Source organism: Schistocerca cancellata, chromosome 1 (assembly GCF_023864275.1).
Source record: "Schistocerca cancellata isolate TAMUIC-IGC-003103 chromosome 1, iqSchCanc2.1, whole genome shotgun sequence".
Taxonomy (NCBI): domain Eukaryota; kingdom Metazoa; phylum Arthropoda; class Insecta; order Orthoptera; family Acrididae; genus Schistocerca; species Schistocerca cancellata.
The window spans coordinates 76,408,332-77,561,764 of record NC_064626.1 but is presented as its reverse complement, the minus strand read 5'-3'; the positions used below and the strand labels follow the sequence as shown (position 1 = coordinate 77,561,764).

Genomic DNA, 1,153,433 nt, shown 5'->3' with positions numbered 1-1,153,433 from the left:
CCAGCTACCATCCCACGTTCAAAGTCTGTTAATTGACGTCGTTCGGCCTTAATCATGTCAGATATCTTTTCACATGAATCACCTGAGTAAAAACGATAGCTCCGTTGAAAGGGGCGAGGGAGGCATGAGGGTCCAAAGTGGTGGGTGGAGCTGGAGGAGGAAGTCTGTGTGTGTAGGTTAGCATTCGCGCATTTTATAAGAACACAGTCTTTTTAGGATATTGTCTGGGCAATGGGGATGTGTGGATGGTACTTCCTGATTTCAAGAGTAAGGGATTTGTGATCAGTATGGGATAGAATAAACGTATGAACAGTTGGGGAAGAAGATGCAGGGAGGGTATGGTGGCCATGTATTCAGTGAGATTGGGATTTGTTTGGGGTTTTTTGGTTATGGTGGTGGTAGTAGGGTCTACGTTATCGCGCTTTTGCAGTTTTTTAGAGGTAGTAGGATGGAGCAGAAATTCGGAAATTGGAGAAGGTGGGACATGTTGTGGTGCAAATCCATCCATTTGGCTTGAGTTTTCTGATCTGCTTGTTCACTTGGTAGCCTGTTTTGTAGCTACTGTCAATGTCAGAGTAGCACAGCGATATTCGATTTAAGTGGTGTTGAAGCAGGGGGTGTGTCCAATGGGGGATAAGCTGGAAATAGGGACAGGCAAAGGAAGTGGCAAGAAGTTCGAAATAGGTCATGATAAAGGTTAGGTATTCTAAAGGAGATATTGCAGATAGGGACAAAACAAATGTAAGCAGAAGATGAACATAGGGTGATGGACTGGAGGAAGTACTCCATGTAGTGACAGATGGAGCAGGGGAAGGTCTGGAATAAAGAGTGAGATAGCAGGAGAGCCCATAGTGGAATAAGAGAACAGCTAACAGTTAGCACTTGATGATTACTTGCGATGAAGTGTTCCTGAGATGGCGTGGGACGACAGTAGCGGCGTTCAGAGTGATGTGGTAATGAAGAGAGAAGATGTAAGTGGCGGCAGTGGCGAAAGACGAAGACAGTGAGTCGACTGTGGCAGCAGCGGTGAGAGAGCTGCAGCGACCATGACGATGATCCACAGTGCAGATGGGGGGGAGGAGGATGATGATGATAATGATGATGCGATGACTACAAACAGAAGAAGACTAGAAAATACGAAATAGACACTCACAACAGGTATGGATGTGAAGCATAGGGGAATACCCCTACCAGGCTACAAAGGATAAGAAGGTAGGTGAGTGCAAACTACAGATATAACAGTAGGAAGTGCCCTAGAAATCTACTCTAACAGCTACTGGGGATGAGGGATTGAAATTTTACTGTGGTTATGGCTATTATATACTCCTATGTCATTATAAAGAGCACGAGTGTGTCAGGGCGTCATAAGGGATATATACATTCACATGGGACAGACTGCCGTACCACGTAACACCCCAGCTATATGAGTGGTCAATGGATACCTGGCTGAGTTCAACTGTTGTCTTCAGAATTTGTTTATATGCAGACATTGCTGTGGACTGCAGGTAGGTTCTGGACCGCTCTGTTCAACATTCAGTATTGGGTCACAGTCTGTCGCTGGTGATAGCACAGTTCGAGTTGAAATGCTATGCATAAGAACGGTACAAACCAAAACTCCTTCTTCATTCTTAGCATCTGCGTTCGCCACGTCTTTTGATGGTTGCTATTCGACGTAAATAAGTATTAACATGTTTCATCCTTAAATCATCCCTTAAATATTTCTGATACATCATATGTGAATATAATTTCTTTTTTTTTTTCCACTGCACACATTTTCCCTACCAGGAGGACAAGTGTTTTCGTTGTAATTTTTGTTTTCCTTTAGGATGTACGTGAAGGTTATTGTTCAAATTGAATTTCCCACCATTTTTTCAATGTGGATGATAGTTGAAGAGCGCTTCCTCCTAATTCCGTGTTTCTTGCAATTTTAACCCATGTTGTGTGGACTGTGACAGCGGTTGTGGGAGTGGATGCAGCGACATCACAATAGCATACTATGAGTGGGAGTCTGAACTCCTATCCTCCACTTTCCTTTAGGCTATTTAATGGGTAGAATGAGTGTAGCGTCTCTATATCAAGAGCTGTGATCGGTGGATGGTGACCTGACTCTCTGCTGCCTGATTGATGTTCTGCCAGACTCGCATATCTCCTGCACTCTTTCGCAGAGAAGCAGATGAGACTTGCCACAGCATGTTGTCCTGTCCCCGAGTAGCTGGTTGTAGACTTGGCGATGAGAGGCCATCAAAAAGGTCCTCCTCAGCATGCTGTTTCTTCAAAATAAAGGCTTAAATATCATTCGCTTTTCCCAGGATAGCACATGTGGACAGATCCAGACTTAGGGTGATGTCAAAGGGGACTTGGACTTTAACTTACAACAAATAGTATGTGTGACATCAGGGGCAGAAATCCAGTGCCCAACTTGAAATCTACACTTATAAGTCAGAAAAAATGACCTGACTGCAGGTCTCTACGTGTCTGAGTGAATAATAACTGCTGGAAAACATCTTAAAAGATTTCTCATGTCAGCAGCCATATAGCCTGTGCCACTATCACAGTCAGCCATCTTGGATTCTGATATCATAGAGCTAGTAGCAGTGTCCTAGGTCTGCCATCTGGGATTATTGACTTACTTCAATCAACAGAGCAATGCACCATCTTGGATTTCCTGCCAATGTGTACTTATGGCAACTGCTCTGCTTCTACAGTGACATCAGAGGAGTGGGGTCAAACCTGTAGTACATTTGGGCTATTTTGAATTTCCCAACATTTTACACAAAGGGCAATTGGCCTATGACACAGGGAAGGGTGGAGGGGCAGAATCTTGCAACAATATCTGATGTCATTTATATATCATATGGGAAGGGGGAAATCTGGTAACAATGCCTTTGGTGCCAGAACTTGCATAGTCTACCTATTTGCAAACTGTTTTGAAATTTAGACCACAATTTGATTTGTTAACTGTCTCTTATTCACTAATTCGGAATCCTATCATAGTTACACTGGCTGAATATACAGGGTGATACAAAAAGGTACGGCCAACCCCGGTACCAAATGTAGAGACTCTTCGTGCTCGTATTGTGGATGGCTGTGATACAATACGCCATTCTCCAGGGCTGCATCAGCGCATCAGGGATTCCGTTCGACGGAGGGTGGATGCATGTATCCTCGCTAACGGAGAACATTTTGAACATTTCCTGTAACAAAGTGTTTGAAGTCACGCTGGTACGTTCTGCTGCTGTGTGTTTCCATTCCATGATTAATGTGATATGAAGAGAAGTAATAAAATGAGCTCTAACATGGTAATTAAGCGTTTCCGGACACATGTCCACATAACATCTTTTCTTTATTTGTGTGTAAGGAATGTTTCCTGAAAGTTTGGCCGTACCTTTTTGTAACACTCTGTATATTAAGTATTACATAGTTCAATTTTGCAAATACACAGCCCAGTGACATTAATACGACCACCAGGCAAAGCGGGCGTGCAGGAGGAGAATCAGTAATGTTCTGGAAGGAGCCGACGGGGATATGCAGCCACGCTGACTGCGCTAGGTTTCTCACTTGAGGGTTCATGCCGCGAACTGCCCGACCCAGGAGGCCTCACAGATCCTCGGTTGGGTTTGAATCCAGATTTGGAGGCCAAGGAAGTACCGTAAAGTAATCATGTGTTCTTCGAAGGATGCACGAATACTGTGAGCTGTGCGACACGTTGCATTGTCCAGCTGGTAGATGCCATCGTGCCGAGGAAAAACATATTGCTTGTAGGAGCGGATATGGTCCACAAAGATAGATGTGTACTTGTGTTAATCCACTGTGCTTTCCAGAATGACGAGATGAGCCAGGGAACGACAGGATGACAGTCAGTCAGGGAACGACACGAGAACAGTCCCCAGACCATAATGCTCCCTTCTTTGGCCTGGACTCTTCCGACGATTGTTGCAGAGCCGTATATGTCAACGGCCATCTGCTTTGAAAATGTAGATGACGACCAAAATGCTATTTCCAGAAGTTTTACTCAAAAATCAATTAATTTTTATCGATGTATCATTGAAAGTAGATGACAAAAGGTTGCTGATAACAAGGGCCATTACATCATCGATTAAAAATAGAAACTTGCTAACAATTTATCAGTTTGAATTTAATATAAAAAAACGACATTACTTTCCGGTCCACCTAAAACTATTGCAAGCGTATACTTTGCATTAAGATGTCGATAAGCTGTAGGAGATCTTAAGCTTGCTCTGGTACTGTAGTCCACAATTCACGCACACGTCATTGTAACTGGCTCATGATCGGCAGTGAAGACGTTGCTTCTAACGAATCAGTTGCTTCACAGCTATGCAGCTTTGTAAACCTTTTAGCGAGCTTCAGTACATCTTCTTCCTTAGTCTATCTGTCTTAAGAGAGATTTCAACTGCAGGCTCCATTCTTTTTCTGAGCATCGTCCTTAGTCTGTATTTTCGGCCATTTCCAATGCCATCAATCGTTACAGTTATCTTCGTACCTCTTGCTCTTATTCCTATGACGCTTTCCTGTCTTCTGTCTGTTGCTGACAATTCCTACGCAGCCAAGATTTTTTCCTCTTTCTGATAACTTGCAATAATCTTCGCCATATGTCGCCCGTCATATGGCCCGACAGCCACTGGGGTGCCATCTCTTTTCATAGCAGCCGTTTAGTGCGAACCACCCAACATTTGCGTGAAGTAATCTAGGAAGAACACGGAAACCTAAAGTAGGATGGTCGGACGACGGTAGCAGCTTCCAGTCTCCTGAGTACAAAGTCAGCGTGCTTAAAGCTGCGCAGCCGCATTAGTTTGATTGTTTTGTGGGGGTTGAAGGGACCAGACTACAAAGGCCATCGGTCCCGAGCATTAGGTTTATCTCTAGTGCACAACACTGCGTCGGTTATGTATTACGTAATAATGTAAGAAAAGGTAAATCTACAGTGTTGATTCTTTTCTTAACACCGATAAAATCATATGCGACACACCCTATACACATCTTGTTTCGTAATGTAGCACTACACACACTGTCAAGTAACGTCAGTACCAGTACTCGCTTGGTGTAGTCACTCGTAACGTCCTCAATAGTTTGAACAGTGGATGATTCTGTTGTATATAGAGAAGTTGCAACGCCAGAAGTCTTTAGCGAGTTGCAGGAAGAGATCAGAGGATCACCACATGATTAACAGTTACCCCGCAGTACCTCAGTATAAAAAAATACACTCCTGGAAATTGAAATAAGAACACCGTGAATTCATTGTCCCAGGAAGGGGAAACTTTATTGACACATTCCTGGGGTCAGATACATCACATGATCACACTGACAGAACCACAGGCACATAGACACAGGCAACAGAGCATGCACAATGTCGGCACTAGTACAGTGTATATCCACCTTTCGCAGCAATGCAGGCTGCTATGCTCCCATGGAGACGATCGTAGAGATGCTGGATGTAGTCCTGTGGAACGGCTTGCCATACCATTTCCACCTGGCGCCTCAGTTGGACCAGCGTTCGTGCTGGACGTGCAGACCGCGTGAGACGACGCTTCATCCACTCCCAAACATGCTCAATGGGGGACAGATCCGGAGATCTTGCTGGCCAGGGTAGTTGACTTACACCTTCTAGAGCACGTTGGGTGGCACGGGATACATGCGGACGTGCATTGTCCTGTTGGAACAGCAAGTTCCCTTGCCGGTCTAGGAATGGTAGAACGATGGGTTCGATGACGGTTTGGATGTACCGTGCACTATTCAGTGTCCCCTCGACGATCACCAGTGGTGTACGGCCAGTGTAGGAGATCGCTCCCCACACCATGATGCCGGGTGTTGGCCCTGTGTGCCTCGGTCGTATGCAGTCCTGATTGTGGCGCTCACCTGCACGGCGCCAAACACGCATACGACCATCATTGGCACCAAGGCAGAAGCGACTCTCACCGCTGAAGACGACACGTCTCCATTCGTCCCTCCATTCACGCCTGTCGCGACACCACTGGAGGCGGGCTGCACGATGTTGGGGCGTGAGCGGAAGACGGCCTAACGGTGTGCGGGACCGTAGCCCAGCTTCATGGAGACGATTGCGAATGGTCCTCGCCGATACCCCAGGAGCAACAGTGTCCCTAATTTGCTGGGAAGTGGCGGTGCGGTCCCCTACGGCACTGCATAGGATCCTACGGTCTTGGCGTGCATCCGTGCGTCGCTGCGGTACGGTCCCAGGTCGACGGGCACGTGCACCTTCCGCCGACCACTGGCGACAACATCGATGTACTGTGGAGACCTCACGCCCCACGTGTTGAGCAATTCGGCGGTACGTCCACCCGGCCTCCCGCATGCCCACTATACGCCCTCGCTCAAAGTCCGTCAACTGCACATACGGTTCACGTCCACGCTGTCGCGGCATGCTACCAGTGTTAAAGACTGCGATGGAGCTCCGTATGCCACGGCAAACTGGCTGACACTGACGGCGGCGGTGCACAAATGCTGCGCAGCTAGCGCCATTCGACGGCCAACACCGCGGTTCCTGGCGTGTCCGCTGTGCCGTGCGTGTGATCATTGCTTGTACAGCCCTCTCGCAGTGTCCGGAGCAAGTATGGTGGGTCTGACACACCGGTGTCAATGTGTTCTTTTTTCCATTTCCAGGAGTGTATAATAATGAGTGATCAAAATAAATCATACATATTGCTTATTTATTTATTTATTTAATCGTATGGCTAGCGCCCCTCGTCGGGCAGACCGTTCGCCAGGTGCTGGTAATTCAATTTGACGCCACTTCGGCGACCTGCAGTCGATGAGGATGAATGGGTGATGATGAGGGCAGCACAACACCCAGTCCCAGGGCGGAGAGAATTCCCCGGCCCAGCCGGGAATCGAACCCAGAGGACTGACAATCTGTCACGCTAACCATTTGCATATTGCTGAAACTTTAATATTGAACGTCGTGATCCAAAAATACGTTACGATATTAACAGACTGGTTTCTTTGTAATGTAGTTGTAACGGAAACAGTCCATGTTTCTACTATGAGTGGGTAGCATGTTTAGTCTATAATCTTGCCCCCTGTAAACATTGTTGTACTCGTGCTGTGTGTGATTACGAGAGTTGTGTTGCTTCAGGATAGTTCGGACAAACAATAACGTACGACCTGAGGCTCCATATAGTCTCTCCATCGTAGCAGGATTGAGACGTAGACGTGGCAGCGAATAACTCTATAATCTGTAACAAGTTTCCAGCGATAGGATCAGTTGAGGATCGTCACACATATGGCCGCAGATTCAAAACAACAAGTGTGCAGGACCGATATTTGCATATCATAGCAAGCAGAAACCTTCAAACGTCTACGGCGGCAGTTCCAAACAGCACGAGAGTGCAAGTGTCAACACAAAAGATACGAAGTAGGCTCAATGGGCAGGAATTACGTGCCACACGACCTTTTAAGGCTCATCCCCTAAATCAGGTTCAGATACGATCTAGCGTCACATAGGCATCAAACGGCGATTTGTCTATTACACAATAATGGGTCACTATTCTCTTCTGATCAGACCCAAATCAGTCTCCACCCTGATAAATCTGACATTCATATCTGGAGAAAACGAGGACATTGTTACACTCTAACTGTATATAAGAACGCCATCCTTATCAACACCAGTCATATTTTGAGGCGGAATCATGTGTGGCCGCAACTCTCCATGTGCCGAGAGATGACTGGTGTGAGGTTCTGGGATGACACCCTTGCACACACTGGGGCTCCTTTTGGTGAACGTGTTGGAGCGGGATGCACGCCGATGGACGACAATACACGTCACTGTTGTCAAAATCTTGTGGGCACCTTCCTAGTGGAGCACGGAACCATTCGGATGGAATGACCTCAAGTGCACTGAGAGTGCATGGGACACGCTAAAACGAACGGTTTACAATCTCACTGCTCCACCAGAGACATTACGAGGAGCGTTTGAAAGTCCGAGCAAAAATAAAAACTACTTATGTGTTTCGAGTAAACTTTTTTTTTTAAATTTTCGACATAGTCTCCTTTTTGAATTATGCACTTCGTCCAATGCTGTTCTAATTTTTTGATCCCTTACGAATAATAGGAATTGTCCAAGTCTGCAAAATAGCTATTAGTTGCTGCAATCACCTCCTCGTTTGAATAAAATCATTGTACGTCCTGCCAGCCATTTCTTCGAACTGGGGAACAAATAGTAGTCCGAGGGAGCCCAGTCAGGAGAGTAGAGGGATGTGAAACGAGTTGGAATCTTATTTCCATTAATTTTGCGACCACAATTGCCGATGTGTGTGCTGGTGCATTGTCGTGATGGAAAATGACTTTTTCCGGTCCAATCGCCGGCGTTTTTCTTGCAGCTCGGTTTCAAAATGGTCCAATAACTATGAATAATATGCACCTGTAATAGTTTTACCATTTTCCAGATAGTCGATGATGATTACCCCTTGCGAATCCCAAAAGACAGTCGCCACAGCGTTTCCGACCGAAGGAATGGTCTCCACCTTTTTTAGTACAGACTCGACCTTGGTAACCTACTGTTTATATTGTTGTTTGGTCTCAGGAGTGTAGTAATGTATCCATGTTTTATCCACAGTGACGAAACGACGCTTAAAGTCCTGCGGATTCTTCCCGAACAGCTGCAAACCGTCCTTGCAACAGTTCACACGATTCCGTTTTTGGTCAAGCGTGAGCAATCGCGGAACCCATCTTGCGGATAGCTTTCTCAAGTCCAAATACTCATGCAAAATATTGTGTACCCGTTCATTCTAGATGCCCACAGCACTAGAAATCTCATTCACCTTAACTCTTCTGTCATCCATCACCATATCATGGATTCTATCAATGGTATCTTGAGTCGTAACCTCCACAGGGCGTCCAGAACGTTCAGCATCACTTGTGCCCATGTGGCCACTCCGAAAATTTTGAAACATAAACTGTTCTAATCGAAGGTGCAGAGTCACCAGAATGTTTATCAAGCTTCTCTTTAGTCTCCTGAGGCGTTTTGTCTTTCATAGAGTAATGTCTAATCACCACAGGAAATTATTTTTCGTCCATTTTTTGACAATCACTCCCTTGATTCACACGAATGCCAAACACAAAGAAATAGACCAATATGGCTGAACCTTGGTGTGCGTTCTTTCCAAAGATGCTGCTAACTAAACATGACCTCTGGTGCTATCTCTCGGACTTTGCACGGACTTTTCAAACGCCCCTCGTATAGAGCTTCATATAGCCCGCTGTGGAGAAATGGCACGGTATCCCGTAGACTTACCAAGACAGTTAGGTAGGGAGTATGCCTAACCACATTCAAAAGTGTCTTTAGTTATGAGGGGGGGGGGGGCAACAGGTTCGTAAACAATGTCTTACGCAAGATGAAAGTGAGAAGCAGCTGCAGTGCTGGCATGGGAATCTTTTGTAAGACACTGTTTTTGTCTCTTCTGCTTGTGTTTATCAAGTGGAAATGTTTGCCTTCCTTATTTTTATTTTCTTATTGCTGTTCCTGACAGAACAAAGACAGTTTTCTGATTCTTGAGTTTCTCCCGGCGTATTTGATAATCAAAATATCCACGGGTGTGCTGCCGGTCTATAGTGTCTAACGGGCACAATATTTCGGCGATCATACATGTCGCCATCATCAGGTAAACTGACGGACTGAGCTTCTGTGAACGTGCCGGCACGGAGATCCGTACGCTATGGCTGCTCAGAGGGAACTGGGTTCGGTCGCGGCGGCGGCCGATTTAAATACCCTCCGCCCGCGGCGCGCTCCCTCCGCCGTCCGCACCCCGCGCCACGGTCGCGCGGTGGAACAGATTGCGACGGCGTCTGAGATGACGTCGGTGTGATGGCTCTGTCCGCCGTGGTCGTCACAACTATACGTTTGCTCGATTTACTCTCGATTAACCCAATCGCTGGTTCCCAAGCCTTGCTAAGATTATAGCCACAGTCACGGTTTATGAGGTCGGCATTGGTGCGAATTTCGATGGCCTCTCTAACAACGCTGTCCCAGTATCTCAACGTCTGTACCAGAATCCTCGTGCGGTCATACTCCATGGCGTGATTTTCCGACAAACAATGTTCAGCGACCGCCGACTTGCTCGGATACATCAGTCGAGTGTGCCTCTGGTGTTCACGGCATCGATCCTCGACGGTACGCATCGTCTGACCAATATACGACTTGGCACATTGACACGGAATCTGGTACACGCCGGCCTTCCTCAAACCGAGGTCATCTTTGGCGCTCCCCACCAGTACACGAGTTTTATTCGGAGGATAAAACACAGTTCCGACCTGGTGTTTCTTCAGAATGCAGGCGATTTTCCCCGCACCAGGTCGAATTCCCGGAAGTTATTTGAATCTTGAAAACGAGCCAAAATGTTTCAGTCTTTGCTAGATTTTTACGTTTGTTACAGGAAATAATAGGAATAAAATACCGAAAAGCGGTTATTTCAGAAACTGGTCATTTAGAGAGGTTTTAACAGTCAGGTTAAGTAGCTGTAGAAGGAAGAAGCTATAACCGAAAACTGGTTGTTTCAGGGATGACCGCCATCCCTACTTCCCTGTCGCTGGAGCGGATGTCACTCGGGAAGAACGTTCGATGGTAAGCCGTGGAATATCTCTAATTTTACCTTCATGCTCTTATTGGAAGTTATGCGTGGGAGGGAGCTATGGCGGCCGATGTGGCCGAGCGGTTCTAGGCGCTTCAATGTGGAACCCCGCGACCGCTACGGTCGCAGGTTCGAATCCTGCCTCGGGCATGGATGTGTGCGATGTCCTTAGGTTAGTTAGGTTTAAGTAGTTCTACGTTCTCGCGAACTGATGACCTCAGAAGTTAAGTCCCATAGTGCTCAGAGCCATTTGAACCATTTTTTGAGGGAGCAATATTTTGGCAGGCTCTCACAGGAACTTACAGCCGGGGAATTTTAACTGTAAACCGCATCGTGGTGTACAACGATTTTTTTTTGTATTACTGCCACTGTAGTTCGATAAGAATCTCCTTGACGCTTTCACACTGCTAAACGACCCTGAGCTGAAACGCTGTGCTCTTCTTTGGACCCTCTCTATACCCTTTAATGTTTGGTAAAGGACCCAGATTGACGAGCAATATTAAAGTGTCTGTCTGATTAGCGAACAAGTTATCACAGTAAACAAAAGATTTAGTTGTATTTCGCCAAGTGTACTCATTACAAAGAATGCAGCAAGAAACAGAATCCAGCTAACACAATAACGACAAGGATCAGCCTCTCTGATCTAAAGCACGAACGATAGTGTCAGAGCCACAACTAGGCGACATCTATCCAGGCTCCAAGTGCGGGTGGGCCCTGCGGCTGCCGCCGGCGGTCTTATACTACAGTGGCAGGGAGCGCCCGTGGTACGGAGCCGCTGGAGGCGTCGATCAGTAGGCATGCTCCATTGGGTCCGCCAAATACTGCATGACAACTGCTGGCGTTGCCCACTTTATGGCGCCCGTGGTGTTTCATCGATACATGACACCGCAAAAATAAAAACTATTTATTGCTTCATTGTCAATATTGAACATAATGGGAAACAAAACTGTCTTTAATCAAAATATCCACGGGTGTGCTGCCGGTCTATAGTGTCCAACGGGCACAATATTTCGGCGATCATACATGTCGCCATCATCAGGTGAACTGACGGACTGAGCTCCTGTGAACGTGCCGGCACGGAGATCCGTACGCTATGGCTGCTCAGAGGGAACTGGATGCGGTCGCGGCGGCGCAGATTTAAATACCCTCCGCCCGCGGCGCGCTCCCTCCACCGTCCGCGCCCCGCGCCACGGTCGCGCGGTGGAACAGATTGCGACGGCGTCTGAGATGACGTCGGTGTGATGGCTCTGTCCGCCGTGGTCGTCACAACTATACGTTTGCTAGATTTATCTTCATTAACCCAATCGCTGGTTCCCAAGCCTTGCTAAGATTATAGCCACAGTCACGGTTTATGCTACCTCACCTGCGAGTTCGTAGTCTCACTATCGATAGCTCTGACTTTGGTCATCTTTGATGGCACTAGTTGTTCAGTCTGTGTGTGTCATCAGTCCGAGAACCGAGGTTTTAAATTTGCATGTACGTCGCCTGTCCGTTGCAGTTTGCCTTGAAAATGGCGGGGTGTTCTCCCGCCGAAGTATCGGCGGTCGCTGAAAGTGTTACCTGGCTGAATCCCCGGAAGTTATTTGAAAGTTGTATACGTCAGGAGAAACTCAGGTCTCACATCTTTTTCAAGGTGTACAGAACCAAAATATTGCATTAAATAGGCAAATAAAAGAAAACTTGCTTCGTCTATCGTTCGCTGTTTTTCACAAAAAGTGATAAATGGTTGAATACTACCAAAAATCATCATTATTCTCCTATTGATTCAAATTTTTTGAAACTCTGTTCAAAAATCATGTTGTAAGCGCAGGTCGTACCCTGTTTTTCGTGTTAATTTCTCCATTTTCAAGGGCTACCCGCAGATGACAGCATATTATGTAGACAAAGGCAGCACCTCAGCTGCTTTCTACTTTTATTGTATAGAATGAATGAGTCGAGGCAACGGCCTCGCCGCAGTGCATACACCGGTTCGCGTGAGACCGTCGAAGTTAAGCGCTGTCGAGCGTGGCCGGCACCTGGATGGGTGACCATACAGCCGCCATGCGCTGTTGCCATTTTTCGGGGTGCACTCAGCCTCGTGATGCCAACTGAGGAGCTACTCGACCGAATAGTAGCGGCTCCGGTCACAGAAAACCATCATAACTTCCGGCAGAGCGGTGTGCTGATCACACGCCACTCCTACTCGCATCCTCAACTGAGGATGACACGGCGGTCGGATGGTACCGATGTGCCACTTGTGGCCTGAAGAAAAAGTGCAAAATTAAATGAATGAATTGCATTTAAGTTTCATAATTCATTACTGTTACCATAATTCTCTTCCTTTTCATTTATTTCATAGGAATGACAGGGAAATCTGTTATCTTTTAAAGTAAATGAAACGTTGTACTTCATTGCCACATCATTTCGTAAAAACATTTCCAGACGAGAGTTGGTGCCATTCTGCAGTACAACGCACCTCTGGTGACGACAGACGGAAACTAGCGTATAGGCCAGGTGGGGGCAAATATTGCACACAGCTCATACACGCTTACCTTAAGCCACAATACACGGCAGCAGGGACATTATTGTCTCAGCAATGATGTATCTGTTCTTATGCCATCTGTTTTTTTGCTCGTTGCTATCGACATTGTTATTAAAATAGCACTGATCACTTGTACCACTTTCTATAATAAAGCATAATTTAAAAACAAATTCAAATTTTACGAATTAAAATTACTCCTTTTTTAAAAAGGTATATTTAAAAACGAAAAATTTTAGCACTGCTGTTATGCCTACTTCATACACTACTGTCCATTACAACTGCTACACCACGAAGATGACGTGCTACAGACGCGAAATTTTACCGACAGGAAGAAGATGCTGGGATATGCAAATGATTACCTTTTCAGAGCATTCACACATGGTTGGCGCCGGTGGTGACACCTATAACATGCTGATATGAGGAAAGTTTCCAACCGATTTCTCATACACAAACAGCAGTTGCCCGGCGTTGCCTCGTGAAACGTTGTTGTGATGCCTCGTGTAAGGAGGAGAAATGCGTACCATCACGTTTCCGACTTTGATAAAGGTCGGATTGTAGCCTATCGCGATTACGGTTTATCGTATCGCCACATTGCTGCTCGCGTTGGTCGAAATCCAATGGCTGTTAGCGGAATATGGAATCGGTGGGTTCAGGAGGGTAATACGGAACGCAGTGCTGGATCCCAACGGCCTCGTATCACTAGCAGTCGAGATGAAAGGCATCTTATCCGCATGGCTGTAACGGATCGTGCAGCCACGTCTCGATCCCTGAGTCAACAGATGGGAACGTTTGCAAGACAACAACCATCTGCACGAACAGTTCGAAACAAATGTGTGTGAAATCTTATGGGACTTAACTGATAAGGTTATCAGTCCCTAAGCTTACACACTACTTACCCTAAATTATCCTAAGGACAAACACACACACACACACACACACACACACACACACACACACAAACACAAACACACATGCCTGATGGAGGGCTGTAACCTACTCCGGGACCAGCGGTACAATCCATGAGTGCAGTGCCCTAGACCGCTCGGCTAGTCCCGCGCGGCGCACGAACAGTTCGACGACGTTTGCACTAGCATGGACTACCAGCTCGGAGACCATGGCTGCGGCTACCCTTGACGCTGCATCACAGACAGGAGCGCCAGCGATGGTGTACTCAACGACGAACCTGGATGCACGAATGGCAAAACGTCATTTTTTCGGATGAATCCAGGTTCTGTTTACAGCATCATTATGGTCGCATCCGTGTTTGGCGACATCGCGGTTAACGCACATTGGTAGCGTGTATTTGTCATCGCCATGCTGGCGTATCACCTGGCGTGATGGTATGGAGTGCCATTGGTTACACGTCTCGGTCACCTCTTGTTCGCATTGACGGCGCTTTGAACAGTGGCCGTTACATTTCAGATGTGTTACGACCTGTGGCTCTACCCTTCACTCGATCCCTGCGAAACCCTAGATTTCAGCAGGATAATGCACGACCGCATGTTGCAGGTCCTGTACGGGCCTTTCTGGATACAGAAAATGTTGGACTGCTGCCCTGGCTAGAACATTCTCCAGATCTCTCACCAATTTAAAACGTCTGGTCAATGGTGGCCGAGCAACTGGCTCGTCATAATACGCCAGTCACTACTCTTGATGAACTGTGGTACCGTGTTGAAGCTGCATAGGCAGCTGTACCTGTACACGCCATCCAAGCTCTGTTTGACTCAATGCCCAGGCGGATCAAGGCCGTTATTACGGCCAGAGGTGATTGTTATGGATACTGATTTCTCAGGATCTATGCACCCAAATTGAGTGAAAATGTAATCACATGTCAGTTCTAGAATAATACATTTGTCCAATGAATACCCATTTATCATCTGCATTTCTTCTTGGTGCAGCAGTTTTAATGGCCAGTAGTGTATTTCGTTATTTTTACTCAGTTTAAGTAAAATATAAAAAAAACAGTTATTATAACAGAGACCAGATAAATACCGAAAAACACCGATTGTTCGGAACTAAACATCCGGTATCGGTTTCAGCCGGTAGGTTTTTCGCATCCCTACAGGAAAGGAGATAAGTGACAGTTGTACACAAGGTACAGTTCGCCACACACGGTAAGGGGGCTCGGGCAGTATGGGTGCAGATCTTGAGAGCGAGCGGAGTGAGGAGCGGCGATATTGACAGCGGTCTCGTCGGCGCCGGCCTACGTGCTGCGCCGGCAATTTTTCGTGGCGTCGCTCATCAATAAGGCGAGACGGCGTCCCGCTTCCGGGAGCAATAACAGTTTAGGGCCTGCCGAAACGGCCGCGGGTAACGCACGGCGTTGCGTGTGCGCGTCACGCACTGGCGTGGGCCGGCACGGAGCCGCCGCGGCCCCCTCTTACCCCCGCCGGTAATCCAAGTTTACCGCAGCGGCAGCCGCTAATTGCTGGAGTGAACACCAGTCGGTCTGCGTCGACGTCATTACCATAACTTGTAATAAGGCGCCAGTGTGGAAGTGGCGTCATTTCTGCCTCAATCGCGGCGTTAATTCGAGAAGGGCAGAGCCGAACTTGGGCTGGTTCACTGCGCCGGAGTGGCCGAGCGGTTCTAGGCGCTTCAGACTGGAACCGCGCGACCGCTACGGTCGCAGGTTCGAATCCTGCCTCGGGCATGGATGTGTGTGATGTCCTTAGGTTAGTTAGGTTTAAGTAGTTCTAAGTTCTAGGGCACTGATGACCTCAGAAGTCGCATAGTGCTCAGAGCCATTTGAACCATTTTTTGGTTGACTGCAGCGCCACACTGAATCCTCGTCGCAGGACCAAATGTTTCAAAAAGTTGTACAAACAATTTTCTAGGCGACTCGTTGTCTCAGTTCATATTTATGAAATGTCTAGCGAACCGTCCCGGCTTCGCATGGGTGACACACAAAATACACTCCAAGAAGGGGGGAAAAAAACGCACCACGTACAATTATCCTACCGGGAGGAATGACGAACATGCGCAGAGAAACAAATCATTACAAAACTTCCTGGCAGATTAAAACTGTGTGCCGGACCGAGACTCGAACTCGGGACCTTTGCCTTTCGCGGGCAAGTGCTCTACCATCTGAGCTACCCAAGCACGACTCACGCCCTGTCCTGCGCCAGTACCTCCTCCTACAGTGGCAAGGGAAAGAGCTGTTAAACGCAAATGGGAGTGAGTGAGCTGTTGACAGGCAGTTCTAATACTCCACAACACTGCACAAGTTCGGGCACAGACAGAATGCTGCTCCGTGGACTTGGCGAGTGGTAGGAAACTCACATTTTTGTAGTCACAGAGACGCATGTGTTCGTTATCGGTCTGGAGCTCGTAGCAGAGAGCAGGCTGGGACCACCACTACAGGGTTATTACAAATGATTGAAGCGATTTCACAGCTCTACAACAACTTTACTATTTGAGATATTTTCACAATGCTTTGCACACACATACAAAAACTCAAAAACTTTTTTTAGGCATTCACAAATGTTCGATATGTCCCCCTTTAGTGATTCAGCAGACATCAAGCCGATAATCAAGTTCCTCCCACACTCGGCGTAGCATCTCCCCATGAATGAGTTCGAAAGCATCGTTGTTGCGAGCTCGCAGTTCTGGCACGTTTCTTGGTAGAGGAGGTTTAAACACTGAATCTTTCACATAACCCCACAGAAAGAAATCGCATGGGGTTAAGTCAGGAGAGCGTGTAGGCCATGACATGAATTGCTGATCATGATCTCCACCACGACCGATCCATCGGTTTTCCAATCTCCTGTTTAAGAAATGCTGAACATCATGATGGAAGTGCGGTGGAGCACCATCCTGTTGAAAGATGATGTCGGCGCTGTCGGTCTCCAGTTGTGGCATGAGCCAATTTTCCAGCATGTCCAGATACACGTGTCCTGTAACGTTTTTTTCGCAGAAGAAAAAGGGGCCGTAAACTTTAAACCGTGAGATTGCACAAATCACGTTAACTTTTGGTCAATTGCGAATTTGCTGCACGAATGCGTGAGGATTCTCTACCGCCCAGATTCGCACATTGTGTCTGTTCACTTCACCATTAAGAAAAAATGTTGCTTCATCACTGAAAACAAGTTTCGCATTGAACACATCCTCTTCCATGAGCTGTTGCAACCGCGCCGAAAATTCAAAGCGTTTGACTTTGTCATCGGGTGTCAGGGCTTGTAGCAATTGTAAACGGTAAGGCTTCTGCTTTAGCCTTTTCCATAAGATTTTCCAAACCGTCGGCTGTGGTACGTTTAGCTCCCTGCTTACTTTATTCGTCGACTTCCGCGGGCTACGCGTGAAACTTGCCCGCACGCGTTCAACCGTTTCTTCGCTCACTGCAGGCCGACCCGTTGATTTCCCCTTACATACGCATCCAGAAGCTTTAAACTGCGCATACCATCGCCGAATGGAGTTAGCAGTTGGTGGATCTTTGTTGAACTTCGTCCTGAAGTGTCGTTGCACTGTTATGACTGACTGATGTGAGTGCATTTCAAGCACGACATACGCTTTCTCGGCTCCTGTCGCCATTTTGTCTCACTGCGCTCTCGAGCGCTCTGACGGCAGAAACCTGAAGTGCGGCTTCAGCCGAACAAAACTTTATGAGTTTTTCTATGTATCTGTAGTGTGTCGTGACCATATGTCAATGAATGGAGCTACAGTGAATTTATGAAGTCGCTTCAATCATTTGTAATAGCCCTGTACATAAGCCATGTGGGGCTGGCTACAATAGAGTGGATTCCTTGGGTGCAGTAGTACTCGAGTTTTCAGTTGGGAAAACTAAATTCAAGGATCGCACGGAGGTATTGCCATGTGTAGGCGAACGTTATTCAGTGATTTTCTGGCTAGACTTTCTCAACAAACATCCTGCTATGATTGATTCTTGGCAATGCACAGTAAAACTCAGTGGGACTTGGTTTTAATTTTGGGAAACGGTAGCAACAGCGGCAATGCCACGAGGTTCACCTATTATGGGAATGAGACAAACTGAACTGAGGACGTTTTCATCAAATATCCATGACTAGGATAAAATATCAGCAAGTATGGGTAAGATAGTGTGGGTTTCAGTGGAAACCGATTTGCTGAGAGAAACGTTACATGTGGTTGAACCGTCGTTAAGCAATGAAGAATTGCATAGTTTGCATTATTTTATTCACAGGAGTTTGGCTCATATGAGTGACATTAATGGGGACTGGATGATTCCTGTTAGTGTTGATGATTCCTACCTTCCAAACTTTACAGAAGCTCTTCTGGAAACATCCCCCAGGCTGTGGCTAAGCCATGTTTCCGCAATATCCTTTCTTTCAGAAGTGCTAGTTCTGCAAGGTTCGCAGTAGAGCTTCTGTAAAGTTTGGAACGTAGGAGACGGGATAATGGCAGAATTGAAGCGTGAGTCGTGCGTGGGTAGCTCAGATGGTAGAGCACTTGCCTGCGAAAGGCAAAGGTCCCGAGTTCGAGTCTCGGTCCGGCACACAGTTTTAATTCGCCACGAAGTTTAACATAAGCGCACACTCCGCTGAAGAGTGAAAATCTCATTCTGAAATCATTACAATTTTACAAAAACTGGACGATTTATTCAAGAGAAAGAGCTTCACAAATCCAGCAAATCAATGAAGCGTTACTCCACCTCTGGCCGTTATACAAGGAATTTTTGTTTGGCTCGGCTTTGATTGACAGAGTTGTTGGATGTCCTCCTGCGTGATATCGTGGCAGATTCCGTCCAGTCGGAGCATTAGATCGTCAAAATCCCGAGCTGGTTGGACAGGCCTGTCCATAATGCTCCAAACGTCCCCAATTGTGGAGACATCCGGCGACCTAGCTGGCCAAGATACGGTTTGGGAAGCACGAAGACAAACAGTAGAAACTCTCGCTATGGACGGGTGGGCATTACCTTGCTGAAATATAAGTTCAGGATGGGTTGCTAGGACGGGCAACAAAACGGGGCGTAGAAAATCGTCGACGTACTACTGTGCTGGAAGTCTGCCGCGGATGACATCCAAAGCCGTTCTTCTATGAATAGAAATGGTACCCCAGACCATCACTCCTGGTTGGCAGCCCTTATGGCGGATGATTGTCGGGTTGGTATCCCACTGCTGTCTGGGGCGTCTCCAGACATGTCTTCAGCCTGGACTCTCATTCACTGCAGTTGGCGTCGGTGATGAGTCCCGCTTCGAATTGAGACCCTATGAATAGCGAAAATGTGCCTCAAGCTGGCCCGTACAGTGGTAGCATGGGTAGCACCTCAGACCATCAGTCTTGGTTGTCGGGCCGTACGGCGGCTGACTGGCATCACCAAACACATGTCGGTCCCGGCGGAGGTTCGAGTCCTCCCTCGAGCATGGGTGTGTGTGTTTGTCCTTTGGATGATTTGGGTTAAGTAGTATGTAAGCTTAGGGACTGATGACCTTAGCAGTTAAGTCCCATAAGATTTCATACACATTTTACACGTGTCATTTCTTCACGCTCAGTTCGAAGCGGGACTCGTCACTGAAGACGATTTTACTCCAGTCAGTGACATTCCACGTCCCGATGACCAGCGAAGAACGACCTGGAGACACCCAAGAAAGCGGTGGGGTACCAACGTGATTCTCGCCCGCCATATGGCCTAACAGCCAGGAGTGGTGATCTGAGGTATCATCTCATTTCATAGCACCACCCTGACACCACAGCAGGCCCCGTTTAGTTCCCCTTCAAGGCAGGCCATCCTGGGCTTGTACACTCCTGGAAATGGAAAAAAGAACACATTGACACCGGTGTGTCAGACCCACCATACTTGCTCCGGACACTGCGAGAGGGCTGTACAAGCAATGATCACACGCACGGCACAGCGGACACACCAGGAACCGCGGTGTTGGCCGTCGAATGGCGCTAGCTGCGCAGCATTTGTGCACCGCCGCCGTCAGTGTCAGCCAGTTTGCCGTGGCATACGGAGCTCCATCGCAGTCTTTAACACTGGTAGCATGCCGCGACAGCGTGGACGTGAACCGTATGTGCAGTTGACGGACTTTGAGCGAGGGCGTATAGTGGGCATGCGGGAGGCCGGGTGGACGTACCGCCGAATTGCTCAACACGTGGGGCGTGAGGTCTCCACAGTACATCGATGTTGTCGCCAGTGGTCGGCGGAAGGTACACGCGCCCGTCGACCTGGGACCGGACCGCAGCGACGCACGGATGCACGCCAAGACCGTAGGATCCTACGCAGTGCCGTAGGGGACCGCACCGCCACTTCCCAGCAAATTAGGGACACTGTTGCTCCTGGGGTATCGGCGAGGACCATTCGCAACCGTCTCCATGAAGCTGGGCTACGGTCCCGCACACCGTTAGGCCGTCTTCCGCTCACGCCCCAACATCGTGCAGCCCGCCTCCAGTGGTGTCGCGACAGGCGTGAATGGAGGGACGAATGGAGACGTGTCGTCTTCAGCGATGAGAGTCGCTTCTGCCTTGGTGCCAATGATGGTCGTATGCGTGTTTGGCGCCGTACAGGTGAGCGCCACAATCAGGACTGCATACGACCGAGGCACACAGGGCCAACACCCGGCATCATGGTGTGGGGAGCGATCTCCTACACTGGCCGTACACTACTGGTGATCGTCGAGGGGACACTGAATAGTGCACGGTACATCCAAACCGTCATCGAACCCATCGTTCTACCATTCCTAGACCGGCAAGGGAACTTGCTGTTCCAACACGACAATGCACGTCCGCATGTATCCCGTGCCACCCAACGTGCTCTAGAAGGTGTAAGTCAACTACCCTGGCCAGCAAGATCTCCGGATCTGTCCCCCATTGAGCATGTTTGGGAGTGGATGAAGCGTCGTCTCACGCGGTCTGCACGTCCAGCACGAACGCTGGTCCAACTGAGGCGCCAGGTGGAAATGGTATGGCAAGCCGTTCCACAGGACTACATCCAGCATCTCTACGATCGTCTCCATGGGAGCATAGCAGCCTGCATTGCTGCGAAAGGTGGATATACACTGTACTAGTGCCGACATTGTGCATGCTTTGTTGCCTGTGTCTATGTGCCTGTGGTTCTGTCAGTGTGATCATGTGATGTATCTGACCCCAGGAATGTGTCAATAAAGTTTCCCCTTCCTGGGACAATGAATTCACGGTGTTCTTATTTCAATTTCCAGGAGTGTATTTCAGCAAGATACTGCCCGCCCGCACATGTTGCATCTGTTGTCTTCGTGCTTGCCAAATCCTACCTTGGGCAGCACCGTCGCCGGATCTCTCCCCAATTGAGAACGTTTGGAGCGTTAAGGGCAGGTCCCTGTAACCACCTCGGAACTTGGACGATCTAAAGCGCCGATTCGACAAATCTGGGAGGCAATCACTCGGGAGGACATCCAAGAGCTCTCTCAATCAAGCCATGTCAAGTGACTGCTTGAATAAGGGCCAGAGATGGACCAACGCGTTACTGTTCAGTTCGTAAAGCTCTCTCTCTTGGATAAATCATCGAATTCTTCTGAAGTTGTAATCATTTGTTTCTACCGATAACCTACCGATTTCCGCCCCATTCGGATAATTCCTTTGTATTGCTTTTTTTTTTTTTTTTTTTTTTTTTTTTTTTTTTTTTTTCCCTGAAATGCCCCTGGACACTTCTGTCTTCTCATTTAACACGCTGACGCATTCATTTCTGAGAGCGCAAAAAACCTCCACTTCCTCTAAATCTGACAACAGCTACTGAAACGCCCGCTAAACCCGCCGGGCAGAACAGGTGATTACGATTGTGGAAAGGGCCAAAAAAGGAGGCGGCCAGTAACACATTTAAGCCGAAACGGCACATAGCCGAACCCTTACAACTATGAGTTTCAAAATCCAATTCTTTCATGGCTGAAGGCCTCCAAACAAGAAATCTTAAAGGTCAACAATATAAATTTCAAGTAACTGAAGACATGCAGTTAAAAATGCATATATATATATATATATATATATATATATATATATATAGGACTATTACAAATGATTGAAGCGATTTCATAAATTCACTGTAGCTCCATTCATTGACATATGCTCACGACATACTACAGATACGTAGAAAAACTCATCAAGTTTTGTTCAGCTGAAGCCGCACTTCAGGTTTCTGCCGCCAGAGCGCTCGAGAGCGCAGTGAGACAAAATGGCGACAGGAGCCGAGAAAGCGTACGTCGTGCTCGAAATGCACTCACATCAGTCAGTCATAACAGTGCAACGACACTTCAGGACGAAGTTCAACAAAGATCCACCAACTGCTAACTCCATTCGGCGATGGTATGCGCAGTTTAAAGCTTCTGGATGCCTCTGGAAGGGGAAATCAACGGGTCGGCCTGCAGTGAGCGAAGAAACGGTTGAACGCGTGCGGGCAAGTTTCACGCGTAGCCCGCGGAAAATTGGCTCATGCCACAACTGGAGACCGACAGCGCCGACTTCATCTTTCAACAGGATGGTGCTCCACCGCACTTCCATCATGATGTTCGGCATTTCTTAAACAGGAGATTGGAAAACCGATGGATCGGTCGTGGTGGAGATCATGATCAGTCATGGCCTCCACGTTTTCCCGACTTAACCCCATGCGATTTCTTTCTGTGGGGTTATGTGAAAGATTCAGTGTTTAAACCTCCTCTACCAAGAAACGAGCCAGAACTGCGAGCTCGCATCAACGATGCTTTCGAACTCATTGATGGGGACATGCTGCGCCAAGTGTGGGAGGAACTTGATTATCGGCTTGATGTCTGCCGAATCACTAAAGGGGCACATATCGAACATTTGTGAATGCCTAAAAAAACTTTTTGAGTTTTTGTATGTGTGTGCAAAGCATTGTGAAAATATCTCAAATAATAAAGTTATTGTAGAGCTGTGAAATCGCTTCAATCATTTGTAATAACCCTGTATATATATATCACAGCTAGGTTAAAAGCCTCAAGGCAAAAGTGGATAGAACAAACATATAGAAGGTGCGATACAAACGGCTGAAGGCCAAAATTAAATTTCAAAATTTTAAAATATATTGCCATAATCTTTAAAGGCAGAAGGCGGCAATGTTTTCGCTTAAGGGGAAATTGAGAATAAGGCTTTAAGCGGCTGAAGGCCCACAGTTGATTTTCCAAAAATTCAAAAATACCTTAACCTTTAAATTTTAAGTGGCCGAAAGCACACCAAATGAAAAGCCACACAACGACAGTAACTAAATTTAAGAATATGGTTTTAAACGGCTGAAGGCCCATTTCCAAAAATTCAAAATACCTTAAACATTTAAGTTTCAAGTGAATATTCACTTGCCCACGTGCTGAAGGACCTTGATTTACATAAAACACAATAAAAATTTTGGCCATAATAGATTACCAACAGACCGTTAAACACCCATGAAAAGGACAGTGGCACTCAGACGCCTCCAGGGGTGGGGGAGGGGGGAGGGGGTCTGCCCTCGAAACATAAACGTCCACTTAGATCAGACAGGTGGTGGGCCCAACTACACTTGGTCCGTCGGTAACCCAACCAAGAGACAGTCACGGACCGACCGACCAAACGACTTGATAGCCACCAATCGGTACATGATCTCAAGGACCAAACTAACGTGATTATCCACAATGAAACATGTATTAAGCAGTCAAAACTACAAACCGTGTTGGACAGCGACAACAGGTGAGCAAAGGACGCTGCCTGAAACTACGTTAGTGGCCAGGGCAGGAAACCAGAACACTAACGGCCACAAGGCAGAAAATTCCGCTGGCGCACTTGAATTGTAGTGAACCAATATAGTTAATTCCACCGCACAGCAGCTCGATTTCACCACTACAAACACATGGTGTTGCTCACAGGAAAAGCTCCCCAACAGCGAACCACCGAAACGGACGACACAACATGAACGGACGTGGCTTGGGTACTTAAGACATCACTCAACTTTGACGTCCTGGGTCGGTGAGCCACGAAGCTCGTAGCTATCAGACAGCTCCACACACGCTCCGACACTGCGCAGGGACCGCCAACAGACCCAGCCGACCGCGCCGCACGAAGATATCCTACATGGTCCGCACCGACCGACCGACTACTCTCAGAATGCTGCCTGTGATGTCACCGCCAGACACCACACTTGCTAGGTTGTAGCCTTTAAATCGGCCGCGGTCCGTTAGTATACGCGGAACCGCGCGTCGCCATTATCAGTGATTGCAGACCGAGCGCCGCCACACGGCAGGTCTAGAGAGACTTCCTAGCACTCGCCCCAGTTGTACAGCCGACCTTCTTAGCGATGGTTCATTGACAAAATACGCTCTCATTTGCCGAGACGATAGTTAGCATAGCCTTCAGCTACTTTTGCTACGACCTAGCAAGGCTCCATTACCAGTTACTATTGATGCTGTAAAACATGTACCGTCAAGAGCGATGTTCACCAATTATGGATTAAAGTTAAGTATTCCAACAGATACGTACTATTTTTGCTAGTCTCAATTACTTGTCCGGTTCCAGACCTCACGCCAGCCTGCGTGAGCCTAAACGCGTGCCTTTCGGCTTCCTGTCATAGTGGGTTGGCTGTCTTGCCAATCTACAACACTGCCAACATCTAAAATAGTCGTCAGTGGAAATAACGCCAACCACACACACAACCTGACAAACACTTGCACGAAGACCTGAACGATACCCAACAGTAACTAAGCACGCACGGAGACAAATCGGGAGTCGATGTACACACACACAGCCGACTCATGAACGATCGGCGAGCCAAAAGCGTCCCACCGAGGATCCACCAAGACCGTTGCCCGGCTGAAGTGATGCGTGGCGGCAACGGTCGGATGAGCCATGTCGACACAGACCTCACTGCTCCAACCCGACTGCACTAGTGCCGCATTACAACTCCCCGACTGGCAGGTTCGGACTGCATTCCAGACGCGTTCCAACTGACTGGCAGCCTGAGCTCGCGACCCGAACTCCTTACGACGGACAACGAGCGGGAAGTAACAGCACTCGAGCAAAGATACTACGAGAGGGGATATATTGATACGCGCTGCCAGCGCCGCTCACGGTCAGGCAAAGCAGCAGCTCAGTGACACCAGTAATTTAAATTAACTTAGTGAAGTGGAAGTACCTTAAAAACAGGGTGTAAAATACATGATGGCGGGAACATGAGCCACGCACGGCTCAGCTACCCTTTATCCTCATAGGGCAATACCCTCGTGCTATGTGTTACCCAACGAATGCCATTCATTCTTGAGGTGCTTCGGCACTACCGATGAGCCATTTCCTCTATTACTGTGGTCTTTAAATATTGCAGCGGAGTCCCATTAATCTGAACTAATTGGGACCGGACCTTGTTCGGGTTGCCGATCTGTTCGGATTAACCGCAATTACTGTGACGAGTTTCTAGAATGAAGTATACCAAGCACATAAGTAGCTACACTATCGTAACAAATGGGAACAAGTGTGGGAACAATGGCTCACTCTCACTCCCTGCCCTTGTTGTTGTGCATTGTTGAGACCTTTGTAGTGTCTGAGGTCAGTGCACTGCCAGTTGTCTCGCAAAGTTATGTTAGTTATCGAACGCTGGCACGCGTAATTGTTCTATTGTATTCATTCAGGTGTAGTGGTGTACGTATTTTCGTCATGAGTAAACGGAAACATACAACGTTAACTCTCACAGAAAAACTGAATGCGGATAGACAATGGTGAGAATGTATCTAAACTGGCAACGGAACTGGGTGTTGGTAAAGCAACCATTTGTCATCAGAAGAAGAACCGAGTGAAGCTTGAACAGTCCTGTGCAACGTCTTCGGGAAAAACACTCGGCAGACTTTGAAACAGTCCCAGTACGATAAAGTGGATGAAGCTCTTTTCCTTTGGTTTACGTAGGAAAGAGAAACGGGAACTCTTTTGAGTGGAGCACTGGTTCAGGAGACCGCTGTTTACCTGATCACGTTAATGAAAGGTGATGAGTCTTTTAGTGCGAGTACGGGTTGGTTGGACAGATTCAAAAAACGTCATAGAATCCGTCAGCTAACAATTACTGGAGAGAAGGTTTCTTCTGCAGCGAAGGAATACTTGTGTGAGTTTGAAAAAATGATAAGAGAGGGAAAGTATTCTCCCCAACAAATTTATAACGCTGATGAGACTGGCCTTCACTTTACGGAATTGCCAACAAAAAGCCTGGAATCAAAAACAGAAGACCATGCTCCTGGTTTTAAAATGTGCAAAGATCGTGTGACTTGATTAGCGTGCAGCAACGCAACTGGTAATCACAAGCTGCCTTTAATGCTGATTGGCAAATCTGCTAGGCCCAGACCTTTTAAAAACTTCAACATGAAGTCCCTGCTTGTATATTATCGCAACCATAAAAAAGCGTGGATGGATGGTTAGCTGTTCAGAGAATGGTTTCACGGCCAGTTTGCTCCCTCTGTTCGACGGTTAGGTAAGGAAAATCATTTGTCTCCCAGTGCAATCCTTTTGATTGATGACGCGCCATCTCACCCCAGCACTGAGGAATCATGTGATGGAGAAATTGTGGCGAAGTTTTTGCCGCCGAATGATACACCACTTCTACAGCCGGTGGACTAGGGTGTACTGCAAACATTAAAACTGATTTACAGAAAACAATTTTTAAGATTGCTGATTCAAGATGATAGCATTCGTTTAGTGGGCAAAATAAAAAAGACCAATGAGAAGGATGTTGTTTATTGGGTCGCTGAGACATGGCAGAATATTTCAGAAAATACTCTGAGAAAATCGTGGACAAAACTGTGGACATCTCTTGAAATATAATGTTACTTAAAATCCGTCTTGATTGCAAAAAATTTTTTTATTATTCATATGACCGGTTTCGGTTTATTCAGAACCATCTTCAGATCTGTAAAAATAATTATACTAATTTACTATTTCACGGAAGCAAATGTTTTTCATCCTATAATCAACATCAAATGTACCAGAACGTACCCGATATTTCAGTTACAGGAGTAACCCGTCCAAATCCAGCAACTTTCACATGCTACGTCATATAAAATTGGTTGGCAGAGTGCACGTCATTTATATTAATTATAACCCCAAAAGCTGTTTTGTTTTGAGAGTAGGTGTGCGCATATGGCTGCGACAAAGCACTCAGTCACGAATATTGAAAACAATTTAGAAATTCTGCATAGAGCTCATAAGGGGCGGTTTCTTAACATTTTGGAAGAGATCGAAATATACACCCACAAAAATAAAGATCCGGATTTAATCCTCAACGAACAAAACGAATTCAATCATAACGCCTGTCTTAGCATTTATGACGACCTACTAAGATGACAACTGTTGCGTGTGGAGATCCAGGCCGAGGGATGAGAGATGGTGCGCGGTGGAGAAGCCGGAAGACGCGTGCAGCGCCTGGCGTCGTTGACGGGGCCCTCCTGTGCGGCCCTCTTGCCCGCGGCGATGGACATCAGACGACTGAGCGCACCGCGGCACAACACCAAAATGGCGGGAACCACAGAAGCAGACCGTAGAGGAAAACAAGTTCACACCAGCACCATAGATATATAAATCACCCTATGCTTTTAGATCGTATAAAAATGATAATTTTACTGTTTTTTAATCCTGACAAGTACAGATTTAAACTTTGGCATCTAAATATTGTAACCAAATATTTTGAATATAAAAAAGATCTACTGAATACAGTATGTACAAATGGGATGTAACAAATGTACCAGACGCCACCTGTCGGTAATAGTGTTATAATTAATATAAATGACGTGCACTCTGCCAACCAATTTTATGTGACGTAGAATGTGAAAGTTGCAGGATTTGGACGGGTTACTCCTGTAACTGAAATATCAGGTACGTTCTGGTAAATTTGATGGTGATTAGATAGGATGAAAAACATTTGCTTCCGTGAAATAGTAAATTAGTATAATTATTTTTACGGATCTGAAGATGGTTCTGAATAAACCGAAACCGGTCATATGAATAATAAAAAAATTTTTTGCAATCAAGACGGATTGTAAGTAACATTATAAAATCACTGATTGCTGTTATCCCATAAGACATTATGTCTGTTTTTGCAAACATCTCTTGAATTCATGACAACCTAGTTGAAAAAGACGAGCAGAATCTACTACAAATTATACAGACAATCCCTGGATGTGAAGAAGCTAGTGAAGGAGACGTAGATGAGTGGATGGCAGCGGATGGGGCATGTGTAGAGAACCCCACTGACGCTGATTTAGTTGCTGCTGTAACCCAGGACCAGGAAGAAGTGGACTGCTGTGACGGAAGTGACAATGAGCCTGCAAGCGACAAAGGAGAGCTGGTGCCACACAGTGGCGCAGCAGAAGCCCTTGACCTCGCGCTACGTTATTTCGAGCAACAGCCCACTGCTACACCTGATGATCTGATGTTTACTAGGCGATGGCCCAACTATGCGTCATACAACAGACTGTCTTCATTACGCTAAAGATAATGGCTGAGTTTCTGTCATCTAAAAAGTAGGGATAAAATGTCCGCTGTATTTTAGTAAGTTTGACAGCTTTCTTTCATTGTTATGCATTGTTTAAATCTAATATTTTATTGCCAATTTTTCTAATACGTGTTTACTGTGCTGTGTAAATTAAAATAGTGTGTATGTACCGGTTTCCTGATAATCACGGAACACTCGTGAAATGGTCGTACGGGAAAATCCCCACATCATCTCTGCCTCGGAGATGCTGGGTCCCATCGCTCGAGCCCCGACTATAACACGACGTTCAAACTACTTTAAATTTTGATACCTGCCATTACAGCAGCAATAACCGATCTAACAACTGAGCCAGGCACTTGTTGCCTTATATAGGCGTTGCCGACCGCAGCGCCGTATTCTGCCTGTTCATCTTTGCATTTGAATACACATGCCTATACCAGTTTCTTTGTCACTTCAGTGTATAATAGCATTTATATGTTTGTCATAATGTTGCTTTATAGTGCTGTTTGTAATTCTGCTCCAATGTCATTGTCATCACTACCTTCAGCTGTCTCGTGTTTGTCTAATAAATTAATTGATCTATTTCCTTCACAATCACATCTGTGTAACCTACGCTGCGTTTGGGAGAGTTTGACGGTTTGGTCACTAAATTTTTCGGGTAAGATAGCAACATGGACTAGGAAGCTGTTAAGACAAGATGTGTTTCCTATTTTATATTAGCGTCATGTCCTCCCAAGCACCGAGGAAAATTCAGTTAATGTTAAAAACTAAAGACTGTTCCAAATACGTCGAGATGCATGAAAAACCAGCTTTTGCTTAAAACGAAGCTCAAATTTGCCAGACTATGCTCATCTAGTGTTCGATAATGGGAGCAGTTAGCAACTTTAAACATAATTTCAAGCGTTTGCTATTCTCTCGCTTGCATGATTAACGTTAAATATTGAACACATTAACTCATTTGGAGGGGTGGGAATGAAAAGGGTTGACACCGAAGTATAACCTAGTAACATCTAGAGCAATGTCAGCCAAATATGCTACGTGCTGGACTTGTTATTTGTATAAAAATACTTCGGGAGTAAGATACATCACTACTACTAGCGGTGGGGGTGTATGTGTCGCAGCGGCCCCTTACTGTTAGAGGGCCCGCACAACCGATACGCAAGATGGGTTGCCGATCCCCTTTCAGGAGTGCGCGGAGAAACATGCTCAGCGGACAGAAAGAATAACAGGAGTTCCAAATAAACACGGAATTACTTCGTCAGACAAAATCTGTCAGTGTTCCACCAATCGGAACTCATATGCATCATGTAGCACTCCGCCGACCTGGCTTTATAAGTACGCCTACACCGTCAGACCGGCAGTGTTAGCCGGACTGTGTGGCCGAGCGGTTCTAGGCGCTACAGTCTGGAACCGCGCGACCGCTATGGTCGCAGGTTCGAATCCTGCCTCGGGCATTGATGTGTGTGATGTCCTTAGGTTAGTTACGTTTAAGTAGTTCTAAGTTCTAGGGGACTGATGACCTCAGAAGTTAAGTTCCATAGTTCTCAGAGCCATTTGAACTGGCAGCGTTTACCAACCGCTAGTAACAGCTCCGCAAGTACTTACGCCGGCCGTAGCATTGTATTCACATGCCGTAGCATTGTAGTAGCACGTTGAATTTTGAATTTTGTAGAGTGGATTTTGATCAGTATTTTCTTTCATTGTCTTGTTTACTTATCTGGTTTGCCACCACAAGAGTTGTGGGTTTGCTTGTTGTCCTTGCGTTTAAAACTTAGTGTGTGCCAAGAAGGCGTTTTTTTCTTTAATTATAATAAAGTGTGTTCAGATTGTTAGTTCTTTTTCCTGTCTACCGCAGGACACTGCAGTGTGGATGAGAAAAGTGGACGCGAAAATGTTCGAAAACAACAAGTTGGTACCTATTCCCTGTATTAAAAGCGTGAAATGCAATTTGCCTCTTGTTTGTGCCGTTCAGTGTGTCAACAGGTCGCGGCAATGAGCACTGCAGCGACCCAGTAATTTTGCCAACGTGTGTCGGAACCTGAGATAAAGCCACACTGCTAAATACCACAGATAAATTTGTATTTCCTCTGTGGATTATGACGTAAAACAGCAGAGATTCATACATTCATGTTTGCAATATAGACTCTACGACAAAAAAAGAAGACCGGCCACGAAGGAATTATCCGAATACGACGGAAATCGGTAGGTGTGATGTGCATGTATAGACAAACAAATGATTTCAATTTCAGAAACATGACACAATTTATTGAAGAGAATGGGCTTCACAAAGTCAGCAAGTCAATAAAGCGTTCGTCCGCCTCCGGCCCTTATTCAAGCGGTTGTTCGACTTTGCATTGATTGATAGAGGTATTGAATGTCCTCCTGAGGAATATCGTGCCAAATTCTGTCCGATTGGCGAGTTTGATCGTCAAAAATTCCAAGCTGGTCGTCAGGCCGTGACCATCATCCTACAGACGTTAATGTCCTCCTGAGGGATATCGTGCCAAAACCTGTCCGACTGGAGAGTTGGATCGTCAAAAATCCCAAGCTGGTCGTCAGGCCGTGACCATCATCCTACAGACGTTAATGTCCTCCTGACGGATATCGTGCCAAAACCTGTCCGACTGGAGAGTTGGATCGTCAAAAATCCCAAGCTGGTCGTCGGGCCGTGACCATCATCCTACAGACGTTAATGTCCTCCTGAGGGATATCGTGCCAAAACCTGTCCGACTGGAGAGCTGGATCGTCAAAAATCCCAAGCTGGTCGTCAGGCCGTGACCATCATCCTACAGACGTTAATGTCCTCCTGAGGGATATCGTGCCAAAACCTGTCCGACTGGAGAGTTGGATCGTCAAAAATCCCAAGCTGGTCGTCAGGCCGTGACCATCATCCTAGAGACGTTAATGTCCTCCTGACGGATATCGTGCCAAAACCTGTCCGACTGGAGAGTTGGATCGTCAAAAATCCCAAGCTGGTCGTCGGGCCGTGACCATCATCCTACAGACGTTAATGTCCTCCTGAGGGATATCGTGCCAAAACCTGTCTGACTGGAGAGTTGTATCGTCAAAAATCCCAAGCTGGTCGGCGGGCCGTGATCATCATCCTACAGACGTTAATGTCCTCCTGAGGGATATCGTGCCAAAACCTGTCCGACTGGAGAGCTGGATCGTCAAAAATCCCAAGCTGGTCGTCAGGCCGTGACCATCATCCTACAGACGTTAATGTCCTCCTGACGGATATCGTGCCAAAACCTGTCCGACTGGAGAGCTGGATCGTCAAAAATCCGAAGCTGGTCGTCAGGCCGTGACCATCATCCTACAGACGTTAATGTCCTCCTGACGGATATCGTGCCAAAACCTGTCCGACTGGAGAGTTGGATCGTCAAAAATCCCAAGCTGGTCGTCAGGCCGTGACCATCATCCTACAGACGTTAATGTCCTCCTGACGGATATCGTGCCAAAACCTGTCCGACTGGAGAGTTTGATCGTCAAAAATCCCAAGCTGGTCGTCGGGCCGTGACCATCATCCTACAGACGTTTATGTCATCCTGAGGGATATCGTGCCAAAACCTGTCTGACTGGAGAGTTGGATCGTCAAAAATCCCAAGCTGGTCGGCGGGCCGTGACCATCATCCTACAGACGTTAATGTCCTCCTGAGGGATATCGTGCCAAAACCTGTCCGACTGGAGAGCTGGATCGTCAAAAATCCCAAGCTGGTCGTCAGGCCGTGACCATCATCCTACAGACGTTAATGTCCTCCTGAGGGATATCGTGCCAAAACCTGTCCGACTGGAGAGTTGGATCGTCAAAAATCCCAAGCTGGTCGTCAGGCCGTGACCATCATCCTACAGACGTTAATGTCCTCCTGACGGATATCGTGCCAAAACCTGTCCGACTGGAGAGTTTGATCGTCAAAAATCCCAAGCTGGTCGTCGGGCCGTGACCATCATCCTACAGACGTTAATGTCCTCCTGAGGGATATCGTGCCAAAACCTGTCTGACTGGAGAGTTGTATCATCAAAAATCCCAAGCTGGTCGGCGGGCCATGATCATCATCCTACAGACGTTAATGTCCTCCTGAGGGATATCGTGCCAAAACCTGTCCGACTGGAGAGCTGGATCGTCAAAAATCCCAAGCTGGTCGTCAGGCCGTGACCATCATCCTACAGACGTTAATGTCCTCCTGACGGATATCGTGCCAAAACCTGTCCGACTGGAGAGCTGGATGGTCAAAAATCCCAAGCTGGTCGTCAGGCCGTGACCATCATCCTACAGACGTTAATGTCCTCCTGAGGGATATCGTGCCAAAACCTGTCCGACTGGAGAGTTGGATCGTCAAAAATCCCAAGCTGGTCGTCGGGCCGTGACCATCATCCTACAGACGTTAATGTCCTCCTGAGGGATATCGTGCCAAAACCTGTCCGACTGGAGAGTTGGATCGTCAAAAATCCCAAGCTGGTCGTCAGGCTGTGACCATCATCCTACAGACGTTAATGTCCTCCTGACGGATATCGTGCCAAAACGAGTCCGACTGGAGAGTTGGATCGTCAAAAATCCCAAGTTGGTCGTCGGGCCGTGATCATCATCCTACAGACGTTAATGTCCTCCTGAGGGATATCGTGCCAAAACCTGTCCGACTGGAGAGTTGGATCGTCAAAAATCCCAAGCTGGTCGTCGGGCTGTGACCATCATCCTACAGACGTTAATGTCCTCCTGAGGGATATCGTGCCAAAACCTGTCCGACCGGAGAGTTGGATCGCCAAAAATCCCAAGCTGGTCGTCAGGCCGTGACCATCATCCTACAGACGTTAATGTCCTTCTGACGGATATCATGCCAAAACCTGTCCGACTGGAGAGTTGGATCGTCAAAAATCCCAAGCTGGTCGTCAGGCCATGACCATCATCCTACAGACGTTAATGTCCTCCTGACGGATATCGTGCCAAAACCTGTCCGACTGGAGAGTTTGATCATCAAAAATCCCAAGCTGGTCGTCAGGCCGTGACCATCATCCTACAGACGTTAATGTCCTCCTGACGGATATTGTGCCAAAACCTGTCCGACTGGAGAGTTGGATCGTCAAAAATCCCAAGCTGGTCGTCAGGCCGTGACCATCATCCTACAGACGTTAATGTCCTCCTGACGGATATCGTGCCAAAACCTGCCCGACTGGAGAGTTGGATCGTCAAAAATCCCAAGCTGGTCGTCAGGCCGTGACCATCATCCTACAGACGTTAATGTCCTCCTGACGGATATCGTGCCAAAACCTGTCCGACTGGAGAGTTGGATCGTCAAAAATCCCAAGTTGGTCGTCGGGCCGTGATCATCATCCTACAGACGTTGTCCGCTGGGGAGAAAACCGACGACCTCGCTGGACCGGCGAGTGGGGAATGGCAAGCAGTAGAAACTTTGTCCATGTGCGGACGGGCATTATCTTGCTGAAATGTATGCCTAGATGGCTAGTCATGGGGCGTAGAATGTCGTCGACGAACCACTGCTCTATAAAGGTGTCGCGGATGACAACCAAGGGGTCGAACTATGAAATGAAATGGATTTCGGACCACCACTGCTGGTTGTCGGGCCGTATGCCGGGCGTTAGTCAGGTTGGGATCCCACTGCTGGCCAGGCTGTTTCCAGACGCGTCTCCACTTGTCATCGAAGCGCAGTGCGAAGTGGGTCTCGTCATTAAAGAAGAGCCTACTCCATTCAATGAGAGTCAATGAGAGAACGTTTGGAGCATTATGGGCAGGGCCCGACAACCAGCTTTAGGGGTTTTGACGACCTACGCGGCAACTGGACTGAATTTGGCACAGTACCCACAGGAGGATAGACAACAACTCTGTCAATGATAGATTTCACGACAAGATGACATTGCTGCTGGAATAGCTTTCAGGATACGTGGTCATGATCCACGAAACAGTTTTGTTCCTAACGTTTCCTCAGGAACTGCACTAGACGTTTCCTCCGTCGAGTCTTACCGATGTTAGAAGAGTTTCGTGGACCACCACCTTATACCCCAAACGGCTTACAGCAGCAACGTAATCAATGCAAAGCCGAATAACTGCTTGCAGAAGGGCCAAATGTGGACAACGTGTTAAAAGGAGAGGAGAGAGAGATAAGATGGACTAATAAGTAAGAAAAAGTAAATATCTAGGTAAGACCGGTATTTTTTTAAGCCAGTTGTTTATAAATAAATGTTATCTTTTACAATACCAGCCAGGTTAGCCGAGAGCGGTAATGCGCTGCTTCCTGGACTCGGGTAGGCGCGCCGGCCCCGGATCGAATCCACCAGGCGGTTTAACGACGAGGGCCGGTGTGCTGGCCAGCCTGGAAGTGGTTTTTAGGCGGTTTTCCACATCCCACTAGGTGCATACCGGGCTGGTCCCCACGTCCTGCCTCAGTTACACGACTCGCAGAAACACATTCGCACTCTTTCATGATTTACACTAGACGCAGACAGCTGGGGTACACTGCTTCTGTCCCGAGGGGGATGCGGGGTGGCGGCAGGAAGGGCACCCGGCCACCCCTTCAAATTAACCCTGCCAAATGCTGTTGTAATCATGCCGACCCCGCGAAACCTGCGGAACTAAGGCTCAAGCAAAAGAAAAAAAAATTATCTTTTACATTGCAAGTGGTTCAAATGGCTCTGACCACTATGGGACTTAGCATCTGAGGTCATCAGTCCCCTAGAACTTGGAACGACTTGAACCTAACTAACGTAAGGACATCACACACATCCATGCCCGAGGCAGGATTCGAACCTGCGACCGTAGCGGTCGCGGGGTTCCAGACTGAAGCGCATAGAACCGCTTGGCCACTGCGGCCGGCTTTTTACATTGCACGTTGCATTATTTTCACACAAATTATCGATTAATGAAATTATCGCAAATATATCACTGAGTAGTAATAAAGAATTATATCTCCGCGCTGGAGATAGTTGAAATAGTTGCAAACTAACAAGTGCGAATTGTTGTAACTTTAATAAAACATTAATTCAAATACTGAAATGCCTAAAAGTAAGTTATTTAATAAATGGGAAGCGAACAGAAAGAAAAATAAAGGTGATTGTTAATGTATTGAATTCACTGTGTGTTTTAAAATAGTGTGATTATTTAGAACCGGGTGGGTGCTTTGTGATTAATGTTGGTCACACTGTAGTGCTTTCGATAGGTTCAGTTTTCTCTATGTGTTTACTGTAGATGGGACAACACACTGTACTTAGTGCCTGCTACGTTACGTCTGCATACGAATATGGGTGGGAACTGAAGTATCTAACTGTCCATCACTCTACATGATGCATCCTTGCCTGTTTTATCAACATACAGCTGATTATACTGTAAATATCAAATCTGTGGACAATAGACACTACTTCCTCAATATTCCTGAAGTTCTGTTGTGGTCAGCTCTCCACTTGACAAGTGGGAGTCAGTAGAATAAGGGCACAACATCCAACACGTGTACAGTGCGAACAGTCTGCATTGATTAAACGTTGTCATCGACCGTGCGACACCGCGTCGCTGCAAGCAGGGGCTTTCGCGGTACGGATCAAAACAAAGCCGGTGCACGGCCATGCGCAGGAGTTGCCGCATCCGTGTAGCAAGGGACCAGGGAAATCGCCGGCCGCAGCCGCGTGTGACTATTTCCGGCGGCGATGGTTTATTGATTCGCTTGTAAAACTGTGCCAATCCAATATTAGGCTGTGCACTGGCTGAGTCCCGGGAGATGGAGGAGTCGGACACGTGGCCATGTTCTCGCGCGGCGAACGACCGCCGACGACCGACCGCCGTCGCGCCCCGAGGCGGTGTAGGCTTCGCGGTCCGCCAACAACGCGCGGCAACAGCCACCGGCATTCACCTCGTCTGCCTAAGGTACCGTACTGGCGCTGGCGGGACAACAGCCACACCCCGGGTTCGCCGGGCATGGGCCGCAGTTGTGAGACACTGGAATCGCAGTCGGGAGCGCGTTGCTTCAAATTGGGTCAGTTGTTAAAATACCGATGTATCGATATTCTCCGAAAAATAACGAAAATTATAGCCAGTATTTCTACCACCGATATATCGATATTTTATTTATTTAGCTTATGGCATGTAGCACATCATATAAAAAAAAGACATAAAAATCATAAGACACAGAAATAAAGAGTAGTCACAGTGTATAACATATAATTGTAGATATAAAAGTATTTAAAATAGTGTATATAACAAACAAAAGTTCACAAACAAACATCCTGATTTGTGACATAGTCTACTGCACTTTCAGTCGCGGTCAGAAACTCATTGGGGGTCTCCTGCAAAACGTCTCAGAGGGCAATCTTCCACGATGTGACGAATCGTCTGCCGGTCCGCACCGCAGTCACATCTCGGGGTGGTGATTTTACCCCACCTGTGGAGGCTGTCTGCACATCTGCCGTTATTTGACCGAATTCGATTCAAGGTCGTCCAAGGTTTCCTTGGCAAATTGAATCCTGGTGGTTGGTCATTGATACATGGCATATTCTGCAGGTTTTGGGGCACAGATTCTCTCCACCGCGTTTTCCAGAGGTTGCCATAATCCGGGTTGAGAGGATGCGTATTTTTTGCCTGTTTTAAAGAGGTGTGTCTGGAGCGCAATCTGTTCATCTCCAGGGCGGGAACATTCTTATGGATTGGCAGTTTCTCGTTGTTCAGCACTTTTCCATACTCGCGTAAGAGAGCGTTCTCTCTGCGCAGGTCCGGTGGGGGAATGTTGCTCAGTATAGGTAGCCAGTGTAAAGGCGTTGGCTTTATTGTTCCTGATATCATCTTCATTGTGTAGTTTAGTTGAGCATCGATCAAGCCTGTGTGTTTACTGTTTAGCCATACCGGTGTGGCATATTCTGCTGTTGTGTAGACAAGTCCCAGAGCCGAAATCTCAGTACAGCCGCGGAAGAGCCCCACGTAGTCCCACATAGCTTCTGTATGATATTATTTCGAGTTTTAAGTTTTGCGGCTGTATTACGTAGGTGTTCCTTGAATGTTAGGGTTCTATCAAAGGTGACGCCTAGATATCTGGGGTAATTATTATGGTTTAGCACCCTGTTTTCGAAATGAACGTTGAGCTTTCTTTTTGCTTGGGCATTGTCGAGGTGAAAGCATGCCACCTCCGTTTTTGTCGCGTTTGGCCGTAATCTCCACCTTCGGAAGTAATCTCCCAGCTTTGTTAGATCCGCAGTTAATGTGTTTTCCGTTGCCTCCGTTGATCTGCCTCTTGCAGCTATTGCCCAGTCGTCGGCATATCCGAATTTTTGAGAAGTGGTTTCAGGTAAGTCAGATATGTAGACGTTAAACATCAATGGCGCCAGAACGGAGCCTTGTGGTAAACCATTGTTGAGCTTCATTTGGTCATTTTTTAAGTCGCCCATTATGACTCTGAAACTTCTATCTGTGAGCATGTTATCAATGAGGTTGGCTAGCTTGTTACATGGTATGACCCGCAGCAACTTAAATATCAGGCCTTGTCGCCAAACGGTATCATAGGCGGCTGATAGGTCAATAAAGGCTACTGATGTTTTGAGTTTTTTCTGAAAGCTCGCCTCTATGTGAGTTGCTAGGGAGAGGATCTGGTCGGTGCAACTGCGGTTGGGTCGAAAACCTGCCTGTTCAATCGGTACCACTTCAAGAATTTTTCCGCTTATTCTGTTGTAGATGATACGTTCCAGCAGCTTATAGACACAGTTCAGAGCGATAGGGCGGTAGTTTTGGGGTTTGCCAGGCTTTAGTATCGCTATAATCTTTGCTTGTTTAAGCTGGTGTGGGATATTACCCGATTCTAAAATATCTGTTAAGAAGTTTGATATGAAAGTGCATTGTCGGGTGCCGATATTTTTATTTTATGTCATATTTTCTTCACAACTTTAATAGTGGCAACTATTTACTTACGGCTCGTACAAAGTAGATACGTGTTTCAAAGTTTTTCTGACCTTGAGAGTAGTCACCAGCATTGTGTATACCCCGTTACCAGCGGTGTGGAAGTCGTAGGATACTCTTAGCAGTGCCAGTTGTGTTGACAGTTCGAGCGGCGCGGTCCATTGCCCGACGAATTTCTAGCAGTTCTGAAACGAAAGCCGTGAAGTGTTTCTTTCAGTTTATAAATCGAGTTGAGCTTACGAGGGCTTAAGTCAGGTTAGTGCAGCAGGTGGTATATCACTTAGCGGTCCCATCAACCAAACAAATCAGTAACATCTTGCGCTGTACGTGCTTGAGCATTGTCCTGCAAAATGATGGTCAGGTCCTGCAGAAAGTCTCATCACTTCTGTCTCTAAGCTGGTCGTAGGTTGTGCTCCAAAAATAAACAGCAAAGAGACAGAACTGATGAGACTTTCTGCGGGACCTGACCGTAATTTTGCAGGACAATGTTCAAGCACTTACAGTGCAAGCTGTTACTGATTTGTTTGAGTGATGGTGCTGCTAAGAGCTATACCACCTACTGTACTCCCCTGACTTAAGCCCTCGTAAGCTCAACTCGATTTCTAAACTGAAGGAAACACTTCACTGCATTCGCTTCAGAACTGCTACAAATTCGTCGGGCAATAGACCGCGCCGCTCGAACTGTCAACACAACTGGCACTGCTAACAGCATCTTACGACTCCCACGTTGCTGGCAACGGGTTATACACAATTCTTGATATGACCGCTGTAACATGTCCCCGATATTATTCAATCTGTACGTTGAGCAAGTAGTAATGAAACAAAAAAAATTGGAACAGGAATTAAATCCCAGGGAGAAGAAATAAAAACTTTGAGGTTTGCCGATCACATTGTAATTCTGTCAGAGACAGCAAAGGACTTGGAAGAGCAGTTGACCGGAATGGATAGTGTTTTGAAAGAAGGATATGAGATGAACTTCAACAAAAGTAAAACAAAGACATTGGAATGTTGTCGAATTAAATCAGGTTTGCTCAGAGAATTAGATTAGGAAACGAGACACTTACAGTAGTAGGTGAGTTTTGCTATTTCGGCAGCAAAATAACTGATGATGGTGGAAGAGAGAGAATACAAAATGCAGACTGACAATGGCAAGAGAAGCGTTTCTGGATAAAAGAAATTTTTTAATATCGAATGTAGGTTTAAGTGTTAGAAAGTCTCTTCTGGAGTGTAGCCATGTATGGAAATGAAACACAGACAATAAAGAGTTTAAACAAAAAAAGAATAGAAGATTTTGAAATGTGGAGCTACAGAAGAATTCTGAAGATGTGATGGGTAGATCTAGTAACTAATGAGGAGGTCTTGAATAGAAATAAGGAGAAAAGAAATTTGTGGCGTAGCTTACCAAAAGAGGGGATCGGTTGACAGGACACATTTTGAAACGTTACGGGATCACCAGTTTAATCCTGAATGGAAGCGTGAGGGGTAAAATCGAATGCAGTGTAGTGTTTCCTTCAGTTTAGAAATCGATATGAACTTACGAGGGCTTAAGTCAGGGGAGTGCATTAGGTGGTATAGCACTTAGCAGCCCCATCAGTCAAATCAGTAACAGCTTGCACTGTACGTGCTTGAGCATTGTCCTGCGAAATGATGGTCAGCTGTCAAACGTCACGATGATTCCTTCCTGTAAATGATTGATGTCTCTGATCTTTTCACTGTTCACAACATTTTTTATGTGACCCCAAAAGAAAATATCCAGTGCTTCGTGATAGCCAAGGTATTGGGCCAGACTTGCCCACATTCCTGGAAAGCAAGTGTCAAGAGCAGCACGCACTTGGTTACTGTAATGAGGTGGGACGCCATCTTGTTGGAAAAACACAAGCCCCTTTTCCGCCTCGGTATCGTCCATTTGGAGAAAGACGTACTCTGTCAACATGTCACAGTAAATGTCCCGGTTTATTGTTTTTTCTACGAAAATGAAAGGGCGAATCACACGATCTTCCATTAAACCGCACCAGACATCAACTTTGGGAGAGTCTCGTTGATGCTGAATAACTTAATGTAGATGCTCTGCCCCCTACATTCTGCAGTTATGACGATTAACTGTTCCGCTGACATTAAATGTAGCCTCATCAGAAAAGGTAATCTTTTTTCAAAAACTGACATCACCATCCGTTCTATGTAGAAAGTCAACAGCAAACTCATACCTTTCGATTTTATCAGTAGGTTTTATTTCATGTAGCAGTTGCAATTTGTAGGCGAGGAACTTAAGTCCTTTACGCACATCATATACAGTACCCTTAGGCACTCCTAATTGTAGACTACGTCTGGCCAATGACTTCTTTGGGCTCCGAACACACGAAGCACGGATCTGTTCAACAGCATCTTCAGAAGTGATATTGCTACGTCTAAAATTACGTTGCGCTGTTATAACTGACTCAGTTTTCACAAGCCAAATAACACAGTGCACTTTCTGTTGCGGAGTACACATTGTTGCTGAGTTGCTCTGCACTGCACTGCATGCACGCCCGGACTGAACTGAACTGAGGGAACAGAAGAAAAGAACACCACTGGTACCGTCTCAAGGTCAAGCTGACCTGCCAACGGAAGGAGAGTCAAACTTGGAGACTTGATGAATCAAACACCACAAAATAGAATAGTGCATGTCGCTTTGTACAGATTATAGGACACATTAAAACTAGGGAGTTCTTTTTCAGACACATTATATATATACTAGACTCTTGTTAATCTAGCCATTCCTTGCACATATGAGTGCCAGATATGCGGAAGTGCCGGATTATTGAGAGTGCCTAAAATTTAATGTAAACACACAGGTATCATATTTTATTAAATCCAAAGATACATTCATTTTCATAGAAAACGTTGTCTCATAGTGTGTAGGTATGCAGTAGTATCACTCACTATGAAACATATCCAATACTTTTAGTTCTCGCTATGGGGATACATGACGACGGTATGCTTTATTACGCAACGGCTTTACAAGCATTACATCGATAGTACACGTTTCTGATTGTTGAGTACTGACTCCAGGAAGACGTATGCCACCCTACCACCACGGCAGTGAGGGCTATCTTCATGTATTTCTCCTATGTCCTCTTATTCATCACTTTGATCATAATTTTCCTATGTCCATTTGATTTTCTCTTCGGCTGTTTAAGTTAGGTCATAAATAGTTACTCGTTCTACACCGTACACCCACGAACAACCTCAGTTCATCTCTAATTTCGAATTTCTGCTTGAGGTCTAGCATAGCGTGTTTCCTTTTAGAAGCCATGAACAAAGTTACTATTTCAACCTCATATAGCTTTGTTTAATATTGTAATTAACTATTTACTGTAAGCACCATTTATGACTGAGCGACTAGAGCGACTGGATGTGGGCCGGATTACTGAAGCCAGCCGCAGTGGCCGTGCGGTTCTAGGCGCTGCAGTCCGGAACCGCGGGACTGCTATGGTCACAGGTTCGAATACTGCCTCGGGCATGGATGTGTGTGATGTCCTTAGGTTAGTTAGGTTTAAGTAGTTCTAGGGGACTGATGACCTAAGATGTTAAGTCCCATAGTGCTCAGAGCCATTTGATTACTGGAAGGTCAGACTACTGAGGGCCGTATTACAGAGAGTTTAGTGTACCTATAATTTTGTTGACATGCTATAAATTTGGGATAATAACTGAACCCTTATTGCTGTTGTTGCTTCAGGGTGAAAAATTGGTGACATCCAAATTTGACGATGCACGGAACATCAACTTGTGCACTCTCGCTCTCGTTGTCACCCCGCCCGTCTCCTTAACCTTTGCAATCTTTGCCGGAGTCAGACTGAATTCTGTCGCAGTTTCAACGAGATTTCGTATTCGCTTCACCTTAATTAGAATTTTGCATTCTTTTTTCGAAGTCTATGGTTATTACTGGTAGTAATAGCAATAGCAATAAAATAAAGCGAAAATCGGTTATTTCAGAAACCGGTTATTATGAGCCATTTCAACAGTCGGGCTAAACTGGAGATGAAAAGAACCGGTGTAATCAAAAGGCAGTTGTTTCAGTAATAACTGCCATCCCTAGAGCAGGACGACTTCGGTACGAATTGGTATGCAAGGAAGAGCAGCGTGTAAAAATATTGTAGAAGGACATCAAGGCTTTATTACAGTCAGCAGCTTCAAATGCACGCGAATTCCAGTACAGGATAGAGGGAAGACATGGGGTTTGAGGTCAGTCCGCAATTTTCGAGCAAATGCAGAAAGACAAATTCCCAGTGAAGAATGACTGATGACTTGCATCAGCGCCGAACACTGTCACAGGGCACGTACGAGATGCGCGGATTCTTGGACTCGACAGGGCTCTTGTAGCAGGAGAGTCAAGGAATTCAGGGGCCTGATTTACGCTATGTTTATTTGCGATCACACTAACTCCTACACTGAAGGGTAATTCTAAGCACTAGAAAAAGCAAAGAGGGCAAATGGTTGCACAACAGAAGTCAGTGTCTGAAGCCTCGGCGGCGGGTGCTAAGAGAAGTAACGAACACTAGTAGTACTTTGAGTAAAAACGTGAGAGCAGCAGTCCAAGCGAGGAAAACAGGCGTCGTAGCTTACCGACACGGAATCGGCGACCCAGAGATCTGTCTGAGAACTCCCTCTAAATACAAAAACATGTGTTCTCAAACAATAGTGTCGGCGCACTATTTTTTCCTTCCTCCACTCCTGCTCCATAGGTATGGATGCTTCTGGACTTAACATTAACAAACTCCAAGTTTGGTATTAAGGGGCTCCGGAACGCCCTATATTTGCAATGTTAAAATAACGCTTATAAATTACATCTTTCCTCACAAAGTATTTGAGGTAGGAAGTTGAACTTTTTACAGATTATTTATTGGAATATGGGCTACAACTTAACACAGGGATTTTACAAAATTTTAGTTCAGTTATTAAAGATGATTTTTTTTCAATTGTAATGAAAATTCACAACATTTTTTTGCAATTTTTTATTTATATATTCAAAAATATACAGTTTTTTGGAAAAAGGCTGTGTTAAATTATGCAGAAGGTACTGTGTAACATTTACTGAAAGTTTGAAACAAATATGTTTGGAAGATCCGTAGAAAACATGTAATTAGTATGAGAAAATAAAAGTTTTGGGAATCGAGCGACAAAGATTGGATTAACGTTTTAGTGCATTCCAGGTCCATAGGATGGATTATCTTCATCCTCTGCAAACTCCTCCTCCAGCTTCCTCTTGTTCCTCCTCCTGTTTACTCTTGCTTGTATTTCTAGACTCTTTACAGCCATGTCAGCAGCTCGAAGGCGTTCCTTGTCTAAAGAAAGCATCGCTCGTACCATGTTAGAACCCATCTTCATTGCTATATTTCTAAATACCTTGCACCTTACAATGTTGCCATCATTGAAAGTCGCAACAACAACTTTACTTTTACTCATTATTATACTTCAACAAAACAGAGACTCAAGAAACAGAATTAATTGCGAATATTTTCGAGATAACGACAGAGTAAATAAACATGAAACAATCGACAATCACACCAGCGATATATATAACGAAGCATCACAGGTTAGCCACAACACATACTTTATCTCACATCACTAAAATGTACCTAATGAACACGGACGTTAATAATAACACCATTTGACAGCAGTTTAACAGCGCCACGCCCATGTACAATACATTTCAAAAAAAATTTAAAAATAGTTGTAGTCTTCGGAATTGAATAAATTATATATCTATTAAAAGGTAATAGTCTGCAGATTCAAAAAACGCAAAAAAGTAAAAATTGAACTTTTCATGATTTTGAGCCTTTCCGGAGCCCCTTAACAGCCTTCAGCTGAAAGCTAAACATCACTGCCACTCCTATTATGGACAGCAAAAACAGTGTTTCAAGTTACGTGCCCTTGCCCCCCGTCCTTTTGTGAGAGAGGGCTGCTGTAGTAGCCCACTGACGTTGCAGTATCAAGCCTGCTGCTTCTGCCAAGACGTGCCTTTTCGTGGCCTTCTTCTGTGACGCCTTACAACAGCGTCTAGGAGGTGGACGGAGTTAATCAGTTCATTCTGTGAGGTGAAACTTCTCCCCTGGGACAGCTGCCGACAGCATCCGCAGTTTGCAGGGCTCTAGTGTTACTATTTACCTCCCGTAACCTAAACGCTACCGCTTTTGCCTGCTCTCTGCATCGTGTCTCCGATTTCCTGTCTTGGATTGCCCTTGATGTCTTGTAACACCATAGCTTAGACACTACATACCTTTTGTTGATTCATTTAGCTTTCTGTTTTGTTCAGCATCCCGTCTTTGACCTTCTGTAATTAGTGTATGATTAATTCAATACTGTAATGAGGTGTAATCTCTGTAATATGCACAATATGAGCAAATGGTATGTTTTGTCTTTCTCACATAATCTCTTTGGTTGTCTTCAAAACTGAATAATTTTATTTAAATAATTTTTTGTAGAAATACCAGTATGTGCAAATGTTCTGTTTTAATTAATATGTTTGGTTGCTGTTATGTAAACTGCTGACCTTCATATTAACAGAATCTTCCGTCGGTTCTCGGTAGAACAACATTATAATAATAAATGAAAAGCACCAGTTTGCTTTTGTTCTACAATATTATTTTTATTGCTAACCGGTTTTCAGCTTACAAGGCCATCTTCAGGCATTTACTGAGTATTAGCACCAAAGAAGTTAAATGTTAGCAGACAACATTGGAAGAGAAGTAACACATCTAGAGTGAAGTAGAAACATACAGTGAGTAACATCTTTGCAATGAAATAGTAAAAACTGAACAGTACATAAATAACAATGGAGTTGACAGGAAAACCTTCAGCACAAAATAAGAATAGCATGCCTACATAACAGTTTCCATTGATAAACAAAACTATTGAAATAAGATAAAATTAGTACTAGGCAAGGCTGCATCAAGAGGTATGAAACATGGAGAGTGATACACAACCAATTAAAAAAAGAAGAGACAGTTGTCAATGTAAATACAGAATACACGAGGAACTTAAGCCATATCAATACGATAAACAGAAATTAATAAATGCAGGAAAATTGAGGTGTTTGAGGCAAATGTTCTGTTTTAATTAATATGTTTGGTTGCTGTTATGTAAACTGCTGACCTTCACTTAGGGTTCTTAGTTATTTCATACGTAAAAGGTGTTGTAGTTCCTCTCGGGAACGGAACTGAGTAGCGTTTGGTTGGCATAGGAAGAAAAGGTTGAACCAAGAGTCAGTCGGGGACGAGCTACCAAACTATCAACTGATCATGTAAAAGTTGTGTATTGTGCTGGTTCCTAGAGAGGCCTTTCCTGACGCTTTCCAATGCCTCGGATGGATGGATAAAGAGCTGGAACTATTCTGAAATTGGTATCTATCATCACCACCAAGAAATGACAGAGTCAAGCAGTTCCACCTGCAAATCCACATACCAACATGCACACGCCACCACATTGCGCAGTCACTGTAATAGAACAGAAGAACGATAGTAATGTACAGTGAAGGATCAGCTCATTGGATGTGTTAGTGTGCTGAAATATAAGTACCTGCCTTGATTTTTTTCCTTATCACAACACCTATCAGGTTCCGCTCCGTTTGAACTATGATTGCCGAGCGTCCTTTATTGAAAGCATATTAAAATTTATATGGCAATAGAGTGCGCTAAGATTAATTATGTTTGTTGAAAGGATCTAATAAATATCTCAATTTTGTGTTTCACTGCAGTCAAAGTTCAGAACTGCAACTGTTGAGAGTTATATGTTCATGCTTGCTAAGTGTTTCACTGATGTAATGAAAGTGTATTTAGTTTGCTCTGCTACAGTGGTCAAGATTAAGGGCCCCCCTCCATTGAAAGTAGTTCAAAGGCACGAATTTACTTAATTATAGAACGTTTCAATTACTCTTGCTATTCAAGTCAAATTCTGTGCAATATTGAGTTCCTCTTGTGTATTAAAAGTGCATATTAATGTTGTAATAGGATCCATAGTTTGTCTATTGTGCTCATGCTACATAACGATTAATAGAAAGACAACTATCTATGAAAACAGTAACTTCTTTATTCAAAAGACAGTGAGAAGTAATCTGTTAGTGAATTCCATTTAATTTTCATTCTAAATAAAAAGATATTTAGCTGAGAGAGACTTAACCTACGATCAGTTTACAATTTTGCAGTGAACTACATTTACAGTTTTTTTGTCAGATAGGAAAATGTTTGAAAAGTAATATTGAAACTATGCCTATTTTATGATTCTACAGTGAATATTGGTAGTAATATTATTGAGACCATTCAGTTGACCAAGCCTTGAAGGCAAAAGTATAGGTCATTTTCTGTTACCATTATGCAAATAGCCATGTTCTCTCTAGCACATTCTTTAACAAGAACATATGTATGTGCCAGAGTTCATTGCATTCTCGTGTGATGAAGTATAGGCTGTGATTGCCCATTGAAGTTACTTATTCTCAGTTCTTTGAATAATAATGTTACTCATTCTTATGCCTTATTAGGCTATCGACCGTTGTTATTATTATTTGGACACTGTGCATAGGCAAATTATTGTTTGTTACTGTTTAAATGTTAACGTAATTCTGACTTTCACTTCCGATAAGCTACCTCCGTTAGGTATTTCACGGTCAACACAAACAAAATTCCTCTCAGAGGGTAACACTGCTCAGTTGCTTTATACCGTAATTACTTTGACAAAATAGTTCCATTTTACGATCTGCTTCCCACTTCAAGGTTATGGTATAGCAGTAGCAAACGGGAGTGTTATACGTGGCTTTTCCGTGACTGGACTACTTTGTTCTGTTGGGGAATAGTACGTAATAAACCAAACTTTGTATTTGGTTGTACAAGGTACGTATTGAAGTGTTATAGGCTCTCGACAACCTTAAGCGTAGCAACGTATGAGTCATTAGACAGCATGACAGACTACGGTGAAGAGGTGTGTCAGACCGGTCTTGGGCCAGAAGAACACAACTACTGCTACAACAATGGAGTCGAAATCATTTCGTTGTTGTTTTGTTGCGAATCGCCGCTCGGCGATGGCGCACGCAAATCGGCGTTCGGCGGAGAGCAGACGGCGGGCGTATTTCGGCAGGCCGAAGCGAGGGGTGCGTATGATGTAGTGCAGGGAGACGCGTGGGGGAGGTATCCGGCGCAAGTGGGCTGACTGCCGATAAATCACGACTCATCAGATACGCACTCATCTGTCGCCGCGGCAGCAGGGCGCCGCGCAGCGGGTGGTCGTGGGGGGGGGGGGGGTGGGGGTGGCGGCGCGCCGCCCCTCCGCAGAAACAGATGAGTCCGGCGGGGGCCCGCCAGACACCGGCTCGGCACGTTCCGCTCGCGCGCAACATTGAGCACGGATCCGAAGTGCGCACACCGGCGAGAGTGGAGTGCCGCCCACGCTTCGACACTGCTTCCCCGCAAGGATACATCGGCAACGATTCTGCTATCTCGTGCTGTAGTAGCACTGCAACCCGTGTAAACCCACTGGCGTTCAGTTCTCAGAAGCAAATATCGAGCTTGCTGCCTCTGCTAAGACGCTCCTTTTCGTGGCCTTCTCCTACTGCGAAGCCTTGCAACAGCGCCTAGGCGGTTGATGGAAGTGAAACTTCTCCACTGTGACAACTGCGCAGAGCGTAGTAGTGTACAAGTTTATCGCGCCTATCAACGATGCTGTTTACGTCATATTCCAGCAGAGTAGTAATGTTTCAACTTACAATGAGCCGACAAAAGTCATGGGATAGTGATATGTACAGGGTTATTACAAATGATTGAAGCGATTTCACACCTATATAATAACTTTATTATTTGAGATATTTTCACAATGCTTTGCACACACATACAAAAACTCAAAAGTTTTTTTTAGGCATTCACAAATGTTCGATATGTGCCCCTTTAGTGATTCGGCAGACATCAAGCCGACAATCAAGTTCCTCCCACACTCGGCGCAGCATGTCCCCATCAATGAGTTCGAAAGCATCGTTGATGCGAGCTCGCAGTTCTGGCACGTTTCTTGGTAGAGGAGGTTTAAACACAGAAAGAAATCGCATGGGGTTAAGTCGGGAGAGTATGGAGGCTATGACATGAACTGCTGATCATGATCTCCACCACGACCGATCCATCGGTTTTCCAATCTCCTGTTTAAGAAATGCCGAACATCATGATGAAAGTGCGGTGGAGCACCATCCTGTTGAAAGATGAAGTCGGCGCTGTCGGTCTCCAGTTGTGGCATGAGCCAATTTTCCGCGGGCTACGCGTGAAACTTGCCCGCACGCGTTCAACCGTTTCTTCGCTCACTGCAGGCCGACCCGTTGATTTCCCCTTCCAGAGGCATCCAGAAGCTTTAAACTGCGCATACCATCGCCGAATGGAGTTAGCAGTTGGTGGATCTTTGTTGAACTTCGTCCTGAAGTGTCGTTGCACTGTTATGACTGACTGATGTGAGCGCATTTCAAGCACGACATACGCTTTCTCGGCTCCTGTCGCCATTTTGCCTCACTGCGCTCTCGAGCGCTCTGGCGGCAGGAACCTGAAGTGCGGCTTCAGCCGAACAAAACTTTATGAGTTTTTCTACGTATCTGTAGTGTGTCGTGACCATATGTCAATGAATGGAGCTACAGTGAATTTATGAAATCGCTTCAATCATTTGTAATAGCCCTGTACGTGTACAGATCGCGGTACTATTGCGTGCACCAGGTACAAAAGGGCAGCGCATTGGTAGAGCTATCATTTGTGCTCAGGTGCTTCATGTGCAAATATGCCTGACGTGATTCTGGCCGCACCACGGATTTAACAGACTCCGAACGAGTTATGGTAGTTTGAGCTAGATGCGTGGGACACTCTAATTGTTAGTGCACTAATATTCCGAAATCCACACTGTGAAGAGTGTGCCGAGAATAAGAACTACCAGCTACTACCTCACGCGACGGACATCTACATCTGCATATATACTCCGCTAGCCACCTAGCGGTGTGTGGCGGAGGGCACAATGCGCGCCAAAGTCATATTTCCCCCCTTCTGTTCGAGTCGCGGAAAAACGACCGTCTGAACGCCTCAGTACGAGCTTTAATTTCCCTTTTATTTCAATGGTGATCATTGCGCGATTTGAAAGTTGGTGGTAATAATATATGCTCTACATCCTCGGCGAAGATCGGATTTCGGAATTTAGTGAGCAGCCCCTTCCGTTCAGCGCGTCGTCTATCTGCAACGTGTATCCTACTTCAAACTTTCAGTGAGATGTGTAACGCTCTCGCGATGGCTACATGTACCAGTCACGAATCTTGCCGCTCTTCTTTGGACCTTCTCAATCTCTTGAAGCCGGCCGGATTGGCCGTGCGGTTCTAGGCGCTACAGTCTGGAACCGCGCGACCGCTACGGTCGCAGGTTCGAATCATGCCTCGGACATGGATGTGTGTGATGTCCTTAGGTTAGTTAGGTTTAATTAGTTCTAAGTTCTAGGCGACTGATGACCTCAGAAGTTAAGTCGCATAGTGCTCAGAGCCATTTGAACCTTTTTTTTGAATCTCTTGCATCAGACCCAACTGGTAAGAATCCCCATACAGACGAACAATACTCTAAGACTGGATGAACTAACGTATTGTAAGCAATTTCCTTTGTCGAAGCAATGAGTCGCTTCAGGATTCTAAAATAAACCGCAGTATAGAGTTCGCCTTGCCTGTTACTTGTGTAATCTGATCATTCCATCTGAGGTCATTTCGAATAGTCACACCCAGATACTTGACGGATGTTACCGCTTCCAAAGACTGAGCATTTATTTTGTACTCGTACATTAGTGGGGATTTTCGCCTTCTTATATGCAGTAGGTTACGCTTACTAATATTGAGAGACAACTGCCAGTCATTACACCATGGTCCGCCCCCGGCAGCTGAGTGGTCAGCGCGACACAATGTCAATCCTAAGGGCCCGGATTCGATTCCCGGCTGGGTCGGAGATTTTCTCCGCTCAGAGACTGGGTGTTGTGTTGTCCTAACCATCATCATTTCATCCCCATCGAAGCGGCGTCAAATCGATAGACTTGCACACGGCGAAAGTCCACCCGACGGGAGGCCCTAGTCACACGACATTTAGATTTTTTTTACACCACGCATTTATTTTCTGCAGATCCTCATTGATTTGCTCACAACTTTCGTGTGATACTACTTTCCTGTAGACTACAGCATCATCGGCAAACAATCTAATGCCGATGTCAATACGATCAACTAGATCGTTTATGTAAATCGTAAAAAGCAGCGGACCTATTACGCTGCCCTGGGGCACACCTGAAGTAACGCTTGTTTCACCCATTCAGTACGACTTATTGTTCTCTGTCTGTTAGAAAACTTTCTATACAACCACATATGTCATCGGATACACCGTAAGCGCGCACTTTCTGGAGCAAGCGGCAGTGCGGAACTGAGTCGAACGCCTTTCTAAAGTTGAGAAATATGGCATCAACCTGGGAGCCGGTATCTAGAGACTGTTGTATAACATACACACAGAGGGCCAGCTGTATCTCGCATGACCGCTGTTTCCTAAAACCGTGCTGGTTTCTGCAAATGAGCCTCTCAGAGTCTAGAAAGGTCATTGTGTCTGAACACAAAACATGTTCCATGATTCTACAACAAATCGATGTCAGTGAAATTGGCCGGTAATTATGTAAATCCGATTTTCTACCCTTTTTAAAGATTGATATGACCTGGGCCTTCTTCCAGTTCCGTGGAACTTTGCGTGTTCCAATGATCTCTGACAGATGTTGGATAAGAATCATGTTACACGTGTAGCATTTTTTTTTTTTTTTTTTTTTTTTTTTTTGTCATCAGTCTGCTGACTGGTTTGATGCGGCCCGCCACGAATTCCTTTCCTGTGCTAACCTCTTCATCTCAGAGTAGCACTTGCAACCTACGTCCTCAATTATTTGCTTGACGTATTCCAATCTCTGTCTTCCTCTACAGTTTTTGCCCTCTACCGCTACCTCCAGTACCATGGAAGTCATTCCCTCATGTCTTAGCAGATGTCCTATCATCCTGTCCCGTCTCCTTATCAGTGTTTTCCACATATTCCTTTCCTCTCCGATTCTGCGTAGAACCTCCTCATTCCTTACCTTATCAGTCCACCTAATTTTCAACATTCGTCTGTAGCACCACATCTCAAATGCTTCGATTCTCTTCTGTTCCGGTTTTCCCACAGTCCATGTTTCACTACCATACAATGCTGCATTCCAGACGTACATCCTCAGAAATTTCTTCCTCAAATTGAGGCCGGTATTTGATATTACTAGACTTCTCTTGGCCAGAAATGCCTTTTTTTGCCATAGCGAGTCTGCTTTTGATGTCCTCCTTGCTCCGTCCGTCATTGGTTATTTTACTGCCTAGGTAGCAGAATTCCTTAACTTCATTGACTTCGTGACCATCAATCCTGATGTTAAGTTTCTCGCTGTTCTCATTTCTACTACTTCTCATTACCTTCGTCTTTCTCCGATTTACTCTCAAACCATACTGTGTACTCATTAGACTGTTCATTCCGTTCAGCAGATCATTTTCACTCACGATAGCAATGTCATCAGCGAATCGTATCATTGATATCCTTTCACCTTGTATTTTAATTCCACTCCTGAACCTTTCTTTTATTTCCATCATTGCTTCCTCGATGTACAGATTGAAGAGTAGGTGCGAAAGGCTACAGCCTTGTCTTACACCCTTCTCAATACGAGCACTTCGTTCTTGATCGTCCACTCTTATTATTCCCTCTTGGTTGTTGTACACATTGTATATGACCCGTCTCTCCCTATAGCTTACCCCTACTTTTTTTCAGAATCTCTAACAGCTTGCACCATTTTATATTGTCGAACGCTTTTTCCAGGTCGACAAATCCTATGAAAGTGTCTTGATTTTTCTTTAGCCTTGCTTCCATTATTAGCCGTAACGTCAGAATTGCCTCTCTCGTCCCTTTACTTTTTCTAAAGCCAAACTGATCGTCACCTAGCGCATTCTCAATTTTCTTTTCCATTCTTCTGTATATTATTCTTGTAACCAGCTTCGATGCATGAGCTGTTAAGGTGATTGTGATCGCACTTGTCAGCTCTTGCCGTCTTCGGAATTGTGTGGATGATGCTTTTCCGAAAGTCAGATGGTATATCGCCAGACTCATATATTCTACACACCAACGTGAATAGTCGTTTTGTTGCCACTTCCCCCAATGATTTTAGAAATTCTGATGGAATATTATCCATCCCTTCTGCCTTATTTGACCGTAAGTCCTCCAAAGCTCTTTTAAATTCCGATTCTAATACTGAATCCCCTATCTCTTCTAACTCGACTCCTGTTTCGTCTTCTATCACACCAGACAAATCTTCACCCTCATAGAGGCTTTAAATGTATTCTTTCCACCTATCTGCTCCCTCCTCTGCATTTAACAGTGGAATTCCCGTTGCACTCTTAATGTTACCACCGTTGCTTTTAATGTCACCAAAGGTTGTTTTGACTTTCCTGTATGCTGAGTCTGTCCTTCCGACAATCATATCTTTGTCGATGTCTTCACATTTTTCCTGCAGCCATTTCGTCTTAGCTTCTGTGATGGCCCTTTTTAGAGATGTCCATTCCTCTTCATCTGTACTGCCTACTGCGCTATTCCTTATTGCTGTATCTATAGCGTTAGATAACTTCAAACGTATCTCGTCATTCCTTAGTACTTCCGTATCCCACTTCTTTGCGTATTGATTGTTCCTGACTAATATCTTGAACTTCAGCCTACTCTTCATCACTACTGTATTGTGATCTGAGTCTATATCTCCTCCTGGGTACGCCTTCCAATCCAGTATCTGATTTCGGAATCTCTGTCTGACCATGATGTAATCTAATTGAAATCTTCCCGTATCTCCCGGCCTTTTCCAAGTATACCTCCTCCTCTTGTGATTCTTGAACAGGATATTCGCTATTACTAGCTGAAACTTGTTACAGAACTCAATTAGTCTTTCTCGTCTTTCATTCCTTGTCCCAAGCCCATATTCTCTGTAACCTTTTCTTCCACTCCTTCCCCTACAACTGCATTCCAGTCGCCCATGACTATTAGATTTTCGTCCCCCTTTACATACTGCATTACACTTTCAATATCCTCATACACTTTCTCTATCTGTTCATCTTCAGCTTGCGACGTCGGCATGTATACCTGAACTATCGTTGTCGGTGTTGGTCTGCTATCGATTCTGATTAGAACAACCCGATCACTGAACTGTTCACAGTAACACACCCTCTGCCCTACCTTCCTATTCATAACGAATCCTACACCTGTTATACCATTTTCTGCTGCTGTTGATATTACCCGATACTCATCTGACCAGAAATCCTTGTCTTCCTTCCACTTCACTTCACTGACCCCTACTATAATCTAGATTGAGCCTTTGCATTTCCCTTTTCAGATTTTCTGGTTTCCCTACCACGTTCAAGCTTCTGACATTCCACGCCACGACTCGTAGAACGTTATCCTTCCGTTGATTATTCAATCTTTTTCTCATGGTAGCCTCCCCCTTGGCAGTCCCCTCCCGGAGATCCGAATGGGGGACTATTCCGGAATCTTTTGCCAATGGAGAGATCATCATGACACTTCTTCAAATACAGACCACATGTCCTGTGGATACACGTTACGTGTCTTTAATGCAGTGGTTTCCATTGCCTTCTGCATCCTCATGTCATTGCTGATTCTTCCGCCATTAGGGGCAATTTCCCACCCCAGGACAAGAGAGTGCCCTGAACCGCTATCCGCTCCTCTTTGACAAGGCCGTTGGCAGAATGAGGCTGACTTCTTATGCCGGAAGTCTTCCCCCGCCAATGCTGATTATTTATCAAAATTTAGGCAGTGGCGGGGATCGAACCTGGGACCGAAGACGTTTTTTGATTATGAATCAAAGACGCTACCCCTAGACTACGGGTACAATTCACGTGTAGTATGTTGTTGTTGTTGTGGTCTTCAGGCCTGAGACTGGTTTGATGCAGCTCTCCATGCTACTCTATCCTGTGCAAGCTTCTTCATCTCCCAGTACCTACTGCATCCTACATCCTTCTGAATCTGCTTAGTGTATTCATCTCTTGGTCTCCCCCTACGATTTTTACCCTCCACGCTGCCCTCCAATACTAAATTGGTGATCCCTTGATGCCTCAGAACATGTCCTACCAACCGATCCCTTCTTCTGGTCGAGTTGGGCCACAAACTTCTCTTCTCCCCAATCCTATTCAATACTTCCTCATTAGTTACGTGATCTACCCATCTAATCTTCAGCATTCTTCTGTAGCACCACATTTCGAAAGCTTCTATTCTCTTCTTGTCCAAACTATTTATCGTCCATGTTTCGCTTCCATACATGGCTACACTCCATACAAATACTTTCAGAAATGACTTCCTGACACTTAAATCTATACTCGATGTTAACAAATTTCTCTTCTTCAGAAACGCTTTCCTTGCCATTGCCAGTCTACATTTTATATCCTCTCTACTTCGACCATCATCAGTTATTTCGCTCCCCAAATTGCAAAACTCCTTTACTACTTTAAGTGTCTCATTTCCTAACCTAATACCCTCAACATCACCCGACTTAATTCGACTACATTCCATTATCCTCGTTTTGCTTTTGTTGATGTTCATCTTATATCCTCCTTTCAAGACACTGTCCATTCCGTTCAACTGCTCTTCCAAGTCCTTTGCTGTCTCTGACAGAATTACAATGTCATCGGCGAACCTCAAAGTTTTTATTTCTTCTCCATGGATTTTAATACCTACTCCGAATTTTTCTTTTGTTTCCTTTACTGCTTGCTCAATATACAGATAGAATAACATCGCGGAGAGGCTACAACCCTGTCTTACTCCCTTCCCAACCACTGCTTCCCTTTCATGTCCCTCGACTCTTATAACTGCCATCTGGTTTCTGTACAAATTGTAAATAGCCTTTCGCTCCCTGTATTTTACCCCTGCCACCTTTAGAATTTGAAAGAGAGTATTCCAGTCAACATTGTCAAAAGCTTTCTCTAAGTCTACAAATGCTAGAAACGTAGGTTTGCCTTTCCTTAATCTTTCTTCTAAGATAAGTCGTAAGGTCAGTATTGCCTCACGTGTTCCAGTATTTCTACGGAATCCAAACTGATCTTCCCCGATGTCGGCTTCTACTAGTTTTTCCATTCGTCTGTAAAGAATTCGTGTTAGTATTTTGCAGCTGTGGCTTATTAAACTGATTGTTCGGTAATTTTCACATCTGTCAACACCGGCTTTCTTTGGGATTGGATTTATTATATTCTTCTTGAAGTCTGAGGGTATTTCGCCTGTTTCATACATCTTGCTCACCAGATGGTAGAGTTTTGTCAGGACTGGCTCTCCCAAGGCCGTCAGTAGTTCCAATGGAATGTTGTCTACTCCAGGGCCTTGTTTCGACTCAGGTCTTTCAGTGCTCTGTCAAACTCTTCACGCAGTATCGTATCTCCCATTTCATCTTCGTCTACATCATCTTCCATTTCCATAATATTGTCCTCAAGTACATCGCCCTTGTATAGACCCTCTATATACTCCTTCCACCTTTCTGCCTTCCCTTCTTTGCTTAGAACTGGGTTTCCATCTGAGCTCTTGATGTTCATACAAGTGGTTCTCTTATCTCCAAAGGTCTCTTTAATTTTCCTGTAGGCAGTATCTATCGTACCCGTATTGAGATAAGCCTCTACATCCTTGCATTTGTCCTCTAGCCATCCCTGCTTAGCCATTTTGCACTTCCTGTCGATCTCATTTTTGAGACGTTTGTAATCCTTTTTGCCTGCTTCATTTACTGCATTTTTATATTTTCTCCTTTCATCAATTAAATTCAATATTTTTTCTGTTACCCAAGGATTTCTACTAGCCCTCGTCTTTTTACCTACTTGATCCTCTGGCGCCTTCACTACTTCATCCCTCAAAGCTACCCATTCTTCTTCTACTGTATTTCTTTCCCCCATTCATGTCAATTGTTCTCTTATGCTCTTCCTGAAACTCTGTACAACCTCTGGTTCTTTCAGTTTATCCAGGTCCCATCTCCTTAAATTCCCACCTTTTTGCAGTTTCTTCAGTTTTAATCTACAGGTCACAACCAATAGATTGTGGTCAGAGTCCACATCTGCCCCTGGAAATGTCTTACAATTTAAAACCTGGTTCCTAAATCTCTGTCTTACCATTATATAATCTATCTGATACCTTTTAGTATCTCCAGGGTTCTTCCTTGTATACAACCTTCTATCATGATTCTTAAACCAAGTGTTAGCTATGATTAAGTTGTGCTCTGTGCAAAATTCTACCAGGCGGCTTCCTCTTTCATTTCTTAGCCCCAATCCATATTCACCTACTACGTTTCCTTCTCTCCCTTTTCCTACAGTCGAATTCCAGTCACCCATGACTATTAAATTTTCGTCTCCCTTCACTATCTGAATAATTCCTTTTATTTCATCATACATTTCTTCAATTTCTTCGTCATCTGCAGAGCTAGTTGGCATATAAACTTGTACTACTGTAGTAGGTGTGGGCTGCGTATCTATCTTGGCCACAATAATGCGTTCACTATGCTGTTTGTAGTAGCTTACCCGCATTCCTATTTTCCTATTCATTATTAAACCTACTCCTGCGTTACCCCTATTTGACTTTGTGTTTATAACCCTGTAGTCACCTGACCAGAAGTCTTGTTCCTCCTGCCACCGAACTTCACTAATTCCCACTATATCTAACTTTAAGCTATCCATTTCCCTTTTTAAATTTTCTAACCTGCCTGCCCGATTAAGTGTTCTGACATTCCACGCTCCGATCCGTAGAACGCCAGTTCTCTTTCTCCTGATAACGACGTCCTCTGGAGTAGTCCCCGCCCGGAGATCCGAATGGGGGACTACTTTACCTCCGGAATATTTTACCCAAGAGGACGCCATCATTATTTAATCATACAGTAAAGCTGCATGCCCTCGGGAAAAATTACGGCTGTAGTTTCCCCTTGCTTTCAGCCGTTCGCAGTACCAGCACAGCAAGGACGTTTTGGTTAGTGTTGCAAGGCCAGATCAGTCAATCATCCAGACTGTTGGCCTTGCAACTACTGAAAAGGCTGCTGCCCCTCTTCAGGAACCACACGTTTGTCTGGCCTCTCAACAGATACCCCTCCATTGTGGATGCACCTACAGTACGGCTATCTGTATCGCTGAGGCACGCAAGCCTCCCCACCAACGGCAAGGCCCATGGTTCATGGGGGGGACGTGTAACATAGCCAACACATAATCTTATGAGGATACCGTCTGGGCCAGATGCCTTTCTGGCGTCTAAGGATCTTAACTGTTTTACAATCCTAGATACACAACGCTGTGGGTGACGGCCTTTACTTAACGACCGAGAGCAGCGGCGCTTAAGTAGATTGTCAGTGCTAACAGACAAGCAACATCGCGGAAAATAACTGCGAAAATGAATGTGGGACCTACGACGCACGACGAACGTTTCCGTTAGGTGAGTGAGGCGAAACGTTTCGTTAACGGACTATGGCAGCAAAAGACCGACGGGAGTGCCTTACTTAACAGCACGACATCGCCTGGGCTCGTGACCGTATCTGTTATGCCCCAGACGACTGGATTTCAGTTGGTAAGTGCTGATGGTATGGCTCGTGTGTGGCGCACACCCCACGAAGCCATGAAACCAAGGACTGTGCAGTCTGGCAGTGGCTGCGTAATGCTGTGGGCCGTGTCTACATTGAATGGAATGGATTCTCCGGTCCTATTGAACCGATCATTGACTGGAAACAGTTGTGTTCGGCTGCTTGGAGACCATTCACAGCCATTCGTGAACTTCATGTTCCCAAACAACGATGGAATTTTTATGGATGACAATACGCCATATCGCTGGGCCTCAGTTTGAAGAACATTCCGGACAGTACGAGCGGGTGATCTGACCACCCAGATCGCCCGACATGAATCACATCGATTTGTGGAACCTAATCGGAAGGTCAGTTGGTGCACAGAGTCCTACATCGGCACCACCTTCGCAATTGTGGACGGCTATAGGGGCAGCGTGGCTCAGTATTTCTGCAGGGGACTTCCAGTCACTTGTTGAGTTCGTTCCACAAACACCTGATGGGCTAACACGGTGCAAATGACGTCCGACACGATATCAGGAGATATGCGATGACCTTTGTGACCGCAGTGTACACTGCCTGATCAGAAGTATCCAGACATCCCTACGTAATTCGAAACAGATCGCTAGATGCCACGACAGGCGGATCAGTCATTATAAAAGAAGGCAGAGATAATTGTCTGTAGAGAAGCAGTGACAGTAGAATGGATCGTTAATGAGAGCTGCGTGATTTCGAATGTGGACTACTCACCTAAGGGACATTTCAACCATTCTCTAGTTGGCCAAGTCGACTGTTGGCGACGTGATTATGAAAAGGAGACACCAACAACAACAGCTAAGCTGAGACCAGGTAGACCTCATGTACAGACTCACAGAGACCGAAAAACATTGTAAAAACCGTGCGAAATAAGCGGAGAGAATCACTCATGGGTTTCCCATCAGTAAAGCCAACACAATGACTGTGTGTGGGAAATTGGCAAGAAAGAGGTACAATGGTGGACCAGCGCCCCATAAGCGACACATTTCTGTACTTCATGCTAAGTGACACTGGAGATGGTGTAAAGATCGACGCCACTGGGCAGTGGATGACTGTCAATGGCGACTGATTTGCTTTCAACTGTTCCAGTTGTTTCTCTATGCCACGTCTTTCATGTCCTCCGTATGGAGGTCTCTTCAGTGGACATACGATGGTTTGTTTTTACAACAGATGATACCATGTTTTTTGTGCACTCCAGCGTGGCACATTCTATTTGCCACAGACATGGCACAGAAGCCTCTACGTTGGTGGAGATACTTTTAAGAGAGAGGAGCTCTTGTCATAATTTATCATAAAAAGGCCGTTTCCCTGCCCATGACGCTGGCTATTTCACATGTGTGGTCCCACACCCACCCGCTATAACCTCACTAACGAATTCCACCGACCTCCCTTTCCCAGATCTCTTGAGGTGCTGACCACGCCTAATGTAGTCCCGTTTCCCAATACTCATCAGAGGCAACAGCGCAGTGTGCCTCCAGCCAGCAGTCATCATTTTCATCTTCATTCTGAATCATCTTAAAGAACTGCCAACTTGAGGCCGATCGCCACGCGGGATTAGCCGAGCGGTCTAGGGCGCTGCAGTCATCGGCTGTGCGGCTGGTCCCGGCGGAGGTTCGAGTCCTCCCTCGGGCGTGGGTGGGTGTATTTGTCCTTAGAATAATTTAGGTTAAATTGTGTGTAAGCTTAGGGACTGATGACCTTAGCAGTTAAGTCTCATAAGATTTCACTCACACTTGAACATTTGAGGCCGATCATGCCATTGGTATAGCTGTACCATGCTCACGTTGGTGCCACGCAATTAGGGAATCGAATACCCAGTGCCCTGTTCCTGCCCTGCCCCGCCCACTGTCACTGCATCATCGTCGTTTGCGAAATCCTTAAACAGAAGCCCTAAATGCTCAATCACCTGATTCAGCCCAGCACTCAGTTAAAAATGCTAGTGCCCCAATCTCTTCCCCTAGCTTCTGCTGTAATTGAGGACCTATACCTATGCCATCACTGCTTCCTAGCAGTAGTATTGTTATGTGCCAGCATCACTCCCAGATGTCAATGTTACGACCCAGGCCTGGTGTTGCATTATAATCAGGAAGTAGAGTGAAATGTGAGGGGGAGTGGTCTAGTGCACGCCCAAAGACGTTAGTGATACAGCGTTACGAGTAAATGTATCTACTGGTCAAGGAAATATTACAAAGATGAAGTTTCTTCAAAGCTGCAGGCTGCGACCGGGGTGAGTTGCACATGTCACGGAGGGAAGGACGCATCTTCAGCACATCATGGCATCATTGCCACAGGTCAGTGCCTCAACTCCGCGCAGAGCTCGAGATGGATGCAGGCGAGGCAGGTGGGGCCTGCCGGATGTACCATGGTGACCCAGACCAGCTCCCACCTCAGCGTTCTCAATGGTCATCCCATCGTGCGTTCAGGCGGAGTCTGCCAACTATAGCCCAGGATGCCAGCTGTCGTGCAGGGAGGCCCTGGATCGACCTCGACAGCAACAAATGTTCATGAATCAGACAGGAGGTGTGCAGACGTGCTTTGACTGGTCCGTGAGTGGGTGGCAGCTTGTAGACCATCCACAATGACCAAATGAGGGAGGAGGGTTGAGTGTTCAAGAGTCTTCTCATCTGCGATGACCCAGTAGGGAGCAGCGGCAGACCACAGTTGCGATATGCATGAAGTTTGGCTTACATCCTATTGTGTTCATAAAGGCTTTCAACGGTGTCAAACCGCTGTTCTGGACTGAAAAACGTAAGATCTGTTTCACCACAGGATACACACAAGATGATGGAACCCTTTGAACAATGGACATGGTAGAATTCTGTCAAACTCACAGTTTTAAAGAGCATTTCTATCTAAGTGCTAGTCAAGAAACCAGAGGGAAACCCTTAGGAAAAGGGTTATTCAGTACGGAGCCTTTCCATACTGAACAGGGTAGTCACCGCAGATATTATGATAAATATTCAAACAGAACACTAACTTAGATGAGTCTATTCTCATAAAGATACGTTGTACGTATTGAAGGCAAAGTTGTCTTTAAATGAAGCTTCCTGGCAGATTAAAACTGTGTGCCCGACCGAGACTCGAATTCGGGACCTTTGCCTTTCGCGGGCAAGTGCTCTACCAACTCAGCTACCGAAGCACGACTCACGGCCGGTACTCACAGCTTTACTTCTGCCAGTATCTCGTCTCCTACCTTCCAAACTTTACAGAAGCTCTCCTGCGAACCTTGCAGAACTAGCACTCCTGAACGAAAGGATATAGCGGAGACATGGCTTAGCCACAGGCTGGGGGATGTTTCCAGAATGAGATTTTCACTCTGCAGCGGAGTGTGCGCTGATATGAAACTTCCTGGCAGATTAAAACTGTGTGCCCGACCGAGACTCGAACTCAGGACCTTTGCCTTGTCTTTAAATACTTGTGAGAAATTGGTACGTGTACCAGATCAGGACTAAGAACATTTTACGTCAATACCATGTTCAATAGACCTAGCATGAGGGGAGAAAAGGGGAAATCTTGGTAGCAGCAACGGCCACAATAACACAGCACCGCCAAATCAGCTGCTTCAGTTCGCATCAGCTCAGTGGCAGTCACGCTGCCTACATGACGCACGCCGAATCTGAATCATAAAGACAGGAGAAAATACAATAATCAGTATCACCTTGGTTACAGTTTTGTTGGGAATAACGGCAACGCTTACTGGAATTCGCGTAATGCGAATCAGAGTCTCTTCAAACTATTTCCGACCTCATTAAGCTCTCTGATGATGGTCGTTTCAAGGATTGGGGGCACTCAAGGCAGCCTGTTAAGGTACAATGAAAGAACTGGTACGACAGACGAATGAACTATGGATGTTCTAATACCTCACAGGCACATTCTAATCTTCAGTCAAGGTCATAATTGAGAAAAAATCCTACTTCAATTGTTCTATACATGGCTGCCTCTATTCACAGAATTTATTTAACAATATTAAGGAAATAAAGAGTACCTACTCACCTTGCACAAAACTGTTGTCTAACTAGAGCTTTGCATATATAAAATCACAATCTGTCAAGTGGTAGACACAAGCAGATGCCGTGGTAGGAAATCGAGCTATGGTATGCCCACTGTTTATTTTGAAGAATCTTGTAGTTGAATGCTCAGTTAACATGGAGATTTTCCGAGAAAGGGACATAAAATTAGACTTTTCTTTGGGTAATTGTTATTTCTGCAGCGAAGGCAAAGATATAGTAGTTGATTTAATGCAAACCCCAGTAGCACATGACGACTATTACAAGGGTGTTAAGGTAAAAAATTCTGAAGACAAAGAGTGCTTCTGTCTGTAATTCTTCGAGTCTCTGTAGAAAAAACTGCAACCCGAGTTCACTCAGGTAGGAGCAGCCCTTAGCGGCTCGCCATCTTATTTACAACTTTTCATAACGTCGCCTTTCCGGCTTAGATTTTTTAGAATGTGACTAATAAGTACTGGATCTCTTTCCAGTCAGTACGCACTTTAGTTTATTAATGTCTACATCTACATCTACATCTACATTTATACTCCGCAAGTCACCCAACGGTGTGTGGCGGAGGGCACTTTACGTGCCACTGTCATTACCTCCCTTTTCTGTTCCAATCGCGTATGGTTCGCGGGAAGAACGACTGTCTGAAAGACTCCGTGCGCGCTCTAATCTCTCTAATTTTACATTCGTGATCTCCTCGGGAGGTATAAGTAGGGGGAAGCAATATATTGGATACCTCATCCAGAAACGCACCCCCTCGAAACCTGGCGAGCAAGCTACACCGCGATGCAGAGCGCCTCTCTTGCAGAGTCTGCCACTTGAGTTTGCTAAACGTCTTCGTAACACTATCACGGTTACCAAATAACCCTGTGACGAAACGCACCGCTCTTCTTTGGATCTTCTCTATCTCCTCCGTCAACCCGATCTGGTACGGAACCTACACTGATGATCAGTGCTCAAGTATAGGTCGAACGAGTGTTTTGTAAGTCACCTCCTTTGTTGATGGACTACATTTTCTAAGGACTCTCCCAATGAATCTCAATCTGGTGCCCGCCTTACCAACAATTAATTTTATATGATCATTCCACTTCAAATCGTTCCGCACGCATACTCCCAGATATTTTACGGAAGTAACTGCTACCAGTGTTTGTTCCGCTATCATATAATCATACAGTAAAGGAACCTTCTTTCTATGTAATCGCAATACATTACATTTGTCTATATTAAGGGTCAGTTGCCACTCCCTGCACCAAGTGTGTATCCGCTGCAGATCTTCCTGCATTTCGCTACAATTTTCTAATGCTGCAACTTCTCTGTATACTACAGCATCATCCGCGAAAAGCCGCATGGAACTTCCGACACTATCTACTAGGTCATTTATATATATTGTGAAAAGCAATGGTCCCATAACACTCCTCTGTGGCACGCCAGAGGTTACGTTAACGTCTGTAGACGTCTCTCCATTGATAACAACATCCTGTGATCTGTTTGCTAAAAACTCTTCAATCCAGCCACACAGCTGGTCTGATATTCCGTAGGCTCTTACTTTGTTTATCAGGCGACAGTGCGGAACTGTATCGAACGCGTTCCGGAAGTCAAGGAAAATAGCATCTACCTGCGGGCCTGTATCTAATATTTTCTGGGTCTCATGAACAAATATAGCGAGTTGGGTCTCACACGATCGCTGTTTCCGGAATCCATGTTGATTCCTAGAGAGTAGATTCTGGGTTTCCAAAAACGACATGATACGCGAGCAAAAAACATGTTCTAAAATTCTGCAACAGATCGACGTCAGAGATATAGGTCTATAATGTTGCGCATCTGCTCGATGACCCTTCTTGAAGACTGGGACTACCCGTGCTCTTTTCCAATCATTTGGAACCTTCCGTTCCTCTAGAGACTTGCGGTACACGGCTGTTAGAAGGGGGGCAAGTTCTTTCGCGTACTCTGTGTAGAATCGAATTGGTATCCCGTCAGGTCCAGTGGACTTTCCTCTGTTGAGTGATTCCAGTTGCTTTTCTATTCCTTGGACACTTATTTCGATGTCAGCCATTTTTTTTGGTCGTGCGAGGATTTAGAGAAGGAACTGCAGTGCGGTCTTCCTCTGTGAAACAGCTTTGGAAAAAGGTGTTTAGTATTTCAGCTTTACGCATGTCATCCTCTGTTTCAATGCCATCATCATCCCGGAGTGTCTGGATATGCAGGATATGCATATATACCTATTATGTTTAAGAACAGTTAGTTTAATTCTGAAGACGACGCTCATAGTAGCGTCGAAACCTGGTCAGTTTTGACTTAATATTTGTGACCGAGGGCTTATTTGTTCTAATATAATTCTGACGCGGTCACTGAACCTTAGCAGCCATGTTAAAAGGATCTGCCTCAGTTCACAACGACAAAGAAAGTTAAGAAATATACTTATTAAGTATTCACATTATTTGACGGTACATCAAGTGTAATAAATCCGCCTAATGTAGTCCCGTTTCCCAATACTCATCAGAGGCAACAGCGCAGTGTGCCTCCAGCCAGCAGTCATCATTTTCATCTTCATTCTGAATCATCTTAAAGAACTGCCAACTTGAGGCCGATCGCCACGCGGGATTAGCCGAGCGGTCAGAGGCGCTGCAGTCATGGGCTGTGCGGCTGGTCCCGGCGGAGGTTCGAGTCCTCCCTCGGGCGTGGGTGGGTGTATTTGTCCTTAGAATAATTTAGGTTGTGTGTAAGCTTAGGGACTGATGACCTTAGCAGTTGAGTCTCATAAGATTTCACACACACTTGAACATTTGAGTCCGATCATGCCACTGGTATAGCTGTACCATGCTCACGTTGGTGCCAGCAATTAGGGAATCGAATACCCAGGTCAGCACCTATGCTGTATGCCCTGTTCCTGCCCTGCCCCGCCCACTATCACTGCATTATCGTCGTTTGTGAAATCCTTAAACAGAAGCGCTAAATAAATCCGTATGTATACCATGTGGACGTGATGTCACATGAAACACTTTGCCAAAAATCTTTCTGCACCCTATGGGTAAAGCGAGAGGCTGTTGCTGGAAAAATAAAATTAATGCTTCATAAAATGTCGTTGAACCATTTCATTCCCCATACCGTAATCCACTGTTAGTAAGAGATAAACCTGATGGTCAGATTCATTTACTCCTGGATGCTATTATGAAAATTAACGTCTGATGTTCCCAGCTACAGTACGTGGCAAAGCTACAACATTTCGTTTTACTTTTGACTTGTGCATAGCTGCTCAAATATTTGAACATTCATTTTTAGCAATGTAATTTTACGTTTTAGCAACAGTTCATTCTGATGAAGACACCCCTAATAGATGTCGAAACCAAGGTCAATGTACCTAACGTTTACGTGCAACCAGTTAGCTGTTTAATCTTATACTGAAACTAATATACGGTTGCTGAATAACAGCCACGTTCAAAACGGTAAAATTAATTAAATAATTATGCCAGTTCACACATCGCCTGAAAGTTTAGAACAATTGTTACAGAAATTCTGTGGTGTGCAATTTTTAACTAGCATCGATCACAGGTCTTCATAGTAGCAGGTCTTATTGTCTAAAGAATCTAGAAAATATACGGCTTATGTTCACGCTGGTAGAAGCTACAATTCCATGTAGTGCCCTTTGGACTCAGTGCATGTTGCAAGCCGTGACAGAGCTGGAGCAAGAAGACTCCGTTATCTACGCAGGACATGTCAGATATTAAGCTGATAATAACAAGCAAATACTACACTTTGATCGTAACCGAAAGATATCTGAAGGTCTGACCGATTTCGTCGACTAAGCAGCACAAATTACTGATTACTGAACTGTCTTAATGAAAAAAAAAATGAAAGATTCCCTACCACAAGTAACATTAAACAGATTCTGAAACGAAGATTTCATCTGCGAAGTAACACGACTCGACCTATCTTCAGAGAATTTAATCATTTTGTACGAACATATGCAAGTACACAATGGAATTCATTGAACCATTTGAGCAAACAACATACCAGTCTACACAACCACGTCTGTACCCTCAGATCTCTTAAAGACTACTAAACCTGTTAATGTTTGGGTAAACCTACTGCCATGTCTGCTGAACGAACAATTAACGCCGTTAGAAAAGGTAAAAAATAAACTTACTGCACACTCTAAGCAGGATAGAATTCGACAGAGGGCCTATGACAAAAAGTTACGGCATGTACAAGAACATTCAACTGGGGAAACGTGTTTTTGAAATCGCTTTCAAAATCTTCACCTATATACAATAGTAAATGGCAACTCCTGTACAGTGGACCACATAAGCATTCGGATCCCGCATCCAGGGAGCTACCCTTAGGCTATTTCGAAAACAAGCAAATTTTAAGGACTGTACAGTCAGCAAGATTTGAAAACGTATCTGCACGAATAGTAGTGATGATTACATTCCTTGGATTGAGATTTACTATGATGTACCAATTTATGTACATCGAATGCTATACAGAATTCTGATTTCTGCCTAAAATTTGCAAAAAAAAAAATGTTTTTCTATGTAGCCGGATAAAGAGAATGAAGGAAACTATAAAAGATAAAGAAGCACAGTAATGCAAAACTAGAATAAGTCTGAAAAGAGACTTACTTTCGTTGCTATAAATTAAAGAAATAGATTTTGAAAGTGGTCACTACTTTTCTGATATATATATAGCACGATCAATAAAAGAAGCCGCATTTTTTCGGAATTCGGTTTTCTTTTATTTGTTTATGCATTTAAAGAAGTACAGCTCTTCTACGCTAGTAATATATAAAAGTCGTTAAGATGTTTTGTGAGTAATCAATAGTTGTTTGACCAGGACAGTAGAGCAAATGAAGATAATATGAGCTCTTAAGCAGAGTACAAAATGTCAAAATGTGAATATTTATAACATAATTAATGGTTTGGTACTATTCTAGCTAATAGTTTGCATTTGTAAAATGAAAATCCATGAGCCTGAATGAGGCTAACTCTAGTTCATAAACTGTAAACAGATAAGAAGATGTATTTGAGTGTTGACTGTTTTAGTGCAGAAGTTTAGCATCATAAAGATATGATGATCCCATGACTGAGCATAACTTGGGAATTTTAATTGGATTTGCTTGTATTTTTCACATGCCAATGGTAACTAATCTGCTTTGCTGGTTTGAGCTGATGAGCCACGTTCGAGAATAACTCACGATCTGTTGATCAAACTTTAAGTCGTGATGAGTCCGCATAGTGGTAAATCTTCGAAAACGAATCAGCTCAATCAAATCAGTAGCTCATCGAAGTAAAAGGGTGCTTTTTACAGTGTAAACTCTGTTGTAAAAAACAACAAGAGAATGTGACGACAGATGCGGAACTAATTCCTTCATGTAAGTAGAATCATAAGATTTTTAATGACAATAAAAGTAATTCGATCTGCGGTGACTTGTTTGTGTAACATAAATGGTAAGACGCTAAAGTGTCAACCAGTGTTGGAACTGTTGTGAAATCTGTTCGTATAGCTGAAAAGAAAGCAAACGCTGTGACTGGAAATAAGAGTTAACGTACTGGGTGAGTTGCGGTTGAAATCCAGTACTTGCGTGCGCTGTATAATGCAGTCGGACAGTTTCGTTGACGCCAGTGCTGTAAAGGGGTGAAAAACTCAGTTGCCTGAGTTCGAAGACGTGAGTTGCTCGTTGTCTGCAGTTGGGTGTGCAGAAGAAATATGTCCTTGCGTTGTCTGACGAGGAACAACGCACAAGAACGCACACGAATACGGTAGCCGCCGTGCTGTATCACCGACTCACTGTGAGCCGTAGCCGTTAGCTGCTCATGTGGCCGGTGAAAATTCCGACCTCGCAAGAAGCATTTGATTGTTGGCGCTGTGACAAACAGGCAACACCGCTAAGACGTGTTCAGACGACACGACGAGAGTTAATTTGAAAATCATACGAGAACGCATATTGTGCCTATTATAAACCTTAGTGGATTGTGAAACTGACTGAACGCACATTGAAGCGCATAATAAATAAGGAACCAATTTATTCCGCTACGAGATAATACGAAACAGTAATAAAAAAAAATACATGCTGACCTGTTAATCCCATCCCTATATACCGTATTTCACGGACCATAAAACGCACTTCTTGCTTCGAAAAATTGCCTCCAATATTCAGACGCGTCTAACACTCGAAATTAATATAAAATTCCAGTGCTTGATTTAAAATTCCTGCCAGTCTTAAAAATGGCCAGACATTCGATGCTGTGGGAAACCGATCTCTATTGGCAACATTGCGTGCAACTGCCAGCCGCAGTGCACCGATGCGACGAACATGACTCGCGTTGATTCACAAGCTTGCTAACAATGTCTCCCTCCTGCCCCACTGTCTTGCATATGGTGCGTCATTACAGTCTAGGGTACCAGTGATTTGTGTTATCGGTAACGATACAATATTTTTGTTAGAAGCTAGTTTCGTAATAAAAAAGAAAGGTAGTCTTATCATGCGGGCTATAAACTGCAAGTAACAGCATATCATGCGGACTATAAATTGAAAGTAACAGCATATGAAGAACAACATGGAAACAGGGCAGCTGAGCGCCATTTCGGCCCTCCACCAACAGAAAAAAACCATTCGCAATAGGTGACTAGTAAAGAAGATCTGAAAATAATGAGGAAGACTAAATGCGCAAATAGAGGACTGAATGCAAAACGGCCAAAACTAGAAGATAACGTATTGAAATGGATTCAAGGACACTCTGAAAATTACATTGGAATTAATACAAAAATGATTCAAATACATGCTCGTAAGCTAGCGCCACAGGGGAACATAACAGACTTTAAGGGTAGAGTTGATTGGTGCTACACGTTTATGAAGCGTTTTGGACTTAGCACGCGAACCAATATCAAAATATCTCAGAAAATGCCTGAAGAGTGTGAAGAGAAAATATTATCTCTCCATCGCTTTATTATTCAACAGCCATCCGTTGTGCCCGAGCGGTTCTAGGCGCTTCAGTGCGGAACCGCGCTGCTGCTACGGTCGCAGGTTCGAATCCTGCCTCGGGCATTGATGTGTGTGATAGGTTAGTCAGGCTTAAGTACTTCTACGTCTAGGGGACTGATGACCTCCGATGTTAAGTCCCATAGTGCTTAGAGCCATTTGAACCATTTATTATTCAACATCGAAAGAAAGCCAATGTGAAACTAACCCAAATAGAGAATATGGACGGGAGTCTTCTGACATTTGATGTGCCGAGTGATAGAACTATGGCCATGACAGGTGCTAGAACTGCACAAAAAGACGTGGACTTGAAAAAATGCACTACACTGTTGTCAATTCATGTTGTGCTGACGGCACTAAACTTAGTCCAATGATCATTTTCAAGCGCAAAACAATGCCAAAAACTTTTGAAATACCACCAGGTGTTGTTCGCGTGCACGACTAGAATTGGATCGACGAGGCTGATATGAAACAATGAATTAACAAATTGTGGGAGAAAAGGAAAGGTGCTTTGTTGAAGACGAGTTCTCTTCTTTTACTAGATCAGTTAGCAATCATTCGAAAAAAATCTGTGAAAGAGAAACTGAGATAGAGAAATACAGAGCTTTCTTTTATTCCGGGAGGACTTGTTTCATAATTGCAACCTCTTGATGTCTCAATAAATATTTAAAGTGTATACGGGAGAGGAATGTAACAAATGAATGATGTCAGAAACCCGACAAGAATCCACGTCGAAAGGGGCTTTAAAACGACCTACAATCAAACAAATGTGTCAGTGGATAAATCAATCGTGGTCTAGAGTGAGAGAAGACGTTATTATTAAAGTTTGCAAGAAGTGATGCTGAAACTTCCCCTTAGAAAAATTCTTAAAGACTGCTGGTAGACTTCTACGTTATTTGATTTTCAAGCAGCTGAGCAAAACTCAACGTACTCAAACAGTTTTCTCTTTACTTATTCTGACCATCACTAAACTGACACACAATTTTTTGTGCCAGCCTGAGTGCCCGTGCGGTTCTAGGCGCTTCAGTCTGGAACCGAGCGACCGCTACGGTGGCAGGTTTGAATCCTGCCTCGGGCATGGATGTGTGTGATGTCGTTAGGTTAGTTAGGTTTAATTATTTCTAAGTTCTAGGAGACTGATGACCTCAGAAGTTAAGTCGCATAGTGCTCAGGGCCAATACTTTTGTGCAACGCAATCTGACTTTCAATAATCCCTACAAAAGAATGACACTGACTAACAATAACATATACCTTTCATGAATCACTTACCTCACAAAAATCTTCGTTACTCGAACTACTGCAATACATTGGGCGTCAATATTGCCAGCTAAATAAAAGATTCTAACAACTGAAGGCACTAACTACTGATAGGCATAGTTAGCAAATGAAAGATTTTGATAGAGAACAAACAACGTATTTACCTTAATAGCGTTCAAAAGTCATTATATATATATATATATATATATATATATATATATATATATATATATATATATATATATGATTTCGTGACATCCAGTTAAACAAATTTCCCTTTTCTGACGGACACACGTCCAGATCGTCCGCTCAAAACTCTGGCATCTCTCTTCCCACATCCACCACTGCTGGCGGCTCACATCCAACTGCGCAACGCTATGCGCTGTTCACATCCAACTGCCCAACACTACAATAGAGAATATTCCAACAATGCCAACCAGCCATAGACTGCACACAGCACAGTCAGTAATTTTCATACAGAGCGCTACGTGGCGTTACCAACATAAAAACCTAAACAACCTACTTTCACGGCGTAAGTAACGCTCGCGACCGCAGTATGTATAAAGAGGACAACGATGACGACGAAGACGAAGAAAAAGATGAAAGTTCAGATGACGATATTCAGGAATTTTAAAGGTCAGTTCGGTTTTATAAACTAAGAATTCTTTTTCAGTCTGGCTTTGCAATCAAACAATAAATATGGTAAAAATGTTATTTTTTTAAAAACTGCTTAAAAATTAACTCGCGTTATAGTCCATAAAATACTATATGACTTGGAAGGAAAACATTGTGTAGTGTAATGATATTTTCTACAGTATTTCTGCACAACCGTTACGAGGTGTGCAAACACGTTTCTGATTCCACTATATGATTGTTAGTTGGAACCTGGCCCGCCGACCGCGGTGGCCGTGTGGTTCTAGGCGCTACAGTCCGGAACCGCGGGACTGCTACGGTGGCAGGTTCGAATCCTGCCTCGGGCATGGATGTGTGTGATGTCCTTAGGTTAGTTAGGTTTAAGTACGAGTAGTTCTAAGTTCTAGGGGACTGATGCCCTAAGATGTTAAATCCCATAGTGCTCAGAGCCATGTGAACCATTGAACCTGGCCCGTGCTGGACAGCCGATGCCTGAACGAGCAACAAGAACTCGGTTGGTTCGTGACGCCACATTCCAGTCAGACCTTGCAACTCGTCGCCTGCGTCGACTTCTTCCGACTGGCGACATGCGACAGCCATTGACGCCATCTGTCCCCTGTCCCGTCTTCATTTCGACGAGTCTTGAAATCATATCATCTGATCTGTTTTAAATTCTTTGTAACTGCTTAGCGACAACACTTCTTAGACTTCTCCAAAATGACAATCGAACAGTTGTTTATGTGTATCTGCTATAGAAACACTACGTTCGAAGTAAAAAAAAAAGTAAAAGAGAGACACGAAATTTTTTGAACCACGAAAAGAAAAAAGATCTTTTAAGGAAGTCAGTACGCGTGTATATATGAAATGTAATGTGTCTTGAACGACACTATTTATGACTACAGATCAACTGTGATGGTAATAGACCATGTAAAGTAATGAACTTCTCTAGGTAAGTACCGTACCACTGTGATCAGTTGTATGGCGCCGTCAAGTCAACTACAACAAACTGTGCTAACACCATTCGAGGGGTCTATCTGATAGGACATTAAACACTAAGAAAAATAAATCGGCAGCCTTCCAGAGTGTCAGATAATATGAACATTATGACATTATATTCCATGTAATGTTTTCGTTATGTTTTTTGTCTGAAAACTTTTGATACTCCCGAAGTACTTCCTCGTGTATCGGTTGTCTCTTGTCACCTTATCTGTTTGCACGGGTGGCAGAAGGTGCTGCTGTTGCTTAACTTATACTAATTACATTTTATGTAAAAACCATTTAACGAGATGTAATGTTACTAATATTTTTGTCCTAAGCTGATTTTTGAATTTATTTTTCAGAGCAAAACGACGTTGGTGTTATTAATACAGTGCTGCTATAGATCGACAGCCACTGCTGTGTCGTCGTAACTGCCGTCTGCTTCACGTCTGCTGTGCAGCGAGCTACCTTAATTTAAGTATTAACTGTATTTTTCTTACTTGTCACTTCTTCTTCCGTGTGTATTTGCTTTTAGGAAGCTTTAATTGTCGGGTGCTATTAATAGTGTTCCATAGATTTCGTGTTTGTTTTGAATACAGTCAGAGAGAGTCCCTTTAGTCAGCCATAGTGCCAGTAGTGCTAGTGTTTATTTCCAATACAGTCAGAGACAGGTAGTGCTATTTTCATTGTTTTCTACAAGAAGTGGCTAGTAACCACAGTTTAGTGAATAAACAGCCGCCTTTAGTGAATTAGCAGTCTAGTTAAAGGTTGATTAACTCTCTTCAGTAAATTGATTCCTTAGGATGGATAGGATGTGTGACTGCTGTGTACGGACGCAGGAGGAGCTGGCCACTGTTCGCGAACAGCTGAGCGTGTTGATGGCCGCGGTCAGCCGTCTTCAGGCTGCTGCCTCGGAGTGTAGCGGCAGTGGGGAGTCTGGTGCGTCGCAAGGTACACCCCAGGTGTTACATGCTTCACCCACTGTCCCTGCTGTCGAGACATCTTCGCGGGTACCGGGCGCGGTTGGGCCACCCTCTCCCCAAGGGGAGTGGCGGGTTCAGCGGCGTTCGCGGCGCACGAGGCGGAGGGTCAATGTGGAGGCCGACCGTGTGACATCGCCCGCTCTGCCTGTGAGTGGACATGTGGCTGCTCCTTCAGCAAGATCCGAGCAGGCACACGGGGGGAGGGGTTTATTAGTTATTGGGAGCTCCAACGTTAGGCGGGTGATGGAGCCCCTTAGGGAAATAGCGGGAAGGTCGGGGAAGAAGGCCAGTGTTCACTCTGTCTGCTTGCCGGGGGTCTCATCCGAGATGTGGAGGAGGCCCTGCCGGCGGCGATAGAGAGCACTGGGTGCACCCGACTGCGAATTGTTGCTCATGTCGGCACCAATGACTCCTGCCGTCTGGGTTCAGAGGTCATCCTCAGTTCGTACAGGCGGTTGGCGGAATTGCTGAAGGCGGAAAGCCTCGCTCGCGGGGTGAAATCAGAGCTAACTATTTGTAGTATCGTTCCCAGAACCGATCGCGGTCCTCTGGTTTGGAGCCGAGTGGAAGGCTTAAACCAGAGGCTCAGACGATTCTGCGGAGATCTGGGGTGCAAATTTCTCGACCTCCGCTATCGGGTGGAGAAATGTAGGGTCCCCCTGAATAGGTCAGGCGTGCACTACACGCCGGAAGCGGCTACAAGGGTAGCGGAGTACGTGTGGAGTGCACATGGGGGTTTTTTAGGTTAGAGAATACCCTCCCTAGGCCCGACAAGACGCCTCCTGAGACGCGGCAAGGTAGGAGTAGGCAAAATGCAACAGGGAATAACAATATTAATGTGCTAATAGTAAACTGCAGGAGCGTCTACAGAAAGGTCCCAGAACTGCTCTCATTAATAAACGGTCACAACGCCCATATAGTACTAGGGACAGAAAGTTGGCTGAAACCAGACGTAAACAGTAATGAAATCCTAAACTCAGATTGGAATGTATACCGCAGAGACAGGCTGGACAGTTAAGGGGGAGGCGTGTTTATAGCGATAAGAAGTGCAATAGTATCGAAGGAAATTGACGGAGATCCGAAATGTGAAATGAGTTGGGTGAAGGTCACGGTTAAAGCAGGCTCAGACATGGTAATTGGATGTCTCTATAGGCCCCCTGGCTCAGCAGCTGTTGTGGCTGAGCACCTGAAGGATAATTTGGAAAATATTTCGATTTCCCCACCATGTTATAGTTCTGGATGGAGATTTTAAGTTGCCGGATATAGACTGGGAGACTCAGACGTTCATAACGGGTGGCAGGGACAAACAATCCAGTGAATTTTTTTAAGTGCTTTATCTGAAAACTACCTTGAGCAGTTAAACAGAGAACCGACTCGTGGGGATAACATATTAGACCTTCTGGTGACAAACAGACCCGAACTATTTGAAAAAGTTAACGCAGAACAGGGAATCAGCGATCATAAAGCGGTTACGGCATCGATGATTTCAGCCGTAAATAGGAATATTAAAAAGGGTAGGAAGATTTTTCTGTTTAGAAAAAGTGACAAAAAGCAGATTTCAGAGTACCTGTTGGCTCAACACAAAAGTTTTGTCTCAAGTACAGATAGTGTTGAGGATCAGTGGACAAAGTTCAAAACCGTCGTACATAATGCGTTAGATGAGTACGTGCCAAGCAAGATCGTAAGAGATGGAAAAGAGCCACCGTGGTACAACAACCGAGTTAGAAAACTGCTGCGGAAGCAAAGGGAACTTCACAGCAAACATAAACATAGCCAAAGCCTTGCAGACAAACAAAAATTACGCGAAGCGAAATGTAGTGTGAGGAGGGCTATGCGAGAGGCGGTCAATGAATTCGAAAGTAAAGTTCTATGTACTGACTTGGCAGAAAATCCTAAGAAATTTTGGTCTTATGTCAAAGCGGTAGGTGGATCAAAACAAAATGTCCAGACACTCTGTGACCAAAATGGTACTGAAACAGAGGATGACAGACTAAAGGCCGAAATACTAAATGTCTTTTTCCAAAGTTGTTTCACAGAGGAAGAGTGCACTGTAGTTCCTTCTCTAGATTGTCGCACAGATGACAAAATGGTAGATACTGAAATAGACGACAGAGGGATAGAGAAACAATTAAAATCGCTCAAAAGAGGAAAGGCCTCTGGACCTGATGGGATACCAGTTCAATTTTACACAGAGTACGCGAAGGAACTTGCCCCCCTTCTTGCAGCGGTGTACCGTAGGTCTCTGGAAGAGCGTAGCGTTCCAAAGGATTGGAAAAGGGCACAGGTCATCCCCGTTTTCAAGAAGGGACGTCGAACAGATGTGCAGAACTATAGACCTATATCTCTAACGTCGATCAGTTGTAGAATTTTGGAACACGTATTGTGTTCGAGTATAATGACTTTTCTGGAGACTAGAAATCTACTCTGTAGGAATCAGCATGGGTTTCGAAAAAGACGGTCATGTGAAACCCAGCTCACGCTATTCGTCCACGAGACTCAGAGGGCCATAGACACGGGTTCACAGGTAGATGCCGTGTTTCTTGACTTCCGCAAGGCGTTCGATACAGTTCCCCACAGTCGTTTAATGAACAAAGTAAGAGCATATGGACTATCAGACCAATTGTGTGATTTGATTGAGGAGTTCCTAGATAACAGGACGCAGCATGTCATTCTCAATGGAGAGAAGTCTTCCGAGGTAAGAGTGATTTCAGGTGTACCGCAGGGGAGTGTCATAGGACCGTTGCTATTCACAATATACATAAATGACCTGGTGGATGACATCGGAAGTTCACTGAGGCTTTTTGCAGATGATGCTGTGGTGTATCGAGAGGTTGTAACAATGGAAAATTGTACTGAAATGCAGGAGGATCTGCAGCGAATTCACGCATGGTGCAGGGAATGGCAATTGAATCTCAATGTAGACAAGTGTAATGTTCTGCGAATACACAGAAAGATAGATCCTTTATCATTTAGCTACAAAATAGCAGGTCAGCAACTGGAAGCAGTTAATACCATAAATTATCTGGGAGTACGCATTAGGAGTGATTTAAAATGGAATGATCATATAATGTTGATCGTCGGTAAAGCAGATGCCAGACTGAGATTCATTGGCAGAATCCTAAGGAAATGCAATCCGAAAACAAAGGAAGTAGGTTACAGTAAGCTTGTTCGCCCACTGCTTGAATACTGCTCAGCAGTGTGGGATCCGTACCAGATAGGGTTGATAGAAGATATAGAGAAGATCCAACGGAGAGCAGCGCGCTTCGTTACAGGATCATTTAGTAATTGCGAAAGCGTTACGGAGATGATAGATAAACTCCAGTGGAAGACTCTGCAGGAGAGACGCTCAGTAGCTCGGTACGGGCTTTTGTTGAAGTTTCGAGAACATACCTTCACCGAGGAGTCAAGCAGTATATTGCTCCCTCCTACGTATATCTCGCGAAGAGACCATGAGGATAAAATGAGAGAGATTAGAGCCCACACAGAGGCATACCGACAATCCTTCTTTCCACGAACAATACGAGACTGGAATAGAAGGGAGAACCGATAGAGGTACTCATAGTACCCTCCGCCACACACCGTCAGGTGGCTTGCGGAGTATGGATGTAGATGTAGATGTAGATGAAATGCATACTGCGTGATCAATAAAAGGACTGCGTTTCTGCAGAATTTGGTTTTTCGAAGTCCGATCCATTTACAGAAGTATCGCTCTTCTATGATAATATTAGTGCTGAAATAGTTACATTACTTTCCACCGCCATGCATTACTTTATTAGTAGCAGACCAGAATTGGAGATTCTGCTGATACAAATAATATACATACTCGTCATTAATTCTAGCTTCTGTTCTTTTTTCGCTAATCGTATGTGACAAATAAAATTTATTCATTTACCCAAGAGGGAGGGAGACTTAGAGTGCCTTACTAGACTACCTTTCCAGTATCTCAGAAAAATGGTCCAGATAACACTCAAAAAAGAACCAATCTGCATTTGCATTGCCCCGCGATATCACTCCATTTTTGCCCCCAAATATAGACAATGGTGTTTTGTTCTGCGTGAGTACCTTCTTCTGAGGAGTGTCTGAGCTCACAACAAAGAGTACACGCGCTCTTGATAGGACGATTTTGGGAAGCTCCCTTTGCAAAATGGGTTGACATGAGTTAAGGAAAGTGTTTAGGTCTAAAGTAGCCTGCATTAGAGGTATCTTTGCGGACATGCAACATCCGGTTCCCAACAGCACCTGTAATCACAGAGTAGCTCAAAGCTGGCGTGCGTCCAACCTGGTGCTCTTAAACAGAAGGGACTGGGGGGCTGCTGCTAGTTCCAGGACGAAGTGATGGCTGATGTTGAGGTGGTGACCAATGTCCAGATGTTCCAGGGCGCGGCGAATGCATCGTCGGTGAACTAGGCTGGAGCGACGGCAATGAACAGTGTTGACGGGCCCACTCGCGGTCTTGAGAGGACGACAAACATATCCTTCGATGGTTCCGGTCGTAGTTGGTGCAAACCTGACTCTGGGTGGTTCCAATACTCGTGCAAATAAAGAAAACGAAACGACATTGATAAGAAAGGCGTGTAACTATTCCGAATAAAAACGCAATTGGCATGTGGAGAAATGTATAATAATCTCTAGAACGTACGTAGAAAATCATTGGCGTCTGTACCTTTGAAACACAGGGACCTCATCTAGTTATCAATTGGTATACTGCCTCATAGCAGTGCTTCCAGGTTGTAATAGTTCTTCTTCTCCCTAATAACAGTCGAGTGCACATAGACACAAAAAACAAATCTCAAAGCGACGCATGTAAGTGTGTAAAATGTTATTTTTTACAGCATTTCTGTTGGAGAACAGGGGTTTCTTTATTGCTTAAAAATTAACATGAGCAGCCATAGCCGTAAGGAACTTCTTTTTCTATGATGTTACCGGTTTCGGTCTGTTTTAGACCATCTTCAGACCTACCGCAATGATGGCAGACGGTGGCGGTGAAAGTAGCAGCCGCTACGACTCCACGAAACAGTCAGCACTTAACGTTCGCGGAGACTTAGCGACTGCTACTCATACCGCCAACGTCTACCACCATGGCGTGAGGTCTGAAGATGGTCTAAAACAGACCGAAACCGGGATCATCATAGAAAAAAAAGCTTCTTGCGGTTATGACTGTTCGTGTTCACTTTTAAGAGTGTAAAAGTCGTCATTGTGGTAGAGGAAAAACGAGGTACTGCTATTCAAATATCTGCCCCTCGACATCTCGCGGCATCCCGTCGAACACACGCTGGAGAAAGACATAACAGCTGTTTATGGGATGAATAATGGGACATTCTGCTGGATCTTAGCAGTGTCTGTGTCAGTCCACGCCCTCATAGCCGTATTGCCATCGATGGCATCTAGAATCGAGGACATGTTCAGCAGACTCTGCCTGTTGTTAGGAATGTTATAAATGACGCTAATGTTAGGAAGAAGAGAGCAGAATAATTTTATTGTGCAGGTGTAAAATTTTTATTAAAGTTTCATCAGGCGAGCTCAGAATGGAGTAGGTTGGAGCTGATGTGACAATCGCTGTGTCAGCAAGGCGTACCGCCAATGCAACAGACATCGAGATCTACATCTACATCTACATCTACATTTATACTCCGCAAGCCACCCAACGGTGTGTGGCGGAGGGCACTTTACGTGCCACTGTCATTACCTCCCTTTCCTGTTCCAGTCGCGTATGTTTCGCGGGAAGAACGACTGTCTGAAAGCCTCCGTGCGCGCTCGAATCTCTCTAATTTTACATTCGTGATCTCCTCGGGAGGTATAAGTAGGGGGAAGCAATATATTCGATGCCACATCCAGAAACGCACCCTCTCGAAACCTGGCGAGCAACTTACACCGCGATGCAGAGCGCCTCTCTTGCAGAGTCTGCACTTGAGTTTGTTAAACATCTCCGTAACGCTATCACGGTTACCAAATAACCCTGTGACGAAACGCGCCGCTCTTCTTTTGCTCTTCTCTATCTCCTCCGTCGTCCGCCCCAGTAGCTGAGTGGTCAGCGTGACGGATTGCCGTCCTCCGGGCCCGGGTTCGATTCCCGGCTGGGTCGGAGATTTTCTCCGCTCAGGGACTGGGTGTTGTGTTGTGTTCATCATCATTTCATCCCCATCCGGCGTGCAGGTCGCCCAATGTGGCGCCGAATGTAATAAGACCTGCGCCAAGGCGGCCGGACCTGCCCCGCGAGGGGCCTCCCGGCCAATGACGCCAAACGCTCATCATCATCATCATCTCCTCCGTCAACCCGATCTGGTATGGAACCTACACTGATGAGCAATACTCAAGTATAGGTCGAACGAGTGTTTTGTAAGCCACCTCCTTTGTTGATGGACTACATTTTCTAAGAACTCTCCCAATGAATCTCAATCTGGTACCCGCCTTACCAACAATTAATTTTATATGATCATTCCACTTCAAATCGTTCCGCACGCATACTCCCAGATATTTTACAGCAGTAACTGCTACCAGTGTTTGTTCCGCTATCATATAATCATACAATACAGGATCCTTCTTTCTATGTATTCGCAATACATTACATTTGTCTATGTTGAGGGTCAGTTGCCACTCCCTGTACCAAGTGCCTATCCGCTGCACATCTTCCTGCATTCGCTACAATTTTCTAATGCTGCAACTTCCCTGTATACTACAGCATCATCCGCGACAAGCCGCATGGAGCTTCCGACACTATCTACTAGGTCATTTATACACTCCTGGAAATTGAAATAAGAACACCGTGAATTCATTGTCCCAGGAAGGGGAAACTTTATTGACACATTCCTGGGGTCAGATACATCACATGATCACACTGACAGAACCACAGGCACATAGACACAGGCAACAGAGCATGCACAATGACGATCACCAGTGGTGTACGGCCAGTGTAGGAGATCACTCCCCACACCATGATGCCGGGTGTTGGCCCTGTGTGCCTCGGTCGTATGCAGTCCTGATTGTGGCGCTCACCTGCACGGCGCCAAACACGCATACGACCATCATTGGCACCAAGGCAGAAGCGACTCTCATCGCTGAAGACGACACGTCTCCATTCGTCCCTCCATTCACGCCTGTCGCGACACCACTGGAGGCGGGCTGCACGATGTTGGGGCGTGAGCGGAAGACGGCCTAACGGTGTGCGGGACCGTAGCCCAGCTTCATGGACACGGTTGCGAATGGTCCTCGCCGATACCCCAGGAGCAACAGTGTCCCTAATTTGCTGGGAAGTGGCGGTGCGGTCCCCTACGGCACTGCGTAGGATCCTACGGTCTTGGCGTGCATCCGTGCGTCGCTGCGGTCCGGTCCCAGGTCGACGGGCACGTGCACCTTCCGCCGACCACTGGCGACAACATCGATGTACTGTGGAGACCTCACGCCCCACGTGTTGAGCAATTCGGCGGTACATCCACCCGGCCTCCCGCATGCCCACTATACGCCCTCGCTCAAAGTCCGTCAACTGCACATACGGTTCACGTCCACGCTGTCGCGGCATGCTACCAGTGTTAAAGACTGCGATGGAGCTCCGTATGCCACGGCAAACTGGCTGACACTGACGGCGGCGGTGCACAAATGCTGCGCAGCTAGCGCCATTCGATGGCCAACACCGCGGTTCCTGGTGTGTCCGCTGTGCCGTGCAGCCCTCTCGCAGTGTCCGGAGCAAGTATGGTGGGTCTGACACACCGGTGTCAATGTGTTCTTTTTTCCATTTCCAGGAGTGTATATATTGTGAAAAGTAATGGTCCCATAACACTCCCCTGTGGCACGCCAGAGGTTACTTTAACGTCTGTAGACGTCTCTCCATTGATAACAACATCCTGTGATCTGTTTGCTAAAAGCTGTTCAATCCAGCTACACAGCTGGTCTGATATTCCGTAGGCTCTTACTTTGTTTATCAGGCGACAGTGCGGAACTGTATCGCACGCCTTCCGGAAGTCAAGAAAAATAGCATCTACCTGGGAGCCTGTATCTAATATTTTCTGGGTCTCATGATCAGGACAGCCAGAGATGCAAACACCACTGGACTAGTTAGCAAGGCAGTGTGACGTAACTCTGCGTCCAGGCATCGCTGCAAAGTCAAACGCCGACAAAAAGTCCGAGCTCGAAGTCCAAGAGTCATTATAGAAATTATCACAGTGAGGCAAGGTAAGGCAGGTCTGAAAATTGGCCACAAATACGCCCATGTACTCGGGACCACCGTGTCACAGGTGGGAGCTCTGCTTCTATAAATAACACAAGACACCTGGTCATTCAGTCCGTGCAGAAGATCCAGAGAGAGTGACAGTCTAATAAGTTTCAATGGAACCACGACAAGCTGTTCCATGATGACCAGCCTGCTGCTTGCTTGCTGACTTCAATTGGGGTTGGGTTTGGTTGTTTGGGGGAAGAGACCAGCGAGGTCATCGGTCTCATTGGATTAGGGAAGGACGGTGAAGGAAGTCGGCCGTGCCCTTTCAAAGGAACCATCCCGGCATTTGCCTGGAGCGATTTAGGGAAATCACGGAAAACCTAAATCAGGATGGCCGGACGCGGGATTGAACCGTCGTCCCCCCGAATGCGAGTCCAGTGTGCTAACCACTGCTCCACCTCGCTCGGTTGCTGACTTCAACAGCAAGGTAGTCAAATCTGATGCATACCACGGCTGTGCGAAAGCTAGGATTGTACCCAATCTGGATCAGTGTAGTATGTCGGGCAGGCTGTGTCCGCTGTATCCAGCTCTCCTCTCAGTCGAGGCAGTGACACTTGCGGCAGTGACGTCATGATGTGCTGACAAGGCATCAGCATTCCCCCGTATCACGCGCACCCCGTGCCCGATCCCTGCTGCCTGCGGCTTTGAAGAAGCTAAACCTTCGTAACCCGTGCTCAACCAATAAATGTATTTACAGATATAACTGTATCACTGACGCTTCCGGGAGTGTACTGGACCGCTCACCCTCACATTTCACTCGACTTACTGACTGTAATACGACCCAAGGCCGGGGTCGTGACATTGGCGTCAGGAAGTGGTTCTGACAAGTAACATTGGTGTCAGAGTGTCTGTCACCCCGAGACGTCGGTGGCAGTGAAACTACGTCTACAGCATCTTCTAGCTGTACCACCACAAAATATTCTGTTGAGGGAACTCTGTAAGTGGGCTGTTTAGGTTTTTATGTTGGTAACGCCACGAAGCGCTCTGTATGAAAATCACTGACTGTGCTGTGTGCAGTCTGTGGCTGGTTGGACTCATTGTTGGAATATTCGCTACTGGAGTTTGGCAGTTGCATGTGAACAGCGTGTACCGTTGGGCAGTTGGAGGTGAGCCGCCAGCAGTGGTGGGTGTGGAGAGAGAGATGCCAGAGTTTTGAGAGGTTACTTTAAGCGGACGATCTGGACGTGTGTCCGCCAGAAAAAGGAAATTTGTAAAGACGGATATCATGAATTGATAGATATGATGACTTTTGAACACTATTAAGGTAAATACATTGTTTGTTCTCTTTCAAAATCTTTCATTTGCTAACTATGCCTATCCGTAGTTAGTGCCTTCAGTAGTTAGAATCTTTTATTTAGCTGGCGGTTTTGGCGCTCGCTGTATTGCAGTAGTTCGAGTAACGAAGATTTCTGTGAGGTAAGTGATTCATGAAAGGTATAGGTTATTGTTAGTCAGGGCCATTATTTTGTAGGGATTTTTGAAAGTCAGACTGCATTGTGCTAAAAAATATTGTGTGTCAGTCTAGTGATGATCAGAATAAGTAAAGAGAGAACTGTCTGAGTTCGTTCAGTTTTACTCAACTGTTTTTGAATCAAATAACGTAGAAGTTTACTAGCACAGTCATTCATAGTTTTTCTAAGGAGACGTTACAATTCTTTATTGAAGGCCTCCTTTGGAGTGTGTTTGTGTTACTGTGGGCCATGCCAATTCGAAGGGAGATCCACTGTAGTCCTGGTAGAGAGTATGGTATTGATGGGCCACCAGAGGTGCAGACCCACTGCAGTCCTTGTAGAAATAATGGTATTGGTGGGCCATCAGACCCACTGTAGTCCATGTAGAAATAATGGTATTGGTGGGTCATCAAAGATGCAGACCCACTGTAGTCCTTGTAGAGACAGCCAGCAGCCATCTGTTGCGACTGTGAAGGTGCACATTCACCATCGAAGAGTCTTGCGGAGAATATAGCAAGTCCATAAACCACCACTTGTACACTCACAAAGTTTTTGGAATTGTCCTTAGAACCAGCAATGCTGTTATCCAGTCCCTTGCTGAATTATCAACACACGGGCAAACACTTAACAGTCCCTACTTCTCACATATTGTCCATATACTATGACCAACAGAAACGTGTGCAGTGAAATGTAACTTACAAGTTACTAATATGATGAACCGGTGTCAATTACGATTTTATAACATGAGAATACAATTACAAAGGTACAAAATACATCATTAAAAAACATAACAATACAGATAAGATTCGTAGTACAAGCTTTACAAAAGAATCTAAATAACATATACATCAGTGTTACAGGAATTATGACATGATTACATACATAAAAGATCAGATTAACTTTTGAAACATCAACTTTACACATGAGCATTAAAACAAAACAGAATGAATAATGTCTAAACATCTTTACAAAGTAAAAAACATATTATCAGAAAAATTCTACAACATAGCTCTCATCAGCTAAACACATAAAGACAGGAAAAAGACAAATAAACAAGGGTACATAAACACATAGTGGGATAACACAAGGAAAGGACAGGTTTTGTTTCATTGCAGTATTTTGCAAACAAAACTTTCTTTGCTTCTTGGAGATCTCCCTTCATTCATCATTATTCCCAAAAGTCCTATCTATTCCTCCTTCCTATATTCTATTCCTATTTCTTTCAAAATAATTATTTCTGATTGTACAATACTCATTTCGGCCCAAATCTTTTTCATATAACTTCGCAATGCATTCTCTACCTATTCTCCATAGTCAGTTTCTTATATAGTCTACCCCTCGTAAGCAAAGGGACGAGGCAATGCAGCAGCACAACACAATTAACGCAAACAGCAATGAAAAAAAATGCAGATTTGCAAAGCAAGCAGCATTATAGAAATTAGCAAAGCAATTGCAATATTACAACTAATATAAGGCAATGTGCAGCAAACAAGAAAAATAAATCAGTAGTAAACTGGCTTAGCAGAGTAACACAAATTAAAATTCAGTAGCACTATGCCTGGCAAACACCAGCAGCAAATGAAATAACTTATATCTAAACATGACATAGCTCAAGCAGAAAAAATATTACACTAAAGACAACAGTGCAGACAAGGGAAATGTATATTCACATCTTAATGTCTATGTAATTAAAGTGGTGCACCACAAAAACTAATTCTACAAAAAATTTCCATGTACTTGAAAAGAAAATTATATATGCAGTTATTGTTATCAGTCCCTTCTTATTGTTCTTTCCATTCCAAGAGCTCCTTTTTCGAAGAATGTGGATCATAAAATAATTATTTAATAGATCTGTTGACAGAAAGTGTTCACATTAGCAAATGCATTTAAGTTTATTTTATAAAACTAATGCTGCAACACAGCTGGAAACCAGATATTAAACAAAATGAGCAATCTCTCAACTACAAAGACAATAGATGTAAAATGTTTCTCATCATTTCATTAGGCATTTTAGTAAATCATAAATTAAGAGCTCCACAGTGAAATCATATGTTTTCAAGTTTGAGCATGTCGTATTTGGGATGCTTTCTACAAAGGAATGTCAATAGTGAGGATAAGGGCCTCCCTTTTTTTTCTACCTGTGCCTCTGAAAACGCACACACTAATGGCTTTTTCTCCATGCGTCTGACGCAGCTGGGTGCCCACGACACATTACGTGCAGGTGGTCACTTAACTTTCTTACGGAAATATTTACGACAGCAGTTTCCGCTACAGTAACAGTCTCATATACAAAATTTCACGGGTCGAGAATTTGCGTTGCAAATGTATAGAAACAAAATCCTATGAATATAACATTGTCCAAAAAATTTTCGTCGGTATTGTAATACACTCACGCATTTACATACATTTCATAACTCTTAAAGTATGATTCTTGGTTTCCAACATCCTTTTCGTAAGTCAGAGTCCCTAACCACTACTCCTTATTCCTTACCTTACTACACATATGCATATTCGTCGACACTTCTTCAATATTTCATCTTAATAAATATGTAGCATAATCAAATTCCTGATATAGCATCAGCTTATTGATCATAAACATACCGCAACAGCATAATACACATAGTCATCGTAATAATAACATCATAACACCTCAGTCAACTCTCAAAATCGTCGTAGCTTCCTCCAATAATTTCAAAACCTAAAAAAATTCTCTGCTCATGTCAAAAGTGTCATCTGCCTCAAACGTACTTTAAAAATCGTGATCCCATACCAAATATATCATTCAAAGCTCTCATAATATCACAATGGGTCCGAAAAAATATGAACAGTTCACAAAGTACAGACTAAATACAATTTCGTAAGTGTGAAGTTATCCAACGGTGTAATTATGTAAACATCTGTCACTGCCGTAGTAAAAAAGTTTGTCTCTCTCAGTTAAATGATCAGATAGCTATGTAATTTATGTGTTAGAGGAATATGGTACCGATGTGTAAAGTTGTGTAAGCAAATACCATATTAGCTAGGGCTCCTTGTGCTTGCCAAACACATGGTATACAAAGTAAGCGTGTACCCCCCTGAGGATTAATGTAATTATACCCTCAGGTGTTACAGATTACAGCAATGGAATGAAATGTATCACAGAAAACTTTCTTTGTAATTCAAAAATCTTGAAAAATAAATGGTTTAAGTACAAAATTAAGCACTCAAATGCGTGTCCTGTAGCGCTAAATGTGCGTTTTGCTGTAAGATAATTCTGTGGAAGTGTCGTAGTTATCGTCCTCTGTAAGCAAAGTTCTACTGAAGTCAGTGTACTTACCTCATCATAAACGAAAGTGAAATGCTTTGTGTATAGATATCGTAGTTATTACGTACCTTACCGTGATCAAGAAAGTACTATAATGTAATGTATTGTTGTGCTACGAAAGAGGCTGTCTCATTGTAGCTATACCACAAAAGTTATTACTAAAACATGTTTTACTTTCCAGAATAATTCAGAAAAACTGTGCAGATATAAAACAGAAACACCGCAAAAGGAACATTGTAAATTGTCACACATTAGTAGTGTCGTGATAAAATCGTGTAGCTGTCAAAGAAACCAAATGCTAAGTCATCGTTAATATCACCGAATGTACTTCAAATAAAGCGTATCTTTCAAGTAAACCAAAATGTTGCAATAAAATCTCATTAGCAGTATATGTTCTAAGTATGTGAGCCTAATAGTCGTTACGTAATCGTGCAACTAACAAGCAAGAATGTACAAATAACAACACTGTGTTGTCTGTTCACTATAACAATGCAGTCTTAATTTCTGTTGAAATAAGTTCTCTTGGTTCTTGACTGGATATTTAACTTCAAACATTGTTGCATGATAACAGTTTCTAAGTGTGACAATGCATACTAGAAATGTGAATTGAAAAGTTATAGGGCAAAGACAAAGTTAAAAAGCAGATTATCTTTCAATAAACGGTTTTACATGTGAAATATGGTGTAAACCCTTACTCTTCCTAGTGCACAGAGTTTCAACTTCAAAGTAATTATCATGTTGCAGACGTCGGTAAGGAATACTGGAATTTTTCTCAAGTTGAGCTTATGTTATTTCCCTCAAGCCGAGCCGGCGCACGTGGCTGCCTGCGGTGCGAGTCATTGTCTGTTTTCTACAAATTCGCCTTGCCGAGAGGGCCCTGCCCTGTTTGAAGCTCGCCAGTTCTGATGGAATTCAGGTCTGTCGTTTTGTCGGTAGTTTATATAGTTTCTTGTTTGTCGGTCATGTGGTGGAGAATTTCTCCCGGAATCGTAACTGCGTGGTGGACCGTTGCGTCTAAAGTTATTCTGTCTCCCTTGATAATAATTATTTTGGTTCCCATATTGTCTGTTTCTCTGATTGTCTCTGTGATAGTCACTACTGCAGAGAGGTGATCTTTCCCTGTAATTATTACTACTCTGCCAGCGGTTGTCATAAGGGTGGTGTCTGTTTTGGTCACGATTGGTGTTGTGAGAATAGCCTTGTCACGTCCAGTTATTATTTCTGTCATCGCGGAATTGTGACGGATGTGACCTGTAATTGTTGTGCTCCTGTTTTCGCGTTCCACGATTGTCAGTGTCAATTTCCAGTTCTTGTAAGAGCCCCTGAAAAGCTTCAGTGTTGTCTTTGCAACGTCCTGCCAAAATAATACGTCGTAAATGTTCAGGTAATTTGATTAAGCAAATGCGGATGAGCTCTGAGGGGCTGTATGGGTTTGACAGGTACTGATTCTTGTGCAACATGTCTTCAAAATATTTCACAAGACTGGAAAATTCAGATTGTTCGAAATGTTTCATCATTATGATGCTATGTTTTACTCGGTCTTGTGCAGCTTGAGACCAATATGCTGAGAATAAGGCATGATAAAAATCTCCTTCACTGTGACAATCGTGAATGACCGATCGCATTCTTACAGCTGGTTCATTCTCCAAGTAGCCACACATAAATTCTAATCTGTGCTCTAATGACCAGTTGGGAGGAAAACAATGAGAGAATTGATGGAGCCACGCTTGTGGATGAATGTCGTTGGCAGAATTCTTAAATGTTTTGAATTTACGTGTAGTAATGAACAGCTTATAGTCAAAATCATCTTGTCGGCGAGTAGCATATCGGTCATTGTTACGTCGTGTCGGCGGTTCCATCTCAAAATTCGGTGCACCCTGCCAATTTATTTCATAATTTCCGAAATGCCCTGTGTTATTATTTTGTGGCTTTTCCGTATTTCTAAGTTCCTCTTCCCGTGTTGGAGCGCGAGTGTCGTCTGAAATATGAAATTTTTGTATTACTTGTGCCAACTGATCTTGTACTTCCCGGATTTCTCTTTTGTATTGCGTATTAATTTGATTCTGATTTTATTTGAATTTCTTAATTTGTTCTTACTCTTCTGTGTCATTAAAGACTACCGGTTTTGTGTCATTAAGATTATCATCTACCTTCGTAGATAAATTATTTAGCTGATCCGAAAGTTCAACTACTTTCTCTGATAATGCACTAATTTCCCTCATGTGTCTTTCTACTGTGTCCTTTAAGTTTTCCTGAGTTTTTGCAAGTTGCGTAACCGAATCGGTAGATGCAACTGAGTCAATTTTAGCTTGCAAAGTCTCATAATTTTCATGAACAATAATTTGCAGTTCTTTTATGGCTACTTCGTGATTCTGTAATGCATTTTCATGCCGCGAAAAAATAGGTTGAAAATGCTCACAAATTTGTGTTTTTACGTCGTTACATACTTTTTGACATTTCGATTCGATTTTATGTAACTCAGTAGTCAAATCTTCACGTGTTTGTTCAAGCGTGGTGTGAAGATTTTGTTCCATTGCGTCTAACTGTTGCTGTGTTTGTCTCTGGTGTTGTTCCATTGTGTCTAACTTTTGAAGCCTTTGTCCCATTTGTCTCTGATTTTGTTCCATTTGTTGCATTAATTGCAATAATAATGTATTAGTGTCTGGAATCTGTATCTCTATGCTTTTTGGCAGTGCATTTTTGTCGGCAACATTCACATTTTGACAAGCAGAAAATGTGTCTTGACTCATTTGAGAAAACGGTGAGGAACCAAAACCTAAGTCTACAGTAGTTGCAATATTGTGTTCTGTCATTTCGGATTCCTGAGGCGAGCTGTTGCCGACCAATCGATCGATAATGCTTCCCTGTTCACTAATTGTTTCACTGTGTACACCATTATTTGCAACCCGCTCCATTTCCCTATGCGCAATTACCAAATTACTACTTTGAACATTAGTTAATTCATTACTCTGCGGCGCTAACACACTGCTTTCGTCTTCACTGTCATTTCTCAGTTTACTTTGGAGCCTAGTATTACGTTTTTCACACGCCATAATTGTCACAATATTTCACACGATAACACAGAAAAGCACAATTTGAAGAGCAAAATAAAATAACATAGCAATGGAATATGAAACGTCCCCTTTTGAAGAATTATATACGAGACTGTGCTTAACCTGACACACAATGTTTTTAGCGCAACGCAATCTGACTTTCAAAAATCCCTACAAAAGAATAGCCCTGACTAACATTAACCTATACCTTTCACAAATCACTTACCTCAAAAAAATCTTCGTTACTCAAGTTACTGCAATACAGCGAGCGCCACCACTGCCAGCTTAATAGTGTTGAAAAACCATAATATACATGTTCATGACATCCAGTCTTACAAATTTCCAAACTCCGCCATCTCTCTCCCCACATCCACCACTGCTGGCGGTTCACCTCCAACTGCGCAATGCTACGCGCTGTTCACATCCAGCTGCCGCTGCCCAACACTACAATGGCAGACAACAATGCAAACTAGCCACAGACTGCACACAGCACAGCCAGTGATTTTCATACAGAGCACTACGTAACGTTGCCAATAAGAAAATATAAACAGCCTACTTACATATCCTACTTACAAGCGTAACAACATGGAGAGAGAAGGGAAGAGACGGAGATGGACGGACATTGAGGGGAAAGGAGGAATTGGACACAAACAGAGGGAGGAGAAGATGGTCAGAGAGAGAAGGTGAGTGAAGGAGATGGATAGAGAAAGGAAAGAGGAGATGCACAGAGACAGGGGAGATAGAGAGTGGGGGAACGACGTGATGGACAGAGAAACGTAAGTGAAGGAGATGAACGGAGAGAGGGGGGAGGAGGAGATGGACAGGAGGAGGAGATGGACAGAGAGAAGGGGAAGGGGCGGATGGACAGAGGAGAAGATAGACAGAGGGGGGGGGGGTGGAGTAGATGGACAGAGGTGGAGGAGGAGATTGACAGGCAGAGATGTAGGAGGAGATTGACAGAAAGAGTAGGAGATTGATAGAGAGAGGTGCATAAGGTCATTGATAGAGGAAGGGGCATGGGGAGACTGAGAGAGGAACATGAGGAGATAGAGAGTTAGGGGGTGATAAGAAGTTGAACAGAGAGGTGGTAAAAGAGGTGATGATAGAGGGGATGAAGGAGGAAATAGAGTGAAGAAAGGAACAAGCAGAGAGGGATAGAAGGAAAGACAGACAGAGAGGGAGGAATGATCAACAGACAGAGAGGGTTGAAAGGAACTATGGACATAGGGGGAAGAAGCAGATGGAAAGAGGGGAAGGAGCACATGCACAGAGGGGAAGGAGAAGATGGACAAAGGGGGAAGAGAAAGGAGCAGATGGACTGAGTGAGAAGGAGCTGATGGACAGAGGGGGAGGCGCAGATTGACAGATAGAAGCTGCAGGAGTTTGACAAAGAGGAAATTGACAGAGAGAGAGAGAGAGAGAGAGGCAGGAGGAAATTGATAGAGAGAGAGCAGGAGGAGATGGGAAGAATGGGAGCGTGAGTAGAAGAAGATGGACAGAGAGAGGAGCACAGAGAAGATGGACAGAGAGCGGGGAACAGAGGACTTGGACAGGGAGACGGACACGGAGAAGATAGACATGGAGGATAAGGACAGAGAGAGGGACATATAGGAGATGGACAGAGAGGGGCGCATGGAGGAGATATGCAGAGGAAAGTGTATGGATGAGATGGAAAGGGTGAGACGCAAGAAGAAGTCGTAGTAAAAGAAGATTGGGATAAATACTTATACATACATGGGCTAAGCTGTGTGCACAGCTTATAGAATACAAAAACGAGAGCTCAACAAAGGTTGTAATTCACACACCTGTAAACTAGTGCTAATGCAACCTCAAAGAAAAGAGGATATTTCATTTGTACACGTTATAAACTCATAGAGAACAAAAATCGGTTTTGTACCTTTGATGAGCTTCGTGACATAATGAAGCAGGAGCACTTGTTGGAAGGGACACCTTCCATTTGACAGGGTTTTGCAATAAGCGATTTTGCAGTGCTTCGAAGAGACTGCAGGAAAACAACAAGTTATGGACATTTCATCCTTCTTTCTTCCTACAGTCGCAAAAAGGATTATTTTTTATTTCTGTTCAACATAAATAGGAAGGAACGGAATAGTATTTGTTACCCATTCACACAGAGGCAGTTAATTACGAGCTTCCTAGTCGCCTGATATAACTACACTACTCTAGTAAAAAATTTTCGACAAGGTCAAGAAGATCTTTACGCTTCATCTATCTGAAAATCAGTTCATCCGTCGAAATGTAGATGAAATGTGGAGAAGGAATAGGGGGTGTGCCGAGTGGAATCGGTAATTTTACGGAATGGGTGACAATTGCAATGGACGCGAAGTACTGTCAAATACGAAACTGTCAGATGAGAGTCCGTATTACCAACAGCGTTCCAAATCTGAATACTTACTGTGTCCCACATCTAATTAGTAGATCCACCAAACGCTGCAACTACAATATGATCAGCTCCGACATTTTGAGTAAATGATTGGTAGGCCACAGCTTCAAAGAAAATTGGCTAGGAAGTACAAACGCCGGCTGAGGTGGCCGAGCGGTTCTAGGCGCTACAGTCTGGAACTCCGCTACCGCAACGGTCGCAGGTTCGAATCCTGCCTCAGGCATGTGTGTGTGTGATGTCCTTAGGTTAGTTAGGTTTAAGTAGTTCTAAGTTCTAGGGGATTGATGACCCAAGAAGTTAAGTCCCATAGTGCTCAGAGGCATTTGAACCATTTGAAGTACAAACAAAAACAGAAACTTATTTATACGATTAAACACAGTCTCACCATGAGTCAACAAGGTGTTGATGAAGAATGTCTGAAACAGATTCCCCAATCGGCCAATTCTGGACTGCAGTTAAAAAGACTGGAACTCTTGCTATATACTGTATTTCCGTGCGAAATTACTATCACCTGGACATGTGCTTGTTGCAGGAGGCATCCATATAGCAATGAAGCTATTGCCAGAATTGCTGGAACGTATTTCTCATTGATTCAGAATCCGTTTTGCTGAAAGTTTAACTTAATTGCAGCACAGATCTGTCGAAGACTGACAATTACTGCAAGGACTGAGAGTTGATTATGAATTATTAATTATTGATTATGAATTATTAATTATAGCGTATTTCCCGTAAACAGGCGATGAGATCCACTGTTGGCAGCAATACTCTGGAAAGATTAACAACTGAGATATACAGGGTTATTACAAATGATTGAAGCGTTTTCACAGCTCTACAATAACTTTATTATTTGAGATATTTTCACAATACTTTGCACACACATATAAAAACTCAAAAAGTTTTTTTAGGCATTCACAAATGTTCGATATGTGCCCCTTCAGTGATCCGGCAGACATCAAGCCGATAATCAAGTTCCTCCCACACCTGGCGCAGCATGTCCCCATCAATGAGTTCGAAAGCATCGTTGATGCGAGCTCGCAGTTCTGGCACGTTTCTTGGTAGAGGAGGTTTAAACACTGAATCTTTCACATAACCCTACAGAAAGAAATCGCATGGGGTTAAGTCGGGAGAGCGTGGAGGCCATGACATGAATTGCTGATCATGATCTCCACCACGACCGATCCATCGGTTTCCCAATCTCCTGTTTAAGAAATGCCGAACATCATGATGGAAGTGCGGTGGAGCACCGTCCTGTTGAAAGATGAAGTCGGCGCTGTCGGTCTCCAGTTGTGGCATGAGCCAATTTTCCGCGGGCTACGCGTGAAACTTGCCCGCACGCGTTCAACCGTTTCTTCGCTCACTGCAGGCCGACCTGTTGATTTCCCCTTACAGAGGCATCCAGAAGCTTTAAACTGCGCATACCATCGCCGAATGGAGTTAGCAGTTGGTGGATCTTTGTTGAACTTCGTCCTGAAGTGTCGTTGCACTGTTATGACTGACTGATGTGAGTGCACTTCAAGCACGACACACGCTTTCTCGGCTCCTGTCGCCATTTTGTCTCACTGCGCTCTCGAGCGCTCTGGCGGCAGAAACCTGAAGTGCGGCTTCAGCCGAACAAAACTTTATGAGTTTTTCTACGTATCTGTAGTGTGTCGTGACCATATGTCAATGAATGGAGCTACAGTGAATTTATGAAATCGCTTCAATCATTTGTAATAGCCCTGTACTTACGAGTAACCATCCGGTGACAGCTAAAGTAGAATGATGAAACTGAAAAGACAGTAGGTAAAGAAGACGCCGAGCAGAGATTCATTGGGAGAATCTGAAAGAAATCTACCTCATCTGCGAAAGAAGTGGCCTACAAAATACTGGTTCGAGCGTTTCTTGTGTACTGGGACCCTCAACGAGTAGGATAAATAGAAGAGACAGAGGAGAGCCAACGAGTAGCGGCGCGTTTCGTCATGGCATCGTTTAGTCGGGGCGAGAGCGTTACAGGGACGCTCCACAAACACCAGTGGCAGACACTACAAGAGAGGCGTTGTCCGTCAAGGAATCACACAGAGGCTCACTACTGAAGTACAGAGTGCTTCCGTTTCTGCGAGAATTGGGCAGATTGTAATTTCCTCCCACATCCGTATCTCGAAAAGCTACGACCCGAGTCAGAGACCACACGTAGCTTTACTGACAGTCGTTCTGTCCACGAGCCATTCACGAGCGGAACAGAACTTTGAGCTAGGGCGGGAAGGGAGCCGAAGGAAGTGCTCGTGTCAGAAATATCCTCCACGACCCAGTGTAATGTAAAAGTAATTTATTCGCAATTGAGAATGCGATTAGACTTCAGCCTGGCGACAAATGAAAATTTGTGCCGGAGCGGTCGCCTTAAGGGGCTCCGGAACGCCCTATACTTGCAATGTTAAAATAACGCTTATAAATTACATCTTTCCTCACAAAGTATTTGAGGTAGGAAGTTGAACTTTTTACAGATTATTTATTGGAATATGAGCTACAACTTAACACAGGGATTTTACAAAATTTTAGTTCAGTTATTAAAGATGATTTTTTTTCAATTGTAATAAAAATTCACAACATTTTTTTGCAATTTTTATTTATATATTCAAAAATATACAGTTTTTTGGAAAAAGGCTGTTTTAAATTATGCAGAAGGTACTGTGTAACATTTACTGAAAGTTTGAAACAAATATGTTTGGAAGATCCTTAGAAAACATGTAATTAGTATGAGAAAATAAAAGTTTTGGGAATCGAGCGACAAAGATTGGATTAACTTTTTAGTGCATTCCAGGTCCATAGGATGGATTATCTTCATCCTCTGCAAACTCCTCCTCCTGCTTCCTCTTGTTCCTCCTCCTGTTTACTCTTGCTTGTATTTCTAGACTCTTTACAGCCCTGTCTGCAGACCGAAGGCGATCCTTGTCTAAAGCAAGCATCGCTCGTACCATGTTAGAACCTATCTTCATTCCCATATTTCTCAATACCTTGCACCTTACAATGTTGCCATCATTGAAAGTCGCAACAGCAACTTTACTTTTACTCATTATTATACTTCAACAAAACAGAGACTCAAGAAACAGAATTAATTACGAAAATTTTCGAGATAACGACAGAGTAAATAAACATGAAACAATCGACAATCACACCAGCGATATATATTGAACCATCACAGGTTAGCCACAACACATACTTTATCTCACATCACTAAAATGTACCTAATGAACACGGACGTTAATAATAACACCACTTGACAGCAGTTTAACAGCGCCACAGTGGGTCACGCCCATGTACAACACATTTCAAAAAAAAAATTAAAAATAGTTGTAGTCTTCGGAATTGAATAAATTATATATCTATTAAAAGGTAATAGTCTGCAGATTCAGAAAACGCAAAAAAGTAAAAATTGAACTTTTCATGATTTTGAGCCTTTCCGGAGCCCCTTAACAATTCGGCTATCCGAGCACGACTACCGGACCGACGCAAATCCCAAAATGCCACTGTGTGTCCACGTCCAGCGCTCGCATAACTACTGTGAATCCCGCACGGGGAGCGAGCTATTGTTGTTGCGGCCTGGCTAGGGGCGGAATACTATTTTGCAGTATCTCTGTTTTAAGGTGTACTATACAATGTCCATCAGAAATGCATGCATGTCTTGACATTGCATAGTACTCTGTAAAACACAGACAACGCTAAATACACTACTGGTCATTAATATTGCTACAACCACGAAGATGACGTGCTACAGACGCGAAATTTAACCGACCGGAAGAAGATGCTGTCATATGCAAATGATTAGCTTTTCAGACCATTCACACAAGGTTGGCGCCGGTGGCGACACCTACAACGTGCTTACATGAGGAAAGTTTCCAACCGATTTCTCATACACAAACAGCAGTTGACCGGCGTTGCCTGGTGAAACGTTGCTGTGATGCCTTACGTCAGGAGGAGAAATGCGTACCATTGCGTTTCCGACTTCGATAAAGGACGGATTGTAGCCTATCGCGATTGCGGTTTATCGTATCGCGACATTGCTGCTCGCGTTGGTCGAGATCGAATGGCTGTTAGCAGAATGTGGAATCGGTGGGTTCAGGAGGGTAATACGGAACGCCGTGCTGGATCCCAACGGCCTCGTATCCCTAGCAGTCGAGATGACAGGCATCTTATCCGCATGGCTGTAACGGATCGTGCAGCCACGTATCGATCCTTAAGTCAAGAGATGGGGACGTCTGCAAGACAACAACCATCTGCACGAACAGTTCGACGATGTTTGCAGCAGTATGGACTATCATCTCGGAGACCATGGCTGCGGTTACCCTTGACGCTGCATCACAGACAGACAGAGAATCTGGGTGCACGAATGACAAAACGTCATTTTTTCGGATGAATCCAGTTTCTTATTACAGCATCATGATGGTCGCATCCGTGTTTGGCGACATCGCGGTGAACGCACATTGGCGTATCACCCGGCGTGATGGTATGGGGTGCTATTGGTTACACGTCTCGGTCACCTCTTGTTCGCATTGGCGCCACTTTGAACAGTTGACGTTATTACATTTCAGATGTGTTACGAGGCGTGGCTCTACCCTTCATTCGATCCCTGCGAAACCCTACATTTCAGCAGGATAATGCACGACCGCATGTTGCAGGTCCTGTACGGGCCTTTCTGGATACATAAAATATTTGACTGCTGCCCTGGCCAGCACATTCTCCAAATCCCTCACCTAATGAAAACGTCTGGTCAATGGTGGCCGAGCAACTGGCTCGTCACAATACGCCAGTCACTACTCTTGATGAACTGTGGTATCGTGTTGAAGCTGCATGGGCAGCTGTACCTGTACACACCACGCAAGCTCTGTTTGACTGAATGCCCAGGCGTATCAAGGCCGTTATTACGGCCAGAGGTGGTCGTTCTGGGTACTGTTTTCTCAGAATCTATGTACCCAAATTGCGTGAAAATGTAATCACATGTCAGTTCTAGTATAATATATTTGTCCAATGAATACCCGTTTATCATCTGCATTTCTTCTTGGTGTAGCAATTTTAATGACCAGTAGTGTATTACTCCGAATGAGCCGATAGAGCTTTAAACAAACACATCACTAAATATACAGTCGCGGCGGAAATAATGTCGCCTATTCAAATTCCAAACGACTGTGGAGCCAAACAAGAAACAGAAATTTGGCTGTTGCCTAGCCAGACATTTGGTAAAGTTGTACAATGTGAACATCTCATTGCAATATACTGAGAACATCATAGTGCATTTCGTTTAACAGAATCTCTTTGAACTTCAAATGCATTAACGTGAATATCCAATCTTAAATTTCATTTGACGAGCTTGTAAAGAAATATTTTGAACTTACGGAGATCAAATGTGAAATCCGTGGTAACTTTAAACACAAAAAGTCCTTCAATGACAGGTTCTACCTTGTTCATAATCAGTTACTGCCTGCAAGTAAAATTAGTGTTACGATTTGTTCTTATCTATGCTCATGAAGTTAAGAAGTTGGAATCAGACATAATAAGAAGTAGACAGGCTTTTATGTCACGGCACCAAAGACAACAGAAGTGGAAACACTAAGTAAATTTAAAATTCTGTATGAAGAATGATGAACCGCAATGACATTTGACCAAGCCAAAAGACAATAAGTACCTACAAAGGCTATACTGCGAAAATTTAAGAATAGTGGTTTACACAAGATGTGACATAGTCACGAATAGAACAATGATACAAAAAATATCGATTAAATTTCTTCTATTTCTGTCTACGACCACAAAATTGTTTGGTCCTTAGACTACCAGTTTCGGTCAACGATGACTATCTTCAGATTTGCAGAAAAACATTGGAATACAAAACAAATAGGTGATAGTGTACGTCTTAAAACAGTAAAATAAGCCGTAATGAAAAGTATTACTTCCATATATGTGGAATAATGCGCTTCAAATATGACGAGGCGCATCTGCCTTCTTTTTTCATGCCCCTCGCCTCATGTGGGCGGGGGGTGGGCTCTCAGCCGGAAAACATTCCGCTCTTCAGCCAAATGAATTTTATTTTTTTTGTAGAATGAGAAAAAAAACTTGGGGCTCATTTTCTATTTTACATTAAAAATCATTGACAGCTAAAAACTAAAATAGATACATTTTAAAACACATCCAAAGAAGGTGAAATTATTATCATAAAAAACACTGAAGCACTGCACTTCCACTTAAAATCTGGAATACCTGCACTAGGTGAGAAGGATCATTGAGGTAGAGAATATGGATTAGGCGAGTTTGTAAAGCACAGGGGCTGTTTGGTAGGGAAACTATGAAGTTGATAGGTAGGAGGTGAGGCTGAAAGTGGGAGTACAGACAGTGGGATAGACAGAGGGTGAGGAGTAGAGTATGTGGAGAGGATAGCGTTTACTGGAGGAAAGGGATAGGGATGGATGGAGAGGGAAAAGAAAAGAGGAGCCCTAAGGTGAAGTGAAGAGGGATAGTTGGGGAAGAGTTAAAGTTAGTAAGAGGTATAAACATGGGGGCGGATCTCACTGTCTGGAAGAGGGAGTTGGTTGAAGTGGCGTTGAGATAGGACATTGAATGTCTGTAGGTGTAAGGATGGAGGGATGTAAGGACACAGCAGCATACCAGGGTTGGTGATCAGAGGGAGACAATGGGGTTATTGGAATCTAGTTTGCAAATAGTATGGGAGCTGCGGAGGTGTTAGGTGTGGGTGGGGAGAGGTGATAGCACACCTGTTTAAAAAATGTCTTAATGTAATGAATTCATAGTGGCATCGTCAAAAAATACACAAAAGATGAACTTAGCATCGTTGCACATATTTATAATATGAGGTAAACTAGGCCACAGTGCCGGCGGAATCACGCTATTAATAGCGCTACTTTTCCTAACAAACAGCAGGGCAGTCGCCACAACATATGTTTGTGCTGTAAGCTCGTTTGGTGTTGCTGTTGTAAGACTATACACATCCGTCAATTATAAAATTGTGCAGAATGCAACAAGATGAAGAATACGGTGGGTAAAGTCTATGGTGGATTTACCAAGTGAATAAGTTATTAAACTGATGAAATGTAGTAAATTAAAAACACGAATAAAGTTAAATGTGAAATAATTAAAAAGGAAATGGTTAAGTGAAAGTATGTTATTCTGATACGATATTGTCATTTTAAGAAAAAATAATAATATACACAAGAAGGAGCTTACAGACTAGCAATATGGTGTAAAATTCATAAAACAACTAGGGAAAGAAGTAAGTAATCAGCGTCCTCCCTTGACATAGCCGCCAGAGTGCAGCATAAGGGAGAAGTCGGCGGAAGTTAACCGACAGATGGCCTTTCGACCATTGAGATGTGCCGTTCCGAGAAAAGAATAATAGAACGTTGTACCAGACACTTAATAAGATTATCTTGTTTGTGGAATATATTACATAAACAAAGAAGGGACAATTAAACACCAAAGCAATTCAATGAACGTAAGAAAAGAAGCAAATATGTGACGCGGTTAAGTACTAGATAACGACAAGGCAAGTCATACGTAAGAGAGGCATTCTGACATTAATGTAGAACATTGTCAACTAAAAGAAAACTGGTATTAGATACTCTCTCTGGCTTTTGTTTTTTGGCTTTATAAATCTGAAGCTTTCCCATGGCCTTTTTGAGCCCTGTGGTGAATAAACATATTACTGTCAGTGTCTTGTAGTGTCACTGGTTTCTGATAAATGCAACACCAAGGCAGTTTTATTACGTGGCTGTGAATACTCCTTGAACCTTGCCAGGAGTCTACTGTGGCACATTTGTATATGGCACCCGAATATGGTTTTATAAACGATATATGTCTTTGATAGGCTTCATATCGCTGACTGTGTAAGACTGCAAACCCAGAGATACTGCTAGTGTTGGAGCTTGGCGTACAATTGTAGGTGGTTGTCGGTGAGCGAAAGACGATGGGGTAGGCAGTTTTTATGGTGTGCTGTGTGAAGCCACCAAGTGTTAGATTAATTTAGGTATGTCAATATTGTTGAAATTGGAAGCAGAAGTCTTCATGCAGCAAGGTAAAGATGTTAAATAATTAAGATGTCTGTTTTTGCCAGCGCGTTAGTATAGATGAGTTGGCTGATAATTTGTAATTGTTGAGTAACCCCAGAATGTACGTAAACCGTTTTGATAAAAATGCTAGTTAGGTATGTCACTTTGTTATGTTTCTAAGATTTGTTAACAGAGCTATATTTAATTTGATGATTTGCATTTATGTTGGATTAATGAAATTAGGTAATACTTGCTATTTAAATCTCATTGTTTGTGATACAATTATGAGTAATGTAACTTTAATTGTCAGATATTTTTGAAGAGACAAACTTAACTTGCAATATAATTTTGCTAAAAAAATCAGTGTTAGTAATTCACCACAATCAGTACCACCTCCCTGTGCAAGTCATACGTTTTTTAAAGACATTGGATTTTCTTAAATGTTCTCGTTTATCGGCTAAAAGAATTTCATGTGCATTTCAAAGTATTATGGCCAGCATTGCGCACTGCTGAGCCTGTAGCTAGTATATTTATATTTTTGTGAGAGACCAGAATATATCGCGTTCCACCGTTGCTGCTCTATAGGTAAGACAATTTATTCGTTATGTGCACATGGACCAAAGTTATCAATTTTGATCAGGGCCAGATAATTCAGTGCCTAAGGGGCTGAATGTATTTTGCAGTGACTGTATTTCTTTATTGGTACTGGCAGTTGCGTTACACAATCAATTCGTGTAACGTTTTGCTAACAATAACACAGAGTAAGCACACCAGTTGCACTTACAACATGCAACACGGCAATTAGAGTTCAGTACTCATTCCACAGATCATTCATTCAACGTAACCATAGAACTAATTTTTAAAGAACGTTACAACCCTGCGGTACAAGAGCGGCCGGTTTGGCATATACAATATTTACCAAAGTTATTACAATCAATCCAATGTACTCCAGAGACACGAAATGTGTCATACGCACTTTTTCAGCTTACGTTTTGCAGTTTTAAATTTTGTCAACTTCAAAATTACATCTGAAATTACTTTTCATGAAATATTTTTCTATTTCCTTTGACATATTGCCATAAAATTTCACTGGAATGAATTTCGTTCTCTCTTTATTTGTTCTACTGTCCGGGTGAGGGTGCGTTTGCTACGATTTATGTTTTGTTTTTTCAGCCTATCGTAAGGGCAGATAACATCACTTACAGAAAAACCATTGACTATTGCTGTTTGCTTTAAAATAACGAGTTCTTTAAGTATTTCATGTCGACCAATGTCAGACGAAAGAGCCGGTGAATCATTGAGGCAAAGAAGTTTCTTTTATTTTCATATCGTGGTGGATAGCATGAAACGGTATTGATGATAATATCTGTACATGTAGGTTTTCTGGAAATCGAAAATTTATATTTACTATCAACTTTCTTAATAGTAAGGTAAAGATAGTTAATGGCTTTCTGTTCTTCTGCTTCCATACTAAAAGTTATTTTTCGGTTAATGCCGCTTATTGCTTGTGCAAATGCATTAACTTCTTTGGCGTCAGCCTTTAACAGTGGTTAAAATAGACAATAATCTAAGCAAATATAGTGTCGCGGCGGGCACAATTCCTGCTTTCAAGAAATACATAATTCTTTTACTCTCAGATCATTGTTTGTTAGGAATGATGCTGTCTTATTCCTCTACACCACGTGCCTCAAAATACATTCCGTCCTGTGCACCACATACTACACTTTCAGTCTCCTGCTATATGTGGGCGGTATTCCGAAAGGAATGCAGGCTTATTGCCATCTGCAGAAACTATGCACTACTGCAGCAGGAAGCGCTTTTGCGTATGAGTCACACTGGGAGGAACACTTAGCCCCGTCATTCGCTTCCAGGAAGACCGAGGAATAATTCCTGTACTACGCGCATCTTGCCTCTTCATTTCATCCAGCATTACGGTGCAGCAATATTGCGCGGAACTTTGCTCTGCGTGGGAGATGCAGCGGAATTTCTGTGAGGATATGGTAAGAACTCACAATAAGAATAATAACGAATTTTCTTTTTGGACGTACCTACCTTGTATTTCTGGAAAAAAGTCAATGAAAGAAATAGAAATAAGCCAAATAATGGTCAAGAACAGGTCAAACGAGCCTTTTGTGAGCTTAGTTTGCGTAGTGGACTTCCGTAGGATTGTCCCGACACATCCTATAGTTCGCCACTTGCATTGCCCCTAAGTACAATTGTGTCTTTGATTAACCTCATATCGCTCCGGATAAATGCAGTGCGCCTGACAAATATTTTTCGCCTTTCTTATTGCATTTGTGTTAGGAGGTAGTGCTTGGCTTTTTAGAGAAACTAAGATAATTTCATATCTCCATACAGTCATATCACAATTGACGCCTACTTTTCTAAATCATATTAATCTGCTGTTTTAAATAATTTTTACAGATGTGTTACTAACTATGCAACCGAAAATAAATATGGAAAGGCTGTTTGGTTTATGTATGTGAGGTAGCGACAGATGGTGCCCTACCATGAAAACGCATGTAACTTTCGTTAGTCAAGGCTAGTGCTTCTATTGCATCTGACAAAAACTAGTTCGAACTCTTACTTGGGAGTACTAGAGGTCTTTCCCTCCGCCCGCCTTTCGCGAATGAATCAGGAAACTGATAGGTGGTACTACAGATATACTCCACCACTTGGCATGAGAATAATGCACAATGTAACTTCCCTAAAAAAAACTGTGTGTTTCCGCTGAAATGCAACGTCGTAAAACTTTAATTAGCGCCTCGAAAATATTGGTAATCAAATTCTTCGACTGATTTTATCCATAACAGAGACGAAGTCGTGGTACTTAAAATCGATGTTAAATTGTAGGACCAGCAACTTTTCACAACGAGAAAAGAGTAACCCATCGTCGCCAAAATCATTCTACAATAGTGTTACAAAGGCGATAAACACAAAAATGTAAATACAACTATTAAATATTATTGGTCACTTCCCTTGTAACCGTCTATGCCTAAAACGTGCTTCAACATCATTAATGCAGCCGATAAAATAAACTGAAATGAAACAGTGCATGCAAGACGTGATTATTGACGGTGACACAGCAACAGCTGTTAGCGTGCACGGTCCGTATACTTCCAGGAAAGACACACCCGGCGTAGCAGACATGTAAGTAGCACGCCTGAACACTTCGTGTGTGTCAACAAGAGATCAAAGACATACCAGTTACCTTCAGGCTGAGGCACTAGGAGCGCAGGAACGCTTTTCGGCTTAACAATTTCGAAAAGTCGGCCGTATCCATGCACATCTATGAAATTAGCCACCTTGTAACGTGGTCATGTCGTTTGGTTTGATATATTCTCCAGGCCGCATCTCGTGGTCGTGCGGTAGCGTTCTTGCTTCCCACGCCCTGGTTCCCGGGTTCGATTCCCGGCGGGGTCAGGGATTTTCTCTGCCTCGTGATGGCTGGGTGTTGTGTGCTGTCCTTAGGTTAGTTAGGTTTAAGTAGTTCTAAGTTCTAGGGGACTGATGACCATAGATGTTAAGTCCCATAGTGCTCAGAGCCATTTGAACCATTTTTTGATATATTATCCATATGCACGTCAGAGAGAGCGAACAAGTTACGTTACTGTTAAACAATCTTTGTTCTAGTCATGCCAGTCTTTGCCCCTGCACAGTGAGGTACATTCTTAGTTGATGTGTGAGACATGATGGACGTATTTAGTAGTACTGTGTGGGTTTGTGTTAGTGTCTGTTAGATGGAGAAAGGACAGCAAGGATGAGTATGATGGGTACGTTGAAAGGTGAAAGAAATATACAGGGTGGTCCAAATATCTCATGAAATAAGCATCAAACGAAAAACTACAAACAACGAAACTCGTCTAGCTTGAAAGAGAAACCTGATGGCGCTATGGTTGGCCCGCTAGATGGCGCTACCATAGGTCAAACGGATATCAACTGCGTCTTTTTAAATAGGAATCCCCATTTTTTATTACATATTCGTGTAGTACGTAAAGAAATATGAATGTTTGAGTTGGACCACTTTTTTCGTTTTGTGATAGATAGCGCTGTAATAGTCACAAACGTGTAAGTACATGGTATCACGTAACATTCCCCCAGTGCGGACGGTATTTGCTTCGTGATACATTACCCGAGTTAAATTGGACCGTTTTCCAAATTGCGGATAAGGTCGATATCGTGTTGATGTATGGCTGAAGTGATCAAAATGCCCAACGGGCGTGTGCTATGTATGCTGTTCGGTATCCTGGGCGACTTCATCCAAGTGTCCGGACCGTTCGCCGGATAGTTACGTTATTTAACGAAACAGGAAGTGTTCAGCCACATGTGAAACATCAACAACAACCTGCAACAAATGATGATGCCCAAGTAGGTGTTTTAGCTGCTGCCGCGCCTAATCCGCTCATCACTAGCAGACAAATTGCGCGAAAATCGTAAATCTCAAAAACGTCGGTGTTGAGAATGCTACATCAACATCGATTGCACCCGGACCCTATTTATATGCACCAGGCATTGCATGGCGACGACTTTGAACGTCGTGTACAGTTCTGCCACTGGGCACAAGAGAAATTACGGGACGATGACAGATTTTTTGCACGCGTTCTATTTAGCGACGAAGGATTATTCACCAACAGCTGTAATTTAAACCACCATAATATGCACTATTGGGCAACGGAAAATCCACGATGACTGCTACAAGTGGAACGTCAGCGACCTTGGCGGGTTAATGTATGGTGCGGCATTATAGTTGGAAGGATAATTGGCCCCCATTTTATCGATGGCAATCTAAATGGTGCAATGTATGCTGATTTCCTACGTAACGTTCTACCGATGTTACTACAAGATGATTCACTGCATGACAGAATGGCGATGTACTTCCAACATGATGGATGTCCGTCACATAGCTCGCGCGTGCGGTTAAAGCGGTATTGAATAGCATATTTCATAAACGTTGGATTGGTCGTCGAAGCACCAGACCATGGCCCGCACGTTCACCGGATCTAACGTCCCCGGATTTATTTCTGTGAGGAAAATTGAAGGATATTTGCTATCGAGATCCACTGTCAACGCCTGACAACATGCGTCAGCGCATTGTCAATGCATGTGCGAACATTACGGAAGGCGAACTACTCGCTGTTGAGAGGAATGTCGGTTACACGTATTGCCAATTGCATTGAGGTTGACGGACATCATTTTGATCATTTATTGCATTAATGTGATATTTACAGGTAATCACGCTGTAACAGTACGCGTTCTCAGAAATGATAAGTTCACAAAGGTACATGTATCACATTGGAACAACCGAAATAAAATGTTCAAACGTACCTACCTGTTACCAAGTGTTCGTCTAAAATTGTGAGCCATATGTTTGTGACTATTGCAGCGCCATCCATCACAAAACGAAAAAAGTGGTGCAACTAAAACATTCATATTTCTTTACGTACTACACGAATATGAAATAAAAAATGGGGGTTCCTATTTAAAAAAAACGCAGTTGTTATACTTTTGACCTATGGCAGCGTCATCTAGCGGGTCAACCATAACGCCATCTGGTTTCCCCCTTCAGGCTAGACAAGTTTCTTTCTTTGTAGTTTTTTCGTTTGACGCTTATTTCGTGAGATATTTGGCCCGGTCACGATCAATGGACCACCCTGTATATTTTGAATAATATGATTAATTTTGAAGAGAAGAAGTTTGAGATAACACTGCAGCACTGCGCAGCTAGGAATGATTATTGTCAGCTGGTTAACTTGCTCAGAACTGAGAGAAAGACCACCCCACTTTCCTGAGTCATGGATTTGCATATTAATTGATTAAGCTGTTTGATTTTTACAGATCTCTGTTCACTTTGTGCCCTTTTTAAATCGGTGTTCACTTTATCAAGTATAGGATTGTTCAGACCAATGTCACGTGCAAAGACCACGCGAATGTTTGCTCTGTCTGTTTGAATACACACTTCATTCTAAAATCTTTGTCCTAGCGTATTATTTCATACTAATAGTCACTCTCCACACCCCACTGTTTTAGCCGCTGCCAGTTTGTTGTTGTGTTTTCGAGAAATCTGCAACAATATTATCAAGATGCGAAGTAAGTGGAAATTTTAATTAGGGACAGAGAACTGCTTTACTTTCATCGCGCATTTAATACAAAGTCAAGTTGCAATCAGGTCAGTTACAATTCATGTTAGGTTATGTAAAGTTGGAAATTTCAGACACAAACAAAATACAGAGAGAAACTTACAACCTTTGTTGAGAATTGAAGGGGAACTTAAACGGTTCAAATGGCTCTGAGCACTATGCGACTTAACTTCTGAGGCCATCAGTCACCTAGAACTTAGAACTAATTAAACCTAACTGACCTAAGGACATCACACACATCCATGCTGGAGGCAGGATTCGAACCTGCGACCGTAGCGGCCGCTCGGCTCCAGACTGTAGCGCCTAGAACCGCATGGCCACTCCGGCCAGCGAAGGGGAACTTAGTACCTGCACACAGAATAGAGGTGGAAAACTGGATCTAGTGGAACAGTATGAGATTATGAAACACAGCGTGGAAAATGAAAACACTTTAAATAAGAAGATTAAAGGAGACAAACATTTTTTTAAAGAAAAAAGATGGAGAACTGTTCCAATACTATAGTTACGTACTTTAATAATAGGAGTACTGTTGTCATTCTGTGTGTGGCGAGATTCGAACACCCGAGCATTTCTGTAGGGGTGTGCATCATCTTTGATCAGCATTGGTGTCTCTTTGATTTCTTCCTGTCGCACAGGAAGTGCTCAGTCGCGCTACTTACGTGTTTGTATTCGGGGTGTGTCCCACCTGGATGTTCACGGATTTCGCACGCGAATAGCCGTGGCTGTGACACTTCCTGTACTTACGGACTGCATACGCCAATTTATTTCGGTTTATTTTCTTGGCTGCACGAACGATGTGATGCACTTATTAAGGAAGACACCACTACAAGGGAATTGTCGAAGAATTTCAGTAGTTTTAAAAAATTGAATAGCTAGTCTTAATGTTAGACAATAATATTTATTTCAGAATTCGTTATGAACCGGCTTTCTGCTCCTTATGCGAGCATCAGATAACTTAATACTACACGAATAGCCCACACAAATTAATGGAAAATTCGTATCTGTACAAAAATTGTTGTACAAAGATATGCGACATTTTATGATTATATCGATACAAAACACAAGTACAGGGTGTTTCAAAAATGACCGGTATATTTGAAACGGCAATAAAAACTAAACGAGCAGCGATAGAAATACACCGTTTGTTGCAATATGCTCGGGACAACAGTACATTTTCAGGCAGACAAACTTTCGAAATTACAGTAGTTACAATTTTCAAAAACAGATGGCGCTGCGGTCTGGGAAACTCTATAGTACGATATTTTCCACATATCCACCATGCGTAGCAATAATATGGCGTAGTCTCTGAATGAAATTACCCGAAACCTTTGACAACGTGTCTGGCGGAATGGCTTCACATGCAGATGAGATATACTGCTTCAGCTGTTCAATTGTTTCTGGATTCTGGCGGTACACCTGGTCTTTCAAGTGTCCCCACAGAAAGAAGTCACAGGGGTTCATGTCTGGCGAATAGGGAGGCCAATCCACGCTGCCTCCTGTATGTTTCGGATAGCCCAAAGCAATCACACGATCATCGAAACATTCATTCAGCAAATTAAAGACGTCGGCCGTGCGATGTGGCCGGGCACCATCTTGCATAAACCACGAGGTGTTCGCAGTGTCGTCTAAGGCAGTTTGTACCACCACAAATTCACGAAGAATGTCCAGATAGCGTGATGCAGTAATCGTTTCGGATCTGAAAAATGGGTCAATGATTCCTTTGGAAGAAATGGCGGCCCAGACCAGTACTTTTTGAGGATGCAGGGACGATGGGACTGCAACATGGGGCTTTTCGGTTCCCCATATGCGCCAGTTCTGTTTATTGACGAAGCCGTCCAGGTAAAAATAAGCTTCGTCAGTAAACCAAATGCTGCCCACATGCATATCGCCGTCATCAATCCTGTGCACTATGTCGTTAGCGAATGTCTCTCGTGCAGCAATGGTAGCGGCGCTGAGGGGTTGCCGCGTTTGAATTTTGTATGGATAGAGGTGTAAACTCTGGCGCATGAGACGATACGTGGACGTTGGCGTCATTTGGACCGCAGCTGCAACACGGCGAACGGAAACCCGAGGCCGCTGTCGGATCACCTGCTGCATTAGCTGCGCGTTGCCCTCTGTGGTTGCCGTATGTGGTCGCCCTACCTTTCCAGCACGTTCATCCGTCACGTTCGCAGTCCGTTGAAATTTTTCAAACAGATCCTTTATGGTATCGCTTTTCGGTCCTTTGGTTACATTAAACCTCCGTTGAAAACTTCGTCTCGTTGCAACAACACTGTGTTCTAGGCGGTGGAATTCCAACACCAGAAAAATCCTCTGTTCTAAGGAATAAACCATGTTGTCTACAGCACACTTGCACGTTGTGAACAGCACACGCTTACAGCAGAAAGACGACGTACAGAATGGCGCACCCACAGACTGCGTTGTCTTCTATATCTTTCACATCACTTGCAGCGCCATCTGTTGTTGAAAATTGTAACTACTGTAATTTCGAAAGTTTGTCCGCCTGAAAATGTACTGTTGTCCCAAGCATATTGCAACAAACGGTGTATTTCTATCGCTGCTCGTTTAGTTTTTATTGCCGTTTCAAATATACCGCTCATTTTTGAAACACCCTGTACAACGTAATATCCAAAGAGACTCTGAACAAACAAATGTTATGTTACAGTCTATTCAAAAATTAAAACTACACGAAAGTATAAGTCCAATAAGTTGCACACGTGAATAATGGCACTGGCTACTATGTCATAGGGACAAACTGGTGAATGTGATGAACAGGCCGAAAAGAAGGAGCGAAGAGGGGAGTGGAGAAAGAAGTTCATGGAATATCGATGTGGAAGAGTTATAGTAAGCTTATTATCTAATGGTGAGATTATAATAACTGCCTGCTCCTACTTTAGTAAGGGTGAGTAATGGAGGTGTGTTTGGTCATTAAGCACCCGGTCAGGCTTCTTTGCTTTGTGTTTATTAACGACCAGAATTTCGAGTAATGTTAGTTTTCTGCCTTTACTTCCTCTATTGACAATATCACGTTTCACTTGTAAATAATAGATTTCAGCTATCAGTCGTCCTTTGTAAATTTTATTGGCAGATCTAGATTTCAGCTAGAAACTAGCCTTTCTCAATGCACTATCATGCATGTAATGCCTGTTGGTCGGGCTTCATCCACAGTTCATGATGATCACATTTCATATCAAATGAATGGCAGTCATTTAGAGCAAAGGTGGAATCTTTCCATTTATGTCTCCAACTCCCTTGTCCCACACAGAATGTAGGAAATTCTATAAATTTCAGTCTGTTCTAAAGGTGGAGTCTTATATTTACTGTTGAACAGAAGTTGGACTACAGTATTCCAAGTGTAAAAAGATGGAGTATGTGGTGTCACCGCCAGACACCACACTTGCTAGGCGGTAGCTTTTAAATCGTCCGCGGTCCGCTAGTATACGACGGACCCGCGTGTCGCCACTGTCAGTGATGGCAGACCGAGCGCCGCCACACGGCAGGTCTAGAGACAGATCCTAGCACTCGTCCCAGTTGTACAGCCGACTTTGCAAGGAACGGTTCACTGACAACTACGCTCTCATTTGCCGAGACGATAGTTAGCATAGCCTTCAGCTACATTTGCTACGACCTAGCAAGGCGCCGTATTCAATTGATATTGAGATTCTGTTAATGTATCATCAAGAGCGATGTTCTACAAATGTGGATTAAAGTTAAGTATTCCAGAAGCTACGTACTTTTCTTTATAGCATTCATTACGTATCCTGTTTCAGACCTCACGCCAGCCTGCGTGAGTTTAAGCGCGTGCCTTTCGGCTTCCTCTCATTGTGTCTAGGCTGTCTTGTCTAGACACAACAGAGTACGTTTACTGGATTTTAGTTTCCTGGCAAGAACCTGTGAAGTCCTATCGGTATACAGCACGGGGGCCCATTTGTCATCAGTGTACTGTCTGAGGTGGATAAAGCACTGCCGTTATCGTCTGTCTCTTCTTTCTGCCAAGTATGTTGTCGATTACGATAGGGCTACAACAATTGCTGTTACCTAAAACCAGAACAAATGCAGTGGAGACAGAAGATGCAAGAATGGCAACTGAAACACGCTTCAGGCAAATTTCCTAATTTCAACAGATTTCAGTCAGATGGATTTGCAAATAGGCTCCCACTGAGATCCGTATTGGCTGAAATGTTGATGGATAATTCTGAGCAAACATTTTTAGATTCAGTCAGAGGATGCTCAGCAAAGCTGAAATCTTTCTTTTTCAGTCTCCAGCTCCTTTCCATGCTCTGTGATTCTAGTAGTTATAGTCCTACGTGACTGACCTACATATAATTTGCCACACGGTGTTCTAAAACACAATATTGGACTAGGTAGTGCATTATCTACTGTGCTTATAGACAGGTACCACCAATTTCTTCAACACTTGAATTCACATCACAGTTAAGTCAATCTTACAATGGAGTTGGGAGGAAACTATCAACTTTTAACATCTCACCATCGACAACAGTAAATAACAGCATTTATTTATGATAAACGGGAAAGTAACTTCAACAGACTCAGTAATACGAGCCATCTCCCGGCATCCCATAAAACACAAACATGCAGCCTTCCACTGCATGGTGCACTGTCTACTATCCATACCACAAACCAAACCAATTTTTTAAAATTAATTTGAAAATAATTGAAGAAATGACGTCCGTAAGTTGTTATAGTATTACCCCAATCGACAAGATACTCAGCAAAAAAACAAGACAGAGAATACCAGCAGTCCATTGTCCACTTCAGACTGCACAATGCTACACTGATACCTGCGCCCCTATGCTACATGTGTGTAGGACGTCACAGGTTCTTGCCAGGAAACTAAAATCCGGGAAATGTACTCCAGCTTTTTACACTAGAAATACTATAGCTCACCTTCTGTTCAACAGTACAAATAAGATTCCAACTTCAGAACAGAGAGGAATTTTTAGAACTTCCTGCAATCTGTGTGGCAAATTACACTCCTGGAAATTGAAATAAGAACACCGTGAATTCATTGTCCCAGGAAGGGGAAACTTTATTGACACATTCCTGGGGTCAGATACATCACATGATCACACTGACAGAACCACAGGCACATAGACACGGGCAACAGAGCATGCACAATGTCGGCACTAGTACAGTGTATATCCACCTTTCGCAGCAATGCAGGCTGCTATTCTCCCATGGAGACGATCGTAGAGATGCTGGATGTAGTCCTGTGGAACGGCTTGCCATGCCATTTCCACCTGGCGCCTCAGTTGGACCAGCGTTCGTGCTAGACGTGCAGACTGCGTGAGACGACACTTCATCCAGTCCCAAACATGCTCAATGGGGGACAGATCCGGAGATCTTGCTGGCCAGGGTAGTTGACTTACACCTTCTAGAGCACGTTGGGTGGCACGGGATACATGCGGACGTGCATTGTCCTGTTGGAACAGCAAGTTCCCTTGCCGGTCTAGGAATGGTAGGACGATGGGTTCGATGACGGTTTGGATGTACCGTGCACTATTCAGTGTCCGCTCGACGATCACCAGTGGTGTACGGCCAGTGTAGGAGATCGCTCCCCACACCATGATGCCGAGTGTTGGCCATGTGTGCCTCGGTCGTATGCAGTCCTGATTGTGGCGCTCACCTGCACGGCGCCAAACACGCATACGACCATCATTGGCACCAAGGCAGAAGCGACTCTCATCGCTGAAGACGACACGTCTCCATTCGTCCCTCCATTCACGCCTGTCGCGACACCACTGGAGGCGGGCTGCACGATGTTGGAGCGTGAGCGGAAGACGGCCTAACGGTGTGCGGGACCGTAGCCCAGCTTCATGGAGACGGTTGCGAATGGTCCTCGCCGATACCCCAGGAGCAACAGTGTCCCTAATTTGCTGGGAAGTGGCGGTGCGGTCCCCTACGGCACTGCGTAGGATCCTACGGTCTTGGCGTGCATCCGTGCGTCGCTGCGGTCCGGTCCCAGGTCGACGGGCACGTGCACCTTCCGCCGACCAGTGGCGACAACATCGATGTACTGTGGAGACCTCACGCCCCACGTGTTGAGCAATTCGGCGGTACGTCCCCCCGGCCTCCCGCATGCCCACTATACGCCCTCGCTCAAAGTCCGTCAACTGCACATACGGTTCACGTCCACGCTGTCGCGGCATGCTACCAGTGTCAAAGACTGCGATGGAGCTCCGTATGCCAAACTGGCTGACACTGACGGCGGCGGTGCACAAATGCTGCGCAGCTAGCGCCATTCGACGGCCAACACCGCGGTTCCTGGTGTGTCCGCTGTGCCGTGCGTGTGATCATTGCTTGTACAGCCCTCTCGCAGTGTCCGGAGCAAGTATGGTGGGTCTGACACACCGGTGTCAATGTGTTCTTTTTTCCATTTCCAGGAGTGTACATGTAAATCGGTCAGGTAGAGCTGTGACTGCTACACTGACTGGTTATTAAAGGAGTTGGAGACTGAGAAAGAAAGATTCTACATTTGCTGAACACATTCTGAATTAATATCTTTCATATGATATGAAATGTGGTGTCCATAGAGGAACTAAAGGCACAAGACTAACATTACCCGAAAGTCTAGCCATTAATGAAGACCAATCAAATAATCCTGATCTGGTGCTTAGTGACCAGCCACAGTTCCATTACTCACCCTTACTAAAGCAGTAGCAGCCAGTTGTTATTTTTCTCACCATTACATAATGAGCTTGTTGTAACCGTCCTACACGTCTATGGAATGTTCGCACATACCATAGACCTCTTTCTCCCTCCCCTCCCCTCACCCACGCCCCCTTTTTTCGACCTGTTTCTTTCATTCACTAGTTTGTCCACATGACATAGTAACCTGTGCCATTACTCACTTGTACAACATATTCGGCTCAAACATTCGCATAGTTTTAATTTTTTAACGTACTGTAATACAAGATTTATTTGTTCAGCGTCTCTTTGGGTATTACATTATGATTGTGTGTCGTATCGATATAGTCATAAAATGTCACGTATCTTTGTACAACAATCCTTTACAACAATAAATTTTCGTTTAAGCTGTGTGAACTGTATGTCATTATTAAGTTACCTGTCGATGGCCTAAAAAGCTGAAAACTGGTTCGTGCTGCCTCAGCCTGCATAGAAAAGTTCCGGGCTGCCTACGACTCAATGTGCAAATAAATGTTGTTGTGGAACATTATTACTGTACTGTGTAAACAAGTTTTTAATGTCCGTGTTCCTGCAAGAACCGACGGAATATTCCATAAATATTTAATGGTTTTATTCATATTTTTATCAATATCAGTTTTGTAATAGTCTTGTAGAATAATTTTAAACACCTGAACATTAGCGCTTTCGCATTATGAAGGGTGGCTGAGCCTATAAATTAACACTTTACTTCGTCAATGGGCCACGCCATTTTGTTGTGGTACCTCTAGCAGCGTACTATGGTGCTTAGGTACGGGGATTTCAGTGTGTGCCAGGAAGAGAGACGCGTGCCTGCAAACAAAGAAAAAAATTTCTGCTTAACGCTGTGTCGTCCAGAAGATATGGGCCTCAGCCTGCATAGAAAAGTTCCGGGCTGCCTACGACTCAATGTGCAACACATTGAGGGTCAGACTCCAGGGGGGAAGGGGGAGGGGCTCACCCTTACGTCACACAAATTGTTTCCAAGTTGGCATCAATGTGCGAAAGGTGTCACTAGCCTCCATTCAGCAATTAGAAGCATCTCAATGCATCTACATCTACATCCACATCTACATCTACATCCATACTCCGCAAGCCACCTGACGGTGTGTGGCGGAGGGTACCTTCAGTACCTCTATCGGTTCTCCCTTCTATTCCAGTCTCGTATTGTTCGTGGAACGAAGGATTGTCGGTATGCCTCTGTGTGGGCTCTAATCTCTCGGATTTTATCCTCATGGTCTCTTCGCGAGATATACGTAGGAGGGAGCAATATACTGCTTGACTCTTCGGTGAAGGCATGTTCTCGAAACTTTGAAAAAAGCCCGTACCGAGCTACTGAGCGTCTCTCCTGCAGAGTCTTCCACTGGAGTTTATCTATCATCTCCGTAACGCTTTCGCGATTACTAAATGATCCTGTAACAAAGCGCGCTGCTCTCCGTTGGATCATCTCTATATCTTCTATCAACCCTATCTGGTACGGATCCCACACTGCTGAGCAGTATTCAAGCAGTGGGCGAACAAGCGTACTGTAACCTACTTCCTTTGTTTTCCGATTGCATTTCCTTAGGATTCTTCCAATGAATCTCAGTGTGGCATCTGCTTTACCGACGATCAACATTATATGATCATTCCATTTTAAATCACTCCTAATGCGTACTCCCAGATAATTTATGGTATTAACTGCTTCCAGTTGCTGACCTGCTATTTTGTAGCTAAATGATAAAGGATCTATCTTTCTGTGTATTCGCAGCACATTACACTTTTCTACATTGAGATTCAATTGCCATTCCCTGCACCATGCGTCAATTCGCTGCAGATCCTCCTGCATTTCAGTACAATTTTCCATTGTTACAACCTCTCGATACACCACAGCATCATCTGCAAAAAGCCTCAGTGAACTTCCGATGTCATCCACCAGGTCATTTATGTATATTGTGAATAGCAACGGTCCTATGACACTCCCCTGCGGCGCACCTGAAATCACTCTTACTTCAGAAGACTTCTCTCCATTGAGAATGACATGCTGCGTCCTGTTATCTAGGAAATCCTCAATCCAATCACACAATTGCTCTGATAGTCCATATGCTCTTACTTTGTTCATTAAACGACTGTGGGGAACTGTATCGAACGCCTTGCGGAAGTCAAGAAACAAGGCATCTACCTGTGAACCCGTGTCTATGGCCCTGTGAGTCTCATGGGCGAATAGCGCGAGCTGGGTTTCACATGACCGTCTTTTTCGAACCATGTTTCTGCAACTTTCTTAGCACTCATCTAAAATGGCCCCCAATAAGTGCCAAATGAGACATTATATGAGCATTCAAGGGTCTCCCTAGCCTTTCAGATATGCTTACCCTCCACCATGTGAATCTTCTACCAACTTATAACATTCTGTGCCCTGTGCTTTGACCCCCACCTTCCTCAGACTACAGCCACAGTCTCCATTGATAAGATTAGCGTTGGTGCACACCTGACGATTGTGGCATGTCTGATCGCCAAAAATATTGTGTCACTTGGACACTATGCACAGGCAGTACACCTGTGGATTGTAGGATGTGTAACGTTGAGGTTCTTCCATGGCCAGCGAGATCCCCAGATGTGTCTCAGTAAAGTGCGTGCAGAATGCCGTGGCTGCTTGATGCACAGATGGCAGGGCATGCATGGGGAGAGCAATAGTGGTGGGGGTTACGGGCAGGTGCTGTTGGGGAAATGCTGAGGGCTGGAGGGGAAGTGCCGCTCTGAACTGAAGCCTATGCTCGTGTTTTACGTGAATATTAAGTGGGAGCCCTCTATGTGAGACTTGCACGGTGGCCATTCGAAAAGATCTACTGTCACCTCTGCTTCGGATTGTGTCTAAAAAGAATTCCGCTGAAAATTTAATTTCTCTTGGGTTGTTGACCATTTTTAATTTTCGGGGAAGCGTCATGAGTGGAGAATTTTGAGTGAAACCTATGCATTTCTCTGGCTGCCATGTTAAAATTTGCTTCTTTTGCCGAAAGGCAACAGAGTTTACAAAGTCTCGGCTCACTAAGAAGTTGTGCAGATGCAGTTGCAAAAGAATTCTGAAAACGCGGTTTATGAAGTTTATTAAGTGAGGAACTGAAGAAAAATAAGGACAGTAGCTTATGAAAAAGCACATTCTCGGTACAAAAGAACCGTGGAATGTCTTTACTTATGTTGTTCCAAAACCTGTAGCATTTCTTGTTTCACCAGCTATGGATGACCCTTAAAAATTACTTTCTTTCATCGAAAAAGTCTGTAGTTAGTGGAATAACACTGCAGATAATGAAGTTTTGCATAATTACCATATCGAAAAATATTATTCTCTTTGCATGCTATTATTTACCGAAATCTCATGTCAATATCTAAAACCGTTTATGAAATGTGAGGAATGTTGTGGATAATTCACTCTGGCTTTATCGCTGGCGTGGCGTAATCGCAAAAGAGTGTGTTACATCAGATCTGTTTTGTGATGTCACCGCCAGACACCACACTTGCTAGGTGGTAGCCTTTAAATCGGCCGCGGTCCGTTAGTATACGTCGGACCCGCGTGTCGCCACTGTCAGTGATTGCAGACCGAGCGCCGCCACACGGCAGGTCTAGAGACACGTCCTAGCACTCGCACCAGTTGTACAGCCTACTTTGCTAGAGATGCTTCTGTAGTAGACTGCACCCGACAGCCAATCCACTATGACTTGTAGCAGAATAGCACGCGTTTAAGCTCACGCAGACTGGCGTGAGGTCTGGAACAGATTAAAGGAGTTGAGTCTAATAAATAAAGTACGGAGTTGATGTAATACTTAACTTTAATCCATAATTGGAGAACATCGCTCTTGCTGATACATTATATAATCTCAATATAAACTGGTCATGGCGCCTGGCTAGGTCGTAGCAAATGACGTAGCTGAAGGCTATGCTAACTATCGTCTCGGCAAATGAGAGCGTATTTGTCAGTGTATCTTCGCTAGCAAAGTCGGCTGTACAACTGGGGCGAGTGCTAGGACGTCTCACTAGACCTGCCGTGTGGCGGCGCTCGGTCTGCAATCACTGACAGTGGCGACACGCGGGTCCGACGTATACTAGCGGACCGCGGCCGATTTAAAGGCTACCGCCTAGCAAGTGTGGTGTCTGGCGGTGACCACCACAGCTTCACTGACAAATTACGCTCTCATTTACCGAAACGATAGTTAGCATAACCTTCAGCTACGTCATTTGCTACGACCTAGCAAGGCGCCATTATCATTTGCTATTTATCTTGTGATGCATGTACCGTCAGACCGATGTTCACCAATTATGAATTAAAGTTAAGTATCCCAGAAGCTACGAACTATTTTTGCTACTATAAAGACCTTGTCCTGTTCCAGACCTCACGCCATCCTGCGTGAGCTTAAACGCGTGGCCTTCGGCCTCCCGTCCTAGTGGATTGGCTGTCTTGCCAGTCCACAACATGTTTTCTCGAGATTGGTGAAGATAGCAACCTCAAGCCAAGAATAAAGAAAAATTGAATATGTTAGCTAAATTTCATATGTAGCAACTTATTATGTAAAATCCACTAGAGGCAAGATCATAGCGAAACCTATTTCCCATTGCAAACTTTTTCGAATTTCGCGCAGTGTCTTACTTCCACGTAAATATCACAATAACTATGACCATTAAAGAATTTATGTGTACATCGTAATGAATCTGATATATAAAGCTACAAGTAACGCAAAAATGATTTTTTTTACCGAATACCTCCTGTAAAATCGTTTGAGAACGATTGCAAGGCGTGCTCCTCGATTCTGTAACCGTAGACCGGCCAAAAATTGGCGGACATTGTCGGTCTTCCCTTCTGAACAAACGAATGAACTCGCCCAGCGCTTTGGAGGAAAACTGGTCACTGGACATCCGCCACCGTTTTCTGCGTGGGCTATACTACATACACCTCTGACCACTAAAATTGCTACACCATGAAGAAATGCAGATGATAAACGGGTATTCATTGGACAAATATATTATACTATAACTGACATGTGATTGCATTTGGATGCATGGATCCTGACAAATCAGTACCCAGAACAACCACCACTGGCTGTAATAACGACCTTGATACGCCTGGGCATTGAGTCAAACAGAGCTTGGATGGCGTGTACAGGTACAGCTGCCCATGCAGCTTCAACACGATACCACAGTTCATCAATAGTAGTGATTGGCGTATTGTGACAAGCCAGTTGCTCGGCAACCATTGACCAGACGTTTTGAATTGGTGAGAGATCTGGAGAATTTGCTGGCCAAGGCAGCAGTCGAACATTTTCTGTATCCAGAAAGGCCCGTACAGGACCTGCAACATGCGGTCGTGCATTATGCTGTTGAAATGTAGGGTTTCGCAGGGATAGAATGAAGGGTAGAGCCACGGGTCGTAACACATCTGAAATGTAACGTCCACTGTTCAAAGTGCCGTCAGTGCGAACAAGAGGTGACCGAGACGTGTAACCAATGGCACCCTCTACCATCACGCCGGGTGATACGCCAGTATGGCTATGACGAATACACGCTTGGAATGTGCGTTCACTGCGACGTCGCCAAACACGGATGCGACCATCATGTTGCTGTAAACAGAACCTGGATTCATCCGATAAAATGACGTTTTGCCATTCGTGCACCCAGGTTCGTCGTTGAGTACACCATCGCAGGCGCTCCTGTCTGTGATGCAGCGTCAAGGGTAACCGCAGCGACGGATCTCCGAGCTGATAGTCCATGCTGCTGCAAACGTCGTCGAACTATTCGTGCAGATGGTTGTTGTCTTGCAAACGATCCATCTGTTGACTCAGGGATCGAGACGTGGCTGCACGATCCGTTACAGCCATGCGGATAAGACGCCTATCATCTCGACTGACAGTGATACTAGACCGTTCGGATCCAGCACGGCGTTCCGTATTACCCTCCTGAACCGACCGATTCCATCAGTCATTGGATCTCGACCAACGCGAGCAGCAATGTCGCGATACGATAAACCGCAATCGCGATAGGCTACAATGCGACCTTTGTCAAAGTCGAAACGTGATGGTACGCATTTCTCCTCCTTACACGAGGCATCACAACAACGTTTCACCGGGCAACGGCCGTCAACTGCTGTTTGTGTATGGGAAATCTGATGGAAACTTTCCTCATTTCATGACGTTGTAGGTGTCGCCACCGGCGCCAACCTTGTGTGAATGCTGTGAAAAGCTAATCATTTGCATATCACAGCATCTTCTTCCTGTCGGTTAAATGTCGCGTCTGTAGCACGTCACCTTCGTGGCGTAGCAATTCTAATGGCCAGTAGTGTATGTGGGAGCAGCTTTGATGCTTACTCCGTCCCAGTGCCACTGTAGAGGGTATCAAGGGTGAGTTGCAGTAGCTGTAGATGAACTGGCCTCAGAGAGTATACAAGCACTTAGTGACAGCATTACCATCTGAATCAGAACGTGCGTCCATACCGGAGCAGGTGCAACGCCTTAGTGGTAAGTGGGCTCATCCTGCTAAGTTCTTTGTAATTTTGGCTCGACTGCGTAATGACTGAAATAGCACCACATATTCCCTCGAGCCGTGGTTCCATTTCGTTGCCTCCTTCCGTTGTGGGTGCTCCGTATTTTCTTGTCAAGTAGCGCATGTCGGATTCCAAGTGCACGTGACGAAAACAACATCAAACTTTAATTTGATAAACGCCTCGTGTCGGCTATAGAATAACCCTGGAACTGGAGGAAACATTACGGGTCGCATATTTTTCAACTGACACGACACGGAGCGGCAGCTGGGTTTCATAGCCGGAGCTGATTCGGCGCCGCCGGCGCGTGGACGCAACGGTCAATCCGGCAGGACGGCGGGCGGCCCTGGTACACGACGGGTGCACGTGCAGTGGCGCCGCTGCACGGGAATGCAGCGGCACGACGCGGCGCCGCCGCGGCAGCGCCTTTACGGCGCGCCACCCGCCAGCCACCCAGCTTCCGGCAGGCTTAATATGCGCTGCGCCCCGCGCCCCGCGCCCTGCTCCATTATTAAATAAGTGCCTAATGAGCGCCACGTGGACGCCGGCTTTCCAATCGTAAAACGCCGCCGCGGTCGCCCCTGCCACACCGGCCGCCGAGCCAACGGCAGACCCACCACGGGCGCCCGTAACCAAGAACACGCAAGTCGCGTTTAGGCCACGAGACGGCGAGCAAAGCGGAAACTGCTGTTCATAACGACACACAAAGAAAACGATGGTTTGTAGCTAAATTACGAAAATATTTATATTGTGATTCTTGAGTTTCTCCCGGCGTATTTGATAATCAAAATATCCACGGGTATGCTGCCGGTCTATAGTGTCCAACCCGTTGGACACTATAGACCGGCAGCATACCCGTGGATATTTTGATAATATTTATATTATTATTATTATTATCGTATGCATCAAATACAGTAATACACATTTAGCGAAACAAAGAAATATACATGGTGTTACAAAAAGGTACGGCCAAACTTTCAGGAAACATTCCTCACACACAAATAAAGAAAAGATGTTATGTGGACATGTGTCCGGAAACGCTTAATTTCCATGTTAGAGCTCATTTTAGTTTCGTCAGTATACAAGGTGAGTCACCTAACATTACCGCTGGATATATTTCGTAAACCACATCAAATACTGACGAATATATTCCACAGACCGAACGTGAGGGGAGGGGCTAGTGTAATTGGTTAATACAAACCATAAAAAAATGCACAGAAGTATGTTTTTTAACACAAACCTACGTTTTTTTAAATGGAACCCCGTTAGTTTTGTTAGCACATCTGAACATATAGACAAATACGTAATCAGTGCCGTTTGTTACATTGTAAAATGTTAATTACATCCGGAGATATTGTAACCTAAAGTTGACGCTTGAGTACCACTCCTCCGCTGTTCGATCGTGTGTATCGGAGAGCACCGAATTACGTAGGGATCCAAAGGGAACAGTGATGGACCTTAGGTACAGAAGAGTCTGGAACAGCACATTACGTCCACATGCGAACACCTTTTTATTGGTCTTTTTCACTGACGCACATGTTCATTACCATGAGGGGTGAGGTACACTTTCGACGGGCGTTTCATAGGACGTGGAGGACGCATAAATTGGCCAGCCCGTTCTCCTTATCTTACACCTCTGGACTTCTTTCTGTGGGGTACGTTAAAGTAGAATGTGTACCGTGATATGCCTATAACCCCAGAGGATATGAAACAACGTATTGTGGCAGCCTGCGGCGACATTACACTAGATGTACTGCGGCGTGTACGACATTCATTATACCAGAGATTGCAATTGTATGCAGCAAATGATGGCCACCACATTGAACATCTATTGGCCTGACATGTCGGGACACACTCTATTCCACTCCGTAATTGAAAACGGAAACCACGAGTGTACGTGTACCTCACCCCTCATGGTAACGTTAGGTGACTCACCCTGTATACTGCACCTCCTCGATTCACCGCCAGTTGGCCCAATTGAAGGAAGGTAATGTTGACTTCGGTGCTTGTGTTGACATGCGACTCATTGCTCTACAGTACTAGCATCAAGCACATCAGTACGTAGCATCAACAAGTTAGTGTTCATCACGAACGTGGTTTTGCAGTCAGTGCAATGTTCACAAATGCGGAGTTGGCAGATGCCCGTTTGATGTATGGATTAGCACGGGGCAATAGCCGTGGCGCGGTACGTTTGTATCGAGACAGACTTCCAGAACGAAGGTGTCCCGACAGGAAGACGTTGGAAGCAACTGATCGGCGTCTTAGGGAGCACGGTACATTCCAGCCTATGACTCGCGACTGGGGAAGACCTAGAACGACGAGGACACCTGCAATGGACGAGGCAATTCTTCGTGCAGTTGACGATAACCCTAATGTCAGCGTCAGAGAAGTTGTTGCTGTACAAGTTAACGTTGACCACGGGAGAAGCAGTTGTTTCCGTACCATGTACAGCGTGTGCAGGCACTATCAGCAGCTGATTGGCCTCCACGGGTACACTTCTGCGAATGGTTCATCCAACAACGTGTCAATCCTCACTTCAGTGCAAATGTTCTCTTTGCGGATGAGGCTTCATTCCGACGTGATCAAATTGTAAATTTTCACAATCAACATGTGTGGGCTGACGAGAATCCGCAGGCAATTGTGCAATCACGTCATCAGCACAGATTTTCTGTGAACGTTTGGGCAGGCGTTGTTGGTGATGTCTTGATTGGGCCCCATGTTCTTCCACCTACTCTCAATGGAGCATGTTATCATGATTTCATACGGGATACTGTACCTGTGCTGCTACAACATGTGCCTTTACAAGTACGAAACAACGTGTGGTTCATGCACGATGGAGCTCCTGCACATTTCAGTCGAAGTGTTCTTACGCTTCTCAACAACAGATTCGGTGACCGATGGATTGGTAGAGGCGGACCAATTCCATGGCCTCCACGCTCTCCTGACCTCAACCCTCTTGACTTTCATTTATGGGGGCATTTGAAAGCTCTTGTTTACGCAACCCCGGTATCAAATGTAGAGACTCTTCGTGCTCGTATTGTGGACGGCTGTGATACAATACGCCATTCTCCAGGGCTGCATCAGCGCATCAGGGATTCCCTGCGACGGAGGGTGGATGCGTGAATCCTCGCTAACGGAGGACATTTTGAACATTTCCTGTAACAAAGGGTTTGAAGTCACGCTGGTACGTTCTGTTGCTGTGTGTTTCTATTCCATGATTAATGTGATTTGAAGAGAAGTAATAAAATGATCTCTAACATGGAAAGTAAGCGTTTCCGGACACATGTCCAGATAACATATTTCTTTCTTTGTGTGTGAGGAATGTTTCCTGAAAGTTTGGCCGTACCTGTTTGTAACACCCTGTATACAGAAATGAACATGTGAGATTATATATAGTACACATGTTTTAAAACGGCTCTGACTACACTTGGATGTTGATGGACTCGATCCAGCGGAGTGTCTCGTTGGATGCTTGATGGAACTTCTCAGTGCCACCAGGGAAGCGTCTGATTGGACAGTCGTTCACAATGTGGCTCATTGTTTGTGTGTCACCACAGTCACACGCACTGTCACTTGAAAAGTCCCACTTGTGCATGTTGTATTTGCACCTACCCTCTTCGGTCCGATATCTGTTTAACTGCACCCACACCTCCCTTGGTTGGTGGTAGCCTGGAACTGGAACAGTCGGATTGTCTACAAGTTCGTGTTTTCGGGTTCTTGTAGCTTGCCACTCACGTTTCCACTCTGCGTCCTGGTCGAATCCTGTGGATAGCATTTGGACTCCCATTTCATATGTTGGTCTTCTAGATCTAAGGCGTTTCCTCAGCAAAGATAGCAAATCGTCATGAAGAGGGATAGAGCTGTTTTCAGAAACTTGATGACAGGGATTGTAAAGAGCAGCCTTTCGACGGAGGTCTGGTGGACAGATATTTGAAAGCACTGGTAGCCAACAAGTAGGTGTAGACCGGACTGTACCACTAATTACTCCCATAACTGAGTTCAATTGGACGTCTACTTTCGCTACGTGGGCGCTTCGGAGTCAAACTGGTGCACAGTATTCTGCTGCAGAGTATACCAGTGCAAGGGATGCTCCTCGGAGGACTGATGTGGTTGCTCCCCATGTACTGCCTGCCAGCTTTCTCACAAGGTTCACTCGTGTTTGTATCTTCTTGGCCAAGTTGGAAAGGTGTTTTTTGTATGTTAAATTTCTGTCCAGAGTGACTCCCAGGTATTTTGGGCTTTCCTTGTATCTGACTGTGCCAAGAGGGCCGAACTGTGGACTGATCTTTGTTGATGAAAGGCGATTAGAGAGGTGGAACAGGCTTACCTCGGTTTTAGAAACATTTCGTCTCAGTCGCCATGTCTCAAGATACTCATAAAGTTTAGTAAGGCTGTTCGTTAGGTGTTCTTCACATTCAGAAAGCTCTTCACTCTGATATAAAATTGCCAGGTCATATTTATATCAACAATGACGAAACAAATCGCAAGACCAAAATATAATTAATGTAGAATATCGAAATTTCGGGATTACATTTGTCTGGGTAACATACGTAAGTGATTAACACTGCACGATTACACGTTAATGTAAGTGCAAGATAATCCATTCAAAATGTGAAATTTTGATACATTAATAACCAGGGTAACCGCCAGATTGTTGAATGTTAGCGCGTAGACGTACATGCATTGTGTTGTACAAGTTGTAAGACGTGTATATTTCTATTGTCTATTGTCAAACCACAATTTATGAAAGATGTTTATATTTTATTAAAGGGATTAAGTAGGAATAATTAATATTTGTCATGTTGGAAATAATTGTGGTAGCAGGGAATGTCTGCACCAAAGAATTGTTGGCAGGAGTTACAGCACATTGATATAATATTAAAAAGGGCGGGAGAGACCGCATATGGATACATTTTAAGAAAAGAGCGGGAAAGACCGCGCATTGATACATTTTGTAATAGTAGCAGGGATTGTCTGCACCAGGAAGCATTATTGGCGGGAGAGACCGCACTTTCGCGTTCGTAGGAAGTCAGTAGTAAGCGAGATGTGAAGCGAGTCGGTAGCAGGTCTGAAGCGAGAGGTTGAGAGGAGCGGTGTGCCTGCCAGCCACCAGCTATGACTTACAAGAGATTATAAATGGATGTACAGAGAAATCAGCTAACTATTATCATAAGAGGAACTAATATTACTGAATTATTTTTTTTTTTAAACTCAAGACCACTGAAATATGCTTGCGCAATGCTAGTTGTAAAATTATTGTAAAAAGTAAGTCCCATTTGAACGTTTGTAAAATCATTTCATTCAGAATATAATTAATTTTTGCCAGCAATATTGCATTACTGATTATAATCCATCCCAAAAACCATCAACGTAAAACTTTGTAAAATTTTATTGCTGTCAAGAAAAAGTTTAACTATGAATTACGTAACGTTAGTCAAATTAATTAAAGAATTACGTCAGCTTTGCTATTAAAGAATGACTTCAGCTTTGGTAATAAATACAGCCACTTATTATGACAGCCCACCAGCATCTAATAAAGTATAGTAAAACACAGCAAGTATATTCATGTCGCAGTTCGATGTAGCAGTCAGATGTCGATACAGTAACAGTAAAAAAGGTAAGGAACAGTTTCGGGTTATTGCATATAACGACTGAGGGCCACGACGGCGACACATTCCATGTTCCGCCGAAATAATCAGAAAATCACTTTCAATAAGCACCATTTACATTTGTATGCAAAGATTGAGAAAGAGAATTAATTTCAAAGGGAAGATTTCATTTGTTATTATTAAGCAAGAGATAGAAATCCTAAGGGAAGGTTTCATAGGTTATTGTAGAAGAGAAGGTTGCGTAAAAAAAGAGATATAGAGGAGACGGGAAGGTTTCAAAGTGTAGGATGTCGTTTGTGGGATAGAATTCCATGCCTATTGGCCGATCAATACATTGACGGTTCATGCCGATTGTGCATGACGCTGGAGTTGTCGTCCGATGTTGTCCCATTGTGAGTTAACCAGTATTTCGCTCTCATTTAAGTATATGTCCGAAAGGGTCAGTCTATAGGAAGTGAAACGAACCCTGTCGTCCAGGACCGCGTGCTACAAAGGCCGCAGATTCACCACGAGATGGGGAAACTCTCAGGCCTATTGACGCTTACGTGCTGTAGTGTGCGAGTGAGACAGACGAGAACCCATTCAAAGGAAAACCCAGTAGAAGGCTTTTGTGGCCAAGGAGATGTAGCAGGGTTAAATGTGCCTGACCTAAGATCGGCCATAAAGGGAAACATGTATGAAAACTATTTAATTCTGTAGTAAAGCAGGCAATCCAGCCACAGTAATTTTAATTTGCCATCCTCCCCTCCATAAATTTTCATGGTGATCCCATTAAAACTTGAATTTTGATCATATCTATAATAGTTTAGGATTTACTGTTAAAGTGAAATTAACAAGTTTTGTAACGAAGACCTGAATGCTAAAATCTGAACGCTTTGGTCGATCTTAGCGATCGACATATCTTACATAAACGTATCATTAAAATGACAAATGTTGTAAATATCAACTCTCTAACTTTATTTGTTTAAAAGGTATAGAAAATTTAAATTATCAGTGTTTTCAGTTAAGCATCAAATCATCATTTCCTCCACACAAAACACATTGAACAATGACAGTATGACACCTTATTGAATCATTAGGTAATAGAATATTTGTTGTAAAGTTTGGTGCATAATAGTTACTTTTGTTCTTTATTTATTTATCAGAGAGCACATCGGTGCCAGGCTGCTGGTAGTGACATTCAAAGTTAAAAAGGAAATCGTGTTGGTTTTATGTAAAATAATTTAACGTTCACGAGGGTAATCCCAAAAGTAAGATCTCCTATTATTTTATAGATACATAGACCTGTTTATTTCTACAATGGTTTACACCAGTTTACAGCTCGAACATTTAGCTATTTTTCGACATAATCACCATTTCTGTCGATGCATTTTTGTAAACGTTGTGGCAGTTTTTGTATGCCCATGTCATACCAGCTCGCCGCTATGCTGTTCAGAAAGTTATGAACCTCTTCTCTCACCTCTTCGTCGGAGCTGAATCGCTGGGACCACAATTAACGCTGGCAGGTACTGTGAGACTCTGAAAAAACTCAAACGGGCAATCCAGAACTGGACAAGAGGAATGTTGAGCAAGGGCGTACACATTCTCCATGACAACGCTCGCCCACACATCGCTCGGCAAACCGTTGCTCTCCTGCAACAGTTTCAGTGGAACATAATCATCCACCCACCCTATAGTCCTGACTTGGCGCCCAGTGACTATCACCTGTTCCCTAGGTTAAAAGAACATTTCGCAGGAAAGCTATTCAGCTCCGAGGACGAGGTGAGAAAAGAGATTCATAACTTTCTGAACAGCATGGCGACGAGCTGGTATGACATGGGAATACAAAAACTGCCACAGCGTCTACAAAATGCATCGGCAGAAATGGTGATTATGTCGAAAAATAGCTAAATGTTCAAGCTGTAAAGTGATGTGAACCACTGTAGAAATAAACAGGTCCAAGCACGTATACAAAAATAGGAGACCTTACTTTTGGGATTACCCTCGTATTATGTAATGGATATTATTGTTACTTTATTTAGAACGTGAAAGTGGTCAAGCTTTATTTAAATACGTTAACCCTTTAGTGACCAGTGGGAACTATAGTTCCCACTTATTTGTTTTCGCTGTAAGTTCAGTGGTAATCCGTGTTCCCACTTCTAACTTGTGCTACCATCTCTGTTAGAGCGTGCTAAATATGTGTAGATTGTCAACGATTAGGCGAAAGCTGTTGTATTTCTACCTTGTGAGTCAATCAATGCAGAAGCGCAGTTTCCGTGTGAAAACTAGCCACTGTTTCGATCGCTACAGCGTTTTTTGGATAGTGTGCTTTCCTTTTGCGTGTGAAGTGACTGGTGTTGTATTTATCTACTTTTATATTTATGAGGGAGATAGTATTCGTGTATATTTGCTGGATTTGACTGAAAATTACATAAATATTACAAGGTAAGTTAGTGAAAGCAGAAGTGAAGTATTCTGCACATTGGCTGTGGCATAGTATAATAATGGGAGGAGTGGATAGATTTGATCAGCTGCGTGAACGGTATGCTGTAGGCCGTCGTTCATGGAAATGGTGGCACAAACTGTTTTTCTTTCTTGTGGATTTGGCAGTTGTCAATTCCTATGTTATGTGGAAGCTACAGAAGACAGAAGCAGACCAGCTAACATTTAGATTGCACTTGGCAAGGGAGCTTATCTCTGGCTTCTCAAGTCGTAAAAGAAGAGGAAGGCCTGTTCATTTTCAAACACCAAAAAGAGGTGTGTCTGGAGTACCAGATGAAGTTTGTCTGGAGAAAGTTGGAACTCATTTCCCTACAAAAGGTACAACAAACAGAAGATGCCGCCAATGTAGCACCAAGAACAAAGAAAAGAGAACAAAAATAATGTGTAGCAAGTGTAGTGTACCTTTGTGTGTAGCACCATGCTTCTCTAAGTTCCATAGTACATCACCTTAGTGAACTCAAAGGACAGTATGAACTAATACAAATATAAATGTAATGTTTAACATGTTTTTGTACTAATAAATAAAGGAAATACATTTTTTTAAATTAGCAAGTGAAGTTACTCCAGAGTTTGGTGGGAACAATAGTTCCCACTAATTTTTTTATACTCGTAGGTTAAACTCTCACTTTCAAGATTTAAACTATTATTTTATGAACGGTTTCTTAGACCAATAAAGTGTTCATAAAAATTCTAGAACTTCCGGAAATAATTTGGTCACTAAAGGGATAAAATGTAAAATAATGTAGAATAATCTGTAGCCAATCAGACGGACGGCTTCAGGAAAGGAAACTGCCCTAGTCATCTACATCTACATCTACATCTACATCCATACTCCGCAAACCACCTGACGGTGTGTGGCGGAGGGTACCTTCAGTACCTCTATCGGTTCTCCCTTCTATTCCAGTCTCGTATTGTTCGTGGAAAGAAGGATTGTCGATATGCCTCTGTGTGGGCTCTAATCTCTCTGATTTTATACTCATGGTCTCTTCGCGAGATATACGTAGGAGGGAGCAATATACTGCTTGACTCTTCGGTGAAGGTATGTTCTCGAAATTTTGACAACAGCCCGTACCGAGCTACTGAGCGTCTCTCCTGCAGAGTCTTCCACTGGAGTTTATCTATCATCTCCGTAACGCTTTCGCGATTACTAAATGATCCTGTAACGAAGTGCGCTGCTCTCCGTTGGATCTTCTCTATGTCTTGTATCAACCCTATCTGGTACGGATCCCAAACTGCTGAGCAGTATTCAAGCAGTGGGCGAACAAGCGTACTGTAACCTACTTCCTTTGTTTTCGGATTGCATTTCCTTAGGATTCTTCCAATGAATCTCAGTCTGGCATCTGCTTTACCGACAATCAACTTTATATGATCATTCCATTTTAAATCACTCCTAATGCATACTCCCAGATAATTTATGGTATTAACTGCTTCCAGTTGCTGACCTGCTATTTTGTAGCTAAATGATAAAGGATCTATCTTTCTGTGTATTCGCAGCACATTACACTTGTCTACATTGAGATTCAATTGCCATTCCCTGCACCATGCGTCAATTCGCTGCAGATCCTCCTGCATTTCAGTACAATTTTCCATTGTTACAACCTCTCGATACACCACAGCATCATCTGCAAAAAGCCTCAGTGAACTTCCGATGTCATCCACCAGGTCATTTATGTATATTGTGAATAGCAACGGTCCTAAAGTCAATTGAGCGAGGAGGTTCGGCGCGCGGGAAAAACGGCCGGGGACGGGCAGAGAGTACAGTTCTGGTCTAGACATCAAAGTACAGTTCGGCTGGAGACACCCAAGTGGACAGTTCGGACTGAGACGTCAAAGCGGACAGTCGGTCTTTAGGCAGCTAGGAAGTGAAACGACTTGGAAAAGTTCTCGTTGTGTGGTGTCGCGGGACTTAGTCTCTGAGCTGTGAGCAGCTGCGCGCCTGGTGTGAACTCTGACCTTTCCTGTAAATGACGAGGTGAAGTATCGGCCTTGTGTTTCGCGATCATATTGTGAGTGACCGAACTGTGTCAAGTGGATATCCGCTCTAGTGTAACAGTAACTCTAAATACGACCACTTTCGCTATTAGTTTGCTTTTTGAATAAACATTATTCTAACCAAATGGCAAGTGTGTGGCCTACATCATTTATGGGTCGTTAATTTAGTTCCACATATTATTATTACTGTTATTATACGTTGTATTAACTTCGTATTTCGCAAACTTGCCATCAGCCAGACAATTTAATCGAAGGGTCACAAGTGTCTAATTTAGAGCGTGTAATGCGACACGTGCGGTTCAACCCCTAGACGAGTTTGAGCCAAGACGTTTCGACGAAGAGGAACCGCATGTGACACCGAACATCTTTGGGATGGTAGCTCGCACCATACATGCTCGACTGGAGACAGGTCTGGCGATGGAGCGTGTTGCGTCACAACAGCGGTATGTGGTCGAGCGTTATTCTGTTGGAAAACACCCGCTGAAATGCTATTCGTGAATGGCAGCACAACAGGTCTAATCACGGCCTGACGTACAACTTTACGGTCACGATGCTTGGGACACCCACGAGAGTGCGCCTGCTGTCATACGAAATAGCACCTCACACCATAACTCCAGGTGCAGGTTCAGAGTGTCCAGCATGCAGCCCAGTTAGCTGCAGGTCCTCAACTGCCCTCCTTGTAACCAACACGCGGTGATCACTGGCACTGAGGTGGAACCAGCTTTCATAAGAAAACATAAGAGACCTCCACCCTGCCCTCCAATGAGCTCTCGCATGACACACTGTAGTCGCAAATGGCGGTGGTTTGGGGTCAGTGGAGAGCACACTGCAGGGCATCTGACTCGGAGCTGTCCTTGAAGTAACCGATTTGTAACAGCACCCGTGGTCTAAGGATGCCGGCGCGGCAGCTCTGCGTGTTCGGTCAGAGGGTTAGCTACCCTCTGTACTAAAAAGCTGAGTGAATGGATCAATGATCAACCTGAACAGCTGCCATGAGACGTCTGACCTGAACAAATACGAGGGCAGTTCAATAAGTAATGCAACACATTTTTTTTTTCTCGGCCAATTTTGGTTGAAAAAAACGGAAATTTCTTGTGGAATATTTTCAAACATTCCCGCTTCGTCTCGTATAGTTTCATTGACTTCCGACAGGTGGCAGCGCTGTACGGAGCTGTTAAAATGGCGTCTGTAACGGATGTGCGTTGCAAACAACGGGCAGTGATCGAGTTTCTTTTGGCGCTTGCAGAATGTCTACGGTGATCTGGCAGTGGACAAAAGCACGGTGAGTCGTTGGGCAAAGCGTGTGTCATCATCGCCGCAAGGTCAAGCAAGACTGTCTGATCTCCCGCGTGCGGGCCGGCCGTGCACAGCTGTGACTCCTGCAATGGCGGAGCGTGCGAACACACTCGTTCGAGATGATCGACGGATCACCATCAAACAACTCAGTGCTCAACTTGACATGCTGTCACAATTGTTCACCAGTTAGGATATTCAAAGGTTTGTTCCCGCTGGGTCCCTCGTTGTCTAACCGAACACCATAAAGAGCAAAGGAGAACCATCTGTGCGGAATTGCTTGCTCGTCATGTGGCTGAGGGTGACAATTTCTTGTCAAAGATTGTTACAGGCGATGAAACATGGGTTCATCACTTCGAATCTGAAACAAAACGGCAATCAATGGAGTGGCGCCACACCCACTCCTCTACCAAGAAAAAGCTTAAAGCCATACCCTCAGCCGGTAAAGTCATGGTTACAGTCTTCTGGGACGCTGAAGGGGTTATTCTGTTCGATGTCCTTCCCCATGGGCAAACGATCAACTCTGAAGTGTATTGTGCTACTCTTCAGAAATTGAAGGAACGACTTCAGCGTGTTCGTAGGCACAAAAATCTGAACGAACTTCTCCTTCTTCATGACAACGCAAGACCTCACACAAGTCTTCGCACCCGAGAGGAGCTCACAAAACTTCAGTGGACTGTTCTTCCTCATGCACCCCACAGCCCCGATCTCGCACCGTCGGATTTCCATATGTTTGGCCCAATGAAGGACGCAATCTGTGGGAGGCACTACGCGGATGATGAAGAAGTTATTGATGCAGTACGACGTTGGCTCCGACATCGACCAGTGGAATGGTACCGTGCAGGCATACAGGCCCTCATTTCAAGGTGGCGGAAGGCCGTAGCATTGAATGGAGATTACGTTGAAAAATGGTGTTGTGTAGCTAAAAGATTGGGGAATAACCTGGTGCATTTCAATGCTGAATAAAAGAACCCCTGTTTCAGAAAAAAAATGTGTTGCATTACTTATTGAACTGCCCTCGTACAACGACCAATAACGAACAAAACTAGATAAAAAAAAGGCGGTAACATCTTTGATTAGTAATCAAAACGTTGACGGTTTCGGGTTCGAACCCGCCACCACTTAAAGTTTGAATAAAAATCATCAGCATTGGCGACCGAAGTCTTCCAGCGTAAGAAGTCACCCTTATTCTCCCAACGGCCCTGCAAAGAGGGCGGAGCATCACACAGAGGTTCAAGACTCTCTTGCCCTTGGGGTAGGGAACTGACCCTAAAGGCCGAAGAATTACCAACAATCAACGGCATGAAGATACAGACAGCAACAGAATCTACTGCATTCCTTTCTTTCTTGTGTCACGCGGGGTCGGCCATGTTACTATTGAGCTGGCAGTGTCAAGTGCAAAGGGTGGCCGGATGACCTTCCTGCCGCCACCCCGAACCCCTCAAAATGGAATTAGTGTACCCCAGCTGTCTGCGCCTAGTGGAAGCCATGGGATACTGCGAACGGTTTCAAATGTCTGTGAATCGTGTAACTGAGGCAGAACATGGAGACCACCCCAGTATTCACCTAGCGAGATGTGGAAAACCACCTAAACACCACAACCGGGCTGTCGTCGTTAATCCTCTGAGCGGATTCAATCTGGGGCTGGCTCGCCTACCTGAGTCCAGAAAGCAGTGCAGTAGCGCTCTCGACTACCCTGACGGGTAAGAGAGTGCACTGCAGTAAAGACACTGTGAAAGACATGTGTCCTGTAATTGAAAAAGTGTCACGATGATTTCTCCATTGGCAAAAGATTCCGCATTCAGATCTCCAGGAAGGGGCTACCAAGAGGGAGGTGACCATGAGAACATAATGAATAACCAACGAAAGCATAACGTCAGGGCGTCGAATGTCAGAACTTCGAACTTGGCAGGGAAGCTACAGAATCTGAAAATGTAAGTGCAAAGTGTCAATATAAATATAGTGGGGCACAGTGAAGTGAATTGGAACAAAGGCAAGGATTTCTGGAGTATAGGGTATTATCAACAGCAGCAGAGAATGGTATAAGGAAGTAGGATTCGTTATGAATAGGAAGGTAGGGCAGAGAGTGTGTTTCTGTGAGCAGTTCAGTGACAGGGTTGTTCTGGTCAGAATCGACACTATATCAGTACCAACAACAATACTTCAGGTATACATGCCGACGTCGCAAGCTGAAGATAAAGATATAAAGTATATGAGGATACTGAAAGGGTTATTCAGTAGGTAAAGCGAAATGAAAATCTAATAGTAATGGGAGCCTGCAATGCGGTTGTAGGGTAAGGACTGGAAGAAAAGGTTACGGGAGTATATGGGCTTGGTTGTAGGAATGAGAGAGGAGACAGACTGATTGAGAGCTGCAATAAATTTTAGCTACTAAAAGCGAATAGTCTGTTCAAGAAGCACAAGAGTTGGAGTTGTACTTGGAAAAGACCGGGAGATACTGGATGATTTCAGTTAGATTACATTAGAGATTCCGAAATCAGATACTGGACTGTAAGGCGTACCCAGGAGCAGATACAGCTTTAGTAATGATGAAGAGTAGGTTAAAGTTCAAGAGTCTAGCCAGGAAGAACCGATGTGCAAAGAAGTGGGATACGGAAGTACTAAGGAGTGAAGAGATATGTCTTATGTTCTTTGGTGCTTTAGATACTGCGATACAGAATAGCTCAATAGGCAATTCGATTAAGCAGGGATGTACATCTTTAAAAAGGGCAATGAAAGAATTCGAAAGAAGGACATAGGTACAAAGAAGGTAATTTCGAAGAAACCATAGGTAACAGAAGAAATACTTCAATTGAGCGATGAAAGAAGGAAGTACGAAAATGTTCAGGGAAATTCATGGAGTCGCTGAGGAATGAAGTAAATAGGAAATGCAGGCAAGTTAAGACGAAATGGCTGTATGAGAAATGTGATGAAATCGAAAACGAATCGATTGTCGGAAAGCTTGACTCAGTACTCAGAAAAGTCGAAGAAACATTTGGTGACATTGATAGCGAGTGCAATGAGAATTCCACTTTTAAATGCAGAGGAGAGAGCGGATAGATGGAAAGTGTACATTGAAAGCCTCTATGGAGGTGAAGATTTCTCTGATGTATTAGAAGAAGAAACGGAAGTCGATACTGAAGAGATGGGGGATCCAGTTTTAGAATCAGAATTTAAAAGAGCTTTGGATGACTTACAATAAAATAAGTCAGACGGGATAGATGACATTCCATCAGAACTTCTAAAATCAAAACAACTATTCAAAACGACTATTCACTTTGTACGTAGAATGTGTGAGTCTGGCGATGTACCATCAACTTTCGGAAAATATCATCCAAACTATTCAGAAGACTGCAACAGCTCCCAAGTGCGAGAATTATCGCACAATCAGCTTAGTAGCCCGTGCATCCAAGTTGCTGACAAGATTAATATACAGAAGAATGGAAAAGAAAATGGAGGACGTGTTAGATGACGATCAGTTTTGTAAGTAGGCTGTTTATATTTTCTTATTGGCAACGTTACGTAGCGCTCTGTATGAAAATCACTGGCTGTGCTGTGTGCAGTCTGTGGCTAGTTAGCATTGTTGTCTGCCATTGTAGTGTTGGGCAGCTGGATGTTAACAGCGCGTAGCGTTGCGCAGTGGGAGGTGAGCCGCCAGCAGTGGTGGATGTGGGGAGAGAGATGGCGGAGTTTTGAAATTTGTAAAAATGGATGTCATGAACTGCTATATATATTATGACTATTAAGGTAAATACAGTGTTTGTTCTCTATTAAAATCTTTCATTTGCTAACTATGCCTATCAGTAGTTAGTGCCTTCAGTAGTTTGAATCTTTTATTTAGCTGGCAGTAGTGGCGCTCGCTGTACTGCAGTAGTTCGAGTAACGAAGATTTTTGGTGAGGTAAGTGATTTGTGAAAAGTATAGGTTAATGTTAGTCAGGGCCATTCTTTTGTAGGGATTTTTGAAAATCAGATTGCGTTGCGCTAAAAATATTGTGTGTCAGTTTAAGCACAGTCTTGTATAAATTTTTCTAAGGGGATGTTTCAGTTTGGCTTTAGGGAAGGTAAAGGCACCAGAGAGTCAGTTCGACGTTGCGTTTGATAATGGAAGCAGGACTAAAGAAAACTCAGAACACGTTCACAGGATTTGTTAACCTATAAAAAGCATTCGACAACGTAAAATGATGCAATATGTTCAAAATCCTGAGAAAAATAGGGGAAAGCTATAGGGAGAGATGGGTAATATACATGTACCAGGGAATAATAAGAGTGGAAGACCAAGAACGAAGTGCTCGGAGTCTTTCGCCCCTATTGTTCAATCTGTACATCGAAGAAGCAATAACGGAAATGAAGGAAAGGTTCAAAAGTGGAATTAAAATCCAACGTCAAAGCATTTCAGTTATAAGATTCGCTGATGATATTGCTATCCACAGTGAAAGTGAAGCAGAATTACAGGATCGGCTGAAAGGAATGAGTACTGAATGTAAATTGAGAGTAAATCGAAGAAAGACGACAGTAATGAAAATTAGCGGAAGTGAGAAGATTGAGAAATTTAGTATCAGGATTGATGATTGCGAAGTAGATGAAGAGTAGCATATGTTAAAAAAAGAAATACTAATAACGTCTACTGTTTCGACTCGACGTGCAACCCCCCGAAGAATTACAACGGTGCTTCACAGGCCGAAGACATGTGTTCTACAATTTTCGGCGCTACCAAGACTTTGAAACATTCCTGTGTGGTCATCTATGTATCATGTTCCTTCTGACTTTTACGAATGATATACACTCCTGGAAATGGAAAAAAGAACACATTGACACCGGTGTGTCAGACCCACCATACTTGCTCCGGACACTGCGAGAGGGCTGTACAAGCAATGATCACACGCACGGCACAGCGGACACACCAGGAACCGCGGTGTTGGCCGTCGAATGGCGCTAGCTGCGCAGCATTTGTGCACCGCCGCCGTCAGTGTCAGCCAGTTTGCCGTGGCATACGGAGCTCCATCGCAGTCTTTAACACTGGTAGCATGCCGCGACAGCGTGGACGTGAACCGTATGTGCAGTTGACGGACTTTGAGCGAGGGCGTATAGTGGGCATGCGGGAGGCCAGGTGGACGTACCGCCGAATTGCTCAACACGTGGGGCGTGAGGTCTCCACAGTACATCGATGTTGTCGCCAGTGGTCGGCGGAAGGTGCACGTGCCCGTCGACCTGGGACCGGACCGCAGCGACGCACGGATGCACGCCAAAACCGTAGGATCCTACGCAGTGCCGTAGGGGACCGCACCGCCACTTCCCAGCAAATTAGGGACACTGTTGCTCCTGGGGTATAGGCGAGGACCATTCGCAACCGTCTCCATGAAGCTGGGCTACGGTCCCGCACACCGTTAGGCCGTCTTCCGCTCACGCCCCAACATCGTGCAGCCCACCTCCAGTGGTGTCGCGACAGGCGTGAATGGAGGGACGAATGGAGACGTGTCGTCTTCAGCGATGAGAGTCGCTTCTGCCTTGGTGCCAATGATGGTCGTATGCGTGTTTGGCGACGTGCAGGTGAGCGCCACAATCAGGACTGCATACGACCGAGGCACACAGGGCCAACACCCGGCATCATGGTGTGGAGAGCGATCTCCTACACTGGCCGTGCACCACTGGTGATCGTCGAGGGGACACTGAATAGTGCACGGTACATCCAAACCGTCATCGAACCCATCGTTCTACCATTCCTAGACCGGCAAAGGAACTTGCTGTTCCAACAGGACAATGCACGTCCGCATGTATCCCGTGCCACCCAACGTGCTCTAGAAGGTGTAAGTCAACTACCCTGGCCAGCAAGATCTCCGGATCTGTCCCCCCATTGAGCATGTTTGAGACTGGATGAAGCGTCGTCTCACGCGGTCTGCACGTCCAGCACGAACGCTGGTCCAACTGAGGCGCCAGGTGGAAATGGCATGGCAAGCCGTTCCACAGGACTACATCCAGCATCTCTACGATCGTCTCCATGGGAGAATAGCAGCCTGCATTGCTGCGAAAGGTGGATATACACTGTACTAGTGCCGACATTGTGCATGCTCTGTTGCCTGTGTCTATGTACCTGTGGTTCTGTCAGTGTGATCATGTGATGTATCTGATCCCAGGAATGTGTCAATTAAGTTTCCCCTTCCTGGGACAATGAATTCACGGTGTTCTTATTTCAATTTCCAGGAGTGTATAAGGTCGGGTATTAAGCATCTATTCACCAGTCGACGTTTACATGCAATGCCGAACACTCTGATATTGAAAGAACTGACGATTTAAACGAAGTCTTAAAACAGTCTGGAAAAGTGATTGAGCTCGGTGCAACATCAGTACACTTAAATCTGAAATAAGGACGATGAATGATTCGATTGAATTTCAGCCGAAAGGTTAAATAGGTCCACCACTGGGTTTCACAAAGGGACAGGTTTTGAAGACGGATCCCAGTAAATTTTACAAATCTGATCTGACAATGAATATTCTGCGTCAGTAAAATCCGTGCTGAGTGTAACATTGCAACGAACTCATATCTCAACGATAGATTAGTTCATTCAGTTTACGGATTCTTCCCATCATTTGGAACAGGGTGTAGGATTGTTGAGACTGCTACCACCGCTACACACCTTCCAGTGACAGTTCAGACATTGGACTATCTGGAGCTGCGTATTGTGGATCAGAATAACCAACTTGTTGACTTTCATGGTGAGGAAATCATTGCACGACTACATCTACGATAAGATGGGCATAAGGTATAAAGCCAGTGCACGCAGTGCATAGCATAGCACTTCGCAGGAGGACCGCAAGATGGTAACACTTGTGAACTACAAGTATCTTACATCAGTAGGCTTGAAACGTAGCAATGATGTCGTCGCTCAATATATTTCACCCAGTGGAATATGATGAGCGAATCATACGCCAGGAATACTTTGCCCATAAACAAAAAAATGTTCAAATGTGGGCGAAATCTTACGGGACTTAACTGCTAAGGTCATCAGTCGCTAAGCGTACACACTACTTAACGTAAATTATCCTAAGGACAGCCGGCCGGAGTGGCCGAGCGGTTCTAGGCGCTACAGTCTGGAACCGCGAGACTGCTACAGTCGCAGGTTCGAATCCTGCCTCGAGCATGGATGTGTGTGATGTCCTTAGGTTAGTTAGGTTTAAGTGGTTCTAAGTTCTAGGGAACTGATGACCTCAGAAGTTAAGTCCCATAGTGCTCAGAGCCATTTGAACCATTTATCCTAAGGACAAACACACACACCCATACCCGAGGGAGGACTCGAACCTCCGCCGGGATCAGCCGCTCCTCATAAACCTTATGCTTCAACAACATTTAACAAGAACGATGAAATCAGGATTGTCATCCAGCATCAAGGCGCTTTAACTCTTCCATGCAAGAGTTTCATATATTTGAATGGATCCTCTAAGAAAAAGGATGGTCATCATACAACGGGATCAAGGCTTACACCTAATACTTTGGCATTCCTATTCCAGCAAATACGTTATGAACTTAATAGGGTAGAGATTGATTGTACACTTAATTCGGCATAGCATCAACCCTTAAAACTTATGTCTCATCATCACCCTCAGATTTGAATGCCTTAGAAAATGCAGGATGGTTCATAGACGAGCCTGTTGGCAGAACAGCAGAAGAGTACCGCCGATTTACTGCATGTATACCACTAAAAATGCTTATGGGGTACTTAGAGGACATGCAGCGAATTTTTATGAATACTAAATAGCAGATTATTCTGGTACGGAGCGCGACAGATAGCAACTCATACATTCAAGGAGCTCAATAGGAGAATCAGATCATCATCAGGGAAATTAAATGGAAAATGCCACACATCACTGTGGCAGACGAGGAGCGTTTGAAGCTTTTAAAAGTCCTTAATACCGGTACATATCTGCCATTAACTTTCCACTCATGGGAGATTTTTGAGTACCCGATGCTACCGACAGCGAGCACACAAACATGGGCTATTAAAACCTCAATGCAGTTCGAAACACTAAGATTCATGATACTTGCATTCCAGACCAATAGAAAGGGGAATCTGGCAAATGATTCCACCGTATTTTACAACTGTAATTTAACTAATGCCAGAGTCTACTTGAATTCAGAATTCTATTCGTATGACAATTTACTGCTACAGCGAGATCGGAATGTATACAGTGTAGGATTTGACATGTATGCAAGATTCCGTGCTTCTTACTATAAGGGTACTGAAGAGGAAGGATGCCTACTCAATCCACAGAAATTCAGGGAGCTGGTCTACATCTACATCTACATCTACATCCATACTCCGCAAGCCACCTAACGGTGTGTGGCGGAGGGACCTTCAGTACCTCTATCGGTTCTCCCTTCTATTCCAGTCTCGTATTGTTCGTGGAAAGAAGGATTGACGGTATCTAATCTCTGTGTGGGCTCTAATCTCTCTGATTTTATCCTCATGGTCTCTTCGCGAGATATACGTAGGAGGGAGCAATATACTGCTTGACTCTTCGGTGAAGGTATGTTCTCGAAACTTTGACAAAAGCCGTACCGAGCTACTGAGCGTCTCTCCTGCAGGGTCTTCCACTGGAGTTTATCTATCATCTCCGTAACGCTTTCGCGATTACTAAATGATCCTGTAACGAAGCGCGCTGCTCTCCGTTGGATCTTCTCTATGTCTTGTATCAACCCAGTATTCAAGCAGTGGGCGAACAAGCGTACTGTACCCTACTTCCTTTGTTTTCGGATTGCATTTCCTTAGGACTCTTCCAATGAATCTCAGTCTGGCGTCTGCTTTACCGACGATCAACATTATATGATCATTCCATTTTAAATCACTCCTAATGCGTACTCCCAGATAATTTATGGTATTAACTGCTTCCAGTTGCTGACCTGCTATTTTGTAGCTAAATGATAAAGGATCTATCTTTCTGTGTATTCGCAGCACATTACACTTGTCTACATTGAGATTCAATTGCCATTCCCTGCACCATGCGTCAATTCGCTGCAGATCCTCCTGCATTTCAGTACAATTTTCCATTGTTACAACCTCTCGATACACCACAGCATCATCTACAAAAAGCCTCAGTGAACTTCCGATGTCATCCACCAGGTCATTTATGTATATTGTGAATAGCAACGGTCCTATGACACTCCCCTGCGGCACACCTGAAATCACTCTTACTTCGGAAGACTTCTCTCCATTGAGAATAACATGCTGCGTCCTGTTATCTAGGAACTCCTCACTCCAATCACACAATTGGTCTGATAGTCCATATGCTCTTACTTTGTTCATTAAACGACTGTGGGGAACTGTATCGACCGCCTTGCGGAAGTCAAGAAACACGGCATCTACCTGTGAACCCGTGTCTATGGCCCTCTGAATCTCGTGGACGAATAGCGCGAGCTGGGTTTCACATGACCGTCTATTTCGAAACCCATGCTGATTCCTACAGAGTAGATTTCTAGTCTCCAGAAAAGTCATTATACTCGAACATAATACGTGTTCCAAAATTCTACAACTGATCGACGTTAGAGATATAGGTCTATAGTTCTGCACATTTGTTCGACGTCCCTTCTTGAAAACGGGGATGACCTGTGCCCTTTTCCAATCCTTTGGAACGCTACGCTCTTCTAGAGACCTACGGTACACCGCTGCAAGAAGGGGGGCAAGTTCCTTCGCGTACTCTGTGTAAAATTGAACTGGTATCCCATCAGGTCCAGAGGCCTTTCCTCTTTTGAGCGATTTTAATTGTTTCTCTATCCCTCTGTCGTCTATTTCGATATCTACCATTTTGTCATCTGTGCGACAGTCTAGAGAAGGAACTACAGTGCAATCTTCCTCTGTGAAACAACTTTGGAAAAAGACATTTAGTATTTCGGCCTTTAGTCTGTCATCCTCTGTTTCAGTACCATTTTGGTCACAGAGTGTCTGGACATTTTGTTTTGATCCACCTACCGCTTTGACATAAGACCAAAATTTCTTAGGATTTTCTGCCAAGTCAGTACATAGAACTTTACTTTCGAATTCATTGAACGGCTCTCGCATAGCCCTCCTCACAGTACATTTCGCTTCGCGTAATTTTTGTTTGTCTGCAAGGCTTTGGCTATGTTTATGTTTGCTGTGAAGTTCCCTTTGCTTCCGCAGCAGTTTTCTAACCAGGTTGTTGTACCACGGTGGCTCTTTTCCATCTCTTACGAACTTGCTTGGCACATACTCATCTAACGCATAATGTACGATGGTTTTGAACTTTGTCCACTGATCCTCAACACTATCTGTACTTGAGACAAAACTTTTGTGTTGAGCCAACAGGTACTCTGAAATCTGCTTTTTGTCACTTTTTCTAAACAGAAAAATCTTCCTACCCTTTTTAATATTCCTATTTACGGCTGAAATCATCGATGCCGTAACCGCTTTATGATCGCTGATTCCCTGTTCTGCGTTAACTTTTTCAAATAGTTCGGGTCTGTTTGTCACCAGAAGGTCTAATATGTTATCGCCACGAGTCGGTTCTCTGTTTAACTGCTCAAGGTAGTTTTCAGATAAAGCACTTAAAAAAATTTCACTGGATCCTTTGTTCCTGCCACCCGTTATGAACGTCTGAGTCTCCCAGTCTATATCCGGCAAATTAAAATCTCCACCCAGAACTATAACATGGTGGGGAAATCTACTCGAAATATTTTCCAAATTATCCTTCAGGTGCTCAGCCACAACAGCTGCTGAGCCAGGGGGCCTATAGAGACATCCAATTACCATGTCTGAGCCTGCTTTAACCGTGACCTTCACCCAAATCATTTCATGCTGTGACATGCCCAAAGCATTTCACAATGACAACTTGCAGTGTGAACGTCGTTGTCGACATTCAAGGTTTCTATGATAATGAGCGTAGACAATTCGTATTTAAAGATGTTGCACTCATAGCATACACGGGAGATGCTGGTATAACAGAGACATTATCAGCAAAAATTGCATCACCGAGGCTTTTCAAGGATGTGAACTGTGCTTAACACGGAGGAGTGCAAAGTGGCTAACATGTTTCTTTCATGGACTCCAATTGGACGATCCTGGTATACCTTGTAAAGAAATGATGACCACTTCAAATATTCAATCATCCTGAGACCATCATCTTCGTCAAAGGCGAGGAGAAGATCGCATGGATGTAGCAAATCTTCAAGTTTGCATTTATTCAAGACCTGGAATTCTACAGGTACCCTGCTATCCATAAGCTCAAGAAGAAGAAGATGTGTGAAAATAGTGTTGCTTCTGCTTATGAAAATGTAAAATTACTTTTAAGTTGTATTAATGAAAATAACTGAGTTTTTTACCTTTCTACCTATCTCCTACTTAGAAAGCACGCAGCTTTGCCCAGATCCTATGTCTGTGGCTTTGTTCAAGCACAGGATATATAATTTCAGTTATGTTTGCCTATGTCTTTGGAAGCGAACACGATCACGCGCCACCTGTTCCCAAAAACCTATACATGCAGCACGATAGGCGAAATCCCAAGCAATCATTACATATATTTTGTTTTTCTCCATCTTAAACGTCACCTCCCTCATGCTTTAAACTAATATCTTGTTCATTCTGCACAGGCTTTATATTCATTTGTAAGGGTAGGGATTTGTGAAGTAACAACAAAGACATATGGTAACGAATAACAATTTTTATTCAGACATAAATACTCACAATAGTAATACAGCTTTACATCCACAAATCTTGTTGTTTTTACACGAAGTAATACTGCTTTTAAATTCACAGTTCTTGTAACTGTTTGAAATTTTTTATTTAAAGTTCATAATTTTTAACAATAATAGTACTGATTGAAAATTTTTTTGTACCTTACATTGCCGTACTGGTTACAGCTATTGCAGAGGTATAGTTTCACTTACACTAATACTATTACTAGTGAAATTCCACACAAACAGAAGACTTAATTTATACTTTGAACTGGGTGGCTCTAAACATTTTCCATCTCAAGCAGCTGAAATAATTGAATAATATACAATGAAACGGATGGCCCTAAACTGTTCATCCCAAACAGCTGCACTAAAATGAACTGAGTGGAACTCACAGATAAAAGTAGTATGACTTGGATAGCTAGCGGTAGGTGAAACTTAAAAACTGATCTATATACAAATGCACTCATCCACTCACACACGCACATTAAGTTCAAAAGTGAGAAATAATACGGTAAACTATTTTCCTTCCTTCATTTATATTTTTTAACTTTTTTGATGATTTTGGTTCAATTTCTTAAATCTTTTATATACATTGCACATTTTTAAATTTTTTATATTTTTTCCCAGCACATACTGTTTGTATACTCTGCCTTGATATTATGGTATTTATTTAGTATATATATATATATATATATATATATATATATATATATATATAGAGAGAGAGAGAGAGAGAGAGAGAGAGAGAGAGAGAGAGAGAGAGAGAGAGAGAGAGAGACATTCACACACAGGCATATATATTTACACAGACATCCACACTCACAAGCATACAAACAGATGCACATAAGCACTCACACATTCAGGCACACCATTCAACACATATACAATATTTAAACTATGATAAAAGAGCCATATTATTAGGTACAAGCTCTCACTCAGCCAGTGTCGCATCGTCAAAGTCCCCCACCCCCTTTTGCGTTTCAAGTAAATAGTGTGGGTACGGGAGGGTTTCGATCCCATTATCACAAATGGCTCTTTTATCGTCATGAGGTGACAATCCGACTTTAGATTGCATCATAGTGTACATCTCGCGACTTCACGATCGAATACTAGTTTTCTGTACCAAATGCGGAGGTTGTGGTGGAGTACTGCGAACTCCACCATACGGGCAATGCAAGCAGTCTTCGACTATGAGGACAAGGAGTGCCGCACGTCACACACCCTTAGGCCCACCTCTGGGTGGCCCCATCTATTGTACAATACGCATACATTTTGGATCTTAGACATACAAACTCCACAATCGGCAATCCATCAGTCTCATATTTCATTGAGCTGATAACCTTCTTTTTCTGCGTATCCCGGTGCGTCGAATTCATTACCATGACACCTAATTACTTCATATGGATCGCAGTTCTTCACCCAGTAGACGGAGCTACCTGTATCCAAATAAAGTAACTTTGGCTGCACGAAATGAGTTTTAGCAAACTCGTAGTGGAATCTGTACATGTGGAGTTTGGAGATGTCCAGCATACACATACCCAAATAGATTGGATCCGCAAACCTACTGAAACCTCAGACATCTCCACAGCAACAAAGTTCTCATTCAAAATTGTGACCCGCTTAAACTTTGATCTGGCGATGCAGTTTCTTACGCCCCAGCGCCCGTCTCAATCAGTCCAGTCCGCAGCTCCTGATCTTGCGGTAGCGTTCTCGCTTCCCGCGCCCGGGTTCCCGGGTTCGATTCCCGGCGGGGTCAGGGATTTTCTCTGCCTCGTGATGACTGGGTGTTGTGTGATGTCCTCAGGTTAGTTAGGTTTAAGTAGTTCTAAGTTGTAGGGGACTGATGACCATAGATGTTAAGTCCCATAGTGCTCAGAGCCATTTAAACCATTTGAATCAGTCCTAATCAAAATATCGCGTTCGTTTCTCAAATTCTGTAGTCCCTGCTCCCTCACACTATCGATGCAACACAGAAGTTGCTTCGCGATTGCATACTACAGGCTCCCTGCCGACGTAGCTCCAAGAGACTAATACCATCCTCAGGTCTCTAGTAGCTTGTAACTGATGCACCGCTGCCACTTTACTGCAGTCCCTGGACCCTCACACTGCATGGTTTTACCAAAAATGGAATTATTCATTAATTTGTAAAAGTCTTTTTCGACATCACTTGTCGTGACCACCCTCTTTTCGATATTTAATTCAATATACTCCTTCAAGCAGGGAGACTGACTGATGGAAATAGCCTTAGTGATTCTACCTAGCTCCATCCTCAAGCTGAGACGCTGTCTGATATTACAATGATGAATTACATACCTCTGCTTGTGTGCAACAGTGGTCAACAGTTTAGGGATAGTGCTTCCACGTGGAACTTGCTCTGGACACAACGGCAAGTCGCTTGTCATTTAATGCTGTCTAACAGGGTATATGAGGTCTGCCTCCACCACGTACCCTACATCAGAATCAGCCGCCAGACCCAATATTTTTCCACCTAATCCCTCTAATTCTTTTCGGGCACCCACTGATAACCACCAACCATCAGTGGCTGCATCATGGGGTGCCTGCATACGTTATTCACATCCAAATATCGAATATAACTTGAATCGAGAAATGCTTTAAACCCTGCACCCATAGGTAGATTATTTGCCTTGGCGTGTCTATGGACACACTGGCAAAGTCCTTCAAGGATCCCGCACTGAAAGAAAATAAGGATTTCGGCATCAGTCAAAAGTTCGACACCTGCGCCTTGTTTTCTTGAGCATTGCGTCCCAGGACAACCCAGGTGCCGTGTAATAAAAGGCAGGGTCCAGAGAGTACGTGGCCATACATACACTCTGGAACATTTTCAAAAACATCCGTAAGCAAGCGGACATCGGCGTCCTTGTATAGTCTTGTATATTCACCCAAATTTGGAATGTTGAATTCCCGCCAGACATTCACGGCATGCTCATAATCTGCACTAGTTATGGCTTCGCCTGTGAGAGTAAATGCAGAAATGTTGGGTAGCCTGGTTTCGTTGACTTTCGCCTTACTATCCAGATACTCATAACGGAAAACTCCTTTCCTAGTCAGCCGGCTGGAGTGGCCGAGCGGTTCTAGGCGCTACAGTCTGTAACCGCACGACCGCTACGGTCGCAGGTTCGAATCCTGCGTCGGAAATGGATGTGTGTGATGTCCTTAGGTTAGTTCGGATTAAGTAGTTCTAAGTTCTAGGGAACTGATGACCTCAGAAGTTAAGTCCCATAGTGCTCAGAGCCATTTGAACCATCCTTTCCTACTCACAAGCTGAAACTTTTCCTCGTCGGGGTAAGCAGGTCAGATGATACGCATATTCTCTCGGGGTAGAGTTTCAACGAGTTTCTGGAGTGGCACCTGCATAAAACATAGTGTGTCAAGGAAGCGGAGTGTAATTTTTGGCGTCATTCGTTTGGAGAATGAAATATACTTCTCAACACTCTCGGACAGGACATTGACCTGATTTTTCTCCAAACGAAATTAACCAATTGCTCAACTAGAAAGTGAGCGTCATGCCTACTTGTTATGGAAGAAAATGGGTATGTCTCATGGTAATTGATACTTCAAATTTCATGCGTTGTGAGCTGCACCGTGAAACTTCCCCGTAAGATGACAATGATCTCTACGTGGAGTTTCAGCTTTCCTATCCAACGGCAGCCCACAAATATGACAGTTTCGAGTCTCGGTCGGGCACACAGTTTTAATCTGCCAGGAAGTTTCATATCAGCGCACACTCCGCTGCAGAGTGAAAATCTCATTCTGGAAACATCCCCCAGGCTGTGGCTAAGCCATGTCTCCGCAATATCCTTTCTTTCAGGAGTGCTAGTTCTGCAAGGTTCGCAGGAGAGCTTCTGTAAAGTTTGGAAGGTAGGAGACGAGGTACTGGCAGAAGTAAAGCTGTGAGTACCGGGCATGAGTCGTGCTTCGGTAGCACAGTTGGTAGAGCACTTGCCCGCGAAAGGCAAAGGTCCCGAGTTCGAGTCTCGGTCGGGCACACAGTTTTAATCTGCCAAGAAGTTTCATATCAGCGCACACTCCGCTGCAGAGTGAAAATCTCATTCTGGGAACTATATCATTGTATATTTTTTTATTCTCCTCCGATTAGGTCATGGGGATGTTGGTGCTGTAAAACTTATTAGTAACCCATGAGAGTTTTTCAAGCTCAGCGAGCAACCAAACCGCAGGATTACCCCCGACATAAGATTCAGTGCTGTTAAGATTTGAATCATACGAACATGCAATTTGGTACGCTGCCGCAAATGGTACGTGTTTTGCGTGAAGGTGGTATGTGAGGCTACGGGGTTCCCTTCACAGTGGGTAATAGGGGCAAAGAGACATTCGAAGTCTGCGTATACAACAAAAGGACATCGTTCCTGGTGGTGGGCATTCTAGAATTTAATGAACTTGTTTTCTTCTGTAGGAATAACAACACGTACCAGTTCTATGGATTCACAGTCCTCCAGATTGCTTTTTAAATACTTTTCTTCTGAAAAATTATTTAGACACCTGAAGCCAATGTGTTTCTTATCTTTATGGTTCGACAATTGGCTGTGAAGGCGGCGGGACATGTCTTTGACCCACACGTAACGCGTATTATCACCTTTGGAGAAGAGCAGCATGTTTACATGAAGATCACACTCACTTGGAAATTTCGAAAAATGGAGTGGTCGAACCATAGTATGCTTGTCCTGCTCATCTGGCTTGCTTTTCTGCTTGTTCTCCAGCCCATAAACTTGAACCGATATTCTGGGATTTTGCGCTTCAAATTTCGGAATGTCCTGAATCTTCACGGGGAACTCGATGGCGTCGAAGTTATAACATCCACGAATTTTAAGACCTATTCCGTATCGAGACGCGCCGCTGGATGCTGTTTAAGCTGGGCGAGGCAGTCACGAGGAGCCACACAAAAAGCACGGTCGAGTAACTGGGGCGGCTCTAAAAGAACGGTCGCGAGTGCATATTTCAGATGTTAAATAAGATACAAAGTGACGTTATTAGTTACAAGAACGCCACATGTCGTCGGCAGTGTCTATCATTATGTAAAGTCAGAAAACTGTGTTAATGTGTGAAAAGGGTCGAATATAACGGCGTAGTCCAGAACCGCCATATTGTAAATACTGATTCTGTGACGTGTTTGACAAAGCAATTTCTGTATTAAAACAAGAACAGTACAAACGTTGTTGACAATTAACAACTGGCATCCCTGTCGAGGTGTGGTATTTGGCTGAGTGCTTTCGCTCACCCTATTACTTCCACATCGGAAAATCGGGCCAGTATACTACCCAAAGTGGATTCACGGTACCACTCGGCGATTGATGTACTCCGAGATATAACGCCACTGTCACCCCAGCTGTAATGTAAGGTTTACTCCTCAGCATCACCCTGCTGTTTGGGCGGGTGGGTCAACTCCCAGCAGAGCACTGCATTACATTTAATGGCAATATGTCTCGGATCGTCTAGGGCAGGGGCGGGCAAACGTTGCACGCGGCTCATGAGCACACGGCGCTGCACGTGTGCTGCTCGCGTGCAATAGTTGAACGGGACAGTGCCGACAGCCTGCAGGTTGCGGCAGTGTAGTACCAGGCTAAGCTGCGGACGTTGAAGCGAAGCGACCACTACGTAATGAACGTTGTATTTCAATAACCGGAAAATGCAGAGTGAATCAAGGAAACGGAGAATTGGAGATTTGCTATCTTTTAAAAAGGAATGGGAGAATCATTTGTTCTCTGTGGAAAAAACGTGAAAATTGGAAATGTATAATATGTGACAGTATTCTCGCTGGTGAGCGGAAGTTTAATATTGAACGCCATTATAATAAATTTCAGTATGTTGCCGTTCTTAGTGCAATAAAAGAGGAATTTCTCAAGCGATTTGGGGATATATCTTACTTATCCCAAGGTTTTGAATAGTTCTCGAGAGAATCTGGTTTCTGTAGATGATATTCATCTCAGTTTGCAAATGGAATTAATAGATCTACAGTGTAATTCTCGTCTGAGAGACAAGTTCCTTTTGGCAAGACGTGTAATAGATCTTTATCACGAAACATCAGTAATGAAAATTTACGTAACTGTTTGCGTTTGTCTGTATGTAGAAATTTTGTTCCAGACATTAAACGTATTGTAAACTCCACCTGTGATAATTAAACAAAACGTATCGTAGGTAATAGGTACTCTTTCAAACCATGATTACTTTCAAACACTCCTCTTAACCTTATTCCTTCATTTAATAAAGCAGGCCAGGAAACAAAACGCATTACAGGGGAAGAAGCGGAGAGACGGCATGGTGGCAGTTGAGTCCCATAGTGCTCAGAGCCAGACGGCATGGTGCGGAGTGGTGAGAAGCGGGTGGCCAGCTTGCCCCTGTGTGCACGCAGAACACCTGTTAACTGCACACGTGCATGTGCACCGCACACGTGCAGAATTCCTGCCCGCCCCTGGTCTAGGGCGTTCAGGACCTCTGCCTCTAACACCACAAGGCACGCTTCTAGAAACCCGGCTGGGTCACGATGTCCCCCAGCCAGATTCTCTATTCTGTTAAATGAGATATGCCCCTCAAATGCCCTAGCAACCGCCGATTATTCTAGAGCTGTCATGACGCCGCTAATATGATGTCCTTCATTACCATTACGAGATAGAGCACTACCGCCTGCCACAGGTTCACTATCAGTAATACCACAGCTAAGTGACGCTCGAGATGAGGCGACTTCAGGGAAGATGGGTATGTGCCTAGGTACACATAACTCGCATTGCCGGCGAGGGCGAGAAGTCTGAGCGTGAGAAGTAGGAAGTGGTGGCTGCGACCTCCTGAGGGAACACCCAAAATGCCGCGAGGGCGCTCCTTGATGCTCCTGCAGAGTGGAGCATTCACCATCCCCAGACTGCGGGGTTGGGAGATCTTTGCTCTGACTGAACCACCCAAGGACGCCAATTTTCCCGTCAATTCGAGGGTGAGGGGGTGGATGGGATGTCAGCACAGCCCTGGGACAAAGAAATTCTCACGAAATTCGAAATTTGCACAAAGGGTAGGTTGGGGAGGGTAGTGGGGGAGGGGGGGAGGAGGGGGCTGGGGCACACGTGCAGCTGAGAAAACACGTGGCGTCGTCTGTGGGCGGGGGTGGGCGTGGTCGAAGGTGGGGCCAGGGGTGATTAACTGATCAATTTAATTAATTTTCATATTAATTTGATATCAAAAGTGGAGTCATAGCCCCCACAACCCTACTACTGGCGAGCACCGGGCGGCAGCTGACGGACGGACCGACGGCGACAGTAGCAGACGGCTAGGGGGCTCTTCCAAAAACGCCGATTGCAGCCGGCCGTTGTGACGAGCGGTTCGAGGCGCTTCCGCCCGGAACCACGCTGCTGTTACAGTCGCAGGTTCGAATCCTGCCTCGGGTACGAATGTGTGTGATGTCCTTAGGTTAGTTAGGTTTAAGTAGTTATAAGTCTAGGGGACTGATGACGTGAGATGTAAGTCCCATAGTGCTCACAGCTACACTCCTGGAAATTGAAATAAGAACACCGTGAATTCATTGTCCCAGGAAGGAGAAACTTTATTGACACATTCCTGGGGTCAGATACATCACATGATCACACTGACAGAACCACAGGCACATAGACACAGGCAACAGAGCATGCACAATGTCGGCACTAGTACAGTGTATATCCACCTTTCGCAGCAATGCAGGCTGCTATTCTCCCATGGAGACGATCGTAGAGATGCTGGATGTAGTCCTGTGGAACGGATTGCCATGCCATTTCCACCTGGCGCCTCAGTTGGACCAGCGTTCGTGCTGGACGTGCAGACCGCGTGAGACGACGCTTCATCCAGTCCCAAACATGCTCAATGGGGGACAGATCCGGAGATCTTGCTGGCCAGGGTAGTTGACTTACACCTTCTAGAGCACGTTGGGTGGCACGGGATACATGCGGACGTGCATTGTCCTGTTGGAACAGCAAGTTCCCTTGCCGGTCTAGGAATGGTAGAACGATGGGTTCGATGACGGTTTGGATGTACCGTGCACTATTCAGTGTCCCCTCGACGATCACCAGTGGTGTACGGCCAGTGTAGGAGATCGCTCCCCACACCATGATGCCGGGTGTTGGCCCTGTGTGCCTCGGTCGTATGCAGTCCTGATTGTGGCGCTCACCTGCACGGCGCCAAACACGCATACGACCATCATTGGCACCAAGGCAGAAGCGACTCTCATCGCTGAAGACGACACGTCTCCATTCGTCCCTCCATTCACGCCTGTCGCGACACCACTGAAGGCGGGCTGCACGATGTTGGGGCGTGAGCGGAAGACGGCCTAACGGTGTGCGGGACCGTAGCCCAGCTTCATGTAGACGGTTGCGAATGGTCCTCGCCGATACCCCAGGAGCAACAGTGTCCCTAATTTGCTGGGAAGTGGCGGTGCGGTCCCCTACGGCACTGCGTAGGATCCTACGGTCTTGGCGTGCATCCGTGCGTCGCTGCGGTCCGGTCCCAGGTCGACGGGCACGTGCACCTTCCGCCGACCACTGACGACAACATCGATGTACTGTGGAGACCTCACGGCCCACGTGTTGAGCAATTCGGCGGTACGTCCACTCGGCCTCCCGCATGCCCACTATACGCCCTCGCTCAAAGTCCGTCAACTGCACATACGGTTCACGTCCACGCTGTCGCGGCATGCTACCAGTGTTAAAGACTGCGATGGAGCTCCGTATGCCACGGCAAACTGGCTGACACTGACGGCGGCGGTGCACAAATGCTGCGCAGCTAGCGCCATTCGACGGCCAACACCGCGGTTCCTGGTGTGTCCGCTGTGCCGTGCGTGTGATCATTGCTTGTCTCTCGCAGTGTCCGGAGCAAGTATGGTGGGTCTGACACACCGGTGTCAATGTGTTCTTTTTTCCATTTCCAGGAGTGTATTTGAACGATTTGTCGATTGCACCCTGAGAGTAGCCCAGGCGGCGTAATCCTCCGATTTGGAAGTTGAGGGGATCCAACCCTCGGGATGACTGTCCAAACTATTGGCGTGGTGGCCTTATATAGCCCATGGACGGCTTCTGATTGGTCAGTAATTACATACTGCTGTCGCAGATAGTGCCAGAGTCTGCGCTGGTGGCGCCATCGTTCCCGTCTTAGCGCAAACATTACGACGAATATCTCTACCTTTTTTTTGGATGATGTTTTTCTCACACATTCTTATTTCTACAGCCTCTTTTATTACAGAATCCTAGTACGTAGAAGCATGGGACAAAAGTTTTGTTTCGTTACACAGTATCTTGTATTTGTTTGCAAGGCTGTGTCATCATGTCATTCTCAATGGAGAGAAGTCTTCCGAAGTAAGAGTGATTTCAGGTGTGCCGATGGGAGTGTCGTAGGACCGTTGCTATTCACAATATACATAAATGACCTTGTGGATGACATCGGAAGTTCACTGAGGCTTTTGCGGATGATGCTGTGGTATATCGAGAGGTTGTAACAATGGAAAAGTGTACTGGAATGCAGGAGGATCTGCAACGAATTGACGCATGGTGCAGGGAATGGCAATGTAATCTCGATGTAGACAAGTGTAATGTGCTGCGAATACATAGAAGGAAAGATCCCTTATCATTTAGCTACAATATAGAAGGTCAGAAACTGGAAGCAGTTAATTCCATAAATTATCTGGGTGTACGCATTAGGAGTGATTTAAAATGGAATGATCATATCAAGTTGATCGTCGGTAAAGCAGATGCCAGACTGAGATTCATTGGAAAAGTCCTAATGAAATGCAATCTGAAAACGAAGGAAGTAGGTTACAGCACGGCACAGCGGACACACCAGGAACCGCGGTGTTGGCCGTCGAATGGCGCTAGCTGCGCAGCATTTGTGCACCGCCGCCGTCAGTGTCAGCCAGTTTGCCGTGGCATACGGAGCTCCATCGCAGTCTTTAACACTGGTAGCATGCCGCGACAGCGTGGACGTGAACCGTATGTGCATGTGCAGTTGACGGACTTTGAGCGAGGGCGTATAGTGGGCATGCGGGAGGCCGGGTGGACGTACCGCCGAATTGCTCAACACGTGGGGCGTGAGGTCTCCACAGTACATCGATGTTGTCGCCAGTGGTCGGCGGAAGGTGCACGTGCCCGTCGGCCTGGGACCGGACCGCAGCGACGCACGGATGCACGCCAAGACCGTAGGATCCTACGCAGTGCCGTAGGGGACCGCATCGCCACTTCCCAGCAAATTAGGGACACTGTTGCTCCTGGGGTATCGGCGAGGACCATTCGCAACCGTCTCCATGAAGCTGGGCTACGGTCCCGCACACCGTTAGGCCGTCTTCCGCTCACGCCCCAACATCGTGCAGCCCGCCTCCAGTGGTGTCGCGACAGGCGTGAATGGAGGGACGAATGGAGACGTGTCGTCTTCAGCGATGAGAGTCGCTTCTGCCTTGGTGCCAATGATGGTCGTATGCGTGTTTGGCGCCGTGCAGGTGAGCGCCACAATCAGGACTGCATACGACCGAGGCACACAGGGCCAACACCCGGCATCATGGTGTGGGGAGCGATCTCCTACACTGGCCGTACACCACTGGTGATCGTCGAGGGGACACTGAATAGTGCGCGGTACATCCAAACCGTCATCGAACCCATCGTTCTACCATTCCTAGACCGGCAAGGGAACTTGCTGTTCCAACAGGATAATGCACGTCTGCATGTATCCCGTGCCACCCAACGTGCTCTAGAAGGTGTAAGTCAACTACCCTGGCCAGCAAGATCTCCGGATCTGTCCCCCATTGAGCATGTTTGGGACTGGATGAAGCGTCGTCTCACACGGTCTGCACGTCCAGCACGAACGCTGGTCCAACTGAGGCGCCAGGTGGAAATGGCATGGCAAGCCGTTCCACAGGACTACATCCAGCATCTGTACGATCGTCTCCATGGGAGAATAGCAGCCTGCATTGCTGCGAAAGGTGGATAGACACTGTACTAGTGCCGACATTGTGCATGCTCTGTTGCCTGTGTCTATGTGCCTGTGGTTCTGTCAGTGTGATCATGTGATGTATCTGACCCCAGGAATGTGTCAATAAAGTTTCCCCTTCCTGGGACAATGAATTCACGGTGTTCTTATTTCAATTTCCAGGAGTGTACTTCATATGCTTATTTTCGGAATACATCAGGTCCTCGTCAGGAACAGATTTTGCTCCGTGTACCCGTGTATTTAAAACTGCTCCCTTCCGAACTGGATGATGAAAACCTTGGGCGCTGACATATAAATCAATGTGTATCGAGTTTGCGTTACATGTTCCGTTGGGGGCAGTCTCGGCCTCAGGAACCCTCTGATTTACAATATCGATTGTGATTGTGGAAGCAATTACACCCGTCAATCCATTTTCACTGTTTCCGACCGCTGTGCAGAATATCAACGACGTATTAAAAGTCGATGGCTGGAGAAATTTGCTGTTGCTTAGCGCAGTCCTTACAAACAAACTATTAATTTTATGTGGTCGTTCCACTTCAGATAGCTCCGTACGCATATTCCTAGATATTTTATGGAAACACATGCTTCCATTGAGTGCTCTGCAACCGCGTAATCATTCAATACCGGGTCTTTCTGTCAATGTACTCTCAATTCTTTACATTTGTTTATGTTGAGGGTCAATTGCCTCTACTTACACCAAGCGTCGATACCCTGCAAGTATTCCTGCATTTCTGGGATCCTTTGAGCTTCCCACGCTCCAGAGCGCAAACAGAGGTCTATCTCTGTTGCACGAGACGTCGCCGGAATCCTGACGCATGGTCATCTGCTGCGTCGAGAGGACCCCCCCCGCCTCATTGTCACTGTGGTGAAACCATGACGGTGGCCCATATATTGTTGGAATGTCCTCTTTTAACCACCCTCAGGCGAACTTTTAACCTCCTGGGTGATTTATCGTGTCTTTTAGCTGACGATGTCTCTATGGCAGATCGTGTTTTAGGTTTTCTTCGAGCAAGTGGCTTTTATAGGTCCCTCTAATTTTATTGCGTCACCCTCTTTTGTGCTGTATCTTTTACTTTGTTTTGTGTTGTAATTCGACTCCACCCTAATCTTTTAGGTTGGAGGTTTTAACGTGTTGCAGAGTGGCTGGCTCATCCTATTATTTTCGTGATCAGCCAGCCACAGTCCTCTGCAGTGCAGTTTTAATTCTTTCTGCCTTTCTTCTCTATGTTGTTTTTGTTGCTGTGCTCCGTTTTCCATGTTTCTTTATTATTGACCTTGGGGATTTTCTTACCCTGGAATTTTTATCTTCTGCTTCGAATGACTAATGGATGGTTTCCCTGTGCTCTGTGTGTTTATGAAACAAGGGACCGATGACCTCTGCAGTTTGGTCCCTTTAATCCTCAAAACAACCAACCAACCTGACGCAGCATCAGCGTGCACTGTATGCGCTTCTGCTGGCAGGGACGGCGTTTCGAGGACGAAGTGCCGACACTCGCTGTGGCACTGTATTTGCCGCACTGACCAACATCCCAGATATCGTCGCCCGTGGCCAAGAAGACTGACTGACTATAAATAATAAACAATAAGAGCAATTATTTTCACGGGCTGTCTTCTTTTGCTACTCCCACACCATGCCCACTGGAGAATCATTCGCCCACTCTAGGCCATCCCGACACCTGGTCACAGTAGGCATGTTTCTGCCTTGTGCCCCTTTTCGTTACAGTGTAAACATTTAGTGTCTTTGTAATATGATATTTTCCTATCATGGGCAGTGAAACACTCGACACGTGATTTTAGTTTATTTTGACTACTACCTTTCTCCCTGCGACTTTGCTCACATACATCTGCTGCACCTGACTTTCTACGTCCACCTCTCCCCCCCCTCCCCCCCCCCCCCCACACGCTGTCTCTCCGACCATATCACCCTGCCACACCTATATGTCCATTATGTCCCTCCTCCCCTCTATCTGTTCATCTCATTAGACCATAACTTCCTCGCACTCCATCTTTCCACCTTACCATCACCCCCTCTTCCTTTCCCACCAGCCCACTACCCTTCTTACGTTCCACTTGGCTCCTGCATCTCTCCCTCCTCCCCCTGTCTCTACCCATCTCCTTCTCTCCCCCCCCCCCCCTCTGTCTGTTCGCAACTCCTCTCTCTTTGTCCATTCACTCTTCCTTCCTCTCTCTCTCTCTGCCCCTCTCCACCTTCCTCATGTATATCCGTCCATCTCCGGTTCCCCTCCTCTATCCATCTCCACCTGCCCCCACCATTCTTCCCATTACATTCTGCCCCCTTCTCCCTATCCGTCCTCACCTCCCCCCTCTCTCTGTTTCCATCTCGCAGGAAGTTTTAAGTGACACATGGGGTTTTCACATTCAAATTTACAATCTCTTGTGAGACCTGGGAGCATAGCGACTCATTCTGTAAAAGTTCGACAAGCCTTTTTGTATGTTCTATGAATTTGCCATCTACGGCACTAGAATGGCAGTTATAAAACTCAGCTCCAGCATTAGTTAGTTGGAAAAAAACAACTCTTTGCGTTACTTCATCTGTTGTTCTGTGAGCCATAACATGCTGCTCCATCCGTGCGATGTAATTCGCCTAGTTTTACTTCTACTTGTCAAACGTATGGAACGTCGGCAGGCCTCTCCTAATTTCCTCTTGCTCGCGTTACTTTTCCACTTGTTACAGACGGACTGCAGAACTTGTAGTATTTGCATCATCGTGTCGATTTTGTGTGCAATTTGAAAATAATACGCAACGCAGATTGCTGTTCTTTAAGTTCTTTTTCCTGGAAAGAAACTGGTTGGGCATAAAATTTAAAAGTATCCGTTAAGCTAAATATTCTTGAAACTACGGAGTCCTTAATCACTGAATCCTTGGTACTATCACAGACTGGTGTAACTGCACTAAGTCCATTTTTTAGTCCATATATCCGCATTGCCAAAAATTATATTTTGGGAGTTTTCTTGAACGTGTCACTGATACGACTGTGTGAACATGGTGCTACTCCCAACCGACTGTTTCCTGCACTGATACTGAAATGATTACAAGTTTTAATTCCAAAACATTCATTTGTTCAATAACTCAAATACTCCACTTCAGGAGATAGTTGTACAATAGTACTGGCGTATACCTGTCCTGTTCTAACACTAAGTCTAGACAGGAAACACTACGTTCCACTTTAAACTTTCCTGATTTGAAGAAAGGGGCCACTGTTGTTAATTTTAAAGACATAATGGGGTTTCTGGGCCTCAAAAAAATGGCTGTGAGCACTATGCGACTTAACTTCTGAGGTCATCAGTCGCCTAGAACTTAGAACTAATTAAACCTAACTAACCTAAGGACGTCACACACATCGATGCCCGAGGCAGGATTCGAACCTGCGACCGTAGCGGTCGCTCGGTTCCAGAGTGGAGCGCCTAGAACCACTCGGCCACTCCGGCCGTCTTCTGGGCCTCATATTTCACTGTAAACTTACATGGTTGCACATCTTAAGGACCTGAAGAAACGGTTACTTAAGGCTCTCAGTGCTTTAAAACGTCTTAGCCACAGTTCACGAGCAGCAGACAGGACTCGTGTGCTCAGGTTTTACAGAGCATTTGTGCGATCTCGGCTAGATTATGTGTGCAGAGTGTATGGCTCTGCGACACCTTCTCATTTAAAGATGTTGGACGTGGTGCACCGTGACGGGATTCGTCTGGCCACTGGGGTATTCAGGACAAAGCCAGCAGCAAGTGTCTGTGCAGAGGCTGGTGAACCACCACGTCACATCAGGCGACGGCTACTTACGGTGCGCCAGGCTTTAAGGGGCTCCGGAACGCCCTATACTTGCAATGTTAAAATAACGCTTATAAATTACATCTTTCCTCACAAAGTATTTGAGGTAGGAAGTTGAACATTTTACAGATTATTTTTTGGAATATGGGCTACAACTTAACACAGGGATTTTACAAAATTTTAGTTCAGTTATTAAAGATGATTTTTTTTCAATTGTAATGAAAATTCACAACATTTTTTTGCAATTTTTTATTTATACATTCAAAACTATAGAGTTTTTTGGAAAAAGGCTGTGTTAAATTATGCAGAAGGTACTGTGTAACATTTACTGAAAGTTTGAAACAAATATGTTTGGAAGATCCTCAGAAAACATGTAATTACACTCCTGGAAATTGAAATAAGAACACCGTGAATTCATTGTCCCAGGAAGGGGAAACTTTATTGACACATTCCTGGGGTCAGATACATCACATGATCACACTGACAGAACCACAGGCACATAGACACAGGCAACAGAGCATGCACAATGTCGGCACTAGTACAGTGTATATCCACCTTTCGCAGCAATGCAGGCTGCTACTCTCCCATGGAGACGATCGTAGAGATGCTGGATGTAGTCCTGTGGAACAGCTTGCCATGCCATTTCCACCTGGCACCTCTGTTGGACCAGCGTTCGTGCTGGACGTGCAGACCGCGTGAGACGACGCTTCATCCAGTCCCAAACATGCTCAATGGGGGACAGATCCGGAGATCTTGCTGGCCAGGGTAGTTGACTTACACCTTCTAGAGCACGTTGGGTGGCACGGGATACATGCGGACGTGCATTGTCTTGTTGGAATAGCAAGTTCCCTTGCCGGTCTAGGAATGGTAGAACGATGGATTCGATGACGGTTTGGATGTACCGTGCACTATTCAGTGTCCCCTCGACGATCACCAGTGGTGTACGGCCAGTGTAGGAGATCGCTCCCCACACCATGATGTCGGGTGTTGGCCCTGTGTGCCTCGGTCGTATGCAGTCCTGATTGTGGCGCTCACCTGCACGGCGCCAAACACGCATACGACCATCATTGGCACCAAGGCAGAAGCGACTCTCATCGCTGAAGACGACACGTCTCCATTCGTCCCTCCATTCACCCCTGTCGCGACACCACTGGAGGCGGGCTGCACGATGTTGGGGCGTGAGCGGAAGACGGACTAACGGTGTGCGGGACCGTAGCCCAGCTTCATGGAGACGGTTGCGAATGGTCCTCGCCGATACCCCAGGAGCAACAGTGTCCCTAATTTGCTGGGAAGTGGCGGTGCGGTCCCCTACGGCACTGCGTAGGATCCTACGGTCTTGGCGTGCATCCGTGCGTCGCTGCGGTCCGGTCCCAGGTCGACGGGCACGTGCACCTTCCGCCGACCACTGGCGACAACATCGATGTGCTGTGGAGACCTCACGCTCCACGTGTTGAGCAATTCGGCGGTACGTCCACCCGGCCTCCCGCATGCCCACTATACGCCCTCGCTCAAAGTCCGTCAACTGCACATACGGTTCACGTCCACGCTGTCGCGGCATGCTACCTGTGTTAAAGACTGCGATGGAGCTCCGTATGCCACGGCAAACTGGCTGACACTGACGGCGGCGGTGCACAAATGCTGCGTAGCTAGTGCCATTCGACGGCCAACACCGCGGTTCCTGGTGTGTCCGCTATGCCGTGCGTGTGATCATTGCTTGTACAGCCCTCTCGCAGTGTCCGGAGCAAATATGGTGGGTCTGACACACCGGTGTCAATGTGTTCTTTTTTCCATTTCCAGGAGTGTAGTATGAGAAAATAAAAGTTTTGGTAATCGAGCGACAAAGATTGGATTAACTTTTTAGTGCATTCCAGGTCCATAGGATGGATTATCTTCATCCTCTGCAAACTCCTCCTCCAGCTTCATCTTGTTCCTCCTCCTGTTTACTCTTGCTTGTATTTCTAGACTCTTTACAGCCCTGTCTGCAGCCCGAAGGCGTTCCTTGTCTAAAGCAAGCATCGCTCGTACCATGTTAGAACCTATCTTCATTCCCATATTTCTAAATACCTTGTACCTTACAATGTTGCCATCATTGAAAGTCGCAACAGCATCATACACACCAAAGTGAAGTGTTTCTATTCCAACAAATACAGTCTTGGGGATTCTCGACCATATAACACTATTTACACTTTCATTGGGGTTTTGAGTTTTTCCGTGAATACACTTTTTCAACAGTTCAGGTGCTGCTAAGTCTCTGAAAATAGGTTTTATCACCTCCATTATTGCATGAGGCAGACTACGCTTATGAGTGTACACTTCACCAGTTAGCAATCCTTTGTTATATTTACACCAACTGTCTTCTTCTTTGGGACACAAGCTATGTTGGGGATTTTCATCAGTTGAAGAAGTATGAAAAAAAAGAGCCCAAACAGCCTTCTTCATTTCGTCGACACTTCAGAGGATTTCTAATAACTTTACTTTTACTCATTATTATACTTCAACAAAACAGACTCAAGAAACAGAATTAATTACGAATATTTTCGACATAACGACAGAGTAAATAAACATGAAACAATCGACAATCACACCAGCGATATATATTGAACCATCACAGGTTAGCCACAACACATACTTTATCTCACATCACTAAAATGTACCTGAAGAACACGGACGTTAATAATAACACCATTTGACAGCAGTTTAACAGCGCCACAGTGGGTCACGCCCATGTAGAACACATTTCAAAAAAAATTTAAAAATAGTTGTAGTCTTCGGAATTGAATAAATTATATATCTATTAAAAGGTAATAGTCTGCAGATTCAGAAACGCAAAAAAGTAAAAATAGAACTTTTCATGATTTTGAGCCTTTCCGGAGCCCCTTAACACTGTCCACACTATACACACCCGCACACCATACTACTGCTCGGCTTCCACTGGCGCAGCATTTTCATAGCCGGCAACGAGCAACGAGGCCCTATGGGATTCACACACAGGATTGCCTTTTAGAGATGAATGTCGCTAGTCTTAATGTTTTGCGTCGAGGTTGGAGCAAATATCCACCTTGGCTGCTCCAGCGACCCAGACTTATTTTAGACTTGACTAATCTTCAGATTTTACATTCCAGTCTCTGTTTTTTAACATTTTAGATATTCATCACGGTTTCACAGTACTTTACACTGATGGCTCCAAACAAGGGAATTCCCTTGGCTGCTCTCTTCTGTTCCCCAATCACGCCACCAGGATTCGGTGGCGATTATACCACTTTCGCACTGGAGCTCCACGCAATCCTGAAGGCACTGGAGCAGATGCGTCGTATTCGGGACGAACGGTTTCTGATCTGCTCTGATTCTCTTAGTGCCTTACAATCGTTGCAGAACTTGTACCCAGCTGAGGAGTTGGTCCGGCTCATATTTGACCAACTGTACTTGCTCCAACGGGGAGGGGGGGTGGGGGGTAAGCAGGTGTCATTCTGCTGGGTGCCAGGTCATATGGGGCAATGAACAGGCCGATCGGGCTGCCAAGGAGGCCTGCAAAGAGCAGGATGTGGTCCAGTGTCCTATTCCCTTGCAGGCTGTCGTTTCTGTACTACACAGGAAATGCATGCAGTTATGTGAGGAGGAATGGCTGGCGGTGACGGCCAATAAGCTGCGGTTGGCGAAGTCAACAACCCGGCCGTGACGTTCCTCCGGTCGGTCATTGAGGCGTCCTAGAATTGGGCACTGACCTCTCACAGATAGTTTTTTACTCTGGCGAGGGGATCCACGGTTTTGTGATGCTTGTGGCGTGCACATCTCTAACCGCCATGATGCAAGGGCAGAAGCAAATATCGGTGGGAATCTGCCCTCTATTTACGCTGATAGTGAGGTTAGTGTGACTAACAAGGGAACCTCCCCTTCGCACCTCCATCAGATGTAGTTATAAGTTGGCGCAGTGGATAGGCCTTGAAAAACTGAACACAGATCAATCGAGAAAACAGGAAGAAGCTGTGTGGAACTATGAAAAAATAAGCAAAATATACAAACTGAGTAGTCCATGCGCAACATAGGCAATATCAAGGACAGCGTCAGCTAGGGAGCGCCGTGGCCCCAAAATGCTGTCAACTGTTTGAAGGGACACGCGGTATTTTACCTGCTGTCCAGTAAAGAAAGGAGCGAAGGAGATTTTTGGACGTACATTTCCGACCAGCATCACAAGCTACTACGCATGAATAATTATTATGATACATACGCCAACTTCCTCAGAAGAACAGTCATGTGAACTCCATTTTCGATGACGCGATTCAGAACATGAAGAAACGAGAGACAATTTGATCTTTGAAAAACAAATACGATCAAGTGACGAACTTCACTATCTGGTTTAGACTTGGATTTTTTTTTCTAAAATGCCAAGGAACTTGTAATTAATTTTAATTTATTTTATTACTTCAGTTGAAAATTATGTACTACTGTGGAATGTTATGACTAAAAAAAAAAAAAACGTGGGTAGCGTGAGCGGCTGCGGAACGGGAGGTCCTTGGTTCAAGTCTTCCCTCGAGTGAAAATTTTAAATTTTTATTTTCAGACAATTATCATCTGTCCGTCCATTCTGTTTTCACCATTTTTTTGGAAGTGATTATCACATCCACAAGAAAACCTAAATCGGGCAAGGTAGAAGAATCTTTTTACCCATTCGCCAAGTGTACAATTTAGGTGGATCAACAACACATTCCTGTCATGTGACACACATGCCGTCACCAGTGTCGTATAGAATATAGACTTGTGTTCCTGTGGAGGAATCGGTTGACCTATGACCTAGCGATCAAATGTTTTCAGTTCCCATTGGAGAGGCACGTCCTTTCGTCTACTAATCGCACCGTTTAGCGGTGCGGTCGCAAAACACAGACACTAAACTTATTACAGTGAACAGAGACGTCAATGAACGAACGGACAGATCATAACTCTGCGAAGATAAAAAAAGTAAACTTTTCGCTTAAAGGAAGATTTGAACCGAGGACCTCCCATTCCGCAGCTGCTGACGCTAACCCCGGGTCCACTGCACTCCTCAACTCACCTTAGCCTTGATGTTGCATATCTTGCGCATGGACTACTCAGTTTGTATATTTTGCTTATTTTTTTCATAGTTCCACACAACTTCTTCCTGTTTTCTCGATTGATCTGTGTTCAGTTTTTAAAGGCCTGTCCACTATGCCAACTTATAACTAAATCTGAGGGGAGGTTCCATTATAAGATGTGTCTGCACTCTGGCCTAAACTTTTAGGCTGGAGGCTTTAATATCTTGCACAGTGGCTGGCTCCTTCTCTTTCCTTCATGCGGTCAGCCAGCCACATACATCTTGAAAGTTCTCTAAATAAATAAAAATAGTGAAAGTTGTCATTAAATAACAAAAAAATATGACTGAACTTCTGATTCTGATTGTGAGCTCTGAGCTGTAATAATAAGTGGACTGTCGTAATAAAAATTGTACCGTCGTAATGTGATTGCAAAGCTGCACAGTAATAATAATTGTCGTAATGAAAAGGGAAGTATTTCATACAGTAAAAGTTATCAATCGGAGTGCAAGAATTTGAAATGTTATAAACTGCCTGAATAATGAACTTTGACTTAAAACCTATAATAATTAGTTTTGCTAAACTGATCACAAAAACTGCCTCTGAATGACATAAGTTGGTCCTGATTAAATAAATTTAAAAAATCAAAATATTTACCCATTACCGATATTCTGCGCAAATATGGATAACGCGTTGCAGTACTGTTCTGTCTCCGCTACACGAAGGCCATATTATTTTGGCTAAAACCTATGTAAAGATTGGTTTCTATTTGCAACTGAGGTTGACGTGTTATATGTTTAATTATCACAGTTGCTGACGAGGCTGCACGATGTTAAAAATTCCAAATTACTTTATGTACAAAGAGACACTCAAGAGGTGCAATGAGTACTCTGTTAGCTGCAAATCTAAGTATTTTCCGAACACACTTGGTTCCATGATCAATTAAAAATTGTAAGTCCAATGGCGCAGCAACAGCGGAAAAAAGTAACGTCATTATAATATTTACCTCTGACATTCCATTAGACTTCGTCCTTGACAAATCAGTTTCCGTTACAAATTTGATATAATCATGTCCGAACACACTTGATACATTGAGATTTTACATTTGTAAACATAACATAGCCATTGCTTACTCACTCTAACACGGCTTAACATTGTCTGCTCCTGCGCCTCCGCACACGTCAGAGATACTAACTTAACATCTGCGATACAGCTTTGCAATATCACTGCTCGCTCACAATCGATTCAGATACCAAAATTATACGTAACGCCTATCCATCTGCTCTATTGTTTCAGCTCCTTACACTACTTTCATCCTGCGTAGTTAATGTTTTAATATTGACCCAATACGTCGTTCCGTGCTTTTGTCTGGTTATGCACATCATCATCATCATCATCATTTAAGACTTGATTATGCCTTTCAGCGTTCAGTCTGGAGCATAGCCCCCCTTATACAGTTCCTCCATGATCCCCTATTCAGTGCTAACATTGGTGCCTCTTCTGATGTTAAACCTATTACTTCAAAATCATTCTTAACCGAATCCAGGTACCTTCTCCTCGGTCTGCCCCGACTCCTCCTACCCTCTACTGCTGAATCCACGAGTCTCTTGGGTAACCTTGCTTCTCCCATGCGTGTAACATTACCCCACCATCTAAGCCTGCTCGCGCTGACTGCTACATCTATAGAGTTCATTCCCAGTTTTTCTTTGATTTCCTCATTGTGGACACCCTCCTGCCATTGTTCCCATCTACTAGTACCTGCAATCATCCTAGCTACTTTCATATCCGTAACCTCAACCTTGTTGATAAGATAACCTGAATCCACCCAGCTTTCGCTCCCATACAACAAGGTTGGTCGAAAGATTGAACGGTGCACAGATAACTTAGTCTTGGTACTGACTTCCTTCTTGCAGAAGAGAGTAGATCGTAGCTGAGCGCTCACTGCATTAGCTTTGCTACACCTCGCTTCCAGTTCTTTCACTATGTTGCCATCCTGTGAGAATATGCATCCTAAGTACTTGAAACCGTCCACCTGTTCTAACTTTGTTCCTCCTATTTGGCACTCAATCCGTTTATATTTCTTTCCCACTGACATTACTTTCGTTTTATAGTTTGCAATTTTTATACCCTTTGTTTTTTCTTTGCTGTTTTATCTTCCTGTTTCGTGTATTTTAACGACAGGATTGCTTTCGCGCGGGCGCTGAATACCTCGCTGTCGTGCGTCCATACGAACATCTCCCCACATCCATCCTCAGGAAACAATGTCGCAGCGAAGACACTGCTTAGCCGTGTCGTGCGTTTTAGATGAGTGGTGGTTCCTTCTACGGACAGCTGAGCTGCGATAACTGCTGCTGCAACTGGAACTGGAACGGGAACTCTGAGTGGATCTCTCTGGAACTCTACAGGTTAAGTCGCGGAGCGCGGCTTACATCCTAGTGGGCATTGATACTAACAAGGGCCCTACACGGCAGTTGGAGTTTCGCAATTGTTTACATTTCCGGTACGTGAAGTTCAGAACTCAGATATTAATCTCCCAAAATAGTTCGATGAATCTCTAGAGAAAATACTGTTTGGCTGTGTGGTAGAATGCTATGTAGGAGTTTTATGTACGATTCCCGGTTGATGCAATTTTTAAACATAGGTCCAGGTACTACTATAGTTCAATTCTTTTATCTTGGCGGTTCGCACATGCCCGCCCAGACGCGGGAGATTGCTGCGTTGCCAGTTGTACGCGCCAAGAGAAGCAGCGCCATAGTATAGTTCGCAGACTTACGTTTAGGGGTGAGCGCGCAGTTTACGAAGTAAAGCCACCACGGCTGCATTAACCCTTTCGCTGCTACAGAGACGTGCTCTCCGCATTCCGCGATTTTGTCATAATTGCACTGCTCGCCTGTGCAGACACATGCTGTTTCGACTGTTTTGACACACTTTGTCATTCGATTTCACAAAAACTATTTGGCCCAAAAATTCGATTTTTACACATCTTCTTGACTGATACCTTCCCCCCCCATGAATGACTTAATTTTGTTTCGAAGTTCAACGCAGTTATTGTGCAGCATTTGATGTAGTGAACCACTGCACGAAATTTTGAAGAGTTTGCAGATGTAAAAGTCCATACTTTCCGTATGGTCGATTTTAGTTGCCACTAGAAATTTCATGAAAATTACATTCAAACAAAAAAAATTCATGAAGTAAGACACTTCAATATTGTTTTTAAATAAAGAAGATATTAAGCACCCAACAAGGTTTGAACTCAGAACCTTTCACTTGGCAGCCATAAACGATAACCATTACACTAACACAGCTTGTCATTTAACAAGCTTCCCGGAAGACTTTAAAATATCATGCAAAATACCGACAAACACTGTTGGTGTGACTATGAATTACTCACGTTTCGTCGAAGTACAATAGTAAATAAACAATTACCGCTGTTCTTTATTGCGAAAAAGCGGTTAGTGAGAATTATACAAACACCTTTCCTTGCTATCGCCTGAATTAGGAGGCTTATTGCTTGTTTGGTTTAATTAATTAATAGAATATGAAGCAGTTGGTATAAAGAACGCTTTTTCCAAACTTTCTATAAAAGAAAGTCTGCTATCAAGACACTGCTTTTATTCAATTACTTTATTTATGACTGAACGTTTCTAAAACTGAAGACACTCGTCCGTGCTCTGCACTGCAGTCGAGCTACGGCAACGTCCTTCTCTGTTCATTGGCTGACTGTTTTTTGACGTCAGATGCGCAGAACGAACCTAAACTCGGCCTCTTTCATAAATGACGCGCCCTTTAGCAAATCTGTGAAGTCTGAAATACATAAATATGGGGAAAAATGTCACTGTCGCTCGAGACTGGTAATCGATGGTTCGGGTCTCGTTATGGCTATGATTTATTCGTCTTTTTCCGTTCAGTTCAAATACATACGTCATTTAAATATAAAATTCGTTGAATGTATCCTAACTAACAGATATGTCTTCATTTCTTCAGTTGTAGTATTTTGTTGACAGGGAATAAGCAACTTTATTAAATTCCTTAAGGCGTTTATTGACGAGACTGTCAACAGTTGCAGTATATTAGGCGACTAGTTGCAAACCGTACAGGTTCGTTTTCAAGCCTTCCCTACTGAGGCTGTACAGACAGTGCCTAATCTTAATAAGAAACATGAAAGTGGCGTGTGTGTGAATGTGTGAATTCCTAAGAGACAAAACGGCTGACGTCATCGGTCCCTAGACTTACACGCTACTTAAACTAACTTATGCTAACAACAACAACAACAACAACAACAACAACACACACACACACAGACACACACCCATGCCCGAGGGAGGACTCGAACCTCCGGCGGTAGAGGCCGCGCAGTCCGTGACATGGCGCCTGTGACCGCGGGGCCACTCAGCGCGGCCATCAAAGTGGAAACACATACTTCGTAAATATTTGCAGAATGACTTCCACAGCCCAAACATATCTCTTAACAAGTCATAATACTGCAACTGTTGACAGAATCGTTATTAAGCGCTTTAAATAACAGATATCTAATTCCTATTTTTATGAAAAATGTACTTCTTATTTGTAATTACACACTGTATACAAGAATTCACGTTCATTACGAATATACATTCTTAATCACTGATTTTTTCCTGAAGATTTGTAACCTCCCCGTGAAAATTAGTCAATAAAAAATGGAAATGGAGCCAAATATCGTTAAATTGAAATGGAACCATGCGTGAACTTCCCACAAAATTGATAAATGAAAGCCGGCCGCGGTGGTCTAGAGGTTCTGGCGCTGCAGTCCGGAACCGCGGGACTGCTACGGTCGCAGGTTCGAATCCTGCCTCGGGCATGGATGTGTGTGAGGTCCTTAGGTTAGTTAGGTTTAAGTAGTTCTAAGTTCTAGGGGACTTATGACCTAAGATGTTGAGTCCCATAGTGCTCAGAGCCATTTGAACCATTTTTGATAAATGAAAATTAACCATGAACCACAGTAATATCAATTAAATAATAAACCATGAACTGTATGTAACATCTCAACAGAAATAATTAAACCTGACAAATTTTTATAGGCACAGCAGCGCTGACCTACGGCCCTGTGAAATAATTAAACCAGATAAATTCTTACCTCAGTAAAACTGCATCTATACCTGCTCTTATTTTTCGGCACAGCTCCGTGCAATGCTGCCCTATATTTAATTTTGATTCTTAGAGGAAATGCATAGGAAATATTATTTAACTTGAAATGAATCTTTTTCTTTAAAAAAGTTACTTTATAGAAAAATTATTATTGGGGCATTTCTTGAACAAATTAATTACAATTTCCATACATTATTGGCTGAGCGCAATGCTGCTTCATTACCTTTTACAATATTACACATCGTCCTGAATCGTGACCAGAGTCGCGGGAAGATCGCGCCGCCGACGCATGCCGACGTCTGCTCGGTACAACTGTCCACTCGCTACATGCAACTGCTCCACACTGCTACTACTCTCCAACTGAACACTCGCGCGGTCAAGCGCAGACTAGCAACGATAAATAACTCTCTGGTCAGAGATTCTGTCATGCCTCGCCATCGCTGGTAATGAATACATATGAAACGTACGCGTTTCAGATTCTTTAAATTAAAAAAAAATTACAAGTCAGAATCTTTTTCATCCTTATGTACAGGATGTATCAAAAAGAATCAACCGATTAAAAAAAATCATAACTATTACGTTATACGAGATATGTGCGTGAACAACGTACTGTTGGAAAGAGCAAACTCTCGAGTTTTACATGGTTCCTGCTAGGTAGCAGCAGTGTGCGCCCACTTCAGTTCTAGTTCTTCTAGTTGCCACAGTTGATGATAGATTATAGACTGATTCGAACGACTTCATTCACCAACTGGACGGGGCATCGCCACGCTGGCTTCTGAAAAATACGGACATTTTTAAATAGAAGAATTACTGAACGGTGGATCGGTCGCCCTGGACCAATCGATTCAGCCTCCAAGGTCACCGGACCTGACTGTATGCGATTATTTCTGGTTAGGTTTTTAAAGGACTCGTTTATGTGCCTCCGTTACGAACAACAGTAAATGAACTGAGACATCGCATAACAGCAGCTATAGGTGCTGTAATTAAAGACATGCTCGCTGCAGTGTAGGAATAATCTGAATACTGCACTGACAAATGCTGTGCATCTCAAGGGGGGCATAATGAACACCTATGCAAAGGTGTGAAAAAAACTTTTTGAGTTTCCCGTTCATCAAAAAACAAAATTCATTGTATTTTATTATTAGTTTTAGAAATATAGACGTGCCAAATAGGTTGGTTCTCTTTGATACACCCTGTATTTTAAGCTTCATGGAAATGTTCATGGAACATGCACCTTCCTTCAAAATTGTTGCAGGACTGGAAACAGAACCTGTGCCACACACTTGTTGGGCCAGCAGTCTACCACATCTGTCGTAAAAAAATTGATCTTGCATTAGCATGTTGAAGACGACTGGAAAGCTTCAGGGTCTATTTTCTCAAGAACTTTTTAGAGTTGCATAGAACTACTTTTATTCATTGATAATTTGGTTCTGAAATTCACGTAGCATGAATATAAAAAAATACAAAAGTTCCTTTGCCATGTTGCCCCTTGTAAGCTCCGCACTATTTATGCCACTTGATACTTGACGGGAAACTCTGCTAGCGATTACAATAGGGGCCGCTAGCGATCTCGCTCCGCCTGTGGTGCAGGCTGACCCGCTCAACACCTACTGATGGAGGGAAATCTAGCACGCAGGTGTTGCGACTCGAGGTCACAACACCAAGAGTGCGTAATTTGATGGTCAAATGGGAACGGACCGAGCCGCCTGCTTCAGGCATGGCAACACTTCTCCCAGTGACAGTGTTGCTGTCAGAGACGAGCCTACGCTATCCATCCTCGCGGTGCCAGCATTACTTTGCCTCTTCTAGCTGATAAGGTTGGGTTGACAAGCTAATCCTGTCCCAGTATATTAATTTTGATTTATTAGATATTACCACAAAAGCACGCAATCTAGACTTATCTCTTTTCAATGTGCAGAAAACGAAAACATATAACTAGCCTTCAATTTGTAAAATAACAAAAACACAAGTTGTTCCAGGACGTATCGTCAATAGTCGGGGATATGACAGGAACTATCATTCTAAGGAAAAATGTCTCTAAAATGCATACCTTAAGATCTGTGAGCACTTTCTCATCTTAGATACTGTGAAACACATCCCTTCTATTGAACAATTACTCATAGCTCAAGGCATGCATAGTATATCCCATGTTTACTGGACATTTATCCTGTTTCGGTCCGTACTACCTCGTCCCAAAATATGGAAAGCAAAGAGCTTGCAGTAGAAGAGATTTGTTTGACAGTATTGAAGACGATAAGGTGCTCACAGCTCTTAATATATGCGTTTTAGAGCCCATGTCTGTTGAGACCTTTTTTTGTTTCTAGTACCGTGTATTTTTAAATATATGCATTTAGACTATTAATTATGATAGACCCTGTGTACGGAAAATCTACTTTCTGGACTTGAGTGTTCAGAATATCCTTGACAATGTCACTAATTTCAGTTCAACTTAGAGTACAGCCCAGTCAAGTGTGTGAATGACAAGCCTGTCGTGTGGTAAAACGCACATGTAGGTCGTTTATATGAACAATAAAATTAGTGTCTTGGGCGATCAAAAAGTTTCCATTTGAGGGTGTTGAGGATGTATATGGAAGCGACCGCGAAGCCGATGTGGGTATTTAAGCACCGACATGTAGGCTAGAGGTTAGTGTGGCCTCTCACAGCTCTTAATATATGCGTTTTAGAGCCCATGTCTGTTGAGACCTTTTTTTGTTTCTAGTACCGTGTATTTTTAAATATATGCATTTAGACTATTAATTATGATAGACCCTGTGTACGGAAAATCTACTTTCTGGACTTGAGTGTTCAGAATATCCTTGACAATGTCACTAATTTCAGTTCAACTTAGAGTACAGCCCAGTCAAGTGTGTGAATGACAAGCCTGTCGTGTGGTAAAACGCACATGTAGGTCGTTTATATGAACAATAAAATTAGTGTCTTGGGCGATCAAAAAGTTTCCATTTGAGGGTGTTGAGGATGTATATGGAAGCGACCGCGAAGCCGATGTGGGTATTTAAGCACCGACATGTAGGCTAGAGGTTAGTGTGGCCTTCGAACGGTAACTTCTTGATTGCCTCTTATAATACATTACCCTTGAGTACAAAGTGGTAATTATCCGAGTGATGGTAGGTGCACACGGGTTTAGGCGCGCGATGACGTGTTGCAAGGTTGTCTTGAGTGCCATAGTTCCGAGTAACCTACACTTCCCTCTCCGTTTCCTTGCGTCTGGCGTAAGATGCAGAGTCTGATAACATGAAACGAACTTTGGCAAAGAGTGAAGAGGCTCGTAAGTTATTGGTAGGCGCGATGTTATGAATGAGCAATAGTTTCGATCTTGTTATTTCGTGTAGCCTTTGTGCGCACGTTCAGTTTATTTCTTTATGTATATAACCACCCTTTCGACTGAACAGATTCCGAAAATTCATATTTCTGAAGATGATTTACTAGATGGTAAACTCACCCATCTTCCTTTTACGATCGTATTTGCCTAGACATCAGCGTCATTGATGTTAAACAGTTATTCTTCTTGTATGCTTCCCATTCTTATATTCAATCAGATCTTAAGACTCAATTCATGTGGATGTTGTGTAACTGCAGTTTGTCATAAATTAATTTCATTTGGAGAGCTGTTTCAGTTGGTAAGTACTATACTCCTTGGCACTAATTAAATATATTACTAGGTGGTCAGTCCATGTCTCATGTTTCATTAGGGCCATCATGTTCAAAACAAGTTTATTCGTAATATGTAAATAGAAAGGGTATCACTGCTGTCAGCTGCAGCGGGACATTAGGCGGAACAGCGAACAGAAGATAACTGTAAAGCTATTGTGCACTAGGTAAAGAACCCTGAAGATGAACATTCCATTACAAGCAGATATGGGCCCATCCTTTGGCTGACATTGCCGTGGTATCGTTATGATGCCAGTTTGCATTCCTCCGTGATAAGTCGTTTGATTTTTCAGCTTACTGCAGTGGCTACTCTCAGATGATATTATCTTAATAGGCTGAGATTTGGGAGGGCGTTTTGCAGTGTATTTTGAGTCCAACAGTGTTTTACATTTCTTGATTAATACAAACCACAATCAACAAAAACGGCTTTCATCTGGATGCTTCGATCATTTCCTTGAAATCTTCAAGTTTTTCCATCAGTGCCTCTGCGATCCATAATCCAACATTTTTATCGCACTTTAATTACGAAAGGCTACGCACAAGGAATGTAACTTTTATTTTCTTCAAGCCACTAATTGGAGATGAGAGTTACATAATGAATGAAGGAGACAATGAAGTTTTTATTTTGACCACCAGCTAAATCACAAAATATTTTTTATGTTCCGGGAAACATGGGCTCTAAAATACATACCTTAAGAGCTACGAGCATGAGATGCCCAGCTTAACCCGCAGGACAGGACAGACAGAATAAATTGTGGAAAGGGGCCAATATAAGGGGCTGTCAGTTACACTCGAACACACAACTTTATTATTTGATCAAACATTACAAGAGCCCAACATTTTTTTTAAACACATAGCTTTAATGTTTGCTACGTAATTACCGGCTGAAACCCACTTTAATTTAAAAACAGCTGAAGCCCAATAACTTAAAACGCAAGTATAATCAGAAATTTAAAAGGCAAGCCTTATCTTAAAACACTTCTTTAGTTAGGCTGAACTAAACAAGTTAAATTCAAATCGGCTGAAGGCCGAACAGTTAAAACTCCAAAACATCATATTTTTTTAAATACCAAAGTCCTTACGTGAAACAGTTCTTTAATTTAGGCTGAAGGCCTTAAGAACGAGCAATTGAAACTCAAACAGGCTGAAGGCTGAAGACTTAAAAATTCAATAGGTTTAAGTAAACAAGTTAAATTCAAATCTAATGAAGGCCGAAGACTTAAAAACTCAATTTTTTTTAATGCCCAGGCTTAGGTGAAACAGTACTTTAAACTAGGCTGAAGGCCTTAAGAGTAAAACAACTCTAATTTGAAACAAAAAACCGGCTAGAAGCCATACAAGTACCAACAACAAGCACAAATTTAAAAAAGAAAGTGAGGCAGTACACACAGGGGCGCGCAGATGTTCGAGGGTCGGCCTGTAATTCAAACACTAACGCTCGCTTAGGTGAGACAGGCAGTCGAGCCAACCATTCACGACCCGACAACCCAACCGACCGACAGTCAGCGGACCCACCGACAAGATAACTTCCACTTCACCCGACCAGGGCACAACAGGGACTTCAACCGAACAACGTAGAAGATATTGGCGCCCACAACCAATCATACACGGAATTGGCAAACTACACATCGTGCTGGAAGACAACAACACGATGAGGAAACTACACTGCCTGAAATTTACGTCAGCGCCCAGGGCAGGTAACCGGAACGTTAACGGCCACAAAGCAGAAGATTCCGCTGGTGCACTTCAATTCAAATAACCAAATAAGAGTGAAACTCCACCGGAGGGTGGCTAGAATTTTCCAACTTGAAAACCACGTGTCGCTCGCGGAAATACCCCAACAGCCGACAGCGAACTCCAAACGACACAATGTGAACAGTCGTGACTTGCTGGTAGGTTAAATCAAAACTCAACTTTCGCGTCCAGGGTCGGTGAGCCACGTACCTCGTAGCAATGGGAACAGCGCCACACTCTCCGACGCCGCGTAGAGACCGCCTCTGCCAATCTACGCCCCGCCGAGAATTCCTCACTGCTCTAGGCAGCCGAACGACTCCTCAGAGCCAGCACCCCGACAACATTTAAAATAACTTGCCAGTCAAATCACACAAACTACACACAGTTTCACGAACACTTGCACAAAGAACCAAACAATGCTAGCGACAGTGACTGTAGAATAACAGGGACGAATCACGAGTCGTCACACACAACCAACCCATAAGCGATCACCGGCCAAATACACGTCGTCCGGCAAGACGACCGACCGACGGCCAACCGAAGTCGTCGCCACTCCGATCGTGTGTGTCGACAACCGTCGGGCGAGTCATGCCGGCCAACAGTTATATCTTGGATGTGATATCTGAATATATTCGCAGCACACGCACGGGCCGGACGATCCATTTGTTGTGCGTACCTTCCCACTCTGGTATCGTCTATAATGATGAAGTCGATGCATTAGCCAAACAAGCGGCAACGTCAGGCACCGTACTGGATCTGCAGCTTCCTTATACAGACTATTTACGTGCAGTCAAGGATCACGCAAGACGACAGTGGCAGGAAATGTGGAACGTTTCTCAACAGACAAAAGGCGGTTATTACGCAGTGCTACAACCTCGGATCCCTTCACAGCCGTGGTTCATGAGGACACATCTGGACCGATCCACGATTTCTACCATCATAAGACTCCGCTTCAATCATGCCTCTTTCCCACAGCATCTACATCGGATCAACGTTTACAGTTCACCAGCATGTGAGTGTGATCCTGAGTCGGAAGCTGATGTCAACCACATCTTATTTATGTGCCCCAAATTTGACCGTGAACGGTTGGTCTTTCTGAAGATATTGCTGAGTATGGGCTACCATCTTCCTCAATCAGCTTCTTCTCTTTTGTGTACTAAAGACGTTCGTCTATATAAAGTGATCGTTAACTTCATCAAGAGTACTGGTCACAATCTGTAGGTTTTAATGGTGTACGTCAATTATAAGTATGTCTTGCTCATGAAGGTATTTCAGAACTGGTGTGAATTGTACGCCAAGACACTTTTAATTATTTTTCAACTCAATTCAATTTTTAAAACATTAAGTACAAAACTGTAACAGTTAAGCTCTTTATTCTTGTAAATATGCATTTCTGTATTTGTTCATTCAATTATGTGTACATTGTCATTGTGTTGCCGATGGCTAAATTGAGTACACACTCAAAGGTCAAATAAAATAAAAAAATAAAAAAGTCATGCCGGTCCAGACCTCACTGTTGCTGCCGCGCCCCGACTGAACTTGTGCTGCGTGCCAACTCAAACACTGCCAGGTCCCAGCTACCTGCTGGCACGTTCCTAACAGACTGATCGACACACGACGACCGGGAAGCAGTAGCAGTCCAGCGAAGATAATGATGGTTGGTTGGTTTTGGGGAAGGAGACCAGACATCGTGGTCATCGGTCTCATCGGATTAGGGAAGGATTGGGAAGGAAGTCGGCCGTGCCCTTTCAGAGGAACCATCCCGGCATTTGCCTGGAATGATTTAGGGAAATCACGGAAAACCTAAATCAGGATGGCCGGACGCCGGATTGAACCGTCGTCCTCCCGAATGCGAGTCCAGTGTCTAACCACTGCGCCACCCCGCTCGGTGAAGATAATGAGGCAGGGCTTATATCGATAAGCGCTGCTGCTGCCCGCTCACTGGCAGGCAGGGCAGCAACTCAGTGACACCAGTAATTGAAAATCAACATAACGAGGTGGTAGTACAGTAAAAACGTGATCTAAAATAAGAACTGGCACGAACGCAAGCCTCGCACGGCTGAGAGCACTTGTTCACCTCCGCTATGGGAAACACACCTCTCCTTCTGAACAAGTGCTCTTAGAGCCCATGTCTACTAGACGTTTTTGCTTTGAATGTTTCAAAAATGACCGGTATATTTGAAACGGCAATAAAAACTAAACGAGCAGCGATAGAAATACACCGTTTGTTGCAATATGCTTGGGACAACAGTACATTTTCAGGCAGACAAACTTTCGAAATTGCAGTAGTTACAATTTTCAACAACAGATGGCGCTGCGGTCTGGGAAACTCTATAGTACGATATTTTCCACATATCCACCATGCGTAGCAATAATATGGCGTAGTCTCTGGATGAAATTACCCGAAACCTTTGACAACGTGTCTGGCGGAATGGCTTCACATGCAGATGAGATGTACTGCTTCAGCTGTTCAATTGTTTCTGGATTCTGGCGGTACACCTGGTCTTTCAAGTGTCTCCACAGTAAGAAGTCACAGGGGTTCATGTCTGGCGAATAGGGAGGCCAATACACGCCGCCTCCTGCATGTTTCGGATAGCCCAAAGCAATCACACGATCATCGAAATATTCATTCAGGAAATTAAAGACGTCGGCCGTGCGATGTGGCCGGGCACCATCTTGCATAAACCACGAGGTGTTCGCAGTGTCGTCTAAGGCAGTTTGTACCGCCACAAATTCACGAAGAATGTCCAGATAGCGTGATGCAGTAATCGTTTCGGATCTGAAAAATTGGCCAATGATTCCTTTGGAAGAAATGGCGGCCCAGACCAGTACTTTTTGAGGATGCAGGGGCGATGGGACTGCAACATGGGGCTTTTCGGTTCCCCATATGCGCCAGTTCTGTTTACTGACGAAGCCGTCCAGGTAAAAATAAGCTTCGTCAGTAAACCAAATGCTGCCCACATGCATATCGTCGTCATCAATCCTGTGCACTATATCGTTAGCGAATGTCTCTCATGCAGCAATGGTAGCAGCGCTGAGGGGTTGCCGCGTTTGAATTTTGTACGGATAGAGGTGTAAACTCTGGCGCATGAGACGATACGTGGACGTTGGCGTCATTTGGACCGCAGCTGCAACACGGCGAACGGAAACCCGAGGCCGCTGTCGGATCACCTGCTGCACTAGCTGCGCGTTGCCCTCTGTAGTTGCCGTACACGGTCGCACTACCTTTCCAGCACGTTCATCCGTCACGTTCCCAGTCCGTTGAAATTTTTCAAACAGATCCTTTATTGTATCGCTTTTCGGTCCTTTGGTTACATTAAACCTCCGTTGAAAACTTCGTCTTGTTGCAACAACACTGTGTCCTAGGCGGTGGAATTCCAACACCAAAAAAATCCTCTGTTCTAAGGAATAAACCATGTTGTCTACAGCACACTTGCACGTTGTGAACAGCACACGCTTACAGCAGAAAGACGACGTACAGAATGGCGCACCCACAGACTGCGTTGTCTTCTATATCTTTCACATCACTTGCAGCGCCATCTGTTGTTGAAAATTGTAACTACTGTAATTTCGAAAGTTTGTCCGCCTGGAAATGTACTGTTGTCCCAAGCATATTGCAACAAACGGTGTATTTCTATCGTTGCTCGTTTCGTTTTTATTGCCGTTTCAAATATACCGGTCATTTTTGAAACACCCTGTATATGCAGATACTCACCTTCTTTTTGGTTTTGCGTGCGTCGATTTACCAGAGTGAGGCATTGCATCAACATTCTGTCTGCTCCGCCCTCTCGTGGCCAGATGAATCACCATCGAATTGTTTGCTTTTTTCTCCAGAAAAATTAACTTCCCTGGTTCTTACCCCTTACAGAAAAACTTAGAATGCTAATGTTTCCTGACTCACTTGTTTTTCTTTTTCAGTTTCAGTCTTTCAGCGCATGCCTATGATCAGTGTGAATCGAGCTGTAGTAGTTACTCAATTTCGGAAAAAATGTGACTTACTTGTTTTCTTCTCCTGCGGCTGGTCCCGACGGAGGTTCGAGTCCTCCTTCGGGCATGTGTGTGTGTTTGTCCTTAGGATAATTTAGGTTAAGTAGTGTGTAAGCTTAGGGACTGATGACCTTAGCAGTTAAGTCCCATAAGATTTCACACACATTTGAACTTTTTTTTTTCTCCCTAACCTTTCACACATCTGTTGCAGTTAGACGACAGCTTTCCATATGACATAAACAAAATATTTCATCAAACCAAAGCTAAATAGTAGCAAAGATGTCATTTACATATACTGGACGCGAGCACTGTTACCCACATATAAAATATGTCCCAAACAGAATCGTTGGAAGCTAATATTTTCCAATTGTTTTGCGAAATACTAAAGGTTTTACATAAGTGAAATCATGAGGGCATAGCAGCGTACAAGACTGTAATTCTAAAATTTACTATATAACAATAGAATATAATGATTTATATAAAAAACTGATTTTTCGACCATTCAAAAGTACCATACGTTCTTAAGTGTAACATGTCTTCACTCTACGAGCGAGTAGAGGTCTGGAATATAATCCAGGATATTGAGGCGAAGTGTGGTGATGAGGAACTGTACGGTACCACCTCTCCACCCTTTGCAGGCCAAATACTAGAGATGAGTATTTCCTACACCCCCTGGAGTCGAACCGAGTACCTACTGCTCTAACCCTATCACACAGGCGTGGATTAGCAACCTCGGTTTTGACGGTACACCATGAGAGAAATACAGTGATAGAAATAACAGAGGTACGAGTAATAGTGGATAGGTACATTAATGCTAGAAGATGATATTCTTGTCGCGTCTGTTGCCGCATCGTACGATTACCTAGAAACATTGTTTCAGCGGTCCACATGGACGTCAGCTTCAGCTGAGTACGTCGTTTGCTAATCTCTTGAGAATGATTCATTCTCTTGACGCCAGCACTCACGCACCGCGGAAAAGCGACAGCTCGTACACCAGAATCCTGCGCTGCGGTCCCCTAGCGCAAGTGAGGGTACAGACCCCTAGGGGTGAAAGCTATTAGACACGCTGACGAGCGCCTCTGTCAACGCCTTTGACAGTCGATTCAAATATACTTGTTTTTTTCATATCATATAATTCCGTAACCTTGTCTGCCAGTCTGCCTTCGATTGATTCCTTTAACCCTTCGAGTCCTAATAATGAAAGAAAAAAAAATAAATAAATAATAGCCGGCCGCAGTGGCCGTGCGGTTAAAGGCGCTGCAGTCTGGAACCGCAGGGCCGCTACGGTCGCAGGTTCGAATCCTGCCTCGGGCATGGTTGTTTGTGATGTCCTTAGGTTAGTTAGGTTTAACTAGTTCTAAGTTCTAGGGGACTAATGACCTCAGCAGTTGAGTCCCATAGCGCTCAGAGCCATTTTTTTGAAAAATAATTTTAAAAATGTTCATAAAATTGAGCTTTATCGTCATAGTAAGCAAAGGATACAAGAGGAAAAAAGCAAACAATTATTTTAAGGAAGTGGTTTCATCTTGCAATATAATTTTTAAATTTTTCACAAAATTAGCCTTTATCATCACAGTAAGCAACGAGTACAAGAAGTTGGCAAAAAAATATACAATCATATTTTTTGTGGAGATGATTTCCCTTTAGAATCACTAAGGCATAAAGTTTTCAACCATCCATCATTTCATGACATATATTCGAAAGCAATTTCGCATTTTTTCTGGTTACTATCCGTCATCTTGAAACTTCCATGAATTCAGAATGCCTAAAACAAAACTAAAAGGTGTCTAACATTTCAATAAATTAGTATCAAAAGTATATAATGTTACAGTGGTTTCATTTCGGAAACCCTCATGAAAGAAGTAGTAGTTACAATAACTTTAGATACACTTACTTTCACTGTCAGTGATCTCCTCAATATGATCAGTATTTAAAAAAATCCTAGAATCACGTAGCACAATCTCCGCACTGACTGTTGTTTTGAATGCTCTTCAGTGATTGCTACAATACACTACATTAGTAGACCCAACAAGAATATCAGCAGTCAATACGCCGGAAAAGTCTAGGTAGCCACAGTAGCACTAGAAGCTGGGTAACTGATTAAGGGGTCAACAGTAGATGTATACTGGTACAAAATTGTTATTTTCTTTGATGGCTATGAAATATACAATGGAGAAAGAAAGGGAAGAGATGGGTGGCGATTTTGTGGCTTCCAGTTGCACAGGAGATTGTGGTAATGCAATGCTGAAAGTTGAAAAATTGTGCCAGACCGCGACACGAACCCGGATTTACTGCTTCCTAGGAGGGGTTGGTTCAACCGCTCGAACCATCTGGCATTGGTACCTGACTGTCTCGTCCAGCGCGTCATAAGTTGGAAACTTGAGTCGGTCGGGTACCATGTCCGGATGGCTGGAGCGGTTAAGACAACCCCTTTTAGGAAGCAGTAAATTCGGGCTCGAGTCGCATTCTGGCACAATTTGTCCACCTTCGTCACTGCATTGTTCTGTCGGAGATTTCTTTCATTGTTTCTCTGTTCTTTTTTTTCTATCAGTAGTAGTAATAACTAACGTATTGTCCTCAAATGTGCGAGTTCTACAGCCTGTTATGTTTACAGAACAGGCTTTAATTGTGAAGCACAAACAAATACTTCCAGTTGTGAAACTTTTACAATTGCCATGGGTAGGGGTTCTCTCTCCGACGATGCGGATGCTCCTAAGTCAATTACCTATGAGTGTACCTCAAGCAGTAATTATTTCTACATTTACGATACAACCCAGCTATCACGTTAACATATTATTATTTTCGATTATTCCCATTCAAGAGAGCGTTTGAACTTGAATTCCTTTATGATGATTGTTTATGTTTTTTCTGAGCCCAAATTTTCTTCATGTGTTCACTGTGTTGTTTCTTTCGCTCCGCTGTCCATTTGCATCCTGGTCTCTTCTGTGTTGTGGTGTCAAATTTATGTTTTTTGATGATGTTCCTGAATTCAGTTCTATTTTCTGCATCGTTTACTGTTATGTGTGCTTGTCTGAGGTCCTCTTCAACTTCTTTTATCCATTTTGTTTTTCCCCTGCCTGAGTTGATGACTTTAAGAATTCGCTTTGAAATTCTGTTTTCATTCATCCTGTGGATATGTCCGTAGAACTGCATTCTTCTTTTCCTTATTGTATCCGTAATCTTGACTGGGTATTTATATAATTCTGATGTTGGTCTCTTCTTCCAGAATCCTTGCTCTTGTATCGGGCCAAAAATTTTCCTGAGAATTTTCCTTTCTTGTTTCCCTATTTCTTTGATTTTAGTTTGCCCACCTATTTTTGTTGTTTCAGATGCATACAGTGCCTCCGGAAGTACGACAGTGTTGCAGTGCCTCAATTGTGCGTTAATGGATATGGACTTTTTGTTATAATAGTTCCACGTGAGTTTATATGCTTTCTGTAGTTTTTTTATTCTTTCCTCATTGGCCTTTAGGTTGATCCCTGATGGCTGGATGATTTCTCCCAGGTACTTAAAATGTGGTATTTGTACGATTTTCGCATGGGTTCTCACAATAGGCAATTTGTCTTGTGGCACTCTTTCTATTACTGGGTTTTCTCATATGAGATTTGCAGGCCAGTTCTTTGTGCAATTTCGTGTAACTTCTCTATGGCGTTAGTGGCTTCTTTTCTATTATTTATGAGGATTGCAAGGTCATCAGCAAAAGCTAAACACTTCACATTGGATCTATTATCTTTTCTAATGCCAATTTGGATTCCTTTGACTTCTTTTTCCCATGTCCTGATAATTTTTTCAAGAATGATATTAAAGAGTAATAGTGAAAGTCCGTCACCCTGTCGCACTCCAGTTTGGATTTCAAATGGTTCCGAGATATCCCCCATAAATTTAACCTTTGAGACTGTGTCAGTTAATGTTTCCCGAATGATTGCTCTTGTCTTTCTGTCAATGCTGAATTCTTCCAGCGTCTTGCAGAGCGCTACTTTGTCTATTGAGTCGTAGGCCTTTTTACAATCTGCAAAAGTAACCACTGCGTTTCAGGTGTTTCTCATCTGGAGAATCATTTTCAGATTCCAGATCTGCTCTATGCATGATCGTCCCTTGCGGAAACCAGCCTGGTATTCTCCTATTTGTGGGTCAGCTTGTTCTTCTAATCTATTCATGAGAACTTTTGATAGGATTTTATATGTGACCGGTACGAGTGAGATGCCCCTGTAATTATTTGGTTCAGTTTTGTCCCCTTTTTTATTAACTTTTTATTCACTGGTTTATGCCCTTATCAATTTGGTAAGCGTAACCACTTAGATCGGCAATGAAGCGATGAGAGTTGTGGCCATGTGGTACGCACTTGATCCTGGGGGGAAGCCGGACTGATGGGAGAGGTGGTTTGCCGGTCGAGCGATCTGGAGGCCTCCCGCGGGGTGACAGCCACGGGGGGCCGTACAACAGGTGGAGAAAGGGGCGGGGGGGGGGGGGGGGTAGTGCTCAACGCGCGCAGCCCTTGGGAATCCCCAGCCCTCTGCCTCTCGATCAGCTGTCGGAATGGAGAGCAAGACCTGTGGGGCCATATCAAGCGTATTGCTCTCTGATCGACAGCCACGAAAATAAAACCACAAGGAATTTATTTTCATTGAGAAACACAGAAACAGGCTACTTTTTGTCTATCGATACTTTTCTGAAATCCTATTTGCGTTCCGGGCTTTTGGCCCATCTTCAGCGTGGTAATACAAATTTAAATCATTAGCACACCATTAACACGTCGACTGCATTTTGGATGCTGCAGCTGCCTTGTTCGAAATAACAGTTCGTTTAACTACTACACTTCACGAGTTGTATATTTACAATACACGAACCGTTGCATGCACTTACTTTATATTCTGCTTGTTGTTCCTCCTATTTCCCGCATTTAAATGTGGTGCGGCCACTTTTCTATGTCTTGATGCACAAAAGCAGCGCACATTTGCTGTGATGCCTTCTGACGTATTTGTTTATATCGAAAAAACAAATGAAATCTTATAGGAATTAACTGCTCTGGTTATCAGTCCTTAAGCTTACACACTACTTAACCTAAATTATCCAAGGACAAACACACACACCCATACCCGAGGGAGGACTCGAACCTCCGCCGGTTTACATCGAAAAATACGTAGAAAGTCAAAGGTTTTTTTTCGTTTGAGCTTCTATTTGACCAAAAAATCAAATTACCTTATAGTGCAAAAAAATCAAAAATGTGTGTGAAATCTTATGGGACTTAACTGCTAAGGTCATCAGTCCCTAAGCTTACACTCTACTTAACCTAAAGTATCCTAAGGACAATCATACACGCCCATACCTGAGGGAGGACTCGAACTCCGCCAGGACCAACCGCAGTCCAGGACTGCAGCGCCCTAGACTGCTCGTCTAATCCCGCACGGCCCTTAAAGTCTTAAAGTGCAGGGTAATGAAACAAAGTAGGTTATTTTACTTTAGCAACAGATATGCATTGTTCTCTTAGAAGTCCATTAGTGACCAGTTGACTAAATCATACTGAATACTACAAAAGTAATATAGCACTTTTATGTAAAAAAATTAGTATTACGTATTTAACCAGCAGTTTGTAAACAGAAATACTGCGCTGACATTTAGAATAAATAAGGGCAGCGTAAATGATTTGCATTACACAGAGTTTGCTTTGAAAAGCTTACACTGTATAGGAGAACAGAAACGTATGTTTTTTTTAATTATCTGTATTATGTCCTTTCAGGATTGTACGAGTATGTGGCATATTGGTTGTATAAGTAACTTTTGGAAGTTTATTAGAAATATTTTGTTGGGTAACTCTGTTGGGTCAGTTAGAATGCCATTTGGCAATACAAAATAAATTTCACCTTCTACATGTAGGTTCTTCCTTTTCCCTCTAATAGATTTGTAGGTGGCGTGCTATGTCTATCACTTAATGTTCATCTTTAGGTATATGCTTTAGGTTTCTTAAACGAATGGCATCCATTTGTTCACGAAATCGTATGTTGAAAGTTCTTCCTGTTTGCCATCTTCGAACATGAACTGCAGTTAAGTTTGTGTATTCTGGACCGATTCTACAGCTTGTTGTTATTTTTAATGTTATGGTTCATTTTGGTCTTAATTTTTTTATTTGTGTAAAATCTGATTGTGATTCTACTTTAAAGGGTAGTTTTCCTGAAAATGACATACTCTCATATTTTGGTGCTAGCTGTTGTATGGTGTTATTTAGTGTTGGTTTCTCTCTGTGATTGGTCAGGTGGAAATTTATTTATTCTGGACTGTAGCCGTCTTTATAAACAATTATTTTAATGGTGTTTAGTTCTTCAGTTTCGTCAGCTGTTACTATTGGGAACCTGCGCAATCTGATGAGTTTTGCTCTGCGTCAAGCCTTTTTATTTGTGTCAGTGTGATATGAGGTGTTTTGATCGTGACATCTGCTTTTGTAGGGTACTCGTATAACCTAATATTTTGTGTAACTACAGGAAATTTAAACCTTCGAGCGAAGATGATATTCTGATGCATTTTATTTATTTCTTTTGCAAGGTCCTAATTTCTTCTCTTGTGCCGTCAAATAAGAGCAGCACATCAACGACATACCTCATATAATGTATTAATTATACTCTTTTGACCACCTGACGGTTTCATCTATAAATTTTAGATTCTTAGTTGCTAATGAAAACATCAATAAGCAAACTGGCGAGGCAGCTGCCCCCCAGGTAAGCCAACTCTCTGCCGGTACATTTAGTTATTAAAAGAAAAGTAGTTATCGGATAATAGTAGTCTCGACAAATCAGAGAAATTGTATATTTTCGGTGAAGTCAACTTCTTGTACATAAACAAATTATTTTCAGTTATTTCTATCTTTTCCTTAACAGGTAAATTTGTGCAGGGGTTAGTGATTTTAAATTATGTGAACTTCGCTCTCTTAAGAACCTAAATGTTCTTTATACAATTAATTGGTTCATACATACTTTGTACTGAGTAAGCATGGGACTTCATTTCCATTCCATGCGTCTAGAAATTAGTATATGCTGCTGAGTATCTCATTCAGTTTCTTGGTTATTTTGGAAGTTGGGCTATTTTGATAAATTACAGTGGGTCGAAGCAGGTGAATCATTTCATGGATTTTAGATCCAGCTCTTACCTGTGATGTGGATGAATTCACAATGCAAGGAATGCTCCCTCAATAGAGGACAGGGCACACGACCTGGTGGGGTACCCATTACACTTTACATTAAACATACAGAGGAGCTATTCAGTACCTGTTTGCCATAGGTCACTGGAACATGGACCGGAATAAAAAAACGTCGTTACAACCTGTAAGTAAGGTCTCAAGATGGAGACGCAAAACTGCCGACCTTTGTCACTAACATTGGTTTGTTGTATAATTGTGGAACGTAAACACGGCTAAACATGTAAGACAGGCCACCCCAAAGACGTCCACTACTAGTGGATACATCAAGGAGTGGTTTTCGCTGCATAACAACGGATAATATTAATCTTCAGGGTAATGCTCACTTTTGTTCACGTTTGATTTCATATAGATATGTTTTGAAAAGAGGTTTCTGCCTTGAGCCAAAACGATTTTCTTGTTTTTCGCCCACATATTTTTCAGTGTAGTTTCATCATCGTCACTTGGTTCATTTTATTTTTTGTCGAATCTTAGGTAAACATTTGTATGTTAATGTATACAGTTTTGCGACTACGGTCATGCCTCTGATGTAGCGACCACTATCCCATATCTGTGTACATTATAATACAAATTTTTGTCTGTTACTTGATAGAAAATAAAATTAATAGAATGAGTTTGGTGAATCTTCACCGAAACATGTATGGGTGAAAAGAAGAAAATTCTATTTGCTCAAGGAAGAAGCCTCTTCCAAAACGTATTTAACAGTGGACGAAGTGGCGATTTTCTGGCAAACGTAAGTAATTTTTAACGTTTATAGCTGCTGAATAATGACAGCGGCTTTCCTTTTGAATGTAAGTGTGTATTTCTTTCCGCATCATTGTTTTATTACATTTGGTGGAGGGGGCGGACGTTTGTTGCAGCTCTCCTCCGACAGTGGGACAGCGATTTTCCGTGTTGGTACCTTGTTACTGTTTGATAAAGTTCCACACGAGTTATGTTGTTGAAATGCCATGAGAAAGCCCCTACCAATATCACACAAAGAATGTACACTGGAGCATTCAGTTAAGCTGCTCACTTCAGATATTTCAGGTACCGTTTTCACCCAGATGAATTGTGAAAAAGTTCTAACCAAACGTAGTTATATTACGAAGAAATCTGGATCAACTTTGCTTTTTCAGAATGAAGTAGAATGATTTCTGCCTCTAGGATTACAGTTCAGAAGAGGTATATTCAGTGGTGATGGGCCAGTGAACAGAGCTTTAGGAGTCTGTTCCTCGACGAGCCGAGAACGCTGTGATCGCCTACAGTGTCGAGTTGACATTTTCGGTTCTTGCATGGCTTCATTCTCTAGGCAAAAATTTAACACAGTCGCTACCACACAAAGCTTCTAAATTAATATAAATACCGATTTTTCTACTTATGACTGACGGCAGTGTACTGATAACATTACATCAGTATTTACTTTATTTGTAGACTAATAATTATAGCTATTAGGACTAGCATGTTTTCAGGTTGGTTAGTACTTCCAAGTACATGTGACAAGAGCAAGAAATTACTACTTATTTTCCCCTGGGTAGCAGATCGGGTGTTGTAGTGTGGCTGCATGGACGCAAAACGGTTAATCAATACTGCCAGACCTACTTAGTGATGCCGTTATGACTGTTCAGGAAACATCAAGTAGTAAATTATGTGACGTGTTTGCGGGAAGACTGTCAGACGCAGAGAAAAAAACAACTGACACACTGAGGTTGGTACATATTAAGGTGCCAATGGCCACAATATCTGCACTTATATCCATAATACTCTGTATAAAGGAGCGTGTTTCATGGTACTGGAAACCACGGTCATAGTGCGCTGTGAACGGACAGAGCGAACTTTAAAGTACTGACAGGCTTGCAAACAAAGATAAAATGTGTTCTCTGCAATGTTAAAGAGGATCTAGGTCTCCGAAAGCCGATTGTGTACCTCATTCCGTGTGAATGTACTATATCTTAAGCAGGGTAGACTATCAGCACAGTTCAGGAGAGAGGGAAGGAACATCAGTTACACACCCGATTACAATAACAAAGTAGATCAGCTGTCGCCAGTTACTGGCTCGATTATAATCACGAAACGAAATAATGCAAGATCAGTATCGTGGTGCAAACACCATGTCTCGGAAAGCATGATTATGGAGTCCATCGAAATGTGGCTGTGGCATCATACGCAACCATTAACGTGGCTCGGGGGAGACAGAGCCACCTTACTTATTCTCCACTTGAGAAATTCATGTTTGGAGCGTCCAAATTGCGGTGGTGGTCATCCTTCAAGCAAGAAGGCTGGTACGAAAGGATGGCTAAATTCAGACAGGGACCTAGCTTCACGGGGTACAACGTGGAACCCAAACCCAGGGTTATGGGCGAAGATCACACTGGCACTTTGGCAGAAAAAGATACCTTCGGAACGGCAGAGCCGGTGGAAGCGGCAACTCATCCTGCCTGGTGTTAATTAGGACACCACTGCCTTCGGCAGGGGAGGAGACCTTCGGAATGGCAGAGACGGCGAGTGTGGGAATCCATCCTTCCTGGGTTAATCAGAAAAGTACATCACTGTTGGTCCGAGCACGGGGCTCACAACCCGAACCACACGCCACTGTTAAGCACTAATGAAGGACTGGGTCCCTTACGTCGATTGCACATAATTCATTAAGGTCAATCCAACACATTTATTTCAAATAACATAAATGAAGTTGCATTTGAACCTGACATTAAAGAGGAATTAAAAAAAAAAACAATTTCAATATCGGCGGATTTAGTGCGTTGAAGCGCGAGTTAAGCCAAGAATCAGATAAACTGGACAATTCGCCGTAATTCAAAAGAAAGAGAAAAACAAAATTGAATCAATACACCCCAATGACAAATATCCAAAAAAACTTTACAATACTACTCAAAAGAATATACTGAAGTGGGGAGCAGTCATTCACCCGACAGATCACTTCAAAATGAGTTCAACAACACAGCTGCGTGCCCCAGAAAACTGCAAGACATTAAATACACTTCATTTGACGAATAACGTATATTCATTAACATTACGCCACTCCTGTTTGAACTGCAGTGTCCCAAATAAACAGGCGCTTATTCTGAAAGAACAATTTTTTTGTATGTTTAAATTACAGCATTAAGGAATTCCGAAAGATATCCAATCAACCCCCCCCCCCCCCTTTCAGTTGAGGCACAAATCTTTCCCCTTTCTAGGCGGAGGCTGAGCCAGAAAAACAGAATGCCACAAAAACACAGTTTTGCTGTGAAATCTTACAGGACACTCGGAAGCAGTAACAGAAAAGGGGTCGGCACCCACAAATAACACAGGCAAAGAGTCAGGCTGGGAGCACATCCTACGAGATGTTCACACTACGCTCACCACAAACTGTAGACATTTCGGCCGAACATCCGCTTGCGGTGGCTGCCAGAAGGACGAAGCAACCAACAGGCCCACGCCGTGCTTCTCACACAGGCACCTCAATTTGTACAAACATCTAGGTCAACACCAACTCCGGACTCCCCTCTCACTGCGAGGCTTGGCACAGTTTATACGAAATGCCTTCCATGCAACCAGTAACCGCCGCAGGAGTTTCACTATTAGCAAACACCTTCGGCGTCACAGACACCACACATGTGCTTACGCCCGAGTCACAACTCCGCCGGTCTCACCGGCCGCCCCAAACGGACCCGCGCGCCCCAGCCGAAAACGCAAAGATCCTCATGCCCGGGGACGCGCCAAAGATAACAAGCCTATAGCTGATGATCGACCAGCGATCAGGCTCAACTGCCTTGAAGAGAAAGTGGGTCGTCAAAGGCTAAGTGAGTAAATCCCAACTAATAATCGGAAGGGACGGATATCCCGAGCTGGTTGGAAGACCCATCCCATAGTGCTCCAAATGTTTTCAACTGGCGAGAGATCCGACAGCCCTGCTCGCAAAGATAGGGTTTAGCAAACATGAAGATAAGCAGTAGAAACCACCACTCCTAGTAGGCGTGCGACAGTCAGGCTGGTACCCCACTGTCTTTCGGGGCATATCCAGACAGGTCTTCACTGGTTATCGCGGCCGACTTCGAAGCGGGACTCAACACTGAAGACAATTCTGCTCCAGTCAATGAGATTCCAGGCCAAATACGTGTCTGGGAACGCTCCGGACTGCGGTGGGATCCCAGCCTACCTGTCGGCCTCCATACGGCTGAACAACTCGGAGTGTCGGTCTGGGGCGGTACCCGTACAGCGCAACGGTACATCGACGGTATTCTGTAATCAAACGCAAGACGAATAACTGCTTGCATAAGGCCGAGAGGTAGACCCATCCGTCATTGTGTAACGCCGGAAATGTATATCCTCCTATTTCCATCCATTGTACTATAATTTTTTCTCCTTGCTTTGTTACCTCAAGATATGACATTTCTGTCTCTTTATATATGGTAATTGTTTTACTGTTTGTATATATATATATATATATATATATATATATATTTATATATTTATATATATGCATTTATATTGGTTTGTTTCGTAGATATTATTTGTATTTTTACGCTGGGTCTTGCCTAGGGAAAACTGCTATCGAACGATTACATCGATAGGTCGTGTGGAGAACCAAAGTGTTGAGGATCTTTGGTAGTGTTAACTCTGTCGCGTGGAACGCGGGCAGAGGGAGTCTGGCTGGAGTAGCGAGTGGAGCAGGTGTGTTGTGTGAAGCTCCCGCGAGTTGCCGCGCTTTCGGGGTTTGGCAGCATGTAATTGCGCTCGACTTGCGATGATAGTTTCTGACATGGTGTCGCGGACGGGAAGCATTAGCTGGCGCACATCAAGAGCCCGTTTCGTCTGGTGACCGTGTCGAGAAGAAGGCGCGCCAACATCCAGCTTCTGCAACAGCGACGGCCGACAATGAGTGACTGTCGCCACCTCCTCGATCGACGGCTTCAAACCTTCAATCAACCAACAAGGAAGACTGGAAGCACGTAAAGTTTTAGAACTGTATGGCAGACCTCAGCTTTTCAAACTTTCGAAATTGTTGCATCACAAAATTACAGCAACTCAGCATGAACGTTTGTTGCTCATTGTCCCAATTGCATTACCAAGCAGGGTCCCTTCCTTTTCCGGAATGAATTTCAAAGTTCAGTTAAAGTATTCATAGCTGGCTACAATACTTAGATTACACAAGCACAAATTAAGAGTGCGAGTTTTGTTACCATATTTTAGCTTACCTGTGACTGCAGCTCAGCTTGGTACGTACTAAATTTTACTATTGTTAATTGTTCAGAATCATTTAATTCAAGTTCAAAGTTAAATCTCTTATTTCTAAATTGTGTAGATTCAAGTAGCTTTTGAAATGATTGTTGAGGTAGTCCAAGACTAACCGTATTTTACTGAATTTCGATGTGCTTCAGAAACAAAGCTCACTATTAACTTCAGTCGCTAAATTAACTTTCGATTTTCCGGTTTTATTAATTCTTTTGCTACATTAAGTCAGAGTGTAGCGAAATTTATTACTTCTGACAAACTTTCAGTTTTCACACTACACTTGTCAACCTTCAGTTGCCACGCTTCTAGTGCTAATTATATGTGTAATAATCTTTCTTTTTCAGTTACTATAGTAATTGTCCTTAGGACTGGCGACCGTAATTTCCCCCAAATCTCAAATATCTAATTATCACTAGTTGATTGTTAACGTAACGGCCGCACATTTACTTTCTTTATTAACTTTACCCCTTTTTCAAAATTAATTTCCACCAGTTTCATTAGCACATTTCCTTTCATTTAGATGTAACCCTTTCCTCCCTCTTTACCGACAAATTAACCTCGGTGACGATTGCTTTCCCAAATTTCCATTACGTACACGCGGTTTAATTTTTCACTGTCATTAAGGTCGATAAGTGAGGGGGAGGTTACAATTGAATTGCTCAATTTGTGAAGCTCTTTCTCTTGAATAAATCATCCTATTCTTCTGAAATTGTGATTGAGACGTGGTGTGCCTTTTCTGGCACGACTATCGATTACCCGGCTGTACTACGATCTTTGCCCTGTTGTGATCTGGCGGCGGGAATTTGCGCTCGTGGAGTTGGTCGTCGAACCGGCTGCGGGACGCTAGGACGTGTTTGAGGGGACGACGGAGTAAAACACGCGGGCTCGGCCAGCAGCGGCGCGGCCAGGCTACCTTGCAGGACGGTCGCGACTTTGTGGTGCAGCTGCCTGGTGTCAACACCGGGCGCTGCTCGTCGCCTTGCCTTGGTACCTGTTTCCTCGGACTGATCCATTCCTAGAGTCCAACAACGCTCTCCATCGAAGGTGTAAGTGGTTTTGGTGCCTTTGCATTGTAGCGACTGTGACTTGTTGGTTGGTTGCCCTAATGTATGTGTTGTTGAAGTAGGAGCAACCAGCAAGGTGTATGATAGCATGGAGACCAGCTGTCACTACTACCTTTAAGGAAATCAGCGTCCTCAAAAGATCTAGTAACTGTAATGTATTGACGATATTAGGTCATAGTCTAGTTGTAATTTTATGCATACCAAGCTTACACAATTGGCAGTTACATTACAGCCCTATGCAAGGAAATTAAAATGCACCAAACCTAGTTTGTGGTGATGTTGTGCATTTCAATAACGAAATATTATCTTGAAATTATTCCCATTTCATCTTTGTACACATTGTCGGCCTTAAAGTCTGATACTATTTTATAACATTGCATTTGTGTACAACTCTTAGTTTAAATGTTCACGCCATTGATATCGCTGCAAAATTGAAGTCGTTTTATTGAAAGTACTTATTGTTTTTTTTAAATTATATTATTATTTATTGGTTCTTAACTCATATTAATTGATCTTTGCTTGGTGTTTGCCGTGTTGTCTACGGTTGTTTGTGTTCCAGTTTTCTGCGAGTTGGGGTGTATGGGTGCGGCACCACGTTCTGCTCCGGTGCGCAGAACCTGTGACGTGTCGTCTAGTGGGAAGTGACTCCCGGTTGGGTCATGGCATTTAGGTGTTGTTTCGGACGGCTGGTCTGCTGCTTCCGGCATTTTAGGTTAGGTCACCTTTTGCTCAGGGCAGCCTGGCGTCACTGCCCGTTTCGTAGTTACTGAACCTGCTTTACATATACAGGGTGATTCAAAAAGAATACCACAACTTTAAAAATGTGTATTTAATGAAAGAAACATAATATAACCTTCTGTTATGCATCATTGCAAAGAGTATTTAAAAAGGTTTTTTTTCACTCAAAAACAACTTCAGAGATGTTCAATATGGCCCACTCCAGACACTCGAGCAATATCAACCCGATACTCCAACTCGTTCCACACTCTCTGTAGCATATCAGGCGTAACAGTTTGGATAGCTGCTGTTATTTCTCATTTCAAATCATCAACGGTGGCTGGGAGAGGTGGCCGAAACACCGTATCCTTAACATACCCCCATAAGAAAAAATCGCAGGGGGTAAGATCAGGGCTTCTTGGAGGCCAGTGATGAAGTGGGCTGCCTGGCGGCCGATCCATCGCCTCGGGTAGTTGACGTTCAGGTAGTTACGGACAGATAAGTGCCAATGTGGTGGCGCTCCATCCTGCTGAAATATGAATTTTTGTGCTTCTTGTTCGAGCTGAGGGAACAGCCAATTGTCTAACATCTCCAGATACTGTAGTCCAGTTACAGTAGCACCTTCGAAGAAAAAGGGACCAAAAACTTTATTGGCTGAAATGGCACAGAAAACGTTCACCTTAGGCGAGTCACGTTCATACTGAGTTGTTTCCCGCGGATTCTCACTGCCCCATGTGACGGTTGACTTTCCCGTTAGTGTGGAAAGTTGCTTCATCACTAAACACAATCTTTGAAACGAAAGATTCATCTGTTTCCATTTGAGCAAGGATAAAATCACAGAAATCGATTCTTTTAATCTTATCAGCTGCAGACAGTGCTTGAACCAATTTAAGACGATAAGGTTTCATAACTAACCTTTTTCGTAGGACTCTCCATACAGTTGATTGTGGAATTTGCAGCTCTCTGCTAGCTCTGCGAGTCGATTTTCCTGGGCTGCGAACAAATGCTTGCTGGATGCGTGCTACATTTTCATCACTCGTTCTCGGCCGTCCAGAACTTTTCCCTTTGCACAAACACCCATTCTCTGTAAACTGTTTATACCAACGTTTAATACACCACCTATCAGGAGGTTTAACACCATACTTCGTTCGAAATGCACGCTGAACAACTGTCGTCGATTCACTTCTGCCGTACTCAATAACACAAAAAGCTTTCTGTTGAGCGGTCGCCATCTTAGCATCAACTGACGCTGACGCCGAGTCAACAGCTCCTCAAGCGAACAAATGTACAACTAAATGAAACTTTATAGCTCCCTTAATTCGCCGACAGATAGTGCTTAGCTCTGCCTTTTGTCGTTGCAGAGTTTTAAATTCCTAAAGTTGTGGTATTCTTTTTGAATCACCCTGTATATGTAAAAAAAATGTTTTCAATTGCTTGGGAATCAATTGCATTAATTAACTTGTTGTGCTCCTTGTGTTATTTGGGTTCGTAACGAAATGGTGTGGCTTGTAAATCACTTTCATATTACTGATTATTGCCTTAACAAAAAGGGGGATCATTATATGTGACACCTTTTAAAATCACTTTCAGATTGTAATTTCAATCTTAAGTATTGAAATCTCCAGTAAGTTGTTGTAATTGTACATTTTCATATTGTCTTAAGAACGGCCACGTGTTGTTTGCCTCTGATTTGTTTTATAAAAGCTTCTTTCGAACAAATTATTAATTATTGATCTGCTAGTTGTTGTGTTAAGAAGTGACATAGTAGGGGCTTTGACCTTCCATGCTGAGTGTAACCCTCATCCCGACTTCCTAAGTTACAGTAATCATATATTTATCTGTACATGTACATCGCAACTAGCGATTTGCACCTCATTCGGATGGGAGGCAAGCTATATGTTGTACTAGCACGGATGGCTAAACACCGCAAAAGGGGGAGAACTTCCGCCGCGTCATAGGGATACTGACGCTATTGCAGACGTCACCTACATCACTGACAGAATCGTTAAAGCCAGAATAAATACTGGCAATACTAATTTCAGAATTGTACAGATGTGTGCCCCACAACAATAATTTAGCGGCGGAGATAAAGAAGTCTTCCTCCAGGAACTGGAAGGTCAAATACGGAAAAATAGACGATTTTCATGCCCTGATTAGAGTAGACAGATATGGATATGAAGAGGTGCTGTGTGTTCTTTGGTACGGAGGAAGAAATACTGGACGAGAACATCTATTAGACTGTGTAAGAAATAAGCTGTACATACATAACACTTACTTCGGGAACAGAGCCATCATTAAAACCACAATATATGGCTGGGATGGAAGAAACAAATCATTTAATGTTTATGTGATAACCTACAAACACACTGGAGGAAGAGCAAGAGGTGTAATGGTTCAAATGGCTCTGAGCACTATGGGACTTAATTTCTGAGGTCATCAGTCCCCTAGAACTTAGAACTACTTAAACGTAACTAACCTAAGGACATCACAAACATACATGGCCGAGGCAGGATTCGAACCTGCGAGCGTAGCGGTCGCGCGGTTCCAGACTGAAGCGCCTAGAACCGCTCGGCCACTCCGGCCGGCCAAGAGGTGTAAAAATCGTACCAACAGAATCATTGGACAGTGATCGTACACTACATATAGATGTTATGAAAGAGAAAAATACTATCACAGCCTGTTCATGAAAGACGCCTAAGATCAAAGAATGGAGAATAAGGCAATCAGAAAATGAAAACGTGTATCAAAGTCTGATAACTGCAAAGTTATCAACTACTGAGACAAGTAATGCAAACGAAGAGTTGGAGACATGTAAGACCATATTAGTAAACTAAGCTGTACAAGTCTGTGGTAAAATGAACGGTAAAGTACTACACAAGTAAACCAACCGGGTAAAGGAAACTAAATTAAAGAACAGTACAAAAAAATGGCTGTAAGTGCTATGGGACTTGACATCCGAGGTCATCAGTCCCCTAGACTTATAACTACTTAAACCTAACCTAAGGACATCACACACATCCATGCCCATGCACACCTCTAGGCCACAGCGGCCGGCTTAAAGAACGGAACATAGCAAAGAAAAACAAAGATGTAGAGAAACAAAAACAAACCCATGGGATCAAACCAGGAGTTGATCAAAAATTATCCGCAGTGGTAAAGTCATATACGGACAAGAAACTTAGAATTAAAAAGGTTGTGGAAGAAGAAAAGGAAAGAAGTTGACAAATATTCACCCAAAGATTAGAGGAGGTCAGCATTGGAAACAAGAAAATGCTATACGGATTGGTAAAAATCAAAAGATCAGATTAGCGAGGACATAAAAGCGATAGAGAGAAAAAAAGGGAATGCACCCCGGAATTCGGAAGGGATTAGAGAAGAAGTACTTGAACATATTACTGAATGGCAATGAGATAAAACAGAAGGGACAGGAAATAAAAGAGTTTATCAGAACCTGAAATGGAACAACCACCTATTACCTAGGCAGAGACTCGGGATGTCTTAAAGCAGATGAAAAAAGCAGGCAGGTCGGCCGGGCCGGATCAGTTGAGAGCAAACATGGTCAAGGTAGCAGGCATCCAAGGCTCACAATGGCTACAATAAACACTGGGACTCACTTGGAAAACAAGTAAAGTACCAGATGACTTGAAGAAGCTGATTATAATACACTGTTCAAGAAAGGACTCAGCAGAAAGTGTTCTAATTACAGAGCAAACGCCGTGTTATGACACTGCCTTAAGATATTGGAAAAGGTTACTAAGAAAATATGAAGATCGTTGTCAGAAAACGAGTTTGAAGAGGAACAACATGGATTCAGAAGCAGCAGAGAAAAAACAGACCTCATATTTGCACTAAGACAGTGAATGAAAAAGTATTGGGAAAAGGATAAAGTTCTCATAAATGTATTCCTGGATTTGGAGAAAGCTTATGGTAGTGTACCAATGTGTAAAATCTGAGAGTGTTTAGAAATACTAATGGTTTCAAAGTCTCTAATGAGAAAAGTGCAAATGCTATATGAATGCTGTAAAAGTTGTGTACAAATGAATAATGGCGGATCGGACGTTCAGGACGGATAGAGGACTACAGTAGGTTAGTGCACTTTCCCCAATACTTGTTATTACACTCATGGTTATTATTGTTACTAGTAGTAGTAGTATTATTATAAGGGAAATCAAGGAGAATATGAAATGATGATCTCAATGTTTTAGTCTTTGCTGACGATGTAGCTCTTTGGGGAGAAACTGAACTACAGGAACAGCCAAGATTAGATGAATGGAAGTTTAGAGTACCAGCTGACAGTAAGCAAGAGCAGAGTTGTAGCAATGATTATGAGCGGGAAACTTCCCCAGGGCAACCTTACGCTGGATAGAGAGAAACCTGAATGTGTGGAAGCTTTCACTTCCCAGTAAAAACAATATCAAGGAATGGAACTGCCAAAGAAGAAGTGCTCAACAGTGAAACAAAGGGATTTAATTTTTTTTTCATCAAGTGCAGAACGTTGTCTGGGACAAGGAAGTTCCTATGAGAACCAAACAGACCGTGTTTAAAATATGTCTCCTGCCGATTATGATACACAGCTTGGATTGCTGTGTAATTAACAAGACACTACTTCAGCAAGTTACAAGCACGCAAAATGAACCTATTGCGACCAGCCTTAAAAAGACTAGAAGAGATAAAATTGGGAATGAAGGTATCAGAGAAAAGATGCAAATGGATCCGTCAATGACTGAGAGACTGACAAAAACATCACACCGCAATTGAGTCTTTGTAATTTTTGATATGTATGCGAACTGAAATATCAGTTCCACAAATCAAATAGCTGCAACTCTCGAGAAAACTGCGAGCGTAAAGTAAGGTCAGTTTTCCGGCAGGCAGTGTAGTTTTACGGTAGAAATCTTGCCTGCCACGTGGGCGCCATGGGTACGATTGGTGGCTAATGAAAATTATTAAACAAAGATGCATGCTCTGCTATCATTTCCGTGAAGAATAAGATACATAAATATGAAAAATATTTGATTTCTCATTTTTTAAATGAAAACCATTTCCTTTAACAATATTTTACAAAAAGATCGTTAAATTGAGAATTTATATTTGCAATGAAAACTGTATTTTTGTGTGTAATATGTAATTAGAAACGATAAGACGTGCACGTTTCATTAAAAATTCAGTTACATTTGTGTTAATTAGCACATGTTTGATGAATTTCATTTCTAAATGTTGTTCTACGAACCGAAGGGGAAAAACACAAAATAATATACACGAAAACAGGACTCGAACCAGCGGTTACCAGTCTTTTACCAGTTTATTACCTGTTTTTTTCGACCTCTATGTATTTTACGCTTCGCGGAAATACTCGCAGAACATCTTTGTTTAAAATTTTACATTGGCTAGGAATCGAACCCAAACTGTTCACTTGGCAAGCAAGCATTGTACTGCGGGGTCACAACGCCTGCTGAGTAAAAGGCACACGGCATTAAAGGCACTCGGAAAATTCCAAAGTCGATTTACTCAATCATTTTTTAGTGTTGCATGTAACAATTCTGTGCAATTGATTCACTCCTGGAAATTGAAATAAGAACACCGTGAATTCATTGTCCCAGGAAGGGGAAACTTTATTGACACATTCCTGGGGTCAGATACATCACATGATCACACTGACAGAACCACAGGCACATAGACACAGGCAACAGAGCATGCACAAAGTCGGCACTAGTACAGTGTATATCCACCTTTCGCAGCAATGCAGGCTGCTATTCTCCCATGGAGACGATCGTAGAGATGCTGGATGTAGTCCTGTGGAACGGCTTGCCATGCCATTTCCACCTGGCGCCTCAGTTGGACCGGCGTTCGTGCTGGACGTGCAGACCGCGTGAGACGACGCTTCATCCAGTCCCAAACATGCTCAATGGGGGACAGATCCGGAGATCTTGCTGGCCAGGGTAGTTGACTTACACCTTCTAGAGCACGTTGGGTGGCACGGGATACATGCGGACGTGCATCGTCCTATTGGAACAGCAAGTTCCCTTGCCGGTCTAGGAATGGTAGAACGATGGGTTCGATGACGGTTTGGATGTACCGTGCACTATTCAGTGTCCCCTCGACGATCACCAGTGGTGTACGGCCAGTGTAGGAGATCGCTCCCCACACCATGATGCCGGGTGTTGGCCCTGTGTGCCTCGGTCGTATGCAGTCCTGATTGTGGCGCTCACCTGCACGGCGCCAAACACGCATACGACCATCATTGGCACCAAGGCAGAAGCGACTCTCATCGCTCAAGACGACACGTCTCCATTCGTCCCTCCATTCACGCCTGTCGCGACACCACTGGAGGCGGGCTGCACGATGTTGGGGCGTGAGCGGAAGACGGCCTAACGGTGTGCGGGACCGTAGCCCAGCTTCATGGAGACGGTTGCGAATGGTCCTCGCCGATACCCCAGGAGCAACAGTGTCCCTAATTTGCTGGGAAGTGGCGGTGCGGTCCCCTACGGCACTGCGTAGGATCCTACGGTCTTGGCGTGCATCCGTGCGTCGCTGCGGTCCGGTCCCAGGTCGACGGGCACGTGCACCTTCCGCCGACCACTGGCGACAACATCGATGTACTGTGGAGACCTCACGCCCCACGTGTTGAGCAATTCGGCGGTACGTCCACCCGGCCTCCCGCATGCCCACTATACGCCCTCGCTCAAAGTCCGTCAACTGTACATACGGTTCACGTCCACGCTGTCGCGGCATGCTACCAGTGTTAAAGACTGCGATGGAGCTCCGTATGCCACGGCAAACTGGCTGACACTGACGGCGGCGGTGCACAAATGCTGCGCAGCTAGCGCCATTCGACGGCCATTACCGCGGTTCCTGGTGTGTCCGCTGTGCCGTGCGTGTGATCATTGCTTGTACAGCCCTCTCGCAGTGTCCGGAGCAAGTATGGTGGGTCTGACACACCGGTGTCAATGTGTTCTTTTTTCCATTTCCATGAGTGTATTTGGGCTCTCAACTTCACGTACCATAAATATAAAAAATTACAAAAATCCAACTACAGTGTGGTCTTCTTGTGAATACTATACGCTTCAAGTAGTCTCAATATGTGAAGAGCATGAGGGATAAAAAAAAGTTCAAATGTGTGTGTAATCTTATGTGACTTAACTGCTGAGGTCATCAGTCCCTAAGCTTACACTCTACTTAACCTAAATTATCCTAAGGACAAACACACACACACACACCCATGCCCGAGGTAGGACTCGAACCTCCGCCGGGACCAGCCGCACAGTCCATGACTGCAGCGCCTAAGACCGCTCGGCTTGTCCCGCGCAGCATGAAGGATAACTGCCTGCCAAAATTCCAGTTGGATAGAAATGTGCAGGTGAGGTGACCCAGCAAAAGATGGCTGTATCAGATTAAAGAGGATCTGAAGACTAGAAAAAACTGGAAAAAAATATCAAGGCATAAAATATATGAAAATATAGCAAAATAGAGGCAAATTGTCCATAAACGCCTTACTAGGCTCGCTGGAAATATACGAAGATGATGATCGATACAAAGATGCCAGAAAATCTAATAAAAGGGGAAGGAGGATTCAGTTTGAACAAGGTTTAGAGTGAGGCACTCAATTTGTTAAGATCTCGCAGGATCATCGCATCCACCAGAGCTGGGAAACGATGAGAGAATTTGCGTTTCACTGAACGTCGGTGCGAGACCTGAGGAACAAAGTAGTATCAAAGAGCGTAGTGGGTGTAAGGAATCGAACTCAGCTAACAAACAGCGGCGGGAGACAAACAATACCTCACAGTCTGGTTGGAGTCCGCGCAGCGAGTGCAGGTAACAGCAAAGCTCGCAGCACCGGAAGAAGGCGGCTCGGTCGTGTAATAAATAAATCTGTTGTGATCAGTCAAAGATCCAGTTATACAGGGCTATTACAAATGATTGAAGCGATTTCATAAATTCACTGTAGCTCCATTCATTGACATATGGCCACGACACACTAGAGATACGTAGAAAAACTCATAAAGTTTTGTTCGGCTGAAGCCGCACTTCAGGTTTCTGCCGCCAGAGCGCTCGAGAGCGCAGTGAGACAAAATGGCGACAGGAGCCGAGAAAGCGTATGTCGTGCTTGAAATGCACTTACATCAGTCAGTCATAACAGTGCAACGACACTTCAGGACAAGTTCAACAAAGATCCACCAACTGCTAACTCCATTCGGCGATGGTATGCGCAGTTTAAAGCTTCTGGATGCCTCTGTAAGGGGAAATCAACGGGTCGGCCTGCAGTGAGCGAAGAAACGGTTGAACGCGTGCGGGCAAGTTTCACGCGTAGCCCGCGGAAGTCGACGAATAAAGCAAGCAGGGAGCTAAACGTACCACAGCCGACGGTTTGGAAAATCTTACGAAAAAGGCTAAAGCAGAAGCCTTACCGTTTACAATTGCTACAAGCCCTGACACCCGATGACAAAATCAAACGCTTTGAATTTTCGGCGCGGTTGCAACAGCTTATGGAAGAGGATGCGTTCAGTGCGAAACTTGTTTTCAGTGATGAAGCAACATTTTTTCTTAATGGTGAAGTGAACAGACACAATGTGCGAATCTGGGCGTTAGAGAATCCTCACGCATTCGTGCAGCAAATTCGCAATTCACCAAAAGTTAACGTGTTTTGTGCAATCTCACGGTTTAAAGTTTACGGCCCCTTTTTCATCTGCGAAAAAAACGTTACAGGACACGTGTATCTGGACATGCTGGAAAATTGCCTCATGCCACAACTGGAGACCGACAGCGCCGACTTCATCTTTCAACAGGATGGTGCTCCACCGCACTTCCATCATGATGTTTGGCATTTCTTAAACAGGAGATTGGAAAACCGATGGATCGGTCGTGGCGGAGATCATGATCAGCAATTCATGTAATGGCCTCCACGCTCTTCCGACTTAACCCCATGCGATTTCTTTCTGTGGGGTTATGTGAAAGATTCAGTGTTTAAACCTCCTCTACCAAGAAACGTGCCAGAACTGCGAGCTCGCATCAACGATGCTTTCGAACTCATTGATGGGGACATGCTGCGCCGAGTGTGGGAGGAACTTGATTATCGGCTTGATGTCTGCCGAATCACTAAAGGGGCACATATCGAACATTTGTGAATGCCTAAAAAAACTTTTTGAGTTTTTGTATGTGTGTGCAAAGCATTGTGAAAATATCTCAAATAATAAAGTTATTGTAGAGCTGTGAAATCGCTTCAATCGTTTGTAATAACCCTGTACGTTGTATCCCTGTCATTGCGTCTGTGATTTCGTTGTTCAACTCAAAAACACTTGAGGTACGCACAGCCTTCTCTCGGTCACTTTTGTTCTTCCGTCCGTCTTCACACAATGACGCATTTCATTGTTAATTATAATTTTACGAATAATTATGATAATATTTAAAATCATTTCTACTTTTATTTCGTAGTGCTCTGGTAAAAATACTTTTACTAATGATATGTTCACAGACTGTGTATGTTTCAGTTTTTTATCATGTTCGGAAACGATTGATTTGGTGACGTGTCGAGTTCGCACCGTTAAGATTTGCGTGTTTCATTAGTCGAACCTTGCAATCTAAATTTCTTGTCATGTAGTCGGGTTACTGTAAAGTGTCTACTTGTCCCAATGCCCTTGAACTTGTGTTCTTTGGTAATACAGGGTGAGTCACTAACTGTTACCACCAAGAATAACTCCGAAAGCATGAAAGGAACTGACAAGTTTGTGAGACAAAAGCTGCATGGGACAACGGGGTCCATAAGAAGACGTCGGATTTTTGTTGCTATGTGGGGCCGCGTCAGAGATATGAAGGTCAACTTTTTTTTTTTATTGGGATGCTTTTCTGATAGCGGCTGTCGAGACGTATCCGACGTGTAACAGTAAGGTCTTTGAAGGTCAACGAAGGTCACGAAGGTGGCATGAACGTCTGTTTACAGAAGGTATTCGAAGTGATGATCATTGATATCAATGCAGTGCTGCAATCTTCTTATCAAGGATTGAGTGGTATTCCTCAGCACATCGGCACTTATCGAAGCACAGGCTCTGACAATTCTCTCTCGTATATCGTGCAAGTAGTAAATATTCGCCGAATACGGCGTATACATCTAATGTGCCATTGACATGTAAACACCATTCGACGGTTTCGCAATACATCACTAATAGGAACGGTAAGACTAGTATCGTCGAATCAAGCGAATATGAATGATGTATTCCTTCGAAGAACAAGTCGATATGATTCTTATTTACGGAGAATGGTTCAAATGGCTCTGAGCACTATGGGACTTAACATCTATGGTCATCAGTCCCCTATAACTTAGAACTACTTAAACCTAACTAACCTAAGGACATCACACAACACCCAGCCATCACGAGGCAGAGAAAATCCCTGACCCCGCCGGGAATCGAACCCGGGAACCCGGGCGTGGGAAACGAGAACGCTACCGCACGACCACGAGTACGGAGAATGCCAACGAAATTCAGTGAGAGCTAGAGACTTATACGCTGAAAGATATCCACAACGTACTCACCCTACACGTCGTAGATTTAAATATGTGTATGATAAATTGAGAACAACTGGATCTTTAACGCACTGGAAACATATCCGACAAAGGAATGTCACTAACGAGGAAACGGATATTGGTATTCTTGAGACTGTGGTTCGAGATCCTTGTGTTAGTTTGCGTCAAATCGCAAGAGAATCTGGCTTGAGCCAGTGTAGTGTTATTCTTGTTCTGCATCGCCATAAATATCATCCTTACCATATCAGTCTCAACCAAGAATTAACTGGTATGGACTGTATGCGTCGCACTGAATTCTGCCGATGGGCTCAACTTCAGATTCAGAGAGATGACACATTTATTAATTTGATTTTACTTACTGACAAGGCTACATTCACAAACCATGGAAATGTTAATTTGCACACCATTCATTACTGGTCAACTGAAAATCCATGTTGGTTGCGGCAAGTTGCACACCAAAAACCGTGGTCGATGAAATATGGAGTGTGATTCTGGAGAACATACTTACAGGCCTCTATTTCATCAAAGGAAATGTTAATGGTAAGAAGTACACCACATTCCAGCAAGAAACATTAGGTCTGTTATTTGAAGAAATACCTTTAGGAACAGGGAACAGAATGTGGTATCGCCGGCCGCGGTGGCCGAGCGGTTCTAGGAACCGCGCGACTGTTAAGGTCGCAGGTTCGAATCCTGCCTCGGCATGGATGTGTGTAATGTCCTTAGGTTAGTTAGGTTTAAGTAGTTCTAAGTTCTAGGGGACTGATGACCTCAGATGTTAAGTCCCATAGTGCTCAGAGCCAGCCAGAATGTGGTATCAACACGATAGCACTCCGGCACATTTTTCGCTGAAGGCTAGAAATGAATGGCAGAGACAATCCCCAAATTGTTGGATTGGATGCAGAGGAGATGTGTCATAGCTGGCTCGATCGCTAGACTTGAAGCCTCTGGATATTTTCTTGTGGAGATTCGTAAAAGACATTGTTTATAGAGACCTTCCAACTACATCTGAAGATGTGCGAGAGAGAATTGCCAGAGTATGTGCTTCGATAAGTGCCGATGTGGTAAGGAATACCACTCGTCCGCGATACGAAGATTGCAGCACTGCATTGATACCAATGGTCACCATTTCGGACACCTTCTGTAAATGGACGTTCATGCGATCCTTGTGATCCTTGTTGACCTTCAAAGACCTTACTGTTACACATCATTGGATTCGTCTCGATAGCCGCTATCAGAACATACAAACGATAGCATCCCATTTAAAAAAACAAAGTTGACCTTCATATCTCGGACGCGACCCCACCTAGCAACAAAAAACCAACGTCCTATTATGGCCTCCGTTGTCCTATTTAACTTTTGTCCCGCAAACTTTTGAATTCCTTTCATGCTTTCGGAGTTATTCTTTGTGGCAGTAGTTAGTGACACACCATGTACATATAAAAACTCCTCCTCTTCTCATATTAGTTCTGCATGAGTAAGCCGCTAAAGTGTAACAATCTGGTTGGACCCAGGCAGCGAGAATACATAATAGCGGAACTCGCAGCACCTGAAGAAGATGATTGTGCAGTAAATTTAAACAACAGCTCTGCAGAACACCCAGAAGCTCACCATTAACTATTTCTTGTTATTCACACGCGTTTGTTACTTTAACCACTTGAACCAGTCTTCAGCAAAATACTACTTTTTTAACAACTCCCCATCGCAAATCGCTTCACCAACAACGCTAAATAAAATTCTCCGTTTCATTTCCTCTTCTTTACTCACGGTCCACGTGAATCTCACATCCGAACGTCTTTCCTCAGAATCACGACTTCCTTCTCTCTGCTCAAAGGACTGACTGCGCAGTACACGCTTCATCTCGAATTAAAACTTCGCATTCTCAGCCCTACAACGTCCAGTCACTGTCTGCCACGTTACCAACGAACTTGACCTCGGCAGACATAGTGTGCAGAATAAATGAGTAGTGCGCGAGTGAAGCAAGTTGCGCTTCACACGAGTGGTTTTTCTTGTTTTCGCAGTTGTTTCAGTTATGTGAAATCTAGACGTCGACCACGGAAAATGTTTATTTCTTGAGGAAGTTTGATAATCCTTTAAAATGTAATTTATGTACACATGCAGTTATGCCAACAAATGCTATCACATGTGATACCTACCTAATTTTTTTATAACACGTTTATGTTTTATTCGTAACACCTTGTAAGTACCTGATATTTTGTTTTAATAAAAAAATTTAGCGCACGGTATGAAAGATGATAAAGGTTCCAATCCACAAACCAGGCATCATATGATACGGTACGCGCTGGTCACAACCATATACCCTTCTGTGTGGTTGGTTGATTGTTTTGGAGGAGGTGACCAATCGGCGAGGTCAACGGTCCCATGGGATTAGGGAAGGAAGTCGGCCGTGCCCTTTCAAAGGAACCATCGCGGCGTTTGCCGGAAGCGATTTAGGGAAATCACGGAAAATGTAAATCAGAATCGCCATACGCGGATTTGAACCGTCGTCCTCCCGAAAGCGAGTTCAGTGTGCTAACCACGGCGCCACCTCGCCCGGTGCTGTTCACATCCAGCTGCCGCTGCCCAACACTACAATGGCAGACAAGAATGCAAACTAGCCACAGACTGCACACAGCACAGCCAGTGATTTTCATACAGAGCGCTACGTGGCGTTACCAATAATAAAACATAAACAGCCTACTTACATAGCCCCCATGCTCCTTACAAAAAATTTTACAAATTGTTTTGGGCAGTGGCCAATAATGATTTGATAAAATTTTTCATAATTACAATAACAAAGATATCAAATGCACACACTCATTTATACAATGTTGGTCAAAAGCTAAAATTTTCTCACAAACCATAAAGACAGTCCAGATTGTTCATCACAGTAAAATTTCAGTGTTTTTTTTTTCTTTTCAAAGTCTGAGCAGTAAAAGACAATGCATGCGCAGTTGGAGGTAAGCCGCCAGCAGTGGTGGATGTGGGGAGAGAAATGGCGGAGTTTTGAAATTTGTAAGACTGGATGTCAATTATGAATATTAAGGTAAATACATTGTTTGTTCTCTATTAAAATCTTTCATTTGCTAACTATGCCTATCAGTAGTTAGTGCCTTCCGTAGTTTGAATCTTTTATTTAGCTGGCAGTAGTGGCGCTCGCTGTATTGCAGTAGTTCAAGTAAGGAAGATTTTTGTGAGGTAAGTGATTTGTGAAAGGTATACGTTAATGTTAGTCAGGGCCATTGTTTTGTAGGGATTATTAACAGTCAGATCGCGTTGCGCTAAAAATATTGTGTGTCAGTTTAAGCAGAGTCCTGTATTATTTTTCAAAGGGGACGTTTCAGCATTTCCTCGCGGAAGGACTGGTAAGGACCGGGCAGTGCGTGCACGCACGACCCGCTGTAGCCGCGCAGTGAGTCACACGCCCTATATTTGCACACTGCCGTCGGACGCACTAAAACTAGGAGCGAGGGGCTAGAAAAATTCGCGTTCAGAATAAGTCGGCAGCGGGTGAGATGAGAGGACACAGTGGCGCTTTTAACCCAGCAGACGGCGACCCGACCGCTTTGTGGCCAGCTGTGAGCGCTTGGTGGGAGGGGGGGGGGGGGCACGTGGCTCACGTCTCGCCTACAGGGCCAGGCCCGTTCCGACGTGGTGGCGGGGTGGGCTCCCACCAGAGACGCAGGCACGCAGGGGGCGCAGAAACTGACAAAAACCTCGTTCTGGAGACATCCCCGAGGCTGTGGTTTAAGGGGCTCCGGAAAGGCTCAAAATCATGAAAAGTTCAATTTTTACTTTTTTGCGTTTTCTCAATCTGCAGACTATTACCTTGTAATAGATACATAATTTATTCAATTCCGAAGACTACAAATATTTTTAAATTTTTTTTGATATGTGTTCTACATGGGCGTCACCCACTGTGGCGCTGTTAAACTGCTGTCAAATGGTGTTATTATTAACGTCCGTGTTCATCAGGCACATTTTGGTGATGTGAGATAAAGTATGTGTTGTGGCTAACCTATTTTCAGAGACTTAGCAGCACCTGAACTGTTGAAAAAGTGTATTCACGGAAAAACTCAAAACCCCAATGAAAGTGTAAATAGTGTTATATGGTCGAGAATCCTCAAGACTGTATTTGTTGGAATAGAAACACTTGACTTTGGTGTGTATGATGCTGTTGCGACTTTCAGTGATGGCAACATTGTAAGATGCAAGGTATTTGCCCGCATCTCGTGGTCGTGCGGTAGCGTTCTCGCTTCCCACGCCCGGGTTCCCGGGTTCGATTCCCGGCGGGGTCAGCGATTTTCTCTTCCTCGTGATGGCTGAGTGTTGTGTGCTGTCCTTAGGTTAGTTAGGTTTAAGTAGTTCTAAGTGCTAGGGGACTGATGACCATAGATGTTAAGTCCCATAGTGCTCAGAGCCATTTGAACCATTTTGCAAGGTATTTAGAAATATGGGAATGAAGATAGGTTCTAACATGGTACGAGCGATGCTTGCTTTAGACAAGGAACGCCTTCGGGCTGCAGACAGGGCTGTAAAGAGTCTAGAAATACAAGCAAGAGTAAACAGGAGGAGGAACAAGAGGAAGCTGGAGGAGGAGTTTGCAGAGGATGAAGATAATCCATCCTATGGACCTGGAATGCACTAAAAAGTTAATCCAATCTTTGTCGCTCGATTACCAAAACTTTTATTTTCTCATACTAATTACATGTTTTCTAAGGATCTTCCAAACATATTTGTTTCAAACTTTCAGTAAATGTTACACAGTACCTTCTGCATAATTTAACACAGCCTTTTTCCAAAAAACTGTATATTTCTGAATATATAAATAAAAAATTGCAAAAAAATGTTGTGAATTTTCATTACAATTGAAAAAAAATCATCTTTAATAACTGAACTAAAATTTTGTAAAATCCCTGTGTTAAGTTGTAGCCCATATTCCAATAAATAATCTGTAAAAAGTTCAACTTCCTACCTCAAATACTTTGTGAGGAAAGATGTAATTTATAAGCGTTATTTTAACATTGCAAGTATAGGGCGTTCCGGAGCCCCTTAACCGTGCCTCAGCAAAATTACTTCTTCCAGGAGTGTTAGTCCTGGAAGTTTCGCAGGATAGCTTCTGTGACACTTAGATGTGAGGTACTGGCGGAAGTAAGGCTGTGAGGATCGGAAACTGCACACAGCGTCGTCTGACATAGCAACAGCGACTTCATCAACCACCCCGAAGCGAAGGCCACTTCTCCAGTTTATTCGTGCTTCTTCGTCGTACACTGCACAGCCGGTGGAGAAAGAGGACCCTTCCGTAATCCTTTCAGCTGGTTATATTCTCGAAGTGAAGGTGCAGCATTACTCTTGTTTTGGTAACAGAGCTTCACCAATAATGGAGCGGTTCTAGGCCCTTCAGTCCGGAACCGCGCGACTGCTACGGTCGCAGGTTCGAATCCTGCCTCGGGCATGTCTAATGAATTCTCTTACTGTAATTGATGAAAGTATGTGTGTGTGTTAATGCAGCTAGCCGCTAACTTGGTGTAATGTTTTGTCTGTACAGAAGTGTATCTGTCGCCTTTATCGGTCTCTCACCCTCACACACAATTCTGTACAATAAAGTCAAGGGCTTAAGTTTTCTTATCAGGCTTATCCGTGCAAAGACAGACAAAAAATTATACTAATGGGAGGATTCCGAGTAACTTCTAGAATTCCATTTGATCTCTCTCTCTCTCTCTCTCTCTCTGTCCTTTATCTGTGTACAGTTCAAATATAAGTTACATGAAATCAGCCTAGTAGAATCTCTGGTGGAGCCCTTCATCTTAATATTCAGCGGCTGGCTTGCTAGAAAAGATCTTTACATACGTTATTATTATTAAGTGCTGCATTCAGTTGGGAAAATCGATCGTCTGAACACTTCGTTCAGTTTACGACAGATCTAAAATTTCAGATGTGGACGAAGCCTTTTTGGACGATTTCAAAAAAACTCATAGATTGCAGGCTATCTTCGTCACATCTGAAACTTCCCAATTAATTACAGGGCCCAGACAATCATCAATGATTCAGACAGAGAACGCATTCGTCATTCACTCTAGAATAAAATGGTCACAAACCTTATTTCTGAGGAAAATTGTATATTGAATCCATTTCCGTACATGTTCCGTTTCCGTGGATTTTAAGTCTCATGCAATTTACTTTTACAAGTCCTTCTTTCTCTTTATCTATCACGCTAGCGGCACAAACTTTCCTGTCTCGCTTTAGCGCGAAGAAGAGTAAATAAATCTCCTTTAGCAATCCGAAAATCTTCCAACCGATACTTTCCGAAGCTGTTCCTTTCTCTCTCCTCTCTCTTCCTATAATGACCATGGAGCATACATCTCTGTACCTCTGTTGTTCCAAAGAATAAACGTACTAGAAAAATACCTTGGCGTCGACGAGCTGTCGGCGCATATATTACTAGAAAATCTGCTCAGATACTTTTCAAACGTAAATAAATGTGGATGATTTGATTGACCATTATTAATTATTGCATGGTAGAGGGTAATTATCCGTGGGGAGATTACACATGGATGGCTCAAATGGTTCAAATGGCTGTGAGCACTATGCGACTTAACTTCTGAGATCATAAGTCGCCTAGAACTTACAACTAATTAAACCTAACTAACCTAAGGACATCACACACATCCATGCCCGAGGCAGGATTCGAACCTGCGACCGTAGCGGTCGCTCGGTTCCAGACTGTAGTGCCAACAACCGCACGGCCACTACGGCCGGCGGCGCATGGGTGTGTGTGATGTCCTTAGGTTAGTTAGGTTTAAGTAGTTCTAAGTTCTAGGGGACTGATGACGTCAGATGTTGAGTCCCAGAGTGCTCAGAGCCATTTTTCACCAATAATGCTCTACTCCTTTTGTCCAAGCTTGTGTTGTCACGTCAAGTGTACTGCGACTGGTGAGGTGTGTGAGGCCATGAACCACGGCGACTCATGCCGGCACGTGCTGGCCATAGTTGGAACTGGACGCTGCCGCTGCGACGCGTGGGAATTATGTACCCCATACTCTGGACATTAATGCCACCAAGGTCGCTACTCGCATGGTAATTACTTTCCGTGAGATAACGTGTTAAATAGAGAAAGTTTAATTATAGCCACCCAGTGTATAAGGATACTGAACGGGTAATTCAGTATGTAAAGGGAGATGCAAATATGATAATAATAGGGACTGGAACGTAGCTGTAGGGGAAGGAATAGAAGAAATGGTTACGTGAGTACATCGGCTTAGCAGTAGGAATGAGAGACTAATTGAGTTCTGCAACACATTTCAGATGCTAATAGCGAATACTCTGTTCAGAAATCACAAGTGGATGAGGGCCACTTGGAAAAAGTGTGGTGTCACCGCCAGACACCACACTTGCTAGGTGGTAGCTTTTAAATCGGCCGCGGTCCGCTAGTATACGACGGACCCGCGTGTCGCCACTGTCAGTAATTGCAGACCGAGCGCCGCCACACGGCAGGTCTAGTGAGACGTACTAGTACTCGCCCCAGTTGTATAGCCGACTTAGCGAGCAATTGTTCACTGACAACTACCCTCTCATTTGCCCAGACGATAGTTAGCATAGCCTTCAGCTACATTTGCTACGACCTAGCAAGGCGCCATTACCAGTATAGATATTGAGATTCTATTACTGTATCATCAAGAGCGATGTTCTACAAATGTGGATTAAAGTTAAGTATTCCAGAAGCTACGTACTTTTCTTTATAGCATTCATTACGTATCCTGTTTCAGACCTCACGCCAGCCTGCGTGAGTTTAAGCGCGTGCCTTTCGGCTTCCTCTCATTGTGTCTAGGCTGTCTTGTCCAGACACAACAAAAAGACAGTGAGACACGGAAAGATTCCATGGCAAGACGGAAGGTTCCAGATGAATTACATCATGGCTACACAGAGATTCCGACATCAGATCTTCGTTTGCAAGGCGTACCCAGGTGCAGATATAGACTCGGATGACAATTTAGCAATGATGAAAAGTAGCGAGAAGTTTAACAGAAGAGTCCGAAAGTATCAGTCTGGAAGGCAATGGGGTAGTAAGTTACTGAGGAATGACGAGAAGCGATTGAAGTTCGATTAGGATGTTGACTACTGCCGTAAGGAACACCAGAGTAAGTGGTTCAGTTGAAGAGCAGTGGACATCTCTAAAAAGGACAATTGGAGATGCTGGAGAGGCAAACATAGGTATAAGGAAAGTAACTTCGAAAAACCATTGGGTAACAGATGAAATACTTCAGTTGATGGAGGATTGATGGAAGTACAACAACTGCAGGAAAAAAACAGCAATGCCACCATATAAATCACTTAGGTATGAAATAAATAGGCAGTGCCGGGCAACCAAGGCGAAATGGCTCCAGGAAAGATGTGAAGATATCCAAAACTAAATGGTCATTGGTAAGACAGCGTATAAAAAAGTCAAAACGACCTGCGCGCAAAAGCGCTGCTCTAAGACGAAGCGTTAGGATAGGATAGGAATTCGTGACGGACCGCATCAAACCAGTCAGATGAATGATAACTCAAGATGATGGTATGTAAGAGGTCGTCAGGTGGCACTTTATCATACTGGACTGAACCAGTGTACACAGCTTTCATGAGCAACTATGTTATTCATTTTCCTTTCTGATTACTCTTTGCCTCATTATATTCCGGGAGCGGAACTTTTGTTACCGTAGTGAGTGGCCAGAATACACAGTCACATCGCAAATTTATGGCACCAGTAGGACTTCATGTACCGTATCCGTTGCTATAATCAGGCATTTTTATGTTAGGCTCCTTCTTATGCACGGTTAACCCTATCAAGATTAGTAGAACTGATACTACGCATCAGGTTACTGCTGGGAACTGAAGGCTAGAACTATTGAAATGAAACGCAATCTTTCAGGCATAAATAACCGGAGCTACCACAAGTTTTTGCTTGTGTCAGTGCATCTCTGGTGGACTTGACACTCAGTAAGAGGTTAGCGAGTTTGTGGATCTATTGTTTTCGAAATGCTCACGCAGTTCTTCATAGCGCCATCAAGCAGCGGACCGGACGGCGAAAACAAAAGTCGGTAAGTGCGTAATAACAAATGAAAGAGGCGCGCCTCCCACGCAGGACCGACCACTGCCCCCCCTCCCCCCCCCCCCCCCAAGGCCGCCCACCGCTGCCGTTCACCCTGTCGTAGAGGCGCGCCACGGCGCGATATTTTCTGTGGGCGTGAGACCGCAGGCTACGTCCCGACGCCTCATTCCTGCGTGGTGCGGAATCGAAAGGTCTCACATACCGCTCCACACACACACGCACACACACACATATACACACACGCACATACCGTCGTAAAATGGGACGCCGGATAGCGGCGCGGACGCAACGGCTTGCCTGAAGGCGTGGGCGTCTCGAGAAGACGCCGCCCCCACGGCGCCCCCACCGCCCCCGCGGCGCGCCGGACTCACTTTCCGTTTCGTCGCGCCATCGACGAAGCCGACTTGATTGATTCCCCTCTCAAAAGCCGCCATTAGTCTATTTTCTGGCTACGCGCCGCGTGCAAGTGGACCCTGGGATGGCTGCTGCTTCGCTAGGCCGGCGCTGCACTTCGAAGTTGTCGCGCCTCGGCGATCCTTCACACTAGGGCACCAACCTAGTCGAGAGGCGAGGTATTTACTAGCTGCACCTACGCTGGTCAGCCAGAACGTTATGGCCACCCACCTATTGTCGATATAAACCCCGTCCAGGAAACAGTAGCATCAGCTGGCGAGGAATGACTGAACGGTGCATGGAGTATCAGTGATGTGCTGTGGGAGTTTGACCGAGGGCAGATTGTAATGCATTTTGTCACCAACACCTTTTCTACTCATTCTAGACTCTGTTATGAGAAGAGTCACAGCAGGCAGGAGACGAGGAATCCAGTGGGGGATCCACGAACGTCTGGAGGATTTGGATTTTGCAGACGACATAGTTTTATTAGCTCCAAGGCTGACTGATATGCAAGCTAAATTAAGCTTGCTGAAAGAAGAAGCAGAGACTGCTGGTCTCAAGATAAATACAGGCAAAACAAAGGAAATGAGAGTAAATTCAGGTAACATGGCGATGCCCCTGTTAATAGGTGAGAAGCGAGTGGAGACTGTCAACTCATTCCTGTATCTGGGTAGTATAGTGGCGGAAGATGGTGGAGCTGGAGATGACGTGAAAAACCGCATTAAAAAGGCAAATGCTGCCTTCATACAATTGTATCCAATGTGGAAAAATAGAAATATCACATACAAAACAAAAATCCGTATTTTTAATACAAATGTGAAGGCTGTCCTTCTGTACGCCAGCGAAAGCTGGAAAATGGATAAAAAGATAACAACCCAGTTACAAAGCTTCATAAATAGATGTCTTCGACGCATCATGAATATCTGGTGGCCAGAAAAAATATGTAATGAGGAGCTCTGGCGAATAACAAACTAGATACCTATAGAAGACCAGATACGAGAGAGAAAGTGGGGCTGGTTGGGGCACACCTTGAGAAAACCAGATGGAGCCATCGAGAAAAAAGCATTGGAATGGAATCCCCAGGGAACAAGGAAGAGAGGAAGACCAAGGGGCACATAGAAAAGGGCAGTGGAAGGGGAAGCAAAAAGAGTTGCCAAGACCTGGGCAGAATTGAAGCAAATGGCCAAAGACAGAGACGGATGGCGAGTTCTCCTGGATGCCCTATGCCCCCATAGGGGCCAAAGGAATTAAGTCAAAGTAAGTCAAGATTGTGATGGGCCAGAGGCTCGGCACCAGCATTTCAGAAACTGCTCGACTTGTGGGGTGTTCGGGGAGTGCTGCGGTGAGTGCCTTCAACACGTAGCGAAAACAAGGTGAAACCACGTCCAGAGGTCGTGGGGTACCCCTCGTTACACATATCGAACTTCTTAGGCTGGGCGGACTGGTAAAACAGGACAAGCGGCGAACTGTGTAGCAAATGGCATCAGATTTTAATTCTAGGCGGAATACAAGCGTGTCTGAATACACAGTGCACCGAACACTCTTAAGGGGCTCCGGAAAGGCTCAAAATCATGAAAAGTTCAATTTTTACTTTTTTGCGTTTTTTGAATCTGCAGACTATTACCTTTTAATAGACATATAATTTATTCAATTCCGAAGACTACAACTATTTTTAATTTTTTTTTTAAATGTGTTCTACATGGGCGTGACCCACTGTGGCGCTGTTAAACTGCTGTCAAATGGTGTTATTATTAACGTCCGTGTTCATCAGGTACATTTTAGTGATGTGAGATAAAGTATGTGTTGCGGCTAACCTATTTTCAGAGACTTAGCAGCACCTGAACTGTTGAAAAAGTGTATTCACGGAAAAACTCAAAACCACAATGGAGGGTAAATAGTGTTATATGGTCGAGAATCCCCAAGACTGTATTTGTTGGAATAGAAACACATCAGTTGGGTGTGTATGATGCTGTTGCGACTTTCAATAATGGCAACATTGTAAGGTGCAAGGTATTTAGAAATATGGGAATGAAGATAGGTTCTAACATGGTACGAGCGATGCTTGCTTTAGACAAGGAACGCCTTCGGGCTGCAGACAGGGCTGTGAAGAGTCTAGAAATACAAGCAAGAGTAAACAGGAGGAGGAACAAGAGGAAGCTGGAGGAGGAGTTTGCAGAGGATGAAGATAATCCTTCCTATGGACCTGGAATGCACTAAAAAGTTAATCCAATCTTTGTCGCTCGATTCCCAAAACTTTTATTTTCTCATACTAATTACATGTTTTCTAAGGATCTTCCAAACATATTTGTTTCAAACTTTCAGTAAATGTTACACAGTACCTTCTGCATAATTTAACACAGCCTTTTTCCGAAAAACTGTATATTTTTGAATATATAAATAAAAAATTGCAAAAAAAATGTTGTGAATTTTCATTACAATTGAAAAGAAATCATCTTTAATAACTGAACTAAAATTTTGTAAAATCCCTGTGTTAAGTTGTAGCCCATGTTCCAATAAATAATCTGTAAAAAGTTCAACTTCCTACCTCAAATACTTTGTGAGGAAAGATGTAATTTATAAGCGTTATTTTAACATTGCAAGTATAGGGCGTTCCGGAGCCCCTTAACGATGGCCCTGCGCAGCCGATGACTCGCGCATTTTCCAATGTTAACTGATACTTACTTCATCATGCCGATGGGAGGACGTGAATCCGTCGTCTTCCAGGGGAACGGCTTCTTGACACCTGTGCTCTGGGACAGCGACAAGCTGGCGGAGCCTCCATTATGCTCTGGAGAACATTCACGTGGGCGTCCAAGAGTCCAGTGGAGCTCGTGCAATGCACCATGACGGCCAAGGAGTATAATACAGAAATTCTTCCAATCCATATGTGGCATACAGCAAACCAGTGCTTAACAGTATTGGGGAAAAAAAAGGCTTGGTTGCAATTTTAGTTTTTTGTTTTTCAACGACGCGTTTCGCCTTATTTAGGCATCTTCAGTTTATCTTTTCTAGATATCTTTTCTCGTTGCGGACCACGTACACCCTTTCTTGGTTCTAGGCGCTACAGTCTGGAACCGCGCGACCACTACGGTGGCGTCAGGGTTCATCGCCTCCCTCCCCAGAATTTACGGGAATCAGGTGACCTTTGTGTGCAGATGTCTTGCAACTCCCTCCAGCGACATACTAATGCCTCATTGCTTCCATGCCACAACGAGTCGCCGCTGTTTTCCGTGCCAAAGGTGGACATACCGGCTGTTAGGTTCGTAGTAATAGATGGAAAAGTGGCAATTGACCCTGAATAAAGAAAAGTGTGAAGTTATTCACACGAGTACTAAAATAAATCAGCTAAATTTAGATACGTGATAAGTCACACAAATCTGAAGGCTGTAAATTCAGCTAAATACTTAGAGATTACAATTACAAATAACCTAAATTGGAACGATCACATAGATAATATTGTGGGTAGAGCAAACACAGACTGCGATTCATTGGCAGAACGCTTACTAAAGGGACTGCTTACACCACGCTTGTCCGACCTATTCTGGAGTATTGCTGTGCAGTGTGGGATCCGGATGACATCGAAATAGTACAAAGAAGGGCAGCTCGTTTTTATTATCGCGAAATAGGGGAGATAGTGTCACAGACATTGTACGTGAATCGGAGTGGCAATCATTAAAACAAGGGCGTTTTCCGTTGCGACGGGATTTTCTCACGAAATTTTAATCATCAGTTTTCTCCTCCGACTGCGAAAACATTCTGTTGGCACCCACCTGCATAGGGAGAAATGATCATCACGATAACATAAATCAGGGCTCTCACAGAAAAATTTAAGTTCTCGTTTTTCCCGCTTGTCGTTCGAGAGTGGAACAGAAGAGAGACAGCTTGAAGGTGGTTCATTGAACCCTCTGCCAGGCACTTCATTGTGAATAGCAGAGTAATCACGTAGATGGAGATGCAGATGTAGATATGAGGTAGGTGGCATAATGTTCTAGCTAATCTAATCTACAGTATTCGGCTACCCTGCGGAATTGACCACTAGACGTCAGAAGAAGCGGAAACGACAATATGAAAGGAGGCGAGAAGTATTGAGTTGCCAGTAGAGAAGCAGAGGTCCGCCCCTATAGCTGACTGGTCAGCGCATCTGACTCCGACGTATTGCTCCCAAGTTTTACCGCTGGCCAGGTTGCCATACGAAATTTTCTGCAGAGTAGCAGTGATGGCAAGTGGTTCAAATGGCTCTGAGCACTATGCGACCCAACTTGTGAGGTCATCAGTCCCCTAGACTTAGAACTACTTAAACCTAACTAAGCTAAGGACATCACACACATCCACGCCCGAGGCAGGATTCGAACCTGCGACCGTAGCGTCGCGCGGTTCGAGACTGTAGCGCCTAGAACCACTCGGCCACCCCGGCCGGCACTGATGGCAGAATTGGCCAGGACAGCTCAACACTGGATGTCATCTCAGTAACAGTAAGTCGACTCTTGGTCATGTGACAAGTGGGAACGTGTAGGAACAGCCACAGTTAAACCAACCAGATCTCATGAGTAGACAGGAACCGTCGAGCACTGTGGAGAGTGTTTGTAAAAAAGTCGCATTAAGTCAGCGGAAGAAGTCACTCGTGGATGATAAGTGCTGCCAGCAGTCCAAGTAGCTCAATGACTGTGCGGTGGGAGTTGAAAAGGAAGGGGTGCAATGGTCAAGCAGCTTCTCACAAGCTACACGTTTCTGGATACTAGTCGACGCTCGATGTGGTGTGAAGAGTGACGCCATTGGGTGGTGGGTGGCTGGAAACGAGTCATCTGGAGTGATGAATCACGCTGTGCCGCGTGGCCGTCTCTCGCAGAAGTCTGAGTTTGCCGAATGACGTCGTATGTGGTGCCAATAGTGAGATACAGAGGAGGAAAGGGGTGTTCCTCGTGATTATGATGTGGTCCCCTTATTGTGCTTAAGAAACCCTAAATGAGGAAAGATATGGACACAATTTACGGCATTGTGTGCTGAGTACAGTGGAAAAAGAGTCTGGAGACAGTGAGTGTCCGCTGTGGCCGAGCGGTTCTAGGCACTTCAGTTCGGAACCACGCGGCTGCTACGGTTGCAGGTCCGAATCCCGCCTCGGGCATGGACTTACGTAGCAGTAAGTCTAGGGGACTGATGACCTCAGATGTTAAGTCCCGTAGTCCTTAGAGCCATTTAAACTACAGGGTTATTACAAATGATTGAAGCGATTTCACAGCTCTACAATAACTTCATTATTTGAGATATTTTCAAAATGGTTTGCACACACGTACAAAAACTCAAAAAGTTTTTTTAGGCATTCACAAATGTTCGATATGTGCCCCTTTAGTGATTCGGCAGACATCAAGCCGATAATCAAGTTCCTCCCACACTCGGCGCAGCATGTCCCCATCAATGAGTTCGAAAGCATCGTTGATGTGAGCTCGCAGTTCTGGCACGTTTCTCGGTAGAGGAGGTTTAAACACTGAATCTTTCACATAACCCCACAGAAAGAAATCGCATGGGGTTAAGTCGGGAGAGCGTGGAGGCCATGACATGCATTGCTGATCATGATCTCCACCACGACCGATCCATCGGTTTTCCAATCTCCTGTTTAAGAAATGCCGAACATCATGATGGAAGTGCGGTGGGGCACCATCCTGTTGAAAGATGAAGTCGGCGCTGTCGGTCTCCAGTTGTGGCATTATCCAATTTTCCGCGGGCTACGTGTGAAACTTGCCTGCACGCGTTCAACTGTTTCTTCGCTCACTGCAAGCCGACCCGTTGATTTCCCCTTACAGAGGCATCCAGAAACTTTAAACTGCGCATACCATCGCCGGATGGAGTTAGCAGTTGGTGGATCTTTGTTGAACTTCGTCCTGAAGTGTCGTTGCACTGTTATGACTGACTGATGTGAGTGCATTTCAAGCACGACATACGCTTTCTCGGCTCCTGTCGCCATTTTGTCTCACTGCGCTCTCGAGCGCTCTGGCGGCAGAAACCTGAAGTGCGGCTTCAGCCGAACAAAACTTTATGAGTTTTTCTACGTATCTGTAGTGTGTCGTGACCATATGTCAATGAATGGAGCTACAGTGAATTCATGAAATCGCTTCAATCATTTGTAATAGCCCTGTATTTGTACAATGAGTGTTTCAACACATGAAACATGGGATGTGGGAAAACTGGAAGAGAAGAGAATCGAAGCATTTGAGATGTGGTGTTACAGACGACTGTTGAAAATTAGATGGCCTGAAAAGATAAGGAATGATGAGGTTCTGCGCAGAGAGGGAAGGATGATAGGACATCTGCTAAGAAAGCAGGGAATGACTTCCATGGTACTCGAAGTAGCTGTAGAGGGCAAAAACTGTAGAGGAATACAGAAATTGGAATATATCCAGCAAATAATCGAGGAAGTAGGTTGCAAGTGTTACTCTGAGACGAAGAAGTTGGTACAGGAGAGGAATTCGTGGCGGGCCGCATTAAACCAGTCAGCAGACTGGCGACCCCCCAAAAAGATGGAGCTGTAGAGGGTAAAAACTTTGGAGTATCACGTAGATTGGAATAAATCCTGAAAATAACTGAGGACTTAGAAGGCAAGTGTTACTCTGAGGAAGGTTGGCACAGTAGAGGAATTCGTAGAGGGCCTTGTCAAGAGGAATTCATAGAGGGCCTTGTCAAGCCAGTCAGAAGACGACTCACACACAAAAAAAAAGTATGTGCAGCACCCAGTAATAGTGCCTCTAAACATGTTTAATACATTTGAGTTTGCTTTTCTTTTCAGGGGTTGGTGGGAATTGGGTAGGAAAATTAGACTTTAACGTCCTGTCAACAGCGCGGTCATTAGAGACGGAGTGCAAGCTCGGATTACGAAAGGACTGGGAAGGAAACCTGCCGTGCCCTGTTCAAAGGAACCATCCCCGCATTTGGCTGGAGCGATTTAGGAAGATCACTGGAGCTGCAGAGACTAATTGCCAATGGTATTAAACATACCAGTCCACTTTCCACAGCAGAACTTTTTCACAAAGTGCCGTTCGCAGCACTGTTTGAAATTGCTTGGTAAGTGAACCGTGTGCGGCGGGGTCGAAGCGAGCGGTCACTTGCAGGCGATACCGCCAGTGATCACCCGCTAATGTGCGCTTCAGACGATTTATTTGTGTTGTACCCAATCCACCCACATGAATGTGACCGCCGCCCACGTTCGACGTCAAAGTTAAATAACCACGCACACGTGGCCGGCAGCAGCAGTGACAGAATACGGTATACAAAGCGTGTCGGGGGTGCGCGGAAAAACAGTGCAGTACGAAATTTTCACTCTGCAGCGGAGTGTGCGCTGGTACGAAGCTTCCTGACATTGAAAGTGTGTGGCGGACCGAGACTCGAGCTCGGGACATTTGCCTTTCGCTGGCAAGTGCTCCACCAACTGAGCTACCCAAGCAATACTCACGACCCGTCCTCGCAGCTTTACTTCCTCCAGTACCTCGTCTCCTACCTGCCAAACTTCACGCGAGCTCTCCTACGAAACTTGCAGAACTATCACTCCTGAAAGAAAGGATGTTGCGGGGCTATGGATTGCCACTTCTAGGAGTGGTAGTGTCGCAGGAGAGCTTATGAGAAGCTTCGGATGGCGGAGACTAGGTTCAAAAAATGATTCAAATCGCTCTGACTTAACATCTGAGGTCATCAGTTCCCTAGAACTTAGAACTACTTAAACCTAACTAACCTAAGGACATCACGCACATCCATGCCCGAGGCAGGAATCGAATCTGTGACCGTAGCGGTCCCGTGGTTCCAAAGTGTAGCGCCTAGAACCGCTCGGCCGCCCCGGCCGGTTCGGAGACGAGGTACTGGCGGAAGTAATGCTGTGAGGACGGGTCGTGAGTCTTGCTTGGATAGCTCAGTTGGCACAGCAATGCCCGCGAAAAGCAAAAGGTGCCGGGTTCGACTCTCGATCCGGCATACGGTTTTAATCTGTCAGGAAGTTTCACACAGTGCAGAAGTTTCTCGTAATGCAGAAACGGGGCTATTTACCTCTTGCCCAAAACGGCATGAACATTGGCTATTGGGCCAAGAGTGGAACTATTTCCGAAACGGCTAACAAATTTGTAAACTGTTTGCGTGCCGCCCATGGTTACAGAATATCGTGCATGACAAAATGGCCTTATCCAGAACCGGAACCGAGGCCACAGCTGAACGGCGGCTGTCGAGACTGAGTTCAGGTGAATAAACGTGAAACTGACCGCGCAGATGAACGAAGGGCCTACCAACAGTGTCTCTTCAACGACCACACAGATCAAGTTGCCGCGTATGGGCCTCAGCGGCAGGCGCCTGGTCCATCTACATCTACATCTACATTTATACTCCGCAAGCCACCCAACGGTGTGTGGCGGAGGGCACTTTACGTGCCACTGTCATTACCTCCCTTTCCTGTTCCAGTCGCGTATGGTTCGCGGGAAGAACGACTGTCTGAAAGCCTCTGTGCGCGCTCTAATCTCTCTAATTTTACATTCGTGATCTCCTCGGGAGGTATAAGTAGGGGGAAGCAATATATTCGATACCTCATCCAGAAACGCACCCTCTCGAAACCTGGCGAGCAAGCTACACCGCGATGCAGAGCGCCTCTCTTGCAGAGTCCGCCACTTGAGTTTGTTAAACATCTCCGTAACGCTATCACGGTTACCAAATAACCCTGTGACGAAACGCGCCGCTCTTCTTTGAATCTTCTCTATCTCCTCCGTCAACCCGATCTGGTACGGATCCCACACTGATGAGCAATACTCAAGTATAGGTCGAACGAGTGTTTTGTAAGCCACCTCCTTTGTTGATGGACTACATTTTCTAAAGACTCTCCCAATGAATCTCAACCTGGTACCCGTCTTACCAACAATTAATTTTATATGATCATTCCACTTCAAATCGTTCCGCACGCATACTCCCAGATATTTTACAGAAGTAACTGCTACCAGTGTTTGTTCCGCTATCATATAATCATACAATAAAGGATGCTTCTTTCTATGTATTCGCAATACATTACATTTGTCTATGTTAAGGGCCTGTTGCCACTCCCTGCACCAAGTGCCTATCCGCTGCAGATCTTCCTGCATTTCGCTAGAATTTTCTATTGCTGCAACTTCTCTGTATACTACAGCATCATCCGCGAAAAGCCGCATGGAACTTCCGACACTATCTACTAGGTCATTTATATATATTGTGTAAAGCAATGGTCCCATAACACTCCCCTGTGGCACACCAGAGGTTACTCTAACGTCTGCAGACGTCTCTCCGTTGATAACAACATGCTGTGTTCCGTTTGCTAAAAACTCTTCAATCCAGCCACACAGCTGGTCTGATATTCCGTAGGCTCTTACTTTGTTTATCAGGCGACAGTGCGGAACTGTATCGAACGCCTTCCGGAAGTCAAGAAAAATAGCATCTACCTGGGAGCCTGTATCTAATATTTTCTGGGTCTCATGAACAAATAAAGCGAGTTGGCTCTCACACGATCGCTGTTTCCGGAATCCATGTTGATTCCTACAGAGTAGATTCTGAGTTTCCAAAAACGACATGATATTCGAGCAAAAAACATGTTCTAAAATTCTACAACAGATCGACGTCAGAGATATAGGTCTATAGTTTTGCGCATCTGCTCGACGACCCTTCTTGAAGACTGGGACTACCTGTGCTCTTTTCCAATCATTTGGAACCTTCCGTTCCTCTAGAGACTTGCGGTACACGGCTGTTAGAAGGGGGGCAAGTTCTTTCGCGTACTCTGTGTAGAATGCTGACTGCTGTTCATCGGCGACGAAGGCTGGAGTTTGTACACCAGTAGCGCAACTGGACGTCTACTGAGTGGCGACACGTTGTCTTTTCAGATGACTCACCATTTATGCTCCTGGGAACAGACGGCCGTTGGCGTGCACGGCACTGTAACAGTCGTCGGCAGGGTCCACACCGGAGGAGAGTGCATTATGGTCTGGGGAAAGTTTCCGTGACATTTCCTGGGTGACCTCGTCATTCTGTAAGGCACAGTAGGTCAACAGAAATATGCATCTATCCTTGGGGAAGATGAGTGAATAAACTGAACTGGGAAGACGTCTAAGACAAGGTTGTTGTTTATCACCAACACTGATCAATATACTGGGTGATCAAAAAGTCAGTATAATTTTGAAAACTTAATAAACCACGTAATAATGTAGATAGAGAGGTACAAATTGACACACATGCTTGGAATGAGAACAAAAAAAAAAGTTTACGAAATGTCCGACAGATTGCGCTGGACGGCAAAACTGCTACCTTCACGGGTGAGAGGTACGCCGATATGTTACAGAGTCGCATCATCCCCAGCCTGGCTGATAAACACCTGCTAGAACGTACGATGTTTATGCAGGATGGCGCTCCACCCCATATTGCTAGACGCGTGAATGATCTCTTGCGCGCGTCGTGTGCTCAGCCGCCACTTTCGTCATGCTTGGCCTCCCAGGTCCCCAGACCTCAGTCCGTCCGATTATTGGCTTTGGGGTTACCTGAAGTCGCAAGTGTATCGTGATCGACCGACATCTCTAAGGATGCTGAAAGACAACATCCGACGCCAATGCCTCACCGTAACTCCGGACATGCTTTACAGTGCTGTTCACAACATTATTCCTCGACTACAGCTTTGTCTTACTTTGTTATGCTAATTATTGCAATTCGGATCAGATGAAGCACCATCTGTCGGACATTTTGTGAACTTTTGTATTTTTTTGGTTCTAATAAAACCCCATGTCATTCCAAGCATGTGTGTCAATTTGTACCTCTCTATCTACATTATTCCGTGATTTATTCAGTTTTCAAATTTATACTGACTTTTTGATCACCCTGTAGATCTGGAGGAAATTATTAGTGAAAGTTTTGATGGAAGGAGAGGAGTTTGTATAGGGGGTCGGAGAGTGGAGAGTATAAGATTTGCAAACGACATGGTTGTGATGGCATAGAGTGCAAGAGAGATGGAACAAATGTTAGATTATCTAAGCACAAAATTAGAAGAATATGGAATGAAAATTAACAAGAAGGAAACGAAGAGCATGGTAACTGGAGGAGAGGGGAGAATATGCCGTATGAAAATAGGGGAACAGGAAATAGAGCAAGTGAATAACTTCAATTACTTGGGAAGTGTAATAATGCATGATACGTATTACTCAACAGAAATTAGGAAAAGAATTGCAATGGCAAAAGAAGGATTCAAGAGGAAACAGAAATTACTTTGTGGACCATTAAACAAAGATCTGAGGAAAAGACTTGCCAAATGATACATCTGGAGCGTTGCACTCTATGGTGCGAAGACCTGGACATTGAGGAAGGAAGATGAAAGAAGGTTGGAGGCAGTAGAGATATGGATATGGAGAAGAATGGAAAAAGTGAAATGGGAAGACCGAGGAAGGAATGAAGAAATATTAAGAAGAGTTGGAGAAGAAAGAAACGTGCTGAAAGTCATCAGAAAGAGGAAACGGGACTGGATTGGACATTGCTTGAGGAGGGACTGTTTATTGAAGGAAGGAATAGAAGGAATGGTGGCGGGAAAAATTCAGATAGTTCAAATGGCTCTGAGCACTATGGGACTTAACGTCTGAGGTCATCAGTCCCCTAGACTTAGAACTACTTAAACCTAACTAACCTAAGGACATCACACACATGTGTGCCCGAGGTAGGATTCGAACCTGCGACCGTAGCAGCCACGTGGTTCCGGACTGAAGCGCCTAGAACCGCGGCCGGCTGGCGGGAAAAAGGGGAAGAGAAAAAAGAAGATATCAAATGCTGGATAATATCAAAGGAGGCAAATATTCAGAAGTGAAAAGACAGACAAAAGAGGGAGAGGCCGTAAGGCAGAATACCATACTACTACTCCTCCTCCTTGGGGACCATTCTTGGGGACCATCTACAAGCAGTTTGTTTTTCCTCGACACAATGCCATCTATGTTGTTTTTGTTGTGGTCTTCAGTCCTGAGACTGGTTTGATGCAGCTCTCCATGCTACTCTATCCTGTGCAAGCTTCTTCATCTCCCAGTACCTACTGCAACCTACATCCTTCTGAATCTGCTTAATGTATTCATCTCTTGGTCTCCCCCTACGATTTTTACCCTCCACTCTGCCCTCCAATACTAAATTGGTGATCCCTTGATGCCTCAGAACATGTCCTACCAACCGATCCCTTCTTCTGGTCAAGTTGTGCCACAAACTTCTCTTCTCCCCAATCCTACAGCATTCTTCTGTAGCACCACATTTCGAAAGCTTCTATTCTCTTCTTGTCCAAACTATTTACCGTCCATGTTTCACTTCCATACATGGCTACACTCCATACAAATACTTTCAGAAATGACTTCCTGACACTTAAATCCATACTCGATGTTAACAAATTTCTCTTCTTCAGAAACGCTTTCCTTGCCATTGCCAGTCTGCATTTTATATCCTCTCTACTTCGACCACCATCAGTTATTTTGCTCCCCAAATAGCAAAACTCCTTTACTACTTTAAGTGTCTCATTTCCTAATCTAATTCCCTCAGCATCACCCGACTTAATTCGACTACATTCCATTATCCTTGTTTTGCTTTTGTTGATGTTCATCTTATATCCTCCTTTCAATACACTGTCCATTCCATTCAACTGTTCTTCCAAGTCCTTTGCTGTCTCTGACGGAATTACAATGTCATCGGCGAACCTCAAAGTTTTTATTTCTTCTCCATGGATTTTAATACCTACTCCGAATTTTTCTTTTGTTTACTTTACTGCTTGCTCAATATACAGATTGAATAACATCGGGGACAGACTACAACCCTGTCTTACTCCCTTCCCAACCACTGCTTCCCTTTCATGTCCCTCGACTCTTATAACTGCCATCTGGTTTCTGTACAAATTGTAAATAGCCTTTCGCTCCCTGTATTTTACCCCTGCCACCTTTAGAATTTGAAAGAGAGTATTCCAGTCAACATTGTCAAAAGCTTTCTCTAAGTCTACGAATGCTAGAAACGTAGGTTTGTCTTTCCTTAATCTTTCTTCTAAGATAAGTCGTAAGGTCAGTATTGCCTCACGTGTTCCAGTATTTCTACGGAGGCAAATATTCAGAAGTGAAAAGACAGACAAAAGAGGAAGAGGCCGTAAGGCAGAATACCATACTACTACTCCTCCTCCTTGGGGACCATCCTTGGGGACCATCTACAAGCAGTTTGTTTTTCCTCGACACAATGCCATCTACCAGGAGGATAATGCAACGTGTCACGCAGTTCACGGTGTGCGTGCGTGGTTGGAAGAGTACCAGAATGAGTGTACCGTACTCTGCTCGCCACCGTAGCCCCGGATTTAATCACAGTCGAGAATCTGTGCGACCACCCCGCTAGGACTATTCGCACCATTGATCCTCTACCGAGAGAGAAACCTGCGGCTCTAGAGTTGTCCTGGCTCCGCATCCTTGTCTGTACATTCCACCGTCTCAGTGACACTTTTCCAGCACGTGTCGCGCTGCAAAAGTGGCTATTCAGGCTTTTGACAGGTGGCCACGCTCATGTGGCTGGATCGTATATTATTCTCTTATATTTTTGTTATTAAATCACCCACTTATGGCATTTTATTCCCTCTAGTGACAAATTTCGTAATTATAATTCTGCCTGGTACCCGTCAGGCTGCAGTAGGTACTGGGAGATGAAGAAGTTTGCACAGGATAGAGTAGCGTGGAGAGCTGCGTCAAACCAAGCTCAGGACTGACGACCACAACAACACAACAACAACAACCCGTCAGGCGCCTTTCCCGCTTTATACAAAGACAGCAGCACAGAATGCCATTTTAATCGTAAACGTATGCGAGCAGCCGTGTGAACACTGCCGTTGTCACCTACCAAGACGGAAATGTGCCCAGCATGCACTTCAAGAAGATATACGAGAGCGTGCTCGAAAGTAACGCCTCCGATTTTTTTTATATTTTACTCAGTAAAGGGTGAGTTATTAACATGTGATGTACACTACTGGCCATTAAAATTGCTACACCACGAAAATGACGTGCTACAGACGTGAAATTTAACCGACAGGAAGAAGATGCTGTCATATGCAAATGATTAGCTTTTCAGACCATTCACACAAGGCTGGCGCCGGTGGCGACACCTACAACGTGCTGACAAGACGAAAGTTTCCAACCGATTTCTCATACACATACAGCAGTTGACCGGCGTTGCCTGGTGAAACGTTGTTGTGATGCCTCGTGTAAGGAGGAGAAATGCGTAACATCACGTTTCCGACTTTGATAAAGGTCGGATTGTAGCCTATCGCGATTGCGCTTTATCGTATCGCGAGATTGCTGCTCGCGTTGGTCGAGATCCAATGACTGTTAGCAGAATATGGAATCGGTGGGTTCAGGAGGGTAATACGGAACGCCGTGCTGGATCCCAACGGCCTCGTATCACTAGCAGTCGAGATGACAGCCATCTTATCTCAATGGCTGTAACGGATCGTGCAGCCACGTCTCGATCCCTGAGTCAACAGATGGGGACGTTTGCAAGACAACAATTATCTGCACGAACAGTTCGACGACGTTTGCAGCAGCATGGCCTATCAGCTCGGAGACCATGGGTACGGTTACCCTTGACGCCGCATCGGAGACAGGAGCGCCTGCGATGGTGTACTCAACGACGAACCTGGGTGCACGAATGGCAAAACGTCATTTTTTCGGATGAATCCCGATTCTGTTTACAGCATCATGATGGTTGCATCCGTGTTTGGCGACATCGCGGTGAACGCATTGGAAGCGTGTATTCGTCATCGCCATACTGGCGTATCACGAGGCGTCATGGTATGGGGTGCCATTTGTTACAAGTCTCGGTCACCCCTTGTTTGCATTGACTGCACTTTGAACAGTGGACGTTACATTTCAGATGTGTTATGACCTGTGGCTCTACCCTTCATTCGATCCCTGCAAAACCCTACATTTCAGCAGGATAATGCACGATCGCATGTTGCAGGTCCTGTACGGGACTTTCTGGATACAGAAAATGTTCGACTGCTGCCCTGACCAGCACATTCTCCAGATCTCTCACCTATTGAAAACGTCTGGTCAATGGTGGCCGAGCAACTGGCTCGTCACAATACGCCAGTCACTACTCTTGATGAACTGTGGTATCGTATTGAAGCTGCATGGGCAGCTGTTCCTGTACACGCCATCAACGCTCTGTCTGACTCAATGCCCAGGCGTATCAAGGCCGTTATTACGGCCAGAGGTGGTTGTTCTAGGTACTGATTTCTCAGGATCTATTCACCCAAGTTGCGTGAAAACGTAACCACATGTCACTTCTAGTATAATATATTTGTCCAATGAATACTCGTTTATCATCTGCATTTTTTCTTGGTGTAGCAATTTTAACCGCCAGTAGTGTTTATTGTTCGGTTGACTTTCCCGCTTCGTTGACGCAAGTTGGAAGCCCTCTGCTGCTAGAGGACTCCGGATTGTAGCGCGTAACACGCATAGGTGTACAAAGTCTCCTTCCAGCCTTCCTGCCCCTATCTTCGCCGAAACCATTGAAATAGCTCAGCATGTCGCAGCGGAGCCACAATATTACATGTGGACTGAAACACAGTAAATGAATTTTATCCATAGTGAATTCTGTTGAACTCCGTGACTGTTCCTATATAGGGTGTAGAAAATTTTCCACTACCAGTCACAATAAAAGGTTATTTATTTGTCACACGACCGGTTTCTGGCTTGCGCCCATCCTCAGGTGTTTATACATTTATGTACATGTTTATACTGCTGGAGATCACTGTATAAATACAAAAATCTTATTTGCTGGTGACTAAACAGCTACAAGTGGGGCAATTGTAAGTGACAAGGCAGCGTTTGTCGAAAATATATCTGTACCTACATAAAAATGAAGCATCATTATTATACACTCCTGGAAATGGAAAAAAGAACACATTGACACCGGTGTGTCAGACCCACCATACTTGCTCCGGACACTGCGAGAGGGCTGTACAAGCAATGATCACACGCACGGCACAGCGGACACACCAGGAACCGCGGTGTTGGCCGTCGAATGGCGCTAGCTGCGCAGCATTTGTGCACCGCCGCCGTCAGTGTCAGCCACTTTGCCGTGGCATACGGAGCTCCATCGCAATCTTTAACACTGGTAGCATGCCGCGACAGCGTGGACGTGAACCGTATGTGCAGTTGACGGACTTTGAGCGAGGGCGTATAGTGGGCATGCGGGAGGCCGGGTGGACGTACCGCTGAATTGCTCAACACGTGGGGCGTGAGGTCTCCACAGTACATCGATGTTGTCGCCAGTGGTCGGCGGAAGGTGCACGTGCCCGTCGACCTGGGACCGGACCGCAGCGACGCACGGATGCACGCCAAGACCGTAGGATCCTACGCAGTGCCGTAGGGGACCGCACCGCCACTTCCCAGCAAATTAGGGACACTGTTGCTCCTGGGGTATCGGCGAGGACCATTCGCAACCGTCTCCATGAAGCTGGGCTACGGTCCCGCACACCGTTAGGCCGTCTTCCGCTCACGCCCCAACATCGTGCAGCCCGCCTCCAGTGGTGTCGCGACAGGCGTGAATGGAGGGACGAATGGAGACGTGTCGTCTTCAGCGATGAGAGTCGCTTCTGCCTTGGTGCCAATTATGGTCGTATGCGTGTTTGGCGCCGTGCAGGTGAGCGCCACAATCAGGACTGCATACGACCGAGGCACACAGGGCCAACACCCGGCATCATGGTGTGGGGAGCGATCTCCTACACTGGCCGTACACCACTGGTGATCGTCGAGGGGACACTGAATAGTGCACGGTACATCCAAACCGTCATCGAACCCATCGTTCTACCATTCCTAGACCGGCAAGGGAACTTGCTGTTCCAACAGGACAATGCACGTCCGCTTGTATCCCGTGCCACCCAACGTGCTCTAGAAGGTGTAAGTCAACTACCCTGGCCAGCAAGATCTCCGGATCTGTCCCCCATTGAGCATGTTTGGGACTGGATGAAGCGTCGTCTCACGCGGTCTGCACGTCCAGCACGAACGCTGGTCCAACTGAGGCGCCAGGTGGAAATGGCATGGCAAGCCGTTCCACAGGACTACATCCAGCATCTCTACGATCGTCTCCATGGGAGAATAGCAGCCTGCATTGCTGCGAAAGGTGGATATACACTGTACTAGTGCCGACATTGTGCATGCTCTGTTGCCTGTGTCTATGTGCCTGTGGTTCCGTCAGTGTGATCATGTGATGTATCTGACCCCAGGAATGTGTCAATAAAGTTTCCCCTTCCTGGGACAATGAATTCACGGTGTTCTTATTTCAATTTCCAGGAGTGTATAATATATTTATCCAATGAATACCCGTTTATCATCTGCATTTCTTCTTGGTGTAGCAATTTTAATGGCCAGTAGTGTATATTGTTCGGTTGACTTTCCCGCTTCGTTGACGCAAGTTGGAAGCCCTCTGCCGCTAGAGGACTCCGGATTGTAGCGCGTAACATGCATAGGTGTACAAAGTCTCCTTCCAGCCTTCCTGCCCCTATCTTCGCCGAAACCATTGAAACAGCTCAACCCGTCGCAGCGGAGCCACAAGATTACATGTGGACTGAAACACAGTAAATGAATTTTATCCATAGTGAATGCTGTTGAACTCAGTGACTGTTCCTATATAGGGTGTAGAAAAATTTCCACTACCAGTCACAATAAAAGGTTATTTATTTGTCACACGACCTGTTTTGGGCTTGCGCCCATCCTCAGGTGTTTATACATTCATGTACATGTTTATACTGCTGGAGATCACTGTATAAATACAAAAATCTTATTTGCTGGTGACTAAACAGATACAAGTGGGGCAATTGTAAGTGGCAAGGCAGCATTTGTCGAAAATATATCTGTACCTACATAAAAATGAAGCATCATTATTATAGTTACGCTGTGGTGACAGTTTTTCTATTAGTTATACACTTATTATCATTTTCACGTCCATATTTCAGTTTTAAAAAGTTTAGCTGCATATTTCACTATTACGACGTGCACTCGTAGCTAAACATTATAAAACTGAAATATGGACATGAAAATGAAGTGTGTAACTAAATGGAAAAATGTCACCACAGCGTAACTATATTAGTGATGCTTCATCTTTACGTAAGTACAGATATATTTTCGACAAATGCTGCCTTACCACTTACAATTGTCCCACTTCTACTTGTTTAGTGACCAGAAAATAATTTATTTTTGTATTTATAGAGTGATCTCCAGTAATATAAACATGTACATGAATGTATAAACACCTGAGGATGGGCGCAAGCCCGAAACCGGTCGTGTGACAAATAAATAACCTTTTATTGAAACACAGTGCTGAAAGGAGGCCACCTTGGGTTTCCACCTGACAAGATGCATGAGGCCAATTCAGCCTGCTGCGTTGCCAACAGGTTGTGCTATCAATCCAACGTCACTACAGAACAGCCGAATATACGTTCACGTAGGTAGTTTCACTGCAGCTCATTTATCATAACGCTGGGAACGGCAAAATCAACAAACCAAACTTAAAGGAGGTTGAGGAGAAACTGAGAATTGGTGAATGTATACCTGTCACAAAAACGAGCTCAAGTTCAGGAGAGGAAAATTTTTCGAGTCTTTCTGAGGCAGCTTCAAAAAAAATTTGGAGCTGTCTCGCAATGCAAATTGTGTGAAAACCTACTAAAGGCTCATTCGGAAACCTCGAGTACGTTACGACATGTTTGTAAATTTGACCAGCAGTTGTCCTCACTTCATAAAAATTTTTAAAGAGGACAAGGACTTAGTGCGTTAAGAGGATGTGGCAATTGGTGCCAAGAACGTGAGGCCATTTAACAGTATACATGCCTTCTAAATTTAGGACGAACATCGACTGAAATAGAAAAAAATATATGGCTCAGTGGACATTAAAGACCACGTTCTGGCCGTTTGTAGCGTACTGCGAAGGTAGCTTAATATAAAAGAACAGCTTCTGCTCCAGATATGCACTTTTTCGATTAACACAATTTGAGAAACGAACTTCGTGTTTGCTAAAATGTTTGCTAAAATGCACTTGGTGAATTTCGAATCAACTACTTTGACCACTTAGAATGAATTCAGCAGGCCCGTAATACACTTCTTATTAATGATTACTACTGTGACAGCGCTGGAAGTGGTCGGTTGCGTACGGTAATCGACGAGACTCATTGGAATCGGGTTGATGATCTCGCCAGAGAAAATCATCGGATACCACAGACACAGCTCTCTCAGGTAAATGTGGGTTATCTAGAGGGCGTGAACAGGCCGTCATTGCTAAACTACGATACAGAAAACTTTGTGCACATTGGGTGCCTCTAATGCCAACTCATCACATGAGAGAGAGGAGACTGGACATCTGTAAAAAATTTATTTTGTCTTTTGAGCGTGACGGTGATGAGTTCCTAAACAACATTGCGAAATGTGATGAAAGTTGGCTTCATAGTTTTGACCTCGACAGCAAGAGAACGCCACCGATGCCAAAAATGTTTAAGACCATACCATCAGCAGGCAAAGCCACGCTCAACGTGTACTGGTGTTCTCTGGCCTACTCACACATACTCCATACCTAAAGGCATCACCATAAACTCTGCACGCTACTGGAAGACGCTCAGTCAATTGAAAGCATGACGTCTAAGAGCGCAAGCAGAGGCGAGGTTGTGGCTCAGTCAACGAAGTCAAATTTGTGACGATATAATCGTAATTTTGGATAATGTATTCGCATTACTTCATCAGAACAAACTGACATGCAAACGCCGGCCGGCGTGACCGAGCGGTTCTAGGCGCTACAGTCTGGAATCACGCGACCGCTGCGGTCGCAGGTTCCAATCCTGCCTCGGGCATGGATGTGTGTGATGTCCTTAGGTAGGTTTAAGTAGTTCTAAGTTCTAGGGGACTGATGACCTCAGCAGTTATGTCCCATAGTGCTCAGAGCCATTTGAACCATTTGACATACAAACGCTTTGTTGAATGAGTCGGGAAACTGCAGTGCACAATACCGATTCACTAATTTTTGTTTACAATGAGTAGAAACAAAAGTTTGATACTCATTCTGCTTTCTCGTAATATCTGCAGCTTCGACCGTCGTGTTCATAACGCCTAGCATATGCTGTGCGCCCGGCGGTGATACATCGCGGCGTGTACTCTTCCACCGCGGCGCTCGGGGTCAGAGCACAAAGCTACAACACCTGATGACGGGCATGTAAGAGTCCGAAACCGGTCGTGTTTTAACTACTGAAAAATAAAAAGGAACTCTGCTGTAATTCTCAGTTGCTTACGTTCCTCCAACAGGATTGTTTATGATGGTGTAATGTTATTAGAAACTTTTACACCCAAATATTGCACATTGCATTGTTACAAATACATTACTGGCCATTAAAATTGATGCACCATGAAGATGACGTGCTACAGACGCGAAATTTAACCACCAGGAAGAAGATGCTGTCATATGCAAATGATTAGCTTTTCAGAGCATTCACACAAGGTTGGCGCCGGTGACGACACCTACAACGTGCTGACATGAGGAAAGTTTCCAACAGATTTCTCATACACAAACAGCAGTTGACCGGCGTTGCCTGGTGAAACGTTGTTGTGATGCCTCGTATTGTAGCCTATCGCGACTGCGGTTTATCGTATCGCGGCATTGCTGCTCGCGTTGGTCGATATCCAATGACTTTTAGCAGAATATGGGATCGGTGGGTTCAGGAGGGTAATACCGAACGCCGTGCTGGATCCCAACGGCCTCGTATCACTAGCAGTCGAGATGACAGGCATCTTATCCGCATGGCTGCAAAAGATCGTGCAGCCACGTCTCGATCCCTGAGTCAACAGATGGGGATGTTTGCAAGACAACAACCATCTGCACGAACAGTTCGACGACGTTTGCAGCAGCATGGACTATCAGCTCAGAGACCATAGCTGCGGTTACCCTTGACGCTGCATCACAGACAGGAGAGTCTGCGATAGTGTACTCAACGACGAACCTGGGTGCACGAATGACAAAACGTCATTTTTTCGGATGAATCCAGGTTCTGTTTACAGCATCATGATGGTCGCATACGTGTTTGGCGACATCGCGGTGAACGCATTGGAAGCGTGTATTCGTCATCGCCATACTGGCGTATCACCCTGCGTGATGGTACGGGGTGCCATTGGTTACACGTCTCGGTCACCTCTTGTTCGCATTGACGGCACTTTGAACAGTGGACGTTACATTTCAGATGTGTTACGACCTGTGGCTCTACTCTTCATTCGATCCCTGCGAAACCCTACATTTCAACAGGATAATGCACGATCGCATGTTGCAGGTCCTGTACGGGCCTTTCTGGATACAGAAAATGTTCGACTGCTGCCCTGGCCAGCACATTCTGCAGATCTCTCACCAATTGAAAACGTTTGGTCAATGGTGGCCGAGCAACTGGCTCGTCACAATACGCCAGTCACTACTCTTGATGAACTGTTGTATCGTGTTGAAGCTGCATGGGCAGCTGTACCTGTACACGCCATCCAAGCTCTGTTTGACTCAATGCCCAGGCGTATCAAGACCGTTATTACAACAAGAGGTGGTTGTTCTGGGTACTGATTTCTCAGGATCTATGCACCCAAATTGCATGAAAATGTAATCACATGTCAGTTTTAATATAACATATTTTTCCAATGAATACCCGTTTATCATCTGCATTTGTTCTTAGTGTAGCAGTTTTAATGGCCAGTAGTGTACTTCTGAGCCGTGCTGTGGCTCGCGTTTGTGCCGTTTGTAGGTTTCTGCCCACTGTTGGAGGCCAGACGGTATCGTTTAGTTTACATGTTTGCGATTGTTCGTCTTCTTCTCGTGTTGACTGGCGCCACTCGGTTTCGCAAGTGCTGCCAGTCCGCTAGTAGCAGCAGCGTCGGTTATCGATATGTAGAACTGTTGCCCTATCTTTGGGGCGACGTCGTTGTTTTTCCCGGGTTGTGTGAGTGTGGAGTTCGGTTGGGGACTCAGGAGGAGCCAGGTCCGCACAGCGCCAGAACACGCCGGGACCGCTGATGGCACACATGGACTACCGGATGGAAGGGCTGTGGTCACGAGGGTGCACGACCTCGTCGTAAACCGGATCCAGCAAGATGTTTAGATGAGTGCATTTCAATCCAAGGCCGAGCGGTTCTAGCCGCTTCAGTTTGGAACCGCGCGACCGCTACGGTCGCAGGATCGAATTCTGCCTCGGGCATGGATGTGTGTGATGTCCTTAGGTTAGTTAGGTTTAAGTAGTTCTAAGTTCTAGGGGCCCTATGACAGATGTTAAGTCCCATAGTGCACAGTGCCGTTTGAACCATTTTTTCAATCCAAGTAGAGAAACCTGCACCATTGTGATATCTCGCGATTGTCCTGTGACTTGGGTTCGTGTTGCTGCTCGTAGTGTCGCCGAGGCGAAGAGCAGCGAGTGGAGTGCTTGGGGAAGGCGGATCTGATTAGCTTTCCTCGACTTCTTATTACTATTTACTGCGTTCAATTTGTTACAATTTGTTAAGTTCAAAAAGCGGTAATTTTTCTTACTCTGTGGTCGTAGTACAGACCGCCGGTTCCGGCTTTGGCGTATCGTTCCGTTCTTGCATTTGGTTTATCGGACGTCAGGTAGCTTCAGCAAGATTATCATTAGTCATTCGTTAGACTGCCACCAGTCTGAGGTACCATCTTGTGAAGTGAATGCAACTCTTGGCTGTCTATCTCATCGCTCACGAAAGTGCTTGTTGCCATACCTTCTCAGAGGTCGATTCCTGGAGCACCGTCTGGATTGGTTGCTTGTTTTTTTAATTAACTTTTGCTATTGTATTTGCTGTTTTACAGCAGGTTTCAAAAAAAAAATTATATCGTTGCCGTTCCTGGCGTGTAAGGCCTTCAGCCGTGATTGTGGTCATTTGCCTTAAAATTCAAATTTGGTATTTGTGTTTTAGCAGTAAACCTTAAAACCTTATTTACTGCCATTCCTGGCGTCTGATGCCGTCTGCTGTGTTTGTGGCGACTTGCCTTTAACATTTCCATACCTGTAATTTGTAAGTTGCAGCGAGTTTTATACAATTCTTAATTTACTGCCATTGCTGGCGCGGAAGGCCTTCTGTCGAGATCACAGTGGCTTGCCTTTAAAACATTACCTGCTGTACTTGTATTTAATGGTGATTTGCTAAATTGTAACTCACTGAAAGTACTATTATTTACACTGTTGTTTATTATGTAAGACGTCGTAGTGTCCTGACCTTCATTGCTTACATATTCCGCCCTCACAATCATATTCCGCACATGAAGGCGCTTCATTCAAACCCAAACTCGATAAGATAAAGTCAATGTCGTATGAATTCATGTAAACGATATGCAAATAACTAGTGAATAGCAAATGAGCTCCGAGATTGAAATACTCGAGGCTGGCGTACACACACACATTCAAGACATGATGGTCGCATTGGCTTTTAGTTCGGGAGACGCAAACCGTACGCCAGGGGGGCCCGTCCCTTCAGAGGACGACTCAGCCTATCTATGTCGGCTGGTGACCGCCCATAGAGCAGACAGAGTACTCCTGAGGGAAAGGAAGAACGATCCTGTGTTCGGCTTAAAAGCAAATTCCGCTACATTGTGTGGGAGCGCCAAGCCTACGCATTCTTTACAAACATAGCACGCAGTTTCAGAGGTTTTCACAGGGAGACAGTAAACGCCAAACGCCGATGCTACAGATTTCTGGATTGGTCGCCTTAAACGATACGTCATTCTCCCATTTTAGAAGAGCAATGCCGATTGGCAGACGATACTCCTGATGCCTTGAGCTGAAGAAGTAATGGAAGAGACCGAAAGATGTACCCCTTCACGTCTGGCATGGAGAGGGACCGTTCCGTTGTCGCTCTTGGAGCGAGAACACATAGCGAGAGCGTGCGCGTTCGTGCGTCTACTCAAAGAGTGAGGAACAAGTCTCTCCTCAGTGCTTCACTGGGAGAGCACCTCTGTCAAGAGCGAATTGGAGTGCAGCTACAGCCTTGCAATTAAGCGTTGTTCACTGTGTTGGCCGCCACACTTATTGTGAGGTGTGAACAGACAGAGTTATAGTTAAACGCCTGCAAGCGAATTTTTGAGTGGCATCGCAGTGAACTGGTTATCTGACCGGTGTACCACACCAGTAGTTAGACTAGGGGCGAATAGGAGTCCTTGACTTCATCAAGGTGTAGGGAGAGTTTGGTTGGCGAAGGTTAATCCAGATAGAACGAGAGTTATCTTATTTGTCAGCAGCGAGCGGCGCAGACAGCAGTCATAGCAGCTTACGGTATTGTGCGCTACAGCTCTTGCGAGCCCCATATTTCCTCCACAACAGTACACTTCACTGCATTTCACACACGACAGCCTCGACCATACCTAGCAACATTCTAACGGATAATTATTCAAGTTGAGTAGGTGCGGCTCTCAGCCATTCTGCCAAGTTAATAGCTATCTTAAACTTTGTATAGAAATTTCATTAGCGAATCCTATCCTTAAGAGGTAACTTCACGTTTCGAAAAGAACCCGGAAATAACTTGTTCAGTTCATAACTAAAAGTGCTATTGTGATTTCTCAGAATTTTTGCAAAATAAATAATAATTTTCGTTAGTTTCATGTTTTTCTTACACTAACTAGCACTACTCAAGTACCCAAGTATCCTACTAGTTAGTCCGCAGCTCGTGGTCGTGCGGTAGCGTTCTCGCTTCCCGCGCCCGGGTTCACGGGTTCGATTCCCGGCGGGGTCAGGGATTTTCTCTGCCTCGTCATGACTGGGTGTTGTGTGATGTCATTAGGTTAGTTAGGTTTAAGTAGTTCTAAGTTCTAGGGGACTGATGACCATAGACGTTAAGTCCCATAGTGCTCAGAGCCATTTGAACCTACTAGTTACGTAAGAAATTTTGTGAATTTTGGTGTCATTTCCTTACAGCAGGCGACTCCAGAGGATATTTATTGCTGAAAGTTTTTCAGGCATTTCTCTTTAGAACGTTAGGAGCGTCTGTCTGACTTCTGTAGTAGTGTGGGGGCGGAAATTGCATCTTGCAGGAGCCACAGGGTAAAGGGTACATCGCCGGCCGCGGTGGTCTCGCGGTTCTAGGCGCTCAGTCCGGAACCGCGCGACTGCTACGGTCGCAGGTTCGAATCCTGCCTCGGGCATGGATGTGTGTGATGTCCTTAGGTTAGTTAGGTTTAAGTAGTTCTAAGTTCTAGGGGACTGATGACCACAGCTGTTAAGTCCCATAGAGCTCAGAGCCATTTTTGAAAGGGTACATCTCAGATTAATCCGTTGCGCAGAGTGACAGAATAGCACCCACACGCTTCCAATTCTTTCATTAATAATGTGTGGTATTTTTATTTATTTTTGAGTTTGGAATTACTGGTTTAAAATAAATTGTGTGTAATTGTAAAAGGCAACCAGCAGTAACTGATTACGGCCCCGTTCACAATCGTAACCGAATCCTGCCTTCCCTTGACTACCACCAGGTACAAATTTCTTTCTTTTACTTCTTTTACGCAATCGCGCCCAAAGGACCGCGTGCTGCTACAAGTTTCCTTCTCCATCGTCTTCTACCCATCGCTATCCGTCCACACCTGCACTGTTGCAGGTGTTCACGGAGGCCATCCCTCGACCCCTTCACGAGTCTTTTCGCAAGTCTCCTATTTGTGGGGATGAAATCCAGGAGTTTCCGCGCCCACCTGTCGTCTTCTACCCGAGTCGCATGTCCCGCCCACTGTAATCGCATTCTCTTGATGGTTCCTGTTATTTTGGCATCCCAGTACAGATCATGGTTGTGTCTGATACCCCATTCACCAATGTTTGCGTACGAAACCGAACCAAAGATCATCGCAGCAGCCTCCTCTCACATACGAAAAGATTATAAAAGTCCCGCTTTCAGATACTCCACGTGTCACAGCGACATAGTACCACCGGTTCGTTTACGGTTTTGTGTAGACGAATGCTGAACTGCCTCGAGAGTCACCTGGACCGAAGCAGTTGTGTTGCGCTGCAGAGGGATCGGTTTTCCTGCCTGTATCTTGGCGTCGATCTCTGCTTCGTATGACGAGTTCTCCGTGAAAAGCGCTCCCGGGTATTTAAATTCGCAGACACTCTTGTAGGACAGGTCTCTCAAAGAGCATTGATTGCAGTTGCTCGCTGTCCTCACTTTGTCGACGAGTCATGACGAGATAATCGGTCTTGGCTTCGTTTATGAGTAGCCCAAATTTGCTGGCAGCCCTCACTTCATGTTTTTCGAATCCTCATCAGAGCTGTTGATTAAGCAGATATTGTCTACATAGCCTAGATACGCCAGGTTCTTCCTTTCGACTTGAACCCGTTCAAAGTTCTTTTTAAAACTCTCACGTACGACCTTCCCAAGCATAAAACTGAACAGGGTAGGAGATGAACCATCTCCTTGTCTGAGATCCATCGTGTGCAGTTTATAGGTCAATTAACTTCTTTAAATTCTGAGATAAAAATGGCGTTCCAAAATACAGGGTGATTCAAAAAGAATACCACAACTTTAAAAATGTGTATTTAATGAAAGAAACATAATATAACCTTCTGTTATACATCATTACAAAGAGTATTTAAAAAGGTTTCTTTCAATCAAAAACTAGTTCAGAGATGTTCAATATGGCCCCCTCCAGACACTCGAGCAATATCAACCCGATACTCCAACTCGTTCCACACTCTCTGTAGCATATCAGGCGTAACAGTTTGGATAGCTGCTGTTATTTCTCGTTTCAAATCATCAATGGTGGCTGGGAGAGGTGGCCGAAACACCATATCCTTAACATAGCCCCATAAGAAAAAATCGCAGGGGGTAAGATCAGGGCTTCTTGGAGGCCAGTGATGAAGTGCTCTGTCACGGGCTGCCTGGCGGCCGATCCATCCCCTCGGGTAGTTGACGTTCAGGTTTCATAACTAACCTTTTTCGTAGGACTCTTCATATAGTTGATTGTGGAATTTGCAGCTCTCTGCTGGCTCTGCGAGTCGATTTTCCTGGGCTGCGAACAAATGCTTGCTGGATGCGTGCTACATTTTCATCACTCGTTCTCGGCCGTCCAGAACTTTTCCCTTTGCACAAACACCCATTCTCTGTAAACTGTTTGTACCAACGTTTAATACACCACCTATCAGGAGGTTTAACACCATACTTCGTTCGAAATGCACGCTGAACAACTGTCGTCGATTCACTTCTGCCGTACTCAATAACACAAAAAGCTTTCTGTTGAGCGGTCGCCATCTTAGCATCAACTGACGCTGACGCCTAGTCAACAGCGTCTCAAGCGAACAAATGTACAACTAAATGAAACTTTATAGCTCCCTTAATTCGCCGACAGATAGTGCTTAGCTCTGCCTTTTGTCGTTGCAGAGCTTTACATTCCTAAAGTTGTGGTATTCTTTTTGAATCACCCTGTATTACAAAAAACTTGAAAAGCAAGAAATTTAAATAAATATTCCCATACCACACATCTATCCAAAAGGCTCTATTTAGAACACCAGATTTGCAATTTTTGTTAAAACATAGCTGGAAAAAAAATGGAATCGCAAATATCGCCAATCAGAACAAGTATCGTGATCTACTACTGCACAAAAGTTCCCTGTAAAACACATTCATTAAAACTGTCATTTCTTACTTCATCGATGGAAGCTACATGTCCGCCTCGTACCAGTGCAACACCAGTTACAGCGCTCCAAAGCGATCGGTGTGCTGTTGTAAAGGCGCGTACATAGTAGGGCATAGAAGCCCAACGAACGCCAATGCTTCGTTGAGCGAAATTTACCTAGTGTGCACGGGCGGCAAATCGGAGCCAACGAAACGGTTGGCCTTGGTTGCGGCCCGCATCTCGTGGTCGTGCGGTAGCGTTCTCGTTTCCCACGCCCGGGTTTCCGGGTTCGATTCCCGGCGGGGTCAGAGATTTTCTCTGCCTCGTGATGGCTGGGTGTTGTGTGCTGTCCTTAGGTTAGTTAGGTTTAAGTCGTTCTAAGTTCTAGGGGACTGATGACCATAGATGTTAAGTCCCATAGTGCTCAGAGCCATTTGAACCTTGGTTGCGGTTCTGCCTGCTGGCGGTAACATCAAAGCGTTGGCGATGGGACCCCGCTCCTACTGCAACACCTGGTCGAATGTTCTTTGGTTCAGTAGCGATTAGTTGTGTCTCTAGAACGGGTGTGTATTTAAGTTTTTCATAGTCACACTTAGAAAGTTTTATTGACGGGTTTCGCTCTTTAATTTAACAAGAGCTACATCAGAAACTCTGAAATTTACAGTTTAAAGTACAGTAATTGGTTGTCAAATTAGAGAGCTGTACTGATAAACTTAATTTCAACAGTTGCTGTTTCCTCTACAGGCAATGCCAACTCTCGCTAATTGTGTGCATTTACTGTGTTTAAAAATACTGAAATTTGTTGAGAGCTTTAAAGAAGAAAGACTTCTGTCGTGAACGGGGATGTTTATCGGCCCCTTCGAAACGGAATTATAAAAACAAACTGGTAAGACTAGACGCTTCAAGGGAAATAACTCAACTGTTAGAAAGTGATATCCACCATGCGAAATAGAAAATGGTGCCTCTATTCATATCTTTTCGCGGTGAACGACAAAGAGAGGTAAACCAAACTGGAAGTGACTTTTAACTTTCTGCTGTCTCTACTAAAAGAGGTGTTATCTTCGGAAATTTTAGGGCCTACAGTCTCCTGTATTATTTCGAAATATGTAACTATTATCAGGAAAAAAATTATAAAATAACCCATATTCAATTTCAGCTTTAAGTTAGATATTAATTTTGCCACACCATACTGCCCCCAGTTTTTTACAGGAATGTAGTTCCTTCTCTAGATTGTCGCACAGATGACAAAATGGTAGATATCGGAATAGATGACAGATGGATAGAGAAACAATTAAAATAGCTCAAAAGAGGAAAGGCCGCGGGACCTGATCGGATACCAGTTAGATTTTACACAGAGTACGCGAAGGAACTTGCCCCCCTTCTTGCAGCGGTGTACCGTAGGTCTCTAGAAGAGCGTAGCGTTCCAAAAGATTGGAAAAGGGCACAGGTCATCTCTGTTTTCAAGAAGGGACGTCAAACAAATGTGCAGAACTATAGACCTATATCTCTAACGTCGATCAGTTGTAGAATTTTGGAACACGTATTATGTTCGAGTATAATGACTTTCTGGAGACTAGAAATATACTCTGTAGGAATCAGCATGGGTTTCGAAAAAGACGATCGTGTGAAACCCAGCTCGCGCTATTCGTCCACGAGACTCAGAGGGCCATAGACAGGGGTTCCCAGGTAGATGCCGTGTATCTTGACTTCCGCAAGGCATTTGATACAGTGCCCATAGTCGTTTAATGAACAAAGTAAGAGCATATGGACTATCAGACCAGGACATGGGTGTGTGTATTTGTCCTTAGGATAATTTAGGTTAAATAGTGTGTAAGCTTAGGGACTAATGACCTTAGCAGTTAAGTCCCATAAGATTTCACACACATTTGAATTTTTTTTTTTTTTTTTTTTTTTTACTATTAGACCAATTGTGTGATTGGATTGAGGAGTTCCTAGATAACAGAACGCAGCATGTCATTGTCAATGGAGAGAAGTCTTCCGAAGTAAGAGTGACTTCAGGTGTGCCGCAGAGAAGTGTCGTAGGAGCGTTGCTATTCACTATATATATAAATGACCTTGTGGATAACATCGGAAGTTCACGGAGGCTTTTTGCGGATGATGCTGTAATATATCCAGAGTTTGTAACAATGGAAAATTGTACTGAAATGCAGGAGGATCGGCAACGAATTGACGCATGGTGCAGGGAATGGCAATTGAATCTCAATGTAGAAAAGTGTTATGTGCTGCGAATACATAGAAAGAAAGATCCTTTATCATTTAGCTACAATGTAGAAGGTCAGCAACTGGAAGCAGCTAATTCCATAAATTATCTGGGAGTAGGCATTAGGAGTGATTTAAAATGGAATGACCATATAAAATTAATCGTCGGTAAAGCAGACGCCAGACTGAGATTCATTGGAAGAATCCTAAGGAAATGCAGTCCGTAAGCAAAGGTAGTAGGTTACAGAACACTTGTTCGCCCACTGCTTGAACACCGCTCACCGGTGTGGGATCCGTACCAGATAGGGTTGATAGAAGAGACAGAGAAGATCCAACGGAGAGCAGCGCGCTTCGTTACAGGATCATTTAGTAATCGCGAAAGCGTTACGGAGATGATAAACTTCAGTGGAAGACTCTGCAAGAGAGACGCTCGGTGGCTCGGTATGGGCTTTTGTTAAAGTTTCGAGAACATACCTTCACCGAGGAGTCAAGCAGTATATTGCTCCCTCCTACGTATATCTCGCGAAGAGACCATGAGGAGAAAGTCAGAGAGATTAGAGCCCACACAGAGGCATACCGATAATCTTTCTTTCCACGAACAATTCGAGACTGGAATAGAAGGGAGAATCGATAGAGGTACTCAAGGTACCCTCCGCCACACACCGTCGGGTGGCTTGCGGAGTATGGATGTTGATGTAGATGCAGAGGTCGACCAGCCAGCGTCGTTTCTTCTTCTTCTTCATTTTCTGATGATCAGCCCCTTGGAGCGGAATAAATGCTGCTCATATGACAAGTGCTAAATCCTCTTCTTCTGTCATAATATTGGACGGTGGAATTATAATTAAAACGCTGCTTTGTATACCGATGACAAAACGAGAGCAACGTCGGCAAGTTATCAGAGGCAACTCAGATTCCACACGGTCGTACCCTTGGCCCCGAGCCGTTCGTTTGGTGTGGATGAGAAGCCGAATGGCCTCCATTGATCTAGTGTGTATGCGCCTTAGCAAGATAACTAATATTTCGCCCGATGAGTTTAGTATATACTGAAGGCCAGTAAATAAAAAATACGAGGGCAGTTCAATAAGTAATGCAACACATTTTTTCTGAAACAGGGGTTGTTTTATTCAGCACTGAAATACACCAGGTTATTCCCCAATCTTTTAGCTACACAACACTGTTTTTCAACGTAATCTCCATTCAATGCTACGGCCTTACGCCACCTTGAAATGAGGGCCGTATGCCTGCATGGTACCATTCCACTGGTCGATGTCGGAGCCAACGTCGTACTGCATCAATAACTTCTCCATCATCCGCGTAGTGCCTCCCACGGATTGCGTCCTTCATTGGGCCAAACATATGGAAATACGACGGTGCGAGATCGGGGCTGTAGGGTGCATGAGGAAGAACAGTCCACTGAAGTTTTGTGAGCTCCTCTCGGGTGCGAAGACTTGTGTGAGGTCTTGCGTTGTCATGAAGAAGGAGAAGTTCGGGAACAAACCTTTGGATATCCCAACTGGTGAACAATTGTGACAGCACCACCAACAGAGATGTCAAGTTGAGCACTGAGTTGTTTGATGGTGATCCGTCGGTCATCTCGAACGAGTGTGTTCGCACGCTCCACCATTGCAGGAGTCACTGCTGTGCACGGCCGGCCCGCACGCGGGAGATCAGACAGTCTTGCTTGACCTTGCGGCGATGATGACACACGCTTTGCCCAACGACTCACCGTGCTTTTGTCCACTGCCAGATCACCGTAGACATTCTGCAAGCGCCTATGAATATCTGAGATGCCCTGGTTTTCCGCCAAAAGAAACTCGATCACTGCCCGTTGTTTGCAACGCACATCCGTTACAGACGCCATTTTAACAGCTCCGTACAGCGCTGCCCCCTGTCGGAAGTCAATGAAACTATACGAGACGAAGCGGGAATGTTTGAAAATATTCCACAAGAAATTTCCGGTTTTTTCAACCAAAATTGGCCGAGAAAAAAAATGTGTTGCATTACTTATTGAACTGCCCTCGTAAACCTGTGCTTAAAACTGGTGATAAACACTCTTTCGGTCTTTCTCTGGCAAACTGCTACAGCGCCAATTGGCGATGACGCCGCTAGCAGCAAAAAGCGGGCTCCCATTTGCAGAACAGGATAATAGCGGCAACAGACCCGCAGGGCGCGTGGGCTACGGACACACGCTCTGGACCCCCAAACTGTGCCTCGACTACGTTCTTGCTAGCGCTCGTCCTCGGTTTCTGCGAAGAGCTGACAGACCGCCTACTCTCCACGCTGTTGCCCAGTAGACACAAGAGAGCACCCTCGAATTGTACGGGATGTTGGATTCGCTTTTAGTAGGAATGAATATCCTCCAAGACAACCACGTACGGACTTGTGCCAGCGCTAATGCATAATTTCACACTCATGAGCCAAAACATTACGACCTCCTCCTTAATAGCATATTTGTTCATTTTTGGAACGAAATACAGGGTGATTCAAAAAGAATACCACAACTTTAGGAATTTAAAACTCTGCAACGACAAAAGGCAGAGCTAAGCACTATCTGTCGGCGAATTAAGGGAGCTATAAAGTTTCATTTAGTTGTACATTTGTTCGCTTGAGGCGCTGTTAACTAGTCGTCAGCGTCAGTTGATGCTAAGATGGCGACCGCTCAACAGAAAGCTTTTTGTGTTATTGAGTACGGCAGAAGTGAATCGTCGACACTTGTTCAGCGTGCATTTCGAACGAAGTATGGTGTTAAACCTCCTGATAGGTGGTGTATTAAACGTTGGTATAAACAGTTTACAGAGAATGGGTGTTTGTGCAAAGGGAAAAGTTCTGGACGGCCGAGAACGAGTGACGAAAATGTAGCACGCATCCAGCAAGCATTTGTTCGCAGCCCAGGAAAATCGACTCGCAGAGCTAGCAGAGAGCTGCAAATTCCACAATCAACTGTATGGAGAGTCCTACGAAAAAGGTTAGTTTTGAAACCTTATCGTCTGAAATTGGTTCAAGCACTTTCTGCAGCTCATAAGATTAAAAGAATCGATTTCTGTGATTTTATCCTTGCTCAAATGGAAACAGATGAATCTTTCGTTTCAAAGATTGTGTTTAGTGATGAAGCAACTTTCCACACTAAACGGGAAAGTCAACCGTCACATGGGGCACTGAGAATCCGCGGGAAACAACTCAGTATGAACGTGACTCGCCTAAGGTGAACGTTTTCTGCGCCATTTCAGCCAATAAAGTTTTTGGTCCCTTTTTCTTCGAAGGTGCTACTGTAACTGGACTACAGTATCTGCAGATGTTAGAGAATTGGCTGTTCCCTCAGCTCGAACAAGAAGCACAACAATTCATATTTCAGCAGGATGGAGCGCCACCACATTGGCACTTATCTGTCCGTAACTACCTGAACGTCAACTACCCGAGGCGATGGATCGGCCGCCAGGCAGCCCGTGACAGAGCACTTCATCACTGGCCTCCAAGAAGCCCTGATCTTACCCCCTGCGATTTTTTCTTATGGGGGTATGTTAAGGATATGGTGTTTCGGCCACCTCTCCCAGCCACCATTGATGATTTGAAACGAGAAATAACAGCAGCTATCCAAACTGTTACGCCTGATATGCTACAGAGAGTGTGGAACGAGTTGGAGTATCGGGTTGATATTGCTCGAGTGTCTGGAGCGGGCCATATTGAACATCTCTGAACTTGTTTTTGAGCGAAAAAAAAAACTTTTTAAATACTCTTTGTAATGATGTATAACAGAAGATTATATTATGTTTCTTTCATTAAATACACATTTTTAAAGTTGTGGTATTCTTTTTGAATCACCCTGTAAGTTACTGATCCGGCGTACCAGAGATGTAACAGTTTTTTGGTAGGTTTATGGAGGTATGTGGCATGAGATGTCTACACAAAGATCATGTAATTCGTGTAAATAACTGCCCGTTGATTTGCGTATGCGGTGATGGCGCCCGATAGCGACCCAGATGGGTTGCATAGGGTTTACATAAGGCGAATTTGGTGGCCGGGATGTCAACGTGAGTTCGCTATAATGCTCCTCAAACCACTGTAGCACAATTCTGCCTCCGAGAGACGGACAATTGTACTGCTGAAAGATGACATCGCTGTCGGGGAAGACATCAAGCATGAAGGAATTCGGGTGGTTCGTAGCTATCAGCGCGTCTCCGATCACTACCACAGTCCTATGCAAGGCAGGGGAATGTCTCCCATAGATTAATACTGCTGCCACCTATGATATTATTGGATTTCAGACATTTTGCATATGAGAAGACAGCCATCGAGCTGTAGTTTGTAATGATACTAAGCATGACAACGCGAGAGTTAAGAAACGAAATCTGTTTATAACGTGCGCCTATACCAAGACGCGCGGCCAGCGTTTAAAAGGTACTTTTAAACACTATGACTCGCTGGGCGCAGATATTTAAAATCATTGCCGCAGCGCTTGATAGCAAGAAGCTGCGAAACAGAAGAAAGAACAATTTATCATTTGTTAGGAAAATTCTAGAGTCTTTATAGTTAGTTGTACTTCTGGTCGCCGATATGTTAACATGTACTTCATTACCTTTGATGTTTGGTCGCCGACTTGTTAAGGCGTGTTGTGTAGCACCGCTACAAGTTATATTTCATTTAGTGTGAAAAACCACGTTATCACCAAGAAAAAAAACGCTTTTGTAAACCTTGTGACGATAAAAAAAATACTTACGCGCACGCCAGGACATTTAATTTTTACAAAATATCACACATACAAAAGCAGCGATGGTTGAACTGCTCCATGCATGAGAAAAACATAAAAATGTAAGTTTTGTATTCATTGTAAATTTGTTAATGTTTATAGTTTAACGCCTTTGTTCTTTGAGAATATATTGATGCTTCACTGTGCAGAAAATCTATGCTTATTCTTTTCTTTAAATTGACCACAAATAATGTTTATGTTTAAATGAACTTTGTTACAGGTTCGCTCTTTATCGCGGTGTCTCGATTGTATTTGGCAGACCATTAATGTGTTCAATTTCCGATCTGACAACTTTTTTTTTTACAAAATTTCACTGTTTTGCATTTTTTTATTATTCAAATAGGTCCCTTAGGTAATTTCAGTGAAGAGTCTGATTGCGTGAAAGCAATCCGGGTTAAAAGGTCATTTGAGAAACTTTTTTCGCGCAATCAATCTGTACGTCTGAACGCAATCGAGAACCGACGCATCGGCGATCATTCATTAATTTTTCTCTCTTTCCAAGTCGTACCAAAAACAACGGCCAAGGAGAACTGCCGTGAGTACGCAATCTAGTGTTAAAAGGTTGCATTCTTCATCTTGTCGGCAAACATTGCCACAAATTATCATCATCAATGTTATATTTGATTAAATGAGAAAACCCAAAAAAAAAAAAGAAACCTTTTAACGCTAGACACCAGCGTCCGTGGAGCGCTGCACGTTTCGAGCCGTCGTCAACTTCGATGGCGGCGTTTGTCACGACGATCGTCGACCATGTGTAGCGACATCGTGATCGCCCGAAAGAGTCGACACGCCTCCGTTGGTCGACGGTCGAACCCCGACGGTCCCGTGCCCACTGTCGTCGGGTCAACATGTGAACACACTTGGGGGGGTAGTCTGCTGCGGAGCTGCGTGTTCGACAACGTACGACGAACGGTGTGCTCCGAAAACTTGTGCGTGCGTCAGCATTGTGCTCTTTCGGCAGCGATGCCGCAACAGATCATCTATCCTGCTGTACAGAGCAGACAAGCCTCTGAAGCTGACGTTCTGCGAAGAGTCGGGGACGTCCAACCATTTAGCGCGTAGTGATAGGTTCACTGTCCTTCGACCTCTTTCCTTAAGGGGCTCCGGAACGCCCTATACTTGCAATGTTAAAATAACGCTTATAAATTACATCTTTCCTCACAAAGTATTTGAGGTAGGAAGTTGAACTTTTTACAGATTATTTATTGGAATATGGGCTACAACTTAACACAGGGATTTTACAAAATTTTAGTTCACTTATTAAAGATGATTTTTTTTTCAATTGTAATGAAAATTCACAACATTTTTTGCAATTTTTTATTTATATATTCAAAAATATACAGTTTTTTTTGGAAAAAGGCTGTGTTAAATTATGCAGAAGGTACTGTGTAACATTTACTGAAAGTTTGAAACAAATATGTTTGGAAGATCATTAGAAAATATGTAATTAGTATGAGAAAATAAAAGTTTTGGTAATCGAGCGACAAAGATTGGATTAACTTTTTAGTTCATTCCAGGTCCGTAGGATGGATTATCTTCATCCTCTGCAAACTCCTCCTCCAGCTTCATCTTGTTCCTCCTCCTGTTTACTCTTGCTTGTATTTCTAGACTCTTTACAGCCTTGTCTGCAGCCCGAAGGCGTTCCTTGTCTAAAGCAAGCATCGCTCGTACCATGTTAGAACCTATCTTCATTCCCATATTTCTAAATACCTTGCAAAATGGTTCAAATGGCTCTGAGCACTATGGGACTTAACATCTATGGTCATCAGTCCCCTAGCACTTAGAACTACTTAAACCTAACTAACGTAAGGACAGCACACAACACCCAGCCATCACGACGAAGAGAAAATCCCTGACCCCGCCGGGAATCGAACCCGGGAACCCGGGCGTGGGAAGCGAGAACGCTACCGCACGACCACGAGATGCTGGCAAATACCTTGCATCTTACAGTGTTGTCATCATTGAAAGTCGCAACAGCATCATACACACCAAAGTCAAGTGTTTCTATTCCAACAAATACAGTCTTGGGGATTCTCGACCATATAACACTATTTACACTTTCATTGGGGTTTTGAGTTTTTCCGTGAATACACTTTTTCAACAGTTCAGGTGCTGCTAAGTCTCTGAAAATAGGTTAGCCACAACACATACTTTATCTCACATCACTAAAATGTACCTGATTAACACGGACGTTAATAATAACACCATTTGACAGCAGTTTAACAGCGCCACAGTGGGTCACGCCCATGTAGAACACATTTCAAAAAAAAATTTAAAAATATTTGTAGTCTTCGGAATTGAATAAATTATGTATCTATTAAAAGGTAATAGTCTGCAGATTCAGAAAACGCAAAAAAGCAAAAATTGAACTTTTCATGACTTTGAGCCTTTCCGGAGCCCCTTAAATGCTCACGACAATAGCGTGTGAACATTCGACCAGCTTCGCCATATTCGAGGTGCCCTTTCACAGCCGCGCGTGGTAGCCGCTTGGTCTGGGGGTCTTGTCGCTGTCCGCGCGGTTACCCCCCGTCGGAGGTTCGAGTCCTCCCTCGGGCATGGGTGGGTGTGTCGTCCTTAGTGTAAGTTAGTTTATTTCTTTAAAGTAAGTACCGCTATTAGATTGTTTTTTATTTGCAGTGTTACATTTACACGATATGATTTCGGCTTCAAAGTGCCATTATCAAGTGTTTTCTGAAAGCATATTAGACAATAACAGTGAAATACATAACGAGTGATATAACCACAATAATACATATTTATAATGCTTACTTACAAGTGTTATACAGTGCTTAAGGTGGCATACTGTCGTGTTTAAAATGCACTATTAGACACATTGTCTAAGGGTCGATATTTCTGGTAAAGCCTACTGCTTTGTTCTGAGTATAACATTGGATAAGTGTCAAATTGTCTTGGTCAAAGAAATACCTATTAGAAGCAGGTGACTTTTTATTTTAATCTTTGGACTCAGTGTTCGGTAGGATAGGAAATGTTAGGAGCAATTTATTTTCTTTGGTACTTCTTACATCTTTGCAGTACCTGTTTATCTTAGTGTATAATAAAGTTGTCTGCTCATAAATTTACGGATGCAGCGGATATTATCGAGAGGTTTGTTACTGTTTATGTTTATGAGCAGACAACTTGCAGTTCGCATTGACGGCACTTTGAACAACGGACGTTACATTTCAGATGTGTTATGACCCATGGCTCTACCCTTCATTCGATCCCTGCGAAACCCTACATTTCAGCAGGATAATGCAGGACAACATGTTGCACGTCCTGTACGGGCCTTTCTGGATACAGAATATGTTCGACTGCTGCCCTGCCCAGCACATTCTCCAGATCTCTCACCATCTGAAAACGGCTAGTCAGTGGTGGCCGAGCAACTGGCTCGTCACAATACGCCAGTCACTACTCTTGATAAACTGTGGTATCGTGTCGAAGCTGCATGGGCAGCTGTACCTGTACACGCCATCCAAGCTCTGTTTGACTCAATGCCCAGGCGTATCAAGGCCGTTATTACGGCCAGAGGTGGTTGTTCTGGGTACTGATTTCTCAGGATCTATGCACCCAAATTGAGTGAAAATGTAATCACATGTCAGTTCTAGTATAATATATTTGTCCAATGAATACCCGTTTCATCATCTGCATTTCTTCTTGGTGTAGCAATTTTAATTGCCAGTAGTGTAATTTCTACGCGGTGGTCTTAACACTCTTTTCACCTCAGTGAACGAATAACCATCCTCGAGCAATGCACTGGTGAGATGTTTTAATTCTGCGTCAAGCAGCTCTGTCTCGCGGAATTTCCTTGCTCTATCCGCCAATGTTTTTATGATGCCTCACTTTTTTTGTGGGTGGTGGTTCGAATCCCGGTGTAGGTAACGGTTTGTATGCGTGGAAAATGGTTCAAATGGCTCTGAGCACTATGGGACTCAACATCTTAGGTCATAAGTCCCCTAGAACTTAGAACTACTTAAACCTAACTAACCTAAGGACATCACACACACCCATGCCCGAGGCAGGATTCGAACCTGCGACCGTAGCAGTCCCGCGGTTCCGGACTGCAGCGCCAGAAACCCTAGACCACCGCGGCTGGCTGTGTGCGTGGATTTTCGGTAAACCGTGTAACCCAGCTACCATCTTCTTTCTTGAAAACTAGCACATCAAGAAAATTTAACCTTCCACCTGCCTTCTCCTCATTGGTAAACTGAATCTTCGGATTGATCTCGTTCAGATGTTTGTGAAAACGATCCAGTTCCTCCCTCCCATGCCACCACGGGACAAACGCATCGTCTACGTAACGGAACCAGGTATTCGGTTTCTTATCCGCAGTTTCCAATGGCTGCTCCTCGAAATTTTCCATATAAAAGTTCGCTATAACGGGGCTTAAGGGGCTCCGGAAAAGCTCAAAATCATGAAAAGTTCAATTTTTACTTTTTTGCGTTTTCTGAATCTGCAGACTATTACCTTTTAATAGATATATAATTTATTTAAATCCGAAGACTACAACTATTTTTAAATTTTTTTTGAAATGTGTTCTACAAGGGCGTGACCCACTGTGGCGCTGTTACACTGCTGTCAAATGGTGTTATCATTAACGTCCGTGTTCATCAGGTACATTTTAGTGATGTGAGATAAAGTATGTGTTGTGGCTAACCTGTGATGGTTCAATATATATCGCTGGTGTGATTGTCGATTGTTTCATGTTTATTTACTCTGTCGTTATCTCGAAAATATTCGTAATTAATTCTGTTTCTTGAGTCTCTGTTTTGTTGAAGTATAATAATGAGTAAAAGTAAAGTTGCTTTTGCGACTTTCAATGATGGCAACATTGTAAGGTGCAAGGTATTTAGAAATATGGGAATGAAGATAGGTTCTAACATGGTACGAGCGATGTTTGCTTTAGACAAGGAACGCCTTCGGGCTGCAGACAGGGCTGTAAAGAGTCTAGAAATACAAGCAAGAGTAAACAGGAGGAGGAACAAGAGGAAGCTGGAGGAGGAGTTTGCAGAGGATGAAGATAATCCATCCTATGGACCTGGAATGCACTAAAAAGTTAATCCAATCTTTGTCGCTCTATTCCCAATACTTTTATTTTCTCATACTAATTACATGTTTTCTAAGGATCTTCCAAACATATTTGTTTCAAACTTTCAGTAAATGTTACACAGTACCTTCTGCAGAATTTAACACAGCCTTTTTCCAAAAAAACTGTATATTTTTGAATATATAAATAAAAAATTGCAAAAAAAATGTTGTGAATTTTCATTACAATTGAAAAAAAATCATCTTTAATAACTGAACTAAAATTTTGTAAAATCCCTGTGTTAAGTTGTAGCCCATATTCCAATAAATAATCTGTAAAAAGTTCAACTTCCTACCTCAAATACTTTGTGAGGAAAGATGTAATTTATAAGCGTTATTTTAACATTTCAAGTATAGGGCGTTTCGGAGCCCCTTAAGGGGCTCCCCATAGCGACACGATGCGTCTCGTCATAGAACTCTTTGTTCCATTTGAAATACGAGGTTGTGAGGCACTATTTAAACAGTTCCGCAACATCGGGAGGAAAAGTCCAATTCAGCTGTAAGGATTGTAGGTCACATTGCTCACAGCGCCCTGGATACGCATCAACTGTGATTTGCGATTGTACTCAATAGCAACCCACACCTTGCGTTGACTCTGTACGTCTCGTGAAAATGCAGTCATTGTGGTGCCTCTCCCCTTGTCTGCGGCGAATCAAAATGCTACCATCTTTTTCAAACAAACGGAACCTGCATTCGTCCGAAAACAATATTTGATCCCATTTCTGTCCACAGTGACATCGTTCTATACACCATTGCATCTAGCACGTTCCTAGACATTCGTCAAAGGTCGGCGGAGAAGTGGACGACGCACATGTAACCCGTGCCATAATAGAAGGCTACGGACTGTCAACCATGATAGTATACGATGAGTTACACAATTCCATTTTTGCGCCAGAGCCGAGGAGGACACAGATCTGTCCTGCAATGGCATTTTTTTAAATTTTAATAAGAAATTATATTTATTCTGTGTTCCACCTCAACAAGTATTTTCATGTAGCTCCAATACTTCCTGATTTATGCTCAACCTTGTCAAAACTAAGAGGAAAAAAATGCATTGCTGTATTTGGAGATGGGGGCCACTCAAGCACTGTGCTCTGGGCCCATTCTTGGCTCTCAACTGCCCTGCATCTGTCCACTGTCCTAAAACATTATTCAAACGAGGTGCACCAAGTACGACATCGGGTGGTTTGCCAGGAACACGAGTGTTTACTCGCTACTTACAGTCGCCTAAGTTAGCAGCCACAAACGACTGAGTCCAACCTTCTTTCCTCCGACTGTATAATGCTGCACCACTTGGGGGTACCACATCTGGAAATGTCAAGCTGGAGAAAGCATTGTCTTTTGGAAACGATAAATTCGATTGTCTGTGGGTGGGTGAACCCACGACTTCCCATTATCAGTACGAAGTCCTAATGTATTCGTTTTTTGTTCTCTTCATCTGTGTGGATGCTGCACGACATTTTTGGAAGTCCATCCATGAAAACTTCAGTAACCTCGTGAGCTAACTGGCCATACATCTTTGTAGCGTCAGCTGTCACATATCCAAGCACCGTCTCTTCTTCCATGATTACGGCTCGGCCACTCATTTCAATGCCTATGTGTTTATCTTGACACGGGCGTGAAAGAGTGAAAACCTCGACACTCTGAACTGCTGGACAAGTATGTTTCTGTGCCGGAAATCGAACCTGGGCCTCCCAAATATCCTAGCCACTTCATTTATCCGCTCGCCAACATTCTTCATTGTTGGTGGGATGGCATTCGGATGGCGTGTCGACCTTCTCGGGGGGGAAGGGGATCTGGGTGATGCGAGCTGACCCATCTCACCGCGCTTTACGGCCTTCCTGCACACAAGCGCTGCACTGCCGAAACACTCGGTCCAACACGAGGTGCAATTTCTGGGATGGATGCATCACATTCTCTCATAACAATAATGCGCCAAAATCACTGCTTTGGGAGTACAGTGCGTGCATACGTCTGCGAGGCATTTGGCACATCTGCTCAAGTCACACTGATCCATTAGGTTAGATATACAGCGATGACGAGAGCCTCACGCACATTTTACCAGTAAGGTAAATCCTTACAGCTGACCTTGTACCAGGGCCGACATTTCTGCACAACATACTAAGGTACATGTCCCGTGAATATGCACGTTGAGCCGTGACTGGCTCATGTTATGCGTTGGATTAAACCTTGATTGCTATTCTGTGTTTAGTCTCCCGCGGTTATCGCGATTATGATGTTATCCTCTACCTCCGCGAGTGGCAGCAGCGGTGTGTATCGATATTCAGACCTTGTACTATCGTTGGCCTGGCGCTTATAGTTTCCGGCTGTGCTGTGTGCGAATAGTTGGCCGGTTGGCGTGGAGCAGCGAGGAAATCTCCACGGGCCGTAGTTTGGCAGAAGCCGCTGGCGGCGTCCACGCGCGGTCGGAGTGTGTGGTTCAAATGGTTCAGATGGCGCTGAGCACTATGGGACTTAACATCTGAGGTCATCAGTCCCGTAGAACTTAGGACTACTTAAACCTAACTAACCTAAGGACATCACATACATCCATGCCCGAGGCAGGATCCGAACCAGCGACCGTAGCGGTCGCGCGGTTCCGGACTGAAGCGCCTAGAACCTTTCGGCCACCGCGGCCGGCTCGGAGTGTGTGGTGCTGTTCCCATTGCTACGAGGTCGTGGCTCACCGATCCTGGACACGAAAGTTCAGTTTTGACTTAATCTACCAGCAAGTCACGACTGTTCACATTGTGTGGTTTGAATTTCGTAGTCAGCTGTTGAGACATTCCCGCGAGCAACAACGTGAGTTTTCAAGTTGGCAAATTTTAGCCACCCTCCGGTGGAGGTTAACTGTACTTGGTTATTTTGAATTAAAGAGCACCAGCGGCACCTTCTGTCTTGTGGGCGTTAATGTTCCGGTTACCTGGCCGTTGACGTAAATTCAGGCAGTCTATTTTCCTCATCGTGTTGTCGCTGTCCAGCACGGTGTGTAGTTTGATAGCTCAATGTACACTCCTGAAAATTGAAATAAGAACACCGTGAATTCATTGTCCCAGGAAAGGTGAAACTTTATTGACACATTCCTGGGGTCAGATACATCACATGATCACACTGACAGAACTACAGGCACATAGACACAGGCAACAGAGCATGCACAATGTCGGCACTAGTACAGTGTATATCCACCTTTCGCAGCAATGCAGGCTGCTATTCTCCCATGGAGACGATCGTAGAGATGCTGGATGTAGTCCTGTGGAACGGCTTGCCATGCCATTTCCACCTGGCGCCTCAGTTGGACCAGCGTTCGTGCTGGACGTGCAGACCGCGTGAGACGACGCTTCATCCAGTCTCAAACATGCTCAATGGGGGACAGATCCGGAGATCTTGCTGGCCAGGGTAGTTGACTTACACCTTCTAGAGCACGTTGGGTGGCACGGGATACATGCGGACGTGCATTGTCCTGTTGGAACAGCAAGTTCCCTTGCCGGTCTAGGAATGGTAGAACGATGGGTTCGATGACGGTTTGGATGTACCGTGCACTATTCAGTGTCCCCTCGACGATCACCAGTGGTGTACAGCCAGTGTAGGAGATCGCTCCCCACACCATGATGCCGGGTGTTGGCCCTGTGTGCCTCGGTCGTATGCAGTCCTGATTGTGGCGCTCACCTGCACGGCGCCAAACACGCATACGACCATCATTGGCACCAAGGCAGAAGCGACTCTCATCGCTGAAGACGACACGTCTCCATTCGTCCCTCCATTCACGCCTGTCGCGACACCACTGGAGGCGGGCTGCACGATGTTGGGGCGTGAGCGGAAGACGGCCTAACGGTGTGCGGGACCGTAGCCCAGCTTCATGGAGACGGTTGCGAATGGTCCTCGCCGATACCCCAGGAGCAACAGTGTCCCTAAATTGCTGGGAAGTGGCGGTGCGGTCCCCTACGGCACTGCGTAGGATCCTACGGTCTTGGCGTGCATCCGTGCGTCGCTGCGGTCCGGTCCCAGGTCGACGGGCACGTGCACCTTCCGCCGACCACTGGCGACAACATCGATGTACTGTGGAGACCTCACGCCCCACGTGTTGAGCAATTCGGTGGTACGTCCACCCGGCCTCCCGCATGCCCACTATACGCCCTCGCTCAAAGTCCGTCAACTGCACATATGGTTCACGTCCACGCTGTCGCGGCATGCTACCAGTGTTAAAGACTGCGATGGAGCTCCGTATGCCACGGCAAACTGGCTGACACTGACGGCGGCGGTGCACAAATGCTGCGCAGCTAGCGCCATTCGACGGCCAACACCGCGGTTCCTGGTGTGTCCGCTGTGCCGTGCGTGTGATCATTGCTTGTACAGCCTTCTCGCAGTGTCCGGAGCAAGTATGGTGGGTCTGACACACCGGTGTCAATGTGTTCTTTTTTCCATTTCCAGGAGTGTATAATTGGTTGTGGGCGCCAATACCTTCTACGTTGTTCCATTGAACTCCCTGTTGTGTGCTGGTCGGTTGGAGCGGAAGTTATCTTGTCCGTGGGTGCGTTGACTGTCTGTCGGTTGGGTTGTCGTCGGATCGACAATGGTTGGGCCGACTGCCTGTCTCACCTAAGTGAGCGTTAGCGTTTGCGTTCCTGACCGACCCTCGGAAACTTGCGAGCGCCGTTGAACGTACTGCCTTTTCTTAATTGATCTTGTTGTTTGAATTGTATGGCGTCTAGCCGATTTTTAAATTAAGGTTGTTTTGCCCTTAAGACGTAAGATTGTTTGGGCCTTCAGTCTAATTGGAAGAACTGATTTAAGGTAAGGCTTTCTTGCCTTTTAAACTTCTGATTTTGGTTTGAGTTTTAAGTTATTGGCTTTCAGTCGATTTTAAATTAAAGTGGTCTTGCCCTTAAGGCATGAGATTTTATGGCGCATTCAGCCAGTAATTAAGTTCCCAAAATTAATAGTGTGTTTTTTTGAAAATTTTCTTGGCTCTTGTAATGTTTGGTCAAATAAATAAAGTTGTATTTTCGAGTGTAACTGACAGCCGCTTGTTTTGGCCCCTTTCCACAATTTAAACTACCTCTCCTGTCCTGCGCGTTTAGCAGGGCGTCTCGGACGTCCTATCTCTAATCGTTCATGGTGTTCTGTTTTTTTTTCTGAACGTGTCTATAAACTTGCTCGATTTTTTATTGGGATTCGATAACTGCATATGTAAAAGACGGACGCTGGGCCGTTTAGGGCAGGTGAGGGCAAAGCAGCAGTAACAGTGATTGCCTTTAGACCAGAGGCGGGCAGGAATCCTGCACATGTGCGGTGCACTTGCACGCGTGCAGTTAACAGGTGTTCCGCGTGCACACAGGGGCAAGCTGGCCACCCGCTTATCTCCCATCCCCACCATACCTTCTGTCCGCTCCTTCCTCTGTAATGCGTTTTGTTTCCTAGCTTGCTTTATTGAGTGAATGAATAAGGTTAGTAGGAGTGCTTGCAAGATATCATGGTTTTAAAGAGTACCTATTACCTACGATAAGTTTTATTTAATTATCACAGGTGGAGTTTACAATACGTTTAATATCTGGAGCAAAATTTCTACATACAGACAAACACAAGCAGTTACGTAAATTTTCATCACTGATGTTTGCTCTTAACCGAGACTTATTAATTCAGCAAATGGTTTTCCAGCTCTCGCTATATTAAGCGCAGTCTTATAACTTGCACATACCGCTGGGCTATTATTGTTGTCGTCCTGAAAACTTGAAAACAGTGCTCCATAAAATGTTAAATCAGTTAGATGAGAGACATGATGAGAGAAAGTCGCAGATCTCTCGTGACAACAGCAACTACGACAAATTCAAATGGCTCTGAGCACTACGGGACTTAACTGCTGTGGTCATCAGTCCCCTAGAACTTACAACCACTTAAACCTAACTAACCTAAGGACATCACACACATCCATGCCCGAGGCAGGATTCGAACCTGCGACCGTAGCGGCACGCGTTTCCAGACTGTAGTGCCTAGAACCGCTCGGTCAACTACGACACATTCATCTGGTATCGTCAGATCGCTCTTCTTAAGCTCAGTCAATTCCCCATCCGCTCAGAATCCGACAATAAATTGTACTCGTCCTTGTGAAATTTATTATAATGGCCTTGAATACTAAACTTCCGTTGACCAGCGAGAATACTGCCACATATTAAACATTTCGAATTTTCACGTTTTTGCACAAAGAAAAAATGATTCTCCCATTACTTTTTAAAAGATAGCAAATCTCCACGTCTCCGTTTCTTGAAATATAACGTTCACTACATAGTGGTCGCTTCGCATCAACGTCCGCAGCTTAGCCTGGCACTACACTGCCGCAACCTGCCGGCTGCCGCCACAGCCCCGGTCGACGCCTGTACGCGAGCAGCACACGTGCAGCGCTGTGCGCTCATGAGCCGCGTGCAACGTTTGCCCGCCCCTGCTTTAGACGCACACAGGCATTGTCCTCTCAGAGCCGGGCCGTGAACTCACAGCAGGGAGAAAGCGGCAGGATGGACTTTAGTGCGGGCGGATGGCCAGGCGCTGGACACCGGCCGCGGAGTGCATAGGAGGACGCGGTCGCACGGAGCTTTGGAGGTAAAAATACGATCCCCCTCTGTTTCTGCCAGTCCAGCCTGCAGAAAGCGTGGACCATCCACAGGTGTACGAGAGCAACACGCAGGCGTCGTGAGGGAATTCGGAGAAAAGTTGCTCCCGGCGTGCAGGGGTGCGGGCTCGGAACGTGGATAACGTCTCTAGAAAGCTGACGAAAACGCATCACATCCGTGTCGTTATAATGGTGCGGGTGACTCTCCCAGCCGATGATGAAAGAGCAGAAGCTGTTATGTTCTATTTGTTTTCTCACGGTGGTGAGAATGCGCTGACGGGAAGGAGACACGTTGCCGTTTGTGGCCGACCTGTTCCGCTTCTTGAAGGGGATTGGGCGAAGACTGTTTACGGAGTTCGATGAGGGAGTAATAGGAACTTTATAAATTCATACGACTGTCCAATGTTGGCACAAAAGCGAGATACTGGATAGACTATTTGCATAAGGGCGAATAGCTGTAGACGAACATGGAGGATTCTGTGTGGTGTCACCGCCAGACACCACACTTGCTAGGTGGTAGCCTTTAAATAGGCCGCGGTCCGCTAGTATACGTCGGACCCGCTTGTCGCCACTGTCAGTGATTGCAGACCGAGCGCCACCACACGGCAGGTCTAGAGAGACTTCCTAGCACTCGCCCCAGTTGTACAGCCGACTTTGCTAGAGGTGGAACTGACAAATTACGCTCTCATTTGCCGAGACGATAGTTAGCATAGCCTTCAGCTACGTCATTTGCTACGACCTAGCAAGGCGCCATTTATCCTTTGCGATGTATCTTATGAAGCATGTACCATCAGACCGATGTACACCAGTTATGGATAAAGGTTAAGTATTCCAGCAGCAACGTACCTTATTGGCTATATTAATTACATTGTCCTGTTCCAGACCTCACGCCAGTCTGCGTGAGCTTAAACGCGTGCATTTCGGCCTCCTCTAGCAACACGGTGTTGGCTCTTCTGCCAACACATCATTCTGCGTTTTAGCGGGATGCAGTTGCGGATGGGGGATTCAGAGTAAAACGGAGGACAGTAAGATGTGGAGCGGGGAGGCAAAGACGAGCGAGGTACTGAGATTCGGACAGGCTATGGTACACGGAGGAGGGGTGGCTTCTGGGTGAGAACATCAGATGGGGCACACACGACTGACAGTGACAGAAGGCAAACTAGAGTACTACTGAAAACTATCTTAATAACTATTATGTGATCGTTGTCATTTATTAAAAGTTTTCTTTGGTAAGAACATAAGCAATAAAGTTGCAACATAGGACTTCGTTAACTCTGAAAATAAGGATTCGACTGCGAGAATGTGGTGGAAAATCTGACTGTGAGAAACTAATTGGAAAGAAACCGTCTGGGTCCCTGTCACTTTAAACATCCGTTGTTGTTGTTGTGGTCTTCAGTCCTGAGACTGGTTTGATGCAGCTCACCATGATACTCTATCCTGTGCAAGCTTCTCCATCTCCCAGTACTTACTGCAGCGTACATCCTTCTAAACCTGCTTAGTGTATTCATCTCTTGGTCTCCCTCTACGATTTTTACCCTCCACGCTGCCCTCCAATGCTAAATTTGTGATCCCTTGATGCCTCAGAACATGTCCTCCCAACCGGTCCCTCCTTCTCGTCAAGTTGTACCACAAACTCCTCTTCTCCCCAATTCTATTCAATACCCCCTCATTATTTATGTGATCCACCTGTGCAAACTATTTATCGTCCATGTTTCACTTCCATACATGGCTACACTCCATACGAATACTTTCAGAAACGACTTCCTGACACTTAAATCTATACTCCATGTTAACAAATTTCTCTTCTTCAGAAACGCTTTCCTTGCCATTGCCAGTCTACATTTTATATACTCTCTACGTCGACCATCATCAGTTATTTTGCTCCCCAAATAGCAAAACTCCTTTACTACTGTAAGTATCTCATTTCCTAATCTAATTCCCTCAGCATCATCCGACTTAATTCGACTACATCCCATTATCCTAGTTTTGCTTTTGTTGTATCCTCCTTTCCGTTCAACTGCTCTTCCAAGTCGTTTGCTGTCTCTGACAGAATTACAATGTCATCGGCGAACCTCACAGTTTTTATTTCTTCTCCATGGGTTGTAATACCTACTCCGAATTTTTCTTTTGTTTCCTTTACTGCTTCCTCAATATACAGATTGAATAACATTGGGGAGAGGCTACAACCCTGTCTCACTCCATTCCCAACCACTGCTTCCCTTTCATGCCCCTCGACTCGGGACCTTTGCCTTTCGCGGGCAAGTGCTCTACCAACTGAGCTACCCAAGCACGACTCACGCCCCGTCCTCACAGCTTTACTTCTGCCAGTAGAGCACTTGCCCGCGAAAGGCAAAGGTCCCGAGTTCGAGTCTCGGTCCGGCACACAGTTTTAATCTGCCAGGAAGTTTCAGTCCATCCAAACTCCAACGTTGTTCGTGAAATAATTCCAGATATTGTGCTTTACGAGTTTACTTTCATAGGTAGTAAGTCTCATGTTATAGTAAGGAGGGAGGCTTCAAAAAGACATCACTCGGAATGCAGTATTGAGGTCCCTTACACGAAATTGCATAATCCAAATTCCTTGTATAACTTTACTAATTAGCACTGCACCCAGAGCAGAGATCCGTTAATGGAATCAGACCCATCAGATCTGACAGAAGCAGCACACGAAGATAGATTTTTACGTACACAATGGAGATCTTGCAAACTGTTAGAAAAAAAACAAACTTCGGTCAAATTCGACGGAACTTTCTCAGCAGCTTAATTTTCTGCTGAAGGTGGAAATATGCCATAACACTTGCACTAATGCTTCAGGCGTAAAATAAATTCAAAACGTAATGTCTGCCATTGTTCTTTTCACTCCCGTCTATCACTAAGATATTAAGGGACCCACAAAAAAATTGTATTATCAGGTTTAAACATTCTTCTAGACCTAGTTTTCATTATCATCACTTCAATTTCGTGAAATCACACTACTAGGTTTTAAAATTGCAATAATGTTAAGGATGTTCAATAATAAAATTATTGTGCATATACAGTACAATAAGAAGACTGCATGATTAAATTTGTAGGTGATTCGGTGGTACACACGGTGAAAAAATTATTGCACAGAGCCGCCACCTCCGGCTAAGCATTAGGTCCAACTGGTCTTGAGTGTCAGATACAAGTACGTCATTCCACGCCACATCAAGTCTGTGCCAGAGATCAACAACTGGAGCAGATGGCGGATTCTGGTTGCCTCTGCAGAGGGGTACCAGAGCCCAAGTCTGAGTACGCTTATGCGATGATAAATACTTCAAAATTACGTGTGATTGCAGTAACTTATATGGGATGATTCAACTGCCCCTACCAATGAGTTTTATGCAACCAGCAATGCCTTCAAAAATCACAAGCAAGTTTTTCGCATTCTCTTTCTTGCTATGTGCAAACTATTAGACGCACAGAAAAAATGAGCACGACCCTATTGTAGCAAATTTAATGTAGTTAAATTTTGTAATGGGATAAATTTTCACTGGGGGCCTCGGTTTTCGAGTTACTCAAGAAAAACGCGTTTGAAGGTAATTTTTATATACGTTTTCCTTCAATAATTCGCAAACTATGTCCTCTAGCGAAAACGTATCCCACTACAAAATTTAACTTTATTAAATTTCCTACAAAAAGGTGCTGTTCATTCCTTCCGTATTACTAATACTTTGCATGTAGTGAGAGAGAGAATATGAAAAAATTGTGCATGCTAGTTATATACGTTGCGTGCTGGATGAAAAGGATCGGTAGAGCCAGCTAAATCATCGTTTATACCGTTTCACTGTAACACACATGGCTCAGCAAAATTCTGTTACCATAATACGCTGCCAGATCCGTAATTACTGAGTGTAGACAACCCTCTGGTATCCAGTTCTCATTACAGACATCACACATCTAATAAAACAATTCCTTTACTCTACCACCCCCACCCCCCTCCCCGGGCACCCTCTCTCTCTCTCTCTCTCTCTCTTTCTCTGTCTCTGTCTCTCTCTCTCCCTCTTTCTTTCTGTGTGTGTGTATGTATGTATGTGTGTGTGTGTGTGTGTGTGTGTGTGTGTGTGTGTTTTTGAGTGAGTGAGTGTGTCTTCGTGGCTCAGTGCCAGGTAGACTGCAACCATCATTACCGTTAAGCCATGCAGAAGAGCTACCGTGCGCTGGGGCGCCCTTCGGCAGTCAACTCGTCTAGCACAGGGATAGTTTTACTGATTTCCAGGATTCTCAAAGGCATGACGTCAGTAAATGGATAGTTTAGAAAATTTTGAAATAAGTTGTAAAAAAATAGTCGAATATTAATTTTCTTTATTAATGACTAGTTTCGAGTCCTAAGCTCATTATCAAATTATCCACTAAGCTATGTAGTACAAGACATTAGGACAGCGACAAGACTGTTTATTTCAGTTAAACACATCATTGTAAAGTAGTGCAGGACTGGACTTCATTCATCTCCTGTACTATTCTAGTGCAGAAGTGAGCTTCATTCAAGGTCAGAACCGCACTACACCTTATGACGTGTATAACTAAAATACACAATCATGTGCCTGTTGTAATGGATGGTATTGCATAGTTTAGTGGATCATTTGAGAATGAGTTTACGGTCGAAACTAGTCATCAATGAAGAAAATTAATGTTGCAATATCGACGGTTTTTTGCAAATTAATTGCATAATTTGATAAGGGAAAGGGACTTTTAAAATCATTACTGATATACCGCACAGTAGCAGTCAGTATTGTAGGTGATTTGGAGGTATACAGGACGAAAAAGTGTATTGCACAGAGTCGCCAGAGCGTTAGGTCCAACTGGCCTTGGATGTCAGATACAAGTGTGATGTCACACTGCCACGAATTTTCACCAGAACTCCACCCAATACCATCAAGGACGTCTCTAGTGATAGCAATGCCGTCACACGCCTTCTTACCCACATTTCAGCCCTTCTCTCGAAGGCTTTGTGATGGAACGCAGAACCGCTAAGCCCAGCGTTCAAATCACGCGATTTTCTTATGTGTGGCCGAGGAAAACAATTCAGACACTCTGCTGCTCGGTATTGACACGAAAGGCCTCATGGAATGACACAAAGGGCGCCTATTGAAACCATCCCGTTGATTCCCAAACATTTCGGGGACGAAAACGACAGTTCGGAGCAGCAGGATGACGTCCTTGACAACCTTTGACACTGCTGACAGGCTGACAGACCCCCTCTCCACCCTCCCCCTCCCCCCCCCCCCCCGCCAATCTGCACGATTCACCCTTTCTTTAAGAGGATACTATGGACCTGCTGGATCTCCATCAAACGTGATCGCACCCATTTGGGTGTATCGCGACCACAGTATTTCCTATGGTGTATGGGCTGGAACCACTGGATACTGTTTAAAGCCATTCGACGAAAATTGAAGTGCTGTATAATATAATTAAGCTAATTTGAAAGTACTGTTATTTCTTCAGGTACGTATTTTCACAGCGAGGAAAGTGGTATATATTGTTAAAACTATTTATACAGTTATGCCGTACTTCGTCGTTCGTGAACCATCTTGTACACTGAAGCAGAAGAAGGTCTTTTATCATGGAACATGTGGTACTTGCAGGCAAAATTTTTTAATAATGTTACCTGTCTTGGAAACGGAAATTTGTGTTACTTTCCAGTAGCTTCTGTTTCAAAATATTTTTAATTTGTAACTAGTTTTTGATAAAGCTTCTGCTTTACTTGATTTCGCTTACCGGTTATATGTGTTTGAAGTAGAGTAATAATGTAACAGATAAGTTTACAGTATTAACAAAATTTTCTCGATTGTCGAATACTTGTTAATAGGAACATGAGCATGTTGTACCTTGGAACATACTGTCACATTTGGGAAAAAAATACCCTTAATTTTAGGCAGTAATTTTTTTTAATTTCAGAAAAACTGCAGCACATAAAAAATGAATGGTAACATTTCAAAACTGAATTAGAAAATATATTAAACACCTAGAACCGTAACTCTGAAAAGTGTAACAAGATGTAACGCACTCCCCTACTTTAAATCAACGTAGCACAGTGTTTGAGCAAAATATTACCATTGGGGTCGAATTTTTTACAGCACATACTAATACGAAATTGTAAACGTCAAGTCCCATCGTAAAATATAAGTTTGTGTGCAAAAATAACTACATCATAGGAATCAGAAAAATATAGCTTACTGTCTGAAGCGTAACGACTGATTTCAGCCATATCCGAATACTGATGTTTAGATACTGATATAAAGGCACGTAACGGTAGATGCAAATAATACCAAAAGACAATAATGATACAAAACACCCAAACATGAATAGGAATCACCTCATGAAATATTGTGGAAATCATAACTATGTAATAATGTTCTACGTATTGAAATGTATTGCTGTCAGTCGTGGAAATGAATAAGATTATCTGGTTCTTTTCTAATTCGCAATAACGTAATCACACAAACAATGAGTGATGCGATGTAATTTATCAGACATTACTACCGTCATATTCCCGTGAAATATTACTCCAAATGTATTTTTGTTAAATGTTGTTAAACTTTTCGTGTGTTCAGAGCTACAAAAACAAGTTAATATGTGAAAACTACAATTCATGTTGAGGGTATTATTAGGAAATGTAAGCAAATCTAACTTTCTGATAACCAAGCCAGACACATTAGCTTTGCCTATATCACGAAATTCTATTATTACTTTCACTTCTCAATATACGCTAGGAACTCTTTTCATTAATTAGTTTAGCTGTAAATAAAGAAAGAAGTAATTGAATTGTTGTTAAATTGAACATCTCTTATTTCGCTACGTAAACATAAAAATTACCGTTACCTTTGTAATTAAAAACTTGTACCTGTAAATTAGAAGTATTTTCCATCCGAACTGTCAACTTAATGCGAAACTTTTAATTGCAATTCACTTAAAGTCTGTTTATAAAAATTAACCTATTGCAATATTTACTTTAAGTAGTGGCGGTTTTTTGTACCCATCAGGTCAGTCTTTCGTCGGATTTTGAGGAGAAATCTATGTTTGTCGTCGGTCCTAACAACGTGGTAATAAACAGGATTATTTAAAATGGTGCGTCTGTAATCATGATTATTATACACATCACACGTAAAGTCTGCAAACTGGAAGAATTTCAGATTATCTAAAAGAATCAGCTGTTGCTGCAAAGGAGAAAACAAGGAGAAGAGTATTTGTACTAAGCTGAATTTACACCCCTGTCTGATGAACTGTTTGCAATATTACCTGTTGTCACGAACAGCGACAAATTCTTTTCTACTTCAGCAGATTTTGAAACGGCATATCGTTTCATATCTGAATAATAATAATTTTTTTAAAAGAAACCTATGCTATAATTTTATATTCACCAGGTAACGTGCCCTGAAAGTAAATTTCAAAAGGAGTAAAATGTCATTCATACACTCCATTAATGATACTAGAGCAATCAAATATGTCCAACATTGTTATGTCTCACGATGTGACACTAAAGTTTAAACATCTTACTTCAATATTTTCTAGTAAATTCACATTTTTGTCAATGAGATGTTAGGTATTATATTAGTTGTGGATCCTGTACAATGATGTCAAATCAACGCCGGAGATATGAGCTTAGGTACAGCGAATTTTGGTAAATCATTTACGGGATTGCGTCAGAGAAAGGTAACAGATACATGTGCCATCTATGAATCGTGACAGACATGACATCTCTGACATTTATGACGGTCATACTGATTAGTAATTATCTCCAAACACAACAACACTGCATTTGCGCAGCCAGAGGAGAAAGACGACAAATTGCATCTCTCATTAAATATGGGTTTTTCCGTTACTTCTGACTTCAACATCAGCACTCAAACAGTTTCTCGTTACATTGATTTGATCAAAGGACTCTTTATATATGATCATCTCTATTTTCTATTAATCTGCTTCTCTCGCTGTCGCTTTCTGTCTCTTTTCCTCTTTATCTTTCTTTACACCCTCTCACTTCCTCCTGTCATCACCCCTCAGTACTTTGCGCACTTTCTACCTCTCTCCAGTACCTTTGCCAACCCACGGATAGAAGCCATTAGGTTTGTATTAAGTAAGTAACAAAAAGCATCCTTTTGCACTTCATATCGAATAGTAATTCGGTGTTCCCATGGGCGGACAATTATGCATATGGGTACATGTTGCCAGACAGTGACATATTGATCGAACCCCTCCGTCACCGAGGTAGAGCGTCCTGACTCGTTTAGACGACGCACGGCGCAATGACTGTGGTCATGTGGTTACAAACACGGAGGAAGTGGGTTGGCGTCCTGCTTTATGCTAATCTTTCTTCTTCACTTTTGCGTTTGCAACAGATTCTGGGACATTATTTTTAACCCTAGCAACATCAATACATATCCCATAACGCTTATTGTCGAGGGAGTAGGGGGGGGGGTGCACTGTACGTCCACACTAAAAGAAGTTTAAAAAAGGCAAATTCGTTAATTGTTGCTGACGTATGCAACAAACTTACTTTTTAAGAGATACTGATGTGTAAGTAGTGTGCAGAACCTGAAAATATCTCTTAGCAATATCAACCCTCTTTCAACATGGGTCCACTTTATGCCCAACATAGAAAAGGATGTAAAAAATGAAAATTTCGTTAATTGTTGTTGACTTTTACTTACAACATACCTTCTAAAGAAACATCAATATGTAAGTAAGGCCCTGAACCTCAAAATATTGACTATGACATTCTTTGAGGAAAGTAGCATGTACTACAAAGCGTTACGTTTAACCACAAAAATTAAATTATTTATGAAATGTGATAGAAGAATTCATTAAAAACAAGATATATTTTTTTCGGTATATGTAACACAGCCAGCCGGTTCCAAGAGAATTTAACTTGACCTTGTTTTGACACCCACCCTGGGTACCTTCATTAGATAAACCAAAAAATTTACTTATAAAGATTTCAAAACCATTAATGTAGAGGAAAACCAAGAATAAATGATTATTATACCGTACAAATTTATGATGTGACTATGTCCACATGTAGTGACAGATGAAAACAGATTTACAAACAAAATTCTTAGCTGGTATTCTTCCAGACATTTCCATGAATTCCTTAGAAGAAGAATGTTTCAAAAGTTTGTAGTTGGCACTGTAGGTTTTCTTTCATACACCAGACATGTGGATGATATTTTGATTACTTGCAGAGGGCCTAATATCGCATTAATCATCCCTGCAAAATCTGTAATGAGTTTCACGAAAAATTACTTTCATATATGAGCTCAAAAACACATGCCATCAGTTACATTATTAAGATTTAACATTGATAAAAGTTTATATTCTTTCAATATTTTTCAGAAAGAAAGTTGTGCTGATCAAATAGCAGTCTACTATCCTGTTTGACCCACCTTCATGCTCACAAAAAAGTCTTTTTTAGTCCTTCCATCCATAGAAGTGCTTCCAGTTCTTTATCTGATGAAAACCTAGATGCTGTGATTAATTTGATTGAAACGATATTGGTCAATAATGGATACAAACCGACTATAGTCGACAATATTTTCAAAAATAAAACCAATAATAATATCACCACTCTTAGCTCTTCTCCTAATAATGAACGTAATGAAAAGAAAAAAAGATTCTATACCATCTTTAGGGTCTGTATCTTATAGAATTCTGCATTTCCTTCACAACAGTGCAAAGTAGCATTTTCTACTAACAATAATTTGAAAAAGAATCTTATTGTTAATTGGAAACCAGCGTATTCTCCCTTACAAAACTCAGGTGTCTATAAAGTTAGCTCCGGCACATATCCAGCCTATTACATAGGACAGGCAGGATGAGCAAATGATGTTAGATTTAAAGAGCATCTATAAGGAAAAAAAGGTACAAGTATATATAACTCATCCTTTGCTGATCGTTTATTAATTACAGGTCGTAAGTTTGTGATGTCAGTATCTTACCTACAGAAAAAAGAGGTTTCAGACTTTACATTCTTAAAAAATTAATAATTTTCAACTGCCTTTCTGTTAGTTGTGGTTTCACTGTGAATGAACAGTTGCAACTACATAATAAAAATTTCTTCGATGGTTTAAAGCCCCTGTTTAGAAATGCCTAAAATTGACTCTTCATTTTCCTCAGAGTAATTCTAAAATATCGCTTCCTCATTTATGACATTGTAATTCGTTTTCACACAACTATGTAATTAAAGTTTCTTCAATGGTTTAAAGCCCATAGTTAGAAACGTCTAAAATTGAGTCCTCATTTTCCTCAGTTCTGAAATATCGTCTTTGTACCGGTGAAAGCTGTCGCCGGTACACCGGTCGGCAAAGATGTAGAGTGAAGATCGATAGTAGGCGCTGAATCAAGCACACCTATCACGAGAGAGGCCAGAGACACACCGACAAGCAACGGGCCACCAACGCCCTCTTGTGTGGCGACTGTCAATATATTCACAGGTTACGGCAGTACGTCGCGACCAGGTTAGTGCCTGTAGTGAGACTAAAGTTTGTAATAGCAAGATTTCCGATATTGTCTGCAAGAGGACTATAAATGATGAGCGTGTACCACAACACATGGACTCTATCCCAGTTAAGTACATGTTTCCTGTACAAGTAAGTAATGAAGCGTATTAATTCACTTGTGCATTTGTGTTGTTGAAAGAGGATACCGGCCACCCATAACAACACCCTCTCCCTTGCGTCCTTACAGTACAGGAGTATACAGCGGCTACGAGGATACTACAGTCATCCTCTCTCCTTTTCATCTGTTACATTGTACTCGTAGTTCGTTTTCATACAAAATATATTTTTGCTATTGCATTGTCCTGTAGACACTTTTATTTTGCATGATACAGGCTGTTGACCTGCGAGATTAGCTCTCATCTGCCATTTAAACCATTTCTATTAATGTAAGCAGTTGGTTTCTTCGATTGTCAGTATATGGCAAGACTCGTTTCCTGTCCACACTATGGTAACTTTCGCCTGTGAGCCTCTTAGTCTGATGCCACCACCAGTGAGTGTTTCCTCTTACTGCCCTTAGCAGGGTACACTGTCGCTATAATTTTTTACTGACAGTCCCAACGCTGTGCTTTTTGTAAGGTTTTAAATATGATTTTTATAAGTTATTTTATATTATAAGAGCATTTTGTTCGTAAATCTGTTTTCATCTGTCGCTACACGTGGGTACAAAATGGTTTAAATGGCCCTGAGCACTATGGGACTTAACATCAGTGGTCTTCAGTCCCCTAGAACTTAGAACTACTTAAACCTAACTAACCTAAGAGCATCACACAAATCCATGCCCGAGGCAGGATTCGAACCTGCGACCGTAGCGGTCACGCGGTTCCAGAGTGAAGCACCTAGAACCGCACAGCTACACCAGCCGTCACACATGAGTACAGACAACTCTTAAATTGAAACTTCCTGGCAGATTAAAACTGTGTGCCCGACCGAGACTCGAACTCGGGACCTTTGCCTTTCGCGGGCAAGTGCTCTACCATCTGAGCTACCGAAGCACGACTCACGCCCGGTACTCACAGCTTTACTTCTGCCAGTACCTCGTCTCCTACCTTCCAAACTTTACAGAAGCTCTCCTGCGAACCTTGCAGAACTAGCACTCCTGAAAGAAAGGATATTGCGGAGACATGGCTTAGCCACAGCCTGGGGGATGTTTCCAGAATGAGATTTTCACTCTGCAGCGGAGTGTGCGCTGATATGAAACTTCCTGGCAGATTAAAACTGTGTGCCCGACCGAGACTCGAACTCGGGACCTTTGCCTTTCGCGGGCAAGTGCTCTACTATCTGAGCTACCGAAGCACGACTCACGCCCGGTACTCACAGTTTTACTTCTGCCAGTACCTCGTCTCCTACCTTCCAAACTTTACAGAAGCTCTCCTGCGAACCTTGCAGAACTAGCACTCCTGAAAGAAAGGATATTGCGGAGACATGGCTTAGCCACAGCCTGGGGGATGTTTCCAGAATGAGATTTTCACTCTGCAGCGGAGTGTGCGCTGATATGAAACTTCCTGGCAGATTAAAACTGTGTGCCCGACCGAGACTCGAACTCGGGACCTTTGCCTTTCGCGGGCAAGTGCTCTACCATCTGAGCTACCGAAGCACGACTCACGCCCGGTACTCAAAGCTTTACTTCTGCCAGTACCTCGTCTCCTACCTTCCAAACTTCACAGAAGCTCTCCTGCGAACCTTGCAGAACTAGCACTCCTGAAAGAAAGAATATTGCGGAGACATGGCTTAGCCACAGCCTGGGGGATGTTTCCAGAATGAGATTTTCACTCTGCAGCGGAGTGTGCGCTGATATGAAACTTCCTGGCAGATTAAAACTGTGTGCCCGACCGAGACTCGAACTCGGGACCTTTGCCTTTCGCGGGCAAGTGCTCTACCATCTGAGCTACCGAAGCACGACTCACGCCCGGTACTCACAGCTTTACTTCTGCCAGTACCTCGTCTCCTACCTTCCAAACTTTACAGAAGCTCTCCTGCGAACCTTGCAGAACTAGCACTAACTAGCTGTTAGTAGTAGTTTATCCTGTAGTGAAGTAGAAGTGGATAGTTCCTGTGAATTATTATGGGTGGAGGTTACACTCAACAACCGAGCTAGGTTAATAATTGGCTCCTTTTACCGACCCCCCGACTCAGCAGCATTAGTGGCAGAACAACTGAGAGAAAATTTGGAATACATTTCACATAAATTTTCTCAGCATGTTATGGTCTTAGGTGGAGATTTCAATTTACCAGATATAGACTGGGACACTCAGATGTTTAGGACGGGTGGTAGGGACAGAGCATCGAGTGACATTATACTGAGTGCACTATCCGAAAATTACCTCGAGCAATTAAACAGAGAACCGACTCGTGGAGATAACATCTTGGACCTACTGATAACAAACAGACCCGAACTTTTCGACTCTGTAAGTGCAGAACAGGGAATCAGTGATCATAAGGCCGTTGCAGCATCCCTGAATGTGGAAGTTAATAGGAAAAAAAAAGGGAGGAAGGTTTATCTGTTTAGCAAGAGTAATAGAAGGCAGATTTCAGACTACCTAACAGATCAAAACGAAAATTTCTGTTCCTACACTGACAATGTTGAGTGTTTATGGAAAAAGCTCAAGGCAATCGTAAAATGCGTTTTAGACAGGTACGTGCCGAGTAAAACTGTGAGGGACGGGAAAAACCCACCGTGGTACAACAACAAAGTTAGGAAACTACTGCGATAGCAAAGAGAGCTTCACTGCAAGTTTAAACGCAGCCAAAACCTCTCAGACAAACAGAAGCAAAACGATGTCAAAGTTCGAGTCTCGGTCGGGCACACAGTTTTAATCTGCCAGGAAGTTTCATATCAGCGCACACTCCGCTGCAGAGTGAAAATCTCATTCTGGAAACATCCCCCAGGCTGTGGCTAAGCCATGTCTCCGCAATATCCTTTCTTTCAGGAGTGCTAGTTCTGCAAGTTTCGCAGGAGAGCTTCTGTAAAGTTTGGAAGGTAGGAGACGAGGTACTGGCAGAAGTAAAGCTGTGAGTACCGGGCGTGAGTCGTGCTTCGGTAGCTCAGATAGTAGAGCAGTTGCCCGCGAAAGGCAAAGGTCCCGAGTTCGAGTCTCGGTCGGGCACACAGTTTTAATCTGCCAGGAAGTTTCATATCAGCGCACACTCCGCTGCAGAGTGAAAATCTCATTCTGGAAACATCCCCCAGGCTGTGGCTAAGCCATGTCTCCGCAATATCCTTTCTTTCAGGAGTGCTAGTTCTGCAAGGTTCGCAGGAGAGCTTCTGTGAAGTTTGGAAGGTAGGAGACGAGGTACTGGCAGAAGTAAAGCTTTGAGTACCGGGCGTGAGTCGTGCTTCGGTAGCTCAGATGGTAGAGCACTTGCCCGCGAAAGGCAAAGGTCCCGAGTTCGAGTCTCGGTCGGGCACACAGTTTTAATCTGCCAGGAAGTTTCATATCAGCGCACACTCCGCTGCAGAGTGAAAATCTCATTCTGGAAACATCCCCCAGGCTGTGGCTAAGCCATGTCTCCGCAATATCCTTTCTTTCAGGAGTGCTAGTTCTGCAAGGTTCGCAGGAGAGCTTCTGTGAAGTTTGGAAGGTAGGAGACGAGGTACTGGCAGAAGTAAAGCTGTGAGTACCGGGCGTGAGTCGTGCTTCGGTAGCTCAGATGGTAGAGCACTTGCCCGCGAAAGGCAAAGGTCCCGAGTTCGAGTCTCGGTCGGGCACACAGTTTTAATCTGCCAGGAAGTTTCATATTAGCGCACACTCTGCTGCAGAGTGAAAATCTCATTCTGGGAACTCTTAAGTTGATTCGGTATAATAACCATCTATTCTTGGTTTTCCTCTATGTTAATGGTTTTGTAATCTTTTACAGGTAATTGTTTTTGGTTTTTTTGTTGAAGGCACCCATACAAGTTGAATCTTGTTGCAACTAGTTGGCTGCATTCTTGTACGGTTGCTGGCTCACAGGCATGTTTAAAACTGTAAGATTTTTTCAGTATTTTAAAATACAAAGTAACTGACTAGATAACCTTACTGTCAAAAGGTGATCATAAAGTACCGATCCACCCTTGCAGTTGTGAAGATTAATACAAGTATGTTCAGCAATATTCGATGTTATTTGTGCAGTGTATTCCAAAGATACACGACAGTATTTCAGGGCGATATTCAGCTCACGTAGGAAATAAAAAGCGTCATATGGACATAGATCCAGAAATGGAACGCGTATATAGAAAAAATACTTTTCTGTGAGGAGTGAGTGTTGGCAGCTGGACATTGTGACAGCGAAAAGGAACACGGCTGCGGTCTGGACGAGAGACGCCGCACCATCTGTGGTTTAGTCATCCTGCGGTAGGAGTTCCACTACGCTTATCGTCATACGGAGCCTGCGCTACCTCCGATGCTCAGTGCCTGTGCTTCCATCCAGCTGTCGGCTTCAACAGCTCATAATGCATCCACCGACCGTAGCTGCGTCGCTCCTCCCTTTTCTGGCAGCGAATGACACTTGGGTGCTCGACTGCGTCTGCAACCACATCTACAACCACAAGGCCCATCTAAGCGGAAATCAGTTTCGGTGAAGCAGTGCTATGGAACAATGGCTGTCGATATCTCAGAAACTATCCTTTGGTATAGCACTGATTCACACTATGTTATCCAACATACAATCATGAACTACGGAGAGGTGGCTTGGCTTGCACACATTGTTGTGCAGCAAAATGAAACCTTCTCAGCCCGACAGAGCAGCACAGTAATCAGTAGAAAGAAACTGCATTTCATTTGTAATCTTTTAGATTAATAGGCTTTCCAGTGGAATGATATAATGGAGTATGATTTGGGAAGTCCGTAAATTACCCACTCATAGATATGACAACGGTTTCATTGCTTCCAAAATGTTCAAGAAGTGCCGAACAGAGTGGCCGAGCGGTTCCAGGTGCTACAGTCTGGAACCGCGCGACCGCTACGGTCACAGGCTCGAATCCTGCCTCGGGCATGGATGTGTGTGATGTCCTTAGGTTAGTTAGGTTTAAGTGGTTCTAAGTTGTAGGGGACTGATGACCTCAGACGTTAAGTCCCATAGTGCTCAGAGCCATTTGAATTATTTGTTCAAGAAGTGTGTGATGGCTCTGAGCACTATGGGACTTAACGTCTGAGGTCATCAGTCCCCTACAACTTAGAACTACTTAAACCTAACTAACCTAAGGACATCACACAACACCCAGTCATCACGAGGCAGAGAAAATCCCTGACCCCGCCGGGAATCGAACCCGGGAACCCAGGCGCGGGAAGCGAGAACGGTACCGCACGACCACGAGCTGCGGACAAGAAGTGTGTGAGAATAGGGGGAAGTTACTGGAAATTCGGAAATTTGTGGTAAGTTCCTATGGGGCCAAACTACTGAGGTCATCGCTCCCTAGGCTTACACACTACTTAATCTAACTTAACCTAACTTACACTAAGGACAACACACACACCCATGCCCGAGGGAGGACTCAACCTCCGACGGGAGGAGCCGCGCGAACCATGGCAAGGCGCCCCAGACCTCACGGGTGCCCCGCATGGCGGGGAAGTTATTGATAACTTCTACAGGGCGTCCCAAAAAGAATGACCCAATTTTAGATGGAATTGTTTATAAGGAAGAAGGGCTTCACACCAACATATTTCATACTAAATTATTCAGAAAAGACAGCATAAAAATCTATCATAAATGTTCAATATGTCCTCTATTGGTTGCACAGACATCTAGCCGATAGCCGAATTCATCGCAAACTGAGCATTAGGTGTCTTCTATCACTGAAGCTACAGCAGCTGATATTCTGGTTTTTAGTTCATCACTGTCACTAGGCAAGGGAGAAATGTAAACACATTGTTTAACATATCCCCACAGGAAGAAATCACTTGGTGTTAAGTCAGGGGACCCAGGAAGCCAAGAGTGTAAAGCCTGGTGTCGCGGCCCTAACCAACACTGAGGCACGTTGGCATTGAGGAAACCGCACACGTTGTCGTGCCATTGCTCCATCGTGTGTAGTGGGACGAAATTGAAGCGTCACCCATCCACCAGTGTCAGCCCAGTTTGCAGGTGATTATAAGTTTAATTTAATTTTTGTTTATGTATTTTTGTAATATTTTGTAATGGTTGTGAATTGCCTAAAGTTTTGTATTTTTTTTATGTTTCATGTACGGAGAGGGCGGCACAACGAACGGAGACAGCATCCTCGCTGCCGCGACCAGAGAGAAAATTGCTGGCCACTATACGTCGCGGGTCGACAGCCAAAGAGCAACAGAAGATCCTGGAACCGAGTTTTTGCGTCGTGCTTCTAAAAATTGATAAATGAAAATATGTAATTTTTTTGTACAACAATGATATCATAGAAAGTTTAATCTTATTGAAAATGTTAGTTTTGTCTCGTCAAGGCTCAGGTTCACGTCTGTATGTGAGAAGATAATAAACTGGTGGATGCTATTAAAGTTGAAATACGTGTTCCGAGGATTTATTTATGAAGAATTATGTGAATGAATTAATAATATATTTGACGAGATTATTGAATTTTGACAGTGTTCATCGCGACTTTGAATCTCAAAGTTTATTTAATGTGGTTCTAATATCGATTAAATCAGGATAAAGTGTATCAATATAATTTCTGAGGAGAAACAAACGACGTAAAAAATTGAAAAAGTTCACGCAAACCAATTGGCCCGAGTGACGTAATTCTGTGCATACGACTCAAATGATGTTTTACAGTTTCGTTCAAGAACCATTCTGAGACAATTTAAAAAGAATATAAATAATTTTGGAGTGGGTTGTAACTGACGTAGGTGACGAAGTCTGCACATGGTCATATGTCGAAAGAAAATCATTTATAAGAAACTTACGTCGTTACACTACACGTGCTGATAGATCAAATTGTCAGAGTCAAGCTGTGGGAATAAGCAGTTCTATAGCATTGCAAGATATGATTGTCCTGTTACGGTTTCTTTCTCAAAAATGTAGGGTACATAAACCTTGCTTTGCGAAACAGCAAAAAACATTCACTTTTGGTGAATCACGTTCGTTTTCAATTGTTTCATGAGAATTTTCGAGCCTCCATACACGCACATTATGACGGCGAACCTTACCGCTAATATGAAAAGTTGCCTCATCGCTGAATATCAACTGCGACATAAAAGTATCACCCTCCATGCCATCTAGAATAGCATTTGCTAAAGTCCACTCGCTTCACTTTGTCAGTATCTCGAAGAGCTTGTAATCGGTACGGTTTGACGGCTAAACGACGCCGTAATACACGCCACACTGTCATGCTCAGTAACGCTAGTTCTCGGCTAGCACGATGCGTAGACTTGGGGGGGGGGGGGGGGGCTCCGCTCAAATGCTCGTTGAATTTGTTCGACTGTTTGTTCATGAAGGCGTGGAAGGCCAGGACTTTTGCCTTTACCAGAGGCCCCCTTTTTCTTTAAAATGTTTATACCACCGTCGAATGTTTTGGTGATGGTGGTTTAGCACGAAATCGAATATGAAACGCCCGCTGAACGGCGATCACTGATTGAGTACGACTAAATTCAATAACACAATAAGCCTTCTGTTGCGCGGACGCCATATTGCGCGAGACTGGGTGCACGTTCCGAAGGATGCTAAGTTCACCGGACTTGGATACGATGTGACGTCATTATGACGTATCACGCTACATCGAAAACGATAGAAACCGTATATCGACTATTCGACTTTTGTGAACTTTCGAGAGGTTGTGACAGGGTAGCGCTGTGCTCTGCGCCATTCGTTTAAATGTGTTTTGCGTTCCTTGCGTTTAAATCGTGTATTGTACTCTGTGTGTGCCCTGTGCGTTGTTTTTCGTTGCTCGTCTCTAATTATGTGTTCAGCATTCGAGAGACTAATGAGAGAAAAGCTGAAAAGAGTTCAGCATCGATGACGACGGGCAATTGCGTGGTTATTGTGAATCTCAAGCAGAAATTGATGTACTTCTGACCCAGCTGAAGTGCGTCGGTTATTCGTACTCGGTGAGAAGAAGCACTCAGCAGCCAAAATCTTTAGATGCGTCAAGACACTAACCTTTCGTTAAGATTACATTGAGAAATGCACTTCCCCTCGTATTTCATCTCCGGTCGACGATTTTTCTTCAACAATGCCTCATATTTTTCTTTTTAAGTTCGAAATTCAATCATTCTACACACCAGTCATTACTGGACACTAAGGTACCTGTCTCTGCGGTCCGAGTGTAAAATTACTTGGAATTATGGTTGATAAAAAACTGTCTTGGGATGGACATATAAATTACTTAGCTAACAAACTTGCACGAGTTCTCTTTCAGCTATATAAATTAAGAAAAAAAGTCAGCAAGAGTATGCCGCTACAATCTAATATGTACTGACAAGACCAATTCGATGAAACCATACTAAAATATTGATAATAAATAAATATTAGTTTCGGCGTAAGCATTCAATACAACAATCACACAATCTAATCTGGTCTGGACATAAGAATACTTCACTTTTTTACTAAACGTGTTGTCCGTGGTGTTTTCAAGGCCACGGTCAGGAATATTTCTATTAATATCCAGCTCTTTTATTTTGGCGAAATACATATACGCTGCCACACTGAGCTGTTATTAGAATCGAACGTGTCAAAACAAACCACTTGCTGACGACAGTTTAGAATCTCGAACGTTCGTAAAAGTCGATAGGTGTGTTAATCGACTAAAGCGTATATACGTCATAATGACGTCACATCATATCCAGGTTGGGTGAACTTAGCATCCTCCGCACGCTCCAGGTCAGTGCTCGTAGCCACATCTAGCGGATTTTTTCTGAAACTCTAGACCATGTCGATTACATTTAGCGCTGTTTCAGTTACCTAGTGACATTTGTCTGAATATTATTATAAGTTAAGATCGGGTCATTCTTTTTGGGACACCCTGTATAATGCCAAAGCAAGTTCGTGGAGAGGCTGTGGCGTACCTTTATTTTTTTTTTTTTTCAAATTCTTATTAACACAAGACAATCAAACAATATGAAGATACAAAATAACACACCACCTCAATGATTAGTGGGTCTGCGTATTATACTACAATTTACAGCATTGTTACATTTCATTTTTCTATGACTGGCATAACTACACTCCTGGAAATTGAAATAAGAACACCGTGAATTCATTGTCCCAGGAAGGGGAAACTTTATTGACACATTCCTGGGGTCAGATACATCACATGATCACACTGACAGAACCACAGGCACATAGACACAGGCAACAGAGCATGCACAATGTCGGCACTAGTACAGTGTATATCCACCTTTCGCAGCAATGCAGGCTGCTATTCTCCCATGGAGACGATCGTAGAGATGCTGGATGTAGTCCTGTGGAACGGCTTGCCATGCCATTTCCACCTGGCGCCTCAGTTGGACCAGCGTTCGTGCTGGACGTGCAGACCGCGTGAGACGACGCTTCATCCAGTCCCAAACATGCTCAATGGGGGACAGATCCGGAGATCTTGCTGGCCAGGGTAGTTGACTTACACCTTCTAGAGCACGTTGGGTGGCACGGGATACATGCGGACGTGCATTGTCCTGTTGGAACAGCAAGTTCCCTTGCCGGTCTAGGAATGGTAGAACGATGGGTTCGATGACGGTTTGGATGTACCGTGCACTATTCAGTGTCCCCTCGACGATCACCAGTCGTGTACGGCCAGTGTAGGAGATCGCTCCCCACACCATGATGCCGGGTGTTGGCCCTGTGTGCCTCGGTCGTATGCAGTCCTGATTGTGGCGCTCACCTGCACGGCGCCAAACACGCATACGACCATCATTGGCACCAAGGCAGAAGCGACTCTCATCGCTGAAGACGACACGTCTCCATTCGTCCCTCCATTCACGCCTGTCGCGACACCTCTGGAGGCGGGCTGCACGATGTTGGGGCGTGAGCGGAAGACGGCCTAATGGTGTGCGGGACCGTAGCACACCTTCATGGAGACGGTTGCGAATGGTCCTCGCCGATACCCCAGGAGCAACAGTGTCCCTAATTTGCTGGGAAGTGGCGGTGCGGTCCCCTACAGCACTGCGTAGGATCCTACGGTCTTGGCGTGCATCCGTGCGTCGCTGCGGTCCGGTCCCAGGTCGACGGGCACGTGCACCTTCCGCCGACCACTGGCGACAACATCGATGTACTGTGGAGACCTCACGCCCCACGTGTTGAGCAATTCGGCGGTACGTCCACCCGGCCTCCCGCATGCCCACTATACGCCCTCGCTCAAAGTCCGTCAACTGCACATACGGTTCACGTCCACGCTGTCGCGGCATGCTACAAGTGTTAAAGACTGCGATGGAGCTCCGTATGCCACGGCAAACTGGCTGACACTGACGGCGGCGGTGCACAAATGCTGCGCAGCTAGCGCCATTCGACGGCCAACACCGCGGTTCCTGGTGTGTCCGCTGTGCCGTGCGTGTGACCATTGCTTGTACAGCCCTCTCGCAGTGTCCGGAGCAAGTATGGTGGGTCTGACACACCGGTGTCAATGTGTTCTTTTTTCCATTTCCAGGAGTGTATGGGCAAGGTCGACGGGCACGTGCACCTTCCGCCGACCACTGGCGACAACATCGATGTACTGTGGAGACCTCACACCCCACGTGTTGAGCTATCCTACTTCTACTAGTTTATTCTGCAGCGATTGCAAGTGTGCCAGTTGATGTATAAACCTACTATTAAAGGTCTGCTCACTGAGCTAAACCCATGTGAGCGTGCTCCTTGCACTGGGCTGGCCAAGTCTGTATTGTCGCTGCAGTCCCTACTTGTTAGTGTTTGTTAGTGTTCTAATCTACTACTACTACTACTACTACTACTACTACTACTACTAACTATTAAGTTCTATATCTAAAGTAGAGTGCAATTGTCATTGCCTGGGAGGTGATGCACCCGCTGGCCTGGTCCAGTAGAGATGGGCAAAACTGTTCTTTTCAGAGATTGGATCAGAACTGTTCACTCCCTGAAATGAATTAGCTCTTTTTCATGACTCACCACTCATTTACAATATAAAATAAATGGAAGGCACATTGCCCTTTAAACTTGGTTTATTCCAGTACTATACCTGTATTTTGATCTAATTTGATCCTATTTTGAAGTAACACAGATAATGAGTAAGAATTTTGTATTGTTTATTGAAATTTCCACGATATGACAGTTTTTGATTATTGATTTATTTTGCACTATCGTGGTTTTTTGGGTGATCGGAAAATGTTGTAACTTGAGATTTACATTAACAATATATTTGGCTATAACGTATTAAAATTTCATTAACCTCATACAAATACATCGCAAGCCATATATTTTTAAAGTGAACGTTTCCTTTCGAAGACGCCTAAAATCGCAAAATCCGTACCAGAAAAAAAAAAAAAATTAAATTTGACTGTAAAACGAAAGTGCTGCATATAGCCTTACGCAGAATAAAACAAGGAAAATATTGGTGTATCACATTTTGCGATACGTTTATCGGTTCGCTCGTAATTAAAGCGTAAATTCGAGTGTCTATAATAAAAATCCTATAGTAAGAGGAGTCATCAGGAACCTAATCTAATCAGTTTAAACAAATAAAAATAAAATAAAAACAATTGATGTATACATAACATAATAATGTAATATACATAGCGGCATTACTACGAAGAATAATATCCAGTGGGGACGAACTCCGATGCAGAGGCGCTGAGTCGAGCAGGTCGAGCCGCGAGCTGTTTTACTGCGTGAGCTGAGACCGCAGAGACCACAGTGACACCTGAATCGCTTTGCTCGACGCTCTGGCTAGAGTCGAGACGGTGGGGCGAGCGTTGAGCGGGCGAGTTCCGAGGGAGGGGGTAGCGGTGAACTCACCCGCTCCGAGACAAATAGTTCGTTCCCTTGCGAGCGGGTTTTTGCAAGTAGTTCCTATGTTATCCGCTAGGTGGCTCTCTGTCCTGTTGCTCGCATCAACTGCCCAGAGGGCAGGACGTGCGACTGAAACGATCGCCGACAGAGTGCGATGCGAAGTTACGCTGCGCCAGAACACAAAATCCAATGGGGCACTGCACAATGCAGGCAGCCAAGGTAGAAGCAGGGCAGAGGCCGGCGCTGGCTGTGTTGTGTGGCGTGCACTGTGCTGTGACCAGCAGAGGCGCTGCTGATATGCTCCGTCTCTCTCTCTCTCTCTCTCTCTCTCTCTCTCTCTCTCTCTCTCTCTCTGCCGTGGGAAACGTTTGGAGCTACCGTTCTTTTTTTCTGAATCACTGATTGTTCACTCCTTTGAAAGATTGAACTCTATGAATTAGTTCAAGAGCGGATCCCCCATCTCTATGGTCCAGTAGTGGGGCGGATTCCAGTCATGAAATGACGGGCCTGTTTCAAACTCGGCGGTATGGCGAGTACATCTCAGTCTAATCTGGGTTCGATATTATCCATCTTGGTTTCTTGGGAAGTCTCTCAAGATCTTTTGTGATACCTTGTTTGCCAGAATGTTAAGGATGCTGAAGCTATCAGCACGTCGTATTAGGGAATAGGTGTCGTTGTCGGGTGGTTGTGCTCCTAGATTATCCGCCACATCATCATATAACAAACAGTCATGAGATGATGTGCTCAGGTGTACCGTCTTGAGCGCCACAGTCACACGCTGGTGTTGATGATGATGTTTGGTTTATGGGGCGCTCAACTACGTGGTTATCAGCGCCCGTATAATTACCCAATCTTTGCTCAGTCCAATTCCGCCACTTTCCTGGATGATGATGAAATGATGAGGACAACACAAACACCCAGTCATCTCGAGGCAGGTGAAAATCCCTGACCCCGCCGGGAATCGAACCCGGGACCCCGTGCTCGGGAAGCGAGAACGCTACCGCGAGACCACGAGCGGCGGACGAATATATCAAATTGTTCAAATGGCTCTGACCACTATGGGACTTAACTTCTAAGGTCATCAGTCCCCTAGAACTTAGAACTATTTAAACCTAACTAACCTAAGGACATCACACACATCCATGCCCGAGGCAGGATTCGAACCTGCGACCTTAGCGGCCACGCGGTTCCAGACTGTAGCGCCTTTAATCGCTTGGCCACACCGGCCGGCACCACCACCATCACACGCTGGTGTAGCTCTTTTCCCAAACCGACATAGGTATGTCGGGTATGGTCCATGTCCCGTGAGAAAGTGCAATAATCCCCTACTCGGCTCGAAATAGGTCATCCCAAGTCGCTCTTTGATGTTAGGAAGCAGTTGAATGACCCTTCTGCCAGTTTCTTCGTTTTCCGATGATGTTTGTCATAACTCCTCCCCCCTTCTTTTGATAGCAGGTTTGCCCGCATCTCGTGGTCGTGCGGTAGCGTTCTCGCTTCCCACGCCCGGGTTCCCGGGTTCGATTCCCGGCGGGGTCAGGGATTTTCTCTGCCTCGTGAAGGCTGGGTGTTGTGTGCTGTCCTTAGGTTAGTTAGGTTTAAGTAGTTCTAAGTTCTAGGGGACTTATGACCACAGCAGTTGAGTCCCATAGTGCTCAGAGCCTTTTGAACCATTTGATAGCAGGTTTATCTCCTACCTGAACCTCCAAGATATCCCTGGTCTTATCTAACTTTCCTTTAGAGACCCAGTGCCATGGTGCCTGTTCTTTTATTTTAATGTCCAATGGACATAATCCCATCAGCACCAGTAGAGCCCCCCCCCCCCTCCAGGAGTCTTGTTCTGTGGCCCCTACAGACCGCATTATCATGTTTCTCTGCACCCTTCTCACAGGCATGGCTGGCATCACCCTCGTGAGCCTGTGCGCCCAGACGCCACACGCATAACCTACTACTGATGACAGGATGCTGTTGTGATGTAGTTTAATCAGAGCGGGTGGCAGATGAAATCTTTTATGAACTATGTTGATGAGCTTGTTCAGAGTTTCTATGGCACGTAATGTTACGGTTTTGATGTGTAGCTCCATTTTTCATTAATGATTACTCCTAGATATCGTGCTTCGCGACGCCGGAGAACTGGTGTTCCATCTATTCTAACCGTGGGGTTTCTGACCAGACTGCCTTTTAGAAGAAGTTACATTGACTTGTTCGGTGCGACCTCCAGTTTTGCTTGTTGGCACCACTCAGTTAGTATTGTTATTGCCCTTTCTACCATTGGCTCTAGGTCTTCTCGGCTACGGCCGCCGACCAACAGCAGGAGGTCGTCAGCATAGGCTATCACGTCTAGCACATCCTCGCTGAGTTGTAGTTTTTCTAATGGCGGCTCTACATTTACGTCCCAAAAGAGTGGCCCCAGTACGGAGCCCTGAGGACACCCCTTCATGATGGTTTTGCTTATTTTGTCGCTAGGCGATGACAACCAAACCTCCCTGTCCATGCATAGCTCCTGAGACAGCCATAGAGGGGCCCGGGACACTCCTTCTCGTGCAGGCGGGAGAAGAGGGAGGGCCACCACAGGTTGTCAAAGGCGCCACTGATGTCCACCATGATGCCGATCACGTATTTGTATGGGGCTCAGCTGCAGACCTCAGCTGCTATGGCGATTGCGTCAGACGCCGATCGCCCCGGCTGGAAGCCAAACTGTCTGTCGCTCATCCCGCACAAAATCCTGTGTGCAGTCAGTCTGTCAGCCAATGGCTTCTCTAACAATTTCCCCATGATGTCTAGGAGACATATTGGTCTGTAAGACTTTGGCTCCATGGGATCTTTGTTCTTGCCCTTTTTGATGATGACCATGTTTGCTCTTCTCCAGATCTTCGTGAATTTACCAGTACTAAGACATTCGTTGAATAACCCTGTAAGAGGTGCTATTAGATGTGGGGCGAGGAACTGTACCACCCCCGCTACCATACCATCTGGCCCTGGTGTTTTGGGCTTTTTAGTGACTTGATCTGTGCAGCAATTTCTTCTTCAGAGAACGGGTACACCCTGGTGTCATTGGTGTACTCCTGCTGGTCTGCACTGCAGATTTGCTGTTGGGTCTCTGTTTCTCCATTTTCCTCATCGTCTGGCAGCAGAGTGTGAGCAGGGTTTGTTCCAGTCTGACGCTATTCACCCATTGGCCAGGACAGACTGTGCGTATATTCCCTCCATTTCGAATCTTTCCCCTCTCCTTTCAAACACTTTCTTAAGCAAGTCACGCAGGGCTCCGAATTCGGTGGGGAGGTTCATTGACCTTAACTGTACCCTGTCTAAAGCCTCCATTGAAGGTGACCCTTCTCTCCCAGGACTCTCTTGTTCTACCATCCTCTCTGACAGTGGAGAGGACCGCTGGAGATCTTATCTTTTCCCTGACCAGCTTGTAGGGAACTCCCCACGGGTCAGTTTCAAGTTGTCTCAGTACGTAGCCCTCCCAGCTCTTGATCCTTACCTCTTTTAGTTGTTTTTGGAATGCGTCCTTCGCGTCTCTGTATTGCTGCAGCCAGTGTTTTCTTTCCAGCCAGACGGCACTTCGCTGGTAGTACTTCCTCGCCCGTCGGACAGACTGACACAAACGTTCGACGTCAGCGGTCCATGGTGATGGGGAGACCGCTACGGCCCTTCTCTTAGTTGGAACAGCAGCTTTTGCTGCCCTAATTACCGACCCCACCAATTCTTCAGCGTACCTATCCACGTCCAGGTCACCCTCGGGCAATCGAGGAACATCACATTCTCGAGCCAGGCGTTCCCAAATTGTTTTGTTGAAGTTGTATTGGATTTCCCATCCCAGGTCCCAGCAGCACTCTTTGTGACTGAGGTGAAAGACAATCAGGTTGTGATCCCTTGTAGTAACTTGATCTTTTACTACCCAGCTTTTGATGTTGCCGCTTATGTTAGGTGTGGCCAAGGTGACGTCGATGTTAGTCCCTAACCCACCTCCACTTGTATAGGTGGGGGGATTTCCTGGTTTGTTGACCACAACAAGCTGTTGGTCCATGATCAGCTCTTCAGCCTTTTCGCCGTTTGCGTCTCTGGTGCCGCTGTACCATAGGGGGGAGTTCGCGTTCATATCTGCTGTAATGATGACCCTTTTTCCCTGCAACGCCGTGGTGGTTGTTGCAAGATGGTCTAACTGTTCTTCAAACTTCCCACCGTACTGGAAGTATATACAGGGTGTTTCAAAAATGACCGGTATATTTGAAACGGCAATAAAAACTAAACGAGCTGCGATAGAAATACACCGTTTGTTGCAATATGCTTGGGACAACAGTACATTTTCAGGCAGACAAACTTTCGAAATTACAGTAGTTACAATTTTCAACAACAGATGGCGCTGCGGTCTGGGAAACTCTATAGTACGATATTTTCCACATATCCACCATGCGTAGCAATAATATGGCGTAGTCTCTGAATGAAATTACCCGAAACCTTTGACAACGTGTCTGGCGGAATGGCTTCACATGCAGATGAGAAGTACTGCTTCAGCTGTTCAATTGTTTCTGGATTCTGGCGGTACACCTGGTCTTTCAAGTGTCCCCACAGAAAGAAGTCACAGGGGTTCATGTCTGGCGAATAGGGAGGCCAATCCACGCCGCCTCCTGTATGTTTCGGATAGCCCAAAGCAATCACATGATCATCGAAATATTCATTCAGGAAATTAAAGACGTCGGCCGTGCAATGTGGCCGGGCACCATCTTGCATAAACCACGAGGTGTTCGCAGTGTCGTCTAAGGCAGTTTGTACCGCCACAAATTCACGGAGAATGTCCAGATAGCGTGATGCAGTAATCGTTTCGGATCTGAAAAATGGGCCAATGATTCATTTGGAAGAAATGGCGGCCCACACCAGTACTTTTTGAGGATGCAGGGACGATGGGACTGCAACATGGGGCTTTTCGGTTCCCCATATGCGCCAGTTCTGTTTATTGACGAAGCCGTCCAGGTGAAAATAAGCTTCGTCAGTAAACCAAATGCTGCCCACATGCATATCGCCGTCATCAATCCTGTGCACTATATCGTTAGCGAATGTCTCTCGTGCAGCAATGGTAGCGGCGCTGAGGGGTTGCCGCATTTGAATTTTGTACGGATAGAGGTGTAAACTCTGGCGCACGAGACGATACGTGGACGTTGGCGTCATTTGGACCGCAGCTGCAACACGGCGAACGGAAACCCGAGGCCGCTGTCGGATCACCTGCAGCACTAGCTGCGCGTTGCCCTCTGTGGTTGCCGTACGTGGTCGCCCTACCTTTCCGGCACGTTCGTCCGTCACGTTCCCAGTCCGTTGAAATTTTTCAAACAGATCCTTTATTGTATCGCTTTTCGGTCCTTTGGTTACATTAAACCTCCGTTGAAAACTTCGTCTTGTTGCAACAACACTGTGTTCTAGGCGGTGGAATTCCAACACCAGAAAAATCCTCTGTTCTAAGGAATAAACCATGTTGTCTACAGCACACTTGCACGTTGTGAACAGCACACGCTTACAGCAGAAAGACGACGTACAGAATGGCGCACCCACAGACTGCGTTGTCTTCTATATCTTTCACATCACTTGCAGCGCCGTCTGTTGTTGAAAATTGTAACTACTGTAATTTCGAAAGTTTGTCCGCCTGAAAATGTACTGTTGTCCCAAGCATATTGCAACAAACGGTGTATTTCTATCGCTGCTCGTTTAGTTTTTATTGCCGTTTCAAATATACCGGTCATTTTTGAAACACCCTGTATTTACAATATATACCAAGCCAAGAGGCGTCTGTAGCTCCACGACGTTACGGTGGCTGTTTGACAACTGTGCTATTGTTGTTGCCCTTAGCCCCTTATTTGTTATGATCGTAACTGCCTGAGATTCTTCCCCGGTGGAGATTACTTGGCAGGAGGCTGACATGAAAGGGATTTGTCCAGTTTGAGAATATGGCTCCTGCAGACAGATTACGTCCAGTCTCAGCTCCTCCACTATCTTTCGCAGCTCCTACATGACAAGTTGGCTGTTGTGAGTGTTGATTTGTGATTCTAGGTGTCATTATGGGAAGTATGTATGGAAGTTACATTCAGGCCAGGGTTTGTTCCAGTCTGACGCTATTCGCCCATTGGCCAGGACAGACTGTGCGTATATTTCCTCCATTTCGAATCTTTCCCCTCTCCTTTCAAACACTTTCTTAGGCAAGTCACGCAGGGCTCCGAATTCGGTGGGGAGGTTCATTGACCTTAACTGTACCCTGTCTACAGCCTCCATTGTGGAGAAAGTGACCCTTCTTCCGTATTTATGCCCTAGACGTACGACGTGCCTGAGTGCTGTAGTAAGGACAGTCGGTTGCTCCAGGCGGGAGAGCTGCATTGCAAATTTTAGTTTGGGATACATTCACCTAGGATTCACTCCTGTGGGTCTTGATGTTGCCTCCAGTTGCGTTGTGATTGTGACAGAGCTATCCTGTAGGATTAATTTCGATGTGCCTTCTTGGGTGGGGATTGCGTTGTTTGTGGTTGGGGTTTCGAGTCGTTATCTGGCCTGTGGCCGTTTGGTGTTGTGGTAGGTTGGCTTGTTGTTGCTGATCGCGCGACAAAATTTGCCGCTTCAGGATTGAGTGTGGAGGAGACAACTGGAGAAGCATGAGCCACAGGTTCAGTCTGCATAGATATATCTACTTTGGATGTTTTTTGTTGGTCTGACTCTTCTACTGGTTCTGCTTGTATACTTATGTCTGTCATAATTGTTTCTTGTTGTTTGGTGTTCTGTATTGCATTTATGAATTCTTTGAATTTGTGCGCTCTTTCAGCGTCTCTCCTTTGTTTGCTGGGGGATTTCCTTTTCTTGACTGTTTTGATTTGGTTTGCAGCGTCAGCCATAATCAGTTCTGGCTATCAAGCGTTGTTCCAGCATCTTGTAAGTTGAGCAGTTCCTGCCAGATGCCCTGCAGGAATTTTAACCTCTGCGTGTACATGGCATGCGAACGATTGTTTTGCTGCTGTTTTTCCTGAGGTGGTCTTCAGAACCGCACTTGGAGCAAGCCAGCTTCCTAGTACAGTATTTATGTATATGATCAATGTCCGCACAATTGTGGCAACGAGGTACCACCAAAAAGTCGCATGAAAGCCTATGTAGACCTTGCCCATTGTCGTTAACCTCTTCCAAAGGACACGTGAGACCTCTGCCACATGGTGGACTACATCTCGGTCCCTTGGTCCTGTCCTGAATCTTCGTTTGAAATCTTTCATAAAGCTTTCTATGTCCATGTCGTCTAGGTTTTGTTGGTACAGAGTGTCGCAGAGGTCTTCGTTTGTTAGTGATACTAGTACATCGTATAGTCTTCTTCTGTGGCAACATCAACAATGACAACGTTCTTGGTTGCCTTGACCCTGTTAATTTTAGTCTTGTCTCTGGCTGGGTTTACTGAGGTTGCAAAAACCTCTTGAACTTTTTTAATTTCCTGTCCTGGGAGTGGTCTCAAAAAGACCGCTGTATCAGGTCGTTTCGACACTTTCGCAATTGTTTCTTTTGTCGATTGAGCCTTTGTTGCTGCTCGTGCAGCCACGCTGGCCCATGTCTTCGTTGGTTGTTTCCTAAGCCTGTCATTTTCTTTCTCTAACTCTTCAATTCTGCCCTCTAGCTTGGCGTTGGTGATTGACCATGCCACCAGCTCATTTTTGAATGTTTGAACAGCAGCCTGACTAATCTTCCCGTTCTTAACATTCTGGTCAATGAATTGGCTTAGCCTCATAAATCGTTCCATCGTACTTTCCTCCGACGCTTGACCCAAGCCATCTTGTGGCGGGAGATTAGCTAGCATAGAAGCCCTAGTGGGCGCACTCGAATCGCTTGTCTCATCTGTAGCCATGATTTCATATTTGACAAGCGAAAAAGTTGGGAGGCACTTCTCTTACCCCAGATCGGCTCCTCTGGCATGGGGGGGGGGGACTAATGTGCAAGTCGTCCACCGGTCTCGCCCCTAGACAAAGGACCCCTCAGAGCTGCTGGGTTCAGCGCGCCGTTTCCAGCGCACTGGTGCCCTTCGGTACCTAGTCACCTCCGATTTCACCCATCTCGCACTGGCAAGTATACCCCGCACTCCAGGGAGGCAGATGCACCTCCCGCCCTTCGCCACCTACTGGCCCGAGCTTCCACCTGACAGCCAAGGACCCACTCCTACTCAGGTGGTGGGCCGGTCACCCAGTCGTCCGGGGGTCTGGACCCATCTAACCTCACCCAGGCTGTGTTACCACTAGAGGTGTACAAATTCCCCTTGCAGCCTGCTTGCCCCTAGCTCCTCTGCAACCATTCATGCAGGTCAGCCTGCCGTGACGTAAACACAAGAGTGCGCGTGTTCTGAGGCATAGTGGGTAATGCAGCCGACTTGGGCTCCCGCAAGCCCGGGCTACCTGGCTTCCCGCAGACCTGCCAAGTTTCACGGGACCCGCTCAGCTTGCTGCGCCTGACAACAGGTTGCGCTGTCAAGCTACCGTGACTAGAGTAGCCAGGTATTTAGCGCGCAGTTCATTTATCGCAACGGTGGGGGCAGCACAATGAATAGGTCGAATTTTAGTGAGATTAAAAAGAATTGACAACTGGCGAATACATGCTGGTAACGAAACAGAGCACAAGTGCCGCATGGGAAACGTTTTAGTGTGTTTATGAGGCCGCTTCAAATAAAACGGTAGGTGTGCCTCAATGCAAACTATGTAAAAAGCTCTTAAGTACTTATTCGGGAACCTCGAGTATGTTACGACATGTGTGCAAATTTGACAAGCAGTTCCCTCACTCCGTAAATATCTTGAAAGATTACAAAGATTTAGTGGCCGAAAAGTGCATCGAAATGTGTGCCAAGGACCTGAGACCATTTAGCAGTATAGAGGGAGAAGGATTTCATGGTAACCCGCAAACGATGTCCAAATCTTTTGTAAGGTACTCTATTCCATGCACTGTCCGAAATATTATGTAGACAGTGATGTTCCTCTTGATGGTCAAGTGTGCAAAATTTCTTCAAGATCGGAATAAAACTGTAGGTTGGTGTAGAAGTGTGTAAGTAAAGTATCCTCCGCCATGCACCATTCAGAATTTTAAGCAGACAGCGCCCTTCATCCTGCTTTGAATATCAAGTGTGCCAAATTTCATCAAGATCGGAATAAAAACGTACAATTTGTCGAATTCCGTTAGGTAAAGTAACCTCTGCCATGCACCCTACGAAATTTTATGTAGACTGTGACCTTCCTCTTGGTTTCAAGGTATAGTGTGCAAAATTTCATCAAGATTGTATGCAATACAAACACACGGACACAATGAAAACGCACTTTCAGTTTTTCCTAAATTTTCCAATTTTTCGGTCGATTTTCCAAAAAATTTATTTCGTAAAAACCTTGTCCTGAGAATTACGAACACAGCAAAAAAAAAAAATTGGCGAATTGGTCCAGCCGTTCTCGAGTTTTACACTTATCAACGCATTTGGCAATTCATTTTTATTTATATAGATAATAAGCCCAAAATATACGCGTAAAGTAAGAATGTACAAATAAAACCCAATATTTTTTGACCTTATATATATAAAATGTTGGGGTTTGTCTTTTGGTGCTCAGGTAAAATAAAAACTTTTAATTAATGTTCATAATACGACAATGACGCGCGCAGACTAAACGGCTGCGTAGCGCAGCTCAGCTGTAATATGGGGCAGGCAAGCAAGTTTCCCGCAGCCCGCCCGGGTTGGGTTCTGCTTGGCTTGGCTGGGAGTGAAGCAGCCTGCCCGTTCTGTTGACAAGGCGCGGCGGCCTGCCCGCCTCGCCACCGGGCAAGCATGGGCGGGTTAAAAGCGGAACATGTACACCACTGGTTACCACCTCCTGGGCTTGGCGGAACACGCCTCAGAAGACCAAGAGCCGCGGCGAAGAACACTTGCCGACTTGGGGCAGGATCCCACAACGGCAAACCAGCCACTGGCACAGGGACACAGTTGGTGGCGTGCCCCTGAGTTCTGGGGAGTAGCAGCGCCAGGGGAGCGCAACATGTCGCAGCCGAAGCTAGCGTCACGTCGCACCCGCCCTGCACCGCCTCTCAACCCAGAACCTGGAGGGGACAGGTGTAGTGTCCCCAGTTGCGCAGCTCCCCCTGCGCCATGCACCCTTTGCTTTCGCCTCGGGTTGGGGTCGTTTTACGTCTTACCTTGACGGAAGTTTAATGTCCTTCCTTCACACAACGACAATCCTCACCTTTCCACAGCCCGGAGATGGTACGAAGTTGTGATGATGTTGAACGAATGATGGCATCGCCCGAGTCTTGTATTGTGGAGTTTGACATCATCGAGACGGTGCGGCACTCAAACCCGAGTTACGTTCCCGGAGGGCCTCCACACGTACTGGGGGATCATGGCCGACCATGTCTCACCCACCGCTTTTGATAATTCACGCGGATCAGTGAGGATTGCACACAGTTAAGGGATAGCTTTTTAACGTCATGCATGGACGGCTCATCCCGTGTTAGCTTCACCCCATCTAAGGGGGCTACTGAGCGCCGGGGCCACGTCAAGGCTACGGGATAGGACATTACGGTCCCCGCCCCACTCAGGTTCCTCTGAGCCACAAGAGCACTTCAGAAAAAATCTGAAGATTTCAGGGAATCAGAGGGTCTCCTGGCGGTTTTAACCCAGTTTCGGAGGGCAACACACCTCCCCCAGGTGGCGCCACACAGACCTGTTTCCCGTGCGGGCGTACCGTGTGACGTACCTTTTCTTTTAATTCTTTATTAACAAACCATTATAATTATACAAAGTTAACCCACTTCCTTATTTCATTAGTGGGTCATAATACTTATACATTTATACTTAGTTCACAGCTAGTTTCAGTTTTTAAGTGAGCTACAGTTGATTTTAACAAACAATGGGCATCTAATTTCTAGTATCCACAGTTTATATCTAATTCCTATAAGTAATTCCTATATTCTGCAGCGTCACATGTGTGCCAGTAAAAGATATAAACCTACTTTTAAATTGCCTTGCTCTTCGAGCTAATCCCAAAGAGCGTGCCCCTGGCACTGGACAGGCCTTGATGTTAAATTCGCTGCAGTTCCTAACGTAGTTTCCTAAAAACTAAGTCCTACAAACTAACTTATCCTACGTCATTTCGGGTGTGTGTCACAATCGGTGGTGTTAATCCCTATTCCCCCTAATCCCGCGCGTGGTGGATTCCAACTAAGATGAAAAGTCGGCCAGTCCACGCACAGGCGGCATGGGAGTAGGGCTCTTGGACGGTTCAAATGGTTCAAATGGCTCTGAGCACTATGCGACTTAACTTCTGAGGTCATCAGTCACGTAGAACTTAGAACTAATTAAACCTAACTTACCTAAGGACATCACACACATCCATGCCCGAGGCAAGATTCGAACCTGCGACCGTAGCGGTCACGCGGTTCCAGACTGAAGCGCCTAGAACCGCACGGGCACACCGGCTGGCGCTCTTGGACGCAATCAGTGGTTGTTGTCCTGGTTATTTAGTCTATCTCTCTTAAGTATTCAGTTAAAACTCTTCGCGATGCCTCGTTAGCCAATGTGTTTAAGGTCTGAAAAGTTTCCTCTTGTCTAAGTAGTTGATATGTGTCATAGTTTGGTAGTCTGTCTCGTAGTGTGTTCGCAACATCATTGAAGAGGGGGCATTCTTAAACTACATGTTCAGGTGTACCCTCTGGATCGCCACAGACACACGCTGGTGTAGCCCTCTTCCCAAATCGACATAAGTATGGGGTAGGGTCCATGGCCAGTGAGAAAATGGATCAGTTCTCGTGTGGGCTCAAACTATTTCAATTGCAAGCGTTCCCTTATATCAGGTATGAACTGGAAAGTTCTGCGTCCAGCCTCTTCTACCTCCCAAGACTCCTGCCAGAGTTCCTCCCCTGTTTTCCTTATTTCCCTTTTTTCCCCCACCCTAATACCCATGATGTCTTCAATCTTCTCATATCTTCCTTTTTGGCCCAGTACCAAGCCGCTTGTTCTCTTATTTTTATGTCCAGACGGCAAAGCCCCATTATGACTAATAAGGCCCTCCCTGGAGATGTTCTGTAGGCCCCCACAGATCTTAATATCATGCTTCTCTGGACCCTTCTCACTGCTATGGCGGGCACAACCCTTGTGAGCCTGTCCACCCAGACTCCCGAGCCGTAACCCACAACTGAGGTTAGGATGTTATTGTCGTAGAGTTTAATTAGGTGTGGTGGGAGATGGAATCTTTTATGACCTACTGAGATGAGGTTAATCTGGAGAGCTCTCTGGGTTACGGTATCAATGTGTTTCCCGAAGCTCCACCTCTCATCAATGATAACTCCTAGATAACGTGTCTCACGTCGCCGGACAACTGGTGAGCCGTCAATTCTGACAGTCGGATTTCTGATGAGATGTCCTTTCGGCAACAGGTATGTGGATTTGCTGGGCGATATCGTCATTTTAGTCGTATGGCACCACTGTTGGAGTCTGCCTATGGCTGCCTCTATTTTTGGTTCAATGTCTTCCCGGCTACGGCCGCCGACCAACAGGAGGAGGTCATCCGCGTAGGCTATCACCTCTAGCACTTCATCACTTTGTTGTAACCTGTCTAACAGTGGCTCCATGTGGATGTCTCAGAAGAGGGGTCCTAAAACGGATCCTTGGGGTCATCCTTTGGTAATTGTTTTCCCAACTCTTTCGCTAGGGGATGATAGCCAGACCTCCCAATCCTTGCAATAGCTCCTCAGGCAACGGTATAGCGGTCCTGGACACTCTTTCTCAGGAGAAGAGCGAAGGCCACCACAGGTTGTCGAAGGCGCCACTGATATCTACCATGATGCCAACCATGTATTTGTGCGGGGTCGAGCCGCAGACCTCAGCCGCCAGCGCGATTGCATCAGATGCCGACCGCCTTGGCCTGAAGCCGAACTGCCTGTTGCTCATCTCGCACAACACTCGGTGTGCCGCCAAATTGTCGGCTAGCAGTTTCTTCAGTATTTTTCCGAATAGATCCAGCAGGCAAATCGGCCTGTACGACTTCACTTCCGTGGGGTCCTTGTCTGGTCCTTTCTTTATTATAACTACGTTTGCCGTTTTCCGTTTCTTCGGGAACTTTCTTTGCCTAAGGCATTCATTGTAAAGATGAGTAAGTGGCGCAGTCAGCTGGGGCGCCAGGAACTGCACCGCCTCCGCCACAATGCCGTCTGGCCCAGGTGCTTCTCCTCTTTGCAACGATCTTATATGGGCTGCTACCTCCTCCTCTGAGAAGGGGTAGACAGCCGTCTCATTATTGTATGCTTCTTGATCTTCATTTCTCAGTTGCTTCTGCCCTTCAGTCTCCCCATCCACATTGTCGTCAGGCAGCAGGGACCGGAGGAGGACCTCCGCAGTCTCCTGCCAAGATTCCGCCATCCCGTCCCCGTGCCTGACTGTTGATAGCTCCAGAGGAGAGCGGATTTTTTATCTTACCAGCTTATAGGGAAGGCCCCATGGGTCCATGACTAGCTGGTTTAGCACGAAGTTTTCCCAGCTTCGCGTCCTAACTTCGCGCAGTTCCTTTTGGAACTTCCGCTTTTCCTCCCTATATAGCAACTGCCACCTTTGTCTTTCCTGCCAGATGACACTGCGCTGGTAGTGCCTCCTCGGCCTTCTGACAGATTGACGCAGTTCTCCTAGTTCGGCAGACCATGGTGACGGAGAGGCCGCCATGGCCCTCCTCCTAGTTGGTACAGCTGTCCTCACCGCTCTGGTCGCTGCACTCACCAGTTCCTCCGCTCTCTGGTCTACGTCCATGTCCCGATGCATGTCACCTTCCGGTAATGGAGGAATGTCGCACTCCCGTGCTAGGCGTTCCCAGTCAGCTGTTTTGTAATTTAGTTGCACCTCCCACCCCCATGGCCCAGCGGCACTCTCTTTCTCCTAAGATGAAAGTTATCAAGTTGTGGTCGCTTGTGGTGGCGTTTTCTATAACTTTCCAGTGTTGAATAATATTAGTTGTGTTCGGTGTTACAAGAGTGACATCTATATTTGTGCCCTGCCCTCCTCCTGCAGCGTAGGTAGGAAGATTGCCAGGCCTGTTGGCCACCACAAGTTGTGATGCCATAATGAGTTCTTCTACTTTTTCGCCGTTCGCATCTCTTGTGCCACTGTACCACAGGGGGGATTTAGCGTTGATGTCAGCTGTTATCACGACTTTTCTTCCCCGTAACGCCGTGGTAACTCTCGCTAAATGATCTATGTGCTCTTCTATGTTGTCACCATACTGAAAATACATGTTTATGAGAGTAATGATTCCCACAGGGGATTGCAGCTCCACGACGTTACAGTGGCTAGTTGTAAACTGTGAAAGTGCGGTGACCCTCAAAAGTTTGTTTGTAATTATAATTGCCGCCTTCGTGTCATCCCCTCTGCTGACTATTTGCCAGCTAGCGGCACCAAATGCAATTTTCCCAGCTTGGCAGTACGGCTCCTGTGGACAGAGTACATCTAGTCTCCTCTCCTCCACCTCCCTTCGGAGCTCCTGCATTACGAGTCTGCTGTTATGAGTGTTAAGTTGTCCAACATTTATTTTTATCATTAAGGGAAGTACGTATGTATTCTGTCATTCGGCCAGGTCTTACTCCAGTCGAACGCAATTCGTCCATGTGCTAGTACTGATCGTTGGTAAATGTCGTCGAGATCGAATTTCTCACCTCATCTTTCGAACCCTTTCTTGAGCGGGTCTCGCAAGGCTCCGAAGTCAGTGGGGAGATTCACTGATTGTAGTTGGATTCTGTCAACAGCCTCCATAACCGAAAAGGTTATCTTCCTACCGTCTTCATGTCCTACACGGACCACATGGCGTAAGGCAGTGGTCAGGGTAGCTGGCTGCTACAGTCTTGATAGTTGCATGGTGTACTCCAAGTTGGGGTACACCCTTACCGGATCGACTGGTGGTAGTCTTGGTGTGCCTTGTGTGGTAGAGCTCGTGCTTGAGCTTGACACTGTGTTTTCCTGAATTGGTTGTTTATTTGTGTGTTCGTCTTTAGAAACTGCCACAGCCACAGGATGCCCCTGCCGTTGTTGGTGTAATATCGTCTTTGTTCCCCGGCTTTCAGAGGAGGGAGTTGAGGCCATGAGGGGGAGGTCAGTTTGTATGCCTATGTCCATCGTTGGGAATTCAGTCTGTATGGCTTTATCTACTGTTTCGATTTTAGCGGCACCCGAGAGCGACCTCAAAAAATGCTTGAATCTGTTTGCCCTCAAAGCGTCCCTCCTCCTTTTGCTCGGGGACTTTCGCTTTGGCATCCTGTTCGGTATGCCGGGCTCAACCATAATCAGTTCTAGAGATTAATCTCTGTTCGAGCATTCGATATGTCGGGAAGTTCCTTCCTGTGGCTCCACAAGACTTTTTCCCTCGATTTTTACGTGGTATGCAAATTGCCGCCGCCTTACCATCTTTGCGGTTATGGCCATTTTCACCACACTTGGTGCACGCCGACTCCCTGGTACACAGCCTTAGGATGTGGTCCTAGTCACCACAGTTGTGGCAACCAGGTACCACGACATAATCTCGTGTATTGATGGCATGAAAGCCAACATATAATCTGCCAATTATTGTTATATTTTTTCACATTGGCGCGGTTACTTCGGCGACGTGATGAACAACATCACGACCCCGTGCCCCAGTCTTAAATTTTAACTTAAAACAATTCTTAAATTCTTCCTCGTTCATTTCATCAAAGTTTTGTTGTCTGATGGTTTCTGAGAGTTCATCATTGGTCATAATCGTGGGTACGTCATATAATATAACAAGAGGGTTTCTTTTCCTCGGTGGTTCGCGTTTGACCACCGAGTTCAGCTTCTGATTGTTCAGCAGTTTGTCTTTGTCCTGCTCAGAGGCTACTTCGACAATGACAGAGTTCCTACTTGGTTTTATCTTTTTGATTTTAATTTTGTCTTTCACAGGATCTATGTTTTTTGTGAAAAGTTCCTGAATTTTCCTTATGCTCGTGTCCTGACCAAGCAGTGTCCTGAGGAAGACAGCTGTGTCTAGTCTCTTTGTCACTTTATCGATTGTGTCTCTCGTTGTGTTCGGTTTTGTGGGCGCTTGCGCGGCCACGGCCGCCCACGTCTTTGCCGGTCGCCTCCTCAGTCTATCATTTTCTTTTTCCAGATCTTCTACTCTGCCTTCAAGTTTAGCGTGGGCAATGGCCCATGCTGCCCATTCGTTTTTAATGATGGCAAGTCCAGTTTGACTTATTTTTCCGTTCTTTGCGTGTTGCTCCATGAGCAACGTTATTCTTCAGTGTCTTTGCAGCACAGACTCATTCTCTGCCTGCCCCAGCTCGTCCTGGGGAGAGGGATCAGCCGCAGCGGAAGCCCGTTGAGGGGCGCACGAATCACTCGTTTCGTTTGTAGCTGTGATTGTAACGAGTGATGAAAAAGGTGGGAGCCTGTCTCTTGCCCCGGACCGGCTCCTCTGGCATGGGGGGGGGGGGGGGACTTCTGCAGCTCGCCCACCGACATCGCCCCTAGGTCAAGGGCACTTCCGAGCTGCCGGGTTCAACGCACCGTCGCCAGTGCACTGGTCCCCCTCGGTGACCCCGTCATCGACGATTTCACGCGACGCTCCTCGGCAAGTGCACCCCGCACTCCGGAGAGGCGGATGCACCCCTCGCCCTTCGCCGCCTACTTGCCCGAGCTTCCACCTCTCGGCCAAGGACCCACTCCTACTCAGGTGGTGGGTCGGTCACCCAGTCGTTCGGCGGTCTGGGCCCATCTAACCTGGCCCAGGCGGTGTCACCACCTCCTGGGTTTGGCAGAACACGCCCCGGTTACCCAGGGGCGCAGCGAAGCGCCCTTGCCGACTCGCGCCGCGATCCCACGCCGACAAACGAGATCGCCGGCATGCAGAGCACCTGCTGGTCTGTGCCCTGCGAACACAAAGGGACTGGTGCCGAGCTTAACATCTGGCATCACGGGAAGGCGGAAAGAGCCACTTGGGAAGGAGAGGCTATAAGAGACGCACCACTTCCCCTGTGAGGACTACCGCGGCAAGCCCGACTAGAAGCGATACGCACCAGTGCGAGCCTCCGTGCTTTTCGGCGCGTCGGCAATGGGCGGGCCCGTGCCGTCAAGCGACCGACCTCACGCCAGACGTGTGGCGTACCTTTTTTTTAAAAAAAATTAAAAAATTCTTTATTTTCATAACAATAATAATTATACAAAATGACCCACCCCTTAATGATTAGTGGGTCTTATATTTCTAGTATTATAATAGCAGCTTCTACATTCTACTTGACTACAGACAGTACTACAGGGTGATTCAAAATGAATACCACAACATTTAAAAATGTGTATTTAATGAAAGAAACATAATATAACCTTCTGTTAGACATCATTACAAAGAGTATTTAAAAAGGTTTTTTTTCACTCAAAAACAAGTTCAGAGATATTCAATATGGCCCCCTCCAGACACTCGAGCAATATCAACCCGATACACCAACTCGTTCCACACTCTCTGTAGCATATCAGGCGTAACAGCTGCTGTTACTTCTCGTTTCAAATCATCAATGGTGGCTGGGAGAGGTGGCCGAAACACCATACCCTTAACATACCCCCATAAGAAAAAATCGCAGGGGGTAAGATCAGGGCTTCTTGGAGGCCAGTGATGAAGCGCTCTGTCACGGGCTGCCTGGCGGCAAACGATAAGGTTTCATAACTAACCTTTTTCGTAGGACTCTCCATACAGTTGATTGTGGAATTTGCAGCTCTCTGCTAGCTCTGCGAGTCGATTTTCCTGGGCTGCGAACAAATGCTTGCTGGATGCGTTCTACATTGTCATCACTCGTTCTCGGCCGTCCAGAACTTTTCCCTTTGCACAAATACCCATTCTCTGTAAACTGTTTATACCAACGTTTAATACACCACCTATCAGGAGGTTTAACACCATACTTCGTTCGAAATGCACGATGAGCAACTGTCGTCGATTCACTTCTGCCGTACTCAATAACACAAAAAGCTTTCTGTTGAGCGGTCGCCATCTTAGCATCAACTGACGCTGACGCCTAGTCAACAGAGCCTCAAGCGAACAAATGTACAACTAAATGAAACTTTATAGCTCCCTTAATTCGCCGACAGATAGTGCTTAGCTCTGCCTTTTGTCGTTGCAGAGTTTTAAATTCCTAAAGTTGTGGTATACTTTTTGAATCACCCTGTAGAATGTCCCATGCTTGTCGTTCCAACCATCATTCTGCGTTCAAAGTCTGTTCATTTCTATCGTGTGACCATAAAGCTTTTCAGATGAATCACATGAGTACAAATGACAACTCCGCCGCGCACTGCCCTTTTGTGCCTGGCACTACCATCTCTATAAGTGTATTTCGCTATCCCACGAGTTTTTGTCACCTCCCTGTATATCTCTATAGATTAGCAGAGCCGGCCGTTGTGGCCGAGCGGTTCTAGGCGTTTCAGTCCGGAACCGCGCTGCTGCTGCGGTCGCAGGTTCGAATCCTGCCTTTGGCATGGATCTGTGTGCTGCCCTTCGGTTAGTTAGGTTTAAGTAGTTCTAAGTTCTAGGAGACTGATGACCTCAGATGTTAAGTCCCATAGTCTCAGAGCCATTTGAACCATTTTAGATCAGCACAGAACTGGTACCAGGCACTAATCTGATCTGACAGTCCACCACTCCTGTAAGTGATAGCAGTGAAGCAGTGTATGTATGTCGGTTGTATGGAATCAGTGCAGTAATATGGGTCGTCGGGATACGTGACAGAATGGCAGAAACGAGCTATTGTGTTCCATTGTACCCACGTTCAGACGGTGAGTGAGGTTGGTGGATTTGTTGGTATATCAGTGCAGAATGTGACAAATGCCTACAAGGAACGGTGTACTATTCGCTGCAGTGTAGTATGGGGTAAGTACAATGGTCGTGACCAACAAGAACGGGAGCCAAATGTTACAATTGTCAGTGACGATTGGTTTCAAACCCGACCGGAATTGCTGCAGTCCGTAAATTCAGTTCTATCTCAACCAGTTTCTGAACGTATGTTGCGTAGGCAGCTGCATGCAATGGACATTTGGAGCTGGATATCTCAAAACGTCCGTTGCTCAGCTCAGGTCCCTGTCGGAGAGGGAATGCGGGAGATTGTCATTCCCCCCCACCCCCCCTATTTTGGACCGCGGGTCGCAATACGCCCTTACTGCTTGATACGGAGAACATTTTCTTACTAGAGTAATCCATTTTCATCGCCTCTCTTAATTAAATTATTTCCGATCCTGAGTTAAAAGTTCATAGAACACACGAGCTGTGACGTTATCTGAGTATTGGTAACTGGCCCAGACAAAGAACAAAATGAAAAAAGAACAATGACCACGAGACGTGTGCTGTCGGGAATACGACGGGCCGGAGTGCCTAGTCACTTCAGAACCGTGGTAGACAACGTGGTCGCCACCGCCCACAAAAGGGCACTCCAGCTTTCATGGTGGGCAGTAGGTAGGCGGCACGGATCTTAAAAACTTTTTCGTCAAGTCTTCATAAAATTTTGACATAAAGCAATGTATAATTAGTTATTGTTACATGCTGTAACTCGCGTTATAAATTTTATGAAACAATGTTGTTCGTTATTGTTGTTGTTGTTGTGGTCTTCAGTCCAGAGATTCGTTTGATGCAGCTCTCCAAGCTACTCTATCCCGAGCAAGCCTCTTCATCTCCGAGTACATCTACATCTACATCTACGCGATTGCTCTGCTATTCACAATAAAGTGCCTGGCAGAGGGTTCAATGAACCACCTTCATGCTGTCTCTCTACCGTTCCACTCTCGAACGGCGCGCGGGAAAAGCGAGCACTTAAATTTTTCTGTGCGAGCCCTGATTTCTCTTGTTTTATCGTGATGATCGCTTCTCCCTATGTAGCTGGGTGCCAACAGAATGTTTTCGCAATCGGAGGAGAAAACTGATGATTAAAATTTCATGAGATGATGATGATGATGATGATGTTTGGTTTGTGGGGCGCTCAACTGCGTGGTTATCAGCGCCCGTACAATTACCCAATCATTGCTCAGTCCAATTTCGCCACTTTCCTGGATGATGATGAAATGATGAGGACAACACAAACACCCAGTCATCTCGAGGCAGGTGAAAATCCCTGACCCCGAATTTCATGAGAAGATCCCGTCGCAACGAAAAACGCCTTTGTTTTAATGATTGCCACTCCAATTCACGTATCATGTCTGTGACGCTATCTCCCCTGTTTCGCCATAATACAGAAAGAGCTGCCCTTCTTTGTACTTTTTCAATGTCATCCGTCAGTCTCACCTGATGCGGATCCCACACCGCACAACAATACTCCAGATTAGGGCGGACAAGCGTGATGTAAGCAGTCTCTTTAGTAGACCTGTTGCACCTTCTAAGTGTTCTGCCAGTGAATCGCAGTTTTTGGTTTGCTCTACCCATAATATTATCTATGTAATCGTTCCAATTTAGGTTAGTTGTAATTGTAATCCCCAAGTATTAGTTGAATTTACAGCCTTCTACTGCAACCTACATTTTTCTCTGTCTGCTTACTGTATTCTTCTCTTGCTCTCCCTCTATGATTTTCACCCCCCCCCCCCTCCCCCCGCGCTTCCCTCCAATACTAAACTGGTGATCCCTTGATGACTTAGAACGTGTCCTACCAATCGATCCCTTCATCCAGTCAAGTTGTGCCACAAATTCCTCTTCTCCCCAATTCTATTCAGTGGTTACCTGATCTACCCATCTAATCTTCAGCATTTTTCTGGAGCACCATATCTCAAAAGCTTGTATTCTCTTCTAGTCTAAACTATTTATCGTCCATGTTTCACTTCCATACATGGCTAAAACTCCTCACAAATACATTCAGAAACAACTTCGCGACATTTAAATCTATGTTCGATGTTAACAAATTTCTCTTCTTCAGAAACGCTTTCCTTGCCATTGCCAGTCTACATTTTATATCCTCTGTACTTCGACCATCATCACTTATTTTTCACCCCAAATAGTAAAACTCATCTACTACCTTAAGGGTCTCATTTCATAATCTAATTCCCTCAGCATCACCTAATTTAATTTGACTACATTCCATTATCCTCGTTTTGCTTTTTTTGATTCACCTTCTATCCTCCTTTCACGACACTGTCCATTCTGTTCAGCTTCTCTTCCAGGTCCTTTGCTGTCTCTGACAGAACTACAATGTCGTCAGCAAACCACAATTTTTTTATTTCTTCTCCATGGATTTTAATACCTACTCCAAATTTTTCTTTTGTTTCATTTACTGCTTGCTCAATATACAGATTGAATGATATCGGGGTAAGCTACAACCCTGTTTCACTCCTTTCTCCACCACTGCTTCCCTTTCATGCCCCTCGACTCTTATAAGTGCCATCTGGTTTCCGTACAAATTGTAAATAGCCTTTCGCTCACTGTTTTTTTATTCTTGCCACCTTCAGGATTTGGAAGAGAGTACTCCAGTGAACATCGTCAAAAAGCTTTCTCTAAATCTACAAATGCTAGAAACTTAGGTTTGCCTTTCCTTAATCTGTGTTCTAAGATAAGTCGTAGGGTGAGTATTGCCTCGCGTGTTCCAACATTTCCACGGAATCCAAACTGATCTTCCCCGAGGTCAGCTTCTACCAGTTTTTCCATTCGTTTGTAAATAACTCGTGTCAGCACGCTGCAATCATGACTTATTAAACAGAGAGTTCGGTAATTTTCACACCTGCCAACACCTGCTTATTTGGGATTGGAATTATTATATTCTTCTTGACATGTGAAGACATTTCTCCTGTTTCATACATCTTGTTCATCAGATGGAAGAATTTTGTCATGGCTGGCTCTCCCAAAGCTATCACTTCTTCTAATGGAGTGTTGTGTACTCCCGAGGCCCTGTTCCTACTTACGTTTTTCAGCACTCCGTCAGATTCTTCACACAGTAACATATCTCGCATTTCATCTTCATCCACATCCTTTTCCATTTCCATAATACTGCCCCTTGATGTAAACCCTCTGTACACTCCTTCCACGTATCTGCTTTCCCTTCTTTGCTTAGGACTGGTTTTCCATTTGAGCTCTTGATATTCATAAAAGTGGTTATTTTTTCTCCAAAGATGTCTTTAATTTTCCTGTAGGCAGTATCTATCTTATCCCTAGTGATATATGCCTCTACATCCTCACATTTGTCCTCTAGCCATCCCTGCTTAGCCATTTTGCACTTCCAGTCGGTCTCATTTTTGGGACGTTTGCATTCCTTTTTGCATGCTTCATTTACTGCATTTTTATATTTTCTCCTTTCGTGAACTAAATTCAATATCTCTTCCGTTACCCAAGGTTTTCTACTAGCCCCGGATTTTTATCTATTTGATTCTCTGCCGCCTTCACTGTTTCATCTGTCAAAGCTACCCATTCTTCTTCTACCATATTTCTTTCTCCTTTTCTTGTCAATCATTTCCTAATGCTCTCTCTGAAACTCTCTCCAACCTCTGGTTCTTTCAGTTTAGCCAGGTCCCATCTCCTTAAATTTGTACCTTTTTGCAGTTTCTTCAGTTTCAATCTACAGTCCATAATCAATAAATTGTGGTCAGAGTCCACATCTGCCCATGGAAATGTCTTAAAATTTGATACCTAGTTCCTAAATCTCTGTCTTACCGTTGAATCTGAAACCTTCCAGTGTCTCCCGGCCTCTTCCACTTGTACAACTTTCTTTCATGATTCTTGAACCAAGTATTAGCTATGATAAAGTTATGCTCTGTGGAAAATTCTCTTTCATTCGCTCCCCCTAGTCCATATTCACCTACTACTTTCCCTTCTCTTCCTTTTCCTGCTATCGAACTCCAGTACCACATGAGTATTAAAATTTCGTCTCCCTTAACTATCTGAATAATTTCTTTTATCACGTCATGCATTTATTCTGTCTCTTCATCATCTGCGGAGCTTGTTGGCATATAAACTTGTACTGCTGTGTTAGGCGTGGGTTTCGTGTCTGTCTTGGCTACAATCATGAGTTCACTATGCTGTTCATAGTAGCTTATCCGCGCTCCTATTATTATTCATTATTAAATCTACTCCTGCATTATTACACTTACTTGATTTTGTATTTATAAGCCTGTATTCTACAGACCAGAAGTGTTGTTCCTTCTGCCACTGAACTTCACTAATTCCCACTATATCTAACTTTAAACTATCCATTTCCCTTTTTAAATTTTCTAACCTACCTGCTCGATTAAGCGATCTGACATTCCACGCTCCAATCCGTAGAACGTCAGTTTTCTTTCTCCTGATAACAACGTCCTCCTGAGTAGTCCCCGCCCGGAGGTACGAATGGGGGACTATTTTACCTCCGGAATATTTTACCCAAGAGGACGCTGCATGCCCTCGGGAAAAATTACGGTCATTAGTTTCCCCTTGCTTTCAACAGTTCGCAGTACCAGCACAGCAAGGCCGTTTTGGTTAATTTTACAAGGCCAGATCAGTCAGTCATTCAGACTGTTGCCTCTGCAACTACTGAAAAGGCTGCTGCCCCTCTTCAGGAGCCACGCGTTTGTCTGGCCTCTCAACAGATACCCCTCCGTTGTGGTTGCACCTACGGTACGGCTATCTGTATCGCTGAGGCACGGAAGCCTCCCCACTAACGACAAGGTCCATGTTACTTCCCTATTTTATACATCTCCATTACTGTGGAACTGGTGGGCAGTTAGAAAATTTTACTACTAACAGAGATACAAAAGCGGGCCGTAGGTGAAAAAAGTTTAACTATCGCTCCTTTAGAATATTCATATCATGTAACTTGTTCCACGGAAACAAACTCCTATCATAGCCCTTCTCGATCGCATCTTTTAATGATGCTACCAAGTTTGACTCCTATCTGAAACCTGAACTGTAGGATAAGACATTAATAAAGGACTAGGGTTGTTCCGCAAGTATTACCTCCTATTTTTATTCATGAAAGCTACTGGAAATACATAAATCACAACAGCACAGCTAAATAGAGCAATATTTCAGCTACAGACTGTCATTTTTCCACATAGTCACCACTGTCCGTTACACACTTTTGCCAACGATGAATCAGAGGCTGCATGCCGCGCTTGTAAAAATCGGAACCATCTGAGTCTAACCACTTCCTTACAGCTTTGACAACGGCATCCGAGTCTTGAAAATGTTCTCCATGTAAACCATCTTTCAGAGACCCAAAGAGATGAAAGTCTGGAGGCGCTAAATCATTGTCGTCTGACCTTGATGGGCTTGTGATTGCCATGGAAGGTATGGATTCCAGTTAATATTGGCCCACTGCATTCGATTCTGTTCTCCGCATACGAAAACGGTTGTGAATGGCAGGTTACGTTCGGGACCCGAAGATGACACCATTTGGTTTCGAAACTGTTAGCATGTTTTAAAAAGAATAATCGACGTTAGATTGAAATACAGTCGCTGGTTTTGTCGAGTACTACGAGTCCGGCTGCAGTCCCACTTGACGCAGTACCAGAGACTGTCCTGTGCGTCCAACCTTTTTTACGCCATCTGAGTGCCATCAGATATCAGCTCGTAACGCCCCTCCCGCCCACCCACACACACACACCCCGTCACCAACATTAGTGCTAACTAAATTTTAGAATGAAAAATGATTTTCTCTGAATAACTTTTATTTTTAAAAGGACGAAATATAATTGGTACCGCTTATTTCTAACAGCCTTTTTTTATCGAATGATGAAGCAGTTTTCACTGCAACCTACAGCTCCTCCTCATAAAAGAAGAAACTTATTAGAAAACATGCTTCCTCTGCAGCACTTCTCTCCCTAATGACATTTGCTTCACCCTTAACATACACCCCATCCAAAATCAACCAAGCTAATATGTCTGCACTATTCTTATCATCTGTAATTCACTTGACTGTTGTACTCCTTAGTTCTGAAATGGCAAAAGTTGCAAGACTGCTCACTGCCAATGCTTTGTATCTGATTGCTGACACTAATAATAATACAGCAGTGTAATAGCCATTTCAAAGTTTCTGTTGTATTGTACTGTCAGTTAGTTCGTTTATTGCTACGAAGTGATTAATAAACCAGTTTTTCGTCTATTGCGAGAACTGCCTACAACTCGCACAAGGCATTTTCATGAGATGCGAGGGTTGGAACTTAAACAGTGGCAACTACTTATTCACAACCGATACAAAAGAGTTACATGTTTGCACCTGTTACTGTCCTTCAAAGTTGTCACCAGCGTTGTGCAGAAAACGTTGCCAGCGATGTGGAAGGCGTAGTACACCGCTAGCAGAGCCTGTTCTGTTGATGGTTCGAATGGAGCGGTCTACTTCCTGTCGAATCACGGGAATAGTTCTGAAGCGAATGCCACGAAGTGGTTCTTTCATCTTCGGAATCAAATCAAAGTCACAAAGACTTAAATCCAGGGAGTATGGTGGATGGTACAGTACGTCCCAGTCCTATCGACCGAACAGAGCAACCACAGCATGCGCTGTATGCGCCCGCGCATTGTCGTTTAGTATGATGGGTGCGTTGCGCAGGAAGTATCGCCGCTTCTTTCGCAAAGCTGGTTGCAGGTGATGCTCCAAAAACGACCAGCCATGGGCATATAAATAATGATTGACTATGACACAGGGATCACTTCTCTGCCAACGGCCTTGTCAAAGAGGGCGGAGGAGCGGATAGAGGTTCAGGGCACTCTCTTGTCCTAGGGGTGGGAAATTGCCCCTAAAGGCGGAAGAATCAGCAATGATCAACGACATGAGGATGCAGAAGGCAATGGAAACCACTGCATTAAAGACACGTAACGTGTATCCACAGGACATGTGTCCCGTAATTGAAGAAGTGTCATGATGATCTCTCCATTGGCAAAAGATTCCGGAATAGTCCCCCATTCGGATCTCCGGGAGGGGACTGCCAAGGGGGAGGTTACCATTAGAAAAAGATTGAATAATCAACGAAAGTATAACGTTCTACGAGTCGGGGCGTGGAATGTCAGAAGCTTGAACGTGGTAGGGAAACTAGAAAATCTGAAAAGGGAAATGCAAAGGCTCAATCTAGATACAGTAGAGGTCAGTGAAGTGAAGTGGAAGGAAGACAAGGATTTCTGGTCAGATGAGTATCGGGTAATATCAACAGCAGCAGAAAATGGTATAACAGGTGTAGGATTCGTTATGAATAGGAAGGTAGGGCAGAGGGTGTGTTACTGTGAACAGTTCAGTGACCGGATTGTTCTATTCAGAATCGACAGCAGACCAACACCGACAACGATAGTTCAGGTATACATGCCGACGTCGCAAGCTAAAGATGAACAGACAGAGAAAGTGTATGAGGATATTGAAAGGTTAATGCAGTATGTAAAGGGGGACGAAAATCTAATAGTCATGGGGGACTGGAATGCAGTTGTAGGAGAAGGAGTAGAAGAAAAGGTTACAGGAGAATATGGGCTTGGGACAATGAATGAAAGAGGAGAAAGACTAATTGAGTTCTGTAACAAGTTTCAGCTAGTAATAACGAATACCCTGTTCAAGAATCAGAAGAGGAGGAGGTATACTTGCAAAAGGCCGGGAGATACGGGAAGATTTCAATTAGATTACATCATGGTCAGACAGAGATTCCGAAATCAGATACTGGATTGTAAGGCGTACCCAGGAGCAGATATAGACTCAGATCACAATATAGAAGTGATGAAGAATAGGCTGAAGTTCAAGACATTGGTCAGGAAGAATCAATACGCAAAGAAGTGGGATACGGAAGTACTAAGGAATGACGAGATACGTTTGAAGTTCTCTAACGCTATAGATACAGCAATAAGGAATAGCGCAGTAGGCAGTACAGTTGAAGAGGAATGGACATCTCTAAAAAGGGCCATCACAGAAGTTGGGAAGGAAAACATAGGTAAAAAGAAGGTAGCTGCGAAGAAACCATGGGTAACAGAAGAAATACTTCAGTTGATTGATGAAAGGAGGAAGTACAAACATGTTCCGGGAAAATCAGGAATACAGAAATACAAGTCGCTGAGGAATGAAATAAATAGGAAGTGCGGGGAAGCTAAGACGAAATGGCTGCAGGAAAAATGTGAAGACATCGAAAAAGATATGATTGTCGGAAGGACAGACTCAGCATACAGGAAAGTCAAAACAACCTTTAGTGACATTAAAAGCAACGGTGGTAACATTAAGAGTGCAACGGGAATTCCACTGTTAAATGCAGAGGAGAGAGCAGATAGGTCGAAAGAATACATTGAAAGCCTGTATGAGGGTGAAGATTTGTCTGGTGTGATAGAAGAAGAAACAGGAGTCGATTTAGAAGAGATAGGGGATCCAGTATTAGAATCGGAATTTAAAAGAGCTTTGGAGGACTTACGGTCAAATAAGGCATAAGGGATAGATAACATTCCATCAGAATTTCTAAAATCATTGGGGGAAGTGGCAACAAAACGACTATTCACGTTGGTGTGTAGAATATATGAGTCTCGCGATATACCATCTGACTTTCGGAATAGCTTCATCCACACATTTGCGAAGGCGGCAAGAGCTCACAAGTGCGAGAATTATCGCACAATCAGCTTAACAGCTCATGCATCGAAGCTGCTTACAAGAATAATATACAGAAGAGTGGAAAAGAAAATTGAGAATGCGCTAGGTGACGATCAGTTTGGCTTTAGGAAAAGTAAAGGGACGAGAGAGAGGCAATTCTGACGTTACGGCTAATAATGGAAGCAAGGCTAAAGAAAAATCAAGACACTTTCATAGGATTTGTCGACCTGGAAAAAGCGTTCGACAATATAAAATGGTGCAAGCTGTTCGAGATTCTGAAAAAAGTAGGGGTAAGCTATAGGGAGAGACGGGTCATATACAATATGTACAACAACCAAGAGGGAATAAAAAGAGTGGACGATCAAGAACGAAGTGCTCGTATTAAGAAGAGTGTAAGACAAGGCTGTAGCCTTTCGCCCCTACTCTTCAATCTGTACATCGAGGAAGCAATGATGGAAATAAAAGAAAGGTTCAGGAGTGGAATTAAAATACAAGGTGAAAGGATATCAATGATACGATTCACTGGTGACATTGCTATCCTGAGTGAAAGTGAAGAAGAATTAAATGATCTGCTGAACGGAATGAACAGTCTAATGAGTACACGGTATGGTTTGAGAGTAAATCGGAGAAAGACGAAGGTAATGAGAAGTAGAAGAAAAGAGAACAGCGAGAAACTTAACATCAGGATTGATGGTCACGAAGTCAATGAAGTTAAGGGATTCTGCTACCTAGGCAGTAAAATAACCAATGACGGACGGAGCAAGGAGGACATCAAAAGCAGACTCGCTATGGCAAAAAAGGCATTTCTGGCCAAGAGAAGTCTACTAATATCAAATACCGGCCTTAATATGAGCAAGAAATTTCCGAGGATGTACGTCTGGAGTACAGCATTGTATGGTAGTGAAACATGGACTGTGGGAAAACCGGAACAGAAAAGAATCGAAGCATTTGAGATGTGGTGCTATAGACGAATGTTGAAAATTAGGTGGACTGATAAGGTAAGGAATAAGGAGGTTCTACGCAGAATCGGAGAGGAAAGGAATATGTGGAAAACACTGATAAGGAGAAGGGATAGGATGATAGGACATCTGCTAAGACATGAGGGAATGACTTCCATGGTACTAGAGGGAGCTGTAGAGGGCAAAAACTGTAGAGGAAGACAGAGATTGGAATACGTCAAGCAAATAATTGAGGACGTAGGTTGCAAGTGCTACTGTGAGATGAAGAGGTTAGCACAGGAAAGGAGGTCGATGGTTCGATCCCTGGTTGGGGCGCATGATTTTTTTTTTTTTTCTAATATCATTCTGACATTTCCTGCCTTACTATAGACCGTTTCTTAGGTCACATGTATCCTGAATTTACAACATTTTGTAACACTGAACATAACAAATACGTTGTTAGGCAAATAAGAAATAGACAATTGAAACAAATGACTTGTGATAGGACAGAATAACTATAAATTCAATATCAGTTTCGAGATGCTATAGATGATAGCACAATACAGTAACACAGCATTTACTTGTCATTTATACTACACGTAATATGAGCGCTCAGATGTCGTACATTAGCAACCAGTGGCAGAGAAATAGACAATTGAAACAAATGACTTGTGATAGGACAGAATAACTATAAATTCAATATCAGTTTCGAGATGCTATAGATGATAGCACAATACAGTAACACAGCATTTACTTGTCATTTATACTACACGTAATATGAGCGCTCAGATGTCGTACATTAGCAACCAGTGGCAATAATAATGTTCATATTAATGTCTGCATGACCTTCACAACAGAACACGTTGTCCTCAGAACAACAGATGCTCAAAGCGACCTCCCTGCATGTCCAAATATTGCGCAACCCTCCGCATCATACAGTTCTGGACCCTTTGCAGCAAAGCTGCGTCCACAGTAACAAGAGCAGCATGAACACGCCCTATCACTTCTTCCACATTCATAGGCGGAGTAGAGTACACATGCCCGTACAGGTGTTCCCACAGGAAGAAATCTAGGGGATTTAGGTTAGGTGAACGTGATGGTCATACAATTGGACCTCCACGTCTGAGCCATTTCGCTAGAAATGTTTTGTCCAAATACTGTCCCACATTAATTCCAGAGGGTGGAGCTTGCCCCATCATGTTGGAACCATATCCTCTGTAACGTCTTCCAGTGCATCAGACAGGTAGTTTGAGAGGAAAGATGATACCTTCGTGCAGCCGGCCGCGGTGGCCGTGCGGTTCTGGCGCTGCAGTCTGAAACCGCGAGGCTGCTACGGTCGCAGGTTCGAATCCTGCCTCGAGCATGGGTGTGTGTGATGTCCTTAGGTTAGTTAGGTTTAAGTAGTTCTAAGTTCTAGGGGACTTATGACCTAAGATGTTGAGTCCCATAGTGCTCAGAGCCATTTGAACCATTTTTTGAACCTTCGTGCAGTCAACCAGTCAGGCAACATGTAGGGGCCCAAACACCTGTCACCCTATATTCCGGCCCAGACGTTCATACCAAATCGAACTTGACATGCACGGTGGCGGGTGACATGCAGGTTAACCTCATACCAATGATGGGCATTATGCATACTGAAGACACTCTCGTGAGTGAATGCTGCTTCATCCGACCCGTATTACGGTGTTCACGAAGTCATCATTGGCTTCCTGTTGTTGTTGGATCCATTCACAGAATTGCATCCACTGATGGCGATCTGCAGGATGCATGTGTTGCATGAAAGCATCATGATAGGGGCGCATCCCATGCTCGTGTAGCACGTTGAGGACCGTGCATTGGTATGTTACGTGTACTTCGCTGCGGTTCTTGGTGTATGACCTCCAGAATAGCTTCGTCAGTAGCTGGAGTATGGAAAGTCCGTGGATAACCTCTGTCATATGATGGTGGACGGGGAGAATCTGACTCCCAAAGGTACAGCTTCAGATGACGAAACACATTTTTATCTGGATGGTGTCGACGAGGATATCTAGCAGCATATTCAAGAGTGGCATCAACAGCCTGGTTATCAGATGCACCAAGGGCCAGAACCGTATCCACATACAGTATTCATCGTTTGTGTGTGCCATACGCCTTTAGAGATTTACAATGAGAAAATTCGATACGTGAACTCCTGTACGTTGAAGCCTGTCACGGGCGCTTTACTCCGCTCGCAACTAGTCCCTGTCTGGTGGACAGCGCATACAGTACAAACACGCCGTCAGTCCTGCGCGCTGTTCCACCTAACGCACATTACCCCTCTGACAGATATTGTTCTGCATGATTCATTGCGACACCGCTAATTGTGAAATGTTCAGTTTCGAATTACACTATTTCCCTGATGGTAATAGATGTGATGTTCCCACAGTTCCATCTATAGAATAACAACAATAATAATAATAACAATAATACACTCCTGGAAATGCAAAAAAGAACACATTGACACAGACCCACCATACTTGCTCCGGACACTGCGAGAGGGCTGTACAAGCAATGATCACACGCACGGCACAGCGGACACACCAGGAACTGCGGTGTTGGCCGTCGAATGGCGCTAGCTGCGCAGCATTTGTGCACCGCCGCCGTCAGTGTCAGCCAGTTTGCCGTGGCATACGGAGCTCCATCGCAGTCTTTAACACTGGTAGCATGGCGCGACAGCGTGGACGTGAACCGTATGTGCAGTTGACGGACTTTGAGCGAGGGCGTATAGTGGGCATGCGGGAGGCCGGGTGGACGTACCGCCGAATTGCTCAACATGTGGGGCGTGAGGTCTCCACAGTACATCGATGTTGTCGCCAGTGGTCGGCGGAAGGTGCACGTGCCCGTCGACCTGGGACCGTACCGCAACGACGCACGGATGCACGCCAAGACCGTAGGATCCTACGCAGTGCCGTAGGGGACCGCACCGCCACTTCCCAGCAAATTAGGGACACTGTTGCTCCTGGGGTATCGGCGAGGACCATTCGCAACCGTCTCCATGAAGCTGGGCTACGGTCCCGCACACCGTTAGGCCGTCTTCCGCTCACGCCCCAACATCGTGCAGCCCGGCTCCAGTGGTGTCGCGACAGGCGTGAATGGAGGGACGAATGGAGACTTGTCGTCTTCAGCGATGAGAGTCGCTTCTGCCTTGGTGCCAATGATGGTCGTATGCGTGTTTGGCGCCGTGCAGGTGAGCGCCACAATCAGGACTGCATACGACCGAGGCACACAAGGCCAACACCCGGCATCATAGTGTGGGGAGCGATCTCTTACACTGGCCATACACCACTGGTGATCGTCGAGGGGACACTGAATAGTGCACGGCACATCCAAACCGTCATCGAACCCATCGTTCTACCATTCCTAGACCGGCAAGGGAACTTGCTGTTCCAACAGGACAATGCACGTCCGCATGTATCCCGTGCCACCCAACGTGCTCTAGAAGGTGTAAGTCAACTAACCTGGCCAGCAAGATCTCCGGATCTGTCCCTCATTGAGCATGTTTGGGACTGGATGAAGCGTCGTCTCACGCGGTCTGCACGTCCAGCACGAACGCTGGTCCAACTGAGGCGCTAGCTGGAAATGGCATGGCAAGCCGTTCCACAGGACTACATCCAGCATCTCTACGATCGTCTCCATGGGAGAATAGCAGCCTGCATTGCTGCGAAAGGTGGATATACACTGTACTAGTGCCGACATTGTGCATGCTCTGTTGCCTGTGTCTATGTGCCTGTGGTTCTGTCAGTGTGAGCATGTGATGTATCTGACCCCAGGAATGTGTCAATAAAGTTTCCCCTTCCTGGGACAATGAATTCACTGTGTTCTTATTTCAATTTCCAGGAGTGTATATGTTTTGGCAGTAGCAGCATTTACGCTCTCAGCATCTCTATCAGCTTCTCCAACAACCCCACCATAATCATTATAGTAAAATATGTATCTCATCCAAAAACTAATTGCTAGAGAATGCGTGGAAATCAAATTGTGCTGTAGGTAAAGTTAGAGTTTGATGGACATTATCAGTTGTGGGTCAGCTTGAAACATCTGTTTCATGTCATTGTTCATTGGAGGGAAAACTATGTGAAACCTGGTATCCAGAAAGTATGTAGAAAAGGAACCTTCACATTAAATGACGACACGGGGAACAATATCGAATATTGCTACCTTATAATTTATGTACAGCAAGCGAAAGAGTGTAGCAGGGAGATCGAACGAGCGATTAAAACAACTAGCTGAAATTGGTGTTTGTGAAGCTTAGATTATGTGGAAGTATGCTTCTCTAAGTAGCCATTGGAACACTTCGCCAGTTAGTTAATGATTCCTGTGTGGATTACAACCATCGAAAGCTCTTCTGATACATCTGCGTTTTTCAGTCTGTACCAATCTACCGCGCGAGGATACAACTTACCTGTCGAGCTGTGATATAGTCGTCGCTTTAATACCTCCAACTTTCTCCCTAGGCTCCAGCCGTTGCATTAGAGACATTGTGTGTATGGAGTGGTTTACTGTAGAGAAAAAACCCAGAAGGCTATGTTGCGCTGATATGTTACTTCCTCGCACACGTCTCCTGAAATGGTCAAAGCGAGGAACTATAGATGTTTACCCACAGCTATTCTTCTCACATGAACGGTGCAGAATGGATTTTGAAAGTACTCTTCGCCACGCACCATAAGGTGGTATTAGGATGTTAAGAATCTTATTTCTCCATACATACCCGATATACAGATACTACATTCGTCAACAGAGTAATACTGCAGTAATTTACAGATGTATACTGCATACTGTTTTGGGTGAAACGTTTTCACTGGCGGTGGCAATGGCGGCTGTAGCGACGGCATTTACACTGTAATGTGTGGCAGCTAGACTTAGTACCTCTCTGGTGCAGTGTGATAAGTGTTTAACGTGTATTTTTCAAGCGGGTATTTGGAAAAATCGTTAACATTGTAATAGAAGTTGTTTCTCTTTCTCCCTTCAGTGGGCTGTGGCTACACATCTTCAAGAAATTTAGCGGGAAATGTTATTATTCATTTACACATATCCATTGTCAAAAATTTACATTCATTCTGTTCTGCAACATTTTCCAAATAATAATAAGATGAATTGGTTTCTACATGCCTCAAATTCGGTCTGGATAGCATTCAACCCTACAGAAGCAATTATCTCGTTCATAGCTTCAGCAACTTTTGAATTAACATTGGCGTTCTTTGGCACTGGATGAATACAGGAATTTATACACTCTTGTAAACGAGTCGTATTTACACCATGTTTGCTTAAATAGCCTGTAGCGTCATAGTATGCAGCTCTAACATATGGACACCAGCCGCTCAATCTGTGTGTCATGTTCACTAAAGCACAGTATGGGTCACGTAAATTAACGACACTTGGATGTCTAATGTAAACGCAGAAAAAAATTCCAGCATTGCTTTGACATACATACTAATTATTGACACCTTCCTGCTGAACACGTGGACACTAATAGGAGTATGTGATGGGGTCACAGTCATTCACCATCTCCCTCTCAGTGTAGCCCATCATAATGCACAGGTAGTTCTATTTGTGCCACGTATACGGTACTCTAGTACCAAGATGTTGCACATTCCCTACTTCAGTTATTCCACCAAAGTCGTTATCAGGTGCCAGGACTACATTCACAAGTTTAGAGCCACTGCCAAACCACTTACCTGTGGCTCGTCTGGTTGAGGAAGCATTGACAGCCATCACTGATAAATCTGGAAGACTGACTGTGTACTGTTCATGCTGAGGTGGTACATACAATTGGAAGTTGAATGAACACCTGCGTGTGCTCGTCCAGCATTTCTGTTGGTGTTACATCAGGGGTCCATTGTGATGCTGGAAAACAATAACAAACGGAAGTATAAACACGTAGGTCGCGTCATTAATAGCAGTAGTAGTAATAATAATAATAATAATAATAATAATAATAATGGATGGGAAAATACTTATTTTCAAGTGTGACCGTCTTCTTCTGGGTAGTGGCAGTGGCTGTTCTCTGCTAGCACTTCGTGGTGATCCTTTCACTACTGCATACAGAACAAGAATGATGAGGATCTTGCAGTTGGTTTTATAATAAAAGAGGGAGAGAAGCGGAACTTGATTCTCGTTGGGCTAAAGAGGAAAAGGGAGGCAGGGTGTCACATCTTTTTGACACATGCAACTGGTGTAGTTCCTTACCTGGCCTAGAACTCTCGAAGTGAATAGGTGACTCATTTTGACCGCCAAATTTCCCGCCTCTCAATTGCTGCAGACGTACATGTGTGAACCTGACGTGTTCTGGGGATTCCTGGCGGGTTACCGCCTTGAGATAAAATCTTCATCAGTTCTAGTACTGGGTCCAGTACTCTACTGACACAGAGTAAAGAGTTGGAGCCTTACTTCTCCCTCAAGTAGCTCCTCAGTTGGGATCACGATATTGAGTACACCCAGTTCCAGTCATCCCACCAAGAGAACTCTACCGACATGCTAAATGATAATTGGGTGAGTGGAATTAAAGTGGAAAAGCAAGCGTTCCAGGATAATAAGCGCTTACCGTGCAGAAAACAGGGACTGAGGTTAAAAAAAAGTTTGGTTAAGTTCTTCACGTGGAGTTTCTCTGTACAGCTGTGAAAGCCAGAGAAAAAAAAACTGAAGCATTCGAGATAAGGGGCTGGAAGAGAACCGAGCAAATCAAATGAGTGGATGAAGTGAAGGACAATGAATTACTGGAAAGGGAAAAGGAATCTTGTTAAAAATTAAAGCAAACTGGGTGAGCTATACTGCGAAGAAAAGAGATTCTGACAAGCGCTATCGAAGATGCGGTGGAAGACCGGAACAGAAAAGGAAAAATTAGAATGTAAGTGATGGATGAAGTGAATAGAGGAAGATAGTGGACTATGAAGCAGCTGGCCCGGAATTGAATCAGGCAGACACAATAGTGGTGTCAGGAACCCGCGAACAGGCACAACACCTTAATAATGATGATGATTATGGTTTCTCCAAGCATACAAAGAAGGACTCGTTACAAATAACGTAGCATGAGTCCAGATCATACAGCAGTAACTAGGATGAAGCTCAATGTACCAAACATGTACAACGGTGTTGCAGCAAAGAGACTCCAACTGCAAGTGGGGCTGGGTCGTGCCAACGGCCATCCTGTGTTGCGGTGGCAATGACGCTCGTAGTGCAGAGCCATTGCAGGCGTGGCTCAGTGGGCATGCACCATTGGGTCCGCCAGATCCCGCGCAACTGGTAATGCTGTCAGACGGAACCCAGCAATTTCATTGTGAACTTCGCGACGCCTGTGGTGTAGTATCGAAATGTGATACCACAGAACTTGGGATGGAAATGGACGTGAGCTTTTGGCGTCATTGGCTGCGAGGCCTCTTACGGGTGTAACGGAACATATTAAAGGCTTTACTGTACCGAAGTATGCGATACCGTCCAAATTCAACCAGTTTAACGAGTATTTATGATTATAGCAAAGGTATTGTGTATGTTAACAATGATTGCATAACATGTCTCCATAAACAGTCAACCCATTAAATTATACTGAGTAACTGACCCACACAAAAGTTAATATCACTTGATCACTGATACATCAAATGTCATCATGTAACAACACTGAGTTCATCTTAAATAATTAATATGAAGTACGAAAAATAGTGGACAACTTAGGTATTTTGGATCTCCTTAAATAAAAATCACCCAGTGAAACCTATTTGTTCACTAGGAGCGTTTTCACTCAGTATTCACGAAATCAATCCTATTTTAGACCAAAACCAATGTAATTCTTAATAATTCATGTTATTTACTTATTTATGCAAATTAGAGAAGTCAATTGACAAACTTCTAAAAAAACGGCCTTTTTGTAACAAAGAATTATTCTGTCAAGTCAACAAATCTGTCTGTCATTTTAATAACATGTTAAATTATGTCACTCAATGCAAATTAATAACTTTTCTGCACAAATTATGATAACAGATGTACATGTGACTTGTAAACTATATCTCTTTTTAGTAGTTCTTTGACAATGTTATAAATACAAGCAGCAAGAACGGTCGGGAGGCAGTCGGAATGTCACTTTGGTAAAGTGTGTTTGTGTGTTACTGTTTGAGGTGGATAAACAATGCAAAGAACATGTAACGGAAGTACTACTTTGTGTTGAGTCATGGTCTTTGGTGGACAGTGGAATTAAGATGGCCACCAGAGTAATAAATATTTGAAGTTTACATATTTGTTGGTTTCGCTCGTTCTTTATCATCAAAAGCACATAAAAAACACGGGACCTCATGTTTTTAACCCTTGACAACCAGATTTAGAGCCAGCATCAGCATCGAGACACAGCAGCAATCCAGCAAGTAGCAGCGATTACCACAACACAATGCATTTTAATGGCGCCAACTTAACATCAAGTGCTAACAAGCTCCGTAAATGGGAGTGAAATAGTGCGATTATAGCAATTAGCTATATCTACGACCAGGCGACCATTACACGGGGCAGGTCCGGCCGCCTTGGTGCAGGTCTTATTACATTCGACGTCACATTGGGTGACCTGCGCACCGGCTGGGGATGAAATAATGATGAAGACAACACAACACCCAGTCCCTGAGTGGAGAAAATCTCCGACACAGCCGGGAATCGAACCCAGGCCCCTTAGGACGGCAGTCCATCACGCTGACCGTTCAGCTATCGTGGCGGACAGAATTTGGGATGATACTCATCTTAAGACACATGTATCATGTAGTATCGGACGTTACGCATTAACTCAGGTTTCCAAGTCCAAAAGTGTTACAATGGCTGCTCAATATCATAACGACAATATTTCCACACGGGTAACCGCGCTGCTGCTACGATCGCAAGTTCGAATCCTGCCTTGGTCACGGATGTGTGTGATGTCCTTAAGTTAGATAGGTTTAAGTAGTTCTAAGTCTAGGGCACTGATGACCTCAGATGTTAAGTCTCATAGTGCTTAGAGCCATTTTGAACCACATGGGTAAATTGTTGCACAGGAGTACCACAAGTGACACAAACGGATAAAGGTAGGGGGTGTTCGACGGCATACTATCAGTAAGATCGCCGCTGATTTGATGTGGGGCGTCAACAACCAGTTTTTGACTGTACAGAAGGAAATGCACGGCACGGGCTTCCACTGCCGACGACCAACTCGTCTCCTCGCACCTTCGTATGATATTAAGACACTCAGAATGATGATAATAGTGTCCTCATCTAAAACAAGCAACAGTGCTCCGTGTTTTCGCTCTGATAGGCCAGTCGGAACCGACCGACCGCCGTGTCGTCCCCTATGAATGGCGTAACTGGATGTAGAAGGGTGCTGGGTCTGCATCAGGCCCCCACAACCGCACAAGTGGTCGACTGTGAAGAGCGGACAAATTGAATAGCTGGGCGGCGGCCATTAGAGTGGTAAACTGACGCGCGGAGTACGAATGTTTATACATCACTTTTGGTTATAAAATGCCTTCCCTTGAGTTAGGTCACAAGCATAATGCCTCATTTAAATACGTTACTACAATATACTTTTTAATTTATGAACAAACAGCAACTAGTCACTGTTTAAGAATTTATCTTACGTACTACATGGAATCTGCCGTTGCTAAAAGTTATGTACTGGACCCCTAGCATTTTTCGTAGTTCATTTACCATAGATGTACGCAAAATACATCAAAATACTCGAAGATTTGCCCACTATATTAACAGATATTTTCTGACTCTACCTTGCTTTAGATTTTATGACGAGAAGTGCGTTATATATGGCATAGTGCTTTGGCAACTCACGACCAAATTATCAAGTTTCAACCTAATCTAGACCATGAAAACACTACCGATCAGCCAACTTTCCTCAAAATGATCAGAACATATAAAATGGTATTCTGTCGGTCGGAAATCTTGCCTTCTGACAGCGTGTAACCATTTTTGTAACAGCTGTGGTTTTGAGAAAGGAAACCTGCAAATAGATGCACAGACATTATGCTAATACCGTGTTACAAAATCATTTATTAAGTAAGTGCACTGACATACAAAACAACTTAAAATATTCACATACCTGTGAAATGTAATATTCGTTCCTTTCTCGAATTTATTTGTACAATTAATCGCTGCACAACTCTTCACCGTTGTACTTCTTTTGATTGGAACGTACAGACAGTAGAATTACGAGTAACGAATACTGTATGTACGCCCCAACAAATACACAACGTTGAATCAGGGTCTTCATGAACAGTCGCCGGCCGGAGTGGCCGAGCGGTTCTAGGCGCTACAGTTTGGAACCGCGCGACCACTACGGTCGCAGGTTCGAATCCTGCCTCGGGCATGGATGTGCGTGATGTCCTTAGGCTAGTTAGGTTTAAGTAGTTCTAAGTTCTAGGGGACTGATGACCACACCAGTTGAGTCCCATAGTGCTCAGAGCCATTTGAACCATCTTCATGAACAACAATACTACACAACACATCAGACTACAGCCACTATAATGGCGTCCAGCCGAAGGTTCAAATTATCCCGCGACTGCAGCGCCATCAGTGAGTCTAGTTATTTTTTACAAGGTCTTTGGTCTGCATACCGCTCTTCTGGCCGCTGTCGGCTTCTTTGACGCTGGAGCCGCTACTTCTCCCGTAAGTAGCCCGTCAGTTGGGATCACGACAATGGAGTGCGCCCATTTCCAGTACTCCCATCTAGAGAAAAATCCTTCGCGATACTGGGAAGGGAACATGGGTTCTTCGCATAGCAGCCAACCGTGCTGACCACTGAGTTACGAAGACGGAGGTCCTCATGTAAGCCGTCAGCGTATTTGAATCAGATCTGCTGCAAGCGCAATGGCTTCCAGAGGAAGTCAGATTCGGCCACTGTAGCGTGTCCTCCTACATCCATATCATTTTCCGTAAGCCACCTAACGGTGTGAGGTGGAGGCTAGTTTTCATACCTTATATACGTATCTGTGGCCTTTGATAGCATATGGTATCCTTCATTCTTTAGAACCTTAAGGGAAACGGCTGTCGAAGATTGCTATACTACTGTTTAGTGAATTACTGCACAGACTGAAACGTGACACTGTCAAGTCCCACATCAGTAGTAACCAAACTTATTATGGAAGAATGCGTTTTAGGCCCCAGATTCTTGAATGCTTACTTAGGACCACTTCTGGGTATAGTAGAAAACAGTCTGGAATCATTAGGAGTTGCAGCATGTGCTGCTGACCTATTACATTTAGTGCACACCAACAACCGAGATCAGCCGGAAAATAAGTGTGGAAAAATCGTTCGCATCTTTCATGAGTAATGCTCGCAGGTGCGACTCAAGATCGAACTATAAAATCGCCATACATGTTGCTTAAAGGAAGACTTACTAGCGACTCGCTATTTAAAAAAAAAAATAAAAAAATCTGGCGTTAAATCGAAGGTGCAGCATCAACAGTCATTTAGGTGTATACCTGGACGAGCAGTGGACATTAAATGTTCACATAGAATTTGTAGCAAGGAATGACAACTCCATTTAATGAGCAAAATTATTAATTAGAACAAAACAGATTTTATTTGCCCCTGAATTAAACTGTACCACGCATCTATATTAAATCCAGTTGCAGGCTATGTTACTGGTGTTTGGGTGCACAGGTTTCAGGTAATCAGACTTGCCACTGCAGTAAGAAAAATACAGTGAGAAATTCTGCTACCATGCTGTGGAAGCTTTAGCACAACATCTACAGACGTCCTAATTATATTAACAGGCGTATGTCGCCTGACCTACAGAAAAAAGGGCTGTAATCTTTCAACTGAAGAAAAAAATGAAACAATATGGGGAAATTCTTGGGGAACCACCAACAACTGCATTGGTAAAAAAAATATTTGCAAAATGGTATGAATGATGGACTTCCTAACACACAGAAAGAAGAACGATTGTATTATTCCTGATAGAAATGGAAGTTTTAATATCACACGTTCTGAGCCAAGCAGGAAACTGATCCTCTACCTTCTAACTTAATCTCACCTTCCCTGTCCATTCGCAAATGGCACGTGGGAAGAATGACGTCGGTAACCCTCCGTATTAGCTCTAATTTCTCGAATTTTTCGTGGGACACAGTAATATGATGTCCGACTCTTCCCGCAAAGTGTTCTCTCGAAGCTTCGATAGTAAACTCTGCGTGATGCGTACCGCCTCTCTTGTAATGCCTGCCACTGGAGTTTGTTGAGTATCTCAGCATCTCCGTAACGCTCTCGCGCCAAATAAACGATCCCGTGACGGAACGTGCCGCTCTTCGTTGGATCTTCTCTGTCTCTTCTATCAGTCGGGTCTGGTAAGGATCCCAGGATGGAGAACACTATTCAAGAATCGGTCGAACAAGCGCCTTATATGCCGCTTCCTTCGTCGATGAATTATGTTTCCTTAAGGGGCTCCGGAACGCCCTATACTTGCAATGTTAAAATAACGCTTATAAATTACATCTTTCCTCACAAAGTATTTGAGGTAGGAAGTTGAACTTTTTACAGATTATTTATTGGAATATGGGCTACAACTTGACACAGGGATTTTACAAAATTTTAGTTCAGTTATTAAAGATGATTTTTTTTTCAATTGTAATGAAAATTCACAACATTTTTTTGCAATTTTTTATTTATATATTCAAAAATATACAGTTTTTTGGAAAAAGGCTGTGTTAAATTATGCAGAAGGTACTGCGTAACAATTACTGAAAGTTTGAAACAAATATGTTTGAAAGATCCTTAGAAAACATGTAATTAGTATGAGAAAATAAAAGTTTTGGGAATCGAGCGACAAAGATTGGATTAACTTTTTAGTGCATTTCAGGTCCATGGGATGGATTATCTTCATCCTCTGCAAACTCCTCCTCCAGCTTCCTCTTGTTCCTCCTCCTGTTTACTCTTGCTTGTATTTCTAGACTCTTTACAGCCCTGTCTGCAGCCCGAAGGCGTTCCTTGTCTAAAGCAAGCATCGCTCGTACCATGTTAGAACCTATCTTCATTCCCATATTTCTAAATACCTTGCACCTTACAATGTTGCCATCATTGAAAGTCGCAACAGCATCATACACACCAAAGTGAAGTGTTTCTATTCCAACAAATACAGTCTTGGGGATTCTCGACCATATAACACTATTTACACTTTCATTGGGGTTTTGAGTTTTTCCGTGAATACACTTTTTCAACAGTTCAGGTGCTGCTAAGTCTCTGAAAATAGGTTTTATCACCTCCATTATTGCATGAGGCAGACTATGCTTATGAGTGTACACTTCACCAGTTAGAAATCCTTTGTTATATTTACACCAACTGTCTTCTTCTTTGGGATTTTCATCGGTTGAAGAAGTATGAAAAAAAAAGAGCCCAAACAGCCTTCTTCATTTCGTCGACACTTCGTGTATTTTGCCTAATAGCCATTCCATAATAGTTCTGTATTTTGCCAATTACACTGTCAGTTAACCTTCCCTTCCCATCCAACCCTTTACCATCACTGAGTTTTTGTTTTTTGTACGAAGCTTTCAGTCGCCGAAGTCTTGTTCTCATTCGCTTCTGTACGTGTCCAATACACTCAAATTTCTGCACTACAACATCATCACCATAGGGCTTCAGTCCTTGAACATGTTTGAAACTTTTAGAATCACCGTCACCAAGGTAATTAACATATCGCACAGCGTCACAGTGGGTCACGCCCATGTAGAACACACTTCAAAAAAAATTTAAAAATAGTTGTAGTCGTCGGAATTGAATAAATTATATATCTATTAAAAGGTAATAGTCTGCAGATTCAGAAAACGCAAAAAAGTAGAAATTGAACTTTTCATGATTTTGAGCCTTTCCGGGGCCCCTTAAGTTTCTTCCTATGAATCTCAGTCTATTATCCGCTTTTCCTACTTCACTTACGGTCACTCTGGATAGTGACTCCTATATACATTCTTGCTCAAAAATTAAGGATAATTGCAGAGTGTGGTGCCACACAACGTGGTACTACACAAAACTGGCGCTAATAGCATAGGCACGTAGGGAACACACATGACACAGATCTGTAAGTTCACGGTATTGGTGATAAGTTGAGAAAACCGTCCCGAAATACATGTGCTGCAAAACGCCACTGTTTCCTGCGCATGTACCCCGACATGAAATGGGATATGATTACTATGCACACGTACACAGGCCGCCGGGTTGGCATACTCTGGATCAGGTGGTCGAGCAGCTGCTGGGGTATAACCTCCCATTCTTGCACCTGTGCCTGTCGGAGCTCCTGAAGTGTCCTAGGAGTTGAAGACGTGCTGCGATACGTCGATCGAGAGCATCCCAGAGGTGCTCGATTGGGTTTAGGTCTGGAGAACAGGCAGGCCACTCCATTTGCCTGATATCTTCTGTTTCAAGGTACTTCTCCATGATGACACCTCGGCGTTATCATCCATCAGGAGGAAGGTGGGACCCACTGCACCCCTGAAAAGGTGCAAAATGACGTCCTGATACACCTGACCTGTTACAGTTCCTCTGTCAAAAACATGCATGGGTGTACGTGCACCAATCATAATCCCACCCCACACCATCAAACCACGACCTCCGTACAAGACCCTTTCAAGGACATTACCGCGTCCGGCCATCCTGATTTAGGTTTTCCGTGATTTCACTAAATCGTTTCAGGCAAATGCCGGGATGATTCCTTTGAAAGCGCCCGGCCGACTTCCTTCCTCATCCTTCCCGAATCCGATGTGACCAATGACCTCGCTGTTTGGTCTCCTCCCCCCAAATCAACCAACCAACCAAGTACATTAAGGGGTTGGTATCTGGTTCCTGATTCACGCCAGATGAAACCTCGGCGAGAATCGCTGTTCACGCTATACCTGGACTCGTCCGTGAACATAACCTGGGACCACTGCTCCAATGACCATGTACTGTGTTCTTGACACCAGGCTTCATGGGCTCTCCTGTGACCAGGGGTCAGTGGAATGCGCCTTTCAGGTCTCAGGGGCGAATAACCCATGTCTGTCCAGTCGTCTGTAGAATGTGTGTCTGGAGACAAGTGTTCCAGTGGCTGCGGTGAGATCCCGAGCAAGGCTACCTGCAGTTCTCTGTGGCCGTCGGCGGGCACTAATGGTGAGATATCGGTCTCCTTGTGGTGCTTTACACTGTGGACGTCCCGTACTGTAGCGCCTGGACACGTTTCCTGTCTGCTGGAATCGTTGCCATAATCTTGAGATCACACTTTGTGGCACACGGAGGGCCCGTGCTACGACCTGCTGTGTTTGACCAGCATCCAGTCGCCCTAGTATTCTACCCCTCATAAAATCGTCAATATGTGTTCTTTGAGCCATTTTCAACGCACAGTCTCTGAGATGCCCCAACACACCTCTGCGTGGACTGCTGCCAGCGCCACCGTGTGACGACAGCAGGTCAAATGCATCGCATGGTCGTACCTCGAGGTGATTTAAACCCGAAAACAGCCCCCCAGAGCGTTGTTTCACACATATCAGCATTATCGTTAATTTATGAGAATGAGTGTATTTTACGGCAGATGCTATTCCCAGCAGTTTGTCATCAATAGTGTAGTCGTGGAGTAGTGGATTTTTTTCGTCTAAGTACACGCAATATGTTACATTTGTTTACGTTCATGGTCAACCGCCACAGACTGCACCGTTCATCAACCCTCTGTAGCTCATTCTGCAAATCGATACTGTCTTCATGCGTTACTATTTTCTTACAGACAACTGCATCGGCTCGAACATTCTTCAAAAGCTTTCGACGCTTTCTACTACATCATTTACATACCGCGTAAACAGTAACGGTCCTAAACGGTCCTAACACACAATTTCTTGAGGTACTCCGTAAATTATCTTTACATCTGTCGGTTTTGATCCGTTAAGAGCTATGTGCTGAGTTCTGTCTGCAAGAAAATCTTGATTCTAATTGTAATTCTGGTCAGATACTCGATAATCTCGCAATTTTTCACTACGAGCTTCATTTCGTGGCGATGCGTTATCCCAAGTACGTGACCCACGAGACGGCGTTGGTTTCGATCCACTGTTAAGATCCTTTTTCCTTGTTCACTGTTCTTTCATCCCCCTCGCCCCTTATGGACGGGGAGATGGGCTGCCAGCGATAAAACATCCGGCTCTTCAGCCAAAGTTTTGTAATGGACTTAAAGGCGAAGCAGCATAGTTAAAAAACGAGACATTTACAAAAGTTTCTAAAATCCATTTTAAAAATATGGCTTTCATGGTTGATATTTATATAAAATCAAATTTTTCCTTCACTTCGCTCTCAGAGAAAAGTTAAAAAAGAAGCAAATGTAAAATATAAATACTAAAAAGATAGTGAGATCATCAGAGTCGTTTTCGAAAGGGAAGATATTGTGCAGAATAGTTTTTTTTAACTTCAAAATGTTAATGCGTCATAGAATGTTAACCAGCAAACTTGTAGTAGTATCATTTATTGATTTAAAGCCAACTTTTTATTCTTTAACAAAGAAACAATGCATAAAATTATTAGAGAATTCCATGATAAAATAAAGTTAGCAAATATCGATTGTGGAATTACAACAAATACAATGTCTAAAGTTAAACTTATGCAAGAAGTATCCCAGCCATTTTGAATGAAAACTGGTCTTCGACGAGAGAACGAATTATCATTTTTACTGTTTAACTGCGTTTTATGAAAAACTGTAAGGATCTGCATTTTGGAGCTGAGAAAATCACGTAACTGAACCAACAATTTTGGGAAGGAAAACAAATGGAACTAAAGCAAACTGTCTGGATTTTGCAGAAGATTGTGCAATATTTTCAAAATGTTTGAGAGGCGCAGTTACTCAGACATATCTTAGCGAGTTGAACTGGTCTTAAAATTTCAGTTAAAAGCCAAAATTCATGGAAAATAGTTAAAAAAGAAAGAAACGCCAAAATACACAGAAACACAAATAGGGAAAACAGATTGAGTTAGCAGGTTCAAATGTCGCGAAGAAAGTATACAGTCGAATGAATTAGAAAGATTTACAATAGATGTAAGAGTTAATAAAATAGAAAAAGCATGCGGTTTGAAAAAACGGCTACAACAAGAAACACATATCTAGAAAAACAAAACTAAGTCCCTATATGACAGTGGTAAGACCAGAATGTGGGTATGCATGTGAGTGTTTAACGATGATTTATAAACTGGGCAGAAGAGAGATACTGGAAACACAGATCATTAGGAAAATACTGGGTGGAATATTAACTGCAGATGTTTCATAATCAGAAGTAACAAAGAGATCTACAAAAATATAGAGAAAATCATATAATCGGAAATAAGAGAAAGAAACATTTTTAAGAGTAAGATACAAAATTTAAAAGGCCTTAACGACAGATGAAATACATTTGTGGGTAAGAAATAGGTATCCTGTAGTATTATAGAGTAACAGTAACCAGGATATCGGTCTGTTCGGTTGTATCTATGAGATGAGTGTAGGGGGATGGGTGGATAGTGGGAAACGGAGTAGGAGATCAGAATGTGGGCAGGAGATATGAAAAGGAAAGATGGAGAGGTAAAGGGGAATGAGCTCCCTGATATGGAGTGTCGTAAGTGTGGAAATTTGATAGGCTGGGTTGGATTACAGTGTCTAGGAGAGAGATCAATTGAAACTTCGACTGAGTGTTGAGGTAGGGTTAGTGGACGGTGTCGGTAAAAATATGGTAGTGTACGAAGATCAGAAATTGGGGTGGAAATTATAGGAAAGTTGAACCTGACTTTGAGGATAGTGTAGGAGGTACAGAAGGGTTCAATGGAAGTGAGAAGAGTGGTACTTTGGTGAGACGATAATAGATCTATGCAAGGGAAAGTAAACCAATTAAAAAGTCGATATATTCATTCATATTTACTGAGGAGAACAAGAGAATACACTGTAGAGAAACCTTCAAATAAGTTTACAATTGGTCAATATACATTAAAGTAGTACTGAATGTAAAGCACACGGATGACATGAATTTCAGGTTAAAGAGGGAAAACAATGCTGTTAAATTAAATGTAGGTGACACCTCTAAAGACTATATGAAAAACATAAAATTTCTAGGAATGAATATTTGTTGTTAGTCGAAGTGGTGTGGACGGATAAAAATACTTGCAAACAGCATGCATCAGCACGTTATGCCCTTAAAGTCCTGTCATCAGTCTGTAACAATCAGTGTTTTTTATTTATATACTACTCATATGTACACTCATTTCTTTACTATGAAATTACTGTATGGGAAATAGATGCACAAAACTACAGACGAGAGCCGTAAGAATAATAACCAAAAATATTGGTATACATGTACCAATTAGCTGTGCACGTCAAAGATAAAACACTGATGATTATTCCACAAGCAGTTCAGTCCACGAGTAACATCTAGACTGAACTCACATTCCCAAGAAAGAATAAACATAAAACTCAAAACTCCATTTTCTACCGAGGAATAAAACTCTACAATAAATTTAAGAAGGAGATTATAGTGATTGGTAAAACACACGTACTTTAAAAACCAGTTAAAGTACACAGTAACTGTTCAACTATACAATCCTTAGATTGAAGAATTACTTGGATAACAGAGAGTAGTGGTTTACTGGAAGTAATACGAATAAATAACAACAACGATAATAAAACGCATATCATTTTACAAAACTTTCACACCATGATTTTTTCCTTTTTTTTCCTTTTCTGGAGAAACATACTTCAAAAGGTGTGGAGTGTGTAATACTAACATTTTATCCTCTTTCTGAGTTCAGCATCTCACTCATTATAAATTAATTGTGACTCAGTTTTTCAGCCTAGCAAATTGGAAGTTGAGGTAGACAAAACTTAAAATCAGTCATCGTCACTATGGCCCTGATATCAGCTTATATGTTTGTAGTGTTACGTTGCAAAAGAAATGTGAGTATAGTGTGTGGTGCGTGCACTGGAGTGAGCAATTAATGAAGTGTCCGGCACTAGCCTTTTACATTATCAAAAGAACTCCTTTGTGAAACAGTATTATAAACCAGGGATAAGGCGAATGAGTTATTGCTGTTTTGAATAGACTGACGTTCTTTTCGGGAGCGTGCAGGCTCTAGTCTTCTTCCCGTCATCCTGATTTAGGTTTTTCGTGGTGTCTTGTTGTTGTGGTCTTTAGTCCGATGGCTGGTTTGATGCAGCTCTCCGTGCTACTCTATGCTGTGCATGCCTTTTCATCTCGGAAAAGCTAATTCAACCTACATCCTTCCGAATCCGCTTACTATATTCACCTCCCTCTACGATTTCACACACCAATCTTCCCTCCAACAGTAAACTGGTGATCCTTGGATGTTGTAGTATGTGCCGTGCCAAACAATCCTTTTATTCAAGTTGTGCTACAAATTTCTTTTTTCTCCATTTCTGTTCAGTACCTCTCATTAGTTACTCGATTTAAAAACCTTCTATTGCCTTCTTGTCTAAACTGTTTGTCCTCTAAGCTCCACGTCCATACATGCCTGCGCTCCATACAAATACCTTCAGAAAAGACTTCCTAACACTTAAATCTGTGTTCGATGTTATCAAATTTCTTTTCATCAGAACAGCTTTTCTTGCTAATGCCAGTTTACTTTCTATGTCCTCTCTACTTCGACCCTCATCAGTTATTTTGCTGCCCAAATAGCAGAATTCATCTGCTACTTTAAGTGTCTCGTGTTCTGATCGAACTTTGCCAGCATCTTAATTTAATTCTAAGACACTCCATTATCCTTGTTTTGCTTCTGTTGATATTCATCTTTTATCCTCCTCTCGAGACACCGTCCATTCCATTCAACTGCACTTCCAAGTCAGAGGTTTCCTTTACAGCTGTAAGCCTGTTCCACTCCCTTCTCAAGTACTGCTTCCTTCCCATGCCCCTTGACTCTTATAACAGCCATCTGGTACCTGTACAAGTTTAAATAACCTTCTATTCTCTATATTTTACCTATAATACTTTGAGAATTTCAAAGAGAGTATTCCAATCAATATTGTCAAATGCTTGCCCTAATTCGACAAATGTTATAAACGTAGGTTTGCCTTTCCTTAACCTATCTTCGAAGAGGATTCGTAGTGGCAGTATTGCCTCGCATGTTCCTACATTTCTCTGAAATCCAAACTAGTCTTCCCGCAGGTTGTCTTCTAGCAATTTTTCCATTCTTCTGTAAGGGATTCGTGTCAGTAATTTGCAGCCATGGCTTATTAAACTGATAGTTCAGTAACATTCACACTTCTAAGTCCCTGCTTTCGTTGGAATTATTGCGTTCTCCTTGATGTCTAAGGGTGTTTGGAGTGTCTAATACATCTTGCACACCAGATGGAAGAGTTTTGTCACAACCGGCTCTCTCAAGGCTATGAAGGCCTGACGGACTGTCGCCTACTCCAGCATCCTTGCTTCGACTTCGGTCTCTCAATGTTCTGTCAAATTCTTCTCGCAGTATCGTATTTCCCATCTCACCTTCATTTATGTCCTCTTCCCTTTGTACAATATCGCCTTCAAGTTCATCTTCCTTCTATAGATCCTCTGCATATTCCTTCCACCTTTCAGGTTTCCCTTCTTTGCTTGGTACTGGTTTTCCATCTGAGCTGTTGATATTCATACAACTGCTTCTCTTTTCTCCAAAAGTGTCTTTAATTTTCCTGCAGACGTTACCTATCTTGCCCCTAATGGTATATTCTTCCAAATCCTTACATTTTCCATACAGCCATTCCTCCTTAGTCGTATTGGACTTCCTGTCGATCTCATTTTTTTTAAACTTTTGTATTCTTTTTCGGCCCCCCCCCCCCCCCCCCCCCATGAACCATGGACCTTGCCGTTGGTGGGGAGGCTTGCGTGCCTCAGCGATACAGATAGACGTACCGTAGGTACAACCACAACGGAGGGGTATCTGTTGAGAGGCCAGACAAACGTGTGGTTCCTGAAGAGGGGCAGCAGCCTTTTCAGTAGTTGCAAGGGCAACAGTCTGGATGATTGACTGATCTGGCCTTGTAACAATAACCAAAACGGCCTTGCTGTGCTGGTACTGCGAACGGCTGAAAGCAAGGGGAAACTACGGCCGTAATTTTTCCCGAGGGCATGCAGCTTTACTGTATGATTAAATGAAGTTTGTGGCTCTTCGGTTGGTAGGACATGTTCTGAGGCATCAAGGGATCACCAGTTTAGTATTGGAGGGCAGCGTGGAGGGTAAAAATCATAGGGGGAGACCAAGAGATCAATACACTAAGCAGATTCAGAAGGATGTAGGTTGCAGTAGGTACTGGGAGATGAAGAAGCTTGCACAGGATAGAGTAGCATGGAGAGCTGCATCAAACCAGTCTCAGGACTGAAGACCACAACACAACAACAACAACATTCTTTTTCGACTGCTTCTTTTTTTGGCTTTTCTATATTTTCTCCTTTCATCAAGTAAGTTCAGTATGTCCTGTGATATCCAAGGATTTCTAGTAGGTCTTATCTTTTTACCTATTTGATCTTCTGCTGCCTGCACTACGCCTTTTCTCAAAGCTACCCATTCTCTTCTACAATATTCCTCTCTCTCTGTTCTAGTCAATACTTGAGCAATGCTCCCTCTAAAACTCTGAGCAACCTCTGGTTCTTTCGACTTATCCATGTCCCACCTCCTTGATTGCCTACCTTTTTGATATTTCTTCAGTTTTAATTTACAGTTCGTAACCAATAACCCTTTCTGTCCCTGGAAATGTTTTACAATTTAAAATCTGGTTCCAAGATGTCTGCCTTACCACTTGTCTGCTTGTCTGCTTCCTTTCCATGCCCCTTGACTCTTATAACAGCCGTCTGGTATCTGTACAAGTTGTAAAAAACCTTTCACTCCCTATATTTTATCTCCAATACTTTGAGAATTTCAAAGAGAGTATTCCAGTCAATATTTTCAAATGCTTTCCCTAAGTCGACAAGTGTTATAACCTTGCAGGGGCTCCATGTCTCTTCCATGTACACAACCCTCTTTAATGATTCTTAAACGAAGCGACAACTATGATTAAATTACGGTCTGTGCAAAATTCTACCAGGCAGTTTCCTCTAACTTTCCTTACCCTCAATCCATATTCACCTACTTTTTGCCTTCTCTTCCTTTTCCTGCTATCGAATTCCAGTCACCCATTACAATCAAATTTTCGTCCCCCTTAACTATGTGAATAATTTCATTTATCTCCTCATACATTAATTCAGTTTTTTCACCACCTGCTGGGGTAGTTGGCATATAAACTTCTACTGCTGTGGTGGATGTGGGCTTCGTGTGTATTGTGGCCACTTGTACTGCTGTGGTGCATGTGAGCTTCGTGTGTATTCTGGTTACAATAAAGCATTCAGTGTAGCTTACCCACATTCCTATTTTCTTACTCATTATTAAACCTATTCCTGCATTACCTCTACTTGATTTTGTATTTATAGCCCTGTGTTCACCTGACCAGAAGTCCTGTTCCTGCTGCCGTGGAACTTCAGCAACTCACGCTGTATCAGCCTATCAATTTCCCTGGTTTAAATTTTCTAAGCTACCTGCCCGAGTGAGGGATGTAACATTCCACCCTCCGATCCCTATAACGAAAGTTTTGTATCCTCTGCTGACACTCTGTGACCAAAATGGTACTTAAACAGAGGATGACAGACTAAAGGCCGAAATACTAAATGTCTTTTTCCACAGAGGAAGACTGCACTGTAGTTCCTTCTCTAGATTGTCGCACAGATGACAAAATGGTAGATATCGAAATAGATGACAGAGGGATAGAAAAACAATTAAAATCGCTCAAAAGAGGAAAGGCCGCTGGACCTGATGGGATACCAGTTCGATTTTACCCAGATTACACGAAGGAACGTGCCCCCCTTCTTGTAGCGGTGTACCGTAGGTCTCTAGAAGAGCGTAGCGTTCCAAGGGATTGGAAAAGTGCACAGGTGACCCCCATTTTCAAGAAGGGACGTCGAACATATGTGCAGAACTATAGACCTATATCTCTAACTTCGATCAGTTGAAGAATTTTGGAACACATATTATGTTCGAGTATAATGACTTTTCTGGAGACTAGAAATCTACTCTGTAGGAATCAGCATGGGTTTCGAAAAAGACGATCGTGTGAAACCCAGCTCGCGCTATTCGTCCACGAGAATCAGAGGGCCATACACACGGGTTCTCAGGTAGATGCCGTGTTTCTTGACTTCCGCAAGGCGTTTGGTATAGTTCCCCACAGTCGTTTACTGAACAAAGTAAGAACATATGGACTATGAGACCAATTGTGTGATTGGATTGAAGAGTTCCTAGATAACAGAACGCAGCATGCCATTCTCAATGGAAAGAAGTCTTCCGAAGAAGGAGCAATTTCAGATGTGCCGCAGGGGAGTGTCGTAGGACCGTTGCTATTCACAATACAGGGGAGTCACCTAACGTTACCGCTGGATATATTTCGTGAACCACATCAAATAATGACGAACCGATTCCACAGACCGAACGTGAGGAGAGGGGCTAGTGTAATTGTTTAATACAAACCATACAAAAATGCACGGAAGTATGTTTTTTAACACAAACCTACGTTTTTTAAATGGAACCACGTTATTTTTGTTAGCACATCTGAACATATAAACAAATACGTAATCAGTGCCGTTTGTTGCATTGTAAAATGTTAATTACATCCGAAGATATAGTAACCTAAAGTTGACGCTTGAAACCTCCGACGTTCAGTTGCGTGTTGTAACAAACACGGGCCACGGTCGGCGAGCAGCGTCTGCAGGGACTTGTTTATGATGACGACCGCGTTTACGAGTGTGGCTGTAGTGCACTGTTGTGGTTTGGTCTAGCTGTCGCAGTGTCCGCATGTAGCGCTTGCTGTTATTGTTATTCTGCATTCGTCTCCGCACGCAGACCAACTGTAGTACACCGTGTTACCAGACGTCTGTGATAGTGTAATGTTGTAGGAACTGTGACCATGGTGTATTCGAACTCTGAAAAGGCGGAGATGATACTCATCTATGGCGAGTGTCGACGAAATGCAGCTGAAGCCTGCAGGATGTATGCAGAACGGTACCTGGACAGAGAGCATCCAACGTACCGCACATTGCAAAACATCTACGCCAACTGTATGCAACAGGTATGGTCGTAGAACGCAAACGGGTCCGTAACAGGCCCGACACAGGAGAAGCGGGTGCAGTTGGTGTGTTAGCTGCTGTTGCCATGAACCCACACATCAGTGTACGGGACATTGCGAGAGCCGGTGGACTGAGTCAAAGTAGTGTCATGCGCATACTGCATCGTCACCGCTTTCACCCGTTTCATGTGTCGCTACATCAGCAATTACATGGTGATGACTTTAATCATCGAGTGCAATTCTGTCAATGGGCATTAACAGAGAATGCGTTGCAGTTCTACCTGTTTACCGATGAAGCGGGTTTCACAAACCACGGGGCAGTGAATCTACGGAACGTGCATTACTGGTCCGTGGACAATCCTCGCTGGCTCAGACAGGTAGAGCGACAGCGACCGTGGGCTGTAAATGTATGGTGCGGAATCATTGGCGACCACCCCACTGGTCCTCGCTTCATTGCAGGGGCCCAAACAGCTGCAACATTCTACAGAATGATCTGTCAACGTTGCTCAAAAATGTCCCACTGGAAACGCGTCGACGTATGTGGTATCAGCATGATGGTGCACCTGCACATTCCGCAATTAACACTAGGCTGACCCTTGACAGGATGTTCGATGGGCGTTTCATAGGACGTGGAGGACGCATAAATTGGCCAGCCCGTTCTCCTGATCTTACACCTCTGGACTTCTTTCTGTGGGGTACGTTAAAGTAGAATGTGTACCGTGATGTGCCTACAACCCCAGAGGATATGAAACAACGTATTGTGGCAGCCTGCGGCGACATTACACCAGATGTACTGTGGCGTGTACGACATTCATTACGCCAGAGATTGCAGTTGTGTGCAGCAAATGATGGCCACCACATTGAACATCTATTGGCCTGCCATGTCGGGACACACTCTATTCCACTCCGTAATTGAAAACGGAAACCACGTGTGTACGTGTACCTCACCCCTCATGGTAATGTGCATGTGCGTCAGTGAAAAAGACCAATAAAAAGGACGTAATGTGCTGTTCCATTCTCTTCTGTACCTAAGGTCCATCACCGTTCCCTTTGGATCCCTACGTAATTCGGTGCTCCCCGATACACACGATCGAACAGCGGAGGAGTGGTACTCAAGCGTCAACTTTAGGTTACAATATCTCCGGATGTAATTAACATTTTACAATGCAACTAACGGCACTGATTACGTATTTGTTTATATGTTCAGATGTGCCAACAAAACTAACGGGTTTCCATTTAAAAAAACGTAGGTTTGTGTTAAAAACCATAATTCCGTGCATTTTTTTATGGTTTGTATTATCCAATTACACTTGCCCCTCTCCTCACGTTCGGTCTGTGGAATCGATTCGTCAGTATTTGATGTGGTTTACGAAATATATCCAGCGGTAATGTTAGGTGACTCACCCTCTATATATAAATGACATTCTGGATAACATCGGAAGTTCACTGAGGCTTTTTGCGGATGATGCTGTAGTATATCGAGAGCTTGTAACAATGGAAAATTGTACTGAAATGCAGGAGGATCTGCAACGAATTCACACATGGTGCAGGGAATGGCAATTGAATCTCAATGTATACAAGTGTAACGTGCTGCGAATACATAGAAAGAAAGATCCTTTATCATTTAGCTACTATATAGCAGGTCAGCAACTGGAATCAGTTAAAATCTTGGAGTAGGCATTAGGAGGGATTTAAAATGGAATGACCATACAAAATTAATCGTCGGTATAGCAGATGCCAGACTGAGATTTATTGGAAGAATCCTAAGGAAATGCTGTCCGAAAACAAAGGAAGTAGGTTACAGTACACTTATTCGCCCACTGCTTGAATACTGCTCACCGGTGTGGGATCCGTACCAGATAGGGTTGATAGAAGAGATAGAGAAGATCCAGTGGAGAGCAGCGCGCTTCGTTACAGGATCATTTAGTAATCGCGAAAGCGTTACGGAGATGATTGATAAACTCCAGTAGACTCTGCAAGAGAGAAGCTCAGTAGCTCGGTAAGGGGCTTTCGTTGAAGTTTCTGGGAACATACCTTCACCGAGGAGTCAAGTAGTATATTGCTCCCTCGTACATATATCTCGCAAAGAGAACATGAGGATAAAATCAGAGAGATTAAAGCCTACACAGAGGCATACCGACAATCTTTCTTTACACGAACAATACGAGACTGGAATAGAAGGGAGAAACGACAGAGGTAACAAAGGTACCCTCCGCCACACACCGTCAGGGGCTTGTGGAGTATGGATGTAGATGTAGATGGCCTCCGGAGTAGTGACCGTCGGAGATCCAAACGGGGACTATTTCACCTCCAGAATATTTTACCCAAGAGAATGCCATCATCATTTAACCATACAGTCGGGCTGCATTCCCTAAATTACTTCAAGAAAATTATTGCCATAAGGCCACGGCCTACTATGTAGCCCATTCTTGTCGAATTAGAACAGTAAGAATGTAAGAGTGAATGAATGCAGGTAAGAATTAAGTTATTTTAGTAGCCCCTAAACTGTAGTATGGAGACATGTCAATAAACTTGTAAATGTGGGCAACAGAACTACCACTCCTAGTGCTACTACTACTACACCATTAGGTTCGATTCGTAGTATATCTGACGAAATAAATCTGTTGCTGTATTATTGTAATTGTGAAAGAATGATCTTGGGAAACCGCTGCAGTTGGGTGACACAGTAATAATGGAGCATATACAGGGTGTTTCAAAAATGACCAGTATATTTGAAACGGCAATAAAAACTAAACGAGCAGCGATAGAAATACACCGTTTGTTGCAATATGCTTGGGACAACAGTACATTTTCAGGCGGACAAACTTTCGAAATTACAGTAGTTACAATTTTCAACAACAGATGGCGCTGCAAGTGATGTGAAAGATATAGAAGACAACGCAGTCTGTGGGTGCGCCATTCTGTACGTCGTCTTTCTGCTGTAAGCGTGTGCTGTTCACAACGTGCAAGTGTGCTGTAGACAACATGGTTTATTCCTTAGAACAGAGGATTTTTCTGGTGTTGGAATTCCACCGCCTAGAACACAGTGTTGTTGCAACAAGACGAAGTTTTCAACGGAGGTTTAATGTAACCAAAGGACCGAAAAGCGATACAATAAAGGATCTGTTTGAAAAATTTCAACGGACTGGGATCGTGACGGATGAACGTGCTGGAAAGGTAGGGCGACCGCGTACGGCAACCACAGAGGGCAACGCGCAGCTAGTGCAGCAGGTGATCCGACAGCGGCCTCGGGTTTCCGTTCGCCGTGTTGCAGCTGCGGTTCAAATGACGCCAACGTCCACGTATCGTCTCATGCGCCAGAGTTTACAGCTCTATCCGTACAAAATTCAAACGCGGCAACCCCTCACCGCCGCTACCGTTGCTGCACGAGAGACATTCGCTAACGATATAGTGCACAGGATTGATGACGGCGATATGCATGTGGGCAGCATTTGGTTTACTGACGAAGCTTATTTTTACCTGGACGGCTTCGTCAATAAACAGAACTGGCGCATATGGGGAACCGAAAAGCCCCATGTTGCAGTCCCATCGTCCCTGCATCCTCAAAAAGTACTGGTCTGGGCCGCCATTTCTTCCAAAGGAATCATTGGCCCATGTTTCAGATCCGAAACGATTACTGCATCACGCTATCTGGACATTCTTCGTGAATTTGTGGCGGTACAAACTGCCTTAGACGACACTGCGAACACCTCGTGGTTTATGCAAGATGGTGCCCGGCCACATCGCACGGCCGACGTCTTTAATTTCCTGAATGAATATTTCGATGATCGTGTGATTGCTTTGGGCTATCCGAAACATAGAGGAGGCGGCGTGGATTGGCCTCCCTATTCGCCAGACATGAACCCCTGTGACTTCTTTCTGTGGGGACACTTGAAAGACCAGGTGTACCGCCAGAATCCAGAAACAATTGAACAGCTAAAGCAGTACATCTCATCTGCATGTGAAGCCATTCCGCCAGGCACGTTGTCAAAGGTTTCGGGTAATTTCATTCAGAGAGTACGCCATATTATTGCTACGCGTGGTGGATATGTGGAAAATATCGTACTATAGAGTTTCCCAGACTGCAGCGCCATCTGTTGTTGAAAATTGTAACTACTGTAATTTCGAAAGTTTGTCTGCCTGAAAATGTACTGTTGTCCCAAGCATATTGCAACAAACGGTGTATTTCTATCGCTGCTCGTTTAGTTTTTTTGCCGCTTCAAATATACCGGTCATTTTTGAAACACCCTGTAGGATATATGCTACTCTGGGAATCGTCTTGATTTCTGGTAAAAACGGTTATTTGACGAAGTCGGCGCATCGGGATAGAGCCTTCTGTGGTGGGGAGCCGCCTGGGCAGTGCCGCCGACCGACTCGCCGGTGATTAGACGCGCGACTGGCGGCGACTGACGGGCGCGTGACACAGATTCGACGGCCACCCCCGCGCTCCGCTGGAGCGGCGGCGTCGCCGGACGGGGAGGGGGTGGCGGAGGGGCAGAGGAAGCGGGGCGGGGGTGCGGCGCGCGCATGCGCCCCCGGCCAGCAACAGGTCGCCGGCCGCGTATATAGCGGGCGCCGCGGCGCCGCCGCCACTCAGACCGCGGCGCGACACCACACCGCACCGACGCCTCCGGGCAGCTCGCGCCGAGTGCCGCACCGACGCCGACAGCGACGCCGCCGCCGAGACGCCTCGCCGCCCCGCCGCCCCGCCGCCGCAGCCGCGCAGCAGTGACGTCAGCGACAGGTAGTTACGTCACCGGCGGCCGCGCGCGCCGACGTCACCGCCCGCGGCGACGTCGCTCGAGCGCGTCGCGTCGGCGCTGAGCGGGGGCGCGCCGTTCAGACCCGGCGCTGCGCGTTCGCTTGTCTGCGCGTTTCGGAAACAAAGCACTGGCGATTCTCCCTGACTCGTAGACTCTCCTGCTCAACTCACTCACCATTCATTTTATCGTCTGCAGTAGATTCCTTGAATCTCTTGCAAGTGACAGTACGCTCCAGAACTATAGACAAAAATGATTATCTGTCTCGACCGCTGAGTATTTTATTAATATATCGTTTTCAGTACCTTACGCACTATCATCTATGCATATTATAAATTAAAAGCCCCCTCCGCGTTTTTACGGCTGCATGTGAAGGCTAATCTTACGAACGACTGCAGGGATTTTGATACAGTTTTCCGTAACGGATAGATTGATTCACGAGGAAAATTTGCGTGTATAATTTATTAGCGCTACGCCAGATAAAAGCAGAGACGGGCGCCATTTCGGTATAAAATGCTTGGCTACGAGTAGCATATCGTTGTAAACAGCGCTATGCGGCTAATGATACTCAGCTACTCATATTTACGTCACCTTCGTAGCCAAGAATTTTGTGTTGCTCATGGTGGATATGGGATTGAAGCCAATCGTCTGCTAATGAAAATACTTTCCGATCCTGCAGATTTTTTTGTTTGACTAACAATACTGTGTGCACTTCAGCACAATGACAATGTCACCATATTTATAAACAGTGGTATCGAAGCAATACTTCCGATACGTGATAATATCCCAATGGGCAAGTACTGCGGTACCTAATGAAAATCCTGCAAGGGTCAGGGAGGAACGCCTGCCACCTCTCCCCCACACTCAACCTCCTCTCCCCCCCCCCCCCCCCAACACACACACACACAAGAATCGGCGCCTATCTAACTGCAATTTGCATCCGTCAAACAGAGAGACGCAGCAATTCAGTATCACCAAAGAATGCGAAAACAGGTAAGAGATATTTACCAGACGTAGAAAAATTGTTTAGTCATTCACAGCGCGAAACTAACACGATCCCCGTCCAAGCTCAGATTTCGTCATCCTCAGTATAGAACAGTCCTCTAGACGAAGCGCCTATGAAATGTTGATAGCCTGTTTTGACACAGCCATCTCGGACAAGAAATGGGCTATTGACAACAGCTAGTCTGTAGAAATCGCTATAGCTAGTAAACGATGTGAATATTGACTGAAATGAACTTTGTTCGTGTATATAGTAGCTAGGATTGTGACATCACGCTTCTTCTGGTTTGCTGCGAAACGTAGCATGAAATAGGCGGGAGACGTGTTAAATTTGAAAGGTAAAACTGCCGGCGCAACCTGGCACTCATTGGCTTTCGCGTGCAAACGTCGCTTAACAGAGCCAAGTCTACGCAGGGGTGGCAGATATGTGCTAAATTTTAGCACACCTCCCGCCTGTTCTTGCAAACACTTTTACTACAGACCGTCACCTGTGGCAAATTACAATATTCTTTCCTCCAAGAGCTTTCCGTTATTATAGCCGCAGACTTTCCCTTGTTTATAAATTGTAATTGCTGTAATACATCCTTAGATGAAATAGGTACGGCGGCTGTTGGTAAGCGTACAGTTGCCCCTCGTCGCGGCGCGGGCCACCTTAGCGCCGTGTACTTCCATTCAGAACAGAGAGCGTCTGTGGAAGAGCATTGCCTTAGCTTGTGTACCGTTCAGTTCGAAGGTCTCAACACTCACGTCATCGTTCGTTGCTCGCCGGTAGAATACGGCTCCAATCCAGAGTAACGCACAGGCAAGTCCAGGGTAATGCACAGGCTACCAACCAACATAAAACAAATACTAGCTTCTAGAATATACGTACTGTTTTAAAATAATAATACCGCTCATCAGTGTGTGTTTTCGTATTTTAATCTGAACTGTTGTTGTTTTGTTAGACTATCATAAAGACGAAACATAATTACTATATTTATTGCAATTATAGCGTTTGAAACGTTCAAATTAAGTAATTGCAGTAAGGGCGAATTTACTACGTAGACTAAAGAGATGTAAAATAGACGAAAGAGATTACTATACCAGTTAAGCCAGCGAAGCTATTAAACCAGCGTAGTACTTCAATTATTCAAAATATCAATACACGATTAACGGAAAACGACAGTATACGAAGGTTGAGGATTTCAAAAAGCTCTTCTGCTTATTAATCCAGTTTTCCCCACTACTGCATTTGGATCAAAATTTCGTTTACGTTACCTGACGCTATCACACACCCAGTGGAATTTCTTTGAAGCGTGCTCAAACAGCAGAAGTCTGCATACATACCTAAGGGTAACAGTAGATACTGTAAGCCGCTGTAAATTGTTTATATGTAGATAACTGAAAAAATTCTGGTTTCTTTTAACGGCCGGCCGGAGTGGTCGTGCGGTTCTAGGCGCTACAGTCTGGAACCGAGCGACCGCTACGGTCGCAGGTTCGAATCCTGCCTCGGGCATGGACGTGTGTGATGTCCTTAGGTTAGTTAGGTTTAATTAGTTCTAAGTTCTAGGCGACTGATGATCTCCGAAGTTAAGTCGCATAGTGCTCAGAGCCATTTGAACCATTTGAACCATTCTTTAAACGGAAGTATGCCGTAACGGCATTCGGGAAATGTGACTCCTGTTTTTTTGCACTTTAAGAGTTCACAAAACTAGACTCGAAATGCGCTATAGGTGAAAAATCAGGACCACTGGCGCAGCTCAGTTTTACCTCCTATGCCACGTAAACATTGGGTATTCTACACATTATTTTCCGAGGAAGATCATTCGAATTTTGTTACAAAACCCTTTAAAACCGATACAGTGGCTTGAAAAGTTGGGACGATGGAAACGACATGAGCACTGGCCATACAACCCCAACCATTTCTCCAAACTTTTGTATCGATTGCTTAAAAGCGCTTTTTTCAGAGCTAAGATTAATAGCGCCCATGGCTCAACTTGTGTGGTAAGCTCTTTCGCACATTTCTTTACTCGCATACTGGACTAGGATTTACTGGGGGGGGGGGGGGGAGGGGGGTGTAAACTGGATTAATTTACACCATGTCGATTTCATAAAAGCAGATGAGCTATATTGAAACACTGTCTCTTTGTGTATTGTCGCCAGCCGGTAGTCATGTATGGGTATTCAATAACGTAAGAAATGGGTTAAAATTACAATAACCATGAAATATCTTGTTTCATTTGATTCCTACCTAGCACAATGGGTAGCTTCGACTATGCTCAAAAAATAAATGAGAAACATTTCCTTAAGAGACGTATGTATATACAAATATCTTATTTTGTAAGTGGAGCAATCAATATCCTAGCAGTGTCGAGACCGTCCACCCATGTACCAAACTTTTAATTCTTACATCGTTTGTCATTTTTGCCAGTAATCTTATTTCCCGGTTCATTCTTTCTAATACTGCTGCACTACATGCAGTGCTGTGCGTTGAACGCACAGTCCGAGAGAGTTATCTAACTGTAGGTGAAGTTAATAATTTTGAGTAACATTCTACTGATACTGAGAAACGTAAACATGGGCCCTAGTAGGCTGTCGTGTGATTTTTATTCAATCATGCGATTAGCTACTTTCGACTGTTTGTCATTGTCAAGTCGAAATTAGTTAATCGCACGATTAAATAAAAGTCACACGACAGCCTGCTACGGACCATCTTTACGTTTATTAAGTATCTGAAGGCTGTGGGTCCCTACATATAAAAAATTTTACTGATATTAGTTTGTGATGGTCCACTGCGACGAAAGACAATACAGGACAGACTGGAAACAGAGAACTGTGGTATTGTGGTTGACCTCTGTCCATTGGCTACTCGTTCTTGTTTGCATAAAAACGTAGCACTCGATCATGCATAAATATGAACACGTCGGAAATAGGTAACTTTCCTCTTTATTAGAAAAACAAAATTTTCATGCCGTTTTTACAACGGACGAAATCACCCACAGAGCATTGCAGTGCACGGTATATTTAAAACGAATATCAACTTGCAATTCATTAATGGCTCATCGACGGATATGGTGATCGACAAGCATCATAATTAAATGTCAATAACAATCCATGGTTGTGTATTTCGCACTTACCACTTCCTAGATAGTCTACAGTTATCCACCATGCCATTACTTTGTGTCTAAAGTTATTGATTACTGCGTGACTAAGTTTCTCACGCTATAGAGGAGGACGGTGTAACCTGGGTAATATTTTGTCGTTGTGATCTTCACTCCGATAATTGATTAGAACCACCCCTCCACGCTAGTCTGTCCTCTGCAGGCCTCTTCATCCCTGCGTAACTAGCGCAGCCTACATCTATTTCAACCAGCTTACGATATTCAAACCTTGCTCTCCTTCTACAATTTTTACCCCCAACACTGACCCCATTCCCAAACCGATAATTTCTTGATGATGCTTTAGGATGAGTCGTGACAACTATTCCCTTATTTTAGTGAAGTCGTGGTGTGATTTTCTCTTCTCCTCAACTGGATTCAGTGCTTGCTCAAGAGTTACCCCCAATGTACCCATCTCATCTTCAACATTTTGTTGCAGCGCCAAATTTTAGAAGTTTCTATTCTCTTCCTGCATGAACTGTTTATTGTTCACATAGAACTACGTACAAGGCTGCACTGGAGACAAATACGATTAAAAAGACTTCACAACATCTAAATTTATATTCAGAGGCAACAAATTTTTCTTTTTCAGAAACTCTTTCTCTTGCTACTAAACTAAAACTAAACTGCGTCCGAACATCCCTCGGAAGGCCCAACGGTACGGACCGACCGCCGTGTCGTCCTCATCCCACAGGCGTCACAGGATGCAGATATGGAGGGGTATGGGGTCAGTACACCTCTCTTCCGGCCGTTTTCAGTTTTCGTGACCGCAGCCACCACTTCTCAATAAAGTAGCTTCTACTCTGGCCTCACACTTTTCTTGCTACTGCCAGTCTGACAGTGCCATAAATGTGATTACCTTTCTGCACTTAGAGCCCCGCTAAAAACCAGAGACAGCTGTTCAGAAAAAGTCCACCTCTGTCTCAATAGAATGTCCTGCACGTAGGTAAGGCTTAACAAGATGTCGTTAGCCTCTCGTCGTCTTTGATTATGGGGCTTAAACTAAATGCAAAAAAGACGCAAGTAATCTTAATAGCCCATCAGAAATTAATAAGTTCAGATTTCCGCGAACGGCTACCTCCTATTCTGCTCGACGGTACTCCAATACCATATCAGAAAACAGTGAAGAACTTGGGTGTAACTTTGGATGAGCATCTCAACTGGGCGGAGAATACAGTCGCAGTGTGCCGAAAGACGTCTGCTTGTCTCTATGCTCTCAAAAAGTTTCGGAACATATTTCCACAGGACTTGAAACGCCAGCTCGTGCAAGCACTCGTTCTACCGAACCTCCACTATTGTGACGTGATTCAGCAAGGCACGAGTAGTGAAAACAAAAGACGGCTAGAGCTAACCATGAATGCCTGTGTGCGTTACGCCTGCAACATTCGCCGATATGATCATGTTGGTGCTTCATACTCCGAGTTAGGGTGGCTGCGGCCGGACAAATTGCGTGACTACCACACTCTATGTCTACTTCACAGACTCCTCGTCGCGCAAGCACCCCAGTACCTTGCTTCAGAGATTAAAAACCTGTCATGCCATCATAATCGAAACACGAGGTCACTCTTATTTGGTATCCTAACTGTGCCCACTCACAAAACAAAAACTTTTGCAAACTCCTTCTCAGTTGCCGCTGTCCGCCTCTGGAACAAACTGCCCCTTACCTTGCGCAAAATTCAATCTCCTGCTGCTTTTAAGAAGAAGTTGAAGCATTTCCTACTATCATCTTCATAAAGTTCTCCACAAAATTAATGTACCAGGCCAATCCTCTCATCCGTCAAGTAGCAAAGATAGCGTCTCCTATCTTGCTCCTGTGATGCCTTCCTCTTCATCTATCTCTATTAGCCACGCAATCTTCTTTTCCTTTATATTTCCTTAATTATGTTTCATCATGTCTCTCTATTCTTCTCCTCCCTTCACCATGAGTCTCCCTCACACTCCCTGCTGCCAGCACTTCTATCTAAAATTTGTCTCTTCAATAATGTCTAATTATAACAGTACCTATGATCTACGAATATAAACTCTATATGTATGTATTTCTAATTGTTTATTTCACTTTTTGTACTAGATGTAGTTTAACATGCCTACTAAAACGTATGAATGTAAAATAAGTAGAATGCCTGGTTAGATGTAAGAGAGGGCCTGATGGCCCTAATCTTGCCAGGTTAAATAAATCAATAAATAAATAAATAAATAAATAAATAAAATAAATAAATTTATAGCCATTTACTGAACATCACTGAATTAAATTAGCAGAAAAATGTTCTCAGTGCGGATGAAACCTCGATGATAAATGACGGGAGTTGGTATCAAAGATACCATTTAGGCCAGTCGGGTACAAATGCCTACATTACGTATGTACATTGTGGACAGTTGGGAATGTGGGTCTCACGGGAAGCGTGCAAGGGATAAGTCCCTGCAGTCGCGCGATTCATCTGTGTCCTCGGTGGCTCGGATGGATAGAGCGTCTGCCATGTAAGCATGAGATCCCGGGTTCGAGTCCCTGTTGGGGCACACATTTTCCGCTCTTCTCATCGAGGTATATCAACAACACCTGTCGGCAGCTGAGGGTTTCAATTAATTATCATTTATTCTAGAGAAGCTGCACGGTCATCAATGGTAGCTGTTCTTTCGAGAACAGTTACTATCTAGAGAAAATCAATTGCCACTACATCACTAGTCACGGAAGTGTCTATTTCCCTGGCGCACACGCACTGAGCTTTGTCTTACTGACAAGCACGCATCATTAATCAAAGCATTTCTGGGATTTTCCGTCTATCATTTAACAATTCTCACTCAGTGAATGAGGCGTTCTGAATTTAAAGTGAGGAATGAAGTAAATCCACAGTCTTTCATTGCCATGTAGAGTTCATATGTCCACAGCACATTTGATGTATCTTTCATTACTAATGAAATAAACAGAAAAATCACTTTGGAGATGACACCGGCAAAATAACGACTAATACTCCTGAGACTGAGCACTTGCCCGCGGAAGGCAAAGGTCCCAAGTTCGAGTCTCGGTCAGGTACACAGTTTTAACCCGTCAGGAAGTTTCATTCGTGAGGCTGATTACGGAGTAAAACGTCAAAGCAGCCACTCTACATTAGCGCATTTCATTTGCTATACTGGTTCTATGAGTCTTCACATATATCGCAGCCAAATTGTTTACTAACCTCATTGCCCCATTTATGTTTCAATTGCACGTGAAACAGCATTTGGTAAAGACACATAACATGCGAACCGTAGCAGATATACAAAGCCGTACATAATTTTTCAGTTCCAGCGGGGGAACTGCTTCATCGACAACAGTTCCAAACTTTTATTACTAGAAAAGTAGTGGCAAAAAATTCGTACAAAACAACGAATACAGGAAATAGTTGGTGAGTATATATGAGCACTATGGGACTCAACTTCTGAGGTCATCAGTCCCCTAGAACTTAGAACTACTTAAACCTAACTAACCTAAGGACATCACACACATCCATGCCCGAGGCAGGATTCGAGCCTGCGACCGTAGCGGATGTGCGGTTCCAGACTGTAGCGCCTAGAACCGCTCGGCCACCACGGCCGGCCCTATACACGATTCTCCTACCACAGCCTCAACTACTCTGACTTAACGCTTTGTACTTGTGTTCAATTTCAGCCATCCATGTGTTTGTTTAATTCATTGCAGTGACTGCCGTAATTTGAGACTGTCCATACGTAATCATGCATTCGCGTGTATGTCAGGTGAGGCACTGTCGGGAAAGTACATAGGTTTAAATTCTTCTTTCGATATTCAGTATCACTTACATACTACGAAGGATATGAAAAACAATAAAATACTCATACATGGTCGACATTTACACTCCGCAAGCCACATGTCGGTGTGTGGCGGAGGGTACTGTTCCATTCGCGAATGGCGCGTAGTAATATGAATAATAAACGACTGTGTGCTGCACAATACATCTGAATTTGCGCCTGCCACTGGAGCATCCCCGTAATTCTCTCGCGCAGACTAAACGACCCCGTGACGAAATTTCCTGCCTTTCATTGGATTTTGTCCATCTTTTCTATTAATTCAACCTGGTAATGGTTCCAAGCACTCAAGAATCGGTCGAACAAGTGTCTTGCAAACTACTTGTTTCGTAATTTCAAAAATGACGCTGCAAATCAATGACAGGAAAATTTAGTAGCATTCTCCAAACACGAAGTGCTTTAACAGCGTTGCTTTATTAGTAGCCACAGATGTGTTTGTAAGATAGTCATACGGAACAAGTTTTTAAGTATGTGGCTGGCTCGAAAGAAGTTTGAGCAATATAGCACTGTACGTCGCCGTGGATGGCAAGCCCTCATCAGAGACATAGGTTTCGCCAGGGGTGCCGCAAGGAAGTACGATGAAGAACGCTCCGGAATTCCATGTACAGTATACAAACGTTTTGTCGGGTAGGCCGAGCGGCAATCAGAGAATGTTTGCTGATGATCGTCGTTGAGCGGTTGTAAGAAGATTCAGAATGACGCGGATACGATTTCTGTTTTCACATATGAAATAACAACTGAATTACTTAAAACTGGAGAAGATATAATTGCGAAACAAATACACAAACTCGTGACCGACATTCGGCAAGAAGAAATAATACCAGATTGAGTGGACAGAAGCGATGATACTACCAGTTCATAATAAGGGTAATAAGCAAGACTGCCGAAATTACAGAGGCATCTCCTTAATTGGGACAGCCTACAAAGTGCTTTGCCGAGATTCTCCAGAAAATGTTTGGGCCGTATTTGAGAGAGGTAATAGAAGAGAAACAAGCTGGATTTATGAAGAATCGAACCACCACTGATCAGATATTTGTACTAAAAGAAGCCGTGTCAGAATTCTAGGAATACAACAAAACAGTGGCAACATTGTTCGTTGATTTTAAGAAAGCCGACGATAGTATAAACAGAGAAAAATTGTGGGAGAAAATGCAGAAGTTTGGAAAACGAAAGACGGTGGCAAATATTGTAAAACCCACAGTTTAAGGCTCGGAACGGAGAATATTCCATGGCTTTCGACATAAAATAATATCACTGTTACTCAACATAATAACACAGTAAGCACTAGATGCAGAAAGCAATCCAGAAGAAGGAATTAGTGTAGGAATAAAATGAATATGCTGGCATTAATCGCTGAAAATCTAGAGACCTGTAAATACTGCCAAGAAGGCTATTCAAAAAAAATCAAAGGAAGTTTGTTTAGAGATAAATGACGAGAAAAAAAAATGCATGAGGGTAGAAAGAAATTAAAGAGAAAAGGCAGTGAACGCCAGCAGGTTGGTAGCCACGTGTTTGAAGTAGAGATGGGCAAAACTGTTCTTTTCAGAGATTGGATCAGAACTGTTCACTCCCTGAAATGAATTAGCTCTTTTTCATGACTCACCACTCATTTACAATAGAAAATAAATGGAAGGCACATTGCCCTTTAAACTTGGTTTATTCCAGTACTATACCTGTATTTTGATCTTATTTGATCCTATTTTGAAGTAACACAGATAATGAGTAAGAATTTTGTATTGTTTATTGAAATTTCCACGATATGACAAAGTTTTTGATTATTGATTTATTTTGCACTATCGTGGTTTTTTGGGTGATCGGAAAATGTTGTAACTTGAGATTTACATTAACAATATATTTGGCTATAATGTATTAAAATTTCATTAACCTCATACAAATACATCGCAAGCCATATATTTTTAAAGTGAACGTTTCCTTTCGAAGACGCCTAAAATCGCAAAATCCGTACCAGAATAAGAAAAAAAAATATAAATTTGACTGTAAAACGAAAGTGCTGCATATAGCCTTACGCAGAATAAAACAAGGAAAATATTGGTGTATCACATTTTGCGATACGTTTATCGGTTCGCTCGTAATTAAAGCGTAAATTCGAGTGTCCATAATAAAAATCCTATAGTAAGAGGAGTCGTCAGGAACCTAATCTAATCAGTTTAAACAAATAAAAATAAAATAAAAACAATTGATGTATACATAACATAATAATGTAATATACATAGCGGTATTACTACGAAGAACAATATCCAGGTGGGACGAACTCCGATGCAGAGGCGCTGAGTCGAGCAGGTCGAGCTGCGAGCTGTATTACTGCGTGAGCTGAGACCGCAGAGACCAGAGTGACACCTGAGTCGCTTTGCTCGACGCTCTGGCTAGAGTCGAGAACGGTGGGGTGAGCGTCGAGCGGGCGAGTTCCAAGGGTGGGGGGAGCGGTGAACTCACCCGCTCCGAGACAAATCGTCCGTTCCTTTGCGAGCAGGTTTTTGCAAGTAGTTCCTATGTTATCCGCTAGGTGGCTCTCTGTCCTGTTGCTCGCATCAACTGCCCAGAGGGCAGGACGTGCGACTGAAACGATCGCCGACAGAGTACAATGCGAAGTTAAGCTGCGCCAGACACTGCACAGTGCACACGGCAGACGACGCACAGAGACGGCACGGCATATGTGAAACACAAAATCCAATGGGGCACTGCACAATGCAGGCAGCCAAGGTAGAAGCAGGGCAGAGGCCGGCGCTGGCTGTGTTGTGTGGCATGCACTGTGCTCTGACCAGCAGAGGCGCTGCTGATATGCTCCGTCTCTCTCTCTCTCTCTCTCTCTCTCTCTCTCTCTCTCTCGCTCTCTGCCGTGGGAAACGTTTGGAGCTACCGTTCTTTTTTTCTGAATCACTGATTGTTCACTCCTTTGAAAGATTGAACTCTATGAATTAGTTCAAGAGCGGATCCCCCATCTCTAGTTTGAAGCAGCAGACCAGTTTAAATATCTAGGGGTGATTAGTAAGCAACAGAAAAGACGAGGAACTAGAAACAGCAGCAAGGAACAAAGCGGAATCTAGAGCACCATATTCACTTAACAAATTACGATCACCAAAAAATTTTTAAAGAGAAATCAAAATACTGATACATAAAACTACTGTAAAGAATCAATTTAATGTCGCGTTGTCACCAGCAAACCCATAACCGGACCCGTATTACTGTGTGGAACACAGAGGAACTACAAACGTTGTCTGTGAGTGGACATTGATTTAAAGCAATGGGGAAAGTTGAAAATTTGTGTCGCACCGGGATTCGAGTCCAGGTCTCCTGTCTACTAGGCAGATGCTCTGACTGCTGAGCCATCTGGACACAGCGGTCATCGCAACTGCACTAACTTCCCTAGCACGCCTCTAGTCAGACCCAAATTCTCAACATATCCACACACTACTAATGTAGAGCCCCTTGCCCATTGTCCTCGTTACTCGCGGCATTTCGTCGATTCCCGTAGGAGTTCTGGCCTGGTGTGCATCCAACTGAAGAGGTCATTCACAGTCCTAATTGTACAGGGTATTTATAAATGAATATCGGGGTTTCAACGCTTTATAATATTTATTATATTAAAGTTACAGTTATAAATGATATGTCAAATGAAAGAGCTACTCAAACAGTTTTACCAAGAACCTTATAAATGTTCAATGTGATCACCATTTGTCACACGGCACACATTAAGATCTGAAGAGCTTCACAAACTGAGCAAGTCAGTAATGCGTTGGTCGCCTCTGGCTCTTATACAAGCAGTTATTCGGCTTGGCATTAATTGACAGAGTTGCTAGAGATCCTCCTGAGGGACATCGCACCAAATTCTGTCCAAATGCGCGTTAGACCGCCAAAATGCCGAGTTGGTTCGAGGTCCCTGTCGCTAATGCTCCCAACGTTCTCAACTGGGGAGAGACCCGGCGACCTTGCTGACCAAGCTAGGGTTCGGCACACACGAAGACAAGAAACAGAAACTCTCGCCGTATGCAGGCGGGGTTATCTCGCTGAAATGTAAGTCTGAGATGGCTTGCCACGAAGGGAAACAAAATGCGGTGTAGAATATCGTCGACGTACTGCTGTGCTGCAAGGATGCCGTGGTTGACAACCGAAGAAGATCTGCTATGGAATGAAATGGCATCCCATCACTGCTGGTTATCAGGCCGTATGGTGGGTGATGGCCAGACTGGTACCCCTCCGGTGTCTGGTGCATCTCCAGAAATGTCTTCAGGTTGGAATCTCTTCGACTGGAGTACAAATGTCTTCAGTGATGAGTCCCACTTCAAACTGAGGTCCTATAGCCAGCGAAGATATGTCTGAAGTAGAGATGGGCAAAACTATTCTTTTCAGAGATCGGATAAGAACTGTTCACTCCCTGAAATGAATTAGCTCTTTTTCATGACTCGCCACTCATTTACAATAGAAAATAAATGGAAGGCACATTGCCCTTTAAACTTGGTTTATTCCAGTACTATACCTGTATTTTGATTTTATTTGATCCTATTTTGAAGTAACACAGATAATGAGTAAGAATTTTGTATTGTTTATTGAAATTTCCACGATATGACAAAGTTTTTGATTATTGATTTATTTTGCACTATCGTGGTTTTTTGGGTGATCGGAAAATATTGTAACTTGAGATTTACATTAACAATATATTTGACTATAATGTATTAAAATTTCATTAACCTCATACAAATACATCGCAAGCCATATATTTTTAAAGTGAACGTTTCCTTCCGAAGACGCCTAAAATCGCAAAATCCGTACCAGAATAAGAAAAAAAAATATAAATTTGACTGTAAAACGAAAGTGCTGCATATAGCCTTACGCAGAATAAAACAAGGAAAATATTGGTGTATCACATTTTGCGATACGTTTATCGGTTCGCTCGTAATTAAAGCGTAAATTCGAGTGTCCATAATAAAAATCCTATAGTAAGAGGAGTCGTCAGGAACCTAATCTGATCAGTTTAAACAAATAAAAATAAAATAAAAACAAATGATGTATGCATAACATAATAATGTAATATACATAGCGGTATTACTACGAAGATCAATATCCAGTAGAGACGAACTCTGATGCAGAAGCACTGAGTCGAGCAGGTCGAGCCGCGAGCTGTATTACTGCGTGAGCTAAGACCGCAGAGGCCAGAGTGACACCTGAGTTGCTTTGCTCAACGCTCTGGCTAGAGTCGAGAACGGTGGGGTGAGCTTGAGCGGGCGAGTTCCGAGGGTGGGGGGAGCGGTGAACTCACCTGCTCCGAGACAAATCGTCCATTCCCTTGCGAGCAGGTCGTTGCAAGTAGTCCTATGTTATCCGCTAGGTGGCTCTCTGTCCTGTTGCTCGCGTCAACCGCCCAGAGGGCAGGACGTGCGACTGAAACGATCGCTGACAGAGTGCAATGTGAAGTTAAGCTGCGCCAGACACTGCACGCAGCAGACGACGCACAGAGACGGCACGGCATATGTGAAACACAAAATCCAATGGGGCACTGCACAATGCAGGCAGCCAAGGTAGAAGCAGGGCAGAGGCCGGCGCTGGCTGTGTTGTGTGGCGTGCATTGTGCTGTGACCAGCAGAGGCGCTGCTGATATGCTCCGTCTCTCTCTCTCTCTCTCTCTCTCTCTCTCTCTCTGCCGTGGGAAACGTTTGGAGCTACCGTTCTTTTTTTCTGAATCACTGATTGTTCACTCCTTTGAAAGATTCAACTCTATGTATCAGTTCAAGAGCGGATCCCCCATCTCTAGTCTGGAGGCGCCCCATACAGTGGTGGAAAACCAACTTGACTATAGCCCGCCACACGGCCCGACAACCAAGAGTGATCATCTCGGGCGCCATTTCTTTTCGTAGCAGGACCCCTTTGGTTTTGATCTGCGGCACGCTTACAGCACAGCGACTATATTCTACGCCCCGTTCTCTAGCCCTTCGTGGAAACCCATCCTGGGCTCATATTCCAGCAGGATAATGCCCACCCGCACACGACAAGAGTTTCTACTGCTTGTCTTCATGCTTGCCAAACCCCACCTTGGCCAGAAGCGTCACTGGACCCCTACCCAGTTGAGAACGTTTGGAACATTATGGGCAGAGCCCTCCAGCCTTCTCGGGATTTTGGCCATCTAACGGGCCAGTTGGGCAGAATTTGGCACGATATCCCTCAGGAGGACATCAAACAACTCTGTCAATCAATGCCAAGCCAAATAACTGCTTGCACAAGGGTAGGAGATAGACCAACATGTTATTGACTTGCTCAGTTTTTGGAGCTCCATCGCTTGAAAAAGTCATCCAGCTTTTCTGGAACTGTAATAATTTGCTTGTCTGTCAAAATGGTTCAAGGCTCTGAGCACTATGGGACTTAACTTCTGAGGTCATCAGTCCCACAGAACTTAAAACTACTTAAACCTAACTAACCTAAGGACATCACACACATCCATGCCCGAGGCAGGATTCGAACCTGCGACCGTAGCAATCGCACGGTTCCATATTGAAGCACCCAGTACCGCTCGGCCACCGCGGCCGACTGCTTGACTGTCGATATGTACATCACACATCCATCCACCGATCTCCGTCCCATTCGGATAATTCGCTCGTAACGTGTCCTTAGTTTTTTTTCCCTTTATAGTGCACCTATTATTCTGAGGAGGCGGTGATTTGCAGCTTCTAGAACTTTTTTATTTTGAAAAGTAATGGTTTGACACACACTAGTATTCTCACTCTATTACACAATCAGTTCCAGTCATAAATAGACTATCTACAGGGTGTTTCAAAAATGGCCGGTATATTTGAAACGGCAATAAAAACTAAACGAGCAGCGCTAGAAATACACCGTTTGTTGCAATATGCTTGGGACAACAGTACATTTGCAGGCGGACAAACTTTCGAAATTACAGTAGTTACAATTTTCAACAACAGATGGCGCTGCAAGTGATGTGAAAGATATAGAAGACAACGCAGTCTGTGGGTGCGCCATTCTGTACGTCGTCTTTCTGCTGTAAGCGTGTGCTGTTCACAACGTGCAAGTGTGCTGTAGACAACGTGGTTTATTCCTTAGAACAGAGGATTTTTCTGGTGTTGGAATTCCACCGCCTAGAACACAGTGTTGTTGCAACAAGACGAAGTTTTCAACGGAGGTTTAATGTAACCAAAGGACCGAAAAGCGATACAATAAAGGATCTGTTTGAAAAATTTCAACGGACTGGGAACGTGACGGACGAACGTGCTGGAAAGGTAGGGCGACCGCGTACGGCAACCACAGAGGGCAACGCGCAGCTAGTGCAGCAGGTGATCCCACAGCGGCCTCGGGTTTCCGTTCGCCGTGTTGCAGCTGCGGTCCAAATGACGCCAACGTCCACGTATCGTCTCGTGCGCCAGAGTTTACACCTCTATCCGTACAAAATTCAAACGCGGCAACCCCTCAGCGCCGCTACCATTGCTGCACGAGAGACATTCGCTAACGATATAGTGCACAGGATTGATGACGGCGATACGCATGTGGGCAGCATTTGGTTTACTGACGAAGCTTATTTTTACCTGGACGGCTTCGTCAATAAACAGAACTGACGCATATGGGGAACCGAAAAGCCCCACGTTGCAGTCCCATCGTCCCTGCATCCTCAAAAAGTACTGGTCTGGGCCGCCACTTCTTCCAAAGGAATCATTGGCCCATTTTTCAGATCCGAAATGATTACTGCATCACGCTATCTGGACATTCTTCGTGAATTTGTGGCGGTGCAAACTGCCTTAGACGACACTGCGAACACCTCGTGGTTTATGCAGGATGGTGCCCGGCCACGTCGCACGGCCGACGTCTTTAATTTCCTGAATGAATATTTCGATGATCGTGTGATTGCTTTGAGCTATCCGAAACATACAGGAGGCGGCGTGGATTGGCCTCCCTATTCGCCAGACGTCAACCCCTGTGACTTCTTTCTGTGGGGATACTTGAAAGACCAGGTGTACCGCCAGAATCCAGAATCCAGAATCCAGAAACAATTGAACAGCTGAAGCAGTACATCTCATCTGCATGTGAAGCCATTCCGCCAGACACGTTGTCAAAGGTTTCGGGTAATTTCATTCAGAGACTACGCCATATTATTGCTACGCATGGTGGATACGTGGAAAATATCGTACTATAGAGTTTCCCAGACCGCAGCGCCATTTGTTGTTGAAAACTGTAACTACTGTAATTTCGAAAGTTTGTCCGCCTGAAAATGTACTGTTGTCCCAAGCATATTGCAACAAACGGTGTATTTATATCGCTGCTCGTTTAGTTTTTATTGCCGTTTCAAATATACCGGTCATTTTTGAAACACCCTGTACATGCATATTGTGACACCATAATCAAATGTATGATAACCTGCAACTAAAATCAAGCATCATGCCTTAAAACAAGATGTTACCTCAGCTATAAAGCGGGAGCACATATAGCATGCAGAAGATCTGTGGGAAGAGTCTTGGAACCGGCACAGCAAATCTGTGTGCACTGGGTGTTAATTTCCTGACGACACAGCACCCCGGTACTCAACTGCAAGTAGCCTGTTAGAGCTACAGACGTTGTGTGACAGTTCTTTTACACGTGTCTTCAACAGCTCTGATCTTTTACCACGACTTTGAACATTGCCCGACTCTGGTCCCTACGGAAACGATGGAAGCCGACTAAGTACATCTAATCTCAGTGCGTAGAGGATAAGTTATGCCTCCTAAAATTTTATTTTTATTTTAAAAGAAAAGTAAATGGCTTAAATGCAGTCTAACTCTAACTCCGTCCGAACAGGTAACGAAGGCCCAACGGTACCGACCGGCCGCCGTGTCTTCCTCAGCCCACAGGCGTCACTGGATGCGGATACGGAGGGGCATGTGGTCAGCACACCGCTCTCCCGATCGTATGTCAGTTTACGAGACCGGAGCCGCTACTTCTCAAGCAAGTAGCTCCTCAGTTTGCCTCACAAGGGCTGAGTGCACCCCGCTTGCCAACAGCGCTCGGCAGACTGGATGGTCACCCATCCAAGTGCTAACCCAGCCCGGCAGCGCTTAACTTCGGTAATCTGACGGCAACCGGTGTTACCACTGCAGCAAGTCCGTTGGCGTAAATGCAGGATAACAGCTTAAATTGTCACTTTTCAATATATTCACCATCTTTGTCCACAGATTTTTTTTCCACCTTGGAACAAGTGCGTCTAAACCCATGCAGTAAAAATCATGGTCCTGATTCCACAGCCACTCCGGCGGAGAATGTTTTAAGGTCTTCGCATCTTCAAAGTGATGCTGCCGATGATCTTCCTTGTGTGGGCCGAACGAATGGAAGCATAATTTTGCAAGGTCAGGGCAGTATGGTGGATAGGACAAGACTTTCCACTCAATGAAATGACGTGTGTGGTCTTCCATTTTCGTGGAAAAGAAGAATATCCGCTGCGATTTTTTATAGACGAACTCGCTGAAAACACGCCTTCAACTGCTTGAAGAATTTATTGTGGATCCTGTTTCCAACAACCGACCTTTTGCGTCCCCAAAAGACTGATAGCGTAACCTTACCAGCAAAACGTAGTGTATCAAATTCTTTCCTTGTCGGCGATATTGTGCGATGCTATTCCATCGACTGCCTCTTGCACACAGGTTCAAAAATTTAACCCAAGGCTTGCCTCCAGTCACAGTTCTGGCCAAAAACGTCATCCCCCACCACAACGAAGCGATGCAGCAGATTGGGTGCATTTTCGGTACCAACGCGCACAAATGATGGAATAGTCCAGTTTTTCAATAATGGCCATCACACTGCCTTTACCGATGTACAACTGCCGACACAGTTATGAGTTGTTACCCGGCGGTCGTCACGGATGATTTGGTCGACAGCCGGCCGTTGTGACCGAGCGATTCTAGCCGCTTCAGTCCGGGACCGCGCTGCTGCTATGGTCGCAGGTACGAATTCTGCCTCAGGCGTGGATGTGTGTGATGTCCTTAGGTTAGTTAGGTTTAAGTAGTTCTTAGTCTAGGGGACCGATGACCTCAGATGTTACGTCCCATTGTGTTTAGAGTCATGTGAACCATTTGACTTGGTCGACATACTAGATGTTGTGTTAAGTCGCTGCAGTCTCTTGCTGGCAACTCCGCGTTCCTTCAGCCCACTGTTTTCGCCCTTTGTTTATCTATAGCGACGAACCTATCGTCTAAAGGCGCTGAGTCCACCGTACCATCTCTATATACCATATTCAGCCACCATAAAAGCGACAGGGCGTTTCACGTTCTGCAGTAAGGAATTCATTCACAATACGCTGCCTTATACGTATGTCATTGTCCGCCATTTTCTAAACTTATACAGTGCTGCCATCTGTTAAGAGAGAAAGCTGTTACTGAAGAGGGATGTAGAAGGTGGTTTGCGGAAGAGCGCCAAATTCACGATTACTACGTTACCAGCTCAATGCAGCAGAAAAAACAGGAGAAACTACATTCTGATTGCCCATCGTACAATTGTCCCTTGTCTCTCTCTCTCTCTCTCTCTCTCTCTCTCTCTCTCTCTCTCTCTCGACCTTGCAGCGTCGACCTGTTGTGACACTACCTCACCACAGGCTCCCAGCCGCTGTTCCTCCCCAACTGGCAGTAGCCACTCGTAGTCGCCAGTACATCATCATGATATGGTCTCGCCAGTTACTCTCTCTCCATCTTCAGTGGCAGCTCGCGTAAAATTTTGCCAGTGTGCTCCAACATTACAAAATTAAACAGATTGTGTTTCGCTATGTCGTCATGACAAGGGCAGCTTAACATTGTTGCAATATTAGTTTTATCTAACGCACTAAGGTCAAATATTTTGAGTATTTTATCCACCCTCAGCAACTGTAGTCGAACGAGGGGTGTTTGAAAAGTCTGTGCAAAAATAAAAACTACTTACGTGTTTGGGGTAAACCTTTTATATTTTTCGGCACAGTCTCCTTTTAGATTAATACACTTCGTCCAACGCTGGTCTAATTTGTTGATCCCTCCCGAGTAATAGGAATTGTGCAAGTCTGCAAAATAGCTATTAGTTGCTGCAATCACCTCCTCGTTTGAATAAAATCTTTGTCCTGCCAGCCATTTCTTCAAATTTGGGAACAGATAGTAGTCCAAGGGAGCCAAGTCTGGAGAACAGGGTGGATGTGAAAGGAGTTGGAATCCTATTTCCATTAATTTTGCGACCCCAATTGTTGCGGTGTGTGCTGGTGCATTGTTGTGATGGAAAGGGTATTTTTTACGGTCCAATCGCCGGCGTTTTTCTTGCAGCTCGGTTTTCAAACAGTCCAATGATGAATAATATGCACCTGTAATAGTTACCCTTTTTCAGATAGTCGATGAGGATTATCCCTTGCGAATCCTCCCCCCCCCCCTCCCCGCCCATCCCCACCCCGCAAAAAAATCGCCATAACCTTTCTGGCCAAAGGACTGGTCTTCGCCGTTTTCGGTACAGATTCTCCCTTGGTAATCCATTGTTTAGATTGTTGTTAGGTCTCAAGAGTACAGTAATGTATCCATGTTTCATCCACAGTGACGAAACGACGCTTTAAGTCCTCCGGATTCTTCCTGAACAGCTGCAAACCATCCTTGCAACACTTCACACGATTCTGTTTTCGATCAGGTGTGAGGAACCCATTTTGCGGATAGCTCTCTCATGTCCAAATGTTTATGCAAATGATTCTGTACCCGTTCATTCGAGATGCCGACAGCACTAGCAATCTCACACACCTTAACTCTTCTGTCATCCATCACCATATCATGGATTTTATCAATGTTTTCTGGAGTCGTAGCCTCCACAGGGCGTCCAGAACGTTCAGCATCACTTGTGCCCATATGGCCACTCCGAAAATTTTGCAACCATTATAAATTGTTCTAATCGAATTTGCAGAGTCACTGTAATGTTTATCAAGCCTCTCTTTAGTCTCCTGGGGCGTATTGCCTTTCATAAAGTAATGTTTAATCACCACACGAAATACTTCTTCGTCCATTTTTTGACAATCACTCGACTTCCTTGATTCACACGAATGCCAGACACAAAGAAATAGACCAATATGGCTGAAACTTGGTGTGCGTTCTTTCCAAAAATGCTACTAACTAAACATGACCTCGATACGCGCCGGTGGTTCCATCTCTCGGACTTTGCACGGACTTTCCAAACTCCCCTCGTATGCAACGAAATAATAAGCAACCAGTTGCATAAAAGAAATTTAATTTCTTTACCGGTTTTGGGCGCTTAGTGCCCTTCTTCAGAAGGTTATACCTATCGCTTTATTTGCGAGCCCCAGAAATACGATGCATACAGTAAAATGCCATGGTTCAAAATGGTTCAAATGGCTCTGAGCACTGTGGGACTTAACAGCTATGGTCATCAGTCCCCTAGAACTTAGAACTACTTAAACCTAACTAACCCAAGGACATCACACAACACCCAGCCATCACGAGGCAGAGAAAATCCCTGACCCCCCCCCCCCCCCCCCCGGGAATCGAACCCGTGCGCGGGAAGCGAGAATGCTACCGCACGACCACGAGCTGCGGACAAAATGCCATGGTCATATGGTTCATAGTGCCTGCACAAAATGAACCACATGACCATGGCATTTTGCTGCATGCGTTTTAATGTTGTGCACCCCTACATTCGGTTTGTCTTTTACTCGGCACGATGACACCTACCAGCAGTGAAGATACCTACTGACGTGACAGAACGTGATAGGAAATGCTGCAGACGCACAGTCTGTTTTCAAACTGAACACCGAGCAGCACTCTAGGTGGGGCGGGGGGGGGGGGGGGGGGGGGTTGCCTTTCTCGGTAGAACGCTGACTAAGAATCCATCTCGTCGGTAGTAGTGTAGAACAGTTTGTGGAGGTTTACGCAGAAATGTTCCATATGCTTTTCTTGTGTTTGTCTTTTTCGCAGCTCGTATCTGTATTCAGTGTAGTGTTAACACACTGTGGAAAACGAACACTCTCTCGCCACCCTACAGCAGTGTCTGCACACTGTGTTGCCAGTGATTCACGAGGCAAGCTGCGGAATGGTCGGTGTAATTCTATGAAATACCCTGTAGCTGCTTTTTGTAACGTAGTGTAGTGCGGTAGAGACAGTGGAGTGGGAATCTGCCTGCTAGATCTTCGTTTTGGAGACCTATGAAATGGGAAGTGCATGAACACAACCCAGCGACCTACCATCTCTCAAGCGTTTCACCTCCACCATCCATTTTCCACCCTGTCACATTCCCAGCATTCAGTGTACCCCTAGTATGGTTCTACTGCACTTAGATGTGGTATAAAAACTGTGGTGTCACCGCCAGACACCACACTTGCTAGGTGGTAGCCTTTAAATCGGCCGCAGTCCGTTAGTATACGTCGGACCGGCGTGTCGCCACTATCAGTGATTGCAGACCGAGCGCCGCCACGCGGCAGGTCTACAGAGACTTCCTAGCACTCGCCCCAGTTGTACAGCCGACTGTGCTAGCGATGGTTCACTGACAAATTACGCTCTCATTTACCGAGACGATAGTTAGCATAGCCTTCAGCTACGTCATTTGCTACGACCTAGCAAGGCGCCATTACCAGTTACTATTGATGCTGTAAAACATGTACCGTCAAGAACTATGTTCACCAATTTTGGATTAAAGTTAAGTATTCCAGCAGCTACGTACTTTTTTTTCTGAAGTCTAAAATCCGTGTACTGTTCCAGACTTCACGCCAGCCTGCGTGAGCTTAAACGCGTGCCTTTCGGCTTCCTCATAGTGGATTGGCTGTCTTGCCAGTCCACAACAAAAATTCCATTGTTTTACAATATACATCAATTTTATTCCAGTAACACACTATTTACAAAAATTTGCGAAATTTTCATCCGCTGCAACGCAGAAACTATGAACCATAAATACTGTGGAACCTTTCTCTATAGAAAATTTAATGTTGTCTGATTTTGTACCAGGAAACATTTTCGCCAGAAACAGCTTTTTTCGGGAGAGTCCAGAAAATCCTTAAACTATGCCTTAAAACACCCCCTCCCCTTCCCCAAACTCGTTTCCCGCCGGTCAGTATTTCTAGTATGTCATTCATTATACTCCCCCCTATAACTGTACAAAATTTGCGACTACACGGACTTTTACCCCCGCTGTTCCTTCGTTAAAAAATTTCTGTAGCCTAAATCTCATAAATTCTTTATTTTCGACAGCCGGTTTCGACAGTCTTTGCTCTCATCTTCTGGTCTTCAAAATATTTCGCCACAAAACATGTATCTTTAAAGTCAGTACCGCCATTAGACTGTTGTTTATTTACAGTGTTACATTTACAGTTACATAATCATGATTTCGGCTTGAAAGTGCCATTATCAAGTGTTTCAAGTGTTATACGAGGGTCACTCCGAAAGAAATGCACACTATTTTTTAAAAAAATCCATCTTTTATTCTACATGTTTGAAACTTTTAAAGTGTGTAGGTACATCCTTTAGGAACAACATTTTCATTTCCCCACATAATTTCCGTCCCTCTCAACTGCCTTACGCCATCTTGGAACCAGCGCCTGTATACCCGTACGGTAAAATTCTGGACCAACCTGTTGGAGCCACTGTTTGGCAATGTGCACAAGGGAGTCATCATCTTCAAACCTTGTTCCACGAAGAGAGTCCTTCAGTTTCCCAAACAGTTGATAGACACATGGAGCCAGGTCACGACTGTAAGGCGGGTGTTTCAGTGTTGTCCATCCGAGTTTTGTGATCGCTTCCATGGTTTTTTGACTGACATGTGGCCGTGCTTTGTCGTGCAACAGCAAAACATCCTGCTTTTGCCGATGTGGTCGAATACGACTCAGTCGAGCTTGAAGATTTTTCAGTGTCGTCATATATGCATCAGAATTTGTGGTTTCACTTGGCATGATGTCCACAAGCAAGAGTCCTTCGGAATCGAAAAACACCGTAGCCATAACTTTTCCAGCAGAACGTGTGGTTTTGAAATTCTTTTTCCTTGGGTCAATTTGCATGATGCCACTCCATTGATTGCCTCTTCGTCTCTGGTGAAAAATATTGGAGCCATGTTTCGTCACCTGTCACAATTCTTCCAAGAAATTCATCTCCACCATTCTCGTACTGTTCCAAAAGTTCGCTGCACTCCGTTTCTTTGTAAGCCACTGTCAACATCCTGGGAACCTACCTGGCACAAACCTTTTTTTAACGCCAACACTTTCAATATTCTGCAAACACTTCCTTACCCTATCCCAACGTAGCGTGACAATACGTTCACTGTGATGCGTCTGTCAGCAGTCACCAATTCGTTAACTCTCTGCACAATGTCTGGAGTGTGTGCAGTACGAGGCCTGCCGCTGTGAGGGCAATCCTCAATATTGCCGCGCACGCTTTCATCACGTAACCTGCTTGCCCACCGACTAACTGCACTGAGATCGACAGCAGCATCTCCATACACCTTTTTCAACCTCTTGTGGATGTTTCCCACTGTCTCGTTTTCACAGCACAGGAATTCTATGACAGTACTTTGCTTCTGACGAACGTCAAGTGTAGCAGCCATCTTGAAGACATGCTGTGACGGCGCCACTCACGGGAACAGGTTGAACTAAGTTTGAAAATAAGCGGTAAGGATGTATCTACTCACAAGGGAACATCCCCATCGCACCCCCCTCAGATTTAGTTATAAGTTGGCACAGGGGATAGGCCTTGAAAAACTGAACACAGATCGATCGAGAAAACAGGAAGAAGTTGTGTGGAACTATGAAAAAATAAGTAAAATATACAAACTGGGTCGTCCATGCGTAAGATAGGCAATATTAAGGGCAATGTGAGGCGAGGAGCTCCGTGGTCCCGTGGTTAGCGTGAACAGCTGCGGAACGAAAGGTCCTTGGTTCAAATCTTCTGACAACCGAAAATTTAAACTTCTTATTTTCAGTTTATGTGAAAAACTCTTATGTTTTCATCACTTTTTTTGGAGTGATTATTACATCCACAAGAAAACCTAAATCGGGCAAGGTAGAAGAAACTTTTCACCCATTCGCCAAGTGTACTAGTTAGGTGGGTCGACAACATATTCCTGTCATGTGATGCACATGCTGTCACCAGTGTCGTATACAAAATATCAGACGTATTTTCCTGTGGAGGAATCGGTTGACCTATGACCTTGCGATCAAATGTTTTCGGTTCCCATTGGACAGGCACATCCTTTCGTCAACTAATCACACGGTTTTGCGGTGCGGTCGCAAAACACAGACACTAAACTTATTACAGTGAAAAGAGACGTCAATGAACGAACGGACAGATCATAACTTTGCGAAAATAAAGAAAGCAAAATTTTAAGTGGAGGGCAGATTTGGACCAAGGACCTCTCGTTCCACAGCTGTTCACACTAACCACGGGACCACGGCGCTCCTCGCCTCACATTGCCCTTAATATTGCCTATCTTTCGCATGGACGACCCAGTTTGCATATTTTGCTTATTTTTTCATAGTTCCACACAACTTCTTCCTGTTTTCTCGATTGATCTGTGTTCAGTTTTTCAAGGCCTATCCATTGTGCCAACTTATAACTAAATCTGAGGGGGGTGCCATGGGGATGTTCCCTTGTCAGTGTAAAACTTCCACACATGCAGAATGAAAACTGTATTTTTACAAAAATAGTGTGCATTTCTTTTGGAGTGACCCTCGTAAATTGCCTAAGATGGCATACTGTCGTATTAAAATACACTATTACACACATTGTCTAAGAGTCGATATTTCTGGCAGAGTCTTCTGCTTTGTTTCATTACTGAGTGCGCAATCTTGACTGAATGACAGTTGGCTAAGTGTCATTCAGTCAAGACGGTGTACTCAGTAATTAAACAAAACAGTAGGCTCTGCCAGAAATATCTACTCTTAGACAATGTGTCTAATAATGTATTTTAATACGACAGTATGCCATCTTAGGCAATTTATAACACTTGAAACACTTGATAATGGAACTTTGAAGCCGAAACCATGATTGTGTAAGTGTAAATGTAACACTGTAAATAAACAACAGTCTAATGGCGGTACAAAAATGGTTCAAATGGCTCTGAGCACTATGGGACTCAACATCTGAGGTCATCAGTCCCCTAGAACTTATAACTGCTTAAACCTAACTAACCTAAGGACATCACACACATCCAGCCCGAGGCAGGATTCGAACCTGCGACCGTAGCAGTCACGCGGTTCCGGACTGACGTGCCTAGAACCGCACGGCCACTGCGGCCGGCAACAAGTTTTGTAACAAACATTTTTGAAGACCAGAAGATGTCTATAGAAACCGGTTGCCGAAAATAAAGAATTTATGCAGTTTTGGCTAAAGGAAGCTTTTTCACCGAATAAAACAGATCGCTCGTTCTAATTTCTCAATATGAGAAAACGGAATCTAATTTTTCCTTTGTTGGCTGGACTGTTAATGTAGCAGTTGCAAGAAATGGCGCTCTTGCTGCTACTCTTGTAAAGTTCTTATTTGGAATACATTTGCTCGCCCCACATTCCCATTCTAGAGAAGCCTTTTGATAATGTTGGTGGCTGTGAAACGATCTTTTTATCGTTTACCTGGAAATTGTTCTGAATACGGTTCTGCTGATTGTGGCACAGTTTAGCGAGCGAAGTGGCACAAAGGTTAGTACACCCGACTCCCATTCGGTAGGACCACGGTTTAAATCCGCGTCCGACCAGCCATATTTTGGTTTTCCGTGATTAATCTTAAATCGCTCCACTCAAATGACGGGATGGTTCCTACGAAGGGGCACGGTCGTCTTCTCGCCCACCATGACAGAGTACGAGCTTCTGCTTCGTCTCTAATGACCTCGATATCGGCGGGACGTTAAACGCATTTCTAGAACATTTTGATGATAAATAAACAAGCCAGCCAAATATTCATTAGCGAATTTTTTTCTTTAGTGTTTAGTGACAAGGTAGCATTCCATTTGCAATGCAATGAAAACCCTTAGCTGCTTACAGGCGTTGACATACGTCAACGGGGACTGATGAAAATGTGTGCCGCGACTAGGACTCGAACCCGGGATCTCCTGCTTACATGGCAAACGCTCTATCCATCTGAGCCACCGAGGACACAGAGGATAGTGTGCCTGCAGGCATTTATCTCTGGTACGCCGCCCGCAAGACCCACATTCTCAACGTATTGTCCCGCACTACATTCGTAGTGCCCCCCTCCCATTATACTCATTACTCGCGGCACGTTGCCGATTCCAGTAAGAGTTCGGGCACCGTTTGTGCATCCACACAGAAGAAGAAGATGGTCAAATGGTCGGTGAGCCTTAACTATATGCAGGGTGGTCCATTGATAATGACTGGGTCAAATATCTTAGGAAATAAGCATCAAACGAAAAAACTACAAAGAACGAAACTCGTCTAGCTTGAAGGGGGAAACCAGATGGTGCTATGGTTGGCCCGCTAGATGGCGCTGCCATAGGTCAAACGGATACCAACTGCGTTTTTAAAAATAGGAACCCCCATTTTTATTACATATTCGTGTAGTACGTAAAGAAATATGAATGTTTTCCTTGGACCACTTTTTCCGCTTTGTGATATATGGCGCTGTATTAGTCACAAACGTATAAGTACGTGGTATCACGTAACATTCCGCCAATGTGGACGGTATTTGCTTCGTGATACATAACTCGTATTCAAATGGACCGTTTACCAATTGGGAAAAGGTCGATATCGTGTTGATGTATGGCTATTGGGATCAAAATGCCCAACGGGCGTGTGCTATGTATGCTGCTCGGTATCCTGGACGACATCCTCCAAGTGTCCGGACCGTTCGCCGGATAGTTACGTTGTTTAAGGAAACAGGAAGTGTTCAGCCACATGTGAAACGTCAACCACGACCTGCAACAATTAATGATGCCCAAGTAGGTGTTTTAGATGCTGTCACGGCTAATGGGCACATCAGTAGCAGACAAATTGCGCGAGAATCGGGAATCTCAAAAACGTCGGTGTTATGAATGCCACATCAACATCGATTGCGGCCGTACCATATTTCTATGCACCAGGAATTGCGTGGCGACGGCTTTGAACGTCGTGTACAGTTATGCCACTGGGCACAAGAGAAATTACTGGACGATGACAGATTTTTTGTACACGTTCTATTTAGCGACGAAACGTCATTCACCAACAGCGGTAGCGTAAACCGGCATAATATGCACTATTGGGCAACGGAAAATCCACGATGACTACGACAAGTGGAACATCAGCGACCTTGGCGGTTTAATGTATGGTGCGGCATTATAGGAGGAAGGATAATTGGCCCCCATTTTATCGATGGCAATCTAGATGGTGCAATGTATGCTGATTTCATACGTAATATTCTACCGATGTTACTACAAGATGTTGCACTGCATGATAGAATGGCGATGTACATCCAATATGATGGATGTCCGACACATAGCTCGCGTGCGGTTGAAGCAGTATTGAATAGCATATTTCATGACAGGTGGATTGGTCGTCGATGTTGTGGACTGACAAGACAGCCAGTCCACAGTGACGGGTAACCGAAAGGCACGAGTTTAATTCACGCAGGCTTGCGTTAAGTCTGAAACAGGATACGTAATGAATGCTATAAAGAAAAGTACGTAGCTGCTGGAATACTTAACTTTAATCCATAATTTGTATACAGCATTCTGGATGATACAAGTGAGACTCTCTCTAGATATGGTTAATGGCGCCTTGCTAGGTCGTAGCCATGGACTTAGCTGAAGGCTATTCTAACTGTCTCTCGGCAAATGAGAGAAAGGCTTCGTCAGTGTAGTCGCTAGCAAAGCCGTCCGTGCAAATGGGGCGAGTGCTAGTACGTCTCTCTAGACCTGCCGTGTGGTGGCGCTCGGTCTGCAATTACTGACAGTGGCGACACGCGGGTCCGACATGTACTAATGGACCGCGGCCGATTTAAAGCTACCACCTAGCAAGTGTGGTGTCTGGCGGTGACACCACAGTCGAAGCACCGCACTTTCACCGGATCTGACGTCCCCGGATTTCTTTCTGTGGGGAAAGTTGAAGGATATTTGCTATCGTGATCCACCGACAACTCCTGACAACATGCGTCAGCGCATTGCCAATGCATGTGCGAACTTTACAAAAGGCGAACTGCTCGCTGTTGAGAGGAATGTCGTTACACGTATTGCCAAGTGCATTGAGGTTGACGGACATCATTTTGAGCATTTATTGCATTAATGTGGTATTTACAGATAATCCCGCTGTAACAGCATGCGTTCTTAGAAATGATAAGCTCACAAAGGTACATGTATCACATTGGAACAACCGAAATAAAATGTTCAAACGTACCTACGTTCTGTATTTTAATTTACAAAACCTACCTGTTATCAACGGTTCGTCTAAAATTGTGAGCCATATGTTTGTGACTATTATAGCGCCACCTGTCACGAAGCGAAGAAAGTGGTCTGACTAAAAGACTCATATTTCTTTACGTACTACACGAATATGTAATGAAAAATGGGGGCTCCTATTTTTTAAAAAAACGCAGTTGATATCCGTTTGACCTATGGCAGCGCCATCTAGCGTGCCAACCATAGCGCCATCTGGTTCCCCCTTCACGTTACACAAGTTTCGTTCTTTGTAGTTTTTTCGTTTGACGCTTATTTCGTGAGATATTTGTCCCGGTCACGATCAATGGATCACCCTGTATATACGAATATGGTATCTGTTCTTTCGGACGTGTCCGAAAGAACAGATACCATCTTCGTAGATACATTCCATTTAAATGGAAAGGTGAACAGTTATAATGTGAGAATATGGGGTACGGAAGAACCACATTAAGCTGTACAACATTGGTGGAACTCTCCAAAATTTAATGTGTTTTGTGTAGTTTCACGGGAAAAGGTGTATGGTCCATTTTTCTTTGCCGAGAACACTGTTACGGGAAGCACATATCTCGATACGCTTGAAAACTTTCTTTTCCCACAGATGGAGATTGAATCGAATGACTTCATTCACCAACAGAATGGGGCACCGTCACACTGGCATCTGGAATTACAGGAATTTTTAAACCAGAGGATTACTGAACGATGGATCGGTTGCACTGGACCAAATGATTCAGCCTTCCATTACTGCCCTCCAAGGTCACCGGACCTGACTGTATGTGACTTTTTGTTGTGGGGGTTTATAAAAAAAACTCCGTTACCAACAACAATGAATGAACTGAAACATCGCATAACAGCAGCTATGGAAGCTGTAACTCAAGATGTGCTCGCTGCAGTGCGGTACAATTTGAATACTGCATTGACATATGCCGTGCATATCAAGGAGGGCATATTTAACACCTGTGAAAAGATACGAAAAAGCTTTGTTTCCCGTTCATCAAAAAACAAAATTCATTGTATATGTTTATTGGAAATACAGACGTGCCAAACTGGATGATTCTTTTTGATACAGCCTGTATAAGGCGACGGATAACAGTGTAACACACATAAATAACGAAGGTTGCGGTTCATTGTTCCGTCGACGACTAGATCATTAGAAGCGGAGTTCAATGTTAGGCTTGACGAAGACACGCAAGAACTCGACTGCTCCCTTTCCAAGGGAGTCACGCCAGTATCCGCTTTAGGAGAAATAGGGGAACAACCGAGACCGTGAATCTGGATGGTCCGACGCAGATTTGAGTCCAGTTCCTCCAGAACGCGAGGTACTTCTACGGAGAGCAGCTTAAACTAGATGGGAATACGTGCTTTATATACGAGGGCAGTTCAATAAGTAATGCAACACATTTTTTTTCTCGGCCAATTTTGGTTGAAAAAACCGGAAATTTCTTGTGGAATATTTTCAAACATTCCCGCTTCGTCTCGTATAGTTTCATTGACTTCCGACAGGTGGCAGCGCTGTACGGAGCTGTTAAAATGGCGTCTGTAACGGATGTGCGTTACAAACAACGGGCAGTGGTCGAGTTTCTTTTGGCGGAAAACCAGGGAATCTCAGATATTCATAGGCGCTTGCAGAACGTCTACGGTGATCTGGCAGTGGACAAAAGCACGGTGAGTCGTTGGGCAAAGCGTGTGTCATCATCGCCGCAAGGTCAAGCGAGACTGTCTGATCTCCCGGCCCAATGAAGGACGCAATCCGTGGGAGGCACTACGCGGATAATGAAGAAGTTATTGATGCAGTACGACGTTGGTTCCGACATCGACCAGTGGAATGGTACCGTGCAGGCATACAGGCCCTCATTTCAAGGTGGCGGAAGGCCGTAGCATTGAATGGAGATTACGTTGAAAAATGGTGTTGTGTAGCTACAAGATTGGGGAATAACCTGGTGTATTTCAATGCTGAATAAAAGAACCCCTGTTTCAGAAAAAAAATGTGTTGCATTACTTATTGAACTGCCCTCGTATCATCTGGGATTGTGCTCCAACTGTAAGACTGACATTAAAAACATTACCCAACATTTATGAAATGTGTACCACTGGTGTTGCAGTATATCCATTGGGTTACGATCGTTAGTCCAAAGAGTGGTGAATAGAACGTGATGATAATCCTGAGCGGTCCATTTGACGTGTTGGGCCCATCTGAACCGCGCTGCGTGGTGTTCTGGTTGCAAAGACGGATCTCGCCCTGGACATCGTGAGTGAAGTTGCGCATCATGCAGCCTTTGGCGCACAGTATGAGTCGTAGCACGACGTCCTGTGGCTGCACGAAAAGTATTATTCAACATGGTGGCGTTGTTGTCAGGGTTCCTCCGAGCCATAATCCTAGTAGCGGTCATCCACTGCAGTAGTGTAGCCCTTGGACGGCCTGAGAGAGGCATGTCATCGATAGTTCCTGTCTCTCTTTATCTCCTCCATATCCGAACAACGTCGCTTTGGTTCACTCCGAGACGCCTGGACACTTCGCTTGTTGAGAACCCTTCCTGGAATGCAGTAACAATGCTGACGCGATCGAACCGCGGTATTGACCGTCTACGCATGGTTGAACTACAGACAACACGAGCCGTGTACCTCCTTCGTGGTGGAATGACTGGAACTGATCGGCTGTCAGATCCCTTCTGTGTAATAAGCGCTGCTCATGCATGGTTGTTTACATCTCTGAGCGCGTTTAGTGACGTCTCTGAACAGTCAAAGGGACTGCGTCTGTGATACAATATCCACACTGAACGTCTATCTTCAGGAATTCTGGGAACCAGGGTGATTGCAAAGCTTTTTTTGATGTGTATATATCCTCCAATGCTAGAGCTGCCAGGCGTAGTCTGTGCGTGGTTACTGCACGTTGACGTGGAACAAAAAAAATGGCTCTGACAAGGGAACATCCCCATCGCACCCCCCTCAGATTTAGTTATAGGTTGGCACAGTGGATAGGCATTGAAAAACTGAACACAGATCAATCGAGAAAACAGGAAGAAGTTGTGTGGAACTATGAAAAAAATAAGCAAAATATACAAACTGAGTAGTCCATGCGCGACATTGGCAACATCAAGGAGACTATAAGTTCAGAAGCACCGTGGTCCCGTGGTCAGCGTGAGCAGCTGCGGAGAGATAGGTCCTTTGTTCAAGTCCTCTCTCGAGTGAAAAGTTTACTTTTTTTTCGCAAAGTTATGATCTGTCCGTTCGTTCATTGACGTCTCTGTTCACTGTAATAAGTTTAGTGTCTGTGTTTTGCGACCGCACCGCAAAACCGTGCGATTAGTAGACGAAAGAATGTGCCTCTCCAATGGGAAACGAAAACATTTCATCGCAAGGTCATAGGTGAACTGATTCCTCCACAGGAAAACACGTCTGATATATTCTATACGACACTGGTGACGGCATGTGCGTCACATGACAGGAATATGTTGTCGACCCACCTAACTTGTACACTTGGCGAATGGGTAAAAAGATTCTTCTACCTTGCCCGATTTAGGTTTTCTTGCGGATGTGATAATCACTCCCAAAAAAGTGATGAAAACAAAAGAGTTTGTCACATAAACTGAAAATAAAAAATTAAACTTTTCCCTCGAGGGAAGACTTGAACCAAGGACCTTTCGTTCTGCGGCTGCTCACGCTAACCACGGGACCACGGCGCTCCTGAGGCGACGTCAACCTCGATGTTGCATATCTTGCACATGGACTACTCAGTTTGTCTATTTTGCTTATTATTTTCATAGTTCCACAAAACTTCTTCCTGTCTTCTCGATTGATCTGTGTTCAGCTTTTTAGGCCTATCCACTGTGCCAACTTATATCTAAATCTGAGGGGGGTGCGATGGGGAGGTTCCCTTGTGAGCACTATGGGACTCAACATCTTAGGTCAGAAGTCCCCTAGAACTTAGAACTACTTAAACCTAACTAACCTAAGGACATCACACACACCCATGCCCGAGGCAGGATTCGAACCTGCGACCGTAGCAGTCCCGCGGTTCCGGACTGCAGCGCCAGAACCGTTAGACCACCGCGGCCGGCGACGCGGAACATGGGCGGTGCTCGCATTAATGTGACTGGACCGTGTAGTTTTCATGCTAACTTTTGAAATAGTCCGCGCACGCAGGTTTGCACGCTATTTGGGTTCCGGTTTTTCTTGAACTTCATACAGCAAATATTCGCTATATTGACAGAATGGGGCGGTGTTTACTGCTTTCGTTCTAACGTTCTAATGTGTGTGAAATCTTATGGGACTTAACTGCTAAGGTCATCAGTCCCTAAGCCTACACACTACTTAACATAAATTATCCTAAGGACAAACACACACACACACACACACACACACACCCATGACCGAGGGAGGACTCGAACCTCCGCCGGGACCAGCCGCACAGTCCAGGACTGCAGCGCCTAAGACCGCTCGGCTAATCCCACGCGGCACTGCTTTCGTGACGAATACTTTCGTCTAGATACGGTCTGCGTGACATGGTTTTAAATGGTATATCATAATTGCAGACGAGGTATGAATCAGTAGTGGTGCTATTTCTTACAGCTAAAAAAATTGTGTAGAGATCTCGACCAGTCGTCGTTGGTGAGCTGCTCCATTCGAAGTTCTTTGTGGATAATGACCGCATTTCTGACACAGGACAGTGGAAAAAAAAACAACCTCTCCGCCATTTCTTGCTTTTTCTGTATCATAATCGGAGCTGAGTCTATCGAATCAGCCACAATATCCTCCGAATCACTACCGCTCTACAAGTGCAGGTTAGAATTTGCTCTATTGTTGGCGAAAGTCGAGTCACTGACGTCACAGCGAATACCGTTTTTATCACCAGGGATTTCAGGAAGTAATATTCCGTAAGATTCTTCTTACGTTATTCTTTTTTGACTCGCCAGATTGTACACAAGCGACGGGCTGTGGTGAGCAGTGCCAACCACATACCAAAGCATCTGGGAGTATAAAAAATTCTGTTTGAACAGAAAATATTGCTACTAGTAAATAATTACTTATTAAAAAAAAGTGGTAAATGAAGAACTTGAGAAAGAAAGGCGTGACACAGAACGACGATACCTGATTGTAAAATATCAACTCACTTTGTAATATACTACAACAGTGCTGTAAGGCGATTCTCCTACCATCTAGTGAAATTTGTCAAAAATTATGTACAGTTGGTTTAGGCTTTATAGAGTCCTACCGCCCGTGGCTGGTAAGCCGAGACAAACACGCGTTCAGCCTCAGTGAGATCCACCATTTCAAAGGGACTCCCTATCTGGCACATTTTTGGCGTACGTTGCCGGCCGGAACGAAGCCGGTGAGGCAATCAGATACAATCGACCGGGCGTGAGTCGTGCTTCGGTAGCTCAGTTGGTACAGCACTTGCCCGCGAAAGGCAAAGGTCCCGAGTTCGAGTCTCGGTCGGGCACACAGTTTTAATCTGCCAGGAAGTTTCATATCAGCGCACACTCCGCTGCAGAGTGAAAATCTCATTTTGATACAATCGAGTCCGGTCCGCCATCTAGGAAGCATAACGGCCGGAGATTAGTATTTCCTTCCGAAAATACAGTTAGCAGGCCCTCCCCCCGACCCGGCGCCACCGCATACACATTACCCTCCAGCAGATACACAGCCACTTCTGAGAGCGTGTTTATGTTTCTCTCTGCTGTCGGCCCGCTGTGTGGAGTTTAGAAATACCGAGCCGCTCTGTAACTGTTTTGCATTGCGCGTTCCCATTCCCGCATATTTACGTCCGATATTACGGCCTCCGACGCTGGCAGCATCAACTGTGTGTGTGTGTGTGTGTGTGTGTGTGTGTGTGTGCGAATATGTGACCCCACTTCACTGGTCACACAATGCGTAGACTGCACGCACGCCCGCGCGCTCGTGTGTATGTGTATGTGTGTGTGTGTGTGTGTGTGTGGATCTGTGTGTGTGTGTGTGTGTGTGTGTGTGTGAGAGAGAGAGAGAGAGAGAGAGAGAGAGAGAGGAGAGAGCCCTCTGTTTGTTTACGTGCGAGAGGGCAGTGCACGGAAAGGTCCTCGCGGGCAGAGATTTTTTTTATACCCACACCCATTGCGCTCACCCCTTCTGTTATGTTTATGTAAATTTGCTGCTGAAACACTTTCACCTAATATTATTATTATTATTATCATCGTTGAGCAATGTTTGCGTTACTGTTGTCTGCGAATTAATTACTGCGCGCAGCCAACGCGTTCGTACCGGCAACCGTGACGGCACGAAAATAAAACGATCAAAAAAAAAAAAAAAAAGAGGGATGAAGGGAGGGGAAATAAAACTTGCGCGTGGCGCGTGACAGAGGAAACTGACACGGGAAGAGTTTTTGGCGTGTAGGGTTGGCAGAGGTCGGCGGGCGTGCAGTCATGTTGGCAACACTGGCTGGAGGCGCTGCCCCAGCGCTGATTGGCTGGCGGACCAGCGCACGTGCAGCCACCGCCCCCGCTCGGGGACCGCCTAAATTTTGAATGAATTACGGAAGAGCTCTCAATAAATCCACAGCGCACGAGGTAAATTGGGAACGATGCCCTATTTTGCGTACATTAATTACTCACGGAGCACCTCCCTCGCTACTGTCGCACTTCCAGTTACACACACACTTTTTTTTTTCATTCGTTTCTAGAATGTGTGTATGGGGGAGGTACCAGCTGTTTTATGATGAACCGCAAATAATGCATCAATAATTCCGCGATTTAACGCATAGTAATTAACTTCATACCATTACGCCAGTCATTAACAGAAGTGTTCCGGGCAGCATCAAATTTTGTAATGCGTGTGCAGACGTCGTAAATCATGGCAAACGAAACGAGGGCTGGAACACAATCTAGTCGTAGTAAAAACGTGTGTGTGTTTTGCGTAACAATTTGCCAATTCATGCGCTTGCAGCGGTTTACAGCAGCGATAAGTGTCGGTGAATACGAATTGGACTATTCCCTGGCATCTCTTTTGTTACAAGTGAATATAAGGCTCGCAACTGTAATTATTTTTATTTATGTGCGCATCTCAAAGGTAAATGGAAAACTTCACTCATATTACAGTATCGATCTTGCCAAACGAATCTGTGGCGACACGATTTGCTGCTCTTGCAGTCATCTCTCTTTCTTCTACCAGTGCTACCTGTTACACTGTTACAGGTCCCTAACTAACGAACAATAGCTAGTATCGGTCGAACGAGAGTTTCCTAAGTTACCTGCATCGTAGGTGGGAGCCTTCCAATAAGTCTGGCATTTGCCTTTCCTGCTGTTAAATAGTTTTATACGGTCATTCCAGTTTAAGTAGCTCAGTGCCAACGTTCCTACATATTTATTGGATGCAACTGGTGTCAGTGGTTTTCAGCAGTCGCGGCAATCACAGAATAACGGCTATGCGCAGTACGTTGTATTTGTTTATAGTGAGGATCAACTGCCTGTTCTTGTTCCAAACTTCGATTCTGTTCAGGCCTTCCCACATTTCGCTGACCGTTACTCATTCTGCTTCTCTTTGCTTTTTAAAAAATTTTCGTATTCAGCTGCACGGTTCTCTAATCTCATAATTTTTTGTTTCTTTGCGCTTTCTTCTACACAATCGTTATATTTTTTACTGAAATAGTAGAAGCACGAAACTATTCAAACCTAACACTTATTAATGTTTAACGAACTAAAAATTATAGTCGATTATATGACACTTACAAGGGAACCTCCCCATCGCACCCCCCTCAGATTTAGTTATAAGTTGACACAGTGGATAGGCCTTGAAAAACTGAACACAGATCAATCGAGAAAACGGGAAGAAGTTGGGTGGAACTGAAGAAAATCAGCAAAATATGCAAACTGAGTAGTCTATGCAAATGATAAGCAACATCAAGGACAACGTAAGTTGAGGAGCACCGTGGTCCCGTGGTTAGCGTGAGCAGCTACGTAATGAGAGTTCCTTGGTTCAAGTCTTCCTTCGTGTGAAAAGTTTAATTTTTTATTTTCAGACAATTATTACCTGTCCGTCCGATGCGAAGTAACTGCGCCGTAGTATGGGGCGCTACAGCTAAACAAACATCGAAACACACGACGTCAGTCGACTACAGCGCACGGAAGAGAGAGTATTCCTGCTAACGAGGCTCCCTGGCTGGCAGTTGACTGTTCGCTACTTTGGACGAGAGTGCATTAAATACGTGAGGTGTATTCCGTGGGCAATATGAATCCAGCAAATACAGCTCGCGACTTCAATAATAATCGCACGGTTTTGTGGTGCGGTCGCAGAACACAGACATTAAACTTATTACAGTGAACAGAGACGTCAATGAACCAACGAACAGATCATAACTTTGTGAAAATAAAGAAAGTAAACTTTTCGCTCGAGGGAAGACTTGAACCAAGGACCTCTCGTTCCGCAGCTGTTCACGCTAACCACGGGACCACGGCGCTCCTGAGCTCACACGAACCTTGATGTTGCCTATCTTGTGCATGGACTACTCAGTTTGTATATTTTGCTTATTTTTTTCATAGTTCCACACAACTTCTTCCTGTTTTCTCGATTGATCTGTGTTCAGTTTTTCAAGGCCTATCCACTGTGCCAACTTATAACTAAATATGAGGGGGCTGCGATGAGGAGGTTCCCTTGTTAGCAACCAACCTCTGTTTTCTGACGCCTCGTGTTACATTACAGAAAAAGGAATAACAAACAAACACACACAAAACGGAAGCTAAGGTAACTGGCCACCCAGAGGCGAATCGTTGAGCCTTTACAAATGGCGCAGCGGACGAGTGACGCGCTCAATCGCACGCACGCTACCTCTACGTGAGCTTAAGGCTGGTATTACACTATGAAATTTCTTTGTCAAAGATATGATCAAATATTCGTCAAATTTATTTGACAAAGATCTTTGACATGGTGCTAAAAAGGGGTATTACACTGTCATCATATTTTTCGTCAATGTTCAACATGGCTGACAACAACAACCTGAATGAGATTTTCACTTTGCAGCGGAATGTGCGCTGACATGAAACTTCCTGGCAGATTAAAACTGTGTGCCGGACCGAGACTCGAACTCGGGACCTTGCCTTTCGCGGGCAAGTCTCGATCCGGCACACAGTTTTAATCTGCCAGGAAGTTTAACAACAACTTTTTATTAACTGCAGCAGTTGCATGTACCACAATTGCACTGTGTGCTCATGTGGAAGAGAAGCGGGGGGAGAAAAGGAGACTTACCTGGCTGAAACCGTGGGTTTTACGACGACACGATAAAAGTATTCAACAAAACTTGTTACGCGAGCTTGTAGGGGAGGACGTCAAGTCGTACATATATTACTTAAGAATAGATGAGCATACATTTCAGTACGTGCTCAGTGAAGTGTATCCTCATATCAAAAAGCACAATACTCACTTAAGAACTGCTATATCTGCAGAAGACAGGCTAACTGTAACACTCCGATTCCTTGCTACAGGAGAGAGTTAGATGGCTCTAAGCACTATGGGATTTAACATCTGAGGTCATCAGTCCCCTAGACTTACAGGAGAGACTTACTCTAGCTTACAGTACAGCACTAAAATACCACAGTGCACATTAACGAAAATAATGCCTGAAACGTGTGCAACAATTTATAAACCACTAAAGGACCAATGTCTGAAGGTAGATAAATGTTCAATACACTTTATGTGCATTAAGAACTATTTTTATTTTATAAACAAATCAATCAAATTTTGTGTCCGGAAACCGTATCTCACGGCCAGTGACACCCGCAATATTTTTATAGCTCCCCAATCTTCTTAATTTGTTTCTGTATTCAGGGTGCCTCACGTTGTAAAGCGCTTCATCAGCTCCATACATCTCTATTAATTTTGTAGTTGACGGTACAAACCAATTGTACTTACCGGCCATGTTTATAAACACACTACAGATGACAGAACGCTGCAGCGATGCTAGCGCTCCACGTGGTAACATGTCACACTGCAGTGAACTGAAGACAAGCGACTTTTATGATCACATCGACGCGAGGCCCTAGATTTGATCAAATACATTCCTGGAAATTGAAATAAGAACACCGTGAATTCATTGTCCCAGGAAGGGGAAACTTTATTGACACATTCCTGGGGTCAGTTACATCACATGATCACACTGACAGAACCACAGGCACATAGACACAGGCAACAGAGCATGCACAATGTCGGCACTAGTACAGTGTATATCCACCTTTCGCAGCAATGCAGGCTGCTATTCTCCCATGGAGACGATCGTAGAGATGCTGGATGTAGTCCTGTGGAACGGCTTGCCATGCCATTTCCACCTGGCGCCTCAGTTGGACCAGCGTTCGTGCTGGACGTGCAGACCGCGTGAGACGACGCTTCATCCAGTCCCAAACATGCTCAATCGGGGACAGATCCGGAGATCTTGCTGGCCAGGGTAGTTGACTTACACCTTCTAGAGCACGTTGGGTGGCACGGGATACATGCGGACGTGCATTGTCCTGTTGGAACAGCAAGTTCCCTTGCCGGTCTAGGAATGGTAGAACGATGGGTTCGATGACGGTTTGGATGTACCGTGCACTATTCAGTGTCCCCTCGACGATCACCAGTGGTGTACGGCCAGTGTAGGAGATCGCTCCCCACACCATGATGCCGGGTGTTGGCCCTGTGTGCCTCGGTCGTATGCAGTCCTGATTGTGGCGCTCACCTGCACGGCGCCAAACACGCATACGACCATCATTGGCACCAAGGCAGAAGCGACTCTCATCGCTGAAGACGACACGTCTCCATTCGCCCCTCCATTCACGCCTGTCGCGACACCACTGGAGGATGGCTGCACGATGTTGGGGCGTGAGCGGAAGACGGCCTAACGGTGTGCGGGACCGTAGCCCAGCTTCATGGAGACGGTTGCGAATGGTCCTCGCCGATACCCCAGGAGCAACAGTGTCCCTAATTTGCTGGGAAGTGGCGGTGCGGTCCCCTACGGCACTGCGTAGGATCCTACGGTCTTGGCGTGCATCCGTGCGTCGCTGCGGTCCGGTCCCAGGTCGACGGGCACGTGCACCTTCCGCCGACCACTGGCGACAACATCGATGTACTGTGGAGACCTCACGCCCCACGTGTTGAGCAATTCGGCGGTACGTCCACCCGGCCTCCCGCATGCCCACTATACACCCTCGCTCAAAGTCCGTCAACTGCACATACGGTTCACGTCCACGCTGTCGCGGCATGCTACCAGTGTTAAAGACTGCGATGGAGCTCCGTATGCCACGGCAAACTGGCTGACACTGACGGCGGCGGTGCACAAATGCTGCGCAGCTAGCGCCATTCGACGGTCAACACCGCGGTTCCTGGTGTGTCCGCTGTGCCGTGCGTGTGATCATTGCTTGTACAGCCCTCTCGCAGTGTCCGGAGCAAGTATGGTGGGTCTGACACACCGGTGTCAATGTGTTCTTTTTTCCATTTCCAGGAGTGTATATTTTACGAGAGATTTGACAAAGTACCCTATTACACCATCAAACTTCTTTAACGTATCAACTTTGACAGAGAAATTTGATAGTGTAATAACGGCCTAAGGCAATAGCGACCAGTGAGACATTTACATGCATGCTACAAGCGGACATTGTACGTAAACATGGGTAAATGTAAGGACGTGGCAAAAAGGGGTTGTCGTGTTTGGCCGTTTCCATGGCCATATGGTGTGAGAAGTTGCTGGATTTGTTGGTGTCTCCCAGCGGACTGTTGATCGTGTCTACAATCAGTGCTGTAACACACTGACCATAAAACAGGACGTCAGAATTATGATCGGGCAAAGATTCTGACTGAGAAAGTCCGGAGACGCGTTTCACGGCTTGTCAGTCAAAATCACTTCCAGAATCGACAGGAATTGCTGCAGGCTGTGAATAAAGGTTCATCCCTACGAGTTAGCGAGAGAACAGTGTGATGAGAGCTGCTTGCAATGAACATTTGGAGTCGGTCACCTCACTAGGCACCATTGCTCACACAAGCACAGTAAGACGACAACAATAAAGTTCATCCGACTGGGAGAATATGTGAGGTGATTGACCTGCAAAATCACCTGACTTGAACCCCACACAAAATATGAGGGACACGTTAGAACAGCAGGAGAATCGCCGACATCAGCGTCCCCGTAGTTTAGTGGAATTGGGCGATGAAATCCTCAGCGAGTGGCTTAACCTGGATGGGACGTACCAACACAAACTAGTCCGTCCGACAAGCGTTCTAACGCGCTGCTTCCCGAGGGGGGAAGGCGTGACGGTCCCCGGCACGAATCCGCCCGGCGGATTGGTGTCGAGGTCCGGTGTGCCGGCCAGCCTGTGGATGGCTTTTATGTCGGTTTCCCATATGCCTCAGCGAATGCAGGCTACATCTACATCTACATCTACATTTATACTCCGCAAGCTACCCAACGGTGTGTGGCGGAGGGCACTTTACGTGCCACTGTCATTACCTCCCTTTCCCGTTCCAGTCGCGTATGGTTCGCGGGAAGAACGACTGTCTGAAAGCCTCCGTGCGTGCTCTAATCTCTCTAATTTTACATTCGTGATCTCCTCGGGAGGTATAAGTAGGGGGAAGCAATATATTCGATACCTCATCCAGAAACGCACCCTCTCGAAACCTGGCGAGCAAGCTACACCGCGATGCAGAGCGCCTCTCTTGCAGAGTCTGCCACTTGAGTTTGTTAAACATCTCCGTAACGCTATCATGGTTACCAAATAACCCTGTGACGAAACGCGCCGCTCTTCTTTGGATCTTCTCTATCTCCTCCGTCAACCCGATCTGGTACGGATCCCACACTGATGAGCAATACTCAAGTATAGGTCGAACGAGTGTTTTGTAAGCCACCTCCTTTGTTGATGGACTACATTTTCTAAGGACTCTCCCAATGAATCTCAACCTGGTACCCGCCTTACCAACAATTAATTTTATATGATCATTCCACTTCAAATCGTTCCGCACGCATACTCCCAGATATTTTACAGAAGTAACTGCTACCAGTGTTTGTTCCGCTATCATATAATCATACAATAAAGGATCCTTCTTTCTATGTATTCGCAATACATTACATTTGTCTATGTTAAGGGTCAGTTGCCACTCCCTGCACCAAGTGCCTATCCGCTGCAGATCTTCCTGCATTTCGCTACTATTTTCTAATGCTGCAACTTCTCTGTGTACTACAGCATCATCCGCGAAAAGCCGCATGGAACTTCCGACACTATCTACTAGGTCATTTATATATATTGTGAAAAGCAATGGTCCCGTAACACTCCCCTGTGGCACGCCAGAGGTTACTTTAACGTCTGTAGACGTCTCTCCATTGATAACAACATGCTGTTTCTGTTTGCTAAAAACTCTTCAATCCAGCCACACAGCTGGTCTGATATTCCGTAGGCTCTTACTTTGTTTATCAGGCGACAGTGCGGAACTGTATCGAATGCCTTCCGGAAGTCAAGAAAAATAGCATCTACCTGGGAGCCTGTATCTAATATTTTCTGGGTCTCATGAACAAATAAAGCGAGTTGGGTCTCACACGATCGCTGTTTCCGGAATCCATGTTGATTCCTACATAGTAGATTCTGGGTTTCCAAAAACGACATGATACTCGAGCAGAAAACATGTTCTAAAATTCTACAACAGATCGACGTCAGAGATATAGGTCTATAGTTTTGCGCATCTGCTCGACGACCCTTCTTGAAGACTGGGACTACCTGTGCTCTTTTCCAATCATATGGAACCTTCCGTTCCTCTAGAGACTTGCGGTACACGGCTGTTAGAAGGGGGGCAAGTTCTTTCGCGTACTCTGTGTAGAATCGAATTGGTATCCCGTCAGGTCCAGTGGACTTTCCTCTGTTGAGTGATGCCAGTTGCTTTTCTATTCCTTGGACACTTATTTCGATGTCAGCCATTTTTTCGTTTGTGCGAGGATTTAGAGAAGGAACCGCAGTGCGGTCCTCCTCTGTGAAACAGCTTTGGAAAAAGGTGTTTAGTATTTCAGCTTTACGCGTGTCATCCTCTGTTTCAATGCCTTCATCATCCCGGAGTGTCTGGATATGCTGTTTCGAGCCACTTACTGATTTAACGTAAGACCAGAACTTCTGTCAAGTCAGTACATAGAATTTTACTTTCGAATTCACTGAACGCTTCACGCATAGCCCTCCTTACGCTAACTTTGACATCGTTTAGCTTCTGTTTGTCTGAGAGGTTTTGGCTGCGTTTAAACTTGGAGTGAAGCTCTCTTTGCTTTCGCAGTAGTTTCCTAACTTTGTTGTTGTACCACGGTGGGTTTTTCCCGTTCCTCACAGTCTTACTCGGCACGTACCTGTCTAAAACGCATTTTACGATTGCCGGCCGCGGTGGTCTAGTGGTTCTAGGCGCGCAGTCCGGAACCGCGGGACTGCTACGGTCGCAGGTTCGAATCCTGCCTCGGGCATGGATGTGTGTGATGTCCTTAGGTTAGTTAGGTTTAAGTAGTTCTAAGTTCTAGGGGACTGATGACCACAGAAGTTAAGTCCCATAGTGCTCAGAGCCATTTGAACCATTTTACGATTGCCTTGAACTTTTTCCGTAAACACTCAACATTGTCAGTGTCGGAACAGAAATTTTCGGTTTGATCTGTTAGGTAGTCTGAAATCTGCCTTCTATTACCCTTCAGGCTGGTTCCCCTTATTCCGGCTCAGCTACACTATGTCGGCGATTGCTGCGCCAACACTGTCTCCACGTACGCGTACACCATACTTACTCTACCACGCAAAGACTTGGGGATACACTCGTTGTTGTTCTTGTTGTTGTTGTTGTTTGGGGGGGGAGACCAGACATCGAGATCATCGGTCTCATCGGATTAGGGAAGGACGGGGAAGGAAGTCGGCCGTGCCCTTTCAAAGGAACCATCCCGCTATTTGCCTGGAGCGATTTAGGGAAATCACGGAAAGCCTAAATCGGGATGGCCGGACGCGGGATTGAACCGTCGTCTCCCGAATGCGAGTCCAGTGTGCTAGGGGTTACACTCGTCTGGTATGAGACGTTCCCGGTGAGGTCCACTGGGGGCCGAACCGCACGTGGGGCGGATGGACTGCTTTGACCTGTTATTGGGTTGTGAAACACTGAGGGCTACGGCGGGACGAAGACTCCCCGCCGTTTCTAGGTCCCCAGCACAATACACAGTACACATCTATACAAACTTGTGGTCTCACTTTCTAACCGAATCCAGGCGGTTATCACGTCCAGGGGCGGTATTAAATGACGCTTATAACGGCTTCTCTAGGGGTGACTAATTACTTTTTTCCGGTGAGCGTAATTGAGCGCTGAATACTGAACATGAAATCTTAGGGAAATATTCTCATTGTTTGATTGGCCTTAGTAAAGTAGGACTCTAACCGCTGATGTTTCGACGAAAACGTCGCTACAGATATTTTTAGTGCACAATATCCTAGAGCAGAGCTTTACTCCAGTCTGCTCCATAACGCCGTGCATCATTATGTAACTCTTTGAAGGTTTTCATGCAGCCACCTACGGACGAAACCCCTAACCTATGGAGGCACGCTGCAAAACAGGCACTGTACAACATGACGCGAGTTTATCTTCCCAGAAAAGTTAACAAACATGCAGAATGTCCGAGGACGAACGGTCAATGTTCGGGCATGTGACAGGAACGATCATTCGAAACAAAAAGTCTAGTAAACATGGGCTCTAAAATGTGTATCTTCAGAGCTACAAACACTACTTCATCTTCGATACTGTGGAACAAATCTCTTCTACTGCAAGCTCTTTGCTTTCCATACTTTGGAGCTGGGTAGTACGCACCAAAAGAAGACATAATTGTCTAGTAACCATAGGCTCCAAAATCTACACTCATGCTCATAAATTAAGCATAATTGCAGAATGTGGTGCCACACAACGTGGTACTACACAAATCTGGCACTAATAGCATAAGCACATAGGGAACACACACGACACAGATCTGTAAGTCCACGGTATTGGTCATAAGTTGAGAAAACATTCCCCAAACACATGTGCTACAAAACGTTACTGTTTCCTGCGCATGTACCCCGACATGAAATGGAATATGATTACTATGCACACGTACACAGGCCGCCGGGTTGGCATACTCTGGATCAGGTGGTCGAACAGCTGCTGGGGTATAGCCTCCCATTCTTACATCAGTGCCTGTCGGAGCTCCTGAAGTGTCCTAGGAGTTGAAGACGTGCTGCGATACGTCGACCGAGAGCATCCCAGACGTGCTCGATGGGGTTTAGGTCTGGAGAATTGGCAGGCCACTCCATTCGCTTGATATCTTCTGTTTCAAGGTTCTCCTCCACGATGGAAGCTCGGTGGGGCCGTGCGTTATCATCCATCAGGGGGAAGGTAGGACCCACTGCACCCCTGAAAAGGTGGACATAATGATGCGAAATGCGGTCCCAATACTCATGACCTGTTACAGTTCCTCTGTCAAAGACATGCAGGGGTGTACATGCACCAATCATAATCCCACTGCACACCATCAAACCACGACCTCCATACACGTCCATTTGTAGGACATTAAGAGGTTGGTATCTGGTTCCTGGTTCACGCCAGATGAAAAACCGGCGAGAATCACTGTTCAGACTATACCTGGAGTCGCCCGTGAACATAACCTGGGACCACCGTTCCAATGACCATGTACTGAGTTCTTGAGACCTGGCTTTACGGGCTCTCCTGTGACCAGGGGCCAGTGGAATGTACCTTGGAGACCTCTGGGGGGCCGGCCGAAGTGGCCGTGCGGTTACAGGCGCTGCAGTCTGGAACCGCAAGACCGCTACGGTCGCAGGTTCGAATCCTGCCTCGGGCATGGATGTTTGTGATGTCCTTAGGTTAGTTAGGTTTAACTAGTTCTAAGTTCTAGGGGACTAATGACCTCAGCAGTTGAGTCCCATAGTGCTCAGAGCCATTTGAACCATTTTTGAAGACCTCTGGAGGAATAAACCATGTCTGTTCAGTCGTCTGTAGACTGTATGTCTGGAGACAACTGTTCCGGTGGCTGCGGTAAGGTCCCGAGGAAGGCTACCTGCAGTACTCCGTGGACGTCTGCGGGTACTGATGGTATCGATCTCCTTGTGGTGTTGCACACTGTCGACGTCCCGTACTGTAGCGCCTGGACACATTTCCTGTCTGCTGGAATCGTTGCCATAATCTTGAGATCACACTTTGTGGCACTGGGAGGGCCCGTGCTACGACCTGTTGTGTTTCACCAGCCTCCAGTCGCCTTAGTATTGTACCCCTCATAACGTCAGCAATATGTGTTCTTGGAACCATTTTCAACACACAGACACCATTAGCACTTCTGAAAACGTCTGTAAAGTTATACGCTACACCGTACTCTTACATGCACCAACACACCTCTGCATATGCGGACAGCTGCCAGCGCCATCGTGCGACGACTGCAGGTCAAATGCAACGCACGGTCATACCCCGAGGTAATTTAAACCCGCAAACCCCCCACCACAGTGTTGTTCCACCATGTGTCAGAATTATCCTTAATTTGTGAGCATGAGTGTATATCAATGAGAAACGTTGAAAATTTCTGCCAGGCTGGGATTCAAACCCTGATCTCCTCCTTACTAGGCAGATGCGCTGACCACTGCGCCATCCGGGCACTGTGGTCACTACAGCATCAGGCACTACCCTAGCACTCCTCCCGTCAGATCCAGATCCTCAGATTATACCACACACTATTACACCACACACTACTGATGTTGCACCCCTGTTCATTAACCTCGTTGCTCACAGCATCTCACGGATTCCCATAAGAGTGCTTGGCGCACATATGCGCTGAGGGGATCATTGGCACTTATTGCTTTAATTTTATATCTCAACAAAAATTTGGAATAGTATCGTAAAATACAGTCTACGAGACTAGAGGTCTCATTGGACCTGCCAGGGTAGCCGAGAGCGATCACGCGCTGCTTCCTGGACTCCAGTAGGCGCCCCGTCCCGGGATCGAATCCGCCCGGCGGATTAACGACGAGGGTCGCTGTGCCGGGCAGCCTCGATGTGGTTTTTAGGCGGTTTTCCACATCCCGCTAGGTTAATACCGGGCTGGTCCCCACGTTCCACCTCAGTTACACGACTCGCAGACATATGAACACTTTCGCACCATTCCATGGATTACATTCGACGTAGACAGTTGGGGTACACTAATTCCGTCCCGGGGGGTACGGGGTGGCGGCAGGAAGGGCATCTGGCCACCCCTTAAACATTAACCTGCCTAATCCAGTTAATGATGGCTGACCCTGCGTAACTGCCGAACAAGGCTCAAGCAATAGAATAGAATAAAATAGACTAGAGGTCTCATTGACCTAGGCACTTCATGTATGGGCCAGTTAGAGGCCATATACAGGACGGTGTTTACTACTGGCATGCATTGTGGTAGTTTCCCGGCCATGTAAACATACCGCTGCCGCAGCGGCACACCGCGAGCAGTCCGGTATCAACAACAGCTTCATTCAGCCTGTGTCCAGCAGTGCAGTAACGTGCCACGAAGAGGAATACAACACTTTGATAGAGTTAGGATAGTGGTTTGACTTTCAGCAGGTTATAGACAGCAAGATGTTGCCAATCGGGTTACATGTCACTCTAACAAGGGAACGTCCCCATCGCACCCCCATCAGATTTAGTTATAAGTTGGCACAGTGGATAGGCCTTGAAAAACTGAACACAGATCGATCGAGAAAACAGGAATAAGTTGTGTGGAACTATGAAAAAATAAGCAAAATATACAAACTGGGTCGTCCATGCGTAAGATAGGCAATATTAAGGGCACTCTGAGGCGAGGAGCTCCGTGGTCCCGTGGTTAGCGTGTACAACTGCGGAACGAGAGGTCCTTGGTTCAAATCTTCCCTCGACCGAAAATTTTAACTTTTTATTTTCAGTTTATGTGAAAAACTCTTATGTTTTCATCACTTTTTTTGGAGTGATTATTACATCCACAAGAAAACCTAAATCGGGCAAGGTACAAGAATCTTTTTACCCATCCGCCAAGTGTACAAGTTAGGTGGGTCGACAACATATTCCTGTCATGTGACGCACATGCTGTCACCAGTGTCGTATACAAAATATCAGACGTGTTTTCCTGTGGAGGAATCGGTTGACCTATGACCTTGCGATCAAATGTTTTCGGTTCCCATTGGAGAGGCACGTCCTTTCGTCAACTAATCACACAGTTTTGCGGTGCGGTCGCAAAACACAGACACTAAACTTATTACAGTGAACAGAGACGTCAATGAACGAACGGACACATCATAACTTTGCGAAAATAAAGAAAGCAAAATTTTCACTGGAAGGCAGATTTGAACGAAGGACCTCCCGCTCCGCAGCTGTTCACGCTAACCACGGGACCACGGCACTCCTCCCCTGACGTTGCTCTTAATATTGCCTATGTTACGCAAGGACGACCCAGTTTGTATATTTTCCTTATTTTTTCATTGTTCCACACAACTTCTTCCTGTTTCCTCGATTGATCTGTGTTCAGTTTTTCAAGGCCTATCCATTGTGCCAACTTATAACTAAATCTGAGGGGGGTGCGATGGGGATGTTCCCTTGTAAGTGGTATGTCTACGATACGGAGAAAGTACATGAGCCGTGCAAGGCTCGTGTTCATGCCATCTCTTATTTTACATCCTGTTTTTGCCGTACTGCCACCTCGTTATGTTAGTTTCAATTACTTGTGTCACTGAGTTGCTGCTTTGTCTGCCCATGAGCGGCAGCAGCAGCGCTTATGGATATAAGCCCCGCCGTATTATCTTTGCTTGACTGCTATTACTCCCCGGTCGTCGTGTGTCGACCAGTCTGTTGGAACGCGCCAGCAGTTACTTCGGGCCTGGCAGTGTTTCAGCTACCACGCGGCACAAGTTCAGTCGAGGCGCGGCAGCAGAGATGTCCAGACCGCCATGACTCGCCCGACGGTTGCCGACACACACGATTGGAGTGGGGACGACTTTGGTTGGTCGTCGGTCGGTCGTCTTGCCGGACGACGTGTATCTGGCCGGCGATCGCTTATGGGCAGGCTGTGTGTGCCGGCTCGTGATTCATCCCTGTTACTGTACAGTCACTGCCGTTAGCATTGTCTAGTTAGTCGTGCAGGTGTTCGTGAAACTGTGTGTAGTTTGTGTGATTTTGACTGACAAGTTACACTCCTGGAAATGGAAAAAAGAACACATTGACACTGGTGTGTCAAACCCACCATACTTGCTCCGGACACTGCGAGAGGGCTGTACAAGCAATGATCACACGCACGGCACAGCGGACACACCAGGAACCGCGGTGTTGGCCGTCGAATGGCGCTAGCTGCGCAGCATTTGTGCACCGCCGCCGTCAGTGTCAGCCAGTTTGCCGTGGCATACGGAGCTCCATCGCAGTCTTTAACACTGGTAGCATGCCGCGACAGCGTGGACGTGAACCGTATGTGCAGTTGACGGACTTTGAGCGAGGCCGTATAGTGGGCATGCGGGAGGCCGGATGGACGTACCGCCGAATTGCTCAACACGTGGGGCGTGAGGTCTCCACAGTACATCGATGTTGTCGCCAGTGGTCGGCGGAAGGTGCACGTGCCCGTCGACCTGGGACCGGACCGCAGCGACGCACGGATGCACGCCAAGACCGTAGGATCCTACGCAGTGCCGTAGGGGACCGCACCGCCACTTCCCAGCAAATTAGGGACACTGTTGCTCCTGGGGTATCGGCGAGGACCATTCGCAACCGTCTCCATGAAGCTGGGCTACGGTCCCGCACACCGTTAGGCCGTCTTCCGCTCACGCCCCAACATCGTGCAGCGCGCCTCCAGTGGTGTCGCGACAGGCGTGAATGGAGGGACGAATGCAGACGTGTCGTCTTCAGCGATGAGAGTCGCTTCTGCCTTGGTGCCAATGATGGTCGTATGCGTGTTTGGCGCCGTGCAGGTGAGCGCCACAATCAGGACTGCATACGACCGAGGCACACAGGGCCAACACCCGGCATCATGGTGTGAGGAGCGATCTCCTACACTGGCCGTACACCACTGGTGATCGTCGAGGGGACACTGAATAGTGCACGGTACATCCAAACCGTCATCGAACCCATCGTTCTACCATTCCTAGACCGGCAAGGGAACTTGCTGTTCCAACAGGACAATGCACGTCCGCATGTATCCCGTGGCACCCAACGTGCTCTAGAAGGTGTAAGTCAACTACCCTGGCCAGCAAGATCTCCGGATCTGTCCCCCATTGAGCATGTTTGGGACTGGATGAAGCGTCGTCTCACGCGGTCTGCACGTCCAGCACGAACGCTGGTCCAACTGAGGCGCCAGGTGGAAATGGCGTGGCAAGCCGTTCCACAGGACTACATCCAGCATCTCTACGATCGTCTCCATGGGAGAATAGCAGCCTGCATCGCTGCGAAAGGTGGATATACACTGTACTAGTGCCGACATTGTGCATGCTCTGTTGCCTGTGTCTATGTGCCTGTGGTTCTGTCAGTGTGATCATGTGATGTATCTGACCCCAGGAATGTGTCAATAAAGTTTCCCCTTCCTGGGACAATGAATTCACGGTGTTCTTATCTCAATTTCCAGGAGTGTATTTTTAATGTTGTCGGCGTGCTGCCTCTCAGTCGGTCGGTTGGTGTAGAGCAGCGAGGAATTCTCGGCGGGGTGCAGTTTGGCCGGGGCCCGCTAGCGGTCTCTACGCGGTGTCTGAGTGTGTGGCGCTGTTGCCATTGCTACGAGGTCCTTGCCTCACCGACACTGGACACGAAACTTGAGTTCTGATTTAGCCTACCAGCAAGTCAAGACTGTTTACATTGTGTCCTTTGGAGTTCGCTGTCGGCTGTTGGGATATTCCCGCAAGCGACGACGTGGTTTTCAAGTTGGAAAATTCTAGCCACCCTCCGGTGGAGTTTCATTGTATTTGGTTATTTGAATTGAAGCGCACCAACGGAATCTTCTACCTTGTGGCCGTTAACGTCCTGGTTACCTGCCGTGGGCGTTGACGTAAATTTCTGGCAGTGTAGTTTCCTCATCGTGTTGTTGCTGTCCAGCACGGTGTGTAGTTTGGCAGCTCCGGTGTATGACTGGTTGTGGGCGCCAATATCTTCTACGTTGTTCGGTTGAACTCCCCGTTGTGCCCTGGTCGGGTGAAGTGGAAGTTATCTTGTCGGTGGGTCCGCTGACTGTCGGTCGGTTGGGTTGTCGTCGGATCGTGAATGGCTGGCCCGACTGCCTGTCTCACCCAAGCGAGCTTTAGTGTTTGAATTACAGGCCGACCCTCTAACATCTGGGCGCCCTTATGTGTACTGCCTTTTTATTTTAATTTGTTCTTGTTGTTGGTTCTCGTATGGCTACTAGTCGGTTTTGTGTTTTAAATTAGAGTTGTTTTACTCTTAAGGCCTTCAGCCTAGTTTAAACTACCGTTTAAAGTACGTAAGCCCTTTGGCATTTAAAAAAAAAATTTGAATTTTTAAGTCTTCGGCCTTCAGCAGGTTTGAGTTTCAGTTGTTTGTTCTCAAGGGCTTCAGCCTAAATTAAAGAATTGTTTCAAGTAAGAACTCTGCTTTTTTTTTAAGTTTAATGTTTTGGAGTTTTAAGTGTTCGGCCTTCATCCGATTTGATTTTAACTTGTTTACTCCAGCCTAACTAAAGAACTGTTTTAAGATTAGGCTTGCCTTTTAGATTTCTGATTATGCTTGCGTTTTAAGTTATTGGCCTTCAGCCGTTTTTAAATTAAAGTGGCTTTCAGCCTGTAATTAAATCCCAAAGATTAAAGCTCTGTGTTAAAAAAAAAAAAATTGGGCTCTTGTAATGTTTGATCCAATAATAAAGCTGTAAGTTAGAGTGTAACTGACAACCCCTTACTTTAGACACTGCCCTCAATTTATTCTATCTGTCCTGTCCTGCGCGTCAAGCAGGCCATTTCAGTACAGGCCGATGGGAAATGTGAACGATAGACCTCGCAGAAGTCGCCCCTTAAGACAACACCAATGCTGGATCGTTTCCTCCCACTCGCAGGCGCCCAACATCAGCTGCCAGAAATATTGGAATTGATTTCTCCCAGGTAAAAGGGATTCATATCTCAGACTAGACAATGCTTAGAAAATCGCACCAGGGTGGTCTTCGTGCCAGAAGACCAATGAGAAGTTTTGCACGGAACCAACGGAACCGACGCAACCGAAGGACCTGGACTCTTGCGCATCAGCATTGGACACTGCAGAATGGAGTAAAGTCACGTTTGCTGACGAGACCAGGATTGCTTTGTGACTTGACACTAGAAGTGTCAGGGTTTGTAGAAGCGCTAGACAATACCAAGAAAGCCGATATGTTCAGGAAGTCCATCCGTTTTATTTATTCTATCTGTCCTGTCCTGCGCGTTAAGCAGGCCATTTCAGTACAGACAGACAGATGGGAAATGTGAACGATAGACCTCGCAGAAGTCGGTCCGCCGCTCGTGGTCTCGCGGTAGCGTTCTCGCTTCCCGAGCACGGGGTCCCGGGTTCGATTCCCGGCGGGGTCAGGGATTTTCACCTGCCTCGAGATGACTGGGTGTTTGTGTTGTCCTCATCATTTCATCATCATCCAGGAAAGTGGCGAAATTGGACTGAGCAAAGATTGGGTAATTGTACGGGCGCTGATAACCACGCAGTTGAGCGCCCCACAAACCAAACATCATCATCATCATCATCGCAGAAGTCGCCCCTTAAGACAACACCAATGCTGGATCGTTTCGTGCCACTCGCAGGCGCCCAACATCAGCTGCCAGAAATATTGGAATTGATTTCTCCCAGGTAAAAGGGATTCATATCTCAGACTAAACAATGCTTAGAAAATCGCACCATGGTGGTCTTCGTTCCAGAAGACCAATGAGAAGTTTTGCACGGAACCAACGGAACCGACGCAATCGAAGGACCTGGACTCTTGCGCATCAGCATTGGACACTGCAGAATGGAGTAAAGTCATGTTTGCTGACGAGACCAGGATTGCTTTGTGACTTGACACTAGAAGTGTCAGGGTTTGTAGAAGCGCTAGACAATACCAGGAAAGCCGATATGTTCAGGAAGTCCATCCGTTTGCAAGTGGAAGTGTAATGTTCTGGGCATCAATAACGATGGGACGCCAGATCCCTCTAATTCTCATCTATAGCGATTTGATTGGTCCTCGATACCTCCAAGAGGTCCTATAAACGATTGTAACCTACAGACATGAAGTCGGTGACAACTTCATCCTAGTCGATGACAATGCAAGACCGCACCTTACTCTAGCAGTGTCTCGGTATCTTCAAAGATGCAACATCAACCAAATGCGCTGGTCAGTCCGCAGACACGAATGCAAGTGAGCGTGCGCGGGACCTGTTGAAGGCGGCCATCGCACAGCGTCCGAATCCAGCTGACAATATTCAGGACCTCACTGAAGCTGTTGGAATCTCATACCCCCAAGATAAACTTGACAGTCTCATCCAGAGCACGCCTAACAGAGTGTAAGAACTCACCCGTGTGCCGGAGGACTAAAGGTTGATAATCATCATCGGGAGATAAAGATTTTCACTGCTTTTATTTTCAAAATGTACAGTTAGGAGAGAGCCTGCTTTGTTTCGTGATGATTTTTTGCAACCATCAAAATTCTTGTCTTTTTCAGAAGGAATTATGTTTATTTTGTTAATAAGGTACTGTGAGACCTTAATGGGTGTACTGTAAGAAGTCTTGTGCAAATTGTTTCAAGCAAATGTTCTTTAGCCGTCAGGGGGATATCGATCAGCATGACTGCCTTCGTTGTAGCTTTGTTTTTTACAAAGATATGAACAGCGGTATGACTTTTTTAAATGGTACCCTGTATTTTTTATTCGGTAATTCATTTCCTCTCCTAACGACCTATTCAAAAACGTATCACAGTGTAACATTCACTGAAACACAACGTTATTAATTACATAACACAACATTGACGCTCCCAGCGTTTAGTGCAGATACGCGGGATAATGGAGCACATCCACGTGCTGACGTTGACAAATGTAAACATAAGTAGAATGCACTCCCGTCATTCCGTCAACCATCGTCATTTGAACATTTTTGTGAGTTGAATGTACACCAACGAAGAGAAGGTACAAATGCTACTCATGTATGGGGAATGTAAGTTAGCAGAACAGTAATTGCAATACTGTTTTCTTATGTACGGGTACATTTAGTACAGTAGTTTAGTCCTTTTACAGGGTGTTTCAAAAATGACCGGTATATTTGAAACGGCAATAAAAACTAAACGAGCAGCGATAGAAATACACCGTTTGTTGCAATATGCTTGGGACAACAGTACATTTTCAGGCGGACAAACTTTCGAAATTACAGTAGTTACAATTTTCAACAACAGATGGCGCTGCAAGTGATGTGAAAGATATAGAAGACAACGCAGTCTGTGGGTGCGCCATTCTGTACGTCGTCTTTCTGCTGTAAGCGTGTGCTGTTCACAACGTGCAAGTGTGCTGTAGACAACATGGTTTATTCCTTAGAACAGAGGATTTTTCTGGTGTTGGAATTCCACCGCCTAGAACACAGTGTTGTTGCAACAAGACGAAGTTTTCAACGGAGGTTTAATGTAACCAAAGGACCGAAAAGCGATACAATAAAGGATCTGTTTGAAAAATTTCAACGGACTGGGAACGTGACGGATGAACGTGCTGGAAAGGTAGGGCGACCGCATACGGCAACCACAGAGGCCAACGCGCAGCTAGTGCAGCAGGTGATCCGACAGCGGCCTCGGGTTTCCGTTCGCCGTGTTGCAGCTGCGGTCCAAATGACGCCAACGTCCACGTATCGTCTCATGCGCCAGAGTTTACACCTCTATCCATACAAAATTCAAACGCGGCAACCCCTCAGCGCCGCTACCATTGCTGCACGAGAGACATTCGCTAACGATATAGTGCACAGGATTGATGACGGCGATATGCATGTGGGCAGCATTTGGTTTACTGACGAAGCTTATTTTTACCTGGACGGCTTCGTCAATAAACAGAACTGGCGCATATGGGGAACCGAAAAGCCCCATGTTGCAGTACCATCGTCCCTGCATCCTTAAAAAGTACTGGTCTGGGCCGCCGTTTCTTCCAAAGGAATCATTGGCTCATTTTTCAGATCCGAAACGATTACTGCATCACGCTATCTGGACATTCTTCGTGAATTTGTGGCGGTACAAACTGCCTTAGACGACACTGCGAACACCTCGTGGTTTATGCGAGATGGTGCCCGGCCACATCGCACGGCCGACGTCTTTAATTTCCTGAATGAATATTTCGATGATCGTGTGATTGCTTTGGGCTATCCGAAACATACAGGAGGCGACCTCCCTATTCGCCAGACATGAACCCCTGTGACTTCTTTCTGTGGGGTCACTTGAAAGACCAGGTGTACTGCCAGAATCCAGAAACAATTGAACAGCTGAAGCAGTACATCTCATTTGCATGTGAAGCCATTCCGCCAGACACGTTGTCAAAGGTTTCGGGTAATTTCATTCAGAGACTACGCCATATTATTGCTACGCATGGTGGATATGTGGAAAACATCGTATTATAGAGTTTCCCAGACCGCAGCGCCATATGTTGTTGAAAATTGTAACTACTGTAATTTCGAAAGTTTGTCTGCCTGAAAATGTACTGTTGTCCCAAGCATATTGCAACAAACGGTGTATTTCTATCGCTGCTCGTTTAGTTTTTATTGCCGTTTCAAATATACCGGTCATTTTTGAAACACCCTGTAGATACTGTTGTGTAGAGTAGGCATACAGTAAAGGCTGTCCTTCCTACAAACTGCATCGACGTAACGTTTCTTTTATTGTTGTTGTTGAAGGTAGGCGAAATGCTACACAGGCAGCGGAACTGTACAGAGAGCGATCCTGGCAAGAACGCACCTTCCCGACGGATGTTTTGTCGTCTTGTTGCGACGCTTCAGGAAACGGGAAGTTTCAACCCACGACAATGCAATCACGTAGCACACGCACAGACGACATGTGAGCGCACGACAGCTTGAACACGGGATTGGCATTCCTAAAACCAATGTACATCGTATTCTTACTCGTCACCGGTTCCATCCCTACCATGTTCACCTACATCAAGAATTGCATGGGAATGATTTCCAGAATCGTGTACAGTTCTGTCAGCGGGCACAGCAGCAAATCCTCGCCAACCCGAACTTCTTCTCCAATGTTCTATCTACGGATGAATGTTCCTTCTCAAACTACGGTCAGGTAAATACAAGGAACATGCATTATGTCTTAGACAGATGGAACATCAGCGTCAATGGAGAATTAACGTCTGGTGTGGGTTGGTTGGTACTAAATTATTGGCCCTTATTTCATCAGTGGTAGTCTCAACAGCACAGTGTATGCCAACTTCCACAGACGAATTCTTCCTCCTCTTCTGGATGAAGTGCCGCTGAGAACCAGAATGTTTATGTGGTATCAACACGATGGATGTCCAGCACATAATGCCTTGCGCGCACGTCATGTTCTGAACCGAAGGTATCCTGCCAGATGGACTGGTCGAGGAGGAACAGTTACTCGGACTGCTAGGTCTCCTGATTTAAATCCTCTGGACTTTCTTCTTTGGGGATGCATTAAAGACGTTGTCTATCGCGATATTCCAACAACTCCAGAGGACATGAAGGAATGTATCGTGCTTGCTTGTAATTCTCTTCAGGAGGCAACACTGGAAGCAGTAAATAATTCTTTCATTCGACGAGTGCGCCAGTGTATCGGTGTCAAGGTCAGGGGCGGATCCAGTGGGGGGCGGGGGGGGAGGGGGGGAAGGCAGCAATTGCCCCCCGCCCCTGGTGCGTGACCGACCTTTTTTTCCGACTGCTTTAGTGATTACGGTCGGCCTATCTAGTATGTTTTACTTGAAGTCGAAGATATAAACAACGGCACGCAGTTTGATGTAACAATTCAAAAAGAGACCTTGAAGCCTCTTCCATTTAGCGAATAAACTACAGAAGAAACAACTATACTTACGAATAAAATGATAATATTCGCTGAGGCATGAGCGATCTGTGTCCTTTTTTTTAGCACTTTCCCTGCAGTGCGTATGTAAGATTTTGTTTCTAGCGGCAGTTTGCAAAGAGATGGTGTTCATAATTAAGCGATGAACAACGAAGGAATACTTGAAAATATTCTCATTAGTTGCAAATAGTGAGAACCTTACGACAGTCCCTTTTATGCTGCAATTGCACGTTTTCGATCTGGATGATGCGGAATGTGAACAAACATTAATTAGCCAAACGTAATAATGTACACGAAAATTACGTCTGTGGATTAATTCACAATCCATTCTCTCATACAGTAAGAATATAAATGAAAGCAATTTCGAAGATTTAATAATTTTTATAGATTATTTTACATTAGCAGACAAACATAGAGTTTTTCAAGTGCACATGTCGTATTTGAAGAATATTTTTTAGGTAATGTAGTAAGTTATTTCATTAAACACACTTAACACATAGCCATACACAATTAAACTATGTGTGTGTGTGTGTGTGCGCGCGCGCGCGTATAGAGTATTAATGGTTTTATTTGGAATTAATTTTTTGGAAGGCAGGTACCAAAAAATTTGCCTCACGCCCCCCTGACCTAAATCCTGGATCCGCCCCTAGTCCACGGTCACCACTTTGAGCACCTTTGAATGTTGTACACTTGGGCAATGGTACAGGAGAGTCAAAGTCAATTACATATTGTGTTTCTACTTGGTTTTCATTTGTTTTCTGACAACTAAAGGAAGTGGACGAGTTCGTGATCCTGGGCCCAAAGTCGATGTTGTGTCATGTAATTAATAACGTTGTCTTTCAGTGAATGTTACACAGTGATACAGTTTTGAATAGGTCTTTAGGAGAGGAAATGAATTACTGAGTAAAAAAGCCATACCGCTGTTCATATCTTAGTAAAAAAGAGAGCTACAACGAAGGCAATCATGCTGATTGATGTCCCCCTGACGGCTAAAGAACATTTGCTTGAAACATTTTGTAATCTGCATTTGGACAAACAGTTATTTAGGGTGATCAAGATAAATGGGAAACCCTGTATATATCGCTGTGTGTTGTACTTATTGTTGTGGCGTATCAAGACAGCCACGCCACTCGGAAGTAGCCGAAATGCACGCGTTAAATTCAAGCAGGCTTGCTGAGGTCTGAAACAGGATACGTAATGAATGCTATAAAGAAAAGTACGTAGCTTCTTTAATACTTAACTTTAATCCATCATTTGTATACAGCATTCTTGATGATACAAGTGAGACTCTCTCTAGATATGGTTAATGGCGCCTTGCTAGGTCGTAGCCATGGACTTAGCTGAAGGCTATTCTAACTATCTCTCGGCAAATGAGAGAAAGGCTTCGTCAGTGTAGTCGCTAGCAAAGTCGTCGTACAACTGGGGCGAGTCCTAGTACGTCTCTCAAGACCTGCCGTGTGGTGGCGCTCGGTCTGCGATCACTGACAGTGGCGACACGCGGCTTCGACATGTACTAATGGACCGCGGCCGATTTAAAGCTACCACCTAGCAAGTGTGGTGTCTGGCGGTGACACCACACTTATTTACGGGAGACTCATGACAGGACGTAATAGGAGACCCTTCCTTTGGAGGGCGAATTTAATCGACTCGCGGCAAACGCTTCGTCTCTTTCAGTCGGGTTCGTCTTCCGAAAAACACGACTGTAGGCCGGCGCTAAAACGTATCTGACGAGATAAACGACTGCTTTGGAGACTCACAACGTTCCGGCCGGAGCGCGTGAGCTCGAGCGCCCACTTGTCAGAGGCGAGGAATGCGGCGGGCCAGTTCCGGGAAACGCCGATACCGCCCCCAATGCGCCCTGACTCACACAAACAGCTCGCCCCCGGCCGCGCTTCGTGTCGCCTCACCACCACCCTCACCACTCGCAGTGTGACTGTGAACCTTACCCACACACGGGGAAGCAAGATCCGCATCTACGTACGATATACAGTAATGAGCTAAATGTAACGACCGCTCCCCACCGCGAAACGGAATGGCGCCTGGCAGCTTTGCGGGCACGTGACGCCAGAACCGTACAATTGCTGCAATCACCCATCCGTTGCCAGCTCTATTCTGATCATTGTTCTGTAGAGTAAAATTAAAAACTGCTCCTCAAAAGCCCGCATCTCGTGGTCGTGCGGTAGCGTTTTCGCTTCCCACGTCCGGGTTCCCGGGTTCGATTCCCGGCGGGGTCAGGGATATTTCTCTGCCTCGTGATGGCTGGGTGTTGTGTGCTGTCCTTAGGATAGTTAGGTTTAAGTAGTTCTGAGTTCTAGGGGACTGATGACCATAGATGTTAAGTCCCATAGTGCTCAGAGCCATTTGAACCATTTTTGAACCTCCTCAAAAAACAGAAGGGCCATGCAAAAACACCTCTCCGTTGACGCTATTAACTTTCATATCAATGTTGTCAATTGCCTTATAAACTGTCTGGCGTGAGCGCCTCCTCCTCACGTAGTAGAATTTTGGAACACGTATTATGTTCTTTGGAACACGTATTATGTTCGAGTATGATGACTTTTCTGGAGACTAGAAATCTACTCTGTAGGAATCAGCGTGAGTTTCGAAAAAGACGATCGTGTGAAACCCAGCTCGCGCTATTCGTCCACGAGACTCAGAGGGCCACAGACACGGGTTCGCCGGTAGATGCCGTGTTTCTTGACTTCCGCAAGTTCCTCAAAGTCATTTAATGAACAAAGTAAGAGCATATGGTCTATCAGACCAGTTGTGTGATTGGATTGAAGAGTTCCTAGATAACAGAACGCAGCATGTCATTCTCAATGGAGAGAAGTCATCCGAAGTAAGAGTGATTTCAGGTGTGCCACAGGGGAGTGTCGTAGGACCGTTGCTATTTACAATATACATAAATGACCTTGTGGATGACATCGGAAGTTCACTGAGGCTTTTTGCAGATGATGCTGTGGTGTATCGAGAGGTTGTAACAATGGAAAATTGTACTGAAATGCAGGAGGATCTGCAGCGAATTGACGCATGGTGCAGGGAATGGCAATTGAAACTCAATGTAGACAAGTGTAATGTGCTGCGAATACATAGAAAGATAGATCCCTTATCATTTAGCTACAAAATAGCAGGTCAGCAACTGGAAGCAGTTAATTCCATAAATTGTCAGGGAGTACATATTAGGAGTGATTTAAAATGGAATGATCATATAAAGTTGATCCTCGGTAAAGCAGATGCCAGACTGAGATTCATTGGAAGAATCCTAAGGAAATGCAATCCGAAAACAAAGGACGTAGGTTACAGTACGCTTGTTCGCCCGCTGCTTGAATAGTGCTCGGCAGTGTGGGATCCGTACCAGATAGGCTTGACAGAAGAGATAGAGAAGATCCAACGGAGAGCAGCGCGCTTCGTTACAGGATCATTTAGTAATCGCGAAAGCGTTACGGAGATGATAGATAAACTTCAGTGGAAGACTCTGCAAGAGAGACGCTTAGGAGCTCGGTACGGGCTTTTGTTAAACTTTCGAGAACATACCTTCACCGAAGAGTCAAGCAGTATATTGCTCCCTCCTACGTATATCTCGCGAAGAGACCATGAGGATAAAATGAGAGAGATTAGAACCCACACAGAGGCATACCGACAATCTTTCTTTCCACGAACAATACAAGAATGGAATAGAAGGGAGAACCGATAGAGGTACTCAAGGTACCGTCCGCCACACATCGTCAGGTGGCTTGCGGAGTATGGATGTAGATGTAGATGTAGATGTAGATGTAGTAGCGTGGCATCTCTGTGTATAAGTGCTGCTGCTCGTGCGGCTGCTCGACGACTGACGCCGTCTTGTGACAAATGTTGCTCGTGGACTTTTTAGTTTTACTCTACAGAATAATGATCAGAATAGAGCTGGCAACGGATGGGTGACCGTAGCAATTGTATGGTACCCAGGAGACAAAAGTGTCTAAAGTTGAAGGACTTGAGGCTTTTTATGATAGAGACATTATTGCCTATCGCACGTATCATATAGCTGAAGTAAGTTGTAAGGTGAGTGGGGAGTGCTCCTAGTGGCGATACGGGCCACAAATTGGAAAATCCACTGACGTCCAGCGGTTGGACAAAAATATGGAAAGACTACGAGAAATATGTGTTTGAACAAAAATGCAAATGTTAGTGACGCCTGCAGGTTGCGCTGTTGTATCTGACCACGAACAGCACCTGAGCAGTGTCCTCAGTACGTTGCAAGTGTCGGGGGTGGTCAGAACAGCGTCCCATGTAGTCGTGAGTACATTATGTCGCGGCTAAGTGAATGCAAACCACTGTGCCGTCGAAACAACACTCGTCGGCACAGTGGTGGTTTGCAGAGGCCGACTGGATACTATAATACACACAAAATATTAGATCACTTTATTATAACTTAAGCGAGATGAAATATTTAGCTTTGAAACAATCCATGCCCACAGGAATGTCATATACAGGTTGTTTCACTAAAGGTGTTTGCCTCTGTAAGTTACGAAGTAATAGGCGACGGCAATATTTATTGCTGTAGGTCACCATAAGAAACGTTACACTGTCTGCGAAGCTATGAACATAATTTATTATGTTATTATCGAAAGAGTTATAGCCAAAAGATACAATTTTTAAATGGAACAACAGTTGTTTCTATCGTGCACTGGAATCAGTAACACCAGCTGTGAATTTAAATTACATTCCTATCGCTTTTAGTTTCGGAGCTACAGGGTGTTTCAAAAATGACCGGTATATTTGAAACGGCACTAAAAACTAAATGAGCAGCGATAGAAATACACCGTTTGTTGCAATATGCTTCGGACAACAGTACATTTTCAGGCAGACAAACTTTCTAAATTACAGTAGTTACAATTTTCAACAACAGATGGCGCTGCGGTCTGGGAAACTCTATAGTACGATATTCTACACATATCCACCATGCGTAGCAATAATTTGGCGTAGTCTCTGAATGAAATTACCCGAAACCTTTGACAACGTGTCTGGCGGAATGGCTTCACATGCAGATGAGATGTACTGCTTCAGCTGTTCAATTGTTTCTGGATTCTGGCGGTACACCTGGTCTTTCAAGTGTCCCCACAGAAAGAAGTCACAGGGGTTCGTGTCTGGCGAATAGGGAGGCCAATCCACGCCGCCTCCTGTATATTTCGGATAGCCCAAAGCAATCACACGATCATCGAAATATTCATTCAGGAAATTAAAGACGTCGGCCGTGCGATGTGGCCGGGCACCATCTTGCATAAACCACGAGGTGTTCGCAGTGTCGTCTAAGGCAGTTTGTACCGCCACAAATTCACGAAGAATGTCCAGATAGCGAGATGCAGTAATCGTTTCGGATCTGAAAAATGGGCCAGTGATTCCTTTGGAAGAAATGGCGGCCCAGACCAGTACTTTTTGAGGATGCAGGGACGATGGGACTGCAACATGGGGCTTTTCGGTTCCCCATATGCGCCAGTTCTGTTTATTGACGAAGCCGTCCAGGTAAAAATAAGCTTCGTCAGTAAACCAAATGCTGCCCACATGCATATCGCCGTCATCAATTCTGTGCACTATATCGTTAGCGAATGTCTCTCGTGCAGCAATGGTAGCAGCGCTGACGGGTTGCCGCGTTTGAATTTTGTATGGACAGAGGTGTAAACTGTGGCGCATGAGACGATACGTGGACGTTGGCGTCATTTGGACCGCAGCTGCAACACGGCGAACGGAAACCCGAGGCCGCTGTTGGATCACCTGCTGCACTAGCTGCGCGTTGCTCTCTGTGGTTGCCCTACGCGGTCGCCCTACCTTTCCAGCACGTTCATCTGTCACGTTCCCAGTCCGTTGAAATTTTTCAAACAGATCCTTTATTGTATCGCTTTTCGGTCCTTTGGTTACATTAAACCTCCGTTGAAAACTTCGTCTTGTTGCAACAACACTGTGTTCTAGGCGGTGGAATTCCAACACCAGAAAAATCCTCTGTTCTAAGGAATAAACCATGTTGTCCACAGCACACGTGCACGTTGTGAACAGCACACGCTTACAGCAGAAAGACAACGTACAGAATGGCGCACCCACAGACTGCGTTGTCTTCTATATCTTTCACATCACTTGCAGCGCCATCTGTTGTTGGAAATTGTAACTACTGTAATTTCAAAAGTTTGTCCGCCTGAAAATGTACTGTTGTCCCAAGCATATTGCAACAAACGGTGTATTTCTATCGCTGCTCGTTTAGTTTTTATTGCCGTTTCAAATATACCGGTAATTTTGGAACACCCTGTATGTTCATAGCTCCGCAGAGAGTGTAAGGTTTCTTATGGTGACCTACCGCAATAAATATTTCCGTCGCCCATTACTTCGTAACTTAGAGAGGCAAACACATTTAGCGAAAAACCCTGTATACATCCATTACTGTCCCCGAGACAATGGTGTTGTTTTCGGCGACCACTGTAGACTGGCCGAGAGGCACTCCGCTGTGCCGTATCCAAGCTTGCTACAGCGGGTGGCGTATAGAATTCGTGAGGAAGTATGTATTATGACTGTCGATATTTTTAAAAATATCGGGAATCTGATATATCAATATTTTTAAAAAATATCATTATCGTCCCTCGATATATCGAAAGAATAACGAAAATATACCAGCCTATAAAAACATTGGCTGCACACTGTAAATATGCTTTTGGTTTTAGAGCTGTATTTTTAAGTATTGATTTAGAGGATCTATACAAGGGGGATGTACTTAAGGAAAATATTATGGAAATGGAAGAGGATGAAGATGAAGATGAAATGGGAGATATAATACTGCGTGAAGAGTTTGACAGAGCACTGAAAGACCTAAGTCGAAACAAGGCCATGGAGGAGACAACATTCCATTAGAACTACTGACAGCCTTGGGAGAGCCAGTCCTGACAAAACTCTACCATCTGGTGAGCGAGATGTATGAAAAAGGCGAAATACCCTCAGACTTCAAGAAGAATATAATAATTCCAATCCCAAAGAAAGCAGGTGTTGACAGATGTGAAAATTACCGAACTATCAGTTTAATAAGTCACGGATGCAAAATCCTAACGCGAATTCTTTACAGACGAATGGAAAAACTGGTAGAAGCCGACCTCGGGGAAGATCGGGTTGTATTGCGTAGAAATATTGGAACACGTGAGGCAATACTGACCCTACGACTTGTAAGACAGATTAAGGAAAGGCAAACCTACGTTTCTAGCATTTGTAGACTTAGAGAAAGCTTTTGACAATATTGACTGGAATACTCTCTTTCAAATTCTGAAGGTGGCAGGGGTAAAATACAGGGACGAAAGACTATTTACAATTTGTACAGAAACCAGATGGAAGGGAAAGGGAAGCAGTGGTTGGGAAGGGAGTCAGACAGGGTGGTAGCCTATCCCCGATGTTATTCAATCTGTATATTGAGCAAGCAGTAAAGGAAACAAAAGAAAAATTCGTAATAGGTATTAAAATCCATGGAGAAGAAATAAAAACTTTGAGGTTTGCCGATGACATTGTAATTCTGCCAGAGACAGCAAAGGACTTGGAAGAGCAGTTGAACGGAATGGACAGTGTCTTAAAAGGAGAGTATAAGATGGAGATCAACAAAAGCAAAACAAGGATAATGGAATGCAGTCGAATTAAGTCGGGTGATGCTGAGGGTTAAAATTTACATCCTGTATACCGTTCTTTCTTGAAAACATTGCTATGTATCTATAGTTTGTCAACAGCCCTAGTGTGTATGGCAACGTATCTCATTCGACATTGCTTCTGGCAGCGACTGTGCTTACTTGTGGTTCCGTCGCGAGGTACCAACCTGGCCTTGCGACCTCGCACTTCGGACGCGCCGCACGAACGTAGGTTAATTGTTGGTGCGGGTATTGTGGGTGTCCCCGTTACCAAGATAGCTGAAAAGTTTGGCGTTCTAGAGTCACCGTACGGAAGATATATAGCGCGATCAGGAAAAGTGCGAAAACATCATCCGCTTAGTCACAACGGGGATGGAAGAGTATGTTCGTTCATGATAGATGGTCGCTAAGGAGGATCCTGACGAAAAATAAGAGGAGGACATCTGCAGGCCTGAATGTTGCACAAGCGAACACTGTTAGTACCAAAACAACACAAAGTAGGCTCCTTAAGTTGGGAATTGCAGGGTGAGCTGTCATCAAAGACCCAAATTCCCGTAACAGGAGAACGCGGGCTGAGGAGCAATTAAAGAATGTCATATGGTTGGACGAGTCTTGTTTCACACCGCTTCCTAATTCTGGCCGAGTTTACATCGCAATACTGAAACATGGCGGGGATTCTGTTATGATTTGGGCAGTCATATCGTAGAATTCCATGTTCCCCATGGTTACTCTGCAATGAAACTTTGCTCTCAACGATTATGTGACCATTTTGACTGATCATTCAGTGATGTAATGTTTATTCCCCAATGGTGACAGTGTGTTCCAAGTTTGGAGGACGTCCATTCCTGGACCGAGCGAGGTGGTGCAGTGGCTAGCACACTGGACTCGCATTCGGGAGGACGATGGTCCAATCCCGCGTCCGGCCATCCTGATTTCGGTTTTCCGTGATTCCTCTAAATCGATCCAGGCAAATGCCGGGATGGTTCCTTAGAAAGGGCACGGCGGACTTCCTTCCCCGTCCTTCCCTAATCCGATGAGACCGATGACCTCGCCGTCTGGCCTCCTCCCCCAACCAACGCAACCCAACCCAACCCCCGTTCCCGCAGCTCACATTGTCCAGGACGGGGTTTGCGACCACCAGGATGAATTGCCGCATCGCTCCTGGTCACCATATCTCAATATTATTCAGCGTTTGTGTCTACTTTGCAGGGAAGGGTGCGTGGTCGGCATCCACCTACGTGGTCCTTAACTGAAATTGTCACCGTTTTATAGGAAGAATGGTAAAATATTTCCTCGAAAACCATACAGAGCTTCTATATATCCTTTCTGGGACGAGTGGGAGCTGTTTACATTGCAAACACTTTTCGTACATCAGGTTAGGCATCATAATGGGTTGTGTTTGTGGTCTTTCAATACTTTTTCCACTCTCTGTTGGTGGTACTGACAGTTGTTACGGCCTGGTACGTGGAAACGAGCATCTCGGAAACTTCGAATCTCGACGGTCTATTCGCGTACTGCTGTCCTGAGGGTCTATGGAAAGTCGTTAAAACAGGGTCAACTCACGAGTAGGACGTCCATGCCCTATCTCAGAATGTGGAGGACTGCCTGCTCTGTAGAATACGACAGACGCAAGCTGTCGCTAATCTAGCGATAGAGCACAGTGCATGTACAAATGTTTCGAGGCACACCGTCCAGCACGCATTGTTGAATAAGGGGTTTCCGCTGCAGACGAACCCTATGTGTTCGCAACGATAACGACAATTAAGATTAAAGGTGGCATGGGATCATTGGGATTGGCCCATGGTTCAGTGAAACCGTGTCGCCCGGTGGAATGAATGACGTTTCTTCTTAGAGCAGGTCGACGGCTGCTTCCGGAGACGCCGACGTCCAGGCGAACGCCTGCTCGAAACGTGCATCACGTCACGGACGCTGTCCCATGGCGGAGTGTTGTGCTACGTGTCACATTCGACATTCACTTGGGATTTCGTGGCACTTGTGGCTTACATGACAATTACTGAAAACCACCTGTACCTCTTAGTGTTTAACTTCTTCCCCGATCGTGATGCCATCTGCAAGCAGAAAAAAAAAAGAAAAAATGAAATGAGCGTATGGCATTGTCGGGCAGGAGGCTCAATCCGGGGAAGTTCGGCCGCCGAATGTAAGTCTTAATTCAGTCGGCGCCACAGTGGGCGACTCGCGTGTCGGTGATGAGGATAAAACAACACCCAGTACAAGAGAGGAGAAAATCTCCAACCCGGCGGGGAATCGAATCCCGGTCCGCTGCATGGGACGCAAGCACGTGACTTTTTTTTTTCCTCGTCGTCAATCAATGTGTTTGGTCATTGCGGACGTCACATGACATCCGTTTATGTTGGTTTTGTTGATCCTTCCTCTCAGTATGAGAGGTGGCATGAGCCCCCTCTCATATTTCTATCTTACGATTTTCCTCTCTAATTGCATGCAGTGAAAAGTCGCTATTCCTTCACACGCGGACTTCCCACCCGGCGTCTCTCGTCACCCGGGTGGTCCGGTGACAGGCGAGCTCTGCTGATCTGGAGAGGGTTAAGCCGACGGGTGTGAGGAAGTCGAGTGAATGCTTTGCAGACGCCGACATTGTCAAAAGACACGCCCGGAGGGGTCTGAAGTAGCGGTTGGGCTAGAGGTTCCGTTACTTCGCAGAACCTTAGCGAAAACACTCTCTGGCGAGCTGCCAGCGAGGCGTGGGAATGACTTGTGTACCCAGGCAGTTGTGGCGGGAAAATTCCCGCGCTTTCTGCAAAATAGTAACTGTGATTGGCTTGCTCAGGGCATAGCTCCGTGACGTAGCAAAATCAGCGCAGAATTGGCGCCAAGAATCTCCATTGGTGGAATGGTAGTGCTCCGGCAATAGAGTGGAATTTTCCGCCGGTTTTCGAGTTTCTGATTGGAACGTTTAACCACGGCCACTGTCGTGGGGGCGGGAATGTTGGGTGTTCGGCCTGTACGGGTGCTCTAGGTAGTCGGCTCTCGTGTTTCGGTCGAGGACGTCGAAGCAACCAGCCATCGCCTCCGGTAAACCAGATCGTGTTCTGGCAGTTAAGAAGACAGAACCGGCAGATAGGGATTTTCCTAGGTGATAATCAGAGCTCAGCAGAGCGCGCCTGTTCGTCTTTTTCTAACTTTGTTCTGTCTTGAGTAGCAGCAATTAATGTTGGGTTAGCTGTGTGTCTCTCTTAAGATTTGAGTGGCAAGGAATTGGCTCCACATACCACTTCGTCTTAAACCTCACAATCTAGTTTAGGGACAACTTCACCTTCATAGCGTTTGTTTGAGTATCCAATTTGAGCCAATTTGATGTATTATAAATGTTTCATGTGTTTTTGTTTATTATTTTGTGTTTAATATTAATAAATCATATTGTTATTTTGGACAGAACTTTCGTTCTGTTAATCGGTAGAGCAACCCATCATTTCTCACTACGTTAATGAAACCTTCCTTTATTTAACTTATTTATCAAATTAAATTATTGCAGGTGCCAAACTCTTTTCTACTCCACTTGCAGGGTTGATTACAGTCAGTTTGCGTATATTTTTTAATCCATGTGCAACAGCAAAAGTCGGAGTTGGAATAGGGGGGCTTAGAGCATCGTTTACATTTGGAGATTCACCTCGCAAGTATTTTATTACAGAGGCCAAGCAGCTCTCTGACCGAACACGCTGAGCTACCGTGCAAGCTACCATCCAGCTAAGCTTACGAGTGTTGCGTGACCTGTGCGTAGAAATTCTCACTTACCTCCAAAACCTACTAAGAACTTGTCGAATCGATTTCGCGAAGAATTGCCGCTGTATTGCACTGAAAAGGTGAATCGACAAGCTATCAAAGCAGCTGGTCACAGTGTTTTGGCTCGGCTGTGCATATACTTCTTTAGCCAGTGTACAGTGCATTTCGAACTGATTTTCTGCCCTATCCCACGTGCGTACGGTACAAGGAAGACACATTTGTCTACATGGCTTCTTACTCGCCCTAGTATCTCTTTTCTATTTGTCATATCCCATGCACGAAATAAACGACATAGGGGGAAAAACTGGCGCAGAGACACCCTTGTCTACTGGTGTTCTAAACTAACCCAATAGGGATTCGGGAGGAGAGAGACGTCCTTCTTCTAAAGTTGTTTGGACAACATGGTTGTGGAGTAACAGCGATTGATATAAACTAAATCAGTATTAAGAAAACAGTCTTCATCACGCTTTTTTTTTCATTTATTTAATGCCGACCGGTTTCAGCCCATCGCAGGGGCCATCATCAGAGCGAACATACTGTGAAATTACAATATACACTACTGGCCATTCAAATTGCCACACCAAGAAGAACTGCAGATGATAAACGAGTATTCATTGGACAAACATATTATACTAGAACTGACATGTGATTACATTTTCACGCAATTTGGCTGCATAGATCCTGAGAAATCAGTACCCGGAACAACCACATCTGGCCGTAATAACGGCCTTCATACGCCTGCGCATTGAGTCAAACAGAGCTTGGATGGCATGTACAGGTACAGCTGCCCATGCAGCTTCAACACGATACCACAGTTCATCAAGAGTAGTGACTGGCGTATTGTGACGAGCCAGTTGCTCGGCCACCACTGACCAGACGTTTTCAATTGGTGAGAGATCTGGAGAATGTGCTGGCCAGGACAGCAGTCGCACGTTTTCTGTATCCAAAAAGGCCCGTACAGGACCTGCAACATGCGGTCGTGCATTATACTGCTGAAATGTAAGGTTTCGCAAGGATCGAATGAAGGGTAGAGCCACGGGTCGTAACACATCTGAAATGTAACGTCCACTGTTCAAAGTGCCGTCAATGCGAACAAGAGGTGACCGAGACGTGTAACCAATGGCACGCCATACCATCACGCTGGGTGATCCACCAGTATGGCGATGACGAACGCAGGCTTCCAATGTGCGTCCACCGCGATATCGCCAAACACTGATTCGACCATCACGATGCTGTAAACAGAACCTGGATTCATCCGAAAAAATGACGTTTTGCCATTTGTGCACGCAGATTCGTCGTTGAGGACACCATCGCAGGCGCTCCTGTCTGTGATGCAGCGTCAACGGTAACCGCGGCCATGATTGTCTCCGAGCTCATAGTCCCTGTTGCTGCAAACGTCGTCGAACTGTTCGTGCAGATGGTTGTTGTCTTGCAAACGTCCCCATCTGTTGACTCAGTGTTCGAGACGTGGCTGCAGGATCCGTTACAGCCATGCGGGTAAGATGCCTGTCATCTCGACTGATAGTGATACGAGGCCATTGGGATCCAGCAAGGCGTTCCGTATTACCCCCCTGAACCACTTCGATTCCGTATTCTGCTAACAGTCATTGGATCTCGACCAACGCGAGCAGCAATGTCGCGATACGATAAACCGAAATCGCGATAGGCTACAATCCGACCTTTATCAAAGGCGGAAAAGTGATGGTACGCATTTTTCCTCCTTACACGAGGCATCACAACAATGTTTCACCAGGCAACGCCGGTCAACTGCTGTTTGTGTATGAGAAATCGGTTGGAAACTTTCCTCATGTCAGCACGTTGTAGGTATCGCCACCGGCGCCAACCTTGTGTGAATGCTCTGAAAAGCTAATCACTTGCATATCACAGCATCCTCTTCCTCTCGCTTAAATTTCGCGTCTGTAGCACGTCATCTTCGTGGTGTAGCAATTTCAATGGCCAGTAGTGAGTATCACGTAGCCCTGAGCTCCAGGCAGGTTTGAGGAGCTATTTCGATATCGGAGAGCCTCTGCAATAGTGATGCATGTTTAGAAGGTGGCTGTGGCGTGAATTGGAACTTGTATCGGCGACCGAGATACACTGTTTCGTGACCCCCGCCCCCTTCTTCGATCCCAGTTCGCTGAAGGCAGTCCCATTGATTAGCACTTTGGAATCTGGGACGTAGACGGCGCGGACACGTACGTGGGGGAGCGCTGCAGACGCGTGAGCGGTGACTGGCTGCAGCGTCATCCGCTTTAAGGCGGCGCGGGCCCCCGGGCTGCGTCCCAATTGCGGAGGAGCGGAGGGCGCGCGCCACGCACAAGTGCCGGCCCCGTCCCGCCGCCGTACTACCGCGGAGTATGTGAGCTGCGGCGGGGCGCGCCGAGGCGCCCCCGCCGCAGGGCCGGCGGCGGCCACTAGCGGCCCGTTTCACGCCTCCCGCAGCACTCCACCAGCTCGCCAAGTGCCGCAGACACGCAACCACACGCTGCCGGGACGCCAGGCGCACGTGCAAGCTACGCGAGCAGCGCTAAGCGCCCCTACAAAGCTCACTCGCTTCGCACTCACAAGAAAACATCACCAACTCGACCTCATATTTGAAGGAGGAAAAAAAAAAAAAAAACCTCGCAAAATATCAGCCCCAAAAATGGATCCCGTGCAAAAACTTTCAATGGCTCTGAGCACTATGGGTGCTGTGACTTGGCAAGACAGCCATGCCCCTACGATTGGTAGCCGAAAGGCACGCGTTAAGGGGCTCCGGAACGCCCTATACTTGCAATGTTAAAATAACGCTTATAAATTACATCTTTCCTCACAAAGTATTTGAGGTAGGAAGTTGAACTTTTTACAGATTATTTATTGGATTATGGGCTACAACGTAACACAGGGATTTTACAAAATTTTAGTTCAGTTATTAAAGATGATTTTTTTTTCAATTGTAATGAAATTTCACAACATTTTTTTGCAATTTTTATTTATATATTCAAAAATATACAGTTTTTTGGAAAAAGGCTGTCTTAAATTATGCAGAAGGTACTGTGTAACATTTACTGAAAGTTTGGAACAAATACGTTTGGAAGATCCTTAGAAAACATGTAATTAGTATGAGAAAATTAAAGTTTTGGGAATCGAGCGACAAAGATTGGATTAACTTTTTAGTGCATTCCAGGTCCATAGGATGGATTATCTTCATCCTCTGCAAACTCCTCCTCCAGCTTCCTCTTGTTCCTCCTGCTGTTTACTCTTGCTTGTATTTCTAGACTCTTTACAGCCCTGTCTGCAGCCCGAAGGCGTTCCTTGTCTAAAGCAAGCATCGCTCGTACCATGTTAGAACCTATCTTCATTCCCATATTTCTAAATACCTTGCACCTTACAATGTTGCCATCATTGAAAGTCGCAACAGCAACTTTACTTTTACTCATTATTATACTTCAACAAAACAGAGACTCAAGAAACAGAATTAATTACGAATATTTTCGAGATAACGACAGAGTAAATAAACATGAAACAATCGACAATCACACCAGCGATATATATTGAACCATCACAGGTTAGCCACAACACATACTTTATCTCACATCACTAAAATGTACCTGATGAACACGGACGTTAATAATAACACCATTTGACAGCAGTTTAACAGCGCCACAGTGGGTCACGCCCATGTAGAACACATTTCAAAAAAAAATTAAAAATAGTTGTAGTCTTCGGAATTGAATAAATTATATATCTATTAAAAGGTAATAGTCTGCAGATTCAGAAAACGCAAAAAATTAAAAATTGAACTTTTCATGATTTTGAGCCTTTCCGGAGCCCTTTAAGCTCACGCAGGCTGGCGTGAGCTCTGGAACAGTTAAGGGAATTTATAGTAGTAAAGAACGTAAGTAACTACTGGAATACTTAACTTTAATTCATAATTGGTGAACATCGGTCTGACGGTACATGCATCACAAGATAAATAGCAAATGATAATGGCGCCTTGCTAGGTCGTAGCAAATGACATAGGTGAAGGCTATGTTAACTATCGTCTCGGCAAATGAGAGCGTAATTTGTCAGTGAACCATCTCTAGCAAAGTCGGCTGTACAACTGGGGCGAGTGCTAGGAAGTGTCTCTAGACCTGCCGTGTGGTGGAGCTCGGTCTGCAATCACTGATACGACGTATACTAACGGACCGCGGCCGATTTAAAGGCTACCACCTAGCAAGTGTGGTGTCTGGCGGTGACACCACAATGGGACTTAACATCTGAGGTCATCAGTCCCCTAGAACTTAGAACTAATTAAACCTAACTAACCTAAGCACACACATCCATGCCTGAGGCAGGATTCGAACCTGCGGCCGTAGCGGGCGCGCGGTTCCAGGCTGAAGCGCCTAGAACCGCATGGCCACTGCGGTCGGCGCAAAAACTTTGGACATAATTATGACCAGCGGGAAAATGCTCCTCTCGGAGCACAAGAAATTAGAACATGTTCCCGTTTCCACAACGAATATTTCACTTTGCAGCGGAGTGTGAACTTCCTGGCAGATTAAAACTGTGTACCAGACTGAGACTCGAGCAAGCAGCTGCTCTACCAATTTTTTTTCATCTTTTTTTTCCAAAGGAACCTTCCTGACGCACAAAGAGAGCTGTGAGGTCAAAGTAGGCAGGCGTCGCAACCCGAGGTCTGGCCACCGTGTCCCGCTCCAGGAACCAAGGAAAGCCGGTCGGGGTGGCCGAGCGGTTCTAGGCGCTTCAGTCTGGAACCGCGCGACCGCTACGGTCGCAGGTTCGATTCCTGCCTCGGGCATAGAGGTGTGTGATGTCCTTAAGCCGTCGGCACACGGACCGCGCATCCGTGCCGAGTTTCTGACGTCATAGCGTGGAATAGCACGTTGGGGAGTCTTTCCGAACGTGTACAGCAATATCTGGCATGTCAGATATTCTGAGCGTGCGTCTGAGCGTTGACCAATGAGATGGGACAACGCCCCCTACGTCACACGCACGCCGTCTCCCTTCAGTACAGAGTTGTGAGGCGCCATATTGGCATTCATTTCAAGCCTGTATGTTTCTGAGACCAGCAAATTGAAAATCACTGGAAAACCCGTTGTTAACTGTGTCATTCGTTCCAATAAAACATGAGAAACATAATGTTCATGACAAAATAATTATCGTAACTTGCGTATTATGAGAGTAGGCTGCTCGAAGGCAGCGACACACTGAAGATCCACCCAAATCTCATTGTTCTTGGTGCAATTTCCTATAGTTAAATTTCAATTAGTAACATATGTACGATTAAGGTTTTCAGCAACGAGTAACATACTATGATAGGCGCAACTACCAAGTTCTTGCTGTAGAGTAATCACTATCTGCAGTTGAGTTGTGTGTTCCGGCACTGATTCGCGTATTGCGAGTTCCAATTTTTTTCCCTAACATTCGCGTTTTTATTATGTTCTAATACTTTCTGATTAGTTTCATGTAAGTATATACTATAGTATTTGATGTTATGTAAATATACGTTCGCCTTTTTTTAGGGGTGACTGTTCGATTGGCTTAATCTACAGGACAGCTTGCGCTACTTGTATAAAGATATTTTCCTCCTTTTTCTTTTACGCTTCGTAATTCATATCTTGCAAAGATTCTGCTACTGCGTAGGAACAGTGATCAAGTAATACTGACCTTGCTGTTTTACTAAAATGTGGTAATGATGAAATAATGTTTATCTTACGCGGAGAAGTATTCCAAATTTGTACCGCACTGTTTCTAATCGAACTTTTATAAGCCTGTGTCCTTATTCATTGGACATGGTACTTTCCTCTTCGTGACGATGGAGGAAATGTGCGTTTTAATAGAGCTAACGTGGGAATTGTACGCGCACCCGGTGAGTAAACAATGTGATTTATGAACTAGAAACATACCTCAGCTGCCGCTGGAGTGCGTTGCGATCGCGTATACCACGTTGGGGCCCACGTACCGTGTGCACAAGTCGCATCGTTCCTGAGCGTTCAGCAGCACGTTGAACCCAGCGCGCTCAACGTTAACGTTCGACAGCACGGTCCGTGTGCCGACAGCTTTAGGTTAGTTAGGTTTAAGTAGTTCTAAGTTCTAGGGCACTGATGACCTCAGATGTTAAGTGCCATAGTGCTCAATTTGAACGATTTCAACCAAGGAAAGCATAGGGAACGTGGAATAGACGTATAACAGAAATCAATGGTTTATTTTTTGTTTTCCTTTTTTTGAATTTTCATTTATGTTTGTTATTTTTTAATTAACTTTAATACCACCGAGAAGTGCAGGAAACAGACGTTGCGAAGAGACGCCAGCCTCAGTGAGACTATCGACGCATAGATTTTGGAGAAGAACATTCCGATGACTAGAGAATACACCGGTTCCAAGAGGGAAGAGGCGAGGATCAACTGCTCAGGGCAGGAACAGCCCAGCTCTGGGGTGCGCTAAGGAAGACACTACAGAGGAAATTGGATAAAAAATGCCTGCATTTGGGATTACGGACAACCGCACGATGGCGTTCATGAAAGAAGTGCCAAAAATCAGGGACATTTTTCTCACCGTCAGCAAAAGAGTAGTGAATTGAGTGTCCACAATTCCACTTCAAAGAGTTCGTTACCTACTGAGCTACCGAAGCACGAGTCACAAACCCTTCTTACATCTCTACTTCTGCCATTATCTCCTCGTTTGGTATCAGCGCGGCCTCCGCTGGAGAGTGGAAATATCACTCTGGAAACATCCCAAAGGCCATGTCTCCGCAATATCCTTTCTTGCAGGAGTGCTAGCCGTGGAACTTTCGCAGGAGAGCTTCTGTGGACAGCGGCCACACAACCAGGAAGAATTCTCGGCACCTGGAACATCCGGTCGTGAAAGCCTTCATTGTATAATTTAACATCTCAGTTCGCTCAGAGCGGATTTTACGTGCAAAAATAATTTTGTAATATGCTTCAGTACTACGACATGGGGTTCCCAGATGATAACGCAGACTCTGGGCAGCATATTTCTCCGTACTACGTCACTTTATACACTACGTTTTCGCTTCAGACCGGATTTTACGTGCGTAACGGCCTTACCACAGTGGTAACACCGTTTCCCGTCAGGTCACCGAAGTTTAGTGCTGTCGGACTTGGTCTACTAGTACTAGGATGGTGACCGTCCGGACTTCCGAGCACTGTTGGGAAGCGGGATGCACTCAGCCCTTGTGAGGCAAATTGAGGAGCTACTTGACCGAGGACTAGGAGCTCCGGTGGCGAAAATTAACAACGGCCTGGAGAGCGGTGTGCTGACCACATGCCCCTCTACATGCGCATCCTGGAGGCGGGGGATGACACAGCCGTCGGTCAGTACCGTTGGGCCTTCAAGGCGTATTCGGACGTACTTTAGTTTTTTTATTTTATTTTATGTGTACAAATATGGTAAGTTTGAACATCTGTATTTCGGAAACGATTAAAGAAATCTAAGAAATTTTCAAGGTTGCTCGAGATCGGGATCTTACGAGTAACTCGTAAAAAATTTCAGCCATTCGCTGTGGGTGGCCATCATGGAATCCTTGGCTGGATTTTGGTTTAGCTGGTGACAGCGAAAATACACTCCTGGAAATTGAAATAAGAACACCGTGAATTCATTGTCCCAGGAAGGGGAAACTTTATTGACACATTCCTGGGGTCAGATACATCACATGATCACACTGACAGAACTACAGGCACATAGACACACGCAACAGAGCATGCACAATGTCGGCACTAGTACAGTGTATATCCACCTTTCGCAGCAATGCAGGCTGCTATTCTCCCATGGAGACGATCGTAGAGATGCTGGATGTGGTCCTGTGGAACGGCTTGCCATGCCATTTCCACCTGGCGCCTCAGTTGGACCAGCGTTCGTGCTGGACGTGCAGACCGCGTGAGACGACGCTTCATCCAGTCCCAAATATGCTCAATGGGGGACAGATCCGGAGATCTTGCTGGCCAGGGTAGTTGACTTACACCTTCTAGAGCACGTTGGGTGGCACGGGATACATGCGGACGTGCATTGTCCTGTTGGACCAGCAAGTTCCCTTGCCGGTCTAGGAATGGTAGAACGATGGGTTCGATGACGGTTTGGATGTACCGTGCACTATTCAGTGTCCCCTCGACGATCACCAGTGGTGTACGGCCAGTGTAGCAGATCGCTCCCCACACCATGATGCCAGGTGTTGGCCCTGTGTGCCTCGGTCGTATGCAGTCCTGATTGTGGCGCTCACCTGCACGGCGCCAAACACGCATACGACCATCATTGGCACCGAGGCAGAAGCAACTCTCATCGCTGAAGACGACACGTCTCCATTCGTCCCTCCATTCACGCCTGTCGCGACACCACTGGAGGCGGGCTGCACGATGTTGGGGCGTGAGCGGAAGACAGCCTAACGGTGTGCGGGACCGTAGCCCAGCTTCATGGAGACGGTTGCGAATGGTCCTCGCCGATACCCCAGGAGCAACAGTGTCCCTAATTTGCTGGGAAGTGGCGGTGCGGTCCCCTACGGCACTGCGTAGGATCCTACGGTCTTGGCGTGCATCCGTGCGTCGCTGCGGTCCGGTCCCAGGTCGACGGGCACGTGCACCTTCCGCCGACCACTGGCGACAACATCGATGTACTGTGGAGACCTCACGCCCCACGTGTTGAGCAATTCGGCGGTACGTCCACCCGGCCTCCCGCATGCCCACTACACGCCCTCGCTCAATGTCCGTCAACTGCACATACGGTTCACGTCCACGCTGTCGCGGCATGCTACCAGTGTTAAAGACTGCGATGGAGCTCCGTATGCCACGGCAAACTGGCTGACACTGACGGTGGCGGTGCACAAATGCTGCGCAGCTAGCGCCATTCGACGGCCAACACCGCGGATCCTGGTGTGTCCGCTGTGCCGTGCGTGTGATCATTGCTTGTACAGCCCTCTCGCAGTGTCCGGAGCAAGTATGGTGGGTCTGACACACCGGTGTCAATGTGTTCTTTTTTCCATTTCCAGGAGTGTATAGTAAAAACCCTTTTTGCGGGGTTTTCGGCGGAAAACCAAGAGGAAGTGTGTAATATTCATACACTGACACTGTACTGGAGGTTAGTGACATTAAGACGATCCTCTTGACGGTTGTACAAATTATCCCTAGCCCAAGGGCTATCGAAAAGACTTGAAGTGGGTTGGATTGGCTCTGAGCACTATAGGCCTTAACGTCTGAGGTCATCAGTCCCCTAGACTTAGAACTACTGAAACCTAACTAACCTAAGGACATTACACACATCCATGCCCGAGGGAGTATTCCAACCTGCTACCGTAGCGGTCGCGCGGTTCCAGACTGAAGCGCCTAGAACCGCGCGGCCACTCCGGCCGGCGAAAAGACTTGTCCTTACCTTTTTATCACCAATAGAACCGGAAGTATGAGCAGCGGAAAATCCCGTTTTTACGAGCTGCGTTTTCGTAGGTATTACGAAGGGCGTTTGAAAAGACCGTGCAAAGTCCGACAGATAGCACCACCAGCGCGTATCGATGTCATGTTTACGTAGTAGCATCTTTGGAAAGAACGTACACCAAGCTTCAGCCATATTGGTCTATTTCTTTGGGTTTCGCATTCGTGTGAATCAAGGAAGTCGAGTGACTGTCAAAAAATGGACGAAAAAGAATTTCGTGTGGTGCTTAAACATTACTTTATGAAAGGCAAAACGACTCAGCTGACTAAAGAGAAGCTTGATAAACGTTACGGTGACTGAACATTCGATTAGAACAGTTTATAAGTGGTTTCAAAATTTTAGAGGTGGCCATATGGACACAAGTGATGCTGAACGTTCTGGACGCCCTCTGGAGGTTACGACTCCAGAAAACATTGATAAAATCCATGATATGGTGTATGACAGAAGAGTTAAGGTACGTGAGATTGCTAGTGCTGTGGGCATCTCGAATGAATAGGTACATAATATTTTGCATAAACATTTGGATAAGAGAAAGCTATCCGAAAGATGGGTTCCGCGATTGGTCACGATTGACCAAAAACGGAATCATGTGTAGTGTTGCAAGGATGGTTTGCAGTTAATCAGGAAGAATCCGCAGGACTCTGAGCGTCGTTTCGTCGCTGTGGATGAAACATGGATACATTACTACAATCCTGAGACCAAACAACAATCTAAACAATGGGTCACCAAGGGAGAATCTGCACCAAAAACGGCGAAGACCAGTCCTTCGGCCTGAAAGGTTATGGTGACTGTCTTTTAGGATTCGCAAGGGATAATCCTCATCGACTCTCTGGGAAAGGGTAAAACTATTACAGCTGCATATTATTCATCGTTATTGGACCGTTTGAAAAACGAGCTGGAAGAAAAACGCCGGTGACTGGACCGCAAAAAAAAGTCCATCACGACAATGCACCAGGACACACCTCAGCAGTTGTGGTTGCAAAATTAATGGAAATAGGATTCCAACTCGTTTCACATACCCCCTATTCTCCAGACTTGGCTCCCTCTGACTACTATTTGTTCCCCAATTTGAAGAAATGGCTGGTGGGACAAAGATTTTATTCAAATGAGCAGGTGATTGCAGCAACTAATAGCTATTTTGCAGAGTTCGACAATTCCTATTATTCGGAAGGGATCAGCAAATTAAAACAGCATTGGACGAAGTGTATAAGTCTAAAAGGAGACTACGTCGAAAATAAAAAATGTTTACCCCAAACACATATGTAGTTTTTATTTTTGCACTCACTTTTCAAACGCCCCTCGTAGATACTCAAGCTGCCACACGCATTCCGATAGTACGCACTCATGATTTTAAAGTACAACTTTTAAACTTGGTGCACACTGGTGTTTACCACTCGATCCGTTTACCGCAGCCGCCTGGTGCTCGAGCACGAAGTACTGTGCAGAGGAACGACAGCCAGAAACCTCCTACGCGCAGGTTCTTGAAGGCGAGGGAAGAGGAGGGGGGAGGTGGACACATCTGATCAATGTGTCCTGAAATCTTGTCCGAGAATACGTATTATTCTATGCGAAGAATAGTAGCTAATACATGTACGCAACATGTCAGCCTCAAGCACATATACGTTCAATATTATTTTAGCTAAGTTCTCGTACTGATATTCTGTAATTGTGTACACACCTCAAAATTAAAATTAATCAAAATGAGTAACTGATCAATTATCATGAAACGAAGTTATTTATTTTCGATTTACAATTTAATGATGCCAATCGCGTCGGTAGAGCCTCTTCACAAGCGATTCGCTCGCGCACATCCGCCAAACGGTCCTTCCGGAGGCACTAAAAATGAGTCCTGTGTACACCTGTTGGGCTGAGTCACGGTCCAGCGGCTATCTTAAGGCCTGGCAACTGTGTCAAGGCACCTGTAGCAGCCAAAGCCCTGTTTAGCAGAGTAATCGATGGATGTTGGACAGTGTCCCACACGTGTAGATATGTCTCCCACGTGGTGAAATAATATTCCCTTTGTCAGGTTTAGTGCTAGGCAATTTTTTCTGGGGCATGGTATAAATGTCAGTGTAGCAGTTCAAATAAGTCTGTGAAGGGGATTCTTTTTTCAAACGGTTCAAATAGCTCTAAGCACTATGGGACTTAACATCTGCAGTCATCAGTCCCCTAGACTTAGAACTACTTAAACCTAACTAACCTAAGGACATCACACACATCCATGCCCGAGGCTGGAATCGAACTGCGACCGTAACAGCAGCGCGGTTCCGGACTGAAGAGCTTAGAACCGCTCGGTCACAGCGGCCGGCATTCTTTTTTCTAAACGTATCACGATTGGTAACAGGACGACCACCACCGGCTCTACTCCCCTCTCACTGGTCAATGCCATACCTGAGTATTAACGTCTCTGTGAAACCTACACTGAAATACAGCGATACTATCTCTCACGGTCAAATAAAAGCTTCGACTCATAGAGGAAATTTGTTTTCCCCATAATCAAAGAATTCAGGATAGATGATGTCCTTTCTAATCATACCTCAAGGCATCAAACGACGGGCCGCATGATGTGTCGTACAATATTTATAACAAAAAAAAAGAATATTTTTTAATATATACAGATGAAAGCCACACTTAAATACTACTTTTCTACATAGTTGCCATTTAAATTAAGGCACTTATCGTAGCGATGGACGAGCTTGGAAACTCCTTCGTCGTAAAATTCGGCCGCCTCCGCCTTCAACCACGTGGCGACTGTCTTTTGGGACAGAAAGGGTGTGATTTTTGTGGATTTCCTGGAAAGAGGCACTACAATAAACTCTCAAAGGTATTGCCAAACTCTGCACAACCTCAGAAGAGCAATACAAAAGAAGAGCAGGGGAAAGTTGGGCTCAAAGATCTTGCTGATTCACGACAACGCCCGGGCCCACACGGCAAATGCCACTCGTGAAGTTCTCGAATCTTTTAAGTGGGAGTTGTTTCCTCATCCGCCGTACAGTCCCGACCTGGCACCGACAGACTTCCACTTATTCTCAGCAATGAAGAAGTGGTTGGCTGTGCAGCGTTTTGATGACGACGCACAGCTTCAAGAAGAGGTAACCACGTGGTTGAAGGCGCAGGCGGCCGAATTTTACGACGACCTACACTGAAAGTGCCTGTTCTTAATAACAAACATCAAAATGGCAATATATGTTTTATAAAATATTCGCAGGTGGCTGTCACAATCAACATGTGCCTGTTTGGCAAGTCAGAATCAAACTGGAGGTCAACAACACATCCAAAAGCACCAGGAAACCTTCGATGGCGCTAGTGTTACGGCTCAAGTACAAGCACGCGTCCGCAGCCAATGGGCGTATCCCGTTTTAAATATGGGCGCTTCGGATCACCTTTATTAATTGTGACACCAGGTAGTGAATGACAATAACAAATACTAGTGTCGTGCGTACACTTTACATATTTGAACATAAGACAAGTGTTTCATGTTCAGGTGAGTGTCCGCAGCAAATGGGCACATCGAAATAACTAAGAGCGCCTTTATCAACCAGTCACAATCAATATCAAATACAATAAACATGAATAAATAAGTGAAATCACATTTGTTGCCCCATTGCAAATTTTGCGGCCTACCAATAGATGTTTGTCATCCGAAAATTTACATATATAAATGGTCTACATGCGTAAAACATTTACAAACAATGCATATTGTTCGTTTAGCCAATAAGTTTCGTAAAAAACAGTTACATACTCCTACTATAACTGCGTCTCAAGGTACAGAATCGCTACGACACCTCGTCATACGCGACCGCATTGCGATCACGTAGGCTACATCTACATCCATACTCCGCAAGCCACCTGACGGTGTGTGGCGGAGGGTACCTTGAGTACCTCTATCGGTTCTCCCTTCTATTCCAGTCTCGTATTGTTCGTGGAAAGAAAGATTGTCGGTGTGCCTCTGTGTGGGCTCTAATCAGATTTTATCCTCATGGTCTCTTCGCGAGATATACGTAGGAGGGAGCAATATACTGCTTGACTCCTCGGTGAAGGTATGTTCTCGAAACTTCAGCAAAAGCCTGAACCGAGCTACTGAGGGTCTCTCTTGCAGTGTCTTCCACTGGAAATTATCTATCATCTCCGTAACGCTACCGAGATTACTAAATGAACCTGTAACGAAGGGCGCTGTTCTCTGTTGGATCTTCTCTCTCTCTCTTCTATCAACCCTATCTCGTACGGATCCCAAACCGGTGAGCAGTATTCAAGCAGTGGACCAACAAGTGTACTGTAACCTATTTCCTTTGTTTTCGGATTGCATTTCCTTAGGATTCTTCCAATGAATCTCAGTCTGGCATCTGCTGCCGGCCGCGGTGGCCGTGCGGTTCTGGCGTTGCAGTCCGGAACCGCGGGACTGCTACGGTCGCAGGTTCCAATCCTGCCTCGGGCGTGGGTGTGTGTGACGTCCTTAGGTTAGTTAGGTTTAAGTAGTTCTAAGTTCTAGGGGACTTATGACCTAAGATGTTGCGTCCCATAGTGCTCAGAGCCATTTGAACCGTTTGAACCATCTGCTTTACCGACAATTAATTTTACATGGTCATTCCATTTTAAATCACTCCTAATGCCTACTCCCAGATTTATGGAATTAACTGCTTCCAGTTGCTGACCTGCTATATTGTAGCTAAATGATAAAGGATCTTTCTTTCCATGTATTCGCAGCACATTACACTTGTCTACATTGAGATTCATTTGCCATTCCCTGCACCATGCGTCAATTCGTTGCAGATCCTCCTGCATTTCAGTACAATTTTCCATTATTACAACCTCTCGATATACTACAACATCATCCAGAAAAAGCCTCAGTGAACTTACGATGTTATCCACGTGGTCATATATATATATATATATATATATATATATATATATATATATATATATATATATATATTGTGAACAGCAAAGGTCCTAATACACTTCCCTGCGGCACACCTGAAATCACTCTTACTTCGGAACACTTCTCTCCATTGAGAATGACAAGCTGCGTTCTGTTATCTAGGAACTCTTCAATCCAATCACACAATTGGTCTGACAGTCCATATGCTCTTACTTTGTTCATTAAACGACCGTGGGGAACTGTATCGAACGCCTTGCGAAAGTCAAGAAACACGGCGTCTACCTGGGAACCCGTGTCTATGACCCTCTGAGTCTCGTGGACGAATAGCGCGAGCTGGGTTTCACACGATTTTTCGAAACCCATGCTGATTCCTACAGAGTTCTCCAGAAAAGTCATTATACTCGAACACAATACGTGTTTCAAAATTCGGTCCATAGTCCTGTGATCATAGTGCGTATCTTATCGTTGAATACTTACCGCGGTAAATGACAGAGGAGCAATACTGAAATACGGATCCGCATGTATTTTACATGATCTGAAACAATTTTACTGGTCATACATGCCGTATGGACAAGTTTTATCATATAGTGCCTCCATGAATTGCGGGACCTGTCAGATTCAAACTCATGATCTGACAAATTTACTAGCTACACATGCTAATCTAATTATGTTGTGGGTTGGTAGGAGAGCCAACACCGTATTATTAGAGGAAGCCGAAAGGCACGCGTTTTAGCTCACGCAGGCTGGCGTGAGGTCTGGAACAGGACAAGGAAATTAGAGAAAAACGGACGTAGCTGGTGGAATACTTAACTTTAATCCATTAATGATGAGCGTCGCTCTTGACTGTACATGATTCAGTATTAATAGTAACTGGTAATGGCGCCTTGCTAGGTCGTAGCAAATGACGTAGCTGAAGATTATGCTATCGTCTCGGCAAATGAGAGCGTATTTTGTCAGTGAACCATCGGTAGCAAAGTCGGTTGTGCAACTGGGGCGAGTGCTAGGAAGACTCTGTAGACCTGCCGTGTGGCGGCGCTCGGTCTGCAATCACTGATAGTGGCGACACGCGGGTCCGACGTATACTAACGGACCCCGGCCGATTTAAAGGCTACCACCTAGCAAGTGTGGTGTCTGGCGGTGACACCACAAATTATACTACTAAGCAATGTGAAAGCCACTACAAAGTGTTCTCCCACGCATTGCCTGCATTTCTAATTACGGATTACATTCAAGTGATATGGTATCTGCAACAAAGCGCTCTCGTACGAAACATTGTGTAACACGTCATATTGTGCGCAGCATTTCGCTGTGAGATGATCAGACACTATTTTGCGATGCTAATACAGTGATTAAAAATTCCCAGTTACGTGTAACCAATATGTGGAACCTACACGTACTCAGCGTCAAAATAAAAAAATAAAATTAGAAAAACTAAAAATTTAAATTTAAAAAGTCCGGCCATTGTGTTGGGTCTATTGGCAAAGATTTTTCTCCACGTCATCTTCACAGCTCATCTGGCCGGTCAGTTGCTCAACAGTTGCACCTCTATTCCCCCATATACGTATCTGCTGCCGTCATTCACCCCTGTCTTTTATGGGCCGTGGTCAATCACAGCTGCCTCGTCGCTGGTTTTGGCTAGCACCATTTTGCGATTCGCAGCATACTTTAACCACGACGGCACGCGAACAGTTTACTAACTTAGCTGTTCCGCAAGTGCTTCCACCCTTGGTCCGAAGGTCAAAGACCACGCCCATTCTGATGTCAGATAAACCGCTCCGTTTGCGTATTACGACAACGACTGCACTATTTCCGCGTCCCCCCGGCACACTTTATATACCCCACACTGCTAGTGCTGCAACCTCCTTCTATCAGTTGAGAGGTGGCATGAGCCCCCTCTCATATTTCTATCTTACGATTCTCCTCTCTAATTGCATGCGATGGAAAGTTGCTATTCCTTCACACGCGGACTTCCCACGCAGCGTCTCTCATCACCTGGGTGGTCCGGTGACAGGCGGGCTCTGCTGACTTTGAAAGGGTAAGCCGACGGGTGTGAGAGAGTCGAGTGAATGCCTTCCAGACGCCGACATTGTCAAGAGGCACGCCCACAAGGGCCTGAAGTAGCGGCTGGGCTAGAGGTTCCGTTACTTCGCAGAAACTTAGCGAAAACACTTTCTGGCGGGCTACCAGCGAGGCGTGGGAATGACTTGTGTACCCAGGCAGTTGTGGCGGGCAAATTCCCGCGCTTTCTGCAAAATCGTAACTGTGATTGGCTTACTCAGGGCATAGCTCCGTGACGTAGCAAAATCGGCGCAGAAATTGGCGCCAAGAATCTCCATTGGTGGAATGGTAGTGATCCGGCAATGGAGTGGAATTTTCCGGCAGTTTTCGAGTTGCTGATTGGAACGGTTAACCACGGCCACTGTCGTGGGGGCGGGAATGTTCTGTGTTCGGTTTTGTACGGGTGCTCTTGTGAGTAGTCGGCTCTCGCCTTTCGGTCGAGGACGTCGAAGCAACCAGCCATCGCCTCCGGTGCGCCAGATCGTGTTCTGGCAGTTAAGAAGACAGTTTCGTAAGGTATGTCTGCAGCACCGGCAGACAGGGATTTACCTAGGTGATAATCAGAGCTCAGCAGAGCGCGCCTGTTCGTCTTTTTCTAACTTTGTTCTGTCTTGGGTAGCAGCAATTAATGTTGGGTTGGCTATGTGTTTTCTCTAAGATTTGTGTTGCAAGGAATTGGCTGCACATACCACTTCGTCATAATCCTCACAATCTAGTTTAGGGACAACTTCACATTCACAGCGTTTGTTTGAGTATCCAATTTGAGCCAATTTGATGTATTGTAAATGTTTCATGTGTTTTTGTTTATTATTTTGTGTTTAGTCTTAATAAATCATATTGTTATTTTGGACAGAACTTTCATTCTGTTAATCGGTAGAGCAACCCTATCATTCCTCACTATGTTAATGAAACCTTCGTTTATTTAACTTATTTATCAAATTAAATTATTGCAGGTGCCAAACTCTCTTCTACTCCACTGGCAGGGTTGATTAGAGTCAGTTCGCGTTTTTTTTTTTTTTATCCTTGTGCAACAGCAAAAGTCGGAGTTAGAATAGGGGGGGGGCTTAGAGCATCATTTACGTATGTAGATTCTAGAAGAATTTAGTGTTAAATACACTGCTAGCCCCAGCACCTCGCACAGTCTCTATTGCACGTTGACGTCGAACACAGGCAGTTGTTACACTAACACGAATTGGGTTGTTTGAGGAAAGAGACCAAACAGCGAGGTCATCGGTCTCATCATATTAGAGAACGACGGGGAAGGAAGTCGGTCGTGCCCTTTCAAAGGAACCATCCCAGCCTTTTCCTGGAGCGGTTTTGTCAAATCACGGAAACCCTAAATCAGGATGGTCGGACGCGGGACTGAACCATCGTCCTCCCCAATGCGAGTGCAGTGTGCTAACCACTGCGTCATCTCGCTCGGTCACTAACATGACTACTCTGCTGTATGTACATGTACAAATAATAAAACTGTCTGTATGTTTGAACAGGCTTGTATGCAAAACTGCAAGACGAATTTATAGCCAACTTGAGCATAACTTAGGGCAATGTATGGGCTTTATTTCTTAAAAATAGCATCCGGGGCAAAAAGATACAATAATTTAAAAATTTATCCATACTAATATTGCACTGAAGAGCCGAAGAAACTGGCACGCCTGCCTAATATCGTGTAGGGCCCCAGCGGGCACGCAGAAGCGCTGCAACACGTCGTGACGTGGAGTCGACTAATGTCTGAAGTAGTGCTGGGGGTAATTGACACCAGGAATCCTGCAGGACTGTCCATAAATCCGTAAAGGTACGAGGGAATGGAGATCTCTTCTGAACAGCATGTTTCAAGACATCCCAGATATGCTCAATAACGTTCGGTAACCAGCGGAAATGTTTAAACTCAGAAGAGTCTTCCTGGAGCCACTCTGTAGCAATTCTGGCCGCGTGGGGTGTCGCATTTTCCTGCTGGAATTTCCCAAGTCCATTGGAGTGCACAGTCGACACGAATGGATCTACATCTATCTACATCTACATCCATCTACATCTACATCCATACTCCGCAAGCCACCTGACGGTGTGTGGCGGAGGGTACCTTCAGTACCTCTATCGGTTCTCCCTTCTATTCCAGTCTCGTATTGTTCGTGGAAAGAAGGATTGTCGGTATGCCTCTGTGTGGGCTCTAATCTCTCTGATTTTATCCTCATGGTCTCTTCGCGAGATATACGTAGGAGGGAGCAATATATGCTTGACTCTTCGGTGAAGGTATGTTCTCGAAACTTTGACAAAAGCCCGTACCGAGCTACTGAGCGTCTCTCCTGCAGAGTCTTCCACTGGAGTTTATCTATCACTCCGTAACGCTTTCGCGATTACTAAATGATCCTGTAACGAAGCGCGCTGCTCTCCGTTGGATCTTCTCTATGTCTTGTATCAACCCTATCTGGTACGGATCCCACACTGCTGAGCAGTATTCAAGCAGTGGGCGAACAAGCGTACTGTAACCTACTTCCTTTGTTTTCGGATTGCATTTCCTTAGGATTCTTCCAATGAATCTCAGTCTGGCATCTGCTTTACCGACAATCAACATTATATGATCATTCCATTTTAAATCACTCCTAATGCGTACTCCCAGATAATTTATGGTATTAACTGCTTCCAGTTGCTGACCTGCTATTTTGTAGCTAAATGATAAAGGATCTATCTTTCTGTGTATCCGCAGCACATTACACTTGTCTACATTGAGATTCAGTTGCCATTCCCTGCACCATGCGTCAATTCGCTGCAGATCCTCCTGCATTTCAGTACAATTTTCCATTGTTACAACCTCTCGATACACCACAGCATCATCTGCAAAAAGCCTCAGTGAACTTCCGATGTCATCCACCAGGTCATTTATGTATATTGTGAACAGCAACGGTCCTATGACACTCCCCTGCGGCACACCTGAAATTACTCTTACTTCGGAAGACTTCTCTCCATTGAGAATAACATGCTGCATCCTGTTATCTAGGAACTCCTCAATCCAATCACACAATTGGTCTGATAGTCCATATGCTCTTACTTTGTTCAATAAACGACTGTGGGGAACTGTATCGAACGCCTTGCGGAAGTCAAGAAACACGGCATCTACCTGTGAACCCGTGTCTATGGCCCTCTGAGTCTCGTGGACGAATAGCGCGAGCTGGATGCAGGTGATCAGGCAGGATGCTTTCGTACGTGTCACCTGTCAGAGTCGTATCGAGACGTATCAGGGGTCCCGTATCATTCCAACTGCACGCGACACACTGTTACAGAGCCTCCACCAGCTTGAACAGTCCCCTGCCGACATGCAGGATCCACGAGGTCGTCTCCCTACCTGTACATCTCCATACGCTCGATACTATTTGAAATGAGACTCGTCCGATCAGGCAACATGTTCGGCTCCAGAAGCCCATATTGATGATGTTTCGTTGAATGGTTCGCACGGTGACACTTGTTGATAGCCCAGCACTGAAATCTGCAGCAGTTTGCGGAAGGGGTGCACTTCTGTCAAAATGAAAGATTCTATTCAGTTGTCTTTGGTCCTGTTCTCGCAGGATCTTTTTACAACCGCAGTGATGTAGGAGATTTGATGTTTTACCGTATTTCTTATATTCACGGTAAAAGGTCGTACGGAAAAATCCCCACTTCATCGCTACCTCGGACATGCTGTGTCCCATTAGTCGTGTGCAGAGTGTAACACCACCTTCAAACTCACTTAAGGGGCTCCGGAACGCCCTATACTTGCAATGTTAAAATAACGCTTATAAATTACATCTTTCCTCACAAAGTATTTGAAGTAGGAAGTTGAACTTTTTACAGATTATTTATTGGAATATGGGCTACAACTTAACACAGGGATTTTACAAAATTTTAGTTCAGTTATTAAAGATGATTTTTTTTTCAATTGTAATGAAAATTCACAACATTTTTTTGCAATTTTTTATTTATATATTCAAAAATATACAGTTCTTTGGAAAAAGGCTTTGTTAAATTATGCAGAAGGTACTGTGTAACATTTACTGAAAGTTTGAAACAAATATGTTTGGAAGATCCTTAGAAAACATGTAATTAGTATGAGAAAATTAAAGTTTTGGGAATCGAGCGACAAAGATTGGATTAACTTTTTAGTGCATTCCAGGTCCATAGGATGGATTATCTTCATCCTCTGCAAACTCCTCCTCCAGCTTCCTCTTGTTCCTCCTGCTGTTTACTCTTGCTTGTATTTCTAGACTCTTTACAGCCCTGTCTGCAGCCCGAAGGCGTTCCTTGTCTAAAGCAAGCATCGCTCGTACCATGTTAGAACCTATCTTCATTCCCGTATTTCTAAATACCTTGCACCTTACAATGTTGCCATCATTGAAAGTCGCAACAGCATCATACACACCAAAGTGAAGTGTTTCTATTCCAACAAATACAGTCTTGGGGATTCTCGACCATATAACACTATTTACACTTTCATTGGGGTTTTGAGTTTTTCCATGAATACACTTTTTCAACAGTTCAGGTGCTGCTAAGTCTCTGAAAATAGGTTTTATCACCTCCATTATTGCATGAGGCAGACTATGCTTATGAGTGTACACTTCACCAGTTAGCAATCCTTTGTTATATTTACACCAACTGTCTTCTTCTTTGGGACACAAGCTATGTTGGGGATTTTCATCGGTTGAAGAAGTATGAAAAAAAAGAGCCCAAACAGCCTTCTTCATTTCGTCGACACTTTGTGTATTTTGCCTAATAGCCTTTACTTTTACTCATTATTATACATCAACAAAACAGAGACTCAAGAAACAGAATTAATTACGAATATTTTCGAGATAGCGACAGAGTAAATAAACATGAAACAATCGACAATCACACCAGCGATATATATTGAACCATCACAGGTTAGCCACAACACATACTTTATCTCACATCACTAAAATGTACCTGATGAACACGGACGTTAATAATAACACCATTTGACAGCAGTTTAACAGCGCCACAGTGGGTCACGCCCATGTAGAACACATTTCAAAAAAAATTTAAAAATAGTTGTAGTCTTCGGAATTGAATAAATTATATATCTATTAAAAGGTAATGGTCTGCAGATTCAGAAAACGCAAAAAAGTAAAAATTGAACTTTTCATGATGAGCCTTTCCGGAGCCCCTTAAATCTTGATAACCTGTCATTGTAGCAGCAGTAACCGATCTAACAACTGCGCCAGATCCTTATATGGGCGTTGCCGACCGCAGCGCCGTACTCTGCCTGTTTACGTTTTGAATACAAGTGCCTATACCAGTTTCATTGGCGCTTCAGTACATGAATGAGAAAATATCTAACTGTTTCTGTCATGTTTTCACTGCTAAACGGCTGATCCGGTTTCGATGAAAATTTGTATGGAGATGGCTTGAACCAAGAGGAAGAAAACTGGCCACTTCATAAAGTAACAATTACAACAATAGATGAGCACCCTTGGCCGTCTGTGCGCACTGCTCGACGGCGACTCAATGCGTGCCGCACCGCGTCGTGGGTTGGATCAGTTGGATGGGGGGAGGGGGGGGGCGCAGTCACAAGCTATGCTTACATGAGCAGGCGGACACATTTAGGCACATGCAACAGCTGACATATTCACTCATCATAACAAAACAAATGCTATGTGAGCATAGCCATGGGTAACAGCTGTTGTCGAAATAAACATCTTGGTTCATGTTCAAAATAACCTGTAAGTCTGAGCTCAAACCCTCGTAAAAAAAATTTGGAAAAATCATAGTACCACCTGTAGTGGACTGACCCGACAGCCAATCCACTAGGACGGGTAGCCGAAAGGCACGCGTTTAAGCTCACGCAGGCTGGCGTGAGGTCTGGAACAGTTATAGCAGTTGAGTCTAGTAAAAAAAGGAGGTAACTGGTAGAATACTTAGCTTTAATTCATAGTTGGTGAACATCGGTCTGACGGTACAGGCATCCATAGGTAAATAACAAATGTGTTAATGGCGCATTGCTAGGTCGTAGCAAATGACTCTCGTCTCGGCAAATGAGAGCGTATTTGTCAGTGTAGCTTCGCTAGCAAAGTCGGGTGTACAACTGGGCGAGTGCTAGGACGTCTCTGTAGACCTGCCGTGTGGCGGCGCTCGGTCTGCAATCACTGATAGTGGCGACACGCGGGTCCGACGTATACTAACGTACCGCGGCCGATTTAAAGGCTACCACCTAGCAAGTGTGGTGTCTGGCGGTGACACCACACCACCTCCAGCCCCAATTACACCCTCCACACTCAGTAGGCTAAACGTCTCTTTGGCAACTTGGTGCAAGCTTGAATAGAGGCAAAATTGGTAATTGTTGGATCACTACATGCTTCCAATAGTTACTTTCCACTTTCTGTATTATTTGGACTAATGAAGGCATGCCGAAACTGTGAGCAATTGTTGCAAACATGGGAAACTCCTGGTCTACAAATTTGAAACCATTTTTTTAATTATTGCATATCGATTTCGATCACGGGGTGATCTTCTTCAGTGCAAGACTACGTCCTATGGCCTAATATAATTGCACACAAAATGTAACTTCACATATAGGTGTTTATCATGAAGAACATGCCAACTAGCAGATGAGATTAAAACTAATGTGAGAAATATTGCCTTCTGCGTGATCCCAGATTCCAAATACCACCACATGCAGCTTCCCTCGCAATGTTCGGCTGACACAGGCGTGACACTCGTCATGAGTCCCGGTCAGTAGCATCTCTTCACTACTGCTGTTCTTACCAGGTGTTATATGACCACCTGTGGTAAACGTTGGACAGTCAATTGGTTCAAATGGCTCTGAGCACTATGGGACTTAACAGCTGAGGTCATCAATCCCCTAGACTTAGAACTACTTAAACCTAACTAACCTAAGGTCATCACACACAACCATGCCCGAGGCAGGATTCGAACCTGCGACCATAGCGGCCGGAATGAAGCACCTAGAACCGCTCGGTCACAGCGGCCGGCTTGGACAGTCAAGGTTGATACACCAGCAAATCGGGAATCATTCTCTGTGTGGTTTTGGGCATGTGCAAACACAACAGCCCATTTCTGACTTTCTGTCTTGCCTACAGATTGACTGATATTACTGCTCTACATAACGGACTGGTACCAGTTCTGCAACATTGAAAGCGCTTCACAGTGACCAGTGTGCATTTTTAGGGGAGCTACTAATATTTTGTCTGGTTAAGTTATCGCGTTGAAACTATTTTTATCTTTTAGTCAAGACAGTCAATTAATTTAATACACTTTGACATTCTCAGCTTGGGAACGATCTGTAGTATTATGAACAATGAATAAATGTTCAACTGCCAAGATCGCTAAAATCATTTATCCATATAGATGACCTGTTTCATCAAATCTTTGTTGCGGTCTTGGCAGTTGACAGTGTTCGTCATACAACAGAACCGAAGATGGCAACAGAGAATTGCCGAAACTGGTCATCTATATGAACAAACCATTTTAGCGATCTCGGCAGCTCAAAATTTTGACAGTTTTCATAATTTTTTTAATGTTCATTATTGTTATGATAACTTTTTTCAAGTGTCTTATCGGATAAACGGTAAGTATGTTCAATGTATGTTGTTTATTTTCTCATTTATTTATTTTTTATTTTCATTCTCTAAGTACAGCGTGCTGTTCCCGTCCATGGGACATTTATGGTCTTTTCAACCAAATATCAGACGAACTGATACTGGGACCGTGGGAATCACACCTGGAAATGTTTAGGGATGGATTTACATTAAGCCCGCCGCGGTGGCCGAGCGGCTCTAGACGCTTCAGTCCGGAACTGCGCGACTGCTACGGTCGCAGGTTCGAATCCTGCCTCGGGCATGAATGTGTGTGATGTCCTTTGGTTAGTTAGGTTTAAGTAGTTCTAAGTTCTAGGGGAATGATGACCTCAGATGTTAAGTCCCATAGTGCTCAGAGCCATTTGAACCATTTTTGTATTTACATTTCCAGAATTTGCCTTACAAGCAAGTGATATGTCTCGAAACCTTGATCAGAATCGGGAGATGCGGTCTACTCGTAATTTAATTCCGGGACAATATATCACACACAAAAAGTTTATATAAAAGCGTATTTCTTTATGTCTGTGTACAATACAGTCTTAGACGTATTCGATGCATACAGCGTATCAGGTCGTTCTTATCGATGTGCGACAACTCCCGACTTGACGGACATGGACATACAACGGTGTTAAAAAAAAGTCACATACCACTACAGGAGGCAGTACTGAAACTAGAAAAAAATTCCTGGAATGCCGCGCCCAGAAACCATAACCTGTTGAGATAAGGGCAACTCATTATAATGTCTGTTACGCAGAAATAGACGCTATACGCACTGTTCCGTGTGGTTACCACGCATCCTGACACATCCTTCGGACTTTCTCCGCAGTGAATCAAGCACTCTTTCAGATCACCTTGCTACATTTGAATTGGGTTTCATGCATTGGTCACTCTCTACTGTAACGTCTGTACATTGTGGAGGGGTGGGCGTACAGCACTGACTTCATATGCCCAGTAGCCAGACTTCCAACGGATTGAGGTCCGCTGACGCACTTCTCCGACCTACCCACAGCCCGTGAAAGATCTGCGATAAGGTATTGTCGCACAATTTCTAGAAAACGAGATGGTGCCTTGTCATAATCTACAGTCGTTCCCTGCATTAATTATGTTCCCACTTGCGCTCCCAATTGAACGCACAGAAATTGGTAATACACACCACCTGTTAATCTCTTTGGTAAAGTGTATGGTCTTGTCAGTATGTCACCAAGAATTTCTGCCCACACATTGATCCTGATACCTTACCTCTACGATTGCTCGATGATTTACAGTGCCCACATGCGCGAATTGCGGTAATTTATTGTGTCATCTCTTCCGAATTTCGCTCCGTCTGTAAATGCAATTGCTTGTGGCTAGAACCTCCTCTTGCGTAGACCAGTCATTTGGTGTAAGTCTTTGTAATTACAATGAAATGAATACCTCTAGCTGCATACAGGCGTTGATATAAGTCAACGGGGACAGTTGAAAATGTGTGCCCCTCCCGGGACTCGAACCCGGGATCTCCTGCTTACATGTCAGAAGCTCTATTCATCTGAGCCACCGAGGACACAGGGGATAGTGTGACTACAGGGATTTGCCTCTGGTGCGCCTCCCGTGACACCCACATTCACAACTTACTGTCCCGCACTATATTCAAAGTGTTCGGGCACCGTTTGTGCATCCGCACAGAAGAAGATGGTCAAATGGCCGGTGAGCCTTAACTATATATATATATATATACATGAAGATGGTATCTGTTCTTTTGGACACATGTTGTGGTTGTGGTCTTCAGTCCTGAGACTGGTTTGATGCAGCTCTTCATGCTACTCTATCCTGTGCAAGCTTCTTCATCTCCCAGTACCTACTGCACCCTACATCCTTCTGAATCTGCTTAGTGTATTCATCTCTTGGTCTCCCCCTACGATTTTTACCCTCCACGCTGCCCTCCAATACTAAATTGGTGATCCCTTGATGCCTCAGAACATGTCCTACCAAACGATCCCTTCTTCTGATCAAGTTGTGCCACAAACTCCTCTTCTCCCCAATCCAATTCAGTACCTCCTCATTAGTTATGCGATCTACCCATCTAATCTTCAGCATTCTTCTGTAGCACCACATTTCAAAAACTTCTATCCTCTTCTTGTCCAAACTATTTATCGTCCATGTTTCACTTCCATACATGGCTACACTCCATACAAATACTTTCAGAAATGACTTCCTGACACTTAAATCTATACTCGATGTTAACAAACTTCTCTTCTTCAGAAACGCTTTCCTTGCCATTGCCAGTCTACATTTTATATCCTCTCTACTTCGACCATCATCAGTTATTTTGCTCCCCAAATAGCAAAACTCCTTTACTACTTTAAGTGTCTCATTTCCTAATCTAATACCCTCAACATCACCCGACTTAATTCGACTACATTCCATTATCTTCGTTTTGCTTTTGTTGATGTTCATCTTATATCCTCCCTTCAAGACACCATCCATTCCGTTCAACTGCTCTTCCAAGTCCTTCGCTGTCTCTGACAGAATTACAATGTCATCGGCGAACCTCAAAGTTTTTATTTCTTCTCCATGGATTTTAATACCTACTCCGAACTTTTCTTTTGTTTCCTTTACTGCTTGCTCAATATACAGATCGAATAACATCGGGGAGAGGCTACAACCCTGTCTTACTCCCTTCCCAACCACTGCTTCCCTTTCATGTCCCTGGACTCTTATAACTGCCATCTGCTTTCTGTACAAATTGTAAATAGCCTTTCGCTCCCTGTATTTTACCCCTGCCACCTTTAGAATTTGAAAGAGAGTATTCCAGTCAACATTGTCAAAAGCTTTCTCTAAGTCTACAAATGCTAGAAACGTAGGTTTGCCTTTCCTTAATCTTTCTTCTAAGACAAGTCGTAAGGTCAGTATTGCCTTACGTGTTCCATCATTTCTACGGAATCCAAACTGATCTTCCCCGAGGTCGGCTTCTACGAGTTTTTCCATTCGTCTGTAAAGAATTCGCGTTAGTATTTTGCAGCTGTGACTTATTAAACTGATAGTAATTTTCACATCTGTCAACACCTGCTTTCTTTGGGATTGGAATTATTATATTCTTCTTGAAGTCTGAGGGTATTTCGCCTGTCTCATACATCGTGCTCACTAGATGGTAGAGTTTTGTCAGGACTGGCTCTCCCGAGGCCATCAGTAGTTCAAATGGAATGTTGTCTACTCCCGGGGCCTTGTTTCGACTCAGGTCTTTCAGTGCTTTGTCAAACTCTTCACGCAGTATCTTATCTCCCATTTCGTCTTCATCTACATCCTCTTCCATTTCCATAATATTGTCCTCAAGAACATCGCCCTTATATAGACCCTCTATATACTCCTTCCACCTTTCTGCTTTCCCTTCTTTGCTTAGAACTTGGTTTCCATCTGAGCTCTTGACGTTTTACAAGTGGTTCTCTTATCTCCAAAGTTCTCTTTAATTTTCCTGTAGGCAGTATCTACCTTACCCCTAGTGAGATAAGCCTCTACATCCTTACATTTGTCCTCTATCCATCCCTGCTTAGCCATTTTGCACTTCCTGTCGTTCTCATTTTTGAGACGTTTGTATTCCTTTTTGCCTGCTTCATTTACTGCATTTTTATATTTTCTCCTTTCATCAATTAAATTCAATATTTCTTCTGTTACCCAAGGATTTCTACTAGCCCTCGTCTTTTTACCTACTTGATCCTCTGCTGCCTTAGGACACATATCATCTTCATATATAAACAAGGCTTTGTAGTTGACGCCAGTTAGGGACCCGCGTGTCGATGAGGATGAAATGACCATGGAGACAACACAACACTCAGTTCCCAAGCGGATAACATGTCCGACCTACCCGGGAATCGGACCCGGCCCCATTCCACGCCATTGTGCCGTGGTGACCACTCAGGTCGTGAAGCGATCCGTCTGTAACTAAAATGCAGGCTACAAACTGCGGACCGTATCTCCACAGGTATTGGTTCGCAGACATATAATTGTAGGAATTATCTTCTAGTTTTGATCTACCTCTGTAGGCAAATGTAACAATTTTTCAACTATGTGTACACTTTTTTCTAGTCATCAATACGTATGAGAATAAAATTAAATATATAAACGTCATGTCAATTACATCACACGAATCACATCTGAAAGACGATAGTGTCTCGCGCACTTCTACATAAGATTGAGCACATTAACACAATTAGTTACGCTTTTCTTTCCCCTGTCTCCGTCAGTACAGCGAGACGCGTGCCGTGTCGAAGCACTGCAACGTCGTTAGATAAACAGCACACGGGGCGCGACAGCCAGCTATCCAAAACACACACGGTGCAAGGTGCAGTGCTATGTGGGCTAATGCCAGACGAACGTCGAAGCCCTGCCGGCAGCCTCGTGCCACAGCACAGACGTGTTTACGCGGCGAAACCCCGGGCGACCCTTGTATTCTAGTAACTGCTGTCTCCAGAGCACGCACGTTATGGCATTCGAGCCGCAAACGGCCAAACGGAATCACGATAGTGGAAGAAAAATTATCGCTAGACGTACACTACTGGCCATTAAAATTGCTACACCAATAAGAAATGCAGATGATAAACGGGTATTCATTGGACCAAAATACAGGGTGTTACAAAACGGTACGGCCAAACTTTCAGGAAACACTCCTCACACACAAAGAGCTCATTTTATTACTTCTCTTCAAATCACATTAATCAAGGAATGGAAACACACAGCAACAGAACGTACCAGCCTGACTTCAAACACTTTGTTACAGGAAGTGTTCAAAATGTCCTTCGTTAGCGAGGATACACGCATCCACCCTCCGTCGCATGGAATCCCTGATGAGCTGATGCAGGCCTGGAGAATTGCGTATTGTATCACAGCAGTCCACAATACGAGCACGAAGAGTCTCTACATTGGTACCGGGGTTGCGTAGACAAGAGCTTTCAAATGCCCCCATAAATGAAAGTCAAGAGGGTTGAGGTCAGGACAGCGTGGAGGCCATGGAATTGTTCCGCCTCTACCAATTCATCGGTCACAGAATCTGTTGTTGACTAGCGTACGAACACTTCGACTGAAATGTGCAGGAGCTCCATCGTGCATGAACCACATGTTGTGTCGTACTTGTAAAGGCACATATTCTAGTAGCACAGGTAGAGTATCCCGTATGAAATCATGATAACGAGCTCCATTGAGCGTAGGTGCACGAAACTAAAATAAGCTCTAACATGGAAATTAAGCGTTTCCGGACACATGTCCACATAACATCTTTTCTTTATTTGTGTGTGAGGAATGTTTCCTGAAATTTGGCCGTACCTTTTTGTAACACCCTGTATTATACTAGAACTGACATGTGATTACATTTTCACGCAATAGATCCTGAGAAATCAGTACCCAGAACAACTACCTCTAGCAGTAATAACGGCCTTGATACGCCTGGGCATTGAGTCAAACAGAGCTTGGATGGCGTGTACAGGTACAGCTGCCCATGAAGCTTCAACACGATACCACAGTTCATCACGAGTAGTGACTGGCGAATTGTGAAGAGCCAGTTGCTCGGCCACCATTGACCAGACTTTTTCAATTGGTTGAGAGATCGGGAGAATGTGCTGGCCAGGGAAGCAGTCGAACATTTTCTGAATCCAGAAAGGCCCGTACAGGACCTGCAACATACGGTCGTGCAGTATCCTACTGAAACGTAGGGTTTCGCAGGGATCGAATGAAGGGTAGAGCCACGGGTCGTAACACATCTGAAATGTAACGTCCACTGTTCAAAGTGCCGTCATTGCGAACAAGAGGTGACCGGGACGTGTAACCAATGGCACGCCATACCATCACACCGGGTGATACGCCAGTATGGCGATGACGAATACACGCTTCCAATGTGCGTTCACCGCGATGTCGCCAAACACGGATGCGACCATCCTGATGCTGTAAAAGGAACCTGGATTCATCCGAAAAAATGACGTTTTTCCATTCGTGCACCCAGGTTCGTCGTCGAGTACACCATCGCAGGCGCTCCTGTCTGTGATGCAGCGTCAAGGGTAACCGCAGCCATGGTCGCCGAGCTGACAGTCCATGCTGCTGCAAACGTCGAACTGTTCGTGCAGATGGTTGTTGTCTTGCAAACGCCCCCATCTGTTGACTCAGGGATCGAGACGTGGTTGCACGATCCGTTACAGCCATGCGGATAAGATGTCTGTCATCTCGACTGCTAGTGATACGAGGCCGTTGGGATCCAGCACGGTGTTCCGTATTATCCTTCTGAACCCACCGATTCCATATTCTGCTAACAGTCATTGGATCTCGACCAACGCGAGCAGAAATGTCGCGATACGATAAACCGCAATCGCGATAGGCTACAATCCGAGCTTTGTCAAAGTCGGAAACGTGATGGTACGCATTCCTCCTCCTTACACGAGGCATCACAACAACGTTTCACCAGGCAACGCCGGTCAACTGCTGTTTGTGTATGAGAAATCTGTTGGAAACTTCCCTCATGTCAGCACGTTGTAGGTATCGCCACCGGCGCCAAGCTTGTGTGAATGCTCTGAAAAGCTAATCATTTGCATATCACAGCATCTTCTTCCTGTCGGTTAAATTTCGCGTCGGTAGCACGTCATCTTCGTGGTGTAGCAATTGTAATGGCCAGTGGTGTATTTGGCCGCCAAAAGGTACACAGATGAAGTACACTTTCTGTCCGCTGTGTCCTGGACTAACAAATTCGGAACCTCTCTGCGATTTCTCGTGGTGGCAGGTCACGTAACAGTTTCGACGGTAACTGACTTCTTGGATGGAGGTGTAGCGCTAGGCGTTCAGTTGGTGCTAATCGGGAGTACGCACACACACACACACACGCACACACACACACGCACACACACACACACACACACACACACATTGAAGAGCCAAAGAAACTGGTACACCTGCCTAATATCAGGTAGGGCCCCACGAGTATGCAGAAGTACCGCAACACTACGTGGCATGGACTCGAATAATGTCCAAATAGTGCTGGAGGGAATTGTCAGCATGAATCCCGCGCGGCTGTCCATAAGTCCGTAAGAGTACGAGGAGTGGAGATCTCTTCTGAACAGCACGTTGCAAGACATTCCACATATGCTCAATACGTTCATGCCTGGGGAGTCTGGTGGCCAGCGGAAGTGTTTTGTTGTGTCTAGACAAGACAGCCTAGACACAATGAGAGGAAGCCGAAAGGCACGCGCTTAAACTCACGCAGGCTGGCGTGAAGTCTGAAACAGGATACGTAATGAATGCTATAAAGAAAAGTACGTAGCTTCTGGAATACTTAACTTTAATCCACATTTGTAGAACATCGCTCTTGATGATACAGTAATAGAATCTCAATATCAATGGAATATGGCGCCTTGCTAGGTCGTAGCAAATGTAGCTGAAGGCTATGCTAACTATCGTCTCGGCAAATGAGAGCGTAATTGTCAGTTAAATATGGCTAGCAAAGTCGGCTGTACAACTGGGGCGAGTGCTAGTACGTCTCTCTAGACCTGCCGTGTGGTGGCGCTCGGTCTGCAATTACTGACAGTGGCGACACGCGGGTCCGTCGTATACTAGCAGACCGCGGTCGATTTAAAAGCTACCACCTAGCAAGTATGGTGTCTGGCGGTGACACCACATGTTTAAACTCAGAAGAGTGTTTATGGAGCTACTCTGTAGCAATTCTGGGTGTGTGTGGGGAGTCGCATTGTCCTGCTATAATTGCAAAAGTCAGTCGGAATGCACAACGGACACGAATGCATGCAGGTGATCGGACGCGTTGCATACGTACGTGTCACCTGTCAGAGTCGTGTCTAGACGTATCACTCAAACTGCACACGACCCACACCATTACAGAGCCTGAACAGTCCCCTGCTGACATGCAGGGTGCATGGGTTCATCAGGTTGTGTCCATACCCGTCCGTACGCGTACATCCGCTCGATACAATGTGAAAGGAGATTCGCCCGACCGGGCAACATGTTCCCAGTCATCAACAGTCGAATGTCGTTGTTGACGGTACCAAGCAAGGCGTAAAGGTTTGTCTCGTGCAGTCATCACGGGTACACAAGTAGGCTTTCGGCTCCGAAAGCCCATAACGATCATGCTTCGTTGAATGGTTCGCACGCTGACAGTTACTGATGGCCCAGCATTGAAATCTGCAGCAATTTGCTGAAGGATTGCCCTTCTGTCACGTTGAACGATTCCCTTCAGTCGTCGTTGGTGCCGTTCTTGCACAGCAATGTCGTAGATTTGATGTTTTACCGTATTCGTGATATTCACGGTACACTCGTGATATGGTCGTATGAGAAAATCCCCACTTCATCGCTACCTCGGACATGCTGAGTCCTGTCGCTCGAAGGCCGACTATAACACCACGTTCAAACTCATTAAAATCTCGATAACTTTCCAATGTAAGAGAAGTAACGTATCTAACAACTGGACCAAAAATATGTGTTATATAGATGTTGCTAACCGCAGCACCGTATTCTGCCCGTTTACGTATCTCTGTATTTGAATACGCTTGCTTATACCAGTTTCTTTGGCTGTTCAAAAATGGCTCTGATCACTATGGGACTCAACTGCTGAGGTCATTAGTCCCCTAGAACTTAGAACTACTTAAACCTAACTAACCTAAGGACATCACAAACATCCATGCCCGAGGCAGGATTCGAACCTGCGACCGTAGCGGTCTTGCGGCTCCAGACTGCAGCGCCTTCAACCGCACGGCCACTTCGGCCGGCTCTTTGGCTGTTCTGTGAATATACACTCCTGGAAATGGAAAAAAGAACACATTGACACCGGTGTGTCAGACTCACCATACTTGCTCCGGACACTGCGAGAGGGCTGTACAAGCAATGATCACACGCACGGCACAGCGGACACACCAGGAACCGCGGTGTTGGCCGTCGAATGGCGCTAGCTGCGCAGCATTTGTGCACCGCCGCCGTCAGTGTCAGCCAGTTTGCCGTGGCATACGGAGCTCCATCGCAGTCTTTAACACTGGTAGCATGCCGCGACAGCGTGGACGTGAACCGTATGTGCAGTTGACGGACTTTGAGCGAGGGCGTATAGTGGGCATGCGGGAGGCCGGGTGGACGTACCGCCGAATTGCTCAACACGTGGGGCGTGAGGTCTCCACAGTACATCGATGTTGTCGCCAGTGGTCGGCGGAAGGTGCACGTGCCCGTCGACCTGGGACCGGACCGCAGCGACGCACGGATGCACGCCAAGACCGTAGGATCCTACGCAGTGCCGTAGGGGACCGCACCGCCACTTCCCAGCAAATTAGGGACACTGTTGCTCCTGGGGTATCGGCGAGGACCATTCGCAACCGTCTCCATGAAGCTGGGCTACGGTCCCGCACACCGTTAGGCCGTCTTCCGCTCACGCCCCAACATCGTGCAGCCCGCCTCCAGTGGTGTCGCGACAGGCGTGAATGGAGGGACGAATGGAGACGTGTCGTCTTCAGCGATGAGAGTCGCTTCTGCCTTGGTGCCAATGATGGTCGTATGCGTGTTTGGCGCCGTGCAGGTGAGCGCCACAATCAGGACTGCATACGACCGAGGCACACAGGGCCAACACCCGGCATCATGGTGTGGGGAGCGATCTCCTACACTGGCCGTACACCACTGGTGATCGTCGAGGGGACACTGAATAGTGCACGGTACATCCAAACCGTCATCGAACCCATCGTTCTACCATTCCTAGACCGGCAAGGGAACTTGCTGTTCCAACAGGACAATGCACGTCCGCATGTATCCCGTGCCACCCAACGTGCTCTAGAAGGTGTAAGTCAACTACCCTGGCCAGCAAGATCTCCGGATCTGTCCCCCATTGAGCATGTTTGGGACTGGATGAAGCGTCGTCTCACGCGGTCTGCACGTCCAGCACGAGCGCTGGTCCAACTGAGGCGCCAGGTGGAAATGGCATGGCAAGCCGTTCCACAGGACTACATCCAGCATCTCTACGATCGTCTCCATGGGAGAATAGCAGCCTGCATTGCTGCGAAAGGTGGATATACACTGTACTAGTGCCGACATTGTGCATGCTCTGTTGCCTGTGTCTATGTGCCTGTGGTTCTGTCAGTGTGATCATGTGATGTATCTGACCCCAGGAATGTGTCAATAAAGTTTCCCCTTCCTGGGACAATGAATTCACGGTGTTCTTATTTCAATTTCCAGGAGTGTATATTCTGATAGCCAAGATCGCTTGATTTTAAGACCTCTATCATAGTTACTAGTTTCGACAGAATCTTCAGATTGGCATTACAGTTTGCGTATATGTTCACACGCACGTTTCGTTAACTTTGAGAACTAAGTGTAAATACATTTTAAAAAACTCTACATGGTTTGTCATTTATGAAGCAGAATGCTCCTACATTGGTTGTCAAATGAATGAAAGGTAAAAGTACAACACCTAGAACACTTTTATCTTTTATTCATTTGACAACCCATCTGGGAGCATTCGGTTTTATAAATGACAAACCATGTAGAGTTTTTTAGTGCATTTATAGTTTGTTGTAAAAATTTCGACGAAGCAAGTACGTCAACGTGTACGCAAAGTGAAATGCCAATCTGAAGATGACAGCACTACTCTGTCTAAATTGCTAATTGGAATAGAGGTCTTAAAATGAAACGATCTTGGCTTTCATATGTTTCCGGCGTCGCGCATATTCTGCACGCTCTTGAATGCGACTTACATATACGCCGACGATAACGAAATTTTCTACGCAGGGGAAAGGTGTGCTTGTAATGGTTTAGGTACGCTATCCAAACTCGCGGAGAGCTCAGAGATAAGCAGAAGTAGCATGAATTGATTACTGTTACTTCGTGATAAATTCATTGTTGCGAAAAGAGAGGCGATATAACCACCTACGCAGCATGAGGATTTGTACCCACGATAAAAAATTTCATTTTTATCACATTGGCTTCAGTTTGGTTAAGTATTTACTTGATAGAAATAAATTTAATTGTAAACTCAAAATATCGTGAAGCAAATCTTAAGCATTGTTGCCTAGTGCAATTAAATTTATCTATGCAGTTCCGTAAAACTTCCGATAACATAATTTTTGCAAGTCTTAGCGCTTGAAAATTATTATCAATACCGAAAGTATTTATTATGTTAACTTCAGGTTGGAGCCCAATATTTAATACTACAATTAAATTCCACATAATGGTCGCCTGTGCGCCATTACGACAAAAGAAAACCAGTAGAACAATCTTCTGCAAAACGCGCTCTAAATGATTATTTTCACTTAAATATTTCCATAGGAAGGGAGAGATTTGAAAAAGAATAGGAGAATTCCATTTTTAGCACATATTGTAACAGAAAATACTTACATCAAATACGTTGTGCGTCAGTGATGCTAAGCGACATAACACTCCTCAGCAGCAGCGACGAAATAGCATTAGATCTTTGAATCAAGTGTTTTTAACATTAGTGAGATAGGATTTGCACCGTTACAAAGAATGTCTTTATGTTGTATAGTTATTCTTTGATCCTAAAATACATGTTTTATCAACGTTTTAACACAAAAAATATAATATTAACGAGTTGTATGTTCTAAAATTATCTGAGTTGTAGGTTTTATAATTCTCTGTCGTATTAGCTACGGTTTCCATCGACAGAAATACACTCAGTTTCGTATTTCCTTTAGACTTCACATCTGGTATAGGTTTAGTTTCATTTTTACAGGGCTTTCCATGAGACGTCACAGTGTGTTTCGTGGTTACGCTGTTGTCCCCTCGTTGCGCTTAAGAAAACGCTGATGTCGAAGGATACGAACACACTGTGCGTTGTGTACAGTAGAGGAACGGCTCGAAGACGATGACTGATTGCATCAGTGTGACATTGCAGCCTGTCGTAAGGCATCGTCTGTGATGCAACGGTTTGAGGTCAGTTACGATTCTGAAATGGACTGCCCTGGCCAGAATCCCGACCTACACCCGATGTAACAGCATCTCGACTTCGCCCCAGAGCCTAGCACGCAACGTCGTTACCTTCTCTGGTCTGCGCTCTTGAGTAACAATGGACTGCCATTCTTTCACGCCCATTCAGACACCTCACAGTAACTGATCCAGCAGATCTAAAGCCGGGTTATGGGCGACCGGTAGACACAGCCCATATCACTGCCCACAAATACACGTCCGGATAATTTGGATCAGACAGTATAGGACAGGGGCGGGCAGGAATTCTGCACATGTGCGGTGCACATGCACGTGTGCAGTTACCAGGTGTTCTGCGTGCACACAGGGGCAAGCTGGCCACCCGCTTCTCACCCCTCCCCACCATACCGTCTCACCACTTCTTCCTCTGTAATGCGTTTTGTTTCCTGGCCTGCTTTATTAAATGAAGGAATAAGGTTAGTAGGAGTGCTTTACAGAAATCATGGTTTGAAAGAGTACCTATTACCTACGATACGTTTCATTTAATTATCACAGGTGGAGTTTACAATACGTTTAATGTCTGGAACAAAATTTCTACGTACAGACAAACGCAAACAGTTACGTAAATTTTCATTACTGATGTTTGCTCTTAACCGAGACTTATTAATTTTCATAACAGAAAAAAATCTCTCACAAAAGTCTGTCAAGCACAACATTGACTATCTTCATGGCTTCACGATGGAGACGAGGAAACTCTTGCTGTGGAAAGTCGTGATAAAAATCTATTACACGTCTTGCCAAAAGGAACTTGTCTCTCAGACGAGAATTACACTGTAGATCTATTAATTCCATTTGCAAACTGAGATGAATATCATCTACAGAAACCAGATTCTCTCGAGAACTATTCAAAACCTTGGGATAAGTAAGATATATCCCCAAATCGCTTGAGAAATTCCTCTTTTATTGCACTAAGAACGGCAACATACTGAAATTTATCATAATCGCGTTCAATATTAAACTTCCGCTCACCAGCGAGAATACTGTCACATATTATACATTTCCAATTTTCACGTTTTTCCACAGAGAACAAATGATTCTCCCATTCCTTTTTAAAAGATAGCAAATCTCCAGTTCTCCGTTTCCTCGATTCACTCTGCATTTTCCGGTTATTGAAATACAACGTTCACTACGTAGTGGTCGCTTCGCTTCAACGTCCGCAGCTTAGCCTGGTACTACACTGCCGCAACCTGCAGGCTGTCGGCACTGTCCCGTTCGACGCCTGCACGCGAGCAGCACACGTGCAGCGCCGTGTGCTCATGAGCCGCGTGCAGCGTTTGCCCGCCCCTGGTATAGGATAAACCCGTGATAGACGGCCACACGCGAGAAATGCCAACGCCTGTAGTTCTTCCACAATCCGCTGTACAGCGCTGCCGGTCATTTGGTAGTCAGTTAGCAACACGAATTACTAAAAGTAAGTAATTTCTACGATTTTATTTTCACTACACCATGAAATTATATATAATGTCATAACTTTTTGATTTGAACGTAATTTAGGTTATTAGTAGAGACGAAAACTTTAGTTTTAAAGTTGTTTAGGTCTAACTGCATACCGGTACGTAGGTTTTGGCCCGCATCTCGTGGTCGTGCGGTAGCGTTCTCGCTTCCCACGCCCGGGTTCCCGGGTTCGATTCCCGGCGGGGTCAGGGATTTTCTCTGCCTCGTGATGGCTGGGTGTTGTGTGCTGTCCTTAGGTTAGTTAGGTTTAAGTAGTTCTAAGTTCTAGGGGACTTATGACCACAGCAGTTGAGTCCCATAGTGCTCAGAGCCATTTGAACCATTTGAACGTAGGTTTTGTTTGGGTTTGCGTCCATCACGTTGTATGATGCGCTATGGCCGTCTCTCCTGGCTTATCGGGAGGGACGACCATTCCATCATCGGGGTACATGGCCATTATACATGTGTTACATATTGGGTTTTGCTGGCATCGTTATTTTCTAACAGATGCCAAATAAGTGCGTTCGAAAAGCCGGCTCTTCTCGGGATCATAAAAGCAAGACCATAAAAATACTATTAATAAAGTAAACAACAAATTAGGCTTGGTTCTATACTCAACTAACTGCATAACTGAGACGATTTCTTATTATTTTATATATAAAACTAGTGTGTTCCAACGAGTTAATAAAAAGCTAAAAAAATTCAAGAATTGTAAAATGCTTTTTTACAAATGAGGTTCTGTTTAAATTATAATTTACCTTCAGTTCATATCGTTATAAGATATGGTTTACATCAAGAGATTCAATAAAACATGTTTAAAGTGTCAAAGGTTTTTTAACAATTTTCTCTTTGATTCAAAACGTTTTGTCCGATGACCCTCTATCCCTTGCATGTCTGGCCATCTACACCTGATACTTGAGTAAGATGGCTAAGTGTTACGTAGTTTTAAAGAATTTTTAGCTACTATGAAATCTGGCATATCTCTTTAAATGAAGTCGACCTTTAAATTTGTATGAAATGGAAAGGTAATTTACGGAAAGTTACGTGCTGATCTTATGTATTAGGCTGTGAAACTAGCTTCTCAAAATATCATGGCCATCTATCCCGGATTTATCGTACATTTCGTCACCCGGTTGCACATTGTGCATTCATGACTACCAACATAATCACTGCACACGTACTCGCAACTGTTTGCCTTCTCGAAACAGTTTCACTTAAAGGTCTAATTCTCAGTCAGCGCTCAGAATAGATGGCATGACGCGTGAAGGAAGAAATATCGGTCACATCATTGGGTAACGCGTCTTTTTTACCAGCTAACGACTCTTCTTTTGGACCCAGTTTTCCCGTATACAACTCTCTGCTCTTAATCGATATCATCGTTTCTCGAACTGTAGGGTAGTAATGGCTAATAACTTTATCAATTTAGATATTAATGTGCTTTTACAACAGAAAAATAACCTTGTGACTTTCGTAAGCTTCTTATTATACCGACCGATAAACAGTGTAATGGAATAAACGTAACTTCTAGCCCTGTCTGAAAATGAAGTTCGTCCGCAGCTCGTGGTCGTGCGGTAGCGTTCTCGCTTCCCATGCCCGGGTTCCCGGGTTCGATTCCCGGTGGGGTCAGGGATTTTCTCTGCCTCGTGATTACTGGGTGTTGTGTGATGTCCTTAGGTTAGTTAGGTTTAAGTAATTCTAAGTTCTAGGGGACTGATGACCATAGATGTTAAGTCCCATAGTGCTCAGAGCCATTTGAAAATGAAGTTCGATTACCCGTAAGAGAAGCAATGTGTTCTCGCCCGACGTCATCACAAATTCTAATCTGCGTACAACATGCCATAATTTTACATGAACTACTCTTGCCTCAAGCATTGTCTACTCAGTACCTCTTGAACGATCCTCAATACCCGCAGTTTAAACATAACTTTTGATACAGGGTGTTTCAAAAATGACCGGTATATTTGAAACGGCAATAAAAACTAAACGAGCAGCGATAGAAATACACCGTTTGTTGCAATATGCTTGGGACAACAGTACATTTTCAGGCGGACAAACTTTCAAAATTACAGTAGTTAAAATTTTCAACAACAGATGGCGCTGCGGTCCGGGAAACTCTATAGTACGATATTTTCCACATATCCACCATGCGTAGCAATAATATGGCGTAGTCTCTGAATGAAATTACCCGAAACCTTTGACAACGTGTCTGGCTGAATGGCTTCACATGCAGATGAGATGTACTGCTTCAGCTGTTCAATTGTTTCTGGATTCTGGCGGTACACCTGGTCTTTCAAGTGCCCCCACAGAAAGAAGTCACAGGGGTTCATGTCTGGCGAATAGGGAGGCCAATCCACGCCGCCTCCAGTATGTTTCGGATAGCCCAAAGCAATCACACGATCATCGAAATATTCATTCAGGAAATTAAAGACGTCGGCAGTGCGATGTGGCCGGGCACCATCTTGCATAAACCACGAGGTGTTCGCAGTGTCGTCTAAGGCAGTTTGTACCGCCACAAATTCGCGAAGAATGTCCAGATAGCGCGATGCAGTAATCGTTTCGGATCTGAGAAATGGGCCGATGATTCCTTTGGAAGAAATGGCGGCCCAGACCAGTACTTTTTGAGGATGCAGGAACGATGGGACTGCAACATGGGGCTTTTCGGTTCCCCATATGCGCCAGTTCTGTTTATTGACGAAGCCGTCCAGGTAAAAATAAGCTTCGTCAGTAAACCAAATGCTGCCCACATGCATATCGCCGGAAAATATGGCGAATTTTCTGACGTGCGCAAGTATTTTTCCTCGTATATACGAGGTGCGACAATAAAGTAATGAGACTGATGTGAAAAAAAATGTTACTTACCGTTTTAGTCAAGTTTAATGTTGTCTCCTTCAAAGTAGTTCCCTTCTGATTGCACACACTTTTTCCAGCGCTTCTGCCATTGATGGTAACATTTCTGGAACTCATCTTCTGTAATATCCTCCAAGACCGTCGTCACAGCTTTTTGGACATCTTGTGTTGTTTGAAAATGGTTCCCTTGACCGCCGTTTTGACTCTTGGAAATAGAAAAAAGTCGCACGAAGCGATACCTGGTGAATAAGGTGCCTGTGGTAGTACTGAAATTTGTTTTGAAGTTAAAAATTGCTCTACTGACATAGCAGTATGGGATGGCGCACTATCGTAATGCAGAATCCAATTATCACCAATGTTGGTATGGACACAAAGAACTCTCTTACGAAGTCTTCCTAAAATTTCTTTGTAGTAATATTGGTTAACTGTTTGTCCAGGAGGCACCCACTCTTTATGAACAATTCCCTTGGAATCAAAGAAGCACACAAGCATGCATTTTACTTTTGACTTTGACAGCGAGCTTTTTTTGGTCTGGGTGATCCCCTTGGGCACCATTGCGAACTTTGGCGTTTTGTCTCTGGATCGTACTGAAAACAACAACTTTCATCGCATGTCTCAACAATTCTGGATTGATTTCTGTTTGCTCTAACAGATCAGCTGCCACATTTTTCCGTGTTTCTCGCTGTTGTGTAGTGAGATTTTTGGTGACCATTTTTGCACAAATCTTTCTCATACCAAGATCTTCAGTTATTATTAGACGTACCGTTTAGATCGTACGAATTCACGCACCCTGGCCAAGTTGCCCTCAGTCCGTGAGGTTGATGGTCGTCCACTGCAGTCTTCATCTTCAAAATTCGTTCTGCCTTCACTAAACATTTTATGCCAACGAAAAACTTGAGCTCTTGACATAACCTCCTCTCCAAAATCCTTCTGAAATTTACCGTAAGTTTTCGTCGCGTTTTCACCGAATTTAACGCAAAAAGAAATGACATACCTTTGAGCAATATTGTGCGGTTCCATTTCCGTGACGAGAGACACAAACACGTGTTAACTTATTACAGCTCAACTCACGACTGAGCAGTTGCATCGATGTGCTGCTTGGACTAGAAGCAGCTTCAAGATCAAAGATATTGTGCCTACTCAAGCCTGCAGGAATGGCACATCTTGCAAAGAAAATCAGTCTTATTACTTTATTGTCGCACCTCGTAGTCGCCGAATTACGACACTTTGTTTTTTTTCTAATGGAACTGCACATTTTTTCTGTAGGAGTAGAAAGAATCTTCTAAGGGAACTCCAACGACAGAACATGAATAGGTCTTGATCAAACAGTATCAACAAAAAAGCGCCACAAACCACAGTTCAGCCATCAGGAGAAGAGGTTACACAAATGGAGAAGAGGTTTCACGAACGTCTGCCCTATTACACCAAATGTGTTCTAGCACGTTTCGTATGTTTATTATCACGGCTGTCCACCAAGTGCTCCACTTGAAGAAGCATCCAGCATCCAAGGTAGGAGGGAGAGAACCCCCTACGACAGAATAATCGTTGCTGTACAAGGTAGCTGGGCTGCACACCTGCAATGCATGTGCCCACAGGGTGGTATCTCTAAAACAACTAATGTGAGCAACACAACGTGAAACGTATAATAAGCCTTTACTGAAAGAATGCATACATAATACTCAACTTTGAGCGCTGCAACATGCGTAGCACTGTAATTCAAGTCCTGTCCTGCAACTAACCTAACACATTGAAAGTTAAAGTTAACTATCCATTTTATCCAATTTTGTCTGGACTGCTATCTACGATAGTTCCTTAAATCACTACGGTATATTGATAATTTTTACTTATGGACCGTCTGACAGCAACTGAATAGAGCACAATTTTAGTGCCATACGCGTTTCGCCTTTATTTTCTGCAGGGCATCAACAGTGGCTGGCTGCGTGGACGATTTCCTACATATTACGCTCCTGTTGCATTTTTGGTGTTGTTCTTCTTCTTGTAAATGCCAATTCGCGATTTTCTTCCCACATTTCACAGCACTATGAACGGAACACTTGTTTCGATGTGACACGTATGTGGTAGGAATTCATATGTTGCCCGAATCTTTTTGTGACGCTGGCTCTCGAAATTTAAACAGTAAACCTGTTACTGGGTTTTTTGGAGCACCTCCGTAACTCCCTCGCGCCGAACAAACGATCCCGTGACGAAACGCGCCGCTCGCCGTTGGATCTTTTCCCATCTCTTTCATTGAAGATCCCAGACTGATTAATGATGCTCAACAATCGGTGGAAACTACACATTTTGTGGGTGAATTACATTTCATTAAGGTTCTGCCAGTGAACCTCGTTTGTCCATACGTGGGTAGACTTTCAGCCATGTCCAATAGTCACCGGTAAGCGCTTTCGTCAAGACTCACTAGGTATCGCTGCAGCCGAAAATGTCGATTTTCTGCAGGCGCCGGAAACAAGGAACCCATGACGGTCTTTAATATCTAGATGTGGAGACAACACCAGTATTAATTTCGCTCAGAACTGTAAACTGTATTTTCTTGTGTAGTGTAAAGATTCATCCGCTCAACAATGTTCTCTATTTCTTAATCGGATCCATCTACTACTTGAATAAATAGTAATTAATTGAAACCCTGAGCTGCCGACAGGTGTTGTTGACATACCTCGACGGGGACAGCTGAAACTGTGTGCCCCGAAACCGGGATCTCCTGCTTACATGGCAGACGCTGTATCCATCTGAGCCACCGAGGACACAGATGAACAGCGCGACTGCAGGGACTTATCCCTTGCACGCTTCCCCTGTGACCCACATTCCCAACTGTCCACAATTCTGCATATGTAATGTACCTAATAGATATTTGCGCACCCACTCATTACTCGCGCACACTTTGGTGATTCCAGTAAGAGTTTGGGCAACCTGTGCGAATTCGCACAGACGAAGGTCAATGGCTGGGTAGCCTTTGAATATATATATATATATACAGGGTGATTCAAAAAGAATACCACAACTTTAAAAATGTATATTTAATGAAAGAAACATAATATAACCTTCTGTTATACATCATTACGAAGAGTATTTAAAAAGGTTTTTTTTTCACTCAAAAACAAGTTCAGAGATGTTCAATATGGCCCCCTCCAGACAGTCGAGCAATATCAACCCGATATTCCAACTCGTTCCACACTCTCTGTAGCATATCAGGCGTAACAGTTTGGATAGCTGCTGTTATTTCTCGTTTCAAATCATCAATGGTGGCTGGGAGAGGTGGCCGAAACACCATATCCTTAAAATACCCCCATAAGAAAAAATCGCAGGGGGTAAGATCAGGGCTTCTTGGAGGCCAGTGATGAAGTGCTCTGTCACGGGCTGCCTGGCGGCCGATCCATCGCCTCGGGTAGTTGACGTTCAGGTAGTTAGGGACAGATAAGTGCCAATGTGGTGGCGCTCCATCCTGCTGAAATATGAATTGTTGTGCTTCTTGTTCGAGCTGAGGGAACAGCCAATTCTCTAACATCTCCAGATACTGTAGTCCAGTTACAGTAGCACCTTCGAAGAAAAAGGGACCAAAAACTTTATTGGCTGAAATGGCACAGAAAACGTTCACCTTAGGCGAGTCACGTTCATACTGAGTTGTTTCCCGCGGATTCTCAGTGCACGCTGAACAACTGTCGTCGATTCACTTCTGCCGTACTCAATAACACAAAAAGCTTTCTGTTGAGCGGTCGCCATCTTAGCATCAACTGACGCTGACGCCTAGTCAACAGCGCCTCAAGCGAACAAATGTACAACTAAATGAAACTTTATAGCTCCCTTAATTCGCCGACAGATAGTGCTTAGCTCTGCCTTTTGTCGTTGCAGAGTTTTAAATTCCTAAAGTTGTGGTATTCTTTTTGAATCACCCTATATATATATATATATATATATATATATATATATATATATATATATATATATATATATATATATACTAGTTGAATTTTCACCAGGAAGAAGACCAGTCTGGAAATAAGGAAACGGATCATGAAGGTTTGGGCTTGTGAAACTTGAACAAAAGGAAAATATAAAACAAGGCAGTTAGAATCCCGGGCGAATTGGATGTACAAGATCAGCTTTAGCGATAGTTATCAGGGAATGGGAGAAAAATACAGGAAACAACATATCTTTGGATGCACATCCAAAGAAGAGACAAAATCGGACATATTTCACGACTCAATAACATATTTAGACACGCAGTAACATCATCAGAACAATAGCAGAGGGAGCCATTGAGGAATCACCGGGTACGACCACGTTTGTCATACAGGAAGCAGATTATCAATGACGTAGGGAGTCCTACGTAGGCAGGGTGAAGAGAAATGGTACACTGCTGCAAACCAACCTCTTGGTTGAACACTAAGGAAGTATTAGAGGAAGAATCAGTACTGCTGGATCTGAATTTAAATCCCCTTTCCTCGAAAGTGGTCGAAAGAAATGCCCGCCTCTCCCGGAAATGCTGGAGAGGCGGGCATTTCTTCCGACCACTTTCGAGGAAAGGGAGTTTAAATTCAGATGCAGCAGTACTGATTCTTCCTCTAGTACTTCCTTAGTGTTCAACCAAGAGGTTGGTTTGCAGCAGTGTACCATTGTTATAACCCCGTTGTGACGCCGGCCGATTGCTGCAAAACTTCCATTCTAATTCATGCGCTGTGGCATCAAACGTTTTGACCTCCTGATGACGAACGCGGCGCGGAACAAGAAACGTACGGGAAGCGAGCGCACGGGCGCCGCCGAGCCCCCGTATAAAAATAACGTGCGAGCACGCGGCATAAAGGGTCGAGACGAGCAGTGAATGCGGGAAGCCGTACGAGTGGTCTGATTGTGTACCGCGTGTCGTACAAATCGATCCCTGGATCGGGTGGATGTCGGGAGCGAGGAGCAGCCAGCCTGCTGCGCCAGGCTGCCCGTCGCGCGTACAGCCGCCCCCGCCCAGTCGAGACAACACCCTCGATGTGAGCCGGAGCGATGTTCCGTTTGCTTCGTAAACACTCATCCATACGAGACTAAGTCAATAACGACTATCAAAACACCTCTTCTTCTGCCTCTCACAGATTATGTCTGTGGCCGAGCGGTTCTAGGCGCTACAGTCTGGAACCGCGTGACCGCTACGGTCGCAGGTTCGAATTCTGTCTCGGGCATGGACGTGTGTGATGTCCTTAGGTTAGTTAGGTGTTGTGTCTAGACAAGACAGCCTAGACACAATGAGAGGAAGCCGAAAGGCACGCGCTTAAACTCACGCAGGCTGGCGTGAGGTCTGAAACAGGATACGTAATGAATGCTATAAAGAAAAGTACGTGGCTTCTGGAATACTTAACTTTAATCCACATATGTAGAACATCGCTCTTGATGATACATTAATAGAATCTCAATATCACTTGAATACGGCGCCTTGCTAGGTCGTAGCAAATGTAGCTGAAGGCTATGCTAACTATCGTCTCGGCAACTGAGAGCGTAGTTGTCAGTGAACCGTTCCTTGCAAAGTCGGCTGTACAACTGGGACGAGTTCTAGTCAGTGTCTCTAGCCCTGCCGTGTGGCGGCGCTCGGTCTGCCATCACTGACAGTGGCGACACGCGGGTCCGTCGTATACTAGCGGACCGCGGCCGATTTAAAGCTACCACCTAGCAAGTGTGGTGTCTGGCGGTGACACCACATGTGTGATGTCCTTAGGTTAGTTAGGTGTTGTGTCTAGACAAGACAGCCTAGACACAATGAGATGAAGCCGAAAGGCACGCGAGGCACGTGAGGTCTGAAACAGGATACGTAATGAATGCTATAAAGAAAAGTACGTGGCTTCTGGAATACTTAACTTTAATCCACATTTGTAGAACATCGCTCTTGATGATACATTAATAGAATCTCAATATCACTTGAATACGGCGCCTTGCTAGGTCGTAGCAAATGTAGCTGAAGGCTAAGCTAACTATCGTCTCGGCAACTGAGAGCGTAGTTGTCAGTGAACCGTTCCTTGCAAAGTCGGCTGTACAACTGGGACGAGTTCTAGTCAGTGTCTCTAGCCCTGCCGTGTGGCGGCGCTCGGTCTGCCATCACTGACAGTGGCGACACGCGGGTCCGTCGTATACTAGCGGACCGCGGCCGATTTAAAGCTACCACCTAGCAAGTGTGGTGTCTGGCGGTGACACCACATGTGTGATGTCCTTAGGTTAGTTAGGTGTTGTGTCTAGACAAGACAGCCTAGACACAATGAGATGAAGCCGAAAGGCACGCGAGGCACGTGAGGTCTGAAACAGGATACGTAATGAATGCTATAAAGAAAAGTACGTGGCTTCTGGAATACTTAACTTTAATCCACATTTGTAGAACATCGCTCTTGATGATACATTAATAGAATCTCAATATCACTTGAATACGGCGCCTTGCTAGGTCGTAGCAAATGTAGCTGAAGGCTAAGCTAACTATCGTCTCGGCAACTGAGAGCGTAGTTGTCAGTGAACCGTTCCTTGCAAAGTCGGCTGTACAACTGGGACGAGTTCTAGTCAGTGTCTCTAGCCCTGCCGTGTGGCGGCGCTCGGTCTGCCATCACTGACAGTGGCGACACGCGGGTCCGTCGTATACTAGCGGACCGCGGCCGATTTAAAGCTACCACCTAGCAAGTGTGGTGTCTGGCGGTGACACCACATTAGGTTTAAGTAGTTCTAAGTTCTAGGGGACTGATGACCTCAGATGTTAAGTCCCATAGTGCTCAGAGCCATTTGAACCATTTTGAAGATTATGTCTATATACGTCCTTTGGTCTCCTTGATGCAATAATTTACCAACATCCGTATGTATTGTAGAAATTTATTTTATTTTATGAACTTCTATGTGCTACCAGTTTCGGCATCACATTGATGCCATCTTCAGGCCCCACACGTCATAGTCGTAAAATCGCTATACACGGAAGGACCCATACAACTCGATGCGTTAATGAAATCGCCCTTCAAAGCTTTTGGTGGCCAGGCGACACAGACAGTTGATTCACGGATCCAGTCACATGGCACCAGATCTGGTGAGTGAGATGGGTGTGGCGCTATCACAGTGCCTAATTCGGTGTTAGTTTCTTGAGTATTGACGGCGCGATGAACCGGTGCATTATCCTGATGAAGGATCCATCCCATCTGAGCAAGATGTGGTCGTTTTGCTGAAAATTTCTTCCTTACCGGCCCCTTGAATACGTCACAATAATAACAGTACGTTGCTCATCCACCACGTAATCTCACACAATGCGTCGCTTGTCGAAGAGAACCAGATGCATGACTTTTCCTGCACTTAGCTGCACTTTGGCCTTTTTGGGTCTTGGACTCGAAGAATGTTTCCATTGGGCACTGTTTTGTCTCTGCGTCATTATGATGAAACCAGGATTCCTCGCATCTGAAGACGAAATTCTGTCTCGAAATCTGGCAGAAATCCCAAAGAGATTCTGGTCACACATAAAGGACACCAGTGGCAAGACACAATTAATACATTCACTGCGCGCAAACACGGTGAAGTCACTGATGACAGTGCTACTAAAGCAGACATATTAAACACGGTTTTGAAACTCCTTCACCAAAGAAGACGGAATAAATATTCCTGAATTCCAATCAAGAACAACTGCCAAGATGAGAAACATAGAAGTAGATATCCTCGGTGTAACAAAACAGTTTAAATCACTTAATAAAGGCAAGGCCTCCGGTCCAGATTGTATACCAGCCAGGTTCCTCTCCGAGTATGCTGATAAAATAGCTGCACATTTAGCAATTATATACAACCACTTGCTCACAGAAAGATACGTACCTAAAGACTGCAAAATTGCTCAAGTTAGACCAATACCCAAAAAGGGAAGTAGGAGTAATCCGCTGAATTACAGGCCTATATCACTAACGTCGATTTGCAGTAGGGTTTTAGAACATATACTGTATTCGAGCATTATGAAGTACCTCGAAGAAAACGATTTATTGACATACACTCAGCACGGATTCAGAAAATATCGTTCTTGTGAAACACAACTAGCTCTTTATACTCATGAAGTAATAAGTGCTATCGATAGGAGATGTCAAATTGATTCCATATCTTTAGATTGCCAGAAGGCTTTCGACACCGTTCCTCACAAGCGTCTTCTAACCAAACTGCGTGCCTACGGAGTATCGCCTCAGTTGTGCTACTGGATTCGTGACTTCTTGACCGAAAGGTCACAGTTCGTAGTAATAGACGGAAAGACATCGAGTAGAATAGAAGTAATACCCGGCGTCGCCCAAGGAAGTGTTATAGGCCCTCTATTGTTCCTGATCTATATTAACGACGTAGGAGACAATCTGAGTAGCCGTCTTCGGTTGTTTGCAGATGACGCTGTCGTTTATCGACTACTAAAGTCATCAGAAGATCAAAACAAACTGCAAAACGATTTAGAAAAGATATCTGAATGGTGCGAAAAGTGGCAGTTGACCCTGAATAACAAAAAGTGTCAGGTCATCCACATGAATACTAAAAGTAATTCGTAAAACGTCGGTAATGTAAAAGCCGTAAATTCAACTAAATACCTAGGTATTACAATTGCGAACAACTTAAATCGGAAGGAACACATAGAAAATGTTGTGGGGGAGGCTAACCAAGGAATGCGTTTCATTGCCAGGACACTTAGAAGATGAACCAGATCTACAAAGGAGACTGCCTACACTACGCTTGTCCGTCCTCTTTTAGAATACTGCTGTGCGGTGTGGGACCCTTACCAGATAGGGTTCACGGAGTACATCGAAAAAGGGCAGCACATTTTGTATTATCGCGAAATAGGGGAGAGAGTGTCTCAGAAATGATAACAGGATTTGGGCTGGACATCATTAAAAGAAAGGCGTTTTTCGTTGCGACGGAATCTTCTCACGAAATTCCAATCGCCAACTTTCTCCTCCGAATGTGAAAATATTTTGTTAACACCTCACCTACATAGGGAGAAACGATCACCACAATAAAATAAGGGAAATAAGAGCTCGTACGGAAAGATATAAGTGTTCGTTGTATCCGCGCGCTATACGAGATTGGAATAATAGAGAACTGCGAAGCTGGTTCGATGAACCCTATGCCAGGCACTTAAATGTGATTTGCAGAGTATCCATTTAGATGTAGATGTAGATTCCTTCCAGTTTTGTCTCTGTTCTACTAATGTCTCGTCTACTGGCAAAATATTCCGTTCTTGTCTAATATTTTCAGTAGGAAATGGCTCTGAGCACTATGGGACTTAACATCTATGGTCATCAGTCCCCTAGAACTTAGAACTACTTAAACCTAACTAACCTAAGGACATCACACAACACCCAGCCATCACGAGGCAGAGAAAATCCCTGACCCCGCCGGGAATCGAACCCGGGAATCCGGGCGCGGGAAGCGAGAACGCTACCGCACGACCACGAGCTGCGGGCTTTTCAGTAGGAATCCTGTTCGACTTAGTGTAAGCTTTGACTCCGCGTAAAATTTCATTTCCGCCGCCTAAAGACAGCTAAAATCTCTTTTCTTCGTAAAGCAGGCTTTACTGTCATGCAAGACAACAAATACAACCATCTACATATAACTTCACCTTTCTATCTCGGCTCATCACTGACCCGACAAAAAGCTTTGAGAGGAAGACCAACAACGTATCGAAAAAAACTTTGTCGGAAGAGGCTATCGAAAGTCTTAATTTTTGTTGTGCTATTTGCGAAGATTATATAGCATTCCAAAGATCCACAAGGATATGGTTCCTCTCAGGACTATTGCGAGTAATACTGGCGCCCTTACATAACTGTGTAGTGAAACACAGTGAACCCTCTTGAGCCCATTAGTAGGTCGGTATGTGTACCGCATTAAGGACGCGGCGGATTACTTAAGGGGCTCCGGAAAGGCTCAAAATCATGAAAAGTTCAATTTTTTTTTTGCGTTTTCTGAATCTGCAGACTATTACCTTTCAATAGATATATAATTTATTCAATTCCGAAGACTACAACTATTTTTAAATTTTTTTTTTTTTTTTTTGAAATGTGTTCTACATGGGCGTGACCCATTGTGGCGGTGTTAAACTGCTTTCAAATGGTGTTATTATTAACGTCCGTGTTCATCAGGTACATTTTAGTGATGTGAGATACAGTATGTGTTGTGGCTAACCTGTGATGGTTCAATATATATCACGCAGGTTCGAATCCTGCCTCGGGCATGGGTGTGTGTGATGTCCTTAGGTTAGTTAGGTTTAAGTAGTTCTAAGTTCTAGGGGACTGATGACGACAGCAGTTGAGTCCCATAGTGCTGAGAGCCATTTGAACCATTCAATATATATCGCTGGTGTGATTGTCGATTGTTTCATGTTTATTTACTCTGTCGTTATCTCGAAAATATTCGTAATTAATTCTGTTTCTTGAGTCTCTGTTTTGTTGAAGTATAATAATGAGTAAAAGTAAAGTTGCTGTTGCGACTTTCAATGATGGCAACATTTTGAGGTGCAAGGTATTTAGAAATATGGGAATGAAGATAGGTTCTAACATGGTACGAGCGATGCTTGCTTTAGACAAAGGAACGCCTTCGGGCTGCAGACAGGGCTGTAAAGAGTCCAGAAATACAAGCAAGAGTAAACAGGAGGAGGAACAAGAGGAAGCTGGAGGAGGAGTTTGCAGAGGATGAAGATAATACATCCTATGGACCTGGAATGCACTAAAAAGTTAATCCAATCTTTGTCGCTCGATTCCCAAAACTTTTATTTTCTCGTACTAATTACATGTTTTCTAAGGATCTTCCAAACATATTTGTTTGAAACTTTCAGTAAATGTTACACAGTACCTTCTGCATAATTTAACGCAGCCTTTTTCCGAAAAACTGTATATTTCTGAATATATAAATAAAAAATTGCAAAAAAAATGTCGTGAAATTTCATTACAATTGAAAAAAAAATCATCTTTAATAACTGAACTAAAATTTTGTAAAATCCCTGTGTTAAGTTGTAGCCCATATTCCAATAAATGACCTGTAAAAAGTTCAACTTCCTACCTCAAATACTTTGTGAGGAAGGATGTAATTTATAAGCGTTATTTTAACATTGCAAGTATAGGGCGTTCCGGAGCCCCTTAAGACGATTAGGGAGAATGCGTTTGAATGACTCTGATATTTTAATGAGTTTTGATGTGATCTCTTCTCTTCACTCGCGTTCCTTTGATTCGTCACGCTTAGTTGACGTTACGTTTGTTGTCAAATTAACGAATCTTTCGCTTGACTTCCACTTACTTTTTATTCAGTGACGAGTACTATGAAGAGGCCACGGTTTTCCTGTCGTCTAGGGTCCGACCTACGAGGTCACGAGCCCAGGACAGGCGCTGCAGGCGATGTCGTGCAGATAGCGAAGCCACTCGCGCCGGTCATCTGCTGCCACAGCCCATTAACGCCAAATTGCGCCGCGCTGTCCTTACGGATACCTTCGTCGTACGTCTCAAATTGATTTCTGCCGTTACTTCACGCAGTGCTGCTCGTCTGTGAGCACAGACAACTCTAACAAGGGAATCTCCCCATCGCACCCCTCTCAGATTTAGTTATAAGTTGGCACAGTGGATAGGCCTTGAAAAACTGAACACAGATCAATCGAGAAAACGGGAAGAAGTTGTGTGGAACTATGAAAAAATAGGTAGAATATACAAACTGAGTAGTCCACATGCAAGATAGGCAACATCAAGGACAATGTGAGCTCAGGAGCGCCGTGGTCCCGTCGTTAGCGTGAGCAGCTGCGGAACAAGAGGCCCTTGGTTCAAGTCTTCCTCGAGTAAGAAGTTTAATTTTTTCATTTTCAGTTTATGTGACAAACTCTTATGTTTTCATCACTTTTTTGGAAGTGATTATCACATCCACAAGAAAACCTAAATCGGGCAAGGTAGAAGAATCTTTTTACGCATTCGCCAAGTGTACAAGTTAGATGGTAGTCTATCCTGATTCCGGTTTATCGTATCGCGACATTGCTACTCGCGTTGTTCGAGATCCAATGACTGTTAGCAGAATATGGAATAGGTGCGTTCAGGAGGGTAATACGGAACGCCGTGCAGGATCGCAACGGCCTCGTATCACTAGCAGTCGAGATGACAGGCATCTTATGCACATGGCTGTAACGGATCATGCAGCCACGTCTCGATTCCTGAGCAACAGATGGTGACGTTTGCAAGACAACAACCATCTGGACGAACAGCTCGACGACGTTTGCAGCAGCATGGACTACCAGCTCGGAGACCATGGCTGCGGTTACCCTTGACGCTGCTTCACAGACAGGAGCGCCTAGGACGGTGTACTCAACGACGAACGTGGGTGCCCTAATGGAAAAACGTCATTTTTTCGGGTGAATCCAGGTTCTGTTTACAGCATCATGATGGTCGCATCCGTGTTGGGCGACGTCGCGGTGAACGCACATTGGAAGCGTGTATTCGTCATAGCCATACTGTCGTATCACCCGGCGTGTTGGTATGGGGTGCCATTGGTTACACGTCTCGGTCACCTCTTGTTCGCAATAAAGGCACTTTAAACAGTGGACGTTACATTTCAGCTGTATTACGACCCGTGGCTCTACCCTTCATTCGATCCCTGCGAAACCCTACATTTCAGCAGGGTAATGCACGACCACATGTTGCAGTTCCTGTACGGGCCTTTCTGGATACAGAAAATGTTCGACTGCTGCCCTGGACAGCACATTCTCCAGATCTCTCACCAACTGAAAAAGTCTGGTCAATGGTGGCCGAGAAACTGACTCCTCACAATACGCCAGTCACTACTCTTGATGCACTGTGGTATCGTGTTGAAGCTCCATGGGCAGCTGTACCTGTACACGCCATCCAAGCTCTGTTTGACTCAATGCCCAGGAGTATCATGGCCGTTATTACGGTCAGAGGTGGTTGTTCTGGGTCCTGATTTCTCAGGATCTATGCACCCAAATTGCTTGAGAATATAATCCCATGTCAGTTGGAGTATAATACCCGTTTATCATCTGCAGTTCTTCTTGGTGTTGCAATTTTAATGGCCAGTAGTGTATTTGAGGTACGTACTTCACGTATCACACATATGGAAAAATACAAGTGCCGTGTGGTCTCATTGCAAGACAGACAGAGTGTGCGTGTGTTTGTGTGTTGGTCGGCACGGCTAGAGAGGAGTGAGTCTGTGACGGTGTCCTTGAGCTGGGGGAGTGCGGCCTCATCTCTCTGCGGGTATCGATTCCGGCCCGCGCCCCAGTACTTTATTCGCGACCAGCGGGCAGTTTATTGCCGAATCAGGCCCTTACTGCCTGCGGCCAGTGGTCCCGGCCGCTCGTCCAGACGCCTCTCTCCGACGCCAGCCCTCCTGTCGGTGAAAGTAATTTCCCATTACGCGTTACAACCAAAAAAACATCTGAAAAAGGCAAATTTTAGGACCTCCACGTGCTGCTGATAAGTAAATTTTCATTAACTGCCGGTTCTGATCACGGTGGTTCCTTTCAGACACCCTCAAATTACACTACTGGCCATTACAATTGTTACACCAAGAAGAAATGCAGATGATAAACGGGTATTCATTGGACAAATATATTATACTAGAACTGACATGTGATTACATTTTCACGCAATTTGGGTGCATAGATACTGAGATATCAGTACCCAGAACAATCACCTCTTTCCGTAATAACGGCCTTGATGCGCCTGGGCATTGAGTCAAACAGAGCTTGGATGGCGTGTACAGGTGCAGCTGCCCATGCAGCTTCAACACGATACCACAGTTCATCAAGAGTAGTGACTGGCGTATTGTGACGAGCCAGTTGGCCGGCCACCATTGACCAGACGTTTTCAATTGGTGAGAGATCTGGAGAATGTGCTGGCCAGGGCAGCAGTCGAACATTTTCTGTATCCAGAAAGGCCCGTACAGGACATGCAACATGTGGTCGTGCATTATCCTGCTGCAATGTAGGGTTTCGCAGGGATCGAATGAAGGGTAGAGCCACGGGTCGTAATACAGCTGAAATGTAACGTCTGCTGTTCAAAGTGCCTTTATTGCGAACAAGAGGTGACCGAGACGTGTAACCAATGGCACCCCATACCATCACGACGGGTGATACGCCAGTATGGCTATGACGAATACACGCTTCCAATGTGCGTTCACCGCGACGTCGCCCAACACGGATGCGACCATCATGATGCTGTAAACAGAACCTGGATTCACCCGAAAAAATGACGTTTTTCCATTCGTGCACCCACGTTCGTCGTTGAGTACCCCGTCGCAGGCGCTCCTGTCTGTGATGCAGCGTCAAGGGTAACCGCGGCCATGGTCTCCGAGCTGATAGTCCATGCTGCTGCAAACGTCGTCGAACTGTTCGTGCAGATGGTTGTTGTCTTGCAAACGTCCCCATCTGTTGCTCAGGAATCGAGACGTGGCTGCATGATCCGTTACAGCCATGTGGATAAGATGCCTGTCATCTCGACTGCTAGTGATACGAGACCGTTGCGATCCGGCACGGCGTTCCGTATTACCCTCCTGAACGCACCTATTCCATATTCTGCTAACAGTCATTGGATCTCGAACAACGCGAGCAGCAATGTCGCGATACGATAAACCGGAATCAGGATAGACTACAATCCGACCTTTATCAAAGTCGGTTCACAACCGCATTTTAGTAGTAATGATAGATTATAGCATGGGACTGTGTGTGCGCTGCTTGGACAGCGCTATCTGGTGGCCACTTCTGAAGCGCTGGAATCACAGCAGGTAAGCCTGCGCGGAATAGGGCAGTAATGATGCCGACCGGTGTTAGGCGAGCAGTGGTAGTTCCATCTGGTGACTTCAGTTTCATATTTTATGGAAAGAGAGACCATGAGAGCAGTTTTTTATTATTTGTTATTGGTTGTGACAATGATTTTTATCAGATGGTTTGCCTCATATGCCATGATGTCCATATGCCTTTATAAATGTTATCCATTTCAGGTATGTGGTTCTGTAATAATTGTGATGTATATAGTTAATTCATGTAAGCCCTCCCTCAAACCTGTTATGTTACACCTGCACAGATCCGATGATGGCACCTTCAGAGTGCTGAAACCGGTCATCTCGTAAACGATATTGAAGCGATCGTGGCTCTTCAATTATTTTAAAAACAGGGAGATCGCCCCACGACACACCATGTGTTCACTGCTTATTTCAATATTTCACATGTCTTCAGAGAATGTCTAATAAGTATCTTGACATATGCACACTTTCGACACATACCATGTCTGCGAAGATACTACTAGAGAACATGAATATGTAGTGCATTCACTAAATTGTGAGTAATTATTAAAATAAGTTTACAACTGTTTTCGAAAGTGAGAGAAAAGAATGATACACAAAATCCGCTGTTGGCCCATAAACACAAACTGCCATGATCAAGAGAGTGCAGAAATTGTGCGCCTTTTGGTCGCAGTAACGTAATACACTGATCAGGCAGAACATTGTGTCCACCTACATAGCCGCCGGTACGTCCAACTTTGGCGCGGATAACAGCGGCGACACGTCGTGGCATGGGAGCAATCAAACACAATTCATCTAATTCCATGAGAGCGGCGATGAGCTCTGACGCCAAGTTCAATCGTATCTCACACGTGTTCGATCGGGTTCAGATCTGGCGATCTGGGGGCTAGCACATTAATTGGAACTCGCCATCGTGTTTCTCGAACCACTCCGTCACACTGCCGGCCTTATGACATGGCACATTATCTTGTTGAAAAATGCCACTGCCTTCGGGAAACACGATCGTCATGAAGGGGTGTACGTGGTGTGCAACCATTGTGCAATACTAAAACTTCCTGGCAGATTAAAACTGTGTGCCCGACCGACACTCGAACTCGGGACCTTTGCAAAGGTCCCGAGTTCGAGTCTCGGTCGGTCACACAGTTTTAATCTGCCAGGAAGTTTCATATCAGCGCACACTCCGCTGCAGAGTGAAAATCTCATTCTGAAAACATCCCCCAGGCTGTGGCTAAGCCATGTCTCCGCAATATCCTTTCTTTGAGGAGTGCTAGTTCTGCAAGGTTCGCAGGAGAGCTTCTGTAAAGTTTGGAAGGTAGGAGACGAGGTACTGGCAGAAGTAAAGCTGTGAGTACCGGGCGTGAGTCGTGCTTCGGTAGCTTAGTTGGTAGAGCACTTGCCCGCGGAAGGCAAAGGTCCCGAGTTCGAGTCTCGGTCGGGCACACAGTTTTAATCTGCCAGGAAGTTTCATATCAGCGCACACTCCGCTGGAGAGTGAAAATCTCATTGTGCAATACTGCTTGGCCTTCATGGTGCTTTGTACCACCTCCACTGGAGCCATGGAAGCCCACATGAATGTTTCCCGGAGCATAATGGAGCCGTCGCCAGCATGATGATGATGATGATGATGATGATGATGTTCGGTTTGTGGGACGCTCAACTGCGCGGTTATCAGCGCCCGTACAAATTCCCACCTTTCGCTCAGTCCAATCTCGCCACTTTCATGAATGATGATGAAATGATGAGGACAGCACAAACACCCAGTCATCTCCAGGCAGGTGAAAATCCCTGAGCCCGCCGGGAATCGAACCCGGTCGCCTGCTTGTCTCCGTCCTGCAGTACAGATGTCAGGGAGCTGTTTCCCTGGAAGAGGACGCGAGTGATGAAGAAAGTATCGGGAGGGTTCAACAGACCAGACAACACTCTACCACTCCGCCAATGCCCAGTTCCGATGGTCACGTGCCCATTTCAGTCGATGCCGTGGTGTTAACGTTGGCATATGTACGGATCGAGGGCAGCGGCAGGAGTGTTGGCGCACTGTGTGTTCAGACACGCTTGTATTCTGCCCAGCATTAAAGTCTGATGTTAATTGCGCCACAATTCACCGCCTGCCGGCCGCGGTGGTCTAGCGGTTCTGGCGCTGCAGTCCGGAACCGCAGGACTGCTACGGTCGCAGGTTCGAATCCTGCCTCGGGCATGGGTGTGTGTGATGTCCTTAGGTTAGTTAGGTTTAAGTAGTTCTAAGTTCTAGGGGACTGATGACCTAAGATGTTGAGTCCCATCGTGCTCAGAGCCATTTTTTGAATTCACCGCCTGTCCTGTTTTACCAGTCTGCCTAGCCTACGACGTCCGGTATCTATAATGAGGGCTGGCCGCCAAACACACGTCTGAACGCGGTCTCACCTTTGTTTCGCCACGAGTTCAAGACACTCACCACAGCACTCCTCGAACACCGGACAAGTCGTGCAATTTCCGAAATGCTCGCGCCCAACATCCGGACCATTACAATCCGCGCCCTGTCAAACTCAGATAGATCGCCCGCCTTCCCCGTTCTACACACGGACACCACGCTCAGTGATACTACAGGGTGTTTCAAAAATGACCGGTATATTTGAAACGGCAATAAAAACTAAACGAGCAGCGATAGAAATACACCGTTTGTTGCAATGTGCTTGGGACAACAGTACATTTTCAGGCGGACAAACTTTCGAAATTACACTAGTTACAATTTTCAACAACAGATGGCGCTGCAAGTGATTTGAAAGCTATAGAAGACAACGCAGTCTGTGGGTGCGCCATTCTGTACGTCGTCTTTCTACTGTAAGCGTGTGCTGTTCACAACGTGCAAGTGTGCTGTGGACAACATGGTTTATTCCTTAGAACAGAGGATGTTTCTGGTGTTGGAATTCCACCGCCTAGAACACAGTGTTGTTGCAACAAGACGAAGTTTTCAACGGAGGTTTAAGTAACCAAAGGACCGAAAAGCGATACAATAAAGGATCTGTTTGAAAAATTTCAACGGACTGGGAACGTGACGGACGAACGTGCTGGAAAGGTAGGGCGACCGCGTACGGCAACCACAGAGGGCAACGCACAGCTAGTGCAGCAGGTGATCCGACAGCGGCCTCGGGTTTCCGTTCGCCGTGTTGCAGCTGCGGTCCAAATGACGCCAACGTCCACGTATCGTCTCATGCGCCAGAGTTTACACCTCTATCCGTACAAAATTCAAACGCGGCAACCCCTCAGCGCCGCTACCATTGCTGCACGAGAGACATTCGCTAACGATATAGTGCACAGGATTGATGACGGCGATATGCATGTGGGCAGCATTTGGTTTACTGACGAAGCTTATTTTTACCTGGACGGCTTCGTCAATAAACAGAACTGGCGCATATGGGGAACCGAAAAGCCCCATGTTGCAGTCCCATCGTCCCTGTATCCTCAAAAAGTACTGGTCTGGGCCGCCATTTCTTCCAAAGGAATCATTGACCCATTTTTCAGATCCGAAACGATTACTGCATCACGCTATCTGGACATTCTTCGTGAATTTGTGGCGGTACAAACTGCCTTAGACGACACTGCGAACACCTCGTGCCCGGCCACATCGCACGGCCGACGTCTTTAATTTCCTGAATGAATATTTCGATGATCGTGTGATTGCTTTGGGCTATCCGAAACATACAGGAGGCGGCGTGGATTGGCCTCCCTATTCGCCAGACATGAACCCCTGTGACTTCTTTCTGTGGGGACACTTGAAAGACCAGATGTACCGCTAGAATCCAGAAACAATTGAACAGCTGAAGCAGTACATCTCATCTGCATGTGAAGCCATTCCGCCAGACACGTTGTCAAAGGTTTCGGGTAATTTCATTCAGAGACTACGCCATATTATTGCTACGCATGGTGGATATGTGGAAAATATCGTACTATAGAGTTTCCCAGACCGCAGCGCCATCTGTTGTTGAAAATTGTAACTACTGTAATTTCGAAAGTTTGTCCGCCTGAAAATGTACTGTTGTCCCAAGCATACTGCAACAAACGGTGTATTTCTATCGCTGCTCGTTTAGTTTTTATTGCCGTTTCAAATATACCGGTCATTTTGTAAACACCCTGTACATACACCGCGCTTGTGTCCGACAAGCAGTCATTCCTTATCAGGTGACCGTGCTATCGCCTGGAGGGATTTATATCGATTGTAGACAGGTAGTTATAATGTTCTGGCTGATCAGCCATAGCAATCTATAAAAAGGGTAGAAAATCGGATGCACGTAATTACCGACCAATTTCACTGACATTGATTTGTTGTAGAATCATGGAACATATTTTGTGTTTAGACATAATGACCTTCGTAGACTCTGAGAAGCTGATCTGCAGAAACCAACACGGTTTTAGGAAACAGCGGTCGTGCGAGACATGTGCATGATGTACAACAGGCTCTAGATACCGGCTCCCAGGTTGATGCCATATTTATCGACTTTCGAAAGGCGTTCGACTAAGTTCAGCACTGTCGCTTGCTCCAAAAAGTGCGCGCTTACGGCCTATCCGATGACATATGCGGTTGGATAGATAGTTATCTAACAGACAGGGGGCAGTATATCGTCGTGAACGGGGTGACTTCAACAGAAACAAGCGTAACTTCAGGTGTGCCCCAGGGCAGTGTAATAGGTCCGCTGCTTTTTACGATTTACATAAAAGATCTGGTTGATGGTATTGACAGCGGCATTAGATTGTTTGCCGATGATCCTGTAGTCTACACGAAAGTTGTCAACAAGTCAATGAGGATTTGCAGAAAATAAATGCGTGGTGTAATGGCTCAAAATGGCTCTAAGCACTATGGGACTTAACTTCTAAGGTCATCAGTCCCCTAGAACTTAGAACTACTTAAACCTAACTAACCTAAGGACATCACACACATCCATGCCCAAGACAGGATTCGAACCTGCGACCGTAGCGGTCTCGCCGTTCCAGACTGTAGCGCCTAGAACCGCTCAGCCACCCCGGCCGGCGGTGGTGTAATGACTGGCAGTTATCTCTGAATATTAGTAAGTGTAACCAACTGTGTATAACAAGCCGAAAATCCCCATTAATGTACGAATACAAAATAAATGCCCAGTCCTTGGAAGTAGTAACATCCGTCTGGGAGTGACTATTAGAAATTATCTCAAATGGAATGATGAGATTACACAAGTAGCGGGTACGGCGAACTCTAGACTGCGGTTTATTGGTAGAACCCTGAAGCGATGCAGTCCTTCAACAGAGCAAATAGCTTACAATACGTTAGTTCGTCCAGTCTTAGAGTATTGTTCGTCTGTATGGGACCCTTAACAGTTTGGTCTCAGAAGGTCCAAAGAAGAGCAGCAAGATTCGTGATTGGTACATTTAGCCATCGCAAGAGCGTTACAAATCTCATAGAAAGTTAGAAGTGGGACAAACTTGCAAATAGACGGCGCGCTATGAGGAAGGGTTGTTGTTGTTGTGGTCTTCAGTCCTGAGACTGGTTTGATGCAGCTCTCCATGCTACTCTATCCTGTGCAAGCTTCTTCATCTCCCAGTACCTACTGCAACCTACATCCTTCTGAATCTGCTTAGTGTATTCATCTCTTGGTCTCCCCCTATGATTTTTACCCTCCACGCTGCCCTCCAATACTAAAGTGGTGATCCCTTGATGCCTCAGAACATGTCCTAACAACCGATCCCTTCTTCTGGTCAAGCTATGCCACAAGCTCCTCTTCTCCCCAATCCTATTCAATACTTCCTCATTAGCTACGTGATCTACCCATCTAATCTTCAGCATTCTTCTGTAGCACCACATTTCAAAAGCTTCTATTCTCTTCTTGTCCAAACTATTTACCATCCACGTTTCACTTCCATACATGGCTACACTCCGTACAAATACTTTCAGAAATGACTTCCTGACACTTAAATCTATACTCGATGTTAACAAATTTCTCTTCTTCAGAAACGCTTTCCTTGCCATTGCCAATCTATATTTTATATCCTCTCTACTTCGTCCATCATCAGTTATTTTGCTCCCCAAATAGCAAAACTCCTTTACTACTTTAAGTGTCTCATTTCCTAACCTAATACCCTCAGCATCACCCGACTTAAGTCGACTACATTCCATTATCCTCGTTTTGCTTTTGTTGATGTTCATCTTATATCCTCCCTTCAAGACACCATCCATTCCGTTCAACTGCTCTTCCAAGTCCTTTGCTGTCTCTGACAGAATTACAATGTCATCGGCGAACCTCAAAGTTTTTATTTCTTCTCCATGGATTTTAATACCTACTCCAAATTTTTCTTTTGTTTCCTTTACTGCTTGCTCAATATAGAGATTGAATAACATCGGGGAGAGGCTACAACCCTGTCTTACTCCCTTCCCAACCACTGCTTCCCTTTCATGTCCCTCAACTCTTATAACTGCCATCTTGTTTCTGTACAAATTGTAAATAGCCTTTCGCTCCCTGTATTTTACCCCTGCCACCTTTAGAATTTGAAAGAGAGTATTCCAGTCAGCATTGTCAAAAGCTTTCTCTAAGTCTACAAATGCTAGAAACGTAGGTTTGCCCTTCCTTAATCTTTCTTCTAAGATAAGTCGTAAGGTCAGTATTGCCTCACGTGTTCCAGTATTTCTACGGAATCCAAACTGATCTTCCCCGAGGTCGGCTTCTACTAGTTTTTCCATGCGGAAGGGAGTGCTCACTAAATTTCGAAATCCGGTCTTCGCCGAGGGTGTAGAGCATCTATTATTACCACGAACTTTCAAATCGCGCAATGATCACCATTCAAAGACAAGGGAAGTTAGAGCTCGTACTGAGGCGTTCAGACAATCGTTTTTCCCTCGCGCGGTCAGCGAGTGGAACCGACGGGGCAAACATGACTTTGGCGCGAATTGTGACCTCCGCCACACACTGCTTGGAGGCTAGCAGAGTATATACGTAGATGTAGACCTTGTCGTGAGCCCGGTTTTAGTTTGATGGAGTGCATGTGTTTCTCATGGTGTAGGTGCAGTAAACAGGAATACAACTATTTCCTTTCCATTGGATGAACAGATGTGATTATTTTCTGAAGCGTGGACCATAGCATCGAACTTTTTCCGGACAACACTCTTCCTTTAAGTGGAGCACATATGCAACTATATACACTGCATCGCTTAATGTTCGTCTTACACCTTCGACAGTCCCATGAAACATACACTCCTGGAAATTGAAATAAGAACACCGTGAATTCATTGTCCCAGGAAGGGGAAACTTTATTGACACATTCCTGGGGTCAGATACATCACATGATCACACTGACAGAACCACAGGCACATAGACACAGGCAACAGACCATGCACAATGTCGGCACTAGTACAGTGTATATCCACCTTTCGCAGCAATGCAGGCTGCTATTCTCCCATGGAGACGATCGTAGAGATGCTGGATGTAGTCCTGTGGAACGGCTTGCCATGCCATTTCCACCTGGCGCCTCAGTTGGACCAGCGTTCGTGCTGGACGTGCAGACCGCGTGAGACGACGCTTCATCCAGTCCCAAACATGCTCAATGGGGGACAGATCCGGAGATCTTGCTGGCCAGGGTAGTTGACTTACACCTTCTAGAGCACGTTGGGTGGCACGGGATACATGCGGACGTGCATTGTCCTGTTGGAACAGCAAGTTCCCTTGCCGGTCTAGGAATGGTAGAACGATGGGTTCGATGACGGTTTGGATGTACCGTGCACTATTCAGTGTCCCCTCGACGATCACCAGTGGTGTACGGCCAGTGTAGGAGATCGCTCCCCACACCATGATGCCGGGTGTTGGCCCTGTGTGCCTCGGTCGTATGCAGTCCTGATTGTGGCGCTCACCTGCACGGCGCCAAACACGCATACGACCATCATTGGCACCAAGGCAGAAGCGACTCTCATCGCTGAAGACGACACGTCTCCATTCGTCCCTCCATTCACGCCTGTCGCGACACCACTGGAGGCGGGCTGCACGATGTTGGGGCGTGAGCGGAAGACGGCCTAACGGTGTGCAGGACCGTAGCCCAGCTTCATGGAGACGGTTGCGAATGGTCTTCGCCGATACCCCAGGAGCAACAGTGTCCCTAATTTGCTGGGAAGTGGCGGTGCGGTCCCCTACGGCACTGCGTAGGATCCTACGGTCTTGGCGTGCATCCGTGCGTCGCTGCGGTCCGGTCCCAGGTCGACGGGCACGTGCACCTTCCGCCGACCACTGGCGACAACATCGATGTACTGTGGAGACCTCACGCCCCACGTGTTGAGCAATTCGGCGGTACGTCCACCCGGCCTCCCGCATGCCCACTATACGCCCTCGCTCAAAGTCCGTCAACTGCACATACGGTTCACGTCCACGCTGTCGCGGCATGCTACCAGTGTTAAAGACTGCGATGGAGCTCCGTATGCCACGGCAAACTGGCTGACACTGACGGCGGCGGTGCACAAATGCTGCGCAGCTAGCGCCATTCGACGGCCAACACCGCGGTTCCTGGTGTGTCCGCTGTGCCGTGCGTGTGATCATTGCTTGTACAGCCCTCTCGCAGTGTCCGGAGCAAGTATGGTGGGTCTGACACACCGGTGTCAATGTGTTCTTTTTTCCATTTCCAGGAGTGTAGGTTCGTTAGAGGCCATCTGATCTCGACAGTCGGTTATTTCACCCTGTCAGTCGACTTTACAACAGAATGATCGCGCACTCTAGTTCGTTCCAAGTCACGACTTGCCTCGCCCGAGCAGCCTTCAGTAAGAGAGAAGGAATAGACTAGTAGGAAACGGCCGCAGTCACGCTGTTACCAGAGTCATCACACTCGCAGGATTACAGAGGGAACGAAAGAAGCCACTACATCACCGATAACAGCGCCGCTTCATTTCTGGTGTATGCAACACTCAACCACTCAACATTAGACTCGCACGCCCCCCGTTTCTGGTCTCTGCTATGTCGGCGTACAATGACTCTTTTGTTTCGTCAGTCTTGTGACTGATTTGATGCGCCCCGCCATTCCTGAACTGTGCCATTCTCGTCACTTCGGAGTAGCACTTTTTGTTTAAAGAGATGATCTCGGCTCTCGAGGAGCTGCTAGTCTCAACAAGGAGAATGGATATTTCGCAAATGTAGACGTCGCTGCATTCACATCGAAATTCGTAAACGTCTGCAGCATGAAGAGTTTCTGCGGAATTCTTCTTGACCACCAACATATCTTACTTATCGAGGTCTAAATGCGAAAGTACTTATTCAAATTGACACTACTCTTCAATTGTTTCTTAAGTCGTCTTGAGCTGATTTTTCTTTTTCAAAACTCGCTTTCCGCGAGTGTCCGCATTTGTTCCAACAATAAATATTGTATACTGTTGAAAATATTCCGTCTTGTCGAGAACACAGTTTCTTTCTTTCTTCACACACGTATACTTTGGTGATGTTTCATCAATATTAGTGGTCTTACGTTAAAACAGTAAGTGGCTCGAAACAGCGTATCCAGACACTCCGGGATGATGATGGCATTGAAACAGAGGATGACACGCGTAAAGCTGAAATACTAAACACCTTTTTCCAAAGCTGTTTCACAGAGGAAGACCGCACTGCAGTTCCTTCTCTAAATCCTCGCACGACCAAAAAAGTGGCTGACATCGAAATAAGTGTCCAAGGAATAGAAAAGCAACTGGAATCACTCAACAGAGGAAAGTCCACTGGACCTGACGGGATACCAATTCGATTCTACACAGAGTACGCGAAAGAACTTGCCCCCCATCTAACAGCCGTGTACCGCAAGTCTCTAGAGGAACGGAAGGTTCCAAATGATTGGAAAAGAGCACAGGTAGTCCCAGTCTTCAAGAAGGGTCGTCGAGCAGATGCGCAAAACTATAGACCTATATCTCTGACGTCGATCTGTTGTAGAATTTTAGAACATGTTTTTTGCTCGAGTATCATGTCGTTTTTGGAAACCCAGAATCTACTACGTAGGAATCAACATGGATTCCGGAAACAGCGATCGTGTGAGACCCAACTCGCTTTATTTGTTCATGAGACCCAGAAAATATTAGATACAGGCTCCCAGGTAGATGCTATTTTCCTTGACTTCCGGAAGGCGTTCGATACAGTTCCGCACTGTCACCTGATAAACAAAGTAAGAGCCTACGGAATATCAGACCAGCTGTGTGGCTGGATTGAAGAGTTTTTAGCAAACAGAACACAGCTTGTTATTATCAATGGAGAGACGTCTATAGACGTTAAAGTAACCTCTGGCATGCCACAGGGGAGTGTTATGAGACCATTGCTTTTCACAATATATATAAATGACCTAGTAGATAGTGTCGGAAGTTCCATGCGGCTTTTCGCGGATGATGCTGTAGTATACAGAGAAGTTGCAGCATTAGAAAATTGTAGCGAAATGCAGGAAGATCTGCAACGGATAGGCACTTGGTGCAGGGAGTGGCAACTGACCCTTAACATAGACAAATGTAATGTATTGCGAATACATAGAAAGAAAGATCCTTTATTGTATGATTATACAGTATGATAGCGGAACAAACACTGGTAGCAGTTACTTCTGTAAAATATCTGGGAGTATGCGTGCGGAACGATTTGAAGTGGAATGATCATATAAAATTAATTGTTGGTAAGGCGGGTACCAGGTTGAGATTCATTGGAAGAGTCCTTAGAAAATGTAGTCCATCAACAAAGGAGGTGGCTTACAAAACACTCGTTCGACCTATACTTGAGTATTGCTCATCAGTGTGGGATCCGTACCAGATCGGGTTGATCGAGGAGAGCGGCGCGTTTCGTCACAGGGTTATTTGGTAACCGTGATAGCGTTACGGAGATGTTTAGCAAACTCAAGTGGCAGACTCTGCAAGAGAGGCGCTCTGCATCGCGGTGTAGCTTGATGTCCAGGTTTCGAGAGGGTGCGTTTCTGGATGATGTATCGAATATATTGCTTCTCCCTACTTATACCGCCCGAGGAGATCACGAATGTAAAATTAGAGAGATTAGAGCACGCACGGAGGCTTTCAGACAGTCGTTCTTCCCGCGAACCATATGCGACTGGAACAGGAAAGGGAGGTAATGACAGTGGCACGTAAAGTGCCCTCCGCCACACACCGTTGGGTGGCTTGCGGAGTATAAATGTAGATGTAGTTGTAGATGTTCTTTTCTGTCAAACCACAAGTAAAATCTTACATGACAGTCCTTATATTCAAAACGTTTTTATAAAAAATTTACCTTTATAGCTGCTTATGCTGTGATCTGCGTCACGTTCTCTCAGTACACCTAATATTTTAACTAATAAAGATTTCTCTAAAGTACTGTGTTTTATATTGAATGAAAAAGTACTGGGACAAAAATGAAATTGTTAGTGTTTCGGTTATTCCGAGCCTTAATGTTATTTATTTTACTGCTGCTATTTATTTGTTAATTTCTGCTGTCCACATTACTTTGTTAATTACGAAATTATTGTATGGGAGATGTCGATGAGTTGCATCCACTACCTTTTTGCTCAAATGTTTGAGTGGGGCAAAAGCAAGGCTTGCTAGAAAATAAACCACGGGTTTTTGTTCGAACTTTTGTAGCCAAACGAAGAGAGGGAAATGGACAAGTGTAGTATCAAACTGACCATCGTGAGGTCCGATTTTGTACAAAAAGAAACAATTCCTTGAAAGTAATCAGCAAAACACCGAAAAAATTAGTGATTTGAGCGAAAATTACACAACAGATTCAAGTTGCTATCTCCCTAGTCAAACGAAGGGAGGGGAAACGGACAATGTGCAATCAGCTATCAAATAGACCGGCATAAGGTTTAGATTTGCGCAAAAAGGTTGAACTATTTGAAAATAATCAGGTTCATTAAGAAAAAATTAATTAGCGATTTGAGGGAAATTTGTCCAAATTTTCGTAATCAAACGAAGAGTAGGAAATGAAAAAACGCGGATCAAATTCACCAGAGTGAGGTCTAGTTTGAGAAAAAAAAGTATGATACCTTGGAAGTGTGGTGTCACCGCTAGGTGGTAGCCTTTAAATCGGCCGCGGTCCGCTAGTATACGACGGACCCGCGTGTCGGCACTGTCAGTGATTGCAGACCGAGAGCCGCCACACGGCAGGTCTAGAGACACTTCCTAGCACTAGCCCCAGTTGTACAGCCGACTTTGCTAGAGATGGTTCACTGACAAATTACGCTCTCATTTGCCGAGACGATAGTTAGCATAGCCTTCAGCTACGTCATTTGCTACGACCTAGCAAGGCGCCATTATCATTTGCTGTTTATCTTGTGATGCAGGTACCGTCAGACCGATGTTCACCAATTATGGATTAAAGTTAAGTATTCCAAAAGCTACGACCTTTTTTGCTAAAGTCTAACTTCCTTAAATGTTCCAGACCTCACGCCAACCCGCGTGAGCTTAACGCGTGCCTTTCGGCTACCAATCATAGTGGCTTGGCTGTCTTGCCAAGTCACAACAGGAAGTAATCGGCATTATGAAGGAAAACGTAATTCGTGATTTATGGGAAAATTGAAATATTTCACGGCCATCTCTCACTAAATGAAGTGTCCAAAAATATCAATTCACAGCATAAATTGAAACATCCGTGAGTTCCCTTCATCTGTATAGAGAAAAGTTGGGTAATCTGGTCAGCCTCAGCAAAACGTTTTTATCTGACATCATATCACAGACACGCACATAAAACTTATCTGTATAAATTGTTACGTGCTGTAACCATAAAATAATTGTATTATTATTCAGTATCTCCTTAAGTAGTAAAAAAATTTAGCTTAAGTCTGTGAAACGGAACCATTGTCCAATAGATAGGGCGAAATGGCGAGAGACAAAATGGTTCAAATGGCTCTGAGCACTATGGGACTCAACATCTTAGGTCATAAGTCCCCTAGAACTTAGAACTACTTAAACCTAACTAACCTAAGGACATCACACACACCCATGCCCGAGGCAGGATTCGAACCTGCGACCGTAGCAGTCCCGCGGTTCCAGACTGCAGCGCCAGAACCGCTAGACCACCGCGGCCGGCCCAGGCGAGAGACAGAGAAAAGGAAAAATAAGATTCAAATGAGGTGGAATCGCATTTTCTGAGGCTAATGCTTGAATGTCTCTTCTTAAACCGTGTCACCCAGTTCCTGCCTGCCATCTGTTTCTCTTTGTGTTGTAAATAATCCGCTCAGTAACCTGAAAATCCAAGAAGCGTAAATCACTTACTGACAGTCCATAACATTTTCTTCCATGTCAAAAATTGGATTGAATGCTCACCTGAAGTTACTAAGTATCTTGTTGTCTTCTGCAGCATTTCGTTATTTTTTTTAAGAACTCTTCTCTTGAGCGCGTCTCCTCAGACACTGACTATTTGGCTGCTGTAACGAACGGCACGTTTTCCTTTCTTACAGCATCCAATGCCTGTTGCATAGCTTAATAATCGCATGATTGTCGTAGTGATTTCCTCAATAATTTGACAACATCGTAACATACAGTTGTAATAAAAGAACATAGCTATCACCAAGCTGTTAATACACGAATGCCTTAGTATCCTTATTTTATGAAACACTCTTCTCTTATCAGCAATTCAGTTGTCTTGAAACAAAGTAAATACATTACGAAAATATATGGCCACTTCGTCTTGTCAAGCGACTGCTCACAATGCCCGACTGGACGCCATTATGTTAAGCATTGTCTGAATACGAGATTACATAACCTAGACAATCATAAAAATTATATATATATATATACATGAATTTGTCACTTGTCTTTGATCAGACGTAGAGAAAAACAAAATCATCGTCACGAAAAGTTTTAAATTTTCGCCACTGCGCTGCACAACTCTCTAACAGAATAAAACGAAGAGGCCATTTTAGCTGCCCTGGCCAGAACAGCCGCCCTTATCACACTCTTAATAACAACAAAATGCCGATCGATACTTAAATGTATTTCATGTTTTCTGGCGAAAGCTTGAAAATAAAAAAAAATTTGGAAAATAACGGTCCAAAGTTTTGTGAAATAATTTGTGTAAGAGTAAGAGAAAAGACAAGAGAAACAGTTGATGAACGGTTGTATAGTGCAAATGAGGTGCCGAAGCAGAATTTGAAACTCAATGTTTAATTTAGAATCGACAAATTCTACAGAGCGGTAGAGGGTATTTTTCTGATGGAATTTCACGAGGTGTCCTCCATACGCCATTAACGTATGAGCATCTCAGATGCTGCAGATGATTTCGAGCATCATACAAAGACTCGGGAAATGTTTCTCTAACCTGTTTCTTTTTTTCTTTTTTTTTTTTTAAATTGTTGTAGTCTTCACGTCGTCAAGTCTCTGACAAGTTCGCAATACTACAAAGTTTACGTAACGCCGCCTTGTTTGGTGCGTGTCAGACGGGTAATTTGAACTCGAAGCTGGGACCTTTGCCTTTCGCTGGCAAATGCTCTAAAGAGCTACCCAAGCACGACTCCTGACACGCTCTCAAAGCTTCACTCCCGCCAGTGCCTCATCTCTCAGCCTCCTGGAAGAAAGTATACTACTAGTCGTGGTTTAGCCAAAACCTGGGAGAATCTGATAGGTGGATTGTGTGTAGCCCTTGGATAGCTTAGTCGCTTCAGTTTTGTTTTGTGTTAAAAGAATTTCGACCTCTGAATGGTGCTTTACCAGCAGGAATCAGAGTTTGGTTCCTTTTCTTTGCCTTCTACTACGTTTTTCTCAACGTGACAATTTTTTTTTCCCAATTATTAGCTCGTATTGGCTGTTATTGGCTGTGGTCCATCGCCATAAAATACACTGCAAATGTGGATTACTAGGCGAAATTTTGCAGATCTTATATGTTCAGTGTATCTAATGCTCAAACTCCTACACTCCTACCCAAAATACACTGGAGTCCAAAAGTAAAGGAACGAATTGCTATTTCCCCGTCTTGTGTCTAATCCATGATATAATCACACAAACTGTCAACAGATGTCCGTCTGAACGCGTCGGGCATGGAACATGGCATTCGGGTTAACGGACAACCACGCCAACATTGTCGTCAGGACACCTGTCAAACGGGATACTGTTTGCAGGGTAGCCCCACATCCACAATCGCTGTGTACAGTCACAGACGGTGCAGTATGGCACAGAGAAGACGCCTGCCAGGCTCTCTGCGGCGTAGAGACATCGGAAGAATGGAATCAGAACAGTCGCAAACTGATGTGGTCCGATGGCTTGATGCGAATTGTTCTGTTGCTTTTCGGATGTGGCGACGGTTTATAGAGATAGACAGTTTATCGCAAAGACCAAGGCGGGGCCAGCGACGTATATCAACAGAAAGAGAGAACCGTTATTTGGTTTCAAGGGCACGACAGTACCGCCTCAGTGGCATCTGACTTCACAGCATCCACTGTACGGGTTGTAGCGAGGCAAAAGGTGTACGGAAGGCTTCGGCAGAGTGGTCTTTACTGTCGGAGACGTGCTGTACGTGTACCTCTGATGCGTCTTCACAGTAGCGAACGTGTAGAGTGGAGCCGTCAACATGCCACCTGGATGGTCCGTTGAGTGGGCCAATGTTCTTTCCACAGATTAGTCCCAACTTTTGTCTGAACAGTGATTCTCGACGGATTCGCATCTGGATGGAACGTGGAACATGATTTCGGGACTGATATCGAGGATGGTCCCTAATGGTGTGGACAGAGATTATGTTGACCACTCAAAGACCTCTTTAGGGAATTGTACGGTTAACTCGGCAAGGTTCAACTGCTGTCATGTATCGTGACGAGATCTTGCGACCTTATGTGCGGTTGTAGCGTAATGCTGTGGTCCCAGACTTCGTATTGCTGAACGATAATACTCGACCTCATAGAGCACGCGTGGTTGATGTTTTCTCGAAAACGGAAGGTATTACACACCTGGCGTGGCTTGCTCGCTTTCTCGATTTGAATCTCATAGGGCACGTCTGGAATGCACTATGGAGACGGCTTGCATCACCAACTACTCTCCAAGACTGTGATCAGCGCTGCAGGAAGAACGGGCTTTATTGCCTCAGCATGAGGTTGATGACATCGTTCACAGCACGCCCTGTCCCTTGTCAGGCCTGAATTGCTGCCAGAGGCGATCACACCCCATAGTGAGCACATTAACCAGGTGTCGGAATGTGTGAGTGTATAAATCTGATGAGTTGGAAAAAACGAAGAACATTTTTGTCTACCGTTGTGCAGGTTGCAGTTGTTTACATTCTGCATTGGCTCTAAGCCCTATGGGACTTAACATCTGAGGTCATCAATCCCCTGGACTTAGAAGTACTTAAACCTAACTAACCCAAGGACATCACACACATCCTTGCCCGAGGCAGGATTCGAACCTACGACCTTAGCAGCAGCGCGGTTCCGGACTGAAGCGCCTACAACCGCTCGGCCACAGCGGCCGGCTTGAACAGTCAAGGTTGATACACCAGCAAATCGGGAACCTTCATTCTCTGTGTGGCTTTGGGCATGTGCAAACACAACAGCTCATTTATGACTTTCTGTCTTGCCTACAGACTGACTGATATTACTGCTCTATATAACGGATTGGTACCAGTCCTGCAACATTGACAGCGCTTCACACTGACCACTGTGCATTTTTAGTGATGCTACTAATATTTTGTCTGGTTAAGTTATCGCGTTGAAACTATTTTTATCTTTTAGTCGAGACAGTCAATTAATTTAATACACTTTGACATTATCAGCTTGGGAGCGATCTGTAGTATTATGAACAATGAATAAATGTTCATCTGCCAAGATCGCTAAAATCATTTATCCATATAGATGACCTGTTTCATTAATTCTTTGTTGCGATCTTGGCAGTTGGAAATTTACACAATGTTCATAATATAAGAGAGCCGAAGATGGCAACATAGAATTGCCGAAACTGGTCATCTATATGAACAAATCATTTTAGCGATCTCGGCAGCTGAAAATTTAGATAGTTTCCATAATTATTTTAATGTTCCTTATTGTTATGATAACTTTTTTCAAGTGGCTTATCGTAGAAACGTTAAGTATGCTCAATGTATGTTGTTTATTTTCTCATTTATTTATTTTTTATTTTCATTCTCTAAGTACAGCGTGCTGTTCCCACCCATGGGATATTTATGGTCTTTTCAACTAAATATCAGACGAACTCGTACTGGATCCGTGGGAATCACAGCTGGAAATGTTTAGGGATGGAACCGCTCGGCCCATTCTGTATTCTTTGTATTATTTCTACTTTACTGTCACTTGATTATACCGTTTTGTGGCAACTTTGCAAAATTTTTATTTGTTGCTTTAATTTTGAACACCAGTGCAAATTGAAACACCCACGTTTAATTCCTTTACTGGATTTTGTGTAATTTATCGAAGCCGCCAAACTGTTAATTGTTATGATTATATGACCGTGTGCTTAATGGATGAAGGCTATCGATTTTCCTGCTGTGGTTTTGGGGGTATTTTAACCGAGTGCGGCTGTTTTGCGATTGAATAGTGGAATGATTGAAAGTTTGTCTATTATTAAGGACCACAAAGGTAGCGATGTACAAACTGATATATATTTCCTACTAACACACAAATTCTGAGGCAGTTGCTACCTCCGCCTTACACATCTAATTACAGTTATATCTCTTATTGGTTGCTGATTTTAGGTATTTCGTCACACGCAATGATGATGGTTAACATCCACAACAATCCTCACTGCAATCCATGGTTGTTGCTGGCCGACACGGTTGACGCGAAATACGAAATTCGGCACTTGTCACTTCTGGTGTCATATCACTCGCGAATCGGTATAGATGAGGGTCCAACCCACGACGATTAGGAGGACGCGCTCATCTGTCATACTCCGGTGAATTTACTCGACCACCAATCTTGCCCGTCTCTCCAGCACTACCGCTCACTCGTCACTCTCCCATACTACTCTGCACTCGACACTCGTCTCACTGCCTACTGCAGCGCTTGACAATCGACTCCTGTCTACTATCGACCTGGGCGTCGGATACTAGCGTGTATGTCCGTGGGATCACGGATCCCTTACAAAATCGACTATAAGAATAAGGAAAAGTACCAGACTGGCAATATTAAAAACAACATCTGGAAATATCCTACGGGACGCAGTACTCAAAGCTGCAAACAAATGCAAAATACACTCCTGGAAATTGAAATAAGAACACCGTGAATTCATTGTACCAGGAAGGGGAAACTTTATTGACACATTCCTGGGGTCAGATACATCACATGATCACACTGACAGAACCACAGGCACATAGACACAGGCAACAGAGCATGCACAATGTCGGCACTAGTACAGTGTATATCCACCTTTCGCAGCAATGCAGGCTGCTATTCTCCCATGGAGACGATCGTAGAGATGCTGGATGTAGTCCTGTGGAACGGCTTGCCATGCCATTTCCACCTGGCGCCTCAGTTGGACCAGCGTTCGTGCTGGACGTGCAGACCGCGTGAGACGACGCTTCATCCAGTCCCAAACATGCTCAATGGGGGACAGATCCGGAGATCTTGCTGGCCAGGGTAGTTGACTTACACCTTCTAGAGCACGTTGGGTGGCACGGGATACATGCGGACGTGCATTGTCCTGTTGGAACAGCAAGTTCCCTTGCCGGTCTAGGAATGGTAGAACGATGGGTTCGATGACGGTTTGGATGTACCGTGCACTATTCAGTGTCCCCTCGACGATCACCAGTGGTGTACGGCCAGTGTAGGAGATCGTTCCCCACACCATGATGCCGGGTGTTGGCCCTGTGTGCCTCGGTCGTATGCAGTCCTGATTGTGGCGCTCACCTGCACGGCGCCAAACACGCATACGACCATCATTGGCACCAGGGCAGAAGCGACTCTCATCGCTGAAGACGACACGTCTCCATTCGTCCCTCCATTCACGCCTGTCGCGACACCACTGGAGGCGGGCTGCACGATGTTGGGGCGTGAGCGGAAGACGGCCTAACGGTGTGCGGGACCGTAGCCCAGCTTCATGCAGACGGTTGCGAATGGTCCTCGCTGATACCCCAGGAGCAACAGTGTCCCTAATTTGCTGGGAAGTGGCGGTGCGGTCCCCTACGGCACTGCGTAGGATCCTACGGTCTTGGCGTGCATCCGTGCGTCGCTGCGGTCCGGTCCCAGGTCGACGGGCACGTGCACCTTCCGCCGACCACTGGCGACAACATCGATGTACTGTGGAGACCTCACGCCCCACGTGTTGAGCAATTCGGCGGTACGTCCACCCGGCCTCCCGCATGCCCACTATACGCCCTCGCTCAAAGTCCGTCAACTGCACATACGGTTCACGTCCACGCTGTCGCGGCATGCTACCAGTGTTAAAGACTGCGATGGAGCTCCGTATGCCACGGCAAACTGGCTGACACTGACGGCGGCGGTGCACAAATGCTGCGCAGCTAGCGCCATTCGACGGCCAACACCGCGGTTCCTGGTGTGTCCGCTGTGCCGTGCGTGTGATCATTGCTTGTACAGCCCTCTCGCAGTGTCCGGAGCAAGTATGGTGGGTCTGACACACCGGTGTCAATGTGTTCTTTTTTCCATTTCCAGGAGTGTACATGCTGAAGACAGAATGCGACGTGAACAGCATCTCCTACAAAAGAACATACACTGAAGCGTCAAAAAAACTGGTATAGGCTTGCGTATTGAAATACAGACATAAGTAATCAGTCAGAATACGGCGCTGCGGTCGGCAACGCCTATGTAAGGCAAAGAGTGTCTGGCGCAGTTGTTAGATCGGTTACTGCTAGTAAAATGGCAGGTTATCAAGATTTATATGTTTGAACGGGGTGTTATAGTCGGCGGACGAGCGATAGGACACAGTATCTCCGAGGTAGCAATGAAGTTGCTATTTTCCCGTACGACCATTTCACGAGTGTACCGTGAATATCTGGATTCCGGTAAAACATCAGATCTCCAACATCAGTGCCGCTGGAAAAAGATTCTGCAAGAACAGGACCAACGACGACTGAAGAGAATATTTCAACGTGACAGTTGCTGAAGTTTTCAGTGCTGGGCAGTCAACAAGCGTGTGCGTGCGAACCCTCCAACGAAACATCAGCGACCATGGGCTTTCGGAGGCCTTCGTGACGGCGCGACACAAAGCTTTACGCCTCGCCTGGGCCCCGTCAGCACCGAGATTGGACTGTTGATGACCGAAAACATGTTGCCTGGTCAGACTAGTGTCTTGTTTCAGATTGTATCGAGCGGATGGACGTGTACGGGTATGGAGACAACCTCATGAATCCATGGTCGCTGCATGTCAGCAGGAGACGGTTCAACCTACTGGAGACTGTGTAATGGTGTGGGACGTGTGCAGTTAGAGTGATATGGGACTCCTGATACGTCTAGACACGTAAGCATCCTGTCTGATCAGCTGCTTCCAATGTCAGTTGTGCATTCCAACGGACTTGGTCAATTCCAACAGGACAATACGACTCCCGACACGTCCAGAATTGCTACAGAGTGGATCCATAAACACTCTTCTGAGTTTAAACACTTCCGCTGGCCAACAAACTCTCCAGACATGAACATTATTGAGCATATCCGGGATGCCTTGGAACGTTCTGTGCAGAAGAGATCTTCACCCCACTCGTACTTTTACGGACATATGGACAACCCTGCAGGATTCATGGTGTCAGTTCCCTCCAGCACTACTTCAGACATTAGTCGAGGCCAAGGCACGTAGCGTTGCGGCACTTCTGCGTGCTCGCGGGGGCCCCACACCATATTAGACAGGTGTACCAGTTTCTTTGGCTCTTCAGTGTATATTTGTTAAAACGTTTCGAATATAGGGCCTAACAACCACGCTTCCAAAAAAATAGCCTACATATATTCTTATTAACGTTTTACTTGTTGCTCGACAGAAAAGCAAAGGCAGTCCACTGAAAATGGGAAAGCATCATCGACACATGTATGGGTGAAAAAAGAAGAAGCTGTGTTTTGTTTCATCATCATCATTTACGACTGATTATGCCTTTCAGCGTTCAGTCTGGAGCATAGCCCCCCTTATACAGTTCCTCCATGATCCCCTATTCAGTGCTAACATTGGTGCCTCTTCTGATGCTAAACCTATTACTTCAAAATCATTCTTAACCGAATCCAGGTACCTTCTCCTCGGTCTGCCCCGACTCCTCCTACCCTCAACTGCTGAATCCATGAGTCTCTTGGGTAACCTTGCTTCTCCCATGCGTGTAACATGACCCCACCATCTAAGCCTGTTCGCCCTGACTGCTACATCTATACATTCCCAGTTTTTCTTTGATTTCCTCATTGTGGACGCCCTCCTGCCATTGTTCACATCTACTAGTACCTGCAATCATCCTAGCTACTTTCATATCCGTAACCTCAACCTTGTTGATAAGGTAACCTGAATCCACCCAGCTTTCGCTCCCATACAACAAAGTTGGTCGAAAGATTGAACGGTGCACAGATAACTTAGTCTCGGTACTGACTTCCTTCTTGCAGAACAGAGTAGATCGTAGCTGAGCGCTCACTGCATTAGCTTTGCTACACCTCGCTTCCAGTTCTTTCACTATGTTGCCATCCTGTGAGAATATGCATCCTAAGTACTTGAAACCGTCCACCTGTTCTAACTTTGTTCCTCCTATTTGGCATTCAATCCGTTTATATTTCTTTCCCACTGTCATTACTTTCGTTTTGGAGATGCTAATCTTCATACCATAGTCCTTACATTTCTGATCTAGCTCTGAAATATTACTTTGCAAACTTTCAATCGAATCTGCCATCACAACTAAGTCATCCGCATATGCAAGACTGCTTATTTTGTGTTCACATATCTTAATCTCACCCAGCCAGTCTATTGTTTTCAACATATGATCCATAAATAATATGAACAACAGTGGAGACAGGTTGCAGCCTTGCCTTACCCCTGAAACTACTGAACCATGAACTCAATTTACCGTCAACTCTAACTGCTGCCTGACTATCCATGTAAAGACCTTTAATTGCTTGCAAAAGTTTGCCTCCTATTCCATAATCTTGTAGAACAGACAATAACTTCCTCCTAGGAACCCGGTCATATGCCTTTTCTAGATCTATAAAGCATAGATACAATTCCCTGTTCCGCTCATAACACTTCTCCATTATTTGCCGTAAGCTAAAGATCTGGTCCTGACAACCTCTAAGAGGCCTAAACCCACACTGAGTTTCATCCAGTTTGGTCCTCAACTAATACTCGCACTTTCCTTTCAACAATACCTGAGAAGATTTTACCCACATCGCTGATTAAAGAGATACCTCTGTAGTTGTTACAATCTTTTCTGTTTCGATGTTTAAAGATTGGTGTGATTACTGCTTTTGTCCAGTCTGATGGAACCTGTCCCGACTCCCAGGCCATTTCAATTATCCTGTGTAGCCATTTAAGACCTGTGTTTTGTTTAAGACAGAATTTTTTACTTACCAAATCCAAAGTCTCACACTGCGCGCACATTTTGTGATCTTTGCGAGCTGTTACTTCCGTATTCTTTCTCGGATGACACGCCGTACCGCTTCCGAGTTGCTAGGGCGCCCTTGCCCTCGCGCGATCCTCAGCAGTCGGAGCTCCGTCGGCCTTCCGCGGTCTGCGCTGCGCGATGTGTAACGGCTTATAGCGGTCCACGTCTCGTCGCATGTCAACGCGTACAAGAACCTAATCCTGGCACTACTCTAGTATCCGCTTTTTTTTTTTTTAAAAGGACTTGTAGTCCGGGGTGATATGTTACAATACAGCATCACCGGTCTATTGCGGTCTAACTGTGTTGGTGAGCCAGTAAATTTCCACTGCGTCACTGCAATTCACTTTAGAGGTGTGGCGGTGGGACTTGTAGTCCCGTACCACCCTCTGACGGTGATAGTACTACATGAGTCAGGCAGAATTTATTGCCTAACATGGGCGGGTGAAGGTGTGGCGGGACTTGTAGTCCCGTACCGTGGTGCGGGGGTGAGTATCCGCGATCCCCCAGCAAGCTAAGTTAAGGGAAGAGTTATATCCGGCTGCGAGAGTCTGATTGACTACACCGTCTCGTTGAATGAAAGGCGATGCACTGTTTTCAGGATACTCGATCGGCAAATTAAAAAAAGGAAGTGTCTGAGACTTACTGTGTCCATCGTATATGTCACTCAAGATATACAACGGGTGTTCAGTAATATCTACATCTACATGGATACTCTGCAAATCATGCTTAAGAGCCTGGCGGAGTATTCATCGAACCATCTTCACAATAAATCTCTGTTACTCCACTCTCCAACAGTGTGCGGAAAAAACGAATACCTATATCATTCCGTGAGAGCTCTGATTTCCCTTATTTTAATTATGATGATCGTTCCTCCCTATGAAGGTCGACGTAAACAAAATACACTCCTGGAAATTGAAATAAGAACACCGTGAATTCATTGTCCCAGGAAGGGGAAACTTCATTGACACATTCCTGGGGTCAGATACATCACATGATCACACTGACAGAACCACAGGCACATAGACACAGGCAACAGAGCATGCACAATGTCGGCACTAGTACAGTGTATATCCACCTTTCGCAGCAATGCAGACTGCTATTCTCCCATGGAGACGATCGTAGAGATGCTGGATGTAGTCCTGTGGAACGGCTTGCCATGCCATTTCCACCTGGCGCCTCAGTTGGACCAGCGTTCGTGCTGGATGTGCAGACAGCGTGAGACGACGCTTCATCCAGTCCCAAACATGCTCAATGGGGGACGGATCCGGAGATCTTGCTGGCCAGGGTAGTTGACTTACACCTTCTAGAGCACGTTGGGTGGCACGGGATACATGCGGACGTGCATTGTCCTGTTGGAACAGCAAGTTCCCTTGCCGGTCTAGGAATGGTAGAACGATGGGTTCGATGACGGTTTGGATGTACCGTGCACTATTCAGTGTCCCCTCGACGATCACCAGTGGTGTACGGCCAGTGTAGGAGATCGCTCCCCACACCATGATGCCGGGTGTTGGCCCTGTGTGCCTCGGTCGTATGCAGTCCTGATTGTGGCGCTCACCTGCACGGCGCCAAACACGCATACGACCATCATTGGCACCGAGGCAGAAGCGACTATACGCCCTCGCTCAAAGTCCGTCAACTGCACATACGGTTCACGTCCACGCTGTCGCGGCATGCTACCAGTGTTAAAGACTGCGATGGAGCTGCGTATGCCACGGCAAACTGGCTGACACTGACGGCGGCGGTGCACAAATGCTGCGCAGCTAGCGCCATTCGACGGCCAACACCGCGGTTCCTGGTGTGTCCGCTGTGCCGTGCGTGTGATCATTGCTTGTACAGCCCTCTCGCAGTGTCCGGAGCAAGTATGGTGGGTCTGACACACCGGTGTCAATGTGTTCTTTTTTCCATTTCCAGGAGTGTATTTTCGCATTCGGAGGAGAAAGTTGTTTCTTGAAATTTCTTGAGAAGATTCTGCTACCCCGAAAAACGCCTTTCTTTAAATGATGTCTAGGCCAAATCCTGTATCATTTCAGCGACACTCTCTCTCATACTTCGCGATAATACAAAACGTGCTACCCTACTCTAAACTTTTTCGATGTACTCCGTCACTCCTATCTGGTAAGGATCCCGGACCGAGCAGCAGTACTTCGGAAGAGGACAGACGAGCGTAATGTAGGCAGTCTCTTTAGTAAATCTGTTACATTTTCTATATGTTCTGCCACTAAAATGCAGTCTTTGGTTTGCCTTCCCCAGAACATTTTCTATGTGTTCTTTCCAATTTAACCTGTTTGTAATTGTAATTGCTTGGTATTTAGTTGAATTAACGGTCTTCAGATTTGACTGACTGATCGTGAAACCGAAGTTTAACGAATTCCTTTTAGCACTCATGTGGATGACCTCACACTTTTCGTCATTTAGGGTTAGTTGCCAATTTTCGCACAATACAGATATCTTTTATAAATCGTAATTTTCTTTCAGTGCTCCATTTTATTCTCCACTCTTTTGCCTAGAAAAGAGTGTTTTTCAATATAATCTCCGTTCAATGCAACGGCCTTATGCCACCTTACTGGGAGTCCGCCCCGACAGCTGAGCGGTCAGCGTGAACGTATTGCTGTCCTACGGCCCCGGGTTCGATTCCCGGCTGAGTCGGGGATTTTCCCCGCTCAGGGACTGGGTGTTGTGCTGTCTTCATCATCATTTCACCCCCATCAGACGCGCAGGTTGCCCAATGTGGCGTCGAATGTAACAAGACCTGCACCGAGGCTGCCGGACCTGCGCCGCAAGGGGCCTCCCGGCCAACGACGCCAAACGTTGTAGTAGTAATAGAAGGGTTTTGTGGGCGCACGACAGCAAGGTCTTCAGCGCCCGTTCAGTATCATAGTGAGACGGGTGTCAAGAAAAAACTCAGAACATTTACATCAAACGGAACATAAAACATGGGGAACAATCATTGAAAAATATGTGCTCACCCACACCGAAGCGTGGGATGAAGCAGGGCGTCAGCAGTAAAACATGGACAACACAGGAAGAAAAAGGTAGAGGGAGCTAAAACAATGGAGCAGATGGAAGTGGCTGGCTGACCACAAGGAAAAAAAGGGAGGAATCAGCCACTCTACAATACACTAAAACCGCCAGCCTAAAAGTTTAGGCCAGAGTCCAGACACATCACAAAACTTAAAAATCCTAGACACACACGTCTCATCGTTAGCTAAAACACAGACGCCAAACGCTCATTTCCATTTACCTTACTGGGAGGGCCTCTACTCTCGCCTGATACCACCCTGCCAGTCGATGTCGGAGCCAACGTCCTGCAGCATCAATAACCTCCCGCATCACCCATGTACTGCTTCCTGCGGAGTGCATCCTGGTAGTCGGAACGTGGGGGCTCCGGGCTGTAGGGTGGATGAAGGAAAACAGTTCAATGAAGTTCTGTAAGCTCCTCTCGAGTGCGCAGACTTTGCAAGGCCTTTCGTTGGCACGGAGAAGGATAAGTTCGTTTGTACGCCGATGAACTCGCTGAAGTCGTTTCCTCAATTTCCTGAGGCTAGTACAATATACAGGGTTATTACAAATGATTGAAGCTCTACAATAACTTTATTATTTGAGATATTTTCACAATGCTTTGCACACACATACAAAAACTCAAAAAGTTTTTTTAGGCATTCACAAATGTTCGATATGTGCCCCTTTAGCGATTCGGCAGACATCAAGCCGATAATCAAGTTCCTCCCACACTCGGCGCAGCATGTCCCCATCAATGAGTTCGAAAGCATCGTTGATGCGAGCTCGCAGTTCTGGCACGTTTCTTGGTAGAGGAGGTTTAAACACTGAATCTTTCACATAACCCCACAGAGAGAAATCGCATGGGGTTAAGTCGGGAGAGCGTGGAGGCCATGACATGAATTGCTGATCATGATCTCCACCACGACCGACCCATCGGTTTTCCAATCTCCTGTTTAAGAAATGCCGAACATCATGATGGAAGTGCGGCGGAGCACCATCCTGTTGAAATATGAAGTCGGCGCTGTCGGTCTCCAGTTGTGGCATGAGCCAATTTTCCAGCATGTCCAGATACACGTGTCCTGTAACGTTTTTTTCGCAGAAGAGAAAGGGGCCGTAAACTTTAAACCGTGAGATTGCACAAAACACGTTAACTTTTGGTGAATTGCGAATTTGCTGCACGAATGCGTGAGGATTCTCTACCGCCCAGATTCGCACATTGTGTCTGTTCACTTCACCATTAAGAAAAAATGTTGCTTCATCAATGAAAACAAGTTTCGCACTGAACGCATCCTCTCCCATCAGCTGTTGCAACAGCGCCGAAAATTCAAAGCGTTTGACAATTGTAAACGGTAAGGCTTCTGCTTTAGCCTGTGGTACGTTTAGCTCCCTGCTTGCTTTATTCGTCGACTTCCGCGGGCTACGCGTGAAACTTGCCCGCACGCGTTCAACCGTTTCTTCGCTCACTGCAGGCCGACCCGTTGATTTCCCCTTACAGAGGCATCCAGAAGCTTTAAACTGCGCATACCATCGCCGAATGGAGTTGGCAGTTGGTGGATCTTTGTTGAACTTCGTCCTGAAGTGTCGTTGCACTGTTATGACTGACTGATGTGATTGCATTTCAAGCACGACATACGCTTTCTCGGCTCCTGTCGCCATTTTGTCTCACTGCGCTCTCTAGCGCTCTGGCGGCAGAAACCTGAAGTGCGGCTTCAGCCGAACAAAACTATGAGTTTTTCTACGTATCTGTAGTGTGTCGTGACCACATGTCAATGAATGGAGGTACAGTGAATTTATTAAATCGCTTCAATCATTTGTTATATCCCTGCACTTACCAAATCCAAAGTCTCACACTACACGCACATTTGGTGATCTTTGCGAGCTGTTACTTCCGTACTCTTTCTCGGATGACACGCCGTGCCGCTGCACTTACCAAATCCAAAGTCTCACACTACACGCACATTTGGTGATCTTTGCGAGCTGTTACTTCCGTACTCTTTCTCGGATGACACGCCGTGCCGCTTCCGAGTTGCTGGGACGCCCTTGCCCTCGCGCAATCTTCAGCAGTCGGAGCTCGGTCGGCCTTGCGCGGTCTGCGTTGCGCGACGTATAGCGGCTCATGGCCGTCCACGTCTCGTCGCATGTCAACGCGTACAAGAATCTATTCCTGGCAATGCTCTTGTATCCATGATCCCCCAGGAAGCTAAGTTAACGGAAGAGTTATATCCGGCTGCGAGAGTCTGATACACTACAACGTCTCGTTGAATGAAAGGCGATGCACTGTTTTCAGGATACTCGATCGGCAAATTAAAAAAAGGAAGTGTCTGAGACTTACTGTGTCCATCGTATATGTCACTCGAGATATACAAGGGGTGTTCAGTAATATCTACATCTACATGGATACTCTGCAAATCATGCTTAAGAGCCTGGCGGAGTATTCATCGAACTATCTTCACAGTAAGTCTCTGTTACTCCACTCTCGAACAGTGTGCGGAAAAAACGAATACCTATATCATTCCGTGAGAGCTCTGATTTCCCTTATTTTATTACGATGATCTTTCCTCCCTATGAAGGTCGGCGTAAACAAAATATTTTCGCATTCGGAGGAGAAAGTTGTTTCTTGAAATTTCTTGAGAAGATTCCGCTACCACGAAAAACGCCTTTCTTTTAAATGATGTCCAGGCCAAATCCTGTATCATTTCAGCGACACTCTCTCCCATACTTCGCGATAATACAAAACGTGCTACCCTTCTTTAAACTTTTTCGATGTACTCCGTCACTCCTATCTGGTAAGGATCCCAGACCGAGCACCAGTACTTCGAAAGAGGACAGACGAGCGTAGTGTAGGCAGTCTCTTTAGTAAATCTGTTGCATTTTCTATATGTTCTGCCAATAAAATGCAGTCTTTGGTTTGCCTTCCCCAGAACATTTTCTATGTGTTCTTTCCAATTTAACTTGTTTGTAATTGTAATTGCTTGGTATTTAGTTGAATTAACGGTCTTCAGATTTGACTGATTGATCGTGTAACCGAAGTTTAACGAATTCATTTTAGAACTCATGTGGATGACCTCACACTTTTCGTTATTTAGGGTTAGTTGCCAATTTTCGCACAATACAGATATCTTTTATAAATCGTAATTTTCTTTCAATGCTCCATTTTATTCTCCACTCTTTTGCCTAGAAAAGAGTGTTTTTCAATATAATCTCAGTTTAAAGGAAAGGCAAACCTGCGTTTCTAGCATTTGTAGACTTAGAGAAAGCTTTTGACAATGTTGACTGGAATACTCTCTTTCAAATTCTAAAGGTGGCAGGGGTAAAATAGAGGGAGCGAAAGGCTATTTACAATTTGTACAGAAACTAGATGGCAGTTATAAGAGTCGAGGGACATGAAAGGGAAGCAGTGGTTGGGAAGGGAGTAAGACAGGGTTGTAGCCCCTCCCCGATGTTATTCAATCTGTATATTGAGCAAGCAGTAAAGGAAACAAAAGAAAAATTCGGAGTAGGTATTAAAATCCATGGAGAAGAAATAAAAATTTTGAGGTTCGCCGATGACATTGTAATTCTGTCAGAGACAGCAAAGGACTTGGAAGAGCAGTTGAACGGAATGTACAGTGTCTTGAAAGGAGGATATAAGATGAACATCAACATAAGCAAAACGAGGATAATGGAATGTAGTCGAATTAAGTCGGGTGATGTTGAGGGTATTAGATTAGGAAATGAGACACTTAAAGTAGTAAAGGAGTTTTGCTATTTGGGGAGCAAAATAACTGATGATGGTCGAAGTAGAGAGGATATAAAATGTAGACTGGCAATGGCAAGGAAAGCGTTTCTGAAGAAGAGAAATTTGTTAACATCGAGTATAGATTTAAGTGTCAGGAAGTCATTTCTGAAAGTATTTGTATGGAGTGTAGCCATGTATGGAAGCGAAACATGGACGATAAATAGTTTGGACAAGAAGAGAATAGAAGCTTTCGAAATGTGGTGCTACAGAAGAATGCTGAAGATTAGATGGGTAGATCACGTAACTAATGAGGAAGTATTGAATAGGATGGGGGAGAAGAGAAGTTTGTGGCACAACTTGACCAGAAGAAGGGATCGGTTGGTAGGACATGTTCTGAGGCATCAAGGAGGGCAGCGTGGAGGGTAAAAATCGTAGAGGGAGACCAAGAGATGAATACACTAAGCAGATTCAGAAGGATGTAGGTTGCAGTAGTTTCTGGGAGATGAAGAAGCTTGCACAGGATAGAGTAGCATGGAGAGCTGCATCAAACCAGTCTCAGGACTGAAGACCACAACAACAACAACTCCGTTCAATGCAACGGCCTTATGCCACCTTACTGGGAGTCCGCCCCGACAGTTGAGCGGTCAGGGTGACGGATTGCTGTCCTACGGCCCCGGGTTCGATTCCCGGCTGAGTCGGGGATTTTCTCCGCTCAGGGAGTGGGTGTTGTGCTGTCTTCATCATCATTTCACCCCCATCAGGCGCGCAGGTTGCCCAATGTGGCGTCTAGTGTAACAAGACCTGCACCAAGGCGGCCGGACCTGCGCCGCAAGGGGTCTCCCGGCCAACGACGCCAAACGCTCATTTCCATTTACCTTACTGGGGGGGCCTCTACTCTCGCCTGATACCACCCTGCCAGTCGATGTCGGAGCCAACGTCCTGCAGCATCAATAACCTCCCGCATCACCCATGTACTGCTTCCTGCGGAGTGCATCCTGGTAGTCGGAACGTGGGGGCTCCGGGCTGTAGGGTGGACGAAGAAAAACAGTTCAAAGAAGTTCTGTAAGCTCCTCTCGAGTGCGCAGACTTTGCAAGGCCTTTCGTTGGCACGGAGAAGGATAAGTTCGTTTGTACGCCGATGAACTCGCTGAAGTCGTTTCTTCAATTTCCTGAGGCTACTACAATATACAGGGTTATTACAAATGATTGAAGCGATTTCACAGCTTTACAATAACTTTATTATTTGAGATATTTTCACAATGCTTTGCACACACATACAAAAACTCAAAAAGTTTTTTTAGGCATTCACAAATGTTCGATATGTGCCCCTTTAGTGATTCGGCAGACATCAAGCCGATAATCAAGTTCCTCCCACACTCGGCGCAGCATGTCCCTATCACTGAGTTCGAAAGCATCGTTGATGCGAGCTCACAGTTCTGGCACGTTTCTTGGTAGAGGAGGTTTAAACACTGAATCTTTCACATAACCCCACAGAGAGAAATCGCATGGGGTTAAGTCGGGAGAGCGTGGAGGCCATGACGTGAATTGCTGATCATGATCTCCACCACGACCGACCCATCGGTTTTCCAATCTCCTGTTTAAGAAATGCCGAAAATCATGATGGAAGTGCGGTGGAGCACCATCCTGTCGAAAGATGAAGTCGGCGCTGTCGGTCTCCAGTTGTGGCATGAGCCAATTTTCCGCGGGCTACGCGTGAAACATGCCCGCACGCGTTCAACCGTTTCTTCGCTCACTGCAGGCCGACCCGTTGATTTCCCCTTACAGAGGCATCCAGAAGCTTTAAACTGCGCATACCATCGCCGAATGGAGTTAGCAGTTGCTGGACCTTTGTTGAACTTCGTCCTGAAGTGTCGTTGCACTGTTATGACTGACTGATCTGAGTGCATTTCAAGCACGACATACGCTTTCTCGGCTCCTGTCGCCATTTTGTCTCACTGCACTCTCGAGCGCTCTGACGGCAGAAACCGGAAGTGCGGCTTCAGCCGAACAAAACTTTATGAGTTTTTCTACGTATCTGTAGTGTGTCGTGACCATATGTCAATGAATGGAGCTACAGTGAATTTATGAAATCGCTTCAATCATTTGTAATAGCCCTGTACTTCGGAGTTGGTCGTTGCACCATGATGGAGGACATCAAACAGAGCAACCCCTTCAGAGTGCCAGAGGGCCGTCGCCATGACTTTTCGGGCTGAGGGTGCGGCTTTAAACTTTTTCTTTGGAGGAAAGACGGTGCGGCGCAGTTCCATAGGTTGTCGTTTTGTTTCCACTTCGAAGCGATGAACCTGTTTCATCGCCTATTAGACAAAGAATTGTCAATATCATCCTCATAACGCACAAGCAGTCCCTCGCAGACAGTCCTTCATTTCTCTTTTGTGGTCTTCTGTCAGGCGGCGAGCCGCGTGGGGTAGCTGTGCGGTCTGAGGCGCTTTGCAACGGTCCTAAAGCCTAGTTTACACGACGACACTAGGTTGCAGGCAACTGAGGTACCGGCCACTGCGCATGCGCGCCGCGCGTTTGCGCAACTCGTTGGTGAAACTAAACACTTTGGGCATGTTCCAACCTTCGACCATAAATATAATAGACTGGCCCTGACGTCATTTTCATGGCTCCATCATCTCAGGGCTAAAGTCACGTGAATGTTGGCAAAACATGGTTGTTTCGTGTTGCGCTTACGGCTGTACTCAGCGTTTTGTCGGGGGAAATGGCATTACATTTCACGTGTAAGTGTTCCTATGATGGTGCAGATGCGTTTATGGAAATCTGCTGAAGTGACTTTTATGTTTTTTACACTTGAAATAGAGTATCTCGTAAATTAAAGTGTTGAAAGTGATACCTGTAAAGTCAGACTCATATCCCATTTTCGAAAGTATCTGTGATAATTCTGTTACAGAAGTAAGTATAACTGTTTCTCGTTCCTACTCATAGGTTCCCTAAGGATGAAAACCGAAGGCAGCTTTGGATACAGGCCCTGAAATGGAAAAACTTTAAGCCATCTGCACATACGCGCCTTTTTTTATATACAAGTGAGATTATAATAAGGTAACAGCACCTATAGTCGACACATGAAGAGAATTTCTTTCTACCTTCTGATACTATTAAATAAATGTAGGCTCCAAAATTATTTTCTGAAACTTCAATGTCTCACCTTTCATCTAAAATATCATCTTTTTAAACTGATAGTTTAAACTTTTGTAAAAATAGTAGGAACTGAACCTTTAGAGTGCACCTAAAATTGATACTCTAAAATGGAACTGCCCCTAAAATGACAATTTTGGCACCTATAGTTGACGTAATTCCCATATCTCATTTTCTTTTATAAGTGACTAGAGCTCAAAACGCGGCGAATCCAATGTTAGAAGTTTTGACACGAGCCCACTCTTACCGTTTAAAAGAATTTTAACGACATTTTACTTTAATTGATAGTTTATATTAATTTCGTCCCGCTGGCCACCAGATGTATTTGTTAGATTTTATAAATGGTACTGTGAACAAATCCAGGTCAAATGTAGTTCTGACATAATTTTTCGCAAATAAAAAAGTAATTTTTGTTGGAAGCGTTTGGCACTCAACTGAGAAATGTGGGTAAAGTACGATACAAACAAAGGATGGCAGACCGCTGATTTGAAATCCCGCCATGTTTTGCCAACAGTCACGTGGTTTATGTTGGAGCCACACCAGCCCTATAGCTTCTGCACAGCAAGGCCAGTCTACTAGTATCTATGGTCGAAGGTTCCAACTTTGGCGACACTAGTTGCATGAGTTTTGAGGTTATGTGTTTTCGTAGAGTGTAGACAAAGTGAAATGTGAAGTAGGGAACGGAGAATAATGTTCGATTTTGGATATCTGTGCTTTGCATAGGTGTTTGTGGAATTTCAGTGATGCTGATTACAAAAATAAGCAACATATTGCTGCCGCTGCGACCGTCATGTGCGATCATAACTTGGATTGTTTGATAATACCTGAGCTGGAGAGTAAAAATTTATTGAGTTAGGAGCATACATACAACTGAATTAAGAAAAATACAAGCAAGTGTAACTAGCTGTGGCAACGCTCTCGTCTACAAGACTAAAATCCCATCGTTCGAGTGGGTCAACTCTTTGTTAAGGAATATTGTTGACAGGAGGAAGACTCTACAAATTCAAGAAGCTGCATTCTTTATTCAATATTCATCTATTTAAAACGTGGCAGCAGTGCTCCCCATTCACATATGTTTACATTTTGAAACATTGCCATCTTCAAGAGAGTAGTTTGCAAACCATTCTCTTCTTAAATGAGGCCTGCTTCGAATCTTTACTGCTGTTAATATTGATAATTATTGCTGTTAATAACTACTGGTGTTAATGAAAAAGCGTCATCACCAACTGAAACCGCATCTTATAACATGTCGAGTGTTCACGATAGTAATGCATGCAATGTGATATGTAATGTCAGTTATGGCGACAGTGCTTCATACTTTACAATATCTTTATTCCTTATCGCATAATTAACTCTATTTAGAAGAAACGTTAACAGTTCTGGTGACATTCTAAGATAATTAAAAGAACTTCTTGGGTCTTCCGTTACAAATTATTTCAGCAAGGATGCTGAGCAACCGAGCTGACGTCTTTTCTTCATCCAATCACGAATCGAAAAACGTTTCTTATTTTTTTCTCGTGCAGCGATTCCACGCGACAAGCTTTAACTCCATCACAACTCGTGCGACGTGCAGCTACCAAAACTTTCATTTCAGACACGACTCAGGAACCCACAAAACGACGAAACTGAAGCATATACTAGTTTCGCCGTGTCTACAGTTAAATATGAAACTATTTGCGTGCAAGTCATTCCCCGCAACCAGTGACGCAACCCAATGTCGTCGTGCAAACTCGGCTTTACGAGCGCCAGCAGCCATCCCCAGCGGGAAGCGAGTAACTATTTCAGACGATTTAGTAATTCTTGACTGCCTGTTTAAATGCATGCAAGTCCGGAATAGCACATGACAAAATTAAGACCTAAAGTGTGTACTTTTCCGATTAAATATTTATTTCCCGTGGACTGCACGGAGCCGAACGTTCCCGAAGTGTGGCGGAGAAGCCTCCTAGTGTGACGTCACCGCTGCAAGGCCCGAATATCTCTTTGGCCCCGTACGTCATCTGGTGACATCACATGTTCAACATTTGTCATCCATTTTTGGAGTATTTCCCGACATTTGCGGCCCCATGTGTCTTCAGCTACATCTGCATCTACATGGATACTCTGCAAATTACATATAAGTGCCTGGCAGAGGGTTCATCGAACTTCCTTCACAATTCTCTATTATTCCAGTCTCGTACAGCGCGCGGAAAGAATGAACTCCTATACCTTTCCGTACGAGCTCTGATTTCTTTTATTTTATCGTGGTGATTGTTCCTACCTATGTAGGTCGGTGTCAACAAAATATTTTCGCATTCGGAGGAGAAAGTTGGTGATTGGAATTTCGTGAGAAGATTCCGTCGCAACGACAAACGGCTTTCTTTTATTAATGATGTCCAACCCAAATCTTGTATCATTTCTGTGACACTCTCTCCCATATTTCGCGATAACACAAAACGCGCTGCCTTTCTTCGAACTTTTTCGATGTACTCCGTCAGTCCTATCTGGTAAGGATCCCACACCGCGCAGCAGTATTCAAAAAGAGGACGGACAAGCGTCGTGTAGGCAGTCTCCTTAGTAGGTCAGTTACATTTTTTAAGTGTCCTGCCAATAAAAGGCAGTCTTTGGTTAGCCTTCCCCGCAACAATTTCTATGTGTTCCTTCCAATTTAAGTTGTTCGCAATTGTAATACCTAGGTATTTAGTTGAATTTACGGCTTTTAGATTAGACTGATTTATCGTGTAACCGAAGTTAACGAGTTCCTTTTAGCACTCATGTGGATGACCTCACACTTCTCGTTATTCAGGGTCAACTGCCACTTTTCGCACCATTCAGATATTTTTTTAAAAATCGTTTTGATGTTTGTTTTGATCTTCTGATGACTTTATTAGTCGATAAACCACAGCGTCATCTGCTAACAACCTAAGACGGCTGCTCAGGTTGTCTCCCAAATCGTTTATATAGATAAGAAACAGCAAATGGCATATAACTCTACCTTGGGGAACGCCAGAAATCACTTCTGTTTTACTCGATGACTTTCGCCGGCCGGTGTGGCCGTGCGGTTAAAGGCGCTTCAGTCTGTAACCGCGTGACCACTACGGTCGCAGGTTCGAATCCTGCCTCGGGCATGGATGTGTGTGATGTCCTTAGGTTAGTTAGGTTTAAGTAGTTCTAAGTTCTAGGCGACTGATGACCTCAGACGTTGAGTCGCATAGTGCTCAGAGCCATTTGAACCATTCGATGACTTTCCGTCAATTACTACGAACTGTGGCCTCTCTGACAGGAAATCACAAATCCAGTCACATAACTGAGACGATATTCCATAAGCACGCAATTTCAATACGAGCCGCGACCGCTACGGTCGCAGGTTCGAATCCTGCCTCGGGCATGGATGTGTGTGATGTCCTTAGGATAGTTAGGTTTAAGTAGTTCTAAGTTCTAGGGGACTGATGACCTCAGATGTTAAGTCCCATAGTGCTCAGAGCCATTTGAACCATTTTTTTTTTCAATACGAGCCGCTTGTGTGGTACAGTGTCAAAGGTCTTCCGGAAATTCAGAAATACGGAATCGATCTGAAATCCTTTGTTAGTAGAACTCAATACTCCATGTGAATAAAGAGCTAGTTGTGTTTCATAGGAACGATGTTTCGAAACGCATGTTGACTGTTTGTGAATAGACAGTTTTCTTCGAGGTAATTCATAATGTTCGAAAACAATATATGTTCTAAAATCCTGCTACATATCGACGTTAACGATATGGGCCTGTAATTTAGTGGATTACTCCTACTACCTTTCTTGAATATTGGTGTGATCTGTGCAACTTTCCAGTCTTTGGGTACGGAACTTCCGTCGAGCGAACAGTTGTATATGATTGTTAAGTATGGAGCTAATGCATCAGCATACTCCGAAACGAACCTAATTGGTATACAGTCTGGACAAGAAGACTTGATTTTATTAAGTGATTTAAGTTGCTTCACTACTCCGAGGATATTTACTTCTACGTTACTCATGTTGGTAGGTGTTCTTGGTCCGAATTCTGGAATATTGTCTTGTATTAAATTAACTCGCTTTGGGGGTTTTTAAACGTTAATAATAATCACCTTCGGGGTGGGAAAACGTCCTGGCATTTGCTTAGAGAAATGTGTAAAATCGCCAGAAAACACAGTCTGGCTGGTCTTTAATTCAACATGCCGTTTCGATCCCTATCTAGCCTACCTCCCTGGCCCGCATATGAGTTTACTGCGCATTAAGCTATACGAGTAGGCCAGATGTCACATCGCTCATATAAAACAGCCTTATACATAATAAAATTATTTTTGCTGTAGGGATAAGAAATGACAGCCTGACTAATGGGCGGGGTGTTTGTGTTTGTGTTGCAGGGAGCACGATGGTCGTGAGCTTGTGCCGGCTTCTCCTCGCAGTTTTCCTCGCCTGCAGCCTTGCCGGTGTTGGTGAGTACAGCAGCTCCCAGCAGCAAAAATACACGAGAATGTAACAATAGGAGAACTGAACAGGTGGAAACTTGACTGAGCAGGCATCTTAAAACTGTAATAAATGCAAGGTGGTGTTCTACAGGGTGTTACAAAAATGACCGGTATATTTGAAACGGCAATAAAAACTAAACGGGCAGCGATAGAAATACACCGTTTGTTGCAATATGCTTGGGACAACAGTACATTTTCAGGCACACAAACTTTCGAAATTACAGTAGTTACAATTTTCAACAACAGATGGCGCTGCAAGTGATGTGAAAGATATAGAAGACAACGCAGTCTGTGGGTGCGCCATTCTGTATGTCGTCTTTCTGCTGTAAGCGTGTGCTGTTCACAACGTGCAAGTGTGCTGTAGACAACATGGTTTATTCCTTAGAACAGAGGATTTTTCTGGTGTTGGAATTCCGCCGCCTAGAACACAGTGTTGTTGCAACAAGACGAAGTTTTCAACGGAGGTTTAATGTAACCAAAGGACCGAAAAGCGATACAATAAAGGATCTGTTTGAAAAATTACAACGGACTGGGAACGTGACGGATGAACGTGCTGGAAAGGTAGGGCGACCGCGTACGGCAAGCACAGAGGGCAACGCGCAGCTAGTGCAGCTGGTGATCCGACAGCGGCCTCGGGTTTGCGTTCGCCGTGTTGCAGCTGCGGTCCAAATGACGCCAACGTCCACGTATCGTCTCGTGCGCCAGAGTCTTCACCACTATCCATACAAAATTCAAACGCGGCAACTCCTCAGCGCCGCTACCACTGCTGCACGAGAGACATTCGCTAACGATATAGTGCACAGGATTGATGACGGCAATATGCATGTGGGCAGCATTTGGTTTACTGACGAAGCTTATTATTACCTGGACGGCTTCGTCAATAAACAGAACTGGCGCATATGGGGAACAGAAAAGCCACATGTTGCAGTCCCATCGTCCCTGCATCCTCAAAAAGTACTGGTCTGGGCCGCCATTTCTTCCAAAGGAATCATTGGTCCATTTTTCAGATCCGAAACGATTACTTCATCACGCTATCTGGACATTCTTCGCGAATTTGTGGCGGTACAAACTGCCTTAGACGACACTGCGAACATCTCGTGGTTTATGCAAGATGGTGCCCGGCCATAGCGCACGGCCGACGTCTTTAATTTCCTGAATGAATATTTCGATGATCGTGTGATTGTTAGGGCTATCCGAAACATACAGGAGGCGGCGTGGATTGGCCTCCCTATTCGCCAGACATGAACCCCTGTGACTTCTTTCTGTGGGGACACTTGGAAGACCAGGTGTACCGCCAGAATCCAGAAACAATTGAACAGCTGAAGCAGTACATCTCATCTGCATGTGAAGCCATTCCGCCAGACACGTTGTCAAAGGTTTCGCGTAATTTCATTCAGAGACTACGCCATATTATTGCTACGCATGGTGGATATGTGGAAAATATCGTACTATAGAGTTTCCCAGACCGCAGCGCCATCTGTTGTTGAAAATTGTAACTACTGTAATTTCGAAAGTTTGTCTGCCTGAAAATGTACTGTTGTCCCAAGCATATTGTTACAAACGGTGTATTTCTATCGCTTCTCGTTTAGTTTTTATTGCCGTTTCAAATATACCGGTCATTTTTGAAACACCCTGTATCTCACAGTCTGGATCTACTTTGCTTCGTACGTTGTACAATAACAACACAACTAACGCAGTGGTTCCCGGCCTGGGGGTAATTACCCCCTGAGAGGCAAAATGAAATTTTGTGAGGGGTAAACACTAAATGATTCGATTCTCCTTAAGTCGCTAAACTAAATTGTTTTCACTAGTTCATAAGACTCTAATACTGATTGTGTAAGTTATCAGTAATTACTTTTTCTCAATTAGTGGCATTAATGCTATGGAGATTACAAGTTCCTCACGTAATCCACTCACTACATGCATATGCTGCGCTTTGTCCCGTATATTGCTGATAATAAAAGTGAGATATATACGTAACAAATGATAAATATCTCAAGAAAATGTCTTCTCCAAATTATAGATAGTACCTCAGCAGTCCAGAAATTGCTTCATTACTCGCTTCGGAAGAGGTAAATGAATCAATTGACAGCATGACACAGCAGTAACTACATAAGGGCTACTATATTCCTGCACACAGTATTGTTATTATCACTATTACTATTAGTGGCTGTCGTGGGGCACAAGGCACTAACAGTCTATAGTCTTCCAACTCCTGCCAGTTCAGCAGTAAGGAGTGCCGCAATCGAGTGATTTATGAACAGTAAGTATAGTGCACACGTTTTAACTTCATTGCTCTTAAATGGAGTTTCACTGTGCAAGTCAAGCAAATGCCGCAATGGAGAGGAGTCATGCAGGGGAAGTGTGTTTTGTAACGAGTGTCTGCCCTCACAGTGGATAGTTACCTTTCTTTGCTATGCACCACGAATTCCTTCGTCATTCATTGTAACACACACACGCGCGCGCGCGCGCGCACACACACACACACGCACGCACACACGCACACACACAGAGACAAACTAAATTCCATTCATCTTTCATAATTTTAAAAATAAAAGTATTCCAAGGAAAGCCTTTTATTCTACAGTTTAGCTAGGTGCTAAAGTTGTTGATAATGTGGGGGAGGGGTAACAGACGGTGGGTTGGGAAGCAAGGGAAAGGGGGGGGGGATAGTAGCTGATGTCTGATTGCACCTAGGGGTAGTGGTCAAGCAACAGAGAATTGTATTTTGCTGGTCAAATGGTGATTAATTGAAAGGAAATCACTGATCTGACCTCACGCTATCTGCAGCAGGAACGATTATAGGCGTCTCAAACGCAACACGTCTCGAACTACGTCCTGAAAACATAAGAGAATGCCACAGGTGCTTTGTTTACGGTATCATTTCAGGGCATTAGACGCGGAAGCCTAAGATTCATCGCTTCGGTTTGCCCTTGACTGTGTATTTCCTGGCCTTTCCTATGTTAACCCGTTATTCTGAAGTCATTTTGACTATTTTTCGACCGTGACTGTCTCAAGAAATATGTAAAGGTTTTGGCGCTACCTGTCACAAACTTTGTCATCTATTGTATTACTTATTTATTTAGCGACATGTTTCGAGGGTTAAACCTCATCTTCAGGCTAAATTACATTACAAAAGCAAATTTGCAATAAGGTCATACTGATATTACATAGTCTTTTTGTAAATGCTGTGGTCATCCTGTGGAAGAAGACAAAACTTAGTAAGCTTTGGAAGCTGGACTGATGTTTGCACGAAAATGTTTTGTAACGGTCACTCACTTTGTGCTTCTCGCGTGGTAGTCTCATTGTGATGTGTTGCGGTGTTTCCATTTCCGTGGCACTCTTGGTCACTGTTCACAAATTGTCACTAACATACCAGTAACTTGGAAACACGATCACAAGCAGTTCTGTAGTGCAGTGGACAAGATGGCGATCGAAATACAGCTGGTTTCGATTTGACTATCGATTTGTCGATCTATGTAGTGTCAGATGTTTACATGTCGTCTGCACGTCTTGTTATCGTATTACAGTTGTAGGTTGACGAAATACATTACAAATTGGCCACCTGTTACAATATTATTGATCACATCATGATATAAACTATTTATTTAACATATTTCTAAGCTATTGCTGGCGCTAGAGTCAAACGGCTGTCATGTTATGTATCTTTTATTCTACGAGTACTGTAGTGAAATTCGAAAAGAAATTTCAATTTTTGAAGTCTGTCATTTCATTCAGGATCTCGTTATTCCCCATGTGGCCATGAATGAATATTTCCATTTCTTCGAAGATTTCCATTTTCTAGCTCTTTTCTAAATTATGTAGTACTTTGAGATCGTTGTCTATTGTAACACTGTGTCCTGTTTCATTTATACGGTCCGCTATACCTGATTTATTCGGTTTGCCAAGTCTGAAACAGTCAATGTGTTCTTTAAAGCGGGTTTTAAAATTTCTTCCCGTTTGGCCTATGTAATATTTGTTGCAATGATTGCATGCAATTTTATAAATTCCTGCTTTGTTTAGTTTCTCTGTGGAATGTGAGATGTCATATATCAGTTTCTTTTTTAAGTTGTTGTTGGTGGCAAAGGTGATCCTGATTGGTTTTTTTTTAACAGTTTGGCTATTTTGTGGGTAGGAGAGGAACATATACACGGTCTGTAATGAAACGCCAGAGAAAGAAATCTAGTGGTGTTAAGTATGGTGACCGTGCAGCTGCCCTTCACGACCAACCCACCGACCTGGGAAGCATATCATAGAGGAAACCTCGGACTTCCGTGAAGAAATGAGGTGGCGCACCATCTTGCTGGTACTAAACCATCCCATCTCGGTCATCTTCATCGACTTGTAGAATTAAAAAAATTTCATTTCCAGATATACAATGCACTCTGTCTTCAGGCCACAAGTGTCCCATCGGGACAATCCGACCGCCGTGTCATCCTCAGCTGAGGATGCGGATAGGAGGGGCGTGTGGTCAGCACACCGCACTCCCGGTCGTTATGATGGTTTTCTTTGACCGGAGCCGCTACTATTCGGTCGAGTAGCTCCTTAGTTGGCATCACGAGGCTGAGTGCACCCTGAAAAATGGCAGCAGCGTGTGGTGGCCCGGATGGTCACCCATCCAAGTGCCGGCCACGCCCGACAGCGGTTAACTTCGGTGATCTCACGGGAATCGGTGTATCCACTGCGGCAAGGCCGTTGCCTCAGATAGACATTCATCATCATCATCATCATCATCATCAGCCAATTCAATCATTAGATGATGTGGCCTCTTCTAGTCGTGGATTCAGGTAGGCTTTCAGCAGTCTTCTCCAAGTGGGACGGTCTTGGGCAATTCTCTGCCAGGTGTTACCAGCGATCTTCTTGATGTCTTTGTCCCATCTGTCTGGTGGTCTTCCTCTAGGCCTCCGGTGCTCCCTCGGACTCCACTCCAGTACTAGCTTCGTCCATCTGTTGTCTTTTCTTCTCGCGACGTGGCCAGCCCACTGCCATTTCAAGGAACCTACTCTCTCTAAGATGTCATTAACCTTCGTCACAGACCGGATGTCATCTGCCCTTTTCCTGTCCTTTCTTGTATTGCCCAGCATTGATCTCTCCATGGCTCTCTGTGCTGTCCTAAGTTTCCCTTTTGTGAATGAGTTCAGTGTCCATGTCTCGCATCGGTACGTCATCACAGGAAGAATGCATTGATCAAATACTGCTTTCTTCAGATTTACTGGCATTTTTGATCTGAATACTTTGGAATTCTTCCCAAATGCTTGCCAACCAAGCTTGATGCGTCGAGAGATTTCAGGTCTTATGTCTCCCTTCATATTTATAATCTGGCCAAGGTAGACATATTCACTGACCTCTTCTAGTAGACTGTCCTTGACTTTCACGTCTCCAGCTGGGACCCATTTGTTGGATATTACTTTTGTTTTGGAAAGGTTCATGTTCAAGCCAACCAGCTGACATTCCGATGCAAGATCTGTAACTAAGTTTTGGAGCTCTGCGAAGTCTTTGGCCATTGACAATATTCTGCATGAAGAAGAAAAGGCTGTACCGTTTCAATTTGCTGAGGACACAAAACACATTAACTTTGGTGTTCTCATGAATGTGTTCAGGGCTCCACGTAGATGTTCGCTGCCCATATTGTGCTGTTGTGGGTGTACACCATGCCACTGTTATGAAATGTTGACTCATCGCTGATCGTGTTCGGGAATGTGTCGTCGTCCTCTATCCGATGCAACATTTCCGCACACTATTCTCCACAGCCGGACTTATTTGCATCACTAATGTACCGCGCCGTTGTGAATCCGTGTGGTTGCAAGTGTAAACGTCTACACAGTATTCGCCAGTCTTTTGTGGAATGGCAGTCTCGCGAGACGCACGTCGCGCTGATTTTTGTGGACTGCGAGCAAAGCTCTCCCTAACCAGGCCTGCTTGGGGAGGGGGGGGGGGGGCTATAACGTATTCGGTGCGAAATTAACGCCGAATAGTTGTTGCAGACTTCGCTTCATGAAACCAAAACGATCAGCGAGCACGCTCTGAAGCAGTGGAAGTACTGATTTTTAAGCGTGCACTACGCTGTAGTGATGGGGAGCTCGTGAATGAGTCGTTCACATGAACGCTTCACTCCTGTGAAGTGTGAACTAACCACTCAATTTCAATGAACTGGTACTTCAAACTCTTCACAGATAGCACACTCCATACTTTTTTCTAGTTCACTCACTCTCTTCCCCTCTCCCTCTCCCACTACATCGGCGCTACGTCACTCATCCTCCCTTCACTTCAGTCCTCCCTCTACTGCCTGTCGACAAATCGCGCGGTGTTTGTGGGGAACGATAGGTTTATGAGGGGTTGGCGAGGTGAGGGGCGAGGGGAAGGCAGCGTCAGCTGCTTCCTGCAGTGCTGACATCATTACCTTGTGTAGTTAAACTTCGCCTCTACGGGTAGCCTACCGTTGGCAGCGCTTGCAGACAAATGAATATTAAAGATACAAACGAAGAGGCTGGCTGTGTGAGCTCGCACAACCAACATGAAAATAAAAGGCTTGTTAATAACACTGAAAGAGGGATTTTACCTGAAATCGTACCAATGACTACAGGTGACAGTTTACGTTTTGAATATGGAGGGTTATTATTCTCAACAAAAATAAAATCTACAGGATAACTTCTGAATAATTACTTAACGTAGGTATATAGACTTTGTGACAGTGGTAAACATACTCATTCTGTTTTGGATTAAATTTTAAAAGGAACATAAAAGTGGACTGCATTTCGTTGGTAGCCCTAGTTTTCAGTCCATGAATACAACAAATAATGTTTCATTTGGCAGATAAAGACTTTTTTGGGCGCTTCATGAGAAAATGTCGAGCAAGATTAAATGTAATACCTTCATTATATGTGATGGGCTTCTCTGTTTATCTTTCCTTTGTCCCCTTCGACCATGCTCTATTTAAGTTAACTCAGACGCTGTAAGAGCGTAAAACGTTGTGTGCACGTTGCTGCATAGTTCGGCCATCTGTTGGTAAAATTATGAAGTATTACGAAGCTTTATTGTACGAGTGAGGAGAAGCGAGCGCAGCCGCGGCTGAGCGGCGAACTGGACAACTTCGCCAGGCTTCCGTACTTCACGAATGAACTACTTCATTTGAACGCTTCACGACAAAGAGTGAAATGAATGAAGTAGTTCACGGGAATGAACGAGTTCGACCCATCTCTACTACGCTGACGCTCCTGGTGGTGGAATGGGGTACTGATGGACTACGTGAATCGAACATGAGGCTGTTTGCTACAAAATGACACATCTATCGACTCTGTATGTTATCTCAGTACATTTCTATAACATTCCGAAGTCGTAAAAACCTTTTTGGCTCACCTTGTAGTACCACAAGAAACTTCAAAGGACGGAATCCAAGTAAATCTCTGCACACGTAACTGCTAGACAGGAAATTGATCCTCTCATGCCGTGAGGCAGCTGTAGCGCTCTTCCGCTAAAGGCAACTTCCCCCACTATGACTCTGCTCGCTTTTCAGTTTACAGACGGACTATGTCTCCCCAGAATTTCCTGTCCCGTTCTCTTAAGTGCGTGAACAAAAAAACTTCACCGAGCTCATGTTTATACACTCCTGGAAATGGAAAAAAGAACACATTGACACCGGTGTGTCAGACCCACCATACTTGCTCCGGACACTGCGAGAGGGCTGTACAAGCAATGATCATACGCACGGCACAGCGGACACACCAGGAACCGCGGTGTTGGCCGTCGAATGGCGCTAGCTGCGCAGCATTTGTGCACCGCCGCCGTCAGTGTCAGCCAGTTTGCCGTGGCATACGGAGCTCCATCGCAGTCTTTAACACTGGTAGCATGCCGCGACAGCGTGGACGTGAACCGTATGTGCAACTGACGGACTTTGAGCGAGGGCGTATAGTGGGCATGCGGGAGGCCGGGTGGACGTACCGCCGAATTGCTCAACACGTGGGGCGTGAGGTCTCCACAGTACATCGATGTTGTCGCCAGTGGTCGGCGGAAGGTGCACGTGCCCGTCGACCAGGGACCGGACCGCAGCGACGCACGGATGCACGCCAAGACCGTAGGATCCTACGCAGTGCCGTAGGGGACCGCACCGCCACTTCCCAGCAAATTAGGGACACTGTTGCTCCTGGGGTATCGGCGAGGACCATTCGCAACCGTCTCCATGAAGCTGGGCTACGGTCCCGCACACAGTTAGGCCGTCTTCCGCTCACGCCCCAACATCGTGCAGCCCGCCTCCAGTGGTGTCGCGACAGGCGTGAATGGAGGGACGAATGGAGACGTGTCGTCTTCAGCGATGAGAGTCGCTTCTGCCTTGGTGCCAATGATGGTCGTATGCGTGTTTGGCGCCGTGCAGGTGAGCGCCACAATCAGGACTGCATACGACCGAGGCACACAGGGCCAACACCCGGCATCATGGTGTGGGGAGCGATCTCCTACACTGGCCGTACACCACTGGTGATCGTCGAGGGGACACTGAATAGTGCACGGTACATCCAAACCGTCATCGAACCCATCGTTCTACCATTCCTAGACCGGCAAGGGAACTTGCTGTTCCAACAGGACAATGCACGTCCGCATGTATCCCGTGCCACCCAACGTGCTCTAGAAGGTGTAAGTCAACTACGCTGGCCAGCAAGATCTCCGGATCTGTCCCCCATTGAGCATGTTTGGGACTGGATGAAGCGTCGTCTCACGCGGTCTGCACGTCCAGCACGAACGCTGGTCCAACTGAGGCGCCAGGTGGAAATGGCATGGCAAGCCGTTCCACAGGACTACATCCAGCATCTCTACGATCGTCTCCATGGGATAATAGCAGCCTGCATTGCTGCGAAAGGTGGATATACACTGTACTAGTGCCGACATTGTGCATGCTCTGTTGCCTGTGTCCATGTGCCTGTGGTTCTGTCAGTGTGATCATGTGATGTATCTGACCCCAGGAATGTGTCAATAAAGTTTCCCCTTCCTGGGACAATGAATTCACGGTGTTCTTATTTCAATTTCCAGGAGTGTATATTGGAACTGTTTTCAGTTTATTAAGAGAGCACTTATTTGCCTAGTTTTTAAGTGTGCTACTACACAAATAAGCTCAATAGTTGGATCTGTTAACTGTCTGACACACTGAACAGACTGTCCCAAGTGTCAATGCGTATTCGACAATGACAATTTTCTTGTCTCCATCGCCAGAACGCAATTTGTCTCTTAATAAGGCTCTGCTGCACACACATTTGTTATTTGTTACTAACCTATTTCATTTTAAAATAATCATTAATTTCATATTATTAAACTAGTATTTTTTACAGTTTACGATTTTCCTAGCACCTGCAACACGACAACTGTTAGTCCAAGAAAAAAAATTAATAGGATTTTTGTTCTAGGAAATTTAATGTAGTTTAATTTTGTACTGGGAAACATCTTCGCTAGACTCAGCGGCTTTTAAAAAAAATGAAAAAGTGACCTTGGAACTGTCCCCTGCCCCCACGCTCACATCCCTCCGGTCGCGATTTTTAGTTTGTTTTTCACGGCGCACCCTCCTACGACTGTTCAAAAATTTGGGACTGCACTAATTTTTTTCCAGCTATTCGACCTTTTTTGGTCATCGCTGGCTGGGGTAAGTTGCTCGGTCACGGTTTGTGCACCACAGACAGATTAAGCAAAAATAACCTTAAAGATCCGTTCCGGTGCGTTTATAATATTGCAGATAAGTCACTGAGAACAGTAACCACCGCAAAATATCTGGGACTAACAGTCCAGTGCATCATAAACGGAATGGCCAAATACTAGGCTGTGATTCATTAGATGTATCCAGAGGAAATGTAATTTATCTGCGAAAGAAGGCGCTAACAAAGCACTCGTTAGACTGATTCTAGTTACTGCTCGTCAAAGTGGGACTCTCAAAAGCAGCATTAACAGTGGGGGTAGGGAAGATGCAAAACAGAGTGGCGCATTCCGGTAAATGTTCGTTTCTACATCTACATCTACATGGTTACTCTGCAATTCTCACTTAAGTACCTGACAGAGGGTTCATCGAACCATTTTCATACTACTTCTCTACCATTCCAGTCTCGAATGTCGCATGGGAAAAAGGAACACCTAAATCTTTCCGTTCGAGCTCTGATTTCTCTTATTTTATTATGATGATCATTTCTCCCTACCTAGGTGGGTGTCAACAAAATATTTTCGCATTCGCAAGAGAAAGTTGGTGATTGAAATTTCATTAATAGATCTCGCCCCAAAGAAAACCGCCTTTGTTTCAGTGACTGCCACCCCAAGTCGCGTATAATATCACCCCTATTGCGCGATAATGCGAAACGGGCTGCCATTCTTTGCTCTTTTTAGATGTCCTCCGTCAATCCTAACTGGTAAAGATCCCACACTGCGCAGCAATATTCCAGCAGAGGACGGACAAGTGTAATGTAGGCTGTCTCTAGTGGGTTTATCGCGTCTTCTAAGCAGTCTTTGTCTCGCCTTCCCCATAATATCATCTATGTGGTCTTTCCAATTTAAGCTCCTCGCAATTGTAGTTCCTAGGTATCTAGCCGAATTGACGGCCCTTAGATTAGTGCGATTTATCGTATACCCAAAATTTACCGGATTTCTTTTAATACCCATGCGGATGACCTCGCACTTTTGTTTGTTTAGTGCCAATTGCCACTTTTCGCACCATACAGGATTTCTCTCTACATCATTTTGTAATTGGAACTGATCGTCTGGTGATTTGACTAGACGGCAAATTACAGCGTCATCTGCAAACAATCTAAGGGAGTTGCTCAGATTATCACCTAGATCAGTTATGTAAATCAGTAACAGCAGAGAGCCTATGACACTACTTGAGGAACGCCAGATACCACTTCGATGATTTACATCTGCATCTGCATCCATACTCCGCAAGCCACCTGACGGTGCGTGGCGGAGGGTACCTTGAGTATCTCTATCGGTTCTCCTTTCCCTTCCAGTCTCTTATTGTTCGTGGAAAGAAAGATTGTCGGTATGCCTCTGTGTGGGCTCTAATCTCTCTGATTTTATCCTCATGGTAGCTTCGCGAGATATACGTAGAAGGGAGCAATATACTGCTTGACTCCTCGGTGAAGATATGTTCTCGAAACTTCAACAAAAGCCCGTAACGAGCTATTCTTGCAGAGTCTTCCACTGGAGGTTATCTATCATCTCCGTAACGCTTTCGCGATTACTAAATGATCCTGTAACGAAGCGTGCTGCTCTCCATTTTATCTTCTCTATCTCTTCTATCAACCCCGTCTGGTACGGATCCCACACCGGTGAGCAGTATTCAAGCAGTGGGCGAAGAAGTGTACTGTAACCTAGTGCCTTTGTTTTCGGACTGCATTTGCTTAGGATTTTTCCAATGAATCTCAGTCTGGCATCTACTTTACCGACGATTAATTTTATATGGTCATTCCATTTTAAATCACTCTTATTGCCTTCTCCCAGATAATTTATGGAATTTACTGCTTCCAGTTGCTGACTTGCTATATTGTAGCTAAATGATAAGGGATCTTTCTTTCTATGTATTCGCAGCACATTACACTTGTCTACATTGAGATCCAATTGCCATTCCCTGCACCATGCGTCAATTCGTTGCAAATCCTCCTGCATTTCGGTACAATTTTCCATTGTTCGAATGGCTCTGAGCACTATGAGACTTAACTTCTGAGGTCATCAGTCCGCTAGAACTTGGAACTACTTAAACCTAACTAACCTAAGGACATCACACACATCCATGCCCGAGGCAGGATTCGAACTTGCGACCGTAGCGGTCGCGTGGTTCCAGACTGCAGTGCCTAGAACCGCTCGGCCACTTCGGCAGTTTTCCATTGTTACAACCTCTCGATATGCTACAGTGTCATCTGTTGTGGCGTAGCAAGACAGCCACGCCACTCGGAAGTAGCCGAAAGGCACGCGTTAAGCTCACGCAGATGGGCGTGAGGTCTGAAACAGGATACGGAATGAATGCTATAAAGAAAAGTACGTAGCTGCTGGAATACTTAACTTTAATCCATCATTTGTATACAGCATTCTTGATGATACAAGTGAGACTCTCTAGAATTGGTTAATGGCGCCTTGCTAGGTCGTAGCCATGGACTTAGCTGAAGGCTATTCTAAATATCTCTCGGCAAATGAGAGAAAGGCTTCGTCAGTGTAGTCGCTAGCAAAGTCGTCGTACAACTGGGACGAGTCCTAGTACGTCTCTCTAGACCTGCCGTGTGGTGGCGCTCGGTCTGCAATTACTGACAGTGGCGACACGCGGGTCAGACATGTACTAATGGACCGCGGCCGATTTAAAGCTACCACCTAGCAAGTGTGGTGTCTGGCGGTGACACCACATCATCCGTCTATCACTACGAACTGTGACCTCACTGAGAGGAAATCACGAATCCAGTCACACAACTGTGACGATACTCCATATACAAGCAATTTGATTAATAGTCGCTTGTGAGGAACGGTATCAGAAGCCTTCTGGAAATCTAGGAATATGGAATCGATCTGAGATCCCCTGTCGACAGCAAACTCTGGAGTGTAACGGAGATAATCGTTGAACGCTAGTGGCAGATGCTGCAAGACTGGCGTCAACCACCACGGAAAGGTTAGCTGTTAGCGTTCCGAGAGTGTGCGTTTCAAGAACACTCAGACAACATTCACTGTCCAGATCCAATGTGGCCGCCTATAGAAAGCCCGAGTGACCACATTCTGCAGCGCGGACGTGCAGGAAGAGAGATAATGAGGTTCTGTAAGGTACAGACAAGAATGTGGGGCCATACCGGTTCTAGTGCCGTGTAGAGTTGTGGCGATTCGTGAATGAGTCGTTCATTTGAACGACTCTAAATAAAGAATCGTAAGAATCGAATCGTGATACGGACGAATCGTCGTTCAAAAGAATCTTAAGAACGATTGTGTGTTTCCGAGCCGTGACGATTCCAAGTTCCAACGATTCATCGATTCTTAGTACGTTATGCTTCCAAGGCAACTTCCGAATCATGCCGAGTCGTGCCTAATGATTACGACCGCCAGATGGCAGTGAAGTGGAGGATGTATGTGAACAAAGGAAGCTCGGAACGAGCAAACGAAGTTCGTGGGCCGAAAAATTACTCGTGAAAACCAAGCTGACATTTGGCTGTGTCGTCTTCTCATGTAAATAGTAGTGACAGCGGCAAGTTCTCAAACAAATTAAAAGCAAAATACCTATGCTTTGTATTTAGAAGAAATGAAAGTTAAGCTAAATTTGCCTTGTGGGAGGGCTGTAAGCTGCGTTATGAATTACAAGGGTGATGTGAAAAGACATCTTACCACAGAAAAACATAGGATGATATGAGCCAAACCACGTCTGCCTCACTGTTAGATTTTGTTACTATAAAACAGACGTCTGTAGTTAGATACGTTCAAGCCACACAACCAAACTGGCATACCACGTAATTTTGCACCACCTTTCGCACAAATCGACTCCTCTTTCCTGGCATACTGAAATAAAACAATGGATGCAATCAAATCAAACGTGACCTTTCATCAATTAAGGCATTACACGTATAAATCGAGAATCACACTTGTAACGTCAGATGCTTGTTTACTCATAAATGAACTATTTCTGCCGTATCTTATCATGACACAGTTCGATTCTAACCGCATTGTCAATTTCAGACATGTCCTGCCATCTGTGAGTAAGATGTAGAACTTTTTGTATTCCGTAAGAATCGTGCCATCGCAGACTAGAATGAATCGTGAAAGAATCGTGAACGAATCGTACGAATCGATTCGCAATGTGAGATTGAATTGTGGGAATCGAATCGGGAAAAAGAATCGTGTTGCCCAACTCTAGTGCCGTGGCCAGCTGGGCTAGCTTTCTCGGTCGAGAATCCATGACGCGAACAGCTCGAGGGTGTTGGTCCCAAAGATTCTCGATTGGTTTTGAATCCGGGTAGTTGAGTGGCCAGGAAAGTATGCTAGACTCATCCTGGTATTCTTCAAACCAGCATGCACACTGTGTGCTGTGTGACTCGTTGCACTGTCCTGCTGCTGGATGCCATCGTGCTGAGGAAAAGCACAAACTGCATGTAGGGGTGGACAGGGTCCACAAGTAAAGGTGTATAATCGTGTCGAGTCATTCTGCGTTCCAAAATAACGAGTTCGCCCAGGGAGTGACTCGAAAACATTCCCCAAAACATACCTCAGGCCTTGACCCTTCGCTTTCAGACGTTCCACTCCACTCACGCCAACCCTTATCTGTCTAGTGGAGCATAAAACACTCAGTGGACGTCCAGTTGTGACACTGGCGTGCAAATTCCATCCGATGAACAGCGGTCAGCATGGATACATGAACCAGACACAATATACACTCATGCTCATAAATTAAGGATAAGTGCAGAATGTGGTGGCACACAACGTGGCACTACAGAAAACTGGCGCTAATAGCATAGGCACATAGGGAACACACACGACACAGATCTGTAAGTCCATGGTATTGGTGATACGTTGATAAAACCGTCCCGAAACACATGTGCTACAAAACCCCATTGTTTCCTGAGCATGTACCCCTACATCAGTATGGGATGTGATCACCATGCACACGTACACAGGCCGCACAACGGGTTGGAGTACTCTGGATCAGGTGGTCGAGCAGCTGCTGGGGTATAGCCTCCAGTTCTTGCACCAGTGCCTGTCGGAGCCCCTGAAGTGTCGTAGGGGTTTGAAGACGTGCAGCGATACGTCGACCGAGAGCATCCCTGACGTGCTCGATGGGGTTTAGGTCTGGAAAACAGGCAGGCCACTCCATTCGCCTGATATCTTCTGTTTCAAGGTACTCCTACACGATGGCAGCTCGGTGGGGCCGTGCGTTATCTTTCGTCAGGAGGAAGGTAGGAGCCACTGCACCCCTGAAAAGGCGGACATACTGGTGCAAAATGACGTCTCGATACACCTGACTTGTTACAGTTCGTGTGGAAGACATGCAGGGGTGTACCTGCGCCAATCATAATACCACCCCAAACCATCAAACCACGACCTCCATACAGGTCCCCTTCAAGGACATTAAGGGGTTGGTATGTGGTTCCTGGTTCACGCCAGATGAAAACCCGGCGAGAATGACTGTTCAGGCTATACCGTCCGTGAGCATAACCTGGGACCACTGTTCCAATGACCATGTACTGTGTTCTTGACACCAGGCTTTATGGGATCTCCTGTGACCAAGGGTCTGTGGAATGCACCTTGCAGGTCTCCGGGCGAATAAACCATGTCTGTTCAGTCGTCTGTAGACTATGTGTCTGGAGACAACTGTTCCAGTGGCTGCAGTAAGATCCCGAGGAAGGCTACCTGCAGTACTCCGTGGCCGTCTGCGGGCACTGATGGTGAGATATCGGTCTTCTTGTGGTGTTGTACACTGTAGACGTCCCGTGCTGTAGCCCCTGGACACGTTTCCTGTCTGCTGGACTCGTTGCCATAATCTTAAGATCAGACTTTGTGGCACACGGAGAGCCCATGCTACGACCTGTAGTGTTGGACCAGCCTCCAGTCGCCCTAGTATTCTACCCCTCATAACGTCATCAATATGTGTCCTTTGAGCCAATTTCAACACACAGTCACCATTAGCACGTCTGAAAACGTCTGCACACTTACTCGCTGCACCGTACTCTGACATGCACCAACACACCTCTGCGTATGTGGACTGCTGCCAGCGCCACCGTGCGACGACCGCATGTCAAATGCACCGCATGGTCATACCCAGAGGTGATTTAAACCCGCAAACCGCCCACCACAGCGTTGTTTCACCATGTATCAGCATTCCCCTTAATTTATGAGCATGAGTGCAGCTGCAGAGGCCCTTACGAACAACGTTCGCTGAACGGTCGTTGAGGAGACACTGTTGACAGTCCCTTGGTCCATCTGGATGGTCAGCTACGCAACAGTTGCACGTCTATTCGCCCATACACTTCTCAGCAGCCATTTTTTGTCATCTATGGCCCGTGGGGCACCCATAGTTGCCTCGGTGCTGGTTTTGGATAGTGCCATTTTTCCATGGTGCTTTAGCCACGGCGACACGAAAACAGTTTGTAAATTTAGCTGGTTCGGAAATACACTCCTGGAAATTGAAATAAGAACACCGTGAATTCATTGTCCCAGGAAGGGGAAACTTTATTGACACATTCCTGGGGTCAGATACATCACATGATCACACTGACAGAACCACAGGCACATAGACACACGCAACAGAGCATGCACAATGTCGGCACTAGTACAGTGTATATCCACCTTTCGCAGCAATGCAGGCTGCTATTCTCCCATGGAGACGATCGTAGAGATGCTGGATGTAGTCCTGTGGAACGGCTTGCCATGCCATTTCCACCTGGCGCCTCAGTTGGACCAGCGTTCATGCTGGACGTGCAGACCGCGTGAGACGACGCTTCATCCAGTCCCAAACATGCTCAATGGGGGACAGATCCGGAGATCTTGCTGGCCAGGGTAGTTGACTTACACCTTCTAGAGCACGTTGGGTGGCACGCGATACATGCGGACGTGCATTGTCCTGTTGGAACAGCAAGTTCCCTTGCCGGTCTAGGAATGGTAGAACGATGGGTTCGATGACGGTTTGGATGTACCGTGCACTATTCAGTGTCCCCTCGACGATCACCAGTGGTGTACGGCCAGTGTAGGAGATCGCTCCCCACACCATGATGCCGGGTGTTGGCCCTGTGTGCCTCGGTCGTATGCAGTCCTGATTGTGGCGCTCACCTGCACGGCGCCAAACACGCATACGACCATCATTGGCACCAAGGCAGAAGCGACTCTCATCGCTGAAGACGACACGTCTCCATTCGTCCCTCCATTCACGCCTGTCGCGACACCACTGGAGGCGGGCTGCACGGTGTTGGGGCGTGATCGGAAGACGGCCTAACGGTGTGCGGGACCGTAGCCCAGCTTCATGGAGACGGTTGCGAATGGTCCTCGCCGATACCCCAGGAGCAACAGTGTCCCTGATTTGCTGGGAAGTGGCGGTGCGGTCCCCTACGGCACTGCGTAGGATCCTACGGTCTTGGCGTGCATCCGTGCGTCGCTGCGGTCCGGTCCCAGGTCGACGGGCACGTGCACCTTCCGCCGACCACTGGCGACAACATCGATGTACTGTGGAGACCTCTCACGCCCCACGTGTTGAGCAATTCGGCGGTACATCCACCCGGCCTCCCGCATGCCCACTATACGCCCTCGCTCAAAGTCCGTCAACTGCACATACGGTTCACGTCCACGCTGTCGCGGCATGCTACCAGTGTTAAAGACTGCGATGGAGCTCCGTATGCCACGGCAAACTGGCTGACACTGACGGCGGCGGTGTACAAATGCTGCGCAGCTAGCGCCATTCGACGGCCAACACCGCGGTTCCTGGTGTGTCCGCTGTGCCGTGCGTGTGATCATTGCTTGTACAGCCCTCTCGCAGTGTCCGGAGCAAGTATGGTGGGTCTGACACACCGGTGTCAATGTGTTCTTTTTTCCATTTCCAGGAGTGTAAATGAAAAGCGCTAGTTTGCTTTTGTTCTACAGTATTAAAAGGTGTACAACTTTGCTTCCGCCGTTTGCCGATAGGTGGCGAAAATGGTAAGTCGCTCTTGATGGAATAATTCACCAACAGCCGTATGCATTGTAGAAATTTATTTTATGAACCTCTTATGTGCTACCAGTTTCGGAATTACATTGATGCCCTCTTCAGGCCCCACACGTCATAGTCGCAAAAACGCTACACACGGAAGGAGCCATACAACTGGATCCGTGAATCAAATCGTTATGCAACAGCTCTTGGTGGCCAGGCGACACAGACTGCGGCGGTTTGCAAACATGAAGATGGCATTAATGTAATTCCGAACCTGGTAGCACATAAGAAGTGCATAAAATAAATTTCTACAATACATACGGCTGTCGGTAAATTATTGCATCAAGAAATACTTGTTAGTCGTTGTCCCACGGCCCATAATGGATCAACGAAGAAGACGGTAAGTAGCGGTCGAAAGAAACAGATCGCAGAGGCCAGGCAGTTAGCTTGGACCTCGGTCAACATAACCTCATTCAAACAACAGTCGATTTGTGTCTGCATCATAAAGTTGAACTTGATTGAAAATGTCAGTTTACGAGCCTAACTCTCGTCATTTGTGGGAGGTGTTACTGTTTTGTTTCAGTGTGAAGGAAACAGAGGCTGAGTCTCATCGAATGCTCTCAGGTACGTATAGTAAGAACGATATTAGTGAAAGAATGTGTCGTGAGTGGTTTCAGCGCTTCAAGAACGGTGATTTTAACGCCATAGACGGCATAGTGGTGGAAGAGAGTCTATGGGCATGATTAAGAAAGAAGGAACATGGGTCACGTGCGAGCTGAAGCCAAGAGACGCTGAACGGCGTTTCTGTGTTTGTGAACAGTTGCTTCAGAGGCAAAAACGGAGGGGATTTCTGCACCGCATTGTGACCGGGGACGAAACATGGGTTAATCACGATAACCCTAAACGCAAAAAGTCATGGGGATATCCCGGCCATGCTTCGACGTCCACGGCCAAACCTAATAGTCACGGCTCCAAGATCATCTCTGCATTTCGTGGGACCAGCTCGGCGTCGTGTACTATGAGGTGTTAAAACCAAGTAAAAGAATCACAGGTGCTCGTTATCGAACGCAATTAATGCGTTTGAGCAGAGCATTAAAAGGAAAACGGCCACAATACAGCAAGAGGCACGATAAAGTGATTTTGTAGCATGACAACGCTCGACCCCACGCTGCAAAAGAGGTCAAAACGTACATGGAAACGTTAAAAATGGGAAGTCCTACCCCACGCTCCGTATTCTCCAGACATTGCTCCCTCTATCGCCTGTTTAGATCAATGGACCATGGCCTGGCTGACCAACTCTTTCGATCTCATGAAGAAGTCACAAATTTGGATCGATTCGTGGATTTCTTCAAAAGATGAAAAATTTTTACGACGCGGGATTCGTACACTGTCCGAAAGATGGGAGAAAGTAGTGGCTAGCGATGTAAAATACTTTGAATGATAAATGTGTAACCAATTCGTTTCATTAAAGCCTCAAATGTTGGGGAAAAAACGGCGGAAGCAAAGTTGTACTCCTTAACAAGTTTTCGGCTTACAAGGCCATCTTCGGACATTTACTGAGTATTGTCACCAAAGAAATTACAATGTTTGTAAACAACACTGGAAGAGAAGGTACACGTCTAGATTGAACCAGAAACATACAGTAAATAATGTAGAAATTCTTCCTATTCATATATGGCATACAGTAAACCAGTGCTTAACAGTATTGGTTAAAAACAGTCTTGGTTGCAATTTTAGTTTTTTTTATTTTTCAGCTACGCGTTTCGCCTTATTTGTGCATCTTCAGGTTGATCTTAATGATAGAAAAGCTGTTTTTACTGTTCTATATTTCTAGTTTTTACTGAGTTTAACGAAGGCGATGTTGGCCTGATGTATTCGACTATTCCCTTAGCTACACTGTCTAAAGGATCGTTCTAAGAAATACCAAACTAAGATCAACCTGAAGATGCCTAAATAAGGCGAAACACATAGTTGAAAAATAAAAAACTAAAATTGCCACCAAGACTGTTTTCAACCAATACAGTAAATAATTTCTTTGACAGTGGGTGGTAATGCAATGTAAAAAGTAAAAAATTGGACAGAAAATAAATAAAAACGGAGTAGGGCGGAAAAAACTTTAACACAAAATAGGAACACCATGGCTACATAAGTTTCTTGACAAGGCTACTTCAGGTGGTGTAAAACATAGAGAGTGATACAAAAACCAATTACAAGAAGAAAGAATTATCAGTGTAACTACAGAATATATAAGGAACTTAAGCAATATGAATAAGATAAACAGAAATGAATAAAGCAGGAAAATGGAGGAGTGTGTGGCAACATACACTAAATGCAATCTTTGGGAGTGTGGTGATGCTGCATTTTAAGAGGTAAAAAAGATTGAACAATACACAAATACAAAAGGAGCAAACAGGAAAACCATTAACACTACATTCAGAACTATGTAACAGTTTGCATTAATAAATGAACCAAGTAAAATAAAAACAATATTTGATAAGACAACTACGAGAGATATTAAACATGGAAAGTAGTACAAGAACCGGTTAAAAGAAAGCCTTAACAACTAAAACTACAGTCTATATGGATTACACAGGCAATTTCAATAAAATAAAAGAACGTAAGGAACACAGGGAAATGGGAATATGTAGGAACAGACAGTGTGGGAAGTAATGAATAACAGAGATGATTATGTGAAGTTTAGGAGAGGGGAAGTGTTGAGCTGTGTCTGGTCCACCGTATGCTCAAAAACCAATGATCATGCTCTTTTGGACGTCAGATAAATCGCTCCGTTTTCGCAACGACTGCACTGTCTTCCGCGTCCCCTGCCCCCCCCCCCCCCCCCCCCCACTGTTAGTGGTACCACCTATTGTGGTGTCACCGCCAGACACCACACTTGCTAGGTGGTAGCTTTTAAATCGGCCGCGGTCCGCTAGTATACGTCGTACCCGCGTGTCGCCACTGTCAGTAATTGCAGACCGAGCGCCACCACACGGCAGGTCTAGAGAGACGTACTAGCACTCGCCCCAGTTGTACAGCCGACGTTGCTAGCCATGGTTCACTGACAACTACGCTCTCATTTGCCGAGACGATAGTTAGCATAGCCTTCAGCTACTTTTGCTACGACCTAGCAAGGCGCCATTACCAATTGATATTGTGATTATAAAGCCTGTATAGTAACGAGAGATGTTCTACAAATGTGGATTAAAGTTAAGTATTCCAGAAGCTACGTACTTTTCTTTATAGCATTCATTACGTATCCTGTTACAGACCTCACGCCAGCCCGCGTGAGCTTTTAGCGTGCATTTCGGTCTCCTCACACAAAACAGTGTTGGCACTTCTGCCGACACTTCACCTATCGTCATATCGTGTCAGTGGTGACAGTACCTTGACATCGGACATAGGTGGTGATCGCATTAATGTGACTGCACGATGTAGTACTTCCTGCTACCAACATCTCAAAAACTCCAGAATGAGATTTTCACTCTGCAGCGGAGTGTGCGCTGATATGAAACTTCCTGGCAGATTAAAACCGTGTGCCCGACCGAGACTCGAACTCGGGACCTTTGCCTTTCGCGGGCAAGCGCTCTACCATCTGAGCTACCGAAGCACGACTCACGTCCGGTACTCACAGCTTTACTTCTGCCAGTACCTCGTCTCCTACCTTCCAAACTTTACAGAAGCTCTCCTGCGAACCTTGCAGAACTAGCACTCCTGAAAGAAAGAATATTGCGGAGACATGGCTTAGCCACAGCCTGGGGGATGTTTCCAGAATTAGATTTTCACTCTGCAGCGGAGTGTGCGCTGATATCTGAATCTCATTCTGGAAACATCCCCCAGGCTGTGGCTAAGCCATGTCTCCGCAAAATCCTTTCTTTCAGGAGTGCTAGTTCTGCAAGGTTCGCAGGAGAGCTTCTGTAAAGTTTGGAAGGTAGGAGACGAGGTACTGGCAGAAGTAAAGCTGTGAGTACCGGACGTGAGTCGTGCTTCGGTAGCTCAGATGGTAGAGCGCTTGCCCGCGAAAGGCAAAGGTCCCGAGTTCGAGTCTCGGTCGGGCACACGGTTTTAATCTGCCAGGAAGTTTCATCTCAAAAACTAACAACGGTCTTTCAGACTAGAGCTCATACGCACCATTTTGCAGTGGAACAGGAAACAGCGAGATTCACAGAGGCGCCAGAAGTACACTCCGCCACAAAATGTTAGGTGGCTCGCGAAGTGGGTTTAGTCATGGCTTAGTATCCTTCAAAAACTGTCGATGTTATTACATTACAATCAACATGAAAGTATATCTCGTAGTGTCTGATACCACTCACGTACACGTAACGTGTAAAGCCCAACAGGACAGCGGACCACTGCCAGAGGGCCTCCTTTATCAGGCACTTAACAGTTTTGTTTCGTGTGTGGACTTTCGTATTAACGTCACCGAGCGTTAGGCAGTCGTCAAACATTACCGACAAATGCTGACGTCAATCAGGGCAGATAAGAAAGGACCGGCGTGTGGGTGTCGTTAATTGACAGCGAAATACCCAACGCACGCGGTCCACCCACGCATTTCGCTTATCCCGACGTTGATCGTACGAGAGTAGAGCGATGGAGCGCTTTTAAAAGCCTACACGCAATGCTGTTGCATGGTATAAACCATTACAGCACAACGCTCAACCGGTAAACAGAAAATACCAGGAAACTGAATGTTACAAGGAACAATGGAATAATTAAAAGGGTCTAATAATAATTTCACTATTCTTACATTTTTTCGGGTAGCCGAGCGTCTTAACTCGATCGTTTCCGGGATGGGAAGGTGTTCTGGCGGGAGATCGAATCCGTCCGGCGGATTATTGGCAAGAACTCAGTGTGCTGGCCAGCCTGGATGTTGTTTTCAGGCGGTTTCTCATATCCCACCACATGAATGCCGGACTGGTTCCCATATCCGCCTTAGATACACGCCACGCAAATATTTAGAATACGTTCTCACACTTGCACACAGAATTTACTCTATACGCAGATAGATTGGGTACACTGCTTCTGTCCTGAGCGGGGGGAGGGGGAGGGTGAATAGGACACTAATGACCTTGGCTGTTTGGTCTTCTTAAATAGTAACCCAGTATCAGCTGTACACTCGTAAAATATAGTTAATACGAGGGTTGAAGTTTAATAGTGGCAACTATTTATTTACAGCCCGTAAAAAGTAGATACGTGTTTCAAAGTTTTACTGATCTTCAAAGTAGTCACCAGCATTGTCTATAGCCCTTTGCCAGCGGTGTGGAAGTCGTAGGATACTCTTAGCAGTGCCAGTTGTGTTGACAGTTCGAGCGGCGCGGTCTACTGCCCCACGAATTTGTAGCAGTTCTGAAGCGAATGCCGCGAAGTGTTTCCTTCAGTTTAGAAATCGAGTTGAACTTACGAGGGCTTAAGTCAGGGGAGTGAAGTAGGTGGTATAGCACTCAGCAGCCCCAACAGTCAAACAAATCAGTAAAAGCTTGCACTGTACGTGCTTGAGCATTGTCCTGCAAAATGATGGCCAGGTCCTGCAGAAAGTGTCATCACTTCCGTCTCTATGCTGTTCATTTTTGGAACACAACCTACGACCAGCTTAGAGACTGAAGTGATGACTTTCTGCACGACCTAACCATCATTTTGCAGGACAATTCTCAAACACGTACAGTGCAAGCTGTTACTGATATGTTTGACTGATGTGGCTGCTAAGTGCTATACCACCTACTGCACTCCCCTGACTTAAGCCCTCGTGAGTTCAACTCTATTTCTAAGCTGAAGGAAACACTGCAGCCGGCCGGCGTGGCCGTGCGGTTCTAGGCGCTACAGTCTGGAGCCGAGCGACTGCTACGGTCGCAGGTTCGAATCCTGCCTCGGGCATGGATGTATCTGATGTCCTTAGGTTAGTTAGGTTTAATTAGTTCTAAGTTCTAGGCGACTGATGACCTGAGAAGTTAAGTCGCATAGTGCTCAGAGCCATTTGAAACACTGCACGGCATTCGCTTCAGAATTGCTACATATTCGTCCGGCAATAGACCACTCGAACTGTCAACACAACTGGCACTGCTAAGAGTATCCTAAAACTTCCACATCGCTGGCAACGGGTTATACACAATGCTGGAGACTACTTTGAAGATCAGTAAAACTTTGAAACACGTATCCCTTTTGTACGAGCTGTAAATAAGTACACTCCTGGAAATTGAAATAAGAACACCGTGAATTCGTTGTCCCAGGAAGGGGAAACTTTATTGACACATTCCTGGGGTCAGATACATCACATGATCACACTGACAGAACCACAGGCACATAGACACAGGCAACAGAGCATGCACAATGTCGGCACTAGTACAGTGTATATCCACCTTTCGCAGCAATGCAGGCAGCTATTCTCCCGTGGAGACGATCGTAGAGATGCTGGATGTAGTCCTGTGGAACGGCTTGCCATGCCATTTCCACCTGGCGCCTCAGTTGGACCAGCGTTCGTGCTGGACGTGCAGACCGCGTGAGACGACGCTTCATCCAGTCCCAAACATGCTCAATGGGGGACAGATCCGGAGATCTTGCTGGCCAGGGTAGTTGACTTACACCTTCTAGAGCACGTTGGGTGGCACGGGATACATGCGGACGTGCATTGTCCTGTTGGAACAGCAAGTTCCCTTGCCGGTCTAGGAATGGTAGAACGATGGGTTCGATGACGGTTTGGATGTACCGTGCACTATTCAGTGTCCCCTCGACGATCACCAGTGGTGTACGGCCAGTGTAGGAGATCGCTCCCCACACCATGGTGCCGGGTGTTGGCCCTGTGTGCCTCGGTCGTATGCAGTCCTGATTGTGGCGCTCACCTGCACGGCGCCAAACACGCATACGACCATCATTGGCACCAAGGTAGAAGCGACTCTCATCGCTGAAGACGACACGTCTCCATTTGTCCCTCCATTCACCCCTGTCGCGACACCACTGGAGGCGGGCTGCACGATGTTGGGGCGTGAGCGGAAGACGGCCTAACGGTGTGCGGGACCGTAGCCCAGCTTCATGGAGACGGTTGCGAATGGTCCTCGCCGATACCCCAGGAGCAACAGTGTCCCTAATTTGCTGGGAAGTGGCGGTGCGGTCCCCTACGGCACTGCGTAGGATCCTACGGTCTTGGCGTGCATCCGTGCGTCGCTGCGGTCCGGTCCCAGGTCGACGGGCACGTGCACATTCCGCCGACCACTGGCGACAACATCGATGTACTGTGGAGACCTCACGCCCCACGTGTTGAGCAATTCGGCGGTACGTCCACCCGGCCTCCCGCATGCCCACTATACGCCCTCGCTCAAAGTCCGTCAACTGCACATACGGTTCACGTCCACCCTGTCGCGGCATGCTACCAGTGTTAAAGACTGCGATGGAGCTCCGTATGCCACGGCAAACTGGCTGACACTGACGGCGGCGGTGCACAAATGCTGCGCAGCTAGCGCTTTCCACGGCCAACACCACGGTTCCTGGTGTGTCCGCTGTGCCGTGGGTGTGATCATTGCTTGTACCGCCCTCTCGCAGTGTCCGGAGCATGGTGTGTCTGACACACCGGTGTCAATGTGTTCTTTTTTCCATTTCCAGGAGTGTAAGTAGTTTCCACTGTTAAAGCTCCAGCCCTCGTAAAATAGTCTTGCAAAAAAGAAAAACTTATTTCCCAACGTAATCTTCAATGAGTCCGGCCAGTTTGGTTCCGCAAGATGCCGATTTTATTTATTATACTAAAAGATTATCATCACAGTATCCTGAAGATGAAGAGGGAAGAAAAATACGAGAACTATTGAGCAGCAGGCATGGCTGCTCACGCATCATAGACCAGAATAATATAAAAGAGAAACTTGAAAAACCGGTTAGATAGCGATCACTTTGGCTTCGATGGTGCTAAAAGCACAGAAAGGCAGCCCTGGCATTGCTGCTGATACCGAAAGCAAGACTATAGAAAAATATAAACGCTTTGATAGGACATAGAAAATGCGTGCGACAGCGTCAAGTGGTGAAAGAATATTGGGCCAGGAGTGAATGGGTCGATTTAAAAGAGCATAAAGCAGGACGCAATCTTTCTCCTCTACTGTTTTATCTGTTTATCGAAGCATTAGTGAATAAAATTAATGGAAGCTCCAAAACTGGGATTAAAATTTGGGATGAAACGACATTAATAACGTCCGCTGATATCATTCCTATACTCTGTGAGACTGCCTAACCTCTTGAATGAAATGAACGGTCTTATGATGGCAAAGTATACATTGCGAATGTACTAAAAAAAAAGATTCACGGACAGTAGAAACGAGATTTTAGACAAATTAGGATCTTCGGAAACAGGGTATTAAGAAAAATCTTCCGATCTGCGTCAGAAAACGGAATTTTCAGAGGAAGGAGAAACACAAAAGTCCATCTGCTATTTTAACGAACGAGATGTGACACCTGTAATAAAGAGCAGAAGAACTGAATGGTTGGGACATATGTGACATGCCCTCAGAAAAATTAAGAATGACAGTGCTAGTAAACTTGTATGTTATTTGATACAAAGACAGTTGAGTACAACTGTATGTACTCAGACAGTTATCTCTTTACTTATTCTGATCATCACTAAACTGACACACAATATTTTTTAGCGCAACGCAATCTGACTTCCAATAATCCCTACAAAAGAATGGCCCCGACTAACAATAACCTTTACCTTTCATTAATCACTTACCTCACAAAAATCTTCGTTACTCGAACTACTTCAATACAGCGAGCGCCAATACTGCCGGCTAAATAAAAGATTCTAACTACTGAAGGCACTAACTACTGATAGGCATAGTTAGCAAATGAAAGATTTTGATAGAGAACAAACAATGTATTTACCTTAATAATGTTCAAAAGTCATCATATATATATATATATATATATATATATATATATATATATATATATATATGATGACTTTTGATATATATGATGACTTTTGATATATATATATATATATATATATATATATATATATATCAATTCATGACATCCTTTCTTTTTCTGGCGGACACACGTCCAGGTCGTCCGCTTATACCACCTCTCTCCACATCCACCACCGCTGGCGGCTCACCTCCAACTGCCCAATAGAGTTGTGGCGATTCGTGAATGAGTCGTTCATTTGAACGACTCTAAATAAAGAATCGTAGGAATCGAATCGTGATACTGGCGAATCGTCGTTCCAAAGAATCGTAAGAACGATTGCGTGTTTCCGAGTCGTGACGATTCCAAGTTCCAACGATTCATCGATTCTTAGTACGCTATTCTTCGAAGGCAACTTCCGAATCATGCCGAGTTGTGCCGAATGATTACAACCACCAGATGGCAGTCAAGTGGAGGACGCGTGTGAACAAGGGAAGCTCGGAACGGAACGAACAAACGAAGTTCGTGGGCCGTAATACTACTCGTGAAAACCAAGCTGACACTTGGCGGTGTCGTCTTCTCGCGTAAATAGTAGTGACAGCGGCAAGTTCTCAGACAAATTAAAAGCAAAATACCTATGCTTTTTTATTTAGAAGAAATGAAAGTTAAGCTTAATTTGCCTTGTGGGAGGGCTGTCAGCTGCGTTATGAATTACAAGGGTGATATGGACTTGGAAAAACATCTTAGCACAGAAAAACATAGGATGATATGAGCCAAACCACGTCTGCCTCACTGCTAGATTTTGTTACTATAAAACAGACGTCTGTAGTTAGATACGTTCAAGCCACACAACCAAACTGGCATACCACGTAATTTTGCACCACCTTTCGCACAAATCGACTCCTCTTTCCTGGCATACTGAAATAAAACAATAGATGCAATCAAATGAAATGTGACCTTTCATTAATTAAGGCATTACACATTGTTGTTGTTGTTGTTGTGGTCTTCACTCCTGAGACTGGTTTGATACAGCTCTCCATGCTACTCTCTGTGCAAGCTTCTTCATCTCCCAGTAACTACTGCAACCTACATCCTTCTGAATATGCTTAGTGTATTCATCTCTTGGTCTCCCTCTACGATTTTTACCCTCCACGCTGCCCTCCAATACTAAATTGGTGATCCTTTGATGCCTCAGAGCATGTCCTACCAACCGATCCCTTCTTCTAGTCAAGTTTTGCCACAAATTTCTCTTCTCCCCAATCCTATTCAATACCTCCTCATTAGTTATGTGACCTACCCATCTAATCTTCAGCATTCTTCTGTAGCACCACATTTCGAAAGCTTCTATTCTCTTCTTGTCCAAACTATTTATCGTCCATGTTTCACTTCCATACGTGGCTACACTCCATACAAATACTTTCAGAAACGGCTTCCTGACACTTAAATCTATACTCGATGTTAACAAATTTCTCTTCTTCAGAAACGCTTTCCGTATAAATCGAGAATCACACTTGTAACGTCATATGCATGTTTATTCATAAATAAACTATTTCTGGCGTATCTTATCATGACACAGTTCGATTCTAACCCCATTGACAATTTCAGACATGTCCTGCCATCTGTGAGTAATATGTAGAACTTTTTGCATTCCGTAAGAATCGTGCCGCCGCAGACTAGAATGAATCGTGAAAGAATCGTGAACGAATCGTAGGAATCGATTCGCAATGTGATATTGAATCGTAGGAATCGAATCGTGAAAAAGAATCGTGTTGCCCAACTCTACTGCCCAATGCTACGCGCTGTACACATCCTACTGCCCAACACTACAATAGCGAATATTCCAACAATGCCAACCAGCCACAGACTGTCCACAGCACAGTCAGTGATTTTCATACAGAGCGCTACGTGGCGTTACCAACATAAAAACCTAAACAGCCTACTTACAAGAGCTACTCGCCGAGGCTTCCAGATAAGAGCTGAGACTACTCAGAGAGTGCTGACCGGCAATATTGCGTCCCAGATTTGTGTCGTAATTCACAGTTTGTACCGTAGCACTTCTTGGTAATATTTTGCTGTACTCATGCAGACATTAAATAAAAGTACCGGCAAAATTGAGTGTTTTTAGCCATAAAATGCGACCAAGGCATGTTTCTGAACGAAGAAATCGCTCGTTTTACTTTCTAAGTTAACAGCACGAGCAGTGAACCATTTCGAAAATTCTTGACTTAATGTCACGCAGCAAATGACACAGACACATTATATACAATTTACAAACGAAAATATGAAAAACTGTCAGTGAAGACACTCGAGCCGAAAATGTAAGTGTAGCACTAGCGCGCTATCCGCTGCGCCAAAGGGAAATACCCTACAGGTTTTGATAAGTGAGTTTTCGAGCATATGTGATATAAATGAGCATATCTTTTGATTGCACTGACTTATAAACTTCAGTTCCTTGTACCACCGAGGGACGTATAGCTTAGAATGTGACGTAAATATCCATTTGATACTTCACGTTCCTGAGAAAAAGTCGTCTTAACAGACGGACAAACAGACAGTCAGATAACAAATGAAAAAGTTTGTTTGCGGATATAATTACAGATTTACAGTTTTCGGATTTGTTTCCTTTAGTTGTAATGTGAAACATTGCTTCTTGCCATATTCCATGATTCTAGGTCTGCGGGACATACGCTATAGATTTTGATCAGAGTATCTAAATATTTTACATAAATGGCAGTATCTGTTGATCGCATTGACTTAGGAGTTTGGATGTTTTACACCGGCAAGGGACCTCAGTTCTTAGTATGTGTCATGAATTTTAAGTTGTATCCGTCCCTGAGATAAAAGGGTTTTTAATAGTTGTCAGACAGGCAGACTGACAACAAAGCGGTAGTACATTGAAGCATCAAAGAAACTGGAATCGGCATACAGAGATATATAAACAGGCAGAATAAGGCGCTGCGGTCGGCAATGCCTATGTAAGATATCAAGTGTCTGCGGCAGCTGTTAGTTCGGTTACTGCTGGTACAATGGCGTGTTCTCAGGGTTTCAGTGAGTTTGAACGTGGTATTATAGCCGGCGCACGAGCGTTGGGACACAGCCTGTCTGAGATAGCGATGAAGTGGGGATTTTCCAGTACGACCATTTCACGAGTGTACCGTGAATATCAGGAATCCGGTAAAAAAAAGTCTACGACGTCGCTGCGGCCGGGAAAGATCCTGCAAGAACGGGACCAACGACGACTGAAGAGAATCGTTCAACGTGACAGAAGTGCAACCCTTCCGCCAGTTGCTGTAGATTTCAATGCTGGCCCATCAAAAAGCGCCAGCTTGCGAACCATTCAACGAAACATCATCGATATGGGCTTTTGGAGCCGAAGACCCACTCGTGTACTCTCGATCACTGCACTTCACAAAGCTTTACGCCTCGCCTGGGCCCGTCGACACCGACATTGGACTGTTGATGACTGGAAACACGTTGCCTGGTCGGACGAGTCTCGTTTCGAAGTGTATCGAGCGGATGGACGAGTAGGGGTATGGAGACAACCTCATCAATCCAAGGGCCCTGCATGTCAGCAGGGGACTGTTCAAGCGGGTGGAGGCTCTGTATTGATGTGGGGCGGGGCGTGTTCAGTTGGATTGATACACGAACCCCGATACGCAAATACACGACTCTGACAGGTGACACGTGCGTAAGCATCCTGTCTGATCACCGGCATCCATTCACGGCCATTGTGCATTCCGACGGACTTGGGCAATTCCAGCAGAACAATGCGACACCCCATACATCGACAACTGCTACACAGTGTCTCCAGAAACACTCTTCTGACTTTAAACACTCATGTCGGCCACCAAACTTCTCACAGATGAACATTATCGAGCATATCTGGGATGCCTTGCATCGTGCTGTTCAGAAGAGATCTCCTGCCCCCCCCCCCCTCCCCCCTGTACTCTTACGGATTTATGGACAGCCCCGCAGGATTCATGGTGTCAATTCCCTGCAGCAGTACTCCAGACATTAGTCGAGTACAAGCCACGTCGTGTTGCGGCACTTCTGCGTGCTCGAGGAGGCCTTACGCGGTATTAGCCGGGCGTACCAGTTTCTTTGGCTCTTCAGTGTATAAGGGTTCTGTTTTTACCGGCTGAGTTACGGAAACATACCAGTAAAAACACGCTGAATATGCTATAACTTGAGCGAAACACGTCTGGTTAAAAAAAGAAGGAAATTTGTTTTTGCACAAGGCGTAACCTATGCAGAAACAAATTTAATGCACTTTTTTTAGTTCGCATTTTCTTCCTATACGAACAGTTCAAATGGTTCAAATGGCTCTGAGCACTATGGGACTTAACTGCTACGGTCATCAGTCCCCTAGAACTTACAAGGGAACCTCCCCATCGCACCCACCTCAGATTTAGTTATAGGTTGGCACAGTGGATAGGCCTTGAAAAACTGAACACAAATCAATCGAGAAAACAGGAAGAAGTTGTGTGGAACTATGAAAAAAATAAGCAAAACATACAAACTGTGTAGTCCATGCGCAACACATACCATATTCAGGATTCTACAAGGTCAGGAGCGCTGTGGTCCCGTGGTCAGCGTGAGTAGCTGCCGAGCGAGAGGTCCATGGTTCAAGTCTTCACTCGAATGAAAATTTTAATTTTTTATTTTCAGACAGTTATCAAAGTTCAGGCACTCACATAATCAACTTCGCTCTCAAAAATTCCAGGACATGTTCAGATTTGCTTGGACATATGCCGGATTTCACGGTCTACACACGGAAAAATTTGAAAACGTTAAAAAACATATGTTTTGACAGAGCACAGGGAAAACTGTGCGACTGTGAAACTGTTGCATTCATTTGTTGCAGTTTACGTGAAGAACTCTTATGTTTTCATCACTTTTTTGGGAGTGATTATCACATCCACAAGAAAACCTAAATCGGACAAGGTAGAAGAATCTTTTTACCCATTCGACAACTGTACAAGTTAGGTGGGTCGGCAACATATTCCTGTCATGTGACGCACATGCCGTCACCAGTGTCGTATAGAATATAACAGACGTATTTTCCTGTGGAGGAATCGTTTGACCTATGATTTTCAGATCAAATGTTTTCGGTTCCCATTGGAGAGGCACGTCCTTTTGTCCACTAATTGCACGGTTTTGCGGTGCGGTCGCAAAACACAGACACTAAACTTATTACAGTGAACAGAGACGTCAATGAACGAACGGACAGATCATAACTTTGCGAAAATAAAGAATGAAAACTTTTCACTCGCAGGAAGACTTGAACCAAGGACCTGTCGTTCCGCAGCTGCTCACGCTAACCACGGTACCACGGCGCTCCTGCTCCCGCATTATCCTTGATGTTACCTATGTTGCACATGGGCTACTCAGTTTGTATATTTTGCTTATTTTTTTCATAGTTCCACACAACTTCTTCCTGTTTTCTCGACTGATCTGTGTTCAGTTTTTCAAGGCTTATCCAATGTGCCAACTTATAACTAAATCTGAGGGGGGTGCGATGGGGAGGTTCCCTTGTTAGAACTACTTAAACCTAACTAACCTAAGGACAGCACACAACACCCAGCCATCACGAGGCAGAGAAAATCCCTCACCCCGCCGGGAATCGAACCCGGGAACCCGGGCGTGGGAAGCAAGAACGTATACAAACAGTGACTGCATGTTTGTTATACTGATAAAACAGTTCCGATACATGGGGAAATTCTGAATGTCACTTGCACTGACTTAATTGCCTCCTCTGTCCATCTTCCCCTTCTACGTATCATTCTAAGATTTTTTTTTTTTCGGAGTTGGGAGTTCTGCTTGCCGCCCGGCTAGCATACAACGCGGGGCTGCGAAGAGCGGAGGAAACGCGCGCCGGAGACGGAGGATGCGCGTGGGCTGGTATCGCGGCGATAACGCGACGGCGCGTGTATCCCGTGACGTAGCGGAGCTCCCTGACAGATAAGCTAAGCTGACCGCACTCTGCTCGTTAACTCGTCAACACGGCAGCTGCGAGTTACAGACCCAAGGTCGCTCCCGTCCATCACACTACGCAATGCAGCCCTGAAAGCGGTCGCTGCTCTACGCAAGGACTGGTTTATGGAGGAGCGAAGGGAAGCATTCGCAGGCAGTACGCCAGAATTTATTACCATTCGCTTGTACAGGGTGTTTCAAAAATTACCGGGTTATTTGAAACGGCAATAAAAACTAAACGAGCAGCGATAGAAATACACCGCTTGTTGCAATATGCTTGGGACAACAGTACATTTTCAGGCAGACAAACTTCCGAAATTACAGTAGTTACAATTTTCAACAACAGATGGCGCTGCGGTCTGGGAAACTCTATAGTACGATATTTTCCACATATCCACCATGCGTAGCAATAATATGGCGTAGTCTCTGAATGAAATTACCCGAAACCTTTGACAACGTGTCTGGCGGAATGGCTTCACATGCAGATGACATGTACTGCTTCAGCTGTTCAATTGTTTCTGGATTCTGGCGGTACACCTGGTCTTTCAAGTGTCCCCACAGAAAGAAGTCACAGGGGTTCATGTCTGGCGAATAGGGAGGCCAATCCACGCCGCCTCCTGTATGTTTCGGATAGCCCAAAGCAATCACACGATCATCGAAATATTCATTCAGGAAATTAAAGACGTCGGCCGTGCGATGTGGCCGGGCACCATCTTGCATAAACCACGAGGTGTTCGCAGTGTCGTCTAAGGCAGTTTGTACCGCCACAAATTCACGAAGAATGTCCAGATAGCGTGATGCAGTAATCGTTTCGGATCTGAAAAATGGGCCAATGATTCCTTTGGAAGAAATGGCGGCCCACACCAGTACTTTTTGAGGATGCAGGGACGATGGGACTGCAACATGGGGCTTTTCGGTTCCCCATATGCGCCAGTTCTGTTTATTGACGAAGCCGTCAAGGTAAAAATAAGCTTCGTCAGTAAACCAAATGCTGCCCACATGCATATCGCCGTCATCAATCCTGTGCACTATATCGTTAGCGAATGCCTCTCGTGCAGCAATGGTAGCGGCGCTGAGGGGTTGCCACGTTTGAATTTTGTACGGATAGAGGTGTAAACTCTGGCGCATGAGACGATACGTGGACGTTGGCGTCATTTGGACCGCAGCTGCAACACGGCGAACGGAAACCCGAGGCCGCTGTCGGATCACCTGCTGCACTAGCTGCGCGTTGCCCTCTGTGGTTGCCATACGCGGTCGCCCTACCTTTCCATCACGTTCGTCCGTCACGTTCCCAGTCCGTTGAAATTTTTCAAACAGATCCTTTATTGTATCGCTTTTCGGTCCTAGGGTTACATTAAACCTCCGTTGAAAACTTCGTCTTGTTGCAACAACACTGTGTTCTAGGCGGTGGAATTCCAACACCAGAAAAATCCTCTGTTCTAAGGAATAAACCATGTTGTCTACAGCACACTTGCACGTTGTGAACAGCACACGCTTACAGCAGAAAGACGACGTACAGAATGGCGCACCCACAGACTGCGTTGTCTTCTATATCTTTCACACCACTTGCAGCGCCATCTGTTGTTGAAAATTGTAACTACTGTAATTTCGAAAGTTTGTCATCCTGAAAATGTACTGTTGTCCCAAGCATATTGCAACAAACGGTGTATTTCTATCGCTGCTCGTTTAGTTTTTATTGCCGTTTCAAATATACCGGTCATTTTTGGAACACCCTGTATCTGTGAATAAGCGTTTACAGTACAGGAAACAGAATAAAACAGGGATAACGAGCATAGTCTACGAACGCCACGTTACTGTATTTTGGCGCTAATAATCGGCGCACGGGAAACTGAGGTGACTAAAGTCATGGGATATCTCCTAATATCGTGTCGGACTTCCTTTTGGCTGGCGTGGTGCAACAGGTCCACGTGGGATGGACTCAAGTAGTTGGAAGCCCCCTGCAGAAATACCGAGCCATTCGGCCTCTATACCCTCCGTAATATCGTGGAAGCCTTGCCGTTGCAGGATGTTGTGCAAGAACTGAGCTCTCAATTATGACCCACAAATGTTCGATTGTGGATGATCTGGATGGCCAAATCATTGGCGGCAATTGTCCGGAATGTTCATCAAACAAATCGCGTACAATCGTAGCCTGGTGGCGTGGTGCATTGGAGTCCATAAAAATACCATCGTTGTTTGGGACCATGAAGTCCATGAATGGCTGAAAATGGTCTCCGAGTAGCCGAACATCTCCGCTGAAATGTTAGCACGTGTGCAGTAGTCGTTCCATACCAGGCTGGGAGCGTGTATTTCCACTGCTAGTGGCCATTTTGAACACAACCTATGATGGTCAGTTGCCTCCTTAGTGGTCACAATCCACATCACTAGTGAGTGGTATGCATTTGTGTTGTTTTGCAGTGAACACACAGTGCGTAGTGGGGCGATCACTCTGCTGTAGAAATAATTCAAAAGCCAAGATCGCTTAAATACTGTTTAGTGGATAACCGGTTTCAACACACTAAAGGTGCCATCATCGCATCTGTGAAGATATAACATGACAGGTTTGAGGTAGGGCTCACGTAAGTTACACTATATACATTACCATTTGTACAGTACCACATACCTGAATGTAGATTAACGTTAATAAACCATTTGGATATAACAATACGTGAGGCAAACCAGCTGATATAAAATCATTGTCACAAAAAATAAAAAACAACTACTCTCATGGTCATTCTTTTCCATAAGATATGTAAAACCGAAGTCACAAGATAAAACTATTTGGCACGTGACCGCTGCTCGACTAACAACGGTCGGCATCACACTGCCCTATTCCGCGCAGGCTTACCTGCCGTGGTTCTAGCGGTTCACAACCGGCCACTAGATGGCGCTCTCCAAGCAGCACACACACACACACAGCCCCACGGTATATAACCACTCATTACGACTGCAATACAACTTTACTGTTACTGCTAATCGAATACCCATGAAAAGAATACTTTCGCATACACTTACTGTACATACTATACATGCTATGTATACTATACATACTATATATACTATAAATACTATAAAATACGTGAATTGCAGAGTAAAAACATCTGAAGCAAAGGGATTATCCATATTAGCGCCATAAAAACTACATATTATACTTTACTCCCGCGGAGTGGCTGTGCACCAAGATGCGCATGTCTGTTTTTTTCGCCCCCTGTTCCGGTGCCCCACCGGTTTGTTTCTTCCCTGGCCTTCCTTAATTTCGTGTGCCTACGCAGGTTTTCATAATCGGTCCGTACTATGTTCATAATGAGGGTATAGGTGGTGAGAGCCTTTTATAGCACGTTAGTACTTCTTCGACGGTTACAATATGTAAGACCGTAGAGCCCAGACAGGTATAGTCCAGCATATACACTCCTGGAAATTGAAATAAGAACACCGTGAATTGATTGTCCCAGGAAGGGGAAACTTTATTGACACATTCCTGGGGTCAGATACATCACATGATCACACTGACAGAACCACAGGCACATAGACACAGGCAACAGAGCATGCACAATGTCGGCACTAGTACAGTGTATATCCACCTTTCGCAGTAATGCAGGCTGCTATTCTCCCATGGAGACGATCGTAGAGATGCTGGATGTAGTCCTGTGGAACGGCTTGCCATGCCATTTCCACCTGGCGCCTCAGTTGGACCAGCGTTCGTGCTGGACGTGCAAACCGCGTGAGACGACGCTTCATCCAGTCCCAAACATGCTCAATGGGGGACAGATCCGGAGATCTTGCTGGCCAGGGTAGTTGACTTACACCTTCTAGAGCACGTTGGGTGGCACGGGATACATGCGGACGTGCATTGTCCTGTTGGAACAGCAAGTTCCCTTGCCGGTCTAGGAATGGTAGAACGATGGGTTCGATGACGGTTTGGATGTACCGTGCACTATTCAGTGTCCCCTCGACGATCACCAGTGGTGTACGGCCAGTGTAGGAGATCGCTCCCCACACCATGATGCCGGGTGTTGGCCCTGTGTGCCTCGGTCGTATGCAGTCCTGATTGTGGCGCTCACCTGCACGGCGCCAAACACGCATACGACCATCATTGGCACCAAGGCAGAAGTGACTCTCATCGCTGAAGACGACACGTCTCCATTCGTCCCTCCATTCACGCCTGTCGCGACACCACTGGAGGCGGGCTGCACGATGTTGGGGCGTGAGCGGAAGACGGCCTAACGGTGTGCGGGACCGTAGCCCAGCTTCATGGAGACGGTTGCGAATGGTCCTCGCCGATGCCCCAGGAGCAACAGTGTCCCTAATTTGCTGGGAAGTGGCGGAGCGGTCCCCTACGGCACTGCGTAGGATCCTACGGTCTTGGCATGCATCCGTGCGTCTCTGCGGTCCGGTCCCAGGTCGACGGGCACGTGCACCTTCCGCCGACCACTGGCGACAACATCGATGTACTGTGGAGACCTCACGGCCCACGTGTTGAGCAATTCGGCGGTACGTCCACCCGGCCTCCCGCATGCCCACTATACGCCCTCGCTCAAAGTCTGTCAACTGCACATACGGCTCACGTCCACGCTGTCGCGGCATGCTACCAGTGTTAAAGACTGCGATGGAGCTCCGTATGCCACGGCAAACTGGCTGACACTGACGGCGGCGGTGCACAAATGCTGCGCAGCTAGCGCCATTCGACGGCCAACACCGCGGTTCCTGGTGTGTCCGCTGTGCCGTGCGTGTTATCATTGCTTGTACAGCCCTGTCGCAGTGTCCGGAGCAAGTATGGTGGGTCTGACACACCGGTGTCAATGTGTTCTTTTTTCCATTTCCAGGAGTGTAGGTTTCATCACTCGCCACATTGTATCTAAGTCGTGTTATGAACAGCTTACTATGTGTAAATTCCTGACTTCCTTATATGAATAAGGGCAAATTATAATATGTAGTTTTGTATGGCGCTAATATGGATAATATCTTTGCTTCAGATGTTTTTACTCTGCAATTGACGCACTTTATAGTATTTGTAGTATATATAGTATGTATAGTATGCATAGCATGTATAGTGTGTACAGTAAGTGTATGCGAAAGTATTCTTTTCATGGCTATTCATTAGCGGTAACAGTAAAGTTGTATTGCAGTAGTAATGAGTGGTTATATACCGTGGGACTGTGTGTGTGTGCTGCTTGGAGAGCGCCATCTAGTGGCCGGTTGTGAACCGCTAGAACCACAGCAGGTAAGCCTGCGCGGAATAGGGCAGTGTGATGCCGACCGTTGTTAGTCGAGCAGCGGTCACGTGCCAAATAGTTTTATCTTGTGACTTCGGTTTTACATATCTTATGGAAAAGATGACCATGAGAGTAGTTTTTTATTTTTTGTGACAATGATTTTATATCAGCTGGTTTGCCTCACGTATTGTTGTATCCAAATGGTTTATTAACGTTAATCTACATTCAGGTATGTGGTGCTGTACTAATGGTAATGTACTCGTATATAGTGTAACTCACGTGCGCCCTACCTCAAACCTGTCATGTTATATCTTCACAGATGCGATGATGGCGCCTTTAGTGTGTCGAAACCGGTCATCCACTAAAGAGTATTTAAGCGATCTTGGCTTTTGAATTATTTCTACAACAGAGTGATCGCCCCACTACGCACTATGTGTTCACTGCAAAACAACACAAATGCATACCACTCACTAGTGATGTGGATTGTGTCCACTAAGGAGGCAACTGACCATCACAGGTTGTGTTCAAAATAGCCACTAGCTGTGACAATACACGCTCCCAGTTCAGTACAGAGGAGATTTCCGAGTAGGCTGCAGTAATACGTCATTGCACACCATCGGGTGTAGCTGGTATGACACTGTAAATGCGTTTTTCAGCTTTCCCCACAGAAAAAAGTCTACAGGCGTCAAATCTGGGGAACTGGCCGGCCATTATGGGCTTGACAGCCATGTTGTTGTTGTGGTCTTCAGTCCTGAGACTGGTTTGATGCAGCTCTCCATGCTACTCTATCCTGTGCAAGCTTCTTCATCTCCCAGTACCTACTGCAACCTACATCCTTCTGAATCTGCTTAGTGTATTCATCTCTTGGTCTCCCCCTACGATTTTTACCCTCCACGCTGCCCTCCAATACTAAACTGGTGATCCCTTGATGCCTCAGAACATGTCCTACCAACCGATCCCTTCTTCTGGTCAAGTTGTGCCACAAACTTCTCTTCTCCCCAATCCTATACAATACTTCCTCATTAGTTATGTGATCTACCCATCTAATCTTCAGCATTCTTCTGTAGCACCACATTTCGAAAGCTTCTATTCTCTTCTTGTCCAAACTATTTACCGTCCATGTTTCGCTTCCATACATGGCTACACTCCATACAAATACTTTCAGAAATGACTTCCTGACACTTAAATCTATACTCGATGTTAACAAATTTCTCTTCTTCAGAAACGCTTTCCTTGCCATTGCCTGTCTACATTTTATATCCTCTCTATTTCGACCATCATCTGTTATTTTGCTCCCCAAATAGCAAAACTCCTTTACTACTTTAAGTGTCTCATTTCCTAATCTAATACCCTCTACATCACCCGACTTAATTCGACTACATTCCATTATCCTCGTTTTGCTTTTGTTGATGTTCATCTTATATCCTCCTTTCAAGACACTGTCCATTCCGTTCAACTGCTCTTCCAAGTCCTTTGCTGTCTCTGACAGAATTACAATATCATCGGCGAACCTCAAAGTTTTTATTTCTGCTCCATGGATTTTAATACCTACTCCAAATTTTTCTTTTGTTTCCTTTACTGCTTGCTCAATATACAGATTGAATAACATCGGGGAGAGGCTACAACCCTGTCTTACTCCCTTCCCAACCACTGCTTCCCTTTCATGTCCCTCGACTCTTATAACTGCCATCTGGTTTCTGTACAAATTGTAAATAGTCTTTCGCTCCCTGTATTTTACCCCTGCCACCTTCAGAATTTGAAAGAGAGTATTCCAGTCAACATTGTCAAAAGCTTTCTCTAAGTCTACAAATGCTAGAAACGTAGGTTTGCCTTTCCTTAATCTTTCTTCTAAGATAAGTCGTAAGGTCAGTATTGCCTCACGTGTTCCAGTATTTCTGCGGAATCCAAACTGATCTTCCCCGAGGTCGGCTTCTACTAGTTTTTCCATTCGTCTGTAAAGAATTCGTGTTAGTATTTTGCAGCTGCAGCCATGATGGCGATAAAACAGGTTCCTTTTAGTCTACAGAGGACCGTCTTCTAACGTCTGTGGAAGATGGTCTGTTAGGAGGCTGCGATCTCGTGTGTGTTGTGTTCCGTCTGTGAACTACGAGACTATGAGCTGATGGTTCACTGTCCCACACCACACGTTTACATTCCACGGACACCGATGTTCCAGCCGAGGAAGCCAACGGGAACTGTCAACGGACCAATAATGCTTGTTTCAACAGTTTACCTGACCATGACTGGTAAATGTGGCTTCTTCACTAAACAAGATACATCTGGAGTACCCTGATTCAGTGCACATTTACACAAGTTAACTCGGTTCTCATAATCATACGTGAATGCGTGGCGTCGTGTTCTTTCGGACACCACGCAGGAACCGCGGGCGCAGCCCCGAATACTCCCGCAACCAGGTAGGTAAGCAGGTAACGGGACCGAATCCTCCCAGACTGGCACAATGCGACAGAGCATTGTGTGCGCTAATGACCACAGCTGCCTGCGGCCACTTGGCAGTTCGCGGCAGACCGTAGTAGAGTGAACATGTCCACAGGCGAGCTTACAGTTTCAGTAAGTAGGAAGGGAAGGAAAATGTTGGTTCTGAAAGGTAACACCTTCGGTTTTCAAAAACTGTTTTTTGCGATATCGTGTTCAATCCACAATAATTTTGTGCCTGTGCCCCAGCGGTGTGCTGTCTTCGGGTGCCAACTGCCCACCCTCTGACCAACCCCTGACTATGACACTGGCATCCGCGCACGGTCTTATGGTAAAACTGTTATAACTCTGCCTCTAGGCTGCTTATAAAGAAGAAATATGTACCAGATTTTACATTAGACCCGCAACAATATAAGTGTCAAACAGCATCCAACTTGGTGCATTACTTTTTGCGCAATGCGGGTACAAATAGCCAAGCAGAAGAAATTATAAAAATATTTTTTGCCGTCTATTGCGTTTCTATAGACTATTCAAATTAAGTTTTCTTAACCATCTCCTATATTCAGACATCGGACGCTTATCAATTTGTTATATGTATAGATTTGCTGCTTGGATGGGTGACCATCCAGGCCATTTTTCGGGGTGCACTCAGCCTCGTGATGCCAATTGAGGAGCTACTCGACCGAATAGTAGCGGCTCCGGTCAAAGAAAACCACCGTAACGACCGGGAGAGCGGTGTGCTGACCACACGCCCCTCCTATCCGCATCCTTATTGAGGATGACACGGCGGTCGGATGGTCCCGATGGGCCACTTCTGGCCTGAAGGCAGAGTGATTGATTGATAGATTTGCTGGAAATATAACCATAATTCATAAAATGAACACTGAGATAGAATATGTTGCGAAATCATGATTTGCTATTTTAATAAATTATTTATGAAGAAATCAAGGCTATAAATGATTCCAGTTTCTAGAAATAAATATCTAAATAAGATAAATGATAAAACTTTTAACCATACAACAGACGCAAAAAAATTTTACATCTTCTACTGTAACTTCATATGCTTTCCTTTGCGTGCTTGGAGTATTCATAACGTTTAGAACTGCTACCTGCTTCAAACGGGAGGATTCGGTCCCATCGTTTTTCAGACCCTAGCGGGCTTGGGTGGATTCGGTACCACTTTTCTGACCGAGGGAGGATCCGGGGTTGCGCCCGGACATTATATGTGAATTGAAGGCGAAGGGGAAGGGAGAAAGGAAAGGGACTGCACTGGGACTGTAGATAGGAGGAAACAGATTGCGGGTAGGTGGCGCTCGTTGGAAATGTGGGTCGGCTGTGAAGCCAGCCGAGACAAACCGCGCAGGAGACCCCAGGTTCAAATCCCGGTCCGGTACACAATTTCACTCGTCTCCACTAAAACAGTGTAATATCCCGATCCAACTGACATTGGTAATTCTTTCCCTTCCCCTTCCATTCCTTTCTCCCCCCCCCCCCCCACCTCCAGTTTACATATAATTCTCATAATCGTTTCCCTCCAGCTCTTGGTGAGAGAGATGTGATAGGGATGGAACCTACGTCGATGGAGAATGCGTAAGACACTTTCCTGACTCATGCTGCTTCCTCGAGCGTTTGTGCGGGAGCTGACGTGTGGATCAACTGCAGCAGCAGCAGCAGCAGCAAGAACATTAGTTTCCCCATCTTCTGTCGTCACTTGTTTCTTTCTGTCAGGTAGTCGTGGGCTTACACTACCACTTTCACCCAACTGGTTGAAGAGGTCGATAAGTCGTTGCCGAGATGTTTGAGGTCTATTGAGCCATCTAGCCGCATAGACCGTACAAGAAGTAGCTGCATTCTTCCTACACTCTCCATACACCACGACTATGTCGATTTTTTCTGCATTCGTAAATCCCGTCGTCCATTCACGACCTACTACTTGGACTGTCACACACTGACTGGCATGTGTCCGCAGCTCGTGGTCGTGCGGTAGCGTTCTCACTTCCCGCGCCCGGGTTCCCGGATTCGATTCCCGTCGGGGTCAGGATTTTCCTCTGCCTCGTGATGACTGGGTGTTTTGTGATGTCCTTAGGTTAGTTAGGTTTAAGTAGCTCAAGAAACACACAGGCACAATGTAAATAAACATAACAACATCGTACGTAGCAACTACGCAAGTTGATTCACACAAACGGTACTCGATGTGGAAACTTTTCGAAATACGACATCTCGTAAATGACTTGAAATGGAATCCTGCAACGAACATCGCTGACATTCTACTGTAACTTACCCTACTTTTAGTTTGTTGATGTCAGTAGGCATTTCCACTTAAAAAAGTGTATGTTTGCACAAAAAAATGCACTTTCTAACTAGTATAACAATCTGCTTATTGGCTAAAAATTCGAGCCCTTGACTATTGTCAGACTCTGTGAAAACCGTTCATCAATAGCACTTCCCATCTTCGGCATGTTTTCGGTGCAAATTTTAGGTGATTCACCTTGTAAGCATACATATAGCCAAGATGCAAAATTTTGATGTTCAGAGATGGTTATTTAGCATTGCTAGCGCACAGTTTATGACGAAGTAGGCAAAATGGCGGGTAGATGTCTGAATTTATACGTAACCGTTAAATGCGTGCAGTGGAGTGCACACACACTTTCCTTGGCATTATTCTATGACTTTGAAGTAGGTCGGTTGACGCTTTTCGCTGGCTTCTCATTTGAAATGAGGAGAAATTGTGAATGCAAAACACTAATTAAAAGTCGCTCGCGCTTCTGGTAAAAGTGATTCAGTTTGCCTTATAACAAAGGCTTTGGGTAGCTGAGAGCTAACTGTGCACAAACATTGTAATTAACATTATTTATCTGGCCGTGAGTGCCACGCCGCCTGAAGTTCTATGAAATTTTTAATTGATTTTTAGCCCTACTCTCCATCCGAAACAGCGAACTGCGCAGCGAAATTTTAATTTTTGAACTCCGAAATGACTGATCAGGGATCACACATTGATAACATATTAAGTAATCTTGTCCACAATGTACAGGATGTTAAAGACTAAGTGCAGGACGCGGAGACATGAGCTGGCGTGCACTTTGATAAGAATTTCAACGAATTACGTAGCTGCGTTACAAACATTTATTTCACAGATGGAGCGTACCCCCCCCCCCCCCCCAGTGAACCATGGACCTTGCCGTTGGTGGGGAGGCTTGCGTGCCTCAGCGATACAGATAGCCGTACCGTAGGTACAACCACAACGGAGAGGTATCTGTTGAGAGGCCAGACAAACGCGTGGTTCCTGAAGAGGGGCAGCAGCCTTTTCAGTAGTTGCAGGGGCAACAGTCTGGATGATTGACTGATCTGGCCTTGTAACATTAACCAAAACGGCCTTGCTGTGCTGGTACTGCGAACGGTTGAAAGCAAAGGGAAACTACAGCCGTCATTTTTCCCGAGGGCATGCAGCTTTACTGTACGGTTAATGATGATGGCGTCCTCTTGGGTAAAATATTCCGTAGGTAAAATACTCCCCCATTCGGATCTCCGGGCGGGGACTACTCAAGAGGAAGTCGTTATCAGGAGAAAGATAACTGGCGTTCTACGGATCGGAGCGTGGAATATCAGATCCCTTAATCGGACAGGTAGGTTAGAAAATTTAAAAAGGGAAATGGATAGGTTAAAGTTAGATATAGTGGGAATTAGTGAAGTTCGGTGGCAGGAGGAGCAAGACTTTTGGTCAGGTGACTACAGGGTTATAAATACAAAGTCAAATAGGGGTAATGCAGGAGTAGGTTTAATAGTGAATAAAAAAATAGGAATGCGGGTAAGCTACTACAAACAGCATAGTGAACGCATTATTGCGGCCAAGATAGACACGAAGCCGACGCCTACCACAGTAGTACAAGTTTATATGCCAACTAGCTCTGCAGATGACGAAGAAATTGAAGAAATGTATGATGAAATAAAAGAAATTATTCAGATAGTCAAGGGAGACGAAAATTTAATAGTCATGGGTGACTGGAATTCGGTAGTACGAAAAGGGAGAGAAGTAAACATAGTGGGTGAATATGGATTGGGGGAGAGAAATGAAAGACGAAGCCGCCTGGTAGAATTTTGCACAGAGCATAATCATAGCTAACACTTGGTTCAAGAATCATAAAAGAAGGTTGTATACGTGGAAGAATCCTGGAGATACTAGAAGCTATCAGATAGATTATATAATGGTAAGACAGAGATTTAGGAACCAGGTTTTAAATTGTAAGACATTTCCAGGGGCAGACGTGGACTCTGACCACAATCTATTGGTTATGAACTGTAGATTAAAACTGAAGAAACTGCAAAAAGGTGGGAATTTAAGAAGATGGGACCTAGATAAACTGACTAAACCATAGGTTATACAGAGTTTCAGGGACAGCGTAAGGGAAGAAATGGCAGGAGTGGGGGAAAGAAACACAGTAGAAGAAGAATGGGTAGCTTTGAGGGATGAAGTAGTGAAGGCAGCAGAGGATCAAGTAGGTAAAAAGACGAGGGCTAGTAGAAATCCTTGGGTAACAGAAGAAATATTGAATTTAATTGATGAAAGGAGAAAATATAAAAATGCAGTCAATGAAGCAGGCAAAAAGGAATACAAACGTCTCAAAAATGAGATCGACAGGAAGTGCAAAATGGCTAAGCAGGGATGGCTAAAGGATAAATGTAAGGATGTAGAGGCTTATCTCACTAGGGGTAAGATAGATACTGCATAAGGAAAATTAAAGATACCTTTGGAGAAAAGAGAACCACTTGTATGAATATCAAGAGCTCAGACGGAAACCCAGTTCTAAGCAAAGAAGGGAAAGCAGAAAGGTGGAAGGAGTATCTAGAGGGTCTATACAAGGGCGATGTACTTGAGGACAATATTATGGAAATGGAAGAGGATGTAGATGAAGATGAAGTGGAGATACGATACTGCGTGAAGAGTTCGACAGAGCACTGAAAGATCTGAGTCGAAACAAGGCTCCGGGAGTAGACAACATTCCATTAGAACTACTGACGGCCTTGAGAGAGCCAGTCCTGACAAAACTCTGGTGAGTAAGATCTATGAGACAGGCGAAATACCCTCAGACTTCAAGAAAAATATAATAATCCCAATCCCAAAGAAAGCAGGTGTTGACAGGTGTGAAAATTACCGAACTATCAGTTTAATAAGTCACGGCTGCAAAATACTAACGCGAATTCTCTACAGACGAATGGAAAAACTGGTAGAAGCCAACCTTGGGGAAGATCAGTTTGGATTCCGTAGAAATATTGGAACACGTGAGGCAATACTGACCCTACGGCTTATCTTAGAAACTAGATTAAGGAAAGGCAAAACTACGTTTCTAGCATTTGTAGACTTAGAGAAAGCTTTTGACAATGTTGTCTGGAATACTCTCTTTCAAATTCTGAAAGTAAAATATAGGGAGCGACAGGCTATTTACAATTTGTATCGAAACGAAATGGCAGTTATAAGAGTTGAGGGGCATGAAAGGGAAGCAGTGGTTGGGAAGGGAGTGAGACAGGATTGTAACCTCTCCCCGATGTTATTCAATCTGTATATTGAGCAAGCAGTAAAGGAAACAAAAGAAAAATTCGGAGTAGGTATTAAAATCCATGGAGAAGAAATAAAAACTTTGAGGTTCGCCGATGCCATTGTAATTCTGTCAGAGACAGCAAATGACTTGGAAGAGCAGTTGAACGGAATGGATGGTGTCTTGAAGGGAGGATATAAGATGAACATCAACAAAAGCAAAACGAGGATAATGGAATGTAGTCGAATTAAGTCGGGTGATGCTGAGGGAATTAGATTAGGAAATGAGACACTTAAAGAAGTAAAGGAGTTTTGCTATTTGGGGAGCAAAATAACTGATGATGGTCGAAGTAGAGAGGATATAAAATGTAGACTGGCAATGGCAAGGAAAGCGTTTCTGAAGAAGAGAAATTTGTTAACATCTAGTATTGATTTAAGTGTTAGGAAGTCGTTTCTGAAAGCGTTTGTATGGAATGCAGCCATGTATGGAAGTGAAACATGGACGATAAATAGTATAGACAAGAAGAGAATAGAAGCTTTCGAAATGTAGTGCTACAGAAGAATGCTGACCATTAGATGGGTAGATCACATAACTAATGAAGAGGTGTTGAATAGGATTGGAGAGAAGAGAAGTTTGTGGCACAACTTGACTAGAAGAAGGGATCGGTTGGTAGGACATGTCCTGAGGCATCAAGGAATCACCAATTTGGTATTGGAGGGCAGGGTGGAGGGTAAAAATCGTAGAGGGACACCAACAGATGAATATACCAAGCAGATTCAAAAGGATGTAGGTTGCAGTAGGTACTGGGAGATGAAGAAGCTTGCACAGGATAGAGTAGCATGGAGAGCTGCATCAAACCAGTCTCAGGACTGAAGACTACCACCACCACAACAACAACAACAACAACATGGAGCGTACTCGTGAAACTACATTTTTATGGCACATAGGTAAAAATGCTAAAGCTACGGTTCCGCACGGACAGATAATATTAACGTACAGATCATTTGTCAGCGGAAGGACAAGTGTGATAAGGGAGCGCAACATGGGCGCGCAATTTCTCTAACACAAAGTTTCGAAAGCAAAATTTACCACTTTCAATTACCAACTGAACAATCAAAGGCACATCGTGACACACAGTGGATAGAACCGTGGTAATCAACTGGACGCAGGTTGCATGAAGTGCTTCGTAACGGATCGGACAGCGATTTAGGTTCCATCTGAACTTGCGTAAAAACGATTCTGAAATCGTCAGAAGCGAGAATTCCGCACTGCTCCTAACGATGGAGCTGCATCGTTACGGAGAAATCTAACACGAAATTGATCTAATTCGCATAAAAAACTCAGTATTTACTACTCACGTCCATGTACCGGTAAATTATCTCTAAACTTTAAACTTCCTCGCCTCTGCATACTGACAAGGGGAAGGCCTCAGACACGGCCAACCGATTCGGCTCAAATTTGGCAGGTCACTTGTGCTCAACCTACAACGAAGACTCTTAAGATATTTTGGCTCAATACCCACCCTCCCCCCCCCCCCCCCCCCCGTTTTTGTGAAAATCACCCCTAAAGGTTATGATGAGCAATCGGCTCAAAACTGGATGGATTGACAGATAATTGTAAATAGAGAAATTTTCATCAACAGTTATGGGGTCCGCAAACAGCATACTTTTCCTGAAATCGAGGAAAGAAACTTTTACAACTGCTCCTTACGTATCCACTTGGTAAACGCTTTCAGCCAAGAGCGCCGATAGCGCAACGTTCAAAGTAACTGGATGGGAAACGGAAAACTCATGTTCGAATCTCGAGGAAACTGTACGGTTTTCATTTTCTTAGATTGTAGATTTTCCTATCAGAATTCGTACGGATAGGACGGTTAATAAGGTACGTAACTCAACATGGAAGAATAACAGTAGTAAGGTAGGCAAACTAATTTCCCAAACGATATGAATTAGTAAAGAATTGAACTTTTAAGCCTTATCACATGAAAACAATTCCGAGTAAGAGGGCTGCGAATTCCTCACGAGGGACCACAGACTGCCAACCGCGCCACGTTTGTCTACAGCGACGCACGCGTGAAGAGTTACGTTGTTCCGGTTGCTGTGTTTTATACTAAAATGTAAACTTTCACGGCCGGAAATATCATGTCCATTTTAATTATCCGGGCTGTTATGCCGTGTCAGTCAGTAGCGAGCCAGTGTGTGTGTTGGACCTTCCATCAAGCTACGGACCCCCTTGAAGATGTCTCCCGCAGTCGGAGACGAAACGTTGGGAATCACCACAGCATTCATCAACCGACCACGGCATAATAGCCCGGATAATTATAATGGACATGCTGTGTTTTAGTTTGTAAAAGTGTTGCAAGACATGTATTATCAATGCGCTACCGGAAGCAGGCAGTTCTGTTTCTTGGCGTTCCTGATTGATAGGAGCGGCTGTCGTCGAGCGTTTTTTGGAGCTGACGAACGAAATGTATTTTGTTGATAATGAAGAACTATATTATGAAGGCGAAGCAGAAGGTGATTCAGTGGAGGATATCACGACTAGTGAATGGCAAAATGATCATAACATTTTGGAAATGGCCACGTCACAGGCAATGTGCTTCATCTGTTCCCAATGAGTATTACGAACCGGTTACTAAACGAAGAAAAGCGAGGACATGTAACAGTGACTGGAAGAGCCATTGTAAAGTAACCAGGAGTAACATTTTAGTTGTTCACTATCCCAAGAGGTTTAAGAAATTTATTTGCCTACCTTTTTATCATTCATTATTGATTTACTTACCTTAATAACCTTCCTATCCCTTCAATTGAGATGTGGAAAAATACGAACGAGAAGCATAATCCGCTAGGTTTCCTCGATATTTGAGCCCGGGTTCTCCGCTTCCCAGCCAGTTACCCTTTTTTTTTTAATCTCATTTTGTTCGTTTTTTCGTTCGTTGTATCTGCTCTAGGCTGACGTCGAAAAACACCCGTTTTAGTTCGTTGTTGATCGATTAACTCAGTTATTTTATTACAGAGGGCAGCTGACCCTCTGACCGAACACGCTGAGCTACCGTGCCGGCTTGGCCGTTGCGCTATCGGCGCTCTCGGCGAGAAGCGTTTACCGAGTGGGTACATAAGCGCCAGTTGTAAAAGTTTCTTTCCTCGATTTCTGAAAGGGTATGCTGTTTGCGGACCCAATACCTGATGGTGAAAAATTCTCTATTTACAATTATCTATAGATCCAGCCAATTCTGAGTCGATTGCTCCTCATAACCTTTAGGGTTGATATTCTCAAAAACGGGAGGGTGTTGAGCCAAAATATCTTACAAGGGAACCTCCCCATCGCACCCCCATCAGATTCAGTTATAAGTTGGCACAGTGGATAGGCCTTGAAAAACTGAACACAGATCAATTGAGAAAACAGGAAGAAGTTGTGTGGAACTATGAAAAAATAAGTAAAATATACAATTTGAGTAGTCCATACGTAAGATATCCAACATAAGGATACCATGATCTCAAGAGCGCAGTGGTCCCGTGGTTAGCGTGAGCAGCTGCGGAACGAGAGGTCCTTGGTTCAAGTCCTGCCTCCGGTGAAAAGTTTAATATTTTATTTTCAGTTTATGTGACAAACTCTTATGTTTTCATCAATTTTTTGGGAGTGATTATCACATCCACAAGAAAACCTAAATCCGGGAAGGTAGAAGAATCTTTTTACCCATTTGCCAAGTGTACAAGTTAGGTGGGTCGACAACATATTCCTGTCATGTGACGCACATACCTTCACCAGTATCGTATAGAATATATCAGACGTGTTTTCCTGTGGAGGAATCGGTTGACCTATGGCCTTGCGATCAAATGTTTTCGGTTCCCATTGGAGAGCCACGTCCCTTCGTCTACTAATCGCACGGTTTTACGGTGCGGTCGCAAAATACAGACACTAAACTTATTACAGTGAACAGAGACGTCAATGAACGAACGGACAGATCATAACTTTCCGAAAATAAGAAATTAAAATTTTAACTCGAGGGCGGACTTGAACCGTTAACCTTTTGATCGGCAGCTGCTCACGCTGACCACGAGACCACGGCGCTCTTGACCTCGGATTATCCTAGATGTTGCCTATCTTGCGCATAGACAACTCAGTTTGTATATTTTGCTTATTTTTTTATAGTTCCATACAACTTCTTCCTGTTTTCTCGATTGATTTGTGTTCAGTTTTTCAAAGCCTATCCACTGTGCCAACTTATAACTAAATCTGAGGAGGGTGCGATGGGGAGGTTGCCTTGTTAGAGTCCTCCGTTTTAGGTTGTAGACAAGCGACCTGCCAAATCTGAGCCGAATCGGTTGGCCGTGTCTGAGGCCTTCCCCTTGTGAGTGCGACAGTACTTGGTGGGTCATATTGACCAAGCCCCCGCCAGACCGCACCTGCCAGCCACGTGGCCCCACGCCTGCGGACGCGAGATCGGGTCTGACGAAAGAGAGTCGTGCCGACTCTAGGGCAGCGGAACTGGCTGCGAAAATAACTTCATCTGCCTTGCAAGGCTGGTACTGCAAAGCTAAACCAAAGGCCTCCATCTGAATTTGCCTAGTATTTGTTACTACCCCGACAGTCATTCAAAGTAAACGAGCCCCCGTGTTTGGGAAAAGTGGTAAAAACTAGATCTTGTACTGACTTTCTCCTGTAATTAAGGCGAGAATAAAGACAGAAAAAATTCAGGTTCCCAGCGCGATCTTCCTCCCTGGCTCGGAAAATATGAGTGTGCAAAATGCTGGCAAACGCAGGCAGAGAAAAAAGTACGCTGCCGACATCGATAAGACAAAGCCACCAAAATTATGTGAGGGGCGGAATGACAGACGCCTTTCATAATTACCGAAGACCAACGTAACCCAAAGAAAGACTAGCATGTACACTGCAGTTATTAGCAAGCGAACACATTTACGTTAGTGACTTTTGTATTTCAGTAGCTCCTGTACCTCAGATAGTTTCTGATGCCTGCAGTGACATGCGAAGCACTTGACGGATTTTATTAAAGTACGTACAAGGGAGACAACGACAATAAAATACGATTAATGAAATGTGAAATATACGTATGACCTATTAAACAGGCTACTTGATAAAGTCTGCAGTGTAGTGTGTTAAAGGTGAAATCATTTTTATTTATCACAATAAATCTTGACCATAAGAGTGATACGAGGATCGTTCAACAAGTAATCCAACACATTTTTTTTTCCTGAAAACACGTTGGTTTTATTCAGGATTCCAATACACCATAGATTCCCAACTCTTTTGGTTACAATACCCTGTTTTTAAACATAATCTTCGTTCATTGCGACGGTCTTATACCACCTTACTGGGAAGACATCCGCCCCGATAGCTGAATGACGCCGCCACGGTAGCTCAGCGTGTTCGGTCGGAGGGTTTAACTGCCCTCTGTAATAAAAAACTGAGTTAATCGACTAACAACGAACTTAAGCGGATGTCTTACGACAGATGCAACGAACAAAAGCGAACAAAATGAGATTTTAAAAAAATGGTCATCGTGACGGACTGCCGTCCTAAGGGGCCCGGGTTCGATTCCCGGCTGGGTCGAGGATTTTCTCCGCTCAGGGACTGGGTGCCGTGTTGTCTTCGTCATCATATCATCCCCATACAGCGCGCAGGTCGCCCATTGTGGCGTCGAATGTAATAAGACCTGCACCAAGGCGGCCGGACCTGCCCCGTAAGGGATGTAAGTAGGCTGTTTATGTTTTGTTATTGGCAACGTTACGTAGCGCTCTACATGAAAATCACTGGCTATGCTGTGTGCAGTCTGTGGCTAGTTTGCATTGTTGTCTGCCATTGTAGTGTTGGGCAGCGGCAGCTGGATGTGAACAGCGCGTAGCGTTGCGCGGTTGGAGGTGGGCCGCCGGCGGTGGTGGATGTGGGGAGACAGATGGCGGAGTTTTGAAATTTGTAATACTGGATATTATGGACTGCTATATATATTATGACTATTAAGGTAAATACATTGTTTGTTCTCTATTAAAATCTTTCATTTGCTAACTATCCCTATCAGTGGTTGGTGACTTCCGTAGTTTGAATCTTTTATTTGTCTGGCAGTAGTGGCGCTCGCCGTGTTGCGGTGGTTCGAGTGACGAGGATTTTTGGTGGGGTGAGTGATTTGTGAAAGGTACAGGTTAATGTTAGTCAGGGCCATTCCTTTGTAGGGATTTCTGAAAGATTGCGTTGCGCTAAAAAAAAAATATTGTGTGTCAGTTTAAGCACAGTCTTGTATAAATGTTCAAAAGGGGACGTTTCAGGGGCCTCCCGGCCAATGACACCGAACGCTCATTTCCCTTTTTACCATGAAGGCGTGTATGCCAATATGGTATCATATGGTCTCACTCTACTGGTCATCGCCGGAGCCAAAGTTTGGCTGCAACAGTAACCCTCCCATCATCCACATATTGCCTCCGGCGGAGTGCTTCCTTCATTGTGCCACTCAGATGGACGTTGCGAGATCCGAGCTGTGGGCTGGATGAGGAAGAACAGCCCAGTGAAGTTTTGTGAGCTCTTCTCGAGGGTGCAGACTTGTCTGAAGCCTTGTTTTGTCATGGAGAAGGAGAAATTAGTTTGTATTTTGTGGCGACGAACATGCTGAAGTCGATTCTTTAATTTCCTGAGGGTAGCACAGTACACTTCACAGAAGATCGTTGCACCTTGAAGGGGGACATCAAACATAATGAGCCCTTCAGAGTCCAAGAAGACCATCGCCACGACTTTACCGGCTGAGGGTGCGGCCTTCAACTTTTTCGTCGGAGGAGAAGTGGTGTGGCGCCACCCCCATGGATTGCCGTTTTGTTTCCGGTTAGAAGTCACGAACCCATGCTTCGTCGACTGTGACGATGTTCGACAAAAAACTGTAACGATCTGCCTCGTAAGGCTCAAGCAGTTCCGCACAGATGGTTCTTCGTTGCTCTTTAAGTTCTTCTCATAGGTGGCGAGAAGCCCATAGGGTACACATCTTTGAGTACCCCTACTGGTGGACTATAGTTCAATTCTTTTATCTTGGCGGCTCGCGCATGCCCGCCCAGACGCGGGAGATTGCTGCGTTGCCAGTTGCACACGACGCACGCGCCAATAGAAGCAGCGCCATAGTATAGCATAGTTCGGAAGCTTACGTTTAGGAAGGAGCGCGCAGTTCATGAAGTAAAGCCACCACGGCCGCATTAACCCTTTCGCTGCTACAAAGACGTGCTCCCTGCATTCCGAGCTGTGCGCGATTTTGTCACTGTACTGCTCGCCTGCACTCTTCAAAATTTCGTGCAATGGCTTACTACATTTAATGTTGCATAATAACAGCGTTGAACATCGAAACAAAATTAAGTCATTTATGGGGGGAAGGTATCAGCCAAGAAGACGTATAATAATCAAATTTTTGAGCCAAATAGTTTTTGTCAAAGCAGTGGGAACACCATGTGTCTGTACAGGCGAGCAGTGCAGTGATGACAAAATCGTGCACAGCGCGGAATGCGGCGAGCACGTGTCTGCAGCAGCGAAATGGTTAATGAAGAGACAAAGCACTAGAAATTTCAAAAAATTGCATTCAAACGAATATAATTCGTGAAGTAAGGCACTTCGATATTGGTTTTAAATAATGAAAATATTAAGCACCGCACAAGGTTTGAACTCATAACGTTTCGCGTAGCAGCCCAACACCTTAACATTTACGCCAACGCACCTCGTCTACCTACATGACGCCATGAGGAGTATAACGCGTCACGCAAAATACTGACAAACACTTGGTATGACTGAATTACTCACGCTTCGTCGAAGTACAATAGGAAATAAACAATTACCGCTGTTCTTTATTGTGAAAAGCGGTTCGTGAGAGTGATACAAACAGCTTTCCTTGCTATCGCCTGAATTAGGAGTCTTATTGCTTGTTTGGTTTAATTAATTAATAGAATATGAAGCAATTGGTACAAAGAATGCTTTTTCCAAACTTTCTATAAAAGAATGCTTTTGTTCTATTACTTTATTTATGACTGAACGTTTATAAAACTGAAGACACTCGTCCATGCTCTGCACTGCAGTCGAGATGTGGCAACGTCGTTCTCTGTTCATTGGCTGACTGTGTTTTGTGACGCCAGATGCGCAGAACGAACCTAAACTCGGCCGCCAACATAAATGACGCGCACTTTAGTGTGTTAGCACTACTAACCGAGACGTCCAATTGTGTAGAGGGGTGTTCGATTGTGATCATTGGATCACCTCGAATGAGAGTGTCCGCACGTTCCAACATTGCAGGAGTCACAGCTGCCGTGTGACCGACCGGCACGCGGGAGGTGGGGCAGGTTTGTTGCAACGACGGCAGACGCCTCTCCCCAATAACTCACTATGCTTTTGTTCACTGCCAGGTCTCCGTACACATTCTGCAAGCGCCTATGAATATCTGCTATGCTCTGGTTTTCCACCGAAAGAAGCTTAATGTAGTTTAATTCTGTACTGGGAAATATTATGGTTAGAGCAGCGATTTCCAAGACAAAAAAAATGGCTCTGAGCACTATGGGACTTAACATCGGAGGTCATAAGACCCATAGAACTTAGAACTACTTAAACCTAACTGACCCAAGGACATCACACACATCCAAGCCCGAGGCAGGATTCGAACCTGCGACCGTAGCGGTCGCGCGGTTCCAGACTGTAGATCCTAGAACCGCCCTTTTTTTTTTAATTAGTCATAACATTCCACAGTAGTAAATAATTTTCAACTGACATTTAAAAGTAATAAAACAAAATAAAATTAATTACAGGTTCCTTGGCATTTTAGAAAAAAAAATCCAAGTCTACACCAGATAGTGATGTTCGTCACTTGATCGTATTTGTTTTTCAAAGATCAAATTGTCTCTCGTTTCTTCATGTTCTGAATCGCATCATCGAAAATGGAGTTCACATGACTGTTCTTCTGAGGAAGTTGGCGTATGTATCATAATAATTATTCATGCGTAGTAGCTTGTGATGCTGGTCGAAAATGTACGTCCAAAAATCTCCTTCGATCCTTTCTTTACTGGACAGCAGGTAAAATACCGCGCGTCCCTTCAAGCAGTTGACGGCATTTTTCTTCCAGGTGGGGTACAGCTCTTCTTCCGGGTATAAAAGGCACGCTGGCGTTATCAAATACGGCGGTTTTCTCTGCATAGTTGCTAATTTTTGTCTGATTGACAACCATATATTATTCGCATTTCCACAGACAAATTGATGTTCATCTGTATCAATCAGGTTGCAAGTGGTACACAAAGGGGAATCAGCCAGGTGAATGGAATGTAGTCTGCAGTTCGTTGGAAATTTCCTATTCACAAAATAGTACCACAATGACCGCACTTTTGTTGGTAAATACGGGTGGTGTATGTTCCTCCAGATAACATGCCAAGAGTGACCGACGTATTTTTGTTCTATGATGTTCTTGGTCTGAAAGTTCATTAAGTTTTGGTATATTTTCTTGACTTTGATGACGTCTTTCTCGGGTGTTCCCAGTCCAATGTAGCTATATTCTACGAAGAAATGTTTTAGGTGGTAAAGTTCATCTGGGATGTGGTGAACGTCTATTGGGGCGTCCTGGCTGGCCGGCGGTATTTCATTTAACAAGAATGCGGTGACACTGTCGACTGACCGCTTCCACAGTTTATATGTTTTACAGACGTACAATGCTTGTGCTTTATTGTACACGTCTGTGAGATTCAATCCTCCGTTCTCAATCGACAGAGTCAATGTTTGGTACTTGACTTTGAAGATGTGGCCGCGGCTGACGAAGTGGCCAAAAGCAGCCAAAATCCTGTTCGCCCCTTCCCTCGGCATTGGCAGGGCTTGCGCCACGTAATTTAATTTAGAGGACAAATAGATGTTGACGAGAGCCACTCTTTGTATCTCATCAAGAGTATGGAGATTGTGCTGACGTATACAGGCACGGATGGTGTTGAGGATTCTTCTGTAATTAACTGCGATGGTCTGCCGAATATTCCTTGTATACTCCACCCCGAGACATGTCATGGTGACAATTTCCTTTATTGGCCCATGAATGGGAACTCCTAATCCGCTTCCACTATTCATTGTACCAGACTTATTTGTATTCAGTTTCGAACCAGATACTTGTTCGTATTTGTTTATTATGTCGAGTGTTTTCTCTATCTCGTCGTTGTCTTTGACAATAAATGCAACGTCATCGGCATATGATCTGCAGACAATTCTACGGCCGCGTGTAGTGAATCCTTGTAGGCTGTGGCTCAGGCGAAAAAGCAATGGCTCGATTGCTATTGCAAAGAGTGACATAGACATCGCGCACCCTTGTCGCACCGAACTTTTCATTACAATGGGCCTACCGGACTGACCGTTCACCATAACTGTCGATGTTGACTTCTGTAGTGGACTGACAAAACAGCCAGTCCACAGTGACGGGTAACCGAAAGGCACGCGTTTACACACGCCGGGTGGCGTTAGGTCTGAAACAGGATACGTAATGAATGCTATAAAGAAAAGTACGTAGCTGCTGGAATACTTAACTTTAATCCATCATTTGTATACAGCAATCTTGATGATACAAGTGAGACTCTCTCTAGAAATGGTTAATGGCGCCTTGCTAGGTCGTAGCCATGGACTTAGCTGAAGGCTATTCTAACTGTCTCTCGGCAAATGAGAGAAAGGCTTCGTCAGTGTAGTCGCTAGCAAAGTCGTCGTACAACTGGGGAGAGTGCCAGTACGTCTCTCTAGACCTGCCATGTGGTGGCGCTAGGTCTGCAAATACAGGGCGTTTCAAAAAGAAAGAGCAGATTTCAAACATTTATTTCTCAAAAACTACAAATGATAGAAACACAATTCCAACGGTCCTTCACTCAATATGAGTACCAAATGTTACACAACAAATATCAAAACTGTACCTCAATATGAGCACCATTTGTTACACGACAAATATCAAACCGGTATCTCATTTCTTGCCACACACGACGCAACTGGTCTTTAGTTACCGAATTCACGGCCGCAACAATTCGATGTCGTACCTCTTGAAGAGTAGCGGGCATAGGTGGGACATAAACACAGTCCTTTATGTACCCCCACAAATAAAAATCGCAGGGAGTAAGGTCTGGTGACCTGGGAGGCCACAGACGATGACATTGATCTTGTGCTCCTGCTCTTCCAATCCACCGTCCTGGAATGGTGTTATTTAGGTACCGTCGTACAGGTTCAGAGAAGTGTGGTGGGGCGCCATCTTGCATGAAGATGAAGTGATTTGAATCTTCCTGAAGTTGAGGAAATAGCCAGTTTTCTAACATGTCCAGGTAAATGGTTCCTGTGATAGTTTTCTCCATGAAAAAGAAAGGTCCATAAACTTTGTTTACCGAAATTGCACAAAAGACGTTAACCTTTGGTGAGTCTCTTTCATGTTGAATAACGTCCCTCGGAGTTTCACTCGCCCAAATTCGTACGTTATGCCGATTAACTTTACCAGAAATGTGAAACGTTGATTCATCTGAAAAAATTAATCGTTCGGCAAAATTGTCCTCTTCCATGTCCTGTAGAATTGCAGTTGAAAATTCGAACCTTTTGTTGTGGTCGTCAGGACGCAATGCTTGCAATAACTGCAGTTTGTACGGCTTCATGTGCAGACGGTTACTCAGAACGCGCCATACCGTTGTTTTAGACATGTTTAGTTCGTGACTTGCCCGTGTCGTGGATTTTCTAGGGCTCCTTTCGTAAGCTGCACGGACACGCTCGACATTTTCATCCGATGTGCGTGGACGACCCGTGCTTTTTCGCTTGCAGATGCAACCATCTTCTACGAATCTGTGATGCCACTCATAAATTTGCTTATGACGAGGCGGCTGTTTGTTGAATTGACGGCGGAATGCACGTTGCACACCAACAATGGACTCTAACTTTGCAAATTGCAGCACACAAAATGATCGTTCCTGTGGTGTCGTCGCCATTTTCCTACAAACAAACGCCAGCGCCACTGCGGATTTGCATGGAACTTCTGCGCGGACCATTGAAAAACTTTGAACCTTTCTCTGACAAGAAACGTTTGAATTGTGTTTCTATCATTTGTAGTTTTTGAGAAATAAATGTTTGAAATCTGCTCTTTCTTTTTGAAACGCCCTGTACTGACTGTGGCGACACGCGGGTCCGACATGTACTAATGGACCGCGGCCGATTTAAAGCTACCACCTAGTAAGTGTGGTGTCTGGCGGTGACACCACAACTTCTGCAGAAGATTTGTAATAATGTTGATAAAACCTTGCGGAAAGTTCATGGCACGCATGGTGTGAAAAAGGTAAGCATGATCGACTTTATCGAACGCTTTCTCAAAGTCCAATGATACGATGGCGCATTTTATTTTACAGGCTGCGGCAATGGAAATAATATCTCTGTAGTCGCACAGTGTTTGGTAAATTGATCTGTCTTTTCTTACGCTCGATTGATTTGATCCAGAGACTGTGTTCAATACTGATTTTAATCTTTCGTTTATGATGCGGGCAAATATTTTATAGTCCGAATCGCTCGGCCACTCCGGCCGGCTTTCCGAGACAGTCAAGGAAACACGCCCCTCCTCCCTCTCACCCAACCAACCCTACGTTCGCATCCCACCGGTCAGTAAACTGGGACAACTTTGTCATATTTTTTTCTGCCTCTTTTGTTACTTAATAATACAAAAAATAAGTTTTTGAAACTATCCCAAAACATGAGCCTTGATCTCTGGTTTCATAATATGTGGACCGATGACAACTTAGTTAACTGTGTTCAGATAAGTGACAGTCGCCGAAACAGTTACAGAAAATGAAGTTTAAAGCAATGGAAACAATTTACACATTAGTATTAAACACTTTAATGCAAAGATAGTTACAAGGAAAATTATACTGACACGTACACAAAAATTCAAATCCTCAAAGGTAAAAACGCAAAGAAAAGTTTGATCTTTTCATCAGAAAAGCAAAATCTGCCTCGGTTTTGATAGTAAGGAGGATTCGCTATCTGCACAATGTCTTTTACATTCAGGAAACTTCATCTGGCATATCCGGGTTGTATGAATTTTTCCCTTCGTGTGTTGTAAGAAGATACAACACTTAGAACTCGCCCTCTCCATAGAATTGAATGCGTTTACCAACAAAATGCTTGACACTTTTTTTTTATCATGAACTTTACCACGACAAACATTCCAAGGCTCAGTTGTCTTCGAACATAGACCATTCTGGCACTCATTTTATTATGTTCACGAACGGTTGATAATTTTGATACCTGTGTGCTCCAAATTAGGTTCTAATGAGCTTTGACATTTTAACGACTTGTGCAGAGACTCAAAAACTCTCGATTAAAGAAATAGTGTAAAAGAGGTAAGAAAAAGGCAAAATTCTAGATTGGCAAAGTTGTCACATTTTTACAGAGCTTCCTGGTGCAACATTGGGAAGTTATATTATTATACTAAATACACTAGACAATTTTAATTTTTCTTAACTCAGGAACTGTCAGCTCTCAGACCGCGCGGAAATCTTCTAACTCGCTCACCAAGGTCATTTCTGGAGGAATGTGTTTATATTCGTCCACGCTCCCTAAATCATCAAACCTACAATGTTTTATTCTCAACTGTGTTAACACCTATTTCGTTTGTTGACACGTGTCAGTGGTATGTGTAGGGTCTCCTAGATAGCGCCACGTGAACTGCATATCTGTTTTCTTCAGTATAGTACAAAATGAGTTCGCAGGAAGGTGTGTTTTAAAGATCCTATGTTTGATGAAATTGTTAGTTAATGGGTGCAGGAAGATGTCAGTAATATAGATCAGGAAGTAGACAAAAAAGACGGAGACTGTACAATAGCCAGTGACACAATTCTGCTAACGGAAAGACCATTCAGGGGAAAATCAGGACAACTGTGATGAAGACCATTCTGTCTCTCTAACAAAATACTTAAAGTGTTCTGAGTGGTGAGAAAGATATGTGGTGTCACCGCCAGACACCACACTTGCTAGGTGGTAGCTTTAAATCGGCCGCGGTCCATTAGTACATGTCGGACCCGCGTGTCGCCACTGTCAGTGATCGCAGACCGAGCGCCACTACACGGCAGGTCTAGAGAGACGGACTAGGACTCGTCCCCAGTTGTACGACGACTTTGCTAGCGACTACACTGACGAAGCCTTTCTCTCATTTGCCGAGAGATAGATATAATAGCCCTCAGCTAAGTCCATGGCTACGACCTAGCAAGGCGCCATTAACCATATCTAGAGAGAGTCTCACTTGTATCATCAAGAATGCTGTATACAAATGATGGATTAAAGTTAAGTATTACAGAAGCTACGTACTTTTCTTTATAGCATTCATTACGTATTCTGTTTCAGACCTCACGCCAGCCGGCGTGTGTAACGCGTGCATTTCGGCTACTTCCGAGTGGCGTGGCTGTCTTGATACGCCACAACAAGATAAATGTAGGTTCCAACACTGATGCCAATTTTGCAGATATTCTTTTTGTACCTATCGAGTGCAATTTGTTCATAAAAATGTTCAAATGTGTATGAATCCCTAAGAGACCAAACGGCTGAGGTCATCGGTCCCTAGACTTACACACTACCTAAAGTAACTAATGCTAAGAACAACTCACACACCCATGCCCCAGGGAGGACTCGAACCTCCGGCGGGAGGGGCCGCGCCTGGCGGCGTAATTTTTTTGTGCAAGTTTAAACCCTGGGATTTAGTTTTATGTGAAAATTTACTTGTTATAGACATACTATAATTTTTTATAATGTAAAATTATGGTCTCTTACAGTTCGTTTATGTGCACTGTTCAAAACCACCACACCAAAGTACATAATTTTTTGTGACAAAAAGCAAAATATTCCAGGCTTTATGAAGTGCAATAGAATCAACAGGGAGTATTTAAACGACCTTGAAATAACTTTAAAAATAAATGTTACATAACTTACATTAAAAATTTCATATAATTTACGTCTTATATCGCGGTTTAATCATAGGGGTCCCAGAGACCCCACATCGTAGTATGCATTACAGAAAAGTCTCATCTTGAGTTAATGGTTATACGCTGCACTGGACAAAAGAAATAGAATCAGTGAGCAGGGTGGAAGACTTTTGTAGACTAGCGGAAAACGCGTGTCCATAAGACGAAAGAAAAGATACTTACGAAGACAAGGAAACAACAACCAAACTACAGTGTGCGCCAAATCTGTCGTTCATTGTTTGCCCTTTGCAATGAAAGTATTGGCGCCTCTACCGGGTGATTTAAGGAACTTGATAGGGTGCAAGATATAACCTTTTTCAAAAAGTGGCCACGTTGCCCTGGTTGGCAAAGGGCATTACACTCGCGCTTAACACTACACTAAATTTGCGACTACACAATTTTTTTTTCCCACTAAGTTTCACTCGTTGACTGGACTCTCGCTTCATCGCTTCTCGGTTCTCGATTCGTAGTTCTCGTTTTTTCAGTTCTAGGAGTTGTATTTATTTCCAGTAACAAAACAACACTAGTATTCTCGGATCTCCAGTCTGTATTTATTTCCATTTTGTGCCTGCTATCCCTTACTGCAGGAAGACTAAGTCACTGAATTGTTCATTTGTTACATAAAGTAGAATATTATACTGAAATGCATGCTGAAAATGACTAGTACATGTATTTGTCGTAACAACCAATCTACCTCCATAGCCAAGCGGTCAGGGTGCCTAATGCCGTGCGGAGGACACGAGTTCAGTTCCTGGTACTGCCAGGGGTTTTTCCTTGGTAGGGGGACTGGAACGGGCTGCACTCACCCTCAAGATGCCAGTTGAGGAGCTACTTGAATGGGAAGCAGCGATTACAGTGTTTGGAAAGTTGGGAATGTACTGTACTGTCCCCATGTCCCTCCATACCGTCTCCATATAACGCCAAATGGCAGAGAGAGACAGTCATGTAGTCCTGATCGCTGAATTACATTACCTGTAATAACAACCATCCAGAAAAAGGGCAGACGCATAGAACTAATTATTTAAAAAATGTAACGGTGAGTTACTATGTGTTATATTTTTATTAATGTGCAGGTGTTCCAACATTTTTGTGCATTTATTTATAATAATTTCTGTAGTAGTTTCAATCTTGGCAAAAATATGTAACTGAATTACTTTTTCAGTGTTTCTATTTTACAAGTTTCTGTTTTAAGATTTTTTTACGCTTTTCGAAATTCGTAATTCTCAGCCTACCCTGCAAAAATGCCACGCTTCGCTGCGGCCAGTAAGGTATGAAACAGGGAAGCAGGCAGAAAATCTCTCACACCACATGACAGATTTTCAGTTATGATCAACCAAAAGCCCTGCATATCTGCATCCAAGGAACTTGCCCTTTGTACTGAAATAATACTATGAACCAGACAGAAATTACTTTACTAGAATTTGAAGAAACATTCCTGAAAGGCACTTCAAGAGCTCTATGGTGCACTTTGAAAGCTCATATTTTCAACTGACCGGATTCTTATCTAGCTAAAATGGATTCCTTTCAGCTTCTCGTACAGTACGACTTTTATGGAGAGCCACTCGGCCTTTCGGATGCTCCATCCGCATGGATAGGGCCGACTTCTTCCCATACCCTATTCCTTTACGAAGAACGTGTTTCAGCGCCAAACAACTTTCTGACTCTTCTGTTCACTTTCCCTCTGGAAGCCAGCTTAAAGATCATGCATTGCTGCTGAAATAACAAGACTCGTTCATCGTATCAGTAGGAGCGGAGAAATGGAATAATTAGCAGTGTAATCATTGGGCAGTAATAGCTACTGCTTAGTCTTTATGAAGCCTAAGCGATTTGACTACGGACTATTGAGATCTGCATATTAAATTACAAAAAAAGGTTATGTGACAATTTGTGCATAAACTTGCGTCTGCCACAGCATACATTTTGTCGCCTTATGTGATAGGTTTCGATGGCATATATTGAATCAACGAACAGCGTCCATGATACGAATGTAACATTTTATTAGCAGCAACAGATTGCTCATGCTGTAAGACTGTCTTGTATTTTGAACAAATCTGTCAAAAATATATCTTATGGCAGCAAGTTTATAAATCTTCCCCTTCTTTCCTGTCGGGTTGGTGAATTCATCAAATCGAAGACTCCTCAAAGTTAATAAAAACCTTCGAGAACTCGTGGCCACTCTCAAAAATGTCATTCCCGTCCTATCGTGTACCCATACCTCTTTCACATTTACCATTCGTTTGTATTTCAAGACGGTTTGAATAAGATACCAGTAGTGGCCAGTACTTCTTCTCTGCTTAAATCAGTACAAGTTTGGGGCCGTGCATACATGAGCACAATTTTTTCGATTTTAAAATTAGTGTGCCTCCGAATTGCATCAGTCATGTTTACATCTAAAATATTCGAAAACATGTCAGTTGGAGATATATCCTTCTTGGATAAGATAACATTCTTATTAATTTTTTTCCTTAATTTCAGAAGATTTCAATAAACTTGACTTTCACCATTTTATAGCTTTATCCCTCCCAACACAAAAATCTTCAGCGCTTGTTTCATCTTCGTCCTCTTCATCTCTACCCACAACTTCAGTTTCAGAATCGTGGTCAGCATTATTACTTCTTCCTCGCTCAAGTCGGAATCGCTTTCCTCAATTTTTCGAGTTGACTGACTTTGAGCTTTTATGTCATTCCCCTCTTCTGCTGATTTTGCAGAATATTAGTAATATCTACAAGTTTCATCGGGCTCATTCGAATAAAAATACTACGAATGTGTACTAATCTACTAATTAACCCCAAAAATAAGAGAAACAAAAAAGCTTAAGGAAGACTAAACGCGACAATAACAGACCTGGACTAACGCGGTCGTACACCAGCCGGACAATTTCTTATTAAATTGCATTGGGAAGAAAAGTAGCCGCAACAAAGGAATGGGGAGGTGCAAACGTTAAGAAGAGTATTGTCGCCAGGAATAGCTGGGCCGATATTCCGAGAAGGTCGGTGGAGGGTGAGTTGACTTATCCCTTACAGTACCTGTTACAAATGCCTTTTTTCGTAACGCTTTGCTGCACAACTTGTGAATAGGTACTATGTGGCTTCATTATGGTGTAGCAATCCCCTCGTTAATAGCGATTTGGACGCCCAAGGTACATTCGACTTCTTATTTTACGAGGGGATACTATCTTTCTCTATCTTACCCTGAACAGTGGTAAGGCAGGTGTACGTAATACAACGGCACTAGTGGTGGAGGTTAAAAATACTGCACACTGTTGTGTGCGGTCTTCAGTGCTGAGACTGGTTTGATGCAGCTCTCCATGCTACTCTATCCTGTGCAAGCTTCTTCATCTCCCAGTACCTACTGCAGCCTACATCCTTCTGAATCTGCTTAGTGTATTCATCTTTTGGTCTCCCTCTACGATTTTTACCCTCCACACTGGCCTCCAGTACTAAATTGGTGATATCTTGATGCCTCAGAACATGTCCTACCAACCGATCCCTTCTTCTAGTCAAGTTGTGCCACAAACTCCTCTTCTCCCCAATTCTATTCAATACCTCCTCATTAGTTATGTGATCTACCCACCTAATCTTCAGCATTCTTCTGTAGCACCACATTTCGAAAGCTTCTATTCTCTTCTTGTCTAAACTATTTATCGTCCATGTTTCACTTCCATACATGGCTAAACTCCATACAAATACTCTCAAAAACGACTTCCTGACTCTTAAATCAAACAAATTTCTATTCTTCAGAAACGCTTTCCTTGCCATTGGCAGTCTACATTTTATATCCTCTCTACTTCGACCATTATAAGTTATTTTGTTCCCAAAATAGCAATACTCCTTCACTACTTTAACTACGCACATAATTCTAAATAGTATTATTACTTTCATTCCGAAATTGAGGTTAATTTTCTCCCGAAACAATATAAGCATTGCATTCAGGGTCCCAACAGCTCGGGACTGTAGTATGTGACTTGTGGATGCGTGTGGTTTGCCTCATACACGTCTGAAATATTTGACAAAACTGACACAAAGAGGTAACGTAGATTAAATTTTTGTAGTCCAAAGTACATCACTGTATACATTAACGCGTTCAACAACGGTATATCAAAATATATGTCTGTTCTACTGCTCCTTAATATTTCATAAGTTGGCAGCGGCCACAGAAAAAAACCACCGGCGGCTCAAAGACTTACAATTTGAAGTGTCATGTTGAAGGAACAACTGCACTACGTTACTTCACTGCCACTCCATGCAGTTTGTAGATTATGTTACACACTAAATAAGGTATGGTTTCTACAAGGAATTTCTTATTCAGCGCTTTTTCTGTAGTTATTGCTCCTTAAGCATATTGTTGTCTATTCTATGCTAGACTGTGTTTGTTGATCTGGCCTGTACCAACAAATAAAACCTATGGACGTGAGTTGACTTATTTTCTTGTAGTATCTGTTAAAAAGGCCTTTTTCGTAACGCTTTGCTGCACAACTTGTGAATAGGTGGTATGTGGTTTCACTATGGTGTAGCAGTACTCTCGTTAATAGCGATTGTGAACACTTCTTAGTGTACGAGGGGATACTATCTTTATCTATCTTATCCTGAAATTAAGCACTGAACACATCTCAGACTCCACTTCAGTTACTGTGCGGAACCGTTTATTAATAGACTACAGAAAACACTTAAAGTTTTCATTTAGTGTTCTCGCGATATCTATTCTAATCTGGAGTTCGTGGGATTGTGATGTATTGATGTTTCACAGTACCTGTACGTAATTTTTTATGTGAAATGCTACACAGTTCGAACATATTTTACGGAAGTTGAGGAAGGGTGGAAATAAAAATTTCGAAACAAATTATGGGCCGTCTTCATAAAATGTGCTCAGTTACACAGACCCCGTTTTTTTATTTATATCCAAGGAGAAATGTACCATGTTAAAAATAGCACAGCTTTTGTTCTCCATTATTCATAACTGTGTGGAAAATGCTCGTCGAACGCTGTATGAGTGCCAGAAAGATGAGGAAAACGAACAGTGCATTTTCTGTATAACGTTTTTTGAAGGGCAGCAGTGCACACGGATGTCAGCTAGCTTGTATAACACCAACTACTTTCTCATCCTTTTAAAACGTTGGTGGAATGAAATGAAGAGTAGGGTTTATCCAGTGTTGCGTTATATTCGCCGCATTTATTTGTGCCTTCCTCTTGCGACGCGCACAGTTTTTTTATCCGGTCTGAAACAAGGATAAAATCACATACGACTTACGACAAAACGCGTGTGAATAAATACCGCAGGGGAACATCGTAAATAAAATTTGCTTGAAAACTACGCCATGTGTAAAAGTCGCGACACAAGGAAATTAGCGGATTTTCTTCTACTTTACGAATTAAGATGGAGAATGTGGCGTTGAAACATCAACTACTATCGAACTATGTGATCTCCGCATTAATCGTGGTACTTATTTCTGAATTCCTTAACACGTAACGTTAAACGTTCCTATTGACAACGTCCAGCTTATTAATGTTGCATCGCCTATTACTGTGTACTTCGTTGTATTTAACATTAAATATAATGCTGTTATAGATTTTGAGACTAAATCATACATGTTTCGTTGCTGCAGCTTGTATATTATTGAGTAATGTTCATTAGCTGGCGAAAGAGAAATTAAATGAAAATGTGCTAACAGGTGAGTGTCCTCTAATGCAATGGAGTGACAATGAATGGGCAAGAAGCAGAGTGGCGCAGTGGAAGCGTGCTGGGCCCATAACCCAGAGGTCCGTGGATCGAAACCACGCTCTGCTAAAATTTTTATTATTATGAGTTCGCTTGTCACAACTTCGCCTTATATCCCTGATGTAAAGGAATAGCGACAGAGTTGAAACAAAGTACATAAATAGATTTACAACGTTGAAACAGCTGGCGTGTTTTTTTTAATTTTTTTTTTAAGAACAGACAGGCAAATCAAAACTCCGTTCAGCCTTCCGAGTTGTAATTTTATTGAGCAGCCAGTTTCGGCGGTATATTACGCCTTCGTCAGGCCCCCTGACCGACGTGTAGGAAGATTGGCACCTCCGGTGCATTCAAAATAGTGGCCAGCATTCAGTGACCGGTATCTGTAGATTTTTGAAACAGCGATTACTTTAAATATATGTTTTTAATGGTGTAAATGAGATAAAAAGTCGATTATTAATTGCGTAAAACGCAATATAATGTCAAGCTTATGAAGTAAGATCAATATTAATTATTGTTCTACTATTAGGTATTTCTCTGTCATCTTCTTTGTTTGCACCACTTCCTTGTGACGTGTAAGTAGCGTGGATTTATTACAGTGTCCGAAATAACGGGAAGAATAGGGGAGGGATATTTGCCTCATCTCATCAAATAATTTCTCATGCTCATCAAATAGCAATTCCTCCCCTGCCAGGGAAGTATTTTTTCTTTTTGCTGCAAACACTACTATTGATCTTTTGAAAATACAAGAAGACACGGAATACTTTCGATGCAAACTGTGCACGTGCGAGCTTTGAGTAAGCAAAAGTTAGTATGTATTCCACTGCGCGCAGCCCTTTAGTCCGGTGTTTCTTTTTTGCAAAACCTTTTGCATTTTTTGCCCGTACTTTTTCTCCCGTTTCACCCAGCACTTTATTTCTTATTAGCTTCCTCTAGTAAAGAAATATTATCGTAGATAGGTATCCCTGATCCTTCCAGTCCGGAATTAATTCTTGTCATAAATGTGTAGCTGGCTCTAACATAAGCCACGTCCTGTTGAAGTGAAGGATCTTTGAGTAATTGCTTTGCTAAGGTTAAAGAGGCGGCGTACTCCAGTAGATTTTCTGCTGTCTTTTAGTCTGGACTGTTGGGAGATGCTTACTGTAGTATTCTGCTGATGCTACCCACGTGTTTCAGTGAATAACAATAGGTTCGGTGGCAAGAGGACATCTGGAAACTGTTCTTCGAATGCCTGTATCCTTGATGGTGCGTTAGCAAAATTTTCTTTGCTTTGGACAGTAATTTATTATCCTTACCTAATTCTAGCCTTACTTGCTCTGCTCTGTGTTTCATACCTCGTGCTACCTAAGTTAAACACAACATCAAAGAGGATAATACTTTAAGCAATTGGAACGCAGCAACCATATATACAGCGGCATTTGTGAAGGCCAGAAGCACCATGTTTTCATCGACGCCAGTTTGGATATAGTAACTTCAGCCCATTGTTGACAAAGTGTGTAACTGTCTGCTGATTAGTCTTTTGAACAAATCAAATAAGCCTTGGATGGCGCATCTGGATCCAGCTTGCCAACAATCAGATTTGCAGTGTACCGGCCTAGACTGACATCAGTTTCATCAACAAAAATCTTGAGAGGCAAAGGTCCCGAGTTCGAGTCTCGGTCGGGCACACAGTTTTAATCTGCCAGGAAGTTTCATATCAGCGCACACTCCGCTGCAGAGTGAAAATCTCATTCTGGAAACATCCCCCAGGCTGTGGCTAAGCCATGTCTCCGCAATATCCTTTCTTTCAGGAGTGCTAGTTCTGCAAGGTTCGCAGGAGAGCTTCTGTAAAGTTTGGAAGGTAGGAGACGAGGTCCTGGCAGAAGTAAAGCTGTGAGTACCGGGCTCAGTTGGTAGAGCACTTGCCCGCGAAAGGCAAAGGTCCCGAGTTCGAGTCTCGGTCGGGCACACAGTTTTAATCTGCCAGGAAGTTTCAACAAAAATCTTCATAACCAAAGAGAGTGGAGAGATCTTTTCATTACAGTGGCTAGGCAGCTTGAACTCTACCCTTGTGTACTCTGTATTTTATTTTTTCATCTGTGGTCCGTTTAGTCCAGTGAAACTGTCAGAAAAAAAGCCTGTACCTTGCAAAAGGTGGGGTAGAAGATTTTATTTTTTTGACTCGTTCATATTGTTGGAAAGGTTAGAAAACGAAGTTTTGCCAACAAAGTTACTCTCGGGAAAACTTTCTGCAATCAAAAAATGTCGAAAATTTCGGGCTTTTTTCAGTTTTTTCAAAATATCTCAGTTTCATTTGCTCCTATCGCTTTGACGTCTATTTTCTTTTTTAAAGAGCACAAAATTCTCTACAAATTTGATTCTTACCATTTTTTCTAATCCCAGTATCTAAGGCGCTACAGCACGTCAAAAAATACCATTTTTTTTTCAAATTTGGAGCAAAGTGGCAAATTACCTAATTTTTGAACACTGTTATTTTAGTTTCTATTTGTGTAGTATAAACATATTACTCATCATGTTATTCATTGGAATTTACTATCTCACTCTGCTGCAGGGCTAGGAGAAACAGCATAATATTCAGTTAACTACCAACACATTCACGTCGGACTGCGTGAAGTTTATTTGTGTTACAATATGTAATACGATTGCATGCACGTGCCGTACATTTTCTACAGTTGATTGACATTAATGATCAGTTATAAGAAAAAGTATGTAGGAATTGTTCTTTAGCGGACAAAAGCATATTTATTCTTTGGCCTTCGTTCCAGTGGAAGATGTGAAGTCAAGTGGACCGAGTAAATTTTTTGTCATTGATGGAGGGTACCTTATCCACATAGTGACTTGGACTCGAAATGTTTGCTTCAAGTCAATAGCCCAAAGCTATGTTTCTTACCTGCAACGTCATTTTGGATCTCAGTTTGCTATTGTATTTGATGGGTATCCATGTGAGGGAGACAAATGTAGCACAAAGAGTGCTGAGAGGATTCGTAGGTCCAAAAAACATTCTTCGGTTGACGTTGTGGTTGAATTAGAGATGGTGAACCAAGTCCCTCAGGACAAGTTCTTGTACAACGAACGAAACAAGATGCGTTTGATCACACTTCTTAAAAAGGAATTTCTGGAGTGTAGCATTGAATTGCTCCAGGCACAAGAAGATGCTGACGTTATGATTGTAACATCTGCCATTTCAAGAACCAAAGATTTTGAAAGTGTTGTCATTGTAGGAGAAGATGTTGACCTGCTTGTGCCCATGACTGGTTCGGAGCAAGGCACTGAAAACTTAATTTTCTTAAAGCCAGGAAGAAGAAATGCAGAAGACATGTGGTTTTCCACTGCAGCTTACAAGTTTGACAGTGAATATATTCTGTTCACTTACGCCTTTAGCGGATGTGATACAACGTCCTCTTTTTTTGGTCAAGGAAAAATTAAGTGCTGTAGTATTGTTGCGAAAAATGAACACCTAACCTCAGCCCTTTGCACGTTCAATAAACCACATGCTACCCGTGTAGAAATAATGATAGCAGGAGAACGGGTTACTATCGCATTATAGAGTGGAGGTGTCAGTAGTTCCCACACACTAGTCCATTTGCGGATTAGCTATTCGCCAAGTCTGCCACAAAAAGCAAACTGAATCTTGCACGGTTGCCACCTACACAAGATTCTGCACATCATTCATTGCGGACTTACCAACAAGTCCAAAGTTGGATGGGAAACTGGAAACTTCCCGAGAAATGGGGCTGGAATCACAGTGACCACGGTCCAATACCCGTTATAATGAGCCAAGATCCAGCACCTGAAGCACTTCTTCACATTGTTTCATGCTCATGCAAGCTGAACTGTGGCGGAGCGTGTTCCTGGAGAAAAGCGTGTTTGAAATGTTCTTCATTTTGTAAGAAGTGTATTGGGGTCAACTGTGAAAACGTGCCAAAATTTTTATATGAAGACAGTGAAGAAGATATTATGGAGGATGTTGAGGAAACCGCTGACGAAATCAACGAACTTGATGAGGCTGACTCGCTGTTTAAAGAAGAGGTCAATCTGGGATCAACTCTATGTACAGACCCTGAATCCATAACTCAAGGTATTTCTGGTGACACTGAGGAACCTGGCCCATCAAAACGTTGGAAGTGATGCTCATATCTGTCTCTAGTGCGCTAAAGTGCGATATTACAAGTATTGCACACCCAGAACTGTCAACATTTTTTAGTAACTGACAACGCATTTTAATTGTAATAACGCTACTTATTTTTAAAGTCAACTGCGTGGCTTTTATACACAAAAATAATTACCTACCTAATTAGGTTGCCTATTGCAGCTAATAATAGTTCAGTTTCCTGAGACAAATTGTTTTGTGTGTGTGTGTGTGTGTGTGTGTCTGTCTGTCTTAGTGATGTATTTTTATATTTATAGTTTTACAAATACCAGGGCAGAGGTGCCCCAGAGTGAACTTGAGGTAGTGATGTAAGAATCACAATAGTTGGGTGCCCAGCAATCCTCATGTTGCATACAGAGAATTTGAATACTTGAAAGTGAGGTGGTAAATTCCAACATATAACATGATGTATAATGTATTTATACTACACAAACAGAAACAGAAAAAATAGTGTTCAAAAATAAGGTATCTTGCCACTATGCTCAAAATTTTAAAAATTGGTATTTTTTTAGGCGCTGTAGCGCCTTAGATATTGGGAGTAGAAAAAAATGGCAAGAATCAAATTTATAGAGAATGTTGTGCTCTTTAAAAAAGAAAATAGACGTTAAAGCGATAGGAGCAAATTGAGATATTTTGAAAAAAACTGAAAAAAGGCCGAAATTTTCCAAGTTTTTTGACTGCAGAAAGTTTTCCCAAGCGAAATTTTGATGGCAAAACTCGGTTTTCTAATCTTTCCAACCATATGAAAAAAAAAAAAAAAAACTCTTCTACCCCACCTTTTGCAAGGTATATCTGCAATTTGACTGGACTAGTTCAAGCCCATTTGGAAACAAGCCGTTGTCCAGGATTTTATGCGCCACAGATTTCTTGTTTCAAATATCGCCACAGATTCCTGCAACCAATTCTAATCTTTTGAAAATACTATAATAATTCTATGTTACATTGAAGAAGTGGTTACCTTTTCGAATTTTAAAGCGAAAATAGGCAAAAATAGGTTTTATCGTGAAAATAACCTGTTTTAGGTGCTATAAGATTATCGGTTTCACGTTTAATTAGTCATTGAACGTATAAGCACAAGTTTATTTGCAACTAGGAACTCAGGAAGAGAATAAATTTTAGCGAAGAATAGCTTTTAATCTGTCTGCTTACTGCTTGTCACCATAAATTCGCGGCGGTGTTAACCGTCAGCCTCCGTGGCGCAATCGGCTAGCGCGTTCGGCTGTTAACCGAAAGGTTGGTGGTTCGAGCCCACCCGGGGGCGTTAATTTTTTTCCTTCTTAAACGAATGGGTGGTAAAACTTATGTAAAGAATTTACGAAAAAAATTAATGCCACGAAAGTATAAGACGTATAAAAATTGTTAACATGAAGAGGAGAGTGTTGATGCGAAGTAACTCCGTTAGCTTAACCTCAACAGTGAGCGGGTTCGAAACGTCTGAGAGCTGTCTGGTAGCAGCGTAGACACCCCCCCCCCCCTCCTTCTTTTGTTTACGAAGCCCACGCCTGTGCGTAGCGCTTTTCGCCCCCAGCCAAGCACCAAACGCGATGTCATTAGTCTCCGACGCAGACAGCGGGGCACTTCTTCCGTTAATGGCTTAGCGCCTTACAACAGGCTGCACTTTCCCTCTCGACCGTCGCCCCTGCAATGATTTATGTGCGCATACTACTGACTCCTTTCTTTAAAAAGACCTCTCCGAACTTCTCAAGGAGACGTCTCAGCTTTGTAACAGACGCAGTCGCACATTCAGTACAGCTCGGTCGGGTGCAGAGTTGTTTTTCCACTGCATCCATCCTACTACTTATTCGTATCCCATTGCTTCTACACTTTTCTTCATAACCTTCCAATAATTCCGCAAACAAGTCAGCATTCTATATTTACTCCTCCTACATCTTATATTACGTGTCCGTTTTATTTCTTTGTAATACTGCAGTCACTTAACAGAGGTGACTGTGTGTGGGGAGAAACAAAAATGTTTCAAGCAAATCGGCTCGATTATTTCTCCAATTTTTTGTTGTCAGTGTAAAGTGATACCTTTTCCATGCTGTTACTCGCCGATCAACTCCTTGCGGCGAAATTACTATCTTCTTACTGAACATCACCACTACACGATAACTAATGGCATGCTGTCAGCTTAATACTTATCGAGCTAATTACATACGTGACATTGGATACGTAGGGCTGGAACCATATTGTCAGCTGCAAATGTGATACGTTATCAAACACCAATCGAAAATTAATATGGTGACAGGGGCCACTGAGAGCCAGGAATCGACCCCGGGTAAGGTGTGTGATTGGACCCCGTCTCCAAATATTGTTATTTTAAAGAAGGTTTCACATAATTTAAAAATTACGAATTTCGAGAAATATTGGACATATATAAAACACTCATTACGATGAAACTTGAATAAATATAATTTCTTATTAAACATTAAACATGTGTTTACAATGACGTAGTTGGTCCGTGCACGACGTGGTGCGGTAACAATAACTTCGAAACGCCGCGCGCGAAAATGCGATTTTTCGGGGGCAAATACCTCGGGTTATGTTGGTCAAAGGGGTGATGTATTTTGTATAGCCCTCGGTCTAGCGACCTATCGAAAGAACAGGCATACTGTAGGTATCCTAAATCACAGGATCGAAATTTAAAATTACAAATTTAAAATTACAGCTCAGGCAAGTTAAGCAAACCGGTTTGTTCTTTTGCGTTAGGTGTGGTCTAGGGCGGACCTTAAGCACTTTATACAAGCAAGATTTGTTCTTGAGCGGTCCCCGAGAAAAATTACCAAAAAGTACCAGTTGTGGGCATGGCCACGTCTGTAAATTTTTTCGGTATCATAACACAGAGGTTCAAAGCTGTCGTAATAATGCAATAAAATGTGCGCTTAATATCCAGTCCCAGGCGTAAATGTAGTTTTAACTGACGTTGTAAACATATGGCAAGGCTTCTAGGCTCATTGTAAGAGTTCTGAGGTCACTAAGCTATGTTTTAAATGACGTTTTTAATCTTTCATGACACAAATCGTAATCTGGGTGTTTACGATGAACTGCGATCGATGAGCAGAGTATTGAGAAAAAACGTAAAGCAAACGTTCTGTTAATCTTATATTATGCGTACTAGTTTGTTGTTTACGTCTGTCGTAGTATTTAAATGTGTCGAAGTACATAAATAAGCTGTCAGAACTTTACTTAACTATAGGATTCGTTTCATATAAGCTGCATACGCCGTTGTCGCAGGGGAAAGAAGGGAAGCAGCGGAAAAATGCTCCTGTTGGAGCACAAAAAGGCGAATATGTTCGTCTTTAAGAGACCCTGACACAAAAGTGGGGAACCAACTGTCTCAATCCTCATTCTGCCTTCCTCGCCAAAAATTTTGCTAGTATGAAAATCATTTGACAGATAATGCACTTATAAATGTTTTCCAGCTTCATGTTTGTTTCTGACATCGCTACTGTGTTTTGCAAGAAGTGGATCAAAGTGACTCAAGAGCTTAAATATTCCGAGGAAATTTCCATTACTTCGATCTCCTATTTTTTGTGCGGAACGTCTGAATGCCAAGTCTCTTTGACCAAGAAATAATGTCACATCAAGTAATATGACAGTTACCATGTAAGTTGGCTGCTCCGCTGACAAACAAAAAAGATTATCTCTTTACTTCCGAGCATCAGCACGGCCAATATACCGCCTTCATATCATTTCATTTCCTCATTTTCACGCTTCTTCCAGTCAACTGTGTGTTGTTCTTGTTGTGGCCTTAAGTCCGAAGACTGATTCGATGCAGCTCTCCATGCTGCTCTATCCTGTACAAGCCTCTTCATCTCCGAATAATTACTGCAACTTACTTCCTTCTAAACGTGCTTGCTGTATTTACTTCTTAGTCAGCCTCTACGATTCTTATCCCCCACACGTCCCTCCAGTGCTAAATTTTTGATCCCTTTGTGACTCGGAATGTGTCCTACCACCCGATCCTTTCTTCTAATCCGGTTCTTTAGTTTCGTGATCTACCGATCTAATTTTCTGCATTCTTCTGTAGCACCATATTTCAAAAAAATTTATCGCCCACGTTTTACCACTCCGGGCAAATACCTTCAGAAAAAAACTTCCTATCACTTAAAACTCTATTCATTGTTTACGGATTTCTCTTATTCAGAAATACTTTTTTTTGCTATTAGCAGTCTACAGTTTATATCCTCTCTACTTCAGCCATCTACAGTTATTTTGCTGCTCAAAAAGGAAACTCATCTTCTACTTTAAGTGTCTCGTTTCCTAATCTAAAAGACTGCAATAGTTGTCGCAATGCGGAGACGGAGCGATTTATCTGACATCCAAAAGGGCATGATCATTGGCTTTTGGGCCAAGAACGGAAGTATTTCCGAAACGGCTGTCTGTACACTATTGGCGCGCCGCCATGGTTAGGGTATAGCGTGAATAGTAAAATGGCGCTATCTAGAGGCAGCTGCGGTGCACCGCGGGCCATAGGCTACTGGAGTGAACGACGGTTCCAGAGATGCGTGCGGCCCAACAGACGTGCAACTGTTGAGCAACTGACCGCCCAGGTGACGCACGGGGCTACCAACAGTATTTCCTCAACGACCCAGCGAGCGTAGCTGAATATGTGCCCCCACAGCAGGCTGTTCATCGGCGACGAAGTCTGGAATGTGCACGCCGTACCGCCACCGGATGTGCACTGAGTGGCGACAGATGGCCTTTTCAGATGAATCACGTTTTTTACTCCATCGTACAGATCACCGTTGGCGTGTACGGCGTGGAACCTCTGAAACCAAACATCTTGCAACTAGGAGAGAGCGTTATGGCGTGGGAAATGTTTTCGTGGCATTTCCTGTGTTATCTTCTCATTCTGGAAGGCACAGTGGACCATCTACATCTACGTCTACATCTACATGATTACTCTGCAACTCACATTTAAGTGCTTGGCAGAGGGTTCATCGAACCACAATCATACTATCTCTCTACCATTCCACTCCCGAACAGCGCGCGGGAAAAACGAACACCTAAATCTTTCTGTTCGAGCTCTGATTTCTCTTATTTTATTTTGATGATCATTCCTACCTATGTAGGTTGGGCTCAACAAAATATTTTCGCATTCGGAAGAGAAAGTTGGTGACTGAAATTTCGTAAATAGATCTCGCCGCGACGAAAAACGTCTTTGCTTTAATAACTTCCATCCCAACTCGCGTATCATATCTGCCACACTCTCTCCCCTATTACGCGATAATACAAAACGAGCTGCCCTTTTTTGCACTCTTTCGATGTCCTCCGTCAATCCCACCTGGTAAGGATTCCACACCGCGCAGCAATATTCAAACAGAGGACGAACGAGTGTAGTGTAAGCTGTCTCTTTAGTGGACTTGTTGCATCTTCTAAGTGTCCTGCCAATGAAACGCAACCTTTGGCTCGCCTTCCCCACAATATTATCTATGTGGTCTTTCCAACTGAAGTTGTTCGTAATTTTAACACCCAAGTACTTAGTTGAATTGACAGCCTTGAGAATTGTACTATTTATCGAGTAATCGAATTCCAACGGATTTCTTTTGGAACTCATGTGGATCAACTCACACTTTTCGTTATTTAGCGTCAACTGCCACCTGCCACACCATACAGCAATCTTTTCTAAATCGCTTTGCAACTGATACTGGTCTTCGGATGACCTTACTAGACGGTAAATTACAGCGTCATCTGCGAACAACGTAAGAGAACTGCTCAGATTGTCACCCAGGTCATTTATATAGATCAGGAACAGCAGAGGTCCCAGGACGCTTCCCTGGGGAACACCTGATATCACTTCAGTTTTACTCGATGATTTGCCGTCTATTACTACGAACTGCGGCCTTCCTGAGAGAAAATCACGAATCCAGTCGCACAAGTGAGACGATACGCCGTAGGCCCGCAGCTTGATTAGAAGTCGCTTGTGAGGAACGGTGTCAAAAGCTTTCCTGAAATCTAGAAATACGGTATCAACTTGAGATACCCTGTCGATAGCGGCCATTACTTCGTGCGAATAAAGAGCTAGCTGCGTTGCACAAGAACGATGTTTTCTGAAGCCATGCTGATTACGTATCAATAGATCGTTCCCTTCGAGATGATTCATAATGTTTGAATACAGTATATGCTCCAAAACCCTACTGCAAACCGACGTCAATGATATAGGTCTGTAGTTCGATGCATTACTCCTACTACCCTTCTTAAACACTGGTGCGACCTGCGCAATTTTCCAATCTGTAGGTACAGATCTATCGGTGAGCGGGCGGTTGTATATGATTGCTAAGTAGGCACCAACACAAGTATGCGTCAATCCTCGGGGATCGTGTCTACTCCTACATTAAGTTTCTTTTTCCTGGGCACAGTTTAATCTTACCAGCAGGACAATGCAAGTTTAACACAGCTCGCAGTGTACGTTTGTGGTTCGAAGAGCACCACGATGTTTACCATACTTCTCTGGTCACCAGACTTCCCGGGTTTAAACCTAACCGATAATCTGTGGGACCACCTTTGGTCGTGCTGTCCGCGCCGTGGATTCTCAACCTAGAAGCCTAGCGCAGCTGGCCACGCTACTGGAGTCGTCATGGCTTTACATCCCTGTCGGTACCTTCCAGAACCTCATTGACTCTTCCTGCACGTCTGGCGCTGCAAAAGGTGGTTATTCAGGCCTTGGCTTTCGGAGATGTCGTTCAACTATAGACAACTTGACCCTGCTTGAGGCGGCCATCCAGCAGGCCTTCCTATGTAACCAGCATTGTCTAGGTGTATTCTTTGACATTAATAAGGCGTATGACACTACTTGGCGCCGCCTTATCCTCAATCAACTCCATCAGTGGGGCTTTCGTGGCCATCTCCCCATCTTCATTCGGTCCTTTCTTTCCCGCCGCCTCTTTCGATACCCGGTTGGTAATGTGTTATCTGATTTGTACGTGCAGGAGAATGGTGTTCCTCAGGGAAGCGTTTTTTAAGTGTCACCCTCTTTGCCGTCACCATTAACAGTATCACGTCCACTATCCGGAGTCCTGCCCAGTGCTCCTTGTTTGTGGACGATTTTGCTGTTTTCTGTTCTTCCTCCAGTCTTGTCACTGCTAGTCGGCAGCTGCAGCTTACGATAAAGCGATTAGAGGCATGGACTGCGAAGACGGGTTTTACCTTTCCTGCAGACAAATGTGTGTGTGTTCATTTTAATCGTTCTCGACGTGCTTTTACCTCCCCTGAATTGCGTCTGAGGGGCACCATTCTTCCTTTTAGGGACACTGTGAGGTTCCTGGGCCTCACTTTTGATTCCAAGTTGTCGTGGTTACCGCACCTTAAAGACCTCAAGGTGCGGGCCCTGAAGGCGCTGAATATTTTGAAGTGTCTGAGCCATCGGTCCTGGGGAGCAGATCGGGCGCGTCTGCTGCAGCTTTATAGGGCTTTCGTCCGGTCGCGTCTTGACTATGGATGCACTGTGTATGGGTCAGCGAGGCCTTCGTATCTGAAGATTCTTGACGCAGTACACCATGAGGGTATCAGGCTGGCTACTGGTGCCTTCCGTACCAGTCCTATCCCCAGCCTGCGTGCTGAGGCAGGGGAACCGCCGCTCGCCATCCAGCGGAAACTCCTCATGGTGCGACGGGTGTGTCAATTCCTTGCCTGTCCTACCTCCCCTGCATACCCTACTGTTGCCCGACCGCCTATGGAACGTCTCTTTTCCAGTCGCCCAAGGGCGACGAGACCATTTGGGATTCGTGCCAAGCATTTGCTTGAGTCCCTTGGTGTGGAGCGTGTGGCACCCCAACTCCAGGGTTTTACCCGTCTGCCATCCTGTTTGCTCCAGAGGCCGAGCGTCCTTTTAGACTTGTCAGAGTACCGGAGGAGCTGCACTCCTGCGTTTGTTTTTACCTCCTTATTTTATGATATTTTAAACCAGCATCCCGACCATGTACCAGTATTTACGGATGGCTCTAAACAGGGGGACTCTGTTGGTTGTGCTGTTGTTTTCCCTGATCGAGTCGTCAAGTTACGGCTTCCTGCAGCGTTTACCATCTTTGATGCCGAATTGTTTGCGATCTTGCGGGCATTAGAGCAGATGAGATGTGTTCCCAATCTTAAGTTTCTCATCTGTTCTGACTCCCTGAGTGCCCTTCAGACCATGCAACACTTGTACCCAGCGGATACGGTCGTCCAGAACATCCACGATGCCCTACTCCACCTGCAACGGCAGGGGAAGGAGGTTTCTTTCTGCTGGGTGCCGGGGCACGTGGGAATTAGGGGAAACGAACTGGCGGATGTGGCTGCCAAAGATGCATGTTCCCTCCCTCACGTTGTTGAATGTGCCGTCCCCCTCCATGCTGTTACCTCCCTTTTGCGTTTTCGTGTTATGCGTCAATGGGAAGAGGAGTCGCTGGCAGTCGGTGAAAATAAGCTGCGTCTGGTCAAGGGCACCACGCGGCCATGGCGTACGTCCTACCAGTCATGCAGGCGGGATGAGGTTCTCCTCACTCGCCTCCGCATCGGGCACAGTCCCTTAACGCACGGTTTTTTACTTCGGCGGGAGGACCCCCCAATCTGCAGTGCTTGTGGCGTCCAGATTACGGTCCGCCACATTTTATTTGACTGTCCTTTATTCTCTGACCAGAGGGCGGTGGTTTCCTTGCCACCGGATTTGCCCTCTATTTTGCAAGACGACGCAACGACTGTTGTTAAGGTGTTACGGTTTTGTGTCCTGTCCAATTTGTTGCCTCGGATTTTAGGGAGAGGATTTTAATGTGCTGCTGGGTGACTGGCTCACCCAGGTTTTAGGTAAGAGATCCGGCAGTCACGATTACCTACTTGTTTCACTTCGATTTGTGTTCTCTTTTCCTTGTGTTTCCTTTCCTCTTTTAGTGCGTTTCTTCTCCTCTTGTTTTGCCTCTGTATGTGAGGATTTGGAACTGCGTCAGGTCTGTGTCTTTTAGCCGTTCTCCTTGTTCGGTGTCCGTCTTCATCCCTTCACTGCATGTGTTCCTGTTTCTATGCGTTTGGGCGCTGATGACCACGCTGTTTAGCGCCCGAAAACCTCAAACCACACACACACACACACAGAAGGTCACATCGATGTTACTGGACAGTGTATAAGCTTGTAACTGGGTTTCGTACTTCTTCCATAACCCTTCTCATATATAAAATTCTCGTGTCACAGTGTTAGTTGTTATACTCCTCCGAAATGGCTCGATCGAGTCTGATGAAATTTTACATGCATATTCGGTACGCCTGAGAATCGGTCGTAATCTATTTTCCATACCCCTAAGTGGTAAGGGTAGTCCACCCCAAAATTTTTTCTTTTTTTTTTGGACAGAGCTTTTTATTTTTATTTTTTTATGATGTGGCATTAAAAATACAACCCTAGATTGTCACCCTTTTACCACAACCCCTATTTTTTAATAGCGATTTTAGTAATTTAATAATTTTCAACCCGATAACTGATCAATTATCACTTGATCAACGGCTCGATCGATTATGATGAAATTTTACATGTATATTCGTTACGCTTGAGAATCGGTCGTAATCTATTTTTCATACCACCAAGTGGTAAGGCTGGTCCACCCCAAAAACTTTCTTATTTTTTGGACAGAACTTTTTATTTTTTCATGATGTGGCATTTCAAAATACACGCAACGATAAATTTTCACCCTTCTACCACCAACCCCTGTTTTTAATAGCGATTTTAGTAATTTCATAATTTTCAATCGCGGTCGTTAACTGATCAGTTCACTTGATCAATTATCCCCGCCAGGTGTGATTGAAGAAAACGTACCAAAAGCAACGACTCGAATATCCCTCTTTGAATCGACGTAACTAGACCGAGAAGTTTAGCTAGGTATCACGCGTCATTCCCAAACCGACATTTAGGCCTAGCGCACACGCATCGATTTTTATCGTACGGAAATATATCGTACGATCAAATTCTTTAGTGGAACAAAGCTATGCTCTCCTCTGTTTCTCTAAAACAATTTAATCGTACAATATTTTTACGTACGAAAAAAATCGATGCGTGTGCGTTTGGCCTTATTCATAATGCTGGAACACGTTTCGACGCGAAATTGTCGCTGTGTTTATATGCTTATGGACGAGCCGTGTATCGGATGCAATTGTTAAATCCGCCAGATCTACCGTGGAAACGCTAGAACTAATAGTGGTCGATACTGCCGGACTTCCCCCTAAGCTTTTTCTCACTCACTACACTGTTTTCGGCCATTATTATTGTGTCACGAGCTCCCGCCAACAACGGCTATTGTGTTACACATATACATTGTGTTACACCTATAAATTATCCTTATAGACTAGACCAATTTATATGACAAAACAACGTTTGCCGGGTCAGCTATAACGAAGATTTTCAGAGGAGGAACGAATTTCGTCGGGTATAGCTAGAACAATTATAATTTCCATGTACCCTGCTACATTCTGGTTTGAATTTAAAAAAAAATGAAGTAAATCAGTCACGAACTTTTCGATATTTTTACTAGTTACCGTTCCCTTATATTTATACGAACAAGCCTCGGAAGGCCCAGTGGTACCGACTGACCACCGTGTCAGTCTCGGCCGATAGGCGACACTGGATGGAGGTATGATGGGGGGACGGGGGGAGGGGGGTTGTGTTGTCAGTAGCGGAGCCGCTACCTGTCAGCAAGTAGCTCCTCAATAGACCTCACAAGGCCTGAGTGCACCCCGCTTGCCAGCATCAGTCGGCAGTCCGAACGGTCACCCCTCCGAGTTTCAACAAAGACCGACAGCGCTTAACTTCGATGATTTGACGGAAATCGGAAATGTGTAGTCTATTTCCGGGTGCACGTTTACAAGAGTAACATGTAAAAAGTTAAACGTCGATGTTTGTTACAGTATTGTGAGAGAGTCAAACTGTTCGGTCAAAAACATTTCGAGATTTTTGCCAGCAACCTTTCCCCTTTAATATAATATTACCGAACCCGGAAATACTTCGCGATTGCTAAATACGTATGAGGGTCGGATACACGGCAATGTCCTCCCCCCCCCCTCTCTCGCTCTCTCTCTCTCTCTCTCTCTCTCTCTCTCTCTCTCTCAACTCTCCATGCTACTCTATCCTGTGCAAGTTTCTTCATCTCCCAGTACCTACTGCAACCTACATCCTCCTGAATCTCCTTAGTGTATTCCTCTCTTGGTCGCCCTCTACGATTTTTACTCTCCACGCTGCCCTCCAATACTAAATTTGTGATCCCTTGATGCCTCAGAACATGTCCTACCAACCGGGCTCTTCTTCTTGTCAAGTTGTGCCACAAACTCCTCCCCAATTCTATCCAATACCTCCTCATTAGTTATCTGATCTACCCATCTAATCTTCAGCATTCTTCTGTAGCACCACATTTCGAAAGCTTCTATTCTCTTCTTGTCCAAACTATTTATCGTCCATGTTTCACTTCCATACATGGCTACACACCATACAAATACATTCAGAAACGACTTACTGACACTTAAATCTATACTCGATGTCAACAAATTTCTCTTCTTCAGAAACGCTTTCCTTGCCACTGCCAGTCTACATTTTATATCCTCTCTACTTCGACCATCAAAACTTATTTTGCTCCCCAAATAGCAAAACTCCTTTACTACTTTAAGTGTCTCATTTCCTAATCTAATCCCCTCAGCATCACCCGACTTAATTCGACTGCATTCCATTATCCTCGATTTGCTTTTGATGATGTTCATCTTATATCCTCCTTTCAAGACACTGTCCATTCCGTTCAACTGCTCTTCCAAGTCCTTTACTGTCTCTGACAGAATTACAATGTCATCGACGAACCTCAACGTTTTTATTTCTTCTCCATGGACTTTAATGCCTACTCCTAATTCTTCTTTTGTTTCCTTTACTGCTTGCTCAATATACAGATTGAATAATATCGGGGACAGTCTACAACCCTGTCTCACTCCCTTCCCAATCGCTGCTTCCCTTTCACGCCCCTCTACTCTTATAACTGCCATCTGCTTTCTGTACAAATTGTAAATAGCCTTTCGCTCCCTGTATTTTACCCCTGCCGCCTTCAGAATTTGAAAGAGAGTATTCCAATCAACATTGTCAAAAGCTTTCTCTAAGTCTACAAATGCTAGAAATGTAGGTTTGCCTTTCCTTAATCTATTTTCTAAGATAAGTCGTAGGGTCAGTATTGCCTCACGTGTTCCAACATTTCTGCGGAATCCAAACTGATCTTCGCCGACGTCGGCTTCTACCAGTTTTTCCTTTCGCCTGTAAAGAATTCGCGTTAGTATTTTGCAGCTGTGACTTATTAAACTAGTTCGGTAATTTTCACATCTGTCAACACCTGCTTTCTTTGGGATTGGAATTATTATATTCTTCTTGAAGTCTGTCTCATACATCTTACTCACTAGATGGTAGAGTTTCGTCAGGACTGGCTCTATCAAGGCCGTCTATAGTTCCAATGGAATGTTGTCTACTCCTGGGGCCTTGTTTCGACTCAGGTCTTTCAGTGCTCTGTCAAACTCTTCACGCAGTATCGTATCTCCCATTTCATCTTCATCTACATCCTCTTCCATTTCCATAATATTGTCCTCAAGTACATCGCCCTTGTATATACCCTCTATATACTTTTTCCACCTCTCTGCTTTCCCTTCTCTGCTCAGAACTGGGTTTCCATCTGAGCTCTTGATATTCATACAAGTGGTTCTCTTTTCTCCAAAGGTCTCTTTAATTTTCCTGTAGGCAGTATCTATCTTACCCCTAGTGAGATAACCCTCTACATCCTTAAATTTGTCCTCTAGCCATCACTGCTTAGCCATTTTGCACTTCCAGTCGATCTCATTTTTGAGACGTTTGTATTCCCTTTTGCCTGCTTCATTTACTGCGTTTATATATTTTCACCTTTCATCAATTACATTCAATATTTCTTCTGTTACCCAAGGATTTCTACTAGCCCTCGTCTTTTTACCTACTTGATCCTCTGCTGCCTTCACTACTTCATCCCTCAGAGCTACCCATTCTTCTTCTACTGTATTTCTTTCCCTCATTCCTGTCAATTGTTCTCTTATGCTCTCCCTGAAACTCTGTACAACCTATGGTTCTTTCAGTTTATCCAGGTCCCATCTCCTTAAATTCCCACCTTTTTGCAGTTTCTTCAGTTTTAATCTACAGTTCATAACCAGTAGATTGTGGTCAGAGTCCACATCTGCCCCTGGAAATGTCTTACAATTTAAAACCTGGTTCCTAAATCTCTGTCTTACCATTATATAATCTATCTGATACCTTCTAGTATCTCCAGGATTCTTCCATGTATACAACCTTCTTTTATGATTCTTGAAACAAGTGTTAGCTATGATTAAATTATGTTCTGTGCAAAATTCTACCACGCGGCTTCCTCTTTCATTTCTCTCCCCCAATCCATATTCACCCACTATGTTTCCTTCTCTCCCTTTTTCTACTCTCGAATTCCAGTCACTCATGACTATTGAATTTTCGTCTCCCTTCGCTACCTGAATAATTTCTTTTATCTCATCATAGATTTCATCAGTTTTTTCATCATCTGCGGAGCTAGTTGGCATATAAACTTGTACTACTGTAGTAGGCGTGGGCTTCGTGTCTATCTTGGCCACAATAACGCGTTCACTATGCTGTTTGTAGTAGCTTACCGCATTCCTATTTTTTTATTCATTATTAAACCTACTCCTGCATTACCCCTGTTTGATTTTGTATTTATAACCCTGTATTCACCTGACCAAAAGTCTTGTTCCTCCTGCCACCGAACTTCACTAATTCCCACTATATCTAACTTCAACCTATCCATTTCCCTTTTTAAGTTTTCTAACCTACCTGCCCGATTAAGGGATCTGACAATCCACGCTCCGATCCGTAGAACGCCAGTTTTCTTTCTTCTGATAACGACATCCTCTAGAGTAGTCCTCGCCCGGAGATCCGAATGGGGGACTATTTTACCTCCGGAATATTTTACCCAAGCGGACGCCATCATCATTAAACCATACAGTAAAGCTGCATGCCCTCGGGAAAAATTACGGCTGTAGTTTCCCCTTGCTTTCAACCGTTCGCAGTACCAGCACAGCAAGGCCGTTTTGGTTAGTGTTACAAGGCCAGATCAGTCAATCATCCAGACTGTTGCCCCTGCAACTACTGAAAAGGCTGCTGCCCTTCTTCAGGAACCATACGTTTGTCTGGCCTCTCAACAGATACCCCTCCGTTGTGGTTGCACCTACGGTACGGTCATCTGTATCGCTGAGGCCCGCAAGCCTCCCCACCAACGGCAAGGTCCATGGTTCATGGGTGTATATATATATATATATATATATATATATATATATATATATATATATATATATATATATATCTGTTTAGAGTTTCGTATAAATATCTGAACTAAGTCAAAAAAAATGGTTCAAATGGCTCTGAGCACTATGGGACTTAACATCTATGGGCATCAGTCCCCTAGAACTTAGAACTACTTAAACCTAACTAACAGAAGGACATCACACAACACCCAGTCATCACGAGGCAGAAAAAATCCCTGACCCCGCCGGGAATAGAAACCGGGCGCGGGAAGCGGGAACGCTACCGCACGACCACGAAATGCGGACGAACTAAGTCAGTCAATAACGTTCTTATAATGTTCAAATGTGTGTGAAATCTTATGGGACTTAACTGCTAAGGTCATTAGTCTCTAAGCTTACACACTACTACTTAACCTAAATTATGCTAAGGACAAACACACACGTCCATGCCCGAGGGAGGACTCGAAACTCCGCCGGGACCAGCCGCACAGTCCATGACTGCAGCGCCTTAGACAGCTCGGTATATATATATATATATATATATATATATATATATATATATATATATATATATATATATATAATATGGATACGATCTATATTAAAATATGATGTAGCCTATGTCCATCGGAAAGTTATTTGAGTGTTGTGTAAAAATTTGAAGTAAATCGGTCAAGAAATTCTCGAGAGTTTTGTGTAATATTGTGTCCTGCCCGCGACGTAATAATGTACTATTTTCCTTTCCTATCAAAATATCAAAAGTTAAAGATATAATTTAATCTTTGTGCCAATTAACTGCGCTGCAAGTCAGCGAATATGTACGCCCAGAATAACGAGAACGGCGTAGCATTAACATTTTTATTTTGTCCTATATAAGAATGCGCGCTCGTCATTTCTTTCGCTCTCTTTAGTTGCGCGCCTTTCCGACAGCATCCTACGCTATCAGACTCCTATATTCTTCCATTTTGTTTCAAATGAACTGCAATTGTATTCCTGTTAGGAATTTGTTTAGTTGTGTCATTATTATCGCCTATTGCGATTACTGAAATGACTTAACTATGAATATTTTTCTGAGATTACTGTAATTTCTACGTGTTTCGCCGAAATACGGCACAATTCTTTATTTTGTTCAGAACTGTGAGATTATTGTTCGAGCTGACAGATGTCTGTATAAAAATCTTACTTTGTGAAATAATAATTGCTTAATTTGGCATTTCCGCTTTCATTTCATAGTAACGGCTATCAATCCCCAATTTATAAAATGTTACAGGTTTTGCTTTAATACATTTTTTCTTACGTTGTCGACGCGATACCCACGAAATTAATTTAGAAATGATTTGAATTTTCTCGCGAGGCGTGAAGACAATTTTCCATTCCCCTGAGATTTTAAGATCGCAAACTAAACGTTTTTCCAGTACGTTAAGAATCTACTGATCTTCACTTCAAACAACAAAAATGGTAAAAACGATTAAGAATGTGATTTGTGTATGCGAATGAGATATTTAAATTCATTTTACTTTTCATTTATTAGGTTTCCTCCTGACTAATCAATTATTGATTACAAAAAAATGGTTCAAATGGCTCTGAGCACTATGGGACTTAACTTCTGAGGTCATCAGTCCCCTAGAATTTAGAATTACTTAAACCTAATTAACCTAAGGACATCACATACATCCATGTCCGAAGCAGGATTGGCCACCCCGGCCGGCTATTGATTACACATTCCAGAAAAAAATAACTAACTTCTTAATTATATATTATTATTATTTATTATATTTGGTAACAACGTTAAAGAACGAATTGTCTTTATACAATATTATGGACATACATACATATTTATATACGATAAATATCAAAGAAATGTGTAGCCTTTGTCCGTCCGAACGTTTATTAGAGTATCGTGTAAAAACCTGGAGTAAACTAGCCAAGAACTTTTCGAGATTTTTGGTAACAACATTAAACCAAGTTTTGTCTGTGTACAGTAGTACAGATTACCACTATGCCAGACAAGGCATCCGGCCGTGAATACTTACTCCTACCCTTGCGAAACCGGCGCGAGTCACTAGTTGCTACTAAGAAGGGCGCTCTGCCGTCTCAGCAGTAACTCCACCAGCAGCGCTGAAGAGTCGTTACTTGAAGTAAAAACAGATTTCAGGAGAGAACAGTTGAGAATCGCGATCTAGGCAGCAACTGACTGCATGTTGCACGATATTCTCACATGTTACTTCCAGTACTCGTATTTTGCTAACCGCGGCGCGCATAAAAAACAGTTACTGCCAGGTGCTCCCTTCGCAGCGCCAGTTAATGTATGCCGTTCCCTACCTGCGCCACGCACTGCGGTCGCGCGCCGCAGCGATGATGTTTATTCAACGCGTTCTTGCAGCCGGTGAGCGACGCAGTTTTCTCCGAACGGCGAGATCCACGCATAGTTGCGGGCGCACCGACTGTGAAAAGTCTCCGCTGACCCGAAACGCTACAGCCTGCTCCGTTCTGCGTAGGAATAGCAATTACGATCACTTCTCGGCCTATTAGTCCCGTTCGGAGAAATTCTCCGCACTTGACCTAACTCTCGAGATGGTAGCTTAACTTAGGGATTCAAACGTTTGGATATGCAGTAACGCCACACTTTTATGTCTAGAACACGATAACAATGGAAAATGTATTCTATCAATGAAGACACATAAATTTCTCAGGCACGTTTGATTCTTTCCGGAGAGCGGTCTAAGGCGCTGCAGTCCTGGACTGTGCAGCTGGTCCCGGCGGAGGTTCGAGTCCTCCCTCGGGCATGGGTGTGTGTGTTTGTCCTTAGGATAATTTAGGTTAAGTAGTGTGTAAGCTTAGGGACTGATGACCTTAGCAGTTAAGTCCCACAAGATTTCACACGCGTTTTTTTTAAATTCTTTCCGGACTTGTCTCTTTCTTCACCGTCGTCAGACGTTGGTCAAAAAGACACCAGATGTACTACTGTCCGTTAGTAAAATCTGTTGTGCTTCTAATGACGTTAAACTTAGTGCCAATGATTAATAATATTTTTAAATATATGTTCCACGTTAAGGAGTGCAACATCCGTAGTAAAGAATAGAGACAATGGTTTAGTCCGAACGTTAGAAATCTCTGACATATCGTCTGCTTTTCAGACGACCCACACGAGCGAGGTGGCGCAGAAGTTAGCACACTAGACTCGCATTCGGGAGGACGATGGTTCATAACTGCGTTCGTCCATTCTGATTTAGGTTAGCCGTGATTAGTCGCTTCAGGCAAATGCCGCGATCGTTCCTTTGAATGGGCACGACCTACTTCAAAATGGCTATGAGCACTATGGGACTTAACATCTGAGGTCATCAGTCCCCTAGAACTTAGAACTACTTAAACCTAACTAACCTAAGGACATCACATACATCCATGCCCGAGGCAGGATTCGAACCTGTGACCGCAGCGGTCTCGCGGTTCCAGACTGAAGCGCCTAGAACCGCTCGGCCACTCCGGCCGGCACGGCCTACTTCCTTCCCCATCCTTCTCTAAGCCGATGGGACCGATGACCTGGCTGTTATAACCTTACCCACAACAACCAACCAGCTTGCATTCACACAAGCCACGCATGTAAACATCAATCTCATTAAATATATGCACGTTGCGCATTTAGTTTAGATCGTTAATACCACCTAACCTGTTTGGAAGGTTGATAGAAAAAAAATTCGTCAAGTACGTTTTCTCTAGATATGGAAAGATCCGCCAATAGTTCCTGATCACCGCATACTGGCATGGTCGTCGACAGTAATTTTCTCACTTTTGATATAAATGAGTTGATCAGTTTCGAGATGTGTCACATCACAAGAATTTTAGAGGAGATTAAAAAAAAACTTAACGAGTGGCGTCCAGTAAGTAACGCAACACAGTTTTTGTCGGCCTGTCTCGGTTGAAAAATGCCGAATTTGTTGTGGAACATCGTGAAATATTCCCACTTCGGCTTTTATAGTTTCATGAAGATCCAATCTGTGCAGCATATACGTAGCCTTCAATATGGCGTTTGTAGCTCAAAAATGGTTCAAATGGCTCAGAGCACTCTGGGACTTAACATCGGAGGTCATCGGTCCCCTAGACCTAGAACTACACCACTGGCCATTAAAATTGCTACACCAAGAAGAAATGCAGATGATAAACGGGTATTCATTGGACAAATATATTATACTAGAACTGACATGTGATTACATTTTCACGCAATTTGGGTGCATAGATCCTGAGAAATCAGTACCCAGAACAAATGGTTCAAATGACTCTGAGCACTATGGGACTTAACAGCTGTGGTCATCAGCCCCCTAGAACTTAGAACTACTTAAACCTAACTAACCTAAGGACATCACACACATCCATGCCCGAGGCTGGATTCGAACCTGCGACCGTAGCAGTCGCGCGGTTCCGGACTGCGCGCCTATAACCGCGAGACCACCGCGGCCAGCTACCCAGAACAACCACCTCTGGCCGTAATAACGGCCTTGATACGCCTGGGCATTGAGTCAAACAGAGCTTGGATGGCGTGTACAGGTACAGCTGCCCATGCAGCTTCAGCACGATACCACAGTTCATCAAGAGTAGTGACTGGCGTATTGTGACCAGCCAGTTGCTCGGCCACCATTGGCCAGACGTTTTCAGTTGGTGAGAGATCTGGAGAATGTGTAACGCATCTGAAATGTAACGTCCACTGTTCAAAGTGCCGTCAATGCGAATAAGAGGTGACCGAGACCCTCATGTCAGCACGTTGTAGGTGTCGCCACCGGCGCCAACCTTGTGTGAATGCTCTGAAAATTTAACCATTTGCATATCACAGCATCTTCTTCCTGTCGGTGAAATTTCGCGTCTGTAGCACGTCATCTTCGTGGTGTAGCAATTTTAGTGGCCAGTAGTGTATATGTTCCACGTTAAGGAGTGCAACGTCCGTGGTAAAGAATAGTCACAATGGTTTAGTCCGAACGTTAGAAATCTCTGACATATCCTCTGCCTTTCAGACCAGCCACACCGAGCGAGGTGGCGCAGAAGTTAGCACACTAGACTCGCATTCGGGAGGACCACGTTTCAAACCCGCGTTCGGCCATCCTGATTTAGATTTTCCGTGATTTTCCTAAGTCGCTTCAGGCAAATGCCGGGCTCTTTCCTTTGAATGGGCACGGCCTACTTCCTTCCCCATTCTTCTCTAAGCCGATGTGACCCAAGAGCTCGCTGTTTGAGCCACACCCACAAAACATCCAACTAGCTTGTATTCACACCAGCCAGGCATCTAAACATCAGTCTCATTAAAAAGATGCGCGTTGCCAATTTAGTTGAGATCGTTAACATCAGCTAACCTGTTTGGCCGGTTGATAGAAAAAAATTCCGTCAAGTACGTTTTCTCTAGATATGGAAAGACGGTATCTGCCAATAGTTCCTGATCATCGCATAGTGGCATGGATGTCAACAGCAATTTTCCCACTTTCGATATAAATGAGTTGATCAGTTTCGCGATGTGTCACGTCACAAGAATTTTAGAGGTGATTCAAAAAAACTTAACGAGTGGCGGCAAAGTAATGCAACACATTCTTTCTCGTCCATTGTCGGTTGAAAAAATGTCGAATTTGTTGTGGGACATAGTGAAATATTCCCGCTTCAGCTTTTATAGTTTCATGAAATTCCAATCGGTGGCAGCATATACGTAGCCTTCAATATGGCGTTTGTAGCGGAAGTGCGTTTCAAGCAGATAGCTGTCATTGAGTTTGTTTTGGCGGAAAACCGGAGCATCGTAGATGCTCATAGGCGCTTGCAGAATGTGTAGGGAGGCTTGTCACTGAACAAAAGCACGGTGAGTCGTTGGGCGAGGCGTCTGCCATCATCGCAACAAGGTCGCGCAATGAAATACCACGCTGCATTCCTCCATTTGTTGGGGAACTCAAAGTTGTGTACCCGCTGCGTTCCTCACCGCCTAACAGAAGACCATTAAGTGGAAAGAAGGAGCATGTGCAGAACTGCTTGCGCGTTTAGAGACTGATCGTAACAATTTCTTGTCGAATATCGTCACAGCGATGAAACATGAGTTCATCATTTCGAACCAGAAACAAAACGCCTTTCCATTGGGTGGCGTCACACGACCTCTCCTCCGAAGAAAATGTTCGAAGTTGCGCTCTCAGCCAGTAAAGTCATGGCGACGGTCTTCTGAGACTGTGCAGGGGTAATTCTGTTTGATGTCCTCGCTCATGATGCAACGATCAACTCTGAAGTGTGTTGTGCTCGACTTCAGCGTGTTCGTTGCCACAAAAAGGCAGACGAACTTCTCCTTCTCTATGACAAGTCCGCGCACCCGATAGGAGCCCACAAAATTGCATTGGACTGTTGTTCCTCATACAACCTGCATCCCGGATCCCGCACCTCCTGACTTCCATCTGTTTGGTCCGGCGAAGGATGTACTCCACGGGAAGCAGTATGGATGATCGGGAGTTTACTGATGCGGCGTGACGTTGACTTCGAGCAAGGCGTTGACTTCGGTGTCTACACTCCTGGAAATTGAAATAAGAACACCGTGAATTCATTGTCCCAGGAAGGGGAAACTTTATTGACACATTCCTGGGGTCAGATACATGACATGATCACACTGACAGAACCACAGGCACATAGACACAGGCAACAGAGCATGCACAATGTCGGCACTAGTACAGTGTATATCCACCTTTCGCAGCAATGCAGGCTGCTATTCTCCCATGGAGACGATCGTAGAGATGCTGGATGTAGTCCTGTGGAACGGCTTGCAATGCCATTTCCACCTGGCGCCTCAGTTGGACCAGCGTTCGTGCTGGACGTGCAGACCGCGTGAGACGACGCTTCATCCAGTCCCAAACATGCTCAATGGGGGACAGATCCGGAGATCTTGCTGGCCAGGGTAGTTGACTTACACCTTCTAGAGCACGTTGGGTGGCACGGGATACATGCGGACGTGCATTGTCCTGTTGGAACAGCAAATTCCCTTGCCGGTCTAGGAATGGTAGAACGATGGGTTCGATGACGGTTTGGATGTACCGTGCACTATTCAGTGACCCCTCGACGATCACCAGTGGTGTACGGCCAGTGTAGGAGATCGCTCCCCACACCATGATGCCGGGTGTTGGCCCTGTGTGCCTCGGTCGTATGCAGTCCTGATTGTGGCGCTCACCTGCACGGCGCCAAACACGCATACGACCATCATTGGCACCAAGGCAGAAGCGACTCTCATCGCTGAAGACGACACGTCTCCATTCGTCCCTCCATTCACGCCTGTCGCGACACCACTGGAGGCGGGCTGCACGATGTTGGGGCGTGAGCGGAAGACGGCCTAACGGTGTGCGGGACCGTAGCCCAGCTTCATGGAGACGGTTGCGAATGGTCCTCGCCGATACCCCAGGAGCAACAGTGTCCCTAATTTGGTGGGAAGTGGCGGTGCGGTCCCCTACAGCACTGCGTAGGATCCTACGGTCTTGGCGTGCATCCGTGCGTCGCTGCGGTCCGGTCCCAGGTCGACGGGCACGTGCACCTTCCGCCGACCACTGGCGACAACATCGATGTACTGTGGAGACCTCACGCCCCACGTGTTGAGCAATTCGGCGGTACGTCCACCCGGCCTCCCGCATGCCCACTATACGCCCTCGCTCAAAGTCCGTCAACTGCACATACGGTTCACGTCCACGCTGTCGCGGCATGCTACCAGTGTTAAAGACTGCGATGGAGCTCCGTATGCCACGGCAAACTGGCTGACACTGACGGCGGCGTTGCACAAATGCTGCGCAGCTAGTGCCATTCGACGGCCAACACCGCGGTTCCTGGTGTGTCCGCTGTGCCGTGCGTGTGATCATTGCTTGTACAGCCCTCTCGCAGTGTCCGGAGCAAGTATGGTGGGTCTGACACACCGGTGTCAATGTGTTCTTTTTTCCATTTCCAGGAGTGTATTAGCGGAGTGGTAGCATGCAGCATACAGGCCGTCCCAGTAAGGTGGCTAAGCCCGTCGCATTGTTGTGTTAAAAAATAACGTTTTGAAGCCAATAGAGTGGGGAAAATATGGTGAATTGGAGTGCTGAATAAAACCAATCTGCTTTCAAAAAAATGTGTTGCATTACTTATTGAACGTCCCTGGTACTGTATCTCAAAGAACAGATGATTATCCATTTGCTTCTTGAAGTTGTGGAAGAATTCTGGTACTCCAGATTCCGGTGGAGGGGGAGGAGGGGCAGCTATCCCTTCTTCCTCCCCCCTTGCGGTCGCCTGCGTATTGGGCCAATACCATGTGTTAAATATCAGAATCACGCACAGTGCTTCGTAGAACGAAGGCGAGTTACGTGATTCCTGGCGGTCGGATGCTGACCTTGTGGTATTAGAGAAGAGTAAGCTACTTTTCGCATTAAGAAATCTTTGTCACTGATGAAAGGAGTGATAGGTGGAAAAATCATGGGACTCTCTGGGGACTGAAGCCCAGATTTTTTAATCTGGTGTGTGGCACTTGGCTGCTTTTTTATCTATTGAGGCACTAAGCCACCCAGGAATGAAATATGTGCAAGATAAAACTAGACACATGCTTAAAAATAGAGACGTGGTTAAAATACAACAAAAATCTGAAAAAGTTATAAAAATTAAATCTTCGAAAGTTCGTGGCGGCCTCTAACCTGTAACTTTTGCATTTCGAGGGCAAGTGCTCTTACCGACTCAGCTAGCCACTCCCGATCTGTCGTCACAGCCTTACTGCCACCACTACCTCTCTTCTACCTTTCAAACCTCACACAAGTTCTGTTGCACACCTGTCGGGACTTTCAGGATATAGCGGAGAAATGACTTAAACACAGCCAAACGCACTATTTCCAGAACGAATATTCACTGTGCAGCGGACTGTGGACCGCTTTCTTTCTTCCAGAAGTGCTAAACCCACATGGAGAGTAAGGCCGTCCGCACACGGAGGGAACGAGATGGAACGCAACTGGCAGGTGATCTACGTCGACAACAGTTTGCCGACTAGCTAGAGGAGAAATGGTATTGTTTGTCGCACCCGAGCGTCTTTTTGTTACACTCGGCATGTCGAGCACAGATTCAAGCTCAGGGGAAGATGTGGCTCTCTATTGTTGTTACACACGAATGAAAATGTGAAGGAAGTTCTAGAGCTGGCCGGAGTGGCCGAGCGGTTCTAGGCGCTGCAGTCTGGAACAGCGCGACCGCTATGGTCGTAGGTTCGAATCCTGCCTCGGGCATGGTTGTGTGTGATGTTCTTAGGTTAGTTAGGTTTAAGCAGTTCTAAGTTCTAGGGGACTGATCACATCAGAAGTTAAGTCCCATAGTGCTCAGAGCCATTTGAACCATTTTAAGTTCTAGATTCATCGGTACATCTAAAGAACTATGTATAAAACGTATGCTGTACGTGGCAGCCAAGGAGCTGCAAGAGACAGAGTCGAAATTCATAGCTTTTTATAGAACGACTAAACAGTGCTACAATGATTCGGCGCAGTTGACTTCCTCCACCATAACATGTCGTTACATTTGTTTTGAAAACTCAAATAACTAAAGATTTATGCAGGGTGTTACAAAAAGGTACGGCCAAACATTCAGGAAACATTCCTCACACACAAATAAAGAAAGATGTTATGTAGACATGTGTCCGGAAATGCTTAATTTCCATGTTAGAGCTCATTTTAGTTTCGTCAGTATGTACTGTACTTCCTCGATTCACCGCCAGTTGGCCCAATTGAAGGAAGGTAATGTTGACTTCGGTGCTTGTGTTGACACGCGACTCATTGCTCTGCAGTACTAGCATCAAGCACATCAGTACGTAGCATCAACAGGTTAGTGTTCATCACGAACGTGGTTTTGCAGTCAGTGCAATGTTTACAAATGCAGAGTTGGCAGATGCCCATTTGATGTATGGATTCACATGGGGCAATAGCCGTGGCGCGGTACGTTTGTATCGAGACAGATTTCCAGAACGAAGGTGTCCCGACAGGAAGACGTTCGAAGCAATTGATCGGCGTCTTAGGGAGCACGGAACATTCCAGCCTATGACTCGCGACTGGGGAAGACCTAGAACGACGAGTACACCTGCAATGGACGAGGCAGTTCTTCGTGCAGTTGACGATAACCCTAATGTCAGCGTCAGAGAAGGCTGCTGTACAAGGTAATGTTGACCACAGTGCTACGGGAGAACCAGTTGTTTCCGTACCATCTTTATTTATGAAAATATACAGTACAATCAGATACAAATTTTACATATTCAAATACACCTTTACCTTTAACCCAAATAAATACAGACTCATTTTGATTGATTTTTCTTTTGCTACGTGTATACAAAACAAGAGGAGATGTTGAGTCATATGCTGATTTACCAAAATCTTTACTACCAATTTCAAACATATGATATGTACGACAGGCAATTACATCTCTATCATTAAAACTTTCAAGACCAGGTACACTAGGAACTCCGCTACCACCTCTTACTATGGCAACAGTGAACCATCCAATTCCATGTGAGAAAATGTCGTTAATATCCAAGCTAAAATTAAGAGAACATCCAAGAAATACACAGGGTCCATGGACGAGGGCGTGGGCTGCAACACCCTTCACTGGAGTGCGATTTTTCTTGTCTCCTGATGTTGTAGTAAGTTCAATGTTTTCTATGGTTTTGTAGACTATTGTGCGTCCCCGCTGGAGTCCTCGCACAGTATATAAGCGAGCGCGCTCTCGCGCTACGCTCAGTCTGTGTCTGGCTGCTGCACAGGCAACTGCATTGAACGCCGCCAACATGCCCTACAGGAGGTACCGTCGTACTCGAACAACAGTCTGCAAAATCATAGAAAACATTGAACTTACAACAACATCAGGAGACAAGAAAAATCGCATTCCTGTGAAGAGTGTTGCGGCTCACGCCCTCGTTGATGGACCTTGTGTATTACCTGGATGTTCTCTTAATTTTGGCTTGGATATTAACGACACTTTCTCACATGGAAATGGATGGTTCACCGTTGCCATAGTAAGAGGTGGTAGCGGAGTTTCTAGTGTACCTGGTCTTGAAAGTTTTAGTGATAGAGATGTAATTGCTTATCGTACCTATCATATGTTGGAAACTGGTGTGCAGGCACTATCAGCAGCTGATTGGCCTCCACGGGTGCACTTCTGCGAATGGTTCATCCAACAATGTGTCAATCCTCATTTCAGTGCAAATGTTCTCTTTACGGATGAGGCTTCATTCCAACGTGATCAAAGTGTAAATTTTCACAATCAACATGTGTGGGCTGACGAGAATCCGCACGCAATTGTGCAATCACGTCATCAACACAGATTTTCTGTGAACGTTTGGGCAGGTATTGTTCGTGATGTCTTGATTGGGCCCCATGTTCTTCCACCTACGCTCAATGGAGCACGTTATCATGATTTTATACGGCATACTCTACCTGTGCTGCTGGAACATGTGCCTTTACAAGTACGACACAACATGTGGTTCATGCATGATGGAGCTCCTGCACATTTCAGTCAAAGTGTTCATACGCTTCTCAACAACAGATTCCGTGACCGATGGATTGGTATAGGCGGACCAATTCCATGGCCTCCACGCTCTCCTGACCTCAACCCTCTTGACTTTCATTTATGGGGGCATTTGAAAGCTCTTGTCTACGCAACCCCGGTACCAAATGTAGAGGCTCTTCGTGCTCGTATTGTGGACGGCTATGATACAATACGCCATTCTCCACGTCTCCATCAGCGTATTAGGGATTCCATTCGACGGAGGGTGGATGCATGTATCTTCGCTAACGGAGGACATTTTGAACATTTCCTGTAAAAAAGTGTTTGAAGTCACGCTGGTACGTTCTGTTGCTGTGTGTTTCCATTCCACGACTAACGTGACCGAGCGAGGTGACGCAGTGGTTAGCACACTGGACTCGCATTCGGGAGGACGACGGTTCAATCCCGTCTCCGGCCACCCTGATTTAGGTTTTTCGTGATTTTCCTAAATCGTCTCAGGCAAATGCCGGGATGGTTCCTTTGAAAGGGCACGGCCGATTTCCTTCTCAATCCTTCCCTAACCCGAGCTTGCGCCCCGTCTCTAATGACCTCGTTGTCGACGGGACGTTAAACACTAACCACCACCACCAGTGATTAATATGATTTGAAGAGAAGTAATTAAATGAGCTCTAACATGGAAAGTAAGCGTTTCCGGACACATGTCCACATAACATATTTTCTTTCTTTGTGTATGAGGATGTTTCCTGAAAGTTTGGCCGTACCTTTTTGTAACACCCTGTATACAAGGAATTGTGGTGATGGTGGTTTGGGGTCGTTAAATCATTTGTATGTAAACACCACTGCATTTGCATGTATGGGAGATTTGTGGATGTTCACTGTTTGTTTCCACTTGACACATGTAATATGAAATTGTATTTCCACCTCACACCCCGCTCTCTCTGTCAGATCTCTCCTACACTAGCCTGGGAGCATGTAGTTTTATAAAACAGGATATTTTTTGACATCGTAGAAAAGTAATGTTCACAATTTCCTCGTTCATCTTTAAATTAAACCAGTACAGAGCTGTATTCGAGGATACGACGCAAGTCAGATCGCATGGCAACGCGGGCGCCGAGTCGCTGGCAACTGGTTGGAGACGCGTTGCAAACGCTTGCCTGGCGAGTCACTCTGCAGTCGCGTCGTCCACGTAGTCAACTACTAAACAGGAAGTGATTCTCTGCCGCCCCGTTAGGCCGCTATTACTCTATCATATTTCTTTGTCAAAGTTGATATGTCAAAGAAATGTGATAATAGGGAACTTTGTCGTATCTCGCCTTTCGTCAAAGAAATATGATCAAATCTAGGACCTCACCGTCTTCTGTTCACTGCAGTATGAAATGTAACCGCTTAGCGCTGGTATCGCTACAGATATTTAACGTTTGTAGCGTGTTTGTAAACATGACTGCAAATTTTAGTTGGTGTGTTGCTTTGCCTCGGGTGGTGTGTGGGAAAGGTGTTCAACGCACGCTATTAATCGTGTGCTGATGGGCAGGTGGGATATGCTGCAGGCGACTTCATATCCAAAATCACAGCTATAGCCATCCACCCCTACATCTGGAAACATCCATGCCTATTTACAACAAGCTGAAACACTCTAAAATAAAAAATGTTCTTAGATCTCCAATCTACTTTGTCTATTTTTTTAACTCTTTATGCCGCAAGTTAGAAGGTGCTTCATCTGTTTCCTATTTTTTATTACTTGCAGCTCTCGTAAAAAAATGTTGCTGAATGATTTTATTACCTCGACGCAAAACCCACGGCTTCCCGCAGGTGTGTTTCCTTTTTTTCTGCCGCTTCTGTTCCAAATGTACGCGCAATGCAGTTGTGGTACAAGAAACTGCAGCGCATAGTAACAAGCCATCTTGAACTATGACGAAAAATATGACGACAGTGGAATACCCCATCAGGCGCCCCGCCAAAAATCTGTGTTAAAGAAATTTGACGAATATTTTATCATATTTCCTTGTCAAACAAATATGATTGCGTAATACCGGCCTTATCAACTCAACCGAGTTGTTTCGAGTCGCTCCGCTTGCGGAGGGCCGAACAGAGAAGGCCTGGCACGAGAGCAATTCGTCAGCTCAGTCGGTACAGTATTAAGATTATCTGCTCATCAGGTTTCATATACAATAGTCTTGTACGGCAGAGTTCTTACCGTGGCGATGAATAAAATAAAAGCCATCCAGTGTATATACCGTTCATAGTGAAAGCCATGATAAGTGTTTACAACACACTGCAGTGGTCTAGGAGAAGCCGAGGCAAACGGTTTGCGACAGGACACCAGGTAGGAAATATGAAGCAGGGAAACACCCTCACACTGGGCTACAAAAGCCATTTCAACTAGAGCGCATGCGCGCTACCGCGAGATTTTCAATATCGCGCTCCGGACTTAGTCGGCTGTTTCCTTAACATTACCACGCTGAATTTTTCTTTGAGGGTAATGGAAGAAGAAAGGCTTTTGTAAACTTTTGCAAAAACTAATTGCGTTTACAATTCGGTCTAAGCTTAAGCCTTGCAAGTACTGTCGTTCTGTAGTAAGACAGCCAGACAAACGGAACTATTTGATTGTTAGTTTTATGCTGTTTAAATCCATTATACACTGTCAGGATAAAATCTCAGCACTGAGAAGTAGTTATACGACGTAAACGAAAGTTGGCAGGTGTGTTTCTACATCTGAAGTATGATCTCTATCAAATTCCGCGCCATTCGCATACGAATGGTCCTAGTAGCACACTATAAGGATGCAAATTAGGTTTGCTTTTAAAACACGCTGTAACGGTCGTGGGCGTTAGTTACCTTTGAGTTTGGAGATGGTGAGTTGATGTTACTCAAGAATGCCTTTAAGGCGACAAAGACGCCATTATCAGCATTCTCACTCAGTTTGCACGACGTCGTATACTAGCGCTACGAGAAACTGTAAGTTCCTTCTGTGCTCCTGTAGAAAGATTTGACAGGAATGTAGTCATTGTACGAGGGCAGTTCAATAAGTAATGCAACACATTTTTTTCTGAAACAGGGGTTGTTTTATTCAGCATTGAAATACACCAGGTTATTCCCCAATCTTTTAGCTACACAACACTATTTTTCAACGTAATCTCCATTCAATGCTACGGCCTTACGCCACCTTGAAATGAGGGCCTGTATGCCTGCACGGTACCATTCCACTGGTCGATGTCGGAGCCAACGTCGTACTGCATCAATAACTTCTTCATCATCCGCGTAGTGCCTCCCACGGATTGCGTCCTTCATTGGGCCAAACATATGGAAATCCGACGGTGCGAGATCGGGGCTGTAGGGTGCATGAGGAAGAACAGTCCACTGAAGTTTTGTGAGCTCGTCTCGGGTGCGAAGACTTGTGTGAGGTCTTGCGTTGTCATGAAGAAGGAGAAGTTCGTTCAGATTTTTGTGCCTACGAACACGCTGAAGTCGTTTCTTCAATTTCTGAAGAGTAGCACAATACACTTCAGAGTTGATCGTTTGACCATGAGGAAGGACATCGAACAGAATAACCCCTTCAGCGTCCCAGAAGACTGTAACCGTGACTTTACCGGCTGAGGGTATGGCTTTAAACTTTTTCTTGGTAGGGGAGTGGATGTGGCGCCACTCCATTGATTGCCGTTTTGTTTCAGGTTCGAAGTGATGAACCCATGTTTCATCGCCTGTAACAATCTTTGACAAGAAATTGTCACCCTCACCCACATGACGAGCAAGCAATTCCGCACAGATGGTTCTTCTTTGCTCTTTATGGTGTTCGGCTAGACAACGAGGGACCCAGCGGGAACAAACCTTTGAATATCCCAACTGGTGAACAATTGTGACAGCACTACCAACAGAGATGTCAAGTTGAGCACTGAGTTGTTTGATGGTGATCCGTCGATCATCTCGAACGAGTGTGTTCGCACGCTCCGCCATTGCAGGAGTCGCAGCTGTGCACGGCCGGCCCGCACGCGGGAGATCAGACAGTCTTGCTCGACCTTGCGGCGATGATGACACACGCTTTGCCCAACGACTCACCGTGCTTTTGTCCACTGCCAGATCACCGTAGACATTCTGCAAGCGCCTATGAATATCTGAGATGCCCTGGTTTTCCGCCAAAAGAAACTCGATCACTGCCCGTTGTGTGCAACGCACATCCGTTACAGACGCCATTTTAACAGCTCCGTACAGCGCTGCCACCTGTCGGAAGTCAATGAAACTATACGAGACGAAGCGGGAATGTTTGAAAATATTCCACAAGAAATTTCAGGTTTTTTCAACCAAAATTGGCTGAGAAAAAAAATGTGTTGCATTACTTATTGAACTGCCCTCGTACATGATATCTGGCAGCGTGGGACTACTGAGAGGGAAGACCATCGTGTTCGGCTTATGGCTCTGGCGCATCATACTTCATCTGCAGCAACAATTTGAACAGCAGTTGGCATCTCTGCCGCGCGGGATTAGCCGAGCGATCTTAGGCGCTGCAGTCATGGACTATGCGGCTGGTCCTGGCGGAGGTTCGAGTCCTCGCTCGGGCGTGTGTGTGTGTGTGTGTGTGTGTGTGTGTGTGTGTGTGTGTGTGTGTTTTTCCTTAGGATAATTTAGGTTAAGTAGTGTGTAAGCTTACGGACTGATGACCTTAGCAGTTAAGTCCCATAAACAAATAAATAAAAAAAGTTGGCACTTCAGCGACGCAACGAACTGCCCTTACAAATCGGCTACTTCAAGGACAGTTCTGCGGATTTCACTGACACGAAACCACAACCATTTGGGATCAGTGGTGTCAAACGAGAACTCGGAGCGATGATGAAAGCTGCATCTGTCTTGGTGGCCGTGATGGTGGTGTGGTGTGGTGGTTAGATGGAGGCCAGCTCTTGAAATAAAATTTAAAAAAAGCGATTGGCAGACAAAAGATTGACTTATTTCGCAAAAATTCAACAATATCTGCAAGGCTTACACCTGCCTTCGGACTTGCATGTCCCTGGCAGACAGCGTATCAGAAGCACGGGCCGTGGTCTGCATGCCAAGCGTCTGGCAATGTGTGTTCCACTTACGGCAAAGCACAAACTGAGCCGTTTATCGAGCAGTCAGCAACAAGTGCGTTATTCAGATATGCTCGCCCGTATCGAGATGCTACAGGAGATGGACTTCTCTCAGACAGGGATGCCATCTGTCCCGATAAATCGGGACCGTCACCGTTATGGATCTTCTTGTCCATACATTCCGACAAGACCCAATTTTGTCTCCATTTGGCAAAATACTGTTACGAGCAGGAGTAATTCCGTCTATTGGTGCAACACGTAAATGCAGCCCCAGTCAGTTTTATTTATGGCCTCGTGATGACTGGGTGTTGTGCGATGTCCTTAGGATAGTTAGGTTTAAGTAGTTCTAAGTTCTAGGGGACTATTGACCACAGCTGTTAAGTCCCATAGCGCTCAGAGCCATTTTTAGTTTTATTTATGTCAACAAGTTAATGTTGACAAGGTCGTCTCACAGATGGCGTTGCATGTTGGATATCCTGTATGGACGATGCAAGCACCTTCTACACCTGGCGCAATCATTCGAGAAAATACCAGACTTCTCCAGTAGTACGGTGCTGGAACTATTTAAGCAGTGCCACGCGGAAGAATCAGGCTGTTCAAATGGCTCTGAGCACTATGGAACTTAACTGCTGAGGTCATCAGTCCCCTAGAACTTAGAACTACTTAAACCTAACTAACCTACGGACATCATACACATCCATGCCCGAGGCAGGATTCGAACCTGCGACCGTAGCGGTCGCTCGGTTCCAGACTGTAGCGCCTAGAACCGCTCGGCCACTCCGGCCGGTTCGGGCTGTTCCAATTTGAATAGGGATGTGATAAGAGGATTCTTTCTAAACGTAATACGAACAGCGAGTGCTAGTTAATAATGTCTGAAGTGTTTACTGCAGATATATAGAGCGTGAAATGTATATTGATGTGCGATTTAAATATAGGGATCCCATCCCAGCTCGTAGTATACGCCAAGAAGAACCAGCGCAAAATTCGAATGCACCAACCTTGGTTAAAGTTAAACGAGGAAATTGACCACTGTTACAGTTGGAGGATTGTTTATGTTGAACTGAGCGTGGTTAAAGGTTAAAGTAAACGCATACCGTATTGTAATGGTGGCGAGTTTTGAGTTTTAGGTGGCGTAGAAGATGAAGAAATGTTATATTAGCTTGACCATATAAATCGTCGACGCAACCAATACTTCGAAAAGCGACTTTTTGCATATCCGTCGTACACAAAACGATAATTTAAATCACAGTTACAGTTCGCCACTGCACATAAAGAACGTTAATTTGGTATCTAACGTCGATATGGATCTGTGTATGTGGTAACACGGTGTGAATGTGATACAATTTGCAATATTGCTGATTTTTATTGATTTCGTCATTTTTTTATTTTTGCGTCTTTCCTTAGTTGCGTTTGTTTTTTGGGATGTGGTTTGTCTAATCACTAATGCAACTAAATGAAAGGCTGGTTTTATTCTGCCATACGCGCTTCGCTTATTTTTATTTATGAAGCATTTTCACTTGTTACTTGTTAGTTTCTGTACATAACTGCGTTATGTAATAACTACTGTTTTTTTACTACGTGACAGCTTTTGTTACTATTTCTTTTTCAAATGTTTTGTAGCGCAAGTTGAGTGACGTTAAATTACTGTTTGTTTCACTTATGATTTGTGATTTTAATACAGCACTTGTATCGTCCTGGAGTTGTACTGGATATAAATGAGACATAAGAAGGTGTAAATACTAGAACAACCACTCTACGTTTGCTGAATACGCAAAGGCAATGACATGAACTCTCTAACATGGAAAAGACTATGCAAATAGTTAGAATGAGCAGTGACAACAGAAAATTCGTAACATTACAGGAAAACTTTCTCTTGGAAAGAGACAATGGACAATAAAGTAATAAATGATCCAGTCCATATAAGTAACAACTCACTGATCATGTCATCCACTAACACAATAACGAAAGAGACGTAGAACATAACCAGAGTAAATAACAACTAAACACACACACACACACACACACACACACACACACACACACACACACACACACAGGCACGCACATAACAAACAAAACAATTTAATACATACAGACACCACATTGAAAAAAAGAGACGAAAAACACAAAGCGACAATTGGCATCACCACATTACAGTAATCAAACCAAAACACAGTTAACATTGAAGTGAGGTGTTAAGTCGAGTGGTGTTCGTAAAACGCCGAAACTTGGGCATCCTGGATACGCAGGTTACTTAACTACATTTCTAGAACGGCACTAATAACGTCACAAATTGTAAGTAGAAACCAACAGTTATTTAATCTCACAAAACTTGAGCTACAAAAAAGTTATTTCCCTTTTAACTAGAATACAATAACAAAAAAATTAATGTAGTAAAAAATCTGTAATTGTAACATAACGTAATTATTATATACAAATACAAACCTGTATTACAGTCCACTGAAGTTGCATCACAAAACGAAACGAAACGCTTATGGCTCAATAAATAAAGTCTTTGATTTAGTTACATTAGACGAACTACACTCCTGGAAATTGAAATAAGAACACTGTGAATTCATTGTCCCAGGAAGGGGAAACTTTATTGACACATTCCTGGGGTCAGATACATCACATGATCACACTGACAGAACCACAGGCACATAGACACAGGCAACAGAGCATGCACAATGTCGGCACTAGTACAGTGTATATCCACCTTTCGCAGCAATTCAGGCTGCTATTCTCCCATGGAGACGATCGTAGAGATGCTGGATGTAGTCCTGTGGAACGGCTTGCCATGCCATTTCCACCTGGCGCCTCAGTTGGACCAGCGTTCGTGCTGGACGTGCAGACCGCGTGAGACGACGCTTCATCCAGTCCCAAACATGCTCAATGGGGGACAGATCCGGAGATCTTGCTGGCCAGGGTAGTTGACTTACACCTTCTAGAGCACGTTGGGTGGCACGGGATACATGCGGACGTGCATTGTCCTGTTGGAACAGCAAATTCCCTTGCCGGTCTAGGAATGGTAGAACGATGGTTTCGATGACGGTTTGGATGTACCGTGCACTATTCAGTGTCCCCTCGACGATCACCAGTGGTGTACGGCCAGTGTAGGAGATCGCTCCCCACACCATGATGCCGGGTGTTGGCCCTGTGTGCCTCGGTCGTATGCAGTCCTGATTGTGGCGCTCACCTGCACGGCGCCAAACACGCATACGACCATCATTGGCACCAAGGCAGAAGCGACTCTCATCGCTGAAGACGACACGTCTCCATTCGTCCCTCCATTCACGCCTGTCGCGACACCACTGGAGGTGGGCTGCACGATGTTGGGGCGTGAGCGGAAGACGGCCTAAGGGTGTGCGGGACCGTAGCCCAGTTTCATGGAGACGGTTGCGAATGGTCCCGATACCCCAGGAGCAACAGTGTCCCTAATTTGCTGGGAAGTGGCGGTGCGGTCCCCTACGGCACTGCGTAGGATCCTACGGTCTTGGCGTGCATCCGTGCGCCGCTGCGGTCCGGTCCCAGGTCGACGGGCACGTGCACCTTCCGCCGACCACTGGCGACAACATCGATGTACTGTGGAGACCTCACGCCCCACGTGTTGAGCAATTCGGCGGTACGTCCACCCGGCCTCCCGCATGCCCACTATACGCCCTCGCTCAAAGTCCGTCAACTGCACATGCGGTTCACGTCCACGCTGTCGCGGCATGCTACCATTGTTAAAGACTGCGATGGAGCTCCGTATGCCACGGCAAACTGGCTGACACTGACGGCGGCGGTGCACAAATGCTGCGCAGCTAGCGCCATTCGACGGCCAACACCGCGGTTCCTGGCGTGTCCGCTGTGCCGTGCGTGTGATCATTGCTTGTACAGCCCTCTCGCAGTGTCCGGAGCAAGTATGGTGGGTCTGACACACCGGTGTCAATGTGTTCTTTTTTCCATTTCCAGGAGTGTATAATCCAAGTATATTTACTTATGTTGTAGAGTTTTTTATTTGGAACTTTAACATTTTAGTTTTCCGTACGATAATGTTAGTGCCAGATTAATAAGGAAATGGGAGAGTTAAGTTTTCTAAGTTCGAGGAGGCGGCGTTACTCGTCACACGAAGTATCAACAACCGCCAGCCGGGAAGCGTAAAAATTTCAAAAACACCGGTCTGGAAGGCAGGCAGCAACACTCTCGAGGGAGACTGCGAGCAGTCTCGGCAGCAAATCGACAATCGTTAGAAAAGTGAAGACCGAACTGCCATCACAACGTTGTATAAGAGACACGGTAGGACGCAACATCGCCTAGCGGGAACTCGACTAAGCACTAAAGACACGGTAACAAATTCGTTAAGCAAATGCAGTGGTACTGAAAACGACATAAATACTCCACACCCACTAGCCTAGTGCACTATCAGTAGAACTGGTGACTTTCATGTCGTTCTCACCCAATTCTATGGTTACGGCACGGTAAAATTGTTCTAGTGTTGGTCTTTTGAATGCTGTCATACGAGATTATGAGCGATCGGTAGCCGTGGGTAATGAAGTCCGGCATCCCGTAAGGAAGTCAGTACAGCAGCCAGCATTATTGGGTTTGTCCAGGGGTGTACCAACACGGATCCGGTCCAGGGCAGAAGCTGCTCTGAAACTCCAGCTTCGCGCGACTCTGACGGCCTGCCGTACGAGCACGCCAGGTTCAGCAGTCAGCACGACATCGGGGCATCTGACATTCCCGTCCGCCTGATGAGACAACGCGGGAATTCATCTGGGAAGGACTGAGCCCCTCCGAAACGGCCTGTGAATCGCACACACGCGTCGCGGTCACCGACATTTCCGGCAGGCAGCAAACCGCCGCAACAGGGTGTCAACGACTTCCGCTCCGAGCTGATGCAGCGTCCTGGGTGTGGTGTCACCGCCAGACACCACACTTGCTAGGTGGTAGCTTTTAAATCGGCCGCGGTCCGCTAGTATACGACGGACCCGCGTGTCGCCACTGTCAGTGATGGCAGACCGAGCGCCGCCACACGGCAGGTCTAGAGACATTGATTAGCACTCGTCCCAGTTGTACAGCCGACGTTGCTAGCCATGGTTCACTGACAAATTACGCTCTCATTTGCCGAGACGATAGTTAGCATAGCCGCCAGCTACATTTGCTACGACCTAGCAAGGCGCCATTACCAGTATAGATATTGAGATTCTATTAATGTATCATCAAGAGCGGTGTTCTACAAATGTGGATTAAAGTTAAGTATTCCAGAAGCTACGTACTTTCCTTTATAGCATTCATTACGTATCCTGTTTCAGACCACACGCCAGCCTGCGTGAGTTTAAGCGCGTGCCTTTCGGCTTCCTCTCATTGTGTCTAGGCTGTCTTGTCTAGACACAACACTGGGCAGCCTTGAATCCGCTGCTGGATTCAGAGGATTCCTATCCGGATTACGTAGCCACCAGCCGTCACTTACGAAACGGCAACGATTCGTGTTCTGAATAATAAATGGAATAATCTCGAGTACTGTTTTATGGCGTGTAACGACGCCACACAGGTCCTCGATCTGCATCCTGAGAAAACAGTGGGTTTTCCAGCCCGTCAGTGGACGACCCTTGCAAAAATGTTTTCGAATACTTATGTAAACCAAATGCGCGAGAATTTTTCTTTAGTCTTTACCGTGAGTGATGTATACAGGGTGGTGCATTGGTAGTGACCGGACCACATATCTCACGAAATAAGCATCAAACGAAAAAACTACAAAGAACGAAACTCGTCTAGCTTGAAGGGGGAAACCAGATGGCGCTGTGGTTGGCCCGCTAGATGGCACTGCCATAGGTCAAACGGATAATAACTGCGTTTTTTAAAATAGGAACCCCCATTTTTTATTACATATTCGTGTAGTACGTAAAGATATATGAATGTTTTAGTTGGACAACTTTTTTCGCTTTGTGATAGATGGCGCTGTAATAGTCACAAACTTATAAGTACATGGTATCACGTAAAATTCCGCCAGTGTGGACGGTATTTGCTTCGTGACACGTTACCCGTGTTAAAATGGATCGTTTACCAAGTGCGGAAAAGTTCGATATCGTGCTTATGTATGGCTATTGTGATCAACGGGCTTGTGCTATGTATGCTGCTCGGTATCCTGGACGACATCCCCCAAGTATCCGGACCGTCCGCCTAATAGTTACGTTATTTAAGGAAACCGGAAGTGTTCAGCCACATGTGAAACGTCAACCACGACCTGCAGCAAATGATGATGCCCAAGTAGGTGTTTTAGCTGCTGTCGCGGCTAATCCGCACATCAGTAGCAGACAAATTGCGCCAGAATCGGGAATCTCAAAAACGTCGGTGTTGAGAATGCTACATCAACATCGATTGCACCCGTACTATATTTTTATGCACCAGGAATTGCATGACGACGACTTTGAACGTCGTGCACAGTTCTGCCACTGGGCACAAGAGAAATTACGGGAAGATGACAGATTTTTTGCACGCGCTCTATTTAGTGACGAAGCGTCATTCACCAACAGCGGTAACGTAAACCGGCATCATATGCACTATTGGGCAGCGGAAAATCCACGATGGCTGCGACAAGGGGAACATCAGCGACCTTGGCGAGTTAATGTATGGTGCGGCATTATGGGAGGAAGGATAATTGGCCCCCATTTTATCGATGGCAATCTAAATGGTGCAATGTATGCTGATTTCCTACGTAATGTTCTACCGATGTTACTACAAGATGTTTCACTGTATGACAGAATGGCGATGTACTTCCAACATGATGGATGTCCGGCACATAGCTCGCCTGCGATTGAAGCAGTATTGAATAGAATATTTCATGACAGGTGGATTGGTCGTCGAAGCACCATACCATGGCCCGCACGTTCACCAGATCTGACGTCCCCGGATTTCTTTCTGTGGGGAAAGCTGAAGGATATTTGCTATCGTGATTCACCGACAACGCCTGACAACGTGCGTCAGCACATTGTCAATGCATGTGCGAACATTACGGAAGGCGAACTGCTCGCTGTTGAGAGGAATGTCGGTTACACGTATTGCCAAATGCATTGAGGTTGACGGACATCATTTTGAGCATTTATTGCATTAATGTGGTATTTACAGGTAATCACGCTGTAACAGCATGCGTTCTCAGAAATGATAAGTGTCGTGTCACCGCCAGACACCACACATGCTAGGTGGTAGCCTTTAAATCGGCCGCGGTCCGTTAGTATACGTCGGACCCGCGTGTCGCCACTGTCAGTGATTGCAGACCGAGCGCCGCCACACGGCAGGTCTAGAGAGACTTCCTAGCACTCGCCCCAGTTGTACAGCCGACTTTGCTAGCGAAGGTTCACTGACAAATTACGCTCTCATTTGCCGAGACGATAGTTAGCACAGCCTTCAGCTACGTCATTTGCTACGACCTAGCAAAGCGCCATTACCAGTTACTATTGATGCTGTAAAAGATGTACCGTCAAGAGCGATGTTCACCAATTATGGATTAAAGTTAAGTATTCCATCAGCTACGTACTTTTTTTACTAGTCTCATTCCGTGTCCTGTTCCAGACCTCACGCCAACCTGCGTGAGCTCAAAAGCGTGCCTTCCGGCTTCCTCCTAGTGGATTGGCTGTCTTGCCAGTCCACAACAATAAGTTCACAAAGGTACATGTATCACATTGGAACAGCTGAAATAAAATGTTCAAACGTACCTACGTTCTCAGAATGAGATTTTCACTCTGCAGCGGAGTGTGCGCTGATAGGAAACTTCCTGGCAGATTAAAACTGTGTGCACGACCGAGACTCGAACTCGGGACCTTTGCCTTTCGCGGGCAAGTGCTCTACCAACTGAGCTACCGAAGCACGACTCACGCCCGGTACTCACAGCCTTACTTCTGCCAGTAGCTCGTCTCCTACCTTCCAAACTTTACAGAAGCTCTCCTGCGAAACTTGCAGAACTAGCACTCCTGAAAGAAAGGATATTGCGGAGACATGGCTTAGCCACAGCCTGGGGGATGTTTCCAGAATGAGATTTTCACTCTGCAGCGGAGTGTGCGCTGATATGAAACTTCCTGGCAGATTAAAACTGTGTGCCCGACCGACCCTCGAACTCGGGACCTTTGCCTTTCGCGGGCAAGTGCTCTACCAACTGAGCTACCGAAGCACGACTCACGCCCGGTACTCACAGCCTTACTTCTGCCAGTAGCTCGTCTCCTACCTTCCAAACTTTACAGAAGCTCTCCTGCGAAACTTGCAGAACTAGCACTCCTGAAAGAAAGGATATTGCGGAGACATGGCTTAGCCACAGCCTGGGGGATGTTTCCAGAATGAGATTTTCACTCTGCCGCGGAGTGTGCGCTGATATGAAACTTCCTGGCAGATTAAAACTGTGTGCCCGACCGAGACTCGAACTCGGGACCTTTGCCTTTCGCGGGCAAGTGCTCTACCAACTGAGCTACCGAATCACGACTCACGGCCGGTACTCACAGCCTTACTTCTGCCAGTACCTCGTCTCCTACCTTCCAAACTTTACATAAGCTCTCCTGCGAAACTTGCAGAACTAGCACTCCTGAAAGAAAGGATATTGCGGAGACTGACAGAAGTAAGGCTGTGAATACCGGGCGTGAGTCGTGCTTCGGTAGCTCAGTTGGTAGAGCACTTGACCGCGAAAGGCAAAGGTCCCGAGTTCGAGTCTCGGTCGGGCACACAGTTTTAATCTGCCAGGAAGTTTCATATCAGCGCACACTCCGCTGCAGAGTGAAAATCTCATTCTGGAAACATCCCCCAGGCTGTGACTAAGCCATGTCTCCGCAATATCCTTTCTTTCAGGAGTGCTAGTTCTGCAAGTTTCGCAGGAGAGCTTATGTAAAGTTTGGAAGGTAGGAGACGAGGTACTGGCAGAAGTAAGGCTGTGAGTACCGGCCGTGAGTCGTGCTTCGGTAGCTCTGTTGGTAGAGCACTTGTCCGCGAAAGGCAAAGGTCGCGAGTTCGAGTCTCGGTCGGGCACACAGTTTTAATCTGCCAGGAAGTTTCGTACCTACGTTCTGTATTTTAATTTAAAAAACCTACCTGTTACCAACTGTTCGTCTAAAATTGTGAGCCATATGTTTGTGAATATTACAGCACCATCTGTCACAAAGCGAGAAAAGTGGTCCAACTAAAACATTCATATTTCTTTACGTAGTACACGAATATGTAATAAAAATGGTGGTTCCTATTTAAAAAAACGCAGTTGATATCCGTTTGACCTATGGCAGCACCATGTAGCGGGCCAACCGCTAGACGAGTTTCGTTCTTTGTAGTTTTTCCGTTTGATGCTTATTTCGTGAGATATTTGGCCCGGTCACGATCAGTGGGCCACCGTGTATATGCAGGCTGAAGACACAAATGAAAATTTGTATCAAGGGCGGGATTCGAACCCAGGTGTCCTGCTCACTTGGCAGATGAATTAGTCGATGCACCACGCTGGCACAGTGGGATGGCACAACTGCATGGACTATCCCAGCATGCCTCTCTCATCAGTGCCAAGTGGGCTTAGGCGTGAATGGCAATTAGGATTGAGGAGGAAGGTACGCTACAATAGCCCGTGCAGATGTACAAAGACTCTGTGCCAGCCAGGGTGGCGTAGTCATAACTGCGTCTGCCCAGTGAGCAGGAGACCCGGGTTCGAATACTGGCTTAGGTACAAATTTTCATTCGTTACTTCAGACTGCATGTACAGGGTGAATCACCTACAACTTGCACTGCAAATAATTTGTAAATCGGAAGTGCAATTTTTACAGAATGAATTAGTAATAAGGGGCTCGTATTTTAGCCAATAAACAGATTGTAATAATGCTTAAAAAGTATACTTTTGTGCAAACATAGACATTTTTAAATGGAACAATGCCTATTGACAGTGACAAACTAAAAACGTGTATTTCCGCTGCCGGTGGTCGGTCAATTGTCTCGTTACTGGTATGAGTTTGTGTTGTTCTTTAGCGTGTCCTAAAAGTTGGGTAAATGTCAGTGGTGTTTGTTGCAGGAGTCTAGTGGGAATTTTTACGAAACATCGTGTTTCGAAAAGTTTCCGCATTGGCAACTGATTGTGCCATTAGCCTGCGTAGTTGCTAGGTACGATGTTGTTATGTTTGCTTACAATGTGTTTGTGTTCTCCTTGAGTGCACTGCGACTTGGCTAGTCAGCTAGTGTGTGACAAAAATGGTTCAAATGGCTCTGAGCACCATGGGACTTAATATCTGAGGTCATCAGCCCCCTAGAACTCAGAACTACTTAAACCTAACTAACCTAAGGACATCACACACATCGATGCCCGAGGCAGCATTCGAACCTGCGACCGTAGCGGTCGCGCGGTTCCAGACTGAAGCACATAGAACCGCTCGGCCACATCGGCCGGCTAGTGTATGACATTCCAAGCAGTAGATCGTGAGTAGACGACGGGATTTACCAATTCACAAAAAGCCGAAATGGTCCTCGTGGTGTATGGAGAATGTAGGAAGAATGCAGTTCGTTCGTGTACGTTGTATGCGGCAAGATATCCCAACAGACGTCAACCATCTCGGCATGTAATTATCAGCCTCTTCAACCAGTTACGTGAAAATGGTAGTGAAACAGGTAGACAGAGAAGCAGAAGGAAACAGTGACGAGAACAGAGCGGGAAAATAATGTTCTTGCCGTTGTTGCAGCTGATACGCACAATCGCACAAGGAAGTGGCATGAGTCAGGCAAGTGTCCTGTGCATTTGCCATCGACGTAGACTCCTTCCCTACCTCATTTCTCTCCATCAAGAGCTGCATGGAAACGATTATGAGAATCGTGTTAAGCTCTTTATTAGGGTATCAGAGTTATATCATGTTTAGTAATGAAGCCACATTTACTAATCATTGACAGGTTGTAATGCTCGCCTAGTCGTAGATATTCCTAATTGCTATAATCGCACTATTTCACTCCCATTTACGGAGCTTGTTAGCACTTGATGTTAGGTTGGCACCATTAAAATGCATTGTGGTAATCGCTGCTGCTTGCTGGATCGCTGCTGTGTCTCGATGCTGATGCTGGCTCTAAATCAGGTTGTCTAGGGTTAAAAACATGAGGTCTCGTGTTTTTTATGTGCTTTTGATGATAAAGAACGAGCGAAACCAACAAATATGTAAACTTCAAATATTTATTACTTTGGTGGCCATCTTAATTCCACTGTCCACCAAAGACCACGACACAACACAAAGTAGTACTTCCTTTACATGTTCTTTGCATTGTTTATCCACCTCAAACAATAACACACAAACACACTTTACCAAAGTGACATTCCGACTGCGCCCCCAACCCTTCTTGCTGCTTGTATTTATAACCTTGTCAAAGAACTACTAAAAAGAGATATAGTTTATAAGTCACATGTACATCTGTTATCATAATTTGTGCAGAAAAGTTATTAATTTGCATCGAGTGACATAATTTAACATGTTATTAAAATGACAGACAGGTTTGTTGACTTGACAGAATAATTCTTTGTTACAAAAAGGCCGTTTTTTAGAAGTTTGTCAGTTGACTTCTATAATTTGCATAAATAAATAAATAACATGAATTATTAAGAATTACATTGGTTTTCGTCTAAAATAGGATTGATTACATGAATACTGAGTGAAAACGCTCCTAGTGAACAAATAGGTTTCACTGGGTGATTTTTATTTAAGGAGATCCAAAATACCTAAGTTGGCCACTATTTTTCGTACTTCATATTAAATATTTAAGATGAACTTAGTGTTTACATGATGACATTTGCTGTATCAGTGATCAAGTGATATTAACTTTTGTGTGGGTCAGTTATTCAGTATCATTTAATGGGTTGACTGTTTATGGAGACATGTTATGCAATCATTGTTAACATACACAATAACTTTTCTATAATCATAAATACTCGTTAAACTGCATACTTCGGTAAAGTAAAGCCTTCAATATGTTCCGTTACAAGGTAAACCACCGAAACATGCGATATTGGTCTGTTGCCAGTCTGTTGGCTTCGTCAGGTGGAACGTCAGCGCCCATGGAGGATAAACTAGTTGTGGGCAATAATGAACCATCAGCTCATAGGCCCTTTCATAGATGGAGCACTGAACGCGCACAAGTATCGCAGCCTCCTAACGGACCATCTGCCACGGATGCTAGAAGACGTCCCTCTGAAAAGTAGGACCAACCTGCGATACGAACATCATAGTTTTCCAGCCCATACTGCACGAAATACTACAGCGTGTCATCACGAATTGATTCCAAATCGTTGGACTGGACGCAGAGAACCTGTAGCTTGGCCGGACCGCTCCCCAGATTTGACGCCTGTAGACTTTTTTCTGTGGGGAAAGCTGCAAGACGCTGTCTACAAGGACATACCAACTAAACCCAATGATACGCCTGCTCGGAGGTCTTAACTGACTACCAGCACGTATGTAGTAGTTCCATACCAACTCGAAGCTTGTATTTTTCCGCTGTCGGTGGTCATTTTTAATAAGATTTGAGATGGTCTTGTTACTGGTCAGAATCCACATGAATAGTGAATGCACTTGTGTTGTTGTTTAGTGTGGGCTACCACAGGTTTTGTAAAAGTGTCGGTGTGGGGACTTATCAGAACACGTTATCTCGTAAAGAACTCGTACTAGACTCCTGCAACAATTGACATTCTAATTTACCCTTCTTTTAAATTAGTTAATGTCAATAGTCGTTGTTCCATTTAAAGAACTGTATGTGCGCACAAAAAATACATTTTCTGTGTGTTATTACAATCAATGTATTGGCTAACAATACGAGCCACTGCCTACCAGTCCATTGAGTGGAAACCGCACATCAATAGCACTTTTCCATTTCCGCTATATACGCTACTGGCCATTAAAATTGCTACAACACGAACATGACGTGCTACAGACGCGAAATTTAACCGACAGGAAGAACATGCTGTGATATGCAAATGATTAGCTTTACAGAGCATTCACACAAGGTTGGCGCCGGCGAGGACACCTACAACGTGCTGACATGAGGAAAGTTTCCAACCTATTTCTCATACACAAACAGCAGTTGACCGGCGTTGCCTGGTGAAACGTTGTTGTGATGCCTCGTGTAAGGAGGAGAAATGCGTACCATAACGTTTCCGACTTTGATAAAGGTCGGATTGTAGCCTATCGCGATTGCGGTTTATCGTATCATGACATTGCTGCTCGCGTTGTCGAGATCCAATGACTGTTAGCAGAATATGGAATCGGTGGGTTCAGGAGGATAATACGGAACGCCGTGCTGGATCCCAACGGCCTCGTATCACTAGCAGTCGAGATGACAGGCATCTTATCCGCATGGCTGTAACGGATCGTGCAGCCACGTCTCGATCCCTGAGTCAACAGATGGGGACGTTTGCAAGACAACAACCATCTGCACGAACAGTTCGACGACGTCTGCAGCAGCATGGACTATCAGCTCGGAGACCATGGCTGCAGTTACCCTTGACGCTGCATCACAGACAGAAGCGCCTGCGATGGTGTGCTCAACGACGAATCTGCGTGCACGAATGGCAAAACGTCATTTTTTCGAACGAATCCAGGTTCTGTTTACACTATCATGATGGTCGCATCCGTGTTTGGCGACATCGCGATGAACGCACATTGGAAGCGTGTATTCGTCGTCGCCATACTGGCGTATCACCCGGCGTGATGGTATGATGTGCCATTCGTTACACGTCTCGGTCACCTCTTGTTCGCACTGACGGCACTTTGAACAGTGGACGTTACATTTCAGATGTGTTACGACCCGTGGCTCTACCTTTCATTCGATTCCTGCGAAACCGTACATTTCAGCAGGATAATGCACGAACGGATACAGAAAATGTTCGACTGCTGCCGTAGCCACCACATTCACCAATTGAAAACGTCTGGTCGGTGGTGGCCGAGAAACTGGCTCGTCACAATACGCCAGTCACTACTCTTGATGAACTGTGATATCGTGTTGAAGCTGCATGGGCAGCTGAACCTGTACACGCCATCCGAGCTCTGTTTGACTCAATGCCCAGGCGTATCAAGGCCGTTATTACGGCCAGAGGTGATTGTTCTGGGTACTGATTGCTCAGCTATGCACCCATATTGCGTGATTATGTAATCACATGTCAGTTCTAGTATTAATATATTTGTCCAATGAATACCCGTTTATCACCTGCATAGCCAGTAGTGTACTTCATAGATGTTTGAGACTTGAAAAGATCTCTGGAATCATATAGTTTCATTTGATTTACTGTGTCTGTTATTGATATCAAATGGAACAACAGCTTTACCGTTAGCAGTTACTGTTTGATTTATTTTCATGGGTTCGAAGGCTCAAACCATCACCCGGTAGATTATGTGGAGTAATATGGCATGTGTGTGTTTGGAATAACCTGTGGCACTGTCTCCGTTAGTCCCAGGGTTCATTCTTTGTCGTGTCACATCACATGCACCATCACACTCCGTAAAAACAACGGAATGGTGGCCACTGGAGACAGAGCCATAGGCTGCTCCAGAGTCGTAACAGAACATGTACATACCGTATTAATCTACATACATCCTCCTGATGAAAAAGGCTGAAACCTGCGGTTGACAAGAGGGTCGACACTGTGTTGATTAGATCTACGGGAGGTGGTGAGGGAGGGGGGGGGGCTTTTTGGTCCAAAGCAAATTCACGGGGGGGCGTTGACGCCCAGTAGCACATCAGTTGTCATTATATATCGTGAGAGAGCATAATGGGGCGCTCCGCGGAACTCAAGGACTTCAAACGTGGTCGAGTGATTCGCTGTCACTGGTGTCATACGTCTGTACGCGTGATTTCCACACTCCTAAACATCCCTAGGTCCACTGTTTCCGCTGTGATAGTAAAGTGGAAACGTGAAGGGACAACTACAGCACAAAAGCATACAGGCCGACCTAGTGTGTTGACTGACAGAGACCGCCGACAGTTGAAGAGGCTCGTAATGTGTAATAGGCAGACATCTATGCAGACCAACACACAGGAATTCCGAGTTGCATCAGGATCCACTGCAAGTACTATGACAGTTAGGCGGGGGGTGAGCAAACTTGGATTTCATCGTCGAGCGGCTGCTCATAAGCCACACATCACGCGGGTAAATGCCAAACGACGCCTCGCTTGGTGGAAGGAGCGTAAACATTGGACGATTGAACAGGGGAAAAACGTTGTGAGGAGTGACAAATACACAATGTGGCGATCAGATGACAGGGTGTAGGTATGGCGAATGCCCGGTGAACGTCATCTACCAGCGTGTGTAGTGCCAACGGTAAAATTCGGAGGCGGCGGTGTTACGGTGTGGTCGTGTTTCTCATGGAGGGGGCTTGCACCCCTTGTTGTTTTGCGTGAAACTATCACAGCACAGGCCTACATTGATTTTTAAGCAGCTTCTTGCATCCCACTGTTGAAGAGCAATTTGGGGATGTCGATTGCATCTTTCAACACGATAGAACATCTGTTCATAAGGCACGGCCTGTGGCGGAGTGTTTACACAACTGTAACATCCCTGTAATGGACTGGCCTGAACCCTATAGCACACCTTTGGGATGTTTTGGAACGCCGACTTCATGCCAGACCGCACCGACCGACATTGTAGCACTCCGTGAAGAATGGGCTGCCATTCGCCAAAGAAACCTTCCAGCACCTGATTGAACGAATGCCTGCGAGAGTGGAAGCTCTCATCAAGGGTAAGGGTGGGCCAGCACCATATTGAATTCCAGCATTACCGATGGAGAGCGCCACAATCTTTTAAGTCATTTGCAGCCAGGTGTCCAGATACTTTAGATCACATAGTATAGTTTGGAGGCCTTACACTAGTATTTGACAGACCATAGAAAAAATAATTCAGCTAATATAAAGCTTAATAACAATAGTAATAAAACACTAAAACTTTGAAGATCTCGATTACATTCATACCTGCGTATCAGTTAAACATGTGTGCGTCGTGTGCCTATAAACTTCAGTGCAGAGGGATGTGGCGAGAGGGTTCACAGTGACGTCACAGCCCGCCTGCTCTTGGCCCCTACCGTGTATTCTGGTATCTGTGGTTTCAATCTTGGAAACGCGTTGTGGAAATAAATGGTGATTGGTAACAGAACTTGTTATTTAATTTGATAAATATCTTATCAATAAAGTTTATCTAGTTCTGTAACTCTTCCGGTGCCTTTTATGGGCGCTGGCGTAGGATGGTTTCGTGCGGTTAATGCAGACGTCGAGGAAGAGGCAAAATGTTTGCCACTGTGGTCCAGTAAATCTCTGATAGCTGCGAGCCGGCTGTTTTCAGCGTGTTGCGAGGGACGGCCTCGTACGCCAGAGAGGCGAGTGTTCGACCCCCGAGACGACATCTTATCGAACAAAGCAGATAGATTTATCTGCGGCACGTGGCCCAAGTTGGTTAAACGCTTCCGAGAGCGGCGCAACTCCTCGACGGGCCGGCGCGCCCGATGGACATATTTATGGACGCGAGAAGAGGTGAACTTTTTTCCGCCGGACTTGAGCAGTTTCCCGGCAAGGGGGAGGAAGAGTCGGCCATAAATCTGGCGAGGAAGCAGGGCCCGGTCAGCGGAGAGGCACCTGCGAAGCTGAGTGCGTCCGGCGAGCTGCGAGCCGCCAGGCCACGCAGCTTGAGTTATCGCACGCACAGACCCGCAGAAAAGACTCCGCGTTGGCCTACCACCCTCGCCGGGATCTTCTGCAGCATTTTTGTTGCAAAAGAAGAAATCGAAAGATTATTCACTGAGATGGTTGTCGTGTTTACTCCCGTGTTCGTAAAATACAGTTCCGCACCGCTAGTCATTAAAATTGCAACACCAGGAAGGAGCGTGCACAAGGGAGTCATCATCTTCAAACCTTGCTCCACGAAGAGAGTCTTTGAGTTTCCCAAAGAGATGACAGTCACATGGAGCCAGGTCAGGACTGTAGGGCGAGTGTTTCAGTGTTGTCCATCCGAGTTTGGTGATCGATGGTTTTTTGACTGACATGTGGCCGTGCATTGTCGTGCGACAGCAAAACACCCTGTTTTTGCCGATGTGGTCGAACACGACTCAGTCGAGCTTGAAGTTTTTTCAGTGTCGTCACATATGTATCAGAATTTGTGGTGGTTCCGCTTGGCATGATATCCACAAGCAAGAGTCCTTCGGAATCGAAAAACACCGTAGCCGTAACTTTTCCAGCAGAAGGTGTGGTTTTGAATTTTTTCTTCTTGGGTGAATTTGCATGATGCCACTCCACTGATTGCCTCTTCGCCTCTGGTGAAAAATGATGGAGCCATGTTTCATCACCTGTCACAATTCTTCCAAGAAATTCATCTCCACCATTCTCGTACTGTTCCAAAAGTTCGCTGCATACCGTTTTTCTTGTTTCTTTGTGAGCCACTGTCAACATCCCGGGAACCCACCTGGCACAAACCTTTTTTAAAACCAACTGTCTGGAGTGTGTGCAGTACGAGGCCTGCCGCTGCGAGGACAATCCTCAGTATTGCCGTGCCCGCTTTCATCACGTAACCTGCTTGCCCACCGACTAACTGCACTGCGATCGACAGCAGCATCTCCATACACCTTTTTCAACCTCTTGTGGATGTGTCCCACTCTCTCGTTTTCACAGCACGGGAATTCTATGACAGCGCGTTGCTTCTGACGAATGTCAAGTATAGCAGCCATCTTGAAGACATGCTGTGACGGCGCCACTCACGAGAACAGGTTGAACTAAGTTTGAAAACAAGCGGGAAGGATGTATCTACACACTGTAAAACTTTCACATTTGCAGATTGAAAACTGTATTTTTACAAAAATAGTGTGCATTTCTATTGGAGTGACCCCTCGTAATATGAAGCACATGAATAATTTCGTAAGTGATTCGGGCGTATGCAGGGTGTGAAATCTGGATGGACACACTGTCGCCGCTGTTACAAACAGTGGCTCTAACCCGCTTGGATATCTGGCCTAAATGTGTTAACTTCCAAGTTGGCCAATCAGCTCCTTAAACCGTCCTCTCACGGGACGTGAAAACGCACGTTGACGAGGAGCTGGTGACGTCACAGCGTTAAGTCAGAGGTGAGTGGTAAAGCCATGGTATAGCGATATGCACGTATACACATGGCGCGCACACAGCATATAAAACGGCAGTGCACTGGCGGAGCCGCGATTTGCACAGAGGCGATTCTACATCTACATCCATACTCCACAAGCCACCTGACGGTGTGTGGCGGAGGGTACCTTGAGTACCTCTATCGGTCCTCCCTTCTATTCCAGTCTCGTATTGTCCGCGGAAAGAAAGTTTGTCGCTATGCCTCTGTGTGGGCTCTAATCTCTCTGATTTTATCCTCATGGTCTCTTCGCGAGATATACGTAGGAGAGAGCAATGTACTGCTTGACTCCTCGGTGAAGGTATGTTCTCGAAACTTCAACAGAAGCCCGTACCGAGCTACTGATCGTCTCTCTTGCAAAAATGGTTCAAATGGCTCTGAGCGCTATGGGACTTTACATCTATGGTCATCAGTCCCCTAGAACTTAGAACTACTTAAACCTAACTAACCTAAGGACAACACCCAGCCATCACGAGGCAGAGAAAATCCCTGACCCCGCCGGGAATCGAACCCGGGAATCCGGGCGTGGGAAGCGAGAACGCTACCGCACGACCACGAGATGCGGACCGTCTCTCTTGCAAAGTCTTCCATTGCAGCTTATCTATCATCTCCGTAACGCTTTCGCGATTACTAAATGATCCTGTAACGAAGCGCGCTGCTCTCCGTTGGATCTTCTCTATCTCTTCTATCAACCCTATCTGGTACGGATCCCACACCGGTGAGCAGTATTCAAGCAGTGGGCGAACAAGTGTACTGTAACCTACTTCCTTTGTTTTCGGACTGCATTTCCTTAGGATCCTTCCAATGAATCTCAGTCTGGCATCTGCTTTACCGACGATCAACATTATATGATCATTCCATTTTAAATCACTCCTAATGCGTACTCCCAGATAATTTATGGAATTAACTGCTTTCAGTTGCTGACCTGCTATATTGTAGCTAAATGATAAACGATCTTTCTTTCTATGTATTCGCAGCACATTACACTTGTCTACGAGTACATTGAGGTTCAATTGCCATTCCCTGCACCATGCGTCAATTCGTTGCAGATCCTCCTGCATTTCAGTACAATTTTCCATTGTTACAACCTCTCGATATATCACAGCATCACCCGCAAAAAGCCTCAGTGAACTTCCGATGTTATCCACAAGGTCATTTATATATATTGTGAATAGCAACGGTCCTACGACACTCCCTGTAGCACACCTGAAATCACTCTTACTCCGGTAGACTTCTCTCCATTGAGAATGACATGCTGCGTTCTGTTATCTCTTCAACCCAATCACACAATTGGTCCATATGCTCTTACATTGTTCATTAATCGACGGTGGCGAACTGTATCAAACGCCTTTCCGAAGTCATGAAACACGGCATCTACCTGGGAACCCGTGTCTATGGCCCTCTGAGTCTCGAGGACGAATAGCTCGAGCTGGGTTTCACACGATCGTCTTTTTCGAAACCCACGTCGATCAGTTGTAGAATTTTGGAACACGTATTATGTTCGAGTATAAAGACTTTTCTGGAGACTAGAAATCTACTCTGTAGGAGTCAACGTTGTTGTTGTTGTAACATAACAACAACAACGTTGATTCCTACAGAGTAGATTTCTAGTCTCCAGAAAAGTCTTTATACTCGAACATAATACGTGTTCCAAAATTCTACAACTGATCGATGTTAGAGATGTAGGTCTATAGTTCTGCACATCTGTTCGACGTCCCTTCTTGAAAACGGGGATGACCTGTGCCCTTTTCCAATCTTTTGGAACGCTACGCCCTTCTAGACACCTGCTGTACACCGCTGCAAGAAGGGGAGAAAGTTCCTTTGCGTACTCTGTGTAAAATCGAAGTGGTATCCCATCAGGTCCAGCGGGCTTTCCTCTTTTGATTCATGAGAAAAGGTCTCAGACGGGATTATTCCCACACGACCGGAATTAACAGACTTTGAACACGGAATGGTAATTGGAGCTAGACGCGTCGGACATTCCATTCGGGAAATCCTTAAGGAATTCAATATTCAGAGATCCACAGTGTCTAGACCGTGTAGAGAATACCACTATTCAGGCATTACCTCTCACCACGGACAACGCAGCCGACGACGGCCTGCACTTAACGACCAAGAGCAGCGGGGTTTACGTAGAGTTCACAGTGCTAGCAGGCAAGCAACACTGCGTGAAGTAATCGACGAAATCAATGTGGGACGTACAGGGTGTTTCAAAAATGACCGGTATATTTGAAACGGCAATAAAAACTAAACGAGCAGCGATAGAAATACACCGTTTGTTGCAATATGCTTGGGACAACAGTGCATTTTCAGGCGGACAAACTTTCGAAATTACAGTAGTTACAATTTTCAACAACAGATGGCGCTGCAAGTGATGTGAAAGATATAGAAGACAACGCAGTCTGTGGGTGCGCCATTCTGCACGTCGTCTTTCTGCTGTAAGCGTGTGCTGTTCACAACATGCAAGTGTGCTGTGGACAACATGGTTTATTCCTTAGAACAGAGGATTTTTCTGGTGTTGGAATTCCACCGCCTAGAACACAGTATTGTTGCAACAAGACGAAGTTTTCAACGGAGGTTTAATGTAACCAAAGGACCGAAAAGCGATACAATAAAGGATCTGTTTGAAAAATTTCAACGGACTGGGAACGTGATGGACGAACGTGCCGGAAAGGTAGGGCGACCGCGTACGGCAACCACAGAGGGCAACGCGCAGCTAGTGCAGCAGGTGATCCGACAGCGGCCTCGGGTTTCCGTTTGCCGTGTTGCAGCTGCGGTCCAAATGACGCCAACGTCCACGTATCGTCTCGTGCGCCAGAGTTTACACCTCTATCCATACAAAATTCAAACGCGGCAACCCCTCAGCGCCGCTACCATTGCTGCACGAGAGACATTCGTTAACGATATAGTGCACAGGATTGATGACGGCGATATGCATGTGGGCAGCATTTGGTTTACTGACGAAGCTTATTTTCACCTGGACGGCTTCGTCAATAAACAGAACTGGCGCATATGGGGAACCAAAAAGCCCCATGTTGCAGTCCCATCGTCCCTGCATGCTCAAAAAGTACTGGTCTGGGCCGCCATTTCTTCCAAAGGAATCATTGGCCCATTTTTCAGATCCGAAACGATTACTGCATCACGCTATCTGGACATTCTTCGTGAATTTGTGGCGGTACAAACTGCCTTAGACGACACTGCGAACACCTCGTGGTTTATGCAAGATGGTGCCCGGCCACATCGCACGGCCGACGTCTTTAATTTCCTGAATGAATATTTCGATGATCGTGTGATTGCTTTGGGCTATCCGAAACATACAGGAGGCGGCGTGGATTGGCCTCCCTATTCGCCAGACATGAACCCCTGTGACTTCTTTCTGTGGGGACACTTGAAAGACCAGGTGTACCGCCAGAATCCAGAAACAATTGAACAGCTGAAGCAGTACATCTCATCTGCATGTGAAGCCATTCCGCCAGACAGGTTGTCAAAGGTTTCGGGTAATTTCATTCAGAGACTACGCCATATTATTGCTACGCATGGTGGATATGTGGAAAATATCGTACTATAGAGTTTCCCAGACCGCAGCGCCATCTGTTGTTGAAAATTGTAACTACTGTAATTTCCGCTGATGACCTCGATGCTGAGCGCCCATAAACCCCTACTGTAATTTCGAAAGTTTGTCTGCCTGAAAATGTACTGTTGTCCCAAGCATATTGCAACAAACGATGTATTTCTATCGCTGCTCGTTTAGTTTTTATTGCCGTTTCAAATATACCGGTCATTTTTGAAACACCCTGGAAAACCGAGGAACGTTACCGTTTTATCAGTGCAGCGTAATTTGATATTAACGGCCTATGGCAGCAGACGACCGAGGTGAGCGCCCTTGATAACAGCACAACATCGCCTGCAGCGCCTCTCCTTGGGCTCGTGACGACTGGAGAACGGTGGCGAGGTCAGATGAGTCCCGATTTCAGTTGGTGAGGCTGCTTGCAGATTACGCGATTTCGCCCGTACGGGAAAAAAACCGTACGGGTAAATTTTCTTAGTCGACTGTTGAAGAGCATGAGACCTTTCACATTGTACGGTAACAACACGGGCACGATTTTTAGTCGTGTTGCAGCCGTCCAGTGCCATTGCCGCCACACGGCACGGTGCCGTACTCTCGGCTCAGTGGCCCACGTGACCAAGTGCACGCTTTCACACTACACGATTTCAGTCCTACGGCAACTGTCCCCAGTGTTATTTCTACTGCGTTCATTTTGATTTCAGGTTGCGATATTCAGTGTTTTCAGTTTGTGCCTGTCGCTGGCTTATTTTCACATTATGGAAGTAATTGACACTGAAATTTTGATATCGCCAGTTGAATCAAAACCTGTATTATGGGACGAAACTTTAGATATTTATAAGAATAGAAACGCAACAAGAAAAGCCAGGAAGTAGGTATGTTCAGCACTCAGCACAGATTTTGAGAGCATTAGTGATACAGAAAAAATGCATCTAGTAAGTACTACCTATTAAGCAAAGTAAATACTTATTTGTAAAAACTTGTTTCTATTATAGCTTAATAACATTTCACTTTTCCTTATAAGGCATTACGGCAGTGTGAAGTTGGTCTACCCAGAATTTTACCATCTTGTCGTTAGTTCCGTAAATTTTGTTAAATGAATAGTTAAAAACATGGGGTATTTATTCTCTCAATATAAGGTGGTCGAAGTATAACTAGGCTAACTAAATGAAATAGTACTGAAAGTTTAAAAAACAATTTATTTCACTGATTTTCTATCGGCAGAAGAGAGCCTTCATACAATCTTCTGTTTCACATTTGACCAATTATATTTTAGACATTTGCCAGGGTACACTTCAGACTTCTGACACAAAATGTCTGCTAAGCACAATCCTGATACTGAAACTTCCTGGCAGATTAAAACTGTGTGCCAGACTGAGACTCGAACTCGTAACTTTTGCCTTTCGCGGTCAAGTGCTCTACCATCTGAGCTACCCAAGCACCGCTCACTGCCCGTCCTCACAGTTTCAATTCTGCCAGTACCTCGTCTCCTTCCTTCCAAACTTCACAGAAGCTCTCCTGCGAATCTTGCAGTACTAGCACTCCCAGAGACATGGCTTAGCCACAGCCTGGTGGATGTTTCCAGAATGAGATTTTCATTCCACAGCGTAGTGTGCGCTGATGTGAAACTTCCTAGCAGATTAAAACTGTGTGCCTGGCCGGGACTCGAATTCGGGACCTTTGCCTTTCGCTGGCAAGTGCTCTACCACCTGAACTCAGCTCTATTTATGTCGAGACACGTGCGCCTGTCTGCCTACGCCACTTTTAGAGTAGAATACACAGAAGTTTATTTCGAGAAACAGAAAAGGAAAAAATATAGACGTAGTCCCTCAATATCAATGCTGCAACTTTTCGTTAATTGGTATTAAATGCAATAATAATATTGTAGTGCAGTTGGCTGGGGACAGAGGATGCTACATCAAGGCGTGTTTAGTGAATGACGGTAACGTAACACGTTTTCAGTAGTTCCTTGCCAGTTTTTAATACTGGATACCGCTTATTCTGGCGGTATGTTACTAACATAATCATGAATTACCGTCTGTTGATGTAAAATTGCAGCTTGCGAAATATTGTCCATGTAATAGAACGTTTAACTATCAGCACAGATCACTTTGTCATCCGTTCATTCACATGTAGAAAGACAAAGAAATGAATGTTTGGACAATAATTTGCGTTCCTACTCTGAACGTTCAGATTCTAAGCAGCTACTTCAGAGCGTGGTTATCGTTAATCCCGCTTTTACAGCAAACGCGTCAAAACAACATTACTTTAATAGACAGACACGTGTCTGGCACACCCGTCTACCGCAGGCTGGCTGGCGGTGTCTTTTTCTTTTCAATCAGAAACAAGAGCTCGTTAAGGATTACGGAAAGCTAACTTTGAAAAGCGAAGCAGCGATGTCACAACAATTGCTTGTAACGAGACACACTGGTGGCCGCAACTACAACGCCGCTCGGCGGCAACCAGAGGAACTCTGATGAAACTCGAACCGGGTGCCGCCTGGCGGTGAATGGACACACCACAGTGTACGGCAGCTGATGTGGCGGTTGCTCGAACTGGGTATTCGAAAATGTATTTTGTTTTTGTTTTTTAGTGGCAAAAGAGTCTTTGTTGTTAGTGCAGTGAAGCTCCCGTTACAGTCAATAGCAACTTTTCCGCTAAAGTTCACTTGTATCGAACAGGATGAACAAAATTTCATGGTCCTGAAATATCGCGAACATGTAAAAAAATGTCATTCAGGCAAAACTGTAGTAGCACACAGGACAAGAGGCATGTTAAGACCCTTTTTACTCAATTTTTTGTAACAGCAGTACGGCTTTGGGCCTATTTGTATAGGTGTGAAGTGCCCGTTATACAGAGAGAGTACGTCATAAAGTTTTATTGGTGAAAAAATGCTGATTAAAAAACTGGTTTGGTTACCTCAGAATTCTTGCGATGGCTCTAGAAATTTGTCATGTGTTAACTACGTCTGTTAAAAACTACATTTCCTGCTCCGACTGGGCATTTCGTGCGCAACAACGGTAATTTTGAATGCCAGGATATCGGTAACAGATGATGTAATCGAAAGAAATTTCAAGATTCCCCCGAGAATATCATCTTAAGAACTTACGCTAAAAGTTTCGACGATATACCACGAAAAGAAATTACGGAAGTGACCACCTGCTCAGCTGGTACCAAATACCAAGTTTTTCTGGTGTAGGTAACGGGTAAGCATTTTCAAAAACGGGAAAATGGCGTTTCGAGATGGATGTCTAAAAGTTTGCAGTTAAAATTTGACTCATTTGCTGTAGTTGGTTATTTAGGAACTTGCAGCGTGTATAAGTACCGTAACTTTGAACCTCTGGATCTTGATAAGGGATAATGATATTGAAAAAAATTTCGAAGTTCCCGAGACTATCATCTTAAGAACATACGCTAAAAATTTCGACGACCTGCCATGAATAGAAGTGGACATCCCCACAATTGGTACCTTTCGTACCCGAAAATCATAGTTTTTCGGGGTTTTCTCAGCAACAAATTGTGTTTCTATAAGCCGTCTGTGGCCCACCCCGGACCACGCCTAATATAAAAAAACGGACAGATTTACTCAGCTTGTCTGGGCTGGAGGGAGTGTGTACTATTTTAAGTTGGGCCTTGTAATATACAGGGTGATTCAAAAAGAATACCACAACTTTAAAAATGTGTATTTAATGAAAGAAACATAATACAACCTTCTGTTTATACATCATTGCAAAGAGTATTTAAAAAGGTTTTTTTCACTCAAAAACAAGTTCAGAGATGTTCAATATGGCCCCCTCCAGACACTCGAGCAATATCAACCCGATACTCCAACTCGTTCCACACTCTCTGTAGCATATCAGGCGTAACAGTTTGGATAGCTGCTGTTATTTCTCGTTTCAAATCATCAATGGTGGCTGGGAGAGGTGGCCGAAACACCATATCCTTAACATACCCCCATAAGAAAAAATCGCAGGGGGTAAGATCAGGGCTTCTTGGAGGCCAGTGATGAAGTGCTCTGTCACGGGCTGCCTGGCGGCCGATCCATCGCCTCGGGTAGTTGACGTTCAGGTTTCATAACTAACCTTTTTCGTAGGACTCTCCATACAGTTGATTGTGGAATTTGCAGCTCTCTGCTAGCTCTGCGAGTCGATTTTCCTGGGCTGCGAACAAATGCTTGCTGGATGCGTGCTACATTTTCATCACTCGTTCTCGGCCGTCCAGAACTTTTCCCTTTGCACAAACACCCATTCTCTGTAAACTGTTTTTACCAACGTTTAATACACCACCTATCAGGAGGTTTAACACCATACTTCGTTCGAAATGCACGCTGAACAACTGTCGTCGATTCACTTCTGCCGTACTCAATAACACAAAAAGCTTTCTGTTGAGCGGTCGCCATCTTAGCATCAACTGACGCTGACGCCTAGTCAACAGCGCCTCAAGCGAACAAATGTACAACTAAATGAAACTTTATAGCTCCCTTAATTCGCCGACAGATAGTGCTTAGCTCTGCCTTTCGTCGTTGCAGAGTTTTAAATTCCTAAAGTTGTGGTATTCTTTTTGAATCATACTGTATGATAGCTACATTACGCCATATGTATACCAATGGTCGTTAGACCAAGGGCCAAGGACTCTTGACTCCTTATGTCTGTGAAGCATAGAACGTGTATATGATGATGACGTTTGGTTTGTGGGGCACTCAACTGAGGGGTTACTAGCGCCCGTACAAAGACCCAGTATTTGCTCAGTCCAATCTCGCCACTCTCATGAATATTGGTGAAATAATAACAACACAAACACCCAGTCCACAGGCGGAGAAAATCCCCGACCCGGCCGGGAATCTAACCCGGGACCCCGTGAATCAGAGGCAGCAACGCTAGCCAGGAGACCACGAAGAACGCTATATGGATCGAGGTGAAAGGTATAAAAGGGCATTGCATTGGAGGAGCTGTCATTTGTACCCAGGTGATTCATGTGAAAAGGTTTTCTACGTGATTATAGCCGCACGACGGAAATTAACAGAATCTGAAAGCGGTAGTTGAGGTAGACGTATCGCAAATTTCATTTGGGAAATCGTTAGGGAATTCAATGTTCCGAGATCCACAGTGTCAAGAGTGTGCCGAGAATACCAAATTTCAGACATCAGGTATTACCATGGACAACGCCTTCACCTAACGAAGTGCTGCGGTGTTTGTGTAGAGTTGTCATTGCTAACACACAAACACTGCTTGAAAAAACCGCAGAAGTCAATGGGACGTATGACGACGTATCCGTTAGGGCAGTGCGGTGAAATTTGACATTAATGGGCTGTGGCAGCAGACGACCGAAGTGAGTGCCTTTGCTAACAGTACGGCATTGCCTGCAGCACCTCCCTAATCTCGTGACCATATCGGTTAGACAGTAGACGATGGGAAAGTGTGGCCTAGTCAGATGATTCAGGAGTTTATTTGGTAGGAGCTGACGATAGAGTTCGACTATGGCGCAACCCCCACGAAGACGTGGGCCCAAATTGTCAACCAGCGCCGGCCAGTGTGGCTACGCGGTTAAAGGCGCTTCAGTCTGGAACCGCGCGACCGCTACGGTCGCAGGTTCGAATCCTGCCTCGGGCATGGATGTGTGTGATGTCCTTAGGTTAGTTAGGTTTAAGTAGTTCTAGGGGACTGATGACCTCAGATGTTAAGTCCCATAGTGCTCAGAGCCATTTGAACCATTTTGTCAACCAGCTCTGCGTACCCAAGCTGGTGGTGGCTCCACAGTGGTGTGGGCCGTTTTTACATGGTCCTCTGGTCCAACTGAACCGATCATTGAGTAGAAATGGTTATGATCGGCTACTTGGTTGGTAGATTTGGGTGAGAGGATCGGCTATTTGGACACCGTCTGCAGCTATTAATGGAGTGAATATTCTCAAACAATGATGGAATTTTTATGAATGACAGTGCACCATGTCACTGGGCCACAGTTGTTCGCGACTGGTTTGAAGAACATTCTGAACAGTTCCAGCGAATGTCTTTGCAACTCAGATAGCCCGACATGAATCTCATCATATATATACTGGGTGTTTCAAAAATGACCGGTATATTTGAAACGGCAATAAAAACTAAACGAGCAGCGATAGAAATACACCGTTTGTTGCAATATGCTTGGGACAACAGTACATTTTCAGGCAGACAAACTTTCGAAATTACAGTAGTTACAATTTTCAACAACAGATGGCGCTGCGGTCTGGGAAACTCTATAGTACGATATTTTCCACATATCCACCATGCGTAGCAATAATATGGCGTAGTCTCTGAATGAAATTACCCGAAACCTTTGACAACGTGTCTGGCGGAATGGCTTCACATGCAGATGACATGTACTGCTTCAGCTGTTCAATTGTTTCTGGATTCTGGCGGTCCCCCTGGTCTTTCAAGTGTCCACACAGAAAGAAGTCACAGGGGTTCATGTCTGGCGAATAGGGAGGCCAATCCACGCCGCCTCCTGTATGTTTCGGATAGCCCAAAGCAATCACACGATCATCGAAATATTCATTCAGGAAATTAAAGACGTCGACCGTGCGATGTGGCCGGGAACCATCTTGCATAAACCATGAGGTTTTCGCAGTGTCGTCTAAAGCAGTTTGTACCGCCACAAATTCACGAAGAATGTCCACATAGCGTGATGCAGCAATCGTTTCGGATCTGAAAAATGGGCCAATGATTCCTTTGGAAGAAATGGCGGCCCAGACCAGTACTTTTTGAGGATGCTGGGACGACGGGACTGCAACGTGGGGCTTTTCGGTTCCCCATATGCGCCAGTTCTGTTTATTGACGAAGCCGTCCAGGTAAAAATAAGCTTCGTCAGTAAACCAAATGCTGCCCACATGCATATCGCCGTCATCAATCCTGTGCACTATATTGTTAGCGAATGTCTCTCGTGCAGCAATGGTAGCGGCGCTGAGGGGTTGCCGCGTTTGAATTTTGTACGGATAGAGGTGTAAACTCTGGCGCATGAGACGATACGTGGACGTTGGCGTCATTTGGACCGCAGCTGCAACACGGCGAACGGAAACCCAAGGCCGCTGTCGGATCACCTGCGGCACTAGCTGCGCGTTGCCCTCTGTGGTTGCCGTACGCGGTCGCCCTACCTTTCCGGCACGTTCATCCGTCACGTTCCCAGTCCGTTGAAATTTTTCAAACAGGTCCTTTATTGTATCGCTTTTCGGTCCTTTGGTTACATTAAACCTCCGTTGAAAACTTCGTCTTGTTGCAACAACACTGTGTTCTAGGCGGTGGAATTCCAACACCAGAAAAATCCTCTGTTCTAAGGAATAAACCATGTTGTCTACAGCACACTTGCACGTTGTGAACAGCACACGCTTACAGCAGAAAGACGACGTACAGAATGGCGCACCCACAGACTGCGTTGTCTTCTATATCTTTCACATCACTTGCAGCGCCATCTGTTGTTGAAAATTGTAACTACTGTAATTTCGAAAGTTTGTCCGCCTGAAAATGTACTGTTGTCCCAAGCATATTGCATCAAACGGTGTATTTCTATCGCTGCTCGTTTAGTTTTTATTGCCATTTCAAATATACCGGTCATTTTTGAAACACCCTGTATAATTCCCGCCATAATTTCGCGTTCCACATGCGAACTGCTATAAATCTAGTCGCTGTAAGAAGATCCTTGACAGTTGCAGTGGGTTGAGTGCAGCCGTTCCGCGCGTCTATTGTGAAACATCTCTGTGGAGTCGTTTCATAAGACGCTTGTCTCACTGGATTCTGTTCATCCTATTCCGTCCACCGCCGGATTGCGGTTTAATTTATTAAATCTCCCTGAAAGACAGAGCAATCAAAGTAAGGCTTATTAAATGATATTATGTTTGATTTTTTTGCGTTCATTATGAAATCATGACCTGTATTTATTACGTTTTTCCCTTCACCCTACCCTATATGTGCGTGAATGAGTGTTTTTACGAGTGGTTTCGGATTTGTTTTATGGGGGACGCTGAGTTGGTTGTCGTCTGCTAGGAGCAGGTGATGTTTGCTTCTCGTATGGAGGGTAACACAGGATGACCAACTTAGGATCCCAGTTCCTGGACAGAGAGGTTTACCCCTTTTAGTCTGAGGTTGGTTTGTCTGTCAGGTTGGTGGCGGAAGCCTACCCGTCTGGTAGCTTCCGTTGCATCGGTAGTTAGGCGAAGCTCGGTGGAGAAAGGACACACTGCAGCTAGCGCTTGGTGAATACAGTTCGTAGCTCCTTGGGAGGGTATCTGCTAATAGGAAGTAGGTCGAATTAGAACTTCCCTATGTTAAATTCATGGCATATTTAAGTACTTCAGCTTAACTGAAGCGTGTGTAGTTACGTATTTTCGAAATGTGGCATAATTATTTTGTTAAAAATCGGGGATGATGGTGGTTGAAATTAAAAGTGTGGAAGCTGCTTTGCTGCTTTCGGACAGTCGTGGGTATCTAGATGGAATGATTGAATTATTGTGTTCCACTCCCCTTTTCTGTGTTTTTCCTTTTTAATTGCGCGATTCTTCAATTTTTTTGCGAATTATTTAGCTATCCTTTTTTATTCAGGCACCAGTCGCGTGTATTCATAGGATGTGCATCAAATTCAGTAATGAAATAAATGTGCTACGTAAAAGATAAACTCTGCGTCCTTTATCTTTATCATTGATGCCAGCTTTCAAATTAATTCTCTATTCCCTGACTTTTTTTTTAGGTTAATCTGCTTGCTTGTGATGAACAAAACTGGGAAAAAATCAAAGTGAACGGAGTACTGTCTCAAAATTAAGAAATTATCACATTTAATTAAGCTCATTGTTATACGACATACAACACTGTTCATCTTGTTAGTTTCTTTTAAAAAACTGCATTCTTATAATTAAATTCTTAATTTAATTAATCCGATAATTTCTAGTTCGGTGTTTTCTTAATTGTTGGGAAGGGCTTGGGCTGGTGGCGACCCTGTAATGTTTAAATTTACAATTGCCCTTGTGAGGTGGCTTAACCGGAAATTGCGCACAAGGGTTACATCTCCATTTTTCTTGGTACGTAACGTATTTCGAGCCTTTGCTAGGATCCGTTTACAGTTCTACACACATAACTTTACAACCGCTACAAATCGCGCTAGCCGAATTTGTAACCGTCTCTATACCAACGCCTCGCCTCGCTGTTGGCGGAGCTGTGTAGACGGCTATTCTTTTCGCCGGCAACCGTGTGCACTTCATAGATGAGGTCTGGCAACTCACTCACTCGGTTGCTTCTGCAGTGTGACAGTTGACTCGTCAATAGAGATGGGCAAACTGAAACACGTAACTGTTTCGAAACAAATGAAACAGTACAATGTAATGTTCCGATACGTTGTTTCGAAACAGTGAAACAGTTTGTGTTTTGTATTCTAATAAACGTACACATTTTATCATCTTGAATGTCTACTGTATAAGTATGTCCATATAAACACAAATGAGGTGCGAGAGCGCTAATCATGTCGCAGAAAGTATGAAACTATCACTTAGGCGTCTTGGCAGTCTCGTATTTCCTGCAGCAAATGCGCTGCTTTCGTGTCGCGTGACTTTCATACTTTTCAATTGGCTGAGGACAGCCATAGCTGAAGACAGAAGAACCAGCACGAACGGAACTGGAGGTGGGAGCAAACTGCAGAAACACACATTCCGTTAGTATGGGTAATATACCCATCCTGCTAATTTCCATCTACACAAAGGGAATCATTGTGGATAATAGGCACAGTGACTATAGACTCATAAATAACGCCAAATAATTCGAATAAATAACAAAATATAACAGAAAATTTTTTTGTCTTTCAAGGTGTTTCGAACCGTTACTATAAATTCACCATGCTTCCCAGCCCTTCCCGTACACCATTACACTATCAGTGATTTGTCAAAGAGATTGCTTGCAATTATACCTACATCAAATTTATGTATATGTCTAATAACTGTCACTCTACGCCTTTTTTTATTCAAAATGTTGTAGGCTTACTTGCGTTTCTTAATATGATTACTGTACATGAACAGAGAAGCGTATGTTATAAAAAAGTGTAATTTAACTGAAAGGTTTTCACATATTTATTATTTTGAATGTGAATAGTATGCGTTGTTTTATTGTTTGGTTAGTATTTATAAAGCAGATGTTACGCCATTTCGAAACAGGACAGTCAGCTAGACACGAAGCTTTATTTTCGGATATCTTAAGCTTCATGCTATTGCTTGTCAAAAAGATTTCGACACTCTTGAAAGTGTTTCACGAAGCGGTATGTTGTGTTTCAGTACCTATGCCGAGCCCGAATCTCGTCCGACACAGCGTGGAATGAAACATCACTGTTTCGATTCAATTAGTCCGTCCCAAGCCAAGGTGGACTGAAACAGCCTTATTTTGAAACAACGATACAGCTTCTGTGTCTGGCTCGAGATCGAATCTGGTCCGAGACAGGGGCGGAATGAAACACCACTGTTTCGAAACAGTGAACCACAGCCGTTCCGAAGCACTGAAACAGTTCCACGTGTCGGTACACTGTATCGAAACATAGAAACAGTGGCCAAGTCTAGTGACAGTTGACTCGTCAACGGCAGTCGCCACGGCCAGCTGCTCCTGCCTTTCCCGCGATCGTCCGCCGCGGCCGGAGCCACACAGCGTAACTGCATACTATCCGAACAGGCCTCAGGTTACAGCTCTACGTTACGAAGTCAGGATGTCGTCTACCTTCTATCGTTGAAATAATGGGTGATCTGGAGGAGCGGGTAGCACACTTGTTCGAATTTACCCAATCTGGTATTCTTAGTGTGCCAAGTCGACAATGACACGGAGTAGGGAAAGCGCAGAATAACGTGACCAGTGGATGGGCAGTCGGCAGGACAAGTGTGTGGAGAGCGGTAGTGGTGGGGACTCTGAGCAAGATCGAATATTGCAAGGCTGGGGATGGAAATCAGCTACACTCCTGGAAATTGAAATAAGAACACCGTGAATTCATTGTCCCAGGAAGGGGAAACTTTATTGACACATTCCTGGGGTCAGATACATCACATGATCACACTGACAGAACCACAGGCACATAGACACAGGCAACAGACCATGCACAATGTCGGCACTAGTACAGTGTATATCCACCTTTCGCAGCAATGCAGGCTGCTATTCTCCCATGGAGACGATTGTAGAGATGCTGGATGTAGTCCTGTGGAACGGCTTGCCATGCCATTTCCACCTGGCGCCTCAGTTGGACCAGCGTTCGTGCTGGACGTGCAGACCGCGTGAGACGACACTTCATCCAGTCCCAAACATGCTCAATGGGGGACAGATCCGGAGATCTTGCTGGCCAGGGTAGTTGACTTACACCTTCTAGAGCACGTTGGGTGGCACGGGATACGTGCGGACGTGCATTGTCCTGTTGGAACAGCAAGTTCCCTTGCCGGTCTAGGAATGGTAGAACGATGGGTTCGATGACGGTTTGGATGTACCGTGCACTATTCAGTGTCCCCTCGACGATCACCAGTGGTGTACGGCCAGTGTAGGAGATCGCTCCCCACACCATGATGCCGGGTGTTGGCCCTGTGTGCCTCGGTCGTATGCAGTCCTGATTGTGGCGCTCACCTGCACGGCGCCAAACACGCATACGACCATCATTGGCTCCAAGGCAGAAGCGACTCTCATCGCTGAAGACGACACGTCTCCATTCGTCCCTCCATTCACGCCTGTCGCGACACCACTGGAGGCGGGCTGCACGATGTTGGGGCGTGAGCGGAAGACGCCCTAACGGTGTGCGGGACCGTAGCCCAGCTTCATGGAGACGGTTGCGAATGGTCCTCGCCGATACCCCAGGAGCAACAGTGTCCCTAATTTGCTGGGAAGTGGCGGTGCGGTCCCCTACGGCACTGCGTAGGATCCTACGGTCTTGGCGTGCATCCGTGCGTCGCTGCGGTCCGGTCCCAGGTCGACGGGCACGTGCACCTTCCGCCGACCACTGGCGACAACATCGATGTACTGTGGAGACCTCACGCCCCACGTGTTGAGCAATTCGGCGGTACGTCCACCCGGCCTCCCGCATGCCCACTATACGCCCTCGCTCAAAGTCCGTCAACTGCACATACGGTTCACGTCCACGCTGTCGCGGCATGCTACCAGTGTTAAAGACTGCGATGGAGCTCCGTATGCCACGGCAAACTGGCTGACACTGACGGCGGCGGTGCACAAATGCTGCGCAGCTAGCGCCATTCGACGGCCAACACCGCGGTTCCTGGTGTGTCCGCTGTGCCGTGCGTGTGATCATTGCTTGTACAGCCCTCTCGCAGTGTCCGGAGCAAGTATGGTGGGTCTGACACACCGGTGTCAATGTGTTCTTTTTTCCATTTCCAGGAGTGTATATCTACATGGTTACTTTGCAATTGATACTTAAGTGTCTGGCAGAGGGTTCATCGAACCATTTTCGTACTACTTTTCTGCCATTCCACTCTCGAATGGCGCGTGGGAAAAGGGAACCCGTAAATCTTTCCGTTCGTGCTGTGATTTCTCTTATTTTATTTTGATGATCATTTCTCCCTACGTAGGTGGGCGTCAACAAAATATTTTCGCATTCGGAAGAGAAGGTTGGTGATTGAAATTTCGTAAAGAGATCTCGTCGCAAAGAAACCCGCCTTTGTTTCAGTGACTGCCACCCCAACTCGTGTATCATATCAGTGACACTACTGCGCAATAACACGAAACGTGCTGCCCTTCTTTGCACTCTTTCGATATCCTCCGTCAATCCTACCTGGTAAGGATCTCACACCGCGCAGCAATATTCCAGCAGAGAACGGGCAAATGTTCAAATGGTTCAAATGGCTCTGAGCACTATAGGACTTAACATCTATGGTCATCAGTCCCCTAGAACTTAGAACTACTTAAACCTAACTAACCTAAGGACATCACACAACACCCACTCATCACGAGGCAGAGGAAGTCCCTGACCCCCGGGAATCGAACCCGGGAACCCGGGCGCGGGGAGCGAGAACGCTACCGCACGACCACGAGCTGCGGACAGGACAAGTGTAATGTAGGCTTTCTCTTTAGTGGGTTTGTCGCATCTTCCAAGTGTTCTACCAACAAAGCCCAGTCTTTGTTTCTCCTTCCTCACAATTTTATCTATGTGGTCTTTCCAATTTAAATTGCTCGTAATTGTAATTCCTAGGTATTTAGTCGAATTGACAACCCTTAGATTTGAGCGATGTATTGTATACCCAAAATTTATCGCATTTCTTTTAGTACCCGTGTGGCCGACCTCGCACTTTTCTTTGTTTAGTGCCAATTGCCACTTTTCGCGCCATACAGAAATGCTCTCTAGATCATTTTGTAGTTGGAATTGATCGCCTGATGATTTTACTAGACTGTAAACTACAGCGTCATCTGCAAACAATCTAAGGGGGCTGCTCAGATTATCACCTAGATCATTTATGTAAATCGGGAACAGCAGAGGGCCTATGACACTACCTTGCGGAACGCCAGATATCACTTCTGTTCTACTCGATGATTTACCGTCTGTCACTACGAACTGTGACCTCTCTGAGAGGAAATCACGGATCCAGTCACACAACTGAGACGATACTCCATATGCACGCAATTGAATTAATAGTCGCTTGTGAGGAACGGTATCAAAAGCCTTATGGAAATCAAGGAATATGGAATCGATCTGAGATCCCTTGTCGACAGCACTCGTTACTTCATGGGAATAAAGAGCTAGCTGTGTTGCACAAGAGCGATATTTTCTGGATCCGTGTTGGTTATGCATCAATAAGTCATTTTCTTCAAGGTGATTCATAATGTTCGAGTACAGTATATTCCAAAATCGTACTGCAAATTGAGGTCAGTGATACGGGTCTGTAATTCAATAGGTTATTCTTATTTTCTTTCTTGAATATTGGTGTGACCTGTGCTACTTTCCAGTCTTTTGGAACAGACCTTTCGTCAAGTTAGCGGTTGTATATGGTTGCTAAGAAAGGCGCAATTGTGTCTGCATACTCTGAAAGGAACCTGATTGGTATACTATCTGGACCGGAAAACTTGCCTTTGTTAAGTGATTTGTTTCGCAACACCTAAGATATTTACTTTTATGCCACTCATGCTAACAGCTGTTCTGGTTTCGAATTCTGGAATAAAATGCTGAGCGCATGAGAAATGCCGTTTTAAAATGAGGCCTAGACTCTTTTTAAATATTAAGTGGAGCCGCCCGCACCCACACTTGCATGGTGATCATAAGAAAGATATACTGCCACATCTGCTCTGGTGAGGATCTAAAAAGAAGTCCACATGCAACAAAAGCAGCGATTTATTTTCGCCTCCCTTATTAGCCGTTTATAACTTTCAGAGAAGCGTCATGAATGGTGAATTTTGAGTAAAACCTACATTGCTCTTGTCACCGTGCTGAAATTTGCTTCTCTTTCCTAAATACAGTGGAGTTTACGCAATGTCACCTAACATATTGTGCAGACGCAACTTGCAAGAGAATTCTGAAACCGTGGTTCGTTTAGTGATGAACTGAGGAAACCTAATATCAATAGCTTATGAAATGACACATCCTTGGTACAAAAATAAAAGTGTAATGTCTTCACTTACGTTATTCCAAAACTCATCTCATTTCACCAGCTATCAATGGCCCTTAAAAATTGCATTCTTTCATTGATAAAGTCTGTAATAAGAGAAATATCACAGTAGACGAAGTTTCGTATAATAACCGTATGGCGAAATACTCTCCTCTTTGCCTGCTATCATTTGCTAAAATTTCGTTTTGATATCTCAAACCGTTTTTTAGATATGAGCAATGTTGTGGATATTTCATTCTGGCTCTATGGCTGACACCTGCGAACGCAAATGAGTGTACTATACAACATCAATTTTCCAGAGGTGACACAGACCTCCATCCAAGTTCACAGAAATATTCAATGTGTTAGCTATATATCATATGCAGCAACATATCGTGTAATACGCACCAACCACAAAATCGTAGCGACCCCTATTTTTCATTGCAAACCATTTCCAGTTGCATGCAGTGTCGTACTTAAATGGGAAGATCACAATACGTACGACCATTAACGAAATGGTGACTGCATCATAATGAAGCTGACGTATAAAGCTGTAAGTAACACGAAAAATCATTTTCTCAGTTTCTATGTTTTCTTTCTTGCGTGCAGTTCGTCTCCAGCTGGGATTGAGTCACAGCATTCGTAGTAAGACCATAGCACCCTACCGCAGAAGGTGGGTTCTATAATACCGCAACAAACCACCCTGATTTAGTTAGATTGTAGACATGTCCGAAGGAGCAGCCACCGAGCTCGAACTCTTACGGAAATCGGCGAGATGCCGCGAGTAATGAGGCTATTGAGCAGGGGCACTACATCAGTAGTGTGTGGTATAAGCCGAGAATTTGGGTCTGTCGGTAAGTGTGCTAGGGTGGTTCATGCGGTTGTGTTGACCACTGTGTCTGGATGGCGTAGTGGTCAGTGCATTTGCCAAGTAAGCAGACGACATGGGTTCAAAACGATGTCTAACACAAATTTTGAACTTGCACCACTGCTACACATCAAAGAAGGGACGTCGAACAGATGTGCAGAACTATAGACCTAACGTCGATCGGTTGTAGAATTTTGAAACACGTATTATGTTCGAGTATAATGACTTTTCTGGAGACTAGAAATCTACTCTGTAGGAGGTCGAAAAAGACGATCGTGTGAAACCCAGCTCGCGCTATTCGTCCACGAGACACAGAGGGATATAGACAACGGGTTCCCAGGTCGATGCCGTGTTTCTTGACTTCCGCAAGGCGTTCCATACAGTTCCCCACAGTCGTTTAATGAACAAAGTAAGAGCATATGGACTACAGACCAATTGTGTGATTGGATTGAAGAGTTCCTAGATAACAGAACGCAACATGTCATTCTCAATGGAGAGAAGTCTTCCGAAGTAAGAGTTATTTCAGGGGTGCCGCAGGGGATTGTCGTAGGACCGTTCCTATTCACAATATACATAAATGACCTTGTGGATGACATCGGAAGTTCACTGAGGCTTTTTGCGGATGATGCTGTGGTATATCGAGAGGTTGTAACATTCGAAAATTGTACTGAAATGCAGGAGGATCTGCAACGAATTGACCCATGCCGCAGGGAATGGCAATGGAATCTCAATGTAGACTAGTACAATGTGCTGCGAATACATAGAAAGAAAGATCCTTTATCATTTAGCTACAATATAGCAGGTCAGCAACTGAAAGCATTTAATTCCATAAACTATATGGGAGTACGCATTAGGAGTGACTTAAAATGGAATGATCATATAATGTTGATCGTCGGTAAATCAGATGCAAGACTGAGATTCATTGGAAGAATCCTAAGGAAATGCAATCCGAAAAGAAAGGAAGTAGGTTACAGTACGCTTGTTCGCCCACTGCTTGAATACTGCTCAGCAGTGTGGGATCCGTACCAGATAGGGTTGATAGAAGAGATAGAGAAGATCCAACGGAGAGCAGCGCGCTTCGTTACAGGATCATTTAGTAATCGCGAAAGCGTTACGGAGATGATAAACTTCAGTGGAAGACTCTGCAAGAGAGACGCTCAGTAGATCGGTACGGGCTTTTGTTGAAGTTTCGAGAACATACCTTCCCCGACGAGTCAAGCAGTATATTGCTCCCTCCTACGTATATCTCGCGAAGAGACCATGAGGATAAAATCAGAGAGATTAGAGCTCACACAGAGGCATACCGACAATCCTTTCCGCGAACAATACGAGACTGGAATAGAAGGGAGAACCGATAGAGGTACTCAAGGTACCCTCCGCCACACACCGTTATGTGGCTTGTGGAGTACGGATGTAGATGTAGAATCACCTCTGTGTAGATGCAGATGTAGATGTAGAATCCCCACTGTCAGTTAATGTCTTTAATTCATTTACGTTCTGACCCTGATTTAACTTTACCTTGCCTTTCCTAAGTCGGTTAAGATGAATTTTGGAATCCTGCTCGTAAAGCAAATAGCTGATTTCCATCCCCAGCCTTGAAATATTCGATCTTGTACTCTAATGACTTCATCATCGAAGGGACGTGAAACCATAATCTCCCCTTCCCTAGGATTCCACAATGAGCATTCGTCGTGTCTGCTTGAAGCAGACGTCATTCTCAGTGAGTGAATTAGTGACAGAAATGGACTTCCTGTCTGTGGAAAAGGTAGCTAGGATTCCCCTGGATGTTATATTTATGGAGTTTTTCAGAACGTTAGCGGCTCACAGATAGCCCCGTCGATTACTACTCACACAGCTTCTTATGCAAAGAGTGGGTTCCACTTGGCCAGAAAATTTGGGGAATGACGCAGAATGTGGCTGCTATATTAAAGAAAACGGGATGGTAAGACCGCCGCACACAAGGAACGCCCCTTCCGATATTGGGTTTGTGTGTAAGTTGATACCGTTCTTGTTTTGCAAGTGACTGTTGTGGATGCGATGGATTATTTATCGATTGTCATTTTTTTATTTGTAGTTCACTGTTGCTATTTGAGTTTTCGTATTGTCATTTGGAGATAGTGAGTCGAGGTATGGGTGCTAGAAAATGTAGTGCCAAGTGGAGAAGTAGGAACATTTCCATAGAGGGGTGACAGCAGCTGAGGCAGCCATAAACTTCTATACTGGCAGAGTACGGCAAGAAAGTGATTTTCTCGTTTTAAGTAGGATCGCTTTGGAATTAGTGACTCTCCACGTTCGGGAAGACCTCCGAGGTTTGATAAGATCGTTTAAAAGCATTAATGCTCACTGACCCACGTCGGTGTACTCGAGAACTGGCAAATGTGATAATTCCACCATCATGCGACATTTGCATGCAAGGGGGAAGGTTCAAAAATAGGATGAATGGGTACCGCATGCTCCAAGCCTAAATCACAGAAAATCGGCGGGTGGCGATATGTGCATCTCTTCACTCGTAAACAGCGCTGAAGATTCCTGTCTTGTATCATTAGTGGTGACAAGAAATGATTCCTTTACGCTAGCGTAAGGAAAAGAAACTAATCGTTGTGCCTAAACAAAGCAGCGTCTCCCCGTACAAAGATGTGCGCGCGCATCCATGTTCCGACTGCCTAACTCACTGACTCAGTCACCGCCCAGCTCAGACGACTAATGATGGAAACTTGAAATTTGCAGACAGTGTTGATGTTATACTATAGGCGTCATTTGAGAAAGGATTTTTTGAAATTCCACCGCTAAGGGCAATACTGACCCTACGACTTATCTTAGAAAATAGATTAAGGAAAGGCAAACCTACATTCCTAGCATTTGCAGTCTTAGAAAAAGCTTTTGACAATGTTGACTGGAATACTCTCTTTCGAAGTCTGAAGGTGGCAGGGGTAAAATACAGGGAGCGAAAGGCTATTTACAATTTGTACAGAAACCAGATGGCCGTTACAAGAGTCGAGGGGCATGAAAGGGAAACAGTGGTTGGGAAGGGAGTAAGACAGGGTTGTAGCCTATCCCCGATGTTATTCAATCTGTATATTGAACAAGCAGTAAAGGAAACAAAAGAAAAATTCGGAGTGTGGAATTAAAATCCATGGAGAAGAAATAAAAACTTTGAGGTTCGCCAATGACATTGAAATACTGTCAGAAACCTGCAAGAGCAGCTGAACGGAATGGACAGTACCTTGGAAGGAGGATATAAGATGAACATCAACAAAAGCAAAAGGAGGATCATGGAATGTAGTAGAATTAAATCGGGTGATGCTGAGGGAATTAGATTAGGAAATGAGACGCTTAAAGTAGTAAATGAGCAAAATAACTGATGATGGTCGAAGTAGATAGGACATAAATTGTAGACTAGCAATGGCAAGGAAAGCGTTTCTGAAGAAAAGAAATTTGTTAACATCGAGTATAGATTTAAGTGTCAGGAAGTCGTTTCTGGAAGTGTATGGAGTGTAGCCATGTATGGATGTGAAACATGGACAATAAATAGTTTGGACAAGAAGAGAATAGAAGCTTTCGAAATGTGGTGCTACAGAAGAATGCTGAAGATTAGATGGGTAGATCACATAAGTAATGAGGAGGTATTGAATAGAATTGGGGAGAAGAGGAATTTGTGGCACAGCTTGACTAGAAGAAGGGATCGGTTGCTAGGGCATATTCTGAGGCTTCAAGGGATCACCAATTTAGTATTGGAGGCCAGTGTGGTGGGTAAAAATCGTAGAGGGAGACCAAGAGATGAATATACTAAACAGATTCAGAAGGATGTAGGTTGCAGTAGGTACTGAGAGATGAAGAAGCTTGCACAGGATAGAGTAGCATGGAGAGCTGCATCAAACCATCTCCGGATTGAAAACCTCAACAACAAGTACGTGAAGTAGTAGGTGATATGTTTTTCGAAAATATGTCGCTAAAGACAATTTTGAAGCTAAGCTTACGAAAATTTGTATTTAGTTTCTCGGTCAGAAATACATGTTTCAGAACTTTTCGAAATTTGACCCATATGTTGTTGAAAGAGCGTGAATTTCTTTTTAAATAGATCATTACTATAGAACAACTAACGTATCTTTGATGCTGTATCTATGAAAATTAGTATTTGACTTCTCCGTAGGAAATAAAAAACATGTGTTTCAGTGCTTTTGATAATTCAGCCCCCCCCCCCCCCCCCCAGGGTGAAACAGGAGATGAAAATTTTTAAGAAAATATTTCTTTATATTAGAGAAAAACACTAAATCCATGAAAATTAATATCTCACTTCTCGCTTAGATACAAAGAAATACGTGTTAGAACATCAAATTTCTCTGGAAACATGACCACAAAAACGTAACAGGTATAATTAAGAAAAACCTTGGCCTCCAGTTACCAGAATCGCTCTTTAGTCAGAAGTACGTTCGGATAAGGCCATGGTTGAGAAGCCTTAATTAATTAGCATGTGAAGTTTAGAAGGTGTTGCAATTTGTGAGAAAGCTATTTAACAGTCACTACAACAAATTGACTGTCAGAACTGCATAGAAAAAGAAACCGCTTATTAATACATTAATTTTTCAGTAGGTCTAATATAAGTTTATAAAATTATTTTTGATGTCTTTAGTATGCAAACGCGAGCGAAGAAGCGGAGGCTAAGCGTGTAAATCTATGTATACATATACAAAATACGACGTCTTACTGACTCACTCATCACCATCCAGCCCTAACCGCTAAGGATAGAAGCTTGACATTTGGCGAGATTGTTGAGCTTATACCGTAGGCGTCGTTTAAGAAGGCATTTTTCGAAATTACGCTTCTAAAGGAGTGAAATTGGGGATGAAAGGTATTTTGAAAATATGTCGCTATTGAGGCAATTTCGAAGCTAGAACTATGGAAACTAGTATTTGGTTCCTCGGTCAGAAAATACATGTTTCTGGAGTTTTAATAATTTAATCAGTATGGGGGTGAAAAAATGGGTGAAAGTTTTTTTGAAACTAAAGCATTATTAAAGACCTACTAATGAATTTTAAAGCCACACCTATGAAAATTGGTAGTTCTCAGTCAGAAATTAAAAAAAATAATACTGTTTTTGGAAATTCAATCCCCATGGGGATTAAAAAAAAGCTAAATCCATGAAAATTGGTATTTCACTTTTCAGATAGATATAAAGAAACATGTGTCAGTTAGGACATGAAAGTTTCTATGGAAACATCACTACAAGAACGTAAAAGGGATGACTAACGAAAACCTTGGACTCCAGCTGCGAGTATCGCTTTTCGTCGGAAGTATGTATGGAAAAAACCATCCTTCTACGGCCTTAATAACTAGAAAAGTTTGGAAGGTGTTGAAGTTTGTGAGCAACATAAAGCGCAGATTAAAGAGAAACAAATCTATGCAGACCGCATAGTGCACACGTGCGAAGCAGCGGTCGCTACTAAGCTAGTATATACACAAATAAGCGTTTTACTTACGATCAGCGTAGCACAATTGTTAGACTTCTTCTTGTGATATGTACTCTTCAGTTGCGTGTCGTCGTCTGTTAAATGTGGCCTTCGTGCAACACATAACACATCATAAGACATCAGAAACAAAGTAAGTTTATCATGTTTCATTGTTTTCTATTAATTTCTTATAAACACTTTACATACTTTTTAACGGCGTGTTATCATCGGATGAAACAATACTTCCGTTGACATCTCAGTTTTTTTTGCATCAACATAGCAGAAAGTGACATTTCCTCGTCAGAATTTATTTCGCGACTGGATCGCGCACAAGCACCATTTCAGCCGTGCTGTCAATCCCGTCCCATGGCGGTCCAACCACGGGCAGTCGCGAATGCCTGCGGGTTACTCGCAATTGTGAAAGCAGTCTTAGCTCTAACTGCCCAAAGAGTCGGCAAGAAATAGTTTTCCTCCCTTATCGGATATCGATATTTTTTTATATTAATTTCATTTTCTTCTGGAATATAAACACGACTTCATTGGGGCAATGAAAATTTTGTTCACGACATACAACGCTCAGCTAAATCCCTCAATTTTTTTATATTTTAGTACAAGGTCCGGCAGAAAAACCTCCCCTTTAAGGAAAGCTAATAAAAACAAAACCAAATAAGGTAGAACAATTTTATTTATACTAAATAAAAGTACATATTATGCCATTTTAGAAAATACTCTTATGATCTAACTTTTTAAATAAAACATCCCTTAAATGGCTTCCTGCACTGTCGACACACTGATTGAGTCTTTCCCTGAAGTTATTCATTACTCTTTGAGTCATTTCAGGTTGAATAGCTTCAACCTCTTGTGTAATTGCTTCTTTCAGGGCTCGTAAAGATTGTGGACGTTGTTCATAAACTTTTGCTTTTAAATAGCCCCAAAGAAAGAAATCACAGGGCGTTAAGTCCGGCGATCGTGGGGGCCAGCCAATGTCTCCATGCAACGAGATCACATGTCCAGGAAACATTTCCTTCACCAATGCCAGTGACTGCCGCGCTGTGTGGGCTGTAGCACCATCTTGCTGGAACCACACGTTCTCTATTTCACCAAAAAGCTCCCTTGGTTGCGGTTGGAGAAAGTCGCGGAGCATGGCACAATAGCGTTCACTGTTGACGGTTAAATTCCTGTCATTTTCTTCGAAAAAGTAAGGACCGATCACTCCGGAATTGTAAACAGCACACCATACTGTTACTTTAGGGCTATGAAGTGGTCGTTGATGAAGTTCTTGGGGATTGTGTTCACACCAGTACCTGCAATTTTGGCTGTTCACTGTTCCGGCAAGGTGAAAGTGTGCTTCATCAGAAAAAATCACAATATCGTTGGGACGAATGTTCCGAAGAAGGTCTTGGCACAAACTTACACGGACACCACAGTCTCGTTCACTCAGTTCCTGCGTAGTTACAAGTTTGGGATGCATTTTAAGATCTCGATGCAAGATTCTTCTCACACTTCGATCAGATATCCGTAATGCTGCCGCATGCTTTTTAGCGGATCGTCGAGGAGATTGTTGAACTGAAGCTCTAACTGCATCAACATTTCCGGGGCCTGTTGCAGTCCGTGGTCGTCCAGGTGGTTTCCTTTTTAATGCGGAACCTGTCTCACGAAAGTTAGCAACCCAAGAATAAATTGTTTTCTTATCGGGAACAGGGTCCCGTCGTCCGAGCGCAAAGCGAACGCGAAAAGCACGTTGAGTATTAATAGGCGATTCGCCATTTTGAATAAAATCTTCCACTACGAAGGCACGATGTTCACCAGACCACGCCATGGCGTACACTGAAAACGGCACGTAGGCAGCTACTTAACGACGCGCCCCCCACCACTCTGCTCCTTCTACTGTCCGCTGCACATTACTTTGTAATCGGGAAGTTTTTTATGCCGGACCCTGTACAAATATGCAGAAATCTGGCCGTCTGGTTTTCAATAATGGCTCTGAGCACTATGGGACTTAACTTCTGAGGTCATCAGTCCCCTAGAACTTAGAACTACTTAAACCTATTTAACCTAAGGACACCACACACATCCATGCCCGAGGCAGGATTCGAACCTGCGACCGTAGCGGTCGCGCGGTTCCAGACTGTAGCGCCTAGAACCGCTCGGCCACTCCGGCCGGCTCTGGTTTTCAGGCAATTTACTTTATTGACCCACCGTTGAGGCAGGAAAGAGACGTGGAGTCAGCAATAGCGTGTATGTGATACTGGATAATATACTTTTCATTGTTCAGTTCGTGAATGAGTCAGTAAGAACAAATGTTTTATGCTCTCAGTTTCGCAGTCTCACGCATATAAAGAATTATAACGAGTACAGTGTTATATTTTAGTCATTGTAATCAGTACGAAACATTTTAAGATCCTAGTTCTTGATGACATTTCCGGGTCGGTCGGTGTGTTGCCACGTGCCGCCGAAGTTGGAGAGAGACTGCAATTAGCACAGTTGCTGACACGCAGTCCTCCGCGAACTTGAAGTCAGTTGCAAGAAACTTTACTTACTTGAGGGCTCTGACAATTACTCTAAGTGCTCGGCTAGCTACACCCTCGTCTAGGTATCGACAAAACTCGAATTTCTTGCAGTTTTCGCGTCTGTTGAATAAAGTAAACCAAGCGAAGTGGCCTTATAAAACGCTGAAAACTTAAACCCTAAGGGTATGTGTTACATCCTATAAGTGTGAACATTGCTTAATACAGGTTGCTTTGCCGCAGCAAATAAAATGAAAATGGTACGTTACGAGAACGAGGTGAATACTTAGTGGCGGTGGGTGGAGATATACATTGAACAAAGACCAGGGAGGAGGGTAATAAATTCGTAAAATCCCAAATGGACTCACATTCGCTATAATGATCAAACTACCAACACAGGATAACATGCTACATGGACAAATCCAATTCAACAGACCGGGTGCTTTACACCAGTTTGATAGACTAAAGAAAACAACGAAATATTGTTATTAATGTCTGAAGCATCGTCTCACAAGTGGAAGAGCATTGAGATGAGTCATTTGAAACCTTGGGTGACTAAATTTCATTAAATCACAATTTTTTTTACATTATGTCTTATCTGTGACTGCTAACAAAATTTGCCATAAGTATAAATTAATACAGCATTTAATCTGCAACACTGGCACGTCTTGATTGTATTTCCGTTTAAAATATAACCAGTAAACTACATATTCCGGTAAAACAGTAATGTATGTCCGTTTTTGCCGCTTATTATTTCTTTAGCTGACCTGTCTTGAGATGAACTTTGTTTTTATTTGCCTGGTAAATGTGTTTTTCTTGTTATTCGTATGTTTACAATTACTTGTAAACATAGGTAAAATTTCGTGAGGCTTTGGTTTGGAAAACTGATGGTGTTATTTGTTACTTATAGGCTGTGTTGCGTATTCTGAACAGCGTTTACTTATGTTTTCTCTCGCTCGCTGGTGAATTCGGGATGTCATTATGTAGCTATGCCTTACTGACGCACAGTTGTTCACTACACATTTATGTTTCAGATATACTCTTGACAGTCATTTCTTCCACTGTCTTGTTTTCCATTGGCGGTCACGAAGTTAGAATTTGTTCCGATGTGTGTGTGTGTGTGTGTGTGTGTGTGTGTGTGTGTGTGTGTGAGAGAGAGAGAGAGAGAGAGAGAGAGAGAGAGAGACAGAGTTTTATTATGTGTTGTTTGATAGATCAGTTAGAGTGTTGAAAGATGTTTTGTTTGCAAAGTACTGTTTGATCACTGATGATTTTTTTTTGTCCTGTGTGATAACTTTTTGAATGTGGTATTTTCTTCTATTGTTAATAAGTGAAACAGATGGTTACTGTGTTTTAAGATCTGGAGGTCTGTTTCTGTTTCACTATGGTGGTGGTTGTTTGGAGTGAGGTGGTTAGGAAATATGGAATGTGTGCCGCCGCTTTTAAATGCTCTTAAATGTTCAGAGTATCTGATTCTGAAATTACTACTTGCTGGTTCCACATACACTGAATGTGTTGGGATGGTAATAAAATTTCTTTTGGATTTACAAGTTTTTTGCACTAAACTTTCTTCCGTCCAGGGAAAACATGGTCAGTGATACGGCTTGTCTGCTACCATAAGACGATTCAGAACACTAAAAACCAAAAGGAAACCTACTTTCATTAAAAAAAAAACTTTGCATCGTTTGCCCGTGTAATTATAAACATCTTGTAATGTTGCCACCTTCGCCATTGCATCGTTGGCTGATCTACTGGGAAGTAAATACAGGGTGTTTCAAAAATGACCGGTATATTTGAAACGGCAATAAAAACTAAACGAGCAGCGATAGAAATACACCGTTTGTTGCAATACGCTTGGGACAACAGTACATTTTCAGGCAGACAAACTTTCGAAATTACAGTAGTTACAATTTTCAACAACAGATGGCGCTGCGGTCTGGGAAACTCTATAGTACGATATTTTCCACATATCCACCATGAGTAGCAATAATATGGCGTAGTCTCTGAATGAAATTACCCGAAACCTTTGACAACGTGTCTGGCGGTTGGCTTCACATGCAGATGAGATGTACTGCTTCAGCTGTTCAATTGTTTCTGGATTCTGGCGGTACACCTGGTCTTTCAAGTGTCCCCACAGAAAGAAGTCACAGGGGTTCATGTCTGCCGAATAGGGAGGCCAATCCACGCCGCCTCCTGTATGTTTCGGATAGCCCAAAGCAATCACACGATCATCGAAATATTCATTCAGGAAATTAAAGACGTCGGCCGTGCGGTGTGGCCGGGCACCATCTTGCATAAACCACGAGGTGTTCGCAGTGTCGTCTAAGGCAGTTTGTACCGCCAAAAAATTCACGAAGAATGTCCAGATAGCGTGATGCAGTAATCGTTTCGAATCTGAGAAATGGGCCAATGATTCCTTTGGAAGAAATGGCGGCCCAGACCAGTACTTTTTGAGGACGATGGGACTGCAACATGGGGCTTTTCGGTTTCCCATATGCGCCAGTTCTGTTTATTGATGAAGCCGTCCAGGTAAAAATAAGCTTCGTCAGTAAACCAAATGCTGCCCACATGCATATCGCCATCATCAATCCTGTGCACTATATCGTTAGCGAATGTCTCTCGTGCAGCAATGGTAGTGGCGCTCAGGGGTTGCCGCGTTTGAATTTTGTATGGATAGAGGTGTAAACTGTGGCGCACGAGACGATACGTGGACGTCGGCGTCATTTGGACCGCAGCTGCAACACGGCGAACGGAAACCCGAGGCCGCTGTCGGATCACCTGCTGCACTAGCTGCGCGTTGCTCTCTGTGGTTGCCGTACGCGGTCGCCCTACCTTTCCAGCACGTTCATCCGTCACGTTCCCAGTCCGTTGAAATTTTTCAAACAGATCCTTTATTGTATCGCTTTTCGGTCCTTTGGTTACATTAAACCTCCGTTGAAAACTTCGTCTTGTTGCTACAACACTGTGTTCTAGGTGGTGGAATTCCAACACCAGAAAAATCCTCTGTTCTAAGGAATAAACCATGTTGTCTACAGCACACTTGCACGTTGTTAACAGCACACCCTTACAGCAGAAAGACGACGTACAGAATGGCGCACCCACAGACTGCGTTGTCTTCTATATCTTTCACATCACTTGCAGCGCCATCTGTTGTTGAAAATTGTAACTACTGTAATTTCGAAAGTTTGTCCGCCTGAAAATGTACTGTTGTCCCAAGCATATTGCAACAAACGGTGTATTTCTGTCGCTGCTCGTTTAGTTTTTATTGCCGTTTCAAATATACCGGTCATTTTTGAAACACCCTGTATTACGTAATATTTACATTTTTCTGTAAGAAAGCCGAAGTTTAGGCAGGTCATAGGCACTGTTCACCTGGTACAACCGGCCCTGACTGACTTCCGCCGCGCGGTTAGAGGCGCCATGTCACGGACTGCGTGCCCCTCCCGGCGGAGGTTCGAGTCCTCCCTCGGGCATGGGTGTGTGTGTTCTCAGTATAAGTTACAGTAGTGTGTAAGTCTAGGGACCGATGACCTCTGCAGTTTGCACACACACACACACACACACACACACACACACACACACACACACTGACTTCCCCATTACGAAAATGTGCAGCGTGCGCGTCCTCGGAAGTGAGTGCAACAGAGTGATTAACGTTTTAATGTGAACAGGGAAAACTTTCAAGTTGTTCTACCGCCACCGCATCTATCGTGGAATTGAGAAAGTCTGAGTTTAGGAGCGGAAATTATGAAGGTGCGTTTGTTAAGACGACCTTTGTGGCGGTGACGCTTTCAAAACATGTACCTTCTAAACAGTGAACTAAGATAATAGCAAAGTTTCCCAAAGCTCGACGGGAAGCAATCTTTCAAAATCCTCGACTATCAGTGTGACAAATTTCTGATATTAATCAAACTGCGAACTGAAAATATAAATATTAGGGTGGCGCGTAAGCTCGTAGCGTTCTTCTGTGTAACTTTAATAAATAACACATATACACGTAGAAGAGACTTTGGTCATCAATAACTCGCTCCAAAAAAATATTTCTTTTTTTCTGTAACTGGCATGAAAACAGCTGATCTTTATGTTTTCGGGTGTGCTGGTAACTAAAATGTTAATGAAAACGCAAAATTAGCTCACGTTTTGAAGTTATGATAACTTTACGTTATTGTCTATACCAGCTTATGCATGTATTGACCTTAGTGCTATCCCTCGGAAGGTCATAGAAGGCTCAGCCGCTTAACTGGCATTTGTAGTTTTCTGCTGTTGATTCCATGATTAGTGTCCAGCAGTAATCAGCTAACACTGATGCGCTCCACGTTCTTTGGTCTCTCATTTCATTTCTGAAATTTGCTGGTGGAACGTTTTCCGTGCTCGTTGGCTACTGCACCACATTTATCAGGAAACAAATCCAAGTAGGCCTCTAGGAAACGAAACTTTCAGTTCATGATGCAACCCCAGTCTGTTGTAGCAGTGCAGATTTGTCACAAGATCCTTATAGTTTTATGCCCTCTTATTTACAAGAAAGTTCGTTCACACTTGAACAAGGGTATCCCATGCTAGCCGGTCGGTGTGGCCGTGCAGTTCTAGGCGCTTCAGTCTGGAACCACGTGACCGCTACGGTCGCAGGTTCGAATCCTGCCTCGGGCATGGATGTGTGTGATGTCCTTAGGTTAGTTAAGTTTAAGTAGTTCTAAGTTCTAGGGGACTGATGACCACAGATGTTAAGTCCCATAGTGCTCAGAGCCATTTGAACCATTTGAACCATCCCATGCTAACTAGAGATGGGAGATCTGCTCTTGAACTAATTCATAGAGTTGAATCTTTCAAAGGTGTGAATAATCAGTGATTCAGAAAAAAAGAACGGTAGCTCCAAACGTTTCCCACGGCAGAGAGTGAGAGAGAGAGATAGAGAGAGAGAGAGAGAGACGGGGCATATCAGCAGCGCCTCTGCTGGTCAGAGCACAGTGCACGCCACACAACACAGCCAGCGCCGGCCTCTGCCCTGCTTCTACCTTGGCTGCTTTCATTGTGCAGTGACCCATTGGATTTTGTGTTACACATATGCCGTGCCATCTCTGTGCGTCGTCTGCCGTGTGCAGTGTCTGGCGCAGCTTTACTTCGTATCGCACTCTGTCGGCGATCGTTTCAGTCGCACATCCTGCCCTCTGGGCAGTTGATGCGAGCAACAGGACAGAGAGCCACCTAGCGGATAACATAGGAACTACTTGCAAAAACCTGCTCGCAAGGGAACGGACGATTTGTCTCGGAGCGGGTGAGTTCACCGCTCCCCCCACCCTCGGAACTCGCCCGCTCAATGCTCACCCCACCGTCTCGACTCTAGCCAGAGCGTTGAGCAAAGCGACTCAGGTGTCACTCTGGTCTCTGCGGTCTCAGCTCATGCAGTAATACAGCTCGCGGCTCGACCTGCTCGACTCAGCGCCTCTGCATCGGAGTTCGTCCCCACTGGACATTGTTCTTCGTAGTAATACCGCTATGTATATTACATTATTATGTTATCTCGTGGTCGTGCGGTAGCGTTCTCGCTTCCCACGCCCGGGTTCCCGGGTTCGATTCCCGGCGGGGTCAGGGATTTTCTCTGCCTCGTGATGGCTGGGTGTTGTGTGCTGTCCTTAGGTTTAAGTAGTTCTAAGTTCTAGGGGACTTATGACCACAGCAGTTGAGTCCCATAGTGCTCAGAGCCAACATTATTATGTTATGTATACATCAATTGTTTTTATTTTATTTTTATTTGTTTAAACTGATTAGATTAGGTTCCTGATGACTTCTCTTACTATAGGATTTTTATTATGGACACTCGAATTTACGCTTTAATTACGAGCGAACCAATAAACGTATCGCAAAATGTGATACACCAATATTTTCCTTGTTTTATTCTGCGTAAGGCTATACGCAGCACTTTCGTTTTACAGTCAAATTTATATTTTTTTTTCTTATTCTGGTACGGATTTTGCGATTTTAGGCGTCTTCGGAAGGAAACGTTCACTTTAAAAATATATGGCTTGCGATGTATTTGTATGAGGTTAATGAAATTTTAATACATTATAGCCAAATATATTGTTAATGTAAATCTCAAGTTACAACATTTTCCGATCACCCAAAAAGCCACGATAGTGCAAAATAAATCAATAATCAAAAACTTTGTCATATCGTGGAAATTTCAATAAACAATACAAAATTCTTACTCATTATCTGTGTTACTTCAAAATAGGATCAAATAAGATCAAAATACAGGTATAGTACTGGAATAAACCAAGTTTAAAGGGCAATGTGCCTTCCATTTATTTTCTATTGTAAATGAGTTGTGAGTCATGAAAAAGAGCTAATTCATTTCAGGGAGTGAACAGTTCTGATCCAATCTCTGAAAAGAACAGTTTTGCCCATCTCTAATGCTAACTGTGCGTCACCTGTCAGGATCCTGTGGAAATACTCATCTTCGTACAGTTTGCGTATCTTAGGGACGCACGAAAATCCCCTCTTTCATTTCTGCCTCACTAAGAAGTGGAAATTTCTCGTGCAAATAGAGAAATCCTACCCCAGTTTTGCCCATGGCCTTAACCAAGTTTTTCATTAGATCCAGTGTTATATGAAGAGCAGGGAGAATTATGTTCTTGGATTCGACTAGCGCTTCGTGCATAGCATTGAGAGATCCTTGTTCAAGTGATTGACGCTTAGGCCAATCTTTTTATAATGAAGTGCTCTGAGGCACAAGGAGCAACAGAATTTGGTGGAGCCGTGTTGTAGCCCAGGTAACATGCCTATGACTTTCACATCCCCGGAAACCTGCCATTTAAACTTGTTATAGTTCAATCGCAATAACAATAATTTCGCGTTATCATAAGTTATTTTCATACCCAATCAGAATCGATGGTAACACGTTACCATTATACAGTAGTACACACTTGAGACTTACATTGCAGAAGTCTACAAACAAATCTCCACTGATCACTTTTATAATTATGCCAGTAGGTGCCATTAGACCCTGTACATACCTACAAAATACCAAGTTCTTTCGAAAAATGGGGCTTATGGTGGTTACGGAAGGCAATCACATTTACCGTCTTATCAAGACAATTCCGCTTTTGTAGTTTCGACGCCAACACTTCGACTTTACCTTTAGACAATTCCCGATCACTCACTGGGTCATTAAGTTCACCCAGTGCTATTTTGTGAATCTCTGTACACTTACCGTTACACAAAACCGGGATTTTTCGAAGAACTATGTTTTGAAGGTGATGGTGCTCCTCATCATCTCAATCGGATGGGGAAGGAGCAGACTGTCCGTCTCCGTGAAGCGCTGGTATGTTATCATATGTCAAGGAAGATTTTTCTTCTTGGAAATACAAGATGTTAAAAGTAACAGTCGTTCACATGGTTTGATCGTTCTCACCAGATCATGATTACAGTAAAGTCCGTGGAAGATCTTTCACGATTCAGCCACGAATGAAGAGATACAAGATGTGCGACATTCATCAGGAGCCCAGCGCTTGGCCCGCTTCCTGATTTCACAGCAAACTACACGCCTTTTTAATACACTGGCGCTGCTGGTCTCCGTTGCGATTTCTGTGTAGCGTGTCCGCAAGTGTAGCAAAAATTGTCAACACTGCTGACGCATTTGCGAGGCAAATTGAATCGCAGGAATTGTAATGACCACACGCTCTAAGTACAGTAACACGTTCTTCCAGCACACAAACAGAATAGGGCTCGTAACAGACTGAAACTACACTTCAATGAAACATGTGCTGTTCCTGCCTTCATCTTCCCCTTCCCCTTGTTCCCGCGGGCCAGGGTTAAAACCAGCGACAAAATTCCCACAGTTCTGTTTACCATCAGAGTGATTTGGAAGCCTATATGGGAAGGGAATGACGATGAATTCCAATAAAGTATAATTAAAGTTAAACGTACAACCGTTTAACTTGGAAACGAGAGCTAATTCGAGATTTTTATTGTCGTTTTCGACATCAGCGTGGACGATATAGTTAATACACATTTACACTACGTGATCAAAAGTACCCAGACACCAGGCTGAAAATGACTTACAAGTTCGTGGCGGCCTCCATCGGTAATGCTGGAATTCAATGTGTTGTGGCCCACCCTTTGCCTTGATAACAGCTTCCACTCTCGCAGGCATACGTTCAGTCAGGTGCTGGAAGGTTTCCCGGGAAATGCCAGCTCATTCTTCACGGAGTGCTGCACTGAAAAGAGGTATCGGCGTTGGTTGAGCGTTGTCGTGTCGTCTGTGTGATTAACAGATTAATAACAGTACTTGTCCTTATCTTTAAATGCATTATGCAGCATGACAGACGCTCACCAAAATATACTAAAATTTATTGTGTGTCATTTTTCTTCTACTCATTACGTTTTGTTACAGAAGCCTTAATATAATTTCATAGTCCTTGCTTTAAATATATCCCACATTGTAAGATGACCGTCTGTATAATGCGCATTCGCGAATAAATGTTACCTCCGTGTCAAAGTGTGTACAATAGCAGGTGTTCGGTAGGAGGCGCGTCCACCCACGAGTCGCCAGCGCTGGAAGACAAACAATAAAACATTCCCTCTGCCACATACGCCAACCCCGCAGTGTACCACTCTGCCTCTGAGGTAAGCGGGCCAGCTTTGCTCAGCTCACGGCGGAATTCACAACCATCAATTAAAATTAAGCGCATCTTAAAATATTACTGTCTCTGGGGTATTTTTATGTTTAAAAAGCTATTCCTGACCTTGGTGGAGGATTGGTCCTGTAATCTTATTACAAGTTGATTGTAAAAGCAGTCGTAGGCTGCAGATTTTTAATTTATTTATTACGCGTTTCGCCTGGGTAGGGCTTCATCAGATAATCTGAACGTACACAGGGAGAACAAAGTGGTGATTATACTGTATACTACCGGCACGATATTACAGCACAAATTAGAAAAGAAGCTAAAGTACAAAATCTTGGACATTCACGTTAAAATTAATGCCAGGACCATCCTTTCTATGTGACATATGCTGCTGGCATTAATTTTAACGTACCGTATGCCTCTGAAATTAATTTCAGTGTAAGTCCCCAAGGCTTTATACTTTAGCTCCTTTTCTAATTAATGCTGTTAGATCGTGCTGGTAGCACGTAATATAATCATGACTTTGTCCTCCTTGCATACGTTCAGATTACCTCATGAAGTCCTACTCGGGATAAAAGCGTAAAAAATATTTTACAAATCTGCAACTTACCTTTGTTTTTACACTCGACATATTTTTGTTTCTTACTGACCTAGAAAGCACCACTCTTCAAAGGCTCTTAACGGTAGTTGGCGTTGTTGGATTCGTCTGTTACTTGCTATATGCATATTATTACAAAATACGGCTGGGAACAGCGGTCTCAGTTTGACGAGCACTGGGTTTGATGGTGCAGTGTCTCGCTGTAGGTAAAGATCGCCTACGTATAGCAGAAGAACCCTGGATGCAGCAGGGGCACCATTTCATCCTACATTAATATCCCCGTCACGCGAATTCCTCTGCCACATTCCTCCACATTGCCCGGTGTCTCATGTATGTACATTGCCAACCGAGCGAGGTGGCGCAGTGGTTAGCACACTGGACTCGCATTCGGGAGGACGACGGTTCAATCCCGTCTCCAGCCATCCTGATTTAGGTTTTCCGTGATTTCCCTAAATCGTTTCAGGCAAATGCCGGGATGGTTCCTTTGAAAGGGCACGGCCGATTTCCTTCCCAATCCTTCCCTAACCCGAGCTTGCGCTCCGTCTCTAATGACCTCGTTGTCGACGGGACGTTAAACACTAATCACCACCACATCACCACCACCATGTACATTGCCGTCAGCGCGTATTGTAATGTAGCCCTTACTAATCTCAGTCTTAAACATACATTTCATGAATTAATGGTTTATATATGTTCAATGCGTTTTTCTGGGAGAAATAAGACTAAAATACTAAATGTAAAAAATTGGTCGCATTCACCAATATTTTAGGATTTATAACAAGTCTGCTGCATGGGACTCGAATACGTTTCTTATTCTACTAATAAAATTTTCAGCATTTGCTTTGATGAATTTTATTTATGAAAGGACAACTGTAATACGTAAACGTATTTGTGTAATTGCAGTACTGCGGTTTTCAACGACTGACGTCTACTGACTGTTCTAGACATCGTGAGCTTCAGGTGATAATGCCGCTCTGAAGACAGCCTAAGACTAGGCCGAAACTGGTCATTTTAATAAAATAGTCATTGTGATATAGACTGTTTTTTTTTTTCACTATCCGTTTATGAAATTCAGGAGTTCCACGGCAGTTTTTACGGGAACAAAGATTATATTTCAGAAGATAAGGTCATTTCGCCTGACATTGATGTAATTTCACCGAAGAGACGCCGACCCAATCAGAAAAGTAGTGAAGGTGTCAAGAAGGCAATGTCTGTCGAGATACATTTCTGAGTGCATTGAACATTGCCAGACGAACGGTTGAAAATGATGCAAAGGCAAAACAGGAGACGTGTGTTATAGATCCAGAGAAGAGAGGTGGGTCTAGATTAATAGCTGAAATGACTGGACTTCAAGAACAGATTTCTTCCCCAAAGGCAGAGAAATGAATAATGGCCGAGGTGGAGCACACGGGAGAAAATATCTTCCTGTAGACCTGAATATTTGAAAAATGTGGATGTCATTTTGTGAACAACGTGGAATTCTGGGGTGTCTCCTTACTGCACCTGCACTTTGTATTACATGGTAATATACCATCTTCTCTCATTTGATGTTACTGAAACTTACTACAGTGTAAATTTAAAGGTTATGAAACAACAAAGTAATTTTGATTATTGCTCGTATCGTATGTTTTGGTTGCAAACTGAAAAACAGTTTTGTAATGGACTTTGCAAGCAAGCGTACTCTCATATGTTCTCAATCGAGGAGGAGCAGTGCTTGAACAGTGTCAACAGTAAGAATTATCACAACAGGCATTGTGGAGCCGAGGCGCAATGTCACATATCTGACAAAGTGAAATGCGTCAGGCCGAACTTACTCACTTCAAGGGAGTGGCACACAAGAGTTTTAAATACAGGGTTATTACAAATGATTGAAGCGATTTCACAGCTCTACAATAACTTTATTATTTGAGATATTTTCACAATGCTTTGCACACACATACAAAAACTCAAAAAGTTTTTTTAGGCTTTCACAAATGTTCGGTATGTGCCCCTTTAGTGATTCTGCAGACATCAAGCCGATAATCAAGTTCCTCCCACACTCGGCACAGCATGTCCCCATCAATGAGTTCGAAAGCATCGTTGATGCGAGCTCGCAGTTCTGGCACGTTTGTTGGTAGAGGAGGTTTAAACACTTAATCTTTCACATAACCCCACAGAAAGAAATCGCATGGGGTTAAGTCGGGAGAACGTGGAGGCCATGACATGAATTGCTGATCATGATCTCCACCACGACCGATCCATCGGTTTTCCAATCTCCTGGTTAAGAAATGCCGAACATCATGATGGAAGTGCGGTGGAGCTCCATCCTGTTGAAAGATGAAGTCGGCGCTGTCGGTCTCCAGTTGTGGCATGAGCCAATTTTCCGTGGACTACGCGTGAAACTTGCCCGCACGCGTTCAACCGTTTCTTCGCTCACTGCAGGCCGACCCGTTGATTTCCCCTTACAGAGGCATCCAGAAGCTTTAAACTGCGCATACCATCGCCGAATGGAGTTAGCAGTTGGTGGATCTTTGTTGAACTTCATCCTGAAGTGTCGTTGCACTGTTATGACTGATTGATGTGAGTGCATTTCAAGCACGACAACCGCTTTCTCGGCTCCTGTCGCCATTTTGTCTCACTGCGCTCTCGAGCGCTCTGGCCGCAGAAACCTGAAGTGCAGCTTCAGCCGAACAAAACTTTATGAGTTTTTCTACGTATCTGTAGTGTGTCGTGACCATATGTCAATGAATGGAGCTACAGTGAATTTATCAAATCGCTTCAATCATTTGTAATAGCCCTGTATGTACAGCGTGGAAAGTAGAAAGTGGAAAGAGAGAGAGCGAGAGGGGGGGGGGGGGGCAGTCGAATGTTAGTAAAAAGATTTCAAAAATGCAATAAAAGTACATTTATTGAGTGCAAGATTCTTTTAATAAAACCAGGTTTCAGTTATCCAAGAGTGAAAAACATGGGTTTGCTCTGCTCCACTATATACTGTAAAATACGCTATTAGGTTCGGAAAATAATGTCCATGAGATGGTGCTCTTCTTGCCGGACACAAATTTGGATCCCATTCTGAAAGTTACGCACGGGTTTCTCCAACATTTCATTCGGCACCGGCACAGCTTCAATCACCTGTCGATGGGAACCACCGATTGTGCGGGGTTTGTTTATGTATACTTTTGTTTCCAAGCACCCCACAAATAGACGCCACACTGGATAGATCGGATGGCCGTGGTGGCCAAGGCACATAGCCATATCGTGGAATGGCATGTCCCGGGAACGTTTGTCGTACCACTTCCATGGATTCTCTCGCCATGTGAGCTGCGGCAACATCCTTTGGAACCACGTTTCTCTCTTGATCAGTGGACGCCTTTCTAATCACAAGGCAAAGAAATTTGTTCAACGTTTAGATGTAGCGCGATGGTGTCACAGTAACTGCGGTTCTCCCCTCTTCAAGAAAGTAAGGTCCAACAATCCCTATCTTGCCCGCCTGGTTAGCCGTGTGCTCTAACGCACTGCTTTCCGGACGGGAAGGCGTGCCGGTCCCCAGCACGAATCCGCCCGGCGGATGAGTGTCGAGGTCTGGTGTGTCGGCCAGTCTGCGGATGGCTTTATGGCGGTTTTCCATCTGCCTCTGCGAATGCAGGTTGGTTCCCCTTATTCCGCCTCAGTTACACTATGTCGGCGGTTGCTGCGCAAACACTTTCTCCACGTATGCGTACACCATAATTACTCTACCACGCAAACATTTGGGGTTACATTCATCTGGTGTGAGACGTTCGCGGAGGGAGGGGAGGGGGCGGGAGTTCACATGGGGATCGAACCGCACTATAACCTTGGGTTCGGTGTGGGGCGGCGGTGGGGTGAGTGGACTGCTGTAGCCTGTTGTGGGGTTGTGAACCACTGAGGGCTACGGCGGGGGCGAAGCCTCTCCGTCGTTTCTAGTTCCTCATTTCTGTACAATACGAGGGCAGTTCAATAAGTAATGCAACACATTTTTTTTCTGAAACAGGGGTTGTTTTATTCAGCATTGAAATTCACCAGGTTATTCCCCAGTCTTTTAGCTACACAACACTATTTTTCAACGTAATCTCCATTCAATGCTACGGCCTTACGCCACCTTGAAATGAGGGCCTGTATGCCTGCACGGTACCATTCCACTGGTCGATGTCGGAGCCAACGTCGTACTGCATCAATAACTTCTTCATCATCCGCGTAGTGCCTCCCACGGATTGCGTCCTTCATTGGGCCAAACCTATGGAAATCCGACGGTGCGAGATGGGGGCTGTAGGATGCATGAGGAAGAACAGTCCACTGAAGTTTTGTGAGCTCCTCTCGGGTGCGAATACTTGTGTGAGGTCTTGCGTTGTCATGAAGAAGGAGAAGTTCGTTCAGATTTTTGTGCCTACGAACACGCTGAAACCGTTTCTTCCATTTCTGAAGAGTAGCACAATACACTTCAGAGTTGATCGTTTGACCATGGGGAAGGACATCGAACAGAATAACCCCTTCAGCGTCCCAGAAGACTGTAACCGTGACTTTACCGGCTGAGGGTATGGCTTTAAACTTTTTCATGGTAGGGGAATGGGTGTGGCGCCACTCCATTGATTGCCGTTTTGTTTCAGGTTCGAAGTGATGAACCCATGTTTCATCGCCTGTAACAATCTTTGACAAGAAGTTGTCACCCTCAGCCACATGACGAGCAAGCAATTCCGCACAGATGGTTCTCCTTTGCTCTTTATGGTGTTCGGTTAGACAACGAGGGACCCAGCGGGAACAAACCTTTGAATATCCCAACTGGTGAACAATTGTGACAGCACTACCAACAGAGATGTCAAGTTGAGCACTAAGTTGTTTGATGGTGATCCGTCGATCATCTCGAACGAGTGTGTTCGCACGCTCCGCCATTGCAGGAGTCACAGCTGTGCACGGCCGGCCCGCACGCGGGAGATCAGACAGTCTTGCTTGACCTTGCGGCGATGATGACACACGCTTTGCCCAACGACTCACCGTGCTTTTGTCCACTGCCAGATCACCGTAGACATTCTGCAAGCGCCTATGAATATCTGAGATGCCCTGGTTTTCCGCCAAAAGAAACTCGATCACTGCCCGTTGTTTGCAACGCACACCCGTTACAGACGCCATTTTAATAGCTCCGTACAGCGCTGCCACCTGTCGGAAGTCAATGAAATTATACGAGACGAAGCGGGAATGTTTGAAAATATTCCACAAGAAATTACCGGTTTTTTCAACCAAAATTGGCCGAGAAAAAAAATGTGTTGCATTACTTATTGAACTGCGCTCATACAATCCCTATCTTGAAAATGTCGCAGCAGAGTGGGTCAATGAAAACCGTCATATCGTTTCTTTTGGGGTGCGGAGAAGTTTTCGGAGTAGTTCATGTGGATTCTCCGATGCATAATATCAACAGTTCTGTTCATGAACATAACCGTCCAGATGAAAATGGGCTTCATCACTCATGGATATTGTGACATCTGCATCTTCCCTAAGAATAGCGTCCATTTTGCAACCAAATATTCTATGCTGCATAAAATTCATTCCGATTAGCTGTGCAGTGATTAGCACACTGGACTCGCATTTGGGAGGACGACGGTTCAAACCCGCGTCCGACCATTATGATGTAGGTTTTCCGTGATTGCCCTAATTCGCTTCAGGTAAATGCTGGAATGGTCCCTGTGAAAAGGCACGGCCGACTTTCTCCCTCATCCTTCCCTAATCCGATGGGACCCCCGAATCAACCAACCATCTAGCTACTGGACAATCATTGTTTTGGTATGCGTGAAATTGGAGATATCATGTAAGATGCGATAAAGTGAACGTCGTGACATACCCAGCGATAGAGCCGGTCGCCTAGCGGATCGTTTCCGACTAGCAAGAACTGCCGTTCCCAGACTGTCTACACTTTCCGGCGTTCGAACTGAGCGGGACAGAACAGGTGGTTTCTTTTTCGTCACGGAACCAGTACTTTAAAACTCTGCAAACTATCGGAATATAGTGTTCCGATTTGGGACTGCAGCCCGACGGAAAGGACGTTGAACCATGATCACAGCATCATTGTTTGTAAATAACTGCTCGACTGCGAACACAGTGTTTGTACGGTCCAATGCTCCCCAGCGATCGAAACTGCATTGTCTGGGCCGGCCGGTGCGGCCGAGCGGTTCTAGGCACTTCAGTCTGGAAGCGTGTCACCGCTACGGTCGCAGGTTCGAATCCTGCCTCGGGCATGGATGTGTGTGATGTCCTTAGGTTAGTTAGGTTTAAGTAGTTCTAAGTTCTAGGTGATTAGGTTTAAGTAGTTCTAAGTTCTAGGTGAGTGATGACCTCAGATGTTAAGTCCCATAGTGCTCAGAGCCATTTGAACCATTTTTCTGCATTGTCTGAGCCGTCTGCCAACAGTCGCTCAAGGTGAATACCTCCAATCGTCACAGTATACAAAGGTTTTAAACATGCTTCCCTGCTGCATCCTCTGTCATTGTTGTCAGAAGTGCTTTGTAGTACATTTTGTTATTATGCCTCCACCAGCAATTTGCTGTTCAATCCATCGACGAGTCCAGAATCTGCTTGGGGTTTTATCAGTTCTTCTTCGACGATCGCTAACAGAATTATGACCTGTTATGTGCGTTCACTTTCATAAACTGTACGATTTGTACTGAGATGCAGGCGACAGAATCCGCTGGAAAGCGCCGCGGTCGCAAATCGCCATGGGGAGCACGTTATGTTCCGCGAGGCGTAGCTGGTCGTTTCAGATCGTGCAGTAACCACGACGCAATGAGAAAAACGTCCCGACGGCCTAACGCACTAAAACTGTGTTGCTTTGCGACGTCGAAAACGCGAGTCGTTTGTAGATTTGGGCGTCGGCCAGGACTTTAGCGCGACAGTTCGGTGCTCATCTCGGCAGCAGAAATGCTTATCAGGATGAGAAAGCGCAGCCAGAGCGCACGTTAAGTACACATTTCGCACGGAGCGGATAGTTTTATCTGCGGCCGTCTCCGCGACCGCGGAAGGAGGTTAGCAATAAGAGAAGGGCGGCAGGGAAGCGAAGCGAAGGTGGCGCGTAGGTCAGGGGGCCTCGGTCGGCTTTGTCGGCAGGCGAGTCACGGCTGCACGGCCTTATCGCGCAGACCTCTTCATCAAGCGGCGCAGCGGAGGGAAAACTATCAACGCGGCCGCGGCGCGGCGCCACCGTCGCGCGCTCCGCCGGACAATTGCCTGCCGAGTTCTATCGCCGCTGGGCGAGTGGGGGGAGGCGGAGCCGTCTAGTCGCAGCAGGCTCGTCAGGGCTGGTGCTTTTTGCTCGCGTAGGCTCGCGCGCGGCGGCGCGGGTGCGGGGGTGGGGGCGACGCCGTCTGGCAGCGGTCGGCGACCCTGAGGCAGCGGCAGCATGCGACCCACGTGCGCCTCCGCCGCGCCGCAACGACGCCGCAATTGAGGCAGGTCGCGGAGCCGCCCGCGCCCAGACGTCGCCGGCGCACGTCACACACACACACACACACACACACACACACACACACAAAAGGACACAAGGCAGAGCGGTCTGTTCGGTTCCTGATTAGCGAATTACCCTCACTCGCAACAACTCAGTTGTTATGCAGCACCTCACGTCGTAAACAGGAGAGTTGGGAACGAACTGTCCGAAAGACTGAGTTTTATTTGTTGCAGACGGACAACCTACGACGTTAGCGATAATTACGGTGATGCCTAATATTTGCCTTCCAGAGATAAACATCATCATCATCATCATTTAAGACTGATTATACCTTTCAGCGTTCAGTCTGGAGCATAGCCCCCCTTATACAGTTCCTCCATGATCCCCTATTCAGTGCTAACATTGGTGCCTCTTCTGATGTTAAATCTATTACTTCAAAATCATTCTTAACCGAATCCAGGTACCTTCTCCTCGGTCTGCCCCGACTCCTCCTACCCTCTACTGCTGAATCCATGAGTCTCTTGGGTAACCTTGCTTCTCCCATGCGTGTAACATGACCCCACCATCTAAGCCTGTTCGCCCTGACTGCTACATCTATAGAGTTCATTCCCAGTTTTTCTTTGATTTCCTCGTTGTGGACACCCTCCTGCCATTGTTCCCATCTACTAGTACCTGCAATCATCCTAGCTACTTTCATATCCGTAACCTCAACCTTGTTGATAAGGTAACCTGAATCCACCCAGCTTTCGCTCCCATACAACAAAGTTGGTCGAAAGATTGAACGGTGCACAGATAACTTAGTCTTGGTACTGACTTCCTTCTTGCAGAAGAGAGTAGACCGTAGCTGAGCGCTCACTGCATTAGCTTTGCTACACCTCGCTTCCAGTTCTTTCACTATGTTGCCATCCTGTGAGAATATGCATCCTAAGTACTTGAAACCGTCCACCTGTTCTAACTTTGTTCCTCCTATTTGGCATTCAATCCGTTTATATTTCTTTCCCACTGACATTACTTTCGTTTTGGAGATGCTAATCTTCATACCATAGTCCTTACATTTCTGATCTAGCTCTGAAATATTACTTTGCAAACTTTCAATCGAATCTGCCATCACAACTAAGTCATCCGCATATGCAAGACTGCTTATTTTGTGTTCACATATCTTAATCTCACCCAGCCAGTCTATTGTTTTCAACATATGATCCATAAATAATATGAACAACAGTGGAGACAGGTTGCAGCCTTGTCTTACCCCTGAAACTACTCTGAACCATGAACTCAATTTACCGTCAACTCTAACTGCTGCCTGACTATCCATGTAAAGACCTTTAATTGCTTGCAAAAGTTTGCCTCCTATTCCATAATCTTGTAGAACAGACAATAACTTCCTCCTAGGAACCCGGTCATATGCCTTTTCTAGATCTATAAAGCATAGATACAATTCCCTGTTCCACTCGTAACACTTCTCCATTATTTGCCGTAAGCTAAAGATCTGGTCCTGACAACCTCTAAGAGGCCTAAACCCACACTGATTTTCATCCAATTGGTCCTCAACTAATACTCGCACTTTCCTTTCAACAATATAAACATCCAGCCAAATGTTTTTTATCCCAGTCTTTGATGACAATTTTATGTCCTTCGACGTTGACCAGTTTCAGTCAGTAGTGACCACCTTGAGGTCCTCGTATATCCATAATCGAAACGGATGACTTGGGACGTCAGATCGTGTAATATATGTTAAAAAATGACGATATATATACTAAGATGGTATCTGTTCTTTCGGACATGTGACCAGGAAGCTCGTTAGAATGAAATTACAAAGAAATGAAAACCCTTAGGCCTCGAACCCGGGATCTCCTGCTTACATGGCAAGCGTTCTATCCACCTCTTTTTTTAGTTATTTTATTTTTTTAGCTCTTTCACAGAGGGGATAAAAACGTTACAGTCGGCGAGAGACGTCTACAGACGTTAAAGTAACCTCTGGCGTGCCACAGGGGAGTGTTATGGGACCATTGCTTTCCACAATATATATAAATGACCTAGTAGATAGTGTCGCAAGTTCCATGCGGCTTCTCGCGGATGATGCTGTAGTATACAGAGAAGTTGCAGCATTAGAAAATTGTAGCGAAATGCAGGAAGATCTGCAGCGGATAGGCACTTGGTGCAGGGAGTCGCAACTGACCCTTAACACAGACAAATGTAATGTATTGCGAATACATAGAAAGAAGAATCCTTTATTGTATGGTTATATGATAGCGAAACAAACACTGGTAGCAGTTACTTCTGTTAAATATCTGGGAGTATGCGTGCGGAACTATTTGAAGTGGAATGATCATATAAAATTAATTGTTGGTAAGGCGGGTACCAGGTTGAGATTCATTGGGAGAGTCCTTAGAAAATGTAGTCCATCAACAAAGGAGGTGGCTTACAAAACACTCGTTCGACCTATACTTGAGTATTGCTCATCAGTGTGGGATCCGTACCAGATCGGGTTGACGGAGGAGATAGAGAAGATCCAAAGAAGAGCGGCGCGTTTCGTCACAGGGTTATTTGGTAACCGTGATAACGTTACGGAGATGTTTAACAAACTCAAGTGGCAGACTCTGCAAGAGAGGCGCTCTGCATCGCGGTGTAGCTTGCTCGTCAGGTTTCGAGAGGGTGCGTTTCTGGATGAGGTATCGAATATATTGCTTCCCCCTACTTATAGCTCCCTAGGAGATCACGAATGTAAAATTAGAGAGATTAGAGCGCGCACGGAGGCTTTCAGACAGTCGTTCTTCCCGCGAACCATACGCGACTGGAACAGGAAAGGGAGGTAATGACAGTGGCACGTAAAGTGCCCTCCGCCACACACCGTTGGGTGGCTTGCGGAGTATAAATGCAGATGTAGACTGGAACCGCAAACCATAACAGACTTTTTTTTCCGGTTTAGCACTTTTCCACATAGCTTTTTTTTTTTTTGTACTAGGTCAGGGGGCAGAGTGGGAAGGGGCGCAGGGGCGTACTTGGAGGCCTGGCCACGGTGTCCCCGTATCCTGACAGATAAGGGAAAGGCAGCGGGGAAGAAACATTGTACATTTATGTAATTTTTTTTATTAGTAACAATAATATTTTATTTAGTCATCTAATTTTAATGTCCCAAAAGAAAAATCATATAAGAAAAAGAAGGGAAAGAAATATAGGGACGAAGTGACATCCTCGACACTTCACGGGGAGTAAATCCTATCTCTCGAAACAACGTAAACCTGGGACTCCCCACCGCTCCGGGGGGTTGTCAAACAAGCTGCCTAGAAAGTTCGCAAAATGCGTTTCATGTTTAGAGTGGCGTCGGATGATTTCGTGTTGTTCTAGTAGATAATGCCAATAGTCCGCGAGAGCACGTAGTGCGATGCGTGTCCTCCAATCCATCGGATTGCTGATGTTTTTTGTGAGGGGAAAAAGACAGCGTCAGGGAAAAATAAAGCGTCCGTCGTGACCGTGGATTCATCGGTGCGTCGGAGGAGGGCCATGATGCGTTGCGTCAGCTGCCAAACATCCTTTGCCTCACCGCACTGCAGCGAATGTTCGTCGGTGTCCTCCATGCCACATATAAGGCAGAATGGGGAATCTACCATGCGAATGTCGCACAATCGTTGGCGGTTGACTGTCTTGCGGTTGATGAATGTATACCATGACGATCTCGCTGCCGTGGTGAGGAGAGGTGCATGGACAGCTCGCCAAATCTGTCGCCAGTCTCGCGTTGTATATTTAAGTTCGACAACATTGCTGCCATGATGACGCCGCAAGTATCGATATATCTCACGGGTAGTGGGGAGTCTTGTAGAAGGTATCTGGAACTGAACATAACTAAAATCAACAAAGAATCGCGCGACGTGAGAAAAAGAGGGCGAAATTGTGCCTATCGCCACCGGCGGTTCAGAGGACGTGGGAAGAAGCACATCCAGGATGGCCGATGTGATGGCGTGTTGCCGTTGGTTCCAAGTTCGTAGCGTCGCTCGCAGGTATAGAGCTAGAGCCTTTTTCCGCACATCCGTGAGGTTAAGTCCTCCAGAATGGTGTGGGAGAGTTAAAGTCTCGTATTTGATCTTAAACAACATTCCTTGGCTGACATAGTATCCAAAGACCGCCATTAATCTGTCAGCAATACCATGTGGCATTGGCAGCACCTGTGCCAGGTGCGGCAGTCGCGAGGCCAGGTGAACATTAGTGTAGTCCACCCTTTGGAGCAGGTCGTGCGTCCGGAGTGAATTGTTGCGTATGTGCAGTCGGAAGTGCTGGAGGAGACGTAGATAGCTCGCCGCCGCTGATTGCCGTAGCGATCGGGTGAATAATACACCTAAGCATCTCAAGATGTCCACCGTCGTAAACGGACTGTGCAGAGCGTCCAGCCGATGTGCATGATCTTGGTTTTATTCATGTTGACCCTGCTTCCCGCAGCTACTCCGTACGTAGAAAGACGGGTAACCACCTTACTTACTTACGAGTATCATCAAGTCGTCGGCATATGCACGACACGTGAAGGAGCTCGCACGGAGTCGGACGCCTGTTAGAGTCCGTCTAAGAGTCTGCATCAATGGTTCGAGCGCTATTGTAAACAGTATCATCGACAAGGGACATCCTTGCCTAACTGAGCTGCAAACAGGAATCGGTCCTACCTCCCTGCCGTTGACTCTCACCGTGGAAGAAGCGCCGCGAAGAAGGCGCATGAGGACGGTAATAAAATCCTGAGGGATCGCCATGCGTCGCATGGTCGAGTCAAGGAAATCATGGTTGATCCTGTCAAAGGCACGATCAAAATCCACCGATACGAACGCCGCTCGCATGCGACAAGCTTCCGTCAGGGAAATTACGTCACGGTATTCGCCTAGGATAGAATGTATGTTGCTCCGAACCCCTAGACAAGCCTGGTCTGGTGGTATTGTCTTGGATATTACAGTCTTGAGCCTTGCCGCCAACATTCGCGCAAAGATCTTGTAGTCAGTATTGGGCCGGCCGGAGTGGCCGTGCGGTTAAAGGCGCTGCAGTCTGGAACCGCAAGACCGCTACGGTCGCAGGTTCGAATCCTGCCTCGGGCATGGATGTTTGTGATGTCCTTACGTTAGTTAGGTTTAACTAGTTCTAAGTTCTAGGGGACTAATGACCTCAGCAGTTGAGTCCCATAGTGCTCAGAGCCATTTTTTTTTTTTTTTTTTTTTTTTTTTGTAGTCAGTATTGAGCATCGTGAGCGGTCTAAATTGATGGGCGCTGACACTCGCTGTCGATTTCGGTATTGGTGTAAGCAATCCCGCCGTGACCTGCGACGGAACGTCCGTGTCAGGGCTCAATAACTCATTATACATCAATACCAACTGGGACATCATTAAATCCGCAAATGCGCGATAAAATTAGAGTGTCAACCCATCTGGCGCAGGGGATTTATGCACCGCACCCTTCGCGAGTGCGCCCCGGATGTCATCTTCCGTTAGGGGTTTCAATAGCGCTTCTGCATCCGGACCATCCACCTCCGTTTGCATCTGTCGCAAAATTTTTTCTCCTGTCCGATTGTCCGTCGGCGTCCCAGTGAAAAGGAGGCGATAATGCTCCAGAAACTCAGCAGCAATGTCCTGTTGTGACGTCAAGGGCCGACCGTCGTCATCATGGAGCACTGTGATCAGGGATAGGCGATTATGCGCATGTCCCCTGGACACATGATGCATGCCGATACGTTCTCCATCGACGTTGTCCAAGCACAGAGCACGGACCGAAAGTCCCTCCAGTCGACGTCTCGTGATCGATAAAATGCAGGCCTGAATGCGATGGACTTTCGCTTGACTCTCGGGCGATGGGGACTTGGAGGACAGGTCGCGGAGCACCATGTAGTAATAATCAAGTGTATCTGGCGCCATTTCGCTTTTTCCTTGCCATACATTATGAGAGCTCTGCGTATCGCTGGTTTTGCACATTGTAGCCACCATGAAAGAACCGTATGGTGCAGCGGCAGGCGGCGAGTGCATGTCTGCCATGTTTCTTCAATCCGCTGGCGACATTCGAGATCCATCAATAAGGCTGAATTAAGTTTCCAGGAACTACGACTCCGCCAGACCCACTGCCGTGGGAGGGCTAACGTGCATAAATATGCAAGGTGATCCGTAAAAGCTGTGGGCCAACTTTCAGCAGCCAACACGTGATCCCGTAATCTGTCAGAAACATAAATCCGATCCAGCCTGCTCACCGAGTGGCTAGTAAAGTTCGTGTAGCCCTTTCGCTGCCCATGGATCTTTTCCCACGTGTCCATTAGGGCCATGTCCCGGCAGATCGTGTTCAGAGCGTGGCAGGAGTTGAAATTAGGAGTTTGATCCTTCGGTGCGAGTACACAGTTGAAATCTCCCCCTACCAAGATGTGGTCATACCTCCCATGGAATAGGGGGACAATCTCCTCCGAGTAGAATCGTGCACGCGCCTGTCGATTGTCAGATCCGGAGGATGCATAGATGTTGACGATTCGAATGCCGTTCACGGTCATAGCCAAACCCCGAGCCGAAGGAAGGTAATCGAGGTTACACATCGGTATCTCTTCCCGGACTAGTATCGCTGTGCCACGTCCTACACCTGGAGTCGGCGCTAGATAAGTGTTGTATCCATGCACGTCTGGAAAAGCAGCATTGCATGTTTCCTGCATCAGCAGAATATCAACGTCTGTGGCGTAAATCATGTCCCGGAGAAGTTGCATCGTTGCAAGCGAACGTGCTGTGTTAATGTTCACTGCCCACCTTATATGCTTGGTTCGTTGTCGTTGTCATGCTCGTGTCATGTCATTGAGAACTCCAAGGGCTGTAGTCCACTATTCGTGCTCAGAGGGGTGCCCGCCAACGGGTTGCCCTCCGTTGTTGTCGTTCCGTGGTGTGCATCCTGTAGGTGAGTGGTCATAATTTGGGGGTGGCAATTCCTGTATGTCTTCGACTGGTTCCGCCCAGTCGCAGTGGTCATCAATCCGAGAAACGTCCTCTGATGTGTTTCGATGTGGCTGCCGGGACATTGGCGTCCCTGACTCCTTCGTCGGCAGTGCTGGATCAGTCGGTGTCAATGAAGAGGGACCGTCTGAAAGGCAGGACATTCGGTCACCATCTGACGGAATCCTGTCAGCGTCCTCTAAAGGCATGTGTTCCGTGTCAGACAGTTCTTCGGCTAGGATAACTTCCGTGTCCCCTAGGCTATGGGGGGACGCGTCACCCGAACTATGGCGACGCTTTTTGCGACGCTTCGGCGATCGCTGTTTGCGTGCCCTGCCCTCTGTTGTCTCACTGTGTTCGTCAATCGTTCGTTGGTCCGTTGCTGGCGCCACTGTCTCGACCTCTACTTCCACGCCGCGTGCTGCATGTGAGTTTTCGGAGGGTTCCTCCCTCATCTGACGTTACGTGAGTCTACGGACATTCTCCGAGTCACCTCCATGCTCCCGTAACTCGATCTGCTCTTGCAGAAACACGTCCTTGTCACGCTCCGAACTTGGCAACACCTCCCGGCGGGCCACCGACACGTACGTCATCGGCAGTTGCGTGGGAATTTCTCGCTGTGACGCTTCTCCGTGTGGCAGTTGCACGACGCGGCGTTGTATGCACTGCGAGCGGATATGTCCTTCTCCACCACAGCCAGAACAGGTGCGTGGCTGGCCATCGTAAATCACAATAGCTCGACATCCTCCAATGTATAAATAAGAAGGGATATGTTTAGTAAGGACGATCCGCAGCTGTCGGACGCCATTTAGCACAGGATAGGTGCTAAAACTTGCCCAGCGCTCAGGCGTATGACTTGAGTACCGTTCCATATGGTCGCAGCGATTTAGTAACCATCGATTCTGGCACCTCAAACGGTAATTCAAAGATCCGAGTCACACTCACACCCAGTCCTGAAGGAGCTACTGTTACATCGCTGATATGGCCATCGGAGTGTCGAAATTTAAATCTTCTTTGAGCAGCGGAGAGAGTTCTTTCACACGCAGCTTCATCGGTCATATTTACGTACGTTGTACTGCTTACAGTGGACAGGTGTATTCCAATTATGTCTGCAGCAGGTAAACGAACTTCTTCCCTCAAAAAACGCTCTATTTCGAAAGCTTTGGGTCTGGCATATTCGTTGTCGAACGTAAACTGGATCGTAGTCTTTCGAAAATTGTGTGCCATGGCGATCGAGTCAGACAACAACACGGGCGAGTACCGGCGGTGTAAACACTTCCTCGTCCACGCGCGCCCGCGGCCGGGACAACAGGTCCGTGCCGCGTCACCGCCGAAAGCAGACTCCTGCATCTGAGCCACCGAGGACACAGAGGATAGTGCGACTGCAGGGACTTATCTCTGGCACGCATCCCGCGAAACCCACATTCTCAACGTATTGTCCCGCACTACATTCGTAATACTCATTACTCGCGGCGCGTTGCCGATTCCCGTAAGAGTTCGGGCACTGTTTGTGCATCTGCACAGAAGAAGAAGATGGTCAAGTGGCCGGTGAGCCTTAACTATATATACTAAGATGGTGTCTGTTCTTTCGGACATGTCCGAAAGAACAGACACCATCGGTGACCAGGCAGCTCGTTAGAATGAAATTACATTGAAATGAAAACCCTTAGCTGCTTGCAGGCGTTGACATACGTCAGACATGTCCGAAAGAACAGATACCATCTTAGTATATATATAGTTAAGGCTCACCGGCCACTTGACCATCTTCTTTGTGGTGTCACCGCCAGACACCACACTTGCTAGGTGGTAGCTTTTAAATCGGCCGCAGTCCGCTTGTATACGACGGACCCGCGTGTCGCCACTGTCAGTAATTGCAGACCGAGCGCCACCACACGGCAGGTTTAGAGAGACGTACTAGCACTCGCCCCCAGTTGTACAGCCGACTTTGCAAGGAACGGTTCACTGACAACTACGCTCTCATTTGTCGAGACGATAGTTAGCATAGCCTTCAGCTACATTTGCTACGAGCTAGCAAGGCGCCGTATTCAATTGATATTGAGATTCTATTAATGTATCATCAAGAGCGATGTTCTACAAATGTGGATTAAAGTTAAGTATTCCAGAAGCTACGTACTTTTCTTTATAGCATTCATTACGTATCCTGTTTCAGACCTTACGCCAGCCTGCGTGAGTTTAAGCGCGTGCCTTTCGGCTTCCTCTCCTTGTGTCTAGGCTGTCCTGTCTAGACACAACATTCTTCTTCTGTGCAGATGCACAAACAGTGCCCGAACTCTTACGGGAATCGGCAACGCGCCGCGAGTAATGAGTATTACGAATGTAGTGCGGGACAATACGTTGAGAATGTGGGTTTCGAGGGATGCGTGCCAGAGACAAGTCGCTGCAGTCGCACTATCCTCTGTGTCCTCGCTGGCTCAGATGGATAGAGCGTCTGCATGTAAGCAAGAGATCTCGGGTTCGAGTCCTGGTCGGGGCACACATTTTCGTCTGTCCTCATTGACGTATGTCAACGCCTCTAAGCAGCTAAGGGTTTTCATTTCATTGTAAAAAATCACGAGATTCCTCGAGCTGTACTAAGGTGTTGGTTTTATTGGCAACTGGTTTCGATGTTGTTACATCACCATCTTCAGGCCCATACTTGTTGACAGCAACCGTATGTGTCTAACGGACTACTAGTGTTAGACGACACATACTGTTGCTGTCTAGAAGTATGCGCCTGTAGATGATGATGTAACAACATCGAAACTAGTTGCCAATAAAACCAACACCTTAGTACAGCTGGAGGAATCTCGTCATTTTTTAACGTATCTTCAGATCCGTTCTACACCGTGTCCTAATGTTAATAAACATCCAGCAAGTTTCGGAGTTCTGTGAACTTCACTTTTGTTTGAATTGTGAATTGAGTATTTCAAGTTAGAGCTATTAGTTCAAATGGTGGGTTTGGCTCTGAGCACTATGGGACTTAACATCTCAGGTCATTACTCCCCTAGACTTAGAACTAGTTAAACCTAACTAGCCTAAGGACATCACACACATCCATGCCCGAGGCAGGATTCGAACCTGCGACCGAAGCAGTAGCGCGTTTCCGGACTGAAGTACCTAGAACCACTCAGTCACATGGGCCGGCGAGCTGTTAGTTTTATTGTTCGAGGAGAAGTAAAAAAGTAAAGCGACTTCTGCGATTTCTCAACGTAGGGCAGCGGTTCCCAACCTGGGGATAATTACCCCCTAAGGGGTGAAAAATGAAAATTTCTGATTTTTGAAAATCAAACGATTCGATTCTGTTTCAGTCACGAAACTAAAATTAAAAGTGAGACATGTAACAAATACTACATATCTCACGAAAATGTGTTATCCAATTTGTATATAGTAGCTGCCGTAGTTCAGAAATTGTTTCATTACTCGGTTCGAAACAGATAATTGAATTAATTGACAGCACGACACAGCAGTAACTACATGACAATGCTATACACTGTTTTATTATTATTATGTGGGTGGTACGGCATGAAGCATTAACATCCTGAAGTTGTCCAATTTCTGCTAGTTCAAAAGTAAGGCAATTGTTAGGTTTTAAATGGAGTTGCAGCGTGCAGGTCAAACAAGTGACGCAGTGGATAGGAGTAACGCAGGGTGAGCATATTTTGTAACAAGTGTGTACGCTCACTGTGGACAGTTAGCTTTCTTTTCTGAGACAGAGTTGTGGCTAGCACATGCGACGGGCCATAAATTCTTTCGTCATACATTCTAACACACACACACACACACACACACACACACACACACACATATATATATATATATATATATATATATATATATATATATATATACAGGGTTATTACAAATGATTCAAGCGATTTCACAGCTCTACAATAACTTTATTATTTGAGATATTTTCACAATGCTTTGCACACACATACAAAAACTCAAAAAGTTTTTTTAGGCATTCGCAAATGTTTGATATGTGCCCCTTTAGTGATTCGGCAGACATCAAGCCGATAATCAAGTTCCTCCCACACTCGGCGCAGCATGTCCCCATCAATGAGTTCGAAAGCATCGTTGATGCGAGCTGGCAGTTCTGGCACGTTTCTTGGTAGAGGAGGTTTAAACACTGAATCTTTCACCTAATCCCACGAGAAAGAAATCGCATGGGGTTAAGTCGGGAGAGGGTGGAGGCCATGACATGAATTGCTGATCATGATCTCCACCACGACCGATCCATCGGTTTTCCAGTCTCCTGTTTAAGGAATGCGGAACATCATGATGGAAGTGCGGTGGAGCACCATCCTGTTGAAAGATGAAGTCGGTGCTGTCGGTCTCCAGTTGTGGCATGAGCCAATTTTCCAGCATGTCCAGATACACGTGTTCAACCGTTTCTTCACTCACTGCAGGCCGACCCGTTGATTTCCCCTTACAGAGGCATCCAGAAGCTTTAAACTGCGCATACAATCACCGAATGGGGTTAGCAGTTGGTGGATCTTTGTTGAACTTCGTCCTGAAGTGTCGTTGCACTGTTATGACTGACTGATGTGAGTGCATTTCAAGCACGACATACGCTTTCTCGGCTCCTGTCGCACATTTTGTCTCACTGCGCTCTCGAGCACTCTGGCGGCAGAAACCTGAAGTGCAGCTTCAGCCGAACAAAACTTTATGAGTTTTTCTACGTATCTGTCGTGTGTCGTGGCCATATGTCAATGAATGGAGCTACAGTGAATTTATGAAATCGCTTCAATCATTTGTAATAGCCCTGTATATATATCATTCATCTTTCATCATTTTAAAACTAAAATTGTTCCAAAGGGATAATGGTCTAAGAACGGTTGGGAACGACTGCGTCGGGCTTGGTAACATTGCTAGTATCGAGGGCTGAAGTGTTGTCGTCTGCAACATTTGTTTCGCTCTTATTCCAGCGTTAGACGTTAGACGTTGTATTGTAGGAGGCCGTCGAACATGGCAGCTCCATTATCGATCTGTACCAAGGAGGAAACGAGGGCCGTGATTCGCATTTTGTTTGCAGAAGATGTTAAAACATCAGGTAATCATACGTCGAATGGAACAGCAGTATGGTGACACCCGTTTTATCTCCAAGTAAGACCTATGAATGGATAGAGGGCTTCAACTAGGGAAGAACTCTATGTGACGAGGATAGGTCGGGTAGGCCATTTGCATCAACAACTGAGGACAATTTGGAAGTCTTTGGGGGTACGGTGATGGAAAACAGACGTATCACGTTGGTGGAAATTGCCAATACCTTACACATCGGTCATGGTTCATTGTTCTCCATCAGGACAGGCTGAATTTTTGGAAAGTGTGTGCAAGGCGGGTACGGAAAGAGTTGTCAGCGTAGCGTAAGGTGCGAAGGATGGACGTCTCTTGTTCTCGCAAACATTTGGCCCGTCCGAGCGGTTCTAGGCGATTCAGTCTGGCTCTAATGGCTGGCTCTAAGCACTATGGGACTTAACATCTGAGGTCATCAGTCCCCTACACTTAGAACTACTTAAACCTAACTAACCTAAGGACAGCACACACATCCATGCCCGAGGCCGGATTCGAACCTGCGACCGTAGCAGCGGCGCGGTTCCGGACTGAAGCGCCTAGAACCGCTCGGCCACAATGGCCGGCGATTTAGTCTGGAACCGCGCTGCTGCTACGGTCGCAGGTTCGCATCCTGCCTCGGGCGTGGATGTGTGTGATGTCCTTAGGTTAGTTAGGTTTAAGTAGTTCTAAGTCTAGGGGACTGATGACCTCAGATGTTAAGTCCCATAGTGCTCAGAGCCATTTGAACCATTTGGCCCGTTATCAGCGCGAAGGAGGTGTATTGTTACAACAGATCGTTACTGTAGACGAAACGTGGATGCATCATCACGTACCGGAAAGTTAAGTCAGCGAGCATGGTTTGGAAACACCCGTCATCACCAGAAGTTACGAAATTTAAACGTCAGGCATCAGATGATACGGTTACGCTAACACTATTTCGGAACATTGAAGATGTGGTAGCCGTTCATTTCAGCCCAAGACATGAAGCTGTGAACAGTGAGAACTATTGTGATGTGTTGCGAACCAAACTGAAACCTGCAACCAGATCCAAACGTCGTGGTAAACTGCTAAAACGTGTCATCCTGCAGCAAGCTAACGCTCGGCCACCTTCTGCCAAACGGACGACCTAAACAATTGCTGGAATACCAGCCATACAGGCCATACCTGGCTCCCAAGAGATTTCCATATGTTTGGACCACTGAAGGAACTGCACAGAGGAAGAAGATTTGCAATCGATGCGGAAGTCATTGATGCAGCACAAAATTGGTTACAGGTGCAACGAAAAGAACTTTTTTTCCAACGGTATAAAAAAACTTGTGCATTGCAGTGCAGGGAGGTTACGCAGAAGAATAATGTGTGTTTCAGTTTTCTATCATTAGAATAAATATCCCTTTTCTCAAAAGTCGCTTTACTTTTCGACTTCCCCCTCGTCTTTCATATAATACACTCCTGGAAATGGAAAAAAGAACACATTGACACCGGTGTGTCAGACCCACCATACTTGCTCCGGACACTGCGAGAGGGCTGTACAAGCAATGATCACACCCACAGCACAGCGGACACACCAGGAACCGCGGTGTTGGCCGTCGAATGGCGCTAGCTGCGCAGCATTTGTGCACCGCCGCCGTCAGTGTCAGCCAGTTTGCCGTGGCATACGGAGCTCCATCGCAGTCTTTAACACTGGTAGCATGCCGCGACAGCGTGGACGTGAACCGTATATGCAGTTGACGGACTTTGAGCGAGGGCGTATAGTGGGCATGCGGGAGGCCAGGTGGACGTACCGCCGAATTGCTCAACACGTGGGGCGTGAGGTCTCCACAGTACATCGATGTTGTCGCCAGTGGTCGGCGGAAGGTGCACGTGCCCGTCGACCTGGGACCGGACCGCAGCGACGCACGGATGCACGCCAAGACCGTAGGATCCTACGCAGTGCCGTAGGGGACCGCACCGCCACTTCCCAGCAAATTAGGGACACTGTTGCTCCTGGGGTATCGGCGAGGACCATTCGCAACCGTCTCCACGAAGCTGGGCTACGGTCCCGCACACCGTTAGGCCGTTTTCCGCTCACGCCCCAACATCGTGCAGCCCGCCTCCAGTGGTGTCGCGACAGGCGTGAATGGAGGGACGAATGGAGACGTGTCGTCTTCAGCGATGAGAGTCGCTTCTGCCTTGGTGCCAATGATGGTCGTATGCGTGTTTGGCGCCGTGCAGGTGAGCGCCACAATCAGGACTGCATACGACCGAGGCACACAGGGCCAACACCCGGCATCATGGTGTGGGGAGCGATCTCCTACACTGGCCGTACACCACTGGTGATCGTCGAGGGGACACTGAATAGTGCACGGTACATCCAAACCGTCATCGAACCCATCGTTCTACCATTCCTAGACTGGCAAGGGAACTTGCTGTTCCAACAGGACAATGCACGTCCGCATGTATCCCGTGCCACCCAACGTGCTCTAGAAGGTGTAAGTCAACTACCCTGGCCAGCAAGATCTCCGGATCTGTCCCACATTGAGCATGTTTGGGACTGGATGAAGCGTCGTCTCACGCGGTCTGCACGTCCAGCACGAACGCTGGTCCAACTGAGGCGCCAGGTGGAAATGGCATGGCAAGCCGTTCCACAGGACTACATCCAGCATCTCTACGATCGTCTCCATGGGAGAATAGCAGCCTGCATTGCTGCGAAAGGTGGATATACACTGTACTAGTGCCGACATTGTGCATGCTGTGTTGCCTGTGTCTATGTGCCTGTGGTTCTGTCAGTGTGATCATGTGATGTATCTGACCCCAGGAATGTGTCAATAAAGTTTCCCCTTCCTGGGACAATGAATTCACGGTGTTCTTATTTCAATTTCCAGGAGTGTATACCGAGTGGGGTAGCACAGTGATTAGTACACAGGTCTCGCATTCGGGAAGACGACGGTTCAAACCCGCGTCCGGCCATCTTGATTTAGGTTTTCCGTGTGAGGCAAATGCCGGGATGATTCCTTCGAAAGAGCACGCCGCTTTCTTCTCCATTCTTCCCTAATCCGAGCTTGATCTCCGTCTTCAGTGACCTCGTTTTCGACAGGACGTTAAAGACTAGTCTCCCCCTCCTCGTATAATAGACCTATTTCGGCGGTACTGCCATTGTCAAATACACTTGCGAATATTACAGTTTGTAGATTTCAATTACTTTTTCGATATTTGTACGTGGAGTTAAATGTACATGTATACTTACATGTAGTGGGGCGAGTGGTACATATCGCATCATTCATGAATACTTGTGTCAGTTGTCGCTGTTTTAGTGATGGTAAAATAGTCACGTAGTAATTTGACAGCTAATTGACAGTTATCAATGATTGCTGTACGTTTACAAAGTGGTTTTAGCGTAGCCAGCGGTATTGTTTGAATTAAAGATAATTCAGTCCTTTGTTAATCTTTGGTTTATTATTTTTTACCCGTTGTCATATTCCAAAACGTCAATTAAATTTTCTAGGTAATATTTATCTTTGAAGTCGGTGTGTTGGTTTAATATGTCGTGTGGATAACTTTTTATCTTTGCATAAATTTCCAATTCTTCCATGGTGCTCAGGGCGAGACTTTTTGGTATTATATGGAAGATTTGAAGTGCGGTTTCGATTTTGTCGAGTTTATCGTTTTGGTTTTTTAGATGCATGCTGATACAAAGACAGCAATCAGTCGAGTCCCTGCACCTGAAAAACTAAAATTGTAAAGTCGACAAAATCGAAACTGCACTTAATCCTACAGATAATAGCAAAAGGACTGTCCTTGAACGTACTGGAAGAATTGGAAATTTATATAAACATGAAAAGTTATCCACAAGACGTACTAAACGAGCAGACAGACTTGAAGCATAAATATTTAGTAGAAAAATAAAAAAAAACAAAGGTCATAAACAACTAAGTTATCTGTAACTCAAACAATACCGCTGACTACCTGTAACCAATTTGAAAACATACACACACACATTCTTGAGAACTTTGAACTAATGAAATTACTACGTGCCCTTATTTCACCAGCATAAAAACAGTGACAATTGACGAAAGGATTCATCACCGATACAATTTGTACGTCTCGCCAGGCTAGACGTAAGTATACAGTTAACACCACATACAAATATCGGAACAGAACAAAATTTACAAACCGTAATATTCTCATGTGTTATTGAAAATGGCAATACAACAGAAATAGCCCTATTATACGAAATGTAATGAAACGACTAGCAGGTAACTTGGGAGATTCAATTCAGAATGTCATGTCATGCCACGACGTGTTTCATGCTGCAGACCCACCTACACAAAAAACTTTTTTTTATTATTTGGCTATGATTTATTGGACCATACTGCCTACAGCTTGATATATACGGAGAAATCAAATATAAAAGGTTTTACAATGTTCCGAAACAGATGCAATACGTATAGTTAAGGAAACTTGACCGACAAAATAGAAAATAAAAGGAACTCAACAGAGATTAGGAACCATTCATCGGGAGATAAGAGTGCTTATCCAACCCAAGACAGAACAAAAAAATGTCGTATATAGACGTTGCAATCTCATAGATAACTAAAACGGATTTTTTAATTTGAGAAACGTCATAACGTAAGAAAAAGACCAGGAGCACTTGTTGGAAAGGGACACCTTCAGTTTCACAAGTTTTTGAAGTTATCCGTTTTGCTGTGCCTCGAAGTAACTGTAGGAAAACATAAAGTGGTTGATATCTGCTTCTTTCTTCTGACCGTCGCAGAAATGATTATCTTTGAGCCCTGTGTGATACAAATGGGAAGGAGTTGAACAATTTTCGTACGCATTCGTACCAATGTAGTTATGATCAGTGTAGTACTAAATTCCCCAAAAAACCGGAAGTGGTGAAACGTGTAGAAACTGAGTGAGGATACATAGAGGACCAGGTAACTTACGGGACATTTTTGTTCGACATTGTTCTCCTCCTGCCTGTTACTTAAAAGTAAACACTATTTATAGCAAAAGTTAAATTGTCAATGTTGAATTCGGGTTTTATTAGAAAATTGTTGATTTGCAAAGTGAAATGGGGCCTCTGAACTCTATGGGACTTTACATCTATGGTCATCAGTCCCCTAGAACTTAGAACTACTTAAACCTAACTAACCTAAGGACAGCACACAACACCCAGTCATCACGAGGCAGACAAAATCCCTGACCCCGCCGGGAATCGCAAAGTGAAACAAAGGGATGTTGTAGTGGAAATAAAGAAATCAATACAGCGCTAGAAAACACCATTTCCTCAAGAAAAAGGTAAAATAAATAGAAAAAATGGAAAACAAAAGTATATTAGACATCTCGTCGATGTTATATAAAACATGTCTCTGTTATTCAAAAACAGCTATCGCATTTATCAATAATAACAGAAAATCCTTCCCTTTGACCATAATGTAGAACTTCTGTTGAGTACAAAATAACAATAACAATAATATTATCATATAGTGCTAGAAGGTACCGTTCCACCAACAAAAAGGTAAAACACAAAACAAAAATACATCAGACATCTCGTCGATCGTAAACAAAACACGTCTCTGTTATTCATAAACAGCGATCGTGTTTAGCAGTAGTAACAGGAATCATGATAATGAACATCTGTTGAGTACAAAATAACAATAATAATTATCTGTACGTAAGTTTTTATGTTTGTGCATCTGCACTATACTTGCAGCAAAAGTAGCTGCTTTGGTTACATAAAAGCGCAGAAACCACAGAATCAGTTAATTTTTATTACTTATAAAAATGCAGTTTATGTTCTATAGGTGTGTAAAATACACAATGAACTAACAATGGATGATATGCGGCTCTATTTATGGGCAAAACAAAACAAAACAAAAATTAAAAGAGAAGTTGTTGGCTCTCTCTCTTACACATTCAATTATGTTTATTTTCCAACCAATACTACCAGTCTTTATGTACTGTACCACAGCTACCGAACTATAGTTTTGGTAGAGCGCAACTCAGCATATAGTAAAAACCGACCGGACATTCGTCATCAAGAAACCACCACATAACCGAGTGATACTTGTTTCACAATATCGATAGCGCTCCTAAGCGCCCGGTGACTTATTTTGAGGTCACCTTGGCGTTAAGAAGCCGCTTCATCGCCAATATCATTATTCACAGCTGTGGCTGCCTATTTGCTATTTTAAGGTGGTGACTAATATTTCTTTTTTACCAGTGAGTTTTCAGGAATTGTGGCCGTCGTCTCGACGTTTGAGTTTGTATTTCCCTTTTGCAACGTGCCTTACAGTCTCCAGCTGTGACAAGTGCGCGTCAAGTGTAGCAGTCTGTTTACGTTGTTTAAAGAAACGCAGAAATAAAAGGCGGAAGAAAAAGAAACACAAACTTTGGAACATTCGGTTGAAAAGGACGTTCTTTCTGACACATCGCATATTACATTCCTTAGTATGTTAAGAATGAAATCTATAGTAGAGCATTGACGTATATCTCGACGTTCGGTAATTTTATGGTAATAGATTTCTTCTACGAGGGCTGTCCAGATAGTAAGTTCTGATCAGTCTCCAAATGGAAACCGTAGTGAAAATCCGATGCTTTTTGCAGATTTGTTGCGCAGTGCCTCAAATTTGCCTGATTTCGTGCAACCCCACATAACGTAACTGTCACTCATTTCCTTCTTAATGCGGGCAATCAAGACGCTCCTGCAGCGTATTGTATGGGAAGTGTTTGATCACCCATCGTACAGCCCAGACTTGGTTCCCTCTGATTTTCATCTCCGCGCACATGAACCGCTGGCTACGAAGACAACAATATGGCGCAGACAACGAGCTGCAGACCAGCGTAGAAAGGGGCGGCTGCCTTTTACGACGTGGGTACTGGAAAGTTGGTACAGCGCAACGACTAATGTCTTGGTTCAAATGGCTCTGAGCACTATGGGACTTAACCGCTGTGGTCATCAGTCCCCTACAACTTAGAACTACTTAAACCTAACTAAACTAAGGACATCACACACATCCATGCCCGAGGCAGGATTCGAAACTGCGACCGTGGCGGTCGCGCGATTCCAGACTGTAGCGCCTAGAACCGCTCGGCCACTCCGGCCGGCGACTAATGTCTTACGTCGCAGCGGCGACTATGTAGAGAAGTAGCTGGAAGGTGTAGCTAGCTGCTGGAAATAAAACATTTCTGATTTCACAGTGGTTTCTATTTCGCGACTGATCGGAATCTTCTTTCTGGACAGCCCTCGTATTATCGTGCTAAATTCCTAAATTTGACTGAGACACGAAGGGGCTGCGTTTCTCCCTATAAAATGTCAAAACGTTATGTCGGCTAGTATGAAATCTTAAAGCAGTTTTTTAGTTCATGATGGGGGCCGTTATTCAACAAGCAACAGCAGTTAGCATTTCTAGTGCGTTAGGCTTTTTTTTTTTTTTTTTTGTCGCTCATGTTTCAGTAACATCTCGCCGAATATCTGGCATGTAAATTAATGCAAACGAAATAGACGTGACCTTTTTACGTCCTATTAAAATGTTAGTAGCTAATAGCTTGGTGGGCCCTGCACGAAATTTGGAGCAGGTTGTAAATCGTGTACATTGACCTAATTCTCCGCATATTCGGGGTCACGCACGTGTTTCCAGCCAAAAGGTTACACGTGTATGCGTTACTGAGGTCACGGCGAAGCTGCTAGGGCCTTTTTTGAATTCGGTCCTCCCACAAGATCCTTAGTAAATGTATATCACATCTTCACTAACCCATTTTTCCCCTATAATGCATCAAACTTCAGATTGTTGTGGGGCCGTTCTCCATCTCATCTTACATTGTTGGTGTTGTTTCAAGCACATGTGTTTAAAACACAGGAAGTCCTAGACCAACTGTTTCAGGTATCCTAATCTTTCTCTGACCGTAACGTTTGTCCTTACTTCTTAAAGAGCTCTATAACCTATCCTTGCTGGCCTTAATAAGTTCGCTTCTCTGGTAATTGTTTCCTGAATCATCAACATCTTGACGCCTTTTCCGTAACTAAAATACAGGGTGTTTCAAAAATGACCGGTATATTTGAAAAGGCAATAAAAACTAAACGAGCAGCGATAGAAATACACCGTTTGTTGCAATATGCTTGGGACAACAGTACATTTTCAGGCGGACAAACTTTCGAAATTACAGTAGTTACAATTTTCAACAACAGATGGCGCTGCAAGTGATGTGAACGATATAGAAGACAACGCAGTCTGTGGGTGCGCCATTCTGTACGTCGTCTTTCTGCTGTAAGCGTGTGCTGTTCACAACGTGCAAGTGTGCTGTAGACAACATGGTTTATTCCTTAGAACAGAGGATTTTTCTGGTGTTGGAATTCCACCACCTAGAACACAGTGTTGTTGCAACAAGACGAAGTTTTCAACGGAGGTTTAATGTAACCAAAGGACCAAAAAGCGATACAATAAAGGATCTGTTTGAAAAATTTCAACGGACTGGGAACGTGACGGATGAACGTGCTGGAAAGGTAGGGCGAACGCGCACGGCAACCACAGAGGGCAACGCGCAGCTAGTGCAGCAGGTGATCCAACAGCGGCCTCGGGTTTCCGTTCGCCGTGTTGCAGCTGCGGTCCAAATGACGCCAACGTCCACGTATCGTCTCATGCGCCAGAGTTTACACCTCTATCCATACAAAATTCAAACGCGGCAACCCCTCAGCGCCGCTACCATTGCTGCACGAGAGACATTCGCTAACGATATAGTGCACAGGATTGATGACGGCGATATGCATGTGGGCAGCATTTGGTTTACTGACGAAGCTTATTTTTACCTGGACGGCTTCGTCAATAAACAGAACTGGCGCATATGGGGAACCGAAAAGCCCCATGTTGCAGTCCCATCGTCCCTGCATCCTCAAAAAGTACTGGTCTGGGCCGCCATTTCTTCCAAAGGAATCATTGGCCCATTTTTCAGATCCGAAACGATTACTGCATCACGCTATCTGGACATTCTTCGTGAATTTGTGGCGGTACAAACTGCCTTAGACGACACTGCGAACACCTCGTGGTTTACGCAAGATGGTGCCCGGCCACATCGCACGGCCGACGTCTTTAATTTCCTGAATGAATATTTCGATGATCGTGTGATTGCTTTGGGCTATCCGAAACATACAGGAGGCGGCATGGATTGGCCTCCCTATTTGCCAGACATGAACCCCTGTGACTTCTTTCTGTGGGGACACTTGAAAGACCAGACACTTGAAAGATCGCCAGAATCCAGAAACAATTGAACAGCTGAAGCAGTACATCTCATCTGCATGTGAAGCCATTCCGCCAGACACGTTGTCAAAGGTTTCGGGTAATTTCATTCAGAGACTACGCCATATTATTGCTACGCATGGTGGATATGTGGAAAATATCGTACTATAGAGTTTCCCAGACCGCAGCGCCATCTGTTGTTGACAATTGTAATTACTGTAATTTCGAAAGTTTGTCTGCCTGAAAATGTACTGTTGTCCCAAGCATATTGCAACAAACGGTGTATTTCTATCGCTGCTCGTTTAGTTTTTACTACCGTTTCAAATATACCGGTCATTTTTGAAACACCATGTATATTCACTACATCAACTGATAGAGGAATGTGCGTATCCCACTTTCAGGCGGATCTGGGCTGTTGTGTCAGACCTCTACCGAAACATACAGCATTATCCGATACCACTATGTGGTCATTCGCCCCGTAAGCAGAAGAAAAAAAGAAACTTACGGTATTAAAAGTGTGACATAAAGCCAAGTAGGAAGCTAGCGACCATTCTATTGAGCATACGTAGATCTGCAATTACTGTAAACAAATAATAAAGTAATTCTTTACCTGGTGTATGACTTTTCGTGCGACGTTGACAGCTTAACTACAAATCTACATACGCATAGTTATGGTACGTCGACTGCGGGTAGGTTCAGCTGTCCACTTGTGGAGGTTGACTTCCTTAGCGCACGATTACACCTTTCTACATCTACATCTGCATCTCGGCTCCGCAAGCCACCAGATGGGTGTATACCATCGTTACTCCCCTCCTTGCATGTTGCAGTCGCGAATAGTCCACGGGAAGAACAACTGAGGCGTTGAGATCAAAACTTAACAGTAGAGATATATTGAAAAAAACTTGAATAGTGTTATTCCTAAATCTTACAGTTACTCCCACATGCTCATGAACAAGAATACAATCTTATACCAACATCTGTAGCAATAGAATAACGACAAATAACAGAAAACGGTAGTAGAAAATGACTGGCATAGCCCCTTTTTGATTGAAACAACTCTCATTTTATCATAAATATCGTGTAATTAAAAGAATTGCATATTTTCAAGAAAAATATTAATTTTAATCATTTCAATATGTCCACACACATTCCTATTATTTGTGCCATTCGTAATTAAACAATATATACAGAGGGGTCCAAAAAATGTATCCACTGTTTAAAAGTCCATAACTGGAAACTAATTGACGCGAGTTATCTCATCTTTGGTAGTGTAATAGTTTGTAGTTGCGGCAGTCGCCACAGAAGCGTTGTATTGCGTTGTTTTGTTTTGTCAGATGACAGTCGCCAGATAGTGTTTTGTTCTTAGTTGCACCTAGTTACTCGAATAAACATGGCTGGCGCCAAGGCTTACATTCGATGAAAGGAAGTCAGTTTTGAAGTGGTATTTTAAGTACGAAAACATTAATGAGGTTCAACGACAATGGCGAAATGAGTATCAAACAGAGCCACCGACACATTCAAAGATTCGTCGCATTCGAGACAAATCTGAAGCCGAAACGTACACAAACAATGACCTGTAAGAGTAACAAGTCCAGCTAACTCCCGTCGTGGATTAAAACAATTCACTCGCTCACCACAGAAGTCTGTGAGACAGTGTGCCCGTGAAACTGGAGTGAGTCGCTCAAGTGTTCGGCAAATTTCGAAGACAGCAAAGTGGAAGTGCTACATCCCACGATTGCTACACGCAATGAACGAGGACGACCCAGATCGTAGAATGGAGTACTGCGAGTGGCATACTAACATGGTGCGCAACGATGAAGAGTTTGCAGAGATGATTGTGTGGTCTGATGAGGCACAGTTCAAACTCAGTGGTACAGTAAATCGCCACAATTGCATCTACTGGGCCGCCGAAAATCCGCACGTCCATGTAGACAAAGCCATGAATTTGCCAGGAGTAAATGTGTGGTGTGGGTTGTCTTACCGGGGTTTGATTGGGCCATTCTTCTTTGACGGCACAGTTACCGATGAGGTGTGCCTTCAGAAGCTTCAGACATCCATTTTACCTGCCATCCGAGACTTGTATGGAGTCGAAAGAGTTTACTTTCAACAAGATGGTGCCCCAGCCCACTACCAAAATCATGTTAGGCCGTAGAGGTGCTGTGGAGTATCCACCACGTTCCCGAGACCTAACTCCCGTGGACTTTTACCTGTGGGGAACACTAAAGGAAGTCGTTTATCGACAAAAGCAACGCACATTGGATGAACTTCGAGAATCCACCGTATATTCATGTACAAATATCCAACTGAACACGTTGCAGTCAGTAGTTCGTGCTGCAGTTCGGCGGCATCGTTTGTGTGTGGATGTTAATAGTGACCATTTCGAACACTTACAGTGATACCTTTAAGTTGGACTTTAAGCTACACTTTCACAAAAAATGAGACAACTCCGTCAATTAGTTTGCAAGTTATGGACTTTTAAACAGTGGATACTATTTTTGGACCCCTCTGTATATAATGGAAGTCAATCCTCTTTTTAATGCCTTGAATTATAACTGGGAGAGCTAAGTCCACATTTTTTTAACTTATTAAACAACCCTGTTTATTTTGACAGATACACATGTTCATAAACTTGTCACTCTCTATCACTATCTATAATTTCAATTCCGAATTCCTCTCCACCAGTCACTTCATCAAAATACTCACGAAACTACAAAGGGATAATGTCAGGCGGTCTAGCGGTTCTGGCGCTGCACTCCGGTACCGCGGGACTGCTACGGTCGCAGGTTCGAATCCTGCCTCGGGCATGGGTGTGTGTGATGTCCTTAGGTTAGTTAGGTTTAAGTAGTTCTAAGTTCTAGGGGACTTATGACCTAAGATGTTGAGTCCCATAGTGCTCAGAGCCATTTGAACCATTTGATAATGTCAGGCACGCATGAAACATCCTGTAGTTTCTCATGTTTAAAAGGAATTACGTCGATTTACGACCTCGGCACATTATGAAAATGATGGACTATCCCAGTCTTAACCAGAGGAAATTCTTATTTCACCATTTCACTGCTACTGGGTGAAAGAGAGATGCATTATCACTGAACAGTGTTCTCAGATATTTCCTGTTGTGTAACAGCCCAATTATAATCACACTTCAGTATAATGTTTCTACACAACTTGCTTCTACTATTATAATATGCACAGAGCATACAAATAATGAACATTGTATGATAATTTACGTGTAATACGCATTTGTTTCCATTTTAGCAACAATATTTTCTTTCTAGTTGATCTGCTCTAAATCCATGACTTTCTTTGTGTAATCACATTTCCCTCTCACAGTTCAAGGCGTCGTTTCTTCCTTTCGAATTCATGGATCCTACAGATGGGTCCAGAGACGATTTACATCATCAAAGCCATTTTGAAATCTCTCAGGTGTTAACTGCATCCCGCTAGAGTGCCGTCATCACCTCTCAAGTTCTTTCGTGCAACATGGAGACTTGTCTCTCTGAAAAGTCATCTTTCTGCACGAAACGAAATTTCAACACTGGTTTACACAGGGGGAAAAATCCCTAAACAAGTCCCATTTAGGACCAACAAATGCGGAATCGCGCGAAAATAACAACTACAGTAATAACTCAAATACCCCAAAAATGATGACAAGTCCTATTTTTGATCTCAACGCCTCAATTGATGATAAACCTCCGTGTGAGATAGTGTCTATCGTATCTCCATATTATTTTCGCCAAATAGACCTAAGAGGAAGCAATCTATTGCTTTAGTCTTCTGGGAACGTACGCTGTCGAAATTTTAAAAGTAAACCAAACCTTGATACAGAAAGCTCGTCTTGTAATGTTCGCTACTGATGTTGACTGACCATCTTCGCATGTGCTAAACGACCCTGTAACGGAATGTGCTGCTCTTCTTTGGATACTCTATTTCCTCTATCAATCCTATCTGATTCGGTTCGCACACTAGCCAGCAGTATTAAAATATTGTCAGAACGATGATGTTATGAGCTACCTCCTTTGTGGTGGATCACAGTTCCGGCGAATTCTGCCAACTAACCTGTCTGACAACTGCCTTACATGCGCTTCGTTTTTTGTGTCACTTCGAATCGCCCCGTTCGCTTACTATTGGATGTTTTGTCTATTTAACGACGTGACTGCTTCCAGTGATTGTTCTGCAATCGTGTAATCGTGGGTCTGTCTGCCCATTTATTCGCAATATGTTGCATTTGCATGTGTTGACAGTCAACTGTCAATCCGTGCGTGCCGATCGCCTGCAGGTCTTTCTGCGTCTGGCTAAAATTTTCTAGCGTTGGGACGTCCCTGTATACAAAAGCATCATCTGTGAAAAGCCTTCCACCATTATCCTCTAGGTCATTTATATTTATGACAAAAGAAATCTTAGACATTTAGCTGCAGTGTGGCATGGGCGTTGGCGTATATCGATGGGGCAGATGAAAAAGTGTGCCCCGACCGGGACTCGAACCCGCGATCTCCTGCTTACATGGCAGACGCTCTATCCATCTGAGCCACCGAGGGCACAGAGGATAGTCCGACTGCAGGGACTATCTCGCGCACGCCTCCCGCGAGACCCACATTCTCACCTTGTATGTCCACACACTACATTCGTAGTGTCCCACCCCAACACTCACTACTCGTGGAGGCCATTCTTACCAAGTCCCGTAAGATATCGAGTGATATGTGTGCATCCGCACAGAAGAAGAAGATCATGTGCCCTCAGTGACTCAGATGGATTGAGCGTCTGCCATGTAAGCAGGAGATCCCTGGTTCGAGTCCCGGTCGGGGCACACATTTTCACCTGTCCCCGTTGATATATATCAACGCCCGTCAGCAGCTCAAGCTATTAATATATAATTCTAATTTCGTTCTAGACGGCTGCAGGTCATCCATGGTGTCTGTCCTTTCGGACATGTCCAAAAGAACAGACATCATATCCATATAAGTAGATATCGGCGGATTCTGCCGATGACCGACTGTTATGTCTCTTGCAGCGGTGTCTCCGCGATATTTTCAGAAATTTTATAAATTATATAACTCAGTACATATCTCGAAATATCTCTTCTTATCTTACCGATTATCAATGCAAAGTAGTTTCAAGCCCAATTATTCCTTGGCGCGTCCATTTACTCCATGGAATAGCTTCTCTGCTATCTATGTTTTCTCTTATGAAAAGAATGAGGACTTCTTGCCGATTAGTCGTGAAAGGAGGATGTATATGTATGTATTGTTGGGCTAGTCGCCATCTTGATGAGATTCTGTATGAGAGGGAATTTAATACATGAACTAAACTAAAGTAAGTGTGTTCGCGTATTATTTAACTGATTGTTATTGACAGTGTCTGCTTACTACGCTGTGTTGCACGGGATCAGTGGGGAACGTCTGATTTACACTGGACGAACCTGCCGTTTTGTATGCTCAAATAAATAGGCTAACACGGTCTTACCAGCAGATCTCCGGTCTTCCCCATGTGATCACCGAAAGTTAATAATTATTACAAATGTTTCCAGGAGATCGACTGACAATTTTCGTCGCACCGAGACTTCGAAATTGCTTCACTGCCTTATGGAATTTAAGTTAAGCTCAATTTAATCAGGATAGAACAGTATTGAACTGTGTGAATGTGATAAGCCTGCTTTGTCAATGAAAATTCCCTTAATATACGCATGTTTTTACTATGCTGATCAGTGAAGCTAGATCAGGCCGGTGTGAGAGAGGTTTTTAAATTTTTGATTCCACAAAAAAAAATATTAAACTACATCGGCCTAAGACGGCCGATTTTCTCAAATCAGTTCACCACCACATGCACGGTCACACTGCGGCGTATCTCATTGTCCGACCGTAGAGACTTCGGTCGACACTCGGTGAAATTTTGTTTTCTTCGGTCAGATCGACCGACGTTCTTACACACGAAGTATCGACTGTCAGAAGCTGAAAAATTTATTCCAAGAAAGAGTGAGTTTGTGGCATCCGGAGGATGAAAAGTATCACAAACGGGATGTAGTTGGGAATCTGTGGACTGAAATCGCAGGTTTAGTGGATACCACAAGAACACGGAATCTATATTGGAAATTTTAGGCATAAATTCTAACCTCAAAAACTAATTTGTTCAAGTGGAAAGGGTGTGCTTACACTGAGGTGACTAAAAGTCGTGGGATAGCGATATGTTCATACACAGATGGCGGTAGTGTCGCGTACGCAGGGTTTAAAAGGGCACTGCATTGGCGCAGCTGGCATTTGTGCTTAAGTGATTCATGTAAAAGATTTCCGACGCTATTATGGCCGTACGGCGGGAATTAACAGACTTTGAACGCTGAATGTTAGTTGGAGTTAGACATATGGGACATTACGTTTCAGAAATAGAGAATTCATTAATCCGAAAATGGTTCAAATGGCTCTAAGCACTATGGGACTTAACATCTGAGGTCATCAGTCCACTAGACTTAGAACTACTTAAACGTAACTAAGCTAAGGACATCACACACATCCATGCCCGAGACAGGATTCGAACCTGCGACCGTAGCAGCAGCGCGGTTCCGGACTGAAGCGCCTAGAACCGCACGGCCACAGTGGCCGCCAATATTCCGAGATCCACAGTGTCAACAGTAAACCGAGAATACCACATTTCGGGTATTAGCCCTCACCAAGGACAACGCAGTGGCCGACGGCCTTCAGTTAACGACCGAAAACAGCGGCGCTTGCTTACGAGTTGTCTGTGCTCACGAACAAGCGACACTGCTTGAAATAACCGCAGAAATCAACGTGGGACGTACGAAGAACGTATCCGTTAAGTAAATGCAGCGAAATTTGACGTTAATGGGTTGACCCTAGGCCGACATGACTGCCTTTGCTAACAGCACGACATCGCTTGCAGCGCCTCTCCTGGGGTCTTCACCATATCGGTTGGACCCTAGACGACTGGAAAACCGTGGCCAGATCAGACGAGTCCCGATTTCAGTTGGTAAGAACTGGTGGTAGGTTTCGATTCTGGCGTATATCCCACAAAGCCATGGACCGAAGTTGTCAACAATGTACGGTGCAAGCTGGTGGTTGCTCCATAATGGTGAGGGTTGTGTTTACATAGAGTGCACTGGGTCCTCTGGTCCAAGTGAATCGGCCATTGACTGGAAAAGGTAGTGTTCGGCTACTTGGAGACCATTTGCAGCCTTCAATGGACTTCATGTTCCCAAACAAAGATGTGTAAGTAGGCTGTTTATGTTTTCTTTATGTAAGTACGCTGTTTATGTTTTCTTATTGGCAACGTTACGTAGCGCTCTATATGAAAATCACTGGCTGTGCTGTGTGCAGTCTGTGGCTAGTTTGCATTGTCGTCTGCCATTGTAGTGTTGCATTGTCGTCTGCCATTGTAGTGTTGGGCAGCTGGATGTGAACAGCGCGTAGCGTTGCGCAGTTGGAGGTGAGCCGCCAGCAGTGGTGGATGTGGGGAGAGAGATGGCGGAGTTTTGAAATTTGTTATACTAGATATTATGAACTGCTATATATATTATGACTATTAAGGTAAATACATTGTTTGTTCTCTATTAAAATCTTTCATTTGCTAACTATCCCTATCAGTAGTTAGTGACTTCCGTAGTTTGAATCTTTTATTTAGCTGGCAGTAGTGGCGCTCGCTGTATTGCAGTAGTTCGAGTAACGAAGATTTTTGGTGAGGTAAGTGATTTGTGAAAGGTACAGGTTAATGTTAGTCAGGGCCATTCCTTTGTAGGGATTTCTGAAAGTCAGATTGCGTTGCGCTAAAAAATATTGTGTGTCAGTTTAAGCACGGTCTTGTATAAATGTTCAAAAGGGGACGTTTCAGATGGAATTAGTTTCGCAGAAGAGCTTCTGTAAAGTTTGGAAGGTATGGAAGGTAAGAGACGAGGTACTGGCAGAAGTAAAGCTGTGAGCGGGGCGTGAGTCGTGCTTTGGAAGCTCAGTTGGTAGAGCACTTGCCCGCGAAAGGCAAAGGTCCCGAGTTTGAGTCTCGGTCCGGCACACAGTTTTAATCTGCCGGGAAGCTCAAAGATGGAATTTTTGCGGTTGACAAGGCGTCATGTTACCGGGCCACGTTCGCGCTTGATTTGAAGGACATTGTCGACAGTTGGAGCGAATGGTATGGCTACCCATCGAACATTTATGGGACATAAACTAGAAGTCACTTCTAGCACGAAACCTTGCACATGCAACACTTCCGCAATTATGGACGGTTATTGAGACAGCATGACTCCATGCCGCGTGGAGTCGCTGCACAACTCCGGTCAAAAATAGCCCGACACAGCATTAGGAGATACCCGATGACAGTTTGCCAATTCAGTGTGTAGTCACTGTAGGAGATCTTTTTTGGGTTGTGGTAGGTGTGCAGCAGCGATCTACAAATTATTACTCCTGCGTCTTGTTGTTTATGCAACTAGGGTGGTGACTGTTATATGAAGTAGTTTGCAAATGTGGTGTTTGTGTTTCCACTTTTCAGTGCTTTAGAAGTTGAGTTCTTATTCTAAACTATATGCTTGTCACGTTGCTGAATGGCGTCATTGAAGTTAATTCACGCACCTCAGCACAACTTCAAATAAACACAGAAAAACTGAGTGTTCGTAATCTTACGTTTCAAGACCATCATCAGTCATCTCGAGTGTGTAACAGAACGTTTCTCCCTAATTCTCAGACATCCGAAAAACTTGTCTGGTCATTTCGATAACTGAGGACAGCGTGTACAGTGCTTGCCACAGTTGTAGCTCACTCGGCATTCGGCGTCTTTTTAATACCTAAAGCCGCAATGCAGCACTCGCCTCCAAGCACAGGAACGTCGAGGCATCGATCCTCCCCCTCCCCCCCCCCCCCATGTTAAACTTAATTCATTTTAGAATTGATTCTATGTTAACCTAACCTACATGACATCCCCCCCCCCCACACACACACACACAAACAAACAAAAAATTATTGGAAAACCTGTGGGACGGCGTCTGGCAACTGTTCCCAGTGCCACTGTGAAAGCAACTTTTACCGCCACGCTATCCGTGCACGTCCTCCGTCGACCCAGATCCGTATATGTAGCACGCTACATACTATAGCAATGCCCACTATCCATTACTTCACTTGCTCGACCCTGACTGTGTTCCTGCAAGGGTTCGGACGCTGTAGTGCATCCGCACAGAAACATCGTACCGCCGTCTGGCGTACACATGTCCATTCCTAATCATTTATATTCACTGTGAAATGCAGTTATAAGTAGGCTGTTTATGTTTTCTTATTGGCAACGTTACGTAGCGCTCTATATGAAAATCACTGGCTGTGCTGTGTGCAGTCTGTGGCTAGTTTGCATTGTTGTCTGCCATTGTAGTGTTGGGCAGCGGCAGCTGGATGTGAACAGCGCGTAGCGTTGCGCAGTTAGAGGTGAGCCGCCAGCAGTGGTGGATGTGTGGAACGAAATGGCGGAGTTTTGAAATTACATATATTATGACTTTTGATGATATTAAGGTAAATACAGTTTCTTCTCTATTAAAATCTTTCATTTGCTAACTATCCCTATCAGTAGTTAGTGCCTTCAGTAGTTTGAATCTTTTATTTAGCTGGCAGTAGTGGCGCTCGCTGTATTGCAATAGTTCGAGTAACGAAGATTTTTGTGAGGTAAGTGATTTGTGAAAGGTATAGGTTAATGTTAGTCAGGGCCATTCTTTTGTAGGGATTTTTGAAAGTCAGATTGCGTTGCGCTAAATAATATTGTGTGTCAGGTTAAGCACAGTCGTGTATAAATTGTTGAAAGGGGTCGTTTCACAGTGTCTTGTAACACCAGCTTGAGGTAGATCGGAACTTACTTTTATGTTTGTTCTCTCCGTTAAAAATGACGTACTGTGTTCTGTTTGCTAGGAGTTGTCTTAGGGTTATCTGTTGAGTGTAGGTTACTTTAACGGACGTGTGTACGACGTGATGTCATGTTTATGTTGCGGATGACGAAGAGAAGGGATCGAGATATGCTGTAGCCTATTATAGTACGAAGCGGATCGCTAATCTTTAGGTCTAGGGAGAGGACCAGTGTGCAAATATATTTTTAATAACTAAATTAAATTTAATATTATTACAAATAAACGAATTTCGTTATTCGAGATGTATGCAGAGACCACCCCAGACAGATATGTATGTAAGTACTCTAATTTACCATATTTTACCACATTTTTTTCGAATTTTCCATTGTCCATTTGCAAATGTACAAGAATTGTACAGGTTATATCCAGAAAATAAGTTGAATAAAACCATAAAGAACAAATTATTGAAAATAAAAGTACAAATGCATAGTATTCTTCAAAATAGAGTCCTTGGGCGTCATTACACCAGTGAGTCTACCAGCGTTGATAGGCTCCCAGGAACACGTTGACAGGAACCTCCTTGAGACACCTCGTCGCGGTGGTTTTCATGGCATCTACTTTACAAACACACTTCAGCTTATCTTTATTCGAGGAAACAAACAGAAGTCTGCTGGTGCCAGGTCAGGACTGTATGATGGCTGGGGCATCGTTGCCACACCGTGTCTTGCGAGGAACTTGCTAGCAATGAAGCCGGTATGAGATGGTAGGTCGTCGTGATGGAGATGGCAGTTTTCACTAATCTCCTTCCAGACGTGAAATATCTGGGTTCAGAGCCTTTCAAGAACTTTCACCTAAAATTGGCTGTTGACAATTTGTCCCTGAGTAGACAGTGCGTCTGGAATCAAAAAAGACGATGAGCATCGCCTTCACCTGGTATTTCGTCTTTCTTGCCTTTTTTGGCTTAGGGAAAACCTTCATATGCCACTCTGCATTTTGTCTTTTTGATTCATGGTCATTTTCAAAAACCCATGCTTTGTCCACTGTTATTACATTATCCAAAAATTTGGGACACTTTCGCAACTTTTCTCCCCATCAGTCATAACACAGCAGTCGTCAGTGTTGGCAGGAGAAAAATCATTCGGTTTACTTTCCAGACAATCCCTGTATGTTCTTATTACAAATTGTTGCAACGAAATATTTAACTACAAATATGGTGTTTTACAGAATTATATATTAAACAAATACCACGGCACGATAGATAATCTCTAATTACACCATCTCTACATTACTAGTGCATGTGTGTGCCATCATAGTGTATCTGTTACAACGAGTGTGTTGTTAGAAATAATGACATCATGGCAAAATCTTGGTAACTGTATTACGTCATGCCAAAATGTGCATGGGTTGTACAGGGGTTGCCCTGCGTGACCTTGAATACCTGGCCACATTGTAATGAAGAACATCACCACAGTGCACTGTAACTGTTCGCTGATTGACACAAATCGTTTTTAGCCGTTCCTTTAACTGCCCCAAGTGACCTAAAGCGTTCTGTGCGCGGCTGGGAGAACTCTGGTGATGTGCTTCGTCACCTTCATCCAGTTCCACCGAATAGTTAGTTTGTTATGTTACCGTATCGATCTTATTCTTCAGTTATCCATAGCAGTGTAGTTCCCCTGTCCTCCATCACAGTAGTTGATTAGTCAGCATCTATGAGTGCCACGCAAAGGACAATAATTCGGATAAATAGTGTGCTTCCAGGTGTTCAGCCGAGTTGTTGATTCCATTTTCTGCATGATATTTCTACAACGACCAAGCCGTCTCTTTCAGAGTTGTGTTTGTTATGCGTACTGGGGATTACAACCAGGTTAGGAAGTACTATTGGGGTCGCGGCCCCAGTTACAGAACTTCGAGATCTGGCTGGATTCCAGGCTGTAAATACACGTAATATCTATCACAGCTCGCAGCACATTAAGAGGGCGACTGGGAGGGTCGTCGAAAGTCAAGCAGACAGATGGACAGAACTCTGCTAGGCACTAGAAAGTGCGCATTAATTCGAACTGTTCTCTTTCACATGGCACTAAAATTGGCAGACGGCAACGCTACGATGGCGTAAGTCAGGTGGAACTATTATAAACATTAATTTTTTTTATTGTGTGTGTGTGTGTGTGTGTGTGTGTGTGTGTGTGTGTGTTTTCCATGCGATACTTTGTTTTGATGACGTTATTCTGTCCCACTTCCCAGACTGGGCTTCCACATAATTTCCTTCTCGAACTAATGGATTGCACATGGCCATTGCTTTCATCACTGGTCTTTCCCCAGTTTCCTTACACACACTTAACAGCGTTTATGACGAGTTCTTTGTACGGCAAAAGCTTCTCAGAATTGATTTCTGTTCTAAAAATACGCGAGTCCTTCATAAAGAGGAATCGGCCACGTAAACCGAAATTTCTCCAATGAAAATAACACTGTTCAAGGAATTCTCGGTATTTTCTGTTGTAAGTATCGTTGAAAGAAGTTACCTTCACGCGAGAGTGAACAAAGAAAAGCATGGAGACTGTTTCGTTTCTACACGACCCTCTGCAGGATCTGCCACGCATTGTAAAACACTGTTTCACGTAACGGTACTAAAACTTTTGGTTTAATTTCTCATTGAAAGTTCTACCTAAACTCGCTTTTATAACATTGGTCCTTCAATTGCTGTTTTACGCATTTGTGGTCGAAATTCTCGTTGCTTGTTATTTATTATGCCTGTGGTAGGAAAACTTTCCATTGCCGATAACAGGGGAAAGAAACGTAAATAGCTGAAATTTCTAATCACATTGTAACTCCACAAGATGGAATTGTAGGCTCGCCTTGATGCAAAGCATCTTGTTTTTTATTTATTTATTCCCAAACTAGTTTCAGCGATAGTATCACCATCATCACTAGGTTCTTTAATTACCATTTACTTTACGTTACAATTTAGTTTTTACATTCGTTGCCACTGTTTCCCGCATATTTTCTGTGTTTTGTTGCCCTTTCTTCGGCATACAGTATGTGATCTTTAAGTTCGTTGGTCGGCTTACCGCTACTTTTAAACACAGAAAAACTTAACTTCTAGACCTTTTTCGTAATCCTAAATATTACGCCATCATGGTAACCTATTGACGTCGTACTTCGAAGTCGTGTTTTGTAGAGAAAAAGCTGTAAATATGGGCACTCTCTTTTGTAGATATTTTACCTTCACTTATAACAAGTTTGTTAAGTAATAGCAAGAAACACAGTGATTAATATTAGTTATTTGTGTTCGAACACGAAGATTCACAAAAAAACCTTGTAAAATAGCACGAAAATGGGGTGCAAATATGGATACTACAATACTACTACTTTGGCTTTGGTTCAAACAATGGCTCTGAGCACTATGGGACTTAACTTCTAAGGTCATCGGTCCCCTAGAACTTAGAACTAATTAAACCTAACTAACCTAAGGACGTCACACACATCCATGCCCGAGGCAGGATTCGAACCTGCGACCGTAGCGATCGCGCGGTTCCAGACTGTAGCGCCTAGAACCGCTCTGCCACCCCGGCCGGCTACTTTGGCTTTCCTAGATATTTTACCTTCACTTATACGAGAGTGAGTCAAATGGAAACCTTAAATATTTTTTAAATATAATTTACTGTGCAGAAGTCGTACAAAGCTGTATCACTTTTCAACATAATCTCCCCCACGCTCAATGCAAGTTCTCCAGCGCTTACAAAGTGCATAAATTCCTTTAGAAAAGTGTTTTTTTGGTGGTCCGCGCAACCACTCATGCACCGCGTAGCGTACCTCTTCATCAGAACGGAACTTCTTTCCTCCCATTGCGTCTTTGAGTGGTCCAAACATACTCACAAGACCTTGTCCCAAGGTCTTGTGAGTATGGTGGATGACGAAGTCACTCAAAATGCAGATCCGTGATTGTTGCAACCGTTGTACGGGCAGTGTGGGGCCTTGCATTGTCATGTTGCAAAAGGACATCATCTGACAGCGATCCACGTCGCTTTGATTTGCTTGCAGGCCGCAGATGATTTTTTAAGAGATCTGTGTATGATGCACTGGTGAAATTGGTCCCTCTTGGCATGTAACGCTCCAAAACGACGTCTTTTTCGTCCCAAAAGAGTGTCAGTATAACCTTCCCTGCTGATGGTTCTGTTCGAAACTTCTTTGGTTTTGGTGATGAGGAATGGCGCCGTTCATTGCTCGCTCTCTTCGATTCCAGTTGGTGGACGTGAACCCAGGTTTCGTCACCAGTAACGATTCTTACAAGGAAGCCATCACCTTCTCGTTCAAAGCGCCGAAGCATCAACACGTCGTTCTCTCATTTCAGGAGTCAGCTGCCGTGGCACCCATCTTGCAGGCACTTTGTGAAATTGGAGCACATCATGCACAATGTGGTGTGCTGACGCATTACTAATCTATAAACATGCTGCAATGTCATTCAGTGTTACTCGGCAGTTTTCTTTCACTATCGCTTCAACTGCTGCAATGTTCTGTGGAGTCACAACCCGTTGTGCCTGACATGGACGAGGAGCATCTTCCACTGAAGTCACACAATTTGCGAACTTCCTACTCCATTCGTAGACTTGCTGCTGTGACAAACATGCATCACCGTACTGAACTTTCATTAGGCGATGAATTTCAATAGGTTTCACACCTTCACTACGCAAAAACCGAATAACAGAACACTGTTCTTCCCTGGTGCAAGTCGCAAGTGGGGCGGCCATCTTTATACTGATTACTGCGACGGTATGTCTGCATCTGCACTATGCTGCCACCTACAGGTCATTCTGCACGCTGTTTGTAGCACGCTTACCAAGTTACAGGATAACAGCGTCAAATTTCGATTTGTTATTACAACTTTAAGGTTTTCATTTGAGTCATCCTCGTAACAAGTTTGTTAAGTAATAGGAAGAAAGACAGTGATTAATATTAGTTATTTCTGTTCTAACTCGAAGATTCACAAAAAAACTTTGTAAAATATCACGAAAATGGGGTGCAAATATGGATACTACCCACAGCAGTCACAAAAATATTTTCAAATGTTGTAACAAAGCTGGGTAAAATATTATAAAGTAGTATATTACTCTACAGACAACAGCTTGTTTATTTAAACATTTCACATAAAAATCGAATCAAAATATATGTATACAAATCGCAAACTTAGATGGCTCTTTCAGCCCCGGCGCATTCTAAGTGTCTCTCACATAAGGCGTATGGCGCATTCAAAAAAATGTTCAAATGTGTGTGAAAGCTTATGGGACTTAACTGCTAAGGTCATCAGTCCCTAAGCTTACACACTACTTAACCTAAAGCATCCTAAGGACAAACACACACACCCATGCCCGAGGGAGGACTCGAACTTCCGACGGGATCAGCCGCACAGTTATGACACATTCAACCCACACATCCCCGCATATGTCTTGGATGAACTTTTCATCTAGAAAGGCGTAGGCTGCCTCGCGGCGTTGATATCCAAGTCATTATCGCTGTCCACAAGGAGATGATCGTAGGAATCTGATGAAAAATAGAATAATTTGGTGGGTGGAACTTCCTTTTTATAGAGGCCTTTGGTCTTCCTAACCCTGTCGACAAGCCAGTGTCCAGCCCATGAAAAGCTGAACGACCTCTCCTTGACATCATTTTTGTTAAAGTACTTGGTCAACTCGTGTAGCGTCGACTGATGTGGCTGGTTCTTGCAACTTTACGCCCCCATATGGTGCTTCTGTTGTCAGTGTTCGGAACGGGAGGCATATCAAATAGGAAACTGCATTTGATGTCCTTAGGGAACATTGCAATGCTTAAATGATGGCCCATATTTACTCTATCCCACTTAAGCAAGATGGCCCCTGTCACTTGTAACCTAAAGACGTGGCTGACTAAAGAAGTGTTTCCAAAAGCTTAGGATTCTGCTTTCCGAGTATTACTGTCAATTTACTTTAAACTAACTAAGGACAAGAAAAGTTTTGCAGTCTAGAACGATCGGAAAATGGTGTCGGTTAGAGTCTTGGCCACCAGTGTGCAACAACTGCCCTACCCCTCTGGAGAACGGTACACTTTGTGGAAGCAAACAGATGCGGCAAATTTATTTGCTTCCAACACATGTGGTGTAAAGTTTTCACTGGAGCACTGTTTATTCTTAAAGTTTTTTCGCAGAATTGTCCTAAGTATATCTGTACATCAGGTGAGACGAATCACAAATCAGAAATAAAAATTTTTTTCACAGTCGGCTCTCAGGGATTCGTTCACTCCTATAAACCTTGAAAATTCATAAACGTCTTGTGTAACTACGTAACAATTGACACAAATTAAAGTTCTCCTCTATTGTCTGTGTTGGGCTGGGTGGGGAGGGGGGAGAGGGGTAGGGGATGGGGGTTGTCTCTTTCCTTTCTGGTATCTTTAAGACATGCTGTAGGGCGACTCCGTATCGGTAACTTTCGAGAGGAGTAAATTTCTACTCCTCTCGAGATTCAGGTTATCATGTACTTTAATTTCTAGTTTCGCTCGTCAGAATTGAAAACGAAAGGTGTACCTCACGAGCAGTCATCACAGTGATTCATACGTCACGACTTTTCTAAATTTTTTTGCACTCTTTGAGGGCTTGTAGTGGTACTCCAGTAGGTACCATCCTGAACAGTAACATACAGTTTTCTTGCTACAGCGATATAGTAGTCTGTGAAATACTGTGCATCCCTGATACTTACTGGGCTGAAGCCGATAGGAGGCAGTCTGATTAACTATGTTGTTATGCATAGGAGAATGATTTCAAAGTAACAACGAAATACCATTGAGAGCAATCAAATGGTGCAGTGTGTGGTAAGATACACACGGGAACAGTTTGGTGATATGTACACACAAGAAAATGTAAAAGAATGAAAAACCGCTCTGATGATAGAGAACTTATAGCCGAAAGTAACTTTTGTACTAACAAACAGCTTTGCTTGATCATCCATATGTCATATTAGGCTACTTCCTCCGTACGTTACTTGTTTCTTAATTTTGCTCAATGCATCATTGCTTTCAGTGGTTTGTAGGTACGAAATTTACCTCAACTTAAGAATATACGAGGGCTGTTCGGAATGAAGCTTTGCACATATGTGTTGGACAGTATCCCTAGCGTGCCCACATATAGCGTCAAGTCGCTCTTCTCAGTTCCGAGCGTACAGTGGGCGCGTAAAGACGCCTACAAAATTGTCTCCCGCCGAGTACGGGTACTTGCTGAGAGATGTCGCTTGATTTCATGGAACCCCACATAGCGTAACTGTCATGCAATTCCTTCTTTGTGACAGTTCTCGACCGCATACTGCAGGGGTAATGAGGGAAGTGTTTGATCACCCACCATACAGCCCGGACTTGTCTCCCTCTGATTTTCATCTCTGCTCACATGAACCATTGGCTTTGAAGACAACATTCTGGCACAGACAATGAACCGCAGTCCAGCCTGGAAAATTGTCCGAAAGCGCAGGAGGCTGCCTTTTATGTCGAGAGTATTGGAAAGCTGGTAAGACGCTGTGAGAGGTGTCTAAGTCGCAGCTGCAAATGTAGGCAAGTAACTGGAAGATGTAATTAACTGTTGGTTTCCATTTCGTTCCTTCCTTTCCGAACAGCCCTCGTATCTTCGCTTTAACAATGTCTTACGCCGTGTTCGAAAGAATTTCTGTCTTAAATCAGTAAAGAAACATATGACACTCCCTGGTATATTAAAGCTGTGAGCAAGACCGAGACATGAATATTGAACCTTTCGTTAGTAACTGAAAATCGTATGTTTTTCGAACGTATGGTTACATCGACTATATTTATGGAGGAGTTCCAGAAAGTGTCGAAGAATACGGTGTACATTTTGGATGTGTACTATTAGCTTCTGACTCTAGAGATGTCTAACATTTTCTTTCGTTAAAAACTAAAAACCCGTTCCTTTCTCGAACGTATGATTACATGGAATTTCTGTTGTGTCAAAATCAGTCGCAGTAGGCATAAGAAATGAATGAGGTAGGAAGTTACTTGTCTTGCAGTGCCCTGTGCTACTTGCGAACGCAGAGCAGCACTGTGCGCCAACGCTTGTGGCTGGCTGCCAGCTATTGGCTTTCCTGTCGCAAGATGAACGAAGGACACAGTAGACACAGTGAACTGCCACTTACGGCTATTCCGCTCCATCTGGAAGCTATCGTCGAACCTAATAGACGTCTATAAATTCTTGTGATTCCTTAACTCCCGATGCCAGCTCCCATCGCTGCCTGCCAACTTCAGGTTTGTTAACAGTTTATTGGTCAATAAAAAAACAACCAAAGTCCGTGATCTGTTGAGAACGGGCTAATTGGGGCCGTCCGACCGCCGTGTCATTCGGAAGTGGCGTCATTCGGAAGTGGTATGACGGGTTGGGTTGTGTGGGGAAGGAGACCAGACAGCGAGGTCATCGGTCTCATCGGATGAGGCAAGGACGGGGAAGGAAGTCGGCCGTGCCCTTTGAAAGGAACCATCCCAGCGATTTAGGGTTGGGTTGGGTTTGGTTGTGTGGGGAAGGAGACCAGACAGCGAGGTCATCGGTCTCACTCTTAACAGTGACCAACTGCCACACAAACAGAGTTCTGTACTTAATAAAAAAATAGGAGACCTTACTTCTGGGATTACCTTCGTAAAAGTGGCTCAAAGGCTTCCATCTAGTTACTTGTTGATCAGGCAGATGTGGACGCTGAAGATAGCAAAACGAAAGCTGAAGTTAAAATTTCACGTTCAAGAGTTCGTTCACGCAGGAGAATCATAAAACGTACCGCCGGTTGACCATCGATCAAACTCTTGTATGGATGATATAGTAACAAGCATCCCTGGCGTACAGACACAACTGAAAGAGTTGAAAACAAATAGGTCGCCAGGTCCGGATGGAATTCCAATACGGTTTTTGAAAGATTACTCTAGGCATTGGCCCACAACTTAATTTGGTCGCGAATCTCTTGCCCAGCGCAAAATCCGAACCGACGGAAAGAAAGCGCTGGTAACTCCTGTGTACAAGAAGAGCAAAAGAACGGACCCGCAGAATTAGAGACCAACACCCTTAACTTCTGCTGGCTGCAGAATCTTTGAACATATTGTTAGTTCGAATATAATAAATTTTCTTGAGAGCGAGAAGCTTATGTGTACGAATCAGTACGTTTTAGTGGGATCGCTCGTGCGAAAATTAGCTTGTCCTTTTCTCACATGACATGCTGCGTACTATGGATGAAGGGCAACAGGCAGGTTCCATATTTCTAACTTTCCGGAAAGCGTTTGACACGGTGCCCCACTGTAGGCTGGTAAGACGTTGCCTGCATATGGAATGGGTTCACAGATATGTGAGTGCCTCGAAGACTTTATAAGTTGTAGAACACAGTTTATTTTCCTCGGCGGCAAGTGCTCACCACAGACGAGGCTATCGCCAGGAGTGCCCCAGTGATGTGTGACCATCACTGTTACTCTCATAAATGATTTGGCGAACATGGTGAGCAGCAGTCTGCGGTTATTTTCTGAAGATGCTGTGGTGTACGGTAAGGTGTCATCGTTGAGTGACTGTAGGTGGATACAAGATAGACCAAATTTGTAGTTAGTGTGACGAATGGCAGCTAGCTGTAGATGTAGAAAAATGTAAGCTAATGCGGATGAGTAGGAAAAACAAACCCGTAATGTTCTAATACAACATTATTAGTGTCCTGCTTGACGTACTCACGTCGTTTAAATATCCGGCCGTAAACGTTGCAGAGCGATATGAAATTGAACGACCATGTGCGGATTGCAGTAAGAAAGGCTGGTAGCCGACTTCGGTTTATTGGGGGACTTTTAAGCAATTGTGGTTCGTCTGTAAAGGCGACCACATATACACTCCTGGAAATGGAAAAAAGAACACATTGACACCGGTGTGTCAGACCCACCATACTTGCTCCGGACACTGCGAGAGGCCTGTACAAGCAATGATCACACGCACGGCACAGCGGACACACCAGGAACCGCGGTGTTGGCCGTCGAATGGCGCTAGCTGCGCAGCATTTGTGCACCGCCGCCGTCAGTGTCGGCCAGTTTGCCGTGGCATACGGAGCTCCATCGCAGTCTTTAACACTGGTAGCATGCCGCGACAGCGTGGACGTAAACCGTGTGTGCAGTTGACGGACTTTGAGCGAGGGCGTATAGTGGGCATGCGGGAGGCCGGGTGGACGTACCGCCGAATTGCTCAACACGTGGGGCGTGAGATCTCCACAGTACATCGATGTTGTCGCCAGTGGTCGGCGGAAGGTGCACGTGCCCGTCGACCTGGGACCGGACCGCAGCGACGCACGGATGCACGCCAAGACCGTAGGATCCTACGCAGTGCCGTAGGGGACCGCACCACCACTTCCCAGCAAATTAGGGACACTGTTGCTACTGGGGTATCGGCGAGGACCATTCGCAACCGTCTCCATGAAGCTGGGCAACGGTCCCGCACACCGTTAGGCCGGCTTCCGCTCACGCCCCAGCATCGTGCAGCCCGCCTCCAGTGGTGTCGCGACAGGCGTGAATGGAGGGACGAATGGAGACGTGTCGTCTTCAGCGATGAGAGTCGCTTCTGCCTTGGTGCCAATGATGGTCGTATGCGTGTTTGGCGCCGTGCAGGTGAGCGCCACAATCAGGACTGCATACGACCGAGGCACACAGGGCCAACACCCGGCATCATGGTGTGGGGAGAGATCTCCTACACTGGCCGTACACCACTGGTGATCGTCGAGGGGACACTGAATAGTGCACGGTACATCCAAACCGTCATCGAACCCATCGTTCTACCATTCCTAGACCGGCAAGGGAACTTGCTTTTCCAACAGGACAATGCACGTCCGCATGTATCCCGTGCCACCCAACGTGCTCTAGAAGGTGTAAGTCAACTACCCTGGCCAGCAAGATCTCCGGATCTGTCCCCCATTGAGCATGTTTGGCACTGGATGAAGCGTCGTCTCACGCGGTCTGCACGTCCAGCACGAACGCTGGTCCAACTGAGGCGCCAGGTGGAAATGGCATGGCAAGCCGTTCCACAGGACTACATCCAGCATCTCTACGATCGTCTCCATGGGAGAATAGCAGCCTGCATTGCTGCGAAAGGTGGATATACACTGTACTAGTGCCGACATTGTGCATGCTCTGTTGCCTGTGTCTATGTGCCTGTGGTTCTGTCAGTGTGATCATGTGATGTATCTGACCCCAGGAATGTGTCAATAAAGTTTCCCCTTCCTGGGACAATGAATTCACGGTGTTCTTATTTCAATTTCCAGGAGTGTAGAATGCTAATGCGATCTGTTCGTGAATACTGCTCAAGCGTTTGTGATCCGTCCAGGTCTGACTAACGGAAGACAATCGAAGCAGTTCTAAGGCGACTTGCTAGATTTGTTATTGGTGTGTTAGAACAACAGAGAAGTGTCACAGAGATGCTTCGGAAACTCAGATTGGAAGGCGACTTCCTTTTCAAGGAACGCTATTGAGAAAATTTGTAGAACCGGCATTTGAAGCTGACTGCAGAGCGATTCTGTTGCATCCAACATACAGTGAGCGTAAGGACCACGAATGTAACATCATGAAATTCGGGTTGATACGGAGGCATATAGACAGTTCTTTTTCCGTTGTTCTAGAACGAGAAAGAAAACGGCTTTAGCGGTACGAGGTACCCTCCGCCACTTGCCGTAAGGTGGACTGCGGAGTATCGAAATCATTAAAACAAAGGCGTTTTCCGTTGCGGCAGCATCTTCTCACGATATTTCAATCACCATTTTTCTCCTCCGAATGCGAAAATATTTTCTTGATGCCGACCTACATAGTGAGAAACGATCATCATAATAAAATAAGGGAAATCAGAGCCCGCACGGAAAGATACGGGTGTCCCTTTTTTCTGCGTGCTGTACGAGTTTGGTACAATAGAGGATTATTGTGAAGATGGTTCGATGAACCCTCTGCCAGGCACTTAATTGTGGTTTGCAGAGTATCTATGTAGATGTAGATGAAGTGATGGTGTTCTTAAAAGGGAACAAGACGTGTCAGGCGAAGGAAGGAGGAGAAAAAAAGCGGATTAGCAGAACAAAGAGGGCATTTCTCACCAAAAATAGTCTTCCAGTGTGAAACATAGGCCTTCCGAGGGTCGTTTGAAAAGTCCGTGCTAAGTCCGAGAGATGGCACCACCGGCGCGTATCGAGGTCATGTTTAGTTAGCATCTCTGGAAAGAACGCACACCAAGATTCAGCCATATTGGTCTATTTATTTGTGTTTGGCATTCGTGTGAATCAAGGAAGTCGAGTGATTGTCAAAAAATGGGCGAAAAAGAATTTCGTGTGGTGATTAAACATTACTTTATGAAAGGCAAAACGCCTCAGGAGACTAAAGAGGAGCTTGATAAACATTACGGCGACTCTGCACCTTCGATTAGAGCAGGTTATAAGTGGTTTCAAAATTTTCGGAGTGGCCATATGGGCACAAGTGATGCTGAACGTTCTGGACGCCCTGTGGAAATTACAACTCCAGAAATCGTAGATAAAATCCATGATATGGTGACGGATGACAGAAGAGTTGAGGTGCGTGAGATTGCTAGTGCTGTGGGCATCTCTAATGAACAGGTACATAATATTTTGCATAAACATTTGGACATGAGAAAGCTACCAGCAAGATGGGTTCCGCGATTGCTCACACTTGACCAAAAACGGAATCGTGTGAAATGTTGCGAGGATGGTTTGCAGCTGTTCAGGAAGATTTCGCAGGACTTTAAGCGTCGTTTCGTCACTGTGGATGAAACATGGATACATTACTATACTCCTGACACCAAACAACAATCTAAACAATGGTTTACCAAGGAAGAATCTGCACCAAAAAAGGCGAAGACCGTTCCTTCGGCTGGAAAGGTTATCGTGACTGTCTTTCGGCATTCACAAGGGATAATCCTCATCGACTATCTGGAAAAGGGTAAAATGTTACAGGTGCATATTATTCACCGTTATTGGATCGTTTGAAAACCAAGCTGCAAGAAAAACGCCGACGATTGGACCGCAAAAAAATCATTTTCCATCATGACAATCCACCAGCACACACCTCAGCAGTTGTGGTCGCAAAATTAATGGAAATAGGATTCCAACTCGTTTCACATCCCCCCTATTCTCCAGACTTGGCTCCCTCGGACTACTATTTGTTCCCCAATTTGAAGAAATGACTGGCGGAACAAAGATTTTATTCAAACGAGGAGGTGATTGCACAACTAATAGCTACACTCCTGGAAATTGAAATAAGAACACCGTGAATTCATTGTCCCAGGAAGGGGAAACTTTATTGACACATTCCTGGGGTCAGATACATCACATGATCACACTGACAGAACCACAGGCACATAGACACAGGCAACAGAGCATGCACAATGTCGGCACTAATACAGTGTATATTCACCTTTCGCAGCAATGCAGGCTGCTATTCTCCCATGGAGACGATCGTAGAGATGCTGGATGTAGTCCTGTGGAACGGCTTGCCATGCCATTTCCACCTGGACCTCAGTTGGACCAGCGTTCGTGCTGGACGTGCAGACCGCGTGAGACGACGCTTCATCCAGTCCCAAACATGCTCAATGGGGGACAGATCCGGAGATCTTGCTGGCCAGGGTAGTTGACTTACACCTTCTAGAGCACGTTGGGTGGCACGGGATACATGAGGACGTGCATTGTCCTGTTGGAACAGCAAGTTCCCTTGCCGGTCTAGGAATGGTAGAACGATGGGTTCGATGACGGTTTGGATGTACCGTGCACTATTCAGTGTCCCCTCGACGATCACCAGTGGTGTACGGCCAGTGTAGGAGATCGCTCCCCACAACATGATGCCGGGTGTTGGCCCTGTGTGCCTCGGTCGTATGCAGTCCTGATTGTGGCGCTCACCTGCACGGCGCCAAACACGCATACGACCATCATTGGCACCAAGGCAGAAGCAACTCTCATCGCTGAAGACGACACGTCTCCATTCGTCCCTCCATTCACGCCTGTCGCGACACCACTGGAGGCGGGCTGCACGATGTTGGGGCGTGAGCGGAAGCCGGCCTAACGGTGTGCGGGACCGTTGCCCAGCTTCATGGAGACGGTTGCGAATGGTCCTCGCCGATACCCCAGTAGCAACAGTGTCCCTAATTTGCTGGGAAGTGGTGGTGCGGTCCCCTACGGCACTGCGTAGGATCCTACGGTCTTGGCGTGCATCCGTGCGTCGCTGCGGTCCGGTCCCAGGTCGACGGGCACGTGCACCTTCCGCCGACCACTGGCGACAACATCGATGTACTGTGGAGACCTCACGCCCCACGTGTTGAGCAATTCGGCGGTACGTCCACCCGGCCTCCCGCATGCCCACTATACGCCCTCGCTCAAAGTCCGTCAACTGCACATAGGGTTCACGTCCACGCTGTCGCGGCATGCTACCAGTGTTAAAGACTGCGATGGAGCTCCGTATGCCACGGCAAACTGGCTGACACTGACGGCGGCGGTGCACAAATGCTGCGCAGCTAGCGCCATTCAACGGCCAACACCGCGGTTCCTGGTGTGTCCGCTGTGCCGTGCGTGTGATCATTGCTTGTACAGCCCTGTCGCAGTGTCCGGAGCAAGTATGGTGGGTCTGACACACCGGTGTCAATGTGTTCTTTTTTCCATTTCCAGGAGTGTATTTTGCAGACTGGACAATTCCTACTATTCGGAAGAGATCAACAAATTAGAACAGCAATGGACTGAGTGTGTAAGTCTAAAAGGAGACTATGTCGAAAAATAAAAAAGGTTTACCCCAAACATGTAAGTCGTTTTTATTTTTCCACGATCTTTTTCAAACGCCCTTCGTAATTTGACGAAGAAATTACTGAGGCTGTACGTTTCGGGCGCAGTATTGTATGAAACGGTATCACGTGTCATGTCCTGGCATAAGACAGAAGAAGCATATGAGAACTTAAAGGGTGGTTCAGGTCAATCTGCAGTTTCTGAGCGGCTAGGATCGCACAGAGAGAGAGAAATTTCTCCAGTGGCGGCAGCTGATTGCTTGGATCAAAGGCAAACACTATCACGAACGAGAGGTGTGGATTATGGGACCCAGTTAGTGCACTTATAGGAGAAATATATATAAATAACAGCATATGCACGAGTGATGTTGTCAGTAGCACCACTGTATTTGACGATGCTGGTGCTGATATTGCATTAACATTTGACGATGCCACTATGGCTGCAGTACATTAGGACACTGTTTTTGTAAAACACAGATCTGAAGATGGTCATTATAGACCGAAACCGGTAATCTGTGAACAAAACGTTTGTGACCATAGACGTAAATGAAAGGAAATTTATTCAGTTCAGAGCTAAACGTCACTGTTGTTTCTAGTATTGAAATCAGCCATGGTGTTTTAAGTCACTTTGCTCCGCCCTGAGGGTAGGGACTTACCATCTCATGACTGGAGGCCCTTATTTCACTAATTTTACTCATGTGTCATCTCACTCTGTCCAATGTGAACGCACTGACGTCGCTGTTCTCAGGAGCTATAATCATGCTTCCTGAATATGCTCAGACGTTTCTGTTTGCGACTGCCGTCTACTGTGGCACTTTACAGCAGCGTCTAGACGGTGTGTGTAGTTCCCAGTGAATTTTCTAAACTGAAACTTCTGCCGTGGGATAGCTGCCCAGAGCATCTGCAGTTCGCATGATTCTTTCGTTACTTTTTATCGCTTGTAACATAAACGCCCCGGGAGTTGACAACATTCCATTAGAACTACTTATAGCCTTGGGAGAGCCAGCTATGACAAAACTCTACCACCTGGTGAGCAAGATGTATGAGACAGGCGAAATACCGTCAGACTTCTAGAAGAATATAATAATTCCAATCCCAAAGAAAGCAGGCGTTGACAGGTGTGAAGATTACCGAACTATCAGTTTAATAAGTCACGGCTGCAAAATACATCCATGAATTCTTTACAGGCGAATGGAAAAACTGGTAGAAGCCGACCTTGGGGGAGATCAGTTCGGATTCCGTAAAAAATGTTGGAACACGTGAGGCAGTACTGACCCTATGACTTACCTTTGAAGATAGGTTAAGGAAAGGCAAACCTACGTTTCTAGCATTTGTAGACTTAGAGAAAGCTTTTGACAAGGTTGACTGGAATACTCTCTTTCAAATTCTGAAGGTGGCAGGGGTAAAATACAGGGAGTGAAAGGCTATTTACAATTTGTACAGAAACCAGATGGCAGTCATAAGAGTCGAGGGGCATGAAAGGGAGGCAGCGGATGAGGTGGGAGTGAGACAGGATTGTAACCTATGGCCGATGTTATTCAGTCTGTGTATTGAGCAAGTAGTAAAGGATACAAAAAAAAATCGGAGTAGGAATTATAATCCATGGAGAAGAAAAAAAAATTGAGGTTTGCCGATGACATTGTAATTCTGTCAGAGACGGCAAAGGACTTGGAAGAGCAGTTGAACGGAATGGACATTGTCTTGAAAGCGGATATGAACATCAACAAAAGCAAAACGAGGATAATGGAATGTAGCCTAATTAAATCAGGTGATGCTAAGGGAATTAGATTAGGAAATGAGATACTTAACGTAGTAAATGAGTTTTGCTATTTGGAGAGCAAAATAACTGATGATTGTCGAAGCAGAGAGGATATAAAATGTAGACTAACAATGGCAAGAAAAGCGTTTCTGAAGCACAGAAATTTCTCAACATGGAGTATAGATGTGTCAGGAAATCTTTTGTAAAAGTATTTGTATGGAGTGTAGCCATGTATGGACGTGAAACATGGACGATAAATAGTTTAGACAAGAAAAGAATAGTAGCTTTCGGAATGTGGTGTTACAGAAGAATGCTGAAGATTAGATGGGCAGATCACGCAACTGATGAGGAGGTACTGAATAGAATCGGGGAGAAGGGGAATTTGTGGCACAACTTGACTAGAAGAAATCGGTTAGTAGGACACGTTCTGCGGCATCAAGAGATCACCATTTTAGTGACGGAGGGAAGCGTGGAGGGTAAAAATCGTAGAGGGAGACCAATAGACGAATACACTAAGCAGATTCAAAAGGATGTAGGTTGCAGTAGTTACTCGGAGATGAAGAAGCTTGCACAGGATAGAGTAGCATGAAGAGCTGCATCAAACCAGTCTATGGACTGAAGACCACAACAACTTAAACGCTACCAATTGCGCCTGCCACATACATTTTGTCTCTGTTTTACTGCCTTGGGAGTGCTCCATTTGGCTTCCAAAAAGCCTCAGCTTAATAATGGATAAGTCAATAAATTGTCAAGACACGACACGCAGACTGTGAGAAAACCGTGAAGAAGAGAATTGAAAGGTTTGAGATATGGTAATGTAGAAGGAAGTTGAAAATTAGATGAACTAATAAGAAATCAAGAGGTACTCTGCGGAATCAACAATGGGACAGGGAGGTAGGACGTGTGTTAAGACATCAGAGAATAACTAGAGGGAGCTGTAGAGGGTAAAAACTATAGGGCAAGACAGAGACTGGAATATATGCAACAAATAATAGAGAATATTGGGTGCAAGTGGTACTATGAAGTTGGCACAGGTAGGAAGTCGTGGAGGGCCGCATCGAACCAGTTAGAAGACTGGCGAAAAAAGTTCAGTTTGTCAGTCGAAAAAAATGACTTATCGAACAGTGGTTTTGCCATGCACGTGGCATAAATTTGCAAGATATTGGTACACATGGTATGATGATTACTGGCGGTTTTGAAAAAGATTTTGTCGAGACGAAACCCCTGCCGCAGAGCGTGAGAGTAAGGAGTAGGAGGGAAATGCAGCGTGTTGCCGCATCCACCCCTTTCGCTTTCCACGCCCTCCCTGCGCCGCAGCGTCGCGCCACTGGGGCGGCAGTGAAAGCACGTTCTTGTCGGCGGGACGACGCCGTCGGGGAAGACGGCCGACTTTCAAGAGGGATTGTGACGTCAGCCGCAGCGGCGCAGCACGTGCCTAGCGACAGCTTTTAGCGTCACCGGACACCGGCACGCCTGATTGACTGAAAACTCGCGCCAGGCTGCTCCGCATGCCTCTCCGAATTTTCCGCCGTTACCCTGCAGGTGGCAGGATCCAGCCTTAGATTTGGACTGTGGAATTGTTGTGGCGTAGCAAGACAGCCACGCCACTCGGAAGTAGCCGAAAGGCACGCGTTAAGCTCACACAGATGGGCGTGAGGTCTGAAACAGGACACGTAATGAATGCTATAAAGAAAAGTACGTAGCTTCTGGAATACTTAACTTTAATCCATCATTTGTATACAGCATTCTTGATGATACAAGTGAGACTCTCTCTAGAAATGGTTAATGTCGCCTTGCTAGGTCGTAGCCATGGACTTAGCTGAAGGCTATTCTAACTATCTCTCGGCAAATGAGAGAAAGGCTTCGTCAGTGTAGTCGCTAGCAAAGTCGTCGTACAACTGGGCCGAGTGCTAGTCAGTCTCTCTAGACCTGCCGTGTGGTGGCGCTCGGTCTGCAATTACTGACAGTGGCGACACGCGGGTCCGACATGTACTAATGGACCGCGGCCGATTTAAAGCTAGCACCTAGCAAGTGTGGTGTCTGGCAGTGACACCACAGGAATATCACCAGGGTCACGTGGAGCTTGCGAGTAAGGACTGCACCCTGCCATCCTCCCATTTCGACGAACGTCGGCAAATTAGTTGGTTCGCACTTCGGAAATAACTCAAGAAAACACGGCAAGTGCCATAACCCAATTTTCCAGGAACTCCCAGCTACGATCTACTCTCTTCTGCAAGAAGGAAATCAGTACCAAGACTAAGTTATCTGTGCACCGTTCAATCTTTCGACCAACTTTGTTGTATGGGAGCGAAAGCTGGGTGGATTCAGGTTACCTTATCAACAAGGTTGAGGTTACGGATATGAAAGTAGCTAGCATGATTGCAGGTACTAGTAGATGGGAACAATGGCAGGAGGGTGTCCACAATGAGGAAATCAAAGAAAAACTGGGAATGAACTCTATAGATGTAGCAGTCGGGGCGAACAGGCTTAGATGGTGGGGTCATGTTACACGCATGGGAGAAGCAAGGTTACCCAAGAGACTCATGGATTCAGCAGTAGAGGGTAGGAGGAGTCGGGGCAGACCGAGGAGAAGGTACCTGGATTCGGTTAAGAATGATTTTGAAGTAATAGGTTTAACATCAGAAGAGGAACCAATGTTAGCACTGAATAGGGGATCATGGAGGAACTGTATAAGGGGGGCTATGCTCCAGAGTGAACGCTGAAAGGCATAATCAGTCTTGATGATGATGATGATGATGATCCCAGTAGAAGAGGGGTGAAAATAAGCGAACTCGTGTCTCGGCTTATCCGTAGATATTCGACCTTTTCCGAGAAAACGACAGTCAAAGTGTGCTCTTGAGCCAGTAAGTACACTCATGCTCATAAATTAAGGATAATACTGAAACACGGTGAAACAACGCTCTGGTGGGCGGTTTGCGGGTTTAAATCACCTCGGGGTATGACCATGTGGTGCATTTGACCTGCGGTCGTCCCACGGTGGCGCTGGCAGCAGTCCACATATGCAGAGGTGTGTTGGTGCATGTCGGAGTACGGTGCAGCGATTAAGTGTGCAAACGTTTTCAGATGTGCTAATGGTGACTGTGTTGAAAATGGTTCAAAGAACACATACTGATGACGTTATGAGGGGTGGGATACTAGGACGATTGGAGGCTGGTCAAACACAGCAGGTCGTAGCACGGGCCCTCCGCGTGCCACAAAGTGTGATCTCAGGATTATGGCAACGATTCCAGCAGACAGGAAACGAGCCCAGGCGCTACAGTACGGGACGTCCATAGTGTACAATACCACAAGAAGACCGATACCTCACCATCAGTGCCCGCAGACGGCCACAGAGCACTGCAGGTAGCCTTGCATAGGACCTTACGGCAGCCACTGGAACAGTTGTCTCTAGACACACAGTCTACGGATGACTGAACAGATATGGTTTATTCGCCCGGAGACCTGCAAGGTGCATTCCACTGACCCCTGGTCACAGGAGAGCCCGTAAAGCCTGGTGTGAAGAACACAGTACACGGTCATTGGAACAGTGATCCCAGGTTATGTTCATGGTCGAGTCCAGGTATAGTGTGAACAGTGATTCTCACCGGCTTTTCATCTGGCGTGAACCAGGAAACAGATACCAATCCCTTAATGTCCTTGAAAGGGACCTGTATGGAGGTCGTGGTTCGATGGTGTGGGGTGGGATTATGATTGGTGCACGTACACCCCTGCATGTCTTTGACAGAGGAACTGTAGCAGGTCAGGTGTATCGGGACATCATGTTGCACCAGTATGTCCACCTTTTCAAGGGTGCAGTGGGTCCCACCTTCCTCCTGATGGATAACGCACGGCCCCACCGAAGTGCCGTCATGGAGGAGTACCTTGAAACAGAATATATCAGGTGAATGGAGTGGCCTGCCTGTTGTCCAGACTTAAACCCTATCGAAAATGTCTGGGATGCTCTCGGTCGACGTATCGCTGCACGTCTTCAAACCCCTACGACACTTCAGGAGCTCCGACAGGCACTGGTGCAAGAATGGGAGGCTATGCCTCAGCATCTGCTCGACCTCCTGATCTAGAGTATGCCAACCCGTTGTGCGGCCTGTGTACGTGTGCATGGTGATAATATCCGATATTGATGTCGGGAGTACACGCGCAGGAAACAGTGGCGTTTTGTAACACATCTGATTTCAGGACGGTTTTCTCAACTTATCACCAATACCGTGGACTTGTAGATCTGTGACGTGTGTGTTCCCTATGTGTCTATGCTATTAACGACAGTTTTGTGTGGTGCCACGTTGTGTGGCACCACATTCTGCAATTAACCTCAACTGATGAACATTAGTGTAGTTGAACTGAAGTCGCGGCTTAGTGGCTAGCATACCAGCTTTACACGTTTGCGCCCCGTGTTCGAAATTCGATTATTACTTTTATTTTTATTTTCCCTGTTTATTCACCCATATCGGTAGAAGATTACTACACGAATGTTTCCGAATGTATGGAGGAGGAGAGCATAGTGTTCAACGCCACGTCGACAACGAGGTCATTAGACAATGAGCGCAAGCTCGGATTAGGAAAGGATGGGGCAGGAAATCGGCCGTGTCCATACGAAGGAACCATCCCGGCATTTGCCTAAAGAGGTTTAGGGATATCACGGAAACCTAAATCAGGATGGCAGGGCGCGCGTTTGAATCGTCGTCCTCCCGAATGCGAGTCCAGTGTGCCCACCTCTGCGCCATCTCGCTTGGTACGAATGTATGTTGAAATAACTTTGCCCTTATGCGTCTACCCATTGCATGTCTGCTGAATGAATTTAAAAAAGAAGGAAGTGAATGGAAAGGTTACTTTAAATTGTTTTCGGTGAATTTCCTGTAGTGTACCTTGATTCATAATCAGCTGCATGCAAAAGTGATCCGTTTCGTGTGGTTTGCCGCGAAATGATTGCCAACGCGTTAAACCTTCAGCCGCGAGAACAATGTTTCTTTCCCTAGTGAGATTCATACGAAGAAATGTCACTGTTGCAAACTTGCCTTCGCGCGATGTCCGTGGTGCTTGGAATTTGTGTTTCCAATGTTTCTATGATCGCTGTAATCCAAGGGAATGCACCAAATCTTCCAGAAAAATTAGCAGAAGAATAAATGTAAGAATTAAGAATTGATATAAGAATAAGATATGAGAACATGAGGATTGTAATCCCTGAAAATACCATATACACATTTATTATATAGTAAATTTATGCCACGTTTTGTGAAACACAGATGTAATTTTACAATTAATTGGAGCGCTTGCATCCCCTAACTTGACAAGAAACCTTCGTGTAGTAGCTATCTACGGTCATGGGTAGATAAACCACAAACATGAAATAAAAACAAGAATCGGGTTTCGAACGCTGGATTCCAAAATGGGAGGGCGGTGTACTAGCCACCGCGCCACTACTTGAGCTGAGCTTAATGTGCACTAAGAAGTACCTGAATTTCGCCGTAAACCTGCCGGTCGTTTTCTCAGAAACGGTCGAGTATCTGCAGAACTTATTTCGGTTCCTGTTCCAGAGCGAAGTTTCTGCTAAAACGGGTTATGGCACGCCGTGTTCTCCTCGTGAGTGAAGGTGTTTAGATCGCCACACTTCAGTTTCGAAAAACTCGTGGTGAAATCTCATGGCAGAGGATCCGTTTTGGATGAGGTGCCATCGTTAAAACATTCGTAAATAAGGAAACTTAACTTTTAGGATCGTTTAACACTTATCTTTCTGCACGGCTGTCGGGTAGCCGCTTTTCACGTCGATACATTTGTGTAGGCGGCGGGTTAGCTGTAGTCGAGAAGGCGTAATAAGGCCCCCTCCCCCCCCCCCCCCCCACAAACAGCTTGCAGCGCTGTTGCCAGATTCCAACTGCGAAGCGGCTGCAGGTGAAAGTAGTAGTCGTCTACAGAGCTGTGACAACTCTGAGGCGTTGCCATAGGAACGTTTACAAAATCGTGTTACGTCATTGGTTGAGGTAGGCTCGCGAAGCTGCCGCGCCCAGCCCACTGCAAGCGGCAGGGATTAACTTCACCGACTCACGTATACCGCTGACAGTTCCTGACAGAATGTAGCGACTGCAGCACGTCACTCGTGTACACTTGTATACACATCCCTAAATTTTGAAAAAGAATTAAGCAAATATATCGCAATAAACTATTTGTGTGGATATGCAGACAAGAAGGAAAAACCTGATAAGGTGGTTTCATCCAATCACTATGGCAACAGACAATGTGGGGACATGCTTTTTACTTTTAGGGAACATTTTTCAAATTTTTAGGATAAGTATGCAAATTTTTGACTATCTACATTGCCAAAACAGACAAATGCTTCAGAGAATGTGTCCAGCCCTTAAAACTGTTGGCAGTCACAGATCAGTGAAAAAGAAGAAACATTGGACTTTTGTAGAACTTTTATACCTGTTTCAAAGAACTTTATCAATGCTATGTAGTCCTATTAATAATGTTAATAATAGTAATTATAATATAATAATGAATAATATTAATAATAATAGTGTTAATAATAGTATGTAGTGTAAAAAGTTTTAAGAACCAGAACAATAGAGGACATCCTGTGAAGTCTTAGTAAAGGGATTGTAGGATAAGGTCCAGGCTATCCTGTGCTGAGTAGTATCCACAGGATACGCACTAGGATAAGCAGGCACACTTGTATTCTCTGATGTTGTTTTGCGTCTTTTCTAAATTTCAGAAACGATTTGTAACTCTACAAATTAGAATTCCACCACTTCATCGTAGCAGGACGGCATTATACCATTGAAAAATGACTTATGCTGATCTGTCTTTTGCTTCTTGGCGCTTCTTCTGGGTCTGATTTTCCTTTTTCAGTTTAATTAGTGTTGGATTTTACGGTTCCGTACCTCTGTCGTTAAAAACGGAACCCTTACAGGATGACTTTCTTATCTGTCTGTCCGACTGTTGGAAACCCTCTTTCTCAGGAACGCGTAGACATATTAAATTGAAATTTATGTCATATTAAGGTCTATGGTCCCTTGGCGTTATAATAAACTTTAGGTTCGACGTCAGTGTAATAAAAAATACGGCATTCATGTCACATTTTGATGCTCACAAACTCACCCATAAAAAAGAAGCAAGATTTCACGCCCAGAGCCTTAGCAGACGCATACATACTCGAATTAGCGACAGATAAGTGCTCAGTAGATGCTTAGACTCACACTGGGGTCAGCTTCCGAGGCAATACCTGTAACTCAAATGGTTCAAATGGCTCTGAGCGCTATGGGACTTAACATCTGAGGTCATCAGTCCCCTATAACGTGTAACTACTTAAACCTAACTAACCTAAGGACATCACACACATCCATGCCCGAGGCAGGATTCGAACCTGCGACCGTAGCGGTCTCGCGGTTCCAAACTGAAGCGCCTAGAACCGCTCGGCCACACCGGCCGGCTTACCTGTAACTCCCTGCTAGGATGTTAACTGATACCTTTTTTGAGAGTTAGGGAGACAGAGAGTGATAGTTACTAAAATGTTTTGTCGCTTTTTCCGTGATTTTCAAACATAGGTCAATTCATATGACTACGAAGTCTTTCGCGACGGAGTCCTTGCATAAAAAGTTCTCGGTTTACTTGCCGCGTCAAATTTGGATAAAATGTGGTGTCACCGCCAGACACCACACTTGCTAGGTGATAGCCTTTAAATCGGCCGCGGTCCGTTAGTATACGTCGGACCCGCGTGTCGCCACTATCAGTGATTGCAGACCGAGCGCCGCCACACGGCAGGTCTAGAGAGACTTCCTAGCACTCGCCCCAGTTGTACAGCCGACTTTGCTAGCGATGGTTCACTGACAAAATACGCTCTCATTTGCCGAGACGATAGCTAACATAGCCTTGAGCTACGTCATTTGCAACGACCTAGCAAGGCGCCATTACCAGTTACTATTGATGCTGTAAAAGATGTACCGTCAAGAGCGATGTTCACCAATTATGGATTAAAAGTTAAGTATTCCAGCAGCTACGTACGTTTTTTGCTAGTCTCATTTCGTTGTCCTGTTCCAGACCTCACGCCAGCCTGCGTGAGCTTAAACGCGTGCCTTTCGGCTTCTTCATAGTGGGTTGGCTGTCTTGCCAATCCACAACATAAAATCCCGAGGTTTCGATGACTACCTTCGTCATCTTCGTCAGGGGTTTTCTAGATACCTGTATATAAGGTGACGCTGATGTGTGGAACATCCAGCCAATGAGAAGCCATCCACTGCTTATAAAAGCCGGTCCACGACAGTCAGTTTTACCCCTGACGAAGATGACGGAGGTGGTCATCGAAAGCTTGCGATTTTATCCAAATTTGACGCGGCAAGTATACCGAGAACTTTTTATGCATAGGTCAATTCATATTGTGAAAAGAGAAAAATCGTACAGTCCGCATCGAGAATGGGATAATTGTGGTTGTAATTGGTAGGCACGTACACTCAACAGTTTTTTTCCATATTCATGATACATTTCATTTAAAGTAATACAATATAAATTTCGCGACAGTTTTCATTATCTTTGCAAAGAGTAAGAAGTGTTGCAGTAATGGCTATTAAGTAGACTAACTTGCCCACTGGCTTTGCGCCACATGGCCACTGTACAAGAAGTTCCATTCGCAACGTCGCTTGGCGATGATCCTGCCTGAAACGATGGGCTGCGTGTGTGTGTGTGTGTGTGTGTGTGTGTGTGTGTGTGTGTGGCGGTACACGTAAGGTGGCCTCCAGCTGTTGCAGTGAGTGGAACGCAAACAAAGCCATCTCGTTCCGTGCAGCTTCGGAAACATCGTACTGGATCGTACTTACAGGCGTGAATCAAGCACTGAATTCTTACATGGGTTTGTGAGTGAACAGGAAAGTGACTCGTTGCTGTTAATGTTGTGTACTGCTTGATACGCAGTGTTAAGGAAGATGGGATGCTGAGTGGTGCAGTAGCTGTCGTCATAGGGAAAGCTAGACAGGAGGAGAAGCTATTAGCAGACAAATACATTGAACAGAAATTTTGCTTGACTTATTGCTTTCTCCAAGTGTTGCAAAGAAACTTCAGAAAATACTAGGGGCGTTTGAAAAGTCCGTGCAAAGTCCGAGAGATGGCACCACCGGCTCGTATCGAGGACATGTTTAGTTAGTAGCATCTTTGGGAATAGCGCACACCCAGATTCAGCCATATTGGTCTACTTCATTGTGTTTGGCATTCGTGTGAATCAACGAAGTCGAGTGATTGTCAAATAATGGACGAAGAAGAATTTCGTGTGGTAATTAAACATTACTTTCTGAAAAGTAAAACGCCTCAGGAAACTAAAGAGAAGCTCGATAAACTACAGTGGCTCTGCACCTTCGATTAGAACAGTTTGTAAGTGGTTTCAAAATTTTCGGAGTGGCCATAGGAGGGGCGTTTGAAACGTCCTTGCAAAAATAAAAACTACTTAATGTGTTTGGGGTAACCCTTTTTTATTTTTCGACATAGCCTCCTTTTAGATTTATACCCTTCATCCAACGCTGTTCTAATTTGTTGATCCCTTCTGAATAATAGGAGTTGTCTAAGTCTGCAAAATAGCTATTAGTTGCTGCAATCACCTCCTCGTTTGAATAAAATCTTTGTTCCGCCAGCCATTTCTTCAAATTGAGGAACAAATAGCAGTCCGAGGGAGCCAAGTCTGGAGAATAGGGGGGGGGGGGGGGAGATGTGAAACGAGTTGGAATCCTTTGTCTATTAATTTTGCGACCACAATTGCTGAGGTGTGTGCTGGTGCACTGTCATCATGGAAAAGGACATTTTTGCGGTCCAATCGCCGGTGTTTTTCTTGCAGCTTGGTTTCCAAACGGTCCAATAACGATGAATAATATGCACCTGTAATAGTTTTACCCTTTTCCAGGTAATCGATGAGGATTATCCCTTACGAATGCCGAAACACAGTCGCCATAACCTTTCTGGCCGGAGGAATGGTCTTCGCCCTTTTTGGTGCAGATTCTCCCTTGGTAACGCATTGTTTAGATTGTTCTTTGGTCTCAGGAGTATAGTAATGTATCCATGTTTCATCCACAGTGACTAAACGACGCTTTAAGTCCTGCGGATGCTTCCTGAACAGCTGCAAACCATCCTTGCAACACTTCAACGATTCCGTTTTGCCGGCCGGAGTGGCCGAGCGGTTCTAGGCGCTACAGTCTGGAACCGCGCGACCTCTACGGTCGCAGGTTCGAATACTGCCTTGGGCATGGATGTGTGTGATGTCCTTAGGTTAGTTAGGTTTAAGCATTTCTAAGTTCTAGGGGACTGATGACCTCAGATGTTAAGTCCCATAGTGCTCAGAGCCATTTGAACCATTTTTTATTCCGTTTTTGGTCAAGCGTGAGCAATCGCGGAACCCATCTTTCGGATAGCTTTCTCATGTCCAAATGTTTATGCAAAATATTATGTACCCGTTCATTCGAGATGCCCACAGCACTAGCAGTCTCACGCACCTTAACGTTCAGCATCACTTATGGCCATACCAGGCACAATCGAACTGACGATCACGAAGACAAGACTGTGGAAGGTTGGGTCTGACACTGGCGCCTGTAGTTCCCACTGGCCATCCTGTATCGCAGCAACAGAGGCCGCTCGTAGTCTGAATTGCCGAATGGGTGGCGCAACTGCGGCGCACCGTTGGATCCCTGCGGGACGGCTATCTGCGTCTGTCGGAAACGTGCGTTTCCGTTGCCACCTTGAGACACCGGTGAGGGTGGTATCGATGTGTGACACCACAGGACCAACAGTGTCTCGAGTTTCTTAATATTCGCAGGATTCCGTGACCCGTGAGCGAGTTTCCTTTTTAAACGTGATTCGTGAGTTTACTACGCTTCGCTACTTACGCAGAAAGGTGCTGGCATCGGTTGCTCGCCGTAATGTCTTGCGCACCCCTTACTGGTGGAGACACTCGTGACCGGGCACTTACGGCGAATCCACAGATCACACAGCGGGGAACGGGAAAGCGAAACAAAGCTCCAGCCGTAACTCGGCCCGCGCGCAGCTTTTCCACTCACTTAGGCACGCTGCTAAACTGGCGCGCCACGCCCTCCTCCCATCATCAAGGTTGCTGTCCGGCCGGAGCAAACGAGCGACGTGTTCGAGAAGTGGGAACGATATGCGATGCCTACCGAGCCGCTTTTTAACGGCCTCGAAAACGTGGCCACGACATCCGAGCCGCGGTCTCGGTGGAAAAAGAGAGAAAAAAAAGAAAAAACTGCGAGGCGAGGAAAGGAGCGGGGATGAGAAGAGAGAGAGAGAGAGAGCGGGAGAAGCAGTTAGCTGGCTGCAATAACAGGCTGATCTAAGGGCGACGCGGCCCACGCCGGCAAATTAACGCCGCTGCCATTAGGAGAGGTCCCGGCTGGCTGGCGCTTCCATAACTCGCCGCCCAGCGTGGGAGGGGCGCCACTGCTGTGGTGTGTTTATGAACGCGACCTTGTCCGCCGCAAGGAGAACAAGTGGCCGGCAGAGCCTCCACAACGCGGTTCCTCCGCAGCCTCTACGGCCTCTTTCACAAGCAACCAGTAAGCCTCCCAGATCGCGGAATGCAATGACTAGCTTTCGGCGACTACACTGCCGGAAGAAAATCAGTACACCTGGAAAAACGATATGGGTTTTTATACGATAATGGTGTATGCTATTTGGGGAACAAAATAACTGATGATGGTCGCAGTAGAGAGGATATAAAATGTAGACTGGCAATGGCAAGGAAAGCGTTTCTGAAGAAGAGAAATTTGTTAACATCGAGTATAGATTTAAGTGTCAGGAAGTCGTTTCTGAAAGTATTTGTATGGAGTGTAGCCATGTATGGAAGTGAAACATGGACGGTAAATAGTTTGGACAAGAAGAGAATAGAAGCTTTCGAAATGTGGTGCTACAGAGGAATGCTGAAGATTAGATGGGTAGATCACATAACTAATGAGGAAGTATTGAATAGGATTGGGGAGAAGAGAAGTTTGTGACACAACTTGACTAGAAGGAGGGATCGGTTGGTAGGACATGTTCTGAGGCATCAAGGGATCACCAATTTAGTATTGCAGGACAGCGTGGAGGGTAAAAATCGTAGGGGGAGACCAAGAGATGAATACACTAACCAGATTCAGAAGGATGTAGGTTGCAGTAAGTACTGGGAGATGAAGAAGCTTGCACAGGATAGAGTAGCATGGAGAGCTGCATCAAACCAATCTCAGGACTGAAGACCACAACAAAACAACAATGGTGTATGTCCCCTTGGTGATAGTAGATGTACTAATAATGGTTTAAACGTTATCCGCCAACATGTACCGTAGTGACATAGCTGAAACCCGGTTGGCAGGTACTCAGAGAGCGCACAGGATAAGGTTATCATTGTGGATGGGGCTGTAAACAGGTACTGTGAGTTCCACAATCAAACCCACAACTTTATTTTTCTAAGAACCACTCATTTACACATTGCTTTAAAAGACCACAATTAAACAATACAGCTGAAGGCCTAGGTAAAGAACTTGAGATGCTTTCTCGGCTGCAGGCCCAAAACCACACCAAAAACAAGAACGGGTGAAGGCCTGGCTTAGAAATCAAAAGCCATTAAAAATAGAAGGTAAAATTTTTTTCTTTAAAAAAACATGCAACTGAAAACAAATAGCGGCTGAAGGCCTACTACACTACACGGGTGAAGCACAACTATAATTAAAACACATTAATAAACAATTTTTCCAACCAAGAAATTTCTTTTTAAACTTACAACAGAATGGCCGAAAGCCTAATTACAGAAATATTAACTTATTGCGCGGCTGAAGGCCTGAACAACAAGTCAGAGAAACAATTTAAAATAAATGCCTTCCTTCTTGTAAAAAAAATTTCCCTTAAGGAATACACTCAGCTGAAGGCCTTACTAAAAGCGGTTCTCGTAAATACTCGGCTGAAGGCCGCACACAATACATCAAACAACTAATGGCTTAGGGCCTGGATTACAAACAATTTCAGATGGAACCAATTTTAAGGAATTTTTTTTCTTTTTTAAAATAAAATCAATCTTCAAAATTTTAATTTGACATGGCTGAAGGCCATGTGTCAGGGAAATATGGAAAAAAACACTGGAAAAATCTCATTTTTGTCTCAGTAGATGAAATTATTTGTTTACTGAGATGTCATGCACTGTTGCTGGCTAGGTGCAGCTGAGTACATGCGCTGCTTCCCTACTCCCTCATTCTTACTGCTTCTCTCCTTCCTACTATCTCCTTAGCTTGCAGTCAGTGCTGCCACCATTTCTTGCCGCTAGCCTAGCAGCTGCCAACGAGAGGCAGGAAAGTGTGAGGAATGGTTTGTTTGTATCTGATTATCAGGGACTGTTGATGCAGCGGCCGGAGATGGCGGTCACGTGTGCATGAGTTGCGTCCTGGTGATTATCTGAAAGTGTGTGTGCTCCAGTTTCCTGACGAAGGCTACGGCCGAAAATTTAGTTGTGAGAGTGTGATTGTCTTTCCTACGTGCCTCTCTGCGGCTCATTGATCATCTTCATGGTGAGTTGTTGCCTATCCTCATTAGTATTGATTCTCAGAGTATTCGCGCAAGTTATCTGGATTGATGACCGTAGTCTCACTTCATCGACATGGTGTCTGTGACACGTGAATAGCTGGCGACACGAGTGGGGTTCAACGACGGGTCAAAAGCGCAAGCCATTCCTGTGGTATCTCTAATGGAGCGGGCCAGCCCGTCTGAAGCCCATCGTTTGCCCTGCCCGTCCGATCTACTCTCACCGATCCTCCATCAGGCAGGATCGGTTTGTGTGTGGTGTAACGCGGCAGATTTTCATGGTTTATCTATGGACCCAGGACTGCAGCGCTCCTCGAGAGGCCAGAGGCCATGGGTGACGGATTTCAGAAATTGCCACTGTCTCATCACAAGTACATTGTACAGTGCGGCGTTTTACAGACATCTTAGTTTGTTACATTTTGCCTCTTTGAAAGTAGTTTATATATGTTAGAAAACGTGGACGATAAGAAGAAGAAAATTGTAGCAGTCGTTGGCGGTTTGTACGCTGTGCACTCGTATTTTTAGAAAGCAAAATCACACAGTACTTGTAAAATGAAATTATCGTGTGGCATTGATGGCCGGGAGGCCCCATCCGAGGACGTTTGGCTGCAGGGTTGCAAGTCTTCGTGCAGGTGACGCCACATGGGGCGACTTGCCTGTCGGTAATCGTGAAACACAACACTCAGTTGGTGAGCGGAGAAAATCTCCAATCTGGCTGGGAATCGAACCGGGGCCCGCTGCAAGGTAGGTAAAGACGTTACCACTTTTTTTTTACATTCTGTCTCGCTGACCACATTTTTTTTATTTATAGAGGCTTGCAACACCTTTTAATCAAGTCCTTGCGGAAGTTTCATGGTTAATTTAAAAAAAATGGTTCAAATGGCTCTGAGCACTATGGGACTTAACTTCTAAGGTCATCAGTCCCCTAGAACTTAGAACTACTTAAACCTAACTAACCTAAGGACATCACACACATCCATGCCCGAGGCAGGATTCGAACCTGCGACCATAGCGGTCACGCGGTTCCAGACTGTAGCGCCTTTAACCGCTTGGCCACACCGGCCGGCCATAGTTAATTAAAACAGGCATTTGAAAAGAAAGGAAACAAAAGTCGCATAGACGGGCCTCGAACCAGGGTCGCCTGGACGGGAGTCTCGCTCGCTTGCCATTTTTTTGTTTTTTTTTCTCTACCAACTTTTTTTAATAAGGAAAAAGGCGTCTTTCAGTTACGACAAACAAAAGTAGAATGTACATCCGTAGCAACAACAGAACAAGAGTACCTTATAAGCCACGAAAAAAAATTTGAAACTAATAGTATGATGATAGATAATAAAGAAAGAAAAATGTAAGCAAATCCTGCACGCTATTCCATGTGCATGGCCCATCTGCGAACAGATTCCAGGTTGATAAAACATTTCGCAGCGTGTGGAGCCCCATGACGGCGGTCATCCTCTTCCCGGTACTCCCCAACTGTGAGGGGGGTTATCGAAGACACTGCGTAAATAATTCGCAAATAGCTGTCGGTATCGGGGTGTACGCTCGAGTGGGCTATGACTGTCCTGGAGAAAGTGCCAGTAATCAAGTACCATCTTCTCATAATCTCGAAAGAGGTAGAATATGGACATGCCTTTAAACCATGTCAGAGCGTGAGTCTTCGCAGGTGGGAAATAACTATCCTCTGGACAAAGGAGGAGCCATGGCTCAATTGTGCGAGGCGCGATACGTAGGCAGCAGGCGAGGATGTTCTGCACTAGCAGCCATACCTCTGACGCCGATCCACATGTTAAACCGTGTTCGTCAGTATCCACGAGACGGCAACGTGGGCAAAGGGAGGAATCCGTCATCCCAGTAGCATGCAGCCTTTGTCGTGTTACAACCTTCCCGTTCACCACCTGGTATCACGCGGCTCGTACCCGCGTGGGGACGAACGGCTTCTGGACCGCTCTCCACCCTGCAGGCCATAGGGTCGTAGGGCTCTTCCTCTCAAACACATTGCGAGGGCTGGACCTTAACAGCAACCTGTAAATGTCTCTCACCTTGGGAGTGCGAGTGTTGAGAAGGCCTGGGTGTACGTAACTATACTCAAGGGTAAATGTCGAGAGGTGCGAGAGCGAGTGAGTAATGTGTGCAATCGTGACAGGTGGCAGAAGAGACTCCGGCAGCAATTCCTCTAAAAGACGTCCCGTATGGGAAGCATCTTCGTGGGTCCACAATTTCATCATTGTGCACAAGTATAGCGCTGTAGCCCTCGCTCGTACATTTATAAGTCCCAGTCCGCCTTCACGTGGAAGGAGGGTGACTGTTTCGTAGCGGACTTTCAATAGGAGTCCGGCGGTAAGGTAATATCCAAACGCTTCTTGCAGTCTGTGTGGCATTGCCGTCGATATAGGTAGGACTTGAGCCATGTGGATCGTCCTAGTCGTCACGTGAAGTTTGAGGTATTCCACACGTTGTAGGAGGTCCATCCGTCGAAGTAGGTTCCGGCGAACTTCTGTGCGTATCGCCTGTAGTAGTCATTTATAGTTCATGGCAGCCGCGCGGCGCACATCCTGTGTAAATGTTATGCCCGAGAATCGGATCTTGTTGACTAGTGGGAGTGGGGCTAAGGCGTCCTCCTGTAGACCTCTCCCAATGGGCATCGCTGCCGACTTGGCCACATGCATGAGGCTGCCCGCTGCCAATCCGTATCGATTGATCCATTGTATCACCGAGCGTACCTCGTCACCAGATCGGACAAGTAATAGAAGATCATCAGCATATATCCTGCAGTGAAAGGTGTGAGCCCTCAATGACATGCCCGAGAGCCCGTTTTTCAACCCTCCGACAAGTGGTTCGAGGGCGATCGCGTAAAGAATCGTGGAGAGTGGGCATCCTTGACGAACTGATCGTCGGATCGGCAAGGGACCCGCAATCCGTCCATTCGCCAGTACTCGGGATGCAGCTCCGTGGAGAAGGCGCTGAAAGATGTCGAGAAAGTCAGGCGAGAAGCCCATGCGGGCCGTAACGGACAGAAGGAACTTGTGGTGAACTCTGTCGAAGGCGTGGGCGAAATCAATGGAAATCAGAGCAGCTCGAAGGCGACAGGATGTGGCGATGGCTATTAAATCCCTGCATTCGCTGGTTGCCGTTTGCATGTTGGTCACGCCGCCCTGTGTCGTTTGCTCCATGGAGAGGAGTAGGGGCAGAATCTTCTTTATGTGGCTGGCGAGTAGTCGGGCGAAGATTTTATAGTCCGAGTTGAGTATTGTAATTGCACTCAGCTAAGCAGATGGGCACAGAATACCTCTAAAATAATAGAAATAATAGTGTTGGTTTACACAACTGTTCCCCGCCTTTTACACTTCTTTCAAGAGGCCTACTTTTTTCTGAGGTTATTTCTGAAATCAGTGAAGGTATTTTAAATCTGTCTTGCGACTCCAAGGAAATACGCAATTCTGTCAACAAATGTGTTTCGTTTTATTGAAATAAAATAACAACACTGATCTTGATGAAAAACGTACTTCATTTGGCGTACATTCTTCACCTAAAAACAGTTCATTATAAAAGATGTTGATGTTAGTACTTAAGATTATTGCTCACTCGCTTAGAAATACGAAAGTCCCTTTTTTTTGTTAATTCAAGTGTATAGTCACCTTTGACACCTCAGAATTTGTCTGGGAAAAATGCTAAAATTTTTCTGGAAATCAGGGAAATATCAGGAGTTTCACTTGGGGGAACTTGTGGCAACCCTGATACTGCTGATGAGACTCATGTGCTCTGCGAGACGTGAACTTCCCTGGCTAGCACGATCATCAGACTTGTCTCCAGTCGAGCGTGTGTGGAATATGATGTGAGTGACTCGTCAGTCAACAACTCTTACAGAACTACGTGGACAGTTGGAGCAGGCATGGTGTAACGTATCTCGGGACAGTATTCGCCATCTGTATGATCGACCGGATGCCGGAGTCAGCACCTTCACTGTAGCCCATGGAGGTTACACCACGTACTAACATGGGTGCTTCAGCATAGGTCGATACCTGGTAGCTCATAACGGTTTATGCTGTTGATCTGTAAATTCGTGTACCTCATAAGTACTATTGTTACAATAAATCCTGAGTAAATTGGAAACCCCTAAAAGGGCGTACTACAGGGTGATTCAAAAAGAATACCACAACTTTAAAAATGTGTATTTAATGAAAAAAACATAATATAACCTTCTGTTATACATCATTACAAAGAGTATTTAAAAAAGTTTTTTTTCACTCAAAAACAAGTTCAGAGATGTTAAATATGGCCCCCTCCAGACACTCGAGCAATATCAACCCGATACTCCAACTCGTTCCACACTCTCTGTAGCATATCAGGCGTAACAGTTTGGATAGCTGCTGTTATTTCTCGTTTCAAATCATCAATGGTGGCTGGGAGAGGTGGCCGAAACACCATATCCTTAACATACCCCCATAAGAAAAAATCGCAGGGGGTAAGATCAGGGCTTCTTGGAGGCCAGTGATGAAGTGCTCTGTCACGGGCTGCCTGGCGGCCGATCCATCGCCTCGGTTAGTTGACGTTCAGGTAGTTACGGACAGATAAGTGCCAATGTGGTGGCGCTCCATCCTGCTGAAATATGAATTGTTGTGCTTCTTGTTCGAGCTGAGGGAACAGCCAATTCTCTACATTTTCATCACTCGTTCTCGGCCGTCCAGAACTTTTCCCTTTGCACAAACACCCATTCTCAGTAAACTGTTTATACCAACGTTTAATACACCACCTATCAGGAGATTTAACACCATACTTCGTTCGAAATGGACGCTGAACAACTGTCGTCGATTCACTTCTGCCGTACTCAATAACACAAAAAGCTTTCTGTTGAGCGGTCGCCATCTTAGCATCAACTGACGCTGACGCCCAGTCAACAGCGCCTCAAGCGAACAAATGTACAACTAAATGAAACTTTATAGCTCCCTTAATCCGCCGACAGATAGTGCTTAGCTCTGCCTTTTGTCGTTGCAGAGTTTTAAATTCCTAAAGTTGTGGTATTCTTTTTTGAATCACCCTGTATTTTTTCCCCGGCAGTGTAATACCGATTAGCAACATCCTTGGAGTTCTATGCAGACTTAATTAGCCCGGGAATCGATGCTTATTGAATGGCTATTAAAAGCAAGAAAAAATGGTAGAGCACTGCATCTATCTGACGTAGCCGTGTGAGCGGCACGCAATACCAATTCTCTACCCGTGGGGTGCAGTCTCGCTCGCTCGTCGAGTGCAACCTAAACAGGGCGTGGCACCTTCCACATGGCTACAGGAGAATGGCTGCTAGCTACGTAATATGTTAACTGAAGATAGACAGGGGAAGAAAGGAAAGTAAAAATGTGTACTGGACCTGTAGTCGCACCCAGGATCATCCTAGGCAGATGTGTTAAGGGGCTCCGGAAAGGCTCAAAATCATGAAAAGTTCAATTTTTACATTTTTGCGTTTTCTGAATCTGCAGGCTATTACCTTTTAATAGATATATAATTTATTCAATTCCGAAGACTACAACTATTTTTAAATTTTTTTGAAATGTGTTCTACATGGGCGTGACACACTGTGGCGCTGTTAAACTGCTGTCAAATGGTGTTATTATTAACGTCCGTGTTCATCAGGTACATTTTAGTGATGTGAGATAAAGTATGTGTTGCGGCTAACCTGTGATTGTTCAATATATATCGCTGGTGTGATTGTCGATTGTTTCATGTTTATTTACTCTGTCGTTATCTGGAAAATATTCGTAATTAATTCTGTTTCTTGAGTATCTGTTTTGTTGAAGTATAATAATGAGTAAAAGTAAAGTTATTAGAAATCCTCTGAAGGCTTTTAAGAAAAGGAGAAATGTTGGAAAGCCAAAGGTATGTGTTATTACTGTAAATAATAACATTCTAACATGGTACAAGCGATGCTTACTTTAGACAAGGAACGCCTTCGGGCTGCAGACAGGGCTGTAAAGAGTCTAGAAATACAAGCAAGAGTAAACAGGAGGAGGAACAAGAGGAAGCTGGAGGAGGAGTTTGCAGAGGATGAAGATAATGCATCCTATGGACCTGGAATGCACTAAAAAGTTAATCCAATCTTTGTCGCTCGATTTCCAAAACTTTTATTTTCTCGTACTAATTACATGTTTTCTAAGGATCTTCCAAACATATTTGTTTCAAACTTTCAGTAAATGTTACACAGTACCTTCTGCATAATTTAACACAGTCTTTTTCCAAAAAACTGTATATTTTTGAATATATAAATAAAAAATTGCAAAAAAATGTTGTGAATTTTCATTACACTTGAAAAAAAATCATCTTTAATAACTGAACTAAAATTTTGTAAAATCCCTGTGTTAAGTTGTAGCCCATATTCCAATAAATAATCTGTAAAAAGTTCAACTTCCTACCTCAAATACTTTGCGAGGAAAGATGTAATTTATAAGCGTTATTTTAACATTGCAAGTACAGGGCGTTCCGGAGCCCCTTAACCAGTGCGCCATCCGGGACACAGCAATATGGCAACCGCACGGAGTATTTCGGCACGCCTCGCGGCCGGCCAACACTCCCATCGAGCGCCACCTGTCCGCAGTCCCTGTCTGTTTCCTCCATTTTCGCTCTCAGAGATTCCCGCCGGAGGTTGCACATATTTGTGCATCTGCACTATAGAATGTGGATCCATTGCCCAGCTAGGCCTGTCAAATTATATGAATGTGTGCTGTCCGAAAGAACAGAGCAAAAAATCACATAATTTGCAAGCTACGCCAAAAAGCGACACGAGGCCTACGGAAGAGCACCGAGACTGCGCGCACTTGCGACTTTGCGCACCCACGAGAGTAATGCGAGTTCTCGTGGCTGTGCAGTGCGCGCGCAAGCGACTGTGTCATTAAGCGAAATACAGTCGGTCATCTTCGGTTTTTACCTCCAATTTCGCCCTTTCTCTGCCAGCTTGCAACCGAGTGAACGTCGCCGGATCGGGCATGCATTTGCAGTGCTCTATGGAACTATCAGTTTAATAAGTCACAGCTGCAAAATAATAACGCGAGTTCTTTACAGACGAATGGAAAAACTGGTAGAAGCCGACCTCGGGGAAGATCAGTTTGGATTCCGTAGAAATGTTGGAACACGTGAGGCAATACTAACCTCACGACTTATCTTAGAAGAACGATTAAGAAAAGGCAAACCTACGTTTCTAGCATTTGTAGACTTAGAGAGAGCTTTTGACAATGTTGACTGGAATACTCTCTTTCAAATTCTAAAGGTGGCAGGGGTAAAATACAGGGAGCGAAAGGCTATTTACAATTTGTACAGAAACCAGATGGCAGTTATAAGAGTCGAGGGACATGAAAGGGAAGCAGTGGTTAAGAAGGGAGTAAGACAGGGTTGTAGCCTCTCCCCGATGTTATTCAATCTGTATATTGAGCAATCAGTAAAGGAAACAAAAGAAAAATTCGGAGTAGGTATTAAAATTCATGGAGAAGAAATAAAAACTGTGACGTTCGCCGATGACATTGTAATTCTGTCAGAGACAGCAAAGGACTTGGAGCAGTTGAACCGAATGGACAGTGTCTTGAAAGGAGGATATAAGATGAACATCAACAAAAGCAAAACGAGGATAATTGAATGTAGTCAAGTTAAGTCGGGTGAGGCTGAGGGAATTAGATTAGGAAATGAGACACTTAAAGTAGTAAAGGAGTTTTGCTATTTAGGGAGTAAAATAACTGACGATGGTCGAAGTAGAGAGGATATAAAATGTAGGCTGGCAATGACAAGGAAATCGTTTCTGAAGAAGAGAAATTTGTTAACATCGAGTATAGATATAAGTGTCAGGAAGTCGTTTCTGAAAGTATTTGTGTGCAGTGTAGCCATGTATGGAAGTGAAACATGGACGATAACTAGTTTGGAATAGAAGCTTTCGAAATGTGTTGCTACAGAAGAATGCTGAAGATAAGGTGGGTACATCACGTAACTAATGAGGAGGTATTGAATAGGATTGGGGAGAAGAGAAGTTTGTGGCACAACTTGACTAGAAGAAGGGATCGGTTGGTAGGACATGTTCTGAGACATCAAGGGATCACAAATTTAGCATTGGAGAGCAGCGTGGAGGGTAAAAATCGTAGAGGGAGACCAAGAGATGAATACACTAAGCAGATTCAGAAGGATGTAGGTTGCAGTAGGTACTGGGAGATGAAGAAGCTTGCACAGGATAGAGTAGCGTGGAGAGCTGCATCAAACCAGTCTCAGGACTGAAGACCACAACAACAACAACATGGAACTGTTGTAAATTATATTCTTCTACAACTAAATCTGAGGCCTTGGTAGTCCCATTCTGTCCAATTCTGCATCTACATTTAAATACATTGTTGCGCGAAACTTACGGATGAAATTAACTTTTGCGTGATTTGTCACTATCAAGTAACATAAGTCGATGAAACTGGGACCATACATAGAAAAAACTGTTACAGTATAGCACAGGAGGGTAAGTTAAAGAAATAGCAATGAGACGAACAGAAATAATACATTTACTCGAAAGCAATATTTACTCTGAAGTCACTGTGCTTCACGATGGCTCCTGATTCGTAGATTGTGTGGCTATCTAGGACGGCAATACATGCTGTGCAACGTCTTCCCATGCTGGCCACAAGTTCGGTAAGGAGTTCTTGCATTTCCACTAGAGCAAATGGAAGAGTGTCAGAAAGAATATCGATGCACACGCTGTATATTATTTTTTGGCGCTAATGTTGTCGCGGTAAAGTTCCTTAACTCGTATTCTTTACAGCAAGATGGAAAGCAGAAACGTACAACTTGGTTTAATTTGTATGGTAAGGTAGACGATTTTCGCCATCTTTCAGTTGCAATTGAACCAAAGGTCTCAAAAGAGTACACAAATCACCCGACGAGCTGCGTCAGCCCCACTGCATTCTTCCCCGAGGGTGTACGTTCCTTATGCCTTTCTCGCCTAAAGGAAGATAGTAGGGAGTTTATTTTCTTCTTCGGTTCCTGCATTGGCATTTTTAGCAGTTTGTCAATTTGTATATATACTCTAATCTGTGGATCTGTACTGTACCTGTGGCGTCTGTACTCTCCTGTCAACAGCAGTACGGTATCTTCCAGCCACTCCATAGCTTTTATCACCAAATCTACCGTCGAATCTGGCGGCACGCGAACTGCCTTTGATGGGTCACTGAAAAGACAATCAGCAGGACACAAACGAACAACTGCGAGTCAGAACCGCACAGCACAGAGTGGGTTTTGTGCAAGCGCGATTAGAGTTTACATCAGGCAGAATTTTAGTTCGCTGCTTCACATTCGCTTGCGTTCGCTTCGTTGTAAAGGGGGCTTTATAACAGTCATTCTCCGTGGACTTGGGGCAGAAACTCTGCCACGTAAGTCGTTGTTACGAGTTCGTCGTGTCACGAATAGGAGTATGTGTTTCAAAAGCTTAAGTACTGTATGTTTGTTCTCAATAATTGTTGAACCAATTACGAGGCTGAACCGCTTATTTTCGTGCTTAGCTAAGCCGGTGAGTTCTTGTGCCGGTGATAATCTTTCATTACATTCTTCTGTTTTTACATTTTCTTACGAGGTAATAACATGATCATTTCTTTGAGCTGCTGCACGGGTTATGCGCCTTTCGGCTTTGTCGTCGCGGAACGGCGATGTGCGGTTTTCAGTGGGAGGCTCGTCATTCCGTTGGAGCAGGAGTCCACCAAGCGATTCCATACAAGAGACGCGGTATAAGTCAGAAGTATTTTTATAATGATTTAATCTTCGTTGGGAGTTTATATTAAGATGGCCTCAAGTGAACGAGTTTTAGTAGATTTACCTGAAGGATACTGTTAACTGGTGCACCGTTATAATGGTCGTATAGTCACTATTGAACATACTTAAAATATTTACTATAGAGCTTTGCGACGACGGGTAATAGGTGCAACAAATCATATTCAAGTTAAATCAACTTCGGGAAAACTACTGGATATCTTCACCTCAGTTTTACACTAAGTATAATTCGCCATCCACTTCTAAATGCTTTTCGTAAAGTTACCGTAACTTCTTCATCCCCTCTGCGATGGAGCTCTGCGGCACAGTATTTGAACCAGCTAACTATGGCAGGCATGAATTCCTCAAATAGTTTTCCTGCAAGGCACAGTATCGGATGCAGAAAGGGGAAATAATGGTCGCTGTGTGCAAGGCTTATCCTGCGGGGTTTCCCAACGGAAATTCTGAATGTTATCCTTGGTATGGGCGGCGGTATGTGGACGTTCGTAGTGGAGCGACAGATACCCTTGCCGTCGATTTCCCATGGCACGTCTCAGTTTGGTGAGCGTTCCTCAGTATGTGTTGGCTGCAATTTTTGACCCAGGATTCATGGAATCGACAGAAATAACGCCCCTATGTCTCAGAAAACTTTGGTCTTAAAGTTGTCGACTCGCAGTTGGTTTTTTTTCGGTTTTGACCCAGTTAAATGGCGCCAAAATGTTGACCTACGAGCTACGCCTCGGCTGCTCGCCAACCAGTCGCACACCCATGTCTCGCAGGTGGCCCAGTTTCAGGCGTCATCTGCCGCAACCAGCAGTTGCGGCTGCACGCCAAGCTCGGATCCGCGCTCGCTGCGAATGTACGAGGGCTGTCCAGAAAGTAAGTTACGATTGATCGCGAAATGAAAATCACAGTGAAAATCAGAAATGTTTCATTTGCAACAGTTAGCTACACCTTCCAGCTACTTCTCTACGTAGTCGCCGTTGTGACTCAGACATTCGTCGTAGCGTTGTACCAACTTCCCAATACCCTCATCATAGAAGACAGCCGCCAGTGCTTTCCGCCAATTCTCTACGCTGGCCTAAAGCTCGTTGTCTGTGCCAAAATGTTGTCTTCGTAGCCAGCGTTTCGTTTGAGCAGAGATGAAACTCAGTGGGAGACAATTACGGGCTGTATTGTGGGTAACCAAACATTTCCAATTGAAACGATGCAGGAACATCTTCATTGCCCCTGCAGAATGAGGCTGAGAATTGTCTTGAAGAAGAAGCCGCACGACAGTTATGTAATGTTGGTTGCATAGCTTCAGGGGAAAATTCTCACCAGGCCCTCGTACTTGGCGGGAGACACTATAACATCTTTACGCGCTCACTAAGAGCTCAGGAATGGAAAGAGCGACATAATTCTACCTAGAGTCATACTAGAGACACCGCCCAACACATCTTTGCAAAGCTTTATCGGATTTTCATAGCCGTTTCCATTTCCCGATCAATCGTAACTAACTTTCTGGACAGCCCTCGTATGTCGGTGTTCCGGGCAGCAACCAAACAGGTTGTTTGTTGTCCACAGAGTATTTGCCAGGGCCGCCACAAGAGGCGCCCTCATCGATGACAACAGCAGGCGCGTGCATGACCGCGCCGCTTCTCTCGCGTCCACTACTTCACCTCCGCGTTGTCACGTGCTCGCAAGCAGGTCCCGTGTCCGTGAGCTGCCACAGTATTTATGCACCACTGAACTGCAGTCACAGGCAGCTACCTGGCATTACGGAAGCAGGCTGAACTTGTGGCCAGCCCGAAGACCGGCAAAGATCCACGCCAGGTCACCAGCTATTGACCAATCAGCATACTCCCGCCCCTCTCGATAGTTTTCGAGATGCTGTAAGCGAAAAAGCCGATGGAACTCGTCACCCAAGAGGGTGTTAATCCAGATGAGCAGTTTGGGTTTCGTAGCTGTCATTCTACCTCTCACCAGCTTCTGAGACTGGTGGAGCCGGCGATGAGAGCACTGGAAACAAGAGAATACCTTATAGCAGTGTCTCTCGATATGTCCTCGATTTCATCAGGCAGGCGATGGTACGTCCACAGACCGACAGATCAGGGCAGGAGTGCCACAGGGGTCGCTTCTCGGCCGCGTACTGTACTCAGTGTACACTGAAGATATACCGCGGGTGGCGTGGGTCGTATTGGAACTGTACGCCGATGAAACAGCTCTGCTGTACACAGCATGCACGCGCACACAATTCAATGCCGTCTCCAACTCGGGTGCGGCACTCTGGATTCGCGGTCAACGAAATGGCGGCTGGAATTCAACGCAGCGAAGAGCCAGGCAGTGATCTTCACCCGAAGAATGCTGCCGCCAGATCTGCCGCCCGTCGAAATCCTGGGAGCACCTATCCCATGTAGGAAGACGGCGAAGTACGTAGATTCACCCTCGACCAAAGAGTCTCATGGGCGCCTCATATCCGAGACTTCAGAAACAGAGCGGTGGGCGCCTTCGCTCTCTTTACCCGCTCCTGAATCCGCACTCGAGACTGCCGCCGCAACGCGGCATCACGCTGTACCTAACATTGGTGCGTGCAGAGTTGGTATACACTGCTCTGGCGTGGAGAAAGACCGCGGATTCGCTCGTCGCGATGCTGCAAAGGACCTAGAACTGAGCTTTGAAGACCGCTCTGCGTTTTCGGAGGAAATACTCCGCCCGCCTGCTTCACGAGCCCACAGGCATCCCGCTCCTACAGGACAGATAAAAGATCATCACGAGATCCTCCTGTGAGAAGTCGGGGCTATCCCGCAGCCGGCTCGTCCGTGGCATGGGCCACCAACCACACCAGAGGCCAACAACACGTTGGCCTAACCTGCTTCGAGAATAATTTTCTCGCAGCAGACACAGGACATCAGCACCACATCAGCCAAGGACAATCTACATCTACATCCATACTCCGCAAGCCACCTGACGGTGTGTGCCGGAGGGTACCTCGAATACCTCTACCGGTTCTCCCTTCTATTCCAGTCTCGTATTGTTCGTGGAAAGAAGGATTGTCGGTATTCTTCTGTGTGGGCTCTAATCTCTCTGATTTTATCCTCATGGTCTCTTCGCGAGATATACATAGGAGGGAGCAATATACTGCTTGACTCTTCGCTGAAGGTATGCTCTCGAAACTTTAACAAAAGCCCGTACCGAGCTACTGAGCGTCTGTCTTGCAGAGTCTTCCACTGCAGTTTATCTATCATCTCCGTAACGCTTTCGCGATTACTAAATGATCCTGTAACGAAGCGCGCTGCTCTCCGTTGGATCTTCTCTATCTCTTCTATCAACCCCATCTGGTACGGATCCCACACTGCTGAGCAGTATTCGAGCAGTGGGCGAACAAGCGTACTGTAACCTACTTCCTTTGTTTTCTTATTGCATTTCCTTAGGAATCTTCCAATGAATCTGAGTCTGGCATCTGCTTTACCAACGATCAACTTTATATGATCATTCCATTTTAAATCACTCCTAATGCGTACTCCCAGATAATTTATGGAATTAACTGCATACAGTTGCTGACCTGCTATATTGTAGCTAAATGATAAGGGATCTATCTTTCTGTGTATTCGCAGCACATTACACTTGTCTACATTGAGATTCAATTGCCATTCCCTGCACCATGCGTCAATTCGCTGCAGATCCTCCTGCATTTCAGCACAATTTTCCAGTTTTACAACCCCTCGATATACCACAGCATCATCCGCAAAAAGCCTCAGTGGACTTCCGATGTCATCCACCAGGTCATTTATGTATATTGTGAATATCAACGGTTCCTACGACACTCCCCTGCGGCACACCTTACTTCGGAAGACATCTCTCCATTGAGAATGACATGCTGCGTTCTGTTATCTATGAACTCTTCAATCCAATCACACAATTGGTCTGATAGTCCATATGCTCTTACTTTGTTCACTAAACGACTGTGGGGAACTGTATCGAACGCCTTGCGGAAGTCAAGAAACACGGCATCCACATGTGAATCCGTGTCTATGGCCCTCTGAGTGTCATGGACGAATAGCGTATAGATAAGGCTCTTTTTCTTCCTTCCCCGCAGGAACTATTTTTTACGCTCACACTGCTCACCATGCCGAGCAAGGAAAGTTCGCCAATGGAGCGTCAGCGCCCTACGCGCGTCATCAGTCCTCCTGCAACCTTCAGCAGCCTGCTCTCCGACGCTAGCCAATCTACCGACCTCCCATCTTCGCCTTCAACGCTGCACGGAGGCCTGGCCTCCACAGCGTGACCTTCCAGAACTCTGGTATTGTGGCTCGTTGTAGTGTTCGTGCAATCTGAGATTTTACTGCACCGAGTAAGACATTAACCTAACTCTTAATATTTGCGACAGTCTTCCGTGGCTGAAAAAAAAAAACGGACTTACCTTTCTTTCCATTTCAGAGGTAGTTCACAATTAAATCTGTCTTGCATTACACTCCGCAGGAGGAGGAATTTAATTGTTTTATGTTGATTCCAATATATCTGTTAGCCACAATCTACCTCGAGCACCAACTTTTGTGTGTTGAACCCTTCGCAAGAGTAGCACTAACAAAGGGACTGCGCCTACTCGTCATCATGACTTGGCCAGAAACGATAGGAGTGGGAGTTCCAGATGGCCAAGTGTCTACAAGCAATAGCATTTTTGGTGCAAGTCGGGGTAGGCATGAGCCATTTCTGTTAGTGTAGTTTGCAGGCCGCGGTTAGCAGTGGGTCGTGGGATATTTGTATTTATTTTCAATTTTTATGTTACTTATACTATGAATAAACCGGTATAATGTTCAATATGTTGATTTATTAATATTTTCATAAAAGATTAGCGTTCTGCGCTCCTTCTACTGTGTCGACCACTACCTCCAAACTATGCGAACGTAAATGCCTCATGCTTCTCCAGACCTGCGCCAAAAATGCTAGTTTTTCTAAACGCTTGGGCATCTGAAAAGGAAAAGGAAAGGGAAAGGGAAATTTGGAACTGCTGGGAGTCTGCAAATAACTTTCCTGGAAAGGATAGTAATTAAATCGTACAATTAAAAATGTGGCGTTTATAATTTATTTGAAATCCCAATTTTTCATTTGCCTTTCCTTTTCATGGCAACGGCCTTGGATACACCGGTTCCCGTGAGATCACCGAAGTTAAGCGCTGTCGGGCGTGGTCGGCACTTGGATGGATGACCATCCAGGCCGCCATGCGCTGTTACCATTTTTCGGGGTGCACTCAGCCTCGTGATGCCAATTGAGGAGCTACTCGACCGAATAGTAGCGGCTTCGGTCAAGAATACCATCATAACGACCGGGCGAGCGGTCTGCTGACACCACGCCCATCCTATCCGCATCCTCCACTGAGGATGAGACGGCGGTCGGATGGTCCCGTTAGGCCACTCGTGGCCTGAAGACGGGGTGCTTTTCTCCTCATGGCTTTTATGAAAATATTAATAAATACCATAAATTGAGCGTTATAGCATTTTATTGTCAGTGTACGTAACATAAAAACTGAAAACAAAAAGGTAAAAATAAAGTTCTTCCATGGTGACTCGTTGCCACGACCTTCGGATTAGCGTTCCGTGCTCCTTCTACTATGTCGACCACTGCCTCCAAACTATGCGAACGTAAATGGCTCATGCTTCTCCAGACCTGCGCCAAAAATGCTAGTTTTTCTAAACGCTTGGGCATCTGGAGTTCCCCTTTCATTTCTGAGCGAGTCCAGCATTTACCATAAATTTCGACGAAATCGGTGACGACCACTAGTCGCAGTGCACATTGTATTTGCGGCCGGACGGCTTTTCTAACGTAGTGGTAACAAATTGTACAGGGTGTTACAAAAAGATACGGCCAAATTTTCAGGAAACATTCCTCACACACTAAGAAAGAAAAGATGTTATGTGGACATGTGTCCGGAAACGCTTAATTTCCATGTTAGAGCACATTTTATTACTTCTCTTCAAATCACATAATCATGGAATGGAAACACACAGCAACAGAACGTCCCAGTGTGACTTCAAACACTTTGTTACAGGAAATGTTCAAAAGGTCCTCCGTTAGCGGGGATACATGCATCCACCCTCCGTCGCATGGAATCCCTGATGAGCTGATGCAGCCCTGGAGAATGGCGTATTGTATCACAGCCGTCCACAATACGAGCACGAAGAGTCTCTACATTTGGTACCGGGGTTGCGTAGACAAGAGCTTTCGAATGCCCCCATAAATGTAAGTCAAGAGGGTTGAGGTCAGGAGAGCGTGGAGGCCGTGGAATTGGTCCGCCTCTACCAATCCATCGGTCACCGAATCTGTTGTTGAGAAGCGTACGAACACTTCGACTGAAATGTGCAGGAGCTCCATCGTGCATGAACCACATGTTGTGTCGTACTTGTAAAGGCACATGTTGTAGCAGCACAGGTAGAGTATCCCGTATGAAATCATGATAACGTGCTCCATTGAGCGTAGGTGGAAGAAAATGGGGCCCAATCAAGACATCACCAACAATGCCTGCCCAAACGTTCACAGAAAATCTGTGTTGATGACGTGATTGCACAATTGCGTGCGGATTCTCGTCAGCCCACGCATGTTGATTGTGAAAATTTACAATTTGATCAGTACATACTGACGATACTAAAATGAGCTCTAACATGGAAAGTAATCGTTTCTGGACACATGTCCACATAACATCTTTTCTTTATTTGTGTGTGAGGAATGTTTCCTGAAAGTTTGGCCGTACCTTTTTGTAACACCCTGTATATAAACAGGCTTCTAACACAACTCTGTTTCACCCTGAACAATTAAGCATATACAAGGGGTTACAAATTGCTGTTCAAAACCATCACTTTTGGATCACATTGGCCGTGTGAAGCCCACTTAATAAACTCTACCACAATAAGTTACTCAAAAATGGCTCTGAGCACTATGGGACTCAACTGCTGTGGTCATAAGTCCCCTAGAACTTAGAACTACTTAAACCTAACTAACCTAAGAACATCACACACATCCATGCCCGAGGCAGGATTCGAACCTGCGACCGTAGCGGTCGTGCGGTTCCAGACTGTAGCGACTTTAACCGCTCGGCCACTCCGGCCGGCCATAAGTTACTCTTTAAGCTATACAGGGTGTTACAAAAAGGTACGGCTTAACTTTCAGGAAACATTCCTCACACACAAATAAAGAAAAGATGTTCTGTGGACATGTGTCCGGAAACGCTTAATTTCCATGCTAGAGCTCATTTTAGTTTCGTCAGTATGTACTGTACTTCATCGATTCACCGCCATTTGGCCCAATTGAAGGAAGGTAATGTTGACTTCGGTGCCTGTGTTGACATGCGACTCGTTGCTCTACAGTACTAGCACCAAGCACATCAGATCGTAGCATCAACAGGTTAGTGTTCATCAGGAACGTGGTTTTGCAGTCAGTGCAATGTTTACAAATGCGGAGTTGGCAGATGCCCATTTGATGTATGGATTAGCACGGGGCAATAGACGTGGCGAGGTACGTTTGTATCGAGACAGATTTCCAGAACGAAGGTGTCCCGACAGGAAGACGTTCGAAGCAATTGATCAGCGTCTTAGGGAGCACGGAACATTCCAGCTTATGACTCGCGACTGGGGAAGACCTAGAACGATGAGGACACCTGCAATGGACGAGGCAATTCTTCGTGCAGTTGACGATAATCCTAATGTCAGCGTCAGAGAAGTTGCTGCTGTACAAGGTAACGTTGACCACGTCACTGTATGGAGAGTGCTACGGGAGAACCAGCTGTTTCCGTACCATGTACACCGTGTGCAGGCACTATCAGCAGCTGATTGGCCTCGACGGGTACACTTCTGCGAATGGTTCATCCAACAATGTGTAAATCCTCATTTCAGTGCAAATGTTCTCTTTACGGATGAGGCTTCATTCCAACGTGATCAAATTGTAAATTTTCGCAATCAACATGTGTGGGCTGACGAGAATCCGCACGCAACTGTGCAATCACGTCATCAACACTGATTTTCTGTGAACGTTTGGGCAGGCATAGTCGGTGATGTCTTGATTGGACCCCATGTTCTTCCTCCTACGCTCAACGGAGCAAGTTATCATGATTTCATACGGTATACTCTACCTGTGCTGCTAGAACATATGCCTTTACAAGTACGACACAACATGTGGTTCATGCACGATGGAGCTCCTGCACATTTCAGTCAAAGTGTTCGTACGCTTCTCAACAACAGATTCGGTGACCGATGGATTGGTAGAGGCAGACCAATTCCATGGCCTCCACGCTCTCCTGACCTCAACCCTCTTGACTTTCATTTATGGGGGCATTTGAAAGCTCTTGTCTACGCAACCCTGGTACCAAATGTAGAGACTCTTCGAGCTCGTATTGTGGGCGGCTGTGATACAATACGCCATTCTCCAGGGCTGCATCAGCGCATCAGGAATTCCATGCGACGGAGGATGGATGCATGTATCCTCGCTAACGGAGGACATTAAGAACATTTCCTGTACAAAGTGAAGTCACGCTGGTACGTTCTGTTGCTGTGTGTTTCCATTCCATGATTAATGTGATTTGAAGAGAAGTCATAAAATGAGCTCTAACATGGAAAGTAAGCGTTTCCGGACACATGTCCACATAACATATTTTCTTTCTTTGTGTGTGAGGAATGTTTCCTGAAAGTTTGGCCGTACCTTTTTGCAACACCCTGTATACACAAACCTTCGTCGACGTTAGAGAAAACCAATATGTTGTACCTATCCCTACCGTAATTCCTGAGGTTAGGCTTCACACACAGACAGAATAATGGTGAGCGACGTGCATTTGCTACGCCCTACATCTTTTGACCAGCTATTTACGAAATATCAGGCTAACATTTTCTATATAGCTATCAGGTGCCTTGTGAGGAACGTTGCAGACCTGTCGCTGGAACATCCCTAACACGCGTACTTGTGGCACGGCGTGCAAACAGCGTTTTAGTCGTTCTAGATGTATAAAATTGAAAGAAAGTAGGTGTATTTCTGCAGACTATTGATTAAGGGTACAGAAGAATTGTCTATTTTAGTCATGTCTCCTGGATCAAAGCAACGCTGGTGCCCCTTATTTACCAAAATGGTATACGTTCAGCACTGCATAGAAATCACACGGGCACGTCAAAAACCGTTTCCGAAGAAGTCTGCGGTGCAACATGTAGCGCAATTTGCATCGCACACCGCACGACGCGGTCGCGAGTGAGAGTCGATGGGCCCAACGCGTCGCAAGCTCTGTAGACACGCCGAAGAGGACCGTTCCAAGTTTAACGTTCGTCTCCGTAGCCGTCTCACGCTTACATAACGACCCCGTGACGAAACGTGCAGACCTTCTTTGTGTAATGTCTCTTGCAGCGGTCTCTCCACGATATTTTCAGAAATTTTATAAATTATATAACTCAGTACATATCTCGAAATATCTCCTCTTATTATCTCTTCTTATCTTACCGATTATCAATGCAAAGTAGTTTCAAGCCCATGGAGCGTCCATTTACTCCATGGAATAGCTTCTCTGCTATCTATGTTTTCTCTTAGGAAAAAGAATAGAGACTTCTTGCCGATTAGTCGTGAAAGAAGGATATATATATGTATGTATTGTTGAGCTAGTCGCCATATTGATGTCTTGATGAGATTCTGTATGAGAAGGAATTTAATACATGAATTAAACTAAAGTAAGTGTGTTCGCGTATTATTTAACTGATTATTATTGACAGTGTCTGCTTACTACGCTGTGTTGCACGGGATCAGTGGGGAACGTCTGATTTACACTGGACGAACCTGCCGTTTTGTATGCTCGAGATATCCAGTTACTTCAAATAAATAGGCTAACACGGTCTTACCAGCAGATCTCCGGTCTTCCCCATGTGATCACCGAAAGTTAATAATTATTACAAATGTTTCCAGGAGATCGACTGACAATTTTCGTCGCACCGAGACTTCTAAATTGCTTCACTGCCTTATGGAATTTAAGTTAAGCTCAATTTAATCAGGATAGAACAGTATTGAACTGTGTGAATGTGATAAGCCTGCTTTGTCAATGAAAATTCCCTTAATATACGCAAGTTTTTACTATCCTGATCAGTGAAGCTAAATCAGGCCGGTGTGAGAGAGGTTTTTAAACTTTTGATCCCACACAAAAGATATTAAATTTGGATATTCTCTGTCTCTTCTAGTAACCCAACCTGGTACCGATCACAGACTCCCGGACAGTGCTGTATACGTCCGAACGACTGTTTCGTAAGACATTCCTTTGTGAGTGAAATACATTTCCTTACAAATCTTCTAGTGAATCTCAGAGTGGCATCTCCTTTTACTAACTTTATTTGGTCATTTCGGATATTGCGGTTGTTGTTGTTGTTGTAGTCTTCAGTCCTGAGACTGGTTTGATGCAGCTCTCCATGCTACTCTATCCTGTGCAAGCTTCTTCATCTCCCAGTACCTACTGCAACCTACATCCTTCCGAATCTGCTAAGTGTATTCATCTCTCGGTCTCCCTCTACGATTTTTACCCTCCACGCTGCTCTCCAATACTAAACTGGTGATCCCTTGATGCCTCAGAACATGTCCTACCAACCGATCCCTCCTTCTAGTCAAGTTGTGTCACAAACTTCTCTTCTCCCCAATCCTATTCAATACTTCCCCATTAGTTATGTGATCTACCCATCTAATCTTCAACATTCTTCTGTAGCGCCACATTTCGAAAGCTTCTATTCTCTTCTTGTCCAAACTATTGATCGTCCATGTTTCACTTCCATACGTGGCTACACTCCATACAAATACTTTCAGAAACGACTTGCTGACACTTAAACCAATACTCGATGTTAACAAATTTCTCTTCTTCAGAAATGCTTTCCTTGCCATTGCCAGTCTACTGCGGTAACCTCCACTTATTTTACAGTTATTACTGTTTCCAGAAATAGCGTAATCGAATGCGCTCCGGCGTGTTGCAAAATAAAAATAAAGCGCAGTCGTCTACGATGAAAACTCTCCTCCATCAGTCCGCAGTGTAATGTAGCTCTTCAGGCGGCTACAAACGTTTCTCGTGACCAGTTCTGGTCGGCACTCACTTCACTGGTCATTTTGCAAACGTGCCACAGGAAATAGTGGTACAAGCGAACAGTATGGAGAAGGGAAACGAAATTGAGGATATGGTAGATAACCAACAGTTTCGCTTTAGGAAATGTGGTGGAACCTGAGTGGCAGCTTTGACGTTGCGCTTGGTAGTGGAAGCTATACTAAACAAAACAAAAAAATAGTTAATACACATTCATCTGATTTGTCGACTTTGAAAAAGGGTTCGGCGAGGTAAAACAGTGCAACTTGTAATTTTCAGAAAAATACGTTACACCATATGGGAAGACCAACGAAGAACAATAGGAAAGGATGAGCAAGAGAGAAACGCGTGGACAAAAATGACGTGTGGCAGGGATGCAGTGTTTCTTCTTTAATGTTCTATCTGTACATCGGAAGAAACAACGCCGGTGAACGTATGTCAGTGATAAGATCAGCTGATGACTCTGCTATCATTAGCCCAACTGAGGATGACTTAGAGCCGCACGGGATTAGCCGAGCGGTGTAGGGCGCTGCAGTCATAGACTGTGCGGCTTGTCCCCGGCGGAGGTTCGAGTCCTCTCACGGGCATGGGTGTGTGTGTTTGTCCTTAGGGTAATTTAGGTTAAGTAATGTGTAAGCTTAAGAACTGATGACCTTAGCAGTTAAGCCCCATAAGATTTCACACACATTTGAACATTTGATGATTTAAAGACTTATGGAATGTAATGAACAATCTACGGAGCTCACAATATGACCTGAAAGCACACCAAATATAGGTGAAAGTAAGGAGCAGCAGAAAGGAGATTAGCGATAAACTTAACATCAGAATTGACGATCACGTAATAGTCGAAATAAAGGAATTATTCTTCTTTGGATCTATGTAACGTATGTCGGGCGAAGTGAACTAGCACAAAGACAGCATTCGTCTCTTACAGTCTGCTAGTATCAAACATAGTTTATAATTTAAGGAAGATATTTCTGACAGTATACGTCTGGAGCACAGCATTGAATGCAAAGGAATCAGCGACTGTGAGGAAATCTGAAAAGATGATGATCGAAGCATCTCGGGTGTGGTGTTACCTAAAATTAAGTGGACTGATAAAGTAAGAAACGAGAAGGCTTTCTTCATCATCGACGAGGAAAGTACACTCCTGGAAATGGAAAAAAGAACACATTGACACCGGTGTGTCAGACCCACCATACTCTGGACACTGCGAGAGGGCTGTACAAGCAATGATCACACGCACGGCACAGCGGACACACCAGGAACCGCGGTGTTGGCCGTCGAATGGCGCTAGCTGCGCAGCATTTGTGCACCGCCGCCGTCAATGTCAGCCAGTTTGCCGTGGCATACGGAGCTCCATCGCAGTCTTTAACACTGGTAGCATGCCGCGACAGCGTGGACGTGAACCGTATGTGCAGTTGACGGACTTTGAGCGAGGGCGTATAGTGGGCATGCGGGAGGCCGGGTGGACGTACCGCCGAATTGCACAGCACGTGGGGCGTGAGGTCTCCACAGTACATCGATGTTGTCGCCAGTGGTCGGCGGAAGGTGCACGTGCCCGTCGACCTGGCACCGGACCGCAGCGACGCACGGATGCACGCCAAGACCGTAGGATCCTACGCAGTGCCGTAGGGGACCGCACCGCCACTTCCCAGCAAATTAGGGACACTGTTGCTCCTGGGGTATCGGCGAGGACCATTCGCAACCGTCTCCATGAGGCTGGGCTACGGTCCCGCACACCGTTAGGCCGTCTTCCGCTCACGCCCCAACATCGTGCAGCCCGCCTCCAGTGGTGTCGCGACAGGCGTGAATGGAGGGACGAATGGAGACGTGTCGTCTTCAGCGATGAGAGTCGCTTCTGCCTTGGTGCCAATGATGGTCGTATGCGTGTTTGGCGCCGTGCAGGTGAGCGCCACAATCAGGACTGCATACGACCGAGGCACACAGGGCCAACACCAGGCATCATGGTGTGGGGAGCGATCTCCTACACTGGCCGTACACCACTGGTGATCGTCGAGGGGACACTGAATAGTGCACGGTACATCCAAACCGTCACCGAACCCATCGTTCTACCATTCCTAGACCGGCAAGGGAACTTGCTGTTCCAACAGGACAATGCACGTCCGCATGTATCCCGTGCCACCCAACGTGCTCTAGAAGGTGTAAGTCAACTACCCTGGCCAGCAAGATCTCCGGATCTGTCCCCCATTGAGCATGTTTGGGACTGGATGAAGCGTCGTCTCACGCGGTCTGCACGTCCAGCACGAACGCTGGTCCAACTGAGGCGCCAGGTGGAAATGGCATGGCAAGCCGTTCCACAGGACTACATCCAGCATCTCTACGATCGTCTCCATGGGAGAATAGCAGCCTGCATTGCTGCGAAAGGTGGATATACACTGTACTAGTGCCGACATTGTGCATGCTCTGTTGCCTGTGTCTATGTGCCTGTGGTTCTGTCAGTGTGATCATGTGATGTATCTGACCCCAGGAATGTGTCAATAAAGTTTCCCCTTCCTGGGACAATGAATTCACGGTGTTCTTATTTCAATTTCCAGGAGTGTAATATTTGGATGCACTGACCAGAAGAATGGACATGACAGCGCACGCCTGTCACTCACCTTTCACAATAGCGAACTCTGCTACAGAGACAAAGTTTTATTCTGCAAACTAACTCCAGGCTGTGGCTAAGCTACTTTCTCCGCGACATCCCTTACTGCAGAGGAGAGATTAGTACGGTTGAAGATATAAAAGGCACCACTGAATCGTTGCTTGCGAGTATGAAACCACACGACATTCCTACCGGTGCACTACTGCAGGAGTAACAGCGAATCGACATCAGCAGCGTATTGTGTGCTCAATTTTTTCGACTGCCAGTTCGTTATTCTTACCTAAGTACCCAGTTCCGACCAAGGTTACACACTGTACGTCGAGCCCGCATATTAGAAGTGATACGACGACACGTCTCCGATACCACAATGCCCCTCACACGTCAACAGAGAAGAGTATGGGAAATGTTACTTTGATATTTCGGAAATAGATGATCAAAGGCCATCCAACACGGAAATCCCAAGTTCGTCACGGAAGCGACCTGGCATTTATCGTAAACAAAAATATGGCTGCAAATGTCAGGAACAGGTAACCGCCACCATGTTTCACTCAAAGTTTAAGCTATTGTTAAGGTTGAAAGTTAACTCTTCCAAAGCTATTTAGGTTTCAAGTTAAAGGATATTTAATAATGCCATTTAGTTGTAGCGGAAAGAGTACAAAAATTGTCATTGCTTCTTTATCGACTAATGTAGAAATTTAAAGAAGCACTGGAATTAAAATGCATCTTTGCAGGTCAAAACTATAAAGAAATTCGTGTAAACATATGTCAGGAAACAAATTGTTGCTGAGATCTTGGACCCTTTCTGTGGCGAGAACAGTGAGTACCCAGTGGCGTAGACAAGTATTTACGGTTGACGTTCATTGCTCATTTCTTACTGGCTCTGCAGGGATATGCAAATCCTCGGTCAGTCTGCAAATAAAACATGACGTTTGCTTTAGTGCCAGTAATTGTGTGAGGAGGAATTGTGAGTAAAAGACAAGAGTGCCGTACACTTCACCGCATAAATTGACAAGTGCTATGTATCGCCAATTCTTGTACGAGTAATTAGCCGTGCTTTGGAGAATGTTATCCCTGCATAGTCCGATTCTCAACCAGTCGAGCGCTTCCCGCCCCCCCCCCCCCTCCTCCCATGCGACGCCACAACGCTTATTGAGAGGCGCGAACTTTTTGAAAAGAAAAAAATTATGAATGAACACACTAATTAAGTTACAGAAAGAATACAAAATAAAAATACATTCCGACATAAAAATTTAAAACTCGCGGTTACTTTGATGTAACGCAATTATGCACAGGAATGTGTCAGAACTGGACACTGCACCTTTGAAAGATTGACAAACGCTGCTGTAGGTAGTGGAGAAAGGAGTGAAACGAGGTTGAAACCTGTCTTCAATGTTACTCAGTCTGTACATTAAGACTCTGAGCAAGCGTATTTATGATCATTACTGTCTCCAGTAAGAATATGGGACAGTTTTCGTTTTAAACACTCTGGAGAAAGTTACTATTCAGCGAAGTATATATTGAAAACGATGTGTTTGTGCCATCGTTGAATCCAATTCTGGAATACTCTTTCAACCAAGCATATTTCGATGGTAGGCAATGAAAACCTCGTAATTCTGTTTTGCTAAACTTTGCAGGTGAAGCAAAAACGGTTTCTTAAATCATGTAAAGTAGTACAGAAGGTTACAACATGTGTTTAACTGTACGTATGGTAGAAGCCCAGTTATTGACAGATTAAAGAAAATGATGTACTTTCAAATTTGTGTTTGATTATGGAGTTATTGGTTAGTGAAACTAGGAGTTTTCAAGACAGATGTAGATACGAGGTTTTCATTTCCTACCATCGACGTGGACTTTCATAGCTACCTCTACACAGCACATTGATGTGTTGCCAAAGCGATGTGCGGTCGCGCTTTGCTGTTAGGAAATTGTATTGCTTTCATATTCTACTGCGGTCTCTCCCTACAAAGATCTGTTTGTTCTACGACTTTCTGTACCCACTTTCTTGGTCCTTGGTAAACAGGTTTCACGTCACTCCATGTAATTCTTTGCTTCCAGATCATTGGATACATCCACGTATTATTTGGGATGAAAGGGGTACCATTATTAGTTTTGAAAGTTTCAATTAGGTTAGAGCAATCTTCCATTACCTCTCTCAAATCGAGTCTTAGCTATATACATACCTATTTCACACATGTTACGCACCCTAAGTTTTCCATTGTGTTCTGTGCAGCATTATGACAACTGTCCACCAGAATTTCATACACTTGCTGACGATTTTGTTACTCTTCATCTTCTTCCTCCTCTTGATACGCCTTAGCCTCGCCTATGCAACAACCTGCCTCAAGACATCTCCGCTCTTCTCCTCCAAGCTTCGATCCCCATTTTGGTAAAACTGGCCAACATATTATTTATCCATGTTGGTCGGCCTTTCCTCCATTTGCCATTTTCTCCACATGTCCTACCAGTGTATTCTCTGAGATGTGATAAGCTTTACCATATCTTTCCTTGTATAAATTGTTGTAATTCACGGTTATATCTTATTCTCCAACGCTCTACCTCATCACAGGGCCATAGATTTTTCGCAGGATTATTCATTCGAGATTTGCGTAATTGTCCGCTTTAATGGCCGCCCACTGCCTGATTGTGTCATACACAGACTACGAATACTACGTAAGGAGATCATAATATCCTTCTGGTAAATATAATTCTGTTATTGCATTTTTCAGCCCCGGATCACTCAGATAGTATCTTTGCTGGCTTCGACGTCTTAGTAACTATGAAACGTCCACTTAGAAAAATTATACACGACTGTGCTTAAACTGACACACAATATTTTTAGCGCAACGGAATCTGACTATCAAAAATCCCTACAAAAGAATGGCCCTGACTAACATTAACCTATACCTTTCACAAATCACTTACCTCAGAAAAATCTTCATTAGTCGAACTACTGCAATACAGCGAGCGCCACTACTGCCTGCTAAATAAAAGATTCAAACTACGGAAGGCACTAACTACTGATACGGATAGTTAGCAAATGAAAGATTTTAATAGAGAACAAACAATGTATGTACCTTAATAGTCATAATATATATAGCAGTTCATGACATCCAGTCTTACAAATTTCAAAACTCCGCCATCTCTCTCCCCACATCCACCACTGCTGGTGGCTCACCTCCAACTGCGCAACGCTACGCGCTGTTCACATCCAGCTACCGCTGCCCAACACTACAATGGCAGACAACAATGCAAACTAGCCACAGACTGCACACAGCACAGCCAGTGATTTTCATACAGAGAGCTACGTGGTGTTACCAATAAGAAAACCTAAACAGCCTACTTACATAGCCCCCATGCTCCCCACAAAAAATTTTACAAATTGTTTTGGGCCAATGCATACACTAATCGATACAATGTTGGTCAAAAGCAAAAATTTTCTCACAGTCCATAAAAACAGTCCTGATCATTCATCACAGTAAAACTGCCGTTTCTTTTCTCAAAGTCTGAGCAGTAAAAGACAATGCACACGGAAGTAGTGGATTTCCATGCAGTCTTGAAGAAGTAGTGTTGTCCTTCCAACGGAAAGACAGTGCTGACTCTCGACATGCAGACAGGTAATGGGCCACAACAGAGCAAACCCACAGCAGAGTCAGTCGAAGGTTTGAGGAATATTGGTAGGTAGGTCATCACAGAGCAGACCCACTGTAGTCCTGGTAGAGAGTATGGTATTGGTGGGCCACCAGAGATGCAGACCCACTGCAGTCCTTGTAGAAATAATGATATTGGTGGGCCATCAGAGATGCAGACCCACTGTAGTCCGTGTAGAGATGGCCAGCAGCCATCTGTTGTGACTGTGCGGGTGCACAATCACCATTGAAGAGTCTTGCAGATAATATAGCAAGTCCATAACCACCACTTGTGCACTCACAAAGTTTTTGGAATTGTCCTTAGAACTAGCAATGCTGTTATCCAGTCCCTTACTGAATTATTAACACATGTCCAAACACTAACAGTCCCAACTTCTCACATATTGTGCATTACTATGACCAACAGAAACGTGTGCAGTGAAATGTAACTTAATTTGAAGAACTGGTGTCTATATTATTATAAATTTACAACATCAGAATACAATTATACAGGTACAAAATACATCATTAAAGAACATAACAATACAGATAACATTTGTAGTACAGGCTTTACAAAAGAATTGAAATAAATATATACATCAGTGTTACAGGAATTATGACATAAGTACATACATAAAAGATCAGAATAACTTTCGAAACATCAGCTTCACACATGATCATTAAAACAGAACAGAATTAATAAAGTCTAAACATCTTTACAAAGTAAGTAACATAGTATTAGAAAAATTCTACAACATAAATCGTATAAGATAAACACATAAAGACAGGATGAACACAAATACACAAGGGTACACAAACATATAGCGGAATAACACAAAAGGAAAGGACAGGGTTTGTTTTACTGCAGTATTTTGCATGGAGATCTCCCTTCGTTCTTCATTATTTCCAAAAAGTCCTATCTATACCTGCTTTCTGTACTTTTCTCGTATAAAAATGTTTATCTCTCAGTTAAATGATCAGATAGCTGTGTAATTTGTGTGTTAGAGAAATATGGTACCGATGTGTAAAGTTGTATAAGCAAATACCATATTAGCTAGGGCTCCTTGTGCTTGCCAAACACATGGTACACAAAATAGGCGTGTACCCCCTGAGGATTAATGTAATTATACCCTCAGGTGTTACAGATTACAGCAATGGAATGAAATGTATCACGGAAAACTTTTGTATCATTGTACTTCAAATATCTTTAAAAATAAATGTTTTAAGTACCAAATTAATCACTCAAATACGTGTACTTTAGCGCTAAACTGTGCGTCTTGTTGTAAGATAATCTCTGTGGAAGTGTCGTAGTTATTGTCCTCCGAAAGCTAAGTTCTGCAGAAGCCAATTTACTTACCTCATGATAAACAAAAGTGAAATGATTTGCGTATAGATATCGTAGTTATTACGTACAGTATCGTGATCAAGAAAGTACTGTGCTGTAACGTATTGTTGTGCTACGGAAAAGGCTGTCTCATTGTAGCTATACCACAAAAGTTACTACTAAAACATGTTTTATTTTCCAGAATAATTCAGAAAAACTGTGCAGATATAAAACAGAAACACCGCAAAAGCAACATTGTAAATTGTCACTCATTAGTAGCGTCGTGATAAAATCGTGTAGCTGTCACATAAACTAACCACTGTGTCATCTGGTATCTCACAGAAAGTACTTTAAATCCAGAATGTATTTTCAAGTAAACCAAAATGTTGCATTAAAATCTCATTAGCAGTACTGGTAAATGTTCTAAGTATGTAAGCCTTATAGTCGTTACGTAATCGTGCAACTAACAAGCAAGAATGTACACACACAATAACACTGTGTCATCTGTTCACTATAACAATGCATTCGTAATTACTGTTTAAATATGTTCCCTAGGTTCTAGACTAGATAGTTAACTTTAAAACATTGTTGCATGTTAACAGTTTCTCAGTGTGACAAATTGTACTAGTAGCGTGAAGTGAAAAGTTTTATGGCAAAGACTAAGTTAAAAAAAACAGATTATCTTTCAATAAACGGTTTTACATGAGAAATGTGGTGTAAACCTTTACTCTCTAGTGTGCAGAGTTTCAACTTCAAAGCAATTATCATGTTGTATACCTCGGTAAGGAATGCTAAAATTTTTCTCAAGGCTAGCATCTATGTTATTTTTCGCTGAGCCAGCCGGCGCACGTGGCTGCCTGCGGTGCGAGTCATTGTCTGTCTCTTCGTTGACGCGCGTCGTTATTGGGACTAGGAGACCTAACTTCTACAAATTCACCTTGACGAGAAGACCCTGCCCTGTTTGAAGCTCGCCAGTTCTGATGGAATTCAGGTCTGTCGTTTTGTCGGTAGTTTACATAGTTTCTTGTTTGTCGGTCATGTGGTGGAGAATTTCTCCCGGAATCGTAACTGCGCGCTGAACTGTTGCGTCTGAAGTTATTCTGTCTCCCTTGATAATAATTGTTTTTGTTCCCATATTGCCTGTTTCTATGGTAATCTCTGTCATATTCATTACTATGGAAATGCGATCTTTCTCTGTAACTATTATTACTCTGCCAGTGGTTGTCATATGGGTGGTGTCTGTTTTAGTAACGATTTGCGTTGTAACAATAGACTTGTCGTGTCCAGTTATTGTTTCTATCGTCACGGAATTGTGACGGATGTGACCTGTAGTGATTGTTTTCCTGTTTTCGCCTCCCGCGACTGTCTGCGTCAATTTCTAATTCTTGTAAGAGTCCCTGAAAAGCTTCAGTGTCGTCTTTGCAACGTCCTGCCAAAATAATATGTCGTAAATGTTCAGGTAATTTGATTAAGCAAATGCGGATGAGTTCTGAGGGGCTGTATGGGTTTGACAGGTACTGATTCTTGTGCAACATGTCTTCAAAATATTTGACAAGACTGGAAAATTCAGATTGTTCAAAGTGTTTCATCATCATGATGATGCTACGTTTTACTCGGTCTTGTGTAGCTTGAGACCAATATGCTGAGAGGAACGCATGGTAAAATTCTCCTTCACTGTGACAATCGTGAATGACCGATCGAATTCTTTCAGCTGGTTCAATCTCTAAGTAGCCACACATAAATTCTAATCTGTGCTCTAACGACCAGTTGGGAGGAAAACAATGAGAGAATTGATGGAGCCATGCTTGTGGATGAAAGTCGTTGCCAGAATTCTTAAATGTTTTGAATTTACGTGTAATAATGAACAGCTTATAGTCAAAATCATCATGTCGGCGAGTCACATGTCGGTCATTGTTACGTCGTTTCGGCGGTTCCATCTCAAAATTCGGTGTGCCTTGCCAATTTCTTTCATAATTTCCGAAGTGCCCTGTGTTATTATTTTGTGGTTGTTCCGTATTTCTAAGTCCCTCTTCCCGTGTTGGAGCGCGAGTGTCCTCTGAAATATGTAATTTTTGTATTACTTGTGCCAACTGATCTTGTACTTCCCGGATTTCTCTTTTGTGTTGCGTATTAATTTGATTCTGATTTTGTTTGAATTTCTTAATTTGTTCATACTCTTCCGTGTCAGTGATGGCTACAGGTCTTGTGTCATTCAGATCATCTTCTACCTTTGTAGATAAGTTAGTGAACTGATCTGAAAGTTCGGCTACTTTATCCGTTAGTGAAATTATTTCCTCTGTGTGTTTTTCTGAACCAAGTTTCAGAGTGTCCATTTGTGTTGAAATCGTATCTACTGTGTCCTTTAAGTTTTCCTGAGTTTTTGCAAGTTGCATAACTGAATCGGTAGATGCAACTGAGTCAGTTTTAGCTTGCAAGGTCTCATGATTTTCATGAACAGTAGTTTGCAGTTCTTTTATGGCTGCTTCGTGATTCTGTAATGCATTTTCATGACGCGAAAAAATAGGTTGGAAATGCTCACAAATTTGTGTTTTTACGTCATTACAGACTTTTTGACATTTCGATTCGATTTTATGTAACTCAGTAGTTAAATCTTCACGTGTTTGTTCAAGTGTGATGTCTAACTTTTGAAGATTTTGTTCCATTGTGTCTAACTGTTGCTGTGTTTGTCTCTGGTGTTGTTCCATTGTGTCTAACTTTTGAAGCTTTTGCTATGTTTGTCTCGGGCGTTGTTCCATTGTGTCTAACTTTTGAAGCTTTTGCTGTATTTGTCTCTGATTTTGTTCCATTTGTTGCATTAGCTGTAATAACAATGCATTAGTGTCTGGAATCTGTTCCTCTACGCTTTTCGGCAGTGCATTTGCACCGGCAACATTCACATTTTGACAAGCAGAAAATGTGTCTTGACTTATTTGAGAAAACGGTGAGGACGCAAAACCTGAATCTACAGTATTTGTAAAATTGTGTCCTATCATTTCGGATTCCTGAGGCGAGCTGTTGCCTAGCGATCGATCGATAATGCTTCCCTGTTCACTAATTGTTTCACTGCCTACGCCATTGTTTGCCGCCCGCTCCATTTCCCTATGCACAATTACCAAATTACTGTGTTGAACATTAGTTAATTCATTACACGGTGGCGCTAACACACTGCTTTCGTCTTCACTGTCATTTCTCAGTTTACTTTGGAGCCTAGTATTACGTTTTTCACACGCCATTATTGTCACAATATTTCACACAACACAGAAAAACACAATTTCAAGAGCAAAAATAGGGGAACACATTAACATAGCACTGAAAATAATATCTAGTTAATTGCAAGCGCAGCTGCGAAATACTTGGTGCAAATCTACATGCATGCCACAACTGTTTTACTGTACAAGAATGAAAAACTAAAACTACAAAGGAAATTCTCTCTACAATTACGCGCTAGCAATAAGCGATAGCTACACTAATTACACAAACTACACGAAAAAAAATCAGAAGATTCCAGTGAGGTATCCTCGGCTAAGGATCGACATATGAAACGTCCCCTTAGAAAAATTATACACGACTGTGCTTACTGACACACAATATTTTTAGCGCAACGGAATCTGACTATCAAAAATCCCTACAAAAGAATGGCTCTGACTAACATTAACCTATACCTTTCACAAATCACTTACCTCAGAAAAATCTTCATTAGTCGATCTACTGCAATACAGCGAGCGCCACTACTGCCAGCTAAATAAAAGATTCAAACTACTGAAGGCACTAACTACTGATAGGGATAGTTAGCAAATGAAAGATTTTAATAGAGAACAAACAATGTATTTACCTTAATAGTCATAATATATATAGCAGTTCATGACATCCAGTCTTACAAATTTCAAAACTCCGCCATCTCTCTCCCCTCATCCACCACTGCTGGTGGCTCACCCCCAACTGCGCAACGCTACGCGCTGTTCACATCCAGCTACCGCTGCCCAACACTACAATGGCAGACAACAATGCAAACTAGCCACAGACTGCACACAGCACAGCCAGTGATTTTCATACAGAGCGCTACGTGGCGTTACCAATAAGAAAACCTAAACAGCCTACTTACATAACTCATCGTCAAATGTTCTGTAAAAAAAAAAACGAGGAAAACAAAATACAAAACGCACTTTCCATACACAAATATACGCACTGGAATACGTTATATTTTCGCTCATCAGCTGAACAGGCCAGGGGAGGAGCTCACAGTGTGTTCATACCAGCACCCTGATTGTTGCAACTGAAGACTACAGTTGACTATGTAATTAAATATTAGGTTGTTAACTGTTAAATAGTGAGTTTGCGATTCGAGAGAAACCTCAGTTTCGAGAAAACACACATCAAACAATTTACCTTCCGAGGTACGAATCATGTTGATAGATGCCATTTCATCACCAAAATATCTAATGACTGGACGTTGCGACAGTGTCACGAGTTAAATGCCAAACCTCTGTACTGGTTTTCAAGGAGTAAGATTATGCGAAACTGTTGATGGTAGTGCGTCCGTTCTAGGCTCTTCAGTCTGGAACCGCTTGACCGCTACGGTCGCAGGTTCGAATCCTGCCTTGGACATGGATGTGTGTGATGTCCTTAGGTTAGTTAGGTTTAAGTAGTTCTAAGTTCTAGGGGACTGATGACCTCAGATGTTAAGTCCCATGGTGCTCAGAGCCATTTGAACCATTTTTAGTGCGTCCGTGAGATGGCGACATTAGGCTCTGTGACATCCTCGATGAGCGGAATAGGCTGTGAGCTGGCACCGGTTTTCACTCTCTCTCTCTTTCCTCTCAAAATCACCAACGGCGCAAACACTACACTACACTTACCAAATTATCTACACTTGACAGAAACACGTAAAGATACAACTCACACACTTCACGAAGGAAATAGCAGTGGAAAAATGCTCCTATCGAAGCACGAAAGAGGCGAATATGCTCCTGTTTAAAAGACACTGCTGAAAAGTGGGATTGCAATTGCCTCCTCCTACCTTCCTGAGCACCTTTAGCAATTCTGGCATGCGAAGATATTCGCGTTCTTTTTAACATGCAACTCGCCTCACCTCCACAAGCTCCCCTAACTCACACTCACTGGTCCGTCTCTCCAGGTCGTTCATATCCATCCACTTCCACTTGCCCATTCTCACTCACTCCCCCAATCCCAACTCCTTGTCCTTATCTCTTCGTGTCTGTCTGTCACCATCTCCTGTCTCACAGCCACACCGCCGGCCGCGGTGGTCTAGCGGTTCCGGCGCTGCAGTCCGGAACCGCGGGACTGCTACGGTCGCAGGTTCGAATCCTGCCTCGGGCATGGGTGTGTGTGATGTCCTTAGGTTAGTTAGGTTTAAGTAGTTCTAGGTTCTAGGGGACTTATGACCTAAGATCTTGAGTCCCATAGTGCTCAGAGCCATTTGAGCCATTTCACAGCCACACTCTCCTTCGTCTCGCTTCCCACGCCCGGGTTCCCGGGTTCGATTCCCGGCAGGGTCAGGGATTTTCTCTGCCTCGTGATGGCTGGGTGTTGTGTGCTGTCCTTAGGTTAGTTAGGTTTAAGTAGTTCTAAGTTCTAGGAGACTTATGACCACAGCAGTTGAGTCCCATAGTGCTCAGAGCCATTTGAACCATTTTTGAACTCTCCTTCGTTCTTTTCAACTGCTACTACTACCTCCTTCCACTGTCACTGTCTTTCTCTTGCTCTCTCGTACCGCTACTAACTCATTCATACCTTCCCACTGCAACTGTCTGTTCTCACTATCACATCTCTCTCTTCCTCATTGTCAATGTTATAGACTGTCTCATTATCACTGGCTGTCACCCACTCCACTTTCTCTGTCTCTTTATTCCTCTCCCTCTGCACTGTCGCCGGCCAGTGTGGCCAAGCGGTTAAAGGCGCTACAGTCTGGAACCACGTGACCGCTGCGGTCACAGGTTCGAATCCTGCCTCGGGCATGGATGTGTGTGATGCCCTTAAGTTAGTTAGGTTTAAGTAGTTCTAAGTTCTAGGGGACTGATGACCTTATAAGTTAAGTCCCATAGTGCTCAGAGCCATTTTTTTTCTGTACTGTCTGCTCCACTTTTTTCCTAGCGCTATTCTGATGCTGTTAGCTGTGTTCCATTGCGACTGCGTCCCTGTTTCTCTCTCACACTACCATTGTCTCCTTTGCTCTTTCTATACCACACCCACTTCCTACTATCTTCTAGTGTTTATTACTGTTTCTTCTCTTTCCCTACTCCCACTGTCTCCTCCTGTCGCAGCATTAAAAAAACGCGAATGTGTTCGCATGCCAATATTTTTGGGAAAAACTTTAAAAAGAGGACGAGAAGTTAGGGTGAGGCAGATGGAGTATTTCAACCAGGAGCATATTCTTCTTTTTTGTACTCCGATAGGAACATTTTTCCGCTACAGCAGGGATTGTAAATTTATGGGTCAATAAAATTTTGATAGTTTGCTTATGTCAAATTGAAATAACACAGAACTAATTTTACACCTCCGACCAGGTTTTATGTGCACACAAATTTTGCATGTGCTTCATTACTAAAACGTGGGGTACCCAGAACCTTTCTGATGAAAACGGAGACACTCTATAGCACATTTCTCCACGCTACGTTACTTTATAAACTACGTTTTCGCCTCAAACCGAATTTTACTTGCGTACTGTAGTTGTACAAGTAGGGTAACTTTGAACCCCTATATCTGGGAAACGCATAACGACATCAAAAAAATTTTCAAGGTCGCTCGAGATCGGGATCTTAGCAATATATAGTAAAAATTACAGCCATTTGCTGTACATCGCCATCTTGGAATAAGCTGCTCGGTTTTGATACCCAAAGACTATGTTTTTAGGATAGTTCTCGATAACGGGTGAACATTCATGGAAAAGGGAAGATGTCAATTATAGATAAATGCCTAGATAAAACATTGTTAAAATTTGAGCTATTTGATGGTGTCAGTTATTTAGATATCTGCTGCTGACGGCGAAACAATGGCGAAAAAGGGTCTTTTCGAGTTTTTTCAGGAACAGCCTGTGAACAAAATGGTGCCTCAATAAGTCTCTTAAGGCAGACCGTAGACTACATCTAATGCAAAAAGAATCAACCGATTTGCTCCATTTTCCTAAGCTGGAGAAAGTGTGTAATATTCAAAAATTGACACTGTAGTGTAGGATAGTGACACTAAGCCGGTCCTTCTGTTGGGTATACACATGGCCCCTAGTCCTAGGTCTGTCCAGAACACTTGACGCTACCGCTTTATCACCAATAAAACACAAGGTATTTTTCGGAAAAACCCCATTTTCATCTGCGGAGTTTTGGAACACGTAGCGCATGCTGTTACATGCACACCGTTGTGTCATCGTTGACACTGTAGAATCTTGTACCAGGGGAAGCAAGGAAAGGACGTTGGTTGGTGTTCGGCATTCTCATTCTACAACACAGCTGAACCCATGTATTAACAGGGTTCTGTATTCATAAGAACAAGAAGCTGCTTACCTTTAAGCAAGTTGTGGTACAAGCCCTTCCGTAATAGTCTCCGTTAGCCTCATTGCTGGTGAAGTCTCGCTGTAAACACTACACTCTCATAGCCAGTAATGTAAACTGACAGGCGCCAACTACGATATGACTGACTGTGTCTGCTGGATAACTGACTGACGGAGACCCTCCGGTCCGCGGCGGCGATCTAAATACTGGCAGTTGAGAGGGCGTTGGCGGCGCGTTGCTTGCGAGTCTGTCTTTGGCCTCTCTCCTGATAGGCGCGCTTGATTCAGCCCCCATTATCGATATTCTTACAACCTCTTTGCCGACTGGTGTGCTGGCGACAGCTTACGCCAACACCATTGAACACGTAGAGAAAATCTTTTCATTAATGTGGCCAAACCTACTTTCAGGGATCTTCCAACCAACAATGCCATACGACTTGTAATACCAGCACCTCGTGCCATTGGTAATTTTCAACTGCGCACACTGGCCCCTTTCCGTCCGTCGGACGGGGACGTTGAGTTCGGCGCCCTCCTTGGTGCTGTTGGAAAGGAATAGGCTGTGTGCCGTATTATGTTTCACCCTCCCCCTTCTCTCATCGTCGTCACCACCACCACACAACACAAACGTAACACCACGTTATACACGATTCGTTACACCCACCTCCATTCTACATCTACGACATAACTCCTTTATATCGGCACGGAAAGGGGCCAGTGTGCGCAGAGGAAGACTAGACTTTCAGACAGGTGGCTGAAACCACTCGTCGGATATCCCAACCAACAACACTATACATTTTTACATCATGAAGAATTCTCTTCAAGAGTATGGGACGAGCCAAGTAACTGATAGGCAGCAGCATCCACTGCAGGCTATTTCGTTAAGTATTCTAGCAACAGATCATAATCACTACTATTCTACTTTCACTGACAACAATGCGAATTACTTCTACATTACTTTATATGCACAAAATCTTCGTCCAGGCGTTGAAGGACTCTGCAATGTGACGTCATACGGATGCAATATAGACAAGCGTGCGGTCCGCACACCGCTCTCCCGGTCGATTTGTCGACTTCTCAGACTTCTGCCGCTGCTTATCAATCAAGTAGGTCCTCAGGTGGCATCACGAGAGAGTGCACCCCGTGCCAGTCTTCCAGCTTTTTTTTTTATTACTTTATTGTTATATCTTTTCTGTACATTACAACTTTAACAAAAGTATAAACTACTAACCATCTTGCAAGTTATACATCTAGCATACAGGTGAGTATCGAGAAATATACCAATCCTATTGTCTCTGAAGTAAAGGTGAACAGTACTGCAACTACTCAGAAAGAAACTGTGCAGAAAACAATGTTCACCATTACCCATCACTGTCTCTGCATCACAGTCTCACAGTAGTAGACATAAATTTCGGAAAAACAGTCTGGAGTGCTATCTTCACGAAGTTCTGGAAAGTCTCTCGGTGCTGGGGAAAAAAATCTTTCAAAGTACCTGGAATCGAAACTGAGTTCTCCACATGGCAGTCACCTGTGCTAACTGCAGGGCCTACTTTCTGGCTGCATGAGTATATTAGGTGAGAATAAGGCGCTTCCTCGTTCAACACTCAACCGCTATAGTGTAGGGTGGCTATAATTATACTATCACTGATTGAGCCAGTGTGGAGGGAAAACTAATTACAGTATGGGTGCCCAACTTTCTGGAATGATGATCAGACAGTGCGCTGCAGGCTTTGCGTTGCTAGTAGTGCTAGTGTGATGCCTTTAATTAGGCCCCGGTACTAGTACGGCGACGTAGGTCTGATGATGATGATGATGATGATGATGATGATGATGATGATGATGATGATGTTTGGTTTGTGGGGCGCTCAACTGCGCGGTCATCGGCGCCCGTACAAAGTCCCAATTTTTACGCAGTCCAATTTTTTTACACAGTCCAATCTAGCCAATGTCACGAATGATGATGATGATGATAATGAAGATGAAATGATTAGGACGACACAGTCACCCAGTCCCGGGGCAGAACGAAGGTCTGAAACAAGGATCAGTGTGCAATACAGTTGCAGACAGTCAACCTGGGTCTGGACAAGGTGGGCAAGCAGTTACTAGTAAAGATGCTTTTATGAAAACATCAGCTACAGCGGTGCTGCTCTTCGCGAGTAGAGGCACATTACAGGAATGCCGAGTGGTCCTCTTTCCGCATTGGGGATGAGAACGTGATTCTGGAGTTGGAATTAACTGGCGATTTGGGAATTGCTCCTGGGAGAGGCCGGCAGGCAGTTGCGTCACAAATTATCGAAGGAGTTGCTGTTGCCATGGCTGAGAATGCAGAACGTAATGTGCGATCTTCAAGCACTGCACGAACTGCGTCACGACACCTGAACATTCCATGGTCCACCGTTTGAAAAGGCGTGCGAACAGTTGTCCCACAATTTGTGGTGCGGTTCCAGGCTGCCGTGAACGTAGATCGTCGTCACACTGTGCAACGTTTGTAAGCTAGAACATAAACATGGAAATTAAATTGTATTTCGTTCAATGGTTTGTTTGTTATTTTTCTTCCGCATGCCCTTACAAACGTTTCCACAAAGTTTCATTGTCGTGCGATGACTTTTTTTTATGGGCGCCCTCTCAAGTAGCGAAAGTTTACTTACAACCACCCTGTACATCAAAGGAAACATTTATGTAAATTTACACAGAACACTATCGGCTGTCTACATTCTTATAAAACCAAAACCTCTTTGATACGAACGTCAGATTTTTGCAGAATTTACATGCCTTTCTGCAGAATATTCTAGTAAATTATAGAAGGTTTAGATAAAGTGGTATTCATTTTATTTTGTTTTTGAATCTCAGGAGACTTTCAGTTTCATGCCTCGTGTCTGTATCGTATCGTTGCTGTAACCGTCTGTCATTTATTTCTACGCTGTAGCTAAGCATGTCAAAATTCTTCCCGTACTTTCTCCGTGATTGTAACATCTCCGAGAAAAAGAGAAGTGTCCCCGTAACCATAGTCGAAACTGAAAACATACAAATCTACCTCATGTAAAATTCTGTGCCATTCTCCACTTTCCATTTCTGGAAAATGTAACACTTTCCCCCTCGTTCAACACGCCCTCACATTCTCCATTTCAGCAAAGAAGCAAATACTATGTCGCCTTCCGAAATATTACCAGCGGCGAACTGAAGCGAAATAACGGTTTCCTCGACGCACAATCGTAGTATTCTACGACATCGACGGCTCATAATGGACCGAGGCAACTCGGTGTGTGTGTGTGGAACGCACCAGAGAGGGAGAGCTGTTTTGTAACTGGTGGCTATTTACCTTGAATTCCAAGCGACGACGCGCCTCCGAGACATGCAGAAATTCGGAAAGTGAGGCCGAACCACTTAAAAGTTGCGCGCGGATTTCTTGAACAAACAGGGCCGTTCGATAGCCGGCCGGGGCGGGGCGGGGCGGTAGCGCGGGAGAGCGACGGACCTGTTGTGGGGTGCGGGCGCGCAGTGTCGAAGTGGGCCCAGGGCCGACGTCCGCATACACTCACTACATACACAGTAGGCAGCGGCGGGCGGATGCGTAACCGCGCCGCGCTGGCGCCCCGGCCGTCACACCCAGGCCCCCAAAACCGCACGAGTGGTCGACTGTGAAGAGCGGACAAATTGAATAGCTGGGCGGCGGCCATTAGAGTGGTAAACTGACGCGCGGAGTTCGAATGTTTATACATCGCTTTTGGTTATAAAATGCCTTCCCTTGAGTCAGGTAGCCAACATAATGCCTCATTTCAATACACTCCTGGAAATTGAAATAAGAACACCGTGAATTCATTGTCCCAGGAAGGGGAAACTTTATTGACACATTCCTGGGGTCAGATACATCACATGATCACCCTGACAGAACCACAGGCACATAGACACAGGCAACAGAGCATGCACAATGTCGGCACTAGTACAGTGTATATCCACCTTTCGCAGCAATGCAGGCTGCTATTCTCCCATGGAGACGATCGTAGAGATGCTGGATGTAGTCCTGTGGAACGGCTTGCCATGCCATTTCCACCTGGCGCCTCAGTTGGACCAGCGTTCGTGCTGGACGTGCAGACCGCGTGAGACGACGCTTCATCCAGTCCCAAACATGCTCAATGGGGGACAGATCCGGAGATCTTGCTGGCCAGGGTATTTGACTTACACCTTCTAGAGCACGTTGGGTGGCACGGGATACATGCGGACGTGCATTGTCCTGTTGGAACAGCAAGTTCCCTTGCCGGTCTAGGAATGGTAGAACGATGGGTTCGATGACGGTTTGGATGTACCGTGCACTATTCAGTGTCCCCTCGACGATCACCAGTGGTGTACGGCCAGTGTAGGAGATCGCTCCCCACACCATGATGCCGGGTGTTGGCCCTGTGTGCCACGGTCGTATGCAGTCCTGATTGTGGCGCTCACCTGCACGGCGCCAAACACGCATACGACCATCATTGGCACCAAGGCAGAAGCGACTCTCATCGCTGAAGACGACACGTCTCCATTCGTCCCTCCATTCATGCCTGTCGCGACACCACTGGAGGCGGGCTGCACGATGTTGGTGCGTGAGCGGAAGACGGCCTAACGGTGTGCGGGACCGTAGCCCAACTTCAAGGAGACGGTTGCGAATGGTCCTCGCCGATACCCCAGGAGCAACAGTGTCCCTAATTTGCTGGGAAGTGGCGGTGCGGTCCCCTACGGCACTGCGTAGGATCCTACGGTCTTGGCGTGCATCCGTGCGTCGCTGTGGTCCGGTCCCAGGTCGACGGGCACGTGCAACTTCCGCCGACCACTGGCGACAACATCGATGTACTGTGGAGACCTCACGCCCCACGTGTTGAGCAATTCGGCGGTACGTCCACCCGGCCTCCCGCATGCCCACTATACGCCCTCGCTCAAAGTCCGTCAACTGCACATACGGTTCACGTCCACGCTGTCGCGGCATGCTACCAGTGTTAAAGACTGCGATGGAGCTCCGTATGCCACGGCAAACTGGCTGACACTGACGGCGGCGGTGCACAAATGCTGCGCAGCTAGCGCCATTCGACGGCCAACACCGCGGTTCCTGGTGTGTCCGCTGTGCCGTGCGTGTGATCATTGCTTGTACAGCCCTCTCGCAGTGTCCGGAGCAAGTATGGTGGGTCTGACACACCGGTGTCAATGTGTTCTTTTTTCCATTTCCAGGAGTGTACGTTACTGCAATATACTTTTTAATTTATGAACAAACAGCAACTAGTCACTGTTTATGAATTTATCTTACTTACTACATGGAATCTGCCGCAGCTAAAAGTTATGTACTGGACCCCTAGCATTTTTCGTAGTTCATTTACGATAGATGTACGCAAAATGCATCAAAATACTCGAAGATTTGCCCACTATGTTAATAGATGTTTTCTGACCCTACCTTGCTTTAAATTTTATGACGAGAAGTGCGTTATATATGACATAGCGCTTTGGCAACTCACGACCAAATTATCAAGTTTTAACCTAACCTAGACCATGAAAACACTACCGATCAGCCAACTTTCTTCAAACTGATCAGAACATATAAAATGGTATTCTGTCGGTCGGAAATGTTGCCTCCTGACAGTGACTGTGTAACCATTTTTGTAACTGCTGTGGTTTTGAGAAAGGAAACCTGCAAATAGACATTATGCTAATACCGTGTTACAAACACATTTATTAAGCAAGTGCATTGACATACAAAACAACTTAAAATATTAACATACCTGTGAAATGTAATATTCGTTCCTTTCTCGAATTTTTTCGTACAATTAATCGCTGCACAGCTCTTCACCATTGTACTTCTTTTGATTGGAACGTACAGACAGTAGAATGACGAGTAACAAATACTGCCTGTACGCCCCAACAAGTATACAAAGTTGAATCAGGGTCTTCATAAACAACAATACTACACAACACATCACACTACAACCACTATAATGGCGTCCAGCCGAAGGTTCAAATTATCCCGCGACTGCAGCGCCATTAGTGAGTCTAGTTATTTTTTACAAGGTCTTTGGTCACACCTCCGCTGGGATGCATGTCCTTCTGGCTCCAGCCGCCGTAACGCCTTGCCGACGTGCTTAAAGGGTTGCGTTGATGAAACTGACGGAAAACTTTAATATTCCATCTGTTTATATTTGTTAGCAGACTTCATTAACAGTAACTTCCCAAAGTTTCAAAGCAGAAATCACACCTAAAATGCCAGGAAAATAATTAAATGTCTGATGGAATCTTCCTGCCGGGTCCACTTTTGAAGCAATACTGAAATACTAGCTCGCTTAACAACGATTACGTCGATTACTTTCAAGTAAACTTACACAGGGGGCATCTAGAAGGCTGTGATATACACAACTGGCCATTAAAATTGCTACACCACGAAGATGACGTGCTACAGACGCGAAATTTAACCGACACGAAGAAGATGCTGTGATATGCAAATCATTAGCTTTTCAGACCATTCACACAAGGTTGGCGCCGGTGGTGACACCTACAAGGTGCTGACATGAGGAATGTTTCCAACCGGTTTCTCATACGCAAACAGCAGTTGACCGGCGTTGTCTGGTGAAACGTTCTTGTGATGCCTCGTGTAAGGAGGAGAAATGCGTACCATCACGTTTCCGACTTTGATAAAGGTCGGGTTGTAGCCTATCGCGATTGTGGTTTATCGTATCGCGACATTGCTGCTGGCGTTGGTCGAGATCCAATGGCTATTAGCAGAATATGGAATCGGTGGGTGCAGGAGAGTAATACGGAACGCCGTGCTGGATCCCAACGCCCTCGTATCACTAGCAGTCGAGATGACAGGCATCTTATCCGCATGGCTGTAACGGATCGTGCAGCCACGTATCGATCGCTAAGTCAACAGATGGGGACGTCCGCAAGACAACAACCATCTGCACGAACACTTCGACGAAGTTTGCAGCAGCATGGACTATCATCTCGGAGACCATGGCTGCGGTTACCCTTGACGCTGCATCACAGACAGGAGCGTCTGCGATGGTGTACTCAACAACGAATCTGGGTGCACGAATGACAAAACGTCATTTTTTCGGATGAATCCAGGTTCTGTTTACAGCATCATGATGGTCGCATCCGTGTGTGGCGACGTCGCGGTGAACGCACATTGGCGTATCACCCGGCGTGATGGTATGGCGTGCTATTGGTTACACGTCTCGGTCACCTCTTGTTCGCATTGGCGGCACTTTGAACAGTGGACGTTATTACATTTCAGATGTGTTACGAGGCGTGGCTCTACCCTTTATTCGATCCCTGCGAAACCCTACATTTCAGCAGGATAATGCACGACCGCATGTTGCAGGTCCTGTACGGGCCTTTCTGGATACACAAAATGTTTGACTGCTGCCCTGGCCAGCACATGCTCCAGATCTCTCACCAACTGAAAACGTCTGTTCAATGGTGGCCGTGCAACTGGCTCGTCACAATACGCCAGTCACTACTCGTCATGAACTGTGATATCGTGATGAAGCTGCACGGGCAGCTGTACCTGTACACGCCATCCAAGCACTGTTTGACTCAATGCCCCGGCGTATCAAGGCCGTTATTACGGCCAGAGGTGGTTGTTCTGGGTACTGATTTCTCAGGATCTATGCACCCAAATTGCGTGGAAATGTAATCACATGTCAGTTCTAGTATATTATATTTGTCCAATGAATACCCGTTTATCATCTGCATTTCATCTTTGTGTAGCAATTTTAATGGTCAGTAGTGTATACACTTTGGTTTTATAGATCATCTCTGACTCAGTTCCATATCTAAGGCCCCCATAAACGATCAATCGTGTTTGACAAAACTGCTCTTATGTAGCCACGGATTTGCCAAGCAAGTCCACTCACGTTCAAACAACGTTTGTCATTTTAACCTAACTTTGAAGCGGAAGGTCCGTTCAAATGGCTCTAAGCACTATGGGACTTAACATCTGAGGTCATCAGTCCCCTAGAACTTAGAACTACTTAAACCGAACTAACCTAAGGGCATCACACACATCCATGCCCGAGGCAGGATTCGAACCTGCGACCGTAGCGGTCACGCGGTTCCAGACTGTAGCGCCTAGAACAGCACGGCCACACCGGCCGGCGCAGAAGCTCCGTCTTCGTACGTATGACAGTAGTGAGAACGGCCACAAATGCACACAAACCAGTCCTGGCATTGACTTTGGCACTGTGTCTAACAAGAAGAGAAGAAGAAGAAGAAAACAAGACTCTCGTTCTGGGAATGGCTTAAAATGAGAGATTTGGCCATGAAGGAAATATTACCGTCAGAATCCGGTGGTTACATCACCTTTTCCGAATGCGTAATGAAATTTTTTTAAATGCAGTAAGGCCTTCCTAAAGGAACAAACTTCTCTGTCAAGTTCACTCGTATCAAGTAACGCATGTGGCAGCCAAGCCCGTACACACACACCAAGAAAGCTTGTAAATGTAACCTTACATTTGAAGCAGAAGCTTTTCGTGTATGTTGTATTTTGGCACTAGTGGGAATGGCTACACGGTAGCTGCATCAACTTCGTACTGAAGACCACAAAAACAACACCACTTACTCTGGCACTGTGTTTAAAGCAGAAGGAACAAGACGCTGGTCCTGGGAATGATTTGAAATGAGAGAGAAATATACAACTGATAACGTATTAATGGAAATGTTACATTCAGAACCTGATGATTAAATCAACTGTCTACGGATGGATATTGAAACGTCCAACACCTTGTTTAGCGTTACTTCACCCTCACATTGAAAAAGAATACACAAGTATTTGAAAATTTATTCTCTTCCTCTTATTCCTCTAACAAAGTTCATTAAAACCTCACAACTTACGAAACATATAGCACACATCGTCCGTGGAAGAACCGGAGAACTTCGATTTCTTTTGTTTCATTCCACTTCGGCTTGTATGTGACTCAATGCGTAAAATACTAATTTTGCTCATAACCTTTTCATGAGTGATATATGGCTCGGAAAGATGATATATCTTGAAACGTCCCCTTAGAAAAATTATGCATGACAGTGCTGGAAAAACTCTTACGTTATTTGATACAGAAACAGCTGAGTAAAACTCAACGTACTCAGACAGTTCTCAGTTTACTTATTCTGGTCATCGCTAAACTGATAGTGCTCAGAGCCATTTGAACCACTAAACTTATTCTGATCATCACTAAACTGACAGTGCTCAGAGCCATATGAACCACTAAACTGACACAATGTTTTTAGCGCAACGCAGTCCGACTTTCAATAATCCATACAAATGAATGGCCCTGACTAACAATAACTTATACCTTTCATGAATCACTTACCTCACAAAAATCTTCGTTACTCGAACTACTGCAATACAGCGAACGCCAATAGTGCCAGCTAAATAAAAGATTCTAACTACTGAAGGCTCTAACTACTGATAGGCATAGTTAGCAAATGAAAGATTTTGATAGAGAACAAAAAATATATCTACCTTAATAGTGTTCGAAAGTTCATGACATCCAGTCTTACGAATTTCCTTTTTCTGACGGACACACGTCCAGATCGTCAGCTCTCAAAACTTCGGCATGTCTCTCCCCACATCCACCACTGCTGGCGACTCACCTCCAACTGCCCAACGCTACGCGCTGTTCACATCCAACTGCCCAGCACTACACTAGCGAATATTCCAACAATGAGTCCAGCCAGCCACAGACTGCACACAGCGCAGTCAGTGATTTTCATACATTTTCATACATGGCATTACCAACATAAAAACCTAAACAGTCTACTTACAACCTCTACCATTTTGGTAATTATCAGTGCTATTTCGTCTTTATATTTGACCGTAGTTTCCATGGCTGTGGAAACTCATGACATAAAGAGATAAATTGTAATAAAACAGTTTTCCACTAAACATATGCGGTGACATATTGTCACAAATAACGTCCGCCATCTTGTCAAACTTTCCGTCAATCAAAATTTCTGGCACACAGGTCAAACACGATCTATGCTTGACAAACACGTCAAACGGCGCCGTACACGATCAACTGTTTGGCAAACATAGTTAAGTTTGATCGTTTACGGTGACTTTAGAAACAATAACAAATCAGCTGCCTTGTTTATAAAGAAACAATTATTTTGCCTTGCGCTACTGACGAAGATTCACACAAGTATTAGATACTTTCATCATTCAGTAATGCCACGGTCACAAAGTGCAGTAAGAGCTACCTATTCCCACACCATCTGTGCCACGTTACCTGGTGTAAATATCTACAGACTCAGGACATCACATCAACCCCTAACTACGGCCGATCCTGAACTTCTAAAAAAAGTGTGTTCATGGTAAAATCCGGAATCTAAATGAGTCTCTAAATTCACTCGTATGGAAACGGTACCGTAAAACCACATTTTCATATGCTACAGCTGTCAGAATTGCAATTAATAACGCATTTCGTGTACTTGATTATAGGAACGTAGGGAGGACGAAGGTATTAGAGATAATAGACTACCTGCAGTTGAAAAATCAGGAGACGACTTGGTAAAGGAAAGAAGGCGGAAAACAAGATACCTGAAGAGAAGCCTTGAAGTGAAAGAGGATCCTGAGCACGAATCTGGGGCGTTTTGGAGAGGTGACATGAGGCAAAACGTTAGGTTGAACTTCAAATTTCATTTCCCGAAAATTAATTTTTTGAAAGTTATGTACCTTTTTCTCAGACTCTGTGAAGGATAGAATAATGAAATTTTGCACACTTATTTCCATAAGCCCAATAAATGTTGTCTCAAGAGCAAATTTTGAAAGTTTGAGTGTAAGCTGATATATGAGGCAAAGTGCTTGGATTCTACATGAACTTTATATTTTACTTACAGAATTATAATGAAAAATTATCAAAATTCTTGTATTCGATGTATTCAAAAAGCTTATGAGCGACTGACAGCTTTAATAGTGGGTGATAAAGGCCACTTCTTCCTCTAGTATTATTGGCATGCACTCACCGTGCTTTTGATGCTCTGTACCGAACACTGTCGGCACATCAAGTACATAAATCTAGAAACATGTGCTGTTACTGAACATAGCCTAGCGAATAAGCACAAGACCTTGATTCCTTTATCAAGAGTTTAGACATAGTTGCAGCAAAATTCGCAATGATCTAGGAAACGATTTTTGTATTTATTCCATTTACAGACTACAGTATTCTACACCAGGTTAGGTTATTAATTTCAATCTATGATAACCAACTTAAGTCACATCGAGCCAGCAGTCTGACTGTTCCATGTTTACATGTCTATGTTGTCTCGATGTGAATGCAAAATTTTTTGTATTCAGGTCTTGAAGACGGCGTCATAAACATAAATTAATTGTCATGTGAAATATATCACAGTCCATAACTGGAAAAAATATAGTTCACACTTCCAGGCTACTAGGACTGAGTCTTCAAGGATGTGTATTTACAATTGTAATTGAGCTACTGGATTCGCAGTGCGTGGAAGCTAAATACTCTCTTTCGCACGTCTCTTCTGTACCGAAAAGTATTCAGGATTGTGTACGACGCGACCCCAAAGATTTTGGTCACCTTGTTTCAGCTGCACAACACACGGACACAGAAACCACTTGCTAGTGATACGTTTTCTCAGAATTAATTGTATACAGCAGTCCGCAGGCTCTGCCTATCAACATCTTGTATCCCTGTGCTGCAGCGCAGTGTCATCACAGTAAGCGTCTTCCAGTGGGAAAGCGTGAAGCCCGCTCATGAAAAAGCGCTCCCGAAGGCGCTTCGTCTAAAATAAAGCCATGTTTTGTTGGCGGAATTCATTATTTATAAAATACGACACAAAATGTTTCGCTGTCAGCCGCGTACCAGACACCAAGTCCGCAGATGGTTCTTTTTTCGGTCTTGGGAGTTTTCTTAAGAGATGAGAACTTTCTTCATTAATTTCTGGCGGAAGGCCACTTGATGTAATGTATATTTCGGCTGATGACGGGCAGGAATATTCTTGCACTTTTTCCTGATAACATGTAAGCTGCAGCGACAGTTTTCCGATGTAGTGTATCAGAAGGCTCGTCAATAACGCTGCGCGTGGGTTTTCTGAGATGATCAGTTACTACCACTGATAGTTAACGATACCCACAAATCTTGCAAATATTAAAAATTGGGTACAGTGCCAGCTTGTGTACATTAAACATTTGCTGATAGCTAATTGTAGGTTTCTAACGCACCGGACATGATCAGAGGAACCATTGTTAAGGAAAGAGTTCGTGAGAAGTGTATGAAAACCATTTTCCATCTCTGAGACAATGCTTCCTCCTTAGGCAGCAGTAAAGTTAGATGTCCTGAAAACAATATCGGAAATATCGCTTACATGGCAATGAAATGGATGCTGCTGCAAGAAATCTTATCTTATTTCTTAATATATAAAATTCTCGTATCACAGTGTTAATTGCCATACTCGTCCGAAACGGCTCGATCGATTCTGAAGAAATTTTACATGTATATTCGGCAGTCTGAGAATCGGTCGTAATCTATTTTTCATACCCTTAAGTAATAAGGGTGGTCCACCCCAAAATTTTTTTCTTTTTTTTGGACAGAACTTTTTATTTTAATTTTTTTATGATGTGGCATTATCAAATACACGCAACCCTAAATTTTCACCCTTCTACCACCAACCCCTATTTTTAATAGCGATTTTAATAGGTTAATAATTTTCAACACCGATCAATAACTGATCAATTATCACTTAATCAATTACCCCCGCCAGGTGTCTACTGGTGATAGTCTTTCACTATTCCATAGATAGGTAATTGAAGAAAACGTATCAAAAGCATCGACTCGAATATCCTCTTTGAATCGACGTAACTAGACCGAGAAGTTTAACTAGGTAGCACGCGTCATGCCAGACCGACATTTAGGCCTAGCGCACAAGCATCGATTTTTAACGTACGATCAAATTCTTTTATTGGAACAAAGAAGTTCCTATGCTCTCCTTCGTTCCTCTAAAACAATTTAATCGTACAATATTTTTACGTACGATGAAAACCTATGCATGTGCGCTTGGCCTTATTCATAATGCTGGCGAACACGTTTCGACACGAAATTGCCGCTATGTTTGTATGCACATGGACGAGCCGTGTATCGGCTCCAATTGTTAAATCCGCGCAGTCTACCGTGGAAACGCTAGAACTAATAGTGGCCGATAGTGCCGGAATTCCCCCTAAGCCTTTTCTCACTCCCTGCGCAGTTTTCGGCCATTATTATTGTGTCACGAGCTCCCGCCAACAACGGCTCTTGTCTTATATGTATACATTGTATTAGACTAGAGATAATTTATATGGCAAAACAACATTTGCCAGGTGAGCATAACATATAAAGATTTTCAGAGGCGGAACGCGGTTCGCCGGGTATAGCTAGTAAAACTCCAGCTTCAAAACGCAGTTAAAAAAAAGAACCACTGCTCATATTGACGTCAAGTTTGAACAGCATACTGTTGACACAGGGGGAAACGTCATGGGACAAAAACACAGAATGAACACGAATTTTACCAATAGATGTCACTGTAAGCGTTGTAACTAGAGATGGGCAAACTGAAACACGTAACTGTTTCGAAGCAAATGAAACAGTACAATGTAATGTTTCGATACACTGTTTCGAAACAGTGAAACAGTTTGTGTTTTGTAATTTAATAACCCTACACATTTTATCATCTTGAATGTCTACTATATAAGTATATCCATATAAATACGAATGAGGTTCGAGAGCGCTAATCATATCGCAGAAAGTATGAAATTATCACTTAGGCGTCTTGGCAGTTTCGTATTTCATGCAGCAAATGCGCTGCTTTCATGTCGTGTGACTTTCATACTTTTCAATTGGCTGAGGACAGCCATAGCTGAAGACAGAAGAACCACCACGAACAGAACTGGAGGTGGGAGCAAACTGCAGAAACAACGGATATGCCACTGGGATTCCCACATTCCGTTAGTATGGGTAATGTACGCATCCTGCTAATTTCCATGCACACAAAGGGAATCATTGTGGATAATAGGCACAGTGACTATAGCCTCACAAATAATGCCAAATAATTCGAATAAATAACAAAATATAACAGAAAAAAATTTTGTCTTTCAAGGTGTTTCGAACAGTTACTATAAATTCACCATGCTTCGCAGCCCTTCCCGTTCACCATTACACTATCAGTGATATGTCAAACAGATTGCTTGCAATTATACCTACATCAAATTTGTATATATGTCTAATAAGTGTCACTCTACGCCTTTTTTTATTCACAATGTTGTAGGCTTACTTTAGTTTCTTAATATTATTACTGTACATGAACAGAGAAGCGTATGTTATAAAAAAGTGTAATTTAACTGAATGATTTTCACATATTTATTATTTTGAATGTGAATAGTATGCGTTGTTTTATTGTTTGGTTAGTGTTTATAAAGCAGATGTTACGCCATTTCGGGATAGGAGAGTCAGCTAGAAACGAAGCTTTATTTTCGGATATCTTAAGCTTCATGCTATTGGTTGTCAAAAAGATTTCGACGCTCTTGAAAGAGTTTCACGAAGTGGTATGTTGTGTTTCAGTACCTGTGCCGAGCGCGAATCTCGTCCGACACAGAGCGGAATGAAACATCACTGTTTCGATACAGTTAGTCCGTTCCAAGCACAGGTAGACTGAAACAGCCTTATTTTGAAACAACGATACAGTTTCTGTGTCTGGCTCGAGATCGAATCTGGTCCGGTTATCCGAGACAGGGGCGGAATGAAACACCACTGTTTCGAAACAGTGAACCACAGCCGTTCCGAAACACTGAAACAGTTCCACGTATCGATTCACTGTATCGAAACATAGAAACAGTGGCCAAGTCTAGTTGTAACGTAAATGGGGTTGGTTACAAACGACAAATGAATCGCAATATGACGGGTATGGTTTGAGTTGCACATTATGCCATTAGTACTGTTCAATGTGCGTGAGTGTTCCTGTAAAGGAACTGTAACCAGCAGCGCGCGATCGCTCATGGAGGCAGTCATCTTGGTCGTCTCAGACTATAAATGAGGAACAGCCGTGTGCCACGCTTTTGTTAGTGTACATATTCCGACGTTTACTGCGCCATCTTTTGGTCTAATTTTCGTTAAATTTTTTTTTGTTCCATGACGTTTCACCCTGTGTCAACAATATACTGTTCGAATTTGACGTCGTTCTGAGCAGTGGTTCTCTTTCTACAGTGTTTTGAAACCGAAACTTTAATTATGGGCTCCCCCTACACGTAACAGCAGTTGAAAGAAATAGATGGAACGTAAAACAGCTGAGAGTAATCGTCCAGAGCTATCTAAAGTGGAAATATCATGTAAAATAAGTTGCAGGAAAAGAAAATGTGAGACACATAACTGCATAAATCTGTAGGAAAAGTAATTCACACACCAAAAGACGAAACTTGCAACCATTTTCGTTCGACCGGCTCTTGTGTATTACCTGTCAATAGGGGAGCCTTACAATAGGACTTGTAGAGCGCATAGATGAAATCCAAACAACAGTGCATTTCACAGTGTCCCTTAGCAGGAGAGCGTGACGGTAATGCCTGTGAAAATCCAGCGGAAGGCGCTACAAGACCGACGTTGTGAGAGGTTTACTGTCGAATAGACTTGGCCACTGTTTCTATCTTTCGATACAGTGTATCGATACCTGGAACTATTTCAGTGTTTCGGAACGGCTATGGTTCACTGTTTCGAAACAGTGGTGTTTCATTCCGCCCTTGTCTCGGATCTCGAGCCAGACACAGAAACTGTATCGTTGTTTCAAAATAACACTGTTTCAGTCCACCTGCGCCTGGAACGGACTAATTGTATCGAAACAGTGATGTTTCATTCCGCTCTGTGCCGGACGAGATTCGGGCTCGGCACAGGTACTGAAACACAACATACCACTTCATGAAACACTTTCAAGAGTGTCAAAATCTTTTGACAAGCAATAGCATGAAGTTCAAGATATCGGAAAATAAAGCTTCGTTTCTAGCTGAATGTCCTATTCCGAAATGGCGTAACATCTGCTTTATAAACACTAACCAAACAATAAAACAACGCATACTATTCGCATTCAAAATAGTAAATATGTGAAAATCATTCAGCTAAATTACACTTTTTTTATAACATACGCTTCTCTGTTCATGTACAGTAATCATATTAAGAAACGCAACTAAGACTACAACATTTTAAATAAAAAAAGGCGTAGAGTGACAGTTATTAGACATGTATATAAATTTGATGCAGGTATAATTGCAAGCAATCTATTTGACATATCACTGATAGTGTAATGGTGAACGGGAAGCATCGTAAATTCATAGTAACGGTTAAAACACCTTGAAACACAAATTTTTTTCTGTTATATTTTGTTATTTATTCGAATTATTTGGCGTTGTTTGTGAGTCTATAGTCACTGTGTCTATTATTCACAATGATTCCCTTTGTGTGCATGGAAATTAGCAGGATGGGTATATTAGCCATACTAATGGAATGTGGGAATCCCAGTAGCATATCTATTGTTTCTGCAGTTTGCTCCCACCTCCAGTTCCGTTCATGTTGGTTCTTCTGTCTTCAGCTAAGGCTTTCCTCAGCCAATTGAAAAGTATGAAAGTCACATGACACAAAAGCAGCGCATTTGCTGCAGGAAATACGAAACTGCCAAGACGCCTAAGTGATAGTTTCATACTTTCTCCGATATGATTAGAGCTCTCGCACCTCATTTGTGTTTATATGGACATACTTATACAGTAGACATTCAAGATGATAAAATGTGTAGGTTTATTAGATTACAAAACAAACTGTTTCACTGTTTCGAGACACCGTATCGAAACATTACATTGTACTGTTTCATTTGTTTCGAAACATTTACGTGATTCAGTTTGCCCATCTCTACTGTCGAAATTTGTGAGTGCTCACATACCAGGGACAGTCGGATAGCTTAGTCCTTCCCCGACGTGCGAGGCTGGTGTGATAAGTCCGGTAAACTTTCATGAAAGACTGGAACTGCGCCTTCATGTATGGTAAGCGCTATTATTCCAAGGGTCTTATAACGAATTTCAACAATGCGCAGCTTTTAGTTCATTCTTGACAACCTTCTGAATTAGACAGTATGTTGACAGTGATTGAAAATGGAGACAACCCGAGTTTCGTGCTGTTGTTAAACATTTTCATTTCAGGGGTTGGACTTTCGCATAAATCAAAACAGAATTGCATGAAGTTCACTCGGACTCTACACCATCGTTGAAGACTATTTGTTTTTGGATTAATTAATTTAAACATGGTCAGACAACCACCGAAGACGAAATGCGTTCTGGCCGACCAATTGAAGCCACTACAAAGGAAACCGTTGACAAAATCCATGGTGAGGTGATGCAAGAGCACCGCATTAAAATTCTTAAGATCGCTGAGACTGTGGGCATCTCAGCTGAGCAAGTGTATAATATCCTGGACCGACACCTGACTACGAAGAAGCTGTGTGCGAGATGGGTGCCGCGATTGCTCGCAGACGGCCAACATTTGAGCGCAGTGTGTCGCGATGTTTAGTCGTGATCCGCAAGGCTTTTTGCTGTTATTAAACATTTTCATTTCTGGGGTTGGAATTTCGCATAAATCAAAACAGATTGCTGGGAACAAATCTTCATCAAATGAGCAAGTGATAGCTGCAGTCAACGAGTATTTTGCAGAGTTTCAAAAATGGTTCAAATGGCTCTGAGCACTGTAGGACTCAACATCTTAGGTCATAAGTCCCCTAGAACTTAGAACTACTTAAACCTAACTAACCTAAGGACATCACACACACCCATACCCGAGGCAGGATTCGAACCTGCGACCGTAGCAGTCCTGCGGTTCCGGACTGCAGCGCCAGAACCGCTAGACCACCGCGCCCGGCTTTTGCAGAGTTTGAGAGAACCTATTTTTCCGATGGGATGAAAAGCTGGAGGATCACTGGACTAAGCGTATACACACATCAAAACGAGTTTTGCATCACCTCGGTTCATAGAGTTCCGAAATCTGTGCAGAAAATTTGAATAGAGATAAACATAAACGCCATTTTCGTCCTTTTTATTGCTCATTAAACCCACACATTGCATGTTGTACTACCATACAGCGAGACCTTCAGAAGTGGTGGTCCAGATTGCTGTACACACCGGTACCTCTAATACTACCGCGGGACTGCTACGGTCGCAGGTTCGAATCCTGCCTCGGGCATGGGTGTGTGTGATGTCCTTAGGTTAGTTAGGTTTAAGTAGTTCTAAGTTCTAGGGGACTTATGACCTAAGATGTTGAGTCCCATAGTGCTCAGAGCCAGCCACCTCTAATACTCAGTAGCACGTCCTCTTGCATTGATTCATGCCTGTATTCGTCGTGGCATACTATCCACAAGTTCATCAAGGCACTGTTGGTCCAGATTGTCCCACTCCTCAACGGCAATTCGGCGTAGATCCTTCAGAGTGTTTGGTGGGTCACGTCGTTCATAAACAGTCCTTTTCAATCTATCCCAGGCATGTTCGATAGGGTTCATATCTGCAGAACATGCTGGCCACTAGTCGAGCGATCTCTTTATCCTGAACGAAGTCATTCATAAAATGTGCACGATCGGGGCGCAAATTGTCGTCCATGAAGACGAATGCCTCGCCAATATGCAGCCGATTTGGTTGCACTATCGGTCGGAGGATGGCATTCACGTATCGGACAGCCGTTACGGCGCCTTCCATGACCACCAGCGGCGTACGTCGGCCTCACATAATGCCACCACAAAACAGCAGGGAACCTCCATCTTGCTGCACTCGCTGGCAGTATGTTTAAGGCGTTCAATCTGACCGAGTTGCATCCAAACACGTTTCCGACGATTGTCTGGTTGAAAGCATATGCGACAATCATCGGTGATGAGAACGTGATTCCAGTCCTGAGCAGTCCATTCGGCAGGTTGTTGGCCCCATTTGTACCGCGCTGCCTGGTGTCCGTGGTTGCAAAGATGGACCTCGCCATGGACACCTGGAGTAAAGTTGAGCATCATGCAGCCTATTGCGCACAGTTTGAGTCGTAACACGACGTCCTGTGGCTGCACGAAAAGCATTATTCAATGATGGTGGCGTTGCTATCAGGGTTCCTCAGAGCCAAAATCCGTAGGTAGCGGTCATCCACTGCAGTAGAAGCCCTTGGGCGGCCTGAGCGAGGCATGTCAACTACAGTTTCTGTATCTTCTCCATGTCCGAACAACATAGCTTTGGTTCACCCCGAGACGCTTGGACAGTTCCCTTGTTGAGAGCCCTTCCTGGCACAAAGTAACAATTCGGACGTGATCGAATCGCGGTATTGATCTTTTGTATGTCCATCCTTTAAGCAGCAAATTTCTGGGACGACGGTCGTTTACTGTCGTGAAAAATCGATAAAAACACCTACAGCCGTCCTTATGATTTTATTTTGTCGCTACCAATTTCAACGCTTCATAGCGTTAGCTTCAGGCTGTTTTTGATGCGATACGGGTTGATATGATCACCATGAATAACACATCAGTTGCTAGCATTACTGGGTACGCAGATAATGTGTCAGCACTCCAACTATCAACTGCCAAGCTCATTGAGTTTAAGCTGAGAATATGCTCCGTCTTTCACTGTAGAGGTGGGTCGAACTCGTTCATTCCCGTGAACTACTTCATTCATTTCACTCTTTGCCGTGAAGCGTTCAAATGAAGTAGTTCATTCGTGAAGTACGGAAGCCTAGCGAAGTTGCCCAGTTCGCCGCTCAGCCGCTGCTACGCTCGCTTCGCCTCGCTCGTACAATAAAGCTTCGTAATACTTCACAATTTTACCAACAGATGGCGGAACTATGGAGTAACGTGCACGCAACGTATTACGCTCTTACAGCGTCTGAGTTATCTTAAATAGAGCATGCTCGAAGGGGACAAGGGGCGTTTCTGTCTGTGTCCAAGTGTCTGAACAATTTTATCTTGGACTCTACGCCCGTGAACGGCACCTTGTATTTTAAGAAGTGTTTGGCTCCGTTTATATGTCCACCATATTTTTTCTCTAATTGTCTTCATTTCTATCTTTTCTGTTTCTCTGTGGCCAAAGAGCGGCGTAGTATGCTGCTGCAGGCCTGCCTGTATACAGGTTTCAAAATGACAATAAAGAAAAAAAGGGGGACAAAGGAAAGATAAACAGAGAAGGCTGTCACATATAAAGAAGGTACTACATTTAATCTTGCTCGACATTTTCTCTTGAAGCGCCCATAAAAGTCTTTATCTGCCAAATGAAACATTATTTGTTGTATTCATGAACTGAAAAATAGGGCTACCAACGAAATGCAGTCCAATTTTATGTTCCTTTTAAAATTTAATCCAAAATAGAATGAGTATGTTTAACACTGTCACAAAGTCTGTATACCTACGTTAAGTAATTATTCAGAAGTTTTCCTGTAGAATTTATTTTTGTTGACAGTAATAACCCACTAGATTCAAAACGTAAACTGTCACCTGTGGTCATTGGTACGATTTCAGGTAAAATCCCTCTTTCAGTGTTATTAACAAACCTTTTATTGTCATGTTTGCTGTGCGTGCTCACACAGATAGCCACTTCGTTTCTATCTTTAATATTCATTTGTCTTCAAGCGCTGCCGACGGTAGGCTACCCGTAGACGCGAAGTTTAACTGCATAAATAGTCACGGGTAATGATGTCAGCACTGCAGGTAGCAGCTGACGCTGTCTTCTCCTCGCCCCTCACATCCCCCGCCCCTCCTAAACCTATCGTTCCCCACTAACACCGCTTGATTCGTCGACAGGCAGGACAGGGAGGAGTGAAGTGATGGGAGGAGGAGTGACGTGGGTGAGGGAGAGGGGAAGAGAGTGAGTGAACTAGAAAAAAGTGTGGAGTGTGCTATCTGTGAAGAGTTTGAAGTACCAGTTCATTGAAATTGAATGGTTAGTTCACACTTCACAGGAGTGAAGCGTTTATTTGAACGACTCATTCACGAGCTCCCCATCACTATTTCACTGCATGAGAAACCGTTTAATTCAGCTCAGTGAAAAGTCCTGTCTAAGGGTAATATCGTGATGTTGTCTAAAATGTTAACCCAATAAATCTCACAATAAAAGAAATACAGTGGAACAAGTGTCCTGCCTAAAATATATAGGCACCGTTTCGGAGCAATAATGAGATTCCAAGCAAGACATAAAATCCAGAAATACATCAGGTAACGATTCATTAACGTGAGGTAATTATTCAAGAGGTTAGAGGTTAGACAGTTTGCATCTGAGAGCTGTATAAGTTCTCATCACGTTATTTTTAGAGATCTGTGATCCGAATGTCTGACTATTGGACTATAGGGTGAAAGACTTCCTTCAGCCAGGGCTGCACAGAAAAACTAAACTGTAGCCTAACTGTGCTTTGCGCAACTGTAATTATTTACAACAGAACTAGCCATAAGAATTGGTCAGGTTCATGGGTGGAAATATGAGATGTCTTCCTTTAACTTTATTCATTTACCTTCAAGCAATGGAAAATACGCCTAACTGTATCACACTCCTCTCGATATCAATGCACTGCTGAACACTTTGTAATTCAACTCGTCGTATATTGGCTTACAACTCTTGCATTACGAGATCTGTTCAAAAAACTCCGGATCATTCTTAATTTTGCGCCAGTTGCGTGTTGGAACGAAATGTGGTTGGCATCCCAGCGCACGCCTATGTTTCATGTGTAACGGCCGGAAGTTTAATTGTTGTATGTGTGTTAGTTATTGTTCAGTGCTGTGATGAGTAGAACGTTGCGTCGCACAGTCTGCGATTTTGGAGATGGCAGAATTAAAAGAGCAACGCGCACCGGTACTCGGTGCTGCGAATGGTCCACACGATTTAAAAGTGGCCGGACGGAAGTTTAAGGTGACCCTCGTTGAGGACGGCCTCCGACGTCCACCGACGACGCTCATGTCCGGAACGTCAACGAAATTATGCGTGCCAGTCGAAGACTGACTGTCCGAGAGATTGCAGAAGAATGTAACATTTCAGTTCGGTCATGTCATGAAATCCTGACACAGTATCTAGGAATGCATCGTATTGCCGCGAATTTCGTCCCATAGCTCATGAGTCAAGACCAGGAAGACCTTCGCCTCGCAGTCTGCGAATAGCTTTTGGATCGCGCAAATGAGAACGAGATGTTGCTTAAGACATTCGTAACTGGTGATGTGATGTGGGTCTATGGTTACGATGTCGAGACCAAGGTTTTTCTTCTTTCTTCACAATGGGTCGTGAAAGATTGCCCATGACAGAAAAAAAGAAGCTCGTCAGGTCAGGTCAAATGTCAAAGCCATGCTGATACTTTTCTTTGACTCTGAAGGACTACTTTATCATGAATTCGCACCACAGAGAAGTGTTACGAGAAAGTGTGAGAAGGAAACGACCTGAAATGTGACGAGACAATTCATGGCTCTTGCATAACGATAACGCACCCTCAGGATCACTGTTGGTGCGTGACTATTGCATAAAAAACGTAATTAGTATGCTGTCTCATCCTCCATACTCTCAAGTCGTGGCCCCTGCGGACTTTCTTTTATTTCCAAAGTTGGAAAGCCCGATAAAGGGACGAAGATTTGCAACGATAGATGAGATAAAAGAAAATTCGCAAACAGCGCTTTGCGCGATCCTGTAAGAGGCGTACCAACACTGCTTCGGAAAGTGGAAACGGCGCTAGGAGCGATGTGTCAACTGTGGAGGAGAGATTTCGAAGAAGAATATTCACAACAAGTATAAGGTCGGGGCAGAAAAATTTTGTGGACAAACTTCCGGAATTGTTTGCTCAGACCTGCTTTATGTTCACTCGACCGAGTGCGCCAACTATTGCTCTTGTGTGCTTGGTAGTAACTCGCATTGTTGACTTAGTACTAGAATGCCCTGTGCGCCGGACAAGGCAGGAGACTACAGAAAGTTCTAATACAATTTTATCAGCACTGCTGGCTCGACGTTGGAGCACTCTAGCTGGTGTGCACATGTCTGCGGCGACGGTTCGACATCATCTGCTGAAGGGTGCGCAGGTGGCATGCATGGCGGTGGGTCGGCTTACATTGATCAGAAGCCGCCAACGCTACAGACTGCAATGGGCAGGTGAACGACGAGAACGGCTTGCTGAGTGGTAAAATTTAGTGTTTTCGGACGAGTCCCGCTTCAACTTGTCCTACAGTATCCATTAGGCGCTACAGTGGTGAGCACAGTCGGCAGACTGCATTGTTGAACGGCGTAGCGGGCAAAAGCCTGGTTTAGGGCGCCATTAACAATAGCGCGCAGTGTCGCGTCCCACGTGCTGAAGGCAATCTGAGCACCAACAGCTACATCAGGGACGTCTTAGGCTCGTTTCACACTGGGGCACTTGTGACGGTCACCGGTGACTGTGGCGAACACTCCTGGGTCACTGGTGTCCCACACTGCAGCTATTGCCAACTGATTAGTTGGTGAAATGGACTCGAGCGAGGAGGAACTGTTGTTAGTACTTGTAATGAGGAGGAGGAGGAGGAGGAGGAGGAGAATGAAGACAAAACGTTCATTACACATACATCCACTGCTACGTGATCGGCTGGAGAAAGGATTGTATTACACCCTTTATGACGATCTGAGACAATCTGAGAAGAAGTTTTTTCAGTATTTTCGAATGTCAAAAACTTCATTTGATGAACTACTAGCATTCTCCTTGTAGGTTATTAACCTCCTAGCCTCGTACAGGGGTAGAAAATATATTTCGCTATTCTTGTGGTCCGAAAAATACGGTATTAAAGTGAAAAAAGAATATAGAAGTTACCAATTTTGTTTCTTTCATCTATGCTCTTTTCATCGAAATCAGGCACAAACTTCGTAATAATTTCTTGCCACGCTTTCATTTTCATGACTTTGTTACTGTAGTCATCGCTTTTCATATCCCAAATAACGGGACGACTTTCCACTTCACTTATAAAAGCTCCTGTGTTGATGAACTCTAAACTCATGGCTCCACTGTGTGGAGAGCCACTGGGCTCAGCAACGGCTGCCTGTCTGTTGGCAACTCTGCACTGCCGTGTCTGTGATCGGTGTCCCAGTGTGAACACTCCAATACAGGCTGATGCATGTCCGGCGGAGACCACAGCGAACACAGTGTCGGTGTCCGTCACATGTGGCGAGGCTGAGTCACTGCTGGGCCACCGTGACTCGGTGACTCAGTGCAGTGTCCCGGTGTGAATGCTCCAATTCAAACGAAGGTATCTCTATCAGTGACCGTCACCGGTGACCGTCACAAGTGTCCCAGTGTGAAACGAGCCTTAATCCCCGAGGCAGAGCCCCTCCTGCAGGCAGCTCTACGTGCCATGTTTCGGCAAGACGATGCCCGTCCACATGTGGCGAAGAATGTGTAAGCCTTCTGCAATGGACGACAAATAGCACTAATTTCTTGGCCTGCACGTTCGCCTGACATGTCGCCCATCGAACATTGCTGGGATGTTGCCGTTCGGCAACTTGTTCGTTCCGGTCCTCCGACAGCCACCATCGATGATTTGTGGACGTGTCTACAAACCGCATGGCATTGTCGCCCCAGCAGTATATGATCAATGCTATACCATTCTGAATTCACACGCACAAAATGCATGTACAGTTCTATAATTGTAAATTTTTTTTGTGTAGTCATGTCCCTAATCTGTGGAATAAATTTCGTTGTAAGCACCTTTATCCTTCATGACGACGCAGTTCTCAGAAACGGTGGTGTACTTTAGCATTTGTTTTCTCAACCTACTGTCATTCATATCGGATAAACGTATAAAAGTACACTAATGGCCAATAAAATTGCTACACCAAGAAGAAATGCAGATGATAAACGGGTATTCATTGGACAAATATATTATACTAGAACTGACATGTGATTACATTTTCACGCAATTTGGGTGCATAGATCCTGAGAGATCAGTACCCAGAACAACCACCTCTGGCCGTAATAACGGTCTTGATACGCCTGGGCATTGAGTCAAACAGAGCTTGGATGGTGTGTACAGGTACAGCTGCCCATGCATCTTCAACACGATACCACAGTTCATCAACAGTAGTGACGAGCTTATTGTGACGAGCCAGTTGCTCGGCCACCACTGACCAGACGTTTTCAATTGGTGAGAGATCTGGAGAATGTGCTGGCCAGGGCAGCAGTCGAACATTTTGTGTATCCAGAAAGTCCCGTACAGGACCTGCAACATGCGGTCGTACATTATCCTGCTGAAATGTAGGGTTTCGCAGGGATCGAATGAAGGGTAGAGCCACGGGTCGTAACACATCTGAAATGCAACGTCCACTGTTTACAGTGCCGTCAATGCGAACAAGAGGTGACCGAGACGTGTAACCAATGGCACCCCATACCATCACGCTGGGTGATATGCCAATGCCGCGCGGGGTTAGCCGAGCGGTATAGTGCGCTGCAGTCATGGACTGTGCGGCTGGTCTCGGCGGAGGTTCGAGTCCTCCCTCGGGCATGGGTGTGTGTATTTGTGCTTCGGATAATTTAGATTAAGTAGTGTGTAAGCTTAGGGACTGATGACCTGAGCAGTTAAGTCCCATAAGATTTCACACACATTTGAAAATTTTTTTCATACGCCAGTATGGGGGTGACGAATACACGCTTCCAATGTGCGTTCACCGCGATGTCGCCTAACACGAATGCGACCGTCATGATGCTGTAAACAGAACCTGGATTCATCCGAAAAAATGACGTTTTGCCATTGTGCACCCAGGTTCGTCGTTGAGTACACCATCGCAGGCGCTCCTGTCTGTGATGCAGCGTCAAGGGCAACCGCAGCCATGGTCTCCGAGCTGATAGCCCATGCTGTTGCAAATGTCGTCGAACTGTTCATGCTGATGGTGGTTGTCTTGCAAACGTCCCCATCTGTTGACTCAGGGATCGAGACGTGGCTGCACGATCTGTTACAGCCATGAGGATAAGATGCCTGTCATCTCGACTGCAAGTGATATGAGGCCGTTGGGATCTAGCACGGCGTTCCGTATTACCCTCCTGAACCCACTGATTCCATATTCTGCTAACAGTCATTGGATCTCAACCAAAGCGAGCTGCAATGTCGCGGTCGCGATGCGATAAACCGCAATCGAGGTAGGCTACAATCCGACCATTATCAAAGTCGGAAACGTGATGGTACGCATTTCTCCTACGAGGCATCACAACAACGTTTCACCAGGCAACGCCGGTCAATTCTGTTTGTATATGAGAAATCGGTTGGAAACTTTCCTCATGTCAGCACGTTGTAGGTGTCGCCACTGGGGCCAACCTTGTGTGAATGCTCTGAAAAGCTAATCATTTGCATATGACAGCATCTTCTTCCTGTCGGTTAAATTTCGCGCCTGTAGCACGTCATCTTCATGGTGTAGTAGTTTTAATGGCCAGTAGTGTATGTGCGCTTTTCCTTGTTGTTTCTGCTATTATATCTGTATTTTGTTGTATTTCATGCCCGGCTGTTTTGTCTCATATTGATTTTACGCTATTTCGCTACTGCTACTTCGCACGTTCAAGTACACCTGGTTAATGATACAGATAGGGAGCGTCAGAACATGTGCCTCTCAATGTCCGTAGCTGTGAGATCACACTGCCTTATTTTGTGTTGCATGCTGCATAAATGTAACTGAATAAATCCAGTGAGAGTAATGGTAACGAAATAGTGTCGCGTGGAGCTCATGTGTATGTCGATATTTACGATCGCCCGAGGTAGGGCGCCAAGGAGAGATGATAGCCACGCAAGACTGAACTGGTCTCGCGTTTCCGGCCCACTGAATGTAACGTGTGTGGAGTTCGGATGGCCCAGCATCTCCCTTCATCGGTTGACTAAGCCCTGAGATATAGGCTTCATATTTCAGCAACGTGCAACATCTTGCCTCCAACAGTTACGAACTCTAGATAAATCGCTGAAAACTTTCGACCAGGTCCGCCAGTGACCTGTTTTCTACATCCGTGGAAGTTTCCGCGCGATCCGCTTGCCGATGAGTAACTTCCACTCCTCGGGTTTTCATTATAGTGTAGACGAGTAGCGGATCTTCCTCGCACTGCTTTCGTTTACTAGCCCGTCAGTGTTTTGTCGATTCCATCGTTCTTGGTTCTTCTGTCTTTTTTATCGATAGCAACTTTCATTGCTCCAGACGCCTCCTTCCTGTGGGAAAAAGGTGAAATTGGGAGGAGAACAGGAGCATTGCTATAGCTGTGCGTTTGTGGGAAAGTGAACTCAAGTGCAGGGTGTTTATAATAAAATTTTTCGCTGCTTGAGCCAGTGCAGACGGAAAACTGTGGTGTCACCGCCAGACACCACACTTGCTAGGTGGTAGCTTTTAAATCGGCCGCGGTCCGCTAGTATACGTCGGACCCGCGTGTCACCACTGTCAGTAATTGCAGACCGAGCGCCACCACACGGCAAGTCTAGAGAGACGTACTAGCACTCGCCCCAGTTGTACAGCCGACGTTGCTAGCCATGGTTCACTGAGAATTACGCTCTCATTTGCCGAGACGATAGTTAGCATAGCCTTCAGCTACATTTGCTACGACCTAGCAAGGCGCCATTACCAGTATAGATATTGAGAGTCTATTATTGTATCATCAAGAGCGATGTTCTACAAATGTGGATTAACGTTAAGTATTCCAGAAGCTACGTACTTTTCTTTATAGCATTCATTACGTATCCTGTTTCAGACCTCACGCCAGCCTGCGTGAGATTATAGCGTGCATTTCGGTCTCCTCCAACAAAACAGTGTTGGCACGTCTGCCGACACTTCAAAAACTTTATATGGATGATTATACGCCGCAGAGTTCGCGTTGTTACGAGGGTCAGTGACAAACATAACTCGTTTACGCAGACTATCTGTTACTGTGATGCCGTCTCTCCAAAGATCAACTGTCTAGTCAGAGACGACATCATAGTTAAAGATAGTTAGCGTAAACCAGTTACGCTGGCCACTAATGCATCGTATATATGGATCGTGATAACCCCTTCAGCATCAACTAAGGCCTGAAGATGGTGCATTGAAGCGGCGGAACTGGTAGCTACACAATAAACAACATAGTAAGGACGGCTGTGAGTGCTTCATTTCCTTACAATTAGTGAACGGTCGTGGACCCCCAGACCTACAGTCAAAAGGATGGACATACAAAAACAAAATATAATGTTATGCATCTTGTGGAACAACGACTTTTATTATCTACTACGAATTGTTTCCCCAAGCTGTAACCGTCACTGCTGACATTTATTGTCAAGAACTTAGAAGTGTTACAGACGCAATCTAAGAACAACGACCAGGCAGACAGTGCGAAGTGATACTATTCCACGATAACGCCCACCCGCATTCTGCTGAACTGACAAAAAACTCTATACAGGAGCCGGGTTAGGAAGTCATTCCGCGCCAGCCTTATTCACTTGCGCCTTCAGGTTTTTACCTTTTCCGATCTAATCGTACAACCTTCACGGAACTTCCTATCCGTGTGAAAATGCGCTCCAAACATGGCTCCCCGGAGCTCTTCGCCTTAAGACCTCGTGACTTCTACAGTTGCGGATTTGAAAAGTTACACCAGCATTAGCAGACTCTTGTAAATAGTGAAGGAAAATACATTACTGATGACTAAACTCTCTGTTACGTGTAACTGTTGTGTTTGTTATGCTACGAACTTATACACCACGGTTATAACTATTTTCTTAAGAATCTTGTAGCTTTCTGAACTTAAATTTTGAACCATTTGTAATTTGCACCAATCTTAATTAGAAAATAATTTTTTGAAATAGGTCTGAAGACAGGCAGCTGACCAGAAACCGCTTATATGGAAATAAAGAGAGCGATCTGGAGACTGAATTTAGACACTCTTTTATTTTTGCCCTCCGTCAATAAACGAACAAAACAGAACGGAAAATTGCTAATATTGGCACGAAGTAGTTTTCGCCACGTCCTGTGGAGTGGCATGAGGAGTAAATCTAGACTAAATCTACATTCTGCACACCAGCAGCGTATGGAGATAGCAGTCGATGTTCCACGCTAGATAACGAAAGCGGGAGACGGGGGGCACACGCATACAGCCGCGAGATCACATCCCAGCTACTGACAACAGAAGAAACAAGATGGCCCGAGTGCCTTCAACAGTTGCTGCGAAAGAAGCTGTAAGCGACAGCGAGATGTCGGCTGCAGTGCGTAAATAATGAACAAAGTTGTTTCGCTCCCTCTGCGGTACACGGGCAGCGAGGTCACGCCTCATCACGCCGCTTGCGTGAGAGGCGAATCAGTTGCGATCCGCCTACGCAATTCCCCCCACCACGCAGCTCTCCCAACCCTTCCCCCCTCCCAGCCACTGCCGCCCACAGTGGAAGACCACGGCTGCCACAGAGTATCTCGCCGCCCCCTATGCGAAGCGGGCATCCCTGCGCCTACAACTCCGCAACTTCCCGAAGAATGTTCCGGCCAGATGAAACTGAAATTGCCTCTCTCAAGAGATATTAACGATCCCAGGCGGACCCGCAGGCCTAAAAACTTGCTCACGGTATTGACAGTAGGATATCACGCGACAAGGCGAAATGAGCGGGCCCATCTCGAAAGGGTCGGAGTTCGCCGGTGGCAACAGTGGCTTTGCGCTTTGCCAGTACACCAGTCTGAATAGCTCTCGCTGAGATTTCTGCACAAAAGCGCTGTATAGGAAGACGACGGGCACGTGTTTGTGTTCACTGACAGAAGGCTTTTGACCGATCATCCGGACGCCATATAATGTAAATGTCGAAGGATTAACTAGACTTTATAGATGACTCGAAAAGAAGACTACGACTTGAGATTTGTTCCATAGCGTAGAGCAATGGCTCCCAGTCTTTCTGAGACCATTATTCCTGGATGCAATCAGGTATTAGTTGGAACACCCCAACATCAACATTAGCTCCTAACTAAACGTTAGAATGAAAAATAATTTTCTTTGGGAAAAGGATAAATGGCTACTCACTGTAAAGTTGACCTGCGGAGTTGCAGACAGGCACAACGGAAAGATTGTTACACATTATAACATTCGGCCAACGCCTTCTTCAACAAGGAAAACGGCTTCTTTGCTGCACAAGGCTTTCGCCGTAATCCGTAACGTGTAACGGTCATTTCATTGTGGCTATTTGCTACTTGTAATGTCTCTTTCTGCTATAAGTTATATGAGGATTCTATTAAGTTCGTGAAGTTAAATTTCGTAGAGCTATCTTTCATAAAACTTCGTAAGAAACGATTACAAATAAGCAATATTATATTTGCAGGTTGCCGAATTAAACTTTAAATTCTGATTGAAAACGAGCGCCAGGCAGCCTACAAATAATATCAGATGCGTTAGCGTAATAAAATTTTTGCAAAGAGGCACTTGACCTATGATAAATTGTATCACTGAAAATAGTCACTTCATGATAAAATAAATCTTGTGATTTGATGCTAATTAATTTTGATAGTATTTTTAAATAAGTTCTTCTGCTCCGGCTTCGTCGTATTTCCTGTGGGAATAAAAAGTTTAAATGCGCCGCGTAATGGCAGTCAACTTTCTCAGTCAAAGATGATTGCAGCTAGCTCCGCAGCAGCTGCAAAAAATACTACACAAACTCTTGCGTTATAACAAATGTGGCGTGGGTTCCTTAAATAATTACTCTGCTCTCCAGATTAGCTTATTATGTTTTCGTAACTCTTTTATACATCAATTGTGTTCTAGTAGTTAAACGAGAGCAAGACAAAAGATATCGCAATACAATCGTACCTTCTGCACTCAAACAATAGCTAAGACACAAGAAAACATCAGAAGACGACTAAGTTCATTGTCTTCCAGTCCTTTTATAATATAACAAAGATTATATATAGTGTTCAGTTCTTAAGTTTACACATATGATCTTATATCACGGAGAAAAATGTCTTTTTTTCTATTATCAGAATCGATAAATTGTCTTTAAAGTTATTTCGTCACTTTGTCCGTATCACAATTAGGCATTAAAGTTCACACAACATTACGCATATATGGAAAGGAACACTATATACTCTTCAGGTCATTTTTACATTAAGTAGCAATCCGTCGCGATCTTAATATTGTTGATATTCCAATCTGGAGTTTCCAAAGAACTTTCTATCATACTTCCATTTTTAAAATGACAAAAGATAGCCGACATTTAGTTTTTCTTGGTGTTTTGTTAAATGACGAACTAATAATGAGTCAGTGAGACTATTGGTACTACTTACTTGTGACAACCTTTTTTTAAAAAAATAATGAAGTAATCCTCAGTACACTGCAAGTCTCACACACAACTCTTCAACTCTTTCCCAGAAAACAAAGCTAACTCTGAAGCCACTCTGAAGATAGGCATTTGATACAAAACAAGCTTTCTCCGCATCACTCGTCTCCCTAGTGACACTTGATTCACCCACACTCTGTTCTTCCATTTGAAGTCAACCAAATTAAAATGTATGGACTGTACTTAAGCCTAGTAACTGCAGAAATTGGAAGGCTTCAGGCTACCTATGCATCACGCTTAAGCGCTGACACTAATAATAATAATAATAATAATACCCTACTGGCCATTAAAATTGCTACACCAAGAAGAAATGCAGATGATAAACGGGTATTCATTGGACAAATATATTCTACTAGAACTGACATGTGATTACATTTTCACGCAGTTTGGGTGCATAGATCCTGAGAAATCACTACCCAGAACACCCACCTCTGGCCGTAATAACGGCCTTGATACGCCTGGGCATTGAAACAAAGAGTGATTGGATGGCGTGTACAAGTACAGCTGCCCATACAGCTTCAACACGATACCACAGTTCACCAAGAGTAGTGACTGGCGTATTGTGACGAGCCAATTGCTCGGCCACCATTGGCCAGACGTTTTCAATTGGTGAGAGATCTGGAGAATATGCTGGCCAGGGCAGCAGTCGAACATTTTCTGTATCCAGAAAGGCCCGTACAGGACCTGCAACGTGTGGTCGTGCATTATCCTGCTGAAATGTAGGGTTTCGCAGGGAACGAATGAAGTGTAGAACCACGGGTCGTAGCACATCTGAAATGCAACGTCCTCTGTTCAAGGTACCGTCAATACGAACAAGCGGTGACCGAGACGTGTAACTAATGGCACCCCATACCATCACGCCGGGTGATACACCAGTATGGCGATGACGAATGCACGCTTCCAATATACGTTCACCGCGATGTCGGCAAACACGGATGCGACCATCATAATACTGTAAACAGAACCTGGATTCATCCGAAGAAATGATGTTTTGCCATTCGTGCACCCAGGTTCGTCTTTGAGTACACCACCGCAGGCGCTCCTGTCTGTGATACAACGTCAAGGGTAACCGCAGCCACGGTCTCCGAGCTGATAGTCCATGCTGCTGCACTGCTTTGCCACTGACGCATCGTATATACGGATCCTGATAACTCCTTCAGCATCACCTAGGCTTGCATTTTCTTACAATTATCTTTTGTGGCTGCACATAGGTCTCTGTATGGGGAGTTGCTTCTTTGTTTGGACTCAGCCATTCTCTACTTTTCCTTGTGTTAGCATGAAGAAACCATTTCTCGTCACCACTAACGATACAAGATGGGTATGGTCAGTGTTGTTGACGAGCCAACTGATTGTGTTCGAGTATAATGACTTTTCCGGAGACGAGAAATCTAATCTGTAGGAATCAGCATGGGTTTCGAAAAAGACGGTCATGTGAAACCCAGTTGGCGCTATTCGTCCACGAAACTCAGAGGGCCATAGACACGGGTTCACAGGTAGATGCCGTGTTTCTTGACTTCCGCAAGGCGTTCTATACAGTTCCCCACAGTCGTTTAATAAACAAAGTAAGAGCATATGGACTATCAGACCAATTGTGTGATTGGATTGAGGAGTTTCTAGATAACTGGACGCAGCATGTTATTCTCAATGGAGAGAAGTCTTCCGAAGTAAGAGTGATTTCAGGTGTGCCGCAGGGGAGTGTCATAGGACCGTTGCTATTCACAATATACATAAATGACCTGGTGGATGACATCGGAAGTTCACTGAGGCTTTTTGCAGATGATGCTGTGGTGTATCGAGAGGTTGTAACATTGGAAAATTGTACTGAAATGCAGGAGGATCTGCAGCGAATTGACGCATGGTGCAGGGAATGGCAATTGAATCTCAAAGTAGACAAGTGTAATGTGCTGCGAATACATAGAAAGATAGATCCCTTATCATTTAGCTACAAAATAGCAGGTCAGCAACTGGAAGCAGTTAATACCATAAATTATCTGGGAGTACGCATTAGGAGTGATTTAAAATGGAATGATCATATAATGTTGATCGTCGGTAAAGCAGATGCCAGACTGAGATTCATTGGAAGAATTCTAAGGAAATGCAATCCGAAAACAAAGGAAGTAGGGTACAGTACGCTTGTTCGCCCACTGCTTGAATACTGCTCAGCAGTGTGGGATCCGTACCAGATAGGTTTGATACAAGACATAGAGAAGACCCAACGGAGAGCAGCGCGCTTCGTTACAGGATCATTTAGTAATCGCGAAAGCGTTACGGAGATGATAGATAAACTCCAGTGGAAGACTCTGCAGGAGAGACGCTCAGTAGCTCGGTACGGGCTTTTGTCAAAGTTTCGAGAACATACCTTCACCGAAGAGTCAAGCAGTATATTGCTCCCTCCTACGTATATCTCGCGAAGAGACCATGAGTATAAAATCAGAGAGATTAGAGCCCACACAGAGGCATACCGACAATCCTTCTTTCCACGAACAATACGAGACTGGAATAGAAGGGAGAACCGATAGAGGTACTGAAGGTACCCTCCGCCACACACCGTCAGGTGGCTTGCGGAGTATGGATGTAGATGTAGATGTAGATGACGAACAAGCATAGATGCGTGTGTGTGCCACCAGCTGATTTTTATGGTTTTGGCTTACAGTATGCGTTACCCATACATCCGACTTGTGAACCTTCCCCACTATATGCAAATGTCGCACGCACGATGGTGGAATGGTCACAGTTCATCACATTTGCCGGTTCTCGAGTACATTGATTATTGTGGATTAATACGTTTAAACGATCTTCATCAAATCCCGGAGGTCCTCCTGAATGTGGAGTGTCACTAATGTCAGAATGATCCTCTTTAAAACGAGACAACCATTCTCTTGTCGTGCTCTGTCCAGTGGCATTATCCCCAAACGCGGCGCAGATATTCGTTGCTGCCTCGGCTGCTGTCACCCGTTTATTTAACTCAAAGAATACGTCAAAAATTTTCCAGTCTCTCCACTTGGCACTCTATTTTCTAGCGTCCACACCTAATAGATACACTTTTAAAAGCAAATAGCAACAGAGAACTACACTCCTGGAAATGGAAAAAAGAACACATTGACACCGGTGTGTCAGACCCACCATACTTGCTCCGGACACTGCGAGAGCGCTGTACAAGCAATGATCACACGCACGGCACAGCGTACACACCAGGAACCGCGGTGTTGGCCGTCGAATGGCGCTAGCTGCGCAGCATTTCTGCACCGCCGCCGTCAGTGTCAGCCAGTTTGCCGTGGCATACGGAGCTCCATCGCAGTCTTTAACACTGGTAGCATGCCGCGACAGCGTGGACGTGAACCGTATGTGCAGTTGACGGACTTTGAGCGAGGGCGTATAGTGGGCATGCGGGAGGCCGGGTGGACGTACCGCCGAATTGCTCAACACGTGGGGCGTGAGGTCTCCACAGTACATCGATGTTGTCGCCAGTGGTCGGCGGAAGGTGCACGTGCCCGTCGACCTGGGACCGGACCGCAGCGACGCACGGATGCACGCCAAGACAGTAGGATCCTACGCAGTGCTGTAGGGGACCGCACCGCCACTTCCCAGCAAATTAGGGACACTGTTGCTCCTGGGGTATCGGCGAGGACCATTCGCAACCGTCTCCATGAAGCTGGGCTACGGTCCCGCACACCGTTAGGCCGTCTTCCGCTCACGCCCCAACATCGTGCAGCCCGCCTCCAGTGGTGTCGCGACAGGAGTGAATGGAGGGACGAATGGAGACGTGTCGTCTTCAGCGATGAGAGTCGCTTCTGCCTTGGTGCCAATGATGGTCGTATGCGTGTTTGGCGCCGTGCAGGTGAGCGCCACAATCAGGACTGCATACGACCGAGGCACACAGGGCCAACACCCGGCATCATGGTGTGGGAAGCTATCTCCTACACTGGCCGTACACCACTGGTGATCGTCGAGGGGACACTGAATAGTGCACGGTACATCCAAACCGTCATCGAACCCATCGTTCTACCATTCCTAGACCGGCAAGGGAACTTGCTGTTCCAACAGGACAATGCACGTCCGCATGTATCCCGTGCCACCCAACGTGCTCTAGAAGGTGTAAGTCAACTACCCTGGCCAGCAAGATCTCCGGATCTGTCCCCCATTGAGCATGTTTGGGACTGGATGAAGCGTCGTCTCACGCGGTCTGCACGTCCAGCACGAACGCTGGTCCAACTGAGGCGCCAGGTGGAAATGGCATGGCAAGCCGTTCCACAGGACTACATCCAGCATCTCTACGATCGTCTCCATGGGAGAATAGCAGCCTGCATTGCTGCGAAAGGTGGATATACACTGTACTAGTGCCGACATTGTGCATGCTCTGTTGCCTGTGTCTATGTGCCTGTGGTTCTGTCAGTGTGATCATGTGATGTATCTGACCCCAGGAATGTGTCAATAAAGTTTCCCCTTCCTGGGACAATGAATTCACGGTGTTCTTATTTCAATTTCCAGGAGTGTATAAATAATAAAGACAATCGATAAATAAACGCGTAGGAACAGGCAAAGCAATATGTAAAACAAATACGATACGAACGTATGTACGAATCTAATCCAAATTAAGCAATATACCATTTAATTGAATCAGCTGCCGACAGTTGTTGTTGATATACCTCGATGTGGACAGCTGAAAACGTGTGCCCCGACTGGGACTCGAACCCGGGATCTCCTGCTTACATGGCAGACGCTCTATCCATCTTTTTCTTTTTCTTTTTTTTTAAATCTCATTTTGTTCGTATTAGTTCTTTGCATCTGCTCAGGGCGGACGTCGCTAGACACCCGTTTCAGTTCGTTGATCCATTAACTCAGTTTTTTTTTTATTACAGAGGGTAGCTAACCCTCCTACCGAACACGCTGAGCTACCGTGTCGGCATCCATCTGAGCCACCGAGGACACAGGTGAGTAGCGCGACTGCAGGAACGTATCTCTTGCACGCTTCCCGTGAGACCCACATTCCTAACTGTCCACAATCTACATACGTAATGTACCTAATAGATATTTGCCCATCTACTCATTACTCGCGCACACTAAGGTGACGATTCCCGTAAGATTCTGTTAGGTACATTACGTATGTTGATTGTGGACAGTTGGGAATGTGGGCCTCACAGGAAGCGTGCAAGAGATAAGTCCCTGCAGTCGTGCTATTCATTTGTGTTCTCGGTGGCTCGGATGGATAGAGCGTCTGCCATGTAAGCGGGAGATCCCGGGTTCGAGTCCCGGTCGAGGCACACATTTTCAGCTGTCCCCATAGAGGTGTATCAACAACACCTGTCAGCAGCTGAGGGTTTCAATTAGTTATAATGTATTCTAGGGAAACTGCACGATCGTCAGTGGTATCTGTTCTTTCGGGAACAGTTACTACTGTATCTTCATATATATGTTTGTTACTGTTTCAGAGTAACCTGTCTAGCAGGGAACCGAGAGATCACAGTCATAATTAGTGATACACTAGCCTGCAGCAGATTTATAATTTTTTTTTCCAAGACACTTGATTGGTGCAACACCTATGACGCTGAAAAGCGCCCTCTATTTCTAGAGAGTGAACCGACGTAATTCATAAGAAATGCTCCGAAGTATAGCATAAAACACTGATGTGGAAAGTAATAGCACTAAATTACAGTATTTTCAAAGCACTTTATACAACAATTATCAAAGATCTTTTTAAAGTTATTTTACAGCGATTGTAACTGGTGCGAAGTTTCTAACGCTCCAAAGTGCCCTCCGCCGACTTATGTAATACGAGACTTTTCTAAATGTAACAAAAGAAACATCGAGGAAGACATTATTATTAAAAAAAAGTTCAAAGGAGAATTAAAACATTACAAAAATATTTTGTCTCCCTTCTATTTTCGACAGTGCCCATTACGTATTGAACTATGTTCCCGAGCACAACATGTAAAAAAAAAATCAGGGCTTTAATACATTTAAACTTTAAAAGAAACGGAGAGAATGCCAGAGTTCTCTTCTCTTCCTCTTACCTGACTGTTGTACAGTTACTACTGCGCCAGGCTGAACACCGGGCCACACTGTGGTTACCTCTGCCGTGTCCAGTTCGCCGAGGCCAGTCTGCTGAGGCTGTCTGGTAGAGCGTCCCACCAGTTAGAATTCCTATAAAATTATTTTAAAAATCTTTGATAAGTATTTTCCTTTAAAATATTTTAATGCTATTAATTTCCACATCAGTGTTTTACGCCATGCGTCGGAGCATTCATTATGACTTACATCGGTCACTCTCTACGTATAGAGGGCGCTTTTCAGTTCTGTAGATACTGAACCGATCAGGAAAAAAAAATTATAAAGCCGCAACAGGCTAGCGTATTACTAGTTATGGCAGTGAACTTTGTGCTCCATATTCGACAGGTTACTCTGTAATTGTAACAAACGCAATGTTATACAAATTTGTATTATAAGTAACTACTGACAGCCTTGGGAGAGCCAGGCCTAACAAAATTCTACCATCTAGTGAGCAAGATGTATGAGACAGGCGAAATACCCTCAGACTTCAAGAAGAATATTATAATTCCAATCCCAAAGGAAGCAGGTGCTGACAGATGTGAAAATTACCGAACTATCAGTTTAATAAGCCATGGCTGCAAAATACTAACACGAATTCTTTACAGACGAATGGAAAAACTGGTAGAAGTCGACCTCGGGGAAGATCAGTTCGGATTCCGTAGAAATGTTGGAACACGTGAGGCAATACTGACCCTACGACTTAGACTTAGAGGAAGCTTTTCACAATGTTGACTGGAATATTCTCTTTCAAATTCTGAAGATGGCAGAGGTAAAATACAGGGAGCGAAAGGCTATTTACAATTTGTACAGAAACCAGATGGCAGTTATAAGAGTCGAGGTACATGAAAGGGAAGCAGTGGTTGGGAAGGAGTGAGACAGGGTTGTAGCCTATCCCCGATCTTATTCAATCTGTATATTGAGCATGCAGTAAAGGAAACAAAAGAAGAATTCGGAGTAGGAATTAAAATCCATGGAGAAGAAATAAAAACTTTGAGGTTCGCCGATGACATTTTAATTCTGTCAGAGGCAGCAAAGGACATGGAAGAGCAGCTGAACGGAATGGACAATGTCTTGAAAGGAGGATATAAGATGAACATCAATAAAAGCAAAACGAGAATATTGGAAAGTAGTAGAATTAAATCAGGTGATGCTGCCGAAATTAGATTAGTAAATAAGACGCTTGATGCTGTAAATGAGTTTTGCTATTTGGGGAGCAAAATCACCGATGATGGTCGAAGTAGAGAGGATATAAAATGTAGACTGGCAATGGCAAGGAAAGCGTTTCTGAAGAAGAGAAATTTGTTAACATCGAGTATAGATTTAAGTGTCAGGAAGTCGTTTCTGAAAGTATTTGTATGGAGTGTAGCCATGTATGGAAGTGAAACATGGACGATAAATAGTTTAGACAAGAAGAGAACAGAGCTTTCGAAATGTGCTATAGAAGAATGCTGAAGATTAGATGGGTAGATCACATAACTAATGATGAGGTATTGAATAGAATTGGGGAGAAGAGAAATTTGTGGCACAACTTAATTAGAAGAAGGGATCGGTTGGTAGGGCATATTCTGAGGCGTCAAGGGATCATAAATTTAGTATTGGAGGGGAGCGTGGAGCGTAAAAATGGAAGAGGGAAACAAAGAGATGAATACACTAAACAGATTCAGAAGGATGTAGGTTGCAGTAGGTATTGGGAGATGAAGAAGCTTGCACAGGATACAGTAGCATGGAGAGCTCCATTAAACCAGTCTCTGGACCGAAGACCACAACAACAACAAGTAATTTCTTAAGAATTTTGAATCTTTCTTAACTAAATTTTAAACCATTTGTAATTTTCACCAGTTTCAATCCAAAAAATGGTTCAAATGGCTCTGAGCATTATGGGACTTAACATCTGAGGTCATCAGTCCCCTACAACTTAGAACTACTTAAACCTAACTAACCTAAGGACATCACACACATCCATGCCCGAGGCAGGATTCTAACCTGCGTCCGTAGCGGTTGCGCGGTTCCAGACTGAAGCGCCCAGAACCGCTCGACCACACTGGCCGGCCCAGTTTCAATTATAAAATATTTTTTTGTAATAGATCTAGAGTTTCGTAGCTGGCCCGAAGCCGGCAATATGGAAATAAAGGAAAGCGATTTGGAGACTAAATTTAGACCATTTTTTATAAGTTGTGATCGCAGTACCTCCATTAAAACGATTCGTCTAGTTTTGATAGAGGAAAAAAGTGTCTGTGGTTCAAATGGCTCTGAGCACTATGGGACTTAACATCTATGGTCATCAGTCCCCTAGAACTTAGAACTACTTAAACCTAACTAACCTGACAGCACACAACACCCAGCCATCACGAGGCAGAGAAAATCCCTGACCCCGCCGGGAATCGAACCCGGGAACCCGGGCGTGGGAAGCGAGAACGCTACCACACGACCACGAGATGCGGGCAAAGTGTCTGTCTAGAGCAGCTTAAGTACGACACCCAAAATACTGGATTGTCTGTCTAGAGCAGCTTAGATAAGACGCCCAAAATACTGGATGGTTGTAACATTTAATTTCCACTACTTGCCATGGCTCCGGAAAAAATGAGTGACTCCAGAAGAATTGTTTGTAAGGCATGTGGAAGAAATATAACGAACAAACCATTGAAAGAAATACATTTTTATTTCCACATGAGAGGATAACCTTTGTTAATTGCGTACCATTTTTACGTTCCAAGTCAGAAACGTTGGTCACAGTGACGACTATTTGCATTCACGTCAGCCTGGAACCGCACTATAAATTGCAGGACAACTGTTCACAAAACTTTTCGGACGTTGGACCATGGAATGTTCAGTTGTCACACAGCTCGTACACTAGTTGCAGATCGCACACTGCGTCCAGCATTCTCAGCCATGGCAACAGTAACTTCTTCAACAATTTGTAGCACAATTGGCCATCGGCCTCTCCCACAACCAATCACAAATTGTCAGTTAATTCGAACTTCCGAATCGTGTTCTTCAGATTTAGGACGACAATCGGCGAAATTCAAATCAGTTTGTTTTCTTCGGCCATTTCGACCGACAGGACAGAAAACATAGGCTGCAAGAAACTGATAATTTTACTCAAAGAGGAGTTTGTGGCATCCTGTCGATGAAAATACCGTAATCTACATATATAGTTCGGAATCTACGGATTGAAATCGCAAGTTTATTGGAAACGACAGTGAGGCAAAATATTTATCGGAAATTCTAGGTGTAAATTATAACCTCAAAAAATAAGCTATTCGGCTGAGAAGGATGGGATACCAGCATAGTACTCCTAAATTTACCGTAATTGATCTTTTTTGGGTTACAGTAAGCGGACGTTAGCTGTCTATAAATTATTATTATTGCTTACTGGTGTTTTTATGTTGTTTTATTGTGTTACAAGAAGTGGTTTTCAGGTGTAGTATAACGTGTTTCCCCATTTCACTGCATTGGGTGTTCAGGGTATCTTATTTGAAACTTTATGTTCGTCTTTCACACGCATGCTGAATGAAAGTCACTGGAGATTAAGTATCGTTTATCTGCACAAGTTCAAACAAATTCAGCAAAACAAAGTGTTTGTAGTTTTGCTTTTCAATATCACCACGAATCATCTCGAGTATGCAAAGCCAAAGACTTATACGTGAAAAACTTCCGGGCAACGAAAGCTAATTTCAAGTGGTTGTAGAGTTATATTTCCAGCTCTATTAAAAATACGATACATTTAGAATGCAGTTCTGATTTGAGTAAAACTTGAAGAAGCCACACTTCGGTATTTGACGTTTGACGATTAAATCTTTCCAGTATTTATGCCTGTATCACGTTATGAAAAGTACAATTTCAAAGTTTCTGTGTGATATGTTGGATGCTATCTACGATACCCTGAAAGGCTAATTTTAAAGCTAATATTTTTAGTCTTGCGCCTCAAATACCACGAAATATGAAACCTTGTTACTTCTTTTCTCAACTCTATTGCGCAAGTGTTTAAAGAGCATTCAGTCTTCCAGTACAAGAATATAATTTTCTGAATATGCTACATCACTAATTTCATAATAAAGCGATCTACTGTGAAACCACAAATCTGCCTTTCAGTAAATAAATGGTGCTTGCTTACTGACACACAAATTTTATCCTTGCATCAGGCAATACAAAATCATCTGCATTCACGACGTAAATTAACCATTATATGCTCATAACATCATTGTCAAAACCTTTATACACCGAAGTCGTTCATCCCACCACTATAGGATAATAAACCGTACTCGCCACAACGTGTCTTGGAGAGATCTTTAATGTGATGTATCATTGAAACTACTTATTTTCGTAATACACGCGTGTAAAATATATGAAAAAATCATTTTAGCCATATTTTGTAGCTTCAAACGTGACTGTATTCGATAAACTGGACGTAAGAATTAAAAACGCCTTCATGCACAAATGTTCGTGTTTTATTAAATACACGCCCGTATTTCGGCCCTGTGGTATCATCATCAGGTGTAAATAATACATGATTTATTTTTCTCTTGAATGATGTGAAATCCATATTCCTGTCACGAAAATCTTCGATGTTTGTTATGAATTTCGTAAGTACAATGTGGAAAATACGTGCAAAATAGTGGGGAAAATGAACACTGTAAACTTGCCACGTAATAAGAGCATTTTTAACTCTTTAACACCATCATACATACATTCTTTTCTCCATCCTGTTCATGCATATCGCTTCACGCAAGAGGTACATTTGCATACACATGTTTGAAAACACCTCAAAGATATTGTTGTACATGGTGTGATCAAAGATGAATTTATTCTTAGTGCCAGGGATCTTTGATCACACCATTTACAACAACATTTGTGAAATGTTTTCAAACATGTTTCCGCAAATGTGCCTCTTGAGTTAAGTGACATACACTAACAAGGGAACCTCCCCATTGCACCCCCCTCAGATTTAGGTATAAGTTGGCACAATGGATAGGCCTTGAAAAACTGAACACAGATCAATCGAGAAAACAGGAAGAAGTTGTGTGGAACTATGAAAAAAATAAGCAAAATATACAAACTGAGTAGTCGATGTGCAACATAAGCAACATCACAGGTACTTATGAGCGCAGGAGCGCCGTGGTCCCGTGGTTAGCGTGAGCGGCTGCAGAATGAGAGTTCCTTGGTTCAGTTCTACCCTCGAGTGAAAAGTTTAATTTTTAATTTTCAGACAATTATCAAAGTTCAGGTACTCACACATAATCAACTTCGCTCTCAAAAACTCCAGGACATGTTCAGATTTGCTTGGACATATGCAGGATTTGACGGTCTACGCACGGAAAAATTTGAAAACTTTAAAAACATATGTTTTGACAGAACACAAGAAAAAAATACGACTGTGAAACTGTTGCATGCATTTGTTGCAATTTATGTGACAAACTGTTATGTTTTCATCACTTTTTCGGAAGTGATTATCACATCCACAAGAAAACCTAAATCGGGCAAGGTAGAAGAATCTTTTTACCCATTCGCCAAGTGTACAAGTTAGGTGGGTCGACAACATATTCCTTTCACGTGACGCACATACCGTCAACAGTGTCGTATAGAATATATCAGACGTGTTTTCCTGTGGAGGAATCGGTTGACCTATGACCCTGCGATCATATGTTTTCGGTTCCCATTGGAGAGGCACGTCCGTTCACTACTAATCGCACGGTTTGGCGGTGCGGTCGCAAAACACATACACTAAACTTATTACAGTGAACAGAGACGTCAATGAACGAACGGCAGATCATAACTTTGCGAAAATAAAGAAAGAAAAATTTTTGCTGAAGGGAAGACTTGAACCAAGGACCTCTTGTACCACACTTGCTCACGCTATCCACGGGACCACGGCGCTTTTAAGCTCACGCTTTCCTGTGATGTTGCATATCTTGCAGATGGACTACTCAGTTTGTATATTTTGCTTATTTTTTTCATAGTTCCACACAACTTCTTCCTGTTTTCTCGATTGATCTGTGTTCAGTTTTTCAAGGCCTATCCACTGTGCCAACTTATAACTAAATCTGAGGGGGATGCGATGGGGAGGTTCCCTTGTAAGGTCATCAGTCCCTACTTAATCTAAATTATCCTAAGGACAAACACACACACACCCATGCCCGAGGGAGGACTCGAACCTCCGCCGGGACCAGCCGCACAGTCCATGACTGCAGCGCCTCTGACCGCTCGGCTTATCCCGCGCGGCAGTATTTGTCCAATGAATAGCCGTTTATTATCTGCAGCTCTTCTTTTAGCGGCCAGTAGTGTACATTTTATCGCCCAGTGGGTAATTACCACCCGGTTGGCAACCACTGCCGTAGAGGATACGGCAGTGCGAAGAGTTCCGACGGTTAGCTCTGTATGGCCGTCGCGCATAAGCGACCTTGGCTACGCTGCCGAGTACTCTGCAGCTTCACCGAGAAGTCTCACTGCTCCCCGTGAGCCAGATAACCGTCGGCACGTGCGCGGTGAGAGCGGATATACCCCAGTTCCGTATAAAACCCGTGGCACCGCTTTTACGGCGGGAGCCAATCATAGGACAGCGCAACGGCCAGCCGAGTTCATTCTTACCGCAGACGCGAAGAGCCGCCAGCGCCGGGAAGTAATAAGCGTCGCGAACGCGCCACTCTAGTTTTTACGGCACGCCCCGGCGCCGTGTCCTTCGTTACCGGCCGTCACGTGGTGTGGGATGGTGGCGGGGGTGGCGGTGAAGGGCGCGGTGGTGAGGGGAGGGGAGGGGGGCAGTAAATCGGTTGCGGCGCACAGCCATCGCGGCACCGCAACATTTTACGTCCCGGGGCCGAGGCTGCAAGGGCCGCGCCCGTCTTTTTACGGCGCTCTATGTTTTTAAACGGCGCGCCGGCGCAGCGGGTAGTAAGCCGGCCGTGGTTGCAAGGAGTGCAGCGGAGGAGTCGCGGCCACGTGTGCAGCCAGGCGGCACGTGGGTGTGCTTGTGTGTGTGTTTGCGCGCGCCGCCGTCTGGGCGGCCTCGTGGCTATTTCCGCGGGAAGTGCGCGTGTGGCGGGCTCGGCACATGTGGCGCCGCGTTGCAGCTGACTCACTGACCAACGCACCGCTCTCCACCTTTGTGGCGGCCGGCACGCCGACTCCGCCCGCCTGACTGAGTGGGTCCCACTCCGACAAAAACACTTGCTATTGGCTAGAACCCCCTGACTGTACTTTGAGATTACGTAGCGCGGCACGCCACCGAATTACCAACGGACATGAATTATCGTAAAATAAATCTAAAATTAGCCCTATTTCATTGATTCAGTGACATAAGCTACAACTTATTCATAAAGAAATACCTTCGAATTTCCATTGATAAAAAGAGAATATAAATACATTTTTCACACGCAAGAGGCATGTTGTTGTTGTTCAGTCCAAAGACTGGTTTGATACACGTCTGCCGACCAGAGTAGGGCACGGTAGCTCAGCGTGTTCGGTCAGAGAGCTGGTTGGCCTCTGTAATAAAAAAAAACTGAGTCGAAAGATCAACAAACGAAGTTTAACGGATGTCATGTGACGTCCGCAACGACCAAACACAACGATCAACAACGGACAAATTGCGCAAAAAAAAAAAAAAAAATAAAATAAAATAAAGAGAGAGAGAGAGAGAGAGAGAGAGAGAGAGTAGCCGAGAGGTTCTAGGCGCGACAGTCTGGAGCCGCGCGACCGCTACGGTCGCAGGTTCGAATCCTGCCTCGGCCGTGGATGTGTGTGTTGTCCTTAGGTTAGTTAGGTTTAAGTAGTTCTAAGTTCTAAGGGAATGATGACCTCAACAGTTAATCCCATAGTGCTCAGAGCCATTTGAACCATTTTTGATACACCTCTCCATGCTACTTTATCCTGTGCGAACCTCTTTACCTTCGAGTAAGTACTGCAGACTACATCCCTCTGAATCTGCTTACTGTAGTCATCCCTTGGTCTCCCTCTTCGATTTCCCCCCCCCCCCCCAAGCTCCCCACCAGTAATAAACTGGTGATCCCTTGATGACTCAGAATGTGTCCTACCAACCGATCCCTTCTTCTGTCAGGTTGTACCATAAATTTCTCTTTTCCCCAATTCTCTTCAGTACCTCCTCATTAGTTACGTCATCTACACATCTAATCTTTAGCATTCTTGTGTAGCACCACATTTCCAAAGCTTCTATTCTCTTCTTGTCTAAACTGTTTATCATCCATGTTTCACTTCCATACATGGCTACACTCCATAAAATGTTTCAAATGGCTCTGAGCACTATGGGACTCAACATCTGAGGTCATCAGTGCCCTAGAACTTAGAACTACATATGCCTAACTAACCTAAGGATATCACACACATCCATGCCCATGCCCGAGGCAGGATTCTAACGTGCGGCCGTAGCGGTCGCCCGGTTCCAGACTGTAGCACCTAGAACCGCTCGGCCACAGTACACTCCATACAAATACTTTCAGTAAGGACTTCATGACACTTAAATCTATAAACAATGTTAACAAAATTATCTTCTTCAGAAATGATTACTATGACATGTAAGAACTTTTTGTTTATGGAGTCTGATGATTCGCCCATTCTTACACTTCGTCCGACATTCTGATAAACGAATATTTTTGTGCATGTAATTAATTACTTTTGGTTCAGATGCGAATATGTTTAAGATTCTTGCGGTTTGTGTCTCACATATAGCAACAATTGTGGAATTGCTTTTTGACGTTTTACTATGACGTCTGTGCGGTTTTCCCTTAAGCTACATGTGCGGTGGCTTATTTGGTACGTTTAATGATGTAGGCATTACATTCCACACCAGTTTCTTATGTTCCACATTCACTGATATATGGCTGGAAATGTAGCGAACAGAAGTTTGCGGTTTTGGGTAGATATATCACTTCTTTCTGTAAAAGATCGGGTTTTGATGTCTACTGGCAATTTTTTGTTAAGAATTACTAATTTATTCAAAAATTCTGGAATAACAATAGCATTTACAACTGACAATACTTTACAACAAAAATTAAGACATACCGTAAGTAAAGATAATGGAAAATTTACCAGATCAGGAGTGTACAAGATCCAATGTAGAGACTGTGAGAAAATATACATCAGCCAAACAGGTCGAAATTTTGCAGTAAGGTACAAAGAACATACATTGGGTACCTCATGAACAAAGTCTATATTCAGCCATCATATAGCATTCAATAATCATGCTGAGGGGACAGTAGAGCAGAATTTACAAGTTCTTCACTATGCAAATTAAGGCTTACTTACGAATATCTTAGAAGAAATCGAGATATATGCTCATTTGAAAACCAAATCATCAATGCTGCTCAATGAACAATTAGATTTTCGCGAAAAATATTTTTACGACCTTTTTGACGAAATTTTATAATAATAGCACCTACTCTTTTGTTTTAAAATATAAGACTAGTTATACCCATGGCAAAAGCTATGTATGTAAAATATGCTTTACAACATATAAAAATTTTATTAAATTGACATTGATTATTATAAAAACTATTAGATCGATGAGTTCTAAAAATTTAATCAGCGGTCTCATCAGTTATTCAGACATACATAATGCGGAACGTACTCTTGGCTGCTACCCTACTGCTATAAAGAATATTGCTATGAAAACTACAGTTAAAGTAAGACGATTCTGCAGCATCCAACAAAGATGCAATTGTGATGTAGGCGACTCGGTATAATCGATATATACCACAACTCCAAGGACTTTCACATCTTTGATGTAACCTGCACTGTAATAGTATTAAGGTTGCCCATAGAGGGCATAACTATTACACATCGTAGTTTACTGTTTTTATGTAAAATATAAATAAACTGTACACATACTAGCTATCTGTTAATCAGACATTTTAAATGAATCAATTTTATGTTATTAGTGTATTTCCTACTTTTATACTTTCACGATGACGTCATATTATGAACTCTGATTGGCAGTTGTGAAGTAGTGTGACAGGAAGTAGGCGGAGCCTCTGCATATTTAAGCTCGTGCTCAGCACTCATAACCATCAGTTAACTTCGTAGCAGCCAAGGAGAGCTCCGCCTACCATCCTAAGGGAGCCATGGGTATAATTAATTTTATTTTATCTTGTTAAATTTTGACGTCATTAGACACTTTCATTTTATTTAAAGTTTGGTTTCTAGTATTTCCTAAAATTAATCCACAGGTCTGATGATGGTTATGTAAAAATAACAGAAACAAGTTACCTATATCATTGAAACATAAATGGTGTGATCAAGACTGAACTTTTTTCAAAATAGAGACTTCTTTCTTAAGTAAAAATATATACTGTTACAGTATCTCGACGTATATAAGAAACAGCTAAAAACCAAAGGCTTCTTGCTACTCCATGAAATGAAGGAGATTCTCCTCGATGCACGTTCGTTTGTAGCTTACTTGAGTTCTTTTTAAACTCTATACTTAGTTCAAGATTTTCCTTTCGTAATGTCTGATATATTCCCGTACTTCGAAGAGTAATACAGGTCAGATTTGATTTTGAAATTTTCATGTCCATTATAAGAGCAGTAGTTCTTGAAAGTCGCTGTTCGATGCTGTATGATGTAATCAATGGTGTGGTCTAGCATCCAGGTCGCAGCGTTGATTTTTCTTCGGGGGTAGCGTATTTTCTGTGGCCAGAGAAGTTCTGTCTCGTCAGTGTGCCTCTCATTGTAGCGATTGATGATTGCCAATCTTCTGGATAAAATATCAATAATTTGTTTAGCAGTTCCACAGATGAGTCGGTGAAGTGTCCACAAATTCACAGGTAGTTCAGGTAGGAGAAGTCACCGGATGAGTTTTGTGCTGCAGCTTCTCGTTAGTAGGTATCTTGTCATTGGCCGCCATGTACCAGATAGATTGGATAGTATTAAGCAGGAAGTCACTGACGACTGCTCCAAATAATGTTCTAATTGTAATGCGGCAATTTATGTTCAACTGGGTTTCTTCTGCTAGTTTTTGTGAGGAAGTCATAAATTACCTTGTTTGTCAGACTGGCGGAACGAAAATGGGAAGGATAGTCTTTGTAGATGCAAATGAACTCTAAACAGTACATTCGAGGAATCGTTGATACATCAGTGGGAGGTTCAAACCGACATGGCCCCTTGTGTGTAATAAGATCCTGACTGGTTTGATGCGGTCTGCCACGAATTTCTCTCCTGTGCCAACGTCTTCATCTCGGAGTAGCACTTGCAACCTACGTCCTCTAGAATGAAATTTTCACTCTGCAGCGGAGTGTGCGCTGTTATGAAACTTCCTGGCAGATTAAAACTGTCTGCCGGACCGAGACTCGAACTAGGTCCAGAGTTCCTTCACCTAAGATTTTGGAAGCTGCTTCTTGAATACAGCCCTTCAGGTGTCCCCATCTGCTTTCGACATCTTGTGTTTCTGCATTGGTCAGTCTCGGTTTTGTTACGTTGCTTTTAATTTCTTTTGTAAAGTTTTTTTTATATACTTTCGCCAGGTTTCCTATATTATATCTTGTAATTTCTTCTGTATTTCTATTTACTTTCCTTTTGAGTTTCACTTTCATTTGATATTATTAACATGTGGTCTGTGTCACAATCCGCTCCCCTAAGGGTTCTGACATTTTTAATGCTGTTTTGGAATCGTTTCTGGATAGCTACATGATCTATTTGATTGACTACCTTTCCATCTGGTGATATCCATGTTCCTAAATGAATGCGATTATGTTGAAATTTTGTGCTGCTTATCGTGAGGCCATTTGTCACTGCAAAGTTTATAAGTCGAACCTCATTCTCTGAACGTTCCTCGTGTAAGCTAAAATTTCCGATGATTGGCTTGTAGATTTCTTCCTTTCCTACTTTGGCGTTAAAATCTCCTAATACTATTTTTACATTGTGGCTACTTAATAAGTTGTACGTTTGTTCCAGTTGGCTGTAGAATTCTTCTTTCGTGTTGTCATCCTTACCTTCTGTGGGTGCGTGTGCGTTTAGAAATGTAATGTCTAGCCATTGCGTCTGAATAGTTATGTATGATATACGGTTATTAACATGTTTGAACTCCCTTACTGAGTCATCTATTTATTTATGAATGTAGAAACCGGTTCCAAATTCATGGCGCTGACCGCAGTCTCCATACATTATTGTCCCGTCTGCTATTTTCAGTGAACCTGTTCCCTGTCATCTTACTTCTTGGAGAGCTACCAGTTGAACTCTGTATTTTCTTAATTCGTTTGCTAGTGTTTGGGCAGTCCCAGGACGATACAGGCTTCTAATATTCCATGATCCAAAAGAGAAATTCTTGTAGCTTTGCCAGTTTTTGTTCCAGTAAATCGTGTTCTATTTCTGAGGCTGGCATTGAGTATCCTGACCGTTTAGGTTTTTTTTTTTTTTTTTTCCATGAGTGGATTGGTAGCCCTCTGCACAACCCTCAACCTGGAGGACCAGGGGTCTTGATTTTGGGGTCCTCTACCCCTAGGAGGGTTGCCTTCACCGCGGCTGAGCGTGCCTCTCTTGCCCGTGCTAGTTTTGGTCCACCCGGGTATTTTATTTCCCCCCGGTACCCTCTATATCTAGAGAGCATTCCCCTATCCGCCACCTGGGGAGGCGCCCGATGGAGACTAGCAGTTAACGAATTTAGGCATTTTAATTTTTTTTCTTTTGTGAGTAGTCATTAATGCACGGTATTGCTACGGTTAAACTCAGGAGCCACTTGATTGAGAAGTAGCGGCTCTGGGATGGGAAGGGGTGTGCTGATCACATGCCCCTACATATCTGCATCTAGTGACGCCTGTGGGCTGAGGAAGACACGGCGGCCAATCGGCCCCTTTGGGCCTTCATGGCCTGTGCGGGAGGAGTATTCCTACGGTTAACATGGTGACCACGTGAAGGTACGGGGTTAAGGCCAGAAGAAAAAGAACGAAGCAGCTACTGAAACGGAAACAATTAACCATGGTCGTCACTCGGTCGGAAGGACGCGCGAGCTGGAAACAGTACGATCTCAACGTGTTGTTCACGGAGCGGTGCTGCTTTCGCGCTAGACACTGTACCGTCTAGGTCAGGCTGTTCCAACCGAGCTCCAGGGAGCCGGAGCGCTCCGGAGCGCTCACTGCGGCAGCTCGGAGCCCTCGTGGAGGGGGAAAGCGAACTCACTGCCCCCTGGCCGCATGCAGCCGCAACTGACGCAATAATCCGTGTTAAATGACAGCTATGATTAGCCGCGGGAGCCCTGTACCTCTATTGGAGGATACCTTTCTATTCATTGAGAGGGATGGTCGTCCGCAGTGTCTTGTATGTCATAAAGTAATTAATTCTGCGAAGAGGTACAATATACAACGACATTATACACGTCTTCACGCAGCGCACTACGATCAGGTAGAAGGCGTTGCACGCAGAGAACTGGTGGCCAGGCTTAAGAACGACATACCAGGAGACGTTAAGTTTAAAAACGGTTTCGTAATACGGAGGGTATCAAAACATGCAACATAGTTCGTGATCTGTAATGCGTTTATAATTTTCAGGTGAATGAGAGCGGAGAAAACACTACTGAGTCTGCAATTCGAGCAAGCTGCAGGGTGGCTCACATCATTGCGACGAGTGGCAAGCCGTTTTCGGTGGGACCACTCGTAAAATCGTGCATGGTAGCCGTTGCAGAATGTTTGTTTCCAAGGAAGGTGCAGGCAATTGAAGGGGTTTGCCTGTCGAAGCAAACAATGTCTCGTCGAATCCTAGACATGGCAGCGGATTTAGAGACACAGCTCAGGAAAAAGGCGGAGAGCTTTGTTGCATTTTCGCTAGCGCTTGACGAAAGCACCGACATATCGGACTGTGCTCAGCTTGCAGTTTTTGTGCGTGGAGCTGCAAGTAACTGAAGAACCACTCGATTACACCGCAACAGGACGTGACATTTTTGAAGCTGTTTGTGAATCAGTGGACAATATGAATTTGCCGTGGGATAAGCTCCATTCTGTAGCGACAGACGGTGCACCACAAACGATCGGGTGTCACCAAGGTTATGCTTCTCGTTTGAAAAATAAACTCAGGGACGAATTCGGGAAAGACATTTTGACTCTTCATTGTTTTATTCACCAAGAGGCACTGTGCGCTGAAACAATAGAGCTAGGTGGCGTAATGAAAGATGTCGTGAAGTGTGTGAATTTTGTGCGGCGTCACGGTATGAATCATCGCCAATTCAAAGGATTCCTGAAAGATATGGAAGCGGAGTATGGGGATATACCTTACCACAGTACAGTTCGTTGGCTGAGTCGGGGAAAATTTCTTGATGTTTTCTTTGCCATTTTTCTCGAAATGAAAGGGGAAGAAATGCGTTTTCTGAAAGATATAAAATGGATATCAGAGCTGGCGTTCCTAGCTGACATAACTATGCATCTAAATAATGTAAATCTGTCATTGCAGGGCAAAGGGCAGCTAATAGTTGACATGCACGACCAGATCAAAGCGTTCATGCAAAAGTTACGTTTATTTGAGAGGCATATGAATAATGGACATTTAACGTTCTTCAATCGTCTTGCTTCTTTAAAACTACCTGAAGGTACTACTTTCGGCGATTACCAAGCAAAGTTAAAGCAGCTCATCACGTCGTTTGAAACACGATTCCGAGACCTCACTAGTTTGGAAATGGAACTTAAGGTGTTCAGCATTCCTTTTTCAGTTTCCCCCGATGACTTGTCATCATCACTTCATTTGGAGATTATTGATTAGCAAAATTCAACTTTGTTGAAAGACAGGTGCTACAACACGTTGGATTTGTCATGATGGTATCGTTCATTACAGCAAAAAACATTTCCCAAGCTTCACAACAATGCTGCTCAGATCATGGGCATGTTTGGATCTACGTATTGTTGTGAGCAGCTTTTCTCAGCAATGAAAAGAGTAAAAAGTAAGGAACGATCGTTTCTTCAGGATGCAACAATGAAGGCCATCCTCCGCATTACCGCTGTGAACACTTTGACGCCTGATATTTTCGATCTTGCAATGAAAAGAAAAGTCAAGCTACAGAGGCCCAATAAATTTAGTATGCAATTTCTTATAAAACAGTTGCTTCTTATCTATTTCCTGAACATCGTATTTCCTGGTGTAGCATGTCACTACGTCTTAGGAGCTAAAAGTATGAGGTTGTCGATCTTGTAAGACGCAACTGGCACATCAAAACGCTTGCCTTGCCGCCTGCCTCAGCCTGCCGTGCCACCTGCCGGCGTGCCGGCCCACTTGAATGGTCACAGCGAGCGACACGGCTCCCTGGAGCAGGGAGCGCTCCGCGGCTCACAACGGAGCCGACGAGCTGGAACAGCCTGGTCTAGGTAATGTGGGCGAGAAAAGTCCTGCACTGCTGACAGCAAAACAGGGTCATCGAGCTCCAAAGGAAGAACGACAAGGCCGTCAGAGATGGGACACAGGCATGGATAGGGCAAGGACAGGACTGTGACCTGCCGAGTCCCTGAATGGCCGGACTGTGGTTTTAACCCCGCTGCTCCTGGCAGCAAGCACCGGTGCATGGAAACGCTGCACTGCCTTGGTCCACGAGAAACTACATCAAGACGAGGAGTCTGCGCGACTTCGTGGCACTGTCTATAGCGTAGCAAAAATAACTCACTTGCGTAATATCATTACGAGCGCCTAGTAGCTGCTTTTGTGTAGCTCGCTCACTAGTCATTGAGAATGAAGTTGTTGAAGACCCCCATCCCTCACCCTTACAGTTGGGTAAATCGACCGCACAAAGGCAAGTAAAAAGTCCCTGCCCGCACAGCGCTTTCGTAATGAACTTGATTCTGCCGTATTCTTCCTGCCTCGTTGCCTAGTCATCTCGAAATGTGCAGTCCGGGAGCTTGCTGTGCCGCAGTGCGCACTTCCGAACACTTAAGAGAATATTTTTATCCCTGCACCAACATTCGTGGTTTCCTCCTCTAGGACGTCTATACATCTACTTATACAGTCCACAGGCCAATGTACAGTGGATGTGTCCTCACGCATTCGCATATCGACAGAGAGTAGAAGGGCTGTCTGTATGCCTCTTTAAGCGGCCTAATCTCCCGTATCTTATTCTAATGATCCCTAAACCATATATACGATGGTAGCAGCGTAATAGGTTTTTTTCCTATATTGTTATTCTGGTTGATAATAATATTCAAATAACATTTTCGGTCAATATTCTCACAAAATGTGTTATTTTTATGTAATTAATGCTTAAAAAATCATTAAATGTCAAGATTTGGGTACGTGGTCGAAAACGTTTTGTTATTGGCTGAAGCTCTCGCGACGTCGCATGTACGAGGAAGATGAATCTCTATGTGCATTACAGCTGAAGTTACTTGTGTTTTTCCGTACTTTTTCGGCTGACAGTTTAGTTAGTAACGGAAAACGCATTTGCAACTTTTAAGTAACAAGTAGAAGGGAATTTTGTGAACACTGATAGTGGGAACTTTCCGAAAGTTAATGCATTTATGGTCTCTTCGTTCTTCAAAAACGACCCAGATTTTTACGTTCCCGAAGTAAGAAACGCAAAAACTGCACTGCATGGCGACTGGAACGGAAGCACTGTGACGCAGAAATAAGTCGCAGAATTATCTTACAACTGAGGGAATCTCTGGGACTGGATTATTTGCTCGGACTATGCTGGAAACGTTTTCCAGGGCAACTTGTGAAAGTAGTAGTAGTAGTAGTAGTAGTGGTAGTAGTAGTGGTGGGCTTCTAAGGGACTCGAGGCTCCCGTGCCGATCTCACATGATTTCTCCAGCTGCTCCTTTCTTGTGCTGTCTATTGCCAGTTATTTATTCCCAATCTTTCGCATATGCAATCAATTTCATTGCGCAGAGTACTCCTGGGTCTCCCCCTTGGTCTTTTGCCATATGCTTTCTCCCTGAATATTCCTAACACAATTTGGTCTTCTTTCATTCTCATCAGATGTCCAGCACAATGCAGTCTTCTAGCATTTATAGTGTTTACTATCGTTGGTTGTTGTGATAGCTCGTGGATTTCTATGTTGCGTTTTCTTGTCCAGTATTGTGACCCATTGTCATAATATGGACCAAAGATTTTTCTATAAACTTTATTCTCAAACAATTGTAAATGGTGGTGTTCTGTTTTCGCTATGCTCCATGTTTCTGCCCAATAGATTAGAACTGGTTTGATGATTGTATTATATAACTTTATTTTAGTCAGCAGTTTGGCCCCTAGGAGATTTTGTGTTGCATAATAGGCTCGGTTAGCATTTTGCTGCCTCGCTTTTATTTCTACCTGCCTCTGATTTTGTTCATCTATCACTGGTCCCAGAAATTTGAACTGTTCAACACGCTTGAATTTGTGTTCACCAACTATTAGATGTGATTGGTTATCCCACTGATCTCTAAATCTTTGAACAATCATGTATCGTTTTCCCGTCATTTACTTTCAGGCCTAATCTCTATTTCATTGTCTCCTGTGTGCACTATGTCATCTGCGTGTGCTAACACGTTAATTTTGCTTTCTTGGAGAATCCCAGCAGGTACCAGTTTGAGTTTCCTAACAACTCTTTCTAAAGCTATATTGAAGAGAAGGGGAGACAAAGCATCTCCTTAACCCAGTTTAATTTTTAAAATGACCAGACTTTAATCCATTTAGTAAAACCCTGCTTGTATTTTCATCCATGCATACTTTGCAGAGCTTTATCAATTTAATTGGGGAACCAAATTCAATCATTACATTCCACAAGCTTTATCTATGGATGGAGTCATAAGCTGTCATGAAATCGATGATAATCTATTTTTTGTTTATATTCCCAAACTTTTTCATTTATCGATTTGATTGTTAGTAGTGGATCTGTTTTTGCGGAAGCCATTTTGATAATCCCCATTTATATTTTCTGCATATGGTTTTAAGCGGCATAGCAATAAACAAAATAAGATCTTATAACCTGTATTGACTGATGTTAGTTAGTTTCTGAGATTTCCCCCATCTCCTTTTTAATGTATAGGGACTATTAATGAATCTCTCCACTCTGTTGGAATGTTGCCTGTTTTCCAGATTATCTGTAGGAGATGAAATAAACGTATGTGCAATGCTTCTCCTCCATATTTTAGTATCACAGTTGGGATTCTGTCCCTGCCAGTTGCTTTACCTTTTTTTAGGCGTTTGATACACTCTACCATCTCCTCATATGTGGGTTCTGGAATTTCCTCACAGTTGTGACTGTTGCTGGAACTATGTAGTAACTGGTGCTTCTCGATCAGTTCAGTAGGTTGTCAAAATACTCATTGCTTGTCGCTAAAACTTTCTTGGCTCAATCACCATATTGTCATTTAAATCCTTCATCTCCTTCGTTTTGTACTTAAAACCTTTTCTAATTTACTGATTGTACCATACAGTTTCCAGATGTTGTTATTTTGATGATATTCATGAATCGATTCAATCTGTTGTTTTAGGAATTGTTTCTTTTTCCTCCGGCTAATTTTGTTTGCCTGCGTTTGAGCTTGCTGATAAGCAACCATTTTTTCCGTAGTTTCATAACCTTGTCTTCAGATTCTTCACACTCTTCATTGAACTATTTCTTCCTGCCTTTCTTAGCTCTCTCCAGGTTATTATTTGCAGCTGTGAGGATAACTTCTTTTACATCGTTCCAGTATTCATCACTGGTCATTTCAAGGCTTCCTTGCGAAAGCGAGCACAATAAAACAAAATGGAAACTTTTTCATTCAGAAGATAATTGTGATTGTTAACTGCTGTGGTTGTTCCCAGAACTATTTTTCTAGGTACATCTTTTCTCAGTTTTCACATTTTCAGACAACGTAATAACGCTGGTGGGGAAACTACAAAGCATCACCGTGTTTGTCTTCAAAAGCTTTACATATTGCAGTTTTTCTGTTCCTCCAGGTCATTAATGTAAAGCACCGGAAAACTACGTCTACAAAACATGCAGTTCACGCAGGGTTTGTTCTACTGCATACTTAACTGCTGCTGAAAGCAGGTGCTTAAGCAGGACCAACTTTGCCCTGGTTTTATAACATCTCCCCGTGGGTTCCAAACAATATTAATTTTTCTGTTTGTAAAAATCATACAGCTTTACAATTGGCTCAATGGAGACATTTGGAAATGGTAAATTATTGTCTTCAAGACTTGTTTCGCTTAGAATAATATGGTCGGAAATCGTTAAATGGTTTCTCAGATTCTTCAGAATAACAGCTACATCAAGGCATGAAATACAGTTCCCTAAACTGATTCATCTGAAATTGATCAGGTGTAAAATGTAGCTAATAAATGAAAATAGACTTTAACCTGTAATATGATAGAGATTAAGGATAGAGACTAAGGTATCATGAGAAGAGAATGTGAAGGCGGGAAAAACACTGGCTCCAAATAAGGATCGATCATGTGGGCATTAAGTTAGAAATTTATCATGGCCCCTATTACGCTATAAGCGACAACGTGTTTATGAAGAATGTGTACTTACATCAAAATGATCCTCTCAGAAATGGAACACACCTAGTGTTGTAAATGACAATTCGAAAGTTTTTTTACAACACAACTTTTATTTACGTGAGCCTACATGGAAATGGCTGAATAACAACGAAAAGTCACAATCACAAAGTCAGTAAGAATTTCCTACTAGAGGCAACAAAAGATAACTTCTAAGTTTCCGACAGGAGTCTGTGGTAACACACATACACTTAATTCCAAGTCCTATTCCGATGGCGAAGACGTAGTCTTCCGTGGAGACGTACTTGAGGTCGGTATTCGGCGTGAACTGACGTCCTGCAGGCCATACTCCCCTCTGCAGGAAGTAGTACGCGGAATACCTGTTTCCAAAACAGCCGATGTTTACCGTTGCTTACGCCTTGGGCATAGACAACCTCGGTCCTGTGTGGTGTTAGATGTGTTGCCGGCCCGCAGGGGCTACCTTGGCGACGGCGTAACACCTAGTGACCACTGTCCCATTTGGATCTATAAGAGCGAGTTGCAACCACATTTTACACGTCTTCTTATATTCTTCGGAATACTTAAAACAATTTTTTAGGATTTTTCATTCATATATTTGTACAGTGTACTACTAAACACAATTTCTAATCAATATTCCGAAACGTAAATTCCAAAACAAAGTATCACTGTGAATGAGCTCCGCGACAGGAGGGGCTAGTGCCAACCAGTGGCTTCACGGGCATCACGTGACTCAAATGGAGCGCTTTAGCAGGCTTTCAAATTATTTGAAGTTCAAGTCCGTTTTTGTTTTAAAAATAAGGAAATTTATGAGAAAAAGCACGTTAAGAGTATTATAATGATAATTTAAATATTTAAGACAGTGTCCAGAAAACAAATACCCCAGTGTCGCAAAGAATTTTTTTTTAAAAGAAACGGGTTCTATTATTTACTCAAAAGAGTTTTGCGAGAATCACATCGTTATCATTCCAATGATTCCCATTTAACATTCCCGAGCATATTGGCTACACTGACCTGTTACGAATCTAGTAGCACGTCTCGCAATTCGTTCAGTGTCTGTTGTCCTGATAATGACTACAAACGCTGGAACAACAGTCTAAATTGGTCGGACTGCCGTGCTGTATGCGATTTCCTCAATAAATGCACCGTACTTTCCCAGAATTCCTCCAACAAACCCAAGTCTTCTATTCACCTTCTCTAATGCCGTTTCCTTGTGATCGTCCCATTTCATTATCTTCTTAGTACTACTCGGGAATGTTTACACGATGTGACTTGCACAAGATGTTCATCATTAATTTCGTGTGAGGGACAGTCAAATGAAAATCGAACACCCTCCACGACGGGACAACGGAATCAAAAGAAATCAGCACACGCGTTACAACATTCATTCCACTGTGAGACGAAACGATGAATTCCTGTTTTGTAGAAGGCCATCGGCGGCTGGCGGATCCACATCCGCAACCAGTTTTGCACTTTCTCAAAAAAATGCCTCTGAGCACTATGCGACTTAACTTCTGAGGTCATCAGCCGCCTAGAACTTAGAACTACGTAAACCTAACTAACCCAAGGACATCACACACATCCATGCCCGAGGCAGGATTCGAACCTGCGACCGTAGCGGTCGCTCGGCTCCAGACTGTAGCGGCTAGAACCGCACGGCCACTCCGGCCGGCTGCACTTTGTCGTTCGACTGAAACCGACGTCCACTCATATCTTTCTTCAGGACACCAGAGGTGTGAAAATCACACGGTGAAGGATCCGGGCTATACAGAGGGTGCTGCAGTGTTTCCCAATCAAATCACTGAAGCTTAGCATTCGTCCGTTTTGCGGTGTGACGATGGGCGTTGTCATGCAAAAGGATTATTATGTCCGACAGCCGAAGGCAAACGGCAAAATCAGCAGTGGAAACATCCCGCATCTCCCCCGCCAAAGAATTCCAAAGGTGTTTAGCCGGTCGCTGTGGGCGAGCGGTTCTAGGCGCTTCAGTCTGGAACCGCGCGACCATTACGGTCGCAGGTTCGAATCCTGCCTCGGGCATGGACGTATGTGATGTCTTTGGGTTAGTTGGGTTTACGTAGTTCTAGGGGACTGATGACCTCAGACGTTAAGTCCCATAGTGTTCAGAGCAATTTTTGAACCGAAGGTGTTTACACAAGTTCCGGTAAGGTCTTGACGATCTTCTTCTTGGACTGCAGGGTGCTTCTGCTCGTCGACTTCCTCGAACGTGGAACCACAATCAGTGCGCAGCAATATGAAGGCACTGTGCAGAAACTGCGACGCGCCCTAAAGTCAGGTCGCCCAGGAATGCTGTCGGGAAGAATAATCCTGTTGCACACTAACTCCCACTCTCTCACTGCCAATCGGACGAAGGCCACCCTTCAGCGATTTGGTTGCGAAACCCTGCAACACCCTCTCTACAGCCCAGATTTTTCACAGTGTCACATTAAAACGGAATCTTACGTCCTGGTTCGATAGAGCGGTCCCTAATTAATCTGTGAGACATTCGTTTTTTCCTTGTATACGAGGGCAGTTCAATAAGTAATGCAACACATTTTTTTTCTGAAACAGGGGTTGTTTTATTCAGCATTGAAATACACCAGGTTATTCCCCAATCTTCTAGCTACACAACACTATTTTTCAACGTAATCTCCATTCAATGCTACCTTGAAATGAGGGCCTGTATGCCTGCACGGTACCATTCCACTGGTCGATGTCGGAGCCAACGTCGTACTGCATCAATAACTTCTTCATCATCCGCGTAGTGCCTCCCACGGATTGCGTCCTTCATTGGGCCAAACATATGGAAATCCGACGGTGCGAGATCGGGGCTGAAGAGTGCATGAGGAAGAACAGTCCACTGAAGTTTTGTGAGCTCCTCTCGGGTGCGTAGACTTGTGTGAGGTCTTGCGTTGTCATGAAGAAGGAGTAGTTCGTTCAGATTTTTGTGCCTACGAACACGCTGAAGTCGTTCCTTCAATTTCTGAAGAGTAGCACAATACACTTCAGAGTTGATCGTTTGACCATGGGGAAGGACATCGAACAGAATAACCCCTTCAGCGTCCCAGAAGACTGTAACCATGACTTTACCGGCTGAGGGTATGGCTTTAAACTTTTTCTTGGTAGGGGAGTGGGTGTGGCGCCACTCCATTGATTGCCGTTTTGTTTCAGGTTCGAAGTGATGAACCCATGTTTCATCGCCTGTAACAATCTTTGACAAGAAATTGTCACCCTCAGCCACATGACGAGCAAGCAATTCCGCACAGATGGTTCTCCTTTGCTCTTTATGGTGTTCGGTTAGACAACGAGGGACCCAGCGGGAACAAACGTTTGAATATCCCAACTGGTGAACAATTGTGACAGCACTACCAACACAGATGTCAAGTTGAGCACTGAGTTGTTTGATGGTGATCCGTCGATCATCTCGAACGAGTGTGTTCGCAAGCTCCGCCATTGCAGGAGTCACAGCTGTGCACGGCCGGCCCGCACGCGGGAGATCAGACAGTCTCGCTTGACCTTGCGGCGATGATGACACACGCTTTGCCCAACGACTCACCGTGCTTTTGTCCACTGCCAGATCACCGTAGACATTCTGCAAGCGCCTATGAATACCTGAGATGCCCTGGTTTTCCGCCAAAAGAAATTCGATCACTGCCCGTTGTTTGCAACGCACATCCGTTACAGACGCCATTTTAACAGCTCCGTACAGCGCTGCCACCTGTCGGAAGTCAATGAAACTATACGAGACGAAGCGGGAATGTTTGAAAATATTCCACAAGAAATTTCCGGTTTTTTCAACCAAAATTGGCCGAGAAAAAAAATGTGTTGCATTACTTATTGAACTGCCCTCGTAATTAGCAGGGACAGCAAAACACGAAGAGTAAACTGAACTCCAGTGCCGACTCGTGCCCTCCTGGCCTGTACTGAGACCGTCTTGCAGCAATGCTGCCTAGTACACTATGCGATGAAAAGTATCCGGACACCCCAAAAAATATACGTTTTTCATCTTAGCTGCATTGTGCTGCCATCTACTGCCAGGTACTCCATATCAGCGAGCTCAGTAGTCATTAGACATCGTGAGAGGGCAGAATGGGCTACTCTGCGGAACTCAAGACTTCGAACGTGGTCAGGTGACTGGGTGTCACTTGTCTCATACGTCTGTACGCGAGATTTCCACACTCCTAAACATCCATAGGTCCACTGTTTCCGATGCGATAGTGAAGTAGCCGGCCGTGTGGCCGAGCGGTTCTAGGCGCTTCAGTCCGGAACCGCGCTGCTGCTAGGGTTGCAGGTTCGACTACTGCCTCGGGCATGGATGTGTCTAATGTCATTTGCTTAGGTTAAAGTAGTTACTAAGTCTAGGGGACTGATGTCATATGTTTAGCGCTTAGACTCATTTGAAACATTTTTGATACTGAAGTGGAAACGTGAAGTGACACGTACAGCATAAAAGAATACAGGCCGACCTCGTCTGTTGACTGACAGATACCACCGATAGTTGAAGAGGGTCGTATGTGTAATAGGCAGACATCTATCCAGACCGTCATACAGGAATTCAAAACTGCATCAGGATCTACTGCAAGTACTATGACAGGTGGGAGGTGAGAAAACTTGGATTTCATGGTCGAGCGGCTGCTCATAAGCGCACATCACGCCGGTAAATGCCAAACGACTCCTCGCTTGGTGTAAGGAGCGTAAACATTGGACGATTGAACAGTGGAAAAACGTTGTGTGCAGTGCCGATTCACGGTACACAATGTGGCGATCCGATGGTAGGATATGGGTATGGGGAATGCACGGTGAACGTCATCTGCCAGCGTCTGTAGTGGAAACAGTAAAATTCTGAGGTGGTGGCGTTATGATGTTGTCGTGTTTTTCATGTAGGGGGCTTGCACCCCTTCTTGTTTCGAGTGGCACTATCACAGCACAGGCCTACATTGATGTTTTGAGCACCTTCTTGCTTCCCACTGTTGAACAGCAATTCGGGGATGTCATTAGTATCTTTCAACACGATCGAGCATCTATTCATAATGCACGGCCTGTGGCGGAGTGGCCACACGACAATAACATCCCTGTATTGGACTGGCCTGCACAGAGTCCCGACCTGAATCCTATAGAACACCTTTGGGATGTTTTGGAACGCTGACTTCGTGTCAGGCCTGACCGTCCGACATAGATACCTCTCCTCAGTGCAGCACTCTGTGAAGAATGTGCTGCCATTCCCAAAGAAACCTTCCAGTACCTGCGGGAGTGGCGCCACCCACTTGTAAGTCATTTTTGCCAGGTGTCCGGATACTTTTGATCACATAGTGTAGCTGCTGGGATGCTGGTTATTCTTCCTGTTTTATTGTCCCTGTTAATATACAAGCTGTCCCAGAAATGTTGTAAGAAAGTCTGAGGGGTTGTTGAGAGTCTCGTAAGGAACGGATCGAGGATAGGAACCAGTTTCTGAAAACGTCTTCCGACAACGCTTCAGAGCGTCGAAGTTATAGGCGCCGGCCGGCGCTGCGACTAGGCCGCTCTTTCGGCACGCTGAGAGAACCGTAGGCGGAACGTCTCGCAATATTGTTTCTCAGTGATCGCGACTGATTGCCACGATCGCCAATGAAAAGATGGAGCTAGCTGTTGCGTAGAGAGGCCTTGTCTCCTATGAATGCGGCGTTGTGTTGTCCCTGCGGACGCTGGTTTCTGAGGAACTGGAACCCTCGAAAATTTCCAATCTTTCTTGATATACAAGAGAAACACAAACTCCGTATGGAAACCCGTGTCCGAAACTGTTGTCTACAGAGGCAACACAGCGTCGCATTCATAGGAGACAAGGCCTTCCTACGCAGCAGGTAGCTCCATATTCTCCACTGACGATCGTGCCAATTAGTCGCGATCACTGAATAACAAACCACATTGCGAGACGTTCCGCCTACAGTACGTTTGCTGCCTAGCGGCAGGAACTGGCACCTATAATGACATTGTTCCATCAAAATCCGTCACAACATCTATAGGCCACCCAGTACGCCGATTAAAAGGAATGTCGCACTAGACTGACTTGGGACCGCTGTTTCGAATGGAGACGGAAAATTCTGCTGTAAAATTTATGTTACTGGTAGCAGGAAACAAACCGACACTTTCTGTCGATACTAGACATCGCAGGAAAGTGGTGATGGGCAATGGCCTGGATCCAGCTACATGTTGTTAAAACGGAACTGGAAATATCTGCCGGAACACCAGAGAAAACGCACCTGACGACTCTGTGTGCCGCCGACCGCTGTGGCCGAGCGGTTCCAGGCGCTTCAGTCCGGAACCGCGCTGCTGCTACGGTCGCAGGTTCGAATCCTGCCTCAGGCATGGATGTTTGTGTGATGTCCTTAGGTTATTTAGGTTTAAGTAGTTCTAAGTCTAGGGGACTGATGACCTCAGATGTTAAATCCCATAGTGCTCAGAGCCATTGAATCATTTGAACCATTTGAACCCTGTGTGCCCACACACCGTGAGACAGGTTTTGGATTACTTCTGCGGATTCCAATCTCTTCCGTTACACTACTGACCATTAAAATTGCTACACCAAGAAGAAATGCAGATGATAAACGGGTATTCATTGGACAAATATATTATACTAGAACAGACATGTGATTACATATTCACGCAGTTTGGGTGCATAGATCTTGAGAAATCAGTACCCAGAACAACCACCTCTGGCCGTAGTAATGGCTTTGATACGCCTAGGCATTGAGTCAAACAATGGCGTGTACAGGTACAGCTGCCCATGCAGCTTCAACACGATACCACAGTTCATTAAGAGTAGTGACTGGCGTATTGTGACGAGCCAGTTGCTCGGCCACCATTGACCAGACGTTTTCAGTTTGTGAGAGATCTAGAGAATGTGCTGGCCAGGGCAGCAGTCGAACATTTTCTGTATCCAGAAAGGCCCGTACAGGACCTGCAACATACGGTCGTGCATTATCCTGCTGAAATGTAGGGTTTTGCAGGGATCGAATGAAGGGTAGAGCCATGGATCGTAACACATCTGAAATGTAATGTCCACCGTTCAAAGCGAACTAGAGGTTCAATGCGAACAAGAGGTGACCCAGACGTGTAACCAATGGCATCCCATACCATCACGCCGGGTGATATGCCAGTATGGTGATGACGAATACACGCTTCCAGTGTGCGTTCACCGCGATGTCGCCAAACAGGAATGCGACCATCATGATGCTGTAAACAGAACCTGGATTCATCCGAAAAAATTACGTTTTGCCATTCGTGCACCCAGTTTCGTAGTTGACTACACCATCGCAGGTGCTCCTGTCTGTGATGCAGCGTCAAGGGTAAACGCAGCCACGATCTCCGAGCTGATAGTCCTTGCTGCTTCAAACGTCGTCGAACTGTTCGTGCAGATGGTTGTTGTCTTGCAAACGTTCCCATATTTTGACTGAGGGATCGAGACGTGGCTGCACGATCCGTTACAGCCATGCGGATAAGATGCCTGTCATGTGGACTGCTAGTGATACGAGGCCGTTGGGATCCAGCACGGCGTGTATTACCCTCCTCAACCCACCGATTCCATATTCTGCTAACAGTCATTGGATCTCGACCAACGCGAGCAGGAATGTCGCGATACGATAAACCGCAATCGCGATAGGCTACAGTCCGACCTTTATCAAAGTCGAAAACGTGATGGTTTGCAATTGTGCTCCTTACACGGTTGGAAACTTTCCTCATGTCAGCACGTTGTAGCTGTCGCCACCGGCGTCAACCTTGTGTGAATGCTCTGAAAAGCTAATCATTTGCATATCACAGCATCCTCTTCCTGTCGGTTAAATTTCGCGTCTGTAGCACGTCATCTTCGTGGTGTAGCAATTTTGATGGCCAGTAGTGTATCTGCGTAAACACGCGCCTGACTGCTCTGTGTGCCCACACACCGTGGGAGAGGTTTGGAATTGCTCCTGAGACACCGATAACTTAGTTCGCTGGCCACAAAATGTACGCCGGCACTACTTCGTCCCTGTATTACAAAACCTGCGGATCACAGTCTGTTGAGTTATCATGTACCAAACAGGCGGCCACTGAGTCGAGCGCCATCGCTCAGGCCTGTGGCTAGGTCAAAGTCTGCTACTGTGTGACTGACATGTTGTGTCGCTGCTCGCCTTACGCGACGCCCCTCCCTGTTGCAGACGGGCGCTGCAAGTTCGGGCTGGCGGAGTACGAGCTGGGCGAGCGCTGGTTCCCGCGGCTGGAGTCGCAGGGCACCGTCTTCTGCGTCACCTGCGGCTGCTACGAGGTGAGTGGTGTGCCTCTGGACCGTGCTGCACGGCGCACCCAACAAGGTGGACGCCTCTGCTGCAGCGCCCCTAGCTTACATGTCGGAACTGCGGATCGGTTCAACTCCTCAGATTACTAGCGAAAACTCGAATGGCAAGGTTAAGTCATTGTTTAATCCTTTAAACGTCTACGAGAGATCGAGTTTATTTATTAAGTGCTAGGGGCGTTCATTAACTATTGCAACATTTTTTTTTCCCTCTGCAAGTGGTTTGGTCTGACTCGGGGCTTCAATACACCATATTGTTCCCCACTCCTTTGGCTTGAAAAACCTGTTTTTCAACGTAATCTCCGTTCAAGGCGACGACCGTACGCCACCTCACTGGGAAGGCCTTTATGCCCGCGTGGTACCGTTCTGCTGATGGTTGTCGTAACCAACGTGGTTCTGCATCAATAACCTCATGTCCATTATACACTCCTCGAAATTGAAATAAGAACACCGTGAATTCATTGTCCCAGGAAGGGGAAACTTTATTGACACATTCCTGGGGTCAGATACATCACATGATCACACTGACAGAACCACAGGCACATAGACACAGGCAACAGAGCATGCACAATGTCGGCACTAGTACAGTGTATAAACACCTTTCGCAGCAATGCAGGCTGCTATTCTCCCATGGAGACGATCGTAGAGATGCTGGATGTAGTCCTGTGGAACGGACTCAGTTCGACCAGCGTTCGTGCTGGACGTGCAGACCGCGTGAGACGACGCTTCATCCAGTCCCAAACATGCTCAATGGGGGACAGATCCAGAGATCTTGCTGGCCAGGGTAGTTGACTTACACCTTCTAGAGCACGTTGGGTGGCACGGGATACATGCGGACGTGCATTGTCCTGTTGGAACAGCAAGTTCCCTTGCCGGTCTAGGAATGGTAGAACGATGGGTTCGATGACGGTTTGGATGTACCGTGCACTATTCAGTGTCCCCTCGACGATCACCAGTGGTGTACGGCCAGTGTAGGAGATCGCTCCCCACACCGTGATGCCGGGTGTTGGCCCTGTGTGCCTCGGTCGTATGCAGTCCTGATTGTGGCGCTCACCTGCACGGCGCCAAACACGCATACGACCATCATTGGCACCAAGGCAGAAGCGACTCTCATCGCTGAAGACGACACGTCTCCATTCGTCCCTCCATTCACGCCTGTCGCGACACCGCTGGAGGCGGGCTGCACGATGTTGGGGCGTGAGCGGAAGACGGCCTAACGGTGTGCGGGACCGTAGCCCAGCTTCATGGAGACGGTTGCGAATGGTCCTCGCCGATACCCCAGGAGCAGCAGTGTCCCTAATTTGCTGGGAAGTGGCGGTGCGGTCCCCTACGGCACTGCGTAGGATCCTACGGTCTTGGCGTGCATCCGTGCGTCGCTGCGGTCCGGTCCCAGGTCGACGGGCACGTGCACCTTCCGCCGACCACTGGCGACAACATCGATGTACTGTGGAGACCTCACGCCCCACGTGTTGAGCAATTCGGCGGTACGTCCACCCGGCCTCCCGCATGCCCACTATACGCCCTCGCTCAAAGTCCGTCAACTGCACATACGGTTCACGTCCACGCTGTCGCGGCATGCTACCAGTGTTAAAGACTGCGATGGAGCTCCGTATGCCACGGCAAACTGGCTGACACTGACGGCGGCGGTGCACAAATGCTGCGCAGCTAGCACCATTCGACGGCCAACACCGCGGTTCCTGGTGTGTCCGCTGTGCCGTGCGTGTGATCATTGCTTGTACAGCCCTCTCGCAGTGTCCGGAGCAAGTATGGTGGGTGTGACACACCGGTGTCAATATGTTCTTTTTTCCATTTCCAGGAGTGTAATTATCCGGGCTGTTATGCCGTGGTCGGTTGATGAATTCTGTGTCAATTCCCAACGTTTCGTCCCCGTCTGTGGAGGACATCTTCACGGGGGTCTGTAGCTCGATGGAAGGTCCAACACACCCACTGGCTCTCTACTCAGTAGCGAGCCACTGAGTGTGTTGGACCTTCCATCGAGCTACAGACCCCCGTGAAGATGTCCTCCGCCGGCCGGTGTGGCCGTGCGGTTAAAGGCAATTCAGTCTGGAACCGCGTGACCGCTACGGTCGCAGGTTCGATTCCTGCCTCGGGCATGGATGTGTCTGATGTCCATAGGTTAGTTAGGTTTAATTAGTTCTAGGCGACTGATGACCTCAGAAGTTAAGTCGCATAGTGCTCATAGCCATTTGAACCTTTGACGATGTCCTCCGCAGACGGGGACGAAACGTTGGGAATTGACACAGAAATCATCGACCGACCACGGCATAACAGCCCGGATAATTATAATGGACATGACATTTCCGGCCGTGAAAGTCCACATTTTAGTATCAATAACCTCCCCATCATCCACGTACTGTCTCCCGCGGAGTGCATTCTTCATTGGGCCAAACAGATACGGAAGTCCGAAGTTTCGAGATCCTGGATGTAGGATGGATTAGGACGAACAGTCCAATGAAATTTGTGTGCTCCTTTCGGGTGCGCAGCTTCGTGTGAGGCATTGCGTTGTCGTGGAGAAAAAGAAGTTCATTTGCACCTTTGTGGCAACGAACACGCTGAAGTCGTTTCTTCAATTTCCTGAAGATAGCACGACTCACTTGAGAGTTGATCGTTGCAGCGGAGGAAGGGCATCAAACAGAATTACCGCTTCAGAGTCCTAGAAGATCGTCGCCATAACTTTACCGACTGAGATTGTGCCATTGAACATTTTCTTCGGAGGATAGGATGTTTGGAGCCGCTCCATATATTGCCGTTTTCGTTTCCGGTTCGAAGTGATGAACCCATATTTCATCGACGCAGGCAGTTCCGCACAAATGGTCCTTCGTTGCTCTTTTTGGCCTTCTGTTACGCGGCTGAAACCCAGCCTTCACACAACCTTGAGTGCCCCATCTGGTGGACCAGTGTGTGTCAACACTACCAACAGAGACGTCCATTCACAATAAATCCCACATTTTTTTCAATCAAAATTGACCGACAGAACATGTGTTGCATTACTTAATTGAATTCCCTTCGTAATTGTTGTTCTCTTGTATAGCTATCACGGAATTACAGAAGTTGGGGAAAAATATGGAAACACAGTAAGACATGCATGTTTGAACATAAATTAAGGTGAAACTGCTTCCCACGTTCTGTGCCACTTGTGCGAATTCCTTTCAGTATCATCGGCAGCAGCTCCTCAAAACAATCCACGTCCGTTCTCACGGAGTTCCGAAATTACCACGGATCATGTACTGCAGCATCTGAAATCGTATCACGATGAAGAATATCGTTTCTCGTCCCAGATCGACTCTCGGGAGACGAAAAATGATGTCATCACTTTGAGCTGAAGAGCGAGCATCGAAGCCAACAACGTTAGCACATGGATTCACCCCATCCAAAAAATCCGAAGCCGTGCACGCGAGCTCCGGAAAGTCACGATGGTCTTTTGCTTTGACTGAAAGAGCCCTGCTGCCCATTGACTTTCTGGAACATGGCGCCACAGTTAAAGCGTAGCGGTATGTGGACACTTTGCAAAAACTGAAGCGCGTCATAAAATCCAAACACCCAGGAATGTTGACGGACGGTATCATTCTGTTGCAGGCTAATGTCTGCCCACATGTTATTAAGGTTGTTTCGACTACTCTGCTGAAGATTCACTGCAAGACCCTACACACACTTTATACAGTCCCGATCTCTCTCCATGTGATTTCCGTATGCTTTTGAGCACTGAAGGAAGACATTCGTGGCCGTCGATTAGCTATGGACGAAGGGGCGCCGCCCTGGATACGGTCACGGTTCCGTAGGCAATCACAAGTATTTTCCCATGAAGGCATTCACCGTCGTGTCCTACAGTGGGATAAATATACTAACAGTTATGGTGATTACTTTTGAAATAATGAACTGTTTACGTACTTTATTTTCCATTTGTCTCGTTTTCATTTGACTGACCCTTGTATACAGGATGATACAGCTGCCCCCTACAGCTGGGTTTTATGTAACCTGCGACATCTTAAAAACCACATGCGATATTTGCATATTCACTCGCTTGCTACGTATAGTCTGTTAGTTCTACAGGAAAGATGAACAGGACCGTTTTGTAGGAAAGTTAACGTAGCTAAATCTTGTGCTGGGATACGTTTTCCGCTGGGTGCCTTGGTTTACGAGTTATTCAAGAAAAATGTGTTTGAAGATCACTTTTGTAACTTTTTCTTGAATAATTCGAAAACAACAACCTCTAGCGAAAACACATCCTAGTACAAAAATTTTACTGCATTTAATTAGCTACAAAAAGGTCCTATTCATTTTTTCTATAGGACCAATAGTTTGCACGTAACAACAGAGAGAATATAAAAATCTTGCCTGCAGTACGATGTGTTTGAAAAAGAACTCTTCCCTGAGTTTTAATGTGTCCTAGAATCTGTACAAAGTGACATACACCATTCTAGTTTGCGGTGTCTGATTCATCAGTTCTCCAAGTTTGGCTCCCCTGCGGCTGGCAGGTGTGCTTGACCTGGAGACGGCAGCAATGCTGTTTTTTTCCGCTGTTCACTTTCAGTCCAGGCGTGCGTGCAGTGCAGTGCAGAGCAACTCACCAACAATGTGATGGCTCTGAGCACTATGGGACTCAACATCTTAGGTCATAAGTCCCCTAGAACTTAGAACTACTTAAACCTAACCAACCTAAGGACATCACACACACCCATGCCCGAGGCAGAATTCGAACCTGCGACCGTAGCAGTCCCGCGGGTCCGGACTGCAGCGCCAGAACCGCACGGCCACCGCGGCCGGCTCACCAACAATGTGCACTCCTCAACAGAAAACAGTCAGTTATAACAGTGCAGCGCAATTTTGGTCTGTACGGTGGTGAACCACCTACAGCAAAACTATCCATCGTTGGCTATAGTCTTTCGAGGAAACCGGTAGTGTTTTAAAAGTAAAATCACCAGGTAGACCGAGAAGATGTTGTTAACAGGTCCGTATTTCATGTGTTCGGAGCCCAAAAAAGTCATTGGCCAGACGTAGTCCACAATCAGGAGTGCCTAAAGGTACTGTGTATATAGTTGTGCCTAAAAGACTTGAGTTGCGCGCCTGCAAATTGCCACTTTTACATGAAATAAAACCTACTGATAAAATCGAAAGGTGTGAGTTTTCTGTTGACGTTCTACACAGAATTGATGATTTCAATTTTTTAAAAGAGAGTCTCTTTTCTGTTGAGGCTACATCTCATGTCAGTGGAGCAGTTAAAACGGCATAACTGCAGAATTTGGGGGGTAGAACATCCACATGAAGTTATTCAGTATCAACGTGACTCTCTCAAAATTAATGCCTTACATAAAAAATGTTGTGTACAGTGAAAAGATCAGAGACAATAATCATTTACGGGAAATAATCGTCGCGGCGGTTGGGACAGTTACGCCTGAAATGTTGGTGAGTACGTGGAGAGAAGTGGAATATCGCCGCGCGGGATTAGCCGAGCGGTCTAGGACGTTGAAGTCATGGACTGTGCGACAGGTCCCAGCGGGGGTTCGCGTCCTCCCTCGGGCATGGGTGTGTGTGTTTGTCCTTAGGATAATTTAGGTTAAGTAGTGTGTAAGCTTAGGGACTAATGGCCTTAGCAGTTAAGTCCCATAAGACTTCACACACAGTTGAACATTTTTGAACAAGTGGAATATCGTCTCGACGTGTGCAGGGCAACAAATGGATCCCACGTTGACGTCTATTAACATTAAACAAAACTTGAACGAAATCTCTTTCATGATATGTACTCATTGTTGTAATTTTGCATTAATTTCCTCATTAAATTTATACTTAAAACTAGGGAGTTCTTTTTCAAACACCCTGTATTTGAAGGCTTTCCCAGTTGCATAAAACCCAGCGGTAGGGGCAGTTGAGTCACCCTATACATAAGACTTAGATCTTGCATTGTATTTCAAGCACAGTTAAATGAAATTATCTTGTCCTGTACGAAAATTTGAACAAATTTATCCTTTATAAAAAGAATAACATTCTATATATTTTCATTGTTTTTTAATCAGTTGAAACTGATTAATCTGTTTCGAAACATCAAACATTTTTTAGAGGGTTTGCAATTATTATACTGAAATTCTGAATAACAGGCAAGATATTACAATGATGGGATTAGACAAATTATAATACAAGAAAAATCAAACAAAAATATTTGTTGTAGAACAGTAAGTTTAGGATCATCTTAAAAGTATGAGTACCTTAAAATAATATAAATTACAATAATTAATATTATATTAAGTGACTCAGTTTCCATTTTTCTTCCGCCAGCATTATCAGGAGCATGTCTCTAACAAGCGAACCTCCCCATCGCACCCCCCCTCAGATTTAGTTATAAGTTGGCACAGTGGATAGGCCTTGAAAAACTGAACACAGATCAATCGAGAAAACAGGAAAAAGTTGTGTGGAACTATGAAAAAAATAAGCAAAATATACAAACTTAGTACTCCATGTGCAAGATAGGCAACATCAAGGATAGTGGGAGCTCAGGAGCGCCGTGATCCTGTGGTTAGCGTGAGCAGCTGCGGAACGAGAGGTCCTTGGTTCAAGTCTTTCAGCGGGTGAAAAGTTTACTTTCTTTATTTTCGCAAAGTTATGATCTGTCCGTTCGTTCATTGACGTCTCTGTTCATTGTAATAAGTTTAGTGGCTGTGTTTTGCGACCGCACCGCAAAACCGTGCGATTAGTAGACGAGGACGTGCCTCTCCAATGGGAACCGAAAACATTTGATCGCAAGGTCATAGGTCAACAGATTCCTCCACAGGAAAACACGTCTGATATATTCTATACGACACTGGTGACGGCATGTGCGTCACATGACAGGAATATGTTGTCGACCCACCTAACTTGTACACTTGGCGAATGGGTAAAAAGATTCTTCTACCTTGCCCAATTTTGGTTTTCTTGTGGATGTGATAATCACTCCCAAAAAAGTGATGCAAACATAAGAGTTTGTCACATAAACTGCAACAAATGAATGCAACACTATCACAGTCGCACAGTTTTCCCTGTGCTCTGTCAAAACATATGTTTTTAATGTTTTCAAATTTTTCCGTGTGTAGACCGTCAAATCCTGCATATGTCCAAGCAAATCTGAACATGTCCTGGAATTTTGGAGAGCGAAGTTGATTATGTGTGAGTGCCTGAACTTTGATAATTGTCTGAAAATAAAAAATTAAACTTTTCACTCGAGGAAAGACTTGAACCAAGGACGTCTCGTTCCGCAGCTGCTCACGCTAACCACGGGACCACGGCGCTCCTGAGCTCACACTTTCTTTGATGTTGCCTATCTTGCACATGGACTACTCAGTTTGTATATTTTGGTTATTTTTTTCATAGTTCCACACAACTTCTTCCTGTTTTCTCGATTGATCAGTGTTCAGTTTTTCAAGGCCTATCCACTGTGCCACCTTATAACTAAATCTGAGGGGGGTGCGATGGGGAGGTTCCCTTGTAAGGTATTAGTTCTTAGGTAGAGCTCACTGTCAGTGTAAGCCGTTTGAAGATCGAGTTCCATGTGAAAATGCTTTTGTAGGGGTCTTGGAGGGATCGTAGTGAAAACTGTTTGAACTGAAAATATGAAACCTTCAAATACCTGCTGAAACGAATTTAATGTAAACGATGTATCACAAAGTGTAAAACGTAACAAGTGGAAGGTGTAGGAAATTGTCATTTTCAACAAAATAGTGAGAAACCGATTCCTTGGGTTTTCCTAATTTCTCTAAAGTTTGTGGCTGGGAAGAAGGCATTTCGACGTGTACACAAATGTAAAGTAATTATGTTTGCCAGCCATTCAGTTTAAGAAATTCAGTCTGAAAACATGTGTTTGACACATAATACGATTCTTGGTGGAACGCATCTTACTTAATTCATCCATATTCGCTTATAAAACCATCGAGAAGACTGAAGGAAAGAAATCTCACGATCGATAGCAGTTTTACCGTCGCTGAAGTTCAGGAGCACTCCCGAAATGGTTAAGAAGTGATCTTCTACGAACTATTACAGGGAGTACAGTTTACCGGATACGCACATTGCCGTAAATGCTATCTGAAGAAAGCGGATGAATTCGATTTGCTCCGGAATAGGTCACTACTGCGCCCCAAGAAACACGAGATAATTTATGAGAGGTCACATTTCGAAGAATTACGAACTTTGGCAGTTGACCACACGCAGAAGAGAATAAACGACAATCTAAAGAAGGCACATCTCACTCGTATTTCGCCGAGGAAAAATTTCAGGACTCCAACTTCACGACGAAGTATCATGTCAACAACTTTTTGAGGCGGGAAATGTCCACAGTTTGTCGTATTTTTGCCTCGAGGGTACACTATCAAGTCTTCCGTCTACTGCGAGATGTTACAAAACTGCGTCGGCCTGTTCAAAACAAACAGCGAGTTTGTTTACTACACGAGAACGCTCGTTCTGCGCGGCATGCAGCAACCGTTGCCGGCGCCCTTGCGGCAAGTTGTGACTCGTTCATCGCACAGATCATGCCAGGTCTTGCAAAAAGCGACTTTCGCTTTTTTCCCCAGAGCTTAAGAAATACGCCTACGGGGAAAATACATTTCCGGACGAGGAAAAGAATCCAGAGACAGTGATAAAGCTGCAGAGAGAGTAACCAAAATGTTTCTACGACGTCGAAATAAAGCAAGTCCGCTGATACACAAACTGTACATCGATAGTATTAATGTGCTAAAATAAATGGAACTATTTTCAGTATATACCGGATGATTTACAACTGACAGAATCAATAACGCGAAATGTTTTACCAGTTACAAAATGCTCAGAAATTGTAGTGGACGCTGATGGAAACATCAATAGATTTTGTCTTGTACACAGATTTAAAGTAATTATGCTTGCCAAGCTTTTCAGTTTAAAAAAATCAGTCTGAAAACGTGCTTCCCGCAGCTGTTGCCACTCGCCATGTAAACACATGTTTTACCCGGCACGCACGAAAACAGGACCCCAAGCCAATATCGCGTAAAAATTTCAGCGCTGGCCATTCAGATTCAGTACAAGTCCATCTCATCGGTAAATTGAGTATGACTGGGCCCACAGTCTGTTCATTCCGAAAACGGAGACTACATATTATTTTTTTTTTTTAATACAGAGATCACAAAAGCAGAGTAAGATATCGCGTTAAAACTTTGTTCTAGCTTACCTGCACGTGATATATCATCACAAGTTTGATGCACAGTATTTAATTACTCATCTCTATCAGAAACGGGCATGCTTTTTAATAACCGGAAGGGCGCCATAGAAATGTTGCTACTCTGCGCAACGTCCAAATTTCGATTATGGCGTCTACGTAACAGCACTCTTTCAGCGCTCTTAGTATCTAGGGTTCGTTGACGATGATACTAACAACAGTAGTTCTGTACTGGCAAAATATGAATATCTTACTGCTGAAAATTTCATTGTACAGGTAAGTACGATTGTCATTTGTTGGACACGCAGCGCGTGTATTAAACAGTAAATTGTACCCAGAATGAGATTTTCACTCTGCAGCGGAGTGTGCGCTGATATGAAACTTCCTGGCAGATTAAAACTGTGTGCCGGACCGAGACTCGAACTCGGGACCTTTGCCTTTCGCGCGCAAGTGCTCTGCCACTGAGCTCAGTTGGTAGAACACTTGCCCGCGAAAGGCAAAGGTCCCGAGTTCGAGTCTCGGTCCGGCACACAGTTTTAATGTGCCAGGAAGTTTCATATCAGCGCATACTCCGCTGCAAAGTGAAAATCTTCTGGAAACATCCCCCAGGCTGTGGCTAAGCCATGTCTCCGCAATATCTTTTCTTTCACGAGTGCTAGTTCTGCAAGGTTCGCAGGAGAGCTTCTGTAAAGTTTGGAAGGTAGGAGACGAGGTACTGGCAGAAGTAAAGCTGTGAGGACCGGGCGTGAGTCGTGCTTGGGTAGTTGAGTTGGTAGAGCACTTGCCCGCGAAAGGCAGAGGTCCCGAGTTCGAGTCTCGGTCCGGTACACAGTTTTAATCTGCCAGGGAGTTTCTGTAAATTGTACCTCTGTATCTTCAGGCGACGCGTTACAATGAATTTTCAGTTTATGCACCCATAACAAAACTGAATTGTAGCATACTTCTCGCCATCCAGGATTTCTGTTTCATCTTTCCGTATTGAATGTATGGAGAAAATTGGGATAATATCTGTGGTGTCACCGCCAGACACCACACTTGCTAGGTGGTAGCCTTTAAATCGGCCGCGGTCCGCTAGTATACGACGAACCCGCGTGTCGCCACTGTCAGTGATTGCAGACCGAGCGCCGCCACACGGCAGGTCTAGAGAGACGTCCTAGCACTCGCCCCAGTTGTACAGCCGACGTTGATAGCAATGGTTCACTGACAAATTACGCTCTCATTTTCCGAGACGATAGTTAGCATAGCCTTCAGCTACGTCATTTGCTACGACCTAGCAAGGCGCCATATTCAATGGATAATTATCTTGTGATGCATGTACCGTCAGACCAATGTTCACCAATTGTGGATTAAAGTTAAGTATTCTACCAGTTACCTCCTGTTTTGCTAGTCTTATTTCTCTGACCTGTTCCAGACCTCACGCCAGCCCGCGTGAGCTTAAACGCGTGCGTTTCGGCTTCCTCCGAACCCCGTGAATTGGCTCCTGCCAATTCACAACAATATTCATGTCCCGTCAGAATGCGGGAGGAGTAAGTTTACTCATTTAGCGTCTGGTAGAACACTGTACATATCTGTAGTGCCAGACATTCCAGCATTCGCAATTGTTCGTGAGTTCCTTGCCGCAGCGTCGCTGACATACTGCCGCGCGGTTCAGTGGAGCGGGAGCCGGTGACAGGCATCGTGGTGCAGTGGGTTCTCGCTGTGCCCAGCGTTTGACAGTGCTATGACGAAGGATCAGGCCGTTCTCCGAACAGTAACAAGCGGGAAATTTACTGCTTAGCTAGGTCATTATGGCTATAGTCTGTCTGTAAACTCAAGAGCGAGCAGTGCTTTTGGTGGGGGAAGCGGCCTTTCCCAGAAGAACCCTGCCACTGGCCTACAGGGGCACCCAAAATCAGTTGCGCTTTACCTGCCTAGCGCTGTAGATCGGCGTGCAGTGATACACGTCGTTCTTTTCGTGGGATCTTAATTGCCATTGTTATTCAGTTAATTTTGTATGCATACTGATATACTTCGGTATCCGGAAGTGATTGATAAGCGACATGCATTGCAAGAAAATATGCAGGATATGGAGAAGATGAGGTATTTGTGGAGTAACGAGCGTTCGATCGTCTCTAATGTTACAACATCTTGTGTTAAAGAGGCGGCACAAAAAGAACTGTTGGCTAATATTACCAGTCCCAGTCAGAGGGCTGCAATTTATGCAAACGTCAGCCTCGCCACAATAGGACGCATAAGGAAGAAACGCGAAAACAAACCGTGTGGTTTACTGGAACCGCCACGAAGGAAAACTGATAATTTTGGGAGGAAACTCTTCGTTATAGGCAGTTTCACAAAATCGGTCATTCGACAAACGATGGAGGACTTTCACATAAACCAAAAAATAATGACGACATTATGGACATTACTTACTGCCGTAAAAAAACAAAAAAAAAAAGGTTTTCTTTGGCAGAAAGATGTTTTATGTAAGACACAGCGTAAAATGGGATTTACCTGGAAATTTCTAGCTTTTAATAGAAACATAAAGTAAGAACAAGGCTTCAATTGTACAGATTGATTGCACCATACGGGGTTCGTTTTACGAATAGCAGTGGAGGGTACATACATTCACATGAACAGGCGTTCGGTTCTGTATTTGTAGACTGACTTCCGTTCCTACGTTAATATTACTTACTCTGTAATGTTGTGTTTCGGAAGAAGCTATCGTGTTTCGGATTCATTGTGGCCTTAACGTATTTGTCTAAAAATAAACGCTGCCAGGACGTATCTGTACACGGCGTCGACAAAGATTTAACACGCGCGCCGCGACAGGACCGGTACTAAGTTGTGAAGCAGCCTGTAGAAGCGCCTCGTGACGTAGCTGGGTAGGCAGAGTGGGAACTCGCTCGCTCGCTCTTCCGTTTACCGACAGACTATACCGACCTACTATCGATATAAACCTGTCCAGGCGATAGCAGCGTCACCTGTTGAGTAATGACTGCCAGTCAGACACACGCACGGTGCACGCAGTTGAATGAGCATGCTGTACTCGTGTACAACGGGGAAAGCGCGCTGTTTACACTATGTGATCAAAAGTATCCGGACAGCCTCAAAAGCAGACTTTTTTCATATCAGGTGCATTGTGCTGCCATCTACTGCCAGGTACTCCATATCAGCGAGCTCAGTAGTCATTAGACATCGTGAGAGGGCAGAATGGGGCGCTCCGCGGAATTCACAGACTTCGAACGTGGTCAGGTGATTGGGTGTCGCTTGTGTGATACGTCTGTATGCGAGATTTCCGCGCTCCTAAACATTCACTATTTCCGATATGATAGTGAAGTGGAAACGTGAAGGGACACGTACAGCACAAAATCCTACAGGTCGACATCGTCTGTTGACTGCCAGAGACCGCCGACAGTTGAAGAGGGTCGCGATGTGTAATAGGCAGACATCTATCCAGACAATCACACAGGAATTCCAAACTGCATCAGGCGCCACTGTAAGTAATTTGACAGTTAGGCGACAGGTGAGAAAACTTGGATTTCATGGTCGAACGTCTGCACATAAGCCACACATCATGCCGGTAAATGCCAAACGACGCCTCGCTTAGTGTAAGGAGCGTAAAGATTGGACGATTGAACGGTGGAAAAACACGTTGTGTGGAGTGACGAATAACGGTACATAAGGTGGCGATCCGATGGTAGGATGTGGGTATGGCGAATGCTCAGAGAACGTCAGCTGCCATAGTGTGTAGTGCCAACAGCAAATGCTGGTGTGGTCGTGTTTTTCATGGAGGGGACTTGCACCCTTTGTTGTGTTACGTCGCACTATCACACCACAGGCCTACATTGATGTTTTAAGCACCTTGTTGCTTCCCACTGTTGAAGATCAATTCGGGGATGGCGATTGCATCTTTCAACACGATCGAACACCTGTTCATAATGCACAGCCTTTGGCGGAGTGGTTAAACGACAATAGCATCGCTGTAATTGACTGGCCTGCACAGAGTCCTGACCTGAATCCTATAGAACACCTGTGGGATGTTTTGGAACGCCGACATTGTGCCAGGCCTCACCGATCGACATCTATGCCTCTCCTCATTGCAGCACTCTGTGAAGAATGGGCTGTCATTCGCCGAGAAACCTTCCAGCACCTAGTTTGAAACGTCCCCTTAGAACAATTATACAAGACTGTGCTTAAACTGACATACAATATTTTTAGCGCAACGCAATCTGACTTTCAAAAATCCCTACAAAATAATGGCCCTGACTAACATTAATCTATACCTTTCACAAATCACTTACCTCGCCAAAAATCTCCGTTACTCGAACTACTGCAATACAGCGAGCGCCACTACTGCCAGCTAAATAAAAGATTCAAACTACGGAAGGCACTAACTACTGATAGGCATAGTGAGCAAAATGAAAGATTTTAATAGAGAACAAACAATGTATTTACCTTAATAGTGTTGAAAAAGCATAATATACATAGCAGTTCATAATATCCATTCTGTACTCAAAAATCCGCCATCTCATTTCCCACATCCACCACTGCTGGCGGCTCACCTCCAACTGCACAGCGCTACGCGCTGTTAACATCCAGCTGCCCAACACTACAATGGCAGACAACAATGCAAACTAGCCACAGACTGCAAACAGCACAGCCAGTGATTTTCATACCGAGCGCTACGTGGCGTTACCAATAAGCAAACCTAAACAGCATACTTACATAGCCCCCATGCGCCCCACAAAAAATTTTACAAGTTGTTTTGGGCACTGGCCAATACAGATTTGAAAAAATTTTTCATAATCATAATTACAATAACAAAGAAATCAAATGCACACACTTATTTATACAATGTTGGTCAAAGGTAAAATTTTTTCACAGTCCATAAAGACAGTCCTGATCGTTCATCACAGTAAAATTGCAGTATTTTTCTCAAAGTCTGAGCAGTAAAAGAAAATGCACACGGAAGTAGTGGATTTTCATGCAGTCCTGAAGAAGTAGTGTTGTCCTTCCAACGGAAAGACAGTGCTGACTCTTGACATGCAGACAGGTAATGGGCCACATCAGAGCAAACCCACCGCATAGTCTGTCGAAGTTTTGAAGAATATTGGTAGGTAGGTCATCACAGAGCAGACCAACTGTAGTCCTGGTAGAGATTACGGTATTGGTGGGCCACCAGAGGTGCAGACCCACTACAGTCCTTAAGTCATAAAATATGTAGCAGTTCATGACATCCGTTATTACAAATGTACTGTTTCTGATGGACACACGTCCAGATCATCCGCTTTCAAAAATCCGCCATCTCACTTCCCCACATCCATCACTGCTGGCGGCTCACCTCCAACTGCACAGCGCTACGCGCTGTTAACATCCAGCTGCCCAACACTACAATGGCAGACAACAATGCAAACTAGCCACAGACTGCAAACAGCACAGCCAGTGATTTTCATACCGAGCGCTACGTGGCGTTACCAATAAGCAAACCTAAACAGCATACTTACAAGTTGAACGTATGCTTGCGAGAGTGGAAGCTGTCATCAAGGCTAAGGGTGGGCCAACATCATATTCAATTCTAGCATTACCGATGGAGGGCGCCACGAGCTTGTAAGTCATTTTCAGCCAGGTTGTCGGATACTTTTGATCACAAAGTGTATCTGAATCTGCCCGAGGGTAGATTGTGATGGCCCGGAGGCTCGGCACGAGCATTTCAGAAAATGCACTACTTGCTGGGTGTTCGATGGGTGCCGTCTTCAACACCCAGACGTGTTGCGTGGCTGCCTCTAACTACAGATGTCGGACGTAAAACACGACAGGGTCGAACCGTGGTGGGACCAGCATCAGACTTTGATGCTGGGCCCAATGATGGACCTCCGCAGCTGACATCCTATGCTTGTGCCAGTGGTAGCACCATAACATCGGCAACTACGACTGTGACCTTCGGTACTAGACGATGGCATAGTGGCAGAGCATTGCATGCTCTGATGAATCCCGTTACTATCTTCTTCATGCCGATGGGAGGGCGCGAATCCGTCGTCTTCCAGGGGAAATTCTCCTTGACAGCTGTACTCCAGGACGGAGACAAGCTGGCTGCAGCTCAATTACGCTCTGGGAAACATTCACGTGGGCATCCGTGGGTCCAGTGGACCTCGTACAAGGCATCATGACGGTCAAATTGTATCGTACACTCGTTGCAAACCACGCACACTTCTTCATGACGACCATGTTTGCCGACGGCACGGACAGTTTAGAGCAAAATAATGCGCCATGTCACAAGGCCAGGAGTCTGATGGAGTGTTCGAGGAACTCAGGGACGAGTTTCAATCGATTTGCTGGCCCCTCAACTCCCCAGATCTGAACCCGATCGAAAGCATCTGGGACATGATTGAACGTGACGTCAGAGCTCATGGCCCCTCCCCGGAATTTACGGGAATCAGGTGACTTGTGTGTGTAGATGTGGTGCCAACCACCTCCAGCAACCTACCAAGGCCTCATTGCTTCCATTCCAGAATGTGTCGCCGCTATAATCCGTGGCAAAGTTGGATATACCGGCTATTAGGTTGTTGTTGTTGTGGTCTTCAGTCCAGACACTTTTTCTTCCCCCTCAGAGTAGCACTTGCAACCTACGTCCTCAGTTATTTGCTTGACGTATTCCAATCTCTGTCTTCCTCTACAGTTTTTTTTTTTTTTTTTTTTTTTTTTTTTGCCCTCTACAGCTCCCTCTAGTACCATGGAAGTCATTCCCTCATGTCTTAGCAGATGTCCTATCATCCTGTCCCTTCTCCTTATCAGTGTTTTCCACATATTTCTTTCCTCTCCGATTCTGCGTAGAACCTCCCCATTCCTTATCTTATCAGTCCACCTAATTTTCAACATTCGTCTATAGCACCACATCTCAAATGCTTCGATTTTCTTCTGTTCCGGTTTCCCCACAGTCCATGTTTCACTACCATACAATGCTGTACTCCAGACGTACATCCTCAGAAATTTCTTCCTAAAATTAAGGCCGGTATTTGATATTAGTAGACTTCTCTTGGCCAGAAATGCCTTTTTTGCCATAGCGAGTCTGCTTTTGATGTCCTCCTTGCTCCGTCCGTCATTGATTATTTTACTGCCTAGGTAGCAGAATTCCTTAACTTCATTGACTTCGTGACCATCAATCCTGATGTTAAGTTTCTCGCTGTTCTCATTTCTACTACTTCTCATTACCTTCGTCTTTCTCCGATTTACTCTCAATCCATACTGTGTACTCATTAGACTGTTCATTCCGTTCGGCAGATCATTTAATTTTTCTTCACTTTCACTCAGGATAGCAATGTCATCAGCGAATCGTATCATTGATATCCTTTCACCTTGTATTTTAATTCCACTCCTGAACCTTTCTTTTATTTCCATCATTGCTTCCTCGATGTACAGATTGAAGAGTAGGGGTGAAAGGCTACAGCCTTGTCTTGCACCCTTCTTAATACGAGCACTTCGTTCTTGATCGTCCACTCTTATTATTCCCTCTTGGTTGTTGTACATATTGTATATGACCCGTCTCTCCCTATAGCTTACCCCTACTTTTTTCAGAATCTCGAACAGCTTGCACCATTTTATGTTGTCGAACGCTTTTTCCAGGTCGACAAATCCTATGAAAGTGTCTTGATTTTTCTTTAGCCTTGCTTCCATTATTAGCCGTAACGTCAGAATTGCCTCTCTCGTCCCTTTACTTTTCCTAAAGCCAAACTGATCGTCACCTAGCGCATTCTCAATTTTCTTTTCCATTCTTCTGTATATTATTCTTGTAAGCAGCTTCGATGCATGAGCTGTTAAGCTGATTGTGCCATAATTCTAGCAATTGTCAGCTCTTGCCGTCTTCGGAATTGTGTGGATGGTGCTTTTCCGAAAGTCAGATGGTATATCGCCAGACTCATCAACTCCTGGAAATTGAAATAAGAACACCGTGAATTCATTGTCCCAGGAAGGGGAAACTTTATTGACACATTCCTGGGGTCAGATACATCACATGATCACACTGACAGAACCACAGGCACATAGACACAGGCAACAGAGCATGCACAATGTCGGCACTAGTACAGTGTATATCCATTTTTCGCAGCAATGCAGGCTGCTATTCTCCCATGGAGACGATCGTAGAGATGCTGGATGTAGTCCTGTGGAACGGTTTGCCATGCCATTTCCACCTGGCGCCTCAGTTGGACCAGCGTTCGTGCTGGACGTGCAGACCGCGTGAGACGACGCTTCATCCAGTCCCATACATGCTCAATGGGGGACAGATCCGGAGATCTTGCTGGCCAGGGTAGTTGACTTACACCTTCTAGAGCACGTTGGGTGGCACGGGATACATGCGGACGTGCATTGTCCTGTTGGAACAGCAAGTTCCCTTGCCGGTCTAGGAATGGTAGAACGATGGGTTCGATGACGGTTTGGATGTACCGTGCACTATTCAGTGTCCCCTCGACGATCACCAGTGGTGTACGGCCAGTGTAGGAGATCGCTCCCCACACCATGATGCCGGGTGTTGGCCCTGTGTGCCTCGGTCGTATGCAGTCCTGATTGTGGCGCTCACCTGCACGGCGCCAAACACGCATACGACCATCATTGGCACCAAGGCAGAAGCGACTCTCATCGCTGAAGACGACACGTCTCCATTCGTCCCTCCATTCACGCCTGTCGCGACACCACTGGAGGCGGGCTGCACGATGTTGGGGCGTGAGCGGAAGACGGCCTAACGGTGTGCGGGACCGTAGCCCAGCTTCATGGAGACGGTTGCGAATGGTCCTCGCCGATACCCCAGGAGCAACAGTGTCCCTAATTTGCTGGGAAGTGGTGGTGCGGTCCCCTACGGCACTGCGTAGGATCCTACGGTCTTGGCGTGCATCCGTGCGTCGCTGCGGTCCGGTCCCAGGTCGACGGGCACGTGCACCTTCCGCCGACCAATGTACTGTGGAGACCTCACGCCCCACGTGTTGAGCAATTCGGCGGTACGTCCACCCGGCCTCCCGCATGCCCACTATACGCCCTCGCTCAAAGTCCGTCAACTGCACATGCGGTTCACGTCCACGCTGTCGCGGCATGCTACCAGTGTTAAAGACTGCGATGGAGCTCCGTATGCCACGGCAAACTGGCTGACACTGACGGCGGCGGTGCACAAATGCTGCGCAGCTAGCGCCATTCGACGGCCAACACCGCGGTTCCTGGTGTGTCCGCTGTGCCGTGCGTGTGATCATTGCTTGTACAGCCCTCTCGCAGTGTCCGGAGCAAGTATGGTGGGTCTGACACACCGGTGTCAATGTGTTCTTTTTTCCATTTCCAGGAGTGTATATTCTACACACCAACGTGAATAGTCGTTTTGTTGCCACTTCCCCCAATGATTTTAGAAATTCTGATGGAATGTTATCTATCCCTTCTGCCTTATTTGATCGTAAGTCCTCCAAAGCTCTTTTAAATTCTAATACTGGATCCCCTATCTCTTCTAAATCGACTCCTGTTTCTTCTTCTATCACATCAGACAAATCCTCACCCTCATAGAGGCTTTCGATGTATTCTTTCCACCTATCTGCTCTCTCCTCTGCATTTAACAGTGGAATTCCCGTTGCCCTCTTAATGTTACCACCGTTGCTTTTAATGTCACCAAAGGTTGTTTTGACTTTCCTGAATGCTGAGTCTGTCCTTCCGACAATCATATCTTTTTCGATGTCTTCACATTTTTCCTGCAGCCATTTCGTCTTAGCTTCCCTGCACTTCCTATTTATTGCATTCCTCAGCGACTTGTATTTCCGTATTCCTGATTTTCCCGGAACATGTTTGTACTTCCTCCTTTCATCAATCAACTGAAGTATTTCTTCTGTTACCCATGGTTTCTTCGCAGCTACCTTCTTTGTACCTATGTTTTCCTTCCCAACACGGTAGGTTGTCAAGATATTCTGGCGGGTCAGGGTACATTTTACTAGATACACCCGGTACAAGCGGGCATGGTTCGCGCTGGAATAGTTTCAAGCTACTTGTTAATTTTTATTAGCAATTTGTGCCATTTAAGATCAGATGAACGAGGTGTCCAGCCCAGTGTTACCGGATATTCCTGAAGTTCTCGTTCTTCACTCTTACAGCCATTTGTAATGGGAGTGTCTAAGTTTGTTTTCAAATCTCTTATAGCTTCTGAATAGTAGCGTGATAAAATTACAGAAATTTATGTGGTTCTTTCGCTCATCGCCTTATTTAAGTTATCTCTATTCGATATAAATCTAAAAAGCTCAGTTACAGACGATGGATCGGAAATATAGTAGATATAGTGAAAAACATATTAAAACGGAAAATGCCACATAAAATAAATTTTAATAACGGAATTAGAAAAAGCACTCCCTCGAGTCCACCGAAAAAGTTCAATAATTGTTTGTTATTGACCAGGCGAACTGCCCGTCTTGTTTCAGCTATTTTGGGAATAACCAGCATTGTATTTTCGTCTTTGCTTTTTTTTAATAGATGAACAGTCACGAAATAATTTATAAACTGAGTGTGACTATAGCGCAAAAATATTTTGCTTCTGGGCATATGCTCATTGAACGAAAAGTGTGTCTATTTTCCTATTCTACAGTGTTTGTAAGCAAGAGGGTAAGAAAACGGCAAAGGTGAGAATAGTGTGATGATGAATTAATGTGCTCATTAAACATGTACATATCACTTTGCCGGTTTCCTTTCCACTACGAGGACAAGTCACCCTCACTTATGAACTGTTGTACTTTAGCCGCGAGTTACTCGCCGCCTGATTCCGGAGCAGCTGCAATAATGGCGAGTATCGAGGGAGCTTAAAGTGAGTACTTACCTCTTCGCCGGCCGGGGTGGCCGAGCGGTTCTAGGCGCTACAATCTGGAACCGCGCGACCGCTACGGTTGCAGGTTCGAATCCAGCCTCGGGTATGGATGTGTGTGATGTCCTTAGGTTAGTTAGGTTTAAGTAGTTCTAAGCTCTAGGGGACTGATGACCTGAGAAGTTAAGTCCCATAGTGCTCAGAGCCATTTGAACCATTTGAGCCAACCGCTTCTACTATGCTCTCGTTTTCCTGTGCTGCTACTGTCCCATATTCGTTACTATCGATCAGCCATCTGTATGGAATCTTGCCGAGAGTCATTGTTCCCACGCACCGTACACGAATGAAACGGGGAAAAAAGGAGATTGACAGTTGTACCAGAAATACTCGCCACCACACACCACAACGTGGGTTGCAGAGTATACATAAAGGGCAGCGCAGAATCCAGCTGGTTAGCTGTGTCCTGGCACGAGAGCCATAGCGCTCAGCCTAGCTGAACACTTCCGCCCCTGCAACGAGCTGCTATCTGAGCTTGAAGGGGGGGGGGGGGGGGCAGTGAACGAGCCGCATTTAAATGGCAATTCAGGCGTGCTGCATACGACTTGGTTTCACATATCTCAACAACAAAACAACTCTTCAGTAGTATTTGTTTTTGCCATGTTGAAGACATAGTATAATTTTTATGTGGCACGATACGTCGGCTTACGGACAAACGAGGACAATTTCACAGATTTTCGCACTTCAGTTGCCACTTAATCGTCACTTATTTAGTCTGATAATCGAAAACAGGTTCTTCACACACATATATCGATCGGAATATTGTACCACTGTTGTAACCTCAATATGGAGATGTGCAAACTCTACCTGAAGAAAACAGTATATGTGTCTTGGGCAATTTTAATGTAAAAGGATTTGTATTTAAAATGGGATTTATATTGCATAGTGAAAATATCATTCTAGAAACATCCCCCAGGCTGTGGCTAAGCCATGTCTTCGCAATATCCTTTCTTCCAGGAGTGCTAGTTTTGCAAGGTTTCGTAGGAGAGCTTCTGTGAAGTTTGGAAAGTAGGAGACGAGGTACTGGCGAAGTAAAGCTGTGAGGACGGGGCGTGAGTCGTGCTTGGGTAGCTCAGATGGTAGAGCACTTGCCCGCGAAGGGAAACTATCCTTGTAATACTCTCAAGGCCACAATGAATACTTCAGACCTTGCGTTTATTTAACGCTAGAGAGCTTAAGAAAATAGACAATGTTTTTGTCAGAATTTGTCCGTTCTATAATGCATTCCCATCAAATGATAAGTTAGTTTTCTCAGTATGGAGTGTCGTTCTGTGGGTAGTGTGTGGTCAAGTCCACTTAAAATGCGAGGTCTGCAATCCATTATGGATGCTCTAATTTTCGTTCCTGCTCTCCTTTTTTTCTTCCTAATCGTTCCAGAAATACCCCTTGGCTTAACCAACGTACTTTGCAGTATTGTATAAGGAGTCTCCATACTCATCGCTCAGTTCCACTGAAAACTCTTGCAACTGACAGCGGAATAATGCGTGCTACTTCAGAAATTTTACTATTCGTACCACCAATTTCTTCATGTGCTCTGTGCTTGCAAATTTAGCGCAAAGGTCTTCTTGATGACGGTTGTTGTAATTTCTTGCTCTTTCGTTGCCACCTAAAGGCTGCATGATATTCTAATTTCGCTTCATAGCAAATTTTCGGCACCCACGGATTATGTGACTGCATAATAGATATTGAGAATTCTCATTCCTGTCTTCTGTCATTCCCATTGTGACAATACGGCACTAGACTGCCTCTTTCTGTGGAAACAACCACTGGACCTCTGAATGTCCTTTCATTTATTTATTTATTCATTTATTTTTCATTTTTTAGCCCTCAATCTCCTGACCAGTTTGATGTGGTCTACTACGAATTTCCCTCCTGTGCCAACCTTTTCATCTCAGAGTAGCGACTGCAATGTACATTCTCAGTCACTTACTGCATATGTTACAGTCTCTCTCTTCCTCTACAGTTTTTACCCCTACAGCTCCCTCTATTAATTCGTAAGTTGTTCCCAGATGTCGTATCTAATGTTCTACCATCCTGTCCGTTCTTCTTGTCAGTGTTTTCTACATATTCCTTTTCTCTCCGAGTCTGCAGAGAACCTCCTCTTTCCTTACCTTGTCAGCCCAAATAATTTTGAACATTGGTCTGTAGCACCACATCTACAACACTTCCGTTTTTTTCTGTTCACGTTTCCCACAGTCCATGTTTCACTACCATACAATGCTGGGCTTCAAACGTACATTCTCAGAATTTTGTTCTTCACATTAAGGCTTATTTTTTAATACTAGTAGACTTCTCCTGGCCAGGAACGCCATTTTTGCCAGTGCTAATCTGCTTTTTATGCCCTCTTTGCACCGTCCCTCAATGGTTATTTTGCTGTCTAGGTAGCTGAATTCCTTAAATTCGTGTGATCCGTGGTCCCCAATTCTGCTGTTAACTTTCTCGCTGTCCTCATTTCTGCTATTTTCGTCTTTCGTTGTTCTGTCAATGTTGTTGTTGTTGTGGTCTTCAGTCCTGAGACTGGTCTGATGCAGCCCTCCATGCTACTCTATCCTGTGCATGCTGCTTAATCTTCCACTACGTACTGCAACCTACATCCTTCTGAATCTGCTTAGTGTATTCATCTCTTGGTCTCCCTCTACGATTTTTACCCTCCACGCTGCCCTCCAATACTAAATTGGTGATCCCTTGATGCCTCAGAACATGTCCTACCAGCCGATCCCTTCCTCTAGTCAAGCAGTGACACAAACTCCTCTTCTCCCCAATTCTGTTCAATACCTACTCATTAGTTATGTGATCTACCCATCTAATCTTCAGCATTCTTCTGTAGCACCACATTTCGAAAGCTTCTATTCTCTTCTTGTCCAAACTATTTATCGTCCATGTTTGACTTCCATACAAGGCTACACTCCATACAAATACTCTCAGAAACGACTTCTGACACTTAAATCTATACTCGATGTTAACAAATTTCTCTTCTTCAGAAACGCTTTCGTCGCCATTGCCAGTCTACATTTTATATCCTCTCCACTTCGACCATCATAGTTATTTTGCTCCCCAAATAGCAAAACTCCTTTACTACTTTAAGTGTCTCATTCCCTAATCTAATTCCCTCAGCATCACCCGAGTTAACTCGACTACATTCCATTATCCTAGTTTTGCTTTTGTTGATGTTCATCTTATATCCTGCTTTGAAGACACTGTCCATTCCGTTCAACTGCTCTTCCAAGTCCTTTGCTGTCTCTGACAGAATTACAATGTCATCGGCAAACCTCAAAGTTTTTATTTCTTCTCCATGGATTTTAATACCTACTCCGAATTTTTCTTTTGTTTCCTTTATTGCTTACTCAATATACAGATTGAATAACATCGGGGAGAGTCTACAACCCTGTCTCACTCCCTTCCCAACCACTGCTACCCTTTCATGTCCCTCGACTCTTATAACTGCCATCTGGTTTCTGTACAAATTGTAAATAGCCTTTCGCTCCCTGTATTTCACCCCTGCCACCTTCAGAATTTGAAAGAGAGTATTCCAGTCAACATTGTCAAAAGCTTTCTCTATGCCTAGAAATGCTAGAAACGTAGGTTTGCCTTTCCTGAATCTATTTTCTAAGATAAGTCGTAGGGTCAGTATTGCCTCACGTGTTCCAATATTTTTACGGAATCCAAACTGATCTTCCCCGAGGTCGGCATCTACCAGTTTTTCCATTCGTCTGTAAAGAATTCGCTATAGTATTTTGCAGCCGTGGCTTTAATGTATGTTCTGTATACTCATCAGACTGTTTATCCCATTCGGCAGATCTTCTTATTCTTCTTAAGTTTCACTGAGGATAGCAATTTTCATCAGCAAATCGTTTCACCATGAATTTCGTCCTTCATACCACGGACAAATAGCGAAGGGTAAACAACGCTGACAGCACGATTCTGCCGAACTGAAGAGAGTTGTGCCAAGGTAAAAATGCCACACCGCAGTACTAAACGAAATGTAGCGCTTGTACCGAGTACTTAGGAGAAGGACCGAGCAAAGCCTCAGCTCGCACTGGGCCACACACTCGGCTCGCGAGCTTTCGGCATGATGTGGCTGCCCTCGTGTACATGTGCCAGGTGTACCGGTGTGAAATGAGGGTTTTTTTGACAATGAAACACTAATTTTGAATTGAAAAGTAAAGACATTTTATTCAATGTTCTGACCATTGCTTTCTATACATTTTGACCATATTTCTGGCAATTTGTGGACACCACGCAAATAGAAATGTTCGAATTTTCGAGCAAACCAATCAGACACCCAATTTTCGACTCCTTCGTAGGAATCGAAGTGTTCCCCATTGATGAAAACAAATGGTAATCGGAAGGGGCCAAGTCTGGTTAATACGGCGGGTAGGGGTACCAGCTCCCAGCCAAGTGTTTTGATTGTATCCTGAATCAGTTTTGCTTTGTGTTCAGGTGCATTGTCGTGTCAAAAAATTACTTTGCCATGTCTTCTGGCCCATTCTGGTCTTTTTTCGATCAATGCATAGTTCAAATTGATCATTTGTTGTCTGTAGCCATTAATATTTACAGTTTCACCGGGTTTTAGAAGATCATGATACACCACACCTTTCTGATCCCTCCAAACACAGAGCATTGTCTTCTTGCCGAATCGATCTGGTTTTGCAGTCGATGTTGATGGTTGTCCCGGATTAACCCATGATTTTTCCCGTTTAGAATTCTTAAAATAAATCCATTTTTCATTGACAGTAACAATTCTATGCAAAACTGATTTTCTTTCATGTTTCTGAAGCAAAATTTGACAAATGGTTTTTCGGTTTTCCATCTGTCTTTCATTCAATTCATGTGGCACCTATTTTTCACACTTTTAGATCTTTCACATAGCTTTCAAACGGTCAGAAATTGTTTGTTGTGCAACATTTAGCATTGCTGCCATTTGCTTCTGACTCTAAGTATCATCTTCATCCAATATTGCTTGCAGTTCGGCGTCTTCGAACTTTTTTGGTGGTCTTCCACGTTCTCCATTTCTTACATCAAAATCATTATTTCTGAACCGTTGAAACCATCTTTTGCATGTCGCTTCTGATAGAGCATGATCACCATATGCCTCGACAAGCATTCGATGCGACTCTGCAGCACTTTGTTTCAAATTAAAACAAAAAATTAATGGCAGAATGAGATTTTCGCTCTGCAGCGGAGTGTGCGCTGATATGAAACTTTTTGGCAGATTAAAACTTTGTGCCAGGCCGAGACTTTTTTGCATTTTGTTCGTTGTTGATCGTTGTGTCTGGTCATTGCGGACGTCACATGACATCCGTTCAAGTTCGTTTGTTGATCTTTCCTCTCAGTTTTTTTTTGTTACAGAAGCCAAGCAGCTCTCTGACCGAACACGCTGAGCTACCGTGCCGGCGAAACTCGAACTCGGGACCTTTACCTTTCGCGGGCAAGTGCTCTACCAACTGAGCTACCCAAGCACGACTCACGCCCCGTCTTCACAGCTCTACTTCTGCCAGTACCTCGTCTCCTACCTTCCAAATTTTACAGAAGCTCTCCTGCGAACCTTGCAGAACTAGCACTCCTGAAAGAAAGGACATTGCGGAGACATGGCTTAGCCACAGCCTGGGGGAGGTTTCCAGAATGAGATTTTCACTCTGCAGCGGAGTGTGCGCTGATATGAAACTTTTTGGCAGATTAAAACTGTGTGCCAGGCCGAGACTCGAACTCGGGACCTTTGCCTTTCACGGGTAAGTGCTCTACCAACTGAGCTACCCAAGCACGACTGACGCCCCCTCTTCACAGCTTTACTTCTGCCAATACCTCGTCTCCTACCTTCCAAATTTTACAGAAGCTCTCCCGCGAGTCCCAAGTTCGAGTCTCGGCCTGGCACACAGTTTTAATCTGCCAAAAAGTTTCAAAAAATTAAAGCTTTCCGCAAATCATCACTTTCTGGTACAAAATTCGACATTGTTAACACGATGAAAACATATGATGTTTTTTGTTCCATGACTTGACGTATACTAAATATCTTTGACCTATGTCATACCAACCAAACAAAAAAAAATTAAGGCTCGTTCACAACAAATGTTCCCTATCGACACATTTGTATCTTAACGCTCATTTAATACCGGTACACCTGGTAAGTAACGGAAACAAAATCTAACCGCTGTCGACGTCGTCTGTGTGCCAGATCGGGAACTTTGTTCCGCTCTGGCAGCGAGACGCGCGCCCTGAAGGATGTGGCGGGCAGGCGCCGGCCGACCTTGGCACGGAGCGCTCTATTGCGGCCAGCGCGGCGCGGCGCGTCGCGACTGCGATCCGTCTGGCGCGCGGCGGGCAGTCCAATATAAGGCGCGCGATTTATCCGCGCCGCACCCGCCCTCTCGCTGCAATAGCGCCGCAGCTGTTCGACAGGCGGCATGCGGCATGCGGCATGCACTCACTTAAGGGGCTCCGGAACGCCCTACACTTGCAATGTTAAAATAACGCTTATAAATTACATCTTTCCTCACAAAGTATTTCAGGTAGGAAGTTGAACTTTTTACAGATTATTTATTGGAATATGGGCTACAACTTAACACAGGGATTTTACAAAATTTTAGTTCAGTTATTAAAGATGATTTTTTCTCAATTGTAATGAAAATTCACAACTTTTTTTGCAATTTTTTATTTATATATTCAGAAATATACAGTTTTTTGGAAAAAGGCCGTGTTAAATTATGCAGAAGGTACTGTGTAACATTTACTGAAAGTTTGAAACAAATATGTTTGGAAGATCCTTAGAAAACATGTAATTAGTATGAGAAAATAAAAGTTTTGGGAATCGAGCGACAAAGATTGGATTAACTTTTTAGTGCATTCCAGGTCCATAGGATGGATTATCTTCATCCTCTGCAAACTCCTCCTCCAGCTTCCTCTTGTTCCTCCTCCTGTTTACTCTTGCTTGTATTTCTAGACTCTTTACAGCCCTGTCTGCAGCCCGAAGGCGTTCCTTGTCTAAAGCAAGCATCGCTCGTACCATGTTAGAACCTATCTTCATTCCCATATTTCTAAATACCTTGCAGCTTACAATGTTGCCATCATTGAAAGTCGCAACAGCATCATACACACCAAAGTGAAGTGTTTCTATTCCAACAAATACAGTCTTGGGGATTCTCGACCATATAACACTATTTACACTTTCATTGGGGTTTTGAGTTTTTCCGTGAATACACTTTTTCAACAGTTCAGGTGCTGCTAAGTCTCTGAAAATAGGTTAGACACAACACATACTTTATCTCACATCACTAAAATGTACCTGATGAACACGGACGTTAATAATAACACCATTTGACTGCAGTTTAACAGCGCCACAGTGGGTCACGCCCATGTAGAACACATTTTAAAAAAAAATTTAAAAATAGTTGTAGTCTTCGGAATTGAATAAATTATATATCTATTAAAAGGTAATAGTCTGCAGATTCAGAAAACGCAAAAAAGTAAAAATTGAACTTTTCATGATTTTGAGCCTTTCCGGAGCCCCTTAACGGCGGCACAGCATCGACCCCCAGCCACTGTCGCTCGTGCCGTCTTGCTCTGGCTCAGAGTGAGTTCGGGAGGACACCAGCGGTGTCTGGAATAGTCTGTTACGGAACTGGGTGTTCTATCGTCTTAATTTAGACGTGAAAATATAATCTATATAGGGTGGTCCATTGATAGTGACCGGGCCAAATATCTCACGAAATAAGCATCAAACTACAAACAACGAAACTCGTCTAGCTTCAAGGGGGAAACCAGATGGCGCTATCGTTGGCTCGCTAGATGGCGCTGCCGTAGATCAAACGGATATCAGCTGCGTTTTTTTTCAACACGAACCACCATTTTTTATTATATATTCGTGTTGTACGGAAACAAATATGAATATTTTAGTTGGACCACTTTTTTCGCTTTGTGATAGATGGCGCTGTAATAGTCAGAAACGTATAAGTACGTGGTATCACCTACCGCCAGTGCGGACGGTATTGGCTTCGTCATACATTACCCGTGTTAAAATGGACCGTTTACCATTTGCGGAAAAGGTCGATATCGTGTTGCTGTATGGCTACTGTAATAAAAATGCCCAACGGGCGTGTACTATGTATGCTGCTCGGTATCCTGGACGACATCATCCAAGTGTCCGGACCGTTCGCCGGATAGTTACGTTATTTAAGGAAACAGGAAGTGTTCATCCACCTGTGAAACGTCAACCACGACCTGCAGCAAATTATTACGCCCAAGTAGGTGTTTTAGCTGCTGTCGCGGCTAATCCGCACATCAGTAGCAGATAAATTGCGCGAGAATCGCGAACCTCAAAAACGTCGGTGTTGAGAATGCTACATCAACATCGATTGCACCCGTACCACATTTCTATGCACCAGGAATTGCGTGGCGACGACTGTGAACGTCGTGTGCAGTTCTGCCACTGGGCACAAGAGAAATTACGGGACGATGACAGATTTTTTGCACGCGTTCTATTTAGCGACGAAGCGTCATTCACCAACTGCGGTAACGGAAACCGGCATAATATGCACTATTGGGCAACGGAAAATCCACGGTGGCTGCGACAAGTGGAACATCAGCGACCTTGGCGGTTTAATGTATGGTGCGGTATTATGGGAGGAAGGATAATTGGCCCCCATTTTATCGATGGCAATCTAAATGGTGCAATGTATGCTGATTTCCTACGTAATGTTCTACCGATGTTACTACAAGATGTTTCACTGCTTGACAGAATGGCGATATACTTCCAACATTGGATGTCCGGCACATAGCACGCGTGCGGTTGATGCGGTATTGAATAGCATATTTCATGACAGGTGGATTGGTCGTCGAAGCACCATACGATGGCCCGCACGTTCACCGGTTCTGACGTCCCCGGATTTCTTTCTGTGGGGAAAGTTGAAGGATATTTGCTATCGCGATCCACCGACAACGCCTGACAACATGCGTCAGCGCATTGTCAGTGCATGTGCGAACATTACGGAAGGCGAACTACTCGCTGTTGAGAGGAATGTCGTTACACGTATTGCCAAATGCATTGAGGTTGACGGACATCATTTTGAGCATTTATTGCATTAATGTGGTATTTACAGGTAATCACGCTGTAACAGCATGCGTTCTCAGAAATGATAAGTTCACTAAGGTACATGTATCACATTGGAACAACCGAAATAAAATGTTCAAACGTACCTACGTTCTGTATTTTAATTTAAAAAACCTACCTGTTACCAACTGTTCGTCTAAAAGTGTGAGCCATATGTTTGTGATTATTACAGCGCCATCTATCACAAAGCGAAAAAAGTAGTCCAACTAAAACATTCATATTTCTTTACGTACTACACGAATATGAAATAAAATGGGGGTTCCTATTTAAAAACCCGCAGTTGATATCCGTTTGACCTATGGCAGCGCCATCTACCAGGCCAACCATAGCGCCATCTGTTTTCCCCCTTCAAGCTAGACAAGTTTCGTTCTTTGTAGTTTTTTCGTTTGACGCTTATTTCGTGAGATATTTGGCCCAGTGACGATCAATGGACCAACCTGTATATGAAAGGCTACGTCCTCACTGACTGACTCATCATCGCCAGCGCAAATCTCTGATAGAAACATGAAATACGGAGTGGGTTTTGATCTTATACTGTAGACATCCTCCAAGAAGGGAGTTTTCGAAATATTTTATGAGAATACAAAGGGTTTCAAAAAGAATATACGTATTACAAACTATTATTTTGTCCAAACTATCGATCGCTGCGACTCGGCTCGGCTATTGAAGAAACGAATACATAGTGTGCTTTATATTAATAGCCGCTAGACGTCAGTTGTATTCTGCTCTAGCCGGCCGGGGTGGCCGAGCCGTTCTAGGCGCTTCAGTCTGGAACCGCACGACCGCTACGGTCGAAGGTTCGAATCCTGCCTCGGGCATGGATGTGTGTGATGTCCTTAGGTTAGTTAGGTTTAATTAGTTCTAAGTTCTAGGCGACTGATGACCTCAGAAGTTAAGTCGCATAGTGCTCAGAGCCATTTTAACCATTTTTTGAAGATACGACAACGATTGGTATTCGGTTTGTCAACCAGAAATAAAAACATTTATGGCTCAGCATTTTTGGAAATTCAACCACTAAGGGCGTAAAATAGTGTACGAAAGTTTTTTCAAAATAAATCATTATTTAAGAACTACTAAAGCATTTTTAAAATTACATCTATGGAAATTGGTACATGTCTTCTCAGTTAGAAAAAAAAATACGTATCACACTTTTTTTTTGGAAATGCACCTACGAGGGTGAAATACCGGACGAAAATTTTTAAGAGTACCACAGTACATCAAGAGTAGTGACTGGCGAATTGTGACGAGCCAGTTGCTCCGCTACCATTGACCAGACGTACTCAATTGGTGAGAGATCTGGAGAATGTGCTAGCCAGGGCAGCAATCGAACATTTTCTGTATCGAGAAAGGCTCGTACAGGAACTGCAACATGCGGTCGTGCATTATCCTGTTGAAATGTAGGGTTTCGCAGGCATCTAATGAAGGGTAGAGCCACGGGTCGTAACACATCTGAAATGCAAGGTCCACTGGTCAAAGTGCCGTGAATGCATACAAGAGGTGACCGAGACGTATAACCAATGGCACCCCATACCATCACGCCGGGTGACACGCCAGTATGGCGGTGACGAATACACACTTCCAATGTGCGTTCACCGCGATGTCACCAAACACGGACGCGACCATCATGATGCTGTAAACAGAACTTGGATTCACCCGAAAAAATGATGTTTTGCCATTCGTGCACCCATGTTCGTCGTTGAGCACACCATCGCAGGCGCTCCTGTCTGTGATGCCGCGTCAAGGGTAACCGCAGCCATGGTCTCCGAGCTGATAGTCCATGCTGCTGCAAACGTCGTCGAACTGTCCGCGCAGATGGTTGTTGTCTTGCAAACGTCCCCATGTGTTGACTCAGCGATCGAGACGTGGCTGCACGATCCGTTACAGCCATGCGGATAAGATGCCTGTCATCTGGACTGCTAGTGATACGAGGCCGTTGGGATCCAGCACGGCGTTCCGTATTACCCTCCTGAACCCACCGATTCCATATTCTGCTAACAGTCACTGGATCCCGACCAACGCAAGGAGCAATGTCGCGATACGATAAACCGCAATCGCGATTGGCTACAGTCTGACCTTTATCAAAGTCAGAAACGTGATGGTACGCATTTCCCCTTCTTGCACGAGGCATTACAACAACGTTTCACCAGGCAACGCCGGTCAACTACTGTTTGTGTATGACAAATCGGTTGGAAACTTTCCTCATGTCAGCACGTTGTAGGTGTCGCCACCGGCGCCAACCTTGTGTGAATGCTCTGAAAAGCTAATCATTTGCGTATCACAGCATCTTCTACCTGTCGGTTAAATTTTCATTCTGTAGCACGTCATCTTCCTGGCGTAACAATTTTAATGGCCAGTAGTGTATGTGCATGGTTCGAACAACACGAGGGTGGGTTTACCATACTAGCCTGGTCACCAAAGTCTTCGGATTTACACGTAATCGAGAATCTGTGAGACCACGACAATCGGGTTGCTCGTGCCATGGATCCTCAACAGAGAAACATACGCGCGTGGGAAGAATGATTATCTGTAAGCTTATGTATTAGCTGTAATTTCTCGAATATTTTCATTATCATTTCGGGAGATGCATATGGGAGGAAGTAATACGTCGTCCGACTCTTCCGGGAAAGTTGTGTCTCGGAATTTCAATGGTAAATCTCTCCGTGGTGGCGGCCGGGGTGGCCGAGCGGTTCTAGGCGGTACAGTCTGGAACCGCGCGACCGCTACGGTCGCAGGTTCGAATCCTGCCTCGGGCATGGGTGTGTGTGATGTCCTAAGGTTAGTTAGGTTTAAGTAGTTCTCACTTCTAGGGGACGGGTGACATCAGCAGTTATGTCCCATAGTGCTCAGAGCCATTTGAACCATTTTGAACCTCTCCGTGGTGCACAACGCTTCAGTTGTAGCGTCTGCCACTGAAGTCTGTCGAGCACATCTGTAATCCTCTCCCACCAATTAAACGGTCCTGTGACGAAACGCTTTCATTGCGAAGAAAAGGGACGAAGTCAATACTCCAGAGATCTGGACTGTAAGGACACTTCATGGAATAAGATTGTGGGTATTTTGGGTCTTTTATTCCTAGTTGGAGTGAAGCATGGGAGTCGTGCGAACTGCAGAGAGCAATGGGAAGATGATGGAACAAGTGTGATGATCACAAGGGCAGCACGCAGTTACAAGCGCTTCCTGTTTTTGCTTCGATCGGTGAGATCTCATTATCTGCGTAGAAGAATGGAGAGAGAAAATAGTGACAGGCTCGCAGCCGTCCGCAATATTTATGACAGGTTTTTGGCCAACTGTAGGAATAATACAACAACTGACGAGATGCTGTTCACATTTAGAGGTAGATGTGGTTTCTTTCCAATATGGCCCTAGCAAACTGGCCAAATGTTCTGCAATATATGACAGTAAAGCATGTTATACACCAAATGTCGAGGTGTACTGTGGAAAGCAGAGGCCAGGCCCTAGGGATGTATCAAATAAACTATACGATGTACTTCAAAGACTTTCTCAAGATATTCAACATGAACATTACAATGGACAGCTACTACGCTACAGTGCCATTAGCTGATGTCCTTCTTGAGAAAGGATTGACCGTCATTGGTACCCTCAAAGCCAATGAAAGAGAAATCCATCCTGAATTTATCTCAAAATCACTGGAAATCGGTTAATGTCTGCCGGCCGCGGTGGTCTAGCGGTTCTGGCGCTGCAGTCCGGAACCACGGGACTGCTACGGTCGCAGGTTCGAATCCTGCCTCGGGCATGGGTGTGTGTGATGTCCTTAGGTTAGTTAGGTTTAAGTAGTTCTAAGTTCTAGGGGACTTATGACCTAAGATGTTGAGTCCCATAGTGCTCAGAGCCATTTGAACCATTTTTTTGGTTAATGTCTTTATGGGTTTCAGTACAATAAAGAACTTGTTTTCATCCAGACCAAGCGAAGGAAATGTGTACTCCTCTCGACTATGCATGACCGCAAAGTTACCGATGAACTGACGGGTAAATCACCGATCAACGCCGATTATAATTCCTTTGCAAAAACAGACATAATGTCTTATGGGACAACAGCAATCAGTGATTTTATGTTACTTAAAATCCGTCTTGATTGCAAAAAATTTTTTATTATTCATATGACCGGTTTCGGTTCATTCAGAACCATCTTCAGATCTGATATTTCAGTTACAGGAGTAACCCGTCCAAATCCAGCACCTTTCACATGTGACGTAGCATGTGAAAGGTGCTGGATTTGGACGGGTTACTCCTGTAACTGAAATATCAGATCTGAAGATGGTTCTGAATGAACCGAAACCCGTCATATGAATAATAAAAAATATTTTGCAATCAAGACGGATTTTAAGTAAGATTATAATTCCACCAAGGGAGATGTCAAAAAAAAAAAAATGGTGCAAATGGCTCTGAGCACTATGCAACTTAACTTCTGAGGTCATCAGTCGCATATAACTTAGAACTAATTAAACCTAACAAACCTAAGAACATCAAACACATCCATGCCCGAGGCAGGATTCGAACCTGCGACCGTAGCGGTCGCTCGGCTCCAGACTGTAGCGCCTGGAACCGCACGGCCACTCCGGCCGGCAAGGAAGATGTCGATACAGTCGATAAAATATGCGTTGCTTACTCAACTACACGGCAAACAAGGAGATGGGCTCTGAGGGTTTTTTTCAATTTTTTTGACCTGGCTGGCATAAATTAACAAGTGGTGTTGCTCCAAAATGACCCCGAATCCACGATACGCCGTCGCGACTTTCTCAGTGAATTAGCGCTCGAACGTTTAGAGGCTCATTTGAAAATAAGAGCTCAGATGTGCACACTTCCAAAAGATATCCTACTGGTTCTCGTAAAATAACGCCAGCCACCCCAACCGATTGCAGCCCCAGACGCTGCAAAAAGAAATGGACCGTGTCATCGATGTGGAAGGAAAAAGTGCGGTCGTGCAACTATCACATCTAATGATTCTAAACAGTTTGTTTGTAAGAAACACTCACGGCATATTGCAACGTGTAAAGCTTCTGATACGCTTGAAAATCCTGCATTCTAATGTTTTCTATTTATCTCGATTTTCAAGAGAGAACCTTACGAACCTACGAATTATGTTCAGACCGGTTGTGGTCTATCCGGCTAGTGTACTGTCTCTCAATGTTGTTTATTCTCATATTGTTCTCAGCGTAAGCGGCTACCTACTATTTTGCCTGTCAAATTCTGGTTATATTTTATTATAGTTGTGAAATCGACTGTATTCCAAAGGTATACGTTCTTTCTTTCAAAAGATTATGTTACCACCGATAACGAAATATACAGGGTGATTCAAAAAGAATACCACAACTTTAGGAATTTAAAACTCTGCAACGACAAAAGGCAGAGCTAAGCACTATCTGTCGGCGAATTAAGGGAGCTATAAAGTTTCATTTAGTTGTACATTTGTTCGCTTGAGGCGCTGTTGACTAGGCGTCAGCGTCAGTTGATGCTAAGATGGCGACCGCTCAACAGAAAGCTTTTTGTGTTATTGAGTACGGCAGAAGTGAATCGACGAGAATCCACGGGAAACAACTCAGTATGAACGTGACTCGCCTAAGGTGAACATTTTCTGTGCCATTTCAGCCAATAAAGTTTTTGGTCCCTTTTTCTTCGAAGGTGCTACTGTAACTGGACTACAGTATCTGGAGATGTTAGAGAATTGGCTGTTCCCTCAGCTCGAACAAGAAGCACAACAATTCATATTTCAGCAGGATGGAGCGCCACCACATTGGCACTTATCTGTCCGTAACTACCTGAACGTCAACTACCCAAGGCGATGGATCGGCCGCCAGGCAGCCCGTGACAGAGCACTTCATCACTGGCCTCCAAGAAGCCCTGATCTTACCCCCTGCGATTTTTTCTTATGGGGGTATGTTAAGGATACGGTGTTTCGGCCACCTCTCCCAGCCACCATTGATGATTTGAAACGAGAAATAACAGCAGCTATCCAAACTGTTACGCCTGATATGCTACAGAGAGTGTGGAACGAGTTGGAGTATCGGGTTGATATTGCTCGAGTGTCTGGAGGGGGCCATATTGAACATCTCTGAACTTGTTTTTGAGTGAAAAAAAACTTTTTAAATACTCTTTGTAATGATGTATAACAGAAGGTTATATTACGTTTCTTTCATTAAATACACATTTTTAAAGTTGTGGTATTCTTTTTGAATCACCCTGTATTTTCGCTTTAGTTACTTGCGTTTGATATTTTATAGTTTATTGAGGAACGATTTCTAGTTTACATTGAAAAATACATTATATTGAAAGGCTGTAATATGCTCAAGAACCAAATTTATAATTCAGTTCGATATCGCGATTCGTTTCTAATGATTTTACCTACCTTACATCGAGAACAGGGTCGCTACATGAGCGGAAAAGCTGATTTTCTGGAGGCAGCAGTCACTGCTGCGCGCGCCCGCTCTTGCGAGTTTCACAGGCGCGCCCACCGAAAGGTTAAGAACAAAGGCAACAGTTAGAAACGGGCAACAAACGCATGAACAGTGAAAGACAGTAACGTACCTGTTGTCCTTTGCTACCAAGAAGCCGTGATATTTTCGTTTTTGAGAGCAGAGTAGAAGGTGTATACCAGGCTTGTCATTTGTAGCCCAAAAATGTTTATCGTTGGTAGGGAAATGGCTCTGAGCACTATGGGACTTAACATCTATGGTCATCAGTCCCCTAGAACTTAGAACTACTTAAACATAACTAACAACAGTTAGAAACGGGCAACAAACGCATGAACAGTGAAAGACAGTAACGTACCTGTTGTCCTTTGCTACCAAGAAGCCGTGATATTTTCGTTTTTGAGAGCAGAGTAGAAGGTGTATACCAGGCTTGTCATTTGTAGCCCAAAAATGTTTATCGTTGGTAGGGAAATGGCTCTGAGCACTATGGGACTAAACATCTATGGTCATCAGTCCCCTAGAACTTAGAACTACTTAAACCTAACTAACCTAAGGACAGCACACAACACCCAGCCATCACGAGGCAGAGAAAATCCCTGACCCCACCGGGAATCGAACCCGGGAACCCGGGCGTGGGAAGCGAGAACGCTGCCGCATGACCACGAGATGCGGGCCAAAATCGTTGGTAGGAAGTTTTGTGGCTTCTTAAGGATTGGTATCGTCTTTCAGTGATATAGTTTTTGATTAAAGGAGTCGGCATACAGGTCAAAACATTATAGAAAGAGTATTTATGAACACATTGGACAGTACATAGTGGCAAATGGATTAATTCATTACTGAAATTTTAATTATTGTCAAGTAATTGCTCTTGGTAAATGTTCTACTTTGCCTAGTATCTAAATTCTTCATTTAAATTTGTTGAAAGAGTATTTTTAGTTTTGTCCTAAAAATCTATTATATTCATATTTCTGATAAAAATGAATAAATGTATTTGGCTACAAAACGGGTTTTTCATTCGAAGTAATTAAAAGAACAAACGTTACAAATATTGTAGAAAAGCCTATTATTTGTCTGTCACTTTTATGAAATAATAAAAGAGAAAGGAAATTGGGGCAACAGTAATAAATTAAAAGCTTTACAATTCATTCATTATTTATAACAAAATTAGAAAGAGGGTGATCTGCTGCATGCGTCTACATGGTATGCCTTGGAAACGGACAACATAATACGAAAAACATTTCTGTATCCGTCGACTTCACCCTTTAGCACTGACTTTATGATGGGTAGAGTTTCAAAGAATTAGAATCAATAGGGGAATACTGCTTGTTTTTTTTTTTTGTTGTGTTCAACGCACCAAAACTTTTTGAGGAAAGCAGAGAATAGTATACGGACCAAGTCTTCATTTGGTTACCTTCCATTCCGAAGGCTGTTGCTTCATTTATTTGCCTATTTTATTTGATATTCTGATTCGAGGTGTCTTGAAAGATACACACATCAAAAAAAGTGTTGCATCATCTCGGTTCTAAACTCCCCTGAACACTGACGTTGGATGTATATATTGATTCCCGGCGTGGTCAGGGATTTTCTCTGCCTCGTGATGACTGTGTGTTGTGTGATGTCCTTAGGTTAGTTCGGTTTAAGTAGTTCTACGTTCTAGGGGACTGATGACCATAGATGTTAAGTCCCATAGTGCTCAGAGCCATTTGAACCATTTGATGTATATATTGCACGAATAACGGTCCCTTAGATTGATGTCACTCACCCGGCACAAAGATGTAAACAACCATGCATGCACAGCGCCTTTGCGACTGAGTGGGTAAGACAGCCTATCAGTTCCAGTCGTAACACCAGGAAGCAAGTACGCTACTTGTGTTCTTTGCAGTTCCGACATGCCTAGAAGGTCGATTCCGAAGTTTGATCATATCCGCATTGTTACGTTGTGTCAGGAAGGCCACTCATTAAGGAACGTTTACAGATATCTCAGAGTGAACCAAGGCGATGTTGTTCGGACATGGATGAGGTTCAGAGATACAGGAACCGTCGATGACTGGCCTCGCTCGGGCCGCCTAGAGGCTACTACTGCAGCTGATGACGACTGCTTGCGAATTTCAGCTCGGAGGAACCCTGAAAGGAACGCCACCAAGCTGAATAATGATTCTCGTGCTGCCACGGGACATCGCGTTTCGACTCGAACTGTGCGAAAAAGGCTGAATGTTGTGCAACTTCACTCCCGACGTCCTTGGCGAGGTCCAACTCTGACACCTAGACTCCATGCAGTGCGTTACAGATGGGCCCAACAACATGCTGAATGGAGTAGTCAGAATTGGCATCAAGTTCTGTTCACAGACTAGACTTGCATGTGCATTCAACCAGACAATCGTCGTAAATATTTTTGGTCAGCCTGAACGTCTAAGACACACTGTCCAGCAAGGTGGTGTGGTTCTCTGATGTTTTGGGGTTGTTTCATGTGGGACCATCGTCCGCCACTGCTGGCAGTGAGACGTCTCTACGATACAGGGATAACAAACTCCGACATATAGTGCAACCATACCGGTAGCATTTCGGAGAGGGCATCACTAGATTCGAATGGTCAGCATGTACTCCAGACATGAATCCTGTCGAACATGCCAGGGATACTTTGAAAATGGCTGTTTTTGTACTTGATGACCCACCAGCCAATCTGAGAGATCTACGCTGAATCGCTGTTGTGGAGTGGGACAGTCTGGACTAACACTGCCCATGCATCAGAGCTAGAGGATTTGTAACTAGGTATTAGAGGTATTGATGTATGCTGCACTCAGAAAGTCTAGATTGCTATTGTACAACTTGCAGTTTTTGTTATTACGAGAAATAAAGACAGCTGAATTGTGGTTTTTATATATCTCTATTCCACTTTTATGTAAAGGGTCAGCAACTCCTAGAACCGCAATGATGAAGTTTTTTTTATATGTGTTTATAATGCAAAAGTCTGAGGAAGTCTTAGAATTTTTAAATGTTTGTTCGATGTCTGTGTTTATTACTGGAAATAACAGCACTAAAAAAAAAAAAAAAACGAAAATCTGTTACTTCGGAATCTGATTATTCTGAGCGGTTTCAACAGTCATGTTAAACTAGAGATGCAAATACGATATAACCGAAAATATGGTGTTTCAGGGATAACAGCCTTACCTAGCACATGGCTGTTCTCGGTTGCCGTCATTCACTGTTGCTGGAGTGACGAGCGATGGTAGTCGAGTTCAGGCTCGGTCTGCGCATCTGACGTCACGCGTTCTCTGACAGCCAATGAGCCTTCAGTAGTTTGAGTGCTGTGTTGAGATCGTAGCCAGTGTGAGCATTAATCGTAGCGAGTTATTTAATGAATTTGTATTTCATTTGTTGCGACATGTCATGGCTGATGATGGTAGTTAGCAACGTAAACAAGTGAGAGACATAATTTACAGGATACATGGTTTCTTTGAAACAGAAAACAGTGGCATCGCCACCCCCATATTCCGTGTGCATGCCTCTACCTGCATCATCTTCGTTCATGAATCCATTTACACTACATATCTTTTTCAGTACCGGAATCTAGATACCATTCAGTTTTACAGCATCACCTTTGTTTACTGATCTCTGTGGCACCTCTGTAAGCCTTTCATAGAATTCACCTGTGGCTGCCAGCACCTGAGGGATATATCGAATCCGGTGGACACCTGGCTGAAATACATTTTCGTCAGCAGCTGATCTGTCTGTTTCTCCTCTACTACAGTTGCCCTCGTATTCTTCTAGTCGTTTTTGGACCTTCTTCTAGTAGTGCCCACCTGCACATCTCCACAGCTACAATTTGTCCTGCACGTACATACTTATTCCCCTGTTTTGCGAACACCTCTGGCTGACTTTAGGTGTTCCTGTTTCTTTCCGGTGGGGTTATACATTACAGCGATATTCGTCAAGATCTTTCCTAAGCGATCAGTAACGCCATTAATAAAAAGCAGGGAAACCTTGGATTTCACAGAAGCCAGCACATCGTTATTTTCTTTTAGTGACTGTCGTAACGCTGTTTTTATCTCGCCGGAAGAATATCGTTCTTAAACATCGCTGTGGTGAAAATCTTTTTCAGTGTAGCGAGCAGCGAAATTTTATAGTATTCAAAATGCTGTGCAGGATGTTGAATAGCGGTCCATGACTCATTTTCACTTTGTTGGTGGTGTTAGGACAGCAACCAGCCACAAATTTACTTTCAGTTCCTGTATTCAAAGGGTACCGTTACCGGTTTCGAATCGTTGTGATTCATCCTCAGACGGTTTACACGCTTTCTTTATGACATGTGGTGTGTTTTTTACAGATTAATTGTCGTGAAACGTCGGTTTGGAGTGTTTGTTTTCATAACATTCGTCCAAAACAAACATTCCAAAGTGACGTATCACTACAATTAATCTGTAAAAAAACACACCACATGTCATAAAGAAAGCGTGTAAACCGTCTGAGGATGAATCACAACGATTCGAAACCGGTAACGGTACCCTTTGAATAAAGGAACTGAAAGTAAATTTGTAGCTGGTTGCTGTCCTAACATCATCAACATTTGTCTTCAAATAACATCCACGGTCTCCATCATGTCATCATATGACAAAATTGCATTTTCATTTTTCTCCACTACTATTTCAATTATGTTATGCCGGTCTTTGAGCATCAGGATATCCTTTTGCAATTACCATTTCTTAAACAAAAACTTCGTTCTTTGTCATTCACACTTGTCTGACCACAATTGGATGTGATTGTTATGTGCTCTGCTTTCAAACACGGAGATGATCAAAGAGGTCAATAAAAGGATAAGTCCAAATACACAAGACTTTATTTGACGAAAAAAATAATACACTTTCTTTTCTCGCTCTCCACGACAGTGACTGAATATGTGCATGTGGAATTATATATGCAATTCAATGCCTTGAGGTCCAAATACAAGAAGCAGCCGATCACAAGCCTGTGGAAAAATGAACTCAGTCTACTTCAGTTACTTTGAAACGTGTCCATTGATGCCAAATAACACACCTTATAACAAGGACCGATAAGAGTGCGATGGCGCGAGGTTGCAACGGCGGGAGGCGAACGTAGATCATCTGTCGTGGTGGTGGCCAAAATAGAACTGTCGTCCTTGTCCCATGTGGCGGTAGTGGCGCCTCGCAACTCTCTGGGGGCGTGGCTGTTTCCCTCTTTCTGGCAGGCGCCCTGCGGTGCTGTGCGGTCGTGCGGTCGTGCAGTGTCTTTGCGGTGGTCGGCGACTCGAGCGCCGATATCGATGGTCGACGACACTGTAAGACTGCCCTACAATGGTGCGTTGCTGCCATACTCTTACACCAACTCACCATAGATTCTTGCAGCGCTTTCCCATTCAAAGGCATAAAAATAGTTGTTATATGATATTCCACTTTATCAATTGGTTACGCCATTTTGTCTTGACGCCTGTAACGGCGTCCTACGGTTATGTGGTGCATGGATTTCAATATGTACTATGAGTACAGACATGTAATTTTATTTTTTCAAGGTGATAAAGTTTTATGAGTACCTTTCATGTGCTTTCTGATGTTTTCCAAGCACCCTCCTATGGATCTTCGTCTAAGTCTCTTCTTATTTCCGGGCGGGAAGGAGCGCCTGGTCCCTGGCACTAATCCGCCCGGCGGATTTGTGTCGAGGTCCGGTGAACCGACCAGTCTGTGGATGGTTTTTAGGCGGTTTTCCATCTGCCTCGGCGAATGCGGGCTGGTTCTCCTTATTGCGCCTCAGTTACACTATGTCAGCGATTGCTGCGCAAACAAGTTCTCCACGTACGCGTACACCACCATTACTCTACCACGCAAACATAGAGGCTGCACTCGTCTGGTGTGCGACGTTCCCTGGGGGGCCGGCGGGGGGGGGGGGTTCCACCGGGGGCCGAACCGCACAATAACCCTGGGTTTTGTGTGGGGCGGCGGAGGGGTGAAGTGGACTGCGGTAGTCGTCGTGGGGTTGTGGACCACTGCGGCTGCGGCGGGGACGGAGCCTCTCCGTCGTTTCTAGGTCCTCGGTTAACATACAATACAATACAATACAAGTCTCTTCTTATTGCTCGAAATATAGGAAATAGCTTCTTTGATCCATCTACTAGCCATTCTCCCTCCCCCCCCCCCCCTTCACACACAGACACACACTATTACAGGGTGGACAGGGTGGGCTAGAAGTCTCTGTACTTTTGTAATCCCTTTTAGTCTTTTAGTATGAAATGCTTTTATGCAGGTTGGTTGCTATGTTACTTCTTTTCAGTTGTTGGCATTCACGTTTACATGTTTCGCAGTCGTAGTTGGCGTCGAGTTTTAGTTTTTGCCATGGTAGATGCGAGCTGTCATAGTTACACTATTGAGGTGCGCTTGGTGACACGTGTGTGGATGCATGAACGACAACACACGGGACAGACAATGAGACAGATTATGGAAGCCTTCCAGGAAAGATTTAATAAGGCTCCACTACGGGATTAGGAAAGACGTGCTTTCGCTTTTGGCATTGTTAAAGACAGGCCGCAGAATGGAAGGAAGAAGGCACGAGAAGAAACATACGCCGCAGTCTCTGCTTCGATTGAACACTCTTCTATGAAGTCGACACGTAAACATGCTTCAGAACTCAGTATACCGAGGGCAACAATGCAAGATCACACGAAAGAAGAACTTAATGTCAGACCTTTCCGAAGGACGTTCGTAAACGAGCTGACCAGAATGAGCGCGTTTTGGCGCATTCTGTGCTTTCTTAACTCAATTTACGAATACAGTGAACTGTGCCAAGGTTGTGTATTCGGATGAACGTGTCGTTTATCGCAGCTCACATGCTAGAAATATTGTTGTTTGTGCCAAAGAGAATCTTCATTACACACACGAGTTATGAAGGAACATGTGTCATATAATGATATGGGCAGCGGTGACATCACAACGTCTGCATGGAGTCCGCCGCTCGTGGTCTCGCGGTAGCGTTCTCGCTTCCCGAGCACGGGGTCCCGGGTTCGATTCCCGGCGGGGTCAGGGATTTTCACCTGCCTCGAGATGACTGGGTGTTTGTGTTGTTCTCATCATTTCATCATCATCCAGGAAAGTGGCGAAATTGGACTGAGCAAAGATTGGATAATTGTACGGGCGCTGATAACCACGCAGTTGAGCGCCCCACAACCCAAACATCATCATCATCATCATCAACGTCTGCATGGAGTTTACTTGAAGGATTTGTGAATGGTGTAAATTATTTACATATGTTAGAACATGGTTAATACCTCAGCTTGAAGAAAGGGGCCTCACAGAACACATACGGTTGCTGCAAAAGTGCATCCTCACTACACTCTTGCAGTGCGGGAGTTCGTAAATGAATGCTTCCCAGGACGGGTCGTGGTTCATCAACAACACCAGCTCCCATGAAACGGCCACCCAGAAATCCTGACCTCACCACAGCTGAGAATTCGTAATGGGGAGTCATTAAGACACATGTACAGGGTGTTTCAAAAATGACCGGTATATTTGAAACGGCAATAAAAACTAAACGAGCAGCGATAGAAATACACCGTTTGTTGCAATATGCTTGGGACAACAGTACATTTTCAGGCGGACAAACTTTCGAAATGACAGTAGTTACAATTTTCAACAAGAGATGGTGCTGCAAGTGATGTGAAAGATATAGAAGACAACGCAGTCTGTGGGTGCGCCATTCTGTACGTCGTCTTTCTGCTGTAAGCGTGTGCTGTTCACAACGTGCAAGTGTGCTGTAGACAACATGGTTTATTCCTTAGAACAGAGGATTTTTCTGGTGTCGGAATTCCACCGCCTAGAACACAGTGTTGTTGCAGCAAGACGAAGTTTTCAACGGAGGTTTAATGTAACCAAAGGACCGAAAAGCGATACAATAAAGGATCTGTTTGAAAAATTTCAACGGACTGGGAACGTGACGGACGAACGTGCTGGAAAGGTAGGGCGACCGCGTACGGCAACCACAGAGGGCAACGCGCAGCTAGTGCAGCAGGTGGTCCGACAGCGGCCTCGGGTTTCCGTTCGCCGTGTTGCAGCTGCGGTCAAAATGACGCCAACGTCCACGTATCGTCTCATGCGCCAGAGTTTACACCTCTATCCGTACAAAATTCAAACGCGGCAACCCCTCAGCGCCGCTACCATTGCTGCACGAGAGACATTCGCTAACGATATAGTGCACAGGATTGATGACGACGATATGCATGTGGGCAGCATTTGGTATACTGACGAAGCTTATTTTTACCTGGATGGCTTCGTCAATAAACAGAATTGGCGCATATGGGGAACCGAAAAGCCCCATGTTGCAGTCCCATCGTCCCTGCATCCTCAAAAAGTACTGGTCTGGGCCGCCATTTCTTCCAAAGGAATCATTGGCCCATTTTTCAGATCCGAAACGATTACTGCATCACGCTATCTGGACATTCTTCATGAATTTGTGGCGGTACAAACTGCCTTAGACGACACTGCGAACACCTCGTGGTTTATGCAAGATGGTGCCCGGCCACATCGCACGGCCGACGTGTTTAATTTCCTGAATGAATATTTCGATGATCGTGTGATTGCTTTTGGCTATCCGAAACATACAGGAGGCGGCGTGGATTGGCCTCCCTATTCGCCAGACATGAACCCCTGTGACTTCTTTCTGTGGGGACACTTGAAAGACCAGGTGTACCGCCAGAATCCAGAAACAATTGAACAGCTGAAGCAGTACATCTCATCTGCATGTGAAGCCATTCCGCCAGACACGTTGTCAAAGGTTTCGGGTAATTTCATTCAGAGACTACGCCATATTATTGCTACGCATGGTGGATATGTGGAAAATATCGTACTATAGAGTTTCCCAGACCGCAGCGCCATCTGTTGTTGAAAATTGTAACTACTGTAATTTCGAAAGTTTGTCTGCCTGAAAATGTACTGTTGTCCCAAGCATATTGCAACAAACGGTGTATTTCTATCGCTGCTCGTTTAGTTTTTATTACCGTTTCAAATATACCGGTCATTTTTGAAACACCCTGTATTTGCGTGTCGTCCTATTCACGGATGAGGTCAGCATTACGCGGTGTGATGTCTTCAACTTTCGTAACGGTATCTGTGGGATAGCATGCTTTCGAGCATGCATTTCGCATTGTGACTCGGTACATGCGTAAAAAAGAAATGTGAAGAAGACACATGGAGGCATATGGGAATGTTTTAACAGCATGATGGGGAACATACTAAAACAAAATGAGGGGAGCTCTCGGCCACGCTGTGTAGATGGCGGTTTTTTTTCCACCGTGTACAAGCTCTGGGGGTTGAACGATGAGAGGTTACGGAACAAAAAAGGTCTAATGAACTTACGTCCAAGAATGTATGGTTTCAATGCTAGAGACCATTTATTCAACCATACATTCTTAGAGAGACTGCGTTCTCATACGCGCTGTACCATGCATCCACAGTTACAGTATGCATAGTTTCCTCCTAGAGGGTGGTACTGCTCCTTATGCGTCATGCCCTAGCGTCCTCTCCAGCCATAGTAATTGGTAATGTTGTGCCCCATTCAGTTCCATTGCTAATTCACCTTGTAGTGGATGTGATACGCCGTAGTGCACAATGGTTCCGTATTCGAATCGAGAGCTTGTGGACATGGTGTTTACTTACGGAAAGGCAAATGGCAACGGAGGGCGTACAGCAAGGTTATATCAGAAGATAGGTCTCCTGATACAACCTTGATATACGCCCGCCGACAACAATCACAGCATTCTATGTTTGGAAGTGTTTCGCCGTTTGTCTGAGACAGGGTTGTTTCAGGAAGGAGGAAGTACCCGAAATGGTTCCAATGGTTGAAATGGCTCTGAGCACTATGGGACTTAACTTCTGAGGTCATCAGTCCCCTAGAACTTAGAACTACTTAAACCTAACTAACCTAAGGACATCACACACACCCATGCCCGAGGCAGGATTCGAACCTGCGACCGTAGCGGTCACGCGGTTCCAGACTGAATTGCCTTTAACCGCACGGCCACACCGGCCGGCGGAGGACACCTTCACGGGGGTCTGTAGCTCGATGGAAGGTCCAACACACTCAGTGGCTCGCTACTGAGTAGAGAGCCAGTGGGTGTGTTGGACCTTCCATCGAGCTACAGACCCCCGTGAAGATGTCCTCCGCAGACGGGGACGAAACGTTGGGAATTGACACAGAATTCATCAACCGACCACGGCATAACAGCCCGGATAATTATAATGGACATGAGGTTATTGATGCAGAACGACGTTGGTTACGACAACCATAAGCAGAACGGTACCACGCGGGCATAAAGGCCTTCCCAGTGAGGTGGCGTACGGTCGCGCGGTTCCAGAATGTAGCGCCTAGAACCGTTCGGCCGCAACGGCCGGCGTACCCGAAATGTTCGGACACCAGACTTGGAGGAAAATGTGATTAACACTGTGGAAGGCGAACGCTGTGCCAGTACCAGGCAGTTGGCCCGCCAGTACAGGGTAGGCCAGACGACCGTGTTGAACATTCTCCATGACAATAGTTAGTACTGTTACCACCTACAGCGTGTGCAGGTCTTACTAGTGACAGACTTTGACATCGGGAGCACGTTTGGCACTGGTTTCTTCACCAGGCATCCACGATTCCGGGGTTTCTATCATCCATCCTATTCACAGATGAGGTCACCATTGCGTGGTGTGATATCTTCAACTTTCAAAACAGTATCTCTGGGACAGTATGCAGAACCGCCAAGGTATGGTGACAGTGAATCATCAGCATCGGTGCAGCCAGAATGTGTGTACTGGGATAATTGGCGACCGTATTTTGGGACCGGTCTTCTTTCCACGCCGCCTAACAGGCCGAAACTATCTGCGTTTCTTGCGGGTGACGTTGCCTCCCCTGCTGGAAGAAGTGCCATTGATGGTTCGAAGGGTTAAGGGGCTCCGGAAAGGCTCAAAATCATGAAAAGTTCAATTTTTACTTTTTTGCGTTTTCTGAATCTGCAGACTATTACGTTTTAATAGATATGTAACTTATTCAATTCCGAAGACTACAACTATTTTTAAATTTTTTTTGAAATGTGTTCTACATGGGCGTGACCCACTGTGGCGCTGTTAAACTGCTGTCAAATGGTGTTATTATTAACGTCCGTGTTCATCAGGTACATTTTAGTGATGTGAGATAAAGTATGTGTTGTGGCTAACCTGTGATGGTTCAATATATATCGCTGGTGTGATTGTCGATTGTTTCATGTTTATTTACTCTGTCGTTATCTCGAAAATATTCGTAATTAATTCTGTTTCTTGAGTCTCTGTTTTGTTGAAGTATAATAATGAGTAAAAGTAAAGTTATTAGAAATCCTCTGAAGGCTTTTAAGAAAAGGAGAAATGTTGGAAAGCCAAAGGTATGTGTTATTACTGTAAACAATAAAGACGATAACCAAGTGAGTGAACCTAACCTCTCAAGTACACCTGCCCATAGCAGTCAAAGTGGGAAAGAAAATACTTCACAGAAGAAGCTTGGTTCAATGAGTGAAAACTATGAATGTTTTATGGGCGAATCGGATGTGAATGAAATATTTGATATGTCGGTTCTCAAAAGAATTTTTTCAAACTGTGTAAGATGTATTCATTGTAGTGAAGTTGGTATGGAACTCTCCATAATAAAGCACGTAGGACTTGCTAGTGAAATACAACTGAAATGTGATAAGTGTTCATACATGACCACCTTTTGGAACAGTGTTGCAGTAACTGCAACTGAAGAAAATGGTAGCAAAATCTACGAACACAACATTAGATTTGTTTATTCCTTGCGTTCAGTTGGTAAAGGTGCTACTGCAGGTGCAATTTTCTGTGGCATCATGAATCTTCCAAATCCCCCAACCAAGTTTACGACCTATAATAAATTAATAGGGTCTAAAGTAGAAGATGTCTGTTTAGAATCTATGAAGAACGCTGTGGAAGAGGCAGTAATGGAAAATAATGGTAACAGCGATTTGACTGCAGCGTTCGATGGTACCTGGCATAAACGGGGACACACATCTCTTCATGGTGTAGTATCTGCCACCAGTATGTATACAGGGAAAGTTTTAGATGTAGCAGTAATATCAAAGTATTGTAGATGTCCACAAAAATATAAAGGTACACATGAAAATAATTGCAAAGCTAACTATAGTGGCAGTAGTGGAGGAATGGAAGTGGCTGGTGTTGCCAGTATATTCCAGCGTTCTGAGGCGTGTGATAAAGTGCGATATGTTAATTATCTTGGTGACGGTGATTCTAAAAGTTTCAAACGTGTTCGAGGACTGAAGCCCTATGGTGATGATGTTGTAGTGCAGAAATTTGAGTGTATTGGACACGTACAGAAGCGAATGGGAAGAAGACTTCGGCGACTGAAAGCTTCGTACAAAAAACAAAAACTCAGTGCTGGTAAAGGGTTGGATGGGAAGGGAAGGTTAACTGACAGTGTAATTGACAAAATACAGAACTATTATGGAATGGCTATTAGGCAAAATACACAAAGTGTCGACGAAATGAAGAAGGATGTTTGGGCTCTTTTTTTTCATACTTCTTCAACCGATGAAAATCCCCAACATAGCTTGTGTCCCAGAGAAGAAGACAGTTGGTGTAAATATAACAAAGGATTGCTAACTGGTGAAGTGTACACTCATAAGCATAGTCTGCCTCATGCAATAATGGAGGTGATAAAACCTATTTTCAGAGACTTAGCAGCACCTGAACTGTTGAAAAAGTGTATTCACGGAAAACTCAAAACCCCAATGAAAGTGTAAATAGTGTTATATGGTCGAGAATCCCCAAGACTGTATTTGTTGGAATAGAAACACTTCACTTTGGTGTGTATGTTGCTGTTGCGAATTTCAATGATGGCAACATTGTAAGGTGCAAGGTATTTAGAAATATGGGAATGAAGATAGGTTCTAGCATGGTACGAGCGATGCTTGCTTTAGACAAGGAACGCCTTCGGGCTGCAGACAGGGCTGTAAAGAGTCTAGAAATACACTCCTGGAAATGGAAAAAAGAACACATTGACACCGGTGTGTCAGACCCACCATACTTGCTCCGGACACTGCGAGAGGGCTGTACAAGCAATGATCACACGCACGGCACAGCGGACACACCAGGAACCGCGGTGTTGGCCGTCGAATGGCGCTAGCTGCGCAGCATTTGTGCACCGCCGCCGTCAGTGTCAGCCAGTTTGCCGTGGCATACGGAGCTCCATCGCAGTCTTTAACACTGGTAGCATGCCGCGACAGCGTGGACGTGAACCGTATGTGCAGTTGACGGACTTTGAGCGAGGGCGTATAGTGGGCATGCGGGAGGCCGGGTGGACGTACCGCCGAATTGCTCAACACGTGGGGCGTGAGGTCTCCACAGTACATCGATGTTGTCGCCAGTGGTCGGCGGAAGGTGCACGTGCCCGTCGACCTGGGACCGGACCGCAGCGACGCACGGATGCACGCCAAGACCGTAGGATCCTACGCAGTGCCGTAGGGGACCGCACCGCCACTTCCCAGCAAATTAGGGACACTGTTGCTCCTGGGGTATCGGCGAAGACCATTTGCAACCGTCTCCATGAAGCTGGGCTACGGTCCCGCACACCGTTAGGCCGTCTTCCGCTCACGCCCCAACATCGTGCAGCCCGCCTCCAGTGGTGTCGCGACAGGCGTGAATGGAGGGACGAATGGAGACGTGTCGTCTTCAGCGATGAGAGTCGCTTCTGCCTTGGTGCCAATGATGGTCGTATGCGTGTTTGGCGCCGTGCAGGTGAGCGCCACAATCAGGACTGCATACGACCGAGGCACACAGGGCCAACACCCGGCATCATGGTGTGGGGAGCGATCTCCTACACTGGCCGTACACCACTGGTGATCGTCGAGGGGACACTGAATAGTGCACGGTATATCCAAACCGTCATCGAACCCATCGTTCTACCATTCCTAGACCGGCAAGGGAACTTGCTGTTCCAACAGGACAATGCACGTTCGCATGTATCCCGTGCCACCCAACGTGCTCTAGAAGGTGTAAGTCAACTACCCTGGCCAGCAAGATCTCCGGATCTGTCCCCCATTGAGCATGTTTGGGACTGGATGAAGCGTCGTCTCACGCGGTCTGCACGTCCAGCACGAACGCTGGTCCAACTGAGGCGCCAGGTGGAAATGGCATGGCAAGCCGTTCCACAGGACTACATCCAGCATCTCTACGATCGTCTCCATGGGAGAATAGCAGCCTGCATTGCTGCGAAAGGTGGATATACACTGTACTAGTGCCGACATTGTGCATGCTCTGTTGCCTGTGTCTATGTGCCTGTGGTTCTGTCAGTGTGATCATGTGATGTATCTGACCCCAGGAATGTGTCAATAAAGTTTCCCCTTCCTGGGACAATGAATTCACGGTGTTCTTATTTCAATTTCCAGGAGTGTATAAGCAAGAGTAAACAGGAGGAGGAACAAGGGGAAGCTGGAGGAGGAGTTTGCAGAGGATGAAGATAATCCATCCTATGGACCTGGAATGCACTAAAAAGTTAATCCAATCTTTGTCGCTCGATTCCCAAAACTTTTATTTTCTCATACTAATTACATGTTTTCTAAGGATCTTACAAACATATTTGTTTCAAACTTTCAGTAAATGTTACACAGTACCTTCTGCATAATTTAACACAGCCTTTTTCCAAAAAACTGTACATTTTTGAATATATAAATAAAAAATGGCAAAAAAATGTTGTGAATTTTCATTACAATTGAAAAAAAATCATCTTTAATAACTGAACTAAAATTTTGTAAAATCCCTGTGTTAAGTTGTAGCCCATATTCCAATAAATAATCTGTAAAAAGTTCAACTTCCTACCTCAAATACTTTGTGAGGAAAGATGTAATTTATAAGCGTTATTTTAACATTGCAAGTACAGGGCGTTCCGGAGCCCCTTAAGTGTCTGCTACATGATGGTGCTCCAGCCCACTTCGCCGTTAACGTCCGGACGCGTCTCAAACGTGTCTTCAATGGTCCTTGGATCGGACCAGGGGGTCCAGTTGCATGACCTGCTCGCTCGCCGGATCTCAACTTGTGCGATTTCTGGTTATGGGGCCATCTCAAAAGTATCGTGTATGCAGAACCTATTCCACATGTGGAGATACTGCAGCAGCGTACTCACGCTCCTATGACACTTCGGATGCTGCCTGGCCGATGTGATCGTGTGGGACAGAACATGCTACGGCGCCTACACGCATGCGTTGAGGCTCATGGAAACCATTTACAACGCATGCTGTAACTTTGACTGCACGGTACAGCGCTTATTAGACCGCAGTCTCTATAAAAATGTGTGGTTGGATAAATGGTCTCTAGCATGAAAACCATGTGTTTCCGGACGTAAGATTAGTAGACCTTTTTTGTTCTAAAAATCACCCAATGTAACGTGTTCGGCAGTTTGTCTGTTATGGTGCCCCAATCATTTCTGTGGTTCACATCCTTCAATTAACACACCCAAACTTCAATATTTTTCTCTCCCTCTCTCTCAGTCTCTCTGTTAGTCACACACACACACACACACACACACACACACACACACACACACACACATCTGAGCTTATTTGTCCGGCGCTGACACAGAAGACTGCAAACCTTCTTTACTTCCCGGCTGGGCAAGCTGTGCGGTGACTAGAGTACATGTAAGGCTTACTGGGACAGGGTAAATGCTAGCTACAATGAAGTCGATAATTCGATTGTAATATTGGCATTTTAATTTGGTATTCCCCACAACCGACAAAATTAAAAAAAAAATGTGAATCTCTTTGTCCACCCACACACTCCTGAGAATGGCACATCAGCAATTTGTAATTACGCGCCCCTATTACCGGCAGCTGCGTTGATAAATACTCGGCACCTCGCAAGGATAACTACCAGATCAATAATATTAGGTACGTTGTTAGAAACGGTTAAGCGTTGGTGAAAATCTCACTTCTGAGCACACAAAGAGCTCTAACCGCAGAGTGCTGCACATTGGTGCAGTGCTGCGATGCAGACCGTATATCTCCCGTCGAAGACGATGGCCAAGACGCCGTCTCCAAGACCGCACCGCTCGATGGCCGAAGGCGAAGTCCTCACTCTCCACAATTGTCCCGTCCCCCACGCGTACGAAAACGCGGCGGAAGAATACTCTGCTTCGGCCAAGGTCGAAAGCTCTATCATCGTCGAAATCCCTCCAACGGCATTTCTGAGAGCTACCCAATGATCGAGTAGGTCATAACGCCCCTATGTTGTTGTTGTGGTCTTCAGTCCTGAGACTGGTTTGATGCAGCTCTCCATGCTACTCTATCCTGTGCAAGCTTCTTCATCTCCCAGTACCTACTGTAACCTACATCTTTCTGAATCTGCTTAGTGTATTCATCTCTTGGTCTCCCCCTACGATTTTTACCCTCCACGCTGCCCTCCAATATTAAATTGGTGATCCCTTGATGCCTCAGAACATGTCCTACCAACCGATCCCTCTTCTGGTCAAGTTGTGCCACAAACTTCTCTTCTCCACAATCCTATTCAATACTTCCTCATTAGTTATGTGATCTACCCATCTAATCTTCAGCATTCTTCTGTAGCACCACATTTCGAAAGCTTCTATTCTCTTCTTGTCCAAACTATTTACCGTCCATGTTTCACTTCCATACATGGCTACACTCCAAATACTTTCAGAAATGACTTCCTGACACTTAAATCTATACTCGATGTTAACAAATTCCTCTTCTTGAGAAACGCTTTCCTTGCCATTGCCAGTCTACATTTTATATCCTCTCTACTTCGACCATCATCATTTATTTTGCTCCCCAAATAGCAAAACTCCTTTACTACTTTAAGTGTCTCATTTCCTAATCTAATTCCCTCAGCATCACCCGACTTAATTCGACTACATTCCATTATCCTCGTTTTGCTTTTGTTGATGTTCATCTTATATCCTCCTTTCAAGACACTGTCCATTCCGTTCAACTGCTCTTTCAGGTCCTTTGCTGTCTCTGACAGAATTACAATGTCATCGGCAAACCTCAAGGTTTTTATTTCTCCTCCATGGATTTTAATACCTACTCCGAACTTTTATTTGTTTCCTTTATTGCTTGCTCAATATACAGATTGAATACGGGGATAGGCTACAACCCTGTCTCACTCCCTTCCCAACCACTGCTTCCCTTTCCATGTCCCTCGACTCTTATAACTGACATCTGGTTTCTGTACAAATTGTAAATAGCCTTTCGCTCCCTGTATTTTACCCCTGCCACCTTTAAAATTTGAAAGAGAGTATTCCAGTCAACATTGTCAAAAGCTTTCTCTAAGTCTACAAATGCTAGAAACGTAGGTTTGCCTTTCCTTAATCTTTCTTCTAAGATAAGTCGTAAGGTCAGTATTGCCTCACGTGTTCCAACATTTCTACGGAATCCAAACTGATCTTCCCCGAGGTCGGCTTCTACTAGTTTTTCTATTCGTCTGTAAAGAATTCGTGTTACTATTTTGCAGCTGTGGCTTATTAACGCCCCTAGGCAAACGAAATTCCCGTCTTCGCCAGGTGTTGCTCAGCACAGGTGTCTCCGGATGCCGGGCTACTCGCAAAAGCGCCGTGTTGTCCCGCGTTTCCGGTTACCGCTTCCTGCCGCCCACGGCGGCCCGGCGAGCTACGGCCATCTGCAGATTTTATATTCCACAATTCTCAACTTCCGACCCTTTTCACCAACGCTTTAAGTTAGTGGCCCAATCCTGCAGACATGCAGGGAGTACTGCTCGAGAGTGCCTCATATTTATCATAATTCAATAAAGTCTTGACCTGATGTAATGTATTGCGAATACATAGAAAGAAGGATCCTTTATTGTATGATTATATGATAGCGGAACAAACACTGGTAGCAGTTACTTCTGTAAAATATCTGGGAGGATGCGTGCGGAACGATTTGAAGTGGAATGATGATATAAAATTAATTGTTGGTAAGGCGGGTACCAGGTTGAGATTCATTGGGAGAGTCCTTAGAAAATGTAGCCCATCAACAAAGGAGGTGGCTTACAAAACACTCGTTCGACCTATACTTGAGTATTGCTCATCACTGTGGGATCTGTACCGGATCGGGTTGATGGAGGAGATAGAGAAGATCCAAAGAAGAGCGGCGCGTTTCGTCACAGGGTTATTTGGTAAGCGTGATAGCGTTATGGAGATGTTTAGCAAACTCAAGTGGCAGACTCTGCAAGAGAGGCGCTGTCCGTCGCGGTGTAGCTTGCTGTCCAGGTTTCGAGAGGGTGCGTTTCTGGATGAGATATCGAATATATTGCTTCCCCCTACTTATACCTCCCGATGAGATCACGAATGTAAAATTAGAGAGATTCGAGCGCGCACGGAGGCTTTCCGGCAACCGTTCTTCCCGCGAACCATACGCGACTGAAACAGAAAAGGGAGCTAATGACAGTGGCACGTAAAGTGCCCTCCGCCACACACTGTTGGGTGGCTTGCGGAGTATAAATGTAGATGTAGATGTAGATGTAGACGATGCCAGTCCCTTTATTATTAATACTAATGTTGGTAAGCTCACGTGTAAGTGGCCATGTCCTGGCACCTTACACACAGACTTAAGGGGCTCCGGAACGCCCTATACTTGCAATGTTAAAATAACGCTTATAAATTACATCTTTCCTCACAAAGTATTTGAGGTAGGAAGTTGAACTTTTTACAGATTATTTATTGTTATATGGGCTAATACTTAACACAGGGATTTTACAAAATTTTAGTTCAGTTATTAAAGATGATTTTTTTTTTTCAATTGTAATGAAAATTCACAACATTTTTTTGCAATTTTTTATTTATATATTCAAAAATATACAGTTTTTTGGAAAAAGGCTGTGTTAAATTATGCAGAAGGTACTGTGTAACATTTACTGAAAGTTTGAAACAAATATGTTTGGAAGATCCTTAGAAAACGTGTAATTAGTATGAGAAAATAAAAGTTTTGGGAATCGAGCGACAAAGATTGGAGTAACTTTTTAGTGCATTCCAGGTCCATAGGATGGATTATCTTCATCCCCTGCAAACTCCTCCTCCAGCTTCCTCTTGTTCCTCCTCCTGTTTACTCTTGCTTGTATTTCTAGACTCTTAACAGCCCTGTCTGCAGCCCGAAGGCGTTCCTTGTCTAAAGCAAGCATCGCTCGTACCATGTTAGAACCTATCTTCATTCCCATATTTCTAAATACCTTTGGCTTTCCATCATTTCTCTTTTTCTTAAAAGCCTTCAGAGGATTTCTAATAACTTTACTTTTACTCATTATTATACTTCGACAAAAGAGAGACTCAAGAAACAGAATTAATTACGAATATTTTCGAGATAACGACAGAGTAAATAAACATGAAACAATCGACAATCACACCAGCGATATATATTGAACCATCACAGGTTAGCCACCACACATACTTTATCTCACATCACTAAAATGTACCTGATGAACACGGACGTTAATAATACCACCATTTGACAGCAGTTTAACAGCGCCACAGTGGGTCACGCCCATGTAGAACACATTTCAAAAAAATTTTGAAAATAGTTGTAGTCTTCGGAATTGAATAAATTATATATCTATTGAAAGGTAATAGTCTGCAGATTCAGAAAACGCAAAAAAGTAAAAATTGAACTTGTCATGATTTTGAGCCTTTCCGGAGCCCCTTAAGGGAAGGTGCGGGGATCGGTTGAAACCACATTCGCGTAACACGCGGACGCATTAGTAACGGCGTGTGCAGACCCAAGTGACTTACCCGCAGCTGTTGACTGTGCACCAGTGACACCAGGGTAATGTCACCCCTTCCCCGCACGAAGCCGGTGTCATTGCCCCGACGTCGCGGAAGCGGCAGCGAGTGCGAAAACTGCGCAGAGACTGCGTGGGAGGAGGCCAGGCCGGGCCGCCGCATTACTCAGAGTGAAACAGTGCCACCTGCCCTCCGCAGCCGCCCTTTGCCTCCTAGGAGTGGCCGCAGCAGCAGCAGCGAACGCACTGCAAAAAAAAAAAGGGAAGAAAAAAACGCGCCGGTGCCGGCTGTCGGTTTATTTCGGCGGCGGCGGCGGCGGCGGCTGCGGCAGCTTCCGGTAATTATGCGGCGCGCTGATGAAAGCCGCACCTCATCAGGGTGAGTGCCGTAATTAGCCCGAATGATCGCCGGCGGCGGCGGAGGCCGCTTTCACTTTCCGCGCACCGCACGGCGCGCCGCGCTAAGCCGGCGCTGACCTGCGCACGTCTGGCCGCTGTCTCTGTCTGTCGCCGGCTGTCCCTGCGCCTGACTCTTGTCTGGCTGCAGCTGCGCCGGCAGCCGCGCCCTGCCGGGACCGGGCGACGCCAGCGCCGCCTGGCGCAGGTCGCGGTGCACCACAGGTGGCCGCCGCTGCGGCTGCAGGTGCAGTGCGCCGGCTAGTAGCAACTAGAGATGGGCAAAACTGTTCTTTTCAGAGATTGGATCAGAACTGTTCACTCCCTGAAATGAATTAGCTCTTTTTCATGACTCACCACTCATTTACAATAGAAAATAAATGGAAGGCACATTGCCCTTTAAACTTGGTTTATTCCAGTACTATACCTGTATTTTGATCTTATTTGATCCTATTTTGAAGTAACACAGATAATGAGTAAGAATTTTGTATTGTTTATTGAAATTTCCACGATATGACAAAGTTTTTGATTATTGATTTATTTTGCACTATCGTAGTTTTTTGGGTGATCGGAAAATGTTGTAACTTGAGATTTACATTAACAATATATTTGGCTATAATGTATTAAAATTTCATTAACCTCATACAAATACATCGCAAGCCATATATTTTTAAAGTGAACGTTTCCTTTCGAAGACGCCTAAAATCGCAAAATCCGTACCAGAATAAGAAAAAAATATATAAATTTGACTGTAAAACGAAAGTGCTGCATATAGCCTTACGCAGAATAAAACAAGGAAAATATTGGTGTATCACATTTTGTGATACGTTTATCGGTTCGCTCGTAATTAAAGCGTAAATTCGACTGTCCATAATAAAAATCCTATAGTAAGAGGAGTCGTCAGGAACCTAATCTGATCAGTTTGAACAAATAAAAATAAAATAAAAACAATTGATGTATACATAACATAATAATGTAATATACATAGCGGTATTACTACGAAGAACAATATCCAGTGGGGACGAACTCCGATGCAGAGGCGCAGAGTCGAGCAGGTCGAGCCGCAAGCTGTATTACTGCGTGAGCTGAGACCGCAGAGACCAGAGTGACACCTGAGTCGCTTTGCTCAACGCTCTGGCTAGAGTCGAGACGGTGGGGTGAGCGTTGAGCGGGCGAGTTCTGAGGGTGGGGGGAGCGGTGAACTCACCCGCTCCGAGACAAATCGTCCGTTCCCTTGCGAGCAGGTTGTTGCAAGTAGTTCCTATGTTATCCGCTAGGTGGCTCTCTGTCCTGTTGCTCGGATCAACTGCCCAGAGGGCAAGACGTGCGACTGAAACGATCACCGACAGAGTGCGATGCGAAGTTAAGCTGCGCCAGACACTGCAAGCGGAAGACGATGCACAGAGACGGCACGGCATATGTGAAACACAAAATCCAATGGGGCACTGCACAATGCAGGCAGCCGAGGTAGAAGCAGGGCAGAGGCCGGCGCTGGCTGTGTTGTGTGGCGTGCACTGTGCTCTGACCAGCAGAGGCGCTGCTGATATGCTCCGTCTCTCTCTCTCTCTCTCTCTCTCTCTCTCTCTCTGCCGTGGGAAACGTTTGGAGCTACCGTTCTTTTTTTCTGAATCACTGATTGTTCACTCCTTTGAAAGATTCAACTCTATGAATTAGTTCAAGAGCGGATCCCCCATCTCTAGTACAAACACCGACTCAAAGGAAGGCCTCGGCGCTTGTTGGTGGCGTGACGTCAGCTAGGCACGGCGAACGCCACGTCTGTTGCAGGCAGAAACGCCTGGGTGTGCTTACCACTATAAATCTCTTATTTTTGGACAAAATGTTTGGTATTGTTTTGGGTCCTGCAGTTTTATTTAGATGAAAGATTTTCTTACTATCGTAAAGCTACAAATGAAGATCATAGTTCTGTATTACTGAATCCTGCCGAAACAAACGTAGATCATTATGAGAAGACGCTTTGCCCCATTGCAAGCTTCGGAAATTTTACATTCAAGTAACTATATTTAGTTGATCCATTTTGCTATCGAAACTTACCCCAACCCCCTTACAATCAAGTAGTTTCTTTTATTTATTTATTTATTTTAGTTTGACATCATCACTAGAAATGTGAACTAATTTTCATGTGTAAATGTCCAACCGTTCCCAGTCATTAGATTACAGTCGTTTTCAACGAAAGGAATTCTAAACAGGAAACAAAATAGCTTCATACATCGAAAATACTGCTGAGCTTAAACTTTTTTAAACATGCACATTAGAAAAGATAAATATTCCCCTCTTGCAACTGAAAGGAGAAACTTTATAAGATAAAAAAAATTTATTTGATAAAACAAGTATCTATCTTTTGCCTCTTCTTCTTTCCCCCGCCCCCTCCCCCAACGTGTACAACCGCAAGATATTTCATTAACATTCAGTGCTCCGCACCCCATAGTCAACCAAGATACCTAAAGAAGAGCACCAATATGTTCACAGTTTCTTGTAAAAGAAACCCAGTACAAACGTGACTTCCTGAGATTTACAAATAAGGTAAAGAAGCACGAATTCTGTTGCTGCTGGACCATGAAGTTGTTTTTGTATGTCAATCCTTATTACAGGTGGAAATTTAAGTTCAGGAGTACGCTATTTTCAAGGAGTGTAATGAATTGCACAATTAATTGATTGCAGAAATCTCTCAGAACAATGTGTGTTGGTCAACTGCCGCCAATAGTTTCACATTTTCCTGTGTCAGGGAGGGAGACACCACCATTATGAGTATGCCTGCAACAGACCTGGCGTTCGCCGTGCCTAGCTGACGTGACGTCACGAACAAGCGCCGAGGCCTTCCTTTGAGTCGGTGTTGCTAGTATGCGCTACGGTGCAATCAACGACTCGCCGGCGGCATGGGAGCCAACATACACTGCACGCCGTAAAATGGAAGCATCATGAAGGTCGCATGCAACAGACGTCGAAGTGGCAAGTGGAACGTAGCTTGAGTTGCGCTCTACCGAAACTGCACTTCGGTAGTTTTACTACAGTACATAAATGACTTACTAAATCGCAGGGTCACCTGCTGTAGAACTGGTAGCATTGGTAGGGAAAGAAACATAATTGAATTTGTGGGAGAGAGACTGGGAACGGAAGGCTTCTCTTTGTTTTTGTTTGATTTGCACATAATTAAAACCACACATCGTTCATTGTTACTCCACTATGTATTTTATATACTCAGAAAATATAAATTCCATTTTATTAGTAATAAATTAGTTGATCGCGTCATTTCTGCCCTTTAATGTTATGAAAGCAATTACTTCTGACACAAGTACAGTTAAAAAAATAAGAGTCTATATAATTATTATTATTTTGTGCTCAATAGAACGTTATTCGTTATGATCAAACGCGATGAGTTTCCTGTAATTATTGGTAAAGGTGTACTTGTTCATGAATAACAGAAACATATTTCATATAAGCACAATGATGTAAGGAAGCGATTTCCGGTCTTGTTATTTTATTTTTCTTTAGGATTTTGGGTATTCTAACGCTATATGACAAATTTGAATTTCTTTTTAACTTATTATAACATCCCTATTGTATTACGTGACAAATCAACAGTTTTCGAATAAAACTTCAATTAAACAATGGCAGTTTCAATTTTGCTATCTATACTGATTATTTTATATAAGAAACAGACGGGAAAACAACTGTGTAAAAAAATGTTTCCGAAGTGATGTGATACTATATATATCATCAGTTTCTAGATAGTTCACCATTTCTGGTTTCTAGCGAAATCTAGTAGCCGGCCAGAGTGGCCGTGCGGTTCTAGGCGCTACAGTCTGGAGCCGAGCGACCGCTCTGGTCGCAGGTTCGAATCCTGCCTCGGGCATGGATGTGTGTGATGTCCTTAGGTTGGTTAGGTTTAATTAGTTCTAAGTTCTAGGCGACTGATGACCTCAGAAGTTAAGTCGCATAGTGCTCAGAGCCATTTTAGCCATTTAAAATCTAGTAAGACACTGACCGCATACGCAAATAAAGCAGTCGAAATGAGGTAACACGTGACAGGTATGCAACGCATCTAACATACAGGTAATCCAGTTACGATCTAAACCGACCAAGGCTAGCAGGAACACTACAGTACTCTACAGTTACTTACGATAATAGCCTACAGTAGTTTTACAGCTCTACAAGAAGCAGATTCTACAGGCCTAGATATCCAGAATCTACAGTTATATGTTCGTTGTTTCTAAGAGGATCTTGCTAGACCTCATGCAATAATCAAAAATGTGCGCTAGCACATATCGGGTACCGGCAGAGTCAAGCTTGATGACTCTCGAGACTGCGGTTTATCTTCCCTTGATGCTGCTGCTTGGTAGGTTGGGATCGCACGACTGTTGTGTCAATATGGAATCGATGGGTTCAGGAGGACCATACTCAACACCTTGCACATTGTCCACTACTCTATTCTCACAGCACCCAAGAGGACAGACATATTGTGCGATTGGCCCTGTAATACACACTGGGTGAACAAACATACGTAAACACCAAAAACACAACACATAACCATACCTAATAACGTGTAGGAAACCATTGGCATTCGAAATAGCTTCTAGTTGTCTCGGAATGAATAAGTAGAGGTCCTGTACTGTTTTCAAGGGAATTTTGTGCCGTTGTTCCTTCAAAAAGTGGCAAGCTTAGGTCACGATGATGGAGGTGAATAACAAATACGCACCCTTCTCTCAAAAGTAGACCACAAAGACTAATAATATCGAGATCTCGTGAGTGTGGTGGCCATGAGAGATGCTACACTTCATTCTCACGATAACAAAAACCAGTCTTGGACGACATGAGCTGTGTGAACAGGGAGCGCTGTCGTCCAGGGACACAGCATCACCATTGGGAAACAACCATTCTACCATGACTGCTGGTAAACCTTTCGGGATGTGAGGTCGTGGTCCAAGAAACTCTTCTGCTCCTGACGTTTCGACCAGGGCTGCGCTGGATATCCTCAGAGGCGCTCCTCCGCTGAGTTTTGGCGACAGACTAGTCGGACGTCCGAGAGCGACATGTACGTATACTGTAGAAAAGGCGGTGTGATGAGCAGAGATAATCTTTGTCAAAGATAAAACTAAAAATAGGAGGAGGCAGTGAAACTTAGCGACTTATGGACAGTAGCTCTGCAGAATCGCTAGACAATTTTATCTTTGATAAGACGACAATCGATGTTAAGTTTTATCTTTGACAAAGATTATCTCTGCTCATCACGTGTGACTTCGACCACGCCGCCTTTCCTACAGTACATATGTCGCTCTCGGACGTCCGACCGGTCAGTCGGCAAGACTCAACGGAGGAACGTCTCTGAGGATGCCCAGCGTAGTCCTGGACGAAACGTCAGGAACACAAGAGTTCCTTGGACCACGACCTCACATCCCGGAAGGTTTACCAGCAGCTATGCCATCCGGTCGTGAAAGCCTTCATTCTATGATTCTACCACGAGATGAACCTGATCACCAAAACTATCACACAGTTATTGGCAACAATGCGATCTTGCAGAGGAAACATGGGGCCTATTGAATACCAGTATATGGTTGTTCAAATCATCACCGAACACCCACCATGTTCCACCCTTCGGGCGTAAAGTCGACCAGAAGTTGGAAATAGTGTGGAACAAGACAAATTCGACCAAATTTCCTTCTTCTATTATTTCATAGTCTAGGTTTTTAACTTCGGGACCACATTATCCTGTTACGGACATTTGCATAATTGATGTGTGGCTTTGGGATTCCAGTTCCTGCAATTCCCAGGTTACGGAGCTCTCTTCCAGTTGTTTTGAATTGACAGGTTTCGCGAGTGAGGCATTCAGTTCTGCAGTGACTTCTTCTTCACAAACCTCTTCGAAGATCGTCCATCACGACCACTCAATGCACACTTTCGTCCGTGTTGCGGCTTGACGGATGATGTTTTTCCGCTTTCCATGCATACTGTGTTAACCCTTTCGGACATGGCGTCCTCGTAAAAGGACGTAATAAATGCTTAGTATATTAAAATTAGTTAAATTTTACGATTTGTGATTGTTGCCCTCATATTGTCACAAGCAGAGAGTTTATTTGAGAACGGTGTCGACATCTCCTGTCAATCTGTGACCCCACAAAACAAAACTGAATGCGCACAGTCACATGAACGCTTCTCACAAGGGAACATCCCCATCGCACCCCCCCTCAGATTTAGTTATAAATGGCACAATGGATAGGCCTTGAAAAACTGAACACAGATCAATCGAGAAAACAGGAAGAAGTTGTGTGGAACTATGAAAAAATAAGGAAAATATACAAACTGGGTCGTCCATGCGTAAGATAGGCAATATTAAGGGGAATGAGAGGCTGGGAGTGCCGTCGTCCCGTGATCCCGTGGTTAGTGTGAGCAGCTGCGGAACGAGAGGTCCTTGGTTCAAATCTACCCTCCACTGAAAATTTTGCTTTCTTTATTTTCGCAAAGTTATGATCTGTCCGTTCGTTCATTGACGTCTCTGTTCACTGTAATAAGTTTAGTGTCCGTGTTTTGCGACCGCACCGCAAAACCGTGTGATTAGTTGACGAAAGGACGCGCCTCTCCAATGGGAACCGCAAACATTTGATCGCAAGGTCATAGGTCAACCGATTCCTCCACAGGAAAACACGTTTGATATTTTGTATACGACACTGGTGACAGCATGTGCGTCACATGACAGGAATATGTTGTCGACCCACCGAACTAATACACTTGGCGAATGGGTGAAAAGTTTCTTCTACCTTGCCCGATTTACGTTTTCTTGTGGATGTAATAATCACTCCAAAAAAAGTGATGAAAACATAAGAGTTTTTCACATAAACTGAAAACAAAAAGTTAAAATTTTCGGTCGAGGGAAGATTTGAACCAAGGACTTCTCGTTCCGCAGCTGTTCACGCTAACCACGGGACCACGGAACTCCTCGCCTCACATTGCCCTTAATATTGCCTATCTTACGCATGGACGACCCAGTTTGTATATTTTGCTTATTTTTTCATAGTTCCACACAACTTCTTCCTGTTTTCTCGATTGATCTGTGTTCAGTTTTTCAAGGCCTATCCATTGTGCCAACTTATAACTAAATCTGAGGGGGGTGCGATGGGGATGTTCCCTTGTCAGTACCTTTGTACCTTCCATCAGCCAGTCAATACCTTCTGAATTTTGGTAAAAAAAATTTATTTGTGCGTAGTAAGGTGCATTCTTTAAGGTGAAAACTAAAGTTGTCTTTCAAAACGAAAGGTGACATATTTATAATTGTATACATGTCTCCAAATGAGGACATTGCGATTGAAAGGTTATAATAGCATAGAAATTTAGGACATTATTTCGCTGTCTTGTTACTCATCTTACGTTGATTTCACAATGCCCCGAGTCTAAGATGGACGAAGGGCACTTACAGAAGAAGTTATAGAGCTCCTTAATTCATCTGAAATTGACGATTTATCCGATGATCCTGTCGATAATTTTGAACAAGAGGACAGTGATGGAAGTAATGTTAGACGTTTTATATCGTACGGTATACTGTAAGCCTAGACGCAAAGCCCGCTAGCTGCATAAGTGACAGTGAGACAATCACGAAACACTCTTCCCATTCAAACGACAATGCATTGACAGCGAGTGTTGTGGACTCACAAGACAGCCAGTCCACAGAGACGGGTAACCGAAAGGGCACGCGTCAATTCACGCCGGCTTGCGTTAAGTCTGAAACAGGATACGTAATGAATGCTATAAAGAAAAGTACGTAGCTTCTGGAATACTTAACTTTAATCCATCATTTGTATACAGCATTCTGGATGATACAAGTGAGACTCTCTCTAGAAATGGTTAATGGCGCCTTGCTAGGTCGTAGCCATGGACTTAGCTGAAGGCTATTCTAACTATCTCTCGGCAAATGAGAGAAAGGCTTCGTCAGTGTAGTCGCTAGCAAAGTCGTCCGTACAACTGGGGCGAGTGCTAGTAAGTCTCTCTAGACCTGCCGTGTGGTGGCGCTCGGTCTGCAATTACTGACAGTGGCGACACGCGGGTCCGACATGTACTAATGGACCGCGGCCGATTTAAAGCTACCACCTAGCAAGTGTGGTGTCTGGCGGTGACACCACAGCGAGAATGTTGTTGTTCCGTACGAATTTGTTACAGCACAGCCAGTCTAAATCTGAATAAGAAAAATACCCATTCTAATCGTAACAGACTGAAAGGTAGCTTTGAGTATCTAAATTGGTAACTCTGATGTCTGCTCACGTGCTTTGCGTCCGGACATGACAGGGCGATAGCCACGCCTGTTGGGCATTTAGCGGGCTTTGCACCTGACGACAACATGCAGTTAGCTGCTTTTGAAACCGAGCACGATTTTCGACCGCCATGTTTGTTCATGCAATTGATACTGCATGTGTAAATGCATGGACGAAGTACAAGAAAAACGCGTCAGAATTATATGTTCTTAAAAATAAAACACTTGATTTGTTTCACTTTAAGGCAAGTGTGGTCGAAGTATTGACAAAAATAGATAAGCCAGCTGCCAGGCAAAGGGGGTGTCGCAGTAGTGAGAGTCTAATTCCATCTCCAAGTACTTCAAAACGAGTCGGTTCGGAAGTTCGTCCAGAAGCTGATGCTCGTTTAGGCAACGTGGGGCATCTTCCAGTGGTCAGTGACAACAAAGTCATTTGACAGGTGCAACAAACCGGTTTGCAAAGGCAAAACCAAATTTTATTGTGTAAAATGTAACATTCACTTATGTCTGTAGAGAAAAAAAATTGTTTCTTTGATTATCATTCTTCACAAGGATAGAACCATAGTTTATGTATATAATCATCAAGTATGCTTTGTGTATATTTATGTATTTTGATGAAATAAAATAAAATACTTTGAGTTTTCGACTTACACTGCACCCACTTGAACACAATGTCCTCATTTGGGGACGCGTTGTATCCCCGCTCGGGGGTCACCCCGGAATATTTTATGCATCTGAAAAATCATAATTTAATTCGAAGAACTGGATGGCAAAGCCGTGATTTTTTTTCCAGGAAAAAAAAAAACATTCGTCACCGAAAGGGTTCATTTCCGTTTGATTCCTCTTTCAGCACCATACACTTCGGCTGCCTTGTTCACGGAAGCATCCATCACACGAGCTCCAACAGTTCGCCCAAGTTCAAATCCACTTAGCTCCGACATGATGCACTCACAACTACACAGAACATTGTTCTGGCCACGACTGATTCTTGGAACGTCTTGCAGGTGCCGTTCGTGGTCAAATGCAACAGCGCAACCTGCAGGCCTGGCTAGCATCGGTATTTATGTCCTAGTCTTCATTTCTCGCGGTATTTTAGTAGTTTTGTCCAACCCCTGTAGTACAGCCGCGTCACCCCGCATCAGGAAGTGGGCTTCTGTGTAGCAAGACAACTGTCCACACGTACAGCCCGACGAAGTCGGTGTCCGGAAATATGCGGACACAAAGATTTACGGATATCGGAAATTTTCTGGCTCAGCCGGTTCACTGAGGGAGGGTTTACCTGGTCCGAAGATATGGATACCCTGCCCCTCCCTAGCCTCTCAGCAAGCCCTGTGGCCCCCTTCCACGTCCTTCAATAGCTACCTGAATGTTATGAAATCACTCAGCTGTCTTCACTTACTGTTATTTGTATTTTGCCTATACTGAGCCTTGTATACTGAGATGTTTCCCACACCACCTTGTGTAGTGTCTTTATATGTATGAGTGACTTTGTGTGTGTGTGTGTGTGTGTGTGTGTGTGTGTGTTTTCTGTTGTAGTGAGCACATAAACCGTTGGTGAGCTACAGGAGTGAAACTGCTTTCACACTGTACACTTCCGTTGTTATGGCGATCTGCTCCAGCTGTTGCAGATGCTGTATCGAAGTTGAAAGTGTGGTGTCACCACCAGACACCACACTTGCTAGGTGCTAGCTTTTAAATCGGCCGCGGTCCGCTAGTATACGACGGACCCGCGTGTCGCCACTGTCAGTAATTGCAGACCGAACGCCGCCACACGGCAGGTCTAGTGAGACGTACTAGCACTCGTCCCCAGTTGTACAGCCGACTTTGCAAGAAACGGTTCACTGACAACTACGCTCTCATTTGCCGAGACGATAGTTAGCATAGCCTTCAGCTACATTTGCTACGACCTAGCAAGGCGCCGTATTCAATTGATATTGATATTCTATTAATGTATCACCAAGAGCGATGTTCTACAAATGTGGATTAAAGTTAAGTATTCCAGAAGCTACGTACTTTTCTTTATAGCATTCATTACGTATCCTGTTTCAGACCTCACGCCAGCCTGCGTGAGTTTACGCGCGTGCCTTTCGGCTTCCTCTCATTGTGTCTAGGCTGTCTTGTCTAGACACAACAGAAAGTGTTAATCAAAGTTGCAGAGAAATATTCGTCGGGGCTCTGTTGCATAGCAATCAGATTTGCCTTCAGTTCTTAGATACATTGGCGGCAAAAAAAAAAAAAAAAAAAAAAAAAAAAAAAAAAAAAAAAAAAACTTTATTAGAACTGAACGCTCCCGTCGGAATTGTTCTCGAGCTGGTATTCATTAATAGATCACACTTGAGCATACGTCGTATAACACGTACCTTTTTGAAATGAACGAAGTTTTATTGACCTTAATTTCAATGAAATTCTTCTCGCACATGAATTGGCGATTCTCTATCATATACACAGATGTATAGTCGAATTGAAACTTCCCGGCAGATTAAAACTGTGTGCCCGACCGAGACTCGAACTCAGGACATTTGTCTTTCGCGGGCAAGTGCTCTACCATCTGAGCTACCCAAGCACGACTCACGCCCGGTCCTCACAGCTTTACTTCTGCCAGTATCTCGTCTCCTACCCTCCAAACTTTACAGAAGCTCTCCTGTGGCTGTAAAGTTTGGAAGGTAGGAGACGAGGTACTGGCAGAAGTAAAAGCTGTGAGGACGGGGTGTGAGTCGTACTTGGGTGGCTCAGATGGTAGAACACTTGCCCGCGAAAGGCAAATGTCCCGAGTTCAAGTCTCGGTCGGGCACACAGTTTTAATCTGCCAGGAAGTTTCATATCAGCGCACACTCCGCTGCAGAGTGAAAATCTCATTCTGGATATATTCAAATTTCCTTCAAAATCTCGCAATGGCGTCGATGTGTACTACACAATAAAGAACAGACGCCTCTCTCGTGAAATTAAATCTTAACAAGAATGAAAGCTTACTATCTAAAAATAATTATCTAAGCGCACTACGCCACAGAGTGATAAAGAATATCTTTGTCTCTCTCTCGTACTGTCACATTAATGCATAGCGATCTTATTACATGATACATCACAATGTCGCGTTGGCGAAAACAGAAATCGGCGCACTTATTTTGCTTCCGAAAGAAGGATATTGTAGAATGGTGTCTAACATGAGCTGACCTAATTTTACAAATAGTGTTCCATGTTTGTAAAGTTATCTGTGCACCGTTCAATCTTCCGACCAACTTTGTTGTATGGGAGCGAAATCTGGATGGATTCAGGTTACCTTATCAACAAGGTTGAGGTTACGGATAGGAAAGTAGCTAGGATGATTGCAGGTACTAGTAGATGGGAACAATGGCAGGCGGGTGTCCACAATGAGGAAATCAAAGAAAAACTGGGAATGAACTCTATAGATGTAGCAGTCAGGGCGAACAGGCTCAGATGGTGGGGTCATGTTACACGCATGGGAGAAGCAAGGTTACCCAAGAGACTCATGGATTCAGCAGTAGAGGGTAGGAGGAGTCGGGGCAGACCGAGGAGAAGGTACCTGGATTCGGTTAAGAATGATTTTGAAGTAATAGGTTTAACATCAGAAGAGGCATCAATGTTAGCACTGAATAGGGGATCATGGAGGAACTGTATAAGGGGGGCTATGCTCCAGACTGAACGCTGAAAGGCATAATCAGTCTTAAATGATGATGATGATGATGATGATGATGATGATCATGGTTTTATAATCTGTAAAGAAGCAGAAAGCATTACAGAGGGATGAGTGGTGACACCTATGCCTCAGGTTAGGATAGCTGACGGGTATCTTCGACGCTAATAAAACATATTAGGGTTCACTTATTTATTCACAGTGTTTATAAGTCGTCTTTCTATCGCACTAGCTTCCGCTGTTGCTCATTCTGCTGAGTGTTGACATCCGTTCAGCTCAAACTGCACGCGCAGGAGGTATTCCTTGGGATACTCCGGAAATTACCTTTACATTTGTCGATTTTGTTCCGTTAAGGGCGACGTGTTGAGTTCTGTCTGCAAGGAAGTCTGGAATCCAGTCGTTAATCATATTCTACAGACATAAAAAAAAATTTTGCATCACCTCGGTTCTGAGAGTTCCGGAACCTGTACAGAAAATTGGAATAGAGATCAACCTAAACATGATTTCCGCCATTTTTATTGCTCATGAAAACCACACATTGCATGTTGTAACACCATAAGCGAGACCTTCAGAAGTGGTGGTCCAGACTGCTGTACACACCGGTACCTCTAATACCCAGCAGCACGTCATCTTGCATTGATGCATGCCTGTATTCGTAGTGGCATACTTATCCACAAGTTCATCAAGGCACTGTTGGTTCAGATTTTCCCACTCCTCAAAGACTATTCGGCGTACGTAGATCCCTCAGAGTGGTTGCTGGGTCACGTCGTCCATAAAGAGCCCTTTTCAATCCATCCCAGGATTGTCCGATAGGTTCATGTCTGGAGAACATGCTGGCCAATCTAGTCGAGCGATGTCGTTATCCTGAAGGAAGTCATTCACAAGATGTGCACGATGGGGGCGCGAATTGTCGTCCATGAAAACCAATGCACGGCCTATATGCTGCCGATGTCGTTGCACTGTCGGTCGGAGGATGGCTTTCACGTATGACGGCACCTTCCATAACCACCAGTGGCGTACGTCGGCCCCACATAATGCCACCCCAAAACAGCAGGGAACCTCCACCTTGCTGCACTCGCTGGACAATGTGTCTAAGGCGTTCAGCCTGACCGAGTTGCCTCCAAACACGTCGCCGACGATTGTCTGGTTGAAGGCATATGCTACACTCATCGGTGAAGAGAACGTGATGGCAATCCTGAGCGGTCCATTTGGTATGTTGTTGGGCCCATCTGTACCGCGCTGCCTGGTGTCGTGGTTGCAAAGGTGGACCTCGCCATGGACGTCGGGAGTGAAGTTGCGCATCATGCAGCCTATTGCGCACAGTTTGAGTCGTAACACGACGTCCTGTGGCTGCACGAAAAGTGTTATTCAACATGGTGGCGTTGCCGTCAGGGTTCCTTCGAGCCAAAATGCGTAGGTAGCGGTCATTCACTGCAGTAGTAGCCCTTGGGCGGCCTGAGCGAGGCATGTCATCGACAGTTCTTGTCTCTCTGTATCTCCCTCTGTTTGCGGAATGCCTGTTTTTTATGGAGGAGATTTTCGTTTTCTAAAAAGTCATATTCTTCAGCATACGAGTAAAACATGTTTCATAATTCTACAACAGATCGGCGTCAACGATATAGGCCTATAATTAATTATATCTGACCTACGTGTCTTCTTAGAAACCGGAATGGCCTGCTGTTTTTGCTAGTCGCTAGGCACGCTTCGACGCCCCAACGATCTGCGATAAATTGCTGCTAGAAGGAGAACAAGTTCTTTCGCATATTCTTTGCAGAATCTCATAGGTATCTCATCTGGTCCTGATGCCTTTCCACAACTAAGCGATTGTAAATGTTTTCTATTGTGCGATCGGTTACGTCAATATCTGCCATTTCGATGATCGTGCGATGACTGAAAAGATGGGCGCTGTTATGATATTCCGCGGTGAAACCGTTTCGGAAGACCGATTTCTGCATTTCGGACTTCTTTCTGTTGCCCTCAGTTTCGGTTCCAGTATAGTCTACGAGTGAATGAATAGAGGCTTTTGAGACGCTTACTGATTTAGGGATTTTACTCAGATCGGTTGACAAGATCATTTTTTTTTTTTCGAAGTTACTGAACTCGTCTCTCATTGCTCTCCCTGTGCTCATATTCGCTTCGGCCAGCTTTTGATTGTCAGCTATGTTTCTGAATATGTGACGATGCGCTCTTTGTTGACTTGGCAGTTTTCTAACATGGCTATTAAACCGCTGTGGGTCTTTCCCTCGTTTAAGATCTTGCTCGGAATATACTTGTCTAAGGCTTATTGAAAGATTTTATCAGTTTTTTCGATTTATGCTCCACAGTTTCGTCCTCTTCCTCTTCACTGAATATTTCATGCTGATTCCTCAGATACTCTGCAATTTGTAATCTGTCACTCTCGTTAAGCATAGATATTTTCATAATATTTTCATACATTTCTTAGCATTTTTTGTTAAACACGTAGTCATAGTTGCTATCACAGCGTTATGATCACAGACACCGTCTTCTATATTAAGTGAATGGTAAGTTCGTGTCTGTTCGTTGCTAAGATGTGTAAGATCTTACCTTCGTGCCACTATTTGCAGCCGGTTGCATCCAAAGCGCCAGATAGCCGCCGACAGATCCTCCTTCACGTCGAATACGAGACTCATCAGCAAACATACCGAGTGCACACTGTCATTCTTTCTCGCCATGCATGCTCAGAGGGGCTGAATTACCCGCCTAATGTTGGATGTCCCAATGACTAGCATACCCGTCCTCTGCACTTGTTCAGACTGAGCGGGGAAATCGGCCGCTGGCTCCAGAAGAGAGGCATCCCATTCTGGCTGAGAAGTTTTATCAACACTGGGTATTACCTCGTACATGTTGTTAAGGCGTATGGAGCCAGCCGTGTGGCCTTTGCCTCCTTCACCTTTCGTCATGGGAGACGCGAACCCACCATTGTCCGCCATTCACACTCGTCAGGTGTTGTATATCGGCAGACACAGCGACAATCTGGCCATCAGGTGAGTCCAACAACACTGAGGGTGTCGCAGTTGTCGTCACGTGTGCACTGATGCCGCCGCTGCTTTGAGCAGCAGCCAGAAGCCTATCGACCATGGTCATTATAACCTTCAGATGTTTACAGAACGCAGCCAATTCTAGTTGTGTCCGCTCGTAACGAGCACAGTCCCCATCCATATTATGCAGAGTAAAAAACACTGAATTATGTCGCAAAAATACAAACAAACCAGTGAGGAGTAACTGAAAGAACAAAAGAGAAAATTACCTGACTGTGGTTCAAAAATGGTTTAAATGGCTCTAAGCACTAAGAGAGTTAACATCTGAGGTCATGAGTCCCCTAGACTTTGAACTACTTAAACCTAACTAACGTAAGGACATCACACACATCCATGTCCGAGGCAGGATTCAAATCTGCGACAGTAGCAGCAGCGCGGTTCCGGGCTGAAGCGCCTAGAACCGCTCGGCCACAGTGGCCGGCCGTGACGGCGGTGTTCTGAGTTTGGAATGCATGCAAAATATAAACAAGGAGAATCAGCAAACACTGAAATCTGCTAAAGAAGTGAGATCTCATTGGACACCCCATCATACAACAACTTAACGGGTGGGAGGAAGGTGCACGCTGTGTTTACGGAAAGCCATTTGTTGCTTCACAATAGTTGGTAATACGTTGTTCAACAAGACATACTTAAAACACCAATAACCTACAAATCAATACTAACGGTTTGAGATTGACTTCAGGCCGACAAACCAGAAAGACCAAACTTACAGTAAAGTAGCCCTGAGAGAACAGGAAGTTTAAGGCAAGTTAACTCAAGCTACATAAGGCGGTTTAAATACCCCTTTAAGGGGGGTAGGACGTCAAACGAGCCGACTTTGAGCAGGAGAGGCATCACACGACATTTTAATTTCCAGTGTCTATACTTTTACAAATAAGTTCATGCTGACAAAGTTTTATGAATTTATTTGTGAAAGCATAGACAGTGCAAACTAAAATGTCCTGTGGTGCCTATCCCGCTGCAAGTCGGCCCGTTTGACGTCCTACCCCCCCTTAAGCAGTTTTTTTTTTTTACAAGCCGAATAATGCCTCCTTAAAATAACAAGTCCAGCGTTCGTAAAAATACAACTCGAGAGCCCTTTAAGCACTCGCAAAATTTCAAGCAGGCAAATGTGACTTCTCTAAAATTACATAGAGATCACTTCCATAACAGTTTCAGAACCATTCATTAGATAGTAAACTTCGAGCAAGGAAGGCCCTTATTCAGAAAAATTTCACTAGTTCAGGATTACGTTTAAAATGACTTGAGAGCAGTTTTGGCGCTATCAGTTTAAAAACCGAAGGATAATTCCGCCTTTTTGTTTTTTAAATTTTGATGTTCAGCATTTCACAAAACTGGAGAGTTTTTTGACATTAGCAACTTTTCAAACAGGAAGGCAACAATATATAAAATTTTACAAGTCCAGCATTTGACAGTCTGAAACCCCTTAGCCATTAGCACATTCTCAAGCAGGAATGGTAGCAAAATTTTTAAGATGTAGATGTTCAGTATTTCGCCAATCTGGAGAATCTCTTGGCCATAAACAATTTTTCAAATAGGAAAGGCAACAATATTTCAAAATTTACAGGTCTAGGATTACGATAAAAAATTTGGAGTGCCCTTTGGGTACTAACAGTTTTGGAGCAGGAAGGTAACAACGATTTTCAAGTTTACAGTTTCAGCGATACACAATTAAAGGATTGAAAGATCTTCAAATGAAAGTAGTTTTAAGGCAGCAGTAAGAATTCAAGGCCGGGATAGCGGAGGCAAGGCTTGGCTATGATGGCTTAGGGTAGCGGACACTATGATTGAAACTTAAGAGCGAGTGCCATAAAGATTAAGAACTTAACTTACAGAGAGACGCCGTGGCAACAGAGGAGGTCAGGCCGCCTCAGTGGCTACCGCGAGGCAGCAAGTACACCAGCACGCCGCACAAACGTACACAGCCGGCGTGGACTGGCCGCGCCCGAAATCGGCGGGCAGTGTGTAAGACGCCGGGGCCAACGGCAGGAACAATTCGGGAAGCCGAGGACAAGCAAACAGGTACAGGGTGTTTCAAAAATGACCGGTATATTTGAAACGGCAATAAAAACTAAACGAGCAGCGATAGAAATACACCGTTTGTTGCAATATGCTTGGGACAACAGTACATTTTCAGGCGGACAAACTTTCGAAATTACAGTAGTTACAATTTTCAACAACAGATGGCGCTGCAAGTGATGTGAAAGATATAGAAGACAACGCAGTCTGAGGGTGCGCCATTCTGTACGTCGTCTTTCTGCTGTAAGCGTGTGCTGTTCACAACGTGCAAGTGTGCTGTCGACTACATGGTTTATTCCTTAGAACAGAGGATTTTTCTGGTGTTGGAATTCCACCGCCTAGAACACAGTGTTGTTGCAACAAGACGAAGTTTTCAACGGAGGTTTAATGTAACCAGAGGACCGAAAAGCGATACAATAAAGGATCTGTTTGAAAATTTTCAACGGACTGGGAACGTGACGGATGAACGTGCTGGAAAGGTAGGGCGACCGCGTACGGCAACCGCAGAGGGCAACGGGCAACTAGTGCAGCAGGTGATCCGACAGCGGCCTCGGGTTTCCGTTCGCCGTGTTGCAGCTGCGGTCCAAATGACGCCAACGTCCACGTATCGTCTCATGCGCCAGAGTTTACACCTCTATCCGTACAAAATTCAAACGCGGCAACCCCTCAGCGCAGCTACCATTGCTGCACGAGAGACATTCGCTAACGATATAGTGCACAGGATTGATGACGGCGATATGCCTGTGGCTTATTTTTACCTGGACGGCTTCGTCAATAAACAGAACTGGCGCATATAGGGAACCGAAAAGCCCCATGTTGCAGTCCCATCGTCCCTGCATCCTCAAAAAGTACTGGTCTTGGCCGCCATTTCTTCCAAAGGAATCATTGGCCCATTTTTCAGATCCGAAACGATTACTGCATCACGCTATCTGGACATTCTTCGTGAATTTGTGGCGGTACAAACTGCCTTAGACGACACTGCGAACACCTCGTGGTTTATGGAAGATGGTGCCCGGCCACATCGCACGGCCGACGTCTTTAATTTCCTGAATGAATATTTCGATGATCGTGTGATTGGTTTGGGCTATCCTACCTTTCCAGCACGTTTATCCGTCACGTTCTCAGTCCGATGAAATTTTTCAAACAGGAGGCGGCGTGGATTGGCCTCCCTATTCGCCAGACATGAACCCCTGTGACTTCTTTCTGTGGGGACACTTGAAAGACCAGGTGTACCGCCAGAATCCAGAAACAATTGAACAGCTGAAGCAGTACATCTCATCTGCATGTGATGCCATTCGGCCAGACACGTTGTCAAAGGTTTCGGGTAATTTCATTCAGAGACTACGCCATATTATTGCTACGCATGGTGGATATGTGGAAAATATCGTACTATAGAGTTTCCCAGACCGCAGCGCCATCTGTTGTTGACAATTGTAACTACTGTAATTTCGAAAGGTTGTCCGCCTGAAAATGTACTGTTGTCCCAAGCAATTGCAACAAACGGTGTATTACTATCGCTGCTCGTTTAGTTTTTATTGCCGTTTCAAATATACCGGTCATTTTGAAACACCCTGTATATAATTAATGCAAGACTGAGCATCAAAAATGCGTAAATTCTCAAGGTCCGGCACAAGAATACAACGAATGCATAACTACAACAAAGGCGATTAACCAATTAATCGTTTAACACTAATGACCAAACATAACAATTGATTTGGTTAAACAGCCAACTATTAACACCCCCAAAAACAAAGTAAATTTAAGAAGTAGCACGAAAAGCTTGAGCGCTAATATCTAAGCACGAGATCACAGTAGTAACAAAATAAACAACAGTTAACAATAACTTCCTTTTTTTTTTAAAGAGAAGCGCTGGATCTCATAAAGGCCTTCCAGCGTGAGTACAGAAAACGAGCAAATTTTCATGGAGCCGCTGGCCTTTGGTTCAAATGGCTCTGAGCACTATGGGACTTAACTGCTGAGGTCATCAGTCCCCTAGAACTTAGAACTACTTAAACCTGACTAACCTAAGGACATCACACACATCGATGTCCGAGGCAGGATTCGAACCTGCGACCGTAGAGGTCGCGCGGTTCCAGACTGAAGGGCCTAGAACCGTTCGGCCACACAAGCCGGCGATGCACCTTACCCAAAACCAAGGTGGTAGTTACTAGAGAATATCAGCGTGATCATGACGCCCACATCAGCAGACGGTCACTCCCAAATCCAGATAGTCAATCGGGCGGAACAGCGTAGATCCCAACTCTCCACACCAACACGGCCGCCGGCCGCTGTGGCCGAGCGGTTCTGGGCGGTTCAGTCCGGAACCGCGCTGCTGCTACGATCGCAGGTTCGCATCCTGCCTCGGGCATGGTTCAAATGGTTCAAATGGCTCTGAGCACTATGCGACTTAACTTCTGAGGTCATCAGTCGCCTAGAACTTAGAACGACTTAAATCTAACTAACGTAAGCACATCACACACATCCATGCCCGAGGCACAATTCGAACCTGCGACTGTAGCGGTCGCTCGGCTCCAGACTGTAGCGCCCAGAACCGCACGGCCACTCCGGCCGGCAGGGCATGGATGTGTGTGATGTCCTTCGGTTATTTAGGTTTAAGTAGTTCTAAGTCTAGGGGTCTGATGACCTCAGATGTTAAATCCCATAGTGCTTAGAGCCATTTTTGAACCAACCCGCCCGCATCTCGTGGTCGTGCGGTAGCGTTCTCGCTTCCCACGCCCGGGTTCCCGGGTTCGATTCCCGGCGGGGTCAGGGATTTTCTCTACCTCGTGATGGCTGGGTGTTGTGTGATGTCCTTAGGTTAGTTAGGTTTAAGAAGTTCTAAGTTCTAGGGGACTGATGACCATAGATGTTAAGTCCCATAGTGCTCAGAGCCATTTTGAACTACCCCTCCGTCCGTCAACAAACTCCCTCCAACTCCCTCTAACCAAGGAGCAAACTACGTACAAGAAGACCGAAGCGCCACCCAGTGGCGTAACAGGAAAACGAATTGCGCCACTAAGTAAAGATTATAACACCTCGCAAAACGACCCGACACGGCTCACAATGTTCTCACTTCAGCCTAATATTGCAAGATCCGATAGCTTTTGAAACCGAAACAAATTTGTTTACTGACAATGGATGTATCACCACTTTTTACTAGAAACTTTGCTTACACAAAAGCTACTGCAAAAATAAATACGCTAACTCTAATGCTGTGGTGTAAGCTATATGTTGTATATTAACATGAGATTTAAATGAAGTCACGTCATGTGGCTCTTTCGGGAGATGCTCACCTCACGTAAATATGGACTAAAATTTATGCAAAAAAAAAAAAAAAAAAGGAACATCATCCACAAAGGAAGTGGCTTCAAAAATGACTCTGAGCACTATGGGACTCAACATATGAGGTCATAAGTCCCCTAGAACTTAGAACGACTTAAATCTAACTAACGTAAGCACATCACACACATCCATGCCCGAGGCAGAATTCGAACCTGCGACCGTAGCGGTCGCGCGGTTCCAGACTGAAGCGCCTAGAACCGCTCGGCCACACCGGCCGGCAAAGGAAGTGGCTTACAACGCGTTTGTTCGACTGTTCCTTGAGTATTATTCATCAATGAGGGATCCTACCAGGTAGGACTGATAGAGAAGATCCAACAAAGCGCGGTGCTTTTCATCATTGAATCATTTACTTCGCGTGAGAGTGTTGTAGAGATGCACTGCAAACTCCTGTGGCGGAGGTTAAAAGAAAGGCGTTGTGCATCACGGAGAAGTTTACCAGTGGAATTTCAAGAGAGCACTTTCCGGAAAGAGCTGGAAAATATATTAATTCCTCCCTCCCGCGTACCTGTAGTGAAATGGCCACGATGAGAAAATTCGAGAAATTATAGCTAATACTGAGGCTTACCGACAATCATTCTTCCCATGCGTCATTCGTGAGAGGGACAGGGAAGTGGGGGATCAGTTAGTGGTACCAGAAATACTCTCCGCCATTCACCTTTAGTTGGCTTGCGGAGTATGATGTCGATGTAGACTTATTAATGACTAGAATCTACGATTATCATAATAAATTCTTTGGGCAATCTATGAGTTCGTCGACTCTCATCACATTATGCTGCGCAGTAAACGGAAAAAGAAACAAATGCCAGTGGAGACGCTAACGACAAAAAAATAAGAATCCTTCCGATGTTGCACGAAGCTTACTTGTGTGGCGCCAAGTAAGGCAGTCAGCGTTAGGACGCACTCCTGGACCGAACTCTTTGCCATTAAATGTATTCGCAGCTGCGAATGAGAACAACCATCAGCTGTAGAATGAAATGACGCCAATCATGGGAGTCGAACCAAGTACGCGAAAGAACTTGCCCCCCTTCTAACAGCCGTGTACCGCAAGTCTCTAGAGGAACGGAGGGTTCCAAATGATTGGAAAAGAGCACAGGTAGTCCCAGTCTTCAAGAAGGGTCGTCGAGCAGATGCGCAAAACTATAGACCTATATCTCTGACGTCGGTCTGTTGTAGAATTTTAGAACATGTTTTTTGCTCGAGTATCATGTCGTTTTTGGAAACTCAGAATCTACTACGTAGGAATCAAAATGGATTCCGGAAACAGCGATCGTGTGAGACCCAACTCGCTTTATTTGTTCATGAGACCCATAAAATATTAGATACAGGCTCCCAGGTAGATGCTATTTTTCTTGACTTCCGGAAGGCGTTCGATACAGTTCCGCACTGTCGCCTGATAAACAAAGTAAGAGCCTACGGAATATCAGACCAGCTGTGTGGCTGGATTGAAGAGTTTTTAGCAAACAGAACACAGCATGTTGTTATCAACGGAGAGACGTCTACAGACGTTAAAGTAACCTCTGGCGTGCCACAGGGGAGTGTTATGGGACCATTGCTTTTCACAATATATATAAATGACCTGGTAGTTAGTGTCGGAAGTTCCATGCGGCTTTTCGCGGATGATGCTGTAGTATACAGAGAAGTTGCAGCATTAGAAAATTGTAGCGAAATGCAGGAAGATCTGCAGCGGATAGGCACTTGGTGCAGGGAGTGGCAACTGACCCTTAACATAGACAAATGTAATGTATTGAGAATACATAGAAAGAAGGATCCTTTATTGTATGATTATATGATAGCGGAACAAACACTGGTAGCAGTTACTTCTGTAAAATATCTGGGAGTATGCGTGCGGAACGATTTGAAGTGGAATGATCATATAAAATTAATTGTTGGTAAGGCGGATACCAGGTTGAGATTCATTGGGAGAGTCCTTAGAAAATGTAGTCCATCAACAAAGGAGGTGGCTTACAAAACACTCGTTCGACCTATACTTGAGTATTGCTCATCAGTGTAGGTTCCGTACCAGATCGGGTTGACGGAGGAGATAGAGAAGATCCAAAGAAGAGCGGCGCGTTTCGTCACAGGGTTATTTGGTAACCGTGATAGCGTTACGGAGATGTTTAACAAACTCAAGTGGCAGACTCTGCAAGAGAGGCGCTCTGCATCGCGGTGTAGCTTGCTGTCCAGGTTTCGAGAGGGTACGTTTCTGGATGAGGTATCGAATATATTGCTTCCCCCTACTTATACCTCCCGAGGAGATCACTAATGTAAAATTAGAGAGATTAGAGCGCGCACAGAGGCTTTCAGACAGTCGTTCTTCCCGCGAACCATACGCGACTGGAACAGGAAAGGGAGGTAATGACAGTGGCACGTAAAGTGCCCCCCGCCACATACCGTTGGGTGGCTTGCGGAGTATAAATGTAGATGTAGATGTAGATTCCCGCTTATCACGGGTGGTCGCCGTCCCAATTGGCTAACCATGCACGATTCAATGCCAAACCTTACTTCCATATGCCGTCAGCCAAGCGTCTTACAAACTGTGCTCGTTATGTACACTCCTGGAAATGGAAAAAAGAACACATTGACACCGGTGTGTCAGACCCACCATACTTGCTCCGGACACTGCGAGAGGGCTGTACAAGCAATGATCACACGCACGGCACAGCGGACACACCAGGAACCGCGGTGTTGGCCGTCGAATGGCGCTAGCTGCGCAGCATTTGTGCACCGCCGCCGTCAGTGTCAGCCAGTTTGCCGTGGCATACGGAGCTCCATCGCAGTCTTTAACACTGGTAGCATGCCGCGACAGCGTGAACGTGAACAGTATGTGCAGTTGACGGACTTTGAGCGAGGGCGTATAGTGGGCATGCGGGAGGCCGGGTGGACGTACCGCCGAATTGCTCAACACGTGGGGCGTGAGGTCTCCACAGTACATCGATGTTGTCGCCAGTGGTCGGCGGAAGGTGCACGTGCCCGTCGACCTGGGACCGGACCGCAGCGACGCACGGATGCACGCCAAGACCGTAGGATCCTACGCAGTGCCGTAGGGGACCGCACCGCCACTTCCCAGCAAATTAGGGACACTGTTGCTCCTGGGGTATCGGCGAGGACCATTCGCAACCGTCTCCATGAAGCTGGGCTACGGTCCCGCACACCGTTAGGCCGTCTTCCGCTCACGCCCCAACATCGTGCAGCCCGCCTCCAGTGGTGTCGCGACAGGCGTGAATGGAGGGACGAATGGAGACGTGTCGTCTTCAGCGATGAGAGTCGCTTCTGCCTCGGTGCCAATGATGGTCGTATGCGTGTTTGGCGCCGTGCAGGTGGGCGCCACAATCAGGACTGCATACGACCGAGGCACACAGGGCCAACACCCGGCACCATGGTGTGGGGAGCGATCTCCTACACTGGCCGTACACCACTGGTGATCGTCGAGGGGACACTGAATAGTGCACGGTACATCCAAACCGTCATCGAACCCATCGTTCTACCATTCCTAGACCGGCAAGGGAACTTGCTGTTCCAACAGGACAATGCACGTCCGCATGTATCCCGTGCCACCCAACGTGCTCTAGAAGGTGTAAGTCAACTACCCTGGCCAGCAAGATCTCCGGATCTGTCCCCCATTGAGCATGTTTGGGACTGGATGAAGCGTCGTCTCACGCGGTCTGCACGTCCAGCACGAACGCTGGTCCAACTGAGGCGCCAGGTGGAAATGGCGTGGCAAGCCGTTCCACAGGACTACATCCAGCATCTGTACGATCGTCTCCATGGGAGAATAGCAGCCTGCATTGCTGCGAAAGGTGGATATACACTGTACTAGTGCCGACATTGTGCATACTCTGTTGCCTGTGTCTATGTGCCTGTGGTTCTGTCAGTGTGATCATGTGATGTATCTGACCACAGGAATGTGTCAATAAAGTTTCCCCTTCCTGGGACAATGAATTCACGGTGTTCTTATTTCAATTTCCAGGAGTGTATATTCCCGTCCAGGTGAGACATTTCACTTGGAACTCGCTTGCCCAGTCAGAGAGGATAAATACGATATTGCAATGCCTGTCTAATTCAGATTTACGACGCTAGGTTCCTGTGGACGTGCATAAATCAGAATAACACAGGCATCACAATATCATATCGAAGTCTGTGTCAGTCATGCCCTCAGTTGTCAGCGTTGTACATAATTACATGTGTTACCAGTGGCGGCTAGTTACCATGTGCTAATGTGCTACAGCGCATTGTAAATATCGCAGTAAAAATATGCCATTTCTTTTCGAATGCGATCTGCAAGTCGCATTAAAATTACACCATTTCCCTTCGAATGCGAGACGGAAATCAGACTAAAACTAAGTCATTTATCTTCAGATGCGTGCTGATATGCAAGTAAAAGAAAAAAAAATTGTTTCGTAGCGCTCTCTCCCCGACAACTACGCTCATGCTCATAAATTAAGGATAATTGCAGAATGTGGTGCCACACAACGTGGCACTACACAAAATTGGCGCTAATAGCATAGGCACATACGGAACACACACTACACAGATCTGTAAGCCCACGGTGTTGGTGATAAGTTGAGAAAACCGTCCCGAAACATATGTGCTACAAAACGCCACTGTTTCCTGCGCATGTACCCCAACATCAGTATGGGATATGATCGCCATGGACACGTACACAAGCGTGCGTTGTCATTCAGCAGGAGGAAGTTGGGACACACTGCACCCCTGATAAGGGACATACTGGTGCAAAATGACGTCCCGATACACCTGACCTGTTACAGTTCCTCCGTCAAAGAGATGCAGGGGTGTACGTGCACCAATCATAATACCACGCCCTCCATACAGGTCCCTTTCAAGGAGGAGGAGGATATTAGTGTTTAACGTCCCGTCGACAACGAGATCATTAGAGACGGAGCGCAAGCTCGGGTGAGGGAAGGATGGGGAAGGAAATCGGCCGTGCCCTTTCAAGGGAACCATCCCGGCATTTGCCTGAAGCGATTTAGGGAAATCACGGAAAACCTAAATCAGGATGGCCGGAGACGGGATTGAACCGTCGTCCTCCCGAATGCGAGTCCAGTGTGCTAACCACTGCGCCACCTCGCTCGGTCCCTTTCAAGGACATTATGGGGTTGGTATCTGGTTCCTGGTTCACGCCAGATGAAATCCCGGCGAGAATCAGTGTTCAGACTATACCTGGACTCGTACGTGGACATGACCTTGGACCACTGTTCCGATGATCATGTACTGTGTTTTTAATACCAGGTTTTACAGGCTCTCCTGTTACCAGTGGAACGCACCTTGCAGGATTCTGGGCGAATAAACCATGTGTTCAGTCGTCTGTAGACTGTGTGGAGACAACTCTTCCAGTGGCTGCGTTAAGGTCCCGAGCAAGGCTACCTGCAGTACTCTCTGGCCGTCTGCAGGCACTGATGGTGAGGTATCGGTCTTCTTGTTGTGTTGTACACTGTGGACGTCCCGTACTGTAGCGCCTGGACATGTTTCCTGTCTGCTGGAATCGTTGCCATAATCTTGAGATCACACTTTGTGGCACACGGAGGGCCCGTGCTACGACCTGCTGTGTTTGACCAGCCTCCAGTCGCCCTAGTATTCTGCCCCTCGTAACGTCATAAATATGTGTTCTTTGAGCCATTTTCAACACATAATCACCATTATCACATCTGAAAACGTATGCACACTTACTCGCTGCATCGTACTCTGATATGCATCAACACACCTTTGCGTATGTGGACTGCTGCCAGCGCCGCCGTGCGACGACCGCATGTCAGATGCACCGCACGGTCATACCCCGAGGTGATTTAAACCCGCAAACCGTCCACCAGAGCGTTTTCTCACCACGTATCAGCATTATCCTTAATTTATGAGCATGAGTCTAGAAACCTGTGGGGAGTGCTGAAATAATGGCCAGCCGTGCTACAATCAACTCAGGGAAAGGATGTTGCTGTGTATTTACGACTGCGCATGCTCTGATGTGACGTCATCCCTTCCGGCAATAAGGGTGCGACATTGCTTACAGCACCAGGCCAGTATTTTTCTTTGAAAGTACATGTAAGGTATTGTGCAAGTGTAGAGTATGAGGGATATTTGAGGACCAGTCAATATAACGGCACTGTCAAGTACACAGACTGGCAGTTCGGATTGCTGCTGATACCATAATTTATTCATTGTGTTGTATTCCTCGAAATTTTAAACTTTTAATTATAAATTTAAACGATTAATACATTCGGTTTGGTTTCGATTACTACCCTTGTAAGTCAGTAGGCTATAGACGGCGGCAGAAAAAGCGAGTATAGTAGGAAATTTATTATGAAAGTGTTTTCTGTAGATGGTCTGCTAAAATGGCCCTTTCCCAGCAGATCTTTGGAGTAGAAAGTGAGAGTTAAAGAGTTAGGTAGATCTGCTCCAGATGTCAACCTAACAATAGGAGGCCGTGGGATGAGGCTCACCAATTTGGCCCAGACTGTGCGATTAGAAACTGGTAGATGGCAGTTTCAGGTTCGTGGAATATTTCGCCTTAGTGGGCCGCAGGAAAAGTTAAAACGCACTCTAAAGATTTACGTGTATAGTATTGGCATGGTGGCCCGGTGGTCAAGAGCACTTACTGGCAATTTCTCATTGAGCTGCGATTCCTGCTGACACCATATTTTTCCATTTTATTTTATTCCTCGCGATGTTAAACGATAAATATGCATGTAAAATTAATGCATTCAATTTAGTTTTGATTACCGCAGCTCGTGGTCTCGCGGTAGCGTTCTCTCTTCCCGAGAACGGGGTCCCGGGTTCGATTCCCGGCGGGGTCAGGGATTTTCATCTGCCTCCAGATGACTGGGTGTTGTTGTGTCGTCATCATCATCAATCATCTCCATTACGGTAGGAGGAAGACAATGGCAAACCGCCTCCACTAGGACCTTGTCTAGTACGGCGGTTCGGGTCTCCCGTATCGTTCCCCTACGCTCTGTCAAGGAGTATGGGACTTCATCTTCACTAGTAAGGCTATAGGCGGCCACGTGGTAAAATTTTGCACGATCTGCCACTGTGTGTTACGCAATTGTGTATTATTTCACTGTGTTGATAAATAAATGCTCTGTAATGGCATTCCAAACTATTATTTAACGTAGATTTGCTACCCACACATCCATCTGTAGCCACACAAGTAGAACTTTTACAGGTCAGAACATTTCCAGAGACGCTAATTTGTTCGCTGCCAGAGACATCAACAATAGGTCTACACAAGACAGGTTGATTCGAAAAAATTAATCCAAGAACACTTAACTGCTAAGGTCATCAGTCCCTAAGCTTACACAGTACGTAACCTAAATTATCCTAAGGACAAACACACACACCCATGCCCGAGAGAGGACTCGAACCTCTGCCGGGATCAGCCGCACAGTACAAGACCGCAGCGCCCCAGACCGCTCGGCTAATCCCGCTCGGCAGATACGGACGTGCTCCGTGTGGAAGGCGGGTAGTGAACCAACTTACACGCGGAGCACGTCCATATCTCACCACTGACTTCTAGTATCAGCCGCACGCAGTTGACGTCAAGTGTATGGGCGTGAGGATGACGTTGTTACGACGTTGAAACTAGTTGCCAAAATAAAATCGACGCCTTAAATACAGCTGGAGGAATTTCTTCATTTTTAATATAAATTTATACCAGCTGACGTGCCACTGTCCTCCATTTCAACTATGGCTGTACGAAGATGTTCAAAAGTTATACCACCAGTTTACCAGTTTATGAACACTCTGGCCTGACTATAAATCGGAGACTGAGACTGAATTATGGTAAGACCCGGGACTTGGTTTCGAGAGGACGTTTGTTCAAATCCCGGCGTTCCATCTAGATTTAGGTTTTCTAGGATTTCTCTAAATCGCTTAAGGCAAATAGCAGCAACGTTCCTTCGAAAATTTCCTTACGTGTCTCTCCGCTATAAGAGCTTTTGCTCCGTCTTCAGTAAGATCGTCGTTAAACACTTGTAACCTCCCCCTCACTTATCGACCTTAATGACAGTGAAAAATTAAACCGCGTGTACCTAATGGAAATTTGGGAAAAGCAATCGTCACCGAGGTTAATTTGTCGGTAAAGAGGGAGAAAAGGGTTACATCTAAATTGAAGGAAAAATGCTAATGAAACTGGTGGAAATTAATTTTGAAATAGGGGTAAAGTTAATAAAGAAAGTAAATGTGCGGCCGTTACGTTAACAATCAACTAGCGGTAATTAGATATTTGAGATTTGGGGGAAATTACAGTCGCCAGTCCTAAGGACAATTACTATAGTAACTGAAAAAGAAAGATTATTACACATATAATTAGCACTAGAAGCGTGGCAACTGAAGGTTGACAAGTGTAGTGTGAAAACTAAAAGTTTGTCAGAAGTAATTAATTTCGCTACACTCTGACTTAATTTAGCAAAAGAATTAATAAAACCGGAAAATTTAAAGTTAATTTAGTGACTGAAATTAACAGTGAGCTTTGTTTCTGAAGCACAACGAAATTCAGTAAAATGCGGTTAGTCTTGGACTACCTCAACAATCATTTCAAAAGCTACTTGAATCTACGCAATTTAGAAATAAGAGATTTAACTTTGAACTTGAATTAAATGATTCTGAACAATTAACAATAGTAAAATTTAGTACGTACCAAGCTGAGCTGCAGTCACAGTTAAGCTAAAATACGGTAACAAAACTCGCACTCTTAATTCGTGCTTGTGTAATCTAAATATTGTAGCCAGCTGTGAATACATTAACTGAACTTTGAAATTAAAGCAGTGAAATGCTATAATATTACTTTAATGCTGGCGTTTGAATTTCAACGACACTCGGGTTCATTCCGGAAAAGGAAGGGACCCAGCTTGGTAATGCAATTGGGACAATGAGCAACAAAGGTTCATTGCTAAGTAGCTGTAATTTTGTGATGCAACAATTTTAAAAGTTGGAAAAGCTGAGGTCTGCCATACAGTTCTAAAACTTTACGTGCTTCCAGTCTTCCTTGTTGGTTGATTGAAGGTTTGAAGCCGTCGATCGAGGAGGTGGCGACAGTCACTCATTGTCGGCCGTCGCTGTTGCAGAAGCTGGATGTAGGCGCGCCTTCTTCTCGACACGGTCACCAGACGAGACGGGCTCTTGATGTGCGCCAGCTAATGCTTCCCGTCCGCGACAGCATGTCAGAAACTATCATCGCAAGTCGAGCGCAATTACATGCTGCCCAACCCCGAAAGCGCGGCAACTCGCGGGAGCTTCACACAACACACCTGCTCCACTCGCTACTCCAGCCAGACTCCCTCTGCCCGCGCTCCACGCGGCAGAGTTAACACTACCAAAGATCCTACACACCGTGATTCTTCACACGACCTATCGATGTATCCTTTCGATAGCATAGTTTTCCCTAGGCCAGACCCAGCGTATAAATACAAATAATATTCACAAAACAAACATATATATATATATATATATATATATATATATATATACAAACAGTAAAACAATTACAATATATAAAGAGACAGAAATGTCATATCTTGAGGTAACAAAGCAAGGAAAAAAAAATTATAATACAATAGATGGGAATAGGAGAATATACATTTCCGGCGTTACACACTAATGTTTCTTTTGTGTCGAATGTATTGTAGTGCAGTGAGCGCGTAGCCTTCAGTGGAGTCAAAAGGATATAACGCCAAGTCGCGCAACATTGCCGCGAGAGCACGGCGTGCGCATGCGCAACGGGTCTGTCGGTTCTAGCGCGCGCAGAGACGGGGAACGAGGCGGAAGAGGAGGCGCGGCGCACCTTGGTTCTTAGCGCGGATCTCCATCCAATTAAGCCCGCAGCGGAGAGAGCGCCCTCGGCGACGAGAGCCGGAATTAGATTGTCCGCCGCCCACAACTGCCGTAATCGCATTTACAGCCGGCCGCGCCGAGCCGAGCGCGAGCTTATATTTTCAACAGTATCATCTGGCCGCCCAAATGGACCTACAGCGGAAGCTAAACATTAGCAGATAAGGAGAAGGCGCTTTTGATTTTGCCTTCTGCCAGTGTATACAAAGTGGGCGGATTGACCTTTGTAGTCAACCGTATTCCATCACACTGTTTCTCCGAGAGGAGATATTCTTGTACCAAATTGAACGCTGCGCTACCGGCCCCTCGAGCACACATAACATACGCTGACGTATATGGAAACTGTAATCGCGAGACTGAAATTAACCAGTACCACAAATTAAGCGACTGGGATTTCAGAATTGTTCATCACATATGAGTTTGAGATGGTATGGTACAGAATCCTTCAAACCTCTGCATTCCGGTTTCACAGCCTGTACATGTCGTACTACGGAATCAAAGAGCACCTGGGTACCAGTGGATGATTGGAAAAGAGCACAATTAGTTCAATTTTCTACATCTACATCTACATCCATACTCCGCAAGCCACCTGACGGTGTGTGGCGGAGGGTACCTTCAGTACCTCTATCGGTTCTCCCTTCTATTCCAGTCTCGTATTGTTCGTGGAAAGAAGGATTGTCGGTATGCCTCTGTGTGGGCTCTAATCTCTCTGATTTTATCCTCGTGGTCTCTTCGCGAGATATACGTAGGAGGGAGCAATATACTGCTTGACTCTTCGGTGAAGGTATGTTCTCGAAACTTTGACAAAAGCCCGTACCGAGCTACTGAGCGCCTCTCCTGCAGAGTCTTCCACTGGAGTTTATCTATCATCTCCGTAACGCTTTCGCGATTACTAAATGATCCTGTAACGAAGCGCGCTGCTCTCCGTTGGATCTTCTCTATGTCTTGTATCAACCCTATCTGGTACGGATCCCACACTGCTGAGCAGTATTCAAGCAGTGGGCGAACAAGCGTACTGTAACCTACTTCCTTTGTTTTCGGATTGCATTTCCTTAGGATTCTTCCAATGAATCTCAGTCTGGCATCTGCTTTACCGACAATCAACATTATATGATCATTCCATTTTAAATCACTCCTAATGCGTACTCCCAGATAATTTATGGTATTAACTGCTTCCAGTTGCTGACCTGCTATTTTGTAGCTAAATGATAAAGGATCTATCTTTCTGTGTATTCGCAGCACATTACACTTGTCTACATTGAGATTCAGTTGCCATTCCCTGCACCATGCGTCAATTCGCTGCAGATCCTCCTGCATTTCAGTACAATTTTCCATGGTTACAACCTCTCGATACACCACAGCATCATCTGCAAAAAGCCTCAGTGAACTTCCGATGTCATCCACCAGGTCATTTATGTATATTGTGAATAGCAACGGTCCTATGACACTCCCCTGCGGCACACCTGAAATTACTCTTACTTCGGAAGACTTCTCTCCATTGAGAATAACATGCTGCGTCCTGTTATCTAGGAACTCCTCAATCCAATCACACAATTGGTCTGATAGTCCATATGCTCTTACTTTGTTCAATAAACGACTGTGGGGAACTGTATCGAACGCCTTGCGGAAGTCAAGAAACACGGCATCTACCTGTGAACCCGTGTCTATGGCCCTCTGAGTCTCGTGGACGAATAGCGCGAGCTGGGTTTCACATGACCGTCTTTTTCGAAACCCATGCTGATTCCTACAGAGTAGATTTCTAGTCTCCAGAAAAGTCATTATACTCGAACACAATACGTGTTCCAAAATTCTACAACTGATCGACGTTAGAGATATAGGTCTATAGTTCTGCACATCTGTTCGACGTCCCTTCTTGAAAACGGGGATGACCTGTGCCCTTTTCCAATCCTTTGGAACGCTACGCTCTTCTAGAGACCTACGGTACACCGCTGCAAGAAGGGGGGCAAGTTCCTTCGCGTACTCTGTGTAAAATTGAACTGGTGTCCCATCAGGTCCAGAGGCCTTTCCTCTTTTGAGCGATTTTAATTGTTTCTCTATCCCTCTGTCGTCTATTTCGATATCTACCATTTTGTCATCTGTGCGACAATCTAGAGAAGGAACTACAGTGCAATCTTCCTCTGTGAAACAACTTTGGAAAAAGACATTTAGTATCTCGGCCTTTAGTCTGTCATCCTCTGTTTCAGTACCATTTTGGTCACAGAGTGTCTGGACATTTTGTTCTGATCCACCTACCGCTTTGACATAAGACCAAAATTTCTTAGGATTTTCTGCCAAGTCAGTACATATAATTTTACTTTCGAATTCATTGAACGCCTCTCGCATAGCTCTCTTCACACTACATTTCGCTTCGCGTAATTTTTGTTTGTCTGCAAGGCTTTGGCTATGTTTATGTTTGCTGTGAAGTTCCCTTTGCTTCCGCAGCAGTTTTCTAACTCGGTTGTTGAACCACGGTGGCTCTTTTCCATCTCTTACGATCTTGCTTGGCACATACTCATCTAACGCATATTGTACGATGGTTTTGAACTTTGTCCACTGATCCTCAACACTATCAGTACTTGAGACAAAACTTTTGTGTTGAGCCAACAGGTACTCTGAAGTCTGCTTTTTGTCACTTTTTCTAAACAGAAAAATCTTCCTACCCTTTTTAATATTCCTATTTACGGCTGAAATCATCGATGCCGTAACCGCTTTATGATCACTGATTCCCTGTTCTGCGTTAACTTTTTCAAATAGTTCGGGTCTGTTTGTCACCAGAAGGTCTAATATGTTATCGCCACGAGTCGGTTCTCTGTTTAACTGCTCAAGGTAGTTTTCAGATAAAGCACTTAAAAAAATTTCACTGGATTCTTTGTCCCTGCCACCCGTTATGAACGTCTGAGTCTCCCAGTCTATATCCGGCAAATTAAAATCTCCACCCAGAACTATAACATGGTGGGGAAATCTACTCGAAATATTTTCCAAATTATCCTTCAGGTGCTCAGCCACAACAGCTGCTGAGCCAGGGGGCCTATAGAGACATCCAATTACCATGTCTGAGCCTGCTTTAACCGCGACCTTCACCCAAATCATTTCACATTTCGGATCTCCGTCAATTTCCTTCGATACTATTGCACTTCTTACCGCTATAAACACGCCTCCCCCTTCACTGTTCAGCCTGTCTCTGCGGTATACATTCCAATCTGAGTTTAGGATTTCGTTACTGTTTACGTCTGGTTTCAGCCAACTTTCTGTCCCTAGTACTATATCGTTTATTAATGAGAGCAGTTCTGGGACCTTTCTATAGACGCTCCTGCAGTTTACTATTAGCACATTAATATTGTTATTCCCTGTTGCATTTTGCCTACTCCTATCTTGCCGCGTCTCAGGAGGCGTCTTGTCGGGCCTAGGGAGGGGATTCTCTAACCTAAAAAACCCCCATGTGCACTCCACACGTACTCCGCTACCCTTGTAGCCGCTTCCGGCGTGTAGTGCACGCCTGACCTATTCAGGGGGACCCTACATTTCTCCACCCGATAGCGGAGGTCGAGAAATTTGCACCCCAGATCTCCGCAGAATCGTCTGAGCCTCTGGTTTAAGCCTTCCACTCGGCTCCAAACCAGAGGACCGCGATCGGTTCTGGGAACGATACTACAAATAGTTAGCTCTGATTCCACCCCGCGAGCGAGGCTTTCCGCCTTCACCAATTCCGCCAACCGCCTGTACGAACTGAGGATGACCTCTGAACCCAGACGGCAGGAGTCATTGGTGCCGACATGAGCAACAATTTGCTGTCGGGTGCACCCAGTGCTCTCTATCGCCGCCGGTAGGGCCTCCTCCACATCTCGGATGAGACCCCCCGGCAAGCAGACAGAGTGAACACTGGCCTTCTTCCCCGACCTTCTCGCTATTTCCCTAAGGGGCTCCATCACCCGCCTAACGTTGGAGCTCCCAATAACTAATAAACCCCTCCCCCCGTGTGCCTGCTCGGACCTTGCTGAAGGAGCAGCCACATGTCCCCTCACAGGCAGAGCGGGCGATGCCACACGGCCAGCCTCCACATTGACCCTCCGCCTCGTGCGCCGCGAACGCCGCTGAACCCGCCACTCCCCTTTGGGAGAGGGTGGCCCAACCGCGCCCGGTACCCGCGAAGATGTCTCGACAGCAGGGACAGTGGGTGAAGCATGTAACACCTGGGGTGTACCTTGCGACGCACCAGACTCCCCACTGCCGCTACACTCCGAGGCAGCAGCCTGAAGACGGCTGACCGCAGCCATCAACACGCTCAGCTGTTCGCGAACAGTGGCCAGCTCCTCCTGCGTCCGTACACAGCAGTCACACATCCTATCCATCCTAAGGAAACAATTTACTGAAGGGAGTTAATCAACCTTTAACTAGACTGCTAATTCACTAAAGGCGGCTGCTTATTCACTAAACTGTGGTTGCTAGCCACTTCTTGTAGAAAACAATGAAAATAGCACTACCTGTCTCTGGACTGTATTGAAAACAAACTCTAGCACTACTGGCACTATGGTTGACTACAGGGACTCTCTCTGACTGTATTCAAAACAAACACGAAATCTATGGAACACTATTAAGAGCACTCGAAAATTAAAGCTTCCTAAAAGCAAATACACACGGAAGAAGAAGTGACAAGTAAGAAAAATACAGTTAATACTTAAATTAAGGTAGCTCGCCGCACAGCAGACGTGAAGCAGACGGCAGTTACGACGACAAGAAGGGTCGTCGAGCAGATGCGCAAAACTATAGACCTATATCTCTGACATCGATCTGTTGTAAAATTTTAGAACATGTTTTTTGCCCTCGTATCGTGTCATTTCTGGAAACCCAGAATCTACTCTATAGGAATCAACATGGATTCCGGAAGCAGCGATCGTGTGAGACCCAACTCGCTCTATTTGTTCACGAGACCCAGAAATTATTAGATACAGGTTCCCAGGTAGATGCCATTTTCCTTGACTTGCGGAAGGCGTTCGATATAGTTCCACACTGTCGCCTGGTAAACAAAGTAAGAGCGTACGGAATATCAGACCAGCTGTGTTGCTGGCTTGAAGAGTTTTTAGCAAACAGAACACAGCATGTTGTTCTCAATGGAGAGACGTCTACAGACGTTAAAGTAACCTCTGGCGTGCCACAGAGGAGTGTTATGGGACCATTGCTTTTCACAATATATGTAGAAATGACCCAGTAGATAGTGTCGGAAGTTCCATGCGGCTTTTCGCGGATGGTGCTGTAGTATACAGAGAAGTTGCAGCATTAGAAAATTGCAGCGAAATGCAGGAAGATCTGCAGTGGATAGGCACTTGGTGCAGGGAGTGGCAACTGACCCTTAACATAGACAAATGTAATGTATTGCGAATACATAGAAAGAAGGATCCTTTATTGTATGATTATATGATAGCGGAACAAACACTGGAAGCAGTTACTTCTTTAAAATATCTGGGAGTATGCGTATGGAACGATTTGAAGTAGAATGATCATATAAAATTAATTGTTGGTAAGGCGAGTGCCAGGTTGAGATTCATTGGGAGAGTCCTTAGAAAATGTAGTCCATCAACAAAGGAGGTGGCTTACAAGACGTTCGACCTATACTTGAATATTGCTCATCGATGTGGAATCCATACCAGGTCGGGTTGACAGAGGAGATAGAGAAGATTCAAAGAAGAGCGGCGCGTTTCGTCACCGGGTTATTTGGTAAGCGTGAAAGCGTTACGGAGATGTTTAGCAAACTCAGATGGCAGACTCTGCAAGAGAGGCGCTCTGCATCGCGGTGTAGCTTGCTGTCCAGGTTTCGAGAGGGTGCGTCTCTGGATGAGGTACCGAATATATTGCTTCCCCCTACTTATACCTCCCGAGGAGATCACGAATGTAAAATTAAAGAGATTCGAGCGCGGACGTAGGCTTTCCGGCAGTCGTTCTTCCCGTGAACCATACGCGACTGGAACAGGAAAGAGAGGTAATGACAGTGGCACGTGAAGTGCCCTCCGCCACAGACCGTTGGGTGGCTTGCGGAGTGTAAATGTAGATGTAGATGTAGTCCAGAGGGACCTCCGTCTGTACAGTTTGTGAACGAGCCCTCCTAGGGAATTATGACGATCAGGTTACTGACCGACAACATATCGTAAACCAGGTATAATTTCACAGATTTTCAGATTTAAAAGTGATTACCATGTCCGTTTTGTAACTTGTGTGATATTTTTGTTATTGAACATAGGGTTTCGTATGGAGGGATCACGTACTTAATTAGCACAATTCATTTTCTAAAGTGCAGAGAAAGTAATGGAAAACAGAAGAAGTAGATGGTCAAAATTAGCGTGGATTTGGGGATACACTGGCCGGCCTATACCTCCACCGCAAGCGTCAGCTACCATTGCATTTGTTGGGAATTTGTGGTAGGGTCTTCTGGGACCAAACTGTTGAGGCCACCGGTCCCTAAGCTTACACACTACTTAATCTAACTTAAACTTGTAAGTAGGCTGTTTAGGTTCTTATATTGGTAACGCCGCCGCCACGTAGCGCTCTCTGTATGAAAATCACTGGCTGTGCTGTGTGCAGTCTGTGGCTAGTTTGCATTGTTGTCTGCCATTGTAGTGGGCAGCTGGATGTGAACAGCGCGTAGCGTTGCGCATGTGGGGAAGTGAGATGGCGGATTTTTGAGAATGGATAATCTGGAACTGTGTCCATCAGAAACAGTACATTTGTACGAATGGATGTCATGAACTGCTATATATATTATGACTATTAAGGTAAATACAGTGTTTGTTCTCTATTAAAATCTTTCATTTGCTAACTATGCCTATCAGTAGTTAGTGCCTTCAGTAGTTTGAATCTTTTATTTAGCTGGCAGTAGTGGCGCTCGCTGTATTGCAGTAGTTCGAATAACGAAGATTTTTGGTGAGGTGATTTGTGAAATGTATAGGTTAATGTTAGTCAGGGCCATTCTTTTGTAGGGATTTTTGAAAGTCAGATTGCGTTGCGCTAAAAATATTGTGTGTCAGTTTAAGCATAGACTTGTATAATTGTTCTAAGGGGACGTTTCATAAACTAACTTACGCTAAGGACGACACACACATGCATGCCCGAGGGAGGACTCGAACCTCCGACGGGGGGAGCCACGCGGACCATGACAAAGCGCCCTAGACCGCTCGAGTACCCCGCTCGGCTTGCATTTCTTGCGATTATTTCAAAAACGCTGTGAAACTCTGACCACCCAGAAATAAATACAGTGATCTAAAGTTTTCTTAACTGCTTTATTAAGCCTCATAAAAGAAAAAATCCTAATTAAGTACATAAGTCAAACAGTCCGATCCATCATCAAATTTATAAATACACACATCAAAAAAAGTTTGCCATCACCTCGGTTCCGAGAGTTCCGGAGCCTGTACAGAAAACTGGAATAGAGATCAACCAAAACATCATTTCCGCCCTTTTTAATGCTCATGTTGTACCACTATAAGCGAGACCTTCAGAAGCGGTGGTCCAGATTGCTGTACACACCAGTACCCCTAATACCTAGTGGCACGTCTTCTTGCTTTGATGCATGCCTGTATTCGTCGTGGCATACTATCCACAGGTTCATCGAGGCACTGTTGGTCCAGATTGTCCCACTCCTCAACGCCGATTCGGCGTAGATCCCTCAGAGTGGTCACGTCGTCCATAAACAGCCCTTTCCAATCTATCACAGGCATGTTCGATAGGACTCATGTCCGGATAACATGCTGGCCACTCTAGTCGAGCGATGTCGTTATCCTGAAGGAAGTCATTCACAAGATGTTCACGATGCAGGCGCGAATTGTCTACATCTACATCTACATCTACATTTACACTCCGCAAGCCACCCAACGGTGTGTGGCGGAGGGCACTTTACGTGCCACTGTCATTACCTCCCTTTCCTGTTCGAGTCGCGTATGGTTCGCGGGAAGAACGACTGTCTGAAAGCCTCCGTGCGCGCTCTAATCTCTCTAATTTTACATTCGTGATCTCCTCGGGAGGTATAAGTAGGGGGAAGCAATATATTCGATACCTCATCCAGAAACGCACCCTCTCGAAACCTGGCGAGCAAGCTACACCGCGATGCAGAGCGCCTCTCTTGCAGAGTCTGCCACTTGAGTTTGTTAAACATCTCCGTAACGCTATCACGGTTACCAAATAACCCTGTGACAAAACGCGCCGCTCTTCTTTGGATCTTCTCTATCTCCTCCGTCAACCCGATCTGGTACGGATCCCACACTGATGCGCAATACTCAAGTATAGGTCGAACGAGTGTTTTGTAAGCCACCTCCTTTGTTGATGGACTACATTTTCTAAGGACTCTCGCAATGAATCTCAACCTGGTACCCGCCTTACCAACAATTAATTTTATATGATCATTCCACTTCAAATCGTTCCGCACGCATAGTCCCAGATATTTTACAGAAGTAACTGCTACCAGTGTTTGTTCCGCTATCATATAATCATACAATAAAGGATCCTTCTTTCTATGTATTCGCAATACATTACATTTGTCTATGTTAAGGGTCAGTTGCCACTCCCTGCACCAAGTGCCTATCCGCTGCAGATCTTCCTGCATTTCGCTACAATTCTCTAATGCAGCAACTTCTCTGTATACTACAGCATCATCCGCGAAAAGCCGCATGGAACTTCCGACACTATCTACTAGGTCATTTATATATATTGTGAAAAGCAATGGTCCCATAACACTCCCCTGTGGCACGCCAGAGGTTACTTCAACGTCTGTAGACGTCTCTCCATTGATAACAACATGTTGTGTTCTGTTTGCTAAAAACTCTTCAATCCAGCCACACAGCTGGTCTGATATTCCGTAGGCTCTTACTTTCTTTATCAGGCGACAGTGCGGAACTGTATCGAATGCCTTCCGGATGTCAAGGAAAATAGCATCTACCTGGGAGCCTCTATCTAATTTTTTCTGGGTCTCATGAACAAATAAAGCGAGTTGGGTCTCACACGATCGCTGCTTCCGGAATCCATGTTGATTCCTACATAGTAGATTCTGGGTTTCCAAAAAGAAGACGAACACCTCGTCAATATGCTGCCAATATGGTTGCACTATCGGTCGGAGGATGGCATTCACGTATCGTACAGCCGTTACGGCGCCTTCCATGACCACCAGCGGCGTACGTCGGCCCCACGTAATGCCACCCCAAAACAGCAGGGAACCTCCACCTTGCTGCAATCGCTGGACAGTGTGCCTAAGGCGCTCAGCCTAACCCGGTTTCCTCCAAACACGTCTCCGACGATTGTCTGGGTGAAGGCATATGCGACACTCATCGGTGAAGAGAACGTGATGGCAGCACTGAGCGGTCCATTCGGGATGCTATCGGGCCCATCAGTACCGCGCTGCATGTTGTCGTAGTTGCAAAGATGGACCTCGCCATGGACGTCGGGAGTGAAGTTGCGCATCATGCAGCCTACTGCACACAGTTTGAGTCGTTACACGACGTCCTGTGGTAGCACGAAAAGCATTATTCACATGGTGGCGTTGCTGTCAGGATTTCTCCGAGCCATGTCCGTAGGTAGCGGTCATTCACTGCAGTTGTAACCACTAGGGGCCCTGAGCGAGGTATGTCACCCCTGCCTGGCACAAAGTAACAATGCGGACACGATCGAACCGCGATATTGCCCGTCTAGGCATGGTTGAACTAGAGACAACACGAGCCGTGTACCTCCTTCCTGGTGGAATGACTGGAACTGATCGGCTATCGGACTCCCTCCGTCTAATAGGCGCTGCTCATGCACGATTGTTTACGTCTTTGGACGGGTTTAGTGACATCTCTGGTCAAAAGGACCGTGTCTGCGATACAATATCAAAGTTAACGTCTATCTTCAGGAGTTCTTAGAACCGGGGTGATGCAAAACTTTTTTTTTATGTGTGTATAATGAAAGGTACTAAGATGTAGTTGGTCATGCCACATACATAGATTCAAAATTAGCTGAGCATAATACCTTCCATTTCATCCATTTTAGACCTAAATTCTCGTTTCAAAACATCCATTGCTGTTAGAATTATCGAGACATGGCCAAACAAATTTCATTCCTTTTTTGCGGACATATTTGACATTATATGCTGTACCAGAATTACTGCCTGAACCACAACGGCTTGCAGTTTGAACAACATGTCACTATCATTTGTTTTTCGTAGTTGTAGGCGTGTTAACAATTAAAAATGAGCGTTCGTCTATATACCCATGGTTAACGTATGTATTCCTTAGTTCAACAGTGTCATTGGCATGAACTGTATATCTGTAATCCTAGGGTAACAACGACCGGTGGTCAACCTCACCCCGAAAGAGATTAAACTTGCATATGACCTCTGAAATCGTAATGTAGTGGCAGATACATATACCTGATCAAAAATATCTGTTTTGAGGATTAATTTAGTAACGTACATGATCTATTTCAAAACACTGATCGCTTTTCGATTAAATGACATCGACAGATTTTGCATAACCTGTTTTTAACACACATCTCCACATACAGTTATAAGTCGCAACAGGTTCGCTAGCTTTTGCACATGAAATTCGGCACTACATGGCGCTATTTAGTGTATGTTGATGGAACTTTACCACCAAACACTGTATACTAAACACCCAGTTGAGGGCTGTCAGAGAGCTGTAGAACTTTCGGTGCATGAATGAAAGTAACCGCAGCACTCAAAATATACTCAGTCTGCGGTACTATACATGTTTGGAGCAACGGGTTGTGATATCTCCGTTCCAGAACTAACATGTTTTCTAATCTTCATTCCATTCTATATATTGTACCAGAAATCACAAGAAAATACAGTGCGGTGTTATTAAAGAACGCGAGTAAGACTGTTCGTCAGCTACAGGTGCCAATGGGGTGAGGCGTCTTGCTGAATACGTGACGGGTTCGAACCAATGTTGACTTCTCTGCGTCGGGAAAGGACCAAGGATGTAGACGCCAAAACGGTGAAACTCATTGTTAATCGGCAACAAATGCTGGTAACTGTTAAGAGGGAACGTTCATGAAATTGTCCGAAAATTTCAACGTTCAGTTTATTCTTTATTTATTAGTAGAACTCGTGGGCAACAAGTTTCCAACGTTTCAATGTTGATGTCGCATCCTAAGTGCTTGAAAAATAATGAAATGTGTAACGCAACCTTCCTTCCACGCCCACTTTTCTCGGTGAACAACGATCCCGTGGATTACTTTCCACCAAACTTGCAGAAAATACTTCTAGAAGGCTGTGACGTATACCCTTTGGTTTTGCAGATAAATACTTCTATAAAAGTGTGTTCACGGCAAAACCCAGAATCCAAATGAGTATCTAATTTCACTCATGTGGATCGATGTTCTAAAATCACATTTTCATCTGCTACAGTTGTCAGAATTGCAACTTATGATACAGTTCTTGTAGTTAATGATGGGAACGTAAGGAGGATGAAGGTATTAGAGAGAATTGGCTCTAAGGTAGGAAATTTGATTCAAGACATCTTGAGAAAAATAGATTTACAGCGCCTTTCCACAGCTGGGAAGAGATGATAAAGGATAGAAAGCTGAAAACAAGAAATCAGAAGAAAAGCCTTGAACGGAAAGATGACCTTGGGTACATATCTGTGAAATCCTGAAAAGGTGGCATAAGAAGAAACGTTAGTTTCAACTTTAAATTGCATTTCCTGAAAATTGTGTTTCTTAAAGTTTGTGCACTTTTTTCTCAGAATCAACGAAGACTAGCATTATGAAAGTTTGTACATTTTGTATACTAAATTTCTATAAACCCTATAAATGTTGCCTCAAGAGTAACTTCTGAAGTTCTGAGTGTAATTTGAGATATGGGGCAAAGTGCTTGCAATTTTGCATGAATTTTATATTACACTTACAGAATCACAATTAAAAATTATTAAAATTCTCCTACTCCACATACTTAAAATTTACTATACGCAAAGAGATTAAGCAGTGAAAAATTTTGTAGAAGTCTCTTGGGTAGTTCCTGAGAAAAAGGTGCATAAATTATTTTTTGAAAGTAAAATTTTTAAATTCGATTCCAAAAGTTGTATGTACAGTCCAAGTAAGGCCACAGAAATGTGTTAATTTCATGTAAAGCATGGTTCAAAGTTTCATTGCCGAGTCTTTAAAATTGTGGATTTCGTGCGTTTCTTAAAAGTGTGTCATTTTTATGAACGTTTCCCCTTTAGTTACGGATCTCAGGAAACTTCCTATTTGTTTATTTGCAATGCCACAATAACAAGCGATCGTTAGAGCAAAACGATTGTGAAATGACGTACAGGAAGACATGCGAATTGTTATTCTGAACCTGGAGAATATGCAAGGTTACAAGAAGCGGGCCGTCATTGCGCTGGTAAGTTCCTGATAATATGTGAGTGTGTCGGGCCGACTTTGGCGTGAGTTGTTGATTGATTGTGGTACCGACGCCACTTGTGGAGACCAGTAAGCAGTTACCATTTGGTGTCAGTTCTCATTATACTTTCAGTTATTTGTGTTTTGGAGAATTACGTGTTATAGGGGGAGTAGTACCGCTAGTATTTGAACTTGATCGCACAGAATGGGGTGCCGTATAAATACAAGTTTCTATAATCAGTCTGTACCATTCATTTATCCGCGTCCTTAGGAAAACTCACATGTTTTTTTTTTTCATCAACATCAACACCCTACACTCCTGGAAATGGAAAAAAGAACACATTGACACCGGTGTGTCAGACCCACCATACTTGCTCCGGACACTGCGAGAGGGCTGTACAAGCAATGATCACACGCACGGCACAGCGGACACACCAGGAACCGCGGAGTTGGCCGTCGAATGGCGCTAGCTGCGCAGCATTTGTGCACCGCCGCCGTCAGTGTCAGCCAGTTTGCCGTGGCATACGGAGCTCCATCGCAGTCTTTAACACTGGTAGCATGCCGCGACAGCGTGGACGTGAACCGTATGTGCAGTTGACGGACTTTGAGCGAGGGCGTATAGTGGGCATGCGGGAGGCCGGGTGGACGTACCGCCGAATTGCTCAACACGTGGGGCGTGAGGTCTCCACAGTACATCGATGTTGTCGCCAGTGGTCGGCGGAAGGTGCACGTGCCCGTCGACCTGGGACCGGACCGCAGCGACGCACGGATGCACGCCAAGACCGTAGGATCCTACGCAGTGCCGTAGGGGACCGCACCGCCACTTCCCAGCAAATTAGGGACACTGTTGCTCCTGGGGTATCGGCGAGGACCATTCGCAACCGTCTCCATGAAGCTGGGCTACGGTCCCGCACACCGTTAGGCCGTCTTCCGCTCACGCCCCAACATCGTGCAGCCCGCCTCCAGTGGTGTCGCGACAGGCGTGAATGGAGGGACGAATGGAGACGTGTCGTCTTCAGCGATGAGAGTCGCTTCTGCCTTGGTGCCAATGATGGTCGTATGCGTGTTTGGCGCCGTGCAGGTGAGCGCCACAATCAGGACTGCATACGACCGAGGCACACAGGGCCAACACCCGGCATCATGGTGTGGGGAGCGATCTCCTACACTGGCCGTACACCACTGGTGATTGTCGAGGGGACACTGAATAGTGCACGGTACATCCAAACCGTCATCGAACCCATCGTTCTACCATTCCTAGACCGGCAAGGGAACTTGCTGTTCCAACAGGACAATGCACGTCCGCATGTATCCCGTGCCACCCAACGTGCTCTAGAAGGTGTAAGTCAACTACCCTGGCCAGCAAGATCTCCGGATCTGTCCCCCATTGAGCATGTTTGGGACTGGATGAAGCGTCGTCTCACGCGGTCTGCACGTCCAGCACGAACGCTGGTCCAACTGAGGCGCCAGGTGGAAATGGCATGGCAAGCCGTTCCACAGGACTACATCCAGCATCTCTACGATCGTCTCCATGGGAGAATAAAATGGTTCAAATGGCTCTGAGCACTATGGGACTCAACTGCTGTGGTCATAAGTCCCCTAGAACGTAGAACTACTTATACCTAACTAACCTAAGGACAGCACACAACACCCAGCCATCACGAGGCAGAGAAAATCCCTGACCCCGCCGGGAATCGAACCCGGGAACCCGGGCATGGGAGAATAGCAGCCTGCATTGCTGCGAAAGGTGGATATACACTGTACTAGTGCCGACATTGTGCATGCTCTGTTGCCTGTGTCTATGTGCCTGTGGTTCTGTCAGTGTGATCATGTGATGTATCTGACCCCAGGAATGTGTCAATAAAGTTTCCCCTTCCTGGGACAATGAATTCACGGTGTTCTTATTTCAATTTCCAGGAGTGTATTTAGATAAAAGAGAGCAGTGACACCAGGAGCAAGTAATTTTCGGCAGTACAAATTGTATCTGTTACAACATACTGTTCATAAACCCTGTGATTCATTTTGGCGCAATTACAGATGATGACAAAGGAAATGCAATACTAACTAGTGAGGTTGAAGAATCTATGAAAGAGATGAAAAATGAGAAGACAATGGGAACTGATGAGATTCCTGCGGAACTGTTAGTCATTGGAGAAAGAAGGGAAAAGCGAGTTGATTGAATTGTGTAATCAAATATACATGATAGGAAAATGGCCAAAGGACTTTACAGAAAGTATCTTAATGCCTGTAGAAAAGAAAAAGAACAGCACAAAGTGTGAGGAACATACAACAGTGAGCCTGATATCGCACCGCAGTCTTGCTGAGGACGCTCAACAGAAGACTATATGGAGAGCTGAATTGCGTGATAAGAAATGAACAATGTGGTTTCAGGCGAGAAGTGGGAACTAGATGCCATTGGGCTACTGAGAGTGATAGGGGAGAGGTACATGGAGAAGAAAAGGAAGGTGTATGTTGTATTCATTGATCTAGAAAAGCCTTTTGACTGTGTCAGATGGGACAAACTGATGGAAATCCTAAGGAAACATGGAGTTGAATGGAGGGACAGACGGATAACTAGAAATTTATATTTGAACCAGAGAGCAAGAGTAAGAATTGGGAGGTGTGATAAGTGAAGAAATAGAACTGGTAAAATGTGTAAGACAAGGTTGTTGTTTATCACCAACACTGTTCAATATATATCTGGAGGAAATTATTAGCGAAAGTTTTGATGGAAGGAGAGGAGTTTGTATAGGGGGTCGGAGAGTGGAGTGTATAAGATTTGCAGACGACATGGTTGTTTGTGATGGCAGAGAGTGCAAGACAGATGGAACAAATGTTAGATGATCTAAACACAAAGTTAGAAGAATATGGAATGAAGGTTAACAAGAAGAAAACGAAAAGGATGGTAATTGGAGGAAAGGGGAGAATATGCCGTATGAAAATAGGGGAACAGGAAATAGAGCAAGTGAGTAACTTCAGTTACGTGGGAAGTGTAATAATGGATGATATGTATTGCTCAACAGAAATTAGGAAAAGAATTGCAATGGCAAAAGAAGTATTCAAGAGGAAACAGAAATTACTTTGTGGACCATTAAACAAAGATCTGAGGAAAAGACTTGCCAAATGATACATCTGGAGCGTTGCACTATATGGTGCGAAGACCTGGACATTGAGGAAGGAAGATGAAAGAAGTTTGGAGGCACTAGAGATCTGGATATGGAGAATAATGGAAAAAGTGAAATGGGAAGACCGAGTAAGGAATGAAGAAGTATTAAGAAGAGTTGGAGAAGAAAGAAACACGTTGAAAGTTATGAGAAAGAGAAAACGGAACTGGATTGGACATTGTTGGAGGAGGGAGTGTTTATTGAAGGAAAGAATGGAAGGAATGGTGGAGGGAAAAAGGGGAAGAGGAAAAAGAAGATATCAAATGCTGGACAATATAAAAGGAGACAGACAAAAGTGGAAGAAGCTTAACCCATGACAAGACCTGTTGTAAGGCAGAATACCATACTACTACTATTACTACTATTAACAATGCAGCAAGCCTTCGCTTCACTGTGTGCATTAGCTGTGTCGGTCAGGAAGGAAGTCTTTCAGTTGCACCCAAACCAACAGGTTCTCTCTAGGCGTGGCCAGCAGACGTTCTGTATGCGACCTCAGCGTCGAGTCACGGCTAGCCAGGGCGTCTACTCGGAAGACAGCTGAATGAAAGAACAAGTATGACCTTCAGACGCGATCTGTAGCACCTCACTGGAGTACACCAAATCCAGTGGGAATGCACCGTTAGTTGTGTTGTCCCAGGCGAACTGTGGCTGAACGTTCTGCGGCACACGAACGACAGGGGTGGTAACTGCATGAAAAGTGGACGTTACTTATTGCGCACAGTAGGGAAGCGTATGCTGGAGACAGGCTAATTTTGTTGAATGAATTATGTAAATTGAAGTTTGGGAGGGGGGGGGGGGGAGTAAGGGAAGGAACAAATGACGATATCAGCTGCATCGGGACTTTATGCGGAATCAGTGACGACGAGTGAAGATTAGCGCCGGACTGGGATCAAACACGAAATCTCCTGCTTAACAGGCAGTTGTGTTATCCAATGTGCCACCCAGAACTAGTGGTCAGTGCAAATGCGCGGACTCTCTCGGCGACCCCCCCCCCCCCCTTTCCCCGCCCGATTCACATTCCTACGTAGCGCTACCTGTCCGGAGTCTCGTCCATGCCGTCGATGATCGCTAATTTTAGTTTCCCGCTGTAGGTCGAACGTAAATGTGCTTCTGCACTGAACGTTGTGGATTCATTGCCCATCGTGGCGAATCAATGTCCAGAAGAACAGATACAACGCATTCGTATAAATGGTTAACGTACACACCTGCTCATAAATTAAGGATAATCCTGCAAGGTGCATTCCACTGGTAACAGGAGAGCCTGTAAAACCTGGTGTTAAGAGCACAGTACATGATCATCGGAACAGTGGTCCAAGGTCATGTTCACGTACGAGTCCAGGTATAGTCTGAACACTGATTCTCGCCGGGATTTCATCTGGCGTGAACCAGGAAACAGATACCAATCCCTTAATGTCCTTGAAAGGGACCTGTATGGAGGTCGTGGTTTGATGGTGTGGGGTAGGATTGTGACTGGTGCACATACACCCCTGCATATCTTGGACAGAGGAACTGTAACAGGTCAGCTGTATCCGGACGTCATTTTTCACCAATATGTCCGCCATTTCAGAGGTGCAGTGGGTCCCTTCCTCTCAGATGTATAATAACGCACGGCCCCACCGAGCTACCATCGTGGAGGAGTACCTTGAAACAGAAGATATCAGGCGAATGGAGTGGACTGCCTGTTCTCCAGACCTAAACCCCATCGAGCACGTCTGGGATACTCTCGGTTGACGTATCGCTGCACGCCTTGAAACTCCTAGGACACTTCAGGAGCTCCGACAGGCACTGGTGCAAGAATGGGAGCTGCTCGACCACCTGATCCAGAGTATGCCAACCCGTTGTGCGGCCTGTGTACGCGTGCATGCAGATCATATCCCACACTGATGTCGGGTTATATGCGCAGGAAACAGTGGCGTTTTGTAGCACATGTGTTTCGCGATGGTTTTCTCAACTTATCACCAACACCGTCGACTTACAGATCTGTGTCGTGTATGTTCCCTATGTGCCTATGCTAATAGCGCCAGTTTTGTGTAGTGCCACGTTGTGTGGCACCACATTATGCAATTATCCTTAATTTTTGAGCATGAGTGTACAGTGACAGACGTTGCCGTCAACTGGAACAGTTCTGCTGTGCTTGCTCTGTAAGTATGTATCTGATTTCCACGTCTACATCTGTAACCTACAACCCACATTGCGGCGTGTGGCGGGGGGTACTTCGTGTACTGCTGTCAGTTGCCACCTTTCCCATTCCATTCACGGATGTTTTTGCGGGAGTAATGATTGTCGGTAAGCCTCCGTGCGGGGTCGAATCTCCCTAACTTTATATTCATGGTCTTTTCGTGAGACATACGTTGGAGGAAGCAGTATAATGGTCGACTCTTGTAGGAACTCAAGCTGTCGGAAATTTAACTGTAAACCTCACCGTTATGCAGAACGTCTCGTATGCAGTGTCTGCCAATGGGGTTAGGTGATCATCTCCGTTACTCTTTCTAAATGAACCTGCGGGCTATGTGAACGTGCGACGAAACGTGCTGCTCTTCTTTGGGTCTTCTCTATTTCATCTTACCAGTAGTATCTCATACGGACCCCATACTGGCGACAACTACTCAAATGTTAGTCGAACAGGGGTTTTTAAGCAACATCCTTTGTTGATGTTCTACATTTACTGAGCATTCATTTATTTATTCAACCTGATCTAATGACATCACACCAGGGTTCGAAGCGTACAGTAACTTTTTTACATCATACTTACCTCAGAAGTAACAATTTTAATATGACAAATAGTACTGGAATTATCTGAATGTCTATACAGACGATATGAGTAAATAATGCTGACTACGAACTAACAAAGTTAATACTGGACTTACGTCTGCCACTGCTGCTGTCACTAATAATGATAATGGTAATAATAATAATAATAATAATAATAATAAGAATAAGAATAAGAATAAGAATAAGAATACATCACATACATTCAGCAACAGAAAGATTCACATTAAGCAGAAAGGAAGGAGGAAGGGGATTCATCGACATAAAAAACCTACATTATGGACAGGTAGACAATTTAAGAAAATTCTTTCTACAACGAGCAGAAACTAGCAAAATACACAAAGCAATCACTCATATAAATACATCGGCTACACCACTGCAATTTCATAACCACTTCTACAACCCTCTAGATCACATAACATCAACAGATACGAAGAAAGTAAATTGGAAAAAGAAAACACTACATGGCAAGCACCCGTATCATCTAACACAGTCACACATCGATCAAGACGCATCCAACACATGGCTAAGAAAAGGCAATATATACAGTGAGACGGAAGGATTCATGATTGCAATACAGGATCAAACAATAAACACCAGATATTACAGCAAGCATATTATTAAAGATCCCAATACCACAACAGATAAATGCAGACTTTGCAAACAACAAATAGAAACGGTAGATCACATCACAAGTGGATGTACAATACTAGCAAATACAGAATACCCCGGAAGACATGACAATGTAGCAAAAATAATACATCAACAGCTTGCCTTACAACATAAACTTATAAAACAACACGTTCCCACAAACAAGTATGCACCACAAAATGTACTGGAGAATAATGAATACAAATTATACTGGAACAGAACCATTATAACAGATAAAACAATACCGCATAACAAACGTGACATCATACTCACCAATAAAAAGAAGAAATTAACACAACTAATCGAAATATCCATGCCCAATACAACAAATATACAGAAGAAAACAGGAGAAAAAATTGAAAAATACATCCCACTTGCTGAGAAGTCAAGGACATGTGGCATCAGGATAAAGTTGACATTATACCGATTATACTATCAACTACAGGAGTCATACCACACAATATCCACCAGTACATCAATGCAATACAGCTACATCCAAACTTATATATACAATTACAGAAATCCGTAATTATTGATACATGTTCAATTACCCGAAAGTTCCTAAATGCAATATAACATATACCGTACAGTTAAAAGGAAGTGACGCTTGATCAAGGTCCGCATCACTTTCCATTTTTAACCAGACTTAACGTCTGAGAAAGTAAAGAAATAATAATAATAATAATAATAATAATAATAATAATAATAATAATAATAATAATAATGGAGGCCCAGGAAAAGAATAGGCCTCCGGTATGTTCTGCCAGTCGTAAAAGGTGACGAAAAGAACAAACCACTAATAGGGCTAACCCCCCCCCCCCCCTTTTAGTGTGATTACTTGGTTCAGGACAGAACTAAAGAAGCCTCGGACAAGCGCCGTCATGGTCGGGGACGTCGCTTGAACCCTATGCCCGCCCACAATGGTAACGACACTGCTAGCCAACTGGAAAATGATTTAAATCCAAATAGAGGTGTTTTGCAGGATATGCTTCCTGAAACCACCCTAGAAGGAAAACAAAGACAGAGGATGAGATGGTCAGATGAAGTTAAACGACACCTCATGTTCTGTTATTACCAAGCAACAAACCCAGGGACCAACACAACTTGATACAGATCACAAGTATACACAACTTTTATTACCAGATAACCGGAATTAAAATTTTTAACAGGACAACGACTAGCTGGTCAGATCCATGTAATAATAAAAAATAACAGGATACCCCAGTCAGAATTAGAAAACATCAAACAACAAGTACAACAAATACTGGAACAAAATAATGTGCAATCAGAAGAAGAAGAAGAAAATACAGTAATGGACTCAAACATCCCAGAGCAAACAAACAAAGACCAACACGCATCAATTAAACAATCAGAGGAAAACGAAATATTAAGACAGCCACCAGAACAAGCACAAATAGAACACGAAGAGACACACGTGTTAGATATAGAAGAGAAATTTCAGCTGACATATATAGAATACAAAGACACAAATACAGACATTAGACCATTCTTGCATAGACCGCCAAATAACCCACAAGTCGAAACAACAATAAAAACTATCAACACAATCATACACAACAAAATAAATGAAAATACAACTATGGAAGAGTTACAACTACTGGTTTATATAGGAGCACTCACTACACTAAATATACACACTAGGCAGAGATCAGAACAAACCAACACACAGAAAAAACCCACAAAACCAGCATGGCAACACAGGCTACAGATCAGAATAGAAAAACTGAGAAAAGACATCGGACAGCTAACACAATTTATAAGAAATGAAATATCAGACAAAAAACGAAAAAGGTTAGGTAAAATCTCACAACAAGAAGCAATAGAGCAATTAGATGAAAAAAGGCAGAAATTAAAAGCACTGGCCAAACGACTTAGAAGATACAAAAAAAGTGAAAATAGAAGGAAACAAAACCAAACATTCAACACAAACCAAAAGAGATTTTACCAAACAATAGATAACACACACATTAAAATAGACAATCCACCAAACATAACAGACATGGAACACTTCTGGAGCAACATATGGTCAAACCCGGTATAACATAACAGGCATGCACGGTGGATACAAGCAGAAACAGACACATAGAAGATGATACCACAAATGCCTGAAGTGATAATTTTGCAACATGAAGTCACCCGAGCAATTAATTCTACACACAGTTGGAAAGCCCCTGGAAATGATAAAATAGCAAATTACTGGCTAAAGAAGTTCACCTCAACATATTCACACCTAACTAAATTATTTAACAGTTACATTGCAGACCCATACACATTCCCTGATACACTTGCGCATGGAATAACCTATCTGAAACCTAAAGATCAAGCAGACACAGCAAACCTAGCTAAATATCGCACCATAACATGCCTACCAACAATATACAAAATATTAACTTCATTCATTACACAGAAATTAATGACACATACAACACAGAACAAAATTATAAATGAAGAACAAAAAGGCTGCTGCAAAGGAGCACGAGGATGTAAAGAGCAACTGATAATAGATACAGAGGTGACATATCAAGCTAAAACTAAACAAAGGTCGCTACACTATGCATACATTGATTACCAAAAAGCCTTTGTTAGTGTACCCCACTCATGGTTACTACAGATATTGGAAATATACAAAGTAGATCCTAAATTAATACAGTTTCTAAACATAGTAATGAAAAACTGGAAAACCACACTTAAGACCAAAAAAATTCAGATAACATCATATCACAGCCAGTACAGATTAAGCGTGAAATATACCAAGGAGACTCATTAAGTCCTTTCTGGTTCTGTCTTGCTCTGAACCCACTATCCAACATGCTAAATAATACAAATTACGGATATAATATTACTGGAACATACCCACACAAAATCACACATTTGCTATACATGGATGATCTAAAACTACTGGCAGCAACCAATCAACAACTCAACCAATTACTAAAGATAACAGAAGTATTCAGCAATGATATAAATATGGCTTTTGGAACAGACAAATGTAAGAAAAATAGCATAGTCAAGGGAAAACACACTAAACAAGATTATTACATATTGAATAACCACAGTGACTACATAGAAGCGATGGAAAAAACAGATGCCTATAAATATCTAGGATACAGACAAAAAATAGGAATAGATAATACAAATATTAAAGAAGAACTAAAAGAAAAATATAGACAAAGACTAACAAAAATACTGAAAACAGAATTGACAGCAAGAAACAAGACAAAAGCTATAAATACTTATGCTATACCAATATTGACCTACTCATTTGGAGTAGTGAAATGGAGTAACACAGACCTAGAAGCACTCAATACACTTAAACGTTCACAATGCCACAAATACAGAATACATCACATACATTCAGCAACAGAAAGATTCACATTAAGCAGTAAGGAATGAGGAAGGGGATTCATTGACATAAAAAAACCTACATTATGGACAGGTAGACAATTTAAGAAAATTCTTTCTACAACGAGCAGAAACTAGCAAAATACACAAAGCAATCACTCATATAAATACATCGGCTACACCACTGCAATTTCATAACCACTTCTACAACCCTCTAGATCACATAACATCAACAGATACGAAGAAAGTAAATTGGAAAAAGAAAACACTACATGGCAAGCACCCATATCATCTAACACAGCCACACATCGATCAAGACGCATCCAACACATGGCTAAGAAAAGGCAATATATACAGCGAGATGGAAGGATTCATGATTGCAATACAGGATCAAACAATAAACACCAGATATTACAGCAAGCATATTATTAAAGATCCCAATACCACAACAGATAAATGCAGACTTTGCAAACAACAAATAGAAACGGTAGATCACATCACAAGTGGATGTACAATACTAGCAAATACAGAATACCCCAGAAGACATGACAATGTAGCAAAAATAATACATCAACAGCTTGCCTTACAACATAAACTTATAAAACAACACGTTCCCACATACAAGTATGCACCACAAAATGTACTGGAGAATGATGAATACAAATTATACTGGAACAGAACCATTATAACAGATAAAACAACACCACATAACAAACCTGACATCATACTCACCAATAAAAAGAAGAAAGTAACACAACTAATCGAAATATCCATACCCAATATAACAAATATACAAAAGAAAACAGGAGAAAAAATTGAAAAATACATCCAACTGGCTGAGGAAGTCAAGGACATGTGGCATCAGGATAAAGTTGACATTATACCAATTATAGTATCAACTACAGGAGTCATACCACACAATATCCACCAGTACATCAATGCAATACAGCTAGATCCAATCTTATATATACAATTACAGAAATCCGTAATTATTGATACATGTTCAATTACCCGAAAGTTCCTAAATGCAATATAACATATACTGTACAGTTAAAAGGAAGTGACGCTTGATCAAGGTCCGCGTCAATTTCCATTTTTAACCAGACTTAACGTCTGAGAAAGTAAAGAAATAATAATAATAATAATAATAATAAGATGACAATAATAACAATGATGAGAGTGAATTTATAGGTGTATAAATGTTTTCTGATATAGCGAGTTCTGAGGAAAGAAAATTTAAGGAAATTGCACGGGCGAAGAAGACTGGGAATTGAGAAAGATCTGGGTGCAAAGAAGGATGTACAGAGGTCACGTGTATATACAGGGAAAATGGTAATCATGATTGTTGCTTTAGTAGATACGTCATTAACTGGCTTCTGAAGTTGTGATTCATGTCTCTAATACAATGATGGAGGTATGGAAATTGTGCACTTGTCTCAATGCAACCAGGACAGCTGTTCATATGTTGGTGAAATGTGATCGAAGAGTCGAACATCACAGATATAAAGAACACAGGCACCCATAACCAGTTCCAGGCGCCATGAGCTCTCCTGGGAAAGACTTTACAGGATAACAATGCTGTAATCAATAAATGAAAGTATAAATATTTGTACATGTTTCTTTTTCAGGTCAAGAGGGAGTAGCTTTTTATATTTTTGTAGGATATAGAGAGATGCTGATGCCTTCTTGCAAATTGCAATTACGTGCTCAGTCCAATTTAGACTTTCATCTGTTACTACTCCTAGACTATTTTCTGAGGGAGAGAAGTTAATATTTCTCTCATTTGGTGTTAAAGATGGTAGGAATTCCCGGTATTTTCGACTAATGAGTCTAGAAAGACCAACCAGAACATCTTGGGTTTTGGACGGGTTAAACTTTAGCCCTATATCCTGCGCCCATTTTGATAGTACACGCAGTTCGATACTGATGGTTTCGATATCTGTCATCAGGTTTATTGGTTTTGCACTTGGGTACAACTGGAGGTCATCAGTATACATGTGGTGTTTGCAGTAGGACAAAACTGATGACGCACTATTGTCATACTATGATCTAATGCCGATCCCTGAGGACGACTGATACTACCTCTGTTCATTGTGACTTCACAGTGCCGGGTATGACGCCATTTGTGGGCGAAACCATTGCAATACACTTGACGAGAAATTTGGACTTTTAAGTTTGGCAAGTAAAATGTCGAAGTCGACAGCGTCAAGGCTTTCCTGAAACCTGAGAAGGACAGGATATTCGCCTCTGTGTATCCATGGCAAGCTTCAGGTCATCTGTTACTTTTACTAGAGCAGATGTTGTGCTGCGATGTTTACGGAAACCTGATTGGTAATTGTCTAGTAGGTTTGTGGTAGTTAGGCAGTTTGTTAGCTGGCCATGAACTGCATTAATCTAAGGCCTTGGAAACTGCAGGAAGAAAGCAAATTGATCGGTAGCGGTAGTCAGAGGGTGCTGCGACAACGTCCTTTTTAGGTAGCGGCTAAACTTGTCCCTGTTTTTCAAGCCTCAGCAAAACACTTGTGGTTAAGGAGTGTCTGAAAATATCTCTTTTAGGGGCAGAAGTGGGTCAATAATATGTTTCACCGTTAGGACAGTGGTGCAGTAGATGCTGATCTGATATGCATGATGGCCTTTTTTGACGGTAATGCAAGGGGCATGCTTTAGTCAGAATTTTTCGTGGCTGCAGTTGTTTACCCTCACGAAGTCAGTTGAGTCTCTGTTTCGTTTGTAGTTGTAGATAATGTATGGGCATGCCTGAGTTTGACAATTCTCACTGTTTCTGTTCCGCTTCTACTTCTAAGAAAGATTTTCATGCGTAGGTGTGGTTTGTATGCCCGATGGGCAGCACCTCTGATATTCATGAGCTGTTTTAATCTTCTTGGCGAATACTAGGACATATAAGCAGGATAAAATGTAATTTTAGCAGCTGCTTCTCATAAATATAATTCCCATTAAAAAGGAAAATAAAAAATCGTGAAGTATGAGCAGCACATTATACTAATTAAACATGCTCATTGCCGCTTACAACCAAGATCTATAATAAAATTGTAGTATATAATTCTGTTTCTGTAGTAATTAGGACGGTATGCGTAGTGGGTGGAATAGAGACCTTCCGGTATTATGGCAGATAAAGAAGACGGTGTGTGCACTATGGGACTTAACATCTGAGGTCATCAGTCCCCTAGACTTAGAACTACTTAAACCTAACCATCCTAAGGACATCACACACACCCATGACCGAAGCAGGATTCGAACCTGCGACCGTAGCGGTCGCGCAGTGATAAAGAAGAAAAATGAGTAAAAATGCGAAGTTTTATCTTAATGACAGAGCGAGGTGATACAGCGGTACTTACGACCCATTCAAATGGGCGGCGGTTCAAATCCCATGAGACCTATCCCAACAGGATGCCCTAAATCGCTTAAGATAAATGCCGGAAGGTTTCCCTTGAAGATGGCGCAGCCAATTTCCTTCCGCAATCCGAGAATCCGAGCTCGTGTTCCGTTTTCAATGACACGTCGTCTACGGGACATTAAATCCTAATTTTCCATCCTTTTTAACTTGGCGGTAACAGCTTTAATTGGGGGTGGGGGGGGGGAGAAATCGCTGATGCTGCATGGTGTCTGACACTCGACGTGGAAATTTATTGGCCGTAAATAGCGTCAGCAGAAAGGTGGTGGGGGGGGGGGGGGGGGCGTCACCTACTGTCGATCCTCTTTGATTGGTCCGATGGTAGATGCGACTCAAATTATCACACACACGTCGCCAACATTCAAAAGTCTTTCCGCTCTCGTATGTAGGTGATGCCGTAAACTGGTGCTACAATTTTATCTCTGCGACGGTGGGAATGAAAGTCACTGAAAGCACTTCAGTGACAACCGACTGAAGGCTTCTTTGTAACCGAACAGATCTGATGCTAACCACATCCGTTACAGATGATACCTATTAACACTTCGTGAAGTGTTTCTCATCGCATTTTACGCGACACGAAGGTTTCTCAAGCAACGTTTATCGCTGGTAAAGAAAATGCAACGAACCAACGTTCCTCTTACAAACACCTTTGTTGCATCCATATGACACTCATAGGGTACTGCACAGCTTCCGCAGGGGATAATTTACATTACGCTCCCAATTCTTTGGTTTCATATCATCTCCATTCTTCTTTCGTGGCGAGGAGTAAATCCGTCTGTGATCCCTACGATTTTTCCGGCGTGATAGATTGACGGTATATTTTCGGGTGTCCATCCGAATTGACGATTCCATTTTTATGCACACTGCTTCGACAACTAGGTCACTCGGTTACAGATGGACATCTCGACACGTTATGCCACCTTCAACAACGGGATGAGATGTATGTCGAGGTTTCTAGGACGACACGTATTCATCGTTTGAATGATGTACAAGGTGCTTATAATAACACTTTCGCTATAGAAATTCTTCCAATCCATATGTGGCATACAGCAAACCAGTGCTTAACAGTATTGGTTAAAAACAATCTTGGTTGCAATTTTAGTTTTTTATTTTTAAACGACGCGTTTCGCCTTATTTAGGCATCTTCAGGTTATTTTTCTAGATGGGCGCGAGAGGCACCAAGATCTGCATAACGCGTTCCCGTTCACAGGAGCGAGTAACATAGTAAGATGGGGGCTCAAGTAGAAACGCGTCCATCTAGAAAAATAACCTGAAGATGCTTAAATGAGGCGAAACACGTCGTTGAAAAATAAAAAACTAAAATTGCAACCAAGACTGTTTTTAACCAATACACTTTCGCTACTCGAACCACTGTAGATCGGAAACTATTTACCGTATTTGTACCCAACCGTATAGGAACGATGTTCAGACAGTGCAGGATTTGCGTTGTTAGTAGTGTCGGCATCATGACTTGCGTTAGGCACCGATACTGGTACGGAACACGGATCCCAAGGACCGAGGATATGCAACGTGAACGGTACACGTAACTGGGATCCGTTTCGCGAACTTGCTATCCCTCCTATACGGGAGAAAGGTGCTTTGGACTCAACTGTTTTGTTGCACGATGGATCTCAAATGTACATTGCTTTTGACACCACTCGGTTACTCCGTGACGCATTTGGAGAAAACAGAATCATTGGCCGACCGTTCCAAACTGGGTGGCCATCGAGATCACCAGATTTAAACCCGTGTGATTTCTGGTTGTGGACTTACCTGAACGACAAGGTTTATCAACGGGACACTGAAAAAGAGCGTAGTGACGGAGGTAGCCAACATCTCACCTGAGATACTTCGGGCATTTGTAGAGCAAACTCTAGTGGGGTTCCAGGCTGTTGTGCATACAGAGGGTCGTCACACTGAGCATCGTTTCTAACCTGGAATGTAAACATTGTACGCAACTAACAAATGTTAGCCTCTTACGTGGAAATTAAAATCTTCTGCTTTTAATGGTGTATTCGTTGTTTATCATTTGCATGTCTTTACAAGTGTTTCCACAATATTTCATTGTCCTACGATCTCTCGTTTTTAATGGGACCTTCTCATATAGCGAAGTTTAACTATAACCACTTATACTCCACGGAAATAAATTTGTATATTCAAGAATAGGCAGGAAATGACTCGGCTGTTTATTGTTGGCAGGAGTAGAAGCAGCTTAACGTTTCTTTGGCACTAAATTCAAATGGGAAGAAATTCACCCGTGGCCTTGTGGACGTAGTCACTTGGCATTCGCCCTATACCTTTTAGGGAAACAAAGAAAAACATAATAGTTGGTCGGGGATTCGAAGTCTGGCCCTCCAGAATACTGTCCCATTACTACCGGAAATCTCACTAATAGCAATCATATCTGGGGCAGTCAGATTAAAACGAGACGGTGGTAAAAGTAAGTGGACTGTTTATTATTTCAAAAGTAATCGCCATAGCTGTAAATACATTTATCCTACTACGAGACATGCCTCCGTGAAAAACTGTTTGCGGTTACCTACGGAACCATGACTGTAGCCAGGCGTGCATCTCTTCGTCCGAAGCAAATTGAAGACCAAGAATGTCTTTCCTCAGAGTTCCAAAATTATGGGAGTCGCATAGGGAGAGATCGGGACTTTATGGAAGCTGTGTAACGGCTCCCAAATGGTTCAAATGGCTCTGAGCACTATGGGACTTAACATCTATGGTCATCAGTCCCCTAGAACTTATAACTACTTAAACCTAACTAACCTAAGGACATCACACAACACCCAGTCATCACGAGGCAGAGAAAATCTGACCCCGCCGGGAATCGAACCCGGGAACCTGGGCATGGGAAGCGAGAACGCTACCGCACGACCACGAGCTGCGGACAATAACGGCTCCCAGCGAAACTTCTGTGGCATATTCGAAACAACCGTGGCAATATTCCTGGGCACGCCCACATGATATCACGATTGTTTCGACTACGCTACAGCGATTTCGTGGGGAAGCCCTCACACATCTTCCATACAGTCCCGGTCTCTCCCCATACGGTTTACATGGATACAATCTTGGTTTCGTAGGCAACAGCAAACATTTTTTTCATGAAGGCGTTGCTGTCTTGTCTCACAGTGGCATCCGATTGCCCATTATATTAGACTCTACATAATATGCGAAGGGAAGGCGCCAGCAAATGGTGTTCCAGTAGTAGTGGTTAGAGATGGAGAAATAGTACAGCGATTTCCCGCCCGGTACGCCGTGCGGTCTAACGCACGGCTTTCCGGGCGGGAAGGAGCGCCGGTCCCCGGCATGAATCTGCCCGGCCAATTTGTGTCGAGGTCCGGTGAGCCGGCCAGTCTGTGGACGGTTTTTAGGCGGTTTTCCATCTGTCTCGGCGAATGAGGGCTGGTTCCCCTTATTCCGCCTCAGCTACACTATGTCGGCGATTGCTGCGCAAACAAGTTCTCCACGTACGCGTACACCACCATTACCGTACCACGCAAACATAGGGGTTACACTCGTCTGGTGTGAGACGTTCCCTGGGGGGGTCCACCGGGGGCCGAACCGCACAATAACCCTGGGTTCGGTGTGGGGAGGCGGAGGGGTGAAGTGGACTGCGGTAGTCGTCGTGGGGTTGTGGACCACTGCGGCTGCGGCGGGGACGGAGCCTCTCCGTCGTTTCTAGGTCCCGGTTAACATAACATAATACAGCGATTACGGTAAACAATAACAGCCAAACAGTTGCAAGATAAAGATTTATTACATCCTTGACCACGGTTTCGGTACATCTAAATATCTCCTCATCAGACGAAAAATACACCTGAACAGGAAGACACCTTCATAAGCAAAAAACTTAGCACCATAACTGAGGTAGAAGGAAAAAAAAAAACACATAACTTTAAGTAACCATGAAAATTATCAAAGTATTACAAGCACAAAAACTTTGTCACTTACTAAAATCACATCCTGCAGTGGAGATACATAAAACAATCGTGCCAAAGGCGTCGTCAGTAAAAGTTAAAATATCACCTCCACCTGTACAGCATAATTATGAAGAGATGGTCGATGCGATCACGGCATATTATCCGCACTTAGCATGTGAACCATCGTGAAGAGGGTGTGGCAACACTAGGGCAGACAGTTTCACCGAGAGAGGGCACTTGGGTATGCGCGAGACACTTGCGCACGTTAAAACCAAGGGATACATCCTCATGCGCGTCAATATTTTAAAGGTTGTGCTAGTTCAAACCCTCTGTCTTAATAAATAAAACATATCAGAACCATTTAAAACAGCTACATACAATAGAAAAGATGAACACCAATTTGCCTGTGTCCTAGTTTTTTTGTGTGTGGTGGTGGTGCTGAAGTCTGTTCAACTTCGTTGATTTTTACTTGGATGTAAATTCGGAGGCATTAATTTTCAACACGCTCTCGCATGTTGACATCGCAAATTTTTTTCTAAATTTGATTACATGTTGGCCATTGCTAAGTTTTTTGCTAATGAAGGTGTCTTCCTGTTCAGGTGTATTTTTCGTCTGATGGTGAGATATTTAGATGTACCTAAACCGTGGTCAAGGATTTAAGTGAAACAGATGCGTGTTCGTAATTTCTACCCGCCACCTTTTAAACATTACAGTACTAGAAATACAAGCAGTTCAAGGAGAAGAAACTTTTTTTTAGATCGTTTTCAGATTGTACTTTACTGCCCTTCACACATTTTCTGTGCAGTCCAGTCACATTAATGTGACTTATGTTCGACTTTAACGTCCAATAACTACTCACAGGTGGCAGTACTAGCTGTGAAGGATTGTATAGAGTGTGTAGGGTGGACGCAGAAAACAGTACAGTTGTAATGTGATTCTTGAGTTTCTCCCGGCGTATTTGATAATCAAAATATCCACGGGTATGCTGCCGGTCTATAGTGTCCAACGGGCACAATATTTCGGCGATCAAACATGTCGCCATCATCAGGTGAACTGACGGACTGAGCTCCTGTGAACGTACCGGCACGGAGATCCGTACGCTATGGCTGCTCAGAGGGAACTGGGTTCGGTCGCGGCGGCGGCCGATTTAAATACCCTCCGCCCGCGGCGCGCTCCCTCCGCCGTCCGCGCCCAGCGCCACGGTCGCGTGGTGGAACAGATTGCGACGGCGTCTGAGATGACGTCGGTGTGATGGCTCTGTCCGCCGTGGTCGTCACAACTATACGTCTGCTCGATTTACTCTTCATTAACCCGATCGCTGGTTCCCAAGCCTTGCTAAGATTATAGCCACAGTCCCGGTTTATGAGGTCGTCATTGGTGCGAATTTCGATGGCCTCTCTAACAACGCTGTCCCAGTATCTCGACGTCTGTACCAGAATCCTCGTGCGGTCATACTCCATGGCGTGATTTTCCGACAAACAATGTTCAGCGACCGCCGACTTGCTCGGATACATCAGTCGAGTGTGCCTCTGGTGTTCACGGCATCGATCCTCGACGGTACGCATCGTCTGACCAATATACGACTTGCCACATTGACACGGAATCTGGTACACGCCGGCCTTCCTCAAACCGAGGTCATCTTTGGCGCTCCCCACCAGTGCACGAGTTTTATTTGGAGGACAAAACACAGTTCCGACCCGGTGTTTCTTCAGAATGCGGGCGATTTTCCCCGAGAGTGCGCCTGTGTATGGAATAAATGCAGTGCCTAACTCCTCCCTCGTGACTTCATCCATCTCAACAGGTTGTGCTGCAGTGGTTGGGCGGAGAGCACGTTGAATCTGCCACTCTGAGTACCCATTTTTTCGAAATACAGTTCTCAGATGTTCCAATTCCTGGGGTAGACTCTCTGCGTCAGAGATAGTGCGCGCCCTATGTACTAGAGTTTTAAGTACCCCATTCCTCTGTGAAGGGTGGTGGCAGCTGTCTGCATGCCAGTGTGCGTAGCCTTCCGATACACCCCATGACCTAGGGTGCCGTCAGCCCTTCTCTTGACCAAGACGTCAAGGAAAGGTAATTTACCCTCCGTTTCAGTCTCCATAGTGAATTTGATGTTGGGGTGTATGGAGTTTAGATGTGTAAGGAAGTCAAGGAGTTTATCCATACCATGTGGCCAGATGACGAACGTGTCGTCCACGTAACGGAAAAAGCAAGTAGGTTTCCATACGGATGACGACAGGGCTTCCTCCTCGAAGTTCTCCATGTACAAATTCGCTACCACCGGTGAGAGTGGGCTACCCATGGCGACTCCCTCCGTTTGTTCGTAGTATTCTCCATTAAAAAGAAAATACGTGGAAGTCAAGACATGCCTAAAAAGTTCAGTGGTCTTCTCATCAAACTTCTGACTAATCAATTCTAGTGACTCTCGCAGGGGTACCCTCGTAAACAAGGAAACGACATCAAAACTCACCATGATATCTGACTCATCCAACCTGAAGCTATCAAGGCGTTTAACAAAATCCACGGAATTACGGATGTGATGAGGGCATTTACCCACATAAGGACTTAATATTCCCGTCAGGTATTTGGCCAACAAATATGTAGGTGCCCTGATGTTGCTGTCAATGGGGCGTAATGGTACCCCCTCTTTGTGAACCTTCGGGAGTCCATATAGTCTAGGCGGTACCGGACCTTGGGGTAACAATTTCTTAGCGTCACCCTCCGGTAAATCTGCGTCTTTGAGAAGCGCCCTCGTCTTGTTCTCCACCTTCTTTGTAGGGTCAACGCTGATCTTCCGGTAGGAATCGTCATTTAGCAGGCTCTGCATCTTATCAGTGTAGTCCTTATGGGAGACAACAACTGTAGCATTGCCTTTGTCAGCTGGTAAGACAACAATTTCAGAGCGCTCCCTCAGATCACGAATGGCCGCCCTCTCTTTACTGCTGATATTTGACTTCGTCGGCTTGGATTTCGTCAACGCACGACAAGTTTCACGACGTATTTCCTCGGCTGATTCTGGCGGAAGTCGAGCTGCAACCTGTTCAACAGCACTAACAATTTCTGCGACCGGAGTGAACTTGGGGGTGGGAGCGAAGTTGAGACCTCTCTGCAAAACCGAGACCGCATCATCACTCAACACCATGCCACTCAAATTGATGACAGTCTTGCACGGAACCTGCAGGGATGGTTTGTCAAGGAGACGTGAGAACTTAGCTGTTTGACGTCCTGTAGCCTTCTTATGGGCGGAATCAGCTGACACCCAGGTGACACCATCAATCCAATCCCAGGAACAAGAAGTGAACTTACTAGCCAGTTGCAAATGTAGTTTGAGTAATTCCTGTGAGATAAACTCAAGGCTCCGGCGGGTGAATTGCACTCTCTCACGTACCAATGCGAGGCTGGCTCGTTTCTTGATTCTTTTAGCTGCTGCAGAATCGATGTGATGCATAACCTTAGCAAAATTTGGAACAACATTCTCGGAACGACATCTCTTTAGAAAGGCAAGAGTACTTAGCAAACGACATCTACGGTGGCGCAACTTTTCAAATTTCTTCATGCTGCGATACATCTCCTCCCCGTAAAGGTGTATGATGTGATTCTTGAGTTTCTCCCGGCGTATTTGATAATCAAAATATCCACGGGTATGCTGCCGGTCTATAGTGTCCAACGGGCACAATATTTCGGCGATCAAACATGTCGCCATCATCAGGTGAACTGACGGACTGAGCTCCTGTGAACGTACCGGCACGGAGATCCGTACGCTATGGCTGCTCAGAGGGAACTGGGTTCGGTCGCGGCGGCGGCCGATTTAAATACCCTCCGCCCGCGGCGCGCTCCCTCCGCCGTCCCAAGCCTTGCTAAGATTATAGCCACAGTCCCGGTTTATGAGGTCGTCATTGGTGCGAATTTCGATGGCCTCTCTAACAACGCTGTCCCAGTATCTCGACGTCTGTACCAGAATCCTCGTGCGGTCATACTCCATGGCGTGATTTTCCGACAAACAATGTTCAGCGACCGCCGACTTGCTCGGATACATCAGTCGAGTGTGCCTCTGGTGTTCACGGCATCGATCCTCGACGGTACGCATCGTCTGACCAATATACGACTTGCCACATTGACACGGAATCTGGTACACACCGGCCTTCCTCAAACCGAGGTCATCTTTGGCGCTCCCCACCAGTGCACGAGTAAATCGAGCAGACGTATAGTTGTGACGACCACGGCGGACAGAGCCATCACACCGACGTCATCTCAGACGCCGTCGCAATCTGTTCCACCGCGCGACCGTGGCGCTGGGCGCGGACGGCGGAGGGAGCGCGCCGCGGGCGGAGGGTATTTAAATCGGCCGCCGCCGCGACCGAACCCAGTTCCCTCTGAGCAGCCATAGCGCACGGATCTCCGTTCCGGTACGTTCACAGGAGCTCAGTCCGTCAGTTCACCTGATGATGGCGACATGTTTGATCGCCGAAATATTGTGCCCGTTGGACACTATAGACCGGCAGCATACCCGTGGATATTTTGATTATCAAATACGCCGGGAGAAACTCAAGAATCACATCATACACCTTTACGGGGAGGAGATGTATCGCAGCATGAAGAAATTTGAAAAGTTGCGCCACCGTAGATGTCGTTTGCTAAGTACTCTTGCCTTTCTAAAGAGATGTCGTTCCGAGAATGTTGTTCCAAATTTTGCTAAGGTTATGCATCACATCGATTCTGCAGCAGCTAAAAGAATCAAGAAACGAGCCAGCCTCGCATTGGTACGTGAGAGAGTGCAATTCACCCGCCGGAGCCTTGAGTTTATCTCACAGGAATTACTCAAACTACATTTGCAACTGGCTAGTAAGTTCACTTCTTGTTCCTGGGATTGGATTGATGGTGTCACCTGGGTGTCAGCTGATTCCGCCCATAAGAAGGCTACAGGACGTCAAACAGCTAAGTTCTCACGTCTCCTTGACAAACCATCCCTGCAGGTTCCGTGCAAGACTGTCATCAATTTGAGTGGCATGGTGTTGAGTGATGATGCGGTCTCGGTTTTGCAGAGAGGTCTCAACTTCGCTCCCACCCCCAAGTTCACTCCGGTCGCAGAAATTGTTAGTGCTGTTGAACAGGTTGCAGCTCGACTTCCGCCAGAATCAGCCGAGGAAATACGTCGTGAAACTTGTCGTGCGTTGACGAAATCCAAGCCGATGAAGTCAAATATCAGCAGTAAAGAGAGGGCGGCCATTCGTGATCTGAGGGAGCGCTCTGAAATTGTTGTCTTACCAGCTGACAAAGGCAATGCTACAGTTGTTGTCTCCCATAAGGACTACACTGATAAGATGCAGAGCCTGCTAAATGACGATTCCTACCGGAAGATCAGCGTTGACCCTACAAAGAAGGTGGAGAACAAGACGAGGGCGCTTCTCAAAGACGCAGATTTACCGGAGGGTGACGCTAAGAAATTGTTACCCCAAGGTCCGGTACCGCCTAGACTATATGGACTCCCGAAGGTTCACAAAGAGGGGGTACCATTACGCCCCATTGACAGCAACATCAGGGCACCTACATATTTGTTGGCCAAATACCTGACGGGAATATTAAGTCCTTATGTTGGTAAATGCCCTCATCACATCCGTAATTCCGTGGATTTTGTTAAACGCCTTGATAGCTTCAGGTTGGATGAGTCAGATATCATGGTGAGTTTTGATGTCGTTTCCTTGTTTACGAGGGTACCCCTGCGAGAGTCACTAGAATTGATTAGTCAGAAGTTTGATGAGAAGACCACTGAACTTTTTAGGCATGTCTTGACTTCCACGTATTTTCTTTTTAATGGAGAATACTACGAACAAACGGAGGGAGTCGCCATGGGTAGCCCACTCTCACCGGTGGTAGCGAATTTGTACATGGAGAACTTCGAGGAGGAAGCCCTGTCGTCATCCGTATGGAAACCTACTTGCTTTTTCCGTTACGTGGACGACACGTTCGTCATCTGGCCACATGGTATGGATAAACTCCTTGACTTCCTTACACATCTAAACTCCATACACCCCAACATCAAATTCACTATGGAGACTGAAACGGAGGGTAAATTACCTTTCCTTGACGTCTTGGTCAAGAGAAGGGCTGACGGCACCCTAGGTCATGGGGTGTATCGGAAGGCTACGCACACTGGCATGCAGACAGCTGCCACCACCCTTCACAGAGGAATGGGGTACTTAAAACTCTAGTACATAGGGCGCGCACTATCTCTGACGCAGAGAGTCTACCCCAGGAATTGGAACATCTGAGAACTGTATTTCGAAAAAATGGGTACTCAGAGTGGCAGATTCAACGTGCTCTCCGCCCAACCACTGCAGCACAACCTGTTGAGATGGATGAAGTCACGAGGGAGGAGTTAGGCACTGCATTTATTCCATACACAGGCGCACTCTCGGGGAAAATCGCCCGCATTCTGAAGAAACACCGGGTCGGAACTGTGTTTTGTCCTCCAAATAAAACTCGTGCACTGGTGGGGAGCGCCAAAGATGACCTCGGTTTGAGGAAGGCCGGCGTGTACCAGATTCCGTGTCAATGTGGCAAGTCGTATATTGGTCAGACGATGCGTACCGTCGAGGATCGATGCCGTGAACACCAGAGGCACACTCGACTGATGTATCCGAGCAAGTCGGCGGTCGCTGAACATTGTTTGTCGGAAAATCACGCCATGGAGTATGACCGCACGAGGATTCTGGTACAGACGTCGAGATACTGGGACAGCGTTGTTAGAGAGGCCATCGAAATTCGCACCAATGACGACCTCATAAACCGGGACTGTGGCTATAATCTTAGCAAGGCTTGGGAACCAGCGATCGGGTTAATGAAGAGTAAATCGAGCAGACGTATAGTTGTGACGACCACGGCGGACAGAGCCATCACACCGACGTCATCTCAGACGCCGTCGCAATCTGTTCCACCGCGCGACCGTGGCGCTGGGCGCGGACAGCGGAGGGAGCGCGCCGCGGGCGGAGGGTATTTAAATCGGCCGCCGCCGCGACCGAACCCAGTTCCCTCTGAGCAGCCATAGCGTACGGATCTCCGTGCCGGTACGTTCACAGGAGCTCAGTCCGTCAGTTCACCTGATGATGGCGACATGTTTGATCGCCGAAATATTGTGCCCGTTGGACACTATAGACCGGCAGCATACCCGTGGATATTTTGATTAGTACAGTTGTAGTCCAAATGCGGAAACGGAGTGATATAGACTCCTGGAAATTGAAATAAGAACACCGTGAATTCATTGTCCCAGGAAGGGGAAACTTTATTGACACATTCCTGGGGTCAGATACATCACATGATCACACTGACAGAACCACAGGCACATAGACACAGGCAACAGAGCATGCACAATGTCGGCACTAGTACAGTGTATATCCACCTTTCGCAGCAATGCAGGCTGCTATTCTCCCATGGAGACGATCGTAGAGATGCTAGATGTAGTCCTGTGGAACGGCTTGCCATGCCATTTCCACCTGGCGCCTCAGTTGGACCATCGTTCGTGCTGGACGTGCAGACCGCGTGAGACGACGCTTCATCCAGTCCCAAACATGCTCAATGGGGGACAGATCCGGAGATCTTGCTGGCCAGGGTAGTTGACTTACACCTTCTAGAGCACGTTGGGTGGCACGGGATACATGCGGACGTGCATTGTCCTGTTGGAACAGCAAGTTCCCTTGCCGGTCTAGGAATGGTAGAACGATGGGTTCGATGACGGTTTGGATGTACCGTGCACTATTCAGTGTCCCCTCGACGATCACCAGTGGTGTACGGCCAGTGTAGGAGATCGCTCCCCACACCATGATGCCGGGTGTTGGCCCTGTGTGCCTCGGTCGTATGCAGTCCTGATTGTGGCGCTCACCTGCACGGCGCCAAACACGCATACGACCATCATTGGCACCAAGGCAGAAGCGACTCTCATCGCTGAAGACGACACGTCTCCATTCGTCCCTCCATTCACGCCTGTCGCGACAGCACTGGAGGCGGGCTGCACGATGTTGGGGCGTGAGCGGAAGACGGCCTAACGGTGTGCGGGACCGTAGCCCAGCTTCATGGAGACGGTTGCGAATGGTCCTCGCCGATACCCCAGGAGCAACAGTGTCCCTAATTTGCTGGGAAGTGGCGGTGCGGTCCCCTACGGCACTGCGTAGGATCCTACGGTCTTGGCGTGCATCCGTGCGTCGCTGCGGTCCGGTCCCAGGTCGACGGGCACGTGCACCTTCCGCCGACCACTGGCGACAACATCGATGTACTGTGGAGACCTCACACCCTACGTGTTGAGCAATTCGGCGGTACGTCCACCCGGCCTCCCGCATGCCCACTATACGCCCTCGCTCAAAGTCCGTCAACTGCACATACGGTTCACGTCCACGCTGTCGCGGCATGCTACCAGTGTTAAAGACTGCGATGGAGCTCCGTATGCCACGGCAAACTGGCTGATACTGACGGCGGCGGTGCACAAATGCTGCACAGCTAGCGCCATTCGACGGCCAACACCGCGGTTCCTGGTGTGTCCGCTGTGCCGTGCGTGTGATCATTGCTTGTACAGCCCTCTCGCAGTGTCCGGAGCAAGTATGGTGGGTCTGACACACCGGTGTCAATGTGTTCTTTTTTCCATTTCCAGGAGTGTATTATCCATAACCGGCGCCGAGGCAACTGTGAAGTAGCACGGGCCATAGATGTCACGGGTGAACGAAGGTAGCAGAGATGTGTACAGAAGAAAGGACGTGCAACTGTTGAGTAACTGACTGCCCGGACACACAAAAGGAGCTACCATCGGTGTCTCCTCAATGCTCGTTCAGCGAACGTTGCTGCGTAGGGACCTCAACAGTAGGCATGTATGCTTATTACTGCGAAGAAATGCCGGTCGGGGTGGCCGAGCGGTTCTAGCCGCTACAGTCTGGAACCGCTCGACCGCTACGGTCGCAGGTTCGAATCCTGCCTCGGGCATAGATGTGTATGATGTCCTTAGGTTAGTTAGGTTTAAGTTCTAGGGGACTGATGACATTAGAAGTTAAGTCCCATAGTGCTCAGAGCCATCTGAACCATTTTGCGAAGAAATCTGGAGTTTGCGCACCAGTTTCGCAATTGGGCGTCCACTGAGTAGCGACAGGTCTCCTTTTCAGATGAACCACGTTTCATGTTCCACCGGACACATGGCCGTTGGCTTGTACGGCCCTGCAACAAACGTCAGAAATGTCCAGGTCGGAGGAGGGGGCGTGAGGTCTGGGCAATGTTTCCGTGGTATTCCCTGTGTGATCTCCTCATTCTGGAAGGCACAATGGACCAACACAAGTATGTATCTGTCGTTGGGGACCATGGCCAGCCCTACGTGCAACGTGTCACACATCTCGCAATGGTTCGAAGAGCACCAGGATTAGTTCACTGTACTCCCCTGGCCGCTAAACCGCGTATTTAAATCCACTATCTGGAATCTGTGGGACCACCTCGATCGGGTTGTTCGCGCCGTGTATCCTCAACCGAGAAACCTAGCACAGCTGGACAGACACTGGAGTCAGCATGGCTCCACATCCCCTTCGGTACCTTCCACTATCCTCATTCACTCTCTTCCTGCACGTCTTGCGCAGCAAAAATTGGTTGTTCAGGCTTTTGACAGGTGATCACTGGACTGTGCATCATTGCGTAAGTATTAAAAAGTTTCGGTGCATTGTGCAACCCTTAGTGTGCTAAAGACAGTCTTACTGTGGACTAATGAGTGTAATTTTTTTTCTGGTATTGCAATTAACGTATATCATTGTTTCTTTTCAGCTGCAGTGGATTATTTACGACAAACATCATGAGGGAGTAAATATACTGTGTAACCAGTAGCGAAAGTTCCCAACTCCTTAATCCTTTGAGTCCTAACAATATGAAAAAATATACACTACTGGCCATTAAAATTGCTACACCACGAAGATGACGCGCTACAGACGCGAAATTTAACCGACAGGAAGAGGTTGCTGTGATATGCAAATGATTAGCTTTTCAGAGCATTCACACAACGTTGGCGCCGGTGGCGACACCTGCAACGTGCTGACATGAGGAAAGTTTCCAACCGACAGTAGTTGTCTGGCATTGCCTGGTGAAACGTTGTTGTGATGCCTCGTGTAAGGAGGAGAAATGCGTATCATCTCTTTTCCGACTTTGATAAAGATCGGATTGCAGCCTATCGCGATTGCGGTTTATCGTATCGCGACATTGCTGCTCGCGTTGGTCGAGATCCAATGACTGTTAGCAGAATATGGAATCGGTGGGTTCAGTAGGGTAATACGGAACGCCGTGCTGGATCCCAACGGCCTCGTATCACTAGCAGTCGAGATGACAGGCACTTTATCCGCATGGCTGTAACGGATCGTGCAGCCACGTCTTGATCCCCGGGTCAACAGATGGGAACGTTTGCAAGACAACAACCATCTGCACGAACAATTCCACGGCGTTTGCAGCAGCATGGACTATCAGCTCGGAGACCGTGGCTGCGGTTACCCTCGACGCTGCATCACAGAAAGGAGCGCCTGCGAAGGTGTACTCAACGACGAACCTGGGTGTACTAATGGCAAAACGTAATTTTTTTTTCGGATGAATCCAGGTTCTGTTTACAGCATCATGATGGTCGCATCCGTGTTTGGCGACATCGCGGAGAACGCACACTGGAAGCATGTACAGTGGAAACTCGATTAACCGTCATCTTCGGGACCGTGGCGTGACGGTTGAGCGAATAGACGAGTAACAGAAACACTGTATTCCTCCAAAACATAACCTCAATCAATTATTTTATGTATAGACACATGTCACTCTCACAGAAATATAATAATATTTCGGAGCGAAAACAAATTAAACGCGATTGTAATAGCAAATAAAAATATGTATTACATGATAAAAACATCCGTACAGTAGCTACAAAAGTTGGAAAATACGTAATGTACAGTACTGTACTTACAATAAACTTCAGGTGAAATAGTTTATCTAGCTTGGAAATAGTCAATTACTTCTGCCTTTTTGATGTTCGAGCTTTCACCGCAGCAATATTTCGTAATTTTCGGAGCAGTAGTGCCTGCGTTGCATTAGCCTCTTCTTGACTTTCAAACCATTCTATGCACTTGGACAGCATTGTTTCGGCCTCTGAATGGCTAATAGTTTCTTTTTCTTCATGGTTTGAACACTCGTCTTCATCATCCCCTTCTTCTTCTTCTTCTTCTTCTTCTTCTTCTTTGGTGGCACTTACGCTGGCAACAATTTCGTCACCACTCAAAATTTGAAAACCCCCGTCCATTTTGTCACACTCTAACCACTCTGATACTTCTTCTGATTTGTAAATTATTGCACAAATTGACCATCTCGTCAACTGTCACACACACAGGTTACTCCGATTCTTCACCTCTATGTTGAGGCCAAAGTTTATTCCAGCCGTTCTTGAGATTTGACACTGACAAATCACTCCATGCACTGGCAACATTGAAAATGGCATTTTTAATACTGTAAGACCTCCAGAACTGTTTTACAGATGTTGATTCATCAGATGAGAGCAAACTTTCGATAAATATTTTTCTATAACGACGTTTCATGTTTTCGATGATTCCCTGATCCATGGGCTGTATAAGTGAAGTTGTGTTTGCTGGAAGGAAGAGACATGTTATGTTGCCGTCATCACTTTTCATTTCACAAGTAGGGTGCGTTGGGGCATTGTCTAATAGCAGTAGCGCTTTCTGTGGCAACTTTTTTTCAGCCAAATGTGCTCTAACTTGAGGTACAAATTGTTTGTGAAACCAGTCAGAAAAAATTGATTGATCCATCCAAGCACTCTTCTGGGCGTAGTATTGTGCAAGGAGAGCATTCAAATTCAAATTCTTGAATGCACGAGGTTTTCTTGATTTCCCAATCACAAGTAGGGGTAGCCTATGATTGCCGGTCGCATTTGCGCAAAGCATAGCAGTGATGCGATCTTTTTGTACTTTGAAACCTGTAGCAGCTTTTTCAGAGAGTGATGCTAATGTCTTTTGTGGTAAAGCTTTCCAATGAAGCCCAGTTTCATCACAATTGTAAACTTGCTCCCTAACAAGATTCAATTCAGCCATTTTTTTCTTTAAATTGTTCCCGGAACTCAGCAATTACAGAGCTATCCGCGCTGAGTTTTTCTCCACTGATGTCAAGTTGGCAAATGCCATGACGAAATTTAAACTTGTCGAGCCATCCGATACTTGCTTTAAAAGACGAGTCACCATAAAGTTTGTTGTTCATTTCAACAGCCTTGGCCATTATTATAGGCCCTGGAAAGTGGAATCCCCTGACTTCTTGCTTGTATAAACCATCGGTACATTGCAGTGTCCAATTCATCATGTTTTGCAGGTTTCATTGTCTTTCTTGTCCGCACATCTCCATCCATGCTCTGCATTGTTGACACATGTTGTTCTATTTTATCAGCATCACGTTTTATATCGTTAACTGTTGTTCTTCCAATACCATAAATCAGCGCTACACTTGCAGTTTCGCCCTTTCTTAAGCGTTTTATAATTTCAAGTTTTGGATTAAGTCCTAAAACAACACGTTTACGTTTTTCAGACATTTTATCAAGTCACTGTATCACACACACCTGCACTAAATACGGTAGTGTAAAATATTAGTCAATAAAGCTTATTCAAGTGGAAAACACGTAACACGGCACAGCCCGCTAGATACGCTGCGACAATTAGTCTTCTCGCCACAACTGGAAACCGATCCGGTGGTGATTGTTGACTCACAAGTGAGACAAAGACAAGAAAAGGGGGGATGTGTTAGCACGTCAACTGAAGGTCATATTTTATGTACCATTTTACGGCGGGCGGATACATTCACTTCCCACTAAAATAGAGAAAATAAATAAAGCGAACTCGTCACTGCACCTTAGAGCATTCTGTTATTACAGTATTATTATGCTGTTACAGCAGTGACGGTTAACAGAAACTGACGGTTTAAAAAGTGACGGTTAATCGAGTTTTTACTGTATTCGTCATCGCCATACTGGCGCATCTCCCGGCGTGATGGTATGGGGTGCCATTGGTTACACGTCTCGGTCACCTCTTGTTCGCATTGACGGCACTTTGAACAGTGGACGTTACATTTCAGACGTGTTACGACCCGTGGCTCTACCCTTCATTCGATCCCTGCGAAACCCTACATTTCAGCAGGATAATGCACGACCGCATGCTGCATGTCCTGTACGGGCCTTTCTGGATACAGAAAATGTTCGACTGCTGCCCTGGCCAGCACATTCTCCAGATCTCTCACCAATTGAAAACGTCTGGTCAATGGTGGCCGAGCAACTGCCTCGTCACAATACGCCAGTCACTACTCTTGATGAACTGTGGTATCGTGTTGAAGCTGCATGGGCAGCTGTACCTGTACACGCCATCCAAGCTCTGTTTGACTCAATACCCAGGCGTATCAAGGCCGTTATTACGGCCAGGGTTGGTTGTTCTGGGTACTGATTTCTCAGGGTCTATGCACCCAAATTGCGTGAAAATGTAATCACATGTCAGTTCTAGTATAATATATTTGTCCAATGAATACCCGTTTATCATCTGCATTTCTTCCTGGTGTAGCAATTTTAATGGCCAGTAGTGTGATTTTAAAATTTTTGGCAAAATTAATCTTCGTTATCATAGTAAGCAACGAACACAAGAAGTAACTGGAAAAAAGTAAATAGTCAATTATTTTATCGAGTCTGTTTTTCTCTGGAATACAAGAGGAAATTTGCAAAAACTAGACATTCAGTTGCTTTAAAAAGTGAATAAAACTGTGGCAGAAACCACAGGAGCTAAAAGGGTTAAAAGATCTCTATAAGATGATGGTGCGTGAACACCACATGGTATTCTTACAGCACGTTTTTTAGCAATGTGAACTTTGTTTCTTAAAGATGAGTTAACCCAGAACATTATTCCATGTGACATAATCGAATGAAAACGTGCAAAATAGTTCAACTTAGTGATTTGCCTCTCCCCAAGATTTGCAGTGATTCTAAGTACAAATGTGGCTCAACTAAGTGGTTTTAGGAGTTCCGAAATCTGCTGTTTACAGTTTATATTACTTCATGAAGTTTTCATGCTTATTTTTATTTCTTCGGCATGCGTTAGACTTGTCATTGTTGTAGGAGCTACTTTTTCATGTGCCCAGTTCGTAGCTGGGCGCCGTTGTCTTTGGCGTTGTGCATCCCATGGACGAACCGAGAGAGCTAAGTTTTGTGTTATCTCTATGCGGAAGCCATGCCGGTAACTGCCAATGAAATTTTGGTTCTTCGCTTTTAGTATAGTCGACATCATTGCAGTGAGCCAACATTGTTTTAAAAATATCGTGTGGTCTTGAGCGACAATAATCCAACAAAGCCACAAACTATGTACACATAATGTACCGTAAAGCCGGCCGGAGTGGCCGTGCGGTTCTAGGCGCTACAGTCTGGAGTCGAGCAACCGCAACGGTCGCAGGTTCGAATTCTGCCTCGGGCATGGATGTGTGTGATGTCCTTAGGTTAGTTAGGTTTAATTAGTTCTAAGTTCTAGGCGACTGATGACCTCAGATGTTAAGTCGCATAGTGCTCAGAGTCATTTGTACCGTAAATTTCAGCTAAAATTCCACCTAAAACATAGAATACATGCAATGTACACATTAACATTCTATTGTCACAATTTAAAGTTTGCAGCTCATCACAAAGAAATGAAAACAATACACATTAACAAATGGCTCAAATGGTTCAAATGGCTCTGAGCACTATGGGACTTAACTTCTGAGGTCATCAGTCCCCTAGAACATAGAAATACTTGAACCTAGCTAATCTAAGGACACCATACACATCCATGCCCGAGGCAGGATTCGAACCTGCGACGTCGCGGTCGCGCGGTTCCAGACTTTAGCGCCTAGAACCGCTCTGCCACCCCGGCCGGCACACATTAACAGTATACACTCACAATTGAATGTTCACTATCAAAATATATTCAGTAGGACACGGCGTAATTTTATATTGTTGGTAAATAAGAGATGGGAACAATGGCAGGAGGGTGTCCACAATGAGGAAATCAAAGAAAAACTGGGAATGAACTCTATAGATGTAGCAGTCAGGGCGAACAGGCTTAGATGGTGGGGTCATGTTACACGCATGGGAGAAGCGAGGTTACCCAAGACACTCATGGATTCAGCAGTAGAGGGTAGGAGGAGTCGGGGCAGACCGAGGAGAAGGTACCTGGATTCGGTAAAGAATGATTTTGAAGTAATAGGTTTAACATCAGAAGAGGCACCAATGTTAGCACTGAATAGGGGATCATGGAGGAACTGTATACGGGGGGTTATGCTCCAGACTGAACGCTGAAAGGCATAATCAGTCTTAAATGATGATGATGATGATGATGATGATGGTAAATAAGTGATACTTGATGGAAGCTGGTTGAGGGCCGTCAGTCTTCTTCAGTTTACGTAGAAACACTTCGCTTAGTCGGTTGTACTTCTAGCAAGCGAAAATAATATGGTCAATATCTCCAGGCGAATTACTGTCACAGTCACAGCTGGCAGAATTTAATAAATAAATTCTGAGTTGGAAAACTACTATGGTCAGACCTCATCCTAATAACAGCTATATTGCCTTTCTGTAGAAGTTAGAGGAAAAGCGTCCCATAACTATGATGGGATTCTGTATAATGGCTTCCCTTGAAAGAAGATGTAAGGTTCCATTCTTCTTGCCACTCAGAAACCGTTTTCTCCCCTTAAACAATTAAATTCAGTAAACTGGAGTTCAATACTCTACGATAATGCTTTGCAAGTAGCGTCATTAACGAGATCATGTGCTCGTTCATTCCATTGTATACGAGAGTGTGCTTTCCCACAAATAAAGGTGATGGTTTGGCCTCGCTAAACACATTCATAGTAAATTATACATATTGTGTCTTTCTGTCCTCTGGTTCTAGGCGCTTCAGTCCGGTACCGCGCTGCTGCTACGGTCACAGGCTCGAACCCTGCCTCGGGCATGGATGTGTGTGATGTCCTTAGGTTAGTTAGGTTTAAGTAGTTCTAAGTTCTAGGGGACTGATGACCTCAGATGTTAAGTCCCATAGTGCTTAGAGCCATTTGAACCACCATAGAGTGGGCCTTGCCTTACATACAGATTCCAAAGCACTTCTAGACTAGGAGAGTATTAAGCACGTTTCGACAGTGTTTAATTTGATCTGCCACCTACCTGTCCCTCTTTGTAATGAATGTTTATTCTGTTCACAGGGCGGACGTATGAACTGTTCAAGCCGAGCGTGCCCCGTAAACTGTTCCAAGGAAGAGAATGCCGACTGCTGTCGCATCTGTTCAGGTACGTTCTCTAAACAGCTTACTCGCTATTTCTGATATATTCGTTCAAGTCTAATTAAAATTGGTTGGCTTCTGGCGTTTAAAGTCCGAAGCAGCGTCACGTACTGTACTGTCTGCAGTGCCCCGCTTTCCGCGGCGATAGAAAACCGCCATATTGTCTATGTATTTGTGACCTCCCCCTCACTTATCGACCTTAATGACAGTGAAAAATTAAACCGCGTGTACCTAATGGAAATTTGGGAGAAGCAATCGTTACCGAAGTTAATCTGTCGGTAAAGAGGGAGGAAAGGGTTACATCTAAATGAAAGGAAAAATGCTAATGAAACAGGTGGAAATTAATTTTGAAAATGGGTAAAGTTAATAAAGAAAGTAAATGTGCGGCCGTTACGTTAACAGTTAACTAGCGGTAATTAGATATTTGAGATTTGGGGAAAATTACGGTCGCCAGTCCTAAGGACAATTACCACAGTAACTGAAGAAGAAAGGTTATTACACATATAATTAGCACTAGAAGCGTGGCAACTGAAGGTCGACACGTGCAGTGTGAAAACTGAAAGTTTGTCAGAAGTAATAAATTTCGCTACACTCTGACTTAATTTAGCAAAAGAATTAATAAAACAGGAAAATCGAAAGTTAATTTAGTGACTGAAGTTAATAGTGAGCTTTCTTTCTGAAGCACATCGAAATTCAGTAAAATACGGTTAGTCTTGGACTACCTCAACAATCATTTCAAAAGCTACTTGAATCTACGCAATTTAGAAATAAGGGATTCAACTTTGAACTTGAATTAAATGATTCTGAACAATTAACAGTAGTAAAATTTAGTACGTACCAAGCTGAGCTGCAGTCACAGGTAAGCTAAAATACGGTAACAAAACTCGCACTCTTAATTTGTGCTTGCGTAATCTGGATATTGTAGCCAGCTATGAATACCTTAACTGAACTTTGAAATTAAAGCAGTGAAATAGAATAATGTTACTTTAATGCTGGCGTTTGAATTTCAACGACACTCGGGTTCATTCCGGAAAAATAAGGGACCCTGCTTGGTAATGCAGTTGGGACAATGAGCAACAAAGGTTCATGCTACGTTGCTGTAATTTTGTGATTTGAACAGTTTTAAAAGCTGAGGTCTGCCATACAGTTCTAAAACTTTACGTGCGTCCAGTCTTCCTTGTTGGTTGATTGAAGGTTTGAAGCCGTCTATCGAGGAGGTGGCGACAGTCACTCATTGTCGGCCGTCGCTGTTGCAGAAGCTGGATGTTGGCCCGCCTTCTTCTCGACACGGTCACCAGACGAAACGGGCTCTTGATGTGCGCCAGCTAATGCTTCCCGTCCGCGACACCGTGTCAGAAACTATCATAGCAAGTCGAGCGCAATTACATGCTGCCCAACCCCGAAAGCGCGGCAACTCACGGGAGCGTCACACAACACACCTGCTCCACTCGCTACCACAGCCAGACACCGTCTCTTCCCGCGCTCCACGCGACAGAGTTAACACTACCAAAGATCCTAAACACTTTCGTTCTTCACACGACCTATCGATGTATTCGTTCGATAGTATAGTTTTCCCTAGGCCAGACCCAGCGTATAAATACAAATAATATTCACAAAACAAACCAATTATACATCGACATAAATGCATATATATACAAATAGTAAAACAATTACAATATGTAAAGACAGAAATGTCATATATTCAGGTAACAAAAATAAGGAAAACAAATTTGCAGTGCAATAGATGGAAATAGGAGGATATGCATTTCCGGCGTTACATATTCAACAGAAATTGCGTGAAATAACAACTGGAATTAATCTACCGTATAGATCTTGTGGTAGTTCTTGAATTTAATGTCCCAGAAGATTGAGTTTGACTTATAAACGTCCGACGTTGCATTGACGAGCGCTCACACCCTGTATGATACCAGTTCTGCTATCCTAACTTGGGTGAACTGTCCATCAAGCTTTAAATGAATAGTAAACTGCAACGTATTGTGATAAATGGAAAAATAAGTCAACACACAGCCACTCAAATACTCACGTCATGTAAAAGAAAAACGTGAATTGCTGAACAGACAAATCTTGGCTATGAATATCCAGTTGGAATAACTGCGTCTCGTAATATCAGACTATAGTGGCCCTAACACGCTCAATATTTATTGTGCAATACTGTGCACAATAATATTGATATTCAGAGAGCGGCGTTGACGGTTTGTACAATCTATTGAAGGAGACAGTAGAACTTCAAAAATATTGACGTTTGATCAATATATTGCGCAGTATAATGTGCAACACACGGCAGTTGCTGACAAGATTTCGTGATTTGCGGAAATGCAAACAACTGATATGGTGACGCCACATTAATATGAGTACATCAGGAAAGACAGATGAAAGGGAACTTCTGTTGAAATGCATTCAGGGGAGGAACTCTATTGCATATTTAATACTTATTCAGTAATCAACTATAGAATCATTCGATGAATATATTTGTCAGGGTAATAACACTGCAGTCGCTTATTTGTTGGTTTTAGAAGCTTGAGTTATGAATTGCAGAAATATATAACATCGCTGCTTACCCAATCCTCTGCAATATTGTGTCTTGCTCTTTTCAGGTTTATAGATCGCTTCCAGCACTGTAGGAAGTGAAATCGGGCCAGTATATGATATACTATTTCTGCGTGCATAAGGGGTAACGAAGTTCACCGTTTAGTTGAAAGATTCCTCGTTCATCCTTAAAAAATCCTATGGTCATTTGGCTGTGCTGCAAGTTTTGTTATCACATTAGTATGGCCGTGTGTAGATGCCTTCTAAGCCACTTTTTCGACTATGTCGGCTTCCTCTTCCTTTTCTGTTTGTAGCACATAGCGATTACAGTCGCAATGCAAGAGAGTTCTGTATTTTCGAGCGCCAACATTTTCGCTACGAACGCTGAGTTCTGACTGACTCATCCCGGTCACAAATATTCCTGCCTCCTGGCCTCCCACTTTCGCACAATAAATTGCCACAGTATTATTGCGCAATAAATATTGAGCATATCAAGGCCACAATAATTCTTGAACCCCTAACTGGTATCATACGATGTTGTAATGTAACTGGTATTGTTATACCTGTCATACTGCAGAAGTTTACTATTGATTTATACAATATTATCGAAATTTATGAATTTTTTATTGACCTCGACCAGCGACATGTGTTTTCCAACATATGAAAGTGAAATAACATGAAATATATTAAGGAGAAAATACATAAAAAAACATGATGACCTGAAAAAGAGGACTCTACTTTTCTCAAAAATCTAGAAATAAAACTTTAGTCATTAATCCTCTACCATGCCTGTTTTTCTTAAACGATCCAACATCAGAAACAGAAATAAAATTGGTCGAAAATTTCAAGGATGTTTCATATTTTAATGTTAACCTTCGAATTTTTTAGAGGCCACACTGCAAGCATGTGTAAGTACTGTTAAATGCAGAGAGAGAGCGCATAGGCGGAGAGAGTACACTGAAGGTCTCTATGAGGGGGAAGATTTGTTTGATGTGACAGGAGAAGAAGCAGGAGTCGATTTAGAAGAGATAGGAGATCGAGGATTAGAATCAGAAATTAAGAGTACTTTGGAGGACTTAAGATCAAATAAGGCAGAAGGGATAGATAACATTACATCAGAATTTCTAAAATTATTGGGGGGAATTTGCAACAAAACGACTATTCCCGTTGGAGTGTTGGAGTGTTGAGGGTGTATTAGATGACGATCAGTTTGGCTTTAGGAAAGGTAAAGCCACCAGAGAGGCAATTGTGTAGAATGCATGAGCCTGGCGACATACCATCTGACTTTCGGACAAATATCGTCCACACAATTCCGAAGACTAAAAGAACTGAAAAGTGCGAGAATTATCGCACAATCAGATTAACAGCTCATGCATCCAAGTTGCTGACAAGCATAATATACAGAAGAATGGAAAAGAAAATTGAGGGTGTATTAGATGACGATCAGTTTGGCTTTAGGAAAGGTAAAGCCACCAGAGAGGCAATTGTGGCGTCGCGGTTGATAATGGAAACAATACTAAAGACAAATCAAGACAGGTTGATAGGATTTGTCAACCTGGAAAAAGCATTCGACAGTGTAAAATGGCGCAAGATGTTCGAAATTCAGAGAAAAATAGTGGTAAGCTATGGAAAGACACGGGTAATATACAATATGTACAAGTGCCAAGAGGGTATGATAAGAGTGGACGACCAAAAACGAAGTGCTCGTATTAAACAGGATGTAAGACAGGGATGTAGTCATTCGCCACTACTATTCAATCTGTACATCGAAGAAGCAATGATGGAAATTAAAGAAAGGTTCAGGAGTGGAATTAAAATTCAAGGCAAAAGGATATCAATGACACGATTCGCTGATGACATTGCTATCCTGATTGAAAGTGAAGAATTACGTGATCTGCTGAATAGAATGAACAGTCTAATGAGTACAGAATATGGATTGAGGATAAATCGAAGGAAGACGAAAGTAATGAGAAGTAGCAGAAATGATAACAGCGAGAAACTTAGCATCAGGATTGATGGTAACGAAGTAGATGAAGTTAAGGAATTCCACGACCTAAGCAGCAAAATAACCAATGACGGAAGGAGCAAAGAGGGCATCAAAAGCAGACTAGCAGTGGCAAAAACGGAATTCCTCGTCAAGAGAAGTCTACGAGTCTCAAACATAGGCCTTAATTTGAGGAAGAAATTACTGAGAATGTACGCACATACATTATTGTATGGTAGGGAAACATGGGATGTGGGAAAACCAGGACAGAAGAAAATCGAAGCATCTGAGATGTGGTGCTACAGACGAATCCTGAAAATTAAGTGGATTGATAAAGTAAGAAATGAGGAGGTTCTGAACAGAATCGGAAAGGAATTTGTGGAAAACACTGACAAAGAGAAGAGAGAGGATGACAGGACATTTGTTAAGACATGGGGCAATGACTTCGATGGTACTATAGGGAGATGTAGAGGGCAAAAACTGCAGAGGAAGACAGACTGGAATGTTGTTGTTGTTGTTGTTGTTGTTGGTCTTCAGTCCTGAGACTGGTTTGATGCAGCTCTCCATGCTACTGTATCCTGTGCAAGGTTCTTCATCTCCCAGTACCTACTGCAACCTACATCCTTCTGAATCTGCTTAGTGTATTCATCTCTTGGTCTCCCTCTACGATTTTTACGCTCCACGCTGCCCTCCAATACTAAATTGGTGATCCCTCGATGTCTCATAACATGTCCTACCAACCGATCCCTTCTTCTAGTCAAGTTGTGCCACAAGCTCCTCTTCTCCACAGTTCTACTCAATACCTCCTCATTAGTTATGTGATCTACCCATCTAATCTTCAGCGTTCTTCTGTAGCACCACATTTCGAAAGCTTCTATTCTCTTCTTGTCTAAACTCTTTATCGTCCACGTTTCACTTCCATACATGGCTACACTCCTACAAATACTTTCAGAAACGACTTCCTAACATTTAAATCTATACTCGATGTTTAACAAATTTTTGTTCTTCAGAAACGCTTTCCTTGCCATTGCCAGTCTACATTTTATATCCTCTCTACTTCGACCATCATTAGTTATTTTGCTCCCCAAATAGCAAAACACCTTTACTACTTCAAGTGTCTCATTTCCTAATATAATTACCTCAGCATCACCCGACTTAATTCGACTACATTCCATTATCCTCGTTTTGATTTTTTTGATTTTCATCTTATACCCTACTTTCAAGGCACTATCCATTCCGTTCAGTTGCTCTTCCAAGTCCTTTGCTGTCTCTGACAGAATTACAATGTCATCGGCGAACCTCAAAGTTTTTATTTCTTCTCCATGGATTTTAATACCTACTCCGAACTTTTCTTTTGTTTCCTTTATTGCTTGTTCAATATACAAATTGAATAACATCGGGGATAGGCTACAACCCTGTCTCACTCCCTTCCCAACCACTGCTTCCCTTTCACCTTCCCTTTGTAATTATTGTATTCTTCTTGAAGTCTGAGGGTATTTCGGCTGTCTCATACATCTTGCGTACCAGATGGTAGAGTTTTGTCAGGATTGGCTCTCCCAAGGCTGTCAGTAGTTCTAATTGAATGTTGTCTACTCCGGGGGCCTTGTTTCGAACATTCAGCAAATAATTGAGGACATAGGTTGCAAGTGCTACTCTGAGATGAAGAGATTGGCACAGGATATGTAATCGTAGTGGGCCGCATCAAATCAGTTAGAAGACTGATTTAAAAAAATAAAATAAAATAAATACTCGGACCTGGTGTCCGTCACACTGACAATCTTTAACCCATATTCCGCCGATTCTCTTGCCAGATAACGTCGGATATCTGCATCAACCGTGGAAAGACACAAGCATTCATTTATCAGTGCACATAGTGCAACGTGGAGACTAACACTATTGACACTTCACAATAAATCTGTAAAATATGTTTGACACTGCTGCAATGGCATCTTCTTTTTCCTTTTTGCTTCTAATTTGGGTTGTGAAATAGAAGAACTATCGTTATGAACAAAATCTTATTCATATACTACTGCGAAAAGTAGTACACCGGTTGCAACCACTGAGAAAGATTATCTGTGGATTCATTTTCCCGTTTGTAGATTGTAATGAATACAAGTAAGCCCATAAAAATTTTCAGTTCCAGAACTTCTGAATCATGTACAAAACATACGTTATGTTGAGAGCACTTCTATTTTATCGAAGTTATTCTTTAGTCACTGTAGAATCTCATCTAAAATGTCATGAGTAAAATGTAGGTGCCATACTTGTTCAGTATCTGGACTCCTTCCCAAGTCATTAGCCATAAGTCGCAGATCAGGAATCTGCAACACAAAGTTACATTGTCTTGTTCTGACATTAGTTGACGCTTGAGCTTTCCTTCATTTGAAGCAGTTTCCTCTACCCCAGAAGTAGGAATCACAGCGATATTTCTGTCTTTTCCTCGGATCATCTTAACGTGTTCTGTGTCCTCTGTTTCATCATCACCACCATATCCAATTCCTGTTTTGAAATTACATCATCAGCACTTCCTGTCTTGTAATCTGGACCACTATCATTGTCGACCCAAACCTCATTAATCATTTCTTCCAAATAATAACAATACTATACTACACAAGAGTGATCGCAATAAACATGAAATGTTGATAAACATCTCCACCAATAATAATCACGCATCTGGCATCATACGTCTGCGCGACGTTGTGGCGATTTTACTGTGGATTTACTGAAGGTGGAAAAGTGCATCGGCACCCCACGTTCGCAGAAAAAAAATCACACACCAGCTGAGAGGTAGGCGGAGTGAAAAGGCGAAACGACTCCGGTATGTGAGGGAATGTCCACCAGGAAGTTTGACAGCTGTCAACAGCTATCAATCAAATCTAAATTCTATCAGTTATTCTGGCCTGGCGCAACTAGAAATATTATGCCAGTCAGGAAAGGACGCAAGACTGGCTGTAATACATTCATGCATTGTTCTTGGTTCTGGAGAAAATATCGGCACGTGCGTTGTGTAGCACTGCTTGCTCATTGATGACTGTTTCGCGCCTGCACTATCTCCACGTAGGCCGTCAGCAGCTCGTGGTCTAGTGGCTATCGTTTCTGCCTCTGGATCACTGGGCCCCGGGTTCGATTCCCGGCTGAGTTGGGGATTTTCTCTGCCCGGGGACTGGGTGTTCGTGTTGTCAACATCATCATCAGCAGCAGCAGAATCATCATCATTCGAGACAGCGGCTAGATTGAACTGTGTAAAAATTGGGACTTTGTACGGGCGCTGATGACCGCGCAGTTGAGCGCCCCACAAACCAATCATCATCATCATCATCACGTGGGCCAGCCGGCTACCACGTTCCCCAGTATGTGATGCTGTATTGCGAGTCGTACACTCTTTGATGATGATGTGAAACATTTTTGTTCACAAACATTGATAAAATGATTCCTTCCCACTTGGTGTGCCTCTTCCATCACACAGCAAATGTTTTCAATGCATTGTAACTTTCTCGCTTAAATGGGGGGGATTATGTGGTTGCATTATCCGGTGCATTATTACTCCCGCCATGGAGAGTCGTTTTGAGTCGCAACCTGCAAGTAGAGTTACATCGTATTGCCAGGTTGACTGGGACACTCCGAGCGGTAAATTAAACTCTCTAATTGCAGAGGTTCTCCGTCTTTGTGGGCTTTGCCACCTTTCCTTCGCGGAAAACGATTATTGCGCCATAAACGTATACTGTGTGTGTGTGTGTGTGTGTGTGTGTGTGTGTGTGTGATGAGAGAAGAGAAAGAGTGATGGTAAACAGCTTCCTTTCTAAAAGCGCCATCTGCCGGACGACCGGGCTTAAAATCTCCATCGGACAGGCGGAATACCGTCAATAGTGTTGTGTGCTTCAGATCGTGATTCGCTACAGAGAAGTTCGGGATTCAGCTCATTGTTGATCAGGAACTAGATGCGTCCACCGCTCCGCGCCTTGCCGGTCAAGTCCTAGCGACCAAACTTTCTTGCATCATCGGGATTCGATCATGCTGCCTGTGACACGAGCGCCACCGCACAGCAAACGTTTTCAGTGCATTTACGTAGCTTTCCCACTTAAATGGGGGAATTACGTGGTTGCATTATCCGGTGCGTTAGCGATCTCGATAGACGGTCCTCTCACGGGTCATGAAAACGCACGTGAACGAGGAATCGGTGACGTCACAGTGTGGAATTCCACGTACCACTACACCCTGGAGCGTGAAACAAAGAATTTGGCATGACAGATTTTTGGCTCTTGGAGAAGAACGTCGCTGGAGAGACGGGACATCGTTTTACGTTACAAGCAGAACATGAGAGCCGCCATATTGCGTGGCGTCAAACATCGTATTGGGTGGGTTTTTCTTTTTCATAGAGTACGTGATATGAATATAAGCTGCTTGAGAGCATCAGCAAATCGAGGATCTCTACGCTTTGTTCTAATAAAATGACAGAAAACTATATATCGGTAGGTAATGGCTTCTTGAAGTTGTGTTTTGCGTTATAACTTCAGTGCTACGACAATGTACTGTTTCAGTGATGTTCTTCAAAAACGCGTCTCTTTGATACAGTAAACGTATTAAATATTACATAGTGACGTTTGCAGATACAGTCTTTACTCAGTGTGCGCTATTTATTGAGGTTTAAAAAAATGGCTCTGAGCACTATGGGACTTAATATCTGTGGTCGTCAGTCCCCTAGAACTTAGAACTACTTAAACCTAACTAACCTAAGGACAGCACACACATCCATGCCGAGGGAGGATTCGAACCTGCAACCGTAGCAGCAGCGTGGTTCCAGACTGAAGCGCCTAGAACCGCTCGGCCACAGTGGCCGGCGACAAGTTACACACTGAAAGTTTTTCCTATTATGAAACACCTATCTCTGGGTTAATGGAGTGGCTCGTGTTTGTACCTTGTTGAAAAATATCTTTTTCAATTATGGTGTGCAGCTTCGAAAAAATCTTGATCTTGAAATTATGTGATGAAGTACGTTATTTCAACTTGTTGATAGTTCATGCAGCATCGAGAATATAGATATTATGTATGCACAAACTGATATTAGACACGATACCTTAACTATATTTAATTTAAAACCGAAAGTGGGCTGAAAATTCAATTGAGTTGACGATTAAATTGTACTATAGTCCGATTAAAATTACTACGTCTGTCACCAGCCGCTATAGTGTTGCCATATCGGCGCCCTGGTACCGCTCGGTTATAGGTGACCCAAAAACGCGGCGGGACACTTCACAAGTTCAAATGGTTGGTTGGTTGGTTGGTTTGGGGAAGGAGACCAGACAGCGTGGTCATCGGTCTCATCGGATTAGGGAAGGATTGGGAAGGAAGCCGGCCGTGCCCTTTCAGAGGAACCATCCCGGCATTTGCCTGGAGTGATTTAGGGAAATCACGGAAAACCTAAATCAGGATGGCCGGACGCGGGAAGTTCAAATGGTTCAAATGGCTCTGAGCACTATGGGACTCAACTGCTGTGGTCGTAAGTCCCCTAGAACTTAGAACTACTTAAAGCTAACTAACCTAAGGACATCACACACATCCATGCCCGAGGCAGGATTCGAACCCGTGACCGTAGCGCTCGCTCGGTTCCAGACTGTAGCGCCTAGAACCGCACGGCCACTCCGGCCGGCTCTTCACAAGTGGTTCTAATGTGTAACGCGGAGCATTGTTGGAAGTAGCCGCCGCGCGGTATGGCGGAAATGCGAGATGTTCCGTTGACACCTGATTTTAAATAACAAATGACTGAACTGCGACAGACGACGCGTTTCGTAGTCCTGAATTTAAAATCAAGTCCTAACCTAACCGCAACCTTGTGGTGTGCAGTGTATCCGAGAAAACGGTGGCTGGCGATCTGCGGCACAACTAAGATCACTACCCTTTTGTTCACGGCAATTAAAGCTAACCTTTACGACCAATTTCAAGGGAGAAAATTTTCTGTTCAGCGCTAAAAGTTACCTGTAATTTCTCATTGTCATTGGTTACCTGAAACTATCCTCGCACTGGCTGCACTAGCTGCCGCGTTGCCAGCCGATGAGCAAAATACCTGGTTGGCATTTGGTTGCAGATTATAGGCGACACAGGTGTATTCCAGGCGAATACAAAATGATAGGAGGAAAAATACGAACAAATAAAAAAGCCAATAAATGAATTATGACGCGAAAACAATTAGAAACATAAAAATTGTAATTAAAGTAGTTATTGAATAAAAATAATTTAATCAAACTGTTTTGGTTTGATTTAGAAACAAAAAAATGTGTTGTAATTGATGAGGTTAGAACCGAGGATCTTCTATGTACGAAGATTGACCAGAAAGTAATGCACCGCATTTTTTTTCTCAGCCGGAAACAATACTACGAATGCGAAACGTTACGTACGTATTTTTTTTTAAGTGTCCTGAGTGAGCACACCAAGTTTCCGTCTCTTACGTCAGATAGCGTAGCTGCAGGGCAGTTTTAAAATGGCGTATGTAGGTGATGTACGTTACAAGCAACGTGCCACCATTGAATTTCTCACTGCAGAGAAGAAACCCTCGGGGAATATTTACAAACGCTTGCGCAAAGTCTGTGGAGCATCTGCTGTCGACAGAAGTACAGTTAGTCAGTGGGCACGGAAGGCGAGATCATCAGAGGCGGTTCGGCGGAGCTCCGCGATTTCCAACGGTCGGGGAGACCATCCACGGCTGTCACACCTGACGTGTTGCAGCGAGCTGACATTGTACGAGGGTTGTTTTTTAAGTAAGGGCCGTTCGCGCGTATAGTCCCGTAATTCGCGCGGACGCCGCAACACGCCACCGCGCCACTTGCCGGCATCTTTCCCGTTCACACTGATGCAAGTTGCAGCTTTGTAGCTGACGTGTACGCATCGCTGTGCTACTTTATAATGTTGACGATTATTGAATCGCCCGCCCCGTGTGAGATACGGTCAGTGATACGTTTTTTGACCGCGAGAAGCCCATCAGCTGCAGAAATTCGTCAGTTAACAGAATTTTATGGCTTGAATGCAATGAGTGAAGGTAAAGTGCGTCAATGGGTTAGAGAGTTTAAAAATGGCCGTCAAAACGTCCATGTCGAAGAACGCTCAGGCCGGCCCTCTGTGATCACTGATGATTTGGTCGCTGCAGTCGAAACAAAGATTCGTGAGGACAGAGGATTCACAATTTCCACTCTTTCTTTGGAATTTCCATAAGTTTCAAGATCGGTTTTGTACAAAATTGTGTCTGAAAACCTAAACTTTAAGGAACTGTGTTCTCGGTGGGTACCCAGACTCCTCACAGAGGACCACAAAGGGAAGAGATTTGCCACTTCATTCCACTTTTTGATTCGTTACGAGGAAGAAGGGGATGACATGTTGAGTGAAATTGTCACTAGAGATGAAACACGGGTATCCCATATCACTCCCGAAAGCAAGCGACAATCGATGGAATGGCGACACACAACCTCACCCGTCAAGGTCAAAGCCAAACAGACGCTGTCAAAGCGCAAGATTATGGCAACTGTGTTCTGGGACCGGCGCAGTCTTTTGCTAGTGGAATTTATGCCACGAGGAACGACAATCAACTCAGATGCCTACTGTGCAACTCTAAAGAAGCTCCGCAGAGCAATTCAAAACAAAAGGCGCGGCATGCTGACAAAAGGAGTTTTGCTCCTGCACGATAACGCTAGGCCTCACACCTCTCAAAAGACTCGGGATTTGATTGATTCTTTTGGCTGGGAAGTTTTGGACCATGCACCATACAGCCCCGACCTTGCTCCTAGCGATTTTCACCTTTTCCGGTACCTGAAACACCATCTTGGCGGGCAGCGCTTCAATGACGACGATGAAATGAAAGCGGCCGTCAACTCTTGGCTGTCGGAGCAGGCGGCCGAATTCTTTGAAGAGGGAATTAAAAACTTAGTTGTACGGTATGACAAGTGCTTAAATAAACAAGGCAACTATGTAGAAAAATAGGTAGAAGTGTGTAGAATCAGAAAATAAAAGTTTTTTTACAAAAGTATTTGTATCTTTTTTTTAAAATAAAAACGGCCCTTACTTAAAAAACAACCCTCGTAACTCGGGCGGACAGACATTCGTGGACGATGAGGAGGTGATTCACACAGTGAAGCACTGGCTCCGCCACCAGAACAACAATTGGTACCGACAGGGCATACACGCCCTTTTCTCGCACTGAAGGAAGGCCATAGAACGGAATGGAGATTACGTGGAAAAACAGGGTGTGTAGATAAAACACCATTGTTTCCGGCCGGGGTGGCCGATCGGTTCTAGGCGCTACAGTCTGGAACCGCGCGACCGCTACGGTCACAGGTTCGAATCCTGCCTCGGGCATGGATGTGTGTGATGTCCTTAGGTTAGTTAGGTTTAATTAGTTCTAAGTTCTAGGGGACTGATGACCACAGCAGTTAAGTCCCGTAGTGCTCAGAGCCATTTGAACCATTTTGAAAGAATTGTTGAAGAAAAAACTGCGCTGCATTACTTTCTGAACAACCTGCGTACCACACTGATACACTAACCATTGCGCTACACCGCGTCTCTGTGTGGAGTATTTATGACTTTGGAGACCGAGTCGCAACGACTTCAAAGAAATTCGGCTTCGCGCTATGCCGTACAAAGCTCATCTGATGTAAGCTGGTCTCTGTGATTATAGTAACAGAATTTGTGACGCTGAATCGTGTCTCGTGCGGAAATATCCAGTCATGTTTGTTAGCAGAGTGTGTGAAACGTGTATATTTGTGTGTGTGTTCTTTTTTATCTTGTGTGATGAGATACGAAATAGAAGTGGCAGACCCATGATCCTGGATCCAAACACATCAAGAAATTTGAAGTGAACTGACAAATTGTTGCGGCAGTTTGGCAACGGTGAATTGTTCGGGCGTGAGGTTGAGCGCTCTGATTGGAGGAATACATCTCCAAGGCGTGAGGTGTCAGCTGTCAAGTAATTTTAATCGGATTGTAGAATGTATCTCAGGTCGTTCTACCGCATTATGCAACGTTCTTGTATCAGCTGTTAAAGATATCGACGAGTCCAGAAACTTCTCCGCGATTTTCTTCGCTCTTCTTCGACAGTCGCATACGGAGTGAATGCATCCATGTTAGTTGCGTTAATTTTCCTAAGTAAATATCGTGTGTCTAGGGCCTCCCGTCGGGTAGACCGTTCGCCGCGTACAAGTCTTTCGATTTGACGCCACTTCGGCGACTTGCGCGTCGATGGGAATGAAATGAAGAGTATTAGGACCACACGACACCCAGTCCCTGAGCGGAGAAAATCTTCGACCCAGCCGGGAATAGAACCCGGGCCCATAGGATTGCATTCTGTCGCGCTGACCACACAGCTACCGGGGACGGACATTTTCGTAAGGAAACTATGTGGTTTGAGAGCCAAATAAAGCTGACGACGGCCACTGGAGAACGCTGAGAGCGCAGATGACGCCTAACTAGCTCGACTCGTGTGTCCCTCGTAAGATCCGACGTCCCGTCCGCGTCCACGTCTCCGTTTGCCGCCTCGTCCCGTGTGAGGACGGCTTTTACGGGAGCGGGTAGTCGCGTCCTGCATCGAGGTTGCGTATACCGCGTACCACGGCCGCACACCGCTTATCGGCACGGTTCTCAGTACCCACAAGGGAACCTCCCCATCGCACCCCCCTCAGATTTAGTTATAAGTTGGGACAGTGGATAGGCCTTGAAAAACTGAACACAGATCAATCGAGAAAACAGGAAGAAGTTGTGTGGAACTATGAAAAAAATAAGCAAAATATACAAACTGAGTAGTCTATGTGCAAGATATGCAACATCAAGGCTAAGGTAAGTTGAGGAGTGCAGTGGTCCCGTGGTTAGCGTGAGCAGCTGCGGAATGGGAAGTCCTCGGTTCAAATCTTCCTTTGAGTGAAAATTTTACTTTCTTTATTTTCGCAACGTTATGATCTATCCGTTCGTTCATTGACGTCCCTGTTCACTGTAATAAGTTTAGTGTCTGTGTTTTGCGACCGCACCGCAAAACCGTGCGATTAGTAGACGAAAGGACGTGCCGCTCCAGTGGGAACCGAAAACATTTGATCGCAAGGTGATAGGTCAACCGATTCCTCCACAGGAAAACACATCTGATATATTCTATATGACACTAGTGACGGCATGTGCGTCACATGACAGGAATATGTTGTCGACGCACCTAATTTGTACACTTGGCGAATAGGTAAAAAGATTCTTCTACCTTGCCCGCTTTAGGTTTTCTTGTGGATGTGATAATCACTCCCAAAAAAAGTGATGAAAACATAAGAGTTTGTCACATAAACTGCAACAAATGAATGCAACAGTTTCACAGTCGCACAGTTTTCCCTGTGCTCTGTCAAAACATATGTTTTTAACGTTTTCAAATTTTTCCGTGTGTATACCGTCAAATCCTGCATATGTCCAAGCAAATCTGAACATGTCCTGGAATTTTGGAGAGCGAAGTTGATTATGTGTGAGTGCTGGAACTTTGATAATTGTCTGAAAATAACAAATTAAACTTCTCACTTGAGGGCAGACTTGAACCAAGGACCTCTCAATCCGCAACTGCTCACGCTAACCACGTGACCACGGCACTCCTGAGCTCACACTATCCTTGATGTTGCCTATCTTGCGCAAGGACTACTCAGTTTGTATATTTTGCTTATTTTTTTCATAGTTCCACACAACTTCTTCCTGTTTTCTCGATTGATCTGTGTTCCGTTTTTCAAGGCCTATCCACTGTGACAACTTATAACTAAATCTGAGGGGGCCTGCGATGGGGAGGTTCCCTTGTCAGTACTGAACGGCACGTGGGGCAGAAGGAAAGTGCTGCTGGGTTGTTCTCGCAGCGGGCAGAGCGGCTGGCAGTTACGGCGGGCCATTTCGCCGGCGCGACCTTGTGTGCCGCAGGTAGGGCAAATATTTGCCCGGCCACGTGGAGAGGCGACACGGCACGTGCCGAGGACTCGCCCGGGCCGCTTGCACTCCCAGCAAGACGAGTGGGGCGCTCCGCCACAGGTCGGCCCTCACCACACCTTCCCTGGACATCTCCAAAGGGTTTCCTTCACGCACGTGAGGGCAGCTGCAGACCTATACGAGGTCTCTCCAGAAAATTCCGGAACTTTGTCCACAAAATTAATTATTCTACGCCTACCTTTTACTTAGCGTGCATGGTCTCCCTCGGAATACTCTCCACAATTGATACACTGATGCCGGTCAGTCTCGGTACACTTCTTGCTGCATCGCACGAAGCGCCATCTACGAATTTTCTTTTATCTCGTCTATGGTTAACAAACCAGTTCTAAGCAAAGAAGGGAAAGCAGAAAGGTGGAAGCAGTATATAGAGGGTCTATACAGGGGCGATGTACATGTGGACAATATTATGGAATTGGAAGAGAATGTAGATGAAGATGAAATGGGAGATACGGTACTGCGTGAAGAGTTTGACAGAGCACTGAAAGACCTGAGTCGAAACAAGGCCCCGGGAGTAGACAACATTCCATTAGAACTACTGACGGCCTTGGGAGAGCCAGTCCTGACAAAACTCTACCATCTGGTGAGCAAGATGTATGAGACAGGCGACTTACCCTCAGACATCAAGAAGAATATAATAATTCCAATCCCAAAGAAAGCAGGTGTTGACAGATGTGAAAATTACCGAACTATCAGTTTAATAAGTCTCAGCTGCAAAATACTAACGCGCATTCTTTACAGACGAATGGAAAAACTGGTAGAAGCCGACCTCGGGGAAGATCAGTTTGGATTCCGTAAAAATATTGGAACACGTGAGGCAATACTGACCCTACGACTTATCTTAGAAGAAAGATTAAGGAAAGGCATACCTACGTTCCTAGTATTTGTAGACTTAGAGAAAGCTTTTGACAATGTTGATTGGAATACTCTCGTTCAAATTCTGAAGGTGACAGGGGTAAAATACAGGGAGCGAAAGACTATTTACAATTTGTACAGAAACCAGATGGCAGTGATAAGAGTCGAGAGGCACGAAAGGGAAGCAGTGATTGGCAAGGGAATGAGACAGGGTTGTAGCTTCAATCTGTATATTGAGCAAGCACTAAAGCAAAGTTTCTAGGCGCTACAGTCTGGAACCGAGCGACCACTACGGTCGCAGGTTCGAATCCTGCCTCGGGCATGGATGTGTGTGATGTCCTTACGTTAGTTAGGTTTAATTAGTTCTAACTTCTAGGCAGTTAAGTCGCATAGTCCTCAGAGCCACTAAAGCAAAGAAAAAAAAATTCGGAGTATGTATTAAAATCCATGGAGAAGAAATAAAAACTTTGATTTTCGCCGATGACATTGTAATTCTGTCAGAGACAGCAAAGGACTTGGAAGAACAGTTGAACGGAATGGACAGTGTCTTGAAAGGAGCATATAAGATGAACATCAACAAAAGCAAAACGAGGATAATGGAATGTAGTCGAATTAAGTCGGGTGATGCTGAGGGAATTAGATTAGGAAATGAGACACTTAAAGTAGTAAAGGAGTTTTGCTATTTGGGGAGAAAAATAACTGATGATGGTCGAAATAGAGAGGATATAAAATGTAGACTGACAATGGCAAGGAAAGCGTTTCTGAAGAAGAGAAATTTGTTAACATCGAGTATAGATTTAAGTGTTAGGAAGTCGTTTCTGAAAGTATTTGTATGGAGTGTAGCCATGTATGGAAGTGAAACATGGACGATAAATACTTTGGACAACAAGAGAACAGTAGCTTTCGAAATGTGGCTCTACAGAAGAATGCTAAAGATTAGATCGGTAGATCACATAACTAAAGAGGAGGCATTGAATAGAATTGGGGAGAAGAGGAGTTTGTGGCACAACTTGACAAGAAGAAGGGACCCGTTGGTGGGACATGTTCTGAGGCATCAAGGGATCACAAATTATCATTGGAGGGCAGCGTGGAGGGTAAAAATCGTAGAGGGAGACGAAGAGATGCATACACTAAGCAGATTCAGAAGGATGTAGGTTGCAGTAAGTACTGGGAGATGAAGAAGCTTGCACAGGATAGAGTAACGTGGAGAGCTGCATCAAATCAGTCTCAGGACTGAAGACCACAACAACAAACAACATGGTTACAAATCTTCGTCCTTTCAACGGCGTTCTCGACTTTGAAAATAAAAGAAAGTCCGCAGTGGCCAGGTGTGGAAAATACGGAGGATGAGGCAGCACAGTGACTTCGTTTGTTGTGCAACAGTCACGCACCAACAGGGATGAATGTGGGGGTGCGTTGTCATCATGCAAAAACCATCAATTGTCTCGCCACATTTCAGGCACTTTCCGTCTCGGATTTTCTCACAGGTGTCGCAACACGTCCCGATAGTACCATCGATTAACAGCTTGTCCCTGTAGCACGAATTCTTTATGAACTGAGACATGAGCATCGCCGGTAGGTATCGAAGGGCGTCCTGAACGAGGGTCATCTTTAACTTCCGCCAGGCCATCTTTAAACCGTGTGAATCATTCGTAACAGCGAGCACTGCTTAAGCACTCATCACCGCAAGCTTCCTGCATCATTTGCTGTTTGTCTGTATCTTTGCAATTAAGGAGTATCTGTACAATTAATCTGGAATATTGGGGGTAAGGTGTGGCCTCAGTGCAACTGTCACGCAAATGGAATGCAGTAGGATGTGCCGTAAATCAGAGCTGGATGAAGCATGGAGTGGAATTTTTAGCAGTGAGAGAGTAAACAAAAATTCTGGCAAAAGAACATTTATTAGATCGGTAAATTTAATTGCACACATGAACGTGTATAGTGAGTAATAGGATGACAGCTGTTTCGTGCAGTCTGTTACGTCGCATATTAATTAACCCTAGAACTTTACTTTCGAGTCCCCTGCAAGGGTGCCGGCCTCTGTGGCCGAGCGGTTGTTGGCGCTTCAGTCCGGAACCGCGCTGCTGCTACGGTCGCAGGTTCGAATCCTGCCTCGGGCATGGATATGTGTGATGTCCTTAGGTTAGTTAGGTGTAAGTAGTTCTAAGTCTAGGGGAATGATGATCTCTGGCGTTATGTTCCATAGTGCTGAGAGCCATCCCCTGCAAGGTCTATGATCTATGGAAGAGGAACGATCAAAGGATGGTTTAATCACGAAGACTTACATTCACACGCACTTGAGAGACTAACAGGAAGGAAAAGAACTAAAAATCTTCACCACGGCACAGGTTGAGGTAGCATGAGGGGCTGTTCCCTTGATTTTAACATGCGGGATAAATGAATAACATTTCTGTTAAAATGAATTGCTATAAAAATGAAGCATGATTAAGAATCACCATTAATTCAGATATTCTACAGTGGACGATCACTGTGGCCTTGGCACTGTAAAGTTTCTCATTACATCACGACCACTTGGTGCTCACAAACAAAAGTGTGCACAAAGAAACTTATCAAGTGAGGAGAACTGCACAAAATTTATTCATAAAATCACGGAAATCATACGCAATATACATGCTGCCGCGAAAGGGATAGTAAACAAAATGAAATGAATCACAATAAACTCAACACGGCTCCACGTGTTTAACAGTTCAACTGAACAATAGCCTACACCGTCCCGGGATTTCAACGCATTTAACACTCTCGATTTAGCAAATAAAATTTGTCTCTCGCGGTAATAAACGATGAACGATGAAAGGAATCTTTTGCTTTGACTAGCTTTGAGTAATTTATGTAAAACACAACATTAACTTCTCATCGGAAAGGCACACTTACCGATAATAGACGTCACCTGTCTCACGTCCCACGGAACGCTCCACGAGCATTCGCTCTCCTACCTATGGAAGTGGCCAGAGGAACCCCTACTGTGGTGCCAATCTATACAAAAGGTACGTCCAAGGCAAACAGAAAGCTCTTTGCTACCTGTTACGTGTTTCCTACAGTTGGCTGTTCTGACACAGGGGTAGACTACTACATCCCAGATATCTACACTCTGAAATCCTTGCACACTCTCGTCTATACATTCAACTGATCGGACAAGAAGAGGAAAGGAAAGATACATTGAAGTATGGCATTTAACTGTATCGAACATGCGTGTGGGGCTCCGACAAGTACCAATAATATAATGAAATGTTAAAACGAAATACAGGGTGATTCAAAAAGAATACCACAACTTTAAAAATGTGTATTTAATGAAAGAAACATAATATAACCTTCTGTTATACATCATTACAAAGAGTATTTAAAAAAGTTTTTTTTCACTCAAAAACAAGTTCAGAGATGTTCAATATGGCCCCCTCCAGACACTCGAGCGATATCAACCCGATACTCCAACTCGTTCCACACTCTCTGTAGCATATCAGGCGTAACAGTTTGGATAGCTGCTGTTATTTCTCGTTTCAAATCATCAATGGTTCCTGGGAGAGGTGGCCGAAACACCATATCCTTAACATACCCCCATAAGAAAAAATCGCAGGGGGTAAGATCAGGGCTTCTTGGAGGCCAGTGATGAAGTGCTCTGTCACGGGCTGCCTGGCGGCCGATCCATCGCCTCGGGTAGTTGACGTTCAGGTTTCATAACTAACCTTTTTCGTAGGACTCTCCATACAGTTGATTGTGGAATTTGCAGCTCTCTGCTAGCTCTGCGAGTCGATTTTTCTGGGCTGCGAACAAATGCTTGCTGGATGCGTGCTACATTTTCATCACTCGTTCTCGGCCGTCCAGAACTTTTCCCTTTGCACAAACACCCATTCTCTGTAAACTGTTTATACGAACGTTTAATACACCACCTATCAGGAGGTTTAACACCATACTTCGTTCGAAATGCACGCTGAACAACTGTCGTCGATTCACTTCTGCCGTACTCAATAACACAAAAAGCTTTCTGTTGAGCGGTCGCCATCTTAGCATCAACTGACGCTGACGCCTAGTCAACAGCGCCTCAAGCGAACAAATGTACAACTAAATGAAACTTTATAGCTCCCTTAATTCGCCGACAGATAGTGCTTAGCTCTGCCTTTTGTCGTTGCAGAGTTTTAAATTCCTAAAGTTGTGGTATTCTTTTTGAATCACCCTTTATATACTGTGGTCACGAGAAACACACTCAGCTGCTCACTCTTTTTCCTTTTCTTCTTTACATCTAGGGAAAAAGACGATTTACACCAACAATTGAGGCGCCAGAAGCAAACAGATGAAGCTGTGTGGTATGGCAAAATCATGGAGAGGCTCATGCAGAGACCCTCCATCTGTAAAGTTTTTCTTGAGTTTCACGCAAAATTTAGTGCAGTCGCTTTGCTCCTCTAACTCTGCCATTTCGAAATTTGCGATCTTCTACTCAATACATCACTGAACAATAACTAACAGACATACAACAATGAAACTTCCGCCGGTTACACATTAAGCACAAGCGTGTGCACGGATGTTAATCGCATTTCGCTCCAACACGCCACTGGCGCGAAATTGCGAGAGTTCAGGAACTTTTCGAAAAGACGTCGTATTCTAAAGGACATTCTAAATTGAGTGGAAAAAAGATCCCGTAGTGTTGTGGACTGAGAAGACAGCCAGTCCACAGTGACGGGTAACCGAAAGGCACGCGTTTACACACGCCGGCTGGCGTTAGGTCTGAAACAGGATTCGTAATGAATGCTGTAAAGAAAAGTACGTAGCTGCTGGAATACTTAACTTTAATCCATCATTTGTATACAGCATTCTTGATGATACAAGTGAGACTCTCTCTAGAAATGGTTAATGGCGCCTTGCTAGGTCGTAGCCATGGACTTATCTGAAGGCTATTCTATCTATCTCTCGGCAAATGAGAGAAAGGCTTCGTCAGTGTAGTCGCTAGCAAAGTCGTCGTACAACTGGGACGAGTCCTAGTACGTCTCTCTAGACCTGCCGTGTGGTGGCGCTCGGTCTGCAATTACTGACAGTGGCGACACGCGGGTCCGACATGTACTAATGGACCGCGGCCGATTTAAAGCTACCACCTAGCAAGTGTGGTGTCTGGCGGTGACAGCACACGTAGTATCTTCATGTGGGGGGCGACAGCCTCGACGTAATTTTTGAAATATGATCCGCTGTAAGCTGTCGAATTCTTTCTGCAAAATGACCTTTTGCTGCACCACGTTTTTACAGTACATTACTGGCCTGTTTCGACCTGTGGCCATTTTCATGTGTCTGCAATAACAATCGTCGTTATCGGGTGATATTTGCAAATCAGTTTTTATTTTTGCCCTGCATTTCCATTATTGAATCAGTGTTCAGGTGTGGACATCCCTATGATGGCTTAGCAGACCAATCCTGGCATGAACTGTGCGGCCACATACAATGATGAGCCAAAACGTTATGACGAGATGCTTCGTAGCTTCTTTGTCCATCTTTGGAACGAAGTACGTCAGTAATTCTGCGTATCAGGGATGCCAAAGTTTGCTGGTAGGTTTGTGGAGGCATTTGGCATTAGATGTCTACGCACAGGTCATGTAATTCGTGTAAACAACAGGCCGCTGATTGCGTACGCGGTGATGGAGCCCTAAAGCGACGCATATGGGTTCCGTAAGATTTACACCAGCCGAATCTGGTTGCCGAGACATCAACGTGAGTACACTATAATGTTCCTCAAACCACTGTAGCACGGTTCTGGCTACGAGACACGGACAGTTACATTGCTGAAATACGACATCGCCGTCGGAGACGATATTAAGCATGAAGGGATGCAGGTGGTTCGCAGCTGTCTCCACGTCTTCGATTACTGTCACAGGTCCCATGCAAGCAGGAGCATGTCCGCCATAGCATAGTACTGCTTGCACCAGCCTGCGACCGTGGCGCGCTGCACGTTTCGAATCGCCGTTCACCTCGATGACGGCGTATGTGGAGACGACAAGCGACCTAACGTAGCAAAGATGTGATGTACCCAAAGAGTCGATACGTTTCCATTGATCGACGCTCGAATTCCGATGATACCGTGCCCACTGCGATCGTGACTGACGATGTCGTTGGGTCAACATGTAAACACGTAGGGATGGTCTTGCTTCGGAGCTCCAATGTTCAGTAATGTACAATGAACGGGGTGCTCCGAAACACTTGTGCTGTAGCAGGAAAAAAATTCAGAAAACTAGGAATCTGTTAACCCTTAAATGCATGAATTTTTTAATCTTCAAAAAAATACACTCCTGGAAATTGAAATAAGAACACCGTGAATTCATTGTCCCAGGAAGGGGAAACTTTATTGACGCATTCCTGGGGTCAGATACATCACATGATCACACTGACAGAACCACAGGCACATAGACACAGGCAACAGAGCATGCACAATGTCGGCACTAGTACAGTGTATATCCACCTTTCGCAGCAATGCAGGCTGCTATTCTCCCATGGAGACGATCGTAGAGATGCTGGATGTAGTCCTGTGGAACGGCTTGCCATGCCATTTCCACCTGGCGCCTCAGTTGGACCAGCGTTCGTGCTGGACGTGCAGACCGCGTGAGACGACGCTTCATCCAGTCCCAAACATGCTCAATGGGGGACAGATCCGGAGATCTTGCTGGCCAGGGTAGTTGACTTACACCTTCTAGAGCACGTTGGGTGGCACAGGATACATGCGGACGTGCATTGTCCTGTTGGAACAGCAAGTTTCCTTGCCGGTCTAGGAATGGTAGAACGATGGGTTCGATGACGGTTTGGATGTACCGTGCACTATTCAGTGTCCCCTTGACGATCACCAGTGGTTTACGGCCAGTGTAGGAGATCGCTCCCCACACCATGATGCCGGGTGTTGGCCCTGTGTGCCTCGGTCGTATGCAGTCCTGATTGTGGCGCTCACCTGCACGGCGCCAAACACGCATACGACCATCATTGGCACCAAGGCAGAAGCGACTCTCATCGCTGAAGACGACACGTCTCCATTCGTCCCTCCATTCACGCCTGTCGCGACACCACTGGAGGCGGGCTGCACGATGTTGGGGCGTGAGCGGAAGACGGCCTAACGGTGTGCGGGACCGTAGCCCAGCTTAATGGAGACGGTTGCGAATGGTCCTCGCCGATACCCCAGGAGCAACAGTGTCCCTAATTTGCTGGGAAGTGGCGGTGCGGTCCCCTACGGCACTGCGTAGGATCCTACAACTTGGCGTGCATCGGTGCGTCGCTGCGGTCCGGTCCCAGGTCGACGGGCACGTGCACCTTCCGCCGACCACTGGCGACAACATCGATGTACTGTGGAGACCTCACGCCCCACGTGTTGAGCAATTCGGCGGTACGTCCACCCGGCCTCCCGCATGCCCACTATACGCCCTCGCTCAAAGTCCGTCAACTGCACATACGGTTCACGTCCACGCTGTCGCGGCATGCTACCAGTGTTAAAGACTGCGATGGAGCTCCGTATGCCACGGCAAACTGGCTGACACTGACGGCGGCGGTGCACAAATGCTGCGCAGCTAGCGCCATTCGACGGCCAACACCGCGGTTCCTGGTGTGTCCGCTGTGCCGTGCGTGTGATCATTGCTTGTACAACCCTCTCGCAGTGTCCGGAGCAAGTATGGTGGGTCTGACACACCGGTGTCAATGTGTTCTTTTTTCCATTTCCAGGAGTGTACATTCAACTGATCGGACAAGAAGAGGAAAGAAAAGATACATTGAAGTAGTGCACTTAACTGTATCAAACATGCGTGTGGGGCTCCGACAAGTACCAATAATATAATGAAATGTTAAAACGAAATATATACTGTGGTCACGAGAAACACACTCAGCTGCTCACTCTTTTTCCTTTTCTTCTTTACATCTAGGGAAAAAGACGATTTACACCGACAATTGAGGTGCCAGAGGCAAACAGATGAAGCTGTGTGGTATGGCAAAATCATGGAGAGGCTCATGCAGACACCCTCCATCTGTAAAGTTTTTCTTGAGTTTCACGCAAAATTTAATGCAGTCGCTTTGCTCCTCTAAGTCTGCCATCTCGAAATTTGCGATCTTCTACTCAATACATCACTGAACAATAACTAACAGACATACAACAATGAAACTTCCGCCGGTTAGACATTAAACACAAGCGTGTGCACGGACGTTAATCGCATTTCGCTCCAACACACCACTGGCGCGAAATTACGAGAGTTCAGGAACTTTCCGAAAAGACATCGTATTCTAAAGGACATTCTAAATTGAGTGGAAAAAGATCCCGTAGTTTCTTCATGTGGGGGGGCGACAGCCTCGACGTAATTTTTGAAATATATGATCCGCTGTAATCTGTCGAATTCTTTCTGCAAAATGTCCTTTTGCTGCACCACGTTTTTACAGTACAATACTGGCCTGTTTCGACCTGTGGCCATTTTCATATGTCTGCAATAACAATCGTCGTTATCGGGTGATATTTGCAAATCAGTTTTTATTTTTGCCCTGCATTTCCATTATTGAATCAGTGTTCAGGTGTGGAGATCCCTATGATGGCTTAGCAGACCAATCCTGGCATGAACTGTGCGGCCACATACAATTATGAGCGAAAACGTTATGACGACATGCTTCATAGCTTCTTTGTCCATCTTTGGAACGAAATACGTCAGTAATTCTGCGTATCAGGTATGCCGAAGTTTGCTGGTAGGTTTGTGGAGGCATTTGGCATTAGATATCTACGCACAGGTCATGTAATTCGTGTGAACAACAGGCCGCTGATTGCGTACGCGGTGATGGAGCCCTGATTGCGTACGCGGTGATGGAGCCCTAAAGCGACGCAGATGGGTTCCATAAGATTTACACCAGCCGAATCTGGTTGCCGAGACATCAACGTGAGTACACTATAATGTTCCTCAAACCACTGTAGCACGGTTCTGGCTACGAGACACGGACAGTTACATTGCTGAAATATGACATCGCCGTCGGAGACGATATTAAGCATGAAGGGATGCAGGTGGTTCGCAGCTGTCTCCACGTCTTCGATTACTGTCACAGGCCCCATGCAAGCAGGAGCATGTCCGCCATAGCATAATACTGCTTCCACCAGCCCGCGACCGTAGCGCGCTGCACGTTTCGAATCACCGTCCACCTCGATGGCGGCATATGTGGATACGACAAGCGACCTAACGTAGCAAAGATGTGATGTACCCAAAGAGTCGATACCTTTCCATTGATCAACCCTCGAATTCCGATGATACCGTGCCCACTGCGATCGTGACTGACGATGTCGTTGGCTCAACATGTAAACACGTAGGGATGGTCTTGTTTCGGAGCTACAATGTTCAGTAATGTACAATGAACGGGGTGCTCCGAAACACTTGTGCTGTAGCAAGAAAAAAATTCAGAAAACTAGGAATCTGTTAACCCTAAATGCATGAATTTTTTAATCTTCAAAAAAATACACTCCTGGAAATTGAAATAAGAACACCGTGAATTCATTGTCCCAGGAAGGGGAAACTTTATTGACACATTCCTGGGGTCAGATACATCACATGATCACACTGACAGAACCATAGGCACATAGACACAGGCAACAGAGCATGCACAATGTCGGCACTAGTACAGTGTATATCCACCTTTTGCAGCAATGCAGGCTGCTATTCTCCCATGGAGACGATCGTAGAGATGCTGGATGTAGTCCTGTGGAACGGCTTGCCATGCCATTTCCACCTGGCGCCTCAGTTGGACCAGCGTTCGTGCTGGACGTGCAGACCGCGTGAGACGACGCTTCATCCAGTCCCAAACATGCTCAATGGGGGACGGATCCGGAGATCTTGCTGGCCAGGGTAGTTGACTTACACCTTCTAGAGCACGTTGGGTGGCACGGGATACATGCGGACGTGCATTGTCCTGTTGGAACAGCAAGTTCCCTTGCCGGTCTAGGAATGGTAGAACGATGGGTTCGATGACGGTTTGGATGTACCGTGCACTATTCAGTGTCCCCTCGACGATCACCAGTGGTGTACGGCCAGTGTAGGAGATCGCTCCCCACACCATGATGCCGGGTGTTGGCCCTGTGTGCCTCGGTCGTATGCAGTCCTGATTGTGGCGATCACCTGCACGGCGCCAAACACGCATACGACCATCATTGGCACCAAGGCAGAAGCGACTCTCATCGCTGAAGACGACACGTCTCCATTCGTCCCTCCATTCACGCCTGTCGCGACACCACTGGAGGCGGGCTGCACGATGTTGGGGCGTGAGCGGAAGACGGCCTAACGGTGTGCGGGACCGTAGCCCAGCTTAATGGAGACGGTTGCGAATGGTGCTCGCCGATACCCCAGGAGCAACAGTGTCCCTAATTTGCTGGGAAGTGGCGGTGCGGTCCCCTGCGGCACTGCGTAGGATCCTACGGTCTTGGCGTGCATCCGTGCGTCGCTGCGGTCCGGTCCCAGGTCGACGGGCACGTGCACCTTCCGCCGACCACTGGCGACAACATCGATGTACTGTGGAGACCTCACGCCCCACGTGTTGAGCAATTCGGCGGTACGTCCACCCGGCCTCCCGCATGCCCACTATATGCCCTCGCTCAAAGTCCGTCAACTGCACATACGGTTCACGTCCACGCTGTCGCGGCATGCTACCAGTGTTAAAGACTGCGATGGAGCTCCGTATGCCACGGCAAACTGGCTGACACTGACGGCGGCGGTGCACAAATGCTGCGCAGCTAGCGCCATTCGACGGCCAACACCGCGGTTCCTGGTGTGTCCGCTGTGCCGTGCGTGTGATCATTGCTTGTACAGCCCTCTCGCAGTGTCCGGAGCAAGTATGGTGGGTCTGACACACCGGTGTCAATGTGTTCTTTTTTCCATTTCCAGGAGTCTATATTTAACACATTATGGGTATGGTACCATAGTGAATGAATTGTGACTATTTTTTGCAAAAGCAAAGAGTATAAATCGTTTCCCCGCTATTGGTGGAAATTAATGTAGCAGTTCTTGTCCTTGTTGAAACAAAGGTATGCATTACATTTACTGCAAGTAATGAATGTATACCCTGTGCATCCTGGAAATTTGCATCTATTTCTTTTTTATTCCACGTACGCCAATGATCAGTGGAGTCACTTCGGACATCTTGTGGTGGGACAACAGCCCTGGAACACTTCTTCTTTCTTGCCTCCAGTTGATTCTGAATTTCATTACTTGGTCTACCCCTCTTTGGTCCACATCTTCCTAGGCTACGAACACATTGAACCCACTCAAGCCTGAATTGCTTCTGATGCAAGGGTTTTTCGGATGGTCTCTTCATCAGTAGTATTTTCTTGTAAAGGATCCAGGCATTTATAACTGCAAGATCAAGCAAGTGGTAAAACAGTCTGAAATACCACTTCTTGGATTTGACTGTAATGGAATGACGACCCAAATGACTGTCCATAAGGTCTACTCCTCCCATGTGTATGTTATACACTGTCACAATTTCAGGACAGTCAACTTCCTTGTGGGCTCTTGAACTTCATTCATAGCGTCTTCCCTTACTTTCTGGCAATTTTTCCGTGAATGTTGACAGAAGAGTCACACATTTGTTGTCCTTCCATATCACAGAAGAGATGTCCACACCATCCACACTGGCTACAAATTCTTCTGATGTACCTCTGGGCAGCTTACTTAGCTCCTTCTCTGTTAGTAATTTGCAATCAGGAATTCGGTTTCTTCAGAGTGTCCTTAGAGACAATATGCCCTGTTTATGCAAATACACCATAAGAAGTACTGATGTATAATAGCTGTTAAAATAAATTTTATGATTGACATGTTTCGGAATGTACCTCGCAAGACTGACAACAACATTTGAGCTTGCACCCAAATCTGGTTCTGTTGGTAATCTACTAGAAGGACTGTTCTCTTGTCCGGAGTAGATCTCAAATCTGTAGGCAAATCCTGTGGTTGAGGAAAGAACAAATAACTTGTAGCCCCAAGTATGAGGTTTGTTTTGAATGTCCTGTCGAAGACTGTGTTTCCCTTTTCTTGCACACATTTGTTCATCGAGTGACAAACACTCATCCATTCTAACTAATGAAAAGCTTTCCATCAGATATTCAATAATTGCCCTGATTTTATACAATTTATCGTACCCTGGCTCACCTTTAGGAATCTGTTTAGAATTATCATTAAAATGCAGATGTGCTAGAATTTTTTCAAATGTATTCAAAGACATAGTCTTCTTCGCCAAATCATTTCCAATTATATCGTTCCAAAAATCTCGAATGTTGGTGCCATTGGTGACAGATGTCAATAAGCAGATCCAAATATATTTTTTCACATCAGATGTTATTTGAAAGACTTTAGTTGGAAGTTTTTGTGAAATATACAGCATTGTTTCATATTTTATTTTTTGAAACAGTTCATCTTTGAAAAAATATTTGATAAACCGATATGATGTTTCCAGATTTTTTTATTTCTTCAGAATAATCTAAGTTTCCCTTGAACTTCTTTTGATCCTCGGACAAGGAAAGATTTTTTTTTTACCTTCCGGATACAATGAATGCGTTTTGCAGGTGCTTTGTTAGTTTTAGGTCTACCATTCGTCTGTGATTGGTTTTGTCAAGAATCAATACTTTTGTTATAATTATGATCAATTAGTGGTGCAACAGAGTGAGAAACATGACCATTATCCACCCTTCGCGAAGTACTTGGAAATACGTGGAATAACTCAACAGTTTCTGTTCTATCTTCAGCTGAGTAATCACTGTCAGAGCTGCCACAACCCAATAAATAATTTGGACTTACTGAAGGATCATCATCGCTGCAAGTACTGAAGCCACGTGAGTAATCATCATCACTGCCAGAAGGTAAATCTAGTAGCTGTCTTACTTCTTCTCGAGAAATATTTTTCTTCAAAATGCCACTGTGATTGAACAATCGATCCATAACTTAAAAGTCAATGACCAACAATTAGACACCATAGCACCTATAATGCGCTATACTATAGGCCCTATACAATAATGTCCAATTGCCATAGAAGATCAATGAATGAAAATATTCATGCAAAAGTCACAAGAACATAAAATGGCCACAACGACATGGTTTGTCAGTATTCGTGCGATGTTGCACATATGCAACATATGGCCATTGTTATTTATCATTCAAATTTGGATAGTTTGCGCTATTTTTTACTTAATATATTTCTACATACCTGTCTTAGTTGGTATGATTTTTTTCTCCTTTCAAAAGTGGCTCTTAATATGGAAAACACAATTTCAAAAAACGCGATATTTTAACACCAGGATTTACTACAAACACAAGCAAAGATGTTAAAGCAAGTTCACACTGCAGCCAACCTTGACACAACTAACACCACAGGCACTTTCTTGATACACTGATGCATCTGTTAAACACATATTAGTTCACAACATTCCCAGTGCAGGCACACAAAACAGTTTTTTAATCAGTGTTGCAGATATGCAACACTATGCCTTTAAGGGTTAACATCTAATATCAATTTGTGTTAGGAAATCTTTTCTGAAGGTATTCGCATGCAGTGTAGCCTTGTACAGATATGGAACATGGGCGGTAAGCGTTTCAGACAAAAAGAGAACATAAGCTTTGGAAAGGTGGTGCTGCGTAACAGTGCTCAAGATTAGATGGGTAGATCGCGTAACAAGTGAAGAGGTACTGAGTCTAACTGGGGTAAAAAGGAACGTACGGCACGATGTGACTAAAAGAAGGGATTGGCCGATAGGAAGCATTCTGAAGCATCGAGGGATCGTCAGTTTGGAACTGAAGGGAAGTGGGGGAGGTAAAGATTGTAAAGAGGGATCAAGGGGTGAAAACCATAAGCAGGTTGCAAGGATGCAGTTGTTATTCAGAGATGCAGAGCTCGCCCAGGATAGAACAGCGTGAGGAGTTGCATCGAACCAGACTTCGGACTGAAGACCACAACGATAGCAACAAATATTGCACGTAACGTACCGGATGGTTATAATTAAAGTGCAGCTGCTCACACGGATCCAGTGTGGGCAGTAATTACCGTATTGCAGCGAAAATTGGTAGATATTCTAAAGCGTTAATGTGGAACCGATTCACGTTGAAAAACAAAATTAGTTCCAGTTTTAGCCACCAGGTGCAAATCTGGCCCTATGAACGCGAGAAAGACGTATAGAAATGTTTCCGTATGTAATGGATAAGGAACGGGACGTGGCCAAACAAGTTTAAACAGGTGAGAAAGGCATAATGTTGATTTTATTATTAACTGCTGCTTACAAAGTTTGTTCAATATGAAAACGGTAGACGTCGACGAAATGCTGTACAGCGCCAAATTTGCACCTGGTGGCTATAATTAGAAGTAATTTTTTCCAGCGTAAATCGGTTCCGCATTAACGCATTGGCGTATGTACCACGATAATTACAGGCCACGCTGGACATCCGCGAGTAGCTTCACTTGTGTGGCCATTAAAATTGCTACACCAAGAAGAAATGCAGATGATAAACGGGTATTCATTGGACAAATATATTATACTAGAACTGACATGTGATTACATTTTCACGCAATGTGGGTGCATAGATCCTGAGAAATCAGTACCCAGAACAACCACCTCGTGCGGCTGGTCCCGGCGGAGGTTCGAGTCCTCCCTCGGGCATGGCTGTGTGTGTTTGTCCTTAGGGTAATTTAGGAAAAGTAGCGTGTAAGCTTAGGGACTGATGACCTCAGCAGTTAATTCTCATAAGATTTCACACACATTTGAACATTTTTTTTGAACAACCACCTCTGGCCGTAATAACGGCCTTGATACGACTGGGCATTAAGTCAAACAGAGCTTGGATGGCGTATACAGGTACAGCTGCCCATGCAGCTTCAACACGATACCACAGTTCATCAAGAGTAGTGACTGGCGTATTGTGACGAGACAGTTGCTCGGCCACAATTGACCAGACGTTTTCAATTGGTGAGAGATATGCAGAATATTCTGGCCAGGGCAGCAGTCGAACATTTTCTGTATCAGGAAAGGCCCGTACAGGACCTGCAACATGCTGTCGTGCATTATCCTGCTGAAATACAGGGTTTCGCAGGGATCGACTGAAGGGTAGAGCCACGGGTCGTAACGCAGCTGAAATGTAACGTCCACTGTTCAAAGTGCCGTCAATACGAACAAGAGGTGACCGAGACGTGTAACCAGTGGCACCCCATATCATCACGCCGAGTGATAACGCCAGTATGGCAGTGACGAATACACGCTTCGAATGTGGGTTCACGGCGATGTCGCCCAACACGGGTGCGATCATCACGATGCTGTAAACAGAACCTGGATTCATCCGAAAAAATGACGTTTTGCCATTCGTGCACCCAGGTTCGTCGTTGAGTACATCTTCGCAGGCGCTCCTGTGATGCAGCGTCAAGGGTAACCGCAGGCATGGTCTCCGAGCTGATAGTCCATGCTGCTGCAAACTATTCTGGCAGATGGTTGTTGTCTTGCAAACGTCCCCATCTGTTGACTCAGGTATCGAGACGTAGCTGCACGAAACCGTTAGAGCCATGCGGATAACATGACTGTCATCTCGACTGCCAGTGATACGAGGCCGTTGGGATCCAGAACGGCGTTCCGTATTACCCTCCTGAACCCACCGATTCCATGTTCTGCTAACAGTTACTGGATCTCGACCAACGCGAGCAGCAATGTCGCGATACGATAAGCCGCAATCACGATAGGCTACAATCCGACGTTTATCAAAGTCGGAAACGTGATGGTACGCATTTCTCCTCCTTACACGAGGCATCACAACAACGTTTCACCAGGCAACGCCGGTCAACTGCTGTTTGTGTATGAGAAATCGGTTGGAAACTTTCGTCATGTCAGCACGTTGTAGGTGTCGCCAACCTTGTGTGAATGCTGTGAAAAGCTAATAATTTGCATATGACAGCATCTTCTTCATGTCGGTTAAATGTCGCGTCTGTAGCACGTCATCTTCGTGGTGCAGCAATTGTAATGGCCAGTAGTGTATTTCCGCTACAGTACCGTTAAGTGCAGCACAAGCTCCGCCGGGTGACACGGCGTTGGCGTTAGCTGTAGCACTACCATACCGATGCTGCAGAAGTAATGCACTTTCGACATTTCCTCGCTCGCATTTCGTCTTCCCATTTCTAGCGCCCTGTCCCCGGCTTAATATCCACTGCGCGAATTAAATGCGTCCAGCGACTGGATCAGAAATGCCTGCGCCGCAATCGGAATGTTTGCGCACGGCATTCGCGCCGCGTCGGCGCCCTCTGTGGCACGGAAAACTGCTGCGGGTGCATTGTCGCGCCCACGCACTGCATTCTTCTCCCGCCTCCCGCTCCTCCTCCTCCCATTCCTTCTCCCCTCTCCCCCCACCAAGCTCGTACCACCACCTACCACTGCCTCTTAAGCCCGCCAAGTTTAAGTAATTCACGGTCCTACTCGTGAACAAGGCAACAAAAATTTCGTGAACATTGTCCGGGGCTCGCTGGCGAAGCTGCCATTAACAAGATGGGCTCCCCGTTGCAGTCCACGCACTCTGCGACTGACAGGAATGGGGCTGAGAACAAGGGGAGAGGGAATAAGAGGGGGCGGGCAGGGGAGGGGTGTGCCGAGATTTATGAAGGGCGCGCGCCGCGTATCACGGTGCAGTTTGTGAATTACTGCCCCGCGGAAAGGCCGGAGGTATCTATCTGTCTGCAGCAATTTGGACGAGTCTTATCGCGCAGGGCCTGCAGGCGGGGCGCTCTGGCAGCCCGCGCGGTTCGCTCTGGAGACAGCAACTGGCTGAGATAGCCTCGACTGCTTGCTAACGCCGGAAACGCCTCTGGAGGCGCTTCTAGCATGTCTCGGACACGTCAATATTTCCAGCACTACTACTGAATTCGTCAGCGATCATGTTTCGCGCGCAGGTATGGAGCAAAAGCTTCTCGCAGTACTCCAACCATCTGCAGTTTCATTTCTGTGGTGAGAACTGTACAAGGACTGCAAGATTATTTTAAAATACCGGAATCTACAGAAGACTATAGAAAACGTGGAAAAATGGTGTAGAAAACACAAGTTTGTAATCAACACCGACAAAACGGAAATGATGGTATTCAGATCAGGTGGGCAAATCCCAAAAACGACAAGAATTGCACTACAAGGAAAGGAAATATCTATCACAAAAGATTACAAATATCTAGGGATAACACTCCAGCCGTCCGCAAAGTGCTTCACTAAACACACAACAGAGAAAGCGACGCAGGCCATCAGAGCGATAAACGAAATAAGTTCCATCAGAACACTAAATCTAGACACAGCTATGGCGCTCTTCAAATCAAAAATAATACCGATACTGGCTTATGGGTTAGAAATCATATGGATACACCTAAATGAAAAGAACTTAGAAACATTGGAAAGAGTAAAAGCAACCTATATCAAAAGAGCATTAGGGGTAGCAAAAACCACAAGGTCAAGATTAGTCTACCTTCTTGCCCGAGAATCTTTCCTCATCGAGGATCTAAGGACAATGTTCTTACTTCCCAACACATCAGCATCGGAGAACCTACTAAGATCACTACTCAAGAAAAGAGAGGAAGTACCAACGGAATTCTATGGATCCGGGGCCATGATCGACCGCACTTGGACAGCAGCAAATTTTGAGATGAGACACATACTTACAAGACTCGCGCAGTACACGGATTCCACCATGAAATTTGTGCAAATACAGCATACCACGAACCGTCAAACCTTTGCAAGTGTACACTATGTGGGCAGTCTTGTGAGAGATACCATATAGTAACATGCAACAAGAGGACCAGATCAATTAGAGACTATGCAATAAATGGTTCCAATGATAATCTTTATAATACCTGCACTGAATGTAATCTACTAAGAATTATGCAGACACTCAATACATCCTTGTAATTCACTCTCAAATGATTGTAATCTAATGTAAAACTATAATGGCTATTCTGCTGCAATAAATCGTTCAAATACCGGAATCTGTGTGTTCCAACACCCTTCAGTTCTTATCGGTAAAGCACAGCATGCTTTTGTTCACAGTCGATGTTCGAAGGTTGACTGATCTAAAGACTACAGGAGCACGGGTCGCTCAAGAGAGAGTAACGGGTAACACGCATTTACGACCAGCAGACTTACAAACGAGGTACCATTTGGCAAAAAACCTGGTCCATCCCAGCGGATCATTGACTGGAAATGGTTATGTTCCGATACTGGGAGACCATCTGCAGCCTTTCATGGACTTCATGTTCCCAAAGAACGATGGAATTATTATGGATGACAATGCACCAAATCATCCGGGCACAGTTGTTCGCGATTGGTTTGAAGAATATTCTGGAGCGTATGATTTGACCACACAGATTTCCTGACATGGACATAATCGAACAGTTCGTACACAGAATCCTGCACCGGCAACTCTTTCGCAATTATGGGCGACTATAAAGGCAACATCGCTCACTATTTCTGCAGGTATCTTCAAAAAAATGTGTGAATTCCCAAGGGACCAAACTGCTGAGGTCATCGGTCCCTAGACATACCGCTACGTAAAATAACTTACGCTAAGAACAACGCACACACCTATGCCCGAGGGAGGACTCGAACCTCCGGCCGGAGAAGCCCGCAATCCGTGACATGGCGCCTCAAACCGCGCGGCCACTCCGCGCGTGGGGGATCTGCCAACGACTTGTTGAGTCCATGATACGTCGAGATGGTTGACTGTACCGAACAAAGGAAGGTCTGACACCATGTTAGGAGGTATCCCATCACTTTTGTCATCTCACTGTGTACTGAAAACGAGGCTCAACAGCTGGCATGGGAATCCAGTACCTAATCTATCAGTAGGCTCAGATCAAGGCTGACTAGTTACGAGGGTAATCCCAGTAGTAAGGTCTCCTATTTCTTAAAAAGTACGTAGACCTGTTTATTTCTACAATGCTTTACATCGGTTTACAGCTTGAACATTTAGCTATTTTTCGACATAATGCGTTGTCACTGTCGATGCGTTTTTGTAGACGCTGTGGCAGTTTTTCTATGCCCATGTCTTACCAGCTCGCCTCCATGCTGTTTAGAAAGTTATGAACCTCTTCTTTCTCCTCGTCGTCGGAGCTGAATCGCTTTCTGGCCAAATGTTCATTTAATCTAGGGAACAGGTGATAGTCACTGGGCGCTAAGTCAGGACTAAAGGGTGGGTGGTTGAATATGTTCCACTGAAACTGTTGCAGGAGAGCAACGGTTTGCCGAGCGATGTGTGGGCGAGTGTTGTCATGGAGAATGTGTACGCCCTTGCTCAACATTCCTCTTTTCCGGTTCTGAATTGCCCGTTTGAGTTTTTTCAGTCTCAAGTACCTGTCATCGTTAATTGTGGTCCAGTGGGCATAGAGTCGACCAACAATACCCCTTTCCGATCCCAGAAAACGGTTGTGAAGACTTTACCGGCAGACTGTGTTTGTTTGAATTTCCGCGCCTTTGGCGAAGAAGGATGCCGCCAGTGGCGTGATTGTTGCTTGGTCTTAGGTGTAAAGTGGTTTACCCAGGTTTCGTCACCCGTGACAGTTGAGTCCAGAAAGTTGTCCTGTTCGGCTGCAAGGCAGTGAGGAATTGCGCGGGAAACATCAACTCGTTGTGGTCCTCAGTCAGCATTAGAGATGGGGGAACCGCTCTTGAACTGATACATAGAGTTGAATCTTTCAAAGGAGTGAACAATCAGTGATTCAGAAAAAAAGAACGGTAGCTCCAAACGTTTCCCACGGCACAGAGAGAGAGAGAGAGAGAGAGAGAGAGAGAGAGAGAGAGAGAGACGAAGCATATTAGCAGCGCCTCTGCTGGTCACAGCACAGTGCACGCCACACAACACAGCCAGCGCCGGCCTCTGCCCTGCTTCTACCTTGGCTGCCTGCATTGTGCAGTGCCCCATTGGATTTTGTGTTTCACATATGCCGTGCCGTCTCTGTGAGTCGTCTGCCGCGTGCAGTGTCTGGCGCAGCTTAACTTCGCATCGCACTCTGTCGGCGATCGTTTCAGTCGCACGCCCTGCCCTCTGGGTAGTTGATGCGAGTAACAGGACAGAGAGCCACCTAGCGGATAACATAGGAACTACTTGCAACAACCTGCTCGCAAGGGAACGGACGATTTGTCTCGGAGCGGGTGAGTTCACCGCTCCCCCCACCCTCGGAACTCGCCCACTCAACGCTCACCCCACCGTTCTCGACTCTAGCCAGAGCGTTGAGCAAAGCAACTCAGGTGTCACTCTGGTCTCTGCGGTCTCAGCTCACGCAGTAATACAGCTCGCGGCTCGACCTGCTCGACTCAGTGCTTCTGCATCGGAGTTCGTCTCTACTGGATATTGTTCTTCGTAGTAATACCGCTATGTATATTACATTATTATGTTATGTATACATCATTTGTTTTTATTTTATTTTTATTTGTTTAAACTGATCAGATTAGGTTCCTGACGACTCCTCTTACTATAGGATTTTTATTATGGACACTCGAATTTACGCTTTAATTACGAGCGAACCGATAAACGTATCGCAAAATGTGATACACCAATATTTTCCTTGTTTTATTCTGCGTAAGGCTATATGCAGCACTTTCGTTTTACAGTCAAATTTATATATTTTTTTTCTTATTCTGGTACGGATTTTGCGATTTTAGGCGTCTTCGGAAGGAAACGTTCACTTTAAAAATATATGGCTTGCAATGTATTTGTATGAGGTTAATGAAATTTTAATACATTATAGCCAAATATATTGTTAATGTGAATCTCAAGTTACAACATTTTCCGATCACCCAAAAAACCACGATAGTGCAAAATAAATCAATAATCAAAAACTTTGTCATATCGTGGAAATTTCAATAAACAATACAAAATTCTTACTCATTAACTGTGTTACTTCAAAATAGGATCAAATAAGATCAAAATACAGGTATAGTACTGGAATAAACCAAGTTTAAAGGGCAATGTGCCTTCCATTTATTTTCTATTGTAAATGAGTGCTGAGTCATGAAAAAGAGCTAATTCATTTCAGGGAGTGAACAGTTCTGATCCGATCTCTGAAAAGAACAGTTTTGCCCATCTCTAGTCAGCATGCGTGGTACCCATCTTGCGCGCACCTTCCGGTGGTTCAATGTTTCCGTTAAAATTCTGTGAGTGGTACTTCGGGAAACCCCAGGAACCAGCGTGCAGATATCATCCAGGGTGATCCGCTGATCTTCACGTATGCTTTGCTCGACCTTCGACACTGTCTCCTCAGAAGTTGACGGTCTCCCGCTCCTTTGTTCGTCGTGAATTTCGGTCCGACCAGTTGCAGACTCTCTACACCACTTACGAACAGTTTTGATGGCTCACCATACACTTCTGTCAATTGGCGATGGATTTCAATCGGCGCAGTGCCCTTTGCGTTCAAAAATCGAATAACTGCGCGCAATTCGCACTTGGTGGTAACATCCAACGGGAGCTCCATTCTCAACGGCTGCCAAGCCAAGACTGGGCGCCTGAGCGCGGCGTGCGCATGTTTACACACAGCGCGTGAAGCACTCTTCGTAACAGTGTGACCAACTGCCACACAAACAGAGGTCTGTACTTCTAAAAAAAAATAGGAGACCTTACTTTTGAGATTACCCTCGTACATTACAACACACTTCAATTTGAATAGCTAATAAACTTATCTCAGTGATCAGTTTTATGCAGACGGAAAAAAATCGCAACAGCAAAAAATAATTAATGTAGTGTAATCAAATTTCAGGAATTCTTTCGTCTAGGTAACATAATTAAGTGATAAACTCTGCAAGGTCACAGGTTCGTGAAAGCGCGAGATAGCCATTGCAGATGTGAAATGCTGATACATTAATAACCGGTGTAACCGCCAGAATGTTGATTGCAAGTATGCAAACGTGTATGCATTGCGCTGTACAGGGGCCAGACATCAGTCTGTGGCATGGAGTTCAATGCCTGTTGCACTTGGCCGGTCAATACAGGGACGGTTAATGCTGTTTGTGGATGACACCTGAGTTATCGTCCGATGACGTCCCATATGTGCTCCACTGGAGGCAGATCGGGTGACCAAACAGGCCAGGGGACGTGTCGACGCTCTGTAGAACACATTGCGTTACATCAGCGGTATGCGAGCAAGCGTTATCCTCTTGGAAAACACTCGGCGGATTTCTGTTCCAGAATGGCAGCACAACAGGTCGAATCACCAGACTGAAGTACAGATTTGCAGTCAGAGTGCGTGCGATATCCAAGGGAGTGCTCCAGCTGTCATAGGACATCGCATTCGAGACTATTCCCCCAGGTGTGGATCCAGGGTGTTTAGCACGCAGACGGGTTGTTTGCAGGCCCTAACCTGGCCTCCTCCTAAACAACACACACTGGCACCGCGGCAGAACAGGCTTTCACCAGACCTCCATCCTGCCCTCCGGTGAGCTCTCGCTTGACACCACTGGAGTCGCAAAAGGCGGTGATTTGGAGTCAAAGGAATATGCGCTGCAGGGCGTCTGGCACAGTGCTGTCCTCGAAGTAGACTTGGCCACTGTTTCTACGTTTCGATACAGTGTATCGATACCTGGAACTGTTTCAGTGTTTCGGAACGGCTATGGTTCACTGTTTCGAAACAGTGGTGTTTCATTCCGCCCCTGTCTCGGATCTCGAGCCAGACACAGAAACTGTATCGTTGTTTCAAAATAAGACTGTTTCAGTCCACCTGCGCCTGGAACGGACTAATTGTATCGAAACAGTGATGTTTCATTCCGCTCTGTGTCGGACGAGATTCGGGCTCGGCACAGGTACTGAAACACAACATACCACTTCATGAAACACTTTCAAGAGTGTCGAAATCTTTTGACAAGCAATAGCATGAAGTTCAAGGTATCCGAAAATAAAGCTTCGTATCTATCTGACTGTCCTATTCCGAAATGGCGTAACATCTGCTTTATAAACACTAACCAAACAATAAAACAACGCATACTATTCGGATTCAAAATAATAAATATGTGAAAATCATTCAGTTAAATTACACTTTTTTTATATAACATACGCTTCTCTGTTCATGTACAGTAGTCATATTAAGAAACGCAAGTAAGACTACAACATTTTAAATAAAAAAAGGCGTAGAGTGACAGTTATTAGACATGTATATAAATTTGATGCAGGTATAATTGCAAGCAATCTGTTTGACATATCACTGATAGTGTAATGGTGAACGGGAAGCATCGTAAATTCATAGTAACGGTTCGAAACACCTTGAAACACAAAATTTTTTTCTGTTATATTTTGTTATTTATTCGAATTATTTGGCGTTATTTGTGAGTCTATAGTCACTGTGTCTATTAGCCACAGTGATTCCCTTTGTGTGCATGGAAATCAGCAGGATGGGTATATTAGCCATGCTAATGGAATGTGGGAATTCCAGTAGCATATCTGTCGTTTCTGCAGTTTGCTCCCACCTCCAGTTCCGTTCGTGGTGGTTCTTGTGTCTTCAGCTAAGGCTTTCCTGAGCCAATTGAAAAGTATGAAAGTCACATGACACAAAAGCAGCGCATTTGCTGCAGGAAATACTAAACTACCAAGACGCCTAAGTGATAGTTTCATACTTTCTGCGTTATGATTAGCGCTCTCGCACCTCATTTGTGTTTATATGGACATACTTATACAGTAGACATTCAAGATGATATTCCCCACCTCCCCTCTCTTTGCCCCCTTCTCTCCCCCGCGTCCTTTTACATTTCCCTCCTCTGCCTCCTCTCATTCCCTCTCGCGTCGGCCCTTCTCCCCCTTTATTAGTCCTCTCCCTCCTTGGTTTCCCCCCCCCTTTTCGTTTTTTCCTCTCCTCCCTCCTTGTTTTTCCCCCTACTCCAGGTCCCCCCCCCCCCCATCTGCCTTGGGTCGGGAGTGCCATCTTTGTGCCGCCTTTTTCGTGCAGTGTTTTACAGTGTGTTTTTCCAGTGCGTGCTCCGTGTTGTGTCTTTTGGGAAGTGTAGGGAACAGCCATCATACTGTCGCTGGGTGTGCTTTTTATTACTTGCGAACAGAAACCAGACTGTCGCCAGTTTTTTAATTGTGTGTCTACTGTGTTACTTGTCTGATTCCTGTGTCTTTTATCTACATTGCCAACCCCCTTTGCTTTCTGTTTTAATTGAAAATCAATAAAGAAAAAAAATGATAAACTGTGTAGGTTTATTAGATTACAAAACAGTTTCACTGTTTCGAAACACCGTATCGAAACATTACATTGTACTGTTTCATTTGTTTCGAAACATTTACGTGTTTCAGTTTGCCCATCTCTACCTCGAAGCGACCGATTCGTGAGAGTTCGTTGGGTCATTGTGTCGCCAACTGCTGCTCAGATTGTTGCGGCAGAGTTATACGACGAACACTACGGTCTTCCCTGTCGCTAATGCCACGTGGTTGTCCAGAGCCCGCTCTTCTCGGGACCATACATTCTCGTGACCACGGCTGCCAGCAGTCGTGTCCAGTGGCTACATTCCTGCCCAGTCTTTCTGGAATATCGCGAAAGGAACATCCACCTTCTCGTAGCCTTGTTACAGGACTTCGTTGAAACTCAGTGAAATGTTGATAATAGCGTCTTTGTCGCCTTAAGGGGCTCCGGAAAGGCTCAAAATCATGAAAAGTTCAATTTTTACTTTTTTGCGTTTTCTGAATCTGCAGACTATAACCTTTTAATAGATATATAATTTATTCAATTCCGAAGACTACAACTATTTTTAAATTTTTTTTTGAAATGTGTTCTACACGGGCGTGACCCACTGTGGCGCTGTTAAACTGCTGTCAAATGGTGTTATTATTAACGTCCGTGTTCATCAGGTACATTTTAGTGATGTGAGATAAAGTATGTGTTGTGGCTAACCTGTGATGGTTCAATATATATCGCTGGTCTGATTGTCGATTGTTTCATGTTTATTTACTCTGTCGTTATCTCGAAAATATTCGTAATTAATTCTGTTTCTTGAGTCTCTGTTTTGTTGAAGTATAATAATGAGTAAAAGTAAAGTTGCTGTTGCGACTTTCAGTGATGGCAACATTGTAAGGTGCAAGGTATTTAGAAATATGGGAATGGAGATAGGTTCTAACATGGTACGAGCGATGCTTGCTTTAGACAAGGAACGCCTTCGGCCTGCAGACAGGGCTGTAAAGAGTCTAGAAATACAAGCAAGAGTAAACAGGAGGAGGAATAAGAGGAAGCTGGAGGAGGAGTTTGCAGAGGATGAAGATAATCCATCCTATGGACCTGGAATGCACTAAAAAGTTAATCCAATCTTTGTCGCTCGATTCCCAAAACTTTTATTTTCTCATACTAATTACATGTTTTCTAAGGATCTTCTAAACATATTTGTTTCAAACTTTCAGTAAATGTTACACAGTACCTTCTGCATAATTTAACACAGCCTTTTTCCAAAAAACTGTATATTTTTGAATATATAAATAAAAAATTGCAAAAATATTTTGTGAATTTTCATTACAATTGAAAAAAATCATCTTTAATAACTGAACTAAAATTTTGTAAAATCCCTGTGTTAAGTTGTAGCCCATATTCCAATAAACAATCTGTAAAAAGTTCAACTTCCTACCTCAAATACTTTGTGAGGAAAGATTTAATTTATAAGCGTTTTTTTAACATTGCAAGTATAGGGCGTTCCGGAGTCCCTTAAAGGCATTCTTGATCAATATCAAGTCTCCAGGTCCAATATTAAAGGTAAACTAACTCTCACGACCGTTACAACGTGTATATAAAGTAAACCTAATTTGCATCTTGATAGTGTGGGTACTACCGCCACTGTATGCGAATGGGGCGAAATTTGAATAGACATCGTGTTTCAGCTGTAAAAACAAGGGTATAAGCTTTCGTTTGTGTCTCACAGCTACTTCTTGGTGTTGCGATTTGTTTGCCTTTGGTGTAATCTAAATGCTGTACTGATACTTCAATAACAATGACGTTCAAGCAAAACCTTTAGATCATTTTTTAAATTGTACTTTAGTGATACTTTAACTATCCAATGAAAAGAACGTATAGTACTTTAGAAACAAGATTCACTCCACTAAAGTTATTAAATGTTGCTCTAGAGGTAAGTTACTTTTCACTCGGAAATATCGCAGTACTTGGAATAGGACCCTGTCTAGGTAACTCACTAAGGACAAAATAGGGGTGCTCGACACAAAGTTTACAGAACACATCTTATTAGCGGCTAAGAAATCACATAACTGGTCCAGGTAGTCACATACTACTGAACTGATTAAATGAGACCAAGATGGCTATTCAAAAAAGCATAAATAGTATCCATGGCTCTTGCTGTACGACAGACTCTGAAAATTCTCCTCTTAGAGTCGAATTTTCATGCTACGGAGCTAACCAATGTATGCCGATGAATAATTAACCAAATCTCTTTCACATCTCAGACTGTATTAAATAATCTTTCAGTTCTTGTTGCCTCATTCGACACAACATGCGAACACTTCGCATGCTAACCATAGACTATCTCCTGCCACAAAGAGTCCTTGCATTTCGACCGCAAAATCCACTTTTTTTTTACTCTCGCCATATCAACCTTTTTTATTCCCGCCATGCGGGTTTCCTGCCGGCCATTTCAGCACTTCTACAGAACTTTACTTTAAAAATTACATGCATTGATTAATTATATTGACGTAAATTATTAGGAAAACATTTACAAAGATGTTACATCAAAGAACATGGTTACACACATGTCACATTAAGTAAAATCAGACAATAAAGTTATTAAAAAAATATAGGTGATATCGATATTAGTGTTACAAGGGGATAAGATTATTAGGTCGTGTGTAAATAGCACAGGTAACAGTGCGTATTTTGAAGAAGAGGGTAAGAGTAAGGTCTTTGGTTCGATCACTGAATAGGAGCTACGGCTGACTGCAACTCCACCTCTGGCCAGGGGGACGAGATTATCTGTATAATGGAGGATATGGGGAGAGGTTCGAATGATGTAATAGGGTTTGAGGAACGTTTCATTAAGGATGAAGACATAGACGTTGTGTTGGGAAGGGTATGCATTAAAAGGGGTTTGTTGGCTCGTATGAAGCCCATTTTGTGCTATAGGATACTGTATTGCTGTCGCACCATGATGGGAGCTTAGGGAATGGGTTGTGTGGGTAAGGGCGTGGAGAGTTTTAGATGAGTATGTTGAGACGGGTAAAAACGAAGTGGACTTGGTTTTGGGAATAGGTGGATATAGAGGTAGAAAACGTTGTGGGCGGTTGCTGTACAGGGAGGACATTTTTGAGGGTGATGGTGAGGAATCTGACGATATCGTCAACAGTGGGAGGTGGTCAGAGAGAGTTACTGGGATGGACAGGATGATCAATACGACGGACAGGGCCAGTTAATTCTGCTTCGACAGGTCGGCGTTTGGCTTTCCATTTAGCAGAGAAGGTCGAGTGGGTTATCATTCCAAGTATTGTGGAAGGGTAGGCAAAGTCTGGACATTGTTTGAGGAAGTGGAAGGCTTTACAGTGTGGATAGATGGGTGGATTTTTGCAATCATGAGTAAGGTGGTCGTTATCAACGAGGCCTTTTTTGCATCAGTAGTACTGAGGGAAGGAATTTGTGGGGTTCAAATTTATGAAGGCAGTTGTAAATCAAGGCTCCCTCTGTGAGAGGTGACTGACCGAGGGTACAAACTCTGTGAACACTCACAGAAGGAAGATAAGGCCTGAGTCACTGTAGATGCAGCAGTCTGCATGTATTTCTAAGCAGGACTTGAATTCAGTTTGGAGATCCTCTGCCGTGGTCTCACGATCCACCTTCGTTGTAATGGCAGTGAGGGTGGCCGGATGGCGAGGAGTCAGTGGTCGCTTGGATGGAGAGACAGTGTTGAAAGGTGTGAGGGAGGCATGAGTGTCAAAAGAAATATGTGAAATTTTTAGAAAGAGGTCTTAGTGGAAGTTGGGATTCGTGGATTTGATGAGGACAGAACCTTTGTGTGTAATGATTTGAGTGATGGTAATCTGAGGGATGTAGTTTCTGATTTCAGTGGTGAGGTATTTTACATTTAGGAAATTGGGGTCAGGATGGGACATGATGAAGGTGTAAACATTTAAGAGAAGAAGGTGCATGGGGAGAGCAGTGTCCATGTGTTCAGCAGGTTCGAGATTTGTTTGGATTTTTTGGTTACAGTGCTCAGAGTCAGTGCTTTGGAGGTTTTTTTCAAGACATTGGGTTGGAGTGTGGGTTGGTGAAGTGGAGACGGTGGGATATGGCTTGGTGCAGGTCCTTCCAGTCGGTTCAAGTAGGTTCGGTTAAACGTTGATTAGAATGTGGTTTCAGGCATTGCCGTAACAGCTCAGTGAGTCGTTATTTTAACTGGAACTGCAGAGGAAGTAGTCGGTGTGGGAAAAGTTGGAACTGGTGGAGAGGCAAAGAATGTGGTAGAAGATGTGGAAGAGGTGTTGGGTAGCGTAGGCAAAGGAAGCGACTGCAGATGGGAAAAAGACTCTTGGAAGGGGAGGATGGACATAGGGTGGTGGACCAGAGGAAGTGCTCCATGTAGTGGCAGCTGGAGCAGGAGAAGAGGAGGTATATTAGTTATGGAGGTGGCTGGAGTGTCCATTGTGGGACAGGGAGACAAGGAACTGACGGTTGATGGAGCTTGCTGGTGACTGAACGTCGGCGACGATAGCATCGACGATCGGTGTGGTGTGGTGATGACAGCAGATGAGGAGGCGGCAGCGACGGCGAAGACAGAGGCGGGATGGCGAATATAGAGGCGGCGGCTGCGACGGCGCTGGAGCGACTATAGCGGCGGCGACTATGCACCAAGACGGAGGCGGCGGCAACGGCAATGATACACGGGAAGATGATGATGAACACACACGCGCACACACAGAAGAAAATCCCGACGACGCAAGTAAATTACACAAACGAACAGATACGGACGCAAAGCATTGGGGAATCCATGCAGCAAAAAGCGATGTAGCCTAGTCGGTTGGTGGGGAAGGTCCTCACGAAAAACAAAACTGGTATCGTGATTTAAAGCTTTATCTAAAACTTTTATGTCTGTCTGTCTGCCTGTACGTACTAATTTCTAAAACTACTAAACGAATTTTCACGGAGTTTTCACAGGTAACTTGAGCGTAGCTTAGGAACAAACATTGGTTTTATTTTATCAACATCGGATCACGAAAAATGACATTGTAATTCACAGTTTTGGGAGTCTGCTCGGTTTAGTAGTTCGGATGTGTATCTCAGCGACGGCATAGTACTTCGAAGAACCAATAGATGGCGCTGTTAGTTTATTAGGACCCAATAGATGTCCCTGTAAGTAATTCTTTTTTACCTATATGACAGAAGTATTTCGTAAGTTGTCGTCCCCTTTAAAAATTAGAAATTACTATGCTGGTAACCTTCTACGTTATTTGATACAGAGACAGCTGAGTAAAACTGAACATACTCAGACATTTCTCTCTTTACTTATTCTGATCATCAATAAACTGACACACAATATTTTTAGCGCAACGCAATCTGACTTTCAATAATCCCTACAAAAGAATGGCCCTGACTAACAATAACCTATACCTTTCATGAATCAGTCACCTCACAAAAATTTTCGTTACTCGAACTATTGCAATACAGCGAGCGCCAATACTGCCAACTAAATCAAAGATTCTTAACTACTGCAGGCACTAACTACTGATAGGCACAGTTAGCAAATGAAAGGTTTTGATAGAGAACAAACAATGTATTTACCTTAATAGTGTTCAAAAGTCATATATATATATATATATATATATATATATATATATATAATATCAGTTCGTGATATCCAGTCTTACAAATTTCGTCTTTCTGACGGACACACGTCCATATTGTCCTCTCTAAATACTCTGGCATCTCCCTCCTCCATCCACCACTGCTGGCGGCTCACCTCCAACTGCTCAACGCTATGCGCTGTTCACATCCAACTGCCCAACACTACACAAGGAATATTCCAACAATGAGTCCAACCAGCCACAGACTGCACACAGCACAGTCAGTGATTTTCATACAGAGTGCTACGTGGCGTTACCAACATAAAAACCTAAGCAGCCTACTTACATCGTCAGTGTCAGAATTATGCGCCGCAATCTTATCTTTGCGAATACGAACACTGAATTTACTTGCCTAGGATATACGGATTTACTGATTTCGCTTTGTGTGTTAAAAACTTAACGAAATTGCTTTGCTTCTTTAAAAAGGTTCGATTTATAATTGACTTCTTGCCTAGGAAAAAGGAATTTATTGACAAAGTTTTGTACAAAAAATGAATACATTTCTACATGGACTCGCACAAAAGGCTAGATGATACACTGTCTGAACCCATGTATGCACAGTCATGTCTAGGGTGATGGAGACTGTTACATTAACATTTCATCCGCCAGGTTCACTTACAGGCGAGGCAAACCCAATGTGTTTCACCTAACCACAGAGTAAGAAATTCAAAGCGGTTATGTATGTCCTGTTGGTCCACCACGTCCTATCCATCGCAGTGGAAACGTTCGGTCTAGGAAGTCACGAACATGTAAACTCCAGTGCTAGGTGCACCAACCGGCTAGAACATCACGTTTCGCTGAAGGCGAAGAAAGTGAGGGACAACGAATTGCTCTAGCGTGTCCACATAAACTGCTCCCGTTATTGTTTGCCCGATGAAGGAAAGTAGTTCACGTACCCTTCATCACTGCGCACCACACATTCACCTTCTCGCTGTCTCTGACATGTTCCCGAAAACTGTGGGGATTTTCCGAACCCCAGATCCGACTATTGTGCCGATTAACCTTCCCACATGCGTGGGAGGTTTCTCATCGGAGAAAAAATTTCCTCGATATAGTTTTTCCTGGTCCGCTTTAAAATCTCAATAGCAGATTTGTGGGAAAGCTGCAAGTCGTTTCGCTTCAGTGCTTGCAAAATTGGAACTTCGCAAATGTGCAAGAGAAGTACAGTACTTATAAAGTGTATGTTTATGCAAACGTACACTTTTTTAAATAGAACAACGCCCATTAACGTTAACAGACTGAAAGTGGGGTAAATTAGAATGTCAGTGGTGTTTGTTACAAGATTTTAGTGCGAGATAACGTATTTTGAATAGTTTTCACACAGGTACTTGTTTATGGCATTCAACCTATGTAGCTGATAAATGCAGTGTTGTTATGTTTGCTTACAGTGTGTTTGTGTGTTCCCTGAGTACACTGCGACATGCTAGTCAGTTAGTGTGTGACAGTCCAAGCAGTAGATCGTGAGTGGACTACAGGATGTAGAAGGGTGTCCAGAAAGTAAGTTCCGATCGGTCGCGAAATGGAAACGACTACGAAAATCCGATTAAGCTTTGCACAGATGTGTTGGGCAGTGTCTCCAGTATGGCCCTAGATAGCATCACGCTGCTCTTTTCATTTCTGAGCTCACAGTGAGTGGGTAAAGATGTCTTAGAAAATAGTGTCACCCGCCAAGTACGAGGGTCTGGTGAGAAAGTTCACCTGAAGCTATGCAGCCAACATTACATAACTGTCGTGCGGTTTCTTCTTCAAGGCAATTCTGAGCCGCATTCTGCAGGGGCAATGAAGATGCTCCTGCATCGTTTTCAACTGGAAATGTTTGATTACCCACAATACAGCCCGTAATTGTCTTCCTCTGAGTTTCATCTCTGCTCACATGAACCGCTGGCTATGAAGAGAACAGTTTGGCACAGACAACGAGCTGTAGGCCAGCGTAGGGAATTGGCGGGAAGCACTGGCGGCTACCTTCTATGATGGGGGGATTGGAAAGTTGGTACAACGCTACGAGAAACGTCTAAGTCAGAACAGCGACTACGTAGATACGTAGCTGGAAGGTGTAGCTAACCGTTACAAATAAAACATTTCTGATTTTCACTGTGGTTTCCATTTCGCGATCAAACGGAACTCACTTTCTGGACAGACCTCTTAACCAATGCAAAAGCAGTCGACATTGTTATGGTGTATGGAGAGTGTAAGAACAATCCAGTTCCTTCTTGTACGGCGTATGCGGAGAGATGTCAACCACCGTGGCAACTATGTATCAACCTCTTCAACCACTTACGTGAAAGTGGTCGTCTAACACCTAAACAAAGTAACAGAAGGAAGCAAGTGAGGGAGAAGATTAATGTCCTTGCTGCTGTTCCGGTTGACCCGCACATTAGCACCCGCGCAATCGCTCGAGGAAGTTGCACGAGTCAGGCAAGCGTCCTGTGTATTGTACATCGACAGAGGTTCCGTCTTTATCACATCTCTATCCGTCAAGAGCTGCATCGAACCTATATGGGAAACGTGCTAACTTCTGTACAAAGGCATTAAGACAGGGTACTCCAGGTGTGTCATGTGTCTTGTTTAGTGATGAAGCCACATTTCCCAAAATATGCACTATTGCACTGTTGACCATCCCCGCTGGGTTGGTCAGGTGGCACGTCATTGTCCATGCGGTATAAAAGTGTGGTGTGTGATAGTGAACCATCAGCTCATAGGCTCGAGTTTCGTAGATGGGACACTGAACGCGCGCATGTACGAGGGGCATTCAAGTTCTGAGGCCTCCGATTTTTTTTCTCCGGACTGGAAAGAGATAGAAACATGTGCATTGTTTTAAAATGAGGCCTCATTCATTGTCAATACGTCCCAGAGATGGCAGCACCGTACGGCAGATGGAATTTTACCGCCAGCGGCGATAATGAGAACTGTTTTAAATACTTAAAATGGCGACGTTTTCCTTACTTAACAGCGTGCAATCATTCGTTTTCTGAATTTTCGTGGTGTGAAACCAATTGAAATTCATCGACAGTTGAAGGAGACATGTGTGATGGAGTTATGGATGTGTCGAAAGTGCGTTCGTGGGTGCGACAGTTTAATGAAGGCAGAACATCGTGTGACAACAAACCGAAACAACCTCGGGCTCGCACAAGCCGGTCTGACGACATGATCGAGAAAGTGGAGAGAATTGTTTTGGGGGATCGCCGAATGACTGTTGAACAGATCGCCTCCAGAGTTGGCATTTCTGTGGGTTCTGTGCACACAGTCCTGCATGACGACCTGAAAATGCGAAAAGTGTCAACCAGGTGGGTGGCACGAATGCTGACAGACGACCACACGGCTGCCCGTGTGGCATGTTGCCAAGCAATGTTGACGCGCAACGACAGCACGAATGGGACTTTCTTTTCGTCGGTTGTGACAATGGATGAGACGCGGATGCCATTTTTCAATCCAAAAACAAAGCGCCAGTCAGCTCAATGGAAGCACACAGATTCACCGCCACCAAAAATTTTCGGGTAACCGCCAGTGCTGAAAAAATGATAGTGTCCATGTTCTGGGACAGCGAGGGCGTAATCCTTACCCATTGCGATCCAAAGGGCACTACGGTAACAGGTGCATCCTACGAAAATATTTTGAAGAGCAAATTCCTTCCTGCACTGCAACAAAAACGTCCGGGAAGGGCTGCGCGTGTGCTGTTTCACCAAGACAACGTACCCGCACATCGAGCTAACGTTACGCAACAGTTTCTTCGTGATAACAACTTTGAAGTGATTCCTCATGCTCCCTACTCACCTGACCTGGCTCCTAGTGACTTTTGGCTTCTTCCAACAATGAAAGACACTCTCCGTGGCCGCACATTCACCAGCCGTGCTGCTATTGCCTCAGCGATTTTCCAGTGGTCAAAACAGACTCCTAAAGAAGCCTACGCCGCTGCCATGGAATCATGTCGTCAGCGTTGTGAAAAATGTGTACGTCTGCAGGGCGATTACGTCGAGAAGTAACGCCAGTTTCATCGATTTCGGGTGAGTAGTTAATTAGAAAAAAAAATCGGAGGCCTTAGAACTTGAATGCAGCTCGTATCACAGCCTCCTGACAGACCATCTTCCACGCATGCTGTAAGACGTTCCTGTGCAGCCTACGACAAAACTGTGGTACCAACATGATGGCTGTTCAGCACATCACGTGGTACTACAGCATGCCTTCACGAATTGTTTCTAAATCGTTGAATTGGACACAGAGGACCATTATCTTCGCCGGTCCGTTCTCAGTATTTGAATACCGAGCGAGGTGGCGCAGTGGTTAGACACTGGACTCGCATTCGGGAGGACGACGGTTCAATCCCGCGTCCGGCCATCCTGATTTGGGTTTTCCGTGTTTTCCCTAAATCGCTCCAGGCAAATGCCGGGAGGATTCCTTTCGAAAGGGCACGGCCGACTTCCTTCCCCGTCCTTCCCTAATCCGATGAGACCGATGAGCTAGCTGTCTGGTCTCCTTCCCCAAAACAACCAGTATTTGACGCCTGTAGACTTTTTTTTCTCTCGGGAAAGGTCAAAGACGCTGTTGACAGGACATGCGAACTACTCCCGATGATACGCAACGACCTATTACTGCATCCTGCTCGTACCTCTCAACTGAAATGCTAGCACGTGTACAGCAGCCGTTCCGTATCAGACTGAGAGCGCGTACTACCGCTGCCAGTGATGATTTTGAACACAACATGTGATGATCAGTTGTCTCGTTCCTGGTCAGAATCCATATAACTAGTGTATGACTTGCTCTTTAGTATGCGCTACCACAGGCATTGTACAAGTCGTAGTGTTGGAACTTTTCAGAATACGACATCTTATAAATGACTCGCACTAAAATCCTGCAACAGACGCCACTGATATTCTACATCGATGAGCCAAAACATTATGACCATTGCTCAACGCGAGGTAGAATGCCTAAGGAAAGAATATAAGCGGAAGACAGACGAATAGACGGTCATTACAGCGAAGACACGGGCCGCAAATGCGGAAATCCACTGATGTAAGCAATTTTGGCAGAGAGTTGTGGCGCAGCGGCTGGAAATACACTCCTGGAAATGGAAAAAAGAACACATTGACACCGGTGTGTCAGACCCACCATACTTGCTCCGGACACTGCGAGAGGGCTGTACAAGCAATGATCACACGCACGGCACAGCGGACACACCAGGAACCGCGGTGTTGGCCGTCGAATGGCGCTAGCTGCGCAGCATTTGTGCACCGCCGCCGTCAGTGTCAGCCAGTTTGCCGTGGCATACGGAGCTCCATCGCAGTCTTTAACACTGGTAGCATGCCGCGACAGCGTGGACGTGAACCGTATGTGCAGTTGACGGACTTTGAGCGAGGGCGTATAGTGGGCATGCGGGAGGCCGGGTGGACGTACCGCCGAATTGCTCAACACGTGGGGCGTGAGGTCTCCACAGTACATCGATGTTGTCGCCAGTGGTCGGCGGAAGGTGCACGTGCCCGTCGACCTGGGACCGGACCGCAGTGACGCACGGATGCACGCCAAGACCGTAGGATCCTACGCAGTGCCGTAGGGGACCGCACCGCCACTTCCCAGCAAATTAGGGACACTGTTGCTCCTGGGGTATCGGCGAGGACCATTCGCAACCGTCTCCATGAAGCTGGGCTACGGTCCCGCACACCGTTAGGCCGTCTCCCGCTCACGCCCCAACATCGTGCAGCCCGCCTCCAGTGGTGTCGCGACAGGCGTGAATGGAGTGACGAATGGAGACGTGTCGTCTTCAGCGATGAGAGTCGCCTCTGCCTTGGTGCCAATGATGGTCGTATGCGTGTTTGGCGCCGTGCAGGTGAGCGCCACAATCAGGACTGCACACGACCGAGGCACACAGGGCCAACACCCGGCATCATGCTGTGGGGAGCGATCTCCTACACTGGCCGTACACCACTGGTGATCGTCGAGGGGACACTGAATAGTGCACGGTACATCCAAACCGTCATCGAACCCATCGTTCTACCATTCCTAGACCGGCAAGGGAACTTGCTGTTCCAACAGGACAATGCACGTCCGCATGTATCCCGTGCCACCCAACGTGCTCTAGAAGGTGTAAGTCAACTACCCTGGCCAGCAAGATCTCCGGATCTGTCCCCCATTGAGCATGTTTGGGACTGGATGAAGCGTCGTCTCACGCGGTCTGCACGTCCAGCATGAACGCTGGTCCAACTGAGGCGCCAGGTGGAAATGGCATGGCAAGCCGTTCCACAGGACTACATCCAGCATCTCTACGATCGTCTCCATGGGAGAATAGCAGCCTGCATTGCTGTGAAAGGTGGATAACACTGTACTAGTGCCGACATTGTGCATGCTCTGTTGCCTGTGTCTATGTGCCTGTGGTTCTGTCAGTGTGATCATGTGATGTATCTGACCCCAGGAATGTGTCAATAAAGTTTCCCCTTCCTGGGACAATGAATTCACGGTGTTCTTATTTCAATTTCCAGGAGTGTAGAAATCTCTGAAACGGCGAAGCTCGTCGCCTTTTGGTGTAAGATTGTCGCGTGCACCTGTGGAGACTGGTTGGAGGATGGTGAAATGACGAGTGTAATGGCTCTGAGCACTGTGGGACTTAACATCTGAGGTCATAAGTCCCCTAGAACTTAGAACTACTCAAACCTAACTAACCTAAGGACATCACACACATCCATGCCCGAGGCAGGATTTGAACCTGCGACCGTAGCGGTCGCGCGGTTTCCGGACTGAAGCACCTAGAACCGCTCGGCCACAGTGTAATCCAGGACAGGTAGCGATCTGCAGCAGATATGGCGACAGTGTACAGTGCGGGCACAAGTGTTTCGGAGCACACCATTCAAAGACCATTTTGAACATGGAGCTCCACATTGCACGATCCGTACGTGTTAATGTGTTGATCCAAGGGCATCGTCATATATGACGTCATATATGGGATACCAATTCGATTCTACACAGAGTACGCGAAAGAACTTGCCCCCCTTCTAACAGCCGTGTACCGCAAGTCTCTAGAGGAACGGAAGGTTCCAAATGATTGGAAAAGAGCACAGGTAGTCCCAGTCTTCAAGAAGGGTCGTCGAGAAGATGCGCAAAACTATAGACCTATATCTCTGACGTCGATCTGTTGTAGAATTTTAGAACATGGTTTTTGCTCGAGTATCATGTCGTTTTTGGAAACTCAGAATCTACTATGTAGGAATCAACATGGATTCCGGAAACAGCGATCGTGTGAGACGCAACTCGCTTTATATGTTCATGAGACCCAGAAAATATTAGATACAGGCTCCCAGGTAGATGCTATTTTTCTTGACTACCGGAAGGCGTTCGGTACAGTTCCGCACTGTCGCCTGATAAACAAAGTAAGAGCCTACGGAATATCAGACCAGCTTTGTGGCTGGATTGAAGAGTTTTTAGCAAACAGAACACAGCATGTTGTTATCAACGGAGAGACGTCTACCGACGTTAAAGTAACCTCTGGCGTGCCACAGGGGAGTGTTATGGGACCATTGCTTTTCACAATATATATAAATGACCTAGTAGACAGTGTCGGAAGTTCCATGCGGCTTTTCGCGGATGATGCTGTAGTATACAGAGAAGTTGCAGCATTACAAAATTGTAGCGAAATGCAGGAAGATCTGCAGCGGATAGGCACTTGGTGCAGGGAGTGGCAACTGACCCTTAACATAGACAAATGTAATGTATTGCGAATACATAGAAAGAAGGATCCTTTATTGTATGATTATATGATAGCGGAACAAACACTGGTAGCAGTTACTTCTGTAAAATATCCGGGAGTATGCGTGCGGAACGATTTGAAGTGGAATGATCACATAAAATTAATTGTTGGTAAGGCGGGTACCAGGTTGAGATTCATTGGGAGAGTCCTTAGAAAATGTAGTCCATCAACAAAGGAGGTGGCTTACAAAACACTCGTTCGACCTATACTTGAGTATTGCTCATCAGTGTGGGATCCGTACCAGATCGGGTTGACGGAGGAGATAGAGAAGATCCAAAGAAGAGCGGCGCGTTTCGTCACAGGGTTATTTGGTAACCGTGATAGCGTTACGGAGATGTTTAACAAACTCAAGTGGCAGACTCTGCAAGAGAGGCGCTCTGCATCGCGGTGTAGCTTGCTGTCCAGGTTTCGAGAGGGTGCGTTTCTGGATGAGGTATCGAATATATTGCTTCCCCCTACTTATACCTCCCGAGGAGATCACGAATGTAAAATTAGAGAGATTAGAGCGCGCCCAGAGGCTTTCAGACAGTCGTTCTTCCCGCGAACCATACGCGACTGGAACAGGAAAGGGAGGTAATGACAGTGGCACGTAAAGTGCCCTCCGCCACACACCGTTGGGTGGTTTGCGGAGTATAAATGTAGATGTAGATGTAGATGTAGCTGTATGATTGCAGTGGGCACAGCATTCTCTATTGATCAATAGAAACGTGTCGCCTGTCGAATGTATCGCATTTCTTTTAACACCAGGTCGATGGTTGGGTTATACCGGGTGTTCAAAAAGTCTCTCCGCAGTGCCGTATGATTGTTAGCCGCGCGTGCCGTATGCCGCAGTTAATACACCGAAATGAAACTCAGTGAAATACAATTTATTAAATATTCATTTTTACTTACAAATTTTCACATTAAATGTTGAAAGTGTCCCCCCTGTTGTTGAATACACAATTCAATTCGTCTAATCATGTTTCCAAACACAAGCTGTAACATTTCCTCTGTAACAGAAGCAGTGAAAGTGGATACTGCAGTTCCCAATTCATCGATGGGTTTTGGACGGTTTTTATAGACAGTTGCTTTCGCTGCACCCCAGAAGAAAAAGTCAGTTGGCATTAGGTCAGCCGATCGTGGTGGCAAAAGTCCCTGTTAAAGTATGAGATCGCCAAAAGCGTCAGCAAGCTGTGACATTGAAACGCGAGCTGTATGCGCGGTTGCACCATCTTGTTGAAAATAACCCTTCAGCATTTCACTTAACACAAGTTCTCCTATGAATGGGTACAGAATATCACTGCAGCATCGTTGTGCGTTTCGTTGAAAAAAAAAAAAAAAAAAAATGGGACTCACAATCCGACGTCTGGAAATTGCAATCCAAACTCCTATTTTCACAGAATGATGTGGTTCCTCATGAATACTCAATGGATTTGCAGTATTCCAGATACGAGAATTTTGCTTGTTCATGTACGCGGATAAATGAAACCACGCCTCATCAATGAAAAAAGTGTCATTGAGAATATCTCTTCCACTTTGTTGAACGAAATTTTTGAACCATCGACAATAATGCAGTTGTAAGTAGGCTGTTTATGTTTTCTTATTGGCAACGTTACGTAGCGCTCTGTACGAAAATCACTGGCTGTGCTGTGTGCAGTCTGTGGCTAGTTTGCATTGTTGTCTGCCATTGTAGTGTTTGGCAGCGGCAGCTGGATGTGAACAGCGCGTAGCGTTGAGCAGTTGGAGGTGAGCCGCCAGCAGTGGTGGATGTGGGGAGAGAAATGGCGGACGTTTGATATTTGTAAAAATGGATGTCATGAACTGCTGTATACATTATGACTGTTAAGGTAAATACATTGTTTGTTCTCTGTCAAAATCTTTCATTTGCTAACTATTCCTATCAGTAGTTAGTGCCTTCCGTAGTTTGAATCTTTTATTTAGCTGGCAGTAGTGGCGCTCGCTGTATTGCAGTAGTTCGAGTAACGAAGATTTTTGTGAGGTAAGTGATTTGTGAAAGGTATAGGTTAATGTTAGTCAGGGCCATTCTTTAGTAGAGATTTTTGAAAGTCATATTGCGTTGCGCTAAAAATATTGTGTGTCAGTTTAAGCACAGTCGTGTATAATATGTTCAAAGGGGACGTTGCACAGTGTCTGGCCTTGATCAGTATTTTTCTGTTTTTGCACGACTGTCACTTTGTATGGGAAAAGTTCTAATTTTTCGTTGCAGCTGTGTGGGCGGTGCCGACACTTACGTCGATTTCCTGGGCGAGTTTTCTTACTGACTTGTTCGGACTCGTGGACATTTTATCGGAAATATCGAGTAGTTTATCCTCAGACAAAACGCTAGGACGACTACTTCTCGGTGCATCTATCACTGAACCCGGTACTTCGAAAGTTGTTAGTCAAATCTCGCACAGTATCGCGATGTGGGAGTGTTGTCTCCGGGAAAACTGAATTAAATGTTTGACGAACTGAAACTGTGTGTTTACTGCAAGCTTTGAACACTTGTTGCCGGCCGTGGTGGTCTAGCGGTTCTAGGCGCTCAGTCCGGAACCGCGCGACTGCTACGGACGCAGGTTCGAATCCTGCCCCGGGCATGGATGTGTGTGATGTCCCCAGGTTAGTTAGGTTTAAGTAGTTCTAAGTTCTAGGGGACTGGTGACCTCAGATGTTAAGTCCCATAGTGCTCAGAGCCATTTGAACCATTTTTGAACACTTGTTCGACTAAAAACACACGTTCTTCAATGGTTAGCATTTTAACAGTGACAAAAACGAAACAGACGAACAAAGGAACTAAACTTAAACATTTACGTCAACACGAAGCGACACACACCAACGATACTACTGACGCTGGCTGAGATACACGAAACAGTGGAGAGTTGGGAGAGTCCACTTGAAGGGAAGTAACCCAGGCAGGCGAACAATCATACGGCACGCGCGCCTAACAATCATACGGCACTGCGGAGAGACCTTTTGAACACACCGTACAAGCGAATGGCTACACGGTACATTCACCACGCCACAGATGTATGCCGGTGAGGGTAGAATTATACTGTAGGGTACGCTGAGTTGGGCTTCCATGGTATCTGTGGTGGTAATCGAAGGTCGTATGACAGCAGTGAACTGCGTGAACATTATTGTGGATTACCTGCATCGCTTCATGCTTGAAGTCTCGCTCTACGGCGATATCTTCCAGTAGGGTAACTGTCCATCTTGCAACGTCAGAATCGTGCTACAGTGGTTTGAGGGGCATTAAATTGAACTCATTTTGGTGTCTTGGCCTGATCTGTACCCAATGGAACACAAATCGGGCGCCAGCTGCGTGCCCGTAAACCACAATCTCGTAATTTGCAGGAATCGCGTGACCTCTGCGTAGACATTTGGAGCCACATACCTGTGGAATGCCGTCAGGGACTCGTAGAATCCATGTCAAGCAGAATCTCTGTTGTACTGCGTTTGAAAAATGGAGCAACACGCTGTTATACAGGTAGTCATAATGTTTTGGCTTATAGGTGTAATTTACCTTACTTTTAGTTTGTTAATGTCAATAAGCATCGTTTCATGTTTGCATAAAGCATACACTTTCTTCTTCTTCTTCTTCTTCTTCTTCTTCTTCTTCTTCTTGCGTTACGGCCTCTATAGGACCACGGGTAGCCCCTTCGTGGACTGCATTTTCCTCTTCTTCTCCCAGAACCCCTTCATTCTTTCTCTTCTTCTCTCCCGCTCTTCTTCCGAGATCTTCCGACTTTGATCCCCAATTCCAAGCAGTCCTTCCGAAGTTCAACAACCCACTTGGTCCCTGTCTTTCCCACACTCTCTTCGTCATTCTGTCCATACTCATCCTAACTACATGTCCAGCAAACCTTGCCCTTTTGAGTCTGATTTCCCCGGATATTGTTCCCATGTACCTGTACAATACTTCCCTAGGTCTTCGCATCCACCTCTCTCTCCACCTCTTTTGGGACCTAGTATTTTTCTCAGTATTTTTCTCTCTTCTTTCTCAAGTTGTTCTGCCGCATTTCTTCCTAGTGTCATCGTCTCAGCAGCATATAATACTCCATTCCTCACCGTTGCCTTGTAGTGGCTTGCCTTTGCCTCAGTGGATATATTCTTTTTATTCTATATCTCTCTCGTCATGCAGAAGGTTGACCTTATCTTCTTTGTCCTCTCTGTTATTCCCTCCTTGCTCCTGTTCCTTCCTGTTATAAATTCTCCCAGGTATTTAAATTTGTCCACCATTTGCACAAGCAGCATGTAATACTGCATTCCTCACCGTGGCCTTGTAGTGGCTTGTCTTTGCCCCTGTGGATATATTCTTTTTATTGTACATCTCTCTCGTCATGCAGAAGGTTGACCTCATCTTCTTTATCCTGTTATTCCCTCCTTGCTCTTGTTCCTTCCTGTTATAAAGTCTCCCAGGTACTTAAATTTGTCCACCATTTGCGCAGTGCCTTCCGGTGTTTCCCAGTGTGCAGTGGTATTTAATGTCTTTGTCTTGTTATAGGCGATCCACAGTTCTACCTTTCTGGCTACCTTACTTAAGTTGTCGAGTTGTGTCTTTGCGTCTTCTTCCGTCTAACTTACTATTGCTATGTCATCTGCAAAGGCTAGGCAGTCCACTTGAGCATACACTTTGTAAGTATTGTCACAATCTGTTGATTGGCTGATAATAACAGCCACTGAGTACCAATCATTCGGTGAAAATCGTACATCAATAGCACTTTCCATTTCCGCAATATTTGCGGTGCAAGTTTTAGGTCACCCTGTACGCATAGTTAAGTTTGCACGGAACCGTCAGTGCGCAAGTCGTAATCGCAATTGGCCATTTTCTTTTTCTTTTTTTTCAGTTGCGTTTGGAAGTGGAGGCGGCTTGGTATGGGGACTCTGTACACACTGTTTGCGAATATCGTGGTGGGGCAATCTTGTATCGAGCAAAATTCCGTTCCTATAATAGATTAACGAAAGGTAAACCTACGTTTCTAGCATTTGTAGACTTAGAGAAAGGTTTTGACAATGTTGACTGGAATACTCTCTTTCAAATTCTGAAGGTGGCAGGGGTAAAATACAGGGAGCGAAAGGCTATTTACAATTTGCACAGAAACCAGATGGTAGCTATAAGAGTCTAGGGACATGAAAGGGGTTCAAATGGTTCAAATGACTCTGAGCACTATGGGACTTAAAAATGGTTCAAATGGCTCTGAGCACTATGGGACTTAACATCTGTGGTCATCAGTCCCCCAGAACTTAGAACTACTTAAACCTAACTAACCTAAGGACATCACACATCCATACCCGAGGCAGGATTCGAAACTGCGACCGTAGCAGTCTCGCTGTTCCATACTGAAGCGCCTAGAACCGCACGGCCACACCGGCCGGCGGACTTGAAAGGGAAGCAGTGGTTGGGAAGGGAGTGAGACAGGGTTGTAGCCTCTCCCCGATGTTATTCAATCTGTATGTTGAGCAAGCAGTAAAGGAAACAAAAGAAAAATTCGGAGTAGGTATTAAAATCCATGGAGAAGAAATAAAAACTTTGAGGTTCGCCGATGACATTGTAATTCTGTCAGAGACGGCAAAGGACCTGGAAGAGCAGCTGAACGGAATGGACAGTGTCTTCAAAGGATGATGTAACATGAACATCAATAAAAACAAAACGAGGATAATGGAATGTAGTCGAATTAAATCGGGTCATGCTGAGGGAATTAGATTAGGAAATGAGACACTTAAAGTAGTAAAGGAGTTTTGCTATTTGGGGAGCAAAACAACTGATGATGGTCGAAGTAGAGAGGATATAAAATGTAGACTGGCAATGGCGAGGAAACCGTTTCTGAAGAAGAGAACTTTGTTAACGAAGAGTATAGATTTAAGTGCAGCGAAGTCGTTTCTGAAAGTATTTATATGGAGTGTAGCCATGTATGGGAGTGAAGCATCGACGATAAATAGTCTGGAGAAGAAGAGAATAGAAGCTTTCGAAATGTTGTGCTACAGAAGAATGCTGAAGATTAGATAGGTAGATCAGATAACTAATGAGGAGGTATTGAATAGAATTGGGGAGAAGAGGAGTTTGTGGCACTACTTGACTAGAAGAAGGGATCGGTTGGTAGGACGTGTTCTGAGGCATCAAGGGATCACCAGTTTAGTATTGGAGGGCAGCGTAGAGGGTAAAAATCGTAGAGGGAGACCAAGAGATGAATACACTAAGCAGATTCAGAAGGATGTAGGTTGCAGTAGGTACTGGGAGATGAAGTAGCTTGCACAGGATAGAGTAGCATGGAGAGCTGCATCAAACCAGTCTCTGGACTGAAGACCACAGCAACAACATCAGGGTGGACCTCGGAAAGGCCTGGGGCGACGCGGCCGACAGGTGGCCCCGTGCCGTGGTGGTCTGCGGCCGCTGCCACGTGTCGCGGGCAGCGTGGTCGGCACGTGCTGCTATGCTAAACGCAGCGGTCGAGCCCCGAGTACACACGCGCCCGCTTCCCGCCCAGATACGCCCCCTCATTCCATTATTAACGCGCCGCTAATGAAAAACGTGATTGCCAGACTGCGATAACGAATTAAAACAAACGCACTCGCGCCGATGAAGAGCCTTCCGGGGCCTGTCAAATACTGACGGCTCGGATTAATCTACAATTTGTTTCGGCGCCCAGCACGTGTAAGTCTGCGGTCGGCCGCCGAAATGGGGGCCGAAGAAGGCTGTTGACACAAATTTTCATCGGGGGCCAAACACGTGGCGCCCGCTTCAGCCCCCTGGAGCGATGTTCAGAGGGGCGGTGCGCAGAATCTCGTTCCCGGATAGTGGGCGATCGACGCTATACACAGACAACTGGGAATCCTCACTGGGAAAGATAAAAAAAATCGCTGTTTTACTCGCATATAAAGCTACACCTGTCGTATCATCAAAGACGTAGAGATCCAAAAGGAGGATGAAAAATCGGCATTGTTTTGATCTTCGATTCGCTCATCAGAGCAAGGTTCATCTTCAGCGCATTCTTGACCTTGCAAAAATGATTTGTGACAGTGAAAAACTTGTGTTCGTCATAAGGAATGTTCCCCATAGGCCTGTTTTGACTTTTCAAAGGCCACACTCACGGATTCCCCAAGTTTACAGCCGGCCGGTGTGCCCGATAGGTTCTAGGCGCTCCAGTCTGGAACCGCGCGACCGCTACGGTCGCAGGGTCGAATCGTGCCTCGGGCATGGATGTGTGTGATGTCCCCAGGTTAGTTAGAAACCTAGTTCTAAGTTCTAGGGGACTGATGATGACCTCATATGTTAAGTCCCATAGTGCTCAGAGCCATTTGAACCATTTGAACCCAAGTTTACACAAAACTTGAAGGCATAAAGTTGCTCTAAATTCCGCTGTTCAATTCACCGTTGGCGCACTCAGAAATCACGTGATGGCCGTACGGAAACTCAGAGTGAGCTTCTGGAAAGGACGAACGCACTGGTCTACACAAGTACAACAACAGGTCACTCACTGTGTTGTCAGTCACATTACTTTCCTCACACTCGTCGTATTTGCAGAGGCGTCATTGATCTCGACTGTTTATTTGGGCACTTTGGAACAGTTTGCATTTCCACAGGTCGACGGTCGGCGGTTAGAAAGTGTTCGGAAGACTCGTTTCGCGTTCGCTGGACAGGCACAGGAGGATGCACTCTCTTGCCCTTCAAGGTCTTCATACACAACCCCATTAGATTTATTTCCTTGCGGCATTGTGAAGGATGCTGTCTACCAGACCACGGCGCAGGTCCTGCAGCAATTGCACGGTCGCCTCAGCAAAGCAGTTGCACACGATTCTGAGGACTGGCGTGTCTGTTCTTTCCGAAGTCTCAGCAATTGTCATACTATAATATCGTTATACGAGTCATATGGTAAGAACACATTACCGTCGCAAGTAAAACTGATGAATAGCGAGAGCAGACCATACGCCGCATAGACCTCTCACAGAAAAAGAAAACAATAAAGAATCGTGTGTGAACTACGTTAGAACAAAGGAAATCAAGATTCAAAACTTCCAAAACGGAATGCAAGAGTCGTAACATGTGGTACTTGTGTAGAACAAATAGAAGGTACGTACGTCTAGAGATACGTTCCTTACACTTTGCTGTTGCGAACGGACGTTACACGACTACACAAACACAAATCTGAATACAGCGACCAGACACGTCAATTGGACTGGACGGAAAGTTCATAATTTTGCGGGAAAAAAAAATTAGGACACGGGAGATTTTTTTTTTTCATTTTGTCCGTTGTTGATCGTTGTGGACATCAGATGACATCCGTTCAAGTTCGTTTGTTGATCCTTCCAATCAGTTTTTTATTACAGAGGCCAACCAGCTCTCTGACCGAACACGCTGTGCTACCGTGCCGTCCTTTACATACTGCTACGTCCGACTCGCTGCTACTACAATACAAGGTAGTTGAGATTTTCCTCTTCCCTCCTTCTCTCCATTCGTAGTTTAACACCGTCACCACTTAACCACGACACCGTGTTCGTTCGCACACCGCTGCTGTTCAAAACAAACTATAGTACAGTGGCCACAAAATGTTTGTGTCGCTAGATCACCAGATGTCGCTACTGTTGGCGTACACGTATTCTTCAATCATATGATTGTGCGATATGGAATACAAAGAATAATACAATCAGTAAAGTCTATAGTAGTCTTATCAGGTGTGTGACACATAACAGTAATGAAACGCAATAAATTAAAACACGACCAATGTTAGATTGTTTAAAGGAAAATAGGTAAGTAACAGTAATTCAGACACGCTCTTGTCGCGAATTGTAGATAAAAGGGTAATGATTTACATAAGGACAAGCTTACAGAATCCCCTTCCCCCACCTCCTCCTGTTCAACATCTCCTCATCCTTTACATTGTCTGCAGGCTTGATCCCCCCCACCCGCTGGTTTCCTCCTTCCTCTCCACCCTCTATCCGTTGCCGCGCCTCTATCGCTGTATCCCTCCCTCTCTCCACCTCCACACCCTCCATCTCCTTCATCAGGGCAATTTCCAACGCGTCCCCCTCCCGGATGACGAACTTCGCCGTGACATCTACCCTTCCTTCCAACTATAACCTGGCCTTGTTTCCCCCCCCCCTCCCCAGGGCTCCCTTTTTTCCTCTTCCCTCCTTCTCCCAGAGCGGATTTTCCTCCTTCTCCCCCCCCCCCCCCCCTGAGACCCTGCACGCCATACTTGCCTCTTTCCTTCCCACATCCCTCCGTATCTGGCCCTCTTCCGTGCGCCCCCCACTCATCTCCCCCATCTCTTCCCCTCCCTCCCTTCTTCCAGTCTCCCTCATCTCCTTGCGCCTGGCAGATCCTCTGTTTTGATCGTCGTCAGTGTGCCACATCAGTGTTGTGTTTAGTGCTGTTTCTCCTGTGTGTCAAGAGGTGTGATTTTAATTGTGTACTGCCTTGAGGTTCGCCGTCAGTGTTTGTTATGTGCTACGCCATCTGTCGATACCTTTTATGCTCCAGTCATGCTGTGCCTTGTGTTCTTTTAATTGTCGCAGTGTGTGGCCTTTTGTGTGTGCTACTTTTAAACAGTTTTCGCAGTTTTTTATCTCCACTTTACGGTCTCCCCGTTTTTTTGTCTATTGCCTTCCATGATGTTCACCCATTTTTAAATCTATGTTCACCATATTCTCTCCTTTGTTCTTTTTAAATGTCTTCTATTGTTTGTTCTATGTCTTTCGGCTGAAGAGAAGCGCATATGCTGCTGCCAGCCTGCCCCGATGGGGAACTGAAATACAATAAAGGAAAAAAAAAGCTTACAGAGTTCAAAGAGGTATATGAGAATAACACAAATACGGAAAGAAGTCAAATAAATGAAAACATACAGTAGTAAGTAATCCGTGCCCTCTGTTGGAGTGACCGCCAGAACACCGCATAGGCGAGAAGTGGTCAGAGGAACTTAACCGCCAGAGGGCCTCTCCTACCTTGTGACACGCCGTTCCAAGGAAAGAATGACAAAACAGTCAATTAACAAGATTATCTAATTAATGAAATGCAAGGCAATTCAAAAAGAAGGAACGGATTTCAAACATTTATTGCTTCCAAACTACAAAAGATAGAAACACAATTCCAACGTTCCTGGAACGAGAAAAGTTCATATTTTTATGTATTCATTGTGAACACCGTGTGTTACACGACAAATATCAAAACAGTGGTTCATTTCCTGCCACACACGAAGCAGCTGGTCTCTCGCCATCGATTTCCCAGCTTCAACAATGCTATGTCGCAGACTTTCAAGAGTGTCAGGCACAGGGGGATGAAAACGCGGTATTTTACGTAACACCACAGATAAGTCACAAGCTGTGAAGTCTGTAGAGCTGGGATGCCACCGGCGATGAAGTTCATCTTCTGCTGCTCCTCTTCTAGTCCAACGTTTGGGAATGGTGTCATTCAGGTAACGTCGGGCGCGCATGGGGAAATTCTCTAGACCAGGTAAGGAAGATCGTAGGGTGTGGGGGTAAATAAAAGGGTCAGGTCATTTTAATGTGGAGATGGTGGTAGAATGGAGGCAGACAGATGTGGGGGACTGGCGTAGGCCATAGGCCACGGTGTGAACAGGGAAGAAAGTAGTTAAAAATGGAGAGGGAGGGGAGGAGTCCACTGATGTGGGGCCCGTTACAGTCGTCAGTTATATCTATTACTTTGTTTCTGTATCGTCTGTCATATCTAATACCTCTTCAAACTGTTCTTGACAACTCTCGTCTTATACAGGATTATTACAAATGATTGAAGCGATTTCACAGCTCTACAATAACTTTATTATTTCAGATATTTTCACAATGCTTTGCACACACATACAAAAACTCAAAAAGTTTTTTTAGGCATTCACAAATGTTCGATATGTGCCCCTTTAGTGATTCGGCAGACATCAAGCCGATAATCAAGTTCCTCCCACACTCGGTGCAGCATGTCCCCATCAATGAGTTCGAAAGCATCGTTGATGCGAGCTCGCAGTTCTGGCACGTTTCTTGGTACAGGAGGTTTAAACACTGAATCTTTCACATAACCCCACAGAAAAAAATCGCCTGGGGTTAAGTCGGGAGAGCGTGGAGGCCATGACATGAATTGCTGATCGTGATCTCCACCACGACCGATCCATCGGTTTTCCAATCTCCTGTTTAAGAAATGCCGAACATCATGATGAAAGTGCGGTGTAGCTGTTGAAAGATGAAGTCGGTGCTGTCGGTCTCCAGTTGTGGCATGAGCCAATTTTCCAGCATGTCCAAATACACGTGTCCTGTAACGTTTTTTTCACAGAAGAAAAAGGGGCCGTAAACTTTAAACCGTGAGATTGCACAAAACACGTTATCTTTTGGTGAATTGCGAATTTACTGCACGAATGCGTGAGGATTCTCTACCGCCCAGATTCGCACATTGTGTCTGTGCACTTCACCATTAAGAAAAAATGTTGCTTCATCACTGAATACAAGTTTCGCACTGAACGCATCCTCTTCCATGAGCTGTTGCAACCGTGCCGAAAATTCAAAGTGTTTGACTTTGTCATCGGCTGTCAGGGCTTGTAGCAATTGTAAACGGTAAGGCTTCTGCTTTAGCCTTTTCCGTAAGATTTTCCAAACCGTCGGCTGTGGTACGTTTAGCTCCCTGCTTGCTTTATTCGTCGACTTCCGCGGGCTACGCGTGATACTTGCCCGCACGCGTTCAACCGTTTCTTCGCTCACTGCAGGCCGACCCGTTGATTTCCCCTTACAGAGGCATCCAGAACCTTTAAACTGCGCATACCATCGCCGAATGGGGTTAGCAGTTGGTGGATCTTTCTTGAACTTCGTCCTGAAGTGTCGTTGCACTGTTATGACTGACTGATGTGAGTGCATTTCAAGCACGACATACGCTTTCTCGGCTCCTGTCGCCATTTTGTCTCACTGCGCTCTCGAGCGCTCTGGCGGCAGAAACCTGAAGTGCGGCTTCAGCCGAACAAAGGGGAATGAGTTTTTCCACGTATCTGTAGTGTGTCGTCACCATATGTCAATGAATGGGGCTACAGTGAATTTATGAAATCGGTTCAATCATTTGTAATAGCCCTGTATTAATTATATTGGATTGTGATTGTGAACTTAATATGAATTTCTGTGTAGGCACTGTTTTTTCGCCGTTTAGTTTTGATATTTTTCTGGTTCATTCCCCTTAATGCTTATTCGCTGTTTAACTTAAACGTCTTCACGATTATTGTACCGGTCGACTATCGACGATGATAGACAAAGTGTGATGATGGCTTTTAAACTGCCCTTGTACAGTTTTAAAAGAATAACTTTATTAACAAGACGAAACTCAATTAAAATGCCCTTGGACGAATGCCGACAGAACTACATAAAACAAAAAATACCTCTCCTGTTCCTGTGACGTTGTCTGTCATGTTCTTGCACGACGAGCCACAGAGAGGTGGTAGGCAGCAGTACAGAGACCTGGGACGTTACTGGACCGGTGCAGCCGGCAAGTAACGGCTGGCGTGCTGGCCAATGAAGACCGCAACGAACTTTTGTATGCCGGCGTGGAGTGCTGGATACTGCCAATGTATAGCACTGGGACTGAACTGCTGGTACCGCCGACTTGAGGTGTTTGGCGTAACTAAGTACAGTCCGACGGTTGCCTTAATAACGAATGGATATGCGAAGGTACGTGAACTGGCGTAGCAAAATAGTGCCCTGCCGACAGCGAACTCTGCTGAAATAGGCATGCTTCCTATCGGTGAGGTTTGCGTCCCCAGAAGCTGTGGAGGTGACGTGCAACTCCGTGCAAACAATCGCAGGCCATACAAGGAAAATACAGGGTGTTTCAAAAATGACCGGTATATTTGAAACGGCAATAAAAACTAAACGAGCAGCGATAGAAATACACCGTTTGTTGCAATATGCTTGGGACAACAGTACATTTTCAGGCGGACAAACTTTCGAAATTACAGTAGTTACAATTTTCAACAACAGATGGCGCTGCAAGTGATGTGAAAGATATAGAAGACAACGCAGTCTGTGGGTGCGCCATTCTGTACGTCGTCTTTCTGCTGTAAGCGTGTGCTGTTCACAGCGTGCAAGTGTGCTGTAGACAACATGGTTTATTCCTTAGAACAGAGGATTTTTCTGGTGTTGGAATTCCACCGCGTAGAACACAGTGTTGTAGCAACAAGACGAAGTTTTCAACGGAGGTTTAATGTAACCAAAGGACCGAAAAGCGATACAATAAAGGATCTGTTTGAAAAATTTCAACGGACTGGGAACGTGACGGATGAACGTGCTGGAAAGGTAGGGCGACCGCATACGGCAACGACAGAGGGCAACGCGCAGCTAGTGCAGCAGGTGATCCGACAGCGGCCTCGGGTTTCCGTTCGCCATGTTGCAGCTGCGGTCCAAATGACGCCAACGTCCACGTATCGTCTCATGCGCCAGAGTTTACACCTCTATCCGTACAAAATTCAAACGCGGCAACCCCTCAGCGCCGCTACCATTGCTGCACGAGAGACATTCGCTAACGATATAGTGCACAGGATTGATGACGGCGATATGCATGTGGCAGCATTTGGTTTACTGACGAAGCTTATTTTTACCTGGACGGCTTCGTCAATAAACATAACTGGCGCATATGGGGAACCGAAAAGCCCCATGTTGCAGTCCCATCGTCCCTGCATCCTCAAAAAGTACTGGTCTGGGCCGCCATTTCTTCCAAAGGAATCATTGGCCCATTTTTCAGATCCGAAACGATTACTGCATCACGCTGTCTGGACATTCTTCGTGAATTTGTGGCGGTACAAACTGCCTTAGACGACACTGCGAACACCTCGTGGTTTATGCAAGATGGTTCCCCGCCACATCGCACAGCCGACGTCTTTAATTTCCTGAATGAATATTTCGATGATCGTGTGATTGGTTTGGGCTATCCGAAACATACAGGAGGCGGCGTGGATTGGCCTCCCTATTCGCCAGACATGAACCCCTGTGACTTCTTTCTGTGGGGACACTTGAAAGACCAGGAGTACCGCCAGAATCCAGAAACAATTGAACAGCTGAAGCAATACATCTCATCTGCATGTGAAGCCATTCCGCCAGACACGTTGTCAAAGGTTTCGGGTAATTTCATTCAGAGACTACGCCATATTATTGCTACGCATGGTGGATATGTGGAAAATATCGTACTATAGTGTTTCCCAGACCGCAGCGCCATCTGTTGTTGAAAATTGTAACTACTGTAATTTCGAAAGTTTGTCTGCCTGAAAATGTACTGTTATCCCAAGCATATTGCAAAAAACGGTGTATTTCTATCGCTGCTCGTTTAGTTTTTATTGCCGTTTCAAATATACCGGTCATTTTTGAAACACCTTTATATGTACCCTGATTAGAGCAGCTTACCCACGTCCTCCTGGTGGAGAGGCTACCCGCACGGCGTGCGTGATGTGCGGAGGAATCGCCTGCCAGGTGGTTGTAACAGCCTTGTTAAGTCGGAAACCTGTTAACAAAGAAAATTAATCCTGTAGAGCATACACAGTATTGAGATTTTGATTTATAATTTGCATTAGAAATCTACTTGAAATGTCCCTTCTGCTCGTAGTAAATTCAAGCCTCCCTTCGACTCATAGTATTTTTTTAATTTATTTTATTCAAAGTTGGTATCGATAACCATTTCTTGAATGTTATATCAGACTCGGCTTGTTATAGTTTCGCTTCTGATAGAGGAAAATTTGTCACATAAATACTTTGTACGTTCCCAATCTCTGGTTAAGGTTTCCAATCTGTGTCGCATTAGCAACCCACTGTCACCGAAATTTCAGCTTCATGTTATTACTAACTGAAATAATGCTTGAAATACACACGGTGTTTGTTTTAACTTGACACAGCTAAATATCTCGAAAACGACTCATCGTACGAGAAAAAAGTTCTAAGCGAGAAGTTGATATTATTATAGAGACATACGTGTGTCGAAAGCCTTCTGGAATTCTAAAAATATGGAATGAATTGTCGATGCCGGCCGGAGTGGCCGTGCGGTTCTGGGCGCTACAGTCTGGAACCGAGCGACCGCAACGGTCGCAGGTTCCAATCCTGCCTCGGGCATGGACGTGTGTGATGTCCTTAGGTTAGTTAGGTTTAAGTAGTTCGAAGTTCTAGGCGACTGATGACCTCGGAAGTTAAGTCGCATAGTGCTCAGAGCCATTTGAACCATTTGAATTGTCGATAGCACTCATTACTTCATGAGAATAAAGAGCTAGTTGTGTTTCGCAAGAACGATGTTTTCTGAATCCGTGGTAACTATCCGTCAAAAATCGTTTTCTTCGAGGTACTGCCTGATGTTCGAATACAGTATATGTTCCAAAACCGAACTGCAAACCGACGTTAGTGATATGGGCCTGTAATTCAGCGGATTACTCCTAATTCCCTTTTTGGGTATTGGTGTGTGGTGTGACTTGAGCAATTCTCCAATCTTTGGTACGGATCTTTGTATGAGCGAGCGGTTGTATATAATTCCTCAGTATGGTTCAAATGGCTCTGAGCAGTATGGGACTTTAACTACTGTGGTCATCAGTCCCCTAGACTTAGAACTACTTAAATGTAACTAACCTAAGAACATCACACACATCCATGCCCGAGGCAGGATTCTAACCTGCGACCGTAGCGGTCGCGCCGATCCATACTGTAGCGCGTAGAACCGCTCGGCCACTCCGGCCGGCTCCTAAGTATGGAGCTACTGTATAAGCATACTATGAAGGGAACCTGACTGGTATACAATCTGGACTAGAGGCCTTGCCTTTATTAAGTGATTTAAGCTGCTTTGCTACACCGAGGATATCTGCTTCTGTGTTTCCCATCTTGGCAGTTGTTCTTGATTGGAATTCAGGAGTATTTACTTCGTCTTCTTTGGTGAAGGAGTTTCGGAAAACCGTGTTTAATAACTCTGCTTTAATGGCATTGTCATCATGCGACTTCATCGCTGTTTCCGCGCAGTGAAGGTATTGATTGCGTCTTGCCTCTGGTAAATTTTATGTATGACCAAAATCTCTTTGGGTTTCCTGCCAGATTCCGCGACAGAGTTTCGTTGTGAAAATTATTAAACGCATCTCGCATTGAAGCACGCGCTATATTTCGAACTTCTGGAAAACATTGCCAATCTCGGGGATTTTGTGTTCTTTAAAATTTGACATGTTTTTTCGTTGCTTCTGCTACAGCAGTCTGACCCGTTTTAGGTAGTATGGGAGATCAGTACCATCACTTATTGAGTTATGTGGTATATATCTGATAATTTCCGTCAGTACTATCTCCTTAAAATCATTCCACATCTTTTCTCCGCTTACGTGATCAGGTCGGAAGGTGTGGAGACTGTCCCTTAAAAAGACGTTAAGAGCATTTTTATCAGCTTTTTTTAAATAGATGTACTTTGCGTTTCTTTTTGATGGCCGTGGGTGTTACAGTAAAAGCCTAGCAGCAACTGCCTCGTGGTAGCTAATCCCTGTGTCCGTCATGATAGTCTCTATTTGTCCAGGTTTATTTGTTGCGAAGAGGTCAAGTATGCTTTCGCAACCATTTACGCGTCGAGTGGGCTCATCAACTAATTGTTCAAAATGTAATTTTCTGAGAAAGCATTCAGTACAATTTCGGATGACGTTTTATGCCTGCCGCCGACATTAAACGTATAATTTTTCCAGCATATCGAGGGTAGATTGAAGTCACCACCGACTATAATTGTATGAGCGGGGTACGTATTTCAAATGAGACTCAAGTTTTCTTTGAACTGTTCAGCAACTGTATCTTCTGAGTCAGGGGTCGGTGAAACAATCTAGTCAATAGTTTAGTCCGATTGTCAAGTATAACCTCTACCTACACTATTTCGTAGGAACTATCCACTTCTATTTCACTACAAGGTAAACTATTTCTGACAGCAATAAATACTCCACCAGCAACTGTATTTAATCTATCCTTTCAGAACACTGTTAGGTCGTTTAAAAAATCTCGGCTGAACTTATTTCCGGCTTTAGCCAGCTTTCCGTACCTACAACTGTTTGAGCTTAAGTGCTTTCTATTAGGGCTTGGAGCTTTGTTTCTTTCCCAACACAACAACGACAATTTACAACTACAATACCGATTGTTGCTGCAAGTACCTTATTGTGTTTTACCTGCCCCTTTTAGACGGACGCACTTTCTGTGGTTTCCTGAGACTCTCTAACCTAAAAAACAGCCCAGTGCCTTCCACACAGAGACGATGCTGTTGTCTTCGGTGATGACTGCAGACTGGGGCTAAGCGGCACTCCGCTCAAACTTAAGTAAGCCTTCTCTAGCGGTAGCGTGCAGATACTCTCGAAGGCATGTCTACGCCAACATCTCTCATTCGTCGTTGCGTCTGGCAGCTACTATAGTTACTTGCGGTTCCGTCGCGAGATGGCAACCTTGCCTTGCGACCTCGTTCTACGGACGACACCACACGTCTTTCTTTGCTTTATCCTCACTCTGTCTTCTGTACTGATTAGACTGTCCGTTCCATTCCTTTCACTGAGGGCAGCAATGTCATCAGTGAATCTTCTCATTCATATCATTTTGTCCTGAACTTTCCCTTTTTTTTCAACCTCGGTCTTCGTAATAGTTGCAGTTGTTGTAATTATCGTGAGTTGAGTCGCTTGGTGGTGGTAGACTGTTCTACCCTTACTCTAAGTTAACATTCTTTCGCCCATATCTGTTGGTTGCACACCCGTGTAAAGACACAAACAGCTACTGTTGTCCTGTTTATCGTGTACGTAGTAACAGTCAGTTATCGAGTACGTAGTAACAGTCGGTAAGGTAGTGGTGCAGAATTGGCGGTCTCCACCGAGTTGGGACGGGCAGATTTTTAAACATATTGGTATTTGATGTATGGATGTTCATAAAAGACATCGATATTATGAGGAGAAAATATCGATAACCGGAACTATCGATATTATTGACCCATCTTTATGCGAGTGAAGACTCGAGAGTAAAACACTTCTCTTATGTATTCTTTGCATGAAATATTGTACTTACCATAAACATTTCAGACAACAATAGTCCATTTTTCATTAAATACCAGACGCAGTAATGTGTGTGACTTTTGTTCCGAGTCTACGTTACTCTTCTACAGTGCGTCTATCTTTTCTTGATCCAGGCATTCAGGAGGGCAAGGAGGGCGCAAGTTCTGCCCCATAGTTGAGAGCATGGAGTGGCAATTTTCATCATTCCGATACATTTCAAATGGTACAAATGGCTCTGAGCACTATGGGACTTAACATCTAAGGTCATCAGTCCGCTAGAACTTGAAACGGCAGGATTCGAACCTGCGACCGTAGTGGTCGCGCGGTTCCAGACTGAAGCGCCTAGAACCGCTCAGCCACTGCGGCCGGCTTCCCACACAGTGCTGGCACCAAATGTCTACGTTTTGCACCTCATACCTATCATTTGCGGTGGTAGAAATAATACACATAAGTTACAAGCTTTCATGAATATGCAGTATAGATACATTCATGTTCAAATCTGGCACTCATTTGCAGTACCGAATATAGTACTGAATGAAGCCTATTGAAAGACATTTACTGATCGATTGAAAATATTGGTTATAGCTGGAATGGGCAAGAATTCTGCCGATGATACGAGGTCTGTTCAAAAAATTCCGGAACATTCGTAATTTCGTGCCAATTTTGAGCGAAATGCGGTTGGCATTCATGTACTTGCCTGTATTTCATGTGTAACTGCCTGAAGTTTCATTGTCATATATCTGATAGTTGTTTTTAAGTGCTGTATTGAGTACAACGTTGTGTCGCATAGTTTGCGGATTTCGAGATGGCAGAGATAGAGGAGTAACGCGTCTGCATTAAATTTTGCGTGAAACTCGAGAAAACCTTCACAGAGACACAGTAAATGATGCAGGAAGCCTAAGGTGATGAGATGTTAAGCCATACTCGGTGTTATGTGCGTGACAATTGAAGACTGACTGTCCGAGAGAGTACAGAAGAATTTAACATTTCAGTTGGATCGTGTCATAGAATCCTGACTCAGCATCTTGGAATGCATCGTGTTGCCTCCCAAGTTCGTCCCGCGACTCATAAGGCAAGACCAGAAAGACTTTTAATCTTCGTACATCCATAGTAAAAATGGAGGACAGTGGGACGTCAGCTGGTAGAAGTTTATATTAATAATGAAGAAATTCCTCCATCTGTATTTAAGGTGTCGATTTTATTTTGGCAACTAAGGCAAGACCAGAAAGACTTTTAATCTTCGTACATCCATAGTAAAAATGGAGGACAGTGGGACGTCAGCTGGTAGAAGTTTATATTAATAATGAAGAAATTCCTCCATCTGTATTTAAGGTGTCGATTTTATTTTGGCAACTAGTTTCAACGTTGTAACGTCATATAGTATATTTTATAGGGCCTGAAGATGACGTTGTTACAACGTTGAAACTAGTTGCCAAAATAGAATCGACACCTTAAATACGGCTGGAGGAATTTCTTCATTTTCAGTATAGAAAGACTTTTGTCTCGCAATCTGCGAAGAGTTTTTGGATCGCGCTAAAGAGACCCAGATGTTCCTTAGGAGAATCGTAACTGATGATCAGACGTGCGTCTATGGTTATGATGTTGAGACCAAGGTTCAACCTTCACAGTGGGTCCTGAAAGGTTCTACAAGAGCAAAAAATGCTCATCAGGTCAGGTCAAATGTCAAAGCCATGCTGATAGTTTTCTTTGACTTTGAAGGATCAGTTCATCTTGAATTCGTGCCACAGGGACAAACTGTTAATCGAGGATACTTTCGGGACGTGCTGCAACGCCTGCGAGAAAACGTGAGAAGGAAACGACATGAAATATGGTGGGACAATTCGTGGCGCTTGCATAACGATAACGCACCCGCACATTCATCCCTGTTGGTGCGTGACTATTGCACAAATAAACGAAATCGCTGTAGCGCCTCATTCTCCATACTCTCCAGAGCTGGCCACTGCGGACTTTTCTTCATTTACAAAGTTGAAAACCCGGTTGAAAGGGCGAAAATTTGCAACGATAGACGAGATAGAAGAAAATTCGCAGACAGCGCTTCGCGCAATCCAGCAAAAGTTCCGGAATTTCTTTAACGGACATCGTATAGCGCCTATGAGTCAAGGAAATAGAGACAATAGAAAGTATCACTTTCGATACTCTGTGACTAATATCGATTAATCGATGCACATATACTATAGGTACTGGGAATATTTACCGATACCATTGCGATTACACGAGGGGCGTTTGAAAAGTCCGTGCAAAAATAAAAACTACTTGCGTGTTTGGGGTAAACCATTTTTATTTTTCGAGATAGTCTCCTTTTAGACTTATACACTTCGTCCAACGCTATTCTAATTTGTTGATCCCTTCCGAATAATTGGAATTGTCCAAGTCTACAAAATAGCTGCAATCACCTCGTCGTTTGAATAAAATCTTTGTCCCTCCAGCCTTATCTTCAAATTGGGAAACATGTAGTAGTCCGAGGGACTGGAGGGACTGGAGAGTAGAGGGGATGTGAAACGCGTTGGAATCCTATTTCCATTAATTTTGTGACCACAACTTCTGAGGTGTGTGCTGGTGCATTGTCGTGATGGAAAAGGACAGTTTTGCGGTCCAATCGCCGGCCATTTTCTTGCAGCTCGGTTTTCAAACGGTTCAATAACGATGAATAATATGCACCTCTAATAGTTTTACCCTTTTCCAGATAGTCGATGAGGATTATCCCCTGCGAATCCCAAAAGCCAGTCACCATAACCTTTCCGGCCGAAGGAATGGTCTACGCCTTTTTTGGTGCAGATTCTCCCTTGGTCATCCATTGTTTAGATTGTTGTTTGGCCTCAGGAGTATAGTAATGTATCCGTGTTTCATCCACAGTGACTAAACGATGCTTAAAGTCCTGAGTATTCTTCCCGAACAGCTGCAAACCATCCTTGCAACACTTAACACGATTCCGTTTTTCGTCAAGCGTGAGCAATCGCGGAACCCATCTTGCGGATAGCTTTCACATGTCCAAAAAGTTGATGCAAAATATTATGTACCCGTTCATTCGAGATGTCCACAGCACTAGCAATCTCACGCACCTTAACTCTTCTGTCATCCATCACCATATCATGGATTTTATCAATGATTTCTGGAGTCGTAACCTCCACAGGGCGTCCAGAACGTTCAGCATCACTTGTGCCCATATGGCCACCCCGAAAATTTTGAAACCACTTATAATCTGCTCTAATCGAAGGTGCAGAGCCGCCGTAATGTTTATCAAGCTCCTCCTTAGTCTCCTGAGGCGTTTTGCCTTTCATAAAGTAATGTTTAATCACCACACGAAATTATTTTTCGCCCATTTTTTGACAATCACTAGAGTTACTTGATTCATACGGGTGCCAAACACAAAGAAATAGACCAATGTGGCTTAAACGTGGTGCGCGTTCATTCCAAAGATGCTACTAACTAAACATGCAGTAAGAGTTATATGTGGTGTGAACTCAAGAACATGCTGCAGAAGCCTGTTTACGGAACTAGGGATACTAAACTACTGCTTCCCAATATATTTATTTCTTAATAAAATTTGTCATTAAAAATATATCACTTTTTCAAACCAACAACTCAATTGATGGAATCAATACTAGAAATAAGAATAATCTTCACAAGGATTTAAAGTCAATTAGTTTTGTACAAAAAAGTGTGCATTATTCAGGAACACACATTTTCAATAACTTGCCAGCAGCCATAAAAAGCTTAAGAACCAATGAAATTCAGTTTAAGAGAAGCCTAAAGGATTTATTGGTGGCCAACTCCTTATACTCCATTGATGAATTTCTCAGTAAAATCAACTCTATATACTCCTGAAAATTGAAATAAGAACACCGTGAATTCATTGTCCCAGGAAGGGGAAACTTTAATGACACATTCCTGGCGTCAGATACATCACATGATCACACTGACAGAACCACAGGCACATAGACACAGGCAACAGAGCATGCACAATGTCGCCACTAGTACAGTGTATATCCACCTTTCGCAGCAATGCAGGCTGCTATTCTCCCATGGAGACGATCGTAGAGATGCTGGATGTAGTCCTGTGGAACGGCTTGCCATGCCATTTCCACCTGGCGCCTCAGTTGGACCAGCGTTCGAGCTGGACGTGCAGACCGCGTGAGACGACGCTTCATCCAGTCCCAAACATGCTCAATGGGGGACAGATCCGGAGATCTTGCTGGCCAGGATAGTTGCCTTACACCTTCTAGAGCACGTTGGGTGGCACGGGATACATGCGGACGTGCATTGTCCTGTTGGAACAGCAAGTTCCCTTGCCGGACTAGGAATGGTAGAACGATGGGTTCGATGACGGTTTGGATGTACCGTGCACTATTCAGTGTCCCCTCGACGATCACCAGTGGTGTACGGCCAGTGTAGGAGATCGCTCCCCACACCATGATGCCGAGTGTTGGCTCTGTGTGTCTCGGTCGTATGCAGTCCTGATTTTGGCGCTCACCTGCACGGCGCCAAACACGCATACGACCATCATTGGCACCAAGGCAGAAGCGACTCTCATCGCTGAAGACGACACGTCTCCATTCGTTCCTCCATTCACGCCTGTCGCGACACCACTGGAGGCGGGCTGCACGATGTTGGGGCGTGAGCGGAAGACGGCCTAACGGTGTGCGGGACCGTAGCCCAGCTTCATGGAGACGGTTGCGAATGGTCCTCGCCGATACCCCAGGAGCAACAGTGTCCCTAATTTGCTGGGAAGTGGCGGTGCGGTCCCCTACGGCACTGCGTAGGATCCTACGGTCTTGGCGTGCATCCGTGCGTCGCTGCGGTCCGGTCCCAGGTCGACGGGCACGTGCACCTTCCGCCGACCACTGGCGACAACATCGATGTACTGTGGAGACCTCACGCCCCACGTGTTGAGCAATTCGGCGGTACGTCCACCCGGCCTCCCGCATGCCCCACTATACGCCCTCGCTCAAAGTCCGTCAACTGCACATACGGTTCACGTCCACGCTGTCGCGGCATGCTACCAGTGTTACAGACTGCGATGGAGCTCCGTATGCCACGGCAAACTGGCTGACACTGACGGCGGCGGTGCACAAATGCTGCGCAGCTAGCGCCATTCGACGGCCAACACCGCGGTTCCTGGTGTGTCCGCTGTGCCGTGCATGTGATCATTGCTTGTACAGCCCTCTCGCAGAGTCCGGAGCAAGTATGGTGGGTCTGACACACCGGTGTCAATGTGTTCTTTTTTCCATTTCCAGGAATATATATATATATATATATATATATATATATATATATATATATATATATGTAAAGTACAATATAACTTCTGCATAATTTCAGTGGAGTAATGTGTTCATTGTAAATGTGTAAGTTCAGTCTAACTTCTGCTTGTATTTCATGTTTATTACCCGATCATTCCACTTGGGACCTGTGGAATGGCACATTAGCTTATTTATTTTAGTTGTAAATATTTGTCATGTATTGTTGTTTTTCTGACATGTTGCACATCCTGGAGGACCTCCTCAGTTCGGACCAATTGGAATGAAAGTAATCTAATGTAATCTAATCATGGCCTCGTTACGCGCCGGTGGTGCCATCTCTCGGACTTTGCACGGACTTTACAAACGCCCCTCGTGTATCGACATTTTGAAGTATCGATACCTTTTCTCACCCCTACCACTGCGCCCTCTATCTGCCGGCAGAACACGAGCCTCAGACGGAGCCCGCGCCGCCGCAGCCGCAGCCGGCCCTGGGGGCGGGGACTGAGCAGCAGCAGCGGCCGGCGGGGGCGGAGGAGGGCGAGATGGCGGCGGCGCCCAGCACCATCGTGGGCCGCGACGGCGACGGCGGCTGCGTGCACAACAAGCGCGCCTACCGCAACGGCGAGAGCTTCCCCTCCAACAGCACGGGGCTGCGCGTCGACCAGCCCAACCAGTGCGTCCAGTGCAAGTGCACCGTGAGTACCCGCAGCCTGCGCTGCGCTCCCCGCTGCCTCGTTCGCCCACTCAAAGAGCGCCTACCTCCATTACTTCTTCTTATCTTCTTGCGGAGCTGTTAAATGTAGGCTATCGTAAGTAAGCCTAGACTACAGTAATTCTCCTAGTACACTACTGGCCATTAAAATTGCTACACCAAGAAGAAATGCAGATGATAAACGGGTATTCATTGGGCAAATATATTATACTAGAACTGACATGTGATTACATTTTCACGCAATTTGGGTGCATAGAACCTGAGAAATCAGTACCCGGAACAACCACCTGTGGCCGTAATAACGGCCTTGATACGCCTGGCATGGAGTCAAACAGAGCTTGGATGGCGTGTACACGCACAGCTGCCCATGCAGCTTCAACACGATACCACAGTTCATCAAGAGTAGTAGCTGGCGTATTGTGACGAGGTAGTTGCTCGGCCACCATTGACCAGACGTTTTCAATTGGTGAGAGATCTGGAGAATGTGCCGTACAGGACCTGCAACATGCGGTCGTGCATTATCCTGCTGAAATGTAGGGCTTCACAGGGATCGAATGAAGGGTAGAGACACGGGTCGTAACACATCTTAAATGTAACGTCCACTGTTCAAAGTGCCGTCAGTGCGAACAAGAGGTGACGGAGACGTGTAAGCAATGGCACCCCATACCATCACGCCGGGAGATATGCCAGTATGGCGATGACGAATACTCGCTTCCAATGTGCGTTCACCGCGATGTCGCCAAACACGGATGCGACCATCCTGATGCTGTAAACAGAACCTGGATTCATTCGAAAAAATGACGTTTTGCCATTCGTGCACCCAGGTTCGTCGTTGAGTACCCCATCGCGGGCGCTCCTGTCTGTGGTGCAACGTCAAGCGTAACCGTAGCCATGGTCTCCGAGCTGGTAGTCCATGCTGCTGCAAACGTCTTCGAACTGTTCGTGCAGATGGTTGTTGTCTTGTAAACCTCCACATCTGTTGACTCAGGGATCGAGACGTGGCTGCACGATCCGTTACAGCCATGCGGATAATATGCCTGTCATCTCGACTGCAAGTGATACGAGGCCGTTGGTATCCAGCACGGCGTTCCATATTACCCTCCTGAACCCACCGATTTCTTATTCTAACAGTCATTGCATCTCGACCAACGCGAGCAGCATTGTCGCGATACGATAAACCGCAATCGCGATAGGCTACATTCCGACCTTTATCAAAGTCGGAAACGTGATGGTACGCATTTCTCCTCCTTACACGAGGCATCACAACAACGTTTCACCAAGCAACGCCGGTCAACTGCTGTTTGTGTATGAGAAATCGGTTGGAAACTTTCCTCATGTCAGCACGTTTTAGGTGTCGCCACCGGCGCCAACCTTCTGTGAATGCTCTGAAAAGCTAATAATTTGCATATCACAGCATCTTCTTCCTGTCGGTTAAATTTCGCGTCTGTAGCACGTCATCTTCATGGTGTAGCAATTTTAATGGCCAGTAGTGTAGCTTTGATCGGTTAAGGTCGTACCTGCATTACCTGTACGTTAGGTGTGTTGCATACTTATCAGGCGTTACCTCATAACGACCGGTTTCTTTATATATGCGAGCAGTGTCTTACTAGATTCGCCTAGAAACTGGAAGCGGTGAACCGTCTAGAAACTGAATGAGGATATATAAAGAGCTACCTAACATACGGAAGATTTTCATTGTACATAGCCATCCTCCTGTCTGTTACTTAAAAGTAAACAGCATTTATAGCGAAAGTGAGACTATCGATGTTTAACTCATGTTTTATTCGAAAAATTGTTGATTTGTAGCGTGAAAAAGAGGGATGTTGTAGCAAAAGTAAAGAAAACAGTACTGGTTTACCATCTTGCGCTAGAAAACGCAATTTCCTCAAAAAAGGCAAATTAAAAAAAAATACAAAACAAAAATATGTCAAACTTCGCATCAATACTTCGTCGTATATAAAACATGTTCCTGTTATTCATAAACAACTTTCACATTTATCAGTACTAACAAGAAACTGTTGCCTTTGATCATAATGAAGAACGTTGTACTGAGTACAAAATGACAACAATAATTATATGGATTTTTTATGTTTGTGCGTGTAAACTGTAGTTGCATCGAGTGATTAATTTGGTTACATGAAAGCGCAGAACTTACGGGATCAAAGAATTTTTATTATTTATGAAATGCAATTTGTGGTGTCACCGCCAGACACCAGGTGGTAGCCTTTAAATCGGCCGCAGTCCGCTAGTATACGACGGACCCGCGTGTCGCCACTGTCAGTAATTGCAGACCGAGCGCCGTCACACGGCAGGTCTAGAGACACGTCCTAGCACTCGCCCCAGTTGTACAGCCGACTTTGCTAGATATGGAACTGACAAATTACGCTCTCATTTGCCGAGACGATAGTTAGCATAGCCTTCAGCTACGTCAATTGCTACGACCTAGCAAGGCGCCAGTATCATTTAATATTTATCTATGGATGCCTGTACCGTCAGACCGATGTTCTCCAATTGTGGATTAAAGTTAAGTATTCCAAGAGCTTCGTACTTTATTTATTAGACTCAATTCCGTTAACTGTTCCAGACCTCACGCCATCCTGCGTGAGCTTATAGCGTGCATTTCGGCCTCCTCTAGTAACACGGTGTTGGCTCTTCTGCCAACACTACAGTAATTATGTGGGGAAACAAACAAATAGACAAACAAAAAAATAAAGAGAAGTTGTCAGCTCCCAGTTTCCCTCCTACATATTAATTTATGTTTCTTTCCCTACCAGTTTTAGCAGTGCTCGATAATCCTACCATTTACTACGTGATTCGTGTACTGTAACAAAACTACCGAACCGTAGAGCACAAGTCTAATTCGACGACGATGAGTTTTTAAAGGCACAAGAGAGACAGTTCTGACGTTGTCCTAGATATTGGCAGCAGTACTTAAGAAAAATCAAGACGAGAGGGGGGGGAGGACATTTAATTGACTTATGCTTCTTCTCTATACTTCGATTTACAAATCCGAGTAGACTCGCTACCAAGAAAGGGGGAAGTGCATCGTGGGCGGTAAGTCGTTCACTGCGTGTGCAAGGGCCGTCCAGGATCCTGATCTTTTCAGGTAACACATCTAGGCCATACATTCACTAATTGATTGAAGCCAACGTAGCATAAAACAGCTAAATAACGCCATGGAAACGCTAAGATTCGCCACGACCTTACAGCGACGAAATATTTACTTGCATTAATTGTACTTGACCTTTAACGGTTTCTCGGATCATGGCTCAGAACTTTATGAGGGAATGGCTACTGGACAGTCTTGAATGACAAGGTGGCAGCATTCAGAAAACTGATCGTTTATAATGAAGTTCTTTAACGTATACACAGGGAAAAACGTAGACAAACTCACTTACATCAGTCCCTTACGTACACAGAAATGGGGAATGGATCACGTTAATTTAGCATGGGAATCCCACATCGTGACGCCACGTGACGGGCCATTTTAACGATGACAAATGCAATTTGCAACATACGTTCTCTTCGGAGACCCCATATATGGACACGTCCACCATGGTGTTGTACGCAGAACGGGGAATCGTCCGAGAAGAGGATGTGGTATTGTCGCTGGGCTGTCACCACACCTTTGTTTGCTACCACAAGGAAATCCGCAGCATTAGTCACCGTGATGACAGTCCGTCGCACTCCAGACGTCCCTGTATATTCCTACTAGCGAGGCTACACACAAGTCTGTTTCCTGACCGCAGGTACCGTGCTGCAGCTGTACGATCTCGCATTGTCGAGCAAAGAATGTATCTCTGCTCTCGGGCGCTAGTCACGTAGTGTCGTATAGCCTGCATGTCGTTGAGTATGGTCCTCCTGAACCCATCGATTCGATATTCACATAACAGTCATGGGATACCGGCCAACGCAGGCAGCAGTATCGCCGAACGTTAAATTGCACCATCAATACGGCACAGCCCTTCTGTTGCCGAATTACGACCCGTGCTAGTGCACGTTGTACTTCTTACACGAACCATAACACCATCTTCACAAGCGAAGCATAACACCATCTTCACAAGAACGACCAACATTCAAATGCGATTTCTGAATGATAAAATCCGCCGTGTAATCTTTCCTTACAGACAAACTACAGATGATTTAATACAGGGTTATTACAAATGATTGAAGCGATTTCACAGCTCTACAATCACTTTATTATTTGAGATATTTTCACAATGCTTTGCACACACATACTAAAACTCAAAAAGTTTTTTTAGGCATTCACAATTGTTCGATATGTGCCCCTTTAGTGATTCGGCAGACATCAAGCCGATAATCAAGTTCCTCCCACACTCGGCGCAGCATATCCCCATCAATTAGTTCGAAAGCATCGTTGATGCGAGCTCGCAGTTCTGGTACGTTTCTTGGTAGAGGAGGTTTAAACACTGAATCTTTCACATAACCCCACAGAAAGAAATCGCATGGGGTTAAGTCGGGAGAGCGTGGAGGCCATGACATGAATTGCTGATCGTGATCTCCACCACGAACGATCCATCGGTTTTCCAGTCTCCTGTTTAAGAAATGCCGAACATCACGATGGAAGTGCGGTGGAGCACCATCCTGTTGAAAGATGAAGTCGGCGCTGTCGGTCTCCAGTTGTGGCATGAGCAACGCATGAAACTTGCCCGCACGCGTTCAACCATTTCTTCGCTCACTGCAGGCCGACCCGTTGATTTCCCCTTACAGAGGCATCCAGAAGCTTTAAACTGCGCATACCATCGCCGAATGGAGTTAGCAGTTGGTGGATCTTTGCTGAACTTCGTCCTGAAGTGTCGTTGCACTGTTATGACTGTCTGATGTGAGTGCATTTCAAGCACGACATAAGCTTTCTCGGCTCCTGTCGCGATTTTGTCTCACTGCGCTCTCGAGCGCTCTGGCGGCAGAAACCTGAAGTGCGGCTTCAGCCGAACAAAACTTTATGAGTTTTTCTACGTATCAGTAGTGTGTCGTGACCATATGTCAATGAATGGAGCTACAGTGAATTTATGAAATCGCTTCAATCATTTGTAATAGCCCTGTATAATCCATTATGGAGTCGAGGTAGCAGTTGTCGTTATACTGGTTATCACTGGTAGCATTCAACCGCGATTCTTATACATATATTTTAACAACGCGTTTCAAGAGACAATGCTCCCATCATCAGGTTGTAAAATCTATGTCATGAAATTAAACGGACTCAAAAGACAAAATACCATCACAAATAGTTGGGAAGTCCATAGAGTAAAACAGAATTAAAAGTATATTGGACTGTGGGTTCTCGTCTCACATTGAAGTTGTTGACACAAGTCGATGGCCGTCCCATAGCTACCAAATACGCTGTCGCACTGTGCTGGCTCGGGAGCTGTTGTGGACTGACGTGCCGCCTAGGTGTTGTGGCGTGGTTACAGCCGTGGGCTTGACGGTAACGCTATGCTATTGGGCGCCTGATTTCCTTATTGCATTGGTCTGCTATCGTTAGCCTCTCGCAACTCCGTCAGTAACATGCTACAAGTTTAAAGTCGCATACCTACCCTAAAATAATTCTAAAAACCCGCTAAAAAATCTCATTTCTTTAAAATTATATTGTGCATTTAGAATATTGCTTTGTTTCTTTTCATGGATAGCTATCTCGAATTCCTCTACTAAACCAAGTTTCCTCCCTTTCTTTTCTACATGCAATATTTCTACGTTGTCTTCTATGCTATTAAGGGGATGGCCTGTTTCATATATATGGTTCGCAACAGCTGATTTGTCATAATTTCCTAACCTGAGCGCATCTTTATGTTCTTTATACCGGATCGCGAATGATCTTCCTATCTGCCATATATATTTTGCATCACAAGTTCTGCACTGAATCTTATAAACTCCCGATCTTTCAGACTTATTTCTCATCTCGCCAATATCGTGCTTAAGGCTATACCTCACTAGGTTATTAGTCTGAAAAGCTATTTTAACATCGTATGTCCCGTGAGGACATTGAGGAAATAGTAAAAAAGTTCAACGACGCACATAATAAAATAGAATTTACCGTGGAGTACGAAACTAACTATTGTTTACAGTTCCTGGGCCTGAATATAAAAAAGCAGGGCAACAAACATGCGTTCTCCGTTTATAGAAAACAAACCACGACTGATGCCGTGATCCCGAATGATTCATGCCATCCGCAGGCTTATAAAGAAGCTGCTTTCTGTAGTCTCGTGCATAGGGCAATCAATATACCTATGAGCGAAAAAGATAGGGAGCCTGAAATTAATACCGTTAAGAGAATAGCGATGAATAACGGTTACAGAATAGATATGGTTAAAAAAATTGTTACGGAAAAGTAATAAGCGCAAAAAGAATAAACCTGATGGAGAGAAAGTGAAAATTATCACGATGCCATGCTACGGAACAGTCTCACAAAAGATAGCAAATATTTTTAAGCCATACGATGTTAAAATAGCTTTTCAGACTAATAACCTAGTGAGGTATAGCCTTAAGCACGATATTGGCGAGAAGAGAAATAAGTTTGAAAGATCGGGAGTTTATAAGATTCAGTGCAGAACTTGTGATGCAAAATATATAGGGCAGACAGGAAGATCATTCGCGATCCGGTATAAAGAACATAAAGATGCGCTCAGGTTAGGAAATTATGACAAATCAGCTGTTGCGAACCATATATATGAAACAGGCCATCCCCTTAATAGCATAGAAGACAACGTAGAAATATTGCATGTAGAAAAGAAAGGGAGGAAACTTGGTTTACTAGAGGAATTCGAGATAGCTATCCATGAACAGAAACAAAGCAATATTCTAAATGCACAAGATAATTTTAAAGAAATGAGGTTTTTTAGCGGGTTTTTAGAATTATTTTAGGGTAAGTATGCGACTTTAAACTTGTAGCATGTTACTGACGGATTGCGAGAGGCTAACGATAGCAGACCAATGCAATAAGGAAATCAGGCGCCCAATAGCATAGCGTTACCGCCAAGCACACGGCTGTAACCACGCCACAACACCTAGGCGGCACGTCAGTCCACAACAGCTCCCGAGCCGGCACAGTGAGACAGCGTATTTGGTAGCTATGGGACGGCCATCGACTTGTGTCAACAACTTCAATGTGAGACGAGGACCCACAGTCCAATATACTTTTAATTCTGTTTTACTCTATGGACTTCACAACTATTTGTGATGGTATTTTGTCTTTTTAGTCCGTTTAATTTCATGACATAGATTTTACAACCTGATGATGGGAGCATTGTCTCTTGAAACGCGTTGTTAAAATATATGTATAAGAATCGCGGTTGAATGATAACAGTGATAACCAAACTACAGATGGCATTACTCGTGCCTTCTTTGTGCTGAAACGCTAATCGTTAGCACACAAACAAGAACACAATAAACCCTATGAAAATTTGATATTTGATACAGGTCGCTTTCATGGTGTGGCATATTAAATGGCCGTCAGTGTATGTTCATTCCTCTTGAGTGCATGTGCACCTTACATAGTACACAAGCAGCCCATATTTGTGCAGTGTGCTATATTCTATACCATCTGGCTTTCAATCTGCTGCTCGTACTTGGGAACTGCCATCAGCATTGCATTTCCTATTCTATAACTACAGTGGTTCACTGAATGATAACTTTTCTAACAGAACTGGTAAAAGCTCGGAATATAGAAATGTAATAGTTTTTGTATGCACTGTAGATTTATGTATTGTTTTGTACACTAATAATGGTGCAAAATGCACCCAATATAATAATACGTACATAGGGCATTCATAGACGTGTTCAAACCCAGTTTAAAGCGTGAGCCAGTTTAGTGTGGGCTGAAGTATATCAAGTACAGGGTTATTACAAATGATTGAAGCGATTTCACAGCTCTACAATAACTTTATTATTTGAGATATTTTCACAATGCTTTGCACACACATACAAAAACTCAGAAAAGCTTTTTTAGGCATTCACAAATGTTCGATATGTGCCCTTTAGTGATTCGACAGACATCAAGCCGATAATCAAGTTCCTCCCACACTCGGCGCAGCATGTCCTCGTCAATGAGTTCGAAAGGATCGTTGATGCGAGCTCGCAGTTCTGGCACGTTTCTTGGTAGAGGAGGTTTAAACACTGAATCTTTCACATAACCCCACAGAAAGAAATCGCATGGGGTTAAGTCGGGAGAGCGTGGAGGCCATGTAAAGCCCTACACCCCATTGTGCTATTCCTGCTTTGACTCCTGACAGGTAGACCTTGTATTCTCCCACTTCCTGGCCTGGCGGCAGAAACCTGAAGTGCGGCTTCAGCCGAACAAAACTTTATGAGTTTTTCTACGTATCTGTAGTGTGTTGTGACCATATGTCAATGAATGAAGCTACAGTGAATTTATGAAATCGCTTCAATCATTTGTAATAGCCCTCTATATATCCCGCTGTAACTGTGATACATTGGTTGCATTGTTAAATAAATTCTACAACTGTGATCTCTCATATAATTTTGAACCAAACGTACCGCCGTGTATAAGTTCTCCACTTTCACGCATTGTCTTTTTGAGTAGAAGTGTGTCTTCTAGTACCTCGATAAAAAAAACAACATGCGCGTGTGATAACGTACGCACTCTAGCCGCTGAACTGCGGGAATAAATTGCAGATTCGAATATGGTAAAGACATGACATCCCATGTAGAACATTCTGCAAACAAATATGAGATGAATGATGGGTCTGAGAGAGAAAATAACCAAATTTCAGAGAGTGGTCGTGATACAGATAGAAAGCAAGAGGTAGACAGTGATGAGCCAGAAGATGTGGTTCCAATATTTCAAGCAAGCTACGAAGGAAAGGATGGTACTCTGCGGAAAAAACTGCGCCACCAAGAAGCATTTGCCTTCACTTATAAAATCTGCTGTGAGGTCCGTCACTACAGTGGAAGAGTCAAAACAGAAGAAAGCTAGGTTGTCTGCTGGGAGATGTGAAGTGTGTCCCAGAAAAAAAAGTCCACAATACCAAAACTACGTACAAGGTAGGTTAATATGCAAGGAACATTAATTTGCGTTTTGGGGAGAATGTATTGGCAACTTTTCAGAGTGGGAACGAGGGTGAGTCAAATGATAACCTTAAATTTGTAATAACAAATCGAAATTTCGCGCCGTTATCCTGTAAGTTGGCAAGCGTGCTACAAACAGCGTACAGAATGGCCTGTAGGTGGCAGCATAGTGCAGATGCACACATACCGTCGCAGTATCAGTATAAAGACGGCCGCCCCACTTGCGACTTGCACCAGGGAAGAACAGCGTTCTGTTATTCGGTTTTTGCGTAGTAACGGTGTGAAACCTGTTGAAATTTATCGACGAATGAAGGTTCAGTACGGTGATGTATGTTTGTCACAGCAGCAAGTCTACGAATGGAGTAGAAAGTTCGTAAATGGTGTGACTTCAGTGGAAGATGCTCCTCGTCCAGGTCAGGCACAGCGAGTTGTGACTCCACAGAACATTGCAGCAGTCGAAGCCATAGTGAAGGAAAACCGCCGACTGACACTGAATGACATTGCAGCATGTTTACAGATTAGTCATGGGTCAGCACACCACATTCTGCATGATGTGCTCCAGTTTCACAAAGTGTCTGAAAGGTGGGTGCCGCGGCAGCTGACTCCTGAAATGAGAGAACGACGTGTTGATGCTCGTGAAGAACTTCTTCGGCGCTTTGAAAGAGAAGGTGATGGCTTCCTTGCAAGAATCGCTACTGGGGACGAAACCTGGGTTCACTTCCACCACCCGGAAACGAAGAGAGCGAGCAAGGAATGGCGCCATTCCTCATCACCAAAACCAAAGAAGTTTCGAACAGTACCATCAGCAAGCAAGGTTATGCTGACTCTGTTTTGGGACGAAAAAGGCATCATTTTGGAGCATTACATGGCTAGGGGGACCATTGTCACCATTGCATCATACACAGATCTCCTAAAAAGTCATCTGCGACCTGCAATCGAATCAAAGCGACGTGGATTGCTGTCAGCAGGTGTCCTTTTGCAACATGACAATGCAAGGCCCCACACTGCCCGCACAACAGTTGCAACTATCACAGACCTGCATTCTGAGTGTCTTCCTCATCCACCATACTCACCAGACCTTGTCCCAAGTGATTTCCGTATGTTTGAACCACTCAAAGACGCAATGGGAGGAAAGAAGTTCCGTTCTGATGAAGAGGTACGCCACGCGGTGCATGAGTGGTTGCGCGGACTACCAGAAGAATTTTTTTCTAAAGGAATTTATGCACTTTGTAAGCGCTAGAGTACTTGCATTGAGCGTGGGGGAGATTATGATGAAAAGTGATACAGCTATGTACCACTTCTGCACAGTAAATAATATTTTAAAAAATATTTAATGTTTTCATTGATTCACCCTCGTATAAAAGAACAACTCTACAGAATGCCCTGTCTTTATCAGATTAAATTTTTGTGATTATGAGCAGTACAAATGTTTAAAATACTCTAATCTTGTGATGTACACATATAAATTCCAATATCCTCAATAATTTCATGAAACTATTTTTTTCTGACTGGTGTAGAAAACACCCCACGCATGTAGCAACATCATAAAACTACGCACGTGCGTATACGGGTAAAACGCGTGGTAGTCAAGTCAGTCAAAACAATAACCCACACAAGGCCAAGTCCATAAGCGAATACCGTCATAAAATGAATGAAATGCCGGAGTTGCACAGGAGAACACATATTCCTATAATTTTTACAGTTAAAGCCATTAAAACGGTGGGAATAAACTACGATGAAAATATTTCCTCTGTGATATACTACGACAAGATGGTGAAGGTGTCGTTGTTGGTGAGATGTGGATGACGACGCCGCCATCAGTCGAGACCTGAGAGGTGAACTCCGAGTAGCTGCTGAGACGGTAAGAAAGGAGGATGCAGGCGTGAGGGGCAATACAGATGATGAGTGGATTATGTTGGGGGTGATGTTGGCAGTGTCTGATCGATAAGCAGGGGCTAGATCATTGATGAGCGAGGGTTGAGGGTGGCGGAAGGATCTCGAAGATAAGATACGAGAAATCATAGCTCATACGGAGTCATATAGACAGTAGTTTTTCCCTCGCTGTATTTCCGATTCGAAAAGGAAAGGAAATGAATATTAGTAGTACAACGTACCCTCCGCCGTAGACCATACGGTCGTTGGTGCATACGTTCGTAGCGTTTTTCCATAAGTTTAATAAACACAGCAGAAAGACATAACAGAGACTTGAGTCGTCAGTAATTTATTCTCCTTCACTGTTTCCGACAGTCTGCCAACGCTGGGGTAACTTCCGAAACTGTAGAAACCATTTGGTTTTGAGGCGAAGAACTCGTCGAGCTGTCTTTTGAGCGCATTTTCATCCGGAAAGGAAGTTCCTTGAAGGCTGCTCTTCAGAGAGCGGGAAAGGTGAAAATCTGAGGGCACGAGATCAGCTGAATGTGGTGGGTGCGGAAAGACTTGCCAACCCAACTACTGTGCAGCGCTTTTTTTTTTTTTTTTTTTTTCAATCTAACAAAACAAATGGTTCAAATGCCTCTGAGCACTATGGGACTTAACATCTTAGGTCATCAGTCCCCTAGAACGTAGAACTACTTAAACCTAACTAACCTAGGAACATCACACACATCCATGCCGCCCGCATCTCGTGGTCGTGCGGTAGCGTTCTCGCTTCCCACGCCCGGGTTCCCGGGTTTGGTTCCCGGCGGGGTCAGGGATTTTCTCTTCCTCGTGATGGCTGGGTGTTGTGCGCTGTCCTTAGGTTAGTTAGGTTTAAGTAGTTCTAAGTTCTAGGGGACTTATGACCACAGCAGTTGAGTCCCATAGTGCTCAGAGCCATTTGAACCATTTTTGAACATCCATGCCCGAGGCAGGATTCGAACCTGCGACCGCAGCAGTCCCGTGGTTCCGGACTGCAGGGCCTAGAGCCGCACGGCCACCGCGGCCGGCCCTCTAACAGAACACAGGCGTGCCTTATCGTGGGTTTATCATTACTTCACGCAGTCTTCCTGGTCGTTGGTTCTTGGATTGCGTCTGGCAGACGTCTCAGTTGTTAACAGTAAATGTCAGCAGTGACGGTTACACCTCGGGGAAGCAATTTGTAGTACAAGAAACCATCGTGTTCCACCAGATGCGTAACAGTATCTTTCGTGGAGCGCGCGCAGGCCTTTATACGGTGAGTTGTTGCTTTGTTTGGGCATAACCATTCCTGTCTTTTCCTTATGTTAGCGTAAAGACGGAGTTGTTCACGGGCCAGTTGATGACGAGCAGAGATGCACATATGGCCACCCGTTAATTTTTGTGATTTTGGCTCAGAGCGTGCGGCACCGATACACCCGGTTTTTGAACCTTCCCCATTGTATGTAGATGTTCCATGATAGTGTAACGATCACAGTGCAATACATTTGTCAGTTCTCGAATACACTGACGTGTATCATTGTGGATTAATCTCCATCAAGCCCTGAAGGTCTTCCTGAACTTGGAGAGTCTCCAATCTCAAAGCGAGCCTCCTTAAAGCAACCATTTTGTTGCCGTGCTCTGTCCAGTGGCGCCATCCCCGTACGCGGCACAAATGTTTGTGTCTGCCTCCGCTGCTGTGACCTCTCTACTGAACTCGAACAGAAGAATGATTCAAATGGCTCTGAGCACTATGGGACTCAACTGCTGTGATCATAAGTCCCCTAGAACTTAGAACTACACTCCTGGAAATGGAAAAAAGAACACATTGACACCGGTGTGTCAGACCCACCATACTTGCTCCGGACACTGCGAGAGGGCTGTACAAGCAATGATCACACGCACGGCACAGCGGACACACCAGGAACCGCGGTGTTGGCCGTCGAATGGCGCTAGCTGCGCAGCATTTGTGCACCGCCGCCGTCAGTGTCAGCCAGTTTGCCGTGGCATACGGAGCTCCATCGCAGTCTTTAACACTGGTAGCATGCCGCGACAGCGTGGACGTGAACCGTATGTGCAGTTGACGGACTTTGAGCGAGGGCGTATAGTGGGCATGCGGGAGGCCGGGTGGACGTACCGCCGAATTGCTCAACACGTGGGGCGTGAGGTCTCCACAGTACATCGATGTTGTCGCCAGTGGTCGGCGGAAGGTGCACGTCCCGTCGACCTGGGACCGGACCGCAGCGACGCACGGATGCACGCCAAGACCGTAGGATCCTACGCAGTGCCGTAGGGGACCGCACCGCCACTTCCCAGCAAATTAGGGACACTGTTGCTCCTGGGGTATCGGCGAGGACCATTCGCAACCGTCTCCATGAAGCTGGGCTACGGTCCCGCACACCGTTAGGCCGTCTTCCGCTCGCGCCCCAACATCGTGCAGCCCGCCTCCAGTGGTGTCGCGACAGGCGTGAATGGAGGGACGAATGGAGACGTGTCGTCTTCAGCGATGAGAGTCGCTTCTGCCTTGGTGCCAATGATGGTAGTATGCGTGTTTGGCGCCGTGCGGGTGAGCGCCACAATCAGGACTGCATACGACCGAGGTACACAGGGCCAACACCCGGCATCATGGTGTGGGGAGCGATCTCCTACACTGGCCGTACACCACTGGTTATCGTCGAGGGGACACTGAATTGTGCACAGTACATCCAAACCGTCATCGAACCCATCGTTCTACCATTCCTAGACCGGCAAGGGAACTTGCTGTTCCAACAGGACAATGCACGTCCGCATGTATCCCGTGCCACCCAACGTGCTCTAGAAGGTGTAAGTCAACTACCCTGGCCAGCAAGATCTCCGGATCTGTCCCCCATTGAGCATGTTTGGGACTGGATGAAGCGTCGTCTCACGCGGTCTGCACGTCCAGCACGAACGCTGGTCCAACTGAGGCGCCAGGTGGAAATGGCATGGCAAGCCGTTCCACAGGACTACATCCAGCATCTCTACGATCGTCTCCATGGGAGAATAGCAGCCTGCATTGCTGCGAAAGGTGGATATACACTGTACTAGTGCCGACATTGTGCATGCTCTGTCGCCTGTGTCTATGTGCCTGTGGTTCTGTCAGTGTGATCATGTGATGTATCTGACCCCAGGAATGTGTCAATAAAGTTTCCCCTTCCTGGGACAATGAATTCACGGTGTTCTTATTTCAATTTCCAGGAGTGTACTTAAACCTAACTAACCTAAGGACAGCACACAACACCCAGCCATCACGAGGCAGAGAAAATCCCTGACCCCGGGCGTGGAAAGCGAGAACGCTACCGCACGACCACGAGTTGCGGGCGACTCGAATAGAAGAATCTGTCGGAAACGTTCGGTTTGTCCAGTTGGCACTACATTTTCGAGTGTCCACAGCTCCACTTACTATCTGCAGATGACAAAATGACAATATGTAATATCGGATACCAACACTGAACTACAGATAAAAAATTCAATCGACAAATAAACCCATACCTATCAGAATACCAACACGCAAAACAAAAACCCTACGAATTTACACACTTTTGCAGACAGGGGACTGTGAGGGGTACCGAAGCCTTAATTTGAAGAAATGATATGGTGTCTAGCGCTGTAAGTGTTAGAGTGGATTAATGTCAAGGAAGATTTCTGGAAGACTGTTGAACTTTCCTTAGAACAGAGTTTGAAGGGTATAGTGGAGGAAAGGAGGAGATATACGAGGTGCGACAATAAAGTAATGAGACTGATTTTCTTTGTAAGATGTGACAACCCTGCAGGCTTGCCTAGGCACAATAACTTTGACCTTGGTCTATAAGCTGCTTGTAGTCCAAGCGGCACATCGATACAACTCCTGAGTCGTGAGTTGCGCTGTAATAAGTTAAACGTGTTTGTGTCTCTCATCACGGAAATGGAACTGCATAATATTGCGCAACGGTCTGCCATTTCTTTTTGCGTTAAACTGGGTGAAAACACGACGACAACTTACGGTAAGTTTCAGAAGGCTTTTGGAGAGGAGATTATGTCAAGAGCTCAAGTTTTTTGTTGGCATAAAATGTTTAGTGAAGGCAGAACGAGTGTTAAAGATGAAGATCGCAGTGGACGACCGTCAACCTCACGGACGGATGTCAACTTGGCCATGATGCGTGAACTCGTACGATCTGATCGAATATTATCCGTGAAAATGATTACAGAAGAACTGAACATCAACCGAGAAACTGTTCGTCTAATAATAACTGAAGATCTTGGTATGAGAAAGATTTGTGCAAAAATGATCCCCAAAAATCTCACACCACAACAGCGAGAAACACGGAAAAATGTGGCAGCCGATCTGTTAGAGCAAACGGAAATCAATCCATAATTGTTCAGCCGTGTTATCACTGCTGATGAAAGTTGGTTTTTTTCAGTACGATCCAGGGACAAAACGCCAAAGTTCGCAATGGTGCTCAAAGGGATCACCCAGACCAAAAAAAGGTCGCATGTCAAAAAAGTCAAAAGTGAAATGCATGCTTGTGTGCTTCTTTGATTCCAAGGGAATTGTTCACAAAGAGGGGGTGCCTCCTGGACAAACAGTTAACCAATATTACTACAAAGAAATTTTAGAAAGACTTCGTGAAAGAGTTCTTAGAGTCCGTGCCAACATTGCTGATAATTGGATCTGCATCACGATAATGCGCCATCCCATACTGCTCTGCCAGTACAGCAGTTTTTAACCTCAAAACAAATTTCCAACCTAATTCACCAGATATCGCTCCGTGCGTTTCCAAGAGTCAAAACGGCGGTCAAGGGACACCATTTTCAAACAACACAAGATGTCCAAAAAGCTGTGACGAGGATCTTGGAGGACATTACAGAAGATGGGTTCCAGAGGTGTTACCATCAATGGCAGAAGCTCTGGAAAAAGTGTGTGCAGTCAGAAGGGAACTACTTTGTTCGAGACAACGCTAAACTTGATTAAAACGGTAAGCAACATTTTTTTAACATCACTCTCATTTCTTTGTTGTAGCACCTCGTATGTTCGTATACAGGGTGGTGAGAAAATGTGTGAAATGCTTGTAGGGATGTTACAGGGCAGGTTGTACTGAGACATAAATGTTAAGAAAAAAATGCGATACGTTGCGCCGTTTCCGAGTTATTTAGCATAGAATTTAGCCAATCGGGACGTCGCGCGCTCACACTCAAGCGGCCTGCCAGGGGTGGTGTTGCCCAACGAGTGCTTTGTCTCGTTAGCTGGAACTGGAATTTACGCGCGCGACGATCTGATTGGCTAACTTCAATGTTAAATAACTCGGAAACGGCGCAACGTATCGAATTTTTTTCCTAACATTTATGCCTCAGTACAACCTGCCCTGTAACATCCCTACAAGCATTTCACACATTTTCTGACCACCCAGTAGAAACAACAGCAGTATGGGCCTGGAGAGGATTGAAGAATAAATGGCTTGTTTATCTTCGTAGTTATTGAGATACATAGGATTAGTATAGATGTTCCAGGAATTTGGGGAGAGGAGGGAATTTCATCAAATGGCGAAGGACGCACATAGGAAAGAGAAGTAAGGAAGTCAGGGCGGATTCGTAGCACTGTACGGGCTTGTAAGGCGTGGTAAAATTTTGAAGGTGTCCATTTGTGGTCAGGCTTCACTATTTTATGCAGCCGTGGCCCACGGCTTCATGACGTAGTGAGACCTGACGACCGCGGGTGTGTCTGTTGAATAAACTGTGAGCCCTCTACTGATACGCTGTAAGCCCTCTGCTCGATGTGCCGCACTCGCTGGCATCGCTAATTTGTTTACAGCATTACAAACTGAAAATATGCCGCAGCCTGTAGTCGACTAGTGGCCTGTTGGTGTGTTCCAGGAGGGAGTGGTGATCTGCGAGACGCAGACGTGCCCGCCGCTGGACTGCAGCAGCCCCGTCAGCACGGGCAGCCACTGCTGTCCCGTCTGTCCCGGTGAGTAGGCATCCTCTACCTCCAGCTTCCGCTCCAGTCGGGCTAGCACACTGGACAAAAAATTAGTCACTCCCAGGAGACATGACGCTTCCGCAGTGTAACACCGCCTGTAACCTTGGTACGAGGGGCGTTTGAAAAGTCCGTGCAAACATAAAAATTACTTACGCGTTTGGGGTAAACCTTTTTTATTTTTCGACATAGTCTCCTTTTACACTTATACACTTCGTCCACCGCTTTTCTAATTTGTTGATCCCTTCTGAATAATAGGTATTGTCCAAGTCTGCAAAATACCTATTGGTTGCTGCAATCGACTCCACGTCTGAATAAAATCTTTGTCCCGCCAGCCATTTCTACAAATTGGGTAACAAATGGTAGTCCGAGGGAGCCAAGTCTGGAGAGTAGGGGGGGATGTGAAACGAGTTGGAATCCTATTTCCATTAATTTTGCGACCACAACTTCTGAGGTGTGTGTTGGTGCATTGTCGTGATGGAGAAGGACATTTTTGCGGTCCAGTCGCCGGCGTTTTTCTTGCAGCTCGGTTTTCAAACGGTCCAATAACGATGAATAATATGCATCTGTAATAATTTTACGCTTTTCCAGATAGTCGATGAGGATTATCCCTTACGAATCTCAAAAGACAGTCGCCATAACCTTTCCGACCGAAGGAATGGTCTTCGCCTTTTCTGGTGCAAGTTCTGCCTTCGTAACACGTTGTTTAGATTGTTGTCAGGTCTCAGGAGTATAGTAATGTATCCGTGTTCCATCCACAGTGACGAAACGACGCTTAAACTCCTGCGGATTCTTCCTGAACAGCTGCAAACAATCTTTGCAACACCTCACACGATTTCGTTTTCGGTCAAGTGTGAGCAATTGCGGAACCCATCTTGTGGATAGCTTTCTCATGTCCAAATGTTTATGCAAAATATTATATACCCGTTCATTCGAGATATCCACAGCACTAGCAATCTCACGCACCTTAACTCTTCTGTCATCCATCACCATATCATGGATTTTATCAATGGTTTCTTGAGTCGTAACCTCCACAGGGCGTCCAGAACGTTCAGCATCACTTGTGCCCATATGGCCTCTCCGAAAATTTTGAAACCACTTATAAACTGTTCTAATCGAAGGTGCGGAGTCACCGTAATGTTTATCAAGCTTCTCTTTAGTCTCCTGAGGCGTTTTGCCTTTCATAAAGTAATGTTTAATCACCACACGAAATTATTTTTCGTCCATTTTTTGACAATCACTCGACTTCCTTGATTCACAAGAATGCCAAACACAAACAAATAGACCAATATGCTGAAAGTTGGTGCGCGTTCTTTCCAAAGATGCTACTAACTAAACATGACCTCGATAGGCACCGGTGGTGCCATGTCTCTGACTTTGCACGGACTTTACAAACGCCCCTCGTAATGTCTCGTATTCGGCGAGGATGAGGGTCCACTAGTTTCTACAGATACGTCTTATCCAACTGAAGCTTCCCATTGATGATTATATCCAGTAGAATTACCAAATTGCGGAACGTTTATTGATAACACTTACCTGCTACTGCAAATAGTCCCTGGCATTTTCTGTGGGATTGAGAGTGGGTGATTATGCGCGCCAGTCGAAGAGAGATAGGGTATCCGAGTGTTTGTCAAATCTGTAACGTATACATGCAGGTCCGCAAACGCGGTTGTTGTCATCTTGGAAGAACGGGAGTGTGCAGAATATACTCATCATGAATAAATACAAGAAAGGGCAACACTTGCTCACAAAGATTGTTGAAATAATCATCCTGGTACCTACGACAATACAGACTTTCTGGGCGAATTTTATTGATGAAGTCTTCTCGGTTTATCAGCCGAGTCGTGGCGTCGTCTTGTCGCCAAGTTTCGACGAGTTTCCTACGTCATCTTGAGGCGAAGTACTTCGTTCACGTTCACGGAAACCTAAATTAATGGACCAACGTCATGCTACGGAAAGCACACGCAAAACAACACAGGACCACCTGACCTACACCCTCCATACATTTTGGGTTAAACACCCCATTGGGTCGGCGTTGCACTCAATGCCTTCCATCGTTTGAAAAAAGGCGAAACTGCCAGTAGCCGGACTAAATTACACTCCTATAGTCCGTTATTCTCCAGATTATGTGTAAAGACGTGCAGCTTTATGTGACGCATGAACAATACTCTTTTGAGAGGCACCCGTCCTGAAATGTGTATTGCACGCAGTTGCCTGCATAATGTTCTCTCCGAAACTAGCAGAGAAAAGTAAGGAGACTGATTTTTTATCTACCAAACTTATTATTTTTTTTTCAAACAACAGTATCGTCCTCTTTCAAGGTAGTTTCCTTCCGCAGCTATGTACCGGCGGAGACGATGTTCTCAGTCTTGGTAGCAGTGCTGACAGGCTTCAACTTGTACGACTTTTAACAAGTCGGTCACATTCTTTCGGGCGTTCCCCAGAGTCCCAAAATGATATCCTCTTAAAAACTTTTTCAATTTCAGGAAAAGAAACAAGTCACAACGACTCAGATCAGGTGAATATGGGGACCTTGAAACTAGAGAAATGCCTTTTGAAGTTAAAAACTCCGAGATGGAAGTGGCCGTGTGCATGGGGTGTTGTGATGATGCAGCATCCACTTCTCTGCGATATTCAGTCTCACTCGATTCACGTTTCCCTGAACCTTTCAACGATATCTTTGTAAAGTAATTGGCTGATAGTCTGTCCTGGAGGAACAAATTCTTGACGCATAATGCCCCTAGTGTCAAAAAACCACAACAGCATTGTTTTGACCCTTGACTTGCTCATTCGAGCTTTTTTCGGTCGAGGAGATGTCTCGAGTGTACCACTCCTCTCTCTGGCGCTCTGTCTCGGGATCGTATTAAAACATATGGGTTTCATCACCTGTGATCACGCGACTGAACCATTCGTGGTCAGTTGCAGTCCTCTTAAGGGGCTCCGGAACGCCCTATACTTGCAATGTTAAAATAACGCTTATAAATTACATCTTTCCCCACAAAGTATTTGAGGTAGGAAGTTGAAATTTTTACAGATTATTTATTGGAATATGGGCTACAACTTAACACAGGGATTTTACAAAATTTTAGTTCAGTTATTAAAGATGATTTCTTTTCAATTGTAATGAAAATTCACAACATTTTTTTGCCATTTTTTATTTATATATTCAAAAATATACAGTTTTTTTGGAAAAAGGCTGTGTTAAATTATGCAGAAGGTACTGTGTAACATTTACTGAAAGTTTGAAACAAATATGTTTGGAAGATCCTTAGAAAACATGTAATTAGTATGAGAAAATAAAAGTTTTGGGAATCGAGCGACAAAGATTAGATTAACTTTTTAGTGCATTCCAGGTCCATAGGATGGATTATCTTCATCCTCTGCAAACTCCTCCTCCAGCTTCCTCTTGTTCCTCCTCCTGTTTACTCTTGCTTGTATTTCTAGACTCTTTACAGCCCTGTCTGCAGCCCGAAGGCGTTCCTTGTCTAAAGCAAGCATCACTCGTACCACGTTAGAACCTATCTTCATTCTCATATTTCTAAATACCTTGCACCTTACAATGTTGCCATCATTGAAAGTCGCAACGGCATCATACACACCAAAGTGAAGTGTTTCTATTCCAACAAATACAGGCTTGGGGATTCTCGACCATATAACACTATTTACACTTTCATTGGGGTTTTGAGTTTTTCCGTGAATACACTTTTTCAACAGTTCAGGTGCTGCTAAGTCTCTGAAAATAGGTTTTATCACCTTCATTATTGCATCTCACATCACTAAAATGTACCTGATGAACACGGACGTCAATAATAACACCATTTGACAGCAGTTTAACAGCGCCACAGTGGGTCACGCCCATGTAGAACACATTTTTTAAAAAATTTAAAAATAGTTGTAGTCTTCGGAATTGAATAAATTATATATCTATTAAAAGGTAATAGTCTGCAGATTCAGAAAACGCAAAAAAGTAAAAATTGAACTTTTCATGATTTTGAGCCTTTCCGGAGCCCCTTAAGAAGAATAACGTACACGTTTCTTCGACTGTCCTGCTCAGTTGTGAGATTTTTCGGCCATACTTTGACTCAGACCTTTCGCATGTGCAAATATTCGGTCAAAATTTGATGTACGGTGAAGGTGTTTAACAGGCCGCTCATCATCCTTACTGTTAAACGTCGGTGTGATCTCACAAGAGCACGCATGCGTTCGATGTTTCCGTCGATTTTTGAAGCTAAAGGTTTCCCTGAGCGAGGTTCACTTTCATCGTGTTCTCGGGCTTCCAAAAACGATTTGTGTCACAGAAAAACTTGTGCTCTTGATAAGGAATGTTCCCCACAGGCCTGCTTCAATTTTTCAAAGGCCACATTCGCGTATTCTACAAGTTTAATACAAAACTTGATTGCGTAACTTGCTCTAAATTCCGCTGCTTCATTTTCCCAACACACGACAAAAACACAACTCCACTGATGGCGCTCTCAGAAATCACGTGACGACTGTACAGAGGTGAAACTCGGACTGAGCATCTGGGAAGTAGAACAACACAGGCTTGTCAGATCGCTCGCGGTGTTGTCAGTCTCGTAGTAACGAGACTCACGCCTCGTACATTTATTGTTTCCTGTCAGGTTTGAAACCGACTGTATTGACAAGACATTTCACTCGCCCCCAGTCACTGTCGGCTAAGATTTTTTTACGACCACTGCCCTTACTCCGTGTTGCATGACTGGAAATGGTACACGGTCCTTTGTAGACACGTTCGACAGTCCGTGCTGAAACACCTACAGATCTGGCAACTTCATTCGCAGAGTTGTCATGGACACGGCGAAACACACAAGCTTCTTGCCATCCTGCCATGTGTGTACCTACAAGGGAACCTCCCCATCGCACCCCCCTCGAATTTAGTTATAAGTTGGGACAGTGGACAGGCCTTGAAAAACTGAACACAGATCAATCGAGAAAACAGGAAGAAGTTGTGTGCAACTACGAAAAAATAAGCAAAATATACAAACTGAGTAGTCCATGCGCAAGATGTGCAATATCAAGGGTCATCGCAGCTCAGAAGCGCCGTGGTCCCGTGGTTAGCGTGAGCAGCTGCGGAACGAGAGGTCCTTGGTTCAGGTCTTCCCTCGAGTGAAAAGTTTAATTTTTTGTTTTAAGTTTATGTGACAAACTCTTATGTTTTCAGCACTTTTTTGGGAGTGATCATCACATCCACAAGAAAATCGAAATCGGGTAAGGTAGAAGAATCTTTTTACCCATTCGCCAAGTGTACAAGTTAGGTGGGTCGACAACATATTCCTGTCACGTGACGCACATGCCGTCATCAGTGTCGTATAGAATATATCAGACGCGTTTTCCTGTGGGGGAATCGGTTGACCTATGAACTTGCGATCAAATGTTTTCGGTTCCCATTGGAAAGGCACGTCCTTTCGTCTACTAATCGCACGGTTTACCGATGCGGTCGCAAAACACAGACACTAAAGTTATTACAGTGAACAGAGACGTCAATGAACAAACGGACAGATCATAACTTTGCGAAAATAACGAAATTAAACTTTTCACTGGAGGGAAGACTTGAACCAAGGACCTCTCGTTCCGCAGCTGCTCACGCTAACCACAGGACCACGGCGCTTCTGAGCTCCGATAACCCTTGATATTGCCTATGTTCGCATGGACTACTCAGTTTGAATATTTTGCTTATTTTTTCGTAGTTGCACATAACTTCTTCCTGTTTTCTCAGTTGATCTGTGTTCAGTTTTTCAAGGCTTATCCAGTGTGCCAACTTATATCTAAATCTGAGGGGGGTGCGATGGGGAGGTTCCCTTGTTAGATCCACTTACTGCTCTTTCCATAAAATCGACTGGCACATACACACCACTTTGCTGTCATGCCTTACGTCAGCCGTAAGGGGCCAAACGACCGCCATAGCAGCTACACACCACCTACAGCGCTACAAAGCGACAGGATGACGATGATGTTTGGTTTGGGGAGCGCTGAACTGCGCGGTCGTCAGCGCCCGTACAACGTCCAAATTTCACGCAGTCCAATTTTCACACAATCCAATCTAGTTACTGCCACAAATGATGACAATGATGATGAAATGGTGAGGACAACACAGACACCCAGCCCTCCGGGCAGAGAAAATCCACAACCCGGCCGAGGATCGATCCCGGGACCCTGTGATCCAGAGGCACAAAGCGACGGGGGTGCCTAATACATGGTGGTCATAGTGTCTCGATCCATTTATGGGAAGTAATGGATGCATTTACATTATGTGCATGTATGTTTATTGTCAATTAATGGCAAATCTCATTTCAATCATTTCCTCAATTACTATTTTTACGTGTACGTCTGACTTCATATCGCTTTTTACAAAAGTACCGATCAGTACTCAAACAGTGTGACTTGCTCTAGGTGTCTGTCTCTTTATCTTGTACATTGTGGAACTATTTCTCTTAGTAATAAGCATTATCGTGATCGTATCCACGTTGCAAAAGCGTAGCCATTCATTAATCGAAATGCGAAGTTTGTCCAAATCTTTCCATATTTCCTCGCGAGTGTCCAATGGCGGTACCTTGTAGTCAACTGCATCTTAAACGAATTGCGCTTGCCTCATACATCGAATGTGTTTATTGAGAACATGGAATGCAGACGCTGATAAGTTAGTTAAAAGAACTTTTCTGGGGCTAATAAGTGAGTCCACGCCCTAGAAAATTCGGTGGACTATTATGTACACAGAAAGTGCAACTGTACATGACTATTGTTTCACTTTGTGCAGGTCCACTCAGCTACAACCAGCAGTCATCGTCCATCACATTTAGTGATCCATCGGCACCCAGCGGACGCAAAGACAGAAACTGCATTTCCACTGGCAAGTAAGTACCTCTCCAGTTAATAACCTTAACGACAAAATATTTTCGGTGAATTACAGAAGACCTAAGGGTGGCTCATTTTATAACTGCAGTAATGTCATGTTCTTAAAGAAGAACCGAATCTATAAGTTTACGAAAAAAGATATATAATTGAGTTACTAGGAACGTGTTAATGAAAACCGCCAAAGAACTAGACTTAATTAACATAGGAAACTAATTAAGTAGGAAAAAATAAAGGATAGCTACTCGGAAGTAAAATTGAGAAGTGAAATCTCTTCAGAACTTGAGGTTAAAACATGAGTCGCATTAAGAGCTAGAATGTTGCCATTGATCTTTAACAGCAGTGTTGAAAACTTCATTAGAAAATGAAAAAATTAATAGAATATAAGAATTTTGATGCAGTTATACAAACCTATTAAGGGAGAATTTTCCAACAAGAATGATTAGCATTTGCGGATGAACGGCGATAGCAGATTGAGTGGTGAAGTCATTAAACAAATCTGCAGACAGATTTAAGAAAAAATGTATCTACATAACGCAGTCATTTATCATGTTTAAAGATTATTATTAATGTTATGTGCTATATTGAGCATGCAATAAATATTTATCAATTGTGAGTAAAAGTTCAGAAAAAAATTGAAATTTGTGGTAAGTTCCCATGGGACCAAACTTCTGAGGTGATCGGTCCCTAAGCTTACACTACACACTACTTAAGCTAACTTACGCTAAGGACAAAACACACACACACACACACACACACATAATTTTCCATAAGGAGCCCATATACATCGGATTATTATGTATGACTACACTGTCCTGAGTTAGCTTCACTTTAAAAATACTGTCGAAAGCAAAACTGACTTAAAATTATGCGGAGAACTGCTGCAAAAACTAGGTCAGATACTCGACCACCTCAGCAATCAATGGACGCACGTGCAGTGCCAATAGCTTAGTATCACCAAAAACATTTACTTTATAACAAGTTTTGTCAAAAAATACACCGTACATGTTTTTCTCTTTATATGAAAGTAGGCATATGTTCTGAAACTTATAAAAACCCTGGTAAATTAACAACCAAGTGATAAATGATTAATAGTGTTATTGGCGTAATTAACATTTAAGTGATTTGTAGGCTTTGATGCCCTGTCGAAGCGCATCGCCAATAAATTAATGTCGTAAGACCAAGAATCGTGAAACATCGTGATTTTTTGTGGTACAAACACACACACACACACACATATATATATATATATATATATATATATATATATATATATATATATTCCTGGAAATGGAAAAAAGAACACATTGACACCGGTGTGTCAGACCCACCATACTTGCTCCGGACACTGCGAGAGGGCTGTACAAGCAATGATCACACGCACGGCACAGCGGACACACCAGGAACCGCGGTGTTGGCCGTCGAATGGCGCTAGCTGCGCAGCATTTGTGCACCGCCGCCGTCAGTGTCAGCCAGTTTGCCGTGGCATCGCAGTCTTTAACACTGGTAGCATGCCGCGACAGCGTGGACGTGAACCGTATGTGCAGTTGACGGACTTTAAGCGAGGGCGTAATGTGGGCATGCGGGAGGCCGGGTGGACGTACCGCCGAATTGCTCAACACGTGGGGCGTGAGGTCTCCACAGTACATCGATGTTGTCGCCAGTGGTCGGCGGAAGGTGCACGTGCCCGTCGACCTGGGACCGGACCGCAGCGACGCACGGATGCACGCCAAGACCGTAGGATCCTACGCAGTGCCGTAGGGGACCGCACCGCCACTTCCCAGCAAATTAGGGACACTGTTGCTCCTGGGGTATCGGCGAGGACCATTCGCAACCGTCTCCATGAAGCTGGGCTACGGTCCCGCACACCGTTAGGCCGTCTTCCGCTCACGCCCCAACATCGTGCAGCCCGCCTCCAGTGGTGTCGCGACAGGCGTGAATGGAGGGACGAATGGAGACGTGTCGTCTTCAGCGATGAGAGTCGCTTCTGCCTTGGTGCCAATGATGGTCGTATGCGTGTTTGGCGCCGTGCAGGTGAGCGCCACAATCAGGACTGCATACGACCGAGGCACACAGGGCCAACACCCGGCATCATGGTGTGGGGAGCGATCTCCTACACCGGTCGTACACCACTGGTGATCGTCGAGGGGACACTGAATAGTGCACGGTACATCCAAACCGTCATCGAACCCATCGTTCTACCATTCCTAGACCGGCAAGGGAACTTGCTGTTCCAACAGGACAATGCAAGTCCGCATGTATCCCGTGCCACCCAACGTGCTCTAGAAGGTGTAAGTCAACTACCCTGGCCAGCAAGATCTCCGGATCTGTCCCCCATTGAGCATGTTTGGGACTGGATGAAGCGTCGTCTCACGCGGTCTGCACGTCCAGCACGAACGCTGGTCCAGCTGAGGCACCAGGTGGAAATGGCATGGCAAGCCGTTCCACAGGACTACATCCAGCATCTCTACGATCGTCTCCATGGGAGAATAGCAGCCTGCATTGCTGCGAAAGGTGGATATACACTGTACTAGTGCCTACATTGTGCATGCTCTGTTGCCTGTGTCTATGTGCCTGTGGTTCTGTCAGTGTGATCATGTGATGTATCTGACCCCAGGAATGTGTCAATAAAGTTTCCCCTTCCTGGGACAATGAATTCACGTTCTTATTTCAATTTCCAGGAGTGTATATATATATATATATATATATATATATATATATATATATATATATATATATATATATATATATATATATATATATATATTATAACTCAGTCACATCAATGCAATCTGCCAAAATAGCTCAAGATTATTGTTACTGAACAATAAAAAAAGGATTAATGATGTCACCTAACAAGGAACAAAGGAGTTCCATTATGTGATTGAAAAGTCCTTCCTCCTCTGAACACATTGGAACTTTTTCTTGGCCTAATCTACATCTACATGGTTACTCTGCAACTCACACTTAAGTGCGTGGCAGAGGGTTCATCGAACTATTTTCATACTACTTCTCTACCATTCCACTCTCGAATGGCGCGTGGGAAAAAGGACCACCTGAATCTTTCCGTTCGAGCTCTGATTTCTCTTATTTTATTATGATGATCATTTCTCCCTACGTAGGCGGGTGTCAACAAAATATTTTCGCATTCGGAAGAGAAAGTTGGTGATTTAAATTGCGTAAATAGATCTCGCCGCAAAGAAAACCGCCTTTGTTTCAGTGATTGCCACCCCAACTCGCGTATCATATCAGTGACACTCTCGCTCCTATTGCGCGATAACACGAAACGAGCTGCCCATCTTTGCACTTTTTCGATGTCCTCCGTCAATCCTACCTGGTGAGGATCCCATACTGCAGTGCAATATTCCAGCAGAGGACGGACAAGTATAACGTTGGCTGTCTCTTTAGTGGCTTTCTCGCACCTTCTAAGTGTTCTGCCAACAAAGCGCAGTCTTTGTTTTGCCTTCCCCACAAAATTATCTATGTGGTCTTTCCAATTTAAGTTGCTCGTAATTGTAATTCCTAGGTATTTAGTCGAATTGGCAGCGCGCCGGCCGGTGTGGCCGTGTGGTTCTAGGCGCTACAGTCTGGAACCGACCGACCGCTACGGTCGCAGGTTCGAATCCTGCCTCGGGCATGGATGTGTGTGATGTCCTTAGGTTAGTTAGGTTTAATTAGTTCTAAGTTGTAGGCGACTGATGACCTCAGAAGTTAAGTCGCATAGTGCTCAGAGCCATTTGAACCATATGGACCAATTGGCAGCCCTTAGACTTTTGCGATTTATCTTATACCCAAAATTTATCGCATTTCTTTTACTACCCATGTGGATGACCTCGAACTTTTCTTTGTTTACGGCCAATTGCGACTTTTCGCACCATACAGAAATCCTCTCTAGACCATTTTGTAATTGGAATTGATCGTCTGATGATTTTACTAGACGGTAAATTACAGCGTCATCTGAAAACAATCTAAGAGGGCTGCTCAGATTATCACCTAGATCATTTATGTAAACCGCGAACAGCAAAGGGCATATGACACCATCTTCCGGAACGCTACATATCACTTCTGTTCTACTCGATGATTTACCGTCTATCAGTACGAACTGTGACCTCTCTGAGAGGAAATCACGAATCCAGTCACACAACTGAGACGATACTCCATATGCACGCAATTGGATTAATAGTCGCTTGTGAGGAACGGTGTCAAATTCCTTCTGGAAATCTAGGAATATGGAATCAATCTGTGATCCCTTGTCGACAGCACTCATTACTTCATGGGAATAAAGAGCTAGCTGTGTTGCACTAGAACGATATTTTCTGAATCCGTGTTGGTTATGTATCAATAAGTCATTTTCTTCAAGTTGACTCGTAATGTTAGAGTACAGTATATGCTCCAAAATCCTACCGTAAATTGAGGTCAGTGATATGGGTGTGTAGTTCAATGGGTTACTCCTGTTTCCTTTCCTGAATATTGGTGTGACCTGTGCTACTTTCCAGTCTTTAGGAAAAGACCTTTCGTCTAGCGATCGGTTATATATGATTGCTGAGAAAGGCGCTATTGTGTCCGCATACTCTGAGAGGAACCTGATCGGTATACCATCTGGGTTTCGTGACTTAGGTGCACCTGTGGAGCTAACTGCTAAGGTTGGAAGGGTGTTGAGCGGCCCGAAGGACTGACGAATTTGTCTCAGTGCAGCAGACGGATCACCAAAGTCATGGCCAAATCAGTTCGTGAGACACAGTGGACTGGCTTTTACCCTAAGACTTTTATCCATAACCTGATGCCCCAGATCTTGTCATGGCCAACTGCTTCTTCCATCGCCAAGATTCGAACTGGTGACGTCGGGATCAAGTACCTCACCATTAGCGAGTGCTGCTCAAACCGACTGCAGACGCTGGTCTCTATTCACAAAGATAATTATGATAGCCCTTAAGAAAATGAGAATGGAGAAGAAAGGAGGACTGAGGATTATCGGCCTGTCGACGACGAGGTCATTAGAGACGAAACGCGAGCTTCAGTATGTTGGAGAAGCGTGGGGTAGGCAACCGGACATGGCATTTCCGAAGGAACCAGCCTGCTTTTTAGGGAACAGGAATGAGCGAACGTGGATATGAACAGATTACACCCCGAATTTTTAATTTTAAAAAATGTCTTATGTCCGTAATGTACTTACCGATTAGAGTTCTGGCGTACAGTGCAGCCAAGAGTTTTATCAGCCCAACAGCAAACGGCATTGGCACGTTGGTAATACCGTCTCCCGCTCGATCACCGAAGTTAAGCAACGTTGGTCCCAGCTAGTACCTGGGTTAGTTACCGTCTGGGGAAAACTGGGTGCCGTTGGTTGTAAGAACATGCAAGTCGCCGAAGTAGCGCCCAATTGAAAGAAGGCAGTAGCGCCACACGACATTTACTTATTTTTCGTCAAATAACAGGTGTGCCAGTGGTGGGGCAGAGGGAGTCCCAGTTCTGTCTGAACCACTAACAAACATCGCTCGAAAAACGAGAATGAAATAACTGGACAACATTGATCTGGGTAAGAGCCGTTTAAGGGGAGTTTCTACCAAAAAAATTAACTTCTACTTTGCCGATTTCAGCCCAATTTCAAAATCATGTCTATCACGTAAAGATGTAGCAATACCCAACTGCAGAAGTCCAGAACTTCATTCGTTTTTGAGCTTTTAATTTTTAATGTGATTTATAATGATATTCTTGAAAACCAACATGTGGTACTCAGACCTCAGTTTTCACATTCCAGATTTTTTAGATACGTTCCCAAGACATAGTTCAACAGTTCCGAGCATTCATTTTATGATAAATGTTATTACTTTACTTTCAGCATATTTTTCAAATTTAAATCTTTAATTTTCGGTACATAGCAAACACACAAACTTCATTTTCGATAATATTAATGTATATAAGTACGCAAATACCTGAAGACTACTTCCTGCAAAAGTTTCAAATGAGATTGGTTAATACTTAGGATAAAAAAGTTGGCATTGAACTTAGAAAAACAGACGTATGGGAAAATGGATTTTAAAATTTATTAAAAAATGAATGCTAGTACAAGAAGCATACCCAATAAAATTCACCAGCACCAAACGTTTTCTCTTACTCCTGTAAGGATAGCCTTTTTCCGTCTCCATGCAGCATCTTCTGCACCAATTCGCTCATCTCTAGATCAGGAGGTCGTCTACTGCGAGGATAATAAAGGAGTGCTGGGTCTTTTGCTCCTTTCAGTCTTCAAACATCCCATACTGAACTGAGAAACAGCTTCTGCAAGACTCAAAGGCATTTTTCTTTGAGACACTAAGACCAAATGACACTGGGCAAACATTCATTTGTATTTTGTGTCTTTCCATCAGTAGTGCAAGTTGCAAGTTGTGCATCAGATGCAAGTCCCTGAAAGACAATTGCTATCTTGGCCACAAAATCCGTACTAAGAGGAGTATGGACAGTATGTCCGTGCAGTCTGCTGCTTCACCTAGTACTTGACATTCGAATACAGTCAAATACACTCCTGGAAATTGAAATAAGAACACCGTGAATTCATTGTCCCAGGAAGGGGAAACTTTATTGACACATTCCTGGGGTCAGATACATCACATGATCACACTGACAGAACCACAGGCACATAGACACAGGTAACAGAGCATGCACAATGTCGGCACTAGTACAGTGTATATCCACCTTTCGCAGCAATGCAGGCTGCTATTCTCCCATGGAGACGATCGTAGAGACGCTGGATGTAGTCCTGTGGAACGGCTTGCCATGCCATTTCCACCTGGCGCCTCAGTTGGACCAGCGTTCGTGCTGGACGTGCAGACCGCGTGAGACGACGCTTCATCCAGTTCCAAACATGCTCAATGGGGGACAGATCCGGAGATCTTGCTGGCCAGGGTAGTTGACTTACACCTTCTAGAGCACGTTGCGTGGCACGGGATACATGCGGACGTGCATTGTCCTGTTGGAATAGCAAGTTCCGTTGCCGGTCTAGGAATGGTATAACGATGGGTTCGATGACGGTTTGGATGTACCGTGCACTATTCAGTGCCCCCTCGACGATCACCAGTGGTGTACGGCCAGTGTAGGAGATCGCTCCCCACACCATGATGCCGGGTGTTGGCCCTGTGTGCCTCGGTCGTATGCAGTCCTGATTGTGGCGCTCACCTGCACGGCGCCAAACACGCATACGACCATCATTGGCACCAAGGCAGAAGCGACTCTCATCGCTGAAGACGACACGTCTCCATTCGTCCCTCCATTCACGCCTGTCGCGACACCACTGGAGGCGGGCTGCACGATGTTGGGGCGTGAGCGGAAGACGGCCTAACGGTGTGCGGGACCGTAGCCCAGCTTCATGGAGACGGTTGCGAATGGTCCTCGCCGATACCCCAGGAGCAACAGTGTCCCTAATTTGCTGGGAAGTGGCGGTGCGGTCCCCTACGGCACTGCATAGGTTCCTACGGTCTTGGCGTGCATCCGTGCGTCGCTGCGGTCCGGTCCCAGGTCGACGGGCACGTGCACCTTCCGCCGACCACTGGCGACAACATCGATGTACTGTGGAGACCTCACGCCCCACGTGTTGAGCAATTCGGCGGTACGTCCACCCGGCCTCCCGCATGCCCACATTACGCCCTCGCTCAAAGTCCGTCAACTGCACATACGGTTCACGTCCACGCTGTCGCGGCATGCTACCAGTGTTAAAGACTGCGATGGAGCTCCGTATGCCACGGCAAACTGGCTGACACTGACGGCGGCGGTGCACAAATGCTGCGCAGCTAGCGCCATTCGACGGCCAACACCGCGGTTCCTGGTGTGTCCGCTGTGCCGTGCGTGTGATCATTGCTTGTACAGCCCTCTCGCAGTGTCCGGAACAAGTATGGTGGGTCTGACACACCGGTGTCAATGTGTTCTTTTTTCCATTTCCAGGAGTGTAGCTTTGACGTCTAAGAGTAAACACTCCAAAGATGTGAAACAGCCATTAAAATGTTTTTGAAAGAGTGAAGGTGTAGGATGGAGTCTGCCCTTAAGCAGTTAGGAAGGCGAAAGCAGTGTATCGTTTAACCAGGTACACAAATAACAAGAAACAATAAGGCCATATCCAGCGAGATGCTGGAGAGGGCAGCTAAACCCCCCCACCCACCCTTTCCCACTATCATAGAAGGTCGAACATGTAACGAGTATTGAACACTAACGTTTCTACACAGGGCCATTTGTCGAGAAATTCCAAAAATACACCACTGACCATTAAAATTGCTACACCAAAAAGAAATGCAGATGATAAACGGGTATTCATTGGACAAATATATTATACTAGAACTGACATGTGATTACATTTTCACGCAATTTGGGTGCCTAGACCCTGAAAAATCAGTACCCAGAACAACCACCTCAGCCCGCATCTCGTGGTCGTGCGGTAGCGTTCTCGCTTCCCACGTCCGGGTTCCCGGGTTCGATTCCCGGCGGGGTAAGGGATTTTCTCTGCCTCGTGATGGCTGGGTGTTGTGTGCTGTCCTTAGGTTAGTTAGGTTTAAGTAGTTCTAAGTTCTAGGGGACTGATGACCGTAGATGTTAAGTCCCATAGTGCTCAGAGCCATTTGAACCAGCCAACCACCTCAGGCCGTAATAACGGCCTTGATACGTCTGGGCATTGAGTCAAACAGAGCTTGGATGGCGTGTACAGGTACAGCTGCCCATGCAGCTTCAACACGATACCACAGTTCATCAAGAGTAATCGCTGGCGTATTGTGGCGAGCCAGTTGCTCGGCCACCATTGGCCGGACGTTTTCAATTGGTGAGAGATCTGGAGAATGTGCTGGCCAGGGCAGCAGTCGAACATTTTCTGTATCCAGAAAGGCCCGTACAGGACCTGCAACATCCTGTTGTGCTTTCTCCTGCTGAAACGTAGGGTTTCGCAGGGATCGAATGAAGGGTAGAGCCACGGGTCGTAACACATCTTAAATGTAACGTCCACTGTTCAAAGTGCCGTCAATGCGAACAAGAGGTGACCGAGACGTGTAACCTTGGCACCCCATACCATCACGCCGGGTGTTACGCCAGTAGGGCGATGACGAATAAACGCTTCCAATGAGCGTTCACCGCGATGTCGCCAAACACGGATGCGACCATCATGATGCTGTAAACAGAACCTGGATTCATTCAAAAAAATGGCGTTGTGCCATTTGTGCACCCTGGTTCGTCGTCGAGTACACCATCGCAGGCGCTCCTGTCTGTGATGCAGCGTCATGGTAACCGCAGCCATGATTTCCGAGCTGATAGTCCATGCTGCTGCAAACGTCGTCGAACTGTTTGTGCAGATGATTGTTGTCTTGCAAACATCCCCATCTGTTGACTCAGGGATCGAGACGTGGCTGCACGATCCGTTACAGCCGTGCGGATAAGATGCTTGTCATCTCGACTGCTAGTGATACGAGGCCGTTGGGATCCAGCACGGTGTTCCGTATTACCCTCCTGAACCCACCGATTCCATATTCTGCTAACAGTCATTGGATCTCGACCGTTTCCGGACATGAGTTCCTCCTCTATAACCTCTAGAAGCGTGTGACGTGAGTGGTGAGACACCCTTTGTAGAGCTGCGACGCCACTGAGCCACAACCATTGAGATGTATACAAAATCGCGTTATACGATTGCTCGAGGTAGTCGTGCGAAGACTCCATGCTGAGCCCACTGCAACTGTCAGAAATCTTCTTTTGTCGACTCAACTATAGCCATGGTCCTGCTGGAGTTGGTATACCTCTGATTTGACTTATCCAGCCATTTATAGAGGTCACTACAGTATAATGTGGACTCCGAATCAAGCTGAAACGTGGCATTTTTTACGTATAGATATCGCTACCAGAGGTGAAAGACGCAATAAACTGCAGAAACAAGTCCTGGGACCTACTTCTGCTTGAACTATGGACTTTTTTGATTCTAGGTTAACCTTTTGAGTCCCAACAACATGAAAAATAAAATTTTAAAATTTTTCACAAAAGTAAACTTCTGTATCATAGTAAGCAACAAATACAAGAGGAAATTGGTAAAAAGTGAGCCTTTAATTGTTTTAACCAAGTGACTCCGGGACAATAAGTTCCCAGTTCAGAGGGGATTCCCACTTCTTCTTTTGCCTTATAACCAAGAGAAACATCAAACAAAACTTGGTTATATAAGGGGATAAGAAATTTTTTAAATTTGTTTCTAGGTTAACACTGCCCCAGTCAAAAATATGTAAGCTTTGTGTTTCTCTCTGTGTGTAGCTGTTGTGGAAAAGTGAAAAGTTTGTTCGGCATTTACTAAAGTGAACATGTTCGATTCTTTTCCACTTTGCGAGGTGGCTTAATGGGAAGACACTGGTCTCGTATTCGAGAAGACGCATGGGCGTACCCAGCGATGGGCGGGGGGGGGGGGGGGGGGGGGGGCAGTTATTCACTAGTTTACTGTTTTATTTAATAAGAAATGCTGCATGTTTTCTCGGATTGTACAAGTGCATTATTTTATTTAAAATGTTTATTAAATGCAGTTTTTCACTGGTTTAATGTTTTATTTAATAAGAAATGCTGCATGTTGTCTCGAGTCCTTGTTTCCTGAGACTAGTATGACGTTCAAATCCCCGTCAGGCCATCGAATTTAGACTTTCTGTGATTTTGCTAAATTTGGTTACAGAAATGCCAGGATGACTCCTTTAAAAGGGGACAGCTGATTCCCTTCCCCAATCTGAGCCTTTAATCCGTCCCTGACGACCATGTTGTCTACGGGATGTTAAAACAGTCTTTCTTCCTTTCCGTTTCGTTTCGTCTGTCTTTTTACTCTTCTGTATATCAACTCCCGGCTACAAATCTATTTCATAACCCACTCTACTTTCAGAGTGGTATTAGGACGGCAGCTTTTGGTTCAACTGGTGCAGAAAAGAGAAAAATCAGAGAGGAAAGTGTTTCTGGACGAGTATCAACGTCACTTTTTCCTCATGGAGAAAGTTTGTTTTGGCAAATGTTTAGACGCTCCGCTGTATGTATACCGTGTCTGACGCAGTACCTGTAGCTGGCAGCAGTAATCTAATACTGCTGAAAAGTGTAGGTCAGGCAAACATCGCCCTAGGACTAGGGAGGGATACACGGGCAAATAAACTCGAGAGAGACTGCTGGAAAATTTCTACTTCGAACATGTTTCCGATTGGTAACTGCAAGCACTAACTTTGTGAGGAAACAGCGCACGTGAAACGAATTAAGACCGACTGCTTTAAAATGTTCCTAAAAACGTACCAGCGCTGCCGGCACATCTTTTCACTAACCATCATCGAAATTCAAACAGTGAGATAAAGCAACATTTCTCTGTTTGCAAACTCATATTTGGTTAACAGAGGAGTAACGATGGCGGATGGGACGCACAACTTGTATTACTTTCGTAGTAAGAGGGGTAGAGCAAACAAAACCCAATTTCTTATAAACTGAAACTCGAAACTACTGAAACTTTTTGTTTACAAATCAACAAAAAAAAAGGTTCAAATGGCTCTGAGCACTATGGGACTTAACTTCTAAGGTCATCAGTCCCCTAGAACTTAGAACTACTTAAACCTAACTAACCTAAGGACATCACACACATCCATGCCCGAAGCAGGATTCGAACCTGCGACCGTAGCGGCCGCGCGGTTCCAGACTGTAGCGCCTTTAACCGCTTGGCCACCACGGCCGGCCTACAAATCAACAAATGAGGCTCTTAACTACGATGGGGTAAGTGGGGCACCGCCTCATGCTCCCATTCCCCACCCCGCCGCCTCACGAAGATTCCCCTGTCGCGCGCGAGAAAGAAACGAAAGAAAAACGGGGAAAAAATTGTTAAACAGATCAGTAAAGTTTCTTTTTTATATTAGAATAGTTAAAGCTGGTTTTCGAAACCATCCTAACGCAAAGAAATGTGAATTATTTAGTGATTTCTAGCTAGCAGACGACACTGAGTTCAGTGCGTCTGTGTAATCGTAAACGAAAGCAGAGCTAGAGAAAGAGGAGTTAGAGATCACAGGAATGTTATGTGTTAAATTATTTATGTTTTTTGATACCTTCCATCAAGATTAAACCTGCCCAAAGATGTAAACTGTGGTGTCACCGCCAGACACCACACTTGCTAGGTGGTAGCTTTAAATCGGCCGCGGTCCATTAGTACATGTCGGACCCGCGTGTCGCCACTGTCAGTCATTGCAGACCGAGCGCCACCACACGGCAGGTCTAGAGAGACGTACTAGCACTCGGCCCAGTTGTACGACGACTTTGCTAGCGACTACACTGACGAAGCCTTTCTCTCATTTGCCGAGAGACAGTTAGAACAGCCTTCAGCTAAGTCCATGACTACGACCTAGCAAGGCGCCATTAACCATATCTGGAGAGAGTCTCACTTGTATTAACAATAGCGATGTACCACAAGGATGAATTAAAGTTAAGTATTAACGCAGCTACGTACTTTTCTTTATAGCATTCATCACGTATCCTGTTTCAGGCCTCACGCCAGCCGGCGTGAGTAAAGCGTGCATTTCGGTTACCCGTCACTGTGGACTGGCTGTCTTGTCAGTCCACAACATAAACAACCATGCATGAGCAGCGCATATTAAACGGAGAGGGTCCGACAGTCGATCAGTTCCTGTCATTCCACCAGAAATGTTGTCTGTAGTTCAACAATGCCTAGACGGTCAAAACGGCGGTTCGATCGCGTCCGCATTGTTACTTTGTGCCAGGAAGGGCTCTCAACAAGGGAAGTATCCAGGCGTCTCGGACTGAATCAAAGCGATGTTGTTCAGACATGGAGGAGATACAGAGAGACAGGAACTGTCGATGACATGCCTCACTCAGGCCGCTCAAGGGCTACTATGGTAGTGGATGACCGCTACCTACGGATTATGGCTCGGAGGAACCCTTACAGCAACGACACCATGTTGAACAATGCTTTTCGTGCAGCCACAGGACGTCGTGTTACGACACAAACTGTGTGCAATAGGCTGCATGATGCGCAACTTCACTCCCGACGTTCACGGCGAGGTCCATCTTTGCAACCACGGCACCATGCAACGCATTACAGGTGGACCCAACAACATGCCGAATGGACCACCCAGGATTGGCATCACGTTCTCTTCACGAGTGAGTGATGCATATGCCTTCAACCAGACAGTTGTCGGAGGCGTGTTTGGAGGCAACCCGGTCAGGCTGAACGCCTCAGACACACTGTCCAGCGAGTGCAGCAAGGTGGAGGTTCCCTGCTGTTTTGGGGTGGCATTATGTGGGGCCTACGTACGCCGCTTGTGGTCATGGAAGGCGCCGTAACGGTTGTACGATACGTGAATGCCATCCTCCGACCGATAGTGCAACCATATCTGCAGCATATTGGCGAGGCATTCGTCTTCACGGACGACAATTCGCGCCCCCATCGTGCACAACTTGTGAATGACTTCCTTCGGGATAACGAAATCGCTCGACTAGAGTGGCCAGCATGATTTACAGACATGAACCCTATCGCCTGGGATGGATTGAAAAGGGCTGTTTATGACGATGTGACCCACCAACCACTCTGAGGGATCCACGCCGAATCGGCGTTGAGGAATGGAACAATCTGGACCCCCATTGCCTTGATCAACTTGTGGATAGTATGCCACGGCGAATGCATCAATGCAAGAGGACGTGTCACTGGGTATTAGAGGTACTGGAGTGTACAGCAGTCTGTACCACCACCTCTGAAGGTCTCGCTGTATGGTGGTACAACATGCAATGTGTGGTTTTCGTGAGCACTAAGAAGGGCGGAAATGATGTTTATGTTGATCTCTATTCCAATTTTCTGTACAGGTTCCAGAACTGAGGCGATGCAAAACTTTTTTGATGTGTTTATAAATTACTTAACACTGAAATGAAGCGCAGCATTCAATAGTGACGGCTCTAGTGTTAGGCATTTTGTGTATCATTTGATTATCAGAATTGTCAGTGAGAAGAATCAACATATTAGCAGCTCGTATTCCAGCAGTCTCTAGTCTCTACTGATATACGGAGACGAGAATGTAATTGAAGGTCGATAAAACTGGCCCACTTAATTAACTCTTTGACTTTCTGCCTGAAACCACTATCTTATTATATAACTGCGTAGGCTTCCGCAGCCAGAGTCAGTCGACATAAAAGTTTCCTGGGTATGGTACCGCGTCATAATGTATAAAACTACTGCTGCTGGGGAAAAACCAACGTTTCGGCCAAGGTTGCAGCGGCCTTCTTCTGGGTCTACATTATGACGCGGTACCATACCCAGAAAACTCGTATGTCCACTGTTTTATTAATTTTGTTTTGAAGTACTAGTGCCTTCAGCGTGAAACGACCTATCCTGTTGCAAGACATAACATCCAATAGTACACTGACGTACTTCTAGAAATGTATTGTAGCAGTCGGTTATAGCGTTCAAAGCGACTGTTGGTGCGGAGATTGTGCTACTTGATTGCAGGATATTATGACATGAGGTTTTTTTTATATTAGCCATATAGAGGAGATCATTGGCAGTGAAAGTAAGTATATCTAAAGCTATTGTAACGTAAAATGAGCTTGTACTACTGCTTTTATGAGTGGCTTCGAAATTAAACCACTAGGGCAGTACGTACTCGGTCGAGTCACATTAATGTGATCATCGCCAATGTTCGATGTCAGCATGCAGCAACCACTCGCAGAGAGAGTATATAAAATGTGTCGGGGGTCGCGGAAAACAGAGCAGTCATTGTTTTAATGTGGAAACGGAGATATTTATCTGCCGTCCGAAAGGGCATGAGCATTGGCTTTCGAGCCGAATGTGGAAGTATTTCCAACGGCTAGGTTTGTAAACTGTTCGCGTGCCGCCGCGGCTAAAGTATACCATGCATGGCAAAATGGCGCAATCCAAAACTGACGTTGAGGCAAATGTAGTGCACCATGAGCCATAGATGACAAGGGTGAATAACGACTATGGAGATTTGTTCGGGCGAATATACACTCCTGGAAATGGAAAAAAGAACACATTGACACCGGTGTGTCAGACCCACCATACTTGCTCCGGACACTGCGAGAGGGCTGTACAAGCAATGATCACACGCACGGCACAGCGGACACACCAGGAACCGCGGTGTTGGCCGTCGAATGGCGCTGGCTGCGCAGCATTTGTGCACCGCCGCCGTCAGTGTCAGCCAGTTTGCCGTGGCATACGGAGCTCCATCGCAGTCTTTAACACTGGTAGCATGCCGCGACAGCGTGGACGTGAACCGTATGTGCAGTTGACGGACTTTGAGCGAGGGCGTATAGTGGGCATGCGGGAGACCGGGTGGACGTACCGCCGAATTGCTCAACACGTGGGGCGTGAGGTCTCCACAGTACATCGATGTTGTCGCCAGTTGTCGGCGGAAGGTGCACGTGCCCGTCGACCTGTGACCGGACCGCAGCGACGCACGGATGCACGCCAAGACCGTAGGATCCTACGCAGTGCCGTAGGGGACCGCAGCGCCACTTCCCAGCAAATTATGGACACTGTTGCTCCTGGGGTATCGGCGAGGACCATTCGCAACCGTCTCCATGAAGCTGGGCTACGGTCCCGCACACCGTTAGGCCGTCTTCCGCTCACGTCCCAACATCGTGCAGCCCGCCTCCAGTGGTGTCGCGACAGGCGTGAATGGAGGGACGAATGGAGACGTGTCGTCTTCAGCGATGAGAGTCGCTTCTGCCTTGGTGCCAATGATGGTCGTATGCGTGTTTGGCGCCGTGCAGGTGAGCGCCACAATCAGGACTGCATAGGACCGAGGCACACAGGGCCAACACCCGGCATCATGGTGTGGGGAGCGATCTCCTACACTGGCCGTACACCACTGGTGACCGTCGAGGGGACACTGAATAGTGCACGGTACATCCAAACCGTCATCGAACCCATCGTTCTACCATTCCTAGACCGGCAAGGGAACTTGCTGTTCCAACAGGACAATGCACGTCCGCATGTATCCCGTGCCACCCAACGTGCTCTAGAAGGTGTAAGTCAACTACCCTGGCCAGCAAGATCTCCGGATCTATCCGCCATTGAGCATGTTTGGGACTGGATGAAGCGTCGTCTCACGCGGTCTGCACGTCCAGCACGAACGCTGGTCCAACTGAGGCGCCAGGTGGGAATGGAATGGCAAGCCGTTCCACTGGACTACATCCAGCATCTCTACGATCGTCTCCATGGGAGAATAGCAGCCTGCATTGCTGCGAAAGGTGGATATACACTGTACTAGTGCCGACATTGTGCATGCTCTGTTGCCTGTGTCTATGTGCCTGTGGTTCTGTCAGTGTGATCATGTGATGTATCTGACCCCAGGAATGTGTCAATAAAGTTTCCCCTTCCTGGGACAATGAATTCACGGTGTTCTTATTTCAATTTCCAGGAGTGTATGTACAGCTGACTATCCAGATAAACCAAGGGTCTACCAACAGTGTCTCTTCAATGACCTATCAGCGAACGTTGCTGCGTATGGGCCTCCGCAGCAGTTGCATGGTTCATGCACCCCTGCTGACTGATGTTTATCGGCGACGAAGACTCGAATTTGGAATTTGCAGGCCAGTACCGCACGGGACGTCCACTGAGGTAGCAACAGGTAGCTTTTCCAGATGAATCACGTTTTATGCTCCATCGGACTGATGGAGGTCGGCGTATACAGGGTGAAACACCTGAAAACAAGTGGAGGAGGGGGCGTTACGGTCTGGGGGGATGTTTTCGCAGCATTCTTTGGGTGATCTCGTCATACCGGAAGCGACAATAGATCAACATACAGGGTGTTTAAAAAATGACCGGTATATTTGAAACGGCAATAAAAACTAAACGAGCAGCGATAGAAATACACCGTTTGTTGCAATATGCTTGGGACAACAGTACATTTTCAGGCGGACAAACTTTCGAAATTACAGTAGTTACAATTTTCAACAACAGATGGCGCTGCAAGTGATGTGAAAGATATAGAAGACAACGCAGTCTGTGGGTGCGCCATTCTGTACGTCGTCTTTCTGCTGTAAGCGTGTGCTGTTCACAACGTCCAAGTGTGCTGTAGACAACATGGTTTATTCCTTAGAACAGAGGATTTTTCTGGTGTTGGAATTCCACCGCCTAGAACACAGTGTTGTTGCAACAAGACGAAGTTTTCAACGGAGGTTTAATGTAACCAAAGGACCGAAAAGCGATACAATAAAGGATCTGTTTGAAAAATTTCAACGGACTGGGAACGTGACGGATGAACGTGCTGGAAAGGTAGGGCGACCGTGTACGGCAACCACAGAGGGCAACGCGCAGCTAGTGCAGCAGGTGATCCGACAGCGGCCTCGGGTTTCCGTTCGCCGTGTTGCAGCTGCGGTCCAAATGACGCCAACGTCCACGTATCGTCTCGTGCGCCAGAGTTTACACCTCTATCCGTACAAAATTCAAACGCGGCAACCCCTCGGCGCCCCTACCATTGCTCACGAGAGACATTCGCTAACGATATAGTGCACAGGATTGATGATGGAGATATGCATGTGGGCAGCATTTGGTTTACTGACGAAGCTTATTTTTACCTGGACGGCTTCGTCAATAAACAGAACTGGCGCATACGGGGAACCGAAAAGCCCCATGTTGCAGTCCCATCGTCCCTGCATCCTCAAAAAGTACTGGTGTGGGCCGCCATTTCTTCCAAAGGAATCATTGGCCCATTTTTCAGATCCGAAACGATTACTGCATCACGCTATCTGGACATTCTTCGTGAATTTGTGGCGGTACAAACTGCCTTAGACGACACTGCGAACACCTCGTGGTTTATGCAAGATGGTGCCCGGCCACATCGCACGGCCGACGTCTTTAATTTCCTGACTGAATATTTCGATGATCGTGTGATTGCTTTGGGCTATCCGAAACATACAGGAGGCGGCGTGGATTGGCCTCCCTATTCGCCAGACATGAACCCCTGTGACTTCTTTCTGTGGGGACACTTGAAAGACCAGGTGTACCGCCAGAATCCAGAAACAATTGAACAGCTGAAGCAGTACATCTCATCTGCATGTGAAGCCATTCCGCCAGACACGTTGTCAAAGGTTTCGGGTAATTTCATTCAGAGACTACGCCATATTATTGCTACGCATGGTGGATATGTGGAAAATATCGTACTATAGAGTTTCCCAGACCGCAGCGCCATCTGTTGTTGAAAATTGTATCTACTGTAATTTCGAAAGTTTGTCTGCCTGAAAATGTACTGTTGTCCCAAGCATATTGCAACAAACGGTGTATTTCTATCGCTGCTCGTTTAGTTTTTATTTCCGTTTCAAATATACCGGTCATTTTTGAAACACCCTGTAAGTATGCAACTATCGTTGGGATCCTTTCTATCCCTACATGCTGTTTGTTTTTCCTCGGTATGATGGCATCTACCAGCAAGACAATGCAACGTGTGGCACGGCTCGCAGCGTGCGTGCTTGGTTTGAAGAGCCCCAAAACGAGTTTATCGCACTCCCCTGGCCACCACACTCCCAAGATTTAAACGCAATCGAGTATCTGTGGGACCTCCTCCCGATCGGGCTGTCCACGCCACGTATCCTCAAGAGAGAAACCCAACGTAGCTGGCCACGGCACTCCACATCCTTGTCGGTGCCTTCCAAAGCCTCACTTATTCTCTTCCCGCACGTATCGTGGCGCTCCGCACAGTAAAAAGGTGGCTATTCTGGCTTTTCACAGGTGGTCACATTAATGTGATTGGACCTTGTAGGTTTCGTATAAAATTTATTGATTTCTAGCCCATTTTTGCTCGTTATTTGGACTGTTTTCCAATGTGAAGTTACCTTACAATAAACGATTGTTTACGTTTCGCTAATTTCTTCTTGTATTCGTTGGTTACCATGGTAAAAAAGGGTAATGCTGTGATAAATTTTAAAATTATATTCCAAAGTGAAACCACCTGCTTAAAATAATTGAGTGTTTACTTTTTGCCAATTTCTTCTTGGCTCGCTATTATAATACAGGTTACTTTTGTGAAAAATTGTAAAATTATATATTTTTTCTTACTGTCGGAACTCAAAGGGTTAATGTTAACGTACACTGAAACAGCAGTTTCATATCGTCATTTATTCCGTGTATAAGACACCGCTGATTTAAAAGGCAAATTATTGTCATGAGAAAAATGCACCCAAAGCTTAGAAATTCGGCCATAATAAATTAGATATTCTGGTAAAAGTGTATTATTTCTGACAGTATGTGCTTGGAAAACGTGTACTTCAAAAATACCGTGGAAAGGTAGGAAGACTGGTGTATTATGTCCCATCAACATCGAGCTCATTAAAGACGGAGCACAAACTCCGATTAGGGAAGGATGGAAATTGGCCGTGCTCTTTCAGAGGAACCATGTCGGTGTTTGCCTTAAGCAATTTAGGGAAATCACGGAATAGCTAAATCTAGAGGACCGGGCAGGAATTTGAACCGGTGCCCTCCCGAATGCGCCCACAGGAAGTTGATTTCGCACCTTCGTTTTGGTTGCTGCGGATTGGCAGAACCCAGATGATTGTTGATGGCTTACTTTCTGACTGGTGTCGTTGCTGTGCTGCGCCCTTTTACTAAATTTCACTTTTTTTCATGTTTCTCGCCAGTTGCATCTCAAGCGTGCAAAGCAGGAGCCTGAGCCTCTGCTCAAACCCTTCTGTTGTTGAGAACTGCGGCACATCTCGATATGTTGTTTACTGTAAGAGGATACACGGAACAGAATCGCTGATAATTAAGGAAACCACCCATCGTTAACAACAGGTGCTTAACAATACTGGGAGGACCGGTGCAATGCCCCCAAAGATAAGGTATCCCAACAAAGACAAAAATAGGAAATGGCTCTAAGCACTATGGGACTTAACATCTGAGGTCTTCAGTCCCCTAGAACTACTTAAACCTAACTAACTTATGGACATCACACACATCCATGCCCGAGGCAGGATTCGAACCTGCGACCGTAGTAGCAGCGCGGTTCCAGACTGAAGCGCCTAGAACCGCTCGGCCACAGAGGCCGGCTAAAAAAATAGGAAAACGAATTAAGAATTACAAGGGTGTGCTGAAAAATAATGGCTCCGAATTTTTATGTAAAAATTCACAATGATTTTTAAATAATACGAACTTTATTAACATTCTGCACCTTTATTCTTTATGGATACGTATTTGCAGTCTGCCACTACATGCCTCCGAAGTGTAGCAAGCAAATTGGCGGTGCGCGTGATGTAACCATGCCGGTGTGAAACAGTGTGCTGAGAGTACATTCCTGGAAATGGAAAAAAGAACACATTGACACCGGTGTGTCAGACCCACCATACTTGCTCCGGACACTGCGAGAGGGCTGTACAAGCAATGATCACACGCATGGCACAGCGGACACACCGGGAACCGCGGTGTTGGCCGTCGAATGGCGCTAGCTGCGCAGCATTTGTGCACCGCCGCCGTCAGTGTCAGCCAGTTTGCCGTGGCATACGGAGCTCCATCGCAGTCTTTAACACTGGTAGCATGCCGCGACAGCGTGGACGTGAACCGTGTGTGCAGTTGACGGACTTTGAGCGAGGGCGTATAGTGGGCATGCGGGAGGCCGTGTGGATGTACCGCCGAATTGCTCAACACGTGGGGCGTGAGGTCTCCACAGTACATCGATGTTGTCGCCAGTGGTCGGCGGAAGGTGCACGTGCCCGTCGACCTGGGACCGGACCGCAGCAACGCACGGATGCACGCCAAGACCGTAGGATCCTACGCAGTGCCATAGGGGACCGCATCGCCACTTCCCAGCAAATTATGGACACTGTTGCTCCTGGGGTATCGGCGAGGACCATTCGCAACCGTCTCCATGAAGCTGGGCTACGGTCCCGCACACCGTTAGCCCGTCTTCCGCTCACGCCCCAGCATCGTGCAGCCCGCCTCCAGTGGTGTCGCGACAGGCGTGAATGGAGGGACAAATGGAGACGTGTCGTCTTCAGCGATGAGAGTCGCTTCTGCCTTGGTGCCAATGATGGTCGTATGCGTGTTTGGCGCCGTGCAGGTGAGCGCCACAATCAGGACTGCATACGACCGAGGCACACAGGGCCAACACCCGGCATCATGGTGTGGGGAGCGATCTCCTACACTGGCCGTACACCACTGGTGATCGTCGAGGGGACACTGAATAGTGCACGGTACATCCAAACCGTCATCGAACCCATCGTTCTACCATTCCTAGACCGGCAAGGGAACTTGCTGTTCCAACAGGACAATGCACGTCCGCATGTATCCCGTGCCACCCAACGTGCTCTAGAAGGTGTAAGTCAATTACCCTGGCCAGCAAGATCTCCGGATCTGTCCCCCATTGAGCATGTTTGGGACTGGATGAAGCGTCGTCTCACGCGGTCTGCACGTCCAGCACGAACGCTGGTCCAACTGAGGCGCCAGGTGGAAATGGCATGGCAAGCCGTTCCACAGGACTACATCCAGCATCTCTACAATCGTCTCCATGGGAGAATAGCAGCCTGCATTGCTGCGAAAGGTGGATATACACTGTACTAGTGCCGACATTGTGCATGCTCTGTTGCCTGTGTCTATGTGCCTGTGGTTCTGTCAGTGTGATCATGTGATGTATCTGACCCCAGGAATGTGTCAATAAAGTTTCCCCTTCCTGGGACAATGAATTCACGGTGTTCGTATTTCAATTTCCAGGAGTTTAATATCAAATAAGACTTATATCCTATCAGACATGTGTTGTATCCACTACGAAGACGAATTTCTGCATGTCCATATAAATCAAGGAGCAGTTGTCAACTGCACAGCAGGAACTGAATGCCGTACCACAAAAACTCTTTACCAACCTTTTAGCCTACATGGGAGCATGTTTGAAGGGCATTAATTGTCATGCATGGTGACCACATACTCCATTAAGAACCATGTCCCACCTTTTTTTAATGTCCAGGGGCCCGTCATGAATCACTCTGAATTCAGTGGAGTTATTGTCTTTGAATAAAACTGTCACATCTGTCCACCTCATTTGATATGTCTCTAGTTACCTTTTGTACTATACTATAGCAGTTCTTTCTATGTACGTCAAGATTTAATGTATTACTTGAGCAAAGCATCAAATCTCCGACGATGCTGCAGCCGGAAAAAGATCCTGCAAGAACAGGACCGATGACGACTGAAGAGAATCGTTCACCACGACAGAAATGCAACCCTTCCGAAAATTGCTGCAGATTTCAATGCTGGGCCTGTTCTGGCGTAACATCAAGCGCCGGCACGTTGACCTGGAACAATACAGTAGAGAGGGCTGCGAGACGACGCCAGCCAATTGTGCACTGCCTAGAACACCACCACAGGAGTGGCTCCTATATGTAGAGAATATAAGCGCCACTCCGCATAGCCGTGGCTGCACTAGGAACCATGATTTAAACGCATTAGCTGTGACTTGTGAACAGTATCATTTGCTTGCATGGAAATTGTATATATCGAACGACAGTGATTATTTGCCATTTGCTTGGGACCCATCTTTGTAAATACGCAAAGTTAAGTATTATCAATTTAATTTACTGTAATAAACTCCATTAATAAGATTTGCTTAAATGTTGTCTGGCTAACCAAAAAAACAGCTTCCTTGGCACCCTATTTTAGACGAGTGATCAGTACATGACAGGGCCATCAACAAGTGTCAGCATGCGAACCACTCAACAAAACATCATCGGTATGGGCTTTCAGAACCGAAGGCCCACTCATGTACCCTTGATGACTGCATGACACAAAGCTTTACACATCACTTGGACCCGTCAACACCGACATTGGACTGTTGATGACTGGAAACAAGTTGCCTAGTCAGACGAGTCTCGTTTCAAATTGTATCGAGTGGATGGACGTGTACACTTATGGAGACAACCTCATGAATCCGTGTACCCTGCATGTCAGCAGGGGGCTGTTCAAGCTAGTGTAGGCTGTGTGGTGGTGTGGGGCACGTGCATCTGGAGTGATATGGGACCCCTGATACGTCTAGATACGACTCTGACATGTGACACATACATAAGCATCCTGTCTGAGCACTTGCATCCATTCATGTCCATTGTGGATTCCGACGGACTTGGGCAATTCCAGCAGGACCAATTCAACGCCCACACGTCCACAATTGCTACAGAATGGCTCCAGGAACACTCTTCCGAGATTAAACTCTTCCACTGGCCAGCAGACTCCCCAGACATGAACATTATTTAGCGAATCTAGGATGCCTTGCAACGTGCTGTTCAGAAGAGATCTCTATCCCGTCGTAGTCTTACAGATTTATGGACAGCCCTGCAGGATTCATGGTGTCGGTTCCCTCCAGTACTACTTCAGACATTATTCAAGTCCATGCCACATCGTGTTGCACCACTTCTGCATGCTCACAGGGGCCATGCATGATATTAGGCAGGCGTACCAATTTCCTTGTCTCTTCAATGTATAATCCAGGCTTTACTGAAGTAATAATTACAATAACTGGTGAGATTCAAGGTCCACTGAGCCATAGCCCTTAATTTTCACCAAAGAATTATTCAACATGGTGGTATTATCATGACAGCATTATCTGAGTCCTCTTGTGAAGGAAATGAGTCATCATAAAAAAAACATATCTTAAGCTGCTAAGTGCTTGTGTGCACTCTTCCAGATAACTGTGGCATTTGCAAGGATTCCACACAAGTATCATCTGGCCACACAGACTGGCAGACACAAACAAATACAACATCCCTAAGGATGCTGCTGTTATCCTTTCATGTATGGCCAAACTTGTTTCTTTATATTGACGAACAACTGCAAGTAAGTACTGTGAAAGCTGAGCTCCTATGGCTGACATTCAAAAGCTGTTAAAATCCTACACATGGCAAATCATTGCACAATGAGCAATATTGGAAGAATATTGTGTTGTTATGCTAGAGCATTACAACATGCATTAACATGCACCATTTTAAAAAGTGTGAGACCACATATCTGACACCTAGCAACTTTACTTGTACACTTTTCAGGGAATCATAATATTAGACTAACAAAGAACTCATGAATAACCTTTATTTTAGAATTAGTAATAGTGATACACTGTCAGTATACATTAAAACTCATTATTTTCGCCATAGTCATGGGATAGTAATGTCTGAGTAAAAGCAATTTGTGTCATGCATCTGTCACAGTGTGCTGGACATCCATTTTATTTAAAATTCTTTACATTTCAAATGTACCACCGAGATGGAAACTTCTAGATTCCAGACTGAGCCTATGTACCACTATAACTTAAGCACACTATTTGCAGCAGCCCAGTCTGACATGCAACTGGTTTCCATCTCTTTGGATTAAGAAGAAGCACTTGATTGGTGGTTGGTGTCTCAGAACCACAAACAAAATGTCTTTTAGTGAGTAGTGAATTAATTATGGCAGTGAATTCACATTTTGGAGGAGTCACATCCAGATATTCATACAGACAACTTAATTAGTTTACCATGGTTGTCCTAATTCACTTTAGACGAGTGCTGGGATATAGTTGGCAACAATGAACAGAAGACAGGCATCCAGTTATTCATACGATTTTTTTCTGTAACGGATTAAAGGAACCAAATTGTAAACAGTGAATTTCTGATCAAATATTATGTTTCAAACCAATGGGAAGTAATCTCTATCTCACAAATACCTGGATTGAATATATTGTTTCCCAATGTAGGACTGCTGACAAGAGAAGAAAATGTGCGTCCTCAGTGAGAAGAAACTGGTCACACAATTTTGTACATTGACCAGATATGACATCTGACTACCTATCCTCTTGACTGACTGCAGCGAAATGGCGTGTGGAGCATTGCATCTCAGGTCGAGGCCTCTTGGACTCTAAAGCTTCCAAACACTGGATCATTTTGTGCCATGACAATGTACAAGACCACATCTCTCAGCAACTACAACTGTTAAATTTTTGCAAACAACAAGTGCAGTTCTTGTTTCATCCCACCAGTTCAGTTTACCTGTCAGCATGAGACTTCTTCATGCTCTCAAAAACCTAAGAAAGATCTAGAGGAACACTTCCATTAGAATGAAAAGACTGCTTTATCTAACAATAGTTAGTTAGAAGATCTTAGCCAAGACTTGTTATCTAACATCTATTGCAGGTATCTCCAAAGACTGAATAAGGTGTCTAAGTGTTCATGTGGAATGGTGCTGTGCCCAAAATAGACAAAAAGTGGCTTATTCATTATAATTGACTGCTTTACAATTTTCAACATGGCGCTCATATGTTTGAGAGTTATGAATAGGCCAAATGAAGAGTTTTACAGAGCATCTGCTATCTTATTCCAGCACTGGCAACCGAGGACCAGGGTTTGCTTGGATGAATGTGGAAAGTATCTCAAAACCAACCACATCTGGCTGGTAGAATCAGCTTTTAACAGCCTATTATGATGTAGCCAGATCAACTGTAAAAACTGTAGAGAGGAAGATGAATGATTGATTTCAGTTTCTTGGGAAAATTTTAGGAAACATTTGTGTGAATCATTTGTAAGAGAGACCACGTTTAGAGCACTAGTTCCACACATTCTTGAGTTCCACACATTCTTGAGTACTGCTCGAGTGTTTTGGACCCATTCTAGGTCAGATTAAAGAAAGACTATGAAGCAATTTAGAGCTGGGCTGCTAGACTTGTTACCGATAGGTTTTATCATCATGCAAGTATTTCGGAGACGCTTAGGGAACTCAAACAGGAATTCCTGGAGGGATGGCCATGTTCTTTTCAAGGAATGCTATTGAGAAAATTTAGGGAACCAGCATTTAAGTTGACTGTAGACTGATCCTACTGCTGCCAACTAACATTTCACGTAAGGACTATGAACATAAGGTGCGAGAAATTAGGTTTCTTATGGAGGCTTACAGACAATCGTTTTTCTGCCACTCTGATTGCGAGTGGATTAGGAAGAGAAATGACTAGAAGTGGTATAAGGTACCCTTCATCAAGCACCGTATGGTGCCTTGTGGAGTATGTATGCAGATGTAGATGTACTACAGGCTTCATAGCTGTATGACCCCATTTGGTGCTGTGTTACACCCCACAGAGTTTGAGAAGATCCTAATGCATGGAGAGGTCATCTTTGTGATCTTTAAATTTCACTCTTTATTTCCTTACCTCTGTTGCAGAAAATGGTGTTATCTTCTTTTGGCTGATATATTTAGCTCCCAAGATTGTGTATAAATGCACACACCTACAGTGTAGCATGGGTGCATTTTTCAGAGACCACTACAATATTGAGGTACAAAAAAAGTCAATCACTGAATACAAAGTGTTTCTTTACGTTCATTTATGGGCACTGTCAGCCATTCGCTGAAGTGATTCTCTATTGCTTTAATTTATTTGGTGGGTAATTTACACTCAATAGCTCATAATTCACACATATTGAATATTGCGTAAAAAGTTTGTTGGATGATCCTTCAGTGCTAGTGATTTCTGACAGCAGTTATATATGTCGCACTGATGAGATGCTATACTCATATTTCCATTTTACGATGGTGTTCAGGAAAGTAATACCTCTGAATTTTTTATTTGAAAACTATTAAACCTTTTTAAATAAAACAACCTTTGTCAACACTCTACATCTCTATTCTTCATGCCTACATACCTGGCGACGAACACATTTCTCCCAACGAGAGACCAGTTTGTCAATACCGTCACTGTAAAATGACTGACTTTATTTGTGGAGCCACAACCTCACCTCTGCCTTCCACTGTTTCATCAGTGTCAAAGTGAAATCCTCAAAGGTGTTCTTTAAGGTTTGGAAACAGATGAATAAAAGTGTCATTTCTGTTTGTCTCATTGTTTATTTCTTTCAGTTACCTTTCGTACTGAATTGTAATGGTCGGTTGTATGTACGGTCCAAGTTTCATCGAGCTATGTTACTTGGCTGTGACACATTACTCAATAGTTACTTTTGTCCTTAAGTTCTGCACGCCAGTGTATAATTTTGCAGCCAGCCAGGATCTAGTTAATGTGTTGTCATACCCACCACACATTAGAAACATGCTGTTAGAAGATGCATTTCCATGAAACCAATAGCTTGTTTGTAGAGGGTGATGATGGTAACTTGTACTCATTGAATTGGTGATGTACCAGGAAAATGTAAAGTTCGAAAAAACAGCACATCTCTTAAATTGTTTTAGAAACGTGGGGCCAAGTTTTTTCCTGTTCATATATTGTGCCAAGACCACTCTGTAAGCAGGCACTACCTTCATCGGAACAACATCCGTGACATCCCATCAACTAGTGAGAGACACAACGATGCATATGAGGCAGAATGGCAAAAGCCACCGAAGGATACAGTCAGTGATGTCACTGTAAACTTAACATTATATTTCTAGATGCATTTGCATAAGTATAATTCATCTCACGCTTATGGTACATATATGTGATTGTTGTGTTTCAGTAAACTGAAGACTAAAACCACTGTCACCCAAAAATATTCCACTATTCCACTTACATCTTACTGAATGATCTAACAGTGGAAAATCCAGGACAGAATAATGACAGTATTATGAAAAGGATGGATTGCTACTCATCTCTTAGTAGCTTCAGTGGCCAGGGACAGTGATCATATGTGCCTGAGTTATGTTTGTGTGAATGTGTGTGTTGTTGGTGGCCAGAGTCAGGGGTTATGTGTGTTTGAGTTATGTTGGCATGAATGTGTGTGTTGTCTACTGTAGAAGAATGCCTTTGGCCAAAAGTCCACATGTTTAGTAGTCTTGTTGTGTCCATCTGCAACTCAACATCTCCTCTGTATGGTGTGTAGCAGTCTATCCTTTTCATAATACTGATGATCTGTTATATTAACATTGTTCAGGTACTAATGCCCCATTCATTTTGGAATTCTTACCCTCACTCCTTCATCATTTTTTTTACTGAGATGTCGTCTGAACTGTGATGTGCACAATTGGAATGCAAGACACAAAAATAACCTTAATGAGGACTTTGCCTTCTTGTTTAGGGCTCTGAATGATGTGATATACTATAGTCCAAAGCTATTCAACAAGCTTCCATATAACATAAGTTAAGAAACTGGGAAACTAAATACGTTGAAAAGGAAATTAGTAACTCTTTCTACAAAGTGTATTTATATTTAGCACAAATATTCCATTAATATTTAGATGCAAGGCTTGAAAAATTATATTAGGTATATGGCAAGTAGGAATGTTTGTTATAAATCAGCATGACAAGTAGTAGTGAAGTTTAAATGGGGCTCGGTATTTACATATCAAGTAAATATTGAGCTAACAATAGGAGATTTTCTGTTACTGAGGAGGGAGCAAGTTTTATTCAAAGTAACACCTTTTATGTCTAATTTACTTGATTAAAGACAGCTGGCATAAGCATGAATAAATAATATTAAGCAATACAGCAATGGTTTATTGTTAATAATGTGTGCATATTAAGCTTTTGTAATTTGCTTGCCTTTTGTTAATGTACACCTTGACTTGGTCCATAGAAATGAATATTCACCTTCTTGATACAATATGCAAAACGTGATAAATGAATGAATTTCAGATGTGAGCTTGGAATTTTGGGATGTCCAGACTGTCAGCTAACTAATGGTTCCACACCTGTTTAACTACAATTTTATTATTCCATGTAATATGCCACAAGAATAAACTATTCAGTCACACACCAACAGTCTTAGTGCTTTCAAAGGTTGTCAGTTGTTTATTTTACACTCTCTCTGTATTGTGACACAAGTGCCTTTGCAATAGACAAGTTCACATTCACTGCTCATCATTTTCTGTTTCTATTCAAGCTAAGGCACTTTACAATTCACATCTGTTCACTTGCATGAATAGTGGTAATATTAAGAGACTCCTAGAGTGTGCAGTGTCCCTTGCCTAACAAGAAAAATTCATGGCTCAAATCCCACTTCCTCCAAGTCTTAAAATATTCACAAAAGACTTGATTTGCTGTACAAAGCCTTCACCACTCAGTGTGTGTAGAAAGTCCAAAGCACTAGACTAATGCATTATTGTTTCCTTCCTTCGATATTCACAAAGGAAACATAATAATGTTTTCTTTCTCATTATTCATAAACACTTACTCTGTGTAAGCATGAACATTTGCACTGAAAACCAATTCTGCACTTAAATAACAATCTTGGGGAAATATGGTACATTCTCAGCAAAGAGAATTGTTTACAAAATGTAATTAATCAAGAACCATCACAGTAGAGGGAAACTACTATTATAACAGCATTTGAATTATTTGCTAGCAAATTATAGCAATTAATACTTATATACCCATTTACAATATAAGGAATAAGATAGTTTGGTACTCACCATAAAGATAACAGGTTGAGTTGCAGACAGGCACAATGAAAAGACTGTTGCACATTTAGCTTTCAGCCAAAGTCTTCTTCAGAAAAGGGAACATACACACATTGATTCACACAAGCACACCTCACACAACACAACCCAGCTCGAACTGGAATATACTTATTTTATTAACTACGTGCTATTTCCAGGTGCATGTAGGATGTTTTGGGTATAAATCATGGGTTCTGCTTGTGAAACTGTTTTATCACTATTATCTGCTTTATAGTTTAAATATAACAGGAATTATGACATATTATTTTACAGGTATTATGTGGATGGTTCCTCTTGGCATCCCGTAATTGGTCCTTTTGGTCCAATGGATTGTGTTCGATGCCATTGCCTCTCTGGTAGTATTGAGTGTAGCCGCTTCAAGTGCCCGTCCAGAGAAGAACTGCCCTGTGAAAAGCCTGTGAAGCAATTTGGACAATGCTGTGCATCATGTCCTGTCCCAGGTAAGATAGATGCATCAGAAAAATTGGATACTTTTATTTTCAGTTTTTTATCTTGACATCAGAATTTGCAAGCATGTTACACACATAATAGCTGCATGTTCAGTGACACAAGATGTCTGAGAAACATAAGTACAATCATTTTAAGTATCTTTATTCACAAAAGTCCAGAGTAAACTTTGATATCTCAGCTCAGGTAGCTCAATAGATATAATAGCATTGATTATGAAAGACAATAATCAGGAGTTGGCATACACTTCTAATCTGTCCATAAGTTTCATTATAGCTTACACTCCACTGAGATTGGGACAGTTCTGTGCAGAATGTACTTACAGACTGTGGCTGTTCTGTATCTGTTCTCCTGAACAAGAATATGCAGAATAACCTATGTGGAGTCTGGAATGTAGGAGAGTCGTACTGACTCATTTCAGCTTTGGGCAGCCTGTGAAATATGTTTGAGGCATTGAGGATTGTCTAAAAAAGGCAAGGGTTAGGGTCCAAAACTCAATACAATGTGAAGTATTTAATGTGCCACAAAGTTGCAGGTCGTCAACTGGATATACCGGTTTCCGTCAGATCACTAAAGTTAAACACCATTGGGCTTGGCCACTACTTGGATGGGTGACTGTACTATTTACAATTTTCCGTTTCCCTTTACAGCACAGAGTCAGAGAGGTTGGTGGTATAAAGTCCCTGATCACCAGTCTTCATGCTTTTCTCCTGGATTAAAGTCTCAGCCTCTCCATAGTGTTTCATGAAGTGAGGACATGCAACACTGTTGACAGTGATCCATCCATCAGATAGGGCATTGAGCTTGGCAGCATCCTTGGGGCTCTTCGAGAGGAGTAGGTTATGTGCTGGAACAGGGTAGTTTCACTCTCCTCCTCCTCTTATCAACACAAACATGACACTACAGTACTCACACACACACACACACACACACACACACACACACACACACACACCACTGGAGTCTGGCCTTGGTATCCAGAGACAGTGGTCATGTGTGTGTGAGTTGTGTTTATGTGAATGTGTGTGTTGCTGCATCAACAGAAGGCCTTTTGGCTGAAAGCTTACTTGTTTAGCAGTCTTTTTGTTGTGCCTGTCTGTTATTCAGCATCTCCGCTATATGGTCAGTAACAGTCTATTCTCTTCATATCGCTGTCATTATTCCATCCTGGAGCTTCCATTGTTTGCCATGAATTTGTCAGATTTTTCACAGTGAGAGTATGTTGATTTGCAGAGGAATTGTGGAGCCCAAGTCAAGATAATGAATAATAAAAAGCTACTGAATTCTCTCTCAAGATCAGTCACCGTTCCCCAGCCCTTCCTCCTGTTACTAATTTTAAGTCACAGGAAAATCTCCATTTCTAATAACAGTTATTGCATTTCTTAGTATTATTTATTTATCATAAAAAAAGAGGCTGCAGTGGAAGCAATGTATTTCACTAACCTGATGCAGTTTTATTGTTTATGAGAGTTGCTATTCATTAATTATTGATAAATTGGTAATGTAATTTAGATTTCAATGAATAATAACAACAATGAAAACTAAGGAAAAAACAAAATGATACAAATCGTATACATAACAGTAGCTCAGATTGGATAATAACATAAGAATCAATCTTGAATTTATTTCATGTTATGTGTTTATTTCTGTTAACTGGTACATAGGGTCCATATGTAAAATACTTTTCCAGGCAGAGGTAGAAGTATAAAATAAACGCCTGTTAATTTCTGTTGCAGCAATGTCAGTATTACGGCAAGGTGATGTCTCAGAAGTGGGCTCAGCTCAGTGCCTGCCAAAGGGAAGTGAGTTGGCTGTCTACAGGGTACAGGGAACCAAGAATCTTTCAAATTTTATTCAGGTAATTTTGAATCATAGAAAAATCTCCATTTCTAATAGGAATCATTGCATTTAGAAGTATGATTTACTTATCATTAAAAAGATACTGAGATGTAGTATGGCTTGGTAGCACTTTTGTCAAAGTCAGTCAAATGGGTCTCCATTGAATCTAAGTTTGGCTGTAGCATCACCCGCAAACTGTCAGTGCTTGGTGTATGAAAAGACCAATGGCACAATATTCCATTTTCTGTTCTAAGCTATATATCCTCTGTATAAATTGGCTCTCATGTGAGAGAGCTATACAGGGTGAACATTAATAAAACTGACAAAATGCAGGGAGAGATTCCTGATGGGAATTGGAGGAAAAAAGGCCCAATGAACATGTGTCCAGAAATGCATTGTTGCCGCAGTAGATGGCGCTGATGAATGAAAGTTCCTCCGACCACTTTCCATGTGTGTTCCTTGTGTGTTTCAGGCTGTACAATTGACGCAGTTTACTTTAAACAGCAGAATGGTCTAATATTCATGTCAGGAACAAGCCAAAGTGGTGTTTGTATACAGCCAAGCAGACAGAAATGGCCGAGAGGCAACACGGCTATATCAAAACAAGTACCATCACAGACATCAACCACGTCACACTTCATTGCAAGCCCATTTTGGGTGTTTTCTTGATCATCGGTCTTTTCAGACACACAAACATGTGTGGAGACGGTGGGCTGTGTGTATGTCAGAGTTGGAGGACCGGGTTCAACAGGATGTTGAGATGATCCCTAGTGCAAGTTCCAGGCAAGTGGTCCACCAACATGGTGTAAGCTGAAGTACAATGACGTGTATCCTGCATAACAAAAGGGCTTGAAATGTTGTGTCAGTGAGGGTATTTTCTTTGGTATGGCCTTGCTACCCCTTGACCGTTTCCACCTGCTTGGCTATACACAAACACCATCTTGGCTTATTGCTGACATGAATACAGTACACAGTGTCAATCACACAACCTGCAACACGCAAGGAACACACAGCATGTCATCAGAGGAAATATCATTCGTCAATGCCATCTACTGTATCAACAGCACATTCCCAGACACATGTTCTTTGGATCTTTCTTCCTCTATTTCCAGTCAGGAATCTGTCCGTGCAGTTTGTCATTTTTATTAATGTTCACCCTGTATAATGTACCAATTCCTAAAAGGGGCTGCAACTAATAAAGTAATGTGATGATTAAACCAAATTTTAAATTAGTAGGCCATTTTATTTCTTTTAAGAGTACTGAACTGGCAGAATGACTTTTCTCCAAATGGTAGTATTGCGTTTTGTGATGCAGAGCCTAAGACATTGAAAAAAATAAAAGACTATAAAATGGAAACATAATGTATGTTTTAATAATAATAATAATAATAATAATAATAATAATAATAATAATAATAATAATATTTATTCAACATCGAATAATCAAATACAATCCCTAGAAATAAAACAGTTTCAGGACATCATATAGATTATTCTTCTGAATACACCAGTTTATAAATTACAAACTAAAGATTTGTTTGTATTAATAAATTTTACATTTTGATGCATTGTACATTTGGTAGTATACAATCACAATATTACAAATATTGTTTTTATCAACATTATGTTAGTTGTAGGTTACTTAAAACTATGAGCTTGACATACTTATGAAGCAATTTTCATACAGATAAAATACTCGTCTATGGAATAAAAAGGGTTTTCAATTAGAATTCTTTTTAGCTAATCTTTTAATTTGTTAGTAGGAAGGATTGTGAGACTTTTTGGTAGGGTGTTGGCTAGCTTAAGCCCAGCATGAAGTGCATTTTTTTTTCATATATAGCTGTTCTGTCGCTATTTACATGGTATCTGAACTTTTGCCTTGTATCGTACTGGTGCAGGTCACAGTTGAAATTTGGATTTATTGTTTTCACAAGCAATATAACTTTCAATATGTATACACCTATAATGGTAAGCACACCTAAGCACAATGTATTAAAATATTTAAAGAAAAATGTATTAATTCAAAAATAAATAATAAAAACATGAATGGCTGCAATAAAATAAACTTGATATATTTCCAAAACAACCTAGTCGTAGACATTAAGGTCAAGTATTTCAGTATTTAAGTACATTTAAATCACTCTGATGTTTGCATAATAATGGAAGAATTCAGAAAATACCTTGTATGTAACAGCAGTGAACAAGAACCTGTGCTACTTGTGCAACATTTTCAGGAAGATAATACTTTCAATAAGCTGACTAAATTTAAGTTTTTCTTGAAACTGATACACATTGTAGCCAAAAAAGGGGGAAACACAGAAAATATATCATGATTTTCTGTCATATTTTCTATAAAATCAATACAAACAATAGCAACTTTTTGACATCTCTAAAAAAAAAAAAAAAAAAAAAAAAAGGCAGTCACAGAAGTTGGGCAGATGAATAGAAGTACAAGGAAGGTAATTATGAAGAAAATGTGAGCAATGGAAGAAATACTTTTCCAAGTGCCAGGCAAAGGCAAAAAGCAAAAATACTCGGGAAAAGGCAGGAAGACAGCAATAAAAGTCACTTACGAATGAAATAAATAAGCATTTGTGGTTTTCCCCAAAATTCATTATTGACTCGTGCTGAGGTGCATTGTCCCCATTTTCTCTATACTGACATTTTGATCTTGTGAAGGAAATGTTGAACCAGGTGTTATGTGTTAAGAATAAAATTAACTTTTTCCATATTTCAGTATGCATTTCAAGGTCTTGAGCCAAGTAAATGTGAAGTGCAGCTGCATTCCTGGGTTGTCAGAAATGGTGCAGCAGAAAGCTTTGAAACTCAGACTGTTTCTGGTGGTGAATTTACCAAGATGAGACAAAAACTGAAGTTTATTCCTTTGGGAGCAACAACTATAAGTAAGTACATGAAGATCAGTTTTAGCATATCTCATATTGGTTTACAAAAATGTAGTAAAGCTCTAGATGTGGATTTTTCAAATCATTGATTCACAATCTTCTTCAAATCTCTACTACTTATTTCCAAGATCAAGGTTTGAAAGTTAATATCAGTAAATCTCAGTTATTGCCATTTAAACATACAAACTCACACCAAACCTCTATCAGTAACATAGGTGGAATTGAAGTAGTGGACACAGAAGGCTGCAGATTTCTAGGTATTCACCTAGATGAAAATCTAAGATGGGTAAACCATATCAAATTTTTATGCAATAAAATCAGCAGTTCATTACATCTAATCAGCCAGTTATCAAAAGTAGTTCCACATCAGACATTAAAAACAATTTATTATGGAACGATTTTTCCACAGATTAATTACGGGGTAGAGATATGGGGTTGTGCTGCCGACATACATATGAACAGAATATTAACCCTACAGAAAAGAGCAATCAGAATTATCCATGGATTAGGGTATAGAGATTCATGCAGGGAAATCTTTGTTCATCATAAATACCTCACAGTCTACTCACTGTATCTTTACAAATTAATTATATTTTTCGTGACACATCAAAACAAAGAAACAAAGTGCTCTGATATGCATGCCTATAATACAAGAAATAAAGACTGCTACTACAGACAAAGAACAAAATTAAAAACAACAGACCATAGTCCATGCATTAGTGGTCAAATATGGTACAACAGATTACCGAGCTCTATAAGGTGCCACAAAGGGAACTTATTCAAAGTGAAACTGAAACATTTCTCGATTGACAAGTGTTTATACTCTTTAAGTGAATATTAATATTAAACTAAAATAAATTATTGTGTATATATATATATATATATATATATATATATATATATATATATATATATATATATATATACACAATAATTTATTGTGTGTGTGTGTGTGTGTGTGTGTGTGTGTGTGTGGTTTTTAGTAAAATTGCACAAAATGTACTCACTATATTTGCCCAATAGAGTCATTTTCCTGTACACTAGAATGAAAAGAGAAGCATTCTGGGACCACAGAAGAGGTGAAACAAAACTTGCCAAATACGTGAAAAAGTGTGCAACTGATGTATCTTGCAGAACAATGTGTCAGTATCACACCTATGTTTACTGTTACTTTCTGGTCTTCTCTCAGGTATCCTGACTCATCATGCATACTTCAAGGCTCATCCTCATGTTTATTTATTTTATTTATTTATTTATTTATTTATTGTATTTTTTTTGCATGGAGACACCAACTGGTGTCTTTTGCAAACGTCATAGCATTTTTTTACAAGTTTAGTACAATATATAAACTTGTAAAAAAATGCTATGACGTTTGCAAAAGACAAGTTTAGTACAATATATATATATATATATATATATGTATATTGTACTAAACTTGTAAAAAAATGCTATGACGTTTGCAAAAGACACCAGTTGGTGTCTCCATGCAAAAAAAATACAATAAATAAATAAATAAATAAATAAAATAAATAAACATGAGGATGAGCCTTGAAGTATGCATGATGAGTCAGGATACCTGAGAGAAGACCAGAAAGTAACAGTAAACATAGGTGTGATACTGACACATTGTTCTGCAAGATACATCAGTTGCACACTTTTTCACGTATTTGGCAAGTTTTGTTTCACCTCTTCTGTGGTCCCAGAATGCTTCTCTTTTCATTCTAGTGTACAGGAAAATGACTCTATTGGGCAAATATAGTGAGTACATTTTGTGCAATTTTACTAAAAACCACACACACACACACACACACACACACACACACACACACACACACACACACACACACAGAGAGAGAGAGAGAGAGAGAGAGAGAGAGAGAGAGAGAGAGAGAGAGAGAGAAGGAGAGAGAGAGAGAGAGAGTGAGTGAGTAAAGGTTTTTTGTATTGTTTCTCACCAGTTTTTCTTTCTTCGTTTTCGATCATGAAGCAATCTTGTACAAGCTTGATTATCACTGGGTTTCTGGATCATAACCATTACACCACATCTCATGACCAGTGATTATATTTTTGATGAAAAATGAAGTTGTTCTGTCATGTCATCAACTGCAAAATCATCAGACATGTGAAACAGCATTTACCAAGACAAGCACTTCAACAACCTAACTGACAGCACCCCCCCCCCCCCCCCCCTTGAAAAATAAATTCACGTGAAAGAGACAGAAGATACCCTGGTGTGATCATCACAATATCTTGGTGATCACTTCAGATACTCATAAGTTCTTCACCGCTGACTTCACAATGCTTTTCCAAGTAGTTCTGTCTTAGCACTTAATTTTGCAATTCATCATATGTAAGATCTTCACAGCTTCTTTAACATTGTTGAAATAGCATAGTCTTGGTCTTTGAAGACGTCTTCTTCCCTGATGATGTCCTGTACATAAGATTTTCCTTTCTTCTGGAGCTTGAAGTGCATGTTCAACAAAGCTTTAATTTCGGTTCTCCATATTATCATATACTTCTTTGTTTGTTAATATTCTCCATTCCATTGTCATCTTCCTTCAATCCACCAAAAATCTTACTCAAAACTTTCCTTTCAAACAGTCTTAATATTCCTTCTTCTGATTTTATTAATGTCCATGTCTCACAAGCATACAGAATGAAATCTTTTTTTTTTCTATCAATGATCACCAAACTTAGACTAGGTACTAGTTTGTCAGCAATGACCATCATAAGGTGTATTTTATAACATGTCTTAATATAATGCAACCATAGTGGCATCATCACAATATATACACAAAATCAGCTTAGCAGCATTGCACATGTACAACTGTGGTGATATCAATCTGATTTTGTGTATATTTTGTGACTATGGACTATCACTGCATTATATTAGTACAAGTTGTAAAACAGATCTGAAAATGGTTATTGCTGAGCAGAACCGGTAGTCAAAGTTTTGTGATAATTGATGGAAATGAAACAAATTTATTCTACACTTCTTAAATAAATTTGTAATCTGTGACAATGCCACAGTTTGTGTCACAAGCATATTTTTGAACAGGTGTGAAAAAGTTTTACATATGTGAAATCTTGTATTTCTTGAAATAAGTTTACTTTTTCTTATCTGCAGTAATGCAAAATAGCATCTATTGGCTTTTTGTATTCTAATATTTATTTCTTCTTTGACATTGTTGTCTGTGGTTAGCAAGGTTTTAAGACAAGTGAACTTAGTTACTGTTTTGATTTTCTCTGCAACAGTTTTAAATGTATGGTTTGTTTTAATATGCTGTGAGACAGTGAAGTGTGTGGTTTTACTGGTATTAGTTGATAGTGCTGTTCCAAGAAAACTGTTGTATAATATTGAAGTGGATGAATTAATTTCTTCTACATTTCCCCCAAAGATTACATTGTCATCTGCATATGCTGCTATGTTAAAACTGCGCTCTAGTTTTGTTCCAATTTGTGACCTTATTTTCCTGATGATCTGCTCCATAATGAGGTTGAAAAGTGGTGGTGTCAAAGCATCTCCACTGTTTGACTCCGGAAGTAATGTGGACTGTTTTGGACTTAAAATTTTAATTTTGGATGCACATTTGCACCAGCTGTATTAATTTGTCTGGAATTTCACATTCTGTTGCATCCATACATAGTTTTTGTCAATATTGTTAAATGCCTTCTTAAAATCTATGAAAAGCATGTGCACATCCTAAGAATATTTAAATTTATTGTCAAGTATAAGAATAATTACCTCCCGCCCATGAACCATGGACCTTGCCGTTGGTGGGGAGGCTTGCGTGCCTCAGCGATACAGATAGCCGTACCGTAGGTACAACCACAACGGAGGGGTATCTGTTGAGAGGCCAGACAAACGTGTGGTTCCTGAAGAGGGGCAGCAGCCTTTTCAGTAGTTGCAGGGGCAACAGTCTGGATGATTGACTGATCTGGCCTTGTAACAATAACCAAAACGGCCTTGCTGTGCTGGTACTGCGAACGGCTGAAAGCAAGGGGAAACTACGGCCGTAATTTTTCCCGAGGGCATGCAGCTTTACTGTATGATTAAATGATGATGGCGTCTTCTTGGGTAAAATATTCCGGAGGTAAAATAGTCCCCCATTCGGATCTCCGGGCGGGGACTACTCAGGGGGATGTCATTATCAGGAGAAAGAAAACTGGCGTTCTACGGATCGGAGCGTGGAATGTCAGATCCCTTAATCGGGCAGGTAGGTTAGAAAATTTAAAAAGGGAAATGGATAGGTTAAAGTTAGATATAGTGGGAATTAGTGAAGTTCGGTGGCAGGAGGAACAAGACTTCTGGTCAGGTGACTACAGGGTTATAAACACAAAGTCAAATAGGGGTAATGCAGGAGTAGGTTTAATAATGAATAGGAAAATAGGAATGCGGGTAAGCTACTACAAACAGCATAGTGAACGCATTATTGTGGCCAAGATAGATACGAAGCCCACACCTACTACAGTAGTACAAGTTTATATGCCAACTACCTCTGCAGATGACGAAGAAATTGAAGAAATGTATGATGAAATAAAAGAAATTATTCAGATAGTGAAGGGAGACGAAAATTTAATAGTCATGGGTGACTGGAATTCGAGTGTAGGAAAAGGGAGAGAAGGAAACGTAGTAGGTGAATATGGATTGGGGCTAAGAAATGAAAGAGGAATCCGCCTGGTAGAATTTTGCACAGAGCACAACTTAATCATAGCTAACACTTGGTTTAAGAATCATGATAGAAGGTTGTATACATGGAAGAAGCCTGGAGATACTAAAAGGTATCAGATAGATTATATAATGGTAAGACAGAGATTTAGGAACCAGGTTTTAAATTGTAAGACATTTCCAGGGGCAGATGTGGACTCTGACCACAATCTATTGGTTATGACCTGTAGATTAAAACTGAAGAAACTTCAAAAAGGTGGGAATTTAAGGAGATGGGACCTGGATAAACTGAAAGAACCAGAGGTTGTACAGAGTTTCAGGGAGAGCATAAGGGAACAATTGACAGGAATGGGGGAACGAAATACAGTAGAAGAAGAATGGGTAGCTTTGATGAATGAAATAGAGAAGGCAGCAGAGGATCAAGTAGGTAAAAAGGTGAGGGCTAGTAGAAAACCTTGGGTAACAGAAGAGATACTGAATTTAATTGATGAAAGGAGAAAATACAAAAATGCAGTAAGTGAAGCAGGCAAAAAGGGATACAAATGTCTCAAAAATGAGATCGACAGGAAGTGCAAAATGGCTAAGCAGGGATGGCTAGAGGACAAATGTGAGGATGTAGAGGCTTATCTCACTAGCGATAAGATAGATACTGCCTACAGGAAAATTAAAGAGACTTTTGGAGAAAAGAGAACCACTTGCATGAATATCAAGAGCTGAGATGGAAACCCAGTTCTAAACAAAGAAGGGAAAGCAGAAAGGTGGAAGGAGTATATATAGGGTCTATACAGGGGTGATGTTCTTGAGGACAATATTATGGAAATGGAAGAGGAGGTAGATCAAGATGAAATGGGAGATACGATACTGCGAGAAGAGTATGACAGAGCACTGAAAGACCTAAGTCAAAACAAGGCCCTGGGAGTAGACAACATTCCATTAGAACTACTAACAGGCTTGGGAGAGCCAGTCCTGACAAAACTCTACCATCTGGTGAGCAAGATGTATGAAACAGGCGAAATACCCTCAGACTTCAAGAAGAATATAATAATTCCAATCCCAAAGAAAGCAGGTGTTGACAGATGTGAAAATTACCGAACAATCAGTTTAATAAGCCACAGCTGCAAAATACTAACACGAATTCTTTACAGACGAATTGAAAAACTAGTAGAAGCCGACCTCGGGGAAGATCAGTTTGGATTCCGTAGAAATTCTGGAACACGTGAGGCAATACTGACCTTACGACTTATCTTAGAAGAAAGATTAAGGAAAGGCAAACCTACATTTCTAGCATTTGTAGACTTAGAGAAAGCTTTTGACAATGTTGACTGGAATACTCTCTTTCAAATTCTAAAGATGGCAGGGGTAAAATACAGGGAGCGAAAGGCTATTTACAATTTGTACAGAAACCAGATGGCAGTTATAAGAGTCGAGGGGCATGAGAGGGAAGCAGCGGTTGGGAAGGGAGTGAGACAGGGTTGTAGCCTCTCCCCAATGTTATTCAATCTGTATATTGAGCAAGCAGTAAAGGAAACAAAAGAAAAATTTGGAGTAGGTATTAAAATCCATGGAGAAGAAATAAAAACTTTGAGGTTCGCCGATGACATTGTAATTCTGTCAGAGACAGCAAAGGAATTGGAAGAGCAGTTGAACGGAATGGATGGTGTCTTGAAGGGAGGATATAAGATGAACATCAACAAAAGCAAAACGAGGATAATGGAATGTAGTCGAATCAAGTCGGGTGATGCTGAGGGCATTAGGTTAGGAAATGAGACACTTAAAGTAGTAAAGGAGTTTTGCTATTTGGGGAGCAAAATAACTGATGATGGTCGAAGTAGAGAGGAGATAAAATGTAGACTGGCAATGGCAAGGAAAGCGTTTCTGAAGAAGAGAAATTTGTTAACATCGAGTATAGATTTAAGTGTCAGGAAGTCATTTCTGAAAGTATTTGTATGGAGTGTAGCCATGTATGGAAGTGAAACATGGACGGTAAATAGTTTGGACAAGAAGAGAATAGAAGCTTTTGAAATGTGGTGCTACAGAAGAATGCTGAAGATTAGATGGGTAGATCACATAACTAATGAGGAAGTATTGAATAGGATTGGGGAGAAGAGAAGTTTGTGGCACAACTTGACCAGAAGAAGGGATCGGTTGGTAGGACATGTTCTGAGGCATCAAGGGATCACCAATTTAGTATTGGAAGGCAGCGTGGAGGGTAAAAATCGTAGGGGGAGACCAAGAGATGAATACATTAAGCAGATTCAGAAGGATGTAGGTTGCAGTAGGTACTGGGAGATGAAGAAGCTTGCACAGGATAGAGTAGCATGGAGAGCTGCATCAAACCAGTCTCAGGACTGAAGACAACAACAACAACAAGAATAATTAAATTTATTGTCAAGTAGGATCTGTGAAATGAAAATATTATCCACTTTTGAACTATTTCTTTCAAAACCAGCTTGTGTCTCATCAATAATTTCTTCCAGATATTGTTGTAGGCTTGACAAAATTATGTTTGTAAGTATTTTGTATCCAGAGCTGAATAATGATATTCCTCTGTCACTGTTGCAGGCTCATCTCTTTTTATATATGCTGGAATATAATGTAAATGGCTAGACAAAAAATCTACTCACCAAGTGGTGGCAGGGAAACACACACACAAAAAGATTTAACTTTTACAAGCTTTCGGAGCCAGTGGCTCTTTCTTCTGGCAGAGGAACTCAAGGGGAAGAAAGAGGGTAAAGGAAAAGGACTGGTAGGTTTACGGAAAGGGCTATCATTTAGAAAAGTCACTCAGAGCCATAGGTCAGGGGAGGCTTACAGGACAGGTTGAGAAGGTGTCCATTCCCCTAAACCTCTCCAGTTCTTTTCCTTCACCTGTATTCCTTCCCCTTGAAAACTTCTGCCAGAAGAAGGAGCCACTGGCTACGAAAAATTGTAAAAGTTAAATCTTTGTGTGTGTGTGTGTGTGTGTGTGTGTGTGTGTGTGTGTGTGTGTGTGTGTGTGTTCCCCCTGCCGCATCAAGGTGAGCACATCTTTTATCTATCCATTTACATTATATTATCAATAACTCATTGTTTTTGTTGTTATATATAGAAACATCTTTCCTCACACAGGTACAACATGCACACATATAGCCACTCTCTCGAGGTACTAATGCTAAGCTTTGTTTTAACTGTTATCTTGTTTCTGCTGCATAGGAGAGTTGACTGATGTCATGTGTTAAACATTCTTTGCAAGTATATAAGCAGTGATTAAACAAGATTCAGGGAGCCATAGGACTGGAGATAACTCAGCACACTACAAGAAGAAAACAATTTCTTGAGAACAAAGATGACTACAGCCATGCTAAGACTGTTCAGAACAACTGAAACATCTATGTGTACTTTTGTTACATGTTCTTGTATTGTCATTGCAGCCTGAAGGTGAGGTTCACACCTCAAAACATCCACATGAAATAATTAAATAATTTTTGACTGTTAACAGTCTTTGAAAAACCTTTCTCTGCTTGTCCTGTACTTTTCTTCATTGTATTAAACTAAACAAAAAACATTTTGTATATTAGATACATATTTTATAAGCTGTGAGTGTCTAAGTCAGTAGCTTGTATAGTGTAGTCCACAGTTACAAGCATTTTCTCCTCCACAATGCTTGAAGTCCACTTTATCTGTCTCATCACATCATGTCATTGTGCTCATTACTGAGCATCTAGACCCAAGAACCGAGCATCTCCATCCTGCAGCTTCTCTTAGAACCTGCTGAAGAGGTAGATCCAAGATTTTCTTGATTTGATCAATCCACCTATTCACTGTTCTTCCACTTGATCTCTTGCCCTCAGTCTTCCCTTCCAAGATTATTTTCTCCAGATTTTTATATGGCCAAAGAACTGGAGAATTCTTTGGTTGACACAAGAAGAAAGGCACATGAAAACATTTAGTTGCCCAAATGCACTGATGCACTCTTTGTCTCTGGCTGTAAGGGTCCATGTTTCACAATCATAAAAGAAAATGGAAAATATGAGTGTTTCAACAAGACATACCTTTTTGGTGTTGGTTATTGCTCTTTTCTGCTTTGTCTAGTGGAATTTCTAATGACATGTTCTTCATAGATGTTGTATAGTTGAGGGGATAGAACACAACCCTTCTGACACCTTTTGAAACACTGAAGGAAACAGACATGCCAACACTTGTCTTCACGGCTGTGTGATTAATGTATAGACTTCTGCTTAGTGCTGTCAAATGTTGTGGGACACTGAATTCTGCAAGCACCTGCCACAACTTTTTCCACACAACACAGTCAAAGGCTGTCATATAGTCAAGGAGGCAGATGAAGACAGGAACACAGAACTATGTCCACAGATTTTTAATAGTCCGTTTGCATTATTTTACATTTGTACAACAAGTGATTTGTTTAAATAACAAAGGGAAACTCACAGATATGAAGGTGGTTATTCAACAGCTGAATCCAGTCATCTGCTTCTTTATATTGTGAACAAGAGAAATGAATGTATAGTGAAATTCATTTTATTTCTGTCATGATAGCCACATTGTCTCCACATTTACCATATGCTTTTTAATGTATTGTACCATGAAATTAATTTATTAATATTTTAAAAGTATTTTTAACATTTTACAGAGCACCTCAATAAATTCAGTCGGCGTGAAAAGAAACTCAAGAAACGATGCACTAACAATTGCATTTCTAAAGTGCTGCGTCTTGAAGATAGTTTCAACCTTGTGAAAGTGCAATTCCGGAAAGTATGTCAAGTAAATGAACTACAGCTGCGATCTGTATAAAGAAATGGTTTTAATTAAAATAGTCAAATTTTTTGCAGCAGTGGTGTCGATTCTCAGAAAATGAAAACACAACCATTTTACATTATTTTCTTACAATATTTTCTAGTCAATTAATGATAACTTACATACAAGAAGTCAAGGCAGTTGTTTAGTCATATTTGTTAGTGTATTATCTGTAAGTTAGTTTGCAAAATTTTATATTATTCTCATACTTGCAAAGTCAAGCAAAGGAATGATGACAGTACTCTGCTAAGTTATACATTGATTAGCTGTGTACTATGTGGCAGTATCTGCTGAGGAATATAGAAATGAGTTGTATTTGCACTTATTCAGTGACATTTCTATGAGAATATATTTGCTTAGCTACTACTGGCTCATAAAACAATGGAAACTTGTATACAGTGTGTGTTTACACAGTTTGTGTATGCATGTCTTTATCATAAACTTTACTTTGTAGTACATGTGTGTGTTTGTTAGTGAATTAGTGTTCTTAACAAAACAACTTGTATTGTTTCATGATCTCACTCATAATACAGGAAAAAACAAAAACAATTCAAGAACTGCCAGTTGTGTGCATAAATATGTATGTGTGAAATTTCTTGAAAAGAAATATATAGTGTAGGTATCAATACCAAGGATAGATAGATTAAAAGCCATTTGTGTATGTCATTTGTTTTACACTTACAGAAACATGGCTACTGAAATATGAAGTTTTGTATTCAGGATAAGCCTCTCAGTCTGTCTATATAAATGTAAGACATTGTTTGTAAATTGTGTTGTTGTATCATGTTGTTATTATATACATTACCGAAGTGAATGTAACTGAATGAAAAGAAATGTGCTTTGATTTTAAAGTAAGTTTATTTATTAAGCATGTGTGGAGTTGTGTAATTCAGGGTAATTCATTATACACCATAATCCTTGAAGGGATATTGTAAAATACAATCCTTTAAGGAATTTTATATTTATCTTTTAAATAAAGTTATTTATAAATATTGAGCTACAAACCTTAATTTCTTTTTCATTATTATAACCAATGCATGTTATAACCTGAAGTTTTGTGGTGCTGAAATTTTGTTATTCTCTTTGGATTCTGAGTCACCAGAAAATACAAAGATAATATCTGAATAACTAACTATATAGCTTAGAAGTACACCATGTTAGCAATCTAAACCAAAGTTGTTGTTGCTGATTTCTATTTTCTTTGCATGAACTGCCCTTCATTCATTACTGTTCTAGATTGATCACAGTCTTTAATGACACATCCATGCTCAATGTTTCTCACTGCTTCAGTTGACACCCTTTATTATTTGTAGTATTCTTTTCCCAGTTCAGCATACTTTCAGTGTCCGGTCTACCACTACTATTATCAGGTCAGTCATCACTGCTCTCCTGGCTAACAATCATTTTACTGATCTGTAGCCTGGATGATAACCTGCCACTCAATTCATTTTCTTGAACTCTCAGCATCACAATCTCTAGCCAGTCAGATTTTGCCATTGTATACTACCTGGAGCCACTGACAAAACCCCTTTATTCTCCTTTAAGCCTGAAACAGTGAATTCTGCTGAGTGGGTATATCTGCAACCACAGGACATTATTTTTGAATATCTGTATTGCCATGAAATAGCCTGCCATGAGTATTTATTAAATTTTCTGTATTTTTTTAATTCTCACATAATATGAAAAACATTAATAGAAAAGACATTTATCATTCATTATATTTGCAATACATGCAACTATGTGTTCCTGTCAGAAATTACACTCTCTTTCTGTCAAAAGATGTCTTTACAGTGAAAGAACTTCCTAGAATTTTCTCAGGACAAGAAATATAAAAACCAACATAACCAAACAGTGGATGCATTTGTTTGTAGTGCTGTGTTACACAAAACCAAATTATACTGTAATTTTGTTGAAACGAATTAAATGGTGTACATCTTCAAACATATATACATTAGTGAGCATCGCACCAGCAACCAACATAAACCTAGAGTCAGTTCTTCCCACCAACACTAGCTTTTCTGAAGGGTGGGGTATCACGTATGGTAGTCCCTTTCCCAGACTATCTCTATTCCCTTCCCTGCTCCTGCTTCATCTTGAAACATTCCTGCTAGCCCTTCCAGTGTATCAGCATAGTCTACACTGCTTCTCTCATCATCCCCCCCCCCCCCCCCCCCCCAGCTCAACTACCCAATGCTGCACCTAACAGCCCACCATCCTGTCACTGCCACATTCACACTGGCAGCACTACAGCAGCTTCCCCCAACACTACTCAGAATCCCTATGCCTCTCCACCCCACATCTCTTCTATACCCACATTACCAACCAGAGCCAAGATCTCTGCTCAGCACATTCAGACCTCAGTGTTCAGGAACAATGGTGGTTATAAGTGTGTGTGTGTGTGTGTGTTATGTTTGAGGGAGTGTTCAGTGTAATAGCTTTGTCTACTTTTAAACAAACTTTGTGTGTGCCTGTCTGCCCCTCAATGCCTCCTCTGTGTGCTGAGTAGCATCTATCCTACTGTTGTTGGAACAACTGCTGATTTTTTCAATAGGTACATGTTATAATATATGTGCAAGCTCTCATTCTTCATGTAGATATCTTGAAAAGCATTTGTTATTTGAAAATTTAAACAGTAAATAAAATATGTCTGTTTCATTCATGTGAACAGTACAAAGTAAACCTGAGTATAAGTTATTTTCAGTGAGAGCAAGCGAATTAGAGGTAGAGGCAATGAAGGAGAAAAAAAACATTACTTTAATTTTTGTAAACGAAATAATTCAGCAAGGCACATTCAGATCTGTTGTAAGATCTTATGGTGGCAGTCTGAGTCACAGTAGTGCAAAAGATTTTGACATAAAATCTCACCATATTTGATTTGGCCAGATAAAGTGTGTTGTAACATGTGGCACTCCATCTCCAGAGCTGTACAGGTAGTGGATATTTAACAGAGCGCAATTAAAAATAGTTACCTAAATTTTTGATTAAAACCTATTGGCAGAGAAGCATAGAGTGTCATATTACACACATTAATATTTACTGAAAGAAAAACAATGTCCACAATTAAAGCAGAGAAACTAACTACACTTTTAAACAGAACAAAATATTTTTCACTCTTCGTTGTCTTGTCAAGCAATAGCAGTGTCAAAGACAATCCACAATCCAGTCACAAAAATGGAATAAATAAAGGAGCTGTTATCCACTTGCTTAAATTTAACTCTCAACAATCCTCCCCTGTCAAAATGATCCAGTCACAATATCATTTTGAATTATTCCCATTATGTAACATTTTATTATAATGCCATTCAGGAGTATTCTGATTCAGTGGCTTTGTTAAAAGTTCCTTTCTTGCACAACATTTGTTTGTGCTTCTTCAGTACAAGCTTTCTCTTTGGAATGAAGTGTCATTGGATGACATTTGCTTAAACCCATTTTTTCTTTCATTATATCCTTTCTTGGCCTGCATTGTTTTTGTGAAGTTTTTCCTAATTGCCTTCAATTAATAAAATCATTTCTTTCAAATTTTCCTCTTGATCTGAGAAACCACGAAATTCCTCTTTAGTGCTCAGATCTTCTCTTTCACTTTGGATTTCATCATAATTCTTGGAAATGGTAATGCTCCTTCATATACAGTTCAGTAAACTCTTTCTATTCTTTATTTTCGTTTGAGTATTTTCTGTTCAAAAATACCTTGCACGTACTGTCCCTACATTCCACAACCAGTTTTGTTTATAACATCCAGATCTTGTATCCACAGCTATATAGAGTGTACCCAATAACAATGCCTTCATCTGCCCTTGTTGATAGTTTAGAAGGACATCTTTGTTTGGACATGAGAACAAAAGCTTTGCATCGTATCACCCATAAATGTCATACACTAAGCTTTCTACCCATCCATGAATCAGTGGTTGTTTTATTGTTGTGGCTATTTGTAACATGATTTCTTATGTATGCTGCTGTGTACACTCAAGAAATCTTTGGTAACTTGCTTGTAGCAACTGCAATTTTACAGTATGCATTAATGTTCTATTGAAGCATTTTTCTGCTGTGTAGCCCACTAATCTTCTGATGAAAATAGCAGAGAACACAAACAAATGCACAGTTCCTGCCTTTTATAGTATATCGTAACAAGAATACTTCAGATATCACACGAAAGGTAATCCATGCATCAATGACACACCCTCTGGTCCTTGATCCCCATTAACACCCAAAGAGTTTTCAACCTCAGGTTGTTAATTGCTTTTGCCAGACAGTCAGCAACATTCTCCTCACTTGCAGTATATTCTAAGCTTATGTTGTTGGGTTCCATCTCCTATTGCACAAAGACAATCTCTAGATCCATGTGCCGTTATTTCCTGAACTTCACAATTTTCAAAAAGTTTCTTGATGCCTTGATTATCGATAAAATCTTCATGTGAAAACAATCTTGACCAGTCTCACTGAGAAAAGTGTTCAACCATTTCATTTCCCTTGTGGATTCACCCTGTGCAACTAATTTTGCTTCAAAAGTGCTTAGTGCAACTGTTCATCATTTTCTGCTAATCTAGCTTGAACCACACTGCAAACACCGTCAATAGCGGTTCAGTATTTTGATGCATTCTGTTTGCTTAGTTTGTCTACATCTGTTGCGTTTTTAACTTAACATTCATGATGAGAAGTTTTTTCACAGGTTTTCAGTTTTCCATTTGGAATTCCTTTAAAATTTCTTTTGTGTGTGCTGTTTAGTCCAAAATCAGTGTTCCATCTTTCCTCATAACTCACTTTGACAGTACATGTTGTGTTATTCCAAGGTCCATTAATTCCAATTCAGTGCTTAAGATATTTTTCATTTCTTTATTTCATTTCTCTCTCCATAAAACATTATATCATTCACACGTCTACAGTCTATTCACCGAGAGCTGGGACGAAACATAAACAGTGTCACGTGAGTGACTACGCTCGTTTCCAGAGAAAGCATTCGGTGTTCACGTGATACGTAGGGGTGTGGAAAATCCTTGGCGCACGCTTTGCAGCTGGCGGCGTTCGGCTGGCTGCCGAGCTGTCACAGCGGACCGTGGGAAACCTGAGCAACAATGTACGAAATAAATTTAACAATAATGTTAAACTGAGTTCATTATGTCGAAGCAGTTTTGCTGTCATTCAGGTTGCTAACAAAACGCCCCATTCAAAAACAATTAATTGTTAATTTTAATAACAATACCAGTAATAATAATGATAAAGGACGAAACAAGGTTCACTCTGTCGAACTGTTTTCATTGAGGTTTATAACAAACCGCTCCTCTCTCTCTTCTATAATGCAGTCTAATTTCCACATTTGAGTTTCCACTTTTTCTACGACATGGAGGACGCACTTGCTCCAATCCTGTGCAGTCACTGTTCTTACTGCTTCTTCTAGCAGCACTTCCGGCATTTTGCATGTTTTGTTTTCCGCTGCAACATAGCCTTTGATTCTGTCCACACTAAATCGATGGCGTTTAATTCACAGTGGTACGGAGGAATTCTGAGAACAGTTTTCCCTGCATTCTTTGCTATTTCATCTATTGCATATTCGTTGTGCGCTGTTCTATGATTTTTAACTATATCTAAAAGTCCTTTCTTCAACATACCGTCTTCGAAATCGATGTTTTTTGATTTTAGCCACTCTGATATTTCGTGGTTATTGGAATTCGCACTGGGAACTTTTTCTTTTCTCCGAGAATGGTACGGCGCGTTATCAAGAACAATAACCGCATTTTACCTGAAGCCGAGGAAGAACATCTTGAAACCACTTCTCGAATGTTTCGGCGCACATCTCATGATAATCCCCAGTTTTCTTGGATTCGAAAGTCCACACACATACTTCAACGAACCCTGCTTTGCTGCCAATGTGTGCGATAATCAGACGTTTCCCTATACCTAATGGGCCCTTGCTTCCGGTGGATAACGCGGACAGAAACGCTTGTTTTGAGGAATTTATAGTGTCATCTACCCAGACGTAACTTCGGGTATGTCCTGCGTTCACCCATGTCTCGTCCAAATAGTGAATGGGTCTGCCTTCATCTCTCAACCGTTTAATGGTTCGAAGATAACGCCGCCTCCATAAAATCATGTCATTCCTGTCTATAAGCATGCTATCGCGCCCACACCGGACATATTTGAAATTCATTTCTCTCAATAACTTATAAAATGTAGTTCTCCGAAAATTGCCCAGATCTGCATCTACGTTCACGACTGTAAGCAATTGTTGGCAATTCCTTACCAAAAAAAAAAAAAATCGTGTACTTTCCTTCGTATCGTATTTCTATCGAAGTCATCAACACTTTCAGAAAGTTTCTGTCGTAATTTTCCTTTCTTGGGAGACTTCAAAGAGTGTGTGGCCTTGTTCTCACTCATCACACGATACATTGAAGAATGTCCAACACCTGTAGCTGCAGCTGTTTTCGAAACAATGTCACTCATCGACTGCTCTGGATGTAACAGTTTCGTTTTATACACATTAAGTACCATGTGCTTCTCAGGAGAACTTAATGATTTCTTCTTTGCTCGCTTCTTTGGTAGACTCAGAACTGACACGTCGACCACGCTCGCTGAATCCGTGGATAACATAATGAGGACAGCCGTATGTGATGCTAATGAAATAAGTGAATATATAAAATAAGAAACCATGCTATTGGATTCACACACAAACAGTGAATGCTCAGCGTGACTACTAACAGATATACTTACTCTAATAATCAACAACTAGTCTTTCAAGCGTCTTTGCAGAAGAACTTAAGATATCCTGAAATGGCCGCTGCACAACACCCACTAACGAGCTCACACCTGCAACTGAGACGGCCACAATGACTGAGCGCCGCGCCTGCGAACCGCACAATGCATGGCTCATAAAGGACAAACGGTTCCACCCACCGCATTCGAACAAACTACAAAATTAAATTCAAACCTTTATGAAACTTTTCTCGCTTACACCCCCACAAAAAAATTCAAAGGGGAAAAGTTTGTCGCTTACTATATTTCGGATGATGATTTGGTAAAAGTTCTCCATCAGACGTGAGATTTTAATTTATTACTTCACTATTACTGACTCTATTGGGCACAAAATTTGCAGACTTCATCAACATATAGTACTGAAGGCAATTACAAAATTATTTTGCTGTGCGGCACACAGTTTAGGAGATATGGCGTGATAAATATAGAGTAACGCGAAAAAACAACTTTTCCTGAAAGCTTAAATATTTCTCTTTTTCAGTGACAATAAATTTTAATGTAATGTAAAAAAAGGTGTCGGAAGGTAGTTCTCGGATCACTTTATCAAGTTCAGGCGCCAAATTACAAAAAACACGACTTTAATTTTTTAATTTCTGACGCCCCTGCTTTGTACACCCCTCGACGGCACCGCTGTGGTCACGCGCCTTGCCGTGTTTACAGTACGTCTCTTGTTTCGGTGAATGGAGTATAGTTACTATGAGTTCACACTGTAGATCAGAGTAAGCACACAGGTCAGCTACAGATCTCAGAGTCACTTGTTTGTGCAGGATCTTGTTGAGTGTCTTCTGCCAAACTTATGAAACCTGCTGATGCACATTTCAAGCCTGTGGATACACACATCATTGTACCATTCCTCTTGGTCTGGTATGCCATACAGTTTTCTTTATAGTTCGTCACTGGTATCTGGGAAACCCATGCGTAGTTCCACATAGACTTCATCTTTTATATCAGTCATCAAATATGCCGCAACAGTATCTAAATGATGAATTTACAAATCTTTAATTGCCATTGCCATAGGTAGATGCATAGTTTTCATTTTTACAACTGAACTTTGACATTTGTCAAAATAAGTTCCTGGTCTTTCCTCGCTATCTAAAGCCATGACTAATGTTCGGTGTCTGTAAATTCATCCATCCTTATCATATTTATGTCGGAAAACTGATTTTGTTCATATTGTCTCTGTATTGTTAGTCTGGGATAAAAATGTCCATGTTCGGTTTTGCATTATGTTTCCAGTTCTTCTGAAATCGCTTCTTGCCATTTGCTTTCATCATTAGCTGACAAGGCTTCCTATACACTTCTTGGATCTTTTTCTCTTGGTATACTCTCCTTTTCAACTGCACAAGCCTTCTTTTATATTCTAGGGTAGTCCTTCAACCATTTCAGTGGATTGACTTGTACCTGGAACATGTTCAAAAATGGCTCTGAGCACTATGGGACTTAACTTCTGAGGTTATCAGTGCCCTAAGAACTACTTAAACCTAACTAACCTAAGGACACCACACACATCCATGCCCGAGGCAGGATTCGAACCCACGACCGTAGCGGTCCTGCGGTTCCAGACTGTAACGCCTAGAGCCGCACGGCAACCCCGGTCAGCGGAACATGTTCTGTAGCTTTAATTTATTGCAAGCTTTTGTAGTTCATGGTTATTGTCATATGTTTCAACACTGAAGTTTTCAGAGGGCACACATGTTACCCACCCGGAAAGCTGTGTGTGTTAACACAGTCACATCTGGGACAGGGAGGTACGCTGGCCCCAAATGAAACCTGCCTAGCAGATTGATGACAAGGACTCAGTGTGTTGCCCAGCCTGGATTTAGTTCTTAGGCAGTTTTCCACATCCCACTAGGTTAACACCAGGATGGTTCCCATGTACCGTCTCTGATACCCACCATGCAAACATTTATAACACTTCCTCACAGTTGCACACAGAATTTATTTATTCTATATGCAGACAGTTTGGGTACACTGGTTCTGTTTGGGGGGGGGGGGGGCAGATCAGGAGGATTCATAGTTGTTTGGTCTCCTTAAACAATTAAGCAGCATCAGCACACGTGTTTCCAAATATTCACACTGTTCAATGTCAGGCATTCTCCTGTCTCCATACCATATACATTCTGTAATGCTCCTGTGCCATCTGTGATGTTAGTGGTCTTCAGATCAATTGCTTTAGTACCTCTTTGTTCAACTTTCAGGAAAGATATTTTCATCAATTAAAACACCTCTGGTTCTGAATGCCACACTCCATCAGGGTTTCTGAAAGTACAACCGTTACATTAGGTTATCCTTTTGGTTCAAATTTACCACATTAGTTTTTTTTTTTTTTATTTTTGGCCATGCATGGCATCCAAATAATCACAGATAATCAAAGTTTTGTTTTCAATCTTGTCATTGTTTATAGGGATTTTCTTCGTCATTTCCTCCCATCAATCTATTTTGCTAGTAACTTGCTGTAAATGTTGCTTCAACTCAGGAATTTCATGACATTCCACTCTACATCAGTCCATTCTGTCCCTCACTTTTTGTAACATTAACAAAATATTTTAAACAATGGAAAATCAAGGATGGAATGTAACAATATTATGAGAAGGAAAGTTGCTACTCACCATATGGCAGAGATGCTGAGTCGTGATAGGCACAACAAAAAAGACTCTCACAATTATAGCTTTTGGCCATTAAGGCCTTCATCAGCAATAAACGTACATACAAACACATACACGCACTGCCTGCTGCGTGGTTTCAGTTGCCTGAGACTGCAGTCATGTGTGTGAGTTGCGTGTGTCTGTGTGTGTGTGTGTGTGTGTGTGTGTGTGTGTGTGTGTGCGTGTGTGTGTCTATCGTTGACGAAGGCCTTAATAGCCGAAAGCTATAATTGTGAGTCTTTTTGTTGTGCCTATTGCAACTCAGTATCTCGGCTATATGATGAGAGCAACTTTCCTTCTCATAATATTGTAACAAAAGATTTTAAAACCCAAAATAGAATAGCAACAAACGAAAGAGAACCCTTCATGATGATATTTTGTGTCTTCAAAAACCTATTATAGTCTTAGACAGTTATTTATTTTTACTATTAAGACCTATTGTCTACTGCCTCTGAAGAATTCCTTGAGTATTAGTAGTGCCAAATGGCAAAAATCTGTCAAAGTCTGTCCAGCATAGGAGTAAGAGTAAAACACTGGTTTAAAGTAAAGGAGACTTACATGCAATTCTGAAATAAACCTCTTGGTCCCAATAAGCTACACCATCGAGGGAAGGTGCCAGGTTAAATCCGACAGTGCTCTACGCAGTGATTCCCCCACTCTTGAGCCCACCCATCTGCAATTCCCTGCATTGCTCAGTGTTGGCTTGGCAGCCATCAGAGATGGAAGTGTTAATCACTGCTCCCATCAAGTGCGAGGTTCGAGCAGTAATCCAGTTTCTCCATGCAAGGAAGTTACACCCATGGAGATTCATTGGCAACTGACCGATGTTTATGGTGAAGAGTGCATATCCGTTTAGCATGTCCACAAATGGTGCAGAGCTTTTGCTGAAGTTCGCACAGAAGTTCACGATGAAGAATGGAGTGGAAGACCGCTGGTTTTGGATGTGATTGCCCATTTGATCAACAGTGAGCTGCTCAAAGATCGGAGGGTCACTCTCTGTAAACTTGTCAAACATATTCCTGAAACTTCCCACGGCACAATTGAAAGAACTTTAACAGAAGCGCTGGGTTATCGCAAGGTCTGTGCTTGCTGGCTTCCCCAGATGCTGACTGATGGACACAAGGAGCAGTTTCTTCAACAGTGTGAGGGGGGGAGGCAGCAAGGAGAAGCTGTTGGACTCTATCATCACAGGAGATGAAATGTGGGTGTTTCATTGCAACCCCAAAACAAAACAACAATCTCGTCAGTGGAGTCACTCCGGTTCACCGTCACCAAAGTAGTTCAAACAATTGCAGTTGGCAGGAAAGGTTATGGCAACTGTGTTTTGGTATCAGAAAGGGGCACTCCTCACCGATTTCATGCAACCTGGGGTGACAAACTCAGACAGATATTGTGAAACATTGACCAAACTCCGGCGAGCAATCCAGAATCTCCAGAGAGAACAACTGAAGGAGTAACGCTTCTTCACGACAACACTTGACCCCGCATTGCTCGTCAAACACAAGAGCTTGTGAAGAAATTTGGGTAGACTGTTATGCCCCATTCCCCGTACAGCCCGCACTTAGCCCCTAGCAAATTCTCACCTCTTCCCCAAACTAAAGGAACACTTAGGTGGCAAATGCTTCAAGAGCGATAATGAAATCTGAGCAGAGTTCTCACGCTTCCTCAATGAGTTGGGAGACTTCTTTGCCTTTGGAATACAAAAGCTGGAGCAAAAGTATGTCGAAAAAAATGGAGACTTTTTGAAAAATAGTCAAAAGTGTAAGCTTCTCAACGATGTGTAAATTAATAACAATAAACAATGTTTTCTATTTGTAAAAAAACATGGGAACTTTACTTTGGTACAACCCAGTGCTAAACACCATTGTCTCCTGATTCAGTTTGAGTTATCAGCCACTGAAAATAGTCAGTAGTGCTTCAGTTCTTCACAAATGAGTAGTAGTTAGGAGCAGCATAGAAGCTATACTTATCTAAAGACTGCTTATTATGTTAGTAGAGTATTTCCTAATGTATACTGGAACACAGGCAAGTGGTGATAGGGAGTCCACCTATTGTATAAAGATGTAGGAGGTTTTGATCACTGTCCAGGAACTGCTCGAGTCTGCATCAACCATGGGCAGGAGGTGTCAGACTGTTGTCCTGGTCTGTAGAGACACTGAGGTATCAGTATCAAAAGCACTGGCACTTTTGGCATCTCTAGTATTGCCTGGGATTCCTCATATGGCAGCACCTTCCACTACACCTGACCTGGACAGCTCACATTTACCTAAGTTTGAATGAAGAACAGTGGCAGGTCAAAATTCTCCATGCAGAAGGCAAAAGTTGGTTCTGGCTGCATGAATGTTGCCTTAAGCCTTAAAATCAGGTGTGATATCTTGCCCTTTGCTGACGGAAAATTTGATGCAGCTGGGATGCCTTATATGCTGGGACTGCAGTCGATCTATCTGAGAGGTAAGAACGATCACAGGATGTGGGTTTGCTGGTAACTGGAAGCTCCACTGTTAGGCAGATAATGGAGCTCTTCAGGGAAACAGCAGCCAGCTCTGCAAGGAAGTCCAGTATCCACTCAATATGTCTGCCAAGCAGTCTCATTTGAGAAGAGGAGGTGGCTCTGCTTGTCATTACTGAGTTCTCTAGGTGCAGCTGGCTGAAAATTGTAACTCATGTTGTTGCAAATGACACCTGCCATCTGGGTTCACAAGCCATCCTTGATTCCTACAACTGGCTCGCTGAACTGGTGAAGACGGATAACATCGTATGTGGGTTGTAAGATCAGCTAGTATCCTGTGGCATTATTCCTGAAAATGATGTCTGGAGCTGAGTGGAGGACCAGAAAGTTCTGTGACCTTTGCTATCAGGTGGAGTATTGTAGGACTACACTCATGGAGCAGCTACTAGTGTAGTAAGGTTATATACAGCATACACATGTAGATTTTAAACTGCTTTCAGGTGGGTAAGACTACAAGCCTCATTAATTGCAATAAATAGGAGTCACCATTTCAAATGAGAAAAAAATAATATTGCATAAGTTAACTGCAAGAGTATCTGTCTCACTTATAGACAGTAACAATGCCCATATCGTACTAATAACTGAAATCTGGTTGAAAACAAATGAAAAACAAGAACAAAATTTTAAATTCCATTTGGAATTCATGTAGCAAACATAGGTTGAATGCTAGTGGTGAAGGCACATTTATAGCAATAAATAATACATCTAGAGAGATTACTATAAATTTGGAATGCAAAATAATTTAGGTGAATGTAAGTGTTAAAGGTAGATCTTACATGGTAATTTGGTGCTTCTATTGACCCCCTGCCTCAAGAGCCATAATAATGGAACATTTCTAGGAATACTTTGAGGAGATTGAGTGCAAAGTTCCTGATCATGTCATAGTATTAGGGAGAGATTCCCAATTACCATCTATAGACTGGCAGACTCTTCCAATTGCCATCCGTAGAGTGGGAGGCTTAAGTGATTAGGATAAGTGGTAGGGACATGGATTTATGTGATATTGCTCTAAATGCCTATAAATGGACAAAGTTCTGATTAGCAGAGTTGTGGAGAATGGGTAAGACTGTCATGGTTCAACAGTAATTTTGGAAAATTGCTTTCAAAGCAAACAGAACTTCATCACAGATTTAAATGTACTGGTAATCAACGTGTTGTTGACAAATAAAAACTGAATGAAGCCAAAACAAAAGTAGTCAGAGCCCCACATGAAGCTTTAAAGAATTCAAAACTAAAATTCTATCTATCATTCTGAAACAAAATCTTAATAAATTCTGGTCTTACTTAAACAGATCAAAACCGTATGTGTCAATCACTAAGTTATCATCTTAACACTGAACTGGAGTGTAACAGAGAGGAAGGTAAATACTAAATTCCATTTTTTGAATGAGGATGATCATAGTACAGTTCCTATTTTCAATCTCACAGAAATACTACAGTGATCATGAAATTAGAAAATGAACTAAAATTGCTCTTCAGAGGAAAGACAAATGTATATGGTGGAATAAATATATGTGACAAGTGTATGAAAGAACTTGACATCCTCTAGCAGCAGTCTATCACAGGTTGTTGGAGGACACAACATTTCAAGTGACTTGTAAAATACATTTATCAGTTTTGTTTCTTGGCATATCATCGAAACTATACACACAATTATATGTCTATACTGTTGACATCAATCTGCTGTGGAAATGTGGAACATGCATTCTCCCTTATTATGATCTTCCCAGAGATCGAAAATCTCCTCTGTAGAAGGTGGCACACTGAACCCATATTGAGGAAGATGTGGTTCAAATCTCCGTCTAGCCAACCAGATTTAGATTTTCTTTATTTTTCTAAACTGCATACGCTGGAACAGTTCTTTGAAAGGGACAATTTCCTTCCTCAATTCCAGACTGAACTTTGCCTCTGATGACATTAAATTCTGATCTTCTCACCTCCTTGTTAAATACAGCCCAATTTGTTTGCATACATGTCCCAAAAGGTAGTCAATAGCAGCACCCAAGTCGATGGCACATTATAGAAGGCATTCAATAGTTTCTCACTGTCACACAATAAACAATTTATGAGCATACGTAATAGTAGACTAGCTCTGTGATTGGACTGAAGCATGCACAGCAAATATAACGTAAGACTGAATTTTTAAAAGAGAAATATCTTCATGCATATGTTTTGCATCTACCCCAATATGTCCATTACTGTTCACAAAATATATAAATGAGCAAGAGGATATGGTGAAAGGTCCTTTAAGTGTTCACAGATGAGGCTGACATATACTGAAAAGTCACAACACTAGACATTTGTAGTGAAAAGCAACAAGACCTACAAAGGACCAATACCTGGATTGGGGATTGAAAATTGACCTTTGATGCAAATAAATGCAATGCATTGTGGATAAATCAGCTGAATGACTCACTGTTATTTTGTTACACAATCGGCAAACAACTGTTGGGAACATTTACAACCATTAAACATCTGGTAGTATGCATGTGGAGTCATTTAAAGGGCAACACCCATGTGAAATGAATCATAGCAAAGTTCCTGCAGATTGAAACAATGTGCCAGACCAGCAGTTGGACCTGGAAGCTTTCCTTTTGCTGACAGTGCTCTGACATCTGATATACTGTATATAGGCATGATGCATGTCCCACCCTCACAGCTTCGCTTGTGCCAGTAGCTCTCTCCTACTTTCCAAACATCATAGAATCTCTCCTGCATACTGTGTTGGACTAGCATTCTTGGAAGAAAGAATATTGTGGAGAAATGACAGCCACAACCTAGAGGATTGTTCCCAGAATGTATCTTTCACTCTGGAGCAGATTGTGTGCTATTTTGAAGCTTCCTAGGAGATGAAAACAGTATTCTGGACCAAGAATCAAACATGAAAACTTCTGTTTCATGAGCTGTTTGGGCACAAATAAAGGCTCAGTTTCACAGATAAGAGCATTGCCAATGAAAGACAAGGTTCCAGGTTTGACTCTCAGTTCAGCACACATTTTTAACTTTCCAGGAACTTTCAAACCAGATACACCCCCAAAGCATAGTGACATATTCATTCTGGTATCGGTAAAAAAGGCTGATGCCAGATTAAAATTCACGGTAAGAATCTCTAGCAAGTGTAGTCCATCCATACAGAAGGCTCTTGTACAACCATTGTTTGACAAATGCTTGAATATTGCTCCTCTGTCTGAAGCCCTTGCCACATAGCAGAGAGCAGGATTCAAATATACTGTTGGAAAAAATTAATGCAGCACCTTCAAGGATGAGGTCATTTTACTGACAAGCAGGGTGACAGGTAGTTCATCACTGTAGGAGCATATGGTAACAAACACTAACAAAGAGATAGAGGGACTGGCCAGTACTTACCTCAGCTCAGTACAGCCGATAGATACACAAAAAAGGTATCTATCGGCTGTACTGAGCTGAGGTAAGTATTGGCCAGCCCCTCTATCTCTTTGTTAGTATTTGTTTCACATCTTTATATGAGGAGTATATGGTAATGAATTCAGACCAAATGAAAGTCACTTGTAGCAAAAAGGGTGCCCAAACAGTCTCATCAATACACAGTGTATGGCCCCTCTGCTGGTAACATTGCATGTATTCTCACTTGCAAATGATCATAAAGTTGGCGAATAGCATCCTGCGATAGAGTGTCCCAAGAATCTTGTGCCTTTTGCTGCAATTCAACACTGGTCCCAGCAGGCCCTGGAGAACATCATGTCCCATCCATGTTCAATTGTTGAGAGATCCAATGATCATGTTAACCAGCACAGTTGTCGTATACTATGCGGACCACGTTGTGTTGCAACAGCAGTGTGTGGAAAAGTACAGGGCTATTACAAATGATTGAAGCGATTTCATAAATTCACTGTAGCTCCATTCATTAACATATGGTCATGACACACTACAGATACGTAGAAAAACTCATAAAGTTTTGTTCGGCTGAAGCCGCACTTCAGGTTTCTGCCGCCAGAGCGCTCAAGAGCGCAGTGAGACAAAATGGCTACAGGAGCCGAGAAAGCATATGTCGTGCTTGAAATGCACTCACATCAGTCAGTCATAACAGTGCAACGACACTTCAGGACGAAGTTCAAAAAAGATCCACCAACTGCTAACTCCATTCGGCGATGGTATGTGCAGTTTAAAGCTTCTGGAAGCCTCTGTAAGGGGAAATCAACGGGTCGGCCTGCAGTGAGCAAAGAAACAGTTGAACGTGTGCGGGCAAGTTTCATATGTAGCCCGCAGAAGTCGATGAATAAAGCAAGCAGGGAGCTAAACGTACCACAGCCGACGGTTTGGAAAATCTTACGGAAAAGGCTAAAGCAGAACCCTTACTATTTACAATTGCTACAAGCCCTGACACCCGATGACAAAGTCAAACGCTTTGAATTTTCAGCGCAGTAGAAACAGCTCATGGAAGAGGATGCGTTCAGTGTGAAACTTGTTTTCAGTGATGAAGCAACATTTTTTCTTAATGGTGAAGTGAACAGACACAATGTGCGAATCTGGGCGGTAGAGAATCCTCACGCATTCGTGCAGCAAATTTGCAATTCACCAAAAGTTAACGTGTTTTGTGCAATCCCACAGTTTAAAGTTTACGGCCCCTTTTTCTTCTGTGAAAAAAACGTTACAGGACACGTGTATCTGGACATGCTGGAAAATTGGCTCATGCCACAACTGGAGACCGACAGCGCCAACTTCATGTTTCAACAGGATGGTGCTCCACCGCACTTCCATCATGATGTTCGGCATTTCTTAAACAGGAGATTGGAAAACTGATGGATCGATTGTGGTGGAGATCATGATCAGCAATTCATGTCATGGCCTCCACGCTCTCCCGACTTAACCCCATGCGATTTCTTTCTGTGGGGTTATGTGAAAGATTCAGTGTTTAAACCTCCTCTACCAATAAATGTGCCAGAACTGTGAGCTCGCATCAACGATGCTTTCGAACTCATTGATGGGGACATGCTGCGCCGAGTGTGGGAGGAACTTGATTATCGGCTTGATGTCTGCCGAATCACTAAAGGGGCACATATCGAACATTTGTGAATATCTAAAAAAACTTTTTGAGTTTTTGTATGTGTGTGCAAAGCATTGTGAAAATATCTCAAATAATAAAGTTATTGTAGAGCTGTGAAATCGCTTCAATCATTTGTAATAACCCTGTATTGTCCTGTTGAAAAAGTACATCACTTTCCTGTCAAAGAAATAGCAGTGGCACAGGAATAACAGCCTGTGTGGTGTAGTGGGCACTGGTTACTTTGCCCTGAATAAACACCAAATGTGACAAAATTGTAACTAAAGGCTCCACACACCCTGAAGCCTTGGATGTGACCTGTGTGTCATGTGTCACGGACAAATGTATACTGAAATAGGCAGCTCACCAGGACTGTGCCAAACACATGCACATCCATCATTCACATACAGACAAAACCTATTCTCATCACTGAAGACAACAGAGTGCTGTTCCACTCTGCAGTCAACTCTTGCACGACACCAGAGTAGCCATGCTTAACAATGTTGTGTTCTCAGTGGAAACCTGCTCAGCTGCACACACAATCATAATCCTGCTGCAAGTAGAGTTTCCAATAGTCCTTGATGACATAGTAGGTTGTGCCCAGATTTCATTCATGGATGATGTTCTGTCAGCCACCACTGCTCATACAATGCGCCAAGCTTGACACATGTCTGTACCAAGCAAGTGTCCAGAACTTGGTCTGCAGGGGTGGGAATGTTCCACAGGCCACTGTTGAAAGAAGTGATACACATCACAAATGATTTGCCCAAAATCTACAGCAATCTGTTGACATGTCCATCCACCTTCCCACAGGCCCACAATGTGATGACTTTCAAATGGCTGACGCTGTTCAACAGGAGTATATATTCATTGGTTGAACATGGTGTAACCTGGAATCAGAATGAATGTTGCAAACACTGTTCACCTCTAAATTCAGCACAGTTACTGCCTGAAAAGCCAAAACAGAGGATTCACAAACAGGCTTTCTGAGTGCCATCTGATTGCTGATGACAATGTCAAAAGAGTCACTAACACTGCAACCCCTTAGTACACATATTATACTCTGGTATTACCGATTGCGGTCCTTGAGGGTGTTGCATCTTTTCCCAGCAGTGCAATACAAGAGTGTTTCGTCAAAGGATTTTTTTAATGACAGATGCTACAGGAGAGATAATGTTCATCACAGTGTGGTTTAGTTACCAGCAGTCATTCTTCCCAAACATCATTCATGACTGGGACAGGGAAGGGGGCAAGTGACAGTGATATCCAAAGTACTCTCTGCCATACATCGTAAGGTGGCTTGTGGAGTGGAGTATACATTTAGCTGTAGATGTAATTGTACTTCATTTTCAAAAATTGGCATACTTTCACTGTTATTAAAATTTATCCAAACATGAGGTGTGTTCCAAAATTAAGATCCGGTGGCCAATATTTAATTCATGGTAGGCGTGAATGAAGTTTTGTGCATGCAGTGCTGTCTACTGAAGCTAGAAAACTGCTGTACGGTATTGGTTTGACTCGGTAGTTGTTTGCCAGTCAGCGAGAGCAGATCGCAATGGCCAAGACAAATGTATATCCTGCTGGCAAAAGGATCTTCAGCTGCTGAAATCCACTGTGTTGTGTCTAGTGTATGGACCTGGAATAATGAGTGACAAGCAAATTCAAAAATGATGTCGAGAATTTCAAAATGGCTGCACAAATGTTCATTGGAGTGGCAGGCCCAGTTTTAGATGGATGACATTGTTGTGTAAAGGTGAGAGATGTAGTTTGTCTGGGTGTTAGCTGGGTTCTCTGTCAAGATGGGGGTGTGAACAGCAGCAGAGACAGGGCCTGGTAAAAATACAACTCTTTATTAGTTCTTTACTAATTCATACAGTTCAGACATTCTTCTGATTGGCTCCATTGTCTGGTGTAGTCTGGAGCTCTCTCATAATATTCTGGCACTGTAGCTGCAGACGTTGACATATGGCAGGCGGTGTGCACGTGTTGCGTGGGAGAGAGCACTGTGCTGATGTCTCTGGTATGTAAGGCAAGCTGAGATGGCAGGATGCGACCGCACTGTGGTCACGGGGAGCCACCAGGACCTCTATAATGCATGAGGCTGTGTCATTTCAGTGGCATGGTGATGGTGTTGCACAGATTCAAAGTCTCGACCAATGGTGAGGAGCAGGGGTGGGTGGATGGTATGGTGTTGCCTGCCCAGGCTGGACAGTCAGGCAGAGGTCCCTCCTTCATGGTCCAGTGGCAGGAGAGTTCACAGAGATCTTCCCAACTGACATACGGCAGGCATCTGGTATAGCCCTGCTCGTTCCCAGCACTGAATTCATGGACAGGCTGCATTTGTGGACCACTGCAAACAATCTGTAACAGGGCAATGACCAAGGTCTGATGTAATCGTTGATGGTGCAGAAGTCAATTGAGCTGGAGCGGCTTCTCGAAGGCTGGCCCATGCCATTGATACCCACAACAGTGTCACAGAAGTCTTGCTGTTGCTGAGTGGTGCTGATCAAGCAGGAGTGATGGCCAGTTGTGGCTGATATGATACACAGAAACTTACCAACATATGCTGTCTGGCTGCATCTCATTGTAGTTCTGGGATCTGCCTTCTGCTCCAAGTTCTCCTATAGTTCTGTCCCATTAAGTTGATCAAGCGAACCAAAAATTTTGAAATGATTAGTGACTGATGATTGGAGGTCTGCCTATAGAATTCCAAAATGTTGCTAGAATCTCAATTTACAACACTGTCACTGTATGACTTGGATATCATAACCTGTGTGCAAAGAGGCTTCCAAAAATGCTCACTGGTCAGTACAAAGAGCAAAGAATGCATACTGCAAAATAGCTTTTATGCCCACAGTGATACAGGTGACAAGACATGGATACCTTACACCAACTGTGAATCAAAACAACAGTCTATGCAGTGGTGCCGTTTAAGCAATCTCTGCTCTTGAATTGAAAAATGATGGCTGCCATTTTTTGGGGTGAGAAGGGGGTCCTTTTCATTGATTTCATGGACCATGGGTCAACAAATACAGCCAATGTATGCAGTAAAATGCTAGCCAAACTGAGACATGCAATCCAAAATTGACATCAAGAGAACTGTTCTCTGGCACAATCCTCCCCCAAGACAATGCATGCCTTCAAACTGCTGCAAAAACCAAGATTCAGGATTTTTGTTGGGCAATTTTTGATCACACTCTAGACAGTTCCAACCCTGTACCAAGCAACTATTTCCTATTGTTGCATTTGAAAAAGTGGCTGGGTGGGCAATGACTTTAAAATGATGATGAACTTAAGACTGGCATTACCAACTGGTTCAGTTCCCAGTCAGTAGATTTCAATGCAAAAGGTAAAGATGCTCATGCAGCATCATAGAAAGTGTACAGATGTGAATGGTGATTATATGGGGAAATGAAGTAGAAATGTAAAATATTACTGTCAATTTCTCATGAGCTTTTTTTTTTAATGGAATGCACTTTGTATATGAAATTCTAATTGCAAATTGATGTAGGTAATGTTACAGTAAAGTCAAGCTGAAGGAAATATGAAGACAATCACTATGGATAGCTTATGTCTCTCTTATTCACCACTCCAAGACTCTAAATTGGATGTAACACTGGAAACCTGTAGTAATGATATTACATGCAAATAACCAAACTGCATTGCTGAGTACTCAAATTAATTTATAGCTTGTAGTAGTTGACTGTGCTGGTTTGGCTTTATTTATAAGCACTGTTTCATAAAGTGAAGCATTCTATGAATGTACATTATGGCTCAACAATATTTTCACACTCTCTGCTGCTTATTACAAAGGTGCCAGACATGTAGCTCCCTGTGTTTTTATTTCAGCACTTGATCATAGGTAGAATTATCCAATCAACACATTGAACTGTCATGGCGTTCAAAGCTCTTTTGTGAGTACATATGTGATGAGTCTGGAATCCCAAACTACTCCTTTTATGTGCTACAATTTTACTCTCCAGCTATATCTTTTCTCTGACTTATTCTTTAGGACAGATTACCTGCTGAAAATGTAGCTTACTCATAGGACATCAATTCTGACTTTTTCCACTTTGTTCCCTTATTTTGTTGTTGTGGTCCTCAGTCCTGAGACTGGTTTGATGCAGCTCTCCATGCTACTCTATCCTGTGCCAGCTTCTTCATCTCCCAGTACCTACTGCAGCCTACACCCTTCTGAATCTGCTTAGTGTATTCATTTATTGGTCTCCCTCTATGATTTTTACCCTCCACTCTGCTCTCCAGTACTAAATTGGTGATCCCTTGATGCCTCAGAACATGTCCTACCAACCGATCCCTTCTTCTAGTCAAGTTGTGCCACAAACTCCTCTTCTCCCCAATTCTGTTCAATACCTCCTCATTAGTTATGTGATCTACCCATCTAATCTTCAGCATTATTCTGTACCACCACATTTTGAAAGCTTCTATTCTCTTCTTGTCTAAACTATATATCATCCACGTTTCACTTCCATATATGGCTACACTCCATACAAATACTTTCAGAAACAACTTCCTGACACTTAAATCAATACTCAATGTTAATAAATTTCTCTTCTTCAGAAACGCTTTCCTTGCCATTGCCAGTCTACACTTTATATCCTCTCTACTTCGACCATCATTAGTTATTTTGCTCCCCAAATCCCCAAATAGCAAAACTCCTTTACTACTTTAAGTGTCTCATTTCCTAATATAATTCCCTCAGCATCACCCAACTTAATTCGACTACACTCCATTATCCTCGTATTGCTTTTGTTGATGTTCATCTTATACCCTCCTTTCAAGACACTGTCCATTCTGTTCAACTGCTCTTCCAAGTCCTTTGCTGACTCTGACAGAATTACAATGTCATCGGCAAACCTCAAAGTTTTTATTTCTTCTCCGTGGATTTTAATACCTACTCCGAACTTTTCTTTTGTTTCCTTTACTGCTTGCTCAATATACAGATTGAATAGCATTGGGGAGAGGCTACAACCCTGTCTCACTCCCTTCCCAACCACTGCTTCCCTTTCATGTCCCACGACTCTTGTAACTGCCATCTGGTTTCTGTACAAATTGTAAATAGTCTTTTGCTCACTGTATTTTACCCCTGCCACCTTCAGAATTTGAAAGAGAGTATTCCAGTCAACATTGTCAAAAGCTTTCTCTAAGGCTACAAATCCTAGAAACGTAGGTATGCCTTTCCTTAATCTTTCTTCTAAGATAAGTCGTAGGGTCAGTATTGCCTCACGTGTTCCAACATTTCTACGGGATCCAAACTGATCTTCCCTGAGGTTGGCTTCTACCAGTTTTTCCATTCATCTGTAAAGAATTCCCATTAGTATTTTGCAGCTGTGACTTATTAAAGTGATAGTTCGGTAATTTTCACATCTGTCAACACCTGCTTTCTTTGGGATTGGAATTATTATATTCTTCTTGAAGTCTGAGGGTATTTCCCCTGTCTCATACATCTTGCTCACCAGATGGTAGAGTTTTGTCAGGACTGGCTCTCCCAAGGCTGTTAGTAGTTCTAATGGAATGTTGTCTACTCCCAGGGCCTTGTTTTGACTTAGGTCTTTCAGTGCTCTGTCATACTCTTCTCGCAGTATCGTATCTCCCATTTCATCTTGATCTACCTCCTCTTCCATTTCCATAATATTGTCCTCAAGAACATCACCCCTGTATAGACCCTATATATACTCCTTCCACCTTTCTGCTTTCCCTTCTTTGTTTAGAACTGGGTTTCCATCTCAGCTCTTGATATTCATGCAAGTGGTTCTCTTTTCTCCAAAAGTCTCTTTAATTTTCCTGTAGGCAGTATCTATCTTATCGCTAGTGAGATAAGCCTCTACATCCTCACATTTGTCCTCTAGCCATCCCTGCTTAGCCATTTTGCACTTCCTGTCGATCTCATTTTTGAGACATTTGTATCCCTTTTTGCCTGCTTCACTTACTGCATTTTTGTATTTTCTCCTTTCATCAATTAAATTCAGTATCTCTTCTGTTACCCAAGGTTTTCTACTAGCCCTCATCTTTTTACCTACTTGATCCTCTGCTGCCTTCTCTATTTCATTCATCAAAGCTATCCATTCTTCTTCTACTGTATTTCGTTCCCCCATTCCTGTCAATTGTTCCCTTATGCTCTCCCTGAAACTCTGTACAACCTCTGGTTCTTTCAGTTTATCCAGGTCCCATCTCCTTAAATTCCCACATTTTTGCAATTTCTTCAGTTTTAATCTACAGTTCATAACCAATAGATTGTGGTCAGAGTCCACATTTGCCCCTGGAAATGTCTTACAATTTAAAATCTGTTTCCTAAATCTCTGTCTTACCATTATATAATCTATCTGAAACCTTCTATTATCTCCAGGGTTCTTCCATGTATACAACCTTATTTCATGATTCTTGAACCAAGTGTTAGCTATGATTAAGTTATGGTCTGTGCAAAATTCTACCAGGCGGCTTCCTCTTTGATTTCTTACCCCCAATCCATATTCACCTACTACGTTTCCTTCTCTTCCTTTTCCTGCTGTCGAATTCCACTCACCCATGACTATTAAATTTTTGTCTCCCTTCACTACCTGAATAATGTCTTTTATCTCATCACACATTTCATCAATTTCTTCATCATCTGCAGAGCTAGTTGGCATATCAACTTCTACTACTGTAGTAGGCATGGGCTTTGTGTCTATCTTGGCCACAATAATGCATTCACTATGCTGTTTGTAGTAGCTTACCTGCACTCCTATTTTTTAAATTCATTATTAAACCTATTCCTGCATTACCCCTATTTGATTTTGTATTTATAACCCTGTATTCACCTGACCAAAAGTCTTGTTCCTCCTGCCACCAAACTTCATTAATTCCCACTATATCTAACTTTAATCTATCCTTTTTAAATTTTATAACCTCCCTCCCCGATTAAGGGATCTGACATTCCACACTCCGATCCGTAGAACACCAGTTTTCTTTCTCCTGGTAACGACGTCCTCTTGAGTAGACACCACCCGGAGATCCTGAATGGGGGACTATTTTACCGCCGGAATATTTTACCCAATGGGACGCCATCATCATTTAATCATACAGTAAAGCTGCATGCCCTCGGGAAAAATTACGGCTGTAGTTTGCCCTTGCTTTCAGCCGTTCGCAGTACCACAACAGCAAGGCCGTTTTGGTTAGTGTTACAGGGCCAGATCAGTCAATCATCCAGACTGTTGCCCCTGCAACTACTGAAAAGGCTGCTGCCCCTCTTCAGGAACCACACATTTGTCTGGCCTCTGAACAGATACCCCTCCGTTGTGGTTGCACCTACAGTACGGCTATCTGTATCGTTGAGGCATGCAAGCCTCCCCACCAACGGCAAGGTCCATGGCTCATGGGGGGTCCCTTATTTTACTCTACATATTTTGGTTAACATATATTTAGTTCCCACATTTGGGCTTGACTTCCACATTATCAAAATTTTGTACAGATTGTGCAGATGTGTAGGGAAGGTTGCCCAATACCCAGTGTGGTTCCCAGTCCATGCTGGGAATTGTTAGGTACCTGTACAGTAGTGGCCTCTTGTCCACAATGGGATTGCATTATTGATGCCTGAGCTGTCATCTCCCTGTAATGTCTAGGACTTGGCACTTGTCCACCTGGGGGCACTACAACTCCATGCACTGACCATCATGCCAGGTGGCCTTTATTATGGCTGGGTGGCAAAAGTGGAAAGAGACCTCATTCAGAGTGGGTGGCATCATGGTGGATACTACACATCATGAAACAACAAAAGTTGTCAACTGGCGGCCATGAGGCCTGAGCAGTCTCTTCAGACAGACTGCAATTCAGTGCAAATCATTAAGGCCCTAGGAACTTTCCTTCCTTAGTTACACCATGGGAAGGAAACAAAACCAGATAACTTGCAGATAGTTATTCCTCTCAGTTCCTAGAGCACATCAAAAAAGATGGAGAATCTTTCCTCTTTACTAAACCAATGTTTTCTGTGGAGATTATTTAAAATGCATTTGGGGAACTTTGTTCCCTTAGCAAACTATGAAGTGGTTCCATACTAAATAAGATGGCAAATCCTATCCAGCCCCAGACGTAACTCTATTGTAAAGAACTTGGGTGATGTATCTGTTACCATCATGCCCCATAAGAACATCAACATGGGACAGATATTAAGTTTTCACAGGGATCTAATGCTGCAGATGGATGAAGTACTACAAACACTTGGAGAGGTGAAGGATCCACTCTGTACGTCTTGTACTTTGGGGCCCACCAGACAACAAGGTAGACACTGGCACATTCGTACTCACTTCTGAAGAGGACTCACTTCCAGAAATGGTCAAAATTAGGTATCACCTCTTTGATGTGAAACTTTATTTCCCAATCCTGATGCAGTATTTTAAATGCCAGTGCTTCAAGCATATGCCTTCCTGGTGTAAATACAGCCCAATTTGTGGAGAATACTGCCATGTGCTCCACAAAAATTCACCATGTGCACAACAATCTGTCTGTGTCAGTTGTGGGATGACCACCCTCCCTGATCACAGAGGTGTGCTAATTTACTGAGGGAATACAAAATCCAGGAACTGAAGCTCACAGGTTATCTTCTTATTTTAAAGCTTAAAAAAAAATGATCATTTGTAACCAGTTCCAATGTTATTGATTTTTGCCACTACTGTGGTCAGGTTATCAGCAATACCTGCTGTATTTACTACCTTGAAATCAATATCTGGTAGTTGCCCAAATAAATCTGACAATAGAGGAGAAGACCCTCCCTTCTCATGGATTCAGTGGCGCACCATCTTTGGGAAACACTCCCCACACCTAGCTAAACAAACAGTATCCTCCTCCGGCATCTACCAATGATAGGGCTCCCTCTCAGGAACCCTCTCATTGTAAATCTACAGTTCAGAGACCTGACACCAGCCAGAGACTGAAGGAACCACAAACTGTTTGGCCCCAGGGCTGTCCACTCTTCTTCCATTTCTACACTCACAGCAGATATGCCCTCACAAGAAGCTCAACTGCCAAAAGCTGTGAAAGAAAAGAAGAAGAAATTTCCAAAGAAGGCTACTCTGGTGACCCCAGAGGTCCACATCCCCTGACACCCACAACACCTACAGATTCCAAACCAATGTTTGTTGATGTTGCTCCACCTCAACAGTGACAGATAGTGGTACTAGGGTGCAAGGTGGCCTCTTGACCTCTTCACATCTAATCAGGACATACCCATCACAATGATCCAATGGAACTGCAATGGGTATTACGGTCACCTGATGGAACTTCCCTTCTCTACAATCTGTGATGCTCTCCAAGAAACACACTTCAGTAATAATCATTCCCCAAGTCTTCAAGGTTGTTGTACATTCTGTAAGAACCATAATGGCCCTAGAAGAGCATTGGGGGAAGTCTGTAATTCACACAGGTGTCTTCAGTGAACAGTTCTCTCCATACCATGCTGTAGGCAACAGCAGTGCAAGTGCAAATGACCACAGCAATCACCATTTATAACAAGTTAGAGTACTTGGGGATTTCAAAGCTCACCACCCTCTGTGAAGAAGTACCACTTCATCTGGTAGGGGGCTTCTGAATGATCAGCTTGTTTCCAATTTTGATGTGTACCTCCTCATAATGGTACTCTATCCACTTTACCACTGCTCTTGGTACCTTTTCTGCTATCGATCTTATGACCTCTTTGCCCAGTCTCATGGTTTTGCTACAATGGTCACTGTATGTTGATCTTTGTGACAGTGACCACTTTCTGGTGATCTAGTCACTACCTGGAAGGGTTATCTTGGTGGACTCATCAAAGAGTCAATTGGCATTTGTATACTTCTTCAGGGGGGATTTGTAGCATTTTCAAAGATCTTTTGCACATCCTGGCTTGTTACTAACTGAAGTAAAATTCCATTTCTATATGCTTCCATGCAGAGGCGTGGCATCACAAGTTTTGAAAACTCAAGTGTAATTGGTCATTTGTGCTTGCTATCATCTGCAATTGCTCTCAGCCCATGGTGAAGACTGGTACATGTCTTCTTCAGCACTCGAAATCAAATATCACTTGGTTTCACACCCTCCGCCTTACAATTTAAATTATTTGGCGATTTAATAGTCTCAATGGTCTCTCTGTGTAGCCTTCAACAGTCTCTGCTGATGGCTGTCAGTTAACTGCATACTACCAGTTTGAATCTGGTGGCCTCTTGGCTGCAATGTATGTTCTGCAACAGCTGATCTTCAGTTTATCTCCTTCTACAGTTGCCCTTATGTTCTTCTAGTTGTTTTTGAACTATTCATTTAGTAGTGCCCATGTACACAGCTCCATAAATACACGGTATCTTGTAAAATCTTGATTTTTCCAGCAGTTTGCAAGCATCATTATCCAGAATGGTGGGGAAACCTTGGATTCTGCAGATACCTGTACACTGCTATGATCTTTTTGTGTCTGTCTTAACACCTTCTCTATCTCAGCAGATAAATCTCCATTCTTCAGCAAAGCACTGGTGAAGTATTTTAATTCGCCATCAAGCAGCTCTAGTTCACAGATGTTTCTCACTTTACCAGCCCACATTTTTATAAAAGCCCGCTTTTGTCATGGGTGGTGATTTTAACGTCAGTTTAAGTAACAGTCTGTGTACATGGGTCTTCATTACACCCTATGGCCCAAGCTACTATCTTCTTTTTGGAAGACTAGCACATCAATAAATGTAATCTGATGTCTACCTACTCCTCCATAGTGAACTGAATTTTTGGGTTAATTTCATTCTCATGTTCATGGGAGAGACCTAATTTCACTCTGCCACTTCTCCATAACACAGATATATCATCCATATAATAGAATCATATATTCAGTTTTTTGTTGGCAGTTCGTAATGCTTGTTCTTCAGATTTTTCCATTAAAAAAAATCAGGCTTATGGGGCCCAATAGCCATTCCATAAGTCTCTCCAAAACACTCATCATTCCATTTGAAGTATGTGGTCATGAAACAATATTTAGACTGTTCTGTAATATTATCAACATAAATCTCATTCAGCTGTTCCAACATCTCATTAAGCAAAACCATGGTAAACAAGTCCAGCCAGATATGTAGACTGTGCTCTCATAGTGAAGTCTGCTGTGTCTGCCTCCAACTCTGCTGTGCCTTCATGAAGCCAAATAGTCAAGTTTCTTTTCAGAAACTTCAGAATAACACCAACTGCTCAGCAATGAGACAGGAATACTACACTCTTCTGTATTGCTTCAAGGCATTGCACATCTCTTGATAGTCCTCCACCCCGCATAGAAACAACTAATTGTAAAACTGAAGTTTCACAGTCAGAAATATCACACTCATTCATTTTAACTAAAAGGAGGAGGATGTGAAGATTATCTGGAGGTTATTGGAAACTTGAAAAACTGGAAATGGTTATTACAGAAAAAGAGTAAACCAGGAAATGTAGAGAGGATCTCAGACACAATCAGGAAAAGACAGAACATGGTCTTTGGACACATCATTAGAATGGGCCAGGGGAGGCTGACCCATCGGGTAATAGAATACACTAAACTCTTGCTAATAACTCCCTCAGTAGTCTGGACTCTCAGTAATCTGGCACACTTCCAGCCTATAATCATTCAACCTGAAATGATGCCTACAATGATGAAATTTTGTCTGCAACAATGTTGTTAGTCAATTATAATGTTCAACATTCCTGTACACTTTTAAATTGTGGCTTTCCTTACAGATCGTTATGATGGCTTCTAAACGGAAACACGTTATGCTGGACCTCAAGCAGAAACTCGAAATTAGATATAAACTGAACTGAGGTTCTTCACAGAAAACCATTGTTGCTGGCAACAGTGTTGAACGGGCAGTTATTTATGACCAAACTTCAGCAGAAAAGAGGTAATCATAAGCTCACAAGAAAGTTACAATGAAACTGATAAAGAAGCGGACATAGGAGAAGAGAATATGAGGATATCTCAAACTGCTTCTGAAGCTGGAGTTGTCTTCCTGGAGTACATTATGCAACAATTAGGAACTTGGCAGGACCTATGAAATGCTTGTAGAGCCATTGTGTGATAAAGCATACTACCATCACATATCGTCATGGAGACAACTAAAACTTAGGGACATGTTTCATACTGAATGTCAAGTGATACCAATATGCATGTACACACTCAAGGACTAAGTTTTCCGTAAGAAGGAATGTATCTTTTGATTTGATAAAGTGCAATCCCTATGTGTTTATACTAAATTTTAGACACTCTCAACCATCCGGCACTTCTGTTAATCTGGCACCCAAATGTGGGAGGAATGGCTGGTTTAGCAAGAGTTTAGCGTATATTATGAACAAAAGAACCAGAGTATGCTAGATCCAAAAGGTGAATGTGGAAGAAAAGAGAATAGAGAAAACAGAGAATTGCAACAGGGTGACTTTTAAATAAAAAATTCAGGCTCTCACAGATCTCCATCAGAATTAAACCCAAAGTTAAAATCATCATACACAGAAGAGTGAAATAGGTTACCAAGTGCGAGATTGAAAGAATATTGGACAAGGATAAAGACTTGAAGCAAGGAAGCTGATATGAATTAATGTGGTCCTCAGACAGCCAAAATGAGGAGAAGACTATGGACAGATCTCATTTCTTTTTCATATCTATCAGGGGCAGTCAAATGACAACAGAACATCCACCACAATAGAACAGTGGAATGGTTCCATTCAAAAGTAATCACCTCACCCTTAAGACATTTATGCCACTGGGCACGAATGGTCAATTCCTGTTTGGTACGACATGGTTGGCTGCTGACTGATTGACAACGGCACCCACTTTGCACTTCCTTGTCCAACTGAAACCAATGCCCGTGCATGTCATTTGTGAGGTTACAAATGATATAGTCAAATGAAAACCTTAAATATATAGATGTATTTATTTTAATTAGAAGGAGGAGGATGTGAAACCTGTGCATTGCCTGTTGCATATCTTCATTGGAATGAAATTTCTTGCCCCCCATCTCCCCTTTGAGTGGTCCAAACATATGGTAACCACTCAGTGCAAGGTCTGGTGAGTGTGACAGAGTATCTCAGTGCAGGTCAGCTATGGTTGCTAATGTTGTACAAGCAGTATGAGGCTGACCTGTCATCTTGCAAAATGACATCTGTTGTCACAAGTTCACATCACTTTCATCTTATAGCAGGCTGAAACTGATTTTTTAACATATTTGAGTACGACACTGGTGATGATGTTTTCCCTAGCCATGTACATCTACATCTACATCTACATTTATACTCCGCAAGCCACCCAACGGTGCGTGGCGGAGGGCACTTTACATGCCACTGTCATTACCTCCCTTTCCTGTTCCAGTCGCGTATGGTTCACGGGAAGAACGACTGTCTGAAAGCCTCCGTGCGTGCTCTAATCTCTCTAATTTTACATTCGTGATCTCCTCGGGAGGTATAAGTAGGGGGAAGCAATATATTCGATACCTCATCCAGAAACGCACCCTCTCAAAACTTGGCGAGCAAGCTACACCGCGATGCGGAGTGCCTCTCTTGCAGAGTCTGCCACTTGAGTTTGTTAAACATCTCCATAATGCTATCATGGTTGCCAAATAACCCTGTGACGAAATGCGCCGCTCTTCTTTGGATCTTCTCTATCTCCTCCGTCAACCCAATCTGGTACGGATCCCACACTGATGAGCAATACTCAAGTATAGGTCAAACGAGTGTTTTGTAAGCCACCTCCTTTGTTGATGGACTACATTTTCTAAGGACTCTCCCAATGAATCTCAACCTGGTACCCGCCTTACCAACAATTAATTTTATATGATCATTCCACTTCAAATCGTTCCGCACACATACACCCCAGATATTTTACAGAAGTAACTGCTACCAGTGTTTGTTCCACTATCATATAATCATACAATAAAGGATCCTTCTTTCTATGTATTCGCAATACATTACATTTGTCTATGTTAAGGGTCAGTTGCCACTCCCTGCACCAAGTGCCTATCCGCTGCAGATCTTCTTGCATTTCGCTACAATTTTCTAATGTTGCAACTTCTCTGTATACTACAGCATCATCCGCGAAAAGCCGCATGGAACTTCCGACACTATCTACTAGGTCATTTATATATATTGTAAAAAGCAATGGTCCCATAACACTCCCCTGTGGCACGCCAGAAGTTACTTTAACGTCTGTAGACGTCTCTCCATTGATAATAACATGCTGTGTTCTGTTTGCTAAAAACTCTTCAATCCAGCCACACAGCTGGTCTGATATTCCGTAGGCTCTTACTTTGTTTATCAGGCGACAGTGCGGAACTGTATCGAACGCCTTCCGGAAGTCAAGAAAAATAGCATCTACCTGGGAGCCTGTATCTAATATTTTCTGGGTCTCATGAACAAATAAAGCGAGTTGGGTCTCACACGATCGCTGTTTCCGGAATCCATGTTGATTCCTACATAGTAGATTCTGGGTTTCCAAAAACGACATGATACTCAAGCAAAAGACATGTTCTAAAATTCTACAACAGATCGACGTCAGAGATAAAGGTCTATAGTTTTGCGCATCTGCTCGACGACCCTTCTTGAAGACTGGGACTACCTGTGCTCTTTTCCAATCATTTGGAACCTTCCGTTCCTCTAGAGACTTGCGGTACACGGCTGTTAGAAGGGGGGCAAGTTCTTTCGCGTACTCTGTATAGAATCAAATTGGTATCCCGTCAGGTCCAGTGGACTTTCCTCTGTTGAGTGATTCCAGTTGCTTTTCTATTCCTTGGACACTTATTTCAATGTCAGGCATCTTTTTGTTTGTGCGAGGATTTAGAGAAGGAACTGCAGTGTGGTCTTCCTCTGTGAAACAGCTTTGGAAAAAGGTGTTTAGTATTTCAGCTTTACGTGTGTCATCCTCTGTTTCAATGCCTTCATCATCCCAGAGTGTCTGGATATGCTGTTTCGAGCCACTTACTGATTTAATGTAAGACCAGAACTTCCTAGGATTTTCTGTCAAGTCGGTACATAGAATTTTACTTTCGAATTCACTGAACGCTTCACGCATAGCCCTCCTTACACTAACTTTGACATCGTTTAGCTTCTGTTTGTCTGAGAGGTTTTGGCTGTGTTTAAACTTGGAGTGAAGCTCTCTTTGCTTTCGCAGTAGTTTCCTAACTTTGTTGTTGTACCACGGTGGGTTTTTCCCATCCCTCACAGTTTTACTCGGCACATACCTGTCTAAAACGCATTTTACAATTGCCTTGAACTTTTTCCATAAACACTCAACATTGTCAGTGTCGGAACAGAAATTTTCATTTTGATCTGTTAGGTAGTCTGAAATCTGCCTTCTATTACTCTTGCTAAACAGATAAACTTTCCTCCCTTTTTTTATATTCCTATTTACTTCCATATTCAGGGATGCTGCAATGGCCTTATGAGCACTGCTTCCCTGTTCTGCACTTACAGAGTCGAAAAGTTCGGGTCTGTTTGTTATCAGTAGGTCCAAGATGTTATCTCCACGAGTCAGTTCTCTGTTTAATTGCTCGAGGTAATTTTCGGATAGTGCACTCAGTATAATGTCACTCGATGCTCTGTCCCTACCACCCATCCTAAACATCTGAGTGTCCCAGTCTATATGCAGTAAATTGAAGTCTCCACCTAAGACTATAACATGCTGAGAAAATTTATGTGAAATGTACTCCAAATTTTCTCTCAGTTGTTCTGCCACTAATGCTGCTGAGTCGGGAGGTCGGTAAAAGGAGCCAATTATTAACCTAGCTTGGTTGTTGAGTGTAACCTCCACCCATAATAATTCACAGGAACTATCCACTTCTACTTCATTACAGGATAAACTACTACTAACAGCAACGAACACTCCACCACCGGTTGCATGCAATCTATCCTTTCTAAACACCGTCTGTACCTTTGTAAAAATTTCGGCAGAATTTATCTCTGGCTTCAGCCAGCTTTCTGTACCTATAACGATTTCAGCTTCGGTGCTTTCTATCAGCGCTTGAAGTTCCGGTACTTTACCAATGCAGCTTTGACAGTTTACAATTACAATACTGATTTCTGTTTGGTCCACGCATGTCCTGACTTTGCCCCACACCCGTTGAGGCTGTTGCCCTTTCTGTACTTGCCCAAGGCCATCTAACCTAAAAAACCGCCCAGCCCACGCCACACAACCCCTGCTACCCGTGTAGCCACTTGTTGCATGTAATGACCTATCCAGCGGAACCTGAAACCCCACCACCCTATGGCGCAAGTCGAGGAATCTGCAGCCCACACGGTCGCAGAACCGTCTCAGCCTCTGATTCAGACCCTCCACTCGGCTCTGTACCAAAGGTCCGCAGTCAGTCCTGTTGACGATGCTGCAGATGGTGAGCTCTGCTTTCATCCCGCTAGCGAGACTGGCAGTCTTCACCAAATCACATAGCCGCCGGAAGCCAGAGAGGATTTCCTCCAATCCATAGCAACACACATCATTGGTGCCAACATGAGGGACCACCTGCAGATGGATGCACCCTGTACCATTCATGGCATCCGGAAGGACCCTTTCGACATCTGGAATGACTCCCCCCGGTATGCACATGGAGTGCACATTGGTTTTCTTCCCCTGTCTTGCTGCCATATCCCTAAGGGGCCCCATTACGCGCCTGACGCTGGAGCTCCCAACTACCAGTAAGCCCACCCTCTGCGACCACCCGGATCTTGCAGACTGAGGGGCAACCTCTGGAACAGGACAAGCAGCCATGTCAGGCCGAAGATCAGTATCAGCCTGAGACAGAGCCTGAAACCGGTTCGTCAGACAAACTGGAGAGGCCTTCCGTTCAGCCCTCTGGAATGTCTTTCGCCCCCTGCCACACCTTGAGATGACCTCCCACTGTACCACAGGTGAGGGATCAGCCTCAATGTGGGCAGTATCCCGAGCAACCACAGTCGTAGTCCGATCGGAGGATGCGTGGGATGAGCTGGCCGTCCCCGACAAACCCCCATCCGGACCCCCACAATGATGCCCATTGGCAACAGCCTCAAGCTGTGTGACCAAAGCCAACACTGCCTGAAGCTGGGAGCAAAGGGATGCCAACTCAGCCTGCATCCGAACACAGCAGTTGCAGTCCCTATCCATGCTAAAAACTGTTGTGCAAAGAATGTCTGAACTAATCTACAGAGAGCGCAAACAAATTGACACAAAATTTAAACGGTTATTAAAATACAAGACTGCCTAGTAAATGCAGTAATGCTGCTACTTGTGCACTGCTGACACACTGCTCGGCGGCGGAAGGAGACTACGCGATTTTACACTATTCGGGTACTAAAACGCGATTTCCGGTGCTGAAGAAGATTTGTACCAGTCTCCCTCCACCACACACCATTGGGTGGCTTGTGGAGTATAAATGTAGATGTAGATGACGTGATGGCAATAGTGGATGACAACATCTGACAATGGCCAAATGCCCTCAGATTTCCAGAATGTGTGACATCTTGCTTCTATGTGGAGCTTGTAGAAATGGAATTTTATTTCAGTCTGTAGCGAGCTAGGGTGTGCATCAAACCTTCAAAAAAGCTAAAACCCCTTTGAAGATGTGCTCCACAGACAGGGTTGAAACTTCAGGTTTCAAGAAGAAATTCTTCTGATAACCCAGAATATTTTAAGGTATATGACATTTCCTACTGTGAAAGTTTACATTATGCAACAGATCAAACTATGTAGTCTTTGGGTCACCAAAGATCAACCACTGTTCTGGATATCTTCCTACAAAGTGCTATTTGTACTGATGTGTCATGATCCACTTTGTTACAGTGTTAGTGTCCTCTTCTTATCTGGCTACCTTTGGAACACACAAATGATAAGTTGAAGATATCTCCCTATCCTTCGCCCCTTGTCGCCCCAAATTACATAATGAACATTTCACTGTTTGGGAGCTGCTTCAGGCTCTTGACTTGGCTCATAATACAGCCCCCAGGCCCTGAGTTGATTCATAGATGACCCAACATCTGAATGTTAGTCAAAGATTCCATCTACTCTGGGTTTCCAACTACATTGCCAGAAAAAAAATATTCATACGCCCAGAAAAACAACATTGATTTTGATCCGATGACGGCATATGCTACCTTCATGATAGTGGATGTACTGATAATGGTTTTGACCTCATTCACCAACATACTGCATAGTGACATAGCTACCAGAGCACCATCTGTGTCTATCATTTAATACAGAAAGCTCACAGCCAGAAGGCTCAGTGTGGTGCAACATGTTCAGCAAGCAGTTAACCATGCCACGGAGATGCATTCATGCTTTCTACACCCAAATGAATGACTTTGAAAGGGTCAAACTGTGGCCTTCTGAGTGGCAGGATTGTCCTTTTTGAGAACTGCCACATGAGTTGGATATGTTGCATCTGTTGTGCAATGATACTGCTATCAGTGATCTCACACCCATAGATGAGGTTCTGGACACCTATTCAACACAGATGCCCATCAGGATCACTGTATTGTAAGGGCAGCAGTGGCAGATCATACAGCCCATCTTCCACTCACACCACAGCATTAATGTGCCCCTCTCATTTGGTGATGTCAAATGTTTCTGGAGGGGACACTAACCAGCACTCAGTATGTGCAGAATGTTGTTATACCTGTACTTTTGTGTTCTTGCAGAAGGAAGGTGATGTGTTGTTCCAGCAGGATAATGCTTGCCACGCACACACTGCCCCTGAATTCAACGTGCTCTGCAAGATGTGCAGCAACTTCCCTGTCCAGCACAATATCCAGACATATGTCCATGTGCATGTGTGGTAAATGATGGAATGAGAAGTCACTCATGCAATTCATCAACCAACAAGTCTTACGGAACTCTGTGGACAGGTCAAGCAGGCACAGAATAACATATCCCAGGACAGTATTCATCATCTGTATGATTGAGTGGATGCCATAGTCAGTGCCTGCATTGCTGCTGGTGGAGGCTACACCATGTACCAATGTGTATGTTTCAGCATGGGTCGATACCAGGTACCTCAGAACCACTTGTACTAATGATCTGTAAATGTAATCATTCCATTGACTCCATATGCACTGTTACAACAATAAACCTTGAGTTAATTTGGAACCTCTAAATGGGTGTACTAGTTTTTTCAGTCAGTGTATATTGGGCTAAAAGCTGTTTTCCCTTCATGGTGAGATAGTACAATTGTTCCAGTCCTAAACCAGGCAAAATCCTAATGTCCATTGACAACTACTGACAAATTAGCCTCACTGCTGACAAAGTAACCTCGCCAATGTGCTCTTCAAATTGCTTGAAGGATGGTAGCAAAATAATTACACAGTTTTCAAATCACAGGGCATTATCTCCCCCTTATCAGTGTGGTTTCTGGAAGAAGCAGTCCACAACTGACCATCTGGTTAGGTTGGAATCAGCTATCTGATAAGCTTTCCCTAAATTCCCAAACTTCACTGTAGTCTTTTTTGACCTAATAATACAATGGAAACTACAGGCTAGAATATCAACAATATTAGGAAAGGGATAGATTGTTACTCACCATGAGGATGACCTATTGAGTTGCTGACAGGCACAAGCTTTCAACTAAAGCAGTGCAGTATATTGATGACTTTTACATTTGACACAGCTCCAAACCTGTAGCCTTGGCTGAATGCCAGCTTCAATGCATCATCCAAAGGGCATCAGCTTGGACCCTTTCCCATGGCTTCCAATTCTCTCCCTGAAAATGTGAGTCATGCATTTCCATCATCATATCATGTTCCTCCCTGGCCCAGAAATCTGCTTGGGTCCCAGTACTTGGACATTGTTTCACAGTGCCAATTTTTGGGATTTATTGTTGACAAAAAACTGACATGGCTGCCCCACATTCATCAATTAAAGACTAACTACATTCGAAAGTTAATGCTTCCTTGCCCATACCTCTTGAGGTATGGATCATGCTACTCTCCATATTTACCAAACCCTGGTCTCATTCTGTCTGGACTACAGTTGACTGGCTTATAACCCAGTGGCAACTTTTGCTATGAAGTTGTTGGATTCAGTACAGCATCATGGGGTAAGACTAACCATTGGTGCCTTCTGGACTAATCCTGTAGACACCCTCCTCGCTGAAGTGGAGATCTTCCCTCTTCAGTTCTGATGGCACCAATTCTTTCTAACTTAAGCAATCACTGTCTGACAATTTCCTAACTATCCAACTTATGAAATTCTTTTTGTGTACAAGGTGCATCAACCCCCTGCCTCCCACCCTCCCACCCTCAGAAGGGATTACCAGTTGAAATGTGGCAAAAGGCCTTCCCATTAATATCCATTGGCTGTGTTCCCTGTGTCTTCCCCCCCCCCCCCTTTCCCACCCCTTGGTTACCCAGACCATGAATAAGAACTGACCTATTTCAGGGACCTGAAGTTTCAGCCAACCCAACCCCCCCCCCCCCCCCACACACACACACACATACACAATGATCTTTTAGCATCTCTTCCTGCCAGTACTTCAGGAGTGTCAGGGTGTTACCATCACTTACACTGATGGCACGAGAACCATGGGTACAACTGGATATGCTTTTACATCTCCTGCTGGTCAGCAACAACATTTGTTGCCAGGGATGTGTAGTGTTTTTATAGCAGAACTGATAGCCTTTATTAGAGCCCTATGTTTTATTAAACAGACTTCCCTTGATAGTATTTTAATTTGCAATGACATACTGAGCAGTATCCAGGCTGTTGGTCAATATACTAATATCACCTTGTGATATCTATTAGCCATGACTTTTTTGCTGTCCTTAGACATACTGTGTGGTCAGCTGTCTTTCTCTGGTTTCTAAGTCATGTGTGTATCCCAGGAAATGAACTGGCCAACCATTTAGTCAGAGAAGCAGTTATTCACCCAGTATTCTCTTTAATGATCCAAAGTGGGATTTGTGGGTGCAAATAAGAGCTCACTTCATTTGGAAATGAAACATGAGCCCTCTAACAAACTCTGCATTATCAAGGATATTACTGCTGCAAGGTGCTCCTCCTTCCATTACTTCTGTAAGGAATCCACCTACATGCCCTCCATGTTAGTCATGCCAGATTAATCCATAGTTTTATTTTATGCAGTGAATGAACTGGTGTGGTGTGCAACCACACCAGGAGAAACAGTTCCAGTCATATCACCTCCACCAAATGTCACTGTCATCATAAGACATTCATATAAATATCATTTATGAACACCCACCAGGTCCACACACAGTCATCCAAGTGGAACATAATGTGCTGTGACTCATCACTTCATTAATGGATTGCAGGGATTTGTGGTTGCATCAGATAATGCCAGAAGCTTCATGAGGCTGTGTGTAGATAACACTTGCTTCCAAGAAAGACCCACTGCCACAAAACCAGCAAAATGCTGGAAGACCTGCAGAGGACTGACTGTTGCTAGAGGAAATGGCAATAGACATTAAACATAAATAAATGTAAAGTGGAAAGAAATGTTACTGATCAGTTACATGATTTGTGGTTAACCATGGGAAACAGTAACAACAGTAAAATACCTAGTTGTATGCACCCAGAGTGACCTAAAATAGAACAACCACATAAATTTAGTAGGGAAAAGCAGATGTCAGACTGAACTTAATTGGAAGACTCCTAAGTAAATGTAATTAGCTTCCAAAAATGTAGGTTACAAAACCCTTGTTCACCCGATTTTTTAGTATTTTTCATTCATCTGGGACTCTTACCAGGAGGTTTATAGATATGTTCCAAAGAACAGCATGTTTTGTCATGAATTCATCCAGTAAGTGCAAAAGCATCAACTCCAGTGGCCAATCTATAAAGGGAGTTTTGTGCTTGTGGTGTTGTTTACTGTTGGAATTCTGAGAGCTTAAATTCCCCATATATCCAGTCAATATATTAATTCCTCCCATATGCACTTCACAAAATGACATCACAAGAAACCAGAGTTCATGAAGGGGCTTACCAATACTCATTCCTGCAGTGCAATATTCATCTATAGAATGACAAAAAGGGAAATGATAATGATACCAGATATACACTCCACAACACACTAAACTCATTTGTCTGGTATAAAGGAAGATGCAGTGGCTCCAAGAAATTTCCACTCCACAGTAAAATCACTAATAGCAGAATTGGGTACATGTAACTGTTAAAGTAAATAAATCAGACCTTGGTGTTTCTTTTGCTGTGTGAATTTCTTTGCTCCTAAGAGTTTCACCACAACAACTCCTATGAAATCTGCCACAGAATGCTGAAACTTTCCAGCCCCTAAAATCACACACTGCTCAAACTCTCTCAATTCTCTCTGTTGACACATTATGAAAGAAAACATGATGGATTGTACTATTACTGACATACAATGAAATCATAATCTGACATCACATAGAATATGTTCAGTGGACTGTACAAAAACTTTGTAACCATCTACTGTACCTGTCAGAACATAGTCGTGCACACATCCTATTGATGTTGGTGTGCGTATCAATGTTGTTCACAAATAACCCAACATACTAATGATTTAAATTGTTACTGCTTACTACAGACTCTTCTCAATTCACTGTTTCATTGATGATAATGTTCAATGTTTCCAGTGAGTAATAGAAAGACATAAAACTGTGAAATGATGTCTGGATTTTCAAGCTTATCAGTGTTTTTCAAGCAGTAATACAGTTGTCATACAATGACAGACAAAAATATGCTTCAATGTGAAAAAAACTGTCACTTTATGGTGACATTGCTTGTACTGAGTTATGAACTCATTGAGGAGGATCATGTTTCAAATCCCCAAACAGCTATCCATATTTAGATTTGCTGTGGATTCTCTAAATTGCTGAAGGCAAAATGCTGAGACAGTTCTTTAAAATAGACAGTGCCAATTTGTTCACCCAATCTGAGCTTGTGCTCCATCTCTGGTGATCTCACCATCGACAAACTTGCTTCTATTCTACAATTATTTTCAGAAATTCTATTGCAAACCATGTTACCAGTGACAACAGGCATATTACACTAAATTGCACTTCCAAACTCTACAGACCCATGATCCATCTTTTGTTTGATTTTGACAGTCACTGGTAGGCAAAAATACTGCCTTCCATTCTTATACATCATTGTGAGATCAAACAGACCACAGTGTTTTGAGTACATCACTGCCACTGAATGTGTTTTGAGTGTTGAAAGTAATCATTTAATATCTCTATAGGGTGTTCCCTGAGGAGTGGAAATATTCAGGGATATAGCAGGTATGATAATTAAATGCAAATATGTCTAGTAAATGAGGGCAAAAAATTCCTAGCTTAAGAACTATGAGCACTTTTTCATCTCAGGTACTGTGAAACAAATCTCTTCCACTGCAAGCTCTTTGCTTTTCCATATTTTTGGAGAGGGTACTATGGACCAAAACAAGAAAAACTATCAAGTAAACATAGGACTCGTTCAGTAGAAGAGAAGCGTTTCACAGTAGCCAAGATGAACAATTGCTCATAGTTCTTATGGTACGCTCATTAGAGTCCATGTTTACTGATCATTTTTTCTTGTTTTGGTCCATACTAACACCTGTCAAAATATGGAAAGCAAAGACTTGCAGTAGGAGAGATTTGTGTCACAGTATCGAAGATGAAGAAGTGCCATGACTCATGAAGTACGCATTTTTGAGCCCATGTGCACTAGACTATTTTTACTTCAAATCACTGCTCCTAATATATCCTTGGATACTGACCATTCCCCTTGGAACACTGTAATCTATAGTCCTACACTTTGTTTTACACATATTCCACAGCAGTTGCTGCTTCCTTAGAAGTTTCTTGACAAGAGACCTACAACAGTCCTATCCAGTGCTTCACCAATTATTCTTCTAAACTTCATCTACAGTTCTTCTATGTGCTAATGCCCAGAGCTAATTGTTTAAAATTCTCCCTTGGGATATGACTCTACTTCCTATTTATCTACCTTAATGTACATGTAAATATTTGCACCAGATGCCAGACTGCATGGAAGAGCCCTTTTTAGTGTGGAATGGGTGCCAGCTATGAAAATGAAATTACAATTAATGGTTAATGTGCGATGTGGACACAGGTTTTTATGGCATCATCAGAGAGGTGGAGGTCAGTGTCCACAAGATGGCACACAGGTCTGAGGAGAGTAAATTAATACAGATAGAAGAAAAGGGGTCAAAGCTGTGGATGTGTGTTTGTATTAATTAGCTTCACAGAGGGAATTATCCAAAAGCTCAAAAAGTTTTCAGTCTTGTTGGTGTGTAAGTTGACTGCATAGTTCATCAAATATATTGAAAGAAGTAACTTATACTTCTACCATTATCAATAAACAGCCATATTTTCTTCACCTGATTCCTCTAATAATTATCAAATAACAACAGCTGTCCACAAGCCATAAGAGCAAATGCATGTTCACAACAAGAAACAACTCAAATAATTTGTGCAAGTAATGACACATAGTGTATGTTTCTACTGCAGTTTCCTACTCAGAGTCTGACAGTTGCTTCTTCGATGCCTCAGCAGTGATGTGCAGAACCTCACTCTAAGCACAATATAAGGAGTCAAGATCTACATGGAAACTAATTTTTTTTTCATGGTGTGTAAAACACAGTTCCTATGGCATTTATAATTAGCCGTAAAAAACATTATGGACTGAAATATATATCCTATAAATAAGAGAAACCATGTAACAGGTGAATCAGGGAACTATGTTACTGTGCAAGCTCCATGCACAAAATTTCTAGGTGTATGGGTGGATGAGCACTTGACATAAGTAGAAGTTTTGAATAAAAAAAGTATGTAAATGCTGTTGTTTGCCAACAATGCTTCAGAACTGTTGCAGCATTGAATCACTGTTCTTTGCCTATTATGCTTACATGAACAGTTTGCTTGGATATGGTGCATCTTATGGGAAAATACAGGTACAGCAAAACAAACTTCAAAAAACTACTGTTAGAGTAATGATGTGACTTCCCTGGGCAGGGCCATGTTGGAAAATATGTAATGAATTTAAAATAATGACACTCACTAGCTTATACATTTATGCATGTGTGAGCTTTCTGGAAACTCATTAGGAATTGTCAACATTGACCAATCACGTTGATAACTATGCAACAAGAAACAGAGATGATTTTTACACATACCCACAAAAAAGCCTTTTACCGAAAAAAGTGTACTACATTATCGACCCAAAGTGCCTTTGTGCATTGCCAACTACAATAAAGAAGATTAAAGAATTCCATAAATTGAAAGCACAGCTAAAACAATTTTTAATAACACTCAACTTGTATAGCACTGGAGAATATCTGAATAAGAAAATGTAAAATTATTTACATTACTGATGTATGATGATTGTATTTACATGTAAGTTCATAAACAAGTTAAATATACAAAATTTTATCACAACTCATTCTGTCTATGTGTGGACCACATTCATACAATTTATATTGTTAATGAGTGAGTAAAGAGACTGAACTGAATTGAAGATTTTCTAGTATGAGTAAAAATAATGAAATTTCCTTCATTCTTGACAAGTGTATGTTACATTAGTCACTCTTCAAGAATGTAAACAGTACTCCCTGACTGATTTGCTTGGATGTAGCTTCACAAGTTTGTGGAATCAGTAAGAAATGACAAACATTCGATCTTGTTCAATCATGACAGTGCTCCTGCACACAGAGCATCCAGACCAACAGCACTTTCTAACAAGTTCAGAAACCAGATATTTATGATAATATCATTTACCACAGATATACTTTCATGCGGTTTATTTATTTCTCCAACAGCAAACGAAGTCATAAAGGTGCATTTTTTCTTAGGACTTTGTTTCTCTGCTTACAAATCATCCCATTATCAGGAGGTAACAGTGCACACACCTCAAAGATAGTGTTTTGAAAAAATGAAACAGTAAGTTTTAAGTAAAGTGGTAAGAGATAATTTACATTGCCATATAAAAAGTCAGTGAGTCTCCATATAATAATAATAATAATTATTATTATTATTATCACTGCTGGCATTCACCATCAACAATTTATTTTAGTTTTATTCCAGTATGATATTGTGTTGTACAAAACAAAGTTACAAAACAGAAATAAAAGACCGTAAAGGTATTAAAAAAAACTACCAAAACATAGTAATAGCATAAACAGTGGACATTACACAACAACTGATGATGGAAGTGGAACCTTTAAGGTAGAAATCTTTTTACATCAAGTATCGAATTATTGACCAGAGCAAATTATTCCCAAGTAGTTGGGCCTGGTGTTCTAGTGGTAACTGGAAACAAACAAATCATGGGATTGAATCCCGGTTGGTCTTTTTATTTTTCAGTCTGCTTTTTAACCTAATCTTCACCTCTCACTGATGTGAGGAGTTACCAGAAACAGCATGTGGTTAGGATTTCATGTTAAACTGTAGGTGCCCTTTCCCTGGTTGGATAACTAGGGTAGGTTAGGGACATGTAAGTCACCAAAGGGTGTCCAATAGAAAGACGTGGAACAGGCCAGTGCGACACACAAAATTATGATTCTTATATGCCCATCTGTGATTTGCGGATCATCTAATAAAGAATAATAAATAGAACTTTTATGTTATACAACATCGTGTATTTGGAAAATTACGTAATGGAAATTCAGATTCTCTCCCTATCACCATGAGGGTTATACCTCTGTTGGCACCATACTTAGCAATCCCTTGAAACAAAACTCTTCTAAGGTTTATTTGGACACTGAGATTTAACAAGCCCTGAGAAATTATTATGGTAACACCGTCATAAATGAGAAGATTTCACAATGCACAACTGACTCAAATTCCTTCGGACATCAGTTACGAGATGACAAACAAGAAAAATTACTATAATACAATGTGAAAGACAATAAATACACAGCAGCAAAAGTTATGTGACAAATTTAGTAAATAAATATTCCCATGATGAAACAGTGATCACCACTCTTTCACAGAAAAATAGAATCAGCATTATTGTGTATCACTGACAGATATATACAAAACCATGAGGTCTTTAAACTAAAATAAAGTTTTCAGTCACATGCACAGCTGGTGTTAAATTTCAGTAAACTAACAATTTTAGAATGCTCTGTCAGATACTGAGCAGGTAGCCTGCATACTCATTTTTTTAACTGCCTGTGCTAAACAATGAGAATCACTGATGCATTATTCTTCACAACAGATGGTGAATGCAAGAATTATATATAGCAGCTATTCTCAGTTATTTAGCATAGTACAAATATCATTATATTAAAAATAGCTGCAGATGAATCACAGTAAAATCAAAGGTAGGCCTGCCACACAGTTACATGTTTCTTCAGTTTCAACAAGGAGCAGCAACTTCATCTAGATTCCTTAAAGCATTTATTAATGGTTCTGTCAACAGTTGTAATTATTTATTTATTAGGTGACTAGCTTCAAACTCTTACATGTTCATTTTCAAACCTAGCTCACTGAAGCTGCACTGACAGCCTTTTATCTTAATAATATGCATTAAGTGGCAACACACGCTCTAGCTGGGTGAGTGCAACAATCCAAACATGCCTGTTACTAAGTCAAAATCAGTTTGACTTCGACTGGGTAACAGGGATTTGTGGATTGTGGTATCCGTCCTGCTAACATTTATAGAGTATGTGTTGCCATTCAATGTGTATTATTAATATCAGGCACTGTCAGTGGAGCCTCAGTGGGCCAGGCTTGAAAATGAACCTGTAAGAGTTCGAAACTAATCGCCTAATAAATAACTGCAACTGTTGACAGAACCATCAATAAACGCTTTAAGGAATAATTACATCTTGTCCACCATTCTGTCTTATTTATTAATTTTCAAGTCAATCCACATCACACAGCAGTGTTATGCACATTTGCGCTTCTTTAGATGCCACCTTATTTGCTTATGATTCGCCAACATAGAAAGAATTTTATTCCTTATGGTCTTGTTCTTTAGTAAGAAGAAGAACAAGGTGAACAAGATAGCAACTGGCATAGCATAATTCAGCAGATAGTATTGCAATAATGCATCAAAGGCACTCATCTGGACCTGAAAGCAGAACAAAATTAGCAGGAAACGTGTTTACCAAATTTCACAGGTAATGTGGAACTTGTATCCCAAAAGCTATACATTTTAATAAGCGTGTATACGCCCTACAGATGCTCGAAAGTGTGCAAAAATCGATCAACTGTAAACAGTAGCGGCAGTGTCTCATGGAATCAACAAAAAACAACAGATCTGTCTTAATTTGTCGGTAAGTATGATACACGTGAGTACTGTTTACGTAACACCTGGTTAGCAGTAACAGTAAATACGGTACCGTAAATTTCTGATGACACGGAATATATCACCGACAGTGCTACTATGATGCACGCTTTACTAATGCCAATGTCCCCACTAAGCACGCTCGACGGCTTTATTTGTACGGTAGATAAAATTGTTTCCCAAGTTAGATATGCTGTTTACTTGTACTTTGACGTGAGAGTGATAGATGCGGCAAAAAAACACCTTTTATTTCTTACTTTCTCTAACTGCGGAGAGAAGCGACTAGAAAAGGCCTTTGATTTATTGCATTCATTTTGAAGGACGTACTCCGCTATAAGTGCAACTCACGCTTGGCATTAACAATCATTTGCTCATTTTATCCATTCAGGAAGATAGACACCACAAAGGTACGCACGTGGCGAGTGATGACGCAAGGCATCAAGAGCAGGTGACGCGCTGTAATTGTCTTTCGATAAACTCAGTACACGAAACAGCGATAGACCAACAGATATTAAGCTAACCGATTCTGGCCGTTCGCTCGGGCAGTACATGGCTGTACCGAGGCGATGGCGTGAAGGGTCCCGCCAAGGTCTCAAAGATGGGCAGCAAAAACTGACGGAAAAAAAGAACAAGAAAGGCAATTTAACAACTAGCCGCGACAGGTACATCAATTATCCTGTCTCGTGTGTTCCTATATTCTACCTCCGTGAAGCTTTTCCCCCCGTTCGGGACTGTAAACGCACGCTGTTTTCACAGTGTCGTTCCGTCCCTCCGCTTTGCAGTGTCATGCGGATATGGTGTGAAGAGTTATGTGATCAATACACTGCTCTTACAGCCAAGTTGTAGACCCCCACACCATGGAGTTGCCATTACTCGTTCAAGTCGGAAGTAGTGTCATACAGACATCGAACAGGCATCACAATGACCATGTGTCAACAATGAGCTTCGATTTATACAGCAGCCACCTACACAGCTAACTCGTGTTCAACAATAAAATTTTGCAGCTAATTACGCTACAGTGTTGTAGGCTCCCATAGGCCTACTCTCATTGGTTGGTGAACGGGTGCTGAAGCAAATACACTGTAGATTAAACAGAGAGAAAGGTGGATCTGTAATTTATGTCAAAGAGGGTATACCTCATAAATCACTTGATTTAAGTATGCATTGTGAAGATTTTAATTTTGAAACATGTGGATGTGAAATTTTTGCTGGTAATAACTCTATTATAGTGGTAACAATTTATAGGGCTCCTGCAGGGAAAATCTGCACTTTCTTAAAACAGCTTGAATCAGTTTTGGTAAAAATATAATCAAATGCTAAGCAGTTAGTCATTATGGGTGACTTTAATGTAAACTTCCTTACAGACAACACCAGTAGAAGAGAATTCGAACATTTATTGGAAACCTTTAATTTACCTCCAATAGTTCAATTTCCTACCCGAGTGACAGATACCAGCGTAAGCCTTATATACAACATCTTTATTGATAAGTTCTGGCATTAAAAAATATAAACCAGTTTTTAGGTCCTTCAGAACAATCAATGTGGACACTTTAGAAAATTTCAATCAGCTCTTGCAGCAGACTGACTGGAGCCCAATATACAAAGAAATAAATGTTAATATTAAATTCAACCTATTCATAGATGAATTCATGTCCCTCTTTGAAGCAGTATTTCACAAGAAAACTATTAAAATTAACCCCCCAGAATTGCAAAATCAAGCCCTGGATTACAAAAGGGATAAAAATTTCATGTAATACAAAAAAAATGGTTATATATGTCACAAAGATGTTCTGAAGATCCCGCAATAAAAGAACACTACAGATTATACTGCAAAATCCTAAAAAGAATTATAAAATACTCCAAAACCTTGCATATTAGAAGTGAAATAGACAACTCTAACAACAAAATAAAAACCATCTGGGATGTCTTCAAAAGGGAGCTGGGAAAAAAAGAGGAGAATGTATCCAGCGTAGAAATAAGATAGTGTGGTAATTTAATTAAAGAAACGAATGCAGTTGCAACAGTCTTAAATGAGCACTGTCTAACAGCTTCTGAGAAAACTGGCTGTAGGGGTTCAGCCAACGAGGCTATGGACCTTCTGAAAGGATCTGGTCTGTGAAAAATTAATCAAATGTTCATAGCCCCAGTTACAGTCAGTGAAGTAAAAAGGATCATCATTGAAATGCAAACCAAAATCTCATCTGGCTTTGATAATATCTCCACTAAGGTACTTAAACATTGTCATAATGCCATTTGTGTAATACTTTGCCATACAATTAATGAATCCCTTCGACAAGGTATTGTCCCTGATAGAATGAAGTATGCCGATGTGAAACCATTGTTCAAGAAGAGGGAAAAAATGGATGCTTCTAACTACCGCCCTATATCCCTTTTAACATGCTTCTCCAAAGTTCTCGAGAAACTGATGCATAGGAGAATTGTAGAACACAAGGCTCTTAGTCAATGCCAATTTTGGTGCTAGATATACAGCAGAAATATTGATACAGCTGAGCTATATCGTGTCTAAAATTACTTGAGGATTGACACCGAGGGTGGAAGCGTAAGGAATGAGAGGGTGGGGGGGGGGGGGGCATCCCCCCGGCAGGCGCCAATACCACGCTACTTGCAGCCTGCAGCAAATCCCCGAAGTTGCCAAATCTTTACCCCAAACGACACTTCCTGCTTGCAGTGGGCTTCAGCTCCCGTCAGCTTGCTGACCTGTGTGGTCGTAGCGTCCTGTGACTTTCTATGAGTTCGTTTTACGGTTGTACGTTACTCGTTGTTACCGTTACTCTTTGTAACAGTTATTTGTTGATTCCGTTATTGGTTGTATGGTACTCAACGATGTCAGCGGGAAGTTCGTCAAAAGTTGTAAGTGGAAAAGTTCGATGTCGTTCTCTTGACCAGAGAATTGCCATACGACGGCAGTCAAGAGAAATGGCTTGTGCGTTCGTGTCTACTTTGAGAATGAAAAAGTTAACAGTGGCTCACTGCTCTCCGTTACCAAAGTGATCGACAGAGCTGCTGCAGCTTTGAATACAAACAAAAATACTGTTGTGAAGATTGGAAATGACATATTCGGCAAAGAAAAGAAAACTGAAGGATCATTGAAACATAACGCCCCCGAAAAAAAAACCGTCGTATCGATAAGCGGATTACCATATCGATTTGTGCGCAGAGTATGCGATTCAACGTCATATTTATGATTATTATCTCAGGAAGTAACATCCGACACTCAGGGAGTTACTATTCACACTTAAAGAATCAGGACTTTTTCAAGGCAGTCGGACATCCTTGTCCATAGTTTTACACGACCTTGGCTTTCACTATGGACATTTCTATGGCTGTAAGCTGTTGATGGAGAGCGAGGATGTAGCTGCCTGGCGATGCTGATTTGTAAGAAACATCCGTAGCATAGCGACGAAGTGGTGTGGCTTGACGAAACATGGGTTAGTTCTGCTCATGTTGTCAAGCAGGGCTCGACAGACGACACAGTTACAGGGAACAGCGGCAATACCTTCTGGTAAAGGTGGCAGACCAATTATTTTTCATGCAGGCATCTCGAAGGGATTTCTCCCAAACAGTCTCCTGCTTTTCAAATCAAAGAAAACAGGAGATTATCACGAAGAAATGAACCACGTCACGTTTACAAAGTTGTTCGAATATTCACTAACCGCAAATCTTGGAAAACAGTCAACAATTGTACTAGATAATGCTCCTTGCTATTCAGTTGTTGACAAGGCACCTACCATGGCAAACCGAAAGGAGGAAATGATTGATTGGCTTCGGCGTCACAACGTCGATGTAAGTGATGAGCTTAAAAAGGTGGAGCTTATGGAAACAAAATGTATCTCCATAAGCCACAGTTCCCCTGTACGAAATAGGCGAACTGGCAAAAAACATGGGCATACAGTTGTTAGGCTGTCCCCTTCAAATTGGTTCAAATGGCTCTGAGCACTATGGGACTTAACATCTGAGGTCATCAGTCCCCTAGAACTTTGAGCTACTTAAACCTAACTAACCCAAGGACAACACACACATCCATGCCCGAGGCAGGATTCGAACCTGCGACCGTAGCGGTCGCGAGGTTCCAGACTGAAGCGCCTAGAAACGCTCGGCCACCCCGACCGCCGCTGTCCCCTTACCACTGCCATTTCAACCCAACAGAAATAATATGAGCCCAAATTAAGGGTTACGTTGCTAGGAATAATCATAGATTTACACTCTCTGCAGTTGACGCATTCACAAGAGAAGCTGCCAGGAATGCCACCACTGAAGATTGGAAGAAAGGCGTCAGACATACGCAGCACATCATGGAAAGGGTGAGGGAGGCAGAATGAAGCTCTTTGGAAAATGCGGCGGAGGAGATGAGAATTTCATTAAATGAAGTGACAATGACACTTCAAGAATCCGTCACAGCGACGAGTGCGACATTAATGTTTATCCATTATATACGTAGACATGGAGCACAGGCGGATCCCGATACGTGTTTGGTGTGCGCAGTTCACATCTGTAAGTGCCTACACTACAAAATCATATCGCCGTAAGATTTGGAATTTCAATAGAAAGGCCTTAATAGCAGCTAATTTCACAGGAAGATCATCTCAGGAATTCAGTATGTATCACACAAATAAATATTACTGTTTACAATATACAGGGTGTTTCAAAAATGACCGGTATATTTGAAACGGCAATAAAAACTAAACGAGCAGCGATAGAAATACACCGTTTGTTGCAATATGCTTGGGACAACAGTACATTTTCAGGCAGAGAAACTTTCGAAATTACAGTAGTTACAATTTTCAACAACCGATGGCGCTGCGGTCTGGGAAACTCTATAGTACGATATTTTCCACATATCCACCATGCGTAGCAATAATATGGCGTAGTCGCTGAATGAAATTACCCGAAACCTTTGACAACGTGTCTGGCGGAATGGCTTCACATGCAGATGAGATGTACTGCTTCAGCTGTTCAATTGTTTCTGGATTCTGGCGGTACACCTGGTCTTTCAAGTGTCCCCACAGAAAGAAGTCACAGGGGTTCATGTCTGGCGAATAGGGAGGCCAATCCACGCCGCCTCCTGTATGTTTCGGATAGCCCAAAGCAATCACACGATCATCGAAATATTCGTTCAGGAAATTAAAGACGTCGGCCGTGCGATGTGGCCGGGCAGCATCTTGCATAAACCACGAGGTGTTCGCAGTGTCGTCTAAGGCAGTTTGTACCGCCACAAATTCACGAAGAATGTCCAGATAGCGTGATGCAGTAATCGTTTCGGATCTGAAAAATGGGCCAATGATTCCTTTGGAAGAAATGGCGGCCCAGACCAGTACTTTTTGAGGATGCAGGGACGATGGGACTGCAACATGGGGCTTTTCGGTTCCCCATATGCGCCAGTTCTGTTTATTGACGAAGCCGTCAAGGTAAAAATAAGCTTCGTCAGTAAATCAAATGCTGCCCACATGCATATCGCCGTCATCAATCCTGTGCACTATATCGTTAGCGAATGTCTCTCGTGCAGCAACGGTAGCGGCGCTGAGGGGTTGCCGCGTTTGAATTTTGTACGGATAGAGGTGTAAACTCTGGCGCACGAGACGATACGTGGACGTTGGCGTCATTTGGACCGCAGCTGCAACACGGCGAACGGAAACCCGAGGCCGCTGTCGGATCACCTGCTGCAGTAGCTGCACGTTGCCCTCTGTTGTTGCCGTACGCGGTCGTCCTACCTTTCCAGCACGTTCATCCGTCACGTTCCCAGTCCGTTGAAATTTTTCAAACAGATCCTTTATTGTATCTCTTTTCGGTCCTTTGGTTACATTAAACCTCCGTTGAAAACTTCGTCTTGTTGCAACAACACTGTGTTCTAGGCGGTGGAATTCCAACACCAGAAAAATCCTCTGTTCTAAGGAATAAACCATGTTGTCTACAGCACACTTGCACGTTGTGAACAGCACACGCTTACAGCAGAAAGACGACGTACAGAATGGCGCACCCACAGACTGCGTTGTCTTCTATATCTTTCACATCACTTGCAGCGCCATCTGTTGTTGAAAATTGTAACTACTGTAATTTCGAAACTTTGTCCGCCTGAAAATGTACTGTTGTCCCACGCATATTGCAGCAAACGGTGTATTTCTATCGCTGCTCGTTTAGTTTTTATTGCCGTTTCAAATATACCGGTCATTTTTGAAACACCCTGTAACTGCTGTAATACAGAGGCCCTGTTTTTGTATAGCTTTTGCTCTTTCCAAACGATAGAGGTTGGCGTTTTTAAGATACGTTTTCCCATCGTGGTAACCACGTTCAGTCTTATTTTTGATTGCGTTAGAATTAAGTAGGCGGACCAGAAAAATTAATAACAGTCTCATCACAAACCTAATAAGGCCTGTTTCTCGTTCTGAAACTGTTCGGGCGCCAGATCAGTAGTTGACGCGGGAGCGGACCATTGTACGTCGTATTAACTCAAATAATCTCGTGTTATAGTTTTAGTTTCGAACGTATGATAATATGGTGTATTCTTAATATTTCATTCATATAATGTATTCACCTTACTTCAATAACAAAAAAGTTTCCCGCATGTCGAAAATTCGGTGACGTTATGAGAAAACGCACTTCCGTTAACTGTCCTAATATCGTCTTAATAATTTGCTGCCGCAGATGAAACTAAAATGAAAACGCAGTGTAGCTCTTTCAGAACATACAGATGCAATTACCATGTTTATAAAGGCGAATAGTTTGCCCGTCTGAGCTAGGTGAATGAAATGTGAGATTACGCCTGTGTTCCGTGCGGGACATTGCAATTCTGTTCCAAGACTCCACGTGCTCGTGCCGAAGTGTCAGTCCTGAAGTAATTTTGGACAGACTATAGCTGACGAAATACCAGCTTTCAAATTCCAGTAGAAAGAGCTGGTGAAAAGCGCTGTACTGATTCACATTTGGCTACTTCAAAGCTTTTTTTTTCTTTTTTGTTCAGAGTATGTGTTACCAGACAATTATAGAAACTTGGAGGATATTTTTGAGAATTATGGTGGCTGCAACAACTTGTCAAAACAGTTTCAGCAAATTAAAGATGATCAACTACTGAAGGTTGAGTGTAGGTGAAGCTGATTGTCGGATACTACAGATATTTTGTCGACAGAATAAGACAATCCTGCAAAACCTGACTTCAATGACAGAATCAATAAGTTTGCTTTGCTCAAAGAAAGATAGTTGAAACTAAAATTATAATGAAAACAAAGTTTTTAGAAAAGAATGTTTTTTCAATATTATTATAGCCCCTTTCCTTTTACTTCAAATTATTAATCTACGCACTGTAATACTTTACGAAAAAGGAATAAAATATGTTCTTCATTACTCACCATTCTAAACATAATATGTACAGTACATGCCACAAGCAATAAGACATAAATTTTGTTTTACTTTCAAATTTTTTAGAAAGTTCATGCAGATTCTAATTTGTTTACTGCAATTATTCGAGAGTTGGGGGGGGGGGGATAAAATACAAACGGGATTTTTGTTCCTGAATATCGACAGTTGGTGAGACTGGCCTTGCGCTTCTACTATGCTTTGGCGGGACCGATAGAAGTGAGAAGAGCGTGTTGTTAGATATTTCCCGCCGTTTCGTCAGTAACGCTCAGGATGTCTGAACAACAGGTGCTGTTCTCCATTGCGCGACGTATAATTACCAAATTTCTCGCTCGTGAAAGAGTCACAGCGGCGGAAATTTGCCAAATATTGACTACACAATCGGTGATAAAAACATTATCAAGGACGCGTGTGTTGGCCTGGCATGACAAGTTCAAGGAAGGACAAGAACGTGTGGAAAATCAGCAAACACGAACGCCGTCCTCGGACAAGCATTACAGACAAAAGCAGTCGTGAGGTTAAAGACGTTATTGACGACGATCGACGGTTGATAGTATCAGAAATTGCAGAAAAAGTTGGAATCAGTTATGGGAGCTGTCAAAAATCATCACAAACGACCTACAGTTCCGTAAAGTGTGTCCCTGATGGGTCCCTAAACTTTTGACCGAAAATCTGAAGTTGAGACGTTTGGAGGTCTGTTGGAGGCTTACAGCAAGGTTTGCGGAAGAAGGTGACGCATTTTTGAGTCTGATCGTCAACTGCGACGAAACATGGGTTCACCACTACACGCCAGAATCCAAACAAGCCAGTAAGGAATGGCGGAGGAAAGGGGAGTCAGCACCAGTGACAGCCGAGACTCGACTCTCAGCTGGCATAGTTCATTCAATCGGTTTATATACATACAGGGTGTTTCAAAAATGACCGGTATATTTGAAACGGCAATAAAAACTAAACGAGCAGCGATAGAAATACACCGTTTGTTGCAATATGCTTGGGACAACAGTACATTTTCAGGCGGACAAAGTTTCGAAATTACAGTAGTTACAATTTTCAACAACAGATGGCGCTGCAAGTGATGTGAAAGATATAGAAGACAACGCAGTCTGTGGGTGCGCCATTCTGTACGTCGTCTTTCTGCTGTAAGCGTGTGCTGTTCACAACGTGCAAGTGTGCTGTAGACAACATGGTTTATTCCTTAGAACAGAGGATTTTTCTGGTGTTGGAATTCCACCGCCTAGAACACAGTGTTGTTGCAACAAGACGAAGTTTTCAACGGAGGTTTAATGTAATCAAAGGACCGAAAAGCGATACAATAAAGGATCAGTTTGAAAATTTTCAATGGACTGGGAACGTGAAGGATGAACGTGCTGGAAAGGTAGGGCGACCGCGTACGGCAACCACAGAGGGCAACGCGCAGCTAGTGCAGCAGGTGATCCGACAGCGGCCTCGGGTATCCGTTCGCCGTGTTGCAGCTGCGGTCCAAATGACGCCAACGTCCACGTATCGTCTCGTGCGCCAGAGTTTACACCTCTATCCGTACAAAATTCAAACGCGGCAACCCCTCAGCGCCGCTACCATTGCTGCACGAGAGACATTCGCTAACGATATAGTGCACAGGATTGATGACGGCGATATGCCAGTGGGTAGCATTTGGTTTACTGACGAAGCTTATTTTTACCTGGACGGCTTCGTCAATAAACAGAACTGGCGCATATGGGGAACCGAAAAGCCCCATGTTGCAGTCCCATCGTCCCTGCATCCTCAAAAAGTACTGGTCTGGGCCGCCATTTCTTCCAAAGGAATCATTGGCCCATTTTTCAGATCCGAAACGATTACTGCATCACGCTATCTGGACATTCTTCGTGAATTTGTGGCGGTACAAACTGCCTTAGACGACACTGCGAACACCTCGTGGTTTATGCAAGATGGTGCCCGGCCACATCGCACGGCCGACGTCTTTAATTTCCTGAATGAATATTTCGATGATCGTGTGATTGCTTTGGGCTATCCGAAACATACAGGAGGCGGCGTGGATTGGCCTCGCTATTCGCCAGACATGAACCCCTGTGACTTCTTTCTGTGGGGACACGTGAAAGACCAGGTGTACCGCCAGAATCCAGAAACAATTGAACAGCTGAAGCAGTACATCTCATCTGCATGTGAAGCCATTCCGCCAGACACGTTGTCAAAGGTTTCGGGTAATTTCATTCAGAGACTACGCCATATTATTGCTACGCATGGTGGATATGTGGAAAATATCGTACTATAGAGTTTCCCAGACCGCAGCGCCATCTGTTGTTGAAAATTGTAACTACTGTAATTTCTAAAGTTTGTCTGCCTGAAAATGTACTGTTGTCCCAAGCATATTGCAACAAACGGTGTATTTCTATCGCTGCTCGTTTAGTTTTTATTGCCGTTTCAAATATACCGGTCATTTTTGAAACACCCTGTATATGTATCAGCGAGGCATTTCGCCGTTTGATTATTTGTATGAGCGACGCACAATCAATGCTGCTTACTACTGCGAACTGTTGAACAAGTCGTGAGTCGCATATCGCCGCGAAAGACAAGACCAATCGACTCGACAGGTCATCCATCCTCCTCCATGACAATGCGCGACCCGATACTGCAGCTCTGTCTCCAAGCTACAGGAAATGCACTGGACTACACTTGATCATCGTCCTTACAGCCCGGACTCATCGCCCTGCGATTTCCATTTATTCGGACCGCTTAAAGAAGCTCTAGGAGAGTTGACTAGAGTGTGGAACACTTCGTGTACAACTTGCCGGCGGTACGACCCAGTTCATTTTATGACGAGGGCATCTAAAAAGCTGCCGATACGCTGGGACAAATGCATTTCCAAAGCAGGAGACTATGCGGAAAAATACATTATAATTGCCTTGAGTTTTCCAATAAATGAATTTAAATAAAAAATAAAATCCCGTTTATTTTTGATCCGCCCTCGTACATTAAAATTGTTGTGTGCAATATTTTTCATCTACAGAGCTCATTTAAGTGATATACTGGGTGATCAAAAAGTCAGTATAAATTTGAAAACTTAATAAACCACGGAATAATGTAGATAGAGATGTAAAAATTGACACACATGCTTGGAATGACATGAGGTTTTATTAGAACCAAAAAAAAAAATTCACAAAATGTCCGACAGATGGCTCTGGAGAGCAAAACGCCAGTGACTGCGCATGACAATCGTGTATAAAAGGAGCTGTAATGAGAGAGAGAACCAGATGCGCCAGCAGTCGCAGCATGTTGACGTTACCTGAAAAGGCGCTTTTAGTGAAGCTGTGTTATCAGAATGGGGAATGTGCTGGTTCAGCGTTACGATCCTATCACCATAGGAAGGGGATTC

General features: G+C 44.5%; 1 protein-coding gene and 2 non-coding genes across 3 annotated transcripts; 2 read left to right on the top strand and 1 right to left on the bottom strand.

Moving 5' to 3' along the window:
• Positions 1 to 335,969: 335,969 nt before the first annotated feature.
• Positions 335,970 to 1,098,501, top strand: LOC126170316 (chordin-like protein 1). Its single transcript, XM_049920752.1, has 11 exons — positions 335,970 to 336,016; positions 495,204 to 495,275; positions 820,078 to 820,184; positions 951,955 to 952,039; positions 1,029,561 to 1,029,814; positions 1,046,614 to 1,046,707; positions 1,053,489 to 1,053,585; positions 1,083,183 to 1,083,370; positions 1,085,114 to 1,085,235; positions 1,087,954 to 1,088,119; positions 1,097,416 to 1,098,501. The coding sequence occupies exons 2-11, from the start codon at positions 495,212 to 495,214 to the stop codon at positions 1,097,574 to 1,097,576; spliced, it is 1,338 nt and encodes a 445-aa protein (XP_049776709.1). The 5' UTR covers positions 335,970 to 336,016; positions 495,204 to 495,211; the 3' UTR covers positions 1,097,577 to 1,098,501.
• On the top strand, positions 566,935 to 567,008 carry Trnan-guu (transfer RNA asparagine (anticodon GUU)). Its single transcript has one exon. It is a non-coding gene; the product is annotated as a tRNA-Asn (tRNA).
• On the bottom strand, positions 683,909 to 683,983 carry Trnat-ugu (transfer RNA threonine (anticodon UGU)). Its single transcript has one exon. It is a non-coding gene; the product is annotated as a tRNA-Thr (tRNA).
• Positions 1,098,502 to 1,153,433: the final 54,932 nt, after the last annotated feature.

Bases quoted from the DNA above. Each gene is read 5' to 3' on its own strand.
- LOC126170316 (XM_049920752.1), top strand. From the start codon at position 495,212: ATGGTCGTGAGCTTGTGCCGGCTTCTCCTCGCAGTTTTCCTCGCCTGC. The intron at 820,185-951,954 runs GTGAGTGGTGTG...TTCTGTTCACAG, and splicing joins TCACCTGCGGCTGCTACGAG to GGCGGACGTATGAACTGTTC. The intron at 952,040-1,029,560 runs GTACGTTCTCTA...ATCTGCCGGCAG, and splicing joins CTGCTGTCGCATCTGTTCAG to AACACGAGCCTCAGACGGAG.